The 1,153,433-nt window shown below is 43.1% G+C and overlaps 38 protein-coding genes and 1 pseudogene across 46 annotated transcripts in view; 18 read left to right on the forward strand and 21 right to left on the reverse strand.

Moving 5' to 3' along the window:
- Nucleotides 1–1,730, forward strand: part of LOC126567526 (pickpocket protein 28-like) — a 1,992-nt gene extending 262 nt beyond the window's left edge. The window contains exons 2-5 of the mRNA XM_050223746.1: nt 1–246; nt 318–756; nt 836–1,365; nt 1,433–1,730. Coding sequence (XP_050079703.1) covers nt 1–246; nt 318–756; nt 836–1,365; nt 1,433–1,730 — 1,513 coding nt within the window. The remainder of the gene's footprint in view (nt 247–317; nt 757–835; nt 1,366–1,432) is intronic.
- A 71,880-nt stretch (nt 1,731–73,610) lies between these two features.
- Nucleotides 73,611–581,444, reverse strand: LOC126567958 (MOXD1 homolog 2-like). Its single transcript, XM_050224338.1, has 7 exons — nt 581,434–581,444; nt 89,043–89,331; nt 77,669–77,824; nt 76,226–76,504; nt 75,945–76,130; nt 74,670–75,497; nt 73,611–74,208 (listed from the first exon to the last, which is right to left on the reverse strand). The coding sequence occupies exons 2-7, from the start codon at nt 89,295–89,297 to the stop codon at nt 73,861–73,863; spliced, it is 2,052 nt and encodes a 683-aa protein (XP_050080295.1). The 5' UTR covers nt 89,298–89,331; nt 581,434–581,444; the 3' UTR covers nt 73,611–73,860.
- LOC126568402 (uncharacterized) lies at nt 179,485–180,351 on the reverse strand. The gene has a single exon (XM_050224872.1). It carries the CDS (start codon nt 180,349–180,351, stop codon nt 179,485–179,487), a length of 867 nt encoding a protein of 288 aa, XP_050080829.1.
- Nucleotides 181,591–182,294, forward strand: LOC126568462 (probable endochitinase). The gene has a single exon (XM_050224944.1). It carries the CDS (start codon nt 181,591–181,593, stop codon nt 182,284–182,286), a length of 696 nt encoding a protein of 231 aa, XP_050080901.1. The 3' UTR covers nt 182,287–182,294.
- Nucleotides 183,448–183,884, reverse strand: LOC126568732 (uncharacterized). Its single transcript, XM_050225248.1, has 2 exons — nt 183,693–183,884; nt 183,448–183,620 (listed from the first exon to the last, which is right to left on the reverse strand). Exons 1-2 carry the CDS (start codon nt 183,860–183,862, stop codon nt 183,476–183,478), a joined length of 315 nt encoding a protein of 104 aa, XP_050081205.1. The 5' UTR covers nt 183,863–183,884; the 3' UTR covers nt 183,448–183,475.
- LOC126567527 (multiple epidermal growth factor-like domains protein 10) lies at nt 186,733–189,381 on the reverse strand. Its single transcript, XM_050223747.1, has one exon. It carries the CDS (start codon nt 189,379–189,381, stop codon nt 186,733–186,735), a length of 2,649 nt encoding a protein of 882 aa, XP_050079704.1.
- On the reverse strand, nt 190,066–193,086 carry LOC126567840 (multiple epidermal growth factor-like domains protein 6). Its single transcript, XM_050224153.1, has one exon. The coding sequence runs from the start codon at nt 193,084–193,086 to the stop codon at nt 190,066–190,068; it is 3,021 nt and encodes a 1,006-aa protein (XP_050080110.1).
- On the forward strand, nt 219,027–271,286 carry LOC126567933 (MOXD1 homolog 2-like). Its single transcript, XM_050224303.1, has 9 exons — nt 219,027–219,320; nt 233,654–233,809; nt 240,830–241,102; nt 247,773–247,952; nt 251,789–252,301; nt 252,399–252,561; nt 252,760–252,895; nt 263,800–263,968; nt 270,978–271,286. Exons 1-9 carry the CDS (start codon nt 219,027–219,029, stop codon nt 271,284–271,286), a joined length of 2,193 nt encoding a protein of 730 aa, XP_050080260.1.
- On the forward strand, nt 273,380–653,816 carry LOC126568598 (probable salivary secreted peptide). Its single transcript, XM_050225097.1, has 2 exons — nt 273,380–273,386; nt 653,430–653,816. Exon 2 carries the CDS (start codon nt 653,439–653,441, stop codon nt 653,799–653,801), a length of 363 nt encoding a protein of 120 aa, XP_050081054.1. The 5' UTR covers nt 273,380–273,386; nt 653,430–653,438; the 3' UTR covers nt 653,802–653,816.
- On the forward strand, nt 293,838–296,885 carry LOC126567858 (neurofilament heavy polypeptide-like). Its single transcript, XM_050224181.1, has 2 exons — nt 293,838–294,408; nt 294,553–296,885. Exons 1-2 carry the CDS (start codon nt 293,838–293,840, stop codon nt 296,883–296,885), a joined length of 2,904 nt encoding a protein of 967 aa, XP_050080138.1.
- On the reverse strand, nt 323,759–324,808 carry LOC126568323 (uncharacterized). Its single transcript, XM_050224783.1, has one exon. It carries the CDS (start codon nt 324,806–324,808, stop codon nt 323,759–323,761), a length of 1,050 nt encoding a protein of 349 aa, XP_050080740.1.
- LOC126567758 (collagen alpha-1(I) chain-like) lies at nt 328,906–334,136 on the forward strand. The gene is made up of 6 exons (XM_050224039.1): nt 328,906–329,278; nt 329,467–330,365; nt 330,449–330,547; nt 330,610–331,734; nt 331,799–332,338; nt 332,409–334,136. Exons 1-6 carry the CDS (start codon nt 328,987–328,989, stop codon nt 334,134–334,136), a joined length of 4,683 nt encoding a protein of 1,560 aa, XP_050079996.1. The 5' UTR covers nt 328,906–328,986.
- On the forward strand, nt 346,833–350,562 carry LOC126567528 (protein cortex-like). Its single transcript, XM_050223748.1, has 5 exons — nt 346,833–346,963; nt 347,024–347,173; nt 348,275–348,394; nt 348,475–348,718; nt 350,433–350,562. Exons 1-5 carry the CDS (start codon nt 346,912–346,914, stop codon nt 350,560–350,562), a joined length of 696 nt encoding a protein of 231 aa, XP_050079705.1. The 5' UTR covers nt 346,833–346,911.
- Nucleotides 401,575–436,434, reverse strand: LOC126568146 (protein cortex-like). The gene is made up of 6 exons (XM_050224572.1): nt 436,378–436,434; nt 404,259–404,390; nt 403,348–404,167; nt 403,138–403,287; nt 401,900–402,019; nt 401,575–401,819 (listed from the first exon to the last, which is right to left on the reverse strand). The coding sequence occupies exons 1-6, from the start codon at nt 436,429–436,431 to the stop codon at nt 401,575–401,577; spliced, it is 1,521 nt and encodes a 506-aa protein (XP_050080529.1). The 5' UTR covers nt 436,432–436,434.
- LOC126567833 (structural maintenance of chromosomes protein 5) lies at nt 443,912–447,348 on the reverse strand. Its single transcript, XM_050224147.1, has 5 exons — nt 447,296–447,348; nt 447,086–447,227; nt 446,446–447,002; nt 444,384–446,358; nt 443,912–444,301 (listed from the first exon to the last, which is right to left on the reverse strand). Exons 1-5 carry the CDS (start codon nt 447,346–447,348, stop codon nt 443,912–443,914), a joined length of 3,117 nt encoding a protein of 1,038 aa, XP_050080104.1.
- Nucleotides 543,544–610,688, forward strand: LOC126567991 (transcription factor AP-2-epsilon). 6 transcript variants are annotated; one of them, XM_050224384.1, is made up of 9 exons: nt 543,566–543,627; nt 593,802–593,831; nt 601,411–601,644; nt 601,750–601,914; nt 604,986–605,193; nt 609,425–609,623; nt 609,826–610,090; nt 610,256–610,423; nt 610,529–610,688. In XM_050224384.1, exons 1-9 carry the CDS (start codon nt 543,619–543,621, stop codon nt 610,637–610,639), a joined length of 1,389 nt encoding a protein of 462 aa, XP_050080341.1. In that variant the 5' UTR covers nt 543,566–543,618; the 3' UTR covers nt 610,640–610,688. The 6 variants fall into 6 exon arrangements, with proteins under 6 accessions (XP_050080342.1, XP_050080341.1, XP_050080338.1 ...); XM_050224381.1 differs by lacking the exon at nt 543,566–543,627 and adding an exon at nt 560,746–560,875; XM_050224380.1 differs by lacking the exon at nt 543,566–543,627 and adding an exon at nt 572,782–573,327.
- On the reverse strand, nt 602,127–744,131 carry LOC126567529 (39S ribosomal protein L35, mitochondrial). The gene is made up of 3 exons (XM_050223749.1): nt 744,107–744,131; nt 743,479–744,034; nt 602,127–602,142 (listed from the first exon to the last, which is right to left on the reverse strand). Exons 1-2 carry the CDS (start codon nt 744,129–744,131, stop codon nt 743,484–743,486), a joined length of 576 nt encoding a protein of 191 aa, XP_050079706.1. The 3' UTR covers nt 602,127–602,142; nt 743,479–743,483.
- Nucleotides 614,603–616,860, forward strand: LOC126568428 (mediator of RNA polymerase II transcription subunit 19). The gene is made up of 4 exons (XM_050224899.1): nt 614,603–614,853; nt 614,938–615,086; nt 616,348–616,455; nt 616,540–616,860. The coding sequence occupies exons 1-4, from the start codon at nt 614,637–614,639 to the stop codon at nt 616,858–616,860; spliced, it is 795 nt and encodes a 264-aa protein (XP_050080856.1). The 5' UTR covers nt 614,603–614,636.
- On the reverse strand, nt 622,259–629,452 carry LOC126568093 (polyadenylate-binding protein-interacting protein 1-like). Its single transcript, XM_050224511.1, has 8 exons — nt 629,406–629,452; nt 626,373–626,637; nt 624,937–625,353; nt 623,389–623,562; nt 623,063–623,281; nt 622,881–622,985; nt 622,468–622,805; nt 622,259–622,385 (listed from the first exon to the last, which is right to left on the reverse strand). The coding sequence occupies exons 1-8, from the start codon at nt 629,450–629,452 to the stop codon at nt 622,259–622,261; spliced, it is 1,692 nt and encodes a 563-aa protein (XP_050080468.1).
- LOC126568145 (dihydrolipoyl dehydrogenase, mitochondrial) lies at nt 632,610–636,195 on the reverse strand. Its single transcript, XM_050224571.1, has 4 exons — nt 636,042–636,195; nt 635,537–635,686; nt 632,888–634,060; nt 632,610–632,817 (listed from the first exon to the last, which is right to left on the reverse strand). The coding sequence occupies exons 1-4, from the start codon at nt 636,081–636,083 to the stop codon at nt 632,662–632,664; spliced, it is 1,521 nt and encodes a 506-aa protein (XP_050080528.1). The 5' UTR covers nt 636,084–636,195; the 3' UTR covers nt 632,610–632,661.
- On the reverse strand, nt 638,395–686,624 carry LOC126567876 (putative mediator of RNA polymerase II transcription subunit 26). Its single transcript, XM_050224218.1, has 6 exons — nt 686,577–686,624; nt 641,346–641,400; nt 641,220–641,278; nt 640,852–641,137; nt 639,566–640,785; nt 638,395–639,480 (listed from the first exon to the last, which is right to left on the reverse strand). Exons 1-6 carry the CDS (start codon nt 686,595–686,597, stop codon nt 638,395–638,397), a joined length of 2,727 nt encoding a protein of 908 aa, XP_050080175.1. The 5' UTR covers nt 686,598–686,624.
- LOC126568273 (odorant receptor 56a-like) lies at nt 735,308–736,808 on the reverse strand. Its single transcript, XM_050224720.1, has 5 exons — nt 736,508–736,808; nt 736,232–736,431; nt 735,653–736,171; nt 735,438–735,590; nt 735,308–735,361 (listed from the first exon to the last, which is right to left on the reverse strand). The coding sequence occupies exons 1-5, from the start codon at nt 736,806–736,808 to the stop codon at nt 735,308–735,310; spliced, it is 1,227 nt and encodes a 408-aa protein (XP_050080677.1).
- Nucleotides 737,979–739,374, reverse strand: LOC126568242 (quinone oxidoreductase-like protein 2 homolog). The gene is made up of 3 exons (XM_050224688.1): nt 739,195–739,374; nt 738,488–739,110; nt 737,979–738,423 (listed from the first exon to the last, which is right to left on the reverse strand). The coding sequence occupies exons 1-3, from the start codon at nt 739,372–739,374 to the stop codon at nt 737,979–737,981; spliced, it is 1,248 nt and encodes a 415-aa protein (XP_050080645.1).
- Nucleotides 741,619–742,658, forward strand: LOC126568403 (fumarylacetoacetate hydrolase domain-containing protein 2). Its single transcript, XM_050224873.1, has 3 exons — nt 741,619–742,018; nt 742,080–742,411; nt 742,488–742,658. Exons 1-3 carry the CDS (start codon nt 741,647–741,649, stop codon nt 742,645–742,647), a joined length of 864 nt encoding a protein of 287 aa, XP_050080830.1. The 5' UTR covers nt 741,619–741,646; the 3' UTR covers nt 742,648–742,658.
- A 277-nt stretch (nt 744,132–744,408) lies between the features above and the next one.
- Nucleotides 744,409–744,783, forward strand: LOC126568621 (uncharacterized). The gene is made up of 2 exons (XM_050225129.1): nt 744,409–744,509; nt 744,572–744,783. Exons 1-2 carry the CDS (start codon nt 744,410–744,412, stop codon nt 744,781–744,783), a joined length of 312 nt encoding a protein of 103 aa, XP_050081086.1. The 5' UTR covers nt 744,409.
- A 2,890-nt stretch (nt 744,784–747,673) lies between these two features.
- On the reverse strand, nt 747,674–748,365 carry LOC126568479 (U1 small nuclear ribonucleoprotein A). Its single transcript, XM_050224964.1, has one exon. The coding sequence runs from the start codon at nt 748,323–748,325 to the stop codon at nt 747,675–747,677; it is 651 nt and encodes a 216-aa protein (XP_050080921.1). The 5' UTR covers nt 748,326–748,365; the 3' UTR covers nt 747,674.
- Nucleotides 748,366–751,162: 2,797 nt separating this feature from the next.
- Nucleotides 751,163–798,304, reverse strand: LOC126567759 (uncharacterized). Its single transcript, XM_050224041.1, has 7 exons — nt 798,104–798,304; nt 797,255–798,036; nt 754,701–756,972; nt 754,257–754,610; nt 752,247–753,071; nt 751,589–751,804; nt 751,163–751,245 (listed from the first exon to the last, which is right to left on the reverse strand). The coding sequence occupies exons 1-7, from the start codon at nt 798,302–798,304 to the stop codon at nt 751,204–751,206; spliced, it is 4,692 nt and encodes a 1,563-aa protein (XP_050079998.1). The 3' UTR covers nt 751,163–751,203.
- A 23,934-nt stretch (nt 798,305–822,238) lies between these two features.
- Nucleotides 822,239–822,922, reverse strand: LOC126567530 (probable basic-leucine zipper transcription factor Q; the record flags this gene model as incomplete). Its single annotated transcript, XM_050223750.1, has 1 exon — nt 822,239–822,922. A coding segment is annotated over one exon (684 nt), but the record flags the coding sequence as incomplete, so codon positions are not given.
- LOC126567720 (serine-rich adhesin for platelets) lies at nt 822,776–858,787 on the reverse strand. The gene is made up of 2 exons (XM_050223986.1): nt 850,694–858,787; nt 822,776–823,187 (listed from the first exon to the last, which is right to left on the reverse strand). The coding sequence occupies exons 1-2, from the start codon at nt 858,715–858,717 to the stop codon at nt 822,926–822,928; spliced, it is 8,286 nt and encodes a 2,761-aa protein (XP_050079943.1). The 5' UTR covers nt 858,718–858,787; the 3' UTR covers nt 822,776–822,925.
- A 40,586-nt stretch (nt 858,788–899,373) lies between these two features.
- LOC126568122 (uncharacterized) lies at nt 899,374–904,545 on the forward strand. The gene is made up of 5 exons (XM_050224538.1): nt 899,374–899,702; nt 902,623–902,852; nt 902,946–903,301; nt 903,812–904,172; nt 904,245–904,545. The coding sequence occupies exons 1-5, from the start codon at nt 899,379–899,381 to the stop codon at nt 904,543–904,545; spliced, it is 1,572 nt and encodes a 523-aa protein (XP_050080495.1). The 5' UTR covers nt 899,374–899,378.
- Nucleotides 904,546–908,541: 3,996 nt separating this feature from the next.
- LOC126568062 (uncharacterized) lies at nt 908,542–912,377 on the forward strand. Its single transcript, XM_050224471.1, has 5 exons — nt 908,542–908,991; nt 910,808–911,423; nt 911,515–911,715; nt 911,826–911,982; nt 912,080–912,377. Exons 1-5 carry the CDS (start codon nt 908,542–908,544, stop codon nt 912,375–912,377), a joined length of 1,722 nt encoding a protein of 573 aa, XP_050080428.1.
- A 10,746-nt stretch (nt 912,378–923,123) lies between these two features.
- Nucleotides 923,124–926,059, forward strand: LOC126568691 (probable G-protein coupled receptor Mth-like 14). Its single transcript, XM_050225207.1, has 5 exons — nt 923,124–923,624; nt 924,399–925,120; nt 925,195–925,319; nt 925,384–925,603; nt 925,672–926,059. Exons 1-5 carry the CDS (start codon nt 923,124–923,126, stop codon nt 926,057–926,059), a joined length of 1,956 nt encoding a protein of 651 aa, XP_050081164.1.
- A 1,853-nt stretch (nt 926,060–927,912) lies between these two features.
- Nucleotides 927,913–940,467, reverse strand: LOC126568078 (phosphatidylinositol 4,5-bisphosphate 5-phosphatase A-like). Of its 4 annotated transcripts, none has more exons than XM_050224493.1 (9): nt 940,294–940,467; nt 931,271–931,393; nt 930,968–931,193; nt 930,727–930,902; nt 930,433–930,663; nt 930,218–930,371; nt 929,598–929,744; nt 928,287–928,565; nt 927,913–928,213 (listed from the first exon to the last, which is right to left on the reverse strand). In XM_050224493.1, the coding sequence occupies exons 1-9, from the start codon at nt 940,323–940,325 to the stop codon at nt 927,932–927,934; spliced, it is 1,650 nt and encodes a 549-aa protein (XP_050080450.1). In that variant the 5' UTR covers nt 940,326–940,467; the 3' UTR covers nt 927,913–927,931. The 4 variants fall into 4 exon arrangements, with proteins under 4 accessions (XP_050080450.1, XP_050080449.1, XP_050080452.1 ...); XM_050224492.1 differs by having other exon boundaries at nt 931,271–931,423; XM_050224495.1 differs by lacking the exon at nt 929,598–929,744 and having other exon boundaries at nt 928,287–928,424; nt 931,271–931,423.
- A 7,170-nt stretch (nt 940,468–947,637) lies between these two features.
- LOC126567925 (uncharacterized) lies at nt 947,638–992,233 on the reverse strand. Its single transcript, XM_050224292.1, has 3 exons — nt 990,231–992,233; nt 953,396–953,521; nt 947,638–947,756 (listed from the first exon to the last, which is right to left on the reverse strand). Exons 1-3 carry the CDS (start codon nt 992,221–992,223, stop codon nt 947,638–947,640), a joined length of 2,238 nt encoding a protein of 745 aa, XP_050080249.1. The 5' UTR covers nt 992,224–992,233.
- A 72,740-nt stretch (nt 992,234–1,064,973) lies between these two features.
- On the forward strand, nt 1,064,974–1,068,176 carry LOC126567938 (tyrosine kinase receptor Cad96Ca). Its single transcript, XM_050224312.1, has 4 exons — nt 1,064,974–1,065,086; nt 1,065,995–1,067,444; nt 1,067,502–1,067,607; nt 1,067,670–1,068,176. Exons 1-4 carry the CDS (start codon nt 1,064,975–1,064,977, stop codon nt 1,068,174–1,068,176), a joined length of 2,175 nt encoding a protein of 724 aa, XP_050080269.1. The 5' UTR covers nt 1,064,974.
- A 1,272-nt stretch (nt 1,068,177–1,069,448) lies between these two features.
- On the reverse strand, nt 1,069,449–1,074,144 carry LOC126567778 (phosphatidylinositol phosphatase PTPRQ). Its single transcript, XM_050224065.1, has 6 exons — nt 1,072,456–1,074,144; nt 1,072,229–1,072,388; nt 1,071,445–1,072,152; nt 1,070,196–1,071,370; nt 1,069,777–1,070,122; nt 1,069,449–1,069,645 (listed from the first exon to the last, which is right to left on the reverse strand). Exons 1-6 carry the CDS (start codon nt 1,074,142–1,074,144, stop codon nt 1,069,449–1,069,451), a joined length of 4,275 nt encoding a protein of 1,424 aa, XP_050080022.1.
- Nucleotides 1,074,145–1,076,046: 1,902 nt separating this feature from the next.
- On the forward strand, nt 1,076,047–1,082,205 carry LOC126568224 (dipeptidase 1-like). Its single transcript, XM_050224668.1, has 4 exons — nt 1,076,047–1,076,102; nt 1,080,825–1,080,996; nt 1,081,060–1,081,832; nt 1,081,900–1,082,205. The coding sequence occupies exons 1-4, from the start codon at nt 1,076,060–1,076,062 to the stop codon at nt 1,082,202–1,082,204; spliced, it is 1,293 nt and encodes a 430-aa protein (XP_050080625.1). The 5' UTR covers nt 1,076,047–1,076,059; the 3' UTR covers nt 1,082,205.
- Nucleotides 1,082,206–1,082,396: 191 nt separating this feature from the next.
- Nucleotides 1,082,397–1,086,272, forward strand: LOC126567532 (uncharacterized). Its single transcript, XM_050223751.1, has 9 exons — nt 1,082,397–1,082,461; nt 1,082,526–1,082,691; nt 1,082,757–1,083,526; nt 1,083,600–1,083,953; nt 1,084,371–1,084,414; nt 1,084,460–1,084,481; nt 1,084,837–1,085,008; nt 1,085,080–1,085,840; nt 1,085,914–1,086,272. The coding sequence occupies exons 1-9, from the start codon at nt 1,082,446–1,082,448 to the stop codon at nt 1,086,270–1,086,272; spliced, it is 2,664 nt and encodes an 887-aa protein (XP_050079708.1). The 5' UTR covers nt 1,082,397–1,082,445.
- A 17,812-nt stretch (nt 1,086,273–1,104,084) lies between these two features.
- Nucleotides 1,104,085–1,110,753, forward strand: LOC126567533 (uncharacterized; annotated as a pseudogene).
- Nucleotides 1,110,754–1,153,433: the final 42,680 nt, after the last annotated feature.

The raw sequence follows: 1,153,433 nt of genomic DNA on the forward strand, positions 1-1,153,433 counted from the left end.
AATCTGGTGGGCGACAATGTGCATCCTCTCGATTTACGGTTGCGGCAGCCTCATACAGACCGTGTACGATAAGTGGCGACGTGATCCGGTAGTGGTTACTTTCGCAGAGAAACCAACCCCTATCTACGATATCCCATTCCCAGCCGTTACCATCTGTCCGATCACGAAGGTGAAGTCAAGTGTGCTCAACTTTACTGAAGTGTATCAGCGCGTTGTACACCGTAGTGGGAACGTCTCTGAAAAGGAGTAATATCGAGTTTCATCTTGTAAAACGATTGTTAAATACAGTACTAATCTCACCGAACAATGCATTCCAGATATGATCGATTTTTGGCAATGTTACAGGTGTGTGACTTTTCGTTCAATGAATTTCTTCCCAACCAAAGCTTCGACAACAATCTTGTGCGTGTGCTGAAAAATATGGCTCTCTCGTTTGAGGATACGTTCTTGACTTGTATCTGGAGGAATAAGTACACCAGCTGCAAGGGTCTGTTCGAATCGACGCTGACGGAGCGTGGTATATGCTACACCTTCAATGGGCTTTCTGCGGACGTTATTCTACGCAAGGAAGAGTTTCACCAAGATTTTGAACATTTGGGCGAAAAAAGATCATCAGAGAATTGGTCGATGGAACAAGGATACAAACCCAATCTGGGACTTGATGTTTACCCTAGAAGAGTGGTAAGTTCTGGATCTCCTGCTGGACTAATAGTGCTTCTTAAGGCAGACCTGGAAGATATGGACTATCTTTGTGGGGTAAGCACATCGTCTAGCGTTGAGTCCTGATTTTCAGAGTGTAAAGATCTTACTGCTGGGTTACCTGTTTTCGTTCCAGAATTCATTCCAGGGCTTTCAAGTGCAGATCCACACTCCGGATCAATGTCCGCAGATCTCGAGCCAAAGTATTCGGGTGCCGATGAATCATGCGCTTACCGTCCGGTTAGATCCCTTCCTGATAACCACTTCCGAAAATGTCAAATCTTACAGCGCTCAAAAGCGCCGTTGTTACTATCCACACGAACGATATTTACGCTTCTTTCGTATCTACACCAAACGTAACTGCGAGCTGGAGTGTTTGGCCAACTTTACGCTACACATGTGTGGTTGCGTTCAGTATTCGATGCCACGACCACCAGGCGTATATATCTGTGGTATTGGACGGTTAGAGTGTTGCGATCAGGCGGAATTGATTCTACAGGAGCAAGGGTTGCGTTTGGTGGACAACTCGTCCAAAATGTTGCTGCAATCGTGTCACTGTTTGCCGGCCTGTATCTTTCTCGAGTACAAGACGGAAATTTCGCAGGCACACTTTGACTGGCAACGGCTCACCAGCACGGTCCATCTGTACGAGAAGGAAATGAACCAGTAAGAAAATGGCGGTGTTTTTGATAAACTGAATAATCAATTTCAATATTTATTGTTGTATTGCAAGCTCGGAAATGTCATCTATATCGATCTACTACAAGGAGCCGCAGTTCATCTCTATCAAACGCAATCAACTGTTCGGGCTGAACGATTTCATAGCTAATTGTGGTGGTATTCTTGGTTTGTTCATGGGTGTGAGCCTTCTTAGCATTGTTGAGATACTGTATTACTTTACAATGAAGCCGCTGATCAACCATTTTATGCAGAAACATCGGAAGAACCACAAAATAGCTACAGTGGAACCTTATGTCCCAGGAGGTACCTATAGTTCTGTGTTCAACAAGTTCTTACGAGATATTGTTTGAGATTTTGGGTATAAATGCAGATCATTAGCTTGATTTGATACGTGTACAGCTCCAAGAATTCATTTAGATGTGATAAATTTGATGTTCAAATTGGAATTAATAATAAAACACAAGTTCTGAAGTCACAAAAATAGGTTAGAACTCTTGAGGGCGTAACAACTAATCATTACAGGTTCTAAAGTCCTAAAACCCGAACTCTTTCATAATTCTTTTCATGGTCCTAGCAGCTGCCTTTGCAACCATCTTCATCTGTACAACAAAGGTACATGAAGGGTGCAGGATACGTATCGCTACTACAAATCAGTCTGCCTAATGCTTCTCCTCCTACCTAACACTTGCCTATGGATGCGTCTTCCCTTTTTCGGATTCAGTGGTTTTAATCTTTTATTTGCTAAGAGCAGGAGTACGTTCCGAACCACACGATCGACACGAGATTAAAAATTGGGATTAGAGTTTTTCCGGCTGGCGGTGACTTTAACCAATTTGACCACACACTCAGAAGCTTGCTGTAAGAGAAAGAGCAAATAAAAAGGGATCACCATCATCGGCTGCAGTGATCTTATCGTGGTTTTTTTTTTAAAGCGCACCATCGAAACCATCGTTTTGCGCCCATCGCATCGAACCGATCTGAGGTACATGACGGGGAGAAAATAATGAAAAATCGAGAAGGATGGTTAAGGTGCTCCTATGACATTTAATTTTTTAATTAAAATTACTGTTTTATCCTGTTTTTCTTTCACGGGGGCTTCAGTGAACCATGAAACATTGTGTCGGCGTCGGTGAAAGGAGAAAGGATCGGTTTGGTGGATTTAAAATGTAGATTAAAAGTGATATTTTTCCACTCGTATATTGAGGGATGAGAAGAGTTTTTGGCTCAAGGTTAAGGAATTGTAACAGTCATATTGATCTTCTTTTTCTTGTAGAAACATTCATTCAGACAGTAGACAGGTGCTTTTTTATTGTTCTTCGATTGAGTCTCACCACTCTCGACATTCTTGCTGCTTGAATCTGCTGCAGCTTCATACAGTTTGAGTCTTCAATAAGACACCCAACATGACGTTTGAAAACCCGTTAATGGAAACACCAATAAAAAAATGCTGAAAAATGTTTTGTTTAAAAATTGCTTCCAAGAAAAGGAGAGCCAACTGTTGCTTCTTGGGAAACACTCACAAAAAAGCTAAAAAGCTCAACCGAAATGCTGAACATGTGCAGCGAGACGCACGCGCCATAAAGATATGTTCAGCGAGATAAGACGGCGTGTAATAATGGAAAATAAAGTAAATAGTTTATTTGTTCTTCACCCCACCTTAAACCGAACTCAATGTTGACTCAAAACTGACCTTCTTGAACCACACTAGAAATTTCTTGTGTCTGGTGAACATTTTCTTCTAATTCCCTAGAAAAAGAAGTCCCGATAAGCATCAAGCCCTGTAAGTTAAGTTTTTAGGCAGAATTAAGTTTTAGGGAAAAAAGTTTTCCCGAGGGTGGTTTCTGTTCTATGCGAGCACACATCAAAAAGTGACCTTCCAAGGTGGCTTTCCAACGTAAAAGCAAGGAAGCTTTTAATTCAATAATAATGAAAAACAAACCAAATTAGACAGCGGAAGAATCGGCAACGCTTTTCGCGTCATCTTAGCTAGCGAATAGGATTGAAAGGAATGGAATTAATTTTAAAGGATTATAGACTCATCACCGCCAACCCCGCCACGAGTCCCGACGACGAACCCTCCACGAATAGGGTGGGCGCCATTAGAAAGATCCACCTGGCACGACACCTTCCCTCCGACCACATCTGTCACATTTTTAACGTCATTTTAATGTTCCATCTCCCCCTGCTCGCAGCAACAACTAATATCCGAGTCGAGATAAGGCGACAACCTCCCGTGCATCCCTGACATAACCCCTTTTTCCCTGCCAACGTCAACTGAGAGCCGAGTGAAGAAAAGTTTTGCGCACCCAACATTCCAAAACCCTCGGCAGGGGCAGGTTCCCGGTGCGTTCCCGCGACATTCCTTATCGGAAGCGAAGTAGTTAAATTTACGATCCTCCCCACCTTTCGCCACGGGCCCACAAAAACTTGGGCCCCAAGAGTTTTGGGTTAATGCTGCTCTATTAACGCCTAAATAACCGGAACCGTCTTAAATTTCCGACAAAACCCTGTTGTGCGCTCGTCGCGTACCGACCCCTTACCACGGTTTTCGAACGATCGTTAACCATTAACGACCACGCGGCGATGCAATCGGACACGGGCAATCTTTGGGCGTTACGGATGTGGGTGGGTGTTCTGTTTCGACGGTAACCGATCGGTATCGGTTGAGAATCATAATCGTAATCGTAAATACGCATGAAGTTATTGTTTATTGTGGTTTAAACAAATAGACTCGAGGCATCCCTACGGTTGCCGGGTGTGCGAATGCATGTGTGGGCTAAGACAAAGGGTGTTCCCATTACCTTTGGTGGATGGTTACATTGTGAGCTTAATACATGTTTTCCATTTATTTTCAGTCGGATGATCGATACGATTAATATGATTCGTCGAATATGAAGGGATGCTGACGTGTTTGTAACAGCAATCAATCACAGCAAAGTTTTATTTTGAATGAAAATATCCAAATGTTTTATGGCCTAGCTTATCCAGTACATCCATTTCTCTTAAGTTGTAATCGAGAACTCTTTGACTATATCTAAGTCTTGGACATAATTAACTGAATTTAATTGGCGGTTTCCTTTTCTTTGTTTACATTTTTATAGGTTATAGGTCATCCGGACCGTACCCGTAGTGACCTGTAGTGAGAGACCTGGGTATCTAACTACGTGGTATCGGCCAGCGTGACCTTAGAGCGTCTTGAAGAAAAGACCTTCTTATTCTTTTTGGCCTAATCCAGGACTCATACCCTTAAATGATCATCAAACATTAAATTAAATTAGAGAGATTAGATGAAAATCGTGCCGTGGATGTCGAAGCTTTGACACCAACATCAGATTGCTGGAAATTTTGTACTGCTGCATGGAGTTCTATAGTTCAATCCATGGTATCGTAGGCCGCCTTTCTCATTTCTGGAGGACCTGCCAAATCTCGACGAAATAAATAGCAAGGGATCCAAGTCTTCAGAAGATTAGAAGGATAAAAAATCTAAAATTCTGTGTTTAGAACTGTAACCATGGCCAGGACCAAGCCTGTTACCCTTTTTATACACTGGGTACAGCGAATTCGACAGTTTTTCTTGATCTACAATCCTTAAAATCGGCTCCAAAGCCATTTTGAACCCAGAAGCTCAGAAGCCAGTATTTAAATACTTTTCTATCGTTTTTTCTGAGTTCTGGGTCACTTGACCTACCTATGACATGCTAAATTTTTGTGGTTTAATTGCTAGAGCATAGAAGAATGATTGCTCAGCGAGGCTTCCTCCATAAAACCGTTTAAGTAATTATATACAAATCTTTTATTCTTCACAAAAAAGCTCCTCAGTTCCGCTTTATCATCGTGAATTTACAACAGCATTAAGCTGATGTAAATTCATCATTCAAACTTTTCGTAAGAATTTCTACACTTCACGTGAACATGTTCTGGTAGTGTTTTGCATTATCATCTCATGTTCATAATTCTTGTTCGCCGATAGTGTACTTCCCTCGGTTGGTGGCATTGGTGAGCGGATGAATCCTCTCCTAAACAAATCACTCATCCATACCAACATACCACGCATCTTGTAGTACAGCTCAAACGATCAAACCTATCGGCTTATCGCGTTCTAGCGTTAAAGTTAGCGGATGTTTTATGACCACTCCTTGCTTCATGCCTTCCGGCGTCATCACTTTCAGTTCACTCCCACGTTTATCACAATCTTTTCTACTTGTTCCGCTAGTTCCGCTCAGCGATGCGCCCAGATAGGTGTGCGCAAATAATGTTAACCTGGATTTTGGTTCGAGCGGAAAAGAGTTTGTCCAAAATTCGAAAGGAAGTATGGTAGGCAGATTAGAAGCGACGAGGAAGGAGCACATTACTTCTCAGCTGAAAATTTATCGCTTTTTACGGTACGATGGTCAATGCTGATGGGACACAAAAGCTAGTTGGATGACCACCCAAAGCAAAATAGAAGCATTAAACATTCTAATAGCACTTTGTGTTTCTTTTTTTTTTTTGCTAGAAAGCAACCAAGCGCTGCAGGAATCGATGAAGGGTTCTAAGCTCATCCGTTTGGCCTCACGTGAGCCCATTAAAGGGTGCTCAACAAAGAGACAACAAGGGCGGGAAATATTTCCCCGCACACAACCGGACGAAACGAGTTATAGTGAGTCATTTTGACACCTGTTGATTAAATCTTTTTTTTTGGGTGGGGTTTGCGATCATCGGTTTGCTATCTGGTGTGTATGAGTGTGTGTTTGCATTTGGAAACCACAACATTCACGACAGCGATCTTCTCACCCCGAAGCATAATGTGACGTTAATGTAGCAATAAAATTAAACAAAGAAGCCTGGCGTTGGATGACCAGTTGAATGCTTTTCATTAGGAGCTTAACTAGATTAAGGCAGAACTATTTTGATTGAGATAGTGAATATTCCTTCCAGTTATTTAACGTCAAATGGAACCATTCTTTCGATGCAACTTGTTTCAATGGTTTCGTGGAAGAAGTGGCTAGTTCAGTCGTTCATAAGTTAAGAATTTGTCGCAAGTGTAACACAAAGGAATTTTAATTTCCGGATGACAAAGCATCATGTTCTTGAATCAGGTGTAATTATTTGCGTGCAGATTTGTTAAATGATTTCTACAAATGATTAATACATAATTGTTTTTTTCTAAATTTATAGGTAATAGTAGCGATAATATAACAATTTAAATTAAATAAATTTTAGTAAGATAAATCCGAGTAAAAATGTTTCTCTGTGCTTTTTAGTAATTGCTAGATAAGAAAATTCAAACTATTATTGAATATTTTCTTTAACAACAGCATTTAATTGGTGACAATACGGCACTGGACCGTAATAATCAAATGTAAATAAATAAAGAATTTAATTGGCAGTACACATTTGCTTTAAGCTTTATGATTTATAACTAAAGTATTCCAAATTCGGGTTATATGGGCTATAATACTATTTACCCGTGAACTTATTGAATGATCCATATTTTGAAACTTTACTTTATTTACTTTTACAATTTCACAGTATTTACGCACAGTCAACACATCAAAAATCGAATCTCATACATTTTCCTCCTCATTTCACTCACGCAATAGACAGCTACAAGTTTCCTTCAAAACCAATGAAACTTTTCTCCAAAAAAAAAAAAAAAAAACAAAAAAGATACCAATATTGTATTTTGTACAGCATAAGGAAATAGGAAAATAAGTTTTCCACTGAAACCAACAAAAAAAACTCGTCCAAATCGAACTTCAAGCCTCAGATACTTTCAACCAAATGCGAGGAACCGACTGAATGACGAGATTCGAATACTAAGTTGCACGGGGTTCGATCGGGCACCCATTTCCCATCTCGACCGTCAACGAACGAGCGAGAAAAAATGTGTTTTATCTTTCCCCGCCACTATCTAGGTGGTTTCAGCAGCAAAGTTTTACATGTTGAATAACAGCCAGTCAGTGAGCCCCACCATGTTTCACCGTAGACATTTTTCGACTGCCCTACCAGGAAATGCGTGCCACATTCGTGAGTGCATTCCTAAAACAGACGGAGAAAATAGACCACGCTGCCAGCAGGCGATAAGACGACACCATTTTTACCTTCGAAGCGCACAAAAAAAAATTCAGTAAACAGGAAAGCAGGAAAACAAGAAAGGATATTCAACGAAGCACAAAATTAGAGGAGCGCAAATCCAGGAGAAAAACTAATCATACTGCGCGAGGTGTGTTCCGGGGAGGGTTTTTTATTTTTTTCCTTTCTTTTAAGTTCGCGCACACCTTGCCATTAAGATCGTTCCAATGCTGCGCTCGATTGAATGTAGATCCCTTTTTTTCCTTTTTTTTTTGCTGGTAGAACGTGTTATCTTCTAACAGACGTCATGGCATCGATCCCGGGAGCAGTGCGTACGTGAGCCTATCCCGGGTGCATTTAGGGAATTTTTTCCTGTCTTTACTTTTCTTTTTTGATATTTTGTTCCATTTGGTCCTTCTGCTACGTCGTTTTTCCTAAGACGAAAATCTCCTAAAACACACAATAAAACAATTTCGGGATTAGAAACAGTTCCTTATATTAGAACGTTTGGAAGAAAGCAAAAGAAAAAAGGAGGAAAAAATCAGTAAGAAAAAGGCCATATGCGCTTGCGAGCAATACAAGCAAGCTTGTAATCCCATTTTCGGAGGCCTTTGGTCGGAGAAGCTTAGGATTATCCGCATTTTATTCCCTTTTTCTGTCTTTCGTTTCGGTATTCGGATTTTCCACTCTTTGCTAGCGCTTTCATCCCGTCCAAACACACCTTTTGGCCGGTGGTGGTTATGGCCAGCGGTTGAATTCCCATTACATCTCCACTGGCACCAGCTTAGGTGCTGTAAGAACCTATTCCAAAAACCCTCCAATTTCTTTCTTTCCACACACACACACACGATCGTGTGAATCATTATGCAGTTCAGATTTGCTGTACAAGGTGACAGTGGCCTAGGTGTCACATATTTATTTGTATACTTAACCGATTTGTCACTTTCTCAAAACCCTGGCCCGGTCACACGTACGTCTCGGTTAAAATTGTGTTTGTAGAGTGCAACAAACAAACAGCCCAAAAATCGGATCGACCTCACCTCACGATCCTAGACGAAAAAAAGGACCATCCGTGTGACAATCCCTGCCGAAGTCCTCCGCCTTGTTATTCCATTCCTACCATCTGTTTGACATACAGCCAGGACATTTCCTGCCCATGTATTGCTTTGATTCACACTTTTCTCGCACACACGAGGACGGATTATGGCACACACCAAAAGCACCCCGACACCAAAATGAACAGTTGAAGCTGACGGATTCGTCCGGTTTGATGGATTGTTTGACGAGCGTGTAGTGAATGGGCAGCAAAAACTACCCAAGGCCAGGGTATAAATAGAGTTTTAATGGACTAATTTAATGAAGCCAGATGTTGTGTGCAAACGGGTCGGGTAGCCTAAATTAAATGCGCAATCGCGACTATGTTTAATGAAGCTGGTAGGATTAAAATTCGGCACAAAATCGCATTACGGCGCGCATGTGTGTCAGGTGAGCAGGACACAATGTTGTTCGTAAAGAAACGAGGGTTTGCCCGAAACAAACGAAACCGAAAACGAAATTTCATTTGATTGGTACATGAAAATGGTTTATGGTGGATAAATTGTGTTTAATCTATTGTTCAAACTAAGCAGCTACAAATGGCGTTGGATTTATTTTTATAAAAGCTTAACGTGGAATAGATCCAGGGATTAATATGGGTGTAGAGTGCAATTATAAGTGGCCATAATGCATTAGGGGGACTGTATTCAAAAAACCTACAAGAATAATTTGTAATCAGGTTTTTCAAAACAACTATATGACAAGTTTAATAAAAGGACTCATTAAAAATAATTGATATACATGGTTATTACACGCTTCACACGCATTATAAATTTTTCAAAGTTTTTGTGCAAGTTTTCATTAACTTAAATGTAAATGCAATTATTAAAATGCTTATCTGCTCTTTAAATTTGATGGAAAATGATGATTGATTTTGTTTAAAAAAAATTGTAAAGAAAGAATTTAAGATGCCTAAAGTCCTCCCTTTTTAGTACCTTACGACCTATTTGGCCACCTTGGAGAACGCTTATTAGGCTTATTGATACCATGTAATTGGCTGGTAAGACTTCACTACAGAGGAACAGTCCCGATGAGATTTGTAAGAGACGGGCCTGTCATGTAAAAACTGGTGCCTCAGTCACCTAACCCCTGGACTGATCCCACAAAAGTCCTAAAAGTCACATGTTGTGCGTCCAAAGTCCAAAGAAAGTATAAATAAAAAGAAGCTTCTAAAGTTGATGCAATGCGGCAGTTATTTTAAGTATGGCGGCTTGCACCGTATTGTCAAAACCGCGTGTACATATTCTATATTTAGTTTATTAGTAGAATCTAGTTAGTTATTGGACACATCTTCAGTCTCCTTTTTTCTACAAACGGCAGGACTGAGTCTCGAATTCCATTCGGACCGTCCCTCTGTACTCAGTACTAAATACTAAGCTAGGAAGCAGAATTAAACCAAGAAAAGCCCAGAAATGGCAGCTTAAGACGCAAGACGTTAAGCGTAAGACGCACAGACGCGTCAAGCTCCCAAGGACCAGGTTTCGACACACATCTACCCGTCTACTTTCAACACTCTTATGTCACGGTATGACTGACATGTCCTTGATCCAATGGTCAGAATCCAAAGCACATACTTGTCTCACAACGGTCTATCAAATTTAGTTCATATCAGGTGATTAGTTTTTAAACAGCTTAACATATTAAAATTGCTTAAAATTCAAGAAAATTCGTCACAAGGAATCCGAGATGTTAAGTTGAATTTATATGTTAAATCTACCAAATTTATTATTTCCATGAAAACACCATCAAAGTATTCGGTATCACTTTGGTGCAAATCACGCTCCCCCAAACAACCCAACAGCCCAACGGGAGGTACAGTGTCGTTTTGCTGCACCGAGATGCATATAAAACATTCCAGTTCAACAAACCGGTGCATCCTCCGGATCCGACGGTTTGGGGATCAATCCCAATCGGATAACATGTGTTTGACCGTTGCCGTTTCGTTCGCCTCATGTCCATTCCTTTCCGTGAATACACACACACACACACACAAACGCACAGCTGGCAATAAAAATTGGCACTAAATTATTTCAATTTGTAGCCCGAATGTTAACGATCTCCCGCAGCCGTGATCGTGAAACAACGCAGGAAAGTTAAAGTAAATAAAACACAACAAAACGCAGTTGCCCCTGCCGAAATGATGGTTCCGGTAATGAGTCCTTTGATTTTATAACGAGTCTAAATTGGATTAATTGGTGCTCGCGTCTGGTGTTGGCGACATTCCTGTTTGTTTTTATGCCTGCACCAAACTGCACAATGCACCATGGTGGAAGATTAAAGGCGCAACCACGAACTTGGGATAAAGAAAATGGACACTTACTGGAGGAAAATTTAACCGACGCAGCATGGATCCCTGTGTCCGGTGAATGTTCCACGCAGAAACTTGACGCGAATTCTCCAGGAGGCTTTCGGATAGCTTTCTCCGGCACTGTCAGCTTGACGTCTGCTCGCCCAAGGTACGGTACCCGGGACGACTGTCAATCAGTCGGATGGCGAAAACGGTACAAATGTGTAAATAAAACTTCACTTGTCGGGTTTTGTTTTGGGCGCAGGAAAAGAATATCTTCGCTCGTTCCCTAGGGAGGTTCCTTGGCGTGGCGTGGTTCGGGAAAAACAAGGTGAAGCGTAACAGGCGTAAAGACGACACTCATCCGCTTAGCGCAACAGGAGCCGGTGGGGCGATGGTGTTACATTTCAATTTTATAATTTATTCAAATCCATATCGCGCCATTATATTGTTGTACACCCTCCAAAAAGTACTGCCGATGTTTGCATCCTGCCAGAGCAAAAAGGCTCCGAGTGCCCTGCATGGGATACTGCTAATGTGTTTCTGACAGATGTCTTTCTCCGTTTCCCTTTGCCGGTTCGTGGCCATAATTTATGTACACCCAGCCAGCCTACTAGCCTTCTTTAACTTCAAGGATTGTCTCTGCAGAAGGCGGAGTGCAAAAGTAAACAGCATTTAGGCTCGTGACTTCCAGCGTTACTTCCATGGATGTTCAGCACGACCGAGACCTAGTTATTATGGCGAAGTGTCAAAACTCGCACCTCATCCAAACAACGATCCACGGGGACCCTGTCAATCGGATGCTTTCCCGGATCGGATCTTCTCTAAAGCGCCCATCAATCATCATCTTCGCCCGCGACCAGACATTCAAAGTTCGAGGAGAGATTGTTTTTATGGCGTTATCCATTGACCGGTGCTCGAGAACTTCCATCTGGTGCTTGAGTCTGGGCCAGTAATGATTCTGGGTGTTCTCGTTGCCCAGTACCGACCGGAAACGCGTGAAACATAAACACGCCGCACACACACAACGGTTTCCATTATGTAAATAACATTGTAAATCTTACACGTTCATTCCTCCGAGCTTGGGGGAGCTAGAAGTTGGTGTGTTAAGGTACTGTTAGATGGCCGAGCATTCTTTGCAGATTTTCTCGCCGCTCTTCATTGTGTTTTCTCAATCCCTTGAGATGCATTCGACACGAAACCCGGCACCCAGCGTGACACTGAAATCCCGAAACGCGCTTACTCAGCTTTCAGATCGTTCACGAGAAGCTACTCCCGGATAGCTGGGTGGTTGGTTAGCCTTACCGTTTTATCTCATATTACGAAGCCGAACCATATGGGAGTTGGAAAGTGATGCGTTTTGGTGACATTTCAATATGAAGCATTTCGTGTCAGCTTGCACCGGTGCTTTGCAATTGAAGTGCGTGTTTACAAAATATTTCACCCCGAACCGTCGGAACTAACTTCTACGGTGTTCTCCTTTGCTGAAGTTTGATAAATTGCATCTTGTAATGTGTGGTGCATGGTGATTACTGTGTCAGGTTACTTTAAAAATAATTTTAAAGCGAGTATTCAGGAAAGTCATTATAGTTGTGAACAAAGTGGGGTTAGGCACGTGCTTTAAATGTGACAAACGAGGGTGATTATGGAAGTTTTGGAAAATTGTCGAACTGACAAAACGATAATGTGGTTCTTGTTGCAGTACACTGGTTTGATATTTATAAATTTGAAAATAATTATGTTTAATAAAATGTTTGGTTTTATTTCAATAACATTAAGCTCATTAACCAACGCGTAACTAACGTCCGTAGTGAGGTCTTACTATTTTACTGCGTGGCATCACTATATCTAATAAAACGTTGCCAAAACTACAGGACATATTTAGTCGTTAGGTCAAAGAGGAAAAACAGTTCCAGAGCAGCCTCGACTGGAGTCGGTCGAGTACTCAATTTGAGATCAAATTTGATTTTTATGACTCTGAAGCCTGTAATTATGTTTCAAGATCAGTAAGTTATTTGTTAATTATCCTTAGTTATCCGTTATCTGTGAGTGTTATCCTTGTGCCTAACATGTAAGAGTCAATTTCATTGATAGTGTAGTATAAGAAGGGTAGAATTTAGTGCCAGGAATCTAACTGTGGGTGGACAAAACAATACTTAAAGTCGATTTTCTTTGATTTACCTCCCTGCCTCTGTGAGATTTAAATAAAAGAGAAATTTTAGATTCAGCACAGATATTCATCAGATCTTCAGATATTCTTTAGATATTCATTAGATTCTTCAGATATTCTTCAGCACTAATAGTAGTTACTTCAGCTAAGAGTTCTTTAATATCCATGTCAAAATTACTTACTTACTTACTTACTTATCAGACGCTACAACCGCTTTGCGGTCCTGGAGAGCCGCAGCAGAGTCCGGAACCGCTCACGGTCCCGCGGAGTCGTCCGACAATCCATTATCCCGGCCTTGATGGCGGATCATTCCACGCCATCTTCCCACCTCAATCTGAGCCTGCCACGCCTTTTCTATCCGTGTGGACGACCTGAAAGGACTTTCTGAGCTGGGTTCGTCCGGAGCCTCGTCGTCGTCGTTGTAGCGGCTCCTCCATTGTCCCTCCACACATACGGGGCCAACAATTCTTCTGAGCATCTTCCTCTCGAACGCGGCTAAGAGGGCGCTTCATCTGTTTTGGACAGGGTCCATGTCTCAGAGGCGTATGTGAGTACTGGGACCATGTCAAAATTTTCGAAGATTAATAACTTTCTTTTAACACTAACACTAACACACAAAAAAAAAACTTCGTTGCTGCCACATCTTAAAAAGACATTTTCTCGCATTGATTCAACTCCTCTTTGCTTTGACTTTCTTTCAGTAAAAAAAAACCAACTCATAAAAGTCATCCCACATTGCACGGAATTCCTCCAGTAATAATTTTGTAAATTTATTAGTTCGCCATTTGTGCGCCGACTCTCAAATTCCTTCACCGCTAATGCACCTGATCCAGACCGGCGAACGGTTGTTTCTTAATTATTACATGCCAGCAGAGTCCTTTCCCATCACTCGCAACTACCAGGTAATGGAATTCGGTGATTACAATGCGAACGGCACATCGTTTTGAGGGCGACGCGTCATTATCCAACCGAAACATGACGCATATACGAACCCTTGCCTCGCTTGATCCATTGCTTACTGGGCCAAGTGGAGGCTGAAGATGGAGTAAAAAAAGCTTCCCTTAAAAGGAAACACATGGTACGCCCAGTGCGCGTGTGTTCACCGCCGTGTGGTCGTAAAGCAGGAGCGCGTCATTTGCGTCAGTCTGGTTTTGGAGGAGGTTTGATGCAATAAAATTTTTCATAAAATACTAAACCCCCGTGCTCAGCGGTGCACCTTGTGCCGTTCTCTTCAAACGTTATCCCCGGACAGGACGGGTCGTTATCAGCGCCCGTACGCTTCAGTTCCAGCGGGACGCGTCCTTGAAGACGCTGCACACGGTTCCACAGCCATCGTTTCGCATGCTGCCGGTGCAGGTTTATGATTAAACGTATTATTACTCGAAAAGGTAATTACTGACATTACGCTTTATGAATGTTTCTTCTGAATAATATTAAATTCTTAACTCTTGCCAGCCATACTACACACAGCCGTACACGCGCTTTCACGTTGACAAGGCGTGAGTTTTCCGCGGTTGCACAGGTTAGAAGCTTTCGTCCGGGCTGTTGCGCGGTGCATGTGCTTTTGTGAAAGCATACGAGAATGCCACGACAGGCGGGCGTTATTAGGCAGAACTGCACCTCGGAATTGGTTTTCGTGGTGAGGGCTAGCGTGGAGAGCGCATTAAAAACGACAAACCTGCCATTTTGTGCACACACACACACACGCACACATGGTGTAATATCGGCGTAATCAGGGCGCCGAAGACGACGACAACGACGACGACATTACTAATTATTATTACAATGTGCATGCGGCGAAGCACATCCTCTCGATAAAACCAGTGGCTAAACGACACGGCCAGCAACAGGACCGGAGGAAGAAAAAAGCAAACAACTAATAAGCACTTAAAGGGAACCGCTCCTTGGTAAACCGCTCCACCAACGAACGGACGGTGGGCTTGAACCGTTGCAAACGTGTGGTGTGGTGCTATTTGCTTAAGATGTTGGTTTTGGTTGGCTGTGTTGCACCTTTTGTGTCGCAAATGTCGCAGAGGACAGTAAAGGGGGATCCTCCATGGATGGAGGGAAAGGATTCTAAGTAAAGAGAAAGGTTAAGAAAATACACTTTTTGGGGGTAGTTGGGTACTTAAGCAAATTACAGCCGTGCAGTCTTTCGACAAAAAAAGGACAGGAAAGGGTGTTTTGAAACTGCATGAAAATTATATGTCACCGTTATATGATCAGGAGATACTGTTTTAAATGTAAAGGTATCAATAATGCAATAAAAAAAAATACATCCAGTTTGAATGAATATAGTTTAATTTTTAACCCGTTCACCAATTCACAAAAAGATAAAATTTGATAAAGAAAAATTCGTGGTTGATTTTCTTATATTTATTCTGAATGAAGTTTTCATAAAAAAGTACAGATCAAATAAAATATATTTCGGCCGCGACTCATGCACATGCAACTTACGGCCTTTCATGCCAAGTTTATAACTTAACTGTTTTACTTTTTCTAAACCTTGAAAATTAGTTGGCTGAATTTCATAAACACAAAATAGATACAATCTCTTGGTTGCTGGCCTTTTGCATCAAATTTATTAAGCGACGAAAACCCAAAACAATATAATTTTGGTTTCCTCATGAATTTCTTTGTGGCTGCGGGCCATAGAAAATTTCAAAAATATAATCTCACATTTTTTTGACTGTTGGTTGAATTTTTTCGCTTTGAAATCACATTTTGAGAACCTGGCGCAATCACAATCGTTGCGTTCAGACATTTGTGATGTTGTGGTTCTTCTATTGTGTCCGAAAAGTAAGGTGACATTGGATGTCAAACAGAAAAACCAAAAGAATCTTTGTCGATCTAAAATGGGTTCCCCGAACGAGCTGAGGCCCAAGAAGTGACCTAGAAGCCGGTCGAAAATCAAGGCGGTGCTGATTCCCGTTGGGTGGTTCAAAAGGAATTTCTTACCAAGGGCCGAATGGTGAACAAAGAGTACTATCTGAGCGTAATGCGGCTGTTGCGGACCTCCATCCGGCGAAAGCGGCCGGATTTGCGGAAAAACAACAGCTTTTGCAACACGATAATGCGCCCTCTCATACCGCCATCATTTTGAGTGTGATTTTAATAACAACTGGCTCCCATATTGTGCGGAACCACGCCGTATTCGCCAGATTTGGCACCAGCCGACTTCTGGCTATTCAACAAGCTAAAACGGCTGCTTCAGGGACATTATTTGGACACTATCGAGGAGATAGAAGCCGCAGCGATGGCGAAACTAAAGGACTTCTCAGCATCTGCGTTTTCCACCTGATTCGAGGAGTAAGGAAAAGAGGTGGAAGAGGTGCATTGCATCGGAAAGGAATTACTTCGAAGGTATTTAGATGACCTTCATTTGGCCTAATAAAAATACCTTTTAAAGAAAAAACGCAAAGACTTTATTTTTCAGGCACAGTAGAAAGCCCTTGTTCTTGTGATTTTGTATTTAATACACGAATTGTGACTCAAAAATTTTATTGGTTGAATAAGGTATATCCGTATAATCCGGGAAAAGTGTGTACTGTAACGCTGTACAGATTCTATGAAGTTTATTTATTTATTTTATTTATTTTCAGTGAAATCAACGGGCCGCGTGAAGGCCTCTTGTGAAGTGAATTTAAGCGAAAATTTGTTTAATATTTCCAGATGTGTAAAATGTTTTTGATAGTAAGTTCTTCTTACATTTTTTCCTTCATTTTTTCTACAGTTGATTGATTTTTTGTGTGTGTTCAAGCCCTTGCCTTTGCCTTACACGTTCAGATCCTGAGTGTTTTTTCCCTTCAATCACTATCGTTATCAGCTCACGAACCATTATTTGTCGCCTATGTTTCATGCTCCTGCGTAATGAAATGACGCAACTCCGTACTTCAGCACCAGCAACAACCATTAAATTCACACTTGCTACCGATTGGGTGGGACCGGAAACAGGGAGATAAAAAAGAAAGAACGAGGACGAGGCATGCATCCTGCAAAAAGGGAATAAAAACGAAACACCTCCACCGAATCCAGTTTGCTGTTCCGGATCCTGAGCCAAAAGACAAAGAAACTCTATTCAGCAGCCCCCTTAATGCCGGAAGGACAGTATCATATAAAGCGAAACGACTAAGAAAAGGCAAAATTTTCCCCCGGAAGCTGTTCGCGTAAAGATATTATACTTCGGCACTCCTAGACGCCCGAAGGATGATGGCAAACGTTCGATGTGAATTGGTTTATGGGCCAATAAAAACGGTGGACGCCCCACGTTTTCCCGGTGCCGGACGATTTTACGGACTACAAAATTTTCTGATGAGCACAGCGAATGTGATTAGATTAGTAGATGTAATGAGTGGATGTTGTTGGGGTGCCTTCTTCCTCTCAACATTCTCCCTCTGCCAGTACAATGTTTCGCCGAGCTGGTGATTAGCTACTTTCGTCCCCATGGGTAGAAAATGAAACAGAGTCATAAAATTTACTACTCCTCGCTGCAACTGTCCTGTTGTGTTTTCCCCACCGAATGTGTCGTCGAACGCCGGACGAATGCTTTGGGGAGTATGTTGCTCTTTTTCGAGGAAAACACATCGCAAAACCTTGTCGCCAACATTTGCCATCGTTCCACAAAAGCCGTGTGATGTTTTGCAACACTCGTGGCCCTTCCAGTAAAAGCTCACTTGACGTCAACGCGACAGCACACATAGAGATGAGAGCTCGAATACGTTTACAGCTCCCCGGAGGCATTTCGCACAAAATGCTGCACAAAACGTCATTTACATAACAATGCTCTAAACTGCACTCGAAGCTACAACACTCCCGTTGTGATGTGGAATCTGTTGGTTTTTCTGCAAATTGGTCACACCGAGCGCAAACCCGGTGAGTCAACCGATCAGCACCGTACACCGGGCGTAAAGCTCCCGGGGTTGTTGCTGTGGCTATTTTGTTTCAATAATAATAATTAGGCGTTAGGCAATGGCAACACTCCTGAGAAACCGGAGGAATTTGGCCGATCGGCACCGTGCTAGAGTACGGCTAAATTATGAATAATTTAATTATTGTAGCAACAACAAGCTCCGAACAACATGCAGGCAGGCTTGGTTTCTACGTCGGACGTTTGGGTTCGTGGTAGCGTGTGGATGGAGCCGCCAAAGGGAGTTAATTAAAGTTACATGACACTTTGAAGTTCGCGTTTCGAAGGACACTTACACAATGGCTAGTGTTCGCAGTGACCTCGAATTTTGTTGTCGAGATGTTTTAGTTAGCAGTACATGCTCTTTACATATGCAATTTTTATGCTGCCGAAGTGCACAAAAGAGTAATTTTAATGATCATCTTTTTAATTTCAGTGTGTTAAAGTTATCTACATAATCTTGCAGCGTAAAAAATAAAGGCAGGTCAATGATAGTAAGTGGAAAATGGCACAAAATTAATAGGTTTTTGTACATTGTGTATAGACCGTGTATGGGAGAAGCAAACAGGGGGAGTCGTCGGGAGCCGTTTGAAGCCGTCTGGAGCCGCTATTCGGCAGTTCCGAAACCGTCTAATTTATTAAGGCTGAAATGAATTGAAATTCCGCAGTGCTTCAAATTGTCAGTGATACAGGTATTCCAACATTGGTGCTCTCTTCTACGGCTTCAAACGGCTCCAAACGACTATCGACGGCTCCGGACGGCTTTGGATGGCTCCAAACGGCTCCGACGGCTCCTACGGCTCGGGCTGCCGACTAGCGGCTCCAGACGGCTCCAAACGGCTCTGGACGGTTCCAACGGTTCCAGTATTTATATTTATATATGCATTCATGGTAAAGGTTTACAATTTCATTTTTTAAAGTTACAGTTTGGTCATACGCAGCATTTTGCTTTTCTAACCAAAATTCGTAGTATTAACATTTTTAAAATATTTTGTTTTGAATCTTTAAGTTAAGCACTGAATGTTTTAGGTGTGCTCTGAACTTTCAACGGTTCCGTACTACGGACGGTTCCAGACCGTGGTTTTTATTTAGCCGGAATCGTAGCCGAAGTTACGATGCTCGGAAGCGGTTCGGAGCCGTCGGTGCGGTTTCGAGTAACCACCACTAGTGGCGAGGCGACAATGGCACCGGTCCTAACATGCAGAACAGGGGCTCAAATCCCATCCGGACCGTGCCTCTGTAGTAAGGAAGTAGCGTAACGACTTACTTGTTCATGCCCACCATCGAATGGCTAAGTAAACTCATTGCTGCCTCGTATTTGGATTGTCAGGAGGAACCCTAAGGGAGAGATGCTATAACTCATCCCATTTTCGAATATTTATTCTAATAGGGTAGAAAATTCATGATAAAAAGCTTGACGCGATCCGTATTTTACATTTTACCTTAAAGTAAATATCCCCTTTCATAAATCAAGCTCAATTAAACCAAATACGTAACATAGACTCAAACTTTCTATTCCCACCGTTCAAAACTGAAAATTCCCAAAAATTTATCACTTTTCAATTGCTTTCCAACCTATCAAAATCGTTAAGGATGTAAAAAAAAAACCATAAGAAGATTTGTACCCTCCCGCGTACACCTTCCGAGCCCAGATTACAGCGTCCAGTCCAGTTCAACTTCACATCTTAATAGCGAAACAGCACCGAAGGCTTACCAAACCACCACATCAAGTTCATGGCCGTCGGTAATCAGTAGAGTCTTTACGAAATTGCTCTAATCCTCTGCTTCATCCCGCAGTATGCAGCAAACGCTATCTGGAATGGGTGGTATTGACGGTTACGTTCTAAAAGAACTGGGAAGAAATAAATTGATTCTCCAAGATGTTGTTGCATCTTTAAAAGGCCCTACTTCGGAGGCAGTAGTTTTGCAGAGGGATATGGGAGCAGAAGAAAAAAAAACTCCTAACATTGCTACTGCTGCGTCCGATGCACGCAGTGGCCAGCAAAGTAATCCGATAAACGGGTCAACGTTTTATAATCCTCCTCCCGGGAGCGCATTTCAGTTCAGGGCAAAATCTGTGAGTGGGAAAAGGTTGTACAGACGGTGGGTTAATAAAGTTCTCATAAATTGTGTTTTATTGGACAACGAGCTCGGTACGCCGACAGCGTGTCCGAATGTGACACACAACATTCAACACAATCAGCGAATGCTTCCGTGACGAAGGATTTTTAAGGGTGTTCCGTGAGAAGCTTATTGATTTAATTCGCAAATTAATTTCATAACTGCGAACCGTGCGAGAAACGAGACGCATAGAGTTTTCAGTGTAGTTTGGGTTGGGTGTAGTTTGAAGAATTTCAATCGAAAAACATTGGAGCTGATCCAACTGTGTACCATCAGCGTATCGTCATTAACGTTCCTAGAAGGATCAGAGCGTTTCCATATGAACCTTACATTTATTTATGAGTTTACCCGATCCTAAACACCCCGTCGAACCCTAGTGCGATCCGGGTTGTTCAATAAAGTTTCAAATTTATTCCACCCCGGTCTGTACCACTTGAGCGATAATCCGACGGTTTGGATCGGTTTTGGGGCGATTTTTTGTATGTCGCTTCCCAGCTCCATCGCATATAGCGTTGTGATAACTTGCCAATAGGCAGTCGGCCTAGTGAGAGCTTTCATTCTTCACCGTTTGAACCATTTCCATTAAGATAACTCGACCTGATGTTGTGCGCTGAGAACCTTCTGATACGATCCTCGTCGATCGTCGATATTGGCTGGTCGTTGTTCGAGCACTTGTATTATCGCAGCAGCACATTTTGCTGGTGCCGAGTCCGTGCTGGCTTAGGCGATCAGTTCCTCCCAAAAAAAAGCGTTCTATGTTTTCAAAGCTCCCACGGCAAATTAAAAGCTGCCCTCACCTTAAGATGACACTCGAATGAGTTATGCATCGGTGATTTGAAATACGAAATCAATAATCTTACTATAAATTAGGGATTTTTTGTTTTGGATGGCTCGCATCTTCCGTAACTTCTGTCTCAGCCCACAGAGGGTTTCTTTTGCTGAGCGTTGAAAGTTACTGGCACTTGGTATGCTCGGGAGCACCTCACAAGATTGTTGATTGTGTTTTATCGTTCCGCTATTTTTTCCGGCCGGGGCGAACAACTCCAAACGGTAGGATCTCCCTACCGGTGGGCGATAAATTCCGACGGCGCGCTCCAGATCGTTCGCTCTCGTGCAAATGCACTTCACCACCGAAGCCTTCTTCGCGGTGCATCGGGACACACGCGCGCGCGCCACAGCACCAACAATTTATTGCTCCTTCAAAACCTATCAACGCCAAATCGATGGGTGGTCTAACGGCATCCTCTATCGCTGTCGGCCGAACGGTGGCAAAAGTTCTTCCTAGTGACGGTGCGCTCGGTACAGGCAGTGCGCTAGGAAGCCTCCGAAAGCAAAATCCACGCGCAGGAAGACATTGATAAAATATAGCATCAATAACCTTTTTTTTTCGTTGTTGCTTCCTCCCCAAGCTGCCGTGGACTGTTTTCATATGCTAATCTCCACGCTCGCCACACGGCGACTGGAACACGCTCGGTGGGTGGATTTGTAGTTGCGAGGTGATGTTTTCAAACACCGGCTCGGAAGCAGGTTACGTTGTGAAAGCTCTCCCGGAAGACATGTGGAAAAGCCGGGTCCGTTTTGTGAGTTGATGGATGAGGTTGTTGGGGAGGTATCGCGATGCGAACAATGGTGTTAAACTTTGGAAGTGGTTCTGAAGATCGTTTTCGTTATGCGTTAAGATCGGAACAAAACAAAGTTTTGTTTAGTCTGCGAAGAAGGGGAAATGCAAAGCATTTTGAAAGGATATACGATAGATTTCGAAGTCAGCTTGTGTTATCATTTAATGCTACTTTGAAGTGAAGTCTTTTTTGAGTCTATAAATTGGTAACGGATTCAACATCAGTATCCACAATCATCAGAACAAAGTATCGCATTGGTAACATAAATACGGCACTGAGCAACCATTTTTTAAATTAAGATGTCTACAAATGCAAGCAATAGAAAGCAACACATATTTAAACCTTACACCGAAGTAACCCCATGCTGTTCCCTTGGAAGAAATGTGTTCTATTTTACGTTACTTTCTTCCTTGCCATAGAAAAAGTAGGAGTCAAACGAAAATAAATCAAACGCAATGTTTTCACAACTCGAAAAGTTAACATATTCCGGCAGGAGACCTCATGGAGTGGAGAGTATTGGTCTGTTATTGAGTTTTAAATTTACCATCCCCGAAATGTCCTCCAGGACCCCGTCTTCGACCGTCGTGTTTTCCCACTAGCGTTTGGTTAAGTAAACACCAGCCGCACAAGATGGTGTCTTGTTACGGCTGTACTGAAGCGTGGGTTTCTATCGCTTCGTATCGACGCAAAGCTAAAGTGTTAACAGATTTATCACACGGACGCATAGCTAGCTGCTGTGCATAGCAATTCTTCACCTTCTAATGAAGATACTTCTCTCGCAAGGGTTATAATTAATGGTAGCTGATAGGGGAACGGGCGAGAAAATTTCGACGATCACGTGGTTGAAAGATTGTGTGGCCCTTTCTTGTGCAATCTTTTTCTTGATCCAGAAGAACCCCTTCCCTTTTTTGCTACTAGTTGATCGAGTGTGCTTATCGGATAACTTTAAGATAAAAACCACTCTTTTCATCAGCAATGGTGAGCGTGTCATTCATATTCATCCCCAGCAAACAACCCTCGTAAAGACCTCCAACGGGGAGGATCTTCGAAAGTGCACAACCGCACACAGCTGGAGCACAGATCGGCACCTCACACGGCTTCTCGGTGGGGATGTTCCATTATTAATGTTTCTTCGCACTGCGTTCTGTTCTGAGTTTGGCCCTCGGTGTTGGAATCTTTTCTTCCTCTGTTTCATTTGCTACGGAGAGCTCTCGCAAAGAAATGTGCCCCGTCGTGCGAGGTCTACAAGGAGAGGCAAGAAATAAAGCACAACGATGCCGCACGTGGTGTTTGGACCCGGTGGAAAGATTCAATTTCACTGCTGAATTATTATTATTATTTAATTGAATGTGAGTTTATTTCCCTGCACTCCGAGCGATGGTGCGTTTTCTGGAGCTTGAGAACCAAGGGATGGTCGATCTTAAAGTGTGCGTTGACGTAAGGCATTCCAACCGTTAGGCTACGGGTTTCGTTTTTCGGTTTTGCAACTCGCCTGCCACTCATTACACTTCATTGGGTCAATGGTTTTCCCTCCTAACGCTTAATTGCGAACAGTGCTTTCCAGTGGTGGGCCCATCCATCCATTAAAGCATCGGGAAGTGTCTTCCCGCTTGCCAAAACCATTAGAAGACGTGTGCGTAAAGTGATGCGAACGTTGGATGAGTGTTGGATTACCGGAACCGATGCTCAAAATAGCTCACCAATCGATTTTAATGGATGGCGTACTTTAAGACACCGTTTTGCCCGGGATCATTATCGAATTGTTTGGAAAGCGCTTTAAAGAAATACAAAATAAAGTAAAAACCCTCTCGCAAAAGCTTGCCATAACGCGCTTTTCCGGCGCCGCACTGGTTGTTTTGACAGGAAGCAATGATTGATGGCGGTCATCTAGGACGGAGCACATTCCTCCGTAGCGGCTAGTCTGCACACCACTAATCCTCCAATAATCTCGATGTTTACCACGGACGTTGCGTCTAAACATGTCTAAGTTTGTTCGATTAGTTTTTGTGCTGTGTATTTTATTTCTGAGTGGGTAGAATGTTATCGATTTTGAGATTTAATGGTTGATTAAACGTTAATAAAGCTTACTTGGTCCTCCTACAGCAAAATAATCCCATTGATGGTGACACATGAAAGACGGATGTCAAAAAATACTACCCTTTTCTGGTCTTGCTATTTTGGGCTGACCTGAGGCTTTTATTTTTATACTCCGAATGCATTTCGTACAAGAAAATTTAAGTTTTTGACACACATTCCGTAGTCCAGTAGACGTCAAGTTTTTTGAGTAAATAAAACGAGACCGTCATAATTATCCACGTTGAATAACTTTCGAGATACCAAGATGTCAATTCTTTAATATTTAAAGTATTGAGAGACACTTTAAGAGAACATTGATTGCCCTCCATATGTCTTTTGAGGTCCTTTATACGTCGCAAATGGAGTCTAAAAATGCAAAGATTCAGTAAAATGGAGAACTACTTTGAGTGACAGGCTAGTCACAGTTCGGCTTAGTCAAAAGAACTTCAACTTGCTGACCACTGCTCTAGGCGAAATGGGACGATAACAGCTGGAAAAATAGCTTTATGTGTTCTTGGTGTGTTTAATACTTCCGAATATTGTATCATGTGTACGTTTTACGTATGCCATTTCGTTTTTTTTCCTTTTTGAAAAGCTTTGCCTTTTTTGGGTAGAATTTGTGTGCATTTTTTCCTTTCGCTTCCTTAGAGCCTCGGTACAGCTCTTCCGAATGAATAAATTATCATTTCGGTTGAATAAATTTACCGAAATGCATAAATCAGACAAGATACATACATATGCAACGTCAGACAGAACGGAAGTGGCAAAAATATGGCATCGGAGGATTTGCATCTTGTCCGTGTCCACTGATTGCTTTAGAAGGTGAGGGTTCTGCTCGTGTGGATAGCACGCCAGGTAAGGATGTAAGCCACCAGCTTAGGTTTGTGTTGTTGAATTTATTACATCTTATGAAATCCATACGAAACCTTACTTCCGAAGCTTAGTAATCTTGATTACGAAACAAGTGAACTAATTGTTGTAAATCTCACATATTTGAAGTCGTGCTCCACGAAGTTACGTCCCTGTTAACTTCGTAGTAGAGGCTATTCAATGGCTGAAGTAAAGCTTAAAAAAGTTATTCTTACCATGTTAACGATAATTGTGAGTATATTGTTTCAAAACACGCTTCCGACTTCCTCTCCAAAAAGTTCTCATAACTACACACTGCTTTGAAATGTAACAACACATCTTCAACGCTAACGCTTTTCTGTAACCGACAACCACAGGCTTAGACAGCAGCACCAAAAACCTCACCAAAGCTTCACCAATATCTCGTTCCACAAACCAAAATGGATAAAGGATTTCTGGTCGCTTTATGTGCGATGTGGACCAACTTGCAGAATTGGACTACGAACTGGACATTGGGCCAGTGTGAGGAACTCAAGCAGGCAACAAGATTGAAGTTGATGCGGTGCGTTTTGTGCTTCAATCCCGGCTCCTACTTTGTTTCTCAAAAGCTTGTGAAAATATTCTGTTCATTCTTAACACAAAGAAGCGAAGAAGTTCTCTTGATTCCCTCCCCTTAGTTCTAAACTGCTCTAAAAGAAAACGGTACACAACGAGCGCGGCAGTAACTTGTGGGAGGATCTTTTCTAAAATAACTAATTCAAAGTTTTAAATTAAAATACCATCAAATGCTCCTTTTATACCGACTATCCTTACCTAACCCATCCTGTCAGTCAGTTCTTTCTCAAATGGCAGGAGAAACGTTTGCAGAAAATGTCTCGTCCAACAAGCCCCAAATTTAGCCCCCATGTCCGGTCGAAAAGTGGGAACTCTCAGGAAGTGAGTCAGCTGCCAGTTTCCTCCACCTTTTTTTTCTATCAGGTGAAATTACAAAGCAACCCCAATTCAGGCGTACTTTGGGTTGGGATTTGGGAAAGTTTCCGTGCAAAAAGATCACGCTTCGCATATTTTGAATTTCTTTACCGAGGTCCAGGCGGCGCTGAGAACAGTTCTCCCGAAAGTCAAAGTCTCACCAACGATGGATGACTAATTCGATGTGCCTTAAGTTTTCTTTTCTTAGCGGAAGAGGGAAATATCCGACCTGACGCTCAACTTATCAATGAAATGCTTCTTGCCTTGGGTCAGCATTCGGGTGTCCGGGATGTCTTCGAGTTGGATGATACCTTCAGAACGGTGTAGAATTAATGGCGACGACATTGGGATACACATCGGGGCACTTTAGAAGTGGATTCTTCGAAACAGGAAACCTGTAAACGGGGTGCCATAAACTGTCGAGAACCTGCCGCCGCCAAGGTGGCTTCTCAACTCGGCGAGGGTTGCTTTTATATCAACCATTTAGGTTGATGTTTAATGAGGAATCGACCTCAAACTCACTTTCAACTTCACTTACTCTCAAAGCTGAGCTTAATTCTTCCTTTCTTTATCTGTCCCGCAAGGGTTAAGCAGTGGTACAAGCGACCGATTCTTTCACATTCTTTTTAGGGACAGGCTTTTAAACGGTCCATTAAACCGAATGTCCGGAAGACGGGTCACATTCCGGACATGGTAACCCTTCGCCGTGGAGATAACGACTTGACTGGGTGCCCTTCCGAAACTGGTTGCTCAGTTCGTCAATGGGCGGCACGAGGCTTGTCGGGAAATTTGTATCAATTAGAATTTGTTCTACTCTCTGTTGGTTTGCTTTATCTTGCTAAGAGGTTTTCTTTTCTGTAACTATCTCGCCTAGGTGGGTGATGAGTAATCCAACCTCGAAGTCAGTTGCTTTGAAAGACATCCTCCAATGTAATAAAAGGCTAGGTGCATAAAACCAGATCCTTCTTTTTGCTTTTGTTTTTAATTATGCCAATGAAAAGTCTCTCCTTTTAACCTTTGCCCAGGGGTATTGTACTGACTAAGTCACAATTACCCCAAAACTACCGCCAGAGTCGTAAAGCAGGTAAATCCTATTTTTCCGAAAACATGACTAAACTTTCTTATTCTCTGTTTCGGAAGCTAGGTGACGGTGGAACTTTTATTTTCACCTTCTTGGAAAGCTTTATCCAAAGGACGTTTCCAAGAAAAACTACGACTTTACCACCAAAAAAAAAAACTTTGCAGAAGTACGAGACGCGACAAACTTTGCCCGTTTGTTGGCACCCTCGGGGGAAAGACATTCCCAAACCAACACCATCAACGCCAACACTCCGTAACTGATAGTTTTGGCTGGGTCACTGTGCATTATTGGGAGCAGAAAAACTTTGGCGCCAGACACTAGGCGATGTCAACGGTTTAATAAGAGCCCGCTGCCTTCCAATTTCCCAACGCCCCATCGAGATGATGGATTGGGCCGATTCATCATAACCGCCGGGTGACTTAGCTTAGCCGGGTTGTTTCGGAACTGGCCCACTAAACAGCGCAGCACACGCTTCGTGATGATTTAATTTCGGTCGGTTTACTTATGGATTACTGTGTTTTTCCTTCTTCTTTTTCGGTGTTTGTGTCTTCTGTTTGATCTAGCTGATAGAGACGAACCTGAATGTTTGGTATGTATGTTGATTTAAGCGTGACATGTGTGTCTTCCACCCGTTTGTTGTATCAATTAAGGCCAGTTGGTTAGCAGCTTAACACCGGCCTGACGCATCGATACGTCGATCGATCATCGGGTCGGCTGTCTGCGAATCCACCGTGCAGTGCAGCAGTTAACTGCTAAATGAACCGAAAGCACTGAACGCTTCATTAAAGTCGATCAAAACAGCAAACGGCACACACAAATTTCGGAAAGGTTACCTGCCAGAGCTTAGAAGCTTCCTGGCACGGTCGCGTTTCGTTCCCACCGAACCAGACCCCACAAGCCCGCTGGAACCGAAAATAGTTTATGACCCCGTACAAGTTCTATTTCCCACATTCCCAAAATCGAAAAGCCGCGTTGATTGGGTCGCAGGAAGTTGTTAACCGATGCGAGGGAGACGTTGGGTTTTGTTTTGTATGAAGCGGGCATGATGGAGAAGAGGTTTTGTCGCGGGAGGTCGTAAAGTTTGGGACACAGGCTCGCGCTTTTGGGAGCAGCGAGGTCTTAGCGTATGGTTCGTCTAAGACCGTTTGTTTAGCTGTATCGAGGAGGAAGCGTGCAGCGAGCGCATGGTGGGACAGTGAGGAACAAAACTAATGAAGGAGAATTGTTTTTATTTTATTTGTTTCTTCTGGAATCTTCTAAATTTAAAGAGTGCGTTATATAACAAGCTTTACAGATGGACTATGCCGGACTTTACTATTCCAAATTTAAACTCTCTGCAGGCTGAGTCGTCGATATGTGATTTATATGAATATTTTTTTAATGTCCATCAATGTTTGTTTTTTTTTTTAAGTCAGTTTTTATTGTGAACCCAAAACAAAGACCGATAAACATTTATCTCTCTCTCCCGTTCTCCTTTAAAGAAACTATTCTTTATAATTTTTTAATAAAAACATCTTTATAATTTTTTAGATAACAAACTTTCTGGTTTTAGCAATACGACATAGTCTTTCTTTATAAATTAACAAAAATAGAAAAACAAAAGTAACATTTTTTTCCTATCATGTACACACATTGTCCCAACGTGTTCGCGATGACTGTGAGAATAGTGTCCATGCTTACGACCTCAAATGTGGCTGCCCAACAACAGCATCTTCGATCACAGCCAATTAGTCTGGAATCGGATTTGTTGCTGTTGAGGAAATGGGAGGACTTGAGTGCTTTACATACGGCATGCTGAAGAAGGCTCCCAGAAGGCTGTAGACAGTATGTTTTATGCTCATCAAAACACAAGACGTACAAAGAGGATTCGTTTTGTTTGAAATTTTCGGTACTGCTAGACTCGGAACCACTAACCCTAGGCAACCCAGAGGAGACCCCATCATAAAGCTGTTCTGCAGAGCTGAAGAGAGCGAGAAAGAGGTTTCTGGCTGGCGCTAAGCTTTACGCATCCTCCCGAATGGATCCAATGTTTAGAGTGAAAAAAAAAATGGAGAATAGCCTAAATGAGCAACAGTAATCAAAAGCACTAAAACGGTTACGATGGAGTTGGGGTCGATGGAAGGAAACAGAAAACGACAACCGGTGACTGTTAGCTACACTCAGCGAACCAAACAAAACAACGATCAAATAGAAAGAGGACAGAAAAATCTCGTTGTTCGAGCCATTAAGTGCGACCGATCGTAAATTATCGCACAAATGATGTGTTAGTTGTTGGCGGCGAACGTCGCCTCGGACGACGGACACTATCGGCCGATAAGATAAGCTGGCCAAGGGTGTAAGCGTGCAAGCGGAGAGAACTCATTTATTAATCATAACACAGCATAGCACGCTTGGCCATCGGAATCGGTCAGCGTTTCTCAAGGTGTGTAGAGATGAATCCATCACACTGGTCGGGTGATTGCGTGGCCAAGTCATTCCGTTCCGTCATCATGCTTGTTAACATTTAATATCTATTTTGTTGTGTATTTTTCTTTCTCTCTTACATTTCCATTCCTTTATCGGACATCGGTTCATACACGCGAGGGTCGCATAGTGATAGTGAAGCTCATTAAATGGACCTCCTCGATGCTTCAAAACAAAGGTTTATGAGCAATTTAATTTTGAATTCTAGTTTTAACCCGCAGCCACCCAACCGGACAACCGGGACTGATGGTTTTTTATGATGACTTTTTCAGTCATCCATTTCCCCGTTTTCTTGCCTTCAACGCTGTGGCAAGTTTTCTCGTTCACATGCCGTTTAAGTTGTTCGGGCGCGTTCCGAACAAGGGTGCGTGCGATTTGTGTGACTACAGCCGGAGAGATATCACCAACCAAGGGTGATGATGAATTATTTATGCAATGGTTAAATCGAGCCATTTTCGTTTATTTTACCATCCCGGCTTTTCACTCCGTTCCATTACCATTTACACGGTCGTCATGTTTGGTTAGCACGGTCAGCTTGGTAGTGTTACGCAAACTGTGGCGCTGCATTCGAAAAACTGGGGAATTAAATTAAATTACGTAAAATTTGGAATACATTCACGAAAAGGGCTTTTCTTGGAAGGGCTGTTAGCTGATCGTATCGGGGCCCTTACTGTGGCCGTTTGTTGCTCTGTGCGGGCGATGGAAAAACAAATGGAATTGTCAGTACATTTTCTTCATCTATCCCGTATACCCTGGGAGTGTGACATTTCTTTTCTTCACTTCCCTACAGGTTGCCGCATTGTTCGGCGTGAGACGCCCTGTAGCGCACGGAGCAACCGGCAGAACACAATGTGAAGCTCACAAAACGCTTTTCCTGAAGCGTGATGAGATTAGAAATCTTTCACTACCGCTCGCCACTCGCTTGACCATGACCACGACAATTTCGACAGTTCGATCGTGCCAATTCGATTGTCATCCGCGAGATAGACGGTCGCCGTTCCCACCGGGATTCCCATTGGATTCCGTCGCCATTGTTGTTGGGCCCAATTGCACGAGAATCGAAACACGCACGATGTCCGTCGTATCGCGGTCGCGAAATGCTACAATCGTGTCGGCAGTTGGCGCACTTTCTCTTCCCGGGCGTTCATCTTCTCTGCCCGGGACGGGTAAGGATCGATCAACCGATCGGCCGATCGGACAAAGAAAGCCAGACGCCGAGTCGACGATTCACCCTGCGGCGATGAAGATGCGGCTGCAATTTTCTTCCCAATTGCGAGATTTTCACAGCGCGCAAGGGTGCTAATCGAAAGTGAAAGCGCTTTTTTTCTGCGGGAGCGGGTTTGGTCTAATCGCAACAATCGGATGGGATGACCTCGGGATTTGATCTCATCCCATATTAGTTTTACAGTGGTGGCTTAATATATATGTTTTTTAAAAGTAATAAACTATTCATAAATCTGCCCACTACTAGTGTACCAATTATCAAAAAGTCTTTGGAAAATGCTTGGAAAAAAATTACTTTTTGTTACTTTTGAAATTATTTATATTTTATTAAAAATATGTTATACAAAATGAATGAAAAACAATATTTTTTTCTATCACAGCCAGCATGAAATACTTAAAACAAACATGCTTCCTAAATTCCGCAGAAGCCGTTCATGCAAACCTATTAACCGATTTCTGATGAAAATTGGATTTAATTTTCACCCATTAAATTTTTTAATGCATATCTTCGCTTAATCTATTTTAGCGTTACGTTTTATGGATGATGTTCTAACGTACTTAGAGCATTTAAAATGCTAAAAAAATTGAAGAGACGCATATGCTGGTACAATAAATCTGTTTAAACGTAAAAAAGCAAAACATGTGAGATACTTTAAACTGATGTTAGGAAAATGAAATGGTAAGCATAAAATATTTAAAACAGAGGAAAATATTGAGTTTAAACATAATTGAACATTAAAAAGTCATTTCAATATTTGTCAACAAAAGACGAATTTATAGTGCAAAAAAAAGAAAAAAAACCTTTTCATTATTCTTAAAAACAAATTAAAATATTTAAAATTAGGTAGTAAACTGCTATGCCAAATTTATAAAAGCCAAAGGAAATTTGATTTACCTTGATACCAAAACCAAAGGAAATTTGATTTAGGTTTGATATACCTCTCCTCTAGCTGACTTAAACACATTCCTTGCACTGTACGGTCAAAATATTTGCAACAGTCAAAATCCAATGGGAACAAAACGGTGTGGAATCTTCCCTCCTGTGCAATGCAATACCAGTCAAGAAGCATCTAATAGCTGCACCGTGGCCAACCGGACGTCAGCTAATGGGTGACCCTTCCCGCGCGGAAATAAGCATGTGGCGCAGCAGCTTACATTGGGAGAAAGCGTCGTACCCGTCGTACTGGTCGTACTCCGGCATAAGTCAATAAGTCACGGAACGCTGTGCACGCTGAGCCCGGCGGGCAAGCTTTCGCCGCGACGGAACACAATCGTTTGATGCACACCGTGAAATTACATCAATTATTTGTTATTCACAGAAATTGATTTGAGAAAAGAAAAAAAAACCAACGGGTGATATAGTGGGCAAAGTAAAGAACAATTTTCTGAGCTCCTACGAAAACCGTTTTGTTTTCGTTTAATGAAGGAAAAAAGCGAGTGAGACAAAAATTAATGCAATAAAACATCGAAAGCGAGGAACTAATCGAGCGAAGAATGTTGCTGGGGCTGATTGATTTGAAAGACATCTTCAAACATCATAAAACTTTATCTCGACCGAACACACCTTTTGCACCACCACCGTTTGCTGCTATGTGTCTCCGCCGTAAGCGAAAGAGCTTGTTGAGCGTGGAGCGCAATATTTTACGCTCGCTATTAAATGTTTGATTAGTACAAGAAACTGCTTTTTAACCCAAAACCTACCACCCCATGCTAAGGGTTCCGGACTCACCCTCACCGCCGAAAATGCGTGTTATTCATAATTAATGCTCGCATATCGTAGGTAGGAAGACGCATCGGATTGCGAGAAAGATTGAGCTATCAAACACATCAAAACACGGGCACGGGACGATTCGATGGACCATAAGTGGAAAACGTTTCGGTTGTTCGGAGTCGGCTCGTAAAAATTAAACCCACCAACCCTCGCTCCCGCACTGAGATTTTGTTTTGCATACGACGGATACGGTGGATGGGGTCGCCTGTTAAAAGCTGGTCTTCCCAGTCTCCCCGTCGTAAAAGTGTCAACCGGAGATCGGGCAAATCATGAAACCGTGTGATGAAACTATTTCCCCGTGTTTTCGGCTCGGAGATCCCATTCGCTCTCTTTCACATCACTTTCAAAAGCATCTGTTGTGCGTCCGCGTAAACGAGGTGTGTAGCGACTCGCACTAGAACTGTATCGTATTACCGGGCTTCTAGACTAACCATCCTCGACCTCGACATTATTATAATCTGATAAAGTCGATAGTAAAAAGTATCACCAGTCAGTTGGTATCGGGCGGCATGTGGCTTCGAGGGTCGCCGAATGAATCTTCAATCTACATCTTGGGTCGTAAAACGCTGACGTGACGACACCTTCGTATATCAAACGGGCGGTACGTTCATCTCGTTGGATGTAGTGCGACACATCACGTTCCGTTTTTTTGCGGAGCGCAGATGAGATATTAGATACAAGGTTAAGTAGTAGGAATATAGCATAAAATAATGTTTATATACTGTTACAACCCTCAACACTCTGTATCTAGAGTTACCCTGGACGCCTTTTGGACGTCATCTGCCATGATTGAATTTTCAGTTTTAACTACTTCCCCACCAAACATAGAGCTCCACATTTTAAAGTTCATGCCAGTTAGAAAAGGGCTCTTTGCATGATAGAATTTGGGGCCCTTTTCTTTGGCCTTCAACCGTCAAGTTTCATTTCGTTTGCATACAAAGTGCAGGGACAGCAACAGCAGGCTCCGAGAAAGTCATAAAACAACCCATGGACACACGAAGACTTCCACAACGGTAGATCACCGATGGGGTCTCGCTGCCATTAAAGTTGAGGCGAACGTGTTGAAGTGATTTGCGACCAGCTTCGAGTCGAGGCCCCAACGATACGGAGAGCGACTCGATGAAGTGGCGATGATGATGATGGACGAACTACAGAAGACTGGTCCACTGGTCCACAATTTACGATAGCAGCGTTTAGCGGTTTTTTTGTTTCTGTCGCAAACGATTCCGCACTTTAAAAAGGCGGCTTTTGTAGGGTAAAGCTGGGCTTCGTTAAACGAAAAAAGTGCATCATTCTGTGGTCTTGTGCGATCAGCACGGGAAGGCTGTTGACTTAATTTAATTGGTGTGTTCTTTTAATTCAAGCCAGAGAAAAAACTTATTTTAACACTCTTTACCAAAAACAACGCACCTTAGGGATCTCTCTCTCTCTCTCTGGTTGTCTTTAAAGTGTCCAAAGATCTGTGCGATCCTGCTACTGCTCACTTGGTTCCTGCCTCTGTCCCGGACGGTCATGTCATTTCGAGCGTGCTCGTAAAAGTGACGATTTACGCGCGTTTTCTTGAGCAAAATTCTTTCGAGGCTTACGTTTGCTTTTAACGGCTTTTGAGCCTCTTGGTTGCGATCGACACCTCTAATCCGGCCGTTTTTATTGCAGCCCGGTTGGTTCATGAGCAGACCTATAGTTGAGAGATCAAAAGCACGATCCGGTACCGATCGGACGATGATTAATGAACGGTACGGGAAAGAAATCCCCCGGCAACCCGTGAGATGATGTGATTTATTGCCCTGCCGAACAGGACCTCAGGAAATTAAAACTGAACATTGGGAGAACATACATGCAAATAGGGTGAATGAGGCAATCTGTGTTGTGTTGGTCCGTTGTCTGTTAGTTACTTGCACGTAAAAGGACACGACATTGATTAACACTTATTCTCGTGATCAATAAAATACAACGTGTGAGAGAATGAATCATTTGTACCGAAAATAACTTTCTTGAGGAAGAAAAGACTTTCGGGACAATAGAAACAAAAAGCTTATCACTGTAGATGTCCAAATTCAGTGAAGGGAAACACATCAGACGGTGACAGGCATCAAAGAGCACAGCGATTGACTGACGCAATCTTGCATTCTACGCGCTCGGATGCACTTCGGTTTCGTGGAGTGATTTTCCTCTACAAAAATTGGAAAAAAGTACACGGCCATTTTGTCGCATCTATGACACATCCGAACGTGATTTCGAGCAAAATATTTGCATACGTTAGCAAAAAAGCACTCTTCAACGGTGGAGATCATAAACCGAGTTGAATCGTTTGCGTTAGAAATCCTGGAGGACCACGTGCACCCGCTACTCTGACATCAGAGATCGATCGAAAGTAGGATGTGAGCTCCGTTGCCAATTAGAAAGATTCCGCCAGGTAGATGAAATAAAACCGTCTATTGATTTTACGTGTGCGAATAAATAATCCCGCATTGGGGCGCTCTTTCCTTATTTTCATGGAAAAAACCGCACTGCGCGAGTGTGACTAACTCACCTCCATTTTTTTGTATTTTGGTCTCGTTGAACCACAACATACTTCCGAACTAGAACTCACCGCGGGGTGTCAAAGCTAAATTTATGCATGACGAGACTCGCACGCGTTTGCAATCGTCGACGTTCTCGCCGTGCGAATGCGTGCCAGAGAAGTTTTCGCCCGGTGTTCCAGTCACACCATTTTTACTCCTATCAGGGGTTTTTTTTGTTGTTCTATTTGCAGATCTTTTATCTGTACCTGAACCTGTGCTGTGAACTGCGACTTCATCGGTTCAATCGTTTGTCCCTTGCCGCCGGTAGTCACTAGACAATCCAGTACATTGATTTATGGTGATTTTCATGCGAACATACAGCGCCACAGGTCGCGCTATGGTCCCTATCCCAGTCGGATAGGGATGAGTTTTCAATTAACTTATCACAACCGGTTGTGCCGACGCTGTGTCTAGGTGGACATCGCACACTGTCTGAAGTGTATGGAGGAGTCCATTTCTCTTTTCCCATTCCCGATATGATTTTGCGGTGTGGGTACAGGCGGAAATGGCTCACGACGATTGCTGAACAACACTGAACTAATTATGCCGCACGGAAGACTCGCACGAGAAAGATTTGCGATTTCATGGTGGTATGGTACAGCTGTCACTGGCGATGGTATAATTGATGTACCGCAGGAGAGAAATGTGGCGTTCCGATAGGTGCTGGCGAACTGTTTCTCGTTGTTTATCGCGATATAGACAAAAGACCTAAGACACCATCGTGGTATGCCCGCATATTGTAGGACATGATGATGGGCAAATTGAATTTAAAAGCTAATTGAGATTCACAAAAGTTTATGTGTGAAATTTCCACAAAAGTAAATCCATTTCAATTTAATTTTTAAAAAATACAAGGATTCTCAGGTGACTAGACAATTTCTTAGGGTTGATGGATATAACCTAGAAAGGGGAAGATTAGGGGGGGTCTAGAAAGTCTAGAAAGGGGAACCTAGGAAGGGGAAGGTTGACTTGGCGGCCATATGTCATTAGAATTGTGATTGAAGTTTTTGAAGTGATCTGTAGAGAGAAACGCTACCAGTTTGGACTTTAAGATGACAGGCTGAGGTGTTGAATCCCCAAGGATATATATACTATAGAGCTTCGAGGTACTAACAATTCTAGTAAGTCATTAGATGATATGACTGTAGGACTTTGTACGCAACTTACCTACCAAGTTGGTTTCACATGATTACAAATCACAGCGAAAGACAGTGATCCACCGATTCGGAGAGTGTTCCTTAGGCCACAGTCAAAGGTTTGCGATGCCTCCGCATATGATATCATTTGCAAAACCCCTGTATAAATCGATCTGCTTTCCTTTAGTGTCTAATTTGTAATAAAAATTAAACACAACCCCATCTACATTCAATAGCTAGATTTAATACATTCTTTTCCACTCATAATTTGATTTGTTGTGAATGATTGTACCATTCTTTCGGACACCATTCTCTCTGCCTACTCTCTGTGCGCCTGTCGTCAACCAGTCGTCTTGCTCGTCCGGTTTACATCAATCAACCATCCCGAATAACTCTGTTGGGGCATGATATAAAAAAAAAACGCAGCGCATTTTAATAATCGAAGAAAGGATCATGGTGTGCAGGAATGAAAAATATCACCGCCTGGACAGTTGAACCATACCCACACACACACACACGCACCAGGTACGTGCAATCAATAATAATAAAGCATCGATCGATCGATCGATCGATCGGGGCGAAGAAATGCGATCCCCCGAAAGCCGCCCTGGCACTCGCGGACGAAGGCAAAAGAGCGATGACTTCGAAAATGAATTGTAACAAGTTTGAAGTTCACAGTCAAAATCGTACCAACCATCCCCGGAAAAGTGAGTCGGCGTCGGGGGAATCGGGACGATCGCACCGGCCAGGAATCGATTAATCAATGTTTGTGTACATATGAACATGTTGTTTTGTTTGCTGCCATTCCCTGCTGCTTCTCACCTCGCTCGCTCGCCCGGTCTGGTGTGCGCTTTCCCGCTGTTCATTTGTGCCGGGGTTGAAAATGGGGTGTGAACGCACTCAGTCGCGCGGGACTATGGAGGAAGAAAAGGGGATATTAAACATGCCGAAAAAGAATGCATGAGCGAACGCGAACATAAGAGAGCACGCAACCTTCGGGGGGGTTTGTTTGGTGGGGTGGGGAAGGATGTAGAGGGAGGGGAAAAAAGTTATGAGCGGAATCAACATAAAAGGCGAACGTTATTAAACGATGAGAAGGCATTATTCACCCGAAAATGTAAAAAAAAAAACGCGATCGCCGCGATCGCTTGATCAACCCTTATTTCTCGTCAATATATCTGGAGTTCCGAATTCTGCTCCATCGTTGCCCGCTTTTAATGGTCAGCAGCAGTGAAGTGGATCTATGTCTAAGCTTGTGGTAATTAACCATAAGGAAACGGGCCGCACTATCGCCTGTTCGTACGTGAGTATGAGCCGCTCTAAAATTGGACGTCACGAATCATACACGATCTGACCTAGAAATGTGGTTCGATCGCGCCCAACTTCAAGGTTTTGGCCGTGGCAGGCAGACACGCTTAAGGAGCGACACCCCATCTATGGCGTTGTTGGCGTTTATGTTAAGATAAAATCCCTCCCAGGGTCCATTTTTCTGCATCGATGACCGATCTCGATGAATAGGTAACAATCGACCACGCGAGCACACCAACATGAAACGTTGGTGGATGCAGATGGAGGACCAATTTTCAAGTCTTAAGAGATCCTAGTTCGGAGATATATCTTTCGGCTTCGGACTCCGGTGCCAGCTCAGCTCCCATCGCATCCAAGCAAGCAAGTCGAACGTCCACAAACGGTTTCTAAGCGATGGATTCTTTACTTCGAAACGTTATCACGATCACGTGGACATGGGGAGGGCGCAAAAAAGCGAAAACTCTGCAGCCTGTGTGTGCCAAAGTTCAGCCTCGTGCCACGACACGATCCCAATATCCATACGCTGACTTTGCTGGTTCTTCCGCGAGAGCCCCCAGAGGTGAAAGAAAGGAAAGTCATAAATAAGCAAATAATGACCTCGAGCGCGTCCGCAGTTTGTGTGTTTGTGTGCGGTAGCATGAAGTTACCGTGGTCACGATTTCTGTTTGTGCCCAGTTTTGGGCGATGCGGGTGAAAGACTTTCTTCGTCAAGATTACTCTTAGGCAGAGGATGAATGGCGGTGACTTACCGCGGTTTGGAAGATCCCATGTTCTAGCATCAAGAAGCGCCATTTATTCAGTGCAATGTCATCCACCAAAATGGCTGACATTTGTTAGCGTTCGCAAATGCCCAAGATCGCGAAGGTGAGATCTGTTTTGCAGCAAACAGAAACATCTAGCGCAGCTTCCAAAGGCTACTGGAATGGGAAGGCAAGCCTCAAACAGGCAAATAAAGCCATAGTCCGATTTTCACTCGGAGCCTGTTTTTCCATTCCGTTGGTAGATTCAATGGAAGAACTTATCGTCTACGATCAGGAAAATCCGTGATGGAACAATATTGTACCAGGAAAGAGGAGAGAGAGAGAGAGAGAGAGAGAGAGAGAGAAAGAGAGCTAGAGGAGACGAAACCGCTCGTCAAACGGACCACGATGGCACAAGAAAACTGGCACAGTCATGCACACCCGAACCAACTTTCCCCGGTCCAGTTGGCAGGGCCAACATTCTTAGCCCGTTTGGGTTCTGTGGTTTTTGTTTCCTTGGGTCGTAACCTATTGAATGCAGTGTTTGCACACACCGTATTATTGTACCCGATCAGACACTGGAGGTGGAGGGATCTCACGAAAGGTCTCTAATACACTCGTCTAACCCCGGAGCTACTAGACTTACCGGTGTTCCAAGAAGTGGAAATTTATCGGCTTTCTTCCTCGCTTCACACGGTCTCACGTCCAAAGGGTGGCAATTGAATGCTTCCCAAAGTCCATTATTTACATAGCGAGTTACTCTTGTGAGCGGACAAAGGCAAGAAAACGGGAAAAATCTTGTTCGAGATAGAACAAAGAAGTTACTGAGGAAGCTCGGTGGCTTAGGGATTGGGGGTTTACACATGGAGGGCTATGGGATGAGAAGATGAGAGTAGGTGTTAAAAGTCTTCCACTTCCTTCAGCAATATGGATGACAGATCTTCGCCTGCTCCGGGCAACGAGCCCTCAGGAGCCCACCCAATAAATTTTACCCAATAAACTCCAGCTCAGCCCGTTGCAAGCGTTTGCTGCATACCATATGGTGTGTGGAGTCTTTACCGATCACTTACCCACGTGTTGGATGCCTATAATCCATAATACGACACACGGATGGATGATGGAAGGCAAATCTTTTGCATAAAAGTTGAAAAGATGCAAGAGACTTCGGTTTAATGGCTGCGAAGTCGGTGAGGCCTGCTCTATCCACAGCGAATGTCGCGCATTAGGTCGCCAATGTCTGACGACTTGGTTAATCGACCCGTACCGAAGAGAGGTGATGGCAATGCATTAAATTTATGATCAATGCTGAGGAGGGTTAGCAATACATTTCTTTATGGACGAATAGCTGGTGGTCCCAGTGTACAACTGAGCACATTTGACGGATCATTAAAATACGATATTTATATTTAACGCTGGACACATTTTTATACTTGAATTTACCAAATTTATTTGAAGAATTCAACAATTTTAACGCCTTTGAAAGTTTTATACCTTAGGAAAACTATCAAAAAAGATTGTTATATACAGAAAAATTTGGAGAACGATTTTTGACAAGATATTTCAATATTGATTTAATTTTAGTTAATTTTAACATTGACAATTACAAAATTTATTGCAAAAGCTTAAGTTCTTCCAAGAATTTGCTTTAAGGCTGCCCACTGTGCAGTGGATTGACCCTTTGGAGAGGAAGCAGAACCAAAGTTCGCGGTGTGCTTCGAAAGGGGAACTAACGTAGGAACGGAATGGCGATTTTAACATTAGCTTTGCCATATCATATGAAAGTGGCAATTTTAGATTTGTGCAGCTCTCTTCTCTGAGACCTATGCACATTCAGAACTTAAGCAACAACTTTTCCAAGAACGCCTCTTATCCTTTCGCCAGCGCTTGATTGCTCAATCGAATCGCTTACACTTGCGAGTGGAAATTCACTTTATGCACACCGATAAAGGATCTCTAGCCATCCCTGTGTCTCCAACGTCTGAACATTTGCTCCGGGGACATTCCGATTTTCTCGAAGGGTACACACCTTTCAAACAGCGTCTCCGGGATCAATTAATTATGATGTACCAGTCACCGATAAGAGTCTAGTTCGTTCGGTGTTCCTTTGAGCTGTCGTCGTACCATAAAAGTGCTAATGTAATTTATCAAAACCCACCCAACCTGCGTCAACGAGTTTCGATCTAGGATTCGGTTCCAACGCTTCGTTCACCTATTTCGAATCCGGTTTTTTGGGCCATGACGTGTGTGTGGAGTGTCGATGAAGAGTGGGAAGGTTGAAATGCATATTTTTCCGTCTGCATATCGGATGCATTGCCATTCTTCAATTACCAATAAGAGAAGGGAAAAAAGCTCTTAAAGTGTCTCCACCGTTAAGATGACCCCGATGGCGAGGTGGCTGAACCTTTAAGAAGATTAAGTCCTCCGGAGTCCTCTTCAATTCAATGTGATGGAGAAGAAAAAAATCAGTCACAATTTCAGTTTATAATCGTAATACCATTTAATGTTTTTTTCCTTCTCTCTTCTTTTATTCCTGCATCCTGGGATACGTTTGTCTGCAAAATGAAGATGGCGATCGAACTTTTATTGCGGTGTTATGCTGATGCCGCTGCTGCAGACGATCAACCTGTTTCCTAAGTAGGTTATTTATGGCCCAACAGGATCGCGCCGGATCGTTCGATTGCACCAGAGGTATTATTGGGATAGAACCACAACCACTTAGATGACTCGTAAGAATCTAAACACGAAGAGACACCCAAGGTTATATCTCCAACGAACAGAAAACAGCGACATCAACAAGGTTGATTACGTATGGCTTATTTCTGGAGAGGAATTTTAAGTCACATTCGTCGAACATAAAATGCATCTTCTGCAACATCCTCTCACGGACTTGCAAAAATGGCTTCTACGCGATGTCCTACTGCAATTGATCGATTATTTTTAAGTCCTTGCTCACGAAACCCAATGCGAAGGCCAGTAAAACCTCTCCTTTAATACATCAATTATCCTTGCAAATCAACAAACCGAAAATGCACTCCTAAACTGAAACCTTTGTGATTGTGTGTGTGTGTGTGTGTGTGTGTGTGTGTGTGTGTGTGTGTGTGTGTGTGTGTGTGTGTGTGTGTGTGTGTGTGTGTGTGTGTGTGTGTGTGTTTTTCCCCTGTATCCAGCGGGTTAAGTAATACATCAGTTGCTAATGAGGATGGACTGGCACATGCAACGTTTGCCGTAGAGTTGTACAGAAATTAAAAAATTCAAACACAACAGAACATGATGACTAACACACAATACAATCCAAACAATTGATGCAGCCAACGGTGTCCGTCAGTGCCGGTTGGGAATAGTGCAAAAAGGCACCGGGACCGTCAGGAAACGTCGGATCGGAGTCGAACAAAAGTTTCAAGTGCAAACACCGGTACCCCTGAACCGGCGCAGTTTTCAGTGCATATGCATATTAAATCATTTGGTGGATAGCTAATCGATTCGGCGACTGGGCCAAAGGTACCGTTGGGCTTACCTGTTTTGCCGACAGATGTACAGGGGTTTGCAAAGGACATCACAAAACCTATGCTAATTAGCGAATTTTCTATCAATTTTTGGGCCATCTTCAGGCGTAAGCTGTACTGTACCTTCAGTACTTTATATCATTTTTCAAAGTACCAAAGCTTGTGATACCATTCATGTTGCAGTCGGGAACAAACCGGATGCAAGCACCTGTCGTTGGGGGACCACTATCGCGAAGGAATTATCGATTCCAAGCTCTCGCACAGTTCTTTTTTGCCTCTCCGACTTGACGACGGGCGTCACCATCTTTTTCCTGGACTAACCAGGAGAAGTATTTAACCGCAGAGTAAAGCTCGGTCAGTGACGAATTATCCTAATACCTCCGTCGGAATGAGGAGACTCTAATGGACTGCGGGATCGTAAGGTAGGCGAAAGGTAAAACTTTCCCAAACACGAAAATAGATCCTCCCAAAGCCTAACCATGCAATACAATTGAGATAATTGAAGACACCTTTGCGGCATCGTTCGACTAACCCTGTATGGGAGGACCCAATTCTCCAACACCGTAGCTCCTGTTTAGCTGTCAATAACGCGTCTGCTACTCACTCGTGGAAATGGAAGGGCACGCTGGAAAACATTCAAAACAATGTACCTCGAGTTCATTATTCAACGCATCCAGAGTCACAGTTAATGCCTACCGATAGAGTAGGAAAGGGTGGCAAATGCGAACAAGCAGTATTGGTTTGTGGTCGACAAAATGCACCCTAACGCACTGCTTACACTCGAAGCACAGAAATGACACAACTGTTCGCAAGTTTGTTGCTACTTCCGCTTGCCCATAAAGACGCCTATACTGTGCAGTGATTGATGAGTAAATAATCATTTCGTGTACGAGCCTCCCGTTCACGGGCAGGGACTATTATTTTTGGATCAGGTTCCATTCCAGTGAGCGCAAAACGATTCAACTATTTTGTCGGAAACATCTTGATAGTTTTCGTTTTACAACGTTGAACAAAGCTAAACTTTTTGGGACGCATTGCCTCGTTCCAAAGTACTGAAAGTTTGCAGTTGACGCGTCCTATCCAACTTCCTTGCTTGCATTAAAATGCTTCTGTTCAATGTTTCACAATCGAATCGAATGGTATTTCAACATTTTTTCCCTACAATCTCTCACTACACCATCGCCTAAGTTCGTTCGTTTTGGTCGGAAAATGATCCACCGAACGTATTGTAATTTGAATAGCATTAAGGTGTATTAAAAACATATTTATAAAGCAATCCCAACAAGAAGCTTCATCGGTAGCATTGTCGTTACACGCTCGTAAATTGGAATATCATTTAGTATTCATCCCCGAGTTTGATACGTCACAAAACAGGGAAACCCGTGTGGAAATGGTACCATCGGGCGTAACCAGTTTGCATACGAGGCGAACCAGGAAAACGGGATTAGTAATTTAATTAACTCACGCCCCAGAGTTTGTGCTACAACCCATCCGGGAAGGTGTTCGAAAACAATCGTTGTAAGTAAGAATTTTCCACTTCTTCGGGACTATCGCAACCTTGTTCAGTTTCGGTGCAGTTGGTTCTATTTTAAATAAATTTCAATCACAGTACCTTTTAACCGACGCTAACGGCAATTGGGAAGGTGTAATCAGCCATTTAATATTGTAATTCCAGAAATTGGAGCGAACGTTACCAAATTTCAAATCCTTTCACATTTATTTTACATTCAAGGATTTTATTAATAAATCCTACTTTTGTATGTAAAACAGTGAAGTCGTCTAGTTGAAGGAACAGTTCGTTTTGGTTAGTTGTCCACTCCCGAATAGTCTTCAGAAGTTTTGTTTGCTGCCTATTTTAAGCTCAAACGATTAAAGTTCCTCAGAGTATATCATCATCCATACAAAACCCACGTCTATTTCTGGTTTCAAAATTTCGTCTAGTCCCTTGGGATCGATTTCACATCCAGCTGTACCTCAGTCTCAAACGCAAAGGTAAATTTATTAATCATTTCCGTCTTTTGCCTGGAAGCGTGACAGTGTTGCGTCAGAAAACGAGTTGTTTGCAGCTACCTGATCTGATAACGCTCCGGTTAGTTTTGATTGTTCGTCAACCATTCCTACGCAGAATTCTTCACCCGGTGTCCTCGTTTGCATGCGTGCCATTAATCATTGTCCCGCAAGGTGGCGGCCACCGAGTGAGCTCTTATCACAGGTACATCTGTTTCTGTTCGGGATTTGGGAAGGTTTTAAATTGTTAAAAAAAAACAACAGAAAAATAAAAGCACAACAGCAAAAGAACTGATGAAGCTGATGAAATCGTTGCATGACAACCGGTGTGGACATTACATTCATCATGAAGCTTGTGAAAACTGACTGCTTACAGACACCTCCCGGTGGACCACTATCTCGTGGCGAGGGATCGCTGGTGAAGTTTGCTGTGAAGTTTTTAATTTGTTAACATATTTTAGTGGTTTGCCTAAACCCGGGTTAGGTTGCTCCCGTCGAACAACACGGAAGCCCGATTATTAATGATGTCAAACGGGAGAATGCTGGTCGACAAACACCAGAAGTTTCTGGCGTTGGAGGCAAAAAGGATTTTGTTTAACATTTTCGGTGAAAGTGTGTGTGTTTCTTCATTTTCACCTCGAACCAGCAGGCAAAACTTTATCCTTTTTCGGAACTTCTGTTCCGGTAAGAGAGTAGCTTTTAACGAATGCATTCTACCAGGTCCATGTCGTTCCCGAGCAGAGTCTGACAGTGACGTTATTATTTGCTTCTTTCTGTCGGTTGGTGTACGTTCATAGAATTTCTCGCCCTTCGCAGTTTCCTTCCAACAAAAAGCATCCCTCTCGCACTGGAATTGCATTTAAGCAGTATTTGGGTCGAGTAACAGCCACACTTTAGCCTCTTTGTATATTGCTCAGTTCAAACGACGATCCAGACGCATGTTTCTGGCCATTCTTGGGCGATGCGATGCTTTGGGAAAAATGGGTCTTTTCTCCCCGCAAAAGCATTCAACTACCAGCTAGCGAACAATGTAAGTGACATTTTGAGTTTTCTATTTTGCAGCTTCAAAAAAACACCTAAACCCTAAGCACTTGCACAAAACGCTCTCGAGGAAAACTTGCTTCCTGTAGCTGCTCGTTGGCTGACTTGAAAACAAAACATGTGTGTTTTAAAAAGCAAAAAAACAAAATGTGTGCCAACACATTCTACATTCACCGGGGTACCCTGTATCGCCCGCAGAACTCACATCAACTGGTCAAGGAATGGGGAATTTGATTTCTTTTTCCTTCGTGTTCATTCTGCTTCACGCAGTGGCATGGGGCTGTGGTCAGCAGGAAGCATTCAGAAGGATGCTTTTACATATTCACATGAACAAAATAGAAAACAAAAAAAAAACCCCAGAGACGACTTTTCCTGAATGCGAAATTACTGTATACGTTACCAGGTTGGGGAAAATTTGCCACCACGCTACTATTACGTACGGTTTGCTCAGTGCATCACGCACATCATCCACAACTACCTTCACTCCTTCCAGTGCGTTAGTGCTAATCGAGATGGCATCGTTATACTGTTTGCTGAGACCAATCGATCGGGCTGATGCTGGGGTGAGCTTGGGTTGGGTATGATTTTTCATACCCCTGCGTAAGGTGCTCTGGACGAACGTCATCACGTTGTTGGGGTTCGAGAAACCTCATTCGTACGGGAAAGCATTCTCAGGTAAGCCTCATTTACCATGAGACTGCCTGCCGGCCGGTCAGCCTTTCTAACTTCGTGCCTGCCATCGGAGTTTTGGAAAACTGGATACGTTCCCATCGTGAACGTTGGGGAGACTAAAAATATCATTCCAACACCTTCCCACAACCAGCAAACAGCAAAGCACACCTGGTCTGCGGTCTGTGTCTAGGATCGTAATTTGTGTGAAATTTATTCAGGTGAGCAACAAAAACACGGTGAGAGCAGGCCACAAAACAAATGGTTCTTGTTGGATGGATGCTTAAGATTTCTTTAAAATTTGTTTTAAAATTTTCAGGGATTTCCACAAGGGTTTTTCTTTTAATTTAAATGTTTACCTTAGTACGCAACCATATATTGAAGCAATTTTTCAATTTTATTCTGTGGATCAAACAGGCGATAGAGATGATAACAGTGCTTATGGGATTCCGGCTTTAGCCTTTTTTGAACTGCCGTTCAGTTTTGGCTTTAACTCTGGAGAAATTTTCAAATTAGCATTACAGTCACATTCATTCCCTTCCTGGTAGAAATCAAGTTTCCTTATTTCAATCTTTAAAACAGACTCGCGGTCACTGTATTTCTAATTATCACGGCATTTCTCAGCTGTGTTTTTGCTGTTTCTGCTAAGGTTTTTGAGTCATCCATGCTGTCCTGATTTTTTTTTCCAATGCAAGTCCTGGATAAATCCTTCCCAGCATGGTTTTATGCCTAGCCAGTCAACTTCGTCAAATCTTATGTCCTTTGGGTTATTTGTTCTTAAATGTTACGATTCGGGTGCTTAAGTGGGTTCAATATACACTGATTTTCAGGCCGTCTTCGTTAGTATATGTTACGCTCTTCTTGTAGCTAAATTAATTAATCTTGGGTTCTCTCCTGACATCAGTTTCTGCTTTACTTCTTATCTTTCTGGTTGCACTTGCAGTGTGAAAATTGATTCGGTAATCTCTACGCACTTTCAAGTGTCTATCTGGGCAGTGTCCTTAGTCCTCTCCTTTTCCTATTATTTGTTAATGACGTCTCTTCCATCCTCCCCTTTGAGGGTCATCTGCTCTTTGCTGATGACCTGAAAAATTTCTTCCCTATTCGTAGTGTCACCGACTGTTCTTCTATTCAATCTTTTGTTAACTATTTTCTCTCCTCCTAGATTTTCTTCCTATTTAACTTCTTAATGCTCCTCTATTCTAAGTCTTTGCTCTTTTCTTCAATCTTTGCTCAGCTTTAACTCTGGCTCCTTGAGTTTACCATAGTATTTAATTTTAAAATTAGATTACGTTTACGATTGTGTAGCCCAAAAGCAAACAGTTTTAATAAACAATTACAAATCACAAATAAATAACAAATTATTGTTCCGAAATAAGACCGGAGTTCAAATATCACATGAGTTTTCCTCCCGTAGTTCATGTACAATCCAACTACGTGGAATCAACAAGTAAAGTAAGCCATTCGATCAGAGAATCTTAACAGTTTTAAGAATTCTATCAACTCATTGCAGAAAAATAGAACAAAATCTTCCTGGGTTTTCGTTCCTCCTAGACTAAAAGAACAATTTGTGTTTTCCATGTGCGTGCTTGCGTCAGTTCTGGCTGTTTACTTCTAATATTATTGCCTTAAATATGTCATCAAATGTTAATTTTTCGATAGGATTTTACAAGCATCCAAAAAGTATTTAATTATTGTCAAAAAGTACCTCAAAAATATTAAAACATAGACCACACTCTACCATCAATCCTTTACACAATCAATGTTCTCATTAATTACCCTCGCAAGAAATCTTTTCCACTCCAAAGCTCCATCCCAGCCCGAAGCCAAGCCATGATTGGCTTCCAATCATAACGTCCACGATCAAACGCAAAGAGCCCAATCGCGCTGACAAAACGCATACTCATCCTTAACTTTGTATTAGCTTCAGGGAACGACGGCCACTCAAGATTCACGCCGCCCAGAATCAATCGAAAGATTGGCACACTGGTGTGCTGCCCCTGCCCCGGGTTTACTTATCGTTTTTGCGAAGGGTTCTTGGTCGGCGGCCGGGGAAAATAAGCTATAATACACTGTCAAAACGAGACATGCTGATATTATCTTATCAAAAATCCATCATTCTTACCATCGTTAGCCGCCGGGGTCCCTAACTAGCAAGTTAGGCTGCCGCTTTGATTGCAACGCTCATTGATTTGGTGTGTGAGTGTTCTGCTGGGCAAAACCCTTCAGAAATTCCCTAGTCATCAACTATTCAAATCGAGTGATGTGAGCATATCGTTGCGACGCCGAACGATTTATGCAATCAGGATGAAAAATGCACCCGAAATGAGTAGGCAAAAACAGAGGTGGAACTCAACCGCCACGATGCAACTTTTCACTCGGGAAACAACTCTCATCGGGGAATTTGGTCTGAGAATTGTTTGCAGGACATTGGCAAGGATGACTGTTGAAAGTTGATTGGATGCAAGCGTTCGATGTGCCATACGTTCGACTATGGCTGACTGTTTGACCATAATCCCGTTTAGAATTGGGTTGGGAGGTTCGCCCGGGGGAAAAAAAAGTCAACCTTCCTTAATTTACCTCGAGTGGCATCGAGTGGCACCATGTGCCCGTAAGCAACAATTTCTCATCGCCCTATAATCTCACCCAAAACCCAAAGCTATAGACGGCTCAGCGCACATTTACTGCCTAACAAGATTTGGCTACTTACGTCACTCAAACCCGGGGAGCACTGGTGGGATGGGCAAGGTTTTGTGGATAAGTAGACACTGAGCTCAGGCTCCTCTTATGGCTGATCGACTTTTTGGCCCCCACCCTAGAAACACCGGTGCCCATAATTCGATAATTCGAATTTTCTCAATTTGTGTCAACAGATTTCCTTGCACAGGAATTCGGCCCCAATACTCGAAAACACGGGAAGCCCAATCGGAAGTGGAATATATCCATGGGATGCAAGATCTTTGCAGGCTTTGCTCCATAATCTGACACACATTCGGCCGGTAGGTGTTCGATTACGCCTCACGGATATTGAGACCTTGTAGGAAAATGGGTTTCTTCCGGATTTTAGCGTTCACGGGCGCGTGGCTTAAACTCTGCCACACGCAACCATTTTCATGAACGCTTTGACCTAATCAAATGACGAAAAGCGTTTTCCTAACCACTGCGCCACTTACCAGCTGCAGAAGAAATTGGATATCTATCCCCCGTGGTCTAGGATTAAGGTCCACTTGTTTGTATGTCCTCACGCGTCAAGCTCGTACGCCCGGGTGGGCCATTCGTTCGTCTTCAACTTCCAAACTGACACCTTTGCTTCGCCGTCACACCGTGGACCAAAACACACTTGTGGTTCTTCTCTAATGCTATTTAACTACTTTTTTTTTCGAAGAAAATTGACCGATGGTTCCTCGAACACCGGAACCATCGATATTCGACGGAACCGATCGAAAGCGCTTATCGGACGGGAGAACAAAAAAAAAAACTGTCCAAGTTCCTTGGGTGGTGGTCCCATGTACTGACGTTGCGTCTGACATGGGTAACCAGTGAGCATACCGCGTGGTACCTATGTTACTCCGAGGCACATGTCGTGTACGTATTGGGTTTAAGCCGCTCCGGAGGGAACATCAGGAAGGCGAGGGAAACCCCGGAAAGACAGTTTGAAGCTGTCAGAATAGTCGAACCAGTATCGCATTACACACGGCGTAAGGCAAATGCAATACTTTCACACGTTTTTTCCCTCTTTCTTAACTTTCTTGCAGCTGAAGTCTTCCTGATTGCAGTGGGGACTCGTGCTTTCAAGGAACTATTGAAATGATTGAGAGTTCTGGGAAATAATTTCTAACAAACTGACCAACATCACGAGCACAAATATGTCTTATCCACAACATTGCGTTTCAGAAGACCTGAGGAGAAATTTCAGGAAAAAAGGATCAATTTCTTTAAGGATCAATAAAATTCCGAACTCTTAAAAATCCAACTGAATAAAAGCAACAAAAACTATTTTATCTTGGTGCGAAACATTCTTCAACAACACGCGGTGCATCTTAAAACCAACCACGAAATGTCCCCGGGAAAATACGCGACTTCGAAGAATTCTTCCAGAAGTCCTAACCTACGACCAACTGCACACGCAAACCAATTGCTCATGAGGCGATGAAGTAAAACTTTTTCCACTTCATCACCTCATTGCCATGCCGTCAGCGCCGTGAGCACCTTGCACATACAATGGCACGTCCTGACTGGCCATCGTAGTGGTTTTTTGGTCAAAAGTTACAACTTCCGCTCGTATAGTGGCTTGGCACGTTCCCCTGTTCAAGCAGGTACATAGCCCTGAAGGTATGTTGATAAAGTAATTAGTATCTCGTTCCTTCGTGGATTCTCGATCGGGTCCAACAGTGGTCGAGAGATCCTTCAAGGGAGAAAGTAGTCCGTTTCTCCGTGAGTGCAACGCAAACCAATTACTGCACGAAAACGGATACTTCCCAACACACAGAACACAACATGTGTTTTGTTCGCTGTAGTCTTTGGGGAGACGAGCAGTACGCCACGCAATCGGTCTGCCAATCAATCGAACCCAGTCTCTCAGGAAAACGGAATCATTGGAAGAAGGAAAAGCGGGAGCAAAAGTTCATTATCTTATCGTTTGTACTTGTACTGTCGACAAAGAGTACTTGGTGAGTTAGGACATGCCTCCGAGGGTTTGCTCTAGTTGAAGTTGCACTGTTTGAGTGGTAATGTGTGCGTGTATTTTCCACTCAACAGAGTAACCAGACAAATTCAATTCCCATTACGTTCAATGTTTCCATTTTCCCAATGTTGCATTTTTCCAATACATTCCAGGCGCATGTTTGATACTGGGGCACGGGCATGAAACACGCGTGTACCCCATGGTAAATGAGCTGTGGTTTTGCGTCAATCAAATAGCAGTAGTGTTAATTAAGTGGTTGAAATTTTATTAAAATAATTAAATTCTTCATGCCAGTACGCCCAGCAGTACTGTTGCTTCCACTGGCATGCAGAGGGAAAAGGTTTTGGTGCGGTAATGTAGATTCCACGGACCAACAAAACATTGGTATTGTGGAAAAAAGGACTGGTTTGTAAACAGGCTGTTGTTTGCATTTTGAAACTAGTCTTTGTAGGTAACACGCGGAAACAATGCTATGGGTAAATGTTGTTGTTATAATAAACAACCAATGGATTGTGGTACTTTTTTTTGCAAAAGCTCATGGATACAAGGTTTTTAGGACCTAGTTATTGATTGCCTACAGAGAAACTGGACTCTCTTTTCCAAGAAAATGTTTAATATTTATCGAAAGTGGTGTAAACTCTCCTCTAAGTAGAACTTTAAAACGATATTTACGTTATAAATATTTTTACTGTGAATGCAAATCTCTCCTCTATAAGAAGAAGTGAATAAGAATTGTTGTTTGTTGTGAAGTTATAAGAATTCCTCTATAAGAGTGTTCTACTGTCCAGTTCGCCTTTGACACAATTAATCACTCGAATACTCCAACTTAGGCAGCCACATAAGCAGGACCAATCTGCATACGGAAGGGCTCAAGACCAAGGTTCAAATTGCATCAGAACCGTTTCAAAATGTCGAGGACTTGCTATCCAAATACGGGGTTTCATCAGTAAAACTAGTAAGACATTTGATGGCTGGCATGACCAAGTTGGTCTTCAAGCCAAAAAGAAGTACAAATAGAGCAGTTCTAAAGTGAGGATGACCAACGAAAACTAACAGATGATACGAAATAATCTTAAAGACAATAAAATGTTCAAAAATTCTAACAAATTTCTTTCCCCTGGATGTTCTGGCAGAAGGAAGACACATGATTACCGTGTGGCAATTATTCATCGGACCTTTTAACCAGTAATCTTAATGACAACCATGAAAATGAGTAGATTATTTGAAAATAAACGAGTTTGAAATCCATCAGAAACCTCACAAAACCAAAGGGTTTAGCTATGCACTCTAATCTCAACGCGACATTTGCTTGTTCCTCCCATTGCATCCACAAAGGGAAGACCACTTGGGGCCCTAATAATCCGGAAAATGTGCATTCCCTGTGGTCCCACGCCGGTCGAAAACAATAACAATCAATCAAAACATTATTTCTACCACCAAACCGTTGTGCCATTGACGCTGCGCCCGAACGGCAACGACGATCGATCTTCGTTCCGCACTCACACTGTCGTCAATTACGGGTCTGACACTTTTAACACTTTCCCTAACCCTCGAAACATTTCCACCCGTGTGGCTTTCTTTTAACGCGAGCTAGCTCTCCCGTTCCAGACCGCGCCAGATTCTTCTTTTACCGAGGGAGGTGCATTATGTTGGCGTTCCCGTACTGTCCATCCCTTTCCTGCAACCGAATTCCAAGTCGGTTGAGATTTATGAGAACTGATGGGAGTATTAGACAGGCCCGGGAAAACGACGGTCACAATTGATTTGGCTGGATGGATGGGATGCGTAGGTGACGTGCATCAGTTAAGCAGAAGGGTTTAATCGATAAACGAAACTGCGTGTGCATGCGTAGGCTAGCGTTGTAAAAAGGTCGCACGTGCGGCTGATGGGACACGTTTTCCACACTTTTCACCAATGAAAGTAAACGATCCCGGTCGCTCCTACGCTCGTATGAAGTAAAACATACCGGTATGTGTATTCAATCGGCAGTGTGTGTACTTGGGATTTTCCTTTGACAGAATCAACCAACATCCGTTTTCTTCCCTTTTATTGAATCGCCATGCCACGTTGCAGTACCCTAATCAACTCTTGAAGAATCGCAAGTATTCTCAATCGATTTTTTCCAACTAAAAGGAGAGCAAAACATTATTGGCCTGGAATGACCGGCGAGAAAACTGCGCGCAAGAGTGAGTGTAATGATAAATGAAGCTACTGTCTCGGATCGAATCCGGATCGTCTGTACTTTCAGCATCCGGATGAGGTACTTCAGTTTGGCAGAGCTCAAGCGCACTATGACTGTGCAAAAAAAATAAATTGGAGCAGATATTCGCACCACATTCATATTCTAATCAATTTTGCATGACATCGACGGTGCAGTAACTCGACAGCACAGACAAGGTTTGCGGAGGGCACGAGTTAATGTTACATTTTATCACTCAATAAATGAAGTGAGTTGTAAAGTATCGATTCGGTTATGACTTTGAAGCATGATAAATTGAGATGATATGAAGAAGAGTTTTTAGTAGGGTATATTTAAGATACTTTGTAGTTATTTTTGCAGTACCAAATAAGGATGGATAATCATTTTGACATGCCAGTAAAGTGAAAATGATAAAGCCAAAAAGTAGTACCAGCAATGACACGAATCTTGTCAACAAATTGTACAATTTTTGTAACAGTTTGGTAAATTTTGAAGCTTAAAAAAGCCCTCACTGCCTTCAGTTACCAAACATTGTCTTAAAATTTTTCGAGTCCCAGGACAACCAGGATACAGTAGATTCCTAGCTACAATCTGTAGTGCTGATAAAAAATCATCCCAAATATCCATCACAGTTCATCTCTCTGTCTTCTTGGCTTAACGACGTGGTAAAAGTCACGCTGGGCACTAAATGGTTTACTAAACTGCCGAGGGGGATTGTCCAGATGGGATTTGAATCCTGATTTTGCCTTTTGCAGACCGGCGCCGCTGTCACCTAAATTACCGGGCATTTCCATCAGTATCTTGGGGGCAGCTCGGTGGAAAGGCTACTGATCGCTCGATCCCTAACTGATCTCAAGGCCTTTTTATCCTGCCCTTTAATGATTTTCCACCCTTATCTTTTCATCTCCTGGTTTCCTATACGCCTTTTTTACGAAAAAGCTTTGGGAGCCTTACAAAATGTCCAACACATACCTTTGAGTAGAGCAATACGGTGAGGTTCTTCTCAAGCTAAACAAATCTTTGATTATTTTATTCTGTTTAAAGCTACTAAATGTCAAAATCTTTTATCTTTAAGTGTACTGATAAAATATTCTAGAGTTAATATGACGCTTTCATGGTGTGTCACCCTGTGTCGTGTTTCTACAACATACTCAGAATTTTGTCACTCTCATACAAAATCAAAACTAGATTGATAAACGACCTGCAGTCTAATTGCAACGATAAATATATGGTATGATTCCACGTTCGCCAACATTCAACAAGCGCTATAATTTTTATCCCAGATTTCCGTGACCGAAATATCGCGCGCAACACGATCTATGACAGCACAAGTGCGTGCGAACTTCACAGCTGGTGAGGTGTATTTTAATCATAAGCTTTGGTTTGTTTCTTTACGCTTGCACACAAACAACACAGTAAGGCCTTGCAAATAAAATAACAAAAAAACTGGGAACCCTAATACCGCGGAACCAGATGCACCTGAACCGGGGTGTTGCAGTTGTTGCATGATGCACCGCACATGGTGTGCTTAGGGGTCATTAGTTAGGGATAACAAATTAATCGCCTTTTCTCGGGGTCAGTTAGGCTGCGGCAACTGGCGATCGGTGTTCGTGTGTCGCCAAAACCAAAACCGTTATTAAGTGCTGTTTCTGTTGCTCTTCAGCAAAACGAGGGACGATTTATTCGTTTCAGCTTTACTTTTTTGTGACTTAATTCACTGTTAAAATATGCTCAATATCTGCACCAACCAATAAACAGCGCCATAAAATGCTTGCAACGATTCAAACTATTCGCACAATGTTTTTTGTGTCTTTGGATATTTCTCTTTCGAAACAATTTACTCAAAAATAGCTGGCCTTGAAATCCAGATGTATAAAATGTGCTATTAGGATGAATGCGATCGCATGCATGCATCTGATGTGACGGTTTCAGCCAAACAAGTGCCCCAAAACCTTTCAACAACACCCATCTCCAACAGCGAATACCAACCATTGGCACCGGAATGCGCATCCTAATGATGATGTACAGTGCGCCGGATGCGTTTGATCCGAATAGCGGAAAGCAATAGCACAAAAATTGGGAACGAAAAAAAAAACACAAAATTCCCAACCCGTGGAATGGCCGAACGTTATTTAAAGTGATTTAAGTGACAACATTAATTAATTAGCATGCAGCATGCTTCTTGCCGAGGTTTGGCCGGTTGGAGGATGGCTGCCAACTGCTTTCTGGCCGATGACAGACTATCGGAATGGCGTACAGGGTAGGGTCAGGACTGTAGTTCAAAAGTGCGGCAACAAGCAGACATAAATAACACACAAAAAATAGATATAAAATGATGCGCGCACACACGCAGAACCGAGGAAGGAAGTGCAACCAAAACGAACACTAAAAGTGTAGCACAATCTATGCGCTTATGTTTCTAGTGAACATTATGGGAATGATGGTTTAATTTGATGTTATTATTTAAGTAAAATTAGTTTCTACTCATTTAGATTAATTTAGTGTGACATTAAGGCGCAAGCCGTCATACTGAAAGCAAATAAAATAAATATATCAATTTAATTTCTTTATATTTTTGCTTCATATTTGTTGTTTTTTGATTCGTTTTATAAACTTTTTTACACGTCTTTCGATTTTTATCGTTAATCTTATAAATTTTTTGCTATTTTACTGTATTTATTTATTTGTAATAAATCATGATAGTACAATGCCATATTGTCGACACTGCTTGATGACTTCCCTACTGACAAAACCCTCTAAAGTGTCTTCTAAGCCACTTTTCAAAAAAAGGTTTTTGACAGCTCCCATATAAAATCTGTCAAAAACTTTATTTCGAGCAGTGGTTTAGAAGACTCTTAAGAGAATGTTTTCTTTGTTTACTTGAAGGGTTAATATGTAAACATAAAGAAAAGGCATTTCTCTATTGTTCTATGCATTTTTCCAAGTCATACTCGGTTTCTTTCGTATATTTTAAATACTGTTTTAATTGAAAGTCATTAATCTCCCGCTTCTATATATTTATTTGATTCTAAATTGTATCATTTATCGCTATAAAAATAGCAAAAAGTTAATATGAATTCTGAAAATACGGTGCAAACAGACATACTTAAATTGAAAAACAAAAAATAAATTAATGTGAATGGTAATTGAACAACAAAATAAGAAAATACTGGGAAAAATAACTATTCAATAAAAGTAGGAATCAAATTATTTAAGCATATCAAAAGAAATATTTCGTAAAATTCAATAATTTTACAAATATAACTCTTAAAACTTTATTACCAGCAAAAAAAATTTAAAAAAACTTAAATTCAGTTGAATTTTCCAATCTGTTTTAATTTATAAATTTTTTTTCACTTCCTTTACTTAATATTTTAATAAGAAGACAATTTTATGGATTTAAAAAAATCGACTTTTTTAAGATATTTTATATTTCATAAGGAATATTGAATAAAATGTTTTTTTTTTTTGCATATAAGGTGAATTTTACTATCCTAAAAATAATAAATACAGAGCAAATGAACATTTACAAACAAAAATCAACTCTAGGGAAAGATTGTAATATTTTTTTTTTGTGCACTTGCTACAAGTATTTACCATCCTTACTAGAACCACTACTTTATCTTCAACCAGTATCACGCGTATCACTCTCGTTCGTGCCATACTTTGATGTAGCGAGAAGGACCTACGAGCAGGAACTACTGCGAGTCTGCTACGAGCATACATAGGAATGCAACGAAAGGGAAAAAGAAAAGACTTTACCACTTCAAACGAAGACTCAAAATGGAGAGCAGCGAGTAACACGCTTGTAAGAATAAAAATTCCTTTAAAAACGAGGTTTTAAAAAACTGTGTTATTGGTGCTTCGAAAGAAAGACCAGGCCGTTTTGACTACTGCTCGAACTATTTGCGTGCAAATTTTTTTGTTACCGTTCTTACCTGTTTCGGTAAATGGTTTCAAACGAACCGCCAAGGAAGGGTTTCATCTTCAATCACCCACTGCTGTATGTAAAAGGGGAATCGAAGAAAGACCTGATTTAAAATCCTTTGAAGAAGTATACGCGAGTTTGATGAAGTGAGCTCAGAGCCAGGAACAAAAATGGCTCATTTCATCAGCTTCTTTGATTGCATTTTATTCACTAGAATCGGAAAAAACTTTATCTTTTATCACTCTTTATGCTAATGTGATATGCAACACACGGAACTGGCTGCTTGCCTATGTTCTAGCAAATTTTCTGATTGCTTCACATCGCAACATCGCGTCATGCTTTTGATCTTAAAGTCTGAAAAAAACGTTTCTAAAAATAAATTCAATAAAACCTCCAACGGAAACCCCATTTAACATTTTGGATCATTTAATGTGCCTATTCCAAAACTCGTGAGACCTCATGATCTTCTTCCTCTAACCGAAGGGAAATGTGTGTCTTTTTTTGTTTGGCTCGTTCCACGTTTTCTGCCATCCCAACTGGCCAAACAGCATCCACTGACCGAGGGGATAAAAAAATTAAAAAAAAAACGAAAGAGTGCGGCACGACCTAAAGTGTGAAACATCGGTGACGATGTTGATGTTGAAAGTGTCACCCGAGTCATAATTTAATGTGACACGGCTTTTTGATTAACATCTAGAGCGAACGATTAGCCTCCGGCAGCTGCGGCCTGCCGAGTGTGTGGGTGTATGCTACGATCCGGCTTTCCGTGGATGCTTACGTGCGGTCGGTGGGCAAAGTGGGTGTTGTTGATTTAGTGAAATAACCTCACGATGGTGACTGTGAACGGGACAGGAAAATATCGCACACGCACGTCGTGTGAAGTGAATTAGAATCGGTGGTTGCATCGGAGGTACTACGGGTGTAGCAGTTGTCGGTGCTGTTTTTGTCGCAATCTAATAATTTTGCAGCATCAGACATCGGCTCCGTTGTACGTTAGATGGGGCAGGATATTTATTAATATCCTCGCTATTGAGCGGGAGAAAGAGTGAGGGAGAGAAAACGGTACCATTAAAAGGGTTTGGCAGATGAAAGGCAGGTGATGGGAAAATTAACGTGATGGAGTGCGTGTGTGTTTGAGTTTGAGGTTAGAACAGGTTGAGGAAACATATTAAGATGCTCGCCCGTGGTAGGAAATATGATCTCACGAAAGATGAGAGTCACACTAAACAGGAAAAGATATGGTGAAGGAGGAGAGTTGGGTACCAAAATTACGAAAATGTTCGTTTAAAGATTGTAGATTTATTTGGAGGAACGCCTGGAGGAATTGAGTTTCCATGTTTTCTGAAATGTTGCACAAACGTTGTATCTCAATCATGCTCCTAATTTGACGTGCTGTTAAGAGATTCAGGTCACAACTAATCATATTGCTATGTATAATTCAAACATAAGAGAGTAAATCTCTTAGATATATACAAAGAACGTCAAGACATGCCAGGAACTCTCCATATAGCAGAATTATACAAAAAATGGGACTCTTATACGACTTTCGTGCTACTGCTTCAGTCTATATTCAAAAAACCATGAAGGATTGCGTTTTAAAGGCGTTACCTGACGCATGCCGAAGGAGTTCCTGTATTTCAATTTTATAATAATTAAAAAATCATCCATCCATCAGTTGTTGGTCCATCAGCTTCCTCTCTCTTGGTACTTCCATTCCGAAAGATCAAGACTTACTGGTTGATCGCTGGTCAAATTGACTTATTTTTCCAGCAAGCTGAACATTTCGTTTATTTTCCCGAAAGACACAGCTGATCTAAAAAAAGAGATACATAGCTGATGAGCAAAGATGCAAAGATTTCTGCAAAAAGACAACTGATCCAGATAAGGAGGAATTCCCTGGCGGAAGTTGAGATAAGTCTCTCTAGTCACCAAAAACTGTATCTTAGTATCCTGGTAACGTGGACAATACGGTGCAAGCAATCATACTTGAAGTTAATAAATACCCTGGTTACCAGGTCTTGTAATTTTCAAACAAAGGTCCTAAACAAAGTGTCATTTGGGCGATAAGTTGGTGTCAAGCTGGTAGGTACCTAAGTGTGTAGTACTTTCATGGCAATTGGTGAGGATGTGGCGGATAGTTATGTCAACACCACAGAAGCCGTAGGTTGTAAGACTGGATTTGTTGAGGATGTAGGCTTGTATGACGATCAGATGAGTGTGGCATACGCGAAGGTGGGAAAGGATTCGTGCCTGGAATGCGACAGAGGTTTTTCGAAAGGTCTACGTTGGTCCTCAGTTTAATGAAATATGCTGAAATATGAAGAAATCCAACTATTTCTTGAGAACCAGTTTTCAGTTTGGAACTGGGAGCCATTGTTTCACAATTTGGGCAGCGCTTGGGCCCAGTCTGCTTCCTTCTGGAAGAGTTGATAACAATTTGATAAATAAGTATATTCATTATTCTTCTAATTTTTTAGGAACTGTCAGCTTCAGGGTTCAAACACCTTAAGATTGCAGATATTCCCTTTTGTACCGATTATGTACGCTGCCGTTAAGTTTGTCTAACAGGATCTTTTTAAGCATTTTCGTTAGCAAATTAAAATTACATGTTCAAAGCTCTTGAACAACAAAAAAAAAAAAAACGGCAGTAAATGGCAACCTTCTTCCCGTGAAATTATTTTTATACCTTAAAAACGCTAATCTACCATGACATAACCAGCCCATCTCCGAGAAATTGGAGTTCAAATTGGATTTAAACTTTTTTTTTCACCCTCTAAAATGAAAGTAAACTTGATTAATCTATCTAACGTTCCTTGGCTCATGTATGCTTCACTTTTTTCTCAAATTACTTTCGATTTTTAATCCACCGATGTTCCCCAGCACGCAATCGATCGATTTGCGTATCGAAGTAAACCCTCTCTGTTTGCTTTATCTAGATCGCTTCTGCTATTAACGCCCATCAAAGGCCTCCCCGTGATATGCACCGTTGATCGCGAACGGGGAGCCAAAAAGATTAACACCTTTCTCCCGATGAGCTTTTGCTTGGTCTCTTCTTACAACCGTGCGGTATATACTCAACCGAACCAGTCGTGCATGGAGAAAAATTTCCACACTCGAAAACCTAGCACGGGAAAGCGTTAAATTAGCAGGCCGAACAAATTAATAACCAAACGAGATTAATTGGTTTAATTTTCTAACGCAAAATGCAACACCAAGATGTGATACAGTAGAATCATCTTCACCGTGGTGGGTAATATCTTCACCCACCATGGGTGAGACGTGGTAGCAATTTGTTACGGATTGGTTTGAATCGAGGCCAAGCGATATTTCGACTCAGCCGGAATCGGTCGGAAGTGGTAACCTCTATTTTGTGCCGCATCGGAACCGAAATAAGCAACACCCGGAAGCAAACAATTTCGTGCATTGTAACGGCGAGAATGACTAGAAATTGATAATTTGGCAATTTTCGCCGTGCGTAACTGGAACTACGCTTCCGTTTTTTTCGCCTCTCTCTGGACTTTGGGGCTTTTTTTTTCAGACTGACCTGCTTATGAGCCGAGTTTTTCCACTCGGTAAACCTCACCCTTCAAAATAAGGACAAATAACATTTCCAATTTATTTCCTGCACCCATTTACTGTCTTTACTGCCAATTGATTCTGCGCTGCGGTGCTGTACTTAGTCATGCCTGGTCCTCCATCTTCCCTTCAAGTCATCGCTTGTTTTATTGGCAACGATCGAGTGAAGTCAGGTGCAGGTCGCAGCATCATGATTCAGCGCCAAAAGAAAATCGGTAGGTTGACGATGGAAGAGCCCAGCTTCGTGCTCGGTTACCGGTTCGCTAGGATTTTCACCTCGACGCAACCCACCTTCGGAAACGTGACCGAACCGCATAATTTTGAAAGCAAATATTTGGGCACGTTCTGGTACGGGCAGGTTTCGATGGTTTGCCATCGCCTTAGGTGCAAGCATTAGGTGGCGAGTTTTGGAGAACGATTCTGTCTATTGCTTTTGCTTCAACTTCTTTTATATTTAGGGCTAGAATGTATCCACGTATGTTCGGTTCAAAGTGTTTCAATTTTTCACATCCAGAGACTTACCTCATTATGATGACCTGTTACTATTAAAATTAATTTCTAACGGAGGTTATTCATTGTTATTTACAATTCTGCTTATCTTTTTATGGTTTTTTCTTATCATATATTTTTATTCAATTTTTCTTTCACTTGTTTATGTTTTTATGTTTTCTATTCCTTCTTAAAGAAAGCTTTGGTTTCACTTTTTTCTTTTATAGTTTTGTTTCGTCTTTATTTATTATGAAATTGTTATTTTATATAGTTATTCTCACGATTAATCGATCAAATTAATTTCGATAGGATTAAAAAGTGGTAATAATTTTGCATGTAATCGTTTTACTCTTAGTTTCTTCTTTCTCCAATGTGTTTTAATAGAAGAAAACGAAAAATCCCCTCCTAAGAAATTGATCAATAGTGGGTTATTTAAATTGTACTCTAACTCAATTAGCTATTGCCGTGAAGTATAATCTGACGTTTATGTGTACCCATGTACCCGTACCCGTCCAGCAACACAGCTTGACCCCATCCGTCCAACCGCGTTGAAACCATACTGTACACTGACGCGCAGAAGAGTCACCCCCATCTTGTGTTGGGCTAGCCCCCGCTAAGTGTAGCACAATGGCGATTGAGTGGAATCGATGGAGCGCATGGTGGATGAGTTGCATCGTGACTTGCGGCTGAAATCATGCGCCCGGGCATCACACATGAATGTACCTGCGAATGAAGCGATTCGTTCAATTTTATTCCCCACTTTTCTCAAACACACATGCACCGTACAGTAACGGTGCGTTGTCAGCGGACGGTTGATTCATGGTGAAAAAGTAACGCTTTTCCGAAACGGTGTGTGCGTTGGGGCCCGCTTGCGGTATGAAATTATCCGAAAAAATGCCGAAGCGCTGACGCGGAGGGCTTTCCCTGTAACGGCATCTTTGGCACCCGTCCCGATCGCAATCGGTTGAAAATGGCAGTTAAATAAAGTGCAAGGCAGAGGGGCATTTCGGGCATGATGCATCGACAAACGAGGTTGCAGTAAGCAACGGCAGCAGCAGTATGGGGCTAGGGTACGGTGCAGGGTGTCTTCTATTCAAGGTGATAAACCGTTACGCAGCATGCTTCCTTTGTGTTTTGGAAGGTGTGTGCGCGGGGAGGAGTGTAGTAGAGCTGGAGGACTTTCTTTATTATTTTTTATTGCACTGACGACTGATTTACGGGGTGAGCTGGTGTGACGCCTAGCGGCATGCGATGGAACATGTTTAAAATTTCACTACTGTGAGCAATATAGTGAAACGGTATGCAGTTCGGACAGTTTCCCTTTGAGTTGAGTAAAGAATAATATAAACTTTAGTAAATAAATCGGAGCAGCCCAGTGGTAATACAATTCCGGCGAAGGTCTTCACATCAATGGACCTGAGGATTGACTATCAAACTACGGTGTCAGCATGTCTAGTAAGCCAACCGATGGCTGGCGTGACCTAGTAGGTCGCTAAACTAAGATGAATGCCATGAAAACCATTTACCATTTAGAGAATAGAGATATACCTTTAGAGACACAATTTTTCTGTGCCAAGATTCAAGCCACTTCCACTAAATAATGTCTCTTATCATGAAAACTTGAAGATTTTGTCAAAAAGATATTGTTTGTTTTCCGTAATAAATTTACTTGTTTAATGACTCGTAAACGAAAATAGTATGGTTGATACTTTGATTTTTAATGTTTATTTAACATATTTATTGTTTATTTACTTATTTTTTATGGAGCAAGAATAACTAAAGAGGTCAAGGAAATGTTGAAAAAAGTTTTATGAAACATTTTATAGCATGAAAACTTTTCTGATATCTAAGAGTTAACAACTAGTTTAAGTGTCTTGCACTAAAAATGCCTTATGATTAGGTTTTAATCAAATCTATTTATTTATTTACAATGGATAATGACGGTCCAGTGCGGTGTTGTCATAATCAAATCTATTATGGACTAAAATTTTCAAATTTTAACCACAATAGAGTAATAAAACACAGCAAATACGGAGATGTCTGTTCATGGCCAATAAGTGTATATAATAAGAATAACAGGCTCTAATCGTTAGGTCTCTGAAAGAATCAAAAATTGTTTTGAAGGCACCCGCAGTCAAGCGTCAGATAACTGTAATAAGACTTTAAGGACAATTTCTGAAGAAATTTACTTAAATTTTGCATAGTAAAAATCGTAAATTTTTTAATTATCGCCATCAGCTTAATCTCTGTATGAAAACAACCACCAAAAATTAAGAATATTTTAAAGAGGTTTTTCTTGATAAACACGAAAAAATAGAGCAGTTACCAGGCTGTCAACAAAGGATCGCTCAGGCAATACTATCTCCAACAGGCAAACATTCTCGAAACCCAGACATTCTCCTCCCTACCTCGAGCATAAAGAATCTTATTTCTTCTTACACACCTTGCAAGAAGCAAAAAAAAAGCCTTCCCAACACCTTCTGAGACATTGCTGCTCGACAACGTGTAAAGGCGAAAGAATCTAGAACCAATTTCTCCCGCCAAGCGTACCAATGTTGTACATAATTCATGCGCCAGAGAGGAGAAGAGGAAGAAAAAAAAGGCAACCACTGTCACATGATTGACTGCACCAGAGTTGCGCCCAACTTGTGCTGTCATTGCAAGCCCCGTGCACGCCGTATGCACATTCCACAATGCACACGTGTAGTCTGTGCGCATCGCACACAAAGGAAGCGTCGTGGCTTCTAACACCTTCTGCAGCGAGCGGACAGCATCGACACATAAATTATGCATGCAATGATGATGATATTGTGCACGTTTTTGGTGGGGTGGAAGAGAAAGAGAGAGAGAGAGAAGGAGGACGAACAAGAGGTGGAAGTGAAGTGTTCGCCTTGGTACTTCCTGTTTCCAGCATCGGTGTAACTCTGTTAGCGGTACTTCGATGTTCCGTTCGTGTATTCTACCAACTTCAAAAATCGATGCTGCACGCGGAACCTCTTTAAGAGCAAGCACTTTATTTGTAACGCAAAGTTTGTTCACAATTTTATTCCAGCGTTAGGAATGCAATCTTTACCGACACAAAATCTTCCCAAAAACCTTACCAGTGTTGCCGGTAATCTTATTTGAGAGAAAGGAAAATTCATTAGGAAGTTCAAATTACCAACCAGACCAGAAGTTCCCGTTTTATTTTTCTTCTTGAAGATCGCCGACCCCAACGGGTCCCTTAATGCATGTGTCTAATGTGCGCTAAAATTATGACCCGCGCCAATCCGCACACGGGAGATGAATTCTCCCGCAAACAGAGATCCATCCGGCCGTTTCGGTTCCTCCGGAATAAGTGGGACACGTTGATGGTCCCGTGTGCAGTTTGGGAAAGGCTGCTGCGTGAGGCAGGTCGTCAGCGCCTTTGCCCTTTTTGTTCCCAGCGCACCAATAAGCACCGAAATGACTTCGGTCGCCACCCTTTTGCAAGCCATTTCTAGCCAAGCAAGTACTTGACGGGATGAGATGGGTAGGATGGAAAGGAAAATTCATTCGCACATTGTGTTCGCACACAAGGCAATACCGGTAATGGGCACACGGAACGGAAAAGTAAGGCTATCGATGGCTAAGCATCTCTAGCTTTTTCCTAACGTCCACTCCGTCCACGACCCTCAGCGACTTGGGGGTGAAATGGGTGGCATTCGAACCACGAACGAACACACACACGAGCATCTTAACGAAAATATGGTCATAGACGAAGATACGGCCAAGGGTACATATGTTCAATCATAAACCTTCACCGAAAAGGGACAGCCAAGTCCGTTTGGTGACCCGCACCGAAGCGAAAGAAGATGGTCCCGCCACAATTTTCCGCCCCATCTGCTGACGACTCTCCGCCGAACTGTGTAAGTGGGTAAGAAATAATTGAAAATGAAATAAAATACAATTACGAAAGTTATCACCACGTCCGTCTCACTTCGGTCCAATAAGTCGCACGAGTACGCGCACCAAACTGGGCAGCGTCGAGGCAGAGATTCAGATATGCCCGGTATGGGTGACCAAGCAATGGGACGGGCGTAAGCATTATGCTGTTTGACCATTTTTCCTAGTTCTTCTTGGCCAGGTTTTCCTTCAACCCGGAACATCAACTCGCAGCGGATCAGCGGACGGTGGTGTGTATGGTTTATGGTTGATTCTTTCCGCAATGGTGACCTACTTTTCGCTGCTGCGGATGCGAGTGACGCGAGTAGAAAAAGCCTTTCACATGATGGTGCCTTCACTTGGCCGTAATGATGCGTCGGTCCAGGATGGAAAATGTGTGGGTCCCTGTCGGTGATAATGTTTGGGGTGCCGGCCCGTTCGGTTGGCCTAGCAGGACGACAGTGGGAGGTCACAATGCCACCACGTATGGGCTAGCGTTACTGTATCTCTCTGCCTGGTGACCTCCATTAGCTGTGATGGGGGAAACCATACAAAGCAATATGGTTGTGACCTCCGTAACTCACTAAGGTACGATTTGGTGGACAAACGTTGGCGAAAATCAGGAAAATAATCTGACCATTTTTTTGAGGATGTTCTTTTCGAATAAATTGAAAAAAATCCCTGACATTAAGGAAAACTATTAGGAATTTTTTTTAGAAACTGACAAAAAAGCCTGTGTTAAATTATTGATAAATAAAATTGATAAAATGTATGATTCTTTTGCTACCAAATTTGTTTGAAAATAATTCGTTTTCTACAACAAATAATTACTGTATCTATTTTGCTGTCGATATTTTTAACTAGAAATTTTTTTTCATTTATGTTCAGAGACTTAAAGTCTTTGAAAAACCAGATTCTTCCCTATTTGAACTAGCACAGCAGTAAATGATCAAGCCTTCCTTGGTTTTTGTGTTTAATCAAGCATTTCTTTAAATTTTTATTCGATATTTAATAAGTTATTTTTCAATTTTTAGCATCATCCAGGTTCCAATCGTGCTACAAATTTTTCATCTGCTAAGGTATGTTGCCTTTTACATTTTGAGATATGCAAATAAAATGCATTAGCTTCCTTTTATATTTTTTTTTCTTAATCCTTTTGAGTTTGTAATACTCATTTAAATCTTATTTTATATTTCAAACTGTTGTTTTACATCAATGCTTTTATTTTATTCATCATAAGTAACTAAAGTTTCTTCATCTTATGTAGTTACAAAAAAAATGCTTGTCACTCTGGTAAATTTAACCTTTAAACATTTTTTTTTGTCATATCATGACACTGTTTCACAAAATATTTTGCATGGTTTTTGATTTTTTGAAATTTTATTTCTTTGCATTACATTTTAAACTATTTACCATTTTTTCAAATGCATAATGATACCGGTGTTTATGTTACTAACCTTCACATAGTAATTATTTTTCTGCTTTTCATAAATTTTTTTTGAAAAATCATTGAAACAACAAAATTAAGCAATTAACCGAAGGAAAAAATTTGACAAAAATCTCAGAATTTTTTAACTAACTGTGGTTTTTGATAATTTTTGTTTGACATTTTTCATCACAGAGCGATTTAAAAAATAAAAAAAAGCAAACTTTAACTTACAACGACGACCAAACGGAAAAAACTAACACATCTTATCCTTATAACCATGAAGTAGCCAATCTCTAGCACGACCACCCAAATCCCATTGTTCAGCAAGTAGTACATGGGCATACCATTGCCATTCTTCCTTGTTTAACCCTATCCTGTTGCCAATCCACCCGTGTACCAGTAGCTGACTCAACCAGGTGGCTGAAAACAAACGTGAAGTTTCAGGTAAATTGGACGATTTCACACCAACCAGCCCTGTTGACTCCGGAAACTTCCTTCCCATTTTTTGTCCTCAACGAAGGCTGCTAACGAACATTGTCGAGCCTCCCGGTAGAATCCAACTTAAGACGGTTCCATGCGATGAAGCCATTAGGCTTAATTAGTGGTTCCCCAGGGGTACCTCCTGTTCGTCTTCGGAACAGCACCATCCTACGTCTTCTAGGCCTGACCTGCATTTACCCATATCGACCAGCAAGGAATCAGGAACGTCAGATTTTTATCGGTGACTAATTTTTGAACAATATTGATGATATGTGCACTGGCATGTTGAGTAATGGCCGTTGCATGTTCGGTTGCATACTGGCTCGATGGTTCCGCAACCACGCCAGAAGCGAGAGGTGATTTGTTTGAAAATGGCGTTGAAATTGAACCCGAATGTTACACTGACACGAAGAAATACCATTTCATTGGATGGCGAGAACGGATTGAATGAGTCTTTGCATGAGTAGAAACTTTGTGCATGGAAATACGTTTGATGGCGTGCACGTATCCTTGCCTAGAATTATGTGTCTTTTCCGAGGAACCTTAGGGAGTTCTTGAAGTTACAGTTTCAAAAATAATTCCCAACTTTAGATGTTCCCCAATAGTATACGTAAGAATTCACGACACACATTCACACAATGTAAGATCATTAGAATGTGTATTTGAAAAGGATGTTAAATTGCATCCTTTCCAGCGTCGTTCACAGTCACAAGTTCAAGTTCAAAATCTCCGTACATTGTGGCGTAATGAATGTTCAGTAATTTTTGGGAAGCGTGTCTATTCTGTTGCTACTGGTTCGCTCACTCAACCGCATACCATTTTTGTCGTGTAAAGTTTTACATTAAAATCTCTAGTGTTCTTGACATTCGTACGAGTGGCAGTATGCTGCCGACCCCTAAAGAATCATCTTCACACTCACCGACCAAGAACGGTCGACGGTGGTCGTAAATCTGTCACTGGACGTATATTTCCATCATCGACAACTGGTGGGAAAATTGGAACCAAATTTTACGACCATATTAGTAAGGGCTAATGTATTTTGTGTGCGCCCGGACAAACAAATTGGTTGCCACCATCTCTCACACAATCTTTAGCGTGTGCGTGTGGAAAACTCACTTCTAATTTACGGTTTGTATTGAGAAAATCCAAAAAAAGATGTCGTCCACCGGGAGCGACAAAAATATGTCCCAATGTCGAATTTATTTTTACTTTTTTTAATCCTCCACCCAGCTCGATCATCAACCATCTTTCCCGTGGCTGGAAACCCACTGCTTAGTGGTCGTCCACACAAACACACACACACACACACACATCTTCACCACACACGATGATCCATGCCCTAAGGAGGCATGATCGCTTTTTGCCCGCTTTGAACCGTCAACGCGCGAAGGCAGGGGCGCACCATTACCACACAACTCTGCGCCATCCGCTTGGTAGACAAGCCGGCTCGGACAAATGAGCTCGCGAGATAAAATTAATGAACATAATCCGTTTAACATAACTGTTTTTCCATTGGCGTCCTCGGTCCCGGGTCGAGGTTGTGCGGTTTTGTTGGGTTGCCCGAGTGCGATTACCGAATCACCGTCCGATGGACTCGTTTGCTGTTAAAACGAGGTGAGGTCTACGCGGGGTTTGGTGGATGTGTATTGGATTTATTTTTCTGCATCCTTTTCTAGCAGCGGCTGCTAAAGTGCGTGATAGTAGTCTCAACCGGCGCTCCAAAATAGTGAACTAGCTTGTTGGGTGCGCGTAAAAGTTGTTTGTTCAATAGGAGAATAGAGTATTTGGGATGGTTATCTGTTAAATGTTGTTAAATAGTAGTAAGTTTCCACTAAGACGCCAATACTGACATAAAATATTTTAACAATTTTTATCGATTAGAAATCATAAAACATTTGCTAAATGTTTGATGAGCTTGTGTTACAAAAATCCAACGAGATAAATACAAAAAAACTCTTAAAGAGAAGACAAATTCTCCTAGATGATCGATAGTTAGTTTCTCAAGGACTCAAGTCAGCTAAGTTGTACTTAATCATCAGCGAAACAACTACAAATTTTTCCACTCACCCCAAGTAATCACACTTCGATCCTCCCGGAGCTTTGTCCAGGGAGGGCACCAGCGCGCAACGTGCAACGCGGTAATATACGTTCATAAATAATAATAATAGCGATAAAGTAACCTCCCCACACCACATCATAATCATAATCATCATCAGGCGGATCGAGTGCGGCTGCGCTTGTACATTAGGAGCGTTCGGGTTCGATGTTGATGTGGTTTGGCTTGTTGCTAACCTTTTCGTCAAAAAGCCGGAATTCTCCCTTGTCTACGACCTGGTAACGATCGTGCCGAGGAAGCTCTTGCAAGCTAAATAGTGTTTTGGATGGAACGTACGAGCTAGGAGGCGTCAAATTAGGGTCTGTAAGCTTCGGACGGAAAACTATTATTTAGCTGCTAAATAAGCAGAGCTTTCACTTATGCGAAGGTGTGGCACATTTTTCTCTGCTCTTCAATTAATATTTCTATTTCTACAAGCATTCTTTATAAAGCTTTTTTGCCAGCTCATCGTTTTGAGGTTATTTTCGGTAGGACAATTTCCAAAATGGATCCATTTTCCCGGAGGCTTCCACTTCCGCCGACGGACAATTCTGATCAGATCACCACCAGAGTGCTCGCCTGTGTCAGTTCAATTCTCCTGACACGCTCTGTTTTGAAGCTTGCTGTAATCATTTCGCTTTCGGGCTTTCCTTAGACAGTACGACAACTTTCCCAAGCAAAATTTGGCACGAAGACTGTACTTCTGGTACCGAAATGTTTATCAGATCAACTGTCCTGGTCCTGCGTTTGCACCGAATGCCAAAACACGAACACGGTCCCTCACGAAATGGATCACTTCCGGGAGCTTGCCAGTGGACAAAGAAGCAGTTGATAAGAGCGCGGTTGATGACCGGAAGTGCAACTGTCCTTGTGTCCGGCCTTTCCTTCCTTTAATCCTCCTCAGTGAACTCAATCGGGAAACACGTTGAAATAAATAATCACACCGAAGCAAGTCTATAGGCCAGAGGCCGCACGACGGAAAATTGTACAGTGATAAACGGCACGAAAATGTCGTCCCTCCCCCTTCTGAATGGGAGCAAGTGTCTTGAACACTTGGCTAGCGAAATTAGTGGAAGGGCCGAATGGTTTGATGGACATAAATTCGGTTGATAATTTTTCTGCGACTTTTGCTTCGAAAAACTGTCGCGTTTCATATCCGGCAGTCGGTGCAGATAAAGAATTCCGGCTGGGCACCCTCAGCACACGGCGAGGCGGAAAAAACCGGCGAGCGAGCAAGGCACGAAAGTAAGACATTTTAATTTATTTATTCATTACACTCCGACGGCACAGAAGACTTGATTCCTGGGGTGGGATGGAATCGGTCGGCTGATAAGCTGTGGGTACGACTTGCAAGCAGAACGTTTCTTGAGTGGACATTTAAAATTGGACTTAAAAAATCAAGCGATGAATTACAATCGTCACTCAGCCGACCGAGGGCTTTGTTGGGTAGTTTGGAATTTGGAAAACTCGGGGTGAGATTTTTGTTTTGTTCCTTCTGTTTCTCCAATGTACTGCAAACATGAAAAATCACTTTACGTCAGAGAGACTAGCGCTGATCTTGCTAATTGAGGCAAAGTAAATCTCATCCAATATGCAACATATCGAAACAAGCGGACGAGAAATTGAACTTTAAACTTCAACTTTAAGCATTTGTTGGAGGCTGAGCGTTAGGTGAGTGTGTTTATTGGATAAATCTTATGTGCCTACGAGATTGTATCTTCCTTGTGGGTCCTAAACAAACACTTTCGCCCAGAACTCGTCTATGATCGATCGATAACCGTGAAGGATTAGGAGACATTTGTGTACGGTTGTTTACATGGGATCCTTCTCTTGAAGGGTTTCCTTTTCTGCCGATGTGTTAATGGAATTGATTTGTTGTGCGACACAAACGCACAATGTCCTTTCTTCATGAATGTTTTCCGATCTTTCTTTGAAGAACGTAGCAAAAAATGAAGCCTTAGGTCTGCCGGCCGACCGTAGTGTTAGTTTTTTCTATCCATTAGCGATTACATTCTGTCTGGCGTTGTTCTGTGTTGTGAACTTGTTGAGTGGATGCTGATAAAATAGGAAGGACTTTGGGTATGCGTTGAAAAGTTTGTACTGGCTCGCGCAGTTTCCCGTCGCCTTTTCTTGCTAGAATAGCGAAGCATCGGGAAGAAAGGTTTTACAAAAACGCTCGCGAGATAGACGGGAATAAAAACTGGTGGATGAAATTGAATAAATTTCAATTATAGTGGATTAATTTGCCGTGATTCTCGCACAACTACTCTTGCTACTAGCGTTGTTGAAGCAGGTGGCCTGAAAGTTGCTCCTCTTGCAGTGGAGAAATTAAACGCTCCAACATCATCATCACCATTACCACCAGCCGGATAAAATCGACTCACGGTGGGAGAGCCAAGGAATCGAGGGAGGACATTTTTGTGTGTTGTATGTTATACAACAAAAATTCTACTTATTTTAACCATACTTCAGACATGACAGACACTAATGCTTGTAAGAGTATAAGTCCTACTAATTCAGTTGATACTGTTTGAGCTTGTAAGAGGATCTGCACAACATTCGAAGGCAAACAATAAACTTATTGTTATATTTATCAATGAACAATTAATTAGGTTTCATTGCTGAAAAACAAACATCATTTTTCTCTAAACTAACGATTTTTGTTTTCAAAAATGTCCTCTCAATGTCACAATGTGCGTTGTTCCGAGTCGCCAGGTCCGTCACAAAAGTGCCAGCGATAATGTTAAAGTTTATGTGACTATATATTAAACAACATACTCTATCTCTCGCCCTATCTCCTTCCTACCGGGCTTATCGGTGTTCGGATCGTTTTGCAAACGAATGCACTTGCCACAACCTCGATCAAAGCGCTAAAACTCTTATCCTCCAATATCCGGGATGCAACCGATTTCTCGCACACCCATCCTCAACCACCCCGGGCAGTGCAGGGTAAAGTTTGCTGAAAGGATATAAAAATAAATTAAAAAGAGATTTTCCTTTTACCGGGTGAAGTGAAAAAGTGAGTCGGACAAAAAAAAAACAGAAAAACCTTTTACGCTTCTTGTACTACGAAGGCTAGATTTACCAGTGTCACAATGTATGTGTGTGTGTGCTAGGAGAAACTTTCGGACTCTGTTCAATTTAATTTTATCGCTTAACTACATCCAACTACACCACCCAAATCTGCAGGCATCCATCCCGGGCTGCCATCGCACGGTCGTGTCCTTTGTTGCCGGATTTTAATGGTTTCCGGATTGGTGTATTGAGTAGCCTGTGTGTCGTCCATGTCTTTCCCGAACCCAAAAAAAACCTGAATGAAAGCATCCTCTGTCTATTTTAAATTGTTTTATATACACATCAGAGACAAACCATTCTTCCCGAAAAAAAATCCAAATGATGTGTCCACCATTAAGTGAAGATGGACTTTAGATATCGGTAGCGGAAGGTAGCTTAAATAGCAAGTCTCACCGAAACCCACCCATTTTCTACGAGTGAAAGTGTCATTTTCGCGAGCTAATGAAAATGGACCCGCGCCCGTACCCTCTCCAAAAAAAAAAAACGCATTCCAATCCGATAAGCGACAGTAATGGAACGAGCAGAAAATTAATCCATTTGTCGGGAAAAAAAGGAAAAAGTTTCGTCACCATTGTCACCATTTCGCTTTCGATTTCGCGCTTTAGACGAAATTTTTCTCCTGTTTTCTTAATGGTATGCATACAACAGGGGACTGATTGATGGTTAAGGATGAAAAGAAGACATAGAAATGGGGAAAAATTGGATAGATTCCTCCATAAATCTTCCTCTGCAAAGGGAACGATGAGCGCTGCGAATGGAGCAGGTTAATCAGTGCTCTCGTTGCGCAGAGCGCGGCACGATTGATCTGTAATTTACTGCCGAAAGCGAGTAAGTTCTGTCCTATTCCGAGATGAATTATTGAGCCAGTGCTTCAAGCAGTTTATCGATGATTTCTGGTCGATTAACAACTCCAAACTGGAGTCATACTTGCTGCCCGAAATGACCATCAAAGCGTGAAGGGTCTAATCTTTACAATCCAACTTGGGAATCATCTCCATCAGCTACCAGCAACGTGCAGATGAGTTTATCTTTTGAGCAAGAAGGGAAAATTTATCACCCGGCAGTGATGTTGGTGAACAGAAGAAGCAAAAGATTTGACTTATAGCACCAGCAAACTCCCGGAGTAAGTTTCTGTGTTTACCGCTGGCTAACATTTGTTCGGTGCAAAGGGTCTCCAAAATCTCGTCCAAGAAGAATGCACAACCGAATAGCCGTCCCAGAATCGTTCCTGCCGGATGTGCACAGAACCTATCTCACCCATGGGCTGGATGCATTTATCCTTCCGGAACGCATCCGGATGTCGGTGAGTGTGTGTTCGTGTTGGGGTATGTACTAGTAGCTGTTCCTATACACAAAGCATTCAGTGTAGAATGTGGTTCTGTTTTATGCCTATATCGAAGCCCACCCAATCTAGATAGTGTGTCGGTGTATGTGTGCACACAAGGCTGCCAATCCCGTTTTTCCGGAGTAGATGTTAACCGAGACCAATGTCTTCTACTAGCATCCGTGTGCCGAAGTTTGTTGCGGAAATAATTTGAATGTTTGATGTAAGTTTACTACCATGCAGGCGACTCAAGAACTTAAATGGTCAGTGAACTATAGTACAGTTTCGAGGAAAAGTGGACAAAAAAGATGGATTCTGAGTTGATCATGGGGTTGTAGGGCATAAATGGTAAATACTATGCGTCAAAAATCATCATCTGTAGCTCCGAATTAATCAGGATCTTTTTTAAAAAAGGGGAACTATATTTTTTGTCTGGTTTTTATGCTTATTAATGGTTTGAAATCATGCCTATAAGAAGTTTTTATTAATAAAAAATTAATTTGTTTAATAATAAATAATAAAAATTAGTGAAAAAGGACAGCATTAGAAATTTATTTTTAACGAATAAAGGGATTTTTGATCTACATTGTCTTTCAAAGAGTCACAAAAAAAAATTGGATGAATGAGCTTCTTACCCTTTATAACCTTTCACGGCCCATTGTGCTCCTTTCGTCACAAACTATTAAAAGCGTAAGGAATGCATTCGCCAGCCAGCCAAAACGCCTCTCATCCGGTGAGGTTTGGGAGAATGCATTTTATCGATGCGGAAAACTTTTCCCTTTATTTGTGAATTCACGGGTACGGAATAACAACAAAACAATGGCCAGAAGTTGGGTAACATTACAGTACAGGATGCTATCGAAGCCGAACGTTAGTTTCTTTCATACGCAAAGTAACACAACGAAAAGGACGGTTAATTTTTAAATGAATTTCAATTTTGAATAGTTTATTTTCAATTTATTACAATATGTTTCCTATGCATTATTATGTACAGTGTATCGAATGAACTTAAAACAATTTCCCATCTACACGTTTTCTCTCTTGGTACAAGGTGCACTAGCTGCAAATCAATTCGCATCCGAATCATCTACCATCTCTCACAGTGCTTAGCAAAAACTGGCTCTTCTTTGTTTACCTTCATTCCCTAGATTGACAATTTACATATCCCTGAATTAAATACGCACTATTCAACATCCCTCCTCCCCGTTATCCGAACCTTTCTCCGGACTCCTCTGCTTGTGTCGCACCCCAAAAAATGACTAGTGAACTTATGTTGTCTGTGTGTGTGTGTGTATGTTATTTTTTCTATTCGAGGATTTTCAACCGGAGTTACACAGAGCTCCGGAACCCTCGATAAAGGCGGAGAGAGCGGGGACACTCTTTGCTGTTGGGAGGAGGAAAACGGAACACCTACCTAGCTACGATTCTATTACTATGCCCTAAAATTTGACACTATATACACATGTAAATCATTCGCAAATTTCTATTTAGACCCAGTCTTAGTATCACGTGCCGCACACGACTCCATGCTTGTCTCTCCTACCTTTTCCACGGTGGCAGCTTCTGTATTCACCTTATCACGTTGTTCACACTCACCCTCCTACCTCACTCCGGTAACGCTACTCCTCCATCTGCTACCCCTCCTCACAGTAACCTGACGGTGTTGAGAAAGATCACAAACAGCACTAACCGCGAAACGGCCACCGCTAGCGTTACGCCGCTAGCCAGGTTTGCCGATGGTGCCGAACTACGGATGGATTTACTGCGTGCAGCACCCTCTATCACGTTCCACCGGTCATCGTCCGCATCGTCCAGCGGACGGTCCAAGCTGATGTCACGCTCGGTAACGAACCGATTGACGCTGTAACTACCGCCACCGGCTCCACCAAGGCCGGAATGGGCCGACGTACCACCACCGTTGAAGCTGCACGTTGCCATCGGGCGCCAGATTTTCGTCAGGTTCGGTGCGTACGCATCCACATTATCGGTGCCCTGAGGGTGCGAGAGAAGGAAGGGGAAGCAACGAAAGCACGTTAGTAAAGGTGACCAATCAACAGCTCATCCGGAAGAAGGGTTTTATAGCGATGGAAAGGTTGAAGTTAATGCCCCAAGGTGGGGGAGGTTCGGTGACTAAAAAGGGCTTGATAGAAAGATAGAGAGGAAACCTCTATATTTGCATAAAATTGATTTATAAAGTACTATGACAACCGAATCTCCCTACGAAACCCTCAAATAGAGCCAGAAATTGGATCGCGTTCGAGAGGGATGGGTGAAAATTGAAAGTTGGGAAAGTTTTACAACCAAACTGATCTGATCTGCATCTCCGGGATTTTTTGTGGAAAAAACAAGGCGTTTGAAAATTCATTACTGCTAAAAATGAGGTGATCTTGGTTGAACTACCCTGACCCTACACAGAAAGTATTCTAATTTATTCATCCATTAAGCAAACTTACCGGAATGGGCGTATTCCTAGCGCTCCAACACAGCGGCTTAAACGCACCCTTCCGCACCACGTACTGGAAGTCGTTGAAGTTGACGCGCCAATCGTAGGTAAGCAACCGTTCCTCGAGCGTCATACCAGCAATTTCCGGCGGCGATGCAATCCGGATCGGATTCGTTCCGGCCGCCAGCTCATTAATGCCGACCGCCCGCAACACCGTCGGCAGGCTCGGTATCGAATGGCACGAGGTCAGTTCCTTCTGGCGCGGATAGTACAAGCTCAACACTAGGCAAGTTTCGTCGCGCGACGAATAGCCACCGAGCGCGATCTGTTTCCGTCCGGTGCTATCGTACGTACATTCCGCGATCAATCGATCACCCGGGAGCGCTTTCACAGGGGTATGCAACCGACGGTACTCTTGGTAGTTTGCATCCACGTTTGCGTCGTGTGCGATCGGTGTTAGCTCCTCGCGGTGCCGAACCTGCCGGAAGCGTATCTGACGTCCCATGCCGTTCGTTTGCATCATTACCGCGAAGATGTTGATACCGGGCCTTGGGAAAGCGCGCTGCGTACACTCCTCAATGCAGTGACCCTCGGACAGGACACGATCCTGCCCGGGCGGGATAATGTGACGCCAGTTCGGTTGCATGCCGACGGACAGCACGCCGGCATCATGCTTGCGCAGCGTGGTGGTGTAGTACAGCCGGAGGCCAGAGTTGTCGACGCGTGGCGTCAGGTCGACCGAATTACTCTGGAAGCCAGTGTAGTGTGTTTCCATCATGTAGAACCGGGCCTGGTACGAATCGAGTGGATACCCAGCCTCGAGCGGATACGTGAAACCCTGCGAGAGAGAAGAAGACAACAAAAAAGTACGAAAGAAAAACACATCAGTTACAATGTTGGACACAATAACTGGGCACACCTCACACGTCACAAAAAAAACGACGCCTCCAGCGTTTATGCTAGACAAGCCTGTCCTTCAATCATTGCGAGAGGCAAGTGAAGTGTCTTGCACAACCACAAAACCCGCTGGCGGGCTTTGCTCAGCCACATCCATTGCCACATCTGCTTGCAGTTAGTTTGGGGCGCTTGGAGCGTCAGAAGCGAAGCAACTATTAAATGCTTAAACGTGTTGATTGATTTTTGTGAGTGTTTGGCACGAGGTTGAAGACATTTGGAGCGTTTAAATTGTTCATTTTCAATTCGTTTTTTTGTATTGCTGACTGAGTGTCTTCTGTTCAACTTTTACTAGTAGACCTCATATGGTTTAGAATTATCAGAATCTTACCTCCGAGCCTCGGGACCATGCTGCAACGATCGAGTTGCACGTCAGCAGTTCCTTTTCCGCCTCCATACACGATCGACCAAACTCTCTGGACATGATCTCCAGCTCCGGTGTTGAGCCCTGACACTCGTATAGGATGATGTGTCTCAGGTGTGGGATGTTCGATCGCGACTCAATCACTGGTTCGTACTGCAGAATTAGAATGGAAAAAAAGAAACGACATTAGATCTTTTATACCAAAACGAGCACCAAAATCACCAAGGTTTTGCTAAAAAAAAACTTACCCGAATCACGTGATGTTTCCGCACGAACTGGTCCAACTTGTACATCGTGCACCAGCGCAGATTATCGTCCGTCTGCGGTATCGGAACATCCTTGTTTCTCAGCTCAAGCGTTCGCGTACGGGAGTCGAGCTCAATCGGCACCTGATTGACACGTTGCGTTAGAAAGATCGGTACCGAATCTTTAAACGCTTCGGTCGGATCGGGCAGTGTGCCTATCGCTTGGGATCCATTCCTTGGTTCGTTGTTGTGGTACATGTAGATGATACGGATGGTGTCATTCTGGTGAAAGAGAGCAAGGGTAACATAACCCCAAAACGATTAATATTTCATTTCGAAATCCGAAAGTGCAGCAGGGTTACAGATTTTTCATGAACTGGCACTACAACGGCTGGCGCCATCTGCTACCAGTTCATCACCTCGATGTAATCTCCTGCATGCTCTATCTTTCTCGTTCTCTTTTTAATGCTGCCGCACCACCACACATGCTGCTTCAATTATCGGCTTTATTCAAATGTAAATTTATTTAAATCCTCTTACTTTGCTAGGAGCCGGCTAGCCGAACCCAAATGTAGCTCCAATGAACCAGAACCAATGGAGCAGAGTGTAGAGAAGAGTTCTCAGACATTTTGAGGATGAGAGATTTTTTTTTTCGTTCTACCAGAATTCGCAGTTGAGGATTTTTATGATTCTACCAATGATTCAGAAATGTCACTGAATTTTTTGCTTTGTGAGTATGTCTGTAAAACGATCAGTTTAAACTGTCCACAAAGAATGGATAGCCAGAAGTTTGATGTTTAATGCATCCATCACACGAACGAGCGAACGAGCGTATTCGCTTCTGCCCGGCCGGGAGTGGCCCTTAAGCGTTTTATAATTTGAATTTGCATTCATAACAGTGCGCAATTTTTGCCATTTGCATAAATTCATCATCACGCCAAGTGGAGGAGTCACGCCCGGCTCGACGGACGCAACCGGCTCGGATGCGAGAATCATTTGAAAACAATGGCGGAAAGAAAATAAAAATGATAAAGTTACACTCAGCAAATCTTCGCTCTGCTCTCGACCGCAAACGTAAAGAGTGAAACTTTGTTTTCTTGGATGGCATTTATTCTTTCGTACTTGGCGTACGAAACCAACCAAACAATAATTCAACGTCATATAGCTCAGGTAATAACCAGCATAACAATTAGCCATCTGCTGGTGGAATGTCCAGTGCTATGTCTTTCAACTATTTCTCGCTTTTTGCTTTCCTCTCCTTATTCCAAAATTCCTCACCAAACATTATCTAATGCTCGGTGGAAATAAGCATAATGTCCGAAGCGACAAATTAATGCAAATTCCCCACACCGAATTCCACACGACATTCATAGCGTAGCATTGAGAAATTCCTTACAAAATTTTCTATTCGGCTTGTTCGCACTGCTTCGCCTGAGCATTACTTACCGTAATCGGGACATCTTGGGCTGTATCGCATGTATCGAGCTTCCGGCGGAACCGCAACACGGTGTGGGTTGCATTCTCGTACCCTAGCAGCAGCACGTAATCCAGCGATAGGTCCACATGTGGCTCACCGTTACTGTTTTGCTTAAAGTGTCGATCCTGAGAGGGGAAGAAAGAAGAAACACAAAAAAAGGATTAGTGTTGGGTTGGTGAAATAAGAACGAGAAAAGTGCCTTAAGGAATCGCTCAAAAAAGCATGGTGAATAACTAGAACTCCCAAACCCGGCATGTACTCTTCACATGGTTTTTGGTGTATAAATTATGAAAATTAAGCTAACGGGAGTGAGCTCCCAAGTGTCCGTTTGGGTTGGGACACCTTTATTGTCACCTTTAAAGCCTCGCAAGCACTTCAAACAGGTGGTCATTTACTGGAGTAATAGTCCGCTGACGACGACAAAAAAACTTACAAAAAAGCGTTAATTATTTCACACCTTAATGAACAACCTTATTCGGACGAGTAGGAACCCTTTTCGGAGTGCTAATTTTTTGTTGTTGATGGCAAGAGAGCAGAGTCCAGACTTCCCGAAAGGGTTAACTTCACACCTTAGCGGATGGTAAGTAGCGTGGGAGATAATATTTGCAATCGGGAGATTTTAGCAAGCACCAACGCAAGAAGGTGCGAATGTATAAGCGTCTCATTAGCGATTGAACTTCACAGCAAGCTCAGCGCATATTGTGGTGCATGATTAAACGGACGAATAGAAACCTACTAGCACGCTCACGCTAATGCGTCAGTTGAAAAGCCATTGATCCCTTCTCGTCGAGCACCCTTAGCGAGAATCTCAGAATAGAAACCACCGTGGGGCACTTATCGTGCTCTGCTACCGCTGCTAGGTGACACGTCACAGACACATCACAAGGATTAAAAAGTAATTAACTTGCCGGTCGAGAGTTTCAACCTGATCCTAGGGTAACATTCTTTAGACATCGCCACAGACTCACACAAAACAACATGAGACGAAATACCTGAGCAGAAAAACCTGAAACGTAGACATCGTACGACATCTCGGACCGGGTCAAGTCGTCAAGATGTCGGGCGGGGAGATAATAAAATATTTTTCTTTCCCTTCTGCGTCTCTTCGTCCGGAAGTTGTGGCTAAGAAGCCAAACAGGTTCAAAAAAGACATAGTCCCCATAGTCACACACATAGTTCCCTCTCATCAAACCGCCACTTGGAGAGGGATAAGATTAATTGGTCGTTTTTTTTTCGGGGGATGGCAAAAAGTTGGGAAACAGAAATGTGGGCTAATTTCACTTCCTTACCGAACGCTACACGAAGCCGGAGCGTTAGCGCCAAAAACAGTTTGCGTTGATTTCTTTGATTAATTAAAAACACAGACACGAACAAGGTGAAAAGATGCTGTTTCACCCAACTTAACCATTTCCACCGATAATTACAGCCCTACGGGAACGGTTGGGGAACGAAACGAAAAAAATCGTACGAGGGCGTCCACACCAAACCACACATTGCAACATGATACACCTAGGTTGGAGGTGATTTCGATACCAGCCAGCTTTCGTAAGCCTATCATCAGCAGCATGGGTGTGAGTGAAAGTTCGCCAAAAAACAAACCTTGAGACGAGAAAATAATTCAACTTTTGATTACAGACTGACGCCGCGGATGCCTCGGAATAAAAAAAAAAAATGACACACAAAGTCGGGTCTTGCAGGGTCACTTTGGCCCAAGCTTTTATAGGTGTGTTGAGTGTGACCCAGAAAAGTAAAATTAATTCCCCCAGACGAAGATTACTGTCCTCCGTTGCTGGAGAATCAATTTCACCTCCTGCGAGCGTTCCCAAGGCAAGAAACAAAAAAGCAAAGCTTTTCAACTGCCTAGTTTTACTTCCGTTCGGGGAGTTCTCCGCATCGCTCTAGCGTTTAAACCCGGAGCGAACATCTTCAGACTTCCGGGTTTTATTCTCCCCTGCTGATTGAGGAGGATGGCAAGATTGCAGGGTTTGGGAGCACCCGAAGATGAAGAAAACAATCACCCATTGATTGAAATCAATTTCCGCTCCATTTCATTGCGAGTTCTCGGCTGACCGCTGGGCGGTAGTAATGATGGATGCCAATATGCGGGTTGGAATATTTGATGCTTGAGACACCGATCGGTGTCAAAGTTCGACCTTTTTTTTGTCGTTTGAAAAGTGTCAAGTCACTTGGCGGCCTAGACATTCAAGTCTCCCATCGTGTGCTTCCGGCGGTGGTACGTCAGCAGAAATTCGTACTTTCATGTCAAAAATAGAGAGCAGAGCCTTGGACGAAGTTTGGCGCGAGACAGTGACGGGACAGTTTTGCAAGTCTATTTCTTGTATATGTTTATGCACCCATGATGATGGTGTATGTTCCAATCAATCATGGCTTAAAATTAGAAGACATACAGATTTCGTATCCCGTCTTGTTTGGATCTTATAGAGACTCCAGGCTCCAGTGTCTTCAAGGAACCACACCGAATCATCGGCAGTGGAATTTTCATAAAAGGACACCGACAGAAGAATTTCAAATAACTGTAGCAAGAACAACAGCAACATCGTACCCTTCCTATCGTAAACGGCTACCAGCAGAGGTTAATTGAGCGTAAATCTTGAAGGAATCCTAAAACCGTCACCCCGATAAACTCGGTCCGCCGACAGACAAAAGCTGTATCCTAACCGCGGCTCGTGAGTCATCGCACGCCCGAGAACACAAACACCCAACCCAAAGATAACGCTCGTTCTCACGCTCTATTCTTTTCTTTACCAAAATGCACTTTAAGAAGTTCGATCTTTGGCAGTGTCTTCCATTCCGGCTACTCCTTGACTCGCGCAGAACCTTGGTAATCATCGGAAGAAGTACAAATATTTCAATTTAATGTTACGTTGCTTTACTGAAATTCAGATTATTTGTGTCCGCACGGTTTCTCGCGTCCCCCACTACTGCATCAGGCATTTCGTTACGATCGCCAATAAACGGACCTCAAAGCGAAGACACACTAGGTCTACTCGTGTCGGTGGACCGCACGTAGAAAGCAACCACAAGAAGCAATGTTAATTAAAAACAATTATTCTCCTACTCGTCAAGCCTTAACTGGCCTGTTACTCTCTGGGCTGGGGTTGCAGTAGCTGCATCTTACGCATGTCGGACTGCTCAAGATCTTCATGCGGGACACTATAATGGGCACATACACACAGACCCTATTTGGATCCCGTTCCACTCGTGAAGTTCTCACAGGCACAAATCAGACTACAAGTAGCAAATAACTACACCCTGCATTGTCTGCACGCAGCAACCCGTCTCATACTATGGTCGCGCAAGATGCAAAGTGAATTAAATGTAATGTGCGCAATTTGCTTTGGAAAATGGGATGAAGAGAGAAAAAATGTTCAACACCAAAGTTGGCGAAAGTGGCGTGATGTGTAAGACGCTGCCGATGACGAGGCACAAAACTTTCTTGGCGCCACCTTACATTCTTCACCGGTGCTAGTCTAGTCGAGACATTTCTTCTTCTTCGCGGGCATGTTAACTAATTAATAAAAACTCTACAAAACTGCCAAACTTGGTGGGGTAAATCGAACTGGGGTTGGGCAAAGCACACCGAAAATCCGAACACGGCGAACCTTACTTTCTTTATTATTGCCAAATTCTTACAAATGAGGGCTAATACTCGACGTGCTGACTTTGCAATTGCAAGCCAAGACGGTTGGAGATAAAACTAAAGCCCTATCATTGCCACAAACACACACATCTAGAGAGAGGCGTCATCATCATTATGGGAACGGGTCGGGATGATATTATACCCGTCGACATATGGTGCCCGGCACACACAAGATGTCGAACTCGATTGCCAGACGAAGACGACGATGACGAAGGTTATGATTATTATGACCGTGCACACAAATGCTCCAGAACCGGCTCCACCAGCGCGAGTGATCAGTGAAACTGTGGACAGCAAGAAAAAAGCATGGTTCTTATAATGCATAAGAATAGCAGAGCTTCTGGTAGGTTATTTTTCTTGCTTAACCACACACACACACACACACATACTCATTCTCCCCTTTCTGCAGCAAACCAGTAGCACCAGGCAACGGGAAAACTTTACCCATTTATACACCCCATCACTCCAGGTCCTTTGCCAGATCTTTTTACGACACAAGAGAAATCAGCAGTGTACGATGCGTTTGCGTTGTTCGGGGTCCCTTCGTCTGCTTTGATCGCTTCGCTATCATTCCCCATTTCATTGTGGACCAAATTATTATGACTCTCCAGCGCGGGCTTTGTTTGTCGCCATCGGGGTAAGTTGATCGGGATGTTGTGATTACACATTCATTGCAAACAAAGCTTGGAGACAAAATATGTTTTTTTGGCACCAAGTAAGATGAGTTTTCGCCGAGCATTGTGGTCCGGCTGGTTCGAATGTTTGTGACCCGGTGGGGATGTGAAGTGCAATATGTTGTAACTTCATTGAGAATCGCCGATATTGGAAATGGAGCTAGAAGATATATTCTTCGCCCGTTCCGTAATTTGTCACTTGTTTGTGAGGGAAAAAAAAAACAAACTGCACTTTGAACAAAACAGTTTCGCCAACGAATAACAACGAGTCAGCGTAATTTTGTGCAACTCGTCTAAGACCCTTCCCCAAAGAAACCAGGTTAACGAGCAAGAGAGAACCAAACACAGTCACTCATCTGTACGTTGGAGGGAACATAATACTGCAAGAAATAAACCATACCTCGGATTCTCGGATGTCTGGACAAAGTAAAACTTCTACCTAGATCAAAAGTTCCAACTTTGACGGATCATTGCGCTTTGGATTAACCTTTCCACGAGGGCAGACGTCATCAGAATAACTTCCTTCATAATATCACCCGGCAGCAGTGGCGCTAGGCTCCTTCTACGCCAAAGATAAAACTTGTTGTTCAAGTAATTTCGATTCAAAATGACTTTAGCAATTGAATTCCAGGAGTATACACTCTTTTCTCTCTACTCGGAAACGGTGTGGTTCTTCCCTTTTAGGAGACAGGTCTCATCACGCCAAAAAACCTTCAACTCAATCTAAATGCTAATGCCATCCCAGTAACACACTTCACTCGCCGGGGTTCGATCTGCAATTCGGTACGATGCTGTGTCCAGGTGCGATATGTTCGCAGCTTTTCCGGGTCATTTGAGATGTGTTATGGACCACGCTGAACTAAACAAAAACGCACCTATTCTTTGAGCTCTTGATTGAGTTGTCATCTAAGAACTTTTTTTTTTGGATGTGTGTGTGTGTGTGTCTGTTCCACCGAAGGTCATAATACCTTTCCAAGTGAATGAGTTTCCGAACGGAAAAAGTTGGCCTCACATTAAAAAACAGAATTTTAGGGTCCAAACCGAGGATTCCGGTAGCAAACGCTACTCAATTCCACACGAGTGCGTGCAAGGGATTGGTCGGATTAATGGAGATGACCCAAAAAAAATAAAACCCCAGAAATGCTCTCCTACCAGCAAAATTCGCTTTTCGGGTTCGTATCGTACCGACGGAACCGGAGTGATAAATCATTCAAATTAGTGACCGAAGCCATAATTTGCATTATAGGGATGCCTTCTAGTCTCACTCGGTGCGTTTGTGTGTATGTGTGTGTGTGTGCCTGTTTGTTTGAGGGGGCCCCATTTTGTGAACTGCTGCAATAAAAGTCGGCAAGGAAATTGGAATTTCCGAAGAACTTCAACAAAAACCTTAAAAGTCAAAATCCGAAAGTTGAGTTCCTCCTACCAATTAATGTTTAGAGAGAGAGCCGTTCGTCCTACGTTTATGCGTTGCTTCTGCTGCATAAACCAAAACAAAAAAAAAACGAAGGTGCGTGTCTTCGGGCTTTGCGACCAAACTTATCTTCCATTTTGGCTTTATCCGCCCTCTTTTCCAAGGAAGGAGAGAATGAAACAAAAAAAAATACACTGAATCAGTTTTTCTACAAAGTTTCACGGACGCTTTGCAAAACTTTAACGCAGCCGAAACGATCCTTTTGCAATTTAGCCCAAAACGACATGGTCCCGGAAATGGTGGCCGAAAGGGCAGGTAAGCAAATCATAAATCTTTATCATTCGGGAAATGAATATTCTTTTCAGGCGAAGGAAATAAAAACCTTTTCAGTATCACAGCCATCTCCCATCCCACAGCCCAAAACATAGTGACGTTTATGCGTTTATGCGCGTTTTTGTTTTGTGCGAAGAATGATGTGGAATTTCTAACCATTTGAAGTGGGCGTTTTAGCCGTGTTCCACCCATTTTTTGTCGTTGTTGTTGCTGCTGCTGATGTTAGTCTTGTTTCGAGAACTGCAACAGGCAAGCAGCACAACTGTCTGGAGAACTCCTGATAATGGCTATGCATATCCGCAACCCGGCCGATGTCTGGGAGCTAACGATGTCAGTTACCAGACGAAATGGCCATTAGAAAGGAACTGCACGTTACCGTACCACAATATACGCTGGGAAGCGATGGAAATTGGACATTCAGCTGATTTAGCCTCTGGGAACTCTTTCTCCCATGCTGTGTTGGACACGGTCAAGCCAAAGGCACGTCTCGCACGGAATTGTCCAATATCTGGCGTCAATCACCCTGTTTTTTTGCACTCATCAATTTCCCCATTCTCGGAGCATCGGTCACCGTTGCAAGTTGACATCCATATTCCATGGTAATGGCATCATGAAGATGTGGACATTTTAACGCATCCTAAGAGCCTTCAACTCCCATTGGAAAGAGTTGGGAAGAAGACCAACAAAAAGTACACTCGGCGTAACTTCACTAGCCCGGTTTTAGTAAAAGGAGTCTTTTGCATTTGCATATTACATTTATCAGTTGGGAAGCGAATAGCCGTAAGGCTACTTCTTCCCTCCTAGCTACACGCTCGTTCACATCGTTGTCTGTACGACTAGGATGTAGACTTGCTCTCCGTGCTCCAGTATTCATTTTTTTTTCCTGAAGCTCGTCTACTGCGTCCCAAAAAGGACGCAGCTGCTTAAAGCAACACACCGACCACCGTCTGAAGCGGCAAATGCTCGAAAATGCTCCAGATGATAAAGCGAAATGCCGGAAAGCATCCAGACCTGGTGGTTTGCGGTTTTTGCTGTGTACCAGAGTACCAGTACCAGACATACCGATACCGAAACAATGGAAGCACGCACTGCACCAGCTTCGGGACCAGCAAAGAAAGATTTGTTTATCCCGACGTCCAACACCAACGTCCGCCGGTGCCTCTGCTGCCTAGCAGTACGGATATGCGGATATTAAATTGTTTTTAAAACGTGTAAAGCAGGTGTCGCCCTGAAGGTTGTGGAAGGAATGTTCCTATCGGGCATGGTACCCAACTAGCAGGTTCAGCAGGACATGTAATGTGATTGTTATGACCGGTAGTGGGTTTTGTTGGCTATCCTACCGCTCCAGAACGCTGGTTTATCGCCATGATGCGTTCAATTGCATCAAACGGAGCCTGCTTTTAATCTAGCAAAGCTTCCGATAGGGGGCTGCCCGGAACATGAAGCGAAAATCTGCTCATATTAATTTCACCCCACACTATACGTTCGTTTTTCTAGAGTCTGGGATTTTGCAACGGAGAAGACATGCTGGTGTCCACTGCAACGAAAGAAGTCTCCCAATTTCCCATCGTCCGCTCATGAAGAAGATGCAACGGACGTGAGCAGAAAGCTAGCGGAGCAAAATACAAATGGTTCCTCATCGGTCTTCTCTAGTCGGGAGGATGGTTTAGAGCTGCTGGTGCCCAAACAGGACCTGCCATGCTTTTTGAAGGATTACCTCGCAAACATTGCACTACACGCCAGATGGGGAACACTTCATTCGTACAAAGCGTACCGTTGAATTCGGTTACACCAGCACCATTGCAGTTTGGTCTGGTTCTAGATTGGAGCGCATTAATCAAGCGTTTCAGGGGTTTTGAATGTAAATTGAAGGAATTCGTTCCCCGTTTTCGGAATGTGAAGAACCACTCCTAACTTACCCGAAAACGCACACGACACACTCATACACTGCGCCACACGACCCTCAAATCAAAACAAATTGATTTTAATCAACTCAACTGATACTCCCTTCAGCTTCAATTACATCGTCATAACTTACGCATGTGGACCATCCCGAAAACCTGTTTTTTTTTCTTCTCCATTTGGGCAACATAACTGGAGCAACTCATCTGCTAAGTAAAACGATGCCGATGAAGCATCGCTCTAACGCGTTTCTACGGCCAGCCATTTTGAAGCAGCACAATCTGACGCTTGCAGTCAACGGGATCGAGCTACACAAAATAAAACCCGAAAACCCGCTGGAACCTACCAGCTCTTTCTCTATCTCTTTCTCTCTCTCTCGCTCATTGCCCTACTAATATGATATCATTTTTATGTCTCTCGGCCGAGTCTAGCGTCTTCAAGTTGACGGCAAAAAGGGGTTTTCAACGAACGAGTTCTCGCCGATGTCCGATACTCCCTGGAGTTGGGCAAGAATTTCGAAAACGGTTTCAACCGCAACTGCACGCTCGATGGGGGGTAGCAGCCCGATGCCGTGCTCCCCAAAAAATGATTGCCACCAATCAAGACACTTTATCTATATCTACAGCTTCAGTTCCGCTATTGGGGACGTCAGGGCGGACGTCAGGACGCAAACCGTAACGGGGAGAGTAAAAAAATAAGCTCGCTGGTGGTGGGTCGGTGAAGATGGTTACAAAAATTGATTCAAATCGCCACACAACCTTCATCATTCAGCGCACCAGAAAACAATCAGTTGTTGCCCATCTCCTGACGTCAGAGCCTTGCCTCGCCCTTTCTGGGCCCTCTCGCGCCGCAACTTCACCTACCAGGTGCTTCAGGGTGTTTCGCTTCATATGGCGGCGTTAAACACGGGACGTTACGATCGGACGAGTCAGATACGGCCAAGGAACGACGCACGATTCCCCGCCATTTAAATCATCAACACTAACGAGCCACACACAGCAAACTTATACACAGGGAGAGTGATGTGAGGAAGGTAAGTTTTCCAGCACGGTCCTCCAGGTGTGATGGACGGTAATTTATGCAGCAACAGAGGGAAGTGTATGTGTGTTTTTTTTTGTTGTGTTCCACCCAAAAGGAACCAAAAAAATACGCGTTTATGTGTTCTTCCCTCCGAAAGCTACAAAACCCTGGTTTTCCACGCCCATTGAAAATACAACTTTTCCTGCTTGTTTTTGTTAACGTTACCCACAAATTTAGAATACCAGGAAGCCATTTTTGGACGCACAGCTCAGCGCAGACACTTGCTGCTGTGATAAGTAACCGAATTTGCATAACCAACATGCCGAATTATGCGGCCAAGTGCGTTCTCTTTCTTTCCCAATAACTGGGGGTTTGTATTATGCTTAAGCAGGTTTTTTTTTTACATTCCAACACAGCCAACTCCAACCACCATTGGAATGTATTTTCACAAGGGGGAGGATTTAATTACTCACCGACGCGCGGAAAAGCAATGGCGTCCAACAGTTTGGCACTTCATTCTGGGATGTGCGTGCGGTGTGAGGGTTTTTGTTTTGACCAAGGTAACTAGCAGAGGTAAAAGACTACACACATTTCAATAAATATTAAAAGGAGATTTTCAGAAACTTAAATAAATACGAAAATATCGAGGGTTGAATTAAAGAATTATACTTGAAACTCTACGTGTAAGAATAAGAGATCCTACTTGACTTTGATTTCGAATAGCTATTATGATTCAGATAAGTTTAACAGATAACTCTGGAATAAGCAACTATCTAGATAGTAAAAAAGAATTAGACCTCGGTCAAAACTTGGCGCAACATTTCTAGTTGGTACTGCTAATCAAGGCTTCAATTTGGAGCTCTCTTCTTGTTAAAACCACGAATAGTAAATGACTAGTATGATGTTGAAAACATTAAATTCTCAGTCCAGAATCATTTCAACAGTTTTATTTTTGCCAGTGTCATCAAGACTGCTATCTTATGAAGTTCTACGAAGCTGAGACACGCTGGAGAAAAATTGCACACAGGACAAATGCTTCCAATCGCCAGCCCTCCTTATCTGATGTACTTCTTTCCCGATCTTCAAACAGAACGATGCCCGATCCGTCAGACAGACCCATACATTTCCGCTGAGTTTATGTGCGTGTTTTTTTTTTTTTTTGTATGTTTTGATGTTGTTCATCAACCTTTCCACATCTCCAGCTCCAAAAAGATTCTTTAAAACACAATCCACCCACTAATTATGATTCCCGCTCGTGCAACGCGGAGCAACATGGCGATGATGCTTATCGCTTTAAAGATGCTGAGATGAGGCTCAAGCGCTCACAAGAAAAAAAAAACTTGTACCACGACTGTTCTGCTTTTTCCCTGACTTCCTTCCTGCTGCTACATATTATAATTCTTTTTTCGAATATTTTTTTTCCTGGATCAGCAGCTCTCATTCCAGTGGGGAGTATTTGCTTATCAGCGAACCAAGATCGCGCGCACTGAATTTCTTTCCGCCGGAGGAAAAATACCCAACCAACTATAGGAGCACAAAAAAAAGTATCACCAAAACGAGTTCAAACGAAAGATCACAGGGTAGAAATATCTTCTCGAGGTAGGAAGGGAAAAAAACGCATCTCATTCACAACGGAACGGCTTCACCGCGTGGTAAGAAAAGTGGGAAAATTTATCATCACTCATTAATAACATTAATTAAATTATAAACAAACGAGGAAACGGGACAGATGAATGTGTTCTACGGTATGAGGACGCGGAGGCAAAACAGCATAATAGAATCATAAGATTTTATGAATGCATTCATTCTGCTTTCAACGAGCTGGGAAAATGGCCGATCGAGCGATGGTTAACTTTGCAAAAGCTCGAAATCCTTAGCGTTTATCAACTTTGCCCACTGTCCGTCTCGGTTTGATTGTGCAGGCGCGATAGAATGTGACTACAAAAACACATCCACCCATTGCTGTTGGTTTTGTATCACAAAAGAGTCTTGTTTGTCTTGAAAATCCACTCCCACTTTAATCCACCTCACGGCTCATCGGTATGATTTATGCGTTTCGCTTTGTCTCACATCATCAGCGTCTCTGATCTCTGAATCTGATGATCCACTATTTAGGATTGCGAGATGATCGTCAACAGACACGCACAGACACATCCGTCAGCACGATGTGCGATCGATTGGGAACAAAAGACTTTAACGCATGATCGAACCTCACGTCAGTCACGCACGCCCGCTTGGATTAAAGTGTAGAAAACGAAAACCGCGCCTCCAAACCAACGCTCGCGCCGAAAAGAATCTTGACAGCACAAAAAAGCGCAAAACAAATGTGTGTAGGCGCTTACCTGGAAGTGAACCTGCCCATTCTCGACCCACCCGATGACAACATCCGCACCGTAGATGGTACCGTCGGTGGAGAACCCGAGCCCGACGTACCCGTGCGTCCGGGCCTGCACCTCGAACGTGATGTCCTGCTGGCTGATGCTCCACAGCAGCCGATAGTTCTCGTCCAGGTCGACCGCGTGGTCCCAGTGGGCGGCGGCGGCCACCGCCGACAGGAAGCCAACGATCCCGATCAACACTTTGGTTAGGCAGCACATGGTTGAACTTTTTTTATTTATTTTTTATTTTTGGCTATCACACACTTACGCACACGCGTGGAACGTATTAATAAACGATAAAACACCGTTTTCTTGTCTAAACGCTTGCTCTTTGGGATTTTGGGCGATTTACGGTAAGCCCCGCACGATTAGGCATAAAAGGAGAAACCTTGAAACGAAGGTTGAAGTACGTCACTAGAAGTTGTGGAAGTTTTCCGTACATTGAAGGCACTTTTGGGAAATCTGAAAGTGAAAAGCAGATAGGGAAATTACATTAGAATCACAGCTAATAAATAAATTGAATAAATTGACTTGTGATGTGTTGTGGAAAATAAAATTCTGGTGAATCTTCTGGCCCTCTCTGTCTCTCTCTCTCTCTCTCTCTCTCTCTCTCTCTTTCTCTCTCTCTCTCGGTAAGGGAATTAAAACAATAAATAAAACGATAATATTCAACGCACCCATTACGCACACACGTCAGCAGATCGATTATCATGATCGTGCAAACCACAGCATCAATAATCGAGCGAACAGAAAGGTAAACCAGGAAGCTCAAATATTTTCCTCTTTAAAAATATTCACACACACACACACAAAAACACCTTCCAATATTTTTTTATTACAACGCATCCATTTTCCCGAATTTCCCTAACCAAATGGTAACGGATTTTCCCCACCCCTTGGGGAATCTGTGGTGCATTTGAATTGCTAATATAACGGCGCCAGTGTTTGCGAAGATTCACTCGCTTCACCCGAAATTCAATATTCACCGCGCCCGATGCTGCTTTGCGGTTTGCGGAATATAGGGCCGTTTAGGAAAATGTAATGCACAACAACACCTCCGACGGTGGTGAAAACCGTCAAGGAATGTGTGAATATTTCCCTTCCAGAATGTGTTATTACCTTGAGGCACTCTCTATTCTCTATAGTAAGCGCCCTTAACTAATGTGCACCACGTGCGATAACGACTGTGCACAATAGGATGCGCGGTTTTTGCTAATGCTTGTCATTTTTCAAAAGAATTTTGGAAATTAAATCTTGAAATCGATCCACTTTCAGGAATTCGCCTCGGCTTGCTGATTTTCTTTTAGGCTGATGATGGAAGATAGCACTTTTCACGCATACTGATTTTATTTTATGCTCGTGCTTTTCCGAATCTATTCTTTCAATCGAAAAACGCCAATACCGATGAGTTGGATATATGTTGGTCTTGTATTTTGTCTTCCTACCTATTCATATTCCAGAGCGTCCCATAACAAAGAAAGGAAAGCTTTCATTCCTGGAAGAATTTCTACGCACCAACATATCTTATCCACAACAAACATCATCATCATCTTCGCCCTGAATTGGGAAGGAGATCGTGTTTCGTGATTATGAGCCCCGAAAAAAAAAAATCCTATCCTCGCCGATTGACCACCAATCGAGAAACGAAAGGGACTTCCAAAAAGAGCCCGAGCGCCCGTTATGTACCCATAGCAACCGGGGATTTGACCTGCGAAAGGTAATCCGAAACATCCCGCCTGTTTCTGAGGCCGCTTTACGAGAGAAAGAACAACATTTTCTACCTGAAAATCAACTGCATCCCAGCAAAACTGCATCGATCATTTACTTTGAAATGTTTTGAAGAATTTCTAAAACGGCAGAAGTTTCTGAATACTATCATTTCATCTATTCCAGACAAATGGGAAGGAAAACAAACGTCTAATGGTAGATTGTTTTGCTTTTTCGCTTGCATGTTTTTCACCAAACCTATCCGCCTCCTTCTTTTTAGGAACAAGTTCAAGGGAGTCGTAGTGGGCAGAGAAAAGTGGCAGACATTAATAAAATAGCTTTGCCTGGGTGTTGTTATTCCTTCAATGATTGTGTAAATTCCCATAAATTCCGGTCTATGTTCTTGGGTTGGTTTTTCCTGTCCCGTGTGCGAATTGCAACCCTTATTCGTTGAATGAAAATCGTGATATTTTCCCGTTTACTTCATAATCTTTTGAACATGGAAAGGAGGACTGCCAAAAGTTATTCTTGTAGTTAAACATTTGTTTGAGTTTCTTGCGTTATAGAAAAATAAAACAAACTATCACCAACATTCTCCTCAATGAGGAAGGTTCGGAGTCGATGGAATGTTGTCACACCTTTTCATCAGTGTGCAGTCATCTGGGCAGTAAAATTGCAACTGCAGGAAAAAAAGGTCCAGACAAAAAGGTATGACATCGGATTTGTCTGCCCGTTGGCAAAACATGCCAAACACTATCCCGGTGAGAGCAGCATAGCAAAGAGGTTTTGTGTCAAAATATGTTTTTGTGGAAACTTATTACCAAGCAAAACAAGCAGGGAACAGATTTTGGGTAGGGAGAAAGAGTGACATTGCTAAGGTAATCGATTGAGAGGAGTCCTGATGACTGACTGAGATTATATTGGTGTTTGCCCATAATGAAACAATGGTACACAACTATCCTGTTGGTATAACCAACTGATTCTTTTATTAATACACTGAGCTGAGCACATTTGTGTCTAGACGGGTTTGTCAGTTTTTGAGCTTTTGGGAAATAGAGGATTGTAGCAAGAAGATAAATAGAATTTCATTGCTCAGGAAATTTTTGAACTCAAAACTAGTTTCCGAAATTTCCTGTATGAACTTATTTAAAAAAAATCAAAACTTACTCATAATTGTAAGAGTTATGAAGGTTTCACAAGTTCTTCAGGGTCTGAGAAATTCTAGGTTTCGACCAGAATGATCCAAAAACGAATAAAATAGATTTATTCCAGAGAAACCTCTAAACCAAAATTAGACCAAGCTATAAAGTGGGTTGTATATGTTTGTGTGGCTTGTATTAATGAATCCAATCGCCTTCTCGCACCATCCCGATCGTAAACAATCAGCTTCCAGGCGAGTGAAGAAGAGTGGCTCAAATTTCAGAAAATGTTTTCATTTCCAAAGTCTAGCCAGGGTAAGAATTATACGTAAAGGGGATCAGATGATTTATAAACGGAATGAAAGCGATCGAAACAGCAGCAGCAGCTTGAGAATGAATCGTTTAATTACGATCGAAACCTATCCCAACTTCAAAGGAGGAGTGGTTCTATCAGAGCAGAAGGTAAAAAGGACTCATACAAAATGCACGCACCCCTTTTTGAGGGAAAAAAAACTCCTTCCCTCGGGCCAGTCAATTCCCGTCCGGAGAACAATTTATCTTCGCAGTTTAATAACTGCATTTGTTGTCCCTCGAAGCTTCGAAAGCGTGAAACCAATTTCTCTTTGCATCCTTTAGGAAGAGCTGTTTCGTTGAAGAAATGATCCAAACGATTATGAAATTATCCTATTAAATGAAAGAACACGGGCTCTTTAGAAAACTTGCTCTTAACCAAAGATGACACTAGACGGGCCGATTAACCGACGGAGAATGTGTCATTCTGCGCGAAGATGGACCCGTGGGTTTGGGTTTTATGACCACATTCTATCAATAATTATCACTCTCCCTAGCCCGACAGATCCGGACAGCTAATAAAGACGCATTCGTTCGATTGTTTGAGGTTCGATAGATTTCTCCCCCCACACCGGGTGAGTCACACGTGGGCCGCAGTAATGGCGGTGAGTTATCGGGCTTACTCCAACCTTTTGGTACACGCCGGGAAAAAGGAATAGAAGATAAGCGTAGCGTCCGAAGAACGAACGTCTTAAAATTACTTGGCTTTTCGGTTAGGTTAGGTTAGATCCGTACCTATACAAGTTTTCTATACACTGGAGGAAGAAGCGCAAGTACTAAGAAAACCCGCTTGCGTGGGAAGTCGTCGGAAGGCTAGTGCGGTACGGACCTTCTTTGCCTTTTCTTCCATCCATCGCACTTCGCACGAGAAGATTTAGGCAGAGAAACCCAAAATTATTCCTCCACTTCTTTGGAATTCTACCGATGTCTACACAGCTTCTGATGTGGAAGATGGAAGCTGGCAGGAAAAGCGAAGATGAAACCGACAACAAGCAGGCAGGAAGAGAAAAATCTTGGTTGAAATCCAATCCACTGCGTGTGTTTGCTTGCTTGCAGCCACAACGCTGGAGAGGCCCCAGACACGGCAAAAGCCTGGAAGTTGGCACCGGCTTAGCCGACTCGTCCGAACGCCGCGACGCATAAAATGTGGTATTAAATGACGCCAGCTTCTTACTCTTGCCTCTCTGTCTCGCTCAGCATTCGTCTACAAATTAAATCCGTGCGTATACGGCATATCTACAGCATCAAGCAGCCCTGGAGCAAGAATTCAACAAAAAAGGCAATCCACGGCAGGATAATGTTTCATATGCAGCATAATAAAAGCAGCAAAAATAATCATCCTCTAAAGGGAAGAAGGGAAAATGTGAGTTGAAATGTTGTGGGTAAATATTTGGAGCCGGTGCGCCGGGCCGCTCATTAAATGGACGAGAACTCGCGCCATCATCTTCCGCGTACCGAACACACGCTTTACGAGGTCGCACCGGCTTCCGTACCCGTGTTTGATGAGGTTTTAGGGTCTTATTTCATCAAAATCATTTTGCACGCAGATCTCCGACAGCTGGTGCTTGCTGTACGATCGGGATTTGGTGTGAAATTGAACACCACGAAGGAGCGCCATACATCTTACTTCGATCAAAAACTCATCCAAGTGAGGCAATACTCAGCTACCGGTGGTGGATTTTCTTCGACCATCTGACGTTGCTTTTGACGCGATAAACCTATCTCCGATGGGAGCATAAAGATCCGTCCAGCTGGACGCTTTTTGGACAACGTTTTTGCTTTACCGTATACTCCGGATCTGATCGATCCCTCGCCATCGAAAGCGAACGATCAGGCCCATAGCGCAAAACAAACATTGGGTGGGCAAAAAAAGAAAAAAATAAACTGGACCGATCGATTTTAGGGTCCCGTACCATTAGTTTTTATTGGGGGCTATTTGCGATTGGTAGAATGCGGTAGATCTAATTCCTGGAAGGATCTCATCTAGGTACTGTAAGGTAAGGTACCGTAAAGGTGGCAGATTTGCTTTTCTTTTGGTTTGTAAGTTTCTTTATTATCGCAAGATCATACCAAAGATCACACATTCGATTGGATTCGGTTTTTGGCCAAAGATGCTCAAACAGGAAGTGAGGCCATGTTGGGCAACATGCATAATAGTTCCTAGAAGTAAGGCACTAGATCATCTTTGAAACTCACCCATATCACCGTAAAAAAGAAAGAAAAACACAGCTTTACAAGACAGCAATTTGTGTAATGGTTTCGGGAATCATTTTCCCGTACAAAACACCCTTAATAGGACTATCCACTTGACATCCTCCATACCGTGCGTGTCATCCGACACCCGTCCTCTCAAGGAGCGGAAGCGAATGATTTAGATCACTTTCGAAGAGGAATGAAAAATGCCATCTTTCTGGCTACTTACAGGCTACAACACAACCAGAAGCCAAATACCACCTCATACCATATGGTGCATCGTGTGCCATCCATGCATACAACGCAGATGCATTGCAGCGCACCAGAGTTCGAAGATCGTGTAAATATTTACCGCAACGATGCGAAGAACGAACGGTGATTGGAGAGCGATCTCTCCATCGCCGATCACATACGGCGAGGCACCATCGTAAAAACGCACTTCTAATGGAGGGCTGTCAAAGAAAACCGTGATCACGGGTATGATGGGTTTTGTTCTTTGCCGCCCTTTTCTGGCGTATGAGTGATGGGGCGATCTGATCGTAACCGGATGAATCTAAAATCAAGATCCCATGCGGTGTCGGCGTTGGTGCCTTGGCAGAGAATTAATTAACCACCAACCCCGGCGGGGATGTTGTTTTGAAGGATTCGACGGATGTTTCACTGTTCAGTATCTGTCAAAGCTTCACAAAAAAGCAGCCAACAACTGTGCCAACAACGGCGTGTCGTCGCCGAAATGGACAAACACTCACAAACACGCCGAAACAGGTCTATTTTTAATAATCCAAAAACACGCAATGTCGCGGTGACATCGCACACATTTTGGGGTACGGAAAGAATTTATGTGCCGACAGCTGACCACCACGGTCAGATGGAGAGAGAGAGAGTGTGGGGGGAGGGGGGGGGGGGAGAGGGGGGAAGAAACTGATCACAAATTAGCGTTAGTGCGTGTGCGGATTCCCCTATCATCCGAACGATCCTGCAAACCAACAAAAACTAGAAGAGACCTCCAGATATTGACCATGAAGCTCATACGCGCTCGGATCGGTTATTTGGTAATAAATATTATTAACCCCGTCGAGAGTGTCTGCGCTTGTGTCACATGGAGTCTGGCTACGGGTAATGATCGGTTGGAGAATTTATGGCTGACATTAAACCCCTTTCGCTCTAGCATCAGTACAATTTCAATCACGATTTCCATAAATTTCACATCACAACGAATTTCTTCGCTCGGGAAAGCACACCCCGCAGCAGAAGAAGTTCCCAAAGTCCATAAGGGCAACGTTTGGAATGGGCCAACTGTTGTCTCGCTGGAATATTTTTTTTTTGTTTTGCATGTGGAGAACAAACGGAAAGAATAAGCCACCTCCACAACAAGAGTGCGCGAGTGCGTGATGAGTCTAATTTTCCTATGAATCATATACGCCACAACATTTTGCTCCCAGGCGCGTATATGCCGGAAAGCCCTGGGTATGGGCCCCAACCACTCAGCGCTTTTCTCTGGCCACTTCACAACATACACACACAGACACACACTCATACGCACAAAACTCGGCATGAAAATAATAAAAAAGGGGTGCCATGGTACGGGAGATGTGGTTTGGTTTGTGGTTCTTTGAAAGTTCCCAAAAACTGAGCACTTATATCCGAATGCTTTCCCGTCCAGCACCGAAAACCATCAATTGAGACTTCCTCTTAGGCTCTGGAATTCCACAAATGGCGCTTTATGGACGCACACAAACAGATGCACACAAACGCGCGCGCGTGAAAACGTAGAAAAACAGAGTACACAAAACTCTAGGAGATTGTAGTGTTCTGCATTGACTCTCGTACGCACTCGAATTTCCCGTGGGGATCATCATAAACTGCGGGACTTTTGTCTCGGGGCTAGAGTTTGAGAAATAAGCGAACCAAATAAAAGCTTATTTAAAACCCCAAAAAAACACACACACACAACGGGTTGCAGCAGTAACAAGCAATGTGAAGTCTCTGGGTCAACTCGTTATCGTCAGCGGGGGTTGAATATCAACATTGTGTCATTTTATAGCATCGCCGGCTGGATTGTTTTCCAGACCAACGTCAGCGTGCGTAAATTCTAGTGCCGCCTTCGCCCGGATGTTCTTATTTTTTGGGAAATCGGGTTTTTTTAAGTAACCTGGCTCACATTTGCTGTATCACTCTACAAACAGGTGATTCACTCGGGCGGCAACAGTGATTAATCGTTTGACAAACGTTGGCAAAGCGAAACCACAAAATTGTTCAACTACACACGGATGTCGCTTATGCGCCGCATGAATCAACACGTCGCGCTTATCAGTTGCTTCTTGTACTGCGGATGATCGACGACGCGACACAGCAGACGACACTCGGTGGAGCCGATCGATCATCGCAGATGGTGCGCTGACCGAGCAAGATGGGAGTTTTGTTGTTTGAGGTGGTGTAGACACTTACTTCGCAATTATCATCATCGGAGCAGACCGACCGCACTGATGCGAACCGTGGACGACGCCGTCATCCGCCCGGACGTCATATTGCAAACCGCGCGCAATGCACTGATTCTTTCTTTTCCACTTGGATTTATTTAAACTGCTGCTCCCATCAATCACTGACAAATATTGACATTTGAACGTTGAACTGCCCTCTTGCACACACACTCTTGCTCTTTCTCTCGTTATTCACTACACTACACTGGTGGAAAATTAACAAACGCACCAGCACTTTGCAAGACGGTCGTTCCAACACCACACCACTGCCACCACTCCTGGTCACGGGCACCACGGTTTGAAAATGCTTTTTTCTCTTCCCGTTTTCTTTTGCTACTTTTTCACCTCTTTAGGTCGCGCGGTGTTTTGCGGTTTTACGTTTTCCGGACGTAATAAATACGTCCCCTTTTTGTCGAAGTGCCACAAACTGAACTCGGCTTCACTCTTTAATTTTCTTTTGCTTTACCGCTCCATGCACACTACCATCGTCGGCCGCCTCTTCGGGGCGAAATAATGCACTTACGTAAAAAAAAAATACATACGACTCACACACAACGAACACCCCACACACAAAAACACTTACACACACTCGTTATGCACATGCACAGTGACCGTTTTTTTTTTTTTTTTGGGTACGTGTGCTTCGTGGGGTTGGTTTTTTTCTTCTGTGTATTCACTTGCGAGAGGGTTAAAAGCCGTTAAACGGGTAGAATGCGCTTCGATTTTTGCTTTTATTTTCTCGCATTTGCAAACTTCTACAAACAACTTCACGATTTTTCACCGAAAAAATTTCACTTTTTCCTTTGGAATTCTTAACACTTTCTTGCAGAAGGAAACTCTCCGATGAAACACGAACCACAAACACAAACACACTCCTCTAGCGATGGTTGTGTGTGCGTTGTTTGGTAGCTAAGAGATCGACGCGACGGCCCACGGACAGCGACGACGTACGGGACACCCTACCAGCTTGGCGGTTCGATACGAAATGAACACTCGATGCAGCGCTTGTACGGCACAGACGGTCGATGGGCGTACGCGTGTACGGTTCGCATCGAATGAATGGGAGAAGGCATCGAATGAACGAAAAGAGAAAAAGAGAATTGAGAAAATGGTTGATCATGGAAAACGATGGAAGGGATGAATGGGACAATAGGAGGGTGGTTTTGCTAGAACAAGTTTCTAGCTTTTTGCGCATGGTTTTTGGACCATATTTTTCCGTTTGGACCATATTTTGTACAAATTCGTGTAAAAAATAAAAATATTTTATCAAACTTATATTTGGGTTCGTCTCTTGAAACTGGCTTAAATCTTTTGATTATACGAAAATAAATAAATAAATAAATGTTTTGAAATTAAAACTGCAAACAAACGAATTACAGAACCTACAGAACATGCATTTTTTTCATAGCAATTGCACATTCTACTTGTTTTGTAGAGAAATTCCTTTCAACTGCCTTTGCATGTATCATCAAACAACCTCTCTTCATTATTCTCTCCCACATAAGATGAACCGCATTGAATGAATTTCGTTGGAAAAACATAAAACAAAATGGAAAGGGAACTTCACAAAGACCTTTCATTCCATTTTGTGTTGCATCGCTCATAAAAGTGGTGGGGGAATGGTTCGATTCATCGTGGCCAGCTTAGGTTAAGCGTGAACCTTATCCCTTCCATCTTTATTTCACTGTACTGAAACACGCAGGTTCATCTCAGCTGGCTTAAGCTGTGCGTGACGTGTACCCCCACTACCGAACATAACTTTGAACGTGCAACATGAATGCGTGCGGGTTCAGAATTTTCTCTCCGGTGTATTTTCAGGAATTCATTTCAAATGAGAGAATTTACGAAACATAACGAAGAGCGGTAGAAGAGAGAAGCATTGACTTCACGCACGGTTGAGCGTGCTTCGGTGCGTAAAGGGAATATGAAATACGGCTTTTCAGTTCATACGCGACCAGCAGCTCTCCTGTCTTTCGATCTCGACCACCTTCTAATGGGAGGAAAAACAAGTAAAGAAACAATCGTCCATCCTATCTGAGTACAATTTTGACAGTTCCTCTAGCTGTGTTTTAAGCTCAATCACAAGTGAGTTTAACGATTCACCCAGCCAGCCACACGTTATGCCCAAGGGTTAACGTTTCCGTTTTCTGGCAGATTCCTCCCAAACATCCAGCGGCTATTGTCAAACCGTTTGTCTAAATTCGCACAGTTTTTTACTTCGGCTTTGTTTTGGGTAGTTAAAAAAGCACTTAAAAATAAGGAAATAACTATCAAACGATCCCCAGCACTGTTGGTGGTAGTTTCTGCTAAGTTGTGCTAAAGCTGTTACACGCGCTCGTTAGCTCGTACGAAGCGCGATCGAGATCAGCTGAACTTTGAGTTTTGTCCGGGGCTCAAAAAAAAGGAAGACCTCCCTTACCCACCACTACCCAGACGGGCGGGAAAGCTCCAATTAGAGACAAAGCTGCTGTCATTTTGTTGGGTGGGAAGGTGTTTTGTTAACGGCGCTTGTTTTGTGGGCAATTTGTTAAACCAATCCGGACGCTTCTGTTTTCTGGTTGTGAGAGATTGAAGAAGCACTTGAGACGTTCGGCCAGAAATGACGGTGTGAAAATGTGTCAGTGTCGAGTGGTTTGAGGTTGTCTACCCCCTCACAAAAAAAGCATCTCATGGCGGTAAGCCATTTTCGCATATAAATGTCAACTATGACAACCTGGGGCGGACAATGAGCGAACATGTTATGGCAAGATATGAATATGATTTACATTTAAAGGCAAATTTAGAATTTATAAACGATTTCTTAGGTGTTAAACAGTTTCCCGGAAGACGAGAGAAAAAACAAAAATCATTCCATAATTTGCTAATATTCAAAGAAAATAAGCTAATTGAAGCAAAATATGGAAAGACCCAGCTCACAGCACACATCCACGAGAGAAAAATGCTGACCTCATGGCCAATCGCAAGTGAATTAGAATGTGAAGTTGGAGGCCTCATGTGTGGAGATGAGGGATGAGATGAATTACTCACCCAACTCTCATCTCTCCCACACAAGAGGGAAGGGGGTAAAAATTTGAAGCAATAAATTTCATTAGAAACCAATCAAAATTAACGAACGGACGAACACTTCGAAGCATCGGCTCCGGAACGGGAATCGCTTCAGACTTTGTTCCCTTCAAAAGCGAGATTTTGATGGTCTTCTACAGTGCAAGGTGTCCAGCGTTTGAGAAAGGGAGTGCGAATCGATTGCACACTTGACCCCGTGAAGTTAGAAACAACGGGAGAAAGGTTCCATTCGCCGATGACATAAATCGACACGTCACCCGGGCGATTCTTGTCCGGCCAAACACCATGACCATCGAGCATAAATCATCGTTACACCGTTAGGAAAATGAAATTACCACCTCCACGGTTCAGCGTTCCAGGCAAATCTATCCTCACGCGTGTATTTGCGCTTGTCTCGTGTCTAATCCCGCAAACGCCAGAAACGCCGGGCAAGTTTTTGTTGGTTTGTTGGTGCTCGAAAAAAAAATCCGTGTGTCTGAATTGCCCCTGGTGTCTGTGCTCGGTAAGTCAGTTTATTTAAATTATACGACCACCGTTGACACTTTGACCGGTACGCGGCGAAACGGCAGTTGGCTGTGAACCTGGCCAGTGTGCCTGCATTTCGGAAAACGGATAAACCCTCATGCGTGCGTGCAATTGGTATAAGCGCAACGATCGGTTGTGGGTAAGTGGCTGGACACGAAAAACCGGAACCCGTTGTTTTGTGTCCCCTCGAGCGGGCTAGAGACGTTTTATGCCCTAGCGTTATGCTGCTCCCAATGTGTGAATGTGTGTCTGGTGACGGGATACAACACACACCCCAACACCTCGTAAGAAGTTGGAAAGAAGCTGGGGGAAAAAAATGAACGAGAACCGGAATCTTGCACTCGAATAAACGTCCGATGCGAATGAATTATGGACTTAAGGTAGAACTTGCAACTACCGCAACGAAGGTGACGATGGATTCCCTTTTGCCCACCCGGTGGGGAGTCGTTCCCGGCTGCATACGGCACTTTGGAGCACTTTGGAGCGAATTAAGATATGCGCACCACGAATCTGCGTGCTGCAGATACGATTAGACGAGACCTGGGACTTGGGTTTGTAGCTACCCTTTTTTTTTTTAGCTTCTCAGTTATAATGGATATCGTCGGTTTTACCTTTCCTGGAAATTCTGGATCACTCTAATCTCTACCATGACCTCGTTGCACTCGTTTCTCCAAGAACGGTGTGGACCAGCCGAGAACTTCCAGTAAATCCGACAAACCACGTGTAATTGCATCAGGAGAGGCCCTGCAGATTTATCTTTACCTCACTATCTAATTCACACAGCCTCTCTAGGCCTCACGTGCAAGAGGAGTGGATTTTTTTTCTCTTTTGTCTCTACTGCTACTGAGTGAGGAGCCCGAGAGCGCCATAAAAATCTTCCAGCACCCGGAACCTTGGCTTCTTTAATGTACGAAAAGTTTTCAAAAGGCACAGACAAGCCCGATTTTTCTAACCAAAACAACATAATTCCAAGGTTAGAAGGTGAGACCAGAGTCGTTAGCAGCAGTAGGAATAATCATGCTCACCGGGATGATGGACCCGGGGATGGACTTGTCAACCCACAGCATCCGAAAGGGTCTTAAAGCTCAATTTACTGCCCTTGTGGAAAGAGTGGCACCAGCAGAAGCAGCAGTAACACTCAGTGTCCGGGACCCGGGGTCACCTTTCGCCTACGGGGGCTTTTTACGATCTGCACTTAACGATGAAGGCGTGCACCCGGGCGAACTACTGGACTCTTCTTGCCCGTATATCATCGTCAACCCGAAAAGCCAAAAAAAAAAAAACGTACCGGGAGTTTGGAAGTTCGGAAGAATGATGATCGGGCCAAAAAGCCAAAAATAGTGTCCAGCCGGGCCAGTACGGAGGTAGTTGGTAGAGTACAGTTTCACGGAAGCGTGCGAATTTCTGGATATAGTCGACTCACCCTCTCGTTCATTTACTTACTCCGGGATGCTTCAAAATGTGTGCGTGTTGCCTTTTGCAACTAGACGCAACGTTAGTTAACAAAGTATCGCAATAAAACGTGGAAAGCGCTGGAATGAGTGTTAGACGAGTATAACCTCGCCGAACTCCGAAATCGCAGGAGAAAAAAAAAAAACGCAAACGCGAAGTTAATTTAATCAAGTAAAACCCTTCGTTAATCAACTGCGTCCGTTTTCGGCCAGCGTCCATACCATCTCGTCATCGTGACGTTCGGCGTTGAAGGTAAAAGGTGTCGGTTGACTTTCACGACGTCATGTGCCAGCGCACCGTGCCGTGGCCATTATCGATGAGCTTTCCGTTTTCTGAGCGCAGCCGAGAAGACCATCCACCCCGGACGTGGAACATGTGAATGGGGTCAATCCAATGGCAAGGGCGCGAGCGAGTGTGCCGCAAACAGAACGAACTGACCAACATCATGGTACGCATTTCGCATTCGCACACCACACAACGCCGGCAGCAGCACCAGGATTACTTGCACATCGACGATGGCCGGATTGCGATGGTTGGCTTTGGTTGGGCTTTGCAAATCGTTGACACGTTGTGGCTGTTGTGCTGCGGCCGTTGTCGGTAATAAAATTCCCACCCTACAACCAGCCAACAACACAGGTGCTCGCACGGGTGGCTCACTCACTCACCTCATGTGTGTGTGTGTTTTTTTGCTTCCTTTGTATAAAATGCTTTTTGCAAAACTTCAATATGAACTCGCCGTTGCCGAGGGTAATATGTACGCCAATAAATCCGTAGCTCCGTACCTTTCGCCCAATCCACCGGGGGTTCGGGCAGGTCTACACATTGACAGCGCGTTGCATTGTAAAGCCGGTCATTTCCGGTTACAAACTGTTTACCGTTATCGTGTTGTTGTAATGGGGTTCGTGGAACGGCCGAGATTAGGTTAGGTTAGTTAAGCGAAAGGTTAGGTTCAGGTTCCAAAGCTTATTAAACCTAGCTGTGTTGAGGATGTACTGCAACTGGGATGGTTAATATGGAACAGCATGTGAGAATTTTATTAGTTTGAAAAAGGTGAAAACAAATATTGGATGAACTTGTGGAGTACTCTGAAATACATTTTATTGATCTGTGGTTTTATTGTTGGCTCCTTAAAATAACTATACGAACACTTGTTTTATGTGGATAAAAATTAAAGTAGAAGTGGTAACTCCAGTTGATGTAGACGAGATATGAATAGTTTTGTTTAATTTGAAACATATTTTAGTAATACTGCTGTTTCCGAAAAATAAAGTGACTGCGTTTTTTCATAAATGTTTGTTTTTATTAGGCCAAATGAAGGTAATCACGTTCGAAGCAATTCCCTTCCGATGCAATGCACCTTTTCCAATAGGAGAAGAGCTCCTACTCCTCGAAGCAGGTGGAAAACGCGGATGCTGGGAAGTCCTTTAGTTCCGCCTTCGCTGCAGCTTCTATCTCCTCGATAGTGTCAAAATGATGTCCATGAAGCAGCCGTTTTAGCTTGTTGAATAGCCAGAAGTCAGCTGGTGCCAAATCTGGTGAATATGGCGGTTGCAGAACAATATGAGTGCCAGTTGTTGCGTAAAACTCCCTCAAAATGATGGCCGTATGGGAGGGCGCTCCCATACAAATCCGGTCGCTTTCGCCGGATGGAGGTTCCGAAAGGTCTCGTATCGTCAACCGACGATTGTTGACCACCAAATCCTTGATTTGGACGACGTGTGCGTCTTCAGCCGAGGTGGATGATCTCCTCGGACGGCCATTAAATTTGACATTTAATGTATTTTTGGCATATGTACATTTTTCTCCATACAGCAATGCCAGACCAAGAATTAGAGCTAGAACTACTAAGGCAGATGATGGTACACCCTTCGAAAAATAAATTTTTAAGATAGGGGAAATGTTATATTCGTCTTCTTCTTGGCCTAACGACCTACTATATTACGCCAGCCATCGAATGGCTTATTAAACTCTCTGATACCACGTAGTTGAATAGTGAGTCCTCTCTAAGGGGGAACAGGCCGGATGAGATTGTAACCCTGGTCCTGCCGTATGAATACCGACGCTAATATCGCCTCCTACACCGGCTTATCGCTTGTCAGAGAAAAGAACACACTTTTGCAACATAAACGACTTGCAATATAACAGCTCAATAACTCCTGGTTAGGGGCGGTGGTTTGGCGACAGCGGCGCCGGTCTTCGCCGGTCGGTCGGCCGGCGCAGGACCGGGGTTCAAATCCCATCCGGACCCGTGATCCCCCGTAGTGAGGACTGACTTATCCAACTGCGTAGCGTCAGCAAGTCTTGTAAGCCATTTCGATGGCCGGCATGACATAAAAAGAACAAAAGAACACACAATTTAACTTCATTCCATTTCGCAACTTATCAGTGCATCTTTGGCAAAGTTACTAAACAAACTACCATTGTACATTGCACAACATCTGCCATACGGCTGACTTTTCCTGTTTTTGGAGACAAATGATCAAACGTTGGCTTAACTCATCAGCTATCAATAAATAGCAACAGACTACCTTCCTTTTCTCGCTCTTTTTTATCTCTTAGTGCTTCAGCAAGACAAGAAAGATGCTTCCGTTTCTAAAGCCATGCGAAAACTAATGTCATTTTAGCACAAAACTTACTTTCTATTCTTCAACAGTCTCTGGAATGTATCAACCGGAAAGGGGAGGAATAACACACACACACACACTCACAAAAAACACCTCTCACATGAAGAAATTAAAAGTTGCTCCATCAACTAGACGACGCGCAAAGGTAAAGCAAAAAAGAAAAGCACCAGACCAGCCGAAAGTTTTCCGCTGCTAGCATCCAGCACAGAAACTGCTGTTGCTGGAGTTTAAGCTCCGGTAGACAACGCAGCTCAGCTATCGCAAAAGGTTCGTACTTAACGCGATACCCGAGCTATCGATCTTTACGGCTTCCTGGTACTCTGCACAAGGTGAAGATCTTCGCGTGCACCAGCACGAAAGGTGCGGGAAACTTTGTTTCTGTCTTTGCTGCTGTGCTTGTTTTGCTGCCTTTATTCCGGTTGCAACCGAAGCAGCTTTTTACTGCTACTGGAAGTTAACATTACAATGTTTTACCTTGGAGCAAGTTCGTTTTCCACAATTTTTGCTTTCGCCGAGGGAGTGAGATATTTACGTTCTTATCATTTTGACTGAACCTCTCTATTCGTCTCGCAACAGCCCGGGATTTGCTACGAGTCGGATCGTGCTTTTGGTCGTATCTTGGCGGAGGAGAAGATTTATCCCAACGTGTCTGTTACTATAAATCCTAGATCCTTTTGGTCCACATGGAAGGGAAAACTTTTGCCCATGCGAGAACTTTCTCAAAAAAAGGAATAAGAATAGCAAACGATCGAAAAAACCTCCTCAACTGCGAAGCTATGCGTTTTGGGTATTTTTCTGTTTTTTTCCTATTTTTATCGTCAAGCTTTTCGTTTTCTCTTTGTTATCTTCACTTCCCTACCGGGAGTTCGGTTCTTCCACACGGCAGTACCTCACAAATGTTTGCAAGATTTATAGCCTGAAATCAATTTTCGTTTTCCCTTATTTTTGCTGTTTCGTTTTATAGTCTTTTCTCTTCCTTTTTACTGTTGTTTGTTTATTGTCCGAAACCCGTGGTCTGTGCGGAAGTCCGGTTAACCTCCCACGGTGGGCGATAGTTGCAACCGTATGCAGTCTAGCACTGTAAAATGGCTATCTTATCGGGCGCAGCGGTACAAAAACCTGGTGGAAAACAAGGCGCCACCCGCCTCGTGACCCATCGATATGAACCATCTTGAAGTTGGCCCAATTCGACACGCAACAAAAGTTTTCGCAATTTTTTTGTGTCTTCGTCCAGCAAGCGAAAGCACTTAAGGGACGAAGTTGATGTGTTTGTTTGTGAGGCGAAACATGTTTCTTGTTTATCGGGGTGAAGCATAACCAAAATAGCGTAAACATTGTACGAAGATTCCTGTTGAGTGGAAACGACAAGAAATTAAGTAAACAGTTCGGATGCTGAATGCATAAATTAAGGGGTAAGCAGGATAGGATAAAGAGTGCTATTGCTGCTGAATCGAACAGTGATGTATAATTGAAATAAACTGACGAATAAATATAGCCATTCAACCCCGTGTCCTTATGCGTATTGATACCGCAGCAAACATCAAACAGTTTAGCTCTGGAAAGGTCCCCGCTCTAAAACATTAAGGGGACAGTAGTCCTTACTAGAGTTTTTTTTTTTGTTTTTTAAGGGGTGTCTTTAAGGAATTGGATCGTGTTTTTCCCATCATCTGTAGTGGCCTGTTGTTGTTATGCTGTCAATTCCTGCTAGGATTCGTAATCCTCTCGCCGAAATCATAAATAAACTTCCTTATGAGCAACCCCGCGTTCATAGTAAGTACGAACCCCTTTCACTGTTCCTCGGAAAAGAAATGGGAATAAATGGGCGATTCTTCCCTTTGAAGATCAAACGCTGTCTAAGCATGTAGAGCGATGCACCTCGTAGCAAAATAAGCTTAAGGGTTCCCGTTAAGGATATACTGCGGCTCGAAAGAACCTCCGTTTAACCTCTTCCAACCCTAGGAAGAAGTAGCGTGGAGGACGAGTAAAACATAAAACCTAAACCATCACATAAAGCTCTCGGGCACCCGGCTTGCCGCCGATTTTAGAAAACGGCCGCTATCTGTCGAGTTTTATCTCTTAATTTCTTCGCCCTTTTTCGGGACTGTTCGGACGCGATGAGGATGAGGAAGACCCAACACTTCCAAATCTTTCCAAACAACGCACGGGAATGAAGCACACCCAGCTGGCAAAGAAATTGCCCAATTGGATACGATCACTCGGTGTGAGAACTATCGAATTCGTTGCGGGAGAAGCGAGTTGTTTTCTTTTCGGTTTGGCGCGTTTCCTTCGGGGTTTTGTGGATGATTGCTTGCATTATGTTCGGGTGCCTTTTGGGTTTGGCTTTTTCGGCCGCAAGGGGCTCATCGATACACGTGATCGGAAGATGATGCTTTGCGACGAAGAAGGTAGAGGCCGTCGTCGACATTAACCTTTTCCCGATCTTGCCATAAATAACTATTTGGCCACGGATACTTGACGCGCTCAAAGAGAGGGAGTAGTTTTTGTTTCTTTTTACCGTCTCTGGTCATTTATTCTGTAAGCCTGCTTAGGAGGAAGATCCGGACCTGGTTAAAAAAGGCATTATCTGAGCCATGTGTAAAATGTACGCATCCGTTGAAATATTCAAAGCAAAAGCAAGAAGTAAGAACACTGAAGCGAACACCGAAGGAACGTATTCAAACGACCCACCCAGAAGGTAGTAGGTCCAATCGAAGTTTCGATTTTATTTTGACTCCGTCTTTCGGGATCGTCGGGGAAGTGCAGTACCCTTAGGACCGGATCGAATTGTGGATGTGGAGCACCTGAAGCGTTGCCGGAGTATTGGATGGGCAGAAATCGCGCTACATATCGTTACCGATTAGTTTTAACGATATGTTTCGACTGCTTCGCTTTCACGCTCGATTCGAACCGGAGGAATAAATATTTATGTTTCACGTCGATTACGCGCCCGGTCTACGGCACGGTTTTCGGGGGACGCTAAGTTCCTGTGCGCCCTGCGAGTACGATGGCAGACGACTCAACAAACTGTGAGCGGAAGGAATTTGTTTAATTTGGAAAATTAATCGCTAATCAAGCGAAGAGGAAGCGAAGGGCGTTTTTTTTTTTTTTGGGCCTGTTGAGATTTTATTGTAAGCTCCTTGGTCCCAGTGCTCGGTGTTGAGTTTTAAGTGGAACCGAGGAAAGCAGCTTGGAATTTGCAGTCGCAAAGTGTTCATCAAAATAAGAGAAAAAAATATATGATAGGTTTGCTAAAGAAATATGTCTGTTGCTAGAAAATGTTGAAAACTCAAAAGATTTAAAAACTACTACATTTTTTAGATTTTAAAAGTCTTGTAGTACTCTTACCGGGGAAAAGCCCCGGCTGAGATTAGAACCCCGGTCTGACCGTGTGAAGAACGATGCTTCTTTACCACCGGCCCAAAATTTCCTTAGAGCTAGAGAGACGAAAATTTATGAGTTTATATTGCTGTTCTTTGTTGGGAGATAAAATGGTGGTAACGTCTGTATCTAGTTGGCAGATTTGCAGTGTATTATAGAAAACGCTAAAGATCTGGCGGACAGTAATGTCGATGCCACAGAAGCTGCAGAGAGGAGGACTCTATGAGTGAGCAATTGTCTAGGATGTAGGAGTTTGTTTGACTGGTACGACCAACGCGAAGGCGGGAAAGGACTCGTTGGTGGGGCTGGAATTTCGGGTGACTTTCCGCCAACACGATAAAAGGTGTGGCGTCTTGGCGTTTGACGACGCAATTTTCGAGGCTTGAATGGGACCCAAAGCCGGCTAACGGTAATGTTTTACGTACTGAGGTGCCACAAAATTAAAGAGACCATACTGTCTTCACAGCTTAGGTCTGGTCAAAGCCAAACAAGTAGAAGTCAGAAGTTTCTAAAATAAGATTACCGTTTGTTTGGGAAAAATAAGAGAATAACTTTGGAGGCAAAGTGGAAGGCTCCTACCTCTTACAATCAGCTTGAAGATGATTGCAGGGACAAAGCGCCAAAGAGAGACCCCATCTTGCTCTATAGATCTATGGATATATCCTCGAGTACAGTTTTGGGGAAACCCCCCTTACGCCTTGTTTGTGGTCCTCAAAATGTTCGAGGCGCTCCTCAGCGAATAGCTACTCATTGTGAGAACTATCTTAGTCCCCTCAAGTCCCATTAAAGTTAGGAGATCCCAAGCATCTACTTAGTTTGCTTATACTATGATCCACCTCTGGTTGCAAATTATTTTGCCCAAAAGCCAAAAATGTCTTTTTACAGGTTTGTCATTCATTTTAGAAATTACTCTTTATGTTCTGTAATAAGTCAGATGATTTTTAAATACAGTTTTCTTTGTGAAATACCTACACTGGCCTGTAAATTAAACTTGAAGGAAGAAATTCCTCTTAAAGTGCCTGTACCGGATAAAAATGCTTCAGCATCAACAAGTCATCCGGCCAGTACCCTATCACTTGCTTTGTGTCGCACGGTCGTTACGAAATTGTTCCACCAAAAGCTACAACCCAGCAACAGCACCAACCAGGCGGGACCATTGAACCTGCCACCGAGATCCAACGGTCCGGACACAAAGCCGGACCGCAGCTATCGTCCACTTCCACATAAAGCATAACCGCGAATCGCTTCTCATCTCGGTGGACGATTTTCCGCGATGCAGCGATAGGATGCGCAGGCAAGGTGTACCCCGAGAGCGGTCCTTTTCGAGCTATTACTTCGCTGCAACTGGCCAAAGAAACTCGCCAAAGAACGCAACAATCTCGAGATCCCATGCAGATAAGAGTGCGGAGCAGCGTTGACCGCGTACGTTGACAAACGAAATGTGCAATGAGAAGATAATTGGTCGGATGACCCTGTCGCGTAGAGTCGCAGCGTACAGTACGCAGCAGGAGCGAACGGTGGTGACAGATTGGACCGTTGGCTGAAATCAAGCGGGTACGATCGAGCACAGGCACGTACGTAATTTGAAAGGGGCTTGAATCATACGACCCGAGGACTGGAGCTCCCAGGCAACAGCTCGTTACGGAGCCTCGGGGATAATTACACCCAACCGACAGTTTGTTTGGCTGCCGCGTGTAATCCTGGACGGAATGCAAAGAAGCAAAAGATGACATAAATCCTTTACGCTGTGTGCTGAGGTATGTATGCCGCTGGTGCGTGGCTATCGCAATAAAATGCCACGCGTGGCTGTTTCTTGAAGCATAATCATAAAGTTGTTTACTGGTTAAACTTTTCCCTTCGAAACAATGTTTTCGTACGCCGAACTTTTGGCGAGTGCTCTGTTACTGCTTCCGAAATTGCTTGTTTTATCCTGATGGCGAATGGTCGTCGTCGTGGGTGCTGGAAACAATATAATTTTTAACAGCTCTCGTTCTCGTGTGTGCGAAGGGTGGTGTTTTATCCACAGCAAGGGCCGCTTTAAACCCATTTCTTGCTTTCCTTTCGGGTTGTTAAACAGCAACCGCGATCATCAATCAACCATCGCAAAATCGACGCTTATGAGGAGATTGTGAGTGCAGTTTTACTGCGCAGTATGATGCTGTCTTAATTTATATCACCCTTGTCACCAAGCCATCCAAAAGCCTTGTTAAATCCCGAACAACATGCAACACTGGCTTACGCCTTTTTGGTATTGAGTATGATGTAAATGGAGCATTGAATGAGCTGGTCTTATTTCAAGCATAATAAATAATGTCTAAACAAGGCTATTCCATGTACTGTGGTTCCAGTTCAGTCCAATAACATGTGTTAAAGTTTTTCAACAGATTAAAACATGTTTTGCTTAATTAGCGTGTTGCTATTCTTTCATCTTTCAAGCTAAGAAGGATTGCTTTTAGCTTTTTCCATTCAATTTCGTTCGAAAATTTTAAATTTATTTCAAATTTACTTTTTATGTCTTTGAACCTCTATCCTTGTCTTCTGGTTTAAATCATCTGAATTTCTCTTTTTTTTGTTGTATTTATTTTTAAGCGATTTTTTCAAGACTTTGTACGGTGTAATTTAAGTGATTCGTATGATTTTGATCTTGAAAGCTCATTTCATTAGCTTTTTATATCATAATTTTTACTTTCATTTTATTTTACACGTTTTGCTCGTTTTTTGCTTTCTTTTTTTTATGTGTTTTTCCATTTATAAATTGTACCGTTTTCCCTGTTTTATATTTAAGGCTAGAATTATACTCTTGAAGCTTGTCATTGTTCTCGTTTTTGTTATAGTCTGATTTTATTTTCGCCATTCTATTTTGTTTTTCCGAAAATTCTAATTTACATTTCTGACAATACAACTGATGAAAAAAAGTTTTGATATTCTATTCATTTCTTGAAATTTTGTTTAAAGTGCTATAGAACATCTTTGTGTTTTGTTTTCGTCTTATATTAAATTGAAGATTACTTACCATATTTGTTATTACATTGTTTTGCCCTATGTTATACTTATCCTTTGGACACAGTCATTATGTTTTCGTTTTTTTTAAAAATAAAAATGGACACCCAAAAACTACTTTTTTAAAAATTATATTACAAATTCTATCAAATAAAATACCCACCAAAACATCCACCTCTTGCTCACATTGCCACACGAGAAAAACAACCACTTTTAAACGAAAACACTGAATTACGTACCAACTCCCATGGGATCACTACCCAGGCTTTCAACAAGACCCACCACCACGCTTGATATAATAATTGCCCAATAATCCGTCCATTTATGTTCGCATTTATCGCTAACTATTCGACAAGTATCACCCCCGGGAGTCGGGTGCAATCAGTACAAGAAGCATTTATCCACCCAGGAGTAGATAGCAGGCAGGCAGAGGCACAAACAGATAATATAATCTGTTTGTGTCTCTCTCGTATAATATATAGAGAATATAATCGACAGCATGGGCTTTTTCGGGACTTCTGCAACCTGTCCAAAGCTCACCTCGCGCTGTGTCAAGGTGGTCTCGCCGACAGTGCAGTCGGGAAATTCAATTACTCCGTTAAATTTATTGCTTTATTTTGCAATTTCCGCCCCAAAAACTCGGTGCTGGCGATGCTGCGATGGTGTGGCGTGAAGGTGTGTTTATTCAAATGCCTTTTAAAATTCAATATAAATTTAAATTTCTTACTTACTTTCAGTCCCGCCGAATGCAGCCGGAGCTGCATTCGGCTTCGACATTCCACAGACTCTTTGGGTGTGTTTTTACCCTCAAGCCTGGGCTGGTGGTTTGGTGGTTTTTCTTCGCGGACCTTCACTTACACACACATACACCTGTGAAGATGTGCATCTGATCTTACCGCTGCTGGTAACAGGAAGCAAGTTGACGACAAAGTGCAGTGCAGTTTGCTGCGTGTTTCGGTACTCTCCATTTCGTATGCAGATGCTTTTTGTCCGGAGCCACTCTCTTTTGCCACTTCAGAACAGCACCGGGCGTGTAAGCGCCAGGTTTGCTGCTTCTATTCGTACTGCTTCTGATGCAAGCGGCACCGGCACGAGCTGTAAAAAAGGGAGTGGGCTGCTTGCAGTTCGCTTGGATAGAAATATGCAGATGCAGCTACGCGATATGCTGAAGTTCCGCGTTGGAACATGAAGCAAATCGTTGATAAAGCTTGCAAACCAGTTCCGATGGCTTGGATGCCGCTTCATTCTATGTGAGAGGGCGCACACCAGTCGTATTGGTATTTTTTTCCGTGATTTCTTCTGCTCACCTCACCTTTCGGATCGATTTGCATTCTAAGGTTATTTTTTCTCAACTATTTATAAAGAAGACTCTTTTTCAAAGCAAGCAGAGGAAGTATTTTTGTTTGTTTCCTTCGGAGCTATTAGGTGTACATCATTGAGCGGAATGATTGCATTCATTATCGTCGGCCTTCGAGTGCGTTAGCAAATTCGATTTTCCCGAACCTCATGCTGGTGCATCCGGGCGGGACAATTGAAAAATAAATTATAATACCTGGTTGTGGTGTGGTGAGATGCCGTGAGTGGCAACGTTTGATCTTGATAATGGAGAAAGTTTGTGATGTGAGTATAAGTTATTGTTTTTTAAAGAAGTAACAGTTTGTTACAATGAAGGAAGCTTAGGACGATACTCTTAAAGAAAATATATGCGTCAAGTCAAGTATTTACGAAATAATTATGGACATGGTGTGTAAGTCTTTGGGAGGATCTTTGCCAGATTCGGGAAAGATTCTCCTTTACTTTTCCCATGGATAGTGGTCCCACTTTCCAGCAACGCTTTTCTTCTCCGCCGGAAGAATTAGGGGAAATCTTGGCGGACTGAACTTTGATCTGTATTTCAGAACCTCTCTTGGCCAGTTCAGAAGAAAGGTCCTCGACCGACCTTACTAAAGTTGGTGACGTTGGTTGTCTCATCTCATTGTCAGCAGATGCGCTGATTCACTGGTAGGAACTAGTCCTGGTCGATCCTGGAAAAAGCCTTTCCATTAGCTCCAAGTAGAGCTTACGACATTACAAGGAACTTCGTGAGAGTTCGGAATCGATCATTCCTTCGCGTGGTGATGATCGGAGATATTATCGAAGTAGTTATTTATTTCTTACTGTAAAATAATTATCAAATAATTTAAACTTTATGTTGCGATTTAGACTTGTTCTTCGATAATTGCCTACGCTACTTCGCAATCACTTCTGAGAAAAAATATCTAGACCAACTAATTTGACACTTTTGTAGTAAAAATAAACTATCAATTAAACGTGTCGATATGATTCGTATTCTAGGTGTATATTTCAACTTAAATTGGGTAGCAAATAGAGCTCTTGGCTTTTTGTATTTTTGATTGGATGACCGACCTTTCTGGACAGCCACTGTAATGGCTAAAAGAACTTAATGATCCTTCGTAGAACGTTCCGAATGTGATTTTAACCTCGATCATGTTGGTTTTTCCTACCATAAGACCACTCCCCCAGGCTTTAGCACGTTAAAAGACGAGTGAAAGCTATAATCTTATGTGCATTATTTTTGTTTGCCTGTCCAGTTTCATCTACCATTAAATATACCTTCTAAAATAAAAAGTCCTAAAATATGTGACCAAACACGCTATAAGCCTCTTCGATCGCCTCTAACAAATCGTCAAACACTTTTAGTGAAGTGCTTCGTTTTTTGTTTCTAAATCTTTGGTTACCATAATTGTCATAAGAAGTAGTTTGATTAGATAAGTATAATTATGTAGATAATTATGCGAACTTTTCTGTATTGCGAAAGAGGACTGTTTTATGAGTGAGAAACTTCGGCATTTTTATTTCGCAAGGTATTATCAACTGACTTGATTGCTAGTATGACTGGATGAGTATCAAGTCTCAGTCGAGTACTTCTTGAGATCAAAATCTATATAGATTTCGGAAAGATAAATAGTTAAAATTTGAAATAAATCCGAACAAAGTTTTGGAACCATTACATATAAATTATCAGCTTTATTCTCATCAAAAGTCATGTTATCAACTTATCAAACAAAGTTACGCTATGCAAAAGCATCATTTGTAATTTAAAAACATCATAAATGAAACATCCTCTCACCAAAAAATGCACTCCGAACAACTCCATCTTTGATATTGCTCCATTACCATTTCGTTGAACAGCCAACTTGCTTCTCCACCACGAAATCTCGTTATCGTAAATTAAACGTTAACAAGACGACCATCCCAACAAAACATAACCCAAAAACAAATGATTATTGAAGCACACCCCAGAAACCTGTCGCGCTCGTCTGTCTCAACAGGCACATCTGAAGCACCGGGAGGAGTCATCGTTGTGGAGCAAAACACAAAAAAAAAAACTAAACATTTGGTTGGAATACAAATTAATTGCTTGCGTTATCATTGATTATGCAACTCTCACAACGATCCGGTCACCTTGTCGGTAAGCTTACGCAGGGTTGAATACTTTTACTGCGAATTATAAACAAAAGTCCCTCCGAGCAAGAAAACATTACACTCCACTGTGGGTTGGGGGGGGGGGGGGGGGGAGATGGTGTGCACTGCGAAGAATGCTTTGGGAAATGCTTCGAGGACAGAAAAGCCAGCGGATAAAACTGTACGCAAGTATGAATAAATTCAAACCGAAACCGCTCGAATCGTCGCTGGACGCTAAATTAATGAAGCACAAAATGTGTTCTTTCTGAGCGGCGGTTTTTGGTGGTGAGCGTAAGCTCCAAAGAAAAGGGGAAGGAAAATCGGGACAGAGAAGGAGTTAAAAATCAACGTGAACCAGTGTAAATCGTTGTGTTCTAATTTATCTTGCACCTCATGCCGGGCAGACGGGTGCGCAGAAAAGCATTGCCCGAATTTGTTGCCCCGTTTTGGATCTCCAGCTGGCTCAAGTGTGGCTTCGGCATGGAGTGATCATTGTTGAAGTGAATGAGATGCAGTTGGTGAGGTCTGGAGGGGCGTTCTATGCAGAAAAAGTGAGAGGGATCTGAGATATTATAGAATTCTTACAATTCAAGCCAGTAAATAAGTCGCTGCCTAATGATCTTGGCTAAACCGAGAGAAGCAGTCCCAACCTGTATAAATCTTATTGATCTTATTATCAACATATTGAAGTTTAAAAACTAAAGTTTTTTGTTGTGGATATTTGATCATCTTAGGATGCATTTTGTAAGGTAGGTGAATGCTTCAACAATTCTTAAGAACACTCATCATAGGACCTCGGCCTATATCTATGTCTGGACATTTATTCTTATCTCTCGGTAATAGAACAACCAGTACTCTTCCATAATTCCAAACCCGGAACTATCTTGAAATCCTCACATTAAGTTCACCACACATCCAAGCTAATTGCCTACCCCTTTGAGGATTAACTTAATTGGACCAAAACTTTGTGTGGTGCGTCTTGCACTTTATAGGACCTTGATGCAAAAGAATCCTCCCAGCCATTAGAACCCGAAGATGCACAGGTAGTGATGATTTCTTTCTCTCGCTCCTTTTCTCTACTGCTTTTCGAGCATAAGATTCTGTGTCTTTATTTTTAGGATTAATTTATTACACACAGGAATCCTGTCCTTTCCATCCCCAGTGAAAACGGATGCATCACCGAAAGCACCGTCCGCAAGTTCTTTATTGCCCATTCGTAAGATACGCTGCTTAAAGGTGACAACAGCGTTAGGAAGTAGGGTAGCTCTCTTTCGGTTTCGTTCGGTAGTGCGTACAATCATAAATTTTCACCCAGCATCGAATGCAACGACGCAACGGTTCTTGTGAAAAGAAGAACACGCATCGCTTTTCCTTCAGGGCACACGCACCCAATGAGCGAGTTATTCCTCTACGGCCGTCTAATACATTTAAGTCGCAGGAACCCGCATGGAAACGAACCCGAAACATGTGTCCTCTCCCATTCCTGCGAGCCCGCCGTACGATCAGCGAACCAGCAAACCGTTTTGAAACTAATTATTTCCATGTTTTGGTTGTGTTTTTTGTGTGATAATTTAAATGAAGACATTTCTATGGCCATGTTGTTTCGGTTTGATTTCTTACGGCGATCGTTATCCCCCTGCTTGGGACCATTTTCCGGCCTCTCTCTCCCTCTATGTGTGTATGTGTTTTTTCTTCCATCCTCCGACCCTGATCTGGACTCCCGTTTACCTTGCAACCTTGCTGGGACCATTCTGAAGTTCGTTCGAGGTTCCTCGGTGCTTTGCGCTAATAAACCAACCAACAGTATGATAATGGTGCCTCCGTGTGTCTCGATCGTATCGCATCTAGAACCAAGGGTCGATTGTTCTAGGTTGCGTTGTTTATTTTTTTATGATGCATCGATGTGCTTTGTAAAAGCAACGAACAGGAACAGAAGGATCCTGCATCGGTTTCTTGCTTTTCCTCTTCCAGCGTTTCTTTTTTCCTGCATCCGATGCATGCCGTTCGCCTTGTGCAGCACACACAATGCACCGCGAGATCCTGCTCTCCGACCGACACAAACTCGCCCCCCAAAACGCCGGAGCGCGCGCGTTTCAGCGCAATCATAAATTGTGCTTCAGCAACGAAGGACTGGTTGCTCGTTCGGTGGTTCGGTTGATTTACGACATCGCCGATTAATTGGATGGGAAAGCATTCTCGCGGCTTTCCGGGCATCGGACATCGGCACTGGAAGTGCAATCGCTATTCAAATAATTGGATGTGACATAATCGGACGGCTGAATTGGAGTTGTGAAGTTCGGGAAGCACCGGATTGGGCATATCTATCAAAATTATCTGGTGCGGGTAAAATATTACCCTGCTGGAGGTTTAGGTGAATTAATAGCCTGCCGGCGGAACTGTTCCTAATGAAAACGGTCGTTTTCTTTCAAATGTGCACCCTGACAGGGCGATAGTGTACATGAGTGATATTCACCGGGCGCGATTGAGGACTCTGTTTGTTTTATTTTTATCGTAGTTAAGAAATTAAGTCATTAGAAGCTATTATGGATTAGATTAATTAGGGCTCGCGTGTGCGTGTTTATTTGTGAGCACCAAAAGAAGCTGTGGTAGTTGACAAATCAATCGCGTTCTTAAAGTCCCCGGACTGATAAGTACATTCTGGACACATTTGCTTAACTAAGACGCAGTTTTTTCCTATTGGCCCTATCTTACCCACCAAGAACGCTGGCGCCTCCGAAACCGTAACGCAAGATTACCCTTTTATCGACCTGATTCATAAACATAACCAGCCGTCACCCAAATGTCTGGCCCTGTGCTCCATTCTCAGAAAACCCGAACGTTCGCATCTCGAAATCTGCCTGTGTATCATTATGAGCGTGCTCTCTGTTTTAAGTATCGAATCACTTGGAAAGCAGTGTCTGAAAACGGAAAAAACGCATTACGGGCGGTCGGCCTCGTTGCTACCGCAATATTTATGACGGTTACACCATCGCCATCTGAAGCTCCGGATTGTCACCGTTGTTCTCGAGAATGAATCCCACCGCGTTCCTTCATTTAATGGGCCGACTATGAAACGCGAACCTGGAGTGGCTTGCAGTAACTTGTTGTTTATGCTCGGATCGAAAGTGATTGCCGTTCGGTCGGGAAGTAACCTTTCCCCGTACTGCAGACGCTGCTTTAAATTTTGCTGTTACCGAGACTTACCGGCGTTGGTTTCTTTTCAGCGACGTGCAAGCGGAGGAATAGGTTCGCAATAAAACTGCTTCCTTCTATAAATCATGCTACAAATCTTCGGCCAGAGTATGGGAGACAGTTGGTACTGGCGTTCGCGAATGAAACTACCAAAATGGTAACGAACGGGTAGCGCTGGTTCCGACTTAAAGCTGGCAAGAGAATGCAGGGGTTTAGAGGTGCTGTTTTGGAAAACTTGCTGCATATGCTCGCTGTTGTGGATGTCTAAAGGATAGAACATTTATTCGATAATCACGACAAAGGATTTGTTCGAAAAGAGATTTGATTTATTCATTTGTTTTACAAAACCAAGAACGAATTGACTGTATCGCTTTCAAAACTTGCAGTTCTCATCAAGCTAATAGCAAGATTTCTGGAGTCGATGGTTTAAATGTGTATCCAACAAACTTTAATTGAGTTTAAAAAGTAAAACCGCTTTTAAGGAAAAACACGGAAAATTAAGAAAACAGTTTTAAATAAATCATCAAAGATTTCACTCAAAAGAATCAATTTTATAATGAGTAGTTTCAAAAGGAACTTAAATTGTACTCTTCCACGCTTTTAGCTAATGAGATATTTTAAGTAATAAAGTACCCAAAGATATATTCTTCACAAGCATTAATTAAATTCTGAAAAATCAATTCCATGAGGCAATGAGGCATTCTTCGCAATGTGATACAACAATAGCTACTCGAGAACCCTGTAAGAATGCGGGAAACAAACAGAACCTGCTGAACTTCTGCCAAATCTCTGCATCTTCCATCCACTAATTGGACGGTCCCACGTGCATATGTGTGCCGGAGCTGGTACATGTACGATAATTTGCGATCACACGCAATCCTACGTAATGTTCTATGTTTTGGATTAATCAAGCAGTACAAATGTAAAGCCATCCCCATCTAGTCCTGGGCTTGTCATCGCCTTAGCGTCTTTGCATTTTATTTTATTAGCGTTAGAACATTCACTCAAACACGATGACATCTCGTTATGGAAATAAATTTATTTGATTCATCGCCCGCGGGAGTTGTCTGCGAGCGAGCCTAACATCAACACGTACACCGTGAACTCGCCGGGCCAATTAACACGATCAATGGATCGCATCTGAAATTAGATGGACGAAGATGGCGGCTGGCGATGGTTGTACAGTAGTCACGCACAGCATTCGCACCCATCGCGCTGATGTATTCATCTCGAACATCGAATTAATAATAATAACGTAATTATTCAATTACGTTTTTTTTCAAAAAAAGAAAAGAAAAACGGTCTGCCGGATGGAATGGAATGCTTCCATCGAAACAGCTCCCCTCAGAAGAGGCTTCCATCTTCGGAGCGTTAGTTAGGCTGCGTGACGAGGCATATTTCCGAAGGCACTTCTGCTACAGAACGGTCAAGCCTGTCCGGATCGCCACCGGCTACTCCGGGGATGGTGTTATGTTGATTGTATTTATTTATTTACTTACTTGCCATTTTTGCCATCGCAAGTACTGATTAATTCTCACCTTCACCAGGAGATCGACCCACGGGACGAACGATGTCTTCTCAATCCGGCTCCAATTTTTTGGGACACTTAGGCACGCACCAAGCTAACAGTACAAAACTGGGTTCGATTGCTGGACAGAGATGTTAAAAACTGTTACTTCCAGCCGTGATTTTGGATGAGAAGTGTCTCCCATAAACATTCTCACCAATTAGAACGCACAAACAAGCTAATCCTCTTTGGCAGCTTAAACGAAAAGTAGAGTTTCAATTAAACACCGATAAATATGCGTCTTTACAGTGGAAGGTACCCGTGACTATTCTTTGGTTTGAAGAAAGCCCCTTGCAGAGGGAATATGGTAGCAATTGGTAGCAAAACGATAATCCGGGTTAACGTTGCGTTTCAACCGTTTTTTTTTTTTTATTTGGTGTTCATATTTCTCATCCAATGCCACCTCTTAGTTCCTCTTCCTAGGCTTCCTAGCCGGTTCTCGTATATCCGTAAACATTGGAACGGTTAAAAGAAAATGTCGGCAATTTCGGTGAACAGGGTGATCCGTGCAGTTGTCGGCAAAGTTCACGGATGAGTAAGACCGAGTTTGGGCTTAATTTTTCATTTTTCAGCACAATTGAACCCTCCAGCGAAGCTGCGTGCGCATCTCCGCGAGGGTAGCGAGTTCTGCCGGTAGCTCTGGCGGAGGAACACCGAAGAATAGTTCAACGTACCTTTCACGGGGCTCGGCACGGGTGTTTTTGTTCCTCCCGGTACAGCTAGTTGTGCAACATCCAGAATCATTCCAGTGGTCTGGCAGCTCACCTGCTGCCAGGTCGGCCCGAGACGGCCAGAGGGAGGCCTACCAATGTTTATGATCGCTTGAGCTGCAATAAATTAAGCGGCTTACCTCGTTTGATTACAATGTGTGTGAGTACGGTTGGCAAAGAGTCGGCCCGGCACAAGGCAGTGCCTGAGCCCATTTACCATTAAATTTGTACTTCCAGCGGTGTGTGGTTTAAGGGTGAATTCTTCATTCTGTCGGGGGATTTTTTCTTCTTCTTCTTTGTCCAGGCTTTGTAATTCTTCCACCAATTTTTGGCTCCTTCTTCTTCGTTCACAATAGTTCTGAAGACTCCCCAAATACTTTGTTCACACTTGAAATTTACGTCACACAGGCACCTTCAGTGGCTTCTTTGGTGGAGCTTGCGGTTTGTCTAATCCTACTCCCTACTGTCAAAAAAAAAAGAAGCGCAATCACTTTCAATTAGACGCTGTGTGTGCGTTTCGCTCTCTAAACTCCAAAACCTAGTGTGCTCTCGCTGCTGAAATGTTAATCCTTCTTTTCGAAGCCATAAAGCAGTTTTATTATCGCACCAGACACCAGACACCCAAGTCCTGGTCCATTTTTTAGGCTCACCGGTGTCTTCCAAATTCATAATTCTTTTCTTTCGGTGGGTGTTACGTTTTACGATTGCAAAAAAAATGTTTTGCTCTTTCAAACCATCCCATTTTTTTTTATTAATTATATTCGCCCCAAGCTCTTATTCAATAATCCTCACCTGTGGCAATGAAAATTAAATCCTGCTCGCTCTGTTTAGTTGTGCGTTTGCGGTCGTCCTCCACAAGCAGCACATAACAAATCGTAAAGAAGCGCATATCAGACAACCGTACCCAATCGCGGTTAGTGCTCGCCGATAATATGCAATCGATCGCTAAATGCCTTTTGAATTAATTTACTCCCCAAGTACATTCCGGCGGGGTTTCTGTGGCTCGGGTTTTGCTTTCGATTTGTTTTCCGATCGATAGGAGAGTGTTGTTGCGTGTTTTTTTTTTGTGTTGCTGCTGTCGTTTTTGCCTGCTTCGGTTTGCTTCTGCTATCTGTTTCTCTTGCGGCACAAATCAGCACATGCAACCGTTTTTCTATCACTTCACTTTTCTCGTGCAGACGGTGCATTGGAATATGCAATTGGTGGGTCGGTGGTGGGCTTTGCTGTTGGTCCTGCTGGTTGGTTGGCCACAGCATTTCGAGTGGCTGAGGGGATGCGTGGTTCAGAGAGGAAGAAGGAAAGGTGGGGTAAACGAGCACATGTTTCGGCTGATTGCCTACCACAATCGTGCACGACGGGCTGATGTGATTTTGTGATGTGGTTAAATAAAAAAACTTAAACTGTTTTATATAAGCTCAATCATCAGTCATCAGTAATGATCATAAGCTTTTTATACCAAGCGCACTAATTATTCTTCAATCCCAGTCAGCTTTTGATCCTGGTATCTGAAAAGGACTAACAAAATAAACCTTGAAATGAACGTGTAAACGTTTTAAGAATTTTCACTGCTACTGAAAAAAAAGTCAAGAGTGTATTACTAAATATTGTCCACATAATTGATAAATTTGTTTAGATCTTTACATTTTCTTCCCATACGAAGTCAGTTTTTTATTTGAATCGCTTGGAATTGTCCATCATTTTTTGTCATTTCATTTCATCAACAGATCTTAGCTCGTCATTTCATATCGTTGTTGGCATAAATTTCTCGTCGCTTGATAGTTATACTTCCTGATAAGATTGGAAATTAGTTTGAGCTTTGCATAACAATCTGGGGTCGCTTCCACCTTCTTCTGAAGTTCAACAAACCAGAACGTTTTTATCACACATTGCATACCATCAGGCGTTAAATTAACGAACTACATGCTTTTCATTGATTGTTCCGACTTATTTTTTTCCCTTTTAGTGTTGACGTATCATCGAATTTCTTTTGCTTTTGTTAGGCTAGTCTGTTGGTTCAATTTTCGCTTTCTTTCTTACCAAACATTTTCTCATAAAATCCCGCTGTGCCCACGCTTTTCCCGGAGCAAATCGCAAATCGCAACACACTTTACTGTACACTTTCGTGCCGAAGTTTGAAGGCGCTCCAACCCATCCCCCATCTTCTCTGCTCGTACCCCCCCCCCCCCCTCATCCACCAAACCCTTTCCCTCCCCCTACATCTATGTTGGAAGCGTTTTTCGAACTTGAGCTTGTTATCGGCTATCAGGTATACGGGGGATTCGATGATGATAGCAAATTGATTTAAATTTCATGTCCATACATACGTTTATTATCTTGGAGTGGATTAAACGAATGCGTTTAATCAATTAATACCCCTCGAATGGGCGCACGAGCGTGCGTGTGTGTGTGTGTTTTCGTGCGGTGATGGGCACGCTGATGATAGCCAATCGGTGGCCAACGACTCCCGCGTTTTGCTCGGTGCTGCGGGCAATCGTACACCTAAAAATCTCTCTCCGTGCGGTTATCGTTTGATGCGTGCAGTTAGTGTGTGGTCTACATGGGTTGGAATGGAGTTTTTGATACAATTTCCATTCCCTTTTTTCCATGCTCTAACCTCTCCTCTTCTTTTCCTGCTCGCTCCCCGTGGGGTTGCATTTTTGTTGCTGCTGTTTTTGAGTGCAATTTAACGATTTGTATGCTTTATCTTGAAATGTGCGTATTTTATCCCGAAACCTTGCTGTCGGATGCACAAATTAATTCACGTGTTTTCCCGCATTCCTCGCGCCACATCTCCCTAAGTACTGTCGGTGAAGGGAAGCATCTCTCCTCCTAGTCTCAATCGATGTGTACCTCAGAAGCTAGCCTTTCAACACGTATATCGAGGTCAGCCTCGAAAGGGCATGCCTGTTTTTCTTACTCGAAAGGATTTTACAACCAGCCTGAGCGACATGCGATAAGCCCGCCAATGTATGGAAGGGCCTCGGAGAAACATTGTTCTGTTCCCGTACATACGTTCGAGCACGTTTGCATTCTTCGGATGATGAAAATTGAGCCGCATGAAACAAAGAGGCCTCTCACGTCACGGTTTATTGCACCCTTCTTCAGCAAGTCCTTCAAGGTGAGAAGCTAGAAGCTTGCTACGCGCGGAAGCTACCTTTTGGGCTGAGATAACCGGACCGTTCAGATCATCGAGGGAACTTAACTTTCCTATCCTATCGCGCATGGGAACCAGGTGCGTCCAGGCGTCCCAAGTCCGTGTCATTTTTATCCTTAAAACTCTTCTGCTCTTCTATTTCAATCATCTTACCGAAGCACAACTTCTGCCAAGTTCGTTCCGTTATAATTGGTCCCGAATGTTTGCTGCTTCAATTTTGCAACTTGCCCAGTTCACAAAACGAAAAGAAACTACCAACAACCTACTCACCCATGCCCTGGGAAAGACTGGGGAAGTATTTACGCGCGTCGGTTACCGGGAGCTTTTATTTCTTCGTTTGCCGTTTTTCGCTAAATGCCAACGCTTGAACGATTTCGAGCATTTCCGAGTGTGTGTGTGTGGAGTGTATGTTTTGTTTGGCGGCAGGCAACACCACAGTTATTGCACCATTCCCGCCTGGAGTTAACCACACATAATTGACCTCACTTTCCGGGTCCCGAACTGGTCCGGACCGGTGCGAAACTCCACAAAACTTACTGAACGGCGTTTGGCAAGCTTTCCGGTGAGGGTTTGTGTAATTTATCAGCTCCGAACAGGGTTGTGCGTTGCCGCATGAACAGGTAACCGGTAACGAAAGGCATGGTCGCGATTACGGATGGTGAAAATTGCGACAAAATTGCGACACACACCAAAGTGAAGATAGAGCGGATGAGTGGGTTGGTGTTATTTTTGTGTCATTTTTGCCTGATGCACTTTTAGAGTTAAGAGTGCGTTTTTCTGGTTGTCTTTTGCTGGCGGCAAGTGAATAAGAAATGCAGTAGTTTTTAACATCATGATACACAAAGTTATGAGGTTCGAGAACGTTTTAAGAAACTTATTACAGGTGAGAAGCTAATTTATAGTTTGTTTATGATAATGATTTATGATTTCTGTTGTTTTTAATTGATGATGAACTCAAGTGAAGGCTGTTTTAAGAGTCATTGTATTTTACAACATTCGTTGTACACTTCGTTTACCCAAAACATTGTTTCAAAATGTTGTTTCAATAGAAAAATTTGATTTTTTTTAAAAGAAGAAGTATTTTTTAAATTTATTTATGTATTTATTTATTTATTTATTTATTTATATTTTTAGATTTGTGAATGACGTCTCTCCGCCGTTTTGTCGATAACGTCTGCGTAAACTATGTTAAATAAAAAAATTTTACCAAAAATGTCGCAATGCATTTCCAGCATGTTATTGGCCTTATAACCTGCCCCTGTTTTCATCCCAAGTGTTGCCCCACGAATGTCCCTGGTTAATGAAACTAACGATCGTGTTTCGTCAAGTTATCATCTCGTCAGCGTTGTGCACAAACAAAGTTTTCATTACTAAAGAAGTTCTCCAGGTATTGAATGAACTAACTTTAACGGTTACTGAATGATAACACACAGAAAAAGAAAAAATTTAATCAGGATAACATGTATCAACAAACAAAATTTCAAAACAAAGGTCACTTAATTTTTTGTCAGTAAAAATTATAATTTGCAATCAAGAAAAATATGGAATATCAATCGCCATGAATTACAATATTATCGACACATTTAAATTAATCTTATTCAACCTCTACCTCTCTGGGTGTGATAAGTGATTGGGTGACGAAACAAACGAACCAACCCAGCATCCACCGATTTGCTCTTTGGTGAACAACTTGTCCAGTGGGTCGTCTTGCGTCTTGACGACTTTTTCTGCAAAAACCCTACCCCCGATTCTTCTGCACTGTCACATTTCTAGCATTTTCTTTCCATCGGTCCTTTCACATCCCAGCGCCCATTCCACTCATCAGTTGCGGGTGAGTTATTTCTGGGCGATTAAAATTGATTGCACATTCGAGGCACACACACACACACGAGCATAAGGGAATGAAACTTTCCAACCCTATCCAATGCCAGGTGGAGATGCCAATGCGTTTAAAATTCGAAAACTTTTCCACCTATCGCACCGTGCTAATCGCCAGCCAGCCAACAGGCAGCAAAGCGCAAGCGGATGTGCAGCAGCAAATGGCATCCACCATGGTTGGTTTGTTGGTGCAACACACATCCGTACACCGGCAGGGGGACAGAAAATAGCGACACAATCGGTCAACATCAAACGGTTGTATTTTTTTTATTATTACTATGGCACACATCTTCGCTCCGGGTAGGTGGGTTTTTGCTTTGCTTGCGAACGTTCTTCCCGGCTGCAATCTGCTGCTGGATGACAGCAGTGTCTCCCTTGTGGCTGCGGTGCAATTGCAATTGGAATGGCATGCGGTCGGTGATGGTGATACGCGAAATGATCGGCACGGGATGATTTCATACCTTAATCGATCCGCCACGATCGATAGGTATGCTTCATCGCTGGATTTTTTTTTAAATTGTGCCATTCCAAACCCCTTTTGCCGTGAGCCGCCGAGCCGCCGAGCCGTTGTGGTGAACTAATTTTACAGTCATTTTAGGGAGGATGGTCTTCGGATAGATTTTTCAACCGAATCGGACGATTATGATCGTGTGGATGCGTCCACATGCGTCCGAGGGAGGCAATGAGAAACCACCCACCTGCACAACACGTTACGGATGATACAATTTTACAGCACACGCGATTTGCGCAAGTTTACGACTCATTTGGGTGGCGCGTTTTCCTTTCCAAGTATCGGGGTGCAAGATGCTTGGCAGCTGGCACTGCTGGCCCGACGGGTGGGATTTGCCATTTCCGTCCTGCACCGGCGTCTTTTTGCAAATGGGGTTTCGTTCGTTTCGCTTGTGCATAAGCATAACCCGAAAGACATAAATTTCTCGCGATTAACTATAATTTATGAGAGGTACGCTAGGCCGTTTGTGCGACAACTCGACCGTACAACCGTCGAGAGTCACTGACACCTTTTATCCGGTAGCTAGCTCATCTCATCATCGTTTTGAGTTGAGCGCTCTTCGAAGGGGACAGTGGGAATGTGGTGGAAGAAATGCTTTGAAAAATGTCAATGATCAAACTTTAATCAAAGAGTTTAACAGATTATATTTGCAATAATTTGCTTAAATACATTATTGTTGTATAAAATTATACAGCAAAAGCAATGCTTACTGCGGCTTGGTGGCCCAGTGGTATAGGCGACAGCGCCCCGGTCTTTAGACGACAGAAACAGGGTTCATATCCCATCCGGATCGTCCTCCCGTTGTGTGAGGGCTGACTATCCAACTACGTGGTATTGGCAAGTCTAGTGATCTTATAGTCGTTAAGCCGAGAAAAATAAGTTTGTTTTAAATTCAATTTAAATTTAAAACAATCAAAACTATGTATGAATAACCTGCTGAAACCATTTAACGTAAATGATTTTAAATCTTTTTGGCTAGATAGTTAAAGGGAGTAGTATTTTTTAATATAAAAAAAAAATCTGTTCAAATATTAACTCTTGTAGTGTGTTACTGTGAGATTTAACAATGAAACATCGATAAGGGAAAAACGAACTATCATCTCAAACGAACTAATGTCAATAAAAACTCTTTTTTTGTCCTAAAGTTGGTTTTGAAATAACCCATTGTGCAAGCGCTGCAAATGCAGGCCTTAAACGCAAACCAATTTCCGAAAACCAGTTCATAAATGTTAATCAGTTGCATTCTTATGCATTCTTTCTATTTTAAAAGCGAAACCCTTCCGGAAGCGTGTGGTTAAGTGAATTTATTACCCACTAACCGGCACCGCTCAAGGTGTCACAGTGCATCCGGCACATGCATCCATCTTTACAGCCAAATAATAGATACCTTGCATCATCGAAACGGCAACCACGACGGATGGATGTCAAATTTTGCGGACAGTGGACCAACGGTCCGAAAGCTCCCAAGCACAGGTGTGTGTGTGTGTGTGCCATTTCGTGTGTTCCGGCCGGTGTTTTGCAGCGAGCCACGAGCGTTGGTGCTGCGAAAGCTGTTAAGCTCGTTCGTAATTGTTTAAAAGGTAATTTCAGCACCCAGTAACAGCAAGCGTGTAACACAACACGCCATTTCGTGTCGTAGCACAAGCAACCGAAACGGGGCATCAAATTAGATTTAATTAATTGCAGTAGGAGCAGCAGAGGCAAAATTGGATCCCACTGCTAGTTCTGTCACGTGCGGGCGCAAGAACTGCAACTGCAGGGACGGTAACAAACGAATGCAGTTGTGTGCGCCCGGTGGGAGGTTAACGAGATTCCAATTCAATTTAAAACGATGATGTTTGGAAGCAATTTCTTCTTGCGCCCGAGCACCGGATGTAGATTGTGGGCGAATGACTTTGAAATTATTTCGGTTGAAATTGTTTTATATTCTTCCTGATTCTTCTGATAGGCATTGTAGGGTATGAGTCATAAGTGTTGCACTATTGCGAATAAAATAGCTTAATTCATTTTTAATTGCAATTTAGGTTCTGTGAGCAGCGGGTATGGCACCCAACAGGATTTAATTAAATTGACACATTTTCGATGGAGGTGTTTTTTGAAATTTTAAGCAATTTTTGATGAATGATTTTTTGTTTTAAATCACTTGCAATCAGAAACACACACACACTCTAGGATCCTGATAAATACACCAGAATTCTGATATGAACTCCAGGATCTAGATACATACTTCAGGATACCCTGAGAATATGTGTTTGGTATAACGATTCTACATCAAAAAGGATTCTCTAGTCGGTGAAGTTCCTCTCTCCAAATTGAGGTGAAGCTCCATTGCGTTGCCATTTACTAACCTACATCTTAAAACCCTAGTGATGATAATTTCCAATCAAAAGCTCACTGTTTCCATCATCAACCAAAAAATCCGTCCTACGACAGCACATCCAAAACCATGAGTTGTAAAATATCATAACGCACCACAAACCAACGCATGTCTCGCATTCGCGACTGCCTATACTCCCACCGACACTGGCAAAGGTCTCTACCTCCAAGCCGACGGTAGCACGGACAGAAAACACTTCATCCTGTTCATGGTGGTAACCGCACCGCACCGAACAAAATATACCGACCGGGTCTGCTACTAATCGCTCTCCTGCCTCATATCAGACGGCTGCGGGAAAAACAATATTACGCACGTGGTTTTCAACGTCAGAACACCGGCCCGGTAGCTCAGGTGGGAAGGACCGGGGATTTCCTGCGTGAAATGAAATTTTTCCGTCCCTTTATCAGGAGTGCTTTTTCGGCAGAGCGAAGATCATAACTTTGTCGCACAACGCCGGCAAACACACGGTGGCGTATTTTCCAACGCCGGAATGTACTGAGGACACACTAATCCCTTCTAACGATCCATGATGTTTCATCCTGTTTCAGTCCGCTGGTTTATCCCTCCCACCCAGTTGAACTCCCTGCTCCGATCTCCATCCAATGCTCCATTTCCGATTGTTTCCACTTGAACTCGAATCCCTTTGGTTTGTTTTTCAAAGTAGGCGGCAGAGTTGGGTTAAAATCCACCCAAGATCAAGGCACGTGCAGCGTGGTTCGGTCGGGTGTTACTGTACCGGGCGTGATATTGACGTGCGCCATTCCTTCGCAGCGCACGACCGAAAAATGGAAACATGGCGCGTAAAGCGATATACATTATTAAAAAACCCCTTCCCGATGGGTAGGCCTACAGAGGGCTTAGTTCTTAACCCTTTTGGTTAACAAAACCATGCGTCCTAGCCAAGATGAACGCAGCTTTTTTCACTGCTGTTTGCAGGGGAACCTTCTGTGTCGGTTTGATTGTGTCAGACAGCAAAACAAAATAAAGAAAGCGAAGGCAAAAAAAAAAAAAAAATGCGGCAAGCTTTAGCATACATCCGGACGTTCGAGGACAAAAGTGAAATAAAAATGCGCTACCTGAATCAATAAAGATCATACACAAAACAACAACGGGCGGGTTTCATCCTGCTGCTGCCTATTGCTGAGCCGTGGAATTGCGGCAGAATCTTCGCGGTTTTTGCGGCCTCTCACAAACTCACCTGCTTGGCCTGGGCATCCTTCATCCTTCCCTTATCACCCTTTCCCACCAGCCCGGCTCTTTTATGTGTGTTGCTGAGTTTTCCTTTTCTTTTCTGCCCACCAATCTAAGCCCTTTTTTTGATCCAAATTGGGAAAAAGGACCACTGGGGAAGGTGAGCAACAATCTTTCACTCACCGCCGCTTTGACGCGCTGGTTCAAAGTTGTTTGTTCGGTTGTGCTGTTTGGACATGTTTATGATTGATTTCTGACATCTGTGCCTTCCCTCCTTTCGGGGATGTACCCACTGGAATGTTACGAAACTGCCAGGGTTTTATTGATATTTTTTGCCCGTGTGAGTGCGAGCTTTCTAAATTGCGTTTGAGCGTTTTTTGTTTGTTTTGTCTGACGCGATTTGAGTGTATCATAAAACGCCACACCTTTTATTGTTTAAAAAAAGTAAAATAATTGGAAAAATTTTGTCCAATAATTTTTTTGAGTTCAGAAAATTGAACTAGAAAGTGTTGAATTTAAAGGGAATGTAACTACAGACCAGGAGCAGGAGCTTTGCTGGAATCCTTTTCTCATCGCAATACAATCGTATCTATTGCTCATCTGTTGCTGTTATAATTTTCATTCCATTCAAAATTTGTCTACTTTTTAACAAAAGTGTCATTAATATTTTGAGATATAACAGCTGCACAAAATACAAGTTTGCTAAACCAAATGGAGTCGATACTTTCGGATGGTCGGATGTCAGCATTATTGAAGGCCCAGTCCAAGGAACCCTCATCACAACCCTGCTCGTATCCCGAGTGTTGCTCCGCGAAAATTCGTATGGTATCGTATATTCTACCTATCGTAGAGAGGTTTCTTTATAAACTCCTGGATAAAAAATTGATAACATTTTTAAAAACACACTTAGTCGTAGAAGACTAAGGCGTTGTCCGGTTGTAGAGGTGCCAGCGGCAGGACCGAGGATCAAATTATCTTTTTTTGAAAACTAAAACTCTATCTTCTGGCTTCTTTGATTAACGTTGGATAGTTTGTCTATACTACACGGTTCGGATGGGATTTGTACCCAGGTTCTGCTGTTTGAAGACCGGCGCCGCTGTCACCGGTCCGCCCCAACGATCAGTCTACGTGGTGTAAACAATGCTAGTAAGCCTCTAGATGGCGACCATAACCTGGTAGATCGTAAAGTCAAGAAAAATAATCTTAGAAAATAATTTCAATAGGAGCATGTCTACATGGACCATAATGAAAAGAAACACACATTGATTTTAATTATGAAAACGACACGTGTTCTTTGTAACCATATTTTTGTTATTTTGATAGACGGTGAAGATAAAATCGAACTTCCTGTTACCTTCTTCCGGGAACGGATCATTGACAATCAATTCCTATAAGAATAAACAGCCCTTTTTCTCGTTCTGTATCCTAACAATAATTTCCCAATTGGTGAGCTTACGTTTCCAACTAACTTCCAAGAAAGTTGTTGCAACACAGCACGAGTTAAGCGCTCGACCGTGTGTGAGAAATGATTAATCCAACGCCATCAAGGCGTCCCAGACTAGACGGGACTCGGAGCCTGGATCCCTTCACCGGCATCACTAGACGACTTACCAAAGCATGAAAGCATATTTTCTCCTCGTTCGCTTATTTACGACACATTAGAAATGGGTACCGTCGCACCCGTTGTTGAATCCCACAGGACTCAACCATCATCCCACCAAAGAAACAGAAGGAAAAAAACAAACCTCAAAATGGGAAGCATATTTCCGTAATAAATGATTCATAAATAGTGCTTCCTGTTGCGCTTGCGATTACAAACAACGATTTTCAATCACGCTTTTTCTTTCTTACCAACACACTTGCACAACAAAGCGTTGGGTGTTGGGTGTAGGTGTGGAAAAAAAAAGGTTCCAAGTAAGCGAAAATACTTATCCCAAATAAATCATAACCTTACACTTCGCTTCCACTCGTACTTCCCAACAAAGCGGATAGCCAGGAGTGGCCAGTCACCCAAAACATTACCGAACTGTCATAAATAATGATCTCGATGGCGCGGGTCTTTTCCACACACACGCACCCTGGATCCAATGAGCATATCTGGCAATAGCGCTGACTGAGACGGTTTTAATGTCAGCAGGTTCCAGATGTATCTTTCCGGCATGTCCAGGACGAAAATCACAAACAATAATGAAGAAGATGTCTGCGTTGGTAGCAAGGGCAGGGGAACAAAAAACCCCTCACGAGAAAACGGCTCTCATTGGAGCAGAGAGAAGCAATAATATGAATCGTGTGCGTCGTGTTTATGCATACCTAATCTTGCGCTTACGTCGTAAAGGGCCAGGGACAACTCCAGAGGAAAAGGGTGTACGCTGATGTAGCTACTTCCGATCAAGCAAAAGGATGAGTTTAACACGAGAAATCGAACAGAATCGATGTGTGTGTGTGATCCCTCCCCGTCTTGGTTCCGGTCTTTTGCTCGGGCACACTCCGGAAGGGAAAAATGCTGTTGTCTAGATCAAATATTTATGATACGCTGCTTACCAACGTCGTTTCTCATACCTCCGCCCTTCGTCTCGTTACCGGCCAACATGACCAAAGATGGTTTCTTTGTCTGCTAGGAAGGAAACATATTTGCCTTAGAAGACGCTTGACGAGACTCCGGTATCTCCGGGTGACGTGTTGGGAAGGGGGCAAGGAAATGTCCTACATCCGGAATAGCTTCACTAAAGCCGTTCCGGGGCAGCTTCTTAGGCCGAAGCTTTGCAGAGGTTCGTTCACGGTTGCCCAGGTCGAGCGAAATCGAGTTCACAGTTTAAACGGATGGAGTACGGCTTCGGGAGATTGATTTATGGATTGGTGTTGTATGGTCCGGCAAGCGAGAGATTGAAAGCACTTCATAAACCGTTCAATAGAACTAACATTAAGGCGATAGAATTAAGTGCAGCAATTCATGCTCTAAATAGTCCTGTGAATTCACAAGTTATGTGTGGAGCTTCCGACGTTATGATTCCGTTTGGGTAGAAAATAGATTTCTTTTAGCAATTGAAGTTTTACAGGTAAACAATATTAATCCTTGTACAGCATCAGATGTATCAGGTTAAATATTTGAGAGTTAGTCAGCTTTGAGCAACACATGCAGCAAGCAAAAGCTCCTAGTTTTATTTTGCTATTTTGAATTGTTTCAGTTAGCTTTCATTAGTTTTGAGCATTAATATTGTTTGCCTTGGACGCATTGGTCATCAACCTAACTTTAAGTATTTAACGACTTTGTCAAGTGTTTCTGAAGCTTTATTCCCGCATCTCAAAGTTCTCTATCTTTGCCAAAAAAAAAATCCCAGGCTAAAATTGTTTTTAAAATTATTGGAGTTCAATTTATGCCAAGAATCTACTTCCGGCATGACATCGATATGGGTGTGAAAAGATTCATAAGATATTTGTTAGAATACCCAAAATTAAGATCCAGGAATTGAACAATAAAATTTCAGCCAAAATAATCCACGTACAATTCATAAATTTGATTCATTGTTGCATTTTTGTTTTTTCATTCAAAGTATTTTTGTTTAAATACGATCAAGTATCAAAACATTCTGTTAGACTTATAATTTCAGCTATCAACTAATTTTAAATCTTTCCCTTCTTGGCCTGCTCAAGATTGAGCACATCGTGTCGACATGGCCAGGTCTCCAATCCGTTTCCAGGAACATCGATCTCTGGCTGCAGCTTCCCATCCATGTAGGCACCCGATCTCCGACAGGTTAGACTCCTCTTGATCCAGTCAACGAACTCGCTGTGCTTCTCTATGCCTCGTGGCGGACAGGTCACTGACGAGCATCTTCTTGGTGGGGCGGCTTTGACTACCGTCAGGATACAGCCAAAAAGCTCAGCTAGCTCGTGGTTCATTCTTCTTCGCCACATACTCTGCTCGCACACACCGCCAAAGATAGTCCTTAGCACTCGCCGTTCGAAAATGGCGAGTGCATTGGCGTCCTCCGTCAGCATAATCCCAGACTCATCCCCGAAGAAGACCACGGGGCGTATCAAGGTGTGGTAAAACGTACATTTCGTGTGTTTTTGGAGTCTTCTGAATCGCAGGAGTTTGTGGAGTCCGTAGTAGGCACGATTCCCGTTAACAATATGCCTTCAGATTTCGCTGCTTACGTTGTTGTCCGAAATTACGATCGTACCAAGGAAGCAGAGCTCCTCTACCATGTCGAGATCGTCGCCGTCAACTGACAATCTGTATCCGAGTCGGGCTCTATGACGGGCTGAGCCTCCGACAAGCTGGTATTTTGTCTTCGTCGCATTTATGATCAATCCAAATCCATCGGCCTCGCTTTTCAGTCGGGTGTACGCTCCACACACCGCCGCAGTTGTCTGTCCGATAATGTCGATGTCATCCGCGAAGCCAAGGAATTGGAGAGATCGGGTGAAAATCGTGCCCCGGATATCGAAGCCCGCGCTTCGCATGACACCCTCCAGAGCGATGTTTAACAACAAACCGGAGTGCCTGTCTCCTTGCCTCAGAATCCGGAATGATTTTTGAAATGATTAATTAAATATAGGATACAGATTAAGTCCTCTGTAATGGAAGGTACGCCTTAGTCCAGTTACTAAAGCAAATGCAAGCGTTTGTTGAGTTGTTTTGCTTATTTAGTCATAAGACTGAATGCCAATTGATACTCGTTTTTTCAGTTTTAATATTCAGAATTAAAAATTCTCAATACTTTTTTCATAAAGAAATGCTACATATTTGCTTCCGGCTTATTATGATAGCATAGATCATTTCTATCATTTCTTCTCTCTATAACAACAATCGTACTTAGCATCTTTTTATTAACATCTATGCCCTGGAGCAATAAAAACATCATCTTCTCCTTCTCTATTCCGGAGAGTATCACAATCAACCCTGTTGCTCTATCGCGTATGCGAAAATATTGCTGCCTGTACCGAGCGCAATCAACATTCCCGATATGCCACACCGTGCAGTGTCGCCACAGATGGTCGCACTGTATGTTTGCCACCAGGCACCATCCCCGAAGGAAGTACCGGTCCCGGTTCGAAGATCTAAGAATGATGACGTCCCATTCGGAGTTGAGCAACGCTGCGGAAGGTGCCAACCCGAAAGAAGAAATCTTTAATTAATTGCATCAACATGGTGCGCTGGCTGGGTGGTCTCGCTAGCGGTGAGACGGTGGTGGCAGCGTCAATAATTACGGGGTTTTTGGTGCCTGGCGTACACTTACACTTCATTAAGAACGGAACCCGAACCTGGGTGGTGTTGTGATCATCACGATGGACCGCACACACATATGGAAGGTGAAAATCTTTGCCCCTCGCACACTCCATTTCGCTCGGCTACCAAATCGGGGAAACCGATCGGTGCGATGCCTTCTTGATAGGGCGCTCGTCTTTAGGGCTTTGACTGCTTGGCAACACCTTTGGCAAAGGCAAGATGAGTTCGGAGGGTCAATGTGTTTTTTTTTTTTTTTTGTTCGCTTCTCGCTCACATCTGTCAGCCGGTGTCTATCTAAGTCCATTTTTTGCCTTCGTTGAACCAACATGTTCTACTTGTGGTGCCGGTGTGTTGCCATGTATTATTATTCGCTCGTTTAGTTCATTCATTCTCTCGTTTGTTCGTTTCTTATCTTTCCAGAGGCTTGTGTTGTGTGCCTTTCTTTTCGCTCTGTTTCGACTGATGTAATTTTAGTTTGATACATTTCAGAGTTGGTCAGTCTTAGATTTTCCTTTTGCCCTGTCCATTGTCTTTTGACACAATCCATTGCACACTAATTCCTGATTGAGCCTTCGTTTTCTAATCTCTTTATTCCTTTTTCTGATATGTGTCGCAGTCCTTTTAGCCACCAATAAGGTTTTGGTCAAGAACTTTTGAGTTTTTCTTTATTTATATTTTATTCACATTTCTGCCGACAAGACTTCCCGCAGTTTCACACATTCCCATTTGCGATACCGTTTTGCGACGACTTCCGCGATAATTTATGATGATGATCGCCACATTCCCCACGCCATGAAGGTGCTGGATTCCCGAGGGAGATTCCATTGTTCACAGTGCTTGTGTGTGTGATTAAGATATATTAATTCCACACATCCACAGCGGAACTTCCACGTTTCGCTCATTTACACCGTCATCCGCCCCTAGACGAGCTACCGGGCCGTGTTTGGAATCGTGATGAAGTCATTAAAGGAATCCGGATCGAACGCTTGCCACTATCGGAAAATGTCATAGCTCCAGTTCGGTCTAGGATGGAAGTGACAGCAGGAAAACGGCAAACAGTGCTGCGGTGAGCTTTAACTCTCATAGGCATCAAAAAGACGTGAAGCCATCGCCCAACGGTGACAATATTCCTTCTCTGTTTTCTCCTTTTTTTTTCTGTCGCAACACTGAATGATCGGTGCGTACGTGAGTGTGACGGTGCGACGTTAATAAGGTGCTTAAATGGTGCTGATTGATCCAGTAGCTTCCCTCCAGCTGACCGGTTGTTGTTTTACCGTCCATGAGCATGACTGACAGTGACACTGAGCCCTGGTGCTTGGAGCGATTGCCGCTGAAGCTAGGCATCTGGTTCTGGCTTTAAAACTGGAGCTACTGCGCTGCCTTTGTAGTATGAAACGCTCACGCGTGTTTGGTTTTTGGTTCCAATTCGCGGCACCATCGTAACTACACCAACCACACAAACGCACTGCCACGGGGAATATTAGCTTGTTCTCGGTTTTGTTTTAATTTTTTATCAAAATCAGTTCGGCGGTTTTTCTTTCTTTTGTGGATTAACTGGTCCGTAGAGAGAAAGAAAGAAAGGCACCTTCTTTTAAGGGCGGCTTAGTTACTTAGCGGCAAGCTGTCAAAAGTCATGTTTAAGGAAGGGTTAAAGGCACCGAATTAGATACACACCTCGAAAGCACTTGGTAAGGAACCAAAAATAATGGTAACACTCAATTCACACGTAGATTATGAAGTGGGATTAAATTTAATTATTGGAATGTTTTACAGGTTCTACTTTCTAAAAATAGTTTTGCTATTCCTTCTCGGGTTAATATTATGAATATCGTCATAGATTTGTATCTGCTAAGCACTTTATTTTTTTATTCAAAACCCTCTTTATTTTTTATTCAATTTAATTTTATTCGTTATTTTTGCTTCAGTTTGAGATTTAAAATTGTTTTTTTTTTAATTTTTAATGTCATTTATTAACTCTTACGCTTTTTTCCACGTTTAAAGAAGGTTGGTTAAACATTTGCGTTTTTATTTTAATTTAATGGATTTTTCTTAATACTTCCACAAACATCTCATGTGATAAAAAAGAAATAAATTTGAAAATAAACTATTTTAAAGCAGCAAATTGGATGCCAAACACATTCGTGTCATGTTGACAGGAAGAAATATCACCCTATGGACATGAGTTATTAAAGTGATGATGATGAAGCCCCAGTCGAACGTTTTTCCATTTTTTCTTCCTTCTCCCTTGACCAACTCTTTGGATGTAATGACCCAACCGCCCCCACTCATATGTGCTCACACGAGCCTGAGAGAAGTAATCATGATTTATTTCCATTAAGCAAAAGACAGCAACAAAAAAATGTGAGAAAAAGCAAGCAAGTACTCAAATACGGCCTATCCATTCAAATACAAAACTATTCCATTTTTCGTAACGTCAATCGATGAATGAAAGATTTCCTTCACCGGCACAACGAGCCTTCTTCGCGTCGAAGCACACGCGCGTTAGGTCGCGGTTTGTATATTTTCTGTTTACGTTCGGTACAAATTTATCATGTGAATCAATACAATTTATCTTTCCTTCCCAACACTCTAGCCCTGCTTGCCTGCTGGCCGTGGTTGCCGCCCAGTTCGATGGATTTTTTTTTTTCGCCTCTTATTGCGGCTTATTTGTGTTTTGGTACATTAATCAATAAACATGTGCATGATGTAATGAGCCGTGCTGGGTTAAAAATCTGGGTGGGTGGGAAGTCTCTTCCCAATGATTGGTGTGCCCTCGTATGAGCCTAAAAATACAAAAAAAAAAACCAAGAAAAAACCCCACTCAAATACAACATGAACGAGGTGGGCTAGTTCTTGCCCCGGTAAGAAGGTGCTCGCGTGTGCTGGTCTCATTTGGGATAAAGCTGAACGGGATGGTCCTAGGACTGTGCCGTTACTTTTCAACTCCCCACTTCCTTACTGCGATTGTGACCGAATTCGTAATGTTGATTGAGCAATAAATCTACCTCAAATGCACTTTTCCATTATAGGGAAAAAGCTTTGTTTTTGTCTGCTTGTTTGGTTGATTATGTGTTGTGGTCATATTTACATGGCCCTGAACTATGCTGCCTGCGTCTTCACATGGATGTTTTGTGCTTTAAAATGCATTTTTGATGCATGCATAATGTCAAACAATTTGCGTCATTGCTAAGCCAGCATTTAGAATATTTTATATTGGTTTTCTTGTTACATGAACAATTAAAGCTAGTTCAATTTGTCCAGTATTTTCATAATCCATCAAATTAGTGTCTTGCGAAATATCCTCAGCAAAAATAACCTGCAATACCGCTAATAAAATTATTTTTACTAATTTTAAGTTACTAGCATCAAAAGTGTAGAAGAAAAAAAAATTAGAATATTAAATAAATAGTTGACAGTTGTTTAAAAAGTTGACCAGCGAATTATATGAAACGTCAAATAAAATTAGTTTAAAAGCAACTTTAAAGTATTCAACGAGATTTCAAACACTGTATAGGGGCGGTGAATAAATTACTGAAATTTAAAATCGGGATTGCTTGAACCCGTCCCACCCTATCGTAATAAAATGTAGTGCTGGGAGTGACCCCCACCAATATTACGTAACGCTAATGCAACACCTTGTCCTTAAACAAATTCAGTAAGTCTGATTTTGTGTATAAAATGTCAAGTTTATTTAACTTTTTATCATAAATTCTAAGAAAATGATTGGTCCAGTGATGGAAGCGACAGCGGAGCCGTTCTTTACACGGCAGGAGTTTTTTGAATTTTGACTGCAACGAAGACATTTTTTGGACATAATTTGGGTTATTATTCAGTTTATTTATTCTAATTATGACGGTTTCCACCGTATTGTCATGCTCACCTCAAAAAACCTGTCGCGACGGTTGAAGCTGGGTCTGTATCTTTCCTTTACAGTCCCAGTACTCACATACGCCTCTGAGACATGGTGTCCCTGTCCAAAGCAGACGAAGCCCGCTTAGCCGCGTTCGAGAGGAAGATGCTCAGAAGGATTGTTCGCTCCGTATGTGTGGAAGGACAATGGAGGAGCCGCTGCAACGACGAGCTGTACGAACTGTATGACGACCTCACCGTCGTGCATAGAATTAGGCTCACTAGGCTCCGATGGGCTGACCATGTTATACGCAAGGCACCGGATGACCCAGCTCAGAAAGCCCTTTTAGGCCGCCCACACGGGCAGAGGAGGCATGGGCATCAAGGGTGTGATAACGGATTAGCGGACGACGGCGTGGGACCGTGAGTGGTTCTGGCTTCTGTTGCGGCAGGTCTGTTGCGGTATAATTTAGGAGCAATGGACTCAAATAAAACAAGCGTGTCTCGAATTTAAATTTCTCATTACTTCAACAAATTAAAAAAATCAATGTAGAAAAGTTTGTAGCGTAAAAACCAATTAACAAAAAATATTTCAACTAAAACAAAAGCAAAGAAACAGAATAGTGTGTCAAATAAATTACCATTAAATAAACATAAAGAATCTTTTTGCTATTTTGGTACTACTTTTGTCTACTTTTTTACTTTCATTCGCTCTTTCTTTCTTCAGTTCTTATTTACGCCCTTTCTTTTATTTTTAAATTTAATTAAAGTAAGTTTCCTTGAAGAAATTACTCATCATGGAAAGCAAATTTTATCTCTGCAAGTTATAATAATGTACGCCTTCGACAGCAGAATCACCTAACGATGCTCAAAATTTGACTCAATGCTTCAACCATCTGCTAAAGGTACCGTAATTACCGTGGTACATCAAATTGGAAAACCTCTACAACGAAATAAATTTTGTTGTTTTTTTTTTTGACAATACATACACACACACAAAAAAACAAACAACTCTTTTTCCAAGAATATCCCAGCAAAACCTAACCTACCGACAGTTTTCAAACATTTTATTGCGCATCCGCACACTTTATGTCCGTCTCATCAGGCTCCGGAGACATTAATATTATACCTCATGATGCGTGTGTACCGAGAAGTACCATCTGCAGAATGATCCCTTTTTCTTGCCTCGAAAAAAAAAAAGATCGTTTTGAGTAAAGTAAGGGATTTCACAGACGAGCGCATAAGGAAAAGAAATCACACCCCAAAAATTTTTACTTTCCAGAAAACACACAGACACACACACACACAAGGGGCACTTTGCACTTTGTGCTCTTAATTGCTGCAAAATGGTTCAAATTCCGAAACAGTGCAAAAGGAAGTAAGGGAGCAGAGCAAAGGTACAAGATGCAGAGCGAAACGAGGAGTAGAAGCGAAGAGATGGGAAAAAAAAACACGCCAAACTAAAGCTTCGAAACACTTGGCTGCAATTTAAATTTATGATTCATGCCAAACGCGCCTCTGCGTAAAAGGTTGCAGTTTTTGTGAGTGTTTGTTTTATTTTTTGCATTCATTTGGCGTTTGTTGTGCATGAAAAACACTAACCGCTTGACTGGTTGGATCATGTTGCAGCTTCCAAATGGTTGGCTCTTTTCCTTTAACAGTGTTTTTTTTTTTTTGTGTGTGTGTGTTGCCCGCGAAGAAGAAACCCGTGCAAGATCGGACAGAAATTAAAAGTTGTAAAAATTAAGATAAATGATTGTCGCTCTGATAATTAATTTCAACCATTGTGTGCAACGCCTGCAACGCTGCAAAACAACTACAATAAGCAACTAAAAGCCTAAACAAGAACGAGAAGGAAAAAGCGAAAGCAAGATAGAACGATCGAGGTGGGAACACACGCGGCGTCGGTGCGTGCATTGCTGGTTGAGTTTCGCGCTCGATTTGTTGGCATATTAGTGAGAAGGGTTTTTGTTGTTGGCTGGCTGGTTGCAAGCTGCACGTCGGCAAATGTATATTTCATTCTGTCTTGCTGCGCGGGACGCCATGTCGCGCAGGTTCATGTAGTGTTTCTGTTTTTTCCCCTTTAAAACATCATCAGAGAACCTCACACAAGGGTCTACAGCGAAGGAAAAGAAGCTTAAATAAATACAAAAAGCAAAACCAACGGGAGTTTTATGAGATGCCTTTCAAATGTGCATCCATTCGTCACCCATTCGGCCAAACATGCGCACGTACATTCGCAAATTTCCTTCTGACTTAAATGTGAAGCCGAAACGCACAGGGTCCGGGATTGCAATTATTCCGCTGAATGATTGCTCAATTGATCTGTGTGAGGGGTCCGATGGTTGAACACTAGATACGGAAAACTAGGCACAATTCTCACCATTTTGCGAATGCGCTGTGGGACAATTTTTCTTGCGCAAATTGGTCAACGGTAGGAATTGGATCGAAAAAAAAAAACATTCACGAAGGCTGTCCTTCGAACCGGATCCAGAGCATTTTTGTTTTGCTCTAGGCTGCAGCCGAGCATTCCATCCAGGTTGGTGCGGATAGATATTTGCTCGTAATTGACTTCTCCTTTGCGGCTGTCCACGCTTCTGCATGAACGCGCTCGGTCTCGCAAGATCGATCGAGTTGAGAAGAAAGTTAAAAAACAGGCGAGGGATTGTAATGCCACCCGGAAAGTAGCTTCCTACAGCAGAACAGTGACACAGTACAGATCAATTGTAAGGTAGATTTATAAGACATTGAATAGTTTAATAGATTCTGATGGTCCTCTAGTATTTTAGTAACATCTGTAATATTAAAATATTTTTTTATGAATTGTTTGAAGAAAATGTCGCTTTTTATTTATTTATTTATTTTTTATTTTTAGATTTAATTATAAAGAAAATTGTTCGAAAGACAGTTTACATCCTTGCGATTATCTTAGTCCTTGCCGTTATTATCTTAGTCACCTGAAGTCTTAAAATAATTGTAAATAGTTCAACATGTGGTTCAAGTCCTGATTTATGCAATTTTTATTCCTACGTCCGCTCTCAGACCACCGTGCATAGACCCCTTTTACCCTGTTAGCCCTTTGTCCAGAAGGCTGTGCAGTAAATGATTTATTTATTGCAAAATATTTCGCCATTCTTTAACACGCCGAGACTGCCGACTGTCCCGTCCAGCCACTGGAAGTGGTGGAACTGGTTCTGTTTGCGTTTTTTTCTACGCTGGTTTTGGTCCAGCTGATAGTGGAACCCGGCTACTGAGCAAATAAAGCAGATCGGTCTCGGTAGACGATCGCTCATGATCGATCAATAAACCGTCAACCGCCCCACTGACCGGAGCAGATTGACGGCTCTTGACGGTTTTAGCTTCTGGTTCTGGTTTCCAACCCGAATGCTGTACACGTCCAGCGGTGGATTTTCATTAAACCTGCCCGCCTTCGATCGGTGGACGGTTAAGAAAATGGTGTATGTGGAATTTAAATTAAGTGATTACTGGAAAGAAGCGTTCCTTTTCGCTGCGGTGTAGTGTTCCCGGAGGGAACATGTCTGACATTCAGAACCGTCTATTTCTCCTCCTGGTACTTTGATCTATTTTCGTTCGCCCAGCAAGAATTGCCATCCCCTATCCTGCTTGTGCTCGATTTGTTATCATAATTTTATACTTCCATTTATGAGATTATGATCGGTCGTCAAGATAAAGCATAGCACCGATGTCGGGGGATGTTCCAGTGGACCGGTTTCCCCTCCCCCCCCCCCCCCCCCCCCCATCTGAAATAGTACGTCCTTCTTTTTCCCGCGAATATCGAGCGTTCCGATCCGATCCCTGGAACGGGATGTGTATTCTCATACTTCGAAACCAAGCTGATAGGCATCGAACGCAACTACCTGCGATGGTGGCCCGCCTTTCGGGAGTTCTGGAACACACGTGTCCATCAAACGGTGGTGGCTTAGCTGGGAAACAGGTAGTCGCCGTATATATCATTAAAAACCGATCAGCAAGCGATCGTTCCGGACGTTGCCCGGAATGCAGAAGCCAACCGACCAGCTAGACCTTTGCCGTGGTTTGACATCTTGTTCTTGATGCAGCAGAGGAGGGATTCAGATTTTCCGTATTTCGGTGTGGTCTGAGGAGTTCTTGGGTGAATGGGAAAATCGATGCGGCTCATTTGCCGGCGTATGTTCTGAAGATAAATGATGCGTAACTGTCAACGAAGGTTTGGGATTGGGTCTGATTTGGGCGTTGGGAAAAGGAAGCATAATAGCATAAGCCATAAAGTAATAGTCATATTGTGTTCTTGGCGAGGCTCTAGAATGCACTGGTTCTGGCTAATTCGTATTTAATTTTATTGACGTGTTTTCTTTCTTTACGCTGAATATGTTCTTTCAACCAAATCGACTCCTGACAAAGCGCAGTGTGTAAACATCCTTGGCAACAACAGGATTATAGATTGGAATATAACAAATAATTCCTGCAGGGCTCCGGCTTGTGATTATGGCATTACAAATTTATGTAATGCCATGCAATGCAAGGTGCACAAAGTAATATCCCATGCTGTACAAATCTAGTCCTTTGAGTCCGTGTTTTGTGTGTTGGTCTCGATGGTATTTCGAAGGCTACATATCGAGGGTTTATTTTCCGGATCTCAAATACCCTAGGATAAACCCTAGAAATTTGGAATCCTAGATTAAATCATGCTGAGGCGTTTAGTGATCAGGTGTCCTTTGAAAAAGAGTCACAAGGAACAACAAGTGAAGATCAGTGGTATCGATAAACTGAGCAACTGATCCACCTAAATTAAAGTTATTTCGATTCAGACCGAAAGGACCTTCATCAAATTAGCATTAAACTCCATGATGATTGATATTCTAGTTTCTGAGCGAATATCGCGCAGTTGGATAGTTAGTGCACACTACGGATAAATGAGGTGGAAAACTTACCAATTAGACGCTGAATAATGAAAGACTTGAAAATTGATTCAAGTTCAAGTTATAATTGTAAAGATAATCCCTACAATTAATCAAGGATTTCCAGACAAAACTGGAGCAGTTTTCAAGGATCTTTTGCATAAGCAGTACTCCAGTGATCAGGCATGTTATATTCATACTCAGTTACTAAATAGGACCAAGATCAGGTCAGAATTTTTCCAAGAATTCGACCCAAAGCACCCGCAGCTAATCAGGATTACAAGATAAACTATCTTCCTCTGGACATATCTTTTCATCTGTTGCAACTAGATAATATTTTAACGACTTAATGTTTGACGCTTTTTTCCGCCCTCCCATACAACTCCATCTTCCACATCCTAGAACATCCAATCAACCCAATCAATTAACGAATGACTGCAATCTTCTCGGTTGTCAGCGATAGCTGCAGCAGGAACGCCATCATCAAAACTGGACGAAAATTGAGCTTTCAGCGAGCGCGGACGTGCGAGTGAATGAAAAATGGACGCGAAAGCATTTCCCCCTAGATGCAGCTTAAGGAACACTATTGGCAGCGTTGCGTTATTAATCATCAGGGTGGCAGGCTCCAATAGTGTACCGCATCACCAGCGTCCGTCCGGTCGGAAGGATGAAGTCCAGCATTGATAAATGACAAACCGTTTTCCGCGTGTCCAAACGAATCAATGTACCGACGGCGACGGAACTATGCGAACACACCGCTGTGTTATGCTGGTCGTGTGGTTTAGCGATTTTTTTTTTCTCTCTGTTGTTTTGTTTTGCCCTTGGTTCTTGGTGTCTTTGCTTGGTGTTCGGTTGAATATATGGTCACGAAGTGGTTTCCGAAAGAGAAGAGACAAAACAAAACCCATTCCTCCCGTTATGACTTTATGCAGGATTTTTCCTTTTCCTTGTAGGTTTTTGTTAGCAATGCGCTTTCCGTTTTGCGATCATAATTGTGTAGCATCGTTCTGTACGCGCAAGGTTAGAGCACTGGTGACAGCATACATTTTTATGATTCATTCTCCGATAAAGTATCGTCACATAGCATTCCACGGTCCGCAAACCATCAGACCGGGAGGTCAGATCCGAAGGTTTCCCATGGGATGTGGGACCAAAGCAGGAAGAACGCAAGGAACGCAAACCGCGCATCCAAGTGAGATAAATATTGACTTTCGGGAGTGCATGTGCCGTACGCTGCAGTTCTCTGAGGTCGAAAATGCGACCGTAACGGCCTGGCCACGGTGGTTAGTGCACTCCCCTGTTTGGAAGCAGTCGCACCGCAACTTGGCACCGCCCGAGCGTAAGCCACGGTTCGATAAGAATCGCTAAAATAACTTTACCCAGCACCCCTAAACCCCCCCCCCCCCCCCCCATGTCAAAACAGTCCGAAATGTCTCGCGTTCTGGTGCCGATCGATGGTGGTTCGTGGAGTTTTGCTGGAGCATCCGAGGAACGAGAGCAAAAGAAGGTATAATTTTTAATTTATTACATTTTAAATTCAATATTGTGGCACACAACCGTCGTTGCACAAATCGTTGTGGTTTTTTCGGTATGGATTGGGGATGCTGGAGCATTTGATCGGTCTATATGGGCTAATGTGTACAATTACATACATCCTTTTGGGGTTGCGGGCTGTCATGGGGGAATGGAGCGTGTGGAGATGATTGGCGGTGGTGGCTTTTGTTTCGATTGCAGCCAATTTTCTGATGCAGTTCCGGAACAAAACCTAGTGTGGACGGCACTATATTTCACTGAATTATGAGCCGGCTTGTTAACAGCGCCACAATTGGAAAGGGTGGCCGAATCGATTTAGGTCGGGCTTTAGTCAGGTAGATTGTGGCAGTTTCCAAATGAAAGGGAAGAGCTTAAAGTAATATACTAAGGATGTGAAGAAGGATGTTTTTTGCTATGCTTTTCTAAGCGTATAAAGCGATAACTCTAGCGACAATTAATTTTAAATAATGTTTTACTGTAAGTAATGTGATAGTAGACTACAGAATTGAGCAAATATTGAAACCTTGCACAAATCTTCCAATCAACAGACTTTGTCGAGGAGAAGTCCTGAACTGCACACAATCTTACAGTACTCAGTACAGCGTGTGAGCTCCAAACTTTGCTCACGCCGAGCCTCAAGCGTTCTGAAAAGGAGCCAAACTGCTTCGTACTTCAAGCATGGAATTTAGAACTTGATAACTAATACCTTTCCGTATTTTGGCACATGGACATAATCTTGACTCACTTTCATTTTCTAGTGCTCATACAATCATTTGTACACGTTATTGCTTTAACATTTTCGGACAGAGAAAAAATATCCCAAACTGCAACACTGTGTGATACCAAAATGCAACTTCAATATCCATTTCTACACCAAATCCGCCGTTAAACTCGTTGCATAAGCCGATTTAACTTTTTTTGTTGTTGTTGATAATTTTGTTGCAAAACAAAGCTATCCAAAAACGAACCACAACAAAGGGAAAAAAGAATGGTGCTGGCGATAAGATTCGTCCCTCACTACAGCGGTATGTGTTGCAGGACAATTCTTCTAAAGCTGGCACTCCCCAAACTCACATTTTCCAAATCCGAAAAAAGGGAAACGCGTTTTTAACCAGGAAAAGCTACAAAGATACAAACGACTTTTTTTCTGCCTCCCGGCAGAGCTTTCCTGTTCAAAGCGCAAGACAGCCGAACCAAAAATGTTCGGTAAAGTTCATTTACTGATAAAAAAAAATAGCTCCCAACGTTCGTTTCGCTGTTTTTGCCGCGTTTGATGAGCCACAGGAAATGGGAAAACATAACCCATAACCACCAGTGCCGGATTCTGGCACACATCCTGCGGTGTAAGCAATAGACAACCGAATGAGATTCCATTTACCTGCACTACCAAGATGGGCCCGCCATGCATCATTGCTGTTGCCGTTTTTTCCCGGAGGACATTCAGGGGGAAATAGATAGATGAAACAGTGCTGTGGGCCGATACTAGTACGGTCCACATCCAAGAGCGAAAATAAACCTTTTGCGGGAGATCGTTTTAAAAAATACAAATTCACACAGAGCAATGGCAGGAATATAACGACGGTTAAACAAAGCAGCAGTAGAAAGCTAGACCCTTTCCACCAAATGCAAGGATTTGCCACGCGTGTGTGTTTGCGGACGATCTCGAAAGGATTAAGGTGAGCCGAGCTTACTGCGAATGGAACGTTGAGCCATTAAAGTAAGAATCGTGCAAAAGAAAGCATTTATTGTTCACGGGCGCTTTTGCTTTGCCTTCCAAAATGGTTCCACGTGGTAAAGGCTTTTTTCTTATCACTTCCGGTTGCAGCCTTTGACTGGCGGGGAATGGACCCGGGATTACGAAAAGCCGCCTGAACTTATGCAATTTTTATGTGAGGTGTATCGGGCAACAACACGCAAACTGGACGAGGCACGAGTTTGTGGGCGTAGTTGACAAGAGGACCATTTACTTTCGAAGCTTTGTGTTGAGAATTCTTGGATGAAATGTGTTTTATCGTTTTTATTTGGAGTGCTTTCTTTAACAGTTGTTGCATTTGCTGAAGGTCTATCTAGGATTGGTAGTTATTGAATGAAAAGTTTACAAAAAAAAATAATCATTTTTGGTTTGATAATTGAAAAAAGTAGGATAGCTATCCTTATTATTTTTTATTTCGTATTTCGTATTTTTAGGCCGTATTCCTTAAAATCTAATCATAAATCTAGCTTAACAATTCATTTAACTTATATCACATTTTGAGGGTAGACATTTCCTTCTCCCTCAATTCAAGTGCACCTTATCTCGGGTGAGCTCGGCTGTGGATGTTGTTGCTGCCAGCTATGGTTCTGACGTTGTCCTCTCTGCTTCTGCTAAGGGGTTGGCGCGTCTTTGGAGCATCATACCGTTGAAACTAACCATCGACTCTCAAGAAAACTCCCTTTGTTGTGGATACAGCTTGGTGTTTACCACACCATATAGTTGCCAGCATTTGAATGTTGTGCCTGGCGGCCCCACCATCTTCAGAACGCACGAGACCGAAAGCCACTACAACTTTGTGAAGCTGCAGTAGCATCTAACTCATGCATTCCGCCAACAGTAAATCCGCCAGTCACAACTACACGTCGTCCAAACTTAATTCAATTGGTTCAATGATCTAATGTTGTCGCTGGCGACCCTGACGCCAGCAAAACGCAAACCAAACTAACACTTTAAGGTTATCGCAGAATCGAATCCAGACATTCCGCCAACGACAAGGTTACCCTTCGATCTCTTAAACCAATTTTTATTGACTCTGGGGCCAAAATAGCGACTGGCGCTTGTCGATGCCAACGTTTTGAACGTGTTACAAACAAAAAACAAAACAAACATAACAAACTTCAATCCGCTAATAGCACGATAGTTCGTACAATCTACGGGAAGGGAGAGGGGAAAGGATCAATTGACGATTCTCATCTCTTTGGCGAAGTCAAACAGAATCCGCGCATGTTCGTATCCTTCTGTCCCAGGATATCGCGCATCGGCACCGCCTTCCTGATGCCCGAACGGCTGCTTAGAGTCCTTGTCTAGCGGCATCAAACTCCAAATATGACCGGAGGACGTGCTCAATGTTTTGGTAACCGTTGCTACAGCTACAATTCTTGGAGGGCGCTGCCTATACGTTGAAGATGTGCATTCATCACAAACACACGATCTACCGGGAGCCCCTGAAATCAGGGACGCTGGGAATCCTGTGGCGAGATGGAATGCAGGAACCTCCCGAGTTTGTCATTATGCTCTGCCAGCGGGACATGCACAGCTATTTTGGGGTACGATAAAACTCGTCAGGGGGAATCAACCTCTCAAAAATGCTGCCATCGGAGGCACCTCGTTTGGCCAAGGAGTCTGCTTTTTCATTGCCGGGGATCCCACAATGAGCAGGCAACCATATAAGCGATATTCGGAATGCTCTGTTGAACAGAGAGCTTAGAATATTCAGTATTTTTTGCATAGTAAAGTAATCAGAGCTCTTTAATGTCTCGACAGATTTCAGAGCTTCGACAGCGCTGAGGCTATCAGTAAACACTAGTCCGGAGGATTCGCGCAGGATAATGAGCAGTGCGTAAAAAATAGCAGCCAGCTCAGCTACATATACAGAACATGGCTGTCTGAGCCTGTGAAAAGCGTCGGTGCATGTGTTAAATACACCGAAGCACGTGCCCGCCTCCGAAGAGGATCCGTCTGCGTAGTACTGTTCCATCTGTAGTACTTATCCACAAAACTGCTGGAAACTGCCCTCCAGCGAAGATCATTTGGAATGTTCTTCGTGTCCTCTCGCATGGAGGTGTCGACTACTAAAAGGGAATTGTAGGACTCTGGTAAACTGGCACGGTTTATTGCTCTAGTGGTATTAGGGTTTGCCTCGAGAGATACAGAATAATGATATAACTTCATGATTTTGCACTTGGAGCCTGTCTTATAACTATCCTTATATTTGAAAAACATTATCAATGTGATAATAGCTAAGAAAGTGAAAGGGGCTAGCACAAAACATTTAAGGCTTTTCTAAACCTTAAAACAACTTTAAAAAGCTTGTAATGAAAATGAATTGATTAATTTTTAATCATTCAATAAAATAAAAACGAAAGCATTTACGAATATAGAATCAACATGAAAAATAAAATAATTATAAAACTATAATAATTATAAATAATAAATAAAACAAAAAACGATACTCAAACTTGAGTAACTAATAAAACGAAAAACTTGCTGGAACAATTCGTAGAGAGGTGATATTTTAAAATAAACTCCTTGAAAGTTTTATGTTGAAAGTCTATATTGATTACAAACTTTCAAGCAAATAGCAAACAAAAAGTAATAAAAACTACCACAAATTACTCAATTTGTGTCAAGTAAGCCTAGAATGAGGCAAAACGCAAAGAGGAATTACCCTTGCGAATTTCATTTGCTGTTAATGGAAACTTTGATGATAATACACCTCTTATAGGTCGACTGGCATTCTAGACCTTTCGATAACACCATTTTGATGTATAATTCTAACGATAATTATTAGTTAAAATCAATAAAATATCAAGAAAAGTTTAAATTTCACAAAAATCATGGAAGATCGATTTGTTCACTTGTTTTATAAGTTAATTACAGGCTAAATGGTTGTAAAATGTAAACGATTTTTATTTATTTAGCGAAGGACGGCCTGAACTTATTGCTAGAGAAATTTCATTCTTGTGAAAAATGTACGTAATAAATGAAAAACAAAAACGTGGGTCATAAAACCATATCCATTGCTAGCTTCATTTATCAATCATAATTAACAAAACGGACAAGAAAATGTTCAAAACTCCTAAAATTAGCTTTTTACTGATATTACGCTTGATGGGAAATGTTAAACTCTCACCTTCATAACAAAAAAGGAACCAGTTTTATGCTGTCCACCTTTCTTTGCTTCCTAAGCTTAATCAATGACTCTCGTTGTGATAAGAATCAACCCTTTTGTTTGGGAGAGCTTTCTTTAAAATCTGAAGCATCTTCAGCTAATACCACCAAGGGACAGATAATGCAGACAACTGCGTTCAGCTGGAGCACATTAAATTATTTCAGGTTAATTAGATATAAAAATTAATTATGTCAGTATATCAAGCGTGTTGCGGATAGTACCCCGAGTCGAGTGTACCGCTTGAACCATCCGAACAGTAGAAAAATAAAAGACATTTGTTTCCTTTTTTCTTTCTTCTATTTCTGCTTTTAGTCTCGCGGTTGTTTCTTCATTGTTGGTAGCCGCTTCCACGGAAGCTCACGGTAGGAAGCTGACCGGCTGCGACTCCCGGGGAGGCGTCCATTGCCCATCCCGGAGGTCGCGACCAGATCGTCCCCTGCGATAGCCCTTTCCCGCAAGGGTTTCCCAAACTGCTGCTCGAGGACGGGGACTGCCGCATTTGTTCGCATCTTCGCTGGCCGCGGTTTGGTGCGCGAGAATTAATTGCCTTCCCGGAATCCTGCTCGCACGGGCGTTCTCTCTCTCTCTCTTATTCGGCTCTGGAAACAAGTTGATAATTTATTCAAGCTACACATGTCCGAACAACGAGTTCGTCGCGTTAGATTAGTATCTCCGGCGCGGAAGATTAACGCACTCACACTCACCTGGAGGCGTGTGGCCAGTTTCGGTGTTGGGTCACGGCTTTACGCTATTCGTTCGTCGATCTTGTTCTTGCTCACTTTTCAACCCCCCCCCCCCCCCCCCCCCCTTGCTCTTCGGCAGCATCGATTGGAAGCCTAATAGGGTTGCTCATTAGGTAATGCGCGGTTTTCTCGCGGGTGCGTCTTCGGCGTGTACCAACATTTCAACACGCTTGTACGCGACCGGCGGTGGACAGGTGTTGGTGTTTCGGGCTGTCGCCGAACAAAGAAAACAACAACACCCAGCAGTGGCAAAAGGACGCCACAAAATAAATACCCCACAAGCAACGTCTCGCGCAGGCTGAAACGGGTCATAAAATTGATGAATATTATATGCCGCAAAACCGGTACACCCGAAGGGTAGGGATTGAAATTTGTCGAGGATTAGTGAGGTGGAACAGAATTCCTGACGCGAGGCCCCGTTTCAGCTTGAGTTACGTACCGAACGGCTCATTTGCGTGCGTGCAGCGTAAAGTATTTTCCCATCGAATTCTTTGTGCAATTTATTGCGATCGGGTTTGTGTGTTTGCGTTTGTGTAACCGTTTTCCCGGAATGGTGTGTTTATGGTGTGAGTTTGTTTTGTCCGGTAGTGTTAAGTTATTGCCTATGGTGTCTTTAATTAAGAGTTCGTGGAAGGAAAGCCGAAAAAATTGGAGCACGTATTAATATGCATAATGGGAGGGTTGTGAGTTGCATAAAAAAAGACTTGTTTGTATAAAATTGATGAAGAAATGTAAATAAAGCCAACATTTTATCTAAAGATGCAGCATGGTTATCGGAGGATATTTTTTTAACATATTGTGGATAATTATAGTCGAGAATATTTTATGGAAAATGATACAGAGACGCAGCATTTGATTGCTAATAAGCATAATTTTTTCTTCTTCTTGGCTTAACGACCTCTAAGGTCACGGCGTCCATCTAATGGCTTACTAGACTGTCCGAAACCGCATAGTTGGATAGTCATTCCTCGCTACGAGGGGACGTTCTGGATAGGATTTGAACCCCCGGTTCTACCGTTTGAATACTGGTGAAGCATAACTAGCCTTCAAAAATTGATCGAATGCAGTTAAAGATCTTTATAACTAACATCTTATTGTTTATCCTTCTTCTGCTTGGCTTAACGACCTCCTAAGTCATGCCATAGATCAAATGGCTTGCTAGACATATTCGTACTAGGTCGTTGGTTTTTCTGCAAAGTGCCTGGAAACTTTCAACATGTCAAGGGAAGGATTAAACCTAAATTCTATTGCATCAGTCAAGATCCCGGTCTTAACACGAATATATGGATATAAATCTCAATTTGATCTATCCTTCGCAGTGAGGACTGACTAGCCTACCAGTAGAATCAAGTAAAGGAAGCCAGAAATACTACTGTGTCCGAAAAGTAAGGTGACATTGGATGTCAAATTTCGTGCACCAAAAGAAGCCCTTTGTTTTTATTTTTCGTTTGTTAATATGTATGTTTTTGACAGTTCTGTCACGTTTGAAGTCACAACATCAACCCGGCTAGGAGTGACTATTTGTTTTCGGAGCTGTGCCAAGTGTTTTTGTTTATATTGACCATGTCCAAGTTTGTGGAGCAGCGCGCATGTATCAGATTGTGTTTGCTCAATAAAATAAACGCTGCGGAATCATTCCACAAATGAGCCGAGGCGCAAGAAGTTTTTGGCGCCGGCCGAAAACCAAGGTGATGCTGACGGTTTTCTTTGATTACCGTGGAACGAATTTCTTCCGAAGGGCCGAACGATGAACAAAGAGTACTATCTAAGCGTAATGCGGCGGTTGCGGACCTCCATCCAGCGAAAGCGACCGGATTTGTGGAAAAACAACAGATGGTTTTGCACCACGATAATGCGCCCTCCCAAACGGCCATCGGGTTCCCAAACGGGTTCCGCAACCGCCGTATTCGACAGATATGGTACCAGCCGACTTCTGGCTGTGGCAACAAGCTACGACGACCGCTTCAGGGACACCGCTTTGACACTATCGAGGAGATAGAAGCCGCAGCGAAGGCAGAGCTAAAGGACATCCCAGCATCCGCGTTTTCCATCTGCTTCGAGAAGTAGGAGAAGAGGTGGAAGAGGTGCATTGCATTGAAAGGAGGTTACTTCGAAGGTGATTGCTATTGTTATTACAAAATTTTATCAGATTTTTCCTTCTAGGGTTCAGATTTTCGGTTGTAATTTCTATATTTTTTGGGTTCATTTTTATCTTGTAAAGATTTTACGTTTATTTAAATGAAATTCCTGTTTCCTTGATTCAAATGGTAGATACAGAATGACATCTCGTTCTGTACTCCTTTATTTGGTTTACTTGTATTAATTTATAATTAATTATGGGTTACGAGACGGTACAAATGTAGTTTTCTTGTAGATGGATAGTTAATCGATTGTATCAGGACTGAGATCCATCATATTAAAACATAAATACAGGCAACATATTATTAGAAGTAAATAGGGGAGAAAGAAATGATCAACATTCCACCATGATACAATAATCTCATAAACAATCGCTCTAATTTGAATAACGAGCAAGTTCAATAACATTAAAAATTCAATTTGCATGCGTCAATCCATAAATTATCACTGCCTGATGTAATTAATACTCTACCATCCCTCCAGAGCTATTCAGAGGCCACCATCTTTTTGGAAATTATTTCATTAACTGTTTTAGACGATCTATTTCATCGTGTTGCCAAGTCAGCAAAGGAAAGAAAAGGAAATGGAAAAAACATACATCAATTCAGTTCAACATAGTGAAGAAAGTGGAAAACAAAAACAGCTATTTGTACCCCCTAGAGAACATCATTAGCATTCCTTCGCATCAAAAACCAAAAACACAAAACCCGAACATGTGTAAATTTTAACTCCCCAAAAGCATACGTCCGGGTCACAAACGCAACAATGGCGCCGGCCAGCACTCTAGCGCCACAGACAGGTCACGATTTTGTTCCTTTCCATTTTCTGCCGTCCATGTTTAGCGGACATGGTAAATGATAAAAATCATTTCTTTCTCCGAAACGCGTGACGCACGTTAGGGCGAACCGCGGGTTGAAATCTAAACCCATTCCATTGATACTGATAATGATAATTACCGATCGCATCAATCATCGACGCCACCACCAACAAACACCAAGCGTGGCGGTTGCGATGCATCGGGAAACTGTGCCCGGAGAACCGAAGGTTGGATCAGCAGGATCAAAATGCAACTGCAGTTTTTTTCACGCTTGTCGAGCATTGATCGCTTGCGCCCACGATTATCGCCCCCGGGTGCGAACGCTAAGCCGGAGAAAGTAACAACGAGTTCTACGAATGGGTGAAACTAAAAACCCAAGCTCCCTAAAACAGCAGATCGCACCCGTACCCGAATTGCTTACAAATGGAGTTGCGGAGTTCATTATCATCCTTCATCGGGAACACCTTCGCACTCTGAAGTGAGTCGCCCTCGGTGTGGAATTTAGAATGTTCATTAATCATCGCGCAGACGTGTTGTGTTTTTATGTTTTCGGACAGTTTCGGAGACTTCAACGGTGTGCTGTCAGAATTTCTTAGAATTCCCTGTGTCTTAAGCTAGAGCATGACTCCTCCGCACGTTCGTTTCATCATATTTTTGTTCTGTTTTTTTTTTTTCGTGGAGAATCGCCATGTTCGCTTGTTCCGTTAATGAGTTAAACATCGTTAATAGATTGTGCCGACCCCGTCGCTGTGGGCAATTAGGAAGCGAGATGAAGATCCACCATGCTTGAGGTTGCAAAGCGTAACCGCGCTGATGGCATCCCGTCGCGCATTAACAAAAAGGCCTGAACCTGTACTACCGAAGTGCGAATCGGAATAAAACGTGCGCGAGAGGAAGATCTTGTGGTGATGGTGGTGGTGTCACCATGATAAAATAGACACCCTACCGTGACGCGGGTTCGGTTCGCGATCGGATCGCAAGATAGCGTGCGAATATTCCCGTCCGAAGGTTAAGGTTTTGAATGGTCCAATGAGCTTCCGATGAGACTTCTAGAATAAACACATTAACCAAAACCATCTCTGGGTCTCTCTTGATAGTCTTCAAGTTGTTTTTTTTTTGCTCTGCCAAATGGCTAGATCATCCCATTATCGCGTGGAAACTCGCTTGAAACTAAAACCCCTAAATGTAGGCAATTTCCCTCAATAAAATAGACTCTTAGCTCTAAAAACGCAGCCTTTTCTGTTTAGCGATAAAGCTAAGCGATTTCCCACTTCCGGCTTCAAGCACCGCACTCTGAGCAAGCTCAATTTCCCCTCCCTCAGTGAGAAAAGTTTTCTTTCGAGTGCGGTGGGTGGAAAAAACAATGCCACCAAGTGGTGCTATTAGAATTGGTGGCTTGAAACTACGACCGCTCATCGCGCTATTCTGTGCCAAAATTCTCACCCAACCACCGCGCCGAATGCTGTGCAGTGTTGTTAAATTTAATTGAAAATTAAAAATAATTAAACTACTAGCGCCGGTTAATTATCTCGTTCAACCCGCAAAAGTGGTGCGCAAGGCCAATAGGAACCTGCCAATTAAAAGTTTCACTCATTGCATTATTATCTCAAAATGATCACCTTTCGATTAATGAAAAATTTCTGGTGGATATTCAAAGCTTCTTACAGGTTAGAATAAACCAGTAAAGAAAGATGATAAACTTAATGTATTCCAAACGGTTATTACAGCTAGCTCGATTTGTGTTTGTACGTGAACTGAATAAAGGTGACAATATTTTGATAAATAAAAGAATTGTCACTTACAGTAAGATGAGCCTTTAAACATGCAAAAATATAATGACAAGTCTTCATATTTTTTTTAAATTAACCAATACATACAAAGTTAAGTAAAGGAAAACAACATTCAATGTCACATTTTTTCCTGCTTATTACTTATATTTTTAAAAATCTTTTAAACATGGATTTCTTTGTGAAATGGCCCTTGGAGTGTGACTTGATGATGTGGCTAAATGATTGAATGGAAATACGTGTGGACGCTTGGACAAACCGATCGGGAAAGCAGCGCTTTCTCGATGGGTTGGATCGCGCTTTAATTTAGCCTGCAAAACGTTAGCCTACATTCAGGCGCAGTTCGAATCCTGCAATCCTTCAACAGCCGTTCAACTGCACTGGAAACAAAAAAATAGTTTTTTTTTATTAAACTTGATCACCTAGAGTGAAAAAAAGGAAACCATTTTTATCTCAAAACATTTATTTAAATAAAAACTATAGTTTTTCCAGCTGTTCCTACATTTCAAAGATCAGTTACTGGCCATGGCGATATAATGATGGAAAACGATCCTTCTGTGAAGGTATATCGAAGTGTTCTGAGACATTCGGAATGATTTTCTGCTGTTTAAACCACGAATCACGTATACGATGATTTTCTTTCCCAGGATTATCTCTACAGTATGCTGAAATGATGCATTATTTTCTCTTAAGATTTTAGATCATTTTACGTTTTTAGAAGATTATCAGGGGAGCGAGACTTGGACTCTCGTCAATCGTAGTTGCTATTCTCTCTACGAGTTTAAGTAAATAATGGTACAATGAACTCTAGCAGTTAATATCATTGTTATTAAACGTGATGAGAATTTCGATCAGAACCGATTAGGTTCGTTCCGTTCCTTCAGTGGAGCTATCGAACTTAGGTTCAAATAAACTCATAAAGTAGGGTTTTTGCACTTACATTTAGCTGTCCAGGCGAATGTTCTTGATACCATGTAGTTAGATAGTCAATCCTCACAACGGGGAAACGATTCGGATGGGATTTGAACCCCGGTATTGCCATGCAAAGACAGGCACCGATGTCGCCCCTACCTTGAGCTGGATAAGATCCAGTTTATAGTGGCTATAGTTCTAAAATTTTGCTATTTGTTCCTATGGAATGATTTACATCCAGCTTTGTTTACAATTTTATTTGTTTAATGTTTTTAATCTGAGGTTTTAATAGTTGTCACCGTGTCTTACCAACTTTGTCTGGCCAATCTTTATTCTTAACTTTATGGTTGTTATCTCTGCTCATTGGTGAGGATTTTATTGAATATGCAACAAATGTTTTGCTATTTAGCCAATATGATTTGCTATAAGCAGCAAAATTATTTAAAAGCACATTTTAAATCAATGCACTAGTGGAAATGCTTGAACTACACCTTGCTGACTGTGGAGTAACATTCTAAGTTTACTTACTAGCAGCTTTTTTGTGTTTTAGGCCCTTTTACCATTTTCTTATCATGCGGTAGCAATTTCCTTTTACCCGTACAATGAAAAGCAATCTAAATTGTGAATCTTTGCCGTCAAATACGGGATTTCATCGGGTGCGGAAATGCATTTCGACACCATCTCAGCAATCAGGAAGCAATAATGAATCATTAGAAATGCAATTAAAACTGTCATTAAAACTGCACACACTCGAACAGGGCCTGGTGGATGGCATTAAGAAGGCGCGACACATGTGTTTGAAAGAACGTCTCAATAGAAATGTACACACAGACACACACGCGTGCTCTTTATGATACGCCTTGACTGCACAAATGATTTTTAATTGTTCCTCCTGCATCCCAGAACGACGTCGATTCCTATCTAGTTGTGTCAAACAACGAACCTGCGCATCCTGTGATGCGCTTCCCATTAAACACTAAAATGTAATTAAAATTGGTTTGAAGGAGCGCGGTGATAAGGGCTTACAGAACAATATCCCAGCTGTGGAAGATGTGGTAGCGAAGGAGCCAGGCCATGGTTAACTCATAATATTATTGTAGACATTGCAGTATTGACGATCTGTTCGTGTGCCCGTGTGGCGCTTCTGTGAAGAGTGATTACAAATTCATTAAACACTTCCCCAACCATTCCGATGCACCATTTCCGGGTAAGCGGAGCTACCGGAAATGATGCATGTTGTCAGCCAAGATGCTACTTCTTACTGGTTGCCAGCTTTCCCGATTTGTAGGCACCGTGGTGAATGCTGATGATGATAGTGGCCGGGCGGTTTCAAATGAATTGCATCCATTCATTACACCTTCATGCGAATGCGCTGCGTTCGAGCTGCAGCTGCAGTAGATCTAATTAAAAGAAAAAATATTTATGCCCAGTGGTGATGATGATGAGTGATAAGAATATTGCCATGGTTCGCGTGCTGAAGCGAAGCTACAGATGGCGAACGTTCACAATCCGCGTTCATCAAAGCGAGCTGTAGAAATAGGGCAAGCATTCTCGGGCTTTTTTAATTTCTTTCTTGACAAGTGGAGGCTGGAATTTTTAATAAGAGAAAGATGAATTTATTAAAGAAAAGAAAATTTCTGGAATAAAAGTTTATTTTACAAAGGTTTGCGAAAAGCTGCAAAAATTAATGTTTTCAGTTCCTTTACGTTAATGAAAGTTATCGGAAAAGCATGATAGATTTTATTTTTAAATTAATCTACGTAGCTACGAAGATGACGGTGCTATATTACAGTACATGGTCTAGAACCTGAGCGAGGACAATTCACGTCTCGAACATAAAAAATATTGATATGCTTGGGCTAAAGAGTAATATAGGCCCACAAGTTGCTCGCAACGCACTCACATGCAAGCTTCACAGTCGTTTGTGAACATGGCTGAGTAGGATATATTGAAAATTTTAAAACCATTGGTTTATAAAATAAAAAATATTATTTTAACGAGTTTTAATATAGTTTTAGTTACAACATAAACTTTCTCCTTAAATCATGTATGGTGAATTTTTTTTTCGTAAAATTAGTCATTTAAAATAAAAATTTGGCTCAGTGTAGAATTATTTAAATTACAGTTTGAATGATGAAATAAATTAGTGAAATTTTTGTATAAATTAATCTTATACTTCAGCTTGCTTTTGTGACACTAAGCAATAATTCCAAATAACTTCCTTCATTTTAATAAAGACTTATATAAGCAATATTTTTATGTCCTACGAATAATGGTCACAATCTACCGTGATTTTTCACACAAACTTGCATAATATAAACCCCGTACAACTTGTAGGCCTTTATTACTCATTAGCCAAACATCCTAGAATCCGAAGGATTCGGTTCCAAGGATCTAACAATCTCGAATCACCCTTTAATAAGAGATCCCTTTATTAATTAAGGCCTTTAATAAGAGATCCAATTTAAAAGGACCTTTATATGAGGAAGCTTATGCGAGCAGCCTCAGCAGTTGCTAATTACTCCTTACGTTTGATGCGCTACTGGCCGATCCTTAACATGATAGGAAAAATAGGATGCTTTTTTCTCGGGATCATTCAGTTTGGTGACAGAATATAAACATAATATCCAAAATTATTATTATTTAAACAAACGAGAATAAAACAGTTTTAAACATGTCTATATACCTTTTCTATTTATCAAAATCTGTATTATTTGTAACCAAAATTATTCAATGAAAACCATGAAGTCTACTTGCATTATGATATAATTTAAACCAGAACTAGTTCCAAAAACTACAAACAGGGTGATGCATAAAAAACGAACCAATTTTCTTCCCATTTTGTGGAACCATCCTATTGAAAAGTACAATTTCAAGGAAAAAAACCCAATAAAGCAAAACTTCATCCGTGTATTGCTGCAGCGGCCAGCAGTGTGAGAAATAAGCGTGCACTTGCAATTGCTCTAAAAGCTGATTAAAATTTCATTCGTACTCAACCATTGCGAATCGTTTACAGCAACAGTGTGAGTTGGCACTGCCGTCGCAAAAAGGAAGAACAAAACACAAAACCAAATAAATGCATGAATGCAGGACGAACGAAGGATGAATGTGCCTCCGAACTCTTCCCATTGTCGGGGCGCAGGGCAGTATCACACTCAAATTCAATATTGCACACGGGAATACAAAGCAGAATACAACAAAAAAAAAAAAACACGATTCTATTGGATAGACCCCCCCCCTCCCCCCACTCCCAGAAAATGCTAACCAAATAGTACGCGGCAGCCGCACTGGAATTGGGAAATCAATCTAATCTAATTTGGGGGCTGAAAATTTAACAAATTTGCAAACAATTCCAATCGGAACTCGGACCACTTTTTCGGTCTCGGATGCTTTGTATTTGACCACCGTTTACTGAGTGAGAGGCAGAAGGTCGTTTTTTTTTTCTTCGTTTCCGTTGTTGTAATACGCCACGTGTCCGTTTTCACGCCATAGCTAGGGAAAGGGAGGTCAGGGTTACGGGCTGATGGTCGGGGTGTGTAATCTCTTTTCGACGCGTCCCGAGGAAAACCTTTCTACATGAGGGAATTTGCAATTTAACAGTCTGTCTGGGGACCCACCCAACGAAACGGTGGGTGGATGGTATTTATTTTTATGCTTTTTTTTATGTACGTGTATGTGTGTATGTTGCGGCTCACCCTCATGGGAGAAGCAGGTGTATCTGTTTGTGGTTGTTTTGGGGCCAGTTCGAAACGAATCGTAGCTCCGTAAGGCCGCCCAAAATGGAAGACAAGGTGGTACATTATGGAAATTTCAGCTACAAGTTGGTGCGTTCGATCGCCCGGGAATAATCGACCGACAATTGGGTAGGAGAACTCGCCTTGTTTTTATCCCATTGTTGTTTCGGTGTGTGTAGTTTTTTCTTCGCCTTACTTATTCCGTACATCGTGGCACTTTTGGTTTTTGGACGAGGAAAACCCCAGAAAAAGCTTCAACCCAATAATTTACCGTATGTTTGAAGACACATTTTCATCGCAAGCCTCTAATTCCAGCGCTTACAATTGCATCACAACAGTCGGCCATCTTTTTTGTGTTTGTTTGTTCCAACACACTCCCAAGAGTGCAATAAAAATGGCCGAACTAGAAGAGATGGGCTCGTGGGGTACCTGGGACGGGTACTAAAGACCTCCCCTAAGACCGTCACCATTAACACTCATCCTGAAATGGTGCGTTGAGTGGGGAGGAAGAGAGCAGGGTGCATGGCAACCGTTGGGGGTGGTGAATTATTCATCACTAACAAGCGAAGCGCGGAATATATTTTCAATTACAAATTTAATCGTATTAAATTATCTGCACCGTTGCACAGCATGCGGGGCGTTTGTTTCACGATTTTCTCTAGCTTTGTTTTGTGTTGCTTCTGGTGGAATAATTGTTCCGAGTGCGTTTCGTTCGCGCAGGTGTGCATCGGTAGCATCGGAGACAGCGAATGGCGCTATCACACGTTGTGGTGGTGGTGAAATGGTCTTTCCTATTGCGTGGACGGTTTCTTGTACTTTTTTTTCCTGTAAGCGGAAAGAAATTACTATTCTAATTTTGCGTTGTTTTGTGGGTTTGTTGAGTAATTCAATTTACGTCTATTTTGTTTGCTGATTTTTTTGTGATTTCATCACTGATCGTGTTGCTTGTTTTGCTTTGAATGAAGTGTGTTTTCCCTAGTTGGTTATTCAGTTAATACGGTGGTTTCGAGTCTTGGGTGAAAACTTTTTATATCGTGGATTTTAGTGATGAACTGTTTGACTTATGTTTCCATAATCTTACAATCGTAAGAATCTTAGTTCGAAGATTTATTGTTTTCAGAAAAAAATAACGCTTGTTGGACAAAATTGTACAGCCTGCAGGAGCAATATTCCAAAAGACTAGTTACAATTATTTGTTTTTTGGTCAATTCGTTGGATCGTCTGATGTTCCTCAGTTGTTGTGTACTGAGTTCTCTGATAGTCGGATTATTTTTCAACGATTGTGTTAATGTGCTTCCCTGTGATGGTGTCCTTATGTACAGCTTATCCCCCTCCTTTTAATCCTTCAAGGGCCCCCAGTCAGGAGACCCATTAATTAATTCGGAGGTTATTCCGTCACTGGTGACCTGGACAGGAAGATATTATATCCAATTATTCTTCTTCTTGGCTTAACGACCTACGGTCTAAGGTCACGCCGGCCATCGAAAGGCTTACGACGATAGACGTGTCGATATCACGTAGTTGGATAGTCAGTCCTCCTCTACGGGGGTAACATCCGGATGGGATTTGAATTTCGGTTCTGCCGTTTGAAGACCGGCGCGGATGTCGCCTACAACGCAAGGCCGCATCATTAACAATTTTCATTATTATTGAAAATTAGAAAATAAATAAAGCCTTAAAAAATATGAACAAATAGAAAACAGGAGAAATAGAAACAACAGGATGGCATCGTAGAAGTGTTTGACTTTTCTTGTGCCCCTGCAATGGATTCAAGCCGCGACGAAATAAATCTTAACCTCATCTCAATTTAAACCGATTAATCGTTTGCCAGACCATCAAACGCTTCGAGGAGACAGGTGCGGTTGTTCTAAAGAAGAAACCGGACAAAAAACGCAGTGTTTGAACTCCAGCGGTGAATAAAGCGGTAAAGGAACGTATCCGGCGGAATCCAGCTCGAAGAAAGGTGGCGATTGTGAAGAAAATGAGTCACTTTGACATGCAAAGCGTTCTGAAAAAGGACCCTAGTTACAATGTGTTTAAAAAGCATAAAATTCACACCTTAACCAGCAAAAACATTGCCGACAGGGTGACCAGATCTTGCTTGCTGCTGAAGACGCACGCAGGTCACAACATCATCTTTTTTTATGATCAAAACCTGTTCACTTTCGAGGTCGCCTTGTAACAAGGAGATCGTGTTTATGGAGCATCTTTTCGGGATATACCAGCCGATAAAAGAGCAGTCGAGCGGTATCATAATGCGTCATCGGAGTTGGTATGGGGATCTTAACCGTCCAAAGGGAAGTTGCCGCTATTATTTATCTACGAAGGCGTGAAAATCAACAAGAAGTACTATTTAGGGCACGTTCTCCAAGGCTACTTAAAACCATACGCTATAAAGCTTTTTGGAAACGATTGCTTTTCCTGCCAACAACTTTTCCTTCAGCTCCCATAAGGCTCATAATCTCCAGATTTGAATCCGTTGCGCTTCAACATATGGGGATACATGCTTGGAAACCTGTTCGACTTCAAAAGTTTGAATTCGGACGGATTCAAGAGACGTTTTTTAAGATATGAAACTAAATGCCAGATGAAGTTGTGCTTGCTGCTTGCAACAACCTCTAAAAGCGTTAACGGGCCTTTATTAAATGCAAAGGGGAAAGATTAGAACTAAAATAAGTGAAATTCACGTTCAATACTAATAGTCGTTATTGAATTCTACGATGCCACCCTGGAAATAGAGTAAATGCAATAGCGGAACCCCGTTTTCACACGGCAGGACCGGGGTTTCAGTCTCATTCCGATCGTTTTCGCAAAGTGAGAAGATGACTATCGAATTACGTGGTATCAGCAAGTCCTAGAAGCGATGGTAAGATTTCTTCTCAAGGGTCTTAAGCAGTATTAAAGCAAAATTGAATGAAACTCAATACTAAATATGTTTCACCTCTAGAATACTGCTTACGTATGCCAATGATTCGTGGAATATGAAAAAATGGGATATTTATTCTAACATCTTATCTCGTAGGACAGTCACTAACTGATGCCAGGCCCGAAACTACCAAAATCCATTTTTTACCGCATATTTTCCATTTCGTTTATTTGGGTTTCCAATACATGGGTATAATTTTCCAAGGATCACCGTTGATTGTGACGGGGTCGGTCGACGACAAAACGACTGCCCAAAACTGCTGTGGTTCGCTACTTTTCCTATATTTGGAAGAGCTCATAGGACTCGATGGAAAACAATATACAGATAAACGGATTAGCACCACCAGCGAACTGTTTGATTACTTGATGCCGGACCGAATGGGTCTGGTGTTCAACGAAAAAAGACTCCGAAAGCGAAATGTAACCTGCAATACCCGATTTCGATACTTCCCGGTTCTTTGGTGGCTATTTTGTCAATCGTTTCACGGTAGAAATCTCTGACCACTGCTCGCATAAGGTTATTTTTAGGGCCGGCAGGCCACCGGTGGAGTCTTGCTTGATTCCTGTTCGGTGTTTTGCTAACGTCATCGGCCAGCACGCCTGTCTTGGCTAGGAAGGGAGAGAACGAGTGCGGCGTCAAAGAACCTTCAATCTTTGATCCGAAGAAGTTAAAATCCCAAAAATTGAATCGACATCATGTTTTGCTGACTATGCAGAATTCCAACACGTGAACCAAAGAAGGTTTGAAGATAGAAAACTCTCCCGAACGACCGTGTCTGAATTGGGTCGAAAACCTTTTCCTCAAACCTCACAATTTTCACTCTTCAGTCTTCCGGTTTCACGTGCGGAAGGAACCAGCGGATTGGGAGGGTATAGGAAATATGGTCGGAAAAGCCTTCTTCCCACATTTATCGTGTGTTGGAAATGATGAGCAAAATCATTTTCCACTCCTACCGGAAATGCCACTGCGGTGGTCGATGTTTCAGAGATTTCTTTTGTTTCGCTTCACGACACCATGGACAAGGGTTTGGGTGAGGCGCTGTTACCGGGAACTGCCGAAAATAGCTACCCGATTTCCGTCATAAGAAAAGCGAATAATATGATGGCCACCAGTCACCAAACGTTGGCTGGTTTATCAATTTGTGGCGAAGCAAATGATTGGAGGAAAATAGGATGGCTTCGAAGGAGGAATAGTTTAAATTGGAAAAAGCAATGTATGAAAATGAAAAAGACAGCAATGAAACAATTTTAAAATATTTTTGATTTAAATGTCATCTAATGATTTAAACTATGGAACAAAATCATCACAAAAAATGAGCTAGAAAACATAAAAAAATAAAAAAAAAACCTTGTGAGAAAACAGTATTAAATAACAATTTAAAGTAAACAAGTAAACGAAAAGATTTAAAATTTCATGAAAACTAATTCTCAGTAACAATAAATCTAATAAAAATATTGTTTGGTACATACACAATAAAAAGTATAAATATGCACAAAATGGACATAATAATAATGATAAAATCTTAAGTCAATCTAAAGTTTCGTTTTTGACTTTATTTAACGTATAAAAAAAGTGATAAATGAGCATCAATAAATCTAATCAAATGTTTAAAACGTCACTCAGCACTAAAAAAACGGAATTGAGTAACACGCATGTTAAAGTTCTAAGAAACAAAACACTTAAACAGACAAACAGCAAACATTGTTTAACAGAATGGCAGAAACAGCATGAAAGTCCTTTTTCTAATCGTCTACACGTGTGATACTGGGAAAAGGGTTCCTGTAGTATGACCGTTTTCCACAAATTTTGAACATCAGACTTTTCTTCCGCCTCAGATCAAAAGTTGTTTTGATTTAAAAGGATTACAACGGTTCGACGTCGATTCACCGAAGGATCCCATTCACCGCCCACTCCAACCACGTTGCCAAAAATAAAAGGGTTGAAGTATTCTTTTGATCAAAACGGCTTAGTTAGCCGCTGATGATAACAAAAGCCCACCCTGGGAAAGACTCGGTGCCCATACATGCGTACAAGCGTGTGAGCAACGTCACAGGAACCATCGCCACACATCAGGAAACGGTTGAACTGATTATAATAAAATTGACCTCCGGAAGCTAGCCCACGGACCAGCAGCTTCTTCCGCATGGCGCAACCCATTCGGCACCATTAAACTTACATGAATTTAACCTGTTAAGCTACAAATAAACCGAAACGAACTTAGTACGAAGATGCCGGTGAGACGGCGAGCATCATGTGATTAGCACCTTTTGACTTCTTTTCCACCATGTTTGTTTTTCTTATCCCTGTCCGCCGGTCCTGACCGACCGTTGTTGAATAATTCAGCTCTACACTTCGCACCGGAACGCATCGGGACAGGAAAGAAAGAATGGATGGAAGCGACCTTCTCCTGAGGTGGTTTGGGTGCTTGCGGCCACATCATTTTTCGCTGTAAAAGCCGTCCGCTTGGTGCCTGGGTGGGTGAAGAGTTTTTAAGAAGCGTTTCCCAAAGCCACGGACGAAACCATTTTGCACAACTATGCGAGAGCTGAACGGAACGGAATTGGCCACGGAAGATTTCGACCCACGGAAACTCATCTTTAATTCATGGCGCCTATGGGCCCCGCCCGCTCTCGATCCTTCATTGTGTGCTCCCCTTCTGCGGTGAAGTCCATCGGCAAGACACACTATCGCGTGGTGGCGAATGAGGAACGAAAATGATCCGATCGGGTAAAGGGTACTGCTTGGGACGATGGCTGGCACTGGTAGGTTGAGTTGACTATCGATGATCAATAAATATTCCTAGGCTGCGGGTCGCTTCCGGGCTTATGCTGGTTGAGGGGGTGGGAGGCTTTTTTTTTAGCTGGCTTGCCTAGGCGGGTGGCGTAGCATTCGTGATAGAAACCGCCCGATACCGACCGGGCGGTTGGTACGAAGTCGAATAAATATTCATCTGACAATTGTTCCGGCGGGCGAACGGACTTGACTCTTTGACGGGGCTGCAGTTCGTACGTAATCGACACATTCACTGCACGGCTGCCCGCATGCTGTGCCCTGGAATCAGGAAAGAGAAAAGACGGGAGTGCCAAGGTCAAGATGTGGACGAGATTTTCCCGTTAGAACCATTGTTTGCTGAAGGAAAAGATTGTTGCAATCGATTCAAATTAATACGACTTCAACGGTGGGCTTTTGCAGATAAAGCTTTATACATTGTGATTAAGGAACAGAGAAGCGAATGTAATCGCTACGACTCAAAGCCTCTATGAATAACCGAAAAAAAATTGTGAATAAGGTGTACAGGAGATTATTTTTGAAAGCGTTACTGGCAGCTATATGCTTTCTAAATCGACTTAAAAAGTCATTTGCAATATATTGTAATGAAGTTATATTTCTTCGTAGCATAGTTATTAGAGAACATTGAAACGATTTATTACAAGCGATTAATTAGATCCCTTTTTAGGGCTTAAACGAGATTTAGATTGATCAATCTAAATCTCGGAGTATTGGAGTAACCTAAGAACAATCTTGGTTTACTGGCTACCTTGCTGCAGCACACTTGAGTGAAATTGGGCAGCTCAGTATCCTTTTGTGAACTTTTTTCACCTTCTTTTTCGCCACCAACAATATACTTACTACTGTGAGATATTTTAAAAGAATTTTTATTAGTATTGCTCCGACGATTGCTCGACTCTGACGAACATACTTTAAGCTTGTCCAACCGATAGCCCAAAATAGACTTAGGGCTAAGCTCGAAGTATGTTCACTCAGTGCCAGATTTAGTTCCTCGTACGCACCTAACCAGATTGAATGTTGAGGCCTCCTAGACTAGGCTCTTTGCTCACTGAAGATGTAGGTTATTACAATTCAATTCCTGGGTTTAAATTGTCTTCCGGTGCCCGAAATATCATCTGAGAGTTCCCCTTGATTCACATCAACAAACAGATCAAGTGTCAGATATCAGATCTTACAGATCTGTCAGAGGTATTGTCAGATTAGAGATATTTTTTGTTTTATTTCCTATTGACGGCCAGACCGTATTTCTCAAAATCTAATCTTATATCTAGCTTTACAACTTATTCAACAACCGGGTGAGCTCGGTTGTGGATGTTGTTGCTACCAGCTATGGTTCTGACGTTGTTGTCCTCTCTGGTTCCACGGGATTAGCGCCTCTTTGGAGGATCGTGCCGTGGAGACTGGCAACTGGCTCCCAAGAAGAGGGTCCTTGGTTGCGGATACTCTGTGGTGTTCCCAACTTCATTTCGTTGCCAGCATTTGGATGCTGTGGCTAACGGCACCACCATCGGCAGAACGCACGAGTCTTAAACCCATTACAACTTCGCGAAGCTACAGTTACATCTAGCTCACGCATTCCGCCAACAGTAAAGCCGCCAGTCACAACTTCACGTCGTCCAAGCCTAATTCAATTGGTTCAGTGATCTAATGTCGTCGCTGGCAACCCTGACGCCAGCAAAACGCATGGAGCCGACAGCCACAATAACCTTGTAAGGTTACTGTAGAATCTAACCCAGACATTCTGCCAACGGCAAGGTCGCCAGTTACCATTTTAGATCTCCTTAACCATATTTTATCGCTGCTTAGGTCTTATTCGCCGAAATAGCGACTGGAATGAGTCCGAAATAGGAATGGATCAAAGCACGATTCCCATCTCTTTGGCCAAGTCAACTAGAATCCTAATCGAAGTCATTCTGTCCCAGGGTCTCAAGCATCGGCACCGCCGGGTATGTAAGTTCATCTAAGTTTAATCCTTAGTTTCAAGTCTTCCTCTCACTAAAAACCAATATCTTTAATGGGAAGTGAAATCTTCACATCCCCATTGTAAAACTCGGATTACATTAGAAAGGTCTGCCCTCCTTAAGTAGGTCTGGTGTCAATAAGTATTTCTGCAGAATATTAGATGAAACTTTGATAAGTTTTATGAGCTTTAAAAATATTTTGGAATAATTAGTTTTACATTAGAGAAAATTTCGGATAAAACTGCGCAAACCGTCATACTTAAAAAAAACAAAAATCAGAGAAAATTTTTGAACTTTTAAACTTATGACTGGTGGCAGCACGAACTATGAGCAATTTCGGTTTTATTTGTTTTAAGTATGAAGGCTTGCGCCAATCTTGTCAACGATGAGAAATATTAAATAAATGTTTAAAAACTTATGGATAATTCTCACGTTAAAACCCCAAAATACATAGTCTTCTCAACTCTTTCATACTTCTCAACTCACCTACTTACTATCAGTCCACCTTACCTTCAACATCCACCAAAACTTTGTAGAGCCATTGCAACTACAACATTTCTCATCTAGCGCGAAGTGTACCTTCATAAGCACGAAGATGCTGAATAGAAGCATCTCGCGCTGGAAGGAAAGCACGGGAAACCCCGATTGGGTTTGGACTTTGTTTGCCCGATTTTTAATATGGCATAAAGATAAAGATGGTACGCTAACAGCAGCCAGCAGCCGGAACACAATGGAACGTCCCGAAATCGTTCCGCCTGCAAGTGGACCACGTGATCGGGGTTGGGTAAAAGATCGGCTTCATCGTTTTTGTGTGTCTTTCGATCTCCGCGCCGTACCCCAAAACAATAATCCACCGGCGCGGAAAACAATGGAGCGAATATTATTATCATTATTGAAATTTTCTACCATTCGCCAATAAGTGCACAATGATTGCGCCACCGTGTACTTGCGCTACAGTAGCACGGCAAAAAAAGAAACAGCCCTCAAATCCTTCCGAGGCTGTATTTGCGAAAGTGCACCGCTGCGAAGTGCAGGTTGGAAGTTGAGCTTCTCACAACCTCGGAGTGGTTCGATTAGCCTGCGACAAAACCAAGCTCCCCGGATGCTTCACCGGATTATGATGGTATTGAAAGGCAAAAACAAACCCCCAACAGCAGCAGCAACAGTCATTCATTTTGCTCGGGTGGATCTTATCGCAAACTTTTACTTGCACGCGCATCGACCACTATATAGAGCGAGCGAGAGAGAAAGAGAGACCGACAGATCCCGCGAAAAGTGTAGCAACTTCACTTCGGGGAGCGATGTTCCGATAATAAACGACGTTCAACGGGTGGTGATTCCAACCGAAACGGCCTAGCATCTTGTTGGGGGCTGGTCAAGCAGCTCCAGTTTTCTGTGCGTTTGGCCATTTTTCATTATCGTCCGCTCCGCTTATCAGTTGCATTCAGAATCGTCCATTGTTTTTTTTTTTTTTTGCTGTAGTTATTTTTCTATCTGTTTGTGTTCGTTTGTTTGCTTTTGCAGCTTCTTTCCTTCCATTTGGCGTTCCACGATCGTATCCCACTCACCGGTTGGAAGTAGTTAAGGTTACTTCCTACGTTTTCCACGGTTTTCTTCATCGCGTGAAACAATGAATGTGAATGAGTGAATGGTTGGACCGCTGCTTCCTCTTGTCTTTAGGGAGCTTTTTGCATTTTAACAACGAGCAAACGATACGCTTTTACCTTTCTGCTGTGCTTTTCGGTGTTTTGTTCTACTCGTTTTAATCGTCTTTCCTTCACAGCATGCTTATCAATGAAGACATCAGAAGGGATATTTATAAACAATACCGAACGCCTTCTGTATTGTAAAGGGATGATACGTTTTTCTTCTGTTTCAGATGCTCACTTTAAGTTTTGATTTTTAGCGTGTAAGGTCCAGAATATGAAGCTACTTGAAATATGCGGAAAAATGCAGCCCAGCAAAACTTCTTGCTAATTTAGTTGAGTCCTCACCATAGTACGCGAGCTCACAACCTAACATTATAGATTTCGTGTAGAAGAATGCCTTGATTTTGACAAATTCATCTAGGTTGATTGGTCTTATTTCTTTTCCATTATTCATAATGATACAGCACTGATCAATCCCTGCTTTCTTCAATTTGTTTCTCTTATTGCCCTAAATCTTAGTCCTATATGGGTTTAGCTTTTCATGATATGTCCTTGAATTACACTTTTATGTTTTCGCTTTTTCAAGGAATAGTTTAATAATCAGACGAACAGCACCTTGTTTTCCAAGATAAAACCCAACTTTTACAGAATTTTTTCGTACCTAGTACTTCCTCACTCAAGATAAACTAAAGAATCTAAAAAACAAACTCATATCAGACATGTTCTACATTCCTCTCTCACGCACAGATAGATTTAATTTCTGCTTGATCGAAAAACAATTTGAAGAAAATTTTCAACCATGAAATAAAGAAGTTCTGCAACAGATGCTGTTACACGTAACAGACCCTTCGCCTACTCTCCCACTCTGCGTTGCGATTCCTGAGGCCACACGCGCGTACGCTTGCTCCCTTATGACAAGAATAATGGACTGAATAGGAATTTCCCCATCCAGAAACCTATTGCGAGGGTTTCCATTCCTCTAAGGATCTCTTTTTTTTTTCGTCCAGAATTAGAATGTTGATAAAGAAGTGTACATTCGTGGATGGGGTGGGAAACGCGAAGGTTTGGTTGGTTATTAATTTTCTCATTCGCATTCGGTAGAACACGCCGACAAGCAAAAGACGTCTATCAAGACGTCTCGTCTCGTTACAGCACAAAATAGAAAAAGCTGGCAGGGGCGAAAGGAACCGACGGCGCCCAATGTTTGTGTAGCATTGGGTGGAAGGATAAGAAAAATGACTGAGTTGCCATTTTTATCCGATTTTTCCCATCTCGACAAGGGCTGGCGGAAGAAAATTCCGACATCTTTTCGACGCGGAATAAGTACAACAAAGCGCGAAAGAAGGAGGGCATCTCCATTCAATCCTACAACGAATCTTACTGTTTCGCTTTTTGATGCAGAAGAATGAAATGTGAACAAAACGTTACAATTCTTCGGATTCGTCTTTTCTTTCGGATACACAACAAAAAAAAGGGAATGCATTTGTAGGGTTGGCAGATGGGAAAGGTATTGGTGAGGTGGATCCACATTGTTTGGGACCACGTGCACCAGAACGCACGTAACGCGCCTTTCCCTGGCTTCCCGTTCGTCGATTGGAGTAAAGGCTTTGCAGTTAGCGGTGGAATCATAACAACAAAAGTGCCCAAAGCTTTGCGATACGATCGCTATCGCTATCCAAAAGATCACTGGGATGCGCTCTTTTTATTTTCTTTTTCCACGAAAGGATGATGAGACTTTGCAGCGATAAAGTTGAGAGAGTAAGTAAGAGTGCGTGGTAAATGTCAAGAAGCTGCAAGCAACTGGTAGCTAACCGAAGGTCCGAGTAAGAATGGTCACGGGGAAATAAATTCAACCCTGTGAAAGTGCACGCCTTATCCCAAGGCTTCAGCGTGGTCGAGTGTAACGAGGTAAGTTTTGCTGATAAGATGGACCGCGATTAACCGCGAGCTGCGGTTGCGGACCTCCGAGTTCGCATTCCAGAAGCACGGCTCGCTTGTTTCGGCAGCAGTGGAAGCAGAACCTGGAGTGGAAGATCTTGTGATCCTCTCAGCTTGCTTGAGGTTGCCTGTAGGGAACGCTAAGATTTGTAAGCGTGCAAGAGCTCGAAGAATTTATTGAGCGATTTAGCATCGTATTTGGTGGAAGAATATGTAATTTTCTTCCATCCAGCAAGACATATTCAAGCTCCAAGAAACTGAATCGGCCAAGTGTAGACTTGACACTCGCTTCCCGATGAGACAACTTCGGCAAAACTTAAACTGGAGTACTTCATTACTTCAGTTTCTTAAACGGCATCGTCCAGGAGATTCTTTCCAAACTTCAAACAAGCTAATTGGAAAATTCCTCCCCTAAACTCCTGTCGATACATGATTGACGGGCTGCGAAACAGTTTGCGTCAGGAAAAGTTTTAGTGGGCAAGAATTTGACTATTTCTCGTTTCACGAAACCACTCGCCACAAGAAGGTTAGTTCATCAGCATCATCATCGTGCACCTGCCAATATAGGAACTGAGTTTTTTTTCTTTTCGATAGAAGACTTGAGAAGATTTCCATCTCTACCTGAAGCACGGCTACGGGTAAATGAACTGTAAATGAGCGGCACTTTTAATTAAACTCAACGTCAAAAAGTTAGCTTCCCTTGCACGGGACGGTTGGTTCGTTGGTGAGGCATGCATCCGTTTGAATGTCCGTCAATGTCACTTTGTGTTGCAAGACATCAAGCCCGTCCAAGTGCAGAGTTAATCATCCAGAAACTGATCCTATGAACTTCTAAAGGATGATAGTGGTAGAAACTTTGAATGTAGCTGAAAGAGGAAGGGTTCTCATTGGTTTTTCTTCATCATTTCGGCTTGAATTCCAAGCCAGGTGAAAATAGGTCACTTTCTTGCTGCTTTTTCGAGGATGCAAGTATGTTATTTTCCCAGTGAATATAACTTCCAAAACTTCCACCACCGCAGCATTATAGTTGAATAACTCTTGTGCAGATATCACAACACACAGAAAAAACACAGGTTTTCCAGAAAGGAAAAACCGTTCCAATCTTCTGTCCTGAAACAAAAAAAAACTCAATCAAGAACCGTTGTAGACAAACCGGAAGCAAAGCACCCTGTTTCGAAACTTTGAAATGCTGACAGTTTGAAAGTGATTGAACTTTTTCCTCGCCAAATCCGGACCATTCCGATTGAGACCGGTAAGGTTTGCTGTTTGCTTTGGATAATAACCAAATAGGAAATGGGGAGAAAACGGAACCAGTCTCCACCCCTGTTGGATGGAAAATAAACAAATCTCAGTGTACGTAAGGGGGTTTTTGAAAAGCAAACGGAAAATTTCCTCCTCTATCATGATGATTTTCATCCTTCCAAAAGGCGCTTTTTTCTCTCTATCGATCCCAGGTATTCGTTCCAACTGATTTGTGTATCCCTATCGATACTTGGTTGGAATTGGGGAAGGACATCAAACTAAAGCCACCCTTTTTTGCTTACAATCTCATACATCCCCCCCACAAATACACACACACTTTCATGTTTGGCATTGTAAAAGCGTTACAAAATAATAGGCCAACAACATAAAAAAGGAAAGCGAAAGAAAGCTCTTGTGTGAAGTTTTCTCTTTCCTACATGTATTGGGTTTGCCTCTTCTAAAGCAAATCCGATGTCCTTCCAGTGGGAAGTGTGTTTTTCTGGGATAAAAAATTACTTTCCCATTTGTTTCGTACCTGATTTGTGCCGAAACAGTTGAAGTGACATTTTCAGGTTGATAAATATCTTTTACACATTGTTTGATGTATGGCACTATGGTTTGGTTAAGGACAAACTACGGATCGCGCAAACTTTTTCGATGTTTCATAGAAAAATGTTCTGATTCAGTTTTGCTTTATCTCATATATTTCAATTTATGTATATAATTATGCAAGTTCTTCTTTGAGATTGCATATGAGAATAATGGAATTACACAGTAACGGAAAATTTATTGAATCCATAATGACGTTAGCCTGAAAGTTTGAATCTTTTTAGTCAGTAGAGGGTCAGTCCGCAGCCAAACAATCCGGCACTATGCAAATCGTTTCACCCCGGTTCTGCTCCGTTTGCTTGCGAGTTTGATCGAATCAAGCAGATCACCGAAAAAACATTCCTTGATTTTTATGGTTTACAATTTTAATCGATCATTCCCGGGATAAGACAAAAAACAGTGTGGAAATGTCTTGAGAAATAGGTACAATTTGGGCGGAAGGTGATTTGAAAATATGACTTCAACTAAATAATAAACAAATCTAAATGATACTCCATACTAATGAATGATAGGACCTACTTAGGTCACGTCGCCTATAGAATGGCTTACTAAACTTATCGATCCCACGTTCATGTACAGTCTGTTATTGGGGAACGGAGAACAATCCGTACGGAATTTAAACCTCGGTCCTGCTAGGTTCAAAATGTTATAAACATTTTGAACCTACTTCGGTGATTCGGAATCGTCTGCGAAGCCGTCAGCCTTGTTGAGATTTTTGTCAAACGCTGTGTTTTACGTTTGAAATTATTTAATCTTGTTTATGTTTTACTGGCTTTTGCTCACATTTAATCGGAACGATAAGCTATGAAACTTAGTCCGATTCTGAATTGATGATATTCCCTTTTAACTTAAATATTTAACTAAGACATACTGAAAAAATCAATTCAATGTAAGCTTTCAATCCTTGTTCTCGCGCATTTTTTAAAATTAAGTGAGTTTTTTACCAGCAAATTACAAAAGAGCATTTTTTAAATTATTAATAAGGTAAATATGTTTTGGTTCAATAATTTTTTGAATGAAATACCGATTACAATACATCTACAATAAACTATTTTAGCCTACATTCTTATACGTTTGACCATATCTACCCCATGGTGCGTAATTTTAGCAAGGCTTATCGTAAGAAGGTGCTTTTCTTTTGTTCCTACCAAATCACAATTGAAAATGAGATATTTTTTCCTCGTGTGGAAAGCTCCCCACTCTGTCCAACATAGTCATTCCGTAACAGTAATATGTATCTAAAAATAGAAACCACATTACAGCAGACCAGGGAGAGCAGAGAACCACTCTAGATTCGAAAACTTGAACCAACAGATAATATTCACACCCACTTGAATGGTGTTCAAAGAATAAGGGTGTTAGGACACCGATCCGGGAATTCCGAGCATCAAAAATTGAGAAGTTTGCAGAAAATCAATAGCTGATTACTTCATTCGAGCACACGAGTAGCTGGATGCTGGACAAATTCCTACGCTTTTATGAAGTGATGTGTTCTGTGTTAAAAAAGCTTATATTATTATTCGTTTCGTTAGTCTTACTGCTGAAGCGAAGAGTGGGAATGTGGCTCATGATAACATTGAAAGTCACTCATGTCTTTGCTCCTTTTAATAGAAGGGACAAGCTCCGTGCAAAGCAATGAGCTTCTTGTTTGGGTTAGGCAAGCAAGTAAACAGACAAAGTACGGCATTGTTAAATGCATACAGTTTGAAGGGGAAGGTATAGAAACTGCTCCGAAAAACTAATCCCATGCCGATCGTTTCTATTACCAAGAGGACACAACTAGACTAAGGAACATCCCTCGGAACCTAGAGCTGATCCGGTGACCAAAGGGGAAGCTAGTGGTTGTCAGGTTTTTAGATAAATTTCCTTCCGATTGAAAGGATTTCAACAAAAAGCTTGTCATATTTCGGAATTGGAAAATAGTGTCCGTATGTGTGTTCTCCGTCATAGTTTTCGATACCTTTTCTTTGACTTTTTATTTCCATTTTTTAGTTACTATTGTACTTTTCTTCAGGTTTTTCGTCGCTTAGAAAAAGCATTTTCAGACCCTGCTGCTGCTGCTGCTGCTGCTGCTATTCAAAAGCCACGTACAACAATGACCGGAAAACAAATTTTCTCAACCAAGCAGAAGCGTCTAGATAAGGGACACTTTTGCATGTGTTGCGCGCTGCCTTTTGTGAGCATCATTTCCGAGGTTTTTCGTCGCGGGACAGGAGTGCATTGTTTCGCTTTGTTTGGGTTTTGGGGAAGAAGTGGGAACCGAATTTCATTTGGGTAGTGTACATAAGTTCAAATGTTCGTCATTCGTCATTTGGGGTTGATTGTGGCGTAGTTTAGAGTGAAGAAACCGATGTGCCATTGTTGCAAGGGATATTGGTAGGTTAGGATCTAACAACCATCCACATTCCAATTAATTCCATAAATTTTCCACACTCGCAATGGATCAGTTAGTGATGATAACGTTGAAAAGAGGGTAGTGCAATGGGGAAACGAAATCGAATTTCCCTTGCTTACATTTTTTTTTTATTTTCCTTTTAACAAATAAAGGCTTTTTGATGCCTTTTTTCCTTTTGTTTTCTCACAGCAATTTCAAAATACTCTTTCCCACTTTACTCTTGTTCAAGTCTTCTCTGATTTGTAATTTAAAAGTTTCATATTTTTCTTTCATTTGTATCGCTTTTCCAGCATCTCTCATTTTTTACTGTTAACTTTCTCCAACCAGCTTTCTGTGACGATGTGAAGATGCTTTAATCCAATTTAGCAGGATTTTTGATGTCAGCAAAAGGATCCTTTGATACCGAGAGTGTGCGCAAATGGGTGAAAAAGAAATTCGGAAAGCCTCACACTAATCCCCTCATTTTTGTACGATGTAATCCGACATGTCAATACAACTTTACCATACGCGAGAACGGTACATATAGGTGGGATTTGTGTAGAAACCTGGATGGATGTTTGCAACCTTCCAGAAGAATACAATCAATTTGACAAGATAATACTCACCAGACAGTTGACTCGCTCCAACTGGTGGTGAAAAAGTATGGAAAAGGGCTTTTCACATCGCCCAACTTTGTACCGCAGAAGTCAGTCTTACTTACATAGGTTTTATTGTTGTTGGGTGATGTTCGAATGATAGATTTTTAGATACGGTTGCTAGGATGAATGAACGGTTAAGCTGGGCCCCGTGATGCAATCGGGCTCATCAGGTGAATTGAAGCAATGGGAGGGAAGAAAAAGTATATCCATCTATTAACTGGACATTGCTGGGTGGCTCTTTGATGAGATTAAGACGTTATCGAAAAATATCGTGCAGCAAAGATAGAGTTTAGTAACAGCAGGATCAATGAATTTGTCATCACTTTATCGGTTGAATGTTGATAAAAATGGTTTATTTTGGAGCGAGAGAGAGAAAGAGAGAGAGAGAGAGAAAGAGAGAGAGAAATGACAGGCTCATTCAATAGATATCTAAGTCACGCAGCACAATCACACCCTTCCCCTCTCCCCCTTCTAATAAAAAGCGTTTGGTGATTTGCAATTAATTTAGTGCCTAGCCTTGAGTATCTCAGATAAGTATGAGCACGTGAGGCTACTGTTGTTGTTATCGAACTCACTACAAATAACTTTAAATCTATTTTGGGCAGCCAAGCTCTCGAAAGTTCCTGTGTTATCTTTGCTGTTAAGTTTCGCCAGTAATCACTGAGGATATTTATGGTTAAGCTTTGTTTGTTTACCATTTTTTTGCCTATGGAAAAACCAAACAAATCATCGAGTTCATTTTTAGATTGTATTCATTAATCCTCTTTTTCTTCTTTAAAGGTTCAACCATGATAATGACAACCATGATAATGATAACCATGATAACCATGTTCTTTGCTATTTATTTCTCATTTTAAAGCTCCTTCTTCTTCTTCTTCTTGGCCTGCTCTGGATTGAGCACGTCGTGTCGACATGGCCAGGTCTCCAATCCGTCTCGGACAGGTTAGACTCCACTTGATCCAGCCAACGAGCTCGCTGTGCTTCTCTATGCCTCGTGGCGAACGGGTCACTGACGAGCATCTTCTTGATGGGGCATGAGTCCGACACGCATTCTCATCACTTGCCCCAGCCAACGTATCCTTCCAGCTTTGACTACCGTCTGAATATCAGCACCACTAAACAGCTCAGCTACACCAAAATTCTCGCACACAAACTGTTGGCACACACCTCCAAAGATAGTCCTTAGCACTCGCCGTTTGAAAATGGCGATTGCATTGGCGTCCTCCGTCATCATAGTCCAAGATTTGTACCCGTTGAGGATTCCCGTACGCATCAAGGTGCGTTAAATCGTACATTTCGTGTATTGTTAGAGTGTCCTTTATTGTGGATTCGCAGGAGCTTGTGGAGTCCGTATTCCCCTGAACAATGCGGCTTCGAATTTCGCTGCTTACGTTGTTGTCCGAAGTTACGATCGTACCAAGGTAGTAGAACTCCTCTACCACGTCGAGATCGTCGCTATCAACTGATACTCTGCTTCCGAGTCGGACTCTATCACGGTCAGAACCTCCGGCAAGCAGATATTTTGTCTTCATCGCATTGATGCTCAATCCAATCCTATGATTTTTTATTTGAATGATTTTTATTCCTTAGAAAACAGAAAAAATATTTTTTCTGTTCGAGTCGCAAAAATTGGGTCTTAAAAAGCAGCAGACGGAGTTGTTCAAGCCATGATTGCCATAAACTTAAATGATGTATTAGTTTTAAGTAGGAGCCCGGTACTAAAGCGCCTTGGACGCTGCATTTGACACCGCGGGACCAGAGTACATATACCATCCGTATCATTCCCAAGAAGTAAGGATTGACTAATCATCTACGTGGTACAAGCTTTGCTATTAGGTGGTTTTACCAATAGAAGAGTAGCCAAGAAATATTACCTTAGAAAAGTATATGTATAAATTTGCACTGTGCCGTCATGCTTCTATGTTCAATAATTTCTGAGGACACGGAAACCTGGTAGATGATGTAATAAAATACGCGTATCGATGCGTTTAATCAATTCTATCCTATTTATCAACAGGTGTAATGGAGTCTGCAAGATGTAGGCAAATTAAGAATAGGTCAGCGTTACAATAAATCTTTCACTTAATCAAAAATCCTCAGAAGCTCGTAACTTAAAGCCTAGTATACGGAATGCTGTTGATATTATTAGCTAGTAATAACCTGTGAGTGTAAATCTGATGGTCAAAGGACGCCTAAGCCACGAGGAGGACTAGTTAGGGCTACAGAACTATTCTCTATTTTATTATAAACGTCAAAAAATTATTTTTTTCGTAAAAGCTTTTATACTGTGCTAGCTAATTGTTAATCTAGTTCGAGATGTAAATTGAATATTCGAGATTAATTTATATTGTACAAACTACGTGCATCAATGATAAAAATTAAACAAATCCTTAGGGAATGATCAATACGTTGAAGTTATTGTTTCCGGATTGATGTTACTCTTTCTCAACAGCTGATCTCAGTTTGTTCGCTAACGAACCTCATTTCTTCTACAGTTTTATACTGATTTGTAATTAAATAATCAAATTATCTCCATTCATTGAAGAGTGGCACCATTACGACCTTCAAGGACACACGTGACACAGTGACAGGAAAAAAAGACCACGCTAACCACCATCACAAGGGGCACATTATGTCGAACGGCTACGGCTGTATCTGACCTTCCGAAAGGACAGCTTCCCGTGCACGTGTAACATCTGTCTCTGGCGGGTTTGGGTTGCAGTTCTACCGTGGCTCACCGAGGCCCATAAGGCAGCCTGCCGAAAAACTCATCCACGCGAGTAACACGAGCTGCAACAGTGCTGCGAACTGTGGTTTTGAACGAGTACTGCCGCTAAAGAGCAATTAATTATCTCGCTTACGCTCTTACCCATTCGTTGGGAAGAATTTTCCATGGATTCCTCTCTCTCTCTCTCTAAGCATTCTCGAGCCGCATAGCAGCGTAATAGCGGGCAGAGTTGTATAAATTATGAACCTTTCACCCGCGATGCACTGGATGTGTCTCTCAGAAAGAGTTGACAAAATGGTGTCCTGAGGAACAAAAAAAAAGTTGGTATTTCATGTTCCGTTTGCTCTCTTCAAATTTTCATTTTTGGAAAGTGGAAATAGGAAAAAAAAGGAGCGAACTGCATACCACAACGGGACAACAACAACAGTTGCTGCGACATGGGCCATAAACAACCGAAACCGGGATCATGAACCGTCATGAGGAACACCGGGAGAAGGATATGGTCGACCCGGGGGTAACAGCATGACATTTAGGATGTTATTATTTCAACGCCCACAATTAATTATGCGTAACGACGAGACGACGACTGCTGACATGACATGGAACTAATGTTTTTTTTTTACTTCCTTTTTTATGTGGGTGATTGTGTTTGTGTGGCTAACTTTTCTAGGTCCTTTTAGAATAAAAGGATCGTCTTTTTCAGAAGTTCGAAAGGTTAAGATCCTTCTATTTCGTCGTCTCATTCATCCACTAAGTTCTTTTCGAGGATAATGATTCAATACCTCTTCCAATAGCTGCATGCAATGGCATGTTTTCGCTTTTCTGGAAGATTAATTGTTGGGTAATGACTTTAGTGAGATGCAAAAAAACCTCGCGGAAATCTCAAGAACTGCAGAGAATTCTGTACGCTTGAAACCCAAAAAAACGATCGATTAATGATTGGTAAACAGACATTATTTATTTAAATACAACTTAAGCTAGGTTTGAGCTTAATTCCTTCCATCTATACCATCTCTAGCTCGGCTTCTCGTCCAAGAATTGGGCGGCAGCGGTTCACATCACCGATCATGCACATGGAAAACCGCTCACTGAACACCTTGAACCGGTCACACTCACGCTCCACCGGGATCCACAGCGTACAGGCAACGTACCGCGTGCAAAACTGCGGATGCGGCAGCACACCAAACGCAACATTGTTCCGGCGGCAGATGTCACTCGGCACTGGGAGAATATTTTCCGGCGCGATGGTGGTCGTCGTTGGTAGCAGCGTCACGGTGCAAGAGTTCAGATCTCCCGGGAGACAGACAAACAGCCGCTCGGAAAACACGAATCCAGGTCGGCAGGAACGCTCGCGAGCACGTCCCAGCAGGCAACTGACGTACTTGTTACAGTCCTCCGGATGTACCCGTGTTCCTAGCACGATGCCACGGCACATGTCTCCTGGCAACGGGTATGCATCGCCCTCCTTACGACAGGTACGTTGATTGCCAGGCACGCAGGTAATTTCGTCCACATCGAAGATATTGTCCGGTGGGCAGGTTTCTTCGGTGGCTACTTCCTTGTAGCAGCTGATGAACTTGAAGCAACTGCTCGGGTGCTCCAGAATTCCGATCAGTAAGCCTTTGCAGGGATTTTTGTATGCATCCTCGTTGCTATCATCGTTGTCTGGGATTGGAGGTGATGGTGTAGGTCTGGTGCTACCACTACCCCCACCACCACCACTGCTTCCACCGCCACTACCTCCTCCACCGCCGCCGCCGCCACCACCACCCGGACGACTAAGTGGTTCCTCAATGCTCACATGTTCACTATCTGCTAGGACAACACCCACCAGCACTCCAACGGTGACAAATATCAAAAAAGTCTTCATGACTTAAGGCTCCCGAAAACCAACTCGCTTCAGATGTCTAAGATTCGTGTATGATCCTCAGTTGCAGATCCATACTGTTTATATACAAGCTGTCACAATCCGAAGGCTTAATCGTAAATCATTCCTTCAAAAAAACAATAAGCCACACGAGATTACATGGTACCCCCCTTAAGCTGCCTGATAAGATTTTAACCGAGACTCCATATCACACCTTGCCCAAACGTACGATCTACCACATCCGGATTGATGGACTTTGTGATTTATATGACCCAGTCTAAAATCTGTTCCTTCCTGTGGCGGTGGGTCTGCTGGTGATTGGTCCCGTTCGAAGGTTAAAAATATCCCACTCACTAATCACTCGCAGCACGGGTGAAATGAAGCGATGAAAATTTCGTTTCATTAATACAATTGTCTTATCGATGACGGACAGTTTTGACGATGTGATTATCGCTTTGATTACTGCCAGGTGAAACACAAAGTTGATGAGAGAGAGGGAATATTTTTAGAGGTGAGGTGAGCATTAAAAGTGGTTTAATAAAATGTGTCAAGTAATGGGGAACAATCAAAGTAAATAGTCACGATCGAATCGGCTGATATACGATTGTTGGGTGGTCTTTCCTAAGGGGAGGAATTTTAACTTGAAAAAATGCATGCTTAAGCCTGCGCCAACGGTTGAAATATTTCACTGACGGTTCGGATCAGCGCCCAACAGTATGCAATTGCATTACACGGCTGCAGCTGTGCACAGTGGATCATTTTCCTTTCGGGAAGCGGACTACTGGTTGTCGAGGTTTTGATTCTTGTTGCCATATTCATCCCAGTTTTGTACGAAAAAAATGATAAACATGATAGAATAATGTTTCAATGAGTTATTAAAAATCAAACTAACGTGTTTTTATTATTGGCAAGGTAACTATGCAACAGCAATTATTTATACAATCATTCTTTGTAATCTCTTACTTCCCGCTGTCTTCCAATAGACAACTCCCGAACAACAGCTCACAGTATCTCGTTTCTAGCCACTTTTACAGCCCAAAAAGCCCCTGTGTGAGCTTTACCCCATTATAGCATGGATTTCGTTGAACTAAGTGTGAATTCTGTTCCCGGAAAACTGCACCGCTGCGTTCTGTATCCAGCCCGTTATCTAGCCTGTTAGTGTTTAAAAGAAGCGTCACTATTCACTTATCGCAGTAGTTTACGTTGAGATTCGTACGATCGTTCACAAACAGTACATCCGGAATGGCACTGTCCGCGGTGTACGTTGCGCTAACTGTTGCTGCCCTGTGGGCTGCGTCTGGCGCGTATGGAGAAGATTTAAACTCCTTGTGCGACAACGTACGCTTTGGCCCATTACCGCATCCGTCCGATTGCCGACTTTACGTGATGTGTGTCCTTTATACGCCTGTCGTGTTGTCCTGCCCGGGTGGATACGTTTTTCATCCGGATGTGCAGTTTTGTGTGCAGGAGTCACAGTATCGGTGTGATACGGAGGCATCAATTTCAACTACCACACCTGAACCAACCAGTGTCACAACGGAACCGGAATGTGAGCGACGTCCTTCGTGGGAATCTTTCTTCTGCGACGATGTGCAAAGAACACTCGTGACGAATCCGATGAACTGTACGCAATACATCCACTGTCAATCGAACCCACCGAGGAATCATCGGTGTCCGGTTGGAACGCTCTTCAACGATCTGTATCAGGACTGTTTGCCTGGAGACACCGTGTCTTGTGCGTTGGAAAGCGTCAGCCAGGACTTTTGTGGGAATCGAGTAGACGGAAGCTACGCACATCCCTACCAGTGCAACCGATTTGTCTCCTGTGTACGGCAACAGACGAGACTGGAATCGTGTCCACCATTTTTTGTGTTTGATGCAGCTAAAGCACATTGTGTGAAGGGGAGCGTTCTTGCCTGCTCGAGTCTGTTGAATTAGCGATAAGAAGCAGTGGCTGCAGCGGTTGGTACTTTAAATAAACTTGCACGAGCCCAGATCACATGCGCCTATACATCTCATTTTATTTATCGGGTGTTGGAAACCCACTTCAATACGTTCGTTTGCGAGATGTCAAGTTGAAAGTTTAAAAAGGAGCAACACTTTATGGTGCTGATCAGTATACTACTTACTTTCAAAAATGAAGATTGTGTGCAGTATTTTGCTTTTGGTGGCATTTTGCACCGCTTCGATCAATAGTCAGACTGTATCCTGTGAGGAAGAAAACGAACTTACTGCAAATCCTTCTAATTGCAATCAGTACTATCGTTGCCTTAGTCGCGAACGGATTCTGTTCAGCTGTACTTCGGGAAAAGTGTTCAACCCCAGTACTAAACGTTGCGTTACGTCCGACACTTACTCTTGCAATGAGATACAGCCTGAGACATCAACAGTGGCCGCTTCAGACCTTTGTCAACAAAACCCAAATGGAATAGTGGCACATTCATCAGATTGCGACAAATACGTGGTGTGTGAGGAAGGCACCGGGAAGACATATAGCTGTCCACAGGGTGAACAGTTTTCCTGGAAAAAACTAGCCTGCGGCGTCAACTATTCTTGTGAAGCATATTTTAATCGCTCGGCAAGTTCGCTAGAAACGGTTGCCTGCTCCAGACAGTCATTACAGCGAGCAGAACATCCTTACGAGGTTGGTATGTACGTCGATTGTCAACGAGAAGAGATCGAGAACTGTGACGATGGTTCGATCTTTCGCTGGAACTATCAACGCTGTCTGCCGGGTGTGGTGTCGACGAACGAACTGAAGACAGCCGACCCTGATTGTGGCGCCTTCGGCAAGAGCTCTCATCCTTATCTGTGTGAAAAGTTTTTCAAGTGTTTCCTCTGGATTTCGTCACTACAAACGTGCCCGTTGGGGACTATTTACAGTGCGTCGAAGGAGGATTGCATTGAAGGCGACTTTCAGACATGTACTTTTGCACACAATTAATCTAAAAAATTTGAAGAAAGTAAATAAAATGCAGTGGAAGCTCGTTTCGTTTATTTAAATAAAACGTTCTAATAACACTCCCTGATGATCTGCACGTGTTTTGATGCAACGGTAGATATCATCACACTTATCTAATCTCTAGCTCCGTATCGATACAGCACCAATACAGACGATGAACTCTTATCACAACGTGTAGCAGAGTATGACCATCAGCAGCACTTTCAATGCCAGTGTCATATAGGGCGTCCTAGCCATCGTGTCTACGAATGACGTTTGTTCCGTTGTTCTTGCGTCACATTTACTTGTGTTTTTGGTGCCTATTTCACTGCTGCAATCATACATTGAATCACATCGTTAACAACCCGACAAAACGTAAACCATAAAATCAACACCGACTAACTTATCGCAAGGTACTGCCTCGAAGTTGCTGTTCCTTTGAGTGCTTCGGAAGAGAGATCCTCGTCGTCCTTCTTTCAAATTCAATCGTTTAATATAACTTTCTCCACTTATTTGTACGATATTTAGTAAAAGAACGATCACGATGAAAAGCCCCCACAGTGACGGCTTCATCGCGTTCGGTCTACTGAGCTATTTATTCAACGTTACAATCCGCATGAGCCGCCAACGAACGGATAAGTGTGTTATCAGTTTGACGCAGTTATGATAAGAAGTGAGTAGATACAGCATTACGATAAGCATGCGTTTATTGATGTGTGTATTTTCTCCTAACCGAATATGCAACTCGCCGAATGAACTTCATCACAACGTTGAATAACAGGATTGAAAATCAGATTCGAAGGGCAGTGCACCAACACTGAGTTACCTTTGTTACACAGAAAGAAGGAATGACAATTTTGTGGATGAGGGTAGTACCCATCGGGACGATTCTTGCAGATCTCTTCGATTGGAGAGTTAGTAGTGACCGTAGAAAGGGTACACGTTTCGGAGTTACCCGGGACACATTCAAGAAGCTGCGGGTGCAAGATCTCCCCATCCGGACAGCGAAGAGCCAACGTAGTGCCTAAGATACATTTGAGGAACAGATTGCAACCTTGTGGATGAGGTAGAACACCGCCAGGACGTCCGATGCATGTATCGTTGAGAAGAGAGCAGGTATTCCCATTGCCAGCTATACAGGTTGCAGTCAATGCATGGAAAACTTTCCCAGGAGGACATTCCTCTACTACCGGTTGTGAAGTCTGACATCGAACGAAAGATCGGCAGTCAGTTGGATGTGGGTATACTCGACCATCCGGACGACCAGAGCACATCCTTTCAATAGGATCAAACGTACAGGCGAACGGCATACCAGGAACGCAGACTTGTGCATCTGGACGCAGGATCTCGCCAACAGGACAGGTTACAATGGACACGGCTTGATTTTGACAGCGGATGTAAACGTGACAAAAGTTGGGATGCTCAATCACTGCCCCAGTCGGTTTGTTGATACAATCATCGACCAGGAACTCACAGGTTTCACGATTCCCTGGTTGGCAGGTGCCACTAGCACCGTGCAGTATCTTACCCTCGGCACAGTTCCTCGAAATCGGTTTACCTTCATGACATGCCACGTATTGATCGCATCTGTCTGGGAAGGGAATTTGCGTACCGTTTTTCTTATCTTTGCACACTGTCTCCATTGGGTAGTACTGACACGTATGATCATCTCCAGGTGCACAGGCTTTAACGTACGAGTTGAAGATCTCATTCACTGGACACTCGGTTAATACGGGAACTCCTTTTATACAGTTTATGAACAAATCACATTCGTTCGGATGTTGGACTCTATCTCCATCTAGTTTACCATGGCAAACGTTCTCCAGTGGAGTGCAAGTCTCTGTATTACCAATGACGCATTTTCCGAGCAAGCTATTAAAAATTTCTCCTTGCAGGCAGTCGACGATCGCGGTTACACCGTGCCAACACTCCAGATATCGTGTACATTCGTTCGGATGAGCCAGCAAACCGTCGGGATAATGTTGGCAGGAATTCATAATGTCCAGTAGCTCACAAGTGTCCCAGCTTCCTGGCACACAGGCGCCGTCTTGATGTGACCATATCTCACCGATTGAACATGTGAATCGGTTAACTATGCCGTGCGAACAGAACACAAACTCCCAGCATACATTCGGATCGCTGTAAACAGCGTACGATACATTCGCACATTTCTGCTTCCAGTTTGGTGCAGTTGAGCTTGAACACAGTTCACGATGACCCGGAACGCAGGAAAGTAAATTCGAATCATAAACATAACCTTCCATACACTCATAGGCAATCGGCTGCTCGAACATGCACACAACAAACACATGGCACAGGGTTGGATCTGGATGGGGTAGGATCACGATCTGAATTCCAGCACATATACCATCTAAACCAAGCTGATATTCGGAAACTTTGTACGGGATAAATTCATCGGATCGTACACTATTGAGAAGAAACAGAAAAATAGCACTGGTGAAGAATGTTTCGGTCTTCATTGTAACAACTATGAGCCACGGGTGTCTTTGAGTTACTGGTAGTGTTGGACGTGCTTATATTGGACCTTCATTGGACGATGCGTTTCCGGCTGGTGCATACCCGAAGAAAAAAGGGGACTTTCTTTTATTTATCTAGGAAAGATAAAACGTAACTGCGATACACAATGATAATTGTTTGGGTTTATTCAAAATTATCACTTCACATTGATCTTGTAACATAGACTATCACTTATGGGAATATCAGATCATGTAGCTTCAATTTTTGAAAGGAGAGTTCATTAAAAAAAAACTCGCAATACTATTTTTAGTATCTGAATGGCACACTTTCATTTAGTCTGATCGTAAAGGAGAGAAGTGTATAAACGTGCTATTTTACTCATATATTTATATTGATACGTAACAAATGATCTGATATTTGAATTGAAATTTCACTTCTGATTCAGAAAACATTGGGAACAAAATTAAGAACTAAAATGGTCAACCAGCACCAAACAAAATTGTGATATTGTCTTTCTGAAAAACGAGTCAAAAGGCACTGGATTGAATATAATATTTTTCTCAAATTGGCTTCACAAAGATACATCGCATCTTCCACAAGTCTACGACAAGATTCTTCATAGTAATCCTATAATGACTTTCTCCAGAATGTATTGCTTTTTGGACTGATATTTTAGTACTTATATATTTCTATTAGAGAATGAGGGTTCTGCGCCGTATTGTCTGATATTTTTGTACTTGATATGCAAAATACAAATACCTTCTCTACTATTATCTAGACTCTTGTCCCAACACCCCTTCTGGCTTTTAAAAGGCTTACAACCTGTTATAATACAATAACTTCACCACTTTTCCATTCATAAACTCTACTCTGCGAAATTAAATTTTAAGCACGCAAAATGCAAAGCCTAAGAGGAAGATATTATTTGAGAACATAAATAAATAAATAAACATTAACTATGTTTTTTACACCGGTATACATGTCTCCTGATTACCCGACGCACAGTCCCGAATAGCGCCCACAAAGATCTGGTTCGGTGGACAGGACAAAATCTCCGTGTCACCGTTGGTGCATCGAATGAACAGATAACACAGCAGCGGATGGGTGTAATTTCCATCAGGACGTCCTTCACACACCGAGATAATGGGTGGCTCGGTGGTTACAGGTGCCAAGGTACAGTCGTCTGCGTTACCCGTAGCACAAACGAGGAACTCTGGATGCAAGATCTCGCCCTCTGGACAGCGAAGAGCCGATGTGGTGCCCGAGGTGCACAAGAGGAATAGCTCACAGCCTTGTGGATGTGGAAGAACGCCATCTGGTCGTCCAGCGCAAGTGCCATCGAGGAACGAGCAGGTATTTCCATTGCCAGCTACACAAGTTTGGCTCGTCGCACGGAAGATGGTTCCTGGACGGCAAGTCTCTACAATTGCTTGCGAATTTTCGCACCGTACAAATAGTCGGCAATCGGTTGGATGTGGATAAACATTTCCGTCTGATATACCCATACACATTCGCTCAACAGGTTCAAAGGTACAGGTAGATGGATTTCCTGGCACACAGAACTGAGCGTCGGGGCGCAGGATCTCTCCTGGTGGGCACGCATGAACTTGCACACTTTCTCCCTGACACCAGATGAAATGTCCACAAAGACTTGGATGCTCGATCACCTGACCATCAGGATGTCCTTGGCAAACTCTGTCAATAAACTCACATGTTTTTGTATTACCAGGTCGGCAGGATTTAGAAGAAGCGTGGAAAATCTCTCCAATAGGACAATCCATTACAATGGCCTTCCCATTGTCACACTGTACGAACCGGATGCAATCATTTGGATAGGGGTAGATGGCATTATCTATCATATTTTTACACATGGTTTCAACTGGGTGGAATTGACAGGTGTCCCTGCTACCTGGAGTACACAATTGTGCTTCTACATTGAAGATTTCACCAGCTGGACATCGTTGGGGAGCTGGTTGATGATCCTCACAAATGAGGTAAAGATCACATTCGTTTGGATGTGCTACAATTCTTCCATCAGTTTGTCCTTCACATAAGCCATCAATAGGAGCGCAGGTCTTGGTATTTCCGACGACACATCTTCCTTGTGCCCGATTGAAAACGGTTCCTGCAGCACAATTCATGAACACAGGCACGGTTGAGAAGCAGTGGATGTAAGCCGTGCAAATCAATGGATGGGGTATAACCTTATCAACGTGCCCCAAGCAGATATTATCAAACCGCTCACAAGTCTCATCGTTTCCAGGAATACAGGATTGTGTTCCAGCATGATAAACACTTCCATTAGGGCAGCTCTGTACCAGGGCGTTCTGTCCCTGACACTCGACGAATAGAGAACAATTAGTTGGATGTGGGTAGCGTGTAAAATCAGCCTTGTTTTCGCACATACGATCAATGGAATCATATAGGCAAGTGTTTACATCTCCAGGTACACAGGACTGGGCGTCCGGGCGAAGAATTTCCCGATCGGGACATGAACGTATCATCACTGAACCACCTTGACATAAGATGAAGATCTCACAAAGAGTCGGATGCGCGATGATCAATCCATCAGGCTGGTTATAGCACACGCTTCCAAGAAGTTCACACGTGTTGGTATTGCCAGGACGACAGGTTCCACTAGGAGCGTGTAGAATCTGCCCTACAGGACAATTCATTGCAATAGATTCACCGGAGTTACAAATGATAAACTGCGTACAGTCTCCCGGTAGCGGGTATATCGCACCGTTCGTTGCATTTCGACACATTATTTCCTGTGAATAAAACTGACAGGTATCTACATTTCCCGGTGCACAGAACTGTGCTTGTATGTTTAGTATTTCACCCATAGGACACTGATGAACAGTGCCGTATCCTCCTTGACATATAACGTACAAATCACACTCATTTGGATGTACAACAATTGTTCCATCGAGTTTTCCCTGGCATTTGTTATCAATACGCACACACGACTCTGTATTTCCGATGACACACTTTCCTTCCTTTTGTTCGAACACTGCACCTCGTGGACAAACGATGATTGTTTTGTCTCCTTTTACACACACTATATATCTGGAACAGTCCGTTGGATAAGGCAGTACACCATCCGGTTGACCTTCACAGGACGTTTCATCGATCAGCAACTCACAAGTGTCCCAACTTCCCGGTAGGCAAGCACCATCTCTCTGCGACCAGATCTCTCCCAATGGACAGGAGTATCGGTTTGCCGTACCCAGCGAACAGAACACAAACTCCTTGCATGAATTTGGATGTTCATAAAACGCGTACGTCACATTCACACAAAATTCTCTCCAGTCGGGTTCGGGAGTACGATCCGTGCACTGTTCTTGATCACCCTGTACACAGCGATATATGATTGGATCAAAGATAAACCCATCGGAACATTGATGGGCAGTCGGCTGTTCAAAGGTGCACGAAACAAATGCATTGCAAAATGTTGGATCTGGATGCGGGAAAATACCTGCAATTACACCAACACAAACTGCTTCGAGCGAATGACCATTTTCGCGAACTGAATACGTCAACTTTTCTTCGGAACTTGCCACAAGCACTGCAAGCACTAGGAACAGATGTGGTTCTACTTGAAAGCTTAACATTTTCCCCATCACTTGTAGTGGTTGTCTGGTCGATACTGATGTTTATATAGGGCGAGAAGTTGTTATTTAAAATAGATTGAGTCGTTTGCTGCGTTATCTATTTGTCTGCTTCTGGAATCAAGCGCAGCGTATCAGTACACGCATCAGTGATCAGTAAGATTCGATAGCAATCAAACAGTAGGGAGCCTGTAAAACAGTCTAAATAAATGTAGATGTGATGCGCCACCATTTACTAAATTATTGGAAAAAGTAAGGACCTTCACTTACAATGTCAAGGGAACTGATTGACCTTCGCTACGGAACAGTTGAAAAGTTCAAAGAACGGAAAAAAAGAAATGAATCTGGTACAAAGATGCACGACTTTGAATTGAGCGACTTTTTTTGCAGTGACAACGCTCAGCTCTAGACATAAACAATTATGAAATCAAGCATCAATGTTTTACACTCTTCCAACAAAGTTCCAATGATGGTGAAAGTTCACTGTATCTTTATGGTGCCTGTTTATAAATATCAAATGTTTTTCTTTCTCATAACATCAAAAGGTACACACCGTGTGCCCACACAAAATCAATCTATCCGAATGTCGCAGTTATGATAACTAGGCAATATAAACTGATCTATGATAAGAATGCCTTTTATTGATTTATATTTACGCGCTTGACCAAAGCGTCAATCCCCAACCATTTACAGCGGTATACATGTCTCCTGATTACCCGGCGCACAGTCCCGAATAGCGCCCACAAAGATCTGGTTCGGTGGACAGGACAAAATCTCCGTGTCACCGTTAGTGCATCGAATGAACAGATAACACAGCAGCGGATGGGTGTAATTTCCATCAGGACGTCCTTCACACACCGAGATAATGGGTGGCTCGGTGGTTACAGGTGCCAAGGTACAGTCGTCTGCGTTACCCGTTGCACAAACGAGGAACTCTGGATGCAAGATCTCGCCTTCTGGACAGCGAAGAGCCGATGTGGTGCCCGATGTGCACAAGAGGAATAGCTCACAGCCTTGTGGATGTGGAAGAACGCCATCTGGTCGTCCAGCGCAGGTGCCATCGAGGAACGAGCAGGTATTTCCATTGCCAGCTACACAAGTTCGGCTCGTCGCACGGAAGATGGTTCCTGGACGGCAAGTCTCTACAATTGCTTGCGAATTTTCGCACCGTACAAATAGTCGGCAATCGGTTGGATGTGGATAAACATTTCCGTCTGGTATACCCATACACATTCGCTCAACGGGTTCAAAGGCACAGGTAGATGGATTTCCTGGCACACAGAACTGAGCGTCGGGGCGCAGGATCTCTCCTGGTGGGCACGCATGAACTTGCACACTTTCTCCCTGACACCAGATGAAATGTCCACAAAGACTTGGATGCTCGATCACCCAACCATCTGGTAAACCCTGGCACACGTTGCCTAGGAACTCGCAGGTATTGGTGTTGCCCGGACGACAGGATGCGGATGGAGCATGATAAATTTGGCCTACTGCGCACTCTGATACCACTGCTATCCCATTACTACACACCACAAACTGAGCACAATCGTTCGGATGGGGATACATGTTTCCATCTGGAACTCCCTGACACATGGTTTCAACTGGGTGGAATTGGCAGGTGTCCCTATTGCCTGGGACGCAAATCTGCGCTGCTACATTGAAGATTTCGCCCGCTGGACATCTTATTGGAGCGGTCTGTCCGGTCACGCATACGATGAATACATCACAATCGCTTGGGTGAGCCAGTCTCGTTCCATCCGGCTGTCCGACACACATTCCATCCGTGCGTTCGCATGTTCTCGTATTGCCAACAACACAGCCTCCGAGCGATTCATCGAATATAGTTCCGGCGGCACACTGTTCGAAGAAAGCTACACCTGAAGAACAGTAGATGTAACCCGTACAAATGGTTGGATGGGGAATCGTTCCATCCGGACGTCCAACACAGATGTTATTAAACCGTTCACAGGTGGCCTGATTGCCAGGAACACAGTTGCGAGTTGGGGCGTTGTAAATGCTACCGACCGGACAGGTGTGCAAGATCGCGTTTTGGCCCTGACACTGCAAGAACTGTGCACAGTCAGATGGATGTGGGAAACGTATGCCATCCGCCTGTCCCATACACATCAGATCGGTCGGTGTAAATTGGCAAGTGTCTGCATTGCCAGGCACACAGAACTGAACGTCCGGGCGCAGGATCTCCCCAATGGGACATGGATTTACCGTCGGTCGCCCTTCTGTGCACCAGATGAAGAAATCACAGCGGTCCGGGTGGGGCAGCACAGTACCATCGGGTTGATTGGCACACACACCAGTTAGCGGTGTGCATGTGTTGACATTGCCCGGTATACACGATTGAGCTGGAGCACTGAAAATGTTGCCAGTTTCGCAACCCATCTCCATAGCCGTTCCTTGCTGACACCAGATGAATCTCGCACAATCTGTTGGATGCGGCAAAAATAGTCCTCCGTCCCGGCCATCGCACATGGTCTCGATTGGGAATCGTTCACATGTATCGGGGTTTCCTGGGACACAAAACTGTGCATCTACTCGCAGGATCTCTCCCGGTGGACAAGGAAGCACGTCGGCATTACCTCCACGGCAGATAATGAACATGCCACAACGGGTCGGATGCTCAAGAACAGTTCCTTCTGGTTGCAGTGTACAGAGACCCTCGGTAACGACACATGTCTCACGATCGCCAGTTGCACAGGATCCAGTTTGCGGATTGAAGATGGTTCCGGCAGGACAAGTCATAACAGTCGACACACCGTTGTTGCAGGAGAGGTAAAGTTCGCATGAAGTTGGATGAGGTACTACACCCGGTGGTCGTCCGATACACGCGGTCTCGACACTGCTGTACTCGCACGTATCACGATCGCCCGGAACGCAGAATCTGATGTCAGGACGGAAGATTTCATTCGGTGGACACACCAGTACCGATGCTTCACCCAGCGAACAGAAAACGAACAGATGACACTCGTTCGGGTGTGGGCGAAGATCGTTCGCTACTCCACGGCACAAGTCTCCAGCCGATTGACACGTGTCTGTGTTGCCCACTGTGCATCTTCCCAGGCTCTGATCGAACACTTCTCCGCGGAAACACTCAAGCACTGTCGTAACGCCATTCGTACACTGCAAGTACCTCGTACAATCGATTGGATGTGGCAACACACCGTCTGGACGACCCTGGCACACGTTCCCAATGTCCAACACCTCACAGGTGTCTCGATTACCGGGCAGACAGGAACCATCCTTCTGGGACCATATCTCACCGACTGGACACGAGAATCGGTTCGCCAAACCGAACACGCAGAATACAAAGTCCCAGCATACGTTCGGGTGGGCGTAGAACGCATAAGATACAGCGCGGCAAACTTCATCCCAATCCGGTTCATTCCGTTCCGCGCACTCGTCCCGATCGCCTGGAATGCAACGGAGCGAGCTCGGATCAAAGACGAGTCCTGCAGCACACTGGTACACGATCGGTTGCTCAAATGTGCACGAGATGTACAGATGGCAGAGGGCCGCATCTGGATGCGGGAAGATCCCGGCGTTCACACCTATACAAATCGACTCGACTGCGTGGTCGTTCACATCGATCGGATACTTTATAAGTTCACCGGCACTTTCACCAGGCAATAATGCCACAACAAACAGCAAACAGAAGACCCCAAGGTCCCCCAGGAACGGTAATGATTGCTTCATCGCACTTTCGATACTGAAGCTTTGCCCGGGTGAGATGTGATCATTTATTTCGGAATCGTCAGGTGTGGGAAGTCTGCCGCCGTTGATTATCTGCCGCCGTATTGGTCATAATTCGGTGCTCACTTTAATGTGTTGTGATAATGTTGTTTTACGGCTTTATCAATTACGGACACCGGAACAGCGATAGGGAGCGCAGGGGACACAAACACACTGTGCGAATAACAAACGGAACCGTAGAGATACGGTATGGGAGCGTGGGGTTCGATGGAGTACCTTCGATTGAAAAGCGATCGTGAGCTGGGAATTGCAAATATTGAAATTCTATTTTACAGAATATTCACAAGACCTGAGTAGCGTTAGTGCGTTGAGAAAATAATTCCACTCTAAACTACCAAAAGCTTAAGTTTTTTTTCCCAGGAATAGTTTGATTTTCTCGACAGTAGTTGAAACTCTCATTTGTTACTTTTTAGGAAATTCTCACAATTAAGAATCAATAGCACTATTGATTCTTGGTTGTTCTCTTTAAGTTTACTTAACCCTTTATTGTTGGTCCTGTTACTCAATGATGTTATTTTTGTTTTGTCTTCAGACAGGTTTCTGTGGTACGCCAATGTTTTGAAAATATTCTTTCCAATTTCGTCGTTTGTAGTCGTTGTGCGTTTCTTCATGGTGATCTTGACAGCTTCACCTCTTAATGCGTCCCATCAATTCCCTCTCCTTTTGCTCCAATTAATGCCAAGTTATTTCATTTATTCCATCCCACATTCCTCTGTTCTATCCCTGCGCGCCTTGGTTAAGGACTTAAAAGTTGTTCCAACCTAACGATTCACTGTGATCCTTCATTGGGCTTTCAGGGCTTTGAAAACTCTTGGTATTATAAAACATGTTGTTCATGATTTATCCAACCCATTGTTGATAAGGTCTTTGGTGAAATATTTTTCAGTTATCTGGTTTCTCACGGCTCGGGTCCAAATGGAACTCATCGAGCGGGTGCAAAGATCTTTTGCTAGATTCATTGCAGTAATCACTTCCATTATGCCTGCTGCAAGAACTTGAAACACTTTAAACTCGCCACCTCCTTTCCCAAGTCCTATTGTTTGCTTCCCTTGTATTTGATCGTATTGATGTTTTATCGTTACTGTGTTCAATTCCATTTGATGTCCCCAACTCCACCCAACTTATTCCTAGACACCGTACCTCAATTGGTTGCAATGATCATTTTATTCGTTCATTATTTTTATTTATTTATTTATAATTAATTACGACGGTCCAGTGCCGTATTGTCGACACCGCTTGTGTTGAATAAATTTAATAATCATATTAATAAGGCATTTAATGCTTATTCAATTCGTTCATTATGTAAGTTCAATTTCATGTTTTTTTTTTTTATTTCCACCTTTCATCTCCAGTGTTCCGTTCCACATTTCGATCATCTTTTTAATCCAAAATCCTTTCCTAAAACACCTTCAACTTTGTTTTGTCTCTATTTTAAGTTCGAAATAAATTGGCTCGTTGAGTCATTAGGGAGAAAATAGAAAAAGTTCAAACTACTTGTCATTTTTGTTTTCAGTAGTTCATTATATCGAAGGGATTGAATTGAAGAGATCCAATCAGATCTTGCAACTGCAGTAATAACATGTTTTTATTCAGAGACTGCAATTTTGGGCAAGTTGCATCAATCAAAAGTACTTCTGTTAGAATAAACAACAAATGATAGTGAAAATATTGGTAACCCTAATAACCAGTGTTATTTCTACTCAAAATCTTAACACGAGAAACTATTTAATTAAAACGGCTATGAAGTAATCTATAGTCAAAAGAGTCAGTTGTTCGAAAAGGTGCAGATATATGTCTAATTCCTGTAGAACGTTTCCTGGTATAGCATCGTTTTATTTGTCTCTTTTAATTAACGATTCAAATCAGTTTACTAAAATGCAATATTGCACGAAAATTTTCCACAGTTAACATCGATGATCAGAATGTTATCCGTCAGGAAATGTGACAAAGAGAAGATATTCGAGAACCCTGCCAACAGTACAATGATGCAAAAAACTAAAAATTGTACAGAAAACAATAATTGTATTTTTAAAATAATCTTTAAAAAGAGGTAAATTTGATAAGCAAGAAAAATTTATTTAAGGACATTGCAGGTTTGTCTGAACAAACCTCTACGGTGTTGCTGTGGTTTGTTAAAGGAAGGAGGGTTGCAACATTGCAACGTTGCAATGTAATAACGCAACAACGTACTAAACTGTATCGCAACCATCAATACACTGGAAGGGATGAAACCCTTGCCATAAAGCTCCTTATTCATCAGGACACGCGACTCAAATCGTCCTAGCATCCATTTTATAGCATTCGCGTTCATTCTCCGGACTGGTTTAGTTTTCCCGGATGAACTTGTGGGTGGCCGTGGACGGTTAATTTTCCTCACGCGGTCACTCATGCACCAGCGAACTCACCGCCATCAGCGTTTCGGGAGAGAATCGAATGCTCTGTATATCTGTGGATATTACAACGCAGTTCCGAAAACCTCCGAAACCAACGCAGTTTCCGAACCGGTACCGAAGCGTGCCGAAACGTTCCCTTTCGCAGAGAGCTCCGACCGGGTAGCGCCTAACGCGTAACGGGCCCCCGGTAGCGTTCGTTGGTTTGAAAGGAAAAAAAGCATATAGCATCCGCACTCGCACCGCTGCCGGAGAGAATTTAGTACGGTCGTGACGTTCGCTCGTGACGTTTCGCTGTGTGGTGCAAAGGGCGAGTGCGTGAAAAAGCGAGGAAAATCCGCGCGTGATCGCTTCGGCGGGCGAGGAAGTACTGAGTGAGTGAGTGTTCCGGGTTGGGCAAGGGTAACGCGTGCGAGTGTATGCGTGCGTGCAGGGAAGGAAATAGTTCGGTGTGGAGGGATGGTGCATGGAACAGGAATGGTGATTAGGATGTTTTTGAAGGTATATGATTAGTGTGTGATTTTTGGAAGGAAAAACTACACGTTGAGGAAGTTTATGACGCATGTGACACGGTTCGTTTTTTGATTCAAATAAAATGTGACAGCCAACATTTTCCAGCGTGTGCATTTTCATTTGTGGAAAAGTCAGACATCCTTCGGGGACATCCTCCTGCCAGCCGTCATTTTCGAGAGCAGCAAGGATCAGTTAGCACGGTATAGTGTGAGCGAACTAGGCGCACGTGTGAGTGAAAGAGAGGAAGCGATAGAGAGAACAACATAGCACGTGAGAGGAATAGGCAACATAGCACCAACAAAAAAAAATCGGAATCGCAGCAGGAACTGTGCGCGGGAAGAAAATCAATAAATTTCACTCAAGGTTATTCACACTGGGTTGTTGGGTTGGGTGACTCGACGGCAGTAATGCCAGCCGGAGACAACAGCACGCTCCGAGGAAAGGCAGACTGCAAAACGGTGCACCAAAACGCCATCCTGTAACGTTGGCAGGACCTGAGCAGTTCCTGTCAACAATAGAACGGTTCCCGAGGCTTGCTGGCTCAGGGAAAAACATGCAGAAAAGGGACAATCTGGAATAAATTGAGCGTTGCTGTCGCTTTTGGACTGTCCTCTGCAAAGGAAAGCGCCTGTAGACGTGTGTATGTGTGCGAGTGGAATTGTGTATGTGTGTCTGCAGGATCCAGTGCAGCATTTACAAAGTAAACAAAAAAAAAGTGGAAAAGTCTTAAGGACGAAAAGCTAATAGAAACGTCGTCGAGTACCCAAAAAGATCGCAGAAAAATCGTGACATCCGGAGGGACACCGCAGAACCAGATTTTCAGCCCCTAACGAGACAAATGGTCAAACCGTACAATACGGCCTTGGCTTTCACGACGAAAAAAACGGCCGACAGCACGAGACAAAACCAAGTCATGAAAAATGTAAATTTCTTTCCGACCCATCCATGAAACGGACCGCTTTCCGGTTTTGTTCTAGCGACTGACATAGAAGCAACCGAATATTTTGAAACACAATTGTGTGTCCTTTTTGGAAGTGTTTAAGTGTGTGTGTGTGTGTGTGTGTGTGTTTGTTTGTGCGAAAAATTGTGTCCTGGAAAAATAGCGCAAAGAGCACAGACCATGAATCGGCGCGGCTCATTTGTTCAGCGGCATTGGTTGCCACCGATGGTGCAAGTAAGTTCTTTTGGCCCAATTTTTTCCGTCCAACCGATCGTTCTTCCGACTTTCACAAGACGTGTATATGCGAGTGTTGATGTGAAAATAAAAACAATCACCGACGGCGAGACCTGTCAGTTTTGATTCCTGAGCGGAATGGAATTCCGATGAGCGGAATGGAAGCAGAGCGAAAAGAAAAAAAAAAACATTTAATTCAACGGACAGTCGTTACTTAGACGGTGTTGTTGTCGGAGGGTTGAAGCAACATTTTAATTTTAAGGCTGTGCTCCGGACACTCCAGTGGGAGCCAAAAAAGGAGTTATTAGCGCGGGAGCTGTCACTTTAAATAGGCCAGAATGTCGGGGTACGTGATTTGTACCGCAAATGAGGTATGAATTTTGCCCCATTTTCAAGAACTGCCAGAGAGAACTGTCAGTAGAGTGTTTGAATTGGTGAATTCTTAAGCATTGAGCGAAGTTTTTCGCTTACTGTGGAAGATGCGTAAGCACGTTGATAACGTGGACTTTTGAAACATTGGCCTATTCTAGACTGAATTCGGCACTACTCATGCTCTTTATAGGTCATTTGATACGGTCCTGATGAAGGTGTGCAGCTAAGAGTAAAGAGGTATTCAAACTAAAGATGTAGTGTGATTGGCCAAAACCGCAATTGATATTAATGCAATTCAGTTGCCTTCTACATCACAATTTGCATCAAATTTCCCCACGAAAATTTTATTTTTGCTGATGTGTCATCCAGTGCATCCATACAGAACGACCAGTCCATACAGCTGAGTAATGCTTGTGACGAAAAATAACAATAGATTTCCAAACACGATACGTCTCAAAGCACAACACAACACATGCAGACAAATTGAGATGTTTGCTGGCCTTGTTTTTGTAAATTCTTTTTGTAAACATTAAGTCAGCTCCGAAATAGAAATGCCAAAATTGTACGTCATAATACATCTGTTCTTACTTCATCGCCACAAAAATAATACGCGTAGACGTGGACTAGCTAGCAATGATGAAATAAAAATAAAAATTACCAGCTGCTACTCTCTAGCCAGACATCTTTGACGATTATTGGTATTTTCCGCAAATGCAGTTTATGATTATGTATTTATTAAAGGTATATTGAGTTACGACATTCAAATCCTGTTTGATTCGTGGAATGCTACTCACGCCTGGTCTTTTGAAATATGTAACTCAAAAAATCTGGGGTGTATGTGCATTTGTTATAGGAAGCATCCAAAATGCTGTCAGAATACGTTGCCTAGCAGAGCATCGGAGCAGCCGCCTTCGGTATCGTTTCTTTCTTAGAAAAAGAGAGCTCCTTCTTTGAGGCTTTCGTTGTGAATTATTTAAGAAGCTTTTTTACATTTAAAGACAATTTTTAGTTAGAGTTCCTGGGGAGATGTTTTTTAGCTTGGATGACGTCAGTTTTGTTAAGAATTGATTTAGGTCTTCAGAATTGCAGTCACTGGCAGAACAATTACTACTAAAATTGCTATCATAAACATGAAAAGAAATATTCTTGCTCACAGCCTTACAAAGAGCCTCACTGACAAGAATTGATCTTTCCAGGTATTATTTGGATCAGTTGAGCCCGAGTGGTTCCATCTCCTTTACTAAAAATTAATTAAAATTATCCCTTAAAACCAGTTATTTTCATTAGAAGTTTAGGCTACCGGGAAGTTTTCGCATTGATTGGACAAGAGTAATTCCTGTAAAAAGAAATGTGCAATTAAACTGTATACTTACACGCACACATTTACAAAAAAATCGGACCCTAAATAAGAACTTGGAAAACACCATGACAACAGCAACGTTGGGGTCATTTTTGCGTAAAATATTCAAACATCATTAAACATGGTAGTGTATGTATTGGGAGGAATCTGTGTTCACCCACCTGGAACCAAGGTGTGACCTTTCTACATGGTACAATATTGTCATCATCATGAAGCCTTCTCCTGGCCTCATCATCTTCGCCATCTTTTCTTCCAGCTTCGAGGAAAATCCAGGTCGACGGTCTGATGACGCCTACCGGAAAATGGTAAAATACCTGGTAGGTCCCGGTCGGAGTGCCACTCTCCGAACCAAGCCCCTTTCGGATTGGATCCTCGTTATCTTCGTTATCTTTGCACCCGAGTATTTTGTGCGTGTATGTGTGTGTGTTGTCTGACTGTAACAACAATGATGCAAAAAAAAAAAAAAAGGAGCAAGCTAGAATCCTTCCTGCCATCCGCTAGCCGAGAAGCTGGAAAGGCCGCTCCGGTTTTACGGTTCGTTATGTAACTCGAACCGAAAATCCTCGGATTCCGCACACAATCAGGACTTGCCTGTCTTGCCTGTCCCGCAAAGGGTCTGGAAAATCGATAATCGATGAGCGGTGGTGGCAGTCACCTTTTACAGGCCCGAAAAGCTTGCTCTGATCGATGTCATCAGCGCAACCGTATCGCCGTGTGGCGATGGAAGTGAAATTTTCCGGCCGACAAAACTTGGTCCTGTGCTTGGCTTGGTTCTTGGAACACCTCATCCCCATCCTTCCTCCCAGTGGAGGATTCCCACGTAACGAGAGAATCATTATTGAGGTCAGTACCAGCACTGTATTAACCTTTGGCAAAGTGTTGTCAGTGTGTCTGTGTGGAGGCTTTTTATTTCGCGACAGAAACAGTAGCAACCCTTTCACCAGTTCGTCGATTCGTCCGGTTGAGTGTTGGCGGGTCCTATTGGTTTCAATTATTCAACAGTCCATCAAAAACCTTGATTAAACTTTGCGGCTGCTGCCAATGCCTTTCGGTGGAACTTCATGACCCACGAAGAAAAGCATTAAAAACGAGGAGTTGTTGTGCCGTTTGTTTTTTCGTCGCTTTCCACCCACAACTTCACAATGTGTGAGCCCTGTCTTCGGCGAATGTAGTGCATGTCCACGGTGTCCCGCCCGCAAAACGCTTAGGCGAGTGTTTGTGGTGCCGTATGTTGCGGCGTTCTAAATTTCCGTCGATTTAAAATTCATGAAAACAATGAACTATTCATTTCAGGGCTGGACTGCTCGCACAAGAATTGCACCCCTCCTGTCGGTGGGGTTCCCCCCGAACCACATTCGGCGAACACCCCCATCCGGACGTTTTATTGCGCCGTAGGGTGAACGAAGAGCAGAAAGAGATAGAGAGCAAGTGGAAATTGATTTTTCCGGGTGAGGAACGGAACGGAGCAAGAAAAGGTCAGCTTGTGGGATGTAACGAAAAGCTCGGATCCAATCTGGCACGAAAAACACGAATCGGGAGGTTCCGCTACTGTCATGGGGTAATAATTTTGAAACCTTTTGGAAAATCTACCCAAGGTCTGAGGTCCTTGGGAGTTGATGATTGCGTCATCCGGGTGGTGAACGCTAATGAATTGTGTTGCCGCGTGTGTACGCGCACTCCGTCTGACATTTTGGGGGCCCCACCAGCAAAACCGAAACCCAGTTTCGGTTCTTGGTGATCCATTACGGTGAACTTCAACTGAAAACAACTCTAACCTCGGCGAAGTGCCGGATGGGTTTCCTCCAGTTTAAAAGCAACCACCATGCGTCGCCTCGATAAACGTTCCAGCGTTTTGTCATTGTTTGTCTTTCGGATCCTTCCGGACGGCTGGCCCATCCATTCGGAGCGGGTCGCATTTGTTTGCTTTATTTTTGCTTATGTTTCACTGCCAATAGTCTCATGCCCCCCCACCAACAAGAAAAGAGCAAAAGAACTATAAAAGGAGCACATCCAACGGCGGGCGCACCATTTCGTGGATGGCAAATCGATGTAAAATCAGTAGCCGAAACGATGCTTTTCCTGCTTTGCGAAATGGTTCGCGTGGCAGGAGGCAATAAAAAGGCAAGCAAAATGCGAAAGATCCCCCGAAAAAAAAAAAAAAAAAACACACACACAACTTCGATCCCGTCATCTGTGTTTGCGAACGATTTACAAGCAGTGCGTCTTGTAAGCGATCAATCGAATTGAATTTGATGGCAAACATGTTCCGCCGAAGACACGGATAAGAGGATGGTTGATATTTGTGCTTTTCTTTCTTTCATATATGTGTGCGTGTATGTGTGATCGGTCTCCGGTTTGGTCGGAAGAGGCTTAAAGCTCACTTTAATAAAGCGATTACAGAGTATTTTACATTTTTAAGGCTGAACTTCAAGGCATGAGGGTTGCTTGGTATTTACAGCCATACGGAAATAGCTTATGAGATCAAGAATATTAGGTTTTCATTGTTTCTGAAGAATATGGTTTTCTTAAAGTATACTAATAAATTTCGTATGTATTGGCAGAATTGATCTTTTTTTTTTCGAGCATAGCATGAATTCACTTCGTTTGAGTTTTGGAGAATTTTTCGAACATTTAATGGTTTTTGAAAATTAGCTCAAACAAACGAAAGATGACATTTTGAGCAGAGAGATGTCCGACGTTGTCCTATTCATTCACTCTTAAATGTTCCTAATTTTGAAGCTACACAGCAATTGTTGAGTTGAATATTGTTCGCCTTATTCAATTCGAAAAGAACAAACGCTCGAATAAAAGAAGTATTTTTGCTTGATAGAAGGCTGAAGAAATTCTGCAATTTAAAAGGGGAATGGTTAGATACACGAATACATGGCTTTTAAAGGGGCTCAGGATTGAGCACGTCGTGTCGACATGGCCAGGTCGCCAATAAATTTCCAGGAAACTCGGTCTAGGACTGCAGTCCTCCATCCATGGCTGAATCCGATCTCCGACAGGCTTCACTTGATCGAGTCAAAGAGCTCGCAGTGCTTCTCTACGCATTGTGCCGAGCATCTTCTTGGTGGGGCATGAGTCCGGCATCCTCATAATGTGTTCCAGCCAACGTCCTTAGCACTCGTCGTTCGAAAATGGCGAGTGCATTGGCGTCCTCCTTCAGCATAGTCCAAGACTCGTACCCGTAGAGGACTACAGGACGTATGCAGTTACCGACTTCATCGTACATTTCGTGTTTTGTTGGAGTCTTCTAGATCGCAGGAGTTTGTTCAGTCCGTAGTACGCACGATCCCCATGAACAATGCGCCTTCGGATTTCGCTACTTACGTTGTTGTCCGAAGTAACGATCGTAACAATGTAGCAGAGTTCCTCTACCACCTCGAGATCGTCCCCGTCAACTGATACTCTGCTTCCGAGTCAGGCTCTATCATGGTCAGAGCCTCCGGTAAGCAGGTATTTTGTTTTTGTCGTATTGATCCACAATCCAATTCTATTGGCCCTGCGTTTCAGTCGGATGAACGCCTCGTACATCAGCTTAGTACAATGTAATAATGACTGGGTTTGGCTGGACTATACATAACTGAAACTGGACCTTGAATCTATAATCTGTAATTGATGAGTATATTAGAAATAATGTTTGAAAATCTATTTTAACCTGTATCCTTGAACCAATCAATCTTTCCTGCCCCTATTACTGGATACAAAAGCCATTTCGAGTCAACTGTGCATGATGAACGATGTGATAAAAATATTAATAATATAAAAATATGTAATATTAATTTTGGAAAGTGAAGACCAACTGACGTTATAATGTGTTAGTTTGCAATCCATGAATTTAATTCTCTGTCATGATGATCAAAACATTTTTTGTATCATAAAACTCTGTTTTTCTGCTAAAATTGTATGCCGTCTGTACTAAAATATGTCGTCATTGAATTGCAGTACTTGACAGGCATGCCAATAGCTTTTCCCGGTAAAACACTAATTCATACGCATCTCTGCAAAACCCCATTAAAGCGCATCAAACCGCAATCGGCATCCTGCAGTATGCACCACGGGGAAAATTATTGCACAATTTCTGTAACGCTGTCCCGATCGCTGTCGGTTCCGCGGGAAATGTTTGATTTTAATTTCCACGTGAGGCAGCACCGTAATGCGCATTAAAATGATAATCACACTGTATAAGCAAAACATTCGCCTGCCCGGTGAATCCATATCGCGAACCGGGTGACCCGGTGACACCGTGGGATGGGCAAAACACGACGATACCCCTCGTTCCCGAAACTGCGTCCTGTGCTGTCCTGCGAAAAGTTCAATCCATTACGTGACTTCATCTGCAATTCAGGTCATGCGATTTATTGAGTGATTGGGGAATCGGTCGATGGAAGCGATGGACGGTTGAAACTCGTGTCCTGGTCCAATCTTGTACGACCGATCAATAATGTACGCCCATGCAAGGTTCTCCCGATGACTGTTGACTTGTGCCATCTTGACGTGACGTACCGGTACCTGTGACAAGGGGGTATCCCCGTATCCCGTCGACACAAATCCTTTAATTGATGTTAATCGTTAACGCGTAGAGTGGAATAGATGGCGTGCGGAGGGTCGAAGAATGGCAGCGTGTCCTAGCAATATCCTTCTTCCTCCAACTCCTGCGAAAGCCTGAAAAGCGATCGAAACATTAGCAAATCAATCAACACTCACATCATTATGGAGTGATTATGAGGTTGCGAGAATTGAATACTCTTCGCCACCCGCTCGATTCCCGCTTTCGCCCGTGATAAAATTGGGGGGCACAGTGGGCTGTGCGTGAAGCAACATAATTAGGCCCGCTGGAAGACCTGACAGTTTCGGATCCTTTTCATCGTTCAAAACCCGGAAAGGAATCAGGACATTGGCCAAGCTTCCCAGGCTTCACGGGTACAACAAGTCATCGTATTATCATAAATAAATTAATTAAATCGTCTTTCCCACGTACGCATCCGGGACTGTCCAACTGTCGCCCGCGACTGTACGCGAGTAACCTCACATAATATCCGTCAGCTGCGAATAATGGTTTGGCACACTGCAGCACACACGTACACGACGGTATCGAAATCGGAAGCGGATTGTGTTCGAATGTACGGTGAAGCGCCCCGGGAGTAGCTGTTTCCGTCCAGTCCTGTACGCGGCGAAACGGGCGGCCCTGTTCCTGGAGTGAATTTTAAATTAATTATTTTGACAGAACACGCGTCAGATTGTCGTTTATTGTGATTCTGCTTCTTTTTGTTTTAAATATTATTTTGCCGATAATATTTTATGTCCCCTTTTACGGTTGCAGCCTACCAAACGAGGCACATCATACACAACCGAGCACTCCCATACTATCCGCTGCATGTTGTTAAATCCGGAGGACAAGTGGTCTTGTCGTGTCGTTCGGGATGAACGCAAAAAGCACTGGGAAGCGGTTCGGTTGCGGTAGAAAGGACGGAACCGGGTTCGGTAGGTGCAACGTGCAACATCGATGACCTATATCCAGACCGGTTCAGGCGTATGCAAGCGACCGAGGTTTGGAGTGTACTAGCGGGCGGTTGGCAACACTGGTCGGGTTGCTTGCAAATTGAAAATAAGAACATTAAAGCAATGTTTACCTGACAACATGCAAGCACCAATGTACTGCGGCGGCAGCTGACGATGAGGATGATGCATTCGCCTGTGATGTCGTCAAGCACTTTTGCTTTGATGGTACCGTCTGTATGTGGTGCCGGTACGAGTGCCCAGGCACGCTCATGGCCCGTGGATCGGAGATAAGATGCGGCCCGAGTTCGGTAGCTTTTTGCTGTGGAAATTGCATGGAAATGAGCGACCACTCAGGGTAACTTTTTGTGCGCTTGTTCCTGCGGGATCGGTTCGCCAGGATGCAGAACGCTTCCGAGCGTGTTGATGTAAATGTTGTGCACATTTTAAGGGACTGGTCGTGTCTGAGGTTTGCCTTCTTATCGAGCGAAAGTAATCTGTAACATGTTGAGAGTTTATTTAAATTTTGATGTTTCAGTTTTCTTTTTACCTAGCAGGGAACTAGATGGGAAGTGGTACGGCAGTGCCATTAGTTTGTTGTGTTGGGATGGCAGAAGCATAATTTGTAATGTGATAGTTACTGAGAGACTACTAAATCACTTCCTGTTTGTGGAGTCTCTAGTGTAAAACTGAGCAGAGTAGTGAACACTAGTCTTTATTGCTATGGAAAATCATATGTCATTTTCTTTAGATTTGGGGTTGCTGCTAGGGGTATCTATTACTTCTTGAGCTACGTCAACACGAGACCTGGTACTTATGAAGGATTATAATCTATTTTTATAAGAAACAACCCGAAGGCTTTTGTAGATGCTACTGATAGGACATTCATTTCTGTTGCTTCACTTAACAGCAGCTACAATCCTAGAGTCATTTAAAGGAGTAGCAGAGAATAGAGGCGACAGCAGTGTCGATTTTCATACGAAAAAGGACCGGGTTTCAAATCCATTCCCCTTAATGAATACTGACTAGTATCAAAAATTTCGCTGCAAGCTATTCATTTACTCCATTGCATTGCGATAACTTAAAACGTATCGTTAAGATGTTTATTCTAATGCGTTGAAACCGTTTCCTTCCATCCACTGCTAATCCAGTTCGGTGCAATACACGATGCATAATTTAGTCTCAGCAGCATCAAAACGCAAGCTCAAAAGCACCTAGCAACCAAACACTTTGCCATTTGCAAGATTCCGTTCCAAGAAGCGCATTTCAAGTTGTTTTAATTTATGTTTTCGGGATAGTGTGTGAGAGATTTAAATTAGAATATTATCGTCCGAGCACGCGCCTTTGCCGTTTGTCTGGCGTGCCTGCCCGCGCTGTGCTGTCTATTCGCAACTTTGCACCATCAGCACATCATCACGAACCGTTTTGTCTGTGATATGGTGGTGTCGATGTGTGTGGGCGCGTGGTAGTGTGTTTTCGTTTGATAATTTATGCTAAATCTGCGCTGAAATATTCTACCAGCTTCCATCTAGCAGCAAGAGCAGTAGTCGAGGCCACACTCAAGATGAATGATGCCGTATTACGCGTGTGCTAGCGGCCCGCACTGCTTCTTCTAAACAGACGATCGATACGGCTTTCGTTTATTGGGTGAACCACGTGCAGCTTGTCTCGACAAACACAGTCCCTTATCAAGCTGATTGGTTTCTTGGTTCGCTGATCGAAACCAGGAGCAAATCCATAATTTTGTCGGCTTAGTGTGGGGTATTAAGGAATTTTATTTAATTACAAGCCTCGCCACGTGGCCACCAGAATCAGCGGATCAATGCAAGGGTGTAGAATTACCCGGCAGTCTGTTGCGAATCGGGGAGTTTCAGGTTGGAGGGTTATTCTGCTGCCAATTCGAGTACCGGGAACGCTAGTACGAAAGGAAACTTACCCTCTCCTACATATATTTGTTACGCAGTGCACGTCTCGTGGCTGTTAGATGAACTCGTTCCATACATACCGTGCACTGGACAGACGTCTAATTAGACGTCTTGAGCGTTTGGCAAACATGACGATGATGTTCTTTTGGAACTGGAACTGAAGGAATTGAAGGGCTTTGCTTCTACATATAAGGATATGATTAAACATTCCTTAAAGGTGTATGGTTTACGTGGTCGGAAAGGCAATCGGGATTGATGCTCGATTTGTGCCTAACGCTGATCGATTACATGTATTGAACAGTGGGGTTTTGATTTCAATATAGACAAAGACAACTCCTGAGGACTTCCCAAGAACACACAAAGAGCAACGTTCCCTGCTAAGTGGTCGACAAAGTTTTTAAATTACTTCCTGTGTTGTGTCTAGTAGGAAGTTAGTGTGTGCAGAGCATCGTTCTCCCCATTTAGTAACAAATAAAAGAAGACAAAACTGTCAAAACTTTTGCTCCCGAAACGCGTATTTCGAAAAAAACAAATGTACGCAAATCCCACAAGATTTTAAACGTCGCCAAAGTTAACACACAGAAATTGAACCATTTAAAGTGAAATGGATTCTGGATTGTGGTACCCTGGAAAAAGGTTAATCACCTGGGATTACATTTTATTTCTGTAGACACTCGGAGTGCCTGCTAACGGACTGTCCGTTTCCCGGTCAGTGGAGAATATACTTCACTGGGCCTCGATTTGAAGTAATGCCCTAGAGTCAACCATACACACATACGTCGGAGCATTGCTCTTCCTCAAACCACCATTTCCGACCGGAAAACCCTCTCGAAGGGCTAGCAAATAATAATCCGAAGAATCCGGAGGAAAGGAATGAGTGAAAAATGTATTTATATAAAGTATCGGTGACTGGGAGAATTTTTTTTAATGGAGGTACTGTGTCCTCACAATTTTTTCATTGTAGAAAGAAGAAGAAGGTGAATTCAGCAGTGATTGGATGGATCACGAGCCGAACCGGAATATCCGCAGTCAATCATGCCGGTTCCGGTTTGCTGTGGGTTGGTAAAGCTGTTCGATCGATTTACTTCGATCCATCGTACAGGTTCGTTGACCCAATTTTTTTTTTCGCATACTTCAACTTCAAGCACGACCCCCGCTCTTCATGTGGGTGTTTGTGTGTTGGGTATTTGTTCTTGGTCCAAATCCGGTTGGAAAATCGTTGGAAAATTAATCAAAGAATGGAACTCATCACCGGTAATGACGTGTGCGCCCGTTTTTACGAACTTGATCACACAATTGATTTTTTACTTCCTCGGTTTTCCGGTACGCCAAGCTGCGCCTTTAAGGTTGAACCATTTAGGGTTGGTTGGTGATACAATAAAAAAGAAACCCGCAAGAAGTTGCTTGTAGTGACGAGCCACGAACTTGCCAACACATTTCAAACACGAGGGTAAGCCGGCAAGTGGATAACATTTGATTTTATCACTAACCTGAGGGTAATTTTGAAGAGCAATAATTCGAACGATTATTGCTGTTAGGATTATTGTTGAACCTAAACGTCTTTCGGGAGGGACTTTCCGATGCCATTGACCGTTGCTTTTGCACTGGCTAGGAGTGTTGTGAGTATGTGAGCGAGAGAAGCGATGGTTGAATCGATAAAAAAAGGCATACTCAGAAAACCGATACCGATGCCTTCGGGACATTCGATGCTGGCTTGTGTTAGGACACAAACCGATACACCAAACCGGGGGCGAGGCATGTCTTGACTAGTGGCGGTGAGGACGGATACACGAACACGAGACAAATGGCTCTCAATCTAATAAAGCGGCTCCGGAATGACCAGAATGTACGATGGTCGGCGAGGGTTCCTCCCAAGCGGAAGGAGGACATATTTCGACGACCGGGCGGAAAAATCAATTCCGAAACGAGGTGATGTGCCTGCGGGTGCGTTTGAAGGAACAAATTCGAAGGAATGTTCAATGTGAAGTGATGGAATTGGAAACGCTTTAAAGAAATGGGTGTGGAAGTTTCCTTGGCTATTCAATATTGAAGGAAGAAAGTGATGGCGTTGAAAAATTGATGTAAATGTTTTGAGAAGTGTTTCAAGACTTGAGAAATTTCTTGATGAATTCTTACAAATTGAGATATACTTTAGCTGAAGTAAAAGACCTAATGAAGGTAAAACCTGATATTTGTAGAATAGTTTGGTATTAATAAAGTAGTGATTTAATATTTAAACGAATGATGCTGGACGACTGTTCATAATTGTCCTGAAATAATCACGATGAATAAAAAAGCACTACTGCGAGCTTTTAAATATCAGAAGGATAACACTATAATCCTCAAAGACTACAGATAATACCGTTTATCCCCTATCATCTATAAAAATCACCCAATTGTATCCAGAACAACTACATCATGAGTTTTGATTTCTGCATGCCCTTCTGAGAAGTTCGGAACGGCCTTCCAAAGTTCCACTAACTACCCAATCCCAAAAAACACCCCATACAATCCATGATAATCCAGACTGATTATCAAATCTCACCATAAACAATGCTCCCATTCGAATGAAGCTGTTTCAACACAAAGACTCTCCTCCACCACCCAAGACATCTTCCCATGACAGACAGTCAAAGCGGAGAGAGAAGACATCCCGGAAAGCAACTAAAATCGACCTAATTTCGTTGTCGTGAATCTCTCGGACATCTTGTCGGCTCGGTCGGCAAGGTTTGTGTGTGTGTGTGCGCTTCGAAACCATAACATTCCAAAGTTTTCCTTTAGCAGGCAGCGTAAAGGTGATACCTGGCCGGGTGCTACAAACGCCAGCATTTCTCCGACACCGAACGAAGCCGCCGCGGCTGGGAAATGGTCTCATTTATCCGCTTTAGTATGAAATTAAGAGCACACCACAAAGCATTCCGGAGCCTTCCCAGGATAGTGAATTGCAAGAAAGGCCTTGAACCTTTTTGGGTGAACGTAGCTTGATCGCTTCGAAAAAAAAAGAAAACACCCAAGCGGAGGCCTCGGATAAACTCATTTGAACAAATAGAAATTAATTAAAAGCTATTTTTCTCACTTTGCCCGACTGTGCCCGGTACCTTGAAGTCTTCGCTCGATACGCCACGGTATCTGACTGTTAGCTTTCTGGCGGAGTTCCTCTTTTCTTTGCTCGGTGGTGCATCTTGTACAGCCTTTTGCCGTCCAGGCTTTGAAGAGCTTTCCTGACCGCGGCCAGGAGACTTCTCTGCTCTTGCACAATGGAGGCGCAGCGCAAGATAGTGTGTGTGTGTGTGAGAGAGCAAGAGAAACAGCAAGAAAGGGAGAGGAAAAGCAGATTAGAGTAAAGTTGTGTTTCATGTGCAGATAAGCACGGGTTCTAGCAGGACATTTAATTCAACTGCAGACATTGCGGACATTTTGCTGGCGATGTTTGCTTGCGCCAGAAAATCCGGTATCGGTACACTAGGTCAAGTATTTCGAGTTCGAGAAGATGTATGCCGCTTTGTCGCAGTGCTAGTGAAAAACGGTTTCGGTCGTTGAGTAGGGATTCAGGAGTGGCCGTACCTGAGGCACGCTAACCTGAGGTACCTTTTGAGTCAATTTATCGATAAAATAGAACATCCTTACCATTTGCTGCCCCCTTTTTTTGCCAGTGTCCTTGCTTTTGCATGCGAAATGAGCTTTTTCCGATTCCAAAATTTTTCCGATTACTTCTCACAGCCAGGGATTTCTTCACGTTCAATACAACAGCAGTACCCACAGCGAAAGAGCGACCAAAGAGTTCGGATTCGGGCTATTGATTTCCAGCTAGCCATAAACTTAACTAGCTTCCTGTGTTGCCTTACCGTGCCACCAGTTTTCAAGTTTAGTAATATTTTATAAATCGATTTATTGTCGATGGGATGTTTGTGTGGAACTCCACTTCTGTTTTACCTACCCTCTCTCCTTATTTTTCCCACCTCAGTCCCTGAGAGGATTCCGTTTTCGTCCGTGGAAAAAAAGAAAAGGCAAAAGTAGGTGGACGGTAGGATCTCCCTAACCAAATCGACAGCGTTGGCGTTGGCGTACCAAAAAGGGGTATAATTTTGGGTTCCCTCTCGTTTTCCGATTTTCCTTTTCCTCCCCGCATGGTGGGCACGCTTAAGCAAAGGGCTAGTTTTATGGGTTTTCTTATTCTGCTTCTCGGTTTAACCTCCCGTTACCCGGAAAACCTCCTTCAAAAAGGGGTACCCACCATAGCTCGGCTATTCAAATTCGAGCAGGAAAAGCAGTTGGAAACTCATTTAAATTCCGATACGATAAATTTTTGGTGCAAAAGCGTTGCCTGTGTTCTAGAGCAGGGAATCACATTTTACAACAGAACGGAACAACATTGAGGTCTGTGTTTTTATCGGGATACGGGTCTTTTTGCTTTCCTTTTCCTTCGTAACCTCATTCCCATTGCAATTGCAGATTTCTTTCCCTTTTGTAAGCGCACATATAATCGGAAAGTACCGAATAAGCGTACCGTGTACTGGGCGCCTCCATCGAGGTGTCTTTCGCTTCCAGTTTTTCTGTGTTGGTGCAATTTACGGTACGATGAACCGTAAAAGGGTTACTTTTGGAGCAAATTTTCAATCGCTCGTGTGAGTATGTATAAATGTGTGTGGTGTGTATTGCTCAAGTTCGTTTGTAGTTCCGACTGATTTTGAAACGTAAACCAACTTTTTTTCCCCCTCCCGCAAGCGCAAGACAGACGAGAGTGAGAGTACTTGAGGGGATGAAACTCACACATCCACTTCGTCCCTCGAATTCCCCAAACCCTGGACATACCTGCGTGAAGTATTTACTCTAAACTCTTCCCTCAAACGTTCCCACCAGGAATAAGAGGTTCAAAACACATTCTAACCCACAGCGAGCAAACGAAACGGACTGTGAACACAACGATGCACATGGTGCCGGTTTGGAAAAGCAAGGTAATGCGAACACACCGACCGAGTGGTACGATGTATGAATTTTTTCGCTTGTTCAGCATACTTATACTCACACAGGAGGTTAAGGTGTACAGGGAGCAAAGCACGTTTCTGATTCGCTGATGGTTGGTTTTCACCTTTTCGCCTTATTTTCCCCTGGCTGCTGCTGCTGCTGCTGCTGCTTTGACACCGTAATTTTTCGTGGCTATTTCTAGGTGAACACATTTTAGAAGGTGCGCGTGTTTACTTTTTTCGGTATTTTTGGAAACGTGTGTGTGTGTGTGAGGTACACATTTAGGTACCAATATTTTTTCACATTTAGATCAATAAATTGTACTCCCGTTGATGTGTGTGTGTATGTACGGTATGGTTGAGTGAGGTACTGCTGGTGAATAGAAATTTTTCATTCTGAAGGAGGGTGAGAACCAAAAAAAAAAACTCCAGTTAAACATTTTAATGATGCACCAGAGAAACTCAACTCCACTCCATAGGGCCCATGTGAAGGCGAGGTGCGGGTTACGGGTGGCAAATTTATTTCCAACAGCACTCAGGGAGCTTCCCACGGGATGAATAAAAAGGGGTTTGCAGGTGGAAGGAGGTTATTTTATTTGGCCTATTTAGAGTGTTTTCTAGTGACCTATTGAGAAAAATTGTCGAGTTATGGCTTAAATGTTTCATTGAAGTGTGTTTGGATCAAAATAATATTAGACAAACCGTACACAGGACAATAAAAACAATTTTATTCCAATGTTGAAATATCTGTTTGTTCGCCTTTTTTGAATAAAGTATTGTCCAGTTTTCTTTCAAATGTTTTTGATGAGGAGAAATGAAATGACAACAGCCATATTCAAGCTTAATTACCTAGCAAAACTAAAAATTCAACAAAATTTTGGAATTCTTTTGATGAGTGTTGCTGTTGAAGAATTCTGTTTGTGAAACGGTTTTTCCCGTTGCGAAATGTCAAAGGTTGTGCTACCTGCGAAAAAATCATTTTAGATCTATAGTTTTTATTTTCACCCAATTAATATGTTTGAAATGAATTGACCATTTTAAGAAAAAATATTATTAATATTTATTTTTGGCTGACCAACGCACATGCATGAGTAAAATTCTGGAAATAATTTTCCTTTCGGAAATTCAATTATATCGATTAGTTCGCTACAGGCTTAAAATAGGCTGCTGTAGAGTTTCCGAACCAATTTTCGTACCATCCTGGGAATACAAAAATTTAAAATTTACATTTTCACTCCCACCCACACAGTGTGATGTCACCCCAATCAATATCAAACCACGCACGCACACACACACACCATTCATCCAACCGAAAAGTGTCTCAATTATTCTAATGCACATTCAACCAGTTCCGCCACAGAGTAAAGTGAACCTCTCGTTGATTTAATTAAAAACTCTCAACTCCCACGACGACAGCCGCCCAGCGGAAGCTTTCATCGCGCGCCAAACTTTTGCCCCGAGTTGGAAAATTCTCGTCACCATCTCGACACCGACCGGGTCTGGTTTTAGCAAATGAAATCGATTCGGTGCGTTGGTGTACATTGCTGGGTAGCGAGTTAATTTGAAGCGTAGGTGTCGTCAGCCAAGCTTTAAGGCTTCGAGCGGTTGCGCGACTTAACTGCTCGCCCTTTGCCAACCAACCGAATCGAGTGCCTTAAATCGTGCTCATTGCCAGCGATTTCGCAACCCATTCAAACGATCAGTTTTACCCCGGAAAAAGAATCTGTAAGCAATCATGTTTCAATTTAATTAACATATTCGCCAAAAGTCATAATCCCGCCTTTGTCGTGTTTTGTCGGCAGCTATATGGGGCAAGGTTTCGTGCCACCTCAACTCGGTGCGTTGATGTTTGTTAGCCGCCGAAAACTGAAGCCCTCGGTAAGCTTCATTTTCTCCAAGAATCTTCAGCTCAATGCCGTGCCGCGTGTGTAAATAAACTTTACGCACTCGAGCTTGCCTCTGGTAAACGCGCAACAGTAGAGACGTGCGTTTGTTGTTGGCATATTAGCTGTTTCTAAGAAGCTTTTCAAGTGGCAAAGCAAAAAATAGCAGGAGCAACAAAAAAAAAAACAGCTGCCTTCTTCGCTTGCGCTTGCTCAAGAATTCAACAGACTAGACGCGCACAACAAAAACACATCTTTTCACTTCGGTGTCGGTGGAGGAACTTGAACGAATTTTCAACGAGCTGCTAAAAATATGTCTAAAAGTGAGTGAAATTGATTTACAACGAGCAGCATGGGCAGGACGGTTTTTGCGGTGCCTCGCACGGATCAAGTGTACTTTGAAGGTTTCCATCCGTAGAAGAAGAAAAAAGTTCTCCACAGGCAAAACGGTGCGATCGCGATGAGGTGATGGTTGATGGTTGTTTGGGCGGGTCCGAAGATCCTTAAAATATGCAAACAAAACCAATACAGACAGGCGCAAGATTTTGGAATTTTTCATTATAAAAAGAGGAGCTTTTTTTCATTTTTCGTTGCCGAGGCAGTGGTGGGAGTTAAACTGACCGATAAGGAGCGCGGCGATAAGGACGCGTCGGTACGCGCACGGAGGGAAATGGTGAAACACCAGCTAGTGTTTTGTGTTTGATAAATGGGCATGCTTTGCGGTAGCTGGAATCAAAATCGAGCTCTTCGCTGCTTGTGTGGGAGCTTTGTGGTTCAAGGACGATGGGGATTCTTCCCATGCTGGGTGAGGTGGTACGCATTATGATGATGATGATGATGATGGTGCTCGTTGTGTCGCAATAAGGATGCCCTCCGGGGAGTGAGTAGACGTTCCGTACCGTCTACAAGTGTCAGCAATTTCGATAAGGTGAAAGCAGGGTTCTTCACCATACTACAGAATAGATCAATTAGTTCGGGGAAATCCTTCAGAATGCTTCGTTTGCATACGAGCTTTGATTTCCGGCAGAAACAGATTCTTCATTAAAAACGCCTTTCCCAGGAGTTGATCTTTCACGTTGTATTATGGTTTGTGCTTTTAGTTTTAGAGCAAAGCTATTCGATCGAATTAACAAAAAAGGTGATGAACATTGTTTTGCCTAGTTAAAGTTTATTTCTTTTATTTAAACATTTAATATTTAATTTAATGCTTATATTTTTTCTCTGAAAATTCCTTAAGTTCCAGTGATTTGACTTCTAGTAGCTTAAATTTATTGACTATTCAAACTGCATAGCGTTAAAGCTCAGGAAAAATTAATATCTTTATACAATCATCGCATTGAACTGCATACAATAAGGCGTAACTAAAACATAATTTCGAATAGCTAAAGAATATTTTGTAATCAAAACGCAAATAAAAAAAGGCTCCTAAAATTGTCTGCATCAACATAATGTTCCAATAAGGATAAAAAATTAAATTAAAGCTAATTATTTTGGATAAAATTGTGGAGAAAACCGTCAATAGAACAGCAGAAAAGAACGGTATTGTTAGTATTTCTGTAGTTTTCTATAACATTTAATTTTCTTTGACAATTCAAACAGAATGAAACAAAAAGCCATTGAGTAGCAAACAGTCGCAAAATTTTATCAAACGATTAATTTTCCGTTAAAATTCGTTGCACAATCTTCCACTGTGGTTACGAACTCTGTAAATTTTGCCTTACCTAATGGCAGGAATTCATGCGAACGACAGATGGCAGCAGATATGCGCTAGCCGTGGCTTGGAAATAATGCGTTTTGCAGACGATTTTCATCAAACGACATTATGAATAACAATGGACGTAGGACAATTCTTTTGCCGACATTGCTTTTCGGAGGACTTGAGGGAACGTGAAGTTGACTGTGCGCTGCTCATTGAATCCGTAAGTAACATACTTTCGGTTTTCCCGTAGGCGATTTTCCTTCATTTTTGTGTGAGTGTGTGTGTGTGTAGTAAAAGAAGATGACACATGTTTACGCATGACTAGAATTCACACACTTCATGCTGCTTCGGGATGGGGACGGTGAAAAACACATGCTAGAAACATGTGTACTAGAGGTTTCTATTTTTCGTTAGCTACATTGTGTTGCTGGTGGTTGGTGGTCTGGTGCCCTTACTGAAGGACTCAATCACATTCAAATACCCAGCACACTCGCTGGTTTCCGAGTGGGATGTTATCATTTTATTGTGTGGTTACAATGAAATGTTTTAGCTTTTTTATTTCCCCGAAAAATAGAAAAAAGAATTTGCCCACAATCTCTAACAAGTCACACGAGAGCGAAAGTCCAATGCCTCATTTTGTGTTTTGTTTAACATCAAGTTGCTTTTTCCTATCGTCAAGTGTTCCTCCGGGGCACGAACCGAGACGAAGCGTAAGCGTAAGCAGGTAACCTCTTCACCATGGCTCTTCACTGAGCCCATAACCTGCGCACTTCAGGCCGGTTTTGTCAGCTTTCATGCAGATTGTCGAGCTTTTTCCAGAGGGTCCTCCTTGCGGTCGGTTATCCATCTCATCGACTTTCAATGAAGAGTGTGCCGCATTGGTACCGGCTGCTGTGCCGGTATTTCTTCCCCAGCGCCGAAGCACCTACCAAGCACCCACTTGTAAATCTGTGTGTGTGTGTGTGTTGACAAGCTGGATTCTGCTTTCTTTTTTCTCTTACGAGACCCATCCCATCCAAAGGAAGTTTCCCAAACCCTGTGGACCACTCGAGCGGACATTATTTGAATTTGTAAAGCGCTCGGCGCGTTGTAGGAAGATTTTCTTTATCACCAGGAAGCGTGGACCAGCGGCAAAAGTGGGCGCTAGAAGCTGTGCCGCATTGTTTTCATGTGCGTGAGAAGAGAAAAATGAAGGGAAGGAAAACTAAAGGAAATTTCGCTCCGGGAGGAGTAAGCGGTGTGGAAGCGAAAAACGGAAACACTTTTTGACTCGTAATTGTCGAAAAATTGTTCACCACAACCTTTTCTACACACTTCTGAGTAAGTGTGGGTGTATGTGTGTGTGTGGGATGTGGCCTTTTGACGCGGAACTGATGAAAAGGTTTCTTAGAAAATGGGGGAAAAAAATACCATTGCTGCTTTGTTCGCACAGTAAAGCTTTTCCTTTATGTTTTGTTTTGTTTGTGGGTTTTTTTTTGCTTCTTTGTAGCACTGATGTTTAGCAGCAGTATCGTATTTTATGTGTGTTTCTGTGTGGAAAAAAGGTGCGGTTTTCTTTTGAATGTGATGTAAATTTTCTTTGCACAATGCAAATCAAACAATGCAAATAATCTGCTGTGCAGCGCAAAACAAATAAAGCTTAATAGTAGGTAAGTTTCCATTTTGATGAGTAAGAAAGAAGTGAAGTCCGAACGAGATAAAATGAAATTAAAACATACACCTAAAATTATCAAGATTCTTGCAGAAGCTTTTATTTTTTTCTGATTCTATCAGAAGAAACTTTGATCCAAGTATTAACAAAACTATAAACCATGGTTTCTTACCTATCAGGATCATTTAAAAGCAGATGCTTTTGATCGATTTAACTTACTATGTGTTACATTTTACAACTCTTCATGAGGCTTGGAACGGCAAAACATTGGTCTAAAAAACCATGACCAAAATTTAAAATCTTTTAAACAATTTCAATACGATTTTTGTTAGGTATACAACAAAAAGACTAAGACTAACCCGGGAGCTAAGCAAACACAATATGAATCCCATGATTTCTAGCTGTCAAAGTTTGTTTTGTCCGTTATTATTCTTATAACATGACTTGCTTCAATAGAAAGCGTAAGCCTCTTGCAAAATATTGGAACTAATCCATTGGAGACATTCCTAAAAGGAGTCACATTCTTCAGTAGCTTGTACACAGTAAAGAATCCTTTCTGAGCATCATCTTCAAGAACGACGCTCTTTATAGCGATCATGTCCCTAAGGTGTGATAAATAATTTATAGACAAAACATCTAGTAATGTTTTCTCGACGTCGTCCGAGTATTTCTTAAGAGCTAATGTTACGAAACAAGCCTTCCATTTTGAAGATAATATTTTGAAAATAGGTGTTGTGTTTCAACGGATTATTCTCAGGATAAGGCAAAGAAAAATGAGGAAATGTCCTATCATTATTGATCCTTAGTAAATCATCACAAGCGGTGTTGACAAGACAGAACAAGTATGAAATCTTTCAAAAGTCATTCTCTCGAAATTTAATCTAAACTTTTCTAATTTGATTCGCTGGACTAAAGAGGATTTTTTTACTAAAGACCTATGAAGAGTGCCTAGAAAATTAAAGTAAGAAGTAAATGATATTCGAATCCTGAGTTTAATTTAGTTAAAAAAGGTAATTTTATTTCTTAAAAAAGCCTTCTGAGGTACCTTCCCTCAAACACATTAAATTTTAAAGTTTCCTTTTAATTATCCTAGTCAAAAACACTTAAACACCTTCACTATAATCACAGTATTATCAATAAAAAGATAGTAAAATACTTTAAATCGAAAGTTAGCACTAGAAAAAGAAAGTACTAAATACTAATGCACCTACATCACAGATGGACGCAAGGCAACCAACTTTCGTTCCTTAACCTACGAAGAAAAACGTCTTGACCTATTCCTCATTTGTCATCCCGCGGTATCGCTTCGCGTGGCACAGTTCTCTATGCACCGCAACCGTACGCGTAGCGTTTTATTGTTGGAAAATAAATTAATTTCTTAATTTCCCACCCCCATCCCAACCAGCCGTGAGCGTTCATCACCGAGCAGCAAAGAACAAGTGCAGTGCATACTTCACACTACTGCTGCCGTTCTTATCACGGGGCGACAGTTAATTTTATGTGTCAGCGTGTCCGTCTTATCGGACTCGCCCCGTGAAGCTTCCCGTGTTAAAGAAAGTGTTCTAGCCAGATGCACTGTTGCGAGCAGCAACTGCTGCTGCTGGAAAGAAAGTATGGACAAGACAAGGTCGCCAAAGGTTTTACCGGAGAGGGGAATAGAGAGGGTCGAACCACATTCCTTCCTTCTTTTCCAGCGCGGTATGTGCAAATGCAAGTGTTGCACTCCCGCGGTTACGATTGTAACTCGCACACAAATATCGTACCATCGTCATCATCCGCCTGTTTGCAGACATACGCACGCTGGCTCCGATGTCTGTCTGTGTCTTTATGTGAGTCGTACACGCGCCCGCGATGTTGTCTATGTAGCCACATTAAATTAAGACTAATTTATAACAAGTGACACTTTCCAACGATGCTCCACATTGGTTTCACGCCCTTCCTCACTGTCTCTCTCTGTCTCTCTCTCGCTCTCGCTCTATCTCCATTGACGAACCCCCCAAAACATAGTAGCGTAATAGACGAAGAAACCATTCCGACCCGAACCACTCTGTATCATAATTAATGATGTAGATAAAATGAAACTAGCCGCGAGCGATGCACTGCAGTATGTCGCCATGGAGCATCCTGGTGTGCTGGAGCTGCAACGACTGCACGGTACTGCTCTGTTGTGTGTATAAAAACTGATCACTCGTCTTGCATTCCGTTTCAGATGGTGATGTCTTGCGGTTGACTTCAGGTAGTAGCAGTGACAGTGCGTGGACTCAACGCAAAAACTCAGCCTGGAGCTTAAATTGTGGTGCAGAAATTTTGCAACCTACAATCGCTGGTGACAGTGTGTGGAAAGTGATAGTGGCCCCAAGGTGTTAGCTAAAGGGTTTTTGTGAGCGTGCGTGTGTGTGTGTTTTAAACAGGTGAAAAGTCCCCAATCGGGAATATTCGGGCCATTCAGTATGCGTGTGCAGGGAAACAGTGGCCTCAGGATGTGGGCAACTAGTGTAGTGTTGCTGCTGGTGACAGTGTGCGGTTTTTGTGCAAGTTCCAGTGGACCTGCACCCCAATGGGAACACATGGTGGACTTTGATCCCAACTATCGGCTGCTTTGGAGCGTTGGAAGTCAGGAGGTGACGTTTGAGATACAGGCGAGAACCCTAGGATACGTGGGGCTTGGGTTTTCGCGCGATGGAACGTTGGTTGGTGCGGACGTTGCTGTCGGTTGGATCGAACAAGGACATGTCTATCTGCAGGTGAGTGAATATCTAGACATCCAGCCAATCCTTATCAACTTGACTCAGATTTCCCAACCAAAATATCAAAAATCCCTATTAAATCTTCAGAACTAAGCATTTTCAATTGAAATGCATCAAAACGAGAGAGATAGAGAAAAAAAAAATCCAACACCAATAAACCGTACACACTTCAACTTCAGTCGACTGGCAAATCTGGCACCCTGACACCACCGCCGGATGATGGCCAAACTTATCCAACACGCTCGCACGCGGAAAGGTAGATTTTACACATCATAACCTCGAGCGGAAAAGTTTTGCATTTACAATTGAAATTGAGCATGAACTGTGCGGTGAGCGTTGCAAACAAAGCAAGGAAGAAAAAAAAGCCATCCCCTCCCTCATCAGCCGAGTTCCTCCTTAGTGGGAGACGATTGCGTCACTGCTGCGAGCAGCAAAACGCGTACATACCAGTCCGTCTCTTCAGCGCGGTTGACTTCCCGCAGTGTAGAATGTGATGCGAAACCGTTTAGAAATTGGGAACGGATCCAAATCCGGCCCTCTTCTACCATGACCTCCAATTAATTCTTGCCTCAACAGTAGAACAGTGGAGCGGTTGTGAAGGGCACAAGGACGTTCAAAAAATCGAAAAAAGAAAAGGGAACGCGAATAATAAATGCGTGCTTGTGCCTTGGGCCAGTAGGCATCGTTCTCGCTTGTTTGTTTGGGCTAAAGTAAAGAGAAATTGATTTTTTCCATTCGTTTACGTCGTACTCACACACACGGAGATTTTTGTTCCATGCTGGCTACTGGAAGTCGTGCATTTGTTGTTTCGATTTCCTGGGGATTTTGTGATGTGATCGTTTAAGTTCGCTTTAAGAGTTGATGAATTTCGAACCTTGTGGCATTGATCTAGGTTAATTCTTCCATTTTAGTGTTTGCGACGTATAGGAGCATTTATTGATATCAACTCAGAATCATGCAATTCTATGAGTTGTTCAAATAGTTTTTTAAAAGCCAAATTGTCTACAAGAGTTGCTTTTTATTTCTGCGAGTTACATCGTTTGAAACGATAAAGTATGTGAGAATAATACTCGATTCGTTTTCTTTATTGAAAATACACAAAAATGAGGGTAATAATATCAGAAGAAGGTTTAGAAGAAACGAGCTCCAGAAAAAATCACTTGCATCATTATTGAGAGCCAACAGCTAGCATCTCTGATCATGTTCCGGTCAGATTTCGAACGCTCTTTCCCAACATTTAGCTAACTGCATACCGAGTAACTGATCAGTGTTCTCTGTTATTGCGATCAATCGATGAATCAGATGGGGAACATAACACCAATAAGGCAGTATGAGTGAGCCTGACAGGCGGACAGTATAGCCCTTTTAAACATGAAGGGCCGCTGATGCCGGTTGTCATTGGTTCAATTATTATGATGGCTGTTCAATGGTGACGATGGTGGCTAAGAATTTACGGAAGGGTAGTGTATGGCCGAATGTTACTCTAAGATCAAGCATTAAAATTACTCTACTTTTTTATACCAGATTCCAAATAGACATATATCAACAATATCAAATAATATCTATATCCATGCCTTTAATTACTTCTCAATTTTTATTCTTACTTGCCACCTCATCTAAACTAGCTAAAGCTAGCGAAGAAAACCCCGATTAAAACGAAAAAATTAACAATATGAAATCTACAATTCGTACTGCACGTGAGGTGACTATATTTTAAAATAAATCTTTATAAATATGGTACAAAATTAGGCATAATTTAGAATTGTTCGTTTAATAATAAATAAAAATATTTTATACAAACATAAATCTATAATGAGGTATGTACGAAGTTTTCTATATTCATTTCTAATGCTTCGTCCGTCATTATTTCGCCATTTTGTTCTTCTCTTCCGATATTTTGATTGGAAACAGCTAAGTACAACATATTTATTTAAAATCTTTCCCCACCTCATCGAGACCAACACCATCTTGCCGAGTCTTTGCTCAAAGAATCTTGGCAAACAATTTTCTCCCACCCAAAACACCCTGTTGCGTATGTTTTACAGTCTGGCCCTGGCTGCAAAACATTTTACCAATCACCGAATCTCGCTCGTACGGCCAAGTGCACAGCGGAGGCTGCACACATATTTTCACCCAGCTTTGGTAAAACAAAAACCTTCGGCCTTAATTTCAACCTTTGGCACGGCTGTCTGAGCGATGTGCTCTGGTAGTGGCAAGTGAAATTTTCCGTTCAATGGGAGGGAGTTTTCCGGAATTCGGAAGAAAACTTCCCTCCAACTAGAGCCGGAACCCCGAAATAATCCGTTGATCGGATCATTTAAGGGTTGGCACGGTGCAGCCGTCCGGTTCGCAGCACACACGTACACATATGTACCGCGCGTAATCTGATTATGATTTGAACTACCGTCACCACCACCACCACCGGTTCTCTTACATGGAAAGTTTTGGGGAAGCGATGTACCGGTGAGGCGATCCATCCGCGCCGTTAGAACCCTCTGTCAGAATTGGTTGAGCCTTTCTTCTGCAGTTCCGGTGTTCCAACGTTGTACCCAAAAAACCCTACCCCTTCCCCGAAGCTGGGATGAGGTTCCCCGGGTGCGCTTGGCTGGGTAATCCAGCGTCTGGGTATCTTCATCATCTCTGGGCGTCTCCGTTCTCGACAGCCAGCCGGCCAGCGAAACCCTTTTTGACGATGGAAAAGTTTCACGTCAGCGAACAACAATTTTCGCTAGACGAGGTACTGCCGGCTGTCGGCCGGGGTTGGGCCTTAGAAATCCGGCGTACGCTCACGTTCATTGTGTAGTTTGGCAAATGCGAAGGATTTGCCATGCACAGACACACGCACGAAGCGGTATGCATATCTACGTGCAAATGATTGTTGTTATGATTGTATCATAAATATTACACAAATAAACAAATTAATTCTTCCCCTCCATCAGAATGCGGCTAGTGACTAGCCGAGATAGAGAGCTAGCGAAGCCCTGGAGGCAAACGTCATTGCTCCAGTTGTGAGTTGGGCTCGGGGTTTTTCGGGCAGGAGGATAAAGTTTGACGCTGACTTTTTCCTCGAAAATCTGGAGATGAAACTGTCAGACGTAAGCGTACATGCTGGATGATATGTGCACGCCTGAGCTGTAGAGAGACCGTTCCAAGGGTGAAGTTTTTTTGGTTAAAGTTTCTTCTCCGGCACGAGCAATTCGGACGTTCTAGTGGGCGCTGTGTGGGCATGATGAATGAATTTTTGATTTCCACGAACTCCAAGCTCCTCCCATGTGGCCTTGGGATGTGAGTTCTGAGTCAGGATGTGAAACAATTTAACCATTTAGTGCGAATCAGTTAGCATCATTTCCTATTCCGCGTACTATATCATCCTAACTTATGGGGTGCAATGTTTATAAAGCGAGCGATGCTAACGAATTCCAAATGTTTAGCTCATATCCACCAATGCTGCTCGTAACCGCTGGTGTAGGTAAACAAGACCAAGCGTTCTACTACAAACCCTCCGTTTTGGATTAGTCACCTGATCGCAGTGTATTAATTAGTTTTCCCGTCCTTAACAAAAGAGGGTGAATTAATTGCAACCACTCGAATTTCCATTTCCTGCGTCCGGAACAGTCGGGCTCGAGATTTGCTTAGACGCGATTTGTCAGGTACTGTTGCGTATCAAAACAACATTATCACCGGACAAAAACTCCAACCGAACGCTGCGATTCGATCATCGGTATCGTGAAACGGCCGCAGACCGTTTATTTTTCTTTCGGTTCCCTCAGGAAAATTGCTCCTGTATCAATGAAGCGGAGTGATGGTAGCGGTGTGATGGTGGTCATAAATCACTTTGTGGCGGGGAAAGTTTACTGCTTCCTCCTCACAGCCCTACCTTCTACTTGCTGCAGTTTTGCAGCCGGCGCCGATGGTCCAAAAAAAAACACCTTCAAATAGCAAGATCCTAAATGTAAGGTGCGTCATGCGGCATGGTATTTCGGACGGAATAAACAAAACGCTTCATCGGATCCATACACATACACATACTGTCGGTGAGCTAGGTTAGAAGGTTAGAAACAAATGACCACCGATTTCACCTGGGTTGTATTTATTTTGGGGCGCGGATATCGTGAGGGTAGGATTTTTTTGCCAGAAAGCGTCGAATAAACGATTGGAGGCTTTGCGATAGTTTGCCATCAACTTTGTGCGCGCGAGCGCGAGTAAGCGTCAGGAAACGGGCAGGTCATTAATAATGTTAAGACTCCGTAGCCTCTTGCTGTTGGTGAGACAGATTTTTTTTTTCGGACTTACAGTGCAGTGTACGAGAACCGCACCTTAGTGAGGGTTTTGATGGAAGTAATACTTGGCTATTGGAGGAAAAATCCTTCATTAATTGTTACTTATTTTACTTAGATTTTTCAACGACAAAAGATGGAAGATATAAGCAATCACGAAGCATATTTACTGTTCTTGTGGCAGTCAAGAAAATAAATAACTAAGAATAATTTTATTTTTATTTACATTAAGTATGATGGCTTGCGTGGTGCCATATTGGCGCCTGGCGGTCTTCATACGACAAGACCGGGTTGAAATCCTATCAGGATCAATTGCCTGTGCTGAGGACTGACTACCCAACTACGTGGTATCAGCAAATTTAGTAGGCCATTAGATAATTGTCGACGTAGCTAGCAGGCGGTAATAATCCGTCTAGAAATAGCGTCTTTGTCTAACACCATTTATTCGACCCATTACTCAACCCAGCAAATTACAATTACCATATCGATGGCAAAGTTAAAACAACGCAATCAGGTACACCCTCCAGGTGTGGGAAAAAAGTAAAGAGAACAGCCACGACCGACAATCATCTCGGAAAACCTCATCCACGCCGGGGGCAAACAGAACACAGCAACAATTATTGCCCAACCGAGTGTGGAGGCCAGCATGTGCGTGTCTCGCTAGCCGATTCTTTACGCACCGATAAGAGAAATTCGTGGAAAAAGTTTGTCGAAAAGTTCCCCAGCAGTTCCACCCAGGTCCCGTTCCCCACTCCAATAGATAGATGAATTGGCGAATCGGTTTAAGTCTGGCGGGCTTCCCTCTTCTCCAATTATCTTCTCTAACTCCTGCATTGGGGGCAAACAAAATACGACCCGTCGTCTACCGGTGGTGTGGAATTGCGTGGAATTTGTTATCGCAGGTCTCAAACACCACCGAAACCACGATCGGCACCACCTCCAGGCACTCGCACCGTAACGCACACGACGTTTGTTTCGCGTTTTCGTGAAGCAGTGGAAGAAAAAAACAAAGTTTCTTATCATTTAAAAGGCAAAACTTTCCTTCCCCCCCCACACAAAGCTCGCACTTGAAAACGCAACAGGGAGATTGAGTTGGAGCAGGCCATCGTTCGAGGACGTGCTTTTGCGGGGTGGCAACAAAACCCTCCAAAAACTCACTGACTGCGTGAGTGGCAGCACTGTGAGCGCTTGCCGTGGTGGAGTTTCAGTTTTATGGGGCAAAGTTTTCTTTTTGTGTTTCTGACTTCCAAAAATTGCTTTTCCACCACCAAACAAATGGCTGATAAAAATATGCTCCAACGAGGGGACATGCTAATCCCTGTGGTTAATGGGTTTAGGATCTGGGGGGGTTTTCTTCCGCAAAATGGTCATTTTTCGCACCCCTAATGTTGTTTTTTTTTTTCTACCGCAACCATCGTGACATTTCGTTTTTCGTTTTGTTTCACATTGAAGAACCGATTCCGACGCTGCTCGAAGATCAGTTGGTGAAGGTGCGCTAAACGTCACACGGTTATTAGAAAATTTCCCCAGTGAGAAAAAAGGAGAATCGGTTTCAGGCTCATCGTCACGATGGAACGGAAAAGTAGCAGAAAAGGTCCACAATAGGAGCTTTTTTGTGAGTGTGTGTGGTTTCTCCGCTTTTCAAGGTATACGGTAGTTAAAGTGGAGCTTCCAGGAGTTTACATACCCCTTGAAAGTCTCCAGCGACTAGTGGTTGGCTGCTCTTGAAAAGGGAAAAAGAGAAGCAAAAAAAAAAATACAAGCGCCCAGAACTCAACGCAGCCTTATTCGATGCGCAATTAAAAAGTTGAAACGTTTGCGGAAAACGGAAGCTTGCCCTTTTCCGCAGTTTTCCATACAGTGAACCTTTATGCCGATGGCACAAATGAAGCTTCTGGTTTAGGTGAAATAAAAATCAGCTTGTTTTTTGTTCTTTTTGGATGGTTTTTTTTTACTGCAGTTTCTTTGCACTGGGAGTTTGTCCTAGGTAGGTTGATATCGTGCTTATTATGAAGCAGTTTCGTGGAGGATCGCTGAATGACAGCAAACTAACTTCTGATTTTTCGTAGGAAAGGAGATCAATTTTCGGAAAGTCAATCAATCATTCTTGGGACATGCAAACATCATGCTCAACCTTGGAAGAATTATTGGTCAAGGTCAAGAAATGGCCATGACGAATAGAATTGAGTTAAGAGCTTAATTCACAGTTCTAAGGGCCAGAGGATTAAATTCTGTACATTAAATTTGGCATGACGTTTATGCATTTTCTTGAATCAGTTTTCCAATGTCAGATTGCCTAGATTTTTTGGATATTGGATGTGCAATGCTTTTTCTAAAAACATAAGATTTAACATATATTAAACGCTTTACCTTGTTGCTTATTTACTGATCGTTAATTCGAGGCTTTACATACGGTCTTAAGGTCTTACGTTGCAATAGTAGTATTATTTAATTTAGCAATAAGGTCAGGCAATACGGAGCTGTGAACACGTATTAACGATTTGAAAAGAAACAGATCACAATGTTGGCATGGGCAGCACACTAAAAACACAAAGCATCAGTACAATCACACCGAAAAGAAACACTTCGTGCATAATTATTATAACAAAACTTTGGTGGAACCCTGGACAAAGTGGTGGCAAATTTAGCTGAAGCTTTTCCAAATTTACATTATTAAAAATGCTAGCGTCAGGACATGGTGCAAAGGTAAAAAGAAACAAACGAGGACGAACTAGAAATAAGGACGGGCTGAAAATATTCCGACAGCGAGATCACACTCCAGACCGATTATGGGCAAAAAGGTTTTACTACTAGCGCACCAGGACTCTCGTACAGGTAAGGAAGAAAAATGATAAAAAACGCAACGTGGCAGCAAAAAAACAAACTCTCCACCGTAGTAATCAGCGCGAAAAATTCGCTAACCTTTGCACGAATCCGCGAAGCAATGTGACGCGAACACGGTGGGCCGTTACTAATAAACGCAGGCCCGTTAAGTGAAATTTGGGCCACGGATACTTGGCGAGGCAAGATTGTACATGCACACACACACAGTGAGAGACCAGTTTGTTGACGGAAAGCAGATTGAGGGGTTCATTGTGTGTGTTTGTGTGGTGAGTGTGCTGTTGGTTCGCTCGAATAACTTTAAACATGATAATTAGTTAATTTTAACCCCTTACCGTGGTGGCAGGTTCAACGGTGCAGGTGAAGTGGTAGGTTTGCAGGAAACCGTTACAACGGTCTGTATGTTTTCTTTTCATCCCGTAATTTTCTTTCGCAAAGTTGTATTTTTACCTTTATGGAATGGAAGATTTTTTGAACCCAAAGGGTTCTTGTGCAGATCCTCCATGTCTCCGTTAAGCGATAAAAAGGAGTTTTTTTTTGACAGCAGGGAAATCGTGTTTAATCTAGCAGAACGGATGAGCTTTTAATTGTGAAGCGCAATTGAATTACACAGTCGTCGTTGGTTTTAATTAGTTGGCCCCGTTTACATAGATACGGGTGAGCATCACAATTAGCGCAGTATAAACATAATTCTGCTGTGTAAAGTCGTCTAACCTTTACAGGAACGGAGAGGTGACCCAAATTACATCAAATCCACGTCCAATAAAAACTGGACTCATAACTCATCCTGTTATGGTGAAGCAGATTGTCCTCTACAAAAAACCCGAGCTATAACTTCCTTACATCCTCAGCAAGCAAGGTTTACAGTTTTGGGTCGTTTAGGAATTTTCCCACAATTTCCATATCCTACAGATAACCGGAATCGAATGGTTCGATCCATCGATCAGAATCACCCCACAGGCCAATCACATCAAGTCATAAGGGAAATCTCCCCCAGACTCCAACACATCTCGTTATGGAGCTCGTTTTGTTGGCCCCAACTTCAAAACAACGCTTCCCCTTCGCACACGAACAAGGCGAAGAAAGCAATAACAATCTATTGGAATAAATGAAAAATTGTTACCGTATTACTGTGTGTGCGTGTGATTACGTTTATGGGCGACGACCGTTCCCGGGTTGGGTTTTATTGCGGGCATATTTTAAACGCAGCACACCGGAACGCGCTTTTTTTTGCGTCGAGAGTCTATCTTTCCGGTCATAAAACCCCCCGCAATGCCGATTACGAGCGGGAGGACGGCCACATACGAGTGGACGGGATCCAACCGATACCAGGTTCTGTGGCTGGCTGTTTTTGCTGACATAGATTCCTTCCCCTTGGATCCCCCATATAACGGGCGCCCGATAAGAATGAATGAATGGCCACTTCATCATTTATATAGCGTGAGGTGTGCGTTTTTTTTTGTATGTATACGTTCATTTATAGGTATCTAATGAATTGTGTACTGTATTTCAGCAAATACCGGATTTTTATTTCCACCATTCCTGATTTGGATACTTTGGAAAGAATTCTTGAAGCTTTGGTGCTGACGCATGGTGTCATAACTAGGAAAACGAAAATGTCAATTAATGTCTGACGTAAGAACGGCTACAACAGACGTCCCCAATTCGCTGAGTAAACTGCAAACCTCGAAGCCTTTAATTACCGGCAGAAGCTTCTTCCACCATTTTCTTCCTAAGTACACATGCAAAAACTGGCCCAAGGGTTTCGTTGCATTAGCATTAGAGAAGAAAACCACCTCACCGAACCCTTCCATTGCAGGACGTTGCAGAAGTAGCTGGTGCATTAAAATGTAAAACATATACAGGAGGCTTGCCACTCGGGTAAATGGGTGGGTTCGCGTGCGTTCTTGTACTTGTACAAGCGCACTTCTTCACAGCGAAAGAAGCGGTAGGTCAGAAGGCTTTCGTGCTGTGGAAGAAAAACACACCTTCACGAGCGGTGCAGTGCCAGTACCAAGGAGTCGTGTTCGTGTACAAAGCGAATGAAGTTGTGAACAGGAAACAGAAGCCTAATGAAACTAAACAGCTATTTGTGCTAACCGTACCCGCACCGTGTTCAAGTGATACACAGGCGCTTGAGCTTCACCTGGTTGTCTGGAGGTTCCTGTTTTTTGTTTTCGCTTTTGCCCTCCTCCAAACTCAACACGCCTAGGCACAAACATTCCTGGTAGGTGTCAGAATGCGCACCTGCCGCAGACAACAACATGCACACCGCAAGGTAGGCCTGCTTGTTGGAAAACTTGCAGCATAGAAACCTCGACGAATCTGCTCGAGGAACCAACTGCCTCGAGCGTTAGGTTCGGGGGGTATTTCCGCATTTTCGCCACGATGTTGTGCCAAATCGCATTATCGCCACTACATGGCATATTGGGCGAGAAGGTGCATGTAATGTGTATGTGTCATTGCTGTTTCCTTTTGCTGGGCGCTGTTGGTTTTTACTCCGTTTCGAATATTAAAAGCGACCAGCGTTTGAAGGCGATGGGTGAGTGCACGATAAATGTTTTGCTTGCCCGTTGTGCTCCGGTGCACATGAATTAATCCGCAAACAAAAATGGACGCTCGCTGGAAAGCGAGAACAAACTTGCCGTGCGAAGCTTAACTTTCCCTTTTTTGGACAAAGTACAGTGGGCAGGTTTGATGGCTTGTTCTCCCGTCTTTTTGGGAGTATGAGGGAAAAGCTTACGAATCCTTAAATTCGTAAGTTGGAGGGTATCTACACATCAGGCGCATGCTTTTAACATAAAGTCCTGGTGCAAAAATCTCAGGAACATCTGTAGTCCTTTTTCCGATTTTCAAACGTTAGAAGAATGCTTTTTCAGGGGACAGTCTGCAGGATACGCGAGATGCTCACCGTTTAATAGAAAATAGAGCTATTGGAACGATTTTACGACACATGTTTACGGTGTGTCCTCACGGGGACAGCGCACGATGAACAATCAACGGGTAGTTGGAGTTTTTTTAACCTCCAGGAAAACATGGACATCCGCATTCACCGTTCGTGTTGCATGTAAGTCTCCGTGCTACGGATGGCGATGGCTATCAGAATCGTTCCGGTTCGGTGCGGATTGTGTGCAAATTCGTGTTCTCCGCTGGGAAGTTAGTTGGAACGAGCGGCTGCTCTGTGTGTGTTTAAGTAAATGTATTTACCAGAAGCAGACAAGCTTTTCCACGCTAAGAGTTCTCGGCTGGTGCTAGCACTACTACCACTACTAGGTCGAATCATGATGTTGTTGTAATATAGTTGCTAAGTACACTCGTAATAGCTTTTATGTCGGAAAGTCGAGATCCTCTTTAGAAAGACAACCCAAGTACTCGGCAAGCTCGATGAGGACAAGTTTTACTACATACTCATACGTGCCGTTCCTGTACCCGTGCTCGCCCACGCCGTGCCATTTCCTGATCTGGCCCCGGGAAAAGTCAGCATTGGAGCGACTACACGACATATACACACACACACACATATACCTAAACGTGTCCTACAGCAGAGCTTGACGCTGGGTGAGTTGTGATGATGATTTTTAGCCCGCCCGACGAAAGTTAAATTAATGCAAACATGTTGTTTGATATGAAATTTTAACTTCTTCTAAACCGTTTGCGTTCAACGTGGCAGCGTGTTTTATCGAGTTATCAGACCAGAAACATGCAACCAACAACTACACACCAGAGGATGCGAGAGTCCATTAAGAAAGGACCCGTGCAAGGCTGGCGATGATGATGGAGGTGTAATCAAACCGAATCAAAACCCGGAGTGACATCCCTACCAAGCGGCCGACATCGGAAGTCACCCGTCCCGTATCCCGACCAAATTGATGTGAAAATAAATGTCATGATTTATGTAAACGGCAACTCGCGCGCTACAACCCCGGCCTTAAGTGAATCCGTTACTTCCGTGCCGGTTCGGCTCGAGAACTGGAGCAGATTAAACATAAAAGCTACGGGATGCAGTAACATAACGAGGCACAGTTTGCTGGTGCTAGTGACTGTGGGGCAGATTATTGCTAATTGTTTGCAGTTGCGTACGGGAAATGCGAGAAATTATTGCCTGTATTTGCATTACTAATTGAAGTTTGTGATGTGCAAACCGCGGCTGAGTGGTAGAAATGGTAGCCCGGGCTGAGTTGACACGCTTGAGAACGATTAAGTGCTTGTAATAAGTTTACAATGCACGTATGGCGGGAGATCACTTCAAAGTAAGGATCATGGCACAATGTTTGTCGATGGTGATGAGTGTCGATGGAAGCGGTCCTTGACTGGTTTGATTTTGAGATTCAGTTTCTGGTTCTGAATGGATTCTTGTAGTCCTCACTGGAAACGGTATGGATGTAACTCCATCCTCGTTCCTGACGTGTAAAGACCAGTGTCACAATCGCATCAGTGCAAAGATGCTTCTTCTATCAGCAACCTTTTAAGTCCTCACTGCGGAAGAACGATCCGAATGGGATTTGAACCGCTTTCCTGGCATGTTATGATTAGCGTCGCTGTCGCCAACAGAGGCTGAATCCCTCAATAACTTACGGCAAGTAAACCTAGTGAAGGACCTCTGAACTCACTCAATATCTTGTATGTTTACCCACGAGAGAAAGAGCTCAGACCACTTAGCAACACTCCAGCAATGATCTGACAAACGATCAAGCAGGGCCTTCAGAACAGAGCCTTCAGAATAGAGCCTTCAGTCATAGAGAGTCGGTGAAATCATGAGCAAAGCAATTTTTATTTGATACCGTCTGAAAGTATGCGGTGCATGTTTGAATTTTATTGCAAAAAAGGATTTTTGGTAAAACATTCTCAATGATCTCAAGACAATATCGTTCTAGTAACTTAACTTAAACTTCCCAACATTTTGAAAGCTTTCTTGAGGTAAACCGACAAGAGCTTTTAAGATAATTTACATCCAAGGACAACCCTGAGCCATGCGGGCGATCCAATCCATGAAATTAAAGAGTGACGTTGGAACCGCACTCAACGTAAAAAATTGCTTTATTGAACGCCTTCTCTTGTAATTCTTCTCACCGATCAGTTCCGAAAATTGGTTCCTATCAAGCTTACTTCTCCATCTCATCCTACTCTTGTTGGTCCTTTTAGCGGAACCACTCGGTCAGGACATAAACGCACACTAAAGCCAGTCGATTAAGGAACGATATCCGTACCCGGCTGGATCTTAAACGCTATCACACCCATCAAATCTAATCGCCCACGGGGAAGACTTCCGTAGCGACCGACTGCACCTTCACCGTTTGGTATCCCCGTAAATCTCGTCCACACGGCCTGCACATAAATTACTGTCCATCATTTTCGCTGCTCACCATCGGTTCTGCCTCGAAGCCACCGCGTCGGCCAATAATGACCGGCCGCGTAGAAGAAGTGCCAACGCTTTTGGAAACTCCGTCCCTACCCGGAGATGATTGGTGTCAGGCAGGGTAGGGATTTGGTTTTCCTCACTTCCCTGTATGATGTGTTTCGATGTTTTTGTGTGTGTGCGCCACCATAAAATAAAATGGCGATGACAAATTGTAGCAATTATTTCCGCCATAAATCATGCGTGAATAAACTAGCGCAAACGGACCTTCACTTTTCCTTTCCGTGTCACGGAGTGTGTGTGTGTGTGCGGAAAATTCTGCACTTATGTGACCACCGTGTTTTACAGAGCCTTGCCAGCAATAGATGTGTAAGAGTATCCCTCCATTTTACCGAGGTAGCCACACTACTTGTGGCCGGAAACTTACAGCGGGCTTTCCGTGCCAATCGGGCACAACGGAAGTGGGTTTTCCACTAATGTTACAATGGTCAGCGAGGCCGGAAAATTAGTTGCCAATCGAATGCCTTCACCAGCCCTCGGGCGCCAAAGAAAGCAAGCGTGATTTCGTGCAATATTTGTACGGACATGCGTCAACGAGGCATTTTCGACAATTTGTGTGAACAATTACCCACCACCTAGTCGACTTGGGTAATGAGGATGCTTGGCTGTCATTTGCCCACGCTGTTGGGAAACACACAAACACACAAACACACACTGTCCCATCGTCCACTGTGTCAGCTGTCAGCGGAAGCATGATGTTTATGACGAGCAATTTCCGGCGTTTGGCCCACTCCGTAAAACAAAGCGTCAAAAATTGCAAGTAGCCTACGGTTGCCGAAATTTAGGCGCCACGCTTACCTGCCCACTCGCTGACCGGCTGTTGCGCGACCGAACGACTAGGAGTTCGTAATTAGGAATTGGGGTGAATCCTCGTACAGCGCGAGCTGCCTTTCTGTAACGGAAATTATTGTTCCATGAGGTTTGCGCTAATTGTCGTGCGACCGGCAGTCGATGGTGATGGATTCGACAAGGGACAAATGAAAATACTCGCAACACAAAGATAATTGAACGAACAGCAGAGAGGGAGAGGGGGGAGCGAGTGAAAGCTGACGGGCGCGGAAGAATAGTGTACGGTGGTACGTCCATTTCCGGCATGTGACGGATTATCGAATGAATGATGCAAGGGGTTAGGTTGGGAGCTGCTGATGAGTTGAGGACCCAACTCTCGCGCCCGTTTCGGACACAATGTTGGACGCCGGCCAAGTCGGTAAGCGAGGCGAACTAGGTTTTTGCACTGGACGTTGGAAATGAATTACCATATAATTGACTGACGAGGCATTGCTTAGCTTGTGGCCAGATCGATCCGATTTCGTGTCCATCGGTTCGATGGGTGACGTTATCTGATGCAATAATGTTGTCACAGATTTTGCAGTTTATTTGACGGGCGAGTTGTGCGACTGCTTGGGATTGAGATCATTATTGATATACTTGCGTTTGTTGTCTTGTAGCTAGGAGGCAGTTTATTTCAACAGATTGAAGAGGTCCTAATGATTTGTCATAATTAATCAATTAGCATTGAGGAGTGGATAGATGGAGCAGTAGATGATTCCTTTTTAAGTTCATTCCCCAACATCCTTCAACCGATACAACGATTTTATCATATCAATAATTATCTTCTTGAATATTAAAACGTGGAATTTGATAACTTTAGTTGGGATATCACCGTAAAAATAAAAATTAAACACGCATGTAATAGAAACAAATTAACCAGAAAAGGTCACATACTTGCAATTGAAGTTCAACGCTCTTTCCACTCTCACTAATGTCCTCCATTTTTCTTTCGTCTATATCCCCAGGATCGACACATCCGACCGGACAGCGACGGTGAACCAATTGTCGACTCCTCGCAAGACTACACGCTGCTACTCGGGTACGAGAACACAACCCACACCGTAATTAGATTTAAGCGCAATCTGGATACCTGTGATATGAAGGATGACTTCCCGATAACGGTAAGTGTGCATAGTATCTGTGTGTGTGTGTTCGAACGCATTTCAGTCACGTACGGGCAAAGTTACCCTCTCGAGTATGTGCTCCACAGCATGTATCCACTTTAGCGCCAATAGCGGCTGTGTGACGTTCCAGCGTGACACAAAGTTACAAGTAGCCAATTTGGGTGTACATTTTGACTTTGACATCTTTCAAGAGCGCGGGCGCAATACCTCGAAACTTGATTGTAACGCCGAAACCTCACCGCTATCCGCGTCGGTTGGTGGTTCAGTCGTTGGCGGAAACGTTCGAAGTTCGGTACGCTGATTCGGAGATCTCTGACCAAGACAACCGACCGAAAACCTGACCGAGAGACCATTGCTAGATTCAAATTTAATCGTTTACAAACTGTTGCCATAAATCAGAGTCCGAAGGGGATGCGCCGTATTCCGTTTCCATGGGTTTCCCACTGTCGGGTTAAGACAACGGGTCGCTCCTCCCAACGGTACCGCCTATCTTCTCCCAGAAAGTCTCCCAGGATTTGGGTGGTTGTGGTTGGTTGGGTGGGTGAATGCGATTGTGTGTGTGAGATTGCTGATCGGGGAGGGTGGCAGGAGTAGAGCCAAACCCGAGATAACGATCAAACGATAAAAAACCCCCCGTTGAAGTTCAGCAACCAACCAGCATCGCCCTCCAGAACTCGTGGTGTTGGAGCAAAATGGAGCTACTCAATGTCCGGGAGACATTGGTGGCCTGGACTGCCATCAGCAACCATCGACTAACACCGAACGCAACCGACCGATTTCACCGATCAGGTTTCGTTCGTTACGATTGCCATCTTCTTGCGAATCGTATGGACGTAACCGGGCTTGATTGTGTCTGCCATTCCTGTGGGACTCATCCTCCTTCTGGAGCGAATCGATTTGCATATCGTCGGTGTGTATCACCTTGCGCTTGGCATCGGTCCGTCCAGGAAAGTCCAGGCAACTCGAAGGTCGATAGATTCATCGTCCATCGGTTGCATCGACAGAGCATCAAACCCGTGCAGTCGCCGGTTTGACTTTTGCAAGCAAAAGGCAAATCCGGAAATGTGATAGGAAAGCGTGGATAACCAACGTACTAAACCCCACCACCACGGGCCCGGTGGACAATCGCTTCCCGGAAGCGATTTATAAGCGCCAACGAGTGGGGTCGAAACGACGCTAGGTGTTTTGGAACTTTTGCAAAATCGGAAAACCCTAGGACATTCCCCGGCAGATGGGTGAGAAAAGTTTTTGCCACACCATGCTTCTGCGCCCCGGTTTGCCTCATTGTAATCTTCCTTCATGGGGGAAGAATTGCATTCGAAAAACCGGGGGAAGTTGTTTCATGCTCCAATCAGTACGGAGTTTACGCTTCTAGCCCTTGTTTCAGACTAGTTGGTATTTGCTCATTGTTATACCCACCGTCACACACAAAACCCAGGTGAAGTGAAAGATGAATCCAATTTTCTTTGCAGCTTCAACTATCGAATCGCACACCAAAACCAACAAACCTCAGCTTCCCATTTTGTGTGTCTGTGTATGTGTGTGTGTGTGGCTATGTGTTTCGATTATCCAACCAGCGAGATGGTTTGAAGAATTTGTTCTTCGCAACTCAAGCGCGGGACGTTAATAAACACCAAAAGGGGGACTGGGCGAATTACAAGGAACTTTTCCAATTAGTTTGGAATTACGATGACAGTTGAAAAGTTCATGCAGGGTGCGCTAGGGTGGGTAAGGCATTGCGTCTTTAGAATGTCGCCGATCAGGCCTACACTGTCGGCATTAAACTCAGATGATGCTTTATTTATTGTGTAATTAATTTGTACCACTTTTCGGTTGGTTCTCCCGCATCCTTACAGAATGAGCATTGTTGACAGCTTGCATTGTGGAATCAGATTACTTAAGCCGGATGGCATTTGGCAGTCGAAGCGAGAATCATAAATCAGGTGTGAAGAGTCTAGTATGAAGCACTGGTGTGTTTTATTGATGTACGATCATTTTTTGTTCTTTTAACCTTAGGAACTTTGAGGATTAAGTATTTTTTGCACCTCGAACTTTAAGGACAAAACGTCATTGCCGATTTTCTGACCGGCAAAAGTGATTTGGATAAGAGATAATCTATCAAGACATCTTATGCCTATTAGCCTTTAATGAAGAAATCCGATACAAAATAGAACCTCCCAATATCTGGCCGAATCTTAATCTTGTTAAAATGGATCTTCTTTCGCCCCAAAAAAAAACAAGAGATGAACCTTCTTGTGGGAAGGACCGCTTTCAGCAATCCTACCAGGATCGACCATTAGCCAACTCAAACCACAAACTCAATTACGGCCCAAACTCAATCATAATCCGTGGTACTGTAGGATGTTGGAATTATGTGTTGAACCGATACCGTGAAGTTCCTCCATCCCCTCCCTGACGTCCTCGTTTCGGGCCGTGAAATCCTTAAGCTCGCCCAAAACCCTTACCTCGACGCACTAATAACTTCTCCAAAATCTCACACTCACCACCGTAAGATAAAGTGAGGGTTTTTCTAGGGTTTCAATTCCGGGGTTTCGGTACTCTAACCCTCACGTCGGCAAAAGCTGCACCGCTTTCTCGAGTGGCAAATTCCATTAACTTGCAGTCCTCTTTTCGGGTGGCAAAGTTTGCATCGGTGGCATCGGTGGCCACCAGACACAGAGGGCCCGATTGGTGGTGGATCGACAAAATTTAGCTCTCCGAATTTAATTGAGATAAAAACCACCCCGTTCCAGCAGGGTAGATTAAGGTGTCGGAATAGTCAAAATCCTGTTTTCTAATTGGAAATTGAATTATGAAAATAAGGAATCTCACCCATGCTTCCCTATGGGTGCCTGATGGTGGTGTTTGGTTTGCTGTTTAGCTTGCTGTCCCGAATCGGAACGAGCGTCCTTTATCAGGAAGTAGGGTGAAATGAATGGTGCGGGGAGTATTCTTTCCCTTAAACCAGGAGATCCTAACCGAACCAGGGAAAAACGAATAAGAAATAGTATTTGAATATAAATTGAAATTAACATGTGCACTGATACAACACACGAAGCGAGGGTCGAAAATAACAATAAATGAAAGCGAATACACCTCTTTACGCACACCTCTTCTATCGAAGTGCTTAATAGGAATAGGACAAAAATAGGAAATCCTTCCCGGAGTTAACTGATCGAAAAAACAAACCAAAATCTTGCTGGGCAGCAAACCGACCAGGAAAGGATGGAGAAAGGCACGACGGTGCGACATTCCACTCTTCAATGCGTGGAATTCATTCATCCAAAAAGAAAACCTCCCACCTCGGCCATTGCCAATCCTACCCCATTTCACCGTTCCAAGGAAAAAAAATTTTTTTAATCAAATATGTTTGCATTTATTTCATAAAATGTGCACCGTCTCGTCGTCGGCATTCTCACCGTTCGCGCAGATCGGAGTTTTTAGGTGGGAGACTTGACTGAAGTCCAAGTAAAAGCTCGCTTCACTTAAAATGTTTCCCATTCCTTCATACTCTCAATTACTTCCACCCTCTTATCCAAACCAAATAAAGATGGAATTTCGATGACGGGTATGATAATAAATTCCCTTTTCACGAGCACCGAATGCACTTCCCCATTTCCTAGCGTCCCATGATCAGCGTCGGGTTAGTTGCGATTTTCATTGGCTCATTTCATTGGCAGAGAGGTCGTAACCAGCTCAAAATTCCATCTGGACTGTTCCCTCGTAGCGAGGACTCCAGAGCCAATGTAGAAGAGCCAATGTTATAGAGAAATATATTGGCAACGTGCGAGGATCACTATGGCGGTCCTTCATACCGACCGATAATACCATTCGGACGATGAAGCCCAGCAACTTGTTGGCCTGCTGAAGGTCTAAATCTAAATCTTTACACCATTAGCATACGGCAGGCATCCGTTAGGTGGGAAACATTTGATACAGTTCGAGATAATAAGTGAGAACAGCAGAGAGCTTAAGACGTTACTCTGAGGAACACCTGACTTGACGCTGAACGGGTTGGTGAGCACCTCCTCTAGAATTGCCCTGTATAAATGGTTCTTTAGGTAGCCACAAAATCAGAGAAGCAAGGGTCCTCCGTACCCCATTCACTCCAGCATGCCAAAGATCAGCTGGTGGGACATATAGTCGAACGTTGCCTTGAAGTCGGCGTAAATGACATCTACCAGATTACAAGCATTTAACTGCGGGGGGATCGATTCGACAGGGGGTAGCGTCTAGGCATCTAGAAGCAATCTGAAGGGAGGACATAAACAGGGAGACAACAGGCAGGATAGAGTTAAGGATAACAGATTATAGGACTTTAGACGTAGCAGAAATTCTATAAATAACTCAATAGTTAGCTGGAGATGCATGGTCACCTCTCTTGAAGATCTTGAATTGAACAAGTCGGATCTCCAGGGCGAAGGAAATGCTCAGAAATTGACTGACCTAGTCAATAATGACATTAAAACTCTCACATTAAGGCACTCGAGAATCGATCAGTACTGATTAGAGAATAACGTCACGATCGAGACAGAAGAATCGTTTCAACTGATCCAATGCAATGAGTAGCTAAAGTAAAGTAGCTCTTAAGCTGTGAAATATCTTTCTAGTCTTTTTAGGCTTGTTTAATAGAAATTGGCCGCTTCGGCTACCAGTTTTCTAGGGTTTTTATTTCTAATTTGTATTTTATTTCTATAGTTAGAAGTCATATGTGCTTAGAAGCTTTGATCCGTAGGGGTATGAATATTTTTTTCAACCTTGTATGTGATTTTGTATGTCTGTTTTAATGAACGTGGTTTCTCTCATGCCCACCCTGCCCAAACCGTGCCCGAACAATTCACGTTTTAGTAAAGATTATGCTCTTAAAGCGCTTCCAAATCAGAAGTCTACAACATTCGTAATCATTCTCTCGTGCGTGCCGTGAGAGAAAGAAGCAAAAAAAATCGCAAAAGTGCAGCTGTTATCCACAAGCAATCCACACCATCGAAAACAGAAGAGTTCGCCTGTCCGAAGGCCGCCAATTGATAAAGCGTGTACCATGGAACGAAACAGATAAAATTTCATGCTTCGTAATTCCATTATTGCGCAACGCACATACACGAGCGCAGTACAAATCCCATTCGTACGGTGAAATCGGTTCTAGAGTGCTGTGGTTGAGGCAGGGGGTGAGTATTATTACGCCTGAATGCTTACCAATTTCAAATCAATGCTACCAACATTCTACCATTGAGTTTTTGAAAGTGTAGATCCACCACCATTTTGTTGGTGGTCGAGTGGGTGGTTGGGGGAAAAAAAACAACCCTTCCAATACAACTTCCGACCAACACGGAGGGAGGAAAAAGGCGCACAGAGTGGAAAATATGGCACTTCATTCTTTGTCCGGGGGTATCCCCCCGGTGCTGTACCCCGTCTCGGGTTTGTTTCAAACATTCCCGCTCGGTGGGGTTGCTTCTTTCCTTCCATTTGGGCTTTGGTTGGTTGAGCTCATCATGACCGACATGAAAATGTTTCATTTTCGCTACGAAATTGGGCTTTTGGCGATTTCCGATGAATTTTCCACCCCAGAAAATGCCAATCCTTTTTTTTACGAGGGGCAGTACACAAATGCACGAGCGGGCTGGTGGATCAGTATTACTAGCTCAATTGCACCGAAACTGTTTGGCCAATATTTTTTGGATGCGTTTTTCGCTTTAGTGTGTGTGTGTGTGTGTGTGAGGGGCGGTAAGAGCATTTTTCTGGACAGTTTTGTTAACCACTCCGTCACCCCGATTGCCGAGCGGGAACAGGATGAGCAATTTAAATCGATTATCCGATGCTGTTCAACTAACACGGTTAAATGGCAATTAAATGGTGGTCATGATAGAGTAAGAGGAGGAGGAGCAGCGGAGGGTAAGGTTGATGCTGTGTGGAAAGTGTGTTTCCAACAATGAGGCCGATTGATAACGCAATCGATAGGATTTAGTGCTTTAGGCTGTGTTGAGCGCTTGCTGTATATTGACTGGAAAAAAGGCGAGGGAATAGCAAAATTGAGAATGATATTGTTTTGTGGCTCATATATGGCAACAACATTGATTTTTATTAACGAATCAGGCATACTTAATTCATCGAATAACAAAATAAAATTATCGCCAAAAACTAAAATAATATATTTCAGACAAGATATGATCGGTAGTTATGGAAATTTATGAAAAACCGTATTAAAAACAAGATAAATTAGCAAAAATGGAGAATAGATAAATAAAACATGAAAAATCCATAATTAAGCGAACGAACAATGAATAAATTCATGTATGCAAAGAAGTATAAAGTGTAGAAATACAACCCAAAAAATAAAAACAAACACCTTTTGTTCTGTCTGATTAAATAGAGAATACTGGAGGGAACGCCAGCACTAGATTCATACAGCAAATATCGTATTTAATCCTTATTTATTTAGCATCAGGCTAACGAAAGATATTTTTTAAATTAAACGTATAAAAACAACAATACGATAAAAGTGTAGAAAATGATAACTCATTATTCTTCTTGGCTTAACGACCATTTTAGTTGAATAATCTAGTCCTCACTACGAGGGTGGATGGGATTTGAACCGGTGTCTTGACGTTTGAAGGCCGGCGCCAATGTCGCCTTTACCACTGCCCCTGATAAATAACTATTATTATTTCTTTTTAATCCGTTTTGTGCATTTCAGCTCATTGCATTTTTTCTACAACATTAAATTATATTAAGCAAATAAAAAACATGCATTAAGAATAACTTTCAAACTGTTAATGTGAAATTCGACTGCCTGTTGCTGCCTTACTACGTTCGTTTCTTGAAGCAGCAATATTGATCTATAATTGTTTTGACTGGTATTTTAATATCTTTAATTTAGGCTTTCAATAACTACCACTGCCATCAAAAATCGTTTCGTTTTTATATTGCAGATTGCATACATTCTATTTCTTCTTCCGTTCACTTCCATCACTCTCATTTAATGAATGTTTTTCTTCCTTTTTGTTCTACCCCACTCTCCAGAACGACACCATGCGTGTCCTTTTCCTCTACTCAAAGGAAAAACCAATGAAAGGTTCGAACGCCACCCTACCCCAACCGCTCGTCGCCTTCAAGGGTTCGCGTTCGATCTTCCTAACGCAACGTTCCAGCCAGGACGAACTGTTGAATGCACCGAGCGTTAGCATACTGGAGCTGCGCAACGAAGACGTCGAGCTGCCGGACAGCGACGAAAGCCTGTACTGGTGCAAAATCTTCAAGCTGGACGATTTCGCACAGAAGCATCATCTCGTGCGGGTAAGTGAGAGCATTAAAAGGGTAAATCTGTAACGCTGACATCAGGGCATAGAATTTAGAAAGCAATTTTCCACGTTCAAAGTTTTGGTGGTGGTTTCATCCACAATGGAATAGCGAGAAATAAAAAAAAAAGAGCTTCAAATGCATTAACACACTATCCCACAAAGTTAAGCAGCTAAAAAGCAACAAAACAAAACCCGCTTTGTCAACTGGTGCGAAAAATGGTCAACTATTTCCGGCCACCGGTTCGGAGATTTTTGGGGGTGCGCGGGCCCGAAGCGAACGGGCATTCAATTTCCGGACCGAATTTCATTCAATTTAGCGCATCGGTCAACCGCGTACGGAGGTTTTCCCACGGACGGTAGTTGGGTTGGGAACGTACAGAATGCTACAAAAAAAAAAGGAAAGTGTTGCATTGGTGGGGGGTTTTTGATACTCTTTTTGCCTTTGAATACCGCTTTGGCACCCACCAGTGGTTAGCAATGAAGCACCAATAAGCTGTTTTCGCTTTTCGGGAAGAAAAATTCCCCACCAGTAAAAGGAAGGCTATTGGTTGGGCAGGCCACAGGCAATAGTAAATGGCACGAGATGATATTAATGTTGGAAGATTTTTAAGACTCCAAAGCTACCATTGGACCGAGTAATGGGACAGGAATGTTTTGGTGAGCTCAATCGGCACGTTCGGAATGGTTCCCGGTATTCGGGTCCTTTTATTTTGAAGCTTTCTTTCTCCCTCACACACGAGCTGTACCTTCTGAGCCTTAAAGCGTTGTAGTAATCGTCAGCTCATCGTGGTTTACCACCAGCCAGGAATGGATGCTAATACATCTTCATCGATCTCACAAGCCACCGATAAAACAGCATTCGATGGAGGAAAATTGTTCCCAGCTCGTGTTCCGTAGCCGTGATAAATTTTTTTTTTTCTGGCTGGCACACGCTGGAACACTTCCCGGAGGTACTTTATATCCTGCGGAATTGCTCGAATTCTTCTCGTCCCGCTCTGAAACGTTCCCGCTGAAGTTTCTTTCAAAGTGGAAATTCGCAACCAACACACTCAGCCACGATGATTACTGCTATAAAGTGATTTCATGTGGAGTAATATTTTTTTATTCCTACAACCCTCCAAAAACCGTTCCACGTGAGTTCTACGTGTACGTGAAGCCCTGTCTCCAGTGCGATAAAATGCTAGCAGACTGCGGGAACGAAAGAATTCTTTAGTCGATTTTCCAATTGGGGAACGGGAATGGAAAATTTATTTCTAATGTGTATAAATTGGAAATGTGTGAGCGGATACGGCAAATGGATCTTGTGTACACTTCCAATTTCCGTTATCATTATGGTGATATATTGAGAAACAGACAGGCAGAGCGGATGGCGCATTGAGGTGCTTTTCCGAAACGATCGAAAGTGTTGGACATGTTTTTCGCGTCTCCTGCAGCCTGTCATCCTTTTGTATATTTCTCGGAAGCAAGATTGCAGTGTTTTTTTCCCTACCCATCTCACATGAAAAATGGTTTCGTCAGCAGAAAATGGCTCAGAGTTGAAATGAGCGCACCAGCGATAAGAAAGTTGTAAAGGAAAAAATCATTTCCACACATTTTACGTACGTTTCGGGTCGCAGCAGATACCGAGCCATACAGAGAGACGGAGAAGCGTGATATGTACGCCCAGTTTTCGTTTACAAATCCATCCTTTCCAACCAAGATGATGATGGGGGTGCAAAGAACATATGCATCCGGGTACAGGTTTTTTTTTTCTGGTACCAACGAAACAGAATGTGACGACTCGACAAAAAAAAAAACGGATTGGAACAACGGTGGGAAATTGATTGGAAAATATTTCCTCCCCTTGTAACAAAGCGGAGTGAAGCAATGCATGATTTCGATGTGATAGACTGTCGACGATTTTCCTCGTCCCCGGCCGCATATTGTCTGTAAACCGTCGCTCTCGGTTGTGATTTTGTCTTTCCAGATTTTGAGTACTTCTCGTTTCAGTCCATCTGACTGCTTTTGGAACAACTGCAAAACTAACTGTAGTGAAGGAGCATTTACGAGCTGCTTTACCAAGAAATCATTTCTACTATCGATTCACCAAAATGGAGAAGCCTTTTGTGCATCCATCCTCAGGCCGTTTGTTAATATCCTGTTCCTTCGCTCTTTCGTTTGCTACTGCAACACTATGGATGAAGTAGTTGTCAAAATTGTAAACATTAATGAATGTATATTTTAATAAATTGCTGCTTTTCGAAATGCATTGAACGAATTTTGAAAATTTGGATACAACAGGTTTTTAGCTAAACTAATTCAATTACGTATTAAACACAAAAACGAACCAAAAATTGAGAAATAAAAAAAAATGTTTCAACATCAAATTGATTGTTTGATTTTTTAATGAATAAGTTATAATCCAAGCCTTGTAGGCTTGTGTAAAAGAAATTGTAGAATAAGCCGTGCATTAGGATACCTATTCTAGCCTCCTTACTATGTTTTCTCTGATCATTACCATGCATCATAAATCAACGAGAATTTGAGGCGAGCGTGTTAAAGATTTAAGTAAGGCCCCAAAAGTTCTCTGCATTGATCAGCACGTTGTTTTGGGACAAGTCTTTTGTGACCATCCATCTCCAGAAAGAGTTGAAAAAATGTAGTCAACTATTATTTTATGACAGTATTATTAAATTCAGATAATTGTTGAAAATCTACTGGAAAATTCATGCAATATTTTTGAAGAGTCCTTGATCGCATCCATAATCTAATGATCCTTAAGCAATCACTTAAGGAATGTGCCCACCAAAACCTTGAATTATGAACACAAAATTTTCTTCAACTTCTTCCTTAAATAACGACCTCGGAGGTCGCATGGTGTACTAAACATGCGAATACCAGGTATTGGAAGCATTAGGTCGCACTGGGGGTGACCAATTCGGATGGATTTGAACGGCAGTCCGGCCATGGGAAGATCGGCACCATTATCACTTCAACCATTGGGCCGCCCCAGATCAAATGAAAATTATTGATAGTCACAGTTTAAACTATCCTATCCCATAGTGCAGTGTTCAACAACTAAAGCCAACAACGGCGCCCTATGCATGTGGAAACTTCCCCGCTGGCACTATGTTTATGCAGCGTCAAAGTGCAAACTTTCATTAAATTCCAACCGGAACAAATGTGTCTACGTCCTATTTGACGTAGCGCAAGGCATAGCGGATTCTTTTTTACGCATAACAAATCGGAAACATCCCACACCTAATGATACTCCGCGTACCCCTTTAGGAATGTTTTTTTGTTTCCTTTTCAAACACAACTTTTAATCGTATCACCGCAAGACGCAATTTTACATCCTCTAAGGAAGGGGGTTCAACATTTCGTAAAATCACTTCACAAAAGACATGGTGAAAGTAAATATTATTCTACAACCCACCCTAAGGGGGAGCATGCCCGTTTCCGAGATTGACTGGTATGTGTGTCCACAAAAGAAGGTCACCCTATTGGAAAGGAATCGTTCCCCCGGGTACAACCGACAAAGAATCGAAATTCAAACAGGAATAGGAAGAAAGAATGGCTGTTACTCAAATGTAGGCATTATTGTTTTTCGAGGCAAATATTTGGTTGTCCCGCGTACACTTCGCTCTAATAATCTTCCCGAAAAATCAACGATGAATTAAGCGGCACAAGAGCTGAATAGTGAAAAGCAAAATGACGTCTTCGAATGCTGGATAATGGTTCAAGTAGAAAGGCATCCTATTCTAAAGAAAGCTCTTGATGATTGTCAAAATTTTAGGGGATGATCCAGGACGCACGTTGAAAAACGATCCTTAACGGAATCTGCATCCCAGAATTCATATCGAACGCAATTGTTCCCGTGCACGGACACGGTTAGATAGCGCAGCAGGAAACGATTCACAACCCGCGAGGGTTTTTGTCATGAAAAAAGGGGAGAAATTAATGCCACGAAGACGCGGTGAATAAATGAATTATATGAAACCGCCACTCCAGCATCGGCGAAGAATAGGGGAAGAGGAAAGCACTCAAACACCGCGTGCTGTAAATGTTCCGAAATACGTGTAAAGTAAAGGAACTAAATATAATAAGGATAGGTCCAAGTGCTCGATGCTAACCGTCGGGAGGGTTGAGTTTTGTAATTTGATCTGTGGATTCAGAGGCAACACAACTGACGCCACATTAATTAGAAATTAAGCGAGAAACGTGCGGACATTTAAAAAAAATCTAAGAGTTCGTTTGCGTTTGCTTAATCCTGGTAATAGAATTTTTGGTTGGAAAAGATTTGCATTACACGTATTTAGAGAACTGTTGGCTTCCTGGGTAGGGTGCTCTATGTATCCTTTCAGTGTAATTTATTGTGTTCGTCCTTTTCCTTCTGACGAGGGAATATGTGTGGCAATTTGCTTGCTGCTTCTCATTTTCATCGCCATGATTTCTTTCTGTTTTAAGCATCTTTACTTCATGATATCTTTTTAATATTATCTTTCTTTACCTCCGGCTTTATCAATGTTCAACTTTCAAATAAAACAGTCACATATTAAAACCTAGTTAAAAAAAAAGTCAACTTCAGCTTGGCAGTCCAAGTATACGCACAAATCACTCTGCTATCCACATGCGTCCTTCGAAAAGGAAAATATTCTAACGAGCACACATTGAAAAGAGTAAACGAGTTTATTTTCATCCCTTTTCTTTCAAAACATCCTCCTCATCAGCACGTTCAACTCTTGGCACTACTAAACGACTCAAACGAATCGATAGTTGATCGATCAAATCACTCTTGAAAATGCGGCCAAACGCAGCCCAGGCCGTGGCAGGCTGGGTAGCACACGTTTTACGCAAAAATGTCAACCCGTCTGGCACATTTGTGCCTTTTGACGAGCGCTTTGCCCCGTTTCTCGGTTGGTGTGATATGCGGCCGGAATACTCATCAATCTCAATCTCCTTTGGCCGGAGAAAAAGATCGGAAGCTGGCGTTGGGCTGGCGGGTTTGATGTCTCACATTCCGGACGTATTCACAGACAAGTTCCCTCAGAGAATCGCGCTTGTTCGAGATTTTCTTCGACAGTGGTTTCGCCTGCCTTTCTTTTGCTTTAGCAGGAAGTGGAGGAAGTGGTTTGTTCGGCCGGGTTTTCTACCCCGAGTTTGCACTGAATGATCTGTTAAGCCATTTGCCGTCAATTTTTACCTCCTTCCACTAACGCCGTTCAAAGGAAGGATGAACACGCATGAACGTCTTTCTCTACTTTATGCAAATGAGGTGACACCATTATTCGTACTCGCAGGCCGGGGGTGGGTGGGTGATAGGATGCGCACGAATAACTTCATTCCCGGTGGTTTCGGAAAGGCGGAATGGCGTAATCTAGCGTACATGTGGCAGGCGGCTTCTCTCCATTTATCAAGTGCTGTGCAGAAGTTGATCACTGCCAGTGCCGGTGCCGATTGACGCACTCGATGATAGTTGACGACGATTGAAAGTGTAGCCTATTGGATTGGAAAACAGTAGTAATGGCAATGATAGTTTGAATTGAGAGAAGAAGCATGATTTTAATCAAATTTATATTTTTTATTTCTCACACATGGTGGATTCAATTGAGCTTACAGTGAGGATTAAGTTATTAAATTACAATGAAATTTATAGTACATTAAAGAAGTTGGTTCTGCCAATAAATATTCGATCTTTTTTCTGAAAACGAAAACGTTTTTAAAATTGTCATTTTATCTGCTTAGTGAGGCAGAGCATTTGACACTGGATTTGCTTTTTGAACAAAATATTGGCAGGTCTAGAAAAGGTGTTAAATATTCGAAAATTATAAGTTTCATCTGACACACTGACACAACGGTTCAGGTCTTAAACCGTTGTAAAACTCTTAGGCTTGCCCAGAAAAAATAGGCTTCAAATTTTCAAATGTTGCTTGAGTGACAGAACGATAATTTCGCTACAGTCAAAGAAAGTGAGCTGTTTGTAACAATCGCCAATCGATTTCAGTTCCGAATATCTCACCATTTGGAAGGATCCTCTAACCCTTTGATCCATGTTTTAATCATTGATGGACCGTTTCGTAAAATTCTAGAACACCCTAAAGAATCTACACAATTTTTAATAATAGTTTTGTTTTCATTGAGAAATAAACAGATATCAGAACTAGCAGCAAATAAAGTAGACCACCAAGAAAAAATCCAACTTTTTCTAATCTTATCGAATCGATAGGATCTTTAGATAATTTGATTCATATCATTCACATAAAAATACTTAAGTAAGTCTATTTTTAAGAATGTTGCTTGATCTTTAAAAATAAATTCTAAAATTGGTTTAGAAATAAATTTAGTTACAGACTTTCCACGTTGAATAATTTTCCCAGCTTATCGAGTTTTTAATGTGATAGTTCTAGACTTTATTTGGAAGTACGTGTCGTAAATGAGTAACAGAGTTTTCTAATTACACCTTCAGGATTTCTTTACATAAATGTTCTCTCGCTACCACCATCTACATTCAATTAATTTTCTACTTCTACAGGTTAATTTACCTCCACCCTTTTGTGACCCGCTTTGCAACGCCCGATTGCAATCAAACCACCTTACATAAGCCAATTAACACGCTGCCTTATTGCTTTGTTTTGGGTGCTCAATCAATCTCTTACACTTTGCTTTCAATTTCTTTCTTTCCACAGTACGAACCAGTGTTCGATTCGAGCACGAGCGTCCTCTACCTAAACCATCTGATCCTGTACGAATGTCAAGGGTTGTCGCAGGAGCTGGAGCAACTGTCCCGCCAGCGTGGCTCACCCTGCTTCCGGCTGCAACCGATGCACTGCAACACCGTCGTAGCTAATTGGGCCCGTGGATCTGACGTAAGTAGTGTGCCGGTGGAGCTAAACACGATAAGAGGAGGCAGGGGTTTGCAGTGTGTTACAGTAGAATTGGCTCGCAAGAAACAGCAAGCCAGAAGTATGTGTTGGATTTTTTTCGTCTTTTTTTCTCTTCCTCCAGCAGCATACTTGTAGCCTTCTGTTCGGAACTTTCATTAGAAAACCCACGTTTTTTGTAAGTTTTTTTTTTTTGTTCGTATCAGGACGGAAACCAGTGAACCAGATTTACACGTTCAAAGCGGAAACCGGAATGAGAAAAACCTGAGAGAGCCCAGCGTTGGGTTCGGGTGGTTTTGTGTAGGTGACAAAAGTCACTCTCATTTTCCGCCCGCTAATTAACTAACGGTTACGGTTTGCTTCCGTCGACACCGGCTATGGCTTTTTCGCCTGTGCACGAGCCAGCCCACACACACACACACACACACATACATACACAAGTTTTTCATTTGTACCTATTTCGGTTTCGAAGCTATTTTGTTCATTCATCCTCCACTTTACAGTCGCACATTTGCCGTTCTTCCGAACCGTTCCTTTGCGAACCTTTCGCCTGTCTGTTGGTGTTAACATTCGACAAAAAAAAAACGACGCTCCGAAAAGATGGTGTGCCAAGAAATATTCTTTCACCTTTCCGGTATGGAAATGAAACGCACAAAGACCCATCTTGTGCTACACTTGGTGCGGGAGGGATCACTGCTTTTTGCACTACCGAAAGGTAAAATGGCTCGAGAAGAAGGTAAAACAGGCGCGACAAAACCTGCGAAGAAAAAAAAAACACATCGACCAACCGATGCAGCAAAACATGAAAGAACATTTACGCACTGCTGGATCACTGATTTTTCGCTTCCGTTCCGCACCGAAGCTTCGAAGATTTTCACTTTGAAGCTATGCCTGTGTGTGTGTATGTGTGATTCCGTGCGTTAAAGAGCAAGGCGTTAAGGGTGCGCGTACTTTCACGGCTATTTAGAACGCTGAAACGTGACGTCGGTGCTAATATTGCGTTTTGCGTTCCCGTGTGAAAATTAGGTCACCAAAGCACAAGTGAACCTGGCTTTAGACGCAAAGGGCGAGCTTTTTTGTTGCCTCTACCGCAGCATAGCAGCGTGTTTTTGCGTGTGTTGTAAAACAAAACAGAGAAAATAGAAAATAAACAAATCTACCGATGTACGGACCCCCGCACGGGCCGGTATAAGCTACCGGGAACAATGGAACCATGTAACAAGGATTGTTAATGAAACTGCCAACAAAAATCACCCATCCTTCTGTTTAGCGATATTAAAACAACAGCTACAACAAAAAAAAAAACAGAAGCAAAAAGCTGCTTTATGCTGTGCTGTTCTAGTTTTGCTGTGAGAAAAATGGAGCAAATCGACTTGTAAAAAAAAAAATCCTAAAACGGTTGAACATGGCCAAAAATAGTTTTCATCCCTCTTCCTCCTTCCCGGCACCAACCGAATTTACACCGAATTTGTCCACGGTGCTTCGGTTGCAGAATGTTTATGTTATTCCCCCAAAAAAAACCGCGCTGCTTCGCCATTTTGCGAAAACATATTACATTTTGGGGAGCGTGTCGGTATGTTTCGTCTTTATTTTGTTTATTTACTTTGTGTGTGTGAGAGAGAGCTTGTTTTTTGGGGGTTTTTTTTCATGCCATTTTACCTTGATGTACAACATTCATTTGTTTCCGAGAAGAAAAAAAAAAGAAAAGGTTTTCGAACTGTGGGAACAATGATCTAGAATAATATGTTTGCTATTCACCTGTAATTGGCGTTGGGGAAGCGTGGCTCACAGTTGCTGGGGTGTAGTTGTCTTCTCGTGGATGTGAAGTGCAAACGCTTTGCATACTGTCAGGCGCAATACAGGAATATTTTGTGCTACGTAGAAAACCAAATGATTTTCTTTTTGTCTGCTCTCTTTATGCATTGGGGCAGGCATATTTGCTTCCTTTTCGTTTCTTTTCGGCATTAAAAACAACTTTTTCATATTTTTTTATTCAATTGAAACGGCCCAGCCTTATTGCGACAACGTCATTTAACTTGCTATTACATCAAATAAAATTCAATCGATAGTTGTTTGAAGATAATGAATAAACTAAGCACAAATATAGAGTACACATTTGAATTAAAAACAAAAAATAGATAGATAAATTATAGAACAAAGTGTGAACAAAACTTGACAGGTAAGTAAGTAAGTGGTAAGTGGAGCAAAGTTTTTAAAAAGGTAAAAATTACAGTTTAAATTGTATAAATATAAATTCCAGTCAATGGTATTGAAGTATGTTTTCATTATTGTTTTGACTTGAAGATGTAGAGTTTGAAATAATTAAAATAGATTAATATATTTTTATGTCAATTGAACTAACCAGACAATTAAGTAGGAATAAATTGATAAAAACATTTCTAAATATTTTAAGTTCTTTTTTTGTTGATTGCTATATCGCCAAGTAGCAAATTAATAAAACCACCTCACATGAAAAATTGCATGTCTTCTCCGTTTAAAGCATTTATTGCGACCTAAGAAACAAAAACCTTTATCCAGCTCCAAGCACTCCTACAGCTCCAAAGCTTTAATAAACACCACCTAACGCCCTGTAAACTGATTGTAAGCAAACAGTACCGCCGAGTGTACAAATCAAAATGAGCCAAACTGTTCTGCTTTTCTCGCACAAAATAAAAGAAAAGGCCAAGTTGCTTCCCAGTACGCGGCACAACAGCCTCGCCGGCCGGTGGGAACAAAAGATGAGAAAACAAATCGACAAATGGCTGATTGAATTTGTGCCGCTTATTGCCAACAAGAAAAGCAACATGGAAGGATAGCGTAAGAAAGGACCGAACAAAATCCCTTCCATTCAGCGCGGGTACAACACTGCTAGGAGGGAAAGCTTTTCTTTAGCTTTTCTTTCCTTTCGCTAGAATCATCTATTTTCCCTCGCGAGCAGTGTTGAACCGAAAGGCGTCGATTGCGAAAATGGCGTCCACCGTGCGAATGGCGGTTGTAGTGAGTGGGGTCGAACAAGACGAATAAATTAAATTACACGATAGAATAAATTTGCCAATTGCCAATTCAATTTGAATGCGATGGAATGTAATGAATTTCGCGTTCGCGTTCAGTCGCACACGGTGTGTCGCTGTGTCATCATCGGTCGGTCGGTCGGGTTGGGAACTGATTTTCCTTCACGACGCTGGGTGTAAAGACCAAATGGTGGTAGGAACAGGTGAGAGGACTCGTTTCGTCACGTCTACCACTCGAAGGCGAGGTTTTGAAAAGCGGTGTAATTTATCGCATTATTCACGTGCACACCACAGCGAATAGTGTTACTTGGGACGCGTCCGTTTATGATGTGTAGTACACTGGTCGGTGTACGAGAGAATGTTTGTGTGTGTTTCTCGTTTTGATATCGACGAAAACAGTAGCAAATGGGTATATGGGGCGTGACTTTTATGATGCCATGACGCCATGCGATTTCAACCGCCTGCTCCTGGAGCCCGTTATTACCGAACCATTGTTCCGTGCCGAGTTTATGAGTCTGGAATTGGCACTTGGAATAGTGCAAGCGGGTGCTCCCACTGTCGTAAAACTCTATCCGCTTCAAGGCTATAAAGTCGAGCGTCTAAGTCGTCTTGATTCAAACAACCTTAATGGGAAGATTTACGACGCTGCTTGTACGTCTGAGCAAAACCTTGTAAAAGGGCAGATCCTAGTGTCATTACTGGCCCTATTCAACAGACGGGGACATTTTAAATTCGCACCTATCGTTCTCTATCCAGAGTAGCTTCTCATCCAAAGCCACTTTAATCTTTCATTCCGTTTCACTTCCACAGGGCTTCACCTTCCCACCGGAGGCTGGCTATCCGCTAGAATCGCACCAGGCCACGTACTACATGCTCGAGACCCACTACAACTATCCCGACTACACGTACGATTTCTCGCCGTTCTATCGCAAGAATCTCAGCAAGCAGCAGCGCAACATGCACATTAAATCGCGCGACGAAACGGCCGAACCCCAGGCAGAAGACAGCGATCCACGGTCCAACGGCGATGAAGACCTCGCCGACGACGGAGACGATAGTATCGCGATGGAGCAACAGATGGTGGACAACTCGGGCCTGAAGCTGTTCTACACGCACAAGCTACGCCAGCACGATGCCGGCGTCCTGTCCGTCGGTCTCGATCCTAACTGGCGTCACATTATACCGCCCCGGCAGGAGAACGTTATCTCCCAGGGCCACTGTATTGGGGCGTGCACGCAGCGAGCCTTTCCGCGCGATGGCATCAACATCTTTGCCGTGATGAGCCGTACGCATCTGATCGGACGGCAGGTGCAACTACGCCAGGTAGGCACCAGCTCCGTCGGTTGGTTGGAGATAAAGTTCTTCCATTTACTTTTCGTCCACCGCACTAATCCACACCCAACCACCTCCTTTTTCCCAGATCCGTGGCAGCATGGAGCTGCAGCCAATAATGCGTGACACAAACATCGATCCAAGCTATCAGGACTACCGGCGGTTGACCGTACCGACCAAGGTACTGCCGGGCGATAGTCTCGTTGCGGAATGTATCTATGACAGCTCGTCCCGCAAATCCATCACTCTCGGTAAGTCCACCGGTACCGGTTTTGTCACACTTCACCGCCAAACACATTAAAGTGGCTTGTGTGCGTTGGACAGCAGACCGGCTGCTCCCAAGTCTTGACAGGGAACGAGCCGGTCCCACGGGGTTGACATTGTCTTGGGGTTTAAAGTTAACATTTGGTGTGTTTTTCGTTTTTTTGGGCTTTCCCGCTTACACACAGGTGGCATGACGACCCGGGAGGAAATCTGTATCATCCTGACACTGTACTACCCTCGTCAGCGGGAGCTGACATCGTGCCATTCGCTGCCAAGTTTACCGACCGTACTACATTCGCTCGGCATCGAGGAGCTCGCCTCGTAAGTATTGTCAAATGTGTGTAATGGCATGGTTGATGTGGCAGGCTAAAAGGCCTGAGAAAAAGCTTGCTGAGGAAAAATTCTACTATACGGTGGGATGTTGAGCTTCAGGACAAAATGGATGAACTTTCATTTATGAGTGGGTACATCTATTTGTGTGTCTGAATGAAGAGCAAATTGGGTTCTTTAAACGATGTTTACTTCTTTGTGGAGTTACTTTTGGTGGAGGAGTTCTCTTTGGTTATGGATATTGATGTTCAATGTAACGTTTAGACTGCATTTAACTTTGTATGGCACTGATGTGGTTTACTAGGATATGTTTTAGCTATTGAATGTCGTTTTTCATTCAAAGAAACAACCTCGCGATGTGCTGCATCAATCAACGAGTTCAACGAAGCCCCAAACATGAAATTCAGGACTAAAATTTAGTTTATCTTTAATGTACTCTACGTTTAACAGTACAGCTTAACGATTGTAAAAATACATAAATAAGCATGAAGAGACCTATTCAATTGACATATTTGTCAGCCAAAACCGCACCACCAATGAATCAATCGAATCATTTGTTCAAATGCTTTAATAAACCTTCCTGCGTCCTTTTTCGCTTTTAATGAAGTCACCATCTAGTTGAACGCCTTCCAGGAACCAACCATCACTCATCTAATTTTGAAGATCACTTCCCTGTCTATTTCCGAATTGGGACCGGACTGGCATACTTCCTGTTCGATAAAACTTCTTTAACCTTTCTTTTTTTGCGCGTAACCAAGACGCAACCCGAATAATAATAGTAAACCCTTTCCTATCCCTCTGACCCACCATTTTGAAGATGAAGCGTGCTGTTGCAAAATGGGACGTTTAATTTGTACCTCAAACAGCCCCAGCTTAATGATTATGAAAGAAAACCTTCTTTCTGTCTTTTGTTCTATGCTGGAGTTTGCCCCGACGAAAAAATGACAAAAGACACTGTCAGCTTAAAGGTTTCCTTTGCTGTCTACTGCTCCCATCCACAAGCAGTAGAACGAATTTTGAATGATAATTTCTTTCCTTCCTTTTCGTTGGTACCATATCTTTGAGTTGTGCAAACAAAACCCTCTCCCAAAACTGCTTCTGCTTCTGTTACGTGTGTAGAATGAATTCCTAGAAATACGTTCGAAAAGATATCCCAACCTCGATCGATCGCTCGAAAAAAAGGGCAACCCCCCACATTGTATCGATTATCGAATCCGCTTCTCGCTCAACTGTGTAACGAAGTAGCTTAATGAGTATTACCAGGGAGCAAAGGAGTAGTCAAAAAGCAGCTGCTAGTAAACGCACCCGAAACGGAAAAAGGACACCAACCGGTCCTCGGTTTTGTTTTTTTTCTTCCTTGGTTCACATTCCCGGCACCGCAAAACAATCGACCACAACCACATTCAACTTATAAAGGAAAAAAAATCCCCACACTGTCGCTTTGTCCCCATCACAGGAAGGTTGAGTGTTGGAAAAGGCATGAAAAGTGTGTGACGATAAGGAAAGGAATGCTTTTATCGCACCCGATGGTGGGTCTTTTTTAGCAGTTTGCTGTTTCAGCTGCCTGGAATGTGTGTTTTGTTGTGGAGGTTGGAATTTTTGCAGTAATTTTCCGTTTCTTCCTGGCTTTGTGGGGCTGAAATTTTTCTATCGCTTTTTAAAATTCTTCCAAGGAAAACTCAGGAGACCGATAGGCTGAGAGATAGTTTGTGGCGGAGTGGTATCAATGAATTGTTTTGGATATTGTGCATTTACAATGTGTGTAAAAATGGTCAGTTTGTTTGAAGCAGTTTCCTTATTTACTCTCTCTTGTATTTGAAAAGTTGCTTTTTAATCCTAAGCTGGAGACAGTTTTTGATTTGTTTTCAATATCTTATTTTTAAACCAGCGTTAAATTCCAGCAAATCTTAGCCGGCTTTAGTGAATTTTCTGACTGATCAGAGGGGGTGAAAGAGTGGTTTTAATAACGGTTGAATTTATTTAAACGTGTTACTAGAAAAGCGGTTCTAAAATACATGACAAGAATTAAGGGAATCATTGTCAAAATGACTTGTTTGTACTCGGATTCAAGGTGTTATAATCTATAATTTAAAAACCGCAGAACAAATTTGCTCATGAGAACGCCAAGAGCTGAATGCACTTGGAGAAGTTTAACATAAAGTACTAGGCGTCCCCATTAAATTTTTACCAACGAGCTTAAGTACCAGGCGTCTCCATTGGCAGTAACTTGTACCGTAGAGCTACGAAAACAAGTACCATAATTCATTTTGTTATTTTAAATAATTTTTTGATCTGAAAAGTCAAGACTTTTATCATTTTTATAATTTTAAAATTATAAAAATGATAAAATGTGTAAGTAAATGATCATAAAATTTTTAAATTTTCTTTTAGTACTGTTTGCATTGGACATGAGTTCATGGCACAAATAAGCAAATGTTTTAAATTCATTTACGATACAAAGGTTGCAGCTCAATTACATTTAATTTTTTTATCTCAAATTCAATCTTGCCAACGTCTTTTTTTTTAAATTTCACAACAATTGTCACCCAGTTTGCCTTTCATAATTTTGTTCGGATTCATCGCTTTTTGCGATGGTTGTAAAGTTTTTCCCTCCAAAAATGAATGTTAAACACTGCCACCACATAACCGCTTCTAACGATAATAATTTCTATTGAAAAAGAAGGAAAACCATTGATCTACGAGCAAAAAAAAAAAAAACCCACTGAAAAGCTTGTCCGAACCAAGAATTCTTTGTCTCAATCCGCATTTTGTTTTTCGCTTCTTATTACATCCCGTTTGTCTTGTTTGCGAAACGGAACCCATCGAGAGAGGTGATGGATTGTTCATTGAATGTGAAAGGGATAGCAAAAAATGGCTAGCACTCCCAAAAAAAAAAACGGGAAATGGAAAAATCTCATTAAATTTTAATGATAGCTTCTTTTATTTTGTGTATGCGCACTGCTGCATCCTTCCTAAAAAGGTGACGATGCCTTTTTTTTTGTCTTGTCCGTACGTCTTTTCGCAACAACAAAATACAAACCAAAACAACAACAACAAAAAGGGAACATTCAAAATGATTTCACCCATTTTGCAGCATTTGCTGGTGGTTTTTGCCGATGCAACCAACGAACCCGCAGATCCTTGATGAGATATTATATTTTACAGCGTGGCCACCGGGACATCACTTCGGGGTTTTTCTTTCATCCGCGGTGTGATGTATTTTTCTTTGTCGGTTTGCTGTTTTTCGTCGAACTGCAGGTGATGCAGATGATAAAAAGGCACCGCAACGCACTGACGACGATCGGCAGAAAATGAAACATTTTTCCAGCTGACCGTGCGCACACCAATGCGAACTGAACCGAAGCACCCGGAGAAGTGCGGGGAAAATAAAACATTTAAACGTGTTTCGCTCTGCAGCAATGGCTAGCAGCTAAAGGAACAAAGGTTGGTTTTGGTCCAGAAAGAATAAAAAAATCAGCCCCAGTGCTTTCCACCCAACTATTGTGCGAGGCTGTTTCCGTGGCCAGAGACGTATTGACATGGGATCAACACAAATAAACGAAAAAACAACAAATGCGCCGAGGAAACTTATCTTGTTTATAGTTTTGTGGCCACTGTCAACCACACTGGCAGGGACTGCTGGGTGTTGGTGATGACGGGCCAAGCGAGCGCTAATGCAATGTTGGACGAGTTTTCCCTTTACTTTTTTGTGCACGAAATGAACCATAGACATCATTAAATTTTTCGATGCAAAAATACGGTCACAACACGGGAGATACATCACACCATTTTGATGGGGTAGTTTGTTTCCTCAGATTCCCTTGGGCATGGAAAAATTGTTTGTTCTTTTCTTTATCACGCTCCGATGGTGCCTTTGGTGGAGCGTAAGTCATCGTTTCATGATCATTGTAAATGAGTTCCTCTATGGAAAATTAAATTAAATGATGAGAAGCATTTGCAGGAATCACTGGATTCGTAGTGAAACATCGTACAACAAGAAACAAGAAAATAAATTAAAAAATCATGTCTACTTTCAAATTTTATGAAAGTATTTCATGGTTTGTAAATTATCGAATGGTTTCTATCTGTCTGTTGGGTTCATGCTGTATTTTAAGCTCCTTTTGAATAATACTTTTGACGTCTCTGCTCCGCATTCTTCTTTTTTTAGATCCAAGAGAACGGACAGCCAGTCCGTATTGCTACACATTTCTTCTATTGAAAGCATATTTAATAAATAGAAAAAAATCATTGTCTTCATCACCCTTTTCCACATTGACGAAAAAAAGTGAAACATGAATGAACATTGAACAGCAAAACAGTGACCAAATTTGCTCACTTGTGAGTTTACACGGCTTCGTTCTATACGTGATATCGCCCTCACGACATATCACTCCCACTCTTCAAACTCTTCACCATCACGAGGCAGCTCTTCACCATCTTAAAGCTTTTCTCCCTACGACATAATTCTTCAACCTCACTTAATTCTTTAAACTCACGGAGTAGCTTAGTGGCCTCACAAGGTAGCACAAGGTAGTTCTCGCCCACCCGACATAATTCTTCGCTTTTTTAGGTCTTCATCCCCAAGGAGTACCTTTTTGCCTTCATGAGATAGCTTTTCGCCCTTTCCAGATAGATCTTCGCACTATTCGAACTCTTCTCTTTCACAATGTGGGTTGTGTAAGAATTCTCAAAATAACTGAACTGTTCGGCTTCTCATTTGCGACTGACTTTTTTTTACCTAATGTTACATGTCTGTTAGCCTGCTCTGCTGAGGATCAATCCGATTATCGGGCACGATGTGTGCAGGGCGCGGGAACGATCGTGCTTCCCTGATTGTGTAGCTTAAAGTGACTTGTTCAATACTTTACATAGGTCTTCGCCATCGTCGAGCTCTTTGTCTTCAGTGAGCGTAAAGTTATTAGGAGGCCTCTGCTCTTACACGTCAGTGAGCAGCTGTCCTCTTCTCTTTAAATGCAGCCGCTTTACACAACAATAATTAATACGCTAGAGACTTAAGCTCTACTAACTGAATCTTGAAATTTATATTTGAGGTAACATAAGACTCCCTGATCTTAAAAATGCCCATATTTGCAATGGCTGCATGAAAGTTTATTATAGCTTTTAAGGACAAATCAACTGTGGCTATTCTAGAATCAAGTGTCAGTAATAACGATGGGTTTTGTTATTTTAATGGGTTATTACTTAGCACTCACAATGTGTCTAATATAATTGTAAGGTAACACATTATACGTCAATTTAAAAGTACTTTTTTGCAGCAGATATATTAACATATTAAGACTTAGCATTATCACTTACAAAATCAAAAAATTACATGGTTTTTGGAAATGCGCTGTTGAAAAAAAAACCAAATCGTATGTTCTGTTTTATCATATAATATATTCTTTTTAGCACATGTAGTACTTATCTTCTTGCCAATTCAACCCATAAATTGTCTTATTTATTCAAAATGATTTAAAGTTGTAATTTTTTTCCCAAACTAAGAAAGGTCACTCGAATTTCGCCTGTCAATGCTTAACATAATAAACTGTTCTATGAAAATTCGTTTCTAATAGACGTGTTTCCATTAGCTTCATGCTTTTTTGTAGAAGAAATACAAGTGGAAACATTTATCTTTTTCCCTCTCAAGATTCTACTTACTGTCTGAAACCATTCCTAAAGAAATTCTCACAGAACCTTTTTCTGAATAATGACATTTTCTTTGTCTTTCCCCAGCGCCAAACAATTTTCCCAGAAATGTTTGCTCATATCCCTGCCGTAGTTAGCAAAGCAAACAATGCAACACTAATAAAAACATTAAACATATCCTCTATCTGCACAAGGAACATAGTTTTTATGTGCGTGTGTAACTGGGAAAAATCTCGTTAGGAAAAACTATCGGAAAGCGCTGAACAACCCAGAGTGGGTGCACCGTGGGAAGGAGCAAAATAATTTGCACCTGAGAACTTTCGCCTGTATGTTTTCACATTATTTATCATTTCGCACCATTTTGCTTAGCAGGAGCCCCCGTTCACAGTGGACGTCATGCAATATCGTTTACAAGGCTTTTCACTGTGAGGGAACAAAGCAAGAAGGGACGAGCAAGAACTAGGGGAAAAAGGATCATAAAATTTTCCTTTCGTAGGGAGAATCATCCCTAAAACTGCACCTGATGCTCAATACAGACGGGGAACATTCTTCAAACAAAAAAAAGGGAACAAAAAGGATTTGCAACTAGAAATCCTACGGAAATCCCCACTGGGAGTCTTATGCCTTCCTGATGGGATTCGCTGAGTTCTTTTTTTTTACTTTCTCCTTCTTCCACTGAACTTCAGATTAGCACTGGTTTTGTCTCACCATCAATAACGGCAATGGTTCCCCTTACTGTTTCGTCACCCACACAAGACTCGTTGGAGAATAAGGGCAACAATAATCAGTAGCCGTAACCATGCCCTTGTTCCCCCTTTCTTAGGAATCCTGCTTTCTAATGCATCTTTCGTGTAACGAGATGCGGTTGCTCGTAGGCGAAATTGAATAAGACAAGACTAACCACTAGCTGACAGCGAGAAAGACCTTAACTTTGCCTTCGTTTTGTTAATGTGTCCCCGGTGCGCGTTAATGGCATTCCGAAATGGAAACGAGTGACGGTAGCATCGACATCGTAAAAAAACTCTCCCAGTAGGGTGATTTTAATTAAAACATCGAAATCTCAAAGGTTAAAGTAACGGAGTTTGATCACCTGCCCTACCTAGGCTGCACGGGGCGACGTTGAAAAGTTTAATCCCGTTTACGCTGACGCGCTCTTGCATTAAGAGGATTGACTCGAGTTGTGCCAACGTTTCATTCACACCGGGCAAAAGTTTGTGCGGGAAGCTTTCGCATATAAACGTTAATGAGCGTTGGAATCACCTGGATATGTCAAGCGGGTTGTTGGTCGGTGGCTATTACTTTGCACTCGCTGCGAAGTGACGGTGATTGAAATGCAAGTAGTCAGCAACTAACTTTTAAAGCCGTTTCTAACAAAGCTCTCTGGTTGAGAATTTACTGAACGCTTTCTTTCTATAATGGAATATATTGGAAAACAAATAGTAGAAAGAAGAAAAGAGATGAAACAATAAGTTAGAAGCATTTGTTATTCTGTTTTAACTCAACATGCGCCATTTAACCAAATAAAACGCTCATAGATTCAATACGCCTGAAAGTATGCAATTGGATTTTTCATAACTGATTAGCTTATTCAGTTCTTCATTCTTAATGACTACTTGCAACTTTTAAACAATACTTCAAACATCATATCGCGTTTTGAACGGCACAGACCTTCCCGTTCGTTCGTTTTTCTTCACAGACCTTCCCTGACCTTTACCAAACCTTACAGCTAAAATAAATGATTAATAATATTTAATTTCTGTCATTTATTAAAAGGGCTTATTTTAAATTGTCTAATGACTGTAGGTGGAAGTCTCTTCCTTCCAGTCTAGAATATTTTTTATTGTTGCTCTAGATCCGCAGTAAAAATGGGGTTCCACAACACCTAAATAGATGAGTGTGAACTTTAAAATAGAAGAATTCGATGGAATCAATCAGCTATTTTCGGGTGGCAACTACTTCATTAGCAAATTTGATTTGCTAACCATTCTAATCATCTAAAAGCCCCGAGACACATGAATAGTATAACTATAACACTTTGGTCAGATAAATTTAAAGGAAGCATTTGACTAAGCTAAACATATGAAAAATATTTATACAGTTAAAACGGCCAAAGGGACACTAAAACATCATTGCATACTGCCTGGCGCTGCAGATCATATTTAGAGCTTAGTCTATTTATCAAATTGGTTGTGATTGGTCCTCTTTTGCAAAGATTTTGTGTAAAGTTGAATTAAGAAACAACAACACGAATGTATTACTTTGAATTACTTCTCAGTGCTCTGGCGTAACAGACTGTATCGAACGGAACCCCACCCAAACAACAGGAATTGGTGAAAACATTCCCAGCGCGGTAAACGTAAATCTCATTTCGAAAAGTGCACGAAAGTGGATAATGAATTACTTTCACTGCCGCGCATCTCTCTCTCTCTGTCTCCCTTCTGATCATTTTGCTACTAGAACGCTAATCCACAGCAAACAGTGATGGAAAAAACGTGGTGAAATTTTGTAGCGCAAATAGAAAAACGCACCCCACCACTTACAAGGCTGCCTGTCGCGGACAGGCTGGAAGAAATGGGTTTTTGCCCATTTTCCTCAGCAGAAGTGCGGGAAAAAACGCCATTCCTTGTTCACACCGCGTCGCTAGCCCTTTCCCTGGGAGCCTTTCTCCTTGTTGTTTTGTGTGTTGTTTTGCGAACGAGCTGTATGTTTGATCTTGCACAACGAATGTAATAAATTACTTTCGAAATAATATATATAAATAAATTCTGCCATCACCATGCGAGGGTGCGAGCGAAGGTGCGAGCATTCAGTCGTCCTCGCTGCTAGCCAACAAAAACAGCCAACGATTGCAATATGGCGCAGTACGGAGGCACGAATCGGAATCCTGCGGGAGCCGACGCCAACTGGCAGTGACTCGCGCTCCAAAAATCTAAAGCCTTCTGTGGGGAGTGTGAGTCCTGCCAGCAGTTGATTCACTTCTTATGCCACCTCGAGCCTCTCTCTCTCTCACTCTCTTCTCCACAAGAATGTTGTTGCATCGGCCGAAACCTCTGGATGGCTCCATCATTTGACCAAACATTCTACCCCTCTCGCTATGTCTGTGGGTTGAAACTAGGAAAGTGAATAAAAAAGAATATCCCCTCGTAAGCCCGCAACGAAAAACGGTTCAAAACCATTAACCACTTAAATTTATTGCTGAAAAACATAATTCTTCGGAACGATTACGGTTGGGAAATAAATTAAGTAACGATGCCCAGACTCGTCGCGTTCGCCACCGTTGCCATCAACTACATATAGAGCTGCCTTCAGTGTATCCTTAAAGCGAAGAAGACGAAGATGGCTACAACAACGAAAAAGCCATTCGTAAAATAATTTCTCTTCCCATTCCTACAGCCAACGCAGCAGCATCGTTTCTTCAAAAACCGTTTGCCAAAAGCGCGCCGAAACGAAATTAACACCGATTTGGGAAAAAGTAAATTTAGGGCTTATTGTTGCTGCTGCTGCTGTTAGTGTTGCTGTCTTTCGCAGCAAGATCAACTTCGACTTGAACGTTGTTTAGAACGAAATTTACCAAACCAACCAACGAAATCCTTCCCATACGGGCGTTCCACTGACGGCTCGGCTATTAATCTCGGGTGAATAGAAAAATGGATTTTCCACAGGACTCGAAAACACCGCCAACCAGTTACGGTTCTGTTAATTGAGGGCACTGTTGTGTACTGGCAAAGGTGAACACTGAAGCCTGAAGAAAACCACACACACACACACACACACATGCACGCCTTGAGCCATGAGTGCTCAGAGCGATCAATCTTGGTGATTTGGTGAGGGTTGATATGGTTTTTGAAAAATTGACGAATCTAATTGGACGTGTGTTCGGCCAGAGTTACACAGCTCAGCACAGTGAAGCAAAGTTTGTTCTGTACAGAATAGTGCGGACTTCCTGTTGGCACAAAAAAGGTAAAACTTAGACTCCTTGAACGTGTGAAGCAAGAGGTTTTACTAGAGCAAGAGTCTTTTACCTTGCATTTAAACAAAAGATTAATGTGGTTCGGTGGCAACAACGATAGAGGCGCCGGCCTTCAACTGGATATCTCATCGTGTCCGGATCACATTTCTCAGAAAAAATGAATATCAACCTCGTCACATGAATACATTCCGACGGTTGAAAATCTTCATTTGAAGTTTACTCGCCAGCATAAACGTAGAGGCGTTCGTTAACAACTTCCGCTTTAATTTCACTGACACATTTATTTCAAATTATGCAATATTTAGATAATTATTAACTTAAGCAGCATTTGTCTCCAACAACCTTCATTTAAAACCGCAAGGCTTTACAGCTTCCAATAATTGTCCCACTAAAACAACGACAAAGCACTTTACAGTCAATTGATTCTTTATGGTGACCAAACCCTTCACCTTTCGCGTAAGCTAAAATCCAATTGTGACGTCATGAATGGACAGTTGATTCCCGGCGTAAAACCACATCCGGGTCGGGTTCGTAGGTTAGTAGTTTGGTGGAAAACCATTTCCAAATTCCAACCGGCCACGTAACCGCTGTAAACTAACCGTTGTACTATGCAACAATTTGTTACAAAATCCACCGAACCCAACCGAAAGTTGTCCTTTCGATTGCACAAAAAAAAAGCAGAACCCATGCATCCACGTACTACACGCAAAGCGTTATCTTCAAACCACGCTCGACGGGTGTGCAGCCGATCCATTAGCACACCTTTTACCTTTCCCTAACAGAAAAAACTGTGATACGGTTGGTGTTTTTTGGCGGAAAGGAAATTTCGGAGTTTTATCCTATTTTGGGGGGGGGGGGGGGGGGGGGGTTGAACTCCAGTATTGCTCCAAAAAACCCATCGCCAACCGCAAACTGTCCGGTTCACTAATATTCCAGGCCCATGTTGAAGACCGGTAATGGGTTGGTTTGGGTTTCCTGTCACTTATTTTCCCCCTTTCTTTCTTTTTTCTCTCTCACACACACACACTCTCTCTCTCTCTCTCTCTATAGGAGAAGCATTTTTGGACACAATTTAGCAACCGATAGGTTAGGTTATTTGCTATTATTTGTTGCTGTTGCTATACTTCGATCCTCGAATCGATTAACGCACGTTACACGATATTTCTGTGTGTGTGTGTGTGTGGCCTGCCACTGTGAATTTAGCTTTAAACCGGAACCAAAACCACACCGTAAAGTGCTATGAGTACAGTTGTCGCTTCTCCGTTGCTTTCTTCCACAGCGGTACCAATCCGGTCGTGATAGCTTCCCCGGCCGAGCTGGCCGGTATGACGCTCGAGCGGCGGCTCACATCCTACGACTGGGAGAATCAGTTCGAGAGCTTCCAGGACGCGACCAGGCAGGGTTCCTTCAAGCCACTCTGCTGGACACCGACCAACACGATGCTACCGGTAAGTTGCCAGTGTTTTAAACTCGGGAAGGGAATGCAGGAAAATCTACAAAACGGGTTTTCCCGAAGTCCCGTTCGAGATGTCTAATACGTAAAGACATGGGTTGTTTGCTGGAGCCGCTTTCAATTGACTACCACATTACGACACACGAAAGACGGCTAGGGTAAAGAGTTTGCCAATACCTGTCCCTTTAATCCTTCCTGCCAGCGCTGCACATGACAGTTTATGACAGGGTTTCGTTTGTGTACCGATGAAGCACGTGTGGGATTTTCTTCGACAGTTCCGCCCATGAGCGCCTGACTGGCTTCGGTATTCCACGTACTCAGGGAAGAAGAAGGAAGGGATCGAAATGGATGAAATAAAACTTTTAAATAAGCCTTCCAAAAATGGTAATGATAACATATAATTCCCCACTGGAGCAATTTTGGCCCTTTACAGTCGAGTTGGCTTTCCGTCGTATTTAGGTTTTATTATTTTTTTTCCTTTCGACATGTGTGTGTGTGTGTGTATTGAAGCAGTACGTGACAACTTCAAGGGGATGTAAAACTATACAGGAATTCTATCCCGTACACACACATACTTTAATTCCACCCTAGCCCTAACTAGCAACACGTGTGTGGAGGAAGATTTGGATGGATTTCTCGCATGTTTGGGCTTATCTGCCCTTTAGTCCATGCATTGCCCACACGCACGAGATGTGGTGTGCGTGCTCCCTTTCCCTGCACTTTAATCCCTTTTTAGTACCTTCGGGGAAAGTCACGAACCAAAAAAACCAGTTTGGTACGATATGTGTATATTACTAGTTTCGTTTTACAAATGAAGCAAAATCCTTACGAGACTCGTGGGGGTGAGTCCCGGAGTTTAGTGAGGCTTACAGGAACGATTTTGTGTATGTGTGTTTTCTTTTCTACTGCAACAAAGATAGTTTTTGCTTGAAATAAATGGTTCTATTTCGAAAATTAACAAAGAGGAGACATTTAAGTAAAATTAACAAAGATTTGGGATTTTTTTTTCTTGCTTTTATAAGCAAATTCTGAGTTATGTCTCATGTTAGAATCAATTACCTCTTCGGCCATATTTTACAAATTTTAGTTCAAATTTTCAGTTCTTCAATTCGAGTAAACGAATTTGAGTTCGTCGATCCTGTGATGTAGACGACTGTGACGTCGATCCTCACACGACAGGACCAGGGCTCTTTTCTGATCTGGGCCATTCCCCACTGGTAGGAAACTACGCAAGTCAATTAAGCCAATCGAAGGCAGGTGTTTAGAAAAATTAATAAAGTTGTAAGTAATTTGGCTACTTTAAAAACAACTCACCTTGTTCCTCTTTGCAATAAGTGTAAAAAGACGAGATGAGCGATAAGCGTAAAATGAGTGTCTATTTTGAGTGAACATATTTTTAAGAGGAGATTAGTCATTCAGAAAAATAATTTAATTTTGTACAGAATAATACTAATAATGTACAGAAAGAGCTCAAAACTTTTTTTTTTTCTCCACTTCATTCATTCGGATTTTGAAGACTTAACTTGTGATGAAAATTTGTTTTCCAAAATGACATTTTAAATAAAACCAAGGTAGCTAAGGTAGGTTACTAAAATCTTGAAATCCAGCATCCAAAACCATGGCCCCCATGCAAGAGCAACTGAAAAGCTCATATGATATTTGAGAATCAAGGACACAATAAACTCTTGTTACAAATATACGCTTTATCCTTCCTTTTCGTTACTTACATTATTGGACTAGTGTGCAAGAATGTGAAAAGAAAGTCCCACTAGACACTAGACAAACGTTCTTCAGACTAACATCAAAGTAAAAGCACACATCCTTCGGAAACACGCAATTTTACACTAAAGAGTTTTGTGCGAGAAAAAAAAGATCTAGATAAAGATGAACCAAACTGTGTCTCACACAGGCACACACAGACACTCATAGAGACGATAGAGTTATCTTACAAGGGCTAGTGATAGCTGCAGGTTTCAATAAAACACATTTTACCAGCATGCGAAAGACACAAGAACGTGCATTACCACTTTCCACTGGATGCAGCCGATGGTACCAAGCGTTAAGCGCTAATGAGAGGCAAACCGTGCACCGTTTGCCGCATTGTCCCATCCACTAAGGCACACGCTTGGAGTATGCTTGCCCGAACCCGAAAGCAAACGACACAACGACTTCTTATGCACACACAGTGACATCAAAGGACATTACTTCGGTATGTTAAAGGTTCGTTGTATCTATGTTTTTGTATTCTTCTCGACCGAATCATCCTGTTTCACATGGCAGACAGTTTGGTTGCACCAGGAATGCAACATTCCCGCACGGTGCACCTGTATGTGTGTAAGCGTAGGTATCTTGTACTTAAGCCACTGCACTCTTCCCATTTTCACAGAGTTTGACATTGTTCTCGTTGGGTGATATTACGTTACCCTTGCGTGTTTTTTCTCTCCGAAAACAAAAAAAGCACGGATACTGATATGATGTGTTTTTATTTTTTCGGCTTATCCTTCGCTAATGTCAAGCATGATGTGCCCAAAACATCAAAGGGTTCCTTGCACTTTTTTGTTTGTTTGATGAGCTGGTGGATTGAAAAATTGCCTTGTTACACGATGTGTGTACGGTCTGAAGAATTTGTTTAGGATCGTTGTTATTAAATCGTGAGATGGTGAAGCTGATGTTTTGTGAATTATTATTCAAAAGTACTTTAGCACGTCCTGGATGATGTTAAGCAATGTAGAAGAGAAAAATAATGGTTCATAAATTAATGGCCTGCCAAATCTACATTTTATATCGTGTTGGTAAATTTTCCATGTTATTATTGGCCTTTTCGCAATAGTCGACAATTTAACAAATATATTCAAACCCTAATTATAGGGTTTATTATAGAAATATTAAAATATATAAGTTGCTGAATCGCTCAACATCTAGGATAGCTCTCTTAACAATTACACAGAAAATGAAAGGCTTGCTGTTAGTAGCTTTAATTAGTTAGTGCTCCTTCAGTTTCTTTTCTCTCATGCAACAGTAGCTCCATCTACCATCAATAACGAGAAACACTAATCCATTGCAACGGATAGCGCAAATGAAGACGTTTCTCAGTCTCTCTCGCTTTCTCTCTATCTTTCTCTCTTTCTCTCTTTCTCTTCCTATCTCTCTTGCTCGTTTCTAAAAGTAGTTCAAAGTCCAGCATCCACCAATGCACAAATGTAAATGTCTACCATTCCCTGTCATGTCCCAAACGTGTACAAGATCTTCAGTCTTTGTCATTCCTCTCAAAAGAAACACTCCCATTGCTACTCTTCGCCTTTCGGAAAGGCTCAAGCTTCATCGGTTCCGACTCCTGGTCACGGCTACACAGGGCTGCAGAGTAGAACAGAAGAAAGCAGCAGAAAAAACACACACAGCACTCCAAACCGTACTGTGCTGGCGCTATTATTCTCGATATGTTGTAATGTCGGCATCCCTTTGATGTTTGTTTCAAAAGCACTCGCGCGGACACACACACACGCGCTGCTGCTACTCTACTCCTTTTGTTATTTGCCCTTCAGGAGGAACTGTGTGTGTGTGTGTGTTCAGGGGTTTTCTTTTCAAACTCAAAACTTGGCGTGGGAAAGGGGGCAGAACTGGATGGGATGGGATGGATGATGATGTTGGTCGAGACATTTTTTAAGTACCCAACCTCCACTCTTTGCCACCTCGGTTCTCGTGCGTTGTGTAGCTGTGTGTGAAGATTTTTTTTTGTCTCCTCCTACTCCATGTCCAGACATCAGAGGCCTCGTTTGAATGGATCAATGGTTTTTGGGGGAAATGCGTGGCCGGAGGTTGGGATGAGGATGGGAAAAACAGGCACGTAAGAAAAACACTTGCGAAAAGGAACTACTACATCATAAACTCTCAGCTCAGCTCTCTCAGGGCTTTCGGAGGGAATATGAGTACAAGAAGTAGAACACCAAGCACTTGAAGTTTTGTCCGCAAAATCCCCTCCGGTATGGAGCAATGGACTACCGTGTCCCGTGGCAAAGCGAAAACCAACGGGATGGAACGTCATAATAAAACCATTGATGGTAATGATTAGAAGAAACTGTGCGTGATTGCTTTATGAAGAAGCATAAAGACTTCCACTCACTCTCGGCGTACAAATGCACGCTTGTATGTGGGCGGGTGAGGAAACATTAGATCGTCATCTAGGTCCTGCACCATACTCATCGTACCAAAGCGATAGGCGCTTGTATTTATAGTTTCAAAACCCAACCCACAGCGATACACACCGAGAATGTATGCCTTCACGCTTCTAGCTAAGCATGAAAAACGCAATTCAGTAAATAATCTCCAGCCTCACACCATCTTTCAGTTTATAAATATTACATTTTTAATATTTTTTTCCTTGCTCGGTTTTGTTTTCCTTCCTTCCATATTTGCCTATCTTCAAACAGCCACGCTAATCTCGACCCAAAAAAAAGCATAGCTGCAACCTTTAACTAGCATTGCATCTGCAGAGGTAGGGACATTTTCGCATGATGCTGAGGGTTCAACCATCAAACGGAATAATTGAGGCACAAAAGTTTGTTTACCATCCCTCCTTTCTTTTGCTTTTCCTACCAACAACTATGGGGTGGTGGGATGTGTTTTTTGTTTGTTTTGTAGCCACCATTTTTCCATATTCCTTAAGCGCAGCTCGTTTCTATTTGGTTTCCTTCTGTGCTCATGTAATTTATCCCATTGGCCGGTTTGAGGTTTGGTCAGCATCTTGTAAGGAAAATACAACGTTGCAGGAACATTTGCTAGACGTTTGCTTCGCTTTCGTAAAATGTGAAACAAAACTTGAGAGGGAAAGGAAAATACCCCGAGAGCTCGTTAGGAAAGTTTCTTCGCTACAGCCGAACTGAAGTGCGGCACGGATTGTAATGATTCCGTTTTTGCGGCATAGCGCCACGAGAACTAGTCTCGTACCGTGTGCTGAGAGTGCATCCTTTCGGTGGGTTGAAAATTTTTTGGAAGGGTTAGAGGGAAGTGCTTACTGGTGAAGGCTTTGCGGGAGATTCTTAAATCGTCAACATCGTTTTATAGTTAATTATTTTTAAATGCCAATGATTCTTAGCATATAACAAGACACATTTAAATAAAATGCGCAGTGAAGAAAATATTTTTATACACTGCAAATTTCCTACATTCGACTGCTTTTTATTGCAATTTTAACTTTGCTAATGGACTTGCCAATGCAATATTAGTGTAATGAGAAACAGTTTATAAAAATCAGTAAATTTCAATATAAATCATGAGTTGTAATCGTTCGAGATGAAGTTTCAAGAAGAAGCTTAGTATGGACAATAAAAATGGACAGACTATGATAAATATCTATCAACCATCATTTCAGGAGGTCTTTCAGTATTCGGAACCATGTTTTTAAAACATTTGTGTGGTTTTTTATGTTCAAAATTATAGACAAACTATCTAAAGAAATCCTTGAAATTTTAAACTTTAAAAATACAAAAATATGTTGCCGATTGTCTGAATTTTTAAAATTTTCACTTATTATATTCAATTTCATTGGCTGACTACTTCTTTGCATCTTACTTCCCCTTTGATTAGATAGCATAATGAATTTTATTTCCAAAAATTGCACAATTGTTTTAAAAATTCCATTTAGAACCAACATTTGAAAAGTATTTTAATTGCATGCCCACATTCAGGCGTTTGTTGTATGTTTATGATTTCGTTTTTTGTACAAAATTTAGATACTTCATTGACGTACTCCAATACAAAGTGCTGTTTAAAATTCATTTTTTTCATTTCGGAATGCATAAATGCAGGAGCTTTGTTTACACAACTCTTTGGTTTTTTTTTTTACAGTCACTCCTTTGTTCATTTGGATAACCAAGTTTTTAGAGGAAATAAGAAAGAGACACTTTTAAATACACCAAAACCATTAGGTAGCATGTTACAGACAGTTTCGCAAATTTTATGTATGCATCCTAAAAGCCTACATCAAGGCTCCCTTGTGCTATTATCGCTTCACTTTCGAATTTAATCAATTCACTACCCATTGCACTACTCATCTTGCAGTACACAAAACAACTGAACGAAAACAAACCATAACCAGATGAAAGAAACATGAAACTTTCTTTCCTTTCTTGTATTACTCAGCTCAAGAAAACACAACTCCGACCGCTGAAGAGAGTCCGTTCTCGTTAAGAAATACTTTTGTATTGTTTTTTTTTTTTTTTTGTATTTGCTCGAAGGCAACCGACTGCTGCTGCTGATCTACCGAGGCTGCACATACTGTTACTACTTTTCCTTGTGCAGTCGTGCAAATGGTGCTAGTAATTGGTATGCGGTTACAAGCAACCATACCGATAGCCCGTTTTTCCCACTCACTGATCCCGAGCTGATGTGCCATCGTCCATCGTCCATTATTTGATGGATATATCCTGAACCATCCAACGGAATGTGGCCGCAAGCCATGAAACACACTGCCACAAATGAAAAGTGCACGATGCAACTTTGCCCGCCCCCATCGTACGAACCGTCTTGCGAGGAAACGAATTGGAACAAATGACCAGAACGTTTCTATGTTTTATCTCGTGCAATTTCATCCGCGTCCCTGTTCCAGTTCTCCTGTGCTCCCTTGCCTGGTGTGCTGGTTGTGGATTTTCGATCGAAAAACATTCCGGGTTGAGGGCCGTATTTTTGTGGCTAGATATGAGTGGTATCATTTACCACGCCACAAGACCGAAAGATTCTCCCTTCACAAGCACACACACTCCGAACTGCAAAAAAATAAATGGACACTCTAGAGAAGATACAGTCCCGGTGGGAAAACACGAAACTCGACCGAAACATTTAAACAGCAAAGTGGGTTTACCGACGTGAGAAACGTGATGAAATTTTCAATTCGATAAAAATTCGTTCCCTTTATATTGCTAGAGTTTTCTCTTGTCTACCTCGGATAACTTTTTCACGCTCCTTCTTTGTTTTTTTTTCTTTTGCTCTCTCTCCCTCCCTCCCCACAGGGCATCGAGTCGGAATCGTTCAGCAGTAACATAACGCGCCACTGGAAACCGGTGGACCGGTGTCGAAACATTCACACCAACCTAGTTACCGAGACGGGCACACCGAACATGATCGATATGCCGGCGATGGACGATCACGAATCGACCAACATGATCGATGCCGATCTGAAGGCGAAAATGTCCCGCAGCGGTCAACAGACGCCGCCGACCACCAACCATCGGCAGGTCGGTCGTAGCTCCGGTTCAACGCTGCTCGAATCGTTCCTCGCCCTAACGGTGGCCGCCATTCTAGGGTTCGCTTTACAGTAGAAAGAGCCGGCCACCCCCCCCACCCGGGCAGGGGAGTCGCAGTGAGACAAAACAAGCATACGGAAAGCAATAAATACACTACACTCTTATCGACGACACACGCACGCCGCTTGCCATCCCATCCCGGAAGCTCATTAGCCCGCGCGCGAAACGGAAACAATATGTACGCCCAACTGTACCGAGCCCGTTTTAGGCGAGCGGAAGGTTTTGCTGTACGGATGGAGTACTTCCCTAGCTCTCTCTCTCTCTCTTTTACTTTGCTTATCTGTAAATATGTCATGTATGAAACGGTGCGGAATATTGGCACACCATCCAGCTCTGGGAGAAGAGCGAACGCTGCGTGTCGAGGATGATTTGTATAGGGAGACGAAAGGGAAGCTAAAACTACATTTAACACGGCACAAACTCACACACACACACACATGATGCATGTATATAATCTCATTGAATGTGTAAACCCTACTAATATAGCAGCAGTCAGCAGGAAGCAGTCACTGTGAACGTTTCCAAAGCATAACCCGTGGCAATATAAGCGTTGAGTAATGTTTAATAATTGTGTTTAAAATTGATTTGTTTCTATTTAATACTCCAGTTTTTCTTTCAATCAATAATTAACTTGTTTTCTTCTTTTATGCAATCATAACAAACTAAAATAATTGCAAAAATAAAACCGATAGGTGTCAAAGACGTATCATTACCAACATCATCATCATTAAAAGAAATCTGTAGTTCCTTTGTTTCCGAAGGAAATGGGAATACTACTGCGAGCTAATGCAACAGTGAATAGTATAAACGCAGGCGCAGTTTAGAATTGTACAATGTCAAAGCAAAAAATGGAAGCAAACCATGCGAAGAGTGCACTCTAAAACTGATAAACGGAAATAAATAAGCGCCCGAAAAACCAAAGTGATTATGGAATAATAAAAAAATGTCAAACAGATCGATGCCTTGTTTTGGTTTTGCTTAGCAATAAGGCATGAGAAAGCTGCACAGTCTGAAGCAGTTGAAGAAATTGTAAAAGGTAAGTTGATTTAAAAGAATTATGAGCGGCAGATCTACAGTTGAGAAGACCTTTTGAGCTTCGTGTGCAACAACTCTTTTCGGTAACGGCTGGACCAAATGAAGGATCTGGCTCTGTGTCTGGAATGATTTATGTTTTAGATAGAGACGACGATTTGATGATTCTTCAACAATGACATCTCTTGATGGATAAGGTCTCTTCGACTCCGAAGACTCGTGAAAGAAGAGGCTTCATAAACGACGTTGTCCTGTAGTGGAAGAGGCTCCCTTAACGACTAGGCCTTTTTTCCTTTGTTATCTCTTAGTGGATGAGAATTAAGACTTTAAGGTCTCTTCGATTCAATTTAATTTTTTTTATTACGAGGTATTTACGGACTTGAAAGATGTATTCATCGCTTTATAGAACTGTCGGAAAATATCAAAGGTTTATTTTTTCAAAAAATTGTATGCATGTGCACATTCATTAACAAATTGGTATTAATTTTTCAGTAATTTCTTCTTCCAACACGAATACTTTATACAAATAACTGCAAAGAGTGATTGAATGCTCGTTAACATCTTTTTCTTGGTGTAATGACCTGTCGTGTTCTGCTGGCAATTTGATGGCTTGCGAGAATTATCGATACAATGTAGTTTAATGTACAATCCTTGCTGCTGGAAAGCTATCCTTATGGCATTTGAAGCCTAGTTCTGTTGAGTGAAGACCGGCGTCGTTATCGTTTTAATCATCGGAACACGCCATACAATATTGACTCCCCCATACATCGAGAATCAGTACGATGTTCAACATAAAAATCGAGTTAAAACTCGATTACTCCTTAAGGTATGCAATCCTTCATAAAATTTCCATTTAAGTATAGTTCACTCAGCAAAAGGTATAAATTGGGTATCATTAGAGTATAGTTTACTTAGCAACAAGTGTAAGTTATGTAATTTTAAACGCTTTTTTATTTATAAAGGCATTCAAACATTTCCCAGAATGTCTTAAAAGTAACTTAAATTTGTAATTTATCATTCTTAAAGCATCCTATACAACACATAGTCGGATGGTGTATTACTGTTAACAAAAGAAAGCTTCGGGTTTGGTTTAATACCGAACTAAGAAACCAGTGACAAGCGAACCTAAAACTCTATTCATCATTGACACATTCCAATAAAACGCCCGAAATCATGCAATCCACTTAGCAACATCACATTATTTGTCTAATTTAACAACTCCAACAGCTCTCGCAAGCCAACACAATCGAGTTATGAAATTAATTTTGTTCTTCAATAAGCTCTACGCTGCACGTTTACAGTACATCCACATCCTTCCATCCGATGGCTATCGGATGGTACGAACAGGACCAGCCTTAATCCCCCGATCGGTGGAAAACCACCAGCGGTTCCATCGTCGATTTCTTCCTTTCCATCTAACGGAGAATAATTGCAATGGATTCGATCGGTTTTTCCCGAAAGGAAAGTGGGCAGTACACCGACTACACAACCACGCCAAAAACAACACAATACCCAGAGCACCGACCGATGACTGAACCGGAGGCTTGGTGCAAAAACAACGCAAAGTATTAAGCCGCCGTACACCGTGCGTGGCAAATATTTCATCATCACAAAGTACCCGATCGAATCGAATCGACTCACAAACGCGTCGGTAACTAGCATCCCGAGTAACAGTGCGCTTCTGCCTGAGGTATTATCAGAATCCGTTGTTTGATGCAACCACTCACAGTTTCCCAGGTCTGCCAGGTCTTCAACGCGAAGCCACAAACTGATAATTAATCTTCACTACGAGCCGTACGAGTGGCGCCCTCGTACTCGTGTACGGTGTTTGGTGCGCTGCCCACAAAATCCCACCGGGAATGCACACACGCTCACGTCCTGGTGGCGTTTGGTTTGGATAGCGTGAAACGTAAATTATGCACCTTCCGGGGTCTGCCGTGGGGCTTTCCAGAAATGAGTTCGTCACGATAGTAGCAGCAGTAGGCGTGAGCGTCCTAGCCAGGAGTGTATGTGCGGATTCCTGGCACCGAATTGCCGGATGGATCGAAGCCAAAAACGCAATTCATCAGAGAATAGTTAATTCAGTGCCTTGACCGTTTTCCTACCCTAGGATGAGATGTGAGTGCGTGCGTACCTTGCGTGTTTGCGTATGGTCAACGTGCTGGACGACTTGAACTTGCCGAACCGGTCTCGAATATGGCCTCGGTATATATATTTAATTGATCGCATCGTTACAGTCGATGGCGAAGAGATGCAGTCGTTTCGCTCTTCTCGGCCCACATACGGGATGCATTCACGTGCACTCTCGTTTGTGCGTGTGTGGTTGATAGAAACACGTACAAATCGAAATACACACACACGCACTCACACACACGTACACACATACTGGAAACGAATCTGTAACAATGGAACCTTAGTCTACGAAGTTCCGCACGACAGGACTCGGGAAGGGCTAGACAGTGCAACCTGGCCTAATGATACCTGGCAGCCCAACGGGACGTCTAGACGTCTGACGACCACTAAATTGCTTATTCGATGAGTGTATTTGTGTGTGTGTGTGCCTTAACATGCGCGACACGAAAAAGGTCAATTTAAAGGACGCCATCCATCCATATGTGCCACCCCCTTCTAGTGCGCCTTTACAACGTGACGCCCTTGCATTCTACGCTATTGGGGTGTTTGGGGAAATTCTTTCCAGTTGAAATGAGTTTTCTATTTTTACTTTGGTGCCTAATTTGGCGCAATTTGGCGCACACGAAAGGGTAATTTTGCTGCTCGCTGCCCCAAGGCCCTGCCTTAGACGAGCAGTTCCTACAGGAAGGTTGTGACATTTCCAACCATGACTGGTTCCTTCCTGTGGACGGGAAGTCAATGTATACAGGGCAAATTTCTTGTAGTCATTCGATTTCTAATTGAATATCGCACTTCATCGCAACGCCATCACAAAGAAACAGCCGCAAGACTCAACATCGACGCACAACGTCCGAAGTCATCCTGCCGTAAGGTGTCGATTTTTGACTTTTGCTCACGGCTTGCCGGAAGCATACTGGGTACGTGCACGTGCCCAGCTCCTTGTTAGCATTGTCAGTTGGTTGCGTGTGAGCGTGTGTGTGTGTGTGTGTGTGTGCGGTGGATTGATATGCGTCCTCACGCCGCCACTACTCACGAAGGCACGTGTCGTGCTTAATCGTTTTATGGGCGCTCGGAGGTGGAGGGCTACAGCTGACGGAACGCTCGTGCTTACTGTGTCGTCATGATTCATTTTATTTTTATTGAACAAAAACGGCATGCAACAGCATACATCGTGGGCACGTTCCGGACACGAGGGAGAAAAACAAAACGCAGAAGCAAAGTGTCCAATAATAAAAGCCATCACCGGGAAAGCCACAGTCAGCAGATGGGCCCAACCAGTTATTCCCTTGTAATGGGTGTCGTTGTTAAAAATTGCATGCCATTTTGAGGATTTTTTTGTTCCACCCAGAAACGACACATTAAGCTACCGAAGTACGCGAAGAACAGCGATTGATAAATCGCTCCCGAAATGCCGCTTTCTTCCACAGCAATGAAATCATTCCATTGTCCATAAAAAGCAAATCTTCAAACCATAATGACAGGTTTGATGCGTGAGTGATCCTGTTGGAATTGTGCTGCTCACCCAATGCGTTCTTCTGCTTGCGTGCGTACTGTTGGTGCGTTTGGTACGAGTGTGATTGTGCGCTGTTAGGATATCAATCAATCATGCAAGTGATTGGCGAGGTTTGGAGTCAGTGCTTTAAGACAGGAACTTCATTCGAGCACTAGCTGGGTAGGTTCATTATTGACCTAAATCAAAGGACATCAGTGGTCTGAAGCTTGTGCAAAATGTTACAGATACCTTCAGTAGGTCATTACGCATCCGCTCGGTGTGCGTTTCGTGTGAAGGGATTTTTTCCCGGCAGTATGAAATAAATCATAATTATTACAGTCCACGCTTTCATGAGATTTTGGAGGAAAGAGAATAAAAAGAACAATGGCAAAGCGGTTTTGATTGATATGTAGCTTAATAATAATGATACGCAGGCATTTCCTGTTTCGTTGCGAGCACATTAATCAATCGATTGAATACAGTGATTTAAGGGGACAATTTAGATACGTTTAAAATTGTTCCATAATGTACAATTTGAAAGACTTCTAATCAGTGTGTGGTATTTTCTATTGGCATTTGAATTTTACTGAACGTCAAATTGAAAATTGCAAAGGATTTTTATTTTCTGCTTTCAGCTCATACATTTTAACGTGACTTTCTAGGGTTTCGGAGGCAACTGTAATGCTAGATTCGGTTGTTGAAGGCCATTATGAACGGAGAGATGCAGTGCAGGATGAGAGAATCGTACGAATCTCGCAGAGATTTAAGGCAATGGGACGGACGCTCCTGTCTACTCTTCAAATATTGTTGTCTGGGCAGTTGTCATACTAAACCATCCGTGGTACAATTCACGGACAATTTTGGCATCATCGGCAAGATCAAACCGAATCAAACGTGAAACAGCATGAATTGGATTGATGATCAATGCGACGAAGATGAAATACCTTCTTGCCGGAGGATAGGGCCGTGTAGAGAAGCAGCGTATTAGTTGATGGCGACAACCTCAAGGTCGTAAATGAGTCCGTATAACAATGTATAACAATGCAGAAAATTTCGATTCCGCACGAAATGTAAGATATATATCACACACTGATATCGCACGGTATCGCAACACATCCTTCGGAGCATCTTTCGCGGTGTGTTCGAGTATAGAATATGGAGGATAAGGATGAACCATGAAAGCTGTACGGCGAACCGGACATCCTGACGGTGGCAAAGGCTGGCAGGATACGATGGCGATGTTATGAGGAAGTCGGACTCATGCTCCGCCAATAGGGTATTCGTCAGCGACCCGGCACGAGGCTTAGGGTAGCACAACGAGTTCGTTGACTGGATCAGGTGAACCTGTACCTCAGCAACAAGAAAGAGGTATTGGGCAAGTGACCCAACGGTTACGTGTCTAATTCCATCACGACTGAGTCCTCGAACGCAAGATTAAATATTTAGATATGGTTGAAATCAATTAAAGGATGCCAAAAACTAGCTGCCAGAGGCATCAAAAGTTCTATCTGGATTCTGTCCTAGGTTACAGTAGCTTATAGACGTGATGTAGTAGTAGTAGTATCCAATGAGCATCACTGTACAGCTTTCTGAGAATTTGAAGACATCCATACAGATTCGATATTAAGAAAAAGTCGATTAAAAGAAGGTGTCTTCTATCATAACTAGCTTCCTTTTTAAAACGTAACCATTTGAAGGAGATCTATATCAGGAAGGTAATGCTGACATAAGAAAACCAGATTATTGTGTTATTCATGCAATCGAAGAAGACAGTTAGGGAAGGCCACTAATTCACCTAATTTACCAACAAAAATTCAAACCTGATATAAATGTGATATAACCTGACAAAACACATATAGAGCAAAAGGAACTACGAGGGCTGACAATAAAGTAAGGTCTCCAACGCTGCAACTTCGCCGGATCACGCGCTAGGCGAAATCTGGCAACACCGCCGTGTTCCTTGGTTCCCCCACTACCACTTTGCTGCTGGGTGAGGCTTCCCCGACCGATCAGTCTTGGCTGAGCAGCCGTCAACGATGGAGGTGCCCCTCGCGTCAGCGTCCAAGTGCGAATTGCGTTCTGTAATACGTTTTTTGAGTCCGAAAAAGGTGACACCTATTGAAATCCATCGTCAACTAGTTGAAGTTTACGGGGAAAAGTGTATGGACATAAAAAACGTGTGTAAGTGGAGCCGCGAGTTCAATTCCGGGCTTACTAATGTTCACGACGAGGAGAGAAGTGGCCGACCGTCGGTCTCGGATGCGATTGTTCAAGCAGTGGAGGCAGAAATGCTCAAAAACCGCCGTGCGACAATTAGGGACTTGGGAGAGAAGCTTGGAGGAGTGTGTAGCAGCGAAACAATCCGTCATATCCTTGTGAACAACTTGCAGTATCACAAAGTTTCTGCCCGATGGGTGCCGAAATAGCTCAGAAAGAGGTCAACACCTGGCTGCGCGAGGCGGACGGAGAGTGGTATTCTGCCGGCATAGACAAGTTCATCGTGCGGATGCGCAAGGTGTTGGAAAAAAATGGCGATTATGTAGAAAAGTAGCCAAGACCTTGGCCTTTCCAACGGTGTATCGCTTTTTGTAAATAAATGTCATTTTCTATGAAAAAAAAATTGGAGACCTTACTTTATTGTCAGCTACTGGTATGGACATGGTATGCTTTGATTATCGTAACATTTTATTTAACACTTAAAAAGCGTTTAAAATCAACAAATTAAAATTACACTTGCACAATTGTTTTTTCTCTACAATCAAATCCTCTGAAACTCGCCATTTTAATGCACGCTGCTTAACCATACTGGGTAGTGGAATTATAATAGGTAATTAATCATGTGTATGATAAAATTTGCATGCGCCAGTACACTACATTTTTATCACTATTAGCCATACCCATTCACTCACTAGCGAAACGTTTTCAATTGATTAGATAAACATAATTTTATCATCACCGTGGGTCATTTCGTTAGTGGCCATTTTGAGCATTGAGTGTTGATTTTTTTTTCACCCCATTGTGCAGTAATATCGCGTTAACTTGTAATGATGTACCGGATGTAGGCATAGCGGCGAGGCCTAACCACCTGATCACCACCTGGTATGCAATTAAATTAGTAGTGCCGAGTTTGTGTGTGTGTGTGTGATTAAAAATCAATCAAATGTGTTTTAATGCGTTTTTTATTGCACATTATGTGGCCAATTTCCGCGATTCTTTGCTATCTATTGGTGAAATGAAATTAGCTATTGTTGATGTCCTTTTTTGTTGCAGTTTAACTGTTGTGTAATACACATATTCCCACATCCCACTGTTGATCAAACATTGCGTTGAACCGCACCACAGTAGCACCACAATCAGTTATAATGGCAAACAAAATAGTAGCTTAGAGTCGCGGTCTGTTTTTGTGCGAGGAACTATACACACTTCCGATCGGTATGTCATTAAACCCGTCAGCACAAATCTTTTATAGAAATTTCAAGCTACAAATCAAGGCTCGCCACTATTCAGCGACAACGTTCCAACTCGCTCTTTTGTTTGTGAGTGTTCAGCGCGAGAGAGTGCCCTAAAACCTCAAAACAACATCCCGGAAGCACGTGAGCTGATCAGTGGGCAAGTGGGTAAACCAACGGCCGATAAACGGTGGCCACACGGCATCCGGATATCCGGACGAAGCTGTAGACGGCGCAATAAATTAAAATGCGCTCAATACGCTTGCCAACAAAAACAAATAATTAGTACCCTCACCAAATGTAAACCGGGCGGTAATCCTGGTCCGGTGTGTTTATTCCTCCCTCGTTAAATAAATGAATAACGCCAGTGTGCCACAATGAAAATGAAAAAATAGCAACAAAAAAATCATGACGAAGAGGATTCAATAATGCGAAGCAGCAAAAAAAAAAAGATAACTGGAGCAAAATCAACCAATCAAATTATTTTAATGACCACCATTGGGGTTGGAAGGGATGTATCGCTAGTTTTTTATTTTTGCTTTTATTTCGCGTCCCCAGCATTGGATACATTTGTCGCTGTGTTGATGGCGATTCAAACAAATGAGGTTTTATGAATAAATCATCTAATGCGGCACAAATGTAGCATTTTTAAAGCATAACCTCCAGGCGCAATTTTCATAGCGGGTTGGAATTAATCGCTTAATTACATTCATCACTACTCTCTGCTAGCTTTTTTTTTTCTTCTTTCAAATGTTCATCGTGTGGTTGTACTTTAGTTTTAATGTGCACATATTATGCTGAAAATGTGACCCTTAATGTTACTTATCTAGTTATATCAAAAGCAGGAGCGAGAGATAGGGATATAGAAAGAGAGAGAGCGCGCGCAATAAACAGTCCGAAAAGCTAATCTGCACAATAATCACTACACTCTAATGAATGGGCTAGTGAGTGAGGTTGATGGTTGATCGTCTCATCGGCAACATCGTAAAATCTTATGTTTATTGTTGTACGGACACCATCACTTCTACGACCACGACCATCATCAACCCGGGCAATAAAGTTGCACGATCGATTTTCTAAGCCAATTTTCTAAATTAAAAACCACCAACCACCTAGCATGCAATAAAAGCAGTGCGAAAGGAATGGAGGCGTATCTGAGGTCAACGGTAATTAGAAGTGGCTATGGGTAAAAAGGGATCACAATAGATTGGAGATGAAAAATGGCACTTCTTGTGAGTAGAATTCAAATCGAATGAAATTTTACACATCCACCAGGAGCGTACCATCTGTGGCGGTTATGTTGCTTTTGCACAAATGTAATAAAATTATTCCAACTGTCCACCCACAAACACGGGAGGATTACAATCTACCAAACACGCACATACTCACCCACCTCCGTGACCACAGAGAAACATGTTGATTCTCCCCCATCGGTTTTATTTTCGGGTGTACAAATAATGCCATTAGAGCATGTGTTTCCTGTCCGGGGCCAGGCGAAGGATTAGACGCGCATTAATGGTGTGCGTGTGTGTGTGAGGTCGAACAAGAGGGAACAAGATGAAAGAGCTTCCCCAGCATCTCTAGCAAAGCGATACCGCACAATCGCCGAATCAAATCTTTCTTGACACGTCCTCTGTTGTTTCCCCCGTATTGCTAAAGTAAGGAGTGAGATCGATTACCCCCAATGAAAAGTGGGAAAGACAGAACGCATTACAGGAGCGATTCTTGATAATGTGGTCTGCAAAAGTTCTTTGCATTATGGTTTTACGTTTTGCTGATGTAAGGAATATTTTCCTTTTTTTTTCTTCCTTTCAACGTACAGCGAGAATTGTTTGTACGGTTGCCTTCCAATACGAAATTGAAGTTAAATCGTTTGATTTTCATTCTACCGTGCATTACAACTTCAAAGCGATTAGTATTTATGCTGATGTACACACAATGTTGATTGCAAATCCTCATTCAGATCATGTTTTGTTCGTTTTCGATGTGTTTTTTTTTTTGCAGTGTTGTGGACATCAAAATGTCATTGAAGGCTGATTTTTGTTCAACTGTTGTGTAGAGCAATTTTTTTTATTTTATATCTGAGCGTTTGTGTACTATTAAAATGTAATGGATTGGTAATTTTAATTGTTTAGTCTAAAACTGCTTCCTCTTCTGCTTCATTTTGGCTTAACGAACTAATAGATCACGCCCGCCATTTAATCGCTTTTTTCCCGTAGTCAATCTCTGTAGTGAGGACTACAGAGATCCGACTTGGATTTGAAGCCCGGTCTTGCCGTGAGAAATTCGGCGTTGCAGTTACCTTACCTTCTGACCACCTCGTCGTCTAGTACAGTCAAACTTTACATGCTTGCAGGGTGTTGATATGAACAATAATAGATTGTGAACGGTGACAGTATCATTCACTAAAACAGAATAGGAAATTATAGGACTAGAAGCAACATAAAGGAAAAGAAATTAGTAATATAATCTACGAGGTGCGTTTGATGGCTCACGGCAGCTTTTAAATGCAATTAGTTTTTAAGGATACAAGCTATATTTATGCCATGGAATTTTTGTCAAGCAAATTAACAGGTTGGCTGATAAGTCCCCGGTCTGACACATAGAATGCGCCGCTAGTATTAAATGCATATTATTTTTATATAGCACCAACCTTCAAATGATTCGTGTCAAAATTTGACGTCTGTATGTCAATTAGTTTGTGAGACAGAGCGTCTTTTGTCAAGCAACTTTTGGTTGCTTGGCGAACGAAAAAAGAACGAAGAAGAAAAAAAGTGTTTTTCCACCAAGACAACGCACCGTGCCACAAGTCATTGAGAACGATGGCAAAAATTCATGAATTGGGCTTCGAATTGCTTCCCTACCCACCGTATTCTCCAGATCTGGCCCCCAGCGACTTTTTCTTGTTCTCAGACCTCAAAAGGATGCTCGCAGGGAAAAAATTTGGCTGCAATGAAGAGGTGGTCGCCGAAACTGAGGCCTATTTTGAGGCAAAACCAAAGGAGTACTACCAAAATGGTATCAAAAAATTGGAAGGTCGTTATAATCGTTGAATCGCTCTTGAAGGGAACTATGTTGAATAATAAAAACGAATTTTGACAAAAAATGTGTTTTTCTTTGTTAGACTTATCAGCCAACCTGTTAACATTTTCTCTTGATTCAGCTCATCATACAATTATTAACAGTGCATCTACCTGTGAAGGTATGACTTCAAATTGATGTCAAATGTTGAATATTACCTGTAGATCAACGACACTACTACTATTGATGGTTAAGAGACACGATTAAAGATGACAACCTCTGAGACGGGAAACCTCCGATCGAATTTTAACGCCTGTGCACTAGTGATGGGTTCTCAAAACTACACAGACAGCTCCAAATCACTTCGGATTGTTGTAACTACGGCTCCGATTCCGGCAAAATCCAAACCGCGGCTCCACCCGGAGCCGTCGGAACCGTCCGGAGCCGCAAGTCGGCAGTTTCAAAACCGTCGGAATCGTTCGATCGTACATTCATTGAAATTCCGCAGCGCTTTAAATCGTCCATGATATGGTGATATAATCTACACTGGTTATCTATCATCAAATTCAATCAATTGAAAACGTTTCGGACGGTTCCATACGGTTCCAAACGTATTGCACCTAACCTTCCGGAGCCGCTACCAAAATTGGTGCAAAATTACCCATCACTACTGTACACCAAAATTTATTTACTCTACGATAGAAAAATACCTCCAAACATTAAAAATTAAAACATACTTTCTAATCAACAAAGCCTAAGCAAATACAAACCAAGCGAAGCGAAGTTAAGGCACCAATGTGTGAGGTTCAATAATAAATGAAGGAATCGTTTTTATCTAACTTCGCTACCGTAAAAACAATTATTTCCCAAACCAGATGTTGAAGACGTTGATGTATCTGCTGAAGTTTTGTTGAAGAGTTCTTAGGCTGCGGACTGCTTCACACGACCTAGAAAAACTTGCATGTATTCCATCGAAAATAATCAATCAGTTCAATACAAAAAATAGTTTTTTTGTTCGCCTATTCACTCACCTTATCTGATATTCTTGCCTCGACCATCGTCCCGTGTTTTAATTTGCTGATACATTTATGAGAACACCAGCACGTTTCAATGATTAATAACGGACGAATTAATTTAATTGCAATCCATTTAATGCCGGGCCGTTCGTTTTCTTTGAGATAAAGGCGAAAAATGCGTTTCGATTATTTTCCAACCCGTACAGCACATCCACCCCCAAGGACTCATTTTATCACGCCGACAAGATCCGATCGACAGTACAAAATTCTCGACACTTTTCGGTTCGCAAAACCTTGAAAAACCCGGTGCCAATGAAAAAGTCGAACGTGGGATAATACCAGGTTACCCGTTTCTTGGGTACCGTCGTTTCGTTCTGTGTCGATTGTCAGACACGCCGGCACGCACATAAATTTGATATTAATGATAAAACTTTTCCACTTTAATTAAACGATTCAAAATTCACGAACCACTCTCTCGATATGGTTCGAAAAGTCGCATGCTGGTACATTTACGCGTTCCGCCAGGTTCGATTGTTGTGCGGGTAATTTCAACTCTATCGCCTTGCGCGCTCGCGCCTTGAAGTTATGCTTACCGCGGCACATTCTCACAGAGAAAAAAAAACAAACGATGGAGGAATGTAAATTAAGGTTAAACATAATGCGATCAAACGCTCCCGACACACGGAATGAGCGAGAATGTTTGTATGAGGAGGTAATGCTGGTGTCAACAGTAAATTAAAGGTGTTTATTGGACGTCTTCCTCGCCGGGAGTGCTGGGCCGGGCCAACTGCTGGAATGTTGGGAACGTAAAACGAACAACATGTCGTCACATTCCACAACTACCGAGTCCCATTCCGAAGCAGTTACGCATCATCGAACGCAGCTCGGGGAAAAGCTGCCTTGTTCTTCCTCTCACACACTCAGCCACATTCCACAAACGCACCAAACACAGTTATTAGTACAGAACCAGAGTGTCTCCGCTCAAACGAACCGTACTTCACGTTGGATTCATTCGCGCCCGCCCATTGTTCTGCTTCAATTAAATGTGGCGCGACATTCTTTCGCTAATCAGGCCGTCTCCGATCACTGGCACACGTACACGCTACCGGTGTGTGCAGGTGCGTTCCCTTTTCGTGCTTTCGATGGAAACAGGGTTCGGTACGGTACGGAAACTATGCTGGGTGTCCTCACTCTGATTGTTGTACAGAAGAACAGGTAGGGGCTGGTTCTTGTTGAATATGAAAGCTAAACAGCAATTCAGCTTCTTGCAGCTACTAGGTATGTAAAAATAGAAGGTTAAGAACAGTTCAACAAAGTTGCACGGTTTGAATAATGTAGGTGCATGTGTTTTTTTCATTAATCACTTTCACTAATTACCATTTCTCACTTCGTAACAACAATGAAAACGACTGTGAGTGAGCTAAAAAGCAAGGAACAGATTCTGGTTTTTATTTCGTTTCTTAAGGAAAGATCTACAGTGCGTAAGCTAGTTATAGTGGCGTTATTGGTTTTAAGTATAAAGGATACATGAATAAAAATATGGTTCAATAAGATTAAAAAGGAAGGAAAGTAGAATTTAAAATGTATGAAAAATGCATATTTCAAATAGGATTTTTTATTTTTACACCCAAGTTTGTCTGGTTATGTAACATGTCTTCCCACAATTATTATAACTGCAAGCTTCTAAGAAATCAATTCAGAGATCAGAGCTCAGTTTGTAAATATGCGATCATTTATATATTGATTAGTGACTTCTGTTGCACGAGTGACAATATTGGAAATGTTGTGATGAGTATTTTAATTTCGCTTTGTCATTTGAAAATTTATGCATGCGCTATAGTTAGCAATGGACTCTGTAACTGAAAGTGCTATATTGTTAAAAAGAATAAATTTCATGAAAAAGCATGCGGTTGTTTATTATTTAAAAATCTAACATTGAAATCAATTCTAGCGCCCAAAAGGTATGCAATATGAAGTTCAAATTATTGCACCCTTGTATGGAGGCGCATTATACTTTACTAATTTTAAACCTATTTATGCAATGCGAAAGCTTTCTTAATGCTTGCAATACCCTTTCTTCACAATAATCCTTCAGCAGTGAAAATAAAATCCCACATAAAGGAAAACCCCACGCTGCAGTAATGCCATTAAAAAATTAAGTTGTAAATCAGTTCCTTCACGACCCTGCGCAGGCAAGCGCAGGGAAACAAACAACTACACCACTAAAGGCACCTATAAAACATGATGGATGTGGTGCTTGTAGAAACGCGGGAAGCATAAAACCCAAGCAAATAAGCAAAAAGCACACAGCAAAACCCGTCCGCCGCTGAAGCTAATCTACACACACCGGGTAAAGGCTACACAATGCGATTGTGTACGGATTTTTATTAGCTCTCACCCGACTGGCGACTGCATGTTTTGATGGATTGATTTAAAAATACATCGAACGATTAAGCGGGCAAATGAGCCCCACCTCATCATGCTGGGCTTCGCCCTTCGTCGTCGGTGCATCGTTAAAACGACATTTATTGACGTAAAGCCTTTCCCAACCCGGTTACGGTGGTTCGTGTGCTTTAGTTTCTTTCGGGAAATATGGTACTTGCTATGCGGTAACGGTTATGGTATGCACTCGCTGCTTCTACTGCTATTTGCTGCTTGTTTCAATATGCTCGATGGATGCAAACTATTTCCACACATACTCTTACGGCGTAGTTTTGAGCGTTCGTTTACATTCACCCGAATCGATCGATAGAAACCACTTACTTGCGAAAAGGGGAGATTGGATGGTCCATGCCAAAGACTCCGGTACCCAGTGACGGTATCGTCTTGCGCTCGGTTTATCGGTGCACTGATGTACACCCAAACCTCTGCTACTGGGCGTATCGACGCGGCACTGGAGACAGTACAAAATTCCGACAAGTTCCCGTGAGGTTTTCTAAAGAATGATAAATTACTCCCACATTTCTCGCTCACCTTGCCCCTTGCATAGTTCAACCACAACAGCAGCAGCAGCAGTGTAGCGTCAGCAGCCGAAACGCACGCGGTAGTTCGTTTCGATACAGCTTAGCAAAATGATGAAATTTGTATGCGTCACGCAGCGTTGCATCGGCGATGGTGGTGGCTGGATGGAAAATTGAGCCGTTACATTAATGCAGTTCAATTTAAGGTGTTTATGGAGCATCATAATTTAGGCTGCAGGCGCTGTTACCTAACAGACAAAGACAATGCACACGAAACTGCTTTCGCCTTCGAGGAATCAATGAGGCAGGTATGTACGGTGCTTTCTTCATTGAACGCGACGAATGCATAAAGTTGCATTTTGGGGTGTAAAAGCAGCCAGCAGCGAAATGAAACGTCGATCGATTAATGACAAATCTTGTGAGTTGCTGAAAGCAATATTTAACCTTTATGTATTCCTTATGAAATTTTCATTCGAAACAGATTTAACTAGTAAGTTTTCAGAGAATAACGATCGGTTAAAGCGACCAGAGCTCTTAAGAATAGACTAACATTATAGATGTTTTTAACAAACGGTTTTTGACCGTATCAAAAATACACTGTGGATCACAATTGACAGTTCATAATGCTGCTCACAAAATATTCTAGGGGGGAACAACAATTTGAAACAAATAATTCTAGAAATGATATAACAATGGAAAGGCTAACACCTACATAAACAATAAAAAAGAACCAAAACAAAATCAAAGCTGAGAAAGAGTTTAAAAAGAAAGAAATGATGTTGACAATAATGTAATAAAAGTTAAAAGGCTTCAATACAAATATGTACCCTACATATTGCCTAAGAATAATTGTTAAAACCAATAGCAAAAATATTTAAAAACTGTCTTACGCTGCATTTTACCGCGCCAGTCAAAAGAAGTTAAGCTAATTTTACTTTCACAAATCTTCATTCACAACACAACACATTGCATTAGTAAAACGAAACATCAACAAACGTTTGACTAATGATCGTTCAAGTAACGTTACGTGCTTAATTCGTACCAGTTTCCTGCATTGCCTTTAAAAGGGCCACCATAGAGGTACAACAGTTTGACAGATCATTTCGAGCGTCCCCCCACATTTTCCAATCACCTCTGGTAAATGGTAAAATTTCAAATAATGCGTTGCCATCCATCTTTTTATTTATGTGCCTAATGAAACGAGAATGACTTTACACAATTTGGCGACGGAAGGAGCCGAAAAAAGTTGGGTTTCATTTCGGGTAATGAGCAAAACTAGTTACACGTGAAAGAAGGGGAGAAGCCCTCACACTCCAAACACAACCCACGTGGCTCAGATGGAAAGGTTGGCGCGGAAACGAAATGCTCAGTCAAACACAAAACTCATTAGTACTCGGAATTGTCCTCCTGTGACCAGCTCCATACCATCGAATGGGGGATAGGTCACCTGAGGATTGGCGCCCGAAAGAAACGAGCCCCGGAGTCCTTTTCTGATGAGGTAAACAAGCTCCGGTAGTAAGTGCCTGAATCATCTAGATAAGAATAACCATGCTAGAGGTCATTTCCGTACCTTGGCGTTGCTTTAAAGTAACTGGCAAACCATCATACCAGCTGTACCATATCATAACAAAGTCAAACACACGCGAACGCGAGAACCGATTGCGAAAAAGGGAACCCTGAATAAACCCCTTTTTCCATTAGGGCGCTTGGAAACACAGAAAATGAAGGGAAATAAAATTCATTAGAAATAGTCATTAATAATGTCAAGTTGCATGCCGGGCGAGGCACCGGGTTTCGTAGCGTGCGAAGGATACGCACGCCGGGAAACGGTGCTCCCAAGCAACAAGGGAAAGATAAATTTCATTCGCTTGCTTACTGCAGCAAGCTATCTCCGGTGGTGGAAAACCTTGCTGGCCGATGATGAAACGACTGGTCAAGTCACAGTGGAAAGTGGAATGGAATCGAAGCGCCATCCGGGTTGAGAAAACGTTTCGTGTCTAGCAGCTGTAAATTTGATGATGATTTCACTCTCATCTGCTGCCGCATCCTGAAGGGTGGGCGGTTAGAGCGAAGCGATATTGAAGAAGCAGTAATAGAAACGTTGCACCAGCAGTCACCACCGAATGGGCGTTCGGTGTCAATCCGGTGTTCCGGAAACGATACGTCAACCCAACCTCTCTACCCGAAAAACTGCATCTAATATTCATAGCCCACAAGAAGGAAAACATCCACCTCGAAACGCATCAATCTTGAAGGAAAGCATGCGAACAGCAACAACAAAAAAATGACCACTTTATTCGGCCACTATTCCGCTCCCGCTACACTATGTTAGTGGCGTGCTACGCATTGCCTACATTCGGGCGTTTATTGAGTCATGACAAATAGCTTCGTCATCAGATTTCCAATCACGTACCCGATTGTGAATACGTTTTGTTTTGCGTTTTTACTTCGACCGGGTAAACCGGTATGCCATGTGTGCATCGGTTTGAGTGAAATTGAGTGCAATTTATATTCGGCAATATAAGGGTATTACCTTCAGGAATGCTGCCGGAAGAACTAAAACGCTTATTGATATCCAACACGGGGGCTTTTAGCAGCACCGGAGGCAGTCCCCACATGGCTAAACGTGTTGATATGTCTGGCAATCGAACGGGATTGAAACATTCTTCAAGTAGTTTTGGTTATTCGGCCCACAAGGATGTTAGATTTTCACGCACGCACACGCGTCGAACCGGATCCAAAAGCGGAGAACCCCTCAAGAGGGAGATTTTTTTATTATTTTGTGAACCAAGTCAAGCCGTTTGCTTGAGGTTTTGATCTGTAAGTGCCAAAATTCAATGGTGCACGGCAAACCGATCCCCTTGTTGGTTGCTGCGGGAGAGTTTCCTCATTTCCTCCGACCATTGTTGGGTTCTTACATGAAGAAATCGAGTTTAGGAACAAGAAATCTAAAAAGGAAAAAAATGCCACTAGGGTGCATAAATTCAGACGCTCGTGTTCATCAATCTTTTATTAGATTTTTCAATTTCCCGTCGCTCGTTATTGTACAGCAAGCGATCTAGAAGCGGGCTCGAGTGCCCTGAAGGGGATCGTAGAAACAAAATCTAACAAACAGCACTCCATACCTTTCCACAGCAACGCACTCCGATGAAAGAAAATGGTGCGAGTCTCGAAAAGAAACCCCGTACGAAAAGCCCCTCCGGAAACGCACCAATCAACGACCGCGAGTGCGTGTAGTGAAGCAATCCTGTTAAGCTCGGTCTCGTTTCTGTCTGCCACGTGAAAAAATTTATCACTTCCCGTCTTCCCAATCGGAGTGCTTCCTGCATTCGAACCCGAGAAACTGCACCAAATTCTTCCAAAATCAACAACCGAAAACAAGCAGCTTGGCTCATCATCATCCAAAGGGGAGATCGACTCTCGGAAATAAATGTGAACGGTTTGGCACACCAAGGTGGTACAATGGAAAGTGATTTTTCTTGTAGGCTTGATGGTGATTTTTTTTTCTTTCTCCTTGTTTGGTGCTGCTATACCTTTGTCGTGTACGGTGAAAACCTTTACACTTAACAAGTGCCATCAATCTATTCACACAAACGAACAATTGCGTATTGTTTCGCAGGAAGGAAATACCATTAGAAATGGGAAAGGTTTGCCGAAAGGTTTGCAGAAAGGTTTGAAAGTAAACGAGTGATCCAAAAGAACGATCATTGAATCGATCGGATTGGCAATTTTATTATTAAATGAAGGATGGCCTGGATTGCTTAGGATAAGTCAATATATTTGCTTATGAAATTGTGTATTAAAAATATAATTATATATAATTTCTTAAACAATTTTTTGTCACTCGTGGTCTAAATTTTTATTTCATTGAAAAATGTAACTCGACCATTAAATGCTCATTCACAGTAAAAGTGACGCTCTACGATTAAATATAACTAAAATGTCTTGCAGATAGTAGAACTTCAGGAGTATTTTTGAAATTTATGCAAAATGGCGAATGTACATTTGAAACGAAGGTAGATTTTAAAGGTCTTTGCTTGATGAATTTATCACAAAGCAGTAATACGGCCAGGCCGTTTTATCAGAGCTAAAAAACGACAATAATTATTTTTTTTGGCGGGATAAAAGGTCACCCTATCTAAAGAACTAAGTAGCGAAATTGGCACAGAATTTCAGTTTCATCGATGAAAGTAATTCATCTGAAGCCAGTTTTGGGCACTCGACAGTTCTAATTGGGGCTTAATAGTTTTATAAAGCTTGGATGAGGATGTCAGATCATCCTCGAAAACTGTCATCACGAACACAGTTCTAATCATGAACTAGGGAATCAGACTCAGAAGTTGCCCAGTGGTAGTGGCGGTGCCGATCTCCATATAGCAGGACCGGAGTTCAAATCCCATCCGACATTACCTAGAACGGCGATGAGTTAAGAAGCAGAAGAATAATATGCGAGAAGAAGAACAAGCTGTGAGGAAGCTAAACATCTATTAGAAGTTAATGAATGAATAGTAGAAGAACAATTATAACCTGTAGAAAGAATGTAACATTTAACGTTGAATATATAGCCAAAACTAAAACAACCAAAAAAGACCTTCCTTAGCCACAGAACAGAGACATATTTAGAGTCAAGTAACACGTAAAAGTTGCTCATTTTATCCAGAATTATTAAGGAGGCTGCAACTAGTCATCACTAAGGCCATTCTAATCCAATGAACTGCTTGCGATGGATTAGTTTCCATTTATAACTTTTCCCAAAATATTAAAAAAATATCTTAATTCAAACACTGGCGTTGTTTGAATTAAGCAAAGAAAAAATATCATTAGATCGAAAAAAACAATTCAATTTCACATCCATTTCACTCACCACAAACAGAATCCTCTTCTCATGTACGATTACCTCAACTACACATACGATTCTATGGCAACCCTTTCCCTCTTTTCAGTAGACCCGGTGACGGAGGGAAAACATAATGAAACACGTACTCATCGCTTCAGACTCAACACACGACATTAAACCCTTTGAACAACATAAATTTCCCACCATAGCATACGCACACACTGGCGCACTCGATCCCTCCGCCCGGCAACTGCAGCTCGGTAGCCATCCGAGGGAAACAAAATTAAAATTATAATCCTCTCAGTGACACTCGCGCACGCACACGCGCACAGTGACCGAAGTGCTGCAACAAATAAAACTGTTTTGCGTGAATGTAAACAGAATTTTAAGAACCATCCACCAAGGGACAACCCACTAGCAACCGGTGTTCACACGGTAGCCGGTGGAGGCCAGTTAAAACATTAATTTCGTATAAAAATAATGATTTAAAATATGCAACAGGGTGCCATTTGCATACACTGGTTCCGATTCTGATCCATTAAACGCACACGTTTTGGTGCCCTCCCATGCTCGGTTGAGGATTTTTCATTTATGATCATTTGCAGTATTTTCGTTAATAAAAGATGAATCGTGCTCGTAGGTGGGAGAAGCAGCTGGGGCAATGCTTTTAGTACACGTTGTGCGTGTTGTGTACGGGTGTGCGTTTGATTCGGTTACGGAAGTTCAACTTGCCAAACTTTACTTCTTCCTGCCGCTGCACGTTCTTCAACCTGCGCACAAACAAACCTGTCCATTCCGATCGGTTAACGATAGCGTCGTAAAATGGTTCCAAGCAAAACTAATCCCTTACTATGCTAGGGCTTTAAGGGCACCAGGTACTCGCAGGCCCGAGAACATTCACCCACCGACCAGTAACACAACTTTTAATTACTAAAGTACACATTATTTTCCACGATGCAGTTGTCGCCTTCGAAAGTGCTCGGTGCGGGTGAGGTTGGGGAAACTTTTTTAAGCTGGTACGGATGGCATTCTTTGGCATTAGCTTCGCATTTTCTGTTGCACAAAACGACCGCTAGTCCTAAGGACTATCGGTGGTGAGCAAAACGTCTGCAAAGTTTCGTGCCCGGGCAAAGGATTAGTCGTACTTGGCACATGCATCCTGGGCACGTGATGGTGGCTCAGGTGAAACTAATTAGTTTGAACTATAAAGGGATCGAGAGTTTTATGGGCGATTATGGCTCGAGAAGAAGAAAACGGGCATTGTTCGAAAGAATTGGAATGTGAAACGTTTTACTGACTGCACTCTTAAAGACAACATTGCTTTTCAGATCTGCGTTGATCGATTTACAATAAAATATTTAATGTTGCTATACATACTAAGCCTTACGGTTTGTATTTTTGGGTTTATGAACAGTTGAAGCTATTCTTTAGTGCGTTTTGAGTTCAGATTGGCACAATCAAAGAAGCGTTTAAATAATATTTCTAAAAAAGTTTGGCTAGGCTGGGGGGTAGAGGCAACAGTGGCGCTAGTCTTGACACGGTATGACCGGGGCTCAAATCTAATCCGGGCCGTTTCCCCGCAGTTAGGACTGAGTATTATACTACGTGTTATCAGCATGTCCAGTGAGCCACCCGGCGTGACCTATTAGGTCGTTAATTCAACAAGAAAATGTCAAGGGTTTGGCAGTTTTACAACACTGCCATGGGTTTAATAGCTAATTACTTCCAATTATCGTGATCACTTGTATGATTTTAGATTGAGTTGGATAAAGCAACTCTATGTTCATACCGCCCAAAATTCCTCCGAACACCTGTCCTATCTCATGCAACGAGCGAAGCCCCTGTTTCGTCCATATAAGCATCCGACATAACCTGCTCAACCATTTATTTTTGAGCAACATTCGATTCCCGATCCATCTACAATCTAGAGATAACCAGAAGAAAAGAGCTATTTTTAAACATCCATAAAACTTACGGTTAAAAGTCTTGATAACCTCATTCATAACTTCTCACATTGATCCACTAGCTGCCAACTCATTGTTATGTTCAAGCTGGGCTGAGGAAAACACAGTGATATCCAGCATAAACATTCTAGCAAACGCGACCAATACTGAATACTCATTTCCTCAATTCACTCTTATCTTCTAGTTAGCTACTGCGGCTCATCAACGAAAGTCCAGTAATGCTACCAAAATTAACTCAATTCAACGCACTCCTCTGCAAGAAAGTGCTTACCTGGAATGACTTTCCATCTCGGCTCAATTGGACCAATTTAATACGACCACCATTTCGCTACCCGTCTTGATTTATGGACCCCCGGAACGAATCAGCCGAGAGCAATAGACATTATTGAATGGCCGCATGTGATATGTCGCCACCGTGCAAGGTGCTAAACGTTTATGTGACCTGCCATTACGGACAACTGAAAAAAAGACAACAGTAAGACCGCCTGCATGATAAGGTGAATGTGTTTGACCATGGTCTTGGTCAGCTGCATAGCATTCCGTTCCTTTTGCAAGTGGCTGGACTCATAAACTATACGTCGTTTTGATAAGGATACGGGTGCGCTTGCTATAAAAGCGCTTGAGCTTGCTATCGAACGACAGTACAAGACACACGAACAAAGATGAGACTTACACTGGCATTAGGTGTGGCCTTGTTAGCCATTCTTGGTACAGTCACAGCAAAACCATCGTCGGCGGGAAGCTGTTCTAAGCAAGAGGAAGGAGCAACCTACGGCATTGCGGGTGATTGTCAGAAGTATTTGGTGTGCAAGAAAGGTTCGTTGGAGATCAAGGAATGCAAGAGTAAGACCAGCTATGACACGCTAAGCGGCAATTGTGTGGAGACTGCATCTGCTACTTGCGCTGTTGAAACTAGCCCAGAACCGGAACCTCAACCTGAACCAGTGCCTGAGCCAGAACCCGAACCGGAAGAAAGCCCGGAGCAGTATGACTACCTTTGCCAGAAGGTGTTGTATGGTGTACGAGTGCATCCAAACGCATGCGACCGATTCCTAGTTTGTTCTAAAGAAAAGGCATCCATTGAACTGTGTGCAGAAGGATTCATTTTCGTGGCTGATTTTATCAGCTGTGTGGCGGGAAATGTGGAGACATGTACGATTCAGTCGGTAGAACCGTCGACCACTGAAAGTTTTCCAAGCGGCTCAGATGAATCGGAAGAAAGTAAAGAATCTGGTTCAGATGAAGATTCTAATGAAGCTGCCATTCCCGAACCGGAACCTGAGCCGGAACCAGAGCCGGAACCCGAACCTGAACCAGAGCCAGAACCAGAGCCAGAACCTGAACCTGAACCAGAGCCATCGAACCCCCCATCTGAAGAGAACGGATCTGATGAGGAATCGTCGGAAGCTTCTGGTCCATATGACTATCTGTGTGCCAAGACTCTGCTAGGAAATGTGGCTCATCCTGAGTCCTGCAAGAAGTACATCTCGTGCTACAAGTACAAGGGTAAGGAGGAGACCTGCAAGAAGGGCTATGCCTACTCGTCTACTCTGCATCTGTGTGTCAAGCAGAAGAACGGAGGATGTGCTGATGCTCCGGAAGAAGAACCTACTACTGAAGCCGCCATTCCCGAGCCAGAACCTGAACCTGAACCAGAGCCATCGAACCCCCCATCTGAAGAGAACGGATCTGATGAGGAATCGTCGGAAGCTTCTGGTCCATATGACTATCTGTGTGCCAAGACTCTGCTAGGAAATGTGGCGCATCCTGAGTCCTGCAAGAAGTACATCTCGTGCTACAAGTACAAGGGTAAGGAGGAGACCTGCAAGAAGGGCTATGCCTACTCGTCTACTCTGCATCTGTGTGTCAAGCAGAAGAACGGAGGATGTGCTGATGCTCCGGAAGAAGAACCTACTACTGAAGCCGCCATTCCCCAGCCAGAACCTGAACCTGAACCAGAGCCATCGAACCCCCCATCTGAAGAGAACGGATCTGATGAGGAATCCTCGGAAGCTTCTGGTCCATATGACTATCTGTGTGCCAAGACTCTGATAGGAAATGTGGCTCATCCTGAGTCCTGCAAGAAGTACATCTCGTGCTACAAGTACAAGGGCAAGGAGGAGACCTGCAAGAAGGGCTATGCCTACTCGTCTACTCTGCATCTGTGTGTCAAGCAGAAGAACGGAGGATGTGCTGATGCTCCGGAAGAAGAACCTACTACTGAAGCCGCCATTCCCGAGCCAGAACCTGAACCTGAGCCAGAGCCATCGAACCCCCCATCTGAAGAGAACGGATCTGATGAGGAATCCTCGGAAGCTTCTGGTCCATATGACTATCTGTGTGCCAAGACTCTGCTAGGAAATGTGGCTCATCCTGAGTCCTGCAAGAAGTACATCTCGTGCTACAAGTACAAGGGTAAGGAGGAGACCTGCAAGAAGGGCTATGCCTACTCGTCTACTCTGCATCTGTGTGTCAAGCAGAAGAACGGAGGATGTGCTGATGCTCCGGAAGAAGAACCTACTACTGAAGCCGCCATTCCCGAGCCAGAACCTGAACCTGAACCAGAGCCATCGAACCCCCCATCTGAAGAGAACGGATCTGATGAGGAATCCTCGGAAGCTTCTGGTCCATATGACTATCTGTGTGCCAAGACTCTGCTAGGAAATGTAGCTCATCCTGAGTCCTGCACGAAGTACATCTCGTGCTACAAGTACAAGGGCAAGGAGGAGACCTGCAAGAAGGGCTATGCCTACTCGTCTACTCTGCATCTGTGTGTCAAGCAGAAGAACGGAGGATGTGCTGATGCTCCGGAAGAAGAACCTACTACTGAAGCCGCCATTCCCGAGCCAGAACCTGAACCTGAGCCAGAGCCATCGAACCCCCCATCTGAAGAGAACGGATCTGATGAGGAATCCTCGGAAGCTTCTGGTCCATATGACTATCTGTGTGCCAAGACTCTGCTAGGAAATGTGGCTCATCCTGATTCTTGCAAGAAGTACATCTCGTGCTACAAGTACAAGGGCAAGGAGGAGACCTGCAAGAAGGGCTATGCCTACTCGTCTACTCTGCATCTGTGTGTCAAGCAGAAGAACGGAGGATGTGCTGATGCTCCGGAAGAAGAACCTACTACTGAAGCCGCCATTCCCGAGCCAGAACCTGAACCTGAGCCAGAGCCATCGAACCCCCCATCTGAAGAGAACGGATCTGATGAGGAATCCTCGGAAGCTTCTGGTCCATATGACTATCTGTGTGCCAAGACTCTGCTAGGAAATGTGGCTCATCCTGATTCTTGCACGAAGTACATCTCGTGCTACAAGTACAAGGGAAAGGAGCAGAACTGTAAGAAAGGGTATTATTTCTCAGTATATCTTCGACTGTGCATTAAGGGCAATAGTGAAACATGTGCTGACATCAATGGAGGAGACCATGGTTCAACTGAAGCTGAACCACAACCGGAACCGACTGAGGAATCAACCACTACAACTGAGCTGGTTCCTCCCGAAACTGGAGGTGATCCAGGAGAAACCAACAACGGCTGCATTGAAGGTTTCACCGGCTTCTTGCCTATTCAGAATGATTGTGCGAGCTACGTGTACTGTTTCCAGGGAGAGCCAGGAGTCAGAACTTGCCTGGAGAATTACATCTACTACGATCCATTCAAGACTTGCCTCCCAGGTGATCCAGTGCTGTGTCAACTGTATTCGGTTTAGACTGTGCGTCGAACTGATACGAGTACCGTAACCTTCTGCTATAAAATTATAGTACAAAATAGTTTGAATATGATTTTTTATTTAATATTTGCTAATATTATTGTAGAAGTAGCTTTATCCTTACGACACATGCAACAGCACGAGTGTCTGCACTCGATACGGATGAATAAATAAAACCGAAAATAAATCAAAATACTTAACTACACCTGCAGATGACAGTCGGAATATCAGGCCCCGTTCATCAGTTCGCTCGATTATCGAAAGCTTATTGATTAGCAATGAAGCTAAACCGCACAACCTATCCCACCGAAACAAATACGCCGATAAAACTAACTCCCAGTGTGGGGGGCTTGGTGCATTACGCACAGCGATACGCACGCGAGCAGCAACCATTACACGCTCGTTGTGCGTGTGTTTCGAGCATGTGAGTTTAATTGCTTGTCCTTTTGTGTACCTCGTAGGCTGGTACGAGTTGGTGGTTGAGTATGAGGCAGTTACTTCGCAATTCGAAGTCAGACATCCGTTACAACTGGCGGTGGGTTCATCCCATCACACACACACACACACATCCATGCACGCTGTTGTTACGATTAGCTAGAAGATAAAAACAGCCAGTACCACCCGGAAACTGGTAACATTCGTTTCTCCTAGCGACGTGCTTAACGATGTACCGGGAGTACCTGAAGAACAGCACCGGCCCATCCCTGAAAGGTCTGATTTTTCGGGAAGTAGTTATCGATTTTCCTTCCTTCCGACTGAACCTTTACGTTCGCTTTCCAACTGACAGACGGCATAACCTCACTCTGCTCAGGCTCAGCGTTTCTTTCCAGCGTGGCACGGGTGGCTATCCAACAGCTCGCTTTGTTGATGGGCGGTATGCGTGCGGTTTTGCTTTTAGGTTTCCGGGCTTTGCTTTTCAATTATGGCCCGATCACTGTTCGTGTAGTTCATCAAAGGGCTGGAAGAGGAGAACGAGTTTTTTTTTCGAGCATGAGCGTCGACCGTTTAGCGCACAATACTGTAAATCCTTGCTTGAGCAATTTGAAGAAACTGTCTGCCATCTGTCTGCAAAGCGGGCCGGTTGGTAGGGTGTTGATATTTCTTTTCTACTTGCAGTCGGTGCAAGCTATGGCACGATCGGTTCCGTATTATTGGTGAACAGAAAGAGGAACTCAAATTACGTTCTACGACTCAAAGATGGAGAGCAATAGGGTCAGTCATCAGTGGATGATACAGATCCTTGATGTTGAGCGCTCTGGGTAGGTTGGAGGTTGTAATCGACAGTTGAATAGCTGAAAACTGCTCATACCCACACAAAGTAACGCAAAAAAAAGGAAACCTAAGCAATCGCTCGTAATTACTAAATCCTCGTTACTTATCGTGAGTTGCAAAGCCAAACAGCATGGAAAAAAACATAGAAAATCGCAAACCTTTCCACACGAATGATGTTTTCCCTTGTAATTGCAATCAGTGATGAATAGACTGCTGCTAGAGTGGAAATTCTTCCTGTAGGAACGTCAACACAAATAACATTTACATCGTAAAATAGCTTTGATGCAATTGTACTCTATCGTGCGCTCAAGCTTGTCAAATGAGCAGCCTTTGAGTGAGTCTTTGATCAAACTCGAAATATTTCAATCGAGCACGGCTTTTTGGATGAACACTGTACCATGGCGCAACCGAACTTATTATCCAATCGGTTTAACAATTTAGAATGCAATTAGGAACAATTACTGTTGGATCGTTTTTATAAGGTAAAAAAAAAAGTCTGAACAGGACCGAAGTTTTAATCCTATCCGGATCGTTCCCCCGTAGTGAGGACTGATCATCCAACTACGTGGTAAACCAAGACAAAAAGTAATCAAAATACTAAGAATCTTTATCTCACATGCATTCCTTTTGTTAAATATTGATATTTATCCCTTAATACTTATCTCGCTCGAAACGTCGCTGTAAAAAGTGCTGTTCATTTCTATCGTAAACCGCGTAACTGGAGGTAGTTAGTATATTATGAAAAAATCTACAAAAAGATATTTTATTTCAGGTAAAATGCTGGGGAAGGTCCTAGCTAGAATATTTTGTGTGGACCATTATGGGCGGTCAATTTTGTTGCACAGTTTGCTGAAGTCAAAAATCGGTCGTTGAATACATTATCCCTTATTGCTTCAAGAGGCTTCCAGACACTGAGAATCATATTAAGTATGCATCCAAAAAGCATTTGAGCAAGTGACTTGCACTCTTCAATTATTGGCTTTTTATTAAGAGTTCTCTTCGTCGTCTATGTCCGGGATAAAGCTTTCGAAGAACGTGCACCATGAGCGATGTACAGGCCAGATTAGTCAAACATCAACTGACATATAATGAGCAGTAGCAGGTTGCCATTCAAACTGAGGTTCTTATAAAAGAAAAGAAGGGCATTATTATGAAAATTATACTTATATTTGCTTTAAATTTATTACTCTTGACATGATTACTAATGCTTTGCATACATTTGGGCGTTTTTTACGTACATAGTGTCGACAAAATTTCGCCGGAGTATTCCTTTCAAGTCTTTAACCCCTATTCATTGTTTTTTCTAAAATTTCACAAAAAAAAATAGTTTTAGGACTGTTAAAGTTTCATTCAAAATTGAGCTTTTTTTGTATGCATCTCCAAAAGCATAATAATTTCTTAAAATCGATGTTTTACACAGCGCACAGTCTACGCACATTCCATCTCAATAAACTGCAATTTGAAATACAATCTACTTAAATGACCAAAAGCTTGATGACAAACGACCACCCGTTAAAATGATTGTGCTCTAAAACATACCAAGAAAAAGCAACATACACATTCTCCATCTCCATCTTTCCTGCTCCTTAAACACGGTATCAGCGCCGGGCAGGCTCTGAAAAAGTTTTTCCACAACACCCGCAAAATGGACGCAGGGTGCAACATTATCATATTTAATTACTAACCCGCAAGGGTCCGGAATCAACTATAAAGTTTTCCACCGCCAGACGACAACAGCGATCATTAGCTGTTACGGTGCAGAGCCGACGGGCCAAACGGGCAAACTTTTTCGCCACCGGCGACTATTTGTGATAAGAATAGGCGAAACCTTCCGCGCACAAAAATGAGTAGTCACTCACCCCCACCGATGGGTTGGTTTTCTATTGAGCGGGGAGTGTGATGCTGTGGTTAATTTCGGGAGGATCATTAATTTTCCTCAGGCACAGGCGGTTTTCGCAATGTTTCGTCCGCGTCAAAAGTACGTGTCCGTTTCGGTTTCATTTTACCTGGTCTTTTGGCGAAGGGAGACTGGGGGAAGGGGGACGCGTCGCTAAGAAAAAAGACCAACCAATTGCTTGGAGCTATTTTTCATCTCTCCAAGAAACACTGTAACGATACAGTGGTTCTAGAAACATTGTTTTTCTTCAGAAAAACTCGAGTACACGATCAAATCCACCGAGTGTGTCCTCCAAGCGGGAGCCAAAGGGTGTCTAAAAAGAAGTTGTTCCACTGGTTGGCTCTTAAGACATCAGTAGCAGCAGCAGTTTTGCTTTCAACTTCATGCTTCGTGTGAAAGTGCAGTTGTATTGTAGTTTAATTATTTCCTCCGCTCGGAACCGATTTTTTGTCTTCACCGTGTGCTTCCGGGAAGATCCGTTGAATGTGCGGTAAAAACCCCACTCGAAATGACGATGTACTTCGCCGCGGGAGAAAGTGGTCACTGCACAGAACCAGCGTGAACGAACTAACGAAGCATACAGACACACGAAAAAAAAACCGCATGTACGAAACGAAACTACATTAAGTTTGTAATTGATGATGTGAGCATATGTTTGCTTCTCACCAAAGTTGGACATTCGCTGAGTATTGTACATGATAAGAGGGATTTGTAGCACGCTTTTTGTCTGGCTCGGGCTTGCTTAGTGCTATTGTTTTGCAATTTGTTTCACATTATATTAACACTTTTGTTCTACAAATTCTCAGCAAGTGTTGTAATAGAATCCATACACAAGTGGCTAATTTGTCCTTTGATATTGGGTCAATCTTTGGAAAATTCTTACCTGATACCGCATGGTAAAACCACTCAGATCTGGAGCCTTTCAAATAACACCTTCTGGCAAGCGTCAACAACCCCTGCCAGTATGCAATCTTACGCGATTCATAATTCCCTCCTTCCCCAGGGGAAATGCAATACCGTCGGCAAAAGCCAATGAGTTAAATGAAATGGAAAACCTTCAAGAAAAGTCCACCGAAACCCATCCCCGCCAACTGCTTCAAAGCGGGGTAGAGTTTAAATAAAATACCAATTTGAAATGGAAAACCGTGCCAAACGATCCTCTTGCCAGGTTTTTGCGGTTGGCCGTGCCCGAAGCCGTACGAAGGTGTCGGAAATTGGTTCTTAAATGCGGTACACGGCGTGTGGCTTACGTAAAGCAACCCGAGAAACTCCGCTCTACCATTCGACCTCCCCATTAGGCCACCACGTTGGTCACGTTGTTCCCAGCGGTTCCAAGGGACTCTTCCAAGGAGCTTGGCACCCCGTTTGGGAGTGTTGACAATTTTTCCCGGAACGTTACGAAACAATCCCACTGAGTACCGTTTCGAATGGCGAGTGGAAAACTGTGTTTGACTGTGACTTATGCACTTTTTGAACTGCCAGGGGCCAAACCAAACATCGAAGGCTTTTGGCCCGATTGTGTTCCGCGAGCGGTTGGTCAATCCAATTGCAGTCGTTCGGCTGGGTAAATATTGACACCTTTACTCTGCGGCGTCATCTAATCCTTGGTGTGCTGGTCGAGTTTTATCTGTTCGGTGGAAGATTTGATGTGATTGTTTTGTGCAACGAGCATCATTTATCATGCTCTGCATGAGATTCCTGTTTAAATGTAATAACCACCGTGAGACGACAAATAATAGGTTCATTACTCACGGTGCTGGGAAAAGTGTTTATCGTTAAACATATTCGGATTGGATGGATTCAGTCTTGATTTTTTCGTCAAGCCTCAGCTTCAAACAACCTAGAACGCAAAACTGAGGATTCAAAAACTTCAAAATAAACCGACTATTTTTCTCAACAAATAAAATCAAACCAGAAATATGATTTACATATACGTCCTGAATATTATACCCTCTATTTCTCGTAGAAAACCATGCATTCTCAAGCAAAATCTCATACATATCAACGAAAAATGGAAGGAAGGATCATTATCGATGGATGTTTTATTGATATCAAAGATTAAACTTGCTATAACCAGGAGTAACGTTTTTTGGCCTTTCAATAGAGTGAACCAAAAAATAAGACCATGCTTAATGTTTAATTTTATGTTTTTCGTTCATCACCAAATTTCTGATCATAAATGATCCCAAGACAGACGAATCCTGTGCTTCTGCAATCCTTCTTCTTTTTTTTTACAATGCTGTTTAAATCCAATCTTCACTTGCGATATTATTAATTCTCACTTTAGTGGACAGGCATTTATCTCTAAGATGAGAAGAATTACATCGTTCTAATTCTTCTTCCTTTAACGACTTGCTGCTAAGTCATGCCGGCCATTTAGGTCATCCCTGTCAACTAGATCTTTAAGGCATGATCAAACCAACAGCGCCATGCGGCCGTGAGGCCTTTAATAATCTCTCTACAACAACTACTTTACAGCGCAGGATAATACAAACTTCCATTTCACAACTATCAGAACAGCCAAATCTTACAACCTTGAGTCACAGCGATACCACACCAAAACCCTAGTGTAAGCAGCATTAATCATTCGTTCTAAATAACATTCCACTGGCGCTGCGTATCACACCATCACAGCCGAAAATACACCTATCTTGTCTATCACCAATCGGCAGTATCGAATCGTTTACCAAAAATACCGATTTTTATTTCCCTGCCCCCGTTGCTCGTCAATTCCTACTATCGTGGAACCCAACAAATCACTCGTGCCATAAATTCATAATCAATTACGCGGGACGTGCGCTACGGGAAATATGGATGATTCGTTCCACAACAATGACATTCCATATTGTCGATGCTCATCGACGATTGCTTATTCCCGGGGTGTGTCGCACCCTAAAGCGAAGCGAAGCAAAAAAAAAGTAAACTAAAAACGCAAAGGACTTTGACCGGCTTAACAGGCCGTCAGGGATGGTCGGAATGAATTTTCGGACCCCTCGGTGGCGGTCCGAGCGGGTATTGAGTTATGGTTTCACGTGCGTATCGGATTTATGCTCAGCATCCCTACCCCGCTGGGAGGATGATCAGTGTCCTTTTTACTATCCTTTCTATTACACAGTCGCACACCGTACGCTGGTATGCACACCAGCAATTAGAATCCCTCTTTTCTCATTCACCGACGTGCACACAACCTTACTGATGAGCGACAGTGAAAGCAGTACAACGGCAGACAACGGTTGCAGACTAAACAACCGTAAACTATTGGAAAATATGTTATGCAATAGGATTATGACGCATCGGGATGGTGAGCCCTTTGCCACCACCGTTGCTGGTTGAGCGAGTGAGCTGACTCATCCCGGCAATTGAATCGTCATTACAGAGTAAAGGAGGATGTTTTTTTTTTTTTTTTTTCGTTTTACTCATGCATCCATTATGCTCACTCCTGTATATATGTCGCAATATTTATTAGAGATGAGCTATCTTTACATGTAATTGCATTTCTGTTGGGATTTATGTTTTTTTTTTCGATTTTTATGTGTTCTGGTGAAGCAAATATGGCTTGTTAAAGTACTTCGGCGAAACGCGCCTAAAGATATGCAATTCGCATGTAAGCGTAGGAAAAAGGGAATCATTTTGGTAGTGGTAATTCTTGTAAAATTGTAATTCATCACCTAACTGGACGCCATTAGCAGCATTTAGAGTGGAATTTGTGTTATCGTCTATTTATAGAGGCTTTGAGTCTCTAAGAAAACATTCGATTCTATTTAAATTGGTCTATTAGGGCAGTATTTTTAGACTCAACATTCAAGAGGTTTGATTTAAAATATTATTCGAAACTCTATTTTGCTCTTGACACGGAGAGAGTCTTTTGAAGCTTTAATTTATATTTTGTACAAAATTTCAAGCCCGCAGAGCGTTACTAAAATTGGCATTTAGCCATCGATCTAATGCCATCATTAACAACTCGGTTATTTTTTCATATGAACGCTTGGGTTCTTTTTTTATTTTAAAAATATCACACTCATTCTACCATCGAACTGCCGTTGTCTTAGCTAAAGGACCAACCGTCATCGTCCTCGGGCACCTTGGAAACAGATTGTTTCCTAGGCTCATCCCTCTATCCACGGCCACGCACCATATCATTGGCATCATTTCGCGGAAATCGGTAACGATTGTGCTCATTAAATTTAATAAATCAAAAACCCTCCGGTCGAATGAACGGGCGCCAGAAGATGCCTGGTGCTTTCCCGCTGTGACTGAAGCTTGTGTGTGTGTGTGAGTGTGAGAGAGTTTTCCTCCTGCAGTTGTAGGTATGTGTACAGCTTGTGTTTTTTTCTTGCTTGAAATGAGCAGACATCAGACTTACCGGGACGCGTGAGATAATCGCACACGCGCGTACATCGGGAAGCACATTCGAATGGTTGGGAAAATAAACCCAAGGGAATGTGTCACAGCGGGCAGCCGTGCATCCGCAGCGTGACTTCTCACGGCGTGCTGATTGGCCCAGCCACCGGTAGCATAACCTAGTGGTGTGTTTGCTCATTCAGCGAGGATTTTCTTTTTCTCGGAGCGTTACAGTCGCTGTTCAAATAGGAGCAAATTTTATTACAATTTCTGTCACAAGGCGAATAGTAGTACCGCGGAGGGAAGCACTCCTGTGAGTCTTAAAGGTGTATGTGTGTATAGAGTGTTACAACTATTCTGGACTAACACTTAATCTTATTAGAGTATCATCCAATTCTGGGAGGATTTTGGTGAGATACTGATCGGTCCTCATAAAATGTCGATCTCGAGTGCACTATGAGCGAAATGGATCCACTGCAGGAGACGAATTTTCAAAACTTTACATGAGGATGAACACGGGAGGATTCGTTACGCTGAGTAGCTCTTCAAAGTGTACAATTATCTCATAATTCTACTACGAAGTCCTCTTGTGTTGATAATATATCATGAAAATGTCACTGAACGATTTAGCCCTTAAAGCATTTTTACCCCTCAAATTGTGGTGGAGCGAAAACAAGGCTAGATCATGATGAGTCTAGATTCTGGCGTCTGATAAGCTATTATGATAGCATCTTTCTCGAGTAATTTTGGTAAATGTAATAATTTACATGAAAATCTAAGTGGAAGCTTTATGGCTGGATCGATGAAAATTGATGGGATGAATATAGGTAATGACGGCTCGATATTTTAGTGAATTTTTTGCTGATAAAAAAAATATTTGTAACAAACGTGACATGTCTTAGTATCCCATAGTGCAACAACAAGAACGTTTCCTCAATCTACACCAAACACGAAGAAATAAATTCTAAAGAGTACTACCAACAACAAAAAATGTATATATACACGAAGCAATTCTATCGAATCGAGACTCATGCAATCCAGAAACTCCTTTCGCTTCCGGATACATCCTAGTGCAACAAAAAAAAAAAAAATACACGAAAATCTCGCACTGTAAACCTGATTGAATCGTGAGCTCGACTCCTTCCGGGATTTCGAATTGTAAAGGCTTTGCTCGTGGCAAACGGTACTGGCTGGGATCGGACACCCGAAAGGGGTAGATTTTCAACTGCAACTTCCGAGACCGGCAATGATTTAGCTCTCCCAGGTGTGAAGACGACGTGTAAAAAGCGAACTTTCCTTTCCGTGTGCTCGCCTCAGTTGTTGGCGAACGGTGTAACGAACTAAACCACCGCCATCGGCTTTACTAGTACGTGTGTGTGTGTGTGTGTGTGTGTGTGTGTGTGTGTGTGTGTGTGTGTGTGTGTGTGTGTGTGTGTGTGTGTGTGTGTGTGTGTGCAGAGAAAACTTTGTGTGGCTTTGCGCGTATGTGTGGCTGATGCAAAGGGGTATGGTGTATGGAGAGGGTGCAGCACTCCTTTAAAGTGGCTCGAACGGGAAAGTCTCAGAAAACCACTTTTCCCACCCGGTGCACCTGTGCCGGTGTTGCAATGCTGCTGCTGAGACTTGTACAATGTGCCCACCAAATGAGGTTGTAGAAATTCGTTACTTCCGTCCAATGTGTGCGCACCTCGTACCGTAGCGACGGCCGTGTGGCTCTATGTGTGTGCCACCACCATCCGTTCAAGATAATTGAATCGCGGTGTGTGTCTGGACGCGTCGGGATTGAAGCAAGTATCCGGCCAACCAACCGGGTCTCGTTCGGCGAAAGCCTCGAAGGTGAAATAAATTTGATGAAAATTGAACCACCCACCAAGCCGACGAGAGGGCACGGGAGAAACGCGGAGCGGAAGTATTAGTTTTTGGGAACAGGGAAGCTTTTAGGATACAGCTTCCGGGTCGGGATGGGTTGGGATGTATTGTAAAGGTGCACTTTGACGCGGAAGCAGTACGGGTAATTATTACAGTGTACCCGGGTTTCAATCGATCTTTTTCATTCTGCTGGCAAAAAGGACGGATTCCCGATGGTTTCCTTTTGTGCTGCTTGAGAGGAAGTTAAAACGATCAATGAATGCTGCTGAGAAGTTGTTTTATTGATTAAGGTAGGGATGAATCTGATGCAAGGATGAACAGTAAACGAGCTGATCATTTTAGTTGTAGTCTGAAATTTTGTAAAAAATATACAAAATGTTTAACTTTTATTTGGTTTGAAAAACTACTAATATTTTTTTAAATACAATTAATTAAATTAAGTTAAACAGCAAAAAGTTTTTCTGGGAGACTACAGACGTTGAAAAGAATGAAACTATTTGTAATGTACTGCGCCATTTTTCCCAAGATCTGAAAACACCTTATTCCATCTTTTTATTGGACCACTTTGTGTAACTGAACGTCTTTTTTAATACATGCTCTAATGCTTCTCATACTTTTTTTACGTTTAAAAATGCGTTAAAGATGAACTAAAGTTCATCCTAAAGAAGGATGAAATGAGACAAGTGCTTATTCTTGTAATCATTTAAGGTAAACTATCTAACTACGTGATATCGACCAGTCTACTAAGCCAATGCGACAATCGACCAGTCTAGTAAGCCAATGGCTGATATGACCTTAGGGCCGTTAAGCTAAGACGAAGCATTTTTTTTTTCAGGATTGTTTGTTTATAAATTAGCATTATGTGTAATAGACCATTTATTTATCAATTTCATAATCAATTTTGTCTAATTAAACATTAGTCTTGTCCGTTCTTCTTGCAGATATTTCGAATTGCATAAAATATAAATTACATTCTTTTGGAAGTTATTCCTTGCTTGTAATTGCTCATCAATAGGTTTTTTTTTAATATTTCACCAATTTTAAACGCACTTGACCGGTCACCTTCCGGCATCGTATCCTATCAGCAACGAGCACAAACCCTCAGATGATTTACGACACCTGGATGATAACAAGCATTCCACCCGTATCGAATGGTCCACAATCGGAACACCGACACTGACGTTCGATAATTTATAGCACTGTCTCATTCATCCGGTTTCGCACTCCGACGATGCCCAAAGCAAGCATTTTATTGCATGATAATCAAGCGATAAGCTCACTGACTGAAAGAATGAAAATAATGTTGCACTGTCTCCAGTGTGAACTTCCTTCGAAGAAACGTTGATGACGCTGTAGGACTTCTAGTCGTTTTCAATGCACCACCACCATCATCATTCAGATGACACGAACGATTGGTACGATTCTGAATAGGCTTATCTGAACGGAAGTAATGTCTACACCTGATACAGGGCGCACTGGTTCTGCTCACCCGGAAGACACATCAAGAAGGGAGCGTAGAACACGTACCCACTGGGACAGTTGCGAAGATTTGGGTCCCCTTCTTTGCACTGGATGTACTTGGTGCAGTCGGCAAGATATGGTAGCCTTCCATTTCGCACAGTTCCACACGATACTGGTGGCGCTACCGTCGACGATGGCTCATCGCCTGGGCTGTGATCTCTTAAAGGACACTCGATGCCAGTATACGGGACACACTCTTCCTTCAGACTGTTGTACACAAACTTCGCTGGACAGAGGACCATGTCCCAAACACCGCCAGCCAAACAGTTGTACGCACCATTACAACAAGCAGGAAACGTAAGCCACTGATCGTCGAGACCGGTCTCACACTCGGTGTTGTCCGGAAAATCGTCCGCGTAGAACAGTTCACACCATATTACGTCCGCACGAGCTGTTCGGTTCTGCAGAGCCATCCGGGCACGCGAATCTACTTTAATTTCTGCTAACGAACCACCAACAAGCAGTACACCAATTATAGCTAGGTGTATCATCCTATCGATTGTTTTCGCTAGGCTTAGCTAGCTTCTATCAGTTTCACTTCCAAAATGTCTGCTGGATTTCGTTTCTGTAGCGCTTTTATAAACACCATCCGCACATAATCGTTATCATCGAACAGACACCCGCAATATTACTGACCTGGGTCATAAAACTCAAGCAACCTTCACCCCAATTCGCTTCGTCCATTGGGTAAACATTAAAAGAATCGACTCCCACACAGAACCAGGACTTTGTACCGGGATGCTTTGAATTATTATCATCAACAAAAAAATCCATTCATTACACAATAACATCAAAATAATCACGCTTGTTCTGTCTTGTTTTTGTTCAACATACCATTTTGATAGGACTCGATTGTCTTCGACGTCTTACAGTGCAGCAAACTTCAACCCCAAATTTGTTCCATTCCATTACCGAGCACTCTCGTCAGAATTGCATAAACTCTTGCTTGCATCGTTCGTTCGCACGATGCTTCATCGCATCGTTCACGGGACAGATGATCTCATCACCGATGGGTAATACGATTTGCGTAAAGTGTATCTCTACTCTTCCCCAGCGCTTAAGTACAGACGCTCAGATTCAGCGCGTAAATCAATTATCGAACCGTCAAAGAAAGCGCCCGCTTGCTTCTTACACTTGCTATCAATTAATGCCGGGGACGTGAATATGCATCTGCCGTGTAGATGGAACATGGGTGGCAAATCAGTTGAAATGCTTGTGAAGTGCATCGGTTGCAATGAACGAGGGAGCATAATTTTTGCTTCAGTTTGATTTAATTTGTGCTGTACTTTGGTGGTAGCTACACGCTTACCGTTTGATCTCCGGCTAGGATAAAATGACAAGAAACGAACCATTGCAGATGAAGTTTGTTATAGTTTAGTTTGATGTTTGTTGGATTAAAATAATGTGGAAGTTTGAATAATTATTTAGTTTTAGAAATATATTTAATAAGCTTTTATGTAGAGAACACGATGACGCTCTTGATTCTTTTATGAGAATGTTTAGGCAACTACAAGTTTTTCTGGAAATTATTTGTTTGTCAAACGACGATCATGTCCGTGCATATTCCGGCGTCCCTCAGGGCAGTAATCTTGGATCGCTGCTATTCGGACTATACATCAACGACCTGTCGATGGCGCTTCCTGATAGTAACTCTTATACGAGGCTGATGCAAAATATTTCCGTCAAATTCGTAGGCCGCAGAATCACCGAACGACACCGGGTGCAAGCGCAACACCTTAACTCAATGCATCGAAAAATGTGTCACCAGATCATGTCGTATCTTTTTCGCAATCTTTTGCCATGCTTGTTTACAAACATGACGTTAGAGCTCTATAGTCGCCCATGCACCAAGCCGCTATACTGCCTGGTTCGATCGCTCATGGAGTATGTGAACATAATGTGGTGGCCTTCCTCAAACCGATCATGGACGCGGCTCGAATCTTTTTATAGTAGATCTACGCACTTTGCCCTACGCTGCTGCTACGAATCTGGGCTATAGGACCACAGTGGTTAACTTATTCAACACACTAAACTTCAGTTAAGATGACAGCACAGCACAAGAAAAGCAACGCAGCAAAACGCGCCACCCAGCATCGCAACATAAACAAACCTGCAACATAAACAAACAAACGACCGAGCAGCGCGCGCAACATTATTTGCAACGCAGCATAATTCACCACGGACCAACGCACCAGCATCAATCCAAACCAAACCAAATCTAGTTAGTTGATATTCAGACGCTAATCCGAACGGTATCTAACTCCGCCGGTCGATGGTAATAAAGTTAAGTTTTTTTTAAAAACACTTCTCCCGGACACCGTGCGTTAACTCTTCCATTAATCGTTGTGCTTCTCAACAGTAACATCGATTGTCTAGAGCTCCTCTCGTCGGTGGATCTAAACGTGCCAACCAAGTCACTCTGGTCCTGAGCAATGCGTTCAGTCACTGACCACGTTTGGTTCGCGTAAGTTGATGAGTCGTTCGATCTGGTAATATCAGAGGCAGAACTTATGATGAGAATTTCGAAAGAAAACTTACGCGTTGTCAATGTTAGTTGTTTGTAAAATATTTTAAATTTCTCAATGTAGCCCTCCAATGCTCAATGTGGTTTTATGTCTATAAAAACCTTATCAAATCTTGGAGACGATGGCTACTTGGGCATCACCGTAATTTGAATTTGTGACTAGAATTTGTTCAGTTCCCAGTTCAAACCAATGTCAATAAATTAAGTATTAATTGTGTTTTGAGAATTGAAAATATAATATTCTAACCCTTTTTCCTATTGCTTGTCTAAATACGTGTATAAACTAAACCTTCTGTTTGAAAATGGTGGACTCGCATTAACCTCGCATTTACACAAATAAATAACTTATCCAGTTTCAGACCCAGACTTCCTTTCATCCTCATTAGTCGCTTATTGCAAATCGTTCAGTTATTCCATAAAACGCTGTTTAAACAATTCGGCCAAAAAAACGTCCCCCCTTAGCTCTGCTAATCCGCGTACAACATTGAAGGATGACGAATAGCTAGCTCTCGGTTGGCGCGACGTTTTGTTTTAGCACAGGAACAGCGACACAGGAAGAGAGATGCCGTGTAATAAAACGCACAAACTAGCAGGAAACCCAGCCCTGGCCCGTACTCTTGTGCAGTTTCCATGCAAGTTGTCTGTTCCTGCCGTTTCTACATGTCTATTTCCAACTCAACTCATCTGTGTGCCGGAATTACGTCTGCTACTTCTCTTCGGTCCAGACCGGATCGGCGTGTGGTGGAAATTAATACGCACATTATAGTTGAAACAACATCAAACGCTTTAATAAACGGCTTCATTTTGACGTTGTCGTTGTCCGGTTGTCCCATACCACGGGTATCATTGCGTCGCGCCTGTCACGGAATCGATTCGGTTTTCGGTTTCGGTTTGGGTAGTACAACGGTGAACCTTTCACCAAGCCTACATTATTGCCACAGGGGCAGGTGGGGGTTTCGGTTTTGTGTGCTTCAAAGGGCACACCGGCGGACGGATAGTAACGAAGATACCACATCCAGGAACCATTACACTATCAAAGCGCACTGATACGGAATCCTGGGACCCTGTTCCGGGTGACGCGGGTCGATTCGGATTTACAGTGCGCGCGTTCAATTGCTGCTGGCGACGGGTTCCGGTAAGCTGTGGCATAAATGCCGGTTACGATAACGATACGCGCGCTGGCCATGCAATGGAGTTAAATGATGTCGATTAGTGTGATAAGAGTACGATTGAATGACGGGAGGAATCAGTATGAAAAATTAAAAGGAAATTTTTTACTAGTAGTTATTGATTCAATTTCAAAATACATTATTTTAATTGATGTTATCGGTCGTTTCAATAAAAATTAAGTAAATTTTTTAACAATTGCTTCAAAAAGTGCACAAAAGATCCTGCAGTTCAATATTAAAGAATCCAATTTTAACAATACTTACTCAATTTTTCCATCATCTAACTTTGCAGATTTTTTAATAACAAAAATTCAGTGAGTGGATTTTTTTAAAGTGCAAAATATCTATTTATTTAAGAGTCTAAATAATTCTTATAATTCTTCTTGTAATAATTCTTATCACCAAAGTGATATTTATAAGGAATAAAATAAAACAGTCGCATAAATAAGACTTGTCTTCTTATATTCTCAGTTTCGACAATTTCTCAAGCTCATCATCGACCAAACCTTTATGCGTTCTGATTAATAAATGATAGGCTCTCTCATATGTAACATTTGAGTTTCTTCATTCGTAGTGCGTTGTATTTTCACATCATCGTAAACAGCTATAATATATTTTAATTTATGAATTATAACCATCTCATTTTGTTTAATACATTTTGCAAGTGAACCACCGGTAAATTAAAATTCATATAAACCAAACATTTTCTGATTCACAACCGAATATACGCAGAATAAGGCCAAGAATAAGGAGGAATTGGCTTCTCATCATGTCTAGATAATTTAGTCATCGCAGGCGGTGTTGATATTACGGGACTCTACCATCATAATCTACTAAAAATTTATAAACCAAGCATTTTTAGGACATCCAACAACTTCCAACAGTATATTCTTGATTCCAAATTTCAATAAATCACAAATTTTCTAATTTATGAAGAGCCGAACTTAGCACTACTATTCAAGAATATATTACACGATTCGTAAATTTTTCGCAAAGGAAAATTCTTACAGAAAAACGATTTTTTCTTCTTAGCCTAACGACCTACCAGTTCACGCCGATCACCCAATGGCTTACTAGGCTTATTCACACCACGTAGTTTGACAGCCAGTCCTTGCTGGACCAGAAATGATCTGGACGGCATTTTTTACCCCAGTGCTGATGTGCGAAGACCAGCGCTCCAGCGTCCAGCAACCAGCGTATTTTCGTTCTTATCATGGCTTTAATTATTCTTTGAGATAAAAACAGTTATTAATAGAAATAGTGTTACAAGTACAACGAAAACCAAAGGAATTTTAACATAATTTTTACATTATTTTATACTAATCAATCAATACTACCAACAGATGCTAGAACTGACGAAATTAATTAATGTCCTCTTTACTTTCTATATATGATCATTTGGGAAAATTGTTGGCAAAAAATGTAACCCTAAAAACTTGAAACAACTTACGAATTTGTTTCGTGTAAATAATCAAATAGCAAGATGTCCTCCTATATTTATTTTAACCACTGTACCGGCGCATGTAATTTTCTACAAAGTGCAAAGTGAACGGCTTTCCACACTATGTCACAGCTCCGCACAACCGTTTGCAGTACAATGGCACATACAAACTACACCATGCTTGGCGTGGTGTGGTGTCGAAAATGTTATGCACAAATAGCTAAACATTTTCGCCTCTTTATTGGAAGACTGTCCCGGCCACCATTGTAAAGAGGGTTCGCATATCGCCTGCCCATAAATTATTCATCGACACTATAAATATTTATTCGATAGCTAATTTATCAAATTACGCTAAATTATTTATATCGTAGTTCAATCGCTCGCAGTGAGAGTTCAATCGTGCTGGACCGGGTCCGTTGGTCGAATGGTTTGCTGTTTAGATATTTTAAAGCGACAAAATATGTTTCTTCTCAACTACCTTCCCCCCTTCCGCTCCAAAACGCAGGCCCAAACCTGGTAAGTGGTCGTGGTTAATTGGAAAGCGAAATAAATGCAGATGGTTTGCGATGGCTAGTGGCGTTACGCGCCCGTAAGCCGTTTAAGTATACGCGACTAAATTCGCGGCTCCAATCATCGGCCAACCCGGCCTTTTTTGCAAAATGGGGAATTAGTAGTCCCCGGAACCGGTGCCGGCCCGCTTCGCTTTGGAAGTGGTTAACCGGGGGTGAAGGTGTGTGTGCGCTCTTGTGTACCGAGAATAGTTAATCGAAAATGGACAAAATGGCCCAATGAGCTAAACGTTATTATTCAAATTACATCAAATATTGCAGCTTCATAAATTTTCAGCACCATTCCCGCCTAGCCTTTTACCACGTCCAGATGGGCGGGCGGATGGTCCCTTTGGGGGATAGAATGGGATGATAGCAGATGAATGTGTTTTGCCTTGTGTGGGGGCAAAGCAACGGGATCGGCTCCATCGCTCCCGTGCTCCATCCAATTTCTGTACCATTTTGGGGAAATAAATTTAAATTTATGAAAACCGTTGTGCTGCAATCTACACCGGCTTAACTTAGTTGAGCGCACACAATCCTTTTACGATGAACGGGGCAAGCCTTTTTTTTCTAATGCCTAATTACCACAAATAAGAAGAAAAAGAGGGAAAAAACAACCCAGTTCGCACCAATGGAATCGCCCCAAAACAAGCGGATAAATATTTTAAATGGACGAAATTGCAAACGATTACAAATCATTACCGGGGAACGGTTTTGTGAGCCGATGCGCGAACTCGCGGGCACCAGATGTGCGAAAGTAAAATCGTAAAATTAGCATAATGGCAACCCCGGAAAGAAAGTTGTCTCGGTTTTGGGAGACATGCAAGGGAGCAGCCGCGGCTCGTAAAAGGGTGAACAACGCGCACCCGGGTGGGGTGAGAAATCGTTTTGTGGGATGTTCAGCGCTACTCTCTGGTTGGCGGTTGAAAGGCACAAAATTGCATTCAGTGTTTATGATCGCTTTCGGGGGATGAGAAATGGGATGTGTTTCGGCAGAAGATTTCAACCTTAAGTGTAAGAATGTTACACCATGTGCAAATGTCTTCTCAAATGGTGATTTTGTTATATTTATGGCACGAGGGAAAAAACAAAATCTTTTTCATGGAAATTAACAAAGTATAATTGAAATATTGTACATTCCTGTGTGAGACAATGGTAGCATTTTATGCAAAACACACACATTTTACAAATTATTTTAAAGATAGAGACATTTATTTTTATTCAGTGTAGATCGGCCAGGCCGCACAATTTAAAAATAGAAATATAAGGATTGAAATAATATTAGAAAACTTATTTTTATTATCGTAGATAACCTATTAGCTAGTGAATACTTCTTTTTCTTCTTCTTGGCTTTACGACCTACTAGGTCACGAAGGCCAACAAATGGCTAACTAAACTCATTGTTACCACGTAGTTAGATAGCCAGGACGCGCCTTCCTTATTCACCTCCATTTTTGTCTCTGTTTCTGCCCGAGCCCTTCTTTTATTTCCAACCCGTGGCAAGCGCTGCAGCTATGACGATTCTTTGCTTGATTCTGATGACCGATCCACGATTCGTTCGCTTCTTTATAAGTGGTGTCCTCCGTCCTAACACTCCTTCTTCTCAGTGGCGGATTTCCCTATGAGCGTAGTTTGCGACCGCCAAAGGCAACGCCGACCACGGGAGGAGGGGGGAGGGAGGGGGTTTCAACTATTACCTCTTTAGTATTAGGGGGACCTCTTTAGTATATGAAATATTAACTACAATCCTCGTACATGATACATTTAGAACCTCGTTAGTTGATTCGCATGTGGTCACCGGGGGGATAGTTAAAACGGGACGGGGACCTAAGAGTCTACGAATAAGAGTTTTCCCTAATTCTAGCATAATCGTTTTTTTTTTTTTGGTTTTTTTCATTAAAAATTAAAAATAAAAAATTCTAATTCAAATTTTCGATTTGAAGTCTAAAGACGCATACAATGATATGTTGAACACCTCGATCGGACCATAACTAAGCGTTTTATCGTCGGGTTTTCACAGGAATACCGTGGTTTTCCCACTATAATTGGGCAGAAGGAGAAGGAATCAGGCCGAAGTGTTCCACAAAAAGGTGGACGGCCTAAAGACCCACCCAACGGTATGCCGCATGCCAAGATCGGGTCATGAATGATCGAGATATCGCCAATTTTCCACGGGAATGTTTTGGTTTTTCCTCAATAACTGGGTGAGGGGTGGTTGGATCGGGTTGTAGTGTTCTACAAAAATGTGGAAGGGTCATAGACGCATCCAGCGGTAGGTCATTCATCCCGATCGCACCAGGAATGGCCGAGTTATCACCCATTTTCCACGGGAATGGTTTGGTTTTTCCTCAATAACTGGGTGAGGGGGTGGTTGGATCGGGTTGTGGTGTTGCTCAAAAAGGTGCGCAGCTCAAAGACCCATCCAACGGTATGCCGCATGCCAAGATCGGACCAGGAATGGCTGAGTTATCGTCGATTTTCCACGGGAATGCTTTGGTTTTTCCTCAATAACTGGGTGAGGGGGTGGTTGCATCGGGTTGTGGTGTTCCACAAAAAGGTGTGCGGCTCAAAGACCCATCCAACGGTATGCCGCATGCCAAGATCGGACCAGGAATGGACGAGATATCGTCGATTTTCCACGGGAATGTTTTGGTTTTTCCTCAATAACTGGGTGAGGGGGTGGTTGGATCGGGTTGTGGTGTTGCTCAAAAAGGTGCGCGGCCCAAAGACCCACCCAACGATATGCCGCATGTCAAGATCGGACCAGGAATGGCCGAGTTATCGCCGATTTTCCACGGGAATGTTTTGGTTTTTCCTCAATAACTGGGTGAGGGGGTGGTTGGATCGGGTTGTGGTGTTCCACAAAAAGATGGTCAGGTCATATACCCATCCAACGGTATGCCGCATGCCAAGATCGGACCAGGAATGGCCGAGTTATCGCCGATTTTCCACGGGAATGTTTTGGTTTTTCCTCAATAACTGGGTGAGAGGATGGAGGGATCGGGTTGAGAAGTTCCATAAAAAGGTGTGCGGCTCAAAGACCCATCCAACGGTATGCCGCATGCCAAGATCGGACCAGGAATGGCCGAGTTATCGCCGATTTTCCACGGGAATTTTTTGGTTTTTCCTCAATAACTGGGTGAGAGGATGGTGGGATCGGGTTGAGAAGTTCCACAAAAAGGTGCGCAGCTCAAAGACCCATCCAACGGTATGCCGCATGCCAAGATCGGACCATGAATGATCGAGTTATCGTCGATTTTCCACGGGAATGTTATGGTTTTTCCTCAATAACTGGGTGAGGGGATGGAGGGATCGGGTTGTGGTGTTCCACAAAAAGATGGTCGGGTCATATACCCATCCAACGGTATGCCGCATGCCAAGATCGGACCAGGAATGGCCGAGTTATCGCCGATTTTCCACGGGAATGTTTTGGTTTTTCCTCAATAACTGGGTGAGGGGATGACGAGGTCGGGTTGTGGTGTTCCACAAAAAAGTGGACGGATCATAGACGCATCCAACGGTAGGTCATTTATCCCGATCGAACCAGGAATGGCCGAGTTATCTTCAATTTTCCATTGGATTAACTGAGGGGGGAGTAGAGGGATCGGGGGGGCAGTGGCGCGGTCCAAGGACGATTTCGCCGATTTAGAACCAATTTTCCTACCAGGAGTGACTGGTAGTAACAGGAAAGCATGAATTCAAAAAGGTAGCTCGGGTCGGCCGAAAATTTCCAAATCCAATCTTAAAATCCAAAATCAGTTTTAAAATCCCGAGGCAAAAATTTAGTTAAATTTCAGACTTAAAATTTCCAACCCAAATTTAAAACTGACTTTGGATTTTAAAACTGATTTTCGAAATTTTAGGCCGACCCGAGCTACCTCTTCGAATTCATGCTCTCCTGTTACTCCTGGTCGAATTTTTGTGGCAAAATCCCGAAATTTTTGTAAAAATCCGGAAATTTTTATGCGGCAAAATTCGACCAGGAGTAACAGGAGAGCATGAATCCGAGGAGGTACCAAAAGGAAATTTTAAAAGTGGCCAGAAAATAATTTTCTTTCCGAGATGACAAAATTTTTTCCGGCACATTTTAAGGGCGCCTTTGAGTTTTAAGTTTTTGTCCTCATTTTTATTTCTTTCTTGATATATCTTTTAAAAAGACCTTCAGAACGAGTTTTTTTATATACTAAGGAACCAAGGAGAATTTTCCAAAAATTACAGGAAAATTCCCCCAGCAGCATTCCCGTGGAAAATCGACGATAAGTCCCTTAATCCTCGTCCGATCGAAATGCTAAAAATACCGTTGGATGCGTCTTTGCTTCGCGCAACTTTTTGTACAACACCTCAACCCGATCCAACCACCCCCTCACCCAGTTATTGAGGAAAAACCAAAACATTCCCGTGGAAAATCGACGATAACTCGGTCATTTCTGGTCCGATCTTGGCATGCGGCATACCGTTGGGTGGGTCTTTGGGCCGCGCACCTTTTTGTGCAACACCACAACCCGATCCAACCACCCTCTCACCCAGTTATTGAGGAAAAACCAAAACATTCCCGTGGAAAATCGGCGATAACTCGATCATTCATGACCCGATCTTGGCATGCGGCATACCGTTGGATAGGTATTTGGGCCGCGCACTTTTTTGAGAAACACCACAACCCGATCCAACCACTCCCTCACCCAGTTATTGAGGAAAAACCAAAACATTCCCGTGGAAAATCGACGATAACTCGGTCATTCCTGGTCCGATCTTGGCATGCGGCATACCGTTGGGTGGGTCTTTGGGCCGCGCACCTTTTTGAGGAACACCACAACCCGATCCAACCACCCTCTCACCCAGTTATTGAGGAAAAACCAAAACATTCCCGTGGAAAATCGACGATAACTCGGTCATTCCTGGTCCGATCTTGGCATGCGGCATACCGTTGGATAGGTATTTGGGCCGCGCACTTTTTTGTGGAACACCACAACCCGATCCAACCACCCCCTCACCCAGTTATTGAGGAAAAACCAAAACATTCCCGTGGAAAATCGACGATAACTCGGTCATTCCTGGTCCGATCTTGGCATACGGCATACCGTTGGATGGGTCTTTGAGCCGTCCACCTTTTTGTGGAACACCACAACCCGATCCCTCCACCTCTCGCCCAGTTATTGAGGAAAACCAAAGCATTTACGTAGAAAATCAGTGATAACTCACTCAGTTTTTGTCCGATCGAAGTGTGCAGATTTGATCCCCGGTCTTGCCGAGTAAAGTCAGAGCCGTTGTTTCCTCTACCACCGGAATGTCCCTTTTGCTTGTAACCTTTGTTACAAGCAAAAGCTTTGTTTGTTTATTTCCTTACTGTACGTCAATAAACTATCGCAACACAACGTTTCCAAACAATAAACTAATATTAGCTGAAAAATAGAAACATTGTCTGTTTTATTTGGAAGGACTTTCATTATCATGTATCCTATCGCCGCTGACTTCCACGAGATTTAAAATAAAAATGTGTACTGACTAATCCAAGAGGAGTTTTGTTGTAACTCCTCGCGTCTAGAATCAAATACTTGAACAAACAAACTCTTATTGCTAGTTAAAACACATTTTGGAAAATCATCATGTAATATGCCAAAAGCTACACCCCACGCTTAACGTCATCTAAACGCGAAATGCGTGTGTGGGTATGCCCGATGAATCCGAAACATAAACTCATGACGCTTGCCCGAAACTTAATGAGCATACTTGCACGAGGCTGCCACTGGAAGGGAGAAATCATTTACACGCTAACATAACCCTCTGTACTTCGGCGCCTCTATAAACAAATCTTGCACTCCATTTAAAACAAAAAAGTACCCCGGAAAGACAGTTTTTGCTATGCCTGAAGGATGGAATGTTATACATATTTTTTTTATAAAAATGGCCCGTCAGACAATCGAGTCAAAATCTCATCAGCTCACTCAATGTCAACACCTCGCGGTGATGGTCTTCCTGTGCAGCCCAACCCCCCCCCCCTCCCCCCCCACACTGTCACCGTGCCCAGCGCTTTCTCTAATGTTCCAAGAACGATCTGCTTTTAATTACATTGAAAACTTTCCAATGTAGAATGGTGCCGGTTTGGGTAAACATACACACGTTTTTCATATGTTGTACCGTGCGTGGCCCGCGGGAGAAAGGCGTGCGAACACAATACACATCATCACAGGCAGCACGGAGAGTTGGCACACGGTGTCACCATCACCCATTAGCATGCTTACGCTCGCTCCCATCCACGCTGCTGCCAAAAGTTCTCCCGTTTTTCACTGTGACATTATGCACACGCCTGACACGGTACACGTGGGGTGTGGGGCACCAGATGAAATTTAGACAACGCTTGTCAACGTGGGTTCGTTGGTTGGTTGGTTGCGTTTGTGTCGGCTATTAGTGAAAATCGCTCCGAGGCACAAATTTGGCGCGTTTTGGGTGGCGTTCCTTGTATTTTTTTGTTTGTTTGCTTGTGTTTACATCCTACCCAAAAACCCGAAACCACGGGCACGGGTGTAAAGTGTTCCCACTGTTTGATTCTTTGGCGAATATTTGTTGCGAAGAATTTTGGAACCCACAGTTGTGCTAAAGGACTCGTGGCATGGTAGTCGGAGTTGACACATAGTTGGATGCTGATGCTGCTCCTGCGGTTGAAGAAACTATGCATCGCTTTAGTTGCATTCTGGCATCCGAAAATGGTAGAATACTATCTATCTGGGTTGGGCATGGATTGGTAGTTCGTCGTTCCTTCGCGCTCTGTAAACGTGAGTCGGGTTTTTTTTTCGAGGTCAAAAGCATCTTGCACAGCAAATGATATGCAGCATGTGCTTTGAAAATTGTGACCGAATCTGTTTCTGCATTTTCGTTCAACGGGGTGCCATTCCCCCACAAACGTTGACATGCAGGTGCATCGTTCAACTGGCTGTTAATGTGGGACCATTATTTGACGGTGCTTACTAATGTATGACTTCGTCTTTGGTGGAAAGTTGTCTACAGCTTCACGGCATGGATGTCTGTTACTAGGGTTGTATGGTGCTTAAGACAGCTTGTCTGTGTGCTTTTACGTTTGAAAGCTGAAGATTCAGCAATAGCAGAATTAAATAGAGCCAAGATGTTCCTTTAGTTGGAAGAATATGTACTTCTGATGCAATTTTGCTTATTCTGCCTTCAATTAACAACTATCACTTGTGGTGCGACAGTGAAGAAAATAATGTAAAAGATCAAACCTAGTTTCGGAAAATGTTACGATTCCCTTCTTTCAGATTTCTTTTCCAAGCAGAGATGCATTCACAGCGGAGCAGAGAATAATCTTCCCTTCATGCACCTCAACTTATGAACTGCATTTTTAACATCACTAAAACAGTTGCACTTCTGATGCTGAAGAAGTCACTATCCTTGCTGCAATACTGATAATGAAATTGATCATACAGTGCTGGACAAAATAAACCATACGCGCAAAGTAAAAATGCTATTTGAAGAGTATTTTCTTTATTTTTTCTATAAAACCCGTGATTCATTTGTTAGAATTATAGTTTTTTCATTAAGGTTTTAACTATTGCCATGAAAAATATTAAAAATAGTTTTACATGCATACAAGAAGTTGTTATTGCCAACAGTTGGGTTTTAAGCATGGACAACATAATTATTTTTCTTTTTCTTTTTATTTTTCTTTTTCTTTTTCTTATTATTCTTCTTCTTCTTCTTGGCTTAACGACCTCTTAAAGGTCATGCCGGCCATCGAAATGGCTTTCTAGACTGCCGATACCACGTAGTTGGTTAGTCAGGCCTCAACTACGGGGGGACAGTCCGGATGGGATTTGAACTCCGGTCCTGCCGTTTGAAGACCGGCGCCGCTGTCGCCTATACCACCGGGCCGCCCCTTAATCATACATTCAATAAATAAATAAAATAAATCACACTTAATCACACTATAAAAATCATAATCAATATTCCATCACTCAAAATAAATCATACACTTAATAAAAAAATTTCTTGCCGTAATAATAAACTAACGTTCTGACAGCACTGTAAAACTACCAGCCCTGTGGCTTATTTGAGAGTTCTTTCAGTGGAAAGCTATTGGATCAAAATATTGCGTCATATGAAAAGTGTAAAATGTCAGGAAAACAAATTTCGCTCGATGTGTGAAATCTGGTTACAAGCGATCGCAAAAAAAGGAATTGATTTCCAGAAAATTGCTGAAAAGTATTCCATTTCTATTGGAAAAAAACACGAAAACATTAAAAGTGTGAGCAACTAATCTGGACAAGAACCTCATCGCGTAACCCATCCCGTCGTGATGATGCGAGAATAATTCGGATGGCGAAGCGAAACCCAAAAGTTGTCTACCAGGGAAATTAAGGATACGATGAATCTGGATGTCAACCGCTGTATTATACGCCGGCGCCTCAACGAGAGTGGTTTGAAGAGTTGTTTGGCATCGAAGCGCCCTATACATGCAAAACAAACGGAAGTGAATGGAATTTGCCAAAAAGTACGCCGGAATGTTCATAGACTTTTTGGAAAAGCGTTTTGTGGAGCGATGAGAACAAGTATGGACAGCTGTATGGACCAAAACGCTGATCAAGGGTCTGGCGCAGATCCGGTGACGCACTAAGGAACATTCAGAAGACGGTAAGCATGTAGGGGAGTGGGGGGGGGGGGGGGGGGACATTATGATTTGGGGATCGTTTGCGTGGTCTGGAGTCGGAAGTTTGGTGAATATCAAGGGTATTTTGACCGAAAATGTATATATTAACTTGTTGAATGAACATTTGGAGGTTTCACTATTGAAAACTGGCCTAGAAACAAATTACATTTTTAAAAAAGACAACGACCCCAAAAATACGGTCATAAAACAACTGCGTTCTTCAAATCTAATCAAATTAAAGTGCTCGAATGGCCTCTCCAATCTCCCGACTTGAATGCGATAGAGAATTTGTCGTGTTAGTTGGACGATAAATTGGGCAAAACATCGATCTCCAACAAAGACGACTATTTTGATGTCTAAGACTAAGGCTGAAGATTAAGGGTGGCCATACCAAATATTAAGGGTTCAAAAATAAAAGAAGATATTTGATATAAGCATAACTTGTGAATAAGAAATCTGGTGTATGATTTTTTTTGTCCTTGCCGATTCTCATCGTTTCCTGAAAGATAGCGTATATTTAGATAGTCATGCGTAATTCTAATAACTTCACTTCTACAACATTATTGCCTGATAATAGAGCAACAACTTTTCTAAAGATAGCATTGTTGTAACTATTACATTGAAGGAAATATTGAGCTTGTAGAAAGAATAGTTAAAGCGTATGAATTATTTTCTCCAGTACTGTATATGACAAAAAGGTTGCCTCATGCTAGGGTTCAACAATATTTACTTTAAGCAGCAACTGACGGACGGAACCTAGAATTTTTAAACGCGAAAAACTAATGATAATTTTATCACATGCTTAACACAGAATTTACGTAAAAGACACACCAATCATTACGACCTTACAGTGTGTACTTGCAAATATCAACATCTTGGATCAAAAGGTGAAAATATTTTGTTTGTTTAAATTAAACGCCACTCTTGTGCTTGTTCTTTACAAACCATTTCGTGACACATAATTAGGGAACTTGTGTCATCAGTAGTATTTGATCAATTATTCACATCGTGTTGTTTTGTGATTTCAAGATAAGCATTCGCTTTCATCATGTTGTTATCAGCTATGAAGCTATGTTTGCTGTTGTTATGACATTGTTACATTCCCAGTATTAATGAAAGAATCATTCAAAAATCATACCATAAAACGTATAGTTCTGTCTATTTAGAATACTAAAACAAACCGTTAAAAGAATGGTTCCAAGCTAAAGCATTCGCTATAAAACTTTTATCATCTAGACACTTCCCCAAAATGTCAAGCTATAATACCTGATTGCATATGATCGTACTATCGTAAATAGAGTTAAATTATGTATGCTGATAAATTCGTCATCAACTATCGTCATAAAGTATGATTGGCGTTTAAATGTAATCACAATTTAAGCATGATTAACTGGATTTAAATTTACTAGAAACTCTCAATGCAAATAACAAGCTATTATATATTTTCATAAGTGTTAACCACTTCCTAAGAAACCTCCACCAACGTGGCTATTCTCTATTAGAGTTTTCAAGAAACGTGAGGTTAAATGTATGCAAAAGCTTCCCAATAGAAGTCCAATAAAATATATTTTCCCACCTAGACGACGGCCCACGCACATCTAAGTATTTCGAAACTCACTGTCACGCTACTCTTTATCCGAAAAGTTGACACTCTTTCCCATTGCCAGGCAAACAGAAGCTAAATGCTTCATAGTAGATGTAACCTGGACTGCAGGTACGTTCGCTGTAGACCTCTCCCGTGCATTCCAAGAATTTAAGACAACCGTCCGCGTTGCCTGCCCGCTTACCAGCAGACGTGCAAGGGTCGCCAGCACGTGGACCAGCGGACGGTGCTTGTTGCGTAGTAGTTGTCTCCACATCCGTGTTGGTTGTTGTACGATTCGTGACTTCACCATCGGTTGTATCATACTCCACAGTGGTTTCTCCAGACTCTCCTGAACCGGAAGTAGTTGTATACCACCCGTCCGTAGTACTATCAGACACTGCAGCTTTGGAAGAAGTTGTATACCACGCCCCAGTAGTTGTGTCGTACTCGACGGTGGTTGCTTCAGCCGTGAAAGATTCAGTAGGAGTTTCAGTATATCCCGCGGTAGTTGTTTCTGGTAGCACTAAATCTTTGTAACATTTTTCTTGTGCGTAGTTACAGCTCTTGGATAATGTGTTTGGTGAGTAATAGCAGGACCCCCTGAGTCTACGGTTTTCACACCAAATCATAGCATTTAGGCACAACTTTGACGGCAACACTACCGTTCCAGCGTAATCTTTACAGAAGGCGTCCGTTCGTTCCACATGTTTGGCATGCGAACAAGCGGTCCTGTTACCGCATGCTGCGACAGGAAAAATGGGATTTTCCGGATCGGGATCAATTGCGCTTTGCACTAGATCTGCGTAACAGTTATCTTTTGCGTAATCACAATTATTCCGTAGCTGGTTAACCGAGTACAAGCATCCCGTAGAATGGCTAGGGCCGTCACACAAAATCATACCGTTTACGCACAGCTTCGAAGGAACCTCCACCTTGCCAGTAAACTGTTTACAAAACTCGTCCGGTTTTTCCATGTATGTCATGTTAAAACAAGCCGTTCGGTTGCCGCAGTACTCGAGAGGAAACATTGGATTATCTATGGTTTGACCGGCAACCATCACCGTGAACACTATTAGTAGCAACGCCGATTGTTCCATTCTGCAGATGTTAAACGATTTGGCGACTAACTTTTACGATAACCTTGCTCAAGCGGATGTCGCGCCTTTTTATACCAGTTCCAAACTCACATACAGCAATTGCCCGAGCCATGGATCGAGACACATAATGAGGGTTGGCTAGATTTTGCTTTACGACGCTCATAATTGATTTGATAAAGAATGGTTCGCGGAGGGAAAGAGAGTCAACTACATTCAACGCTTTTGACAATTTTGAGGGCCACACAGGCGGCATCATAATGCTTTGAGGGGAGTTTTGTGAGGGACGCTGTCTTTTTTTTTAAATCAAGTTTGCTCGTTTGGTAAGACATCAAAGAGAGTTGCATATGTTAATATTTGCAATACAATCTCAAGGTTTTTTTTTTCTATGGTAATTTCCCCGTATAAAGTAAATCAATGTTCTATTTGGTTTAGTGACCTTTTGGGTCACAATGACGAACGAAAGGCTTAATCTAGTTTAGACTGTATGATACCACGTAGATGAATAATCAGTCTTTATTACGGGCTAACGGCATGGATTTGAGCCCAGGTCCTGCTGTGTGAAGGTGGACGTCACTGTCACCAATTGATTCCACTAACTTTCAGCCTGTAAGACTTCAGGGGCACACAAATGAACAGATGTGCAGTCAAAACTGGGCATCATTATTGTTTATGGGCTTTATAAACGCTATCATTTTGCGTTTAGCTACACACGCTAGTGAATGAAATAAATGTGTCGTTTTTGTATATGTGTGCATACCATGTGCGAATTATTGTACAACATTGAGATATCATTTCATTCACTGCCTAATTTCGGCCTAGTCTAATGATATCGAGCATGAATCCGGCATGGCAGCACTTAATAAAGTATCTGCCAGCGAGATTGTGCGACTGTTTTAAAAACTAAGTCACTGAACGAAAGAAAGATCTCGTCAAGGGCTGATAATGGCCTCCTCAAAGCCATACAGTTTTATGAGTTTTTTAATCGAAATTGTGAAAAAAGCTACGATTACTGTATGACAATCAAAAGTCTACGAAAGATTGAAATACATTAGGATCAATACAAACTCAAAGAGCCCACACAGACAAATGGCCACTCTGAATTTAATGATAAACTTAGACATTACATTAGATAACTCAACGATAACTTCAACTCTGTCATAATGCATCAGCATAATTTTACTAGAGGCATGTACTTAGAATTATATGGAACCTTCTAAACATGAAGAGAAGCAGTGAATTGATCGATTTTACAGGTTAATAGCAGTGACAATTGTTTATCATAAGGCAGGAGTTCGTAACGAATCTTATCGTGTAAATTGTGAAAAAAGATCAGTTTTGTGCAAAAAAACAATGCCAAAAACCTTTGCTTTTAGCTTGTAATAAGTGAATAAGTTTTGAGAGTCATCTTTTCTCTGCTTCCGTACACCTGCCATAGACTGGCAACTTAAAAGCTCTCTCCGGGGAACCGGAAAAAACAGCCACATCGCCAATAGTACCTTTACTCACTTAATTCAGACTAAATGCAAACATTTTCATCATATCTTTACAGACGGCTTCGTTCATCTGGACTCAGCCGGCTGTGGGATCCACTCCACCACGTACAACTGCGTAATCAAACTTCCTAATCACACCTCCTAATCTTTTCCGCCGAAGCAATAGCAATTCAACTAGCCGCCGACGAAGGACTACAGACCGACCGACCGACCGAACGTCATCTTCAGTGACAATGTCAGTGTCCTGGCTGCCCTTGAACACGGCACCTCCAAAGACCCCCACATCCAGCTCCTAGACTCCATACCTGCATCCCCGACATTCGTTTTCTGTTGGATTCCGGGTCATTCCGGAATCAACGGAAACGAGAAAGCCGACTAACTTGACAAAACTATGGTCGGCTCCGTCCTGACGAACCATACAACACCCTTTCACGCCGTGATCCGCTTCACCAACACCATCATCTCCCAACACTGGAACTCACCATGGCACAACGTAGACCTCAGCAAAAAACTCCGTCCCATCAAACACAACACCGCTTCATGGGAAGATATCGAATCCAGCCACATCCAACGAGTCCTTTCCCGCCTTCGTATAGGTCATACCCGCCTTACGCACTCCTACCACATCACCGTCCGCCACATCCTCACCGATTACCATGGATACACGACACTTATTTCCACAAAGAAATTAAAGCAATAGTTTTAACTTATACGATACCATATGCCATAATAGTTTCCATAGTTTTATAGGCAATAGTTTTCCATAATATTTAAGCCACACATACGATAGTTTTGTATTACATTAAACCATTTTTTTTTTATACAGTAGAGAGGCGAATGTAATCTCTAAGACTCAAAGCCTCTATAAATAAACGAAAAAAAAAAAATCTTTTCTCTGCCACGGAACATCCGCCTCTGCAAATCCATCTTTCTTCTTATTCTTGGCTTAATGACCCCTAAGGTCACGCCGGCTATCGAATGGCCGATACCACGATTGGATAGTCAGCCTCGTCTGTCCGTGTTCCGTGAGCTTTAGCATTTCCATTTGATATTTTTTATCTAAAAAAATGATCCGCAGGATTGGAGCTATTTAAGTATTGCTAGTTCATAACAAATTTGACCATAAAGAAGAAACATATTTGACAAGGTAATGAGTTTTAATAATTTCTGGAGAGTTAAAGCTACTCTTCAAAATGGGGAATTAAGAAATAACAGTATAACATGACCAAACTGAGCATAACCCATTCATAATTCAAGTCAATGGTAGTCCGAAATGCGGTAAGGCACAAGAAGATCATTAACTAATATCGAACATAATTAAAATAGGAAAAATTCATCCCATTCCCTAACATATTAATATGTATATTTGTCAACACAATCTTTACACACTTTAACACATCGCACCGTATTGATGGATCGTATGTAAATAGCAATCAATAGCACCATCTTGTGCGATCTTCATCGTATTTCACCCACTGACCGTCGAACCGTACAATGTCATACATACCGACCGAGCAATTAGAATTAATCGCTTCCTTTACACACTCCTTAACCTACACACCGTACCTACATCCCTCTCTCCCTCGTTGGCCGATCTCCCTATTGGTTGTGCTCAAATTATGATTTCATTCTTGCACCCATGTTCTAACGTGAACTAGAAAACCATCTGCATTGCAAGACCAATGTGCTGCGTCTAAGTGCTGCTGCTGCTGTGTGTGAGTGCGCACTCCGACGGCACTCTCTTGTTAAAGTAATTAAAATGCGTTCTTGGATCGGCCACGTTTCTTCACAAAGGGTTCCAAGTGTCACAAACAACACTACAGGAAGATCTCTTCTCTGCCATATGTTTGGTCAGCGATCATACGGTGGGAAGATCGCCTTCGGGACTGATCGCGTGAGTATAAAAAGATCTCCAAATTCGGCCAAAAGTTCAGTTGTTCGGGTGGTGTTATCATGTGCAGACTGGAAGCTGGTCCCACCCCAAGTGCTTAAGTGTCGTGAAGAAAGTGTGTGAGGAATCTGTGACTATAGCGGTGCGGTTTGTAGTGCGGTGGTTGCCCCGCTGAGTGTTCCTGGTGGGACTTACTCTGAAGTAAGTTTGGTGGTTTAAGTGAAGATATAGTATGTGTTCAAGGACTTCCTGCATGCGATCGTTTGCAAAAATCTCCCCTAAGTGTGCCTAACAAGAAGTTTTGTGAGTGTTGCTGTTTTTTTTAAGTCCCCAAGGTTCTAAGTTCTATTTCGGTGGGTGATTTTATCGTCAGCAGTATCAAGTCACCAAGTGCTCAGAGTAGCTGATAGCACGACAACCGACAATGTGTGGATGATGTGAAATTGAAATTAGACCACGCGACCACGCGGTGCAGTGAACCAAATTGATAGTGATTCAAAAATTGGGTCCTAAACAGCCGTCCAAAATTCTTGGGACGTATTCTTATCAGTGCTGGGGAAGTGTTGAAGCTGCCTGGGAGGCTGAAGTTTCAGCTACTGCACACGCGGTCATTCGATTTAGTACAGTGGCACACTTGTGAACGTGCGGTTCAGTTGAGATTTGTCTGTTAATTTAGTGCTTCGTGTTTTCTACCCATTTCCTACCAGGATATCCGAAAGGAGGTTAGCACAGCCATGTGCTAAGGGACGGTCCTTCAAAACCCGAAAGGAGGATAAGCCCACACACACACCATCATGAAGTTCCGTCTCGGAAGTCCGCTACTTCTGGCGGTGTTCCTTATCATAGTGCTAGTTGCGGATCAGATACGTTGCGATGATGAACCGGCAACGGAGTCGGTCAAACCGGTGAAACGAAAGTCCAAAAAGAGTAAAGCAAAAAAGCTAGCTACGAAAAACCTTAAAAAAGTGCGCCCCGATCGTCCACAGGCTGATCGACCGCAGGCACAAGCACCAGAATACGACTCGGCGTACGACTATGGGGATAACTACGACTACGGTACTGATCCCGATTATGACGGTGAGAGTGGTAAGTGTTCATGCAATATCTCTGCACGTAAATGAACATCATCTGTTGCCTCACTTAATGAGATGTATGCTCGATCAATTAAATTCGAAGATCACTTTGCCAGCTGTGCGTTATGATGACCAGTGGGTGGGTGATCTGCATACACAGATTAGCGGTATGATGTAATGATTTTGCGGTTTAACTTTCAGCGAGTGCTCGCAGTCCAGACGCTAGCTTCCGGCAGCCAGATGACGAAATCCCACGCGTTTCGACGACAACGACCACCACCACTACCCGTGCACCCGAACCAGAATCGATCGTACAACCGTTCACGTGCTATCACGAAGGCAAGTGGTATCGGGAAGGGGAAGTGTTCCAATCTGGCTATCAGGGTTGTGCCACGTGCCGCTGTCGCAATGGGTCGATACAGTGCGACGAAGCCGACTGTCCACGAAACATTCCGACCACAACAACCACAACCACTACGACGACCACCACCACAGAAAAGCCAGAGTTTGATGCATCGGCCGTGGGCAATCGTCTACCGGCAGCTCCATCCGGCGAGCCAGGAATCCCGGGAGAAGCAGGCCAACCAGGTATTCCTGGCACTCCCGGTATACCTGGACCACCGGGTCCTCCCGGTCCAGCACCCGATCTAACGTTCTACACGCAACAGCTGCAAGAAACGATGGGAGGAGCGGATAAAGGTCCCGGTCCAGAGAACTTCCAGTTCATGCAAGCCCAGGTCGGTCCGGTTGGTCCACGTGGTCCGCCCGGTCCAACCGGTGCTACGGGACCGCAAGGATTCCAAGGATCGCGCGGTGAACCGGGGGAAACGGGTCCGCCAGGTGTTGGTGGACCGCCAGGACCACGTGGACTTCCGGGCCCACCCGGCAAGGATGGGACCGCCGGAGATGATGGTGAAGTTGGACCACAGGGCCCTGTGGGTCTACCTGGTCCACGAGGATTACCGGGAATGCCCGGAGTGCCTGGCCTGAAAGGGCACCAGGGTCTGCCAGGGCCGGAAGGTATGAAAGGTGAAACAGGAGCGGTCGGTGAAAAGGGATCCGTGGGAGCTACTGGACCAGCAGGAGTTCCAGGAGCAGTTGTACGTAGAACTCCACTTTTAGATTAGAAACTTTTTGTAGCTCAAATTTGAGTGATAATTTATCGTCATTCTTCTATTTAAAGGGACCTGCGGGACCTCGCGGAGAACGAGGACGTGAAGGTCCGCCTGGACCGCCTGGATTGAGAGGCATTGATGGAATTGCTGGACCTCCTGGACCACCGGTATGGTAATTTTCTAACTTTTGATATAACTGAATTTAAAGTGAGCATTACTTGCACCATAGGGTCCCGTTGGTAAACAAGGCCCACCTGGTTTTCCCGGAAGCAATGGAGCGAAGGGAGACATGGGAGGGGCCGGTCCGAAGGGTAGCCAAGGTCCGCAAGGTCCCCGAGGTGAATCAGGTCGCCCAGGACAGCCGGGAGAACCAGGTCTCAATGGTCCACCCGGTAAGGATGGAGTCTCTGGAGAGAAAGGAAGTCCTGGATCGCCTGGAATTGCGGGTCCACCCGGGTTTCCCGGCCCTCGAGGTGCACCGGGTGCCAACGGAAGCCCTGGAGATGCTGGATCCAAAGGTGAACCGGGCCTACCGGGTGAGCGAGGTTACAAAGGAGAAGCAGGTATTAAGGGTGAAGCTGGCATTCCCGGACCTCGAGGTCTACCGGGAGCAGTCGGACCAGAAGGAAAGCGAGGCAAACGGGGCATGAAGGGACCGACTGGTCTTCCTGGACCACAGGGAGAACGCGGATTACCTGGATCTCCAGGACTGCCTGGTCCTGATGGGGCACAAGGTGTTAAGGGACAATCTGGAGATCGAGGTGCGATGGGACTTCAAGGTCCGAAGGGTTCGAGCGGCGATCCGGGACCACCGGGAGCACCAGGTATTCAAGGTTTGCGAGGACAACCGGGACGACCGGGTGCGCAGGGCAAGGCTGGTACACCTGGAGAGCGTGGATTGCCCGGCGCCGATGGTAAAGTAGGTGAGTCAGGACCGCAAGGATTACAAGGATTACCCGGGCCTATGGGATTGCCTGGTGACAAGGGATTCACGGGCGAGCCAGGAAAGGACGGTGATATTGGACCGCCTGGACCAGTTGGTCCACGAGGTGATGCCGGTAAGGATGGACCTCCAGGAATTTCTGGACCGCCGGGACCACCTGGAAACGACGGCGATAGAGGACCGCCGGGAACGCCCGGTCCTAGAGGATTCCAAGGCTTACCTGGAACACCGGGCAACCCGGGAGCGCAAGGAAAAGATGGGCAAAACGGACCACCCGGACCTACTGGACCTGCTGGGCAGCCAGGAATCCGCGGTGAAAGAGGCTTCCCTGGAGAAAGAGGACCGGTTGGAACGCCGGGAACGCCGGGTCTGCGGGGAGAACCAGGAGCACAAGGAAACGATGGACCACCGGTTGGTTATTTATGTTTTAATATTGTCAACAAAGTGTACAAAAACCATAATTGTCTTTCGTTAGGGATCTCCGGGACCTAACGGTATGAAAGGACATCAAGGAGCACCTGGTATGGTTGGTCTTCCTGGATTGCGTGGACCATCAGGACCGGCAGGCGATAAAGGAGAGCGTGGAAGCTCCGGTCCACCTGGACCAGAGGGACCAGCTGGACGCGTTGGAGAACGGGGTCTTCAGGGACCGTTGGGTCCTCCAGGACCTCCGGGAGAACCGGCTGAAAAGGGTGAACCAGGAACTCCAGGAATTCCTGGTGAACCAGGAGCACCTGGAGCGGTTGGCGAACGAGGTGCTGTTGGACCGCAAGGTCTGCAAGGATTCCCTGGACCACAGGGTTCCGTTGGAACTCCAGGAGCGAAGGGTGATCGCGGAAACATGGGCCTGAAAGGCGAACAAGGTAACTCTGGACTGCCAGGAGTACCAGGTGAGCCGGGGCCACAAGGTTTGATCGGCTTAACTGGATCAAAGGGAGCACGCGGTGAGCCTGGATTGCGTGGAGAAACGGGACCGATGGGAACACCGGGACGCCCTGGAGATCAAGGTCCAATTGTAAGTATAAGTTTCTTTTGTTGATTGAATAATATTAACCGCATAACACACACATAAACTTGCTCCACAGGGCCAAACAGGCAATCCAGGTGCACCGGGAACACCGGGCAGCCCAGGTCTGAAAGGAAATCCGGGAGATACTGGTCGTCCAGGGAACCCTGGACCTCCTGGTATGCCTGGACAGCAGGGTGCGGAAGGAATTAAGGGTGAAGCAGGCAGCGATGGACCTCCGGGAGCACCTGGCAATCAAGGTCCGCAAGGTGTACCAGGCGATCGAGGACTTCCCGGTCTTCCTGGTCCGAGCGGAGCACAGGGATTGCGAGGCATGCGTGGTGCTGCCGGTGAACCAGGTACGCCCGGCAAACCAGGCAACGACGGTCCACCGGGTACACCGGGACCACTCGGACCACCAGGACCTCCCGGACCGACGGGTGATACAGGACCGGAAGGCGCGCCTGGTAAGCAAGGCCCGCCCGGTATCGCAGGACGCACGGGTGACAAGGGACCGATTGGAAATCCTGGCACACAGGGCACACCTGGTGCACCAGGACTACCAGGACCGCCGGGACCACAGGGGCCTCTCGGCCAGACAGGTGAACGAGGTTTGCGAGGTGAAACCGGCCCTCAAGGTGTCGATGGTCCCCCAGGACCACGTGGCAAACCAGGTCCTCCCGGTTTGGAAGGCCCGAAAGGAGAGAACGGAGAACCAGGTCTCAAAGGTACCAAGGGTCATCGTGGACTTATCGGTCTGCAAGGTTTGCCCGGTCCGGCAGGCCCTCCAGGCGACAAGGGTAACGCAGGCAATGAAGGTCCCGCCGGTAAGCCTGGCGAGGCCGGTCCTCGTGGTCCGCCTGGACGAGATGGAAATCCGGGTCCTCAAGGAATGCTCGGTACGGCTGGTCCACGTGGTCCACCTGGAAACGATGGTAAAAATGGACAACCCGGCCAGCCTGGCCCTCCGGGTCCTCCAGGACCGCCGGGCGATGGAGTTGGATACGATGCTGCTGCACTCGCTGCTCTTCTCGGCCATGGTCAAATGAGCAACACGAAGGGTCCCGATCCGAACATGGGCGACGAGCCGATGAATCTGGGCCGAGTGTTCGAGCTGACCGACGAAGAACGCCAGAAGCTTGTTGAGAATGCGTACGAAAAGCTCAAGTCCGCCTTTGCTACCTTCAAAAATCCGGACGGTAAACAGACATCACCAGCAAAGACCTGCCGAGATCTGTTCGCTGCACATCCCGAGTTTACTTCCGGCCATTACTGGATTGATCCGAATGAAGGTGATGCACGAGACTCGATACTTGTGTACTGTGACGCAGACAAGAGGGCTTCTTGCATACTTCCGCAGCCTCTGCGTACCAAGGAGCTTTCGTACGATGGTGACGAACAGGAAGTTTGGCTGGGCGAGCTTAAGGACGGTATGAAGATCAGCTACAAATCGGACAGTAATCAGATCGGATTCCTTCAGCTACTCTCAGCAAGTGCCTCACAGAACATTACGTACCACTGTCGTAATAGTGTGGCCTACTACAATAAGGACAAGAATAGTTATCGACAGAGTCTGAAATTCCTCGCCTGGAACGATGCAGAACTAACGGCCCGAGGCCCACAGCGACTACGGTACGAAGCGCTTCAAGACGACTGCCAACATCGAACGGCGCACTACAGCCAATCGGTGCTGAGCTACAGTACCGACAAACCAATGCGGCTACCGATTATCGACATTGCGATTCGGGACGTGGGTGAGCAACATCAACAGTTCTGGATCGAGGTCGGAGCCGTGTGCTTCCAGTAGACGAAAGTTGAAGGAGTAATTGGTGGAGCGTAAGAGATGGCAGGGTTATGGGGAAAGCGGGTTATAGCAACAAACGAACGAGTGGTGATCCTGGTAATGAAGCGATTGTGATGACTATTTCCTTTAGGGAACAGGGATGTTGATTCCTCTTCGTACTTTACACTCTGCAGATAATGCAAAGATCAACCAAAACCGCGAAAGAACATGGCGGATTGATCTTTGCCTTATGTGCTGGAGTAAGAAATTGAGTGCGCGTGTATGTGTGTGTGTGTACAAAAAAAAACGAGCAATAAAATAATTTAATTGTAACTTGATTTTAACGAAGGATAAAGTGGTTGGTTAACATTTTTCTATTGATGACAGATAACACGAAACGAAATTTGAACAATTTTTGCACTCTTTCCATAACTCCATTCATTATTATTGTTTTGTTTTTTGAAAGTTTAACAAGTAAGTTTGCTTTTTTTAGTGTTCAAAATTACATTAATATTCAAAATAGAAATGAAATTTCATTTCAGCATAAGCCAACTGCTGTAAACAGATAGCACCGCTGTAACAAAGCTAACAAAAGCGACATCTACATTTGAGTTACAGAAGCATGAGCGAAATATTTCACAATAGTGAAACTTTTCACGGACACATACAAATTTGAACAACAGTTTTATGTAAAATTATTCGTTCGGAGAAATCATAAAAAGAAATTAATCACTAATTGTTGTTCATTTTTATTTAGTAAAGCAGGCTTATGAAACTAAATCGAATGGTCTTTGTCTTATCTGTGGGTTGTAGAATACAAAAGAAAGTCAAAACAAAAGAATCACTATGGTACCTCCTACTTTGATATCTAGCCTTCGTCACGCTTGTAGGAAATAGGATATTTAAATTTCTTAGTTTAAACATGTTTTTAACACATAAACCATATTTGTCATCCTTAACAACATTAAGAAGCTTATTATCATCGAAAGGTCTCGGCAGATGCGACAAGATAATTTGCAAATTGTGATGATTCCTCTGTAATTAAAGCAGAAGTGTGCCCATGCTATTAATCAATTGCTGCTTCATTTAGATCGCACGGTCATGGGTAGCTTCAGGGCGACATCTTCGTCCAATATCTAGACCTGGAGTCGTGTGATCGTGTGCCGGTATAAACCGGCGCAACATTGTACCGCTAGGAAACGGAAAATGCACGGAGGCATGAATGTGTAATGGAATTATAATTTATCATTACACACGAAACGGACAGTTATGGTACGGATTCCTGGGAACAGCGTCGTGCGCTACCCTTAAGGCTGATTGAGGACCCGGTCGAGATCCCGGCATGATGTCTCCCAATGTGCGTTGGTACATCATGAGAGAAGACGCTTAAAACCAAAGCTAGAAAAGTGTTACTGTGTAGTCGTCCCGGTGGGGTTCGGTGCTTCTGGATGTGACGGCGATTAATCTCGGATCAAACACGGGAAATGCAGATGCGCGGACGATCTTGCCTCGAACGACCTCACGCAACGTTGCCATCGGGGTGTCTCTGCTGTGTCTGTCTAATTATTATCTCCCACAGGTTTGCCATTGCCTTATTATCATTCCGATGATCGTTGGAGAGCTTGGAGAATCTAGTCTGGCGACTGGATAGGGATGTCAAGGGATTCTTGTTTCATGTTGTTCACCATGGTGTGTAGTTGGGGGTCTTAGTTTACTAAATGGTCATAACGTGGCTACTGAGCACACTAGACGATGAACACGGTCAAGATGCTGCAACAAGGTGCGATCCATGCAAAGTGTTTACAAATTGAGCAGGAAACGTGCGATCACTTCTTTACGCCACAACACATGGAAGGTGACACACTTAAGCAAGGCTTAAAGAGAAGGCGTCTACGATGATCAAAATCAGGAGTCTTATCTTGAATCAAACAATGGAAGAACGTTTCAGAAGAGACTTGGCCTTACATATCAGTTTATCGTGAAGCAACCACGAAGATTTTGTGAATGGATAGGTGGATAACTCAATACAAAGGATACCTAGAGGCTTATTTAAACCGAGATAAAAACTGGTCATGGGCATATTAGATGAGTTATTGATTTGTGTACTATTACTGCAAGGAAATTTTTAACTTTAAGAATAGTCATGCTTTAAAATCTCTTACAACATTTCACAAGATCCCCTCCCATCTCTTTGCAACCCAAATTCATTCCATCATGAAGACAGCTGTGCAAACAGTCGTGAACTGCCATTTAATGGCACCTGTTTCGATGCATGCCAGCATTACTGAAAGACCTCAAAAACTACAAGCAAAACCCCACCACAACCAGTCCAAACATTACCAAGCGTATCGCAATCATGAATCATACACATCCACTACAGTCAGTTCAATAACAAGGAGTTTGGGTCCAATGGTGTGTGACGCAGCCCTCGGCTGCCACGACGGATTCCACGTTCGCACACAGTAAGGTGCAAATGGGCATGTTTTTGTGTGGGCCGAAACATATCATCAAGATAGGCGGTGTGACCAGGCCTCTTAACCAGGGAGAGAACCAGATTACCAAACACATTCCACCAGTGTTTGCATTGGTCAGATTTATGCACACTGTGGCCAACTTCCAATGTGACTTCCTTGTACATGAGAAGTTTTGGGCTTTTGGGATGGTGAAGGTACACTTTCTGGAAAGGAATGTCTTGTCGGAGCTCCATTGCACCTGTTTGGATGAGGTTTTGCTTTGTTTGGCTGACACTTTGTTGTTAATCTGATCACACAAAGAACCAACTGCAGAAGCCTGAAGGAGGACATTGAAGAGCTTCCATCTACAATCCCAGTTCTATTGCCCTCCAAATCCAGCCTTATGGACCTATTTTCCTAATGGATGAACTTTGATACTTCTCAGACATCGGTGGCTTTCCCTTTAAGTAGTTGATATCATACAGAGAGTAATAGCAACGATAGTTATACAATTATGGGCTATTTTCGCTGAGGAAACGATTCAATTAATGCTTCACTCAATAATCCCATGGAAATTCCTATCGAATCCCTACATGGCTTGACTCATGCAGATTAGAAGACTTCCATCCATTTCCATCCAGACTATCATCTTCGTGTGTGTCTAAGCACCGCTCCAGGACGCCGACGATGATAAGCTAATTTTTATTATTACCCGCAATTACTATTTTTCAACTGTTAACGGACATAAAGTGAGGCTCGGAGCCAAGAGTTGTGGCACAGTTGAACATGAAACTGGTTGGAGCATTACTCACCGCAGCAGAAGCTCGATACTCGCTTCCGACCAATCCATTTTAGTGGTTTGTTTCGAGTCCGAACCATTCGATTCAATCAATTCGTACCAATTCCTTCATCTTGGTTCCGCGGCAGACAACTTCGCCACAGACGCTTGACAGTTTGGGAAGGTTTGACTCGGGCGATGCAATAAACGATCAACCAGAAGCACTCAGCACAACGACTGACGCAAAGTTTATGCATCCGAGTGACATAATAATTAGCGCCGCCGACCAAACGCGACCGACGGCGACATTCGGAACGACACGGACGATGATTGCGCTCACGATTTGCGCGAGATATCACACAGAAATGGGGTCGTTAATTATTGTAATTGTGTACTGTGTTTATACTCTCCGTCCCGAGCTTCCTGACTCACAATTAGCAAAAGCTTTACGATGCAACTGTGAAGCGTTGGTGCGCGTTGTGAAATAATTTGTTTTGGGAGCAACTATAATTTAAGGAAGGAATGTCCTCTCTTTATGTGTAACATACTTTATTAACCTAAATACTTACGCTCAAAATATGACTTCTGCACGATGCATGCAACACATACAAACGAGCGATAAAAAAGACATCGCGTGCCTTCGCCAGCAAATCGCCGATTGCGATTTCATTTCAATAATGGACTGTTTGTTTTATGAAACATCGAGCATGCAAGAGGGCCCGGTATCAAGCTGATCGGATCTCGGCTTCGGCTACTTGGAGGTATGGACGACCCGATCCAGCTCACTTCGCTCACTTTGGGGGGTCTTCCTGTGGACAGTGCTACTGGAAGACGTCCCACCGATTCGGGACCAACTTCAGACATTTCATTGGTGCCATTGCACAACATTTGTATTTAAATTAGCTTGTATCTGTTTCAATTCCCGCCAGCACCGAAAGCGATCTAAATATATAGAAAATAAAGAATAAACTGAACGACCCGGGGAATCGCAAAGCTCCCTCTGTATCTTCGTTGTTGGGTGTTTTCTGTAGGATGGGGCGTTTGTGTGGGGCTGTCGACGATTTCTTGCAATCGTTGTGGGCAGAAGCGGTTGTGAGCAATAGCTCCATCATGATTCAGAGCACTAATACGAACAAAAGAGGAGAAAATATGGAAACTGTTTGTTACGAAAGTAGGCAAACTTGGATTTCAATGCTCTGCTCGATCCGTAAGTTCCTTGGCTAACTTCGCTAATGAAGCTCAAGTGAACTGATAAGCCAATGCATTCCTGACGCTGTATGGTACATTGTGTAGGACTTCTTGCCTTGTTAGGAGTGGATAAAATGTTGAAGCAATACTCTAGATTCCGTTGCCATTATAAGCACTCAAAGTGGAAGCAACTAAAGGACCTGAGCACATCGAACGAGCAATAAAGTACTGGGACTTATCAAATGATACATTTTTATACGCGCTAGAATGTAGTAAACTACGATTGCAATTCCAATACAAAATATTTTACACCACAATTAAGCATTATCAGTAGTTAATGTTCACCCGGCTCTATCCACGAGGTAATTCTTACTTCCGGGAGTTAAAGCTCACTCTAAAGCTTCGATTATCACCTCTTTCTTCGTCTCTTCACTCTCTTCAGACGAAAGAATTCACATTGGAGTTCAACATTCGATCGGAAGCAAAGTGTGAAGAGTCAGCAGGGGTTTGAATGGAGGTTCACGGTGTTACATCTCGAGAGCGGCTTCTGGTCCCAGCATGCTTGAGTCCCATGACAGATCCATGGAATTGGCGAGAAGGTTCCAATGATCATCGTGGGGAGATTAAACAGACGCTTGCTCAGGTGTTTTGAAGTGGTTTGTGGATTGCTGAGCAAAAGATTTGTGGCTGATGATAAGATTGCAATTGCCAGAATCAATTTATGTTTAGGTTTTATAAAAAGACATCGACCTAAGAGACCAGATACATCTGAATAATACTGCTTAAGATCTTTTTAATATAAATAAACATACAGCAAACGATGATAAAATCAACATCAGCTTGATTCCATCAATAATTTTGCTGCATGCTTTTCCTGAACTCCACTCGGCATCATACCAGGCGTGTGTTTAATTACAACAATTAATTAAAGCTCAACAACCAGCTCGGAATATTAAACAAAGCACCTGCAATAAAGTAAACCCTGGGCATAATTACAACCATGAAGCGATTAAACCAACAGAAAACAAACTCTCCATCTCGGGTGTGGACAGTGCAGGAGGAAGTTACACACCGGACAGCAAGAACATGTACATAGAACAACGACAACGTTTAACATATGATAATTTGATCAGCGTTTTGCTTTGATCATTTAACGAGCGACATTTATAACATCCCTTTTTTATGATCTACCCTGGTGTCTGTGTATGTGTCTGTGCCCAGTGCGTGGAAGAAAAAATCAATTACATGAAAATAATTTCTTATCACATAAATTAACGTTAGTGAAATAAATGTCGCAAGCTAGAAAAAACGTTCACAGCTGTTTTATGATCTCCGTAACGACATAAACTGATGTAACACTTCCGATGGGTTAATTTTTGTATCATAAATTTAGTTTTTTTTTTTTTTATTCATAAGGGACGGCCAGGCCGTATTGCTTCATCATAAATTTAGTAAAGAGATTTATAAACAGATTGAAGTTAGGAAAAAAGAACTGTTTCAAGTGTTATTTTCTCCAGACATGTAAATCTGCCACGCGCCCAATGAATATTCATCGCAAGAGTACATATTTCCATTTCTTATGCATTTCTCGTGTGATGTACGACAACTTGTAATGAAGCCACATGGCTGGAAGACTGTCGGCAAAGAGTATTCAGTGCTGTTTCAAACCACACGCAACGCAAGGATCAGTGACACGCGAACATCCGAGCGGCACACTCTCGGCACCTTAACAGGATATCCTTCCCGATTTGATGCTGGTCCGTTGTCTTGGAAGATGTCTTTTGCATATCTTTCATCCGTTGGGTAGCGTGATTTATCTCCGGATGACGCGCAACTCGCCACCGTTTCAAGCAGAGACAACTGATTTTGTTTCCTTTCAAGCGACGAACCCGTTTGTACCGATGACGTACACGGTGCTTTGGTTCACAGGTTCGACAGGAAAGAGAAATCAGCTGTGGCAAGGAACTCGATACCGTAAAACCTGTCCCGAAATTGCCGTTCCGAACAGCGTTTGCTCTGTGACAGCCAGATGACCTTACTTCCAGTGTGTTTTGTTTTGTGATGTCTGATCGCAGTTGTTGTTTGCAGATTGGAAATTGATAGTGATGAAGTCATTTGGACATACACACACGCTCTTCAACAAGATTGATCGATTGGTTCCGCTTTTGCTTTGGAAGAGGTTTGTTTAACAAAATGGATTGTTAGTTACACGCCCAGTACACATCAAGATTCAGATTGATCTGCAGATAATTTCAAAATAATGATTGAGAGTGAAATGATCGTTACGTGTCGATATCTTCCTGATAAAGACCACACGCATCACACAAGAACTGTGGCGTGTTTAATGATGATTAAAAGACCACAGTGAGCATTGCATGAGCCACAGAAACTGGAATATCTCACCCATATTTGGTGCCATCGGTGAGCACTTTAGGCATCAATTAAAACATTAATCTATACTCGCGACTGCTGATCGCAAATACCATTTTTGGAACGGAGCATTTGCATCAAATTTCATAACTTCTATTGCTACCACGTTTGCTTGTGTTCTAGAAAATGGTCGAATTCAACAGCTAGATTTACATTTCTTGCTAGCTCAGTTGGGTTTACATTTCGCGCTAGCCAAGTTTGGAACCGCCATAGGAAGGTACTTGTTGCGTTACACATGAGCGCCTGCTCACTCCTCGTCCGCAATCAACCAATGAGCTGGTCGCAAACCAACTGTGCGTGGTTAGTCCGCCTTTCTCACAACGTAATAATTGTGTTTGACAATAGTCATTAGCTCTTGTGTCTGAGGAAATGCCCTGTGTTTTAACAAGTAAATGGGTCTGATGTAACCAACGAGCGAAAAGGCGTGGTTAATGATTTTACAATGCTCTCTTCCCCTGACAGAAAAGCTTTACTTGGCTCTTAAGTAACATTAACATAATGGTAAAAAGATTTTCAATAAGATAATAATAATAGAAATAAATTTTCTTGGAAGGATTTAATACAAAAAAATTTCACACTCGAACAAAGTTAGTTTACTTACACCTTAAAATTACATGATTAGCTAAAATGCCTTAAACATTCTATTTACTAAGCATCATAATCCCATTTCCATAACCAAGACTCATTGTTGATTGCAAAGCACGATCTCATCTCTCTCCTTCATCACTCTAGCGACGAAGGAATGTTTTAATGATGGACAAAATAAGGAGTAAATATCCACACAGCCAGACAGACTGACACACAACCCAGCAACCCAACAAGACATTGGGTCGTGATTGTTGCAGTGTAATAACTTAATTATAGATGAATGAATTCATACCATTTAATGCGTCAGTCATATGAGGAGATGCCATCCCATCATCTTCTGGAACGTCTTCCCATAAATGCTGCTTTTGAGCGCTAATCTGCCTTCCTTCTCACCAACAAAATCATATGCTTTCGATGAGACAATACTGACCACAGACAACTACTTCCCTGCTCGGAAATGGGAACAGGTTTTTGTGGTGGCGTAGCTGTTGGCGAGTGAGTTGGGATGATTGGTGTCGGAAATGGAACGACAACCGCGCGAAGCGCACACCGTAATCGATCCGCATACATTTATATGGCTGGTCGATTGTCCACAGCTTGCTGATGATTGTTTGCGGTAAATCGAGCATTTAACAAAAACATTAACGCCTTCTCACTGAGCGGTCCCTCAGGCTGCTGGAGGGAGTTACAGACCCGTTCGGGACAATATTGGTGCCTTCCTGTTGGTATAGTAAATGATCCAGTTCTGCATTAATTGATGCGACCGGTAATTACTCACCAACAGGAAAAATTCTCCCTTTCGTTAATTGGTGCAGCAGCACATTCAACCAAAGAGATCCTCCTGGGTGACACTCATCTTGCTCCAGTTTAAATTAATGCAACAATGCGCCTCAGGGTGTATGATCACGGAATTCCTGCTTCGATCTTTATGATATCGATATTCTCTTTCTTCGCCGACTCATCATTGCAGGAAAACGGAATTTAGTCCATTATTTCTGCAGCTGATTGGGTCCTTTTTTTTTCTTCCCTCTATCCGACTTTTAATTAAAGGTTGTGAAGTTATGCTCGGGCGAAATAATTAGTCGCTTTTAACTACGTTCCCTTGGTAGCCCTCCCGATTTTCTTCCTCCAACGAGGTCTCGATTTCGAAGCATAAAATTCCACCTTTAGCTCAATCGAAACCGTTTTCCATCATCATCCTTCTCATCAGCAACAGCGGGCAGCGTGATATGTCTTTTTATCAGCTCACGTTTATCATTCGAAAGTGATCGTTGGGTCGGGAGCTGGCAGCCGAGCCGACAAACACTCCTGGAGGCTATCTGTAGGGCTTCGTGCTTTTCTCTAAGCAGCTCGACGGGGACAAAAAAGATCAGTGGGCTGGTTGATAGAAGCGGTTGTTATTAAAATTCAATTTAAAAGCAGTTCCGCAAGGCACTTTAGCGCGGTATGCGGCATTTGCACTCGCTTGGGGTCGTGCGCGTTCGTCGAAGGCGATGGCCAGTGATATTGGCCCCACATTCCTGCCGACTCTGAGGTTAGGGTGACTTAAGAGGGTGCAGAATAGTTTGTGACGTTTGTGTCGACGTGTAGAGTATTATCAATCGTAAAATGTTAATAAATGCCTAAAGAGATGATAAAGAAATATGTTTTCTAGGTTATTTGTGCATAGATAAACGAATAGCTAGGATAATCGTCAAGTGAAAATCGTCTCACTGATCCAATTGTAAAAGAAATACTTTCAATGGCTCAGACATGGTCGAGCATTCATCATATACGATATTTGTTATGTCTGATCACGTATTTGTAATGATTTTGGATATGAGTTCTAATAGACACCTTCAAAGCTATGCAAACATTTATTCATTTTAGCATGTTTTAGACGAGCCATGGTACGAACGTTTGACTCACTTAGTCCAGTTATTGTCCTAAGCCGGCCAAAACTCTATTCCAAATAATTCATGCCACATTCTTTTACTACCGTATAAACAAACTGCGATCATCGGTGTTACTTCTTCACAGGTGTGATTTCCGTTCCCAACCCATTGCCCAACATTGTTGCAATGTTATCAAACTTCATTCAGCTTCAAACTCTCATTAACTATCCCATCCTCACGGCGGACCTCAAACACGATCGAAATCGATTTTTCCCACACGACACGTTCGCACTGCTCGAGCAACTCGATCAACCTTGATCGCCGGTTAAACTTCACGGATGCCACGGGACGGGTGGTTCTGTTTCAATTTTCACAGCTCTCACTTAATAACTTAATTGCCACCGTGCATCCGTTTTGTCCACGCAAAACCGGACGCTTGGGAAAGTGCCCGGTTTCTTACCGCCGTAATCAAAGCAGACTGTAAAGCGGACGTGCCTGATGCTGACCTGTCCCAACCTTAAATCGCGCAACGGCCGTACACCGTGGCGCACGGTGCCCACTTACAGCAAACACTACGCTTCCACTATGGAAGAACGTTACGTTTGCATTCCACACCACAGAAGGAAAACGTTCTTCTTCGCACACGTCAAGCATCGGATCTTTCAGTTCTATATTTTGTTCTCTCAATTTCCCCTTGCCGATGCCGAAGATGTGCTTGAGAAAGGTTTCACCTCACTACAAAAGCAATCCCTCTTAAATCGTTCGATTTAAACGAGAACCTGTTCGTGATACCGAGATCGCCCCTCTCTCTCATTGTAACGGTAATGCGCATAATCGGTAGTTTTCGCAACACCCTAGCGTCAATGAACCGCGAATAACCTCCGAAAGACTAAACCCTTAACCCCGAACCCTTTGCTTCTTGATTTCTACTCATAAAACACAGTTACAAGATGTTTAAAACGCTTGGTGCGTGTTCAGAAATTACGATCGATGCACGATCGTTACGAGTGCCAGTGAGAAAACAACCGATCCCTTCCAACATGCTATGCTCGTTAGTATATGCGCGAGAGCGAAGAGAAAGAAGAGAATTGAAGAGAAGAAAGAGAATGGTTTTCCCCTCAAATGGAGAATGCTTAAAGCATTCAACTCTCTTGCAACGAAATTGGAGGGTTCGTCGCTTACAATTTCGATTAAAAGACTTCAACAGGCCAAGTGGATTTTCTTTAGCGGTGCTTAAATGATGATGCTTTGGTTCTCTTGGCTATTTTGAAGCATTTCATTATTGTTGATTGGACTAACTTTCCGGATTTTTCAATAATTTATATTTTATCGATAAGCTGATGAAACTAGTCACATGTTTTTTTAATTGACGAAATTTACTCAAAGAACGGACATACCTTTTCAAAATTTAATGTGCCCGGCCTTTTGTAAATAAACTTTTGTAGACACTAAAATAATTGGTGGGACTACTCATTAAACTTTTAATGGGTCTTTCGCGAGCTTTGATCCATCAACAAAAGGGATTATAATTTTATGAAATTAATTTACTAAGACATAAATCTCATTGGCTGGTTTATCGCCGGGAAACTTTAAAGAAAGACTTCAACGGGTGATGGGGACAGTTTTGTATAAAATGGAAAATAATTTAAGGAGTTTAATTTTGTTAATATATTTTGTATTATTTTTATTTATTATAAAGCATGAGTGCATGTCGCCGTTTGTTTCGGGTTTTGTATTAGTTTTAACAATTTTTTTATAAAATTTCTTTTTTCCTCCTTTTTTTCTTCACTGTGTTACTACCTCAAGATGTCTTGGGTTACAATTACAGACTTTCTTAAATGTTGTTTACCCCTAGTTGGGCATTCAGTACTGTGTACCGAGGGATGGTTCGGACGGGATTCGATAATGTGTTGTGCAAAGACCGCCACTGCCACCACCTTACGTACTGTGCCAACCGAATATTTCCTTGTTCGGACTCATCTTTACATTCAGATTGTCGTCTCTACCATCAGATCAATAAAAACTAATAACCACCTAGTCACTGCATTAAAAAGCATTGATCAATTAAATTAATGTATAATATCGTAAGGCAACCGTAACGAAAGGAAAATAAGAAATTGACTTTTAAGCACTATGGTAATTCTAAAAAACAGATTCAGGTAAATAACAAGGTTCAAATAATATTTCCATGGACGGAACAGTATGAATTTATAAATAGAAATTTAAACATTTTAATTAATAGAATTCCTCAATTCATCTCACGCTACAGTTCATGAAACAAGTGATTGTTGAAACAAATGAAAACTCTATTCGAGAAGGGTTAAGTCATTATGAAACCATCAAGCGAAATGTAAAATAAAGTTCCCCAAATAAAACCATCTTGTCTTCCGAAATGGATAGGGCCGACCAGTTAGGATAACGTAATTAAATAGTGCACCCGAGTTCTGCAGCACACGAAGCAAGCATACTCAATTGTAGCTACTAGAGTGGCATACCAGCTAGCTCATGCTCACATGTAGGTATGTATACACATAATGAGCGTATTAAATGAAAAGCGCGCCGACGCACCCACCGTCAAGATAAATGGGAATCGAATCTTAAATGGGCACACAAAGGCACGGTTCAACCGATGCGTCCCTTCTTCAAAGGGCGGTCCGGCATATGCAAAAGAAAAAAAACCCAAACGCCAGAAGCTACCGTTCTGTTGTTCAACGGTTGTAATTACTGTCCACAAACAGTGAAGATTAGTCGGACCGGCACCATTCAACCTATATCGCGCTCGCAGCTGAATGTTATCAGGTGGGACTCCTGCTTGAGCCTGACCGGGACCTGTTTGCCGAGCGGCTCGGATCTGCTCTTGAGACATAATGTTATCATTTGAAGGTAGCTTTTAAGGTTATCTTTAGGAAGGAAAACCAATGCAGGAATTGAGACAGATCGCGGTGGGAACGTTAGTATCTTTGTTCCGAAAATAGAGCGCATGGGAGCCATTAGAGGTCTGAGCTAATGATCCATTACCGATGGAATATTGCGTATCGGAGGTTGAAGGGCTACCTGTTGATTCTGTTACCAAAGCGAAGTTGGGTGGTTTCATCCTGTTACGCACTGTGGTGTACTAATCGCATTTTCCGCATTAGTTCCCAAGAGACTTCAATTCAATCGAATCTCTCTTAATGCAAATCCTGTATCGTCTCGAATTTCTTGGAGGTAGAAGGTAAATGAGCATTTAAAACTATTTTATCTTACGCCACTTCTGAAAATGGCAAGCGAAAGGTAGGTGCTTGTGGTAACTGTCCGATCTCCATCCAGATGCAGCAAGAACCTGTGCAACAACAAGTACTGCGCCCAATAGACCGTAACCAGGTTTCCAGGCGACCAAGTTCTAATGTAGGTACAGGTATATGGCCACCGCGAACGATCCTGGTCAGCTTTACATCTGGCACTGGAACGGTGGTCACCTGACGCCGATTACGCGCTGGGCGAGCGCAATGTGTGCCTTCTTCGACTGGCATCCGTGGCGTGAGGATGAGATTGTTATCGGTGAGTGAGTTTCTGCTTGGACACTCCAGCACACTCAAACAGGATGTTTAATTTTATTAGCCGACAGCGAACCGATCATGATCGCACTGTACCACGTTCCGAGCCGCCAGGTGGTGTCGTACTATCGACGCCAGGACAGCGATTGTATCGTGACGACGCTTTCGTTCAATAAGATTTCCGGCGAGCTGGTCGTGTGCTACTCCTTCACGGGTAAGTAGTAATTAAACGTCATTACGCGATTAATCGCCGGCACGGTGTTGTAGATGGCACCAGAAAGATGTGGATTTGGCTGTGGTTCACCGAAAGTGGGATGTGCTTCGATGAGGTGCTAGCGACACGAAGCGTGTGCCAATTGGCAGTATGTTTGATTTATTATCGGCGGTGTTTTCATCGCTCTATGCGCTGGGTGGCACGAGATTTCTATTATCTGAGCGTAGATCTTTACATGCATGGCCAGGTGTCGTTGTTTTGGTTGATATTTTCGCTGATTTAGTAGAAATTTATAATTGCTACTTCCTATTTTTCTGCTAATAAATGCAGTCTTCTACGCTTACCAAAAGCAAACATCGAATTGGTACAAGAAATCTTGAATATACTAGTGACATTAATATCTTCTATCATCTTACATTATTCCAAGAAAATTGATAATTTTTCACCACACACAAGAAGAGCATTATAAGCGAAATGATTCAAAGAAATACTCGGACTTCAGCAACAAAGTAGTAAGAACCAAGTCATCTTAGTCGAGTGATCGAATGACCCTCCATCAGAAATATTGATACACATTTGATTTCGCTATCCACGATTCCGGCTTCCTTTCACCGCAAAGAGTCCATATTCCACTTGTTCCAGGTGTAGATTTGTTTACTAAAGCCACCATACTACCGGTTCCCGTAACAGCTCAAAATCTCATTTTGTGCAATGCGCTGCGCAATGATCAAGTGCTCCGCAAAAGCCCGTGCCCTCTCGCGTAATTATTGATATTGGTACAGAAACTCTTAACAACCGCCCCATAAAACCGTCCCGTCCCGTGTGGCCATTACACATTGGGTCGTCGATAGACACAACCGAAAGGGAACGGCTCTTTACTGCTCATTTCTTCTGCGATCGAAACTATTGAGGGGAACACGGGTAAGCCACTGTGGCAGATCGAAATGGGAAGCAATTTCCTCCAGCCAACATAGCTTTTAATGATACAAATTTAATAAAGCAGCAAAGCGCGAGGAGCAAAGGGCATCGATGGGCTCCTTCCTGTATCCTGCACCTTGAATCAAATCCCTTGTTTTCTCTTCCATCTCACCCGGACGATAGATGCAAACAAACCGCCTGAAATACTGGTGCTGGCCTCGATGGACCGTGTGGTGGATGTGATGCACAATCACGATGACGTCATCGTACATCTGCTGTGGAGTCCGGATGGAAAACAGCTTGGTATGGGGCGCGTTGGAGCTGGACAAGCCCTGCACTCGGAAGTATCCATTAATTCTATCTTTCTTGCCTATTCTCCGCAGCGAGTGTAGGATATGATGAAACGCTCACGATTTGGAACTTCTTCGGCATCTCACCAACGAACAAGTGCGAAAGGAAGAAACTGCAACGTGAATCGTCGGCCAGTAGCAGTAGGCCACGGGATGGTGAGTCCGTCGTCGGTGGGCTATTGGGTGGACGGGATGCATCGCGCATCCAGTGCAACCGTAACAAAGAAGCCACCTATCGCGATCTGGCCTCGAGTTTTCTTCAAGGCAATGCGCTGAGGTACGAGCTAGGAGCGATCCGAAACCCCGTTGTGGATGTGAAGAGACATCGAATGCGAGTAGGTAATTAAATTAGAGACATAAATAATTGCACAAAGCGCAAAGGGAAATGAAGACAAGCCGTTTTCCACCTACACACTTGCAGGCACCGAGATAAGGAAACTGCGGGAGTCTCACGGGATGGAGCTTTGTCGGGGCGTGTGTGCACAACCAAACTCTGGCTCTAAATCGATCGTTTGATATCGAGTGTGTCCTTAATGGTTTGCTGAACTCGATATGGTGCTGTTTTACATTTGCATGGGTCTTGTATGTTTCTGCTTGATGAATGCTGTTGGTTGAACCGTGAAGAATCACTTAATCTATGGATATAAGTAGACAGCGGAACAAGTTTTTCTAGTGCATTATTCTATTTCCAGCCAACGAAATTTATTATTTTTCAAATGAGTATAAAAAAATCAAGCAGAAAGCCCCAAACCTCGTTTGGGTGGATTGATGAAGGCATGTTACTAGATCGTTTGAGAACGATTCATCCCAACCGATTTCCGATGAATCAAACTGATGTAGGGCCGTACGCATGTGCACTTAATGTACGTGTTCTCGGTCACTGTTTATGCTTCTGCTGCTTGATGATTTATTAAATAGCTTCTCTAAATGCAACTGTTCCGCACAGCTAAACGGTACGCTAAACCGAGCAGCGTATAAACCCTTCGGATCAGTTGCAATGGCGTCTTTATGTGCGATCTCTACAGAAACATGATCCCTGAGGTTTCTTACTTTATATTAATCACAACAAAAAAGCAATCCACAGCACAAGCCATAAAAGCCTCACCCCGAACCGATCCGATGTTTCGTCCAAAACGGTTGGCAAAACGAACCGTTGCCCAACAGAACACACCGGCCGGCTGCCTATCATATTATTGCTTAATATTCTTCCGCACATTATGGGTGTGCGTGTTAAGATCGCATAAAGCATACCGGTAAACAGCATTATACCCCCGCTGGTTGCTGTTGTGTGTGCATTCCTCATCGCGATTTTAATGTTCGAGCTATGCTCCCGGGAGCGGTTTTTCGAAATGGAATCAATCGATTCCGAGGAACAGGTTTACCGGCGCAGTCGATGTGGGGTGGTGGCTGTTCGGATGCTCGCTCGTGTGCAGCGCTGTGGTCCTGGTAGTGTTCGATACGTGATCGATCGGTCATGGGATCTTCCCATCCCGTTCGTTTGCTGGGCGCGCGAAACGCTTGATCTTGATTGATTTAGATTGAGCCATCACGAATCGATAGGAAGCACGAAGATAAATATCGGTCCGCCTTTGAAGCGTCTGCTGGTGAACCAGTTTCCGATTCGGACCCAAGAAATGGGAGTTATTATGTAGTGAAATTTCCTTTTAATCATATTGTACGGCGAACGAAGGGACGAATAGCTAATGATGTATTAAATTAAACTCGACTATAATTCAATTCCAATCACAAGGGAGCCTTAAAAACCGCAACAACGCACTGTTGGAGGCTTGGGACGCAAAAGACTGCCATTTAATTACAAACCCTTTATCGAAGGATGTGTATGATGAAAATATCTACTTATCGAACCAACTTACCACCCGAGTTTGTGCTGGTCGGTACGTGCGGCATTGATTCGTTTCCGTTGCCCTGTACCGATGCTTTCTAGCTGTGGTTGTTCGCAATTTTTTGTTCCTCCTGTATCGTGCCAAAAGACGTCCAGCGAGCGCGATTCGTTGGGCGCGGATCGTATCGCTGATGAAGGATCAGCAACAGGTACAACATCGCGCTCACCACAAGACCACGGACATTCAGGCGGCACTTGGCGGAGTACAGCACACTTGACAGAAGCAACTGATGCTCTGGGGTTTGCATTCAATATTGGAAAGTGTATGTGCAGAACGCGTGGAGCCCGTAAAGGCAGCGGCAGTGGCGATGTGATCTGGTAGGCACGAAACATTGCTACTTCCGCCCACGCCCAAAGCCTACTGCAGGTCACGATATTGACCCACCGATCCAATTTTTATCTGGTTTTACGAGCCAAGCCGTGGACTGATGTCCGGCAGCTGGTCGTACAAGTTTATAGGATGGACCGGTTCCGCATGCGCGAGCCAGGTGATAGTGATAAAAATGGCGGAAAAGCTAGGACGTCTTGTGTTTTGAGGTTATGTTCTAGCTGATATGGTGAGCGTGGAGCATTGCTCTGCTTGTAATTGTTCTGTTGTGGAGCCCTTCACGTCTCTTCGGTGATATTTTATCGTATTCGCGCATTAATCATTGAACGTCGTGACATTCGCATCATAATTGCACGCAGTAAAACGCAATTGTTATGTTATGTGACCCGACTTCGATCAAATAAAACATTCTACCAGCCATAACTCATCAGCATCTTTGCCTGGCCAGTGCAAGAGGACATCATTGCGGGATAGGCTAGTGCAAGTGTGCGTCCAGCTTTTCCTCTTGCTCTTCAAGCCAGGAGGACAATTAATGGCATCAAAGTCAGGACGTGCAACAGTTGACACTAAATCATACCGTTTACCCTATCGCAAGCGCCCACCGCACAGGCAAGATATGGCAAACGAACGCCAATCGATGCTGAAAATAGCGGATGTAGAGACAAATGTGACACCATAAATCATGAGCCACGGGCGAGTAGTTATTTTGTTGGGATTTCTTCGAAATGGGTGAACAAATGCAACGGAAATGGCGTGAAAAAAACGAACGCTGTGCTTATCCATTCTTCAAACATTTGTTAGGACACGTCGTAATGATGATGATGATGTCGATATAGATTATGTTCTTATGAAAAAAAAAAAATTATGGCAGGGATATAATTCAATTGCGAAGATGTGATCTGGATGATTGATCCTCTAGATCCAAGAATGGTTGATGATTGATTAAGCTGTTGGACTCTTTCTTTTGCTAGAAGCAGATGATTAACGTGTTTGATGTTTTGTCACCACCTTTAAGTATTTTCTTGCTCCGTGTACTCTACATCGTCACGAATTGTTGCAGTGCGTCCATGCAAACATCACGTCACCTTCACAAGCAACCTCGATCATCCGTCGAAATGGGCCCTGATGTCTCTGTTCGCGAACGCTTAATGTTAAGTGGTTATGCTCCTATTGGTGATCGTCTCTTAATAGAGCTTCATATAAAGTTAATCTTCGCCACCATTTCTTGACGAGTACCTTCGCTTCCTTCTTGTGCTCCACGCACTGCTTAGCAAATATTTTATCAACGGAGCGATTTTTATTGCTTTATCCTCGGTGTAGGGTTTATTTTTTCGTTGACTCAATCGCGTCTTCCCGGTCGGTTGAGGTGGATTTTCGTCTTTTTCCAACGGACGTCCATAAATCTTGCGGTGGACCGTGCTCGCCACATACTCCACCACATGAACAGAACACGATAGGGATCGTACATCGAGGAAAGGGAAGGCATTTCCATTTCCCAACCTGTGCGTTTGGAGTGTAAGGTCCCTAGGAATGTACCATGCATTCCAGCTATCTTTTTCACTCTCCTCAGCATCAACGGCTCCAGTGCAAAGAGGAGAAATATTACAAAAGTAGTCGAATTGGACCATAAATAACACTTAACTTTAATACGGTGCAACTGATGCAAGGGCACACGGCGGGTATTTTTTGCAATAAATCATGCATTATATTAATGTGCATTTTCTTTTTCACTTAATTGTGGATATTATCGGAATATTGCCTCCTTGGAGGTTTCCTCGAATCCGCTGGCTTAAGATGTTTGTTTGGCTTACGTTCCCGGCAGCAAGTCCTTTGAAGTCAAAGGTATCTCCACCCAAGGTGGAACCGGAACCTCGATGTACGTGCTTAGGATAGTCGGTAGATCCACAATAATCACGTAGCAGCGATTTGGGGACATATTATTATAAATGTCCGCGATCGAGCTTGTGCATGGAGAACGACGGGGGCGAGGGATCCTCACAGAATGTAATCGCACTGGAGTTGTCCCGACGAATGGGTGACACAGCACAACAGGTTGCACGCGTGGTACATAACGAGCTTCCTGTTCATGTCCGTCGCAGGGCGCTCGTGGAAGGCGCCAGACCTTGAGGATCATGCGATAATTATCACTTCATGCGAGAATGGATCGTACGCAATGGAGAGCATGGAATGTTTAGGCAATGTGTCATTAAATAATTAACACGTTATTACCTAATATGGACCTCTGATTGTAGCTCATGGATCCCATTCCCAAGGCGACCATGCATCACTGCTCTGGAGCAAAACTGCGTGATAGTATGACCCAAAGCGATTCTTGAGAAAAAGAAGAAGCAGAAGTCAGGCAACAAACTTTCGAACGAACAATAATTCTACGTATTCTCTTGCCGGTTTCAAGAGACAGCGACAAGTTCTTTGGAAAATGAGTGTTCTCCTAAGGCATTCTGCGTCAGCAGTAAACAACCTACACCACATCAACATGGCGGCTATAAGGTTGTTGGCTACGTTGGTAGGTTGCCCTAGCCAGCGATAATTAAGACATTTAACGGTAATTAAGCCCCAGATACCGAAAGCATCCATAATGACTGATAATAGTCGAAGTGATAATAATTAAATTAGTATTTTATGTGCACCACTTGTGCAATGTGGTGTACCTGTGCGTCGTTGTGGTTCGTTGTAATGGTTTGCTTCTCTTAAATTGTGTGGGCACGTCATGTGCATACCATGTCGTTTCTGGATGCTGGCGACAGCTGGAGCTAGAAAGGATTGTGACAGGCAACATTTATGATTTGCTTCGCAATACAGAGCTACACCGTGTGGAATGACGGCTAGGGAGCAAATGATGACACTTGTATGTGGACAGGAATGTTTTACTGGTGTAAAGACAAACAGGAGGCTTATTATAGGCGCCAACAGCTACGCAATCAGTCTAACTTATATCGTTCTCTAAGTTTATTTCAAATTCTGTAAGTTAAACTTTGTCTAATCCGAATGGTTAGCCACACTAAGAAAACAAATCGCTCGTCCCTTGGAATCATCCAATCACACAAGTAAACATCCCCGTGGAACAACCAATTAAACAACCAATGCAGTTTCGTACACATTTTTCCCTTCCTGTTGCTTTTGCCGATTCATTCCTGGAACTAAGAACATTTTAATGTCGGCACATGTTAGCCCGAAGACTTCCACGAGGCAAGAGGCACCAATGATGCGTCCACCAGGGAAGGTCCACAGTCCGACGATCGTTTCGGTCTGTCGTTGTCATTACATGATTTCCGCACGTGCTCGCCTCAGGTTGTCTGATGTAGCGTGCACGGTGGCACCGACAAGAAGAAGGATTCGTCCGACTACCGGCGTTGTGGAGGGTGACAATCGCGTGTAAGAGAGGTCAGCGAAACGTTGTGTCATCGTCGTGCCGAAGCGGTAGTCCAGAGAAGACGTGTTTAGTGTTGAACATGAACGATCGATCGTGACGTTTAAGGCTGGGTTGCAAATGTGTTTGGATAAATGTGGAGTGAAAAAAGATTACTGGTGGGTGTAAATTTATGTCTCGAGTCATACAGTCTAAGAAGAGAGGAAGGGTTGAAAAATTTGTCAATTGAATGTCAATTTTTGTTCAAAATAATTATGTATTTTTTTAAGATTGAAGACAAAGTTTTGTTCAAAACAGCAAATTACTCTCAACTGAATTTTCTTATCTGTTTGATGATTTTTTTTGCATAAAATGTTGCTCAATATATCTTGAAAGCTTTAGTGTTATACGGACTCTTAGCAATTAAATTTATCTTTCATGAATCATGATACAGCATCTGTGATAGGGAATTAAATTTAAATCGAAAGGTACAATCATCTCCTCTAAATATCGTCGTTATGTATTAAACAAACATTAAATATATTGTGCAGCTTGACAAAAGGAATCTAGTTACATGCAAAAAACTGCTACCAAACTTTCAATTTATTTCAAATTGAACTGCACTCTTCATATGATAATCCAAAGTACCTAGAAGCATTAATCTTCAACTAAAAGTAATTATAGAAACTCATAACCAACCTACATGGCGATTGAAGGACAGTTCATAAGCTTCAAAGGCTTCAAAAAATATTAGATCAACACTAATAAACCGTAAGGTCACACAACCAGTAAAATTAGCATATCATAATTTTATGGTCAGAAAAGAAAACTCCAATCCGAAGCCTCGTAAACTCCGTAAACAAAAAACGCACTCGAGCACACAGCGATCTTGCACCAAGCTTCTGTTGCACGCGAAAACCGGAGCATTTTTAAATATGCATCTGAATGCTTGATTAAGGGTTTGGTGCGCCTGCACTAAACTAAACTTATTCCACCCGGTGGTCTTGGTCTTCTCGAGTTGGCCCTTGCTCAGGGTGGCGTTTAGTCCCGCAGTCCGGTCCGCTGGTCACAACTCCCGCTTCTGGTGGCTTCTGGTTGTCGATACTTGCTCAAACAATTTGCTGATAACCCCGTGAATGGACGTGCAGGCACTGGTCAAATGGCTTTCGGGAAGATGCAGAGTGGCGTCGGCTATAGGTCTTGGACCACCGCCCCCAAATCGAGCGCCTGCAATCGCAATCGATTACTCCGTGCAAAATTGTGACTAAAAGCGCAGCATGAATAATTTGAATATTTATAATATGTCCACAGACACACGTGTGACAGGGCGATCCGAGGACGGGAACGAGCCTTCAAGGGATCCCAATATGGTCCTACCTCAAATCTGATGCTGGAAATAGGAGTACGCCCCGATCTGCCGGACCACAGGCAGCGTCCACATGACTAATGAGGGGTGAGGACAAATTTCACGATTTTCCCTCCTGCCGTGCAGATCAGATTGTGGAGCACGGTGTAGTTTGACTCCACAAGTTGACAGTTGATATCCGACGTCCCGAAAAGCTCTAAACCATGGTTCACATTGTGATGGATTACTGAAACAATCGTAAATCGGGGCGTAATTTATAATACCCGGCATGATCTGTATCAATATCCGTAGAGGCTGCTGCTGTGGTGGGCAATCTGTCGCTGGCCGGTGGCTTACATGGCAAGATATTTATTGGTCGGAATGTGTTTGATCTTTTCGATGCATAATGGAGGCAAAACAATAAATAACATCAGCACGATCAATCGTGCGCGATCGGTTGTGTGACAGAACAAACAATGCTTCTGTGTGCATGCCTTGTACAGGAAGGTTGTTTTGTGATCATGATTTAACTGCATTTATTGTGATGGTGATTCGATGATAGAAGTAAATTTGTCAATAATCCACTTTCAACGCACATTTTTGCATACATTGCTTGCTTCCATACGAGGAGATCGCATCCAACCATGATCAAGATCATCCACAAGTTAATGCTCTCGTTGGTGTGATTTTAGAGCAACAAGAAGCGCGATTCCATATGCAATTTAACCGTCCACCATCATCCGTCCGAACGACCAAACCAGATGCAATGCCGATACACCGAGATGCTGCTACGACGGATCCACATCCGCTGCTGGAAGATATCGGACGAGTTCCCTGCTGCTATCGCTTTATGCAAATTCTTTCGTATGCTACTCCAAACCAGCCGGTAAAACGAGTTGTTGAAGTCAATTTAATGGATGTAACTGTCCCAATAAATCAAAACCGTAATGTACACACGTCACGTCGCACCGACAATGATACGAACCCATTACATCTCGACCGTAGGAGCGGTCAGTTCGATTGATTTCGCGGTGAACCCAACGGCCAAATGGGCGAATGGAACGATTATTGGAGTGCCCTCGGGAGGACTCATGACTTTATTCAATTGTTGGAGAGTTCCGACGAGCGTTGGGTGAATTTTTCTCGAATGACTCTCCTTGAGGTCTCTTGCGAAGCCTCGCCCGTGGACACTCCAGACACCCATATGGTGTGGACAGAAAGAATAAATAAATCAATACGCTAATAAATCTATTACATTACTCCCGCCGAACTACGTTGGGGGTTTTTGTATCAAATTGCATCAACATTCCTAGCTGGCAGCGATACTTGGGAGCTGCAGGGAATATGGACTAGGACTACGTTGAAAATCGAGTCTAATTGATCGCATGCTGACGAGAATTGGGAATTGTTTGCACAGTACCGAAAGAACCAATGTTTCTGCGGATTGTATCACCTCTGTTTGTTAAAATTGATCATTTAATTATCAAACAGAGAGTTTGGAGACTTTCAAGGCATTTGCCAAATAAACATTCCTTTTTCTTTTCTGTCCAGTTATGATACTCGCATTTGTTTACGCCATTTGATAATATCCCTCCATCGAATATGATAAACCTCGTCCCATAAAGTCCTTTATTACCCTGCAATTGTATTGTGGCGTCATGTTGAGAAATGAGGAAATCAATGGAACCATTTTTCGAAATGAGGCTTTCGTGCTTAAACCAAATTAATAACTCATTATTCCATATCGCTAGCCATTATAATGCTCGTAACACGAACAGCTTCCAATGAGCTTTTGTGCAGTTATCATTGCTCATCGGAGTGAGGTGAAATCTAAAGGTGTTTGTTCTGCAACCACTGCTGAGGTTGCATTCTGAGACATTTCGGATCTCCCCTTTAGACGAATAATGCAATTAATCCGTAGCAATGTTTTAGAAACACCGATACATAAACGAAGTCTTTCGTACTGATCTCGGTACCAAGTTTGGGTAACGATAAATTACAATCCACTCACGAATTAATCACCCTCCCTATAAATCTATCGCTCACGGCACGCCACACGTCGTCCACACGGGTCGGAACGGATCGCGTTTTTTTTCTGGTTAACCTGGCAGTTTGTGGAGGGCTGCGATTATGCTCACAAGGAAATGTCGCTGCATTTAGTCATCCAGGTGAGGTACATTTCAACGCCCTCGGGCATACACACTGGGTCTGGGCCTGGTGCGCCTGGTGAGGGAGTTGAAAAATCCAATAAATCACATGTCACCTCGGACATGTCCATTGCCATAGTGTCCGGACGCGTTCACGCGCACTAATTGATTACTTATTTAATTATTATTTATGTTGGTCAGCTTCCTTACACGCGACCTCTTGTGTCTTGTGATATGCGCTTGTCACTATTATTTGCCAGGTGATCACTTTGTTCCGATCGTCGGTTCTGCTTGCTCTAGATTTGAAACGAGATCATCAGATCAGACGGACTTCCTCTGTTTGAAGGGCGAGTTGAGATTTTTTTTAGGTTGTTTTCTGCAGTGAGGAAAATTAACTGACACGCTATTTACTTACATCGCACGAGTCGTAAATCATGATTCAGTAAGCTGCTGAACTTATTCCCAAATGATGTAAGTCTTAAAACAGAAACTCTTTAATTGTTAAGATTATTCCTACTTAAACCAGAAAAGACCTATAGAGCTTAAAATAGTAAGCATGAACCTCGCAAGCCTTGACCGACACGATCGTTAACGCCAGCCTCACCTTTTAGCAGGAGAAATGCTGTGAAAGGCCTTTTTAAGCGGCCACATTAACTCGACTCCCCTCGGACCCGATGGCCGAGATTACGGTGCTGCTGTACGATAACAGATCGGCCCGATAGTGTCGGCGGCACTGTAAAACAGTGACAATCACACTTGTCATCCGTTGCTGGTGAAACAGGGAAGAAAAGTATGGCATGGAGGCGTTTAGAGAAGGAGCCCCGATTTCCCGGGGATAAGCGACCAAAGCAAACAAGCTGCCGCGAGAGTTGACGCGAATGAGCTCATATAAGGGATTATCTTAACGCCATCGATTATTCATTAGACGTCCCTAGACGATGGCTATCGAAACGTTGGCATTAATGTGGGTCCCGATCGATAGAAAGAGGGCGCGACATCCCGTGGCCGATCGTAATTTGACAGCATCGACATGTGGATGTGAGATAATGGGGTTAGATGTCCCTAAGCCCAGGTGGATCAGCAATGAATGTTCTTCCTCTTTTTCGTGGTATTTCGTGTCGATTCTTGGGGAGCTCCGTCCAGACATAGCAGACAAATTTTGCAATAAACTCCTAGCACGTCTCTCGCTCGCTGTCGATGCCTCTGCTTTGCCCCGGACAACTTTATTGCATAACCGAACATCAATAGCATAAATCGTCGCTTGATGATGACTGGTGGTACGACTCGCCAGACAAAGGCCCACGCGCTCTTCTGTTAGGTCTATACATATAGATTGAAAATTATGAAAATCAACATCACACAACACACCAACAACTACAGAGTCCATCGTGTCCATGGCGCCTGGATCACATCAGAATAATCGTATTTCTGTCATCGAGCTGTTGCGAGTTGCGATCCGCATCCTGACCAACGGGCGGGTGGTATCCCAGGGTGCAAGGAAAACGTGAATCGCTTCTGAAGAACCAAGATAGACGCGAATGACTGACGCGCGATAACGTACGCACGGCTCAGTAACGCCTTTTCGACTCCAACAGTCACATGATCAAGAATGGAAATGCATCCAACAGACGGCCACGTGCTAGCTGATTTGCGTGGGCCATTCCCGCGTCGCGTACGTCTCCAATAATCGAGCACAAAAAAGGGGATAGATTTATCGTTCGCTGTCATCTGGCGATTGAGTTCCCGTGCCTGTATTGGGAGGTTTTTGGCATCAACTGTGCGCACGGCCGTAATTCCACACGGTGCCGTCTGTCAGTTGGAATGTCAAGCGACACCTAAGTACACGCAGTGCCACAACGCAGGAATTAAGCTTCTAAGTACACGCTTGACACACCTTTCCTTGTGCGCCTCCCAGACTCGCCCGAAGCTGATGTTTTATCAGCAGATTTGTCACTCGGAACCTAAATCCCCTGGCTCAGCTAAGCAGGAGAACCTTGCTTTCCCCGTGTGCGCGAAGGGCTTTGGGACCCGCAAACAAGGCTATCGTCTTACAATTAGCAAACAATATTTTCCCCGATTATGCTCATTTTTCAGTGTCCAACCTTTCCAGTGTTTTCGCCGCATCGCCGAGGGTACGGAAAGGTTTGCCAGAACGCGCAGGCCCACAAGCAGTACGGTAGTTGATTTGATCGTACTCTTTTTTGCGTTTGCCAGGTTCAAACGAGGATCACCGACGGCAATCTAGCAATCATTCTTTTAAACTTCAGGTCAGACCAACGTAGTCCACGTGCTTTCCGATGGGTATGTGCGGTACAAACTCACTCGACCTCGGAATCATTGCGCTACATTGTTGCGAATTGCGCACGGAAAAAAGGGAATGATATCGCCCGAAACGGTCATGATCGGTGTGCGGTTTTACGGACATTTATATTTTTTTTCGTTCACTGTTGTCGTTTGTTACGAGTCGAGATTAATGAAGGCTCACATTGCAAACAAAATCACAACCACCCGTAAAAGCTGGAGGGCGTATCCTGTTGTGGAAGGATTATAAATAGATCGTTTTTCGGTACCGCCCAGATTGCCATCGGAATGGGCAGGGGGTTTTGTGGCGGATTTGGCCACGGTGCTAAAGTGTGAAAAAATATGCAAAGATAAATGACCGGTGGTGCAAAAAGATTGCGAGTGTTTTTCCAAAAATACTCAATCGATTACATCGGTACGGCTGGTACGGGCAATGGTTAGCTACCACTGTTACTGCTCGTGACGCTTGCTACTTCAACGTGTGGATGTGAAGGTACAGCGCTAGGTTGGAATTGGCACACTTGACCCAGATTCAAATGGGATCCTTCGTTAAAGTGTTTATTATATGAAAATCTATCGATCATAGCCCGTGAATAGGAGATGGATTACAAGTGGTAATGAGAATTCTTCAGACATTGCAAAGCACTGAACTTTGATCTGGTTAGGTACTGGTTAGTAGCGTGATTTGTAACAGTTCGTTTCGTGCAAAAATCTTGCAAAGCGAGTGGCGGCAAAGTGGCATTCGTTGTATAGTCGAGGATGATGATCTTACCTTAATCTTAAACGATCCAATCAAGAACATTGATTGGATCAGCTTGTTCCAGCGTGTATGGTTAGTGCAATTAATTTCCAAACACCACACAAAACACACTCTAACCCACCGAAAACGACCAACCAATAATTATCCATAAGAAACAAACATATATCACGCTAGAACGATCGGGCTTTACAGTACTGTGACTGTTTCGCTACACATTGAACCGTCGACTGTTTGCCGGCAAGAGATAAACTTGTCACCAACAATGGACAACGTACTTTCGACCAAATCGACCCCGTCGTTGCTGGTGAAGAAATGTCGCAATTTAATTAAGAAATAAATCGCGCATTCGTCCAACGGCATCGATCGAGCGGTCCATGATCGCGTACAAGATCTCTATCCAACCTTCCCGGTTGACATCAAGGCGCGATACGACACAATCCACCAAATGGAATCTCAATCGCATTTTTTCGTTTGATTCCAATCGCGCCTGGAATGCGGTGACGCCACGGTGCACGAGATGACCAGCAGACTTTTCACTCCACAGACGTTCACCTTGTAGGATCGCTTGGTGAGGGTACCGTGCTGTGGCAACGGCGGTACCGAAACATAAGTCAAAATGTCAATTTAGTCCGATTTGTTTCGTTTTGGTCGACCGATCTACCGATCGTGTGTGTGTGTGTCGTGCAAAATTCCGTCTTCCCAAACAACGTAGGAGTTTCGCATTCGTTTCGTTTACGTTTTCGTTTGCCTTACGGTCATGCAAGTGAACTTTTACCGTTTTGCCTTCGGGGCGGTACGTGCAGGGTAGTATAAAGCAAGGGTGGTGAAATCTTGCACACCCTCAACTACAAACCCTCCGACCTCCACCGTTAACAGTATTGTGGCTTCCGTTGCGTTTAGTCATTCAGGAGGAGGCGCATTTTGAATGTGCGAATACCTTCGCTGCCTTTAGGGGCCTGCACGGAGCGGAGAATAGTCTTCGATAGGAGGCGGCATCGTGAAGATCGGTTTTTTTTGTGGTGCATGCGAATGCCACTTTCGTTTCATGGACGGATCGAAACGTGTCCGAAGAACATTTTGCCATTTTTGAACAGTGGGCTGGTACACTCTTACTTAAATTTCAAATTAGATCATAAAATACACCAACACCAACCACTAAGCAAACATTTAAATAATATTCTTATCGCTGGCTGCTTGGTGACATAATTTTGGTATAGGGCGCAACACCTTTCGATAAGATTAAACCTCAGGAATCACAACTTGCTTGGAGAAGAGTAACAACTATTTTAATGTAAGTGTTCCTTCCGTTACAAAACTTGACAGCAGATATTACAAAATTCTTATCTTCACCACTTACCTAACCAACTTTAACTAAAATTTATCCCACTGTGAGTTCCATTCTCCCATCATCTTCTGCAAAGGAGGCACCAAACCCTTGGATACGGAGTCCTCCGAACGTCCAGTCAATATTCCCTTTTCAACGCCAATAAATATGCTTCCAGACAATTGACAGGTCTCCCGGGTAAGGACCAAGCGGATCAACAAACGCGTTCGGTATGCAGCGTGGTATGGCAGCAGGAAACGATTTAGCTTTAGTTACGGGTAATTTCAGCACGCGATCAAGTGTCTTCCAACGACTCTGTGCGCACATCATCCTCTGTTTCGACCGCCTCGCCTTACCGTGCCGCACTGTGGATGAACGTTAATGCATCGTTGCTTTACTGATATTGTAACCAACTCGACGGACAGAAAGCTGTTGAATGATGCTGCAGAAAACTTTGTAACTAAGCAGGTTGCAACAACTGAGGGCAAGATGAGTAAGAAGGGAAATTTAACTCATGGAAAAAGGCGTCAGAACCGCTTCGACGTGTACTATGCCTCTTTGGAACTCTGATGGTTCAATCTTTTGGATAGAGTTGTTAGGCATTATTGCAAATTTAAAGAGTGTTAATTCAAAATACTAGATTTGTTTTAAAGAAGTCTGATTACTTATGTAGAAAATTTCAGTTTCTAAAAAACTCTACCAACCCCTTCAGGAATTTAACAGACCGTTTGAAACAACCTCAACATTCACACACAAAATGCACTTTTCCTTGTGTGGTGAGCGATCGGCAGCGGGCGATAAATGAATAACGACGACGATACTCCGTCCAGCCTCCAGCAACCGTTTCGAAAAAACCGTCCATCGCCGATCCACAACAGAACATGGCCAGGGAACCGTACTGGTGTTGATCGCCTCCCGGCCATCGCCATCATGCTCGAACACCGATCCGAGTGACGATTAGGTTGATCGGTTTGCATCGATATCACGAACTTTACCCACCGGGCGGCGACCAGAGAGATTCTGACTAAAAACTATCCTGCTGGTAGTTGTCCATCATAGCGAACGCCATCCGTACGGATAATGCATCGCCGGAGAAAGGGACTTATGCATAGAACAGGCTTATGCAATTAGCGTTGAATGGGCGGTTTGTACGCTTTTAAACGATACAAGACGGAGCGGATCACGTCCAGCACGTGCATTGATCTTCACTCGAGCGAAGTAACGCACTTGGTGCTCGCCAGACCCACAGAAAAGATGCGTCCATACATTCGGATCGATGAACTAATGTAGGTCATTGCATTGATTTGGAACGATCTCCATCCCAAAGTCACGCAGACGCATACCCACGACTTGTCAAGCAAAGACAGCAATGGAGCATATTCTTTGGACATATTTTGAGGCATTTTGTCCAATTTTTCTTCTCTGGATCGCTTTTCAACACGCCTCACGCTATCGCCTCTAGGCACTCTGGATTGAATAATTGGTACCATGAGCCTGGGCTACACTCGCGGGACATTGTGATGGACATTAAGACAAAACACCTTACAACTCAATCGCTCGCAATGAAGAATGTGCCCGCCTTCGTATTCGAAAGGTGTTTGCGCTACAAAGCCTTCCTGCATTCGATGATGGTGGAGACAGGACCGTCATGAATGTTTCCTGCATCGAATTAAGACATTGCGCCGGTTGTCTTTGGCCAAAACATGCCACAAAACATGTTGCGGGAAAAGAATGTTTTCTTGCAGGGAATGCAACAACACCTTATGGAAATGTGCACAAGACGATCGAACAATTCGTAAGGCTTCAGACAGCAAGAGAACCCAATCAACTTGTCTCTGGTCGGTGTTGTTTGTCCCACAAATTGAAGTATGTTGCGCCAGAAAATCGTCAAAGGAACGTCAAAGCAATTTTTCGTTGCCTGAAGACAATTTTTCGTGCAAAGGCACCACGTAGCTTGTCAGGTTCTAAATCAGTAGGGACAGGATTCTATCACGCTGCTTCACCTAGCATTGCTCAGCGTTTTGTGGCATGAAATCTGACCTGTTCATGCTTTTTGTCGTAGCTTGAGAGCATTAATTTCACAAAATGTCGATCACAAATAAATGAATTACAATGCAATATTCATGAGCTGGCTTATAAGAAAACAATCTTCACTAATTTTTGCACGGTTAGCTGAGCATGTTATTTGAATTTTTAATGAAATGTTCAATAAGTGATGAAACCTTAAATATTTGAATTAAATTTTCTAGGTGAGTATATTTCAGCGCTAATATTTGATATAAAAACAAATCATTCAAGTTTTTATTCATCTATCAGTAGTATTGAATCTTGATGCGAATCTTTTTAGTACCTCAAGTGACAAAAAAATCTGAAAATCGATTTTCTCTGCTCGAGATCATACCATTCACGTCTCGATGCACACCGGAAGACATCTCTCACAGCAAACCGTACCAGGACAGAGACACAGTGATAGCGTGCGTAAATTTAAATGAACCTTTTGCTCACGCATCTTGCTCTTGACGTATCGCAATGAGTGTAGGCCACGTTCAGCTTGCTGGTTATGGCGACCTAACCGACCGATGATAACGATCAATCCCTTCCGGGAGTGAAAAATCGATCATTACACCCAAGGCAAGTGGAAGGATTAAACACGAAACGCACACGAAGATTTATTCACGCGACAAAACCTAGATCTTCCATTGAACTGTCTTGATCGGGATAGTTCATGATGGATAATGCACCCTGCGGAGACGTTCGATTGCGATCTGCGGCAAGGATTCGATCTGCCTGGCAGTTATTTGACAAAGCGGGTGGATTCCGGCCGAATGAAGTTGACTGACGCGGATCGACATAATTGCAAACAAATTAAGCAATCACTTCTGGTGCGCGCCCTGCAGATATAAACATGTCGAAGCGTACCTGCTCGTGCAGAAATGGTGCAGAAAGATTAATAGGAAGCTTTATCGGCAACACTTTAAAGATGCGATGAGGGTAAGATTAATGCATCGGAATTATTTTGTTTTATAACTGCCCACCATCGTTCCTTTTACAGAAAATGTAGCAGGATAGAAATTAAAGGAAACTTTTCATAATGAAAAATATGTTGGTTCTTAGGCAAATGGCAGTAGCACGCCTGGGATCAATAATAGGCACCTTAACGTCCAGTTAACCGTCCAGTGTTTGACTTACAGTAAGATACGACTTTACCTTTACACTGCAGCGTCCACACACAATAAATTCAGAACAGACGACCCTTTCTGTGCTGGAAAGCGAATGCGCAACAAGCACTCAAGAGTTTCTTTCACCCTAAAATTAGTACCACCTCATGATGGCAGCGTTTCCATCGCCGGTAGGGTATTAATCGGCGCTGCACAATCTAATTTATCAGAATCGAATTAACAAAACTAGCTCATTCGGTTGATGGGAAAATTATAAGCATTTTTCTCAGGTGGCTCTCACCCGGCACTGTTCGTTAATCTACCCGCGTTGCTATCGGCGTGTTACGATCGATGTTGCAAAGTTACACCTTATTGGCGGCACCGACTAGTTATTATGGATGCCCCGTCGTATGGAATGCAATATTTTGCTGTTAGGAACATAATCAGAGAGGGAAAGGTAATCGGATTTGAAAAATGGTGATAAGAAAGGTTTACATTCGAGATTGTACATGCGAAACGGCACTTGTCTGATTAAGGCCAGAAACGAGAACTATGCTTGAAGATTGCGATTTCGATCTCAAGTAACAAGTAACTTCACATAACACCTACAGACGCGTATAAGTAAACCCGACTCTCTATCAGAAACTTAGACCATGAAACGATCCCACCAAATGCATACCCCTAACATTACGACGAATATATTCACCGATGATATTTAATCTTGATTGATTACTACTTGTTCAAAATATACGGCACTCTTCAACACGGCAAGCCGTGCTACATCGGCCTCTCTTTGTGTTGGGCCGATAATTATGCAGCACCTAGAATTCACGGCTAATCTTGCTCCCGTTTGGTTCACTGCAATACCAACCCAACACTGCAGGTGGACATACACTCCACCAACGACACCTGACCAACGAACCTGTTCCAAGGAACCACTCAACCTCAACTCATTTGGGTTAGTTGCCCTCGGGTGTTCAAACACAAATAATTAAAGGCCCACCAACTCGACTTCGCTCCGCGTGCCGGTATGCTTGTGTCTCCCTCGGGGTTGTCTTCGGTCGTGTTAAATTACCCAGTCACCGAGATAGATCACCGTCCACACTAGGATCAGAAGACCCAGCTGATGCGTCGAACACGAAATGACCAGGGTCCGGGTTTTCTACAAAACGGCGACGTTAACTGATGGCGATGTTTGCTGATCACGACAGCCATACAGTCCCGGGCTACCGTAAAGCTGTCCCGCTCGATGATGTTGACCGCATGTTTGACGTTGTCCTCGGGAGCTGGGCTGGGACACGAGCCACGTCCGTTTGGATAAGATCACTTCTCATAAGAACATATCCATCTAGTCCGCCCTTATAGACAGCGATCTTCACGAGCATAACGAGTCGATTTCTCGACAAGAAGATCACGATCACCTTCACTCTCGTACGGGCACAGCTGATCGATGGATCCCGCAGAAAGGTGACACATGCTGTCGTCTTATTAGTGGTGCGAATTATCCACCAGAACTAACAAGGAAGCCTTTATCAATCGTCATGCGTTACAAAACACATCGTGCAACCCTTATCACCCACCTCGAATGACTCTCCAGACTCTGCAATTCACAAATCAATGAAACTCGATACCACCGAACGCTGACTCTGGGTAATTAGTCATCTGGCTCTGTTCTCGGCCATGTAACCTGAAAGCCCGACCATCGAGTCTGATTTATGAATTATGTTTCTACGTTTCTACGAATGCATATAATCCGCCCTTCTGTTCTGCGCACCCGGCAGATAATCTTCTACATCTAGCCCAAGATCTCGGCTAGTTTGCGATCTATAAATGATCATTCTAAGTGTCGGCGGGCGGCAACTTCAAACCGGCTGCAACAACTGCACGAACACAACAACTTGCGGTCACCTTCTCCACCCTTCGCCCTCGCCACGAACATCCACCAAAACGAAGCTGACGATCATGTTCAAGGCTCTTCTCCATTCGATGGTACGGGAACCGCTTGAAATGCATTCCAACGACAAAAGATTCACGTTCATGTATGATCCATTTTTCATGAATTCTATGTTTTCACTCTCCGCTCCTTCGTCCAGCTGTCGATGCCACTGTGTCTTGTGCCGCGACGAATCATGACGCCATCACTGCGGACCACACATGCAGCAGCAACATCGCAGGGTATCATAAAATTGTAAAACATTTCTCCACCGGTCCTACAATGCAAATCCACCTCTCTCGGGCAGCCGACAGTGAGCACGAGAGGCGTTGACTCCATCAACAAATCACGAGTCACCTAGAAGAGATAACCCGTCGAGCCATCTTCGTGAGTCGTTTGATGATCGTGCCGATTATCGTCCGCGATCAAATCGATGAGCTGTAACCGGAGTAGTTTGATTGAGCTGAAGACATGCATGATTCCGGCGCCATTCGTCGATGCGTCGTTCAGCGCCCAATCGAATTTATTGCCATAGCGAATCGAATCCGCGTCGAATGCCGTTCAGGGTGCAGACGACTTACATGCATACAAATTGATACGATACCTCCGAGTACATCGATTGCTATTTTATGGTGCTGTTCGCATGTTGAACTTGTAATTTAGGACCTTCCGTGTGTGAGGATGTATTCTCGTCGACACACATGCTGAAGATTGCCCTAGATTGGAGAAAACAGATCAAATGATACGATCAGCTAGAGAGACATCTCCCACTATGAGAAAAAAAAAACATTTTATTTTCTCTCACACAAAAATGAGTCATCGTGTTCTGAGACAAATTGATTAATGACCCATGAGCACAACTCCATTCCATCGTTCCATTCTACGGACATTAGGAAACGATGTTCAAGCTTTATTTGCGCTTGTTTCAGCAGTTTATAGACGCCTCTGTGTCTGGATCCAGGAGCTCCTACACAAACACCAGTCAACCCATAACCGGCGTCTACCATGAGACCACCAACAAGCGTCTTACAAGTCGGTAGTAATTAAATTTAAAAGCATTATGTAACTGTCTGCGTCTAGGTGCTAAGTGCGTCAGGCTCACCGGTCTACGTACACACGTGTATGATTTATGTGGCTCGCTTTTGAAGATCGAGTGCAATACGCGCTATGGAGCCACGTGTTCGACAGAGAAGCTGACTACGATGGTGGTACCACGATCGACAACGATCAAGAACACAGGCGTCAAAGTTCTCGAACGATTGACATTCGAGCCGTACGCGTAGACCACCTTGATAAACGCTTGTAATGGCAAATTGCTCGCATAATTCATGAACAGCCGCAATGGCTGGCATGCAGAAGTCTTGTATGACTAGAAACAGATGTTTGGTTATCAAATTTAAAGCAAACCCCTGGTTTGAATGTTTCTTGTTTTCCCAACATTTGATATTGTATTTTGATTACCTACATTACATCCACAATTTGTGGATTGAATGAGATTTCTTAGCTATTTATTCTGCTACTTAAATGCACAAAATCAATAGAAGTCACGATTTTAACACAAATTGCAATTGAACTTCACTCGGTACTTATCTTTGCTCATTCGAAGACCTCTTCTTGATCACGAACCATCGTTAATTGCAAAGGTCCATTTCCAGTTTTCTTTAAAAGCGTTAAGTTCAACCATAAACCAACTACCACTAGGTCGAAGGATCACTTAATCAGGAACGATAAATTGTTGCATTGAAAGCCACAAAAGAGCGAAAGCCTCAAATGCTAGAAGACGATCTTCGATCTCGGCCCGCTAGCTACACTCATTCTGTAATTACAACTCTCTCGTTTGTGGGCTGTGGCCCTGAAACTTCGATCCTGCCTACTTTTGTCGGACGATTGAGTCTGATTTATGTTTGGAGATTTCCTTAGAAGCTACGACCGGTGTCTATCGAACGCTCCATTACAGGCGCCGCTTAGTATGTTTCTTTCGTGGAAGGACTCATTCGGATGGAGGAACCGATCGGAATACTCTCTATCAATGAATTTATTGATCATATTTGACACCACATAAAAGGAATCATTTGCACACCAAGAAAAAATGCTTCAAGCACATAAGAATTATTTTTAAAAGCTCAGGCATCATTAAATGCATCGCATGTCTGAAGAGAACATTCTGCGCCCTGCTTAACCTTCCTTGGTTTGTAAATCAAGCATCTATCAACCCGCACGGAGAGCCAGAGTTTATGTTATTTATATCATTAACCCTGTAGCGACTGATATTAAATCATTTGTTTGCATAAATGGTGCCCCGCCCAGACCACACTGCGCACTAATGACAGCACAATTTGACGTTTACCTCAGTTACCAAAGTAGATCAACGGTGTTTATTTTTCTGATCACTCTCCTGCACCGCGAGTGGGCAACGATTCAATTACATTGTTGCAGAAAAATCGGTGTCTGACGGAGTGTTGCATTTTAATATTTTTTAACACAAACTCACTCACTCCCGCCATGCCGGTTGTGCGAGCTCGTGTCGGTGGTCCCTCCTGTTCTTGCGATTAGATTGTGTTGAAATTGAAGCCACACTTAATGTTTCCAGAATCAAGCACATTAACACCACCGACTGCATCGATGTCGAGCCGCCGTAAAGCCTTCTTTGTATGCACCATGTATCACCGAACTTCCTTCGGAATGGCTTTCTTGCAGTAAACGACTCAGCCATTGTCAATGAATTATGCGAGCAATTTGCCATTACAAGCGTTTATCAAGGTGGTCTACGCGTACGGCTCGAATGTCAATCGTTCGAGAACTTTGACGCCTGTGTTCTTGATCGTTGTCGATCGTGGTACCACGATCATAGTCAGCTTCTCTGTCGAACACGTGGCTCCATTGCGCGTATTGCACTCGATCTTCAAAAGCGAGCCACATAAATCATACACGTGTGTACGTAGACCGGTGAGCCTGACGCACTTAGCACCTAGACGCAGACAGTTACATAATGCTTTTAAATTTAATTACTACCGACTTGTAAGACGCTTGTTGGTGGTCTTACTGTAGACGCCGGTTATGGGTTGACTGGTGTTTGTGTAGGAGCTCCTGGATCCAGACACAGAGGCGTCTATAAACTGCTGAAACAAGCGCAAATAAAGCTTGAACATCGTTTCCTAATGTCCGTAGAATGGAGCGATTGAATGGAGTTGTGCTCATGGGTCATTAATCAATTTGTCTCAGAACACGATGACTCATTTTTGTGTGAGAGAAAATAAAATGTTTTTTTTTTCTCATAGTGGGAGATGTCTCTCTAGCTGATCATATCATTTGATCTGTTTTCTCCAATCTAGGGCAATCTTCAGCATGTGTGTCGACGAGAATACATCCTCACACACGGAAGGTCCTAAATTACAAGTTCAACATGCGAACAGCACCATAAAATAGCAATCGATGTACTCGGAGGTATCGTATCAATTTGTATGCATGTAAGTCGTCTGCACCCTGAACGGCATTCGACGCGGATTCGATTCGCTATGGCAATAAATTCGATTGGGCGCTGAACGACGCATCGACGAAGGGCGCCGGAATCATGCATGTCTTCAGCTCAATCAAACTACTCCGGTTACAGCTCATCGATTTGATCGCGGACGATAATCGGCACGATCATCAAACGACTCACGAAGATGGCTCGACGGGTTATCTCTTCTAGGTAACTCGTGATTTGTTGATGGAGTCAACGCCTCTCGTGCTCACTGTCGGCTGCCCGAGAGAGGTGGATTTGCATTGTAGGACCGGTGGAGAAATGTTTTACAATTTCATGATACCCTGCGATGTTGCTGCTGCATGTGTGGTCCGCAGTGATGGCGTCATGATTCGTCGCGGCACAAGACACAGTGGCATCGACAGCTGGACGAAGGAGTGGAGAGTGAAAACATAGAATTCATGAAAAATGGATCATACATGAACGTGAATCTTTTGTCGTTGGAATGCATTTCAAGCGGTTCCCGTACCATCGAATGGAGAAGAGCCTTGAACATGATCGTCAGCTTCGTTTTGGTGGATGTTCGTGACGAGGGCGAAGGGTGGAGAAGGTGGCCGCAAGTTGTTGTGTTCGTGCAGTTGTTGCAGCCGGTTTGAAGTTGCCGCCCGCCGACACTTAGAATGATCATTTATAGATCGCAAACTAGCCGAGATCTTGGGCTAGATGTAGAAGATTATCTGCCGGGTGCGCAGAACAGAAGGGCGGATTATATGCACTCGTAGAAATGTAGAAACATAATTCATAAATCAGACTCGATGGTCGGGCTTTCAGGTTACATGACCGAGAACAGAGCCAGATGACTAATTACCCAGAGTCAGCGTTCGGTGGGATCGAGTTTCATTGATTTGTGAATTGCAGAGTCTGGAGAGTCATTCGAGGTGGGTGATAAGGGTTGCACGATGTGTTTTGTAACGCATGACGATTGATAAAGGCTTCCTGGTTAGTTCTGGTGGATAATTCGCACCGCTAATAAGACGACAGCATGTGTCACCTTTCTGCGGGATCCATCGATCAGCTGTTCCCGTCCGAGAGTGAAGGTGATCGTGATCTTCTTGTCGAGAAATCGACTCGTTATGCTCGTGAAGATCGCTGTCTATAAGGGCGGACTAGATGGATATGTTCTTGGAGAAGTGATCTTATCTAAACGGACGTGGCTCGTGTCCCAGCCCAGCTCCCGAGGACAACGTCAAACATGCGGTCAACATCATCGAGCGGGACGGCTTTACGGTAGCCCGGGACTGTATGGCTGTCGTGATCAGCAAACATCGCCATCAGTTAACGTCGCCGTTTTGTAGAAATCCCGGACCCTGGTCATTTCGTGTTCGACGCATCAGCTGGGGCTTCTGATCCTAGTGTGCACGGTGATCTATCTCGGTGACTGGGTAATTTAACACGACCGAAGACAACCCCGAGGGAGACACAAGCATACCGGCACGCGGAGCGAAGTCGAGTTGGTGGGCCTTTAATTATTTGTGTTTGAGCACCCGAGGGCAACTAACCCAAATGAGTTGAGGTTGAGTGGTTCCTTGGAACAGGTTCGATGGTCAGGTGTCGTTGGTGGAGTGTATGTCCACCTGCAGTGTTGGGTTGGTATTGCAGTGAACCAAACGGGAGCAAGATTAGCCGTGAATTCAAGGTGCAGCATAATTATCGGCCCAACAGAAAGAGGGTCATTATGTAGTAGCGGCTATCGTGGTTACCAAAAGTTTGTAGGGGAGGACAGTACTCGGTTATGGACTGTTTTATATTATTCAAGGCATAGTTAATCTAGAATTGAAATTGAGTATGTCTTTGGGTTGCCCATGCTATTTACGAATAGAGATCTTTTGTCATGTTTTCTGATTTGTGGTATATTTTTTTAAAATGTCATAAAATATTTTTTTAATATTTTAAGTTCTGAACAAATGAAAGCTTACTCGCTGTTGGACCATGAAAACGTCCTACAATCGTCACATACCTACATAGAAGCAGGATTTCTGATTTAAAAAGCTGCCAACACTCAATTAGAACCTGACAGGCAAGCAAAAATAATTTACCTTGAGGCAACGAAAAAGTGTTTTAACGTTCCTTTGATGCTTTTTATGCTCAATGTACTTCAATTTGTGGGACAAACTACATGGACCAGAGACAAGTTGAATGTGTTTTTCTGCTGTTTGAAGCCTTACGAATTGTTCGATCGTCTTGTGCACATTTCCATAAGGTGTTGTTGCATTCCCTGCAACATTCTTTTCCCGCAACATGTTTTGTGGCATGTTTTGGCCAAAGACAACCGGCGCAATGTCTTAATTCGATGCAGGAAACATTCATGACGGTCCTGTCTCCACCATCATCGAATGCAGGAAGGCTTTGTAGCGCAAACACCTTTCGAATACGAAGGCGGGCACATTCTTCATTGCGAGCGATTGAGTTGTAAGGTGTTTTGTCTTAATGTCCATCACAATGTCCCGCGAGTATAGCCCAGGCTCATGGTACCAATTATTCAATCCAGAGTGCCTAGAGGCGCTAGCGTGAGGCGTGTTGAAAAGCGATCAGGAGAAGAAAAATTGGACAAAATGCCTCAAAATATGTCCAAAGAATATGCTACAATGCTGTCTTTGCTTGACAAGTCGTGGGTATGCGTCTGCGTGACTTTGGGATGGAGATCGTTCCAAATCAATGCAATGACCTACATTAGTTCATCGATCCGAATGTATGGACGCATCTTTTCTGTGGGTCTGGCGAGCACCAAGTGCGTTACTTCGCTCGAGTCTCATCCGCTCAATGCACGTGCTGGACGTGATCCGCTCCGTCTTGTATCGTTTAAAAGCGTACAAACCGCCCATTCAACGCTAATTGCATAAGCCTGTTCTATGCATAAGTCCCTTTCTCCGACGATGCATTATCCGTACGGATGGCGTTCGCTATGATGGACAACTACCAGCAGGATCGTTTCAGTCAGAATCTCTCTGGTCGCCGCCCGGTGGGTAAAGTTCGTGATATCGATGCAAACCGATCAACCTAATCGTCACTCGGATCGGTGTTCGAGCATGATGGCGATGGCCGGGAGGCGATCAACACCAGTACGGTTCCCTGGCCATGTTCTGTTGTGGATCGGCGATGGACGGCTTTTTCGCAACGGTTGCTGGAGGCTGGACGGAGTATCGTCGTCGTTATTCATTTATCGCCCGCTGCCGATCGCCCACCACACAAGGAAAAGTGCATTTTGAGGTATCGGTTTGAGCAGCAAGGCGGACGATTTTTGCTGCAGAAATTAGATAATCTATTGAGATTTGAGGGAAAAGTTGAGCTATTGAACAGTGGGACGTGAGTAGAGCGTGACTGAAGCAATGGGATTGAGTGATTATTATTCAGAAATAGTTTTGTGTCTTCAAATCGTGTGTTGTTCTTGTAATGCCCCGAGAAGTGTAAAAAGGTACTCCGGTTTGTCTTGATGCATTCCTACAAGGAAATCTTTAGTATACATCTTTATTGGAATGTAGCATTTCGAAATTGTGCTTGATGTCTGAGAGAGTTTTTTTGTTTTATTTTAAATTCAACGGACCAGAAGGCCCATTGGCATACAACAGGATGTATACAACAGCGTGTAAATTGTGACATCCTGTCGGAAGTACATATGTGATGTAGTTTTAGAAGACCATGAAGAGTAGTGTAGTACAGTGCGATTAATCTCTACAACAACAAATCTGTTAATTATGGTTAAGAAACACATGTTTAGCACTATCTGTTGCTTCAGCATGGACACGAAAAAAAGACAACTTTTCAGTGTCTTTTGTGGGCGCTTAAATTGAGCAGAGCATTGACGGAGCATCAATATGATCGAATAACATGGAAACAATCAAAAGGACCTGGCAATGGAGACGACGATTCTCAAGAGTTTCGAGTCCAAGCAGTTGTCATTTAATAATAAAATTTAAAAAAAATAAAACGCTTGAATCCACAAATGCTTTAACAGTGATCACAACCAAAGCTCTCAGCAAAACAAACTAAAGCTAGCTCTCATGTACGAACGATCGCTATCCAATCGAAAACAGTTGGACTAAATTGACACACTCATGCATGTTTCGATTTTCAATTCATTTTCTTTCTCCATCTCTCGACGTCTATCGCTCACGGTGCTGAATAGTCCAAGATCATGCGATTTAAATCTCCATATCATCTCACAGGCGCGTAACATACAAATGTCGCTTGACATTTCAATTCGCAAATTGTGTTGTAGCACGTCTGTATGCAGGCAAAGATTAAGCCATGCTTTCATTTATTTTGTAAAAAAAGCTCATTTCACGGGCCATATTGTTCATAATACACAGATGTTCATTGAAACTTCGTCCTCCAAATGTTTGAGCTTCTCTAAATCGGATCGGAATGGTTTTCTTCATACGAAACGCACTAGCAAATTTTAATTAGAAAGTAAATACACACCAATGAATGAGCGTTCCTAACCCCTCGGAGCTTCCCTTTTTTGGTCAATTACACTCCCCAAGATACGCAGTGACAACAATTCTCCACTATTTTAATCGAAAATGAAACCCCATTTTCTTAATGTGAACTCCACCCGTTTTCACTGATAACTATGGCCATCTAACTTATTGGCAATCGAAGCAAAAATACCGAACCCGAACAAAGTGCAGCCGGGCATCAGGTTGATCGAATTGACCTTACCCTCTTGGTCGTGTGTGCGAGCTCGCGCGCTTGTAGCGCTCTGTGTCTCCTCCCGGGAGTCGTGCCGCCATTAATCCAAGATAATGAGAATACCTTCAATATCTGCCAACTCCTGCCCGCCAGCGTCGTTACCTTCTTCGGAGGAGGATTACCACTGCCAAACGAGGGTTGGGATGTTCGTATCGGTGCTGGTGCTGCCGGTCGAACGGACACTCCCAAATTCGGTGTTGCGAAAACTGTTACGACCCGGTCCATCGTCGTTATGCGACGATGTCCAGGCAGGGTTGCGCCTTCTGAGCCGGTCTGCTGAGCACGATTCGCACTAATATCTGGCAATAGATCTGCATTCCGCAGGGTAGCACAATACAATAGAAACCGACCGGATCGAGATGCATTCAGAGGCTCGATTGGATTGCTAAATTACACTGCGCTGGCTTGCTGTGAGGCGATACGATAAACAACGCCCGTCTCGCGAGCAAATCCATTTGTACAGGAGTTGAAAACGGCAGGGAGTTGAGCCGATTGGGAAGTTTCTTTGTGCGTTTGTTTTGGGGTCGGTTTTTAAGCTATCTTCTTACGGTGGAGACCAACGCCTTAAAAGAAGCATCAGGTAGTTGGGTACGCCGTTTCACTGACTCATTTAAATACATTGTATTCGATTGTGCTAAGCCCTTCAATAATGGAACAATTTAGATTCCTTGCAAAGAAAAGTACACATTCTTCTGCGGACATTAGAAAAATATAGCAAAACTCCCAACACGGTACAGCTGCTCTATTTTGACGACAATGACCATGGTGCATGTGTGTCAAGCTTGCATTTATCGCTTTGTACCGCCAGTGCTGTGACTTAAGTGCCGTTTGACATTCCGACTGACAGAAAGTACCTCAACTCAATCTCAACTTGGCAGCCGACGATAAATCTATCCCCTTTTGCTCTCGATTACCAACGAAACCAGAATGTGAGAAGGCCCACGCAAATCAGCTAGCACGTGACCATAGTTTCATTCTTAAGCTTGACACTGTTGGGGTCGAAAAGGCGTTACTGGGCTGTCCGTCCGTTATCGCGCGTCAGACATTCGCGTCTATCTTGGTTCTTCAGAAGCGATTCACGTTTTCCTTGCACCCTGGGATACCACCCGCCCGTTGATCAGGATGCGGATCGCAACTCGCAACAGCTCGATGACAGAAATACGATTATTCTGATGTGATCCAGGCGCCATGGACACGATGGCCTCTGTACTTGTTGGTGTGTTGTGTGATGTTGATTTTCATAATTTTCAATCTATATGTACAGACCTAACAGAAGAGCGCGTGGGCTTTTGTCTGGCGAGTCGTACCACCAGTCATCATCAAGCGACGATTTATGCTATTGATGTTCGGTTATGCAATAAAGTTGTCCAGGGCAAAGCAGAGGCATCGACAGCGAGCGAGAGACGTGCTAGGAGTTTATTGCAAAATTTGTCTGCTATGTCTGGACGGAGCTCCCCAAGAATCGACACGAAATACCACGAAAAAGAGGAAGAACATTCATTGCTGATCCACCTGGGCTTAGGGACATCTAAACCCCATTATCTCACATCCACATGTCGATGCTGTCAAATTAAGATCGGCCACGGGATGTCGCGCCCTCTTTCTCTCGATCGGGACCCACATTAATGCCAACGTTTCGATAGCCATCGTCTAGGGACGTCTAATGAATAATCGATGGCGTTAAGATAATCCCTTATATGAGCTCATTCGCGTCAACTCTCGCGGCAGCTTGTTTGCTTTGGTCGCTTATCCCCGGGAAATCGGGGCTCCTTCTCTAAACGCCTCCATGCCATACTTTTCTTCCCTGCTTCACCTGCAACGGATGACAAGTGTGATTGTCACTGTTTTACAGTGCCGCCGACACTATCGGGCCGATCTGTTATCGTACAGCAGCACCGTAATCTCGGCCATCGGGTCCGAGGGGAGTCGAGTTAATGTGGCCGCTTAAAAAGGCCTTTCACAGCATTTCTCCTGCTAAAAGGTGAGGCTGGCGTTAACGATCGTGTCGGTCAAGGCTTGCGAGGTTCATGCTTACTATTTTAGGCTGTTCCTGGTGTGATGCGTGTTTGTGTGTATGTTTAGATGCATTCCACGGGGCAACTCGTGAGCTGCCGGTTTTGGGCTCGACATGGGTTGAAAAATGCTTAAAAGGGTGTTGGTCTACAAGGCACTTGGTACGTAAACGCCGTCATTGCACGTGTGGTTCGATCTTCTTTAAAGTCCAACCGCCTCTACATGGAATGTTAGTAAGGACTGGTACAAAACAGCTTTTTAAGTGTGTAACGGCTAGGCGTGAACAATAAATCTTTTCTGCGTTGATGTAGTCGTATTATGCAGAAGATTTTTTTTACTATGGTTTAACTAAGAAAAATAAATGTTAATAATTCATAGATTATTATAGAATTTTCACACTCTAGCTAAAGATATAGGTTTCATCAAAATCTGTTCATGTCTTAATTAATATTTTTGCAAATATGCTCCTAGTTCTACTGTCGGTTTACTAGACACCAGCTCCTGAACGGCAGCCCGCACAAAGGTGTGAAAACATTTTTCGATATTATTTATGGCTCTGCAAACGATGAATAATGGCACTTGATGCAGGCGAGAGAATCGCGGTTAAGAATGGCTGTTTTCCATAAACATAGAAACATGTTTATGCATAGTGCAATTGTTCGAGTGCGTATCGTTTCGAGCCGACATCGTACACCCATATATCATGGAAAATCTCTTTTCGCTTACTATTTGTTCCAGTTTTGTAGGTTTCAAGTGTGGTTCGCTCGGAAAAGGGATAAAAACCATCGTAATGATATGCATAGGTACACTGGTTAAACGCGTACTTATTGCCTTTTAGAGTAAGAAAGAGTAATAGTAGGTGCTGGATGCACATACATCTTTCGTTCGACGTCAGGTGAAGCAGCTTAACGTGTTATATCGTAACATTTCTGTTGTTCATATTAATGTTTTGTGCTTTTTTCCAAAGTTAAGAACAAAATAAATTGGGTTTTTTTACCTTTTTGACAACATTTATTCAAACCTATAAAACTAGCAAAATATGGTAGCAAAAAGTAGGAGAATCATCATCTTCATAAAATACGAAAAAAAACTCCTCAATTCAAATATTGTTGGTCTAAGTAAACTAAAGAGCTCTTCGCCGTCTCGAAGATATCTCTGCGCACTCTTGGAGCTCTTCTCTCTCAAGAAGTAGCTCTGTGCCCTGAGTGATCGAGGAGCTACTGGGAGACCTCAACTTCTTTGCTAAAAGAGCTATTCTACGCAGTGTTAGTCACATAGAATGGCTTCCTAGACTAATGGTACCACGTGATAGAATCTAAGCGGCACCTGTCTTCAAAGAACCTGAGTTCAAATCCCATTTGGACCGTTGCTCCGCAATGACGGTTGACTATCCAAACACGTGGCATCGTGGCACGTGGTAAGTAATTCGAGGGGCGGCATGGCTAATATGAAGAAGAGAAACATACGACTGAATCTCTAGAGGCGTTGAACTATAGATCTATAACATTCTTTGGAGATTTGAACAATTGAATTGTGTGGTACTTTGTTGATTCCCAGAAACGTACATATCATTCTTTAATAATCAAGTAAATCTGCTGCTTTTTTATAAATATACATAACAAAATATCTTCGGCCTTACCGTGAGAAAAAACTGTACCTCGAAAGGAACGGATATCCGCCTTAATTTCACTTTTCCTTACACCGCCTTCATGCAAACGGCAGGAAACGATTTATTAATGAGCTGCACATAACCTCTCAATTGATATACATGATTTCCAAGCTTCGGCACGTTTTCTCTCCATTGCAATCAAGTCAATTGTAAAAAAAAGTATGAAAATAGCATTTTACATAATCTCAACTTCATTCACTTGAAAAATCACACCACTATGCTTTGATCAGTCTTGATCGTAATCACCATTGAAAATAGCGTGTCAATTAATTTTCCACACCCTAGAAAATAACCTTAAGAAAATCTCAGCTCGCCCTTCAAACAGAGGAAATCCGTCTGATCTGATGATCTCGTTTCAAATCTGGAGCAAGCAGAACCGACGATCGGAACAAAGTGATCAGCTGGCAAATAATAGTGACAAGCGCATATCACAAGACACAAGAGGTCGCGTGTAAGGAAGCCGACCAACATAAATAATAATTAAATAAGTAATCAATTAGTGCGCGTGAACGCGTCCGGACACTGTGGCACTGGACATGTCCGAGGTGACGTGTGATTTATTGGATTTTTCAACTCCCTCACCAGGCGCACCAGGCCCAGACCCAGTGTATATGCCCGAGGGCGTTGAAATGTACCTCACCTGGATGACTAAATGCAGCGACATTTCCTTGTGAGCATAATCGCAGCCCTCCACAAACTGCCAGGCTAACCAGAAGAAAAACGCGATCCGTTCCGACCCGTGTGGACGACGTGTGGCGTGCCGTGAGCGATAGATTTATAGTGAGGGTGATTAATTCGTGAGTGGATTGTAATTTATCGTTAGCCAAACTTGGTACCGAGATCAGTACGAAAGACTTCGTTTGTGTATCGGTGTTTCTAAAACATTGCTACGGATTAATTGCATTATTCGTCTAAAGGGGAGATCCGAAATGTCTCAGAATGCAACCTCAGCAGTGGTTGCAGAACAAACGCCTTTAGATTTCACCTCACTCCGATGAGCAATGATAACTGCACAAAAGCTCATTGGAAGCTGTTCGTGTTACGAGCATTATAATAGCTAGCGATATGGAATAATGAGTTATTAATTTGGTTGAAGCACGAAAGCCTCATTTCGAAAAATGGTTCCATTGATTTCCTCATTTCTCAACATGACGCCACAATACAATTGCAGGGTAATAAAGGACTTTATGGGACGAGGTTTATCATATTCGATGGAGGGATATTATCAAATGGCGTGATCGAATGCGAGTATCACTGGACAGAAAAGAAAAAGGAATGTTTATTTGGCAATTGCCTTGAAAGTCTCCGAACTCTCTGCTTGATAATTAAATGATCAATTTTAACAAACAGAGGTGATACAATCCGCAGAAACATTGGTTCTTTCGGTACTGTGCAAACAGTTCCCAATTCTCGTCAGCAAGTGATGAATTAGACTCGATTTTCAACGTAGTCCTAGTCCATATTCCCTGCAGCTCCCAAGTATCGCTGCCAGCTAGGAATGTTGATGCAATTTGATACAAAAACCCTCAACGTGGTTCGGCGGGAGTAATGTAATAGATTTATTAGCGTATTGATTTATTTATTCTTTCTGTCCACACCATATGGGTGTCTGGAGTGTCCACGGGCGAGGCTTCGCAAGAGACCTCAAGCAGAGTCATTCGAGAAAAATTCACCCAACGCTCGTCGGAACTCTCCAAAAATTGAATAAAGTCATGAGTCCTCCCGAGGGCACTCCAATAATCGCTCCATTCGCCCATTTGGCCGTTGGGTTCACCGCGAAATCAATCGAGCTGACCGCTCCTACGGTCGAGATGTAATGGACTCGTATCATTGCCGTTTTCGGTGCGACGTGACGTGTGTACATTACGGTTTTGATTTATTGGGACAGTTACATCCATTAAATTGACTTCAACAACTCGTTTTACCGTCTGGTTCGGAGTAGCATACGAAAGCATTTGCATAAAGCGATAGCAGCAGGGAACTCGTCCGATATCTTCCAGCAGCGGATGTGGATCCGTCGTAGCAGCATCTCGATGTATCGGCATTGCATCTGGTTTGGTCGTTCGGACGGATGATGGTGGACGTTTAAATTGCATATGGAATCGCACTTCTTGTTGCTCAGAAATCCCACCAACGAGAGCATAAACATGTGGATGATCTTGATCATGGTTGGATGCGATCTCCTCGTATGGAAGCAATCAATGTATGCAAAAATGTGCGTTGAAAGTGGATTATTGACAAATTTACTTCTATCATCGAATCACCATCACAATAAATGCAGTTAAATCATGATCACAAAACAACCTTCCTGTACAAGGCATGCACACAGAAGCATTGTTTGTTCTGTCACACAACCGATCGCGCACGATTGATCGTGCTGATGTTATTTATTGTTTTGCCTCCATTATGCATCGAAAAGATCAAACACATTCCGACCAATAAATATCTTGCCATGTAAGCCACCGGCCAGCGACAGATTGCCCACCACAGCAGCAGCCTCTACGGATATTGATACAGATCATGCCGGGTATTATAAATTACGCCCCGATTTACGATTGTTTCAGTAATCCATCACAATGTGAACCATGGTTTAGAGCTTTTCGGGACGTCGGATATCAACTGTCAACTTGTGGAGTCAAACTCCACCGTGCTCCACAATCTGATCTGCTCGGCAGGAGGGAAAATCGTGAAATTTGTCCTCACCCTTCATTAGTCATGTGGACGCTGCCTGTGGTCCGGCAGATCGGGGCGTACTCCTATTTCCAGCATCAGATTTGAGGTAGGACCATATTGGGATCCCTTGAAGGCTCGTTCCCGTCCTCCGATCGCCCTCTCACACGTGTGTTTGTGGACATATTATAAATATTCAAATTATTCATGCTGCGCTTTTAGTCACAATTTTGCACGGAGTAATCGATTGCGATTGCAGGCGCTCGATTTGGGGGCGGTGGTCCAAGACCTATAGCCGACGCCACTCTGCATCTTCCCGAAAGCCATTTGACCAGTGCCTGCACGTCCATACACGGGGTTATCAGCAAATTGTTTGAGCAAGTATCGACAACCAGAAGCCACCAGAAGCGGGAGTTGTGACCACCGGACCAGACTGCGGGACTAAACGCCACCCTGAGCAAGGGCCAACTCGAGAAAACCAAGACCACCGGGTGGAATAAGTTTAGTTTAGTGCAGGCGCACCAAACCCTTAATCAAGCATTCAGATGCATATTTAAAAATGCTCCGGTTTTCGCGTGCAACAGAAGCTTGGCGCAAGATCGCTGTGTGGCCGTGTGCTGTGGAGGAGCGTTTCCTGTTTACGGAGTTTACGAGGCTTCGGATTGGAGTTTTTTTTTCTGACCATAAAATTATGATATGCAAATTTGAGAAATTCTCTACCCGGTCTAAACGGGCAATCGTGAGCTGATTTCTATCGATAGCTCAGGAACGAAAAGTAAAACAAAGCGATGCTGGTCGAAATGGATTCGAAAATAATTCATTAGTTTATCTTTGCAACACATTCATTGCAAGATCGCAGAACCGGAGGGAAAAGCAAGCTTTCAGGCAAACCATTTGCATTGCCTTTTAGATGCACCAGAAGGACAACAACAACGGCCATTAGAGTCAAACATTTCACCACCCTTGTTAAATGGGTAACGGAGGTATATTATCGATTATGTGTTTGGGTGGTTTTGTTGCGCTTTTCTTGCTATTCATGGTTGAAAGCTGGGATGAATAAATCCACCCAAGAGTACGTTAGATTTATTTCTATGCAAAAAGACTCGGTCGTTGGAATCGTTGTCCATGCTGATGTTTGGGATGATTTATATTTAATTTAATGTTGTAATTTTTTTTTTTTTTTTTGAATTCAATGCTTAATGTCCGATGAGCGGTCGAAATCATCGGATGTGTCGGGAATCTTCTGGAACTGAAGGAACCGTCGAAGCCGTTAAAAACTTTGCCCATTAAACCGGCAAAAATGTTCAAAATCATAGTCGGCCAGTATGAGTATTAGTATGCGCCCGGTTCCAGCATTAGTGTGGGTCGGAAATCAGTATCGCTTTTTTGTCAATTTATCCCATTTCTTAGACGGCTATCCACTTAAGTCTTTAATCACAGAGTATATTGTTTTTACAACTGTCAAGCTCAATCATATGGCACAGACAAGCCATTATAATTTTTTTCTGGCCTTTGATACTTTTCGTACCATTTGTCATAAATAAATGAATCTCAGTTGTGTCTCGGCCGATGAAGATGTTCAAACATTCATCGCCTATCACGTCAAAATCGTCCGTTCTGCAAAGAACAAATTATGCTGACAAATCGTACAAAAGGTTAGTAGCCATAGAATTATGGCAACTTCCTTAATTGTACCATGCAAAACTCAACCAAACACCGATTACACAATATGCTGCCCCTATCGCTACCGGATCATGTCACGATCGGCACATTTAATTGCATTCTATGATTCGTCGTTCCCGATTGTTAGATGCCTCCTTCCTTTACCGGTAGTCTTTGTCTTAATCCGATCCAGAAACTGGAAATACTCGTTGCCATTATCAATGCTTCACCATCGTTCTTAACCCAGCGCGCCACCAACGGCTAATGCAACACCTGGCAGCAGCATGGGCATGGGATGGATTGCACAAAAATTGGCACAAATGGTAGCCCACAAGGGTGGGGGAACCGAGTGTTGTAGCGCTCAAGCGTTCGCCATCCCTTATCCTCGCGCGCACGCGCGTCACTTAATAAAACAAACGCTAACGAGTTAAGTTATGATTTATAAATGCGAATAAATTAAAGATCGTCAGCGGGGATGACAGATAAATTTAGTTCCAGCCAGGCAGCCAGCCAGCCAGCCAGCCAGTCGGTTTGACGTTTCGCTTGTTGCGGCTGCCGTTGCGGTCGGAGTCATCGCTTCGAACGCTTTCGGCGACGGCAGTAACCTCTTCGTCACATCGAAGGTGCAAGCAAGCGGCCCCAAAAGTTCACCGTTTGCTTGCGGGTTCGTTTTTGGTTTTGTGAAGCGGCAGTAGATCAATCTCTGTGTTCAGCCCTGGCTGGCTCCCGGCTAAGACATTGCACGATCCGGGGCTTTTTTTGCCGTTGTTGTGGCGGAGGGTGTCAAACAGATCGTGCCGTACGGGTGTCGGCTGGAGCTCGCTGCAGAATGAATCAATGAATATCTAATTATTCACGCGTTCTCACCCGTGGCATTCTTTGGTGACTTTGGTGTGCCTTGCTATGGCTCGGAAGTAGCCGTGCTCATAACAACCCCGATTCCTTTGCTACCGAGTGCCAAATGCTGGCAGAACGCGCTCGTCATTCGCAATTTAATTTAAACCGATCATGATTTAGATGCTCTGGTTGTCGTGTCGGTTGGTACAGACTGCCATTGTAGGCCATTGAGAGCGCTGGAAGAGCTCTAAGCACGAGCCACGAACGGTTGTTCATGCTGCAAGTTGTGCAGCTTCGCAGAAAGGGAACAAAGTTTCAATTAATTTAATTTCGAGCTGCACAAATCATGTAATGCCACCGTATCGGAGGGTTCGAATCATCGGAAAATTGAATTATGTACAGCGTGTGCTGCCGGTTGTTGCCGGTTCGTGTCTTTGAGTCACCGTAATCCGAGCCTGCTTCTTCCTGTGAGCCGATCGGCAGCAAGACTGCCTCTTTGGTAATGAGACATTAGCGTTTTTAATGAATATTTTTTCCAATTACTTTTAGCAAACATTAGAACTGTACGAGCTGTTGCTACACTACGCACTAATAATGGAAGTCCGCGCTGACTTTCCAACCTGACACGCAAACCGCTTCAGCGTGAGCGCAATCCTCCCCGATAATCTTCACGTGACATGAAAGGGGCTTAATTAAAACTAAGCGTTTGCCCTGCTGTTGCTGCTGCTCTAAACCTCAAACCCCAGACCTCCCATTGGAATGCAATTTGTTCAGTCTGGTTGTCTTTTTGCGCTCCCCGTGGCAGACAGAGCCATCCTATAAGCAACGACTGTCACTCACGGCATCTCACGGGAGGATGAATCTTTGTTTTCTGTAAACATCACCGTCGCAGTGTCGCATGGCAAACTGCACGATGTGGCGCGCGTTGGCAAATATTTATGGATGCTGTCCACGCACTTGATCTAAGTGAGGCTCTTGGGGTGTTGGTTTTTTTTGCCGGGCTGTTGGAGCCTATATTGTGAGCTGACACCCGCTCTCTATCTCGTGCTGCGTGTGGAGAAAATCATGCGGTGAAGATTCAGTGTGTGAAGGACAGTTTATGGGTTTGCTTCACTATCACTGTTAGTTAAAGCTGGATATTGGCTAATTTTGTTATTTCGTATTTAAAATTATTTTCAACTATTTCTTGTATCAGTTTTTGAAATCCTTTCGTTTCAGTTAACTGATCTGTCGTGTGAAAACTGGCACCTCTGTCAGCTCCACCACAGAACTACCAGCATTTAATATAATTTTAACCAAGTTCAGGAATTGTTCTTCGTCGACCCATAGTCCCATAGACCCACACCAACTTCAAGACTTGCGAAAAGACTCCCCCCCCCCCCTGGGAGCAGAGTTCACGTGTCTCTGTGCTTAATTCTTCGTCACAACCATTCCCGTAAAGGCAGAGGAGTAAGAATCAAATTACCGAACCAAAGAGTCGCCTGGACGACTCATCATCACTCCCATCGCGTTCGTTGTGCGTTAAGCTTCGCGGCACAATATTATTCCTAGTGTCGCAGACCATGATCACCATAGCCATAGCCCCGGTTACCACCTGCTGGTGCTGGAACCGTTCACAGCGATATCTAGGACATAGCATGACTGATATCAGTTTATCCCTTTTCGCATTCCAGCGCAAACGGTCGAAACCAGTCTACCGCCCGGTCATGACTCACACGAGGATCACGCGTCGAATAAAGAAGTGTACACACAAGTGTGACAACAACTGGCCGCAACACCACCGCAGCCTGCGATCCCAAAACAGGTGAAAGCTAATGAATTATTTCGGTACAGCCCTGGGTTAAGTAGTGCGCGAGCGAAAACAAATTGTAATTTAACACTCTCGCTGCTGCCACAGTCTCATGCGTGGTGAATAATTACCCTTATCTGCATGTCGGAGGAGTTGCTTCGGCTTGGCAATGTTATCTCGTGCGCGAGGGCATGAAGGAAGGGCTCGGATAGGGTTACACGCGTGTGCGATCACGAAAACTGCGAATACTCCGTGTGCCAAGATGCACCGCAGGCGAGGCTTATCGCTGGTGCGCTGTGTAATGCCCTATCGCACGAGATGTTGAAGGATGTATTATCGGGCCGCTTATCGGATGATAAATTTACAAACAGGAATGTAGCTACTGTGCCGTTGCTTTAGGCTTGCTGGCGATGGCCAGTGTTTGACCTTTCGATTGAGCGCAAGATAGCCCTGCAAGCGATAGCATTTGACTTTGACAAGTTGAGGATAATTAAATTGGGTAGGTGTAAATGCGCGAGCGCAAGAGGTTTAACATTCTTCCTGATCCATCATCGTGATACGTGTCGATCGATGCTTATCGAAAATATTAACGAGATCACAAAGAGTTCCATTTACAAGAATTAGGTTGATATTGTTAAAAGGCTAAATTATAGCAAAATTATGGCTAAATTATAGCAATCGTTTCTTTTTTTGAAAATGCACATCACTGAAAGAATGTTACTTGAGAAAATGATATAAAGATGATCAATGCGGGCAGCCCGGTGGTGTAGGCGACAGCAGTGCCGGTCTTCGAACGGCAGGACCGGGGTTCAAATCCCATCCGGACCGTCCCCCCGTAGTGAGGCCTGACAAACCAACTACGTGTTATCGGCAGTCCAGAAACCCATTTCGATGGCCGGCATGACCTTACAGGTCGTTAAGCCAAGAAGAAGAAGAAAAAGAAGATGATCAATAGAAAATTTCGATGAGCAAATTAATTCAAACGAGTATTTCGTTTTCTTAAGCCCTGCAACCTCTATGACTCTTGGCTCTTCCTGGTTTCCTGAGTCATGCTTACTCATCTCTTTAAAATCTATTCTTTACACTTTATTGACGTAACAAGAATTTTGAATGAGTCGTTGTGGTGCTTTTTTACAAGTCCCTTTTATGGAATTTCTTCTAATTACTTTTCATTGAATTTGAAGGGGTATCCTACGTCTAAAAGGACTGTTTTTCACGATTATGCTAAAGAATTCAAATACATCTAAAATTAAATGGAAAAAAAATTAAAAAAAGCATCTTTTTTCAATCATTAAGAATGACTAGGCCACATTGCTATGAACTAACTGTTATAAGAACCTTGACTGTTCCCAAGTAGAGCGAAATGCTGCAGAGGTAATCTGTCTAGGGACGACCCAGTGGTTTGGCAACATCGGCGCCGGTCTTCAAACGGCAGTACCGGGATTCAAATCCCATCCGGATGGTCCCTCGAAAGTGAGGACTGACTATCCAACTACGTGGTACCTCGGGGCTAGTCTAGTAAGCCATTCGATGGCCGAAAAAAGGCTATACTATGGTGACATCTCTATATTTCAATGCAATATTATGTAAAAAGTAACAATTTTAATTAAATATTTCAATTCTTAACTATAAACTGTAAAACAATACTCCGTGAAAAGTAGCACATTGTTTCGATAAAAAACACCTTGTTCATCCATGTAATGAGCCATTCCGCTATAAAGCTCACTAAATCAACACCAGTCCGCTAACATCCCATCGTTACTGTTCAACATTCCAATCATTTCCTCTGCTCGACACGTTTTTGTGGTGCAGTAGTCGATCGGCACGATGACACGACATTTGTTGACCTCTGCTTACACGCGATTGTCACCCAATTCGGTACGGTCGAGCGATCCACCAGCCAACCGTGCACGGTAGCCTTTGCGGCAAGTTTCTTATGGTCCCGCGTTCTGCAGCCCGAACGTGAGACAGGCACGTGTAGGAACCATGTCCAAAGAATACCGAACCGATGGAACCGAAAAAAAAAACATCTCTCCACGACAGACTCCTATACAACACGTACCTTTGCGCAACAAGTTTTCTGTGATCTATTGTGTACGATAACGGCTACTAAAGCTCACCGACATGGGCGCTACTAAGGCAGAGATTGAGCCTCAAAGCGTTGGGCGAGGTAACCACCGGTCGTTACAGTTTAGTGTTACAGTTTTAATCCCATTTGATGGTGTTTGGTGCACACATTTTTTTTATGCAGGAAGAAAAATAAACTCCAATTCAAGAAACATGCACTAATGCACTGGCTACACTCGGTACACCTTCGGGAACACCAAATTATGAGACTTTTGACATTAATCCTAAAACGGTTCGGTGAACACATAAATTATACGGTCAGCATAATTTAACGCTTTGTTTCGAAGCGCTGCCTATTTTCCTCTCTCCGCTTAGTGCAGCATCGTTGCATCGACTTACTGCGGTGCCCGACACACCCTTGATCGAACAATCGCTCCGCTGCTACAGGCCATATTGCGCTATGGGGTGGCACAGGACAAAAAAAGTTCGTAAATACGCTTTCGGAATTTAACGCTTTTGAGAAACAATTGAATTTTGTTAACAGAAATCTAAATTTATCTCAATTTCGCCTTTAATTTTGGTTAGCCTTTTTGCTTTGAGTTTTCTTTTTGACTTGAGCACCTGACTGTATCAAGAACTGAGAAGTTTATCGTAACACATTCAAGATTTTTCTTGGGCTATCCATTATATTTAAAAAAAGAAGTATCTGAGAATACCTTCAAAATACTTATTTGAAGCTTTTCGATAAACATTCGCCCCATAGTGCATCGTGCACTTTATGGATCATGCGGCAAACCAACCAGTCCACAAGTTCTGGGACCCGCTGGCCTGCCGGTACCTGTTGAAGAGACGCGAACGCAAAAGGACAAGGGTTGTGCACGAGACACTCACCGCACCGCTCAGGAGGTCGAAGCGAAAAAGATCACCCCGATGGGAGACCCAAAGACAAAACCAAAAACCCTTTCGCCTGGGTGGCTCGTGAAGTACTGCTGAATCACTGTGTGTGTCTTTATACATGGATGGCGTGCAATAAATTATGCAAAGCGATTTTTATGTCCCGAATTCAATTAAACGACAGCAATGAATATTTATGATAGTGTAATTGTTCTCGCTCGAACTCACCGTTGTAGGGTGTTGTCACGTCATCTATCAACAAATCGCCACACCAGTTCGTCGCTTTTTTTTTTTTGCTGGCCACGCTCGATCGTGCAAGATGCATCCACTTTTTGAAACGCGAAAAATGCATTCCTTTGCACCCCTTGCGGCCATCTTATAAATCACACTCGGTCAATATGCCTAACGCTCTCGCAAACCGAAGCAGCAGTAAAACTGTTTTTCTATTTCTACTTCTTTTTTTTAACGACCATTCAGTTTGCGCCCTATCCAAATGAGATGGAAATTTATAGAGTGGTAGTTTTACGGTGGCGCGACGCTTCTTCCGATTCCACTTCGACTGCTTCACACCTTAGTACACCATAAATTGCATCGTAAAAAAGCAACCCTCAGCTCACAGCCCACGACGAGCTGTTGAGTTTTGTTTGGTGTCAATGGGTTGATGAGCCATTAAACGTAACGGACCGCAAGCCACGAGACCCGAGCGCTGCATACATCTCCCCAGATAGTTGGAAATGCTGGACGAATCTCTTATCCTTATGGACAAGATTAAACTCGAAGTAGAGTGGCCACTCACTTCCCTGCCACGTGTGGAAGGCGCGGATCGTCCGCGAGATAAAAAGGCAATAAATATCCAATTCGAAGGCAACCGTTTCCTACGCCAAGGCGGCCAAGGCACAAATTCGATCGTACAGTCCCGGCACATCGAGGGCCGATCTAAGCATTCGCAACATTGTAGCGCGTACCTTTGGTACGAAATTAAGTTCTCACCTCACATTGCGCACGGACGCACGAGATGAAAAATGTGAAGGCGGAAGGAGAAATATTATTGATAGGTTTCGATAAAACAGCTGTTTGGTGGTTCATAAAACTTGTTCACCATAATGCCGCCCATCCCCAGCTGCGGGCTCGGACGGGTGTTTATTTTTCCTGTAAGTAGCACCGGTAGATCATGTCGAAAATGAGCCGTGTCATGCCATTTAGTGGTCGGTGAGTGTATGTAGAAAAAGTGAAGAAAATAGTTAGCAAAACAGATTCATTCATAACGCTGATCGCACTCTCTCTTGTCTGCATACATCGGAGGATCAGCGTTTCCGGGCCGAGCAGCAGAACAGTAGATGCACCCTGGGCTATGTTTATTGAGATTTTTAATGGACGGAGTTATATTTTAATCCACAATGTTAGAAAGAACAGCTAGAGCTATAAGTTATAGCTCCTAATAACGATGAAAGCTTGTTTATATTTTAAATTGTCACAATTCACCTCAGAAGTCATGCAGAAGTCAAGAATCATTACTTCCTAATGTCTTGAAACTAAGCACAGCTCTGATTTCTTCCACCAAGGTTAAAGCATGTTTTGGGATACTCCGTCTGTTGTAAGTCTTTGTGAGGATCTCTTTTCAGAATCGGAATAGTTTCTCCTTTCAGCGCCTCTCTCTAATCCGTCGCAAGAATTGTGAACTTTGGTTCGAGGTTGACAATTTTCTTGACAAGTTCTAGTTCAGGAAAAAGGTTTACTCTCCCGACTTAAGCAAACCTGGTGACGCCGGCGTCCCTAAATGTCGTCAACAGGTAGACGATTTCACTGGTAGGAACTAGTCCTGTTCCCGGATGAAGCCTATCGGTCTGATTCAAGTAGATCTGACAACTCACACGAGAAACAGCTCGTTCTAGTTGGTTCAATAACGGCAGATGCTTGCATCCTGTTTGTTCGCATCAGCAACACCTAGTAAACTAGTTAGAAAATTAAAAAAAGTTTATAAATTGTTAAAGACAAGGCTAATCGAGAACTTTTGTCTCACCACGCGCATCCTTAACATTAGAATATGTCTCCAAAATTTGTGGCGGTTAAAGTACAGTCTGTGAAGTTATCGGTTCTGTCATAATTTCAGCTTTTCATAATATATCAGGAGCTCATTATTTCCCGTAGATAGAAGTAGTGTATTCAAAATGAAAAGAACTTCAGGCAAATATCTCATAATGCAAAAAAATGAGACTTGTTAATCCCAGCGTTTCTACCGATTAGTTCGTTGAATCCTTGCACAAACTCAACCACCAAACGCAATCAAAGCTTCCCGTCCCTGATAGCAATTGATTGTAATTTGTCAAACCGTCAGTCCATTTCGCACTTGATTAGCGATCTATATGTACCGTGTCTTGGAGATTATACACCCAACCGTACACGCACTCTCAGCCCCGCATTCCTACCCCCGAGGGAAGGACTTCTGCTTCGACGCAAAAGTTTCCCCATCGCAGCAGACGCATCGCGCTTGGAAATATGCTTTCCGCCTAAAGGGGTGCGGACACCGATTTTCACGTGCCAGAATCGGTGCCACTTGCTTGCTGTTGAAAATGGGAAAATAATAATTGTACTTTACACGCCACAACACAACACTATCGAGTTGCCGGGATCGTATCCGCCGTGGAACTCGATTCCTTCGAGGTATATTTCGTACGGTTAGCTTGTTAATACGCGGGTGCGTTTGAAAGTGTGTCGGAGCTTTTCGGGAACCCGGGCTGTAAAAACTGGATCCCACTGGCTGGCGGGCGGTGGCTGGAATCAAACCCCGGCCAGCACGAGATTGATTGAATCGCGTTTCTTTTGCTTTCTTTCGTGGATGGCGTGCTTACTGGCGAGACAGTTAGCGCTAGTGGACCCGCGGGCAGAACCAGCCCGGTATAATGAGCTTGAACCGTGTAACGTTAGTTACGGTGTCGTGTGGCGCGATGTATTCTTGCTGCATTTATCAACGTTTACTTTCACGGGATTAATTTTGTTTTAAATGCCGCTCCAATCAAATCACGTCTGTCGACGCTTCTAAACTGTTGATTGAGTACCACACGCGCCTGGTGATAATATGGCTGAAGAAAATCCATCACGATCAGTTAAAGTGTGTTTTTCATGCTCTTTCGCCGGCCATTAACATTGAATCAGTGGGGCGAGAATTAAAATCCAATTATGTTATTGAAGTCTGCTAATATTTGTCTTATCGATCGTACAGGGTAGGTCGAGTGTTAAGACAAGGAATGAAAAATGTTCATTTTTTCAGTACAGAATTGATGATATAAGACAGCGATGACGTGTGGTTTGATCTTATTGATCTTATTTGACTCATTCGTCATCACAAAATCTGCTACAATAGTGAACGACGCCCAAAATGACTGTTGTAGTGGTCTGTTCGAAAATGAACGAAAATGAACACCAATGAATATCGCTCACTATAGCTAAGAACCTAAGAAAATTCGTAGTGAGAAGGGCCTCGTCGTCCAGGAGGACCTCGTCGCCCAGGAGGAGGGGGGGGGGGGGGGGGTTAAAGACCGAAGTGACGAGCTTAACGGGATAGGAAACCCCTTGTGGAAGGGAATCATACCCTTCCTCGATTGACACTTTTTATTAAGCGGATGAAGAGGCCTCGGATGATGAGGATGAAGGTGTGTCAACTGACCTCTCCCCCCCCCCCCCCCACTCCCCTGCTCCTTGCACTCCTGATTTTAACTACTACCGCTATTGCATGTTGTAGCTGCTGCCCCAATATCCCTTCCGCCAGGGGCCTTCTAACAAATTGATCTGCCATTGCCCCGCTTTTACGCCAATTTTTACTATCTATAATTCTGCATATTCAAACCATGAAGGAAGAATACAACAATTCACAACAAAGCCTGTAAAAAGCTCACTCAAAACAAGATATAATCAACAAATAATAAAAAATGATAACAAAACACATATCATTGCAATTTTGCAAAATCAATTACAAATCACCAAGAAGTTGACAACAATCTTGTACAACACGCTTTAATGTCTTCCCAAAAACCACTCCAATTTACCGTCCTACCAACTGCTACCCGATGTCGTGACAGAACCATCGACAACACACCAGCCCATACAATTGTCACGCGCTGCATTTAATTGCATGTTGCACAAATTAAGGCTCTCAACATTGCCACTTCAATTAGCGGGCGCTTGATTTTCATTGTTATTGGCGGGTTGCTTTGTACCCTGGGTGTGCGCTTCTGGCGTATTGATTTCCGCTTTTCTTGGCACATACATTCGCTCGCAGCCGAATGATGATACGGTTCCGGGAGGAGACTGGAGACGCCTCAACCGCCAGACCCACCGTGACACGATCGCAGGTTGTTTAGAGACAAGCCTTCCGGCACCGATAAAATCAATGCGCGATCGAACATCCCTCCAAGACGGGCTGCGCTCAACCACACGAGAGCGGTTGCTTAGGACCAGCTTAAGACGCTTCTTCGGCCGGCTCGATATCTACGATCGGTCTCAAACGGTTTGGCGATTGTGTGTTGTGCTGTTTTATTGTTAGCTACAGATTGCTTTTTTTAATAAACCATTAGCCTGTCGAACCCTTCCACAGTTGCCTCAGCAGTGCACCCGCTTTAATCCTTACTAATTGCAACGACAGCTTCTACAGCAGCCGCAGTTTGTCCACGCGAAGCGGTGTCGAATCGCACCCAACTTTGGACTCACCCCGAAGGTGTATTGCGCCCTAAAGAAAGGTGCGCAAACTGTCGATACAGCTGAAAAATGGCAAACCGAAGGGCATGGCAAGCAAACAGTAAAACGTTTAAGTCATCTGGCATCGCGCATTCTCCCAATCCCTCCGGGCATCGAAGTGATTCGAAGATCGTTTGTAATGGTAATAGCGGTTTTGCTACAGGAAGCGATCGAGACGAGCTCGAACCCTAAGGGTTTACTGTTTAATTGTCATTATTAATCAATAGCGCTGATTATTCGATGCCGATCGCCGAACAGCTCACTGTACTCCAGGGTGTACTCTCCCAATATTCGACCACGAAAGCGAAATATTTCTTTTTCGTTTCGCTTTTCAGATTTTCTCAAGGTTCTGTTGGTTGGAGATCCGAACAGCGAAGCGATCATCGGCGGTATTCCTTTTTCTCCCTGCGGGCAAAGGCAGGTTTCGTTGGATGAAAGCTGCTGTCGAAGAAACTTTCATGCTCGATCTGATTCGACCGATGATGATTAACGCAATCAAGCAGCTACATAAACTCATACAAACACACGCACGAGCGCACGTACGCAATGGCAAGCATATGTGCAACAGTGTAGCGAACAAGTTTTAATTAAACGGGTGACAAGAAACGCTGGTGACGGCCTTTGATCAGCAATAGAGTCCCGGGCGAAGGCCCGATTCGGTTTAATTTGCACACACGCATACGTGCAGTCTGAGGATAGTTTCGCATGTGAGCATATAAGCATGAGGTGCGACGGACTGGAACACTATAACTCCGATACGGAGCGAGCATCATGCTTCTGGCAGTTATTGATGAATTTAATCCGGAACAGGATTTCTTCAACGGTGCCAGGGGGAGGTTTTGAGGGTTGAAACAAATTGGTACAATGTAACGCTGGCAGTGAGTTTTCTCACAGTTTGTCATATTTGATTTGCCATTTTGCAGACTAGGAATGTGACAATGAGCAGCCAATCGTTTCGTTGAGTAGCCTTTACCTCAAAGCTATCAGCATGCTATCTGAATGCGTTTGATTCTGGCCGTTGGATACTGTTTTACTACGTGCTTTCAATATCTTATGAAGCTTCCAGAGCATAGATTGTAGCATTAGGAGCCTCTCATGATGTCTGCTGTGCATTCCATCACGAATTCTTCTCCCTCCCGACGTAAATGATCGTCGTGGGAAATCGAGCTTGTGATCTACAATCATCGGTCTGCTCCATATTAGGTAATAACGTGTTAATTATTTAATGACACATTGCCCAAACATTCCACCATTCCAGGATCTCCATTGCGTACGGTCCTTTCTCCGCATGTGAAGTGATAATTACAACAAGATTCTCTTGCTCTGGCGCCTTCCAAGAGTGTCTTGCGTCCGACATGAACAGGAAGCCCGTTATATATCTCATACGACTTGAGCAACCTGTTGTACTGTTTCACCTATTCGTCGAGACAACTTCAGTCACAATGTGTACCACTTGCGGTCATTCTGTGAGGATTTCTCGTCACCATGCTTCACCTCCACCGGGGACATTTATAATAATATGTCCCCAAATCGCTGCTACGTGATTATTGTGGATCTACCGACTATCCTAAGCACGTACATCGAGGTTCCGGTTCCACCTTGGGTGGAGATACCTTTAACTTCAAAGGACTTGCTGCCGGGAACGTAAGCCAAACAAACATCTTAAGCCAGCGGATTCGAGGAAACCTCCAAGGAGGCAATATTCCGATAATATCCACAATTAAGTGAAAAAGAAAATGCACATTAATATAATGCATGATTTATTGCGAAAAATACCCGCCGTGCGCCCTTGCATCAGTTGCACCGTATTAAAGTTAAGTGTTATTTATGGTCCAATTCGACTACTTTTGTAATATTTCTCCTCTTTGCGCTGGAGCCGTTGATGCTGAGGAGAGTGAAAAAGATAGCTGGAATGCATGGTACATTCCTAGGGACCTTACACTCCAAACGCACAGGTTGGGAAATGGAAATGCCTTCCCTTTCCTCGATGTACGATCCCTATCGTGTTCTGTACATGTGGTGGAGTATGTGGCGCGCACGGTCCACCGCAAGATTTATGGACGTCCGTTGAAAAAAGAAAATCCACCTCAACCGACAGGGAAGACGCGATTGAGTCAACGAAAAAATAAACCCTACACCGAGGATAAAGCAATAAAAATCGCTCCGTTGATAAAATATTTGCTAAGTAGTGCGTGGAGCACAGGAAGGAAGCGAAGGAATTCTTCAGGAAATGGTGGTGAAGATCAACTTTATATGAAGCTCTATTAAGAGACGATCACCAATAGGAGCCTAACCACTTAACATTAAGCGTTCGCGAACAGAGACATCAGGGCCCATTTCGACGGATGATCGAGGTTGCTTGTGAAGGTGACTAAGCGCATGACTTGAAACTTTGACGTGATGTTTGCATGGACGCACTGCAACAATTCGTGATGATGTAGAGTACATGGAGCAAGAACTACATAAAGGTGGTGACAAAACATCAAACACGTTAATCATCCGCTACAAGATGAAATCAAATGCTTTTGCATGAGAAAATCAGAAGCTCACATCCAACAGCTTAATCAATCATCAGTCATCAGCGCATCGAGTGGATCAATCATTCCGATCGGATCTACGTAATTGAATACCTTTTCATCATACCACGCGTCTTACGTGGGTAGAATTCTGGATTCTCCTCACCATTACGGCTACAGTTAAAAACTAAGTAACAGTTTTATATCCCCTGCTCATCCATACGCCCTCATCGTGTCATGTCTGGAGAAGATGTTACAATAAATCTTCCTCCTGTTAACTGATTTCGTTTGATCGTTCCATAAGGGTGACACATACTTCCAAGCTCGTGTAGCGTACGTTCCATTGGACGCACATTCTTAGCGTGTACAAAGTGTAAGAAATGGACATGAACGCCAGCTAGCCTTTAGGCACTCTTGCTAACCACAGCTCATGTGGACGCGAGAAGCTTTTGTGACAACCTAACCGCTAACTCAAGTGTATTTTCATAACCGCAATAGCCCGCAATTATCGCGCTACTTATGACTATGATATGACAGCATGATAATCTCTTGTTATGATGTGAGACACCCGTAGACACGAGGCGAGAAATAAAACATGTGTGCATGTACTTGCGAGTGCCGGCCCGTAACCGGAACGAGGCAACATTGTTGCTCTCTGTCCACTTTTGATACAGACACCAATTCAACCGCAACCATTAACGCCCACAAAGGTGGCTTACAGCGAGGGTTTTGCAACATTTTCTGCAACCTCTCTTCTGCGATCTAAGCGTCCCAGAGGTTGATCCCTATCCCGAAGGTACACTGGACACAGTACCTTGATGAATGAACAGCACTTGAAGGTTTGGAACAATGTGCGCATGTGTCCCTCTTGGTGAAACACATTGGAAAGCAATTTGAATGCAGAGCATTACGATTCCCTACGGAAACACCCGATACACGGAAGCTAAATAAAGATTTCCAGTGGGTTGTTTTAGATCGAATACTATCGATTAATTATAATCTCATCGGCATCTTCCAATCGTAAAGATCGGCTAGCATGCGATTCATGTGCGTGCAACGACTTGTACTCCAGGGGCGAACTATCTTGCCCAAGGATCTCTCCTTGCCATTCCACATCGCATTCCAATACGTAACCCACTCATGCGATCTCATTCGCAACAGCCCATATGCCATACGGCATCAGCTATTCTGCGGTTTCCCTCTATATCTCTCCTCCCCCCCCTCCCCATTTTTTTCCCCAAACATTATTTGATATCTTAATTGTCTTGCCATGCCGCCATTTTTGCTTCAATTTCTCCCAATTCCCAGCCGGGAAAGGTTCGCATCAAATCTCAAGTACAAATGCCCACACGCCACACGATCCGATCCGGTGCCCGGAATGTTTGGAGCATGCCGACGACAGTGGAATTCAACTGTTGAAAGGTAAAGATTTATATCAGCTGATGTGTCGTTGTGTGACTAACCAAGAGGAACTAATCGATGGCGCAGAGCGTGTTTTTGTAACTACACCAATTGAGACGCATGCTAGCTGCTGCGGACGTTTCGGGTTGGATTGCGGATGTTGGAGGAAAACACGCAAAGATTCTGCAGAAGAAAACGCTTTTATACCCTACAGACGTATTGGGTTTTGCGCTTAAAGCACGACCTCTTTATAGTTCCTTTTGATGTCTTTAGGAAATGTAGGACTTTCACTGGGGTATGTTTTATGTTTTTATTCATATTTGATATGAATCTTACGTGCCAAATATATCTGAAACGGATTCCGTTATACTACCGTTTAGCGATTCCTTTCATCTAAGGTCCATGTTCTTGGCTAGCAATTAACCAACAAGTGATCCATAATGTAGCGCTTAATTGCAGCATCATACGATAACCTTCTTCAGGGCAACAAATTATAACTACCCTCTGTACACGCCTCTAGTTCACTTCTGCTCGAGCGAAAGCAAAACATGCAATGAACGATTCCATCCCATCAAAGGTATTCCAACTGACAGGTCGTCCAGTCGGTCATGACATGACAAGTGATTTGCGCTAAATTAATTACGCCACTCCAAAGAAGGCCGCAACATGCCAATAAACCATAATGAACCGCCAATCTGGCATTGGCGAGACGCCCCAAACAACTCTCCCCATCAATCAGTGTTGTGCGATTTGATCGTTACCAATGAGTCAACGAGGAAGCCCTCATTTGACAACTGTTAAGTGCTGCAAAGTTCTCTAAATTTATCCCCATTGATATGTCTAAAAATGGACACTTTTGCCTCGTCACTTGCCGTTGCACGGATTCAACTCAATTTCTGCTCTAGAGCTTGCCTACTACCATTCTCCCAAAGCGGATGTCAATGCAGCGATCACAAGTGTGAAGGATCCGTTTTTCCACTATCTTAATAGGGGGACCCCATTTTCTTGTCCACCTACTTCTAGCGATGGAACGCTTCAGTTATGTCCAGTCATCCATACTGACGATACGGCCTTTCATCGGTGGCATGATCCAAGCAGTAACTTTTAATGCTACCGGTGTTAACACAATATTTACGGAGCGGGCACCGATATGCATAGCATCTCCACGTCCAGGAAGTCCAGTCACGACGGAAGGCCTCACACTGGAAAGGTGTTGATAATTTGAAAACTACATCGTGATCTGCCGTCAAGTGTGCGCGCCCGATTGAAACCACTGGCTGTCTGGACTCTGGGTCGTCGAGCGTTCCCGATCCAGTACAACCCACACGTTCAGCATAGCTTCATGGGACTTAAGGCCTGGTCACTGGTCTGGTCTGGAAGAGTCTGATTTCAATTTGTGCTGATGCATTAGTAGTTTGCACAGGCAGAATCGAGGATCGATGGGCATCATTTCATTAATACCGAATACCGGTGAATGGTTAATGTTGTCTTACCGATCGATCGATTTGCCTATAAAATGGTTTAGGTCAGAGGAGGTAATGAAAGTTATTCACCTTATTTCTTGGCCGTTCCTGCGGGTTACCGGTGGTTACAGTTTTGCAAGCGATTATAAAAATTGGTCCGATTTAAACCACCATGCACGATTTAGGGCACGATTTTCATTGCTCGCGGTTGTAATGTACGGAACAAGTGTGTTAACTATATTTCTCCCTCCCTATTGTACACGCGGTGCATTAAGTGTAATAACATTAAAAAGAACTGTAGTACACTTGTCCGTAATTGAATTGCCTGCCAAAAGCTGCATCGTGTGCAGCAAGGTTAAGTGTGCTCTGTTGCACTCAGATTAGTAGGGTTCGTGTTTGGTGGCTGTGGAAAAAAAGATGTAAGTGAATATATTATTTTACGTCGCTTAAAACATAGTTTCATCGAGATGATGAAAGTTGGTTGTGCACAGCGCAATACATCTCAGGAGGGTCAATATCGTGACCTGCTGCAATCCACTGCTCAGACACAGGTGGTACAAAACTGGACCGTAGCTACTGATTTCAGCATTTTCATTGAGATATCTTCCCTTTACAACAACTACAACAACAACAACAACAACAAAAAACCACAAAACCTCAGTTCACGTACAGAACGTTTGAAATTAATTGGTGCACTGCATTGACGTGACATCGCGCGGCGAAACTCACTCATCATCAACGCGAGGTCCGGTTTGTCCGGTGCGGATTGTCAAGATTTACGGCCTCACTTTCATCAGCTCGTGATGGCTCAATCTAAATCAATCAAGATGAAATTTCAGTCACGAGAGAAACTCGCTCACCAGTTTCTGCTCATCAGCTGCAGAGAAACTCCGATCTCCAAAGGGGCAACCAGCCGTCTGACGGCGTCATATAGAAGGATGGTGGCCACAAAAAGGGACAGAGCAATTACAGAATCGAACGTAACCGAAATGATGGTCGGTATCTACTGCTCCGAAGCCAGCAAAGATCACAGAACAAAGATAAAGCAAAGGACGCAATCTGGATTCCCGAGGGAGTGGATGTTTTGATGGCGTACAAAAAAGAGATGATTCTGGCACGGCAGAGGAACCTGTTTGGCGATCGATGAATTGACAATTCCAGCACACTAATAAATGGATACCGTGACGAGGTGGATCAGTTCCAATCCAAGATCATTACCGTTGAGTCGAGGAACATTTCCCAGCAACGTTATGGTTTGGTAGCACGCATAGGATGAATTAGATTTCTATATTCAGCACACTAAAAGTAGATAAAAAGAAACGATTAGGAAAACGATTCTGTACTATCACGTCATAGTCATTAAGAAGATCAGTATGGTGGCTAATTAAAGCTTCCCAAATTACCTTCTTTTAACACTAGTGACATCTATATTGGAACTTAAAAGGAAAGATGATTCTTATCGTTAGGAAAAAAACGTCCTCCTGGAGCGGGAACAAATCAGAGCAGAACTCCTAACGGCAACTAACATTCCCCTACCACATAAAACTACAATCACGATGCCATTTTGTATGGTGTACCACACAACGATAATGAGACAGCCATCCAGTACTCGGGTACATGTGGCCGATGCCCATCCCACTGCTATCGCAGAAAATCAAACTAAGCCCCCAAGCTCGTCCCGGCTAACCATCACACGAAGCTACAGTTTTGCTCCTTCCATAAACCAAGCTTTCACTCGGTGCCTAATCGCATCGGTTCCACCCAACGGGTACGGTCACTGCGCCGTACAAACTAACCACCACCGCCGCCGGACACCCGAAGTACCTGGCCTGGGATTGGTTAGTTTCCCCCAGCGCGATATGAGCGGAGTTTGGATTAAAGTTGACAGGAGCCCGAGAGTAGAGAAGTTTTACTAATTGATTATACGGAGCACGGTGCACGGTGGCAGATCCGCTTGGCATGGTGCTGTCAGGTGTACAAAATATAGCAAAGTTTAACATGCGGCTGCACCTTCACGTACGTACGTTTGCAAGTGTGACTGCGCTGGCTGGCTGAACTGCTGCTGTCGCAAGGCAGGCAGGCAAATTACGCGCGGAACGACGTGTATATGGATGTAAGAGGAATTATTAGACGACTAGTCATTTTTCTTTTCCACAGAAAGGTCACTGGTTTGTTAACAATGTTTTTAATGCTAATGCTATGTTGGTAGGTAAAAATCGCTATTGTAAGTCCTTCTTAAGAGTCGAGTGTTTTTAAGGGATTGTTTCGTCGAGGAACAGCGTAGAATGTGTGTTGAACAAATTACAATGTCATTTTTGATCAGATTTAACAATCGAATCATATAAATAATACTTTTAAACATAATAAAGTGAGCTTGAACAACGAAAGGAAATCCTTTCGCTCTATAAACTATCAGTCAGTTGGCCGCTCTGCGGCTTGCACATATGCCCGGCAAGTTCGCCATCCCGTGAGACTCCCGCAGTTTCCTTATCTGGGTACCTGCAAGTGTGTAGGTGGAAAACGGCTTGTCTTCATTTCCCTCTGCGCTTTGTGCAATTATTTATGTCTCTAATTTAATTACCTACTCGCATTCGATGTCTCTTCACATCCACAACGGGGTTCGGATCGCTCCTAGCTCGAACCTCAGCGCATTGCCTTGAACAGAAAACTCGAGGCCAGATCGCGATAGGTGGCTTCTTTGTTACGGTTGCACTGGATGCGCGATGCATCCCGTCCACCCACTAGCCCACCGACGACGGACTCACCACCCCGTGGCCTACTGCTACTGGCCGTCGATTCACATTGCAGTTTCTTCCTTTTGCACTTGTTCGTTGGTGAGATGCCGAAGAAGTTCCAAATCGTGAGCGTTTCATCATATCCTACACTCGCTGCGGAGAATAGGCAAGAAAGATAGAATTAATGGATACTTCCGAGTGCAGGGCTCGTCCAGCTCCAACGCGCCCCATACCAAGCTGTTTTCCATCCGGACTCCACAGCAGATGTACGATGACGTCATCGTGATTGCGCATCACATCCACCACACGGTCCATCGAGGCCAGCACCAGTATTTCAGGCGGTTTGTTTGCATCTATCGTCCGGGTGAGATGGAAGAGAAAACAAGGGATTTGATTCAAGGTGCAGGATAAAGGAAGGAGCCCATCGATGCCCTTTGCTCTTCGCGCTTTGCTGCTTTATTAAATTTGTATCATTAAAAGCTATGTTGGCTGGAGGAAATTGCTTCCCATTTCGATCTGCCACAGTGGCTTACCCGTGTTCCCCTCATCAGTTTCAATCGCAGAAGAAATGAGCAGTAAAGAGCCGTTCCCTTTCGGTTGTGTCTATCGACGACCCAATGTGTAATGGCCACACGGGACGGGACGGTTTTATGGGGCGGTTGTTAAGAGTTTCTGTACCAATATCAATAATTACGTGAGAGGGCACGGGCTTTTGCGGAGCACTTGATCATGATTATTAGTTTTATTACATTGCGCATTGCACAAAATGAGATTTTGAGCTGTTACGGGAACCGGTAGTATGGTGGCTTTAGTAAACAAATCTACACCTGGAACAAGTGGAATATGGACTCTTTGCGGTGAAAGGAAGCCGGAATCGTGGATAGCAAAATCAAATGTGTATCAATATTTCTGATGGAGGGTCATTCGATCACTCGACTAAGATGACTTGGTTCTTACTACTTTGTTGCTGAAGTCCGAGTATTTCTTTGAATCATTTCGCTTATAATGCTCTTCTTGTGTGTGGTGAAAAATTATCAATTTTTTTTTGGAATAATGTAAGATGATAGAAGCAATTAATTTCACTAGTATGCTCAAGATTTCTTGTACCAATTCGATGTTTGCTTTTGGTAAGCGTAGAAGCCTGCCTTTATGTTCAGCAAAACGGGAAGTAGCAATTATCAATTTCTACTAAATCAGCGAAAATATCAACCAAAACAACGACACCTGGCCGTGCATGTAAGGATCTACGCTCAGATAATAGAAATCTCTTACCACCCAGTGCATAGAGCGATGAAAACACCGCCGATAATAAATCAAACATACTGCCAATTGGCACACGCTTCGTGTCGCTAGCACCTCATCGAAGCACATCCCACTTTCGGTGAACCACAGCCAAATCCACATCTTTCTGGTGCCATCTACAACACCGTGCCGGCGATTAATCGCGTAATGACGTTTAATTACTACTTACCCGTGAAGGAGTAGCACACGACCAGCTCGCCGGAAATCTTATTGAACGAAAGCGTCGTCACGATACAATCGCTGTCCTGGCGTCGATAGTACGACACCACCTGGCGGCTCGGAACGTGGTACAGTGCGATCATGATCGGTTCGCTGTCGGCTAATAAAATTAAACATCCTGTTTGAGTGTGCTGGAGTGTCCAAGCAGAAACTCACTCACCGATAACAATCTCATCCTCACGCCACGGATGCCAGTCGAAGAAGGCACACATTGCGCTCGCCCAGCGCGTAATCGGCGTCAGGTGACCACCGTTCCAGTACCAGATGTACACCTGACCCAGCTCGTCCGCGGTGGCCATATACTTGGACCCGCAGGAGAACTTGATCGAGATGATCGAAGCCTTGTGAGCGCAGTACTTGTTGTCGCACACGCTCTTGCTACATCTGGGGTGCACGCATACGATCGAAATCTGCCCGTTACCGAACCCGCATACCACATACTGACCGCTACCGTCCCAGGTAAGGCAGCTGACCGGGTGTTCCAATGGGTCGAGCATTTTCAGTGCACCGTGATGCTCGATAGGATTGCTGCCAACGTCCAGAATGTCCAGCCAGGGCCGGTTCATCATAAAAATTGCCATTGCCAGCTGATCGCCGGCTGGATTGAACGCTATAGAGGTCGTGTACTGGGCGCGCAGCCCAATAATCACATCCGTGTTCGGTGTCCAGATTACGAGCTTCTTGCTGAAAATTGCTGCTATCTGGCCGGCAACCGACCAGTCAATGATTTTATGATAGTACGTCTTGATGTTGGGCAGATCGTGTACGGCCTCGATGAATCCGATCGGTTTGGTACGCGGACGGCAGCTCCAGTCCAACTTCTGGAGATTGCTGTAGATCGGACGAACGACCCATTCCAGGGTACATTTGGTAGTTGTATCCTTGAACGACAAAATCTTATCGCTTGTCGAGACCAGCCCGAAAGCTTTCTTCAGCACGGACGAATAGTGATGGGTACGCCAGTAGCCGGGCATCTCCTTCTGAAGCAAAGGAAAAATACAGTTATCGTTGTGTTGATTTTATGAAGAGGTAACAAAAAAGGAGGAAACCAAAAACAGAGAATGGACGTACCATCACCATTGGATCCGTTTTCCGTTCAGGTTTACTTTCCGCCTTGAAACGGCTCGGTCGGGATAGAGCGTAGCGGCGCGGTATGAATCGATCGCCATAGCAATTTGGGACATATTCTACCGGCTGTTGGATCTATTGGAGGTAAGTGAAATAAACACATTGCTTAGCATTTGTTATACTTTTTATTGAAATAATGTAGTCCAGCCGTTTGCGTGTTTCAAACAAAAATCAAAACAAGATTAAATCCCTCGACTTGTCCATATCGTTCACCATACGAAACGAAGCCACAAAGCAATGCTTCACTCTGCGTGCGTGCCATGTCCAATCGCATCCAGCGCACTGTTAACCGTCCAGCCGCATTACCACACCCGCCAACATTGCAAGCATGCGTGATAGAATTGGGGACCGATGGGTTCGTGTCCAAAGTACAAGCATGCCCTCATAAATTATGCTTCCAACAGGGCGCGACACAAGTGTAGCGCGTTGCAGATTTTTCTCTTCCTGGATCCTTAACCCATCGGCAGTTTCCTTTGAAGCGTGGCAGTGCAAACGGACGGCGAGCGCGTGCCACGGCTTATGTTTTGTCGTGCATTTGTGGTAATTTATGGCACTCGTTGAAACCTTTCCAAGGAGGTAGGTACATTGATAACACACAGGTACACCGATTCTCGATTAGCAGGTTGCGAAATCAGGAATCAGTTTGAGACTGTCTAACAGAAGAGCTAATTTAAAAAAAGCGAGGGCTATATGAGCTTTAGAACGTAGGAATAGTATCAGTCTGAATGATTATTATAAAACTATTTACTTCTTACGAAATATTTATTCTATATCATTTCAATTCAAGCATAATTTAAGCAGTTAATTATGATGATTACAAATTTTTTAAACAAAAGCAAAAAAACAGCAAAATTCAATGGAAAATTACTTTATTAAAAGAATAAATTAAATGTTACGTTGAAAATTAAAAAAAAATAAGTAAACTTCAAATAAAGCATAAAAAAGAGTAAAAACGAAGAAAAAAATAACAGAAGAAAATACATGCTTATTAAACTTCTGTAAAGCATTAAATTAAATTACAGAAATTAAGAACAAAAAATCATAGAGCCACACAGAAAGCTCGTTACAGCAAGCAAAATTTAAGGATAAATACTTAATTCTCTTACTAGTGATTCTATCATCGCTTCACGTAGTACATACCAAACCAACCAATAGAATTAGGTGCGATAAAACACCATCAACCACCGCGTGTCTTGTGCCAAACAAATCGTTTCAGCGATTGAAGTCTTTCGTTGCAAAAGCAAGCGACGAACCCCCCACTGCAACGTGCCTTCGCTACCCGGCCACGATGCAAGTGGGAGCACTTGCCACGCTCTTTTTTCTACTCTCAGTCAACGTGTCGTTCACTTCCCCATGCATCCGTCCAAAGCAAACAAAAAAATGGCGCGTGCACCGAATAGGACGAACGGTCGAACGGAGTTCGTGTCGTGTGCGCACACGCGCCAAGCGTGCCTTCGCTGTGCTAGCGCCGTGAACAGCAGTCAGCTGATGAGCAATCCTGGAGGTCGTTCGCGACCGTTCGCGTTCATTGACGCTGTGTACGAAGCGCGGATAAACGCGAACAGGGCAACAACTAACGGTTCCGATCCGTGGTGCGGACACGTGCGAAAGACACATGCTAGGAGATGCTGAAGCTGGAGAGACTTGCAAGGGTTGTTGCGATATCTGGGCGAGAGTAGTTTAGGGGAGCTAGAATTCAGCCGCCCGGAGAGAAAGAGCGAGTGATCGACGTTCTCCTATTAATTTATCTAATAGAGCAAATGGAGAGCATATTGAGCAAACTGGCTCATAAGCTCCACGCTGAGTTAAGCCGACAAGGAGGGATCGTTTGATACCATTTGATCTCCTACCAGTCTAATGTGTAAGCGCTCTTGTTCGGGCTCCAAACGAAGGCTCTGAAGATCGTAGCTAGAGAGATCCCCTTACAGAAGCGCAACAAGCTGGAAGGATGGTGGCGAGAAAAAAGCCTATTCAAAGTCTGCACAACACGAGAGAACTAGAGCAAAGCGGGCGAAGAGAAAACCGACCCATCGCCAAGTAAGCTAGACAAACGAGATCGAACCCGAAGTCTGGTGCGAGTCCTAGTTTAAACTGCAAGTGAACAATTGTACCATTCGTGCAAGTGGAAGTGAATGCTGCAGTTTGTCGCATCCGCGAGCCCGTTCAAGCTACTCTACTTGGAAGGTGAAACCGTAATGAAAAAATAAACGAGAGCATACGGTGCATCAGACGGTCGTGGTGCAGTTTAGTGGATATGCAGTGTTTGATGAAAGCGGTCGAGTGCTCTGGCTAGCCTACCGTGTGCTACCTTTCACTGGTGACTTTAGTTTCTGCCGTACTTGCAGCGATTAAGTGGTTTAGGGCGGTTTCAAGTGATCGAGTGAGTGATGAGCGATATAACTTCCGACCGCTAAAGGAAGTTGTCAATAGGCGTTGGCAGGAAACAAGTGACTGCTACACGTTGCAAGTGAGAAGTACGGCGATTATGGCTATGAGGAGAGTTGATTGGAACATCAAACGGAAGTTTATTGTAGCTTTGAAGCGGAAGAGGCTTCATACTTGTTTATGATGTTGCAAGCGGTGTGACAGTGAGAAAAAATATCGGGAAAATGTGAACATACAGAGTGTGATAGTGAGTTTAATTCGAAAAGAGCTAATATTTCAGTGATTTAGTGAACAATACTCGTCCTTCTCAAGCTGCTATGGAACACAATGCAAGTCGTCACTATCCATCAAGTGTCAACTCCAAAATAAAATAAAAATATGACTTAAAGAAATCAATAACTCGTTTTGTGAAGCATAGAAACTGGTCTTTCTTTCCACATTGCCGTCCATTTGGACACTCCTTACTAGCAGATTGTTCAACCAGTAGAAGTGGACCACTCTCACAGAAAACCGTCAACCAGAGAATGATTTTCTTTTTTTGGTGAGTAAATGTAATTTTCATATAAAATGTATAGACAAAAACAACGATCAAGCAAAGCGTCCGTTCAATCCTGAACGATAACTACTACGACAGCTTGCACCAGCAGATGCTTTGGAGGGGCTTGAAATTGACGGCCCTGTCAGTTCCGCTTGTCGTTCAGAAGCCAACGGACGAAAAAAAGGAACAACACTGTCCGATAGGTTTTCACATACACACACACTCACTCCAAGAGCACAGCAGACTGCCACCGTTCGGCCACAATGGGATCCACAATGAGTCCGGGCCTTTGTCCGGGCTGGATGAAATGAGCCGAATATTAACTCCAACCGACAGGGTCCATCAATCTACCGAATTCCTACTCAACCATTTTTTTTTTTTTTTTTTTTGTTGCCTTTCCCGTGCTCCAATCGAGTGTTTATGATGAACTGCCTATTCAAACACGAGGGAGGGAGAACTAAACGAGATGATAGATTTCCCCCCCGTGTATTTTGCTTGGGCGGCTTAGTCGCCCTGTCGAAAACGAGATCAGACGAGAGAAATGATGTCTGCATAGACGCAGACAACCAAATCGTAAAAAAATAGTAAAACTCGTTTAAGATGAGGATCATGTTGAATGAAATATTGAAAGGCAGGTTTGACCATCGGATTTCGAACAGACAAAACCCGAACCGAAAGGTGTTGCTTTGCACGGGCATAAAATTGGTTTTGTGGTGGACTTGTCCATGCTTATTGGCTACACTTTTTCACTTACAATTGGATCACTGAGACGGCATGATTCCCAGTGCAAATTCTTGTGCTTTGAACAGATAAACTAGAAAACACATTTCCTTATCATTCCTTGAGGCATTGATTAACATTTTGCAAATGATAATACCCTACACGTCGACACAAGCGTCACAAACTATTCTGCACCCTCTTAAGCCACCCTAACCTCAGAGTTGGCAGGAATGTGGGGCCAATATCACTGGCCATCGCCTTCGACGAACGCGCACGACCCCAAGCGAGTGCAAATGCCGCATACCGCGCTAAAGTGCCTTGCGGAACTGCTTTTAAATTGAATTTTAATAACAACCGCTTCTATCAACCAGCCCACTGATCTTTTTTGTCCCCGTCGAGCTGCTTAGAGAAAAGCACGAAGCCCTACAGATAGCCTCCAGGAGTGTTTGTCGGCTCGGCTGCCAACTCCCGACCCAACGATCACTTTCGAATGATAAACGTGAGCTGATAAAAAGGCATCTCACGCTGCCCGCTGTTGCTGATGAGAAGGATGATGATGGAAAACGGTTTCGATTGAGCTAAAGGTGGAATTTTATGCTTCAAAATCGAGACCTCGTTGGAGGAAGAAAATCGGGAGGGCTACCAAGGGAACGTAGTTAAAAGCGACTAATTATTTCGCCCGAGCATAACTTCACAACCTTTAATTAAAAGTCGAATAGAGGATAGAAAAAAGAAGTCCCAATCAGCTGCAGAAATAATGGACTAAATTCCGTTTTCCTGCAATGATAAGTCGGCGAAGAAAGAGAATATCGATATCATAAAGATCGAAGCAGGAATTCCGTGATCATACACCCTGAGGCGCATTGTTGCATTAATTTAAACTGGAGCAAGATGAGTGTCACCCAGGAGGATCTCTTTGGTTGAATGTGCTGCTGCACCAATTAACGAAAGGGAGAATTTTTCCTGTTGGTGAGTAATTACCGGTCGTATCAATTAATGCAGAACTGGTACATTTACTATACCAACAGGAAGGCACCAATATTGTCCCGAACGGGTCTGTAACTCCCTCCAGCAGCCTGAGGGACCGCTCAGTGAGAAGGCGTTAATGCTTTTGTTAAATGCTCGATTTACCGCAAACAATCATCAGCAAGCTGTGGATGATCGACCAGCCATATAAATGTATGCGGATCGATTACGGTGTGCGCTTCGCGCGGTTGAGGTTCCATTTCCGACACCAATCATCCCAACTCACTCGCCACAGCTACGCCACCACAAAAACCTGTTCCCATTTCCGAGCAGGGAAGTAGTTGTCTGTGGTCAGTATTGTCTCATCGAAAGCATATGATTTTGTTGGTGAGAAGGAAGGCAGATAAGCGCTCAAGAGCAGCATTAATGGGAAGACGTTCCAGCAGATGATGGGATGGGATGGCATCTCCTCAGATGACTGACGCATTAAATGGTATGAATTCATTCATCTGTAATTAAGTTATTACACTGCAACAATCACGACCCAATGTCTTGTTGGGTCGCTGGGTTGTGTGTCTGTCTGTCTGTCTGTGTGGATATTTACTCCTCATTTTGTCCATCATTAAAACATTCCTTCGTCACTAGAGCGATGTGCTTTGCATCAACGATGAGCCTTGTCTATGACGATTGGTGTGCGATGTTTAATTAAAACCAGAAAACAGCTAGCTAGGGTATGATTACTGGGTCATAAGCCTGCCAGATGAAGGTTGCATTCAAGAGGGTAATCTAAGCAATTGAAGTATGATTAGTAGAATAAACCATAATCAGTCACTGATAGAGAGACGCCTCTGCTAATATGATGGATAATCTTTGGCTAAAGATTTATAAAGTGCTCTCCTTACTGATGTATGAACGCTGAAATGAATATCTCAAGTCAAAAACCTATGAAATCAGAACGAAACCCTTACCTTTGCTTGCTAGCCAAACATTGAATACCTCGGGCGGTTTGCAAATTTCAATCAAACACACCAAGAGAAAGGGACTTCCTTCGCCGGCATCCAAAAAACAAGCCGATGGTCGATGTGTTAATTTCGCTGCATTCGTTTAATTATTATTATTGACCCACCGGTAACATGATTTTTCGTAATCAGCATTCCACAATCAACTGTGCCGCTCCGCACCAGCAATATAAATCAGATTCCCGAAAATCGATCCTCAAATGCTAGTGGTGGTCATGGTGGTGGTGGGTGCACATTAAGTTGTTTCCTTTAACTGGAGGCACACCCGTGATTGAACGTCATTCGATCTGCAGCCTTTTTATGGGTACGATAATGAACGTTCGAAACGGCAGAACCGGATGCAGTTTTTTTTTCTTCATTATTTTCAATTTTGCAGCTCAGAAATTTAGCCCACAATGATAAGGATCGGGCGTATAATTTCACCTCGGTTAGCCATTCGCCTGTGAAGAGAAGGAAATCACTCCTACCTACTCAATCAATCAAACGACCAGAAATGCGCAATTTTTTATAGCACTTCTTCAGTGCGTTAAGCAGTTACCCAAAATTCTTTGCAATCTTTCACACGAAAGTGATACGAATAGAAAACAGAACAGTAGAACGCATAAAAATGACTCTGTTTTGCTTACAGAGTTAGCCAAAAAGTTGTTTTATTGATTGGCGGTTTTTCTTCGCTTGGTTTCGTTTGACGATCGTGTTGGGGATGAAGCTCATCAATCAAACGGTTGGCCGCGCTGGAGGTAACAATCGCCACTGTGAAGAGTTTTCGATTCGCTTCCACTGCTGTTGGCTTTTTCAAATGACGTTCATCAATCAAGTGATAAACATCGGACTGGCTACCAAAAATGAAAGGTACGCATGAAGGCAAAAGGTAGGCAGATACGTGGGGGGGGGGAGGAGGAGCTGGCTCAGGGGTTGACAGTAAAAAGGATAATTTGTTTTATCGACTGCTAGCATAATTGGTAAACGATATGATTCAATTATATGTGTTACTGGCTTCTAAAATAATTGTTTTGATGTGCTTGCACTTGGTAAATTGACATGTGACATTGTTATTATTTAATAAGAATAGTTTTTGAAGAAACCAACAAGATGTTGTATTTCAAAGTCTTATTGTGTAGCCCCTTTTAAAAAAAACGTCTCTGAAGGAATTTGAATTGCTTATTAATAGTTAAATGTCCTTTTTTACAAAGCAATGAAATTTATACAGTGATGGACATTTCAGTAGGATCATAATATGCACTGCTTTGCAGACTGTCAAAGCCTGTTATCTTGTTTGAATTTCTGAGATATGTTGTAAAATTGTACAAAAAACAATGAGTGAAAATTTTCTTTCAAATCCCGCACATGTTTAAACCTTGATTCGAATTTCAATTTGAGTCACTGTAGAAAATCATGCAAAATTTCAGGTGGTTAAAATATTTTAAAGAATTTTATAAGTAAGCGAACTGTTTTTCGAACCAAATTCCTGTTGTGGGAAGAAAGCCTTTGTAAACAAAACTATCGGAGAAAGAATTCTTGCTCTGGTATTTGCAAACATTGTATTGAAATAGACATCTCCGGCAACGAGCTGGAAATTGGCAAAATACAAGATCCTTATCCCGGGTTCCATACAAACTTCGAATCCGCATTCCAAACAGAACTGAATCTGCCCTACATCGAAACCAATGTTAACGATGTTAAACAATCCTCCCCCGAACTCTCCCTATCGGTGATTTCGTACCGCCGATAACAGTCAATCACGCTCGCCAGTAAGACAATGTTTCTATTAATTCCTATGACATGGCAATATTTTACAAGCCGCCCGAGCCGTAAGTTATAAGCCCAGGGTAGAGGACCCATCATCCCTGCCGTGTGGTCATTTCCATCGCTTCGCTTGACGAAAGCATGGAGATCTTTCAAGTAAAACTGCTGCATGATCTGCAACACTCAATCATCAGCGAGATATATTAGACGCTCTTTATGCTGCGCCCAGCGTGAACTCACGTCGTCGTCGTCGTTGAGCGTGGTTGTTGCAGCTGATTTGAAAATATCTGCAGTCTCATATCGGCCCAGCATGAAGTTGATTAATTGAAGCTTAATAAATCTGGTTAAACACTTCTACCGTTTCTATGCCATCGATGTTGATGATGATTATGGTATGGACACACGTTTACGTTTAATGTCTTGATCAGTATCAGCTATTTCATCCATGGAAAAAAAAACATTCCCAAACACACAGGGCCACAGTTTTGTTTGGAAAAGGGATGATCTATAAACCACGCCTTTTGAACGGTTTGTCTGTGGGGTACCTGTGTGAGCTGCTCATATGCGTGGAAAATATTTCAACTGTGACGATCGCACCTAATTGTTCAGCTGGAGGGGGCTCCGAACTCGTATGGTCAAAGGTGCATACACTTGCTTGTAGCACGAAAAATACAAACCCCTCATCGCACAACAGTAGTCGCGCTTGTTCATCCCTTCCACTTGCTCCAGTTGCACCACTTGCAGCATGAAGCGAGAAAAAGAGGGAGGTCGTTTGAAATAATTCACCACCTGCATTTGTGATCCCAATGGCCAACCCCGGAATGAAGTCAAACATTCAGCTATCTCTGTTCCCGGGAAACGTACCGGAGTAATCGCAACGATCTCACCATTAAAATTTAATTGAAATCACAACAGAGTGCCAGTGTGCCTTTTGCTGAAGAAGACCGATGCTAAGCACTTTTGCTCGTGCTAGCAAACCTGAAGACGAGCTATGTTAATTAAATACCATTCCTTATTTGGAGACGCAAGATATTGGAAAGATTGCAATGATGGCGAAAGGCACGAGCCCACAAGCATTCAGGTCTCGTGCCAGCGGGAATTTGAAGCGAATCGTTTTAATTGAGAATTTTCTTCAAGCTTTTCCTCCACTGAATCCCCCTTTCGGCAGGAAGAATGAAAAACACACGTGGCAGAAGTTGGAGGTTAAGGTAGTTGATACCATTGCTACGTTCCTTAAACGGCATTTGCGATCGACAGCCGATCATTCGCATGCGTCGAATCATGTTTTAATTATCGCTCACCGATGGCACCAAATATGGGTGAGATATTCCAGTTTCTGTGACTCACGCAATGCTCACTGTGGTCTTTTAATCATCATTAAACACGCCACAATTCTTCTGAGATGCGTGTGGTCTTTATCAGGAAGATATCGACACGTAACGATCATTTCACTCTCAATCATTATTTTGAAATTATCTGCAGATCAATCTGAATCTTGATGTGTACTGGGCGTGTAACTAACAATCCATTTTGTTAAACAAACCTCTTCCAAAGCAAAAGCGGAACCAATCGATCAATCTTGTTGAAGAGCGTGTGTGTATGTCCAAATGACTTCATCACTATCAATTTCCAATCTGCAAACAACAACTGTGATCAGACATCACAAAACAAAACACACTGGAAGTAAGGTCATCTGGCTGTCACAGAGCAATCGCTGTTCGGAACGGCAATTTCGGGACAGGTTTTACGGTATCGAGTTCCTTGCCACAGCTGATTTCTCTTTCCGGTCGAACCTGTGAACCAAAGCACCGTGTACGTCATCGGTACAAACGGGTTCGTCGCTTGAAAGGAAACAAAATCAGTTGTCTCTGCTTGAAACGATGGCGAGTTGCGCGTCATCCGGAGATAAATCACGCTACCCAACGGATGAAAGATATGCAAAAGACATCTTCCAAGACAACAGACCAGCATCAAATCGGGAAGGATATCCTGTTAAGGTGCCGCTCGGATGTTCGCGTGTCACTGATCCTTTCGTTGCGTGTGGTTTGAAACAGCACTGAATACTCTTTGCCGACAGTCTTCCAGCCATGTGACTTCATTACAAGTTGTCGTACATCACACGAGAAATGCATAAGTAATGGAAATATGTACTCTTGCGATGAATATTCATTGGACGCGTGGCAGATTTACATGTCTGGAGAAAACAACACTTGAAACAGTTCTTTTTTACCAACTTCAATCTGTTTATAAATCTCTTAACTAAATTTATGATACAAAAATTAACCCATCGGAAGTGTTACATCAGTTTATTTCGTTACGGAGATCATACAACAGCTGTGAACGTTTTTTCTAGCTTGCGACATTTATTTCGCTAACGTTAATTTATGTGATAAGAAATCATTTTCATGTAATTGATTTTTTCTTCCACGCACTGGGCACAGACAAATACACAGACAACAGGGTAGATCATAAAAAAGGGATGTTATAAATGTCGCTCGTTAAATGATCAAAGCAAAACGCTGATCAAATTATCATATGTTAAACGTTGTCGTTGTTCTTTGTACATGTTCTTGCTGTCCGGTGTGTAACTTCCTCCTGCACTGTCCACACCCGAGATGGAGAGTTTGTATTCTGTTGGTTTAATCGCTTCATGGTTGTAATTATGCCCAGGGTTTACTTTATTGCAGGTGCTTTGTTTAATATTCCGAGCTGGTTGTTGAGCTTTAATTACTTGTTGTTATTAAACACACGCCTGGTATGATGCCGAGTGGAGTTCAGGAAAACCATGCAGGAAAATTATTGATGGAAACAAGCTGATGTTGGTTTTATCATCGTGTGCTGTATGTTTATTTATATGAAAAATATCTTAAGCAGTATTATTCAGATGTATCTGGTCTCTTAGGTTGATGTCTATTTATAAAACCTAAAAATAAATTGACTCCGGCAATGACAATCTTATCATTAGCCACAAATATTTTGCTCAGCAACCCACAAACCACTTCAAAACACCTGAGCAAGCGTCTGTTTAATCTCCCCACGATGATCATTGGAACCTTCTCACCAATCCCATGGATCTGTCATGGGACTCAAGCATGCTGGGACCAGAAGCCGCTCTCGAGATGTAGCACCGTGAAACACCATTCAAACCCCTGCTGACTCTTCACACTTTGCTTTCGATCGAATGTTGAACTCCAATGTGAATTCTTTCGTCTGAAGAGAGTGAAGAGACGAAGAAAGAAGTGATAATCGAAGCTTTAGAGTGAGCTTTAACTCCCGGAAGTAAGAATTCCCTCGGGGATAGAGCCGGGTGAACATTAACTACTGATAATGCTTAATTGTGGTGTAAAATATGTTGTATTGGAATTGCAATCGTAGTTTACTACATTCTAGCGCGTATAAAAATGTATCATTTGATAAGTCCCAGTACTTTATTGCTCGTTTGATGTGCTCAGGTCCTTTAGTTGCTTCCACTTTGAGTGCTTCTAATGGCAACGGAATCTAGAGTATTGCTTCAACATTTTATCCACTTCTAACAAGGCAAGAAGTCCTACACAAAGTACCATACAGCGTCAGGAATGCATTGGCTTATCAGTTCACTTGAGCTTCATTAGCGAAGTTAGCCAAGGAACTTACGGATCGAGCAGAGCATTGAAATCCAAGTTTGCCTACTTTCGTAACAAACAGTTTCCATATTTTCTCCTCTTTTATTCGTATTAGTGCTCTGAATCATGATGGAGCTATTGCTCACAACCGCTTCTGCCCACAACGATTGCAAGAAATCGTCGACAGCCCCACACAAACGCTCCATCCTACAGAAAACATCCAGCAACGAAGATACAGAGGGAGCTTTGCGATTCCCCGGGTCGTTCAGTTTATTCTTTATTTTCTATATATTTTGATCGCTTTCGGTGCTGGCGGGAATTGAAACAGATACAAGCTAATTTAAATACAAATGTTGTGCAATGGCACCAATGAAATGTCTGAAGTTGGTCCCGAATCGGTGGGACGTCTTCCAGTAGCACTGTCCACAGGAAGACCCCCCAAAGTGAGCGGAGTGAGCTGGATCGGGTCGTCCATACCTCCAAGTAGCCGAAGCCGAGATCCGATCAGCTTGATACCGGGCCCTCTTGCATGCTCGATGTTTCATAAAACAAACAGTCCATTATTGAAATGAAATCGCGATCGGCGATTTGCTGGCGAAGGCACGCGATGTCTTTTTTATCGCTCGTTTGTGTGTGTTGCATGCATCGTGCAGAAGTCATATTTTTGAGCGTAAGTATTTAGGTTAATAAAGTATGTTACACATAAAGAGAGGACATTCCTTCCTTAAATTATAGTTGCTCCCAAAACAAATTATTTCACAACGCGCACCAACGCTTCACAGTTGCATCGTAAAGCTTTTGCTAATTGTGAGTCAGGAAGCTCGGAACGGAGAGTATAAACACAGTACACAATTACAATAATTAACGACCCCATTTCTGTGTGATATCTCGCGCAAATCGTGAGCGCAATCATCGTTCGTGTCGTTCCGAATGTCGCCGTCGGTCGCGTTTGGTCGGCGGCGCTAATTATTATGTCACTCGGATGCATAAACTTTGCGTCAGTCGTTGCGCTGAGTGCTTCTGGTTGATCGTTTATTGCATCGCCCGAGTCAAACCTTCCCAAACTGTCAAGCGTCTGTGGCGAAGTTGTCTGCCGCGGAACCAAGATGAAGGAATTGGTACGAATTGATTGAATCGAATGGTTCGGACTCGAAACAAACCACTAAAATGGATTGGTCGGAAGCGAGTATCGAGCTTCTGCTGCGGTGAGTAATGCTCCAACCAGTTTCATGTTAAACAGTGCCACAACTCTTAGCTCCGAGCCTCACTTTATGTCCGTTAACAGTTGAAAAATAGTAATTGCGGGTAATAATAAAAATTAGCTTATCATCGTCGGCGTCCTGGAGCGGTGCTTAGACACACACGAAGATGATAGTCTGGATGGAAATGGATGGAAGTCTTCTAATCTGCATGAGTCAAGCCATGTAGGGATTCGATAGGAATTTCCATGGGATTATTGAGTGAAGCATTAATTGAATCGTTTCCTCAGCGAAAATAGCCCATAATTGTATAACTATCGTTGCTATTACTCTCTGTATGATATCAACTACTTAAAGGGAAAGCCACTGATGTCTGAGAAGTATCAAAGTTCATCCATTAGGAAAATAGGTCCATAAGGCTGGATTTGGAGGGCAATAGAACTGGGATTGTAAATGGAAGCTCTTCAATGTCCTCATTCAGGTTTCTGCAGTTGGTTCTTTGTGTGATCAGATTAACAACAAAGTGTCAGCCAAACAAAGCAAAACCTCATCCAAACAGGTGCAATGGAGCTCCGACAAGACATTCCTTTCCAGAAAGTGTACCTTCACCATCCCAAAAGCCCAAAACTTCTCATGTACAAGGAAGTCACATTGGAAGTTGGCCACAGTGTGCATAAATCTGACCAATGCAAACACTGGTGGAATGTGTTTGGTAATCTGGTTCTCTCCCTGGTTAAGAGGCCTAGTCACACCGCCTATCTTGATGATATGTTTCGGCCCACATAAAAACATGCCCATTTGCACCTTACTGTGTGCGAACGTGGAATCCGTCGTGGACGCCGAGGGCTGCGTCACACACCATTGGACCCAAACTCCTTGTTATTGAACTGACTGTAGTGGATGTGTATGATTCATGATTGCGATACGTTTGGTAATGGTTGGACTGGTTGTGGCGGGGTTTTGCTTGTAGTTTTTGAGGTCTTTCAGTAATGCTGGCATGCATCGAAACAGGTGCCATTAAATGGAAGTTCACGACTGTTTGCACAGCTGTCTTTATGATGGAATGAATTTGGGTTGCGAAGAGATGGGAGGGGATCTTGTGAAATGTTGTTAGAGATTTTAAAGCATGACTATTCTTAAAGTTAAAAATTTCCTTGCAGTAATAGTACACAAATCAATAACTCATCTAATATGCCCATGGCCAGTTTTTATCTCGGTTTAAATAAGCCTCTAGGTATCCTTTGTATTGAGTTATCCACCTATCCATTCACAAAATCTTCGTGGTTACTTCACGATGATCTGATATGTAAAGCCAAGTCTCTTCTGAAACATTCTTCCATTGTTTGATTCAAGATAAGATCCCTGATTTTGATCATCGTAGGTGCCTTCTTTTTAAGCCTTGCTTAAGTGTGTCACCTTCCATGTGTTGTGGCGCAAAGAAGTGATCGCACGTTTCCTGCTCAATTTGTAAACACTTTGCATGGATCGCACCTTGTTGCAGCATCTTGACCGTGTTCATCGTCTAGTGTGCTCAGTAGCCACGTTATGACCATTTAGTAAACTAAGACCCCCAACTACACACCACGGTGAACAACATGAAACAAGAATCCCTTGACATCCCTATCCAGTCGCCAGACTAGATTCTCCAAGCTCTCCAACGATCATCGGAATGATAATAAGGCAATGCCAAACCTGTGGGAGATAATAATTAGACAGACACAGCAGAGACACCCCGATGGCAACGTTGCGTGAGGTCGTTCGAGGCAAGATCGTCCGCGCATCTGCATCTCCCGTGTTTGATCCGAGATTAATCGCCGTCACATCTAGAAGCACCGAACCCCACCGAGACAACTACACAGTAACCCTTTTCTAGCTTTGGTTTTAAGCGTCTTCTCTCATGATGTACCAACGCACATTGGGAGACATCATGCCGGGATCTCGACCGGGTCCTCAATCAGCCTTGAGGGTAGCGCACGACGCTGTTCCCAGAAATCCGTACCATAACTGTCCGTTTCGTGTGTAATGATAAATTATAATTCCATTACACATTCATGCCTCCGTGCATTTTCCGTTTCCTAGCGGTACAATGTTGCGCCGGTTTATACCGGCACACGATCACACGACTCCAGGTCTAGATATTGGACGAAGATGTCGCCCTGAAGCTTCCCATGACCGTGCGATCTAAATGAAGCAGCAATTGATTAATAGCATGGGCACACTTCTGCTTTAATTACAGCGCAATCATCACAATTTGCAAGTCATCTTAAGTCATCTTGCTGAAGGGATTGCTTGGCGGAAGCTGATGCTACTGATGTGGAGTGAGATTTTCCGTGGTCTCATTGACCAGACTTAAAGCTTAATGGTTGATTGATCGAAGATAACGCTGCAAAACGCAATAGGCGCAACTGGAAGCAACATTTAAAAGGCTGCACGACAACCTCAGGTGCGCTCAAGGTAACAAACGATAAATCATGACTTTGTAGATATTTTTGTCGCGTGTCTGTGAGGAAGCCGTTGATGATGGTACGAATCCTATTAACGCATTTAAGGACTCTTGGCACACCTTGTGCGGTTTTCATCACGAAATGTGTAGATATCCGTCCATTTTTTAAGCATCCAACTATAGTAACCACTCATTTAATCCAATGATCAGCAAGAACTGATTGGCTTTTGTGGAGTCCTTAACGTCATCATCGTCAAAATATCTAGTCTTGCGGATGTCCAAATTTTCCTACCAGTTCTAGCGGTTACAAAACCGATCGAAAGCACCATAAAAATGCTTGACCCTCCAACAAGCACGATTGCGTTTTTGCGATTGAAATGAGATTCCAACTACTTAGTCGTGGTATCTTCGCTACCAAATCGCGCCCAAATGATAGCTTCCCTTGTGACCACACCTCGTACAACCGTCCATTGGATCTCTGTTGAATCCCAAAACAAAAATCTGTTAACCAACTAGCTGCAGACCAGAAATACCTGCCGGGGTCTGCAGCTGCTGCCGTGGGTTGTAATTTAGCGGAATGTTGATAGCGGCTTATTATGCCTGGAAGCGCACGAAAATCACGCTGCATCGCTTTACGACTCGCCTCCGCCTCGACACTGTGAAGCAACACGATCGAGTTTGGGAAAAAGAGAAGGAAAAAAAGGGTTTACCTTCTCGTGAAGCACAGAAATTGGGTGGAGAAGGTGGAAAAAATATAAAATTTCCACCCCAGCGTCCACCCTCAGTTGTTCCACAAAGGAGTCATTTTAATCACCATCATTTGGACGATACGAAAGACTGTACTGACGACGACCGCTGACATTTTGCACCGACCGGTCTCCTGCACCGACCTGTTTGACCCAATTTGTACGGCCGTCCCAAGGTACCACCGATGATGACGGCACAATTAGCCGATCGCCAAGCGTTAGTAGGTGCGATTTTTTTTTTTTAGATCTGCTTCACCGCCATATGCTATACTTCTTTTGCAGACAAGTCACAACCAAGAGCGTGAAAACAACGTGATTGAAATCGTTCATTTAGTGGTACAACAAACGTGTGGCAATTTTTCCTCAATTTTTTTTATTGTGTTCCACCCCTCAGGGGCCATCAGGAATGAAGTTTCATCGTTCACGAGGGCAAAACATATGAAAGGTATCGTCTGCAACTAGCTGCTGTTAAAACTGGTCAGCATCTGCCAAACTCGTGCCCCAGGGGCGACCATCTCCTCACGAGCTGCGGCAATGTCTGGCGAGAATGAAGTTTACACAGCAAATGCGCGAGTTCACTTGACACGCTGGGTGAAGGGCGAATAAATTCCATCGAGCAGCAAAACTGCACCACAACATTCCGGAGATCTCACCTCGATTCTCCACCAAAAGGCTCACCGGATCGATTCCAACAGTGCGCAATTGCTCCCACAGGAACACCCCGGCGCTCATCGTATATGGTGGCACATGCAGGCTGGGGAGCGTAAGAAAAGCGATAGCAACATTCTATTTACCCTCCAGGGAAGTGTGCGCAGGCGTCCGCACATGTAAAATATATCAGAATCGCAATGAGATTATGTTAATGAACCCAATAAAAGGGTAATAATATCGATACTTACAGAATCGGTCCTTAGTGGTATGGCATTCGCTCCACGCCTCACCATTAGCGGTGCGGATGGCGGCCGAACACACGGGTACCGGTGCGAGGTCGTGTGCTCGTTTGGCCTAAAGACACGATACACGCGTGGCACGCTTGGTGAATTGGATGGCTGATGGATCGTTCGATTAAACGACATGGGGTCCTCATTAATGCTTAGCCTTGCGGGTGCGTACGGAAGTACCACTATCGGTTAGGCTGTTTTGCCAGTACGCACTACGCAGCGCTTACTGATTTGAGCGCCAGGGACATTACGAAGATCGTTTATGTTCTGGTGATAGGTTTTATTCTCTCCTTTTCCGACTCGGTAATTACGCAAGAAGCTATTAAGAAGCACAAAGATTATGATCCATTAGGGAAGCATACGTTTGAATCATATTTAGCAGGTGGATACAGTTCTACATGAATGCATATAAATCCATAGTAAGTGTCACAAGTGTTCCATCCATTTTTGCAAAATCTTTACACCAAAAGAACATTCATTAAACCATCTCATCCACGGTGCTTAAGTACGATGTTTTGAAAACCTACCACTACTAGAGTTATTTTACTCTCCGATTATTGAAGGATCATGTATAGTGGAAACATGGCTAAACACTCGTTGTCAGAGGCGGATTCTGTCCTTCTGAAGGCCTAAGTGGAAATGATTGTGGAGCCCTAAAGGGAGCTGAGCCATGGCGGATCATGGTGTTAGGAAGCCCATGGCGGAAGGGATATTGTGGCGCCTAACACCATGCAGTAGCGGGGCGTTATTAAAATCAGGAGTGCGAGAGATTGGGGGTGCTTAGTTGACACACCTTCATCCTCGTCATCCGAGGCCTCTTCGTCTACCTAATCAAAAGTGCTGAACGAGGGAGGGTATGATTCCCTGCAACAGGAGGTTCCCTAGCCCGTGATGCTCCAAACTATGAAGTCTCCCGGGCCGACGAGGCCTTCCTGATCGACGAAGTCCCCCTGATCGGCGAGGTCCCTCTGAGGGATCTCCTGGTCGGTAAAGCATCCTTCAGTTCGGGGCCTCTTTCGAGGTAGGATCCCCATGCGGCCGCTCAGTCCGCTTATGGGAAGATCCCTCTCTGCTCATCGTCGCTCAATTTAAGTAGCTCTACTTTGTGCCACGCAAAAATTCTGATTTCAAAAGTTATACGACAAGAACAGCCTGACGTATTGGTTATACGCCGAGCTTATCATAAATATATAAGACCCAAATTTATGCCCATCTGCTGGCTTAGTAGATCTTCTGTTACCACATATTAAAATAGCCACGAAGGAAACGGTCCGGATGGTAATGAAAACAGACTCCGTATGGGATTTGAAGCCCGGTCCTGCCGTTTGAAGCCCAGAGCCGCCTTTGCATACACCACTGGGCCGCCCCGAAATGGACCAATCTCAATAGATGAAGTATTTCCACACCTAAACACACAGTGTCGGTTGTCATGTTTTGGGCTGAAAACAATCGTTTGAAAATAAATTAATCCACCATAAAATTAACAATGCTTCTACCCAGCCTCCTTTATACGATTCATTTGCGAGATCGAATTGTTTTATGTGCAAAAAAAAAAACCCCTACATGCGACACCGCAAGGCACACATGCTAACGGTAAAGCCGCGAACACCCGAACGACCTCTCGCGCCCAACTCGCAAAGGCAACGGGAGCGATGGCATTGTTAACACGATCGTCACCACAAACCCGCTGCTGCTGCTGCCGCTACTGTTGCACATAAATCAGTTTAATTAATTTGTGCTACATGCGCACGGAATGAACACATTCGGTCGCTTCCATTGAGTCGATTCTAATTTCGCTGCATTTTATCATGGTGTGGTGTGCTTGCTTTGCCGAGCTGCTGAAATCCGTCGCCGGCCGACGGTGTACTGCGGTGTGTAGCGTGAACACGAGACGACGCTCCGATTCATTCGCCGCCCGTGACGCCTAGACAAAAAAAAAACCCACCCCAGGCCAAAAGAAAAGACACCTCACTAGATTTAGTGCCCTCGATCGAGATGTATCGATGTATGTAAATTGGTCCATATCGGAGGACCATTTTCTTATGTCAACGGTTGTACCCTTTTTTTTTGTCGCTCTGCTCTCTTGCTTCCGTGCTCTGTTTGTAGCTGCTCAATCTCGGCACGGTTGAACCTCCACGGTAAAGGCAATCGATCGCTACCGCCCACCGCTTGGCCCACCATTGATCGATTTCTTTCTCCATCCGGAGACACTTCAAACATAACGTCACAGGAGAACCTCCGACTCACATTCGTAAACACATCTCGCGATGGTAATGCCAACGGGGTCAAGAATTTCTCTCTGCAGATTGGCACGGCTGGCAGCTTCCAGCAAGAAGCGGGCGGCCGCATCGAGCAAGGAAACATTTCGTACATCGAAGAAGCAGAGAAAAAAACTTAACACACAACATACACACGCCGACGATGCTGGCCATGTAAATATTTTAATTTTTGTGATTCCACCACCACGATTACGCGCGCGCGCGCTCGCGCTTTCAAACACACACGGGGAGTATTGGGACCTACTCGTTGTAATGGCACGCCTTAACGGCTTCTTGCGGTGTTGGGGCGGCCTTTTGATTTCGTTCCGCCAACCAGGTCTGGCCGAGTCTGGCGTTGCCCGAATCTCCTGGCGAGCCGTATTAGACCGCCGCGTTGTACTTACAACTCGTCCGTGACATGTTCGCGAAAAGCAAAAAGTTAAACTCACTCCACTCAATTGGGGAATACGAGCATCACGTTTTCATGATGCTGATTCGGGAGAAGATTTCTTAACGAACAGCCGTAATGTACTGTTTTGTGTTGATGTTGCAGTTTGCAGTATGAATGGTTGTGTTTTTTCGATCTACACACTCTCGTTCGTTAGTAGAAACAACCACGATTATGTTTGAATTAGGACCTATTGTGTGGAATTGGCGAAACTAAACCAAACGCTAGTATCTACCCTGCCGTAGATTCGGGGTTTTCTGTATGTACACGCAACAAAGGTTTTAGTAAATACCTGGATGCAGACTTAAACATTGCACATTACCCTTCAAAAGTGTTCTTATCCTTCAGTATGTTAGTTAGATAACAAAATTAGATCATTACTGAATGCAAAAGATGAGGAATTCTTTTACTTAGAAAAACCTCACAGATAGATGTCGCTGATTATAATTCCCATCACATTACATTTGTGTTCACTTAGAGATACTACGGAATTCGCTTTTGAGACATGATCAGCTGATCTTGTTACATAGAATAATTTGAGAGAGTTTCTTTCTCTTTTCTTAACGACCACTAACAGGTAACGCCGACCATCGAATCGCTTACTAAGACTTGCTGCTGACAGATATAACACCTGGTTGGATATTCATTTCTCACTGCCTGGAAACGATCCGGATTGAACCCCAGTCCTGCCGTGCAAAGACCGACACCATTATTGGCTCACCACTGGGACGCCTAGTTTCTAGCTAATTTCTGGAATATTAGCTAACCTAATTTTTTGTTAAAAATTATTAGAAAACAATACACAATTTTATGTAACTAAGCTAACCTATTACTAAGCTATTAGGAAGCGGACCTGTTGAAGTTTTTATCATCTAGAAATTAAATGAAAAATCCGAACATTTTTCAATACAAATATAAAAACTGTTGTGATATCCAATTTTCCAAAGGCCCGCGAGAACAACATTAGAATTGGTATAATTTGGCTGAATATTGTTCCTAATAAATCTTACTAGCTAGTAAACCAGACTTGCAGCGTAGCGTATGCAAAGGATTCGGCAAGACCAAACCAGATTCAGGCAAGACCAACCGTCTTACTGAATCATATGTCGGGAAGAAAAGTCAACCCAAAGCTTGTTGCTAAGCGTCTCCCGATAGCATTTCCCTACGCAAAAGCATTTCTGCTTTGATTTTTACGATCAGCCACTGCTCGTTTGCCAGTGACATTGGATATGCAATAATTTATCGCTGCATTCAAATGTGCCTTCTACCACACGGTACGTGCGACACGAAGCACACATCCCATCCACCCATTCATCCCTCTATCCGGCACAGGAGGCGTGAAAACGTGTGCGCACATTACGCGAAAATTTAACGCAACCCATTTATGCGCACCTTTTAAGCAATGCGTCTTTTTGGCCTGAAAGAGAGAGAGAGAGAGAGAGAGAGAGAGAGAGAGAGAGAGCGGGAGACCGGAGAGTAGACAAATGAAAAATATACCTTCCCTAGCGTCTAGGTTTCTAGCACGATGCGGCTCACGGGCTCAACAAAACGGTAGTAAATTTAAAATTGATTTTTCAATTCGACCATAAATTTTCCCCGTATGTGCGCGCACACACACACAGCCGTGATCAGTGCCATTCATTCTTGGTGAAAACCGGCAGGGAAAATGTGTAGAAATTATCACGCAGCCACCGTACTACTGTGTCGAAGGGTACACTGGTGGTCAGCATCATCATAAGGCAGGCGGGTCAAATCGACTCGTTGCAAATCGGGCAAAAGCGTTGCTAGGGCTAAAAAACTGGTTCGTAAAGAGAGTAAGATCGGATCTGGTGCAATCCTGGTGGAGAAGCTGTTCGTGATCTAGCTGTAATCACACGGAAACAGAATTCCGGTGTTGCACATCAATGTTTCGTGTTTTCTTTCTTCCGGACAGGTTTTTCACGTGCGGATCGCACACTTCCACCGTTGTAATCGACATCGCATGCCAATGGGTGTCGTTTCGTAGGGCATGAAGATGGAGGATAGGGCGAGACACTGCGTACACGACCCGCGCATATTTCTTCGTCGAACTTTGAAACGGTTGTGCTTATAATTAATGGCCCAAGCACGACCCGTTGCAGAAGCGGCATTTCTTCATACTTCCTATCGGTGTCGGTGCGTTTGCAGAGCAGTCTAAAATAATCTTGAGAAGGGGCATGTGATCTTTCTTTACAAAAAAAAAAAAATTACCTTTTATGAATCTGTTAATAGCTTCTTAAAGCAATTCTTCCAGAATTACCCCCAACTTTGGAAAATATCTCACTGGAATTTTCCTTACCTTACATCCCACACACAAATTAATCCTCCTCAAGTGCCACCTAACGAGCGTGTTTTTCTTTCGCAAAACACCTCTATAAAGCTGCTGCCCAGTTCTTCGCAAAACATATCCCATGTCTAAACGATCGCCTCCATGTCTTCGTCCTCGCGTCGACCATTAACTGCATAAACACATTTTCCCACTTTACCGGTCCGTGATTTATAGATCACTCCGCACCGTCAGCTTCCCCCGAAGTGCCCCGGAGGCTCTTGCAGTACAAGTGTGCCGACTTAAATTGGCACACGCATCATACAAGCGAAAAAACATACACACAATTCGCCATATCGCCGCCAGGATAATCAACCACCGCCACTGCCGGAGATCGGGGCGACGAGAAGACATATGGGGTGAGATTTTTCTCTCCACTTCGCCGCGAGTCTGGTTGTGTGTGTGTGTGTGTGTGTTTTATTTTTTCTAGTCCCACTCGAGGGCACAAAAAAAAACTCCCCATAAACGATGGTAGAAACATGCGGCACAAACGCCACACACACATTACTCGAGTTTTCATGGCTTTTGGGGCACATTCTTTTGCACTGCACTGACACTGTCTGGACGGCGCTGCTGCTCGACTTCACCATCCGCGGGATTCTCTCTCCGTACAATGTCGAACGATAATTGATGGTCTATTGTTTGACTGTGGTTCGAAATCGATCGCAAAACACCTACGCCCCCATTTTGCGCGTGCCTCGCGAGTTTCCCGCATACCCGGCCACAATCGAAGTACGGAAACACACAGTCGGCACAGGAACATAGATGTCATATTAATTTGATCGTATATTCCAATAAATTGAAATGTTCCATAATTTATTGATTATTATATCGCAGCGTATTTGTTTCCCCCTTATTTTATTTTTATTTTTTGCTCTCTAACGCCCCTATTTTCAGCTCCGGTGACTTGGTGTGTCGACGACGGTGTCGTGAAATGTCATTATCGTCTTCACGCGGTGCGCAAACAACCGTCGTCATCGGTGTCGTCGAGAGCCGCCCATCTTGAACGGGGTCGATCGCAAACGATCGGCGAAACCGATCAAGAACCTCATTCTGCACCGTTTCGGAGCATGGAGCGCAATACCCGGGTTGCGAAGGCGGACAATGAGACATAATATGGCGGCGATGGCCGTCCGGCCGGAGAAAGGGATCCCGGCGGGGGAAATTCCTGTTGTGTCTAGCTCTGCTCGGGATCATACTTCCCCGTTGCGATTTGTGGCAGAGAAGCGGGGATGAGACGACAAAATCTGTGAGGTGAGGTGAGTGTATATACACTATTGAAACGTCTTAATATCATAAACAAGTCATAAAATGTGCGCGCGCGGATAAGCTCCAGCTGCAAGCGACTAAAAGGTGGAAGCGGCGGTATAAATGGGATATTTCACCGCGTGTGACCATTATTGTGTGCGGGGAAGAATAATAGAGTTCATTAAAATTGATTCAACTCATGGTGAGGCTTTCCTGCGAAACCGTTACTTCCCTGGTCCAGGTGTTGGACGGTGTGGAAGACTGGACAGTTTTGCTGTAGATGTCCGTAGACGGTCAAGAAATGGACACTACTCTTTCGCTCCGCGTTTGCGTGAAGCATGGTGCAAAGGAATGAAGCGTCCTGCAACAGAGAGTATACTCACCCTATCGCCCTAACTGCAGAAGCTGTCAATAAATCTGACAGTTTTGAGACATTCCGCTAGAGGACGCTCGGACCGCAATTGGAAAAAAAGTCGGACGCGCCCTACAATGATCGTCACACGAAATGTCAACGGGTTTTTGCTCTTGCGTCCAGTTTTGCATGATAAATCAGTCTGCCTATCATTAGAGTCACATTGAAATCGAGCCTTAGATCAACTGACCCGTGCACAGTGACGTTTAACTATTTGCTAGGAAAAACAAACCTCCCCCAGGGAGAATGCCTTTGATGGACGACGGATCGCTAGGCCACGGATGATACTCTGATACGGGTTTTCTACAAACTTGTCATCAGACTGTGCTGATGCTGTCACTTTACAGTATCTCACGGTGTCGGAAACTTCCTTATTCATGTTCTGCCTTTTTTCGCGCCTTAGATCGCTCTCTTGCGTTTGTTCTCAACAAACGGTGAGAACGCGTACCTAACAAGGAATGGGCCTGCACAACCGCAATCCCAATCGATCACCCCGATAGAAGACATCAAGACGCGCGAGACCCCATTACCATGCTATGCTCCGTTCGCACCATTTATGAGTGAGTTTTTGCTCTATCGAGCTAGCCCCTTCTTGAGCGAATGAAGGAAAAATAATCATAATCAAACCAGTGAGCAGCCTTAGTCTTCATCGGTCCATTTTCAGCACAGCGCACAGCGATCGCGATCGACGCATCTGCCCTATGCGCGTGATGATCATCGATGATGCATTTATGCATCGATTCTGATGGCCGAGTTCGGTTACGTTTGCTGAAATTGAATTCATCTCACCCATTCGACCACAACGAACGCAATGATAGCAAACAATAAAAAAGCCACCCTTCCCGGATAACTCCAAACTCGCACATCATTATGCGCCCGTGGGGAATCGGCATTCAATTTATGTGCTCCGGCACCAGTCCTCCAAAGGTGGCAACAAACGCGATGGCTCAGACTTTTATCGTCGTTTGATGGTTTATGATTTATATGTGAGAGAGCGCGCGCTTCCTGTCCATGTAAGGCGAAACGCTTTGGAAACTGGTTGGTAGCCTTTCCTACGGGAGATGTCACCATCGAGCAGGACCAAACACCCAAAAAAGGGTGGCCCGGTAATGGAATGAGTGTGATATTTCATACATTGTCGTGATTAATGGGCTTTATGGTTGGAATGTTGTGCACCAGACGTGAGATGGCACCCTGTGATCGGGAAGAATTTGGAGAGACATTAATTAGACGCTTCGCTTACCATTGGATAAGGTGTCGTTCGGGACACCTCTTCTTCCCCGCAGGGTGCAGCACTTTTTCCCGTATTTTCCCATGGGTTGGGTGTTGATTGAAAAATTTCATAACCTCACTTACGGATCCCAATCGGCGGGTTCCGATCAGCCCAGCGTTTCTGAAGGCTTCATAAATATTGAGCGCGCAATGTCCACACAAACGCGTACTGCCGTCGTCAAGCGAATGCACCGATGCAACTTGACTGATAGTGTCGATCAATCGGCGCGACGCAGTGCGATGTTGTGGGTTTTTTTCTCTTTGAAATTGAATGCCGTTTGTGTCCATCGCCTCGTTGGGCTCGAGACTCATGGGAAATGGTGCACACGGACATAAAGGTGATGGATTAGCATAGTTTTTCGCACCCAGCTTGCATTGACTGCACGATGGATGTACCGAGATTTCCCGGTACTGCAGAGCAGTAAGGTCTAGGTCAAAACTGTCATGTGCACGGTTCATAAATGGGGGAGTTGACGTCTCAACTCAACAGGCGATTGAGAACGTTGATATTAATGGGATATTTTTCACTCTAAGTTTACGTCCTGTAGCTTGAACTTCCCCTTATTCATCGTTATTCTCGAAGCATTTTCTTTGCAAAAATCCACTATTTTTTGTATAACAGATGATCTTCGTACTATAACCATATTTAAGCGATCTGGCCTGCAATGGGATGAGGGCACCTGGTGTAGATCTATTATGTTAAGTACGGATGCCACCATCCATACACATCTGCCTCTAGAGGTCTAGAGATTTTTGGAGCTCAGAGATTCTAGAGATCTTGGAATTGCTACAAATATCTTATGTTTCTCTGAGTTATTTCAGCAATTCGAACAATTTCCCAACCCATTCCAATGTGCTAATTACCGCGACGCATTTTTGCACAAGACAAATCCCACCCGCTTCCAAAACCCTTCAGAATAACTCTACCTTCTTAAAGGCGCCCGAAAACAAAATCACTACATTGCGTGTGCTTCCGAAAGCGCCAAGATGTCGCCTCTTAAGAGGACAGGAATTTTAATTGGTATCTAGTCGTATTCGTAACGCAGACGCCGCGTTTTTTTTATAAAACTTGTGACCACTTTCGGTGACCTGAACAAACTGGTGCTCGCGCTGCTAGGAATAACCCCATAACGCCCATGTACAGGGTGCAATCTTGATATTGTATTTAAATTTCCTTACCTTCCACTACTCGAACGGAGAAAAGAGGGCCAAGATATGTTTTTAGTTACTTCAGCTCCCCAAACCCAAACAAAAACGAACCGGACCACCATTCGATTCCGGTGCGATATTGCAGATGTATGCGTGTCTGTGTACAGCATACTGGCACCCTACATGCAACGGTGTTTCTCCGGGTGGCCATCGCGAGATACCGAACAGTTCGTCCGGACGCCTACGCAACACCCTAACGCAAATTGCACACGCAAACGCAACCACCTTTGGATGGACGAGCTATGCAGTTTCAGTGAGATCGCCCCATGGCTATCTGGTGCGAGTGGGGGTAGTGTCTGATATCCTCTTAACACCGGACCACATTAATTTGCCTCCATTTGAAGCATTAAAAACAGGAGGTTTGAATCTCTACACGACGCTCTAGACACGGTTTGCCCATATTATGGTGCGTCGGATATTCTCTAATCTAATCGACATCGGCAAGTTGTGGGACTTGCTGAAGGAAATTGAATTATTTCTTCTACTCGTCGTTGTATCTATCCTGGCCTGTAATTAGAAGCTCTTGGTGATGTCTTACAATTTTCTCCCATTTGTTCAAACAACAAGAGCTTGATTCGAAAGAATAATGTTTTTGGAGTTGAATATCTCTCAGAGTTCACTTCTCGCTGCGACGCTGGAATCATTAAACGGAAGGCCTACAATTGCCAAGATGCGGTCACTAACAATTTAGAAATATAACCGTTTGCAATCAGCACATTCTACAACAATCTGCCATCCCGGTGTCACCTTCCTGATAAAACTTCGGTAGCCCGGCACTACTGGTAGCACCTCCACCAAAGCTTCCAGTGAGGACCAGAGGCAGCTGACGTTTTGTGCCTCAGTGCGAAACAAACGCATGCATAATCGTACAATTTATGGGACCCTTTTTCTCACCAGCCTGTACGTACACGGGGAAAAGCGTAGCGCAACGAATTGCCATAAATTCTGCAAAGCGTAGAGCAGAATTTATTGATTACATTGTAATATTTTCCCGTCCCTACTGCCATCATCTCCACTGGGCAGTAGTTCCAAGGTGGCGTCTAGGGTTCAACAACACTCGCGCTTGTGTGTCGCGCGTAGGCTCACTAACCACAGCCACAGCAAACTGGAGCAAAAACCTAGTGAATCTGATAGAAATAATGGAGCGCGACTACGGCCTAGCGCTAGGCAAAAGGTAAGAGCAGCGTGCAAACGCAGCAAAACGCGTGATAATAATCACCTATTGAAATGTCATTTCCTAATGATACACCGGCATCTGGTTGCATCTAGCTAGCGCGACAAACGCGCAGGACGCCCACATACAAGTGACGTCCCGCGCGCTGGTAAGGGATGGTCCCTTCAAGTGGAAAAACCGGCCAGAGCCAGCATGGTACACGCAGCATAGCCACAAAACCTTCCCGTTAAAGGAGACGAAGACGAGGTGTGAAATTAATGGCCATCGTACTAAAAAGCAAAATCTTGCACTTATTAGCGAACACACAATTTATTTAGTGCGTACACACACACACACACACACACACGCGCGCGCGAGCTTCCATCTGGTTTTTGCTTATAGAACTCGTGACTCGTCGTGCAAAAAAAGGCGTCGAAAGCGCAAAGAGGGCCGTCATAAATAATTTGCAAAACCCTACCGAACGCATCCAGTTCGGTTCCAAGGGTCGCACACGGTCCCGCAATGCTGCTGCTGCTGGTACTACTACTCTCCGTGCCTGGTGGACCACCGTCCGACCTACCCTCCCGCAACGGGATGATGATCGCAAGCGGCAAGGTGTGCGCATCGTCGATCGCAATTTGAATGGCCCGCCCGGGCACGATGTGTTTTGCGCGACTCATTACACGAATATATAATTAGACGGCCGACCCGGCCTGGCAAAAAGGATGTGTCAACAACAACAGGTAAGTGGCCGCCGAAAGTGGAACCACCAAAGGGTGCGCGGACGAGATGTCAAAGCTTTCAACTCCCTTGTGACCGGCGAGGCGAGGGAACGCACCGGGAAGGTCCAACATAATGTTGCATTTTTTTTGTGTGTTAACGAATAACCTGTAAATGGTTTGAAAGGTGCAATAAATTCTACACACTGCTCTTGCTCTTGTGCTCTGGTGACTTCAAATCTGTGGCCGTACGGGAGGGTGGTAAGGTTTCGATTGCGTGAACCGGAGCGTAACACCGCGTGTAACGACACTCATAGTTTTAAAGCCAACGCCATTCCTTCCTAAATGGATTATTTATGGGTTGTAGCCGCTTGTAAGATCGCCGACCGTTAATCGCGACCGGTACGCGATACAATGTCTTGGGTTAATCATCCGGGTTCAACGGAGGCTTTGCAAATGTGTTTGTGCGCATGTGTGATCACTTCTCGTGAACTTCATCCCTTTGTAAGTGTTTTTGAGACCCTTTTGCCCTGAGACCTGAAGCAGTATTACTTCAAAGAAGAAATTTCGATTTTTATCGTGTGATCAAAGATATAAATTAGTTGTATAAACGAGCTTCCTGTGCTGACCAATATTTGGCGCTAACAGAATGTACTTTCGTTTCTGTTGCTACTATTAATGTATAAAATTCACTTTTTTACATCTGCTCAGTAGGGCCAGGAAAAGCTCAACTTCATTTTCTTGGGACCATCATATGTGGACCATGCTGTTTAGAGACTCTAGCCGGAATGGATATCGATGTCCATCTAATTAAAAAATATTGAAAAAAAGCACGAAACCTTACTACGAAACCATTGGAGATAATGACCGGACTGGCCTAGCCCCTAGCGACCGCCAACTCTGTCCCTAGGTAAATCCGTCACCCTTATTGATGCCACATTGTTGAATAGTTTATCCTCACTAAGGTAGAACGGCCCTGATGGGATGTGAGCTCCGGTTATTCCGTCCGTGTGGACATCGGCGCCGCTGTCCCCTCAACCAACCGCCCAAATAGAAAGCAAGAAATAGTCGTATTTTGTATAGTGAAATTTACAGTTTGAAGAATTGGTCCGAAATGCCTGCATCCTCAGGGTTTCAAGTCACTGTTACTTACACTATCCTGGATACTCAATGAGATTTATGCCTTAGTATTGTACTCTGTATCCTTGTTTTTACTCTTTCTAAGTCAATAGGTTATAAGAATAAGCATATATCGCGATGTCATCATTCCGGAAGTCTTGAAGACGCTGATGACTCTAGAATGGACATCAACACAGGTAAAACAATGCTTACAAGATCCATACGAAATTCTAGTACATGAAATTGAAAATTAATGCATCAAATGTAGATCACTAGCGTTAAAAAGCTATTTCACATTATAATCACTTATTTATAGTATGGAATCCACTCGGTTTCACCAGTGATACTGCTAACTGTACCCATCGGTTATAGTTACACAATTACTGATCATCGATATCTGATCAATGCACTCCTAAAACAGTACTCTCGCTCAAGAAAATGATCTACAACATTAGTCTTCCACCGGGTGCACAGAACGATTACCATTTCACATCGTCTTCTTCAAGGTATCATTTCACAACAACAATGTTCGAACGGGTTCCGTTCGTTCCACGGTCGAAGCAACCCGAATGAACATGCAAACGACAAACCATTCATTACGTATCTCACTCCTCTTGTACCACCAGCAAAAGGGCATATCCCGTTGGAAGCATTGAAAGCGAAATTCCATCCTCGGTCAGTCTTGGAATCGGCTTCTTAAAGCATCATCATCAACTCCACCACATTATGCTTTCTGGATCTGGTCACTTGATTCATTTGCGTACGTAGAAGAAGCCGCGATAGGGAATCGCTTGAGACATGCAATGGAGGAAATGGAAATGGAGGAATCCAATAGCAAAAATTGCATAATTTATGATTGCGGAATTACACCGCAAGCGAGCGTTGTTGTTAAACGCTGCGGTGGAAATTACATGTAGGTGGATGTCTGGTACTGTAAGGAAAAGTTTCTGTATAATCTTTCTCTTGAGGAACGCGCTAAGGTTCATCAATCGGGAAGGATTTGCAGCTCGAACTAATGATTTATAAACCAGTCTTTGCCGAAGTCAAAGAAGCTGGGATATTCGGAAAGACACAATGTATCCTAAGGATCCTCCTAATCTTCCTATCTTTTCCTCTTTCTTTGTAGCTAATTTGACCTACCGCGCGCGCGCGATTCGTGACACTATTCGCTTTATATGATCCGTGAAACATGGTAATTCCTTCCACGATATCCATTAAAATAAATGTATCATTACAATACAAAAGGTTATCCGACAAAAAAAAGCAGGCACAGCAAAGGAAGCGTTGATCACGAAGCAGAAGTCATCGCATGATCAAACGCGGCACATCAAACCGAAAGACACAATGTACGGGAGCAAGGGCGCGCGCCAGCACTCACACACGCCTAATGGAGCGGAATGAATTGAATTGATGCGAGTGAATGATACTACTAGCATTCATTTGCTGATGATTTAATTTTGTGTCCCACAAATGTCTCGCGTGTCCGCAAGTGAAGAATGAATGAGGTAGCAACTCGTAAAACTGGAGAAAAGCGCTCCAGATCAAGCCATCACTGACAGAGGTGAGTCCCTTCGGGGCGCGACGAGTCTCATCCAGTAGTGCTGGTAGAGTACTAAAGGAGAGTGCTATAATCCTTCCGTCATCCGAAAGACACGATCATCCGCTTTTAAGTGTCAAACGTGTGTCGCGTTAAAGGGATGTTTCGTGGGCAAAACAAACATTGCAGACAGCAAAGTGGTGATCGTGAGCTTTCGGTTGCCTTCGAGCAGTCGAAAGAGAGGAAAAATGATACAAGTTCATTTGGTTCAACTACTTTCTGGCAATCGAAAAACCTCATAAACTTAGGCATGCAGAGTGGCCCGGCCAATCGATTCATGTAGCTCCGCACGGTCCACGGTGTATGAGAAATTGTTCAAATTTGTACATAATTAACGTTAACATGGCACTGAACCGAGCGAAGGATCACCCCGAAGGGTGTAGGATTGATTTCTGATTAAGGTACTGTACTGTACGCTTTGGAAGTTGAACAAACTGCGGTGGAAAACACCAGGGTCACCTCCTATTCGCGGACGATGATGATGATGATGATGATTTATTCAATCGCCCACGGGTCTCCGTTTCGGTAGATGTATGCCCATACGACCGATTTCTTCTAACTGCTTCCGCACGAAATGGTTGTGTTAGGAGGCCGCCAGCCAACAACATTCCAGAAGTCATATGGTACACAACATTTTAAGGTCTGACCCAACGTTACGTTTGCACGACGTTCGGTAGGGCAAACGTCCTGCGGCGTAACTAAACCGATGCTAACCGAAACAACAACCACACATGCCGGTGATTGTTTTGTGGTCTAAAAGCACAATACAATCCGAGAAGCCAGCCCTGGACCAGTACCGTGGACAATAAATTGTGTCCAGATTTATAGCAATCATTTTGTACCGTTTTCCTAACCACTGCTTTTTTTCAGTCCCTATCCTTGTCTTCCCTTTGTTTTGTTTCCAGACTCCATCGAAAGAGATCGAACCGATACCGAGTTATCCCAGCAGCGTACCAACCACGGGCAGCTCACATTTTGGTTTTGAAGGACCCAGGATTCAAAGATGTTAAGATTCGGCGCAGAAAGGGTAAAAAGAGATTTTCTATTATTTATCGGATGGCCTCCGTGAGCAGCAAAAAGCAAAAGCACCGGGGCCAGAGATTCGGGAGATCTCAAGACTCGCTGAGTAATTGCGCCTGTACACTACCGGTACCGAGAGTACCCTTCGAAAACAGCTCCATACACACACACACACATACATACACACAAAACACCAATTTGTCCGATCGGATCGCATCCAAACTGGCGGCGGTTTTACCTTCTCTCTATTTTAGCTACACCGCTTCAACTTCAACCGAAACGATCACCATTTTTCTGCAGGTTGATTGGGATTGAGCAACAGAAAACTGGCCGGGCTGCGCATGTGGTTAGCATAAGCGGTATGCCCTAAACGAACAACGGATCCAACAACCAAGAATCACCCTCTGCCGAATGTTACCCTTGGGGCACTGCAATCGATCGACGACCGCACTCACGAAACCCCCGGTTTGCGTTCACCAACCAACCAACACGCCCATCCGCGAGACCATCCTTATTGGGGGAACATAGGGAACCCTCGTTACCTACAACGCCCGGTCCACATCACGGGCACAAGAATTTTCAATCGAACTGGGATTTTGTGGACCAGAAGATTTCCTTGCGTACGATAAAAGCTACTGGCCTACTAAGTCCCAACTTGTTTGGAAGTTGGTCCCTATTCTTCGGTTACTTCTTCTTGATCGCTTTGATTCTTCTTCCCGGTTCCTGTCTAAATACTGTCTGCACTGCGTTGGGATTTTCGAGAGACATTAACGTTAACGTGGTGCCTATATTTGCAAACCGATTTTGTGCGTTCCTTACAGCCCATTAATCGCCACACGGTTTCACTCGTAATGCCCTTGGAAATCCCAAAACGTTGCATGTCACAGCAAGCAAGAAAACATACAAGAACCAATGAACCAAGAGTGATGATGATGTGTATGATTGTGTTAGGATCACTCACCTTCTCAATCTCATTTAACCGTGTGTTGGTGCGTTTCTTTATCGAAAATGCCATCACTTACTGTTTTGCACGCTTATAGAGCAGGACACGCATTCACACACAAAGGACGAGTCACAACACTGGCGGAAAAGGACAACGAGGTTTTTACACTGCTGCGACTAATCTTGGAACAAGTCCAATTAACCTGCAAACAAATGGTAAGTTTTATGATAGTAGACAAATAGACTAGATGCGTGTACTGCAGCATCCCCGTGAGGAATAGTGATGTTAGTGTGTTAGTGATAGGGAGAGGATCGTACGCAACGAAAGATTGACAGATCGTGTGTGGAGCCGAGGGTTTAGTGAGATGTGCTTAGATACTGCTCGACACTTACAGTGGTGTGCTGAAAAAACACTAGTCTTACAATTATAGCTACTCGTAATTACAGCAGTGCATATGAATCAATAATCGACCTGTCCTTTAATACTGTATTTGTGTTTAGAATCCTTTTTGCTTCATTTTCACAGGTCGAGCAGCACAACTGAGAATGGCCATGTAGCAGAAATCCTCGAAACCACTTGAGATCATCGTCTGTAAATCCCCCGATTCCACAAAGAACGTACCATCCCGGTCTTCAGTTTCAATGTGATAGAGGCCTCTAACTTCCATTGCGCTTAAGGCCTCCGAGAGAATAAATTCGCAGCTGAACGACATCACATCGATTGATGTCCTGGACATGTCCATGGCTTCTAGTGTAATTTAGAATCAATGTATGTGAAAACTCTTTACATTTAATACTATCTGCATCTATTGTATAGAACGGACGGGTGGTAGAGGCGACAGTGGCACCGATCTTCACACAGCAGAACCGAGGCTACAAATCGCATCCGGACCATTGTATCGTAGTGCTAACTGACTATCTTATACTACAAAGAGTCATCAAGTATAGTAAACCATTCGATGGCCGTCGTTACCAAGTAAGTCGTTAAGTCTGGAAAGAACTTTCTACGATATCAGCGAACCAACTAACATCTAGCCCAGGAGTAGTAGAAAACTTCCCAGAAAATTAAGATAGTTTTCTAGGTAAGCACACATCTCCATATTCTTGTTTATATATTTTTAGTCACCCTTTTGTTTAACACTCTTTTTGTTTATATAAAGTTTAAAAATACAATTAGGAATGTCATTCCTTCAACTCCTCTAACCGTGTTGGTTTTGTTGCGCTCCATCGGAATGAGTAATAATCAACTCACTCTCCTAACTATAATGTCAATCGCAAAGATATTCTTAAAAGGATTCATAAAATCTTCTCAGAAGATAATCCTAATTTGACAAGCTTTCCAAGAATCGAGCTTTCATTCCCGTTTAATTTGCGTTCTGTTCTGTCAGTTTATTTTCTTGAGACAAATAAGGTTCCAAATAAAACATCAGTTTTTTTGAGTCTTTGCTACCATATTCGAAGAACCATTTCAAAAACGGGTCTAGCAATTGTCACTCTGCAATTTACCTACATAATAGCAAGAAAGCTCAAATTGCAATTAGAAGTTCAGTTAGCGCGTGACGAGTATCAGTCTCCTAATGGAGCAACATCCAATTAGTCCTAACCCCATCAAAACAAACCATCTAATAGGCCTAACGATAGCCGCTCAATCTGACAGTCATTTGCACTTGTTTAATCACATTGCTATCAACAGCCGTCCATGCACATCCATGCCTCAACACCACTATGAAATCGCCCCCAAAATATCCATCCTCCACTTCACAGGTGCCATTTCTTTGCAAATGATGCCCGATTGGCGTTTAATTTGTAACACACCCCAGCACGACTTGCCCAACTCTGCCAAGTCATAATATACAATACGAAAGCAACGGTTCCGTGCACAAGGCAGAGCAACAGAGTTTGATCACCGGCGATCGCTTGATAAAGTCTCGGGACGGGATTCAAACGCAAACTCAACGACACACCATTACCGCCGTGCCGGCATTTGCTGCCTGTTCGGAATGGTCAAACCGCAGGACGCCCCGGTTTAGATCGCGTTGACAGTGATTGGTAGCGGTCATTTGCGTTTGTGCAGCGAAATAACCCCGTGCCCTGCGTAAGGCGTCCGATCAGCAGGGACATCGAGGTGGGCCCAAGCAGCAGCAGTAGTAGTAGTAGTACAACTAAACCCGTCGCCCATCTTGTATGCCCGTCGGTTTGCCGCCGAAGATAATTTGTGAATAATTATTTTCAATCGAAGGGAAACTCTGCGGGACCCGGACCCAGTGGCCGCCGGTTATGATGTGCCGTGGCGGTGGTTGGATGTTTGCAATCGCCACACTTGCTACGACGACTGCGCGGGACCACCCTTAAGGAAGATTGAGTCAACCACCAGACGCTGTCATACCATTGGGAGAAGCCGAAATGATGAAGCGTATAATTATCGACATAATAAATGAAGTCATTTACGTTTAGACTCAGCAGTGTTCTACGGACGACAAACGACGACAAACCCATCAGAGACAACCAGCGATGGGCTGGTTCTGGCAAAGATATGAAAGTCCCTCGCTCTCCAATGCACGGTACGTGTGTTCTCAGGAAAGGAAGCTAAGAATCAATTAAAATTTTAATAATTTTATTGACACCCAAAAGGAGACCACAACGCTTCAGCAGCGCGATCTCTTACATATCTTATCATCTTGATCGTAGTTATGATGGTGTTCTTGGTTGCACATCGATCAAAAACTTTATCAGGATGTACCGAGAGAACAGTAAAACCAACCGCTGGGCTGATTCAATGCCTTTGATCGCACTTATTAGCATATATATTGCTATCTATACTTGTCAATTTAGTTTCCATTTTTTAATTGCAGGTTTCATCCCATTTTTGTTTTCTATTTTAGCGATGATGATAAGTCATTTTTAATCTTATGAAACAACCAACAGAGTTATTAGCCAGGATAGATGGACAATTAAATTGCTGGCCTTTTATTGAGTTATTGAGCTCGTAGCGGAGAGTTTCTGGCCACTAGAACATCACACGCTTGTTGGACTTTAAGGCCACAGAAAATGTTTACCACGATTACTACTCTATCACAGAGCCATGTACTGAGCTATTTTAAAATATTTTTAATAATGACATTCTTCAAACGACTCTTCGCCAACTGTTTCACGGGGAGATAATGTATTGGACATAGCTAAAGTTGGACATTGGTTTAAAAGTTGCATTAGAAAAACTCTTGACTCATATTATGGGATATAATGTCGATGGAACATGTGTCTCCGGTACTCTTTCTCTTTATTATCTTATCTTTTTTTCTGAAGAATAGCCAGGCCGAATTGCTATGTTCTCTTATTTTCACTAAGTCTCAATGTACCTAAACTAAGTTAGGATAAAAGTCCGCGTGAAACTTATCGGCACTTACAGCCGCTTCTTGTGAAGCAATGTCAATGATCTTCTGTGACCGTGTGACAGTCCCAGAAAGATTTGTATCCAACGAACAAATCAAATATACAACTTCCTGGCAAAGATGTCATCTGACAGTACCAAAAATGTTTCGAAAGCAGTTTCATGGCGGAGCTTTTTGCAATCCTTATCATTAGTGCATCATCATCATAGGTAACGGTAATTGTAAGTAAAGAATTCATTACTTCCGATATTCAAAACGTCAATGCCTCCTGTTTCTAGGCCACATCCAGAAATCTTGTACCCATAGAGACCCTTCCGAAATCAGATATCTTCTCGCCTCCTACTAAATCACCCTTTACATTATAAAACGGATATGATCAAGTAAGTGCTCAGACGCTTATTTTTCCATTAATTCTAGAAAAGAATAATTAAACCCATAAAGAGAAATTGAATACTAAACTGACTACTGTAATACTGTCGTAATAATACTCATCTTTCTCACTCCCAACCAGTAAAACGCTATACGATCATTCTTCCCATGTTGATCAAATGGAAGCTGGTCGTCGTCGATCCATCCATCCGCCCATCATCGCACGTATCGATTTCATCTCTCTCAACGATACCTGGCCACCGTCGTCAATGTCTGCCAGACGACATGCTGATGCTGATGTGACACGGGTGTCTCGTGCGCTCGGATGCGTGTGTAACACCGGAAGCAAAACGGGCCACGGCCACTTAATTGCACCTAAGTGACGATTCCGGGCGTCCGGACGATTAGCAGCGAATGGAGGGTAGGCAGCTAGCGTGGCGTCCAACTGCATAATCATCCCCCTTCCCTCCCTCCTGTGCTGTGGTTGATCCAGGGGGGTAGATATATGCACGAAAGGTGCACCAACCACGAGATCGATTCCCGATCAACCCCGGAGGGCGAAATTTCTTTTCCGACCCAGATTTTATAACCCAACTACGTTCGCGGACACTGGTGCCGAGCCGTGCGCTAAGTGCGCTCCACCGGCGCATAGCAGAAGGTTTGATAATGGTAGCGTTGACGAGTAATTTGTCCACCCAGCGCGAGTGCGCTAGACACAGCACTAGTAGAGGAAGGGATAATTAGGACGCGAATGCAATTACCTTCCTCACCGGACAGCAAAGGGTCAGGACGCGCTCGCCACAAAACATTAAACCCCGGGTATGCAACATCATCATCATTTGGCAATTAAATCAATCTGCTCATAATTGGCACATTCGCGGCAAGCCTGCTCTAATAAGATTAATTTTATGGCTACCGTCCCCCGTACGGTCCAAGGAAGAAGACTCAGTATAAGTCATCATTATCAGCAACATCATCGCTGATAGGACGCGAGTGACATCGACATCTACCGTCCCTAGTGGCGCAATCTCGTTTCCGCGATAAAAAGACAAGCCTTGATTCCTTGGGCATACACGCACACACACACGTGTGCACACACCACTTTTCGACACTCGTTCGATTTTTAATTGACTTTTCGTGTCGTGTTCTTATAAATCGTGCCAGCTTCTGTCCGTCGGTTGACATAAATAGTTTTTACTGCCTTACCCCGTCCCAAGCTTAAAACAGACCCCCGAGAGATGTTGATCATTTAGCACTTTTGCAAGTACCGAACTAAGGTAACCGATCCGATCGATTGCCGGGAGATGATGTTCCGCATCTTCGATATCCAAAGTGGCAAGTGTATTGACCCTCCAGACTGGGCCACCGTTGCGTTTGCGTGTGGTACGCAAATGGTGGCGGTTGCGTTACTTAAATAGAAAGAAAAAAAAAACCTGATACAGCCAGAACCTGTTGGCGGCACCCTTGTAACGCTTTTGCGCTATCCGCTGATGAACGACAAATTCCTACACGCACTGATAGTGGCCGATCAGCGATGACGGCGTGCACTTGCCTATGCCTTTACGGTTGAGGATCAATGCACAGTGTTGCGGTTACCGATGAGAAAGTTCAGTTCCGGTGCGCGCTGGGAAAAGGAAGAAGGTGTGAAACGGTAGCAGGGGCAGGTGCATTAAACACGCTACACTAGAAGACATAAATTAAAAGCACAACATGAAGTACTGATAGTTGAGTGCGCGATACGTAACATGAGATGAATTCAAATTAAGCTGGAAATAAACTTTGAACTTCCATTGCTTCATACTGACTTGCATGCCGGAGCTGGGTTCTTTCTGTAATAGATATCACTTGAAACATTTGCTCCATAAAAAGCAAACTAGGTAAGATTAGCATTCCTTTTCTCGTTGGCATAAAATATTTTTGGGAAGCTAGATCTATATAAGAACATCAAAACTAAAGGCGTATTTGATTACCCGTAGCTGATCCATCCAGGAATTCTTTATTTAATTCTTCAATTTGCCCTTTGATTCGTCTGGTGTCATGATCATGTGACCAGAACCTGGCAAGTACATTTTGCTGCACAATAGGGAAAATATTGTACAACTTGCTCACAGAGTTCCTAATTTTTGTTCTAGTTCTTCCTTTACGCGATCAGCTGAGAGTTTTTCGATACAGATGCAGCTGAGCTTTTTTCGTCAGCTTTCGATTGGTACTAGATGTCAACGGAACAATAGAACCGACTTGCAAAATACGATATGACATATGAGAAACTCAGTATTTATTAGAAGAACAGCTTTAATTTTTGTTCTTGGCACGTTAATCTCCAAACCGAGGTTTTGGGCCGTTCGTTCCAGCTTCTCCTACATAACAATACTGTATAGCAATTATGTTCTTAACTAAGATACGTCTACTTTGTCTCGAGTCTCTAAGAACGCACACTTCTCACATCCTGTCAAACTTTATCGCCTGCCTCCTTTCAAATGATCTGGATGTTCGCTCCGCTCTCCTTTCCTTGATTCTTATCCATGCTCCCTCACGTCTTTTGCGTGACAGACGCCGTCACCTCATTCCTTTCCCGCCATTCAATTCACGGCCAGAATGACCAATTCTTTCGAGCCGCTGATGCTGGAAGATATTTCTAAAACTCCTAAGGCGAACAAATTAACTATAAACAAGCGAGGATCTGGAATGACTTCTTCGAAGTTACAAACTCTGAGAAATAAATAATATCCGAAGAGACATATATTTCTGAGTATTAAGGATATATATACAAATGTAAAAGGAGCAACCCAGTGGTGTAGGCGACAGCGGCGCCGGTCTTCTAACGGTAGGACCGGGGTTCAAATCCCATCCGGACCGTCCCCCCGTAGTTGAGGCTTGACTAACCGGCGATGGCCGGCATGACCTTTTAGAGGTCGTTACGCCTATAAGAAGAAGAAGATACAATTGTACAAATTAAAAATTCCTTCCTACAGTTTAAATTCTCAACTCTGAAATAAGGCTATCACTCCCGACATGTTTTTTCCCCTAGTGAACGCATTCCCTCCTCTAACACCTAATATGTTAAGGTAGCTTTAGAGTAGAACGATCGAATAGCATTAAGATTATCCCCCTTACAGATTTGCGCGAGGCTGTTTCGGACAACCGGAGCGTTTTTGTACTGCTTTGCCTCAGAATGTCCCGGGTAATTTTGTCTTGTTTTTGTTATATATTTTTGAAATATTGAAATCTTCTGCTTTTGGCCATAAACTACAGAGAAATATAAAAAAAGTGACTATTTATGAAAAAAAGAAAAACGACAAGACTGTGATTAAAGAAATTTAAGAGTTAAAATATCTAGATGGATAACAAGATAAATTTGATTGTAATAAGTCTTTTTTAGCATGGACATTGATTATTCAGTTCCTGACATTACCTATAAGTAAAAAAAAAAAAAATACTTTGAACAATAAATGTTATTTCTCACTTTATCTTATAGTGATTTTTATGCTATTCCTTCTTAATTACTATATTACTTTATTGTCTCATTACGACCAAGTCAATGGCACCTACTATCAGTCCCCTATTGACATATAGCTCGTGCAACAGCAGGTTAATACATCCATAAAGAAAAATCTCGCCTTCTTCAAACGATTCTTACATATGTAAATAAATTAATATGATAAATCAAAACGCGCCTATGGAAACATCTCCTCCTTCCGATTCACTTCCCTCTCTAGCCTCCAATCTACGTTATAATGGGATAAAAATAATGATTCTATTTTTACTTACACACTTTCTAGACTCTCAAACCATCTATCATGCCCGTCCATCCGCTCCGTTCGCTAAGAATACGTCCGGATTCTCGATGTACTTCCCGTTGTGCACAATCAGCACGGTCATCTTGTCGTTATACTTGAGCCGTGGCAACAACTTCGGAGTCACAAAGAAGTACTGCGATTGTCCTTCGCGGCACGTTTCATCCACCAGCATGTTGAAAACCTTCCGTTCGTTCGTCGGATCCATACCCTGGTTGATTTCGTCCACACATCGGAACGGTACCTGTGTCATGTGTTGCAGCGAAAGTGTGTAGATCGCAATGGCGACTGCTCGTTCACCGCCCGACTGAAGCTTCCGATCGAGAGCGCTCAGCTTTTCCTCGTTGCGATACTTCACGTGGATCCGGATGCCATACTCATCGTAATCACGCTTTTCGGGGTAGGGGAGAAAAAGGGAAACGGGATAACAACAAAATACCAAATGCCAACAAAGGTGTGCTGCCTAGGCTTACCTCAACCTGTCGTATCAGCTCAATCTCACCGGCAAATCCCATCGAGCCCATAAAGTGTGAAAACTTCTTATTAATATTTAGCACCACGCGCTGTATCTCCGGGTACCAGCGTTCGTGTAGTTCGGCCATATCCTGCTCCAGCGAGGCCTTTTCCTGCTCCGTATTGGCAACACCGGACCGTAGCTGCACTAATAGTTGCTGCATCTGTTCGTGCTCGGCAACCGCCTGCTGATTGCCTTGCGGCAAACACTCGAACCGTACGCGCAATTCTTCCAGATGCTTATCGAGTGACTCAATCGTGGATGGAAGTTGGGCAAATTCTTGCTTGTACGGGAAATCCGGCTTATCTGGTGTTTTGTTTTGTGTCAGTGCACGCGCAGAGTTGTTTTTCTTCGAGGTTTTCTCCTTAACATCGGCTAGCTTTTTTTTAACGTTTGCCAACGTTTTCTGAGCTGACTGGTACGCATCCTCAAGCACGCGGAAGTTTGCCTCCCGATCGTTGTTACACTGCTCAAAGATCCGAATGCGATGTTCCAGCAGCTCATGCTCCCGGACCGCTGCAGCGTACCGTTCTAACGCTTCGATCCTGCGCCCAAGTTCTTCCAGCAGCTGTTTGATGATGGCACTACAAGATCTTTCATACTTGGAACGCTCTTCATCGACGTTTATCTGTCGAGCGGTCAGTACGGTACATCTTTGCTCTTGTCGCATCACTTTCACTTTCGCTTGCTTAGATTTTTGAAGATGTTCCTGAAGTTCTCGCTTCTCCTGCTGAATCTTCGTACAGCGTTCCTGCAACTTCTTGCTGTTACTTTCGATTTGTCCACGAGCGTTGCGGATCTTGTCACACTCCCGTACCAAGCACAGCAACTGTTGACGCTTCTGAGCGAGCAGTGCATGGTCCGTCGATCGGTTTAGCAATTGTTTCGCCGTCAACGCATCGCTACGGGTTGATTTTTCACCAGTGTAGCGTGATTTCGAGACCTGGAAGCGATGAGACGGTGTAAAAAACACCGCAATCTCATCCGGCAGCGAAGAAACGTGCTTTGCCGAGTCAGCCCCTCCGACGGGTATATTTTGCAACCCGTAAAGCTTACACAGCCCATTCAAAACCGGAAACGGTGCCTCCAGCATGTCGATCAAATAGGTATGAAAGCCAAACTGCTTCAAACTATCGATCGGATACCGGGGCTTATAATGCAGCCGATCAGCCGGATCACTCTGGATCGCATTGACACCCTCGATTCTCATTTCTTCCCGCGTTTTCCTTAGGAACAGATTCATATCTTCCGTGTTTTCGCACGTAAAAGCAATCAAATCGCGCACACCGATCGTATTCTCTAGAAACGGAACATTCGTCAAGTTCGGTACGTTCAGCTCCAGCACCATCGGTTCATAAATTTTCCCTTGGAAAAGATGCTCATTTTCGCGCAACCACAGCACAGCCCGGTACGTACCTTCGAAGCGTGTTTGGAGGATCTTCAACTTTGTATTGGCCACGTCTTCGATAGTCGCGATGTTACGCTCAAGGTTTATCATTTCTGGCTTTAGATCGGTTTCAATTTTCTGGTTCAACTTCTGATGGCGTTTCCTCAGCAAATCGTCCTCCTCGCGGATTTTGCTCTCCTGCCCAAAGAGATCGGAAATCTTTTGCCGCACTTCTTCTTCCGAACCAACTGCCGCCAATGCATCGGCACAATCTTGCACAAAGGCAGCTAGCACGACCTTCGCTTCCTCCAGCTCGGACTTTTGCTCCTGTGCCTTTGCCAGTGCGTCCGTCAGGTCGCGCTTTTGCTTAGCGGTGCTGTCTTCTAGCCGTTCCATTTTTTCTTCCAGACGTCTTATATCGGATGTGCAGCGCTGGGCGATCGACACTTGAGCTGCTTTTGAATTTTCGAGCTGCTGCTTGCGAGCCATTATTGTTTCCATGTCCGCTTTGCACTTGTTGTACTCGAGTTCCTTGTCGTCGTGCATTCTGAAATGTAGATTTCAGAATGCCAGTCAGTCCTGGTGCTTGATGGGCGTCAGTCCATCAATAAAGAAAACGAACTTCATTACTTACTTTTTAGCTATCGTTAAATCCTTCAGTATGGCCGTGTACTGCAAGTACAGTTCCTCGTACTCCAACCATATCTTCCTAGCCAGGCAGATGTCTATTTGCTGCTGGAACTCTTCCCGTGCATGCAACGTTTCCAGCTGTTGCTCTAGATCCGCCAAACGAGCTTCCATCTCCCGGACGCGGTCAGTTCCCAACAAAACCTGGGCATCACATTTCTGCTGCAGCGCACGCTTTTCCTTCAGCTCCTTAAACCATTCCTGCACCTCCGTCGCACAGACGGAGGATTGGGTGTTTATCAGTAGCTCGCGTGGATTCATCTTGGTAAAGTCCTGCACACGGTCCTGCGGTAAGAATTGGCACAGATTGTCCACCTGGATGTTGAAGGCACGGATCTTCTGCAGGTACGCCTGATGGGAAACCACGTTATCGTCGATTTTAAACGTATTCACACGGTCGTGATTGAACGAACGGCTGAACCACTGGACTCCACGCTCTCCGTTGCAATAAATCGAGATCCGTATTGTGGCACTTTCCTTCCCATTTTTTATGTAGCTGTCGATCTGGAAGAACATTTTAAAAGCAGATTCAGCTTCTGCGTGATGTTTATGTACATTCCCTCCTTCTCTCTTCTCTATTGCATTACATTGTCGCATCGGGAAAGCAGCTTGCAGTTACCACCCATTCCGAGCACGATACCGGCAACGATAGCTGATTTGCCTGTTCCATTTGGTCCGAGAATTATATTCAGATAGTCGTCCGGATACAGAACAACCGAGTCGTACGTGCTGCAATGTAAATACGAGGACGGAAATACAGTACACCACAAGCAAGCAATATAAATTGATCAACTTACACAAAATCTTTCAGCGAAATAGACGCTATTTTGCCAACCACTGAGTCGGTCATCCTTACTGTACTTGTAGATTATCCTCCGGTACCTAACGTTTCGACTTCTACGCTGTTTTCCGCGGGATTTTCAGACCGGTATGAACTTGAATGCTCAACAGCGATACGAAATACTTGACAGCTATCGCTGCCCAATGAACAAAATACGATATCTGATGGTGTCAACACTTGCCAACCGTGAAAGTGAGAGCTGTCAGTGAGAAAAAAGTGTATTTCTCACCACAATATTCAAAGTGAACAATAATGCTACAGGCCGAGAGAAAATTTAAAAATATAGTGACACACGCAAAATTCACGAAACACGAAACACAAAAAAATAAATTCTAGATTCAAGCGATATTATTAGTTCGCTTAAATCTAGAATTCATTGTTCCAATCTCATTTATCTTCCACGTTTGGTACGCCAACACAATAAAATCTCACTTGTCACTAAAGTGAACATTTGCTGCTCACTATAGAGAGAAGACAGATTTTGTTTCAAGATATTTTTAAAAATATTTACATCACATTTGAAAAAATCCCATTCCAAAGAGCTGAGACCTATTTTCTTATCTAATCTTATCTTTTATTTTCTTTCTATTTTGTTGTAGAAATAATTCTCAAAACAACGAAATTTTCAGTAATAGCGTATTATTTACAGAAACAAATTTTGTTTTTTGGGTCTTAGTCTAAGTTGATGTGATCATCCGTATGCACGAATAATCGAGTTAACGCTCGTTTCATCGAATATTTTTAAATGAACCGTTACTTTCGATGAATGACAATCTGAATGTGATTTTGATTTCTCAATCGTTTTAAAAATTTTGCGATTTTTTATAGTTCTTGGTGACTGTTCTGCCCTCTACTTCTTTGTCAATAATTTAAAATTCAATTTTTAAGTTTTACTCACAGAATTGGAGTTTGAAAATTATTTATTCCATTTTGTCACAACTCCGATACGTATTAACTTTGAATCTTCGTTGTTTGCGTCTTGTGATTTTCAAATAATATCCAAGATTATTTTTGTACGGAACAATAAGAAAAACCTATTTTAAAACTTGATTTCTAAATACAAAGAAGTTTTTCTAGTAGCATTCGTCATTTTATAAAATGCTTCGTTTTTGTAGTAAACTACAAAACCCTCCTCTATATTTCTCCCCAAGACGACCTAAACTCCATTCAACCGAGCGATTGGAATCGTCATTCTCATCGTTTGTTGAAGACGTTATTAGATTAGGTATGGCTTATGTAGCCGACATCGTTCGGTTAGTATGTCTCCAACAAAAAAAAGTAGGGACGAGTCTGAGCCACCATCAGTAAAGGAGATTGCTTGCATGGGAGATGCACGGAAAAAAGGATATGTTTGTGTACGATCGAAATTGGATTATCCTTCACTTTCACTACTCTCACACCCACCGTTGGGTGCCTGGTGCTTGCGTCTTGCAAGCAGTCCGTACCGTAAGGAAACCAGCTTCCAACCAATCCATTTGAAGGATAAAGTCTGAACGCTGAAAACGTGGAACGTTCAAGCTGTTTGTGGAAAGGATTAGAACGGATCGCATACCGGCTTAATCCCGCACCCTTAATGCTCGAGAGACTGCTGCTCCATAAGGAGCGTGAAATTTCCTTTCTTCGTTGTCTGCTTACGTTATTCTTCATTAAGTAGTTGCTCACTTTCTTCCAGCGCAATTGTTGGTGACCAGTGAGGCGAAATAATTTTCGGAAACAACCGTAGTTCGATAGTGTTCCATTTCTGCCGGGGCACCCAGTGTAGAAGCCGATGATCCAATTAGTTATCATCCGGTAGTTAGCGCTAATGATGCGCTCGGCGTATCTGCAGAACCTGACGACCTGCGGAGTATATTCTCATCGTCGGAGTTGCCACCAAAGGTTCGCGTTTCTTCGCATGCGGGTTAAGGCGATGGTTTGGACATACTTCCGGAGGCCACCACAAGCTGGAGATATGATCCGTGTGTATGAGGGCAATAATTTGCATTCATAAGCCCATTTTATGGGTTGCCTTCCGGTAGCAGCTAAGAACACACCCGAATAAAGCAATGCGAAACCGAGCGCAACTAATGATAATCCCCATAATTTGATTATGATATCGTTACATCTTCAGCGGTGGGACACATGCAAATAGACGAGCAGCACACAGTAGGTCGAGATAAGCGCCCGCGAAACCCACACTCTCGCTCTCTGATGGGATTATGTATGCATTTTAACAACGGTCTCGAATGCGGCCAAACGTCACCACTGCACAGTCCCATGGGAAAATTGCTAAGAAAATACGCGATTTTCCCCATCCCGTGCCTTTTACATCTCCGATCCGGCCACCTGTCTGCAATTGATCTGCATCCCGCAAATATGTGTTGTGGTGGTCGTTTGGGTATCACATCGCAACGCTTGAATAAATTACTACTAATGACGAGGTCGCACGCGCTCCTTCGCTTCGGTGGCCATTTAACTTCACATAAATATTATCATTTTTTCCCCTTGCATTTGTGTGTACGGAAGCTAATGAAGCAGATGGTGTTGGATGGTTACCTATTTGCATTCGATCATTTAAAGGTGACACTTAATCGTTCGGTAGGTGATAAGATGAAGAAGGGCATAAGGACGGGAACCAGTAACAACAGAGTTGAGGAAGACAAGCTAATTTTGTTGCATAAGTAGCTTTGTTTCTTTTAATATTGTTGTTTCGGTGTGGAAGTAAAGAAGATGTTGTCAGCAAGGAGGTACCTTAGTCATTGTTGTCACGAAAAAAAAAATCAATACTCCTTTTCTAAGCTTGTCAATCCTGGACCATCAGTTGCTACTCCTTCCTGGCTACTGAACTATTGGGTAAGGCATCAACAAAAATCGTTGCTCGAAATATTACTTCTTGTCGCTGCTGATTTCAAAAGGATATTTTAGATTTTTGTGTCATTGACCAGTAGCTGATTCTTTATCATTACGTCTTGGAGATGATATGATATATAACAGTTTCCATCTTGTCCAGGATATTCTGCGCAATCTATTGCTCTACCTCTCGACTTTAAAAATTTTCATTAATCTTTGAGCAAATCAATAGAGCTTTGGTGTCCTCCCCGTCAGTCTCCGACATTTGAACGCTAGTTAAACAATTTGGATAATTAAAATCAGCTAACTAATACCTAGATTGGTAGAATAAGAAGATGTTAGGTTTTTTTTCCGGTCATCAGTATGCGCTTCATCAATTTCAAGTTGTAGGCCGAACAAATCTGCAGTAGCATTTCCTAGATTGTTTATTTAGAAACAATTTTTTATTTTCCGAAACAAGTATGGACGATCCGTTGGTAGAGGCGATAGTGGCGACGATGACAGGAGTGAGGATCAACTCCCATCCGGAACGTTCCCTTATCTAGAGGACTGACTCTGTCTCAGTATTAATATGTTTCTCAGTATCAGTAAAGTCTCAGTATTAATAAAGAAATAGTAAATAAAATAAATAGATAGTAAATAAGTAAATAATTAATAAGGCCCTTAGATGAACGACTGACTCGAGTAATTACAGCGATAGTCATCTGCACATTAGCACTGTCATCGATAAACAGCATGAATAACAGAGGACTCAAACCAATGACCTAAGGAACACCTCAAAAATGAACGAATGGATAAAAAAATAGAATCCTGAATTCTAACATGATAAGGAGACAAGCCGGAAAAGAACTTTCCAGGCCGGGTCTATACAGTTAGGCTGGTAAGATGTCAATTTAGAGGCTGCTTACCATAAAGTCAGTAAAGACAGTATCCACTTGACGGCCAAACACAGGTGAAACAAGAGACAAGATGTTGGACGAAGAGGAACGTTTCGGCATAAAGCCATGCTGCGTAAAAACGATTTAACAAGATACACAAGGAAGGAGTGAAGAAAAGGACTACGTATTTAAAAATGTTGGCTAGAGCAACAGGAAGAGATATAGATCTTCTCCGCTAGCCTTTTAATAACGCACTAGATTTGTTGTAGAGAACGGTCCAGATTGGAATTGAACCTCGGTCTTGCCGTTTGAATACCGGTGCCGCTGTCAAACAAACCTAAGTTACGAGAATTATGAGCAATTCAAATGAATTCTAACTACTCAAAGTCTCTGTAATCTAACCAATTAACTCACAATTCCAAATCACATTTACAAATCAAAGAACACTCTCCCAAATGAAGTGAAAAATAAAAACCGAAAAATTCAAGCTTAATTTCTGCTGTGTTACTGAATTTTCTCAAATTTATTCACATTTTTGTTCGCGTGTCAAGTTTTATAATTTTTGTTTTATTTTATATCTCTTCAGAGTTAAAGAAAAAAAAAACAACCCCTATGCTCTACCGCAGCTCATTTCCGTGTCAAATTTAAATATGTTGTAAAAGCTTAACCATGACCCTAGCGATGTAAAAGGACCTGCCATGGATTTAACCGCACACAGACGCACACACAGAAACCGATTCACAATAATTTCCACATTCCCTTATTACCATTCCTAATTGAGTCTCTATTACCAACGTCGACGCCCCGAGGGCCCGACCAATGCTAAGTGGCCCTCTGTTCGTAAGCGTGCGAGTCTGTGTATGTATCCTTTATGTTGCCCAACACTTACCAGAAGCACTGATCATATGCGGTGTAATACAAACCACCAGCCAAAAGCGATGAAAGAGAAAGGGAGAATAATATATTCATACATATGTGTGTGTGTGTGGCCTGGAAAATAGTTTTTCCGCAGAAGAAAACTGAATGAAACAAAAGAAAAACTCTCCCAAAAGGAAATGTGCAGTGAGAGTTGGGGTTTTTTTTATGTTTCAGGCAAACTCTCAGCTCAAATGTGTAAAACAAACTTCTTTTTGCCTCCGGGGGTTAACTTTGTCGTTGGTGTTGCAGGAAAAGGGCCAGCCAGGCAAAAAACACACCCAAGAACTGGTGTTTTTTCGTGCGACATGTGTTGCGTGCATTTGCGTGTAAAATGCCGTCCAATAAATGCGTCGAAGTGTGTTAATATTGTAATGATCGGACGAAGGTGCCCTTTTTTGTACGGAACCAACTGTTTGCCACCGGCGTCTCGTAACGCAACGCGTAACGAGCAGTGGGAAAACCTCACAAAATAGAAGTAAAAAACTGCAACCTCCCACGATTGTAACTTACACCGAAAAAAAAAGAAAACAAGTCCACAAATTACACGTTACACGCCACCGCCGATGTGTCGTAGGTGTATGCTGATTTCAAGCGCTTGCTGGCCACCACATGGTTTGGTGGTGAGCACTATGATTTGCTCCCATCGATAATCACTACCTATCACACATGGCCTAATAAATATTGCCTTTCTTTACCGTCAAACAAGATTGAACTGAAGCGCGCTTTGAAAGTGACACCCAATCACGACGCCGAACCTTGCTGATGATGATGAACTGAGCTGTCAAATAAGGGCGTCCTCTGTGTGGGCGCCCCTCAAGGAAGCGGCTGAGTCTTCAGTGGAGAGCGCCTCGGTGCCTTGGGCAACCAAAAAAGTGGCCAGTTGGTGGTGGGTTTGGAACTGGGTTTAGTTTTTTTGCTCTCCTACCGTTCTACTGGTTACCACAGAGCCGGATACAGTCACGTACGCCTTCCCGGGTGGCGCGCCCGGTATCGTATCCTGCTGGGTGACGGTGCGTTGCTTTGTCACCGTTCTACATTATTCTACTCACGCTCGTTCACGCGGACACTCTCTAATTTGGTGGCGATGATGAACCCTCTGTGGGTCCGAGGTTAGAGGGGAAAGGCGATCCTACTGCACAAACACAAATTTGCTTTCGATTCGTCTAGTGAGGAACCTGCTGCGATTGTTAATTTGAAGCGAGAGCTCGAGTGGCGATTATAATTTGCTGGTAAAAAGTGTAATTAAAGGTTTAAAAAAGAAGATAATGATGCAGTGGCAGGGTTGTAAGAAGGGGTTATTGTGCTGTTCAAAATTATGTTATTAAAGGTTCTGATATGATGTATAGAAGTGTAGAAAATGGTTGATGCAATAGAAAGGATTGAGAAGACAACAGAGATCGAGAACTCAGTATGAAAGTACTTAGGTTACTAAAAAAGTCGAATATTTGAATTATAATTACCATTGATGATAAAGTCTTCCGGTAAGCTAAATCAACGAAATCTGTAAGTAATTGCAGACCCTTGGAGATTGTAGAGCCATAGACGATGTGTTCCTGTTTGGTTCATATTGGTAAATTTATAAAATACTTCGCCTTCTTGACCTGCTTTATGTTGAACTCGTCTAGATGTCATGACTAGATATAAAATCGAACAGAGGAAACTCGGTCTAGGACTGCAGTCCTCCAAGTACGGATGCATCCAATCTCCGACAGGTTCGACTCCACCTGATCCATCCAACGAGCTCGCTGTGGTATTCTACGCCTCTTAACGAACGGGTCGCTGGCGAGTACCTTCCTGGGCATGAGTCCCAACTTGCCCCAAACCATCGCACAGGTTCAAGGACACACAACGCACACAACGTCAAGGACAGTCCTAAGCCCCTGTCGTTCGCTAATGGTGAGTGTATTGGCGTCCTCTGTCAGCATCCGTAAACCCAAGTAGCACACAACCTATAGAGCAAGCTTGAATCACATGACGTCTTTGATTTAACGAGTCGAAACTAAACAGAAGTCGCTATGAATTCTACTGCAGCAAAGTTAATGATCGATTTAAACGAAACTCGAGTGAAATATCCAAAAAAAAATTCAATTCTAGTGGTCTTCCTCAACAGTAGATTCCAAACGAGACAGTTAACCATACTCTATTCCACGTGGAATGCAAAAGGCTGCTCTAGAAAGTCCCAAAAAAGGAATTCGGAAATCACCAGCTACTGGAAAGATAAGTCCAAGAGTCTTGTTGGTTTTCAGTATGACTTCAGTAAAATGTTCTTTGAAGTTTAACTTGCCATCGAGTACAACACCAACGTCACAAATAGAGGTAACATGGACGAAAGTCTGTTTGTACAACTAGGAAGTATCAACAAGTCTAGTAAGTAATTACTATGATGAGAATGAGAGGGTGATAGGAAAAAATGAAATAACATTAAGGCGAGTATGAAGAAATTAAAATTGAAGAAAACCAAATAGAAAATCAATCCAGATAATTCTTAAGGAAAAAACAATTATTTTTCTTCTGTATAAAGCTCATAACAATCAAAACACTTCCTTGACGCATAAAGAGCTACTTTTGAAGCGCGTCTTTTGAATCACTGTTTTCAATTGTATTGTAAATTGTAAATCATTTCAACAAGGTGAAGCATTGGGTCTTAAAATCGTAACATGCTGTAGAGTAAAATATCAAGCTACAACAAAACTACTCGAATTTGTAGTTCAAACCAATTTGAAAAATCCCACCAGAAAACAATCAATTATCCTTACACATTATGTCGACATTAAAGCGTTCGCTCGTTTGTCATTCACGCAGGCCGATCGAAGCAGATAAATGTTTTATTTCCTCGCATACTTAACATCCTCGAACGTTCGACCAAATAATCCTCCGAAAATGTACACTTTTGCTCTACGGCTCTCGTGTCTCAATTATGTCGTTCTCACAACAACAACAAAATCGACCACAAACCAGCTATATCAGCATCCATATAATTAAATGTAGTTTTTCGAACTGATGTAACATTCTTCCTTTATGGTGCCCCAAGACCAGGACCCCAACAGCTACGCCTCCTCCTGTTCTGCCCGTACCAAGATTATCTCCCACAGAAAGAAAAGAAAAAGAGGAAGTCCGCCGAAGACACAAAATCCTTTCAGCTACTTTAACCGATCCATCCCGGACCTACCTACCCGGAGGATGCGATTAAAATTAGCAAACGAACAGCGCAAACGTTGGATTAAGAAGCAGTTTCCATGGGGAAGTTTCCATTTCATCAAATGAAACCCGCTAAAGGTAAACCAACAACCGGTGCGCATGAGGTTCACAACCCGGAGCGAGTTGCGAATGATTGTTTTCTTTTTTCGGTGATAATTTGGATTTAATACCATTGCCATTAGGAGACGAAATGCGTCAGCACTGGTGCCACTGATGGTATGTGCCTTCCTTAACCTGTTAAAGGAACGGCCTAATGGTGAGGATCATTGGTGATCTAATTTGAGAAGTTTCGTCCCGAAAAAACTACTATTTTGCTGTCATTTCTTGATCGCAGAGCGATTTAGTTGTTCCTGCACTAAGTTGCGGGACGAGCGAGCAAGCGAATCAACGAAAAAAAGATAAATTGTTAGCTCATGAGGAACGATTGCCTCATTATTGTTATTATAACTCAATTGCTGTAATTGAAATTAGGACGTTGATATCTTTGTTCGTTGAAGGATACACGCTGGATTGAACGATGACATTTTAAAAGTCATCCTGGATGGCAAGCAGGATGCTGTTTTTCCCTCTTTTTGAGAGCGATTTCAATTCCTTACTTTAAATTAGTGAAAAATTACTTTCTTCACATCTCCGAAGCATCCAACCAGTGTACCAGACGGTCCGTGTCGCATAGGTGGTTTTGTTATTTTCCCATCTTCTAGGTAAGTACTTAAGGCGTACTAGAAAATGCGTCACACCGTGAAACGAACGTGCCTCGTTGGTGAAAATAAGCGAGAACCACAACACAAAATAAACACTGGGCAAAAAATAACTCACCCCTCTGAATATACCGGCAAAAACCTTCAATGTTTCTATTGCGTAGGATATATTTTCCCGATCTCTCACCCCTCCGTCTTTTTCTCGCTTTCTCATGCTTCCAAACCGAAGATGAAAGGCAAAAAGGGAGTTTTTTTAAAGGGTGCACACATCACGCAGTACCGAGGGTGACATACTTAAAACTGTAAAACCAAACTATTTAATACGCTATTACACCCTCAATTTGGGATTCAATTAATTTTCACGATGCATTCAGTTGTAATGATGCTGTCCTGGTGATTTTTTTTTCTGTTAGGAAAAAGAGAAAGAGAGAGAGAGGGATGGGCAAGGATGTAGACGCTTATCCACTCAAAGCACCAACAATCAGCACAAGTGCTTGCTGAGCGATAAATTACTTTTACACGGAGAACAGGCTGGAATAAAATTGATTCAAAAATTATAAACAAACTTTAAAACTCATATAAAACCAATCAAACAAAACAAAAATTCAAAAAAAAATTAATAATATAAACCAAAATAAATAAAGTTGCAAAACGAAATGAAAACGAGAAGAACATTTAAAAAAACTATATCGGAAAAAGTAAGCTCATCAAAAAGTAACCAAAAATAAAATTGAAACTGAAAAGAAGGGACGAAAACGGATCGCGAACAAGCATTAAAATCTTAGCAAACAGAAGAAAATTTATGCAAAAAATTCTAAAAAACAATATTGAAAAGCTATCAAACGAACTAAAAGAAATATAAAAATGCATAAAACAGCGAAAACGAATCATACAACAACAAAAAAAAAAAAACACACATACAAAAGAGAAAGCAGGTAAAAAAACTTGAACAAAAAACCATATACAAATCAAAAGAAAGACCGTTGGTAAATGAAAATAAAATTTTAAAAAGAGATTAAATAACATGTTGATGCTAACGTTGAACTAAATAAATGATCAAACGATAGAGCAAAGATGACAAAAAAATTATACAATTAATATACCGATTAATGATCGAAATTAATTGAGATTTATACATTAAAAAATAAACAAAAGAAGAAGGACAAGCCATTAACAAACAATGACAAAAATTAATAAACGAATAACAAACAAATAAGAAAAACAGAAGTAAAACCATAAGGACATGATACATTCGCTTGAAAATAAATCAAACCACTCGACAAAACTTTAAAAACAAAGCATCTTTTTCTACAACCAAGCCTTACTTTTCATCCTTTTGCGCACAAAACAAATTTTGCTTATTTTCACTATCCATGCAACCACAGCTCATAGATTTTACATAATTTTTCCATGATTTCATTCCAACTACACGAACGAAACTGTCACACCGGAACACAAATTGTTGACAGCAAGCGTAACAGCATTCGCACAGATCAAGAGCAGACATCCAGCCGGTGATCCGGACACGCCGCACAGGTCGCTTTGGTTGGGTTTGGTTGCCGCACTTTACTCCCTCGCTTCATGTTCCCTCTTCTGATCAACCGGTTGCCTGTCTGTGTGCTTGTATGTGCCCTTTGATGAAGGATTAAATGTCCCGTTCCGGTGCGCTGTGACCTGTAGGGGTGAATTTGACAACTTGTTTGAAAATCTGTGCGCACCCACGCCAAGCCTTGTGGCGTGTGCTAATCGATCCTCAAAGGCTCGTGCTATTTGCAGATGTCACATACCGCCAACAACCCTCACCCTACCCTGACTGACCCTTGTTAACATTCGCCGTGGTGGGAGTGTCTTTTTTCCTCCTTTAGGTGCTCATTTGTTTGTCATCTCACTTACCTTATGCCGGTGACAATTGTTGATGCCTAGAGGATGCTTTCGGCCCGGTTTTTTTATGCCGAATCGGTCTCTGCTAAGGGCTTCCAGGTTAAATGGTGATGCTGTTCAGGCTGAGGGTCCTTCCGGGGATGCTGTCAGCCTTGGTTAGCCTGTTGACCGACGAGAAGCCACCCGCACGGCGAAGAACTTTGAACGACATTCTAATGTGCTTTAATCATCATTAAAATCACATTACCACAAACACACACACCAAAGCGTCCAAGAACTGTACGGATTCTTCAGCGCGTGAGACAAAGTTCTCGAGGGAACAGGAAAAGACAAACTTGCAGCTCTAAATCCAGCACTAATTCCTGCATGAAGAAAGGTAAATCAAGTGAAACTTTAAGATTGTAACAAAAAAAAAGTAGGGAGAAAACTAAGGTAGATCCAAAGCGAGTGCAAAAAAATACACGGTGGAAAATGGATGGAAAATAGTACTAAAAACAAAGAGAGAAAGAGTAAAGTTTGAATTGAATAAAAATAAACTAAGACAGCTAAGATGACCAAGTTGTAACTATAAGAAGAACATAAAGAAAAATCAGAAGAAAAAAAGGAGGATATAATGAAAATGAAGGATGAAAGAAAGAGAAGGAAAAACACAACATAAAAATAAAATATAAAATAAACTTATGTCTACGATACACACTGTATTTGGGGGCGGATTTGGTGCAGCACTTTATGACTTTTTAATATGAGAATTTGCAGCTTGTCTTTAAGAACGTAGCTGAAGAGCATGAAGAACCCGGTCGGGCCGTAACATTTCCGCAGGGTGTTATCATTATCATAAATCACGATCGTACAGGAAATTTCACAAACCAGTAGAGCAGTAAAAGAAAACAGCGAAAACAAACTCCAAAAATCACGTAAATGTTAAACCACTTTCGAGGGTTGTTTTAAGAAGAACAGAAGAAAATCACATCAAGTCAACGAAAGGTGATGAGATGATGTGCCTAACAAACGTCCAGCTCACCAAGTGCGGGTGAGAAAATGAAAGAAAAATTCACATTTGAAATGTAAATTGAATCTTTTTTTTTGTGTGGATCGGTTGATTCCTTTTTCTACCCTTAGCGTTGTTGTGTCTTCAAAGGTCGTCTCGCGTATGAGGGTGGAATAGAGATTGAAATCTTTTACCACCCTCTTTGGCAAAAATCAATACATTTATCTGTTTTTAAGTTGATCACAAATCAACATAAGCAATCCAGTCTTTGTTCCTGTTACAATTGCTTGTTTATTTACTTTGCTTTCGATTCTCTTCCTTCTCGCTCTGATTGTAAAATTCTTAAAAGCGCCAATTCAAAAGCGACGAACCGCAGCAGAAGGGAGTTCAGCCCAGCTCAGCTCTCGTCGAGGACAGATCACAGATGGTTAGACAAGATGGAAAAAAAACAAATCCTTGTTCAAAACAAATGTGCTAACACTCTTCAACCGTGTTGTGGGACGTTGTGGGTTGTGTGCCATGTTGGGCAACATATTCTAATTAATAGCCAGCGATTAATGTCGCACCACCACCGCTAGGGCACACGGTTAGCGTCGCATAGCCATTCGCAAAGTGGCACTAATCCTTTGAACACCACTTCACCATTAATATTAGCCCATATGGGTTGGTTTCCATTTTTCCAACCAACACTGCCACTCCAGCTGCCAGCACAGCAGCATAAACAGTACGCCGAAAAACGACAAAAAAAGGGGTCAACGAGCGGTCCCGAAGAGATTAGAACCCTTTGTTTGCCTTCCATCGTTTGCGCCCGGTACTGCTCTGCCAACTCAGGAATTAATACTGAATCAAATCCGCATCAGTGCATCCTGGTTGAGGGCTTGATTTTGGTACCATTCCCTTACCTTTTTTTCTTTGGTAGCCATGCCAAACTATCATTTTCGCTTGGGTTTTAGAAGCACGAGCATTTTGAGCCTCTGCACAAACAGTGCAGCTCATCCGTGGCAGTGGGTAATGTCCTCGAGCAGTAGATTTTGTTTTTCATGCCTTGCCTTGTGGATGTATACAGCAGCAGTGTGGCTGCTGTGTGTTTCCTGTATGAAGCATTGGGCGCGGGTCCGTAACTGTGAAGCTGGAGATATTCAATCACATTAAAATGTCGTGTCTCTTTCGCGTTGCCAAGCCAGCGGCTTTTTCGGAACCACGATGAGTCGTGGATGCGTGTGTTGTTGCAATCGCCCAAATGGGTATGATTTGCTAATTGAATGAAATAATGTAATGAGACGTTTATTATACGTTTTGAAACGTTCTAAAGCCCCACAACAAACGTAGTAAAATGTGTTTCTGAGCTCCTGTAGACAAGGTTTGATGGAAATATGAGACAGTTTTTAGAACCATTAAAAACACTTTAATCTTTGAATTTTAAGTTCGTATAGCAAATAAAAGACAAAAGATGTATTAGTAGTTAATTAGAAACGAAAAAACAAGCTCGATACTACGAAGTTAAACGTTTTGCTACAATTTGTTAAGTCTGCTACTATCTGCTAACATATTGAAGATAGCTACTTTCGATTTGATAAGTTCTATCTTCTCCAACTCTAACGCATTATCCTATCTTGCAATAACCTGTGTAAAACGCTTGAATACTATATTGTCCCATCCTTTGAGGTACTTGAAATTCAGATCCCAATCCTTGAGGTACGTTCCATTCCGTGTATTGTAAGTAAATCATAAAAAGTGTCTTTGGCATCTAAATTTTACAGAAAATAAATTTTACCTTCATTAGCTTCATGTCTTAACTCTCGAATGAATCATTAGAGCAATGAGTCACGAGAAAAAATATAATTCAAGCTAATGTGAAAGCCATAGCTAGCTCAATACTAAACTTGTATACTCCCTACAATACTCACCACAATCGAATTGGGCTCGGAGAGTGCTGCTACTTTCGTACGATCGTAACGAAACTTCAGATAACAGCCGAAACAGCGAAATCGAGAAACTTTTCCAGAGAAATTGTTCCTTCTACGGGCTCCACAATTACCTGAGATCCAGAAGACTCCAACAACGCATAATGTAATCTCTACGGGGCAAGTCCTGAACTATGATGACCCACGGTGCAGATATCTTGGAGGGTGTCAAAGCCAAAAAGATGCGATTTTTTGGATACGTCATGAAGATGCCATACTCATACACCACTACCAAGGTGCTCGTCAGCGATCGTAAGCACGGAGAAATTGATTTTTATCTATCTCAACTCTTTACAGGGCATGGGTTTCTCCGGAGCTACTTCGTCGAGAAAGGCATCCTCGACGGCTCGCCAAACTGCCCGGTGTGCGAACATGACGTGGAAGACGTCGACCACGTAATGTTCCACTGTCCACGGTTTCCAACAAGAGATTCAGCAGCAGAGCCACACCCGCCTGACGATGGACAATCTGGCGGCGGAAATGTGTGCCAGTCGCGACACTTGGGAAGCAGTCCGGACTGCCGCTCGGACCATCTTCATAAACCTCCAAGTGAGGTGGAATGAGGAAAGTCCACCAACGGCAAGACGGAGGCGACAACAACGACGGCGGGACACGGAACAATCAAGGTAGCAATAGCTGCCGCCGTAACCGCACACGAAGAACTACAACTACAACGGAAGCAGCAGCAGCAGCGACGAGTAACCAGAGCAGCAGCAGGAGCTTAGACCCAACCGGGAGTAACGGCTACGGACGGACGTGTCTGAGCAGCAGCAGCAGAAAGGAAGGCACGAAGCAGCAGCAGCAGCTGAGACAACAAGGACGAATGACGCAGCAACCGCGCGTCAACGGGATGAGTGCATTGCACAAACGAACCTGCATGGAGTACTACGCACATCAGCGCATCGGCAGGTTTCGGATCAGGTCGAGGAGTAGTTTAGTTGGGTCGCATCGGCTGCCGGGTCCGCTTCACGGGCCCAGCGTGACGATGAATCCCACATACCCCATCTTGCGGGTTGGTCTGTAGCCGCAGACCACCTTCCTAGATGGGGACCTTTTGAAGGTTCCCTCCCAGATAACAAAAAAAAAAAATGATGCTCGTCAGCGAGCCTTTCGGCACGATTAAAATCAGCCATGGATAGAGAGATGTAGTTTAGGATAGGAATTTTCTGTCTTTGGGAAATTAGTTATCCGGAAATTATTTAGTCTGATAGATGTGTTTGATGGACCGGGCCAAGAGGAAAACGATGTCATTCCCAAAATCTAACCAGTTGATGAAACAATGTATTTTCTAATCATTTATGAAGTTTAAATGCTGAGGGACTTCACCCGACAGTGAGACCACTGAGACACAGTTGGTGAGATTAGTTCCCAAAGTAACTCTTTGTCAAATTCTGGATCTTGTGCTGGACACCAAGTTACGTAGAAACTTAAACAAATAGGGATATTAAACCTCTGTCTTCCAACCATTTTGAGAGTTTTTTGAGAGTTCATGCAATCATCTTTTGCATACATTAGGTTGATTCATAAGGTTAAACAGAAAGTTTTCTTGAATTTTTTGTACCTATTATATCTCATATTTATATTGTTTCATAACCTTTCCATCAGCCGAGTCATCTTAAGAAACAACAAAACAGTTTTTCTTATCGCACTGAGCTATCTAGATGCATAGCTGTTTAAAGAAAACAAAATGTTTTGGAGTTATAAAACTAACTGCAAGTTTTTGATAAGAAGCATGTAACTCATAAAACAGATTTTACTAGAATATAAAACCAGGCTCATACATAAAAGGCTACCTACATGATAGTACATTTTAGTGTCTTGTAAAAAAATTGTCGAGGTTGTAGACTCGAGTAAAATGATATTGCTCATTCAACATCTACCCCTGAACCAGAACGCATTGCTGCCCAATGTTACCAATAATTTTGGACCTAGATTAGCTCGGTTCGGGGATGATTTTCGCTAGGAAGAGAAAAAGAAGTTGTTGTAAATAAACAAACAAAAAGTATACCATCTCACACACATTCATCCTCAAACACTCGTGGTAACGGGGCGGCCAGGCAAAAAAAAAACGCATCCCATTGTCGGTAAAACCCCTCTCTCATACATCAAACTGTGTCCTCGAGGCAACACGAGCCTCTAGCCCACGAGCTCACAATGTATCCCGATGCTTGTTTTGCCTAAAAAGAACTATTCCACCGTGAGCCGCTGTGATTTGTGAGCGCTGGTGTGTTTCGCTCGTACACTCAGGGCACAATAAGGTTTTGTAATATTCATGTAGCTCCGGTTGCGTGGCAGGTAGTATCGGCGAGCGGGAAAATGACCCAACCAACCAAAAATCCGGAACAGCGCACGAAAGCGTAAGCATAAATCGTTGTTTTCCACCCAACAGCATATCAGCAGCAGCAGCAGCAATGTACAGTGTAATAGAGTATCTGCAGTGTGGTCATCAGTTTTATGTTTTGGTGCTCGTTTTGTGCTACGATTTTGGACCGGGTAATGGTGATGTGAACCCACCCTTATCTAAGCGAGAAAGCGAATGGAATGGTTGTGTGAGGTGAGGTTCTCCATTGATTTGGATTTGGTCACTTTGACGGATTCACTGTAGTACAAGGAATGGAACAATTAAAAAATAAAAATAAAATTCTACGAATTTTTGAATTACTAAGTAACCAGAATTCTTTGCGGTTGTAATAATTTTATACACATTTTTATACATTTTTACATTTATTACATTTTTACAGATACACAGCATAGGTTCTCACATGTAATGTTTTGAAGTCACCATGGACAGAACAGCTGAGAAACTGCTATTTTAGACGTTTTCGTTCTAAGAATTTAATTCCTATGCAAGTTAGTTTTAAATTGGTGAAGCATATATTTGACTGCTGCTTACTGCTGAAAAAGAAGGAAAACTACTAACAGACACCAGGATCCAGTCGCCCAATAGGGTTTTGAGACTTTTTCCTCCTGTTGACTTAACGATCTACTAGGTGTCGCCTTCATATTTGACTTATGGATACCACGTAAATGAATAGTCAGTCCTCACCATGGGGGAACGGTCCGGATGGGATGGAATGTTACAAGAAAAAATATTGAACACGGCGGCCAAATAAAGTTGATGTCACAAATTCTGAGGTAAGAATATCTGCATAAGCCATTGTTTAATGCTACTCGTCGTTCAAATTTTAGATTAGTCCGTCCAAGCTACATTTATTCAGAATAAGCGGCTGTAAGGAATGGAATGGAAGTACTTGACTTTGTTTATCAAACAACATTTTAGTCTCCTAATTTCACTACTTGTTATGTCCTTCAGCCAGCCCTAATCAAACCCATTATGCCATCTCTTCATGATTAAACTATAAGCAAACGCATCGTTTGGTTTGCTCCAACACCAACACGATAAAAGGCCCAAAAAATCATTCACTCGGGTAGCTGCATTGTCCGCAACGAGGATTACACCTTACTTTGTTTCATGATCCTACTTTTTTACCAAAATATTTTCCAACAATTTCACACAACACACATCCATACTGTCGATCAAGCCCTAGAGGGAGTGAAGGAAAAGCTTTGACGCAGAGTTGCAGTACCATCCCCAACCGCATTAGCATTGTTATTGGCGAAGCATTAAAATGTACAACCGAATGCTCCATTTACACAGTATCGCAACACACTGTTCGAGACTTTGGGCAGAATATTTACACCCTGCGAAAATGGTCATAGCCAGCACAATGGGTGGCTGCCGATGGGCCTCCGGCTCTCCCGGTTTTTACACGGTACACCATAGCGCAACCGTGTTGGAACGATGGCCCAAACCAAAATCGATGACCGAATCGAACGCTGGCAACACCTCCCCCGGGACCGATTGGTGAACAGTGGAGTGAACAAAAAAAAAACCAAAAGGGCCACAAATTAGAGAGCCCGTAAATCACGGGCATGGAAACGTTGCGCATTTTAGGTTATACGCATCACATTGTGCGTGTGCGTGTGAGATTGTACAGGGAGCACACATACGGAAGCATAGAAAACTGCTTGGGGACAGCAGAAAAGCGTACCATTGTCATAAAACATTATTCATTATTTTTTAGGGTTCGATCCCATCCGCCCACTGCCCGGATGGAAAAAGCGTGAGGAAGAACTTCGTTTTTTCCTGCAAAACATAGGATTTAGGTGAAAAAAAGTCACGGACGAATTGTGTTCAGCAAAAAAAGTGACAGCTGTCTAAAAAATACTAACAAAAAGTCATCTCCTAGTCACCATATGCATGCTAGAATTTTTTTTCATGAATTTTATAAAAAAAATCCTTTCTTCGAATCGAATTCATTTGTAATGGATCATTACTCAACGATTTTTAGGTAAGTAAAGAGAGAGAAAACGTTCCATAACATATTAATAATCTCAATTTTAAGGAATTTTCGCAGTTTTTAATTTAAAACACTCTATTTTATCCCACAAATTTTTGCAATACCTATGTATTTAAAATTTTAATTTTTTTTATAATTTCTTCACGCATTAAAAATCTAAAAAATTTATCAATTTTTTGCTTAAAATTAACTCACATTTTGTTTATGTAGAAGTCCTGCAATTACAAAGCTCAATTGTTTCTTTAAAAAATTACACAAATTAGTGTCTTTACAAAAATCAATCAATGATAAGGTTCAACAATAAATAATTGCCAAGTTATAATAAAAGAGGGGACTATTCTTGCTAAAATTTGCAACACAAATAGACCTCGTACCTTCAAACAGAATCAATATTATTTAACGATTTTCTGTCAAAGTTATCCTCCTAAGAATGTCCTCATTCACCACAAGCAAGGCAACCAGCCTGTAGGAATTTCTGTGTACTTTAGATAGTAGCAGCAGTTACATCGAGAAAGGATATCTATTTATGAAAATGTTCGTTAGAACCGACATGAAAGCGTATGCTTGTTTCCCATTTTTTTTTTAGCTCACCTCATCCGCCCGATCGTGTCCTTCCTCTCCCACAAGAAGGAAAACGAAATGGCAGCAGAAGAAACGGTGCTACGCTTGACGACAAAATTCGATATTGCTAGGTGTCATGGTCGTTATGTGGCACAAAAAATGTTGCGTTCATCAGCAAAACGAAAATCGGAAACAAAGGCCATTGAAGGAGCGAGCGAGCAGAGGAAAAAAGGAGCAGCACAGGAACCCACACAAGATGCGGCCCAAATAACGAACGATGTGTACGTGCGCTGATGTTCGATATGTGTGGCACCGGCTTCTACGTGAAACTGTTTGCCAGTTTGTAGCTGTAAGAAAGCACAAAACAGCAACATAGCACAAAGAAAAAGAGAGACACACATACACCAGCCTTTTCCTCGCTTAAGATGGAGTCCACCAGATGAGGATGCGATTTTCGCCGCATGTGATCCTGATACCTTTGCCTAACGAAGGATCCCTGATAAATAAATAAAACAAGCAAGCAGGATGAACATGCAGGGACGACGTACTCGTCGAGGAGTCGAGGGCAGAAGCTCGAAGGATCCTTAGGATTACCCGGCATTCGCTTGGAAAGCGTTGAGTTGGAAAAACGGGTTCCGGAGAGGCGGTCGCAAAATTGTGCGCAACGGTTTACCGTGAGGTAGTCGAACAAAAGAGAAGGAAAACCATATGCGAACATTGGCGATGGGATGAAGCTGCTGCTACATGTGTGCAAGAGAATCCCGGAGCACCCGGAGCCCGGAGTGAAGGGCAACATAAAATACAAAGTACCCGCCTCCGGGCTGTTTTCTAACATATATCTCTACTTTACCTTTCTGTCCGCGTTACGCTTGGCGCATCCCACCATACCGAACGGCAGCAGAGGCCTTGGGAAATGTCCGGAAAACCGATGAATCCGATCGGTTCATCGTCAACGGTTTTTGTGTGACGGGCGAAGAACTAGGTTACCGTGATGCTAACTTTGTGTGCGAATTCTAAGAACGTTCTCGGACGTTGACTGTTAGTAAGCGTGTTGAGGGATGGTAAAGTGGACGCGGAAATGGTTAAAAATTGCCATCGAGCTTATTTTCACACCATGCGGAAACACTCAACTATCACAACGCAGTTTGTTTGTTAAGTGGGATTGAGATGGGTGAAACTTTTTCAATGAAGAAGTACAAAAACTGGTGTGAAGAATTTTCTATAAAGTATACATTTTTTCTATAAACTAATTACTTTGAAGAACAAAAATGTTGTTTTACTGTCTTCATTTTCCCTGCTTCATTTGTAAAAAAAGCTGTCACAACTTACTGAAAAACTACCATCGATTCTGACGATCGATTTCCGTCAGCAAACACACCAGAAGCGCCTGAAACTGATTGAACCAAAATATTCCTCCGAACAGCCAAACGCCCTCAGAACATGCAAGCAGGCTCCACAAAAAACCCCCCAAATCGGTCTCTTCTATCATGGTCGTAAATCGCGATCGTTTCATGCGCAGAAATTACACACAGAAATCACGGTTGGATGCAGCTTTCGGAAGCACACACGGAATAAAATCGTCAACATGATGCTAGTACGATGGCAACACTGGCAGCTAGGTGAATTTTCGATGCCATTGATGCCCCAAAGCAGGCCCACGGTACAACGAAACGGTGAATAGGACCAATCACATTCCAGACAAATATGGTGGGAAAAAATGGTTCGTAGAAAAATTTGGATGCGAAATACATTCGATAGCGATGTTTGACGGCTGAAGCAAAAGTCTTGCGAATTGCAATAAATTTTTTTTTCTCGTCAAAAAATACGAAGCAAATATATCTACAAATGTAAAAAGCTGAAAAGTAGTAATTAATACAAGAAATAGCACAAAATCAAAATATTTTACCAACTAATGTAACCAAGCAAATAAACAAGCATTAACTCTTTTTTGAGCTTACCACAAAATCACTGCTCAAAAAAAGGTTTTTTTAACAGATTTTATATGGAAGCTGCCAAAATTTATTCTTTGAGCAGAGTTGCAAAATTAGCAAAGAAGTTTTCTAATATGAAATTGTTTAAAAAAAAAAACTACCAATCTTCACATGGCAGGGCTTGAGCTCAAACACCATTATATAACAAAAAATATAACACATAAAAGAGTAACAAAGATTTTAAACGGGATAAAACCTCAATAAAGCCCTTACTTTTAAGAAACTCAAAAAGGAATTTTAAGAAATTATTGTATTTACCGTTGATTATTACGGTCCAGTGCCGTATTGTCAAGAAATTATCGCAATTAAATTAAAAATTCTATTGAAATCAAAGCAAAAGATGTAAAACGGAATATTAAATTTCAAAGATAATAATAACAATAGAACCCTAAGTATACAAATCTCAGAAAGTTAGTATAGCATTAATGAAAATGAGAAAAACATAAAGGTAAAAAATAAAATAAAAAATTGTTTACGAAAGACAAAGTATTATTGTTGAGTAAAATTTGCATCCTTTATTGGTATGAATACAAAAAAGATTTGAAAATACAATATGAAAATAAAAACATCCATAATCAACAAAAATAAATATTTTGTGAATATCGTAAAACGACAATACGACGCAAGCAGGCTTACTTAAAATAAAAAAATAAATAAATATTGTAAACCAAAGTAATAATAATTAAAATATGAAAAGAAACAAAATAATAGCGTAATGCAACGTACTAGATAATGAAACAAGCACATAATAAGATATATTTTATTATTACTACAATAAGAGCTAAAATTTGTGCTCCAAAGTTTTACACAATTGTTCACTGTGTATTCGGCGGACCTTACTGTGCGTGAAACAGTACCATTTTTGTTTTTTAAACCATCCTATCAACTACACCTAAAAACATCCTTCCCAATTTCCATATCAACCCATCACCGTACGACGGCAAACATCGTTCTGTTAGTGGCGTTTTTATTTCATTTTCATTTTACGTCCTTCCGCCTATATTTGCGATCGACGATAATACAAACACTAAAATGCGTCGTTTTTTTTAAATTTTTTTGAGCCTTACAAAAGGTCTCAGATTTTACGTTCCTTCTCGTTCGGTTCACTACGATTGGGATGGAGTTATGTTTTTGTCACACCCTCCCTCTCCCCTCGCATGCTTTTACTTGAATTTATCGATACCGGGATTTTGAAATCCGGAACGCATCCTCGGTTTTTCCGTTTCGGTGTGACACGCACGTATGCGTGTAACTTTGCCCGTAGGCATGCATACGGCGCGTTGGTGTATGTGTGCCCACTACTGTTTCCATTTTCCCGGTTCGCTAGTACACACTAGTAAGCGTAGCTACTCGCCCTCCAAAAAAAAAAAGAAAAGATGAAGAACCTGGAGCAGATATACATAGGAACGTAGGGACGAAAACAAACAACGTACGAGCAAAAAAAAGGTATTCCGAATCCTGGGCCGTAAACAGTTCCAGGACCAATCTCTTCAAGGCTGTGTATGGCACCGCACCACCATCGCCTCCCAGGTAACGGATGGATGATGTTGTGGACAATGCGATATGGTTGATGGTGGGCGAAATATGCTGCCGATGTTGCTCCCGCTGCCGATGCTCGCAAGCAAGCCCGTAAGGCAAAAATGGCCGCTTATGTACGGGGCCGCCAATAAAGACGGTGCGCGTGCGGGTGAGCAGAAGATACTGCAGCAGTAACGCTTGGGGGGGGGGGAGGGGGGGGGGGGTGGAATGGAATGGATAAGTGGGCGGGAGGACATGTGCAAGGAAATATGCGCAAGGGAAATGTTTTCATCGTCTGTACACAGAAATCAAATTAAATATTCAGTGCAGAAATCCTATAGGGTGCGTTGCTCCGGGCAACGGTGGTCCAAGCTCTTTTTTTTTCTCGTACCTTCTCTTCCCTGGGAAGATGTAAGTATGAATATTGAAGCATCAGAGAAAGAGTGAGAGAGACCGACTTACAAAACGCAGTTCAAGTAAGTTCTGAACAAAGGAAGGGAACATATTCTTCTCCACTAAAAGACGAGAAAAAAAAAATGGAACAGCACACTTACAGTTAATAATGCCTGCCGTGGTCGGAATGCCAATTCTGCACGTTCCATTCTTCGCACAAACAGCTTCACTCGCCAGAAATTGAAGTCCAAGAAAACCGATCGATAGCTTAGAACAAGCATCAGCAAAACGATCCAAGAACGCTCCAAAGCTAGCCTCACCGATAGTACCGGTACGAAATTAGTGGTAATTTAAACGTCCTCCACGGCGCTGTCCTCTGCGGTAGGAATGACATCCACGGTACCACCGGCATCACTTCATCTGGCACGAGCCAATCGTTCGGACCGGATCAGGCAGGACAACGGGACAACGGAACACGAACGAACGGCTGCGTTCTTCGTAGAATGTGTTGACTCACTCACGGGCCAAGGTGAAAACGGTTTAAATCGGTCTCCTTCTTGGGTCTACCTATTTGAGTGACAGCTTATTGGGGGCGCCTAGCATTCTGTTGGCGGGAAAAAGGCGCGAGGGGGAGGTTCTGTTGCATCTCCGTTGCTCCGAGCGCTGGCAGCCTTTTACCCTGACCTCTTCAACGGCAGGAAGCTGGCAGACGCCCGCCGGAAGGCTTAACACCTTGGAAATAATTGTCGTTTAAAAACAAAAACCCCGATCCGTATAAAGATCTTGATGACTTGGTAGCTGTGTTGTGCTTTTTTGTTTAAGGAAATGCTGAAAGCATAATCTTAAGCCTTCGTTTAAACAATTAATAATGGTTGCCATAATTATAACGATTACAATTTTGAACATCAATGTTCGTAAAGTGCTTGGAAACTCATTAAGTAACAGTACACTTTGGTACTAGAAAGCTTATAAGTTTTTGTACCATAAACGCTTTCAAAATATTAAATAGAATGTAGTTAGTTTGTCAGCAAAAAGCGTCGAGACGACAATTGATTTACTAAATCGAGTGGTTTAGTACAAGTTCTGTGTACAAGTACTGATTCTGTGCCACTTTCTAAGAATATATTTTCCACAACACACACAAGATTGCATACTTTTAGGAGTATATAGGTCGACATAGTAGATTGGTGCAGAGAAGTTTATTAGTTTAAAGGATAAATTATTGACCAAAACGTTGTTGATTGATCTACGTAAAGTTTTAGCATATCTTCTCGTATAAGGACGTGAAATTATCATTTTCGACTGTCAAATTTATTTTTAATCAATTCACTTGGAAACAAAGATTACATTTTATTTTCAATTTATTGCTCACATTTATTTTAAAATTAAACATTAATCCCTTTCAACCTGCGCAAATTTGAGCTTTCAATTTGTTAAATTTTTGTTTAATAATTATTAATACTTTTTAGCTTAAGTAAACTTTTCCCCAATAAAAACTAAACATTTGCTTTCGATTATGTGTTTTTAACTACGCAACAAAGAGTAAGAACACTTAGGTATCGAATCCATCATCATCACTATCACCATGCACCTCATCATCATCATCAACATCGTCCTCCGCGCCATCTTCAATCGTCCAATCGTAGTGGAGAATTCCAAATCCTACCCGTAAGAGAATTTTCGTAGCACCCTCGGGCGTTTAAGATACCGCCAAGGTGTCCGTCTCATACCGTCCAACAAATTGGCCTAAAAATCAGAAAAAAAAGGCTCAAACAAAACAACACACCGTCGAGTGTGACGGTCCTGATCGACATGGATTCAATCCTTGCGCAAGTAAAGCGCCCCTATGGGTGGGCAGGTCGCAAATACTTGACCCTGTAACCTCACGATTTGAGCACGCGCAAAATTGTGCAAATGTGCAGTCGGCATCCCCCGTAGCCACCGACCTCCCCTCGCTTGCAACCTCTGGAGCCGCTAGCATGAAGAGAGCATGGAAGAGAACAGGATTGTAATAAATAATGTTACCGTACTCAGGCTCTCGATGCCCGCTGCTTGATGCATCGGAATAAGCTCCACCACAAAAAAGAAGAGGAAAGAGAGTGAAAAAGATCTCCAAGGAATGCCTAACGTTTTGTGAGCTGCGGCACATGCCAGAACCGCGTTTCGACCACGGCGGCGGCTTCCAGCCCTTGTCTGGGTGGATGCCTGGGCGGTTTTGTTCGTTTCCCTTTTTTGCTTTTCCGGGGAGGTTTTTTTTTTTTATTTCGCCGCATCCTGACGCGGCGCGAGTCCAAGGTGACGCCACAAGAAGACGAATCGTCGTGCCAACGATTCGTTGCATACTCGCGAGCCGGTAATTTTGTGTAATGATCCAACCCCGTGCACCGTGCGTGTTACTTGTCCCCGGCGCGAACAGAGGCGGTGCGCACGAGTGCGCGATCTTGTCCAGGCTTCTCTAAATCATGCGCACATGCGCACTAGGCAACCACCCGTAGGCTGGCCGGCACGACTCGCAAGTGGGAGGCTATGCAAGTGGACAGCGAGCGTTTAAGCAATTATTTGCTGGCAGTTGTTTGTTGAAATATCAATTTGGCGACAAGTGATCAACAACGCGCTCGGCTGGTACGTGTGTCGTTTTGTGGCCGATCAGTAGATGATTATTATGCTAGTTCCTCCCTTATGGGTGATATTGTTGGGGAATGAGAGACAGTGAGGCGATGACATGTTCATAAAATTGCGGGAAGCATATTTCTAGACCCTTTATGAAGTAAATATGGTTAGCTACAACAATTTTTTTCATAGCTTGACGACCCTTAGGTCATGTGCGCCTTCTATTAGCTTACGAGACTTATTCATACCATGTAGTTGGATAGTCGAACCCTTACAATATTACAATATGTTAAGCTTAAAGGCTAATTAAATTTCATTAAAACTCTACGTCGTAGAAACATTCATCACTCCTGTGCCTTGTTGCAGACTGGAAGTTAAAGACTGAGGTTACCTTCTAAGATTTGTTCATACTATACGTTCCAACCTCATGGGATGAGATTGATTATCTCGAGGCGTATCCTTACCACCGGTTACAGTTTATTTAAACTTTACAGCATTAGACACCAAACAGTTTTATACGATCTGTACATTTTGCCTTGGGTCTATGGGTCAGAGGAAATGTCCAAGCTGCCTAGGAAAAAGGTCTAGGGCATCCGAGACTTGCTGCATCCGAGTACGTGCTCAGTACGTATTACTTCCCGGAAGTTTTTGTCTTTGAAAGAAAAATAGCATGAGGTGGTCAATTCTGAGAAGCATCAGAAGCAAGGCGTACTAAATCTGAAGTTCACATAGCTCACATCTAGATGGCGTTACTCGATACAGTTCTCGTTTAGTACTCCTTACGGATAAAAAAAACTTTTTTTTTATCAGATTGTTACTTCAAACTATAAAACTCGTACGTCTCACTCGTACGTCAAGCGTCCTGATCTTCTCGTCCTTAAACTCTTAATCATCTTCCTCCCGAGGTGGAGTACCAAATCAATTCCATTCGGCTAATGACTTTTACACAAAACAAAACACTTACCGGTGTGGAGTTGTACAGGAAGCAGCATCCGTACAGATCCCGGTCGGGAGCAAAGCGAGCTACCGAGACTGAACGAGAGGCTACAAACAGAATTTTCTAGCACCCAACTAATGCTAAATCCACAAGCGTTCTTCTAATCCTTAGCGTATCTTGGGTGCTTACGAGAGAAAGCACAAAAGCCCCTGAGCGGTGCGGGCGGTGCTCATGTTTGTTTTTCGCTTGCTTGCTTTAGTTGGTTGAGTATTTTCAGGCTGATGTGCAATGTTTCCCATGGATGAGGTGGATCCGTACGGTTTTTGCTTTGTAAGCTGCCATTTTATTTATGGTTCTCTGGTCCAGTTGGTTTGCGTTGTATTTCTAAAACGAAGAGGAAAAAAGATGCACAATCTTGATAAGCCAGTTCTACATAAAATGAGGATAAAAATAGGAACTCTGTGTAGATAAACCGTTCAGCAGTATTTCTCTATGCTTTGGTCTAAACTATTCCAATAGTGGAGCACTCAAGCCGGCCTACAACGAATGTAAAGCGAAGCCTCCAATTGAGCCGTTTACAGCTTCGTATGGTTTAATAAACACTTAATTATGGCAATCATCGTTATTACACGATAATTTGACGTCCCAGCCTCCTCAATCCAGATCCACTGCCCCCCCCCCCCCCTCCTACCACCCCTCCGATAATGAGCCCACTCGGAAGGGGAAAGAGCAGAGAGAAGAAAAAACGCACAACAAACAGCGGAAAACAAACGTACACCAATTGAATTAAAACATTATAATACAGTTTCACTCGCGCGATCGTGTAATTGTAGCGAAGGGCCAAGCGGTTGATTGTCACCTCGGTCGTTAGCCGTGCCAGTGTCACTTAACTGGTGGCGCACTTACACACAACGGGGAGCCTTCGAGCAATGTTGTCGCCCACCAAGTCGCTCCTCAGGTTGCGTGTTAGTTAGTCGCTTGCCTCTGCGTACCCTGACATGGTGACACATGCACGTATGACGTATGATGGAAAGGCAAGCCGAAGCAGAATTGTTAGTAACGGTGTCTTCTTAAGACGCTTCAGACGGCCTGTACAGCTCGACAGACGAAAAGCAATGGAGGAAAAGTGATAAACGAATTCACAAAAAAGCGGGTGTCGAGGGTTGCGGGAGCCGAGCAGGGCCGCTTTACGGTGTCAAATGGAATAAAGTAACAGCAACAACAAAAAATTGCGAACGTCGACAACCGCCGCAAAGCATTAGAGAGCGAGAAAATCACATAACGTCAGACATCCTGACGACGTTATGGCCTGAAGGATTCCAATGTTTTTGCCGCCATCTTCGCCCATCACTGTGTGACTTCTCTTGTGATGGAGGAACCAACTTCTACAACAAAAAAAATCGGGAAGAACGAATTGAAGCCTTTTTATACCTACAAACGCACAAACACACAAACACGAGTCACTTACTCTTCAAACGGGACACATCGAATGTCTTCTGTCGTCTTTTTTTTCCCGAGGCCCCAAGAATTCACCAAGCGTTGGAATGTGTTTGGTACTTTTAAGCGTCACACGAAAAAAAAAGCTTGACAGATCTCCCCGAGGCCATTACACGCAGCTTCCGTTTGGTGGCAGATTCTTTCCGCGTTTGTTTTTTGTATTCTTCAAAATTTTTTTCAACCAAGAAAAACTTGTCACAGCGCGATCGAGCTGAGATCTTGATCACATGAAGGTTCTCCAACCGTTAAGGGTGGTCTAGTACGCTATATTGTAGACCCATCAGACGGGTAGAACACCACCATGCAGCTTGAGTTTCTCACGGCTAGCGTCGCAAAAGGAAAAAGAGTTTCTGAAGCTATTAGCTTCACCGAAGCATCATCTTGCCCGCGCTTCCCGTTGGATTGGAAAATTAATTCATTAGAGCTCCACCATTAAGCATGGCGTCCCCGCGCGGAAAGCAAACACTGTCGCAGCACGGTAATGAACTGTTTGGATAAATATATTTTAATAATTATCATCGCATAAACGGTTGCATCCAACCGTTTCCAGCACCATTCGTTGATTCCCGCAACGTACACGGGAGGATGCAAAGCTTAACCAAAGTCACGAAATAGTCGCCCGAAGTGTAGCGGTGTGAAGAGCGATATTTGCATAAAAGTCGCAAAACAGCCACGGAAGCATTGCCGTGTGATGATGGCTGGGAAAAGCCTAAGTTTCTTGGAAGGCTACACTCTGCATCGAGGATATTCTTGCTGTACATAGACTTTTTTTCTGTCGTTGTTTTCCTTATTTCACCATCACACATCAACAATCCGCGACGGTTTAGCCAAAAATGGCTGCAGGCCTCGGGCAGGTTTGCGAAGAGCGGAGTGAATAACAGAAATTATCCACACACTCTTAATGCGATGGGAAAAGCTCAGCTGTGTGCGGTGCACGTCAGCTGGAAAGCTTTCTTTCTTTGGGATAAAGTTCTGCGGCAGGTGAGTAGGCTTCTTTTCTGTTAGTATTTACAACTTACTAGACAATGACATTTATATACGTTGACTTAGGAAGCGATTCTTACCAACTGATGACTATGTCTTAATGTATAATGTATAATATACAAATGCAGGAATTTCCAGAACTTGTCTAATATAAGATAAGATCTCCGTTCAAAACTAACGAAGTCAGACAATTTTAGATTCATTGTAATGAAGACGTGTGTGTGGTGTTTAACACTCTGGAAGTTGTATCGATAATTAAACTCGCCTAATTTCGGAATAGCCATGGCACATGAGTGTAGCCCATCGTCTGACACCATCGTTTAACCTTGCTTATGGTCAAAAGCGATGTGGAAGCTGAAGTGACGGAAGACTGCCTCAGAGGATGAGTTTAAGTAACTTCTGTAGAAAGCAATAATTACTAAGTGAGTAAATTTCTTCTAAACTAGCTGGGCATAGTCAGTAATAATTCGCTACTTGGACTGTGCTATTTCTCTAAAAAAGTGTCTAATATGCACCAACAAAAAAGAGATATTTTTGAAATTTCAAACCAAAGTGTTGTTAAATTATTTACAATACTTAAGGGCTTTTGCATCCACACCGGAACACCAAGTTAAATGTAACAACATTACCACGCCAAGCCGAAAACCAGTCCTGGCACGGTTAGCAAAAATCCACGCCTCTCGACAGGTAGCAGGCAAACCAGTAACCCAACCATCCAGTGGCGCCCCGTGCCGTCCGTGTTAAGCGTCGGCAACAAGAAAGCCGACAGGAAATGCGTCCCATTTTCCACGTCCTTCCCGAAAGGCACACACGTGGAGATATTCATTTCAAAAGCGTTCACCACTATACGACTACTATGTGTCACCACACTGTTGCAAGCTTCCAACACAAAACGGGCCCCACGAAATGTCACCCCCGCTCAAAAAACCATTTCCATTTTCCTCTCGATTCTGCCCACTCTCATCCTCTTGCTTTTCCACGGCTATGAGAAAGAGAAAGCTGCTGGATTTTTGGAAGATAACAACAGAGAGTGAAATATAAGGTTGGTGAGAGATAGAGATAGAGGAGGGAGAAAGTAGCGCATGTCTCCGAGGGAAATGTGTGTGTGTGTGTGTGTGTGTGTGTGTATGTGGGCACAGGACATTTTCTCTCCCTGGTGGAGATGATGCTGAGCAGTGTCAGGGTGGACCAGATTTCCCTCGGAGGCTAAAGCGAGACAACTGGTTTCTGTGTACCACGGGGTGTGCAGCGCCGAGTTTCAGCTGTGGGCCCCCGGGAACAAAAAGGGAAAGGACTCACTCACCAACGCGCCTGCGGCATCCTGCATCGGTTTCGGTTCGCATCCGCTCACTGCCCTCTTCTCCCTTTGCCGTACATCCGTTATGTAAAGCTATCGTTTGCCTATCCATCCATCTCGTCCGAGTATGCAGAGCATCGGCAGCAGATTTCGGAAGCAACAGCAGCCAACTCGTGCACAGACACACACACACACGCATGTACACGCCTGGCGTACGTATGTCGCCTGCAGGAAGATAGTAGTACGCGGGAGCCATCGTCATCGAAAGCCTACGGGGCTCTAAAATCGCTGCAGTCATAGTGAAGCGTTTTCCCCCAGCGCAGGACCCGTTCGCGTACCGTGTAGTACACGTTTATAGTTAACGCTTCAGTGCTTTGTCGCGCTCACATTCCTCCACGGCTTTGATTGCAAAGCACTGGTTTTTGCAATCAATTCTAGTTTCGATTTTGTGTCATTTTCCAATCACACATACACACTCGCAAATGGACACGGAATGCCCTACAAAAACGTGAGCAGTCAATGTTTGCCTTTCCCTAGTGCATGCATGTGTGTGTATTGTTAATTTGATGGATTTGTTAGGCTCCAAGATTGACAGCGAGCGCACTAACAGCTTAGTAGTGTCCATTTTTCAAAATCTACTATTATTGTTCCATTTTGTGCTTGTGTTTCGATCAAGCAGCGGGAAAGCCGTCGGGAAAAATTTTGTTCCATCGGTTGTTGAAAGTCCTTTTCCAGCGAGCGCGAACCCAATTGCCGTCGGGTTAAAGGTAACTTGCTCTCAGCGTTTTAAGTTGAAGCGTTTTTTTTGGCAATAAAATGCTTTTGTAGGGTTAATAAATCATTTACTGATAAGCGCACTCAGCAGAAAATAAGAGAAACAAAAAATCATGAAACCACTTATTAATAACGGCAATAATGGCGCTGAACTGAAAACTTAAAAAGAGGATTGCTTATAAAAATAAAACAATAAAGGAAGAAAACAAACGAAGAGGAAACAGGCACACTCATCTGGACACCGTACAAAAGTGGAAAATAAAAATGCATTTAGCGCTGAAAAGTGAAAATTATCAACTTCAAACAGCGCTGTTTAATGAATGATTTTTTTTTCTCCCATGGCTGCAGAAACACAAAATTATTACGCAAAAAAACAAGCACTGACACAAAAGAGTAGTAATGTTAATAAAGAGCAGAAACCATACCGTGAGCTGAAAGGAGGTACTATGCTCTTTACCTTCCTGTATTCCGATTGCATGCCACTGACGCGTTGAAGCTGATTTATAGTTTTTAATTGAATTCCAATCGTACACGCACACACACCTCGGCTGATGACGTGCCACAACATGGGTTTGGGAATGTGTTTTTCTCGCAACAATGCCATCATCAGCATCGCCATGATCATCATCTCGAGCCGGCGGCTCCATTTGACGGCGATGAGTTTTGATTCCGTGTCGAAAAATTAAATTATCGATCACACTTAAACACGGTGGTTTTTTTTTTTGTTATTTGATTTTTTTCCCGTTTCGTTAATCATTTCAGTGCAGTGCCTGGTCGGTGGAAAGTGGTGGACACGATTACAACTAACCGGAAATGTGCTGTCCGTGTTCTCATGAAGGTAATTAATTGAAATCCGTGCAAACGTTTGTGATTGTGGTGAGTGTAAATGAAGTGCATCAAACGATTCCACGACAGCGCAAGGATAATAAATCTGTTGGGAAAGTGTGAAAAGCAAACAGTAGCTGAAATCTGTTTAAAGGTAGGAGAACATATTTAATACTTGGTATAAATTACTAAATTCTACATAAATTTAAACAGAACCGTGTAAGTTGTATGAAAACGATTTAAAATAAATACGACGAGTTAATATGAAGCTCGTCAAACAGGAGATATGCTTGGATGCTAACTGTTAGCAAAAAGTCGGCATAATTGATTTTTTTTTTCATAAGAACGGCCTGGCCGTATTGCTTGACTAATTAATACCACGTAGTGAGGTTATTCAATCCTTACTACGGGGGGACGGTTCGGATGGGATTTGAATCCCGGTCAGCCGTTTGAAGACCGGCGCCGATGTCGCCTGCACCACCGAGCCGCCCCGGCACAATCGATTTAGTCGACATTGAACTACTTACATTACTTAAAGTCCAATTTATATAATTTAAACTATTTTGCATAGAGTGCTCTTTCCAAAAAATCTTTAAATAACACTTGTTAGTGATTCTATTAAAATTTTTGTTTTAGGTTAAAATATTTACTTATATACACATTTATTTAACTCTAAAAATATTCACCAGACATGGCCTTATCACTGTCTTAAAATAAATTTAAATAAAAGTTTAAAAAAGCGACGCAACAAACTGGAAGGTTAACACAATTCACAAGGACCTAGTTAAAAGTAAAAGGTTTACCAAAGCTGCATTTCAAGTCTGGCAAGCATAGCCAGCAACAGAAGGTAATTCTCGTGATCAAAAGCAGTTTTTAAGTATGTACGGCGTGTATCTGAGGTCCACAAAAGAATGCTGCATGGAATTTAGTAACGAATTAAACCAGATTTGTTGTAACATTTCGTCGAGGGTAGAATCCTTGTGGGTGTATCTGAAAATCTTTGGCCCAATAGGGCAAGATAGTAATATAGGGAAAGTTCGATTGATTTTTCATTATAATATAAATCAATATTATTCAGTTTAAAATGGCAAAAATATGAATTTGACATGACCTATGTACATCATATCACTATCCATACAAAGCTTGAAGTTATCTTTCAAACAACGCAAGGGAATAAATTTTGACATAAACACATTTAGAAATAAGATTGTCATACAAAATTTTTCCCTCAAAATTGTCGCTTAAACCTAAACTTACGGTGAAGGATCAACTCGTCATCGATTAGCAACTGGTTTTTATTTTGAAAAATATAAATAAAAAAATATATAAAAAAGAATAACCCAAAGACTTTTTTAAATAAAACAAAACAAAAATAAAAAGCATGATATTAAACTTCAGCTGCTATATATGCTATAAATAGTATTTAATCTTTATATAAACGAACAAGGAAATTTAAGTTGACCCATCCCTTGCATCATTCAGAAACAAACGAAGCACATAACTAACTGCATCTTTAAAACATTTCCGATTTCATTTACTAAAAACAGAAAAATGTCTAGTGGACGTTATCTTCCGGTAATAAACTGTCGGAAGTAAACGTTCACAGTTCATTTCCTTGTTTTCTCATGCGAGTCCTAACTCAATCGCTACACCCCGAACGCACCTTGTTCCGTCTGAACTAGCTTGCCGATACGTATTACAACCGGAAAGAAGTGCTGACCGGAAACTGGACTCCATCTTCATCAATTTCACCTTACACTGGATTGTGGTACGCACACGCATCGCAAGGATGGATACCACAATTTCATTATCCTTTAAATTCAATGATACAAATTTTCAAACGCTCCCTTACCGTTTTTTGACGAACTGAATTTCCAAACAAGAAAAGGGACTGCCGAAACAAAATGAAGTAGGTCCGAAAAGCTCCACCGCAAAAAGGGGAGATGTGCAAGATGGGGGATGTGAAGGGTATTATTTTTTTTTGCTTCTTCTTGCTGTATCCATGAACTGTTGTTGCTTGGCATTATTTTTTGGTCTGGCTCTGCTCTACGTAGCCGAATGTGTCACAGGGTGTCCCTTTTTCTTCTTCCACGCCCTTCCCCCTCTGGGTAATCCCGTTAAACAGGTCGACCGTTAACGATGCCAAATAACTGCGGGAGTTTATCAACACTTGGTCACGTACTCGGGACAGGGTTCCATTTTCTTCGGACACGTATCTTTCCCACTGAATCCTTGCTTCATTGGGGTGTTTTCTTTTGCTCCAAGACTAGCTCGCTTCTCCGTTCTCTGTCTCTCCCGATTCCAACCCTATTTTGATGGAGTCGCTCGGAAGATGTGTTTTTTTTTACCTTCTTTCTTCATTCAATGTGAAAATGAGGAAAAACCTGACTTCACGTGCCAGCTGAAACATGAAAGCGAGGCGGACAAATTCTCATCAGCAGGACGTCTTAGGGGGCTGCTCGATCGGGCGATTTCGACGGTACACAAAGAAAATTCAACCCACCACACAAAAGGGCAGAATAATAATAATAATAATGATAGTGATAACAACAGAGGAAGGGAACACACACAAGTAAAAACCCAGAGCTCTAAAAAGGATAGAAAACTTAAACCAGGATCGCTGCTGCAAACGAAACCGGAGGAGTTCATTATCACGTTTGCCAGTTATTGCATTGTTTCGCAATTCGAGTGAGGCAGTCTTTTGCTCCCTTATTTTTTTTTTTCGTAGTCCACCCACTCTCGCCCGAGAGGGTGAACCGTTACAAATAGGATCAACGCGGTGCGGTTTCACGGGATTAAAGAGGGACCGACCAAAGCGACCATGACGATGACGGTTCTGATACACTAGTACGCTGTGCTGTTTGGTGTTTGATGAATTATTCGGTTCATTTGCTTAGACAGGTTGGTTTGGTACGGTTCCAGTTTGGCTTTCTTTACTGGTCAGACACACACACACGCACACTACCGAGTTTGTGCAAACATAGCCCTAACAACTGTGACCGCTTGCAGTAAATGTTGGCTAGCGAAATGCACAACCGAAATGATAAATTTGAACGTGTGCACGGGTGACGTCCGTTTTGTGAGGGGAGGTTAGATTTTTACAGATTGATTACAACGGTCGCTTTGTTCTAAGTTTGCAATGGTTTTGTGGATATAAATATACAGCTTATTGAGATGAACGAAGGCGGTGCGTGTTTAAATGTTTTAATTTTTACTCTTTAGAGGAAGAGTTGCAGTGTGGCAGATGTGGTTTCGATTAATGCAAAGGAAAGCATTGTAGAATGATGTTTTGCTGTTTGGATGAAAATATTTTTAAAGAACAGCTAATCAACATGCAAAAAGAAAATTATTATTTTCACATTGTGTATAGAATTATGCATTGATTGAATTGTTTGTTTTAGCTTCATTAAGATTTCTGGCGACAACTCAACAGCTGTGGCAATACTGTAATCCGAATAAGAAATAGAACGCACACAAATGTTTTCAACGCCAAACAAGGTGTCGACGACAGCGCGCTAGTCTTCAGTTGACTGGACCGGAGTTCAAATCCTATCCAAAACGCTCCCCCATTGTGAGGACTTTGACTATCCAACTATGTATCAACAAGTCTAGTAAGGCCATTTGATGACCAGTGTGCCCTTAGTAGTTCGTTAAGTGTAGAAGAATGAGAAGAGGAAGTTGCTAAGTCACCCATCAAGCAATATTTGTGTGTCTACGGTTGTCTAATAATCTAATCTAAATAATCTAAAATTAAATATATAGTACGCAACTGAGTAAAAGTGAGGAGATGAGGGACTATAATCCTTTGTAATCGAGGGTTTCAATGAACTACTTGCAAAGAGCTTTTATTTGTGTAGAGTGATTCCAATCGTAGAGAGATTTTATAACTCTTTTGTGAGTCGTTATTATTATACTCACTCCGAAGAAGTTGATAGTCGCCAGAAGGATTCAAAGCAAATAAGCTCAGAAACTCAGTAAGAATTGGGGGCGACCCAATGGTGTAGGCGACAGCGGGGCCGGTCTTCAAATGGCTGGACAGGGATTCAAAACCCATCCGGACCGTCCTCCCGTAGTTGAAGATTGACTGTCCTACTACGTGGTATCAGTGAAGTCCAGCAAGCCATTTGATGTCTGGACGTAGCTAGCTTAGACGCCACGTACATATCCCCACAAGATCCTTTAACAAGTCAACGATTCTCATAAGGTTTTTAAATATAACAAATCCCAATCGGTATTGTGCAATGAAGAAAGAAAAAGAAAAACGTGATTGATGAACTTTTAATTATTTGTAAATCTCCTTACATGTTTCGTAGATATTACTGCAGCTGTTTCGAGATTTTTATAATTTTATGGTTCTTGCTGATGCTCACACAATTTAATCACAAATCTGTATTTTTTTTTTTGAGTCAAGAATTTGCTATTTTCTCAAACAATGTCCTGCCAGTATTGCTTCAGGTCTCTTCAGGTCTTAATAATTTTTGTAAATTAGTTAAAAAATATTTGACAGGATTTCTCACTTATGAAAATTGAAGAAATCAACATTGAATAATATTTTTATATTTTTTAATTATTAACAATAACTTTCTAATTAAGGAATTTGAATGATGATTCATGTAAGCTGTTATTGAATCTTTTAAGCTATTCAGCGATGTGATATTAATATGTCCTTCAAGCCACTATATGGTCAATATGACCTACCAGGTTGCGTAAAGCCAAGAAGAACATTTGGCTTTTTTATACAAATGCTTTATGGTCTTTATACATGAACATAAAGTTTTACTAAGCTTGCAACAAGTAGTACTCATTCTATCTGAAAACTACCTAGCAAGAATTAGATAATAAAATATAATGAAGGTAGTGATTCTTCTAACCTTCGGATTCGATTACTATTGTACCTTCAATTTCAATAAAATTCAACAAGACATCTGGAATCAATCACCACGACAAACCCTTTACTTTCCAATCTTCTACAAATCGAATTCCCTTTTCCTAATAAACCTTACCACAAGAACCTTACAACATCACTGATCAATATCCTCGTCGACGAACAGGACTTTCTCTCTAATTGGCGTACAACCACAATCGGCATTGCTCCTCTAACAGGATTTCTAACAAGACTTCTTTTTTATAATTTCATCAAACGCCCCAATATCCAAAAACCAGCGCTCACACCAACCACACCGGATGGCTAAACTTATTGCAAGCGACTGGACAAACAACACACGTCCAGCATCAGATCCGATGATCAGAGAATAGTATGTACGACACTGTGACGAGGGGTTTTTTTCCAGCTTAGTTTGTTCTCTGTTTGCATAATGCCACGCACGCGACACACACACACCCAGTTCGTTGTTGTGGACAGGTTGAGCAGGCTGATTGGTGTGTCCCTTTTTCGAAGGGTTTGCTATTAGAGTGAGGTATCAAACTGGGGTGGGATGTTTAATTTGTCTAGCAGATTTTTTTCTTCTTTCGGAGGTTTAACGCTCAACTGAAGAGCTCTAGTGTCAACACACAATTGTGCAGAACACAGTGTACAAGTGATCCGGGATGTCAATAGTGGAGTGTAGTGGCAATCCCTTCTGCGCTAGCTTGCTGACAAACAATGCAACACCACAAATGACCATCCGGATACCGTCGAATGGCTTCGTTTGCTCTCTTTCGCTCACCTTCCAAGGCTTCCTCAAGCCGGACAGGAAATTGCAACCGAGATGGCTTAATTTACAAACCATTATGCTTTTATAATTTAGTTTTTATGCCCTCGTTGCTTTCTTTTTATTACTCCTCTCAGCCCCTCAATCCTGAGGGCATACGGCAGATACAAAAACAAAGCGAAAGAAGGCAGCCAGCACCCCAAAAAAAAAACGATTCTCAGCAAAAGAAAAGATTATTTTTGCCTAACAATAAAAAGACGTTACAAGAAATAATTGCGAAGAGTCCGAAATGAAACTCCTCTATCCAATTGCGGGAGTTTGCGACCGGGCGCGAGTGTATTGGAAAATTAAACGGAAAACACACCTTCCACGTTCCACTTGCCGTATCGCCGTGGAACCGGAAACGCCACATTTTTTTCCCCTCCGGGCAGCATTGCCGTAGCATTACCGTGCCATTGCACTCGGAAGAATTCGCATAAAAAATGAAAATAAAACTAAAGAAAGCTGACGTAAAGCAACCATCTTAAAACAAAGCTGTACGACGTGGACGGCCTGGGCATTACGCGGTCCTGCAAAAGTTTGCTCGGGATCAAACAGAATGCTGTAAAATGCAGGTCGCTGTACGTAATCTGTGTGCGTGCCTGTGTGCCCGGTTGGCACGGTGCACGAAAATAATAGGAAGAAAACACATCAACTGTACGGAGCAGATCGGTACGAACTTTGTGGAAAATAAAAACCGACTTCCACGCAATGTGCATTTCATAAATTATTTTAAAAACTGCCAACGGGGGATGGTAGGGTACAACGAGCATTATGTGTGTATGTGTGTGTGTGAGAGAGATGGTGAGTTCTTGGAGGGGACAGCCGATGCAGGGGTAAGGGCACAAGATGGAAGTTTAAATTTATTTTTCCACCGCTCCGAGCGAAAATCTCTTAAGTCTCCCTGGCCCTGGATGCTGGATGGAGCGCTTAAATCCTCGCCCAAGCACCCATCCTACCAACAGAATGCCCTGCGCGTCCAGTTGTCCAGAGAAGAGTAGCCGCATCAGTCGTGTACTTGGCTACGGTGGCTTACACAGGTTCGGGCGAAGCGGAGTCCCGAATCGTGCTTCGTTTTGGATCAGGCAGCTTCCTGATGGGTACCTGGGCGAATAAGGCGACCGGAGGACGGCGATAAGCCGTCACCCTCCCCCGAAGCTATTCGGAAGGAGCCATTTGCCGGCTATTTGCCCGTTACTTGTGCACCGGGCGTCTTACCGGGTGCATTGGCGTACCAGCGTTCCGTACTGGTTTGTCGGGACCGTTCCGAGACCTGGAACGGGGGTGCCTTGGATACAGCTTGCCGCCATCGTTTGCGTTACGAGCTGATGCGGAGTGTTTTGCTTGTTACTGCTTTTAATGCTCCCGTGCTTTGGTTCGCTTGTATTTATTTCTTCGAGCTTCGTTTTTTTTCTGTTTTACATTTATGTGTCATCTCTTGTCCCCATCACCACGGGCACGGGTTCATAAAAACGGCCATTTGAATAGCAACGAAATAGCAAGGTAGCTGTACCAGTGGACAGCTGTACGATCTAGGAATAACCTTAGCAGCAGTAGTTGGAACCATTCTAGAAAAAAATTGACATTTTTATGGCATTGTTCACGACGCTACATTTGCAAAGTGCATCTACGCCGCCTGGGTAGTAAAGCATGCTGAAAGCAAATGAGAATCTAGCTCTTTTTGCAGCACATTATTGCGAGTCGAGGGCACAACTTGGTATGTAAATTAAAGAGCAAGATTAAGAATTCAGACCGACATCAAGCAATTCTTCATTATTTCAAAGGTAACCAGTGCTAATGTGTTTCGAACACTCTAGGTGTGTAATGGTATCTTCAGACATCAGTTACTGGAGTTCAAATCCCATTCGGACCGTTTACAGGTGGTGAGGACTCACTTTCAAACTAGGTGGTACTAGCAAGTCTAGTAATTCATTTAATGAGCGACATAACCTAGCAGAGCTCGTTAAGGTAAGCAGAAGATGATGAGTAAGATAAGGAGAGGTGATAGGGATGTTGTTCGGACCAAAATCAATTAGCCAAAACATAAAGTTGGTTTAGTTTTTGTGGACTGTATTTTCTTTCTTTTGCTCTGTCGGTACACACGTGTTCACTGCGACGCTTCGGAAATCACACTCCCTCTTTTCTCTCTACTCGTCTACTCACACCACTTCACTATGTGGCAACGGGAGCGGAATGATTCCGTTCCGGTGGGGATGACATGTTCTTTTGATGGATTTGAAATATCCGTTGCGGACGGAACAGATGTATTGAAGCTTTAAATTTGCAATGTAACTCCAAAATAGTTAATTTTGGCAGGTGTTTTGAGTGGTACACGATTCTTCCACGTGATAAATAATCAGAATTTCATTCACCTCTTTCCGATGTATGTTTACATGTGGGATTACAAATTATTGCAGATATGGCTTTATGTTAAACTATGACTATTCCTGATATGGCTCTTTTATTGTCAAAGCTATTGAGATAAAAACCTTAATCACTTTGTACAGACTCCTGATGCGCAGAAATCGGATGAATTTGCTCTGCTGTTGCTAGTCGGGTGATGAAATGGTAGTGAAGTCTGTGTCCAATATTTAATTGTAGTCGGTAGAGTAGCTCAATCCAAGGTTCTCATCATCTTTCCTTGCAAAGATCACTGTCTCGGCCCAGTGGTAGTGGCGTTAGCGGAGCGTCTTAAATTCGGAAGAACCGCAGTTCAATTCCAATCCGAAGCATTCCTTTGTAGTGAAAACTGACGGACTATCCAAGTGCATTGTACTAGAGCCAGTCTTAGTTAGTCATTCAATGGCTAGTGTGACTCAGTAGGATGACAAGCCAAGAGGAAGTCCAAGTGTTATAAAAATCATTGGTGAAAACTTTCACAGTCTTATTATGTCATTCTCCTTGAGAATAATGGTCGTTGCCATTTGGTTTTTGACGGTCACCACAGTGTCTCCACTAATTGGCATTGTTTGTAACAGAAGAATTACTTAACATTTTATGGTTCCACTTCACTGTTTTCTTATTAATTTTAAAAATTAATTTAAAACTTACATAATTGGTGAACATTTACAACAGAAAGCGTTTAAAATGGTCACAATAGTTAACCATACAGTGACCTCGGCTTGCAGATTTTATTGACAATTTCCTGTTTCTTTTCGCAACGTTTCGCTTGTTTCTCCTACCAAGACCTTTAGAATTTGCACAAATCTCTCTCCACAAATCTGAGGAAACAGCTGTTGAAGTGTAATTATGAAATATTCACCAGCAAAACATAACCTCTTGCCGCGCGTATGAAGCGGCCGGTTTATCGTTCGTTTGTCCTCGCTCGCAAAAAGAAAAAGGTCCTCTCGTTTCTCGTTTCCCTGAAGTGCTTGCGGTGCAATTGTCTACGGCTGCAAGTTTACATATGATTACTTTTCGTATGGCTTTCTGGAACTTTACGACGCCCGGGTTTGGGGCGCACACCCAACTCAGGGTAGCAATGTAAAGTGGCAATGTTATTTGAAGAGAGAGAGAGAGAACGAAAGAGATGAACACAATGCACTCTGTAGGCCCAACATTTGCTGGGCAATTAAATTCTTTGCATAAACCGATCACAGTGTGCGTTGGAAGGAAAAGAATAAATTAATCCCTTACAGGAAATAAAACATCCACCCAAATCCATTCCAGACCGAGAAAGAGAGAGAGAGATTCGGATTGGATTACGAATCATGTCGCACCCGGTCGAATTGATTGTCTATTTCTTAATTTACCGAAAGCCACTTTTCATTCATATTGTGATTAGCTGCCCTTGTGGTTGCGCTTGAAATGAGTCTCGAACCGTTTTCTTCCCTTCCCGTATCCCGTACAGAACCGGGCGAGCAAGCGAAAAAAATAAACGATAAAGATGATAAATTGCTGCACATGCAAAAGCGTTCGAGCTTACTGTGCTGAAGCACGAGCGCGAAAGGCTGTTGAGTGTTGTGCCAGAGAATCAGAAACAACGGAGAGATGGTCTTACGAATCTTAAAGTAAATGACAGTCAAGTCGACCAGAGTCTCGTGCCTCGTATTTTGTTCCTACTCTGCATATCTCCGCATCCGTTCATGAGTTCGTTCGTTTTATTCGTTCGGAGCGTACCGGACTTCGAATCCGTTTTCATTGAGGAAAGCAAAGTTCCTCCACGGTTCCATACACAACGCATCTCATCCTTGTGGCATTTCCAATCGATTCGTACGTTTGCTGCTGCTTTGTGTGCGTGTGTGCACGTGGCGAATAATAAAAATTAAGAAGATGAAATATATTAATTCATAAAAATTATTCATTTCAGTAAATTAAAAACAAACGCAACACGTCAGTCGTTTCGTTTTCGTTCTTGCACCGTGGTGATTGTGTGGATGGAACAAGGCGCTTTCCTTAATGTGTAGGGAAGATTGGTGCTGTGTGGTAGATGATTTGGATTCGATTTGTATGTTGGCTTGCTGATTGGAAGAACTTTATCATCTACTCTTCAAATTAAATGTTAAACACGTTTTCAATTGAGTTTATATCATTATGGTGTAAAAATATATTTATTTATTTAACTAATATGATTCGGGTTTACCTCCGTATTGTCAATTTAAAAATATATAAAGTATATGAAACATTTTATTTCATATTTCATACTCGACAAATAAGCTAATGGTACTTTCGACAGCGACGCCGGTCTTCACACGGCAGGGCCGGAATTCCCATCCAGCCCGTTCCCCCGTAGTGAGGAGTGTTTTCTTCTTCTTTTTCTTCTTGGCTTAACGACCTCGAAGATTACGCCGGACATCGAATGGCTTACTAGACTTGCTGATCCCACGTAGTTGGATGGTAGGTCTTCACTACGGAGTAACGCTTCGGATAGGATTTGAATGGGATTTTGTCGCCTCACCACTGGGTTGACCCAACCCAACTACGTGGAATCATTAAGTTTCACAAAGCCAAGAAGAAGGTAACAAAAAATCATAATAAAACATACTAGCTTGTACTTGTACGTATCTGTATCCTGGTCACGGCACCTACACTCAAACAACTGTCTTTTTGCTTTAACGTTGCAGATTGTTTTTCCGATCATTCGGAATGGAAAAAAAAACATAAAAAATATTTGACTTGCTGCAAAAAGCTTCAAGCACCAATCAAGGATCATTTGATCAGCTTGCCGTCGATCATGTGAAAAAAGAAAGGATTGATTTCTGCCTCACACATTCTTTCAGCTGCTGTGCTACGCATAACGTAGCATTCTTCATTCTCTTTTAGAGAACTTCTTCCAATGTGTTAAGATAATAATGCTATCTACCTCACCAGGCATAAAAAATGCATCAGTGAAAATTTCATACCACGGAAAAAACACATTCCTAACCCCAGGATGAGCCTTTTAAAATATTTCGAAAAAAGATTTTGCCCTCCGGTAGCTAGGCAAAATTATGCGAACCCAAACTAAAAGCCCAGTAGCTTCAGCCAGAAAGGCACAAAACTGCATTAAGTAGTTCAACCTCTAAGCACACAATAAAAAAAAATAAACCGAGATGAAAAAAACCCTTGCTGATGGGTTGCGCCATATGGTTTACTTTGAGCAAAATTTTCACTTTTTTCTTCTTTCTACTCGCCAGCGGGGTTTTTGCGAATGCGGATGCGTTTTTCAGACCTGGATTTGGTTTAGGAAGGTTTGGTGGTTGGTGTGTGTCGTTATAGAAAAGAGTTTTTTTTTTTTTTCAATGCGTCCCATCGCCTTCCGGCTACCGAACCGAGTGGCAACCGAACCGAACCGGCACTGCAATTTCGATCAACACCTTCGTGCCTTCCGGGGGTGACTTGCATGGGATCAATTTCGTCTTATTAGTAGCGAGCCCTTAATGAATTGGACAGCCGGTACCTCTCTACCTCTACCTATCCCTGCACCAACCCAACAAGTCTCGCGCAACAACGAACCTCTCATCCTTCGGGCCTGGTGATACCTGACTGGTGACGATTATGACGCTGGCACGGAGACAACATTCGATGGAAATCCGTAAACCAAAATCCGCACCACACGCAGTAGTGGAGTGGAGCCCGGGCCCGAGAGACTCACCACTCACCACAGAGTCCTTCCCCGAGGGGTCCCAAAATGATAAAATGGCTATAATAACCAATAATCACTCTCTTAACCATCCCGTCAGACCACAACTGCCGGCGGGCGGCTACTGGCGAGAACTGCCGCATCCAAACGATGGACGCAACCAGATTGCGTCCGTCAGCAGCATCGGCATTATCGTAAGGTTCCCCCTGTGACGGAATGCCACAAATAATTTTCTAATTATATCACCACACGGACACAGCGACGCACAGAGCTGCTCTCTCTTGTGCGCGGGTGCGCGCGCGCGCGCGCCATCACACCACACTGAAACTCTGTTGCCAAAGTGGACGCAACCGAGGCCCTTGCTGTAAACCCTCAGGGTGTGGGAGGCATCGCTCGTATGAAGGTCCACTCCACACGTACCATCAGCGATGCCAGCTGTCAAACGGCTGTCAAATGGCGACGTCCGGCAAATGCGGGAGATCCAATTTTCCCACGTCAACCTCCGCAAACAATTAGCATGCCATGGCACAGGGAATGGAACACGGGACACTACCTTCGAAATGCATATTTTTGGAACGCATCCCTGCACCGCTCTTTTGCAAAAAGGACTCTGGGCGATAAATTAATAAGTCGAAATCGAGTGGCCGTCATGTGGTAAGTGTTTTTCGGGTACACGGATCTCATTGACTTCCTGATTGCTTCTAAGAAATTTTTGCTCCCGGTGCAGGGACGCATACGGTCAAACGCTTCCGGGGAAAGTGCGCTCGAGGCGCGTACTGCGTGCGCCGGCAGTTTCCAGGGACGAATTTAATAAACTCGACGTGGTTTAACGAATTCCTGTCACGTGTCACGGTTCCCTTATCACGTGCTGATGTTTTTGTTGTGAACAGTGAGCAGCCATGTTTTGGGCCAACTGCGTAAAGCAAATAGCTATAATGGCGGAAATGGATGGTCCTTGAACGGGTTCGCACAATAGGATGTCGTCGGTAGCAATGTTTAAAGAGTTGCAATAAGGGGTCGTGTATTTTTTAAACCTGAATCCTGGAGACCAATATCCATAGTGACTTATAGTAGCAAGGACAAATCACCTTTAATCTTGGTCATGAAACCATAATCTCTAGTCACTCAACTAGTATTTTAATTCTTGTCACAGTACCAGCATTGTAATTTGAGTAAAATCCAGTCCGAAGTCTGAAAGCTACAACAAGTAGAAACGTCTAAAATTTATTCTTCAACCCTCATCTGAGCGCTTCTACCGATAACGATAAATGAAGGAGGATCGATATAACCAAAGAAGAATCAGAAATTCTCAGAACACTCAATTCTTCTTAGAAATCAAAGAAGGAACAAATATCAATTTTTCTTTCAAAATCTCGTTTTGACACCAGCGTCAAAGAGCAATTTCAAGTCAAACTTTGCTTCAATTGACCTGTCATTTAGGACAGTGTTCAACAACCAAAAACCGACCAAAACACATTCCCAAGAACACCTTACTTAAACTAAAGTACGCAACAGCCATAGGCTTCAATAATTCAGAAGCACGGCCACGGACACGAAATTAGACATCAGGATCTTCTTCTGTCTATGCTGGTACACGCTGTCCATTCCAATTCTACGCATAGCACTGCCTGCTCGTACGAACCAACTGACTCTGGCTGGAGGGAACAGAATTCTGAACATCCTATACTCACCCCTCTCAAAAACTGCAACTATACCGGATCACCGATCGACAGTGGGGAAATTGCGTTTCTGATTGTTTTCGGTTCATCGTTCATCGTAGTCCTGTTTTTTTTTTTTTTTTTTTTTGTTAGTTTACTGCAGGTTGAAGATATATCCAGTTTTTGTCGAGGTTCGGACCGTAGGTCGCACAGAGCTCGAGTATAAGGGCACCGTTTGGTCAATTTGCAATCAGGTTCGCTTTTTCGGTCCGTTTCGCTGCAGACATCGTGGAGCTTTACCGCGAAGGTGTGCAATGTTCCCGGGTTTTCGGGTGACGGAAGTTGGGCGCTCATCGCGCACTCCCAACAGAAAGCGAATTCTGATTCAACTGCAGTTAGTTCGCCGCGTTCCGGAGAAACGATGCGTGATGCTGTCTAGCTGGAAGGAATTTCATTTCGGCGAAGGCACACACTGCTCAAACCGTGGACTTTGCTACAGCTGCTGATGTTTCCTACCGCTGATGCTGCTGCTGCTGCTTCCAGCGTATGATGAAAATGACTGAAAATGACCGACATGACCTCGGTCAAACTTCACCGGAAGCGGTGAATGCTGTCTTTCCGCCTCTTGCCACTCGAAACTCGGTTCGGTTCTCCGCAATCACGTACCCGACGGACGGGTGGTACTCGAAATTGGTCCAGACACAGAACCGGAACGGATGCCGCGCCATGCCGTTAATGAATAGACGCGAATGCTTACAGCGTTTCGCGGGAATCTACCGCACCGGAGAGCGAATACTGCTGCTTTGCGTTCGTGACATCTTCGTCCGGATGCTTCAAGGGTTTCGCCATGAAGGGCCCCATACCGAGCGGGCAGAGGTCGCATAATTCGAGGCTGCCATCATGTCACGCCATCCGCAGACGTGAAGTTTCGCCGGCAAATAGTTCCCGCCGTATGCCGCGTCCGGAAGGAAACAGTTGTCTGCCAATTATTTGCTCAAACCTCGACTGACACCTCATTTGCCGCATCCGCCCGGACGTAGGTAAATTAATGCGAGCCTAGGATGCACTGTCGGTTCTCGGAAAATGCCACAAGAAATGCAGTTGCCAATGTAGGGTTCGTCAAGGGAGAAGGATGAGGTTGGGCTTTCGATTTATGATATTCAATCAAAACTCAATCACCCAAAATCGGGCATCGTGCGTCATAAATCATCCGATCTAGAAGCATGCTACAAATTGTAGGGCTATTTCGTATGGTTGATGTTCCCCGATTGATGATGACTGGTCTTCTCCGATGCTTTTTGGAACAGGTGGTGTAGCACGGCCAGAGATGGTAAGCTAAACGAGAGCTAAGCAATAGAGAGTTGATAAAAATAGTATCAAATATCATGGTTTTATTCGTTTAATAATGGTATTTGTATCAGAGAGCCTTAGAATCTACAAATGTAGCTTGGAATTACTTGTGTTACATAAAAAATAATTAAATTTTAATGGTATTTTAATTTTAAGTTAATGCAAAGGTCTTGGCCATAGTGCTTATTAAAATTGCTAAATTACCTTTACTGAATGGCAAATAAATTATTTTGAATCGGATAATAAAACTGCTGTCACATTAAACGTTGTGCAAAATTGAACCGGCACAAAAGAACAACCAAAAAATAAGCTTGATTTGATCCAATTGAACGTTAAATTTCAAATAAATCCCATTCCATCATTAGTTTGATCCACCTGGAAACCCTCTTACCGAGAAACGTAATGCCCGATTAAATCCACAAATCTTCCTTGCAAACGCTCACACACGCACACGTTATGCCAAACGAAATCGAAACAATTTAGTTGTCCATCACAAAATAATTGATTTATGTTTCTCGCCCCGAAAAAACTCTCTAAAAAAATTTAACCAACGCAAAACCCATCAAGATCGACAGTCTCGTGGAACAGAAAAAGGGTTCGCCCGGGCATGCGATGTAGACGACACCCGCCCAGTTCCTTCGGCCCGTCCGGGGAAACGTGGACAGGTACAGGGCATCCCTTCCTTAAGATCGATGGCCGGCCATGTACGCAGTTCCTGATTGGTTCGTACGCGTCTTGCGATGTGATGGCGAGCCCGTGCCGTGCCTCATGCTGATGATGATAATCATTATCGAATGGTGACAGCGATGAATGCAAGCGCGATATATGCAACGTACCCCCAAAACGCGGTCGAACGCCGAATCCACTTGCTGGCGATCAAGCCGGGTTATAATTTTGGTTGGCGAAGATTTAGTTTTAATAATAACGATAATCATTATAATAACGAAACCGAGCCCGACAACGAGCGGCAACGCCAGCGACCAGGGGCGACGATAATTTATCGATATCCAAATTGTTTCGGGAAAGCACATCCACAGAGCCAAGACTGTCCAAGCAGTTTTCCGATCGACACTGACGGATGCCTCGCTGATCTGTGCGATGCCGCGTGGAACGGCTAAGGCACTGGCAAGCACGTATGATTTATGTGTCTTGTACTGGGGGGGTTTGGGGGATGTTAGTTTGGCTGATCGCGACGAACCGGTGCGGTGTGGATGATTGCTTTCGTACGGTCGCTGCACGCAACCATCGAGTTGGCTGCAGACTTTATGACACATCAAGCAGCGATGATCGAAATTGGATTAGACATATACGAGGGAACATGCTAAACCCGTACCCGGCTTAACAAGGATACTTTGAATTTGTTGTTGGGTTGAGATATTTTGGCAGAATCGCATACAATGTAACATCACTATGTTATATGTAATTTATGAAAAGGTAGTAGACCTCGCTATTTAAATGGAATAAATTAAATAATTAATTTATGTAAATACGTTTGTCGGCCGCGTTGTTTAGGCCACAAAAATGATTCTTATTAATTAACAAAAAATGGGGAAAAAGTCGGTAGGAAGCTACTAAGCACCGCAAACGCTAAAGTGAATGAAAGACTCATCCTCGCGTAGATTTCTAAATTGGGACATCGAAATTGGGACAAAGTGACAGGGATGGGATTTATAAGGAAGGTCCATCACATAGGCAGCGAGTTGAAGCGTAAAGAAGGGTAGCTGATAGAACGGAAGGAACATTCAGATCGTGGGAAAGGAGACTTGCTATGAAGCAAGATCGGAAGTGGGAATGTCGAGCTTCTTTGAATTATAATTCAAGAAACCGACAGCGAACAGAGTATGATGAGCGAGTCAGTTGATAGCCTGCAAGCAAACGACGAGCAGCTAATCGGGTGAATCTTCTGCAATTGAAATATTCATCAATTTATCACACAACATTTATCTGGACATGTTAACAGGCCATTATTACTACACCAAATGGAGAAACTATTGAGGAAAATTTGTAGGAAACAACAAGCATTTGACGTATTCACAGGAAGGTAAATTTTGAGGACGTCGTCCTAGAGCATGTGACCATTTTGAGGGTGATCTTCTTGGCCTGCTCAGGATAGAGCACGTCGCGTCGACATGACCAGGTCACCAATCATTTTCCAGGAAACTCTGTCTAGGGCTGAAGTCCTCCATCCATGGCTGCATCCGATCTCCGACAGGTTTGACTCTACTTGATTCAGCTCTCGTTGGCTGTGCTCCTCTACGCCTGGTGTCGCACGGGTCGCTGACGCGCAACTTCTTGTTGGGGCATTAGTTCGTCATCCTCATCACGTGCCCTAACCAACGTATCCTACCGGCTTTGACACACACCACCAAAGATAGTCCTTAGCTGAGGGAGGAAATATACACAGTTATTTCAAACAAACAACAAAAATGGACCTAAGTGGACTGAGGACAGGCCCTTGAGGATCCCCGGAGGAGCCTACAAAAAACTGGATAACACTTCAACTCTACACGAGCTGCCATGGAGCTATGATTTGAACCAACTTAGAATCTCACTCATTCTTAGATTGAGAATACAACTCAGATTGATATCAAATGTGCAAAACTATGAAGCTGTATGTATGAATGACTCTCCTTAGAAATCAAGAAGAATTATATAGAATAAATTTAAATAAGAAAATGCAATGTGTAGGGTCCAATGCACCAGTATGCTATAATTCTTATCCTTCTCTTTCTTCTTGACTTGAGACCTCGCATAACTAACTAGAGCTGCTTATTTACTTATTTACTTACCAGGCGCTACAACCGCTTTGCGGTCTTGGCCTGCCACAGCAGAATCCGGAACCGCTCACGGTCCCGTGCCGTCGACCACCTATCCGTTATCCCAGCCTTGATGGCGGATGATTTCACGCCATCCTCCCACCTCAATCTGGGCCCACCACGCCTCATCTGTCCGTGTGGACGCCCTAAAGGACTTTCTGAGCTTGGGTCGTCCGGTGCCATGCGTATAACATGGCCAACCTATCGGAGCCTGGCGAGCTGCTTATACATGAATCAGTCCCATGAATCAATGTTATATTGTGATTGAAAAAAAAGGGGCAGATAATATCCTTAGGTGCATCAGTTACCAAACAATCAGTTGAAGTCTCTATTTCAACATTTGGTTTTGTAGAGCCCTTTGGACTCACATTCCTCATTTCTCAGTTTTACCATTTTCACAATGATATTATAATTTACATGTTGACTTATATGTGCCAACCGATTTGTTTCGCGAGTGACCAAAAATCATACCCTCGCTGGCAACAAACTCACACGCACACAGAATGAAACACTGTGTGTTAAATTGTTTGCCGACACACATTTTACAGCCGACAATATATGGCTGTTTTGCGTTGAGCTAGCGGCCTCCTGCCGATTCCATTCATTCACGATTGCAATAAAATTAATCAACAAAAAAACGGAACCGGCGTGCGAAATGCGAACCCGACTAACAGAACGCAGACAAAAGGTCGCGTAACCTCCATAACTTCATGATTAATTTGTTGCCCCGAAAGTATGACAATCGAGTCCCGCAGAACCATCCTTTGGGGCAACTGCTTGGGGGCGAACTTTAGCACATTTTGCGGAAGGAACCACTTCGTTGGAAGCAAGTTGCCGCCTTTACGAGGTCATAAAATCGCCTGTGGTGTGTTAAGAAAAACACACACTTATCTTACCGGGAAAAGAGGGATAGGACAGACAGAAAGTCACGCTCGCGCGTGCCGACCCCTGCCGGTTAGGCTTTACTTTAAAGAGTTGTGGAATGGGGCTCGGGATGGGCTCGTAAGGATTGCCGAAGTTTCGATGCAACTCACAGCCGATCACACGCCACGTGGTCGTTCGTTACGCTGTGAAGGTTTTGCATGCAGAAACCCATTCAAACGGCTTGTCTACTTTCCCAAACATCGATGTGATGTGTTCATTAGCAAGTAAACGCATCCATCTTCTTTTGCTAGAGCTGTACGCTTCGGATCGTACAGTTAATTAATTAACTCTTTTCTTCGCTACAAAACAATCGTGCATCGCATTCTAAATCATGCACTTCTTGTGCTCCAATTCCAACCAATATAATAACAATCCCCATCCAATCCCCATACATTCAAATTAGGCGTACGAATTCCGGTAGCAAAAAAAAGCCAACACCAACAACCAACACCACTTCCACCGAAAGCCACCAAACCAATCAAATGCAGCCGCAAAAAGGAAACAAATGTACCGCCGCGGTTCCCAACTGTGCGTGCAAATTATAGCTTTTTGGCATTTTCATTTTTATTTCATATTTTAATTGATTTGAAGTAAGCCAACTGGCTGGCTGGATAGTGTTTTATTCATTAGTTCACCTAAATGATGAGCGTAATGAAGGGGTTCCTGTCAGCAGCCACCGCCGGTCTTGGGTCTACGGGGCCACCGCCGAAAACCTGCGGGAACCCGGTGGCATTGTTACATCAATTGACGGCGTGCTGATTGCTGTTGCATAAATTATGCCCGAAAGCATGCATTTATTGATTGTAGCGTTTTGTGTTGTTGTTAGCTATTTGTTGTTTTATTTTTCGGCTTTACCGTACCGTTTTCCCACCAGATAGGCTTCTTAATCAAATTTAATGAAAACTATAGGCTTTGAAACATGGGATGCACATGATTCTTTTTGGCTTCTGTTTTTTCGTGTAATGAGGTAGCCATTGTTGCATTAGACTGAAGAGCATGTCATTATTTATTTGGGGTAGTGTTTGTCGAAAGTTTTTGAACAAGTAACTGATTCAAATCTTCGATAATACTGAATAAATAATTATAACCTCAAACTCAAAGTTCCTGATATTAAAGTTGATTAACTGATTTTGTCTAAGGACCTAACTTGATCCTTTTTGACAACTCTACATGATCTCGATAACGAACAAAACCGATCGACAAACGATTGAATGCTTCTAGTATTGAAAATAGTAAATAGATCTTATTCATGGAGCAATACTTTGGAGCGACCTGGTCGTATAGGCGACAGGCAAACGGTCAAACGGCAGGATCGGGCTTCAAAACCCATCTGAAACGTCCCCGCGTAGTGAGGACTGACTATTCAACTACGAGGTATCGGCAAGTCTGGTAGTAAGCTGATCGATGGCCGGCGGGACCTTAGAGGTCGGTAAGCCGAGAAAAGAAAGATTAGAGAGTAAACGACGATTGATCTTTACCAGCAGATAACTCAAATGTTCCTTTATTCTGTCCTGTAGCAATTTTTCTAAGACATGTACGATAACCAGAGTTTTAGACGAGTAAGTCCAGTCCATGACCATATATAACAAATAATCATATCAACATTCGATACCTCAGAAGTAAGAGACGGTCAAAACATAAACAACGTTGACTACTTGGACCTGACAAAACCTTCTTGGACTGTTTCTTAAAGCTAAGATTAGACTATAAGTGAGATCCTACTAGATCTAATAGGCTATTAAATACCACGTAGTTGGATAGTCAGCCCTCACTACGGCGGGAATTATTCGGATGAGATTTGAACCTCAGTTCTGCTGTGAAGATCAGCACCGTAGTTGCCTACCACCGGGTCGACCCGCTAGTTGGACGCTATATGGCCGCAATAACCTAGCAGGTCCTAAACCCTAAATAAGAGTTCAAGAGTTGAGAGAGCTACTTATATCTAATCTTCAAAACTACATCAAATGTTCAAATAGTTTTAGCAACAAAAACGTTTCAATCTTCCCTGCTAGGTCTTTCACCAATTTCAATACATGTTAAATCTATCTAATTATAACTATCCGTAAACTATCCTCATCTGCTCACGTCTTCGCCCACGCTTGCAGCATTTTAAGTAGCCAAGTAACCGCCAAATAATTACGCGAAAAATGATACGATAAAACGTATGATTAGAGCGCTGCTGAGTGAATTTTAGCACTTGTTTACAGAAATGGCTTCCAGGCTCGAAATTTTCTACCATCGTTCACGTCAACCCGAACATTTTGCCCCTTAAAAACTTCCGTCACCGGAACCACCGAAAAGCTTCTTGTTTTTATCTTCCAACAAATCCGCTACATCCTCACGCACCGGTACCGATCGTCCAGTTTCGTGCGAAGCAGTTTTAAAACTTCTCCGAATCGCACCTCGTCCGCACCCACAGCCAGTGGTGTCCCGGCCACCCAGCGCAGGGGCTCCCCGCCGGAGTGTTTCCAAGCACAAGGTGGAAAAACGCTCGCAGGAAACAACATCAGCTGGCAGGATAAATTATAGGATAAGCGGAGATTTTAAATTGATTTATCATGTTTCCTCGAATGACCGCCGCCGACGGCAGCGGTACACTCCTTAACCATCACTCAATCTTTCTTTGGCGGAAGTGTCACTTTGGCAGCGGGTACGAAGCAACTTTCATGCACCCGAAAATCGACCACGTTTCTCGAGAAAGTTATTTTCTCGCCCTCGCTTTTCACACACTTGGGCAGAAGACTTCCCAGGGCTCTTAATTAGGAAATGCGAGTGCGGCACAAGCACCTGGCAAGCGGACCCATCGGAGCCGTCAAGTGAAACGTGTCACCCAAAGGTACAAACCGAGCCGCTACTCAAGCAGCGGACAAACGTTGTTTTGTAGCAACACAACTACCAGCGATGTCGCTTGTTTTGCGTCAACAACGAGCGCCGTCCGATGCTTATAGCTCTCACCCTTCCTGGACGGTGGGCGCCTCTTCGGCAAGCGTAGCCAAACAGCCCACGACTACGGTGCTTGACAGTTGATCCAATATCAACAAAACCACTTAATTACGGCATAATACGGTCGGTAAAGTTGATGGATTTCAACGAGCAACACGTGACGCACTGAAATCAATATCCGCCCGAAAGGGATAGTGTTACTGAAACTGAGGATAAAAACACGGTAAAACTTCACTGCTTATTACGAAAAGGCGCGTGTTTTGCTTTGCCTTGGTAAAAAAGAGGGAACTCTTGAAGGGTGATAAAAAAGGTATCTAATACTGTTACATTCTTTATGGGGTGAATGTGTGAACGTAGTTGATTAGTAACAACTCTTGAGATGATACTTTTACTTTAGATAAAAAAGAATCACAGTATTTTGCTACAAAAGAAATTGGAAAAAACAAACCAATACAACACACTTAGACAACTGTCAATTTAACTATTGATTACTTAACCAAACTGTCGGTAGTTGTAACTGACGATGAGTTAAAACTACTGACAGCTTGGCTAAGTAATTGATATTTAAATTGACAGTTGTTCAGTACTCAATATTTACAAACAGTGGTAAATATTTCCTCCAAAACTATTACTCTACTATTTAAGCTTTTTATCGATTTCTCTAATGCAGGACATGTAATACTAGACTACTCCCTTCTGCTTCCCAGAACAACTTCCATTTTTCACACTAAGTCTATTTCTATCTCGCAAAACGAAACACAACACTCAGTTGAGCCACGAGTCAGGAAATCAGCACTTCAACAACCCAGCCCGTAATAGGCGGGCGTAGTGTAAAGTATCATTTCGTAGCATCAGTTTTTTGAGCGCATTTTATGCCATTTTCCATCAACCGTTGGCCACGTGCCAAACTGCCAAAACATATCAGCACAATGTTTTATGAGAAATAGACTCCGTTTGGTTTTTTTTTCGTTTTGGTTCTTTTGCCACGCCGTTGTGCTTGTTGCTGACTGATCTATTTCCCATCGCTACCGGATGATGCATCTCAAGAGCAGGATTTTCGCACTTTTTTTTGGGAATCTAATATTTATGTGCTCCGTTCTGTTTATTGCCTCGTGTTGCTTACAACAGTGGATCAGCTTTTTCAAGAGCAGCACATCCTGTACTCTCCATTTGCAACACAAAAGCCATCCATACACGTTCATTGCGTTAATCATAATAATAACCACCTCTCGAGTACTCGCTAGCCTTGTGCCTCTGATGAGCGATGAAGGTAGTCGCGCACACGCCACTCGTACGTACGTACGGCACTCGAAAATAAATGGAGAAAAGCTGTACTGCTACTGCAAAAAAGGAAACAGTAAGAAAAAACGCACGCGAATCCTAACCATCGATTAGGTTCAGTTAGCACCAACACTGATGTGTATGTGAGGGAAAATCTGCCATTAAAAGGGAAGCCAACCGTGGAAGGCTACACTCGGCGCTAAACAGGTACAGTGAACAGAGGTACCGCCGACATCGATTAGCCAATTAGTTTATGAAATTTAATTGGATACTTGCTCTCTTTACAATTCACCAACCTATCCGTTTTCAGTCGGGCTTCGTTTGCGTCCTGTCCGACGCGTGTGCCTTCGATTAGACACTTGAAGTCGTTAGGTCAGCGGTGCAGTTCTTGCGTTTCGTCTGCATTCGCACGTACGTGCCCCTTTTCATCATCATCATCAACTCTCGGTTACGTGCACAAGAGCGTCACAGAGTCTTGTACTTCGACCTTTCAATATTCGTGATGTGATAATTCTTCGCTGTACATCCTTGAACAGTCCTGCTGAGAAAAACACACCCTACAACGGGTGAAACGGGGCAAGTAAAATCATTCCGGTCCCGACAGACCGAAACGTCCGAAATCGCATTCGGCCTCTCATTTGCATGCGCCGATAACACCATACACGAATCCCACCCTTAATACGTGGACGTTTGTACAAATTGTCCCTAAACCCTGTCCCCTTTGCAACGATAAACAAGCCAGCAGGAAACAAAAAACAAGGGGCCTTCTTATTACTATCCCATCAGTGCCGGAAACAACCGGAACCAAATACCCGCGTCGATTATGAGCACCCTACATTGCGTCCTCTATGCGCGACTTTTGATGGGCTTGCAATGAGATGATGCCCGATGATGGCTTCGTTGGTCGAACCCGATAAGATACGATAAACCTAATTAAGCACTTAAAAGACCATAAACCCTTTTCCGGGTTTGGGTTTCGTTTCGTACGTGGTACGCGGTCCCGATCGAGAAGGGTAGATAGTGTGAATTTAACGTTCGACGTGCGTTCTTGACTTCAGTCCCAATCTCGGGGCCACCATCTTGAATCGAGTGACTTTCCGTCTCCTCCATTTTTTTTGCTGATGATGTAGTGGGTTTGATTGCTATGTCGTCTTTAAAATTCTTATCCTAGATCAAGCGATTTGTGCCGTGAAATGAATTGGATGCGATTAGGCATAGAAAAACATATTGCCGGAGATTCATATTTTGTAGACATATTTTATTCTTTTTATACAAAACTTCAAATCATAGCTTCAGAAAAATTTCCTTGCGTGTTAAGTGTCCCCGAATGATGCGGTTCTAGCTCGTCTACCATTAATGAGCATTACATCTCAAGTGCTTCTAAGTCTACACGCTGCGTTTGGTGCAGCAAAAACACCCTCAGTTTGAAGTTTACATCCTCCCCGTTGTGCGTTGGTAAATATCGTGCTGTGAAATACCATTTAACGCCTGCGAACCTGCCAAGTACCACATACTGGGTGCTAGTGTAAGGGTCTTTCTATCTCTATTCTACTCCTCACCTTCTTTATAGCAGTCATTGCAATCCTTTCCCATGCAAGGTCTTCCAGCTTTGCATTCCGATTTTTTGTTCCCTTTTCTCCAAGCGCTGGAAAATGGTTTGAGAAAACAATTTGTTTTATTATTCATGCGTAAAAATAACTTTATTTACATTTCACGCTCGCACAACAATGACACAACATTGGTGAAGGTGGATGTGTTGAATGGGCCTCGGGTGTCATGGTGTACCGATTCTACAACCGGTTGTGAGAAGTACACCTTATTCTTGCTTTTCGTGATGAACCCGGTACGATGATGGGTGACGGTTCATTCAAAGTTACTGTGAAAAATGAGTGAGGTGGAAAATGATGATATGAAAATATGGAATTGGAATTTTAAACGCACCACTTTTAGCACTAATGTCAACAAGTTCATGTCATTTTGATGTTTTGATGTCAACTGATCCTGCCACGTCTGGAGATTCTTTCTCCCAACAAGATGTATTTAAATAAAATTTAGTGTAGTTTGATAGCCGTTTGAGATATCCTAACAGGTATTTTAAATAATATCTATATTATAATAATATCGATATTATTGATGCCGTATATCGACTCCAGCTACGAAGATAAATAATTTAAGGAAACCCAGATGTGACAGGTCAAGACATCTAGACGAAATGACATTTCCATCTAATGGACATTTGTCAGAATAATTTCGAAAATAATTTCGTTATGAAACAATTTTATGCGTAGCCGAATGATGAGATACAGTGCCTTTACCTCAAGAGAAGGACCCAAACAACTCTAACAAACGGTGCGTTTTTTAAACACTTAAAATCAAGTTTAATTTTCCTCAAACCATACTCACGCACTATTAAAAATCCTGCCGTAATGCCAACAGAAAAGTTCCTGAGGTGTCTTATTTTCACTCCGTTCCCTGCTTCACGTCATTTTCTCATCGAAAAACCGATATTAGACATTACCACGCATCCCCGCAGGGTTGAGCGCTGTGTGCAAATTTCTACGTGAAATTTATCCGCAATTAATGTAGTTCATGACCATTACCGCGTCCCAGTGTAATACCGTTCATTATCCTTGCGCCAGCGAAGCCAGCTCGATGTCTGGTTTGTAAAATAAAAACTGGCTCAAATTATTCACCGCCCGGCACGACGGCGCTTGCAAATCTTCCGCAATCAACCCAACGCTGGTCATGTCGTCAGATCATACCCTACCGATGGCAAAAAAAACACCCCTTTCTCCCATCTAGGAACTAACGCTCGAACAAATCGGGCAGCACCACGCCTCCACGCCGGCCACCGTTAACTGGCATTCGGTAAGTGTGCAGAACTGACTGACTGATGGGGTTAGACGTTTGGAGGCCATTTTTTGTTTTCTCGCGGTGGCTAGCTTCTGCAACAGCCGGAGCGCTGCAGCAACTGCGGCGGCACAAGGTTGGAGGCCATTTTTCTGGCATTTTTCTCGCACTCCCCCAAGCGCAACACGCAAACTCGTGCTGGTTTGGGGCGAATCGCGCCATCCAAATTGTAGTGCACAGTGCTGTAAACTGCTGGGGACGATGACGACGACTATTGGCGTCGTGGTGCTGCACAGCTCCGACGCGATCATCATACGCACCCGATGTGGCCCGATGGCAGGCGCTGTGCACTTCACACCGCACATCATTACGCACCGAGCGGCAGAGCTTGCGATCGCGGCTGGGCTGGAATGTGTTCCAGGAATTCTGGTTTTTACGCTCCGATGTGCGTTCTGATCCGATGGGAAGTAATTCTCTCGAGTAGAAAGGATCCAAATATAACGAGCGAGTATAGTGCGCCATTTTAGTGACTACCCGGGGCTATCGCTTAATCGATATGCGTGGGGTTCCCGTGAGCGTTTGACGAAGATCGTCAGATCGTACTGATCCATCGTGCCCGCAGCGGACACAGAGGGAAATCGATTGTAGCCGTACACAACGGAACAACAATGTTCAAGAAGCTAATCATGGCTGCCAATAAAAATGCTGCTGCGTGAGCTGTTGGGAAATTGCAAAACATGTAGCATGGGTCTCGGCAAGTATATAGCACCAAGATGATCATTATCGTATCGAAGTGTATGAGGGTCAGTCATTCGGTTCGATTGCGGCAATTAGTCTTCAAGACAAAGTTTCACTGTGTGTGGTGTAAATTACTGTTCTATCGTTTTGGTCCCTTTCTTAGTGTAAGGATGGCTTCTCAGAGGAGGTTTCATGATTCAGATCCGACCTCACGAAATGATGGCTTCTCCGATCATAAACCGAAAATATTTTCTTGGATAGAATGAAATGATTTCATACTCATTTCGATATAGGTTTTTCTTTAATTCCCACTGCTTGTAGGATTTCCCTGCTGCATGGCTCGATTGCAATTCGACGAAGTTCAATGCATTGTAAAATCACCCTATGTTCCTGTTAGAGCCCTGTTATGGGCGAGGATTGGGATCATTGACGAAGAATATTGGAAGATCCAGAACGCATCATCGTCATCATGTTGGCCTACTATTTAAAAGAGCACGTCGTCGAGACATGGCCCGGACAACAATAGATCTCCAGAAAACTCGATCCCTGGCTGCAGATTCCCATCCATGTAGAGACCCGATCTCCGACAGACTCTCTTCACCTGATCTAGACAACGATCTCGCTGTGCTCCCCGACACCTCGTGCCGAACTGGGGTTCGCTGACGAATACCTTCTTGGTAGGGCATGAGTCCGGCATCGTCATAACATACCCCAGCCATCGTATCCTGCCTTCTTTGCACAAAACAGAAATTAATTATTGGATGACAGAAAAACTATCAGAGAAGAGTCTAAGCCCATCCGAGATAAAATGCCCTTCCACGGTTTGAAGAAAGAAATGTCTCCAAACCAATATGATATGTAACTAGTTGGGGTGGCCCGGTGGTGTAGGCGACATCGTTGCCGGTCTTCACACGGCACGACCGAGGTTTAAATCCCTTCCGGACCGTCCCCACGCAGTGAGGACTCACTATCCAACTGCGTTTTATCGGTAAGTTTTGGTAAGTCATTAAAAGGCCGGCGTGACCTTAGAGGTCGTCAAGCCAAGAAGAAGAAGTGCTAGTTCATACGTCAATTTAAAGTAACACGGGCCAGTCCGTCAATTCAGACAGAAAAAAATCAAGCCCAGATCAATAAAAGTTTATGACCTTTTGATTTTAAAGCACATATAAAGTAAAAGAAGAAAAATCATTAAATAACTCGGTATCACTAACCTTTAAATGAAATAAATAGTACAAAAAAAACAAGGGCATAGTAGACAACAACGCACAGAAAGAGCATTACGGTGACTATTGGTCGTACGACCAATAGTCACCTTAAAAACATTGTTTCCAAATGCAATATCATGCAACCATGAAAAAAAAAATGGTGGAATAATTTTAAAATCAGCATATGCAACTACATCTCCTCTAGGCAATCGATTCAACATTTGCGGGCACGCTGTGAGAACTGTTTTTGTGTTAATCCCTTTTTATAGCATTTGTATGAAACAATAAATTATGCTTGGAAGCACCAAACTTGTGATTAATCCCATAACCTCCCGAAGCCCCAAGCCAGACAGAATTAAAAATATGTATTCACTGTTCCGAAAACCTAAACCCTCCTCGCCCGTGCACTCAGTGCAGAGGTTTGCCGGACACATCTGTCATCCCACTCTGACCGCTGCAAGGTGCCTTTCGAACTCCGAATCAGTTGCCCTTCCAAATGGCCAACGGCTGTTTTTGGAGCATAACAAATCCATCTTCCCGCAGGTCCTGATCTGTGACGGAGTCGTTGGTTCCGTGTTGCACCAGCATCGACACTGATAGATCCAAAGCACACCTACTCGGCACATCATGTTCACCGCTGGGAGAACCGATTATCCGTACCGTTTGGGAGGACTTTTTTGTCTCTCCGTTCCCGGTACATAAATTTTCCCTCAGGGATTGGTCGAACGCAAAACGCACCACGTTCCCACGCAGTAATCTCCTATGAAACTAAAACAACAGCAAAAAAACACACCGTTTTGCTATCACACAAATTTTTCGGGGATCCGAATTCCGCACCACACCGAGACGGATTTGCCAACAGCGACACGAACTTGAACCGAATCGGCATGCCATGGCCCGTGTAAAAAGCGGGGTAAACTCCGGTAGCCTTATTACCGATTATTATACCTATCCTCGTCCTGGCCGTTTGCACCACGGAAGATCCAGTTCCTAGCAATTCCGTTTGCGTTGGTGCTGGATTCGTGCTGGACGATTATTATCCGATGATGAAGACGGCCGCACCGTCAGACGACGGGAATGTTTATGCGAAAATCACAGCAAATTTATTCCTTCGTTCCGCTCCGGCTGCAGACGTCCTCGGCATCAGGCAGGTTGCAGAACTATCCTAAAGTGTAGGAAGAGATTAGAAAATGCACGTTAAGAACGAAAAGCATGAGAGAGGCTGGTTGGAATAGTTAGCCCAAAAGCTGAGGCCCGATTCCTGTACGTCACGTTCTTTGCTCAGAGGTGTCCCAGAAGAGAGTGCCGCAGAAAAACAGTTTGAAGCACCAGGAAGCCAAGGCCCTTGCACAACACTAACCCATAATTTCACTCGAGGACATTCGTTCACCTTCTCAAAACGACTCCTCCAACTTAAATTCGCTTTTGATGACAAACAGACTGACTGACAGGTACACACCACAGCGAACTGTCTTCCAGTTTTGAAAACCAGCGCCACATTCGTACAGCACACTAGCCGTGCTCGTGGGAGAAAAAACTGATAATGCGTGTCTGCATGCGATACCGGGAACCGTACACCTACAATTTGCCCGTTATACATCCAGTCGAAACCGAAACATCAGCGTTACGCCCCATTTCCCTTGAGAGAACGTCTGGTAAAGGGTCGCTGTATGTTTCGACGACTCGCACCGGTCCCGGCTAGGTTCTAAGCGACTAATGTCTGTCGTGTTACCGCAGCACTTGCTGCGGACATCCTTCCCACCGTCTGCAAACCGCATCGTTTTGCTTCCAAATTGTGGGATCGCTGCGATCGTCGGAGGATCGGTTTCGTGACTTGGAAGCATTTTTGCGACGGCGAATAGTCAAAAAAAAAAAGGCTATACTGAAAGCTTACAAAAGGTCGGTTCTCGTTCTGGTTCTGCTACTTCTTCGATGTGGCAATCAGTGCAGAGAAAACCCCCAACAAAGCCATACAGCAACGCTGGCCGCGTCGTGGCGAAGGGTATGCGAGGGATTTAAAGTTTTTCTTATTCGTAACAGCGATCCCACATCATGCACTGCTCCACTGGACGTTAGAAATGGATGGAGACAGAAACAGAGAGTTGGTGCTTTGGTTTGGTCAGTTGCTTTTGATATCAAATTATACGTCTTCGAATGTAAAACAGTCCACACTGACACTCCCTCACTTGAAGGATTGTTCCCGGGTTCCCGAGTACATCAGAGGGCAGAATCCTTGCTTCTGCTTACCAAAAATGAATAGTTGCCATTATTTATTGGTTTCGGTTTTGGGAAGAAGTTCGCGGACTAGGTAGAATCCTACTCCCCAGGTACTTAACTGCAGCACTCCAACACTTCATAATTCGAATGGTTCGTTATTCTGCAAACGATGATTGCCTCCAAAATACTAACAAAAACGCACCAAAAAATCCCATCTCCGGCGAGATTCTTGCCGATCCTTCTACCGACCACTTTGATTGGTATCAATAAAATCATTAATTTAATTTAGTTTTCTCAAGAAGTCTATCATTTTATTGACGTCTCTCGATTGCTTCCGAACGCATAGGAACGAACTTGAAGATGGTCATGACGATGATGATGGTAGAAGGAAGATTTGGAAAAACGTATCGGGACAAAACTTCTCCAAAAAGTGATACTTCATCCCTTCCTCAAAGCTTGCTAGTCATTTTAGTTGTAGATTCTCTTCTTCGACATCAATTCCCGTATCTTTTTTTTTCGCGTTCGAAAGAATACTTTGAAATGAAGAATGGCAATTTGTGAGTTATTTGATTTAATTCGCCAACTCTTCGAACCGAGATTCTTAATCGGATATCTTTATGGTGATGATGGAGTCGCTCAACGCAAAGAATTACATACTTGTGATTTCGTTGGAATTTCCCGATAATGTCTGCTCGGCGGAAGGTGAAATGCTTTCTTTGTGCATTCCGAAGAGCCAGTAGCGTTCGCTAAGCTATCTTTCCTTTACTATCATCCTCAAGGTTGTTCAGAGTAGCAAAAGTTATGCAAATTATACCACAATGAATGGCATGCATCTAATTTTCTCTTTCAACACACAGTTTAGCGAAAAATTTAAAAAAAAAATTTAAATATAACAATTCAAAGGGGATCAAAAAGAAACTCTAGCTTTTCAGAAAGCGTCACAAATAGCAGAGTGAGAATTTATTCTAATATTTCTTTTAAAGCCTAAATCGATCCCGTACGTAAGCATGGTCCATAACTAGTATGGTTTTAGTAATGAGATTTTGAGCTTTGTTTTATTCGTTGAAACGTGTTGAATTGTCTCGAAATTGTTGTCAAAAAAAACTGCCAGGAAATATTGATCATGAGCTCTTGAAAGTCCCCTTATAGTAGAATGAACGATTAGGGGTTATTCAAACAATGTGATATCCCTCGATTTAAACTCCTCATAATTATATCAAAATTCCTCCTCGCAACAAAGCAAACACTTTTCACCGCACAACAATGTTGTCCATCATATTCCACCGGATTTGCAACGTTGAACCTCGCCAAGAAAGCGGCACCAAACAAGCCTCATTATCTCATCCGCTCGCGTTCGTTAAACACAGCCCACCAAATGTTACCTTTTTTCTCAATCTTGTCCCGGGCAATCAAACTATAAAACGCAATCGAATCCTTCCTTTTAGAACTTTGCTGACCGCACCATACTCTTTGATGTTTGTTCCTTGCAAGCCCGATCTAATCATCCCGGCAGGAGGCAAATGTTGAAAAAAAAGGGTTTTGGGCGAACGGAAAACATAAAAAGGGGTCATTCTTCGTTTTGGTTTTTCTTTGGGGGAAGTCATTTGAATTTAAAGTTTTATGTGAGCGGTGAACAGATGTGGCCACGCGAACAGAAAGACACACCGTGCTCTCCACGGTGACGATAGCAATCAATCACCGAACGATCACAAACGGCGCCTACGAAGGTCCCGCGAGTGGTATGTTTTAAACGCTTTCGATGCAGATGGGAAGAGAAATGTTTCAATCCTGAAATGGGCTCCCGCAGAAGTCATCAACAATCCTTTCACCCTCGGGGTGGGAGAGATTTGCTCCGATACAACGGCAAGCACGGCAGTAAACGCCGAGAAAGAATCAACACCCCCAGAGCACGGGACCAACGAAGTCATAAAATCGAACATGGCCACAAAATGCCACAACACAATAAAAAAGAACAAATCATTATTCATAATTCGAAACGATCACGTGCTAACATGTATAAATCACTACCAATTCTGTGCGAGGGGGAGGTTCGGGGACTGAGAGTCCCCGGGCTCCTAGAAGTCATCATTCCGGCACGGCAAGCAAACATCCCAAACGCCTCCAGCGAACATGATCACTGCACGGTTAACAGCTCGAAGGATCAACCGTGTGCGCAGCGTAGGGTGGCAAGACGATGTCTAGGCCCCCGCCGTGGCTTAATGTGATGACCAAGAAGCGCCATCGCGAGCGAGGTCCTTCAGGGCAGGACCGAAACCGAACCGAACCGTTAGCTTTTTGGGCCGGGAATGATCCGTTCGTAGTGAATTAGGATCTTAAAGATAGGTTCGCTATAAACTATTTCGTTTAACAGTCCCAACACCGGAGCCTCGACCGACAAAAGGAAGATCTTCCTTAACAAAAAAAAAAAAAACAACAACAACAATAGCAGGCCACCTTTGACGCATCGGAATGAAACAGTTCCGAATCACCCTAGAGCTAGCGGACAAATTATCGGTCCCGGGACTCCTGTGCTTCTTTTGTTACGGTTGTCCCTTTGGCTATGTGACTCGTGCTCGTGCGAATGACTCTGAAACAACGCACCGCTTGAGCTTGCTGGATGGCTAGAAAAAGAAACCGACAACCAAGAAGCTCTCGGCAGCTCCATAGCGCCTTCCACGCGAACACAGCCCCGACAGCGATTTATCATTTTATTTAGTAAATAAAGCCATGCCGCCATCGCATGGAAGTCGATGACCGAAAAATAAAATTAATTAAATCATGCAGTTCGGCAAAATGGAACGGCACTGTGGCACGAGTCGGGACCATGGTTTTGCCACGGACGCGGAACGAGGAGTTCTCGAACCCCACTCGGAGTGCCGCCGGCGACGGGACGTGTGCACTTTTTTCCACGTGTTGTTGCTGTTTGACTTTTTTTTTGTTCTGTGGGCGAATGATCTGCGTCTGTGATGGCACTGGTTGGTGCACAGATCTGACTTGATGGCTTGGCTTGTCACAGTTTAGCAGATGGATGCAGGTGAGAATGGATCATCTCCCGTGGGGCGTGGTGGTGTGTTAATTCTACAGTTCTTCATCGGTTTTGGGAAGAGAAGAGCAACATGAGAAGTTGTTACATATGAAACAACAGGCTATGAAAAAACTGGGTGCTATAAAAAGGAAACAATAGGTGTAGAAGTATATCAAGAATAGTATGTCAAGAAATATGCTATGAATACCGTCTCCCATGCAGTAAAGGGAGCCAGAAATGGCAGACCAGGATCACTTATAATTTTTGTGCAAAAGAAGAAGGTACAATAGTTTTTATTTTTTCAAAGCCTCGATTATGACATAATTCTATTTCTTTTACACTAATTCCATCCAGAGCACCTTGTCTCCTGGGCTGTGGTAGAGGGCGCAGCGGAGAAGGCCTTCAAATGGCAGGACCGGAGTTATGGTACTTCTTGTAGTGAGGACTAATTATCCAACTAATTGGATTCCTTAAGATATGCGATAAGGAAGTCATTCGTTGGGCGACTTGAGGTCAGTGAATAGGTCCTAAAGTCAAGAAGAAAAAGAAGAAGAAAATCCGTAAATATCAGAACCAAAATCTCAATATTAGTTTTTCCATGATTTATTTGAGTGTCTGAATTTCCAAGAACTCCTAGAATCTCACCGTAGCAAGGACTGACTAACGAATTACGTAGTATCAAAAAAGTCCCTGGTATGACACTGAAGGACCTTTAGTCAAGAAAAAGAAGAGGAAATTTCCAGTCCTTACTAGCTATCAATGGATACATCGAAGCCAAGGAAATGTGAAAATTGAAGTGTGAGGCACGAGCACTAAGGCCTGAGTACTGAGCCAAGAAAAATAAATGTATATAATCTGTTTGTTATTTTGTTACATCTTCAAGTCATCAAAATGTTGATTAACTGATATCCAAAATGTTTGCTTTACAGCAACTATAGTATCCAAGATGCTGACGCCTTAATCAAATTTTCCGTTCCTTGCATTCAGCTATTTGGTTTTATCGCCGAAGGATTCCCTTCAAACTCTTACAAATAAATGCAAATGATAGACTACTCACTGGAACTTCAGCTTCACGCTCCTTTTCTGGTTTCAGTCGTTTCGACCACTGCTTACAAATCCTGTCCTTCAACAACTCGCATTAGCATCATTATCAAGCATTCGTTTACCAAACTCCAAAAAAAATCATACCACTGCTAATTTCCCTACGCTCTTAATCGTGCCATGCATCATGCAATGCGCATGGTTATGTTCAGAGAAGGAGGAAAAATCCCTCACTCAAATTTACGGCCGCTCATACTCCTCCCACGACGCAAGTCATTAGGCTTGCGGTTCCTTATCTTCTACTCGTCGTCCAGCTTCAAAACACAGGCAAACGCCACCCAGCCCTCGATTGCATCCAAGATAAAGGGCTAAATGATGGGGAGCGCAAGAACGTGGCTAATGTTGCACCCATCACCCCGATCGTAGCACGCACCAGACACATAACGTAAAGGTAACGCGAGGCGAATGTCCAGGACGTTCCGAACCTCCCTCCAAAAAAAAAAAATTATGTGTAAATGCAATAAACGCGCCGCCAACAAAACCCCAAACACGGACCAGTTGACGCACCGTAGACGTTCGGCAGACGAGCCTTTACCACAACGCCTACACCCCTATAAAGCGCTCGGCCTTGCACGGTCCGGGTACGCTCGCTCGCCCTCGTTATGGCCCTTCTACCGGCGCCAAACCCGAACGCGGTAGAAACATGCACACCCTCTCTCGCGGGAAGATAATTATAATGCAATGGACCGACCAGCATCATCGCTCTCGCGCTGATCTTCGCATACGATCGGTGCACTTTTACGATCCCCATCCCGCTCGACTGCATCGGATCGTATAGTCAACAGGTTAAGGTACCCAAATAACAAAAACTATGCTCGAAAAGCACATGCCAACGAATTCCTTCCAACTTTGAAACGTCCTCGGTCGGCCCGCTAATTGTGGGGGTGGATTGCATTTCAGCTTTTTGGGTCGTTTTATCGGAAAAAAGGAATTCCTGCGCGATGCACCAAGATCATGATTTAAGGTGGTGGTGCGAATTTATCATACCGTTCCTGGTGCTTGATCGCTCTCCACTTGTTAGACTTACTTCTTCGTAACTGTAACTTGTGATGTGATTCTAAGCCAAACAGGCTGGTACGTCTCGGATGTGCGGTTTGAAAGCAATAATTAGGGCCTTGCTAATTTCTATGTTCAAATTGGTTGTTTAGTGCTTTGGAGCTTAATTTTTATTGATATATGCTTGTTTTTTGGAAGGCGTTTTTAGGTATGAAGTCACAGCAAACTTTACCTTGAATTTGGATATATTTCTCTAGGCATTGAGGTGCAAAATCTATAAATGTCTTATTTTACAGCTTTTTAACCTATATGAGCATATCACTCGTCTGCTAATAACGCTAAAACCAGACGACGACGTTTTATCGCTTCGTCAAATCGCCACTCCGATCATTATGGCTAATCCCTCAAGGATTAGCCAAAAGATCGGTGAAAAACGGCTTGCATTCACGGTATTTAGCGTTTGTTGTTCCCGAAACCCTGCCCCAAAGTGAGAAAATATCGGGCGGTAACCGAGGCATAACGTACGCGATCCATCCGTGAAGATGCTGTTTGATTAATAGATTCAACATCCGAACTCGAACTGTTTCGTGGAAATCTGCCATAAAATTAGCACGAAGACGCATCACGGATCATGGGCACCGTAATGATCAGGACGCGCCAGACTCGCGCCGACGACCTCCAGCACAACCACAACACCCGAGCTGTTTGTGGCGCTTTCGGGATTTCGTGGATCCGCGCAACCCGTCGATTGTCGGGTGGTCTAACCTCTGGTGCCTGATTATCCCGACTTGCGGGATCTCCTGCGAGCTCAGACACATTCTCACCAAGCAAAAGAAAGAGCAACAAAAATAACAGAAAACTGACTTAAACTAAATCATCGGATTCTAATTGTCCATCATTATTAAAGCATCATGCTCTGTGGCACGATTATTATTTTATGTCATTATAATGATGACGTTTTTTTTTCGGTTTCGAGAACATTTTGGAGCCACAGCCCTGCACACGCACTGCTTTTTGTTCCCCCGTTTGGCGGAAGGTGAGGCGATGATATCATTCTCCGCGGATCATATTGAAGCGAAGGAGGATCAAAGCCAACCCTCACCATTGACCTATAATCATGCTGTCTTGTGTATGGTCTAGGCGGTGAATGGTTTTCTTTTGACGACGGTTTGCGGTGCGATTGCGTGAGGCGCCCTATAGCGCACACACGGTGCACGGTTCCTTATACCTGCGCATCAGCGCAATGCTCGAATGAGTCAAGTGGTTTAGATTTGAATATACAATTTAATGAATGGGAAGATATGACTTCTTTTCTGAATGAAATAACATGCCTAGATGAATGTGACCGAAGGATTAAACAAGCAGTGCGTGCTGAGGGCTGTTTTGTGGCGTGATGTACTAGAAATAGCTCGCAGATGGAACATGGAAGACTAATTAAAGGTTAGCAAAAACAGGGCTAGTCGTAGACAATAATATTTTTGCTTATACGGGCGCGGAGATCGGCCAGGTTTTATAAACTTGTTTCAATGTATTCAATTCTGCTTTGCACCTTTGCACTTCTAGTTTTAGCTTTTTAAATTTGAATATAAAACATGTGTAAAATCTGTTTCATGCTAAATCAAGAAATATGCGACAGCAACTTGTTAGGGAATTAAGGAGAATTTTTTGAGTAATTTTAAAATTTTCACTGTATTGAGCTATTCAACTTCAATCCAAGATTGCCTGCTTAGCAATGCCCGCCATCAAATGTCTCACTAGACTTATTGCTGACACGCAGTTGGATAGTCATTCATCGCCAAAATTGGAGTTTGAACCCCGTTCTGCCGTGTGAAGACAAACGCTGCTGTCACCCCACCAGAATTTTCTGTACATTTTTTATTCACGAAGAACGACCTGGGCGCACAGCTTTCTGGAAATTTTTTTATTCCTTTTCGTTGGAGTTGCTTGACGAAGTATCGTCTGCCGAAGGTTTTAAGTAGTTTTCCTGGCTCATAAATCGCTTTGACTCCTGTTCTACTTACTTAACAATAAAACAAATTCTTCAATGCGAGTAGAAACACTCATTAGAACTGTCTTATATTTTATTTAATTATTGAAATATAAATTTAAAAATCCTTAACAAAACTATACAAATTGCAAAAATCAATCAATGTAGAAAAGATCACAAAAAATATGATACATACAACCAATAATGCAAACAAACGTCGGAAGTACTGGCCATTAAAAAGTAAAATAAAGATGAAAAAAGCCTCACTCGGTCTGTCGTCCAATAATCATAAACGCGCCCCAATATTGTTCCCTCGCCAGTACACCGGCGACAGAAAGCTTCATTACGCTCATTAACCGCATCTCGACCGTGGGTAGCCCCAGAATGGGTAATAAAAATTGAAGATGAACAACAGCAACCAACAACCGGCCCAACAACGCATAAACCGATCGACTCGCATCGGGGCACCAACAGCAAAACTTACAATCGAATCCAACCGAACCGTGGCCGCCTTGGGCTGGAATCTCGTGTTTTTTTTTCTGTTTTTGCTCAGTTTGTTGGTAGCAATCGCATTGCGACCGTAGGCGTACGTGTGTGAAAGAAAGCAGGGTTGCAGGGTTTAAAAATGAAAACTCCATTTCCTCCTCCGACAAGCAATAACTCCTCATCATGCACTCATCTCACCGAAAATCAAATGAGAATCCCCCCGCTCACGCACACACACACTCAAACGGACCCCATCGGGTGCATAAATTTTTATTTCCTCCCCAAAAAAAAAATCAATTCTCGATTCGTTGGGTTTTATGCGAATGCAAAATTTGAAATTGGAAAGCATAATAAAAGAAGAGCGAGAGAGAGCAAAAAAAAATCGGAAAAATGCCTCCAAAAACGAAGGGGGGAATTTGTTAGTCACCCACCATACGCCGAAGGGATGCTGCTCCTACTGCTGCTGCTGCTGCTACGTTTATTTACTGTGGTGCAACCGAACTCGTGCACGCTTCAGACAAAAGGCAACGCTGGGCTGCATTTTATTACTGCACACTCCCTTTTTATCCCTCTCGGTTACAGCTTACAGCTTCTGCTGGTGCTGGTTTCCTTTTGTTTTATCGATCCTTCTTCGTTTACTTCTTTCTTCTGTTGGTCCTTCCATTCCGTGTCCCTTCCGGAACGCCAATCAGGGCGCAAAGCTGCAGCACATTACTTGCACATGCACCCGAGCTGCACAAATATCGAATGCGTCCCATCAGGAACGCGGGAAGAGTGCGGTGGAAAACGATGTGCAGAGGGCCACCAACAACATGTTCAATATCTTCCCGGCCGGTGCCGTTTTGGGGAGGGTGTAGGGCACTCGAAGGCCCCCAATGCATCCGATATGCAACACGGGGCGCATATTGCCGCGAAATGCAATCGCTCGCGGTCCTGCGCTTCGGTTCGCGGCTATTTGTGTGTATGTGTCCGCGTGCATTGTGGGCAATGTTTTCCAACCCACTCCCCATCCGGCTTTGGAGCCAGGGGGGGGGGGGGGGGTAGCCAGGGTCTCTTTCTATCATCACACACACACACACTCTCGACATTCCAGGCTTATGCGTTCGTCTCGCTCACCGTGCATTACTTCCTTTTGCTGCTTTTCATTACTTCGCGCGCGCGTGTGTGTGTATGTGTATGTGTACATGGAGCAGTTTTATGCTTATTACACCTTCTTATGTACACTGGCTGGCCGGAAGATGCGTTGCTACTGCTCGCTTTTTTATGCTGTTGTTGTTTGATATCGGTTCAATGTAGTTGTTTTTGAAGGTTCTTCGCTGGCTTTGCGACAAGCATGATGACGACGATGATGATGATGACGATTGCACACTGCATTTGAGGGTGCAGAATTGATTGGAAAATGGAGACGCACACACGCGGTCGGTTTTGGGCGGTCATGTCTTTTACACCATCGCGAAGTAATCGTGTCGCTTTCTCCTTGTAATGTTGGAATGTTGACAAGAAGCGATTAAATAACAGCTTTATTTGTTTTTATTTATAAATTAACTAGCGAAAAATACACCTTAAAATTATACTTTTTATGCAAAATGTTTAATTATAATAGTCTAACATTATTAAGTTATATTTTTGCAAACTTAGCATTTGTTACGTTACGCTGATTATCTTTTAAATGCTTGGATACAAAGTTTAGGAAGATTAGAGATTACAAAAGCCGTTTAATTATTTCAATTACGTAAAAAGATAGGACAAATAATTATTTTGTAAATAATGAAAAAGTCCGAATGACAGTTCAAGAAATTACACTTAGAGCTAAAATTATTTTTTAACAATTTGTTCAGGACAATTCATTCGTAACGTTGGAGGATAAAGCAAGTTTAGTGCGGATTTATTTCTAAGAGAACAAAATAAAAAGCAGTAAGTATTGGTTGGGAAATCTGGTAAAATTGTTAACTTCACTTTCTCAATTTCAATATATGAATTATCAGCAATACGGTCAGTTTTATTGGAGTAAAAAAAACATTTGAACTATCGTTGTTCCTCCTTTTTAAGTCTCGAAGCCCTAGTTAAGTGTAGTTAAGTCCTAGTTAAGATCTGTACGTAACAGCTACGCTTAGCAATATATTAAACATTTGCTATAAATTTGGAATTTAAAAAATACGGCTTGATAGTATTGCTTTTTATAAAGTTTTTCTTTTAATTGAAAAAGTCTTAAGAGTAGTTTAAAATGTTTTTCACCAAAAGAATTTTTGCGATGTATTCTTTGATTCGACGGCAAGACCACTTCTTGCTATGTCAATTACATATCTGTCGGAAAATTTTGCTAAAAAATAAAACCCGTTTAAGCAAATACTCCTTTAGACCAAAGATAAATGATCTGATCTTAATATAATATTGAATTGGACATATTAATTAGTAAATTAGAATCAAGGCAGCTTAATTCATTACACAATGTCTAAGTGAGAGTTGCACAGAACAAAAACCTTATTAGTGCATGAATAGTAGGTAATTTTTTTCTGCAAAACCCGACAACGAACTCATCAAATTTATTCCCAGCACAGTGTATTTGCTGCAAATTCACAATGATAGTGCCCTGAGTATGTATTGCTAACAGGGCAATGCCCTAGAAAAAGGCTTAAGAATAACCTAATCTTTATCTTCGTTAAATAAAAACTTACTAAGTGCAAAATTTGGGAAGAAATTGTTTATAACAGATTTAACCCAAATAAACATTTCAAATGCTTTCATATGCTTCAACTGCATCGAAGTGGCAATAGAATTTTTCCAATAGTTCTCTCACATTTCGGCAATCCGTATCCTTATTCGCCATTTTGTTGTCGCCGCAAGGTTTGTCCACAGCAAGACACCTTACCCGTGGCTCTGCAAACACTCACCCGCCGTAAGTAGGGACAAACATCAAACACCACCCCACAACGTGCGACGCTACACTGCAGTGTAACGCTGGTCAATCTTCCTGTTGCTACATCTTTGCACCCATTAGCCCCGAAGCCATTTTGCTGCAAGGCGCACGCGCTATCAATCCCTTCATTTGCACCAATCCTTCGCGCAAAAGTGATAGAAAAAACCAAGAAGGACCAACGCAACACTAAGAATGTATGGTTGGATTGATTGTTCCCTTAAGCGTACCGTACGACGGAATTCTTGAAGTGATTTCGGGCAACAAAAAATTGAAGAATTATTGCACGGAGTGTGGATAAATGCTGGACTGCAATGTTGAAGAAATAGCTGAAATAGGAATTACCAATCAATAATAGACGGTTTGGTTGGTTCGTGGACTATTTTATGGCCAGTTTCGTATTAATTCCTTTAATGGTTTATAATTTAAAATTTCATTGCAAAAATAGATTATTTTAATGTAACGCTGTAAGACAAAAGCAACAAAATTGTGGCCCGGTTCCCACCGATTTGAACACTCGTGGTGTGAAATGCATTGCCAGAAATAATTATTACACAAAATTAAAGATTACCACTATTCATGCACATCGGCACTCTACTCACGACTAACAATTTGCCATTCCCCATTGCTACGAGCCCAACCGTGTAGAACAATCCAACGAGTAGTTCAAGGTGGGATGTAATATTAGACGTTGTAAAATTGAATCACCCTCAATTATTCACCAGTAAACGATGGTGATGATGCATCGTGCTTAAAACTGGCTTCTTTTACTGCAAACTAGAAATCCCAGACGGTGAGATCGCTTCATACTGCCAGCATGAAGCATAGACAACTGACAGCATCGCCCATACAAGCGTTCCCGGTCTCTACCGTTTACTCACTGGCGTTCCACAGCTTCGAAACTTCAACTGGTTGTTGGTAATGGGGTATCAATCGCTTCCACTACCGCCTGTTTCGTGGCTTTCCCCTCTTCCGTCCACACCACCAACATCTTCCCCTTCTCCACTTTAAAGGAAAATTGCTAGCAATCGATTCGTCACTTCAAATAGCTCAGATGTCCGGATGCACTGTAATCACTCTCACAGTTTCCAGCGGTGTAGAGGACCCGTGAGCGAGAAAACTACATTCTTGGAAAAAGCCTTATCTACCTCTCTAATACCTCTTTTTTCTCCATCCCTCGAGGGTGATGGGCTTATCACGACTTTCCACACTCAAACACTACTTTGCCTCTATCGGAGGCATACTGTCGATTGTAATTGACTGCAGTAGAGCGGTTTGCTTGCCGTTCTATTTATTTTAATTTCTACTGAATTATCTGTAATGTTTTTAATTACTATAATTGAAGCGGATTTTGTTAAATAATTTATCCTAGTACAACCAGGACATTTTTTTTATAAGACAACAACATTTAGTGCCAAAAAATTTTATGTAAAAATATGCTGCCACAAGAGAAGATGTCCTAATATACGAGCAGGGCACACTTCTCCCCGTCTAATCTTCCCCCCCCCCAACCCCTCCCTATCCTTCCCTCTACAAACACACACTTTGAAACAGGATGACCGATCGGGCTATCGGGAAGGATCATTAAAATTGATCCGTAATGTGTAATTTAGCAGCGATTGAGCTGTGCGCACGGTTGAACTGCGGTTCCTTGGCCCGCCAGTAATTGCCAGTGTACGATTTTTCCCTCCAACAATTTGCAAGTCACGACTCCCGCACCAAAATGCCTCACTCGCCCCACTTCCTGCAGCCTATTCTCCTCCCTTGCGGGACGAGCTGCCGTTGCTTTTCAGGAAAAATCCAACCCGATTCCATTTGTTCTTGCATGCCGTGGTGGAAGAAACCGCGTGTGGCAAATTATTAGTCAACCTGGCCTCGTCTGGCCGGCTCTCACTCGTACCGTACCACCCCCACCCTAACACCCGTAACGCTAATCGCGCCGGTAATTATGGCTCGGCCACGGTATCGTGCCACCGCCGCGCCGGATGGATGGACGAAAGCGGGTTTTTTAGTGTTCTTTTCTTTCTAAATTATTGTTGCACTGTTTCAGGATAACAGCGCATCCATTTTGCACGATACTCTTCGAACCGTTTCGGGGTGGGTTACCTGCTGCACTGCAAACTGGTGCTCACTCTGATCTTGGCCGCCGTCCTGATTGGAGCGGCTTCAGGGGGTACGGAGGGGAGAGAAAAACGGAAAGAAAAGGGCAGCGAGGAGGATGACTGATGGGGCAGGACGCTTATCTCTCGGGGCGGTACTCGGACAGCAAAAGGATCGGGCAAATAAATCGGGCTCCAACGGGTGCTACAGGCCTGTGCCAGCTGGCATTCTCGTGACCGTGCTGCGATCTTATTGGTTTGTTCTTTAAGTATCGATGTAAATCGGGCGCGACAAGTTGAAGGGTAGGATGTGGTAGAGAGGCGAGGGGAAAAAATGGCGTCGAATTGCTGGTGCAATGAAGCAGGTTCTCTGTTACATGGGTGGAAAATTATTAAACTGCCTTCTGCACTGAAACAAATACTATAAAAATGATCATTGACAATGGATGAAAAATATCAAACGTGTGAAAAATTGTTTATTTATAAAAAATTATCATTAAAATACATAAATCTAACAAAGAAAAATAAGAAAAACCTAACTACCTTTGATATCAATGGAAATGTTTAACTTTTAAATGTTGAAATGGAAAAAGTAAAACATTTTTCAACATATACTGATATACAAGGTGAAGATGATGATAAAGGATACGAAAAAAAACACGAAGGAAGCGAGGAAAGATAAACAAAGCAATAGTAGTAGTAAAAAGAGAAAAATGAACATACACAAAAAGATCTAGTCTTATAGTCGAAAATAAATTTAAAAAAACTCTTTTCAATGGTGCCACGATAACATAAAATGCTTCAGCATAAAAGAATGTAAGGATAAAACCCGTAATCTAAATAAAATTAAATTTAATAAAATATAAATTATCTGTACAAAAAAAATATGATAAACATATAAAAGAAACAGTAAATAAAGAAAAGAGTTTTAAAAATACATGCAAAATAGAAAAGATAACTAAAACTAAAATAAAACAACAGGTTGTTTGACGTTTGGTATGATTAAAATTTTATTAATTACAACGCAACTTTTAAATTCATTATTGCCTCATTCTTCGATCGCGATGGCGTCTTCTAAGAAGAACTTTATTAAGGATCGTACACTGTTCCCGATTATCGATCAACTACAAGATATCTACTCGTCGACCAGAAGGGCCAACAACGAGCGACTTATGAAAAAAAACTCCAAATAATGCCCAGCCAGACTGATATACAGGAAGCGCATCGATCGTAGCGGTTGAACGAGACAACAGTACTGCTGCACTTTTTTTGTACGTCGTGCTTTATTCTTCCCGCTCAAAACTGCTGTTTTAATTTGTGCAATTTTACTTCGCTGCACCGGATTATCTGATCATTTCTGCGTTCAGCGTTTCGCATTTTCTGCCAGAAAACTCCATCCAAGCTAACGCCATTTTTGTCCGGCCTTTTTGTTTGGGGATCTGTACACTTACCGAGACGGAGATGCTGAAATGTGTAATGCCCACCCTGTTTCTACAGCGCCAACCGATCAGCCGAAGATCGGGCAAGATCTCCTCCTACAGAAGCATACCGTCCCGGGGGCTGCGTTGCTTCTGCCTAACGCTTTACTTGTGCTGCACGCCAGCACTGTCTCACCGACGCAATTGATGACCCGGGCCGGGGCTGGCTATTGCTGCTTTTCCCTAAAAGAGTCGACGGTCGGACGCTGTGCCGCCTGAACGCACACGATTCCGCTTTTCTTTTCTGCAAAGGGGCGGAATAAATCGGTAAAGACAAGTTCGCCATTTGTCGGTGGACGGAAGAATTGTGCCTGCCGTCGACTAACGATGGAAACGGGGTGTGCAAACCAGCAACCCCTTCCTCCCTTTTGGGGCGAGTTACGTACCACTAACAACAACATCCACCCAAAGGGCAGATCAGGTAACAGAGAGCCTTCAGTATTTTTTATTTTTTTATTTTTTTATAACAAATCAAGCAGGCTTGTGTGGGTTTTTTTTACCTTTCCAAGAAAATCTAAGTGCGTTGTTAATTTTTAAGTTATTTACAAATGTTTTGTTTTTTGTCTTTATGTCTTCTTTCTTGTTTAGTATGACAGCTTTTCATACGACCAGTTTTCATTTAGTTTTGGGTCGGTTTTTTTTTACTTCATAAGAGAAAATATGGTATATTTAAATATTTGTATTTTATAATTAGATATAACAGGCTTTTTACAGCATTTTAAACTTTTTAGCATTTGTACATACTTGAACAAAAAAAAAAAAAAGATAACGGGATAGAAATAATGCTCACTGTTTTCCAAAGCCGAAAACACCACGAATTAGAGCATGTGCAGCATTTTCAAGGAACCATTAAAGGGTCCTCTAACATAAAGTTAACCTCACTAAAAAACAAGCCAGGATAAAAAGGCAGACAGCTGTAAGGGACATGATGCAATGCAACATAAAATCGCCCCAAAACCCAATCCCCAGCACCACCAAGAGCACTCCCTACTGATCCACCTCTCCCTCCCTGACCCAGTTGCCAGAGAGACCTAACAACAAGGAAAACTAAAGCGAAAACGGAAAAATCATATTCACGAACAGCCCCTGGGGTAGTTTCTTATCCGAGGCGAAATGTTTCCCTCCCTTCAAAAGCCACACATTTTCGGTGCACCATTTCGCCGTGTGGCCCGTCATCATCAGTGCGGTCGCGAGCCTTGGTACTGCGTGGTGATGCATACGGTGCAGATGCACATTTGTGTGTTTGCCATCAAAGAACAGCTTAAAAAGGACATCCAATCTGCACCACCGTCCGCAGGTATCGTCGAGCTACCATAGTGGCAAGGGCTACCGCGAAACTGGCTATAGAAATAACTGCAAGAACAAGGGCCAATATACTTCCTGCCTCTTCGTGTCTGTCGCATGCGACGGTCGCCTTTCGAACGCATCATCCTCTTATTCGATATCACTGCTGCATACACACTCACATGAAGGCCACAGGTAAGGTTAGTATGTGTCGTTATCGGCACGTTTGCTTTATCACCGCGTTGCAATGAAATGGACAATTATTTTCAGCAAAGCGCAAGATTATGTATCCTCTGCGCACAAAGAGGAATCCGTTATGAGAGAGCACATCAGGAAACTAGTTGTAAAATGCGTGCGAATTGGTTTAGGATTTATTTTGCATCGTCCATAAACTTTTGCTTAAAATTGTTGTAAAAAAACCACAACGCCTTTACAAACAATTCAGCAGAGCGTAGTTTCGATCTACGGACCTCTAGGGTTAACGGCCCAAGCGCGCTTCCACTGCGCCACCCTGCTTGGCGTCGAAGAATAAGAACAAATTGCAAATAAACAAATGAGGGATTACCAAGGACGAATCGTTGTTTTATTTATTTCGAATGAGGATTATCTTTGAAACCCGATTTTGTTTCTAATTCCAAAACAAAGCGCCGCCTAATTCGAGCAAACCAACGAAATAGAGACCTCTACTCTTAGCGCTTGCAGCCTTTTGCAGGGTAAAACAATGATAAACTTTCTTCATATGCTAACTCAAGATAGTCAACTCAACTGTTGGAAAGCAAAATTCATAACATATGGTTAAATTGAGACTAAGTGAGGACGGACTATCCAACTACGAGGTATCGGCACGTCTAGCAAGCCATTGGATGACCGGCGTGACCTAAGAAGGTCTTTAAGCTAAGGACAAGAAGGATAAATTGAGAGAAAACAGATCATCAGAGAGATCTGAGGACCTCGGTGTGAATTTTCCGACGACAAAGAAGTTTCGGGTAGATTCGTTTACATGTTTTTATGTCTCATTAAGGGAATCTTTCGTCTCTTTAGGATCCTTCACAACTATCAACTTTAATACCATGCAACAACTCTAACTCCTACGATTCTCCAGACGATCTACCGGTAGTCCTACAAAGCGGACACGAGTCTTGGCGCAAGATTTTAACTGATTACCAGCATTTTCGAACATGTCTATTTTTGACGCGCTACCATTGCGAAAAAGTAGATACCAGCCAGGAGCATACGTATCCCTGCTAAATCATCTTTTTAACCTGTTTAAGAAGTGATTTCCAGCACAAGCGATTAAGGCATTATTTTGTATGACCAACAACGAGATAGCAATTGGGACACAACAATGTTTAAAACGATTTATCCTAAGAAAACATCTCAGAATGTCACTGAAGACCAGCATCAGAGCTTCTTCTGTTTGCATGGGAATTTCACGACGCCGATTTAAAATGGCCACCACACGATCGTGTGATTTTATAGATAATTCTGTTAAGAATTTTATATGTCAATAAAGCCGTGTTTCTCCTTCAATTATTACAGCGTCCTGATTACATATAAAAAAAAACGGGACGCTGATTCCAACGACCGTAAACTCAAGCCAAAAAAACTGCAAGAGCAACAACAACACGAAGAGAACCCTCTCGCGCACTCTCATCAGCAGAGCGTAGTTTCGATCTACGGACCTCAGGGTCTATGAAGCCCATGCGCGCTACCACTGCGCCACTCTGCTTGGTGCTGAGGGACATGTTATTTGCATACAAGACAACGCGGTTGTCAAGGACGAATATCCTTACACGATGTTGGAATTATTTTTAACTTCCAAGGAAATTCAACGAAGGAAATTCCAAAGAAAACATTCGTTTAATATGAACGAGTATTCATTAGACGATCTTCTGCTTCTCCTTCTTCTTCTTCTTCTTCTTCTTCTTCTTCTTCTTGGCCTAACCACCTTCTGGTCACACCCCGATCATTTGATGGCTTACTAGACTGCCCCCGATGATATCCACGTATTGGATTAAAGTCAGTTTTCACTAAGAGGTGACGGGTCCGGATGGGATTTTGAACCTCGATCCTGCCGTTTGAAGGCCAGTGTCGCTGACAGATATACCACCGGGCCTCTCAATTTATTATTAGATGTTCATTAGACGTTCTATATCCTTAAACTTCAATATACCAAACTGTTTATCCCTTGTAAATGACGTGGTTTACTCCTGAATAAGCATAAGCAACAATAAATGAACGAAGAAAAATGTTTCTCTTTCGTGTGCATGTTGGGGAGAATATTGGGATGAAAATAGCCCAACATGCACACGAAAGACAAACATTTTTCTTCGTTCATTTATTGCTGCTTATGCTTATTCAGGAGTAAACCACGTCATTTACAAGGGATAAACAGTTTGTTTTATTGAAGTTTAACGATATAGAACGTTTAATGAACGTCTAAAGAAGAAAAAGAAGAAGACCTCCTAATGAATTCTCGTTCATATTAAACAAAAGTTTTCTTTGTAATTTCCTTCGTTGAATTTCCTTGGAAGTTAAAAATAATTTGTTTTTCAATAATAAACTCAACATTGTCTCCAATATATAACCTGCTCTATTGGAGCAGGGAGCTCTGCTGAACGGTATCAAATCCCCTTTCCCAGGGGTTTTCGAAGACAAATTGAAAAATAAATAATAATTCTAGCCTTTGATATCTTCAGCATCAAAGGATTCAAACACATGATTTTTTTTCAATTTGGTACTACAAAACACTTCAAAATCAACACTAAGAACAAAAATAAAGAAAAACAGGATAAAAGTGTTGTTCAACAACTCAAAAAACTAACCTAAGCAAAGCAAGGCAACAAAGCAAAAATAGCAGAGTCTAGTTTCAATATCTACGGACCTTAGACTTGCCGCACCATGCGCGCTTCCACTGCGCTTCTCTGCTTACGCATCTTCCGGATTTGAATTTTCAAATAGAAGGGCGATCAAGGACAATGTTACCATAATTATTTTAAAGGAAGATAAGTTATTAAACCCCTTATTTCATTTCAAGTCACTTTAATAGACATCAATTTAAAAGAATTTCAAAGGATTTTTACCTTTTTAAATTTAAGCAGTTTTTGCATTCCAAAAATAAATCCTTTCCTCACTAATTGTACTGCAAAAATTATGCGTCTTTTTCCGTAAACCGAGCAACCATTATCGTACAATCGTCAACTACTCATTTACAAAAAAAAAAACTTTTTCCCCTTTGATGCCGCTGTTGGTGCTTTACCAGAAGTTTTCACTCCCGGCACCATAAAGCCACCCGGCCACACAGTACAGTCTAACTACCTTCCGGGCAAAATGACCCAAAACGACAAGAGCAGCAGAAGCGATTTTTATTCCACAAGAGCACAAACAAAAAAGATTGTATGCATAAAAGTACGTTTCACTCGGTGCAGTTTGGCGTTTTTTCTCGCTGCGCTTTATCTTCGGCTCGGAGGATGTTGCAGGTCGAACGAGTGATGCAGAAGGGCAGGATTTGAAAAATTGCCCACCTCATACGTGAAGCGTATGCAAAATTATGCCTCACCGTTGGGGTAGGGAAGTAGCGGAGATGAGAGCGAAAGGGGGGAAGAGGCGTTGATTAAGAATGTCCGAGAATCCTTGCGCAGCAAGGTATACACGCCCTTCTGCAATGATGAAGCATCATCGAGTAGCGAGTGGCGAATAAAGAAGAGTATGTTACAATAATTTGGATGTTTATTATTAATCTGCAAAATCGGTGGCAGACGCTTACATGTATGCGTAGAAAATATGTAATATAAAGATAAAAAATTGTGAGTTATTCTATTAAATTTTTACTGCATTCGAATAATATTTTCCTTTCAGAGGATAAATATCACTCTTTATTCTACACTTGCTTAAGCTCTGCACATAAATCAAAGCTTCCATCATCCAACACCACCTAGCGCAAGCAACATGAAAGTAAAATCCCTCACGTGATGCAAAACACAACGTTTGAAATATGTCCAAAAGCCTTCTTCCTCCTGTCTACCGAGCTGTAAGCGACGCAATCGTTCACGATTGCCGCACGAGATTATGGCAAAATCTCCCCAGTCAAGAAATTTCCATCGAATGCGCGCACACTCACACAAAAATACGCTTTGATGCATATAATTTTGATTGATCATGCGTGTGCGAAGATGGACAGGCTTATGGGGAGCCATGGAAATGGAACCCAAAACAACAACAAAAAAAACGTAAAAAAGGGTCGCAGTAATTATCGTGATTTAGTATCGCTGAAGTAAAAGAGGGAGGGTGTGTGTGTACGCCATGATTACAAGGCAAGCGTAAGACAAGCGTGTAAGATAAATCGAACAGGAGAGCGTTTGATGCACCATCAAACCATCCAAAGTACAGCATCCATCCATCCAGGATTAGAGGAGATTGATCGCAAGCGCAGGACAGGTTTCAATTTTGTGTCGTGCCCGGAAGCGTCGTGTCCGGCACAATATGCATCCGATATGCACTCACGGTAATAATGACGCCGAGAATGAGGCTGAGACGAGCGGACGAAAAAAAAAACCACATGCCGAAAAGTGTCCACTTAATACGAATCCGAAAAAGCCTCTGGACTCTAGCGTTTCACTTCACCCAGCCGGTGATCTGGACCGAACAAAACCAACCTACAACAACACCCTTGTCGTTAGGAAAAAGGGAAATTGGGCATGAAATTGGAAATTTTCCACCTGATTTTCGAAACACCGAACACACTGATTGGTTTCGCGGCTCCGTCGTTCATGGCCGGGTCGGGAACCCGGCTTTGCACCTTTCACTGTGCTCCCAGGCTCAGAAAAGGTCCAACATTGCATGGTCCTTTTTCCTTTTATCCTTTCGCTTTCCTTTGAGCGCCATTCATCCGTTGCGATCCGGCAGTATGAATGAATGAAGCTAAAAGGACAGCAGAGAGGAGGCTTTTTTCATTAGGAAGCCATTTAACGGCTAGGCCATATTGTTTGTGTGCTTTTGCCCATTGACACGACACAATAGCTAATGCATCTGGTAGAGCGGATGAATAAAAGGGTGAGGTTGCATGTGGCAATCATCGGGGCCAAGATTGTGTTGAAGATTGCAACAAAAAGATGCATGCAATAGATAATAATTAAGTTGTTCTAGAAGCCTTCTGCGCCGATTTGATCCTGCTCTGTTCCGTAGATTTTACAAACTAGGTTGTCCGGTACCATTCACATGACTTGACTATGGTCGCTGTGTATGTCAAATATCGGGCACACAATTGTTGCAAAATAGGTGAAGCTTTTTAGGGTCCGCCTCTTTAATCTTTACCCTGAGGTCGTATGCTGCTTGATGCCCGCTGAGTCGTGTCTCCCAAGTACACGATCTGAGAGTGACACTTGCCACTAAACTTCTTTTCGACGACCACATCGCGAACTGGGACAACTCGGCTTATCGGACACTTTGACTTATCCGAAAACTATCTTCGAAGTTCTCGGTCCCTCAGTGCTTTCGAACGCTGTATTGTGGTCTTGTTCGATCGATACTTCAATATGCGAGTGTTGTATGGAATCCTTCAGGCACCGCCTCGGCCGCCCTAGTTGAGAAGGAGCAAAATCTTTTTACTCGCATTGCGATTAGGCGCATTCTTGGACGCTTCCTCGTTGAAGAACCACCCTACTCAACACGATGCCATATTTTGGAGCTCGCTTCATTGGAATCGATATGTTCCCAGGTTCAAGCCATATTTATTGCTGAACTGATTTTTGGCATATCCAACGCACCATCCCCTTTCTATTAATCCTTTCTACGTTCCATCCCGATCGCTTCGTCCTCGTCCACTTTTAATGAGTCCAGCGCACAGCATTTAACTCAAACGATCCACTGCTAGTTTGTTTTCATCATTTCAATGCTTTTTCTGATCATTTTGTCTTTGGCATCTCTCTATCTTCATTCCGTTCTACACTTTCTTCCTTTCGTACTTGTTAATGTTCTTCTATTCTTGTTCTTTGTTCTTTTATTCGATCCTAGCTCAGTTTTAACTCTGGCTCCTTCAGTGTACTACAGTTTTTAGTCTTAAAATTAGACTAATTTTACGATTGTACAGCGCATGAGGCAAACAGTTTTAATAAACAATAACAATTAACAATTGACAATTGATGCTTTATTAACTGCTCCTGCTTTATAGAAGGGTCTCTACTCAAACCCCAGATTTTTATGTTATTAGTGCATGCCTCCATCTGGATTGACTTATTGAACAGGCTCCTAGAAAATTAAACCTCCAAGAGTCGAATGATTCCCATGCTCCAGGACAAAGAGGCACAAGTCCTTGGTCGTACAGTGTTCTACACATCTTCCCCATACATGGAATGTGATGAATGACTGGGAAGAGCTCGGACGTACTCTGTGAACATAAAAAGCAGGACAAACATGGAAAAACTTGCTCACAAAAACAATCTTTTCTATAAACTCATAAATATAGACCCTCAATCAAAATCCAATTCCCATATACGCCAACGAACCGCATCGCGCGAGGAAACTCCGAAAATCGATTTTATTTATCTTCACTCTTCATCGCTCGTCCTTTTCACACATTCCATTCAACTCAATTCTAACCCATCGGTAAGAAATCGCATTCGCAGCACAGGAAAGGGATTAACCAAATAAAAACCATCGCTCCACGAAACGGATCAACGAGCCGTGAAGAGTGAAGTGATTTTCTGCAAAACTATCTTCGGTCGCCGTTTTCACGCACGCAAACACCGGTTATGAATATTTATAACGCATGTTTACACAATCGCCCCTTTCTTCCTGCTTTTGCCAAAAACAGAATGGAATGTGCACACGGCCAGAGCGAGCAGAATGCCAAAAAAGGAATCGATTCGGTTGGTTGGAAAATGGAATTACAATCCCACGACGATTAGAAGGAAAAGAAGAAAAAAAAAAGGATGATGAGCTTGTTTTTCCCGCTCGTCACAGTCCAATTTCTTTAGTTTCGTTTGCAAATGGACTTATCCCTCCCTGCTGCCAGTTTCGCATCCCTTGGCCAAACACTTGACTTATTACAGCGGACCCAATCTCAATGACGCAAACGAAAAGCGAAAACGCTCCCAGGTACACCGCAGTTTCCATTAAAAAAAACGTGTGCACACGGGACTAGAAGACACCGCTGCCGGTGGTGGTGGTGGTGGATTTGGCGTAAGGAAATTGGATCATCCTCCCGCAATTATAATTAAAACCATTGTTCCAAAAGTAATTTTCCTTACAAACTTAATCAAAACAACAGACGAATAGAAGAAAAACTCTGCTCACCCGAAACGACTCCCGGGCGGCCCCCGGTTGCTGATCCAGCGTCTCGCACCGAAGACAGAAGCTTTCCTTTCATAGTCGCACCAAGGGGATGCGAACGGCTTTCCACCCCAATCTCCAGGACACTGCGGACAAAACAACAAAAACAGAGCGTAAAGAAAGAACAGAAAGCAGTTACTAGGAGCGGACAGCAAAACCGCTTCCTTCCTTACCAGGGACCCGCTACCGCAGCCGAAAGAAAAGATGATCCCGGACGATTTTCTCGTTTTTTCCCCCCGCCACAGTGTGGCCCAGAAAACGTAAGGGAACCGGGTGGGGGGATCAAAAACCACAAAAAGCCCCAACGATACTACGCAACAAAGCCTTCCCGTGAAAGGGGGAGGAGGCGAGGATAAGGTTCGGCAAAGGACAGGTGGAAAATCTTGCGCACAAACAAACGGCTTTCCCAAGATAGAGGGAACTAATTAAATTTTCTCAAATGAAATGAATCGTTTTTTCTCTTTCTGCCCTTGTGTCTAAGTGTGGCTGTGTGCAGGCACTGCTCGAAGAAAAACTCTCGACATTTCCCTTCATTCACAGCGTGTCTTAAGTAATTTTCTTTTCCTACCCACCGGTTGCTGATGGAAATGTTTGGACAAAAACAAAGGAAACACAAAAAAAACAAGAAGGGCATTAGGAAAAGTCCATCGGCCCCGTTCGGTGTAGCAGAACGAAGGAAAAAGAAATACAAAAAGATGATGGAAAAGGTTTTCCCGACCAAAGAACCATTTGCTACACTCGAGAACGGTGCGAGGACTGGACCGACCAGGCGTGATAGGTTTGCTTCTTGAATCGTCCCGGAGGCACTGATGATCTGATCCCCCCATGCCGCTCCCCCTCCCAAGATTCGTTTCGTGTCCGATTCTCCTTCTCCTCCCGGTGCACCTCGGTGTTAAAAGCAAAGAGCGATGAGGAGAACGCGCGTCGGAATAAAACTTCTTGCCTGCCGTGCAAAAACGCGCGCGCGTAACTTCATTTCGTTTTCGTCGTATTTGCGATTTTCCATTTCCACTTTTCCACACGGCAGCCGATGTCCGGTCGACTGTTTGTTGCACCTTCCATCCTCTCCCGGCAGGCGCGGTGATGCCGGTACGAGCAAAACAGCAGCGCTTTGTTGTAATTTTGTTTTTCTGTGGCGTGGAAAACTTTCCGCGGTGAAGCTTTTCGTTTTTTTTTTGTTTAATCTTGTTTTGCTACTGCGTTGTTTTTCATCAGCAAAACTTTTTACGCCTCCTCCACAGTTTCTTGGGGCAGCAAGATGCTGCTTCCCCATTCAGCCACCGGACAGGAGCGGGGAATTCTTCAGAAGCTTCAGAAGATCCTTCGCACCACGCGCCCATCTTCCTGATCCGAGCAGCTCGCTACAGATAGCAGGAAAACAACCACCGTACCACCACCAGCTTAACTTTTGTGTTTTTCCTTACCGAACGCGACGCAACGCGCTTTTCAATCATCACCGATCTTTATCTGGCGACGCACGGAACGAATTACGGTTTCTAGCGGCGGGAAAGCGGCCCGGTGAAAAGTGTGCAATTTAATTACACTTGCAAACTACGCCTGTGGGCAATACTTTGAAGATATTTTTGCGTGCGCGGGTGAACTTTTCCGCGGCACCGGGTGCGCCGGGGCGGGAAAACAACAATCGCTGTAAGCCGCACGATGGGAAAAGCCTAAAAAAGCACACGCACCACACAAAAAAAGGACAATAAATCAGAACAAACGAATTCGCGGTTAATGTGTGGTGTAATGAGTGAATCAATCGTCAGGTGAATATTACTCACGTAAATTAAAAACGTGAGGATACATTTTGGTTGAAAACAATTTAATAATTACAGCGCTACCGCGATAGTTGTGCAGATAAATGTTACACCGACTAATGGAAATGTCCTACTTTGGTGCCCGTGATCAAGCGGTTTGTTTTCTTCAACGGGAATGTTTCCTTATGAATTTACTTTATATTGTTCGGTGCTCATGCGGCAACTGTTTATGGGATGAATTGGTTTATTATCACTAGTTTTTGATTATTTTATTTATTTGAAGTATGACGGCTTTCCTCCCTGTTTTTTGCCTTATCGCAAGCATGCTCGGTTGAGTTTTTGATTTAAAAAATGGATAATCTTTAGTACTATGTTATGTAAAGTTATGGGAAAATCTCATTCAGATTAAAGGGAAGTCTCACCCCTTGCCTTCTTTAAGGATGTTGGTTCCAGTAGCACTTCTCCGCTCCACAGGAAGAATTAGGTGAAATCGTCGCTGGTTGAACTTTGGTCCGCGATAAAATACTTCCCCTGGCTACGACCTCAGAAAAACTGGTACATGTTGTCAGCAAATACGCGGATCTACTGTTAGTCCTGGTCGACCCAGGATAAAAATCCTATTCGTCTGATCCATAGCTCTGACGACATGTCCATAGTAAAGAATTGCACGAGAGTTCGGGATAGGACATTCCTGCTCGTGATTGGCCCAATTTGTTCCCATAAGAAACAAATATAAATCTACGCCTTTTAATCTGTAAAGAGCAGCTAAATGTGCAATTTTGAACAAATTATTTGAGACGGAAACATTGCATTTATTAGTAGATAGCCTCGTAGTAGAGAGAATGTCAACGTAAAACCATGGAATCTTTTCCCTCGTTTGTTGGTTCTCTGGTTAATATCACGACCAAGACTATTGGACGTAAAAATTCTTTGGGCTACAAGATCCCTCGGACAGCGGCCGCGGGAGGGTCCGAGTTGACAAGGAAAAAAATCACCTCAAAATCACAAAGAATCACTCCCCAGTTAGTAACTTCAATGTGATGGGGATTTTAACATCCACTCTGCTTAGGACATTGGAGGAATTAAAGCCACCACTGCTCTTGGATGAATATTTCTTTTACGAAGCATTTCCAAGGACCTCGAGAACTCATGAATGACAAGGTGTCTTGTACGATGAGGTCCTTTGGACGAGGAAGATCCTTAGACTACAATTTTTCTTGGACGACGGAACCTCTTAGGCTTCGTATACGACAATGTTTTTAGTTGACGACTTATCGTGGTACATAATGGCTCATAGACATCCTAAGACAGATTACAAGACGAGGTCTTTTCGTAGTCTCAGTTCCTGACCGATGCCTACACGGTATTGAGAACATTTTCAATAACATATTTTTCAAAAGCTGCAAAGTTTCTCTATTCTCTCATCAATACTTGAAAGCTGGCCAAAGGTGCAAATACTTCTTCCAATGATGAACAATGCACTGATCGCTAGGGCAAAAAAAGGCGCCAAAAAAGCATCGTTTCAATTTCAATCGTTCAACTTAAAACTTGCCACAACAAAACATATTCTTCCACCCGGCACACTCGCACCCATCAACCACACAAACACCCGAAAGGCCCAAAATCAAGAAGTTATGTTTTAGCGAAAAAGCGAATGTGGCCGGATCGCCCCAAGCCAAACGGAATGCTCACCTGTTGCAAAAACAAGAACACAAAACGCACTCCACTCAGCAAAAGTGAAACGATCACCGAGAAGCCGAGCACCATCCATGCGCCTTTGAAAAAGGCTCTGAAAGGGGGGGTGGGGGGGGGGGGGGCGAGAGTGATGATACTGGAAAGGGGCGGGAAAGGTTTTGGAATAACTTACAACGTGCATCAGGGCACAAAAAAAAAAACAAGGCACCCTCCGCCGTACTCTCCATACGCACTGGTTTTTGTTGTGCGGCGAGCCTCGCAAAAAGAAAATGTGTGTACGCGTCTAGGAACGGTGCTGGGGTTGGGTTCCTTTTGCTCCGCTGCTTAAGTTCCTCGTTTATCGCTTGCGGGCGGGCAAAGACGTGTTAAGGAACCGGGCATCCCAATCCCGTCGACAGGCCAGGATATGATGGGGTCGTACTTCCTCCGTCCTAGCCGTCGTTTTGTTTTCATTTGTCCACCCCATCCCAAGGGTAAGCCAAATCGACAAGGCGAAAGGGAGACACATGGGGAGGGGTTTTAAAAAATGCGGAATATTATTATTATGCACCTTGATTTTTATGCTGTTGGACTATGTTTTTGTTTCCACCCTTGGACGTCGTGGAGCTCTGCTGGTCCTGTGGTGGGCCAGCAACTTTTCACCCTGTCTCGCAACTCGCTCAACGGTTGGATGAAGCGCCCTCACAAAACGCCTACTTGGTCGCTGCCGGCCACTAGCCAAACAGCAGAGTGTGGCTTCTTCTTCGCATGCTTCGCCTTGCCCATGCTTGAACAGCTCTTCCGCCAACGACGAAGGACGCATTCATTAAAATGCGCGCGATTATCTATCAAAACAATGTGCAATGTGTGCGCTTCCAGAGATTCCGGCAAAGGATAAGCCGGCTGGCTGACGGTTCGAAGTGGTGGGGATTTTCTTGTCTTGTGTGTGTGTGCCGTGATCAGGTGGGCCAGGAACACGGGCACGGGAATACTCTGGGTCGAACGATCACACCCACCCCGAGGGCTTCAGCTTGGTCAGATCTTACCAAGCCAGAGGTTCATTTTTCTTACCTCCGATTCGGTTCCCCCTAAAGAAAAAAAAACATGTCCACAGAGAAGCCAGTGTGTCCAGTTGGAATCTCCACCTAACTCGTCCTGGCTTGGTAAAAAGCCAGAAGAAAAAAAATCCCCTTAACCCCCACCAAACAAGGGGAGGATACGCAAAACGCAACGAAACCTGCCTCGCGACCCGACTCTTATTACTGTTATCGTTCCTATTACTGTTATTATTATTATTAAAAATGTACAATTTTTTGTGCAATTTCCGCCCATTTCGTCGTCGTCGTCATCGTTGCAGCTGTATTGCCGGTATGCTCGATTCCCCTTGTGCCCAAGCCTCAGTAGGGAGGATTTATAAGACTCAGATTGGTAAAGCGCAACTGAAGGCAGTTTTGTTTCATTCTCCTGGCCTGGCGTCGTCATCGTCGTTTACATATTCACTTCATGGAGTCTGTGGCGTATGCTTATGGCGTTCCAGCTTCAAAGGCAAGGGAGCAGCGCAGTTATAAGCTAATCTTTTTTTGAGACCGAATTTTAGTGTGTTAGTGTGCTTTCTACTTCATTTTCCAATTGGTTTGAAGGATATTGCTGTATCGTCGAAAAAGAATCCTTATCGGGTAAATTATGTTCTGCAGGTGTAGCCCGGCATGATGCGAGGAAAATCTTGCCGTGGCGTTATTAGATCGACCATCGAAAGGAGGAGTATGCAAAACAGGTTGATTTTGAGGCTCACCAAGTAAAAAAATAGAACGATGATGATAGAGGAGAGAATGGAATTCGGTAATGTGTACGATATGGAAAGTTGCAAAACCAATAATTAGATTTGGGAAAGCAATTTACAAAGCTTACAAAAGATAATGTTTAAATAGATGTACAGGGAGCAAAGCAGATAAAAGATCAAAACATTATAAAGAAGCTAAATTTAAGTAAGAAAAGAAAAAAATTGATACTTGAAATATAAAATAATAAATGAATTTTGGATTTAAAAAAAGGCACTTTTAAAAATTTTGATCCACTAATCAAACGTGAATAATAATAGAAATAATGGTGGTTTTTTGTCTAAAAAGAAAGCTACCATCATAAAAGCACATCCGAAAATTGAAAAATAGTGAAAAACATAATAACAATAAAAAAATAAACACGTTTGAAAAGGATAATTAAAATAATCAAACACAAAAAACCTTTAAAAAGAAATAACAAGCAACGAAAAATTAACGGAATTTAATCATTCAATCCTCAAAAATCAAACAAACAAAACATTCAAATAACAAACCAATTCAGTTAACAAAAATCAACTCAGTTAAATGAGTTAAGTACGTAACTACATTTATTTGTATTTTAGTATTACGGCATACCGTCATGCTGTCAAGTAACTAAACAATTCTTACTAAAACGAAGTATCTAGACCAAGTTCTGGTCAACCGTTTTCAGTGGTTAAGGATTTAGCTGTATGGCTAGATAGTGGTCTCACCTTTTTGCCTCACATTGACTCCATTGCGTCCGGGGCTTTTGAAACCCTTGCCACAATAAGACATATTTCAAGTTATTTCTCCTACCCATCGAGTTTTAATGCGCTATTCTGTTCGCTGGTTAGGCCTTTGCTGGAGTATTGCTCTGTTATTTGATGTCCCATGGACATATTGACCGCAACTTTCCCCAGGTGTTCTTGGTGGAGTACTTGGTGGACCTTCTTTCACTCTGTCAGACTATTAGTCTAGGTGTCAACTGCACGGATTGGAAGCCAAATCCTATTTATTCCCAAATCCTATTTATTGCTTCCCACCTGTTCGATCGTATTGATGCTTCGACGTTGCTGTGCTCGATCCTTTTTTATGTTCCCAACCATGTCCTTCGTATTTGTCCTCCCTTAATCATTCCTAAACGCCGTACCTCCGTTGGTCGCAATGGTCCGCTGCTGCGTACGTTGTCCTCTTTTAACTCGTTATCTCACTTGTTTGATTTCTACCTTCCATCCCATATTACGATCGCCTCTTTAGTATTTAGCTTTGTTCATAATATTAATCTAGATTGAGATTATATGTTGAGTCACAAGGCAAACACTCAATAATTAATTAAATGAAAAGAAAACCCATTCTAAACGACGAACAAACTTATGCAGACAATTAGACTTCCTATTTGGCTGTGTTTGAATTGAATTGACATTTGACGAAAGTACTTGTTAGTAGTTGCTAGGAAAAATCACGTTAATGTCCTGATTATCTAGTAATAAAATTATTACAAACCTTTCATGTCCAATGCTTTGCTTCGTTTAAATTCCTGGAACAATAGAATAGTTCGAGGAATTCGCTCGAAAGCATAATTTATCACACGTTTTCTCCTCTTGGAAGAACACATTAGCCTTTAAACCTTTCGTTCGATCATCCAATGTCCAATAGATAGAAGATCGCCATACAACCATGTGCAACCCCTTTTGCGACGAGTCTTTGGAAATTAATTTTCCACCCTTACACACCGGCTGGAATGTAATTATCTTCCAACAAAATGTATTACAAACATCATTGTTTACCATTTCGTTCGGTCATAATGTATTCCACCTTACATTCTTTCGCATCCACTCGCTAAGCAACAAACTGAACACACACAATCCCTGAAGGTATTATGGTGAGGAAGAAAAACGTGCCTTCTTAAGGAAAAACCTGCGCCATCGCGTTGGAAGGGCAGCATTGTTTGGAGTGTGTGTGTGTTAGCATTTGTTGCCCGATCACCGTGTGAGACATTGTTGCTGCCGCTCATCAGAAGATGGCTCAGCGTGTGTGGGTGTGAGTCGTAATAAGTCGTTATCATTTCATAACGGTCGCGGAAGGAAAGGGGGAAGCGACAGTGGAAATAGGGGTAGGTGCCATCAAAAGATGCTGCTGGCTAGCTAATTCCGTAATATTGTATTTATTATTTGACGGTGTGCATAATTTAGCATTCGCCGGTAGACGGTGTGGTCTAGGAAAACATCGGTCGGTTGTTTCCCGTGGACGCGAGTGTATTTCTGTGGCTGTGCGAGTGGAATAATCCTTCCTCCTAGTCGAGTTGTCAGCAAAACCATGACGACAGCATCATAAATTAGAAACCTCCCATCCGTTCCATTGCTTACCGCTCCTTCGAGGGTGTGTTGTCGCCCACCGGCATCATTTGTCCACCGCCACGCTATAATCCATAATGCATGCCGGCATGTATGCTTAATGCTCCAATGACTTCACTTTGCCCCGTTTCCCGTCACCTCCTGCAGTCCCGTACATGCCAAGAATTACTATTCCTAGAAGATCCTTGCTTGGGATCCTTTCTCGTGTGCACAAGCCGCGCGTGCTCACACTAGTTGTCACTGGCAGGGTCGGTTTCGCGATAGTACCCGCGAGGCATTTCGGTGGCGTTTTGCGTTGGAATATGTTTATTAATTAAACCGATTATTATTACTATTCCTGCACGGTTTCTGCTGCTAGTAATTCTGTTGAGCTACTGCCACAAGCGATGGAATATTATGCTGCGGCATGTTAACTAGCGCAGCAGGAGGCATAGTTAGGAAGGATATTAAGAGGAACTAGAAGGAAAATCGATCTAATTTCCTATTATAAATAGTTTTTTTTAGTGTATTGTGGAATTTCTATTGCAATGCTTACTTCTGCAACTCACTTACTTCTGTATTAGTAAAGAGTTTTAGGTATTTTGTTGAAAAGAAATTATTCTCGTCTGTTGTAAGATTATTTTAGTGTTTTCAACGGCTTTTTATGGTCCTAGATTTTAGCTGGCTTATAGAAAACTACCTGTTTGTCCTTTTAATACAAATATATATGTGTAGTAAATAGAATTCTGTTCAACTTTTTATCTGTTGTCCTCGTGCTGGATTTAAATTTGTTTTATTTTCGCGTGATTGAAATACTTTTCACACTCACTTCCCTCACTTTCTCCATTCCGCTTTTTTAATAAACTATTTTATGTTACTTTATGTTAAGATCGTTCATTGGTTGTTCCTCTATGTATTTTAATTTTGAAAGATCGTTATTTAGACAAGTTGTGCCATAAAAAAAACACATTTTCTATTTTCTGATTCAGTGCTAATTTTACTTGGGAATATTTTCATCATCTTTTTACATGCTTTCCCTTTCATTTTACTAAATCTTATAATTCCTCTAATCAATAGATAGAAAGGTATCACTTGATGGTTATTACTATTTCTCCTTCTCTTTATCATAAATCATTTACTATGAGATACTATCCTTAGGTTTATTGACAAAATTTTATGTTTCCAATGATTAATAGATGCTTACTTAGAAATCGCTTCCTATAAACATTTTATAGCACTCCTCCAAGAAGCTACGCACGGCATCAGCACAACTCAATTTGCACTAAAAATGCGACAAAATGGTTCCTGGAAGAATCGGTAAAACACATAAAACCAACCCCCTTGCTTGGCTTCCCTACCATTAACGAACATTCATTAAAGTGCAAAACCACCCTTACATTTCGGTTGGAACGCCAGCATCTGCGAGCGAAAAATTGTGCCAAACGTTAAGCAAAGGCAGAGCGGGAGCATCCAAGAAAAAGGGCTGCTGTTTGTCTTTAATCAGCAGTAAAACCCGATCTCAACACGGAAACAACCTCAGCCTCTGTGCGGGGCCAAAGCCACCCGTTTGGGGGTGTCGTAAAGCGTCCCCAGCGTACCGACTTGCCGGGCACCACACTTGCACGGTTAGAAAACTTTTGCCGTCTCGTTGCTGTGCGCACGTCGGACGTGGAAGGGAAAGAAATTTTTATTGCTTCGCATTCACCGCTCCGTACAAAATGGAACCCATAACAATATTTCATCCTACGAAATGATCTCTTCCTACGGCTTCGCTCTACAGAGTGGCCCGAATTTTCCATCCGTGTAATGACACTCCTGTGAAGGGGGTGCGAAGCGGATAAGTGCGTGGTTAGGTGGTAAGAAACAAAAAGGGAAAAGTGCAGCAGTAAATTCTGGCATTTTATAGCCTTGCAGGTACCGCCCCTCCTAAGGCTCCCTTCATCGATTCGATGTGGCAAGGATCCAGGGCAATCTAGGAGCTACTACTGCTTCTCCACCAATTCTCCACCGGCAAGATGCCCGCTAGCCAACCCGAAATAGCAGAAAGGATGGCGGAAAAGTTTTATGTAACTTTAATAAATCCCTCGCCCTCCCAAGGCCTTTCCAAGGTGTCCTTCCGATTCCTAGCAGCTTCCACACACAAACGTCGATAGGCGAGTACCCGTACCGGAAAATGCTTTCCCCGGTAGCACCACACACACACACATGCTTATCCTTACTCAACTTTGAAATCTCGGCCACACAGATACAAGGATACAAGTTCGCGAAGCATGCCCGAAAGGCCGGGGCCATTGCCTCGGGAATCGCTTTTCGCGCACCTCGGGCATAAGGAAAGGGATAGCATATGATATCCAGGGAAAGGGACCACACTAGAAGTGAGGACTCGCGTCGACTCCTTTCCACATGGTAACGCAAGTAAAGATATCCTTGGTCCCTGGAGGCTGGAGAAGAGTGTTGTGTTATCGCTCGAAGCGGTTGTACATAAGGCTCGAGGATTCTTGCCATGTACTGCTCTTCCGTGCTGCAACGTTGTCGGGAGGATGAGTGGCAAAAAGAGAAGTTTGGGGGGATGATAGTAGGACGGAAAGTCAGAGGGGTTGCGCTTTTGCAGGCGTTGTGTAAAACTCGATGTTGTGATTTTCCTCCACGTATGAGATGATCATAAGTAGTAACCACGAGCACAAAGATAAGATTAGAGATATTTCCTCTCTCCAAGAAGAAAGTCAACAAACGCTATCATAGAATGCACTCAGAATTCGACGAATTTGGATTTTGACTGCAAATGTAGTCACCCACAAGACTGCAAATGTAGTAAAAACCATCTCCGCGTCTCCACACCTCATTCGATACGTACGCGGGGTCAAGAATTGAACCCAAGTTGACGGAGGCTGGCTTGGTTGTGCAGCTGCGCTCTTACCAAGTACGCCGCGGGTCCGCTCCTCAGCACCTAACGTTACACTGTACCAAAATGGTGCACAGAGAGCCTTGTGAGAGTGAGAGCCAAACAAACAGCGCTTATGGGCTTTTTGCTGCCGTTTGCTGCCACCGTGTGCAGTAGGGACTCAAACGTTGTTGTTGCCGTGTTTTTTTTCCTTTTGTTTTATCCAGCTTGCTGTTTTTTTGTTTGTTTGTTGTTGTTGCTCCCCTTCTTTCCGGGGACGCCACGGCACAGACAGATACACGATGATGCCTTTCCGCCGCACGCAGCATCCGCCGCGATTTCCAAAAAGGGCGTCTGAGTGAGATGGTGAGCGCGCGTGCTCCGAAGGGACAAATAGCCAATAGCCGCGTTTTGCTCGAAGCAATACGGGAAAGAGAGGGCTGTGTGTTTCATCGTCGAGTAGGCGTTTCCAGCCCATGCATAGCCGAGCTTGCCTCTCGCATGCACGGTGGCATGCTTACACTATCGCGCTCGCTCTCCCGCACACTCTTCTGTGCCCGAGGATTTACGGCCCTTTCGGCGGACGCGAAGCAACCCTGCAGCAAGTCAGCTCCCGCGTGCAAGGACACACGGCAAGGGAAGTGGATGAACAGCAGCAGTAGGAGAGCACGAAAAAAACAGAAACACACACAGAAGGCGCCCGAGCATACACCCTGCAGCTTCACCTGAGCACACACTTTCAATCGATCGATTGCGCAGAGCATTCGTGCTGCGCTTGCCGTTTCCGCGGGTTTGTTCCCTGAAGGAGTAGTGTTGGTACGCTGAACGCTGAGGCCTCTCGCTGCATCATCATCACAACACACAACGGTGCCGCCTGGTGTCTGTCGTGCGTGTGCCGTTTCGTTTTCGTATCCGCGGACCCGCGTGCTGTGCGTTTGTCAGTTGACACGGGCCGGACACGGCGGACAGTTCGAATTGCGCCCTCGGTTCGGACAACACGCCACGCGAACCAAAACCCGAAACAGTGGACGAGTGTGTTTTTAGTACAGTGGTAGTACACGGATGCAGTACTACTACCCTCGAGTGTTGATGAAATTGAAAAATTACGGTGAATATAGTATAAAGTGTGCGCGTGTGTGTGCCAAATAAGGATGCTCAGAAATTCTTAGAATCAAGTGTCAGTATCACTTCACCCTTGTGGGTCATTCTGTTTTGCTGTTGTTGGGGAATCCAAGTAGACTTCACCATTTACGTTCAACGACGTACTAGATTGAATAAGTTGAGCATTGTCTACCAAATCCACACTGGAAAAGAAGGATACAGCGAACGCTTCGAATTTATATCACACAAGAACCAAAGGTGTGTTTTCTCGTAGTGATAATCTCCTCCGCATATCTCCTCCAGCAATACTAACCAAACACAAGGTGAACAACACGTGCATGTGGTGGACACAATAGAGAAATAAAAAAAACTAATGGCGTGCCAAAGCTATCTTACCGTAGTTTCCATCAAAACGTCAACTGACGTTTAGTGAACGGGACACGCGAAAATCTAGCAAATAAACCTCGCTTCACCGTGCTACTCTTAACCACTCTGTAGCCTGTCCCTCATTCTGATAGACAGCTAGCCTATCTTACACAACACCTTTATCTCCCACATTTCAAGCTGCATTACTTAAGCGTGATACTTTAATGTGCCTTTTCCAGCTCCGAAAGCCAAGAGCGCGAAAACTACAACAAAACACACAACCATCACCACATCCCGACATCGTGTACACTGGAAAGATCAAATCGACGATTACTTGGATGCATAAATTTGCCGTGATAAAGTGTGTGTGAGTCACTGGACCGTCATTATTAATTATAAATAAAAAAGTGTGTGTGAGTAAGAGTTGTGTGTTTGTTGTTGCAAATAAAAAAACCAAAATTTTCTCACTAACCATCAAGTGCAAGAACTACTGCTGGAGTTTTGGCCATTTTATAAACAGTGTCAGATTCTCAGTGAACGTGATTAGCGAAGCTCCGTAGCTCAGTCCCTCGCAACTCTATAGTTGAGCAGCTAAAGCTTTTCCCACGTGATTAGTGTCTGTTTGTGTGTGTGTGTGTTGTTGCCTGAGGGAAAAGTGTTGTGTCAGTTGTGTAAGCTTGTATGTTAAAGGACTATTTAAAAGTGTGTGTACTTCTGTGTGCTTGTGTTTTTGTAATTGTGTGAAAGAAACTGCTACATTCGGCGATAGATTAACCAGCAAGAACGGACAACCTTCGGACAACCAGAACCAGAAGCTAGAAAATTCTCTGCGACATGATTATGGTATGAATAGTTTAGTGCTTTCACTATAGCCGCCTAAAGTTATGCACCACCTCATCACAATACGCACTGAAATATCGCCAGAAACATCTTTAAACCTATCTTAAGCCCCAAAAACATACTCCAAATGGAATTCCGTTCCCACGATACGCATAGTTCCCTACCGCAATCTATCACGAAAACATAGCTTCCCACGGATCATTATAATTCCAAAGCCGGTAAGCTCACAAAAAAATGGAGCCTTCAAAAAGAATCAATCAGAAAACTTAATATCGCTCCGCATGCAATCTTCCACCGTCCAATAACCGATAGATTGGATGAGCTTTTGATCCTGGGATCGGTTGATGCCCCATGCAAACCTTATTCTTTTTTTTTGGTCTACCTTCATTTTTCTTTGCTAAAATGCACCACCGCATCAGAATCAGAAACTACTACTAATGCCGTCCTCAGACAGTGAAACAGACACGTAGAAAACGGGTTAAACGTTTAGAAATTATTCAAATTGCTATCGCCCTCGGTTATTCGGGAGGTTTTTAGCAAAGGTGAGTCTCGAGTTCTCGTGTTCGTGCACTCGGGGTGTTTGCCGGGGTGTTGAAAAGATGAGACGAAAAGGTTAGCGGAATTAGACGAAACATGTTCATCAAAGGATATTCGATGCTATGCTATAAAAAAAGCTTCAAAAATATCTTACTAAGTACATCATCTATACTACTCTTTAATATGATTTGTAATGAATTTTGCTTTCTTTTTATACTTATTGAATTTGTTAAAATTTTCTTAAACACATTTTAACGACATACTAAATAGGTTTTCATTTCATGCTGGTGTGCTATGCGAGAAGTCTTATTGTCAAAATATTTAGTATTCTAAAGCATAACTTAGGCCTCGATCTTTTTAATGACAGCTAAGCAATTTTCTATCATATTTAAGAAGCATCGAATGGCTTACTAGTCTCGTCGATACGACGTAATTGGATAACCAGTCCTCACTACGGGGGGACGGGCCGGATGGGATTTGAACCCCGGTCCTGCCGTATGAAGACCGGCGCCGTTGTTGCCTGCACCACCGGGCCGCCTCCCGTTGTTTTTGTATACCAATTAAATTTCTTCTTCAAAGTTTGCAAAACAAAATTGTCGACGAAAATGTCTCGTAAATTAAACTCTCGGCTCTTACATGATATTTTTTTCCATTCTTCTTCTTGTCTCAACGACCTACTCTACTAATTCACGCTGCTACCATCGAGTGGTTTAAAAAATATTCCTGATACCACGTACTTGGATAGTCAGGTCCTCATTGTTTCGGGCCGGATCGGATTTGAATCCATGTCCTGCCGTGTGAAGATCGGTATCGTTCTTGCAATACCTCCGGACCGCTCGTAGCAGAAAGCCTATGGTAGTGAATCTCAGTCTTTAATGATAAATTAACTATAAAAGACATTGAAAGAGGACATAAAGTCTTTACTTAAAATGTTGATTCCTAGGTGCTTTCTGCCAGCTCTACGATGGTTCTCGGTGCAGACAGTTCCTTTTTAAATGTCTTTCAATTCACATCAGCAAACATAGCAGCGAAATAAAAGCGATCATTAAAAAAAAAACCTCGTCTGCAATGATTACTGAAGCCAATGCACGCCATTCCATTTTTGCGTTCGCTCTTGTCGCAGACTCATAACTCCAGCATGAGTCACCCTGAACGGCGACATTTCTTGCGCTGCCACGTTCCGAAACATTGTAAGTCACCACCCTGAAAGCGTCCATGTTGTCTGTTCATTTGTCTTCCTTTCATTCGTCGTTTCGATTGCATCCATGCATGATACGTGTGTTTGTGTGTACTTGTTTGCTCCCCCAGAAACTACCCCTCGAAACTGTTCAATTTATCACGCTCATCACCATCATCATCCGCATCGTCAGGCGGGAGTCTCCAACCTATCGAAGCGAAGCGTCTCCATGAGTCGATCGATCGATCGAAACGAATTCCGGTTGGTTGCGCTCTGCGTGTGTGTGTATGTACAGACAGAAGAGTCAACAATGTACCGAGGGCCTAGCTTCATTTTCGGGAGCTGGTTATCGATTTGTTGCCTATCACGATTTTTCGAAGATCGGCTCATAACCTCTGCCCCACCGGCAACCAATCTGGCAGCTTCCTATACCACCTCAGTATATAGTACCCATCCGAGGAGGTTTCGCTTATATAATCACTTTACAGACAGGGTTTAGGTTGCTGGAGTGCCGGGTGAAATTTCGAAGGTGACCATTTTCAACAGCCCCGGCAAAGCAAACACCGTCAACAGGGCCAAAAATGCGTTTCAACACTAGAACTGGTATCTAGAACCGGTGCGTGTCCAAAGTTTGTGGTTTCACTGCTGCCCCGACTACGAAAGCTCTTGGCCCCTTCCGGCTTCCTTTCCGTTCTAGCGGAATGTATGCATTAGGGCACCGAAAAGGGGAATGGGAATGGAGTGGTGTTTCCCTTCCGGTGTGCTAACCTTGCCAGTGGCGGGAAAAACTTCACCAACCATCGACCCGAAAAACCGGACGAACGCGGGAAGAACGGAGAGAGTGCCGGGTTGCCATCAATTAGTAGCTGCTGCCGGCGCTGGCGGTAAACTTTAACGAGAAAAACCAGTATCCGGATTTGCTCTGGCCGAGCAAAAGCTTTTGCCAGTTGTTTACGTACGCACCCCACGAACGACGGTTGGACGGGTATGAGCAAGTCGTGTGGAATACGGGGGTGCTTTCGCAACTCGAGATGTGTAGCGGAGGAAGTTTTGTGGTTTTGTAAGCCTTGTACCTTGTGCTAGGGGTTTTTGAAGATGAAACATAAACGAAAGCGTACACATCGTCAAGTAGACGATTCTTTAATGAGCTCTGTAGAGCGGCGCGGTTAGGTTTGCGAGACCTGGTGGAGTGAACGACGCGGAGTGCTATTTAAATTCCTTTTAAAGGGGTTATTTTTGCTGTAGACATTTCAAAGAAATGTTTATTTAAATATCATTTGTCTTATTTCCATGAGCGCTTGAAAAGCACCTACTTATCTAACCTAGAATCTTACCGCAACAAAATAACCATGCATAGTTTATCTGACAGCTGTGATAGTATCACTCAGATTTTTTTGGTACTCATTCCTACATTATAAACGCAAGCAGTGCGAGTGGTTTGTTCGCTGTCTGGCTCGATCGATATACATTTTCCGGTGCCGCCGGGGTTGTAGGGAATACCATTTTTTCCAGGAATCTTGTCGCACTGCTTTCCATCTACAACAGTGCCGTTTGCGCTGGCGTCGTGATGACATTTGCATTGACACTGGTATAATGTGTGTATGCGAGAGTCTGGTAGTGCACTACTAACAGCTGCACATTGGGCATTTGGGAGGTCATAATTATAAAATATTAAAATGAAACACTAAAATGGTTCACAACTAGAGATGAATATAACAAAATATTTTTAAACGATTTTTCTTGCTTCCAGAATTATGATTTTTATAAGCTGTTCTGGGAGTAACTTTAATTCATTATCTGAAGTAGTGAAATCGATAATGCGCAAAATTTGTACTATCAGCATCAGGAATGTCTAATGTTATATAAAAATAACTTACAACTTTCAAAATTGTTATGTCGAAAATTGAATTCGACTTTTCTTGTCTCTTAACATTTAAAATACTTTTTGAAATCACATGGTCATGTATTGACCATGTGATACGATACGAATTGGAGACAGGTTGAAGAAAATGTGTAATATATCAAGCTTCAAATTTGGTACAAAATCAACTCAAGATAAAATGAGTAATTCATGTTTTATGTTTTAAAGGAACCTAGCTACTTGAAAAGCTATTTATTCAACCAATTGTCAATAAGATATCACTTTATATTTATAACAACCTGTTTTTATATGGGTCGTATTCATAGGCCGTACTTTGAAACAAGTTCAGTGTATGAAGGATTTTAAAAAATAGAGCAAACCTGAAATCACTTACTCGTCAAAAACTATTATCGCACAAAAAAGGACAATATTCCTGACCATAACTTACAAAAAACTCCTCTATGTAACTAACAACTGGTCAGAAAAATTTACATTAGAATCATTAGAACTAATTACTACGGGGGCGTCCCTGTTTTCAAATGGCAGTGTCGGGCTCTAATCCTATCCCTACCGTTCCTCCGTAGTGAGTACTAGCTATCCAACTACAACAAGTCTAGTAAGTCGTCCGGTGACCAGTGAACAAGAAGAATAATTTGTTAAAAAATTAATGACACTCAACAATATCGAAAACACAATTAATGTCATGAAATTACTCTCCATTCCACGGTGACTTTAAAAACTGAAGTAGGATATCAACATACTCATATTATGATCGATAGTTTAAATTCTGAAATTTGACTTCAGAATCCCCATTGTCCATTGTCATTAATAGAACAGTTAACTAAATGCTTAGGAGTAAGTATTTTTGTTGCATAGCCCTCTCTCTCTCTCCCTCTCCTGCGCTCACTAGACATCATTTGCATATGTATCACCAACAGCTCCCCGAGGCAATGATAAACGTGCGTGCACTATGCAGCACGCCTGATAGTGATCTCGGTACGATGCTAGTGGACGGCAGCCGACGGCAACGGCAACTATTAGCTAGCAATTGTCGCACCCGATTAGTGGTGGTACAGTGAAACTAATCATGGCAACACAGGTGGACATGACAAATGAGTTTTACTGTGGCGCTTGGATATGCAAAAGGTCACAACAGCAGAAGCTGGGATACGGGGATGATTGTTTAGATAAATCGCCTGACATTCGCATCTAATGCATCAAGCATATGTACGAGTTGCGATTGCAGAATCGATGTAATGTAATGGGTGTAAAAATAATCACCCACCAAACGATCGGTCTACACCCATCCGGGGACAATGTAGCGTCACACCGTTACACCCGTCCATCACGGAGCTTCATTTTACCACTTCATTATTTAATGGTTTGTTTCGATTCTGTTGGCCGCGCTTGTGCGTACAAATTTAATCTAATCCAAACATGTATTCACACATACACATGAAACACACTAACAGCGAGCTGCGGGCGGTTTTTTTTTTTTTTTTTTTTTGGTAGGAGGGGGTTGGGTGGGTAATATGTTACACGCACGCAGGGTAATGAACACATCATCCATAAACCACACAAGGTAAAACGGTACATGATTAATGTCGTCCGATTTGTTTCGCCCCCGTTGCAAATAGCTGGCGCAACATTGGTTCCACCAGAAGAGAAATTGGTTTCAATGTGCAGATGTGGAATTTGTATACAGTCCTTTTGGGTTCGTTTCTAAATAAAAAAAGGCTCATGAAAATCGATACTATTTTAGCAAAAGCAGCGGGCGTTACACGCGGGAACATGTATCGATTGATGAGGAAGATGTAGCCGTATTTTTGACGCTCGTTAGCAGGACGATCTCAGCTCGATCTTTTCACCGTGATTCATTGCACGGGCGCTTTTAGGGTGAAGGTAGGTTAATAACTCTTTTACCTCTTTTTTTTTCCTCGGTGATGAGCCCACAACACCCGCTCGAACCCGACCACAGTAATCTTCCGTAAATGTCCATTAGCTTCGTACGGTTGTGTTTTGGAGCAGCATATGAAAACTCACCTTCCAACCTTTTGATTGAGAAATAGGTGACCCATCCTATCGTAGAATTTTACGCGCTGCACTCGATTCTAATGATGGTACACAGCGCGCGGCCAAGATAAAGCTCATTTCCTGTTGTCAATCATGCGCCTTGTGCGCAACTAATAATCAATCTAAAAATCGTTTCACCCTTTTACGGCGGACGAGCACAAAGCTTGGGCTTTTGCTGCATTTGGATCGCAAGCGTTACTAGAAAGAAGTGATTAGTGGCAGATCTCTATCATTGGGGTGAGATGTTTCTCTTTTTTGCTCTCTCTCTCGTTCTTCGATTGAAGTAAACGATTAAAACAACATGAAAGAAGACCCAGTGACACCCAAACGCTGGCTGCGGCTGGGCATAGTTCAAACGACATTAGGCAGAGATCGGAAATGATCGCTCAGTCAAGGGAAGAGCTTCATTCACTATTAAGTACCGTTTAGCTGTGAGTCAGTTGAACTGGGAGAAGGTGTGTTTAATCCTTGGAAGGAAGGTTTTGATTTTGTGATGCCAGTTATTGGGGTAGCAATTATTGAGTGCATTTAAACGCAATTAAACCGAAGGAGAGGTTAATATTAAGGATAAAGGGATAGATCAGAAATTGTGTGAGGGTATTTGGGAATTCAGTGTATGCATCAGTTTTATTTTCACGACACACGAGGTGGGACAGTAATCATAAGTGTTTTATAAAACCGAAGTGCACGCATGAAATTTTAATGAGTTTTTATTTTTATTTCTTGATGTACTTATAAACATTTTGCAGACCCTCTGAAGCCTTTTTTTTATTCATATAGTACGGCTGGACTAGCCGTACTATATCCTCAACTACTACGGCTGAGCCGAAGTAGTACGGCTCAGCTGCGAACTCGGCCTTTCTGGGAGCACTCATTCAGGCGATTGATGTTGGAAAAGAAATTTGCTTATATTGTCTAATTTACAAATATTGTAATTGTTTAAAAAATTTTTCATTTATTCTGGCATAAGCTATGTATCGGTGTATTTGTTACTTTTTATTCATTGTGGAAATCCAACTTTCTCTTGGAATGGGTACAAATGAAGCACAAAATATCAGTTTTAATTTGCTTTTACAATGAAGCACGTCCTGTTCACAGTTAAAATGTATGTCTCAACTTCCACTTGTTACAGCACAGCCTTCCAAAAGCACCAAATTAAACCGATCATTAAAATAACCCAAAACTTACTGCCCAACCTCTGGGTTTATGTTATCAATTATCACTCTTCTCCCCTTGCAGATTTTTTTTTATTGCACCAAGCAAAACATTTGGATGCCAAAATCAAAGCTCACCCAACAATGAGCGATAATTTGGCTCGGAGTGGGCGATCGTACACTCGTTTTTGCCGGTACACCGGTTTTATGGTCCTTTTTTTTGTTGGTATCGGTCCATTGGTCCATCCTTTCCGAAGCCCGTCGCCTTCGATCATCCTTCAAATCTTGAAAGCTCAATCTTTTGGAGTGGCACGAAAATCACGATGTACAGTCGAACGTGGAGTGTGCCGAGGATGATGCGTTGGGTTTGTGTTCCTTTTTTTTCCTCGATTCCTTTTTCAGTTAGGAATCGTAGAGCCACACCACCAGCAACGGTGGAAAAGGATTCAAAAACTCACACAAAAAAAAAACCCCCACAAAAGAAAGAAAAAGATTGTTGCGTTTGTTGCGGCCTTTTCTCGCCACTTATGCCATCATCTTGCGCTGTCCATACCTTTTAGTCACGAAAGGCTGTCGAAGCACGAGTCTCGGCCCTGCCCGTTCAAGCTGTTCGTGAAACGCGACGCACAACTCGGCCGCAAATTCCTAAACGCAGTCCCTTGAAGCTCAAAGTCGGAAATGTTGCAAAAAAAAAGCGAACGAAGGTACTGATGGAAAAAGCAACGGAACACACGAAGCATACAGAAACTGAAAGGTAGGCTTCCAGAAAAAAAAATCGACTACGCATAGAGGAGGCCCTTGGCTGAAGAAATAGCAGCACCAAGAAGACGTGCAACAAGCAATTGACCCAAATTGCGTAATTATAAAATTCTTCAAATTTGTTGATGCACTTCGACAGAATCTTCGTCGCCGTGGTATGCGGAGATTGTACACCCTGTTTGTAATCGGAGTCCGTCGAACCGATCAACGATAACTCGAGGGCGAGAAGTTGCGTTCCATGTCGCCACGATGATGTGCGCTTGTCATCAGTTAGCTCCGAGTGTGAGGCTGAAAGTGAATCATAATGTTGCTATATATTCATCAAACGATTAGTTTACTTAGCACATTACGTAGTACCCTCGTCTCAGTCTCCTACATCCAACACTTTGTAGGACAAGAAGCAAAAAAGTAGAGAGAAAAAACACTTGCACTTGATCACATCCGAGAGGAAGAGTTCTAATGTCATCCGGATAATAGTGGATAACAGTTTTGACGCTGTGTGTCCTATTCCCGCTGCCCGACGTATGATCGATTGCTAATTAGTGTATGTGACTTAATGGCGGTCATTAGGATAATTAATGAGAGAAGCCGTTGCTGAGTCTGCAAATGTCGAGGGTAGGGTCAGCATTTATCATATGCACAAGCCTGGTACATGAGAGTTGTAGTAAAACTGATCTACTGAAGAAGTGAACGGAGAATTGAAAAGCGCCAGGTGGTAGAGCATGTTGCTGATTACTTTGCTGATATGTGAGTAACAAATACCACCGCTCGAAGATTATTTCTAATGGACGCCCTTGCCTGCAAGCAGTCTTCGACAATGTGGTATTTAGTTTAAATCTAATTTGCATTTTTTTTGCATTTTCTTCTTCTGCTACCTACTCAATTGTTTGCTGTTGTATTTATGGCCAACAGTTGTAAGACATTGTTAATTGTTACACATTTATTTATTTATTTATAATTAATTATGACGGTCCAGTGCCGTATTGTTCATTAATTGTTACACATTTTGACTTATAAAATGATGGCTTCGTGAAAACTCTGAATAAACATTTTTAAATTGATTGACGTAAGGCTTTGTGCTATCCATAAAAAACAGTGCTGTTATTCGCTAGCTACATTCGCTAAACTTTTACACTACGCTTTTTGTTGGTTTTGTTTGGTCAATTTAATTTCTATACACTTATCTCTGCTAGTTTCTGAAGTCGACATAGGTCGACATAAGGTTAACAGACATAAGGTTGACAGATCATCATACACTATCAGCGCTTGGTTTACAGTGTCGTATTCGATTCTTATGTCCTGTGTGCTATCTTGTTCTTAGCTTCTTTTAGGCCATACCGGTTACCACCTAGTTGGATAGTCAGTTTTCACTACCGGAAAAGGCGAGTACGACGAGGACACGGTTGAAAAAGGATTTGAACCACCGATGGTGGAACGACAGATCGGGTCACCCCGGTTAAAATTGCTCCATCCTGGTTTTTCCTAGTCAATGAAGTATTTCATTTTAAAAACAAAATGTTTTCCCTCCAAACAAAGCCTCCCACATCTGTTTCCTCTATTTCGTCTGCAAACTGCCTTCAAATATTCACCACCAAGATCACCTGCAAACGATTCGAAACGCCTGTTAGTAACCCAATGCCACTACCGTTGATTATCATCAATGAATAACTGATACCGGCATAGCATCACCACATTTCGCCAGCACACCGCTTCACAACGGATGGTTCCACACGAATCAATCATTCGTGGCTTGGAGCCTACAAAACCGATACACTGACAGCCTGCCAACGATCTTGATCCTTGGAGGGTTGACCCTTTCAGTTCGGGTCGTCGAATTCTCTGTGTGCGCCACACCACTGCTGGCCTGTCGTTCGGCAATGTTATTTGTTAAACCATAATTATATCGTTAAAGGAAGTGTGGAACGGTGGAGCGTCACGGTGGTTTAGAAAGACAATCATTTCTAAGCACAAGAAACTTCAAAACTAAAACTCCAACCAAAGACGGTTTGCAGCACGGTGCTGCGATAAAAAAAAACCGGCATAGAATTGGTATCATTAAAATGTTATTAGTTTTTTCCCTAGCTTTCGATACGACGTACAGCGATGATCGAAGAGATCTTCGATCTAGTGTTAAGCAGAACGTGCAACCGTCTTGGAACTTTGGTTTGGGCGTCGGTGGAACAAACGTGCCACGTGATTGTTTGATGGCACCACCCCGTAAAACCACAAACTAATAGCACCCGTGTGGCTGACCAGCATTGGAAGGAAGAAAAAAAAAGTCATAATTCGTCTAGAACGAACTTGTAACAACTTCAAGCGATTGGGAAGAGGACAGACTAAGCAGCAAAAAGATACATCTTACCGGCGTCCATCGAACTCCAGCGCGAGCGCAAACGTAAAACACCCAGCATGAACTTCACCGCACCGGTTTGTGGTCATATTCTACAAGGGAATGTTCTTCCCGTTTGTGCCTCCGATTTCATGCCCCAAAACTTAACAGAAAAAAAGCGCTACAACTGTCTCAACGCAGCACGGTATGGGCGAAAGATAAATAAATTAAGTTACATCACGCTCTTTGGCGTGATGTCCGACCGAAACCGCAAAAACCTGGCTTTCCATTCAAATCTGACCCGTGTCTGGGTTTGCCCTGTTACAATTAACCAGCAAGCGGAGCAGTTTTCATTCAGCGGGCTTAATTCGATTCTTTCATTGCATCCATTAGCGCACTCACTCTTTCGCACTCCGATCGTTGTGGGTTCATATCCCGTGGTTGGTTTGAATATCCAGCGTGTAATAATCATCTCTTCTAGGATCGCTTGCTAAGTTCTTTTTTTTTCAAACAGACCTTATGGCGAAGGCAGTCCCATCACCTTCAATTCTTTCTTACATAGAAATGCACAAGACTTGTGGTGCAGCAAATGCAGCTCATTATGGTGCACGTGCATTCACCGACAGTCTTTCAGACGACCACAAGCCAGCACAGAAAAAAAACCCAGGGCGTCAACCACATCGTCGTCCACAGTTGGTTGCATTGTCGCGAGGGCGCGCGCCACAAGAGATGCCCCGAGCGTGACAAATTGAATATTGCTAGGCAGACAGCATTGAAGGTCCGTTCCTGTCAGGTGAGATAGATCACTAGGCAAACACTATTTAAAGAACTTTGATAAGAATAGACCACCGTTCCAGTTTTTGTTGCGGCGATCTCATCGCCTCCAGGTGTGTTAAGAATCAAACGCCAAGCCATCCGTAATGCTAAACGATTTGACCTCAAGTCGCCTCAACTTGAAGGGGAACTGCTGGTGAGTGCACACTCATCCGCTTGGTAGAAGAACGTGTTCGTGAATGATTTATGTGCACCCGAGCAATAAACTTTGGCAATCAATCCCCAACCACAGGATAAGTAACATATTTGTTTTACCGTTTCGAGGATGTGTGTTTTGTTTTTTTCCAGCTCTGTTCTTTTCTTGTCCACCTCAAGAATCGTGTACCAATCATGCTCTGCTATGATGGGACGGGTGTCCGAGCATAAATCATTGCATTTCTTGTGCTCATATCTGTGTGTATGGTGCTGCTCATCTTCGCTCAACAAATCCATTACTTTACACCAACCGATGCCGTGTGTGTATGTCATCGACGGAAGGATGGATTTGCTTGGAAGAAAAATAATTCCTCAGGGATAAGCGCTACTAGGAACATCCCGTCTTGATGTTTTAAACTTGTGGATCCAAGCGGAACAAGAGTGAGGGAAACTGGTAGGATGTTATGGATCATACGCTTGTTTTTTTAATCATCCCTTACACGGAGTGAGTCGAAAAAGTGGAAGCATTTATTTGCACCATTAACATCCTCCTGCTGGTGCCACCGAGCGCAGTAACGGATGGATCAGTATGCACCAACTCGCACAGGAGAGATGATATTCCTGCCCCCAGTTGGCTTCTGGTTGTTTCTGCAACAAGAAGGATACATAATGGAGAAAAAGCGTGAGTTGAAGATTGATTTTTACACTGGTGTGACTATGTGCCTTTGCAGTTTAAAAGCTGTTCAAGCCCAGATCAAATGGCAAATGGCACTAAATCGATGCCTAGGGATCTTATTGCTATATGTTTTGAATATCTTTTTGACTTCACCACACCATACCGGCCCTCTTACGAGATGTCGTACGAGACTTATTGATACCACGTAATTCCATAGTCAAACCGGACTCCCTCAGTTGGATTAGATTTTTAATAACATAAATTATTCTTGTACATGGATACTGGTTTTTCATAATATTCAGTATTTGTACCAAAAAAAAAAAAAAAACATATCATTCCATTCATTGAATATCAGATCAAATAATTAATAATTCTATCAGAATTACTATCAGGACCGAGGCTCAAATCCCTTCAAGACGGTTCTCCCGCAGTGAAGACTTTCTAACTAAGTAGTATCAACAAGTTTAGTAAGCCATTTGATGGCCGGCGTGACCTAGTAGGTCATTAAGCTAAAAATAAGTACTTTAAACCGTGACCTGTAAGATAGCGACCAATTACATTAATCGTTGAATAGTTGAGCACTAATTTTTCTTCAAAAACACAAAGAAAGTTTCTGAAAAGTCTTGTCAAAAACATATAAAAACGAAGCATTATTAATAAGCTTGTTTTATGGTGGCGTGACCTTTCGTTCCTTACCAAACACCAACAATATATTCAATTTCGACCAGATATTATCTGACGCAGAAGGCAAAGAATACTTCTCAGCAAGGTGAAAACGAACAAAACAGGATCAAGCAAATCAGCGTTTGCTACCACCTTCGTCTGTAGAAAGGTTTCCAATGTTTTAAGAGCCCTTTTAAAGCACAGACATAAAAAGATGCAGCCAAGAAGAGTGACACTGTTAAAACTATTCCACGTAAAATACAATTTCCTGTCTTTTTTACGTACCTTGACCACCTAGACCCACCTTCCACGGTGCCACGCTGGTTCCGGGCCCGGCAGCCCTGGAGTGTCGCCCGTTCGCTTGCCGATACAACCATCTGGTTTTACTTGGCCTACCAGCCGTGCACCAGAGGGCACGGGCCAAACACAACACCCCACGCCCCACGGGGGAAAGGAAGTCTTCTGGCCGGTACGGCCGCCAGAGCGGTGCAAAAAGTTATTAAATTGTGAAGTACGAAATTAATGACTTTTTTATTTTATCTCTCTGTCTCTACATTCGAACTGCGATGCAGCGAGCGCGTTTGCATCCTGCCCCAAAACAGCTGAGCCCTGACGCTCCCGCGAAGGGCGAAGGTACAAAGCAGTAACGCCAGAAATGCTGAATGAAATGGACAACGCCGAATGGAACGAATTGTTGTGCGAGCAGGTCTTTCTGTCTTTTGCTTGAAAAGACAATTCGTTTAATGGAGAAACGAAACGGACACTGGAAACTCATTAAAATATAGATTAGAGAAATACCACTGCCTAAATTGGTGCGAGTTTCGCGTTTTTTAATGCTTCTCTTCTGCGGTTTATGAACTTCACGTTTGAGTACCGAATGGTATCCAAACGTTTTCAATTTTTTGATATTAGAATGTCGAAAAAATCTGATCGTTTCGGTGAGCCAAGGAACCAGTCTTGGCTGGCCAAAAAACACAGATCAATGAGTTTAGGATGCATGAGGATGTTCTCCAGCGTAAGGATCATTTTTACGGATGTATGATTTATGTGCTCCGACCAGTTTGTGTGTTTGCATCTCGACTCTTTCCACCTACCAGCAGCATCCTCCACCCCCAGTGTCTGTTTACATGTGCTGGACGGAAATACAAAACAATCAAATTTAAATTTACGAGCTCATTTGAGCACGAAAAATCATTATTTGACCCACAAACCAAAAATTCCGCAGTAAAATGCAAGTTATTCGTCGCGCAGCAAGTTTTATTGCTACTTGCAGCGTGTTGTGTTTCGTTGGAATGTTTGTTGCCCATAAAAATCTCGGCACCAGGTTCGTCCGCGACATTTAGTGAAGATAGTCAGGCCCAGCGAAGAAAGCACATGCGCAAGCACCTAGCAAAACTAGAAGTTCCACTTAAACCGGGCTGCAATTGTGTGCCGGTGCCAATGCTTTTGTCTTTAGTCCGGGTTACCGGATTTTCGCATTTTATCTTTAATTTTTGCCCTCGTGCTTTTTTACCCGATTTTAACTGCTGCCGTTGGTGCATTTTTAATCTCCATAAATTATACCTCGCACACGTCATTGCGGGACGGGTTGGTCTTCTCTGCCGGGGCAGCGCGCATTTGTAAAACTCCTGCTGCTTTTGAGCTCGGCGGGTTTTACAATGCGCAGCCAATCATAATTCCCTGTCCCGAGCTGTGGCAGTTTTGCAAAAAAGACGTTGAAACAAAAGGGAAAACGCGCAAACAAAACCACTCCGCATCCTTGCAGATTCCTCCAACCTGGCGCTGCGTTGGAATGCAGCAAAAACATGAAACCGTGAATGAAACGACGGGGTGCAATTATGATTTCCGCACACACTGGCACACACCTGAACGCGAGGAACCTTCAGGAGGTCTTGGACAGTCGAGTGCAGCCCCTTCAAGACTTTTAGCCTCGGCTCAGTTTGACTCCCGACGCTCGGGATCTGGCGATCCTCGGTTAGCACGATCAGTGCAGTGTGGTTTTACCTCAACACCGACCAGCGTTTTCCGAAAGGGTGGTAGTGTAACCTCGGTAGCATGCTACCCCACTAATATGTTAGTTGAAAATTACACCCTGCCCAGCTGGTTTCGGGTGCACTGTGCACCGGGGTTAAGCAATCGTTCAAATTCCGGTGGCCACGGTAGCAAGCCGAATCGAGACGGGCGAATTACGGTCCTGGTTGCGTACGGCACGTACCAAACGCAACAACTCGGAAGCTGCCCCAGCGGGGGAACTAACGGCGCGCAGGAAAACAATTTATATCGCAAGCAAAAGCGGGCTCATGGTTTGCAATTTAACGGAAGCAGCTGTGTGTACGGTTTAAGGATGGTCTTGCCACCCTCCCTAATTCGATCGAACGATCAGTTGGGTTGATTCGGGTGTGTAGCAACGGGGACGGCTCGTTAATTGAGCTGTACGATCGATTTACCGATCTCATCAACATTCCTTCTTGCGAGAGCTTACGCGGGCGCGGGCAAGGGTGCATAATTACGATAATCGTGTCGATCGTTGCATTCGGGAGCATTAGTCATACTTAAGAGGGTCTTGAAATGAAGGCGAAGGCTAATAAAACATTCAATGTGCGTAAAGTAAGTGTGTGATTTGTTGACATTTAATTCCATTTAATTTAATTCAATTAAACCAGTCAATAAGAATTAGTCCTGTGTAATGGGAGATTTGGGAAAACTTATACAATTTCTTGGAGCATCGTGTTTAACGCGTTGCTGCCTTTGTTCTTGGGAATTGATAGTTAATTTTCAAGATTAAAATTTAAATAATTTCAATCGGATAAAAGCTTTGAACAGTTCACCCGGGTCGTTCTAAAAGAATAAAGTTAAGTCCTTTTGGCTTTGTTACAAATGTAAAAAACAGAGCCGGGCTTTCCAAAGCCTGAGACTGCGTCTAACAAGGAGGATCGAGCAGCCTCGTACTCCACACAAGACCATAGAAGATGATCTGTACCAAGGCTGTACCAAGGCTGTACCAAGGCTTCAAGGACACTCGATCGACAGTGATCAAATACAGAATCCTCCCGAGCTAATCGGTGTCCCACAAATTCGGTCCCCGATCCATGCAGATAGATTTTTGGCACGCTCGTGTGGTAGGATAAACTTATAAAAGCTTGCCTTTTTTCTGGCAGCAATATCGAAAAGGCCATGTAACCAAACCAGAGATGTACGGTAAGATTTCTCGAACAACGAGCTTAAACCTTCAATATTTCTTTTGGGAAGTAGTCTTAACTCTGAACAGCCTTCAAAAATTTCGATGCTTCGACAACGTTTAAACTACCGGAGGATATAAAATATTCGTCTGAAAAATAAGCACTTAAAACCGTTCCGTATGAACCGTGACACTCAACGCAACTCTGACTTTGCGAAAAATGCTGAGATTTTTTCATGGAAATATGTCAAAAATCCACAGCATTTTAACATAAAATTAGAGCTGAGCTGCGAGTTGTGCTTCGTGTAATCCACGTTTTATAATTAATAATGCGTAAAAGAGTGCCCCGCACTTCGCTTAATATGTATAGTGAATGGTTGAATGGTTGACGTACTTGAAAATGACGATCTGTCAGTAAAAATGACTACACTTTTTCAAAAAAATACTAGGTATTATTGTCATGTAAAGACTATTTTCCCATCGTGGTATCTACTGTAATCCGAGAACTGTAGGACTCTGCCTACCTAGCGCGATTAACATTTTATCTGTAAAATTTCTGAATAAGCAATTAAACAACTAAAGAATAATGTTCATATTTTGGAATATTCAACTAAAGCTCTAAAATAAAACAGTAAAAAATAAAACTCTTTTTCGAAGAAATTGGCAATGAAATGTGTTTGAGGATAAGATGAAAGATTGTATTTTTTGTGTTTAATCAAGCTCCATAATATTTAACAAGAGGCGATCCAAAGACTTTCGCACGAATGGACTGATTATGACGATGAGAGCATCTTGCCAGGACCATAATCATCCGAAATAAGGACAGACTTTTTGACAACGTGCATATTATGACTTTAAAGATTGGGACGACAACAAAAACCTTTTCTCAAAGCTCTTTCGGGCGATATGAACAAATTTCATTCCTCATACTTCAGTTATTTGCTCCAAATGTATTCTACAAACAGTAATTTTCCTTCTATTTTCTATTTCCTAAAACTCATTTACCTGTAAATATTTTATATTTTTCACGTTAACCATCCATAAGTGTAAGCTCAGAACTTGTTACATGCTAACTAAGTGTTTTGTTTGTTCTAGGTAAGCCGGCAATGAAAGCATAATTCACGAACCTGACCAATAAAACCCTCCTTGCGACGGGATACATAAAAAAAAACATCGAGCCCCAGCGCATGATTGGGCGCTCGTGCCCAATGAAAAGAAACACCCAAAAAGAAGGTTATCCCACCATACCAAATCTTAACATGCGTACCTCGTGAGCGTGATTTCGCCCGATAGAAATAAAACATAAAATAATCGGTAAACAATCGGTGCGTGCGCCAGGCAGAGGGGAACGGCAGAAAGGCGTGGATGGGAGGAAAAATCGTGAGCTGAAGAGGCAGAGCATAAGGAACACATAATTCAAACGAACCCGCGTAAAGCAAAACCTGTGCAAAAAGCTGTGCGGGTAATCACTGTAATCGATGCGTGGATTAATGTGTCCAAAAAGGAGGTGCACAGAAACACGTGCTTTTGCAAGATTTCACACAAGCACCGATTACTTTAACGAACGTTAAGCGGACGGTAATGGAAGTGTGTAATGAGAGAAGAACGCCCTTAACTCATGCCACAATCGGTTGAAGGAAGCAGGAAAACTCTCTGCCCGGTTACCAAACGCCACAAACAAACCACCCCAAAATAAAAGAAAACAAACAATCCCGTAAGCTAGCTCCTAGTTCACGCCACAACGTACAGCATTGGCAGCATAACTGCCGCCCTCAGCATAAACCGTAGCGGCCGTCACAGCCGCCGTCGGTTTGGCCGCCCCACAGGAGCATGACATTTCGCTGCGTTCCTCCGTACGACGCTAGCGCACAATGGGTAAGTGTTGAGCTTGCGAACGACAGCGACGACGGTGAGGACTGGGACGACAAAATAGGTCGTCTCGTTTTCGCCTACAAGGGGCTAGTTTAATCTTTTTAGCTTTATCCCCTTTGGTTTTATCCCCGATGCTTGCGCTACTGGAAGATAGATGTCTCTGCGGGCAGCATCGGGATGTAATCTCGCTCGGAGGCTGTATTTGCTTTGGGAAATGGTTACATTTTATTTATTTCTATTCTAAATCTCTATCCTTACCATAAGCTTGAATATTATACGATAAATCAAGATGTTATTTTTATAACAATCAAAGCGTACTTTAAATGTTCGCTCTTTGAAGCATCTGCAGTATGATTTACATTTGTTTGAGTTGATTTTTAAACCAAATTTTAATTCTTGTTAACTGAATGTTCAGACGTTGATTTTCCTATGAGCGGACCAGGGAAGAACTCGGAAGAGATCCCAGATCAAATAGTATTGGTATTGTAAATTGAGGTACATCTATCGGCGGCTGCATAGGACCCCGAAAACTGTTTAAGGACAGTCGTTTCAGGAGCCACGAATAAAGAGTTTCGTAACAAAGAACTTGTATTGGGACCCTTGAGTTTGATGAGAAGAAGGAAAATATGAGATTCAAGATGCAGTTCGTAGCTGCTCCGCCCATATTAAAACGCCGTTAAGAGGCGACATCTTCTCGGCTTAACGACCGAAAGGTCACGTCAGCCATCGAATGGCTTACTAGACTTGCCGCAATATACCACGTAGTTGGATAGTCAGTCCTCACTACGGGGGAACAGTCCGGATGGGATTAGAACCCCGGTCCTACCGTGTTAAGACCGGCGCCGCTGTCGCCTTAACCACCTGCCGCCCGATCCTCTGACTGTTTCCTCTCACTCTAAGATCCTCTCAGGATCTTTATATAAAAAAGGAACGTCTGCTATCTTCTTCCAGATGCTCAAGCAAGGTTAAGTCATTCATTCTGAGTACTTTTTAATGCAAAACTATACAAAGGTTAATATGCCTTCACCCTCAACCAGCATTTGTGGAATGATCGCATTTTAACATCACTGTCCCTCACGATCGTCGCTATGTTGAGATTTTGTTATTTTTTATGATCTGGTAATTCAGGTTTCATTTAAACCGGACTCGTTAGTTGTTCACATCTGTGTATCTTGTATGTTTGATTTAAATTGCTTGATATGGAATTTGGCGCTGCAGTTCTAATGGTAACACCTTATGTAGTGAAAAAAGCAGTCATTACAGCTTGGAAAGTCTTCCATAGGTGCTCAAAGTATCCACAAAATACAAAAAAGTAAACAGCTTTGAATACTATTTCATATTTCATATAAGAATCGATAGATACCCTGTTTGACTACGAAAAAAAAGTTAAGGCTCTAATTGAGATATTCACTAGTCACGTGTTTCTAAACATGAAGCCATCGATATAAAATTTAGAAAAACAGCCTGTGCTCTATCACCAAAACTGTCACCCCCAAAGATTGCCATCGATGTAGCCCACTTTCAAAGTTTGCGAATTAAAGGAACGGGAAAAGAAACTCCAGGTTCCCACCGTGACAGAGAATTCTCTTCCGGTTACCGTGTATTTTTTTATTCCTGCACTAAAGCCACGGGAGGAAGCAATTCAGCTCTAAAAATAAAGAAAAGATGCTACCCGTCGATCGGTCAGAACTTCGGCCGAGACAAGTGTGTACGCGCCTGTGTATGTTTTGGGGACGATTCGTGTCATTGCCGATTGTTGGTGAAATTTTTACGAGAATGACCACCTCGTTAAGATTTGCTGGAGGTGGGAGGGGGAAGGAAAAGGGAGAAGGATGTGTGGAACCCAGACGTGAATTGAAACATTCGTTTTAAAACGCACCAGGGTTCCGGTGTGTATATTCCGGGCTGCTCAACTCGGCGAACGTACCAAAGATCTTCATCAGAACGTCACATGAAAAGAAAGTTCCCCCGGAGAATGGGGCACCTACACGTTACCGAGCGACCTGCTGCTGTTAGCGCATTACTACGCCGGGATAACATGAATTTTCGCATCACCACCCTTAATTCCGCGACCGAACGGCCCAATAAAAGCTAATTTACTGGCACATTCGAAATTATTTACAGTCTTCCACTGCCAGAGTGTCGGTGGCAGTTTCCCTCCAATGTTTCTTTGTCTCTCACTCTCTCGGCCTATCTCCCAAAATGCGCCGAATTCATGTCCAGCAGGTTTTGGATGTCGCGCGAAAACTGTCCAAACTGAGCCACAGATCTTGCGAACCTTGCGAACCCAACGGATTGTTTTGACATTTCTGATTGTTTCGATCGCTCGGTTTTGGAGCGAAGGAAATAAAGTGAGATAAATGGTCAACGGTGACTTCTTCCACGCACCACCTCAGTAAACCAGTACGCCAGCTCAATTATCAATCCCATTCACCGAAATCTCCCTTTTTTTCGAAATAAAAAACAACCTGAACTAACTGTTGTTAGCCAATAATAGGCTATACAGGCTTGTATATTGCCAACAAAACAAAAAAAATCGCCCAAAAACTCCGCGTCGGAAGGAGACACACTGCCAAGATTATATCGCACACACTTGATCTCGCGGAGTAATCAAAAGTCCGCCCCGAAAATACTCCGAACATCGGAACACTCCACCAACAAGAAAAACTCACCCAAATCAAACACCCATCGAGCGCCCGAGCCCGACGTTGGGCTTCCCTGCTGGGTTTGATGGACTCGCTGGTTTCGGTTTATGTGTCGTTGGTTCTGTTTCAGATTGATTGCCATTTCAAAGCTGTGGGTTCCAGATCTTTTGGCAGTCAATAAATCACGCTTCGATCCGGTCGCTGGCGCACGCATGGCCCGGTGCACGGAAGTAGGTGGATGCGGTTCTTTCATTTGACAGCTGGGACCAAAACAACAAGGCTGGCTTTCGTACATTTTCGCGTCGCGCGACGCTTGTAATTACCTACATGTTTACTATTTTTCTGTCTCTCCCTCTGTGTGCTTGTTCACCGAACGATCCTAGTTCGTAGTGACATTTAGCGAGTGTAAGGTGTTACCACCTGTATCTGAGGGATTGTTTCGCAGCTCGTTTGTATTTTGTGCTCGTTGGGGGAAGAAAACTGTTTCACAGTGACAGTGTTTTTGTGTATACCCAAGCACACGTGAGAAGAGTCAAACCACTGGCCTGACTTGTTAAAAGAGTGCACGATTGAGTTTGGGGTTAGGTGTGCTTCGGATTAACGCAAGTACCAAAACGCCCATTGTATGTAGAATATGACATAAACAGGTACTTATGCGGCATCTAGGTTGATTCTGTCTGGATGGGAAGGTGTGAAAACGATGTTCAGAAAACCGCTTTTTTGGCCAGTGTGAGGTTAAACAGTTACTTGCAGTTTAGCTTTTGCTGTAGGTCATGACTATCAAGAAATAATGTAAGTCTTTTTCGACTTGTTTTCGCCACACAACCGGATGCGATTTGATCACCAACTCTTGATGTATTTATATAGATCTTAAGATTATTCAAAGCATTTATACTTTCAAACGCAAAATTATTTTTTCTTTAAAAATTTATTAAAAAAAGTCTTAAAAAAAAGGAAATCTTAAAAATATTTCCTTTTGCTAATGCTCGTCTTAATTGAGGTATGTTTTAGGCCATTGAAAATTGTGAATAATGTGCAATTTCGAGAAGCACAACAACCTCGCAATTTTTATCTTACTGTCTTCATATATTTCATATCGTGCATTGTTTTAAATATGTGGACATTGGTTTTACAATTTATAAGACAGTGTAATGTCTTTTTCTTCTGTTTATTGCTTTCTCTCTTTCTCCTTCCATCACTCTTCTTGGCTTAACGACCTCTAAGGTCATGCCGGCCATCGATTAGCTTACTCGACTTGCAGAGTTCTTGATAGAAAATCGTTTTACAGATATCAATTTACAAACAATAATATTAATAGCACACAAACATAATGTATCATACACAAACCGAAAGAAAACCATCCGAAATCCGCGAGTTTGTTCATGGTGCCGTGACCAGGATCATGAACAAACTCGCGGATTTCGGATGGTTTTCTTCCGTTTTGTAGACGATCGAAATTGTTACCTTTTGGTGTAGCGTTTTGTAGCAGAGAGAGAGTTTAATCAATGTTTTTTACATGTATTTATAGCCTTTTCGCTGGAGTGCCCCTGGCACTCACATTTGACATGTGGGGACAACTTAACGAAACAATCGTTCTCCTGACCCTGTCAAACTAGTGTTGTGCAAACACCTTTGTAATTTGAACTACGAAATAAATCAGAGTGCTTTCGATTCCGTTGGAAAGGTTCAGCAATTAGAAATGTAGGAAAGTTTTATTAACATTTCAAAATATGTTGCACAAATAGTTACATGCTTACCAACCAGCAGAAGAGTGCTTCAAATGTGTCAATTCGATTTGACATGAACTCAAATGCATTATAAATGATAATACGCACTATAGTTAGAAAATATTTTACCTTAAAACTTTAAATCCAAATCTTTGAACTCATAGGAACAAACAGTAAAAAGTTTCTAAAAACATTAAAGAGAATCTAAGATCATTAAACAATCGCCACGCTATTCAACTTCTCAGTGCACATGATCAGCAAATTTATTATTCACTTTGCAAATTAATAGCAAATCAAATTTACTAACAGAAACGCTCAAGATTCGTTCCATCCGCGCAAACACCGTTTGCAAATCGATCGGGTCAGGTGGCGATGGAAGCATCAAACATGCCTTGAAATAGCAAAAGGTATGAAAAATGAATGACCACAAAATAAACGAATTGTTAACGGTATAAACGGTCCATTCCGTGCGACTCGTAGGGGCAGAGCAATGATCCATGGAAGCATAAGTGTACCCCACTCAAACACACAAACACACATTGATTGGGCCACACTTGCTCCGCACATACACCCTTTCTGTTCTGTTCGCCTGGGAGCTGGTGTAGTGTCGCGCACAAAGCTCCCATCCCGCAAGCAACTAATAATTTAACATGACTTGTGCTAGGAGAGCGATTGAAAAACTGCCGCTCGAGCAAAAAAAAGGGGTGGGAGGGGGTAGTTTTCCAACCAATTAAGCATTTATGAGGGTGGCAAGCTTTTGGTGATTCTATTTGTGTGGAAAATCGAAAAAGAGGAAGTAAACGCTCTCAGCTGACGATAGCTGAAAATTAAACACCCATTCTTAATGAATTACGAAGTTTGTCAAACAATCAGCACCGTGGAAGTTCATGAACCATGAACCGCACACGCACGAGAGCTGTAGACGTATGCTTAATAAGTGTATCTATGTCTCGTTGCGCTGCTGTAATGGGCTTTTAATTCGAGTGTTGACTCCTTTTAAGGGCTCATAAATTATTGCTAGCAAAGCAAGTTTGTAGCAGAACAAACAGGGCGGGAGAGAGAGAACGACGACGACGAAAAAAATAACACATGAAGTGCCAAAGATAGTGCGAAGGCCTCAAGGTCTAGCGTTTTATCGAAGGGAACACGGCTACGGTATCGATGGTGAAGTTAGCTTTTTCGCACACCTCCACCACAGTTGTACGTCAACGACTCCGTTTTTTTTGCGTTCCAACTACAACACCATACCTTCCAAGATCCAGTTTTAATGTAATTTAGTACTTTTTTTTTTGTCATACCGCCCATTTGCTAGTCCAACCGGCGGGTGTCGTTGGCTTGGGGACAGTTGGCAACCGTTGAGGAGAGTTCATTAAGCATAAAAGCAAATCTTGGCAGATGGCACCGTAACGCAGACGTACCACGATCGGAATGGTCATCGTTTTCTAGAAGTTCGCAGAAGAAGAATATGGAAGGAAGGCGTAATGGGGTTGTGGATGAGGATTGGTGTCCACTTCTAATAAACTTCAAAAGCAATCTGGTCAACAGTTGAAAGCGAGGAGGGTGTAGAGTTCTGGAGCTTTCTGGAGGTGGGAATTGGTGAGAGTTTCGATCTAGAAGCAATCATGCTTGGTCTCATCGTGTGGCTGCAATTACACACGTTTTCACAAATTAAATTCATTCGAAAAGATTCACAGAGACGCGATAGGAGGACAGCATAGCACGGTGTAGAGCACATAAAAGGAGGTCCTGCTGTTGATTACAGTTAGAATAGGAATTACGACTAGATTCCGTTTTTTTTTTCAATTTATCTCAACACCGTTCTTTTTTCCCCAAAAGACTTCAAAGCGTTTATTGAGATTTTGCTTGAGATTTTTACCGTCTCCTTAAGAAATAATTAACTAATAAAGTTTCTTACCCGTGCAAGGGTTATGATGTTCCTAGCTCTATTCCCGGGCGTTGTCCATCTCCCATGCACAAGCAAGCTTACAAATGCTAGACAAATAATGATCTCAAAAGTAAACGATCGTGCGCGCTAACGATCCACATACTTCCCAGGGTGCGAAACGATACAACCAAACAACATAAACACAGCGCATACACGGCTACTTAAACACGGCGCACTTTACGGTGAAATTTAGCCTCACGCACAAAGTGCAAACATACAAAAACCCTTTTTTTCGATGCTTGAAAGAACATAAAGCAAGAATGCAATTAAAACGAGCGAAATGATGAGCGAAATGAATAGCGCAACAAAAGCTACAAACCTCGATGAAAATCCATTCGCCAGGAAACGGTTCGAATCACTTCTTCTGACGCGCGTTTTGATTCTACCCAACACATTCGTTGCCGTCGTTTTTTTCTCTCTCTCTCTCTTTCCGGTTTCACAACACACCCGAAACAACGATGACCATATTTCGTTGTGTCATATTTATGTTTCATCGAGGTGCGTTTATTTTCCAAGCTTTTTCATCTCTTTATTTCTATCTTTTTTTTTTATTCGTCCCTTTTTGAGAAGCTTTTTGCTTCTTCTGTTTGGCACTGGTTCTGTTACCGTTTTTTTTTTTTTAGCTCTTTTTACTTGCTGCTTAAACTTCGATTCAAACTGAGTGAACGAGCCGGGTGTTTGGAAGAGGAGGGTGCCATTTACCTGTTGTTATTAATTTGAATGTTCGAACGACTGGGATTGGGACGAGTGCGATCGCGAATAAAAAAAACAAGCAGCGAGCGGAAAGACCACCGAGTTGATGATTACAAAATGAATTTTCAGCGGCATCAGGCATGAGGGAAACCGAGGCAAAGGGCAGTACCTTTCGCTTCGATCGAGCTTCAACTCGTTCGATGAATGAAATCGGGTGGATAACAATAATTGGCACCAGGCGGAAAGCGAATGGTGGTGCGATGTGTGCTGGAATTATGCCGATTCCGATACCGACATTATCCTCACCTTTAAGGCTAAATATTGCGAACCACACACACACACACACACACTCACACACCATATCGTGAGCGAATTTTATGAATGAAAAATCACAACCTTCTTGGTTGCGAGGCTTGGTAAACAGATGACATCGCACAGGTCACATGCAATCGGGGTTCGTCGCTTGCATTTAAATCTTTTGTTTTAACAACGATTTTACCGGACACGCTCGAGCTAGTTTTTCGTACGGGGATGCGTTTTGTGATCGTGTTTTACTTCTTTCTCTCCTCCCTTGTGCATGAACTTGCACATAAAAAGGCCACATGGCTACCCAGTACGACCCTGCGTGATCCCGTAAGCCGCTGTGTTTGGTTGGCGTCACCTTAAATGGGTGCCCGGGTATCGAACGGTTTCTATTTACGCCGGTCACCCATTCTGTTTAGTGCTGTTATTGCCGCTGGCATTACGCTCTTCTACACCGTACGGGGCACACTTTGTTTCTGCATTAGACGGTACTGCTGGCGTTCTGCGACACTAAAGTGCAGAAATGAAACAAACCGGATCGGCTAAAATGACCAACTAACTCGCGTGTGCGCGTGCTCGTGCGCTTTAGATTTTTTTCGGTTTTTTTTTTCATGCACTGCTGAAGCTCGCATTCAAGACATTCTTTTGTTGCACATCTTGTACGGGCTGCGATCGATCGGGCTTGGGTCCTGGGTGGTAGCCAACCTATAAGGTCGGCCTTTATTTATTTTACTGACTTTTTGCACCTTCTTTCTACGCGCTTTATGTGGAGCATGCATGCGACAATAAAACGGTGAACTCTTTTGCTCATATCGGAAATAAGTACCGGAGTCTTTCTTCGTGCTGGATAGTAAAGAGCACCTTCACCATAATGTTCCGTTTGTCTCCTGCAAATGGGTGCTCTAATCTAATCCCGCGTGAGCGAACTGGTGCACTATGAGCTGTTAATTAAATTGAAATGTCATCTTCGCAGGGCGCGTGTGTCCACACTTATTTTGACCGTGTAAGGGGAAAAATATTTCACTTTACCAGGTTATCGTACTTTTTGTCCTAACGTCATGAGTTGCTTTCAATCTATACAAAAAAACACACACACACACACACACACACTTCATATTCTTCAACCCTCACTCACGTAATAGGGCTACGATCTTTGCTCACTCCAAACCAAGCACCAAAGCCAAGCAACGATCGTTCGCTTATCGTAGCAGCGATTTCGCACAACGTTAAAGCCCCATTTTTAACCGTCCGCAAACGGAGACCTACCGTCTTTTGGGCACTTAAATTTGACACTTTCCTCCATGCACGGTTTGGTGATGCGCGTGCCTTCCCTAAAACCTAACGGGGACTCGCTTTATAGCGATGCCGGATAGTACGCGGTACGATAATTAAGTTAAAGGAACCGCGATACAAATAAACTGCTTATCGCACTCGCTTTTTTCGCCTCGTTTGCCCTAGAGACTGGTTTGTTGTGTTTGCGAGAGAGAGCGAGAAAAAAAGCTCAACCTCTTCGAACGAGTCCAAATATTCCTTTAATTGCAGGCCAGTCTTATTACTTCGTTTTTTCTTAATTAAATATAGTTTTATTTCGCCACCGTTTTCTACCGAGGGAAACCAGGGGTGTTTGTATTTGCGTACGAGCATTCACAACTCGGTGCATTTGATAGCGTTAACGTGCACTGGCAGACTTTACACATCTTGGGAGATGATCATTGGTAGCTGGTTCGGTGCGCATGTGCAGCAGCGATGTTTTAAGGGAAATAGTACCGCCAACGACACCATATGAAGACTGCATACATTAGCATTAATCGTTTCGAGACTAAAACATTGCGCTTTCTTGCTTAATTTGGGTAGGTCCCGGTTGACCCACAGAATGGAAGAGAGAGTGCACACAGAGTGATCTGGAGTAAGTAGCACCTAAATGTAGCTCTTGACACTGTATTTGGGATTTTGCGGCAAGTGCATTCGCTGTTGGGAGGATAAACACGTGTTATTGAATGGAAAACTTGCAGTACAAATTATTAAAAAAATAAAAATGGTTTTGTAACCATTTATTTATGATTTATGATTTATGTTTTTGGTGTAAAGTATTTGATTTAAAAAAATGTTTAAGCCAACATGTTAGCGTAATAAATTGGCTAAAACACATCGTAAACGATGTGAGAAAACAAACCTTTTTTAACTCTTAAAGTCTAGAAAATGATCGGGAAATAACAAATACACCTTATACACGTTGAAAGTGGCAGATAATTGAAATTTTACTGCACAAAGCTTAACATTTATTGGCGTTCCGGCTTAAAATTATCTGAACCACATATACCTTTTTTTTTTTTTTTATTCATAAGGGACGGCCAGGCCGTATTGCTACATATACCTTTTGAAATGAACAGTTTTTTGTTTAATTATTACGAGGTTATAACCTTCATCATTTATCATTTCAACCCCAAATATTTTACACTCGATAAAGATTAGTGTGGGTTGCCAAAAGTTACGATACTCAAACGTATCACAACACCACGCTAATGCCGCCTCAAAAAAAAACTCCACTTCAGCTTCGTTTGTAGCGTTTGTAGGTTGAGCTGGTGTTGAGCTCAACCTCACCTAAACACGCTCGCGCTTGTTATTTTAACACACATTTTTCTGTCACCGGTTCGGGATCGTATCCCTGTGCCCAACAGCACTGCGCACGCCCGAAGAAGAGTGGTACAGAAATCCGCCTCAAGTACGGCAACGTACCACTCGAAAGCATCACTCTCGAGCTAAAGGAAAAAAAGGTCTTCGCTAGCACGTCCTAGCGTCTTAGCAATTGTATCGCTTTTACGCCCCACGCGCTATCAAAAGTTGCTCGAATTGGACCTGTAATGTTTTTTGGAGGGTGGGGCGAGAGGTTTGTCTTCCTCCCAACCGTTGCGCGTTCCTTCTCACCTTGCACCGGGCACCCGGCGGCAGCCTGGATGTACACTTTCGTAATGTCGAACCTGGGCAAAAGCAATTACAACAAAAAAAAAAACCGTATCTCTCCTGACTAGCCACAATCGCACACCCCGCGCAAGCGATAAGTCTTCGATTGGAAGTGTATATGTGGGTCACACCAACGAGCACACACACACACACACTGGGTATGACCTCTCGCGCGCGCGCCCAGGAAGACTGATCGTACCGTCATACCGCGAGGCAGTAAAAAAAAAAAGCATCCACAAGCGACGCCCGCCAAAGCCGCATGGCTTTAACGCGTATGAAGATTCCCACGGTTGCCGCTCCCCCGGCCCTCCACCCCGCTTGGTCAGGTTGAACACAATTGAGTCAATTTGTCACAGGTGAACGATCGATCAAGTGTGTTTTATCGTACCGCAGCATAAGCCCGCTCGTGCGCCACATGCGCGACGAGTGAATCGAATCTCGCATGCTCGTCCGATCGTGTTAAGCCTTCCAAACACACAAAAACAACCCCACAACCGCACGAGAGAATCACCCTTGCGGATGGAGAGCAAAAGTGTCAGAGAGCGAGCAGATGCTGTGATGCTTATGCGAGAGCCAGATTCCTTCGGAGCGCTCAGCATAATGTAGCCCGCAGAAGCCTATTTGATGAAGCCAGCATAAGAGCACGCATGGAAGAGAATCTTACTCTTCCTGGGCTGGACGAGCGCAAGCGACGAACCCGACCCGACCCACGGCTGCCCTGAACGCTGGGGAAAAAAAACGCTCCGGGGCTTTGCGGTTGACCCGACGGCCACTAGTTTACATGCGGTCTTTCGATCGTACGCACACGCCACGCTCGGTGTTCGCGTTTCGCGTGTTTTTGCGCACCTCCTGTACCTTTGTTTTTTTTTTTCTTTCTTCACCTTCACCCTTCGCTATTTGTACCTGCACAGCAAGACATCGCTTTCCTTCCGTGTGCGTTAGAGTGTTTCGTGGTGCAGATTGTTTTTTTTTTTTTCGTTTCAAAATTAGATTTATCATTCTGACGATGTTTTGTTTCTGTTTTTTCGTGAGTGAATGTGTTTGTGTGTTTTGAATCGAATTCACACCGGTTGCTCCTTTCTCTGGGCGCTAATAAGTGTTATCTTAACGGCTTCCTCCTAGCCGATCCGGGAGACGATAGGGAGCTGCGATGATTTGAACGGGTTCGTCGCTTGATTTTCGATATCGCGTTGATATCTTTCGTTGTTGCTATCGCATGAAATCAAAGTGCCATTTCCGTGTCCGTTTGGGAGTGTGGTTTTTTGTTGTGGTTAGTTTATTATCGGTGCCTAGTTTTTGACCTACACCTACCTACACGCGCACACATACAAAGCTCGGCCATTTTTTTTAATTATAGAAAGAACGCGTTGCAGCTATCCCGTTGCAATGTGTGTCATGTTTTGTGGATCGAAGTGAATTAATTGTGCCTTATTTTATCAACGGAAGCCATGCGCCACTGGTTCGTTAAAATAGTTATAGCATGTACCGCATCCTACTGCATAAATTTGCCATTCAAACTATTTAAATAGTCATACCGCTCCCCGATGGAGTCGCATGGTGATCTGTTAAGCGCTTGGTAAAATTATAGTGAAAAGTCCTATTATCTGTGAACTTTGCATACGGAACAGCCACACGATGAAGAACAATAATGTACCGCAGCATTCCGAGATCACCGAGCTTGGTCAGCAACCGCACCAGCACCAGCAACATGACCCGGGTCAGATACAAATCACCGACCTGCGGCATCAGTCTTTGAACGAGATCCTGAAGAATAACATGGAGATCATGAAACCGTCCGGCCATCACCATCACGATCATGATCACCAGCACGCACTCCACACCCTTCACCACGTGTACGATGATCACCATCCCGGGATGGATTGCACCGATCTGGTCGGTACGGCCGGTGACAACAACAATAACCGAAGAAGTGACAGCAACAACAACCATGCTACGGCAACTACCATCACCTCCAGCCAGCACCAGCAGCAGCAGCAGATCTCCATCAGCCAACGGGGCATCTCTCACGGTGGCAGTCACGCAACGCCGGGCACTACGACCTCCACCGGGACGGCTGGTGCCACTGCTGCCAACTCCGTTGGCGACTGCGACGATGACCTGAGCAAAAGCCAATTGATTTTGATTGATGATGAGCGCAGTTCCCTGCACGACGATGACGACGTAAGTTCGATCCTGATCGTGGGCACGCACGCACACACACATACTTCCTTTCGTTTGTGGTAGGAGCGTTTGGCACTTTCGGATTTATACGCCGCTCGCGCACATGCGCAGCAGCCAATGGCGACCTTTCAACCTTTTCTTCTGTCCCTAGGCTGGAGGGTTTCCGTTTCGAGCGCATTTCGACGTCTTCATCTAGGGATGAGGTGTGATTTGCATTTGTGATGCAAAGCTATTCACGAGTGACACGATCGGCGAAAAGAAAAGCAATCGCTTGATCACGTGCAGGAGCAACTTAATCTAATGTGAATGGTTAATCTTGCCAGGGGTGGCAAAATTACTGCAGCAACATATCGAGTTGAGATTAATTGAGATTTTTAATGTTATTTCTAGAATTCTTACAAATTGCTTTATGTTTTCTGAAAGGAATATTTTCAACGATCGTCACAGACATGGAAGTTAGTTATATTCCAGTTCTTAATTTATCTGTTTCTTCGTTTGTGGTTCTCTGGTTTTATCTGAAATGTTGATTGTGAATTGACCACTGTCTGTCGATAATCGGTTATATGCATCAGTGTCAAGGGTATGTCAATTATTGAACGATCATGGTAATCTTAACCGACCGATTAAGACTTATTACTTAAAGAATTACTTTTTACCATTTCAATCTAATGTAGTCATTCATGGTTTAACCATTTTGAATTGTATTTCACTCACAGCCTATTTCACTTAAAAAAACAAATTGACAGGTTTAGAGCGATTTGGCCACAATTTGACGATTTTTATTATAAAAATCAAAATATTGCTAACCGGCCATATTGCTATCAACGTTTATTTAAAATCCTATAAAATATTTATGTCTCATACAATGAACTTAAAAATTAAATTTTTTTTAAATGCCGGTTAGTTTGAGATCGAATTTTTCAAAAAACATTTATTTAACGTTGACAATACGGCACTGGACCGTAATAATCAAATGTAAATAAATTTATTTAATGTTGTTTTTCTCCATAACAAATGCAATACATAAATCTTGATTCCATTCATTTTCCTTTTTCCTTTTTCAATTCCTTTGACATCTCTGACGCTTTGATCTACTAAATCATGTTCACTGTTCACGTTGTTTTTTTTTTGTTTTTCCTAAATATCATTTTTGCTATCCTGTTGCCTCTCACTTCGCCGAATCAGTTCACCATCGTCGCCCGATTCCCTTTCCCATTCGTCTCAACTCCTTTACAGCGTTTGCGATCGTATGTTTCCAAATTTTCTAATCACTTTTCATCCAAACGTAACTCCTTCCCTACCATGCGACATGCGATCGTCCTTTGTGCTTTAATGCTTATTTTCTGTCTTTCTTTCGTGTGTTTTTTTTTTCTGCGCATACATCTCTCGTTTTTGGCTTGCTCCCGTTTCTGCTTCCAACCGTCCGTCGACACCCCGTTTATCAGATTCTCGACATTTGTGTAGATCGATCGATTGTCGATGATTTTTAATTTCCTCCCCCGGCTACTCTGCTACACCGCTTGCTACCACTACCAGCAGCTTTGTTTCGCTTTTCTATCAGTTTCTCTGTCCCTTTCGTGCAACTGGATCATACATGGTAGCATGGAAATCAAGTAAGGAGTAGCGAAAAAAAAACTGCTCCTCTAAAATAAAAGAATCTTGCAAGTAATCCGAGCTACGTCAATCATTCAAGATTACTGAATTAATTATTGTTCCTTCTCTTTCGCGCACTTTCCCGCTCGTATGCTCTCTATTGCGTGTTCGTATGAGCCCTTCAACCACTACGTCGATTTCACGCAGCATTGAAGCATCGGACGCTTCTTTTTTTTGGGGGAAAGGGAGGCTAGGAATTGAAACTATCCCTTTCTGGAAGGAAATCGATCGCTACTCGACGATCGACTACGCATTGACCCAATTTCTCGATGGAGCATTACAGATTACATTTCGACCCTGGCCCTGACGCTGTCTTTTCGGTGCTCAAGTGCTGCTTCGAAAGGGTAACGAAATGGGGATCGTCACGCCCGATTCGGTGGTGGCGTTTGTTTTAATTTTGCTCGACAACCGAACCGAACAAGAACCAGCGATTTAATCAAAACATAACAGTGGTGTTATTCGAGTACGTTGTTTGAAGGCTGTTCAAATGCTGGCTGTAAAACAGTGCCAGTACATGCTATAACTAATGTTTAAACAAATGATTTCTTTCGAAGACTACAAAGTCTATTAGGCAGATCGGCATCGGTTAATGCCTGCATACTTCTTGAGACTGTAAGCAGCAAGAATAAACATGATGCCTTTACACGATTTGTACCGAACCGTTAAATAATTTGCTATAAAATCCACCCTAAAACCCATGGCACGATGCATACGAATCATGATCGAAGCGTGGCGTGTTTCGACGCCTCACGAGACAATCATGAAAATTGTCTCCGCTCGCCGTTCTGTAAGCGCTACTCCAAACGATCTTCAAATTCTTCCGCAACCACCATGCATAAATTAATATCAACAGTCGCGTGATTTCACATAGGAATGGGAAACTGTAAAGAACAACTGTAAAGGGAATTGAAAGGAAAAAGGGAATGGGGGGGAACTTACCAACATGCCAAAACACTTGTTCTCATGTAGTGTTTTTTTTTTTTTTTGGTTTGCATGGTTTGCTTTCATCATTCCATTCGAACGTTTCGTTTTGGCAACACTTTTCTTTCCTCATGAGGTTTAAAATGTGATTCGCGTGTGTGTATGTGTGTTGTACCTTTGGGCAGTATACTTAGACTCGATCGACTCGATTCGTGAGGACAGGAAACGTTTTGTTTTCCTTCTTTTTTTTTTTGCTTTTCCTCGAGCAACCTCTCCTCGAGTAGGTAAAACTCTTCCGTTTTGGGATGGTCGGAATCAAATAGCAAAGGGAGAAAAAAACCCCCCCGAAGAAAGGTTAGCAAAATTATGGATCCCACAAAGCGACACACCATACACACAAAAAAAAACTACAAAGAACGAACTCAACGGTCGCGATGATGAGGTGCTTTGAAAATGGAGCCGGAATCCTCCAATTTATGTGGCACCCGACATCATGTTAACTCGCCACCACAGTTTACCGGCGACCTATGATGCTTGGGATAATGCTGTACCCCAAAGAAGGAAGGCATACACGCACACATACACATGCATTTTTTCGGGGAGATGAGGGGGGGGATCTCTTTTGCGCACCTTCTTTCAACCATTCCAATGTGCAAACCCCACCCGTGGCGCATTAATCGCATCCTACGTAGCGGGAGGCGACATAACATAAACAGTTTTCGGTAATCTCATTACAACCGATTTGGGGTGATTGTTGTACTGTGTTCTTTTTGCTCTTCTTACCCTTCATCTACTCTATTCAGGAGGAACGGAAACGCTTAGAAAGTGTGTGGCCTACACATTCGCCAGTATATAAATTAAACTTTTGGCAAACGCCCAAAGAAATAAACCGCAAGTTGGGGCATACGCCAAACATAACCACACAAAAACAGTGTCAAATGTTGAATGTGGGACATAATTTTAGTATTTAAATCACTGCAATCTTAACCTGTTACTTTGGGCGATTTTTTAAAAATAAATATAATGTGGTAAGCAAATCACGGAAGGAGAAAGAGAAGATAATTCTGTAATGTATTTAAATGATCAACAATTTCGCTGTCGTTTTTGCTTTATTTAATCGTTGCAGAATTGTTAATCCGGAGAAAGGGTATCGTAAGTTGCCTGTACCTTTACACACATTGATAGTGATATTTGAGGCTTTGTTTGAGCTCGACTTTGTCGGGCAGCTGTTCGTTACTGTAAGTTCACTGAGTTCTTATCATTTAACATCAATTTAGATGATAAAAAATGAGCTACCATACGATAATCCTTCAAGGCTTTGATCGCTGATAGAATTAATGCATTGGTAATATATTATGAAATTTAATGTTTATTGACAGTGCAATGCAAATGTATATTTTATTTATAAACATTTGATCCACAAGCACAACTGGACTTCTCAAAGCACAATAGCCTTTTTGTATGACGAGGCTCTCTGAGCAAAGAAGGTCTCTTGGTAAATGAAGTGAAGAGGATGACGAGGTGATAGATGAGGTTTCTTAGACGACAGTTATTTTATGATTCTCCCTCTCTCGTTCTCTCTCATTGATCTGTTCAACAATGATTCTCCAGGATCCTTGATCCCTTCCTGCAACTTCTGATCCATGTAGGTGCCTGATCTCTGACCGATCCTGCTTCACTCGATCCAGCCAATGAACACGCTGTGCTCCCTGACGCCTCGTGCCGAACTTGGGGTCGCTGATGAATGCCTTTTTGATGGAGCATGAGTCCGGCATCCTCATATCATCGACACTATATTCTTCCGATCTTCGTCAGGATGTCCGGATCACCGTACAGCTCAGCAAGCTCGTGGATCATCTATCTCCTCCATAAAGAGGAGAAGATTCTGTTGTCGGTGTATGTAGCAATATCGCACTGCTATCGGTATGGAATCCGTATTATGGATCTAACTCCTCTTAAAGGACGTTATAGGTCCTAACAGAACTGTAACATAAATCTGTAAATATCTGAGCATGAACATACGGGAAATCATAGCCCCTTTGGAAGATTGATCATATGTCTAAATGATACGGAGGGGAATAACTGGCGTCTTCTCTCCATGATAGAGGCGGCTGATTGTCCCTTTTGTCCAGGCTTCCCAAGGGACTCTAATTCCGTCTCGTCTAAGAATCGAATCATTTTCCTGTACCCAAAACTATTCAGCTAGCAACGAGTAAAGCCGCATAAAATGTACCTTAATTTGTTGAACAAAATGTACCTTCCAAAACTCGACTTTGTAGAACACAATCAAAGCCAAATCTCTTCTGCGGTCTGTAATCATCGCATCGTTTGCTTACATCGTTAAGTCCAAGACAAGTGTGCCTCGCAAACCTTCGTCACATAAAGAAAGGCTGCTACCCCGTACATACAATGTACGCACGATCAATCTAGCGTAAAATTAGGACAGGTTAAGCGACGAACCTGCGTCCGCTGCATACACACGGGACCGCTCATAGCTTAAGCCGTCATCGGCGCGATCCTCACGTTAAGCCCTTTATCGCAAGGCGCCGAAAAACATCAAACAACATACACACTCTTGGGGCACAGAGGCAATACCAGCTTGTGCTGAAAATTGGACGTAATTTTTATTTCCTTCTTTCATGCCGAACGCTGAAAAGGGAAATGTGAAAATCACTGAACCATTTCTTCCTCTTAAATCCCACTACCTGCCACCATCGTTCGCATACCAACCCCAACCCGGAAAGTTCTGGTGACCCAAATTTCAAGTGTCGATTCCGGCGGCTCAATTCTTGCCGATCCACCGGGCCGGATTGCCACCGGGAAGGGTTTTGTTTCGCGATCGCGATACCCTTTTTTTTGCTGCTCTTTCCTGATCGCGGTATCGCTCCCACCATCCTTTATGCGGGATTTTAATGATGAGAGTAGTTTTTTGTCCCTTCTCGCATTCGCATCGCTGCCACACTCGCTTCCCCCGCCTTCTTAACCCGCACACGCAGGGACAAAAGATTCCGCAACATTAACGCTCCTTCTTGCTTTCGGAACGAGCTTCGGACCGCGCAACAGGTTGCACAGATTCTTGCAGGCAGCCAAAAATCAGCTGTAAGTGCTAATAAAAATAAAAATGAACACTTGAACCCATTCAAAACACCGATGGAGGAAAGAAAAAAAAAGCGACAGCAATCCTCTCGATCGGTTGTTCTCATCGAAAAACGGAGGTTTTGTATACGTGTTCGTACGATCGGTTCGAACTGGTGGCCGATGAAATACAGAAACGGCAGGCAGGCCAACGAGTGAAAAAAGCGCTGCGAGTGAAAAATAAAACTGTCAAATCATTTCTGCTTTTGCGACTGCTTTCGCGGCCGGTGGAAAAAGCGTATGCTGAACAAAAGTTATGACAAGCAAAGAGGAGCGGAATTCCTGCTTGGTTTTTTTTTGTCGACCCTCCGGCCGAAGCTTTATGCTGATCCGCCTGCATTGCTGTGCGAAAAATGCACAAACATTCCTTGCCTTTCCGTTGGTGGTTTCAAGGGGCAGGCAGCTCGTGCCACCGAAGGTTGATTGTGCGGGCGCGATACCGCCACCGTGGACCATTAATTTGTGGCCCCAAATGCTGTGCTGTGCAAATAAAGCGAAATAAACAATAAAAATAATTACAAGTTAATAATAATTTATTAACCGTCGGTGCGGTTGTGTCCCCCTTGTGTTCTTTTGCCGAACGGCACACGGAAAGTGTCCTGTGCCAGTAACGGATTCGCTCCACTGTGCCGCAGCTGGCCGGAAAGAAGAAAGCGAAAAGAAAAGCGACAAGTGCTGGTGGGTCATCTTAGGCAGGTTACAGAAAATCGTATTCATCTCTTATACATCTTTTAATTGCACAACTGTGACGAAAAATGAGAAACAAAACAGAGAAAAAATTCATCTCGTTTCTTTCGCTTTTTTTGTTGCATTTTCCAAACAGATCTGTCACATGGTTTCGCGCAGCCTGAATGCATCCTCCCCGTGGCAAGATTTATGACAGTCTGTTGCATTTTATAAACGATGCGGAAAAAAAGAATTGATTCAAAGAAAAACATTCATCCGATAAATGCTAATTTGTCTTCCGATATGGCACCGCCAACACGGGCTAAAGCTCGTGTGACAAAACACCATCACCACCATCTGGTCGGGATGGTTGAATAAATGAAGATCACTTGCACAAGGCACAGTGATTGATTTTCCCATGAGCTTTTTCCTTCTTACTTTGTGCTTTGCATTTCGAAGCTATTTATTTAAAAGCATTCAATAAAAGGGAACCATTCCTTTTTATCGCAAGAAGGAAAATAAAACTTTCTTTTAAGAGATTTTTGAACAAATGAGCACCTACTTGCTCGTCTAAGCTTGCTTGAAAAAATCGAAATGTACTTCATCCATACTACGTTTTGGTGACTTTGGTGAAATAAATCCAAGTAATTGGATGATCATTTATTTTTCTCTTCTACTTGGAATCATGAAAACCCTTTTTGGCACTACTCCCGTGATTGGTTTCATTTTGATTGTTGGATGGTAAAAATTAGACCTTTACTGCTTATTTATTTTTTTTTGTTCATTCCGTTCCATTAATTATACTACTACGTCTACTTCTAGCCCCAAGTAACAAATATACCCCGTGACGATAATGGCTAGCATTTTCAATGGATTCATTTAGGCATCACCCAATTTGTGTGTGTGTTGAAAAATAGCTCACACGCAGAGCTCTACCAGTGACACGAACAATCGCGACGACGATCACTTACCGAAGCATAAATCGTCTGAATCGTTCTGCCAACCGAAAGGGTATGAAATGCATTTGCCCCTTCTTTGATTGATCTCTCTTCAATAACGACAGTCGAATATAGGGCAGGGTAAGACGAAAAAAGAGTGCATTCTTGAAATGTCCAAAAAAGTACGGGGAAAAAATCGATCCCCAACTTCACTCAACAAAAGAGCATCGAAGTCTTTTGTTGCTGTACGGAAAAGGAAGACAGAAAAAGGGATGCAGGAAAGGAAGTATTGAGGGGAGTAGTCTTGGGGGAGGGGGGGGTGACGATAGTCAGCGGGAGCTATTGGTAGTTGTTGATTGATTAACGTGTAAGTTTCGGCTTTATCACACGCGCGTATTAACCTCGCTGCAAGCAAGCGGCACTTTTAATCGATAGACTTCGAACGGCAACAAGTGACGAACCTTCCGAACGACACGGTTTTATCGCGTAAGCTTTTCTCGCTCTCTTTCTTTCTCTCTCACGCACATACTCGCTCCTTCAAAAAGCTTTATAAACACAAACGGATTCTTTCACCGGTACCGGCGCGCTAGACTAGCCTTTCAAATAAAGTGACCATTTTTCATCTGCTGCTTGCTGGATGCGGCTGCCGTTCGTTGTACGATCGCGATCTCCTTCTAGACGACAATCCGCACATGCCGCAAGATCAGTTTTTTTTTTTTTTGGGCCAATGTTCATCCTCTCAACTTAATTGCTCACACGATTGGACGCATACACAAAGCCGACGGTTTGGAACATTGCGTTTTGTTGTAGTTGGCTGCGAGCTTTTTTTCCCTCTTGCTTTACTTTCGCTGCCTTAAAAATGTTTTGTTTTCCTTTAATTGGTGTACAACATACTCTTCGGGAGCACACGAGCGACAACGCCCGAAAAACGGTAAGCAGGGGAGAAGAAAGACAGCAACAGCAACAGTCGATGATTTAAATCGATCTAAAACTGTTTCCTTTACACGGCGTACGATCGATCCCAAGTGTTCGGTTGAATGGTTCATCATCACCCAATTCCTTCCCTGTGCAAGTCAAAATTTTAACCCCCTCCTCATGGAAAGGAAGGCAGTAAAGGTGCGGCGAATGTTGCCGGAGCACGAACGGGGCAAACGAAACGAAATGTAGCGTTAGGTAAGGCGCGTTTTTAATTGCTGACCACCTTGCCGACATGATGGTCGAGAGAGTCGAGATTTGAGCCGCGTTAGACTCGTGCGCACCACGGCAACGCACACGGCCACCTTCCAGGTTTTTGGAGCAAAGGTTTTCCGATTCGCTTTAATCATCGCCAATCATGAAACGTTAAACTATCATTCCTAACATTTTGCAGCGCACAACCGGCGGCGTCAGCGCATAATTATAGCCATTAACCCGAAACCAAAACCGTTTGTTGCTTTGCTCGCTTACACGCTTTTATTAAGCTTTTTTTCGTTTCGTTGTTGGCTATCTACAACTATGTATTTGTTGAGCGGGTGTGTGCGTTCTGTTTTTCTTTTTTTTTTGACGGTTGAAACTATTAATTTCATCACAATGAGGGTCGACCGGCGAAAACGAGGCACGAAAACAACAGTCAGTGCCCGTTAGTAGAGTGTATTAGTTTTAATCGATTGGAATTGTTTAATGTCGAGTCGCGTTGTAGCGATTTGATTAGGGTTTGTTGTTGTTTTGCTTTTTCTTTAGGAGCTTTTGCTCTTTTTCGCCTTTTCTACGTACTCGCGTGCGTGTGATAAACCACTCTCAAAACGACATGTGATTTGGTTCGACTTTTAAGCGGTTTTTATGTTTTTGGGGACGATTTCTTGCGTTTTGTCTAACATGATTATTTCCTCCAATTTAGCTGTCATGTTAGGAAAGTTTGTGGCGTTTTGCTTTCATCTAGGCGAACACTATTTAAAGTGACTTCTTTTTGGCAAGCAATTTTGTGAAATTATTTTTGCAAAATCTACTTAATTACCTACTTTCGTTTTTCATTCCTCTATCGGTCTTTTTAAATATTTTAGTTTTCCCTCATCTTTGCAATTATGTAATTAAACTCTCGTGTACTGTTTTCTAACACTATTTATTAGTTCTACGAGTCCATACATTTTTTTTGAAATTTTTCTATCAATCCAAAAAATATGTACTTCTACCCCTTCTTAATGTAATCGAGAGACCGGATATTGTTGCCAAATTTCCTAGCTAAATGAGAAAACTGCCAAACATACGAATGGATGCAATTTCCTAATTCAATTCAAACCTTGCCATCCTCGGTTACATTGCTAGAGCACGCCCTTTCTCAACGCAAAATAGGATGGCATTGATGCTTCCCTCGTTAGAAGCACTCTGATTCGCTCGCGTCCTTTGAAGCTGTGTGTAAACCACGTATGGTTTTAAAACCTCCCGTCTACATCTAACAGAACAGAAGGGATTCAATACTGCTCACTTCCTATTTCCAATCGGATGGCGTCAGGCCGTCTGCTTGTTTGAAACGCCCGTGTTTGTGCGAGAACGATCCAATGGTTCTGTTTGTATCCCATTCTTCATGATACTGAAGGCATCAAATACGCACTATATTTAATTTTGTGTCGCTTTTTGCTGGCCCAAATTAGCCCCTGCCTCGCAAACCTTTAAGCTTAAAATCTTTTACAGTGGGAAAAAACGATTCCTGCCACATAAACTGAAAACCGGCTCCGGCATCGGTAGGGTTCTTTAACGGGTAGAACCCCTTCAGCTGTCGGTCGGCTGATGCCTTGGGGGCATATAGCTTCGTCGTTTTTTTTGGGTTCATTCTAAAGAACCCCCATTCAAAACAACGTTCAACACTCGGTGGGATGCCTCGAAAAAAAAAACAGGGATGCTTCTCTGTTTGCTTAGTGCGGCCAACCCAGATTACTGAAGCATAACTGAAACATATTGCTAATTGTCTTCAAATCGGGGTAAGCAGGCAAGCCCCGTTTTTGCCCAGAAAGGGATTTTTGCATTTGATTCGGCTTCTTTAAATGGAATCTCTTTCGAGCTTGCCTTTTCTTTTTTCTTTAATAAGTCCCTTTTCATCAAATCATCAAATAAAGCGAAAAGCTGTGCGTGTGCGTCATAAAAATAGCACACCGACTCACTTTAACAGGATGATTCGCATGCTCCGCTTCGATTGACGGACACTGGACACTGGCTTTATGGTCAATCGCAAACTTCATGACGCATACACACATACATACGAGATCAAACAAATTGCATCTAATGAAGCGCACCTAACCTCCCAAGCCTTTGTCCGAGCGCTTATCCGATCGGGAGGATCCTAACCGGGTGAGATTAGCAATTATTTCGCGCAGCGCCAAATCCCGCAACCGCATTCCACATTATGCGCGCACAGGTCTCGCGAGAGATTACCGTTTAGAAGAACATTAATCATCCCGGACGACCCGGGCATGCATACGCGCGTACGAAAAAGAAAAACGAAACTCCCGTCCCCCGGCAAACACATCGTTAGTGGCCACGGAAGATGGAATTCCTGTCCTCGTCCCGCTAGTTTGCTCTGGCTGACGCTAGAGGTATTCACGATCGTACGAAATGACACAAAACTTTTATCAGACCCCGCGTCGCTAAGATTGGTTCAACCGCAGATGAAGCAGGTCACACACATGTACACACATACCGCGCACGATCGGTCACGATCGATTCGGTCGCGTAAATCGCGTTTCGGTTGGGTGGATTTTTCGTTGCCCCCTTTGAACCGAATAAATGAGTTCGCATTCCAGAGCTTTATTTTTAATACCGCTGATGGCATTCCCGCTTGATTCAATGATGATGTCCAGCGAGCAGTTTTTCAAGTACCGAAACGTTCCAATCGTTAGTTACAGCTTGGCTTTTTTTTTGCAGATCATCCTGAACACTGTGCGGGATAAGAGTCACCGTTGGGGCCGCTATGAGTGGTGGTCAGTTGTTTTAGTACATATTGCTTCTGTTTTCATTCCTAGAACAAAAGTTAAACGATAATTGCTAACGTCGTTCGATGGACAATACCAGAACAACATCAAATTAACATATAAACTTGAGGGTACGGTTACCCCTAGGAGAATGTGAACAAATTGAATGAATTATCTTGTCAAAGATATTGAAAACGCTACACGACACAGGGACTTCTAGGAAAAAATGATAATTTTTTGCTCATAGACTATGTTGAAGGAGCATTCTACACAAATAATGCCATTTGATAGTCTTATTCAAAACAGTTTTTAAGCTCAATTATTTAGTAACTTTGGTCAAGGATGTCTTAAAGATAGAAACTTTCTTATCCTTAAACATTAATCGCTCTTCTGTCTTGGAAAAAGAATTAGTAGTAGTTGGCTAAAAAAATCCATTGTTTGTTATTGAAGTTTGAAGAGTCTTTTCGATCGTCGACGCATCCATCACAAGGTGTCGAGAAATAATAAGATGCGGTACAGCACGGTGTAGTAGTAATCGGCTATGAGCTTTATTATGAGCCTATGGCTATAAGCCACTATTGGGGGGGGGGGGGGGGGGGGGGGGGTGGGGGGGACGTTTTGGATAGGATTTGAACCCTGTTCCTGCTATGTAAAAGTCAGTGCCGATACCACCTCTACCACCCCATCGACCATGAAAATTCGTCTATTTGTATTTATTTTAATTCAAAAACATCAAAATTCAAATTTGGGGTTCGTCGCTTCTCAAACCCAACGAAAGACTCGCACCCAAAAAGAAATTATAGCACATTGCTGCTTATCGTATCTATTTCACATGCCGGTTCTGTCCCGTGAGTAGCTAATAAGCACACATCAAACTGACCCAAGAGTCAGAAAGGTCGAACAGAACGTGAAACGGAATAAAAATATAGATATGTACCAGTAGCAGCGTGCACTTTTACAAACCTTCACATGTAGCCCCAACGCCCCTGAACGCGAAACTTCAAATAAACTTCACATGATTACGGTTTGACCATTTCTTAACGTGCCTGCCCGCGATAGTGGGTTCGCCGGGTGGATATATCGAGCTCACTATCGGCTTAACCTCGTTCCATGCGGCTTCGACTTTAACATTCGCATCTTTCCCTCCCCGGGAAACGGTTCGTCTGCGATCGGGTGCTATAAAAGTGCAGTCCACATCGCGAAGAATCTGGACCGGAAACCGCGACAACCTGCGAGCTTTCGGGAGGGGAGTTTGTGTGGTTGACCGGGAGGAGTCGACGCGGTTTCGAGAAATAAAACTAACCGGCCCGCCGTGTTTGACCGTAGAGGTGGCGCGTGTGCGCTCACAAACATTTATGGTACCTTCGACCACGGTCAATCGATCGCATCACACCGCACCGGGCTGCTCGGGAGGACACGTACGCGAAGGTGCGGCAACATCGGTGCGAACTCGGTTTTCTCGCAATCGGCATCATTCCGACTCCGCCGGTTGGATGGTGGAAATTAATAAATTATTTCGCTTTTTTAACGACTAGGGCGCCCGCTTCCTTTCTGTGCAGATTACTCGTAAGCTCATTCACAACCAGGTGCTACTATGCACTCACACATCCGCACACACTGATGCGGATCGGTGTATGAATGGGAATCTTTTCGACGCTCAAATTGCCCGAGCAAAGCACAGAAACCGATCGGAAACAGCTTCCCAGAATGAATTGTGGAGACAACGAACCCGGGAGGCGGCTGGGGCGTTTGCTTACTTCCATTCACCAATACCGTCGACTGGTCCTTCATAGCCGCCGTCCCAAACTCTTCGCATGCAAATGAACCCCGACGTTGGGGAGGAACCCGCTGCTAGCCACCGGATATCCGATAGCTATTTTTCATGACATTTTTCAACCGGCCGTTCCCGTTTCTCGTTGCCCCTTTCTTCTTTCGCGCTGGAACTTATCAAACACTCGATACACACCATCACCGGCACACCACGGTTCCATCTAAATTGCCCCTTCCAAACGAAAAAAAAAAAAACGCTAATCGATCGTTGGAAAGAAGGTTAGTTTTGACAGAAAAGAGTGTTTCAAAAACGGGATTTTTGTATTTATTTTTGTCTTATTTCTTTCAACTCCGCTTCCCGATCCCGTTCGGGATCGGAATCGAACGTTATCGATACGAACGCTAGACACTATCTTCCGCTCTAGACCACTTCTTGCTTCACCTCTTTCTCCCTCTCTCTATCTCTCTCGCTATCTTCCACCGAGCTGGAATGATGGAAGGGCCGAATGGAGCTGGAAACATGGAGAAACAAAAATCGCTGTCAATTAATAAATTAATTGGTCACACATTAACATTCGCTGGGAACGCACCGACCTGTGTCGTGGATCATTTCGAGATATCGAGAGTGCGCGCCCGATCCGGAAGCCGGCCGATCGTCATCGGTGCGTAAGAATGCGGTGGGAAACGTGCGACCCCCGGAGGATATTTTGTCATCTATCGCATCGTCACGTTCGTGGACGGTTCAGACTTAAGCGTAACCTGAGCCTACCTGCAAAGGTGTTGTTGCATTGCTGGAAACGGGAGTCCTTGCGCAACAGGGATTGAGTTGGAAGATTGGGTGTCAAATGGGAGATGACCGGACGAGTGTTGCTTCTGGATTTCGAAACTATTTTTATTCATGGCTGCGATTAAATTTCGGTCACTTTTGAGGTGTTTTTCATTGGAAGACTAGTTTAGCTAGGGACACATTTTCAAATCTCTATATGGAGCTTAGTGGAATAAATTTATAACAATTAAACAGCTGAAACAACTGACTTGTGCTACAGATTCTAGGTCAATTACTACTCCTATCATTCCGTGACATTCTTACCGTCGATAAGTTAGAAAATCTTTATTTTTTCGGTGAGTAACTCGAATGAACTTATCCTATACTAGAGGAGATTGATGATCTGTGTTTTGATTACCATAAAACGAATTTCCTGGGTACAGAATACAGGTTAAAAGAAATAATTATCCAAAATTGTGAACAACGTGTTCCCGAACTGCAAATTGTGATGATGTGGCGCTCCGATGGTCTAGGCAGTTACGGTCTGGTTACGGTGGTCTTAACACTTTCGGACCGGATCTCGATAACTGCCTCGAGACATTTTCCCATGCGCAGTACTGTCTATGCACCAGCGGATTATCTAAATTTATGAAGTCAGCAATGGGAGGGCATTTGTCCGGTTATGGAGCCAAGGATGAAGATTGCGATCAACATTATTCTATGAAGATGTCTGGACAAACTGACAAAGTTCGGTATTTTATGGCAACCTTTGAATTGAACTTGTTGATCCGTGATTTGATGTTGAGCCTTCTTCTTTTTCTTCTTGACTTAACGACCTCTAAGATCATGCCGGCCATCTAATGGCTTACTAGACTCGCAGATACTACGTAGTTGGATAGTCAGTCCTCACTACAGGGGGACGGTCCGGATGGGATTTGAACCCCGGTCCTGCCGTTTGAAGACCGGCGCCGTTGTCGCCTAAACCACCGGGCTGCCCCTTGACTCTATAGATGTATATTTAATGTTGAGTCTATGTCTATGTCTGTGTTGAAAAAATTCTATAATCATATTGATAAGGCATTTCCTCCTTATTCCTTGCCTTATCCCGGGCATACTCGGAGAGTAAGAGAATACGGAGAATAAGAGATGACATTTTAGCATTATATCAGCCATTTTGTTCAGTTTTTGTTTCTGCACCGTTGTAGTTTTATTTTATTCGCAAGCTCGCAACAAGATTTAGACATGTCTCATTTCTCCACAATGTCTCTTCTCCCAAATGTTCAACTTTATGTTCCATATTTCAAATACTTTAATTAAACCATCTTCGTTAACGACAGATAACCTCCCCATTGGCGTTTCGAAAAACAAGTCAACCTAACCCATGCCAGGAGTTCCTTTCAATACCTTCTCCCTGGGCACCACGGCCACAAAACCCACCACCTAGAAGCGTTGAAATTAATTACACCTCCTAATGCTTCTCTACTGGCCGATTTTTCAATCAGCACCGGGTGCTACAAAAATCCGTCAAATCCGGCGCTCGAATGCGCCAACGGGTCCCACAATCGACACGACACGACCACCGGTTCCGAAGAGCTTTCTGGACGGCTCATCTGGATCTTGGGAGGCGAAAAAGTCGAGAGAGAAAAAAACATGCACGCACGGTGTCCGCCAGCGGGTTCGGCGTTCGGTCACCCGAATAGTTTGACCTGGGCATTTCATCTCCCGTTGGCTCCTAGTGCAGACAAACCGCCGAGACAAGCGTAGAAATGATTAATGATAGAATTGTATTAAACATGATTTATATTCAAATCCGAAAATGAAGTTCGGTTGTGATTTGCTTTCGAGCCCGACGGCCTGTGCTGCTGCTGCTCGATCGCATTATCTTTGCTCATGTCACCAACCCCCGGGGTCCACAACGATGACGACGGTGATCTTGGTGCCGATGATGATGATGATGCGAGCATATTTTTCCCCTTTCGGAGGCGCGACTGCACGCGTGTCTAGCCACCGCAGCGAACTATGTTTCAATTTATTTCACTTTGTACTTGGCTGGGCTTCGGTGCGTTCTCCCTCCCCCCCCCCCCCCTCTCCTCCCGAGCCCGAGCAGATCGTACAAATAAATTGGACGATCAAACGCCACCAAAACGGCGAAAGAAGTCATCATCGGTGGCGTCGAATGGGTCTTGTTTTTATTTGGAGCGCCGATTGGAAGCAGTCCGCAGTAGAACTTCAGTCCGGGTACGGGTTTGGGATAAATTTTTCATTTTATGTTTCACCTTTTCACTGTCTTAGTTGCTGTCGATTCGATTCGATCAATCTGCTGCTGATGCGGCATGGGGGCAAGGCACCACTCAAGACGTAAGGAAACGAACGAGCGTTCGGACGCTTCACCGCGAATGATCAAATTAAGTTATTATCCTCTACAAACGAGATTGTTAATGCGTTTTCGGATCGCATGTTGGGCTGGGAGCAACGGGTCGAACAACTGTTTTTAGTTTTTCGATCGGTGGATTGATGATTTGAACGACCACTTTTCACATTCAAACACATTTTATTGACACGCCCCAGCCGCAGCAACGCGAAGCTCCGTGGAAGGACATTACGGCGTGTGCCAGGATAACGGGTATCTACAGGTGCCGCAGACTCTACGTTCATTTATCAAGCTCAGTAATAAACCTAATTCAGCTTCAGGGCACTCACAATATACTACGGTGATCTGTGAACTTTTTCCTAACGGAGATTTCGCTCGAAGGAAGTTTTGGTGGCTGCTGCTGCTGCTGCTGTGACATTTCAGCTTCTACGGAGGCCAGAGTTTTATTGTGTTATCTTTATAAGCCAACCTTAAGTAACCTAATTAGCCAACCTTGCGAGTAACATAGAGAACTATGTTACTCGCAGGAAATTAATTGTTTCACACGGTTTTGCCGCGGTGTTTTGCTTTGGCCCACAGCACTTGCTGTGCTCCAGCGAGAAGAGAGTGCCTTTAACGCTATTAACATAAACATGTTCAGCTATGTTACGCGGATGCGTCCTTTTGCGTTTCGTACCTTCCCGGCTGCGTCCGTTTGGTAGCGATTGACCGAATTGACTGAAGAAGCCACCCCAGCGCTTAATTATCAACCTGCGTTTCGTAGTCGCTGTCGCTGTGTTTCCAATCACGCGAAGGAAGCATAAACAATCGGCCGACCCAGACCTCGGCCACTGGGTGGCCACAATGTTACTATTTTCGCTTCCCTTTTCTCCTCTCTCTCTCTCTCTCTCTCTCTCTCTCTCTCTCTCTCTCTCTCTCTCTATTCCCCTCATACTAACCTCGTCTCTCAGCGGAGTGAAATTTACGAGTGGGAAAAATCGATTGCACCACCAAACAGTCTAACCGGGGTAAAATTTATGTACGAGGTCGCTCATCTAAAAATGAAGATTTATTTGGCACCAACTCATTTAGCCTTGCTTGTATAAAGATACACCACAGATATCGATGCGAAGAAAGTAGATTTTGCGGTTTGAAACACACAAAAACAAATATCATCTGCTTTTCGCCATTGACCCACGGTATTTCGGAATACGAAAGAAGAAGCCCTTTAACCAGGTTTGGCGGGAAAAAGGCTTCCCCGTAGCAAAACCGTATTCAATTTCATCGAGTCGCAACCGCAGCTTATAAACGGTCTCCAAATTATGACTAATGCGTGTGTGGGGATGATTCTTCACCCAAATCGCTGCGTTGCGAAGAGAAGATTTCTGTAGCTTTTTGGCGTGTTCGCGCCTCCTTAAAAGCCATCCGGATGAATTGATTTTACAATTAATTTTAATCATAACATGCCATTTCCCGTTCCTGATATGCAAAAGGCTTTCTTGGTTTTGGGTTGGGAATTAATCGCACCAAGCAAAATGAGGCTCTTCTCCATGGGCAAATCGACTGTTATTTGTTGGGACTGTTAAAATTTTCTCACGATTAAAAGAGGATCTAAATTAATAGCTTTCCCTATTTTTGACAAGTATTTATTTTGTTTTTTTTTTGTTTAATTTTATTTTCATTTAGTTTCTTTACCTGCTCACAGTTAGCTGTTTTATTTAACCCCCTTTAAAGATGTTCTAAAATAAATTTTGAGATTGGTTGGGATTTCTGCTTAAGGAGACCTGTGCAGGATTGGATTTTTTTTGTGTCTCGAGATTGTGTCTCAACTAGAATAGACATAGGACAAAAGCAAACCCTCGAAGTTGTGGAACATTTAGCCCAAACAAGAGATTGAAGTAAAACTGGAAGCTTTATGGTAAATAAACCATGGTTCTATATGGTTCTAAAAATTCTACTAACCAATATTAAACGAACCATGGTTAGCTTTCCATCCAGCTCAACCCTGTTCAGAGTCTAGGATCGTTTCAATCTGCAAGGTGTCGTTGAATCGAGATTGTTCTCGGCAGTCTTCTATCAAATTAAAAAAAGAACTATTTGACTGTTCTTTTTAATAAAAACTTTCGTGGAATAATATCAACAGTCGTCAAACTTTTAACGTTAAGCTCTTTTCTAGCAGATTTCAAATACAAAACGACGCCTTGACACACATTCTGTACAACTTGACGTTAGGTTAGAGATAATAGTTTGCATATCGTCCAGCAGATCGCACAAGTAGCATTCAAACTTATCTCACATCATAGGGATGAATTAAAATACGATCGCTAAGCTATCGCACCGTTTCGTCAAAATTGCAAATAAATGCTAACAGGCCTTTCCAAAGCAAAGGCAAAACCAGAAATAACACCTGCAGCGTTTTGCTACAAATTCGTTTATCGTTTTACATCCCTTAAAACGGTTGCTTCACGCGAACATCTGATCGCACTTCAAACAAACCATCAATTCCACTAAGGCATTCTTGGGCGAACCCACACCAATTACACCAACCTTCTGCTCCACCATCCGTCTCTCCAGTCCAAACTTCAATGGCTTTATCTATGACAATTTATCGATCGTTTTGTCTGCATTATGCTGCTTGGTGTTTTTATGCTCTGCTAAAGTACCTCCATGCCAAACCACCACAAAACAATGATGAAAATTAATGTTTACGTTCGCTTTCGTCAAGTGTGTGTGTGTGTGTGTTTGACCTCACCACGGTGGGAGTCATCGCTTCAAATCTCTTTCGTGAAAGCTTTTTTTTAGGACTTAAAATTCCATATTATCTCAGCATTGTGACCGCCTTGAAAGATCCATATGATGGACGGGTTTTCACATGTATCCAGTGCAAACCCAAACAGATCACATCAGACTGTTTCTTCTTGTTTTGTGAAGCAACTCGAGGGAACCTAATCCTACAGACACATTCCCCAAAAACTAGCAGATCCTCTTCTAGCGATAGTGTTCGAACGCCGAGTGTGGCGAAGCTTCTATTTCAACCTACCCAATTTCAATCGATACGATCGCCCACCGTACGATCGGGTCACATTTTTCATCCAGCCATCCAACAGACATCGGCCGAGGCAGGGAAAATTTATTGACCATCATCCCACCCGCCCAAAAAACCGTTTTGGAAGCTGGCTGGAAGTCGTGTGTCTTTGAAACTGCTTCCGAAATACATGCCACCCCAGCATCACAAACGCACAGCCATCGCACGCATACCGAGTGATGGCGAAAACATCTCATCGCTCTTATCTTCGCCAGCACCGCTTTCCGGGAGTGAGTGTATAAAATTGTCTTTAAATTACGGTCCAATCTCCCGTCCGTGGTTCGCGCGAACCCGGGAGAGGGTTGTAAAAATTACTACAAAAGCCTTTTATTGAACAGTAATCCATCATTTTAATGGCTTCCTTCGGTGGGCCATCGATCGTTCCGGGTCCGCGTCGATAGATCCTGCCGATGAGTTGGCGAACAGTGCCCGGTGCCGTGCGAACGAGCCGGGCGATGAAACTTACACCATCGCACCTTATCATCTCTCGCAGATTTTCTAACCCTTGGCCGGGGGGGTTACGAAGATTCGGCCAAGGAGAAGAAAAAAAAACAAGCAAATCGATCGGCTTATCGCCGATCTAAATAGTCCTGCGAGAGGTATTACTCCCGTGCTTGATGCTAGTTTTACGTCACATTACACCCACTGGTTTTTTGTCATTTTTTACCTCACCTCAAAGGCATAAAGCATGTTGAAAGTTGTGGACATCACCTTTCCGACAATATTTCTAAAAAGAAACGGTAACAAATAGCAACACCCGGCATCCTTGTCGGCGCTTGGTAGCGCTCTTATCGTCACCTGTATGTCGTTCGGCTAGGAAGAGACCGAAAAAAAAAACCGAAGGACATTATTCATCGTCGCCTAAAAGGATTCATGCGCTTGCACACTTCCTTTGCCAAATTTTTGTCCGTATGTGCTCGACTGTCCGGAAATCGCTTCGTTCGTTGCTACGGTGTCAAGGCGAGCTAACCACATCCAACAAACAGGATGCGATACCGTTCTACAATGTCACACAGGGCACAATGATTTTCCTCTTCTTTAAGACTCTTATTTTTACTTCCGCTACCGAAGCGAGTCCTTTAAACGGGAAGCTTCTGTTCATTCTACATGCATCACTTTTCTAACCTTCTTACAATAAATTGTAGCTAAATGCATCTATTTAAACCAACAGAACCAAATAAATGCATCGATTTTAAACCATCATATGCTGAATATGCTTCTCTTCTCTTTTTTCTCTTTCTAATTCCAGACACTCACACCGTCCCTACAATCACAGCTGGTAATTGAATTAATTAGTTCCATTTAATCATTCTTCTTCTACGCTCTTTTCATGCTTGTTTACTTCCTTTCTTTTTCTACTAGTAAAAGCAACCGTTTTCCATCTTTTCTTTTATTTGTTTGCTTGCTTCACTTTTTTTACATGTTACTTCTCTTTTTTCCGTTTTTCCAACTGTCATTTTTTTATCTTTTCTACGTACCACGTACACTCACACACATTCGCTTATTCAAAATTTAATGTGTAGCTCTTCTTCCTTTTCTCTTTACGATCTTTCTGTTATTTTTTCCACTCCTTTTCACCCTTTTTTATTCGCGCCCATACCGCATACATGCGCAAAAAAGGAACAAAATGAAAACTAAAAGCTGTGTAATCTCCCTACCCCCCCATGAACGGTACATGGCACGGGTGCAACCCTCGGTTGCAGTTGCAAAGCTGCATCTTTTCGCCAACCATCAGGACCACCCTTCCGGAGACTTTTTTGTTGGCTCCTCCTCCTAACTCCTGACCAAAACGCCGGCGACCGGTCCTCGTCAGGGACCTCTCGTGTATGTGTGTGTGTGTGTGTGTGCGTGTGAACTATTCGATCCTCTGCAGGGAGGCGCACACAAACTGTGCCCGTAATGGCCTCGGGGCAAAAAGCCAACGATTTGGGTGAAGTTTTTCCTGCGAGGATTTCCCCATTGTGTAACCTGCGCCGGCGACCGTTTTGTTCTGCAGCTTCGGAAACAGATGTTCTGCATTGATTGTGCTTAAGTGGTGATATAACAACGATTATTCAATCAAGCACAGAAAGAGGGAAGCCATTTTCCACGGCACTGGATGGGTTTGAATTTAGGCTCACCTCAGCTTTACGCGGGACATTGAGGACGGCTTCTAACTGCTTCTAGTGTTGTTCATTGGTACTCTACGTGGTTTGAAGTCTAACACTGAAGTCGTTACGAAACGAAACTTCCAATAACGATTTCAGTTCTGCATCACTTGCAGTTATCTAACGCCTTCCGATCCACTCTTCCACCACCCTGGCTTACGGTCAAGATGGAGCCTCATAACAGACTCACCTCATTATCAGCCCAGGGACCCTGGAAAGACGAAAATAAAGGGAGGAAACCACAACCAAACACACACACAAATGTAAAACAACCGAAAACCTCTAAGCGTCTGGGTGAAAAATGAGCTACAACCCGTGGCGGGTCAGCTGGCCGCTGATCCATCCCAAGGGATGGATCCTCCATTAACCCACAATTATATTCGCATTCATCAGTCGCAGCACTGGGCCCAGGTTTTTGTGCCAAAGCGCAATTAAACACGTAGTGGCAGTGCCTTCTTCGGACCGGATTTTTCGGGCTGGGCTGGGATATCGTGTCCGGTGCCGTTTGTGCCAATTCTTGTGTGTATGTTCGAGTTTGCCAGACACGTTTTGGGACGATCGTACCGAACTCACCTGTTGCCGGACGGTTGCGATCCCTTCTGCGAGCTTTCTCCTGCGTGTGCATAGTGTATTGAACGATTGTTGTTTTCCTTGCAAAATCACTGTCACGTTTTAAGGTTCGTTCGAATGAAATTTTACGAATTCCGAAATTTGAAATTTTGTTGCTAAATGCATCCGCTTTTTTTTGTTTTCTATTAGATCCATCCATCCAGTAAGAAATTGTTGAACTTCTTGATCTGTTTGCATAATTAATTTTCAAAACAATTTCAATTGAACTTCTATTCATTATTACATTACATATTACATCAACTATTGTGAGAAGTTTCAATAGATATGTCAAATTTGCTATTATTTCTATTCCGAAGCGGAATAGAAGTTATGAGCCTCCCTCGTGTCACATTGAATCTGCTGATCTGGAGGAAAGGTTTTTTGTAGATTCGAGGCACCTTACCAGCTCGGGCCATTCGCGATCGATCACTATGCTTAACGCTAAACCCCTCACTGCACCGCATACTTACAGCTAAGCATTAAAAGACCATTAAAAGCTATGTATATTGCATTTTAACCTAACTTTAGGCATTGACCATATTTTAGGCTGTAGAATATATGCTGTTTTGCTACTTTTTTCATTGAATTTTTTAAATGCTACTAGAACGCTAGCTGTCATATTTGCTTGAACAATACTTTAGATGAAATAGTTACGATTATTAAGTTGAAAAAATCATCTTCATATTTCGCATAAGCAAATCGACCCCATAAACTACATCCATACCGATCGCTGTTGATCGTAAATCTGCTAGAAAGTGATCATTATTAATTGGTAAATTATGTCCAACATTCCTGGCATACCTTCTTCAAAACCGAAAAACGCCTAATGGACTCGTTGCACAAAACGCCAAACCTCGCGGAAAGCCAAGCACCCAAAGCAAAAGGAAAAGAAACGCCAGAAACACAGCAAAAACATAAGCAGCAGATATTCCTCCAGGAATGTCGAAGAGGCGCACATATTATGTTTTTATGCTGTTGTTTTTTTTTTCCTTTTATTCTCTACTCCTTGATTTTACTGGTGGTGCGTTCGCCTCATCAGCATAATTTCGGTAGCCCAGGTCTCCCAGCTCTGGGATGCATCCAGCACACATCCAGCCAGAGAAAAGTGCATACTATAGACCGCCGAGGCATGAATTAAAATGCCTTCCTTCTTTTGCGTTTTCTTACATCCTTCATGCTTTATCCTTCAAAAAAAACACACACGCGCGAGAGACGGACACATCATTCGTGTCCTTTTCGTCGCGCAACACTCGTGGTAGCTGCTGGAAAAGGGAAAATTGCCCAAAATCGCCGAAGAAGAGCTTTCCCTTCGGCCAAAAAGGCTGCCACACGACAACGAAACGGGGAAGGGCGGGTGTAGTGAATTTGAAAATGTACCATCACCGTGGGTTTGTTGGTGCAAAAGAGACGCCGATCCTTGTGTTCGAAAGAGAATATCATCAAGCAAGGGAGAAGCTTCCGTCTGGTAGAGAAAAAGAAATGTCAACGGCCACTTTCCGTCACGCGCCGCGAGAGAAAGCGAGAGAAGGCGAGAGTAAGATGAAGCATATTTTTGAGCATAATTTTGTGAGAGCATGGCAAGAGCATAGAGCATGGGGTGCGGCAGGTTTGGTAGTTGGAAACGGGAATCCGACCCGAAGCCAAACAAATCCGTCGCTACCGATTTTATGCTCAGTTTGCGTTAGATCCCCCGGCCGTTATGATTGATTGGGGAGATGTGTGCTGGTGAGATGTCCTAGCCAAAAAAAAGGGAGCCACCACGGAAAACGCGGTACTGGGCGCGATCGTACTGGTGTGTTTGAATAGTTGTATACTGTGTGTGTGTGATTATTGAAGTGATAATGTGTACGGGAGTTTGCAACAAAATTTAAGAAAAAGTTAGAAAACTTGTTATTCTGTTCGTATTTTTAAAAACAAATTGAATCGACGAAAACACATCTTGTTGAAAATAGATCGAACGATCATCGTAGTGTGCTTTGGGTGGTTGGTGATTGGCGTGTTGCAGTGCAGTGTACTTCCGTTTCAGCGCACATCGCATTTTTTGTTCGCTTTTCGTGATCAACGTAACCTACAACCCCGAATCCTGATCACGTACACGGTCAGCAGCACGTGTTTTTAAGTTTTTTTTTGCTGTGTTGATGGTTTGAAGTGATGGTGTGCCGATTTGCGTTTGTTTTCCTGCAGGCCCGTCCGTTTTGACGTCGCCGTCGGTGAAGTGATGGTGCAATTCGTACATTATCCACTTAGTGAAAATACAACCGGCAGCAAGCAGAGCAATACACGAGTGTGCCAGCCAATGATTGAGCATAATTGAAAAATAATTAGACCTTCATGTACGGGTTTCGAGCAGTGGAACTTGTAGTTGGAGAAATGGGGGAAAAGAAGTGGACAATTATCGAATTTAGCATACGGGGGAAAGAATTTCGGCAACCAGTTCCGTGTCAGAAGCGAGTGATAAAAGAATGGAATGTCGATCGCGTTAGGAACTGCCCAAAGCAGCTAGCCGACTTGAGCTTATTTCTCGCGAACGATTCAATCGTTCATCGATCGACCTTTCGATAAAACACATCCGTACCGAGCAGGAACTTGCTTTAATTGCTTCATTGCGGCACACGTGCTTGACACGTTAAACGCCTTTTTTTCTGCAAGTTGATGTTTCCTACCAATAGAGATCCATACTTATCCGAGCCGCCGGAATGCCGGCGGGTGCTGGACGTTCGGTTACCTGAGCGTAATTATTGCATTTATATGCACTTTTAGCCTACGGGGGAAAGTTGTGCCAAGTTGGTTGGTTGGGTTGTGTCCTTACCGGCCGAACACGGTTGACTAAACACTTAATAGACGGTGCAGATTAATTCTATTAAATTCCAATTTGTCCAATTTCACATACACATCGGTTATGTGACAACAAAGGTTACGCAAACGGGATCGATCTTTCCTAATATTGCTGATGTAATGGTGAACGAGAAGTTTTTTTTTCTCACACTAAAAATTTAATAAAAATTATTTAAATATTTCCTACAAAAACTTTATCTCTTTAAAATAAAAGACAAGGCCTGGGTGTATTTCTGAAATTAAATACATTGCATTACTTTTACTATTTTTCATACATTCAGTAAGAACATCCTGGTCACGGCACCAAATTAAAATATTACATTAAACAGATTTTAAGCAATTACTAATGCAGTATTTAGCCCTATAGCGATCGATAGACTAAATTTCTACCGAATCTTTTTTGGTGTCTTTTTTGTATTACCAATAGCAACATCCTGGTCACGACACCATTATTTTTTATTAAGAAACAACTTGTGTTCTACCCCTTTAAATATATATATTTTTTAATTTGCGCTCGGCAAAAATCGAACACTGATTTTTTTAATGAATTGAAGTGCGAAAACATTCATCTTTACATTCAAGAATAATATGCGGGTCATGGCACCAAATCACAATTAAAAAAAAACTAATTCGTGTAAATTAATTGGTTGTTCCTTTAGCACTCGATTGCAATACATTTTCATACTGAATTTATAAGTGAAGTGATAAAAAAAAAGTTCTGAGTAGCGTACGCGATGGCACCGCTTGTGTGCAATAAAAGAATCCATCATCTTTACAATCGTTCTCCGTTTATAAACTCCCATAAATGCTACTAAACAGATCCAGTAGATCCAATCAAAACAGTGCCCGTAAAGGTTCGCACACAACCGTTCTGAAAGTGATCGTGCATCTTGAACGAAATTCGCTCGGTTTCGTTCCCACTGACAAAAGTCAAACCTAATCGAACGAAAAACCAAAACCGCCCTGTGCAAGCGCAAGCGACGAACCTGATCCAAGATGGCACTGGCGTACGTGGACATGTCATCCGTTATAGAAGTACAGGTAATGGGCTCGACAAACTCAAAGTGGTTCCGTTCCATCTGAATGCATCCTTATCAACGATAATTGTTTTAATTAAACACAAACACACGCACACCCTCGTGCATAATTATGGGGCGAGAAAGTAAAAGAGAGTGTGATTTTTCCAATCAGGAAATGATGCTGTCAGTTGGTTTGAATTTATTGTACTTTGTCGTTCAAACAGGCGATATTTTAAATTCTCCTTTCCCTTCGCCTAACAGTAAGAAAAGTTTTGTGCAAAACTGAGTTCCAAAACAACCTGCGGAAATGGATGTCAAACCATACATCAAGCCTACTTTTTGTTTTCGATCCCTCTGTCCCTCTCAAAGACGCTCACAATACACAATACGTAAAAAAAACCAACAACAAAATAGCATACCCCCTCCCGGTTTGGCCAATTTAGGGAGTTTGATTGCAATTTTTATGACCTCACCTCATGGAGCCCGGTTTCACTGGTAAAAAGATAAGCGGCGGGTGGGTTCCACGGGAACACGGTTTTAAAACGAAATACAACGTGCACCAGCCAGCCAGCCAAAAAAAAAACCAACCGGGCGATCGCTTCAGCCTCAGCTACGCGATGGAAGCACGTCAATAAAACTACTGCCACGACCAGTGGGAGAGACCGGTGGAGGCTTTCACGATAGATTTAGATCAAACGGGTGTAAAAATGCCAAACGCGCCCGCAAAACGAATTGAACGAAGACAGATTTTCGTCGGAAATGTGATAAAAGTGAGGTTATCCGGCCCGTTCACGCCAACCAGTGCTCGTGGCCAACGAGCGGGCGGTTAATCAAACGGAGCGAATCGATTCGATCGGTGGTGGTGAGCATCCCTCGCCTGCTCGCGACGCTACACCCTCGACGCTCCTAGGCAAGGGCCACAATGTTAAAATAAACAAAATAGCGATTTGGGTTAACAGTGGCTATAAGCTGTGTGTAGCGCTGTTGCCTTGCGCGATCTGTTAAATTGTTTGATGGTGGGTCCTGTTGTAATCAAGCGAAGGAATTCGGTTTTATGCATCCTTGTTTTTTTTTTTTTAATGCAAGAGTTTGTGCCGTCCATTGTGATTTGCAGAGATGAATTTGAATAATTTTTACAATTTCTTGTTTCTCGTAGATACGCTTGTTTTAGTTAATTCAATGTTGAATTTGAATAATTGCGTCGATCAAAAAATATTTTTTTCTAAATATTTTTGTTAGATTTTAGTCCTCAGAAAGGATGTTTTAAGTCTTTATGTGTTTTAAAAACTTTTTGCAATGCTTACTATGTTTTATAAAAAGTTTTATCTTGTGCTTTTACCACTTGTTTCTTCTTTCTTTTAGCTATACTTGGTTCATGCCTGACAAAAGATATTTTTAATTTAGTTTTCTTAAATAAAAGTATTCTATACTAAATCATAATAATTTCAAATAATAGTAATGTAACCGTCCCAACCACCCAAAAGAGTATTGACTTTCCAACTGACTTCATGACCTCGGATATAAATAAAAAGAAGTGCATAATTAACTTAACATTATTCACTCTAACGCATAGATCGACAATATTGCAATGAAAGCTGTGTGAAATGAAATATTTTTTATAGAATATTATTTGACCCAAAAAATTCTTCTTCTTTTCCTTCTTCTTCTTATTTCATTTTTTTTTATCCTAAATGAATTATTTGATTACAAATGCTTTTAATTATAATCCAGAAACTTCTTTATAATGTGGTTGAAGGCTTCCTGATTTATCAGAAAGGTTTAGAAATTCGTAACTTGATGTATTTGTGAATTGAGATTGTTTAATTAAAACGATGTCTAAAGAATTAGCTAAATACATACACAGATATTCAGAAAAATATGTTCAAACGTCTAAATGTATGCTAAGTAGCATACTTGATTTTTTTTTGCATAGATAAATATATTTTATATAAAGTATTTGTTATGTTCTTATAAGACTATGTTCATTTTATCCTAATTGAGCTTTTCAAGAGCTCATGATGCTATATCACTGTTTGAAATACGTTTATTGTGTCAACTTTTTAGATCACATCTTCCTTTCTTTCTTTATCTCACTATGATCGCATTTGATTCATTTCATACTACGTTTAGTGAAGAATTTCCATCATTGTCATTTTGATAAACAACAGTTCTATGCCTTTCATTTGTTATTTGTATCATTTACATTATTATTAACACTTTTTTCTTTCTTTATTTTCCTCTCGCACAGGAGCGGCTCACTAGTCATGGAGGCATAGGACTGTCGAGCGGAAGTCCTGCATACTCAGCGCACACCGGCGGCCACACGGGGAGAAACGGACCAGCGAGCGGACACAGCGGTAGCCACGGTGGTTCCCACGGTCCCGGTCCCACCATGCATCACCAAACGCTCCAGTCCGACTTCCAGCCGCCCTACTTCCCGCCACCCTTCCACCATACCACCCAAAGCCCACCGCAGCAGCAGGTAAGTTGAGACATTTGCAATCAAAAACGGAACTCCCTTTACAAAAAGCGCACGAAAAAGCAAAGTTGTAATGTGTCATGTGTTGTGCTTTCTTACATCAAACAGAACCACGGTCTCGACTATCTCAGTACGGATCCGTACGGACAGCCACTGTCCTCGCTACACCATGCACCCCTGCATCACTACAATCAGCTGGCCGGGCTAAGACCGTCGCAGGAACAGCTCGGACTACATCGATCTCACCGCGAGTCCGAACTGCAACAGCACGTGGTAAGTGTTCAACCAAAGCTTCCCTTTCTTCCTTCTGCTCAACCGTTCAGCACTCACTCAATCAAATCACCGCTCCCAAAAACCATCCCGAAAGCCGTCGCAATCCTATCACAACGACGCCCGGCAGCCGGTGGCCATCACGAGCAATAAAACAAATCAACGGTGATTTCCTTCTCTCGGCGGAGTGCTCCCTTCAGGTCAGCGCTCGAACACCCTGCACACTCTCCCCTCCTCCCCCCCTGGTGCGCCTACATCCACGCAAACAAACCGGATAAATGAGAAATAGAAACGAAATCGACAAAATGAGATCACACATTTTTGTTAATTAATTTTTATAAACTGCTGCTGCTTCTGATTCCCGAACTTTAACATCCTCTGATCGGTTCGATTCTCGGTGTCCCAATTCCGGCCCTCTACTAACTCTTGCTCCTGCTCCACTATCTTCGCTCCTCCTACAGCGGGCGAGATGATTAACTTAGCCGCGCGCGTACAATTTCGATCGACTTCGCTCGAATTGAGCCATTTCGGTTGATCGCTCCGCTCGCATGGGTGTGTGCACGCGCGTGTCCACCGCGCAGTGCGGTGGAGGCAAATGTGTTGTCTTTCTTTTTATTACTAACATCATTATTTTTAACGCTGCGCTACTACTTTGCGCTGCCAGCTTCCGAATATTCGGCGAAACGGCGAGTTCTCGATTAAACTGTCGCTTTCTCCCAAATCAAAACTTCTTCTTCGTGCTGTCGAGGAGGGTCGAACGGGCAAGGAATTATGAAAGTCATGTTGGGCTTGTTAGGTCGAATTAATTTCTTTTCTTTCTACAAAATAACACAATCACGGGACTCGCTGGACGCTGAACGTGGTGGGTCAGTGGCCGAATGTCCGTGTGTCCATAAATTTACGAACCTTGTCGGGCCAGGGGAAAAAGGCCTCGCCGTCAAGACGAATGAAGTTTTTTTTTTTTTGGTTTTCTTTCTTGTGTGCCAAAAAGGGCAAGCGATGAAAACAAAACCCACCCACCGGTTTTTCCTCCCAGCGGCACGGCACACAAAACATTCCGAAACCGCACAAGGGCAACCCGGGGGAAGAGCGTACGAGCCGAAGAAGCAAATAAACTTCCAGCTAAACTATTTCCAGCTTCCGAAGAAAACTCTTCCACCCCGGGTTCAACATTTTCTTATTCTCACCGGTTAAGCAGATAAACGTACCGTTTTCTGCCAACTCCTTAGTATGCCCTAAACATTTGCCGCTCGAAAAAGGAAAACCTTGGCAAGCAGTTTTCCCGCTTAACATAGCGCGGAACCCAACGCAAGCGGATCCGTTTCGCGGGCTCCGAGATTTTAAGGATAAATAGCTCCATGTCCGTGCTTTTCCTTTTTTCTCCTTCCACCATAACCACCACACACACAAAGCAAGAGAGCGGAGAGAGGATGGGAAATACCTTCTAGTAAACTTTCCCCCGTCGGAAAAATCCTTCCCATACTTCCGCTGCACGGCGTACTTCCAGCGTACGGCACCGTGCGTGCCGGGCGGTTTTTGATAGGAAGAATGTCAACAATTTCGTATCATAAACGAGCGAAATATTTATCAACTACATGCTCATCGCATCCGAAATGGTGTGCCGGAACGAAGGCGAAGGCTCGGCTGCAGTAACAACCGATCGATTACGCAAAAGCCACCGGTTCTCTCCGGTACATACAGGCCCTTTCTTAGCTTGGTATTGAACGATTTAATAAAGTCGATTAGCGTTGTGGCAGTTTTGACTTCATACTGTTGCACATGGGATGTTTTTTTTTTCTTCTCTGTGAGCATAATTTCTCCTCGTTGCGTGTATCCTCCATCACCGGAAGGAATTTTCATAAATTTCCGATTGACGTTAGGATCGATATTGGGTTGCATTTTTTTTTTTTGTGCTATGTTTTGTGCTCCTTGTGAGTGGCAAAAAAGTAGAAGAGATAAGATAAGAGGATGCTAGAATCTAGAAAATACCCCTTTTAAGTAGTCAATAAATCAGTAATCAACTGTTTATTCATAGCAGTAGCAGCTACAGTAGTCACGCTGTAAAAATTTGTGATTTTTAAAGACTCATTCCTATCTTCCTGTGTTGTTCTGTGATGCTGTTAAGATTTAAACAATTTTTAAATTATTTTTATGAATTTTTAATGTAAATCCAATGCCTTTCTTTGCATTCAAATCGTTTCTTCTTCAATAAACCCAATGAAACCCTTTTGGTCACAGCAGCAAAGTAAATTTGCAGTACTAATTGCATACTTTTGAAGCCTTTGAAGCTAAATACTGTAAAAAAATTATACTTATTTAATGACATAAATTATAAACAATGATTTTAAACGCTGATGGATGCTTCGTCGATAATCCAGCAATTAATGTAGTCGCAAATAATTGAAATAATGGACAAAAATTGAAATAATCTCGTACGGTTTAATGTTCGTACTTTTACTAATTGCATACCTTCAGGCGCGGAGCTATAAACATGTACTAACTAACGGTTTTAAAATATTAAAACGGATTTCATTATCCACGCAGCCATTTTTAAATAAGGATTGACTTAATCCAGTACGGTATTAGTTGAATATTCAAGTAACTAGATTCATCAAATGAAAGGAAAAAATGTACAAAAATCGTTCTTTATTTTTCCGCATTTAAATCATCTGTTAGGAGACTAACAGATGATTTACTACAGAGGGAGTTTACTACATTTATTCGTGCCTCATTGTTGAAAAGTCAGTCTTCATTACGGAGGAACGGTCAGAATGGGATTTGGGTCCCGATCCTGCCGTGTGAAAGCAGACTCCTCTATCACCTCGACTATCGAACCACCGCCAGCGATAATCACACATAGCGATCACTTGTGTTGATTTAAACACAATTTTTGGCCTGTTTTTTCCTATGATCCTGTGCTTCCTGTTATTGCCAATCACCAACAGGATCATCTTTATTAATATTAACCTTTCTGATCTCACTTCACGACATCGTTCTCTCATTTAAACCATCTCACTTCGGCCCAAACATTTCATTGCTTATCTAAATATCTTTGATTCTCTTCCAATTTGCAGACGCAACTGTCGCACGGCTTCCCGTACTCGGACCGGCGTAGCGATTACAGCGGCTCAATCGGATCCGGTGCCGGTGCAACCCGGCTCGGTGCCCACGAACATGACCCGCTCGCACTGCACCAAGCCCTCCAGAGTGCCGTCGACGATGGGCAAAACCCGGTGATAGACGAGAACGCGGGCTTTATGAGTGATCTGCCACTGCTCAAAAGTAAGTACCAGCTAATAATTAGCCGACATCCAACCGTCACAGCGAATAATGCCATAGAACACGATCCCTACCCAACCGTCGGGAAACGAGAACAGGAGATGCATTGTACACCGGTATGCACATTGTATTGCAGATGGGCTGTCCTGGATGCAAACAACGCAACAACATGCCACTCTGAATCTGACACCTTATCGGGGAAGGTAGCAAACCTCTAAGCGCCCTTCTTCTCTCTCACACCCGCCGTTCGTTCCTTTCGACTTCCAGGTCGAAGCTGTAGGAAGGCTCAGTGGGACGCGTCGGAAAACTCGAACCACTCAATTCCACTGCTCAGTGTGGAGCCTCATATTACACAGCAGAAGTACAGAGAGTGTGAAAGAACGAGAGGAAAGCCAGAAAAACACCTCGGATAATGGTACTTTCTTGTAGACCTTTTTTTTCTCTTCCCATTCATGCGATTTGACCCGAGTGTGAGTTTGTACGCGTTTGAGAGGTTAGCTTTTATTAGGGTCCCTCGGATGGATGGCTTTCGAGCTTACCCAGCCCTGCTGGTAAGCGGAGTTGTCGTTTTCAAGGCGGCATTGTACAAGCATCGTGTAATAACACCATTTTGCAATAATAGTCCCATATCGATAAAGACCTCTCCATGTGGCGTTTCGACCCTGCGCAAGTTCCTTTTTTTTTTGCATCTTCTGATGATGCTACCTTTCGCTTGTGCCAATTTTCCGAATCTTCTCCTCTCGATGATGTCTAAATTAAGGTCCACTTTTCCTAGGTACTTCCATTAAAAAAAAATCCTAGCGCACCACCAGACTAGGTTAGACCCGTGTTGGGAGGGGGTAATTAATGTTCGATTTGATTCATTCGGTACGAGTTCAAAGCTGGTGCTGGGGTGTGTTAATGGTCCTGAGCTACAAGCTGTTAGTTTCTGAACCCGAATGGGAAACTGAAATGGGGCGCGTGTTTTGCCTCCAATGCCGTTGGGGAACCGATGCATCATTCACTGGCTTCTTATCGATCAGTGGATCTGTATGTGTGTTGTATCTCTTCCGAATGCTCTTCCTGTTAACCAACGGTCCCTCCGGGGGTTAATCTTGAGTTTGTGTGTATCTGTGTGTGTCGAGGAAGTGTTTCCATCGATCGAGATATCGCGTCCAGATTGGACGCGAGCAGAGCTCGATGACACTCAGTTGACAATATTAGTATGCTAATGAGAATGCTCCGTTCGATCATTCCGGTCAAGATACTGGAGTCCGGAGTGTCGTTTTTCCGAAACCGGAGCCATATATAAGTCACTCGCAGCCGAACCTCTGTCTGTCCAGCTACCCTAACTCATCCACGTTTGGTCTGTGCGGTAGGATGCATTCTTCATCTCTCCACCTGTGTGTAGTACGAGTTCGATTCATTCATAGAACAAGCAACCAGAAAGGATGAAATATCCGGTCATACATAGCAATACATTCCTAGACTTATTTATTGGTCACTGCGACGCACTCATTAGCATTTTTCTGCCTTCCCTTTCGGAACAGGGAATGAGTTACTGCATGCTTGCATTGATCATTTCACCACCACCAGAAATGGGCCACTGGAATTCGGTTACGTTGCGTTTTCGGTAGCCGGGAATGTGGCTACCGGTTACTTTTGCCATCCCAAGGAATGTTCGCAGCGCAGTTTTGTGAAGCTTTTAAAGGGTCGCGAGGCAAATCCACTTTTGGGTCGGCAAAAGCTCATCTGCAGAGGTCTTATCGGAACCTGATTGCTAGATAGCTAGGCTTGGATGTACCCGTTAGCGGTAAGACTTTCCGTAATGACACTTTTACGACCAAATTCCAAGGAGGAACAATCCTGTTCTGTTGCTTGACGCAAAGCGTAATAGTAAGATCTCATTCACGAGACTGTCGATAGGGGTGCTGGAATGGAGAGCGAATTTCCTGGAATGCATCAAACAGGAGGTCTGCTTGAAGTGGTTCCTATCATCCCTATGGATGTACCTATCAACACCCATCAGCCCATCTTTCCTTTGCAAATGGCTGAAAGGCCGGCGAAATGATACGATCAAGCTTTAGCCAAGCAACTCTTCCAAGGTACGAGACGCGAGACGTAATGAATAAGAATTTGCATGTATCATTGTACAGAAGCTACAGTCCCAGTACGTCGCGGAATCGAATAACCCGACACTTAAACAGACTCCTCCTAATATTCTATCTCTCCAACACACCCGCTTCTAGCTAAAACAAAGTAAGATACGAAGATATAAACTATCCAACCTCATCTAGGTGATATCCACACCCCAAAACGACGCACACAGTTTGCACAACTGACCATTTCCGACCCTTGCCCAGGCATCAGGTCTCTCCCTCGGGTGGAATAATCTCACCGGAGCGTTTAAATTAAAAGTGCACGATAAGATCTCGCTTGCGTGTGTGGACCGGCACACCCGCCCGTTGGCCGTTTGTTTCCTTCCCTTCCCTAGTTAGTCTTCCTGCCTAGAATTGGCTAATCGCTCTGCCGGGTCGGATAGATTTAATGTCCGTGCAGACTCTTTCGCTTCCTTCTCGGTATGCGGTAGCGAGATGTGTAGAGATCCAACTCCAAATTGGCAAACGATTGTATGAAAACAAAACCACCCGGACACACACAGAGCGATAGAGGGAAGCAAGGGGAAAAAATAGACCGGCGAACCTGAAACCTCTAGTCCAACGACAGCGTTCAACTGCCCAAATGATGCGTGTGGTAGAAAGATAATACTCCATTGCGAATGTTAGCCAAACAGCTAAACGGTTTTCCAGGTCAAGTCCAGCTGCGAATTCGTCATTACCTGTGACGATTGTCGTCGGCTCATCGCACACCGGTCTGGATTTAGATGTCTGTCGTTTATTTAACCTCTTCTTTACTTGCTGGCTTGCGATGCGCGGCGAAGTTACTGTTGGATGCTTAGCTTCGTAAAGCTAAGGTTCGCTTGGTGCCTTATTTGGGAAGAAAACAGCTGACCCTTGTATGTAGGTCATATTGTATCGGTTCGTTTTTCTTTTATTTGCACATGTTTGTGAGATTTTTATTTTGGCTACAATTCAGCTCCAGCTAAATTCATAGTTATCACACATTTTGCTTAAGAAATTCGAGAGGTTCTAGTATGCTATTTTTACTGTCCATGACTTGATTTGGCCGTACCCGGAGAGTCAGTCCTGCGTACGAGATAACGGTAATGATGGGGATTGATGATGACATCTTAGAATTAGAAGCTGTACTATCACTATCACTTGTTATATCTTAAATTTGAGCAATTCTTATTCTTAATTGCTATCTGTTCCTTCAAAACTGCAGATCAGATCAGGCCGTCAATAGGAATTATTTCTTTCGCGTTTTATTTCTTTGTGGAAGTGATTCCATGGCTCTGAAGCAAGTAATACTCAGATAAATAAGTACATTTTATATATCCCTTTAGAATCCCTTGGAAATTTGGAAATCTCTTTAGAAATTTGTACAAAATCAACTCTATAAGAACTGAGAAGGCCATCAGTAGCGAATCTAATGGTAGGCGGGGTAGGCAGTCGCCTAGGGCTCCGGCAGCTGTTTGGTACAAGGGGTGTAGTAAAAGGGGCCCCGCGTTTGCTGCTTTGCAGTAGTAGCTTCGTAGTAAGGGCCTCGTATTGGGAGCCTCGAATACCGGGGTAACGACTACGTATTAGCGACCTCCAAAGGAAAAGAGAAATTTTACTTAAAGACTCTTTACTTAGAGATCATGCCGTCTATAAAATGTGTTATTATTAGACTTATTTACAACACTTTAAAAATAGTTAGTTGTTGATTCATGAAGTTTTTTTTCATTTGTTTCTTCTTCATCTACTTCTCGAGGTAATTCTACTTTTGAGGTCATGCTGGCCATCGAATGGCTTACTAGACTAGCTGATACTCGGAATACCACCGCTTTAAACGCATATTTCAGTAACTGTAAATTCTAACAAATACAGTTTAGCTAAATTAGGCCAAGTTGATCTCATGGGATAACAATTTGCTAAGGTCATAACGCCCAGGAATGTCTCATCCGGAATAGATTCCCTCAAATGTTGCGTCCTTTAAAATATTTCACCAAAACAACACTTACCCAACACTGGTTGACTGAAAATGGCAAATTCCACCCATTTGCAACCCAAGCTACCTGTTCGCAAGGTTCAATGCCACATTCCTCCACTAACGAAACGCTCATCTTCTCTTCATCCCCCTCTTCAAACAGACTTCCCCATCACCGACATCAAAAAGGATAGCAGCCAAATCAATCTCGGTTCACCGAGCGACGTGTTCTGTTCCGTGCCCGGGCGGTTAAGTCTACTATCGAGCACCTCAAAATACAAAGTAACCGTAGCGGAAGTGCAACGTCGACTATCGCCACCAGAGTGTCTGAATGCGTCCTTGCTAGGGGGTGTCCTGAGACGGTAAGGCATTTGGTTTTCATGCTTTTTTCTCGCAGCTGTGTGTGAATAAACGCGAATAATTAAAACGAACGCGAGCGATTGTTCGTAATTAATTCATCGCTAATGATATCACACTCTCGCACAACTTTAAATCAGCAGTGTGTCTGGTTCTTTACCTCATTTCTCACGTATTTTTCACGCATCTCTTTCCCTTCTTCTCTAGAGCGAAGAGTAAAAACGGGGGACGATTATTGAGGGAAAAGTTGGAAAAAATCGGTCTTAACCTACCGGCCGGACGGCGTAAGGCGGCGAACGTTACACTCCTAACGTCCTTGGTAGAGGGTGAAGCAATACATCTGGCGCGTGACTTTGGGTACGTGTGTGAAACGGAGTTCCCGGCCCGCCAGGTGGCAGAGTATCTTTCCCGCCAGTACTCGGAACCGCAGGAGTCGTACCGGCGAAAGGAGCTTCTCCTCAACACGAAACAGGTTAGTATTTTTCAATTTAAGAATAAATAGTTCTTTGTGATATCGTAACGCCTAAATATATGCAATGAAAACTCAATTATTTCAATTGCATACCTTTGGCGCATTATTAATACATTTTCACGTTTTATGTAAAATAACCCGGTTTTCTTCCCGTGCCATATACAGGTCACAAAGGAGCTAATGGACCTGTTGAACCAAGATCGATCGCCCCTCTGCAATACCAGACCGCAACACATCCTGGACCCCTCGATACAGCGACATCTGACGCATTTCTCGCTGATATCACACGGTTTCGGTTCGCCGGCCATCGTGGCCGCACTTACAGCAATACAGGTGTGTAAGACATCTCAGTGGACAAGAAAGAAGGCTTCTTTAATATCTTCTTCTTCGTGGCTTTTTTAATAATCTTCATCAATTTTTCTTTCTCTCTCTTTCCAGAACTATCTAAACGAATCGATCAAACATCTGGACAAGATGTACCCGGGCAATGGTGGCAGTATGGTCACCTCCTCGCTAGACAAGAACAAAATGGAAAGCGACAAGAAATGACAGTTATAAAATTATCTGTTCACTAAAATTGATCGATTTTAGTGCGTGGGAACAACAAAACGAGCCCAGGACCTGGTGGTTCTCCTTTGCTCCTTGCCGAATTATGGAGCGCAAACAGGGGCCGGTGATTAAAGGAAATCGGAAATGTCGGAAATAAACGGTGTGCCAAGTGTGTGAAGTGAAGATAATCCCCTCATCCAATAACTCACGCAATAACTGAGTTCTTCAAAGTTGTAAAGTGTTCATAGATTCGGGTACGGAAGCGTTAGTACATTAGGCAAGAGTAACAAGATTGTGATTGCAAAGTGTAAATCAAGAACAAGATGGATGCTCACCCACACCACGATCAGTCACCGTTGAAATCACTCCGATCAGCAGCAAATGAGAGAGAGCAAACCACATAGAAAACACAGAAAAAAATGTATAAAAAGAATAAATCATTAAGTTAGCTAACTTTAAAGCATGTACCGGGGCAGGGCAAGCTACTGCGCACAGTGTCGTTCGTCGGTATCATTTTTTAGTTGTTTTGTTTTTATTTTACATTCCACCTGGACCCGGTTTGTTTTGGTTCTTGGTTCCATCCTCTTTTTTAAAACATATACGAGTACAGAATAAGCAATGGCATAAGTAATAGCAAGTATTATACTTAGGAATGTTTTTTTTCTCGTTTTTCCATTATGTGTTTCCCCGTCTTTCCTCACCTAACTGTCGTTGATAGTGCTTGATCTTTCTTGTGATAAAGGTATTATTTAAATGTGTATCGAACATTAGTATTCGGTTAGTCGAAAACATACGCACAGCAGAGAAGCTTGAAGCAGAGCAGCGCAAGATGGAAGGGACAGTTGAATGAGAATGAATAGTACTTAACTCATCCACCGAAATTGGCACTCACTCACGAATGTCTTTCTTTTATTCCCATACAAAACCACTCACATGTACGCACGCACGTATGCCCCCTTCTTGTTGACCACTAACAGTAAACAAATGTGCCAAAATTGACGCTTTCGGTTACTATGCCTGTCAAATTTACTACCTTCAGCGCCATACTAATCCCATCAAAATTCTTGTGCCAAAATGGACTCTCCTGACAGCGCGAATAGAGGGGAGTAATAAGGGAAAACAAAGCAAGAAGGAGAGGGGAATCTTTGAATATACCTTTATCTTGTGTTGTGCAACAGTTTCGCTAGAGTGATCGAGTGAGTTACTACTAAAAACATCGCCAATATCATCGAAAAGTGCCATCGCTACCGAAACGTCCCTATATTCTTTCGCACGTGTTTGTGTGTGTGTGTGTGTGCGTGAGTGGTTTTGTAATTGAGAGGGTTTTGTTTTTCTTTTTGTCCGTTGGATAACACTCTAGCGAAGATCGCCACTCTTTGCCATAAGAACACAAATGGGTACCGTTTTGCCCGCTGCATGCCAAAATCAGATGCTGCGCATATCTCTTCCAATACCCTTCCTCCTTCCTTGATTGGAAAGGGTCTTAGATAATTAATCTACCATGAAAGTAAGCAACATTTGCACTCCAGGTCGCACCAAAAAACGAACCCACGTGCTGAAGTTGTACATTCTGAATGGAGGAACCATCGCACTTTACACTTCCGGTGGACCATTATTGGCCAACTCGGCCGGTAAAAGGCTAACGCACATACACGTATGTGTGATCTGTACAAAGGCAAATAGAATCAAATAATTTACTAACTACTAGCTCTCTAGCTAAAATTCGCGACCGCTGTACAGCCACGAATTAGGGAAAGAAGCTTCGCAAAATATTATACAAACAGAACAACACAAAAAATGTGCACGTTTGAGTGACCGAAATCAGGACAGTTCAAACGGGCTAAATTTGAATCAACAATCGTTTCAAATTTCACATCATTCCATTTTACGGCGTATCCTTAGTAAGATATTTAACGCGATCAGAAATGCACCCACTGCAAATATCAGTAAATATAGACACACATTCACGGACGTGGCAAAATGTTTGCAATCTGGAAAAAAAATCCTCCATAAAGGTGCGTGTATGTATGAGCGCGTACGCACAAGCCAATCGTTTTGCAGTGGTTTATAAATTTATGTAACCATTCAGCAGTAACATCACAACATCCCATACACACAGCTCAAGAAAAACTCGAACAAATTTCACCTGTCCATGTATGCACGAAAAGAGCGTAAATAGAAAATAATTAAAAAGTAAAAACGATTCAGGATAAAACACAAAATAAGTTTAAACACTACTCAATGTCACTGCACCGCACCACGTGGCCAAGCACTCCGAAGAGGACTAATTTTGTGTCAATGAACAGAACAGAACAAACAGTCGATAACGATCTAAGAAAATAAAGAAAGTGTAAAAAAAAATATCATCAGATACAATTAAAATTGCAATGGATAAAATAAAAAACGCAAATACACAGACACACACGCAATTTATCTATACGGAGCCACAAGAGGAGAAGCAAACAAACAAACAAACAAACAAACAGAAAGCAAAATGTTTATGAAATACATTTCTGAACTATTGAAAATTTAAATTAAATAAAATATATATTTTAAATTCATCACATCAGCGCGATTTCATTGTTTTATTGTGTGTTTTTGGATCATTTACTTCTGTTTTCGTTATATTGCCTTCTATATCTTTCTATATTTCACTCTTACTGGCTCGCTCACACTTTTTCTCTTTGTTTCTTAACTTTTCTTCTCGTGCACACATTGGTGTTCAATTCTAAGAGGAGATGACTGATTTCATCCATTTTTACTGCTTGTATCTTTTCTCGTTACTTCTGAAAGCAATCAATTTATCCGCACGCAACCTTCAATGGTTTAGTTGAGCCTATATTTTTACACAAAAATAAATATTTACCGATTTGAAATTTGGGTTTGCAACCTTTCAACCCCAATTTCAACAATAGTTATACCCCTCCGTCATGTACAGTATTTCTTTAAAGCAAAAATCAGCTGGTCGATGATTAGTTGCACATTCATTTTACGTAAAATGCATAACTTTTGGAAAAACTATTCATCAATAGCATGCTTTACCTCTTGCTTTTTGTGCTTTATTCAGGTTTGCCTATTGGGTAGAAAATGTGAAAGCAATTTGAATTTCTAATTTTGACAGCTGAACGATAAAAACGAAAAAACCATCGCAAATCGATGTATCGTTTGAAACGCTGTTGTGATTTTAAATTCTCATAAAATAAATCAACTTCTTCGTTCAACTGATGGAAAACTACGTAAGTACTTACTTTTAGTACCATAACAAAGGAAACCCATTTTATAAACCGATAAAACCACAACAACACAACATTGCCAAAAACGAACGAATCGATGAAGTGCCGAACCGCACGCTATAAACCTCTTTGACAATCGAAGAAAAACATAAGCCAAAAGCTGAGGAAAAAAAAGAAACACACACATTCAGCAACGAAGAAGAAAACGTAGAAGAAGGAGTACGTTCTACAGGCCGTGGTGTTCGTATCCGTGTATCTCCGTGCCCTGATAAATCGGTCGTTTTGGTTAGCGAAATTACGTACGATAACCAGTCCGCAGATCCGGTCCCCGTACGTTCCGCCACCCACCGTCCGGGGACACTGGCGGTGTTGTGTGGGTCCGTCGTACACGGATTTGCCACGCTTCTCGTACCCGTTTTGTTGTGAGGCCACTGCTCTAGGTTGCCCGTGTACTCTAGGGGGCCTTGGAACAGGCGACGACAACGATACAAGGCGAAGTGGGCCTGGCCTGCCTTGTGCACGTCGCCGAACCGAGCGTGCTACCCGTGTTCCGAACCCTTCGCAAAAGTGCCTCCAAACCGTACCGTGCCACTTGCGCATCAACCGTGTGAATGTCGTCTGGCATTGGTGTTGGCAGTTTGTTCGGTTGCTGTAGACTGGTGTGCCGTTGTCTACGGGCTACTGTGTGATTAGCAGGTTTACGGTGAAGGAAAAGCACGTACACACGGAGTCGATAGGAGAAGAGGACCCCGAACAAACGCAACATGTTTAACAATTACGGCAACACGATGGCGACGGATCCGTTCCGGAAGGTGGAACAGTACTCACCGAAATCGTCGCCCCGTGCTGGAGGGGCCGGGGGCCGATCGCCCGTCGTCGCCCGTCAGGATTCCTCCGGCACGTTAAAGACTACGATCCAGCTAGGGAAAAACCCGTCGATACTCCACAGTGGACCGTTTTACTTAATGAAGGAACCACCGGGTAAGTAGGAATCGAGCGGATTTAACCCATTTTTCTTGGGCACACCGATTTCACATTCCATTGCATTTTTGATTCTTCTTGCAGGAGAAGGCGAACTAACAGGAGCCACGAATCTGATGGCACACTATGGTTTAGAGCATTCGTATAGTAAATTTAGTGGTAAAAAGGTTAAGGAACAGCTATCATCATTTCTCCCGAATTTACCTGGTGTCATCGATGGACCAGGACACCTCGTAAGTAACATAGATGAGGAAGTGGAAGCGCTTCAACAAGCACTTGTTGAAAAGCTGTGCCAGCTTGAGAATTATGAGTGTAATTAATCGTTCTGGATGTGTTATGTGACGTGCTAAAGTAATTTGAGGCCAACTTAATTTTTCTTTGTTTTGGGTGACAAACGACAAACAGACGAGCGATAACTGAATCCTTTTAGTGAGTCAAAAAACTGCACGATTTCAACACTACCCGCCTGGTTGTCTATTGTTATCTGATATTAAAACCACAAAAAAGTGTTGGTTAACAAAGGCAAAATACATTCTTTTAGTGAAAATGTGTCAAAAGGACCATAATCGTGTTGGCGTGTTTTACACGGATCGCCTCGAGCTACTACAGTGTTTTCATACAAAGCTAGTTTAAGTCTGAATAGACTACCGCCATAGTGAAACTAACGATCAAATTTGATAGATGAAGACACACATTGTTAAAACTTCCCTTGAACATTATTACGTTGATAACATGAATAGGATTTGATGGCTAAATAGTAATACTAGACTCGTCATGGAAAGGATACGACGGTCAAATCAGTTAAAATTTATTCATACGATAAAGCAATTTGAAGTCTGAAAGCTTCATACGACTTTCAAACGAACAAAGGAAGTGTGAAATAGCTCGAATTTCATGGAGGAATGTAGCAAACGAAAATGTGTGTTTTTTTTTAACGTAACGAAACCTGTTTTTCTAATCATTGCCTATCGTAATGAGTCATGTAAAAACTTCGTTTTCAGGGACATGATTTGTACCTTAGCTCTATTTCAGCGTCCATCGTGATCCCCTTAGAATTGGGTTTAGAATTGAGATACGGCGAAGTTGAATTAGTTGCTAGACGGAGACTCTGTCCTTGATAAAATAATATGGGAAAGCAGAGCCTAAACCTTTAACCTAAATTTGCTCTACTAGTCTTAGTAATTAGCAAGCTTAGCAAGAGGCGAACCTAAGAACTATCTTGGATGTCCTGTCAGGGAACAAAGGCCAACCTGCAGGCGCTGAAGATAGAAACATTGATCATGTTTGTTGAGTCAAGTAGAGTCGAATTGATGAAATATTATACCAATCTGATCTAACTTTAGAAGAATGGAATCTATGATGGCTTTAAAGGATGAATATATCTACAAAATACACGCTATACAAGGCACATACACATAAGTTTTTTAACGAAAAATAGATTGTAAATTAGTTTGAATTGATTCTACATACTGAAATTCCATTCTCTCTTTATAGGATAATAGTTCTCTACGAAGTGTGATCGAAAAACCACCGATCGTGGGCAAAGAACTGCTTCCACTCACCAGCGTACAGCTCGCCGGATTCCGTCTCCATCCCGGACCGGTAAGTCCTTTCGCGAAGCTGTGTGCTCTTACTATTTTTTTTTCTTCCTTTTCTAACACCAACATCATCTCCCCCAATTCACAGCTTCCGGAGCAGTACAAACACTTAAAAACGGCACCAACTAGAAAGCATAAAAATAAGCATAAGAAACACAAACACAAGGATGGCGTAGCGCCACCGGAACAGTCTGCCCTGGAAGCGGCCGGGCTCGATACGCACGAGAAAAAGCACAAAAAACAAAAAAGACACGAAGACGACAAGGAGCGCAAAAAGCGGAAAAAGGAGAAAAAGCGCAAAAAACAGCGCCACAGTCCGGAGCATATGGGTGCGAGTGGTGGCGGTAGTGGTGGGGGCGGTGGTGGTGGTGGTACAGCATCGTTACCACCGCAAACGCAGGTCTATTAGCCGTCCTAGCGTAACAAAAAAACGTACACACTTATCCATAAAACACACACACTCGGACGGACGGAAAACACACACACGCGCATCTACATACAAAGATACCAATACCTTTGTAGGACAGGGGACGATAATGGGATAGAAAAAAAACTTATCAAAAAAGGGCCCAAGCTCAGCCGACTGTGTGTGTCTGTGTGTGTGTGTGTGTGTGTGTGATTGGGTAGTTAGATATTAAATCGGAATCGTGTCCGATAATCAACCGAAGGATCGAGCTACAGGAATCGATCGTCTCACGACAGCTAGAACCGGATCTCGGAATACGACAACCGAATGAGAGGGTTTTGCAACTGTTTATTTGTATACAAATTTGCCTTCTCCTTCCCCTAACCACCTTGACATAAAATTAGTGCCAGAAAAAGTGAAATTCAGTTTGTAAATTTCGAGGGATCTGATGTCGTTCGCCTTCCACCTTTAGGGGCCAGCCTAGCACAAGGAAAGCTCACAAAAGAAGAAATTACACAAATTCTTCTTTCCTTTGTTTTAAAGAATCGCGTAACACGCCTCTCTGCGCACCCGTTTGGATAATTATGTTTTTGTTTTGTTAAATATGTAAAATAATTGTCCCTTTACGCTCTAACGGTTTCCCCTTTACCGAATGTTTGTTTTTTCTTTCTACCCATTTTGATACGTAAGCTGCACACCTACTGTTTTCGCCCTGCGTGTATATTAATTGTATTTTGTAAGACAGCTAACCACAAAACAAAAACATCCAATATCCGTTAAGGAAAATCGAGATGTGTGGGGAGTGTGTAATATTAAGCAGTTTATTTTTGTTTTGTTTTGAAAAAAAATGGGATCTGAATAACAAACACACACGAGCGCGCGCCCGCGCCCACACACACACAGCGGATAAGAAAAGAGACATTAGAGAAAAGGGATTTGTGTGTGAAATGTTATGATTTAAAAGTGGTAATTTACAATTGCGGTTTGCAATATCAGGTGCCTGGACGACGGGTTAAACTGTGTATAAAGAAAACTGAAGAGAAAAAGGATAAACTGTATGTGTGTGTGTGTTTGTCAATCAAGAAAAACAAAAATTAGAAAAGGGAAATTAGTAGGAATAGATGGGAGCACAGAAACCCGCCCACAGAAAAACGAAACTAATCAAACAAGCAAGTAGCGTGGCCTTGTTTGAAAAAAGGAAATACAGACAGACAAACACAAATACACAAAATGGTAAGGGAAAGTTATACAAAACTGATACCACAAAAGGAGACAAAAAAAGAACAAAATTACAAAATATAATACAAAAAAAAAAACACACACACACACACAAAGTAGGGAAAAAATGTTTTCTAATTAAGGTGGTACTACTTTGTGGGAGAATTTTTGCTCGCGTTGCTTTTTTCTCGCAGTGTTTGACATGTGTTGATGCCGGTGTGCTATTGGGATCTTTCTGATAAAGAAGTCGCTGAGAGTTTATAAAATTTGCTCTTATTACTTTAATCATTGCGAAAATACTGCAATCTCCGATCGAGTTGGCTTATGGTATTAGATTGAAGGATGCAGGCGATTTAACACAATTGGGACAATTTGATGTCCTTAAAATTATTTTCCCCAAATTATGATTTGTGCTAGTTTTAGCTATTAATCCCTGGTGATCCATCCAATGTTACGGTTGCTCGAATGTTGTATAAATATTCCTGTGATCTCTTGGCATACAGGGTTGTAGCCAAGCCTAAGCGCAGCAACAGAAAAAAACTTTCTTCGGAAACTCTGTTTGGAAAAACGATTTGACATGAACATGTTTCTACAGTGATGGAAGTAAAGTGCCTTGATACCTCTGCCAGTCTTGACTGTATGCTGTTGGATTAATCCTTGCAGCTATTGAGACTTTGATGACGTGCTGGGTTGGGATCCAGAACCCAATGTTTGGAAAAATGGCCAAAGACTAACAATGAATAAGGATAGGAGCCAACAATGATACTACTACATTGGCGATGGAGCTGGACTGTACGAAATCTGGCTCTGTGACTCTCAATGACCTAATATCCTGTAACCAGGATCGCAAATCCTCAAGTATTGTGAGATGTTCAGAATATCGACCTATCCTCCGGGATAGTTAACAATCTCAAAATTTTCTGCACGTTTGTTGATACGCTTATTTGCGAATATTTGTGTGATTGATATCACTCAAAATATGTCTCCTCAGCTTAAAAACCATTTTGGGATGTGCTTGCTTTGATATCACTCAAAATATGTCTCCTCAGCTTAAAAACCATTTTGGGTTGTGCTTGCTTAAGTCCTGCGTCCTTTTAAGAAAAGAAAGAAATAGAAATCCATTCTGTTTCACGTACTCCATATTAGAGACGCAATCCAATATATTTAGTGGCTTTGACGGTCCAAATTTCACCAGCGTCAAACACACGCTTGGCAAAATAGAGAAGGATCTTACACCATAATGCAGATATGTCCTATAATGGTAATCTCTTTACCTTAATACACCTAAGTCAAATTAATCAGGGTTCGTTCGGCTTTGTCTTATTTTAACCAGCATCTTTACAGAATCGAAATATTGTTTCAACACCAAACGAATCAGTCTCTCTAGATGCGAGTGACAGCTCAAAGATCAAACAATTTTTGTTTGGCGATAGTCTAAATTTATCATTTACTCCCAAAGCATGTGCCCTAACTAATACATGTTAAACATCGTGGAAAATGCACGAGCAAAAGCAACAAGTCGATCGTCTGCGAGAGAGGAGTAGAGAGACGAGGAGATAGGAGAGTTCCTTAGAAGAAATAACTCTCCTTTTGATTCCTCCTATCTCACACTCCGTTTTGTATTTATAATCGTACTGTGGATTTATTTAACATTTATTTCCTATATTTTAGCAATAAACACTGAAACGGAAAACAAACCGTAGAAGGAAAACATTCGAAAACGACGGAAGAAAATGAAAGAGAAAAAAAGAAATGTGAAATGCCGAAACACGCAACATTGTTCAGTCTGAAAGTGTGCATCCGAATTTAATGATGTTGGTAGTTCTGAAGTAACTCCCCACTCTATACATTGAAGAACAGGATTTTTCTTAGATAAAAGAGAGAACAGTAAATTGGAGAAGGTCCTGGTAAGTAGGATTCGTTTTAATTCTTCATTGGACTGTAATTCAAGCTATTATCTAGGTGAGATACTAATCCATCACCCAGGATAATTGTTGGAAACTTATATTTTTTCCAGTCTCCCGCATACGATGATCGATGATTAAATAATTAATCTATTGAGCAGATAAGACGAGCAGGTGTATAATAATCCCAACCTTCATTTAATGAACATGAGACCCAACGTTCTTGTTTTATCCAAATTTCCAATCCACCAAAATTTCTTATCAATCCTAAGAACAACTTAACAACAATATAACATAAGCTACTGACGCCATCACAGCGCAAGAAACCTCAGCTCTGAATTTTTCGTCTTATATCGACGGGTAGTAAAAGGACTACCAGTTCCTCAATCTTCAAAATTCCTACATCGCACACTGATTCGCCCGGTGGTCCTCTATGGCCACAAGTCTTGAACCATCCGAATGGAGGATGCAAACGCTCTTGACGTGTTTGAGCGACGCATCCTCCGGGTTGACGATTTGTTCGAGTATGACGGGTGGAGGAAAACCGACAGTACTGCGAATCGGACATCCTGACGGTGGCGAAAGCCGGCAGGATATGATGGCTGGAGCATATTATGAGTATGCCAAACTCGGGCCCCATCAAGATGGTATTCGTTTTTAGTGAGCAGGTCAACGAGACAGAGACCTTGCTCCACAATCTCGAGAGGTTTTACTCAGTCAATTCCGATCCAGACGGGATTCGACCCCTAGCCCTCTCGTGTGAATCCCGACGTCTCGGCCACTCTAAACCATAAATGGTACCCAATTTAGATCACCTCGTGGATCTTCTAAATCCTCATCCTTCGCATCTTCGGTTGAGCAGAACCGACGAACCTGTGGCCAATGTGAACAAGAATCTAGAATTCATTTCAGTTTCGGATATATTCTGCAAAGTGCTAAATTTAGACTTACAAAATGCTTCATTTTCGGTTCATTTATTTGATTTTTTTGCATCTATTTTATATTCCAGAGAACAATTGGTTTTTGTTTTGTGCAATTGGCTTGCTTTCCAAAAAATCAAAAGCAAAGCCCAGAACGAAAAAAAAAATCATGTAAAAGTTATGCGAACGGGCGTATATGTTTAAAATAATATTCTTCCTATTGCAATATGTGTAAACGGGTACCAGTGGAGTAGGAAACAACAATGTAACGTAATTAAAGCCGAGAAAGGTGTTCGTAGACGACGAACAAAACCCGAGATGAATTAAAATCGGTTTGTCGAGAACTGTCAGTAGTAGGTACAGTTGTAAGCTTCTTTTTACTGAGATCATGAAACGGAATTTCCGAGAGAGAAAGTGAGAGAGGACACGTACATATGTCTGTGTTTTTGAGGTTTGGAAGATACAAATCATCCTAAGTAATATTTCCTGAGTATTGCGCCGGAAGCTTACACTCTCATACGCTAGCGTATAGGAAAAAAAATTAGCTGCACTAAGGAAATGTGACTTAATGGCTTACAGAAGAAGTACGCCATCATGTTTACATATATTGCTTTGTATTGGTAGTATGTGGCAGAACATGCAACTTGTTTCATAATTTATTCATTCACAATTATCAATTTACCATTTTTATGCCTCCACTATTTCTTGTTGCTTGCAATACAACACATGTCTTCAGCATCTTTACACAAAAAAAGTTAACAAATACAAGCATCAAACACAATATACGTTAAATTACCATTTACCGTGTGCTGTTAGAAAAAAATACGTTAAAATGCATCTCATTTGACTAATTAAGTTTCCTTCTTCTTTTTGCTCTGTTTTGCACAATTTTCTCCTTCTGTCTGTGCCTGTCTTTCCACTGGGGTTTTTTTTTTAGTTTGCTTTGAATGCTACTACTATTTGGATACTGTTCTCTTCTATTGCTGAGATGTCCTCTGGAGCTTTTTTTCTTCATCTTTGTTTCTTATTTTACTTTTCGTTTCTTTTTTTTTTACTAATGTAGTTTCATCTTTTTCTTTTGTTACTTTTGTTTTAAGTTTTTTTTTTGTTGTTGTTTCACTTCTATTCTATCGACAAGTTTGAATGTATAAGTGTAGAGGTTTGTGTAGCTGGATAACACCTTACTTTACTTCACGCGGCTGTTTCTCATCGCGTTTCTTTTTTCATCTTGTCCTTCGATTTCTTTTTGCTTGTTTGTTTGTTGATGAACGTGACCGAAATTAAGCATAAGACCGAGAAAAGCTGCATATCTGACGACTACTGTATATGGGAGAGAAAACGAGCGTTTCTGGCACCCTCTTACACATTTGGCCGGTACTGCTGTTGGCGCAGCTGGTTTTGACCACTGCTCTGGATGAAGTCCTCATACGCTTCCTGTATCTCCAGATCTTCGTTCGGATCGACCACCCCGTACTCATCATCATCACTACACAAAGATACAAAAAGCGGGAAAATTGTTGATCAGAAAACCCTTTTCACACACAATATTGTGCTCTACTGTCACTTACTCGTAATCATAGTTTGCGTTCCGGTTTGCATCAGTTGCCACGTGGATCGACAGGAACGAGTGTTCTTCTTCCGTCAACACCTCACCATCGGGCCCATAAAAGACGGGAAGGTTTTGGGCTACGCCCGCACCACCCATCAGCATGGCGTCGGTCGGGACTGGCATCGGTGGAACGGCCGCGGCCGGTTCCTCGCTTCGGCCCCAAGCATTTTTTCGTAGCGTAAACACCGATCGGATCATTGCTTCCGTGGACGACTGGACATTCGTCTGGTTTTCGAGCTTGCTCAGAATAGATTCCACCTTTTCCGGACAGTCTTGTTCCAGTTCGTACCCGCAGAGCTGTAACGGTTGGTAGATAAGTAGATTGTTACAGGGGAAACATATCGGCATCTTACGAGCGTAACATTATCATACCTTCAAGCATTGGCAAACACATTTCGTGTTTTCCGGTCCTTCCTTGCCGAGCAGAATTTCGATCGCGTTTATGATGTGCTCCGAAATCGTTTTGCCGAATGGTTGCTACAAACAAACAGATAAATACAATTCACGTATTCACAAGCTCCTGTGTTGAGTGTCAATATTAAGAGCAATCGTACCTGCGGATCACGCAGCTGCATGTACAGTTCGGCCAGGAAAAGCGTAGCACCGCGTACCTTCACCTGTTCGTTCTTCATGAACTGAGGCAGCTCACCGCTCTGGTCCTCCATCTTGAGCCGCAACAGTTCCCGCAGTGCTAGGTTGGGCCCATTGTTCAAACTGTCCAGCAGTTTACACAGACGCGCACCCATGTAGCGGAAGTTGGGTTCCCTGATTGACTGCATAATTTTGGAGTGCGATTGTTTTTGAAATGATAAATGAAGGGGTGTTTAGTAGGCTCTCTCTCTCTCCGCACATTCGCTTCTCCTGCTTCTATTCATCTAACCTGCTCGAAAATCATCTCAATTGTGCTGCTCAACACATAATGATCCTGGCGCAGATCGCCCAACTTTTCCGGCAGCTTTTTCTTGACCGAATCATCAAACAGCCCCGGATTGTCGAACAGTTCCGCAATCACGCCGGTCAGATAGTCGATTGCTTGCGTTTGTCTGTAAGATATCTGAGAGTCAGAGCAAGAGAAACGCGAATTGAATGAGGAAACACATTCTTATTAATATAAATTTCAAATTTCATAATCAGACAGCTTTTGCCATCTTCAGGAAAGAAGCGCTTGATGTAAGGTGTAAAAAAGCAGGAAAACAGAATATAAAAAGCTAGATACGTAGATGAGGAAGAAATAACCCTTAAACAATAATGACAAAAAAGGAAAAAAACTAAGTAAAAGTGAAATAAACACCAAATAGTAACTCAAACATGCAAACATAAAATGGAAAAAAAAATAGGAACGTCACCAAACACAAAACACAAATCGAGCAAATGAAGTTAGTAATAGTAGTTTTGTAAGTGAAACAACGAAACACACATTTGTGTAGCACAAGAATATATTATGTGTAAAAGAAAGAAGAACCATACAACAAAACAAATCACACAAAAAATAACACAAACACAAAACATTTTCAATCAATCAATACGAAATCGAAAGCTTTCGATGATTTAACAAAAAAAAAATAATTTAATTAAACAACCGATAAACAAAAGGATTTAACATTCAACTACGTATATGGTACAGAGTACATCTAAACTGCGTCCTATTTCTATAGAGCCACTCTTTATTTCTGGATAGGGAACTGTACCAGCTCTGGGGAGGTTAGAAAAACAAGGCGTGTAGGCGACAGCGGCGCCGGTCTTCAAACGGCAGCACCGGGGTTCAAATCCATCCGGACAGTGCCTCCGTAGTGAGGACTAACTATCTAACTACGTGGTATCGGAGAGTCTAGTAAGCTATTCGATGGCCGGCGTGACCCAAGAGGTCGTTAAGCCAAGAAGAAAAAGTTTGATGCCTATTCTAGCTTTGAAATAAGTTTTGGAAATTTTACCAATTCAAAATTCAATTCAATTTTGCAAAAAATATCTCAGAAAGTGTCAGGATGCCTTGCAAGCTTTATATCATGGATATATTGAGATGATGATAGTAAGTGATTACTATTTTAAAACATAAATATCCTTTTAAATAAAGTGGCGCTATAGAAAATGAATGCGTTGCACATTTTTAGTATGCCTAGTATTATGACAGAACAGAAGTAAGCATTTAGTTTGTCGTAACGACAAGCGTGAGCTTAAAACAAATGATGAACAGAAACGAATGCAGGAAAGAGAAAACCAGAAACAAGCAAAAATCCGTGTCCAACACGATGGATCCTTCTTCCTTAAGACATGTTCTACGATGCAGGATGCTTAGGTGTTAGGCTTGAACGACGCAACAACAGCAAACATTCATGAAGATGTGGTGGTGGTGGTTTGTGGTGGTAGTTTGCGAAGGGATTGTGGCTGGGTGGTATGCGCTTTTTCTTTTGTCCTGGTGGCGTCACCCTACCTGTTCGATGTCTTCCTGAAAGTTGGTATCCCAGTTCGGAGCCATCATATTGTTGTAGCCACCGGCCGCCCCAGGCCCTCCACCGTCCATAAAATCCTGTTGATGATTTCCACCGTACTGCTGCTGCGGCTGATGTTGTTGGTGATGATGCGACTGATGATGATGCTGTCGGGAGCGATGGTGATGGTGCTGATGCTGCTGCTGGCCACCATTGTTGTACTTTCGGTGATCACCTCCCATACCACCCTGTTGCACATGATGGTTGTTCTGGTAGCCATACGAACCGTACGCTTGATGTGGCTGCTGCTGATGGTGATGATGGTAGCCATGATGTTGCTGACCACGGTGCTGCTGATGATGCTGCTGATGATGCTGCTGATGATGCATTGGCTGTTGGTGGTGATGATGGTGATTGAACTGTGGTTGTGTGTATGTGCACATTCCCGTGTTAAGCATTATCAACGTTTTATGTATACAAAAATAAGGACAGCAGGGGCGTGCATGTTGTTGATTTTTGGGGACGGTTTTTTGTATAATAAATAGGAGTAACGGATCCAGAGCATCGGGGTGCGTAATTGTACAATAATTGAGAAGAATTCATATTAGTACATTGTTTTGTATAATTTACGTATGTAATATTCGCATTCACATGAGTAGAATAGAAATCATGTGAATAAGGTAGATAGGAGAGTAGACACAACAGATAGAGAATCGCTCATCAGACAGGAATGAATCCCGTAAATACATATGTTAGTAAAAGAAGAACAGCACATGATGGAAAAAAGAGTAACATATAAAATAGATAGGAAAAACAGAAAGATAGAAGATATATCAATAAGCACAACAGGAATAGATCAAAAGATATAAAATATTTAAAAAAAAACAACTCAAGAAGAAAAGGACAATACCAATATAACCAAAAAGAAACAGCAAATATATAAAGGAATAAGGTACAAAAATACACATTGCAGTCAATAGAAAAAAGAAAAAATACATAAATAAAACACATTACTGATTTCTTACACAACAAACAAAACCACAATAATACGTTCCAGAGAAAGTTGTTGAGCCTTTCAAATTAGGCATCAATCCCTTAGATTTCCCCGAATGTGCTGGTTTTTGACGTTATGATTGCTTTTTTTTCATTTGCAATTTTGAGGATAGTTTTTATAGGATAGGATAGGATAGATTTGATCAAGAAATTTAAATAAAATCAAAACGGCCTTGTTTTTATGTTCTATATACTTGCAATAAAGAGCGCAATTTTTAGATAGTAAGAAAACAGGGGTTGTTATCTAAAGCTGCGGTTTTTTTATACAGGTAGACACTTGTGTTTCTTTTAGGCTGAAAATTTGCTAGTTCCCAATACTAAACCAAGATCCAGAAAAATACCGAATAAAATAGTAGAGAAGTGTACGAAAGAGAGTAAAACTCACCTCCTTCCCATTATCACCACCGTCCACAATCTGCATATTACTTAACCGGTTCTGCAATGTCATCGGTGAGGCGTATTCGTATCCACTGCTGCCGCCGCCTCCACCACTTCCATCACCACCGCCCTGTGCAATCGCAAACCGTTGATGCACTTGTGACGTAGGCGGTTGATGCATTCCCATCTGCGATTGATTTTGTTCCATATTTTGGATGTACTCAGATAATTGGGACTTCGGTACGAACACCTCCGCGTTGGGAGACAGTTTGCTGTGCGTTTTGACTTTTATATAAAAAAAAAAAACAGAAGAACGAAGGATATATTAATCGTGTTTAGGCTGTTTGAAGGTAACAAATGTGGGGATCGTTCGAAACGTGGTTTAATTTGATATTTAAGTATGAATCGTGTACATCCTTACAGCGATCGCGGCTCGTATTTTGTCAGTGTGTGGGTGTGTGTGTGTGCGCGATACAAGAGAAGGATCTCGGAAGTGCAGTGGCTCCTCCAATGCCAATGATCATCAGTATCCAATTTTCCCCTAATCAATGCGGTGCGGTGAGTATGTGCAATTTACGGTTGCGATAACGGTGAACTGTTGAGGTTTTGGGGAACCGCACATATTGATATCCATCCACAACCGAAACGTGGCTGATCGCCAATAAGCATGACTTTCTCTCCTCCACGACTTAATATTAACTGTATTGCCATGCTACTTCCGTGTTTTTCTCCCCCAGTCCTGCTCCTTCTTCTTCTTCTGCTCTCTCTCTCTCTCTCTATCTTTCTTCGCTTCTTTTCTATTTCCAGACATTTTTGGCACACAGTTAGGGGTAATGGTTCAGGCCTGCTGTTTATTGGGAACGATGACGGAACATCGAGGAAGTACGCTTCATTCATGAGCGATGAATCACGCCGGTTGAATGAGCGATTAAACAGATGCAAAAAAAAAAACAAAACAAAACGAACGAATAGCACATTCCGAGCACGCTGAACCACAACACAAGCGCCACATTGCCAGGTAATTTGAAACATAAATTTTAAGCCTACGAAAAAATGAGTTTTTTTGTTTTTAGCGGTTTTGTTATCGCAGGTGGGAAAGATTGCTCCTGAACGCTGGTCCTGCTTCCTACACTACCCTATTTTATCTACTGAAATATTTAATTAATATTTTGGTTTTATATGCATGGATGGGTTTTGTTTATGTCCTGCATACCTTCCATCTTAGAAGTTGAATAAATTACAAATTAAAAATACATCAACTTTGCAGGGCATAGCTACTGGAGAGGACTTATTTAACTTAATGTTGATAGAATCCTATAGTTAAGAGATGTAATGCATCCTTTTGCAGGCTATTAGCTAGATTGAAGATTTCGAACAAAATACTTCCGATCTTATCCAGGATCCATACCATAACATATGGATTAATATTCCGACCCACCTTCTATGGGTAGAAGAGTGCATCGCAAGTATTTTAAGTCATTGAAGCTTTGACATGCTGTTTAACGGTCTATTCACAACTCTCGTCTATAACTTTCAATACCGATAACGTCTTAAGCACAAGACAGCAACTTTCTGGCTAGGCATTGATCTTTGATGTGACTTCGTGCGGTATTGGTCGTCTGCCAAATCTTACCCCTCGTGGCACATATTCCCCTCCCCTCCTCCATATTATGAGGAGTCCAGAAATTGTAATTCGCACTGCACGAGACTAGCAGTTATAATTCACTGTACAATAGTGAGATCATCATACAGCTCGTAGAGCTGGCATTTTATAGCAGCTCTTCTAAACGTTTTCTTCTTCTTTTTCTTGGTTTAGAAGAGAACCGGATGTGATAAGAATACTGGTTCTGTTTTTTTATTCATAAAGGACGACCAGGCCGTATTACTTACAATAACTTAAATGTAAGATACTCCTTTCATCTTTTCTGGGAGACATTTCCTTCTCCGAGCCGGGAAAGGTCACCATATCCCGGGTGATACGGGTCCTGTTCTCGTCTATACATTTTCAATATAGTATACTGCTTGGCCCGTCGTGTTTGACGGTTTGAGTGGAGATGTATCTCTCAGGCTGTAGTAAAACCTGTAGCCATCAGTCTTTGATTTCTGGAGCGAAACGGAGGTATTTTCAAATTATTTTTCTTTTTCTTTGCTTAACGATCTTCTAGGTTCTTTTGGCTTACTAGACTAGCTGATATTATGTAGTTGGAGTTCTCACTAAGGGATTTAAACCCAGTTTTTTGTAGGGATTCAGCTTGTAAAACTAGGAAACCGCCATGGGGGTACATTTAGCTAAACAAAACGCTTGTTTTGATCTACGACCGGGAGGTCGAAAGACGGTTCCGCTTTCAATACGAAATCAGCTATTTCCCCTTTTTCTGCTTCCTGTAAACATCTGATAGGATTGTTGTTGATGTTGTTTCCAATATGCACCTAATCAGCTTAATCTTCTTGTAGCTACAAAGAGATAAAAAATCAATTGCATTGAACCGTTCATTTGGGTGATTACCACCCATTCCGTTCAAGTCTCTTCACACTAGAATAGCAAGTGCAATCCCGGAAAGAACACACAACTATACAAGTAGCTCTTGGAAAAGGATTTTACTCCTTCTGCGTTTCTTCTATAAAGGTCACACAGTTGCCTTGATTCCAGGTTCCAGGCAGCAAACGCACCTTTTTTTTCATTTTCAACCAGAAATTCTTCTTTAAGTGTGGTGTGAATTGTCAACATGGGATCCAGCTCACACACACACACACACACACACACACACACACACACACACACACACACACACACACACACGCATCATACCACCGAACCACCAATCTCATCACATCCCATTGCACGTATGCAATCCTCCATTTTTCTCATGAGCGACCATCTTTCTTTTTCATTTTCAATAGCTGATTTTTTCCGTGCTTTTTCCTCTTGGAAGGATATTTTCACAACACATTAAAACAAAAGAAAAAAACAGGAACACCATAAAACGAACGGATATTTGCCTTTTTCTGTGAGAAAAAAGGCAAAATGGGACAATTTAACTCACTATTCGGGGCACGCATCTCAGGATACTCCTTCTGTTGAGCCATATTTGAGGCAGGATATTGGGGAAGACCTGCAGCTCGGAATGGCATACAATATTAAGCACTTTTGCTCCCTGGTGGTGCTGTTTTCCACCAGCTTTTAGCACCAATCTCCTTACAATGTGTCTTTTCAATGCAGCTTTTACGTCGTTTCTCCGCAGGTCATGCAGCTTCTTCACAACCGGGGGACAGGACGGTCAATGCCGTTTGGTGAGTGCAACGCAAAAACAACACGGAAATCGGGCAGCAACACTGGGAAGATGAGGAAGAAGCTTCTTCTCACCAACCAAACTTGCAGAACAACTATCACAGCACAGAATGGAATTATTCCGCACTATACGCACACGCATACAAGCAATGTCCTTCTTCTTCGCCCGTAGTAGAGAAAGGACGTCGAAAGGATATTATTTCACAAGATTAATTCACACTTTTACGTATTTCACTCCAACGGGGAGCTATGAGCTGTGTATGCGCGCGAGTGTGTGCGTTTGTGTATTGGAACGGTTCTAGTTTTATTTATTCAACTGAGCGAATATATTCTCACTTCCGCGTGGACAAATTTGCGTTTTTTTTTTATTCGATTTTCGTGATTCGTTTGTACACCTTTATCACCACTGCTTCTTCCCTCTCTTCGACCTGAACAACAAACACCCTTTTTACACCTTTCTAACTACCGCGTGGCGAAGAACGCGTGTCGCCCGCTGGAAGATAATGAAATTTCGCAAAGCAATCACTTTTTCTACGCTTGTGTACTGCATACACTTGCATTCGTTCTGCACTGCGCACTGGGAGGTATTTTCGTGCCGACTTTCTTTCACACCCCACACAATTGCACAATTTTCGGTTTTGCCTCACGGACTGCAGCCGCCTGACGTGCGTGATTGGTATTTTTTCTTCGATGCTCTTCTTCCTCGATAATTTTCATTTCATTGAACTGTTTCCTTCGCACACGCGTACGCAGAGACACTCGCACGCACACGGTGCTAATGTCAGATGATGCGATTTGACAGCTGTTGGAGCTGTCGTATAGCGAAGGAGACGTGAGTGGGTTTATAAGGTCGGGATGAAAGCTTGCTACAAACGATTTTTTGCCTTTTTGTAGATATGAAAAGAAAACAAAATATTTTTAAAACTGATCAACCGAGAAACTGAGTAAATTTCAACTTTTTTTTACTGGAATTGATCCTTTTATTGAGATTATACAGATAAGTTTGCCTCTTTATTCCAATTCTATTTCATGCTCCATAACAAAAGACATTCTTCTCGCACAAAACTTTATTGTGTTGTATTTGAACCCAACGTTCTTGCTTTAATTTCTTTAATTGACTTACATTAAAATGCGCCAGAAACTGTGCGTGGCCAGTAGTACTTGGGGACGCGCTGCTGGTTAAATGTAGCACGAGGCGGTTTTACCCCCATGATTGCCATGTGTCGCAACGAGGAGGGAGATATCCTGTCGGACGAGCGAGAGCTGACCGACTGGTGCAAGTGCTACTTCGACAGATTAAACTGAAGTAATTTCCAGACCATCACAGTTCTGAATGCTGCCTATCAGATCCTGCTCCGAATACTTTTCTGTAGATTTGCGCCTCTTGCTACAGATTTCGTTGGAATCTAACAAGCTAGATTTACTGGAGGCAAATCGACTACCGACCGAATCTTTACTCTACGGCAGATTCTCCAGAAATGCAGAGAGCATCAGATCGCTACGAATCACCTGTTCATTAAATTCAAGGCGGCATACGATACCATAGAACAAATTCGATGGAAAGCTGGTACTGCTGTTAATGGCCATTATAAACGAGGTACAGTGCAAGGTGAAGGTGTCGAGCATGCTGTCGGAATAGTTTTAATCTTACTGAGGTCTAAAGCGTGAAACGCGAGGCTAATAGAATTTAATTAAGGATCAATGCGAAGAAGACAAAATACCTCCTCGTCGCAGGCTCTGACCGTGATAGAGCCCGACTCGGAAGCATAGTATCAGTTGACGACGACGATCTCGAGGATGCAGAGGAGTTATGCTACCTTGGTACGATCGTAACTTCGGACAACAATGTAAGCAGCGAAATCGGATTGCGAGAGCAAACTCCAGAAGACTCAATGAACACACGAAATGCACGATATATCGCAAAATGATACGTCCGGTAGTCCTCTAACGGGTACGAATCCTGGGCTGTGCTGACGGAGGACGCCAATGCATACAACATTTTCGAACGGCGGTTGCTAAGAACTATCTTTGGCGATATGTGCGAGCGAAAGAGTTTGGTGGTGCTGATATCCTGAGGGTAGTCAAAGTCAGATGATACGATGGTTGAGGCACGTGATGAGGATATCGCACTCATGCCAGAGGAGTACAGCAAGCCCGTTGGCTGGATCAAGTAATGTCAAACCTGTTGCAGCCGAGGATGAAGGACTTCAACCCTACACTGAGTTTCAGAGAATCGGATTGGCGACCTGGCGCCAATTCGGTTCCATTTCTGACCATTTCTGCGCGTCATTCTCAACCATGAGCAGACCAAGAAGAAGAATAAGAAGTTCGGAAGCATCAAAAGAAACGGTACCCATGCTACAATTATTAGCTAATAAATAATCTTGCTTTTCGGTTCCATTTTATTCGCCTTAGTTTTGTTTTGTTTGATACTGTACTGTTTGAAACAGTGAAAAAAAAACTAATCCAATGTGATTTCCAGATTCAAAAAAACTCTATCTGAGCCCATTTTCACACTCCCGTTTGCAACCGGTTGTTTTCCCCAACTGCAAGGAAACTGCACGTGACACGCAAAACAGGGAACATATGAACGGCCTATTCATCATGTTTATGATTTATCTATATATCTCTCTGGCGCGCGTATTTTCACAACTTACAAGGGATTGTAAGGATTTCCCCGATGGAGACTAATAAATTGCTTCGTATCGCTGCTTTTTTTAATCCTGATCTATCTCTCGTTTCTATTGCCGGCTTATAGTCGGCATCAGCATGTGTTTGTATGTTCTTTGTCAGTTGTTTGCCATTTTACCCCTCTGTCCAAATCCCTATTGCTAAGGAGGATGTTGCTTATCAAAAAAATAACGGGCAGAGACAAAGACATCCTGGGGATGTGTATTTCGCGGTACATACAGACAAGTTATGCTGATTTACTTCATCAAAATGATCTTGATGGTGGTGGTGCTGGTTGTTGGTAGTGGTTGTGTTATGCTTTCTTTTTTTTTACAAATTAAAAGTTAATCGGCTTGCCAAAGCTGGCGGCCGTATGGGCTTCTCGAAGAGCTTCCGCACAGGTCGGATGGGCATGGCAAACGCGAGCAACATCCTCCGCCGACGCACCGTATTCCATGGCTAGGACAGACTCGTTGATCAGCTCACCAGCGGCCTGCGGAATAATATTTTCATTATTAGATCAGTAATTTAAAATAACTTTAGAGTAAAATGTAAAATCTCACCGGTCCAATGATATGCACACCAAGCACACGATCCGTCTGCTTATCGGCCAGCACCTTCACGAATCCATCCGTATCGTTGTTCGTCTTGGCACGGGAGTTTGCCGCGAACGGGAACTTGCCGACATTGTACGCCACACCTTCCGCCTTCAGTTCCTCCTCGTTCTTGCCCACCCAGGCCACCTCCGGATGCGTGTACACTACGCTTGGCACACAGTTGTAGTCAATGTGCACGTGGCCACCGAGCATACCCTCAACCGCAACAATACCCTCATCCTCAGCCTTGTGCGCCAACATAGGTCCATGGATACAATCGCCGATCGCGTACACGCTCGGCACAATCGTCTGGAACTGGCTGTTAACCGGCACACGGCCTCGATCATCCTTCACAATACCGACGTTCTCCAGTCCCAGTCCCTCCGTATACGGACGACGGCCAACACACACCAGCAGCACGTCAAACTCCAGATTTTGCTGCGAACCATCCTTCACGTTCTCGACCGTTACGGTCACACCGCTACCACCCTTCGACGCACTGATCACCTTCGTGCCCAGCATAAACTTCATGCCCTGCTTGGTGAGAATTTTTTGGAAGTTCTTCGACACCTCCTGATCGATACCGACACCACCGATCGTGTTGAGAAATTCGATAGCGGTCACTTCCGCCCCGAGTCGGCCCCAAACCGAACCCAACTCCAGCCCAATCACACCGGCACCGATGAGACCAAGTCGTCGCGGTACTTCCTTTAGCTTAAGTGCACCCGTCGATGAGACGATTGTTTCCTCGTCCACTTCAATGCCCGGGAATGGGGTCACTTCCGAGCCGGTTGCGATCAGGATGTTCTTCGTGTTGACCGTTTCCTCACCGCCGTCCACTTTCTTAGCGACCACCGTGTTAGGGCCGGTAATCGTGCCGAAACCGTTGATGTGTGTCACTTTGTTCTTCTTAAAGAGCTGCGCAATACCACCGGTAAGCGATTTGACCGCTTTCGACTTTTGGTCCATCAGTTTGCTCAGATCGAGGCGCACATTCTCGACGACAATACCGCGCGCGGCAAGATCGCCCGAGTGAGCCATGTGGTAGTAGTGCGAATTGTTTAGCAGAGCTTTCGAAGGGATGCAGCCCACATTCAGACAGGTTCCGCCGAGTGTGTCATTCTTTTCGATGCACACGGTCTAAAGGGGTAAAAATAGGAGAAACGAGAAAAATGTTAAAAACTAATCATAATAAGTAAAGCTGTTCGTTTCTAGTGGATATTGCATACGAAGGCATGACATGCTAGGTATTTATCACACACGTTGCGTAAATCAGAAACACATTTTTTCCAAAATACGGACCGCGCCGGATCACAGCTGACCGTTCAACGGTCATTTAATTATAGACGCACTATGGGACAATCGAGAGACATCATTCTATCATATGATGTACCGCGAAATCATCACAACTAGTGATGGGTGGGTCGACCCGAACCTACCTTGGCCGGAGCCATTAATTAGCGACCCGGATCGGTTCGTGTTGCATTCCCAACTCCAACGAGTTCGGATCGCCCCGTGAGTACAGTAACGCATATGTGAGAATCATTATAAAAGCTCACTCGCGAGGAGTTAACAGTCGCCAGAGGGATTCAAATTGCAAATAGTGTTTAAACTGGATGGGGATTGGAACTGCAAAGAGTTTTTCAGACTCTCTTAGGTTTCCTATAAACTTCTCAAAGCGACGTGACGTCGTTTCACAGGTTGCCTACAACCCCTCTTCTCCAGCTCAGTACTTAAAATTTTGATTTAGGATTGTCTTCTGACTTGTTATAACGACTCTCGAAAGAGTTGTAAAAAGAGGCAAATCCCAGTAGGGAGTGAATCATATTTTTTAAATAGTTATTATTCTCATTTCTAGTGCATAGAGTGCAAGGAGAGTTTTTCACCTCATGGTGTTACTTAGCCCGCAGAGTGAGTGAGTGAGTGAGTCATAAGTCGACACAGAACGTGAGTGAGTATAATCCGAAAAAAGTTATTGTAGTACATTACTTTTTTTTGAATCCTACAAAGAATGAGTGAATGATTTAATTATCTTTACCCAAATCCTCTTTCTTGGTTCAAATCAATAACAAGGAGTGAGATTTTTCATCTCTAGACCCGTGGATTCGGGTCGTCTTCAACGTGCAATGGGTTCGAAATGACCATATACTATGCAGCACCTATTATAGGTCATTCGCACCCAAGGATCGAAATCGATTCCTACAGGAACGAACCTAACTGTGGGTCGATTCGTAAAAAAGAGTCGTAAGATCCATCACTAATTTCTACGCGTGTCAATCGGTAAGCGACCCTTTAAAGGGACCTATTTATAACCGAACCGGTCATGTGGGCCACACCACCGACTATGGCCACTCCACTTTCACTTGTTTTTCCACCGTGCGTGCGTGCGTGCTTGTCTGTGACCTTGAAATCCGCAAGCAACGTATTACGCGCGTCACATCTGACAACACATCTGACGTTCAGCTCGGCAAAACGTCCGCAAACAAGCTCCCGCAGGTCATGCCTCCACTGTCTCACAAACGAATAATCACGCGTATCATGTCTTATCAGCTGTCCCTTACGATGCTTCCCAAAACGTTCCAATCACCATCCCGCGCTCCTTCCACGCTCACTTACCTTCATACCGAGCTGTGCGGCTTTGATGGAGGCAACATATCCACCCGGTCCAGAGCCGATAACCACTAGGTCGGCATCGTGTGTCGTCGAGTAGTATCGGCCGTAAAGCGCTCCTAGCACTGCACCATGATTTCGAAGGCTTGCGTTGCCCTACAAATAAAAAAAAGGAGAAAGGACAGTCACACCGTTAGCCCGGATGACGTACAGCACGATTAGAAAAACCGGCGATGCAGGAAGGTGTAAGATCATGGCGTGTTTCGATGGATTTTCACAACATTGCGAACACTTTCCTGCCTCCGTTCAACCCTCGCCCTGTCGTACAAGCCCGATTTTCATCATCCCGCAACATAACGCCATCAATAATCGCGGTCGCAATGATGAGGTGGGGATTGCATAATCGATCCCTTTTCTTCTACCATTTAGCGAGCGGTACACGACGGTGAGGGCCGAAGAGAGATGAAAAAAAAAATCCATCACACCATCCGCACCCGCACACGTTACTAACCTTGACGGCAACGTTCACCAAATAGCGAATGTTGGACTGCATGTTGTTGGTAGAATGCTGATACGGGCAGGTTGGCGGGTTAGATCTTTCCGGTTATCCCCCCGCTAGAGTGGCGCACAGGTTGGCGGAATGCTTCACTTCAGGTGGTCAGTGGCTCGCGCGTAAGTCCTCCGGTCGTCGTTCCGTTCGGGAGAGGTTTCGTGTGCCGCAAAACTGTCCACTTCTCGCTCGCGCAATCGAAAACGGCAAGCAGTTTTTTTTTGTCAATTCGCGAAACCTGCTGACAAACGTCAAACGGGTGACGTTTCACACTTTTGACGGCACCATGCTTCGTTGAGTTTCGTCAATTTTTGGGATTGAACAGTGGGTATGCAATCCGACGGAAAAATGTCGAGTCGCGTTTTTTTGGTGTTGTTGTGCTAAGTTTCCCGCAAATTTTCCGCAGATTTTGTGCCAAAAGTTCTTTTATTTTGCATATCGATCAACACTATAAGTGTTTAAAACAGGTAGTAAATGAGGTTATTGAGTATTAAGCGAAAAATCATCTAAATTCTGAACGCCCTTGCTCTGTTTACTATTCCCATACTAATCGTGTTCTATTTTCTTTCAGGACTGTGTTTTTTGTGTTTTATTTGTGTAAATGGATGGCAGATATATAAAATCAAGCCTGATTGCTGGCACTCTCAGGTAAGTTCAGCATTCATTTTTTATCATATCGTACCAAATATTGGGGCTGGAGAACAACACATACTAGACGGAACATGTCGTTTCGGATAGATTTTGACCTTACTTGTCATGCACTACCGCTTCAATTTGGGTCTCCTTTAATCGAGTGGGCAGCTTTAAAAGATGTTAAGAACTGGGTCTTTCGGTATTGTTCTCATGACATCATCAGCGTACCAGAGCCTAGTCGGTGGCGTATCAACTTGTTTTCCCTGGACCCTGGGCAAATTGGGGAGGGGATTGGGGTTGGGTGTTTTTGTTCGAGGTCCTGCGAATGCATGTTGGCAACAATAATTTTCACACAATTGAAAGGCCAACGTGGGAATGGGGGAGACGGGCTTCCTTTGAGTCCATCGTAAAATGTACTGAGCGGGAAGACATGAGGGAGGGGGATAATTGGATAAGACATGCTGCATCGAGGTAAAGGACAATTGTGTGTCCTGCTCTCCTTCAATGGGCCCCCTTGTACGATTTCTTGCTACGAAGCTCCCAACACCGGGACCCTGTTACGATGCACCTTGTTGTGTCGGGGCCCTAGGCGGCAGCGTACGCCGTCCACCGATAGATCGGCTTCTGAGCCTAGTGAGTCTACTTCGCTACTCAATAGGCCCATTCAATCCTTTTGTAAGATCCAGATATCCTTTAGTAAGTTCCTGCTACGTATGAAAATCTCAAAACGGTCATGTACATGTCATGAGCATTTTCCAACATCTAGATTAAGTTATTAAATGCTTTCAATAAGCAAGACCCTTTGCATTCGGAGAGTTTGACCCGTGAAAACTCTATAACCTCAACAACCTATACGAACAGTGTGCTTTATTCTTTATTTTTACATGTTTTTCATCGTTTCAATTCTAGTTTTCTAGCCATTGCTTCCATCAGTTTGGCATCAGTTTGACGTGGGGAAGCTTGCTTTAGGGAAAGAGAAAGACAGTAAAAAAATAAAAAAATGGGGGTATTGAGGGATATTTAAGCTACTCGCTACGGATGAGTATAGAAGTATAACAATGTATGTATTTGTTTATTTTTTTACTCCCCATGCGGCTGTAATATTGTTGTAATAATCGTAACTGGTTCATACAACGTGTTTTTTTGTCTGCTTCCTATTAGCTAAGAGGAAATTTATAAAACAAAATTACAACTTATAAAAAAAATTGATGAAAGTATATTCATTGGAGAAAGGAAGTAGTAGACTATCTCTCCAAGCGTGGAGAAAAAAGGAAAAGACAAGAAAAAACTCCTACAATCTGTACAACTACACAGCTTCATATATGCAAAACCCTTTCTGGGTCAAGATGTGATGCGATTTCACCATTATCAGCATTGGAATTAAATTAAAATAGCGTTGAAAGGCAACCATTAAACATTAAATTAGCTAATCGAATAGACAGAGTGTAGATTATACCACGAGAGAGTGCTTTATTTGACCCAAAAGCGCTTACAGGTCCAGTTCCCATGGAACACAGGACGTGATGTCGCAAGAAGAGCTTCGTGGCGTATCACGTGGCTTACAAAAGTAGACGGGAAGGGAGGCATGAGTATTTTTCTTTGCATCGAGCTACATATCGAGCTGGGACACAATATTTACAAGCGTGCTCCACCACGGGACCTTGAAAGAATCCTGCGTGGACTACATGAATCGAGGAACGAGCAGTATGTAGCGTTTTCTTCGACGCAATCGTACACCGCCGCCCAATGATCGTCTGGTTCTGGCACGTTGACGCGGTACGTCCAGATAAAACGGATCGCTCAGTACGTCACTCTCTTTGTACTCGTCGTACCCTCTGACTGTGGCGGTAGTCGCTTTGGGACGTGCCGTCGTGCTGATGACCGCTGGCTGCGGTGTGGCAGTACTCGAGTAGGATCCACCGCCATTGCTCGTGATGGAGTAGTTGATCGTACGACCATGATTATCTCGGATGGAGGTACTGGTGGTGACGATCACTTTCGGATGGCCGAGCGGTGCCGGCGAAACACCGACACGAGCGGAGGGTTGGACGCGCGGTGGCGAACTACTGCTGTGGCTCTTGTGATGCTCGTTGTTAATGATAAACCTACTAGTGTTGCTGGTGGTGGTGGTGATGGCGGAGCCACCTCCTCCATTGGGGAGTTTCTTAGAGCTACGATCGTTACTACTGCTAACACTACCACTATTACTGCTGCTGTTGCTACCATTATTACTACTAATTCTATTATTGCTAGAACTATTTGCGCTAGGATTAGTATTAGTTCTATCGCCATCGCTTCTCGTCCCGCTGCTTCTGGTGGGCTCTTTCGCGAAGCGATCTTCACCAGTCTTGCCGGGTGATGCATTCTTGGCGATAACAAATTCACTATTGGTGTTAGACTTAACGCTATCTAGGCTAGAATTTCCCGGATCCGAATCGTCCGCCTCGGAACTGTAATCCTCATCGTACTCGTACTCCACCACCGGGTCCTGCTGCTGGTCCTGATCACCAACCACACCACCACCGTCGGTGTGTGTCTGCTGTCCATTGTTTACCTTACGATCGCCGACCACTACTTGTTCCTTGGAACTGGCCTGTCCTGTCTTACCCTGATGGTGAAACGGAGGATCAGATCGCTTCAACTCCTTGTGCTGTGGAATCTGTGTCAAGTCCTCTACGTCTGGATCGAACTGGAGCGAAATGTCCTTCTGGTTGCGAAGCTGCTGCTCGAAGGGAAGATGCAACGGTACCTGAAAACGAACCGGATACTGTCCGGGGTCAGGAACGGGACGTAAAGGTCGGGCGCATGGTGCAAGAGTAAAGGGTGCAATCTAGCGTGTCTTTAAAACTCACCTGAGGCGGTGGTTGTCTTCGGTAGCCTTCGAAGCGTTCCTCCTGTTGGTGATGATGATGGTGATGCTGTTGTTGCTGTTGCTGCTGCTGCTGTTGGCGCAATATATCCTGCCGCTGTTGGGGTGACATTTGAGGAGCGACCGATTGCGGTAGCTTGAAACCCTGAGCCCTCAAGCGGAACGGTGTCAGTGGAGAGGCAGGCGAAGGCAATGCTAGGGGCGACGAGGAGGCAAGCAGCGGTATTCTCTTTGGTGCTTGTGTTTGCTGTTGTTGCTGCTGCTGCTGACTGGAACCGAATCCGCTCGCTCCTGTTCCGGTTGTGAACGGCGAGCGCTGGGTAGGCGGCGGGGCCACTGATTGAGGTCCATTCTGTTGCTTCTGCTGCTGACGATTGATCTTCTGCGTGTGGAGTAGTAGCAGTGCTTGATGGTTTTTGATTTCGGCTTCATGTTGCTGGACCTGTTTCTGCTGCTGCTGGAGCGCCTTTTGTTGTTGCTTGACGGCCGCTTCCTGTTGGCGTTTTTGTAGCTCCTCGTGCTGCTTGGTGATGGCTTGCTGTTGAAGCAGTTGTTCCTGCTGCTGACGACGCTGGTGCTCTAGCTGTTGCTTCTGTTTGTGCGTCAACGGTGGTTGTGATGGTTGAGACTTAGGTTTAGTGCCACCGGCGGGTGGTGTCGCACCACCTCCAGTTGGTCCACCACTCGCATTGCCCGTAGTATGGGTGGTCACAGTAACGTGCGAGTTCGTTACAGCTAGCGTACCACCATTCTGGAAATGTTGCTGCTGGAAGGATACGGCTGGCTTGACGCCGCCACCGGCTTTCGTCGGCGGTTCCGTTTTTGGTTGATTGCCCTGCTGCTGCTGTTGGAGTGTAAACTGTTGCGGCGAAAAGCTGCCACCCTCTTCCAGCGCCGGGACGACGACCGAATCCTGGTCGCCCGTCTTCTCGTCCGTGTACTCCTCATCCTCGTACTCGTAGTCTTCCTCCTCGGATGGTGGCTTGCGAGAAGTGCTCGAGAACGCGTGCATTGGTGTTGCGATCGTTGAGGATGAGATGGGCTGTGTGAAGCCCTTGTTACCATTGTTAAATACGAACCGTCTCGAGGGGGTCGTAGTTGCGGGAGGTTTCGGAGTTGTCGTGGTGGTAGTGGTAGTAGTGGTAGTCGTCGTACTGGTAGTTGATGAACCTCCTTCGCTACCTTCCTCTTCGGAGCTACCATCTGCAAAGAATATGGGAAGCATTAATGATCTTATCTGGTGTTCTGGCGGCGGGAGGAAATGTTTACCATCTGGTGAAGGAATGATCGTGTTGCCATAAAGCTCCAAGTTTAGGTAGTAGAACTTTTCCGACTTGGAACAGTCGACCTCGTCGACACGCTCGCATACGCGCGTTTCCTGATCAAATACGGTCCCGTTTAGACAGAGGAACTTGATGTCCATTGGTTCGTCACCTTGTCCGATCGTGCACACGTGGAACATCTGGCAGGATGCCTCGAGATCCGCATAGTAGCCACCGATCACTTTGCCGGCGCAAGTGAAATTCGTCTCCGGAAGATTATCAAAGTCAAGGTACTGGAGTACGGAAGCACGGAAAAGCACGATGTAAATTAGTAAAATCAAATGGAAGAAATAATCTTCATAGCAGCACACATACCCCGGGTTCACCCATACAATCCACGCCGAAGAATAGCAGCAAAAACGCAATGAACGTCCCTGTGAAAGAGAGAATCGTGTTAGCTCTGTTTTTTACCAACAACTATTTCGCCCCATGTACACTTACCTTGCGAAAAGGACTGCAGTATCTTTAGAACCTTCATTCTGGATCGTCGCCGCATCTGAAAGACGCCAAAAAGAGGGAAGAAAAGCAAAGGGAAAGATTAGAATGGGGCATGAATTTGGAGCAAGAATTAGAATTCCTTCCATAATTAACATGAAGTGTGTCTTATGAGGAATTCGTATATGTCTGCCTGTGGTTAAGAAATCATTCCATCAATCGTAATGTGCCATGCAGGTGGCCAAGATTAGAAGGTATTAGGGGTTTAGAGCGTGTGGTCTGTAGAAAGAGAAAACCTCCATTCAATCGTACCCGTACCACAGAACAGATCCAAATCGAATCTCGTTAGGCCCGTTCCTCCCCATTAAAAGTATTGCACCTGCTTTACTCGATAGCAAACGGGAAGGTTAAAAACCCTCATAGTAGCGAGTTGATGGAGAGTTTGCAAGTGACCGAGTCGCTATTTAATTGAAACTCTCAAAGCTCGTCTCGGGAACGGGACGGAGAGTACGACTCCACATCGATACAATTGGCTGCGGTTGGTGGTGTTTTGGTTTCGCCCACTTTTTTTTTCCTCTGTAAGGTTCCCGCACACTGCTTAACCATCAGACACAACCCCACAGGTGGAGTTGACCCCCCAGATATGCCAGTATCTGGGAAAACAAGGGCAAATTTGCGTTTCCCACTGGGTTTCGGTTCCGTTTGGCTTCCTGTTCTGCGGTGGTTGGTTGCGATTGTTCAAAGCTGAGGTGTACGGGGTTGGGGTTTTTTTTTCAGCGCCAGCTCCCCATTGATGATGCCGGACATTGCGGAGCGGTCGGCTAAAATAAGTTGTCACTCAGCCAAGGAAGCACTCCGTGAAGGTGTGTTGTTAGGAGCGTTAATGCGACGGAAACAGCAGCAGGTCTTTCGATCTGCATTCATAATCGATTGGATTCTGCGGTTTTGTCAGCGGGTATGACTATGATCCGCTTAAGATGCCAGTGCAGATGCTCGTTTTTGTGGCCGCTTCTGTTACTGTTTCGGTTCGGAATGTTTTATGCGTCTCTTTCGTTCGGCACTTCTTACGTACAAGGCGTACTGCATGGCAATTCACTTTTTTGTTTTGGTCCCTTCAAGTTCTCTTCTTTGAACACGCTTCGTGCAGAAGATACAGGTGACGCTAACCTACCGTAACATCCTGCTGCACCTGACTGGCAAGTCGGGGAAGCGCCATGCCAGGTGTGGAAAGGGTCCCGCGAGCAGCGGGATCACTCGCTGAAGTTCACAAATTCTATGTGACTGGGAAAAAAGTGCGACTACGTCGGCTAAAAGGAAAACCGCGAAAAATACTGTCCCAGGAGTAATCGATACCTTTGCGTTCTTCCTGGGAAACAAGAATGGAAGGCAGAGAGGCAGACCGTTTGATACTCCTTTTTTGTGTATCGTTTTTATTCAATTCCTTTTTGGAGAGTTCCTTCAGTATCGTGTTTCTTCACACACCTCTACGGGTGTGTAGCGAAGCAGAGATTACACTCGCACGACTCGGACGAGAAGTTATGAATGAATCTCCTCACCCTTGTTTCTTCTCTCCATCCAGACTGAGCCAAAGTGCAACAGATGCGGAAGATTGTGGTGCTATAAGCCGAGGCACACGATCGCGCTTTAAACCCTTGTGTAAAGGGTGGAACGCTTGACGGCTTTCTTTCGAATGCGCACAGGGTTCTATTGTTTCACCCGTACGATCTTTATTTGTGCTGCTTTAGTTTTTCGCTCCAGAAATATGCAAAGCTCGTGCGCCTATTGTGTACATCTTCCTTTTGGTACTGCATCGATGATAAACGATTCTTGGGAGCTTGCAGAATCCGGTGGGGGTTTTTGGTAGCACGTGCCTGAGCAGGCGCCTTTTGCAAACGCCTCGCTGTGCCGATCTTCTCGTAGCGCTTTTCGGTACAATTTATTAACCTCGCGTTGTGGGATAATGGGAAGACACTTTGTGCTTGGGTCGCGTGGTCCCATAGCGATTAGCGGCAGTACATAGAATATGCTCTCAATAATGGTTCTATTTCGACGCGTTTTTTTCTTCTCTTTCTCTGCAGTGGTAAGTGTGCACCTGTTGACCCATTGGAGGACGCTATAATTTGTAAACAATTGAATAGGACCACAGACTGCACCTAGAATAAAGCCCTAGCTAGAGGAAGTCATGGTGCATGGCTACTTCAGTAGGTGGGAAATGTATTATACTTGTTGGAAACATGTGCATCGGAACGACGGTTGTTGTTTTTTTTTTGATAATTTTTTGTATCTTTAACATATCTTCTACAGTTGGTACCATGGAACAGCGTCATATGCATAAGATATGGTGGTAGATGTATGGTGTTGAAGGCCAATCGGAAACTATGAAACTAGAAGTTGCTTTAACGGTCATAGTGATGTTTGAATATATTGTTTATACTTCAGATGGACACTTGGATAAGAAGTACTTGTTTCCGATTCCGTTTTCGGAATCGGTTCTGATGCCGATTCCGTTTGTTGAATAGATTCTGGTTGCGGAACCAGTTTCGGAACTGATTCCGGATCCTATTTCTGAACCAATTCCAATACCAATTCCAACTCCGATTCAGTACTGATTCCGACTGTAATTCCTGATCAGGCTCTGACTCAGATTGCGGAACCGTTTCGCTTTCCGAACGATTTTTTCCACTGTAATAACCAATTTGGATGTACAGCCTAGCATTACAGACTATTACAGAACATTTTTCCTCAATATTTCGGCACACCAAATCCGATAGCACAGCATACATAGAACTACTCTTGAACTCCTTTCAAATTGCACATGCCGTGAACGATTTAATTTGGGTTAGAAGTTACGAAGTACAATTATTTATTTTTTGTACATTGAGTCGATAGACAGCGTCTGAAAGAAAAGGTTATTTCGTGACCCCAAACCAATCCGATTCCGGAACTGATAAGATTTCTTAGCCAAATACGATTCCAGATCAGATTCCGGAATCCAATACCGAAGTAGCTTCGGAATCATTCCTCCGGAATCGATTTCTATACTTTCAGGGGACTCCTGAAAAATGCATTTTACCAATCACTTCGAAATTTTTGGAACAGGAGTTGCATGCAGGATTGGCTCTCCAGCTACGTGTAAATACCAGTTCGTCTGGCAGATCAAGTGTAGATGTTATAGTGCTTATTTAGACATATTATAAAACAAAATCGTTAATTTTTATTCACGTAGAGGTTAGGCCGTATTGCGAATGCGTGTAGGTAGGTTCTTTTCATACCTTATCGTCTTTGGAGCGGTATGGTAGTATCAAATCACTTCCGTTAGCTTTCGAGTCTTGCCTCAACTTAAGTATACAACCCTAGAGAGAGTTTAAACAGACTGGCTTTTATTTGTTGTATAAATTCTCTCCTTACCAATAGTTCCAAAGGCTTGGCGTGCATCAAAAATTGCGTCGCGACAAAAGGTTTTTAAGTAGAAATTGTTTGCAATAATTAAATTTTTTTGATTGTTTGGGGGCGGCCCGGTGGTGTAGGCGACAGCGGCGCCAGTCTTCAAACGGCAGGACCGGGTTTCAAATCCCATCCGGACCGTTCCCCCGTAGTGTCGACTGACTAACCAACTACGTGGTGTCGGCAGTCTAGAAAGCCATTTCGATGGCCGGCATGACCTTAGCGATCGTTAAGGCAATAAGAAGAAGAAGATTGTTTAAATATGTTAAAATGTTATTTTATTCTTCATCAGCTGTAATTCATCAAAGTTCTCTCATCGATCGTTTTAATATTCCCTTCCTATTTATTCTTCCGCTGTCGACTACCTTCAGAGCCGGACTGATCAACAAGGTTGATAACACAAACAAGGCACCATACGGGAAAAACGGACCCTGCAGGATATTCTCCTGAAAGGACACTAACCCAACGTATATTTTTACCTTATGTTCCTTCCACGTCATGCGGGAATAAAGGGTAAAAACCCGACGCTCCGTACGATCGCCCCAATTTAGAGGGTGAACATTAAACGACCCTTGCTTTCTCCAGGCACTTGGCCGGGCACTTTGTAACAACAGGTTACATGCCTATAGTTTTTACGTGCTATCAACCTGTCCCCTCAGAATGCGCCGAAACAAAACCGGGAGGGTTAAGATCAAGCACATAGCCCAGCCCGGCAGACACGGTGTCGCACATTCGGAACTACAATGAAAATGGAAACGCGATCATCAGCTTTTCCAACTGTTGGCTGTTTCCTCTCGTACCCTTCCTACAAAAATACAACTTCTCGCTCCGTTGCATCTCGTGGTCCGCACAGTGTGGCGTGTAAACCGTTGCACCAAAACCGGCAAGTGGTAGTGGGGGGAGGATGAAAACCCGCTAAGCTAACGCTAGCGGAACACGTCGCTCGGTTGTACAAGAACTACCGACGTTGGGCTGAGACCGGTTGCAATAGACAAAATGTAAGATCATTCCTTTCGATTTCGATCGGCTGCTCGTGCGGCCGATCGAATAGAATAATGGAACAAAAATTACGAAACAATTTTTTATAAACCTTTCCCAACAGTGAATTCAATTTCCTCGGTGAAAGGGTACAATTAAACAAACAAAAACGAAACAATTTAAAATACTATCCGAAAATTTCTACCACCACAGCTACCACACAGTTACTAAAGTTTAGAGAGTTTGATGAAGTGATAAAAGAAGTGTTGTTTTGTTACATGAAAATTCATCAAAAAACGCTGTTAAATTCAAGAAGTGTCATTGTGGGTGTAATGTTCTTGACAAGGAATTATTGAAGTGAGTTAATTAAACAGTGAATAGAGTTTGTGGTTTTTGAAATCAAAACTGAATGTTGAAAACTCGACTTACTACCGTTAGTAAGCTGTAGTAATTCCTTTTTTCATATAGTCTTTTCCAATTTTTTATTTAATAAGATCGTTATAGCCCATATGCTGACATGTTCTTTATAGAGTGTAGTACATTTTTTCCTGAAAATTTAACTTCAATTTTGACCTTTTTTCCTTACTCTTTTTAAACTACTTTATAATGCAGTTTCACCTTTTGTTCATTCAATACTCAATGCAGAAAAAATCACTAGAAAGTTGCCAGCTATAACATTTTAAAATGCTTAAAAAGTGATCCTAAGAACGAAGTTAGGTTATCACTTTATATAAAAACATATTTGAAAAAGCAAAATAGCTCAAATAATCGAGCAGAATTCAAAATTAAATGTTGGTTTGAAATAGCAGAAATTCCTACTTAGATTGTATATAAAATAATTTAAATTTAAATCAAAATGCATACGATCTTTACAAAATGGCAATATTATAAAAACTAATGGCCGGAAATGTAAATAAAATCCACTAGCAGAATTTAAACATGACGCTTTTTTGTTGGAAACAATAGGGAATGTACCTTTTTTTAACATTGAACGTTTCAACGCCAAAAACCCTAATGACACTGGCCTTCATGGATCGCTGCGTCCGGGGCTGATAAGTATTTGGCTGGTGGGAAAAATGCTTTTCAATTGTTTGCAAACCGCCGAATTGCCACGCCGCAGTCGATACTTTTTGGCCCGTCGCGTCAGCTTCGCTCTTTATTCTGATGCGATGCGACAAGAAGACGATATATGGTCGGTTAGTCCGTTTCATGAATCGAAGCGCAACGAGATTCACTGCCATGGTTCACCATCAAGGGGGGTTTGAGTGGCATAGCACACCTAAGTGTGTGCTTCTTTTCGGTGGGTGGGTTGACTGGACCGTGGCCTCCACTTTGTTGAAAAAAAAAAAAGATTTGGTTCCGGTTCTCTGCCTGTCGGTTTTTACATAGCGTGCGTTCACGCGTGGCGGGAACCAGAATTCAAATCCAGCGCAAAACACTACATTCGGACACATTTGTAAGGTTCTGTAAGTGGAATGAGAAGACAAACCGAAGACAAACGAGAAGAAAGATCCGAAAAGCAACAGGAGGAGAGTTTTCCAACCGCACTGGGGCGGAAGATATACACACGCAACATCGGCACTTGTCTCGATTGAGAATTTCGAAGGATAAGTGTGAAATAGAGGCAAACAATCGATCCTCCTAGAGAGTTTTTAAATTAATTTTGTCTTTTAAATTATTTTCGATCTTATTTCTAGTAATGATTCAAAGGATTCAGTCAGTCGAAGAGAGCCTCAATTTGACGCACGAAAATATTTTTTGTAATAACAAATTACAATACTTTTCCTAGCGCGCATATCCTCAACGAAAATGGTCTCCTTCATCTAGTCAGGCGTATAAACTATTTCCCGGAGGTCATTAGTTTGACCTCGCAGCAGCAGATCATCGTCGGTGGCGCAGGCGGTAGCAGCAGGTGAAAGGCCTGACAATGCCTGCCGTCCTGCTTGAGAAGCTTCACCAGAAGCGAATCCTTTAATTGACGGTCCTGCTCTAGGCGGTCAACTTGCTAGGGCGAAGGACTCACACAAATAAAAGGACATTACACAAGACAGATACACGCACTCACATGCGATACGACAATCATAATTATCATCGCGCTGTCGTTGTCCTTTGCTCTCGCGATAGCGGCATTGCCACCAGTGTCCTTATGTAGCTTCCAGTCCCCTATCTTGTCCTACATAGTACATTAGGGTTGAGGAGACAAAACAGCTGCTAGGTTTGGTAGGTTTTGTTGGTTGGTAAAGTTGTGAGACGCTCGCTTTACTGTTACATACTATCCGGAAGGACGGTTTTATTGTGCCCGAGCGTTGGAGGGTTGTGTGTGGTTGTGCGCTGAGACTCCCATCACCGGAACTAACTTTATCCGGAATGATGTGGAAAAAAATGAGGGTCGAAAGTGCAACGTACGCACACTCATTAATGGGGGGCGAGTCCTGCCGACGATCGAGGACATTCGCTTCACGCGCGAGTCATATGTTGTGCCTGGTCATAGTAAAGACGCAAGAGTTCCCGCCGTTATTATCCTTGCGCGTTGTTGCTTGTTCTTTTTCCTCCTTCTCAAGAAACTTTGCCGACTGCATAAATTACCAACGTTTATGATCAACGGTATTTAACGTCAGTTTCGTTCGTCCCTTTGGGTGAACATTCCATTTAGACGGCGGCTTCAAGTGCTGTCTTTCGCTTTTACGGTCTCTCTCGCTCCTTTCTGCTCGTTCTCGTTTTTCCGACGGTGTTAAGGGTTGTTCTCTGTTGCTTCGTTTAGTGAGGCTTAGCGCGTGCCGGTGCATTTCACCTGTTGCACACACTTGCACAACAGCCGTGTTCCGTCCGGTGTCCCGCTGGGACGATTTAACTCCCTTCTTCGGGAGGGTATTATTTATTTGTTTATTATTTATACAGTAAATGCAGGATTAAGTAGCGTTCGAGGGATGAAAGCTCCAAAGAAGACAGTAAAATTTATTTATTTATGAGCGCTCAGTTTCGTAGGTTTTATTGCACCAACTGGATAGACACAAGTGTTTTGTTGTGTAGAATAAAGGATAATGAGAAAAAAATATTAGCAGATCTACAGTGTCGAGCTTTTTAAAACAACCCACCCTTAAGATGGATCTGAGCGACCTTTGTAAGGTTCATTTTATCCACTCCGGAAGCTTTGGGGGTGAAAAATGTATGCGAGCTTTGCATAGAGCTTTTGAGCGTAAAGTTGCTACTGAGCAAAGCGGAGAGAAGCATTTTCACAATTGTTACTCTATTTTCTTCTGTTAATTTTTCGTTTTTTTAAAAGATTTGTTTAATCTGTTAGTGTTTGTCTAGTGAGTAAAATAATTTAACTTAGTTTTTCTTAAAGAATTTTTTGGCAGTGGTTCTTTGTACTGTAACTAGAGTTTCATTTGATCTAAAAACATTTTACAGATGATGTAATCAAAATGATACCCTATTATATTAATTAAATTTATATAAATTACTAAACTAACTAGCTCTATCATCATCATCCTTACCGGATTAAATAGATAAATTGAGAGAAAAAAAGAGAAAGAAAATCGACCGCCCAAAAGCTCATCAACTTAATGAGTTAATTCATTGCCGCCCCGATCGTTAGTCTACAATCAACGGGTTTAGGCGGTCGGCTACCGCTTCTGGAAATGCCCTGGCAGAAGATTAGCGGCCCATTACACGCTCGTGCAGACACACGTGCGCACACACAGAAAGATGCGGTAGCTTTCGCGTGCGGTTACAACATCTCCGTTCGGTGAAAAGTAGTGTTAATGGATATCGAAGTTGGAGAAGGTGAAAGATAAGTAAATATCTCGAATGAAGCAGTTGATGCAGTTGATGATAAACGAAAGATAGAGATTAGGCAAATAGGGTATTTTGTAAAAGTTTTCTTAAAGGATTTTATTTACTGAATTTGATAGATGTCTTTCAAGCATTCGTTGTACTTATGAGCGATCTTACGTAAAGCTCATGATCCAGTACCAGGGTTACTTAGTGTAATGGACGAAATTTACGAGCAAATCTCTCTGCTATAACTTGTTCCAGTGTGGGCTAGGCATGAACTCTCCGGCGGCGCAAACACGTCTGCAGCTCCTTGGAGCACTACGCGATCCATATTGGTTTATCGTTCGGCACGGGACAACTTTCGATCGACTTGGATCCTTTTTAGGTAACGAGATCAACCATCCGGCCCAAGAAATTATTAATCCATTGATCCTTGGACATTGTTTTTACTACCAGCAAGGCAAGGACATACGCACAGGTTTATTTCTTGTGCTACTTGCAAAACAGGATTTGGCGAAGAATTCTTAAATGCGCCAATGTCCACTACAGCAATCACCTCCGGGAGGGATGTCATACGCGTCCACAATCCTTCCAACAATCTCGTCGCAAACGTGCCAGAATAAATGTTTCGCACATGGCAACCGCCACATTCAACGGATGCCGGCGGGCACATAAATAACTCTGCAGAATCTTTAAACTGTTCGCGCACCAGTCCCCGTGGACAAGTCCGCTTGGATTGCTATCAAAATAATTGCCATTGGTACGAAGGAGTCCCCATTAGAAGAAGCTGAACAAGAATTTCCCAATTGCCCGTGGTCGGATACCGCTTCTCGTAGACTCGGAGGTGTAATCGGAACCCTTGCTCCATGTCGGACATCTTCGTACGTACAAGCAACCGCACGTTGTTTGGGAGGAGAAGCGGGGAGAATTTTTCGCAAAACGACGATGGTATGCCTTGCGGCGGCACCTTAACCTAGTGCGCGGTGAGGTTCCCCCGGTTTGGCATGCTCCTCTTAACTCCTAACGGTATGTGCACACGGGGTCTATACCGAAAACGAGCCTCGGTATTTCTGTAATGAATGCTTAATGATACTTCTCGTTTTTCGTTCGGTGTGTATTCCTGCTGCCTGACGCGCTTCCCTCTGCACCATGTCAGCTTCTCGAGGTGTGCATTTTTGTGTTTAATTTCATGTTTTTTTTCGCTGTCGTTGAGCGATTCCATTGAGATGCTTTCCTCGTGTTGCCAGGGGTGCACCAATCGAACGCGATTCGCTTCGATCGGTGCTGGTGTTGGGGCCACCGGCGACGACAAAACGCCAAGCAGTTCGCTTCTGCCTGTTTGTGGGGTGCTTGGGCTGGAAAAGATTTATGTGGGAAGCTTGGTGTCGGACTCCGAGCCTGCCGCGGGACGCGAGTTATCTAAGCCACGTTCTAAGAGCCGGGGGGGGGGGGGGGGTGTTTGGTATTTAGCGTTCTTAGTCGCAGAAAAGCGCCGTATCGTTGGACCGGAGGGAAAGATATTAGTCTTATGGTCACCTTTAACCTTCCACGCGAGATTTTTGTTACCTTCATCAGTCATAATCAAGCACCCGGGCCAGATTGGTGTATTCGTCACCGTGCGCGATCGTGCTAAATGTCAGATGACCCCGATGAGCCGTTGGCTGGGAGCTTCAAGACTACATCCAACACCCTGACCGATACCAATCAGGATCCAATCAGGATTTTGGAAACGTTTCCCTTCGGTGCTCATTAGACCCCGTTACGGACGAGTTTATATGAGTGGTTGCATGCATCATTAGCATTTTCTCGACGGATTGATCCCACATCCTTCGGCGGATCAAATGCGCAGTGAGGTGTTATCAGCGAAGAAAAAGGTCAGAAGATATTTGTGTTCTTCTTCCGAAACGCTTGCGCAAACGCTCGTTGATCCAGCTGATGCTCATCAGACCCGAGCACAGTCAGAAATCTAGACATCCGTATCGAATCTTACCCCCTGCTCTTCGTTTCGTTTAAGGGCAGCATAGATTTATGTTACCCATTTGGGTTGGGAAGAGCATTCAATTAAATTTATTATAACATCTGTGTTGGTTTCACAAACATGCCGGAGTGCAACAATGATGTGCCGGTGGTGACCTTTCTCGGCTTCTTTCCCGAACAGCGATGTAACTTGTCCCGGGACTTAGGTTTAGCGATTGCGACGGATAAAAGTCAATTGCCCACACGTACAAAATAGAGCGGGATAGGAATCTTCGGTTAGAATAGGCTCGTCTATGGTGGTGTAGGCGTCAACGACTCCGATTTTCACATGAAAGGAACGCGGTTCAAGTCCCATCCAGACCGTGCCCCCATAGTTAGGACTTGACTATCCAGCTACGTGGTATCGGCAAGTCTTAGCAAACCATACGATGGCCGACGTGACCTTATTAGAAGATCGGTAAGCCAAGAAGAAGAGTGTCTGAGAGATTCTTGGAATGTATTCCTGTTCCTGAGGCGGAACTAACTATCGAAATACGAGTAAATCAAGTCAAGAAAGTCGAAAATGATAGACCAAGACCTCCTGAGGTTTTCGCGCCATGAAAGATTATGTCCATTCTATTTCATAGCTTCTGTTGTATGAAGATAGTTCCAAACAGCAACAGTTTTCCGAACTATATACATTTTTTTTTTCAAGACCATAAACAGATTAGATAATTTGGAATCTCTACCGTTCTTAAAAAAGCTGCTAAAAACAACTGTACAAAAAATTTAAAAAGAAGAATTTAAATTATTTTGTCATTTGTTACATTACGGATTATGTCCGGGGCTCAAATCCCATTCGGATCGTCCCCCCGTAGTGAGGACTGACTAACCAACTACGTGGTATCGGCAGTCTAGTAAGCCATTTCGATGGCCGGCATGACCTTAGAGGTCGTTAAGCCAAGAAGAAGAAGAAGAAGATTCTGTCCAAAATTGTTAAACATTCTTCAGTCCTTTTTAGTATTCTTCAAACACTAACGTGCAGGTCGAAGTTGAAGTCTAAGACTGAAGGTTGTGATTGATCGTGTTATTAATCAAATTGACAAATTCTCTAACATACGTCTAATAAGAGCTTGAGAAAGATTCGTCGTAAGTCTATCAGACATAGTGGAAATTGCTAGTCAGCAATGTGTACCCACATGGCACCCTTGAAAATTCTGGTACATTGTTTATATTTGTTGCCGCGTACATAACTGCTTCATGATTCATTGTAGATGGCTTTTTTTTTAATAGTCTCATCTCAAACATCTGGTACACCTTGAAACGTGTGTGTGCGCGCGCCACCTTCATTCGACCGATGATCCATATTATCAGTAAACTGATCATCTCTCACGATAGCGTCCGCTATCTTCGTCATTGCTTCCACGCATAAAGATCCGGCCAGAAGCTGAATGATTCACCTGTCCCGATCATTATCGCTGCCGAGAAGGTGTAATGACATGATCGCCTCCACCTTATGTAGCTCAAGATGCCAATGGATGTTTTATCGATGTAAAAGCAAAAAAGGACACAGCACGGTGATTTACCGGTGGTGTGGTAACATGTGGCCTGCGCTACACATTCGCCCGAGAAATGATAACGACAAGCAAATACTTGTCACAGAAAGTGCAATTTTTTGTCCGCTTGCTCAACTCATCAAAACGGTGCGCGAAAGGGAAAGATGAATCGGTACTGTTCAAACATTGTGGTTGGGAAATGTTTCCGAACGAGCACAAAGAAAACACAAAACCTTCTTTTCCACAACGAACCTAGTGGCGAAGATAAGATAAGCGCACGTTGGATATAAACAGTACGGTTCTTACAATTTGGTCATTCAGTACTGTGCTTTGCAAACTGTTCGATTCGTTTCCGTTCTCTCGCTCAAGAAAGCTCAAGTTTGGCGAGATGAAATTCACCACTGCATTTGTTGTGTTGGTAGCTGTGCTCGGAAGCTGCTATCTCGTTAGCGCCCAGACGCACAACTACTTCTTTGGAGCACGCGTTCTGTACGACAGCCTCGTCAATCAGACCACCGTGATCCAGTCGGGTTCGTTCCTGCGAGTCAAGTCACTTAATGTGGATTATCCGCTGAAGGGACAGCGTGGTCGCAACATTACCGCCATCTACGTGTACGATCGGCTCGGTGGAGGCCGTGGTGGATACGCTAGCATCACGAAAGGTGGAATCGGACAGAACTTCACCAGAATCAATTTGAAAACGCAGCGCGGTAATGGCATGAACTTCCAGGTGGAAATCTACGGCCGATAAAATGGAAGAAGGGTCTGGAAGGATCCGTTGGACGATATTGTGTAAAAGGTCAAAGAAAAAGAAATAGAAGATATGTGCTAAAACGCTTTTAACATCAACAAAAACCACGTGTGTTGTGTGCTTAGGAACGAACAACAGTGACAAGATGGCGTGAGAAAGATGGACCTCGTTTGTAAACAGCCCGCCTCTCCGAAACATTGTGCCTGGTTTCTGTCGTTTCTTATCAGCAGTGCCGCTCTCTTTGATGGGTGGATGTTTTTTTCTGCCACACTTCATAGTTTACCAGTTAATTAAAACAAAACGCAGATGGCAGAAGCTCCAAGCGGTGATGATTTATTTCACCCAGATACAGACGGCGCAGCCATGATCGACTTTGACCGTGACCGCCGGCAGGAAGTTTGATAAACTTTACACATTCACTACCTAAGTAGCTAAAACAAATGGCATGGGAGGGGTGATTTTTTTTTAAAAGTCGCTGAATAAACATCCCGGCATGATGAATGTACGTAGCGTAAAGCTTGTCGGCTGGACTTTAAAATGGTGGAAAAGTTGTGATTTTAAAAGGCGCCTTTCGTATCAGTGAGAGCTACTGGAGAGGTCATCCGTGATGGAGTTGGATTGTGACTTCTTCCGTACACTATCCCATGTGCAAAATGGCCACCAGGTGATGATGTGCTGTGCACACTGGCAAAAAGGTCGCGATAGCTTGCGAGCCTCCTCTTCTAGCTTTAATTGCTTTTTATGGAAATCACAAACGGCTGCGAAACCTTTGCGCGCTTGTTACTACCCGAAAGGATGTAATCAAATGTCAGATCTGCTCTGCTTTACACATTCTGGTGCTGCGCTTCAGCTCGTAGAGCAGGACAGATTGAGGTCAGTTGTGGTTTGATTTTGTAGTGCAGTTTGTCAGGTTGCTCTTGATGGGGAGTTTTCCCATCTTGTGTGTAGGTGAGATTAGGATCTTTCGATTACAAGTTTACTGAAAGTAATTATAGGATCTCTATGTGACTTAGCCAATGGTTGTGGGGCAATATAAAAGTAAGAAGAATATTTACGGATCGTTACGAAAACGATCTCTTTACTGCTTACTGTACTGTTTATTGAACAGTACTGAGTTCTGTGTTGATTCACCTCCTTATGGACTTCGGTTCCTACTATCTGCTTCACGTGTAGTTAATTACCCTTATTAACTTAAAAAAACCACTTAAAATGTGTTGAATTTCTGTTGGGTAGAGTTGTCTAAAGTAGATCTATTTTTAAGTCTTAGACACACGGAACGGTACACAAACAACTTTAGCCAACCTGAACGACAGTGTGGTATGCACGATTGCATCACTTTCCACACGCAACATTGTCCACTGATTGGACGTTTTGGGTAATGTCTGAAACTGTCCGAACAAATAGGCACACCGTAGACCGGAGGATTAGAGCGACCACAGATCGGATTAATTATCCACCTGTCGTACATACGTAGGTTTCTTGACGGCTGTGCAGCATGATGACCACAATCCACGTTCGTGCGTGTGTGTGTTTGTTTTGTCTACTTTAACCATAAAACGCCAAACCAATCCTGCACGGAAGCACCGTCCAAGTTCCGCGCCACAGCTAGCTGTAGCAGCGTGGTGACGGTGAGACTATAATTGAGACGTTGCACAGCGACGTCACCGCATGTGTATACATCCCCTTGCTTTAATACCGTTTGCAGTTTTGCGGTCAATTTGTTCAAGACCCTCCACCAGTAAAGCACCAAACAAGCCTGGTAGACATTGTAGCGCCAAAAAACGGCTTGGAAAACATTATTTGATGTGAAGTTTTGATTGCCCGTCCCGAATGCCGCATCGTAAAGGTACAAACGTCAACCGGACATTAAAGGTCGCTCGTAACAGTGTGCCTCTAGCCGCTTACACACATGGTAACGGTGGTAGGGTGCATCGTGGGGTCGTGTGGTAGGAAATTTATTAGGATCTTTATGTCCCGCAGAGCGCTGACCGATGCATGTAGCGAACCAGGTGTATGGGAGGCTCATTTCCAATTCGCTACGGCTCTGTTGTGAGGGTTTTATTGGTGGTGTAAGAAAAGAAAGAGCTCCAAATATCAATTTAGCATGTTAAGGTTGTGTGTTTTTTTTTTTTTTTTTTGTTGTTGTCGGGTCTACGCCGTGATCTTCAAATGTCAAATGCCATCGCCTATCACCATAAGTAAAGCTAAAATATGGATGCACTTGCACACAGGGTCAGTTGCATGTGAAATCGCGGCTGAGTATTTCGCCTCATTTTCGCCCATGGTTCGAGTAACGTTAACACACACACGCTCACTCATAGCGACGCTCGTTTTCGTAGGCCTTGCTGTATGGTTTGCAGAAAGCAGTTTTGGTTTCGTTTTAACGTGCAAAACTTTTCGATTGCTCCAAACCCACCGCTGACGCGCGCACCTTCTTACGCGAGAGGGATACATTCGGGTGGGTAATTATCATTCGTAACGCTCATTAGACACCTTCGGTCGGTCGGTGGGATTGAAATTGAAAACTAGCCCAGCAGTTGGCGGGCAATTTTCAATTATGCGCTTAGCACCTCGCTGAAGGGCTCAGCCGGTACAAAATAGGCAAATAACATAAATCATCACCTCATGACGGAAACGAGCGGCTGAGACATGCGAAGAAGGGGGTCGAATTTTCCATGCCCATCATCCCATCATCCGGAGCAGGAGTGGGTTGGAGTCGTGTTGCACCAGAGAACCCGAGGAATGGTGCCGCATTTCAATCAATCATCGTTAGGATCGCTGCTAGCACCTGATTTAGCAAAGAGGAATGCATGCAACCACACATAGTTGCGGATTATTGTCATTAAGTTTAGGGTCCTTGCATCATCGCCTCTTGGGATCGTTTGGAACACACGCATATGCACACAAAGCACCTTTAACAACCAGCAATTTGTGTTGTGTGCAATCGTCTTGATTGATTTATTTGCCGAATCGGAGTAGAAGAGCTCTCCATTAGCAGCGGGCAAGCCGACCTCAAAATGCCACAAACAGGGACATCTTCCGAATACGATCCTCGCCCCAAACTAACCAACCCAGCCGTCTGAAAAGGGGATCGGTCTGAACCTGACCCACTATTAGGCGTCTGGGTTATTTTTTCTTTAAAAAAAGGAGTTCCATCATCACCATTCCTTCCCCAAAGTCGGCACCTCGAACGAAAGAAGCCTTTTTATAGTTTGATCGTTCCGCACTCCACTCGCGGTAGGTCCAAGGTCACATCAGCCAATAGATTACCGAAGGCGCAACAAGAAAAGCAAAACAACATCCACAACAGCCCGTCGAGTGGTCAAAATCCCGATGATGCAAACTCCTCCACTCTGATCGTACGTCGATCGACACTTTCACGACCAGAAGCAGAAGAAAGGGGGGAAAGGGATTGGATGTTTGCTTGCCTGGGGTCGTAAAATATCTCACCAGCTCCTCCCGTCTTTCTCCGGAGAGCTTGGGTCCATGACGCATACACTGGGTATCCAGCTCAGCCTCATTATGTAAAAGTTGATCGAGAAACAGAAAGCTACTTGTCGGGTTAATCACGCGCGCGCTCACACACAGTCGCCTGCGCTGTTAGTAGATGAGGAGTGAGATGTGGAGTTGATGGAGGGAGAGTAGTTGAAGGCGTGCAACCACAAACCGCAAAATCCGTTTGTCAACCATTTTTTCATTAAACTATCGCTCTCTCTTTCACTCTCTCGTTGCTTCTTACTCTCGCAGTATAGAGTCCTCGCTATAGAGGACGCTTAGCTCGGCAGAGGAGGAAGTAGTAGTAATAGCTACTTAGTAACTCTGTGGTCTCTGTACCGTTTTGTGTGTTTCACAATTGAAATTACCAATCATTGAACTGGTGGCGTCGGTGTCGGTATTTGTGACAACTTTGTTCCTTCCTTTTAATTGCTTTGTTTTACTTAACCGAACATGAACTGGTTCAAGTTTCGAATCTGTCCATATAAACACCAGCGCAAAACGGGAATCCTGTTTTCAAACGGAAACGGTCAATCCCTGGTACGCCTTTCGGTGTGTAGGACACATTAGCATCATTGTTATTTCGTATCAACAACACACTAAACTATCTAATCAAGCTTTATGCGTGTATATCGAGCCGCATTGCATAAAAAGGTGGGATAATTAAATAGAGCCTAATAATTGCCAACTCCAAAAGCTTGATGCGTGTGGGTGGAACAAACAGATTGTTTGGTAATTTGGCTTCTCGCTTAATTTCCCCCTCCATTTTTTTTCCATTTTGTCAAACCTGTCTTGAAACAGATCTAGATCACTCACCTATTTGATCGATTGTGTACGAATTTTTATCAACGACTTTAAAACGCGTGGGGAACCACTATTAAATAAGTGTTACTAATGTCTGCTTACCCAGGCTCACCAGCAGTGGCAGGTCCATTAGCTCGCCCTAATAGAAAGGCGGGAAACGGCGCAACACTGGCATCGAGCATCGGGCACGTAAACAGTCCGGTACAAATTGTACACACTACGTCAAAAGGCGGCCTTTTTGTTGCGCAACAGATCGCAGCACAACAGGAATGCGCGTTCCCTATGATGAGGTGTTTCAATTTGTAAATAAAATTATAACACATTTTTAAACAGCACTTTTTTTTTAAAAAGCCAACAGCAAAAATTCCATTCCACTTCCCAATGCATCCACACCTAACGAGGCTGCTCCATTAAGCCGCATGTGACAGGCATGTGGTTCTGCCTCGCTTCAGCAGGGCAAACCCTGCGCGACCTCAATTGCATTCGGCGTTTGGCACGCTGTCGTGCTGCATCCCAGCATTGTGGCACAATTAATTTACCGCACCGGCGGGCACTTAAAGGTGCGTCACGTTGACCTCTGCCGAGGAAGACGCGATGCTTTGATCTCTGGTGCGATGATCGAGTGTAAGTTCCGCACCGATTCGATGCATCTAGACGATCCTGATGGGCGCGTGTGTGTCGATCGAATGGAGAACAGCTTGCGATGGCCTTTTCCATTTGTGTCAGTGTTTTGCAAAGCACTTAAGCGTACACACAAATCACCCCAGGCACGTTGCGATGGTTTAGCGAAGGACGATCGGAGATAGTGTCATAGATATAAAGGAAGACATTGGCGATCCAGATGTTCCTATTCGCTTGTTTATGGATCATTAGCTTGCAAGCAATGACTGTCTCGCATCTTAGAATGGCATCTGTCTCAGCTGACAAGAAGGAGTAAACGAATTGTGCAGATCAATTCTTGAGGTGCTAATCGATCGTTTGTACCACTAGACACAAACTATTAGCATTTATAATAAGTCTTGATGCAGTTCGGCGGTTGTACATTTAATAGATTTTTTTGCATTATTCAGGAGGACGAATATTAAAACACGGTAGGATGTGTTGTGGAATCGCTTCAATCGCTTTGGGGTCTTGGTCGGCAACAGCCCTAGATACCGTTCAAGTCACACTAAGTGCCCTCGTCTGTCAAAATTCTGGCCTATCTGGCAGACGGTCCCTTCTCTGTTCATGGTCGATGGTCGTAAAAAACTTGGAAAAACTTGGGTGGTCTGGTACTGTTCTTATGACATGACCAGGCATCGCCAGACACGAGGCGATCATCAAATGGCCAACTAAACTTGCTGATACCACGTAGTTGTGTACTTAGACCTCACTACGGGGGAAGGTTCTGGATGGGATTTTAATCCCGGTCCTACCGTGTGAAGACCAGCACTGTTGGCATCTCCACCTCAGGGCTGCCCTTTCCGTCCACACATACGGGGCCAAAAATATTTCTGAGCACTCTTCGTTCGTATGCTACTGAGAGGAGAAATAATTCAATTTAAAAACCTGTAATGAAATGCAGAATTTTTTTCGCAATTTTTATTCCGTAGTGGCAATTGGAAAATAAATTTGAAAAATTTCCAAAAAAATATACCACAGCTTTTCACATCGAATCAGCCTTAATATTCCATAATATTTCTTGTCAATCGTTAGCCTTCATTCGAATACAACTATTCCATTTCCTGCGACCGAACAGCGGACATGATCGATGACGCACATGCAAATACGCCGTGCATTTGATCAAAGCTTTCCGGAATGCCTCCTAATGTATGTTGTATGCCCTCTAATGCTAATGTGTCTCATCTATCTTCATCTTCCCGGCACGTGGTTGTACGTGATTGTGTCATATTTCATGCCTTTGATCGGATTAAATCCGCACCACCGTGAAGGCAAGGTGCAGCAGCAACCAATAGGGGAACCTACATTGAACAGGCGGGCGTTACACAGCAGGGTGACAATTTCACAATTTACACGGGAGTGCACAGGCGGTCTCCCGCTAGTAATCAACATCACACCGAACGAAACGAAAGTCGTGTGTGTGTGTGCTGAAACGGTGTGAAGCATATGCATCATTTCCGTTGCATGGACAACCCGGCGAACTGCATCCTTCAGGGATGGCGTGTACCGATCGCTTCTTCACTCTGCGTACTGGCACGAAACGGAAGTATATCCACAGGTCCGGTACAGCTTGTACTGCACAGTGGGAGGCCACTTGGAAAAACGGGTCGAGGACACGCGGCATTCGGTGTGAAGAATGTATAGCTACTTTCCACTGGAGCGGTTGGAAAAACACCTCCAGCGTGTGTACGTCTGTGGGGACGACTAATTGAGCATACAAAATACTACCAGTGGGATGTTGGGAGGTTTATGAATATGCGTCATTTGTCCCCAGCCACATCGTCACGAATATGCGGAAGAGAAATGTGGTCGGGCTAGGTTTGCATTTGAACGACACAAACACACGGAGACAATTTATAGCGATCGATTCATTTGCTACTATTTTCATGGGTCCATTTACGCATTCATTTACTATTATTCTTCACGTTGAAATGGAAAATTGGTTGATTATTCAGCTTTCTAAAAAACAAGCCGAACGAAACTGTCTCTCTCGGGAAGAATTATAACTGTCAAACTTACATGTTAGATCTCTCTTTTTATGCTCCCTGTATCCGCAAACCTCGTAAAGTGAATCATCCGGCTATCGTATCAGGTTTTCGGTTAATTGAAGCATAATTTATATCAGTGCTAAGCGTCACCAGTCCCCATCGATTAGTTACCTGGAAAAGAGAAAGAAAACAAGACAAAATTAGCCTTATTAATCGATGTACCAATTAAGTGAAGTATTTTATTGTCATTTTATTGGTAGGAAAAGCTGCTCATCCGTCATAAAAAAATGGGAAAAGATCATTGTCGTAACGGTGCGCCGCCTATTTAATTGCAGGTTGCGCACATTTTCATAAAATGCAAATGAGAGCTTTTCAATCTTAAGTGGACAGTGTGTGTCATCAAGGTCTTTATAGTAAAATAAAAGCAATACGTTAGTGCCATTTATCTGTACTTAAACGAATGCTAATTTATGGACTGGAAAAAGAATAAATATCCGAAAGGATCATTCTGGCCGCCTTTCTGGTAGAGGACACAATATTGCACGACCGAAAAAAAACTCGGTTGGCATTCCAGGTGGCGACTAAACGATGTACTCCCTTCTTCGCTATTGCATAATGTGGTATTTCACACACACACACACTTAGTTACGGTGGACTTTGCGAGATCGTGTGCGCAAAAGTGCTGGCGCCATCGACAGGACTTAAAGCGAATGGCATAAATTTGCCACCGCTTGCAAACTGGAGTAAAAAATCTGATTCCAAAAGGTGACAGAAAACTACCGGGAACTGCGTGTGTCCCTCGTTTCGTTGGACTATTTCTAGCAAGTAAAACGCGGAATATGGAGCGCTACGTTGGAAACACCACTACCGGAGAGTTCAGAGTTCATTCTGCGTCCACCCGGTGGTGATGAAAGTTTACAGCAGGTAACCTAAACTGTTTGTCTGTGTGTACGATCATTGTAACGCTTGAACGCTGGAAAGGTCGAGGTTATGTTGTGCCCGCGCCTGCTGACCTTTTTGGCGGCCCGCTGTGAGGGAATTAATTTTTCCATTTTTAATTCGAGAGCTCATAGCGCCACCGCTGTTTTATAGCACAACTGATCGTTTTTGGTTTCATTTTTAAGCTCAGCCAAACTATGTCTTTTTGAACTATAGAATGAGGTTTGAAAAAAAAAACAACGCTCCTCATCGTAGATAAGTTTAAAATTGTGCTCGTTAAATTATAATTATAGCGTGCTATAATAATCTTATAACAACGTTTTTTACTATATTTTACAACCATGTAATGTAAACGAACAGCAAGTTGACAGTTCGTATAGATTATGGGACGATTAAGTAGAAGATGAAATTCTCTTTGACAATCAATTTACTATACGCAATATAATTCTTCTTGATTTTTTATGGTTTTCCTAGATATTGTCAAATTCGTTCACGGCCATTTTTCGGTGGTGAGGATTGATTTTCCGACTACGTTTTATCAACAAGTCTAGTATCGTTGGCCGTCTGTAAGTCGTTAAATCAGGCAGAGTTGAGCAGCTACAAATTGGAGCAGCTGCGAAATAGTTCTCGAAATAATTGCGTATTTGTGTTAAAATTTATTCGCAATTTAAAATTTATATTACATTCCTTACATGCTATAGCCCAAACCGATTGCATAGAGCAAATAGCAGCAAAAGTCAAATAGCAGCAAAGTATAGTCTCGCAATACAAATCCGCTGTAGAATATCTCTAGAATTTATGTTCAGCTATTCAATTTTTGTAAACTGATTTCTCATTGACACGAAAATGTATTTAAATTAACACAAATCACAGTTGGACTCGATAGTGGACACAGTCGAGTTCAACCTTAATAATTCTAGCTAGAAATGTGTTCTTTTAGCAAAAAAAACTAATAGCACTACGATTCACAAGGCTATACACTCCATCCCTATCAACCGGGATGTCACTTGTTCGTGTGTTAAATGCTGCAGAATCTTCTCGATCGGCTTGACCTTAGGCCTCAACCAAAAGCAACTACAGCACACTAAGCGGTTAGCATAGCACGAGAACAAAGCCATGCCATGCGGACTCCTTCAAGGCCATAAGGGAGGTTTGGCACGAACGTGAAAACTCCTTTCGCATCCGTCCGGCACCGGGTTTGGGTTCTGGGTGGCGTCGGAGCAGTGCCGTGGCAGCCCAAGGTGAAATTCCTACGCGCAACACCGTCCACAATTCCGTTCGATTTCCAGCTGGCCAAGATCGATCGATCGATCGTGGCGCATCGGCGTTTTGTGATTCAACCGCAGTGGGTCGCTTTGTGGGTTTGGGTGGCACAGCACCGGCCCCTCGAATACAATGGCTTGCTGCGTGTAGTACGTCGCGTACACGCCACCAAGTACAACGCAGGCACGTACCACCCAAATCCCCTTTATATCCTACCTGCAACGCCATATTGGCGGCGAGAGAATGCTTCAACCACAAAGTAAACATTCACCTGCAGCGTGCAAACGCGTGCCACCTTTAAGGGTCGTTATTTATTTTATTTGTGGGGCGAGAGGCGAAAAAAAAGAAGAGCGGGATGCAAGGGCGGAGTGCGGTAATGCGGAATTGGAATGGTAACAAACGCACCAGCAAGCACCGCACCAGTACGAGTTTTGCCGTGATTTGAGTGTGCCTCACCTTCGCACAGACCGATCTCGCACCATCATTAACAGTACGCCATCGATTCGATGTCCATTGATGGCAAAACAAACCGTTTCATAATTAAAGTACCGGGCCCGCCAGGTCTAATTGAATCATAACAGGAGATTATTGGCCCAAGAGGGGTCGAACTGACGGCCATGGTGGTGGAGCGAAGAGGAAGGGGTGGGGGGGGGCATCTTGTTTGAGCATTGCGGTGTACTGGCAGGTAGCCCTTCGTGTCGGGCTTGTGCCGCATTACACCGAAGAATGGGTTGTAACACAGGTTCAGCGCACTCTCACGCGACCATAGCTAATGAATTTAGTTCTACTCGATCACTTGGGTAGCGATGAGAAACAAGTGATGCTGTGTTTGCTTAACACGGGCCACCGCGGGCTTGGGGTGGTGTACAGAATAATGGATCGGCCACAATTTCGTACCACCGTAAGTGCATGTTTGAAATTAAATTAAATTTCAATTTAGCAACTGCAGCTCGGCGGGGTACGCATTTGTTTATGGGGTTTCATACAATTTGTTACCTTGTCTTGTAGTTCCCTCGGAGATGCATGCTATAAATTGAATACGTTCTTCTATACATTGTAGATGCATGGTGATAATAATATTCTGAAATTTCAGCTTGAGTTTGCAATAATTATTCAGCAATTTTTAATTTGGCTGTTTAACAAAGTTTAGCGTTAAGTATTAATGGCCAATAGATGAAACATTTTAGACATTTTGAGTAATTAGTTGCGTAGTCATCATCCTAACTACTGGGGAACGATTCGGATGAGATTCGGTTCCCAAGTCTACAGTGTGAAGATTAGCTCCATTATCGCCTCATTTTGAAATTCAAAATGGCAAGTTCTGTCACTGTTCTGATTACTAAGTATAGATTATAGAAGACAAGTTAAAGTAGTTTTATTGATATTTTAAGTACTCAATATCAGCAGGATACAAAGCATTCCCAAACGAAAGCTTGTTGACAGTAAGCTGTGACAACACAATTATCGCTAATGATGTGCTAATGCGCTCCACCATCTTCAGTTAGCATTTGAGGCAGGATCGTCGCTTATTTAATAGTGGACGAAACCTATAAATCTCTATTAGTTGTCTAGCAGTTGTCTAGCAGCCAACGTACACGTATCGAACGACATCCTTCATAGGTGTACTTCTAGTGTACAAACGCGCATCCGTCGCGCAGGATATCAACAGTCTATCATTTGTTACCCCAAAAGATCATCTCTGTAATGTGGATGACGTGATTTTTTTTTCGCTTTTTCGAGGACCTGAAAATCAGCTCCAACTACAATTGTCATTTTACGACTTCCAGTCCCGGTGTCATCGCAATAACTTTTGGCTTAACGGCTTCACGACATCAGTCAACTTATGAATATGTGACAGATGGACTAATTCTGTAGAGGAATCACTGCATCAAGGATCTAAGTGACTTACTTGAAACGAGGCTTTCTTTTAAGGATCAGCTCGATCCCGTTGAGGCGAGCAGTGGTAGGGTGTTGGGACTGGCCATCAATATCATCTGAATCAAGGCTCTCCATTGCTGACTGGTTTGTTCGCTGCCGGAATATGCCAACATCGTGGCCAAATGTTGCTTAGAAGAACAAATATCCCATACCAGAGTGTCCTTCGACGGCTGCATCAACTTCCCGAAGCTCTTGTCGGATATCGAAATTTGTTTGTCCCAGCCAGGATACTTCCGTGCTCCGGTTTATGTGACTAATTCCGTCACATAAACGGGACCTGTCACATAGCATTTACAATACGGTATCAAGAAGCCTGACTTGTTGGCTTGGTTTTTTGGTTAGACATTACTTTAACTTAATTATTCTCGGTCACTTGACTACCAAGACTGGCACCGCTGTCGTCACCTCTTCAACCGGACCACCTCTTACTCTGGATATTCTGCCACTGAATATTTTTGAAATGTCAGAATTTAGGGTACAAAAGTTCATTTATCGTCTGCACTCTACCCTTGAAATGCTCTTGCTCCAATTACTCCAAAACCAACAGAACCACCCAGCTTACGAAACGTTACGCACTTACGTTAAGAAAAACAAAAAAAAAAAGATCTTGTGCCCTAGAGTTCAAGCGATGGTTTTTATTTCTACTACTGAGTCACCGCACCTTACGACCAACGGTACCGTATCGTTTTAATGATCGGCTTACTTTCAGTTGCCCATATCGTATCACAACCAGCAACCCGAACCATAATGTACACCTCCACAGCAGTTCAGCGCGCCCAGCGGAAAAGGTATCCTCGAGGACAAAGCCAACACTAGCTCTGCCCCCTTACTCTATTTGACCACTCCGGGAGGTGTGTATGTTGCTCCACAAATATATAAAGCAGTCACGCGTAAATTATTGTCTCACAAATGATTATGATTTAAGGTTCATATGTGGGTATGTATGCGTTCGTATGGCTATCGGTGTGCAGGAAACCCTCGCCTCGTCCAGATCATGCGGTCAGTGGGTCATTGGCGCGCTCGATACGGAATGTTTGGGCCCAGCCAAAGCAGAAAAAAGGAACAATTTAACGATTTCTGCAGTCACATTTCTGATGCTGACCTTCAGATGGGTGGGTGGGTGTACCATTTGAATCTAATGGTCAAGATTGCGATCGGACACACGGTTTGCAGATTTTATCTCCACTCCCCACCCCCCCCCCCCCTCCTTCCCCACCCCCCTTCCCGGCCCGGGTTCTCAAGGTAGGTGAGTCAGAGAGATTGCTCTGATGTGATCGTGCCGTTTCGCTTAGTCACAATGGTGCTCCAGTAAACGACAAAGCCGTTACCGATAAGAGCTTCCACGCAGTGAGCTAATGCGCTTAAAAACTCCTCCGCACGCCAAAGACAAATAACGACCATCCATTAAATCGTTTTTTTTTTCTGCGCCCAACCGTGCTCACGTCCCCGGTCGAATGTCAAGATCTTCCGATTGCGAAAAACGCGCCACCCGGTGCGGTTTGTTTTTTTTCTTCTTTGCGGTGTGCTCTCGCAAACTGGATCCGCGTGACCGTGCTAATGGTGCGCACCCGGTCCAACGGCCACAGCCGAAGACGATCACAAAATGCGCGTGCCCAACAATAAGGAAGCTCACTGCGGAGGGTGCGTCGTTCGGTGTCGCAAAATTGGAGGCGCACGCGGTCGGCCGCTCGTTGAACCGAATCCGCCGAACCTGTCGGTCGAGTCCATCAACTTTTACCTTGACACTACGCCGCCACACGAGGAAGCGGCTACTAGTTTTCGCTTTTCTCGCGCTGGAGCGCTTTTTAATTGCAGCGATGTTGTTGTGCGGTGCAGAGATGCACCCTGGAAAAGTAGTATGCGACCAGTACGAGCTGTTTATTTGCAGAGCCCTCGCCTGTTGCTTCTGGTATTGGGCCGGCTCTGATGCCCTCAACATGGCAACGATGAACTGTAATTTTTTCAATCGAATCCGTACATGCGCCGCCCTGCCGCACCGGTAAATTGTACGGTTCATTACGCTTTCCTGTCTGCGACGCGAGCCGACGATTATGTATGTGTGTGTGTGTGTGTGTGTGTGAGTAGTGTCGATGCGGAATTCCGTAATTGAGTCGAGTGCGGTCACTACTGAGCACAGACAAAATGATCGTTCGTTTAGGTTCATTTAAGATGCAATTTTTGGGCATACAAACCGACGGGGCATAGAGTGTTGGCGTTTAATAGTTTTCTTTTGATTGATTTTTAAGTGCTCTTTTAAGGTGGATTAAAAGGTGTATTTTTGAACATGAAATTGAAGAGCTATTAAAAGCCTTTGAGTATTCAAATTTTAATTACTTTAGTTTTAAATAAATTTGAATTGAGATTCTAAATTTTATTTTTATGGCCACTGATTACCGGCCGATTAAAAGACCGACGTCAATTTCGATTCCTGCATAATACTCCAAGAGACCAGATGCCAATTAGATTGCATTTAAGCTTATTGAGTATATTGATGTACCACAAAAAAGGGACTTACAAGCATTCCAAAAGATAGAATCTTATTTTAGGAACGAAACGTAAGAAACTGTTTCTAGTTCTCTCCTACAGCAATGAGTAGAATAATGCTTTCATCATCACACCTCCGCCGGAGGAGAAAATGATTCATCAAGACCGGCCGCGCACACTCAACCCTTCTACCAAGGTTAAGCAAACACACTTGCGGGCGTGCATACTTTCGGGGACAACTTATTAGCTTCCATTAACTGGCTTCCACCCAGCACAACGGGCGTCCCCGTTCGATGGCTAATTAATATTCCTAATACGTGTAGCCATCGCGCTACCTCACACTGTAACAGCAATGGTTCCCGCGCGAGAGGCTTTTACGCGTCCAATTTCCGCCCTCGAATATTCAGCACCGGGCTCGCCCAGCCCGACACGACATCCGCCACATTGCACAATGGACACGCTGGTACGGAAAAAGGGCTTGCAGAAGCATACTCAGCTTCGGCGCGTAACAACTTCATTACGATACGAAAGGTTTACCAATGCTGACAAATGGGCGACGAGTTCTTCCGATTTCCGATGCACAAGTGCAGACGTCGTCGCAACACACGCCCTTTAGTTTGGATAGAAAATGTTCGGCATACTGTTTTGCGCTCGTTCAGCGAACTTTGGCAACATCAACAAGAATCAAGCGCTCGGATAAAGTGTGGCTACGTGATGGTATTTGGTCGATAGAGGACGCTTTACACAAGATTTACGATACGGATGTAGTGCGTGTAAGTTTACAAATTGGTTTATTATGTCGATTTAAGGGTAGAAGTAGTTGGTAACGCGATATTATAAAATTTATGGATGAAATTTTCGACTTATAAGTAGTAAGCTTAAAGCTGTAAATCAGCCCAAAGATCATACTTAAGAAAACCCGCACCTACTGTTGCAGTGATTCATTCACAGCCCGGCAAGTCATCACTGTAGTCTCCGGTCGGATCTTTACCTCCTTCACATTCACCCTTCACGTCACGTCATAAATTACACACGCATGCAGTAAAACCCGACTAGAATGCTAATTGATACCACGCAATCTGCGCCAACACACGCTTTACAAAACCCGCTACAAGTGCATCGCGTCTCCTTCGGTCGTACCTCCACTCGTCGCCCTCAGTTTACTGTCTTTTACTGTTATTACGCGCGAATCCTCCCGTGGGCCTGTGTCTCGATTAGAATTCCACTCAGCTTAAAAATGACACACAACAAGCACACACACACAGCACACTGGATCGATCACATCTCTTAGATATAGTCCGGTTCGTGTACCGGCCACAGCACAACTCACGCAACCGAAACCACCGTCGGGATTCGGGACCTCATGGTGACTGAAAACAGCTGATTTACAAGTGCGCACGTTAACCGCGCCCACCGAATCCTGTTCCGTTCCGTCGCGAGTCGCCAAGATCGCCACCGTAGAAGTGAATGGCGAACACTAAGCTTGAACTTAGAGTGGAAGGGATGTCTGAATCGAAAGGATCACCAGCGTCGGGTGGACAGTAAGCTGTAACTAGGGGGAGGTAGATTTACAAATTTCCCTACAAAAAAGTCTGGGGAGTCTAATTGAATCATGTTGCCTTTAGATATTCAGGCTCCCCTAGGCCTAGGTAGAAGGGACCCAGAGATCTTAGAGTTCCTTAAACGGGCAGCCGCTTATGAGCGTCATGTGGAAACCTTCACCCTTAAAGGTGCGAATTAGGTGCAAAAACGAGAGTTCCGGAGTGTAACATGACCGTGGCATACCGATCGTTCCCCGAGATCGGTTCAATTTTTGGCCCCTTTGGCTCGTACATTCTAAATGCATGCGGCTCGATTCGTTGTCCGTACGGTGGTGCAGTACGATCATGATGGTGATGATGGTGATTACCTTCATAATCGTATTAACACAATCGTTAGTCTCAGCTGGACTTCGAAATGGACTGTGAAGGAATAAAAGGGGTTCGTCGCCTAGTGGTCTTGTTGGTATGCACTTCTCAAAGTGACCACTCCCAAGTCCAACACCGGACATGAAGGTGAAAATTAGCTCTATTTATTTGTGGCCCGGTTGGCCTGCACTCCATTCCATTCTCTCCCTCTCTTGCGCCGTGACATGGCGTTGTGTTACGAAAATGGAATCAATTCATCTTAACTCTAGGACACTAGACATAGGATCTAGAATATCCTTGAAGAATGCATGTGGCCCCCATCATTTCGGGGGTGTCCACTCACTCAGCAACCACAGTACCCCATATATTGGATGCCAATTTCAGGGTTTTTCGAGTGTACTTCAGTTTCAACCTCAAAACGATTGCCTGTGTATCGTTGGCTCTTAAACAAATATGCATACCGCCACCATTCGAGTGCCTTCCCTTTTAAGCGACCCTAGACATAAAATCATTACCACGCTTGAAAATGACATCGATCCCGAAGAAAAAGAACACAACATTCAGTTTCTGTCCTCGCCCCCGAAGCGGTTCGACAGCGGCCAGAATAGTCGGGACAGCTAAACAAGACAAATATTAAACTGACATTTTACATCTTAATTTTTCAAAGACCTTCTCGTCGGAAAGGGAATGCGCGTGCGTGCGTGAGCTATGCGCGTGCGTTGATCGAACGTAGTGATTGAACGGTGGCAACTCGACCTGTGGCAGTGTGAAATATTGGAAATCTTTAAAGCAAACTGTATCGCTCGGCTAACTCGTAGCCAATGGAGAATGTCCCTCCTTGCGGGTAAACTGATCGTATCGGGAAAAAAGGGACAGCGATCATAAATCCTTGACCCGCTCTCCAGCTGTGCCCGTTGACAGAACAAACTATTTTTTGGGAGAAACGGACCGGTGTCACTCCTATACAAGAATGTCTCTATTTCAAGCGAGATCCTAATCTTGTCGGTGCGTTGTAATCGGCTCGTTAAAGAAAATCCATCCAATTTTAACACGAGTCTCTGCTGGTTTTGTTTTTTTTTTTTTTTGGAGGGAGTCTGGATTCGATTGATCCGACCAAGAGATAAGTGCTCATTTCAACAGTAGAAGTGATTGAAGTAATGCGGCTCTCGAATTGCATCAATTTGTTCGTTGACGATAGACCTCCATCGACGTTTCGTAAAAACTGCGGCAGCAGGAACTCTACCAGCTCAAGGACGCACTCTGATGACGATTATGAGAAACGTAAACGACAGTAATTCTGCATCCCTTGCACATGCACCTAATTGTGCAGGCACAGGGCATTATCTGCCCACGCGTACAACAAAAGGCCACCGAACCCTTTTCGTCATAGCCCGGGCTTAGGATTGAACCCGTGGCCCTGGTGGTAGCCTCATTTAAAACATTGGCTAATGGATCAGCGCTGAGCTCACCAGGTTCGCCTAGCTGGGTGTAATGGTGCAGCCCTCTTTTTTCCATAATGATGTCTAAACCGACAATTTCCTCTTTTTGTGAGGTGGCGACCCGTTTTCTATGCACTGACATTTGGCAAAAAAAAGCCTGAGCTTACAGATGTTTCGCAAGAAACAATGCACAAACTTCCTCTTTTGTGTGTATCGCGCCACATCTTGACGGTAGCACCTTAGCTGTTCGCTCTTCTAAGGCGATTCCCAGCTACAGATACACGTGGCAGCGACCCATAACCCTCGTGCTAAATCATCGACATTATCGATTCGATTTGCATGCTTACAGAACTAACTTCCAGCAGCAGCGGGTTGTGCGGGGAGGGGTCGAACTCGTTCAGGGCACGGGGTTAATTCGAGGTGTCGTATTTAGGTAACGAGGGTTGAAGGGTTGCCCAGAACCAACCGCGGCTAAATGATAGCCCGAGAGAATTGTTGCCACACATCCAGCGTTTGAGGCACCGATCGGAACAAGGAACGATGTGTCGCAATACCCGATGAGGCTGCTTTTGCTTTTGTTCGTTTTGCGAACCCCACATTGAAAATGGTTGGTTTGTGGTTAATTCGATATGATTAAAGCGGACCAACTGGGTAGGAAGTATGTGCGCAAGGGCCAGGTGAGAAGGTTGCTAAATTGCTATCTTGACGAGGACACAGCAAGTGCTTTGCAGGATAGCGATTTGAATGTGAATTGAAGCTTAATATGATAACATTTGTAATAAATAGCTCATGAAATCCGTAAAGAAGCAAGGAAAGTCCATGGTTCCTTTTACTGAATGAACTGCAGAAAAACATCATAAATATTCTTAGAAGAACAATTAATTTCTAAGTCACAGTTGGTACGCGTCAACCTAAAATTCATGTGGTATTTTAAGTAGTGTATTTATTGCTAATTGTGGTGCTTCTTTCGATCGACAAGCCTGTGTTTTTATCGTGTAAAAGTGATCGTATTGGAGGTGTGAACTGACCTCTTGTTGATACAGAGCTCAGCACGAATAAATCAGCAGAATCTACACAGCACCATGATTATTTAAATTTCCATTGTTTGTTTTAAAATTCTAAATCTTAAGTGAAGTTATTAAGTTAAGTTTTTGAGTAATCATTGTACTAGTTCTTAAAAACTTTGCTAAGCTAACAAATTACGTATTATTTCTCATTAGGACCCGATTAGCAGTACTCATTATCCAGCAACATGCAAAATATGTCTAGGAAGCCCAAGTCTTCTTGACGTGGCAGCTCTAAGAAGGCTTGTAAAAAGTTTCCAAAACTAAATTCTATCCAATCCTTTTTTCTAGACACTGAGCACGTTTGGTTGTCATTCGATTAATTAATCAACGTTTAAAAAAACTTCATTTCCTTTCGTGTCGAATATAATTTTCACTATCCATAAAACAAAATGTCACTAGTGCCTAGAGCAACAATGTAAAACGGGCCCATTTCCTTTATCAGCCCACTCGACTTTGTCAACTGGTTGGCTGTCATAACTGTGGCACCACCGTACGCTTCTAACGCAACCGTCTAATGCTAAACGAGCTTGCTCCCGGGCACTCACACGCCAGACCACCCGGTACCGATCAGTGATCAGTGAATCTGACCACACAGTTGCCCACACCACCCTTCAACCGCTGGCTGTGCGAATCTCATTGCACTTTTCCCATCGTTTCGGCAACACATGGGCAATAATAATAATAAAACACATGTATCGTAATAGCGTATTTATGTAATGAGTCCTCTCGCGTGTGTTCGCCCTTCCGGGGAGTGTCTGCTGCCCGTTTGCGCAAGGTGGGAGGCAAGTAAAGTTACATTTAAACGGCTTTTTTGTCTTTCCGTTGTCACCAAGAAAACCGCTGGACCTTGTTGCAAATATAAATAATATAAAACGTGATTATACATGTCGATCGATTGGGGGTGAGAGGCCGCACAGTTTGGAAGCCCGTGGCCGTTGGGGCTGCCTATTGATCACAGCTCCCTAAAGAGTATCCTGGTCTACGTCAGTCTTCTTGTTTAGTATTCCTCAAATGGGATCAACCAGACCAATCCGATCATGTGTCTTTCTTTCCATCAGGCACTACTGTTTGTTACACATTTCAATGCGATGTGTTTTCTTTCTATTTGCTCTATTTGCGGGTTTTCCCATTTGAGATTGTACCGCAAACGGTCGTTACACATACACACTCACACACACAAAAGTTTGCCATTTTCTCTATCCATTACCATGCGCACTTGGTGAGCACTACTTTTTTTTCCTTCTCTATTTTTATAGCAAGTTGGCGATGTTGACTAAGAGTTAGTGGCGCCACCTGGTGGGCGGGTGCGGGTGGGTATGTTGATTTTTTCGGTTTCCTTCACTGGTGGTGGAATCGGACAGTGAAGTGTGCACACATGATTTTCCATCCTCCACACAACAGGACCCCCGTTTCGTCTCCGTTCGCGTCATCTATTAACAGAGTGAACGTGACAAACGGGGCCATACACGACACTGCACTATATCGCATTCGTAGAGGGGACGACTGGCAGGGGGTTTGTTCGGTGGCCAGCCCCATACGATCGGGCACGATATTTGCAATCGGACCAGTTTTGTCGGTGCGGTCGGTGTCCTGCTTTCAATACTTTTCCGACGCACCGATCGACCATGGCCAACCTCAATACGGGTGGAGTGAATGAAGCCCTCTACAGTGGCTACCACCTTCAAGTGCAATCCATAGTGTGCAAAGAGGGGCACAGTGGGTGAGAGAGAGAGAGGGAAATTTGTTAGATAATAGCGGTGGCAAGGTTGAAAAAGTAAACAAATCTGATCTCATTGTTCCTCAGTATTTTACTTCCTTGTTTGTTTTTTTTGTTTAAACAGTGTAGAATCAAATTTTATAGAAGCAAATTAATTTTATGTAAGGCAGACTAATTATAAAATTTAAAATATTTCTTTTATTTCTTATATTATGGCTCAATGCCGTATTCCAATATACAATTATTTACAATCAATAAAATTTACAATAAAATAAATTATTCTTAGGATGAGTATGGATTTCTTGGATAGGAATTATATTAAATTATAGCAAGTTCATAGTTCATAGTTTACCTTTGTGCTCTTGGAATGATAAAAGATTGAACGAATGAACTATAAATGAACTATATTTTTTAGCCTCATTAATTCAAATGAATAATACTGTCAGTTCAATTGGAAAATAATTGCAAACATCAGTTTACATCCTTCTACACAATTACTTCTTAGATTTATAACCACATAAACGTTTTTCGCCATGAAGAATTGATCTATAAAAAGTGCTAACGATCAGGGACAAACGCATAATAAACAAATTCGCACATTTCCGAATCCATAAATCACTCCCAATAATTGTCTCCGAACTCTGTAAGCTCGAAGGACGGTAGTTAACCTTTTTTGATTACTATCCGTGCTTCACTGTCCACAGAGCAGGTTGTGCTGATAGAACGATCAGCACCGTCGAAATCGAACGAGGAAAGCGATAAAGTGAAAATGAGCCATTCAATAAATGGTTGAAATAAAATGCCATATTTAATAGCACTGGGCAGGTTGATGATGTTCATGGTGCTCAGCTTAATGTTACTTGGCATTAATTTATACTACCAGACCAGAACCAGACAACTGGTTTAAATAAATCGCTTCAATATCCGGCTTAAGATTACACAAACAGCTAGCATAAGCTAGGTCGCGTTCTAAATGATGCTATCAAAGTGCTATGAAATAAGGCAAAGTGCAAAAGGACATCTCGTTTGTGAAATGTCATCACGAATGACAATCGAGGCACCCTTTTTCTTTCAATTAAACTCCGGAAAAGGCACAGCCAGAACTTCCCCAGTCGTCCGTGGTCGACTGCGATTTTTGCACACTTTCACAATCGATTGCATCTTCATGGTATGGTATCATAAAGTGAAATGAAAAAGTTCAATCACAATCGGTTGCGTTTGCGATGATCGTCTACGAGCATATACTAACTGTAACCATCCAGACGGACCATGATGAATTGATTGTTACTTTTGTTTATCTTTTCCTGAATTTCCCTTTACACAAAAAAACCACTGATCGTGCTGCTTCAGTGCGTTGAGTTCCTGCTGTTGCACTAATCAAGCAACGGCGCAGCCCATCGGTTGGTTGGTTTGGAAATTTTTTGGCAAAACTCTCACGTTTTACCAGTCCAGGACAAAAAAAAATGGCGGTAAAATGTAGCACTCCTTTTGGTTTTTTTTTGCACCATCACACAAAGCTCGTCCGACTTGCCGATTGTTTGATCTTCGATGAATGATTGTTATTATTGGTGTGATGATTTGCTTGCTCATTCATTGCACCCGTTCGGCAAAGCCCCGTCGTGTGCGGTGAAAGTGAAAGTGATGCCACCTGAAGCAGCAAACGTGCAAGTGGCAGTGCAGACAGGCAGACAGAAAGGAAGGAACAAAAAGTGGCTGAAAGACAGGGGGAGAGAGAGCATAACCCCCGAAAGTAATACATTGATAGGAAACCATCGTTTTATTTCGCGTAAAATGGCACCCATAAACAGATAATGAGCGTATCAACTCATGGTAATGGACGCAATTTATCAACCGTCACGAGAATGATTTATTGTATTTTAGGATTTGAAAAACGTATTTGAGGTATTGAAAGGGCTGATTGGTGAGAATTTTACGAATGATTGAAGCTCCATAATAATAAATATTTGAATTTCCTCAATCTGGCAGATGTTTCATCTATACTGTGTATTTATCTGCCGTGTTGTGATTTGTTTTCTGAAAAATTGTGCTAGAGGAATCCATTTGGATTTGCAAATACGCTTGTCCTGTTTAGTAATAGTTAGTTTTTTTTAATATTAATTGACAAAAACACCAGAAATGTATATCTCTAATCTGCTACCTTGGATCTAACCAATGGAATACCAACAGTATAATAGTTGTTCAATAGCTATTAACAACCATTTACCCAAGAGGTCACAATTAATTTTAAACTGTCGCCTCGAGCACATTACCCTAAGCAAATAGTGTTGAAACCCGTGTGTGTGCGTGTTGCTAAAAAAATTGACAAAACACCGACTTCTTCTCCAGAACCTAATTCACGTTCAATTAGTCCCCTTGGCAAGAAGCTGATGTTCACATTTTCGCACTAACCCCATCAACACCTCGAACTAATTATATACCGTCCGTTAACAGCACCAGTCCAGTCCCAAACTCCCCAAAACCTTCTACCGGTAAATGGTTTAATTTGCTTTCGATCTGCTTTTACCCTGACACGCTGACTCGACTGGGTGGAGATTGACCCTTCATCTCAATCAGGTCGCCCAACAAAATCACTGCATCAATCACGAAGACCGGCCATCCCCTTTGGTGGCGCGATTCAATCGCTCAATTGCTCGAGGGCGCTAAAATTGACTTCCAATTCGTGCAGTTCCACCTTTGACCTAGTGCGCGATCGGGTACTACTACCACACCGGACCGACCGGATGAATACTGTTTACTTTGCTTGCCAGCACAGTGCAACCGCTCTGTTAGCTGTCTGTCAACCGTCCGACTGACCCAATGCCTTCGAAACGTCAGTGGATGGTTACGCCTGCGCCATAAAATCAAGACATCAGCAACATGTGCTGTACGGAGTTTAATTACCCACCGTAGAGTGGACGTTCGGCGGTAGGGCGTATAATGCGACTACCGGATTTGCGCGAGGTCACTTATGCCAATCGGATCGGTGAGTTCCTTTCGATACTTAGTGCCTTTTTGTGTGGTACAAGATTAATCCAATTTAAGACACGATCGAAAAAGGGCCGTACTGTACCGTGTGCTAGTGCTTAAGAATTTAATCCTTCGGTTTAAACACCTCTTAAGAAAACGGGCGGGCATTTAAGTAGTGCAACCGGTAGTGAAAACCGTGTGTGAGTCTATCGATCGTGGATCGGCTTTAGAATCGACCATACAGTTCCTTTCCTTTTCTGTGGATCGATTGCATAAGCTCATTTGAATGATACAAGGCGTGAACTACGAATCAACGCAGGTAGGTGGGTATTTCTTAAGCCAAAGAAGTTTCCGACTGCTCAGCATGACTTATGTTCTGCCCCCTTTTTTTTCTATGCGGCTAGTTCAAATAGAAGTAATTGGATCGGAGTTTCGAGCCCTCGAAATTACAATGAAATGTAGTTGCTCGTGTGTGGACACCGCATTAATTGACACGATACGATACCTTTCCTCACTGAGAGACCCGAGGACCTACAGACACCTTCACACTTGCTAAGCATATTTGCCTTCTTTTTTGAATGTGAACTATTTCCGCACTAGGCTGGCGTAAATGGCGTTAACCACTCTATACAGAACCGATCTGGAGCAACATGCAGCGCTGGCCATGGGCTAATTCGTAACCTCCCGCTTTACTATGTACACACCGTAAACACCGTCTAGGTGGAACTGGGCGTTGGACATAAGGCACGAATTTCTAGTCGACCCGCCCGGACTATACCGAGCCAAGCTGGTTAGCTTGCTGCTGGAAGACTTTCACTAATCTTGTACACCACTTGACGCGTGGTGTGTTCGTGTTTGCCAAGCCAAGGGAGACTGCCGGTCGTTTAGTTGACGCTCGTTTTAGTGGTCAGTGGCCAATTAGAAGGTTTCTTGATCGGCCGAAAACGTTCAGCGCTATGATACGATAATTACAACGATGAATTTGAGCAACTGCAAACGATCGTACGAGGCCATTTTATCGCCCTCGAGCACAAGCCCGTGTAAAGGCTTTGGTGACTATCAACGAGAATGCAGTTTGGAAAACCGCGTTTTGTGGTGTAGACAGACGGCAGAAGAGAAAAGAAAAAGAAACATAAAATAAACACGTCTATCTAAACGACAAACCAAAATGCCAAACGCTGGTCCAGCAGACAACGCGTCACGACACTGGCAGCGCGAGGGATATATCGACCGTCGACCGAAAAACGTTATTATATCATCAAAAAAAAAAGTGCGAGCTGAAAAATTGCCGCAAAACATTGTACAATTCAATTAGCAATATATTTCAATCTACATATCTCACGGAAATTGCTAGGGATTGCCGAAGGGTGGTGGCTTACCTATGCGCCAAAGGGATGAAGATTTATTGGCCACGATTAGAGTCATTGTGTGTGTTTATTGGGTAAAGGGTAAGGGGTAAGCGAGAGGGTAAGTTGCCCGAGGAGAAACATGAATGATCGATAGGTTCGTGTACTAGAGCAGCCGCTGGAGCTATACCTAAAGTCGAGTGAAGTGATCTATAGACGTTTGTGTCGCATTTTCTTTTCCTAATCCCCGTGGCACCAACTCCCTTCTACTTTAGCTGGGAAAAATTTGATTCTTGCCAGGTGAAATATGCGGGTCACCCTTGTCGGTGGGGTGTAATAATATACGTACTGCCGGCTAGAGGATAATTGGAACACCGGAGATAAATGGTTTGTGATCGGATTCTACCGACCCTGGCAATCATTGTTGCTGATATGGTATTTGTTTGCTGTGGTGTGTTTAGGGTTTGTTTCCTTCGAACCTTCGCCTACCCAGTCAGACAACCTTTCACATGCTCTTTCACGTGCTGCAAGGCAGTTAGATAATAGCAGATTCTTATCATTTAGAGGAGAATGTGAACTCGGGGGCCTGGGCTTAAAGGTTTCTCTGTGATGTTTGTGGTACAGTTTTGTTTTCCTTATTTATTGTTAGAAAGTTGCCTATTTGCCAATTTATTCTTTCAGGAAGTCATTACATCTGATATATACATACTTTACATAATGATTGATTGTTTTGTTCTCATTTTACTTATTTTTTATAGCACTCATTTGACAGGAATTGACTTAGTCGACATAGTCGACTAAGACTTTGATGAAGTGAACAGAAACGATTACGGAAAGGAGTAGAATGTTTTGTTTGTATTTACAGTCATACATATTTTATCAGTAAGTCTTAATATTAATATTTCATTTTTACATTGTTCGTTCTAGCAGCAATTGCCGGTCATTTTGACAATGACAACGTGGAATAAACTAGAACTTATTTCAGTAGTTCATCACCAAAATGAACACGAATTAAAGCAAAATGGATAATCTAGCCTCAAGCAAACCAAGCATCAATTTATTATTTTCAATGAGCTTTGAGCGGTGTTCGTATTGCACCAAAACCGAAGTGAGATTTACATGTCTGTTTGCGTCACTGTAAACGCCTTCGCTCACGAAGTGTACCGCCCTTAGTGTCACGGCAGTACCCAACAAAAGCCCAACATTGGTCCCGATGCGTCCGATCGAATTGGCGTCACATTTCCTCATAAAGTCGTGTGACCCAGCAATGCCCAGCAGCAGCCTACAAAGGTCCAGCTGTCGGGAGGGTCTCCAGTAGCAGTACCACTAGCAAAAGGGACGGCCTTGATTGTTTTGCCTACATCGCACCAAGCGCAAAACATTTCCAACACAAAAAAAAAAAAAACCAAGCAACAACAGACAGCAGGAAAAAAGGATCGCCTTGAACCACAACCAAACAAGCGTGTTGCTAAGCGTTCGCACGTTCGATCCGCGGGCGCGAACCACATTAATTCCTGTTCTTAATCTCAAACGGGAGGAACCAGCCCGTCTCTTGGTCGAGGTTAACTACGGGTTGAAGCGCGGCGCAGAAAAAAAAGGAAAAGTAATTCACCACCCGCCCATGTAAACACACAAATACATAGCGTGTACCCCCCCCCCCCCCCCCCCCCCCCAATCGTTAGCACTCGTTCGTGATGCCGAAAGGCGGTGTCTCCGGGGGTTGATTTGGATTCTTGGGCGCAAAGTCAAAAGGTGTGCGCAAAATGCGCCCAGTAGTAAGCCGCGTGAGATCGCAAAAATCAACCCGATTCATTGTAGACGGAGGTGTGGATGAAACTAATGAGAACCGTTTTTGCTCGAAAATCAAAATTCGGTGAAGGGAAACGGACTTGCTGGACAGAACAATCGAGAGCAGAAGAGACTGCGGTACTGAAGGACAACAGTAACTGCGTTCTGCTGACATTGGGCAGGGTCGCAACCAGGAAGTGTGGAATATTTGAGCTTTGATGCAGAGAATTGCGTTACTAAGCAGATTGAAGGAATGGCTGGGAACAGAATGAAGTATGTCTAATTTTTCGAATTTTAATCCAATTTGAATTATCTTGACGTGAATGCTACTAATGAGACGTATGATACCTTTGGCTGGGAATTTCGACCGACTGCTGTTAACAATTGAAGGAATAGATAAAGTTTTAGGTCAAAAAATCTGATCTTATCATTGTAGAAGAATAAATATATAAAGTCGTTTTTTGACATCTTGGATGGTATTTTCGTATAGTTTTCTTATACGTGAAATGTATACATATATTTTGGATAGTACATAATGTCCCCTGCACAAGGTTCCTTATGAAGTTGGAGGCATTTTGAATTTTGAAGACTTTCAGGGCTACTACGCTCGGGACTCCAAGCATCTGCGTATTTTGTTTTTACTATGATGCGTCATTGCACGGCTTGTGTTTCTTGAAGAAATATAGCCGACCTGACATTGTCTACGACACGTGCTTCGTAGAACGAATCAAGAAGATAATGGATCACGTGGCGAGGATCATCTTTGACACAATGATCTGTGACGATTGAATACATTTGTTTCATCGAATATATTACTTACAACATTAAGAAAACGATTTTAGTTAATTATTTGTATGTGACAGTGTGTCCCTTGTACCATGCTCTAATTAATTTCTCATACAGAAAAACGGAAGTTTGCAGATCACCAACGAACAATATCCAAACATCATGGAATGTATAACAGTGCAATAAAATGTAGCTCAGCAGCAAAAACTCAAAACCTTGCTAAGTACGGAGACAAGCGGCACACAATAATAGCAATACAATAACAAAAAAATTAATCCAGCCCAGCTGTGGTCATTATTCGACGGAATGAATTCCAAACGGGAGCCAATTTTAATGATGCAAAACTAGCAGCTTACCCAGCCTTTGTGTGATGAGAGGGGCCCCTTCTCTGACCCCGCTTACCCCGGCTGTATGCAAACAATGTGAACAGACGAAAATGGAAAGTAATTTCACTTCTTGCACTTGAACATTACAAACGCACCCCCGGCCTAAGGCGCGATCATTCGCAGCGGCGTCTGGGCTGATCGCGTTTGAAAAAGATCATACACAAAAAAAAGACGCCCCTATCATAAAACAAGACATGTGTGAGGTGTATATGTTAGCAGTAGCCACGGGGGGAAATATGGGTATAATCCTCTGTAACATAACCCACACAAATGCACACACTTAAGCGTATTCAATACAGCTTGTTTTCGGACACGGTTTGTGGTGTGTCGTTTCACGGTTCAATGGTGAAATTCGCAATGCAAAATAGCAATAATAATAACGAGTGTGTGTCGAGTTCACCACTGTGCGCCTGCTTACGCCTTAGATGTCGGTTTTCTTCTTCTTTTACTCGCCACTGATCCACACGCCAGTTTCATATTAAAAGTGAATATTTTTGAACACACAGCGGGTTCGTCGCTTGCCGGCCGATAGTCGCTCGTTGAAGTCTTTCGTACCTTTCGGCGCTAGTGCGCGCTATAAATGCGCTTCCCAAACCGTGCGGAAACTTTACAAGTGGTGCGCGGCACGTCCGCACGATACATACCGAAATCAATTCATTTGCCATTTTGATGCGCCCATTCATTATCCGGCCCACGACAGCTACAGTACGCGTAAGCGAAGGAAACACAAATGCACATTCGTTACGATTGACTTTTGTGCGCTAGCAAACATATAATGCATGTTGACTTTGAAACAAGTAAAAACTGCTAAACTTCAGGCCCGAAATCCCCGCGCTTTGGTACGTTGTCACAGCCCAAGCCCGTCTGGGCCGCAGGCAGTTGGGTTTTTGCGACCGATGATGAACAAGAAGCAATATTCGTTCCACGGTGCGCTTTTGTCACGGTGGGGTAGGAAATTGTTAACGCCTAGTTGCTGTTGCTGCTTTCCGTTGGTCGTAAAACGAGCAGGACAAGCGGTCAGTTGTTTACGGATCTAGCCCACGAGCAGGTGGATAAAAAAGAAACATAATGCCTACCCTTATCCTTAACAAGAACACTTTATCTAGTCGATCGGTTAGCAATCGAACCAATCGATCGATCGGTTTGTGGGCATGTTTGTTCCTTATTGTCGTTCAAATGGTACACCGACACAGGTAGGAAAATGCAAGAACACACTTCACACTCACTTTACACAACACCCAAAACGTGGTAAAGGTGAGGCGTTGCATGTTATCGTTACGGAAAGGTACAAGCTAATGCAAGCCCGCTAACAGCAAACATATTTATAAACAGTCTATTTATGTATCCGTCTTTTGCAGTCTGATAGCAAAAGCACATAAACCAAGGTGGGCAGGCTTTTTTCTGTTCAAAGTCTCGACCTGGGTGCACGATCGATTTTAATTGATGTTTTTAATCGTACCATGCTCAACTGAGCTGGCGATGATGTACGGAATATGATATGAAGAGGCGTTACGACTTCGCACTGCATTGTGCAACAGGAAATCTAGGAGTCTGGTCGCTTTGCAGCGTTAGCACGAATAGAGAATCGGGCGTTTTTTCGCTAGCAGGTCACTCTTGTGTTCCTAAGAGAGCACGTAATAGTACACCGTCACCGGCTGATGATTGGAAGGAAATGAGATTCAATTAGCTGATTCGATAGCGATACAGGGTAATGTGTGTGAGTGTGTCCAGCTGGCATGAAAATCGGTGACAACCAGATGGACAGGAAATGGTGCACATTTGTTACTTGTTATGAGAGTGTCAAAACAATTGAGGAGAAAATCGATAAATAAATTGTTATATTCAATTTTAAACACGCCCTTTTCGAATCATACGGCAATCAGCTGTAATATTAGAATTAAATAATTTTAAATCGTGTTCCTGCACTTTTTTAAATTAAAAATTCTGTTTTTATCATTAAAGTATTATTAAACAAATAGCACCCTCTGACAAGATATGCCGGCAGTCATGAACCGGTAGTGGAAATAAACAACTGTTATTTTTACTAATGTATTGAATATTTGATCTAAACTATTCCCTACCCGTACACGCCTATATAAAATACGCGACCATTGATAGCGAAACAATCAATACGTTTGTATAAATCAGCGTTAGAAGCAGGACAAATAGAAGAATCGCGTGCCATTGATGTGGAATATTTGTTAACGTATTTAAACTTTCCAAACAATTAAGATATACTAAGATATAGCATTAGCATATAGCATAGGTAGACAACATCGTGATAGAGTGCATTATGGTGTTTGAGGATTAAAATGAGGATGAATTGCAAGATAACATATATTAACTTAATTTTCCTTTATTGATATTGGCGCTCTCTACGATGTACGCTGCACTAGGAAACAAGAGATGATTATAAAATTTTGAAAGTAAAATATAAGTAAACTTTTTGAAATGAGCATGACCTTCGTAATATATAATTTTTAATATTTCATTAAAAATAAATCAACACGAGAAATGTATAAGCCATTAAACTGTTATATCAAACCAAGTAATAAATTAATTAAACGTTGATCAACAAGATTACATTACTGAAACTAGCAGATAGTCATAAGATAGCAATCAATCAACAATACTCTCAACCAATCAATCTTCTTTTACATCTTTTCCATGATATTTTCTTTTCTTGAATCTTTCAATCGAGAATATTTCCCTTCTCCATTTACGACTAATTGAATGTAGCGAGAATCCATCATCGATTATTTTCTATAATAACGAAAATTTCTTGCAATCAATGGTGGCAGTGTTAAGAAGAGTTTGTCTAAACACTTCACTTACCTTGCAAGAATAAACCAAACAACTCCAACCACGCACACACGCACGCACACCAACTCCGTTTTTCCGTCCGCCACAAGAACACGTTCGACACACGCCACACCAGAACAAAGAATATTCTTGTGCACGAAAGCAAAAGTCCACAGAACCACCCACAGGACCACCGGCAACAGGCAAGACGAGCGAGAGAAAGAATCGGAGCGTTAAGAACCGATACCTTTGCATCTCTACCGAGGCTACGACCGATCAGCAAAGTCGGCGACCTTCCCCCGAGTGTTCTGTACTTCCTTTCCGCTCCAAGGTTCTATCCTCTCAAATGTCAACCACATTTTTGCACATCCCGCATCCAGGATCCCTCGGGACGGGTTCTGTATTGCTGGACGTTCCCCCATGCTACAAAGGGGGATATGGTTGTATCCAAGCAAGGAAGAGAAGCAAAGTGAAAGGTTTCGCTGTTTAGTCGCACAGACGAAGCAGAATGACGCAGCAAGAAAAGTCGCTTAAACTTACGCAAGCTTAAAAGACAGACCGGGGCGCACATTTGTATATTGGTCGGGGAGACTTTTCGGGAGACGGAGATGCGCATCTATCGGACGGTTTGCCTCGGACCGGAGCCATCTCGTCCGCCAAGCCTTCCAGCGTCTTCCTCCCGCAAAGTTTCAACGTGTGGCGCTGATTTGGGCTTCATAAAACGATGATAAAAGATGGGCACGATTGGGATTGGACATTGGCGGTGCGCTTCTCGCGTAGGAGATGAGAAGCCGGCGAAAAGAAAAGAAACAAAAAAAAAACATGACAAGAAAAGCGGATCGTGAGCTGGTAATAACGTTACGTAACACGTGGCATCACGAGGTATCATCGGAGAGGCATTAGTTTGCCCCGGTATGGATGGAGGTCGCATTCAGTAGGGCTTTACACCGAGCTCGTATTTCATCCTGCCCGTAGTACGCCGCAACTCGGTCAGTGTGGTATTGGTTGGAGTCCGGTCCTAAGTCCGTCCTAAATCGTGTGTCCAGACCTCCATCCTGGGTTCGCTTCATTGGCCATGGTCACGCATCGATCGGATGGACCCGATGGGAACTGGAAACTGGAGTTGGTGCACTCGATTGCATAAAACTCTTCCCAAAACTCCCCCCATCGCACGTCCGAAGATCGTCCGATCACCGTTCGGACATCTTGTGGACACTACATCCACACTGGAGCAAGACGTCGGGAGCGAAATTGAATTTGGAATTCAGACAAAACGGAAAAGGTCAGCAAACGGATCGATGACTACATAGCGCCACACTAAAACCGGCACTCATCCGGCTAACCCTAAATCGGGGTAAGTACGGGTGCGAATTGCGCTCTTGCGCAAGCGATCCCCAGCCGTCATCGGTGGTGAACTTCAATTAGTCGTTAGCCGTGTTACCGTTGCGTCTATTTTCGGACGACCAGCGATCATCCTGTACGCAGTTACCGATCTGCGGAATCGATTATCAATCTACCTACCATCATAATCGTGCAAAAAAAAGAAACAGTTCCAAAGACCGCCCTCGGACACGATCACACCAGCATGGTGGTTTTGCATTTGCCCCGTTTTCTCCAGTACTCTTTGGGAGGAATACAGGAAATAATCATCCTTCTTGCAGCGGAGTTACAATCATTGACATTTATATTAACGCCCCACTTAATCTTTAGCGCACTAGATCCGCCCCCAGCTAAGAGGGCGATGGTGGGTAGAATCGATACTCTCGCAAAAAAAAGCACGCAGCAAAAGGTCAGCGAACCGCGGCGCCAAATGCGATCAATGGCAGGAAGGAAGGAAAGAGGACGATCTGCTAGAAGGGAGACTACGCCATCGGCGGCAGCTCTTGAGGTGAACTTTTTCCTTCACATTAAACTGCTACAGTCCTCTGCGTATAATCTAGTTGAAGAGTGGTTTGCCAATGACTCTTCCAGCCTTGCCTTCACCGACTTCAAGGCGTTTGCATAGTGGTTTTGCGCTCGAGAGCCTGAAACCGGTTCAGTGCTACGCGTTGCGCGCAACCGGTCATTGGCGATACCTAGAACGCACGGGAGATCCCGGATGTGGGCAGAATTCTGGTTCGGTTCACTTACTTTCGGGGGTCCAGGATTTACTTGCTTTTCGCTTTTGTGAACCGAATGATTTTGTCAACTTTGCAAATGTCAATTCAATGGATGTTTGGCATTAATTTAGATGAACAAATACCGTTGCTCGTTCGAAAGGTCAACTAACGCATCTGTTTAGCGATTGTTCCGAGGAAGAATATTGAGGAGATATTCGTTAAAAGATTAATGTTTGCAGTAGAACAATAAGTAAGGAACAATAATAAGGATCTTTGATTCCCGACATGTATTTGTTAGGATTGTTGGTAACATCGCATTTGTTAGGATTGTTGGTAAACTCCTTTGATGGTCAAGTCTACTGGGTATTATATTTATATTACAGTGTTGATGAGATTTGATCATCTCCTAGTCAATAAGCAAATAAACCAAATTAAATTTTTCAGCATGATCTGCCATGTCAACAATTTTAGGAGATTAACTTTTTTGAAAGTTAACTTCCCTGCTAAATGCAAATTAGAACAACCAAGAGGAGCCTAGAATCGCCCAGTCATGCTGGTTCTAGAGATCCTCAAGGTTCTTCTCCCATCGGTCATCGGCAAAGGTTACGACTCTTATGCAGACGATGGTGGCACGCGATGGCATTATCTGTGATCTGGTTTAAAGCACCCAACACGTCGTCGAGACGCATAAAACTGGACCAAAACGTTAATGAATTCCAGCCGATTTCCTTTCCATTTCTATCTCGGTGGTAGGCAGCTGATCTTTACCAAAAAAAAAAAAAAAACTCCCTCAGCAAAAGGTTAAGTTTGTGACTTTTCCTACTGCTGATTGCAAAACGATTCCCCATAAAACGAAGAAACCACCAATCGCCTGCTCGAAGATACTAAGAATCTCCTTACCTTTTTGCATAAGTTGGCCATGAAGGCACGCTACGCCGGTCTGGTCCGAGACTCAGAACACTCTCGTCGCTTTCCACCACGACGAACCGGATGGATGTGCGAACCGCTGCAGTTAGGGCTCTCGGTTCCCTCCGGGACGTCCCGGGGGGTTTTCGTGCTGGACACGCTCGATCCGGTTCACTTCCGGCTGTATGCGGTGGTTTTATTCCGATCGAACACTCGACCATTTGCCTGTTTCATGGTCGTACTCGTTGCTTACCAGTCGTTGGTCACTGTCACTGGTCTGGTCGGGACTTTATTTTACAAATTCGCAACACACACACACACCGACAACAGACTACCAACCCGGTGCCTGAAATGATCCGATATGCACGACGACCACGGTTCGAACTTCCACGATTACGCAAAATTAACGCAAAAAATTATGGACGATTTTTTATCTCTTTCACGCTCACTCGCTCGCTTACACTCACACACTGCTTGGTGCGTATATCGGATGCCGTACTTGATTCGGGAAAGGTATTGATCACGGTTGATGACGATCATGTAACGTCGCCGTCGGCTGTGTTGCTCGCACTTGGTTGCACTTATTTTGCAAATTCGGTTTCGTTTTTTTTTTTTTGTTGATTTATATTTTCTTTTCTTCTATTAATAAACTTTGCCGACTGTAGCTGAAATGCAGGAAGAACACTAAAAATGACAACCGTTATTTTCACTTTCCATCATTACTGCGAGAGTGCGATTTTTCACTCTCAAAGTAATGCTTCACCAAAGCGAAAAATAACGACATGTTCTTATGGACGATTAAGTTCACTATCGTTTACTTATGTTTCACTTTCATTCTCTTCTTTCGCTGTTTGGCTTCACCGTCTCGTTGCTTTGTTTTATTTTATGTTCATTTTTTACTTCTTCCCAGATAAGATATAAACTTTTTATACGTTTTTTTTTTGTATTTTGTTTCTTCTCTTTGAACTCTTTCTTTTTCACCAAACACTATCGCACAATTCTTTTCACTTTCGTTTGCGATAAAAACAGGTTCAAGTTGCTGTTTCCTGTTCTTTTTCTTTGTTTTTTTCTACTTCTTTTCACTGCTCTCGTGTTTCTTCTGCCCGTATCAGTAAGCAAATGGTTTGCAGAGCGAGTTTTCTTCACTTTTGTTGTTATTATTTTCTTTCACCTTCGATTTTACTGGGTTAGTGGATCGGTCGGGTTTTGGCAGCCTGCAGCTAACAGGTCACACACCGTACCGAACCAACAGACGCGACACATTACCACCGACAAATCGACGTTGGCTGTAAGTGTTTCTCAACGTTCAATATGGTGCCGATGGAGAGTGGAACCATAATGCGGTAGACACATTTTTGATAACATGTACGTACAGCAGCCGCGTAACATGTGCCACTCCGGTAGAAATAATGTGCCTCGGCCACAACGATTACGGGCTGCGGACATGTCGAGATTTGAATTGATAGAGCGAGAAGGAGCGAGCCAATTGGTGGTTGCAAGGCCTTTGCATGGGGTTAAAAATAGGTCGAGGTCGATAATGGCTCCGCTGCGAGTCAGATTGATAGTGGCGGAAAATTGAAAACACATCGTGCGGCGAGTGCAACGTTTACGAAGAAATTTATGCACGATTCAATTTACATAATTGTGGCCATGCTGTGCGGTTGATTTAATAGGCTGGAGCTGCCTGTTGACGTGTCCTTGCAGGGAAAGTTATGTCGCGTTCTAAAACGCCCCCTGATTGGCGTAATTGTACCGTTCCAGAAGTTATAATCAGGAAAGTCCGGTTTATGCTGCGTGAAGTTTAGTGCCGTTTAAACAAAAATGCTTCGTTTATCCGGACACAAAACTAGTCCCTTGCTGGACAATTTAAATTGAAGTTGTGCCAATTTTAATTCGCAGTTTATTTCTCGCTTTTTCTCTAAACTAAATTTGAAAAACAAATCCTTTTAGTAAATAAAATTATACGTTCAAATCAATTGCGATGCGCAAGCAATTCTACAATTTCCACAGCTGGTAGATAATTTCATAAATTCAAGCGGAATTTATGAAATTTAATCATCGATCAATTAAATCAATACCGGCACACTATAACGAGATCAATTAAATGCAACAACGGGCTTCCCCACTAATTTGAACGATCGCAAATATTTCGCCAATAAATAACATAACGTCAACCAGTGGCCACGAATGCTCGCTCACATTCGACACCACGAAAGCGATGCATGCAAATGATTGTGTGCTAAGGTCTTCACCAGCACTTGACCGAGCTGTGCTCATCATCCATTCCTCCAACGATCGGTTTCGCGGCTGGCTAGGAAGAGCATATACCGAATGGCAAAGGCGCAAGCGGGACGCGATCCTAACGTGTACACCCATAAGGCACGCTCGAAGGCAACCTGCTGGCGAACGTCGGTACGATAATTGCACCTTACCGAGCCCGTACCGAAAACCGTGCGCCAATGACACAAACAGGCGACCAACCGCATTGGTGATTCAATTGAACCGTTAATTGCTTTGACATTAATACCATGTTCCAGTCGCGCTGGGGTTCGCAAAGAATGCGTTCTACTGCCGGTGTCCCTGTGCGCAGCCGGGGCCCCAGCTTTAAGGTCAGTCTAGAGTGTGCCGATGTATGTGCCCGGGCAATCGATCGGCCGAACGCGAACGATCGATCGCCCCTGGTGACAGCTCGATGACATAAGAGCGAATGCAAATGCGAACTTGTGGGAGGCGATCGGTCGGAATTATAACGGTTCCTGTCACCGATTGCGTAAGTGTGCAGGTTTTGTGGTGGATTTGTTTTTTTGTGTTGCTGCTGCGCTACAAACTATCTTTCTTGTTGTGCGTTACGTTCACGGATGATGCGGCGCATGGAAATGGGTGCAGTGTTTGTATTTGCTCGGTTTTTTTTTGTTGTTGTTGTAGTTGTTGTTTGCACGAGAACTTGCCAAATTCGTGTTAGGCTGTGCTTCCTGTTTGGTGCAACACAATTTGGAGGACAAAACATCGCTGGCGTTCGGTATGCGGAAATTACGAAAAACTCGACCCGATAATCAATCAATGCACAAATGTGTGTCTCGGGGGGCATGACAAACCAAAGACGCTAGGCGACGCTGATGATGATGAGAGTGTTGACCGGTTATACCCATGGGTATGGTAATTTATGCTCGCCCGGTCTACTCAAAGTCATGGATCGTTGGTGGATGCTCCATTCCCCGGATCTGCTGCTGGACAATGTTATTAGGCAAGTTGAGTGGGGAATGCAGGTAGATGTGATTGTTATTGGCAAGGCTTTGGCGAACATCAAGTGCTGTTTTTCACAAACATGCTCAGTTACGGATCAAGTGCATTCCGATGTACCATCAAGGGTACGTCTTTGAAGTGACGCATCGAGATCAACAAATGCGATGATCTTTCTTACAGTGTCTTGAAACAAGGTTATCATTTTTGTTTTCTTGAAGATTTGAAGTAGCCAAGAGTGGATCTGAAGAAGATTCCAGTGTCCTATCTGTTTTTTTGTTTGTTTGTTTGTGGAACTTATTGAACTATTCATATGTATTAAGCAGTCTCCTTGTTCCTGGCCTAGCGACCGCCTATTTTGTAATGTCGATCATCTCGTGGTTTACAAGATTTACTGATATCACGTACTTTGACAGTCAGTCCTCACTACTGAGAAACCAGATTCCTGTTCCAGACTCAGATTGGTTTAGTCATAGTTATAATGTTTGTCCTCAGTCCTCACTACTGAGAAACCAGATTCCTGTTCCAGACTCAGATTGGTTTAGTCATAGTTATAATGTTTGTCAACTGTAGATAAAACTCGTCGATTGATTTTTTTAGCTGTCCAATTCTAATTCTAAATTTATCATTGCTGTTTCACAAGTATATCAGTGTAGCATCGCAGCAGATAATTAAAAATGAAGCTAACCCGAGAGTCTTTGATAGTACATTGGGCGACATTGGCACCGGTCGTAACATGGTAGGAACGGGTTTAAGTTCCATCCGGAACGTTCTCCCGTAGTGAGGACTGATTATCCAACTACGTAGTTTACGAAAGTCTAGTAGCCATTCGAAGGCCGGTGTCAGTAGGAGGTCGCTAAGCCAGGAAGAAGAAACAGAAGAATCCGACAACCGTCAAGTTTAGAAAATCATTTTAAAATATCACAGTGATCAAGGTCATGATCTGTTTTTAGAAAAATCAGCTCAGTGAGATGAGATACTGAAACCCTCGTGAAGCCCCACAGTTGATCAATAACCAACGAATGGGGTCGTATTTGTTAAAAGGTTCTCTTAAAATATTTGATTTTATGTATTATAATCAATAACTTTAAAAATGCCATTTATATCGAACAAAACAAAATATCCTCCTTGAGATTATATTCACAAAAAAAAAAAACGAGTTCATGATGATGATGCTCCATCCCCTAATCAAAAGGGCGATCGAATTCTGCGAAGGATCCTATCGGTGCACACACCTTGGGTGGCATTGGAGCGCTTCTCCTACGGCATATGGTCCACACCCGGGGGCGATAGAAAACCGCGCTTGAAGGTTCTGACATTTAAGCATCACAAAGCCAATGTGCCATCACCATCATCTGTGGCACAACGTTTAGACGACGCGTGCCACAGGAAAAAAAAAGGCTCCAACATTAAGAGGATCTGCTCGACACTAATGGAGCTAATGACAGCTCAATTCCCCGCTGAGCGAGGATAGGACCTCCGTGGTGTGGTCTCGCCGAAAACCATCGCTGTGGAATGCCATCAGGGAGGCTCTGAAAATGGAAGAGAAAAAAAAGGAGAACCAAGATAAGTAATAGTGCTTTGTCGGGGTTGAATAAAAAGAACACATAACTCTACTCTCCACAAAAAAAAAACAACCCGTGATTGCGGCGCAAAGGTCAAACGTTGGCAAATTGCATCAATATCAATATTTGGCATATTTGGACGTCCGAAGGCGGATGCTTGCGAGGTACGAATAGTAGTATATTAGTAAGGTGCACACAAAAGGTTCTCCTTCTATGGTTGACTGTTGCGATTGGGGATGTTTGGCCTGCCTTGGAGTTGTGTCGATATGATGATGCTGTTTGTCGTGTTAAATAGTGGCAAAATAATGCGCCAATCTTCCTTTGAAGGCCTCCGTAATCTTGTGTGTACTTGCTGCCGCTATTCTAAGGCGGAACGAAGCAAATGAACGCCACAGGGCATGTCTCATACCGATCGGTTTGATGTCATTTCTTGATGACCACACGATGATGCTATGGAAACCGATCGGTTTGCAACATCTCCGCAATAAAGATCCCGCTGGTGCAGGTTTTGTTTTGCATACTGCGCAGTTCGATGCAACCACGTTCGCGCCTTTCTTCCCGTAAAGCAGAATCCATGACATTTCCTTGTTCGATGAGCGCCCGACACTGTATGTTGTCCAGCAAAGGGGCAGTCAAACATGTTACAGAGCTTTGTGCTGCACCTTCCAGAGGCATTCCGGACGAACAAAGTCACACCGAATCAAACACCTTGATCGGCATGTGAGCTGAGGCTGGATCCGTGAGCGAGAGACGGAGACTAGTTGTAGTGCTATTATCAACTTGAAAGGTTCGTCCCAAGAAGCGTAACCTGCTGACAGAGATGAATGGACCCGCTGTGTCCATAGCGCGAAAATAGGTTTCTAATGACTCTGAACGCTAGTTTGCGTGTATCCTCACGAAACCTATCGCAACGCTTTGTTCTATTTATGGTAATGTGTTTTTTTTTGTTTTTTGTTAGACAAACAGAGCTTTACCAGGCCGTAAAACTACAGTGTAAAGATGGTTGTTTGTGCTCCCGCTAACAAAAGAAATCACGCACTCCCAAGCACTCAAGAACTAATGTGTAAAGCCATAGAGCTGGGCTCAAATTTTGACACTTACGTTGTCGTTTTGTGTCACAACAACACTGCACAAATCATGTACCGCCGCATATGAATTGGGCAGATAATTATCATAATTAAACTAAAAGGTCTCCGCAAGTGCTGCGCGATCAGTGATCATAGCCGGGTTCAGAAGATCTCTCAACAAAAACCGATCATCAACAGCAATTTCTTATCTTTAACGTTTTTTTTGTAAAGTGCGATAAATGTCATGCTACGATCCAACCTGTCAAATAAGACACACTCACACGCCCCACGATTTACTTTGCCAAATCGAGTTAGAGGCGCAATCAAACATGGCGCCCAATTCCAATCTCGTTTCATCAAACGGGAGTCATTTTTGGTTTGTTGTTTTTTTTTTTAATTTCGAGCGATTGCTTCAACCGTCCTCCGGTATATCGGGTGAGGTGTGCAAAAGTGTAGTTAAAGCTAAATACCAAATCCCGCCACATGTACCCTCATTTCCATGGGTGTGCAGCGAATGGTTATAGACACATTCAAACTGTTATCATACAGCCTCCTCCCCAAAAGAGCCAGTGATTGCTCAACGATGCTGCAAAGTAGCACCATACATGCTCTTGCATGTAGCGCGGGAAGGGGGGGGGGGGGGTAGATGAAAAACGTAAATTGAAATGAAACTCCACACGAGATGCCCGGGTATTTCGCGCAATATGCACAATACTCTGGGGAGGCCCATTATCATCATCACGGAACCTCCTCCACGCCACAACCACCGCCGTGTAAGCGCAATGTGTCATAATTTCGCTCCACATACACGAAAGGCACCAACAGCGCTTTCCTCATCGTCTTTATCGGCTACAATGCTCGCCGAGTGTGAAGCTGTTTTCAGCGCGAAAAGAAATGGCGGACTTCGTGACCTGAACTCTTTTGCCCCTTATGGGAGAGTAGGTCAATCCTCTTGCCCCTTTTTCCCTGATCTGCACGTGTGGGTGGGTGTGTTTGTGAGACATATAATCGATTTAAAACCATTCCAACAAGCCTCATACACGATAATGGAGGGAAACCGTTTGTTGTGAGGTTTCGTTTTTTTTTTTTTGCTATCCAAATTCTTCCCAATTACACTCGACTGATGCAATATTTGAAGCCAGCAAGCGCTGATAGAGTGATTACCCTTTAGACGAGCGCAAGCGCCATGATAAATAATCGTCCAATAAACATCAGACGGTTCTACGGTCGGTGCAATCTCCCGAACGATGCTGCTGCCACCACGTTGGGAGATTCCCAGCAGGTTCCGAACACTGCAGACGGGCGGTGACGACGGGTGCAAAGGGCACCCATTTAGGAGGGTTGGTTCCCACGGGGCACCAAACTACCGAACCCGCCGGTCGACGGTTGCAGTTGCAGCTCGGCCACTTGGGCAAGACTCCCGTACAATGATCATAATTAATTCAATGCGGAGTCGGCGCTCGCACGTGATTGTGGTGAGGTGCCGAGGTGGGTGTTAGAATTGCCACCCGTGCAGTTTGGGATCTGGCCGTGTCTTGAGACCTGGTCTAGAATAGCCACAACAGCGTGCTTTGCAGTTGATGTTGTAGTTTGCTATGTTTTTTTATTGCACTGGAACGCCTTTGTGTGGCGCTTGCCTGACTTGGGGTTGTGTTGCACACGAATCGGCATATGCGCTGGCCAGGAGGGAATTGCGACCTACCGTTTTGTTGGGTGGTTGGGACAAGATCAAAGCCTTTCTACAGCACGGTGTGTGACCCTCAGACAAAACAGGGGAGACTTTTGCAATGAAAACTGAAACAGAGAGTTGTGAGTTCTTGCAATCTGTTCAATAAATGGAGCTCTGTGATGTAGGGGATTACGATAAGGGTAGGTAATTGCAGGAGCTTCTAACATTCGAAAGCTTCTTGATAACAGAGTGCTTTAAATACATGCATAACTTTGCCGTAGGTAAAGCTTTTTTCAAAAAACATGGAGACAACAGCTGAGTTAACTGTCTGATTATCCAACTACATGGTACCAACAAGTCTACTAAGCCATTCAATGACCGGTGTGACATAGGAGGTCGTTAATAAGAAGAAGAATCTGTTATATCTTACAGTGTCTTCAGTTTAACTAGTAATGGAGTAGATTATATTTCATTCCCTCAACAAGCGATGCTCTGGACCAAACTCATCCCTGTCTCACCTATTTCCGATTAAAATATGATGATATATGCGATAAAAATTCATCTGGATACTTATGACTTCCAGATTCAAATACATAGGTCATAAATATTAAAATTCACAATTAAACTAGATATCACCTTAAAACAAATATTTTCTAATAGTCCCATACCTACCTTATTGAGATCACACTCAAACAACGATCGTAAACAACGAGCTACCTTTGATTTAGCTAATTTGTGTCACTCGCTTACAGTGAATGTCAGTACAGCCTTGGACTTCTACATCTGCTGCACCGTTCACGGGGTTCAGGCCCTCGTGTTGACACGTTCGCCCCCTTTCTTATCTCAGCGCAAAAATAAAACCCTCTCTCGGATGGGGTCACCTCGTGTCGAAGGTGTTAAGTACGAGTCATGATCAGATTTCGTTCTTGGCGTACGCGTCCTAACCTTACATAAGCACGTGGTGGAACGGTCATTAAACACGTATTACTTTCTGGAACAGGCCAAATCCAATCCGACCGAACGTGTGTGCGAAAATAGAGAACCTTCACCGTGGTCCCCGCTGACCTTTTGGCACACTGCCACGGGCAATCGCCAAACGAAACGGTCAGAATAGCCTCCGGGCTGTTCGAACATATTGAACAGCGCTCATCCTCATCAGACCAGTTGTGGATGGCGACGGCTGCTACTATTAATAGTGCCCAGCTTCGCACGAATTTCTCACGCTACCCAAAAGGGTTACACATGCACACATTTTCGGCGCTCCACACGGTTGTGCTGCAGGTCGGCGGCGACATCAACGAGCTCGCAAGCGACGAACCGCAGCGAACGGAACGAAATCGAAAGTATTCACTCCCGCAACCGATGAGCGAACGCTCTGCGCGCCCCAAGAGAGCGCCATGTGCCGGAGGTTTTGCTCTCCCTTTTTTCTCGTGATCTTTGACTAAATGTTAACCGGTTTTTCCCTTCCTCCCAAAGGAGGTTGATCATCTTCAGCATCTTCAGACTCGTACTTCACCGCATCTACGCACCAAGACGCATCTCGTCGGCTAATCGACCAAAGGAACGCACACTAACGATCGCACACGATCGATGGCAGGTGGCATGAGGTGTGCGTGGTATAGGGAATGGATCAGAGCAGCAGCAGCAGCCGCACAGCAAGATGTGTAAATGACACATGCACGACAATCAGGAAGTCGACGCAGCTCGGTCGAAGCGGCCCATGTCGCAAAGGCTACCGACGAACGTAAACAGCAGCATCCGCTCCATCCTCCCAATACACGCGGAACCTGTTTTCTGTCGATCGAAATCGAAACCAATTTTCATGCAGTTATTTTGCCCGATTGAGCTGAACAAAGGCGGGCGACAAAGACGGAAAGCAACAAACCAGTAACGTACGCGTTTAATCAGCTGTTTGGTATGCTGCGGAATGTGAACTCTGACAAACAAATAGAAATTGTGAAGCGTTACTGTTAAACATTAATTTTCCAAGAAATATTTTCTCTCAAAAGAAGATATCGTCTTAAGACAAAACCAGCTTCGATACAGCTTTAACATTAAGGGGTTAAAGGGTCGACCTGGTTATTTTTGGTTGATTGTGGCCTTTCGGGTGGCCTTTCTATTTTCATTCCATGTTCCCTGTCTTTCCACACTTGCCAACGGCTGTCCGCGATGTGCCGGAGGATGCCAATTTGAAGATGCCATCGGTGGCTGCCTGCTCGGCTGATGATGATGATGGTGGGTGAGCATAAGGTGCAAGATGGAATGTTGCCGTCGCTTCAACGTCAACGTTCGCCTTGGTATACCGATATACGCGTGATGTAAGACGATACTGTCTAGCCAAACAAAAATGCGTACAAGCATGGCAAGAATGCACTACACGCAAACACACACAAACAATGGTGATGGGAGCAATACTGCGAACATCATGTTTTGTTTGTAAAAAGGTTAATAATTTTCATAAATATTTACAGCTACATAATGTGATGGGATAATATTTTTCGTACAGATATTATGATATTATGGGATTTGAACTTCGGTGCCGTATGTCTGTGCTGTTTTCAGTTTACCACCGTCCGGCTCGGATATCGACTCTTCAATATGATGCAAAAGCAAAATTGAAGGAATTTTCAGTTGTTTTTGCACGCTTCATATATATTTAGAGCTTTATCGACTAAATCGACTAAGTATTAAGTAGTCGATCATTGATGATCGACTACTCGATTCATCGTTTCGATTCAAAATGATCGACTAAGTAGTCGATCATTTTTAGATGATTCTCATGTAAGTATGCAGTAGCGTTTGCTATCTACAGTCTACATTCCATATCAAATGAGATCCTTTGTAATGTAACTCAGGCTGATAAGGGGTGAAAAATGCATAAAATTTTAATATTTCTTTTCCTAGGACACTTTTCCTATAATCCAGTTACGCACAATTTAAAGTAGAACAAAGCAAGAAACAACTAATCACTCCAAATAAAATATTGTCCCTGTTGAGATCGGAGTTACCGAATGTAATATTTGAAAAGAGCGGTAAAGAAACTAAAGAACGTTTAAATTATAATGAATAATTCATACATGTGTTAACATGGCATAACATAGTCACAGCCATTAAAATTCTTTTCAAGTATATTTGAAGTAGTTATGGTTGCATTTCAATTGTCTTGAAAGACGTACCGTCAAAGTGATGCTGTGCTTCAAAAAAAAATCTGTTCTCTTTGATTTATGAGGTGCTGAGCCACTACAAAACCCACGCGTTTCACAGCATTAGCATCGTTAACGTGCAAAAAAAAAAAAAAAAAAAAAAAACCAAACCAAGCCACAATACAAGATAACCGTTCTCTTTTAATCTACCAAACGTGGGACGAACACGAACGAACCATTCGCAGCCCAAATCCATGGCGCACACAGTTCGCCAACCCGCAACGCTACCACGAAGGTTAGCAGTAATGTTTGTTTTGGGGGTTCGCATGTCAACCGCCCCGAAATGTCACCGAGAATCATCTGCAAAACGGCACACGCAAAACGGCCCGCTGTGTCGCTTTGAAGTACGTTGGTTTTTGAGAACCGTTTGCAAATTGATTGCTGATGCCATGTCCGTGGTTAACCGAAATGTTTTCAAAGCCGTCATAAAACAGGCGGCCCCCAGTTTCATGCGGTTGTTGTTTTTCTTTTCTTAAGTTGAGCTACCTACCCCACACGGGGCCCATTTTTCCGGCGGGTCATAAAGTACGCGTGCCATTTGAACCAATAATCGCGGGACGAAGTGAAAGGAATGCCGACTAACGAGCAACCGGGGGCATGCACACACTGTGCGCCCTGAGAATTGGCGCTCGGGTGACATGTGTTTCGGGAGGGTCGAAATTTACAACAAAACACGCAACGAATTGAAACGGAAATCGACAACAAGATATTGTTTGCACAAACATCGCCTTTAGAGAGATCAATCTGGCGGTTTCCCAGCGGCTTTCGATTATGAAAACCAATTTGGTTGCGAGTGGACAGATGGAGCAGCGATCGAAGATGGCGCGGAGTCATACATCGTCATTTTGCGACCGTTATTCCCACCGGCTTAACAATGTGCGTCTCCTCTCACGGTGCGAGAAGCTCATCATCTGCTTGACATCACTGCCTGAAACTGTCGGCAGCCTTAAGCTGGGGGCGATTTAATATTTATTACCAAACACACTCACTAGCTTACTAGCAGCAGAAACTTTGCAGCTAATCAGCTTTCCGCTGATGATATTTCATAGCGCATTTGAATGGTATATGTGTTGCACCATTGGATATCCCTTCTTCTAGTTTGAAGGATGCAACGATGCATCCCCATTCGTACGAGCAATTATCGTTAATTCCTGACGTACCATCTATCAGGTATAGGTAAACAGTATCCAGTTTCTCGCTGGAGCCAGAAGCAAACAAAAAAAAAACACAGAGCCCTTTAATGCACCCGATTAGCTACGGATGGAGGGATGCATTGCGAATTAAAAGGGACTCATCGTTTGGTGGAAATGCGCACATAATCGCCCATCACCAAGAAGAATGATGAAGTGGAATAACTTCCACAACGAGTCAGTCCTCGATAGGCCCACATTTACTACGTCAGCTGATTGAGCGGTGGTTTGCAGTCTATCAAATAAACGACTGTGCTCTACCGGGAATCCTTTAAAGTCGCGATCTCGAATGGAAGATAACGTTATGCAACACGAAGGTCATCCAGCCCTGATAACCTGACACGTTTGCGTTGTTTTCGCGGTAACTCCTTTCACTATAATATTTCACGGTAATACTACTTTCACACGAAATTGCATGAAAGAAGTCCAGGAGGACTATTGCTCCAGAGCGATACTTGATTCCAACTGCAAAATACCCCTAACCCGTAACAAGGTCAGGCAGTTTGAGACATTTGTAAGCTTCGAAGACACTTGCAGGGGATGCAGAAAGTCACTTTTTACCTCAATTACTGAAGGTAAGCAAGCTGTAGGATGCGTTCGTCCCTGAGAACTGGTTCTTATCCGGTCCCAATTTTAGACACTAAATTGTTGTTGATTGGTAGATTTATTGCAATTTTTGATTGTCACTTGTGACCACTTGGTTTTCAACGAGCAGGAAGAGAGAATTAACGTCAGACGGCAAATTTGATGAATCTGGCGCCCAATAGCTTAAGTTGACGATGACGTCTGGACAGACCGTTTCCCGGCGCAGGTCACCACACTGTCTAACGTATGCAATCTTATGCAATCTGCTGCTTTTTCTCTTTTGGATTCGTGTTTTCATCCTGCGAGGTTCGAGGTTCATGCTTTACTGCGATACCGTCGTGTACGGACAGTACCCCTGAAAGGGTTTCCCTTAAGTCGACGACCAATCGTCAGTCGCGTGACGTTTTTTTTTTTTTAGTTATGAAGCCTTTGCGTTTTTTGTGTAAACGCAGCTAAGCAGATAGACCGGCATGTGCTACTAATACTAATACTACTACTACTGCTACTGCCATCTGCTTAACTTGGCTGACTCCCGGTGCTGCTACTAACACTAATATCGCCATGCCGTGGCGAACACTCCTAGGAAGGTTTTGGTTGGCGAAACAAACCACTTTGCCCATTAACAACAGTCCCAGTCGCTGCAGCATGTGCTGCAGCTTTCACTCTTTTTCACACTCTTTTTCGCTCGTCATCGCCCTGACACTAGCAATCGAGTTTGAGCTTTCGGTCTCGCTTTCGTCTACTTAACAGAGTGCGCCATGTGCACCTGCCACTGCTCTCATTTTCATTTGATCCGATTCGGGTAAAACTGCAATGCACCTACACAAACAAACCACCCGTTGCTCCATCAGCATTAACAGAAAACTAACAAAAAAAAAAGGACAGATATCGAACGTTTCTACATCGCGCCTAGATCCAGTATCGCCCGAACCTACCCTACGCGTTAATGTGACAGAACGAAACCAGCTCCGGTGTAGCTCTGATGCCGAAAAAAAACAACATATTTTTATATGATTTTCATTATGATCGTTGCCGAGTGTGTTTGTATGCGAAGTTATGTATGAAACTGTCTTGTGATAAGCGATAAGTGGCTGTGTGTGGTTTGTGAAAGAAGTGCACTCGATATCTGGTCCCGATGGTAACCTGTTTGTTGGTAACCGATTTCGGAACCAACCAGTCCGGTGACGGTCTGGTCACCTTTTTTTTTTTTTGCTGCAGTAGGACTGTAGGGCACTGTACGCACGCGGGCAGAGACACTTTCATTGCAAACGTGTAGCAAACGAAGCCCACCTAATTATTACCTTTTACACGATCAAACGAAGTGAATGATATTAATGCAATTTTACCGATTAAAACTGGTACTTAACGGCCGGCCAGTAAGGCGTTTGCTTGAAGTTCGTTTGATTGGGTCCTCACAGTATCTCCAGTATTTCCAATTTCTAAAATAATATCAAATGAAAAAAGGCATGCATCAATCGTACCTTCCCCGTATGCTGTAGTTGACTACTGTCCTCCCCTTTTGGTGCTACGAGAGACAACATTAATGTAGGCGCAACATTGACCCCAAAAACGAGTCGTTTTGAAGTCGTACGGTATCTACACAATGTGGTAGATTGTGAGCCATCTCTTCGTCTGCGAGGAGGACGCTCCATCATCAACATTTTTCTTTGGGTAATATTTCCCCCACAAACAGTACAACATCGTGCCTGTGTCAGGTTAGCGTGGAATATGCGTTTGAACTTCGAATGTGTTTAGGTGCAGTAGCATTCATTCGCTTCCCTTTGGTACAACAGTACGTGTGTACACAAGACAGGCAATTACGGTCAGTTGAGATGAGCTACCAACGTCGTAAAAGTGACAGGTTGTACAGGGAATGGTGTTTTTCTTTTTGGCGTATTTTTGGTGCGGTTTCCAGAGAGCCAAAAACAGGTATCAAACGATGATCAAACAATTTACAAGCATCTTGAAAAGAATTTGGAAAAAAATCATATCCCCAACAACTAGCTATACTTCACTAGGCATACTTTATCACGTGGAAAAATCAAGACTTTTTGCGCAACTTCAACAATAAAAGATAAATAAAACACCTCAGACACATATAGCCCACCCGGTGTGTTTCTGAAGCGTGGCCAATTCGACACGGCTCACCGGATAGAACATGCTAAGTGGCACCACCAGATAGACCAGTTCGGGTACCTCCCATGTGTGTAAAGGCGCCATTTTGACAAACTGTCTGGGCGAATTAAGCTGTCGCACACATTAAAAAGGTGACACGCTCGCGTTGCGGATTCACTTTCTGCCCTTGACATGGGAACGGTGTGGAGCGTTGGGAAGAAAACCGAATAGCATCGCGATCCGGCAGCTGAACTACTGGCGTGAAGTGAAGAGCACACCACGCCAATTAGCGATTCATAATGGAGCGAGTGGCTTTATATCACGCGTGAAACAAGCCCTGCCGTTGTTTTTGTACTTTTGTTTCGAATGAATGCTTTTCACATTTTTAAAGAATTGTTTTTTAGTTTTTTTAAGTGTTTATATTCTACAAAGTAAAGATATTTAAATTGTGGACGGAATGCGGAAATAGAATTTTTATTCCAAGGATTGATGCGTTGAGTCACTAAAGAACTGCTTTATTTACTGCTTAATTATACATATATAAAGGAAGTAGTTGTGTTTTTAAATGAATGTCGAAAATGAATAATCCAATTCCATTGATGATGTTTACAAATGCTCATGCATTGAAAACATTTTAGGTGAACAAGAAAATAAATACTCTAAGTATTAAGTTACCTAGTAAATAACCTTGAATTGTTAAGTATATTTTTGAATGGACCTTTGTTGATAATGGCATTCATTGGTAATTTTTCCGATAACTCCGTGCTTTTAATTAAGTAAAATTTGGTTAATTTGGAGGAATTAAATAATTTATAATGTCATAGGTCAAACTCTGTTTGGTGGCATGGGTTATCAACGTACGCCAGTCATCGATTGGCTGACTAGACTTGCTATTTGGATAGTCAGATTTCACTACAGGCGAACGTTCTGCTGTACTGCTGCCTAGCCTTCCTTTTTTTCTATTTATTTTTGTCATATATGCTTCAGTCATTTTTTTTTTGTGATCCTCAAGTTACCGCAAAATATATTTCAATAACTTTGTTTAGGCGTTCCAATTTTTCTTACTGAGATCAGAATCAATAGTCTAGTAAACGTTCAGAACCTTGCAGTACTTACTGTTTTTCGAGTCCACCAAACGCTCGACAGCATCTTTTTGGTAATAAAATCAAACTTGCAATAATTTGTTAAGCTTTTTTTATTGTGTTTCAGTTCTGTCCGACTTCAAGCTTAAAGAGAGCTGACTCTTCAAGCTTAAAGAAAGAAGCCTAGCAACTTTCACAAATTTGTGAACAAATTTTTGACACGTGTTAGGCATAGAAGACTTTAAATAATTTTACACATCTTATTGTCATACATACACATTAACTCAAAATATGGCCGGTAGAAAAAGCAGTAACAAAATGACAGAGATCGAACTATCCAAATCTAAATGATATTAAAATGCGCACATACTTTCATGATAACCTAATATTGGGCACATATTTTACACGAATAACGATTCCTCGCCTTATAAGTTCTCTTATAAAAAAAGCATCTTCTAATTGTCACATGTGCTAGCACGTTTCCCCTAGCAATGGCAAGCAAACCATTTCAAGTGCGTCACGCTTGCTGGCACGCTACTTCAAACCAGCATCATGCCGCTTACGCAAAAAAAAAAGATTTTCCCATCCATGCCCCATCCCGCTATGTCAACACAACGGAACTACGGTACGGTACCGAAACTCGTACACGAAACACGCGGTAGACTAATTGCAAGCGAACTGTGTTGTAGCTCTCCACATGTTTACCAACAAAATGCGTTGAGAAGTAAAAGGTGCAAACGATGCTGCTCTACCACTGCTAAGTGTGAGAATGCGGGAGGCACACATACCCGCACGCGTACGCATTCAGACAGCGTTGGTGTGTTATCAAGAGATAAGGAGGTAAACACGAAGGCAATGTGCGTACACCAGATTGCAGTAGGCATATTTTACAGTCAGACTGTCAGTCGGTCGGTTGACGTTTGATACGATGAACGTAATAAGTGTGAGCTAGAATTAGGTGATTCACTTTCGCTTTTTATTTTGTCGGTTACGTGCTCCTCGTTCGTGGAATGATTTTTGGTACAAAAAAGGAACCTTTCGTACTCCGTTCCGATGGGAGAGTGCATTAAGTCTTGTTGTTATTGCTGTGCGACGTTCTACAATGCACCGATCTGCTGTATTGGAAGGTGAGACGCACAGCTCCAGGCGTAATAGATTAATCTAACGCTAATCATCTGTTTTCTCGCGACTTGCAGCTTGTGCTGTCTACTAATACCACTACTCGGCTTGCTTATCATTCTATGTGGGTTAGTGTTCGGGATGATCGTAGGTCTGGCCTGGTTAGCACAAAACCACACCGAACCGGAAACCGTCAGTCGTATGCTTGCACTTTTGGCAAATAGTTCCGCCAGTGAGGAATATGCAATTGTGGAGTAGAGGCGAAAACAGAACCGAGGTACGATGGACGTAGGTGTGCATGGTTCTTATCGTTCCATTATCGCGTACCGATGCGGAGCAGCTCCGAGTTCAACAAACAAACACATATGCTCACGGTGGTAGTAGATGTGTTCGTACGAATGTTTTTTTCGAGATCAAAAGTGGACGCATTATGAGATGATGGACTGATATCGAGTGCCAAAAAACAAAAGATGCATTATATTAAGTGCACAGCGTTGAATTCGTCTATCGCCTGACAGGTGCAATCAGCTTTAGAGAGGAATTTCAAATGTCACGCACGTGTAAGTAGTAGCCACATTAATGCGACCGGGAAACCTTCGTTCCATGTGGCAAAAATAAAACATGCGTAACGGTGTAAAGGTCAGCACCTTGTTTCTCACCACTCTTACCACTACCCCTATTTTGCAGATGATGGTCTCGGATGGTCAAGGAAAAGTGCTGCCGTACACCGCAACACAACGCAATGCGTCGTTACGGCAGATTCCACCTTCAAGATTAGATTTCCCGAGATATCCCCCAAGTAGACGGCATCCACCGAGAACCGTGTATTGGATATAGGTCAGCAGGTTGAAGAACGCAAGCAGTAGGGGTTAGCATAATTAGCATGCAGATTGCAAATACGATCGACGGATTGCGTCTCCGAAACAGAGCGAGTGGAGAGATTGATGATGGGGCCTTAACCAACTGTTCCGTGACGGATGGGGCAGCGTGTGAAACTAGTCACACTTATCAAGCTTTATCGAAGATAGTGTAAAGATAGTGCTAGCGCAAGCAAAGCAGGTTCCAATCTTACGAAACATCCACCAAACGGGGTACAACCAAATCTATCGAGCACTTCCCCTGTTCGACCGATGATCGCGGTCGGTTTGATTCGATCGTACGGCAAAAATCCTACGCTCCAATTAGCCCGATGCACTTGCGAGCATAAACCGGCAGCATAATCGAAGCCGTGCTTAACTCTATGAGTGTGTGTGTGCGCAATAATTTCGCCACCGTAGTCCACGTACCGTCGACACACCGCCACTGTCACTTTCACATGACGGGTGAGTAGTGAGTGCCGCCACGGATTTGTTTGCATCTTTACCCCGAGCTCGGGCGCATTACATAAAACCGGCACCGTCGCGTTGCAACGCCAAATGCACCACATAAAATGGTACGATGGTAAACACAGCAACACACAATTCAACCCCGGTGGCTCCAATTTCCCACTTTGCGGGAGAGCACGGAAGAGCATAGAATAAGTATGAGAAGCGCTGATCAACACGACAGGGGGACGGGTTAGGGAATACTCGGCAGGAAGAAATGACCCGCTACAACTTCAAATCCCACCTCCGAATGGTGCTCGACCGTTTTTGGTGTCTTTTTTATGATTTTTTAATTTAAATTTCCATTTCAAGCTTTTTGGCTGCGAATCGGAATGCGTTATGCACGCTATGGACTGGCTACTGGCTGCCCTCCAAAAAAAAAAAAGAAGTAAGCTTTCCACATAACGCAACACTGGAGCAACCCCTATTGGATGCTGTGGATGGCGATTAATTTGTACGCATAATATTTACGCAAATTGGCACTTTCTTCCGAGCGGTAGGTTTGCTGGGCTTGGTTGGGTCACGACAATTGACATGATTGATTGGTAAAGTGGATGATGGATATCAAGCTGGTGCTTGGATTTGGGTGTGGTTAGGGGGAAAAAATTAAAATCTTAAAAATTCCACTCTTAAAAAAAATAGAGAAATTCCCACTGGTCTGGTCTGTTGCTGTAAACGAATTTACTAATTATAGGTTATTATGACGGGATAAAAGTATACGGTTTAGAACCATCGAACCAAGAACAATCTATAATCATACAGTTAGTACGTAGTGAACTAGCATTCAATTCGAGGTGATATAGTTTAGCAGCATGTTGTCCTTCTTTTTCAGGACTAACCAAGCATACATCATAGGATAACGAGGAACGTTTTGCTTGGAAAGCATTAACGATAAATATAAATAATGCGCCCTTAGCAAGTGCTTTTGGTCCATAAAGAGTTTATTCCGTTTTAGCATCATATCACTGGCACGAAAAATAAAATGTTATAGCCTTCCTGCCAATTGCCATCATGCATGCAGACGCGGGAAACATATTCATTACAACGTGCCACCTGGAGTGTGTATGCATTTTGTAAGTGCGTATCGACTTACACGTCAATTACCTCATTCAGCAGATTGGGGTCTCGTGAGTCACCTTGCGAGAGGATCCCAACCCAACCACCCGGTCGGGGCAGAAATTGACCTCACACAGTGCCGCTGAATATCCATGTGGCACGTAAAAGATCAACGACGTCTTAAATCACGGGGAGATCTTCGACGCATTAAGTATGGAGGAGTGCATTTTTTTAAACGCCTGTTGGACATCGCACAGTGAGCTTCGATGCGAAAAAGTGGTATAAAATTATTTGATTGCTTATCATAAAGCTGTTTTACAGATTTCATGTAATTTTGTTTGTTATTTTTCGAGAGCGTCCCAGTCGGTTTGTTAGATTTTTATATCGTCTTCTATAAAAGTTTTATGGTATATCTCTTAAGAAGGAGTAGGTGTGCACTGAGAAATCTGTTAAAAATTCAATCCCTCACCTCATCTGGATCATTAAAATCATTATCAAAATGCTTTTTGTTTTAACAACAAATGTATCCGATGATCTGATTATTTAGATTATTAAAACAGCTCCTCGTCACACTCAACTAGAACAATATGTTTCGCGATGGAGACGCCTAGTATATTATTGTCGCTTGTAGCTGCACAAAAAGTTCAATAACTGTAATCTATTATCTATAATAAAACAGACTTAAGGCTGCAATTTGTCATGCATGAAATGTTGTTTTTGCACTGATGAAAAATTCTTCCGGATGTCAATTTTTTAATATTTTAGACACAAGTATTTGTATATTTATTAATCTCCTTGGTTTTACGATCTGCAAGTTTGTGCCGGCTCTATAAAGTCTTACTAGACTAAGTACATGTAGTCAGTCTATGCCATAGAAGAATAGTCAACAGGCATTTAATACTCGATCCTGCTCAGTAAAAATTCTCTAATATTTTGTCATATTTATGTTATTTATGAAACATTTGATAAATTTTCACATCCGTTGAAGTTTTTAGGTAGCAATAATGTCAGGACGTGTTTTATGAAACAAAAAACAGTTGATTTCTAAGTGGATGGACTAAGTTGATACCAAAATTAAACGAAATTTACATAAATGATATTTTACATGAAAATATCACAGCGATCTTTTTCTTTTAGAATATGGAAATCTCCTTGCAATGATAGTCGTAACTTAATAAATTAACGCAAAATCAAAATTGATTAACAATTTTGTCCCAGAAATTGCCCACCGTGTACATTGCGCTATATGCGTCATAAAGAATGCAGTTGCAATATACGGACAAGTCTGCAAGGAAGAAACGCACTTAAAGACGGTTCATGTAGACCAGAAGTAACCGATGTGCTGTACTTTTATTTTCCCCGGTACACTGTAATTTGTCGACAATTTTTATTATACTTCACCAGTGCACCACGCTCGTAAACGTTTAATATTAAATCAAACGTTTTTCTTGATTCTCTTGCACGGTTTCGCACCTAAATAAGTTTGCATTCGACCCTATCTATAAAACCGGACCGTGTTAAACTCCTGCGCGTTCGTCGTTGTGCTGTAAATGCAACCTAAAAGATTGCGTAAAGCTCTGTGTGCTCCTATTCCCGTTCGTCCCAGAAATGTGGCCCCCGTTGCTCCCATCAGCATCCCGAAAAGCGTGAGCCACTTCCTAGAACCGCGGTGTCAACTGCCGGTGGGAATTATTGCTCCCTGTTCGAAATTGCATCAAACTACCCCCGGTTGCGTGTTATGTGATCTTCTCCAGCTTGGTGCCTCTTTATGGACTGGAAAGTGTTTTCTGTTCGAGCCCAACGCCACCACCATCACCAAATTGCCCTAAAACAAAACGGTTTCAAAATGGTGCTCCCGGCTAAAGCCCACCAGGAAAGGCAGAAGCTTCCCAGCTTCCCCCAGCTCGGCATCGTTGCCGATCCCATCGTTAACACCGGCGACATGACACTAAACAACGCTCGCAACGGATGCATTGCCGGGGAAGCGAGACGCGCTGCCTGAAATGAATACATGCTCCAAACAAAATTGGCCCGCATTATTGCTTTCGACCTGGTTGTTCCCGGAGTGCTCCGGGGAAATGTTCGAAAAGACGACAAAAATGACCCACACACACACAAACTCACCCACCGCGCACCAACCGTGGACGAGTTGAGTTTGATGGGAAAAGTAAAAACTCATCCAAAAAAAAGCGACACCAACAAAAAAAAAAATACGAAAACACTCACATACACACCACCTAGGAGAAACACATTGGGTGGCTGGGGAAGTTTTCTGCGGAGGCTTTACTACCCCGCGATGAACGCGATGCAATCGCATGCAGGAAAAGTGCAATGAAATGTGCACTGTAAAGTGAAAGACACCAACCGCGCTCGATGACTCGTCGTCGTCTTGGTCGTGGTTCAAAAGCTGGCTGCAACAAAAAGTAAAATCTCAGCGCGTTGTATAACATCCTGGAACGGCGTCAAACGGTAGCGTGACACCCACCACCGTACCCGCTTACCGTCTGACCGTACTTCTCCCGTCCCCAAAAAATGGGCCACTCCGGTGCGGCCGAGGGTTCAACACTGTCACGCAATAATGGCCGCTTGAAGGTCGTTGCGACTCCTGGCCGGGGGTGCAGGCCGGGTGCAGGCTTGCAAATCATCTTGGTCCAATGGTGGTACCGGTGCAGTCCGGGTTTGTTTGTTACGGACTGATTTGTCGATGGTTGTGTGTGGTCGCGCAATTCACGCTCAGGGTTAAGCCAGCGCTATCAATTTTACGCTATTAATGTGACCTCGCGTTAAAGAAACAATTTAAAGAGCTAGATTTATGATCAGAAATTCACTTGTGATTGGTTTGTCGAAAAAAGATTTGACAGCTCTCCTGTTGCAGCTGTCAAACTCGACAAGCGCATACTGACAGCTCCTGTGCTGGGAGAATAGAATTTTATCTCTAGTATTTTATATTCGTTATTTTGTAAAACGCATCTCTTTTTCAACTAAAAAGACCATCTTTACCGATACACTGAAAAAAGTAACTTATCAATCCCAAATCAACAGCAACCAATCGAACAATACCAGCGAGATTTATGTAAATGTGAGTAATCACAAACCTGCAGGTATGCGCCCGCCTTGGCCCGTTTGGTCGTGTTAGTGTGCGATTGGAGAATCAACATCCAACTCTGGTTTTGGAAGGTGCCCGTTTGTCGATAGGTGCCAATGTCTTCGTCGCGTTCGTTCGATCGGTTGCTCGATCGCGGCGAAGAGAACCTGCAAACCTAATGCCGATCGACGGGAGGGAAAACCTCGCCGAACCGACCCCAATAAGCAGATGACGGTGGTGTGCGCGCGTCGTGATCTTCTTAACCGTACCCCCTACAAGACAGATCGGTGGACGATGCTTCGCTGGGTGCGATTTCTACTCTACGTCCTCCCAATCTCTATTGCGCGCCTGCGCCAAATGCCAAATGTTGCGCATCTTCACCGAACGCATACTCTGGGCCGTGTGGCGCGACTGGCACATGATGTACGCGCACGAAACTTGCCGGGCAGGTTTTTCCCTCCCCTGAGTTTTGGTTTCGGTAGTGTGCCTGTGAAGAAACTGGCTTTTTTTTCTCTGACTGGCTAAGCTGGCTTAACAACTACTCAGAATTGAGTTAAATCCATCTCCTTAGAGAGAGCATATCACCACTACCTGTGGCTTTTAAGTTGAGTAGTGAAAACATGGAACAAGATTATTTCCTTCTATTTATATGATTTGTTGGGTGTGTGTCTTCGTCTTATACTGACAGCATCAGAGTCTATTTTTAGGCTCGAATTTAAATTCCGATTATCAAAAATTATAATCACTCTATTCCATTAGCGCTCAAGATCACCTTTCTTCATTTTCTTGCCTCTCTATCATCACAAGGTCATACGAAACGGATTGATATGTTGCTCGTGCAAACACCGCCTATGACTCACATGATTTCGATTAACACCGGCGTGACTTACCGATCTGGTAGGGTAAACCGGTCTGGCAAGAAAATATAAATTCCTCGTGAAGATGTTCTTCATGTTCCAATGTAGGTTTTCCAAGAATTCTCAAGAACTTCATGGTGGTGCGAGATCTTGCGTGCGTGCAGAAATGTGGACAGTTGTTTACCTCACCAACCACCTCGCACACACGTGAAGAAGTGTAACCGTTTTCCTCATCGTTTTACTAACCTAATTCACACATTAGGCAATTACGCAATCGGAATAAGCTCCGGCACAGACGCTCTTTCCAATTTTTTGTTGCAGTTTCCCTATTTCAGACTCATGTTCAATGAACGCTTGCGATATTCGCTCTCGTTACGCAGAGCTTCTACCAAAGCTGTTGCGACTTATACCAGCGGGACCGATTCCTCCTCGATCGCCCAGCATCGTCTGTTGGCGTGATCTTCACTGATCACGACATCAGCTCCTACTTATGCTGTGCGCAAAAGGGAGTGAGAAGGGTAAACACGCTGCGCACGCAAGGTCCCCGCCAAAGCAAAAGCCGGCACGGAACGGATTAATGCTCGTGTTCGCGATGAAGATGGTGAAGATCATCGGACCAATGATCGAACCATGTACGAGAGACAGTGTGTGTGTGTGTGAGAGTGTTTTGATGTCGAAAATCACGCTGTACTAACATTCGTTTACTAGCAGAGCACGCCACTTCGTACTAATCGCTCGTGCTCAGTGGAACTGGATTTTAAATGTTGTCTTCAAGACATTGGCTTAACACGCACACATATAGCTAGTAGCATCACAACGAGCATCTTCAATTCCATCAACAAGTTTGGTAGTGAAACGAAACCATTTCCAAACGATCGAACATGGGCTAACCGAAAGATCAAGTACACCGTTGACCCTCAGGGGTGTTCCAAAAAAAAAAAAGAGCTCAAGCTCAGCTCGTCTACTAAAAATATCTCCCGATCGAAGAATGGAAGATTGCAATCAACCATCAGCATCATCATCATTATTGGGGATACTTGATTTAATATTACTACTATTGTCATACTTGGGATGATGCAAAGTGTATGTCCCCACACGCAAAACAAAAACAAATCTACTAAATTAGCTCCAGGCGGTCTGTCAGGTACATCATCCAGCAGATCTTTCGCAACAGCATCCATTGAAAAAATCAGTAGCGAAAGGCGTTTTTTTGATGCAATCTTTTACCATCTCAGACGCAGACACTGCCAAACACACACTGGAGCACGTTGGTGAGTTCCTTCAACAGCAAAACTTCAAAAACAGATCCTCAAGAAGTCTTCAAATTGCAAAACGAGAGTTGCTGTGGTTTAGGGGATCTCTTCATAGAGAGGACCCTTTGTTTAGAGCCTTAGTATTTGAAACAGAAAAGGCTCTGCTTTAACAGGTACCTGGGAAATCTTCTTTGTGTTCTCTGAACGTTTTCAACATTTGGGACAAAACAGATTCGCCTCGTTCGTCGACAGTCTTAAACAGGCAGCAGGTTAGGCAAATATTATCGTCGCCCTTTTTGCTGTGACACTTTATGATTTCTGCTTTTTTAACCTTGGCGAATGGTAGCATTCAAATGTATCCCGACCCTCATGCACACCTCACATGCACACTTCTTGCGCTCCATCTGCAATTGTAGATTATATCATCGCTCGGGCTCTCTTCTTTCCAGCGGGCCCCTTTCTAAAGCGAAGTTCGCATACATTTATGCGGACCCACCGTGCCCAACACACAAGCATCATCATCAACGCCAACATCTTCCCCGAAAAAAGAAAAAAACGCACACCCCATTCGCACACTTCAAAGCATAACCGAGCTTACCGAAAGTAACTATCAGCTTTGTGCACGGCACGGCACTTCTATGGCCACCTTCTCCTGGTGAAGAAGGTGGAAAAGAGTGCAAAGAGTGTAAAGATAGATTCCCACGATACAAATATGGCTGAATGTGCTCCTGTCAGCGAGGCAAAAATTTGCAATCGTTCCCCAGGGCTCAAAAAAGCCCAGACCTTCCAGTTCTTGCTCCCATCACACACTCCTCGGTAGGTGGACATTAGACCATTGTCCAAAACGTCGGGTGCCCGACATTATTTGCTCGCGCGCGTATGTGTGCATGTGTCTGTGAGGGACGCATTTTTCTCCCCTTTCACATGGGAACCTCACCCTCATTCGAGCTATATTTATGCTCACAATGCGGTCATCCCATCCCACAACCGAACAAACAAACGACTTGTACGACCGAGCAAACGGCGAACCCGCTTGCTCCACAGCAAGGTTGAAGTTCTTCAATCGCAAAGCTCGACTTTAACCTGTTTCGAACGCGGTATTTTTGCACAGCCTTAATTATGCATGACAGCACTGGACACATTGCCAGGTGGAAGAGCCTGTTGCTTAATTATATCATTAGCTCTCCGCATCGCTTTCCGGAATCGGGGCCGGATATGCTGTTTTGTTTCTTTTTCTTCTTCTTTTTAGTCCGCACGTCCATCCGGAAAAGCCGACGAATCTTGACACCACACCGCATTTAGTACATCCTGCGGTAAGTTTTTGGGTGGGTGAAAATGGTTGACTTTTTCCACCGTGGTTTCTAAAAAAGTTTTGGATTCAAAGCGACATTGCATCATCCGAAACGTAACTGCTTCCAGGCAAACCCGGGAGGCTGTCTAGCTTTGAAGTGCTCATTTGCTTCGTCACCTGCAAGTGATGATATTGAAAGCGTTTTCTGCTTGGTATGATCGTGAAACGGGGGACACGCGATGCGATGATCTTTCATACTCTCCGACCGCTAGCTGGTCGGTACAATGTGTGTTTTCCGACCGATTGGAACGTTTCCGACACCATACCATTTCACTTCGATCTTGCGATCGAGCAATTGCAATTGCAAGCGGAACGGAAGAAAGAAAAAAAACAAATCTCAGCCGAATAGCATTCCTGTGTGGCTACAAAATTGCCATGGGTCGCTTTCGTTTTGCGCATTTGTACGAGGGACTTAACTGATGATGAATTCCTTTGCTAGAGAAACAAAGAGTCTCTTAAGGGAGATACCATGTTAATGTAAAAAGTGTGATAAGAGAATACATTTTATTTTAATTTAAAATAATACTATTAGCCTTTAATAAGATTAGTTCGTCATGTCTGTTTTCCGTTAGCTTCAAATGCAAACGAGAAAAGCCCTCATTCCTGCAAACGGCTTGTAAACTGCATTTAAATAGTGCATTCCGCAATGATAAAGATGTTAGCTGTCTTCACCTTTTTTAACGCACATTTCCATCTGTCGAAGTCGGTGGTGAAATTTAATTAACAGAAATACTGCTATCGTTAGCAACAAACCAAACACTTCAAACCCAAAACGCCAATCATAACAAACACTTTAAGCAGATAATAGCGATTCATCCTCGTTTACACTTACCCATCGGCGAACCTTTGCAACCAGTGCCGCGGTTGCGCATTAACGCCCTTTCCTAGTACACTGCCTGCTACACCCAGCTCCGTGCGTTATGCTCTCCTAAGCAAACTCCTCGCGAAACATCCTCAAACGAGCAGCTTTGCATTCCACGATCAGGGCATATTTCTTTGCTTTTGTTTCTCCTTCCCAACACTCTGGGGGGTGCACACAATCGCATTCACAAATACACGCCGAAACACAGCTCCCCGCCTTACCACGGTACAATGGGAAAAACGCCTCGGAAAAACGCTAATTGGTGCAGGTGAAAAGCACTTTTCCTTCGCGCGTTATGCACTGGGTGTAACAATAACAGTAACACTGACCACCACCGTCGCCTCCACTCACCCTTTTCCCCTAAAGGTCTGCACTGGCCACCGGTCAATAGCAGCGGGGAGGAGGGAACTCTCTCAACCATTCACACACACACACGCCCACACGCACATATGGACACATATGAACACGTTTTTCCGCCAAACGTCTCGACCGCACGTCACCACAGGCCGGATTCGGAGAAAGGAAACCGGAAGATGTCTGAAACGGATACAAGATTGGAGGAAAAAGATACCCCCGAAGACAAACTCACACACCCATACACGGTGGAGTTAGCTAAAACAACAACCACTTCGAATCTTAGCATTAGTTGCAGCGCACGGTGGTGAAGCTTTTTGCGATTTTGCAAATCGGGAAATCGGTGTAGAAGTTATGTAAAGTAGTGCTGTTAGTATTTTGGTGAAGATCCGCATGGCTGTGGCGATCTTTACACTCGATTTAGCAATTATAAGTTGGAAGTCATGTAGAGAAGATTTTCTTGCTCCTGCTGGGTAATAATATTGGCCATGCGGGGTATTATTCTCCTTTCCCTAGAGCTCAACAATTATGGAGCTATTAGTATAGAATGTTTGTAGAGGTTAAGTTCACTACATTGGTCAGTAGTCTTATGCTCAATCAACTCACTGTAAAACAAGCGTAAAATAAGCTTTTGATTAATGGAATTTCGATCGGAAAGCGAAAGCCTTTCCGGCCTGACGATAAGAACATCAATGTAAAAAAAGTTCATCAAGTTTTGCCACCCTTCATAATAAGCGATCTCTGTTACATATTTCGTTAAAAACATTTTACCTTTCTTATGTATACTTAAGATATTGTTTTTATCTGTTTGTATATTAGGTTGAAGCTTGAAAATGATTATCCCAAAAAAATAAATACATTTTTAAAGGTATAGTCATTTTTTAAACAAAATAATGCTTACTAAATTTCCTAAAAATTAGGAAATGCCTTATCAAGATGATTATAAAATTTACTCAACACAAGCGGTGTTGACAATACGGCACTGGACCGTCATTATTAATTATAAATAAATAAATAAATAAATTTCCTAAAAATTCTTGTTATCTTATACAATCTTTCGATCATTTCCTTATTTTTTTTTATTATGCATGGGTTATGCATGCAAATATTTAAAAAATGTCTTACGATGCTTAAAGTTCTTACAAACTTGCAGTGATATCATATGGGAGTTGTTTCAGTTGAATAACAAAAAACTCTAATTATTACATTCATAATCCGTTCCGTTCCTCCGTAGTAACGACTGATTATACAACTACGTGGTATCAGCTAGTCTAGTAAGCCGTTCGATGGCCGGCTTGACCTAGTAGATCGTTAAGCCAATAAGCGGAAGAAAACAGTTATTTATCTACTAGAACCAGCGTATAGAGCTTCAAATGTGATTCTAGTATACGGATTCTTTCTGAAGATTCTCGGGTTGCCGCACTTCCTAGATAGTTTAAAAGAATTCCTTAAAATTATACAATTTTTCCAACATTTACTTTTTTGTTTACAACGTACTCAAGTTAGAAGTAAAACCTAGTCTACTATATTGTGCATATTGTCAAATATTGGTTAGATTTTCTGTCAAATATTCGAAGATTTCTGCAGCAGATCAAGACCTCGAAACGGTTATAGCTTGAACTTTGAAATAAGTGTCGATCTACATAAATGCAATTTTACTTATTTTATACTAAACAATTGATAGTACATGCAAACAGGAAATGGTAATCAATTATGAGAAGAAAACACAAAAAGTACCAGTTGACAGCTGACAACAAACATAAGCCGTACGAACCGTACCGCAAGCCCCACTTGGGAGGCAAAATTTGTTATTGCCTGTTTGTGTTGTGTCTTTCCTTCTTCAGTACCGATTTAAGCGGTAAACACATTTTCGTGGCGGTACTGCAGCAAGAGTGCTTCTACTACTTGCCATCGAATGTGCCAGGGTAAACACATTCACGAACACACGTGCGGTTAAAACAGGTCGGCACACGGCACGGAACAATTAACGTAACGATTTGTCCACCGAAGAGGAAGAAGAAGAGGAAAACAAATACGGCTTCGGGTGGGTTTGTCACCCCGCGTCGGAGGACGGCGGCGTAGGACGGTCACCAAACGGGCAAGGTTTATGAAAAGAAGAGCGCTAACACTAAATTATGTTATTGAACCACTTGCTTGGCTGGTGGGTTGCAGATATCAATTTTCTTTGCCAAACCACCGCTAACCGAGACACACTTTAAAGCACTGTTTGATGGTTTCTTGCACGCCTGTTTTTTTTTTTTCGCATACACCAGCTCCTTATAACTTTCTTCGATTTTCACATGCTCCGCACACCACAACCGATTTCAACTTCTCCGCGAAGAGAGGTCCACTCTTATGTTTTTGATTTTTTGTTTGTTTGTTTTTGCAGTGCGTATTGGTACAGTGAAGGGAATTGAAATGTTTTGCCTTTTTTCCACCTTCGTCTGTATTTATTTCTGTCACCGGATTTTGCCTTTTATTTCGGGCTCGACACTTCTTTTTCCCGTTTCTGCTGGTCGATGGGGTGTTTTATTTTTCTCTCACCGGAAGTGAGAGCTTCCGTTTGGAAATGCCACCACTGTCAAGAATACGGTCGCTCAACCAGCAATCGTTTACACTCAAGACGTTTTTTTTTTTCGTTTGTTTGTAGCGTTGGCACAAGTCGGTAGATAAGAAGTGAAAAAATCGCTCTCCCTTTTGTTTTACGGGAATGATACGTACGGGAAAGACTTGCACGATCGCGACCGCGACGAACCCGCGAGAAAAAAAAAGAAAAGAAAACTCACCGAACGCGCGGACAGACGGACGACCACCTCTGCGCGCACGGACTGTGTTGCGTACACTGATCACGGGGGCAAGATCGCGCACGAACCGTACCGTGTTCGCGTGTTTGAAGCTTGGTTGGTTGGTGGTGGGGATGCTGGTGGACCTTCTCACAACCCCCGCCGTCCTGGCGGGAGGGGTTTTTGCAGGGGATCCGTTCCGATCAGCCGTTCCGAAGGGCGTCGCAAAGAGAGAAGAAACACGAGAAAGACTCAAAGACACGAACCCGAAGCTCGGCGAACAACTCGGCCGCGGTAGGTGGATGAAACGTGGTTGCCGGGGTGGTAGTGTGGGAGGTGTGGGTTCTCGATCATAGGTAGGTGGTTGGCATCGGGCTGTCTGCGTTTGTACGCAAAAGCCCCGTTTCAGGGAGGGTGGCATGATGGTCGTCGGCGTGTGATAGGCGATAGACGTATGGTTCAAGTGGTTGCATACAGGCGATTCGGTACGTTCCCACATGCGGTCAGGATGATCGAGAGGTGCATCGTAAAGCGCATGGGACAACAAGTGAGGATGGACGATCGTTGGTGTATTATAATGAGATAATTATATTTAAATAAATATACAAATGAATATTATGTGATATTAATACATATAAAGTATTGAAAAAATAAAATGTAAGTTGCTTTAATTTATCTTACTACAATGTATTTAATTTATTCTCGCGTAATGAGGACTGATTATCCAACTATGTGGTATCAACAAGTGTAGTAAACTATTTGATAACTAGCAGATTGATAAGCCAAGAAGAAACAAAAAACTTCCAGTATCTAAAAAGAAATCCAGTAATGGCCAAGACCTCTTGATTAAATTTGGAATCAAAAGGAAAAGTATTGCTTGCTTAATAACCCAAATGGTTTGCTAAAGGACTACTAAACGAAGGAAACTTTTCACTTCACCCTTCAATATCATCAGCTGAGCATGTGATATCGTGCCATTCGCTGTGTCCTACACAGTACGCATACATCTATTCAGGCTCTCAAGCGCCCAGTTGGTGGGAGTCAACGACGAGCTATGGTACAGGCAAACCCCGATCATAACCCATGCACCACGGACAACTAGGAGACGGCGCAGAGAGATGCACACTCCATCAAGCGAGCTTTCTTCCTGAGAATCCTTCTCTCTGAATGCCGCGTTGGGGAGACAGCAATCCTCTCTTCGATCGTCGATCAAACGCAAACGATCGTACCGCAATACAAGATTCGCGTGGTGGATAGCAGGCTGGCACATGCTGATCGGGGGTTGTTGCTGCAGGCACCCTCACTCACAGATAGCACTTGCATCGCACTTTGATTGCCTGCTGTGCGAAAGAGCCATCAAGATGAGTAGTGCCCTCTGCGCAAAGTGTAGGCAAATAAAGTGCAGGAGAAATATTTATCTAGCCATGTGTACTTCCCTTTCCATAAAGGCAACAATGTTGTGTGTTGCTGAGATTGTACAATGGCATAGAATATCCCCCGGCTGGTGACTTTGAAAACGCGAAACAAGAAGATTTGATGTGCGATTCGTGCAGTGTAATGTGTGTGTTAGTAATAACCAGCATACTTCTTGCTACATAACCTTTAAAGCAATTGTTGTAAAGGTGTCATTTCTGTGGGTGCATACATAAACATCACTAACGATCAATTCATCTCCACCGCGTGTTTCGATCGGTGAGCAAATAGGTACATCTTTGGCTGTAGTCTTTCTTGCAGATATCTAACACGCACACAGGCGCTCGCCAGTTAAACTGCCCACGAATAGTTGGAAAATTTGCAACAAAGTTGCACCGCGCTGCACTGCTACTGGCCTGGTAGGGATACGATGAGTCGATAAGTCTTTGCTGGCAGTAGAAAGGACGTTGGTGGACGGGAAGTGATAAATATACTCTACCGTGAGAAGAATGCCGACAGTGGGCATTAGGAAAGCGTCTTTGTGGGGTTTACAGTTTGTGTAGGTTATAAGGGATGCTTAACAATCGTACAGAACTAGAAGAGGATGGGTAGGCCTGTCTTTGACACTGTTAGTAAATCATTCTCGGGTTAAATTATCTGTAAATCTTGTATAGCTTTTTTTGTATGGGTTAAATTAAGGTTCCTGGATGCAGAAAGAGTATTTTTAACGAATTTTAGATTATTTCATTTACTTATGTTTGAGTATTACGGCGTACTGCCATAAGGTCATTTATATTACTTTGAAATTTATGATTTAATGAGAATAGAGTCAGTAAATTAAACAGGGAAAACGCTGAAGGAACCGTTTACGTTAGGTTTAATTTGACTTGTTAACCTTCAGGTTTGATATTTTCTCTCCTTCATGCCATTTGCAGAAAAAAGCACGTTTCATTTTGTGGTTTTTATTTATATTTAAGTGCTTTGAAATGTATACAAAAAAATTACAAATTATTATAAAATGTAAGGAAACTTTCTTGACAAATGCTTTCAGAAAATGTGTTTCTTTTGCACTTAACTATTGCTTTAACACGTTTTTAATACACTTCAAAAGACAGGTCCAGTAAAATTATCTACTTTATTTTACCAGATAGTAGTATAGTAATATGAATAGTAGTATAGTAATATATTAAACATATTTAAAATAAAGTATTTCAGCACTTTTTTAATGTTTTAGATTTTTTTATTTAGCAGAGAAAAAACAGTACTTATTTATTATTTGGTATGTGATAGTGTTGTAGTATCTTTTCAGTCTAATTTCCGACATTCAAAGAATTCTGAGGTAAATTACTATTTTTTTTTATTCATAAAGAACGGCCAGGCCGTTTTGCTAAATTACTATTTTAAATTTTAAAAAATACGATGTGAAGACTGTGATTTCTAGATCAGACTAGACGTGACTGTTTCCCCGTATTTTTCATGGTTATATCCCAACGGGTGAATGAAGGCATAGAAGTTAAAAGTCAAAAGTTTAGAAATACTTATTTATAATTCTATTTGCTATAATAATTACTACGCATGAAACAAATCAAAAGTATAGATCAGTACTATGTCAATAGGTTAGGACGAGTGTTTATTATAGCTAAACCGCCTCCTCGAACTAACCTAATGCCCTTAATTCATATTTAACAACAACAAATATCTGTTTACCCATTAAATTCCTATCTAGAACAAACTAATGAAATCAAATTATGAACCATAAAATTTTTATCACCCTGCGGTTACGTTCTTCAGTGCGCACAATCCGCATTCTCAATTGGCACACTATTTTCATTCTGCGCACAACCATTCTAAGGGAGCCTTCCCCTTCCCGATTTTTTTTTCATCCATAAAGAATGGCCCAGCCATATCGCTTACACCTTCCCGGTTGAGTCAGTAAAAAATTTTACGATCGTCCCCCATGAGACGGGATATTTGAGCACATTTGCCGACGCTGATCATTGTCACGTTACGTTTGTTTTCGAGAATCGCTGTGCAATAGAAACTAGCTTTCCTGTACACCGTTACACTCTCTCGTCTGGTCTAATCCGGCTCGATGGATAATGGATATGTCGGTTCCACCGTGTATAGAACACCCGTTCGCATATAACAACGATGCTCATTAACCGTTAACAATGAACGCATCCGTCCGAAAATGTCGCCAGCCCTAACTGGGTTTCCCGGCGATCGCGGTAAGAGTGGCTTACCTGACATCGGCCAAACCTCTCCTGGCATCATCACCGACTGAAGATGTCAAGGTCGACGGTTTTGCTGGAGCAAGAGAGAGAGAGAGAGAGAGAGAGAAAGAGAAGGAAGCCGTTTTCCTTGACGCTATGGAAATTGATGCCTGGTACTGCTGCTGCTGCTGCTACTACTAGCGAAAGTCCAGCTCCATCCGTCTAATGTCTGATGATCTAACCTCCACTCCCTGTTGTCGCACGTGAACCTGACACCCGGCCGCCAGATCTAATCCGGCCAACTGTGTAGAATGTGTAGAATGTGAGCGAAAGATGGAGTCGCACACGCGCACTCCACTCTAAATGGCCGTATCCGTCGCACAAAGCGCACCGACGGACCATTACCCGTGTCCGGACCATTCGGTACCATTTCCTTGATATTTCAATCACCTCCCCCCCCCCCCCTCCCCCTTCACGAACGATCGTTAGAGGCGCAAACGAAGCGCGTGTCGTGTGCCCACCGACTGGAAGAGCACACTGGAGACGATACTTATATTTCAGAAGGCTGACCTTTACGACCGGGTAACTTCAATTCGCACCAATGCGATGAACCTTCTCCTTTTCGGTGATGTGTGGTGCATCAAGCAACGAACATTACCGTGCTGAGTTGTGAAATGAAAGGGATGGCTTAAATCATGCCAAAAACAAGGATAAATAACGTATTGGCAGCTTTGAAGCTACCCTTGGGGACACCAGTGTTGCGTAAAGCTCAACTACCCCGAAACAGTTGCTTATTAATCATTCTCAGACAAATAATCGTAAATCACTAACCGAGCTCCTGCTCCCGTTATGATCGAGTTAAAATCAATCTGTGGCCCAATTTGCTCCCATAAAATAATTCACTCAGCATGATTATGTCCTTTTGCATCGAACCAAAACTTATACTTTTCGAACAATAAACGGACATAAATAAGCCGCCCGTAACATAAGTCAGCGCACACATTACGAGATCATTCTGTGGAAGTTTGTGCCCAAGAATGTGAGCTAAATCCCGAGCGTATGGCCCATGTTCGTTCGCTTACAATTAAATGCTGTTTCACAAATCAACATCAAAACTGTGTCTGCTACTTTTAAATTAAAACACCCGCTGTAAACAAGCGCCGCTCGGTAGGCTGGTAAGGCTTCCGGGATGTATAATGTAGTCTTTTCTAAGGTGTGACTTTTGTATCTAAAGCCCGTAACGACGAAGAAGAAAAAAACAATCATACGTTCCACCGCGATAAATCGCGCAAAACATCGCACGCATCGACCGCGGATCGATCACGCTTGAACGGTGGATCGTATAACACTACAATTAAAACTAATGCGCAAGTGCACAGTTCCTGTCATTCTCTGTTCAGATGCTCTGACTGTGTGTGTGTGCGCCTTTGGGCGGCATTCGCAATTAGTATTACATCTGTCAACTTTGTACACAAAAAGACTTCAACGCGGACAAACGGCAGGTTGAAGGTTATCTTAATCGAGGTCTTTTAATTTAATTTCTAACAACGGTAGACGATCTAAAATGATCCGAGAAGGTTATCTAGATGGGGAAGAGAATGCTAACGAGCTACACAAAAAAACGTAGCTCAAAATAATTAACTCACATGACAATTAAATCTGTATGATAAATGTATTAATCTAGCGTTTGTATCTATTTAAAAAAACATTTTGAAGAGCCTTTTAGTCCCAAAACCATCTCCAGGAAGCTAGTATTAAAGCTGTGGCGGATTAGGTTTCAAACGCATCGAGACCGTTGCCTGAACTAGAGTCAGGTGGTTCGCTAGCTGGTGGAGAACATTTGGAAGAGGTTCATGATGTCCCTCATTCGAGAGACTCCTTTTTGTGGAGTTCGGCGCCTCTTAAATCTTCAAAAACTGGAAGCTACCAAGCACACACTGGGGTTGAATATACTATGGTTTATTCTGTGATTGGTTGTGGGAATCTTTCTGACTAAGATACCTGATTAAAAATCTGATCAGATTAGAGTTCTGAACGAAGCCATGTTACGTACTTTTATCACTTATTTATTATTAAGTATGATGGCGCGTAAACACTCACTACGTTGTAATGTTCTTTAAAAAATTGAAGCAATTTTTTCTGCAAATGCTTTGGCAAATAGATGATATGAAAAGCGATTTCCAGCTGTTGTTCACATAAAACACAGGTTTTATTCATAAAACCGGCTGTAAATGTATCAATCCTAAACAAAAGTGTCAGGCGGAGTTGCGCTTTGCCTGCCGTTAAGGCTTATTTATGTTCAGTTTGGTCAAGCTATCACTCTAGTCAGGTAGCATCAGAGAATGGTCGATGTCGATGTATATATTGTGGTACAATAGAATGATAATAAATAAAACATTTAAAAAATTACGGCTAATGTCTTTTAATGGATTGTACAGAATTCAAAGAAAGGTCCGAGAAATCATCCATACAACAACCAAATTTTCGTTTCATTGTTTATTTGAATTATAACTTTAAAAGCGATAATTAGCTGCTCAAACTATTTTCCGAGATATAGCGAATGATGTGTGTCCCGGATTCTAGACGAACAGACTAAATATCTGTTTATTAGTTCATAACGAATAATTCAAGTCTATTGCCAATGGTCGATTACTTGTGTAAGTTTTGCCGTTTTATTCCTTCATATCTTTTAATAGGGATGTCGTAATATTATTTTAAATAGTTTTTGCGATTTATTTTCGACTGATGCACCTTACATCTACGACCGCCTACCTAGATAGAGCATATAATTTTTGAGGGAAATAGCATTTTTTCGGATTGTAAAGCTTATATCTTTTGGCCTGCTTCTGATCGCCTCCTGATCGGATTCTGATGCTTACAATATGATCGGATTGTTAATTTTATATCTTTTGATCCGTCAAAATAATTTGAAATTTTCAAGAAGGCCATTTGTTGTCCAACTATTAACATTTAGCAGAATATTTGAAACAAAATCTTCCTCTGTTTATTTTATACTTTCAAAGCTTACATCTACGATAACAAACTGTTCACATGTTTTTTTAATGCGCTGAAAAAATGTTTGTGCTGTTATACTTATTTATTTTGCTTTAAACATTCGTGAAAGTTTCTCAATAACAAGGTTTTTGTTACATAGTATAGTGAAATTGGAATTCTAATCCTATCCGGACCGTTCCCACGTAGTAAAGACTGACTATCCAACTACGTGATATCAGCAAGTCTAGTAAGTAATTCGATGGTCGACGTGACCGTAGAAGTTTGGTCAGCCACGAAGAAGTAGCTAAGGAACGAGAAAATAATATAAAAAGTTATTCTTCCTTTTCTCAACTAAATTTATTAGTTAACCAACAAAGTTAGCCTCACCTTGCTTGAAAATTGCAACCAAATACGGCGATTTAATAGCTTTACAATTCTGAAAACTGAAAACTTGTATCCAAGACACGAAGCGTAGCTCAAAATGATCTCCATTCTAAGTATACCAGGAAAAATTTACCAACATCATACAAACCCCAAAACTCCTTTCCCTAAACCTTCTACCCCCTTCCCTCCTCCCCACACCCTCACTTAGTAGGAAGGAGTAGTTTAAACTCATTTATCGCGCTGTTTGTTTGTTTATTGTTTTTTCTTCTTCTCTTAGTATCTTGCGGTTTCCTCCATACAAGCGTTTTGCACCATTACCATCATTCACTTTTTCAGTTCTGTTCCTATTCCTCCCCATCACTGTGATTTGTTTTGTATATTTTTGTTCTCATGTTTTTGTTTGTTGTTCTCCGCTTCAATGCTCACTTTTATGACTTTTGCCGCCGCGTTGGTACTTGTTACTAGTTGGTTTTATTATTTAAAAAAAAGTCTCCATGTTTTGTCTTTTCAAGAAGTTTCGTCTAGCCGCTAGTCGAATGTGTGTTACCGGCGCGATTCGGGTGTGTTGAAAGGGAAAATAAAGCACACCAAAACGTGTCTCTCTGTCCGTTGGGCAAGGTTGAATTTTTCATTTCATTTAGCTCCTCCTTTCTGCACACACCTTGAGCACTCAGTTGGGGTGCTGGAGATATTGCGTGTGTTTGCCTTTCCACAAACCGGGAAACAAACCGGAGTGTTTAAAATTAGTCAAAAACACATGCAAACATACCAGCAACTCGTCAAGGTTAAAATGGTGCAATTTTGTGTTTTCTGTCCGTATTTAGGTTTGTGCTGTGGTACACAAGCAACCCAAAATTGAGCACCGTCCTTACCCGTGTAACCATTAAATGCGATCAATTAGTAATTGTCGTTGGGGTGGGTGTGCGTAGAATGTACTACCAACCTTGCTTTGTTGCTGAGGCGTCGAAAGAATAAGGAAGCGAAAAAAAAGTATTTAAAAAAAAACATGAACTCCGGCAATCAATCGTAATAATGATGCTGATTGATGGTTGGACCTTCGTAGGGCTTAGTAATTAGTAAATAAAAAAGAAATTTAAATTAATAAAACCGCTTCATTCATGATTGGATTGGATCACAAATAATGATTTGATAAGGTGTGAAATTTTTACAAACAGTGCATACGAACAGACACTAATTACGATGAGAAAGTGATGTGACGTAAAGTGCGACAAAAACCCAAAACCGTCGCCCCAAAGAATGTATTTAACGAAACAATCAAATATACTAATCAGCTCCTAACAAGCCTCTTTTCTCTCGCAATGTGATCCCCACCGAAACGGTTAAACAAAAACAAAACCTAAACCTTAAGGTACGTAACAAATACCCGAAATACGTGAAAGTGCGTCTGAAAGTGAAGACTGTATCTGAAAGGGTCTCTTGTTTCGTTTCGTTTCTTTCTCATATCGCCGTACATCGAGTGCCGCGTTAATTGCCAAGTTCGGCCGACCGATTTCCATCGATCGGGCGATCGAGCTGAGCTAGCTGACTGGCTAACTGACATGGTTCGTACGGAAATGGTTCGTTTTCAATCAGCTCACCACTTCCGAAGCGGTGTGTGTGCGTGTGAGAGATATTCGAATATGATAAATTTGTTCCACCACGAACGATTCAGTGGAATGGCACGGTGACAGAAAATGGAACTGAAATACAAACAAGCAAAAGGAAATTCCAAACTCGTGTGACAGGTGAGCAATTATAACGTAACGTAACAAATGAAATTGTGCAATAAGCAAATAAAGCGTAAACAGTTATGCAGTGTACTAGTGTTGGTAGAATTCAATGCTAATAAAGCGATGAAATTCTTGAAAAGTTGTTCAAAAATTGCTATCCGTTTGACTGCTAATGCCGTTGTTGCATACAATTGAGTCAGTCTGAGGGTAGTGCTCAGTATTTTACAGATTTAAAATACTCAATTAAGGATTAAATGCTAAACTTACTTTAATTTTTGTTTTTAGACTGATAGAAATCATATTACGAATGCACGACTGCATGGGTCTTAAGTACTAATTTTTGAATTGAGATATTCCCTCTTCCTTGTTTCAAATCAATGGAGTTTCGAACTTTAAGGACTGGGGCGTTTCACACAGGTCTTACCTTGTCTCGCGATATTTCCTCGATATTCAGCAGAATTAGCTGGATGCTTGGTACATTGAAACGTAGATCCTGTGACTACTCGGACTCCTGCTGTTTGTTAAAGTACTCGTCAAAGAGTTGATCCCCATCGCTTAAAATCTAGTAAGATCGTATCGATCGCTTGTAGAAGACCTTCAACTGGACAATGGTACCCGTTTACAAGGATTTCCGTTTACAAAATGCATTTGATTTCTTTATTCGTTCGTCGGACGTACCGGCCCCCTGGAATATAATACTAAGCTAAGTGCGTAATTATAATTACGAAGAACTTAAGTCCTGATGGTAAGTTTTCAAGAGAAGGATTGTGAACTGGATGGTGAAAGGTTAGTCATAGGATTGGTTGCGGAGATTACGGAAACCGTTGTTAAACTCTGTGGAGGATATGCCAGGCTAAAATAGTTTACCCAATTAATCCAATCTGGATTCATCGTACCGGGTTGATGTGATGGCTTACTAGTCTTATTGATACTGCGTAGTTGGATAGTCAGTCCTCACTATGGAGGAGTGACTATCCACAGTCAGTCCTTAAAGGGTTTAAATCCCGGTTCTGCCGTGTGCCGTGTGAAGCCGGCGCACACGGCTTGGCTTACCGCCGTGTTGTGGATTAAATATTTTTCTTTCTATAATTTAACTACCATTTCTTGTTATAAGATTTTTAGAAAAATAAGACTGAAAAATTGTAATGCCAATCACTTAACACAAAATTGAACTCGAAAATCGATCATTTTTTTGTGAATCAAAATATAAACTTTAGAAGTAAAAAAGATTCATTGAAATAGAAAAACTTGTACTGTGAAATCCTACAATAGGAGTACATCGTTTTGACAGCTTAGTAAATATATATGTGTTTTATGTCAAATAGACAATCTACAGCATTGGTTTAGTACTTTTATACAGATTTTCATGCTGAGCTTGTAATATAGATTGATAAACATTAACTATTAAAAAAAATACAGATTTCATATTTATGTTTCTGATACATTTTAATCTTTCTCATCCATTTCCCACTACCAATCTGACGCTCGGTACATTTTGCTCACTTCATTTTCAAACACCACACAGCCGGAATGCAGTCAAAGCACCCCTCAAACCGTACCAAAACCGTGGAGAAAACGATTATCATTGAATGTATTAATTTATGATAACGATGATGCGTGGAATCTTCACGGTTTCATTAATTGCCCACCTTTTCCGACGAAGGAATGTGTGATTGAGAAAAAAAAGGTGCACCGAACGATGAAAACGGTTTGACCGGGTGGACGAACTGTTTTCCGTTTCATCTGTCCGATCCGGTCGATCAAGATTCCCATGCCGGCGGATTCGTTCCGATAGCTTATAACGCTCACAGATCTAACACTCGGTGGGCTAATGAGAGCCAACAAGGAAAGAGAGTGGGAGAAAAAAAGACCCGAAAAATAGTATCCATTGTGGAGTAGAGTAAGGACCAGAAAAAAAAATGCTTAAGAAACAAATGGTTAGAAATAGTGTCTAAGTTGGCGTTTTTCCCCTGGCTTTACTTTTGGGGTTTTGGTCCGCTGCATGTCCACCGCGCGGAAACAAAGAAAAGAAGGGCACTTGCTGATCAAGCTCACTGCGCACACACAGATCGTGATCGTTGCGTTTGTTATCTAATGCTTCGTTGTTTTTTTTTTTTTTCGTGTGTCTTTGACGTTGTTGTCAGTGGTGGTCCCGTATGGTGGAAATTCATTTTCTTACTGTCCATCAACGACGTTTTTTTTCGGAACGATTGTGTTTTTTTTTGCGCTCTCTTAAGTTTCTGCCTTATTGCCAACCACCAATAAGGGCCCCTAGTTTGTTGTGTGGTATAACTTACGCGCACCAGAGAAAGACAACGGTCATAAAGCTCGCCAGGGGAATGTTTGAATGGAAGACAGTTTTCGGCTAAGAAGCTAATGGCAAACCATGATCATAAGATCTGCTGGTCAGACATTCCATTTGTGCGAGATGCCCAAACTGATCATCTAACGCACATTATCTAACTACGTTTGTCAACAAGAAGGTGTCCAAACGCTGTTCGATTGGATCGATTCTGGCTGTGGTGAAGTAATTGCAAACATCAAAACTCCACAAGCTGCCCCTAGTGCGTGCCACAGTTTAATCACAACTGCATCACAAACTGCACCAAATTGAATCAACAAGGAGAAAATACACAATTGGGCGACGTTCAATTAGGTGCCCTCGAGTGAACGAAGCAGATGATGCTGTGTGCAGCATTATTTAACTGTAGTCCGAAGTTTTGTTTCGTCAGCCTGTGGCGTTGGGCCTACCAAGCGACACACAAGTGTGAAAAATCAATTAGACAATTTTGGCACCTGTCGTTCGGCCGAACATCAGTGATGACAAGTTTTTCGCGTGCTTCAGGTGATCATTACGCACCTCCCCATATCCATCGAGAGCTGTCGTTTATTTGGCTGACGCAGGCAATTGATTAGTAGCGTCAAATCGAAAGAAAAGAGACAGACAGGGAGCAAGCTTTCTCACTAAAATTAAATACAACCATCTTGCCCAATTTTAGAAGGTTGATTAATTCAGTAGCTAGCATCCGCAGGAGGGAGGACCGTTTTTGTGAAGTGGGTTTGACAGATTTTTACTGCGACAAGATCGTGCGGCAGAGATAGTTTTATGTTCGCAGATCGTTTGCAAGAAATTGATAGCCGCAGGGTCGAGAGACAAGCGTACGCATTAGGTGGGCCAAAAAGTTGTGTGCTATCGTTTAAGCAAAATTAAAACACACACAAAAATTATGGTCATCAAAAATCAAAGTAATATGTAAATAAAAGTGTGAGAGATACATATAATACTACGTCATTTGCATGGAGATAATAATAGTTAAATATTTAATAAAATGACTTATATGTAAATTATGTTTTTTAATTGAGTTTAACGAAACCATAAAGTAAGATAAGGTAGCGATGCCGGTCTTCACACGGTAGCAAATTAGGCATTGAATCCCGTTCGGGCCGTCTCCTCGTATGCAGAACTGACTGTCCTGCTGGGGGCTTGAGCAAGTCAAGGAAGTCAAGGAAGTGGCAGTCCTCGCGAAGTTTAAGAGTCAAAAAAGAGGAAAAAATATTATTATCATCAGGTAAGCAAACTGTGTATTATAACTATTCTTGTTTAATTTTTATACAGACCAGTAAGTACAATTTAGTGCCATCCATGGTCTGAATGACTCCTGCTGGGTCATGTCCCAAAAAATCTTCTGCAGGCTGATGGCTCTAAGGTTCTAAAGAGGATGCATCATCACTCTGCAGTGGATCAGAAGCATTAGGTAGCGTAATTGTTTCCATTTTTAAGCTTTGCGAATAACGAGAGATCCGCGTGTATAAGTTTGAGTTGGTCTGTGAAGCGTATTCACGACTGAAAAGTTCCTAAGCAATGTATTTTAGTCTGAAAGTAGTGGAGGATTCAGAGCTGATGTCAGCTTCCAGGGATCGAACTATGGCGATGGATAAAAATGACATGGTGGCTGTGTATTCAGTTTACTTACCATAATACTGAGTACTAAGAACTCTGAGGGGTACTAAGCTCTCTGGGTACTAAGAACTACTAAGAACTCTGAGGATGTTTTTGGGTTTACGCAAGACTCTGGCTCTTCTTTTTGAACCTTTTTGTGGTCGTTAGAAGCTCAATTCAACCCAAACATCACAGGTCTTTAACTTATCCAAACACTCAACTTAATGATCCACTTTTAATGATGTGTTTACTAAACGGATTCAAAGCCCCAGGTGTACGCATCATCGCAAGCCTTCTTAGGGCGCCTCAGGGAAGGTTAGGCGTTCAAGCTACAAAACATAAAACTCTAACCCTAAATGAATGGTTTTGGGGTAGCTTGGGAAGCATTTCGTTGAAGAAAGAAAGCAAAAAAAACCTCCGACAACAAAAAAACACCTCAACCTCAACTTTGGTCCATGTTAACTGCTTGTAAAACAGTTCATGTTATGTTTCGTGCGACCACTCTCCCGTTCTCTACTTCTACTCACTTCTTCGACACGTTACAAAAACCCCAAATCCTTTAAGAAGCCATTCTTCTGACGATTAAAAAGCGATCACTTTCAATGTCGGCAACGCCATGTAAGGAAGAAGGGCAACAACGAAATTTCCCCTCTGTATCATATAATACGCACTGTTTATCGCTACCCATGCATACCGAATCACAAAATGGACACATGTACAACCACGGGGCAGTTGAAATTGAAAAGATTGAAATATTAAATCGCGCATTAAATCATGCGTCCGGGTCTGTTGTGTAGTGTCTCAGCCTTTAGACGTCTTAAAAACCGGGCAACAGTGGGAAAGATATTTCTCGGAAATCTCTATCGAGTCCGCACTGATCCCACAGGGACATTATTGTTCGGAAGACAGTTACGGTAGCCCAACCCAAAACAACAAAAAGCTACCATACGCCTTTATGTTCCAACGTCCAACGCGTCCACACAAAGAGCAAGAGAGAGCGAAAAAAAAAACGTGCATATTCCCGCATGCTGGATTTGTGTCCTTGCTCCAGTTAACCGGAGCGAGGGCACATAACATGTGCAGGTCGCGCCAGACACAGCTTACAGTATCGGGGTTAATTTATCGGTGCAAAATTGTTTTCAATACAAAAACGAAGGGAAACCAAAAAAAACATAAGTCCTACACAAAATCACTTGGACACTTTCACACACGCGTTTCCGCACCGTACAGTAACCACACCTTACAGAAAGGGCCAGCGTTCTGACCGTGCCAGTTTACACATTCCAGCATCAACACGCTTGCGACGGGAATTGGCGGACCGGGAATCAATTGCATAATTTCAGTGCCACACCAACCAACGAACGACGCCCGCTACACTGGACGTGCCGAGGTCGGTCTTAATTCCACACCGTCCATTGGCTTTCGTAAAACGTGCCAGGTTTCACTTAATTTCGCATTATGGATCATGTAAAATGGGTAAAATTACACTAAACACTGTTGCTAACTGCAGCACTGGTACCAGACGAGAAGCGAAAGATAATCGAAATCGAGATCCTTGAGGAAAATCAATCTAGATTGGTGTTGTTCGGGAGCGCAACACGTGTTGTGAGGAAAAAAGGCATCGAAAAGGGGTCGGGTTGGGAAGGGAACGATGGTAACCTTCCACGGGTAGCGCCAATAAATCGTATCCCGCAGGGTTTTGATTAGTGGAATGACATTTTTCATCTGAAGAACAAGATTATTAACGTTCGGTTGTTTGCGGCTGTTTTATCGCTTTCGTTTTAAATTTCTTTGTGGAATGGATGTTTAGCAAATGAATGTAATTTATTTTGTTATTACTATTTAAACATGTATTAATTATCAACAAATTGCGCATGCTTACTAACACTTATCACCTATAATTACTTATACTACGAGATTAATGTCTCGGTTTAAGTAATTTATTGCATTATAGCATTTTTATAGTAGATTTGTAACGGATTTATACTGCCTCTGCCTCTATCTATTGGCCTCAGTAAAATACACTAGCAAAGTAATGCTTATTTTACCTCCATTCGTTTAATTTGTATATAGACTAGCCATCCATGGTCTGAATGCCTCCTGTTAGAGCATATCGCAAACTCTTTTTTGCAGATTTATAGTTCTTGAAACATGTTTTGCCGTACGTTTTCTGGCCGATAATGGGGGAAGTTGCTGACGGGAACCGGACACAACCATCCGCCGTTCGTGGATCGTTCACGCGAATAAATGAACGATGCCGAGATCTCACACAGTTTGTCAGATGTACTAGGATCAGGTGGATAGGCTTCTTCCCTTCTATAGAAGTTATAGGAAAGCATTGATGGAGCAACCGTAGGACCAATACCCGTAGTGAAAAACGAAAGGCGAAACATTCCTCGTATTTTTGTTGAGTGCAAAGTTAGCCTTTACTTTATTTATCTGACATCATAAGGAATTGATTGATTGTCCGGTGTAAAAATTAGGACCTTTTCTAATATTTTCAACCAACTTTATAACAAAAAACCAAAGCAACACAAATGAAAATAAAGTTTGTCTGAGGTTCACTTAATTCCTCTCAATTTTTCTAAATTTATGCGCCAAACCGAGTAAGCGCACCATAATTTTTGCAAAACATAATTCAAAATGTAGTGAAATCATGCCACTCACCTGATTTCATTTGATGCATGCCTTTCATTTTTCAATTGAGAGCACATTTATTCATCAATTTTTGTTAAGTTGTTGAAAACATTTGCAATTTAGAAGCCTTACTATCACTGTAACGCTGTTATGAATCATGTTTTTGTTCTGAACGGTTCGAGTCTACGTTTAAGTTAGTTATAGCATTGTTTTCATTCTTCAGCTTGCTATAAAAGAGGCTACTTTTACACGCATAAATCATATAAAAGAATAAAGTTTTAATAACTTCAACTCAATCTGTCAAGGTAGATTAAGATTGCCAGCAATTCTTAGCCTGTTCCACTTCACACAGCAAACTCATATCACACGCAAAAATCGACCTAGCCCTTCAACATATTTGCTACACATTATTTAGCTTTTGCGGCAATAAACCCGCCACACTCGATCGATCGTCCAATAGATAAGACAAGCAGAAGACATAAATCATTCTTCACTACACCATAAATACCATCATCTCGCACCTTGTTTGTTTTTGTTCGCCTGTTTGTCTTAAACAACACTCACCGCTCCATGGCGCATTACACCATCCAACCATCCATCCATCATCCACCCGCACTTGTAAAGGGTTAATTGTGTGGTGTAGTGTAGTGCATGTGCTGCAATTTGCAACAAAAACAAGCAGACAAAAATACGAGCTCAAAGAAAGAAAGAATAAACCCATATCTCGTGTACGCGAGCGTCGTCCGATCGATTGCAAGCGTCCGAGATACGAGTTCCGACCTGCCGCCGCCTGACAGTGACCTCATAAATCACGATCGCTCCCTCGCCCGGATCCGTTTACACCGTGGCACGCAAAATATGGGCCACCTTCTGGGAAGGCGATTGAGTAATGAAGAAAATGGGGTTCATCTAAACATTATGCCACCAACCCGCATGACACGGCGGTTGCGGTTGCTGTGCCACACTGGACCGGACGTCATTCGTGAGCGTACGCGCACAGGAGGGAGAGAGTGAGAGGGAATTGTCTTATTGCCTATTTTCTCTGACCAAACCCAATTTCACCCACTGGAAAAGCTATGGGCCCATTTTAATTCGATTACATATTAAGTTATCAAATAGTAATATACACTGGCCACCATCCGCACTGCCCATTTCGGCGACGTAATCGTCCAATTTAATGCCTCTTTTCGCATATACTCAGCTCCATACCCTTCAGTTCTCTCCAGTTCGCAGTTAACGATCCCCGATCACAATCTGCAAAGTAGATCTCGTTCAGCAGATCAATCGATCGATCTGCTAATGAATGAAGATGATTTAACCACCATAATCGCTACTAATCCGAGGTAAAGTGATCCAACCATCCACACTGGAAGGGCTCTTCAGGAGAGTGCGTGTCTTTTAAGTAACTTCGCCAGTTGCGAGTGACAGCAGGAAAGTAATTAATCAGCAGGTATAACCACTTCTGACATTACGCTATCATACGCACGCATCTTAGTAGACACTGTTTTTGTTTTTTTTTGCAAACGCTGCTCTAGAACACTTATTAGTCTACATCAGAAGATCACCAATTATGGTACAAATCTTGGATACCGTTTGGGTTCTCTATTTTGGTTGAACCGTTTTTTCGCACGACCTCAACATACGCACACGCACTCGCCGTGTAGTGCCACGCCAGGCCACGCCTCGGACATTACGCAGCTTTGCCCTTCACTCTGGGGCGACTGCAACTTTAAGAAAAGAAGAAAAAAAACCTAAACGAACGGAACACACCTCACCTTACACACTGACTTTCGATGGGATTTGAAATTGCTATCTCGTTTGTTTAGCCAAAACCGGCACCTGCGCAGCACGGTACGATTGCAATACATTCGATTTGCCCAGGGACACTAAGACCTCCGCCACTAATAGGACACTGGCAGCCTAACCTAAGACCAAGTCCGTCACCCGGGCGCACTCCGGGATTCGAAAATTGCAATCGATTTGATCTAATGAAAACATAAATCAAAACCACCGCGACCAAACGCGGGTGCTCGTACCGTCTGTCACATGAGGCTAATGAGAGGCGTGTGTGCGTGTGTGTGGAGCCAGGTCGACTACCAGATAGATCTTTCCGAATGGCAATTGATCCGATTTTTGAACTTTCCTGCCCTGACTGCGCAGGGTTCACTTTCACACCGTAAACACGTGGTGAAGCGTGGAATCAGCTGATGTTGTAATTTACACAGTTTATCCATCCTGGTGGATTATTTTTATCTCGTCTTGCACGATTGCATTTATGGTTTAGTTTTGGGTCTGTTTGACCGAGTTTTTTTTTACGATTCTTCTTGAAGAAGATAATTTGCCTTTGTTCCGAATATATCCAAGTTCTTTAGAAGTAAGAAGAAACATTTTGATATTATTATTAGACAAGAAAGAGGTCCATAGTAAACGATATAACGCTTCTTGGTCTAACATCCTTCTAGGCTATGCCGGTCATCGAATAGATTACTAACACTTGTTGATGCCACCAGTGGCAGATTTAGCCCAACGAAGGCCGTAAGTGGATTGGATGTTTCGAGCCCCTTCAGCGGCGAATCAAGCTGTTCAAATGACCTTTGCGGAATTACTATCCAGTCCATGACAATCAAAATAAAAAATGTTGAAGGAAGGTTGTACTTTTGATACTCCTGTGAAGGAGGGTGGACACCCACCACAACATGGTTAGTTTTCATAGTTTTTGTTCACACACAATCATTGTTGATTTTTGGTACAAAATCAAAGTTGCTGTAAGATAGTCCATTTGTTGATGATCATTCCACAAAAATGTGATAAAGTTATATCTAGCAGACGTATCGAAATGAGCTTTTTGAAAAGCGAACATAAAAGTGTTTTTTTTATTGGCGGTCACTGTACATTGAAGAAAAATGGAGAATCTTGTCAAATGACGAATGTTATCACCTTTACGAAAATCTCAAATTACTTCTGCGATGTAGCCTATTTCGAGTCCTTTGAGAGCTAGAAATGTCATTCGAAAAACACCAGACAAGTTCGTCAATATTTGTGTTATGTTCTTAGCTAGGGTAAAAATTACGTTTACAAGATTTGCTGACGTAGATAGAACACATTGTATGTGCAGAACAATTTTAAATTCTTGTTAAAGCTCAAACATGAAGGCTGATTTTTATACTTAACACCTAAACCCAACTGTTTAAACACCAACGGGGGCAGCCCGGTGGTGAAGGCGGCAATAGCTCTGACCTTCACGCAGCAGGGACCGGTTCAAATCCTATCCGAACCTTAGAAAGGACTGACGTGGTATCAGCAAGTCTAGTAATAGTCAATGGCCGGCGTGACCTTAGAGGTCGTTAAGCCAAGAAGAAGAAAACCTAAACCTCCCCTAATTTGATAATTGCGGAACATTTCCATCCACTGAGGGAATCTGGTTAGAAGAAAAGTAGCTGTGAGTAGTTGTTTTTTTTTTTTTTTTACAGGATGTCCCGCAAATAATGCATGCAATTAATAGAGAAACTAGAAGATCTTCTTTAACTAATCTGGTCAAATTTGTACGCGAAATTAAAAAATATCTTCTTCTTTTTCTTTCGAAATCAATTACAAACATCTCCACCATTCCCATATTAATCGGTTAACTGTTTCAAAATGGTAAAGTAGCTGTACGAAGCACGTAGAATCTAAACAAGATTATTAAATACAAACTGAGTTAATATAGTTATCCAAATCAAAAATCTCACCTAGTCCCCTACTTACCGCCAAGAACGTGTCCAACGACATGGAAATAAAGAAGGCTTGCATTTTCAGTGGCCGGTTACTGTACAGGATAAATATCTGCAGCATTCGGTTCGTACCGCGGTCGTACCGATACCAGTCACTTTTGTACGCAGACATCGAAAGTTGATCGGCCTGCAAAATATTGAAGGAATTGTTTCGGGACAACATAGTTGGACCGGACTATGAATACTCACGCAAGCATGTATCTCGTTTGCGTGCCAGTAGTACAGAAATAAAATGGCCGTCATCGTGGTAATGTAGCAAACGTCAATAAACACCTGCACCCCGGAAGTGGTCATCGATGCTTCGAACAGGAGTGCACACAGTAGGATGGAAAATACGACAAAGTCTAGGAAAACGGCCGCCCGCGTTAGTTGCTCTAGTTCTCGCGTGAACGCAACCAGATTTGCTTGCCGTTTAATGCAATCGATCATAAGCGTGCGACGCTCTTCGTTGTCGACACGATCGGGGACACTCGTTTTTGGTGTGTTCTGTCCCGGTTTATGGTAACGATCGAGAAAGCAAAGCCGATGATTTAGGACACTGCATTCGGTACGGCCGTAAATCATTAGCGTCACCATAAACATGTGCCAGGAGGGAACGATCAGCTGTCCCACGTACATTATGTACAGCTGGATGAAGTAGATCTCGAGGAAATGGTTATCCTTCCCATCGGTGGCAGGATACCAGGAGCGTAGTATCGGTGTCGGATACTGTTGGAGGATGGTCACGTTTAGCTCACCCAAATTTAGTTGTCCCTCGATTGTGCTAACGGGTCCTTCGTACATCAGATAAAGCACCAACGAGTAAACGCACATCATGTTGGCCGTTACCAATGCGCAGCTCCAGAACACAACCGCCAGTCGGCTGAGGTAACGTACGTTACCTGTCACTATATCCTTCTCATCGTCCCACCCATCACCAAGAATCCGTTCAATTCCGATATGAGCGACCTTAATGATGCTGTTAAATCCTACAAGGAGGATCCAATTGTGCAGTAAAATGAAGTTCAAGTTGCTTATTTTACTAATGCTCTACTAGAAACTTACTTGCACGATGGAAGTAGAAGAAGATGATGCGAAAGATGGTCGTGGTAAAGAGCAGCGTGGTTGCCGCGTTTGCCGTCATATCTGAAACCGATCCCCAAACCTGCCACAGATCGACGTACTGCGTACAGTTGAACAGTATCATCGACACGGTAAACACCATACCACGGAAACAGTGGGCTTGCTTCAAAGGTTGCGAACGGCCCAACAGTAGTCCGTAGTATCTTAGACCTAGAAGCGTTTGCTTGAGCAACGGATTGTCGTACACCGCATCCGGAAGGATCCATTCTTCCTTTAGCTCCATCTTTCCTTTACTGGCAGCAGACCAGACAAGGGTCTAATGCTTTTATAAGACAGACATATGCGTCGTGTGTGTTTGTTTATACACACAGTAATTAGCTCGATAATCGCGGCATAATTAACTACGAAGCTTAGGCAATTATAACGTTCGGTTGGGTTGTGCTGTTCGGTGTATGAATAATGTATGTAAGAAGGGAGACAGATGTTTGAGAAGGTAGCTTTCAGGCTAAAGATATTTCTTCTAACTTCATACTACTTTCGTCGTTTCTTTGACGATTTCATTGATAAAATTGGTACGGAAATTTCATCTTCTATAAAACAATTGCTCAGTGGCAGAGATTGAGGGACAGCGATAAGATCGGGAGGTTCTTATATTCGATTGCTTCCCAAGAATCCTTAAATCCTTGGCTGAACGGCGTCTCAGGATATCGTGCATTTATTAGTTGTCTAGGCTTTAGTGACGGATTTAGTCTTTCGGAGAACTTCTAAGCGGAGTGGAAATTGAGGGAACGATTAATACGAGACAACTAACGAGGCCCCAGGTTGACCATAGACGAGACTCGTACTCGTTTCATCATTGCTCTGGCGGGAAGAGGAGAGTTTTCTCAGACTTTCTTGCTCGGCGAAACTCCCCTGGCCAGCGAGGTCCCTAGCGGCAAATTACTTCGCCTATATGCTAGTCCGCCTTTGCCAGGCTTAGGATTAACCACTTCGCATTGGGCGCACATATCCTGCAGGACAGGTCGACTCCAAAATATGTGGCTGCAGTTTCGGATACTACGACATAGATCATATGAAGCTGCCCGACGCAGTTCGAGGCATTGAAATATCGCTCGAAGATAGGAAATATTGTCCTATTAGAGTTCTGCTGGGAGCGGAGATACGTTATACTGCAAATGACGAAACGTTAGGATAGAATGTCATCATTTGAAAATTCGTTGGAATTTGTCTAGTTTTTTTGTTCGAGTATATCTTACCACAATTTTAAATGGACGTATTTAAATAATTATTGAATCACTTGTAACAAACACGTAACAAAATTTTCCTTAATTTTCTTTTGTGAACCTGCCGAACGAAACAGAAAGTATGCGTGAAACAAAATGATGGAAAAATACAATGAAAATGAACCGTTACTATAATCAAGATAAAGCTGCAATAATCATATCTCATTTACCTAATCCTTCGATTTCTTTTTCTCTCCTTCGTCTTTGCTATCCTTAGCCTTCTTTTCTTTAGCATCGGGACAATCATCGTCATCCGGATCCGTACACTGGACATCAATTAACACCTTGCCGGTGCACTGCTTTTGCTGCACGAATTCAATCGCTTGTTGAATTTTTGCGAGTGGGAAAATCTTACTTATATGTCCCGCAATCATACCCTCCGATCGCATCTCGATCGTGTCGGAAATCATCTGCCGGTAGGTGTCCACATCTGGATACTCGTACAGATCGAAGTGCCGCACGTTTTGGATCAGTTGTGCCTTTCCCTCTGCTTCAGCTGGTTTTTCATCCTTCTCCTTTCGCTTTGGTCGTTCAAATTCGGGCAATTCCGTTGGAAATTTGGATGCGTTAAAAAATGGATCCACCGAGATGAGTTGTCCGTTGGCGGGATCGACACTATGATGGTGGAAACAAGAGTTTTAAAACTATTCGCCCGCTAGCGGAGTCATGTAAAACTTACAAATCAGCCAGTAAATGGAGTAATCCCTTTCCTACCGCATCGTACGCTAGCTTTGCCTTCTTGTCGCCCATCGCGTCCTGCACGTTTTTGTACAACTTCGTAAAGTTATTCTTGCTCATGCTCACCACCTTATGGGCTCCCTTTTCGCGCACCAGATCAGAGCTGCTTTCGGTGTCGCACACAGCGATAACTTTCGCTTTGTACACACTCACCGCTAAATCAATCGCGGCCAGTCCCATACCGCCCGGTCCCGCCGTTATTAGTATCAAATCGTTTTCCTTCAGATTGCAGTACAAAGCGAACGTTAGCAGTGCGGTACCGTGCCCGTACGGTAGGACAGCCATTTCACGGAGCGGTACCGATTGGGGCACGGTCCATACGTCGCGATTTTTTACCACCGCTTCCGTTATGAGGCCACCGTTCGGATCTTGCAGATCGTTCATTACCACCACCCGGTCGCCCCGGTTGAAATGGTGCGGATTCTCTTTCCCGATGTCAACGATTTCACCGGAAAATTCATGCCCGGGAATAAATGGTAGCGGGACGTTCAGTTCGGCATGCTTGCCGGTTATGATTTTCACGTCGGTTGAATTCAGACTGCAATAGTGCACCTTGACGCGTACCTGTGGCAGCAAGCAACGAACAAATGTTTGGTTAGTGTGAATTACGAAGCCATGGCAGAGAAAACTGTGAACGCCCTTGATTACCTCATCGTTTTTCAGCTTTTCTGTCTTTTTTACCGTTTCCAGCACGACCGGTTTGCCGGCTTCCCGTAGTACGGCAGCCCGGTGGGCATTTCTTGCTACATAATGATTGCTGTATTTACTGCTTTGCAACGAAAATTCGAATATTTCACGCACAATTTTCGGTGTTACCGTGCGAAACATTATGCAGGCTGTAGCAATATTTATCCGCCGTCAGCCGATCACCGCTTGTTGACAATAACAATAGCAATGACAGGTATGATGACAGACATCTCAAGCCGGCTTCAAATTGGCGTAAATATTGAGTCCAAGTGGAATCGGAATTTTTTAGCACCTCATGCTGGATTTTAAATTTGGAAATAGTGAAGCAGGAATACCATTTGTTAAGAACGTTTTAAACCTGTTATATTTCCAATATCGGTTTACCGGAATACACTAATCCTTGTCTGATTCTTCACTATCGGAGACGCTTAATTCGAACATTTCTTCCATAGCAAACCGAGTGACATCCGCTCTGATCACGGAAAAGACACCCTCGTAGCGATGCCAGTAGTCGTTGGATCCTTTCCCAAAACCGAATCCAGCTCCAATACGTAGTACTGAAGCAGGGAGAGTTAGCTTACTCCAAGCGAGCTGTTCGTGACAAAACGGGGAATCGAGTCGCGTACCGACCAACTGTGCGGCTGTGCCTTTACTGGAAGTTAAGTCGACATCAATCAGCAATTGCGGGATCTTTCTCCTGACACGATGCAGTAACATTTTGTAGCTTTTGATCACCTGAGTTAGAGATAGAGAGGTGGTAGCACCTTCAGACCAGTGAAGTCGCTCAACTGGTATTCCTGTCAAGAGCTCAGGATGCCGAGCCAGGTCCTCCAATGGTTGTCCTTCGACTGGTCGAATGTACAAGCGACGCGCACCAACAGTAACTGGTGCCGCTACATAGCCAGCAGGAACGTTCGACGTCACGTTCGGGTGTGCAACCTTGGGATAAAAGGTTTTACCTCCATGTTCAAATCGGCCTACGTGTTTGACGAGTGCGGCCGTTGGTTTTAGGCTCTGCCGAAAGTGTGTGCAAATGCGCTCGACGAGCGAGTCTTCACTACACCCGTCATCAAAAGGACTACTCCAACGGGCACGTGTCACCTTTGCATAGACCTGCCAGTTGGTGACATCTTTGATTGTCTCAATGTCGAGATCAATGATCTCTACCTTCTGCGCTCGAAGGTAGGCAACCGTTTGGGTTGCTATTTCCTCGACTTGATCAAGACGGATTTCGACCTCTTCGGGTGGTGGCAAAAGCAATGAAGACCTCACTGTAACAAAATAAAGCGAGAGTAAGCTAGTGCAGAACTGTGCATTGTACAAATAGTAAATAACTGTGTTTAAGCTCACCTGATGGCACCATCATCTGCGTACTTATTACCCAATTGGAATTTTATATCCCTGGTCGCTCGCCGTGTCAGCAAAGTAATGTGTTAACACAACAGAAGCTGGAATACACAATCAAACACACAACAAGAAACAAAGGTTGTAAACTGCCAGTACCCCCTGATTTTTTAGCTTGGCGATGCTGTCGACCGTTTCCTATGGGCGAATGGTAAATTTACCAAAAGAATGGATGCTTTTATATTATCAACAGAAAACTGCATCTACTTCACTCACCAATGGTAGCAGTGTTTAACCCAAGAGCTATAAACGAGTGTCTCTCCCTTCGGAAACGTCCATACAGATACAGCTCCGGCAATCTTGCTGTCGGTGCTTCAACCCCTCCTATTCAAAACAAATCACTCAACAACCAGGCGCCCGCTTTCACCAATCCAAGCGACACCGCCACCGCATTATAAACTTCCCCTTCCGACTCGCACAAATCTTTCGATGTGTGCGTTCGATGTGATCAAACGGGGTGGTTTGTTTTGATGTGGTAATCATCGACATCAGCATCAGCGAGCCAAAATTACCAACCACATAATATTACTGTAAGCTTCTGTCTGTTTGTCTGTTTTAAATTCGAATTACCACATGACCCCAACATTCAAATGACACAAACCACCCTTCCCCCATCTAGAGCTAGAATCTTCTCCTTCACACATCGCCACAATAGATAAGCGTACAAGATTGGCTAATATTAGCTTTTTTTCCTTTTTGAATACTTACCCAACTGCTTTTGTTGTGCGTGTGTAAAGTTGCCGGGGCAGTTTGGAAAGTCACTAGCGACAATGATGGCCAACATTGCTGTACGCACTGCTGGTACCAGTACAACACGACTGTCAACCACCATCACCACTGCGCTCGGTAGTAAGTGTTCAACCTCCGGCTGGAATTACGCACTAAACGCTGCTTCCAAAAGGTAACAATATATAATTTCATCTACGGCGCTTTTTAGACTAGTGTGAAGCCAATATTAATTTCGTTGGCAAACGGTTCCAGATTTATCTCCCAATCCACTGCTAAAGCAATGCGTTTCGTACAGTACCGTTCGGTAGCTACCGGAGACAAGCAGCGGCTCGGTGTGTTATCGGAAGATGGTACGCAGGTGTCGGACATTTCCGACCGATATGAAGGTGACCTGATAACGCTCATCCGTTCGGGTGTTTCGCTTGATGAGGTGAAAACGGTCGTCTCGAAGGCAAGCCCGGTGAAGGTGGACAGCGTCGAGCTGCTAGCGCCGGTCACAAATCCACAGAAGATTTTGTGCGTCGGTCTCAACTATAGCGGCCACTGCGAGGAGCAGAACAAACCGATACCGAAGGAGCCGATGTTCTTTAGCAAATATGCGACAACCATCGTTGGTCCGTATGACAACGTTATCGCTCACCGCATATCGGACGTAAGGGACGTAAATGGTAAAAAAAATAAAATAACTACAAATCACTCTCTCTGTATTGCAGCAAATCGATTGGGAGGTAGAGTTGGCGGTCATCATCGGCAAGCAGGCCAAAAGTGTTACCAAAGCGAACGCGATGGATTATGTGTTCGGGTATACCGTTGCGCAGGACATCTCGGCACGTGATTGGCAGAAGCTGCGCAATGGTGGACAGTTTCTGATCGGCAAGTCGATGGATACCTTCTGTCCGCTTGGACCGGCCGCTGTGCACAAGTCGCTGGTGCCGGATCCGCACCAGCTGTCGATCAAGTGCAGTGTGAATGGGGTGGAAAAGCAGAACGGTAGCACGAGCGAGCTGATTTTCCGCATTGACGATATCATCGAGCGAGTGACACAGTGAGTTTTATCGATCGATCGACTAGTTATGGGCCGAAGAGAGAGTGTTTAAACCCGTTTCCTTCCGTATTACAAGGTCCATTACACTTCTGCCGGGCGACGTTATACTGACGGGAACTCCGGCCGGTGTCGGTATGCATCGTAAGCCGGCCGAATTTCTGCAACCGGGCGATGTGATCGACAGCGAGATTGAGGGACTGGGAAAAATCAAGAACAAGGTCATTGCTGACTCCTAAACCGACGTCAGAAGCTGGTAAAACTTCGCTACGGGTTTTTTAGTGGGATTGTGACGAAATAATAAAATATTTACCATTCATGTTTTTTTTTATACTTTATTTACTTACCATTCTGCCTTAAAGGCTTAAAATTGTACCAGTTTTTTTTTAATGTATTTTGTAGAGGCTATGGGTTTTGAGGGCGGTGGTGAGGCGACAATAACGGAGGTCTTCATTCGGCAGGACCCGTGGTTCAAATCCAATCCGGCCCTTCCCCCCGTAGTGAGGACTGACTATCGAACTACGAGGTATCAGCAAGTCTAATTAATAAGCCATTAGATGGTATTATTACAATATACAGTATACCGCGTTTCCAAAGCCAGAGGATCTCTAGGACGAAGGGACCGTTAAGGAGTCCGTAAATTCAAACGACTAAGCCACCTATAAAACAACCTTGAGCCGCACTACACCTTTCACTGGGTGAGTATAAACCAAACAGAAGTCGTCTTGAGTCATGCAGCGACATAGATGTTGGGCCAAAGATGCGTTTATTAGCGGCTCGAGTGAAATATTTTTGAATATTCTAGTTTTGTAAAATCAACAGTGGACCAACACTAAACAATACTTGCGTACTCCAGGATGGAGCGTACGAGAGAAAGCAAGTAGGATCCCGAAAATCAACAGTTGATCACGAATGATGATGAATGAACAGTTATGTTCTAAATCTCGTTTACAAATGGCTTCGGATGTAAAGCTTTCACATGTTCCGGTTCCTGTTATTCGCTATATTGAGTTCGTAACTTTTTTCTTCGGCCCTTCAACAACTACAATTACACCCAGAGAACAATCTACTTCACTCACTTCAATGCCTTTCTTCTGGTATACACAAACTCCTCCCTGCTATGGTACGGTGCGTACGGATCGTTAATGTAGTACCGGGGACGCTTCCAGTACTTCGTTACCATCTTATCCAGCAGCGTAGCCTGCGTTCCGTTAACGAGTACGTGCTGCCGTAGACGACGCTTGCGATTACCCTTCTTGCGCCACATTTTCTTATGCCGTCCGGAGATGGTCCGTATCCAGCCACCCCAGTCCAGACGCTTAAATCGCTTCACAACCGCCTTTACCGTCTTCCTTTTACCTTTGCGCATGGAAAACTTTATCACCGTTCGGTGCGGTTGCGTTTGTAGCATCGGCGATACGGCCAACGCGTCTAGCAACCGATGGGATGATTCCATTAGGCATGTTTTGTTCGGCTGCAGTGTGATTGGGGTACGAACAGAGTGCGAAGCAACTGCATTCGATCGTAGAAAGGTGGAAAAGTTACGTCTTGTGGGAGATGCAAACACGGGAACTACCGGCGGAATCCGACCGACAAACGCTCTTGTTTGTACCGCTTGGCGTATGGCTAAATGGAGGGAAGAATTGTTGCATATTATACCTTCTCACACAATTAATGGCTTCATTACAAAACACTTACCCAATGTAGCTAAACTTCTAATCATTTTCCTGCTTTCTTTTTGTTAGAATTTCCCGTCAGTTCTCTTCAAAACATTACGAGCAGCGCACGTAAGAATCGGACTGGCTCCCAGGAACAAAATGTCACTTCTCACTATAGTGAGTAGGTGCTTCTCACTAGAAGAGAGAAGTGAGATTTTGTTCCAAATGAGCCATATTTCACCTCCTTGTCAAAATCCACAGCTGTCAGTTGACAGCTCACTACCGCATGCTTGCTGTTTGTTTTGATTTGCGGAAAAATACACGCGCCACTTTTGCACCCAAAATGGCTCAAGGAAAACTTAAAGTAAAATCGAAAGCACCGCCAAACCTGAAGAAAGCACAAGCGAACAAGAAAAAGGGAACTGCATTCAGCAAGCGGAAAAGTAAGTGCTTGCGCCAGCTGTGGATAAAAACGATCGTTTGATCACACATTGTTTCGTTGCAGATGCACCCATTCAGTCGAAGAAACACAAATTCGAAGAGGCACACAAACTGAAGCAGGTCATCACGAAAACGGTTAATAAGAAGAACGAGGACGACATTCGGAAGGTTGCGTACGAAGGCCAGACAAACCTTAGCCAAGCGCAACTGGCCGTGCTAGAGCATCATCGAAAGCAGGCCCAGAATGATGAGTCTGAGGCGGGTTCTTCGAAGTAACCGATTACAGGGATGGTTGAAAGCAAAATTTATAGCGTGGCAGATGACCTAAGATGTATAAACTGGCTGAAAAATGCAACATTGAAGGGAAACCAGCATTAAGTATGGGAATAAATGATGTTTATTCAAGTGTAATCATTGGCAGATTTAGCTCATCTCCGGATTGAATCTAAGTTCGGTAAGTGTCCGATTTTTGCTACCCATATGAAGCCATGTAATTGGATTTTTAGCTAATTTTCTCTACATTTAGTTTATTTGATGCTCGTCCCAAAAACGCATCCAGCGGTATGGTGCGCGTTCCGATCGAAAGGAAAAAAGGACTTTCTGCAGTAATTGGGCAGTGTTGGATGGATCGGGTTGAACATCGGTCAACAAAAAGATCCGATCAGGGCAGCACGCCCTGATCGGACCACAAATATGCGAGTTTCCACGGGAATGCTGTATGTTTTCCGTAATAACAGAGCGGAGGATGGAGAAATTGGGTCGAGGTGTTTAACAAAAAGATGCACGACTCAAAGATGCATCCAACGATAAGTTGAACGCCTCGATCGGAACAAAATTGAGCAAGTTATCGCCGGTTTTTCACAAGAATACTGTTGTTTTTCCACAATAACTGTTCCGAGATGGAATGAATCAGGTTGAGGTGTTGCACTAAAAGGTGGGCGGCTCAAAGACCCATCCAACGGTATGCCCCATGCCGAGATCGGACAAGAAATGGCCGAGCTATCGCCGATTTTCCATGGGAATGTTTTGGGTTTTCCGCAATAACTGGGCGGAGGGTGGAGGGATCGGGTTGTGGTGTTCCAAGAAAAGGTAAACGGCCCAAAGACCCATCCAACGGTATGCCCCATGCCAAGATCGAACCAGGAATGGCTGAGTTATCGCCGATTTTCCACGGGAATGCGTTAGTTTTTTCGCAATAACTGGGCGGGGGTTGGAGGGATCGGGTTGTGGTGTTCGACAAAAAGGTGTGCGGCTCGAAGACCCATCCAACGGTATGCCCCATGCCAAGATCGAACCAGGAATGGCTGAGTTATCGCCGATTTTCTACGGGAATGTTTTGGTTTTTTCGCAATAACTAGGCGGGGGGTGGAGGGATCGGGTTGTGGTGTTCGACAAAAAAATGCGCGGCCCAAAGACCCATCCAACGGCATGCCGCATGCCAAGATCGGACCAGGAATGGCCGAGTTATCACCGATTTTCCACGGGAATGTTTTGGTTTTTCCTCAATAACTGGGCGAGGGGGTGGTTGGATCGGGTTGTGGTGTTGCACAAAAAGGTAAACGGCCCAAAGACCCATCCAACGGTATGCCCCATGCCAAGATCGGACCTGGAATAACCGAGTTATCGTCGATTTTCCACGGGAATGTTTTGGTTTTTCCTCAATAACTGGATGAGGGGGTGGTTGGATCGGGTTGAGGTGTTCGACAAAAAGGTGCGCGGCCCAAAGACGAAGCCAACGGCATGCTTTTCATAGCGATCGGACCAGGATTGACTGAGTTATCGCCGATTTTCCACGGGAATGCCGGTGGCGTAATTTCCCGGGAATGTTCGGATAATTCCACGTTAGTTCCCTTCGATATAAAAAAAATCACGTTTTTGAGGTCTTTTTAAACGATATTTAAAGAAAGAAACAAAAATTAGAATAAATAACTTCTAATTGGAGAAAAACACTTAAAATGGAGTGGAAAATTATTTGTCCTGGTAGAAAGAAAAATATTTTGGACCACTTTCAAAACTTCCATTTGCTACTTCCTCGGATTCATGCTCTCCTGTTACTCCTGATCGAATTTTGCCGCATAAAAATTTCCGGATTTTTGCCTTAAAATTTCCGACCAGGAGCGACTTGTAGTAACAGGAGAACATGATTTCGAGGAGGTAGCTGGTATTGTGCTATAATGATACATTTGCGCCCAACAGTATGCAATCTGCTTTACAGATATTTAGCATGCTATAATTTTCTGCGCCGCAATGTATGCAATGCGCAGAACAGATAGGCGATGTTTTTCGGGCCCAGCTGAGCGAAAATCGATGTTTTTCGGCAAAATTTGCTTTTTCTCATCGGAGGGAGAAAATATTATTGCTGCTAAACGATGTGCCAAATTTGGAATGAAAAATTTCTTTCCTTCTGTTATGATAATAAATACAATTCGGAATGATAAATTTCTTTCTTTCTTTATTGATAATAATAAAAGATAAGACGATGATACTATAATTTGGTTATTCACTTTGTCACGTTAATTGATACATCCTCCTCCACACCCTTACCAATTATACCGCGGAAAAGGGGTTTTCCTCAATAACAGGGCAGGGGGTGGAGGGATTGGATTGGGATGTTCGACAAAAAGATGCAAGGCGCAAAGACGCATCAAACTGTATGCTGCATCTTCCGAAGCGTTGGTGGAGGAAATGCTACTGGCGAAATTTTCCGGGAGTTATTGGGAATCCCGACAATAACACGCTTAATTTTGGTCCGATTGGAGCGTTCAGCATACCGTTCGATGCGCATCTTTTTGTGGAACACGTCAATCCGAACCTACCAATCCCCCCGTGCGGTGATGGATTCTCCGTGCACCATTATTCTTCCTGAAAGTAGATAAAATTAGGACCCACAATGCCCCCACGAATACATTCAATCCCCAGGAAACACATGTAATTGAACAAGAAAAACACCTTCAACATGTAGGGTTTTACATACTAATCAATCACCAAACCGACAATACCATGATATAGCGGAAGTGCAATGCTTAATGCATGGTTTATTGCAATCAGTTCAGCAAATGTGCAATTGTACAATTAAAAACATTTACCTGTGGGTTCCATCAGATCCACGGGTGAGGGCGTAAGACGATAGTTTTCACTCCACAATCAGGGATGTGCCTTCGGGACGCTTACTTCTTCGCGAACGATATCTTCATCGCGTGCGTCGGTGTAATCTTGAATCCTTGCAGTGCTTCCCGTGCCGCACCACTCTGCAGCTCGGTCGCAAACTCCACGAACGCAATGTCGTGCCGGTTCGGCACCAACCGCACCTCCTTGAAGCCCGGGAACTGGTTGAACAGCATCGACAGCATCATCTCGTTCGTTTCCTCCGGCAGGTTCGTCAGGAACAGGATTTGATTAGGTGGCTGTTCCGCCGTGGCAGAGTTGTTCGTTGCACCAACCTCACCGGCATTCTTCAATTTCTTTGCCTTCTTGTCCTCCGTCTGTATCGGTTTCGGTTGCTTGACGCGCTTTGGTCGCTCCTGGAACGTTCCCTTCAGCTTGGCTATCATATCACTATCCGTTTTGGAGTAGTTGATGCGCATCGGTTTGTCGTAAAACGGGAATCCTTGCATCGTGCGCATCGCGTTCGTTGCGCTTGAGATTTCCTTAAAGATGATAAATGCTTGGCCCCGCATTTTTAGCGTTTTGTATGCAACAATGTCCAGGATTTGGCCGAACTGGGAAAAGATAGCGTACAGGGACTTTTTCAGCTCCTCCTTGTTGATTTTCTCGTTCAGATTGTTGATGTAAATGGTGTGATTGGGTCGAATATCCATCTTGAATGCTTTGCCGCACTATTCCCGCCGTTAAAATACAGTAATTTGCTGTAAATTTGCTTCGCTGGGGTAAAAATGTGCGGCTTTCCAAAAGGGACGCCAGATTTTATTTCCCCCCTGTCTGTGAGCTGTCACACATGTTACAATCAGCAAGCCAAACACAGGGTTGACGTTTACAATGGTAGGTTGAGAGTTTAAAAGCACGAAATGAGCAGGCAGCTCCAATTTTTGAAAATTTTAACCAAATTTAATGTTAGCATAAAATAACAACACCAAAAGGTGGTTATTGACTAGTGGCGTAGCAAAAAATTGTTATGCAGACACTGTTAGCAAAGTGTCTATGACCAAAATAATACACATTATTCTACATCCGCCACCCCGGGCAGACCATACATTTTGTATGGGAGTTTTCATTGTTTCGGATTGTAAAGCAAATATCTTTCAATATGCTCGTCGTATTTGCATGAAATTTTCAAGAAAGATAAGACTATTTGTTGTCTGGCTGTTAACATTTAGTGGAAGAGTTTTCAAAATTATTTTTCTATTTGCTTTTTGCTTCCAAAGCGATAAACACCTTGCTTCTACGATAAGCAATTGAACACTCACCAGAGTTTTACTTTTTTTAAATTTAATTAAATTTTAAAAATTATCATCTAAATTTAGTTCAATAGAAAACAAATAGCCGCACCTTTCTTGAAAATTTCAAACAAATACGACGAGTAGATCAAAAGATACAAGCATTTCAATCCGGAAAATTTCTGATTCCCATACAAAATGTAGATGTAATGCGTATCAATCGAAAAACATATTTAAAATCAATTTAAAAATTTCAATTTTTTAACATTAATTGGTCTAGCCATTCTATATCTATATAATATCAAAAGATATTAAGGATTGCACTGAATTTTCGCTAGAATTATCCTTAGTTCAAAGCTTGCACCACGATTAATAGGATCTCGCAATTTCCTGCTTGTAGCTACCATCATAACTATTCTCTTACACTTTCTTCCCGCTATACTATCCCCAGGGATAGACAATCAAATATAAAAATGTATATATGAAATATATACATAAGGAATAAAGGTCTAAAACTTATTCAGTTAGGCGGTCATTGACAATGTAGTGTTAAATGATAGCATAACATGTCTTTTTAAATGTAATTTGTAGTGATTTATTTGGCTCGTTCTCCTTTTCACATTTTTTTGCCACTTTTTGTGGACGTTATCATTCCGTCCTAATTGTCCCATTTTTTACACATCTACATAGAGATACACACCAGCCGCTTTGCATCGCGCTATAGACGCTTTTTTCTGTTCTTATTCTGGCCATTAAAGATTATGGTGAGACTACGATTGATACGACTTTTAATACATGTGCAACTTCTTCATACAGGCTTGACGACGCTCCCAACATATATAAGTTCAACGGATATACTTAATAGCTTTATTACGGCGCAGTACTGCTACGTCACAAATTAGTGTCCGTTTTTTTCTTCTCTCCTTCCCATTTATATCGTGAAAATTATACAAAGCATTCCAGCAAACGGGTCTGCTTTTTCCTTACACTATAGCCTGATGATAATAGTTCTCACACACGCACTAGCTTGGGTTAGAATAATTTTGAGACGCAGCTAAACACGGGCAAAGAAAAGGTGATCCAACTACCACTTGTTTTACGGCGTTACGAGTTTAGCTTATTTTTTCCAATAAATTAGCGTTCCGCGCACAATAGGCGAACGTTAAATTAACACGACGTTTGCAAACACATTTCTCTAGTACATCTAGCTTACATAAAAGACAATCCGTTAGTTAGTCTTCATCGTGTTTTTTTTTTTTTTGCATTGAAAAACATATCCATCTTCTACACAAATTTCGCAAGTAATGGTGAAAAGTTCATATTAATGTGTCAGCTCTATTAAATTCCAATCGAATTTAAATGTTTAAAATAGTATTTAACATAAATTCGGCTACTATTAGCGTACGCCTGTGTGTGTGTGTGCCTGTGTTTGATTTCCATGTAAATGATGAAGCGAAATGCGATTCTTGTTCAATATTGTACGTATCACAACATTAGTAAATGAAGTTCTTCCCACCACTTTTGTAGAGTAAACGAGTGCAGATACAGTGTTGTTCCTCTACCAGTTTCACGTGGCACACGCTATTTAGCCTTATACTTGTATCAGATTCCCTCTATACGACGCAATCATCGTGCCATCTTGTATGTATTATGTATTGCGGTGTAGTAAAGAATAAAAATGGTAATAGTTTGTTTGGATAATAATGCAAATCTATGCTGAACTGCTTACAGCGGTTTTTGCAGTCCATTTCAAATAGAAAATGGATGGGTTCACAACTTACGATTTTGAATTGGCTGTCCAAGCTTTCCAAAATCATCCATTTTATATTTGAATTGGACCGAAAACCTCCTGTTTATGTTGACACAGTAACAAAGAAGTCAACAGTATGTGTACGCTCTTCTATCGCGTAATTCCTATTGTTTTTTTTACGCTTTAGCAGTAGTTGTGCGTATACAAGTAAGTAAGTAGCAATTATCTTGCCTACAAACGCACGATAGTACAGAAATTGTAAAAAATATTCTTTTAAATGTTTGTAATACACACGCCTGTTCAAAATACGTCCTGTACAGTGACAATACTACTGTAATCTAATGTATGTATGTGTGTGGCTGTGTGGTGGATTTAAGTTGAACATCAACTCTGTTTTTTTAAGCTTAGTAAGAAAAATTGGTAAACGATTAAAAGTGCTACTGCTGCTTCTTCATCCGCTAGTAGGTAAGGTAAGATAAGGTCCATCCATATCAAGGTAATGTACGCTAGGTGTGGTGCGGCTCCATGGGACCGCCCATTACAGAACAAAACTTAACCACTGCACACTTCCGAATGATCATCCCAAGCATTAACCTAAAAACGAGAGAGAAAGAGACAGAGGGAGAGAGATAGAAAGAGAGCGAGAGAGAGAGAGAGAAGCAAAAAAATTATATGAAAATTATTGATACATTCTAAAACTGCGATTTTTTACGCGTTCTCATAAATTTTTGTACTTGTCCCGAGATTTTTTGACGGATTCCCAGATAATTTTGTTCCTGTTCCACAATTTTTTTTACAAAATCCCATACATTTATTATTAGTCCTACTGATTTTTTTGTTTTTGAAGAAACATATTAGGACAAGTGGAAAAAAAACCATAGGAAATTGTCAAAAGTGGCTGGGAAACCATGTAAATTTAGGCAGATTATTGCATTACCTGACACCCTCGGCTACAGTACCACTGGTTGCCGCAGCCCGCACACACAAACTTAGCCTCCTGCTTCTTGCAGCCCTGACACTGTGGCACTTCGTTCTCGTTTATCTCCGCACCACGCCGCTTGCTACCGTGCAGAACATTCCCAGAGTCTCTTTGACCCATATCGTCTCCTTCGTCGATTACCAACCGATCGGCACTGTCATCTGCCTCATCGTCCTGTAACAAAATTTAAAATAAATCTCTCATTAGTAACTATTTCAGTAATATTTACAGTGACTGCCAATAAAATAAGAACCACCAAGAATGAAATTCTGAACCTAATTTTCTACGAATCATTTTATAAACTTAAGTTGCACAAAATTATTTATAGTTTTGGGCATCCCTTCTTCACATTTTTAAACTCTTTTTTGGGGAGACATTTTTTCTAACATATTTAAGATTTTACTTAAACCTAAAAAAAAAAATTCAGGTTGTGTATTATTACACCGGGAAAATCCATGGATGCTATAGATAGTTTAATTGCTGATAAACATTTTACCAATATTTGGTATAGTTATACCTACTAGAAGTATCGAAATCAGCAAGCCAAACAGCGGACATAAAAGTGGTCTTATATTACTAGCAGTCACTATTCATTGATGGTACTAACTCCACATACCAGACTGTACAGATGCTGCTCGCGAAGCCTCTGCAGTGTTTGTTGCTGCTGTTGCTGGGCAAGAAACGTCTGCTGATAGTTCGACCCAACGACGGGCGTGATCGATATTTCGTTGGTGTTCTTCGACAGATTCAATCCGCCAGCGATACTGTTTGTCTGAAGGTTTGCGAGCGCCCCGGACGTTACGGTCGAGGATGACTGTGTATTCATTCGCTCCGGTACGGAAAGCAATCGCGCTAACGTTGGCGAGAAGTTGTTAATGTTACCGGCTGCGGCTGCTGCTGCTGCTGCTGCGGCTGCCGCTGCCTGACCCGGACGCGCAGCAGACTTCGTAAGAATTCCATGTAGCAGCGAGTTGGTACTACTGTTAACCGCACTCAGATTTGCTGCGCCAAGTGAACCATTACCATGGGACATTCCACCGCCACCCAGTACATCCGAATGGGCGGTAGAATTCATCACCGGATGAAGTGTTACCTCCGGAAGGGATGCTTTCGATAGTAGTGATGATTGCTGCTGATGCAGACTACGGACCGTGTGGTGTTGATTCTGGTGTTGTTGGTGATGGTGCTGCTGCTGGGGTGACTGCTGGGGAGATGAGACGGTGTTGTTGTTGTTAGTGGCACTCGAGATGCTCGTATTATTACTGGGCAGGAGCTGCAAGTTCGACAGCAAGTTCTGCTCGTTCTGGCTCATCTTGGCAAACTGGGCAAGCACATCCTTAAAGAACTGCTGACTGCTATGGGCCGCACCGGAGGCGGACATCAGGGACGTGAGCAGGTTCGAGCTGCTCTGGCTCGAATCATTGCTGGACGGACGCGACGTCTGTAGAGGCGAAAATCGCGATAAAGGAAAGAGGGAGGCCATGGTATAAGCGCTATCAATTGCCGACGGGACGAGACGGGTATGGCATACGGCAATGCAATGATGCGTGACAACAGCAATGGTGACGGTGCAACGAACGAGGAATGAGATGATGTGCATTCTTATATGGTCATGTTATAATTTGTGTTATAGTTATTTTGTGTTAACATTTGACCCTACTATCCTAGCAAAAGCCGTCATTCAAAGAACTGCAAAAACTTGGTGTTTTGGTTCTAATATAGAGGATTTAATTTTTTAAATATCTTTTGCCATCTTTCCTACTAATCGAATAGAGAAAAAGTTTATGGTACCTGATGGATTCATTATTATGTAAAATTCAAGAAATTGGTTGGGAAGTTCGAGAATCGAGTAACTTCATAGTGACTTCCGAATCTAGAGCTCAGAGAATAGTCGTAAACATGAGCAAGAATAATAATAGAATCCGGATAATAGAAGAATGAGAATAATAGCCCTAAACATGAGCATGAAAGGTATATACGTTGCGAAGCCATCATGCAAGAAGATACATACTAACGGGAGACTTGATAACCTTGATGATAAGACTTGATAAGAAAATGAGCCTTGAAGCTCAATCGTTGTCCTACAGCGGACCTATAAAGTTCCTGCCAGAAGTTGTTGTCTCAATTAAGAAGTATTACGCAGAAAAGGATGACTAGAGCTTCTTATGGATAGATCTGGGCTTGTTGGGGAATATTTGAGGAATTTCTTCAATTTTTCGACAACGTCTTTTTCAAAAATCATTTTTATCTATTAAGTCTTTGAAAAGGTTAAAGTTCTTGACATCAACATTAAAACATGTCAATTTGTTTATGACTCTATTCCACTTCTACCTCATTTCCGGCACAATGTGATGGTCGTTGTGAGTGATCGTGCGTTTAGGATTAGTAGTTATTGCCCAGTCCAAATGCATTAGATGTGCTTGTATTATATACCAGTTTGCCAAAAGATGAGTCAGAATGGTACACACGTTGTGTGCGTTGTTGTATAGCTCCTGAATCAATTTACTTTCATTTTAACACAAACCACGTGTTAACCCTTTTAAATCCTTCCACCAACCATGATGCAGATACACCCCCCGATGAGGTTAATGCAACACACACACACACAAAACCACAAGATACATACCTCGGTAGCTGCCAGCAATTCCGACATACGGTTCGCTACACTATCCGTCGAGTTGGACCGTGCGTTTGCCGGCGATTTTCCACCTGTCAGTGCGGTCAGGCTAATAGCACCGCCTTCCCCGAACGAGCCGAGACTATTGCCACCGGATGTGCCGTTGTTGTTGACACTGTTGCTATTGCTGCCAGCAACATTCTTTAACCTTCGGCCACGCCGTGGCACATTCTCCGGATGCTTCTGTCGATAGTCCGCGATAATACTGCTCACATCTTTGCGCATACCCTGCCGGCCGATTTGAAGCTGCTGCTGTTGGTTCGCTGTTAGCGTGCCCGAACCGTGGTGACCGTTCAGTAGTGCCTGCGATGTAATACCGGCAAGTAAGTTAGTATTAGCAAACAGTGCAGCCTGCAGCTGCGCTTCAAGCGTTGCATTCAAACTGCCACCTACCGAATTGTTGGAATTGTTGTTGTTGCTCGATCCATTGTTGGTACCGGACGACCCTGTCAAACTGACCGACATCGCTAGATTGTTCAGTATCTGCTGATGATTGCTGAGGATCGGTTTGGAAAGTATCTGGCGCTGGATCTGTATCGCGGCCGATTTTTCCTTCGCCACTTCGGCCGTGTTCATGCTAGCCCGAGCATTCAGTATCATCGAGGTCGTGTTTGGCAGTGGTACCATCGTGACGGCATTATTGCTGCTGTTAAACTGCGACACGAAGCTGTTCGTGTCTTTCGCGTTACGCGAAGCTTTACTGGAGCTGTTTGCATTCGTCGGTTGGGCGCTATTACTGCTGCTGCGACGGTTAGAGATCAGAGAGGTTCTAAAATGGCTGCCGCTCGCTTTATCGCCACCATTGGAAGTAGTTCCAGCACTGTTCGACGCATTAAACCTGTAATGCATCGAGTTGGTAACGGATGCTGGGCGTATTTCGACCTCAGGCGGTGGCGTTGGTGGACGTGGACCGACCGAGGATGATCGTCCACTCTGCTGGTGAGGATGGTGCTGGTTGCTCAGGTTCGACGAATCAAGATGGCTGTACACCGAAACCTCACCCAGCTGAGTGTCCATAATACCGATCACGTGCTTGCGGCGGTTGAGCCGTAACAAGATCTCCTCCTTTACCTTCTTTAGATGTAGCAGATTGTTCCATTTAATTTCTGTATCACGGATCATATCGTTCAGTTCCTGTATTTCCTTCACCAGTACATCCGTGTGACTTTGTATCTCGTTAACCGAGGTGTTTTGCGTCGTTTCAATGTACTCATTCACGGCTCGTTCGTGTGTTTGATAGTTGGCTTCTACTTCAAGCTTTAGCTTTTTCGCTGGTTCGATCGATTCTTCCGATTCTTGCTCCGCCCTACTGGCGCTCGACTGTCGATCTTCCTCGATCGTAACGGAACGTCTTCGCTTACGACTGACGGCTGGTTGTTGTTGTGGTACCGTTTCCGATTGTACTGCTTTCTGTGCCCCATCATTACGACGAAGGGAGGATTTCTGTTTGGATAGATTTTGTGCTTCATTTACATCCGCTTCATCCTCGTGCTCTTGCTTAACTTCCAACGAAGAAGAAGACGTAGCTATTTCTTGCTCACGTTCTCGTTCGGAGCGTTTTTGCTGTTCCTTTTTCTGATTGGTAACGGGTGCGGATGTGACAATGCTTTTATCGTGCACATCCAGATTGTCTTCCTTCGACGAACTCACAATAACCTCCGTGAAGGTCACTCCTGATTCCTTTGCTATCAATTCTTTGTTACTATCCGTGAGAAGCGTCTCAGCGAGCGACGATTCTTCTGGTTTCTGGGACTTGGATTCGCTGACGGATGTTAAGTCAATGGCACTTTCTTCTTTTTTCGCACTATCTTCGACCGGTGCATCAACGTCCATCTGGAATGTTAGATCATCGTTGAACTCTTGCTGCTTGTCCTCCTCATCTACTTCACTGCCATTGTGGCCATCCATAAAATCATCGATCCCTGCCATCACATCGTCTGCCGTCGGTTCGGCAAGGCCCGTAGGCGATGGGCTGGTTTGCTTCTTTCCGCTGGAGACTTTTACGTCTCCTTTTTGGCTATTAGTGGAGTTGTTGTCCTCGAGCTTGCTCAAGTCATCCTGCAAGATAGTAGTGGTAGAACTTTCCTTAGGAGATGATGCTTCTCTAAGAGCATCATTGGCCTTAGACGGCGGTTCAGTCGTCCCCGTATCCTCTGTGGCTTTTGTCTTCTGTTCAACAGTTTCCGTACTTGCGGAACTGTTAACTGTGGGCGTACTCGCCGTAACCGTCTTCTTGGCCGATGTCGAAGAAGAGAGTACCGAAACGGCATCATCGCTCGAATCGGCAATCCTCTCGGAAACCTCGACCGCTGTCGCTGTTGGCATTTTGTCGTCCGGATTGGATGATGCTGTCGTACTGGTGATAGTGTTGGAAGATTTTTCTAAAGCCCCGGTCAATTTTGTAGATGCCTCCCCCGGATGCTCTTTCTCACCGCTAGCAGTAACAATTTCCGTATCTTTGGTTTCGTTTTGGGTGTCGGTCGAAGTGATTGACGAGGAACCGTAAATTTCTTGGTGAAGTGTAGCTGCGTGCCCTGGACTCTTGGCAGATACGTAAACGGATTTTAGATCGGTCGTTCTTGGAGTTTTGATTACTTTACAATCCGAAGACACCGCTCGCGCATCGTCATGTTGGTCCATAACGTGCATGCTTCCTCGGTTTAATCTAAAAGGAGAGAAATGGAAAGAGGAGAGAGAACTTTGGATTAGTTTCAGGCGTTTGATAGGTTTGGAGAAATTCGGACACATATTTGTCATCGATTTAAAGCAATAGAAATGATCCGAAAAGGTACTAACTAATAAGTATATGGGATGTCCTGTGCAAACCCTACCCTCTCTATACTTCAGCCATTAATCCTTTTCATTATTCCCATATCTTGATCGATCAATCCTTTGAGGAATGAATGCAAATCCGGATATTTCACAGTTGAAGCATTTGAAGTAAGAAAAACCCGGAAGGAAAAAGACTTCTCTCCCACCTGTTCACGTAACATCCAACATTATTTTATACTTGGGTTTTATATGTACTCTGGCAGTTTAAGAAATGGTGGACATACATGTAGCAACCCTGCAACTTACCGCATTTTTATACGGCACATTAACCCTGTGACATTAATAAATTGCGGCACACTGCACCAGCTGGCAAGACTTGTGTCGTTGCAAATATGCATAAACCAACCTCAGCTGCGGCATCTCCCCGAAGGCTCTTTCGATTAGCCATTCCTTGCAATGAAAAGCAATCATCACCAACAGGCGGTTCCGGCGTTTCTTTGATCTTCGCTCGCTCACACAGCACACTTCTTCCCGATCAGGCAGATCCTCCCCGAAGGCTAAAACATCACCACAGTATCGTAACTGACATGGATTGAGTTGATTAGATTGCGGTGTGACGGTGTGCAGCCAACTGCACCACAGCAATGCTACGCAAGGACATTTTGATTAACATAAAAACGCACCGCACCGTCGATCGGCGTAAACAGGAGGTAGAAATGTATGCATGCAGCCACCATCAACGGATGTTGGAATGTGACCGTTCTCGGGCGAAACCAGAAGCATGATGCAGTGATTTGAATATTTGAGCGTAAAACGATCGGCGATCGACCAGTGCATCCGCGTGGGAAACTAGAAATCTCGAAGGTCTTAGGCTTCGCGAAGAACATGCACGACGGGAGCTTACATCACCGGAGGTGTTCTGACCTTCGAGTGTAGCATGCTTGCTTGCAACACCTCAACGAAGAGTAAGTGTACTATGTTTTGTAGAACAAACCCCCGAAAGCCTCAAGACCCAGAGAGATAGGGTTTGGTACGAGCTGACATACTTTCTGGAATACACGATCGTGTTCAGTTCAACTTTACGATCAAACAGACCGAGTGCTCCAACCGTTTGCCGGTTGTCGGCCAATAAACCATTCCTATTTCCCTGACCTCGTTGTTGCTCTCGGTGGCGCGGTACGGGAGAATTCTTGAAGAAGTCTAGGAGAGTTCATAGTTTTCGAGATACATTCTAAAACTTGTGAGATAAAACATGCGGCCTGCTGGAACAGACAGCTCGATCCCGTGTGTGGTAGTTTCAGACGAGGTCACATGGTCGTAGTGTTGCGTTTACCTTCCAATGCTCCAACAGTTTCTCCTTACTACTGCAGCATCGATTCAACCTTGAGCAGTACTTCGTTTTGTCTCTCCTCTAAATACATTCGCCGTAAGTTTAGAGGGTTCAAAAAATGTACAACACTGCTCAAACTTCTTGGGAAACACTCTTAAGCACAGCATAAACTTCGGAGTGCGGATAAACATTGTCGACACATATTCTCTCTGTCCATCATAGCATGATTTGTTGAATGTGGCTAATTCTAGCTTACTTGCATGTTGCTGCTGCTGCTGCTTCAGGCATTGCCCCTGCATTAGCCCATTCATCCACCCCACCCCGTGTCCCATCCGAAGGTCCCACACGCTTCAAGGGCTACCGCGCCAATTGAAGCGAGACTCCCAAGAACGGGCATTCGATTAGACAGGTTGTTGGCGCGGCGTTGAAGGCGATCGTATTACCAACCGTGGCCGCGCCGTCGTCCCTGGAAACTGAGCGCACACGATGGTCCACCCTGGTAGCGCGGGCCGCATGCCCATAATCTCCAAGCTCCAGCACTCCTTCCACTCCACTCTACAAAGGGAAGATGCAGGCCACCACTGCACTGCAAGACAACTTCCGATGCGATGAAGTCATGCGTCGACAGATTTTCACCGCCCGATGACAGTTACGGAGCGAAACGCTGGTGGCGCCGCAAGTCCGTGGCATTTGACGATCGTGGCCCGTGCTGCACACCGATGGAGAGCGCGCACGAGAGAGAGGGAGAGACTGTTACTCGGTACACACAGAAATGCCCCGGTAGCCTCGACATAGAGCGCAATCTAAGCACCACGGCGAAGGTTATCGAGTAGCGCGCACAGAAGGTTTGCCTGAAGGGAAATGGGCATGATGGCGGGTGGCGGTGATCGGTTAGTGCGGTTTGTTTGACTCAGCATCGGTAATTGTTATTACCAGCCCCCGATCATGTCTCGAGATGAAGAGTGTAATTGGTGTGGCCTTTAACTTAGTGCCGTAGTGCCACAGTGGGCCAGCCGAGCCCAACAAAACAAGTTCAAGTGGAAGTTCTACTATACAGGGGGGAGGGGGGGGGGAGAATGTTTCATCAAGAAGTTTTACTCCTTTTCGGACTGCCAACAGACATCCGGTTTTCCCTTTCGGCACGAACCGAAACGTGAGCACAGAGAGAAGCATAGAATCTTCGACGATGGTCGCGCCTGAAGCACACGCTGATAAGAATGGTTTGTGCAAACATTTGCGAGCTTCTATAAAGAAGAAGGGGTGGTGTGGTTTTATGTTTTCATGAGTGGAAAGGAAAAACAAAGCCATTTCTTCATTCACATCGAATGTTCGGCTGCGCGTGCTCTCTGGGGAATGGTTCTAATGTCTGGAAAGAGTCTTCGTGGCGGTTGGAATTGTTGGAGCACGTATCCAACACAAATGGTGAAGAACGGCAACGATACGGCACGAATTTTACCTCCAATAACTCCAAATTAGCTGCTGTAGGACGTATACCAACTGATAGGAAGTGACGTTCCGGAACTCTTTTACAGTAGGCTCAATATGAAGAGTCTGGACAAAATGTGAATATGCGACAGCGACACAACAATAGCAAGCACGTACTTCGTGCCTGAACGTATCATCATCATCGCCATCATTATCCACCACTGACCTCAATGAGTCATGAATGCAAAACCGCGAAAGTTACGCATTGATGCCACAGTTTGGCGCAGCACCAGCGGACCCTGGGTCCGTCTTCCCGCGCGATGAACAGACCCAATGCGGCAGAGTACGTTTGCGTGCATGTCAGCAGAAAGCCTACCGATCCCCGGTTGGGGGCTGTGTCAAGGTTAGGTACATAAAATGCTAACCTCCAACGGGTACCGGGTACAGTTGACGATTCTCAATGCGTATTGTCGCACCATTGTACCACTGCTCGGTACTTGATCTTGTACAAATATCTATCGCGTGATCGTGGTAAATGATCGGGTAACTGTTACACTGATCGATTGCGGTAAGAAGAAAAGCGGCGGTAGAAAAATATCAGGGACACTATGGAAACGGTACGAGTAAGAGCGAAAATGTTTTACGTTCAAAATTCATAACAATATATCTTAACTTGGACAGCTGTCAGGGCTCTCCGGGAAGACGAATGAAACTAAAAATTGTAACGCTTGCTTTGTAACGTTTGAGTACAGTTGTATAATTGGGGCCTCGACATTGATATTCAGATCATTAGTTATGATTTATTTATTTTATCTATATTTGAGAATGACGGCTCTCTGCCGTATTGTCAGATCACATTATTATCTTTTTTACGAAGTACGGTTTGAATGAAGTAGTAAAACAAGGTATAAAATAAAAAAAAGATGGTCATCATCACGTTGAAAAAGCAAGAGAATAACGCCCAACAAACAACAGTACCATAATGCACCCAGCTCAGTCACTGATCCGATGTTTGCGTGGGACAACCACTGTCATAGTGCAGACACATCTTTTCTGCTTCTTCGGTAAACAAACACCGAAGAAGGCCATCAAATTTCTTACCTCTCTTTTTGCAAAGCAAACCCGGTAGAAAGTGCCACAGCAATAACGATATCCATAACGATCCGCGGGGAAGGAAGATCACGCCGTTTCCGTCAAGGAGACACCCTTGAGAATTGGTGTGCGCGCACACACACATACCGCGTCGGAGGTAGCCCGGTCTCAAGGATAAGCCGGAGAGCCTATGCAGTCGGTGGCCTACTTTAAGCGATTGGTGCGCACTTGAAGGACTAGAGTAAGACCTTAGAAGTGGCGCCGCTGTTTCGACCACTGCAGACAGCGGCTTGGGGTCAGATGGGCAAACTGTTTAACCCTCTCGAAAGCTTACCAGGGTGCCCTTCTGGTGGCGATCTGCGATGGCCTGCACCCTCTATTAGAACAATCACTCAATACCTGTGTGTCTGCGTGTGTGTGTGAGTGTGTGGGTGTATGGACGTGTTGACCTCATCGATCATCAATAACTTGCGCTACGTTTTGCTCGTTGCTGTCCACCGTAGAGGCAGAAGCACGGCAAAGCACAAGCACACCCACACACTAGGCATGGGTAAAAGCCCTTCTGGTAGCAACCAGGCCTCAAGTAGTTCATTGAACGTCACGGCGTTTAGCAGCTGTCCGTCCGTTCAGGCGAGTTCGCATGCAGACACACTCGTTTGCAACCGTGCAACTGCATACGCAGTGAGCGAGAGAAAGAGGGAGGTTTGCTGCGGTTGGCCTTAATTTGGCTTTGATTGGTAGAAGGTCGTCACTTTCCGGCAAACCGGTTGGGCGGCCTCCTGCACGACGACTGCTGCTGTTGCTGGGTCAGTCGGCAAACCGGACGGGGTCATGGGTCCGGTGTCGGCTTTCAGGGGTCGGAGTACACAAACACTGCACTTGCAACTACACCCGGCATAACGGCGTACGTGTGGAACTCTCCCCGGTTAGTATCTTGCCGGACCGGGGAGCGTGAACAAACAAAAAAAAAAAAGGGAAAGAATTGGCAAAACCCGACAATTGTGTCACACCAATCAGGGGAGGGGGAGAGAGAACGGTCTATTTCCAACGCGAGGTCTAACGTCAGTTTCCTTCAATTTTTAGCCAGAAACAAGCCTGTTTCTATTTCCGGTAGCGAGCCCTTTTGCTGCACACGAATTACTTGCCGCAAAACTGGGACAAAAGTTTAACGGGGAGCATATTCGATTCGATCGATTTCGGTGCTAAAGTTATTCAATCTTCTTCCCGAAAAGAGAAAATCAAAACCAACACCGCGAACGGATTGTTTGTCTGTCTATGCGACGTGCGATGGTAGTGGTGGCTGAATCTCATTGGAAATTAAGATCAGCTGTTGGCATCGTTCGAGAACAGCGACATATTCTAATACGCATTCCAAAACATATGCTTCTCGCCAGCGGTAACTGGCACAATGTACTCTAGTTGAACTTTCCAGTTGCAGTGGTGGGCGAAATGGGTGACAAATGGGTGTAAAGATCTATTATGTGGCCAATACGAGCAAAAGATGGTTGATGAAATTTGAGAAGAAAAATCTTACGGATGCACGTCTTGATTGCATCAATGTGTTCTGTTGCGGGGAAATTCATTAAAGCTATACAAGGTGTATTACTGCATAAGAAATGAAAATGAAGCTAACCCGCTGAAAGTGACGATGTTCTCTCTTACTGACAGTTAATGAGGTTATTACTCTACGCTTTGTTATTAGTTTACTTCATACAATGCATGATATAATTTTTAGAACATTTACTTTATTTTTTTAAAGTGAATAAAATAAATAATTTCATGAGATGGACGACAGGGAGGTTTCAGTAAGATAGAAGACGTAAAAATAGTATTAATAAACTTGCATATTTTTATTCTGTATTGATTAAAGCTCTCTAAATTAAAATTAGCCGGGAGCGGTCCGGTGTTGAGGCGATAGCAGTGCCGGCCTTAAACACGGCAGGACCGGAGTTCCAAATCCCATCCGGATCTTTCCCTCATGACGCTTGAATATCCTTCTACGTGGTATCATCAAGTTTAGTAAGCCATTCAAGAACTCGTGGCCTAATATATCGGTCGTTAGACCAAGATCAAGAAGAATAAATCGAAATATATGTTCTATAAAATTAAAAAAAGGCATTTAAAAGCGCTTCTTAATATATTCTACATATTGGTACCAACTTTTTGACTGTTAAAAATCATTCAACCGTTTAAAATATTACTAAACTTTGTTAGCTAAAGGTCGCAAAAATGTAATCTTATCTAATGTTATGCATATAATAAATTAAAAAAAAAATGAATTCATGTCCGATGTAAAAGGTTTGAAATCTTTTGCTAGTATGACAACCCCATTAAATAAGGGAACAACAAACGAAAAACAACGTAAATGAGTGTGAAAAAGTATTGCGATTGTTTCGCAAAATGGACCAAACATTTAACTATAATAGAAATGCAGTAAACCGTATTTTTATTTTTTTATTCATGGACGGCCTAGCCTTATAAGAATACAAGAAGAATATAAGAATTTCCACCTCTTAGTTTGCATTTATTCTACAAAATTCTATCGACCGTAATCTTGTTAAGAATTGTGTAGCATTGAAATATTCGGTTTATTTAATTTCTTCTCACTTTGTATGAATTAACTATAAAGGGCACAAATAAACGGTGTAAACTTCACGAATTTCAATGTAGTTTCTCCTTGGATTAACATGTTAAATAGCTTTTTTAAAAAGATGAATACGCTAAAATGAGTTTTTCATATTTTTTAAAATTATTTGTATCTCATAGATAAAATGCTAAAATAGACAAGTTGGTGTCATAAAAAAAAAATGCAGACAACACAGCACAAATTGGAGTCTTTCTTAACCATTTCATCATAACAAAAAAAAGGGGATAAACAGATACAATCTTTGCATCGCACCGCCTATCTCAGCATTGATGGAGTAGTTGGGGGATTTTTTCGCCAGCTTCAACAACTGGAACGAATGCGTACACCACCGTTTAATCAATTATTTATGATTTTACCATGCCGCCGCGCTTTGCCATTCTTCTCTCCAACTCGACCTCATTCGAAACCGAGGTAATTCCATTCCGCACTTTTGATGCACATGCACTTGCAGAGTCTTACAGGGAGACACGCGGACCACATACGGAAGCACACGAATACGACCACAAGCGTCGTGTGAAGGTAATTAAAATTTATACCTTTTCGACAACTGGTTCCAGATGGAATGTCCCTCTCCCCCCCACGATTGACCAGGGGGTGGCACATTCAAACCATCGTCTTTGAACCATCCAGGCGACAGTTGAAATCTGTTTTTTCAATCGCTCACACTTATTACACCTACACCGTCCGCTGGTACCCAACACATACACTAAGGCACCATGCGTCTCCACCGTAACCGGATATGGCTCGAGGTTTTGCACGTGCATGCGCGACAGGGCCACTCTTGCCCGTGGTAGCACAAGCTGATCGTGTCCCCGGGAGGGCTTTTGTCAATTGCACTACCGACAGCGATGCAACTCGACTACTCGGCGACTTGCTTCCCCGGCCTTGAAAGCAATACACATCTTCCTTAACCTATGTGCGCACCTGTGACACCTGTCGGCTTGGAATGGTGTCTGAGCTTTGTACATTCTGTGCTTGTGAAGGAAAAGTGCATTCGTGTCCATTACATACTACTGTTCTCAGAAATAAAGTTTCAGGCTGCAGTAACGCTATTGTCTGGCGAAGTTTTAATTATTTTAGTCTACAAATTGAAATAATTTTTATAAAAATCGTGACAATAACTAAATAACTGTTTCTGCACAGTTCTGTGATCTATAATTACCAAAAAACAAGCTAACAAAACAGCGTTACGAAGCGTTACCTAACTGTCAACAGCTTCGTTTCGCCGATTCGATCCATATTTCATCTGTCAGATAAAATAATGTCTAAGACATTAGCTTTTAGTAGCAACGTGTTACTACATGTCTTCAACTGAATTCTGGTTCGAGCGCTCTCGGCGAGCTAAAATGACATTTACTATGTTGCATGTTTTCTGCAACTTGTAACGCCGTTAGCATTTCCGGGGGATTTCTTCTCATCTTCTCGTTTTTTTTTTCTGCGTACTTAACCTTGCATGGTAGAACGAATAAAAAACCAATCTCGCTCAACTTGGCTCACACCGATGGTCAGCACCTTAGAGACACGGGTACAGGGTAGCTATACTTAACCGCCCTGTTACTACCATCACCGATACCACCACTACTATCAGCCAACACTCCTCAGCAGGGGAGGATGCCTCACATAGTTCGACCGGACACCACGTGAGATGAGCGAGCGAACGGGCGGCAAAAGGGGGGCGTTAGAGAACTTGTTCTAACCATTTGTAATGACGATAATGCATTCTTCAAGAGGAAAGAACACGTTCCCTCAACCCTGCGGGCTCATCTTGTGAGAATAGTGCACGCTCCTCTAGCCCCCCACCCACTCTCCCCTCCTCTCTTGCCTCTTCCGCACACACACACACACCCGGCGTGGTACCAACAGTGTGTGTGTGGCCTCGAGCTGCGGTCGGGTTGAGAAATGTACAGGAAAAACCTCCCTTTCGCTTGGTGCGCTTGCTCTATTGTGTTTGTACGGACCCGGGTCGTCCATGTAGCATTTTTTTTTCCGCGAGATGATATCGAGTTAAGATAACCGCATGCAAACACACATCTCCCTCCCATTTAAGTTCAGTTTCATGGGAAAGTGCAAACGAAGAAAACAAAAAAACGAATCTAATCCCGGCGTGGCGTTGTGCCGGATGATGATCAAACTTCGATGGAGAGAAGGCTTAAGATTTACCTGCTACCGAAATGGAGACGCTGGCTGATCGCGTCTCGATCGTATAGAATATTGCCGGTTTAACCACCGAAGGTCAGCACTCATTTCGTGCAATCTAACATGGTTTATGGACATTGCGGAAGGGCTTTCCAAATGTTCGCTCTCGCTCTCTTGCTATGGTCAGATGCTATGGTGCCCAACGGGTGTTACATAAAACCTGCGAGGCCACGACACGGAACTCGACCCCTTCGAGATGAACCTCTCTCTATCACCGAAGGCTACGCTCAAAGCTAGTGTTTGTGTGATGCATTCACGGTAGAATCAATAGTTTGAAGTCAATATAAAAAACTGGACAACTTGAAAGGCAATCGCGCAAAAGAGAGCAACGTTAGCCGAGTTTAGAGAGCTACCGTCGTTTTGCTGCATATAAGCAACGCGCAAACCAAGGGTACGCATTAGAATAAGGTTATGGCACGTTCGCTAGAAGGTGTAAGAGATCGGCAAATCGAAAATTGCCCATCGATCGCTCCAGTCCACCTTCCTCTTCCAAGGCACGTGCCCTTTAAAGGTGTTGAATAATGCATGTATGGTAGCCGCCGAGACGTGGTAGGTAAATGGCATCTTCTAATTCTGGACATGGACAAACGAAACCCCACACGGGCACAGAACAGTGCAAAAATACAACCGATAAGAAGCGGATTCTCCCGTGGCGCATTCTCATCCATCCATCCATCTCATCATCCGCCTTTAGTAGGTGCCGCATTTTCGAAGAATTTGCTGCCCTATAATTCCCTTCGGTTTCTCCCCCGCTTGGGACACGGAACCCCCCTCCCCCCCTCTCGTAACCGTAAGCCTGTGTTCCCACAAAAGATGATCCCGTTCGCTTTAAGTTTGCCCAGTTCGGAATATTAGCAAGCGGGCGCGCGCGTGCGGCTCTTAGTGGCCATTGTTTACGCGTGCAACTGCCTTATCAATATCAGCAGATCAGGCACAATCTCGTTCGAACCTGACGTGAATTGGGTACACGCGTGTGTGTGTGTTTTGCGGTGTGCATTGTAGAACATTTGGTTGAATGATGGTTAATCGTCTTGTTCGGGCGTCGTTGTAATTGACGCCATCTTGCCATTGAACTTGCAAAGCTGCACACAGCATGTAATCGGTGGGAGAAAATGTAACCTCCGCGATGTGGTGAGAAAATTCCGGGTGAGAGCTGCTTGCCAACAAGAAGCTAGCTTGTAAAAACTCGACATCTCCAAGGTACCGAGAGACAACATGATAGGGAAATGATTTGGTAATTATTCCGATAAGGTTGGCTGTGGTCAATACATCATCTAGAAATCAAGATTGCGCAAGATCTTAGATAAAGGAAGTGAAAGGAAGATCACAGCGAGTATATTTGCACCTCCACCCAGTTGATCTCTCCAAAGATGAAAGCTCAAAGATCGATCGTTTGTGGACCAATCAGCGCAACAATTACCGACGCAGGGGGTGCAGTAGTTCAGCTTGCAGATAGCTTATCTAAGCATGCACAAACCACTCACTCAAATTAAGATATACGACCATAGAGCGCTGTGTGAAACACCATTATCGTGTACCATCTTTATGCCTTCTTGCTACACCGGCTGTAACACGCTGACCGCGTAAAGCTTCAACCATTATCCATCAGGAATATTACTCTCGTTGCAGCGTCGTTGCCATGCGATCCGTACCCATGCAAAGTAAGACGCAAAACACCTATTCCCGTCCATATTTTACGATCCCTGCGACCCTACGCCCCGTCAGCTCGACTATTTTATCGGAGAGTTGGAAGCAGAAGTAGTTACGCGAAACCGATAAAATGGCACCTTCCGACCACACGGTGCATCGCCATCGGGATTTGAGGCATTTGCTTTGCAGGGATGTGCCTTCTTTCGGGACTCATGGCCCTCGCGCGCGCACATCATTGAGGCAATGAGGCGAACGCGAATTTGCAACGCCCGTTCTTTTGCACTGTTTTAGCGATGACTCAAGCGAAATGAACTAAGCATCCGAAGCGATAAATAGCTCCATGTACCCGTGTGCACCAGCGACGTAACACAGTTCGGAGTTCGATGCTCTCTAAACCGCTCTCGAACGCAAATGCCATTCTACAGCAGTACCACCACAGGGACTGGCACATCACAGATTTAGATAAGCGCTTTGGAACCGAACACTAACTTGGGGTGGGTGTGGGATGGATTTGAAGAGATGTTGCACACACACACACGAAATTGATCGCGTACACACATGGCAACAACTTGCCCCCGGATTCGCATAAACAAAACCACCAGAAAAAGGGCTTGCGTTGATGAACACACAGCTGGTGGTAGAAGCAGCAGCAGCAGGCAGTTCATTTGCCCCACTTAAAACTCATTGAAAGCCGTGGTGTGCTGCCGCTTCTGGTGGTACACGAAAGACCCAAAGACCTACAGAGAACAACGGTGGCACGTACCTACGGCTCCCGGTCGGTATGAATTGGTCTTATTCATAGCCACAGCTTCGTCGCCGTTCGATCATAACCTGCGGCACCGGCGCGTATGACTCCATATTGCAAAAACCGAATCGAGGTTAGTCGAGTACGGTTGAGTGCAACGAGGAAGAGGATGAAGATTTTGTACGCAAAAAAAATCGAATCGTACATGGGAGGATCTGACCAAACGAACCAAGTGAGAAATTGTGTGTTATGTAGGGGGTCAATGTGAAAATGAATAAAGAAGTGTAAAGAAGTGTGACATAAAGTGGTAAATGTATGAAGCTCTTTATTTGAGCTATGCACAAGAGCATGATGACATCGTTGGGACACAAAGAAAATACTTCAATACTGCAGATATTCCTTCTCGATTCTTGTGAAATGAATTCTAGTATATTTCCTAAAGGATAAATTTGATTATAATCCTTGCGTTTTTACTAACAATATTTATTAAGTTAGAATAGTTGTGGTTGAGTTAATTCTTGATCTCTCCACCAGAAGACGGACACGCCGACCACAACGTATTTGAACACCGATTCTGCCGATGCGAAGATCGGCACTGTTGTCGCCTCAACCACTGGGTCGCCCCTAGATAAGAGGGCAGTGCGACCCTTGGATAAATAATTTGTAAATTATAGAATTTTGCTTCAAGGTATGTGCTGTACTTTGTTCTAAAAATGTCTTCCAATTGACAGGTGTCACGAGGATTTTTAATCTCTAACGTAGAGAATGTTAGTGTGAATGACTAAGTGAACTCCGAACTTTTGCAAATCTAGTTATGCTTTCTGAGCCAACCAATAATTGATCAATCTCAAGAACTACTTTTTAAAAATCAACACTATTTGACTGATATTATTTATTGACTGTTGTAGAAATATTTTCCAAACGATGTACAAGATCAAGTTGTTGATTTAGCAGCCAATATCTTACAATATTTGTTTACTCCTCAAAAACTGGAGGTGTTATCAAAACAGGTTAACAGTCCCATCACCAGAGGGTATTAATAACAATAAATTACTGAGATCGGATACTTCTACCCAATCATGTGATCCATCCTATAATTAGTGAACCCGGCCATCACAATAAACAAAATAACCTCCGCATGAGCTCGCAGAATGTGGCCAGTACCAGAATGAAATTGCAAAAAACAAGTACCAATGACTACTGTGCGTGCCCCTCTGCTAACCCACTCAAGCGCACAAGCACACTGCATGCAAAATAAAAGCAGAGAAGACCCGATCTTCCGATCGTCGCGATATGGCGACTCATGCGAGCGTGCGCACAAAACAGGCAGGCTGGCAAGCGGGACCGGCAAGATTTCGTAATGCAACTCTTGTAACAAACACGCCTCGAGATCACATTCTAGCAACCTAACCTATCCTGCTTTTCCAGCGATTATTGCTTTGTTTTGTCTATTCTTGTGTCTTACTTCCTCTACTAAACCTTCAGCACAATCTGCAAACATATGGAAACGTTAGGGACGCGAATAAAACCGTGCGATGGTGCTTCCCTGTCCTGCTCAACACACTCAACCCGCCCACTCGCTCGCAGAGTCGGAAATAGGTCAGTCTTGTAAGGTTTAACACCCTTCCATTCCTCCATCGCACGACGCTACATTCCTATACTCCCGATCAAACCCCCGGGGTTCAACAAGAATCAGTACACCCCTGTGACGGCGGTTCCGACTAATGACAGGTCGACAACAAACGACGACAGACTTGGACACTGGACTTGAACGGCGCCCCTCCCTCCGCGTTTCCTCCCGCAAACTTCAAGGTTTTATTTTTCCCCGTTTTACCCCTCCAACGCCCCAGGCTCCCTTCTTTGCCGCTCGCTTGGCAAACGTTCCGCTCAAGGTCGCTGCACAAGTACTTACGTAATGCAATGTGTGGCGGCGGCGGCGGCATCATGAACTCAACCATCGGGCATCAGGCAGGCACCACCGCGGGGACCTTCGCCGCGATGGTCACGAGGCCTCCGGTAGTGGTGATGGTGTTTGAGCGTGTCACCCTCGGAGCCCCTGGAGCCACACAAATCTCAATCTTCCTCACCCATCTGCAACCATAAAAATACATTCATTTCTGTCGGTCAAGCGGTCGCCCCAAAACACCCCCAACTCGTGCTCGTATTATATGGGCCGAAAGCAAGTTCTAACACAGGGGGTGGGTGGCAAAACGGGTGTGCTAGAAGGTGTTTCAAAAGGGGGGCGGGAGCGACTGTGAAACAGAAAAAAAAACAATTGCTCACACACAAAACAAGAAACGCAATAAAATCGTAGCGATTCATTCGAATGCAGTTGCTGATGACTACTGCTGCCACGGGAAGACTCCGAATTTCCGTTCCCCTTTGTTCCTCGCAAACTCCAGCAAATTGCATGCCTATCGGGAGGTTTTGAAGGGAATTCGAATGAGATTCATAATCCACGGCACGTCCTGTTTTTTCGCGCCTGGACAATTTCTGCTTCCAGTCGACTATTCGCAGAGCTGTCACCAAATAGTTCGCTGTGGACAGTAATAGTGCTGTCGTCGATGGACCTGTGTGTGTATGTGTTTGGACATGGGGTTGCATTTTTGCAACACTTCTGCTCACGTTGCACTGGTGTGGGTAGACGAGGCAGCTGCACGATCAAGTGCCATTCGCACTTCAGCTCACCTTCAGAGTCATTCTTTCGAGCGATTCTAGCTCTAGCTGGGACAGTCTCCCTAACCCTCGTTCGCTCGCTCTCATCTCGCCCCTAACGGCTGCTCTAATCGAAGGTGAAGTTAAATCGTGCCCTCGAGAAAATCGTCGTGTTCCGGTACGCGAAGAGCGAAGAAAGGCAATGTATTTGTTGACCACTACTAAAACACCATCGCCGCAACAAGCGTAGCGCGCGATAAGCGAAAAACTAAGCACCACATTACAGCGAATGGTCATTCTCCCGCTCGAGTACGTGCGACGGTACACACCGAGCAGGAGGAAGAACCTCCGCCTACCCTCGTGTGTGTGTGTGTTTTTTCCCCCTGGACTGGGTTGAACTTTTAGTATTGCTCTTTGTCAAGGTAGCGTAATTGCAGCCCTTTTTCACCCGAAGCCGCATGGGAGAAGGTGATCGTGATAATGCAAAACACACATACACACAAAAAAACCATCTTCCTCAGTTTTCCTACTAAAATAGACCTATCCTCACCGCACCGCAGTCGAGCGAAGGTCGTCCGCCGGTGTGTGATTCGCGGAAAGTAAAAGATCGGGAAAAACTATGCCACTTCCGCATATCAGTGGCGTCCCACGCCACCATTTGCAATTTTGCAGCGTTTCAGCACGATGCAGATTCATCTAAACACAAGATGGCGAACGCGTGCGCCCGGCGAATGGTCGAGTCGTGCAAAGAACAACCCAGCAAACTCCCGCCCGGAGGGCCATCATTTCGTGCAATGCTTTTAATTAGAAGATAATCAAGATCGATGCTGTTGCCGTGCATCGTGCCGAACGGCAATTGCTCATTATGCATCAATCAAGAGCACCGGAGGAACTCGAACTTCTCCGCTCCCGGAAACAGAACACTGAGGTTTGTGTTAATGAATTAAGAAGCGAGAAAAAGCTTCAAGCTACTGGTTTGCAGCATAGGGAACATCTGTACAAGAATAAAAGAACTAAATTCTTTGCTGATGAGCAATCTTCTGACGTTCGTTCTGGAACGTTTGTGTCGCCAACACAATGCAGCGTATCACGAACCCGGCCGTTGGTGGTGATTAATCATTCTTCAATAATTATTTTGTCCCAGCTTTCCCACACCCCAAAAAAGGGTTGTGCTGGGGTTTAGTCATCGACCGGGTGCTGCAGCTTTGCTGCGCTGCTTAAGGCGCGAAAAACCCATAAAAACTGCAATCTTTTACGGTGGTTCTAAAAATAGTTGCAGCTTCAAAGAAATGTCCACAGTGATTATGGTTGAAGTTTTGCGGTTAGCCGATACACTGGTGGATTTGAAGAACATTAGAAGTTTCATAGTTTGAGTTGAGAAGTTGTTTGTGTCGAGTGCACTTTACACTATTATTAGCACTCCTTTTCAGTCAAACTACGATGATTGTCTCTTCGTAATAGTTGTAAAGTTATTCAACGAATTAGGTTTTGTGGATACGGCGCAAGCCGTCATACTTAAAATAAATAAAAATATAAATAAAAAATAAATAAATGAATGCATAGTTTGCTGTAGAATTTTTAAACTAATAAATCTTATTCGACCTCACAACACAATGGAGACGCTTGGTGTTTCAAGAATATATCAATCTGTGCTGTTGGTAATAAAATCTTTCATCAATATATCAGTAATCAAACTGATGATTTAACCGTAATTATTAACATTTCTTGCAAGTCAGTTTAATAATAATTTTAAAAAACCATTTTATAAATTAAAGTAAAGGTTTATGACTTTAAATTTAAACAATATACTAGGTTGCTTCCGTAAAGAGTGTATTTTGACACAAACAATGACTTTATTGACTTTTTATCGGTTTAAATTTGTATAAATTTGTGACGCTTATATAAAAAAAAAAAATTTTGAAAAATTTGAAAAAAAATGAAAAAATGCGGCCAAATTGCTGTAAGAAATAATTTTTTAAGCACCGAGTCGAGTACAAACTCGAATTTAAGCGTTAATATTTTACAGCTACCAATTTACAAGACCAGTTTGACCCGGCATCGATGTGCATGCGAGGACAACAAATTGCTAGCGGCTACATTTCAAAATACCGACTGTTAAATAACAACAAGTGTTATTTTCATTCGGGTTTCTACTGTGTATCTGCTAACTCTCTATAAGCTGCGGATATAAAATTGTGCTTATTAACATATTTTCCTGAACACGTTTAAATACAACCATCAAAGTCAATTATTTTTATTTAATGAAGAACTATATGAAGCATCCTATACCTCTCCAGAGCTGCACTATTATACCAAAAGTTTGAACCAGGTTGCAATTTTTATTGTATCAGTTTATGATAACAAGCTCGAGTATCATGTAAATACGGAAGCAGATAATGATGGTAATCACAGAAGTTGAAGGATCTCGCAAAAAAATATTCCAACAGTTTATTCATGGCTGCACACTGTTGCATTAGTACCACCCATGGTAACACTCTTTACAGAACGGAACTGTCTAAATGCATCAGAAAAATGTGTGCATGTGTGCGTGAGTAGGTGTGTATGTATACCACAAAACGAAATTAAAACAACTAAAAAGATTTTTTCACCATATCAAACTTCCAGACATAAATAGTTTGTGAAAGCAGCTGGGATTAATTTCATGTTGTTCCTTTCCTATACCTGATGGAGCAGCCTGGTACTTTGAACAGGCGCGCATGTTCCATGCTGTTTCCTGGGCGAAAAATGCTACCCAGGTGGAGTTTTGCTAATTTCTAGCTATTTAATCCACTATACCTTTAGCTACCGAAAGAAAAGTGTAAAGGAGACAGAGGATGATTTTAAAATGACTACCTAGAAGATAAAGAGAAAAATCCCCGTTTTTTGTAGACCCTAACGGGCAAGCGTTTTATTATCTACACGCCGAAGATGAGGGCTAAAAGCATTAAATTGCTTGTCGTAAAATAAATAAACAAATCATCCCACGAGAAAAAAATGCACGAAATCGTACTGGCTACCTGCTCTTGCTGGTCGGGGTTTGTTTCTCTCGCTCGCTGATATGGGGAAGCTCTGCCGCTGCTGTATCTCCGATGTACTGCACTACTACACGGTACGTGTTGGCACGCCACTACTGTTGGCCATCGGTGAAGTAAAGGTTTCTTCGAAACCACTTCGAAACGCGCAGCTTGCAGCAGCTGAATTGCATTTTCTGCTGGTCAGGCTGCGCGGCGCAAGAAGATTATTCCGTCCGGCGCTTCTTATTGCGTGTGTGGCGAGAGAGAGAGAGTTAATTTCTATGACCTTCTTTTATTCCGTTTCCCTGGTGGACGGTACCGGACACACAGAAGCACAAACACACTCGTTTCTCGGTGGTGAATATCTTCCAATATTTCGAAGGAACTTGTGTTCTGTTTTGCGCTTTAGAACGCGACACAAATTGCGCTAATTATTTGGCCACCGGCCAGCAGAATGTGTAGCTCGCTGCTGGTTGGTGCAAAACTTGCTGCAACTTTCCTTTGCATTGGTCAATTTGAGCGTTGGTTGCGTTGACTCAATATTCAACTTTTTTGTTGCACTTTTACACACAATATCAAATAATAATTTTAAACATAAATTTTAATTCTGAAGAATGTTTACTCTAAGCACTGGACAAACCTTGCAGTAGAATCACATTAGCAACGAACAGGTTCAAACACCGATAATCTTAACATAGAAATTCATTTGCCAAAACAGAGTGCACTTCACAAGCACTTACACTGCATCGCTGCAAACTGCAAATTTCTGCACGGATTCGCTTGGACGGAACAGGACAAGGGCCGCACGGCTAGCTTTCTTCTTCCTGCCCAAAATATTTATTGCCCACTGCTTGTCACATTCGTACACGGTGACGCACTTGCGCGAACAAAACCACACCTCAAACACATCGCCCCCAGCACACGTCAATAATCATGCAAAAAAGAATTGTGCACCAAATGGCTGGCACTCGTTCTTATCTATGCTTTGCTCTATTTTATTTACACGTCACTGTTAAGCACTGTCGCAATAGCTGCACCACCATCAACCACTGGAATGTGTTTGCGTGTATTACATATTAGTCTCGCCGTACGGTATTTGGTTAGCTAATTTATCGAACTGCAACACCACAGCACAGCTAGGCCTCAATTCGCTAGCATTAAATGCGACTGCAAATTATTACACCGCCAAAACTTCACTGCACTTCTACATCCGCCGCACCACACACGGCGTTATTTTTGGTTCTGTTTTGTTTTGCTCCCACTGTTCGCTTCCACCCCTTGCTGAGCAACCCTTTGGGGATTGGGAGGATGAGCTCACTGGGTGGGTTGGGGAGGGGTGGCGTTAAAAAGAAAACGATCTCAACAACAACGGTCTTATCGTATCAGCGAGGTGGGCGCGAGACTTTCGACTCGCTGCAAGCAGTTTTGTCCGCAGACGCTGACGGTTGCACAGTGACTGAGGCACCGGGCACTATGGTACTGCTGAGAGCAGGCCACCGCCGACGGTGGTGGTGGCCCCGACCTGCGAAAACTCGCGAGTTCGACGAGCCGGTTGGCAAAGGTTAGATTCACCCGGTGAGCGAGAGATCACCACCGCGCTGCCCCAAACAATGTGCACGCGAGAACGGGAACGCAATAGCGAGCGCGAGGGACAAACCCAATGCTAGAAGGTTTGGGATTCTCTCGTGTATGAAAACTGTCTGCGCTTTGGGCGGGAGAGCAATCTAACAGCATTTGCTCTCGCACGACGGCGGCTGACGTTGAGGGGGTATGTGCACAACAGTAAGCAGAGAAAAAAAAATGCAACAAACCAGAGGAAACGAGTGCGCGCGCCTTAGTGCACTGCACCCTTAGTATTCGCCCGGCCGGAGACGAGACGCCGTGTTCTTGACACTGCACTGAACACCGGCTATCGTGTGTGGTGGTGGGTACGCTTCGGTGGAGCCGAACTTTTGCATCGGGTTTGCTCTGTCCCAGAAGAGTTGCTTGTTAGTGGGATAGTAGTTGCATCCCATATGGTCACGCGTACGGATAGAAGCACGCATACAGTAGCGAATGGATGCAACAGTTGATATGTGACATCGTGTACAGTAATTTCTAATAATGAAGAATGGCGAGACAATAGCTCCAGGTAAATCTGGCTATAAGAGCTGGTCTAATAAAACTAAAAAAACACCGATTTTTTTTTATTTACTTATAATTAATTATGCCGGTTCAGTGCCGTATTGTCAACACCGCTTGACCAAACATTGAAATGTCCTCTAAAAATATCTACAAACGCTTAATTTTACCTCCACTGTTTTCCGATAGATGTCTCTACTGGTGGGAACTAAACGAAATACATCGAACAGAAGCGTTTCACTACCAGCGTTGACAGTTGTCAAATAAAGGAGACTATCCATTTGCTCCATAAATTAATTCTCTATATAAAAAACGCTGGACATAATTCTATGGTATAATCAGATCAGCTTGGATATCAGATCTATGTATAATCGGATCAGCTCAAAAAATGACCGAATAAAGTCCGATATGGCACTAACGATGCAGTTTGTGCCCCTGAATCCTAGGCAAACCGACACTGGGAGGAGAGTATTGATCAATAAAACGGACAAGGGCTTTTTTTGTGAAACCGTACTAATATCAATATCATTCTCTCAATGTTCTTTTATCGAACAGGTATTTTATTGCATGATAAACTTCAAGAGCTGGACAATTTTTGAGTCACAGCAGCCACATGTGTGAGAAGGTTGCAAATATTTGTAGAATAATAGCTATCAGTGTTATGTTATGTTAGCAATCTTATCAGTGTTAAACATCGAAATGATTATAAATAAATGCTATTATAGGCTATAAATAAATTGCGTTTTTCAAAAATGACTTATTGCAAGCATTTATTGCAGCATTTGAGTTCTTTAACGCAAGTATTTAAAAATCGTGTTACGTAAAAATTTAAGGCGATTTTATACCATGATAAATTATAACAATTTACATTGAATTTATAATTCAAATATTTTATATATCATCTAGTTTTATTTGAAGATAATTTAACAACTAACGATTGACTCATTTGAGTAATAACGAATAATAATCGTAAAGTTTGAGGTGTAGAAAATTTCATATTAACATATTTGTAAAGCCAGTTCTTTTCTCGTTAGAACCGATAATGGATACCAACAAAAAACCTCAATACTTGCTGAATAATGAAGTGTGAAAACATAAAAGTTAAACCTTCTTTAAAGCACCCTCTTCATCATTACACTGTCCACATACATCAAGCAGCGAAGAAGTGGTAGAGAAGTGACTTTTTTATGTTGCTAACCGAGCGCACAATAATAAAGCTCCCGAAAGGGCACAAAGTCACTGTGACACAAGCACCATCCGCCGTGTCTCAGGTTTGAACGTATGCGCGTACAACAGATTTTTACCCATAACCTCATTCGCAATCGATTGAAGATATCCTAAAACCGGGCAAACGGCAGCCCGGTTACCATAACTGCCGAAGTGAGGCAACCGCCGAGCATCTGCTTCTGCCAAACCAAAATCCGTCACACGCCGTCACACCGCGGAGTAGGAGGTCACCTTGGAAATATGCGAAAGGGAAGGTAAGTGTCTTGAGCCCATGATGTGTGACTCGCAAGCTCCTCTAAAATATGACACCCGGGAGAGCTGATGATGAGGATGTTGATGGAAGGGTTGACCTCTTTTACTGGTACGCCCACCAGTCAAGACAGCGTCCCACAACCGATCACCTTTTTTTTTGCGGAGGTGTTTCACAAAACCGAGCCCAACAGAACACAGAGGGCTCGCACGGCAAGGGCACCACCGGGCGCTTGTACGGTAAAGTGCACATAACAGGCAAAGCTGATTAGAGGATTGGGCGCAGTTTGCGTTGTTTGTGTTCCTTCGGTTGTCATATCCCATCGTGCATGTGGCGATTCCATCGTGTCCAATGTCCAATGTCGTCCCCAAGAACGAACCAAACAACTTGAGCTGCAACTTGGAGTAGTGTAGTGTGCGGTGGGATCTACTTAGTGTTAATGCGTCCGCCTGCTCTGGCACTGAGGTTGCACCGTGGTGTTTGACTTAGCACACTAAGCGGCCTACTGTCAAGGTCTAGAATTTGTTGACTTACTCTTGTACACAACACTCTAGCCTCACACAAACGGCCACAAAGTAGGGTTAGGGGTGGTGGACCAACTGCAACTATCAATTCTCCCCCAAGCCAAACGCTCTATGCTACCAGCGAAGGCAAGACCACGGTCGAGGACGTCGAGCTTTTGAAGAACGGCAGGGGTATGTGAGATTAAAAAAGGAAGGAGACAGAGATAGAATGGAAAAAGAAAACTTTGGAGCCACCACCCGGCGGGGGGTTCCCCCTCACGGTCAGGCCAAATCCAAAAAAAGAGAACGGAAAACAGACGACGGTATACGTACGGATGAGGAACCCGGCGGCACGGGGTTGTTGCCGGGCGGCATTGAATGCAAATGCAAATGCTAAACCTATAATGGTTACATCCGTTTGGCAAACGATCGATCTCCCGAAGAGCCTATACACCCCATCACTTCTACGATCGTTTGATCAGCGCATTAGAGGAGCCCGATCCGCGTAAAACAACTTCTCAAGGTTTGCGAAGCTACTGATCGATTGCAACGCTATCAAAACTGCGAGTACCCACCGCGTGCGATCATCACAAGGATCGCAAGGGTGAATGGTGAACGTTTAGAGAGCCGCCACAAAAGAACCAACCCATGATTATGATCCGCATCGAGTCATGAATGGCACCAGCGGCAGCAAAAAAAAAATCATAAGCTCATGTCATCTGAAAGTCATCGCACACAATTTTGCCATCAAACAATGTCATCGCCTTCCGAAAAACCGTATCCAATCTAGCGGACGTCCAAAGGCTCACACACAAGAACGTGCCAGTACAGCTCTGTCTGTGGTCTAAACACGACACCTTTTCCTTCGAGAAAGAAGGCTCGTTAGAAGACGAAGGTGCCAGTTTTTTTTTACCACGTAAAGTGTCCATTTTTAATCGACAACAACTTCACCTCCACAAAAAAGGCGACACATCCAAAGGGGTGTCCCGGAGCTAGGCAGCTTAGAAAAGTCACCAATGACAAGCGCGTCAGCATGAAGGCCAAATTTGACCGAGGTTCACTGAACTTAAAACGCACATCGGCGACGTTCGCCGATTCCCCGAAAAAATAAAGCAAAAAAAAACTCCCCCTCCACCACCAAACCAGCAAAGGTCTGCGAAATCCTCGGTGAACGTTTAAGCTCAAAAAAACGGAGGCACGGCGCCGGTGAAGGTAGCGATCGTGTTGCGGGATTTGAAGCAAAAAAAAAAGGAGGTCAACTCTGCATTCACTCTCGCAGGTTCTCGTTGGTGTGACAATGGGTGGTGAGATTTTTCCTTACACGTTGATAGGCGAGTAGTGTGCGAAAAACAAAGAAGCGCATCTCTCGGGTGGACACACTGATTCCACCGAACCGATGATGATGATCATTATGATGTGTGTATGCGTTTGGCAGCCCCATCACGACGGGAGGAGGGATTATTGTTTATCTTTCGGTTTATCGTGGTCGTCAAGGAATCCGGAGGGATATGGGAGGTGGGAATGGTGTGGATGGGACAGAGTGTGGAGGATGTTTGTGTCTCCGTGGAGGGCGCTTCATGAGGTCGGTTTGAAGATGTGCAGTTTGCACCATGGATGATGATAGCAGATGCCATAGAGTAAGATTTAAAAGAATTAAAAGAACCAATACTTTCAAATCAACAACGAATGATGATACTGATTATTTAAAGGTTTGCACAGCTTTAAATCAGCAAAATATTTAGCAAAAGTTCTCTACAGCTGAGACACCCTATCAATGCGTTCTCCAAAAACTAATTATCTCGTCTTTGTCAGAAAAGTTTCTACAGCATCTTCTGTACAGTGTGTACCATAAAAGTAGTATTAATATGTTTCAATTTATTTATTTTTGGAAAAAGTGAGCAGATTTTTATTAGCAGAGCAGACACACAGCTCTTCCAGCATACAAGGTTTCGATAAATATAATGGAGCTTTTGAATCACTCAGTGGAATTTTCAACATGGATGGTTGAATATTGAAAGCTTGTTGTGGAACTTTGCAATCAAATAGTGGAATTTCTGCTGAGCATTTATGGAACTCTACTGGTAAAATGGAAATTATCAACTATCCATTTCACCTCAGTGTAATTTTTCAAATGGACAATTGAATATAGAAAGCTTGTTGTGGAACTTTGCAATCAAATAGTGGAATTTCTGCTGAGCATTTGTGGAGCACAAGACAATATGGCGGACAGCTGTCATTTATATTTCATAAATAAAGTTTGTGGAGCAGTCCTGTGAAAATGTTGCACAGAACGCTATATCGTTCACATTTGAATGGGTTAAATGCAAAAATTAGTAGTAACAGTTGTTTCGATTACTAGTTCTTTGAATCAATACCGATTGCAACATATTGCAAAGTACCACAACTGGCCAGCATTATTCCATTATCTGTTTGAAACATTCCGCAGAATGATTCTATTATTGCGTTATTGTTTATCGAACCCCTAGCAAAGCAAATCTTCAGTTGAATTAGATATAACGATTGATCTTTTTCTGATCTAGCTATTTGCATAAAATACACCTATGAAACCAAAATATATTTACATACGTGTTGAATTCTATCTCCATTTTTGTGTACCTTGCTTTGGAACATTTAAATTAAAATATGAAGTCATTCAACCACAGACAACTACATAAATGGATAGCTTCATAAGGACTCTCATTTTTGTCCTTTTTCTTTCCATCTCTGAGACTTTTGTTCTTTTTTTCATAACAAAAAGTTTTAATTTTTCCAGCTCATATTTTACTACTTTAGCACACACTGTACTATGTGCACCGTTCCCAATTATAATTATCGAACGATTCTCGCTCCCGCGGAAAGGAAACTGTTTCGCGACAAACTTTGCCAACAGTCAAGAGCACCCATGTTCGCTTACATAAGAAGTCGGGGCGCAACGGACCTGCCGTGCTAAAACCATCCAAACTGTGTGACCCTTTCGCTGATGCTTAGGCCCGGTTCAAGTCAAGTGTCCACAAAGCATACAGTATACTCTCCCTTTCTGCATTACCCGACACGCAATGTCACCTTGACAATCGATGACAGTGAGCGCGTATCGCTCTACATAAGTGCGGTTCTACCGCGTACACCGATGTCTAGTAGACACAACAGAACCTATGGCTTTCGTAAAGAAACTTTTACTTTTCCCAGACGACGTGTTATGCTGTGCTGTACAAACATCCTCCATATTGGGACATAAACATATCAACACTTTGATGCATGCCTAGTAGCATACGTTTGCTTGAAAAATGCTCTAGGAAAATTGATATCAGGAGGATTGTCCGGTAGAATGCAGTTGGACATAAACTATGCTTTTTTCCGGTTGCAAAATAGCAAACATTTGAGGATTAATAATGAAGCAACGAGTTACATGACTTCAAATAAACAGCTAATCAACTCGCAAAGTGTTCCCTACCGATAACGCTCATCCACCGAGAGAACTCCAGCTCTGTGCAACAATTTAGACAATTTCTTGCTCAAGAGCACTAAAGACTTCTCATTACTTGCCGTACTAAAGACACATGCGCCACCAGGGTTTCTCTGAAGATAGTACAGCCGACACGATGCCGTCGCCAAATGCCGTACCGAAAGAGTCGGTTCTCCTTGAACTGACAGTTTTGCTATATTAGTTGGTACGCGAGTAGTACGGCCGTATTGGAGCTGCACTTGAAGCGACAACCTGCGTTTTGTAAATATAATCACGTGTTCGCTGTGCTAGAGCGCTAGTTGAAAGATGATGACGCTGGCATCTCTGGCAGCGAAACCTTCGGTGGACGGTGTGTCGTCTTCTGCAAATCGTATACACACACACACACACACACTACGCAGTCTCCACAACTGCATGACGGACGAATGCAGTCCAAGGGCACCGAAAGGAACTGATACGCACCGGGCCGGGTGATGCCGGCAGACAGGGCTGCGGTGAGACGCCATGTGAGGATGATAAGTGTAAACAAATGTGCGATCAACACCACAGAATGCACTCGTTAGATGCACTCTTCCCCGTGTGGACCATCCAATCCAAAAGCTCGGCGGGATGTGTGTGTTATGTAAAAGATCGATTCTTGATAGTATTTTCAACTGTACAGCTGTAGCATCTTCTTCCAAGGCTACCACTTGTCCACTGTGTAAACTTCGAATGTGAAGACAGAGTAGATCGATGACACAGTTTCATCTAGTTTTTTTTTTAAAGATCGGGGAGGTCTTATTTGAATGGTAACACTATCTGTGACACTGTTCCCTCGGACGAACCACAGGCAACCTTCACACGTTTACCGTCAGAATCACGTCTGATTCCTACGATAAGATGCGGCCCTGTACCAAGCTACCATGTTTATCTGCCCGAACTGCAACTGCAGCCCTGAGCGTGCCCGGCTCAAGGTAAGATAAACCGTCCATTTTCATGGGAACAAAATAGGTTGATAATGATCGCGAAGTGCGTATTTCCTCACAAAACCGTGTCCAAACGACGAGCGGTTTGTATTGTGATTGTACTTTCCAGCAGCAACATGATGATCGTGAATCAATCAAATTCCAGCACCTCTGAGACGTACCAAACAAATCCACGTTCAAAAGCACGTCGGCCAGTGCATGCGGTGTCAAATCAACTGGAGCTCATGATCAGTCATCCTTCAGAGTTTTTTTTTTTGTTGGTTGATTTTAATATTTTTGCACGCCCGCAGCAAACTGTGCCAATTCTTCTCCACTCTTGTACGGATTCCTCCCTACGCTGAAGGCAAAACCGTTTGCCGCCCCATGGTCAGAGCGATATCCTTCAGTGTTTGTTGTGTTAGGCACGGCACTGCACGGTGTGGAAGGCACGCCTGTGCCCTTTACATTGTGCACACACTGGCAGTGGTAACAGATATTGGAACCAATGACGTCGTGACCATCGCATCGCCCACGGGTGAAGCATTAGAGAGGGCAGAGAGGAGAAAGCTCGTTCGATCCCCGTGAGATATTTATGTTGTTTTCTGGTTTGAAAGCAGAGTTTGCCAAAATGGAAAGTGAATTTGAAAAACCTTGACGACTTGAACTAAAGGATGACTTCCCGATACTCTTTGAAGTGTTTCCAAAAATTCACCAACGACTTTCAATAGTATTTAGAGCCCTTCGCAGCATTAAAGATGATTCACAACTGTGGCTCAAAGAAACAAGAATGGACCTAAGGGATCAATGTGCTTGTTATGGAACATTTTTCCATATGCATCATCGATTGTATTCCCCTCCCATTGCAGATAATCATGCTAGTGGAAAATTGTACTCCGACTTTCACGCTATGATGAGGTGGACATTTATGTAAGAATTGTAATCGCGCTTTGTTCCTTTCGAGGTGAATGGTTTGATGCAACGGTATATTTTCTCCCAATTCTTCGAACTCGTTTCGATGACCTTGCTAACACACACCTGTTGATATCACGGCCACAGCCCGTGTCAGTGACCGCACATTGCCGTCTTCACGTTGAAGGTTAAATTAGTCTGAAGGACGATGATGGTTTTTCTTTTGCATGTAGAGAGGAAAAAAAACCGAGGAAAATTCGTAACGGAAAACCGACCCGAAAAAAGATTCAAGGTACGGAACCCGAACCAATCACCATGCTTGTGTGTGGAAAAGCAATAATAATGTGTCATCCCTGCATTTTTCCTTCCTAAATACAATGTCCTAATCTTATACAAAAAAAAAAATATGCCCAAATCGTTCACCATGACGATATTCACCTCACTACTGACACCTCGGAGCTTATGGCCTTGTTATGCACACGAATCACCGGACCAACGTCACTAAAATATCAGCTTAATCATGCTAGGAAAGGTAAGCTGTTGCGAAATAACGACAACCGCGAGCAGGTCAAAGGTCTTACGGGACGATTGATACTTAATGTCGGGAGCCCAACAGCCCGGGTTTCGCTAACGTTCACCGACACGTCGCTACAAGGATTCGCCGGTATGATTCGGTGGCGTTATTTTTCTGTGCTGTTTGGCGATCTTTACGCCACCCGGTGAGGTTGAAGCATTAGGAAAGATTTTTAAATGTAATAGCAGATGCAAAAACGTAATAGGGGATGTTAGATTGCCCTCGGGATAAGATAAATTCAGGTTAAATATCCCGAGAGGTTTTTGCTTCATCTTCTATCATCAAAGTGCACGCTAGAATGATTGCACGGTCGGGAAGGGATTAATTAGTTTGGAGATGACTTTGAAATCTAGTGAAGCCTTATTCCACAGGAAAACGGGTTAGGAAACCCGGAAAAACAAGTAAATTAGTAAATGCAGTACAAAATAATTAGAATTTCTTCCAATTCACTTTCACGAGTCTGTAAGGGGGTGTTGAGCTAACAAGAACACCCCTTTTTTAAACATACAACTAAAAATTGTCCTCTTTTCCTCTTCTTTGGCTCTGCAATTTCATAAAGCCCTGACTTAATTTTGTCCGCCAACAGGATAGTCAATCCTGCCGTGTGAAGATCGAACGCTCTACCACTTCGGTGGCTCATAGAAATTAGCTACAAAATTGTAATTTACTGCATTGTTATAACTAGAATCGAATTAGATATTGGAAGGATTCCAAGGACTCTTGATTCGGAGTTCGGTAGAATAAAACCTTGCTGATTAGATAAGCAGTACGTGGTGAGGTTATTTAACGCGGACAGCTATGTGAAGCTGCTGGACGTCAAGCCCTGGATAATCAAAGTGGTCAATACAGCCTACCGTATGTGTGGCAACAAGATTGGGCACCTTGTCATACGGCCACCTAATCGCAAAAATGGCTCAAAGACAATGTTTGGCCTCCCAGCTCCCCGGACCTCAACCCGATGGACTATTTCGTGTGGTGCATGGTTGAAAGGGACACCAGCCAAACGTCCTGCAACACTAAAGCAGAATTAGTGCAAAAAATTAAGATCGTTTTTGCGGCCCTACCCAGGGCTATGGTAGTCCGGGCTTGGTCAAGATTATGGAGGCGGATACAGGCGGTCATCGATGCCGAGGGTTGTTACTTTGAGTAATTTGTGCAGCCAACATGGTAAGCTTAACTTCGTGGGAAAAGATTTTTTTCTTATTTGCTTCATTCAAACAAAACAAAAATTAAAACACCCACGGGAACTGTCAAATTTATCGTGCACACCGTGTTAAGGCACGACGCCTTATTGTCACGTGATGAGGTTATGTAAAAATAATAATTAGTCGTAAAAACACTGTGTTAGCAGGAAGAATCGGCAAAATGTAGAGAAAATCGAGATTATTTTTCCTTTAATTCTGATAGAAAGGCCTGGCCGTATTGCCAAAATCGAGCTTACAGTATGTATGAATACCTCCCAAGATTGTAGTGACAAACGACAAAAAAAAATGTATAATGATGTGCATAGTTAGCAACAATAAGTGAGTGAGTTGTTGTTTTTAATCATTAAGAACAGATTTTTTAAACTATTCTAATTCTAAACCTAGGCGGCCCGGTGGTGTATGGGGCGCCAGTCTTCAAACGGCAGAACTGGAGTTCAAATCCCATCCGGACCGTCCCCCCGTAGTGAGGGCTGACTATCCAACTACGTGGTATCAGCAGTCTATTAAGCCATTTTCGATGGCCGGCGTGACCTTAGAGGTCATTAAGCCAAGAAGAAGAAGATTCTAAACCTAGCCATATGGCCAGGCCGTTCTATTGGAAAAATAGCTTCTACACCACACAAAAATAGATTATAATTGCCTGAGAGATGTCATAGAACCACTAATATTCTATTCGATATCTGCTTCAAATCCTTAAGAAGGATTATTTATTCCATTCTTTGTCAACGATGTGATCCAATGAGAAGTAGTGATGGGTCATACGTTCCTTTTTACGGATCGACCCGAGGTTTGTTTCGGTGGAACCGAATCCAGCCACCACCAACGAGTCCTATCTTGCCTTCGAATAGGACGTACACACCGGACCTATTCCTAAATCCTCAACAAATCCAGTCCTTTGCTCTGCAGCTTCTGTCGTGTTGACACCACCTTTCGTCACATCCTCACCAATTACGATGGATACACCACACACCGAGCCACCTTCAAATTAGAAACCGATTACGCGACAATCCTGTCACCCGACAAACTGCATCAGAACCGCCTAAACACAATTGCAATAGCTTTAAGAAGAGATAAGGCACATCTGCAATAGTTTTGTAGTAATATAAACCATTTTTTTAAAGAGACACTATAGAGAGCCGAAAGTAGTCTCAGAGACTCACAGCTTCTAAAAATAAACAACAACAAAAATCGAGTCCTACGCGTGACTACGGCCATAACGAACCCTTTGTAGCTACAAGTCGATTCGATCGAAGAAGTCGAACTCACATATATTTTGCTGTAGTCACGGTTCGACTCGAACTTGTTGAAATTGGCTTCGATTCAGTAGGTTCTTTAGGATCCGCCCATCACTACTATGAAGTAGTCCTTGTAGAGAAAATGCATTCAAGGTTGTTGCTTCTGAGCCAGCAGCAATTAATTGTGAGATAGATTCCCAACAACTTATAAAGACTAAAGTAAAAAGAATACAAAGTTTTTACACACATTACTCTTGACTTGCAATCGGAAACCAATTTAAGGATCCCAAAGGAATAGTTAAAATATTCTTACAAAGCAAAAATACAAGAACACAATTTGGATACAGTTTTCCTACCACACATATCACCAACAAATCAGCTACCAGAATCGCTCAGATCGTACTGACGATAAAGACGAACAAAATTGCACTCCAATAAAACGATCCATCTCGCCTCGTACCACGTTCTTCGTCCTTCGCCACCGGATCGATGTTCTTCATAATGCAAATTATAAACCATAGAGAGCGTTACCCGTTCACTGTCCACCCCTTTTTAGTCGGTACGATTTGCCAGTACTGGAGCGGACGTGGCGCCTTTTTCCTTTGCCTCTACACTAACCTTCCCATCGTCCAGCAAGCAATCAAACGGTGCGAATGTGTGAGGTGGTATTTTATATTGCATTTTGTTGTACAAAAAAGGTAGCTGTTTGCTGCTACTGCTGGCGCTAAAACCAACCGCCAGAACTGCGTTTTATCGTTTTATTATGACGTGCGCGAGCGCACAGTTTGGTGCAATGAGCTCTGGCTGCGCGCACAGCAAATGCAACACACAGATACCGCGAGTAAATCCATGTGACAGTTGCATTTTTACAGCGCCGTCAATGCCATCCATAGCGATTTTAATGTCTGCAAATCAGCAAACAAAAAGGATCTTCCAAATCTGGTACTTCCCCCCAACGAAATGTTCATTCATTCTAAAACCATGTCTATAGGACCAACGAAAAACAGATGCTCACACCATTTGAAGTTTCACTGGTCCAAATTTTATTCCCGCCAATTGTTTGTCTATTATGCCTCGCCGTTTGACTGCACAAACCATTTTCAATGTACATGTTGTTTTCTTCGTCATATCGGGTTATTGTTCTTGTGCGTGAATCAGATCAGAGCCGAGGGGGTAATGTACTTTACCGAGCGAATGATATTAAACTGATAGCACTAGGTTCATTGAATGGACCTCATCTTCCTCCCACACGCACCGGGGACATCATTTATCGTGGATTAAGCAGCAGAAGGAAGCGGTACACACACACACAAGCATACCCGTAGGTAATATTTATACCCCCTTTTCTTCACTGTTTCATCCCTGTTCGTCTTATCTCGCACAGCAGCGTTAAGAAGTGCATGTGCAGTGCGCACTGCAGTGCCGCTGTTCCGAGAATGTGTTTCTTTTCGTCCGTGCCAAAACGATGATGCGCAAAGCAAAGCTAAATTCAATGACCGATCCAAGCTGCGGTGGGTGGTTTCATTCGGGTGCGTTAACGATCAGTTGCCATCTCGTCTAAAGTTCATTGACCTGTCCTTCCTCCCTATAGATTGTGTATGTACGCAGATCGCTTTTTTTTTCGTTCTTATTGGAGGTTTCTTCTTGCATCTTCTTCACCACAACTTCCCTCACAGTTGCCAAACAGTTTTCCGACCCGGTTGCACGAAACCGATCCGCGAACGGACGCAACTTTGGTCTTGTTGAATTCTCATTTACCTACAGTGATACACTTAATGATGGTAGCAGCAGCAGCTAGTTCCTTATGGCAAGCCCGTAAGATATTATCAGGACTTTAAATTGAAATAAATAAATATTTATTCAATGTAAATAAAGGACTTGTTGAGTGTTTCATTACGAAGAATTGATAAATCTTTCAATTTTCAAATTATTTTCTATCGTTGATTATTACTTCTTCCCATCATTTTGGCAAATTACGGATTTTTTAGAGAAAAAAAGAGAGTTATTTGGACACTATGCACTCCAATTGATCCATTTACGCACTGCTCCAAAATTGATGAAGTGCTGCTCTGCTGGACTATGTTACATCGATCGGAAAAGATGATAATCAGTAGGCGCCTTGCCTGAACTGTACGTCGGGTAGGGTAGGACATTCGATTTAAGCATTTTTTGATATTTTTAACAGATGCTGCCACATGTGCTCGAGTTTTTCTTGAATATTTGGCTTGGGTGTCGATGATTTTTTGGCTTCAGTTCGTACGGCACTCAGTGTCCTATCTTGCGGATAATTCCCATAGTTTTTAAACGTTGCCAAATGGCTGGCTGAGTTGCCTCAAACGCCCCCTGCAAGTTCGTGTTTTGTTTGCGAAGAATTTTAAAACGAAAAGCGTTGCCTTGAAGTTCTCTATCTTCATATTTCAAGGAATATCCGGAGCTGTTACCAAAATATACCAAATATTTTTGTAGTCTTGATGTTTGCAATGATTATTATTTACATAATGTTACAAGTATAAAGATAAATATTAATGAAAGTAGTTAAAAAAATATTTTTTTGTTTTCTACATGATCCTCCTGTTGCGTCAAGCACTGTGCCTGATTTCGGCACGATCATCTGGTTCGATGCTGTCAGCTACTGTTAATCAATTCGACCCCTGATGGGTTTGTAAGCGTAAAAAAACTGGCATCAAACGATTGAAATACATGGATTACTCATAATCGGATCGGATAGTTTCCCAAAGACAACAATTAGAAGTAAATTCATTTCACGCCATCCGCCTACCGATCGATACTGGCCGGTTGCAGACATGGAGAGCTCAACTATAATAGTACGCGATTCGACCGAGTTTGATTGCTTAAAAGTAAAGCAGCTCCTCAATTAAATAATTAACTCTAGCTAATGAGACCTAAAGGACATCGCCCGGATGTAGTTTATTGTCCTCGTAGATTTCTTGCCATTACCCACCCACTTTTACTTACGTCAACATTTCACTCCCACCATTTCTACCACCAACAACGATTACATGTACACAAGGAAAAGCAAACTTCCTTTTTAGCTTCTTTTTTCTTCGCGCGCGGTGTTAGATTCCGTTAACGTAACAGGGATTCGTACGCCCTCGCGAATAAGTTCGATGAACTTCTTGTGTTCACACTAAAACACACACACACACAAAGGGAAGGATGTAAGATTGTGCTCCTGCTGATCAAGCCGTCCAATGTCAGTTAATAAAGTGCATTGCTGCATGCCAAGAGAAAGAGAGCGAATTTATGTGTGTGTGTGTGTTGTGCATTGGCAAAATCGGTGCAACCAACGATAAGCGGGGAGAGAACACGAAAGAGTTGTCCTACGCGTGACCTTTCGCTGTGTAGTTCTGTGACTTTTATTTGTGAGATTAGATAGGACAAGGAAACCTAGAGGAGAACTTTCAATTAATTTTTATTTTAAATTTTAATACATTTGATCCCAATTTACAACCACACAAATTCTCTGTCGCATACGGTTGTCCCAGCAGTTCATGCTGATGTTCCCGGTAAACATTTAGTTCTCCCATAACAAACTGCCGCTTATTTGAACGACTGTCGTGTCGCGGAACTCTTGTGCCTCGCGTTCGTGGCGTTTAATTTGAGGTTAAACCACTCAAAGTCGAAGGACAGAAGGTCATTCTCGTGCCTTCTGCAAAAAAAAACGGGGCACCAACAACAATAACAACACGAAACGCGCCCACCCACTGGCCACCCATCCTCATACAGCCACACATTCTGAATGCCGATGCACCCGATGAACAACAGAAAATGGAAATGAACTTACCCATCGGTACCGGACCCATCATACACGGGAGAACCAATTCTCCGTGGCGGGGAGGGTTGGTACATTTTAATGTAGAAAGGTAGCAGAAACAAAACATTAAACACTTTTTTTTTATTGGAACGAAGTCACCGTACTCTTGACTAGCTCGCCACAAAATGCATCCAACCGATTTTGATGCTTCGATAACCTTCCGTTAAAACGAACCAACGGAGGTAAATCGTTACCATACGACGTGTCCTTGCAGTAACCTCCTTCGTCTCGCCTCCCGAAGGACATCCTTCCGATGTTGTGTGCTTAACGTCAGACGACATGCAAAAATATGAGCATCCGCAGACATTACCCCAACGGCTCAAGGACGGAGACGGCGGCCTCATCTGTTTCGGCAAACCTTCAATGTGATTGACTTCAATGGACGATGACGACGGGAGGGTGGCCGTGGACATGAGAACAAACGTGCGGTGTGTGTGTGTGCAATGCAAATAGCAGAACAAAACTCCACCCCAAACGATATATGACACATCCTTGTGGGGAAGTAATTGAACAGTAAATGATTGAATTAAATTTTCTTTATCAAAAATATAAAGCAAAAATGGATTTTTCTTGATAAATTAATACCTTATTGTTCATTATAAGGAGAAAACAATGCGTGATGATTTTAGATGAATTATTTTGCATTAAATGTCTTTTCCGAAGGGGCCTTTTTCCGGTCTCGTTTTGTTAATAACTCTCTGAATAGTCTTTTTATGTTCTAAGTTGTGCAAATCTTCTTCAGGATTGGGTATCGAATTTGGTACCCTGGGTAGAAAGAAGCCACAAATAGTAAACTGTTGAGGTTGTAGTGCTGCCAAACGAGAAGCAGCTCTTCGTGCAAATTGCATACACTTAGGCGCTAGCATCGCAAAAGGTTCAAATAAATATCTATCATTTAAAAGGTATTTAGACTATTTTCACTGCAACAGGGTTTACATTATCCCTTCGACTTGAAAGCAAACATCCAAACATGACATTCGGTTTATCATATTTATTCCGCTGCTAAAAATGTCAATCCAATGTTACGATTTTATTGTTGCTCAACAGTCTGAAAGATTGTTTGGACAGCTTCACCCACCGGCGACGGGTCTGCTAGTGGGGACTCTGTATGTATTTTTGGGATGTAAGGCAACCGTTCTCGAAGATAACACACTTAGTAACAATATCCATCGGCAATGGTCAATGACCGTCAAAATGGTGCAGCGCTATAGCTAATATGTTTCCAAGGTTTCCCGCATGCACATATTGCATGCAACTTCCCCAGGGATGGAAAACAAAAGTAAAACACAGAACTTCGGGACATACCGATCATTGACCGTACCCACCCGCCCGTGTACCACCACTCGGCTAGTTCGCGAATGTAATGCAATTTGCTGCGGCTCAGCCAGTATGGGTACGTGTCAATTTTTATTGATTAGTAAGTGATCGTTAAAATGCACGGCTCTAGTAGGTTTAGTTGTGTGATGATTGGAGCTACTGTTAAGGTTAGTCCATTTACCGGGGAGTCCAACCGAGCGAATGAAGGGGTGTAGAAGAAGTGCATTCAATCATTCAACGGTGCCAAAGAACGTCGATGCACCTTGCCACAACAAGCGATCGACTGAATGCGTGTGTGTCTGTGTGCTGCGCTGCTAATGAGCAATGCAAACGGTTCTGATTCTGGTGAGAACACCTTCACGCTCTGTTTCCGAGGTCGGTGTTTGTTTCGTTGAGGATAATTCATAAATAAATTTCCATTAGGGAGATTATAATAGTAATGAAATGAAAATACAAACAAGATTTTTAGAATTATGATCCCGAAGAGTTGTGTTATAAAAAGCTTCACAAATAGTCGATTGCATGTATAAAAAAATTACTAACACAACAATACACTAAAACAAACAAACTATTTACTCAAATTCAAAGGTTTGTAAGAACAAACGAAAGTATTTTGCCATAATTGTAATAAAAAAAAGAAAGAAATGGCATTAAGTGTTATGAAATAATAAAAAAATGTAGAATAGAGAGAAACAAATAAGAGATTGATTGCAATTGAGAACCTAAGCGAAACCACCGATAAAAGGAGCAAATTTTCATTTTCAAAGAAAGACAAAAGGATACAATAAAGTAATAAAAAGCTGAACAAACGAAAAAGCTATTCACAATGTAATCAGACGAGTTATAATAGATAAAAGGAGTTTAAAATATTTGAAAATTTCTATAATATTTGCAAAAACCTAAAAAAGAACAAAAGAAAAACTCTTCTAAGATATAAATTTTAAAGAATAATACCAGAAGAAACATGATTCCGATTCTTAGTTACTTAACAGAAAACACAAAAACTAAAATATAAAAAAAGTAATGAAAACTTCAAGTGGCACAACACAAAAAAATGGATGTTTAAGAATGGTTTAAATTAATTTTTTTATTACTTGAGAAACGAGGTCGATGAGCGGATATCATTCCCCCGAACCGGACATTTCCAAAAGCGGTGCATGTTAAGCAATAATCATGCCGTAAAGGAAGCAGCTCCCGATCAACGGAAGCCATTCCACTCATTTGTATAATTGCCATCCAATAGCTGCTTGAAATTATAATTACGCTCCAGCACGCCCTTAAGGGCTTCACACCTGGGGCATCCAACCATCATATCGTTTCAAGTCATCGTACTTCACGACTGTTAGAAATCTTACAAACGATTCCAGTGTCCTGCAGAACGGGGCAGTGTATCCGTGTGGGACCTGCTCCGATTTCGACAAAAAGGACTCCCTGTGTCTTGTGCTTGCATTTTGTTTATTACTTTCCACCAACCATTCTGATGCACCTCAGGGGCGAAGAAATAGCACCAAAAAAAATCTAGAAGGACTTCACAACAAAAGGCACCATAAAGGTCATCACAAGGAGAAAAGAAGCGGGAGGCCAATGAGCCACCAGGTCCGGCGAAAATGCATCATCCCTCCTTGCTCAAGGATAGCGCAAGGATATACGACGCGCCAGGTTGCTAACCAGTCCACACGCCAACCAGCTCCCGGTCAACAGTCTTTTAACAGCGTCTTAAAACAGTATCGTACTCGCACCGCCTGTACAGCGCCAACCGTTGATCCGCATTATCGCCTTCGTAAGATTGCAAAGTTATGAGCGTTTCCACTTTCCTTGGCCCCGGATCGGATGCAATCACGTTGCCGAGCAGCAGTCAAACTTTTGGATTGCGTTCGACCGTACAGACAAGCGCACGAGTTTTGAAGCGGTTTGGGCCAACGGTGGCAGAAGTTTATCAAGTGCGAATGGTGCATTTGCTCAATTGAAATGGGTGCATCCACTTTTTATTACAAATGGAAAGGTTCCAGATCGGAGTGGAGATATTCGAATATTTCATTTAATTATTCGTTTTCAATTCGAAAAACAAAATTTTACTATTACACTCAGTTACAATTCATACAGAAAAAATCCTAATTTTTAACAATAAATTTACACCAAAAAACTGCATCTGAATCAGTTAATATGTTCTAGGAAAATCGTAATAAAACACCACTCAAAACAACCACACAACCCACAGGAAAAACAGAATCATCCAATGGGAACTGTTGTCAAATTTAATTTCCAATTTCCAACAAAATGCTATTATCAGTATTACCCAACGTGCAGTGGCGTGGTTTTTTTTTTCTCTCTCTTGTTAATCCACTCGCTATTTGACGCAAACACACCACAATCAAATTTCCGTATCCAATATCAATCTCGCAAAGGATCAACAAAGTGCACAGTCAATATGTGCTCTGTGCCAGGAGAAGAGGAGAGTAAATCAATATTCATAATTAATGGTACGGATGTGCGTTATCCAGGCGTGGATTTCACAGATTGATGTGCTTCTGCAGAATTGGGAGTTGGGAGAAGCCACATCGGATGGGAGTAATGGCTGAGGTGTGTGACACATATCCAATAACCCAAATTTAAATGCATCGACAGATCAATTGGAACGTCAATTAAAGCGCCCACGAGCAGTGTGCAATGTTGATAGGAATGGAAATGGCATCCAAGGCTTGGTAGACATTCTTGGTGAAAGGTATAGCTATTACATGTTCAAGCTGTGTTCTTAATGAGGAACAAATCTAATTAGCAATTGTTGACTTCGTGATAATGGTTGGGTACCATCGAAGTTTGCGTTATTTCTGAGCTATTTACAATTGAGGTAGCAGCTATTCAATATTAGAGAAATTTGCTACTAAAAATTTCTGTAACCTTTTAGCACATTTTAGCACAAGGTGTTCGATCACACAATCTATCTGGCTTTTTCCGTCAGCAGCTGTCACGTATCATGTGTATTATACAATAAATCGTATATTTATTGGTATTGGGGTGTCCCAGTGATGAAGACGCCTGTCTTCACATGGCAGGACCGGGGTCCATATCTAATCCAGACCTATATCCCAATCTAAACTACGTATCAGAAATTCTATTAACCCATTCGATAGCCCCAGTAAATCATTAGGCCGGGAAGAGGAAGTTAATGGATATAAGGTACTAGATTTTCCATTTAAATAATGTGACTAGAGCATTTTCTTGTACATCTATTGAGTACCAAAGGCAGAGATAATCATCCTCCCCTCGAAGGAGTATTCTTAGCATTTTAATTAAGATTCCTTTTCTGGGCCCGATGGTTACAACTGTTATGGTCTTAGCTTCTCATCATTTTAAACAAAGCCTGATCGAACAGGGTTTCATGAAGAAATCATAAGCATCTCTTTTACCGCCAAAAGCATATGCTCAGGGCATCTCTTGTCTTCAAAAGCTTCAAGGAACTTTCACTCAGGGCTCCTCCGAGTAAGCTTACTAAATAGTCAATCTGAATATGGAGCATTGAGATTAATGGAGTAGTGTGTTAATTAGGACTAAGTTTATTTTTTGTGAATTCAACTTCAACTTGATCATTGAATTCCCACATAATCCTTCTTGGAGCCTAAAGATCCTTCACGTCAACGTCATCTATTGCCTATTGGTTACCTTTATGCCATAGTTGCCTCACCCTCTAAAGGTGCAGTAAACATTATAATTGAACTTGGAGCATGTTTCTACACAAAAAAAAAAATACAACATTTCGATATTATGCATTAAAACAATATCAGTTTATCGTTCTAATTTCCCTCCCACAGAAACCACCCTGACAGAACCCCCTAAGAACGGACCGGGCGCGTCTAGCGAGCGGATTAGATTGAGCAGAGTTGTCCTATAAACAAATGAACCGTGGGCAAGAGCACAGCTAGGGCCAAAGCATTAAAAGGTCAATTGAATCAAATTGAATCATCCACCCCGTGTTCAGTAGCAGCAGCTGTTGCCAGCAGAAGAGTCATCAAACGGGCCACGGCTTCAGCAACTATCATTGCCTTCTGCAGAGCGCGCTCGCTCCTAAATACCTTTGGAGAAGCTGCTTTGGCCGGGTTACCTTGGCATGATTTTTGACTTTTCTGCCCTTTTGCTTGCGCTTCCACCGGTTGGTAACATGATGCATGCCAGGGTTCTCTCTGTTCCCCCTTCGTATTTAATCTATTATCTTAGTGCCAACAGAAATCATTTTGAAGGAAGAAGCAAGAGGCATCGGGAGTCACTGTCTCAGGGACGGCGTCTGGTGGTGGAATTGGCAATCGTGGTGCACGACCCCCACACATTGCATCCCAAACGTCAAAGCACTGCAAACCATTTCCTCCGTCAAGGACACAGTGCACGTACGCCATAGAGAGTTATAGAGCGAGAGAGAGAGAGAGAGAGAGAGAGAGAGAGAGAGAAAGAGAGAGCGGAGGTCGTCTCCGTTCCCTTGGTGCGTGTTTTCAAATTTTACGGTCTTGCAGAGTGAATGCACGCTAGCCGCGGACCTTCTCTTAATAGTAAACAAACATAAAATACCTCGCAAATATTCAAAACTATATTAATTCTTTTTGTGCATCTTTAGTACATCATCAAAAGAACCTAATGAGCAACAACAACAAAATTAAAAAAAGTACTTAATTTCATCCTTTCACAAAAAGAGCACAAAACAAACGATAGAAAGGGATGGAATGTACAGACGGAACGGTGGCCGCTTTGCCTGACCACCGTGAAATGCCATCATGTAAAGGCGCGCCTCTTCCCAGCCTCCACGTTTGCAAAGACAATTTGGCGCATGTGCAGCAGCGGCCGTGTGTGATGGTGTCGCTGAAATGGGAAGCATCATGTGCCATCAATAGTGTGGATGATGACGATGATGATGATGCTGGTGCGCGTCATCTCATCCCACCAACAAGCGCCACCCAAACGACAACGGGGGTGTAAATGAGTAGTACCCGAAAGTAGTGTAAAAACAAAATAACGAACTTTACCACTGGTTTTGCCATTTGCTGCACCGGGGAGTAGTAACTATGGAGATAAAAATGGGGATAAAATCGTAGTAGTTGCCTGCTGCTGGCAATTACATCGAATTTCATGAACTTGCTGCACGCTTGTTTGTGCTGGAGACAGTGCACAGATTGCTTGGATGCAGTTTAGAGCAGCGAAAACGATATAAACACGTGAAAGCGGAACCAATATCCAGAGTCAGTAAATTTTTGCTCAATAAAAAAAATGTGGTACTAACATTAAGTTTTAATAAATTTTGAGATTATATACTGTTAAGAAAAAAAAAACAAACAGCCATAAGTTAAAAACTAATCACCATCGATACACACAACTAGTTGGATTGTTGTTATTTCCCCTCTTAACAAAATTGGCTTAATAACTCTATTAACGGATTTCGTCAATAAAAATCAGGCTTATTAAGCAGATTTTGTCAATAAGGTCGTATTGTTTAAAAAATGTGAACGCTTGTTTCGTCGTTTGCCAGTAACGTGCCTGAGGCTGGATCAATTTAAACCCGAATCTCAACCGGATTCGCTTTGGAAAATGGTTCATTTTCGTATCTAAATATTAGTTCCTAAAACGAAAAGACTGTTAGCTTCTTTGTTTGTCACGACATGATGAACTTCAAATATCATAATAGAACCCATTCAAATGTTATCAGAAATTTCAGGCGGATAATTCCAAAATCAAGTACTAGAACCTTTAAAATACCTAAAATCGTGTACTGATGAGCTATTATTTAACAAAAAATAGTACACCATTGGCCAAATATTACAAAAAAAGTATATAAAAGTAAAAAGAAACTCTACTTACATTCGAATAGTTCGCTTCCGTATGCTGGCGACTTGTTTCTGCTTGAAGCTTAGATACTTAATACGCGTTTTCGGGAACCCGCCAAAACCACTGCGGCCACCCGAGTCCGATTTCACCCTCAAACTGGAATACAGCTTCCGTTTCCCGTGCTCCGCCTCCTCATCATCCTCCTCCTCGTCACGCACACTATCATCCTCATCATCTTCCTCCTCCTCAAATTCTTCGTCTCCGTCTTCGATGATCTGCAGATCATCATCATCATCGTCCTCTTCCGCATCATGCACATCATCATCGTGCTCTTCCTGTTCATGCTCCTCCTCCTCCTCCTCCTCCTCTTCCTCCTCTTCGTCGTGCTCCTGGTCTTGATCCGAGGAGTGTGATTTCCGTCGTGGCGTGGAAGCAGATTTCGTTTCAATCTTTTCGGGCGATTGTTCCGTTTCCGCCTCCTCGTCCGTGTATTCGTCTGTGCTAATGTCTAGCTTGGACCCATCATCATCATCATCCATAGAATTGTGCGGATTGGCCGATTCTTTCTCCTCCACATACACCTCATAATCTTCATCCATGTCTTCGTAGTCTTCCTCTTCCTCGTCCATTTCTTCCCCGCGCTCTTCGTCCTCATCCTGCTCCTCCTCATCGTCAATGGAGAACACTTCCAGTTCAGGACTTTTAACTGAATCTTCTTTGGTTTTGCACTGCGTCGCCATCTTTTCCGGTGAGCTGTCCAGCTCTATAACACGCTCGTCTTGGCGGTCTTCCTCTTCGTTGGTGGGCTGACTCGGCTGGTAATGTTAATGCGGAAACCAAGTTAGAAATGCGATCGATTTTGTACACCTTCGTACTACATACCTTCACTCCAATGGTCCCACTTCCCTGAGGGACAGCATTCTCCTTCTCCTCGTCCTTCTCTTCGAATTCGGCCGCTTCCTTCCGGCTGTCAGTACCTTCCGTTGACGCAACAGTTTCGACTGCAACTTCAGCAGCAGTAGCACCGCTTTCCGGCTTCTCTTCCGGCTGCTGCTTCTCTTTACCTACCGGAACCGCATCCATTCTCGCTGCTGTCTTGATACTGTCGAAGCTGTGTACTTTACCGCACTTTTTTGCGTGGCAAAAAAAAGTGCAACACGGCCTCTCACGTACTATCCCCAGTTCCCTCCCCCGTCTGAAATGCCTTATCAATCAAAATCGCCCTTCGCGGTTGCTGGCGGGGTTGAGTAGCGCGTAACCTCACTTGCGCATGTATGTGGCTCGAAAACGACGATGCAGCAGCTGTAACTATTCGCTCGTTGCACGGACGTAAAACTGCAAGCTTGGCACAAATATTTTGTCACCTAAACGCTGCAAATTGGCCGCTTTTTTTCCTCACTAATTCCACGCGAACCGAACCGATAAACCTCTTACACACTAACACACATGTAAACAACACACACCATTTTCATCCGGAAAAACTCGCCACAGAAACACAATTTTTTTCCGGGGTTTTAGCAGTAAAACACTAACTGATGATTTTCTACCCAAGAGAAAGCACGTACGCAGTGTGGGAAGTATAAAACCTAACTTTTAATGAAGTAAAAACCGCGATAGGTTATCGCAAATTGCTCATCTCTCATCAGTAAAGGAAACCTACACAACCCGGTCCGAATAATTCCGGTGGAAATATATTACTGCATGCCGTATGGTTATGCCCTCGAAAAGCAGAGAACCGGGAAAACCGTGCACTAAAACACACCGTAAACATAAACTCGTAAAACCCTTAAAACACCCGGTAAAATGGATTCCACGAAACTGTTCCACTATTCATGCTCGCGCACGGAGACGTTTTCTTCCTGCTTGTGCTTTTGTTTTGTGCAGCTTTTTTTTTTTGTTCTGGCCTTTTGTCAATACCGAGCACAGCTCGACTGTGTGCGAAACTCAAGCTGGCTTGAAATGGTTCGAACGAGCGGAAGAAAGCGTGGAAGTTATGCAATGAAAAAATGGTTCTTTTTATAACAAAAACACTTTAAACAAAAGTATTTTAACTAATAAATCGAGCCCAAAACTGCGCTTAAAACGAAAGGAAATACAAATTCAAAGTTGAACCATGAGCACACCGCTGCGTAAACGTACCGTGCTTTATTTTGACAGCAGAAATGCCAACATTTCCGCGCTTGTTTTGCTTATGGCTGTTCGCATTCGAAAGGTTCACAGCGACTGCTCTGCGAAAACGTATGTGCGTGCGATGGAAAGCTAGTTGCACAGTTCACAAATAGATGGCGCTACTAAGTGCATGATGTAGCCTAACACGTTTTGAAAAGATCGATACAATATCAAGTATGAGTAGTTTTTCGTCTTTTTAACTATTTTTTTACAAAATTTTGTCTTTTTAACTATTTCTATTATTTTATTTTAGTTTCAGCATCGTGGTTCCGTGCCGCATTATCAGCTCTTCTTCAGCTGATTCTGTACAAATTTCTCAATGTATTTTCACCTTGTTTTTTTGCCTTCTTCCTGGCATACTCGTTTGTCTTTAAACTAAACATTGATACAAAAACTTAACACAGAAAACAGCAATTTGTTTCATAACTTTAACTTTAACTTAACGCAGCAAAAAAAGAAAATATCTATTAAATGTAATACGTTAAAATTTGAGTGTACAAATAAAACAAATGCTTTCAGCTTCATTACTAATGCAATACACACGTTCTAAATGGCTGTTCAGGGTTGCATCCATTCGCAGACTGAATGAACCAAAAACCCTTTCGCCTGCGTCATCCATCGGGTGATCGACCTTTCGTGCATTTCGGTAACGATGGCCTTCAGCACGCGGCAAACGACGGGCCCACTTCAAATGACACAGTTTCCATGTACGCTACAGAGGTTCCGTCAATTGGTGGATTAATTGATCCGATTAAGATATAACGGGCTAATTGTAAAAAATGAACCAATAAATGTTCCGAAATATTTACCCTTTAAGTTAAAGACGAGCAAAAGAAGGGAATAAAAATTATTTCTTCGATAAATTAATTCAAACAAACACATTAGGCTGAATGTATTTTTGTTCCATTTTTTATTCGAAAGAACTATATTTTACTCTCTTTTGTTTAATATTGTTTTTTATTCTCCCCTTCACTAGCTATTCTCGTCGTAGGCATCAAGAGCCATCATGATTTTTTCTTTTATTTCTAGAATATGCCACTGATTCCTCCTAATCCTTCTATGTGTGGCATAAAGTGTGGCTAAATGGTAATAAGTTACCTTCCTTTACTTCCTCTAATATGGTACCTGTTTCGTGTTGTTTAAGTTTTTTGTTGTTGTTGTTCTGTTTTCTTGTTTACTCTCCTCGTTTGAATTATTTTATTACATTCTTAAATGTTTTTCCCACTGTTTATGTGGCTCTCGTTTGTTACCTTTCTTTCATACTCTAGGTTCGTTTTCTAATGATGTTTTTTGATAATGGCTTTATTTTTTATTCTAGCATTTAATTCAGCTTTATCAGACTCTTCTAGAATGCTGCTGCGCCAGGTGTTTTTCATTCGTTTCTAATAGTTAGTGATGAGTTTCTTAGCTTCGTTTAATTGGTTTATTTGGATATTTCTCTTCTTACAAGTATCCATCCTTCCACTATCCTTCTGTGTAGTTATTTTTCTTAACCTTTATATTTCATTATAGACATTTTCTTTCTTTCTTTTTTAACTAAACATATTTGGTATTATTTTTCTTCTTGTTTCTGTTGTGTGGGTGTTTGGTTTTACACGATTCCGAATAAAAGGAAATTTAAAATAAAAGCTCTTAGAACATAGTTAACTTTGTTCAACAAAGAATCCACGCATCCAGGGCTAGAGAACAGATTAAGAAATCAGTAAGTTCCTCTTTTACGATGCTGATTATTTCAACGATTTGAGGTTCAACAGACAAGTAGCCCATAAAAGAAGGATCCGAACTGTTCGCTATTGTCTTATTTAGATGCAACAATTTTTCCTTCAATTCCTGGCTTGTTATGGGAGTAGGACAAGAACTTACACCGATAAAGCTAGTTCTTCAACTCATGGAGCTAGGATTCTTTCATTCAACTTCCACACGCTGCAACGAAGGACGGGCAGACTGATTTGCTGTCGGTTAGCAAATGGAGGATTTTCTTCTCAACTTCAAAACCAATACAGCTGTGATTCAGGTGTTTCTTGTGTTGTTTATTCATTCTAAACTGCCATATTATACGATACTTGCTTTATTTCGTTTCGTTTTCGTCGCCGAAACGCAAGGAATGCTGCGGCCCGCGTTTTACATCGCAGCAACATTTTGGGGGAGGAAGTATTACACAGTATTACAACTATACACATTGGGTTATTTATTTATATCTTCAGGAAGGTGTATGTGTGCTTTGTTTCTTCTTTTAGTGTGTGATTTTTCTTTTGGCCTGCACAGGAGGAGGAGTTTCTTCAGATGCCATGTATCCTATTCCACTAAATTAGCTTTCCGTTTACGTTAGCTTACATTACACGTGTAACATTGGGACACACACACACTCCTCGCTTGCGCTTGCTGCTTGCTGTGGTTCGATCAGCAGTTTAATCTTATACACTTCAGGTTCACGGATTTTCTTCCAGCATATCCTTTTATAAAGAGACAATTCCTGTTTGGCGCGTTCCACACACCTTGGAGGACCGGAGAGTCTCTCCTACGGACAGTATTACACACATCTATATTCTTTCGTCTTTGTTTGTGGCTCTAGTATGCTTTTCAGATGGTTCCAAAAACGTAGCAAAAGGGCCTGCAAGTTCTTTCTATATCACGCACACACACACCGCACAAACGCAAGTGTATTGGGGCGGTCTGTTAATGCGTAAGTGCGCCGTATATAGTTTTGTTTTAAATATAAATAAATATGTTTTTTACATCACAGTTCGTTAAAATTAAAAACAAATTGTTATACTTATTCGACTCGTAACGTGTCCACACACGCACACACACATAAACACCATTGTCCTCTTACATCTGATTTCTGTTAGTCCGTGAATCTTGTGTGGTGACTCTAATTTTCACGATCGTTCTCGTGTCGTTTCTCCATTTTTTTCTTTTTTGGTAGTCCTTACTACACACACACACATACATACATTCATACATACGCTACACATACATACATACATACCTACCCATATCTACCCATAGCAGGCACACACGCAAAAACACACCGCACACCATACCGGTTGATCGAAGTTCCCGAGTGAAAAGGACATAACGCCTCTTTCTCCTAGAAAGATTGGTATGTGTGTGTGTGTGCCTTGTCTGTGTATAGCCCCTTTTTCCGACAAAATTTTCCCCACTTTCTTAAGATTTCCTGTCTGTCTGTTTTGCCTTCCTTTGCAGTTGCGTGGTTTGATTGATGATGGTATAGGCTTTTCGTTTTGTTTAAAATTTCTCTTTAACTACGACTAATTTCACTAGAAACAGATTTAGATTTAATCTTTTGCCCATCCCCCGTTTCTTACGATCCGCAAAAGATCGAATTCGACCTTTTTTTGGTTGCAGAAAAATTATCGTACACCTCGCGCGCGCGCTCCCTCTCTCTCCAATGGCCCAACACGTTTTCAGTCTAAGGAAAAATGGTATAACAAGCTTCGAATAAGCGTACATAAGGGAAATTAGTAATTGGAAATCTAGATTGCCGACTCGACAAACAGATGACGATTCGACCTAATTTCTCCCAAAGTGCAGCTTGTGTGCCAACGGAAGTTTTTCAGGGAGTCTTCTACTATACTGCTAAACTATACACACTTGTATTATTGTATCGAGTGAAACGATTCAAGAATTTTAACAGAGCGGGAAACACATTTCAAGGAAAATAAAGTCATAATAACTATAAGATAACATAGAGGAAGAATAGGGTAAAATAGATAACTCGCGTTCACACGCTCACGCTCACTTTACCAGTGAAAGGCCTGGATGATTTTACACGCCACCGTTCGTATTTACATTTACTATTTGGTCTATCTTTTTTCTTCTCCACTTTCTTTTGCGTACTCTGCTGTTAGTAGTAAGTAACACACCAATTGGTTTGTTTGTCTGTCTGTTTCTGTTTGGCCGGTGCCTGCATTTTTTTTTTGGTATGCAATTATTGAATGTGATCATCGGTTTGCTGTGTGCTTCTGATGCGCTACACAAGAATTTATCGAGGTTAATTTTGTGTGTTTTTGCTTTTGCTTTGATTTTGGTAAACTACTATCTTCTCTACTTCAATTTTGTCTTTGACAAAATCGTAGTTACAGTTTAGCGTGGTTTCTCTATTTTCTTTGCCTTCTTCTGTCTTTTCTAACTCTTTATCATGCTATTTCGCAATCCGTTTCCGAATGTGTGTTTCTTCTTTTGTTTTTATGAGTGTGTGCTTCTTTTCCACATGTAAATTTGACCTAAAACTTTCATCTAACATAGTTTGGTTGTATTTGTTTATGTTTTGTATTATTTTTTTCTTTGCGAAGAGTACTGGTTCAAAAAACTCACCCCGAAAACGTAGCCTCCCGACCGATAGTTTTCACGTTACTTTTCTTTTTTTTTTTTGTTTCAATATTTTTTTTACATTACTGGTAATGGTGCTAATGAATGCGCGAAGTATACTAATAGCTCTAGCCCGCACTTAGTTTTGTTTAATTTAGGGTTTTCTTTCTCCTTTTTCTTCATTTTCTGCCTGTATAGATCGACCGTTTCAATAGCGCTTTACTATGTACACCACACACGACACCGTATGTACACACACGCATTTACACGCAAATAGGACCCTTTTTTTGCTCGCAAGTTCTGACTGTCGATGTTTGTTCAAGTGTGTCCTGGTGTAAAGCGTTCAATATTTTTTTCACTTTCTTCTTTTTCCTAATTTTGATTTGTTTTCCTTTCATTCTTTCCTTTTCCTGCTCTTCTACGTATGACTTCTTCTGATTGTGTTGATTTTGTTGGTATACTAGTTGTTTTTGTTCTCGTTTTGGTACTTTTACGCATTTAATACGAACAGGTACAGCAACATCAGCAACGGTCTTTGCAGTCCAAAAATAACCCTTCAATTGAATAGCAATTAATGCACCATCAATGAGGGGTTCTCATTTTGTTTACAAGATGTCCTCTCGTATGGCGTTGTTCCTGCTCGGGGATTTTTGCTGGTAAGTCTGCGATAAAACTCAACTCCAATTCCAGGGTGACTTTTTTATTAGAGGTTGAAACTGATGGGAGCTCTTGGTATGGGACATACATCTGAAACGAAATACGCAAACCGAAATCGTTAATGGACCGTGCAAAAGATAAGTAAGTGGTCAGTAAATGGAAAGAAAGAATTGTAGAATACATAGACGCCATTTAATTGTTGTGGAAATTTCTTCAGCATTGAAACTGGCATGTTTTATCGATTCAATTGCACAATATTTACATACTAAACGGGAACAGCTTCCAGGAATTGGTCAAAACAATGCGATACTCTGCTTTATGAAACATTCCCTGAACAATAGCAACTGCAAGCAACGTAGGGTAGCCATTAGCGGAACGATGCGACCGGATCAGGAGGATGATGAGCGTCGTCCCACATTCATATAGCGTTCAATTTTGTCATTGGAAGCATTGGACATCGAACTCTTCCTTTATATATCTTGATTACTTTGCGTTCCTGGAAGTGGATATAATTAATAACTGAACCCTTTTCGCAAAATGGTATTAAATAGTACAGCACGAGACTGTTGTTAGCAGATTGACAGATGCGAGAATCGAGAACTTGGTAAGGTATAATTATTGACCAGCATGGTTTTTGAAAGCAACCTAGAAACCTCCAACTAAGGTAAAATTAAATTAGCTCATCTCTTCGTCTGAATGGAACACGAACAATGGCACGTTTCTATTCCAGAGAATTAAATTTGTAGAATTTATGTAAGACTGTGTGTCCTGCTCTTCTCTTACTGTCAATCAACAGTAACACTTCGCAAAGGGTAAACAAAAGGACACTTGTCGCTTCATGTGGACCCTCACTCTCATTCTCCCTCTCTCAGTCACCCGGTCCAACTTCAAACTCCGCTGCTAAGTATCCCTATCCCTCAACATGGGCAAAAAGGTTCCGAAAGCTCGGCGCGAGAACTTCGCTGATTGGATGGGTCGTCGTTGTCGTTGTCGGATATTCCGACCCCGATTCTCAGGTGCTTTTTACTGACGATGATGGTTGTGTCATGATGTTGGTGCGATGAGGGTTTGGAAGTACTCCTTCCTTACACACAGACCCTCACTTCCCCTGTGCATCTTGTGTGCTCGTGTTGGGAGTTGCTGTTCCTGCTGCTGCTTCTTCTCCGAGGATCTTCCACTACTTCCGGCAATAACACCGGGCGAGAGAGTGCGCGCATGCGCATATCCACACCAAACCACCGAAAGCTTCAAACAGCACGGTGGATCTTCTTTTACGCGTTCTTGCGAAAGTTCTGTCCAACCGAGGTAAGGTGCACACGCACAGGAAAAAAAAATACACCCTCCCGGAATGGGCATGATCTCACGCACCGACGATGGGGCATTTCTTTTCGCGGAGTTTTCCGCGAGGACCTTGCGGATACACACACACACACACACGACGACGATTGGGAGCAGAAGAGATGTGGAGTTTGGAGCTTTTTTTAATGCTCGCTAAAGGTGACGTCAACACAAAAGAGAGATGACTATTGGGACATTTATTTGGTACAGAAATAATCCCTCCAAAAAATGGGACCTTTTGCTGTGTCCTCTACCTAGAATTTATATCTCTTCGCCCAAAAAGGTTTTTAAAAGGCTTTGCTGAGCAGTGTTTGGATCCAAAAATTGATGACAGGCGGCGGAACAATGTGCGACAAGTCCTGAGATGCGTGTGTGTGCGGAACTAGTCCACTAGTGTAGCTTCACCATCATCTGCCTTGTTTGTTTTGCTGCTTGATGGTTTGATGGAATTGTGCATTACCCCCCGTTGGCTTCTTCACTTCCACTGCAACACGCACCTATCAGGTCGTCGGGTTATTTGAAACCAGCGACTCCCCGGCTAACAAGCGACAACCAAAGCATGGGAAGGAGCACTGCTCCAAAATCTAAAACTCCCGCGCTACCTACCACCGATCGTTTCTGATGCAAAAGATGACTATTGCACGGTTTGCTTCCTGGAGCTTCCCGCCTCGAATCACTCGTCTCTGATGCTTCCCAGCATCCTAGACATTCACCCTGTATAATATATTGGTTATCAAAAACATATATCAGACCGTTGGCCGTAGGATGATGCATGACTGAGGTGGTGGACGTGGTGCACATTTTGATTGCATATCGTGGCGCGCGAAGGGAAAAGAGCCTGGATGATGCATGTGCACCAACATAAAGGGAAAATGGATATATTTCCGCACTTGCACACACACAGACGCACACACCCGGACACAATGATGCTTTCCTTTTCACGCAACCTTTCAGTCTGACTGCATCACTTCCAGGATCGCTTGTACATTAAGACGACCTGACCGCGGAATAGCAAACCCCCTAGTACCAGCATTCTCCCATTCTACAGCCTAGTTGTTCGCATAGGTCGAGAAGCGTGGATGGATATGTTTTGCTCCACACGATGGGTGTGTGTGATGTGCATCAAGTGCACACCACCGATGCAATTTCGATTTGCAGAAGCAAACACACACATACACACACGCATGTTAGTTGATACAAAATCGAAGATCGAAGCTCAACCGACAACGGGAGCAGGACGTTTGGAGCAGTAGCAAGGGTTTCAATTTCGACACTAACGACAACGAGGACGACAACAACCAACCGAGGGCTTGATTCTCGAAAGGCTTCTATTCTCCTAGATATGTACAAGTTTGTGAATGTCTCTATATGTGTGTGTGTGTGTGCAGGATATGCATCGCCACATATGCAGGATGCATCGACGGACGCGGATGATTTTCGTACGCGAGGAGACTGGTTAGGCCGTTTCACAGGGTTTTTTGGGAGATGCATGCATGCAATTTCTAGGAATTGTTTGTCTCGCAGAACAGTGTATTTGCGCTGCATCTCGCTGTTGTGTTGTTTTCCCCTGCTCTCGAAAATACGACCTTATCGGTAGGTTTCGTACAGTGCAGAGACTTGCTGTAAAAATAAATGCCACCTAGCAGAATATTCGAGGTCGAGGCGACAGCTTCCCGATCCAATCAAATTTAATGTCATTGAAAGGGAATTGGGGCGGGCGATGCATTAGAAGCTTTTCAATAACAACTACTTGTTCGAACCGAGCGTTTGTTCTGTTGTGAATTTCCTAAAATTTGGAATTCTATTCTAGCAGGTCTGAATTTTGGATTAGAATCATTTTAAATTGTATTTTCTTTTCGTGGGATTCAGGATTTGGAAAGATATGAGAGGAAAACGAGCAATAGAACAGAACAGAACTTCTCAAGCTGTGGCTTATCTTAGGATTTATTTACAATCCGGTACCTCAAGCTTGCACTTGTTTTATGAGTGCTGTGCTATATAGATTGCCAGATAAATGGAGTTTTCCCCCACCCAGTTACTGAAGAAGTCAGCTGTAAGACATAGACATCCACCTTAAGTACAGGGAGCTCCTCAAATTAAAAACAAAGCCCCTCTGCCATGTACTATTTTGGCGGAATCATTCATCTTTCACAAATATGATCCACAATATATAATGCTTCAAAGATAATTTTCTCACAGAACGGGTCGTTGATTCCAGGAGTCATTAATGAGTGCGACATCCTCTCACGTACCCCAGCCATCGTATCCTTCGGGCTTTGAACACCGTCAGGATAACAGCACCACCAAACAGCTCAGCTAGCACGTGGTTCAGTCTCCTTATTCACTAACCCTGCTCGCACACACCGTAAAAGATAGTCCTTAGCCCCCGACGCTCGAAAATTGCGAGTGCTTTGGCGTCCTCTGACAGAAAAATCCAGGACTCGTATCCGTAGAAAACTGCCGGACGAACCAGTTTGAGGTATATCGTGCGTAAACAATGCGGAGATCGCTGCTTACGCTGTTGTCCGATGTTACGATCGTACCAAGATAGCTGAAATCCTCTACCACCTCCAGATCATCGACATTTACTGATAATCTATTTTCGAGTCGGACTTTATCACGGTAAGAGTATTCTTCTAGGCATTGATCTTCAGTCCAATCCTCTCGCAAACACATTTCCAAAGCTCAGAAGATAGTATCTAAAAAAAGCCAACAATAATAATTTATTCGCTCCGAAATGACCATTAAGCAAGGCAAAAACTTGTACATGTTTCTAAGAATTCTTATTTACTTCAGCTAAGTTTATTTATAAATGTTTTCCCAAAGCCCCATTTCCAACGATACGTGGCCGGCCAGCTGCAATGCCAAACTTTCCAAAAAGGTCACAGAGATCCCGTGGTGCGGTCTTACAATAATCATTACTTCCGACCATAACTGTGCGGACGGACGGTGTCGGAAACGGATTTGTATCCTTCCGATACCACCATCCAAGGATTGGAACAGGAAGCAACACGTACACACGCACATTAACCCCCCATAGTGACCAGCAATTCTTGTCGAGCCTAAAATTGGACGCTCTCATACCATTCTAGACCCATTCCGCAAATGTAACTACTGCCGGTTACTCGCCTGCTAGTGGGAAGGAGGTGGTGGAGGCAAAAAGGCTAATTGTGGTACACATTCCGTGCGCGACGAAACTCCTCGTCATCGTACAGTATCCCTTTCGAGGGAAGTATTTGTGTACCTCTGTGTGTGTGTGTGTCGTGAGAAGGAGCGCGCGCGAGTACCACAAATTGTTGGAAGTTTTGCGTCCTTGAGAAGGCTTGCCGATCTCTACACACTATGCAAGAGCCACAAAACTCCGAAAACTTCCGACCGATTCGTGTCGTCAGGATAAGCGGCCCGGGGAACCCAATTAAAGGCGGGTGAAAAAACAAGGGTTTGTGGTTGTTGGCAAGGTGTGGTAGAATTTTGGGAGCTGTGTAGGGTTTGGGAATTGTGAGAATATTCATCCCAATCGCAAAGCAGTGGATGTGGCGCACCTGCTTGTTGATAGCCTTCCAGGGGATTCCTCGTTTCGCAATCATGCGCGTCCATTTTCTTGTAGTGCTCCACCATAGAACTCAGGCGGAGGAAGAAGAAAAAAACTTCAATCGACATAATGGTGATGGTGGGGCGGTTGCTGTCGTGAAGGGAAGTGCTTTTATCGATTCACGCGCTCGCCAACTTTGGGTACTCACATATATTTATTTACAATTTCCAATCGATCACGTGTCACGCGCACAGCCAGCTCCTAGACATTCATTTTTATCGGTTTTGGATTTCCGCTTTCTAAAGCTTTTACCCAACGGGTTTCACACCACGACGTGCCGTGGTGCCGTGGAAAGGCAGAATAAGAAGGTCCTTCTGCCACAGTTACACACACACACACACTCTCCGTGGTATTATTGTGCAGTGTGGCAAGTATGTTGGAGTTTTCTTTTCCAATCGATCGAACCCGAAAGAGAGAAACGCTTTTAATAATTTAAAACCAATTCTCAAACAAATCGTACATGAAGGCATCATGTTTTTAGTAATTTTTTCAGTGCTTAAAGTATTGAAATGGATTAAAAAATATCAACAAAAAAATATTAGATTAATTATTAACGATTAATTATCTTCAACACAAAGATCCTTCCATCCGCGGTAAGAACTCTTCCCTTAAGGCTCAATAGCAAAGCGGATTTACCGGTTTCTTCGAAAAAGCTAACCGATACTAACGTCCGGAAGATGATGCATTATTGGAAGATGCATACACAGCACGGTACTTCTGCCTAGTCTTTGTATCAGCGTCTACCAGCCAGTAGTATGATGGTGGCGCTATCCATTGTGGTGGGAAGAATGGTTGAAACAATTTATGATTGAACATGGAATGATTAATTACGCTGCTATTTATTTTCATTAGAGTAATCAATTACACTCGGGGCTCGGGGCTGTGTTGTACCGCTTTTTCTTCGGTAGAAGCGAGGAGTGGAAAAAAGAGTGAGTCGCACCATTTGGAAGAATAAACCCGGCAGAGCGAAGTAAAAGCTCATGCTAATTTATTGCCTTTGCTTTGTTATCTGTTTTTGGATGTTTGCTAGTGTGAAATAATTAAGATTCTTTAAGATAAAATAAAGTATTTTAATGAGAATGCAAAACAAATTATTCAAATATTAAAAACGATTCGATTGTGTGATATAGGGCTTCGATTCAAATAATGGAATTGTTTATTCAATCAGTAAATATTTTCAAATGGATAAAGGAATATTGCGAGCAGCTCCTTTAGCAACTTTGCAATTCTAGAGTGGATTATTGGAGTATTACGGAGTTAAGGGAGCTCCGTGCTATCCACCATTTGCCATCCAGCACTTGAAATATACCAGTCAATAATTCTAGATTTCTATTGTACGGATCGAAACTCTGTATAAAGTTCTATGAAAATAAAGATATTATTATGGCGCGAATGAAATCCGAGATATTCGATCAAATTTGAAACCAAAACTGTGCATTTCAACGCCAAAATAAAGAACACTATTTTAATGCTCCACTTGCCTCAATAGCGCAATAGTCTACAGACAAATAATACAGCAAAAAAAAAAGCCATACAATTCAACCTAAATAACACAACCATCAATGATGATGGATCACTTTCAAACAATTTTTTGCTTTACCAGTTTCCTTTTCCCATATTTTTTGTGTACGTAATCCATCTCTAACTATTTCACAAAAATGTTATCTACACATTACACTACACACCACTCTTCCCCATTTTACCCGCTTTTGAATTTCTCTTCCCTTTTGCCCATTTTTATAGATAGCACAGCTATAGTAACGAAATCGATCGCCAGAAAATGCCATTCCCCAGCGCCATCGGTGCCATTTTAACGTCAAACTGGGAAGTTCTTCTTTCCCGCACCGCCAAACACCCACATCTCAATCCTTCCGGATTTTGCGTTCCAAAAATCGATCCCCGCTCGCGGCAGGATATGCAGGCACACACATTTATCATTATTGAAAAGTGCAGATGAGAAAGATTAATCGCTTGCACAGGACGTAGTGAAGAAATTGAACATGTTGGAGAACATGAGCACAATAAAAAAAAATACTACCACCGTAGTTACACCATTAGTACCTACAACTCTTCACACTCCTGGCTCCAAAGTCTTGCTGCTTCAGCTTACCTTCACACGTAAACCACGACGGCAGAGGCGAGAATATCCCTTCAACCGATGTTGGGTGGTGTCGTCCAAATGGTGTGACCTGCCCTTCTTTCGTTGAGGGTCGTTGAAGGATTGCAAGAAATTATTATTCTACCGTCGCCGAACTGTATGGGATCCATTTGTTGCGGTTGGGGATGTCGAAGTGCACTGATCTCTCTGATCAGGAGGTGGGATTGGGGAGGTGGTTATACCACATGCAGCCCCCCCCCCCCCCCCCCCCCCCACCGTCTTCGGCATAACGACACAAACATGATTTACCCATTTTCCAGCGGCACACATCCATCCGTGCCCGTCAACCGCGTGGATCACGATGAGTTGTTGCGAGGCAGGCAAAACAAAACTTTTCTGCCAAGTCATTTTTCAAAGCTCCGGGTACCCGGGTAATTACTTTAGGCTAACAGAGTCTCTCGTTACGCTTCAGCAACAACATCCCCCCCGCCCCCCCCCCCCCCACCCCTGCCCAACCTGGGTGTATCGGGAGTGCGAGAGATGGAGGAGCGTTTTAAGGGAACAGATCAGCTAATGCTTTTGTTTATCACTGGTAGCACCTCTGGTTCTGACTAACTGCAACGCTTTTTTCCTGCAGAAAAATAAAATTAAGCGAGTTATCACAAAGAAAGTAGTTTTCACATTTTCCAAACTATTTGAAAAGGTGTCGGAAAATGTACTTTTTTGTTTGGCTTCATTCCTAGGCCCCGCCGACGCGATCGGATGTGGATTCAATCTCTACATTCCCGCCATAATTTCAAAAGTGTTGCTTGATCCTCTGATTCGCAAATGAATCTGGATCTGAAAAAACACCTCCAGCTATACTGTACTGATGCTGTACTTGATGGTGCACAACAAGGTTACGCTCGAGCTGCTGCAGACTCTGGAGCACAGGTTTGCCCTGTGTTCTAGGGTATCTAGTGCTTGGCGCATGCTGATGCAAGCTATCGAAACTATCGTCCCAAACTTACCACTGTAAAGGGGTTAAGTCACTCTTGGTGACGCTCCAATATATTGAACACGATGACGTGCGAATCTGAAACTTAACGCTGAAGTTGACTCTTAAAAATCAAATAAATATTACAGCAAAAAACAAACAAATCAATCAAGCGATCGAACGATCAAAACAAAAACATTCGATCGAAAAACTAGGTCGCTGACTGCAGATCGGTCAGCATTTTTATCGGATAAATTAGTGAGCAAGAACATGAATAAAGCAGCATTCTCACCAACACTTTAGACTCTGTTTATTGAAGCCGTAGGTATCCTCTGGTCTTCAAATTAGCCGAAATTATTCCATTCAAGTCGGAGGCATCCTCATGATTTGAATGGTTCAATCGGAGGTATGTTACGGTCCCAATCTGTTGAAAGGGACAAGGGATCCAGTTCAGCAAAATCCCCATTGGTATAAGTGAGAGCACCCACGCCGTTGGAAACAACAAAATCTGTACTAAGAGCCTTGTGAGACCCACAAAATGATATAGGATATTTCCAGTAAGTCTGCACTGAACTCTGTACGGAACTCATGACATCATCACTCGATCATGCTTAAGAATAGTTGCTATATAATCTAAAATTAGCCTGATATCATTAATTTTATATTGTCAGTGCAATAAAACAGGAAAAATAGGTATGGTGATTGAAATACCTTCTGCGAATCCAGAACTAACTATAAAAGATCTGTAAGATAAAATTCTCAACTAGAATACATCTATCAAAATAACCATCATTCCACTTCTTAGCAAGCTAGAAGCGCTTTTGTACTGAACAAATCAGCAATTCAAATAAAAAAGGCGATTGCCAATTTTGCGTCTTTTTGGCAAGAAAATCATCTACCTCCTCCTCGCCCAGAGCACACTCAAGGTTAGTTGAGCCGTGCGATCAGACAAGCAGCACACACACACACACTCAAGACACATTGCGAGCACTGTTAACGAGCTGTTTATGGGTGTTTTTTTAATTTTTTATTTTTTCAAATAGGGGATGTAAAGACGAATACAAAGAAACTCCACAACAGAAAGGGGCTATGACCTCTTCCTTGAGTCAAATGCGACTATTGCACATATACCCGATCAGCTTAAGTAACACAGACGATGACGACGGTTGAGAACGTTGTACGTGAAGCTTGGTAAGAAACGCAAATGGCGCGACGCGTCTAAGAGCTCTGATGGTGATGATGATGGCGTATACAACTGCCAGATCAAACACGATTACAGCTCCACGAGCTGGTTCTACTGGTTAATCATTAAAAAAAACGTGCCACAGTCGTACAAATAAACACAAGTGAAATGTTGCACACGGTTTGTCAAAAAAGGCGATGATGCTTAAAAGGCACTTCATTTAAGTTTACGAGCGAGAACAATCGCCGTAATGAAGTTGTGTTTTTTTGTTGTGAAGGTTATGGAGCATGATCAAAGTGACATAAAACATCTTGCTATAATATTGTCGAGAGTGCTATAATATTGAGCAGCGATCATTGTACTCTATTTTTACTTGCTTTTGGTAGATTCTAACTGCTCATTAACATAACTTAGCAGAAGAGCTATCAATCAGAAAAGGGATAATCAGTAAAGGGAGTTGAGCAAGACCAAACAGCTTGTATGGCCTGGACCTTACCTCCCTTATTAACTGTTGGTGATGCAAGTCAGCGACACCAGTCTTTACATGGCTGGACCGGGGTTAAAATCTCATCCGGATGATTCCTTCGCAGTGGGGACTTAACTGATTGTATAACTAGGTTTGTAGGATTGTTATCAACTAATCTAGTAAACTATTCGATGGCCGGCGTTTTCTAGAGGGGTCGTTAAGCCAAGAAGAAGAAAAATTCAAATCAAACGAATGGAAGGGATGGTCTCAAGATAACTTAGGACTTAAACTCCCACCAGTCGATTGAAAGCATACTACAAATAAAGACTAAACTCTTACCTTCTTCTAGATCATTCTCTAGATGTTTCATGCCATTTATGATGCAAACAAAATCAACTCTATTTTCTAACTTCAATTTCCATGATCATACTAAAAAATGATTTCTCTTTGAGCCATTGGCTCATTTCTTCGCACCATCATATATAGTTCTGACATCGCAGATCGTTCACCATACGGTTAAAACAAATGTGTCCCAAATACTTCTTGCAACCTAGGCGAGACTGGCAGCGGCAGTAGGTTGACCGATCGCAAACACAACCAAAAACAAAAAAAAAAAAAACATTCCACTTTCGACCGCATTCAAAAAACCACTCCCTTTTGTAAGTACCTCCGCGGTATTGCAGTAATGAACCACACCGCCACGCGCGCACTTGCATACTTCGAACTAACACACACGGGCGACTTATTTATAGAACCGAAAATAGCACAATTTGCAGACGCATCATACTTGCTTAAGCGCGGTATGATCATACCAGCTAATGTCGAACGGAGCGACGACAACGACGACGACTAAGTGTGGCTGGTGAAGAAACATTTGGCCAGAAAAATGGTGTAAGAACACAGAACACTGTGTTTTGCGCTCTAGTTACGTTAATCCAAACACTAACGTCACGCATGTACGATTACTACCAACCTTTAGAGCTATTGAAACAGAACAATCACAATCACTACGTTTGGAAAGCGCATCTTTGAATCTGACAAAAAAAAACGGAATAGTTAGAAGGGGACATTAAGATAGCTCTGTTTTAGTTGAAATGTTAAATGTCAAGACCAACTGATCGTGGTGGAAATGGATTTTTAATGCACTTTGCAAAAGGTTAATGAGTTCAGCTTTAACGACTAATTCTCGCAAGTTTGTATAAAATGTTTGTAAAATGATGATTATTTGATTACTATTTTGTAACAGCTCAAACACAAGATGATAGAGTTGTTGTCGTTGAAATGATTTTTGATGGGATTAGATTTAATGGTTTCCTAAGGCTATCATTCATCATCAGCTCAATCAGCGGTGTCTTATTTGGCTCTATAGCAGACATTTCGATGGAACAAAGTAATCGCCAATGATAGTCTGTCTGGGACAGTCTAGGACAAACTTTACATTCGAATTCAGTTTCAGAAATTAAGAACTATAACCCAATTGCTGCTGACCTGGGCCCAGTGGAGAATGCGACATCAGAGTCGGTCTTCACACGGTAACACCGGGGTTCAAATCTCATCCGAACCCTTTTCTCCCTAGTGAGGACTGACTAATTCAACTACGTGGTATATCAGTAATTCTAGTAAACCATCCAATCGAGATTCGCCTTCGTCCTGTTGGGTGAACGAGGACGAGGCTTTCTGCAAATGAAGAAATACCCAAACTAAATACACAGGGTTCCTAAAGAGCTATTTAAAACTCAAGGGCTGTTCTCTACACCAAAAATAACACTAATCACTGCGATCGTTACCACAAATTGGCAACTTAAGATCATTTTATATTGGTAAATTGTATTTAAAAAAAACAAATAAAACAGTAAGATCTATAATTTGAAGTTATTCTTTCTATTCGCCTATTTTAATAATCCTTCTTCGTGACTTTATGACCCTCCGACCATTTAATGATCTACGTGTCAGGTTTTTACAGTCACGTGACTGACCCTCCGTGAGCCTTTACCAAACATTTCCAGGTTACTACCTAGGGTATTACTTCAGAAATGTAAAGTAAAGACGTTCTACCTCCCGAAGAAAACGTCTTGGCGCTGCCCTACGACTATTTGGTTAGGGTAGTCTGATGTCTTATCACCGCTGGCAACTCAACGAGTTTATGACACCCTACCAGTACTCAACGGTGATCTACTGCCTGTCATTGGATGGCTTACTAGACTTGTTAATAGCTCGTGAAGTCAATCCTCACAGCAGGGATATGGACTGGATGGGATTTGAAACGAAAAAAGCTGAAAAATCACGTGAGCGATCATACATGATCATACTGTAAACAAACTGATAACAGCATAAATAATTATTAGCAAAGAGTGGAATAATGATTGTATAATTAACAAATCAAATGTACGTAATATAAAGGAGATAAACAAAGCTAAAAACATCTGTTCTATAAAAAAAGCTCACCAAACAACTAAATGATTGATAGTTTCTGACATTAACATGGAAATTTCTCATTTCAACCAGTGAAGCAATCAAACAAAGGTTGCCCAAAACAGACATAATGCACCAAGTTTAAGGGGGCGCTGTTGTGTAACGATCTTTTACTCAATCTATCAAAAACCTACCCATGCACACGTACCGGGGGCAGTTTTGGTTTGCCATTAATTCGCTTTTAATGACAACAAAGTAAACCCGGTGCGGATGAGAAATACACTTCAACCCCAACGACCATCTCTCATCGCGGTGGCCATTGGCAAACAGTTGGCAAACACACACGCACACGCGTTGTTGGGTCATTCGAAAAAGGTCGTCGTGAGTTAGTTTTCTCACGCTTTTTCTGCTTTTCTTCGCTCGCTCAGGGCAAATATCAACATGGCGTCGGTGATATGAGGCTTCTCCCAAAAATGAGTACGTTTGTGTATGGAACATAATTCAAAAAACCTTATACTTTGGGATACAGTTAGTTCGCGCTGAGTGTACAGAGCACCGCACAAGGGTCCTAACACAACAGAATCGCCTGCCCCGCACTGCATATCTGCGCATGTAATCAACGTGCCAAACGTGCGGACGCTGGACAAAATATATGTAATTTAGAAAAGGCTCGGCGTTTTTCGGTCAGCAAAGACCCCGGGCAGGCCGTTAGCATATATTTGTTTGAGTCCAACAGAGCACCACACATACGCATCACGTGCCAGTCCGCAAGCAAAAAAATTGCAATACACCGGCATTGAATTCCCAACAGGCGTGCTGCTTCCAATCAAGGCGCACACAGAATTTCATTAGAAACATTCCCAAAATCTCCCTCTAGAGGGAATTACACGCACCGAAACATACGCATTTCGATACGAGCATGTGTGTGTGTGTGTGTGTGTCTGCCTCCCGTAGTCAACACAAAACCCCTTTCGTCCAATTGGGTGGTCAATCTTCTTCTGCCGAGATTAAGCGATGGGAGGATTATCTGTAGCGAAAAGTAGGGGACCAAACCGGTAGTAAAGTACACGGAAGAGTGAGTGAGGAGCTGCTACAACAAGACACTTGAAGCGTGTTAGAAGTAAGGAAAGATGTGTCCCTTCTTTTCGATCTCTAAAGTCCTTCACAGTGTAGAGAGAGATAGGGAGAGCGTGGGAAAATACACGCGAGCAAAGCAGAGGAATTGGTGGAGTATGCAAATAGGGCGAGAGTTCCCAATCCATCCCTGCTACAAACGGGAAGATCCTTCTGTTATCCTTTCGAATTTTTTTGTATATCTCCTCCGTTCAAAATACCAATTTTGTACCCACCTGTCAACGATGTCCACACACACACATACACTCACACAGGCGCGCATACGCATATGAGATGATGGGCCACGGGGAAATATTTCCCATAATACATAAAGGATTCAGGGAGGAATTCGTTCAAGTCGTCGTCGTCGTCGTCACTGTCACACCGTCGTCGTCGGTGTTCGCTCTTCCGGAATTATTGATTTTCTGTCATATGACTTTAATGGTCCGCACGAAGTACGCTGGTGCTGCTCCTGCATGCCCATTTTGGTAGGGTCCTCCAATAAAATTTCGCTTATCCATCCATCTCGCTTCCACCACCGTGCCAGCTTCATAAGGGCAATCTAGGGAAGCAGCAAGGCACAACATTCCAACGGATCTTTTTCACTTGCCAAAAAATAAAAATACGCTCTTCTACTGATAGTTCCGACACTCAGATTAAGAAATAGGGAAAGAGATAAAGGGCGGCGGCAAGTTTATCATCAAAAGCTGCCTTTGTGTGAGTGTGAGGGTATATTGTGTTTGCATTATTGGAATGCTTTGCCTGCACAAAAAGAAAACTAAACAATCGAAAAGCCCTACGGAAAAAAGGAAGATTTTTTTTATGGTACAACAAAGCGGAAGTACAAGTAATGGCAGGAACAATAAGTAAAAACATTCGTTTTTTTTCCAATACACAAATACATACACAAAGACATCCGCGCGAACAACCAAAAATAAGAGCCACGGCCTGGTTTCGAAAGTTCAACTCCACACCATTACCTCGAAAGCTTCCTTCATCTTTTTTTCTGCAGGATGTTAGTAGATGGCAGGGCGCTCCAAAGTTTTGGTGTTGGTCGCGAGTTTTCGGTCTGTTTGAGAACTCGCTTTCCGGGTTGAAAGGAGGAAGTAGGTATGTGTGTGTGTGTTTGCACCACACAAAGACCACGAATCTCAGATACACAGACACCAAACCAAGCGGACGTGGAAGCCGCGTGCCGTGAAGTTCATCGTCGTCCTTGTTCGGTATCCCTTTTTTCGGAGTGTGCGAGCGTGCGCGCGCGCGCATAAGGATCCCGAGGCTTTTCCTTTCCTTCTTCCGGTTGTGGCCGAGGTGCGTACACGAACATTAACGGTGCAACAACACATCTACCCGCCGGCACGAGATGCGTGCAGAAGCGAGATAGAGAAGGCGTAGACTTCGTAGACCGTGAACCTGACGAGGGAAATCTCGGGAAGAGGTCGGATTGGAAGTGGCAGGATGCGTGCATGGTACACGGATGTCTGTATGTATGGCGACCAACAACCAGCACACTTGAGTGTGGAGAATGGAGAGGATCCACCACCAACCATCATCAAACACATCCCAGGCTCTCTGCTGCTAACGGAACCCCAATATCCTTCCCCCTGGTACTGTTTATGTTCCATATCTGAAGGCGCGAAACAGGAAAACCAATCGTAGATGGAAATGCACACGACCATCCTAAGGGGATCCAAACCACAAAACTCCAGCGGAAGTGCAGCTGTTATGGGAGGGGATGGGGTGGATTTAGTCCGAAAATTTTCCTCACAGGGCAGTATTAGTATTTCGATTCGTTGCGTCCTTTTTTTTTGTTGTTGTGGTTCCTCACTCTCTTTTCGCACCGAAAAACAAATTCAATATGGGTGCGTGTGTGTGCGGTTTGAGAAGCTTTTTCGCAAGAAGCACTAACAAGCACCACGGCCGTAAACGAGACAGGCTAGGTTCGAATGGTGCGCGCTCCCCAAATGTAAATTCCCTTTTTTTTTCGAGCGGGTTTCCATTCCAATCGCTTCATCTCCAACCTTTTCGGAGCGAACATCCGCACGATCGAACGTTTGGATCCTTCGAAACCGGATCATTCCCTGGTATATTGCTGATATTGCTGAAGTGTACGGGAGGCCCAGGTGTGTACGTACGCACGCAATAAAAGGGTGAGCCAAAGGAGAGAGCGAAACGGTGGTGCAAGTATCGTTAGAAATTGAACTACGCACAAGGACTCTACGCAATATCCTAACCCCTGTCCCCCTTTGATTGCGCCACTTTCATTCCAGAGTTCCACACTTTCCTGAGAAGCACGACGGTGTGTGCGTTGTTGTGCAATGGCGTATCGTTCGTTTGGTGCACACGTTTGAGCCTAGCCAGACCTAGGCATTAATTGTGCTGCCTCGGCTATATCGGCTGTGGTATTGACCACAATGCAATGGGTGGGCGAGCAAAGGGAGCATGTGCTTGCGAGGTCAACCAGCTCTCTTTCGTTCCACTTCCCACGGCAAAAGGCTCACGTACCTCCGCGCACTGAACTTCAAAATAATGGCAACGAATCCTGACAGATGGAGAGTACCTGGGTGGACCCCTCCTCCCCCCCCCCCTCCCTGAGTTGCCAAGGAACACCAGCCGAGCTAGCTAGAGCTTGGCTAGGCCGTACGGACGAACCTCCTCCCCATGCCCGGTCGGTTGCCGTGTGTGACGGTTTTAATGGTAAACATAATATATTGCAAGTAAATATGGCTCTTCGTGCTAGAGAGTTTCGAGGCACCCGTAATGGGAAAGGATGCAACAAACAGCATCCAGAGGCACCAAGTACACACACACCGTCCACGTACACCAAACCATTCTAGATTTTCGTCAGGGAAAAGGTGCAATGCGCGTGCAAACACACAAACACACACACGCAGGTTGGGTGAGATGGTGGTGTATCCGTTTTGCGACCAGCTCAGGGCACATATAGGAGAGATAGGGTTTGGGTTCCCATTCCATGTACACCCCACCACACACACACACATACACACACGATCCCCAGAACGCATATATCGGATCGATTGAAGGTTGTGCAGTGCGCGCTTGCATTTTGGTTTTCTCCCCGGGTATACGTTAGGCTCGCATAAACCTCAAACCACAGAACCTCCCTTGACATCACTGCACTGCCCGGACGGATCTGCTGACGGTGGCAACGATTCGCCCGTCGCCGTCGTTTGAGGAAGGTGAGAGGATCTTGCAAAATCAACCACCAAGTATTAACTGCCATAGAATGGTTCCCGAGGAACCATCGGGGGAAGAGGCTGCTGATGATGCTGATGATGATGATGCAAAATGCAAATACGAAATTTCCATTCGGTCAGGTATTGGCCACACCGGGCATCGCACCTTTGCATCCCTTCATGCCATCCCGCGCAAAACATATTTCGGGGCAAATTCTTCTACTATTCATCCCGGAAAGTCTTCTTTAAAACATTACCTTTATACGCAGCATTTTGTATTCTTGTTGATCGTACGCGGGAAATTAATACAAACGCTTTGGCATGTAATTAAGATTGGGAAATACTGACCGAAACCATCATCATCCCAAGGTTCGTCGTTCGTCCAAACGCCAACAACATCAACCAAGCGCACACAGTGCACACAAATCAGGCACGGCGGATAATTAATTCAAATTTGCTGTTACTGAAAACGCGTCCCCGGGTCCAAACCCCGCAGGGTTTATGTTGTTTTGTGTGTGAAGACAGAAGACACCGAAAACGGAAGGTGGGGAAGCGGACGCAGTGACAGAGAAGTGGGAGCGCGCGCGCGCGCGGTTTCTAATCAGCAACCCGCATATTATTTGACTGGAATGTGGTCGTGTCTCTAATTGAAGCTAGATCAGGGTGAAAGCAGGAGAAGAAGACGAACCAGAAGAGACGAATGATATATGTAGGAAGCAGAGCAGCGAGAACGCGAGAACGGGGAGTCGAGAAAAAGAGTCTATAATTGCATGCACCGTATACTCTCGTATGTCCACAAATCATGCCGTTGTTGTGCGTCCGCCTCAACAGAGATGCAGATCTTTCTCATATAGAAGCCGAGAACCTCGATTGTACGCACTGGGACCGTACGGTTTGGGCAGGTAAGCGGTTTATAAATGAAAAACTGAGAAAAAAAAACAGCACATGAACTAACGGCGTGCACACAAAAACGTGCCGCATCGTCATCATCATGGCCGACCGAAATTACGCGGGTCATTCCCAAAATGGCTGACGGTGTGTCTCGTGGCCGCGTGGCAACGACAGCAAAACAAAACAAAAAAAGCCATATGACAGAATCTAAATGAATTTTCCACCGGATGTACTGGCGTGTTCGTCGTACTGCGCGAGATCAAACCTTAAGCTCGGGCCCGTGTCATTTAATGTACCTTCTTCTCTGCTTAAACGATCCAAAACCCATACAGATCCGGCGAGAGAGATGTTGATAAATTCTGACCAAAAACCCTATTTGCGCTGGCTATCTGTATTCTACATCACCTTCCATATATTTTGTTCTAGGGCGTACATACCTGGAACACGAGATGTGAAGGACGCGGTACGGGAGACATGCATTGCAGTCGTGAGTCGCCCTCCCTTCTCTCGAAAGCTCTCGATATGCTGCTTCCCTTTTTGCTACCCGCCAATAGACGGTACGTTGTGCTGAGGAAGGGCTGCTGTCTCCATTTTTAGTAGTTGCTTTGGAAGTGATTGAAATCAAATCCGAACGGGTTGCGCTGCGACATCATGGCGGCACTTTGGGCCGCCGTTAGGCTATGGTGATGTCCACCACCACCGGTACTGAGGGATTGCTGCTGGTGCTGGTGTTGCTGCTGCTGAAGCTGTTGTTGCTGAAGTTGGTGGTGCTGCTGCTGCTGATGATGATGTAGATGCTGTTGCTGCTGTTGTTGCTGCTGCTGTTGCTGCTGATGTTGCATTAGCGCCGCGTTGTTCATCATGGCGGATTGCTGGTGGTGGTTTTGCTGCTGCTGTTGCAGGTGGTGTTGTTGCTGGTTGTGAAGCTGCTGCTGCTGTTGTTGCTGCTGCAGTAGGTGCTGTTGTTGTTGCTGCTGCTGTTGCTGGCTTTGCTGTTGTTGGAGAAGATTCCCAAGGTTGTTGCCGAACGGTGATGCCTGAAACGAACTCATCGCGTCCAATCCGAGACTGGACGCGGTGGTCGCGTTCGAGGCACCACCACCATTATTACTACTGTTATTACTGCCAACGTTGCTACTGTTGTTGTTGTTGTTGGTGTTGTTGCTATTATTGTTGTTGTTGTTGGTACTGGAAGTGTTGTTGCTATGGTGCTGTTGATTCAGTGGAACCGTTTGTGATTGTGGTCCAGCAACAGCGGGCTCTTTACGAGCCCCATAATGTCATTCGCCCGTCGCAGTAATCGTAGTCCATTGCCATGGACTGTGATAGCTGCTTGCACCACCACCACCTGCTCCTCCTCCACCGCCTCCGGTGCCTGCACCACCACTGCTGCCACTGCCACCTGCACCAACGCCACCACTGCTGCCGCTCGAGGAAGCGGTACCGCTACCGGAAGAACCACTTCCAGTTAGGGCCGACAGGTTGCTAACGCTGGCACCGGTTGGCGTGACACCAACACCCGCCGCAAGACCTTTTTGAGCACTATAGGAGAAGGAAAATAAAATAAGAGGAAGAAACGTTAGCATGCAATTGAGTGTGTTGGTAAAATTCTGTGTTGGTAAAATAGCTAATTTTGTCCATAAACTTTTAATTTAAATCCTTCATATGCTTTATAAAACCGCAAAGTAAATGTTGTGGAAAAGTTCTTACAAGAAACATCATTTGTGGACTATTTTATCGAGCAAACAAGGTTGATTAAAATTACAAGATCGAGTGAAACTCTTCGACGATCAGTTTGGTGGTCGATCAGATGACGGGATAGCGATTTTGGCAGTCGAAATGGTTTGATACCTCACTCATAATCTCACCAAGCTGCGAATCTTCTAGCTATATCAAAATGCTCCATATTGCACTATCCAATTTACTATAGAAGCCTTGAGCGAAACTAAAAGGCATTCCAAGTGTACCACCACCACGTAAACACAACCCATTCTATAATGCTCTGTCTGATAGCTTCCGCTGCAATGAATACCTCTGAATTGCATTCAATTCGGAAAAAAAGAATCGAATAAAAATCACATCAAATTACAATCAGACTACAGCAACTACGGCGAGTTAGGTCCCGCTTCAGATTCTTCCGTGAAACGAAATTCATTTATTAGACCAATTTCCAGCTCTGCACTTGATAAAAGACATTTGAAGGAGATTTGAAGGACAATTGATACCTCTCGTCCATTTACACACTCTCCCGCTTTGGGACAGCTATGCGGTAACCTCTTTTACAGGGCTCTACTTGTTCGTAAGCCCATTTCGATCTCAAACCACGCGCGCGCTTGAGTGACAGAGACCACCCATTCCGAGATAATGTCAGAATCCGAGCGGTGGTGCGCACTGCTACACTTAGCGCTTTGGTGTCGTCGCATCGATACCAACCAGGCCAGCCAGTCAGCCGAACATGGAAAATTCATGTTAAAGTAATTAACGAATTCACTTTACAACATCAACATTCGAGCGCGGTGGTACAGTCGTGGTGGCGCTGCTTTCGCACGGCAACGGCAACGGGTTTTTGAAAGGGTTCAATACACAGAACGCTCCATCCAATGCATTATGTAGCGAGAACACATCAAGGAGAAATCGTTTGCAAATCATTTGCCGATCCCGGGGAGATTGCACGATATTAGGGGTTCGCTGTTTTAATTGTTAATTCAAATTGTATCAGAGCCCGGGCGAGCCTAGTTTGCAATACTTTCTCGCAATAGCTGCAGCTATTGTGAAGGCATGCTGAAGGGTCTTAACAGCACCGACATGCAAAAGACAGACCTCCTGGTACATTGGATGTGAATCGATCACTCTATGGGACCCATCATCCTCCATACGAATGAAAGCGCAATAAGGGTTGTACAATGTTTTGAAAATAAAACGAAAAAAAAAAACATATTCCAGGATTGAACACATCAACAACTTCACCCGTATTCCAGCGTGGTGATGTGCAAGCTGTACACTTGATGGGTTACCATGTGCACCGATATCGTCGAACCCGAAACGAAACGCGGATATTGGCGCGGACTGTTCTCGCGTGTGCGCGCCTAGAGAGAGCATCACAACACATCATCACATCAGCGAAGCCGCGGCGATGCTAATTGAATTAAAAACCCACTCGAGTAAGAAGAAGCAACAACAACAAAAAAAACCACAACGTACAACCGGCTAGGGAAAACAAATGCAATATATATTCTTGCAGCACTCGTGGAGAGCATACGCACATGCACACGCGAACATTCCGATGATAAGATGCCCGCGGTCGTTAGAGATACGCAGCAGCAGGCTAGGCTCTATCATCGCATCACCGTGGGCCTGTATCTGATGAGGCGCAGGCAGCGAACAACAACAACACACACAGAGAGAGCAGTGAGTGATGAATTAGATTGATTTTCTTCGATGAAAGCTAATGAAATTAAACCCATCCTGTTGGTCCATCAACCCGCTGCTCTCTGCAATATGGTAGCTTGTCGAGACCATCAATAAAGTTGCCTGATAGTGTCGGAGGAGAAAAGAACAGGAAATATAGGAAGCCCTTTCTAAAATCCTATTTGGGACTCAAAATTGAAATAGACATAGATTCGATTTGATAGTTCAATATTGAAGTAGAGTTCATTTTGGGAGATTAGGTAAACTTTCCAACATTTGTCAACATTCTACCAATAGCTCACAGCTAGCTTTTAGGATAAATCCGTTAGAAAAAAGGGTTGAGTATCCATTTTTCTACCTTTAAATGCGAGACGTTTGATAGATGAGTTGAATTAAAGCTGTATCGATTGGAATTTTATAACTCCCAGCTCAGCTAACTTATTTGCAGGGTTTACCAGCTTCGCCTTGAAAACAAATCACATCATAACAACAATAATGGGAACTATGGGGTCAGTTTTTATACGTACATTGGCTTTTCGAGGCTTAAATGCTGCTCTATTTTGTCGAGCAAAACGCCAGAAATTAGATTGGGATATATGTCAGACGATCGATAGTGGCTAAAGGCCACTATGGACGGGGTGCAGTGCAAGGTGAGAGTTTCGAGCATGCTGTCGGAATCGTTCGAATCTCACCGGGGTCTGAGGCAAGGAGACCGACTCTCCTGTTTGTCGTTCAACATCGCTCTGGAGGGTGTCGACATCTGGGGCACGATTTTGACCCGATCTCTCCAATTGCTTGGCTTCGCGGATGACATCGACATCATCGGACGGACAACTGTGGCGGTGTGTGAGGCGTACACCTGACTGTAACGCGAGGCCAATAGAATTGGATTGAGCATCGATGCGACGAAGACAAAATACCTGCTTGCCGGAGGCTCTGACCGTGATAGAGCCCGTCTCGGAAGCAGAGTATCAGTTGACGGCGACGATCTCGAGGTGGTAGAGGAGTTCTGCTACCTTGGTAAGATCGTAACTTCGGATAACAACGTAAGCAGCGAAATCCGAAGGCGCATTGTTCAGGGGAATCGTGCCTACTACGAACTCCACAAACTCCTGCGATCCAGAAGACTCCAACAACACACGAAATGCACGATTTACCGCACCTTGATACGTCCGGTAGTCCTCTACGGGTACGAGTCTTGGACTATGCTGACGGAGGACGCCAATGCACTCGCCATTTTCGAACGGCGTGTGTTAAGGACTATCTTTGGTGTGGCAAAGGAGAATGAACCACGAACCAGCTGAGCTATTTGGCTCTGCTGATGTCATGACGGTAGTCAAAGCCGGAAGGATACGTTGGCTTGGGGGCACGTGATGAGGATGCCGGACTCATGCCCCACCAAGAAGGTGCTCGTCAGCGACCCGTTCGGTACGAGGCGTAGAGAAGTACAGCGAGCTCGTTGGCAGGATCAAGTGGAGACTAATCTGTCGGAGATTGGATGCAGCCGTGGATGGAGGACACGACACGACGTGCTCAATCTTGAGCAAGCCAAAGAAGAAGAAGATTTTTTTCCATTCCTCGTTTATGAAGCGTTAAAAGGCCGTGGGAGGTAAGAGGGCATAGGGCTAAAATCGAAATTTCAAGTTCTCATGAAATTTGAAAATCATGAAATCAAGTGTTTGGGAAATTTTTCACGCTTTAAAATAGCTTTTTAAGAACCTGGTGAACGCGGGGCAACGGAAAAGAAGCTGAAATTGCAATTTGAGATTTTTTTACAATTTCGCATCGATTTTGCATTGAATTTTCCCGTGGCGCGGGGCCTAAAATACTACGCTGTCAAACGCTCTTCGGGTAATTATAGTACCTGTTTATGTGTTGCATAGTTGCTTATGATTGCTTCGAATTAACAGCTTTGATTAAAAAACTAACAAATTAAAGACTAAACAGAAAGTCTAACGAACGTAACATTCGCCCAAATCAAAGCAATAATTGTTTTACTAATGTGAACAGTGTTGCGCAGACTTTTTTTTTACCTAAAAACCCTGTAATACTTGGTTCTTCAAAAGATAAAGTGAGCATCTTCTTAGACACTCTCCCCGGGTTGCCCCATGCCTTGGCCATTGATTGAAATACATTACACCACGCTTTATTTCAATTTAATAGAGATAGATGGTCAAAGCTGTTCTGTTTATGGGTGGCTGGGAAAACTTTCGCCTCTCTCGCCCGAACAGCAGCTGCATTTTAAAGCAGCACAAGAGAATCCCGAAGGATCCATCTCAGACGCAGATCCAACAAACAACACTGCTGCGTGCAACAAAACCCACGACGTGGAGAGTGTGTGTTTTAGTGTCGTCTTGCATTTATATGCTCCGTCCGCTAACCGTTCAAGGGCGCGCGCATAAAACAGTTTGTGTTTGTGTGTGGAGTTTCTATATATGGCGTTGCTAGCGTCGCACACCACATCCGGGGATCGTTACACACTTTTCGAGCTTTCCTTCAACGTCTCTCCGGAGGCAACACAACACATCAAGCAATTTCGGTCTCTTGGCACACTCCCTATCCCACAGCATCATCGTCGGCTTGCCAACAAAACGGGCGTGATGATGGAAAAACAATAAACCAGCATTAAATGCACCCAACAGCAACGATCGGTTGTGCGGGAAGCGGACCGGGGGTGTAAACAACCCCACAAACATACATAAACTTTAGCAGGCTTTAGTCTTTAGACGCGGCCATCAAACGTCAACCGTCTGCCAGGTCTGGTTCATCTTCATCCCCAAAGCGCCCACAAACACCGAACCCTGGTGGAATAGTATATAATGCGTGTACATGGGAACGATGGGTTTGCCGGGGCTAAAAGTTAAGGGAATTGCAAAGATCCGCCCGAGAGTTCAACCCCACCGTTTCGGCGACGGGTGGACTGTGAGGGGGCCGATGGTATGAAATTGGAAACACAAAGGAAAACTGTCAAAGAGATTGATCTGCAACCGCACCCAACTATATTATATCTCGTACACACTGCTAACTGCAACAACTACTATCGCGCACAGTTTACAAAACCAAACCATGCCCCCAAAGCTTACAGCTATACAGTGCTGTACAAATGTTTGGCAGCTGGGGACATTTAAATTATAAATTTTGGTTTTACAGTTCGAGTAAAAGATCATTTAAATTAAACTATTTTCCAGCACAGCAACGCTGTCTAACATAAGTGCATTTGTCGAAAGTACTCTTTTTATAATTTCTACGCCATCACAATTTAAAAACCTTTTCCTTTTTTGTGATATGGTTAACGTGTTCTAACACGTTCATATTTTGATTGAGCGAGTTCCAATTCAACTACAATTTAATACTGGCCTTAGGCCCGTTTTTCCTTCTTTATAAAAATTCCGGCGGGGAACGCGAGGCACTAAAGAGGCAGGGCTGGTCAGTTTTAATCTGACAATGGCATAACCGAGGTTCAAATCCTTACTCAGACTATGGTACTACCAATGTACACGGCTCTACAATCATAAACCGATAACTAAAAACTCGAAACGACAGATGAGAATAATACTGCGTCCGAGCCCCTTTCGTGGATTATTTCAAACGATTCTCATGCGACTCCCAATTTTTTGAAAAACTCTCTAGGCGATTCGAATTCAAAATCCAGAGTTGTAAACATTCTTTACGATGAGTTTATTGAAATCATTCATTATAGGCGTTCCACACGAAGCGCAACTCTGATTTTGTGAGAAAATGCTGCGAGTTTTGTATGGAAATCGATTGCTTCTTTTGTAACGCCTTTTAGAATGATTTAAATCACTCCCTCGTTACTTAGTACGCAGAGCACTCTTCCAAACTGAACTGACGGACATTAATACAAGCAATTGTCAAAATGCTTCTCGAATTCCTCCTCTACTAACTGATACTGATACTGAGTTACAGAATTTTCAAACAAATAAAGATGAAACTCACACACACACCATCTTACACCGAAAGTATTGTAGTATAAGTAATATATTGTGCAATTTTCGGTTCCCAAACAACCGCACATAGTTGCACACTGTACAATGGGAGCCCTATCACCTTCAGGGCACTGGCATTTTTTGAAGCATTCCGCTCACGCAGGCGAGATAACCTTATACTACCCGCAATATACTTCGAAAGGTGCCTCGTATACACCCGGGTTTGCGGGTTTTGCGAGAAACAAAGCGCAAAAGAACAAGATAAGTTTATGTCCGGGAAAGTTCCGCAAAACTTTCCGACCCTGTGTGCTGGTGGCGCCTTGGAGGGTGAGCTCGCTAGCTCCCGTTTTCCCGTTGGACGTTAGAGTCCCGAGAGGGTGGTAGGGGGGGGGGGGGGGGGGGGGTGCTGAGTTTTGTTTTCGTATTTTGTGAAAGAAAACCCATCAGATGGTAGCTTCATGGTGCTGGTCTTCCTGCACTTAATGCATATGTAAATGGACGTTACATGCGTCTCCCGCACTTTCTTGTCGTGTTAAAAATGGGGCAAAATTTGCCCAAAACGAGAGACGATGAGATGGTGCACCGAACAAAGCGAACTGCCGACGAATGTACACATCATGCGAGACTGCATTTTATGATTCGGTCGGTTGTGCTCTTTCACTCAAACTCCGTGAGCTTATCGGAACTTTCTACTCCGTTTCGACCACTTTTATGTCATATTCGTTTGTGCCTGCATGTTGCCTTCCGTAAGTCACATTATGCGCCAGCAAACAAGCGCAAACAGACAGATACGGGGGGAAAAAATAAGTAATTTTCTCTCGCTCAAATCAGTCTGTCAAATGGGCGCACATACACACATACAATTCAAATACCACCAGTGTATTCTTCCCAGCGAACCCCCTCGAGGGTGGTGACAGAAACGAATCACAAACAAAAATACAACAATCTCTGGAATGTGGGTGGCAGCAGGGCACATTCCACCACCACTGCGGAGAAGCTGCCTGGGTAGTGTGGCATGTAGCTACCTAATTTAAAACAACACCGCATTCACCTACCCCCTCCCGCGCGATTGAGGATCACGTTGAACGCACACCGACGCAGTGAGACAATCATGCCAACTCCAACTCCAAGGTCCAAGACGTGCGACAAAGGAATTCGCTTCGCTGCATATTACACAGCCTAAAGGAATCGATGCGAGCGCGCATACACAGTGCTGCTGTGCTGACTGGCTCTGGCCATGAATCAGTAATCAGCTTTGGCGGAGAGGTTTCTTTTTTCTCTTTGCTGCCATACTTCCGGCTTTGTGTCTACTTCCGTCTCGCTGATTTATTTTTCTTTTAATGTTTTTATTTCCAAAACCGGTTCTGGAGGTTTATTGGGAAGAAGAGCTTCCGAATGCATTGGGAAAATAGGGAACGCCGGGACCCATCGCACGAACAACAGGTCTTTCTATTTCCTACTAAAAGGAAACCCTTTTTTGCAGTGTTTTTTTAATGGTTTTGTTGTGTTAGTGAGCTTCCCAAGTGAGCTAGGAAATTAATATTAATGCTCTGTATAGTTTTCTTTTTTCTCTCCCTGTACAGCGAAATGCTACATGGAAACGAGCTACCAACATTGGTTGAAATCACCATGATGATACTCCCCCCTGGTAGGTGTAGTCGATGATGTCAACAAATAAGTCAAAAAGTTCATAAGTCAATCAGCTAGAAAACTGTGGACCGTCGACCGTAGAGGTTTGAATGTTATTTAGTTCCGTCGATTCCGCAACGAAGAAGTACAAAGTTACAAAGTCATGACTACGCATGCATAACATGTACGCCAGCACACAGGTACGCTGGTGTGTAAAGATAATGGATCCGTAATAAATCACGTTTTATGACCAAAAGTTGATCTCTTGAAGAGTGACCGAACAGCATGTTTGGGACTTTCGGAGAAATCCCAAAGCATTACGTTACTGTCGGGATTGATCTTTATACAAGACAAGCTCGTCTAAGACTGGGCGATCCTAGGCGATCTGATAGTAAAGCGTTACGTAAAATGTCCAACAAAACGTCTGAAAAACTGATTGAAAAATGAAACAAACATTACAATCAATTGGAACTGAGCGATGACGTGTGGTTGGAGCATTGACATCATACATCTGAAAGACTAGAAAGAAAATATAAAGGAATGTTGGTGAATAATGCGAAACAAGTTCGGTCTTGCATACTCTTGAGAGATATCTCCTATCGTATCATCACTATGCAAATCTGTACGCAGAAATAGATCTCTGTACGACACAAAGAATTGATTTAAAATTCCGACCAAGCTTTGGAAGTCACATCACTTGAAATCTCTTAAAGCCTTTCGATGTCTTCAAAAGATCTCTTTCAAGGTAGATCCCTCATGGTAGATAGAGCATCCACAAGTTGTAGAGTGAAATTAAGTACTTTCTACTGTCACAAAATCCACGTACTTGTTTCTGTAGAATCTTCAGTATCAGAAGAAGAACCGTCTTATGGTTTGCTACACTTGCTGAGCGTAGAATCCACGTAGAATCCGGATAGGATTTGAGCTCCGGTCCTGCCGAGTCGATTCTGTTGAATGTTCAAGCTTAATTGAACAATTAACTTCTTTAGCAGATATTGGATATACCCGAGTTGTAAATCCGATGACTAAATGAGCAGATACTTTGTAAGACGCGAACGAGAAAAAAGGTTCTTGCAAGAATTCTAGCAACAATGACGAACATTTATAGCAGATTAAAGTTGACCATATGAGCATATGTGTAATGAACCGAATCTGCCATCATGTCGTTAGAATAGCATCAACTCACACTCACAAAGTATATGTATGACAGAAAAGGCTCAAGCTGACTAGCGTGATGGCGCTGATTTGTCATCCGGGTCGAGATGGAAGAACGATACAGCTGCTGATTGATCTATTCCGTATTTCATTGTGTTCTTTCTATTGTTCAATGCCCTATTCTCTTGGTCATTATACGTTCTCTTTTTCATATTGAACCGAATTTTAAAACTTGATGACATACTATTTAAAGACTTCAAAACTCTGCCATTTAAGAATTATTCTGTTGAGTCAGTGTTTTTTTTTTTTCAAAACCTCCACCACGCACAAAAGCGCGTAAATGTTCTGGCTTAGCAACGGTTAATAATATATGTTGCAGACGGGCAATGACCTGAAACATCGAGACTACGTCTATGTCGGTCGGTGGATGGAGCACAAGGGTACACACTAAAGCGATTGATACGCTTCAAAACACGTTTCAAGCATGTCTCACCAATTGGCAGCAGCAAAAAACACTTGAATAAGAAGGGGAGGCAGGTGAGTTGTAAATTAGTATCTTTGGGTCTTTTTTTTAAATTAAAAAAAATGTTATCCAGTCATGTCATTAGAAGTGAATTTATATCAAATTATTGACTTGTAAAATTTTAAAATAAAAGAAAAACAACCAGAATTAATAATAATACGCATAGTAGCATCTCCAGACTGCATTCGCCATAAATGCGATCCTTCATCCCCTAAACAACCAGCGGCCATTTTGTTTTGCGCCTAACGCGTGCCAATAAAGCGTACTAAATTTTTGCACACTCACATGATCATTTTCGCGTTGCGTATCGCGGTATTGACCTCACTTCTATCCGGGCGCGCTCGCGCGCACACACACACACACACAACTTCCATCCCGACGTGGCTCGGACCGGATTTAAATTGGCAAGTATGGCAAATAATTAGTTCACCCCGCGCGCAGCACAGTGCTCATTATGGCGCAGCAAAAGTAGTGTTGTGTTGGCAGAGTGACGCAATCGTCGAATGCCGCCGCGGCAACTGGCGGCAACTGGCGGCAACACTTACTCTCTCCCTTTCTCTCGTTGGGCGAGATTAATGTGCGCCGTGTTTATGCGTTATTTGCTCGAAAATACGTCAACCGAGTCGATGATGCTGGCTTGCTGGTTGATGCGGGTTTTGGAGTGAATTTAGTGAACTCCAAAAATAAAAGAGGGAAAATAAAAACGGCAACGCACATGCTCGACAAAAAACAGTGAAGTCTTTGTTTGATGGGTGATGAGGAACTATGCTGAAGCTCAAGTATGCTATTTACGCTTTCATGTTTTATTATTCCGTTAGTTTTCTCTTGAAGAACTCTTGAAGAGGTAATGTCAATTGCATCTTAAATTTTTTTTCCAATAGTTTGAGTTGCTGTATTAAAACTTGTTATTTCTGATCCCTCACAATAATCTTTGTTGACGAAGTCTATCATGATTAGACAAAACTACAGCTCCATTCTCTATAGGAGCCTTTCTGCTCTGGAGACATATGCTCCTTCCCTTGAACACACAAACCCACAATCTTCTTAATGAGTCACATTAATTAATTGTATTTTCTCCCAATTAATTCTGTTTTATTTCCTTCTCTACTAAATAAGCCTTCTTATGCAGAAAGTCGGTAACTAATATCTCCTCATTAGCCCGACCACGAAGAACAAACTTATTTGTAGTAGAGTTTGTTGGAGAAGTCCTCACCATTATCTCACGGCCTGTTTCTCGCAACACAAATCGATACACCCCACAAACAACTGCTAGAGCACGATCGGTGACCGCAAAGAAAGGCTGCAACTGTCGCGGGAGACGGACTACGAACAGCAGCAGCAGTATCAGCAGCGGCGGAGGACAAAATGAGGTCGCGCACCGCATTTGCTTCGCCGTCGTCGAGAGCGAAACACCACCAAGAGACTTTGACCCATCGATCAGGGCAAGCTGAACCAACAAAACGCATGATCCAGCAGCAATTGGTGAACAACAACTACCACCCCAAGGACCAGACGATGCAAAGTGCTCCTCCAAAGAAGTTGGTTCTTTCGCATGCTGTTTCGAGTCAATTTCATGCCCAACCGCCGATCTAGCTAGAACGGGCCGGTATAGCAAAGCGATGGAGAAAAGGAAGCAAGAACCGCAACACACAGTGTCATTGACATTTTGCCGTTCCTCTAGTTTACCTATTACCTTCGAATCGCAAGTTCTGGTGGCTATCCGTGTGCCGCAGCAAACCCTCGCCGCACCACTACTGTTTGACCTCTTCTTGGTGGAGCATATCTTTTTATTTTTATTTTGTTCCCTCTCTATGCGTTTGTGTAAAACATTACTTGTGTTTTTTTTTTTCAAACATAAACTTCCAAGTGTCTTGTTGATCACGTTTTTCGCATTGTAAAACCATTTCCGATCGCAGCATTGCGTTAATATGTGTGTGAGTGGGTTCAGTTTAGGAAATTAACATTTCCGCTTAGCTTTTCAAACGCAACGACAACGGTTACATTCGCGCCCGAACGAGGGGTTAGACAGAAAGGTTGTCCACCCCTTTTCCGCTCCGATTGCTCCGACTGGATGTGTGAGTGTTTATTTTTTCTATTCTCAATCCGATTAAATTTCTCATAGACTGCATATACTTTGCGTTGAATGATCGGGGCACTGTGGGCCGCAAAGGGACGAAAATGTGCCGTTTTATGTTGCTTTAATTTGTCCTTTCCTGTGTTTTGCGGTTGTTTGTTATTTGAAAAACGAACGAACAATCAATTTCACAACACATTGAGCTGGATGGTCAATAGTTGGAGAATAACAAAGAAGCAAGCATTGAATGTATTGTGAAAATTTGTAAAGAGAACATTTCTTGAAAGTTCCCTCCTCCCCTTTTCTTGACATCACTTGACCACTCTTCTTTTCACGTTTAGTGGCAAGGCAGCTTTTTAGAAAAATTGCTGAGCCTTAGACTTTAAAATTAAAATTAATTTAAAAAAAAAAAAACAAATAAGTCAATAAACAAAGAATCCAACATGAGAAACAGGGGCGGACCAAAGGTGATGCAACAGTGGTTCCGGAATTCATACGGCGGGACTGGGGATCAAATCCCGTCTGGGATTGATCCCATCCAATGACATACTATCAGCAAGTCTTGTAAGCCATTCGATAATAAGCGTGGCATTAGAAGGGTCATTAACCCAATAAGAAGAAGAAGAAGAAGAAGAAGAACAAAAGAAATAAAATATAATTAAAAAAAGACAGAAACATTCAAAAGAACTTAAAACTTTACAAAAAATCACTACAAATAGTCTGTTAAACATAAACAAATTCATCGAAATAAACTTAGAAAATTTATAAGAAAAAAACATAGATAAAAATATTGAAAAAACCAAAAAATCAAATTGAAACGAACCTAAAAAATCTTCAATAATTAACCAAGAAAGAAAAAAAGTGTAGAAAATCGAGATATTTAAATAGGATCAGAAAAAAGTCGAGCAAACGAATGCTCTTGAGAGCATTCAATATCATGAAGAGTAAATAAAAATTCTAATAATGTTGATCAACTATCATTAAAAGTAGGCTGCATACAACTAGAATGCAGAAAAATGTATCACAAAAAAGTAAAACAAAAAACAAAAAAATTAAATTACGATTTTTTATCAAAAAAAAAACACGAAAAAAAACCAATGAACAGAACTCATAATACAACAACAGAAAAAAAATGCTCTTCGATTTCATATTCGATGAAGACAATTAAAACAAATGAATATTTTAACCCTTTTTTCGTTGAAACTAGCAATAAACTATTGATAATCAAGTACTACAAAAAGAACGAAAAGATAACCACAAAAGATCAACTTTCAATCCTTTAACCAACAGCACCAAAACAACGCACGGCGACATTGAAAGCTGCATTTTCTACCTTTTTTTTAAATGATGCTTGATCTGCTTCTGTCGTCTAATCTGTACTCGTCAATCTGATTTTTCCACTCCATAGAAAGATGGATGCGGTGAGTACCGTACGAATGTACCACTCGGTCGCCCCTACCCTCCCCTCTCCCTTCCCTTCTTTACACATTTCCCATCTAAAACTCGCCCCCCCCCCCCCCCCCTTCTTTGCGCATCGTGCCCAAGTAGAGAAGAAAGAAATGGATCGCTCAACAGGAACGGGTTTTTTGGTTTGGCGCGCTCACTATTCACCAACTACCTCCATTTTGTCCTAGCCTTATGCACCCTGTAACATCCCCCTTTTCCCCCAATCCTGTCCTTCACAACCTCCTATTTCCAACGGTGCCTACTTATTGGATTCCTTTTTCCCCTCCCGATCGTTCCGTTGTGTGTTTGCGGTGTGTTTCCGTTGCTTTTCACTCGCGATTGAACGCAAAAAAGTTCCAATTGCAACTAATGATCGTCGTACGTTTCACCTTTCCAGCGAGAAGCATTTGCCTTCGCGGGCACGTTGAAAAAGACAAGAACCAGAACCGAATGCACACACCAAAACCATCACTGGCTGGTGCTGGCAAGCCATCGTAGCCCGGACAGGGCCCGGATTAACGGAACACACAGTTGCGATCGTCGTGTTACGATTTATTACATTATTTCCACTTAATTACGATCGGCTTTTGTTCCATTTCGATGTGGCGGCGATGCACTCAGATCGGTTCGTTACGTTCGAACCAGAAGGGAATGGTTGCAATTTACGGTGCTTTTCTGCTGCATGACGCGGTGTGATTTGAATGAGATGCATGTGCCTGTGGTTATTAGCGCATTAAGGTGAATTGTGGAAGATTTATTTACGAAATTATTAATAATGCCTTCCGCTGGGCTATAAATAAAACATTCCGAAAGAAGGTGGTTCAATTTAAACAAAGAGAAAGCTTAGCAACGTAAAATTTAAGAGCTTTTAAATGGCAGAAATACCTGGATTTGAGCTTACAAGGAATAAGTAAACTATTGTTGTTTTATAAATAAAAATCAATCCAATTTGAAACTGCAAATAAATCACTCCGAGACTGCAAGGTTTATGCAGGATTTCGATCCATACAATGATGAATCTTTTGAATAATCCAGAGACCTTTTTCTAAACTTTCTGTATAACTTTCAAAAGGCGTTTGCAGCTCTTCTGTTAAACCGACAGATTGCAAAAAAAATAATCTTCTGATCGTTTGTTAACACCAGCACGCCGTTTCATTCACATTTGAATAAGCATTACGCAAAAAATAGATGGAAAAGTTTTTATGATCACAACTTCTTGAAACCATTGTTGGTTGTAAAGTTCTATTACGTTATTGCAAAGCTCTACAACGGACTTACAATATTTAAAAATCACATAAAGTCAAAAAGTCTATTAACTCGTTTAATGTGAAGTTTAGAAAAGCTGTTTGAATTTTTTTATAATTTTAAAATTCTTAAATTTTAATGAAAATTTAAAAAAAAATTTTAATTTATTAAGATGGGTCAGGTGACAGCACCACCTGTCTTTACACGACAGGGCGGTGGTTCAAATCCCTTCCAGACTGTTCCCCCGTAGTAAGGAGCGACTATCTAAATACGTAGTATCGGCATGTCTAGTAAGCCACTTAGATGGTCTAAGTGACCTTAAAAGGGCCGTTGATCCAAGAAGAAGAAGAAGAATAAAAAGTTTCATCACAACAACAATTTCAGAGCAATAATCGTTAAATAATAACAACTACAGATCTCAATTATAGACAATATGGCGACGTGCAGTCGTACTTAATAATAAAAAATATCTCAATTTTAAAGTATTATTCTACTTCTTCTTCTTCTCTTTCTTGGTTTAACGAGCTTCTCACGGTCAAGTTGGTCATTTAAAGGCTTAACAGACATACTCATATCACGTAATTGGATACTCAGTCTCCACAACGGAGCACGGTTCAGATGAGATTAGAACCCAGGATCCTCTCGTATGAATTAAGATGATATACCTTTATGCGCAAACATAAAGTACACAAGTCAACTATAAATTACCCAAAAACTCCACCACGCCAAAAAAAAAAACGCTCCATTAAAAGATAAAATTCGGTTCATATTTTTCTTTAAATGTGTAATAAATAGCGCCCAAGATAATGGGCGCGTTGTGGGTAATGACACGTGAAACCAATTCCGCCCACAACCGACACCCTTTCCCGCCCACTTGTTAGCTGCACATCTACACATACATTCCACCCTTACGGAGCGTACTCGGAATTAAACTTTCATAATTTGTAGGATCACTCGTTTCGTGTGCTTTCCCGTTTTGACAACGAATCTCTCCTTCTCTTTCATTGCAGTGCACCCCTTTCCGGTCAAAACTATTCGCAATGATTATTGCTTTCACCAGCTTAAACTACAAACACACACACACACCCGCAAAAGAGGGTAGTTGCGCGTTCGGGTTGCTTAATTATTTTTAATTTCGTTTGCTTAATTTCGAGACGGCGCAATCTCAAAGTGCAATCGGTTCCATTTTTCCAACCCATCGGTGTTTGGGGGGGTGCATTAACGGTCACGGGCTGTGACGTGACGCTAAAATGCACCTTTATTTTACACTTTGCACAATTGTTTGTCTGTTGTTGTGCCACTAGTTCCGGCTACTAGTGCCGCTTGATAACTTTAGACCGACCCTAAGGAGGTGTGTTAAGTATAAAGCACGGCCCGCTTGTTGCCGCCCCAGGATGGACATTCAAATCCAAACGTAAAGGTGATAGTCCGGCCGGTAATCGTGACGAGGACGGTGGTACTTTCACAAGCGTCATGCACAGGAGTTGGTGTAAATGACCGATTTCTGGCACATGAACTGGTTTCGCGCTTGTTATCAAACGCTGGGTTAATGGTGTGCCTCTCCCCGCTGCCTGCCAGCGCTTTCCGTGGGCCAAATACATGGAAATAAATTATCGCCCGCAGGGTACAAACATGACGACAGGGGATGGAAATAGAGGGATCGACAAATAGAGCAAACGTTAAGTTATGCTTTCCGTGCTAGCTATTATAATTTTTAAGCTACACAAAAGAATGGAAGGATTGCACGATTTTGGAGGGTTTGTCTCAAATAATCGACGAATAATTCAAATTTATTGACTCCAAAATGGCATATAAAATGCAAAACGGTTGCTTATTTCATTTGCGTAACCATCGACGAAATCTCTTAAGTCAAGTTGGAGTTGACAAGAGCTGTCTGGGCTGCAGCAAATCTTTATGGAACCTTGCTTCATGCTCAATAGCCTTGAGCAAAATTATGAAACGCTCTCTTGTGCAACAGTTATAATTATAGTGAAATAAATCTTTAACAGGATATCCTCAGGCTACAAGAAAAGAAACCTGAGACATGAAGTAATTAATATTTATAAATGAAAAATGTAATATTAAGAGGTATGTAAAACTATAGAAATACGTAAGAGTGAAGGAAATATAAATTAAATCCTTCACTTTGAAATGCATGAGTAACTTTTACATTAGAAAATGAAGGTCCAAAATTGACGTCCAGATACGACATATACGGCCAAAAGAAGAACCGTATTGATGAGAAGAAAAAATAAACATAAAGTCAGTAATATTGAACTTCATCTTAAGAACTACATCTTCTTCGTGTTGGACACAAACGACAGAAGCACAAGACAAGGACAAAACCAATCTGTGTATGCGTGGGGCAGCTTCAAGAGAAAAGTGTGTTTCCGAACGGTTTTTGCCAAATTGCACCAACCATTAAAGAATCATGAGATGTACAAGAAGCTGAAGTTTTGCCGGTCCGCCATCATACACTACCTGGTACCAGTTTTATTGGTGCAATTTTTCGACGGCATTCAGCTCATTTATTCCTTTTACATTACGAAAGCGAACGAGAGCCGTAATGTGCTCTCAAGCAAGTGAAATGTGTGAGCAGTTTTATTAAATATACTCGTTAAATTGCTAAACTTGCTCCCCTTTTTTGGCTCCGGAAGTGCGACCATTGATATAACAGAACGTTTAATAAGTTTTAAACTACATATTGTTCTTCATTTTCCTACATGAAATAAAAAAGATAGATTTTGAAAATCTTGCGCGCTAGGATGCTGGCGGCCAGCCGGCCATTTTACAACCTGAGAAAGCATCTCACCTCAAAAAACCCGTCGCGACGGTCGAAGCTGGGACTATATCGTAGTTTTATAGTCCCAGTTCTCACATACGCCTTTGAGACATGGTGGCCCTGTCCAAAACAGACGAAGCGCCCTCTTAGCCGCGTTCGAAAGATTTCGAAACTCAATTTTTAAACACGAAATTCCCAATATCGAAATTAAACTTTGGAAGTCGGAGATAGGGTCTCTCTATCTTTCCTTCTTTGGCATAACGTTCTGCTAGGTCATGCCGGTTATCGAATGGCTGACAAGACTTATTTATACCCTGTAGTTGGATACTCAATCTTCACTACGGGGAAGCGGTTTGGATAGGATTTGAATCCTGGTCCTGCCGTATGAAGATCTGTGACACTTTTGTCTATACCACCGGACCGCTCCGAAGACGGTTAACAATAATAAAACGAAGTTGAATAAACGGTCTTACATATTGCATTTGTCTAAAATAGTTTGGATTTAATTCAAACAAACGAAACAGTTAATAAGAATTGCTTTCCTGATTGATCAAGCGACAACCCCGTCTTGCCAAAGTTAGCAATTATTCTTGGCGAAATAAAATCAAACTCTTTGGTGTATAAAGGTGCCAGTGAGGCCATTTACACTACGTGATTTTATTCTAATGTCTGTCACTGCATATTCACAAGCAAACCAAAATGAATGGTTTTATTGGAATGTTTAAAATAATACACGAAATTAATACATTAAAGATTTAAGAAAATATTTTATTCGTAACACTAAACCAAAAAAAAAGCAAAATTAAACTTTTCCACTTGCACTACAACATTCCAAACCCGAAAAGAAAAGCTGCAAACTGAACCCGAAAATGGTCACCGTGATCGATTCTGCACATCGATGCACAATAATGCATACCACGCTTACTACCCCCTCCCAAACCTTGGCACACCAAAATACAACTTAAACCTCTCAAACTGTCCCCAAAATTTGTACATGCATACAAAACAAACAACAAAAAACCTAAAGGGATGAAAGGTCAGCTCAGCGAATTGATGCAGAAAGAAATTTGGGGCACAGAGCAAGAGGGGGGGGGGGGGGGGGGGAAAGGTGGTTGATTGATGGAAAATTGTTTCATTGTGTTGCGTTTAATTGCGCTGCATTTGTTTGCTGTTGTGACCGTGAGGCTCATACATACACGCGCACAAAAAATACACATTACAGTCAAAAAACAAATAAAAAAGTGGGCCCTTTTTTCGGCACTGATTTAAAGGGACAAGAATTTCTCCCACCAAAAGAAACAAAAAGGATTTAAAGAAGTGAGAACGATCTTACACCCAGTTACGGTGGGACTTGATTTGGATGTAGTCGCAGTGTTTCTTCGCCAGCCGATATTTGGCTCACACACACACACACGGAAGATTGACTAACAGGACACAGCACAATCACACAACACTCCTTTTCCTTCTCTTTGGTGCAGTAACCCTCAAAAAAAAAAAGTGAAGCAAAAAACCGCGAACAAGCTGACATTGTGTTTGGGGGCCTCCCCCCCCCCCCCAGACACCCACCTCTCCTCCCACCTTTTATCATACCCCCCTTCCCCCCTCACCCATTAATGCTTTATGGTGTGGTGATGTTTGAACGGATTTCGGCGGAACACCGTTTTTGTTGGCCACGATGCAACAAAATAATGTGGTTAAAGAACCAACACACATGGGCGAGAGTGTGGGAGATAATTTTCCGGTGGGAAGAAAAAAAAACCCAACCAACCGCAAAACGGGAACGAACGGCGCGGTTGATGATAAAAGGCACAGGAGGTGGCCAACCGGACACCGAATCACATTGTATGAAGCCTGCCACACATACATAGAGAGAGAGAGAGAGAGAGCGTGAGGCAGGATCAACGGATGGATGGAGGATCAGATTTTTTTTTCAACTGTAGAGAAAAAAGAAAACCGAGAAGTTCGTTGTGCTTTTGCCATCCCATTCATCTACACTAGCCTGAACGGATTTAATCGATGGGTGGCTGGGCTGCTGTTTATTCTTTTTTCCATGGGATTTTTTGGGTAGTTTTTTCCCCGAAGGGCTTGAACATGGGGGGATGGTGTGAATTTTGCCAAATGGATGTTATTTTCCGTATTGTTTCATTTGGGAGTAGGGAGTAGCGACAGTCATTTCCTGCTCCAGATAGAAATCGTTTTAAAGCGCGTAAATGAAAACCGGTCTTTTCTGTGAAACGAAACTACAAATGCTTGTTTTCTTTGCCCATTAAACTCTATTTATATTGCCAAACGTGAGCATTTTTAGTCAGGGCGAGTTGAAAATTTCTTCTCATAGGTAAACAAGTTGATCCAAATGATCGATTGAACAAAATCTTTCCTTTGAAAAAAATTATTTAATGATTCATTACTTATCCTTGTATTTATAATGACATTAATCGTTCCGATACCTACACACCCCACTGCATCATTAAGCGAAGAGTTCAACAACGATTCCTTCACACACACTCGCTGCCTTCATCAAGAAACAATTTTAATCCTAAATGTGAAGTAATAACAAAAACATAAAGCAACTAGCAACTCTCTCCTGTGCAGGGTTTTCAACAACCCACGCAGAAATTATTGGCCACCTACGGCGGCCAAGGCAAAAATATATTCTCAAGGTTAGAACCGGAGCAAGTACGTCTGGCCCCGGCCCGGCCTGTGCATATCGATCTCTCTTGTCGATCGAGCGAGGGAAGATTTATTGCCCCCGATGGGTCTGAGAATGAGGCAATGGGCGATAGCGATGCTACACTGGACCTTGAAGTTGTCTAGTGATCTAGTGATGTGAGTTGAACGACAAGAAGCAGTAAAGATATTCGAACTAGGAAAAGTTTTTGAAGTAGTCTATGTCTATAACTTCTTTTATATCTCTGCGGTAAAGGCTTTCTTCACACGGCTGGGACCGAGGTTCCAATCTCATCCAGACCGTTCCTTCCGTAGTGAGGACCGACTATCCAACTACGTCAGTGGTATCAGCAAGTCTAGTACGAGAATCGATGACAGACGTGGCCTAGTAGGTTGTCAAACCAAGAAGATGAACGTACGACATCGATTAAAGGGCCAACTATGGGCTCAACTCTTATGGAGTGTCTCTAATTTAATTGTAATTAAATAGCTAAATTTAGGTATCGTCATACAGCGGACCTGGGGTTCAAATCGTTCTCTCGAAGCGAGGACTGACTGCCCAATTACGTGATATCAAAAAGTCGAGTGAGCCATTGGAAGACCTAACTAGTCGTTAAGTGAAGAAGATGAAACACGCCGAAAACGTTTGTTGGTGGACAAAACCATGATAAGAAAAATGGGAGATCTGACGTTCTAAATTATAACGCAAAGGTATTTATTTGCGCTTTTCAGTTGACGAAAACTTAAATCAAGCATGATTTCCCAAAACCTCAACTAGCTGTAGTACCAAATCAAAGGAATAAATGTTTATTTTCAGAAAGGTTGGGTTATGAAGAGTCTTCAACTATAGGCCTGATTATATCTTACAAACGGAAAAGTCTCAAAACATGCTTGTCAATACAAACGGAAACAAAAATTGCATTATGAAACCGTTCTTGTGACAGACAAGTTTCGTTAAGCAATTTTTTTCGTTAAATCTTTAAAATCCATCTGTCAAAGCGATGAAACCAACAGAAACAGAACCAAAAGTGTGAACAACTGTTCTTCTTGATAAGATATTTGGTGTATTACCTGATATTTAGGATATTAAAATGATTTTTTCAAATCATGAGAACAATGATAGCAGTAGCGATGATGTATAAACGGAAGATCTTCGGCTGCTTCGTAGTATGTTCGATCCTTTGGAACTAACCAATCAAGCGTGAGTTTAACTTTTGTGTAAAACCTTTTTGATTTTTGAATATTTTTGGAAAAATCGAACGAAATTCTTAATGAGATTGAGCCAAAGCTGCAAAAAGCTGGCAAAAGGACTCACGCCAAAATAAATGTTACCTGCTACGCTGCTGTTTCTTGCGGAGATGAGTTACCAAAATGGAACCGGGAAAGATTTAAATATAGCATTGCTGCACCAACTTTCTCCGTGGCATTTACCAAGTGTTTAAATATTTTGAAAGAAACGTTGCCGCCCAAAAACATTTCATTACAAATGGAACCAAATGGCAGCAAGATGCCTTACGATATTTTTTCCTCCCGTAGTAGCATCTTTGGCTTTCTGAATTAAAATACTAACATTTTGATTGGAACTGCTTAAGAAAACTGAGAACTGGAAACACGCAGGACCGAGTGAGTTTGGCGCCTTTCCGTTTCGAATAGGTGTCAACGGATGTCATAATTCGAATCTTGCGTTTTTGACAACTTGTCTTGACAATTTGTATGTGGTAATCAGGCCTCAGGTTAATTCTTTGCTCAACCAGACTTTGCTCAAGAGTTTTCCAGATTACATAGTTCCTCTTTAATTGGTAAAAAGTATCAAATATTAGCCGCAATAGATTTAAGTCTATTGATTTCAATCAGTAGACAAGATTCAAGATTCAATGTTCTACGAATCACAAATCGGTGGCCGTAGCCCCAAGAACTGTATTTTATTACAATAACCCACGAATAAATCTATCGCGATTGTTTCGATTGGTGTAATAGCGACTCATTTGCTACATGCAACAGGCTACATTCATCCCATGGTGGGTGTCTAAAAACAGCCCTACTTACATACTCCCTTTCATCAGCGAGGCATACTTCTCAGCGTTCGTGTTTGGCTGCCGTTTATCAGATCTAATGCCAGCCCCTAAACTAAACTCGGTCTCTTTTTGCTGGCCTGCGCTTCTTGGCTACTGCTGATGAATCATTCCCGAAAAAATCATCATTGCAAAAACTATCATCATGAACCGTCCATCCATAGGGAGGCGTAGAGGAGGTCATCTCCCAGCCAATATTGCTCTTATTGCTTCTACCTTCCCCCGTCTTGAAGCACTAGAAACCTTCGACCATGACACCAATTTTGGATTTCCTTTACCTTTTCTCCGTACACAGACACACGCCCGGAGAGTATTTTTGGCTCGCAGGCACACACCTCGAGATCTGTGGGCAACAAGTCTTGCGCAGCGCCCCCAATAAGAGGGTAGGCAAAACGCAAGAGAAAGGCAAACGTCCGGTCTATTCCCCCATTCGCTGTGTTTTCGCTCTACTCTAGCTAGCCAACGAAAGCGTTCACTCTTCCACCTCCATGTGACCTAGAAGCTTTCTACGATGTCCTTGCCTTTTTGTCCGCCCTCGGTTCCCTGCTGCAGAGAGTTCAGGAACAAAAAGCACTGCATGCAAACCAAAAACGGTAGCTCCACACCAGCATTCGTACTGGCGGCCACCGGCCAGACCAGTGTGACACATCTCCTCGGCATGTTTGTGCTGGTGGAAGGGCTCCTAGTTTTTTTTGTTTTTTTTTTTTGCTGCTACTGCTGCTGCACCTTTCTGTCCCCCCAAATGTTCTCCATTCATTCGAGACAGAGTTATCGTCTTCGTTCGTCCTTCCTGGCACACTAGGGCAGCTTACTTTCGTTCGCTCGTTTCAACATTTTGTGGCCCATTTTATCGTACTTTTTTACGTCTCGCTTTCGTTCCAAGCAGTCGGAAAAACGACAACTTCCCTCGAAGCGAACGAACTAACCCCGGGAACGAGCAATTTCTACCTCCAGAAGTGGCAAGTCCAATGCCACTGTCACAAGTCGCCTAGCCAGGGCAAATAGGGGAAAACCACTGGACCTTGGCACTTGGCGGCACGACGATTTCGATGGCTTTAACCTTGGTGAAAGCATTAAACCGTCTACAACCTAAGCACACTAGAGTAGGGGACGCTGGGGGTTCGATGGAAACGGAGACCTGAAGTTCCATTCATTTTTAGCCGATATAGTACCGGTCACACTGTTTCTAGGATAAAACGCTTTCGCTCGACTCGTGTGCGAAACTAAAAGTCGGCAAATTTGCCCTCCGAATCGGACACGTCCATGAGACTTTGTGGAGTAGGAACAGTTTTATTGGAGTTGCTGGAAATTCTCCAAACTTCCTGTCCGTCTCATTCCAACTTCTAAAGTCTATCGTGAATTCTTCAACTTCTACCGTCCCATAGCCGGGAAGGGTATCAAAACATTACGCGTAAAGCTTGCTGGAGGGTTCCAAGCTTAGGGATTCACAGATCTCACTAGAATTTGTTGGGTTACTACTAAGCACACATCGGTACGTGCCACTATCCAGCTCGACAGAGGGAAGAATTTCGAGGCACAACAAGTAGTAGTTGCAACAAGTCGCCACATCATCTCCGTCCCTGAACTGGGGCTATACTATTGTACCCACACCTGTGTGGGAGCTCAATCCTCCTCTCCTCTCCACGTTGCATTCCACCACTTTTGGACCTTAATTATGCATAGCTGCAAAGCGCGCTACCGCACCGGATACACCGCGGCAGATCCGGTCCCCGGGATGCATTCGGTCCGGGGAAGAAGCGAATCCGGATTCCAAGCGCTGACAGAGTGTGCCGCACACAGTGCTGACCTGCTTCAACAAAAACCCCTCGACGGGTGAACCTAGGCGTTCTAGCTGAACTTTGAGCGCTGGCAACCGGTTTTGTAGATACGGGCCACACAACAGAAAAAAGGGAAGGGAGAGTTCCTTTCTTACTGTTGCATTCGCATCTCTTCTGTGCTCCGGTTTGGTAGATTATTTTATCGTCGTTTGCGTTTTGCAGGCCACAAGCAGACTTGTTTAACAACAGTATGTGCACACGGAACAATCGCATCTTCCAAGATACTTGCGCAGATAAATCCGCGCTCTCCGGCGTGATGTCTGTTGCTGGTTTTCTAGAATTTTTACACCGACAAAATGGCGGGAGTTGTTTCAAAGAAAACACATTAAATAATTGTATGGCATAGCTTTGTACGTTTTCATTCTCACATTTCATTAGCAAACCAACTCAATTAAATGCTTTCTTGGAAAAAAAAAATCAAAGCACAGCTGAGCAGTGCATTTTCTCCGGCAGGAATATCCGGACTGGGGCAGCATCCATTTTCCGGCCATTATTAATTTCGCTAATGAATATTTCGCCAGAAACACAGCCCGGGTACAAATAAATCCCTTCGATTTCATTATGAAGTTTTTTTTTTTTTGCGTGGCGTTTTACGTTTCTTTAGCATCATATCAATTAAAACGGAAACAAGACCTTATGACCAATGTGTCGATGCGTTCATTCAATTCTCGAGTGCGCCTCTCATCCTTATGGTAATTTGGTACCCACTTTGAGAAGGACACCTCGCATGTATTTTTTTTTTTGAATTTACCAAGCATTAAACACTTGCTTAATCCCCAATATATTCTCACTCTGCGATATTCTCACACAGGAGGAAGCACATGTGGATGAATATTGTGCAACGCTTTTTAATTAATGAAACGTGATGCTTTGCGCAAAAGTTTGTATGCCGTAGCAGGCAAAACCTGGTATTATTATACATGCATTATATTATACCCGGCTGTTCCATGAAGTTTATTCGACAAAAGTTCACCCTTTCACTCACATATGCATTTGTTAATGATTTTATGATTTGATTCGTAGCTAGTTGAAGGGTAGGGGTAATTTATTTTTTGTACTTTAAAGGAGAGTTGTATTACTTCGCGAAACTGAACGGAACACTCCAAAACTCCAAGGTTTTTCTTTGTGCAGGTTTGTAGATTCCAGCACAAGACTTCGAGAGGAGTGCAGTGAAGCATCCCTACCAAACAAAGATAGTTGTACTTTCTATCGCTTTATGCACATTTTATTATAGCTGTGTGTGTGTGCCTGTATGTAACACAACCTGGAACAGAATAGAATGCAAGACGCAGAACATTTGCTGCCCATTTGATGCTCTGCAACAACCATGTCTCATCATTAGCGAGCATGAAGTTGTTACTTCTTCTCGTGCAGAGAGTTGCTTCTCATACGCTGGGTTAAAGTTTCCAAGGGCGCCCATCCCCGTTCAGACACACACGCGCATCAGCTCTCCTCCACAGTCTTCCAGTATCACCGAACGAGGAAAACCAGTCTGTTTCGCTTTCAACACACACACATAAACTTATGAGCGCGAACGACGGACGAACAAGCGACACAGTAACAGTAACACGTTTTTCCGAATTTTCCCACGGGAGTAATTTTCGCTACGGGGTGACGTGCCTCTGGAGTGCGTCAGATCATTTCCAATCAGTTCGCGCCTTAAATGGCATCCGTACGAACGGGCGGCCAAGAAAGAAGAGTGGATCGAAAGGTTCTGAGCAAAGGAAAAAGAAAACAAACAGGGAAAACCACCAAATGCGCCTTTTGGAAGAAAACATCTGCGGCAATGAACCTGGTCCTCCTTCCACCCCGTCCACCAAGGGTGGCCCGCCCCTGTGAAGGAAACATGAGTAGCCGAAGCCGATCGAACCACGATGCTTTCCCATGCTTTGTCATGGCGTTGGATATAACGCGAGAGCCTTTGGTGGTCCGGCAGTAAAAAAGGGGTTTAGCGAGCGAGTCGTTCGTTGTTCCTCCATCATTGATTTTCTGCCCGTTTGTTCGGTTTCCATTTCAACTGTGAAGATATGATTTTTCCTCGATACGCGGATCTATCGTGTGTCTATCAGCAGAGAAGAGTTGGGTGATCTCACGATTGATGGAAGGCTCGTTTACTATTACGATCGAAATGTGTTTTTAAAGTATGAAAACCGTATCGAGAGGCAGGCGTTCTTGTATGCAGATGAGGAATTAAATTACACAATTATGGACACTTCATTAAAAACAATACGGATGCTCTGTTCTACATGCATGACTCGGGCTTTTCGATTCATAAAATAACTATTCTTTAGAACAAAAGAAACTTCAGCTAACCGCCAATGTTAAGCGAATTTTCACCACAATTATATCAAACGACCGTTTAGAACAAGTTTAGTGGAAAATTTGTAACGCTTTAAGGCTTTTATCCCAATCTTTTCCAGATCGAAAGAGTATGCTAATAAGCGAATCATCGTTGTGAATGATTGATCGAGTGTTGCAAATGGCTAACACCACCACAAAAGCTACAAGTACCGATAAGAAGATTAGAAAGTTTTTTTTTAAATATCGACCCATCAATTCCTTTCTCTTGCGAAATTCATAACTAAAGGGGAAAAGTGGAAGATGTTAATTCGTTGATAAGTAAATACGTTTGTTAACAGACGCGTGAGACCGTCTCAAACGAACAGCACGAGTAACGTGTTAAGGGAATATTTAGGCTAACGATTAGGAATACTAATTTGTGATGATAATGATTGGGATTTCTCTTCTTATTCATTCTGTTTTGTTCATGTAAATTTTAATGGTATAATTAGAGAAAAATGGCTAGCGTCGCGAAACATTATAAACAACATCAGAAAATCAGCAACCTAGTTTACCCGGAACAAGGCAAAGAATAAGGAGGAAATGCCATACCATTACGTTTATATAAAACAGTCATAAGCTGCGTTGACAATACGGCAATAATAAATTTTAAAAAAAATGGAAATGTACTACACAATCCTCATTTGATCGTTGCTTTTCATATTGTGCTGAACTTCTCAGAATAATTTCCTCAATATGAGACAGCATTCGGTGAAACGGTTGCAGGCATCATATCCCACCTGTAGTCAGTCAATTATACTTAATTTGTTGCTTTGCAATATACGCTTCTGGCTAGTGGATTGCTTATCCGCAAGCAATTTTCGCCAATTAAATCATTATTTAACATCATAAATAAATAAACTACATTATCGGCGACTTCTAATATCATGCCCAGTCAGTCGTCAGACGTCAGACGTCAGAAAATGCACGACAGCATGGCTGTTGCGTTTGACTTCAACGGTTAAATACGCTGTTTAGCTGTGAAGTACGCAGATCTTGACCTGAACAACAGTGAATCTGTATTACCCGTATCATCTGTATTACCGAATTCTAAGCTCGATCCACGTGTAAATTGTGTCATTTATCGTGTTATTTAAACGACAAAATTTAGGAAAAATTATGTACTTTCATTTGGTGCACTTCTCACGAGTAAACTCATGTGCAAAAATAGATTTCATTGACGTTAAAAATCAAACTAATTTAATAATTTAAGGAACAGTATCCGTGTTTGCCCTTTCATTGCAATCTTTCATTGAATTATTTTTAAAATGTTTATGAAAATATTGACATGAAACATGAGAACAAATTTAGTCCATAAACTAAAATCAAATCGAACCATTGGCTTTCTATTTTTCGATTTAAATTTCTACTTTTCTATTCTAGGTTTGATTTATACAGAAAATACTGTGCATGGGCTTATTGGTTGGTTTGTTACCCATTTTTTTTTTAAATGACATTGAATGATAATTTGTTTTTATGTTAGTTAAAGTATTTGGTTTACAAAAAGTGCAATCGTTATTTAAACAGATTTTTGAAATTTTTGAATTCACTGAAGCACAAGACACAAGAGATTCAGTGGTAGAATTATCAATTAATGTTTAATGAATATAATTTGAATATTTGCAAGGGTAGATTTTTTAATGGAATTTCGGTTGCGAAAATTGTACTTCGTAAAAAAAATAGCATTGAATGCATCCAAAGCGCGATTTTCACGGTCAAGAAATGAAATTCACTGTAATTTACTCCTGATTAGCCGAGGAATCTCACCGTACCGTGGCAAAAATATCATCTGGACCGTCACCCCGTACCGAGAATTCACCAAAAACCCATTAAAGTTTACCAAAGACCCATTAAGAAATTCAAAGCAATTCAACAAATCTCTCCCACAACATATAATTAATTGGTATAAAACTTCAGCTCACCTGCCAAACAGCGGATGCCACAACGGTGACGACAGATCCGTCGTATCGTCCAGCCCGTTCGTTGTACTGCCCACCTCCGCCAGATCGTCCGTGTTCAGCAACCGTCTCTGTACGGCGGCCGGATCGAGCAGGTGCAGCCCAGGTTTCACCTTCAGCTTGGCCTGCTGATGCATACCACCACTACCGCCACTTCCACCAGCATTCCCCGATTGCATTAGATGATGTTGCTGCTGCTGCTGTTGCTGGAGGAAGTTGTGCTGTTGCTGTTGTTGCTGCTGCTGCTGCTGCTGCTGTAGGAACATTTGTTGCTGTAGTTGCTCGTGCTGTTGCGCTGTGTAAAGGTCCATCCCCGGGATGGCCATCAGGTTGGCGAGCTTGCTGGAAGCACTGGCGGCACCACCAACGGAACTGTTTGTACCACCACCACCCGACCCGGAATGCTTGTGCAGTTGCTGTTGCTTTTCCGGTTGCAACAGATTCATCAGCGATTTGCACGTGACGCGCGGTTTTTGCTCTTCCTGATGATGATGGTGCTGTTGCATCTGTTGCTGCAGGAGTTGTTGGTGCTGTTGTTGCTGAAGCTGAAGTTGCTGCTGCTGCTGCTGCTGATGGTGATGGTGGTGTTGTTGCTGATGTTGCTGCTGCTGGTGTAGCTGCTCTTTTTGAAGCTTCCGGGCGAGCTGCTGTTGCTGTTCGTGGAACTCTTGGAAGTTGGTGGGAAGGTTGAAGAATGAGTTGGCCGCCGCCGAACCGAACATGCCCGCTGCACCCATGTTTGCTTGATGCTGTAGCTGTTGCTGCTGCTGCTGCTGTTGCTGATGGTGCTGCTGCTGTTGTTGCAGCTTCGCTTTCTGCATAGCAGTGAGCTGCTGACGATGGGAACTTGCACCGGCTGAATGCTGCTGCCGTCCGCCGGAAGCTGCCGCAGCTGCTGCCGCCTGGTTCATTAGGTTGGCCATATTCTTGAAACCGCTCGGACTGAACGATTGTTGCTGCTGTTGTTGAAGTTGTTGCTGGTGCTGCTGGTGCTGTTGCTGCTGTGCCAGCATGGATTGGGCGGATGTGCGGGAGGACCCTCCACCGGTACCAGCGGTTCCACCGCCATACCGATTACTGCTACCGTGCGTCATAGTGGGCGGTGTCATGAACTGAGGTATCGAGAGAGGATTGATCATACCAGCGGCGGCAGCTGCTGCCGCGGCCGCGGCCGCCTTCTTCTGCTGATTTTGGAACATGTTGGCTGCTGCAGTAACGGCGGCCACGGAACGCTGCTGCTCGAGTGTCTTCGGACCGATGACAGGTTTACGGTCGACGTGGGCCGCTGCCGCTGCGGCGACTGCTGCTGCCGCGGCTGCTTTCTTTTGTGCCGCTTCTTGCTGTTTGCGCTGTTGTAAATTGGCGCTAGTCATCGCTTCTTGCAGTACGGCTAGCTCCAGTTGACGCTTATAGTCGAGCGGACTGGCAGCGCTAGCCGGTGGCAACCCACAGAAGTCCTGAAACCGTGGACCCATAAATGGTAACATATCGGCAAGACTGGTCCCACCGGCTCCAGCTGCGGCTCCACCAACGGCTGCTGCCGCCGCAGCAACCGTAGCCGCTGATGCGGTGTTTGGAAGATTCATCATTGCTTTCAGTAGATCTGGCGCGAACTGTCCCATCTGTCCAAGGTACGGTAACCAGAGCATCTGATTGAAAGCGGCCGTTGTAGCGGCATCAATATCTCCCGCGAGACCTGATGCAAGCAGCGAACTCATCATTGGGTTCTGTTTAGCCGCCTGCGCTGATAACGTTTGCTTTAGCGTCTCCAAGGGACTGGGCGGTGTTGGTGTGGCGGCTGGTGGATGCGATTTTTTGCTTACTGCAGCCGCTGCCGCTGCTGCAGCTGCCATTGCCACCGGTGTAGTGGGCGGTGTGGCCACCGCTGACGTTGCATCGAGTGTGCTCTTCGATTTAAACTTCACCAGCTCTTCCTGCGTTTGCAGAATGGTTTCCAGCTGCTGGAGCGAGATTACCAGTATGTCCGGATCTTGGAGAATGCTCGGAAATGCGAACGCTTCCGGTAGCCGTAGCTCGGGACGGGTCGTCAGAAGTAAGGGTATTTCACGGGCCGGCGATGCCAGCACCGCATTTAACCGATCCTTTGGCACTAGTAACGGATCCGGGACCTTCCAGGCCGGGTTGCCGACAAGCAGACGAAGCTGGGTAAGTGGATCCGGATCGTTGCCCGAGGTTAGCATCTCGACCAGGCGAGCTGAGTCGTTGAGATTGCTGTATGCGGCGGCAGCAGCTGCTGCAGCAGCCGCCGCACTCTGCGTGGAGGGCGTTACCGATGGCCCACTGCCGCCGGCAGCCATTGCGTTTATAAGAGAGGCAACACTGGGACCGCTTGTGCTGGATGTCGTTACAGAAGCTACCGTGGAGGCCATACTTCGAGCATCAGACGAAAGTGCTTTACCTGGACCGCTAATTGGACGCTGCTGTTGTTGCTGCTCGGGATCTGTTTTGATGCGTTTCGCTTTCGGTTCATTTGTTTCATCGTGCGCGTTACCGCCACTACTGCACAAAGAGGACGCAGTTGAAGAGGATGACGAGAGCCGTTGTTTCGCTTCCTCGGAACAGCTCACAGTAGGGCTGGCTGATTTCCGACACTTTCCAAGATCGAGTGGTTCCTTCTGCTGTAGTGTGTTGCCCGTTTTAGTGGTGGTAGTCGTGGCCACCGCACTACTACTAGTGCTAGTTGCCGTACTCGTAGTCGTATTCGAACCTCCCCCAATACCTCCACCCGCTGAAGAAGGTCGACCACTTTTCGCTGCACCTACCACAGCTGCAGCTGCCTGGGACATTAGTGCCTCTATTACACTGGAAGCCGTGGAACTGCTGCTCGCACTGGACGCTGAGATGGACTTTGGTTGTAGGAACAGATCCGGCGATGGTGGCACTGCCGGCAGTCCACTCGGTTGAGGTGACTGTATCGCGTCGGAACTATGAGACACGGGCCGTGGGGAAGGGGAAAGACTTCGCTTACGACAACTGAGATCCTTTGGTAGTTCCTCCTGGCACGAGTCGGGCGATATCACAATCGGTGCCTCCGCCGGCAACTCCTTCGCGGAGGTACTTACGGACGAGGACGATTCACTATTGCCACTTGTCGTTCTATCACCATCGCCCGCGTCCTTTGTAACGCTCGCCGTTTCCACCACCCGGTTGGCAGCGGATGCGAAATAGGAACTCGCATGCTCACTCGCTTCCGTCAGATCCTTTATCGTGATGGACAGCTCGTCCTCCAGCGTGGTTGTGGAGGAGGACGCGGCCGATGAAGTGGTCGTTGTTGTGGTTGTGGTTGCGCCATCGTTCCCGCCACTCGTCGCACTACTGCTGCTGCTGCTCGTCATCGACACAAGATCCACCGAGCCGGATTGTTGCTGCTTCTGTTGCTGTGATGTAGCGGAAGATGCCGTTGGTTGCGGTGCGAACGGATTGGGCAACAGACAATCATCATCACCAACATCACCGCCATCGATACCTTCGCCACTGCCACCCCCACTACCACCACCACTCCCGAACAGATCACCCGTAAGACCTTCGATTTCACCAGCCTCATTGAACGACAAACACTTCGGCGAGGTACTCAGCGATTCACCTAACCGGGAGATTATATCCGCGACCGGTTCCGGTTCCAGCAGCACATCATCATCGTCGTCGTCGTTGTAATCGTCCGCGATCGTGTAGATCGGATTGGAGCTTTTGCCAACGGATAAAGCAGCGGTGGTCGTCACTCCCATGCCACCACCGTCAGCACGGCGCTGTTGCTCCACCAGCGAGTCGAGCAGTTCGGCGGCTCCGGTCATCGTGGTGTCGCCACAGCTTGCTGCCGCTGCTGCTGCAGCCGCATTCAGCAGGTCGTCCTCCTCCTCCGACCCGGCGTGTGCCGTGCCTCCTCCTCCCCCTGCTGCTGTTGCTGCTGCTGCTGCTCCTCCACCTCCACCTGCTCCACCTGCCGCCTGCAGTTCGCCGATGCCTTCGATCAGATCACCAAACTCCGCGCTCAGATGATGATGGTGATGATGCAGGTGATGATGATGATGGTGCAAATGGTGGTGTTCTTGCTGGTGCTGCTGCTGCTGTTGCTCCTGAAGATCCGAGTTCTGCTGTTGCAGCGCGTGCTTCGGATCGTCATCGTCGAGCTCACTATCACTACTGATGGTGATGTGCGGTGGATGATGCACTTCCGCGTTGTTCTCGATGCAAGTCGATTTCGTCTTGCCCGCGTCACATCCCACCCCTGCCATCGCGCCTGAGGAGGATGCGGAGGAGGTGGTCGTGCCGGACGACGGCACGGATGTTGTCGTAGTGGTTGTTCTTGCGAACGTCGTCCCTACACAATCCGGGCCGATTGTGGCATTCATCGTCGTCGTCGTAGCCGTGGAAGTCGTGGTACCATCGTCGTTAGTCAGTCGTGCTCTTTTCGCATGGTCCTGATGCTGCTCAAGCCGTCCTTGCGATGCTGGTGTTGGTGTTGGCCGTTTCTCCTGCTCGAGAACGCACACTTCGTCGTCGTCTATCTCCACGACGGTGGTGGTGGAGCTGCCAGTTCTCGTCACTGCTAATGGTGCATCGGCTGCAGCTGCAGCGGCCGCCGCTGCTGCCACCGCTGCCGCTATCGCCGCCGCCAGTGCACTACCACCATCGGCATCGTCCGGATGGTGGTGGTGGTGGTGGTGGAGGTTGTTGTTGTTGATGCTACTACTGCTACCATCGTCGTCGTGCTCGTGCGGTCGTCGTCGTCGTCGTTCCCCAGCTTCCTTTCCGGCACCAATACTACCAGCGTGATCGTCGGCAGACACCAGCTCGATGTCGTCTCCCTGCGAAGGTCTTACCGCCGAGTCGAAGTGTAGTGCATGGTGCAGGTGCATACCGTGGTGATGGTGATGGTGGTCTACGCCGAAGTTCGACCGACCGCCTTCCACGCCGAGCAGTTGCACATCGTCGTCGTCGTCGTCGTCGTCGGCACCGTCGTCTACAATGTTGTGGTGTTGGTGCTGCTGCTGATGATGATGATTAAGCCCAAGTTCATCCAGTGCAAGCAGACCGCTTGCCGCCGTCCCATCGTCGTCCTCCTCATCGTCCACGCTCAGGACCAAACTGCCGAGCGGATCCCCATTCGACGCATGCGCCCCAATGTCACTGCACCGATGCTGCTGTTGCACCGGGATGACGTTTGTTGGTATCTGTGACTCGAGGCTCGCTCGGCGAGCTTTCATCTCTGACGATTTCTTCGCCAGCGCAATCGGCCACTCCCGATCGGCTGTCCGTGCTAGTGCTGCCAGCGTGGAACCATGCACATCATCGTCGTGCACTTCGTAGTCATCGAGCATGGTTACCTTGCCGGTCCCCACAATACCGCCACCACCACCATCATCATCATCGTCATCGTCGTCCAGCTCCAGTAACTCCAACTTATGGGATAACTCGGGCTGCCGTTTATGGCTATTGCTTGTGTTCTCGAGCGTTCGTCCTTCTCCGCCATTGCTGTTACTACTACCAATAGTGTTGTTGATATTACCACTACTATTACCGCTATTACTATTACTGTTACTGCTATTTGTATTATTGCTACTATTGCTGCCCAGCAACAGCCTCGGGTAGAAGCCGGTTCCACCGTCCTCTTCCGCCTTCACCTCCATATCGCCCCCGCCGGAGCTGCCATTAACGCTAGAGTGATTACCGTTGCTAATAATGTTGTTGACGTTGTTCGACGTACTGGATTCGCTAAAACTAGTGATATTATGGTGACCACCACTTGCACTACTGCCACCAGTAGTTGCTGCCAGCTCACTTCTTCTGCTGGCCTGCAGCTTCTCCTGCAGCTCCTGCAGCTGTCTACGCTGCTGCTCGTGATAGTTCCGGATCAGTTCCGCTATCGTTTCTTCACGATCGCGTTCCTCCGCCGCCGCTGCTTCCTGCTCAGCCGCACGTATCCTTTCGTGATCATGGTACACCTCCGCCGGTCCATCTTCGATGGCTCCCGTCGCGGTAGCAACATCAGCAGCAGCTGATTCGCTCTTCTCCTGCTTAACACCAACACTAAACGTAACCTTTCGCTGTCCGGTCGCCACCAGCCTGCTGATGGTGCTGCAACTAGTACTGCTTCGACTGTCTCCACCCAGCTCCTCCTCCGTCTCCCCTTCTCTCGCGCCCTCCGAAGTTCCTTCCGAGGCGTGCCGCTTCTTTTTCTTCTTGCTCTTTTTATGCTTATGATGGTGCTGTCTGTGTGCGGATTTTGTGGAAAGTTTGTACTTTGGTGACAAGGGTGCCGATGACGCCGATACGGCGGACGTGCGCCCACCACAGCAACTATCACTGGCCGTTTCCTCCTCGCAGCCACTCTCGGAGCGGGGCGGTAGCAGGGAAAACATTACGGACGAGCTGGTGTCGGTGCGTGGAATCGCCCGCCAACTTCCCGGCCCGGTACGGGTCAATCGTATACGGTTGCGCTTGTCGTAGTCTTCGCACCGGACCTCCACGATGCGCGTGTCTTCCTGCTTTACGAAGAGGAAGATTGGATTTACCCTAGGAACTGTGGTGGTATTGGAGGTGGTGATGGTCGTACATGGAACGCTCGGAGATCGTTCCAACGTTACACCACCACCCACAATCTGTGATGCCGCCGACGAGGACCTGCCCGAGGAGGACATTTCCAGCCCTCCATTTGACATGGCGGACGAGGAACGCAGCTGGCCTGGTGCTGCTGCTACTAGCTGCGACGATGACTTTGGTGGTCGTTTGACCGTTAGGGCAGGAATGGCACGTTTCTTCACACCAGTGCCGGGACCACCCGTCGTGCCCGGCTGTTTACTCGCCTTACTCGTCAACTTCGGTTTTGGTTTCGGGCGTACACGTGCGTTGAAGAAGATTTCCGGCAAGCAGAGCGTGTCAATTATCCGATCCGTAAACTGTCTTCGCCGGTTCGACTTGCGGTGCTCTTTCGGTTCCAGCGGCAGCGGTAGCGGATCATCTTTGTATCCTGATCGTTTTGGTGGATGACCCACGGTTCGATGTGGTGGGATTGCTCCCGATTCTACCAACTCTTGCTTTACCACGACCATTGTCGATGGTTTGACCACCGGTTCCGTACACTGTTGTAGTTCGCCGGCCTCCTTCTTAACGATGCCAATTGCCGGCAGGTTTGACGTCATCGTTTTGCTGGAACTTTTCGCATCCTTTGGTGGCTGCTGCTCACTTCCGCTGCTACCACCGGGTGAGGCCGACGTGACGTTCCGCCGTCTCAGTATCAGCTTCGTATCCTTCGATTCGCTGCACTCCCCTGCAACAACGTGTGCAACATAATGCTGTCCTTGTCCCACGCACTCGGCTTCGGTGCGATGTTTCTCGGATGTCACGCAACCATCCACTTCCGGTTTCTCCCAACCAATCGTGGTCGTATCTAGCGACGGTGTTTCAAACCCAGAATCACGATCGGTGTTCGATTCGTTGACCGTTCCAATTCCAATTTCCCCTCCATCACCTCCTCCCGACTCACCCGACTCTCCGTCGCCCCGCTCATCCTGTCCAATCTCAGCTAGCGTTGTGCCCAACGCTAGCTCGCAGTTGAACTCCTCCGCACATCCCTCATCCTTTGCGGATGACCCCACCACCGGTACTACCGACGACCCTGCGCCGGTTGTCAGTCGGGGCCCGCCGCTGCTGGCCACGTTGATTATGTTGTTGTTGTGATTGATGTGCTTCTCGCCGGCACCGCTCGTGTGTTCCGGCTTGACGGAAGCTGGGGATACCACTGTAACGCCGCCGGCGCCACCACCACCACCACCATCTCCACCGATCGGTCTGAGATCAGGAAGCGTTGTCGCTGCAACAACGGTGGCCGTACCACCGCCATTGCTCAGGGCAGGCGACGTCGATACGGTGGCCGCAGCGTGTGATTGTGGTGGCGGTCCGCAACCGTCGGATGTTGAACCGTTGTATCCGAGCGATCGCCATTGGGGTGCACTAACCTCGGCACTCATATCCGCGACCGGTGACCATTTCCCGTGTTTCCCACGAACCAACAATTCACCTTCCGCATAGGGAATTCAAAATAAAAACCAAAGAAACCAATAGAAGGAAGCCGCACACACACACACTCAAACACGTACCACACACTGTTTTCTGCCACACTATGCCTACACCGATACGGGACACACTTTGGCGCGCCTACACACACTGCGATGCGGTTTTGCTCGCTCTTGCTCACGCACACCACTACAAAGCTGCCGACTAAACACGGCCAAGCGCACGCACACACGGGCCGTAATACTTGTTTGCAGAATCAGAGAGAGCATCGCAATTCAATTTTCACGCTTAATTTTGCCATCATTCACAACTTCCACTGGCACGCACGCACTCGAGAAATTGCATTTGCGTTATGCTGCCGAATATCGCGTTTCAAATTTTCGCCAGGGAACAACACCACACATTTAATCAGCAGACGAATGGCTACTACGATTTTTTCGACCGTGACATATTATTCTCGACAATTCTAGGCATTTCTTGTGCACCACCACCAAACAACACTGAATTTAGCTCACGCACGCTTATCAATTGCACAACGCATGTTGATTGTTTTTTTCACTTCTGATCTCACGAAAAAGAAATTTGAAATATTTTCTTATTTTCACAAAACACTTTCTTTTGTAAGGGCACGCTAGCACACTATTTTATCTATGCTGAGAAATTGGGGAAAAAAAATACACTTTTTATTCACTTTCTCACATCACCAACAACAACACTGATCTGTCAAACGAGTAGAAGAACAAGAAAAAAAACAACACAACCCCCGTTCAGGATTTTTAATCACTTCTTCTTCTTCTTCTGTTTACTCTCTCCCGCATATGCTCCGTCTCAGGAGGTCCAGCTTTTCACGAAATCGATCGTCCCCCGAGGTACACTTTACTCAGCGATGCTTTCCAAAATATTACCACAAGCACCGAGATACGAGACCACACGGCACTGCTTTGTAAACTTTTGCCCTAAAATCATCACATCGCTACGAATCCATACAGCCACCTTATTTGCGTGAATGATGTTTTGATTTTTCACTGGGCTCGTCGTCGTCGTCGTCTTCGAATTCCGTGTCACTTGAACCACAAATCATGAAAAGCCTCCCCGAGAGAGCTGTCAAAATCGTATTTCGATTTTTTTGCTCACCAACACTAACCAACCACTGTACCTTGCACCAACACTATCGCGTCGGTCACATTTCTCTCATTTTTAATCCTCTCTTCGCTCTTTCGTACACGCGCGCGCGCCTGTTTGCACGCACACCAGCGCAACACGGGTTTTAAATCTCCCGCGTGGCGGCGGGAGAATTTTAGCTATCCTCAGCAATTCCACCACGTTCGTATGACAGCTCGCGCGGTGCAGAAGACTTGATTGGATTGATTTGGGATTGTCGGTACTGTGGCACGAAAAAATAACGCACTAGCTACGCACATTACGCACCCATTAATCCACACACACGCACACCGACCAGTTATGATGGCCGACGGTAATAAATCACTTTTACGCGCGGACCCGTATACAGAAAACACCCACTGGCTTGGTGCCGCAACCACCACTGGTGTGCACACCGCGTTTTCACCTTACGTGACACTTTTGGGTCATCACTTTTCTTGGATGATTCTTGGCTTTTTTCAAAGCCTATGAATTGGAGGAGGTGTTAAGAAGAACAACGTTAGGCACGAGCACGTAGACACCGCACGCATTCCTGCACCGCTGCTCTGCACAAACTCCGGCCCGAATGGCTGCTGGTCGGGGTCATTAGAAAGAACCACAGCGTATGAATTATTGCCTCATTAGAACCGTACCATACTATGGACACGCGGCGTCCATAATGGAAGAAGCATAGCACGATACACCAGAAGACGCAATTTATAATGCCGTATTCGTACGGGTTTATGGGCCGCCATTTTGACAATTTTTAATTGCCACTCGGCACTGTACTAAATAAGACCAGACCAGAGCACTAATAATCACATATTTGTTTGTCTTCCAACAATGCATTAATTAATTTACCGGGTAGGAAAGCGGTGCAATCGTCATTAGTGGGATATTATATTTTTGACAAGCAGTAAATGTCATAACATGCGTTTACTACCACCCACCAGATTGCACGAATGTAGTAAACAATATATCATAGGCAGTAATTCCAAATGGCCGCACCGATGTGTACTGAATATTCCGGTTTAATCCTCAGAGACTTTGAGTTTGATCGTGTCCCCGGTACAATTTGTAGTAGAAGCATTCCAAAAAATACTATCCAAAATCGATACTCTAAAGAAGAGCAATAGGACGTTGGGACGTCCAAGATGAAGAATACTATCATGGCACCGTTTCCTGTCTTGGCAGGTGGTTGAAGTCGATCGTACTACGAATTTCCACGAAACCCTTATGCACTATCCACTTGATTACTACTACCCTTTTGACATACACACACTCCCCCTTTCACGCTCCATGTACCGTGTTTTTCTTCTTCTTCTCGTATCGATAAATAGTACACTCACACACACACACGTGTGTGTGTCATTCTTTTTTTTCTTGTTGTTTTGCTGCGTTTTTTTCCCGTCGCCGATATCGCGTATTCTCACTTTCTCGCTCCGTTTCTTACTTCTGTGCGCATACTCTCTCTTTCTTAATGCTTTTTGGTACGCTCGCACTCACTCTTTCACTCTCATCGTGCTCATCGAATGCACCGTATCGTAGAAATCGTTCTACATCGCCAAACAAATCATTAGCCCGACCTGACCACTGTAACACCGTTTCTTTAATTTTTGTGTTGTTAAAATTACACAGCACAAATACTCCCACCACTGGGCACTCCTAATATTTAAACAAATAATTAAACAAAAATACCAATTTCTCAAAACTAAACTTTTATCGTAAATACTTCATCATCCACCACAAAAAAATGCACCCATAATCCACGATTGCATTTATCAGTGGGTAGCAAGAATATTAATTCACGCAATCCAACCTATTCGACCTTATCACTCCCATCACTTCTATTGCACCCACCGTATTTGTTGTTTTGCTGCTCTACGCAATTCGACACGCACACAAGCACACCCTTTCCTATATGTGGCTGGTGGGGGGAGGTGCGTATACACACGGTACTTCCGTCCGGAGGTTGCTGCGATGCGACCACGCGGGATTTCAAGTTTCAAATGTTTGTGGTTGGTTTTTCTGTGAACAGCGCAGGGGGTTCATGTTTTCCGCCGTGTGTCGCGATTGCAGGGGTGTCCCGTAAGCATTTATCGGCTTGTTTATGATTACCAGATTTGGGTAAAAAAATAAAGATAGATCAGAAAAAAGGAATAAGCTTACTACATGGAGCATTAACGTGATTTTTAATACAGAAACAAAAACATAATTAAGACAGGAATGTTTAGCGAGCAACATAAGAAAGGCCACATAAGATTCAGCCAAAATGTAAGGAGAAACAAGGATTGTTATACTTTACATAATGTTAATATGTTAATTATGTCCACTAATCTAAATAGCCTCAGCGCCATGAAAGCTTAGAAACGATTTATCAAGTGTCGAAAACAGCCTATCAACTGCTTATTACATGGCTTTCACAAAAAAGTGGCAAAATGCCGCACAAAAATAATCCGATATCGAGCAAACGTCAAAATTTTATTAAAGTTGTTCTCAACTTTTCCTCATGGATTTTCTACGAGATTTTTTCCGGCTCAAAAGATCTGTCTTGTAAAGGTCATTACGGTTTGCTCAGCGTGGCTCGTGGCCCTTAAGTAATATTGGGCTTCACATGTCTTATATCATCTATGTAATTATTGAAATCAACCTAGAAACACAAGGCAAGTCCTCTCGAGGTTGTAAAGCCGAGTAAGAAAAGTCTTCAAAATAAAACATTGCCAAATAAATCTAAAATTAGCTTTAATTATTAAAAATTTAATACAAGTGCAAAGGAAATATAAAACCGACAAAAACTAATACTAGACGAGCCCTGCCCCTTTGAGAGCAGACTGCATTCTCTCACCACAATGAAAGAGATGCAGTTCGGTTCAACGTCCAGTGTAGGAAAGAGACCCACAATGCATCCTCTCTTTCGTGGCGCGTGCGTTTCGTTGGTTGTGTATGGGTGTGCGTGAGTAAAACAATAGAATGAACAAATCTGCATCGCACGCACATTTTTGCAATTGACGTTTCCAAAGAGAGACACCGTCAACGAACGAGAGAGAGAGAGAGAGAGCGAGAGAGCGAGAAAATTTAGTTTCCTTTTTTTTGGAATGTTGCTTGTTTTTGTTATTTTTCGTGGAATATATTCTCGCAATTGCATCAATTTCCAGTTTGTGAACTCTAAACTAAAATTGCGTGTCCAACTTCAAAGCGGCACGGCGGCAGAATGGGGTTTTCATATTTTAATGTTTACTGTTTAATAACTGTTCCGATGAAATGATTGTTGATTGTATGTTTGCTTCGGCTTGCAATGTAATATATGAATAAAATTTCCATCCCGATATTGACTGTACGTGTTCTATCTTTAAAACGTTTTTATGGCAGATATTGTCATTTATTTTGCCGTTTTTGTTCTTTAGATTTAGATATTTTAATTAAATTTTCATTACTTCAAACAACTAAGAAGACCTAACTTTAAAAAAATCAAATTTTCCAGCATGATCCCGAAAATGTTGTCCATGTTGTGCTCCAATTAATTCCAAATTCATGAAATATTTGGCAAAAAATTCCATCACACCTCACCATTTTGCCTTTATTTTTGTTGGTTTCCAGTTTTATTCCTTTTTTTTCTTTTCTTTTTTTCAGAATAATTTTATCTTTTTTCTTCTGTTTCTGCAAGCGCTGTTTTGATTTTTGTCAGAATTTTACTAATTCAATTTTGTTTATCATTTGCATCACTCTCACCGGTGTTTTTTTTGCCCCATTTTTGTTTTGTTTTTATTTTTTATTTCTACATGTTTTATGTATCCAATGTGCTGCTCACACTTTCATGCGAAAGGCTCGCCTTACATTTCTCGCTTCTTTCCCACAAATCGTTCGTTCTCTTCCAAACGCTTTCGCTGCGTATTATGGTACGGTGCGTGAGAGCATTTAGTGCGTACACCTTTCTCCATCCACCCTCCCTCAAAAGCCCTTACTTCATCCGGTTCCAAACACACGTGTCAGTTCGGATTTTACTCTCGCACCTCTGGAGCCCTCGCCCAAAAGTGGGCTGGTGTGACCTTGACTCGGTCATTCTTCGGTTGTTCACCGATTTAAATGATCAATTTTCTTCATTTCGCTCATTTTTTTTTGTGGGAAGCAGATCACTTACAGCATCAATTTTCCTATCGAAGTCACGAGGTTTCATCCTTTTTCTTTAAAAAGGTTTCATCCTTTTTACAGAAAATACGCTTATGAAAAACTTAATATTTTTTTTGTAAGAATCACACACAGAATTTGGTTTGTAAATTTATAAGAAAAAAAAATTCTTTTAATTCCTTTTTTTGTTGATATGTCCTGAAAGCGTACTTTCGAATGAAAAAAAAAAAATCCCTTGTATTGTTTTGCAACAGGCCTGTGAGCTGTTTTCCGCCATATTTCCATGGCCATTGCCTGCTGGAACATAAAAGGAAACTGTTTCGAATATATGAAAATACGATAGCCACATGCTGAACTACACGGCGAAATCAAACGGTGCACTGGTGCACAAAAACTGCAATTGCTGCTGCACCAGATGTAGGTCACACGAGAAAGCGCCACACACACACACATAAACAACGCTACCCTGCATCGGAAGTTTTGCTTCCCTCCCAGGTTTTAGGGATACAGTGCATTAGACAGTGCAGCCTCCAACGTTTTTTTCCCGTTCCTTTTCTTCCTCTTTGGCTGCCTCTATTCGAAGGCCATCGCCTACCGAGCGTACGATCGAGCGTTGCCCAAGCTGCCCCAGCTTTAAAATGACCAACGGCCAGGTGCAACGGATGCAACAGAGAAATAAAAAAGGGGAGCAAATGAAATGAAAGAAGCAGCAAAAGACGAAGAAAAAAACTACACGAAAATAAATTACATTTTAATCTCGCCCATCTCATCCGTCATGGGAAAACCGAACGGGGACGGTCGGCTACTGGGTTGGGTGGGCTGGGCGAAGGTAATATAAAAATAGCAATAAAAAACTAGCAGAAGCTTACAGTGCTGAGTGTATCGAAGGGGGCTCTATTTATACGAGCAAACGTGTACGGTTCAGTAGATAACGACGATCAATACGAAAGGGCGGTTTTTGTTGTGTACATAACATTATTGGCTGGTGTGGTGTAATGTTTCAGCTAAAACCATCTTGTCGTAGTAAGAGACCGAACAGGTGGAAAACCAAAACATGCAAATGAATGTCGATTGTTAATATGAAGAATAAACAAAACAAGAGACTGCCTTAAACCATCTCTAGAGTGTTCAGGGAAAGGTGACCGAAAGGTGGAATGATTTAATTTTGACCAATTGAAGTAGGAGTCCCTCTGCAATAAAATAAATTTTCATGTATCAATATCTCATTGCATTTGAGATCGAAATTTGTGGATTATAGATTCCATTTAATGAACCAAAATTCCAAGACCCATCTTCGCAGTTGGCCCCGAGGTGATACGGGGCCTCGAATCCACAATCACCTTTCCTAAACCCCCGGTTTGAAGATTCAATGTGATTGGGGCTCCTAGAACTTCCATTCCGCTTCCGATGGGCTGAATCTGCCACAGAGAGTTGTCTAGTATATCATTTATTACGAACATAGAACGATTTTTGTAGATTATAATGGCGTAATATATTCTGTAGTAAGTAAGTAAGAAAGACCATTAAGTAATAATTGAAAGAAAAAAACATTCAGTCTTACATAGAACAGTGTTGAAAAAAACAATAAAAACTGGAGGAATACAATTTTGGTCAAATCTTACGTTCAATGAATATTTATAAAATAATATTTCCGGGTGCTCGTGTCGGAATCTGAGACCTCTCCGATCAGCAGCTATTCCACTACGAACACAAGCAAGTAGGAAGTAGAACGTCTTTCAATTCCATTAACCGTAGTTGAGAAACCTTTGCGGTATTACTTCAGCTGATCTCTTGGCACAAAATCTTCATAATATCCTGCCGGTCTTTGCTACCGTCAGGATGTCCGGTTCTCCGTATAGTTCAGCAAGCTCGTGGTTCCTTCTTCTCCACACTCCATGCTCGAAGACACCGCCAAAGATGGTCCGGAGGATGTGGCGCTCAAACACGCTAAGAGCGTTTGCATCCTCCGCTCGGTAGGTCCAAGACTCGTGGCCATATAGAACCACCGGGCGAATCAGTGTGCGATATATCTCACATTTCGTACGGACTCGAAGTCTTCTGGATCTCAGCAGACGGTGAAGGTCGTAGTAGGCACGATTCTCCTGAAACAATGCGTCTCCGGATTTCGCTGATGACATCGTTATCCGAAGTTACGACAGTCCCAAGATAGCAGAACTCCTCTACTACCTCGAGGTTGTCGCCGTCGACTAACACGCTACTTCCCACTCGGGCTCTATCGCGATCAGAGCCTCCGGCAAGCAGGTATTTTGTTTTCGATCGTTTCGGCGAAGCCAACAAATTGAAGAGACCGGTAGAGAATCGTGCCACGGATATCGTTGTCTAGCCCCGCGCTTCGTATGACACCTTCCAAGGCTATATTGAACAGTACAATGATGAGTTACGCTTCTCTATCGAAGATCTTCAATGTCAGTACATCATTAACTCTTTTTTAAACATCCGATATGGATTTGTGCTACGGATAGGACTTCTCTCATGAACCACGTAACGATCGACAACGAAGCGTCTGAAACCACCCAGGGTAGGGTTTCTTCCCACGAAGAAGACCCTCATTATTTACAGGACTCTGTCTTCTAACGTAACAACGTCTCTGTGAATAACGTAACAACACGCAACTAAAAAAGAGACCTCCGATCGTCCGGTAAAATAACCTTTTACGGTGCCGAGTTAAAATAAATAAATAAATTAGATCAAAACAAGACGAGGTCTCTTTGTTTTACCCTTAAAACGAGGCTTTTTGGATAAGGCTCTCCATTTAGTAGGTAGAACTGGACACATTGTTCTATAATGATTGCGCTGGTGTATTCACAGTAAAAAAATGTATTTCACCACTAAAGTCTCAGATAATTTAAACCTCTCTCTTATCAAGGATTTTGTCGTCTGTTTGATTAGTTTTGCTGTGTCCCCGAAGCCAACCATGGATAGCGATAAAGTCGCTAGACTTTCTGTTTCTCTTATCATCCGTTGGTACTTTTCACGGTTAATTACACTAGCTTGTAACCGGAATTTGGCCACTACCTTGAACATTCACACCTGTCTCCAAAAATAAAGGTATAATAAAAGACTTTGATCGTTTGTCAATAATTTTCATAAAACAACCAATTCAATAAAAAATCTAAATATCTTAAGATTATGCTCCAAACTAAATGAAACATCATCGAATAAATTAAATCAATACTAGAGCATCCAAACTGACCAGCGCGAGTCCATTTTTCATCCAAATGTGTACAACACGAATCCTTCAATGTTCCCAGCAAGAGCAAAAATGAAGAAAAATCCTTACCCTGAATCATTTATCACTGCACAAAACCACTTTCCAACGCGAAGCTCCCAATCATCTGGCGGACCGATTTTCTTTGATTTTCCATTTCAAAACTCATCTACACGTTCTACACGCCCCACCAAAGCAACACCAACAACTGAGGTAGCGAATGCGCGAATGAATAAAGAAAATATTTGCATAAATTCAAACCAAACTCAAACCACACATTCATCGATCCCGGAACACCGCTCGCTTATGACGAGCCATGACGCTTGTACCATGTTCGGTAGTCCTATGCTCGAGGTACGATCAGTTGCTTCCACTCCCACCATGTTTCAACATCAGGACATGTTTTTTTTTAAACAAAAAGGAGCAACAAAAACAAAAGGACCACCCGTTCCAACGTTTCCCAGCAAATCGTACACCCGCAATCGGACAAATTTCACTTTATAGTCGGCAAGAATCGTCACTCCCCTCCCTCTGGGGAAAACTGGTCCACGTGGATGAACAAAAAGAAACCCGGGGGACAGAGCGTAGCGTACGGTTCGCTCGCTCTCATCATGCTGTCTGTAGTTGCGTTTAAAATGGATGGGAAAATGCGGCAAAATGAGCATATTTCATCTTTCGGAGGAACCTGGAGATACCGTCACACTTGGATGTCTGTTTCGCTGACGATTCTCGAAGTTATTACGGACTGTGTGTCACTCTAGCGTGTTGGGTGGGGGAAGGTATAAGGACAAGGCAACAGAGAAGGGTTTTGCTTTTCCACCGATCTACAATCCGTTGTTTTTGCGTGCCGTGTTGCCATTTTGTCGGTCGACTAACTTGCGACCACGCTCCACACAACGCATCACGTGCGTGTGTGAAGATTGATTACAATCTGCTTGATTGAGGATGCTGTTGATAGCGTTAGAAGCGTTTTTTTTTAAATATTTTGCATAAAAGAATATTTATTTAGAGGCTTCGCGCAAGTGACGCCATTGAAGGTGTAAACGTGTGCAGAATATGATTAAGAAATTTGCAGCATTATCTGCAAAATCCACTTAGCAACAATAATCAGGCAAGTCGGAAACAATTGAGCGGATGTTTCGATCGATTCTCGCACTCTCCACTCCACTCTGCAATATCCACTCATCTGGTCTGTCCATCAAACGCTTGACATCCGCTTGTTGGACACAATTCCATCAAGTGAACATAATTCACCGGTATCGATCGTTTGCTCGGTTCCCGTTTCAATCGGTTCCCATTTCTTCTTTTCGTCTACGCTTCCCAGTGGCTCACCGGAAATTCCGCCATTTCCGATCTTCGGAATGGAACGCTGAGAATCACAGCGGGAACAAACATCAACGTCTTCCCCACTCATCAATCGCACTGTTGGACGATTCCTCCTCCAAAAAGTGTCTCTGATTGAGTAAAACAGAAGACTTTTGATGAAGTATCCCATTAGCCCGCCGTACCGAGAATTTCGTTTCCGAAGAGCGGACATGTTGTTCTCTACTTGGTGAACTCTTGGACCTTCTAGAAGCCCGATATGACTGGAGCAGTATATATGTATATGAGTGTGTGTGTGTGTACGAGTTGCATATGTTTCATGCTTTAGTGAAGGGCAAAAAAAAGGTACGAAATCCAAACTGATGTGACGATGATTAATGCTTCTGGGAGTAGAAAAGAACTAGCCGAAAATTCACGGTGAAAGTAGAAGAACATGCGTCTGAGGCAGGTATTACCGGATACGGATGAGGTGCTTAAAATTCGTTCCGCTTTTGTATAACAAACCGTTTGCTAAGTCTGATTTATTTTTGTTCTGTTATTTTGCAAACCAAACTACTGCCGTAAAGACGTTGACGTTGCAAGCTGATAAGGTTGAATGTCAAAAAAAAAAAAAAAAAGCTAGGGAGCTACGAGTTGCCCATTTGCGATGGCCTATCGTACATCGGCGTCACCGTTAACATCGTCAGCAGTTTTGAACTTTGGCCCCAAGCGCGTGAAGTTTTACAGTTTCGTCAAACTTCCCGCCTGAAACGGTAATAACAGTTGTGCTCCCGAAGCTGGATAGTGTGTAGTTGTGTTTTCGCTGATGGTACAGTGCTGTGGCTGCAAAATTAATTAAGATCCAGCCAAGAGCGTGTTTTTTTAAACCGTGTACTTCTAAACAGAAGAAGTATTTGTGTTTAGAAAAGAGAGAAAGACAGAGAGAAAGAGGAAGAAATATGTCTTGAAAATTTAAAAATAAAATTGCGTGAAATAGAGAACTACTGAAGCAACTTGAAGCAAGTAGTGTTTGAAGGAATTCTGCTCTGCTTAGTACTTAAAGCAGAACGAGAATTGATAGATTGAATATTAAATTTTCATAAGAAACTGAATCTTATCACTCTTAACGTCTAGTTTTCTCCCAGTTTTATCGCAGATCAGAACCCAGGCGCTTTAAATTTCCTGTCTTCTTCCAAGACCATTACACGAGTTGCAGAAGAACCTATAATAAGCATAAGAACGCTACACAGGACAGAGATCCGTCTGGTTAAGCTCAACAGGAAGGTAGATTTTAACAGGTCTAATCAAATGAAACTTAATTTTAAACAGAGTCTTATACTGCCAAGCTTCTAGTCTTCTGACAAGATTTTTATGCAAGTTGAAGTAAAATAAGCTGAAGATCTCTAAATTGTAAGCTAGATGCGGGAAAGATCTGTCGGGTTATGTCTTCCATTCCTCCTTGGTTTTAACGACCTGCATGGTCACGCCGGCCTTCTAATGGTTTACTACACTTGCTGATACCTCGTACCTAGTACCAACTAGTTGGACAGTCATTTCTTACCACGTTGGAACGGTCCGGATGAGATTTGAACCCCACCGTTTGAAGAATGGCGCCAGTATCGCCTTACCTTATACATGTTGATACAAAAATCAACCGAAACTTAGAGGAAAACATTCGATCTATTCAAGAAAACACATGCCTAACAATAATAGTGATAAGAGTTAACTAAAAACATAATCTCTTGTGTCAAGACGTACTTACAACTTGAAGCAAAACAAGCAAAATAACTCAAAAAAGGTATCTAAATGAACTATCAAGCCATGGCAAAACTCCCGGGTGGATTTGTTCTCCCAATTGTGACTGACCTTTTGTAGAACCTTCTAATGTCTGTCTTCTATGCTTCGCTCCCTGTCTCTCGAAACGAGATGAATACGTAATTATGAGGTTAATTTATGCAAAGAATAAATGCACTTATTCTTAGTTGGTTCGTTCCACGGTTCATTCTTCCCCCGAAAACCCTCAACAGACAAGGCGTACCATTTTGTTCTTTTGCTCCCATTTCTCGGTCGGCCTGTGTGTGTGTGTGTGTGTGTGTGTGTGTGTGTGTGTTTGTGTGACATATTTGAATTTTTTATGAATAACATAGCCAGCATGCATACAGCCATGCACACAATTACGTATAATGCAAACGATCTCTATTGCTCACCGTGCCCGAGCAGGAACGATATAAAGGGTAAAGAAATTTTCCATTAAAAAAACATAAAATAAAAACGTGGCCGCATTGTATGTTCGTGAGTGGCTCGTTCTTGGAAACGACAATTGACAAACGTCTTGAAGATGTCCAAATTTTGTGCTTGCAAGAGCGTGCTCAACGGGTTCATTGGCCCACGTTGTCGGGAGGGCTGTATGAAAGAACGTCTTGTGCTTAGAACGTCACCAACCATAGAAAAGTGGTTGTTCTGAAGCGTCTGAGGCCTACTTTCCCGAAATCGATCGTTACGAGCTGTCACTTTTACCGACCAATAATTGCACAATCCCACCGATCTTGCTCGGTTAGGTGGTGTGATCGGTGGTGATTGTAATTGTCGACCAAACTCTGGTGTGAGATCTTGCGCGCCTGCGTGAAGGAATGTGCATGCCACGCGGGAATGGGACGATGGAGGAAGCGGAGACCTGAGGAATTGGTTGCAATATCGCGTTGCAGTTGCATCATGCCATTTGATGGCGTTGTGCAGGGGGTTGTTATTTCGTTTTGCTTTCCCAAAGCTCGGTATTTTGTTATTTTGGTGATGACGGCCGTCGTCAGTGTTGGGGATGTTGTTCCGTTTTGATTTTGCGTTTACTTTAAGCCGCATTTTCTCAAGCAGTTCGGCGCTTGCAATGCCTCTCTTTGGCGGCTGGGGTGAGATTTATTGCGTTAAATAAATAAGTACGGAATTGTACTGTGTGTTCTTGGCAGGGTCGAGGGCTTGCCGTACGATCGGATTCCATTTTTATCGCGATTAATTTTGGAATTGGAACTGTTTTTGACCAGGTGAGGTCATAGGTTATTCCCGAGAGATGCGGTTGGATTATGATTACGGCTGGAAGGGAATCTTACAAGAAGATTGTTTAATGAGCTTTGGAGGATTTGAGACAAAGAATTATTTGCAAGATGAATCATGAAAAATGGAATGAACACTCATTATTTACAAACGAGAAAAGAAGATAAAAAAGAGATGTTTTTTTATAGAGGGCTGTATTGGGTATTTCAATAAGTTGATAGAAATTTTTTCTAACGAAGTTTTAGGCTTAATTGGAACGTATCGTATCGAACGAGTCGTTTTTCCGAAGTTTATGATTGCTCTAAAGCACTCAGGACTGTGCTTGTTTATGCCAGATCTACTACGTCTAGCTTCATCTGTATTCTGAGTACTACTTCATTACCCTCCCGATTTGGTATGGAACTGATCATTCGATTATTTCTCATTTATTTATAGAGACCTTGAGTCTCACAGACTACCTACGCCCGTTGTACTGATCATACGATGATCAGTTATTGGGGACCTATTTATCCGGTTCCGGTGGCCGAAGCGCTGGCAGGAGCCGACCTTCAAGGATGACTTCCATTACGCTAGAATTACTATTCGACTAAAGATGAAACGAAGTCAAGGAAAGCCAGAAATTGCAGGAGACTTCATGACCTCTCGAGGTTGTAGTGTCCAAGAGGGAAAAAAAGATTATCCGCTTGTAAAAGAAACTTTTTCGTGTATTTACCATCTGGACCTTAAAAAATCTAATATCTGTCAAGTAAAAGTTAGAAAACGCTCATTAAAATGTATTTCCGTGATGTTCCAGTCTTCAAATTACTCCTGAGTTATGGTTTTTGCTGGTACACCTATTTCTTAGTAAAACACTTTAAACTTACTTGTAGACCGAATAACAGCACCACCAACTGCAAGTTCTAAACTCCATCAACGCATATCGATTGCCCGACAGTGACATTTCGCCTTCTCACTGTCCGTCGATATTATTATATGCATGGAGCAACGGTTCTGCTTCTTCTCTGCCTGGGACAGAGTCAGCAGTCCCATCCGTCCAACCAACTTCAACGCCCTGCCAGTCGACGGCTTTCGGCATTGGCCATTAGTAGTGTTCTTTGTCGTCTAGGCGACGGAATTCTTTCTTGAAGTGGTCGTTTCCTGCATGCGTCATAAAGACTACCGTCCGTCTTTTGTATTCTAAAGTGAAAGAAACTATTGTCGCTGCTAGGAGGAGAGGAATAATAAAATGAGGTCTTCATTGATAAAAAAAAAAAACGAAATGAGATCAGAAATCGAGAAAAAGAGCGAGAGACTTGAAAGAGTTTCCCAAAGTTGGTAACTTGCTGTGGAAGATACATGGTGGAGTACAGAGCCGAGTGTCATTAATTAAGCAAAGAAGATGGAATTACCCCGCTACACGTTCGATCGGTTCACAGCTCTAGGGTTTAGAATAGGTGTCCTTCGTAATCGATCGAATGATGTCACGCACTCTCAACTTTCTTGCTTGAATTTCTGAGGCTTCTTCCAAAATAAATACGGCAAAGGAACTAGCGCCCCAAAACTAATTCCACGCACAGCAGTAGCTTGCAGCGTTCGGGCTGAATTAGACCTTCCTTACCGTGGGTATTGCTATTGATTGCACCATCAAACTCATTAACACCAAGCGCGTTAGGGTGTCCAGTAGTGACCCTTCCGGGAGGGGTTTTCGTTCGAATTCAAAGCAACAAAATAATGAACGTGTGATAGTGACGCTTCCCGTCATCGGCCAAAGGTTCATTGAACCAAGGCCACTCGCAAACGGCCCTTTAAAACGCATTAAAATGTAGCACCCCAACTAGGTCACGGCTTGGGGTGGAGCCGGCGACCTACCCGCCCTTCCACCTTCGACTACATCATCGGCACGGTCGAAACAAACTCTTCGAAACTCGTCGCTAAAGCGAACACCACTCGCTCGTGCCCCGTGCGGTGTCCTATTTTATTTTTATTTTGTATTTTCTTGAACAAGAAGGATCTTTGTCGGCACAGAAGTTTGCTCTGGTTTATGCGAACAAAATGGCGGCCAGGTTAGCAATGAGCAGCGCAGAAACCTTACCAGAATCACGAAGATCCAGATGGACCGTAGGTACAAGAACGTTATCATTAGTTACACTTCTATTTCCTTCAACCTTCAGGAAGGTACGTGACACCAGTGAGCATCCTACAATATTGCGAGTCCATCTTACTGCTTCAAACGAAAAAGTAAAGACACTTCAAGCGTTGCTACATTCTCGTTACGAACGAACCCAAAACATCGCCTTCCCCGAGACGTTAGCGTTATACGTTTTATCGTGGTCACTTCGCCAATTCTACCCAGAAAACCATAAAAAAGTGACTTTGAGAAGCTCCCTGCTCACCGTACACTGCTTTAATTCACCCGAAAGGGCAGCCCGGTCAAGCTAATGAGATGCAATGCGTCGTTCATTCGGTGGGTTTGTTCGGTATGTGTATGGTAGAGAAGACCGCTTGTGTAGGAACATGTGTCGGCCTCATTCGCTCTCCGTATGTGCACGCATGTAGCATGTTTGTTCTAATGGATTTATTTATTTATCTGCAAACACTTGTCGTTCGCAGTACGAGAACGAGAAGGGGCACGTAGGGAGTGGTGGTACGGTGGGGGAAGGGTTTTTTTCTATTTGCAAAGAAAACGTGTTAGTTTTCCGCTTCTCCAGTTGCGGGTTCTGTTTATTGATGCAAAACAAAACTTCTCACTTCCCGCAATAAACTGTTTTTTTTTTTTGTTTTCGTTGTGTGGTTTCGAGGGACAGAGATATGAGCATATTGAGGAAGATTACTTAGGTGAGTGGAATGTTTTGTGCGAATAATAAAATATGCGCTTAATAAAATGAAAAATTAAATGTAAATTAACTGCAGGGTACATTTAGTAGGCACAATTTTATAGCACCATAATATTAAACTAAGTATCTAAGTACTTTGACATTATTTATAGAGCTTTAGCTTATGAAACAGAGTTCTAAAATTAGAATCTGAGCTATGATCATTTTTAGAACTGTTAAAATAAAAGTTACTTTTTGCTATAAAGTACGGCAAGGGATGAAAATGATGCTTTCAATAACAGACAAGCGATATGTTCGCGAGAAGCTGTTGTAGATTTTTATAGCGGTTTTAGGGGAACAGATTTTAATATAAAGAGCAATGAAAAATATGTATAAAAGGTAAAAAAAGGTCTTCTCCTTCTTCGTTTGACGACTTTTTTAGATCACTGTGGCCATCGAATGGTTTACTAGACTCGCAGACACAACGTAGTAGGATAGTCAACCCTCACAACGGAGGAACGATCCTTTCCCCTGTCGTATAAAGACTAGCGCCGTTGTTGCCTTACCAGAGGACCACCCCGGTTCAAAACGAATATAAACACTATTCTATTTGGCATTTGGCTTGCCTTTTAATTTTGCTAACTGTATCTTCAATAATATTTCTTCAAATGAATAGTCGACCTGGATAGTCAGGATTTATAGCGACTTTTTGCTGAGTATTTCAGTGCTATAAAACTTCATTTATCGCATTGCTACAATAAATTATGCACATAAATTACATTATATTTGTGAATAATAAAATTATAGTAAAAATAAATGTCCTCTAAAGTAGATAATACATAATAAAAAGAAATATTTTCTTGGTAGGTGTGGCTTTATAAGTATCTGAAAAGAAGTTTATCGTAGTGTTTTAATAAGTAAACTTTATAATAAGTAAGTAACACGCTTTAAAGTTGTGTATAGGCGAATGGAACCCTGATTTCAATTTCAAATTCACACACTATTCAATTTGCCTAAAAAGCTCATTAACGGGCGCATGAGCTCTTGGTAACAGGCTCTGTAGAAATAGCATTTATAATTGCTCCATCGTCGTCTTCTTCGCGGCAGATAAGAGTAAACTACACACGCTTTCGTACATGCACGTGTGTGTTTCTGTAAACTGTGTAAACTCCAACACCACCGTTTCCTTCTTCTTCGCCCACCCGACTTATGTAGGCGATAAGCGCTTATCAACCCTCGATCGGGTAATTTAATTATTCATCAAACGATTCTGAGCTCCGATTACGGATCGCTGTCGGCTGGTACCTTGGTAGAAGGATCGTTATCTAATGAACTGGCTCGCGAGGGAGCGAACTTTTCACTTTAATTGCTTTGCTGGTTATAAAATTAAACTTTTAAAGACTGTTGATAAATGGAGCTATACATAAACGAGTCACTATTTCAACTTTAAAGAAGGAGATATTTGAACTGTGTTATTGTATGTAACCAGACAAGCATGGAAGAACATCAAACAACGTTTTACACATCTGATTTTCATTTTTTTTCCCCTTTTTATCTTCACCCATTTCTCCACCGACCGGAATTGTATTTCTCACCTGTCGTGACGGCCACCATACGATTTATCAAAGCCATTTTAGGAGATACGGAGCACTGAGAGGTAAAACAACACCGTCCGAAAGCACCGCAAAACCCCTTTTTGTGGTTGACACGAGCGTTTTCGGAGGATCCGCTGGAAAGGTGAATATAGGGCACCGGATTGGTCGTACATTTTTATGTCAATTACAAAACCCGAACCAGGGACTTTATCATCACTCAGCATTCGCAGCATTCGCAGCCACGATGCTCACCGGTACGCGAAATAATCCTTCATCAAACACAAAACTCCGATTATTCTGCTGCTGTCTGTTGGAGTTTGGGGTTATTTTTTAGGGTGATTGAGGTTTTGTTTTATTTGAAAAAAGGTTTCTTTTTTTCACTTTTTAGCCAGTCAACTTCATGTGTGGACATGTGTTTGTTGTCTGCGCTTTGTATGTGTATTCTCTTTTCACGTTTTCTTATTTTGCATGAGTATTAATTTTGTGGCGATTGTTTTAGACAAAAGGATGTCAATTTGTTTGTATTATTTTTGAGAAAATGAGTTTCCTAAGCTCCAGTGACTATGACAAGTAACATGCCACAATTTTTGAATGTCTTATCTTGCCCATTTCACTCAATCAATTTTACCTCCCACCTGAGTGATAACGTTGGTAGCTTATAAATGTTTCATTTTTGACATTAGTCAGCAAAGGTCCACCACACGTCCAAACTTTAGGGTCGATTTTGGTGCACAGATAGGAAAGGTCCGTGATACGTTCATTAACAAAAAACCGTGCCTGAACCAATCCAATCCTCTGCACCGTGTCGCAGTTTGGTTGGTGCAGCTCAGACAATCAGATAAAACGTTGCACCACAATCGACCGGCACACAGAAAAAATGGCAAAAGAGCATCGGAGATGCATCACGCGTACCATGATTGCAGGCGTGTGCGGTTGTAACGAAAAGGTGACGTGTAATAAAATGCAAAATTATTATTTTTCATTTCGCTTTTCTTCATTTGTTTTTTTGGTGCGTTTAGGGGTTGCATTTCTGGAGTGTAATGATGGTAAGGGGTTTTTTTTCTCGATCGCTCTTTCTCTCTCACTCGGTACGTGTTAATAGTTCCGAAGGGTACGGTTTTATTAAATTTAATGATTTTTTTTTTACGATCGCAAACTTTTTCTTGTTGTGTTTGCGTTGCACTGTTTTATTGCTTTTTGAAGGTTTTCTGCTGGTTTTCAACAATGGTGTAAAATGGCAGACTATTTTATGATTGATAAATTGCAGCGTCTATAATTTTGCACTTCTCGGGGGGAGATGATTATTTTTTTTTATAAATTTTAGCTTTTATAACGATATAATGTGAAGGCTTTAATTAAAATTTTGTACTGTCAAGAGCAATATTTTGCGGTAAGATTTCGCAATAATAAAACAGGTTTTGCTTGGATCACGTGTTTATCCCATTTGCAAACTTAATGTGCAACCGTCGCAAACCATTGTGGCTTAGATATCACACTGCTGCATTGGCACACTATTGACTAGGGTGGAAAGAAAGAGAAGGCATAGTAGAGAAAAAAAACCCCGATACCAGAGTGCCCAACACCCTTTCTGCGAGGGATGCGGGAACATGTGGATTAGAAATTAAAATCAAAACCGTCCGATTGGTTTGCCTGGATGGGGCAGTGAGGTGCCGGGAACGGTCACCGCGCAAGCAGATTGATGGACAGAAATCATGTGTCAGGGCCACGTGTCTTTTTTCCGCTGCTTGCATTTCATCGCTAATAAGTGAGTGAGTTTTTGGTGAGTGAGAGTGGTGGCCGTGCTTGTGGAAGATTTATTATCTATCTCATTACGTGGTCCGGTACTATTGCGTCTCAAAATTACAACAGTAATACACCGGGGAGAGCAAAATGAAATGGAAAGCATGGATTATTATTGTTGAAAGTAGTTATCGAACTCTTCTTTAATTAAAATTTTGGTAATTTTATTTATTACATGGACAATGGCATTGTGTACTTTTCTGTAATAAGAGCACAGTATAAGCTACAATCGACAAATGGTTTAAAGTCAAATGACTTATGACCTGGATTTTTAATAACCTTTAAATTGCGTGACTTCTAATTGAATTCTGTTTCATTATATTATACAATTGATATTCCAAATTATTAATTGCTAAAGTGAATTAACTAGACATCAAACGGCTTTGCACTTTACTGACTTATTTTTCTTCGTCTGCTCAGGATTGAGTACGTCGTAATGACATGGCGAGACCGCCGATCTGTTTCTAGGAATCGTGGCCGAGGACTGTATCCGGTCTCTGACAGGTTCGACTCCATCTGATCCAGTAAACGAGCTCCTTGTACTTCTTGTCGCATGAGTACGGTATACGCATCAGGAATCCTTACGGCTATGACTACTGGCAGAATATTTTCACCGTCAAACAGCTCAGGTAGCTCGATGTTCATTCTTCTTCACCGCCAAAGATAGTTCGGAGGAAAATGGCGACTTTATTGACGTTCTCCGCCAGAATAGTATACGACTCGTTCCCCGGCAGTCCACTAAGACCAATTTTATGAGCAATCTTTCTTAGTATAGAATGCTCCAGTTCACTAATTGAAATTAAGATTTTATGGCTTATTATTATGGTGATCGACTTCGTTCAACCTCATTTTATATTTGAACTATTCGTGATCTTCCGGAGATTCCTGATCTTTACCTCGAAGAATTTTGTAGTAATTGAGTTTTACCAAACCTTAAACTATCTTGATAAGGATATCTTTGTTTCCTTGTCACGGCTTTGCAGTTTTAGATGTCACGGAGAGTCCTGAGTATGTATTCTTTGAGAACTCGAGGTAAAGTATTGAATTCCGAACTGTTGTAGAAGTCACCGAGGTAAGTACCGAAATCATAGTTAGAAAAGCGGATACAAGTGTCCAAGCCGATGTTAAAACTGAGTTGGAGTACTGCTCGGTACTACCGTTGGCTAGGATCCACACAGACCGTATCGAGAGAGCGCAGATATTATTCACAAAAGTTTGCTGTCCGCAAAGATCCTTGAAGCCAGTTGTATGCCGTCCTTTGAATCACGCCGATCCTTTGCCCAATCCTCCTTCATTGTAATGTGTAATATATCATACTAAACTCTTTCTTAAATAAATCAATCTAATTGAAATACTACCCCATATTGGGCACAGTAAAACACTTGGTCAAAATATTGACTCCAAAAATAAAATCGAGCCATCCATCACCAAGTCGTGATACGGACGACCGATGGAATCTTTCGTTCTCAAAATATGATACAAAAATAGATGCCTACCAATCCGTTCCAGGCTCAAGATTCGGTCCACTAACTGTACAACTCGTCACGATTTCTAATGCAATTAGGGAACTGTTTGACGGGTTGGAAACAAATGTCAATTTTAATACGAACAATATCGAATATCGCCGATGACGAAAACGACAGCTGTCAATCAGTACGCTTAGATTTTGACTTTCCATTGGATGGGTTTGGAGTTTGTTTGTTTTTTTTTTTGCTTGTTTGTTTAGTCCGCTCACTCGTACGGGCCTTCTCGTTGAGCTCATTCATACCTTTTACTATCGGATATACTCCTGCGCTACTTGAAAGGTCTTTGTTTTTTTTTTTTTGCAGAAAACTTTAGCGTAACATCGTTTCCGGTTTTTTTTTTGGGGAAAAGTTTTAGAACTTCCCTCTTTTTTTGAGCTTTACGTTGAATCATCCTGATCAAGCAAAGCGGTGTGGTTGCTTTTGAGGAAATTTATCACCCCTTTTCAGCAGGACTCGCTAGTGATTGCGAGACGCCAGCTTTATGTGTGTAGATGTCGCATTGGGACATAAATCTGGAACGCTTTGAAATGTCTGGCAGCGCGTTAAGGAGCGATTGAGTTGTTGGAAAACAATTTTTGCACGAGATTTGTTGTGGGACTGATGGTAGAGCGATGTGATGCAAATGGTTGAATTTTACTACCACTACTGCTACTACTGACTTTATTACTACGACTTTACTGTCGGTTTTGTTGACTAATCCTAACGACTCTTGGATGCATAATAAGTAGACGATGCAATTCTTTCCATCCTATATAATAAAAGTTGTTTTGAAAAACATGTCGCAAATCTTCAAGGATCATCTATAGTTAAGCGTTATGTGGCTTAGACAATAAAAAAAACAACAGACACGGGCGTACTCGAACCAACGAAGAAGAAAAAAAGGCGTCCATCGCAACTACACAACCTAATGGTAATAGCATTAGCACAAGCCCGGCCCGGCAGATGGTTCCTGGCCATATTTCTTGGCTGTCATCGATCGATTTTCTCGCTGGCAAACATCCGATTTAGGCGTTCGATTGCGCTGTGCCGTGTGTGCAGGGTGGTGTTATATTTTGTTGTCTGTTTTCCTTTTCTTTTTGATGATGAAGCGAGCAGTATGTTTGTGTGTGTGAGAGAGAGAGAGAGAGAGAGAGAGAGAGAGAGAGAGAGAGAAAGAGAGTTAAAAAGAGAAAGGTTGTATGATGCCCCTGGAGTTAGCCACTGGCCACCACAAAGCCGCTACCACCTCCTACATCCTTTTGGGCTGGTGATATAGCGAGTTGCAAACGGTTCAACTCCTTCAATAAATCCAATTAACGTCGATTCCGGTGACTTCATCTGTGAGTAATTGACGCGATGTAAGTTGTTGGAAGCCACCGGAAAGGAACAAGGGAAAGGGAAAGGGATCGTCAAACCATTCAAAGAAGCATACAAAATAGAAAACATCGGTTATTTGTTTCAGTAGTAGTCGGCACACCTTCTATGTATTATTAAAGAGAAGAGAACAAAACAACTTGACAACAGCACTGCAAAACCAGAAGTCGTACACAATCTGATGCTATAGAGTGGAAAACAAAAGGAAAACGTATAAAACTGTATCATAATGATGTAGAAAGAAAGCATTCGCAAAGTAATAAGGCGGATGGGTGGAAAACATAATATTCCCGCATATACTGCGGCATAAAATAATTCCTTCAGCATAGGTTTTATGACACAGGAAATGACAGTTACCGAGCGATGGTGAAATGCTTTAGTGAGCTCTATTTTATTGTGTAGTTTTGTGGTATTTTTGTTGTGTTAGAATTAATAACACTTTGGGTCAGTAATTTTATTCACGTGCACGAGCACTAAGATTTATTAGAAAATGAAAGTAACTACGTTTCTTCATGCGGCGTTGTGTTTCTGTTTTATGTTGAGAAGATGTTACGACTTTACAATTTATTAGTTGAATAAAGTACACTTTGTATTACCGTTCACTTGCTACTCTTTATCAGTTGACATCAGTTAAAGCACTATGGCACATCCATTCGATTTCTGTCATTACAAATTCCCGTCAGCTGAAGAGTATAGTTGAAGGATAGTGTAATGGTGCCTGTAACTGCAATTTTATCGATGTCTTGCAGTGTAAAAAAGGACTGTTATAGGCTCTTAAACAAATAAACTACCTCGTCCTTCCGTTAGTTCAGATGTAGCATAAAATTCAAAAAAAGATATTTAAAAACTATATGTTCTATTGTAAAGCATTCTAATGGAAGCACGCTGTGTGCTTTGATGAAGTCCTTTTTTTCGCTAAAGTAGCTGCATTGGAAGTCTACCAGTAAGTTCACGATGAGAGTGTATAGAGCAGTGATGTCAAACTCATTTTGGCTTGCGGGCCGGTTTGCTAACAAAAATGATCTTACAGGCCAACTCTAAAAATATCACTTCTGTGATATTTTGCAAAACCTGCCTAACTACTTACTTTACATGTATCCAACCTGGACATTTTTTGTGATTTAAAGTAATAGTTACACACGACATAGTTCATTATATTTGGATATACTTGATATTTATGTACAAAACACTCATGCAAAGACATACAAATTCCAAAAATATACACGTAAGATACATTTACATGATCTAAGTTACTATGTTTCTTAGATACACTTATTTCATTGTAAGTAATTATAGGAAGATATTAGTAAGAAAATTTAATTCAGTCGTATTATAGTATTGTGGTGGGAAGAAGAATAATTGTATTCACAGTCGCCATGTGGTTGGGAAGAAGAGATTCACGGTCGCCATGTGGTGGAGAAGAAGAAACTCGGACTTATAATCGCGACGAGAACAGAACAACGTGATTGCTAACTGTGCGGACCAATATCTTTCTTTTATCTGACTGTCCAGGCAGTCTGAAGATTCTAGATGAGAATCTTCCTTACAGGAAAGTTAGAGACATCGAGGCCTTACCTCTGGTAGGGGGACTCTCGATGCTCATCGGCGGAGCAAGTCGGCCAGGCGACTTTGGATGTTCAGAAGGAATATCCCTTACAGGCATGTTGAAGGTATGAGGCCTTACCTTGGGTAGGGGGACACTCAAACCTCTAGAAAGAATTGAACGCAAGGTTTAGCTTGTTGTACCTTCTCTCTCCATTCGTCTGTCTGGGGGCCGAAGGCTTCCTAGACCGCTTTATTTATACCCAATAGTTTATACCCCATTTATACCCAATAGTTTTTGCTCGTTTTTGTAACCAAGATTGTTTCTTAATGGTTGTTCTTTTTGCTATTGCCGTGTCGCGGTGCGATCGATTGCTGCACTTGCAAGAAATGTGTCGGATATCATTCGTCGTTGGATCTATATGCTTGCTATGCATGAAGTTACTTGTTTGTCTTTTGTTGTTTTGTGCTGCTGACCACTGTCTGGACTCGCTGGTTGTTTTCAACTGATATCATATTGCATTGCGTCACTCGCTAGCCGGGTGAGCTGGTAAGTGTTTAAATGTTCATGTTAAGGCGTGCGCGTGGTCAAAATAGCTGAATGTACATTTCTTACGTTCTTGGCTAATGCGAGTTATTTGTTAAATTGGTGAATTTCTGCTCACCGTATAATGCTACTTAACGCTTGTTGTATGCGAAATAATGTATACTCTAGTGAGATGTTTAGCAGATATGCTACAGCATCAGTAACAGTAAAGAACTTTAAAAATTATATGTTTCCGTATGTAAATGTTTAACATTATAAATTTCCTCATTTTCCTGACACCTGTTTTCTCTTTACTTTTGAATATTAGGTTTCATTGTGTGGGTGCAAGATACTTTGGATACACTATTGAGATGATTTTGTGATAATCTGGAACGCATTTTGTTTTTATTATTATTCATTTCCGAAAAAAGTTGTTCGCAAACATATGTTGTACCAAACATTGAAAATATTTTACCAGCTAGTTCAGATAAATGAGGATATTTTGGTGCCAAATACAGGAAAAATTCATGCACGTCAAGCAAAGTAAATGTCTCTTTAAGGTTCGTATCAATTTGCAAATTTATGAGTTCTAGTTGATATTTTTTAGGAACAATTGAGGGATCTATTTGGAACGATGAACAACTAATACTTAACTATACTTTAAGTTTTTGAAGTATTTCGAACCTCTTTTCAAACTCTAATGTCCGCTGATTAATTTTCTCTATGTATAAATTTTTATTCACATTAATGATATTCAGTGGTAATGTCTGAAGGTTCTTAAAATCCTACAGATACAAATTATTGTTCAATATTTTCGGCTCGACCCCAATCCAATTTATCCTCAATCGATGTTCTCGTTATTCTTTTGCGGGCCAGATCCGGCACGTGGGCCGTATGTTTGACATCTCTGGTATAGAGCATTTTTAGATGCTGAATAATATTAGAAAAACGTTAAATCACTTGAATCCTTATGTAACGATCACCTGCTACTTGGAAAAGTACTCTGATGGATGCCCGTTTCAGTGAATGTGTATGGAAGTCAAAAAGATTTTTTTAATAATTCAATAAAAACCATTGACATGGCGAATAGAGGGTTTCAAATTCCATAGGGTATGCGAATCCGAGAAATTACTGGCATTAATTTGTAGTTTATTTTAGCGATCCTTTTGAGCGTAGGTATCGAGATTTCTTACAACGTAGCGTAGGTACTGACGATTCTTACAACGATAGAACGAGTCACAGTAGTTGATTGCCACGAGCAATCACTTCCTCTACTTGCAAATTAAAAGCCAACTTTGTATCATGGAACACTTCAAGATCCTTGATGTAGCTGGTGCGTTCCAAAGGAGTTTCATTGTGGTGTAATTGAGTTGAAAGGATTCTTGAAGTCATATGAGCTTGAGATTCATTACTGTAACCCCTGAGTCTTAACCAAGGATGCTTGAAACTCCTAGGAACCTAGCGGACACTCTTAGCTTTCTATTTGAAAAAGTCTTACGGGACAAGATCCCAGGTTAGATAACCTGGGATCTTGTCTAAATTCGACATTACTGTTGTTTCTCTAGATAAGAGAAGGGATTTTCATATCATGCTTTTCATTATTGCATACTTTTTTGCTGCAATGTTCTGCTGTAGCGTGAGCTTGAAACGCTCCAATCGTCACTTCCACGTGCTCAACATGAAGAACGTATGTAGGATTCAACAATTCTTCATCCATACACTTGAAACTAATTCAGCATTTTGTGTGCTCCATAAAACAAGTCACAGCTTGAGACACAAGATCAATATAGCAATAGTTGCAAAATGAGTTGTTTACTCAACGACTATTAACCGAGCAGCATATACAATCATCTCCAATTTCCCAACCGCCATATGGTTAACGGATGCCAAAAACTGTTTGTGTCATTTGTGCGGTTGTTTATTTTACCCATTGACTGGCCTCCGCGAATCGACGAATTGTTTATGTTTGTTGCCCGATTGTCCGTTGCGCATAAAACCAACTCGAAAGGGGCTGGTACCAGGCTGGTAAAACTTTAGCAAACCGGACCGAGTCTCGTGTGGTTGGAGTGAAATTATTGGTCCGCTTTCGATTGTAGTTTTGCAGCAATAAAAATCAAAATGTTCTAATGACCAGTGACCAGAACACGAACCGGAATGGATGGCGCCAGATGAAGATAAACGAAGAAGAACTGTACGTCTCAAGGTATCCGTACGGTACCGGCTGCTCTAGGCGTTAATAGAGTGTGGAATGGTGTCGTTTGCAAAATGTGTCTACCCCGGTCCAGACAGCGACATTTGCGCACATATGACACTCGGTTGGGTCGAGTACACCATGTACTAGAGTGATGGCGCACTCTATCTTTACATTAATGGATTCACACACCTTCGCCTGTCCGCTTCAATGAGGTGCAGTGATGCAGGAATCGCATCCCGAGGAATATGATTACCAGATGTTTCATGGCGTCGCGGCGCAATGAAGAGGCGTCTCTAATGAAAGCATTAACCATATATTTGGGTCCCAACCCCGTTCCGTGTCCGTTTCATTACGCTCGGGCGACGAATAAACTTAACCATCCGCCTCCGATTAGAACCGCGAAACATTTGGCAACGGTTTCAAACGAAATGGCACAACAAAGCACATTCGTGCACATTTTGTGCGAACCAAAAACTGAGCTGAATGCAAAATTTAGAGAGCTGAATCAATAACCAACCAGCAAAACGCTCACGGCTGCGTCCGTATTATGATTCCACAAACAGTTTTTGGAAGCTATAAATTCTGCTAAAAACTCGTAAAAACGAGCGTCCACGTCTGTGCGCGCAACGACGGTGCACGGTCGTTGTGGGCCAATTTTTCGTACCGAAAGAGATATCGATTAAGTTTGCCTACGTCGTTGAATGGGCCTATTAAAAGATGACCGTTTGACTAAGCCGTAGATAAGGGTGAAGCGGTGAAAGTTTGCTGGGGATGTGAAGTGAAGGAATCATCCGTTTCCTTTCCATTTTCCACTCACTTCAACTCCCTTGTGTTTGCGTTCATTTATACACACACACACACGAAGAGAATCGTGACCACCACCTACTCACACTTATTTGTTGGTCATCCTCGACGATTACGTAATCTAATCACTCGAGTGAAAACGCATTAACGAGTCGATTTTTCCTCCTTTCGTTTGCCCCCCCTTTTTTTCTCCCAATCCGGCCATCCTTTCGTGGTTGTCGCGAAGTGTTATGAACCTGTTATCTAGACCGGAAGGGAAGGAAAAAGTTGCCCACGTGGATGTGCCGGATGTATGCTATTATGTGTGTATATGTGTTTGAGGACGTTTAGTGTTTGTATGAGTTGAATGCTTTCGAAAGAAATTCATAGCTTCGTTGGAAAATGGTTTTGTGGCGAAGTCAACTTCGCCACAAAACCGTTTGAAGGTGGAAGGCTGAAGGAGTGGTGGCTGTTTGTACGCATTTTGAACGCTATATTGAACCGTAGTAGTGGAAAAAAGACTGTGAAGTTTTGAAGTAAATATCATAAAGTTGTGTGAATTTTCCATTTATGATTAAAATAACTTCGTTCAATAAAAATAGCAAAAATTCCCTCGAAAATACCTGGAAATTACCTTAAACCCTTGAATTTAAATTCTTCTCTTGGTGCCGTGACCAGGATAGGCCCGCACTAATATTCCCTTTCGCACTAGCATGATTCATTTTTTGGTCAGAACCACTAGAAATCAATCGTGAGCCGGAATAAACCTGTGCCATAAATTGAAAATCTTCTCATCAACCTTTCAGCAGCCGAGAGTTACCCCTGCACACCCGCAGGAAAACTCCCGGGATGTCGGCAGGTTCGCGCGCTTTCCCCGGGTTCCGCAAGATGAAAGCGACCACTGAAGCGCACGAAAACGAATCTTTCTTCTTATCTGGCTTTCGGTCTTGCTGGTTTTCGCTTCCGTTCTCTAGCGAGCGCATGAGATGAAATCGATAATTTTAATGTATTTCTCGTATCAGATTGCAAAACTTTCAATGGCGGACCACGGCAAACGCGATCGGTCATTCGGGGGTGGCTGATGCTGCTGAGGAGTTGTGTGTATGTGTGTTTGTGTGTGTGTGTGGAACGTGTTGGTACTTTACACTGAAATAGGGAGCATTGAGTTCTTATCAATCTCTGATGTCTCAGCCTCCCGGAAAGGAATGTCATGCATTGGGAACTACATAAGAGATGGTAATTCTGGCGCATGGTGAAGCTCGTTCAAGTGTGTACACAATGACAACCAGTGGGAAGGCAAAATTGATGAAGAAGCATCAAAATCTAATTAGATTTGCCCGGTTAAGTGATGTACTAATGCGAAAATCTCATGGTGAAGTAGGTTTTCGCTAATTTTGCAATATCACGAATGGCGTGCGTGTTTGTGTGCGAAAATTTGTGGATCGCATAAAATGGTGGAGAGGTTGTGCAATAAATAAGCGAAGGAGAAGGAAAAAAAGAGCTAGTGATGGCTACGAATCTACTCGATCTTGCGGCCATCGAAATGACATTTAACAAAGAGAAGTGTAGAATGAAGCAAAAAGACAACAAAGAGATAGGAAGAAGAAGAAGTAGAAAAACAGCGGGAAGAGAAAGAAAACCGTTTCAGATAGGAAGGTCAATAACTCAAACCGCAAACACACATACACACACACACGCGGTACACAAGCCACAGTGCCGGGGCCAATGTCATCGCAATGACGAACGAAAATAAATGAACGGTCACAAAACGGCTGCTATCACACACAAGTGTTAGCAACTCTTGAGGCCGAGACACCTTGTGTGTCACCTCTTTCCTGCCACATTCCGACCATCTCACAAAAACCGCTGCCTAATGCTATCCACCCACCCAAACGTCCCATGCCTTTCCGACATCAACGCGTTTACGCATACTGAAGTGGTTCCTCCATCGAGGTTTTTTTTTACTGTTGCTTTTTCGTAGCGCCAAATTACAGTTGACGTGTACGGATGCCGTCCTGCGAGCAGGTTTATAGAGTGGGGGAGTAGACGCAATGCCATCCTTGAAAATCGATATCCAATTAGATCAATTATCAATTCATGAGTTGGTTGTGAGAGATTAAACAATATCGTGACAGAGAAGAAGGCTTATTGCCAAATAAGTACGACTGGGGTGGGATTGTCGAGTACAGTTTTTTGTGCGAAAAAGCTCAGTCAAAAAAGTTTGTGTACTAATTTTCACAAAACGGTGTGGCGATTATTGTGTCCTAATTCTTATAGTATCATTAATAAGCTACAATAGTATGACAGGTGTTTGCGTGTTTCGAAGTCGTTTTTGTAGGAGCAATTCTAATTAAGGTTAGTATGGCGCAACAGTCTTTGAAACTAAGGTTGCTATCGTTTGCCATCACGTTAGCATTGACAGCTAGTAGAAGCGACCTGTCAGTATACAGCTGTCATAACAATACTTGACATGAGTATTGATATTGACAGTCGCCTTCGTAAAACGCAATGAAGTGGAAAGTGACTACGAAAGATCAAGGATTTTGTTTCTCGGAGTCTGAACTAATAACCACCTAATAATCTGCTGACTAGCGGATCCGAACGGTTCCAAACGGCTCCAAACGTTTCCGGATGGCTCTGACGACTCCAATGGCTCCAGACGGCTCCGGGGGAACCGTGGTTTTGATTTATCCGGAATCAGAGTCGGAGTTGCAATGCTCGGAAGCGGTTCGGAGCCGTGGGTGCGGTTCGGAGAACCCTTCACTTTTATGAAGACTGCAATTGCCTTCGTCACCAGACAGCGCGTCTTTGGCTTCTTATTCTTCTTCTTCTTCTTCTTCTTCTTGGCTTAATTACCTCTACCATCACCGGTCCTTGGCTATGTGTAGCCAAGATAGTACTAGAGGTTTTGAAAAGTCCTACTTTACCCTAGCAAATCGAATTGAATTCTGAATAGGCTCACAACAATGATATAACTTCAATCAAACAAAATGGATCTTAATAACTAAATAAGGATTGACTATCCAACTAAGTTGTATCAGCAAGTCAGGTTAGCCATTAGAGGGCCGGCGTGACCTAGAAGGTCTGAAAGCCAAGGAAGAAGACGATTAATGTTTTAGTTTTGTAAAATTTAGAGTTTTACTGATGAATCTTCCGATGGAAAAGGCTATTCATTGCCATCCAATAAATCACAAGGTCGTAGCCCATTTAGCCTTACAACAGCGTAATATGTCACTCACTTAATTAAATTAAAACGATGAATATTTTACTGACACATTACAAATCCCTGCCAAACGTGACAAAAAAAAATCAATAATTGAATCAACTCATGCATCGATTGAAACGAAATATGATTAACGCAGTGGCGATCAACTATTAAAAATTGCGTTGCTCTGCAACGCTTCGATTCCTCCAAATTAAGTTTTATTTTGCGCTATCACAGCTATTGCGGCGGTTCATATAAGTAAAAAAATCACATACACAAAAAACACACACTCACAGAGAAATCTATCAACTCATTGGCAGAGGAATGTGAAAACCATGCCAAGGGCTAGGGTGGCCTCGTGTGTTTCGCGCTCTAGCTTGATGTAATTATACCCCATATGCCTAGCGTTAGTGGGTGATGAGGTTTTTTTTGTGTCGTTCGTCTCTCAGTGCAATAGCTAACTGTGGCTGTGACTATAAATCAGTCGATAATCGATTAAAATCAAATGGCCCATATCGGGGCAAAACGTTTACCTTTCCGTTTAGTTGCAAATTGGAAGTAAGTGAGGAAGAAGCGAACGCCAGAACCGTGGTGGCAAATGCCAAATGTGTCAATAAATAGTCGCACGTGTCAAATCTAAAACTGGTTCAGGTTTGCACAACCTGTTTTTTTGTTTCTTCGTTTAATTTGCCATCCGTCTCTATTTTGAAAAGATTGTCCAAAACACGATTAACATGTATGGTACCGTTTGGAGGGCAAATCTCCTCAGAGGCTTTTTCTTTAAAGTCGTTTTGTAACTGCAATGTCTGTTCTGATCTCTAGACATGTTCTCTCCAGAGGATATCGACACCAATCAGCACCAATTCCGTATGCCGTATGGGTCGCTGTGGATGGCTGTGCACCAGAACCCATCGAGCCGAGATGTACGAGATGTGTGTCTATGCGCTTATTTGGCATTGATCCACATTTTACGCCACCGACCGCAATAGAAAAGACATCCCAAGTGCAGTATCTCAGTGCAGTGGTAACAGCTGCATGCGCATACGGTACGGTCCACGTAGTAAAGATCCCCACCGTATACCGGTGTTGCGTGGCGACAGGCGATGACAGGCGCGAGGTATAGCACGTCACGGCCACTTCCTGTTTGCGTGTGATTAGCTTCCACCGGAGAACCTTCGATGTAAGACGCCGTCTACGTCATAGGTCATCCCCGGCGCACTGATAGGTGAGGCTCGTGTACTCGTGCGTTTTGTTTGGAGCGTGTGAAACTAATCTCCCTTCCAGACACGCTGATGCTGGTGGAGCGTCTTGTGGTGTGCGTGTGTTCGTCATCGTCTGGCGTTAGTTAATTAAATTTGCAGAATCTTGCAAAGAAAGCGGATAAGAGAGCAGGGGCGCCTGCTGGAGACGCGAAAGACGGCATCGAATCGATGGCGTGTCTCTGTTCAGTGTCATCGGAGCGCCATCTTGCCCATTTTGGCGCGTGAGTTATGGACTGCTTCACGCACCATTTATTAGACGCGAAGTTTTCGAAACCGAAGCGCACTCACGATGACAAATGCAGTGATGTCTTTTCAAGTTCATGTTTTGGGGGATGCTGCTGTGGAGTTTTATGACATCACAGGGTCGAATTGGGAAGACGCGTCGTTTGATTGATCGATCGTTGCGCGAGAATGTCGTTTGGTCACCGTTGGTCCCCGCACAAGCGAAACAACTGCTTGAAGATAGCGTTTGCGGCGTAGGACACAGAACGATAAATTTGCAAACGAATGCTAATTTAGTTGCCCTCCTGTGTGTGTACCTTTTGCATCCTCTTGGGGGTAGTCGTGTGTAAAGGTCAAGCGATTGGCTGGAAAGCAATACCCGGTGGATGAATTTGATAAATCATACCAACTAAGTAATTGCTTGGAGTATGGTTGTGGATGAGCGACTTAGTGAAGGTTACATAATATAAGTTTATGTTGTAATAAAACATTTAAAATTGCACGAAATTGAACCGTAATTTAGAAGACACCTGTATCGCATTCTAAAATACCAAATGCTCATTGGATGCTAAACCCTTAATATGTATATAAAAAGGAAGGTAAAGAGTACTATGCAAAGTTGCAATCTGATCTGATCTTACTGATCTAAGGATGTCTGTGGCTTTTGGCTCAATATAACTTTGTTCAGATGTTCTCAGTTCACGGCAAGAGCTGTACCACACAGCAGATAGCTGTGTGTTAGTGGCGCAATCGATAGGTTGGATAAGGAAAGGGTAAACGATTAAACTTAATTAGTCCTAGTTGACTCTTCAATCAAGACACACCTTTCTTTGTGGTCACAGTCTAAAAAGGAAGTGAACCGTGAACTGTTTGAACTGTTTGAACTGGACAAAGGAAATGTGGAGTGAAACTCCACTAAGAAAAACTTAAGAATGTAAAAAGAATATTTTCTTACCATGACGAAAGTTTAATTTAATCGAGATATTTTTACTCAAGTAGCAAATCACCGTGGTTCGATCAAACCCTTCGTTATCTGAAAAGACGTAGCGCATCGGTATTTCGATGCTTTGCGCTACCAGCAAACTGTACGATCTATTGATCAGTTAACATCTACGGAACACCTGATCAGCGTGGATTTATCCCGTACCATTTAATAGAGACAAATCTAGCTAGCTTCTTGTACGATTGTTATTTACACAATATTTCTGAAAAAAGTCAAAAAATACGCAGAGAACTCCTTGTATTATAGTTCACAGGTTTTATTTTTTGTTAAACAGGGCTGTTAAATTAAATATAGAATGATCGTTTTCCTTAGCTGTCTCGAACACATCAGGAGTACCCCAGGGTTGCTTCTTTGGTCCGTTTCTTTTTTATGATTTTTATTAATCATATGGTAAACTAAATACCTGCTGCTCATAATAAATTATCCGTAGGCAATTTTAAGATTTACTCGTCAATAACTGCTTAAGCGGACTGCGTCTTTAAATAGCAATACGGTCTGGCAGTCCTTTATGAATAAAAAAACGTCTTTAAATGTAATGTCAAATTTTCACAAAAAAAAGCCCCTATAGTGTTTGATTATAGCAGATTTAAGGGTTCTCCGGTGCCATGAGGTTCGTTATTCAGCGTTCAGAAGGATTTTGAATTGACAATTTCCGATCCTCTCTGTTGGAGCAGTCCAATAGTGACGCTACAGCAGGACCGGTGTTCATATCTCAATCGGCCCTTTCCTTAGTAATGAGTACTAACGATCTAACTATGTGGCATTAGCAAGTCCAGCAGGCCATTAGATGGCTAGGCGTGACCAAGAAAGTCGTTAAACTGAGAAGTTAGTTAACCTTTTGCCTGAAATCTTTGTAGTGTTCGTTAATTTGTAACGTCGATGAGTTTGCTAGGAATGGCTGGCCAACGTTGCAACAAGCTAGGATAGTTAGACAAGAAAATATTGAGGGAAAATAAAAAATAAAAACTATTCTATCATTTACCTGGGTCCAGTAATGTCACTTGCCCTAGCTATCGGACTAGATGTTTTCTTGTTGGACTTGAATCATTAGAAAAATGATGGCTCAGTGCGTCTTCCTGCATAAGATTTTTTGAGGGATAATTGACGCCCCGTTTATTCTTAATGGTGACGTCTATGGTGTTCGAAGTTATCTTTAATATATTTGATTTTAACACCATTCAAAAATCAGTTTGAGATGACACAATGCAAACATGACACAATGCATGTTTGAGGACTTTATTTACTAAAATAAACTTTTCAGCTCCTGTTAGACAGTCAAGGATTTTAGACGTTAGATCTAGATTCAGCCCTTAAAAGTTGTCTTTGTAATAGCGTTAGTGAACCAATCACACAAATGACGTAAAGGACAACTCAATCATCAATTTAGTTGATTTGAATAAGACGCTTTATCTTATTTTTTATGAGTTGTACTTTACACCGTTATAGTGGCAAATCATGACAGATAACGTTAATTTACGAATAAACGAATAAAAGTTTTTTTTCTCAAGGAATAGATGAATGTATTACACTAATTAGGAACAGATTTTCGTTCTCATTTTAACAACCTTAACGCGGCATAATTCATTTTCATCATAATAAATACTATACCACATCACCGGTCCCCTAACGACAGGCCGACAACCAGAGCAACTGGGAGGTGAGCTGAGGGCTGGAGGGTGAAATAGCTTTCGGATAAATTTATCCCATCAACCGTAACCGTGTAATTAGAATCATTTCGCACCAGAAAAAGTGAAAAAAGAACTTCTTGGGTAAGAAAGAAAAATGGATACCAATCTGAGGGTGCAAACATGGGGAAAACTCCTTGCATCGGGGAAGGAGGCGGTGTGTACAGCTGTGCAAGAGGAGCAGAATGGCGGTGGCAGGAGCACTGGGTGGGAAATTATATTGAATTAATGGCCGCTCATTAGCGTCACGCCAGTGTGCAGCAAACAGATTGGATAGCGGGGTGTTGGGGGCGGTGTTGGAGAAGAATCGATGAGGCCTGTGCTTTTTCTTGCAAGGGCTGGGTAGAAAAAAAAATTCCACAAAGGTGGAAAGACAGTGTCCATGGTAATGTACTCTAGTGGATGATTGTAAGCTTTTATTCCGGCCGATAAAGGAATGAGGGATAATATTTAGAGCATTTTGTAAGGCATCCGTGGTATTAGAATATGAGAAAAATGAATAAGGATTCCTTTGAATTTGACACCATTATTTCCACAAATTTTGTCAAAAACTATGACCTGAAAGCTAAGCTAACTCCTATTTAAAGGCAAAATATTTTGTTCTTATTTCAAACAAAAAGGGAAAGCAAGGAAAAAGGGTTTTTTCATCCCTCCAACGCCTATCGTCCTACACACGTGCGAAACTCCTAGTGGCGATAACAGTTCCCCACTCGAAACACCTGAAGAGAAAATGCAGAAAAAAATGTTTTAATCCGTTTCTTGCCTTATCATCGTAGCCTTCTTCCAATTTTCACCTTCATATTTTGCAGCTTGTGCGTGCGTGTTTGTGTGGGTGTGATTCTTTTCTTCCCTTTTTTTTGGGTTTGAAAATGAGTATCGAAGTAAAAACTAAAAGAAGATCGATAAGAACTTTCCTATACTTTGGGCAGCTTTTTTCCCATTTCTTCCCGTGGGTCTGAAGGTGTATTGACCCTCTCATTGAAATGTTGATTTGTTTCTTACAGAGAGGAAACAACTGTGATAGTAAAAGAAAAGGGAACAGCAAACTCTCAAGGGTCTTTTTTTTCGTTTTGCTTAATAAACCTTCTAATGCCCTCTTTTCTCCCGAGTCATCTTCGTTTCCCTAAGAAACCAATGCACCTAACCCGTACACATACACATTCAAACGCCTTTCGGGTGAAACCTTTCTCGGAAATGAAGGTAATTGAACGGTGGAGAAGACTTTCCCAAACTGTGGTACATTCTTACGGGGTTGCGGAAGGAAGCAGGAAGGAGGAGGGAAATGGGGAAGTTCACAAATTATAATTCTTCGTTTTTCTCCGGAAATGAAAGGAGTGGCGCAGGAAAGGGTGGAACGGTGCTATTTGCAACTTTTCGATACGTTGATGAATTTTCCGGAACTACCAGTACCAGTAAGAGATTCAGGTTTGCTTCCTTGATACACTGTGGCCTGCTTCTATTGAGCGATTTTATGTTTCAGACGTTTTATGAAAAGTATTTAAAAATGTCTCTCAATTTTATCTATCTATAAATGCTATGGTTATGTAAGTTTGATGTAAGTTTGAAACAAATCCTACTAGTATTTATAACATCTGTTGGGATCGCCCATATCCAACCTCATATCTACTCTGTTGGAAATTCGTACCTGCTAGATGAAGGTTCGGACTCTGAAAGTGATAGTTGTTATGAGAATAATCCAAGTTCTATGTGGAATAGGCCTGGAATATACTTTCGGAGGATGCCTCTCTGTGTTGTTAATCGAAGCAGAGATCGAAGAGTAACGAGGAGTAGCTCATTGGCTGGAACAACTAGATATAGGGCCTTGGATGCCCTTTCATACATAGCCCCTAGGAGAAATGGAAGATGAGAGAGCATTTGGAGTGACGGGTGTTAAGAAGATTGCTTATCACATAAAGCCATTCGAGCACCCCTTATACGAGGCTCCTTTTGCGAGACATCTAATATGAGGCCCGTAGGCGACCAATTAATCCTTAAATTCTGTCGAGATCGAGTAGTCTGCTTTGAAGAAATCCAGCCTTCGACTGCTTCTCCTAGAAACGGATAGCAGAAATGGCCGTATCGAGAGATTAGATTAAAATTCTACTAGATCAAACAGAAAAGAGATCAATTACCAAGAGGAAACAGACAGTAATTACGGTATCAAATGCAGACAAGCTGCAGCTGTGACAGGGACTTTAGAATGCTTCAAGATCGAGAAAATGAGATTCCTCGACCAGCTAGGTCACATTTTCACCGAGGGGACCAACTGATCGGCTTGCTAAAGCAAGTAGTAAGCGACTTTAGTGAGCAGAGTTGGTTCAGAATGCTTATTGCTCTTTTGGAATATCCATTTGTATGGTGACATTCTGCCGCATGTTTGCTGTCCCGGTTGGCATCTCTTCAGTGCAAACTCACCCGATTCACTCTGCGCTTCTTGAAGGCTTCTTGAAGGTAGACTACCTTGGAGCCAGTGAAACGTGCCATGCTTCCAATCTGAAGTCGTGTTGTTCGAACTACTAAGGTAAATTCATCCGCTGTTAAGAGCCTGTATTATGTACGTATTTTGATATCTCGCTTCAAGCTGGGACCTAACGTATGCTTTAAATTGAAATAAATATTAAAATGCACAGATGAAAATGGATTAAACAAAATGTGCAACGTAACACCAGAGTTTTTATCACTTGCCCAACAAAGCTTCCTAATTTCAATCTCCCTCGCCACCAAGCGTTACTATTCACGCGCATTTTTTAGCACTTCCATCCCCGGCTGACAGTGCCATCCTGCAGAAGCCACCACAATCATCATCTACTAAAAGCACTAATCCTTCGTACGTACGTCGTTCCGCACGCGAGTTGATTGCTTCATACACACCATTATGAAAGCATCCTCGGCATCCGTGTACAGATGAATGTGTTCGTTAGCGCGTACAGCACAGTGGTCCGGCAATGGTTGGAGTCCGGGAGATGGTTTTGTTCTTCGATCCGAATCCGTTCCTTCCGTTTCCTTTCGTGCGAACGGTGGGGCGGTGGTACCAGCCGTGGGAAGGGTGGAGTAAAAATAAACGCCAAAGAAAAAACAACAAAAAAACACCCCGAACGGAGAGATGGGGCCTCCGGGCGTTAGGGAAGGAAAGCTTCCGAAACAGACGAAAACGCTACATAGAGTTTAGTGTAGCTGAACACTCTCATTAAAACGATATCAAATAAGTCTCGAAAAGCGTGTGTGTGTGTGTGTGCTCGCGTTTGGGGGATAAGAGCAGTAGAAAGGACATTAGATTTCCGTAGAGTTTCGCATTTCACAGCCCGCAGTGCTACACATGTGCCGTAGACGACCCTCGGGGCGATACAGCAAAAGGACGATACGTTCGCATGTACAACCCATGTTGAACATAAATGCCGTGTGAAACTGTTTTCATACAATTACCCTGCCCTGTAGAGTTCGTGTAGGTTCGAAGGTGGTCGCTTTGAAATGTTGGGATAGTGACACCGGTGGGTTTTTTAGGTGCTTTATTTCAAATGGTGTTTTTTTTTGTAGATTGAAAATTAAAATATACACTTAAAAACCTTGCTTTGAATGGCTTTAAACACAAGTTTTTGCTTGATGCTTCAATGGAATTTTCATTACTTAATTCTTAGGATTAAGAAGTAAGTTACATTTGCCTAATAAATAATTTACTATCTGGTTGTGACGAGTTCAAGCCGTTAACCGAACACCACTTATGTTCATATTTTGAAAGCTTTTTTAACATATTTTAACAAATGAATCTTCAGTGACTTCAGTAGCATGGGCTTAAAAAATGATTGCAGATGATCCTCCAATTGAGTTTTGTAATGAACTTGTAATAGCATCTGTTAAGGGACGTCCTAAAAAATATTCTCTTTTGGTTCATCTTTTCAAGTGATCTCTGAGGCCAGCAACATCCTTTGCCTTTTCTTAGATAGTTTCCGGCTGTCAAAGCGATGTAATATACAAAGATTTTAAAGCGGCTTTCGAAGTCTTCCGTTTGACCTTCGGGAGGCCAAACTTTAAAATCTTAGTATCGAGGGTTTACTCTACTACCTTGGTTAGAATCATATATCAATGGTAAATCGTATGGGACAGTCCATTTTTATTTCGGTTTTTTTGTTGATTTGTTTTTTGACGCGGACGACCTCAAAATTTGACTTCCTGTGAGCTTGTCAACTGGTTGCTGTTCCTTACAGATTTCCTCAGTAGTTTATTCGTTTAGTGTCGTGGTAATGGCACAAAAACTTATGTCCCTATTAATGTAGTATCCTTTCGTTTGGGAGATCTCGTAAGGTTCTGTACAGATACACCAATTATTACACTGTCATAAGTCGAGTAACTTCCATAAAAGACTATCTTTTAGTGTATATGTTGACCATGTTATTGCCATGCTCAAGCAATCCGTTGGTATGATTCTTAGGCTTTCGTCCATTCTCAGCGATCCCCTGTGCCTGAAGGCTTTGTGCTATTGCTGAGTCCGATCCATTCTAGACGGCGTTATCAGGTTTACTCCAGGGTCGACTGGAGAATGTGCTGCGATGATTTATCCGAGTAGCTGTTCGTTGTTTGCTCACACTAGCTGTGCATATCAACATCTATTCAAGAGTCACGACAAGACGGAAGCACTAATGTTTCCGGTAGTCTTGGAAGGTCAACAGACTATCTGAATGTATAGTATATAAACTTATATGCACTTGTTAAAAAAAAAACATATCGATGTAAAGGAATAGTTTGCACTGCATTTAACGATTTTTGATATGGGAATCGGATGTTGTAAAAGTTGGATGGGCAATTATCAGCGGTTCCGAAGTGTTTCCCGAAAATACCCGCCCGAAGTACGCTGATAGCGTGCACAAATCGTCAAGTGCAGTTCCTTAGCTGTGTTATCACCATATCTGCTAGAGGTCATCTGATATAGCAGTAAAGTTGCGTCTACACTTAACCGGCATGCCATAAAAGACGAGATATAGTTAAGTGGATTACCAGCGGAAAGGAGCATGGCATTAAAAATCGTTAATGCCACTCAATTTTTGCAATGCCCTCGCTAGTTGCGACAGTAGTGACCGTTTGTTCACACAAGCGACAAATGGTTTATCGTTTGGAGATCGGAAAGAAAATTCAGCAATACTTTTACTGAGCTGAGGTTTATTTGGAAGCGAGTTTCGTTTCGATAGAATTATTTTAACGATTAAAGTTTCTAAAATATTAAATAAAATACTATTTAAGCTTAAACGCTAACGCACTTTAGAGACGGTCGATCAATGATGACGGCAAAAGACGCAGAAATACAACGCCTAAAAGTATGCAATCACGAAGCACGTTTGAATCGCTTGTGGATTGAAAAGTGGTTGGAAGCATCACACTAACATTTCTGGAGAATTAGATTTTTTTAAATATTTTGGGGGGAACAAAGCAGGAGGAAAAAAAAGGCGGTGAAATATGAGAAGCTGAATTTTAATCAATAATTCTTATTACAAGAACCATTTATTAACTGCCCCCTTCTCGTTGATGAGAAACACAAGCTTTACTTGCTACCCTCTGGCCTGTTATGCACCCTCAACCGTCCATCCATCCACCCACCCTACATAACCTTGCTACTGCAATACAACTTCTAACCGTGTAGCATCATCAACACCGGCAAAGCGCGCGTTTGAGCCACCCCACTCGTAGAACTCGTTTTTCCGATCGCATGGGCTCGTGTTGGTGTTGGTGGGTTTACCAAACATGGAGGATGGGTTTTTCGGTGTTGCATCAGTTCAGTCATCCGAAAAACGTAAACCTGATTTCACCTGACACCTGTCGCGACGGTTGCGGCGTCTGTGCCGGAACAGGGGAAGTACGGAACGGTACGAGACAAAACAACAAAAGGCAACAGCTTCGAAAAAGCTTCGACGCTGCGAACCCGGTGAGGTGGTGGGGGAGGCTATACACGATACGCACACCGCGATCGCGCTCAGCACAACAACCATGATCTGCATGTTCGAGCTCGCTCGCGCTATCAACAGCCTCGCGAGACCTCGAGACGCATCGCATCGGTTCGCAGTTCAGGTGAGGCCGTCGTATACGCACGGTCAGTGTAGGGACTTTACCGTACGCGTTCGGTGCTTGTGCTTTTTTGCTGCAAAGGATTCGCAACAGTTCCGCGCGCGAACCTCAACCGGGAATGGCGTGAGTTTCTAGTGGCTCGTGTGTTCCTGTTAAATCCTGGTGATGCATATGATTTTTATCTGTCATTATTGTTTGTGAACGTGAAGTGAACCGCATAGAAAACGACAACAAAATGGCACCAAACAGCACGCTGTGCCTGGTCACATTGTGGAGTGTTAGTGTGCTGATCCTGCTGATCAGTCAGTGCGAAAGGACCGATGCTAACTTCATCACCTATGTGGATGACTCGGGTGAGAATGTGCCCGAGGATTATGTTCTGGATACGCGCCATCGGCGCAAAAAAGTTCGACCCCAGGACTACAACGATGCGCTGGATCGTCTGATAGCGGATGCACTGAATCAAACATCTCCGAGACCGGGCAGCAACGATACCTCCTCGGAAGAGCTAGGTTCCAGCTCGGCGGAACAAAGTGTGGCTTGTATGGGCGAACGAAAGGTGAGAAACGGACACCGAGAAGTGCGTGCCGAATGTTTGCCAAGGCACCGTTCAGAAAACAATTTTGAGCCTAGGCGCGACCTTGAACTGGAACGAAAGGTTGAGACGGTCGTTAAAAACGGCTTCTTGTGCGGCGGTGAAAGGCAGCATACAATGAAATGTTGGAACTGGACAATGGAATGGAGCGGTGTTTGGTTGTTATGCAATTTGCAGACATATGGTTTTATTGCTGTCCAATATTGGGACTAATAGCAATGCGGGTGTCATCCATGTTTCGTTCAGTTGATCCAAATTTTCATGTTTGTATAATCGGACAACGTATAACAGTTAGTCATCATTGTAGTTCACCTTGGACAGTTACCTTTTTGGACAGGGGGAACCAGTTGTGTAAATGGACACACTTTTTCATAATGGTGTGAGATGCAGTTAGCACTCATCAGGATGACAGTGGATTGCTAATTGCATTGACCGGTTCTCCCCAGAGAGATCTGGGCTTTTCCTTGAGGTTTTTTTTTTCTACTTTACACTGCATCACAAGCTGCAACTTTAATGAGTAGGATATAAAACTAAGCGAACTATTAGTGCAGTCGTTGATGGAAGAGTGTGGTTGTATAATTGTTTTAATTGCACACAAATCGACACTAGCGCCCGAAAGCTTGTTTTCCATTTCTAAGAACTATTCAAACGGTAACATGTGTATTGATTGAGTGCGCCTGCTGTCAAACGGCTGTCAGATGAAGGAGGCGCATAAGAGCTACTTAGAAAATCAAAACTTGCCTTGTCGCTTCGGGTTACTATTTCCTGATAAATGTTGCTGTTTTATTAATGCGCGGCGGCGTTGCTATAAAAGGTACATTTGGAAGAAACAACTTTATAGCAAAGTTGGCAAATGTGAGTTCGAGCAAATGGTGAATGCTAATCCTGATTGGTAATGACAACTCTAAACTCGTTGGAAAGAATTCTCCTTAGGCGCCGAACATGGGCATATGGGAAGAAAATCGTTTAAGATGCAGCGATAAGTTTTACATTATAAATTCCTCTATCCTCTACCCAGTTGCCTTGATAGAGGAGATCAAAGACCTTGCGCTTGAGTCGATGAGGAATGAGGAAAAACAATATTGCTAATTTTTTCTCACCATGCGCTTTATCGCGATAGGTAAATCAACTATTGAAGCTCGATCATCAAGATGTTGCATGTTTAGAACAACAAACACGCCAGCCAGATATTGTTGTGTTGGCGTAGACGATCAATACACAAGGTTAATAAAAAAAATCCCCCAAACCGTGCAAGAACAATGTTTTATTGCACACAACCACATACAACATTTGCAGTCTGCAGCGTCAAGTTGTGCAGGGATTTCTTAACAGTTTGGTGTGGTTTTTTTTCCCTCCCAGTGGTAGGTACCGAACGGCGAAGGACTTTACTTTCTACTGCTGCTTTTGGATGACCTTTTCGGCGTAGGTAATAAACTGCAGCTCACACACATGCACATGCAGTTTGCGTGTAGTGCGAATGTATCGGCAAATGTGCACCGGAAACTTACCTCGATGCAACGGTGGCTCGTTCGCTCGCTTAATCATGTGTGCTAATGCGGAATCATTTTTCTTTCGCGATCGACGTGCACAAAATTGCATCTCATTCAGCAAGAATCCGCGGGTGTTATAGTGGCTAGTTGGTAAGGGTTCTAGATACTTCCCGTACCGGCTGTGAAGTTGGAGATGCATTACGGGTTGAGCGAATAAACCGGCAAGATCGAGAACAGAAAGTAAAAAAAAAAAGTTTGACTGAGAAAGCAATATGGAGCCTCAGAAAATTCAAGCTTTATCCGTGGAGAAACTGGTCTCCCTTGGAGATTATCATTGGTTCTTCAACCTAGCTGCCTGATACAGAGAGCATTGCTTGAAAGTGGCACAACATTGTGTGGCTGAGGAGGATAATTCTTGTAATCTTGTGAAATTTCTTCCCGCCCAGTAGGTCATTCTGCTCGAATGGATACATTTTCTTTTTCGTTAATCTGGTTGATCTTTACACAATCTCCAAATTAACTCTAATGTAGGTTATAAAGAACGGTTATGTTAATCTACATTTGCATAGTTTATGGTACCATCAGGCACGAGAACTCGGACAGGAATAATTTTACTGAAAACAGACACCTTACCACATCAGTCGTTCTGTTTTAGTTTTGCGAGGTCAAAAAGTAAACACAAAATTTTGGGAAGAAGTTAAGATGACTAAAACCTGTTTGCACATACCTGCGAAAAAGAAATGGCGGAGAACTCCAGAAGGGAGGAAGATTAATCTTTGATTTATTGATCAATAGCGAGTGAAGTGACAGTTCCTTTTCTCTTTATTTCTTGTATTGCTCGAAGCTTCGAATATAATATTATAATTCTTCTTTATTTTTCATTGCACAACGAAGGCTATCAAAATTCCAGATTCCACGCCTCAAATTTTAATGAGATGAAAGCTTAAAAAACTGAAGGAGATACTAATAGGACGCTGATTGAAGTTTCAATGTTATGTCAGGACTCAAAAGTTATTTTGGAAACTTTATTCTTACCTTTTTAGGCCGTTATATGACTTTTATGATAAAAGAGGGATTGTTATTAGGATTTTCATAGCTACGCTATAGCTATTACGAGCCTATTTCTACAGTATGAAGTCTCAACACTTGACGACTGTCAATCAAAACTGGTTGTTATTGTCTTAACAGCTTCTCAGTGCATCCATCATTCGGAGGATTAATAGTTCTCAAGCATTTAAATCGCATCGAAATAACCTAAACTCTAAACGATGATTTTACACCTTACCAAACATCGGCCATTACATAAACAGTACGAATTAAGTACCAATATTGATGACGTTTAATTTGTCTTGTCAACGTTTTCCCGGTTTCTCGTTCCCGACGTTTCCTTCCAGCCATTGCACATCAAGTCCCTGGACAGGTTGACGGTACGAAAGTGCTGCCCGAAGGGCCAATCGTTCCACCGTCTAAGCATAACCACCTGCCACCCAATGGATGTGCACGATCACATAAGCCGCTTTACGCTGTTGGCCCGCCAGCTAGACTACTATGGGCCCGGGTGTCACGAGTACGGCAAATACCTGCGCTACAACACGACAATCGACAAGACGTGCGTGGGACAGAGGTAAGTGGGGGTGAAAAGAGAGGCTAGGTTTAACATTTTTACACAAGACAAGTGTCTAATTTCGTACGATCATCCCCCACACACCGGCCACAGGTTGATATTTAATGATCGTGGCACGCAGATGCTGTTGATCCAGAACGGTTCACTGCTGGTGACGCGCGGCGACCGGATCGAGTTCTACGACGATTTCTGCGTGGAGGAAACGGGCAACATGGTGCTGGCGGCGCACATCTGTGACGTGGAAGGTGCCGGCCATTCGGATGATCTGTTTTCCGGGTGGTTGGGCACAGTGATGATAGGGCTGGCGCTGGTAGGTTCGGCCATTACCGTGCTGGCGTACGCGTTCGATCGGACATTGCCACACCGGTACGGGCCACTGATTGCGAGTCATGCCGGTTTGTTGGCTGGGGCAATACTGCTCGAACTACTACTTACAGCACTTGATCAAGGTAAGAACAGAGGTGCATCCTTGAAGATGTCTAGGCGCTAGGGTGGCAGAATGTGGCGCTTAGCTCTTGAAGCATGCATGTTGTTATCACTTGTTTGTATGTTTTATGCAACAATTGAGGTTAGTCCATGTTAAAAACTGACGAAAAATTGAGTTAGAACTGCATGTTAGTATCGCAAATGAAGATCTCTACCAAATAGTATTTCCTTGGCAATTTGTACATATTATAACGGACTTGCTATCGTATTTTCTGCCTTTAATAAGAATCAGATAGGACCTTGTTTTCTATTAGAAAATCTAGTGAAAAACTTTATCTCCCTGTATTTTGTATGGAATTCTAGGTTCTCCTCCTCCAAAGAATCTGCTTTAAATCTTCTTTGTTACTTAGCTTCTAAAATTATTGGATAGTTTTTAGATGTCGACTTACTACTATATGTTCCCAACAGGACAGGCCTATGGAATCCTTCAAAAAACTTTTCTCAGCTAAGTATTCTTTTCTTGTTCCCCACAGAATACTACCGTCCCGTGGTAGACGTACTGGTCGAGTTCTCCTACGCCATTTTTGTGATCTTCAGTGCAATGCTGTTCTTCTCCTCAGCCACCGGTACTACCAACATCAACTACCGGCTACTACTGGTGACCGTGTTTTTCATCTCCACCTGCTCTCTCATTGCCATGGGCCTAACGTTCTACTCCGAGCGTGTCCTACTGATGGCGGTACTAGCAAGCTTACTAGTAGCACTGGTCATCAGTGCAGCTAACGTCTACACCTCCTTTGGGCGTAACCATCTCGGATTCAATAGTAATGAGAATCCTTTCGAAATCATTAACGAAGGTAGCACCGCTAAGCGTATGGATCAGCGGAAGGAGCTGTAAGTTGACGGATTAAGCCGCTATTAAGCTAAGAGCGTTGAAACTATAACTCTCCACCTTACTCATTGCAGCACAATCGTATCCACATTCGCCTGTGCCACCCAGATCATCGTGTGGATACCATACTCGATGGGCAAGTACTCGCTGCTGTCCGTGCTGGCCTGGAACGCGATCATCATATTCGTCGTGTTTGTGGGCCTGAGGCGCCGTTCGATCGGGCTCTGCAACGTTGGCCAGCGGGTAAAGCTGCACCATCCGGGACAGGTGGCTATTAGCTCACCGTACGCCGATCATCAGATGCCACGCGACACTCAAACCGTTCTACCTCCGGACGACGAGATAGAGGCAGAAAATGAGTTGCGTGTGGTGTAGGATTAATCTATCGAAGAGATTTTTGCTAGTAGACTGTACATAAAGCGAAACGTTTCGTTTCGGTAGCGGAATTTGTCGTTGTTCAAGGTAATAATTTAAGACTCAAGCGCAAACACGTTAGCACCAACGTCATACCATCCCAAGACGCCCCAGAAAAAAAAACTCCCATTTTTAGTCACCGGTGGCGATCGTGCCGCCGATCGCACCAACCACGCATTGTATCGTATCGCGGATCGGGGTGTATTTTTGGGGATTTCTCGTACGTAAGGAAACGGCAAAACAAAATAAAACAAACAATACTCGAACAGGCTCGCTTCACGCAGCACTTTTCTTATCCGAATGGCCGGTATTTGCGAGCATAACCGGTTTGAATTCTTCACCGTACATCATCCGACTCCGGCTTCAGAAAATGGTTACGCCCGTCTGCGGACGCCGACGACAACAGCGCGCCGAAATGGTGGCCTTGATAATGGCTTTTCGGATGTTTTGAAACTGCAGCTGTACCAGAAAGCGTTTTCTGTTCCACGACTATACGGTGCGGAATCAAAATGCTAAAGTCGAGGTAGGAAAATAAAATTGCAATTCCGTTTTCGGTTGAGCTGTTGTTCGCATTTGTGATTCTGTGGATTTTTATTGGTTTTTTTTTGCGGAGAGCGAATGTCATTGGAGACATTTATTCAGTTTTTCTGTGCAGGCAGTTTTAAAGCACTAAAAGAAATGATATTACTTTAGTAAAACCAACAAAATAAAACCAACTTCATTCTCTTTAGAAATGATGAAGGTTCCTTTTAATTGCCATTCGTGTACTGACAAGTGAATGGTACGAATAAAGTGATTTATGTGATGAAGTGGCTAAAAATAATTTTGTTTTTGTGTTTCTGCACAATAAAGGCCAGAAAAAGTAGTTTCATTTATACTGCAAAAAATCCCTCAACCTTGATTACGGTAAGAATGGAGAAGAGGCGACACGGTGAGATACCCTACAGGGAGTCGAAAACCGGCTTACGGGATGTCCAATGCTGGTGGATTTTCCACAAAGATAGCAAGCAAACGTTATCCATTCGACCGGTGCACGCTTGTTTCGGGGCAGATGGAGCTGATCGTAGAAAAAGGTTTCTTATGGTGGTTTTCTTATGATTCATCGCTTCACATACAGTGGGACAGAGGTGTTTCTTGGGTGGGGATTTTATCGACTATAGAAGTTTTTCCAAGGAGAATGCCACGATTTATTATTGCTTCATAATTAAATCGAGTGAATCCCACTGAAACAATGGCTAGCAAAGCTGAGATGATGCTTGCTTTATAATGTAAAGTAAATTTAATAAAAATCAATTAACAGTATGTGCCCCTGAATATATACTATTTTTTACAACATTTCTACAAATTGGGTATTGTTTTTTACACAAAAATTGCAAAAACATATCCCTGGATGAAGACGATATGAAAACATATTTTATCATAAATGCCCTTTACTTGGATTACCGAGAAATATTGATGGAATTCCAGATTTCTTTGTTTTTGCCCCGCATTTTGTTTACGTTTCTCCAGAACTTTTTGGTTTTCAAACATTGTTTGGAAAAAGAAAAAATCGAAAAAACTGTGTCGATCGATGCAAATAGTTGTGAAAAATCGATAACAATTTCGCACAACTCTTTGCACCGAAACACATGTAAATTATTATTTAATATTAGATCTACGTTAAGTTATAAATACAAATATTTTTATACAAATATATAGAAACGGTCAAAAACGTATGAGACATAGTTAAAAGTATATGAGAAAGCGATAAAAATCTCGAGACGAAAACAAAAATGAATGGGACTACGCGAAAAATCACCGCGATAACTTGTAAACTTTTCTTTGTCTTTTGAAGAAATCTGCCTTGCTGTTTATATGTTATGTATTAAATTGAGATATTTATTCTACTTATATCCAATATGACGCCTCAATGCCGTATGCTTAATATTTTAAATTAAAATACATAAATAGAGCTAACGCTGAGTAACAATACATTTTGGGTAAATCGATATCAAAAATGTGGTGAAAAAACTAGTCAGTTTTTTTAAACAAAATAGTGATGCAGTAAGTGAAAATGATAGTAAATACAATGAAACAGAGTAATTGACGTAATTGATAAACGCCTAAATATAGGCAATATGGCATCAACTGGAGCTAAATATGTTTTTAAAATTATTAACTGTCTGTCTTTACTACTACGCGTGCATTATTTTCATCAGAATCGTGATTAATTTTGTTTTCCTTTAAAATCCTAGCCCCTGAATGTAGGTAACGTGGTATCTAAACACATTTTTCAAAATTTACATTCATTAGAGTGTTTTAACCGCTCCTGTAAGCGATTAAATAGTCGATCGAAATTTAACCCGAAAAACGACATTCATATTGTATTCTCATTTCCTTTTGTGGGTTTAATAGTATGCGCAAACGACTTACCCCATCAGCCGCTTCTTAAAGATCAAAAGAACAAACGAATTTTATTTATGCGTAGCGTGCTTCCCAACATAAAGCGCGTCAAGCTTCCGTTCCGCTGAACGTCCAGCCGGCGGCAACCACTGTGTACACCACCTTCACTGCTGAAAACCGTTTAAACACCCATGAGGAGGGGAAAAACCCCCCAACCGGAAATGGACTTACGCATCAAGCCGCTCCCGTAGATGAAGTACGATTGTTTAGCATTTGCTGTGGCACTCAAAACAAAGGGAACAAAAATGCTCCGAAGAAAAGCAAAACAACATTGTCTTTCCCTTGGAAGAATCAATAACGACAGTACGAAATTGGAAGCGTTAAGAGGCGGACATCATTAGTTTAGCTGTGGTTGTGGCGTAGTACAGAGAACTCAGATTAGATAAATCCTTATCCTTATCGGTATCGCCAAGGTTTGGTAAACCCTGGCAGATTCGGCGTAAGCCACACAGGTTTTTTTTTGATCCATCGTTGCGCACAAACAACACGGTTCCGTGAACCAGTTTCGAGCAAACCGCAACCCCGACTGGTCGGTTCTCCGTGTCACCACCCCTTAACGAATCGATGAGCGAATGGAATATCGAATTCCCGCGGTTACACTGGTGATCTGAGGGTGGCATTTAGGTGGTTGTAAACAGACCCCTTTGCCAGCACTGAGCTGGCAAGAGAACACGAGAGAGCGAAATGAGCGCGACCGGTGACCAAGATTAGAGTGCCATTTGTACGATGCAGCGGGCATACCGGCGAACGAAAATGTTGAGAGCGTTTCGTTTCTGTGAAGGGGACTGGCAGAGAGCAGTTTCTTCTTAGTAGCTAAGTGAGCCGTTTGCGCAGCGTTCCAGTGTGCGTGCGCCGAGAGTGCGATGAAGACACCCACTTTACGTGTGTCGGGAGCAAAAGCAACAAGACCGTCCAGTGGACAGTGTTGACGAAAAGGGGAACCTGCACACAACGAACAGAACGAGGTAGCAATTGACCCGCACCGGTAGGGTCAGAATGTGTCATCGCCGAGTGAGGCAAGGTTTTCGGAAAGGTGTGGTCACGTGCGAAATTTAAAATCTGTGCTTGTGTTTGTGTAAAGGGGTGGAGAAAGAAAGTGTGCTAGGTTATGTAAGGCTAGGGGGTGCGATAGGGTGCCACCGAAACTTGCACGTCATTACACTACACGTTCGTCACCTGGTTGTATCGGCTGTTTGAGTCACTCGCGCCGGTGGTTGCTGCAAGACGAACTTCTGGACGTCCTTGAACGTGTGGTGGACGTCCTCCACCCTAAACGGTGAAGCTGTTTAACAGGGTCGGGTTGAATTCTTGTGTGATTAGTGTTGGTAGCGATTGTCGTGGACCCGGCACGGAACAGCTGTTCGGGGAACACGTGTGAAGGTGCGCTACCCTGCTACATTCGGTTACGGAGCGTTTTGTATGTAGTGATTTCATCCCACGGTCATCATCGCTGTATCGTGAACGAGGCGGTGTTGCCCGTTAGTTCTAAAAGTGCGAAAGAGTGTGTCGTAGGTAATGATGGTACACTGCACCATGCGGACGTTGTACGGGTACGGTGTGATGTTGTCGGTGGTAATACTGGTGGTGCTAGATGGAAGTGCAGCTACGATAGATAACGCCACGGGTGCGGTTCGCGAGAACTCGCTATCGAGTGTGCCTGCGATAGTGATTGAGCCATCGAGCGTTGCACCTGAAGCTACCGAGCTAGATACCGGCCGCATGTCGTCTACTTCAACGATTGCAACAGACACGATCACCACCACCATCACCAGCACAATTGTCAGCTCAACGGAAGTAGCACCAACAACGACGTCATCAATATCTACCAATAATGAGGCCACGCGGACCGTGACGACAACAACGACGGCCTCGATACCAACAACGGAGGTTAGCTCGGTTGAGCCGAATCATCAACCACGCTCCACCTCAGCCGATGACTTTCCACCGAATTGTTCGGAATTCAGCGTAAGTACTTACCAACCGCACCATCATGGCGGCACATTCCTCTACGATAACTGGCCGTGAAATGCAACGCTATACTTCCAATACGCGTTGGAAGATAATGTAAGGTTTTTACAAGAACCAGAGATAAAAATTATTACCTCATCCGACCGATTAACAACCAATACACAGATGTAGCAGCATTTTTTCGGCATTCGTAGTCACGATTTGCATACCATCTCTAATTGACATTTAACGAACCACGCACGACTACTTTCCGGTGCCGAAACCACACACAACCCGAGCTGAAAGAAGGTGTCCCGAGAGTACTGGCACGATAATTCGCTATGCAAAGCGTGTGCTGGGTGCTGCAATTATTGTAAAATTTTAGAGGACTTTTATTCCAACTCGCATTCCCTGGCGTGTGATTGGCGAAAATAAAAAAAAAATAAAAGCGCAGACGAGGAAAGAAGCTTCACCAACACAATCTCCCACAATGTCCATTAGCCGGAACCGGATGGCAGCACGTCTAGACGCATTTTGTTTGCTGCATTTCGTGAGGGGTTGTGTGGAATTGTGGATGTCATTTGAGATTCCTTATCGGTATGCCGATAATGACGTCGTAGTTTCCCGCCACACGGTACGAATCGAGTTAGCTTTTGTGACACTTGTTGATCGAGGTCATTAATAGACCCTGGGTGTACGATCACAGCACAGCAAACGGTGATTCAATAGACGATCGCTGCTCAATATGGATGGCGATGGTGGGAATCGTACGGCACTGTTCTAGAAGCTACTGTATATCGCGCATATTGTTTACCGGAACGAAATTTGTGCTTGCTGATTTATTTTCAAATATGTTATGCTGATTGCAGCAAACAATGAACTTGATTGTGTAGTTGTATGCAGTACGCTGCTCTTTAGCAACAGTTGATTCGTATTAGTTGTTGATACGAATCGTTTGGAGTTAAAACGTGTTCTGAAGTGCATTTATAAGATCGTGAGATTAAATTTTATTAGCAACAGTGAAGGGTATCAGACACATGACAGGATGTAATAAAAAATTTCATGCAAAAATGCTTGCTAAAATGTGAATTAAATTCAAACCTTCACAATTGATCACCACAGAAGGTTTTCAAGGTACACCTATTAATATAAAATTGGATTTGATTTATACTTCATCAGGACGCTAAAGGTCCCCAAATTACTTTTTCACTTTATTCTACACATAACAAACACAATTTCCACACATCTGGGAAAGATTTTGGTCTGTTACATTATTGTTGATTACATCCAATCTACCACAGGTTTTCTAGTATAAATTCTAATTTAAATATTAAGAATTAGTTGAGGTTGAGGTGAGACCGGCGGTAACAAATTCCGGGATCGGGGTACAACGACAAGTCTTGTAAGCCTTTCGATGGCCGGCATGAACCGGGGAAGGTCTTTAAGCCCAGAAGAAGTATAATTAAACTAGTTTTATACCAATTACATAAATGTATATTTTATATTGCATTTTTTATCAAATGAATTGATCAATAATCTTCACTTCCTCTGCATTGATTTTCACTGATGAAGACTTTATATGCCAGTCAGTCTAGATTAGTTTAGTAAGTTAACTTTCACAAGTGAGAACAGACGACCCTACTAGATGTTACCCTTAAATCTACTAAGAAAGGGTAATGGCCTTTACTAATCTTGAACAAATTTTTCTATAGAGATTTAACTTACGTGAGGATCATTTTCATTTTCATAAAATATCCATAAATCCATAAAAGAATACGAAATCTCCACTGATGAACTAACGAATACTCCAACCTCTTCACACCTCTACCAACAGGCCGCTCCCATCCATCTGATGTACAGCGAGAAGGCACGCATCCGCAAGTGTTGCCCACCGGGCCAGATGATACAACCGCGCGACAACTTCCAGTACGAGTGTGTCCCCGGCAGCCGCGAGCTACAGATCGAAACGATCGAGGCACAATTCTACGGCAACAATGAATGCGTGGAGGTGTCCGGCGAGCAGGTTGTGCTGCCGATCGAATCACAAGATCTGTGCGAAAGTGATCCGAATGCGCTGATGTACAGTGCGGATCAGGGCGACGAGCTGTTTGTGCTGCAGAATGGATCACTGTTGGTGCTGGAGCTCGGATCGCTCGTATCGGTGTTCGATAGTTACTGTGTGGAGATGACAAGCGATGCCCAGCTATTGGCGAAGGTGTGCGAACACATGCGAATCGATCGTGTTGGGGTGCTGGAGTTTTTCATGCTGTTCGGTTCGCTGCTCTCGGTGCTGGCCCTGCTATTTACCGCACTGTGCTACTCGTTTGTGCCAAAGTTGAAAGATACCTTTGGATATCTTATCGCGGTGCATGCTGGCACGTTTGCCATTGGGACGATATTTTTTGGACTAGCCCGGTGTGGTGGTCGGTGTATCGATCAGGGACATGTCGGTAGGTATCGGTGCAACTTGTGAACTTCGACGAGCGACTGTGCGTTAGTCAAAATGACTAAAACCAACTGTTATGTGTATCATTTCTGCAGATTTCACCGATATGGTATCGAACGCACTGCTTGGTAGCTCGATTTTTGCCTTCTTCCTGATGAACGTATACAACGCAATGTACGTGGCGTACTACATACCGAATGGGCTGGAATATGAGAACAAGAACAAGCTCGACATGTATGCGTTCCTGGCGGTGCTGTACTGCATTACCTTAATACCACTATTTCTATTCCCCAAGGGTATGTATCGGAGCCTAGTGTCCCGGTTTTCTAGGCTTTTACATACGACAAATTCTGACATAATTTATCTCTCTCTCTCTCTCTCTCTCTCTCTCTCTCTCTCTCTCCAGGTGGTCTGATATGCATCGTGTTTTTGTACTTTGGCGCCATTGTAGTCGCACATATCTTATCGTCATACTACACGCGAAGGCTCACCTCGGGCATATACCTACAAATAAGTGGTCAAACGAAGATTAATCAAACCCGGCTGAACGACATCAATGGACAGTAAGTTGGCAAATCGTTAATTGCACCGCAAGATAAACTGCAACAAGGGTGTGTTTTGTTTACACTAACACGCGGCTCTGATAACGCTTCTTTGCAGGAGATGCCTCTGCCTGATGGAGACGGTGGCCGCCCTTGCTTTTTGGATCGTTTTGGCCGGTTTAATACTCTCCAACAGTATGACCGGCTGGGCACGGATCGTCGCCGTGTACTGTATCGTGGTGCAAGGTTTAGTTATCGGAGTGCTGTTTGTGGCCGGCCAACAGCGGTGGATCATTCTGCGGGAGTGCTGGAGCAACTCGGGCTCGGTCGATTTGCGTGCCGTGGAGAATGGGGTGGAGATGAAAACGTTCGCAAAACCACGTGCACTAGTAGAGGAAACGGAGGACGGCGCGTAGAGGGGCAAGATCGTAAATCGGGCGTGGGCATACCAACGCCACAAATGCCATAACAAGTACTAGACTATCTGTGATCGTTTTGTCCCGTGGCGTGACACAAAACTCGTGCAAGGTTGATGTTCGGATTCGAATAGAATGTTACCAAACGACGACTGGTTGAAATGAGCTGGCGTATACTCCTCTACCAATGCGCATGTCGAAAACGATGAGTAATGTGCCAAAAACCGGCAAAGCAAAACATTGGCATTCATAAACCATAGAGTACGGAAGCTTTTTACACAATGTTCAAACAATGTGAAAATGTGGGAGATAGTAAGAGATTAGAATAAGTATGAAACAAAACCATTACTTGTAAACTAGCGAAACTGAATGAATTCTTTATTTATAAACAATAAAAGCTTATCACACATGTTTTGGCTTGCACAAATACCTCTATCTTATCTGATAGAGTGACAGTGAATAACACTGTAAAAAATGTAAACCAAAAGCCTGTAAGATAAGCGCTATAATAGCCAAAACCGGCTTCTCTGTAGGTTTGTATGTTTTAATGTGTGTGTGTGTGTATATTTGCTGTGATATAATTCTTGCTGATAATAAACTGCAAAGATGGACTATATTTAGATGAATGCTCTCAGCGCGTATGTGTCACACGTAAGGATAAATAGATTGGGGTTCCGATGATTAAAATGAGGTCATACGACAAGAAGCAAACACTAATCTCACCAATGTTTTGATAGGTATCTGTTTGATCATGCCGGGCTCTCTCTGCTTGATCTTATTAGTACTTATTGGTTTACTAGAAGTATTAGTATCACGTAGTTGGATAAACCAACAGGTTTTATCTTTTCCACTTGAAACACCTGTCGTGGTGGCACGAGGCTAAGACTGTTCCTGTACTCATACGTGACTCTGGGACGTAAAGTTTGTCTAAAACTGACGAAACCCTGTTTACCGGGTGTCAGACACGATTGGTCTCCCTGGTCTCGTCTGGAAAATAGAGCTAAACGACCCAACATGTAAGGTTCATCTGGGCCGTCCAGAGGTGGCGTAGTAAGCCCATATTGTAAAGGAATGATGGCATTGATGCGTCCGCTAGAATGGCCGGGATAATATAATGGCAGGATTGTGATATTTTCTGTATCGGTTCGGTTTGCTTACTGTAGCTGTATTCACCACAGGATATTGCTGCCAATTGACTGCAGTACCTGGTAAGTAAGTAAATGGGATATATAAATCACGACACGGGATTTGTTCACGAAGACGTGCTTTTCGAGTAAAATAAAACGCGGACGCGACTGCTCTCGTTCGGTTTAAGATTGTAAGTCGCTGTATTTCTACAAATGTATGTTCTTATATATTAACAAATTTTAACGGTATAGGTGCTTTTCCTACACGCCGTGAGTGTGTGTTAGTGCCAAGAGTTTGGGAGGTAAAATCCTAGTTTTATCTGAAAATGTTGTTTTATAATTTTTTGTTATCGCTGTCCGATTCGGCCGTTTTATTTAATTGCACCAAATGCATAGACGTGTTTTCCTGTCGACCCATGTTCTCTTTTTGACGATACCTATTTTTTCAAGACGCAAATGCGTTGCCTGCTCTTAGAATGTTTATTACCATTTTCCTGATTATCGAGCCTGGTTGTTTGTATAGGATGGGTCTCTAAAGTAGAATGCAGTTTTATTGCACTTAACCATATGGCACGGCGTGCGGGCGTAGGCTGCTTACGCTTATCGCTATTTTCGCACTTCGGTCGTTCGTACGAAGGATGTTGTTTTATTGTACCGATTTATGCGTGCCGGGACCTTTCTACCTGTATTGCATATCGAGATGCTTCGTATTTTTAACGTTTCCGGTAATCGTTTATTTAGGATGACGAAGCTGGTGGTCCCTAGTTATGAATTACATTTTGGCTATGTTTGTCTCAGCTGATTGTTGAGTTTGTGAGATGTGAGCTTATGATGCTCTTAGATGAACATAGTTTTTTTAACACATGGATTAGAATGATTGATCGTTGCGTTCGCAACATTCCGGCCCTCGTAAAACTGCAAGTTTTACCAAGATACGCAACGTTTCAGCTATGAAGAAAAATAAGAATGAAAGGTATAATCTAACTATTTGTTATTAACCTAATTAAATGCGTGCAATCATTGACGTTCGCAATCGTTGTTACGCGAAGAGCGCTGCGGTTGAGAGGGTGCATCTGAAGGTGTTGTCCTCTCGTTGTTTGCTGGAGGCGCGACGGTTTTAAGTGTTGGATACAGAAACCTTGGTTTACCGCGACACGGGATTGCCTCAATCGTATGCAATTCTTCATTTTGTTGTTCTTCTAGCGGGATGCTGATGTAATTTTGCGGGCTTGCTTCGTTAGCTGCTTGCTGTCTATGGCCGCGATGAGATAGCAGATTTGTCAAGGAGTCCCAAAAGGATGCTAGCAATTGCCATCCTACTCCGTAGATTTCGAATAGAATTCTGCCATGTATTATTGTATCTATTATGAATTTAATAGTTCTGCCACATACATAGATACCGATAGCTGTTGATGTAATGTTTCCGAGCCAAGTAGACCAAGATACTAGTTTAGACCAGTACTTTTCGAACGCGCCGTGAATTACCTTTTCTGATATAAGTGTATCGAAGGTAAATCCTTGTAGATTCGGGTGTTCACCGGTGATCATTTTATGTAGTACTGATGATGCAATTCTTTTATCTCCTTGCTCATACACCATATTTTTCATCTTTTGTAGGCTTTCGGCGTCGTAAACACCGCTCTCCATTAAACTCGGCAATGGTGTATATGTCCAGCTTGTTACAATATCGGTTGTTAGTTGTTGTGGTGCCGTTGTTTCGCGCAAGCGTTGGTCGATTGTATACCATCTTCCACCAATGGTAAATTTTGCTGGCAACAGCGGAGTGCAATCTATTTGCGTGCCTCTTAGTTGTAACATTCGGGTTACTGGAGCTATAAACATTGAACGATTATTGTAGTTTACCGGGATTTCATGATAGCAGTCTTCTTTGCTTTCGTAAGTAACGTAAACTGGTTTACATTCAAGAATGTATAATACTTCGGCTGCTACAACTGCTGTATATCCAGGACGTTTCACAAGGTTTGTGACGAACTCACTAGGGTTTAATCGAGCCAGAGTTAGCTTAGTTTCCAAAAGTGCCTTATCGATTTTGCACAATTCGGTCATTACTGTGACGTATATATCGTTTAGTTTCTGGCCGAGATAGTTTTCTACCAGAGTGATTTTTGAGTTGAAATAAGTGAATAGGTCGAGGTTTCTTCCATCGACCGCTTTTCTTTTAAATGGCGATTGGTAACCACTTAGCTCAAGGATGAATATTTTTGGATGATCGGTGATGTAGCTATTGAAGCCGCATATTTGTGTAGCGTCTCGAGCTCTTATCGAGAACATATGCTCCTTTGAGATTAAGGTATATACTGTGCTCGCTGCAGTTCTTGCATTATCAATGGTTTTGTTCACAGTACCTTCATAGATGATTTCGAAATCGTTTCGCTCGCATTGCCGTCGCAGATCCACTTCCCAGGTAAGGTAGCCGTAGTCTGAATCCAAACACCAACCCGTCGTATGCGCGCAAACAAGACCGCTACGCAGCGTGATTTGATCGTTCTCGAGGTCTGCTGTAGCCACGTAGTCGTATAACCCGATTTCGTAATCGTAGTATACCAACGCGTCTTCCCAAGTGTAGCTCGATGTCCGATACGTTCCTCCGCTACAAGCTGTTCCTTGAATGCTGCCAACGATCAGTGCTTCCCCCCTTGTGGTGTGATTGCGACGCAATTCCCTAACCTTCGTATTGATTGATAAGGTAACTTCTCCTAAAGTTTGAGCTAATTTACATTCCTGTGGTGTAAATTCTTTAACGATATATTCATAGCTTCGTTCATAATCCGATGTGTGCGAAAAGGCGCCACAATGTTTAATTGATCTGGTGATAATTACTTTGCATTGATGAACGTGAACGATGGTTTTTGGGCTTCTTTGTAATACTTGAATTCGTATTTCTTCAGTCGAAACGTTTTTGGATGGCGGAACGCAGGATGCTACGTCCATAAGGGAGTAGCTAGTGATATTAATATCGTTGTTAGCGCAGTCATACGCTATTAAACCTCTTGTTGATGCCCCAATCGCTTGGGCTGAAAGAAACAAAAATATTAGTATAGCCATGGTAATGGTATTTAATGTAGTGACTTTCGCTTGTGTCGGCTTTTCTTTTATTTTTGCCGCCTCCGGCCCTTGTTTGAAAGCCGACACGTGTGTAGTGTTTGCCATAAAAGTGTTGTTATACCAATTGCAGGGTTTGATTTTTTTCTTTTTTTCTTTTATACCTGCTCGGCTACGATCCTGATTGCGGGACGTTTTTGGTTTTTCGAATATCGCGCCTACAAATTCAGGGTTTTTGTTTTCTAACACCTTAATGTTATCTGCGTCAATCCTATCACTTGATATGGTATTGAGCAATTCTTTGTTATTTGAGCAAAATTTGGTAATAAAGAAGCCCCCTTCGTCGTGAGCCTTTATAACCTGATCCACGGTTTCTATTGCTTTGTTTATTGAATTAAAGCTGTCATTGTAATCGTCGACATAATGTTGATGTACGATTGGTGTTAATGCTAATGGGTACTTATCCTTCAGCCGTTCAGCGTTGGAATTTTTTGCGGCCTGTGCGCAGGATGGAGAGCAGGTTGAGCCAAAGGTCATTACCTGCATGACGTAAGTGTCCGGACTACGATCTTCGCAGTCTCTCCAAATAAATCTTTGGGTGTTTTGATCCTCCTTGCGGATCTTTATTTGGTGGAACATTTCTTTTATGTCACCACATATAGCATATTTTCCTTCTCGGAATCTTATTAGTATCCCGAATAATGAGGTTGTGCTATCTGGCCCTGATAATAAGGCCGAGTTAAGCGAATGTCCTCTAACCTTTGCGGCTGCATCAAACACTAACCGTGGTTTGGGCGGCATTTTATTTTTATTTATCACTATGAAATGTGGTAGATAAAACGTGTTTGGCGGATTTATTTCGATTTCCCAAGGTTCTAGTTTCCTAGCATAACCTTTTTCTACATAGCTTTTGAAAGTTGTTAATGCCCATTCTTTTAGTTCTGGATCCTTTTGCAATTTTTTCTCTAAACTTATGAGTCTTGACATTGCATTGTCAAGGCTAGTGGGAAATTTATGATTTTCCTGTTTCCATAGCAAGCCGACTTCGTAGCGTCCTTCTTTGAATTTTAGGGTGTTTGCTAGGATTTGTTTCGCCCTTTTTTCTTCTTCCGATTCCGGAAGTTGTTTTATTGGTTTTACACCAAAATCTTCGACAGAGAAATAGTTAGATATCAGTTTTTGGATATCTTCCTGTTCTTGGATAACCATTGAAAAATTTGTACTTTCATTATCCGAGTTCCTTCCGTAAACGAGCCAGCCCAATTTAGTTTTCATTGCAATGGGCTCTCCTTGTTTACCGTATCGATGCTTTAGCCCCATTAATAATTGATTATGTTTTATACCGATTACGATTGTCGGTTGTACATTGTCAAATTCATTAATTGGTAAGTTTTTCAAATAAGGGTACTTAACGCACAATTCGTTATAGTTTAATGTTTGTATTGGCAACATTAAATTTTTGATTGTTCTAACATCTTTTAGGTTGAAAGTCTTTTTTGATGCGCCCCTAATTTTCAAGTTTACGCTTTGACTTCCTTCTTGGTTTGCTTTCGTACCTTGAGTCCAAACCAGTTGAAGTGGAATTTCTTCTCCCGTTAAGGAGAGTTTCCTGGCGATTTTTGCATCTAATAGCGTTAGAGATGAACCCGGATCTAAAAAGGCGTATGTATTAACGGATTTATCCTTATTCATCAATGTTACAGGTAACACTTGATAGTGTGTCGAAGATGGAATCTGTATTTCGTGATGGTTATTAACGGCTTCTTGTTCAACTGCTGGAGTTGTTCCCATAGGATGAAGCATTTTGTGATGTTTTTTTGTACATCCATTAATACCACACTTTTGTGCGCTTCTACAAGCTTCTATTGCATGATTGTTTGATTTTAAACATCCTGCACAAATACGTTTGTCTTTAACTATCTGTTGACGCTCTGTAACATTTTTATTAACTAAGGCGTAACATTTAATAGTTTCGTGTAGCTTGTTGCATATTAAGCAGTTTGCTTTTGGTTTACTGGGTCCCGGTTGGTTAGTCCCTGGTTTTTTCGTCTTTGATTTAATTTCACTTTTTGACTCATGAATGTTAACATGTCCCTTTTGAGTAAGTGATTGCAACGTACTCATAACAGTTGCGGTTTCCGCATAAGGTTTAAGCCATTCGCATAATTCATCTAACGTTTGATTTCTTATGCTGATTTTTTCCTTAGTTACATACTTGACTCTATCAAGTTGTATGTTATAGGGAAGTTTTGATGTTAACTCGAGCACCAATCTATGATCATTAAGATAAGATGGTTCATCCATGAGGTTTACAGTATGCACCAAATTTTCTAGTGCATTTATTAAATCAACGACTATATTCTTGGAATCCTTTTTAATTCGTTGCAAGCCATTTAAGAGTTCTAAGTAAACTAGATCTGTTCCTCCGAACTTTGCTTCTAATCTCTTGATTATTTCGCCAACGTTTTTGGATTCCATCATTAGCTGTTGAACGTGCCTTAATGCGTCTCCGTTCAAAGCTTGTCTTAAACGGTTTAGATTTTCTAAATCCGTAAATTTGCCTTCTTCGTTTGTTTTTTCAAACGTTTGTTTGAAGTTCGTCCATTCTTTTGGATCGCCTCCAAACTTTGGCAATTGCATCAAGGATTGTCTTCGTAGAAGAGTTTCCATGTGCGATGGACCCTGTCTTTCATCCATCATGGATTTGAAAGCATTAAAAAAGTACTCCATTTGTTGTTGCTGGTTATCTACCATTTTTCCTTGGTTGATAACCATTTCCTTCATCGTTGTGTCCATAATGGACTCGTCCATTTTCCTTTCGTTTGCCTTTCCCTCATCCCTTTTTGCAGATGCCTCTATTTCAGATGTCAAACGCTTCAATTCGTATTTGATCTTTTGACATTTAGGGCATAGCCAGCATTCCGCTGGTGTTGGACTGCGTGTCAGTCGAACGCACTGCAAATGGAACCAACGGTCGCATTCGAAGCATTCTGTCATTTCGCTTTCCTCGGTATCAATACCTTGGCATAAGCGGCAGGAACCGTTTGGGTTTTTAACAAAATTAAAAGGCATTTTGAATCCTTGCCTTGCACTGATTTCCTTGCCTTATAATGAGAAGACTGACTTACCTGGATAAGTTGACGCGTTTCCTCTTGTAAATTGGGCAGGAGCTAGAACCGTCTGGAACTGGGATGTCTTCGCTGTGATGATGTCTGCACGGTACTCCTCTGGGTTTCTCGCGTGTGGCGGAACAATGTCTTTCACAATAGTTTTTTTTTTAAACCTTTCACAACACAGCGTAAACACGAATGTTCCGTATTGTGAATACAATAGTTTTAAGCGATAGTGGTGGACACAACACTAAGAACAACGACGATTTTGAAACAAAACGGAGATCGACGATACAACCTTATTGAACTGCACTTTGCTCCTGTTTTATTTCACACTAACTTTTATCTTTCAAGTGATTAGAACACTCTACGGATTGAAATTTTTGACGAATAAGTTCGACACTGGAGTTATAAACACTTTTGAGATTAATTATAACTCCTCTCTGGAGCCACCATATAAATCACGACACGGGATTTGTTCACGAAGACGTGCTTTTCGAGTAAAATAAAACGCGGACGCGACTGCTCTCGTTCGGTTTAAGATTGTAAGTCGCTGTATTTCTACAAATGTATGTTCTTATATATTAACAAATTTTAACGGTATAGGTGCTTTTCCTACACGCCGTGAGTGTGTGTTAGTGCCAAGAGTTTGGGAGGTAAAATCCTAGTTTTATCTGAAAATGTTGTTTTATAATTTTTTGTTATCGCTGTCCGATTCGGCCGTTTTATTTAATTGCACCAAATGCATAGACGTGTTTTCCTGTCGACCCATGTTCTCTTTTTGACGATACCTATTTTTTCAAGACGCAAATGCGTTGCCTGCTCTTAGAATGTTTATTACCATTTTCCTGATTATCGAGCCTGGTTGTTTGTATAGGATGGGTCTCTAAAGTAGAATGCAGTTTTATTGCACTTAACCATATGGCACGGCGTGCGGGCGTAGGCTGCTTACGCTTATCGCTATTTTCGCACTTCGGTCGTTCGTACGAAGGATGTTGTTTTATTGTACCGATTTATGCGTGCCGGGACCTTTCTACCTGTATTGCATATCGAGATGCTTCGTATTTTTAACGTTTCCGGTAATCGTTTATTTAGGATGACGAAGCTGGTGGTCCCTAGTTATGAATTACATTTTGGCTATGTTTGTCTCAGCTGATTGTTGAGTTTGTGAGATGTGAGCTTATGATGCTCTTAGATGAACATAGTTTTTTTAACACATGGATTAGAATGATTGATCGTTGCGTTCGCAACAGGATAGTCAGTCCTCACTACGAGGAAATGGTAATTCGATCCCCAGATCTGTCGTGTGAAGACCGGCGCTCGAATAGCGTCCATCTTTAAATATTGATATAATTCTTAAGCGAGCACATTGTTCAAAAAGTAATATTAGGCTTTTTTTATTAGTGCTAGAATATCAAAGTAACTGTTCTGTCTGGATTCATTGTCATTTCCGAAAGAGCACCGAAAGATCCACTGCTGCATTCTTCCACCCACGGCTGCATCTGATCATCGCTTATTTCTACTCATCCTGATCCAGCAAACGAACAGGCTGTGCTTCTGTAACTCCTTGTTTCTTGCAAGCAGCTTCCTGGCGGAACATGAGGCACGAGGCAATCGTCTTCTTCCTACTTATTCCATGGTCAAGATATCTACACCGTCGGGCAACTCAGCAAGCTCGAAAGTTTTCACATCGCCTAAGATGGTCACTCGTAAATGGCGTACTCCCGAAGGGGATTAGCCGACGTTATAGTGTGCGATATCTCGTGAATTTAGTTTAAGTACGGTTACTTACCTTGTGTTTATTATAGCAAGACAGCTAAGCTTTTAATTGATCCAGATTAAGGTTTCCATTGGTCTACGGGTCTATGGGATTTGCCAGTTCGAACGCTGCTGTCTTTGCCAACGGGCACTCTTATTGTGAAGGCTTACATCGAATTATCCATTCCATCAAGGCAAGTTTTTGTTCAAGAATTCGTTCATGAAGAAAAACGAAAGTGTCATTGATTACCTAATGTTGTATTTGCTTGTATTTTTGCCAAAACCTTGAAAATTTGGAGCAACTTCAACGAAGAATCGAAGAATGGATTGAATGGGTCGGCGAATGGAGAATCTCGGCGTCTTCAAAACCACCTACAGGAACCCTACACCCTACACCAACAGGAACAATGTTCTAGCTAATGTAGGGATAGACAAGACATCCGTACATAATTTAATTGAACAGCAGAACAGACATAGTGTCGTGTAACTGTCATCTCACACATTGTCGTCAGGCAATAGAAGCTTCTTACGTACACCGATAGCTCAAAGAAAAGTCAGCACGTTTGGTCCGATATGTTGCAATCAGCAATCGGTGTTAGCGAGATGCGCCCCACACCAACCTTGCTGACATCTCATGGCTAATTGCTTATCTGAGATCATGCGCGACCGTTCGAACGTTTTGTATGCACTTGAGAAATACCGATCGGTCTGTAGAGCGTATGTGTGTGTCTGTGTGGACGCGAATAGGATAGTCGTGCGGAGCAGTATGAGCTAGAAATACCTCTTCAGTCATACACAGCATCGCGCAGAAGAACGAATAACATGGGTGCGTAAGCCGTCGTCACCGCAACGCGATTGGAATTTGGCCGACGCCAAACCAAACCAAACAAAGCTCACTTCCGGGCAAAATTTTGAAACGAGCTGCAAACGTGTGCGTGTATTTCTTCGACCACACTGGAGTACCACCACCGCCGAAGTCTAAGTGGCCGATATAGCCGTTATCTGTCGGAACACTGTGACTGTACCCTTCTGATAACGCAGCAAATGGACGTATTTGATGACAGTGAGTTCGAACCCGCGCAGGTAGGAAGGCGCATTCCGATGTTGCATATTGCACAAGTGCCTTTCGACGACGTTCGCCGGACGCTCAGTCTACACGTGGTGGTGATAGGTTTTGGACGCGTGCGTAAGCTCGTACATTGATCAGTAGTGGATCAGTAGTAGACATCTTGAGACGAGGAATTCTGCGGTTTGCAAAAGTTCCGATAGTGTGACTGTGCGCACGTGTTGGACCACTCGTCCTCACCGGATGTGTGACGTGAGTGAAACTTGATTCATCGGCAAATTCCGTGAAATATTCAACTCAAGCTACACTTTAACCCAGCTGACTGCCAAAATCATACCCAGTTTCATAACTTTATCGTTTGAATATCTGTTCCCTGTCCACGGTACACGGTGCGTACTGGTTGATACAGGTAGGGACGCCTTATCAGTTTGTGTGCGACGATAACGATAGGCAATGTTTATCCGTCGACCGACAAGCCATCGCTTCGGTTCCTTTTGATAGCAACCGGTAATAGTGCATTCGATTCCCGGGCATCCTTCATTCGCTTGCCGTTCGTCCAACGGATGGTGCGTAGTGTGTGTTGGTGGTCCGTGCGCAGTGGACTTGCAGCTTAACTTGCGAGATGGGCAGTGTAGCAAGGACGGTGTGGTTGGTGGTCGTGTGTGGTGTGCTAACCGTGGCAAGTGCCCGCGAGGCCAGTGGGCAAGGTGAGTCCACGTACGAAGAATACGATGACGAGAGCCCGTACCAGGGCGGCTACCGGGAGGAGGCGTACTCGGACAGCCTGGAGGACTTTGCCGTCCACGAGGATGTGCTCGATCCGATCACTGACGATGACATTTCTTACTCAGGATACGATTACGAGGAAGCGCTGGAAGACGATGGTGCATCGTCGGTGCGTTCCATAGTGGCCGCACCCGTTACGATCGCTTTGGCCGTGCCACAAGTGAGCCAACGAATCGGGAACGATTCGGATAGTGAAATGGATGGAAAGCTGTCCACCTTGCTGGACGATGGTGGGTCGAGTACGGCACTCCCCATTGAACGGGTGGGGACGGGTGTGCTTGATACAACAACCACCACCCTAGCACCTTTGGAGGAACGTACCTGCCGGGGCCGTGAGGTAAGTGACAAATGTCGCGCGTATTACGTCATGTAACGTCCATTGCTTTTGTATGGAAATTAGCAAGCGCAGATAGCGCTATGTAAACACACGCAGAAGGGTGAGGTTTTGATTGGTTGCCTATGCATGTTCCCAAAAATCATCATCCCCCTCATTTATTGTAAAGGCTTGCGTACATGAGTGGGTATGAGCAGTGTTTATTCAAAGCTGATTTCCATTAAATAACCCATAAAAATCATTTACTTTTTTAGCTTTATGACTGTTGAACACACAGGTACGTGGGAAATGTGCATTTTTGATAGCTAAATCCTGTGCGATTCTTTTTTCTTCATGTTGCGATTTGAGATCTATTTGCAAGAGACTTAACATGGGCCAGTTTGAGACAAAAATGTGCAACATAAAATTTATTATTCGACCATTTTTTTTTTATCAAAAATTAGAACTAGGCAAAAAATCAGCTCGGGGCCCCTTTCGAGATGGGGGCCCCACGCAGTCGCTCAGTCCGCTTATAGGATGATCCGCCTCTGGGCTGAGTGAGTGAGTGAAAGTGACCAGGGGAAACATACGAGACTTGCTGTACGGCATTCGTATGCGCAGTCCTGCTTCATTGCCTGTATCCTTTCCTCTGTACTCGACGCTCCTTTTGTTCTTCTTTTATAAGTAAATAAATTAGATAATTGTTGTAGGATAAATCTGATATGTTTTTCCTACTCTCCAAATTAAAGACACCCATACTAACGCAATAGAAAACCCTGCTTCGCTTTTTCCTTACAGAAACTATCAACCCAACCGACGTTTGTTAGCCGCGATCTGAGCGTGATCAGAAAGTGTTGCCCGAAAGGTGAAAGCCTGACAAACGAATATTCCCACTACGTGTCCTGTAGGCCGAACGCACCGAGCACCAGACTACCACCGGCGATAGTGGCCCAGTTCTATCAGGACTGCATCGAAGACCTGGAGGAGGACATTGAGCTGGATGTGCGGTTCGGCAATCCTTGCCCGAGCGAGGGCGCAATGGTGACGTTTGGGGAGCGCACGAATGATACGCTGTACATTATACAGAATGGGTCGCTGTTGGTGATCTACAGCATCAACGATTATGATGTGTACGATACGTACTGTTTGGATTATGATCGTGAGGATGGCACGTTGCTCGGGTACGTGTGTCCGTCGGAGGTGCGCATAATGGTGGATCTGGTCAAGGGTCAGCTGTTTTTGCTCACCATCTGTCTGATCGTGGCCATCCCCGGGTTGCTCGTCACGGCGCTACTGTACATCATCATACCCCAGCTGCACGATCTGCACGGGCGTGCGCTAGCGCTGAACTGTGTCAACTTTGCGATTGCACTGCTGCTGGAATGCTTCTTCCAGTACCGTAACCGGGGCAAACGGATGCTGATGGATGATATGGTGTTGGAAAATTACGCCGAGTACTTCATACTGGCCACATTCTTCTGGCTGTTGGTGAACTGTGCGAACAATTGTTTCCATGCCTGGTAAGGTTTCCTTTTTATCGATCCGTGGGGATTCAAGGTTGTTTTAATTGAAATTGCTTATCTTTCTGGGGCAGGTATTATGTGCCAAAGGGCAAGAAATTTAACATTCGGGAAGAAAATCAACGTTTCGCAGTGTACGCAGTTTTTGCCCAGCTCATCCCGCTGCTGATTGTATTGGGCTACTCGACGACACCCTCAGGTAAGGGTTGGGAGTTTAGGAGACATCAGGAAACTGTCAAGCCTACCCGGTGTACTATTTCCAGGAATGCCCGCGATTAAGCATTATCTCTTCATCCCGATCGGTGTGACGTTGGGTTTGGGTTTCATATGTTTGCTGGTAACTTTAGTTGGGTTACAGCGGTTGAAGGAGAGTTATTACCACTGTCACGAGGTACGGTACCGCCTATGGGTGGAAGGGCGTACAGATGAGGTGTGCAAATTTGTACCAGTTTCTGGGCGCAAAGTGAACAAAGTTATCTACATGTAAGCAGTAGCGGAACCGAACGCTTAGTGTGAACGTGATTTAATGGCAAAAATATTTGCATCCACAGGTCCAAGTACACGGTACCGCTGTTTTTTGTAATGGGCATCATCTGGACCGTAATGGCGGTGACGTACTACTCCACGTACGAGCTGCCCATCTTCTACGACATTTTGTTTGGCTTCCAGGGTATCCTGATTTTCATCATCTTCGTCTGCATGCCGCGTCCGTGGGATACGATCAAGAGGTGGTTTGTCAGCGAAAACTACTGCGTGTGGATGTGCGCTAGCGATCAGGTCGATCAGCAAACGGTTGAGCAACAGGCACCAATGAGGCGACAGTTCGTACCGGTACAGGAGGCCATTGCATGCCGTGGCGTAAACGGTGCTGCCTACATCCCTGCACCGAAGCAGCTTAATCGTAACAAAAATCCTTTCACCTATCTGCAGGAACTTTAGGGGGGTTGTGGTGATGGCGTAGCAGATTTGTAAATATTATCAGTTCACGCACTGTACGTGCGTGAACACTTGTTAGTAGGATAACGTATTATGGCAGGATCATTACGGATAGATACTGGGCATTACATATTTTTGGTCGCATTTAGAAATGGGACACCTGCCAACTCTTGTCGAGGTTCAATGTTTTTCAGATTTAAACACTGGTGCCAAACATATCAAATAGATACGATCTACTGATAGGGCTGGACCGGAGTTCAAATCCCATCCAGAACCGTACCCCCGTAGTGTGAGAACTTAATTTCCAACTACGCGTGGTGTCAGCGCAAGTCTAGTAAGCCATTCGATGGCCGGCCATGGTCAAAATAGGTTAAGCCGTTAAGCCAAGAAAAAGAAGATTTTGTTGGTCGAAGAGTTAAAAAATAACTTTTAAATAATTCCTTGCAACAATAAGCTCAACTACAGTTGTCTTACAAAGGTTTGTACAGTAATGAACGTAAATGTTTAAAGTGTCCCATCATTTAAGTGTCCCATCATTTAAATGATTACCTATTGTAATGTCGAAAACACATGACGTTTAGATTTTAGAGAGACCTTAAAATATCTACAACCTTGAGCTTTTATCGTACCGTATTGAATAATACGGTACCGGGAATTGAAAGCGGGAATTAAACATAGGCTTAAGTTTACCAACCTCGCTACAACTAATTCGGCTTTAAGGGTAGTTAAAAAATCTGTTGCTGTTCGAATGTGAAATGAAATAATTCATTTAACTTTTATTTGTAATTCGTCAAATACGAAGGAAAACGCGTGTACAACGTTCTGTCTACCCGGTTTGTGTGGGTGTTTGAATTAACAAGATTACCAACAGAATTTCTATACGTGTTTAGTAGTAGATTTTTAAAATTCTAATCGTCCAGTATTCGCTTCTAAATTGGCATTCATGGCTCTAGTGGTTTCGCTTGACTGACAACGCTGAATATTGCCCGCAACGACTACAAATGATGTCGTTGTTAATTATTCTTCTTTAAGTATTTTACAACTAGTTTCTGCCAGCAACACAGAGATTAAGGAAGTAGTCCTTCTCTCTATGTGTGCAGTTGTGTGTGTGTGTGTTTGTCTGTGCACAGAGGCAAAATAAACATTCTTAAAAGCATAATAAAAACAAACCCTAAAAAGATACAAAACAACGAAATAACCCGACTAATCTGTGTACACTATATAGAGTTTCACATATAAAAAACACAGATACAGACAAACACTCAACAACAGCAAAACTATATCCGGAGAGCATCGATTGGAAAGAGCATTCGCGTAATCAAAATGGCTGCAAAGTTTCCAGATATATCTTCTTGAGTGCTTTAGACAGCTAGCATTTAAAGCGTTATCAAACCACTCGAATATTCAAGATTGGAGCTGTAAAATCAAGTTGTACGAATGGACAAAAAAGAGACCAACCTCAACAAATCGAATTAAATCCTGTGAATAGTGATGCAATGGGGTATATAGCTGCTAAAGCTGCTGTTGCGCTGCTATGTTGATAATTTTGGTTATCATTATCCTAGCTAAGCTTAATGCGATAAGGCCTCTCACCTAATGCAACGTCATCCCACACAGTCTAGCTAACTCTGTATGCTAATTGGAACGAGGCACAGCTAAAAACGAAACCAAAACCTCTTCCTCTATTGACCTCTAACAGTGGGCGATTTTGAGTGTTTCATTACGTATCTCTAGCAGGTATCTCTACGTAACATTATCACGCACTAGAGTTGATTGGAAGGATAGGAAAAGTTGTAGGAATCGGTCTGCCTGACTGTTTTAGCATCGTTCTTCGTTAAGTCGTACTGTTGCGACCTAGTACCGTTTGCGCCGCGATCAATCAATTTCGTCGAATGAGGGCGATGGGCATCGCTTCTCGACTGCAAACGAGTCGCTAATGCCGACCAACCCGGTAACTCCACGGGTACCGGTGCTTTGGAAATAGAGCAGCTGGTATCGCGAGTCTAGCGGAAGGCTGACGTTTTCCGAAAATGTCAGCTGCACCGTGCGGGTGTTTTGTAGATGTTGAAGCTGCTGCTCGTTCAGCTGGTGCTGCTTGTCCTTGTACGTTTCCGTGTACTCGTACGCTAGGTACTCGCTCAGACTAGTGAAGTTTTCCTGCAAACGAAAGATAAACGAACCGAATGTGTTAGAATTCGAAATTCCACTCCTGCAGCCAACAGCAACTCACCCGATAGATACCGATCCAGTCGGCATTACCCTCCTCGAAACCGTTCGGGATGACGTACTCGATGGTGTTCGGTTCGCCGACCAGCCACAGCTCGATCGGCTTGAACGTAATCGTCCGCTCGGTCGTATCCTCGTACACCTGTCCGTAATCGATCAGATCCGTGACGAGATCGTCGAAAGAATGCACATCGGTATTATTACGCATGGCGAGCTTGTAGCTAAGCCGATTGTTATGCTGATTCCGGAAGTGTTCCACATTGTACTGAGATTTTCGATTCACCTGCGCCGCGTGTGTGTGTTTGTTATATACGGTGGGCAGGCAGGCAGACAGGAACAAAGCAGCAGCAAAATAAATCCCACAATATCCCAAGCCAAGGCACGAAGGGCAGGCAGACGACCATAGGCACATGCAGTTAGTTTCACGCAAGTGTCAGTGTGCAGTGCAGTGAAATACCAGAAATACCAAATTATGCGCATTAAATAGAACAAAAAAAAATTACGGTGCGGTATTTTGGTTATAAAGGGTTGCGATGAGAAGCGAAAAAGAGAAAGAAATAAAAATGGAAAACATTTACCAAATAATCAAGTCAGAAAGAAAGAAAAACACGGATAAGCTTCGAGCAATTAATATAGCAGATTGGTAAGAAAATTAGTATGGATAATATTGGTTAAAGGAGTAAAGTAAGGGTAGTAAAAGTTAGCAAATTAATTGTGTTACACTAAAGCTAAAGTGTTATTTTGTTTTCAATCAATAACAACACAAGAAATGCATGAAAATCACTTCTATTAGTAGCTACAATGGTGTTCAACATAATAACAGTGGTACGTGGCTATATTTCACGAATATGTTTAATTCCTGTATATTACGATCCTGTTTTGACTGTCTCGCAACACTTTTTTCGTTAAAATTATAGAAAAAACTATCCTTAAAACATCTGCTGGACTAAATGCCAACACAAATTTTCCTACAAATATTTGAAAGATTTTTGCTAAACATTTCACTTATCGAACTGAAGTCATTTGAACTTGTAGTAATGTTTTAGGGAAGGTAATAGAGGATGCCGCTGTTTTTACGAGAACACAAATTTTAGTTTTTGAAAAAATTAATCCCTTTGCTCTGTTTATCTTCCTTCTAAATTACTTTTAGAACAATAAGACCGGGAATTATTGATCAAAAAGTCCTTTTGATGAAGTAAAAATTACTATTTACATAAAACACAAAATTGCCATGCAAATGAAAACGATCCAAAGCTTTATACAGCACGTTTGGTTATTGGTATGCGACACACGCGAACACGCATCACGAACTCACCCTAGCCTCCCTGGGTGCGTCCGCCTGTTTGGTGCTGTGCAGCGCCGCAGGACGCCGTTTCTTACGGCGTATCGTCTTAAGCTTCCGGCTAGCCGTGGTGGTAGCGTACAGATTGCCATTCTCGTCCCGGCTAGCCTCCAGCGTACACTGCACAGCCGCCCGTGTTGCCGATGTAGGATTTAATTGCATGAACCACGTGGATGGTCATTGCCCGATGGAGACAAGCCAGATGTTAGGTGGATGAAAAACACAGAGATCGAAACGGGAAGCAAACACCGAACCATGGTGAGGGGACACACAAACACAAATACACACACACATAGTTTGATTAGATTTTCGTGGCATTTTTCTTCTTTGCTTAACTTGTTAGTTTATCTCATTGGGGAGAAGTGAAATTGAATTTCCATGCTTTGGCTTCAATAATGAGCGATATGCGAATGATACAAAGAAAGGGGAACACACACACACACACACACACACACACACACACGCGTATATAAAAACATTCGATGAGATACGAGCAGTCCCGAAATAGGACGTCTTTGTACAGTGAAAAACACTTCCGGAACGATGATGTGAAGAAATTTGGAGGTATGGAAAACGCGTATCCGAAGACGTACCTTTAGGGTGAACTCACTCGTAACTGGCTTGTGATCGCTAATACTGTAACTTGGATGGCTTTTGTACGACGTTTGCTCTACCGTCAGACGCACATTTCGGTAGTTGTTCTCGTTCACCGCGTACAGTATCCGATCGGTCCAGGCGGGTCTTCGTCTACAATGCGAAAGAAGAGTTAGTCGTTATCCCTTGTTGTAGGCCCATTGCTAGAACTCACTTCATATCGTAGTCATTGCTACCGTGCTCGAACTTAAACGTTGGTGGAAACTGTGGTAATCGCTCCTGTAGCTGACTAAACGCACGACCCTCGCGTCTCACTAGCAGCAGCTGGTCCTTCTCGATCAGCTGCTTCAGCTCGTCCCGGGCAACCATCGCACGGATTTCGTCGGCGGATGTGGTCGCTTCGCCCGTTAGGCGAAAGTTCAGATCTCCGAACCAAAACACGTAGCTGAGGATGGGATTCAATATCAGAGGATTTTTTTTTATGAGGCAAAATTCAAATCAATCTTACTCATGATCAAAGATGGTTTCCTTTGCTTTAACGTGAAACTTTTGCTCCTGTACAATCCGTTCGTAGTCATTGATTCTCTCCTCCAGCATGTGATCGTGTGCGGCCAGATGTGCATTTACCAGGCAGATCGAGCTGCCGTACACGTTCAGACGTATGCTCACAGCACCCTTATTACCCTGTAAAGATGAGACAAGAATGTTTGAAATCCCTAGTAGTATCCCTAGTGGTGATCGCTTCTTACCCATATTCCACCCAATCCAGTCCGGGTGTACTCCGTCTCAACCTGCCGCAGATGAAGCAAATGTTTCCGCCGGGCAAACACCGATAGCAGCAAACCCTGCATCTGTTCCGTCTTGATCACAACGAAGTCACGCTCCTTCAGTACCTCCTTAAACTTTTGTGTCCAAAGATCATCCTTGAACAGATTGTACAGAGTGTTCTGGGGTTGGGCATTCACCTCCTGCAGTCTACAATCGAACGAGAGAAATGAGAAAGAAAATTGTAGGATTTCTGCTTCAGCTAACTCGACCATGACATTACTCACCCAATGACAAAAAAGTCCGGTAGGGCCGTGTCCTGATCTGGGCGATTCTCCAACCCGAGCAATTTGTTGAGGGAGATGTTTTCCGGGAACTTGGTGCTGACGTTCCATGTCACGATGTAGATTCTGAGTGCGAGAGGTAAGAAACGGACGAGACTTTAAGGTTAACAATGACTGTGTGCACAGATTTACATGTAGAGGAAATATTGAACTAAAATATTGTTAGTAAGGATTTCTTTTTCTTTGTTTCCCAACGGGTTTGAACATAAATAAAGTTCGCGTGCTACTTAAAACATAATTGCTGTTGGGAGTGAACAATAACAGGCTCTTGCATAAAGCGCATTAGCTGTCCGAACGGCGTATAGCGTGTCTTTATGCTTGCCACACAAAAGAAACATCATAACTGGCCACTTCCTACATCATTCCACAATGCCATTCCACCTGAGGTGTTCCTGGCCACGGTAAACATTATGTGATCGTAACGACACACTTCTCGCGGAACAACTCTTCGAACTTCGTAGGATTGATGCATCCGACGAGATCTTTGCTCGATCGTACCACTAATCGCTAGCTTTACCTGCACGCATTATACGTCCGGTGGTCCTGCTTTACTGGGTACGACTTCCGACGCCTCTTCGAAGACTTTCGTCCAAACATTGCGTCTGCCAAGTATATTTGCGAACAACACAAGGCGATCGTTCGATTCCGGTACCGTCGGACCCAAATCGAGGGCAAGGTCTTTTTTCTTCTCTCCTGTTTAAAATGCAGTACCAACACACAGATTACTACGTGGGGCCGTTTCTTTCTCACAACAGCTTCTCCTTCACAACGGGCCTGATAGGCGTCTGCACGTGCCCAGTACCGATCTTCGACTGATCGTACCCGTTCCAAGTGCGTGGATTTCCGTCGGTTGGTCGGCCGCGTGTAGCCATCGATCCGGACGGTTCAAGTAAGTCAACTATCGATGGCACCGTGCCGCCCGAGGAAATGCTACGCACACCAAGAGCCATCATTCCGAAAAGAGAAACAAACTGCCACCCCCCTTCTCTCCCTATTCCCACCTATGCTCACCGTTTTTACCGGACACCGTACGAAACACGAAATTGACCGATAAAACACGGGTACTGGGGCGCACACGCACTGTGGTGTGGAGTTGCGCTGGCTTTTTTCCGCATGCAACGGTTCGCGCGTAGGAAAATCGGGGCGAAGAAGCGCTCACGGCATGGTTGGCGCTTTTCATGGTTTTTTTTGTGACGGAACAGAGAGAGATAGAGAGAGAGAGAGAGAGAGAAGTAGACATAGACCGGAGGGAGAGAGAGAGAGAGTGTCATTATTGCGATTGGATAGGCATTTTTAGGCGCCAGATGCAACTGTGTTTGATATAATCGTAACAATTGCATCGATCGAGGGTGAATCGAAAAGTTACTATAACAATGTATAAAAATATGACAAAAAAGGATAATATTTTACTATCGTTGAGCCGTAATTGAAAGACCTTATTGAAGACCTAATTATAATGCTTTAAAGTTTCACAGAACCTCTCAAGAAATCTAGAATTTGACGTTATTGTTGTCAAAATGGCTGGCTATCCGTTGGACAATTTTGTTTGACTCGATTTAAATTTTTTTTTTGTCAACTCAGAACTAAGGAAAAGGTTTTGAATAGATTATTTTGTGCTTCTTTGCATTATTTTTTGCTTTTAATTATAGCTTCTCTGGCCATCACAATCTAGTTTTAAACGTTTATTCGTAAAGTTTTAAACAAAAAGCGTTTATTTAACTGAGTTCCATCATGTTCGATGTATTGCATCGTTTTGGTTCAGTTTTCAGTCATAATCAATGGTATTTTATTGGAATAAATGGTTCTAAAGTGGTTACTTCAGAAATTTGACATTTTTCATCTGAATAAAATGCTTATTTTAACGGGTTTTTATGTAAATTAAGTTTTAAGTAATGTCAATTTTTTAAATCCACGTATCTCGTGCACCACGAAAGACGGATACTGTCTGTACAGCCAAATATCCCTCGTCTGAACAAGGAGTAAGAGACCTCAACAGGATTTAGAGCAGAAGTTTATTGGAATTCTTCTGTTTAATTATTCTTTTAGCTTTACAGTTCCAAATCAGGCAAGAAAAAGATCGATTCAGATGGGATTTGATTACCGTTCCTGCCGCGTGAATGAAAAATTGTCGCCAATACTATTTATGCTACTAGGACATCCAGTACTACCGGGATTAAAACGTCAGTCAAGACGTGAAGACGTCGAGCTAAAAATAAACAGTGAATATCGCTTTTCTTTGGTAGATAATTAACTCATATGCATATAATATGTTCAGTAATTCCCATCGATTGTATTATAAATTCGTCTTCTTGACATAACGTCCTACTAGGTCACGCCGATCCAGATCAACTGCCATGTCCGCCCGATTATTTACAATTCTTTGATTGTATGACCATATTTAACAATATTCTCTTACTAAGTGGGCTGTCAACTGTTGTCAATCTAGAGATTTATTGGCTAAACTATTGCTAATTAAGCTTTTCGTGGGTATACTAATAACTCATTGCTAGCATTTAATCATTTATAGTAAAACTTAAATAATTAAATGCCAACACAAAAACCAACTAACTAAAGCAATGCAGATCGTAAAACGTTGGACACGTTGCATTGAACCGCCGATGACCCTGTGATCGATGGCTACGAGGAAGTGTTGCCATCGGCTTTTCCTTCGCGTGCATTAACGCAAAATGGAAATTTTACCCACCAAGCTACATTAATTTGAACCTCTCCACACCCGTATGATGGATGCAACCATCTACCGGATGGTTGAAGGCACACGAGCACATCAAAACCAGCAGTACTCTCCCACCTACAAGCACGCGGGCAGCTGTTTACGGCAGCATTATTTTTTCTTCCACTCTTCCGGCCGTGCGCATAGAAAGATGGGAAACGAAAGAAATTTTGGGCAGTTGGGCGTTTGTTTTTATTCCATAAAAATAATGTGCAAAATGCGGACCCTTGTCTTGGAGGCGCGTGCATCCTATGTAACGATAGGTAGGCGATTTAAATTGCAATGACTGTCCGACATCGAACGCACCACTTACACAAGAAACAATTAGCGGCGCATTAATGGTTCGAAAGGGAAAAAAGTGAGAGGTGGAGGGGGGGAGAGGGAGGTTTAAGTACGTCCTGCGATTATTTAACACCGGCATTAAACGTGCAATAACACTTCAGTTTAATGAGCGAACGGAAATGGTTGGATGCAATTGCATCCTAGATCTTATCGCTTCTTGAGCGATTTGCAGACAGAGCAAATCCGTTGGCATTGGAATTATTGCGTTTCAATTCTGGCTACTAAAATACTGAAGTGTTAATCTACTTACAAGTTGAATAAGTTTTTTTTTAATATAATTTTCTCTTACGAGCATAACAATAAAACGGACTAATAAACGGTCCTGTCACCACCACTATCTGTAGTAGCGCCAATAAGTACAGTATCTAGAACCGGTAACGACTCCAAAACATGGTCTTGGTACAAATTTTATGAGAACCTAGTAGCCAACATTGGAGTGCGCATTTATCAGTAAGAAGAAAAAAAGTCAGTAAAGAAGCATGCACGAGGACGGCGATGAACTATGGGCTGTACACTGATACTCTGGACATGAGGCAATTGGTTATTTATACATTCAATTACTCTAATTGAGATTGGAGTAATGATGTTGATGCGCCAACCAGAAAGGTTGACATCGAAACGTTGATTGACAGACAAGTACGAGAGTGAAGAAATCGTGCGGAATGAATCGTATGTAAAACTTGTTTAGAATAAAATTGGAAAATTATGCTTCAAAAGCTGCTTTACAGCGCCCAGAAACGGAACTAGCAATAACACCAGAAAGAACAGAACAAAAAATAAACGATATGAAACAAACAAGAAGTGAAGTGAAATAATAATTTTAACATGAAAAATGCAAACAAAATAAGAAAACGTTCATAGAAAAATTAAAGACGGTAAGACGTGAATATAATGGTTAAAGTTTGAATATTCCCGATGGTGACACCAAAAAATGAAAAACGGTGGTCTTTTATGTTTCATAATTTAGACAGTTCCAAATATTGGCAGTTTATTTTTTAATTTTATTTTAAAGTCTTTGTCTGAGCTTAGAAAAAAAAAAAATTACAGTCAAATTTTATTTCATCAATCAAAATAGCAATCTTCGATAGCGATTGCATTTTTTTTTATTCCGGTAAAACAACCTTGCCGAATCGTCAGCGATAATCGCAAAATAGGCCTCTGTTCTGGCGATTTTTAATGACCTTTTTTGGAGATTTACGAACGGAAAAGTCCAGGTTCGAGTCTGAGTAACATATATTAAACTATTTTTAATTATGCACTGTATTTTTCCAATCAAACGGTTGTATTGAATCAGAAACACAAGAAATTCTTTTTTTCAGAAAAATATCTTAGCTTTAAATACTGTACTTCATAAGGAGATTGTATTACAGGATGCAAAGGAATATTGTTAAATGTCAACCGCATTTTTAATTTCTGTAAAGGGCGGTTTCATCATTCCATGAATATTTTGTTTCCATAAATATTAAATTCTATTCGAAACAATGTTTTAAGTCCAGTGTTCTTCAAACTACAAAAAGTAATATGGCAAATGAATTTTCAATGAAAAAGTCCTCTACTGAATGTATTAATGCAGTTAGACTTTTGAAAATAGCCTCTAAAACACTTTAAATTTATGCACACGTTTTTCATAGACCAAAACTAATAGAAAAAGGACATTGATAAACAAAATTGTGGTGCATAAGAACAAAGACTTATCAACCCGACTGTGACTAGAGACATTTAGCAGAGATAGGAACGACCCAGTATGTCTTGTCGCACTATGCAATAACGTTAAATAATTAAGCAAATTCTTCCGACATCTCATCCACTCTCACCAACAGTTGCATTCCAAGGGACAATACCCTTTGACCGTATCATACCGCCAGTGAGAGGATGGAATCATGATTGCTAGCGAACACACCATCAATTACTTGGATCCGATAACGAGGCAATGATGTCACACACGAATGAAAATGATGATAATTGGCAGCAGGGAGGAGGTTGGGGAGGTGTGCCGTACCGGCACGTAAAACCCATCAGCACAAAAATAGCTCGGCCCAATACTGCTGCTTTAAGCAGTAACAGAACCAGTTGGATGAGCATATAAATAAAATCTCATAAACCCTTGCACAAGACAACGAAAACGTTGCTCTCCAGGTGTTCCGCTAATGGGGAACACGACGTGGAAGGGTGAAAGAATCGGCGACCAGCGGCTCGATGAATTATAAATAGTACACACGCAAAATCCAGGCACACCAGTGAGAGCAGTTTAGTTGAGAGCATTATTGACGGAACCGGTATTGACCTGTTGCTAAGAAAGGTGAGGTCAGACCACCCTCTAAACACTGCGCTTGAACAGGCCACTTCATTAGCGAAGGTAATGGCCCACAAATGGCCCACAGGCGGGTCTGATGCCATGCGCTTAGTCATCTGCAATCGTATCGCCGCGCAACGATGAAAGCAGTACAAAATCAATACCCGTTTTTGGCATCGTCGTGAGGAGACCACGGGCCTATTTCCTTCAGACGAGCACCAGCAACTGAAACACGAAACTCCGCAGGGATGCCTTTGGAATGCACTACACTACTTTCTGCATCGGGGCGGTTTTTTGTTCCTTCACCGAGCTGTAGAAGCCGACCGACGCCTCTCATTCATGCAGTAAATAGCAGTGTTTGTGTGTAAGCTTTTGCGCTTTTCTTTTACGCGTGAGGTGTTGGCAAAAGGGCTATTCCCTGGATTCGGAAAACACCACCAACCGGTGCCTTGATGTATTCAGGTTCAGGTCAAGATCGATATCCGCACCGAAAAAAACAGGGGGGGAGGGTTACATATCGACATTACCCCTTCGTTGACAGTCGACACCGAGCTGACAAAGAAAAGCAAGTGGGGCCAACTCGTATGCTTCGTGTGCTAATAATAAACACCTCTTGTGGAGTGGGATTAAGTAGACATTTAATTGCAATCGATCGAGTTTAGAAACGTGCCCACGATTCTTATAATGCTTGGAGCGCTCTTAATATTCTAATTAACTGCTTTTCCCTTCGCAAACAAATAACAGCTCGTGATAGCATTAAGTACGTGTTGGCTTTTCGCTTCCAAAACAGCACACGGCATCAAGTATTGTGTAGTTGCTTGAAATTGTGAGCAGCAAACCCAGCAACACGGTTCACACGCTTTTCAACGGCGCGCGCGTTGATGCAGCAAGTCCAGCATTGCATCTTAATGCAGCATTTTCCCGGTTTGCCGGACAGCCACGTGAAGCGAGCCTTCGCAGAGAGGAATCTCATCAAGCGTGAGCCGGATTGACGTCAGAGGATGGGCACTAGCGGATGGTAAAGGGTGTCATCCGAATGCTGGAAGTACTGCTTGTTACTTATGTAACCGAACCAAGACAGGCGGCGATAACATTATGTGTGCATATCTACACGAAAGCTCATTTTGGGTGCGATAGCGCACTGTCCAGGGGTTGGAACGAAGGTTTGGGAATAGGAAGAATGATTTTTGGAATTTCGATTGGATATTATGTTCTTTGCGCTGCCATAAGGTATGTAATGGATGCATCTTAAGGTATGCTATCTGCATTACTTCTATGTGACTTTACACGGTAGCGCGGTGTTTGTTTTATTTTTTAAATTATTTTCCATGTATTTTTGGCTTCGTATCGTAGTTTTTCGAACAGAAATTTGGTTGGTTTTTCCCCATGATTTCCCAGGTAGTTTTGTTTTCGTTTTCGTTCTTTCAAACGCAGTTTTTACGGGCTAGCAGGTATTTTTGATTTGATTTATTCGTTTCAAAACACCTATTTTTCTTTTTTTAACAATAAAACAAACACTGTAAGATATGGATACAAACTTTGTTCAAGTAACTAGAAAAGGATAAAATTGCACGTATCTCCTGGACGTATTTTAGCACACTATTAAAATACACTTTGTTACTTAGAAAATCTCTCCTAGTAAAATATCTTTTAACTAACTTTTTGGAAGAATTGGATAGCGTTTCGGTACTTCTTTTTGGCTAAATAAGCTTCTGGGGTCACACCGGCCATCTAATGGCTTACTAGACCTTTGACTTTGAAGACCAGCGCCGCTGGCACCTACACAACCGGGCCTTTTCGGTACTATGAATTGTGTAAGAATGTTTGCCTAAAAGAACACGGTTGTTTCATAAATATCTGAGAAATCGTCAAAAAAAAATAATAACATAATAATAAAAAAATACAATAATTCTCGGATATTAATAATTCTGGTTCTGGATTGTATGCAATACACCGACTTTCAAAATAGCGATGTGATAGTACTCGTGTTACTTTATGTAATATGAGTAAGTATAAGAGAAATTTGCTTAATGCTTTTAGGAGAAAACATTTGCTAGAAGATAAGAATTGTTCGTACAGTTGAAAACAATTGGAGCTTTTACGAGACAGTACGCTAATCCTTGATAAAAGTCGATGTCATCGACATAAATTCCTCAAATAAAAAGTATTTTGGTTACTGTAATGCAGCTATTTATTAAAAATGGTCATAATAAATGCAAGAATACTGATAAAAGCACATAGTTTGATGTTGCTTGACGTATGTGATTCGTCCCATTTATTTGAATATTTTACGATAAACTGTGCTTCGAGAATATAAAAAATTATTTTAATGCATTACATTGGTACATGGTCATGGATTAGTAGTAATAAATTTAATGAAGTTCAGACTCATAAATTATACATTAAGATTTGTTATGCGAACGCCTGGTAATATATTTGACGCCTGGTAGTATGCAAAATGCATCTATTTTAAGAGATTTTCAAACAGCTAATTTTTCAACGTTTCAATATTCATATCAAGGTTGAATCTGGTAAGTAGAATGACTGATTGCAGCGATGTAGTATCTTTTGTTTTTCTGTTTCAAATAAAACAATCAATAAGCTTAAAGATAAACGATTGTAAAACCCATGAGAGCACCTTAAGTGCTGGTTACTGATGACCAGTACACTGAATAGATATTTTTTCCTTTCCTTTTTGGTTATTGCGCCTAGAAGTATGCAATTTTCAGTATTTTTATTAGTTTATTAATTTATTTAAACAGTTTTCTTTTTAAACGCCCCAACGTAGGCTTTAGTACTGCGATCTGTAAAATGGAATTTTCCATTTTAAAACCTATTTCTCAAAGCGTCAGAAAACCTTCAAAGCGTGTTCCATGACAACCCCTGAGCATGAGTGCTCTTCGGCCGAGGATCAAAGCGCTGACCAAACATATCAGGATGATTTGCAAGAAAAGCGCGAGACGTACCGTTTGGAATTTATGCGCCTGGTCGCGAAAAAAGTGATGAAGCGATAAGTCAGAGCCGGTGGGCACGATAACGGAGGTGGGCTCTTTTTTTTTTTGCTCACTCTTCAATACCACCTCATCACGATACTCATAAACTTAAGAAGGCGACGAGGAACTGCAAAAAAAAAATCAATTCATCCTCCTTCCTTGTGTGATAAGACCGTTCCGAAGCCGGTGGGTGCTTATCGCCGAGCTATCGTCGAGTTGCTATCGTGTTTTCCTGGTTTTCCAACTCTGTTCTCTCACTGTGCATGACGTGTGCAGTGCAGTGAAACCGGATCGATAGGGCACGACCGATGTCAAGGAGAGCCTTCTTTAAAAATGGTTTGCTTTTTTTTGCAGAAATCAAAGAATTCAATGCAGAACCCAGGTTGGGCTGTATAGTTTATGGTTATCGACCTCGAACGGCTAACGTTTTGTGGTGGAATTTGAACGATCCAAAAATAAAGCGTCAATCCATTTTATGGACGGATTGGATTATTGATCAAAGAAACGACTCGGAACTTTTTGGGAGGGGTTTGAGCACGCAAAACTGTTTTTTTTTTATGTTAATGCCGCTACTCAAGAATTACGTATAAAACAAGGATCTACTCACTTCACATTCCAGTTGTTATCACAGTGGCTCATTGTGTATCCGGTCGATGAGTCCTTCCGCTCTGTCCTTGGATTGGTAACGCTGGAAGAACCACTTGCCAGTGGCGTCGATGTTGTTCCCTGTGGATAATCCAACGCTTTTACGATTTCTGGTTGTTGTGCTGCAGCTGCTTCACCATCGACACGCAGGACACAAGATTATTAATCACAACATTCACTGATGGGGTGGATTTTTTAAATGTTTTCCACAAGAACTCACAACTGCGAAATCATCTCATACAAACACACCTACAATCAAATTAAAACCACTAAAACCATATAAAAGCAGATGTTCACATAAACGATTAACAAAACTTGGGGACCACGCTTGACTGTTCGATCGATCACTAGCGATGGGAATCGTTCGAAAAAACCGACTGCAATGGACACCGTTTACCGCAAGGGTGTTTCAAACCTCACGTTGGGATAAAGCCTATATCTTATCGCACCGACCACCGACGAGGTCCGAACCGCGATTTGAGTTCGTTATCAAATAATTATCGCTTACGGTGGTTTGGTCACTGAGAGACGTAGACCGCAAAAAAAATGTACTCCCATTTTTTACGATTAAATAGTACACATGAAGATCGTTCCAAAAACTTTGATAAAAAAAAACGAGTAGAAATTGTTGCACACAACCGCTGCCACCATACGAAATGGACGGCATCGTATCTATGAACGACCATAATAAACACGTCAACATTTGGCCTTTCGTTCAAGGTGCAGCACGAGCCGCCGCTCTTGGACGTTGACATGGCGATGGCGATCACGATCGTGTGCCGGTTAGCTTTCAAAAAAAATCTCACAGTCAAGGTGAGTTAGTCAGCCGGTTGCATGACAGCGTGATAGTGACCATCCGGTTCTCTTTCGTCCTGGACACTGCGCCAAGGCAAACTGGGTGGCTTGCTCGACCGTTTAGCTGCAAGCCGAGAGTTATCACGATTCGACATTTTATTCGGAACGAACAAGAAGAATGTTTTGTTTTGACAGATGTGAGGGATATTTATTTTTCAAAAATAGTTTACTCTTGAGGGATGATCGTAATTTACTTCAAAGATATAATATTGGATTAAAAGGCATTAATAATCGGAGTATTGGTCCCAATTCTATCCGAACCGTTCCGCTGTAGTTAGGACCAACTACGTGGACTAAGAAGACTAATGAGCCATCCGATGGTCGACGTGACAAGAAGAATTAGTAGAGCCTTTTTTTGACGCTTGAAGTTCTGACTGTCGAACTCTAGCATCAGTTTGAACTAGTTTCAGTTTAATGTTTGTACTGTTGACTTGCTTCAGAAGAAAGTCCTGGATACCATTCACGATCGAGTACCTCTATTTGCCTATCGAGGCTTTTCTAAAGGTTAAATTAACGTCTTCATTTAATTTTTTTTGCCTACCATATCTGCTCTGTCTATCTGGAAGACCTGAAAGAACTGTACGAACTGGGTGGACCGGTGTTATTTTCATGACATAACCAACGCTCCAGAACCAAGCTAATAAGAATAGCTGCATGAAAGTGAGCAGCAGAATTTGGCAGAGTCCTGCCAAATTCCTAATTTTTTTCATTACTTTTTATTCATGATTGTTGGTTGATAACATTATCATTGGCTAAGCTACTCTTCCGGCGGTACAAAACAAAACTATTAGTTCTGTTGCTTTAGACTTTGACTTTGTTTTACCCTCAGTTGAATAGTCGGTCCAGCATACTAAGAATCGCTTATCGGGACGGGACCACAATTCTGCTATGTTAATATCGTGGATGGTCATCGGATACCTCGAAGTTAGAGCCTTCCTTAATACTAAAATCGAATGTCTAACTAGTATAAGGGTTCAAAGATCAACACTCGAATGCCAAACATCAGAATGTTTGGCATTCGGCATTCCGTTCTGATGTTTGGCATTTGAGTATTGATCTTTGAACCCTAGTAATAGATAGACATTCGATTATAGTGTTAAGGAGGGCTCTAACTTCGAGGTATCCGATGACCATCCACGATATTCACATAGCAGAATTTTGTCCCGTCCCGACCAGCGATTCTTAGTATGCTAGACCGACTATTCAGCTGAGGGTAAAACAAAGTCAAGGAAAGCTAGAAATGTCATACCATGACCTCTCGAAGTGCCAAAAAAGGAGAGGAAATGCTCTAATTACTCTAAATTGCTGAGTTACTATTTTTAAAGGTTAAGGAATCGTGCAGAAACAGAAAGAGCGTCATTTCCTTCTTCAAAATGTGTTTTGAATGTAAACGTATTCATAAAATAGCTTAATTGCACTTGTTTTGCGCCTAAAGTTAGACAAATAGTAGAACAAAAAATCCATCTAAACTTTTCTTGCTCTCTGTTTTGCGTTTCTTCACATGTCGCACGCGTTCAAACGAACCGAATGCGCAGTAACATTTAGCAAAGCATTAAGAAAGACAAAAAAAAAAACTGCGTCAATTCATCTGCCTCTGTTAACAGCTCCTATCATCAGCTTAGTTGGTACAGAATGCCGGTCGGATCCAGCGGTACGGTGCTGCATACCTTCTAACCTTGAATTAGTGTTTTTTTTCTTCGAAGAAACACCTTGAAAATGGAACATATTTAACTAGCTGGTAGTTATTTTGCTATCGGTTGCTATTCGAGTGTTTGAATTCGGGTCGCATCTCACAACTAGCTTTCGGTAGCGTAGCAACTAACGCATCACCGCCTGCTTACTAAAATGTTTGCGACCGTTTATCGTCCTAAAGTGTGTGTCTGGGTGTGCGTTTTTTTTTTTTGTATTGCTATGGATACGATTGGTGGAGAAGGCAAAGGGGCAGTTACTACAACCTGCTTCTATGGGGGTTTTTATTAGCTTGTTTGTGAGGTTTTTTTTCTTTGTTGGTATGGCTCTCCGTTTGCAGGAGGACAGGTTATCGTGCAATGATGTTGCCATTTTTCGGTTCATGTTGCTTCAACGGTAAACCATCATAATTTAATATTGTGTGTACGGAGAGTGTGGCGTGACTCTACACAAACGTATACACCCGGATAAAGGTGGACGATTTGTGTTTATTGGTGGTTGATGTCTATTTGGTCACAAAGTAGCACACTTCGATTGGCAAGCTGACGGTGTCTTCCCTTGTAATATGTAACCCTTTATTGAACCCCGTGGAAAGGTGTTTTCGTTCACAGAGATAAGCACAACACATTCACTACAGCAACATCGACCGACACATACACTCGTTGCGCCCCAATAAAACGAGCACTGGTTGCGAATGAAGCCACCCTGGTATTACAGCCAATTAATTCTCGTATGACTCGCGGTGACGGCGGGCGACGACCACGGTCAATGGTGTAGTAAAACCGCGTGTTGGAATCTATTTTTATATTCTCCCACTATTTACACAGACCAGACGCATAGGCCAAGAACACGGGAATATCACATTTTGGGGTGGTTTAGAACGGCTTTCTTCTTCTTTGCTGACTGATGGATTTACATTTTCCCACGATTGAAGGATTACAATTTCTTACACTTGTTTTACAACTTGTACGGGTTTTGTAAATTAGGTCACGCAGCTCACAACATTTCAGTAAGCTTCAGTAGCAACACAACACAAATATTAGGGCTACTTTGTAAGAAAACAATAAACGAAACCCCACCTTCCTTCACACTCACTGGCATTACTTCTTTCCCCTTTACACACACCGATCGGTTTGATGAAAATCAAAACAAGCTGATAATGCTTGTTGCCTTCATTTAGAACACTGTCTTTGTGCTTTTCCTGCACGGCGGTAAATACCTCAACTTATGAACGGTTCAACTGAACACTACCACTCTGCCATACTAATGCACTCGGAAGCGATTTTTGGGGGTTGGTTTCGGAGCAATACCCGCAGTGCCGCAGGTCACCCGAGTGTGTGGAAATGGGCAAACGAATTTACACTTGCAACTTTTTAAGACCGCGCAGAGTTTCCACCTCCGTTCTCGACGAGCAAGAACATGAAAATGATGTTTCGGTACAAAATATAAACAAACCATGCACTCTGGGAATGTTGTGCGGTCATTCGATACTGACTGCAGAGAAAATAAAATGGATAAATAAGAAGAAATTGCACCTAACATATTGTTAAATTGCACTTAAAATTAGTTTTTCTTGTTTTAAGGCTGATAAGCAATTTTAAAATGTATTAAAATATTTTAAAACAATGTAAAAATGATCATTCAATAAAGACATCCATTGCGCAATGAAAAGACCTTTGAAAGGAGTTTTGAGACAAGTTCTCAATCTCACAGCTAGATGGCGCTAAACTAGATGATGATTTTGAACAGATTTTGAAAAGTTATTAAACGTGATTCCGTTACCATTGTGTAACTCATACATTTTTTTGGCGTGCATCAAATTAATAGGATAAGATTTAAGTTTTTTTTAACCTTTTCAATACATGTGCTAAGAACTATCTTTGGTGGTATGAGCGAGCAGAGCGAGTGAAGGAAAATGAGCCGCCGGACATCTGTCTCACTAAAGTTTATCGTAAGCGACTGGTTTGTCCCTACGGGTACCGCGAACTCATTGGCTGTTCCAAAAGGAATAGAACCTGTATTAGATTGGACGCAGCCGCGGTCACCCTGTGCAGGTCAAGAAGAAGGAAATTGGCTTTAAAATAAGACTAGAAGAACAAAAATTACGCGACAGGTGAAGGTGGATGAAAATAACTCTTTACGAACACCAAGTCAAGGGAAATGGAGCTTACTGTCCCGAGCCAGAGAGCAGAACATTTTCTGTATTCTTTTGAATTTGGTGCCATCCGAGAAATGGATGAGACTGAGCTATGGACTCTGTCCAAAACTACCAACGTTCGAGAGGATATTCATTATTAGAATTTGTTGACATAAGCGGGTCTTTGCGACCTGCCGAAGTGCGACAAATAGGGCGGTCATTAAAGGTGTTGTTCGCCCATAGGATTAACCTATGGGCAGAGTGGGCTGCCCCACCGGTTACGAGGAGTAAGGAGTCTCCAAATAAAGCTGTATGAGGCGACCTCCCTTCGGTCATCCTGTTTTGCATTTAGATGGTCTTCGATATCCCATCCTCCTAAGGACTCATGGCAGCTTGATCAACTGTTGGTATGACCGAGAAGGAGAACGGCAGTAAAAGAAACCGGCAGTACTCCAGTGACTGCAGATCAAACAATTGACATTTGGTTTCGTAGCTCGGGAGTGTTTCAGATAACTCACTAGGAGTGAATTAGGAAACAGCGTACCTGGTGAAAGACCGCTGCACAGAGTTGATCTGACCAGTAGGCAATACCGTGTCTTCAAGCATTAGGACTTAGCCTTAGGTTTAGCAACACACGTAGCCGTAGCGTAGCCTTCCTTTTTGAGACGTACACAAGGCCGTACGGAAACATTCAACAAACAACGGCACAAACAGCATAGTGGCGCGAGTACTGATCTGAGATAGACGACAAGGAAGGCTTCAGCATGATTAGATCAAATCAGACTTCCACTTGCTTGAATTAGCAGTAACATACACCTTATTTAGTAAATGTCTCTGAAACTTTACTATAAAAACTAAAATACAAACCTGATTCATATATGTTTCCATCCCCAAACACCCAAAAATAACCCACCTGAACACCTAAAATCGTTTCTGATTTTCGCTATTTATTCTCATAGAATTTCTTACACGCTATATTACTTCCGCTCTAGTCTTCTAGCACGTTCGTTGCCTTTACGAGTTCACTTAAAATCTAATCTCTCTATCTCTCTCTCTCTATCTCTCTCTCTCTCTCTCTCTCTCTCTCTCATTCTAGTCATCAAACCTCTCGGTATCCTCGGGATAAAAAGTAGTAAAGTGAAGGCCAAAAAATACGTAGCGACGGTTACCGCAAAACCCTTTTCGTTTTCGATTTTCCTTCATCTTCCATAAACTCTAATATATACACAGATGCCCGCCGAATGCGCATTCAGTCAGGCTTCGTACTTCGAGTGTGGCAGCTGGTTTCGTTTGCTTTTTCGTTTCGTTTATTTAGTGAAGGAAACTAACAGTAAGAGGAAGACTGCTGGGTAGTTCCAACATTTCGCTAGGAGCTTTTTAGCTGATGCTTTAAAAAACAGAGTACTGTAGGGAGTATTTTTTTCTACATTTTTGTTGTTGCTTAAAACCTTCTAGTTAAATCGTAAAAAAAGAGTACCATCCATGCCACCTGGGAGTGCGGTTAAAACAAAACAAACAAAAAAAGAGGGAAGAATATCTGTCATGGCTTAGCATAAACGCCTGTGAAATGGACACTCCAAGTGGGGAGGGGCTTTTGTTACTCTTAAATGGTAAGAGAAAATACTACTACTACTGCTAGAAGCGTTCCTTTTCGCTGATGAAACTAGTGAAAACGTGTGTTGTATTCTACTATGTATCTAATCGTGAAATGAACAACGAGTTCCCTATCAACTATATATAAGTATCCTTCCCTATCTTGTTTGCTTACATCTGGTGAATCTCATATTTCTTTCTGCACCGTTAATGCGACGGCTCACGAATCGAAACATTGGCCAATGTGTGTCTTCTCATTCTCCAAAAAAAGCCGAGCCGAAAACGAATTTTGTTACTGTTGTTGCCGTTGTCGTCTGTCCGAGCAAACATTTTGTACCGCTCGGTGTACCAGGGTTTCACAGGGTTTTCGAGCCTTCCTCTACTGTCCCTGTGCGTGTCACCGTGGTTTCTCTTCTCTGTGGTGCTTCACCGTTTTGCCCTCTAATTTCTGTTAGCAGTTACCGTAGAGAGATCACATTTTCTCGTTTACTCTGCGAAAAAAAAGGGGAAGCAAACTTTGAAGTTAGTTTTTAATTCCACATCAAAAGGTAAGGCTAAGCATATACTTACTAAATTAACTAAATGAAAACTATCGGTCCCAATTGGCAGTTGGAGAGCGCATGTCGGTCCTCGGGATGTGGTTCGCGTGTTTGCCCTCGTGTCGAATGGTTAGCGGTGGAGCGTTCGTTGACATTTTGCTGGATTGGGGGTAAGGAGAGGGGTGGAAGGAGGATTGGAAGTACGGAGGGAGGTGGGGGTTTGTCTTATGCATCTAAAATCACCACTTCCGCCAAAACACTGGGTCAGCGCAGGGAACGGAAGCATCCTTAGTACGAGTCTCACCAGCCCGGACGCACATACATACAAGCGCACGCACACGAACATACACACACACACACATATATACGCACACATACACATCTTAGCTCCTTAGTCCTAACTATCTAGCCCTCGGTGGTGGGGTTTTCAGTTGCGGTTCCTTCCATCCATCCGGCACGGCACGATGTTTGGTGTTCTGACATTTGCCACCAATTAGTACATCATACCCGGATGGACACCGCCACCACGTTGGAAGTACACGTTCGGGTTGCTGCTCATTGTCTGCTCGAGCGTGGTGTACAGATTCGTCTCATCCGGTCGCATAAAAAGGCCTGCGGGTGAATTGGGAGAAGAACGAGAAGAATAAATTAGAATTTACGTCGCTTTAGAGAACAAATTAGACAATGTTTAATCATACGAATTAAAAGAAATTTGATTACAATTTCAACCTAATAAATGTTGGTTCAAACGAGAGCTATTTCTAATACTAAAAATGTCAGGATTGGTTACTACTACTAAGGCTAGTTACTGTGCTGCAATGAGACTAGGGAGGACTGAATCTATTAGCATGGTAACGGATTAGCGATTGTTGAAGATCTAAAGTGTGAACCTAATTTCTTTGAACCGATGATCTACTGAAACTCTTCTAAATAGAGCTAGATTATAACTAGTGCTAGTTTAAACCAACTAGAACTGTACTTGTACGCGAGTAAATTAATCGAGGAGCTCTTCAGTCCCACCAAATTCATCCCCGAGAGATAAAGTTGAAGATCTCAAGGCACTACCATTCACGATGGAGGTAAGTATATTGAATCTAGAACAGTTTCTGGTCACCCTACATTTTTGTTAGACGGCTAAGTGTATCAGAAGTTAATGATACTGTCGTCAAGCACTTAGAGACTTATTAGAGACTTATGTCTTTTCTTTTTTATTCATATAGAACTGGCACGCCGTATCGCTACTTATTTATCATTGGAGAATAATTAATCAAAAAATGAATACGTCTAACCATTACTGAGGTTACGAATAATATCACGATTAAATGGAATTCACAACTCGGTTTTTGATTAAAATTGGAAATAGAAAAATAGAGAAATGATAATTTAAGAAGTTCGGTACGGTACAGTGGTAGAAGAGACAGTGGCGCCGGCCTGAACACGACAGGACATCAGGCTTAAAATCGCATCTGGATCGTTTGGCTATTCAACTATGTGGTATCAGCGAAGATGATAGGGCAGGACCGCATATCGAATCCCATTCGGACCGACCATAATCAAATCAAATCTAGGAAGGTGGTAACGGTAGATTAAGACCTTTCGAGGAAATAGAGTAAAGCATACAGAAACCAGACTAGACCAAGCTTAGGAATCACTTGAAAGAAGTGGGTTAGAGTTAACAGTTTCTCACTTAATAAGTTGGAGGTTTAGTTATGGGATTAAATGAGGAATAAATACCAAAACGGTTTCGTATAAAATAACGATATAGACTTAGCGAACCTTTTATTATTACTAATTATTAGTAATGTAATGTAATTACATTACCCGTTGGTGTAGGCGACATCGGCACTGGTCTGCAAGCGGCAAGAAAAATCGGGGTTCAAATCCCATTCGACAGACTGTGAGGACTGGCTATCGATCGTTATGGTATCGACAAGTCTAGTAAGCCATTCGATGGCCGGCTTGACCTTACAGTCGTTAAGCCAAAGAAGAATAATTGTTAGTAATATGCCAAATGGATGTAGTTCTGAGAGTCTAAGAAGGTTCCAGAACTAAATAAGTTAAAATTAGTGAGATCATTGGATACGTAATTTTTCATTGAAACACCTTAGTCCTGGCAGTGTTGATAGGCAGTAATCAAGAACTCTGGAGATCTCTTTAAAATTATGTGCAGACATATTTAAAATAAAACACATAATGCCCGATCATTTTGAAATGAAAACTTGTAATCCACGTAATAGTTCTGTGTTCCTATGTAACACTGTTAGAGCATAGGAAGCTCATTGCTCAGCTACTCATCAAGTTACATGTAAATCTGTGCGTGGTATAGGGCAACAAGATGCTTTTGCTCACATGCCGAACGAACCTACTTTGTATCGAAGATTCACGCTGGGCGAAAAGAAGCTTTTCCTTCCAAACACGCGAATTATGGAACTCAGTTAAAAGCTGCTTGTTATTTCTTCTTCTTCTTCTCATTTAGTGCTTTAAGCGCTTTGCTTTTCGGTAGCTCTGTACGTTTGTAGCTATTAGTTTGACAAGTGAAATTTTACTTTTTCCAAACGAACTCTCGCGCAGGGTCTTGTTAATTAAGGCGGTAACGAAATTTTTGCCAAACACCAACCAATAAACATTGCTACTAGCCGATGGGGAGAGGCGCGGTGAGTAGAGAAGGGAAGGCCTTCGAGGGGAAAACATGCAGTAACTGGCCTAGGTTTGGCGAGATTCCGGCCATCCAAAATACAACCGCCCTTTTGGCGTTAGTTTAGGCCCTCTTCGGAAAGGCAAAACAAAAACAAAACAAAAAATGTGCTGCAGGTTTCACTTTCGGATAATTGGTCAGTTTGGTGGTTATGTTTGGCCAGCCTTTTGTTGTTGTTTTTGTGTTGTATTTTCTGCCAGTGGGAAGGATTAGTTTGGGCCGAGCAAAACCGGATCGAACTTTAGTTTTGTGCCGCCGCAAGGTACGAAATCGGTAGCGGTTTTAATGCTTCAAGCATAATTAAATTTTTAGAGCTAGAGAGCGCTTTTTTTGTTTCGGTTACGGAACGGTTTGGAAAAATTCAACCGATTGCCTGCGGGAGGAATGGAACGGATGGAACACAAGCGAAAGAGAAGCAAATTAATGAGTTAAAGCGAAAATCGACCAAAATTCCGCGGGTCCTCGGGTTTACGGTAAATGGTATCGGAAAAGCTTTCCAGTGCGGATGTGCGAGATTTTCAAGGATTTTGATTGAATGAATCCTAGTTGTGGAATGCATTTATGTTAAATGATGTGGAATGGATTTATGATAAGTGAACGTGAAGGAAAAAATACAAACGGAGTTTTAATAATTTTTTTTAGGATGAATAAAAATGGTTCAATGTAAAGTAGAATTACTCATAGACGAAATAAAAACTCAATGATGAAAAAATTGAAAAGAAGTTGAAATAACTGTTATTATAAGTGAATGAAAACTATTTTTTTTAAATTCACAATATACAAAGGAAAAGATGTGGACAAAAAATCAATTACGGAATATGAATAAAAACAAATATTTTACTAAAAAGGAAAAAGTTTCAGCTCATAAACAAAAAAGCGGAACCAAGATAACAAAGAACCAAAAAAAAAAAAAAACAACCAGATTTTAATTAGAGGAAATTGCATAACGAGCAAAAGGAAACATGTAAACGAAGGTCAAATGACTTTAATTTTATTTTATGTTAGCAAAAACTATAGCTCTTATCAAACAAGGAAGGGTAAAAATTTAAAGAAGAGAATTGATAAAAAAAATCACTGATTGAGTATGGTGAAATAAAATATTTTTATTAATAAAATTCAAGCATCATTAGCAAAAAAAGTCAGAGAATATAAAAAAAGGAAAACACAACGAAAAATAAAATTTAATCTAAAATAAATGTTTAAAGCACAATCATAATAAGCTAAAACTCATATCCTAATGTAAGATATTAAAAAGAGAAATGAAGAGAAAACATAGAGAAGGAAAGAAAAAACCTACATCGATATAATCTCAAGTCGAATCGTGAATGAAATGATTAAAATAGAAAGTACTCCGTTTGACGTCTTCAAACCTGTCTCTCCTATTCATATTGAAATTGATGTACATGTCGCCAAAAGCCAAAAGTTTCAAACAGAAGCCATTATACGGATGAGCACGCAATCGTGCGTTTGTTATGATTATTAACAATTCAAACGGGATTTTTTTTCTGTAAATTTATTTATTGTAACCTACATTATAATGCGCGTCGTTAGCTAAATGGTGAAAGGCATTATTTTATCACTTATTGGCTAACCTGTTCCACAATTAGCCTATTGTGATGAGATGTGAGACTATGCACGATAACGAAAGCAGGAAGCATCCGAAGCAGCATGGCTCAATGAGCAGTGAAAAGTGACTGTTGTCAACTCTCACTCCCTGTGCTTTACGTGTTTTGCGAGCCGAACACACGCAAAACTGTCATCTACCAATGATCAGATAAAAGTAACTGTCTGATAGGATCGCGAACGTAGGCAAAGGATTGAGATTTTTGAAAGGCGACAAAAAAGCGACATCAGTTCCAAGCTTTAATTTAATTTGGGAACACAAAATTAAGATGGACAAAACCGAACGAAAGAAGGGCACGTAATGGGCGCCAGTGGCGGGCAAAGTGAAATGCGTCGTAAATTAACCGCTCCCGTGCAGTCGGTAAAATGGGGAGTGCACAGCATTAAGAAATAGGTGGCTCACCGAACTGATTGAGTTAGCGTTGAGGCTTGCTAAATAGGGGGGCTCTAAAAACATTCCCTGGCAGCCAGACAACACGGTAATCGGTGTAGCGAAATCTGCAAACCTTTTGTTGCGAGGGGGTTTTGGGATGTTGAAATTAATAACAAGGCGCTTTACAGACGCAACAATAAAAGGGAACGCTTGTTGTTGGGTGATGGTGACGCTGTCAGTAGCCCCACGCGTCTGCAGCAGTAACGATGGTACAAAACGTGCGATTACACGCCACATCACAACCCGTCAAGTCAATCAAGGCTTAGTAATGCGAAGCTGTCGCTTAATCCGACTTGCCACTAGAGGGCGCGCCGAGATGAAGCCTTAGTAGGTGGTTGCAGTATTGCACAAAAGCGAGTGAAAGAGAGTGAAGAAACATTACAATGGTGACACCTTATTGTATTCTTTCTCTCTCATTTCAGCAGCGCAGCAACCTATTAAAAAAAAAGACGCAAAAGAATGAAGCCATTGGATGCTGTTTGGGGCTTCAGAGGCCGTTTTCGCCGTTCGTATTGTAAGCGTAATAAAAGAAAGTGAAACCGGAGACCAGTGACGGCGACGATGACGATTGTATAATGGGAAGCGTTACGCGTACCATCGAAACCATTCTTTTTCTGCTGTTTCCTCCTCCTCATTCATGCCTGGTAAATGCTGAAGGAACTTCCAAAGCGTAGTTCCGAGGGAGGATGGTTGAGAGAAGGCCAGAGAGTCGTGAAAGAATTTCTTTTCAGGCATGTTTGAAGATGAAAGCAAAACAGCTTTATGTAAGAGCGCTTGGCACGGGTAGTGAAGTGATCTGAACCGGTGGGTTTGTTTACGTTTCGTTTTGGGAAGAGCGAGAGTATTTTGTTTTTTGACATGTTGCCATCTGTCAGCCGGGTGACAGCTGAGTGAGAGTGTATTCTCCCAGACACGGCTTGGTTTGTTTACTTAGGCGCATTTTGTTTACGTAGCGTGACAGGAGTTTAATTTTTCGTCTAAACAATGGTAAAACGAAGAGGAATTCCTGTCCGGAAAAAATTGAAGTCCTGGATGCATAACCAAAATCACGAATTACTTGGAACATAACTGAATCGTGTCTGCTTTTGCTCTGCTTTAAAATGGGATGAGTGGATTGTAGCCAGTTGGAAGAGGTGTTAGGGCTATCTTTCTTGCTTTTCCATGCATAACATTATGGATGAAAATGAATTAAAAATACGCATAATTGGGGAAGCGTTAGAACTTGCTGCATTAGTAAACATATTGTATGACTTAGGGTAAGAATGTGGAAGTTAGTGCACATGGATGTTCCCCGGACAGCCAACAAAAAAAAAGTTAATCACACATCACACAAAAGTAGTACTTCGCGTAATCACAGCGAGCCTTCTTGAGTGTGTCTGCATGTTTAAGTGTTGATCGTGATATTAGAGTATGACAAGGAAGGATTAAACCCTGCCCGAGGGTTGTGGGCGGCCAGTTTTCGGTCTCGCACTGGTTAGCTAATGTATGCTGCATACGTACCTGGGTATCGGGCCTGCTGCGGTGCCAGTGAGGGGTAGTAACAGAAGGGGTGTGTCATGTGTGCTGGAAAGTAATGATACATGCGTGGCGTATAGCTCGGTGGTGCCGTAACCAGTGCAACGCGATCTATAAAAAATTAAGGAGCAGAAAGACAAACGACGGTATTGGTTGGTGTTTCGTTTTTCTCTGGATTGGCGCAGTCACGGCGGCGGGTTCCAGGGAGCCAAGGATGGAAAGGATGGGATGGGTCAGAAACAGGACGATCGAAGGATGTAATAGTGCAGTTTTCCTTGCTTCCTTGTGTAAGTGAGTGCAGCGGTTTGTGCTGAAACCATGATTTGAGTGCCATTATTTGCGTGCAGAAATGGAGTAGGGACGTATTGCAGTATTTTTGTCCCGATTCGATGTTGAGTGAATGAAGTGAATTGATTATAAACAGTTTTTTTAGCATAATGAAAAACAAATAAATTTTAAGCGTTACCAATTGGTCCCAAAACCGAGCTGAAAGAAATAAATTCACCGAATATTTATTTTCATTTACATTTTAAATCGCTTGTACGAAGGAGTTGTTGACGTCCTGAAATTGTAGAAAGAAACACATTGTTCTGTACAGTGAATATTTACATGCAAAAGTTAGAATGAAAACAATACCCCCAAAAACGCAAGCACCTATGAGCGGATGTAAAGTATACACAAGATTTATAAAAAAATATAGCCAGCAATTTTAAATTAAAGCTTTTATGCTGCGAGCTGTCAATGATCCTGGTAACGTCAGCAATGGTCAAACATGTTAAAAGAAAACATACATTGGAGTTTGATGACTTGGACAATTCTTTTTCTTCTTCTTCTTCTCGGTTGAACGACCTGCTAGATCACGCCAGCCAGCTAATGGTTTACTAGACTTGCTGATAACACGTAGTTGGATAGTAAGTCCTCAATACGGAGGATCGATACAAATAGAAATACAAATAAACATTGCGAAAAATTACCCGAACATATGCTGAATAAATTAACAATACGGCATTGTACCGTTATAATGAATTATAAATATTATAAAGTGGTTTTGTATCCAAATAACGATTTAAGAAGGAAAAGATCCTGTTATCTTGATCGTCCCTATTTTACCGATAATTATCCCGTTTGATGAGACATATATCCAATATTGTTGTTCTTGGTCTTCAGTATGAAGAGATATGTCAACTGAAGATGAAACAATGAGTTTATTAACTCTTTTGCTCGATAATTTCCACGAATGCTTTAGCATCCGTCAACTAATCAAATCAAAATCAGTCAACAGAATATTCCTCCGAGCTTCAAACGATTGCATTATATCCATTACCATGCATAATCTGCTGTAAAACACCAATAAACCAAAGCAATTGAGCTAACCGAGCTGTCAAAAATCCTGGTCACGTCATCATGCATTCAAAGCTAATCGAAGAAAACAGACAAACCCTGTGCGTTGTTAACACGCGTAACACGATTGCATTATAGTGGCCATTTGCTCATTGCTAAAAAACCCTACACAGAACACATTTAATCTTTACCAATCGGTGGCATTAAAGCATTAACGCGCTTTATGATGCAATATGGGATGTGGTCCGTAACTGTGAGATGGTGGAACCACCGCCACTCTACGGAAGCTAAATGCGCTGTTACGTGGCGTTGTATTACCGCGACCCTATTGCTGTTTTATGACAAGCGAGCGTATGCGTTTGGAGCGGTTCAACTGATGCGAACGCAAAATGCATCGGATCAGCATGGATCGTTTCCCATGCAACGTGCGCACATGGAAACGCATTTTTTTTTTCGTAGAAAGAAGCTTTTTACTTTCTGCAAAACATGTCACCGCGGGCAACAGAGGTTTGTTTAGGAGGAAATGAAAGGGCAGCGGGCACTGAACATGGATACATGTCGAACACCGTTTGTGTTTGTGAGTGTCTCTGAGTGTGTGTTCTCTGGAGGCTTCTCTGGTTGTTGCAAGCCCTTTGGATGCCCCTGCTTTGCGACCTTCGTCTGTTAGTCCGATGCGTTCCATCCGAAGACACGGCAACCGGTCGAGCCCCGGTATTGTTTACCGATCAGGCTCCAACCAGTTGCAGGGCATTAATATTCTAGCCTTCTTCAGGAAGGATCGGAAAACAGGCGTCGGGGCAAACAAACTACAACAGCAGTACTAACAAACAAAACAGAAACTGAACAGTAGACAAGCTACACCGAATATGCAAATACGCGCACGTACGCCGGGTTTGGAAGTGCAAAAGTGCGCCTTTCTCCACAAACATACACACAAACATACATGACACGGCCAAAGGATCTTCGTACCGGCGACCGACGAGTTGCCGGACGTGTGCGCGTGCATTAGATCGCGGGATCGCGGTGCCCGTGAGAAGATAATGAGCGTGACTGTTGCACTTTGGAAGCGATCGCGATCTGCGTCTGCTGCGTTTTGCTTTCGTCCGTACGTGGCGGGCGGGTGACCATGGCGACAGCTAGCGCAATACGGCACCCGGCACGACATTAGCATAATGCGCCGATAATCAATAAACGCGCGCTCGTTCGTTCGCTAGAAGTGGCAGCCGAACCGAGCACATTCGATCGAAAGACTTCAACGGGTGATCGGACGACGAACCGTTTGGTTTTGTTTTTATTCTTACGAGTTGCGAGTACGATTCGCACCGGGAAGGGAAGATGTTGGATGGAATGCTTAGAACATGGTACGTTTCTTCCGCTGCATTAAGCAGACATACGCCCCGTTGCACCGTGGACAGTTGGGAGAGGGCGTCCCAGCTAGAAGAGAGCTTTTCCAGGATGTTTTTTTTTCCCAAGATTTGCACCACCTTCATCATCATCCGGCAGAAGCACTCAGAAGATGGTGGTAGAGCCACGAAAACTATTTGAAAAATTTAGCCCCCCTCACCCTCGCCCTGGACCCTCACTTCAAACCCTTTTCGTCTGGGCTGGACATTGCTTATTGAAGCGACTGGTTGTTCTTATACGCATACCAGTTTTGGGTGCTGTCGAAACGGATGCAGATTGGATGTTTTTGTTGTTCTTTTCTTAGCTTTTTTCCCAATGCAGACACCTCGCACGGCCACGGTGTCTCGGAACGCGCGGGTGATGATGGCAAGAACATTATTCATCGCGCGTGTTCTTCGCTTGTGTCGGTGAGAGAGAGAGAGAAAGAGATAAACTGAAAGAAGTTGCAGAGGTCATCTTCAGCTACTACTCAAGAGGACATCCAGAAGAACGAAGGAAGTGACTAGGGAAAGATCGTCAGCATACAACCCAGCCAGCATCCAGGTGGGTGGAAAAATTGCGATAATTTTAACTTGTCCCGCTCACACACACACATTCCGTTTATGCCACCCCCTGTTGGAATAAGCTAGAAGGGATAATTTATTGTTTCGAACCTCGGCACAGCACAAGCAACACAAGCCACAACACACCTCGATAAGGGTTGGTGAGCTACGCGAGGTCGAAGCGTACTGTGCGCGTTACTTGACATGCCGCCATGGTTTTTGGGGTCGGTGAACGGGGATGCGCGACAGATAGCGTAACAGCGCCTTTGGCTGCTTCTCACTGGAAGCTGCTCCGGCAGTTTACGCGCTTCACCAAGCTATCCTTGGTCACGATCCTCGATGTGTTTTAGAGGTGTTTATGTGTGTGCTTGGTGCTCGTAAAGTACGGGTAGGACTCAGTATCAGGGTGAAGAATTCATCCGCAGGCATCTATCTAACGCATCGTGCCGATACGATGCATCGTGACCCTGCACTGATTACGCAGGAATCTTTGCAAATGTATGAAGAAAATTTTATGTTGTAGAATTCAAGCTAATACCATCTCACATTTCACCTTCAAAATAAGTATTTTAAATACATTACATGACAATACAAGCTAAGTTTCTATACGAATACAAACGAGGTACATGGCAATAGAAGTGTTTGACCCAGTAACTTGATCCATTACAATTGATTTATTGAATCGCACGTGTTGAATTTTAATTCCCGTGCTTAAAAATCGAATGACACGCTTAAACTGACAATCGATGACTAGTGAAGCGTTTAATCTATTATTTCCGTAAAACTTTATCCTCCTAAAGAGCGAAATTTTCATGAAGGACTTTGCACAATTTATCAAGCTGATCTACAAATAACTAATTTTATTTTTCCATGTTATTGTATTTTAATTTTCTTTTCTTTAAAATCCCCTTAGTTAGGATTGACCATCCAACTATGTGGTATAAACAAGCCTAGTAGTCCATTTGATTCCTCTTCATTAAAATGAAAAAATTGAACAAAATTGTCATAACTTAACACACGATTTCGTAAGCATGAAACGCACAAATTTGACATTTTTTTGATCAGTGTACCGTTTCGATCGAGTTTAATTTAAAAATCCTGCATGCAAAAGCAAAATGTAGAAAAAAATGGAGGAATTTTCCAAATTAAAACACAGGCACCACATAATGACATTTGAACTAAATTTGATTAAAGGGATCGCTTTCCTCTATCAATCGTTACCGCCTCTAGCCCATCTCCACAACAAAACGAACCGCTGCACACTTAACAAGCATCAGCACTCCGAAACCCGAAACGCGCAATAATAAAAAAACTAATAACACATCATTTAGTATGCGTGAGCAACCCAAGCCAAGCCAAATGGCACAATGAATCGTGTGCGTTGATTTCTTGGACCGGTGTTTAAATTAATCACAAGAATCGACCGGAGCACAAAATTTCAAACGACCTGCCCAGCAAGAATGTGATCCAGTCTGCATTCTGTATCGTTGTTTTTTTCTGCCAACGTTCTGGTTTCGCACACGTTCTTTCCGATTAGTTCCGGCAGTAAATTTTCAAACCGGTGAGCACCGGTGGAGCCCTTAATTGACAGTAATTAACAGTCGAAAGTTGAGAAAACGTCCACCCAATTATGTTCGTCACCATACCGGTTGGCAAATTGGCGTTGGTGCTCATTTGCGTGCGAAGCAAATGGGCCGACACCGGGATGCGGGAACACTGAAATGAAGATGTTCCACCCGCCCGTTGAAGCTTGTTTTCTGTTTGTGCGAATGGAAGGATAATGAAGATCGCGAAATGTCCGCGTATGGCTGTCGTCGCTTTGCCACGGCAAGGAATGCACCCTCCATCAGGACAGCAACATCCTCGTGCATCGGTTTGTGACGGCCGGAGTTCATTAGACGTTCCGCTTTCGAGGAGGAAAGTTTCACCGAAGGGAACTCGAACCCGTTGACACAAAATCGAGCGATTTGTTTCCTGGCTGAGTTTTGTTACCTTCTTGTGTTTTTGTTGTTCAGCATTTTTTTCTTTTTTTGCACGAAGCTATTAAACCTCGTCAACGATGACAACGCTCGAGATGATGATGATTATGATGATGGGGATGGTGATCACCGTGCTATAATGATGCTCCGAAACGGTGCGCACGCTCTTGCACGGTGAAATGCTCGTAGGATGATCTTGCCCACAGCCTTTAACCACACCCAGCCACCCACACAACCCACCAAACCCCAAGCAAACATCGCCACCTCGCGCGGAATGACGAATGAAAGATAATTGTTTTCCACTCTAGTTGCGTTGCGTCTCTGTTCGGGTCTCTTCTGTCCCTCTTGGCCTCCTCAATCGCTCCACCACAATGCCACCAATGGTTATGATTAGCCTGTTTGTCGGATTTGTACGGAGCCTATTCGGTTACCGTGGGCGAAATGCAACACCCGGATCGTGCAGTCCCAAGTGAAACCGATCGTGCAGTCGCGAGCCGATAAATCCTCATGCAAAATGGATGATTTATAAACGATCATCGAAGCGATCGATCGTACGGCGCATCGGCGCACTTGTGTTTGAATCATGCGCATTGTAAGATGCGCCAGGGAAAACCGAAATCGATCTCGTGCAGCACGGTAGCAAGAGAGAAAAGCTGTACCACAGGAGCGTTGGAAGCGGTTGGCGTTTAATAATTTTCACTCAAAATCAGTTCCGCCCGAACGCACACGTGGCGTTGGGGGGAACAAAAAAAACTTTCGATAAGGCTTATCATCCGCAAAGCTATTGAAAACAATCGGTGTGTCTAGTGGCGCAATCGACTGCGAATGCCGCACAGCCAAGCACAACCAGTAGCGGATTATTTTATTCTGCTCATTGCTGTGATGCTGATGCTTGCTTGCTGCTTGTTTTATCGACTAATGTTCGCTCGGACAAAGCTGCAAGGAGGGGATATTAAAGTATGCATGAATGAATCGCGATCGCGGAATCACACGCTGAAAAAAAGCATAACCAGTGCGGCAATTCGACAGCCAGGAAATGAAAGAGAAACCAACCCATTTGCCAATCGAAATCATACTCAACCAAAAAGAAAGAAAAAAGAACTTCACGAGGAAGGAAGAAGATAACTTTAAAAACCGAAAAAAAACTGACGAAATTCGTCTCGCTTGTCGCTCGTTGTTTGGTGTTGATTGATTCGCAATGTACGGAGGAAAAAACAGATACTGGATTGCACAACCAACCAGGACTGCCACACGTGTTTGGTTTGATAAACAAAAAACGTGTGGATAAGAAAACAAAATCCAAAAAAACTGTGGCGCGAATAATTTGAAGATTAAATTTGACATTTTGGCAAACAGCAAGTGCGATCGCGTTTTACGATTGAAAGGGATAATGAGAGGGGATGCTGATGTAATCGGGAAGGAAACAAGAAACCAACGTAGTAGAATTCGCAACAACTTAATTGCACAAAGCATACTGACGCATGAAGCGTAATGTGATTTTGTTGAACGGGATGTTCAGCGTGTGGTTAGGTTGTTTTTGTTTTGCATGACAGATTGACATGCAGGTTGGGTTTTTGGTTTGTTTTTGGCGAGTTACGATGGGGTGGTATTATATGATTGCTTCCCTGCAGCAAGGCTTGTTGGGGAAGATAAGGAACTTATTTAACGCATGGTAAACATCTTCATTGGGGGCAGATACGTTTGTTTTCATTCACTCGAGATAGTGAACAGAAGCTAATTCCTATGGTTTATAGATGATACACTTTCTAGGTCTCCAATACGAGTAGAGAATCGTATAGGAAAACAAGCAATACGTCATTCGACAGCTAAAAGTGTACGAAATAAGCAGCGAAAACATCCCGTGATAAAAAAAATGCCAAAAAGAGTACATTGTGGAAGCGGATCACATGCATCATGATGATCTGCGCCGGACGCGACAACCACCGACACGGTTAACACCCAGAACAACCGGTGGCTGGCTTACTGCCCGGCGGACGTGCCACGGGTGCCGCAAACCAAGTTCCCCCAGACGGTGATGGTGTTTTCCTGCGTGTCATCGGAAGGGGACGTGATTCCGCCCCACTTTTTCGAGCAGGGGCTGAGGCTGAACGCGGACGGGTACATTTCCATGCTGGACACCGTCGTAAAGCCTTGGATCACGAGAGTGGCCAACGGCAGACCTTACGTGTTCCAGCAGGATTCCGCTCCGTGCCATACAGCCTCCAAAACGATAAAGTGGTTGGCGACCAATTTCAACGACTTCACTGCGCCGAATGTGTGTCCTCCCAGCTCCCCGCGTGGGGCGCGGTGGAACGGGACACCAACAGAACCTTCAGCAACACCAAGGCGGAGCTCAGGTCCGTTTTCGCGGCCCTACCCCGCGAAACTGTCACCAGGGCTTGTTCCCGTTTCCGGAGACGGGTGGAGGCCGTAATAGAAGCCGAGGGCGGATATTTTGAATAAAATGAATAAAATACATGGTAAGCTACTACTTCTAAAGCAAAGAAAAAATTCCACGATGATTAATTTTGCCATAAAAATTTGTTTTCTTTCTCCGTAGGTGACTGTCAAAATTATCCCGAACGCCCTATCCAGAATTTCTCTTTAACTCGTCAGCTCTAAAGACTCTGACGAAACTACTCTAACAAACTATAGTTAGTACTTGTAAAAAAGGATAAAACAAGACCTTCTATATTCAAGAGACACCACGGCAAAGGACAGGTGTAGCAAGTTTGACAGGTAACAGATTGAGAAGAATTGTCGATGATTTTCTGTTCACCAGAATTGCCAAGACGAATTATTGCTGGATGACGACGCTCAACGATTGTCTTGGAGCCCATAATTACAGAAATTGAATTGTGTTGAAATTAGCAGCATTGGTTAGCGATGCATTACTCAACAATGCACCACGGTTGATTTGAAATATCCTGTCCTTGGATAAAAGATCAGACTATTCAGCTTTTAATATTTGTTGTATCTGTTGAAGATTCTCCATTTTTTTTGAGGTACAAAAGATCAAATAATTGAGTTCAATTTTGGGATCTTCTAAGATGAAAACTAAAATATTTTGTCAATGTGTGACGTGAAGGATTAATACTACAATAATAATAATATTGGGAGGAGACGACAGGACTGGAGTTTAAATCCCGTTTGGAACGTTCCCACGTACTGAGGATAGGCTATCCAACTATGTGGTATCACTAACTCAGTGTAAAAAAGGGAAATACTGGACTCCTTGCGATGTCACCAGTATATCGTCGGTATTAGCTACTAGTGTCACTTGCTCCATATGCTTTGATACTAGTGAAATTTACACGCAGCAAGAAATGATATCGGAACTACCAGGATTACTGATGATTAACCATAACGATTTTTAAGGTGATTTTTAAAGTTAGAATCTTTTCAACAACACTGATAAATACCACTGTAAAATATTCAAAAACCAAATAGAATTTCAGTATTCCTCAACATCATCCACTGAAGACACTAGGAACAATTAGAGTACATTTGTGAATCCACACCCCTAGTGTTCGAAGTAAATTTGGATAGAAATAAACACACTACAGTTATAGTTTTTCTCGCTCTCCGAAACACAAATCAGCATTCAAAGCAGACAAAATCACCGTAAAACACATTCGCCAACACTCAAATTCACATTATCTAATCTCTCGTTGCGTTCATGCCACTTCTAGCCACCCATCCGTGGCAGCAACGTTTACCGGTTGGCCTATTTCCACCCTTACGACTGTTTGTGTTGTTGTGTTTTTTTTTTTCGGCTGCAGTTGGTTGCACTTGACGCGGAAGAACGAATGCAGCCAGCTGAACGAGACGACGGCAGCTTACGGTAGACGGCAAGACCCACAATAGGCAGTTCCGTCTCGCCGTCGACGTGATTTATGGTAAAGGTATATTATAGTGCCCACTATTCACTTCCTTCGGGTAAGAACTTTCCTTCACCCGGTTCCTGATGCAGCGGTGCATAGATTTCGCACATTCAATTGTTCTTTCCGCTGGTGGCGTGCTGCACATTCTATGCACATTTCTCTAGCACTGTTTCTCTGTAGGTTGTACAGAATTCGCTTGCAAGCAACACGTGCAGCAGCATCTTTCACTTCAATGTTGCAAGACAGCAAACTAGCACACGATCCGTGGCAACATTGTTGCCCAGCAGGTTGGCAGATGATCTGGCTGTAGAAAGTACGGTACAAAAACGGGGGTTTTCAAAATCCTAACCTCCACAAACCCGCCAATTTGGTGTAACACGAAAATGATCCGTATCAACGCTGAAAGCTTATCCGTACGCGAGGTGGTCCACTCGTCTCGCTATTCTAACGCTGCTTGGAAAGTGGCGCGGAAAAGCGCATGACGAAATTACTACTATGATAATTTTCCGCTCGGTCGCCAGAGCGGTGCAAGAGCGCACGGGGAGTTCCGCGGGTGGGGCCACACCGCATTTTAGTGACTGTCGTTATGGTTAAAAGAATCATCTTTTTAGGTTAGGAGGTTGTGGTATCAACGTCCGGAGCGAGAGGGCGTCAATATTTGAATAGGTTGTACTTATCGGTCTCCGGCAGGTCACAAGATCCTGCACCGCGGATCATTGATTATCGAACCCGCAGTGAAGGTAAAGGTCAACGGGAAATCGAAAATCCACTTGATAGAAGACAAGAATGGGGGTTCGAGCTAATGCTCAACCATAAACAGCAGATGAGTTGGTGAATGTAGTTAAAAAATTTAAAACTTTTTTTCCCAAAAGAATCCCTATCGCTTTTTCGTTTGAATCCATTAAAACGGCTACTTGAAGCAGATCGAACGACATCAGTCCAGACATAAACGCGCAGCTTAAAGTTGTCAAATGATCACCGGCATGGAACGGGGGAAGTTATCGGAATCCGATTGAAGAAGCTCCGTTAGCTTAATTTAACGATCGTCAGGTTCTCGGTGGATCGATCGGTGTGGTCCCACAACAGTTACTGCATCGTAATTTGCCTTATACGGTGTACTTGAGCGATCCGACCGTTTGTACGTTCATTTAGCGTTCAACCAAACGGTAGTCACTTCCGTTGACGGGTTGATCGGTTGGGACCACCGTGGCTGATTCGCAGACAGGTAGCTTCGGCTGCCAGGGTCGGCATGGATGTCGAGTGTCAAAGTCACGTGCATGGGGTTTGGTACGGGGTTTGTTTTGGAAAATACCTCACGCCATATCACGGAACCTGTTGAAGAAGTTGAAGGTGAGGAGAACATCAACAGGAACCGTCAGAAAGTGTGGACGCCTTGCTGTCTATCTTAAGTATGCATATATTAAATGGTAAATGCCTTTAAGAGTGGCCACCAGTCTTACGGAGAGGTTGTTGACGATTATCACGAAATGTCCGTTGTGACGCAATTTGGGTGTCGAACACCTGTAACGAAGCTCACCCGCTGACCATTGAGATCCACGAAGGTCATTCTGGATGGTGTTGCGTTGGGCGTGTGGAAGGAACTGCTCACGATTTTTCCTTCCAAACGCGCAAGGAATATTTAACAGCTTAAGGCCTTCGTCTGATGGTGTTGAACAGTGATCCACGATCAGATTCGACGAGTTCTCAGCCAAAAAAGAAAAAAAAAGCTCACCAATGGCTCATTCTCAACCCGTTGAAGGTATAATACCCTTAACGGGTCGATATTATGTTGATGGTGTTCGCAAGTTCCAAGATCCGACACGTTGATCGCGTGATGGAGTACGATCATGATCGTCGCCCGTCCGGAGTGTATATCTCTGTGTCTGTGTGTGCAGGTTTGGAAAGAACCTCCTTTCCTTCGTTCCCACTTCCCAAAATCACACCATCGGGCGTGAATGTTGACGACGTGAATTATTATGCTTCAACGCCCAACGCCTTAACGTTCGTGCTGTCTGTCGTCTCCAGCATAAAAACCCTGCCTTTCCATCGTCACCGTTGTGTCGTTCGGCGGGTTGATGACCGACACTTTCAAGTCGCGTTCGATCGGGCCCGGTGAAGGGTCCGCCTCTTACTTGCACCAGCGCATTTCTAGGTTAGATCCAAACGACCGTACCAATTCGAAACGGGAAGTGGCACTCTCGTCTTCGAACGGGAGAAAGACGCCAATTTCGTGAAAGCACATCTGCACGAATGGCTCACCGGGTGTCTATAGTTTGTTGTAGGTGGTTGTAGGATAGGATGTACCGGCTAGTGGAAAAGTGGCCGCCACGCTCTGTCATTAGGCGATCAAAGTCTTGGAAGATGGAGACCGCGCGACAGCGAGACCCCGAAGGCGGTTACGCGAACGATTTGCATGCGTTCGCTCCAGTTCCTTCCCGAGGTGAGCTTACGTAAAGGCCGAAGCGCGGAAATGAAAAATGGGGAAATAGACTAAGAAGACGAAGGAAGCCACCACGGGGTGGAGTTTTGATTGGGATTAAGTATCCGAATAGTTTTTTGGCAAACAGACGCTTTTATTGGTGTTATAGAACTCCACTGATTGAGCCCTCAGGGAGCATATGGTTTGTAGCGTTATGTTGTCCAGAAGTGTTTCCATAAAGAGATTTATCAGATAGAATTTTAATGATAAACTGTTTTTTAATGCATGCAGAATTCTGTGCGAACTTTCAGCAAATAGTCTTGCCACTGTTTTATGACTTTGCTCCCTAAGGTCTTTTGGTTTGCCAATCAATGTCCAGTTTTTCGACAGTGTGCAGAAAAAATGGAAATCATAAAAACCTTATCCCATAGCAGCTGATTGCTGCTTATAATTGGCTGACACTGATATAGGAATTCTGCAGCAACTAGTGGACGTGTTTTATGACGTGCGAAAACGACACTCGTTTGACCAGTTTCATAAGAGTTTTTTGCTGGAACGGCCTGGAAAACACACCCAAGAAATCCCAATCGAAGCCAAATTGGATGCCAGCAGTTGGGATTTCGGACAAGTTCGATAACAGTACTTTAACGACTCCCCCGAAAAAAACAAGCATTCCACGCAACAAGATTTGTTGGGCCTTGTTTACGCTCGTTCGTTCTCGGTGGCTTGAATGACAAAGCGGTGAAGCCATGGGGAAGAAAAATCGGCCCCCGAAAGTTTTAAAGAAAAGGCGCAGCCTTCAAAACATCAACCAGAACTCAAGGGTTTTGTGAGTGATTGTGACAAATTGGAGTCGATTTCGAGGGTTCGGATGTGAACTTGAAACTGGGTCACTACGGCGCGAGCAATCTGGGTCTCCAAATATACAGGTCCGTGGAGCCTGTTCGAAGTTCTGGAGCTCGTAAACCTGATTTAAATAAATTATGATCTGCGCCACCAAACGGTTCACCAAACAGACCAACGCCCAATCCAAGGGTGGTTTGAGGATATTCGATACCAGCGCACGGTTAGCTGCTCTGGAATCGTTTTTCGGACATCAAAGATATGGTTGAAATGTAGCAGGTTTTTTCCAATATTTGTTTTAAGGGACAGGTGAGAAGTCCACCCATCAAAATCCCGTTAGACGTGGCGGGCCCTCAGTTCAAGTTTGATAAACGCTTTCTCCTGCACTTTTGGATTAGGTCATGTGGCATGTCATCCGAAGAATGCGTCTTGAGCGAGACCTGCACCCTTTTAAAAAGCTATCCGAATTTTGCTCCCACCCCAAAATAAAAAAAAAAAAATCTTCCGGACGGGAACTCACGCGAACCTAATCGATTCTGTGCGGTCCAGTTCGGTTTTGGGGGAGCCACGTTGATTTGGCGCGAAAATTGGCTCACTTTTCCCAGTGCTTTGTGTTTCGTCACACGCTAATGAAGTTAGTGTGGCTGAAGGCGACGCACAGTGCGTGGAAGAATTGGGCCACCCCGGAAAGTGGTGCGTTTTAGGAAAAGAGGTTCCAGTTTTCCATTTGGTTTCCCCTATGGACCAGCCAGTAGTCGTGGGTAAGCGAGGGGGAAAAACTAATGGCAACCGGCGCGATGGGAAAGATTAATGGCGTCGGTCCGACGCTCGATAGACATTATCATAAATTTTGGGAGCACTCCGGTTTAAACCCGACCGAAGGGATAAAGACTATTTGCGAGCAGGGCGCTCAGCTTATGTGTGCGGGGTCCCTAGCACATTAAGCTGGTACCGGGTAATGAAAAATGTGTTCCCATCTAGCACGCGGATGGGAAAAATGGTGGTTGCGCTTTCTCCAAACAACACACTGCCAGGTATCGCTCAACGCAACGAAGTAATCGATAGACCTACATGGCGACGGTAACTCTTAATCGCATCTCCTAACATTATCGGTGCTCACCGTGTGCCGTTGTGGTGACGGTGTCCGAAAATGAAGGTCATTGTATGTTTTCCAACCAACCGGGTGTAAGGTGCGTTAACATAATGCGCACATTTACATGCGCCAGCGGGTAAGCGAGGTTCCCGCGTACCCTGCCGTCCATGAGTGTTGCGCCGTCCGGCAAAGATTTCCCCGCTATTTCGAACGTTGGCTTCGCTCGATCTTCGGGAAGCTGATGGGTGCCAGGCACCTAAAGGCACGCAAAGGAAACTGTGTAAATTCAATTCAAAAGACCAGCAATTAACTGTTTCGCATCGGCGTCTAGTGTGCCCCGAGTGTGTGGGCCCACCGGAGCGTAACCGGCGGGTGGTCGAAAACAGTCAGCCATTGATTACGCTTTCGCCAACTTTGCAGCCCGTTTCCCTCAGTTCCTCTCCTTCGGATGTTTCGATTCTTCGACACGCGCGAACCGAACTGTTAGGTGTAGAATGGATACACGCCACAAAGGTGTTCCATACCACAACGGACCGTAACAGAAAGAAATGGAAGAATCCTGAATCTCCGCCCAGACAATTCACCGCTGATTGGGACATTTTTTGAAGATGAAAAATTAGTTAGAGGCGTCTGTCTGAAAAAAGTTCTCACTTTCTCGAAAATTTCTCACACAGTCATAATGCAGGGCGTCGTACAGAGTTGACAACACACAGGAGAAATTAATCGTTCGGAACGGTTCTCCGAAAATCTACCGTGTGTTTGGCGTGTGTATGATTTCCACTTGAGTGCGTTTCGCCTGCAGATGAAAAAATGGCGTCTGCAGCATTACGTTCTCAGTTGTTCCGGTGCTCTAGTTCTATTTCCCGACGGTTTCGAACGGGTGCTTTGGGTGCTTTCTACCGGATTCAATCAAAAGCAACTGGCATGTAGGTCAGTGGTAGGAACGGTTCTGGGTTCTGACGCTACAGATCCATCCTCACCAAACGGTAACACTCTTTTGCCGGAGTGGAATTTCATCCTCTTGAAAGCTTAACGGTGCTGTGTGTTTACTGTGAACTGTTGGGGTTGTTCCATCATCATCACCGTAGGAGGCTCAATTTTTGAGGCTTTACTAACCAATTTTCCCCGTAGAAAAAAAAACAGTTACCGTGCAATGGTGGCCGATTTGTTCCACACAGTTGACAACGCGGTTTTCGATACGCTGTCAATTCAACCGTCTGTGCAGGGTGTGTTTTGTTGGACAGCAATTTAACACTTTTCGATTATACTTTGCGTAGGAATAGTTACACATTGTCACCTGAAGTGCACACCTTATGTTGAGGTGCTGGGAGGGCGTACATAAGACTCCTCCTTGTAAGTTGCGCGATTATCCGTGAGGAATCATGTGCGAAAAAATAGGTCACGAGAGACGGTTGTCTGCGAGTATAAATTATTAATGTCACAAGCCACTAGAGCTCTGGAGTGTCCCAAAACAGGCCCAAACACACACACACCCTTTTGGTGTGAGCATGCTTTTAAGACGCCCAATTTTGACACATTGAATGAGCTTTCGGCGAGTGTGGAGGCACCAAAACATGACCAACACGACAAACACCCTGTGAGTAGATGGACGTGTGTTCGGAGTCTGTTTGCAGGGTAATAAATTTATTGCTCCCCTGAGTCATTGTTGGCTAGGCCCTTTTGTTTGGACCGTTGTTTTTTTTTTCACGCCATGGCCAGGCGCAAACCTACCGAAAGCAAAATGCGCCACAAACGTCACCAGTGTAAGTGACCCACCGTGTTGTGTTTCTGTGCTTAAAGCGAGGGTGAAGTGGTCGGAATTTAGGATAAGCAACTGTAATTTTTGCAGCCTGTCCAGCATCCAGGTGTAGCCGGTTTTTGGCACAAAACCAGCAGGCAAGTTTGTAAGTTCGCCCAAGCGCGACCATACTCGCGGCCGCAACACACTCGACTGCATGCGCGCGCGCGTGTGTAGTTGCATGCGGGACAAACTTGTTTGCCCTTTTTTTTTTTGAGGCCTCAGAGGCCTCCGGTTTTGTATCCGGGGTACAGGCTCGCGGTTACATCACGGGTGTGCGCGGATTATGTGACCGACATTCCCGGCTTGACTTGAATTCTGTACTGGTGGCGGATTGAGGTTAGCGAAATCGCTGTCGCTTGGTACGGCGCTAATTTAGGACACCTGGACAGCGATCGTGTGCCCGAGGACGTCCTCATTCTTGCAAGCAGACGTATGCTAATTATTGCGTTTAATACAGCACCACGATCATCAAGGGGAAGATCGACCAGATCTTCACGGTGCTCGCTTTTTTTGTCGCTATTAATCGTTTACGACGGCCCGCAAATGGGCAATTAAAAGTAATGAAATTGTCTTTCGAAGGTCTGAAGGTCGAAGGCGTGTGGCGGGAACGCACAATAGTGCGAGCGAATTAATTTCATCATCCTTGAACTCCTCTCTTGACACCTTTGGTACAGATGCAGGTGTTGGTGCATTCCTGGCCGTCGGTCGTACCAAATGAGGCGAACGTGAGTGATCGTCTGCTGCGTAGCGATGAGCACAAAAGCAAAAGCGATCATTATGCGGTGTTGATCGAACAGCTCAGTTGTACCGGTAAGAGGAGGTTGCATCGGATGGGAGGGGATTAAATCCCTTGGAGGTGGTTTTGCACGTTGTGTCGGTGGATAGCTGCCAGCACGTACCACTCATAACGCATCCGGGTGGGGTCGATCGAAAGAACGAAGACGTTATTGATTCCCGCGAGCTGGTCCAGTATTGGTTGCTCGGAGGTGCATCTTCCTCATGGTCATTGTCGACAAGTGGCTGAATTTCTGAGCCGGACGGCAGAAGAGCACAACACAAAAAAAAAAAAAAAAAACCCTGATGCACCGACACAGAGCGACGAGATCTTACATTCCTTTTGTAGCACCAGGCTCTACGTCATCCAGCACTCGCCGCCTGAAGTTGAAGTTCATATCAGTCAAATCAATCTTCATTGGACGCGTCTTTAGTGAGCATCGTTCGCATTGTCGCCGTGGATGACTCCTGGGACGTTGAACAGTGTGTGTTTTTTTTTGTCCGTGTGTTGCTATTCTCCAAAGTCCGGTGCAGTTCGAGTCTCGATTTCACGATCGCACACGATCATCCATTTGGGGCAAAAACGGTTCCTCCCCTTGACAAGTGCGACTGCAAGACAACGAGCCAGCATTGTGAGCGTGAAGTTCGTCAGGATTGGAGATCCCAAAGCACTTGCTAAGCGCTCGTCGAAAGAATGCAATTCCAATCTTGTCTGAAGAACTTTGTGTGCGTGATTGTGTGTGTGTGTGTGTGTTTGGTTTGCAGCCGTCACATAGAACGAGGGCGAAGATTAGACCTGGCGATCCAGCCCGTTTAGCCGGTGCAGAAACTCGCACACGGGGAAGAAGTTTACCAAGGTTCGTTCGCACTTGGTTTCGCTTTTGCTCGAATTTTTGATTGACGTGCGATCGTGCGCGGCCCTACTTGAGAATGCAGCGCACCATGCGATGCAGGATCGCTGCATTTATTCATGGGACGTAGATCGCAGATCGGGACCGCCTTGCGGGCATCGCTGCATGATTGATGAGTGTGGCGATCGGCGATAAGCCGGCCCGTGATAAGGGAGAGTGTTTTATTTTTAGCGCAAACAGTTGTCATTATTTTGCGATCAATCACCGGAAACCGTTGGGGGTCTTTCCGATGTTGGGCAAAGTGGGGTGGAAAAAGGTCCTGAAAACTGTTTCATTGTAAGAGTAGGGTGGCGTTGTAATTGGCAATGATTGGATTTTAATTGATAAGAATCGTGTGAAAATCGAAAATAAAGGATTTACTGAATGTAGAAACTTCATGGGTAATAGATAATTAGTTTATCATGTAACTTAAAATTAATTTCTTCAAGGACGAGTAGTAGTTGACGTGGTTGAACGCAGCATGTCTCAACCCCTAAACGCATTACTAAGCGGTCGTCCAATAATTCTTACACACATAATAGGTCCAGGAATTCATTCAGAACTTGCAAGTAAGTCATCATTAAGCAAACGATGTAACACTGTTTCACGAAGTTCATTGGACGGTTTAGATGTGTCTACGATCTTGTTTACTATCCCAGAGAGAACAACCTGCTTAGAATTCCTCGCAAGAAGCCGTTAGAATTCCAACCAGAAATTGCGGGCAAAACATAAACAACAACCAAGCCGTCTCCGCGCACCAAGCCGCTCGATACTGGGCGGCATCAAACGAATCCACAAATCCCCCGTGGTGGGACCGATTATGGGCGCATCAGTTTGTCGTCTGATTTAAATAATTACCACACTGTGCCGCGACCACCATTAACATTAATTGTTAATGAATAACTCTCGGTTTTGCACCCCACCTGTCTGGTGGTGTTGGCCCCACATCGTGTGATCGCAGGTGAAATGGAGATCTCCGCGAGTGATTTTCCCCCGACTCCTAGGCCCTAATAGGCGGGAGACACTAATTAAAAGAGTAATTATTAACAGCGGAATTGACTGGTGATTATTGCTCGGTGCACTCGGGAAACCATTGCGGTGCGTTAGTGGTGGTGCCACACACTAAAAAAAAATTCACCCAGTTGACCAGCCTCCAATGTCCAGCGTTCCTTTGGTGGTTTAATGAACGAGTTACCAGCTACCGACGATCCGCTGCTGGAAGCATGATCATGTTTTATTTCCCACTGGAAGTCGTTAGTCCTTGCGCGCCCGTGTGTGTGTGTGTATGCTGGCTCGATAAATCTTGCGATTGTTCTGCAAATATTGCCGCCAGAATCACCACCGCCTCTTAGAATTCTGGCTGAGCTGAGCCAAGTAGCTACCGAGGCCGAGAAGGAGAGCAGGTTCGGTGGGAACCGTACCTCCGGTGCAATAAATTGATCCTATTAAATATTTATTGCTTCCCGTCGTTCGGACGAATATCGGCTGAGCTAACTGATCGATCGATTGGTTTGGTCTAGTCTGGTGCTGGTTTAGCTAGTTCTGCTACTCTTAGTATCGCTTCCACCCAACGGGGACAAGGGATGGGCATGGAAGAAAAAAAAAAAACACACACACACACACTTTATGATTCATTTGACTGTTGAATCCGACCCTTTCGGACCGAGGGTGCGGATCGTGACTTGCTCAAGGGATGGTCCCAAAGTGACAAACTGCTGTCAAACAGCTAGATCAATCTGACAGTCAATTGCTGCGAGTGCTGCTGGGGAACGTGGTGCAAATCGTTGGACCGCTGGACCCTGACGCTCACGACCGGTTTTCCCTTGCAAGGATGCTCCACCGGGTGGGAAGATGGATCTCCTAAAAATAGCTCCAACTCGCTAGTCTCGTGCAATCCGCAAGCGATCTACAATTCAATGCAAACGATTTTGCTGTCCCGCCTGTTTGGGTGGCTGTGTTAGTGTTGCGTTGCTATCGGATGGTAAATTATGCCAATCGTAGAACAATTGTTTATTTATGCGCCCGATGTGCCCGGGGGAAGTGGTCCTTCTTCAAGCGAGCAAGCGCACGGAGAATGAAAAATAAGTTCCGACGCGCCAGCAGACTAACTTCCAGACTTGTTCCAGGGTTGCGGAACGGGTAAGAACTTCTCTTGTGGGCATGGTTGTGGCTCGTGCTCGTTTGAATAGTTTATTGAAATAAATTTCAATACTAAACTGGTGTCCCGATCGCTTTCCAGTACCTAGCGGACCCATTTGGCCAGGGTTGGCGATTTGCGTTTTGATTTATTATTAACAAATTGTTGTCGAAAAGGGAATTCATCTTCGTTTCGGGCCATACCTGCAAAGTTGAGTTGCATTCCTTCAGGAGCCAGAGCCCCGGAGGACCCGGTTTGAATTTGGGGACGGTAAGGAGAGATTTGTTAGTCGACAAGCACACGTGCAAAGCTATCGAACCGGTTTCACACTCACCCACCGGTTCACCGGTACCACGGTTTTGTGGTTGATTGATCGAAAACGATAAATTTCAATTAATCTCCCTCAATCCACGAACGCGAACCCTAGAACCGAAACCAAGGGGTGGCCAAGAATCTGAAGCAAATCTGCTATCGAAAAAGCGGGAGGTTCAGCAGATTGCTAGATCGGGGGGGGGGGGGGGGGGGGAGCTTTTCGGAAACCGGCTTGCACCACATTCCTGATCGGTGCCGGTTTCACTTCGACACAATTTCGGGCGCACACCATGAACCAATTTTCGCTATCGCAGCCTGTTTGATGTAGTGAGAACATTCGGACATATGGTCCGTTCGATTTAAGACCGATTTCTCGAAGGTTTGAAGAAGGAGCTAAAGAATTTTGGTCGTGGTTTTCTTCTTTTCTGACCTAAGGTCTGAGAACTGACTCCCATGATTCACTCTCAGTGACCACCAACGATTGGCAGAAAGCGTTGAAGGTCATCCGGCAAGAAATTCGGTAGCCGACGTATTTCACTTACAGACCCTTAATTAACCGCATCGAATGATACACATCACTGCTCTCGGTGTGGGCTTTGAACTGGAGCCTTGCCAGTGTCCATTTCCACAGCCGTTTGTTGAAATAAAGTTCTACCAAGGCATACAATAAAAACCTCGGGATGAAGCACCGAGCACGGTAGCAGAAAACGGTTGGCAGTGATCGTTTCACAAAGAAGCGATTGCCTGAGTGAGCGACCAAATTCTTGAATGGCACATTGGACGACCCATCCGGAAGACACCCCGGGGGGGGGAGGAGTTTCCCAATTTTAAGTTCAGACTTTTGGGCAAGACAACTCCACCACCAAGATCTCGTTAGGACCAAAAGATTGGTTCACAATCCACCACTTCCCGCGGTGCTATTCTTCCCGTGGCATTAAAGCTGATGGCCGAAGACGCTGAGCTCAGCACCGGTGAACCTGGAGTGTCTACGGCTGCCACACGTTTACCCATTCACTTTCCGACACCTTCGCGCTTGATTAAGAATTTTGCCGCGTCTCGCGCGTCTCGGGCAAAGTGAAATCGAAGCGAAACTGATTTTTGCTTCGAATTCTTCGATCGGCAACTCCGGCACCACTTCAAAGCCGATCGGCTTGTGGGAGTTTCAGAGAGTTCCTAGAGGGCGCTCCTCTCTTCTTGTGCCACGCTGAATCTCCCTCCAAACCCACGGCTACGGCAAGGATCGTTCGCTGATCCACACCTGTCTTGTCGGCTTGTCGGCTTGCCGGTGGTGAAACAGGTGTGAAATGTTTGCGTTCTTTCGTTACGGTACGGTGGAAAAAAGAGCGATGGAAAAAGTGAGTTTCAGAAGGAAGTGATTGTTCAGAACCGATTGGATCTAGTTGTTGGGCATTCTCTATTCGTAACCATTCGGGTCGTTTACCTGCATCACCGGCCAACCAGTGTTGGGGTCGGGTCGAACGAACGAGTCTGGTGTACAACAATAAGTGGAAAATTGTACGATTGATTGTGGGGATTGTTGGTGGATCTTCTTGCGAAAGTGAAACAAGAAAAGTTCTTTTCCTGGGCTGAGAGTCATCAAGAAGTTCATTAAGCAGGGAGTTATAACAAGATGCACCGCTGACCATGTTCTTCTCTTTACCATCGTACCTAACCGGTCTTTTATGAGCAAGTGCATTTTGCGGTATAAAATACGGTCGGAAACTGGGGCATAAATATCGAAGTCATCCTGTCGCTTAACCCACGAAGCCAAGACGCCTCGGTGCACGGAGGAGGAACTAATAACTTTAATATTTATTAATTAATTTACATGAAGCGGCCAGGCAGGCTCCGCATATGCAAGCAGCGTCCATGAACAGTTACGTGAAGCTCCGGAGCTTCGGTGGAAAATAGTAAACAATGTCATTCATTGGACATTGGAGGAGATAGGCTTTTTGCGTCGCAAAACCTGTTACAGCCGTGACCATCTCTTCTGCATCCATGGGACCATTGTAGGAACGCATCGAATAAATTAATTGACCAGCAGTATGCCTTCCTAGCCATGTTTTCCATGGGCACTAGCGCGCGCCAACCGTGGTTCTTCAATAAGTCGTTAAGTATCTGGGAGCTTCCGCTGTTCCAACGTAGCTGGACATCAGACATCGACAAGGCATCGTACGGATGCCGCTGCCGTTTGCTACTGCTAGCTTTTGCAAAACCAATAATTTCTTCATCACATCGCATCGTTCCTAACTGTTCCGTTTGTAACTGTTTTTATGGCCGTTTGCCTAGGGATCGCTATCGGAAGCGGCTCAACGGAGCAAATAGCGTTCCCAAGGGTGTTTTGCTGCATGCACTGTCTCGATTCCACTCCACTTCATCTCGGCAAACCAGCTGATCAGCACCCGGATCAGAACACGCGCGGGAAATGGGAAAGGCACACGGAAGGTCCGATATAGACGTCTAATGTCCGTAATCATTGTTTTGCGGTTTTCGGACGAACCTTGTTACTGGAGCTTCAACCCGTTGACTTCCCATTTTGCATGAAGGAGAGTGCCGTGCCGTTGATCATCCGCTCCCGTAGGGTGGTGGTTTTGCGTAACCTCATCAATCATGGATGTGGTGGCGCAATCTGCAATCGTTTGCGCGTTCGGCCACGATGCGCCGTGGCCTACAAAACCGATACAAAACCGAACCCCCGAACCGGTACATCCGGGGCGGGCGAGCGAGAGAGCTATTTAAATTATTACGAAGCTCATACGGGAAGTTGTTTGCCAGACGATCAATCTTGATCGGCCTCGATCGATGGGCATTCGGCACTAGGCGCCCATGTGCCGCTGATTGTGTGCTGGTTTTGGCTTAGAATGATTGCGCCATTTGCGGGTTGCGGTCCATTGGGCCATGTGTTTGTGTGTGTGTGCTTTCTGGGTCAATCTTGCTGGCCGCAATACCCCTCAGGATACAGTCAGGAGTGTTTGATTTCGAGAACGTTTACTTTCAGCACAGAATCGAGGCCGTTCTTGGGCTGGGAATACAATAATCGAAATCGATCGCTAATTAAAATCTCCTCCACTCTGAAGGAGCACTGTTGCAGATGAAGCTGTGCATTCAAAGGAGCCATGTTGTTAGGGCATTGTTTGCTGTGTACCTTACTCTGCAGCAGCCACCAAGAACACGTTTAATTGTGTCGATTTATTAAAAAAAAAAAAAGCGAGCACGAAACAGAGCATACGGTAGACACACATCGGATCGATTTCCAAAGCTCGTACAACATTCTGTAAAGCAATTCCAATCGGTTACCGCGTTCTTACTATAACCCCTGCCAGCTCTATCCACGAACGGAGCAGTGGAGAAAATATGATCGCAATTGGTGATCGCGAACATTTTCATTTGCAGCAGTACACGGCATGTACATGCCACATGTCGTGCTGTAGCAGCATAAATGAGCCGACTGTGCACAAACACATATGTGTGGTGGTCTGTCTGTCCGGTTGGATATTTTCATTCTCGCCAAGAAGCACTTTTCACCGAAGGTGCGAATGAGTGTATGAGAAGGGCACACACACACACCAAGTACGTAGGAAGACGACGGGAGCTATGGGCAAAAAATATTGATCTTAAATATGGTGCCACGTTTTATGGGGGATCGGTTGGACCGGGCGGTGATTGGATTGTAAGCATCGTTAGCTACGGTTCGGACATGCAACCCGTTCCGGTGCGGTGCATTCACGTTAATGAATACACCTGTACGCCGCGGTGCGTTGGCAGAACAGCGGGATGTAGGAATTGAGGGAGATTTCGTTCTATTCATAGTGAAGATTGCAGTAAATGCAAGGGCAATCAAGCTGATGCGGTTGCTACTGAAGTATAGCAAAGAGCCTCTTATGCAGATAGGGCAAAAGGATACATGTTCTTGTAGTTTAAAGTGGATGACAGTCTATGTCTATGTTCGCTATTATGCTGAGTGTCTTGTTTTAAAATATGTGACACCTAAAAAAGGTTCGACTTTGTGCAAGCTTTTGATTATTTATGTAAGTGCAAATTTTTAATCGGATTAAATGCATGGTAGCGCGGTAGCTCAGGCATGAATTTCACCCTTTATAAGATTAGCCACGAAAACTGCCTGTGCCAGTAAAAACCCAGTAAAATTCGTGTGCCATCGTATATTGGAGATCCTGTTACAACTATGAATTATAGTGTAGACCGGACTAGCCTGATGAACAATTGCTTTCAACAGATATGGTCAATAGTATCAGAGGTAGTTGGATAAATAAAACCATGACGCAGATATGCTTTGCTCAATAACATCAGCCTAGTAAAGATCATGGAACGAGAGTGAGGAATCACGAATAGTCAATCCTAGATTCTTAATTCCTTAATCCTTAATTGCTAAGTTGGTATAGCTTACCAAGCTTACCAAGCCAAAGTACGCAGGAGTCAAGAGTGTAGTCATGTAAGATAGGGTCCTTAGGGTCCTATAGGGGGCGGCCAGGTGGTATAGGCGATAGTAGCTTCAAATGGCAAAATCAAGGTTCAAATCAAGGTTCAAATTCCATCCGGACAGTCCTTCCTTAGTGAGGCCTGACTTAGTGGGTATCGACAAGTCTAATAAGCTACAAGTATTAATTCGATGGCCAGGATGATCTTAGAAGTCGCTAAGCCAAGAAGAAGGAGAAAAAGGATTGTTTTAAATAGGCAAATTAACCACATGAGCGGAGGAGAGCGAGTTATCAGAGTATCTCTTGCAAAATATGTCCAAGCCAAGCTAAAGCTTCGAACAGTCTGTCTTATGTCTGAACGTTAAAGAGATTTGAGCAACTTCAGCAGGTCAGAGTTTAGTTAGAAATCTTCAAGGCAACGCTCGTTGAAAATTCTTCTCAAACACAACACGAATTTGCAAAGGCGTTTGTAGTCACTCACCCAAACATTTGCCAACGTTTAAAAACTATAGGGATGATCCTCAAGACAGGACAGTAGGTGCCGTACGAACTGAAGCCAAGGGGCCATTTACATCTAGACCGAATATACAAGATAAACTCGACCGCATGTGGCAGCACCGGTTAAAAAATATTTAAAAACGCTGAAATGGAATGTCCATCTTTTAGCCCTGATATGAGCTGTAGGATCCTATGATACGATGTTTCCGTAGTTACGAAACTTGTCAAGAAAGCCAATTACTAATAAGATTTTCAATTTTTTTTGTAAGAACGGCATGGTCGTATTGCTTGACTAATGAATACTGGAAATGGATTGTTTAGTTGAGGTCCGAAAACTACGCCTTATAATATTGGTGTTAATTGAGCAGACAGATTAATTACGCTTTATCAGCTATCATCACTTGTCCCTGTAAAAGTAAAACCATTCGTTGTTTTCAATTTTCATTCACTCGATTAATCCCTCGCAACGTATCACCCGTAGAATGATCGTTTATTTCACTGTGATAAGTGCAAGAACAAAAAGAAAAAGGAAGCGTCTTCTGTTTTAATTCCCTTTTTCCTTTTTTTTTTTCGTCAGCAATCACTTTCCCGTGAAACTTAAGACTTTTGCCTTCCGTTTTCCTCACGCTTCCGACCGCCAGCCGACACACACCATTCGGAATCTCATCCTCCCGGAATCGAAATTGATTATGTTTCGTGCCCGCGAGGAAAATCCCACCTTACACGGGCACGAATGAAGATTACATGCAGCACTACCTCCCGCTTACGGATGACAACCTACACGGATGATGTGTCGTGGGTTCGTTTGTAAGCGATCGAGCGAGAGACACATCCCGTGTGGTGGAGGCGCGATCGCAATAAAACGCGACTGTCTGCACACAGACACATAAAATGGATTCAAAGAAGTCTTCCCCTTTCCGGAGGGAGGAATAAGGTGAGACAAAGAGAGGGAAAGAAGGGAGTAGGAAAGGGATTGTTTCTTGCCATTTTCCCTGCGCTGGTCTGGCCGCTTCATTTGCCGAGAATGCGCAAAAGTTCGCGCAAATCAATTGTGTGTATACACAATTATTTATTCGTTTTCTCACAATCAGCGCTAAATCAGTTGTATTTACCACGGCGGTTTCTACCCGGTGTGCCGTGTTCGACGGATCTGGATAGTTTTTCCATTTTCATTCCACCGTTTCGTTCGTTTCTATGCTTTGGTTTGCGATTTCATATGCATGTCTCGTTTTGGTGGAGCAAATTAAATAAATTAAATATTGTGTCGCACACGGTGTCACTCGGATCGGTGGTGGTTCCTCTTGGAAGCAATGGGCTTTCCAGTGTGCTCAGTCTGTGCGGGATAATGAGGCGTAAAATAGGAGACAAGGGGAACGCACGAGGGCGAAGAAATTGTCCCTGTAGGGACATTGCGCATCGTTGCAGCACCGTAGGGCCGATCGTCATCATCAGCATCATCATCATGATCGGTCGGTGGTAGTAGTGGTAGAAGTAGTAGTTCGTTTTTATTGCACATGCACGACTGTGTTTTATTTTCGCATGTGCTTCTTTTATTCCGATACGGGGGAAAGGCAGGCAGAAAGGGTTGTTTGCTTCGACTTGTCGAGCGATAATGCTGGCCAGAATGGAAAGGGAAAATGGACAAAAGGAAGAATCTTCTACATTGGCCGGAATAGAAACCAAATCAGAAGCGAGAGAGAGAGAGAGAGACAGCGACCAGCGACATTGGAAAAAAGTGGAGTTTCCAATCGGTCGATGTTGTACGGATGGTACCAGAGTGATCATCCCGTCATGCCAGACCAAACTCATCGTATTGGAGTGTATGAAGCTACACACTATCTGTTCGTAACATGCAGGTTAACGGTGGGGTGAAGCGAAAAAAAATATTGCAGGGGTTTTCTTATACAATTGGTATGCAATTTTTAGAACATTTATTTACAAAGTTGGATTCGTAATTAACCAGAACTTTTTTTTTTTGTAATAAATCAAAACGGCATTGTGCCACCATAATTAATCGTGCATAAATAAAACAATTTATTTGTTCTACAAAACGATTGCTAATTAAAACAAAAAATCTATTTTTATACATGTAGCACAAATATTTATATACTTTTATTTCTGTAATCCCCATTGCAAAGTTCGGTGTATTTGAAGTCTTCTAGATTTTCAAAACTTCGAGGTTCGCACAAAAATAGCACATTAAAAAGGTTCGGTTTAAAACCCTACAAAATAATTATTTAGATTCACATGTTTTTTTTTTTATGAAAGCCTTCATAAACGGCCCAACCAACCAAAATTTTGTTATCAAAACTTGTAATGTGCGGCAATTCATATTGGCGGAAATCTTTCAATGTTTAAAGCATGTAGAATTCATTCAAATTTACATATTTATCAAAGTTAAACTCACGATAAGGTCGTGAGCTTTTACCTTAGAAAAAGATTTACCTATCCACATCTCTCAGAATTAACTCAAGCGAACCCTGCCTTATCGTACGTACCATACCAAAAACCCAAGGGCACGCTCTCATTCAACCCGTGCAGTGTGCGATGTCTGCTCCCTGCTTCCACTCCGTAGCCTGAACATCGATATTTATGTGTCGCCCGATGCGCGTACCAAACCAAATCCGATCCGGAATGCTTGTCTCGCACGGGCATCGTTATCGGAAGTTGGCGAACAGGGCGAGCAAAAACATTCTCGACAACATTCCCACTGGGTGCGCGCACGTACAACAGCGCACCGTTGTTGCTATCCGACAAGAATGTTCTTTGGCCTGTGAGGCGCGCGCACGCGCACACACATCAGGGACATTTGCTTGCGTGGTGTGCTGTACCTTCAGATTTCGGTACCTTTTAAGGGCAAGCTGATGCTGGAGTTGGCGGACAAGAATCAACCTGGAGCTATGGTATCAGCTCGCTTATCTGGTGGACGTGTGGATGTGTATTGGTTTGCTGGGTGCTGGACGATAATCGTCTACTTAGACAGCCTATCGGAATTAATTGACCTGGAATCTGTCAGAACCAGGTGAGGATGGGTTAGGATTTTGGGGATTGTGCTGCTGGATGACCTGGATGACTGAGGTACGCGTGTCGATTTAAAAAAAAAAGACTACAATTATTTGTAATGCATTTAATTTTGAGATGAAAATATGAAAACAGGCCCTGCCATTCTTTTTTTTTTTTTGCTGCATCGCATAAACAGTTTCAGTTTTGTTTTTGAACTTTGAAAAATAAACAAACTAAACTTTGACCCTCACAGTGCTGTATCGTGCAGTATACAAAAATAAAATTAAAACCGCACACACGCTTGTTTTACATCCATCCATGATGTAACTGTAATCAGTGCAATAAATAACTCAACCCGGGGTGTGCAACATTGTAACCCGTGCATCAAAGGCACTGTCTACCGCCTTCGGTGATCGATTATAGGAGCGCGACCTAACGCATGTGAGTGTGTTGTTTGTTTCTTCACTGGATTTTGCTGCTATTTGATGCTATTTGTACCAATTTCGCCCACACGTGATCGGCAGCATTCGAGAGTCTCCGTTATCAGAGTATCTGGCGCCCACAAACACACACTCACACACACATTAACAGTTGTAACTCTCTTCCCAGAGGGGAAGGGGACGAGAGCGTGGGGGGGGGGAGGTTGGTTTGCTATTATCTCGCCGTTTGAAAACAAATAGTTTAGCTAGCTTTCTTCACCCAAGAGAGCGGTTAGCTAGTACGGAGGCGAACGTTGGTGGGTTCGTCGCTTGTTCGGCAGTTGAAGTCTTTCTCGTATGGTTTCAGTGATGGTACAGACGTAGCGCGCCGGGTGGAACAATTAACAACACTTGGTCGTGTTCTGGTAGCTTGATTTTCTCCTTGCTCCCTTTTCACATACCCTCTCACCCCCTTCTCCACCTTCCCTTCTTTCCTTCTGCTCCCCTTTGTTGCACATTTCCCTTTCATCTCTTGGCCCGGCCCGGCATCGGTGCTAGGTGTGGTGTGGATATAGAATGTGGCCGGCTGGTTTTATTATCAGCGTTTGCTGCACCGGTGTGTACACGGGATGCCTTCGCGTGTATTTCTATTTGCTGTTATTTGTTACCTTACGGTAGCCGTTCCCTTTATCGACCGCGCGCGCGTGCCCGCCTCTGCTGCTCGTTTTTTACCTCCCCCAAAACCCACGGTAAACACATTTTTCAAGAGCGATTTCCCTCCCGTTTTATTTTTCTTTCACCAGCCAGCAGTACCCACGCCTCGTACGGCTTGTGGTTTTTCTTACGAGAGCTTTTAGTTTTATAGCGCTCGCACTGGTCTCGCCGAAGCGACACGGGCTTGCAAGAGCAAGTGGCTGTTGGGACGATGTGGTTGACTATACGGTTTGAAATTGAAACCGAACCAGCAGACGTGCTGGGACCATGATAGACTCACGGAAGCGTTGTTCGAAGAAAGAGAAGAAGACGGTGGGTGGATGGGATTGTAGTTTTGCGGTGAAGATATAGAATAGGTGGCCAGGTGCATCATCCACATTTAGCAGCCGCTGGTAGCGCTGAGCTAGAATGAAAAAGCTTTCCTAATTAAACGTTCTGCTTGCTGCGCTTCTTAATAACAATGCGTTCTGGAGAGCTTGCAGTACGTTGATGGTTCATAAAACAGAGGAAAGAAATACGTTTTTCCTACCTTGTTTTTACAACGATGTTTCGAAGATATGATTGTTTTTTTTTTTTTAATAGCAGCTACTGCTTGAGTGTAACTAATGCTAATGGTTGTTGGGTGTTGAGCTGCTTGTTGAGATTTGTTTAAGTTTTGATAGCGAAAGACTAGTCAATGTTTTCTAGTTTAGAATTTCCAGGCTTTGAGTTCTTCGACTGCATGAAAAGTACTTAATACCGTTCGCAGGCAAGCGTCGTCATTTATCCATTCAATATGTAGACTTTCATAGACTTTATATTGAGGTCATAGTTTAGTTCAATTTGAGCCTAGTGGACGGTATTGAAAAACTTTGCGGGCTAGGACGCCTGAAACGATTCATATGACGTGGCCAGTTCACTGAAGCCTGATTCATCCTAAAGCTAATCGAGCTCGTCATTGAAGCAACTCAATCATTGTCCTTCAACCCATACGATGCCAAAGATTTTCTGAGAACCTTCACATCGAACGTCGCTTAGAGGTTGCCTTAGAGCCCAGTTTTGGACAGAGGCTGTATCTCAGAGCCGTATTTAAGTACAGTTTAGAGGAGCGGGGTAGAGCAGTTTTTTTTGTAATTTTTTTATAACCCTTTGTTATGAAAATAGCATCAACTCGTCCCTTAATTTGATTGAGACTATCTTTTTGCCATCTTGAGTGATGAAAGCGCCTCTCGAATCGTAGCTAATCCGGATTAGCTATCACGCCGCTATCTAGCTTGGTTTTGGGTTTTGAAAGTTGTTCATTCCGTGTATGTGTATGAGCTTGTGTGTTACAAATTTCATCTCATTGTTTTGGCGTGCAATGGTGCAAAAAAAAAACCAAACCTCCAGCTACCGTTCCCCCTTTGTAGCCAGCTAGGCAAAAGTTACGTGCAGCGTCACCACGTTTTTGCGTTGAGGTTGCCTACTACGAGCGCGCGCGCGCTCGCTTTTCTTCTGCAATTTTCTCCGCTTCCAGCCATTTTCCAGTTATGTTACGATTAATTGCTCGCCGCTTGCGGGGTTATTTGTTGCGCTACCGAACCCCGTCCCCCGTTCCCAGCTTGCCCGTGTCTTCATATCGTTTGCGTTGTGATATTACGATCATCGAACCAAGCCTCAGATAGAGCAGTGCTGCTGTACTTCTTCGAAAGCCCTCGTCAAGCTTTTATTGGGAGTTGAAAATGTTTCCGAATCGTGTTGCTGTGTGCTAGTGGTCGCAATAAGGCTTTTTATTTTGTTTTATGCTTTTTTTTTTCTTCACCCCCAAACTGCTTTCGCTGATGCGGTTTGGGGTGAGTTCGGTTTCGCTATCACTGCTCGGTGACCTGAAAAATGGCACCAAGAAGATTATTTCTCTTTATTCTTTTACCACGCGGCACGAATTCGGTGGGTCCGTTCGGTTAGGTGGAGATTTATTCTTGAATGAAATTCTACAGAACGGCGCAGGCCCACCCAGGGTGACACTGTGATAATACCGTTAGTTGCGTAGCAGCCGAGCCCAGCTTGGGAGCTCGCGAAAGAAAACTGTATAGAAGGATTAGGCACAAGCCGCTAAAGGCATTAGCCAGCATTCTCAGTCCGTCGCTCAGGCGTTGCAAAAACCCAGTAGTGAGCTATTTGCTTGGTAACAAAGCACACAAGCTAAGATCTAAGAATAATTGCTTCTTTATTTCCTTCTCTTTTTTTGTTCTTTGCTGCTGCTACAAACTGCTACCTTAGATAGCTTAGATGAAACGTTGATAAAAGCGTCAAAAGACATGCTATTGGGCCAATCAATCAGCCGCCTTGTTGCTCGGTAAGCACTTAGTTAATGTGGGAATGTTGGGGAGCAAGGGCGTAATCAATCGTGTGTCAAACTGTGGCGAGAGATTAAGAATTCCCTCCCCATTCAGGAAACGGGTACTAGGTTAGTCCGGCCACGAAACAACTTTTCGCCGAGCGTCAATTTATCAGCACAACCTCTACCGCAACCATCAACGGGTCGCTTAACACCTTCCAAACGCACACACAAGCACCCCTTTCAGCTGGGTGTGATTTGGCGGGCAATGACCGAAAAAGTTCGCGTCGCGGAGGAATTATTTTGAGCCGCTTTAAAATAAAGATCACTTCAAGAAAAGCTAAGCGACGATAACATCGCGTCGTTTGATAATAAAATCAGTGCACAAATGACGCACACAGTATCAATTATCGTAATGAGTGCACATTAGCCACCATTAATTACGAAGGGTACGATTTTGCCGTTCTTCTGCGCTGTTTTATTTCCAGTTGCTTCTGGGTGCTTCAACATATGAAAATCTTGCAATGTGGATGCAAAACCGATTCGAATTTCAACACACAAATGAAGCTTAAAATTCGATCGCCTTGTTCTTCCATCCACGGTTAAGTCGACAATTTTTTGCTCCCTCAGCCTTACTTGGAGCATAGCCTTTTGACGAGGTACAATCATTCTGCTTCTCGAGGGTGCGATCATGAGCGCGATCGTACAGTTTGCCTTCAGTTGTGCAATAATTTCCCAAATTTAATTATACACATAACGCATTTGCGATGCGTATCGGAAAGGAATGTACGATTTGGGGTGAGTTCTTTTTAACTTTTTTTTTGGCGACTACCTGAAACCCTTGGATTGTTAAGAATGGTGCTTGTTTTTACCCTGTTGAGAAGCAAACGGCATCTAGAAGCGCTTCAATTTCACACGGCTGTCCCAATCAATGGAAAAGGGGTTTTGTTAATGGGTGGTTTTGGGTGTTTTTAATTTTTTCTTCTTTTTCGCGCTGGTAACGGATACGAGAAGTTGTTGCCGATGGTTGTGGACCCATTTTTGTTGGGAGATTTTTTCATACTTTTATTCTAGCCCCTTGTAAATGTTCTTTGGTAGAGAACGGCATGAATGAATGGGGAAGAAAATCACTTTCCAGTACCCTATTATTAGGTTGATAGCTTAACCTAGGGTAGCTCTATTCACGGTGTTTGTCTAGCTAATTGTTTAGAAGAAGCTAAGACTGGGAGGCGAGCTTGGTGGGTTTCAAAAGGTTTTCATCACAAAAAAACTCTTAGACTGTTCTAAGTATTTTATATTTTTTCTTAGTAATTTTTTAATAATTTTAATTTTAATACGACGCGGGTAATAACCTTCAATTTTTTTCTAGTTGAATCATATTTACTATGTCATTATTTATAAAACTATTTATATTCCATTACAAAATCAGGTGATGTGATCGGAGCTATCGATTGGTTTTTCACAAAACTGAAGCGATGTAATTGATTAAAGAGAGAAAAAAAAGCGCAACCTCAATGCATTTAAATATATTTTTAAACCATTTTGTTCCTCACTGGGCGAGAAAAAAAGCTACATTTATGAATTATGAATTTCCTTCAAAAGTGTGTTGCGACACACACACCATTTTCGCACACCTGATGGTAATTCGATTAACGGCGTTTTTGTTTTCCTCCCCGAAAAAAAAGAAGGCCTCGGTCCGGTTTTCGAGGTTACGCAGCAATACCGCTGGCATGATCGCGTAACCTGCTTGTCACTTGATTGTGGTTGGTTCAGATTTTCCTTCCCTTAATGTGTGCGCCCCTATCAGCGCGCATCTGCATCTCGCGAAAAACGTTCCACACCTTCGGTGGGATGAAACAAGAAGCAGCAACTCAAAATTTGGGAAGCACAAGAGAAATTTTCACTTAATTTAATTTTGATTACCACTTATTTTATTTCTGATTTTTTTGTGTTTTGTTTCGATATTTCGAGCTGGCACATGTAAGAAGAAGGGGGTTGGAATTTGCTTCTTTCCTTCATTGAGCGTGCCTTACAGGTGCGCCCGATGGCAACCAGAGACCGGGACCGATCGTTTGTTGCGGCTTTCGAAGCGTTCCGGTGATCAGCTGATTTAACTGTGATCTAATTTCCCTCTTTTCTAGTTGTAGAGCGAGCGACCGAATCGCTGTGGCTTTCTTACCGAAAGGGCTCCGGTTTTTGTGTTACTACGTATTACTTTCCCGCGAATGTTGACGATGTTCGCGTAACATTGGCTTTGGTCGGAATGCGAAGAAAGCGTTTCGCATCCGATCGGGTAATGGAAAATCGGACGACAGCGGTGGAAATATACGAATGAAATAACTAAGGCTAGTATTGATTACAATAGGAGAGACGTTAATATTGATTTGAGAAGGTTCGAAAAGTTTAGTTCAGAAAGAGGTTATTTTGAGAAACAATATCAGTAAGTCACATTTACTAGATGCTTCATAATAATGATTTATAGATACAATCAATGCTCCATATAGCTTACAAAATAGGAATAATTTTCAGATATTAGTGTACTACGTACCAGAACACGAGAACTTGAAAAATCTGCTAAAATCCAATATTGCTGCTGCTATGCTAAATGCTGCAATGCTAAAATCCAGTATTTTTGTGACGAATCCCTGGAGTTACTATAGTTCTCGTTTCCGCAATAAAATTTATAAGACTGTGGCCGATAGTTGATATTAAGTAACAATTTTATAGGTCGAACTGTCGACATACCTAAAATCTAGTATATGGTGGCTAAGAGTGAAAGACCTTTTCGCATATCATTTTTGAAATTCTTCCGGGGTAACTCTGTTGGGGAATCATGCTCTTATTTTTCCTATGATTAGATAAATTACCAGACAATGTGGTGACGTGCCGTCATATTTAATAATAAATAAACTCACTGTTCGTCAAAAATAGGACATACGGCCATGAGTAGCCGATCCTGATAGCTTTAAGGGGATTATGTTTCACAATCACGGACTAGTACCGGATGGCCCAGAAAGCTGGACTCTTGTACCGAACCGGGATATATTCTCGCAAAGAAGAAGAAGAAGAACTGTTCGTCAAAAAGAACCAACGAAATCATCGTAAACATAACTTCTAAAAATAAATTCTTTTATTGGAGCGGTCCGGCGGTAGAGACGACAAGGGCGCTCATCTTCACACGGTAGGACTGGGGTTGGAATACTTCCTGGGCGGTTCCCCCGTAGTGAGGACTGACTATTCAACTAAGTATCCGTGGCATCAGCAAATCGAGCATGCCCTTCGATGATTGCAGTGACCAAGAAGGTAATTTCTGTTAAGATTCCTTAATACATCTACTATGTCGATTTCAAATGACTATCACTTGTCATTTCTATCACTTGTCTTAAGAAAATCATGAGCTCTGGACTAGAATTGGAGTGTAATCTTATAAACATGTGATATTTAATAATAAAGAAGGACTGAAATTTATTATATTGCTAAATCGAATACTTGTTTTATGTCTTAATTACGCACTCCGATGAACTTTTCATAATTTTAAGACAAAAAAAAAAATGTCTTCTCAAATGAAGATATTTTTTCTTTGAACAATTTGTATTCATTTTACCTTTAATTAAGCAATTACTAAGTTATAAATAAAAAAAAAAACAGCAATGAAACTAAAAAAAACTTTAAATTTTCGCTTCAGTTACATCTTTAACGAATAAATGATTTAAAAAAAATCAATTTATCTCAAATTTTTTCCCAATAACCCAAACAACATTCTAACGTCATAATTCAACCCATACCACCGGCACGTCCCGCTCAAAAAACCTTCATAAGCGTCCAGCCATAAAATTACAAACCCTCCCGTTGGATGCCCATTCGCACTCTGCTTTCAAAAGCTGTACCACATTAAAGCAATGATCAAGCCGGCCGGATCCTCCCATCGTTGCCACTTTACGCGCACATCGCACATGATCCTCATCGACTGAACCGTGGAGAATATCCTGAGCATGAGCTCCTTAATGGCTACCCCACCTATCTGGCAAAACTCCCCAATCCCCGAACCGTGTCGTGTACGGGCGTCCCCATCCTTATCGGGCTCGTCGAGCTTCTCGACGGTGGACGGGGTTTTTATGTTATTTGAAAAATTTGTTAACTCATTCAACGTTCCCGAAACGTATATGCGAATGGGAAAGTGTGCCCTCCCATCGAGCCGGCAACTACTACTTGCCCCATTAGTTGGTGTTGGGGATGTTGCTGTGTTCTTGATATTTCATCCTTCCTTCCAAATGCTACCTGGGAAGGTTTGGTAAGAAGGATTGAAAAAAAAAAGTGGAGAGTGAAGGACGAGTCACGATCGCGAGATCGCGGTTGTATCTCATTTCTGGACTGTTTTTTTTTTGTTGCGCGGTTCAGATGCTACTCCCTACTGACCTCGGCTGTGTTTCAGCGCGATTTTGAAGGTTCACTTTTATCATTCGTAAATGTGTTTTTAGCCATCCTCTCGTTCCGTTCAGAATGTGGCAGAAGCCGTAGTCCCTGTTCTTCATTTGAAACAGAACAGTTAAAACATTTTGGGAAGAAGTAAGGAAGGCTTTTTTATAACATATCATCTCCTTAGAACTCGTTTTGAGCTTCGATTTCGGTTCGGGGTTTTTTTGTTTGTACCTCCTAAAGAACCTTACACAAGCTGCCAATAAAAGCCTGTGTGTGGGGTGTACACATTTCTAAAGCTAAAATCGCGAGGATCTTCTTGCGCTTTTCTTTTCGATGAGGAAGGAAACAATTCCGACCAAGTCGTAGGGATCGAATGTTGCAGACGGATTTTGTTGCTGCTTCTAAACACGGACCGCCCAAAAACCTTTTAATTGCAATTTTCTGCTCTTATCCTTCACATGGAACCTTCGTTGCTGGACCTGTTCCGGAGGCTTAGAACGCGCGACCGTCGTAAAGACGGTGGGAAGATTGTGCTGGAAGCTTTCAAGGATTTCCCTTTCAAGCATCCATTAGTGCGGCTGCAATATGAATATGAAGAAGCGGCTGCAATATGAAATTAATTTGATTTATAACGTAAAAGACAAGCGCAATCATTGGGAGCACATCTCAATTCTCTCACAAGCTCACCAAAAAGCGGGATAAGATTTTGGGTGGTGAATAATGAGTTTTGAAAGCCAGCGGGTCGTACTCAACTCTTATTATTTGGCGTGATGAATACTTCCAGGCTTCCGTAGAGCTTTGGGGCTCTTCATTTAGACTTCATTTAGTGTGTCCCAAAATGGTACTTAACCCTGGTGTATCTTTCTAGTGGCACTGTCTGGTCCATTACGACATGACCTTTGTTTTTTTTTTTTATTCAAGCCGATATAACCGTCTTAATGAAGTCACACGGTGAGAGAAATTAGCTTACATCTCATTACTACGGATGCACTTTCTAGTCACAACGATTACAAGTGCGGATAGTCGTACTCTTACTTTCCTCCCAACCTGTGGCCACTTTTAATTTCCCAACCTTTTGAATGGCTGGGCGTGAGCTACCTGATTACCGTCCCACGCTAATGATGCAGATTTGCTCATGTAAGGTTGATTGTAATTTGCCGTGCCCGTGGTGGTTGCGATCCGGCGCTAGGAAATGGGCTGTTTGATCGTATCGTAAATGTTGTGAAGCCATAGTCACACGCTTATAAGTGATGGCAACATATGCGCGGAGTTGAGAAACAAAAGCGATCAAGTGTGAACTAACGACCATCAGTACGGGGATGGAAAAAAGGGAGAGTGAAATGTCAACGGTGACATGTCAATGCGATAGATGTTACGCAAATAAAGTACAAAATTACTTATCACACTTCAAGCACTTCAAGCATAAACTATACACGATAAAAAATGGCAACTTAGTAGACACACTCACACAAAGTTACACGCACAATCACTAGAAAACACTCTACTATGTCCAAGAAATTCATTCTCATTTCTGGGACCTTTCTCAAGCCTTGGATTTCTGCAGGATCGTTAAGTAAAGGACTATGGGATATTCCATTGGAAGCTCTTGAACTTACCTCCGCCTAATGTTGCAACAGCCTGATGATGCTTGGTAGTGGCCGAGGCAGCCGTTGTACCGACCAGGTTCGCACTCGCCGTCTGCAGTGTCGGCGACGGTCCCATGACACCATACTTGATCGGTTTGAAGTGGAAGAACGAGGGCGAATAGCCGGACCCTGCTCTGCTAAGCGAACTGAAGCGTTCCTCACGGTCCTCCACATACAGGCCCTCCTTACCCATCGCAGCGAGCTGACGCCCCTTGGGCATAAACATTACCAAAAACACTGTGGACGAGGTGGCCACAAGCCCGAACGCAAGACACGCGTCCCGATGCCGATCGGCCACCGCCAGCCCGCACAGCGTCCATCCGAGCCAAATCGGAATGATGCCACCGATCGCGAGACCAATGTACGTTGCCTCGCGGTAGTTGTCCCGAATGCCGCGCGATTTGATTGCCAGTATGGCGACGAACACGATCAGAAACACGATATAGATCAACGAGAGCAGTAACTCCGCGAATGGGGTGTGGCAGAGCGGGATGGTGGGGCTGGCGGTCGCCGCTAGGTCACCTGCAGTTAGGAGCAGATGATAGCGGCTAGACACTGCCGTACCACCACCGGTACCGACGCCTGCGCCCACGGGTACATTGTCAACACTGGGAGGTGAGGTTAGCAGCCACTGGCCACCGACGGCCACCTGAATGAGCACGGCGAACAGCAGCAGCAGACCTTGGTAAGGTGCCGGCAAGTACACGCCTCCATTTAAGCTGATCAGAAACACGCACTTGACCAGCAGCGAGGCAAAGACGAGCGCGAACGCAACACCGGCACCGAAGCGCATCGTAGCACACGAGAGAATCGTCGGGTTGACGGTAAGAACTGCGGCCAGCCCCGAACAGGCAAACAACCCGAGCAGTAGCATCTGGCCGAGGAAAAGATGCCTCCGGCTAGGAGACGTCCTCCAGGCCTTGCACAGTACGAACACCTCGAACGCGGCCATCATCAGCATCGACAGCGAGGCAAGCACCAACACCGGCACAACCCAAGGTTCTTTACGGAGACCGCCCGCGTACCCGGTCGTCGACACTACCGTCGGTGGGGTCACGTTCTGGCGTGTTGTACTGCTGCTGCTCGATGCAGCCGAAGGATGACGCGCAGCCAGTATGACCCCACCGGGCCGCACGGTAGTCGAACGAGACGCCGCAGACGACGCTGTCGATGGCACTACGAAGAACTCGGTCGACATTTCGAGCCGATGCGCCTGCGCAGATGACGCATTACTGATGCTGGCAATGTTGAGCCCGATGCCGGCACTTCGACCTGCACTTTCCACCACACCAGCACTGCCTGCACTGACGCGCGTCATCGGCACCGTATCGAGCCGATTCTGTGCGAGCTGTTCCGTGTCGGAGTTCTTCTCCCTGTGCGATGACGAATCGACCGCGAAATAGTCACCACCGGATTGATCACCTTCATCCTTCCCCACCTCCTGCTCTTCTTCTTCCGCATCGACCTCACCCTCGCCCTCCGGCTCCACCTCATCAACTTCCTCGTCGTCCTCTTCGGTGAGGTCCTGCGAGCCAGCACGTACACCCGCACCGTTCACACTACGACCGCTCACCATCATCACATCACTACGCTTGATGTCATTGTCGCTGGACGGAGCTAACGGGTGAACCGCTGGTGCTAACCCAACTCCCGCCCTCCCGTACACTGTGGGCCCTCGGGCCTGTCTTGCACTACCACCGGACACTGGCACACCCGGACCGATGTCCTCCACATTGGGACGGTTGCGTGGTGCAAGCCGATCGCCAAACTTGGGCAGATTAAGCAACGCCCGATGGTTGCTTTCCGCCGCATCCAGATCGGCGGCATCTGCTTCACCACTACTGCTGGCAGCCAATGCTGAGTGGACGACGCCACTAGCCAAACACCGATAGTGCACCACTTGGCAGAACGCCACTAACGCGACCGCTAGCACGAGCGCCGACCGTTTCGGTCGACGAGCCATACCGAACTGACTGTTGCTTCCAACGGTGCATGCTGCTGTGCTCACCCGGGCCGTACACTGAGCGTTGTTTTGGGGGATGGATCGCACCTTTGCCGGTGCGTGAGTTGCCGCGAGGTGGTCACTCGTGAGATGGAGCACGAACTTTATGTTTGAGAGAAGCATATTTTGCTTGGGGAAATATGTACGCACTGGAGATGCACTGAGGCAGTTCTGGGAGCTCACTCTCTTGGGAAACTCATTCTCAGCATGATCGTTGGAGCTTAAGATGATCGCACAGTGGTTTACATTGGGCTCAGAAATGAAATACTGAGCTAAATAATAATTTACAAGACATTTTGGCTATTTCCTACGCATAGTAATCCTGCTAGAATTCCTACAAGTGCTTAGGTTTGTTCCTTTTTTTAAAATATGATTTCTTATTATATTTGACATAACTTAACCATCTCTTAGTATCACTTATTTTCTAGCTCAGACGTCTTACCTTTTTAAAATTATTTTTTTGACTTTGTACAACAATAAGCGAAGCATTAAAACAGAGTTAATCCTCGTAGCTTCAAATACAATCGCTCTCCATGGTTGAATTTTTCACAAGTTCAAGTGCAATTGGAGCTAACATATTGGAAATTCTCTTGCATCAACATAAAAAGGGAGAAATAAAAATACAGAGAGACTGTGTAGGTGAGTTCCTTCTTGCCACTCGAGCGACTCCATCCAACGATTGCGTGTATTTACGATGCAGAACTGCAAACTGTTCGCGGTTTTGAATGCCATCATCATCACCACATCACATCCCCACCACGATACGACCGGACCGATGGGCAGTTCTTGCTGGGTAACCCTTTAAAAACGTAATAATGTTACGTCTGCGGTCATTAAAACTAACAGCAACAAAAAAAAAACGGCTTATGGACTTAATTTCCCTTCGAGAGGTTTACATGAAGGCGTGCGTTAGATGCAGCTCGCATTGAGTAATCCACCACCGATACGCTGCAGTTGTTGATACGATTGTGCGTGCAAGGTCCTGAGTTATGTTGGCATAACGATTCACTCCCAGGATCGTCTATCTGAAAGCGAGAAGTCCTCGTCATTTCATTCACCTTCCGTGCTAACAGGTTAGGTGCTGGAACGGTGTGCCGTGAACTTGTTTTTCAACAATCGGGTTTCTTCTAAAAATTCCATCAACGCCTCAACTTTGCCAGTTCGCCGACACCTGTTCCCCGGAGTCCAGGTCTGGGAGTATCTAACCTAACGGTATCACCAAGCGCAAGGGCGTCCCTATCGACGAACCAGAGTTTCGCCCGGTAATTTTTTTGTTTGGTCTTCCTCGGGAGCCCGGGAAGAGATCGGGGAAACTGGACTGTTCGGTTGCGTGCAAGCGAAACGCACTTGCTGGTGCTGGTTGACCACTTTCCGTTTCCTTTCCGGTAGGTTCCCGCCAACGAGCTGCAGCGAAAGGTGGGAAGTGAACTCCCGGCCGATAGTGACGCATTTGCGCTATCGTACGCCATTAGTTCTAACACTTTCCGGTGGCAGAATCTGGTCTAGCGGTCGTGCCGTAGATATGGAGGGTTGTTTTACTCGTTTTTTTTAGTGGTAGCTTTTCGTTTAGCAAAGACGTCCACGCAAGTTGTAAGGTGTTGGGGTGTGTGTGGTGCCGTAGAAGGTGCTTCCCGAACGAAAGTAGCATTCCCGTTTTCACTTCTTCGTTTGCTGCGTTCGAGCGTTGCTGGAAGTCAAGCGACGAACCCCAGCTTGGTCGAGTTCCCGTTCGTTTTGGATTCGATCTGCATCATCATCATCGTCATCGCCGTCGATCGGGGCGTTTCGATTGCTCGGGGCGTCTGTTGGCGTGTCTTGTTAGCATGCATGACGGACATGATTTCCATCAAGCCAGGAGGACTCCCCATCAACCCAGGAGCCCGGAGCGCGCAGGAACGCGCAGATGCAGATCGCCCTTGGATCTGGACGGAAATGAAGCGGCACGAAAGCTCATAATGTGCCGCATGTCTATTTGTGTTTCGTTGGGGTTGCTTAGCTGGTTTGGTCAGCCCGAACGCAAAAGTTCTCGCGAGAAAACCCTATACCGGTTCCGAGGTTTTGGAGTCTGCTGAGGGCAGCAGATTCATTATCAAGAACAGAACGATCACGACCGCGAGCAATGATTGAATAATCTACGATCGTTGACATATAAACATTTCTTCCACTTCATTCGTACACGACGTCCTCCGACAACTGTCAGGCGAGACTTCAACCCCTAATGCACACACATACAGTTACTTCCCTCCAAGTCAACTCCGTGCTTCAGGATGAACAGGCGAACCAAATAGCAGAAATTCACAACACAACGGACGGATTCGCAAGAGATGCCCATGCACACAAATCTCGCAGCCCGGATGTCATTGATTACGGCAACGACAGCCGCGGGTCAACAGTGCAACAATGTTTAGCGAACATTGCAAAACCGTCGCCGTGACTTCCAAACTGTTCGAGGTTTCCCGGTTCGTTTCGATACTGTAACGTGTGTGCCGATGGTTTTTCAATTTGCCACCCGCACACACCACACATATCCGCTCCTCCATCACCATATCGGTAGAGTGCGCAAGTTTTGCTCACGATTTGTGTGCGACGGTCACGGAGTTTGGTTCGTTTTGTTTTGCTTCACTTTTCGGAAGTTACAAGTGCTCGCAGTGGTGGTGCACCGTTTGGGTCAACCGTTCAGTTGGGTTCCGTACTGCATAATCACACATGAAGGTTGGTTGCAGCGACCCAGCGGCAGGAAAGGTCAATGGCATCGGCAACCGAAAGACTTCGCCCAGGGGGAACGGCATCATTCGAATTCGCCGAACCTTGCCAGGAGGGTTGGTTCCAAAAATAGTGTCCAAATTTTTGGCAGCCCTTTGCTCCTCGGGCATCGTAAAGCGTAATGCCGTGTGTTGGGTTTATCTTTTGCAGTAAGGATGCTTGGTGCGGGGTTGCATTTTTGTATGTGTGTATTTCTGACTGTTTGTGTTTGCAACTGTTTAGTGTGCTGGTAAAGGGCTTGCACGAACAAAAGTGAGAATAAATTTTGAAATAAATTATGAAATGGTCGATAAATTCGAAAAATCAAATGAAAAATTAAAAATTCCAAATATATTAATCTTTTTATTTAATTAATCTATTAACATTTTGCCTAACATTAAACCCCTATTACAAGTGGAAAATAATCAATCAATAAAAAATCATGAAAAAATCAACCTCAATTAATTTTTTCTATTCAATAATTGCCTTCAAACAGTAAAAAACAAATCAAAGATTTTAAAATAGAAAAAAGAGTTCAAATCTAAGAGTAAGAAATATGGCAAAAAAGTAAATCAAACACCACTATTAATTGTTAGGAAAAACTGTAAAACTTCAGAAAACTAACATAGTAAAGAAACAAATTTAAAATGTTGATGAGAAGTGAAATAAATTAGTATTGGAGTGCCAACGATTAGTATTCAGTGGTAACGATCTTCATACGGCAGGATCGTAGCTCCAATCAAATCCGGTCAATTTCCCCTTAGTGTGGACCGATTATTCTACTACAAGCCATTTGATGGCCGGCGTGAAGTTCGTTAAGTGAAGAAGAAAAAGAAGATAACATTTTGAGTAATAGATCGTTTTATGACATGTACTACGTAATATAAATCCTATTGATTTCGTTTAACAAAAAAAAAATTAGAAACAACTGCAACAAAATGCGATTCATTCGAGAGGTAAACCCTGCGTTTGCCATTTTGGTACCAGAACGTTCAATACCGCAATCCTTCTGCTCATCCATCCGATTGCGCATTTGTGCAGCGTAGAGATTTAAATGCAGCTACACTTTTACTGCTCCGGGGTCGTAATACAATAAAGTTTCATTGCACAGCCAATCCGTATCCAGACGGTGAAATGAGACAAGCCACAAAATAAAAACGCGAAGGTAAAGATTGTACATCAAACACTGTACGCCAAACACACAGGCCCAAAGCAAAACGTTCCACCACAAAATGTGCCGAAAATCCGAACAGACTCGAAAACCAAACGCAACAAACAAACCAAATCCGTCCCCATGTGCATAACACGAAACAAACGCACCATTTCGCTGCAACCAAGAATGTGCACTTTCGTCTGCGGTTTTTGACGTTACGCCTCCATTTGTCCGCCTTCTCCGGGCGCGTTTTTTTTTTCTTCAAAGTTCCTATATGGTGTGTATGTGCTTCTTGCTTTTTTGCCAACTATCTTCCCTTTTGTTTTGTTTTGTTTTTTTTTCGAGCAGTAAAACCCGATGCCGTGTGATTGCATCTTGAAGTCGTTGGTTCTGCGGTTCGGAAATTAAGATATGTATGCGGGAGAAAGAACCAAAGAACCCCGAAACCGGAGCCGCCACCAGAGTCCACCACTGGCCACTTCTCTCCACATGAGCATACATATTTATGAATCGAGCAACACTCTCCACCTCAGCTCTCCATCGTGCTAACTCTTCTTACCCTTGAACAATGAAGGCTCACTCGGAGCGTTTTACAAAACCCACACCAGGGAGCGGGGACACAACCGACCGCACTGTCCGGCGTGGCCTGTCACGTTGCGTACGCGTTATCAATTGTTCTGAAATCTTGCGTACTTCCCGCGGTACGCCCCTGTGCTGGCTGGGGATTGGAGACGCGGCCTCGACCGGCAGCACAACAATGGGCGGAATCTTGAGGAAGCTTTAATCAGAAGGTGTTGATCTTTCGCTCGTGGAAAGTTTGTTTTCGGGTGGATTTTGTTTTTGGGTTTGTTTTTGTTTTGGCCTTTCGTTGGTGACCTTTTGAAAACCGAAACCACTCCGTGGGACGTTAGAAAGGTTGAAAGAAAACGATGTACAAACAGTTATTGTGAGAACAATTCAGAATATAAGAAGAAACGAGGTACATTGACCAATTTTTAATTGGAATTTAAAAAAAAAGCTTGATATGGAATGAAGTAAAGAAAAACAAGGACACGTATCAAGATAAAATTATTATACAAAAGTATAAATCTGAAGTGTAAAATTGAAAATCCATTAAAGCAAATTCTAAAAAAAGAAGAAAGTGAAATGAAAAAAATTATCAAGAAAGTTTGAAAACGTTTGAAAAAGAAACTTTGCAAGAAAAAGAAAGCAATTGGTTGAGAAAACGTAAATAAATAAATGTAAAAAGATGAGAATAATAAAAATACGAAAAATTTTATATTTTGTAGGTTGTTTCTTACATCATAATATAAAATAACTAACCAACTTTATGATTAAACAAAAAAAAAGAACTAAAACACATGACAACCAATTCACAAAGTAAAGTAACAAATATTTCTTCTAAATTTCTCAAAGAAAACCTTTAATGGCGAAGAAAGCTCTTTAATGCCGAAGAATTACAGTGTTAAGAGAATTACAATAAACTTTCTTTTAACGAAAACTATCAAACAGTTTTTTTAGATTACGCTTCAAAAAATCGAATAGCTAAAAGTATGAAAAAATAACATTTTACTCTACACGTCTGTCCGAGGAACGAAGATGCAACTAAACATTTTTATATAAAAAATCTAATGATGAAATAAATTAAATTTAATACAGTTAATGATAAGTGGTTATTATTATACTGATTAAAACAAAATAAAATAAATAGGATGAAAACAAGCCTAGATGAAAAATTAAATAGAGAAAATAAAACTGCCAACACAAAAACAGCAACAAAACGCAGAAACAGCTAAAAAGGCTAATAAATATCTGTCACTAAAATTTATTATGATTTTTGACAGAAAGAGCGAGATAGGAATAGAGTAATCAACCAAAAAATGCTACACAATGAACTAAACAAACCATACAAAGTTTAACCGAACCATTCATTCGAATAGCTGTTTAACCTCAGCATCAGAACACCAAACCCGAACGGAGCATCGTTTGAAGAAACAAAAGCTCATTAAAAGAAATGATTTTCTAGACCTCCGTTCCAGCATTTGTCCACACGATTACACTGCCTCAAACCAATGCTGCTGCGCGAAAGCACCGGCGACACACGTAGTTTTGCATCCGTAAGGATGCTGCAACCGACCTCCCGGGGGTCATAAAGGCATCGCGTTCCCGGGGTGGGGGTGGAAAAAAGCGCGGGGAGGATTGCATATGCAACGCGGCACAGAAAACATCATTACCGTCCGCGAAGCCACATGATTCATTCAACGCGAGTAAATATGTCTGAACTCGGTGATGAACATAATTCAAAGCGTAAAGCGAAAGAAGAGGCAAAATCCACCAACGTTGACCCCGACACCGGCACATCCCAAAACACAACCACATTGCATTTACGGAGTCTTCATGGGAAAGGGGATGTGTTGTGAGGGTTGGGAGGGTTGGGTGGAGGTTTTTTTGCAAGCAATACATACAGAGATGCATGCTTTTTCCCGGAATGGGTTGGAATGCATCGTTTCGACGAAGCGAACGTCCGTCGAGCAGGTTTGGGGAAAACTGCGGTGAGAATGTGTTTTTGGGGTCGTGTAAATTTTATGTCTAAATTTTATGATTTCTCGCAACCATTAGCGAATGCTATTAAAAATTGGAATTCAATCTTTGGCCGTACCGGTGTGGTGTGTTGTCTGCTGCATCCGCTTTATTCCTTTATGCCGGAGTGTCCATCTCTCGCTCGCTGGTGCTTCTTTTGTTTTTGGCAAACATCGTGATCTAAAGCGGGATAAGAAATCGGGTGGGAGAGTTAAAGCTTGAAGGTGGGACTACAAAGGGATGCTGCCTTTTTTTTTTTTTGTCCGAGGAGTTCAGGGACTCGTTTACGATCAAGTTTCAGCAGAATTTCACGGCAACCATGGCAACGAAAACTGACCGATCGGTAGCAACGCAAACACGCAGCCAAAGTAGTTAGAAGTTGATAAATTATCAACGGTTCCTGATCGCGCTGCTGACGGGTGGGGTCGGTGCAGAAATTGCTCCGGTGGTTCCACGGAAGTTTCGTTTACAGCTCATTATGGCTGGCTTTCAGGATACGCCGTCGGGTCTCGTCGACGTAGCGGAGGGCAGAGCGATGGTAATTAAAAGCCATTGCGCACATTCCTCGCCCTTTTTTTCTGTTGGATCTGTTGTGTGAGTAAAAAAAAAAGGACGACAAACAAGGGATGACTCCTCAAGGTGGAAGGGTTGTGTCACGTCGTCAAGCTCCAGTTTCGTTTTCGTCGGATGCTTGTTGCGGTAGCGTCTTCCCTTTTTGTGTTGAGTGCAACGAGTCTTGCAACGAGACGCCTTGCGCAAGAGGAATCACAACGAGCTCATTTATTATCGTTATCTAAGGAAGATTCGTGCGGTGTTTCACGTTTTGTGTCAGAGGGCGGCAATCAGTGGAGCTTTTTTTTTTTTAATGGAGGACGTAGCGAGGGTAAATCTGGACTTTTGCTTTTGAATTTTTTTGCTTGGTGACGGATTGAGTTTGTTCTTCTTAATTTTAAGTAGAGTAAATGGTAATTGAATAGCTATTTAAGTTGTCCTAGAAAACCTAAATAATAAATAAGAATTCTTCAAGCCTATCACGACTATCAAGACATCATCATAGAATGAATAAGAAAGACTAGAAAGTAGCATTTATTTGCAACAAAAGTTATAAGGGCTGTAAAAAAAGCAAATAAACTAATAATTATGCTACTTATAGAAGAAAGCTTGAAATGTTGGGATTTGCTCTACAAGCATTATGCTTGTAAAATTCACAATTTTGCAATTTTTGATCAAAATTTAGATAAAAATGGCTTTTTTTTACTGTCAATCCTCAGCTATTTTCGTCATCTTCATTAGTTAAGATAGAGACATGTTGTGCAAAGAAGGAAGGGAGTTTAAATGGAATTGAACAGAAATTCAACAATAAATGAGGATTGCATGTGAAAACGACGATATTCAAGGCCGAATAGGCGACAGCGATAGGGATAAGAGGGAGCAGATCCATTATGGTATACGAATGAAACTGAGTGGCAAGTTGCGTAAACTTGCGCTGAACAAAACCTATTATAGCAATCGCTCCAGACCCAACATATGACCTTTTTTTATTTCGAGAATTAAGGCCTGGCCGTGTTGTTTACGGTTTTAACAATTTCATACTTTGGTTAAATTCGTATCCATCTAAACACCAAGATCCTTGATGGAAGACATCCGATTAATTTGAACGCCACATATGCAGAGGACGAGATCACAGGGATTTCCAGGTCGTCTGCATATATTAGGACAGCATCGGAGGGAAGTATATTATCACAGTCCTTGATAATCAATAGGAGTATTCCTGTTCCATAGAACTCCAGACGAACAAACGAATAGATCAGAAAAGTATTCCTGAATTTTAACGTTGTAACTTCTACCATGAAGATATGAATTTTTACTAGTTAAAACAGAATTACCCAGACCGAGTCTGATAAGTTTGGCATGCAAACGATCAATCAGAATACTGTCAAGTGTTCTTTTAAAGGCAATATAGACAGTATCCACCTGACGCCCAACTGATATTATCATGAACGCAGACGAGACAAGAGACATGAGAATAAGCGAAAGGGAACGTTTTAGCATAAAATCATGCTGATTAGGAGAGCTATTACTAGATACACAAGGAAGGAGAAGCATCTGCCGAGCCTGTACTTAGCTCCTTTGATACTTGAATTACTTGTAGATATACCCGCAATACCTTCCCAACATAGAAGAGTTGTTTGAGTTTCACGAATAAATACAACAGTTGACCACCCCTGGACTGATGCGACGGTTTCGTTTTCCACCTTAACCGAGCATGCATGCTTATCTGCACACGCGTCTCTTGCGCGACAACAGAGTTCATTTTTTCGGAAAAATAATACTTTCTTCCCCCACTTCCTTGCCCGATTTTTCTCCTCCCTCCACTTTTCCATTGTTTGTTGGTCGAGACGCTGATGTGAAAGAGCGATGAGCGCGAAAGTCTTACGTTAAGATAGCGCGTTGAAATGGAGACCGGTCACGGAGATTAAGGACCTCCGGAGGTTTATTTATTTTTGTTTCCTTCTTCCTATCGCCCCGCTGGCCGAGGTTGCAAGCTGACAAGGGCAAAAACGCAACGCAAACGAACGAAAGTGCGACGGCTTCGGAGTTTTCCTTTTCGTTCCGTGCCGGAGTGAAGCTTGCCGGAGTTCTTGGGCGGTAGACGCAGCAAAACATTTGCACTGGCACACAGTGCCCGGGTGGACCATCACGCGCCACCGAAAGCGTTTTCTTGTGCGCATGCTGATTTTACAGGGAACGGTTTAGACCCGCACCAGACACCTTTTAAACGATGCCGTTGGTACCACCGCAAATTGCTTCCAACCTTCTGAAGACGCCCTTTAAGATTAAATGACATTAAATGGCACCGAACCGAACGTCCGAAAGTGAGTTGGTGTCCCGAAAAATAAAAAAAAAATGCAGCCCAACACGCAGACCCGAACGCCACCCGGTTGATTTGCTGGTTTGCCAATTTTACTTCCCGTTTTGCTGATCTTCCACTTCCACCGTGTGCACCGATTGCACTTGAACTTGATTGAACCCGACCTCGCGGGAGCTTGTGCATCGCGTGAGCCACATCACGTTGCATTCCGCCACGAACTGGCAGTGCGGCGGTGCCCGTTACGTGCCACCGTCGTGTTTGTGCGATCGATCGTTCGCTGGCCCAGAGGCAGAGTGAAAAGTGTGATTTAATGTTTTGCCCTTACCTTTTTGGCACAGAAAACAAAAAAAAAAGAGTTCGGCCAAAAACCTGCTAACGACCGGTCCGGTTGGTATTCGGTGAAGGATTATTTCACCGAATAGCTTTGTCGGTTATCGGGAGTGCTGTTTCATGCTGAATGCTAATTGGGCGGTTGTGCGTTTTACTGCACTTACTTTTATAGTTTTCGATACGTTAGTTTGGCTTTTATTTCTTTTTTTTTTCTTAAATGCTGTTGTAGTCTGCCAAAGTTTACTGCCATTGCATGTTTGGTTTAACGTTTGAATTTTGTGTTGTGATAACTGAACGTTTTTTAGCTAAAGCCTTTATTAACAAAAACTTCAAAATTAAAAAAAAAACTATTAATATGGTGCGAGATTACAGTAAAACATTTTCAAATAGTATTATAATAATCAAAATTATACCAAAATAAGAAAAATCTGTGAAAACTTAATAATAAAAAAGCAAGAAAAATAAAACCAATGAGGCTAGTGAGAAAAGTAGCAACTCTTTTGAGGGTAATTCTAACGAGAAAATACCTTAGAAAAGAAAAGTGCTGACCTGAATGAGGACGAGTGGAACGGAGTGATCTTATGAAGATATGTCATATATTTATTCAAAAAACTTGAAAAATAAATTGTTTAGAAATAGAGAAAAAAATACTTCCAAAAAATTAGGCCAAAATATTTTTAATAAAAATGTAATCAGACGAACCCTAGCAGCATAAGAAAGGGCAAGTTAAAAGCACCAAACAAAAATTATTTTAATACCGCTAACGTTTTAGGGAAATCGAGGAAAAATTCCCAAAACCGGCAGATGAAAAATGAAAATCAAATAATGTAAAGGGTGGCACAAAATGGTAAAGAAAGTAAAGAAGTAAAGAAATGAAAAGTTTAATATGATACATAGAAGAGGAAAAACACAGTCTAGAAAACATTTAGGAAGGGCAATAAGAAAAAAAATGAAACAGCTTCTAAAATAGGAGAATTGCATCTGCATTATCCCATGTAGTACTCGTTCCAATGCACGATTCCTTACTAAGCAGAGTAATCACAAAATTAAGCTATAATAACAGCACCAATAATGACCGGCACAATGAGCATAATCGGTGTAATAACACTGCCAGATCCTGGTAAAGCCCGAACGCGCCAATAATCCGCACAATGTTTCGCTCTCATCGACGGTCCGGTACGGATCCCCGCACCAGCACAGCACGTGGCAGCACGTATGGACGTTGAATTGAACACCACTCATTCGTCAAGGGGGTTGCAATCACTTCCATCGATGGACCAAGGTATGAAGTCCCCGTACACACCTGTAGTACACGGAACGCCCGTATACGCCCTCCAGCATCTCGCTAGACGCTAGAACGTTCTTGAAAACACGAGAAGCGCATGCTTGACGATGGGGTTACTACGCTTCGGAAAAGGAGCGCTATGTTTTCGCGCATAATTATCGAAAAGAGAAAAATCCTCCAAGAGCCCTTCGCTACTTGTGTGTTGGACAGGATGGTACAAGGAGTACTCTTCCAATTTTAAACCTAACAGCGAATCGGCACCGGTGTGCTCGGGTGGTAATAACAGAGGGTTTTGTCTTAGGTCGCCAAGCGAAAGCTCGTGCCAGCTCATCAAATTGGCCACTTCAGCCCCACCATCACAAATTCCTGGACGGCCCCGACCCATGGCATGAACAGTTTCGGGCCATGACTCAGGAGAAATGCAACGCAAAAACCCGCCGGCGAATTGCCGCGTCGGACGCGGGTTAAGTAATGGTTTTTTTTTTGCCGGCCGTCGTCCATAGTCTGGCCAGTCGCCTAAATTGGCACGCGGCTTTACACTGGGGACAGCCCGAAAGGGTGGGGTGAAGGAGGGAGGTGAGAGAACGCATCGAGGTGTAAGGGTGCCGGAATGCTTTCGTAGGCTCATCCTCGGTTCGGTTTGGAACGCGAATGACCGATTTGAACGTTTTGGCAGAAAGGGAACGAGGCGGGCGTAGCTTTCGTGACCGGTGCGCATCGCCAATACGCTGAGGTCATTGTGTGGCGTTTGGTTTGCCCGGTCGGTTGGTCGTAGACATTCGCCTATTCTTTCCCGGGTCTTTGGCTAATGTCAAAAACAAAACCTGCTAACAGTTGTAACACACTCACGCTCCCGATAGAATGTAGAAGAAGAAGTACCGTAAAGTTATGCCATCAAAATGATCCGTTAGCTGTGGAGGGATGGAAATGGCCCACGGTTGATGGGCGTGTGCGAGTTTTGTATGCCCAACATGTTGACGAAGGTGACATCTAACGCTTCGATTCGGGTGGAATGTGGAGCGATTACGGGAGCGCATTGAAGTCGGATTTGAACGGCAGGAGATATGGTTTGGTTTGAGGAGATGTTCGTTGTTAAAGTCATCTTTGAAAATATTAAAATAAAAAATGTATTATTATTTCTACGTATTTAACTCACAGGAAATTCTAATAGAAATCGTATTTCAAGTACACGTATTGAACAGAAACTATGCACATTATTCAGAAAAAGACAATTTGCTTGCCAAAAGTTTGATTGTCGAATTCAACCACCGTTTTATTGACAGTACCTTTAAAATAAATGATCCGATTCTTTTGTTTTATGTTTAAAATTATTTTTAAATAAATTTTAAACCTTTTCGAGATATTAAACTCAACTGTTACGTTAAATTTTTATCGGGAAAAAATATGTAAAAAATGATGCAAAATAAATACAAACTACTGGTGCTAAAAATGTTACAAACAAATGCGAAATAAAATAAATAAAGTCGTGGTTTTGTGGCCTTTTTCTATTTTTTCCCGAATGTCTCGAAGTCCTCAGCTGCCAATGTTGAACTATTTTTTTTTTTGTTTTATAAATTTCAACAAAAACAATTGGCTAAATGTGTCCGGGCTGCGGAACATGCTGGACAGTCATATCGTTCGAGTCTTAAGTAACATTCATTATCCTGTTCTTGAACCCTAGGATTTAAAATCCTGAACATAAACATACCAAATCTCAAATCCTTGATACTGGATTCTGGAACAAAATATAAAATAAAATCTTACCATACCAGAACTGTGAAAATCAGAGATGCAGATCTTGGATCCTTGGTCTAACATCCGGTAGTGAGTTAAAGTATATTATTGTATTATTATTATTGCTTTACACGTTGCAATGCTCTTATATTCGCACTGGGAGAAAGCTAGAAGACCTCTGAACAGACTTCTGAAATTTCGCCAATGCCCCAAAGCCTTGTTGACGTTAAAAGAAACTCGTTATTTAATCGAGTGAAGAAGACGAATCTTCGTCTCATTAGAAGAAAAACCAATAAAAACTGAGGGGTTAAATTGGGAAACTGGGGAAAAGAAGCAAAAAAACACAAATGAGCCACCCCATCATAAATCGATCCAATTTCTTACGTGCTCTTGTTTCAACCGTGTTCCGATAACTAACACGTTTGGGCGCGGGGTGCTTCCTAGCTCGAAAGCGTTGCGCTTTACCCACCAACGACTCCCGGTGTTGAATCAAATGAGGCGTACGAATCAAAGAGAAATTGGGACTAGAAATTGGGTGCGGGAGCTAGCGAGAAAGAGCACGATGAAGAGAGAGAGAGAGAGAGAGAGAGAGAGAGAGAGAGAGAGAGAGAGAGAGAGTGGATCTGTTTTATGCTGCAACATCTTCCCGAACTCTTGACTCTTTTCTACAAATATGGAGTTCGCTCGATCAAAACCCGACCCCAACTTCGACCCCGGTCGAGTCGGTAATTACATACCTCCCGATGGATTTGGCAGTTGGCTGCTCTCCAACGGGACGGTTTGCATTCTGGATCTTGCTACTTCGATCTACCGTTTGCCAGAGTGGAGCAAACCTTCGGAGATCCCACCGCCAATGTCTGACATTCATTGCCTTCTAATGAGGAAGCTACCCGGGCCAGCCACCACGGATTAAATGCCCTCCGTGTGGACTGCTCGGTACGCCACAACTTCGGCAGCGTGCTGTTTCCCAGGCGAAGGTCACTTAGGGAAAAAAAGGTGGCATACCGGGTAGGGTAGCTTTCCGATACGTCCTCAATACGTCCGGCTGCCTGTAGGCGACGGTTTAAGTGGATTGTAGTGTCTTCCAGCCTAGGTTCTTCTCGTCGATGGATTGCAATTACGATCCTTCCGAGCAAGCGCACCCTCGCGTTGGAAAACATTGCACCGAACGCTGCTGATTATGAGTTCCCGGGCATCATTAAACGGGAGTGGTAAAGTAGCGAATGATCATCCAAGTCTCCAAGGCGGGAGGAACGTCCGCCACTACTCGGCTGCTCCTGAAGAGTCCTTAAATGGGAGGAATGAATTAAAATTTACAGTTACCCCGATCGACCGTCCGAGTGGGGGTATGTGTCAGGTTCTCCCAACGGTCAAATGCCGATACTTGAATATTAATGAGGATCGATTGGGTATATGTATGTGTGTATGTGTTTGTTTCAACCTTTTACTTAAGATAGGGGCAATACTATCTACAAAAAGAAAACGAAAAATGCAAAAACTGCCGACCCGAAAGCGGTTGGGCAGTTCAGTCGGCGTGGAAAAACCATGGAAAACCCACTCAGTAAAGCGAGGAACGTTGGCCTCGATTTTCAAACGATGCACCATTTGGCACCGTCGCAAGGAAGCTAATCCAAATTTAGTGACTTAATGAAATGCACGTGTACCGTGGAACGCGCAGTTCGCAGCCGGAGAATATGGAAATGTGGTTTATCGGGACGATACGCTGCAAACGGATATCGGCCAGCCGGTTCGCACACAGAATGTCGATTGATACAAACGTCGAATTAGCATACGGACAAGTGTGACCTACAAGATCTGCGCTGTTGAGAGCAGTAGTGGAAGCAATGCAATATGGCTGGTTGTGGCATCTTCCCCTGTGTCATATAGGTAAAGCAACAAAACAAAGTTGTTTTTAATTTACGTTAAATTTTCCTTGTTCTTTATTTATTTTCATTAGTAAGATGTGATGCAATTGCGAAGAGCCGATACATCAAAAATATAATGAGAGACGTTGACGTCAATTGAGTTTTTGGCAGGATAGTCTACGTTTTAAATATTATTTTTATAGCCAAATATAGGCTCTTCATCTAACTGAGATACAAAACAGAAATAAGTCATAAAAAATGTTATAAGGTTTGGTTCTGTGAATTATTCTCTGTTTAACACTTTTCTAATTACAACAAGGCGTATTTCAATATTGCATTAAATTATAGACTGCAAAATGCCAACCAATGTTCATCTTAGACTGGATACTGGAGTCTGGAAAATGTGATCTTTAGGAATATTTGGGGGATGTTTCGCTCTATTATTTCGGACGATGGAATTAAGATCGTCCCTATGCTAATAAAGGAGCAGCATGTATATGGGAATCGAGATGCTCACTACAAATTTAAAGACTAGATCGAAATGCATTTGTTCCTCGATTATGATCTTTTTCGCCTGAACTTAAAATAATATATTTTGGGCCATGATAGGGACTTGGGTGATCTATAAATCTTCCAACAAATGTTCATTGATTCTATCATTAGACACTGACGAGACACTCTTTTTCAACACTCACGTTGATTATGTTATCAGCAAAGCTAACAAATCATTGGGTCTGATAGTTAGGCTGTCGTCCGAAATCCGTGACCCCCTCTGTCTGAAGTCCCTTCACTGTTGTTGGGTTCGATCTTCCTTGGAGTAGGCAGCTGTGGTCTGGTCTCCTCCAGGCTCAACGGCGATGGCCAAACTGGAGAGTGTTCAACGCAAATTTACGCGTGTAGCTGTTCGGCGTTTCCTCGCCGTTTATTGTCTAGCTTTTCCTCCCTTACCTGTACGCTGTCGCCTTCTTGGGCTCTTATCAGGGCTCTATCGGCCTTCAACAACACTTACCTCCTGTCTCTTACTACAATGTTTCTCTGTCTCGCTTTCGTGTTCGTCTTCGTGAATCTTCCTTCCATTCTTCACAATTCTTCAGAAAATTCCGCAGAAAATCCTTGCATGAAGAAACTGTGAAAACGTAGACAGAAAATATTTACCGATTTTTAAATTTGATTGATTTAGCAGTAGTAATATTTGAATCTAAAACTAATTTGTTAGAGCTCTACAGGCCTAGATAATCGGCCTCGTTTGAATCCATGTCGCCACGCCCCAATCCGTACCTCCGTACCTAACAGACCCCAAACATTCCACCCAGAATAGCAACAAAATTGTCAATCTTCACACATAACCTCTTGGTTGGATAATTCTGTCTGCTTTAGCCCCTTCCCAGGTGATCCCACGCAACGAATGAAAACGTCTATCATTTCGCCAACACTCAGCGGTTGGCTTCTTTCTCCACCGACCAATTTTTTAACGGTTGTTTAATTAACGCAACCGCTCGGTAACAATTTTCGGTTGTTTCCAAACTTTTTTTTTTCTTCCATTCGAAAAACACCGTACACAAGATCGCAATCGACTCATTACGAGCAGCAAACGGCACATTAAGGGCGGCAAAGGTGTGAACAAAACTACCCCCGCCTAGAGCAGACGGAAGAAACGGAAGAAAGCAAACAAAAAGGGAGTGAAAATGCTGTCGTTACACGTTGTGCGAATGGTTTCTTCGCTTCCTTTTTTGCGCGTTGAGGGGGGGAAAAGCGAACTTAAACCTCGCGAATAGATTAATTTGATATAGCAAAACGGATGCGGTTTGCTTCCATTGCATTCGTTGAGCCGGTGAGCTGGAGCAGGGCAGCGATGAGATCTTTCTTATGGCTTAATGTACACATTACTTACAATCTGTTGCACGATTGATTAATTGGAAGGTGGTTTGGTGGTTATTGGCCGGGATTGGTTGGTGTGTTGTTGCGGTTCTGGATGAAGTTTACTGTGCATGCGATTCCTGATGCATCTGATCGGGTACGGTGCAGCTCGATTGTGGTTGCATACACCCCACACTGATCGTCCCAACCCCCGTTTTGGTACATTCTTCCAATTGGTTACAGTGGTTTAATGCTGTAATTGTGCAGACAGCATCCGACTATACACTGCTGTGCCGCAAAACGCATTATTCTAGGCGCATTCGAGATCGTCGATTGTATGCATCTGGTTGGGAACCAGATCTTCCGGTCCTGGGACGGTTGAAGTTGGGTTGGGCTGTAGGGTTGCGTAAAAAGGGAAAAAGCAAATACAAATCATTCTTACCGGTGCAATGGCTTGTACACTAACACAGGGCAGTCTGTTCCTCGGGAGTCGAAACCAAGAAGACTCACCACTATTTTGCATCTTCGGTGGCAATTGTAGTGTTGACCGTTTGTTCTGTTGTCGTTGCTGCAAAAGGGGCACGGGTTCTGTGCTGTACATTCTATCTTAGGCACGGTGTTTTATTGCTATAAACACACACACGCACACATACAAAGGCAACGTCTCATAGCTTGTCGCTTTCCCCACCGTAGCGAACAATGCGTGTTCGTTAGGGCAGGTCTGTGAGGATCAGTAATTTATCCACGTGAAAGGAACTGTGGCCACCGTCAATACCGGTGAGCTGCAACAAGCTTTTCGGGACGCTATTTCGTGGGAGTTTTTCGCGTGAGTGGTCGGCTCGAGCGTCTCAAATTGACCAACGGCGTGTGGTTCGTTTATTTAATTTGACCTAATGGTCGGAAGGACCATTTATCAGGCAGGCGTTGAACGGGTGTGTGATGGAAATGGCTTCCTTCTCCTGTTCTATGTGTAAGATGATATAATATTTACGTGACAATTCGGAGGAGTGTAATGTGAGAAGATTGCTACTTAACTGAAACTTATTCTATGCGAAACATTTAAAAGGGTTTGTTTAACGTTTTTATCAAACAGTTATTTAAAGAGGATTATTTTTAATTAACTATAAATTATTTTCTGGTGTGAGGAAGCCTTACAGTTTATTATGTTTATTATGATTATAGGTTAGAGATAGTCGGAATTATTTTAAAATTTCTTCAAAAACTCCATTGTTTTAATTCATATTTAAACATATCAATTCTTCTAGATGTATTCCAACCGATTCATGATAACTTCTTAGACAGCCCAAGGTTATGCGGCTCAAAGCTATCCCGCGAAGTCATTATATCAGTTCCTCTTTTTAAGACTATTTCCACCATTCCATCCGTACCATTTTCGTGGATGGCTTAACAATTAATCGGTTATTTAAAATTAAAAATGTTTTTGAAAGGGGCCACAAATGGAGTGTAGGGATGGACCTCGGTGGGACTGTATTCCTCATTATCCGCCCTCTGCTTGGCTTGACGACCTTCAATGTCACGCATCGAAAGGCTCACTAGACCTGCCGATACCACGTAGTTGGATAGTCATTGACATTGAGACATTGCACACTATTCTGTCTTCAAATTTGAAGTAAACTTTAAACCCAGTCCTAATACCCCATGAACATGATCAATTAATCTGCTAATTTATATGGGGAGAGTAGTGGTTGTGAGTCAAGTGCCTTCGTACGACATAACCGTGGTCCAGTTCCTATCTGGACAGGCGAACGAAGCAACTACGTGGTACATTTAAGTCGCATATACCACTAGACGTCCAGCTTGTCCTAGATAGTTATACAAGTAGAAGAAGAACAAGTTAAAAAAAGTTTCAATATTGTTTTCAAAATTTGCCACAAAGTTTTACAGTTTTTGTTTGTCTGCAATAAACAAGCTCAAAAAATATGTTTACACTATATGAACTATTCTAGTACATGGCATTCAAACATATTCCGCTTACATACTGCTCCGAATGACACACATTCGATATGGCATTCCACCTCAACCTACCACACAGTTCACCCATCCCTGCAACACCTCAGAATTGGTTGTTTTGCATAGAATCTAATCCAATAAACGTCATCGCCTGGTCTCCGGCAAGAAGGTCATCCATGTCGTCCACTTCAGTCACGACGCACTGCTGCTCACGATCTCACCGAGACCGTGTGTCGAATTTGCGTTCAAGTTCCAACTTCTTTTCGTTGGGCCACGCTAAACAAAAAAAAAAAACACCAAACCCGAAAGAAGACACTATTCGCAAAACCCATACTCCTAAGCACTTTAGAAAGAAGCGAAAGAATGAAAAAAAAAACAGACACACACAAATCAGGCCACGCTTGTGAAGGGTGCTGACGGGCAGAAAGGAAGGAACCGATATGGCGTGAGTCTGCTGGCCTGCGGGTTCGCCCTACAACACCAAGCACGGCTGTCCCGTTTCTACGGTCGGTCACGGTCAGCGTGGCGTTAGGGTGACCGAAATTCAACCGACGCCGAGGTCAACGCGAGGGTCTGGACATTGAAAGGGCATCGAAGGGAGTTCTGTGTGGGATGGTGCATGAAAAACGATGACGATTTTTGCATAAAAACGCGTAAACCTTTCACCTACTGGACAGGAAAAGGAGAGAGGGATAGAGCGAGAGGATGTCCCAAGGGATACGGTGGACGTTAGATACCCGCAAAGGGTGCATTGTCGTCGATCGAAAGGGGACTTTTGCTACGGTGGTCATAAATTATGCACTGCAATTTGCGCCATCCTCCAAACGTCCAGCTGAAGTTCGCTAAAAAGTTCCCGGAGCCCCATTCTCTGGTCACGGGCGATAGATCACTGACCAAATATGGCAAGTCGAGGTAGCGATCAGCAAACGGTACAGATCATGGTTGCCCGATGGAATGCGAGGATCGTTTGACGTAATTGGAAGGTGTGTGTGTGTGTCTGTACAAGTGACGAGGGCACAGTTATGCAAAGCAGAATAAAAATGAGAGAAAACCTCTTTGCGACGACCCATATCGCGCTTCCGGAGTTTTGCACAAAACCCGACCCACAACAGCCCTGAGGGTCGCTAAAGATATTGGCGTTATGAATTGCTAACTCACTTACCCCATTTGGGAAACCCCGATCTTCGAACTCAGGATCGTCGGCATAGAGTATTTGTCCGCCCCAAATAAGCCCGGCTAGCTTCTCGTGGGATCGGGTGGAAAATCGAGTCGATCACAAGATAAGTCTTCCGGAGCACCAATGCAGTAAATGCAGTGCGGCACTGGACCAAAGTTATCTGAGCTTTTTGCGGTGCAACCCTGTGTCCTAGGTGACAGCGAAATGTGATAATCGATTGGACCCTGTGGGAGGGTTCGCTTTGTAGGTTGGTTCGCCATTGTGGGAACTCCTTCCTTATCCGGGCGCCTTTTCTAAACGTGATCGTGAACTTGCGGGCAATTTTCGTGATGGAAATGCACGATCGAGCTCACAAAAAGGGGGACAGTTTTATAGCAACGCATAAAATCTATTAAACCGTTTCACAAAGGATGCCATAAACGATCGTTCAAAGTGTTATTGCGATGGTTTAGTGGTGGCTAAAGGGGAAAGGTACTTGCTTAGAGGATGGGAAGGTGTGCTTTAAATCATTTTCATTGGATGCACTATTTTACGAGCTCTTGCTGGAGGTGATCAGACGAAAGACGAAAAATCAATAAACCAAACATTGCAACTATGTCGGTTCTAGAGCAAACCAGAATTCATCAAACATTCGTCAAATCGCCCTGCGGAGGTGACGCAGCATAAATCCTTCGATCGAGCAATTTTCGGCGTTCCGAACACGATCTCGTTCCTTGGAACAACAAATCTATAACGCGGGTTGCTGGGCTGGGTTGCACAGCTTCCAAGCATCCAGGCACCTCCGAGCATCCGAGGTAAACAAACAACAAACGACGCACACAACAGACTCGGCTTCCTTTTCCAGTGCGAGGTGATGGTGGCCGATGTCCAAATAGAAAGCTTAGATAAACATAACAGTGTACCGAAAACCGGCGGTCCGCGAACGATCATCGGTGCCTCGACCCCAAACCTCGACCCCGAGGCCGATTGATTATGTGTTATGCTTTAAACTGTTGCTTCGCCTCTCCAGAAGGAGGCCTTTCTTCTGATGCCTTGAGCCGAAGTTTTTCCGCCCATCTTGTGGGGTGGGTGCTTTAAACTGATCTTGTTTTCGTTCTTGATGTGGAGTAGATGGTGGACCGGGCGGCCGCCGATGATGATGGCGAACCTAACGGAAACTGATGTGTATTCGGTGAGGAGGGTTTTTGATAAGGGATGCTGTTGCTGCTGCTTCTGAATTGCTGTTTCAATCAAACGTCCGCACTCACAACAGTCGAAATGGCGTGCGCGCGCTCGCGTCTGCTTTTTTGTTTGTGTATTGTGCAGCAATAAATGTTGGAGCCTTTTTGGATTTGGAGATTTAGGATTGTTGGTTTTTTGGATCACTTCCATTGTGTAGCGGATTGCTTGGATGTCTTTAAGCTTGATCTTTAGCTAGAACAGCAGGGTTTGCCACGAGCTATTTGATTTAGATGATTGAATTGGATTTTCTCCAATATGGTAGAGCATAGGGGGTTTGTGAATCTTCATAACTTCACGCTGGAAAATGGCTATAAATTATTGAAATTGTGCTTCTCCCCATAACTAATAAACCTATAAAACTTCAACAGAAAACTAGTACTTTTGCGAGTGAAAAGTGTAATGAAGATGATGACATCTTATTTTCTTGATAACGATAACGACAGACAGATAAATATAAGATCCTTAAAGGAACAACTCTAAAATTGTGTATATTCTGAAAATTTGTATTGGGAAATCGGAAACGATCGAAGGCTCACTCATCTAAGATTTGGAGCCTAGCCAAGACTCCTGAAAAACTGCCAAGACCTACAGTTTTTCCTACTTTGATCACACCCTTTAGTGATCAGTTCAGTTAAGAATAGAGATTTTCCTTCATTTTTTTGCTATAAAAAGTAATAAGACTTTTATAGTAGTGATCTCGATAAGTATACTAACATCACCGTACGTTTTAGCCTAAAGAAGTACATTAAGTCATTAATCACACCAACCAATACTTTCTCCAATAATTTTCTCTTAGCAAAACATTTTCCACCAGCTAACGTGTACACTAGAACGGAACACTGAAAATATGCTGACCAATGGTCATCACCACCTCTACCCAAAATGGCTCTATGAACTTTCGAACTTGAATTCAATCTTCAAACGATCGATCGTTCTGTTTGGTTTTGGGCCGCCCGACCAAACTGACCTTATCTAGCCTTCTGCCCGAAAAGCCGCCCTCCATCAATCGATTGATGAGCAGCGCCGAGGGATGGGAGCAGCCAGGAAGGGATAAGAAACACATTTATACCCATAATAGTGTGCCCGGGTTTGAAGAATATAAAGCCCGCGTTGATCCGCGCGATCCGTTACTTCTTGTTCAAAAGGGGGGGGTGGGCATTCCAGTGAAGAATGGGCGACCGGGAGCTCCTAAAACCAATCAATTGAAAATTTTCATTAAAACCGTTAAAGCTTATGAGCTAGAAGGTGGTCAGAATGGGAAGTGCGGGTAATGGTACATCCGACGGTACAGTGGAGCAAAGGGAAGAAGAGAAAAAAAGACATACCGACCACAATTATACGGGAGGGTGTAGGGCTTCGCGAGCATCACGAACAAATCACGAGCAGCCCGCGCGTCCGGTGGTCGATCGTGTCCAGTTTTAGTATTTGTTCTAGAGAAGGTCGGAATGGGCATGCCGATGATTGAGACAGCCCGGAAGGGCCAATGGCTTAGGGGGAGAAATGTGAGGCATGTGGGGGAGGGAGATTCAATAATAATAAAAAAAAACGACTTACGCTGGGCAAATAATGGCGAGCGGTAGAATCGTGCGGATGGAACCAAACAAAACAAAAAAAGAACCATTTCTTCCTCGTGATGCTCCCGAGGGAAGCTTCAGGGAAGAAAATAGAATGTGTCTTCCAGCTTCTGTTCCTGTGTGATCAAGGGCGAGAAGGAAGCAGCAGAAAATGCGGGGATTTTCGATACCGATTGGTCGATGATTTTCCTTCCATTTCTATCGCATCGTGTCATTCGGATCGATCGCTAAGGGCCACCCGAAGAACGTGGCCAGACCATGGCAGAGGAAGAATGCCGCACGGTCAAACGGCATAACGCACCGAACCGGTTAAACATCGATCGAACCACTCCAATCAATCGATCGTTCGGATCGATGGAGCGGTACTTGTTTTCACCCTCTACACCGGCAGACCGCCTCGGGATGCCCGGGAACTATAAAGAAAAAAATCTTCTCCCCGTAGGTTGATTATAAAATCGGAAATAATGTATCGCTTCTTCACTCTTCAACCTTCAACCAGCTAAAGGGCGCTCGTGTGGAGTCTTCCGTTTTTCTTTTGGGAATCAGTGTGTGTGTGTGAGCGCGTTTTTCGTTGTTTCTTCTTCATTTTATTTTGGTGGTGGTCATTATCTAATTTTACGTGCCCATGCCCGGGCGTTCAATTTAAACGGTGAAGCATTTATGCTCGTTATAAAAGGCATATGGGAGGGGTGGGGTTCGTTTTATCGACCTAATGAGACCTGCTTTGCAATGATCGTAACGTAAATAATGCTGAACCGATCGGATGATTTGACGGAAGTTACGCACAAGTCGGGCATATAAAATGGTCCCTTTTATGTAACATGGCGCGGGCCCAAAAGGGTGACCCAAAAATTAATTCAATCATTTAGATGAAAAAAATAAATTCGCTGCGGGACGAGCTTTTGGGCGATGGTGAGAAAAGGGTTCTGCTACAGCGTTGATGAGTTCTGGATGTGGTGCTAATAAGGCACATAAAATGCATCCGTTGGAGTGGAGCATTTTTGGTGCATTTCATTTGCATAGTTGGATAAAAATTGGAATGAAAGTTTGAAGAAATCCTAGGAATCACTAGTGGAAAGATCTAGTTAAAGATCTCTTAAAGAGTTCCTTAAGTAGATCTTTTTCCGATAACGATGAGTAGACTATACAAGATTTTAGAAATTCCTTTTAACTTTTGATCTTTCTCTTTTTCCGAAGCCTTCAAAGTGCCTGATTGCCTGATGATTTATCCAAAAGAGTAGCTTCGAGCATCGCCTGGTCCGAGATTAGTTCATCGATGTCTCCAAAATCAATACAAACTAAAGAAATTTTATTTAATTTATTTACTTACAATTGATTACGACGGTCCAGTGCCGTATTGTCAACAACGCTTGTGTTGAATAGATTTGATTAAGATATTGGTAAAGCATTTCCTTCTTATTTTTTGCCTTATCCCGGGCATACTCGGTTAACAAACTAATGAAATGTTAGTTTATAAAGATCTAGGCCGATCAATCTATGACAAAATAGAAGAAGATTGCAAAATTTTAGGAAATATAAATAATACAAGGTTTGAGAGCTCAACAGCTCAACAGCAAAGACCGGCGACAACTGCGCCGGTCTTTGCACGGCAGGACCTTGATTCAAATCCCATCCGATTCGTCTCCCCGTAGAGAGGTCCGATTACCCAACTACGTGGTGTCGGCAAGTCTAGCCAGCCACTAGATGGCCGGAGTAACCTTAAAGGTCGTTAAGCCAAGAAGAATAAGAAGATGAATCGTTTGAAGACCGGCGCCGCTGTCGCCTATACCACCGCCGGCCGCCCCATCAATGTTATCTACCGTGATCGAAAAAATCCTGTTTGTGTTCTGTTAACTTTATGCGTCCATGTTTTATTCTGGCCACCGAGACCGGACGTAAAATGTGTCTAAACCTTCCTTTGAGCTGTGGTTTAGAGGGCTCAATAGAGTGTTTTTGCTAATATGAGTGTTATCGCTCTGTTGAGTCGCAAGCCCATAATCAAACAGCTTGATTTTAGGTCCTACTGAATTTTGGCATTGAAACCAAAATATTCATCCTACTTCATCTGTCAAATCCAATACAAAAAAAAAAAATCATAGTCGTTAGATATTGATGACAGTATAATTCAATGTTCAATGTATTCAATGTTCTATTTAATTTTCAACTCTAAGGTTTTCATTGAGAATCTCATTTTACTTTTAAAAAAATTAAAAATAAGGTTGAGATGTTTAAACGACTGGTCTCTAATATGAATCTGTCTTTCCTGAGTGACTCCATGCTAACTTATAGCCGTCTTATCTCAACTAAACGTTGTCAAATCATTACAATCTTATCTTGCATATCCCGTATATAATGATAACTTCAGTTTTGTAATGGATGTTTAGCATCTTCTCTCATCAAGCTGTCAACAAACAGCGAGCACTGAAATGTAGCAGTTATCGGAGCACCGTTAAGAAACCCGATCCTCAAAGAAACCCCGCTTGTCAATGACCCACGTCCGGGGTCACTCACCCCCTTTTTTCCAGGATGACACAATCGATCCTTCTTCTACACAACCCTCCCTTACCCGACCAACCCCCTTAGCCCAACCACATTGAAGCAAATAAATGAGTGCTCTTTGCAGCTCACTATGTCTCACCACGGTCATCGATTATGCGTCACGACATTGATATTTGCACATTTAATTAGGTGCGTAGCCACCCATACGGCCGACACCGTATCCTTCGACGGCGACGATCGCGCGCAAAGCATAATGTGCGCGAGAAAAAAGAACTCGGAAAATGCGGACGATTAGATTTGAATAATTTTTCGCCCAACCACAACGATCGCCGGCCGACACGATGGCGATGGGAAATTGCTTCACCGTTCAAGGGCGTTCCCTGGTCGCTGAAAAGTCAGTCTCCGGGGGTAATAAAAATAGTCGTTCAACCTGTCAGTAAATGAGCACCAATCAACGCCATAAATAACAGCACTTTTACCAACTATGGCCATCGGTCTAGGACGCGTTGGGTTCTGGAAAGCGAATGCGAACTCGTCCGCCCAGAACGGAAACGTCAGTTTTGCGTTTCCCAGCCTGCCATCTCGACATGGGGCTCCGACACGAACATCTGGAGTCGGTTATCATGCGGGTTTATTTCACCTCCAACATCGTCGTCGTCGTCGTCGTCGTCTATTCAAATCGTCCAGCATTCAGGGCCTGAGTGGTGGAACGTGACATGAGCAAAAGCGTTCGATTGTTATTGGTCTTTTCACACTTTGCCAATCGTTGGGAATCGAGCGAATCGGTCTGAAGCTAACCATAAATTACTTAATACCTCAACGAAAACCGCATCGCCCAGCAGGTTCGGTTCGGTCTTGGTGAAAATTGTTCGTTCTTTTGCCTGTTTGCCTGCCCGTGAAGACATCGAATTCTGGACACCTGGAAGGACTGAGTTCATCACGGAGCTAAATCCTCACTACAATGTTGCAGATTCTACAGATCTTCTCCCAACAGCAACTCCCTCGGGATGCTTTTGAAGCCGAGGTCCAACATCGGCACGGTAGCACCCAGCGTAGACGATAGCAGCCCATAAAAGTCAACAAACTTCATTAACATAATGACGGTGGAATTGACGGAAAAACTGGTACCGGACGGTGTGGTGCGATGTTCGTCGATACTTCGATACTGCAGCCGTGTGATTCGATTGAAATGGAATCGATTTCGCTACCGTTTCGTTTGGACCACGGGTGTGTTGTTTCGCGTTGTCCGTTTCGCGGCGTCATTTGTCTTTCGATTTCGTTTCGACCGTTGCTACAAAACGAAGCTCATCGACCCTATTACGCACGGACAGTGTCGTTAGTTCTAGTGTGCAACCATCAATCTTTGCGAGTGGTGGGTACAGGGTTTTGCAGTTAACGTGGTACAAATAGACGATAAAACGATCGCAATTGGAAGAGCTTGGTCGATCGTTGGAGCGGTGGTAGAGCAATAGTAAAACTACCATTAGTTTGCATTAATGAATGCGAAATTTGGTGGATTTGTTCTTTGGCAGAGGTTCATTTTACCGTTCGCTTTCTCACCGCGACCACACCAGCGTGCGTGTATGAATTGTAGTTGACCTTCCTGAGCTTCATGAGCGGCTCCCCGGATTGCATTGTACGATTCGTTCCGTGTGTTTTCTGCTGCATCAGCTGATTTATTTCACCCATTTTCTTTCGCACGTCCCATCCCCCCCCCACGGGCAAATGGCACGATAAACACCCAAATGGATGGATTTATTCTGTAAGTGTTTTCTGGAGGGGTCAGTACTCGGAATCTGCCGGAAGGTTTTCACGTGTTGCCCTTGCAGCACTTAATTATGTCGTCGTCTGGGGGGCCTTTCTGCCTTCTCAGCTTCTCCTCTGCAGCACTCTGACAAGTACGTATCACGTAACCTTCAGCGTGTGGCTACATGTGAGATCCCTGCTTTACCATTCGCCAACAATTCATCCATTTCGTTTGTTCGTTTGCAGCATAATTCTTGACCTTTCCCACCTTTCGCGGTGGTGTTCCAGACGGGCAGAGTTGAATGTACGGACGGTTCTCTAATTATGCGGAAAATTTGTAGTAAATACAGTACGCCAACCGCTAAAGCTGCTCGCAGGGCAAAACAATCGAAACGGAAGAAGTGACACACCGTGTGGTTGTGTGGTGTGTGCCCTAGACCTACGGAAGAATCGGAGATGTGCATTACGAATTGCGACCATTGCAGTTTGTGGAGCTCTTGGTGGACTCTGTTATTTACTCGATGCTGCACTCGGCCGTGACCGTGACCAAGTGCTATTGTCTTAGGCTTGTATACTCTCGGTGACGAGGCCTGTTGGACGAGATCCGCCAAACCTTCGTTGGTGCTGTAGACACATACAAACGATCATGTTGGAGGAGGAAAAACATTCTCTTGTAGATTTCATAACATTTTTCTTATCTCAGCTTGTTGGCTTTGATCTTTGCAAATTCTTTCCCATCGCAGCATGCTCCAGTTCCAGCTCACCGTCCAAGAACACACACTCTTCAAGCGGTGTATTAATCGATTGCGGAACGAAACCATAACGAACGCTAGCACTTATCTCGGACCGGAATAAAGTTTAAAGCGAATTCTATCTCCCAGCGCGTTTCCTTTTGCCATCTGCTGGCCAACATCTAGCGCATCGGCATCTGCTCCACAAAAGAATCGTCCGGGACATGCCAACGATCCCAATCATAAATCAAACTTACCGCACCGGAAGATTTACTATCGCGCCCGCACAAACTGACCATCCCGGGGCACTCTAGACTGGGGACGTGTCCACGCGATAGGGACGCGTGTTGGTCGCCTTTTACAGGCTTTCTAGTGTCGCCGGCGAGCGTCGTGATGGTGTGCGAAATTGTTGCTAGTTGCTGTGATAAATTGTGAAAGCAGTCAGTCGTTTGCCAAATCCAGCGCGGGATCGCCGGGAAACGTGATTCGCCCGAGCGTTTTGCGAAGGTGGAAAACAAGGACCCGCTATTTAGAATCGGAACACTGGGCAACCACCACATTGATACACACACACACACACCCTCACTCACTCACATCAACCGTCCGACTGTGGTAAGATTAATGTACGGAAGGCTAATTGACGGTGACCGAGTCTTGCAGTTGTGCCTCGTTTTTTTTTTTGCAAATGGACGTAGAATTCCACGTTCTCTGGAAGTGCTCAGCCGACTCGTTGGCAAATGTTTTCAATTAACCAGGAAAACATTTCCTTTCTTTAATTAGAACCATCTGTACCGAGGTTTGCACTCGGCGCCAAAGGGCCACCGGGAGGGACTTGAATCGGGCACATCTATTTCGCTGCAGGATCACTCCGCGGAGTTTGCGGTCGGTCTGCTAGGGACGAGAAAAATTATGCTTCTTTATGCGTTGAACTTAAGCCTCTTTGGGGTTGATGTTCTAGCGCTTAAAGCTAGGAAGAACTATACATTCAATACATCTCGCTGCATTATCTGTTATTCAAAAGTAAGTAGGGCGGGCTTTACAACTCACCAGCGATAGCAAGGTACAGCTTAGCAATTAATATTGGTGTAGAGAAACTCCAAAGTTATTAATGTCTGGTGTAAAATGGCGAACTGATCCTAATCCTAACAGATTTTGCAGTAATGGTTTATGGTTATGGTTGAAGATAGTTAACAATGCAACTGACATTTATATTTAATTTAAGCCTAATTGCTTTTCCTTCTTGTTGGGTGTTACACCCAACCTCGATATGTGTTGGGCTGCTATTACTGACCTTCCTTTACATCCTTCCTTGTACGGGGATGCGATCCAAACGAGAATTGTTGGATTGCCAGCAAACCAAATCCTCCAAACATATTATGGCGACCACACATTCCATCATGAAAGCGTCATTTAAAATCAGCAGTATAACGCAAAACACTTAGACCTGGAAAATCTACTAATTATAATAGTCTTATTCGCCTCACAATGAATTTTGACAGCTTTGTTTACATTGTTGCTTAGTATGCAACCAAGTGCAGATCATCTTCCATGCAGCCATGGCGTGTTAAGTCTCTAATCCATCGAATCTTCTCGATGGCTCCATGACAACAAAAACAACTCTCCAACACATTCACTCTCGTGGTAGAGTGTCTATTAAGTCGAAAAGCTTTACTGCTTCTTAGAAAACGAAAGTAGCTAAATACGATCTTTATCATCACCCACCCCTTAGTTCTTCATCGAAGCGAACCATTAAATGAGCGTTACAAACATCATATTTACATCTGATACCGACCGCAATTTAGTCCATTACAATTCCGCTCCTTCTATCCTTCGCAATGGCATGGCTACATACAGGTTGGGGACATGCTGTCAACAGTGCACTGCTACATGATTTGCGTGTGGCGGCATCCTCCTCGCTCCTAAAGCACGCGCACGTGATCTGCAGCGTACGTACGATCGATCCGCTTCTCGGAGGAATCAGGGCGCGGAAACATTTTCACCACGACAACACCCCACCCCAGAGGTGTATGGCGGTGTGGTCTGATCATTTTCTGGCTGGTTGACTTCATCGCACTGACCGGTGCCGATTGATGGTTGGCGCTTTTCCGAAATTAGTCCGATGCTGCTGCTGCTGCTGCTACCTGCTAGAGCGCGTGATAAGCGTGAAATTAATTTGTTTTCTAAAATATCTGCTCATTATCTGGGTGCATGCTGTCGACGGTTTCACCACTCTAGGTGTGCGAAGGTCTTCGGAATCGGAAACGCTTTCCATCGATAGGAAAAATCAAAATCATGGAGGAATCGCGCCAATAGCGTGCCAAATGACAACATCGATGACGCGCAACCTACATTGATGGCTCGACGTTCAGCCGCTCCGTACGGTGCTGAGGAATTAATTTCCAAACATTGCCAATCAATTTTCAGTCCCCTAGGTTCTTGAAGAGGCGCGTTAGCTTTTCCCATCCCGGTGGCACATGAATGGGTGGGCTGCAAGTAATCTTCATTCTTCTCATTGCCGAGCAGGTCACAAATAAGTGCTAGCGGCCCCCTAACGATCTACCGCGATCGTACCGACCAGGGACATGCCGTACGGTGGCGGCAAACGTTGTATAAAGCGAAGAAACGTCTCACAAAATGGTCTTATTGGATCGGTCTGGATGTTGACGGCGGCTTCGCCTTGTTCTTGTGAGGCCTCAAGTAATCGATCATTAGGCTTAACATGAGATCAGTCGGTTGTGTTGCAGTTCACTTTGCAGTGTCAGCCACCACCATATTTGCTGTGTTTTCATGCGTCTTCCTCTTCCAAGCGACACACACTTGAAAAAGCAACGAGTGTCAGATTTCGTATCCCCTAATGCTCGTTATGGATGGTTGAAGCCTGTCCTGAAGATTCTTGGCGGGATGCGGGATACAAACTTGAAATCTACAGAACGGTGGAGCAGATTGGCAGGAAATAAGAAGGAGACGAAGAAAGAGACCCCGTTGAATGATTTTATGGTATCGTCTTCAAGCTTGAAGATGCACGGCCCGAGCTCAGAAATTGATACATTAGCCGAAGCTGATGAGCTAATGAGTGTGAGATTTTGATATTGCCGCACAAAAGAATTACCTCATGGATGTCTCGAAGTCTTCCTCAGCAGTTAAAGATGGTATCTCACTTACTTAATTCCAGGGACAAGCATTTTCTCAGAATTTCATTAACAAAAAGCAGGAAAACATTGGCGAACATAAACACTGCTAAGGAGGACCTCCCTTAGGATCATTTTCACATCATTTTTGCATGTCGCATTCCACGGACGGGAAAAAAAAGGAGTTCCTTCCATATGAAGAGCTTATTATTGATAATTGTTTTCGTGATGCAAATTACAAATTTCACAGCAAAATCGATTAAACCTCCGAGAACGGCACAGGTAAAGCGTGGTTCATTCTTATCGCCCACCGCCATCTTTCAGGGAGGGAGGAGTTTTGCGTCCAGCTAATGTATCCCGTATGGGCAAAAGACACCTCTTTTCGGACGTCACAAAGAGTGTTTGATTAATGATGGTCATTTGTGGCGCAGTGCAAAATACATTCCTTCCCTCCAGAGCTTTGAGTCTCGCAGTCCGCAGCAGAGGATGGCCTGGAATGTGTTTTCCTCTTTTGGCGGGGACAACCGAAGCACAATGTCCAGCAAGGATGAAGAAATTTAATTTGCAAATTTTTTTTGGCAATCGTTTTCCTTTGATCCTCGCATTAGTTTTGCTGTTTTCAAAACAACAAGCCCAGCATGGATGGGTTTCGGGACGACTTTTTTCTGACAGCGACAACCTGTCGTTTGAAATTCTTGTACCGGATTCCAGAATTTGCCCCAAGGGAGGTCCACAAAGAAGATAAATTCCAGTAGCTAAAGTCCTGGAGTTGTAGGTTCGGTTGCTCCCAATTTCTAAACTTCCAGTTTCCGGTTAATTATGCGGCCCATCATCATTGATCGTCAATCAATGGGAGTTTAATACTTCATTGGACGGGTACGAAGTTGAACCGCCGAGGCCAGTTACGTAGTAAAATAATTCATCAAATAACTAGAAGATCTTGGAGTTTATCTTACGCTTCGTATCGCCGCTTCGTTTGACAGGTCGTAACGGTTCGGTGGTTTGGTGCTGTCCTTCCTCTGTCTTGCTTGAAGTTCGTTGCATAAACAGTTCCTCAGGGACGGTGGGAAACGGTTCTCTCAAGAATGTCATATTTTGTGGTCGTGTTTGTTTGATTGATCTGTTTGATCTTAAACTACCAGTTTTGATTAGTTGAGTTTTTTTCGGACGTTTACAGTTAGATTTGATGCATCCGGCATGAGAGCGATCTTCTGAGCAGAGATGCCTGAAAACAAGTAGCGCTGACCCGTTTAATTGATTGTTTTGATACCTGACGAAAGTGCACCATCTCAGACTTAATAGAGTTTAATGCGCGAAGCTGAAGATTAATCAGACCGGATGGGTAATAAATCTCGAACAAACATGCTCCACTGCACCGAGCAAATCCTGCCTAGCTCTTTGGATTATACTCTCAATTAGCCATCCGTGTCTAGGGAGGTATCTGCCTCAAGAATGAACTCTTGGCAGAATCTTCACGGAAACCGATTAGCGCTGAAGAGTAAAAAGGTAAGGCAAAAAATACTACAAAACCAGTGATTTAATTAAAAGATGAGATGGTGGCAAACCCCTTTGGTGCCACGGATAAGTGCAATTAATGATGATAATAATTATCTGCAGGTGATGATGGCTACTCCAACTCTAGTTTCCCGCCACGCCGATGTCCTTCCTGCGTTGCCGTTAAGGTGTCCGTTGCACGAACACGGCACACTTGCACCATTTGCACCATTGCATCATTCGAAGAAACGACGAAAGGGCCCACAAAACCGGTTGTCATGGAGCACGCTTACGGTTGGCTTACGGTTAGTTCTTCGGTCAGCTGTTTACAGCGCCCAGTGCCTACCCGCCGTGGTTACTGCACCGTGCGGTTTTGCTATTGTTGGTGTACCGGAGCATTGTTACTCGTGGACAACAGCTGAAACAACTGTGAACCGATGTGGTGCACCGAACGTTGCATATCCGGGATGGTTTCGGACTGAAGACAATGTTGTTGCTTTGGCGTGATGATTTAATCTCCATTTTTTTTTTCCTGTGGTTTGCTGTTGTACTGCGGTGCATGATTATGTGTGCGCACAAGTGATTTTGGATTGTGCAATTTTTTGGGGGGCTAGGGAACGATCGGGTATTTTCGGTTCTGCAATACATGGTGCAACAATTACTGTGATGGGAAATTGAAAGTGACGGTCGTAAACACTTTCTAGAAGCGCAGGAACATTTGGATGCATAAATTTTATTGCAATGAGATTGCTCAAAAAAGATTCATGGCAAATAATGAATGTTAATGTAGTATTGAACAGCTTGTTTTTTAACTCTACATCTACCGTTGACAAGAAATTCAGGACTCAATCCTTTAGTGTTTCCATCCAGTAGAGATTCGATCACTTTCGTCTCTCCCGTTAATTGCTGACTCTATAATTTGACTACTTAATTTGTAAATCATTACAAATCGAATCATTTGTCTAACTTGTATAAAAGACTAGCTAAACTTCTGTTGCTCCTAATGTAAGATTTAATATCATCACCTCCAAAAACAACTACTTAATTTACTAATTTGCCTTAGTTTTTATTGATGCAATTCGCATCAGTTTAAGCTTTATTAATTCTCATTTCGGTTAAGATTCCTTGCAAATCTATCAAACTGAGCTTTTTTATGTTTGGTTGACAATACAATTCTCGAACCAACTTTGTTTGTTAGTTCCTCAAACATCTTGGCGATATGTCTTCCTGGTCTTATACCTCACGCTAAAGAAAATAATCGAATATTCAAGCGGGAAAATTCGGAATCTACCAATTGATTATTGGAAAAAGGCAATCTACATCTTGTTCTAAGTTTTGTGGTGTAGATATATTATGTTTATGGGTTTTCAATGTCTTCCAAGTTTATCAAGTAAACAAACAGTTGGCGAAAACCTTAATTTGATAGGACTTTATCCTTATAGGTCCTTCCAGCACCGGGAGTCATGTAAAAAATTGCATAAAGTTATAGTTATAGAGTTATACAGCGTTTTATACAGAGTTCTTCTTATCCGATGCTACCCAGGAAATTCATCTTATTTTAAGCAGAATATTTGACTTGTTGATGTGCCTTCAAAATCATCGCTGAGTAGTCATTTTTTGTCTTGTACCCCAAGAAGTATATAACACTAAGCGTCTCGCAAATTGGTGTTGCAATCATTTACTTATCAGTCATCATCAAGGGTTATAAATTTCTTCTCACAGAAGGTTTTAGTCTGTGAAAAGCAAAATGACACCCTCGCACTCATTGCCAGACCAACAGAATTCAGGTCAAGACCACATAGTAGAACCACACTCCTTACAAAGAGTCCCAATGCCCTTAAGCCATGCATCCGTTGCAACCCAGTAGCCGAGTATCACCTACCCTTGAGGGTGACCCGATTGTGGTGTGAATCATGTATGCCGATTTGCCACAGGGACATGTTATTCAAATGCAAACCGCCTCCACAAACGTACCGGACGCCACCCATCCTAACCGTATGCACTCTACCGTAACCGTAAATTATTCTTATAAATACGATCCCAATCGATCGGCAATGATCGCCACCGGCTGCCTGGTGTCTTTGGATGGATCCCTAAGAGCAAAACAGTGCCCCAGACATAATGAAAACTCATGTCCCTTGTGTGCAGAAAAAAAAAAAAACACACCCGCCAGGGTACGGTCGGCAGCACTCCCGAAGGGCAACCACGGCAAAAGATCCGTTAGATCCAATAACTAGCTGTTGTTTTAATTATCTTCTCCCTCGGCCTCACAGCGAAAAGCAAGAATGGGAATAGAACTAGAACAGGCTCGCGGGCCTTTACCTTGCGGGCGCGTGTTCTAGCTACCGTCAGGCGATCGCCTCTTTGTATGTGTCTCTACCCTTTCGATCATATTGCTCCAATGCTTGATGGTTGTGGCTGGTGCGGTCGGTGGAGCGGTTTGCAATTGTTCCATAATCAAGCGACTATCAGCCCACTTTCCTTCCTTCTCTGTAGGGCAGCATGGTGCAGCTACCGGGCCGCACACACTTTGCGATTCGCGCACGAGCACGCCCTTGGCTTGATGGGCGTAAAAATTGATCTCATTTGCTTCCGAAACGGGGCAGCTAAAGGGGGTTTCTGCTCGATGTAACGGAGCTGCCGGTTTTCGCAGGATGCGGTTTGCGAAGAGTGTTTTACGCAATTACATCCAACCCACCTCCCGTGCCCACACTCAGCTGGGCGGTGGGGGAAGGCAGGTGGCAACAAGAACGCTTAAGAACGCACTATGTGGAGGAAAATGGAGTGAGCAATGGGTTCAATAACAGTTATTTGTGACTACTGGTATAATGCTGGTTAGTAGCGTGAAGTAAATGCCTTTTTTGTTGATTTAGGGCAAACGTTTAATCTGTAAAAAAACATTCACATTGATGACAATCGATTTATGATTCATTCTGAGTGCATAGAATGGAGACAGTTGAGAGTTTAGTAAATAATACTTGTGTATATCCTATGTAGAATTGCCTAAATTGTTGGTCCTAGAATAGAATATTTTGTACAAAGAATTATAAAGCATTGAGTGTAGAATAGAAATTACCCAACATAATCCTCTTAGAATCAGATTCCATCAGGTTAATTATCAGCAAACTACAGCAGATCCATCAGGGATAGCAATTATGAGCTAAAAATGGGACAAAACTACTTCAAAATCTAAAAAAAAATAGAATAAGAGCAGAAACTCCTCTTCCTTTTTGGTGGGTGTGATTCTACTTTAGTCGGCTTGTAAAATCCTGCTGCGTGGGCCACAAGTAATCTTCAAGGCTTAATCACGACAATATGGACAGCGGCACGGTAGAGATCAGCAACTTAAGCCATATTTTGCAGAGCTATCTTAGTACGCATCATATTGATGTATTCTCTTAGCATGTTTGTTATAATGTTACAGTCTTTTGGTATTTTTATTTTATTTTATTACTTATTACAAATTTCACAAGGCAATTCCTCCTTGGCTCCAGGCTCCGGCGACTGCTCAATCATCCAAGACACATGTGGTACTGCAGAAAACACAAATGACAAAGACACATATAACATAAAAACAGAGGAGAAGGATTAAGGCTGCATAGGATGATAAGGAACCGATACCATAGAAACAGACAGTTTTCTTTGGCAAATCGGTAGATGAACCTCATGTAAGGGAGGTCTCTTGCAGCTAGTAAATCTCCTATTTCGGAACCCATTTCTATGCTGATGTGCTCGATTGCTCTCCAAAGCGAGGATGTGGATTTTTCGAACTCAAAGCAGGACCAAATCGATGGTCGAGATCTTGAAATCTTTCGCCACAACCAGGCGTCTGAGTCAGAGGCAAAAGACATTTAAAATTTGTTTTTTTTTTATATATAAATATATTACTTTTACTTTGCTAGTTTACTTTGCTGCTTAAGTAAACAATAGTTCACTTTTATTATAGATTTTTTTCTCTTAGGTCAAAATTTATTTCTAAAGCCATTTTTTATATTTATATTTCTTTGGTTGTTTAGATTATGCATTTTTGTGCAGTTAATTAATGAGTTGTTCATTATTTATTATTATGCTTTTATTTATATTCACCACTTCTTAACAAACTTCACTGATTCTGTTTTTCGTTTTAATGTAACGGCACGATATTATTTTTGCTGATGTCTCACCGATCGTTCATCGTTTCTTCCTTTAAATCCTTATCTCCTTTAGTATAAATTACGTTTTTGATTCACAAAACAAATAAATAAAAGTGTACAAGTAATACAAAAAATTTTGAAATTTTATGACGCAAATCCTTCTGCGCTAATAAACACTCTAGGATTATAATTTTGCAACGTAAGAATATTGGATGTCACATTCAACTACTTCAACCAGTGTTCCACTACATTTTACCAATACATCTAGCACATCTTACATGTAGCAAGAATCAACGAAAAAAATGCTGTGTTCTTGCTACAATTCCTCGACATTGTACCATCAAAGGTAATGTTAATGGAAAGATCTTTCATCTACCCTGCGCAGATAATATCCGTCCCTAATGGATCAACTACTTGGGTGGCTTCCAGCCGAGATTGTGCAAACCAACCATCCATTCGCCAGCCGTGGCTGGTCAGGCATCACACCAGTTTATCGGCACACGTTCATTTAAGTTTTTCACCCACCCCCAGTTTCGCAGCGTAGCATCAATTGAACCGAACGGTCAGTACCGAACCAAATTAGCATACGCTTGACGCAATCTGGCAGCGGCGGCACAGTTATGCCACCACACGCCACACTAATCAACACATCCCTCCTCCTCATCGTGCTCCTTTCCCGCCCAAAATGTCGTCCCAGATGAACCGTTTTCCTCCCAGCCGATCGATTACGGACAGGAATTGCATTCGAAGCACCAGCGTGTCGTCGTAACCTCTAGTCGCCGGTGGCCGGTGACCGACCGGGTAGGGCTTGTAGGGATGGTTTTCCTTCGTTTTTTTTTACTTATGGCCCGCCAACACACATACATATAACGAGCCGACGCATCGACCGGCGGTATGCCTTTTCGCGTCAAACATATTTCATAATCAAACATCATCAACTCGATCGAGCGGTTGCTGCTAACGCCAGTACGTCAGCTCTTTCCCTCGCTTTAGCTCTCGGTGGCCGTCTAAACGACCAGAAAGGAGTAAATTGAGTCAAGGAAAGAAGGCCCACAAAAATATATATATATTGCGGATTAATTCTTCGCTGTTATGTGCGTGTTTATGTTGGTTTTTTTCTTTCTTTTTTGCGTTTGCTTTAACCGACTCAAGAATTGCATCACCGTGCACGTAGAACCGTGATGAAACGAGCGCTGGATGATGGCACGATCGCACGTCGGGATCTGGCAAACCTCCGCCAATGTGCCAGTGTTTTTTTAGGATGAAAATTACAGCTTCAAACGATATTAAAACGGCTCGGTCATATATCTTTTGACACGTTATTAGGCGAGGGTGAGGATAAGGGCCGCACAAGGAGGACCCAGTGTATGGTAGTTGTAAAATACATAATTAACTAATTCTGTATGCTGATGAAGAAATTCGCGAAAAGGCGAATAAATTATTCAACTGGGTGTGGTCTTTGAAGTTGTTTTGAGTGATTTGACATTGTCGCATGGAACATTTAAAATTTGAAACTTATTTCTCAACCTTTTGTCGTGAATAACAGGCAAGAGACCAATAACAACAATATTTTTATTTCACCTTTCTTTATACAATTATAAGGCAATTATAGCATTTTCACCTTTCTTAAGAAGAGATCATACTGAACTATTAGCCGGTTTTTGCTCAAGGAGTTGTTAAAAAATAGAAAATTTTTATATTCACAATAGTTTTCATGATACAAAATGTTCTAAAGACTGAAATATTTTTCGATAAATTAATTAATACGTAAAATTATTCGGAAGAATGATCTAGGAAATAACAGCTAATTTGGAGTAATCGAACTATTTATTTCTTAACGTAACAAACAAAGAACTAAAACAAAACCAAAATGTATCATCTTACTCCTCGTGAACCTGATTTTTCATGAAGAAAACTTAACCTTATTTTAATAAAGAGAAATTATTCTACTGCAGAAGTACACGATGATGTTTTTATGTCTAACTTCGAACATAACTCATCTGAAGATTTGCAATTCCCTATTCGTGTGATCGTTTACGCAAACTGTGTTAAAAATTCTTCTGAGCACCATGTTCTTGATTGCAGTTAGGAGATTTTATTGTCACCTTTGGGCAAAATCCAAGTCCCCCAAAGAAGCCTCTAGTGATGCCACACTCACAATGATTTTCGTCTTGTTAACCTCAAACCAGAGGTTGTGCCATTTCACACCAACGTTGTCTATGTCATCAGCGTATGCCAGGATTTGGATTGAATTATTGAAAATTGTCCCCAAAGCTTCCCTTTCCGAATATTGGATGGCCCACTCGAATAGCAGTAGATCTTAGATAAGCCAGGTGTCACGCTTGTTCGGTAAACCGCGCACATGCATCTCCTATTAAATTCTCGTGGAGTGTAATAAGATCCATCGCGACTGATCTACCACCAAGGATCTAAATCCTTGGTGGTAGTACTGGCAATTTTCTAATCCGTTGTGATTATGTGTCGTATCAAGACACTTCTATTACGATTTTTACTTAAAAGTAGCTTCCCTTCAATATCATGAATTTGTTTATCATTTTTAAATCAAATCTTCCAGAGTAAAACTTAATTATTGAAATTGAGTTTTTTTTTCTTTTATCAAACATTTATTGTCAGTTTTAGTACACTGTATGATCTGGTCTAACACTCCATCGCGCAATAAGTTTGCCTTTATTTTTAAATCTCCCATAAAGTGATGTTTCATTATTCCCGTTACGATTGACGATTGGCCGACTGTCTGCGTGGCTGCCTTCGCTGTACCATCGTCGATCGAATTGCATTCCGATTGCCGACCTGACCAAGCCCGATTTCGATATCCAAATAAACCATCGTTCGACGGTCCGTGGACCCGTGCCGATCACAAAGCCCGGGCACGGTAATACCACAGCCGGGGCCGCGGTGCCAACGATGCGGTCAGGATAATTGCGGTGATTACATAGTTTATGGCTCATTCTTTGCCTCCTCGCTGGTTGCTGCACAAACCCAGTGAATCGTCTCAGCCCACCGATTGGATGCTGCAGTGCAACCGAGCCCGTTGCATGCGCCCATCCCGCCCGCTTCGGGTGAAATATGTGTGTTTATTATTGTTCTTTAATTTGTTAGTTTCGTGCGAGGATGGAGTGTTTGATTTGGCACCGACCTTTGCAACCCATGCGCCGGTTCGATCAAGTTCAAGACCGGCTGGCGCATGCGTTTAGATCGCTGCGCGCAGGGGCAAGGAACGAAACGGTCAATAAATTCAAAATGGGGTGTTTGGGAGGGCTGCAATTGTGCGCCCGGTCGGGTGTAATTGACGGTATTTATGGGATTTATGGCTCGAACGGTGCACTTTTCCAAGACGCTTCCATTCTTTAAGCGATCGGTGCCACGATCGGTTCGTGTCCAGTGTTAGGTTTGGATGGATTGGCCGCTTAGAATTGGAACCACCGTTAACTGGGGAGAACAAATCGGTACAATTGGTGGTTCTCGGTGGATCTTCTCAGTGGTCAGATTGTGGTCCAATTTGCATTTGAATGCTTCCTGTTAGTAAATGTACCAGTTTGAAGAAATTCATATTTTATTTATATTCGGGATCAGAAACATTTATTTTACACCCTTGAGTGGCTTTAATAAAAACGTTTTCTACGAGAGGGAAATATTTTTAAAGCACTTTACTACTCTTTTGTACTATTCGTTTATCTAATATGAGAAAATTTGAAAAAATATCACAATTTCAGCTTTCGAAATGGTTTGTTAATTCGCATTAGTCCGTTTTATTTCAGTTATAGCTTAAGATATGATTTTATTTAACTTTTTTTCATTACCATAATTTCATTATGCTGATGTGAACACGATCTCCGTTCCTATATTACACAATTTTGAACTTACTTTGCTTAACTAATTTGTTAGTTAATATTCTTATTTTATTTCATGCGATTTAAAAAAAAGATTTCTTTCGTTTCCTTTTTGAAGAGGACATAATCGATTGAATCTTAATTTTAGTTTAATTTTTAAACGATCTTATACAATCTTAGCCTTGTCAATAATTTTTAAGTTTTTTTAATGAGAATTATATATAAATTTTGCGCCACTGATACAATTTTGGTTGAATATTTCCATTATATCGTTAAGCTTTGCTTCCGCTTAAGCAAACAGCAGATCGAATCATTAATTAAATATTTTCTTAATTTTATTTTTGTGTGTCTTTGAAAAAAAATCGTACATACAAACTGAAGTCTCTAGAAGTCTGTTTACACTGGCGTTTCCACCTTCTTTTCGCATCAAACCCTGCTTCTTGTATCCATCATTTCACCAGGTATTTTTCATTTTTCCTCCTCGTCAAAACACACTCAAGAGAGCAGAAAATTTCCCTTTTCATTCAGAGAGCGATGCCTACCTTCAACGTTCCATGACGAAAAAACCGACCGGTCGCATTCGCACTGCATTCGTTTAGCTAATTAAATTATGGTTTTCCACTGCACTGTAAAAATACATTTTCCATCAAATGTGACCCTTTTCTAGGGCACATTATTTTAATCGCTAAATCATAAAAACAATAGCGATGGAATTGATCCGAAACTGCGTTACCTTCAGTGGGGGAATGGAACAGCGCTACGCAACTGGAAAATCGAAAGAAAACTCTCGCACTATCGCACTGAAGATAAAGAGAAAATCGACGGGGATGCAGCTCGTCTTCTAATGGCGCAAAACACTCTTCGAACGTGGTTAGCTAGATCACCAAGCCGATCGGTTCGGTTGGGTGCATTTTAATATAAAAGCTAATTTCTCTCGCTTTCAGTTTTCATGGCCAGTCGGGTGCATTCTTTTGTTCACTTTTCATCAGCCGATCGATGCATCGGATCGGTGCGTGTATGGGTAGCAAAACCCCTTTCAAGTATTGGGTGTGTTTGACCAATTTGACACACTTTCTATCAAACATTCATCGCGATTACATGGAGGTGGGTAAACAAACTGAGGAAGGTATGAGAGAAAAATGTTTCAGCCGGAAAGTATGCAATTTGCAACACAAGAGAATAATTTGCAAAAGAATTAGCTCGATTCTTACAAATGGAATATTATATAACGGGCAAGATTATAGTTCAAAACCCATCCTAATGACAAAATCTTGATAAATCAACATTTGTGTTGAAAAAACCCTTAGTAGTAGTTATTGAGGCAATTTTGTCTATATGAAAGCGATTATCTTTATCTAAGCTAGTAGATTTTAACATCAAGTCTATTAAATGCAATATTTGTTCCTTCTGATAAAAATGATTTGATTGGCATAGAGAAAAGAAAATCTTACATCATAAAATTTAAACAAAAAGTTTATTATTGTATAGAAAGCAAATTCCACTCCATCTTCTACATCGTTATCCTTTTATTTCTCCCATGCAAATTGCAATGCAGACTACACAAAAAAAAACCCCCAAGAACACGCCTTACGTAACGACTAGATACAGCAAAACAAATGATCTGCACGCATGCATGCCACGGCTCGTTTCAATATTCCCATATTGACGTAACAATCGTCAATACTTCTGACAGGTTCCAATCCAATCCGCTCCGTTTGCGTTTTGCTGTTGCTTGCAAATCTTCACCCGCCACTGCCCGGTAAGTGGAAGAAAGTACGTGGCTGCATCATTCCCATTAGTCACCCAGCGGGTGACCGCGTCTATTTGCTTCGTGTGAGAAGTTGAACAATTTATCGTACCATTGGCGCACCAAGCATCCAGGCTGACCAGTCCAATTTGATGATTCCTTCGATTTCTTGCAGCAGTTCTGCTGTTCTGTGATGCAGTTGGTTCGCCGAGTGCACGCTCAATAAATCATTTCGTCACTCATAAATGCTGGCAGTAAGCAGGGATGGCCGTGTTTGAACAACTCTCATCGAACATTGTGCCTGTTGAAGAGGAATGCAAATTGTGGTACGCGTAAAATCCGTCCCCCATTCCATCCGTGCGAGCCTACGGTGCAAGGTCAAACGCCTTCCTTGCTGTGTGCTGTGGTTGCAGAAAGCTGAACTGAAGAAGGAAACCCCGTAACGTCTCCACCATGCAATCACCATTAACATTTTCAAGCTCATCCAATTTGTACATTCTTGTGAAGTCTCCCCCAAAAACAAAACAAAAAAACATGATAAGCAGGGTCTCCGTTTTCTGGGGACTAGAGGCACTGCTTTTTCTAAGGAGCTGGAATTTGGAAGTTAGCAGATAATTTAAGCAGTCAAACAGGGAACATCTAATCGTGGGCTACGCTAATTTGATTAAACGATTTCGGCACGAAAACTGGTGCAACTCCGGCTCTGTGGTGGTTTGTTTTGGCAAATTAGTAGTTACCCGGCGGTGGTTAAGCGGCTGGTGGTTGTGTTCTTTCTTGTGTGGTGCATTTGTTCAGCTCCCGCGCTCACAACACGCAACATCGATCGTTGAGAGTAGCTACCTGTAGCGGAAAGCTGGTTTGCTAGTTGAGCATTATACTTTAATTTGTGTTGTACGCTGATGGGTTGGGCAAAGCTTATTGATTTATAACAATTATCGATCGTTTTTCGAGTTCGATCTTTTTTGTATTTTTGGTACTCCATCAGAGTTACGAGAAGCCTGAAACAAGTGAACAGTGACCGATATTTGAATATGCGTACATTTGGCTGCTTGTATTTTAAATTTCTATTTCTGGATATACTTGTTCGGGGAAGATCCAAAGTTGTTGAGCAGAAACATATGAGAAATCATGCCGAAAAACGTATCAGAAATGATTGTACGAGGATCCAGCACAAACAATTAGAACACACGTAGTACAAATGATCAAAGAGCACCCAAAGTATACTCAGCATCTGTAACAAAACTATCAAAGGCATTTAAAAATACAAAATGTTGCCCATTTGTATTGTCAAAGCAAGTAATACATAAACATAAGTTCTGGAGATTATGTGCAGCTATTCAGCTATAGATTATGGTCGAATTTAAATGACAATTTTATGAAGGGTGTACTAAAACATTATTTAAACATTATAACAAAACTTTGATCTGATATAAAGCTTTCATTTGAAGCTCACTACGATAAGCACACCCAGCACTTACAGACATTTGTCGCACTGTAGTAATCCTATTCTGCTTAAGAAAAAACTCTACTGCAGCAGTTACAGCTGCACTGACGTTTCTCGTGTGGCCTTGCCGAGGACGCGTAACCGATCATTAGGAGCCGCGTCGATCGTGATCACTTTTCGACAACATTTTTGAGCCCTTTCAATGAAACGAAAACCTGTTTACTGTTTTGCTGGACACTACGCAACAAAATCGATCCTTCCAGCACCGTTTTATGGTGTCTACTGCTTGTGTGTGTGTGCTTTTTCATTTGTTTCGCCCTCAGAGCAGTAATTTTATGACCTCCACTGTCTGGCCACATTCATCCCAAGGCCATATGGAGCGATGGTGACGTTGAGTGATGGGCCCGGTAATTTACATGTATAAATATTACCGAACGAAATTGAAAGTTCCACACCACACGCGGGGTTTTTTTTGGGAAGATTCCGAGCGAAGATGCGAAATCTTCCCAGAGTGCGCCCCAACTCATGCTGACGTATTCGCACCTTTCCCGTGAGGGATAAGATCTTCAATAGCAACCGCAAACTGCACAATGCACAAGCGGCTTGATAATTTATGAACAATCGTACCATCTTGCCCATCAACTTCCTCGAGGGTGGCGATGACTTAAGACCCGGGCACCGCGTGCGCAAAGCCAATGAAGCCCGCCACAGCAGCAAAAACAACCTGCAAGACCAGCGGGATCTCAACAAATAGACCACATTGTATGCGTGATATAGTGATAATAATAATAATAATAATAATACTCACAACACTTCTGCACCATTGTTGTGGCTGCGGTGCAGCGAGTGCAACGCACCCGTGTCTGACCGAAGCACCCGTTGCTGCACAATTAGCTGTGTCATCGTCGTAAAATTGATGAATATTCACAACCAGCTTCGAAGCAGATCCGTCCGATCTGCCTGCAGAACTTTGTTGGTACATTTCATCACCCGGAGCGACATGATGCGAAAAAGGGAAGCAAAGAATAATAGTCATTCTGCATACGCAGCGCTAGTTGCGCCAGTACGGCTAGAATAAATGTCCAATAAGTCAGTGTACCTAATGTCCCCGCCCGGGAGAGTAATATTGGCAAACAGACACCCGTACACCATTTCATAGCGCTCCGGTCAAATGTGCATTAGCGGTGCAGAATTTACGGTGATTTAATGACAATTTGCTACAGCTGACCGGGACGGGTGGATTTAGTATTGTCACGGTTCGGTCCGCGGTTTGGCTGCATACAAAAAGATTCTTTCTATTTTATGCGAAACGTTCTACTATCGTGGAAGCCGCTTTGGGTAGCATTTTATGGCTGAATGCTTCCTGTAGATTAAGTTTACAATCGGTTCGCTAGGAGCGTTGCAGTTGTAAATGTGTTTTTAATTAAAATTTTATTACTTTCGTCTCATCCGACACGATTGCGAGCATTGGAAAGGAATAAATTTGCATTTTAAGTGTGAGGATGGGATGTTGCTTTTAGAGATGGAATCAATCATGAAAAAAGCATCCTTTGTTCAGCTGGTGAAGGTAGTTTTAATAAGATAGAAAGCTATAAGGATTAACCTTTACAAATGTGAATAAAAATCGGAACAAACCATTGCAGTTTAGTGAATGCCATCACACTGTTAAGTAGAGGTTTTCTGTCATGATTATTATGAATAATTTTTTTTTAAACATGGTGTTTAAGTAAATGCACCTATTCGACCAGAATTTTCTTGAGAGATTGAATGTTCCCTACAGTTACAAAATCCCTATTACAAAATAATGCATCAAAGCAGAAGGAAGCATTTAGTATTCAATTTTTAGTTTAAGCATTCGTTCGGGAATTAATTTTATTTATTAATCTTGTTCTCTCATGAGTTAAGGTAAGAATAACATTCTTCAAGAATTATGCCAATCGAAATGTGTATTAAATGTCATAAAATGTTACAGCACTTTATTTTTTATATATTTTTTATTTCATCATAACGGCCAGACCGTATTTCTTAAAATGTAATCTTATGTCCATGCTTCTCTCGAACATAACTTGTATGATATATGGACATTCCCTACACACTCAGTTTAAGTGCACCTAATCACGGGTAAGCTCGGTAGAGGATATTGTTGCTGTCAGGTATCGTTCTGTGGTTGTTGTCCTTCCAGAGGATTAGTGCCTCTTTGCAGCATCGTACCTTGGAGACTGGGAACTGGCTCTCAAGATAACCTCCTTTGTTGAGAATACTCTGTGGTGTTCGCAACTCCATTTCATTGCCAGCATTTCTATGTTGTGGTTGGCGGCCCCACCATCGGCAGAACGCACGAGTCCGAAAGCCACTACAACTTTGTAAAGGTACAGTAGCATCCAAGTCCGAACCCAAACCTAATTCATTAGATGAATGATCTAATGTTGTCGCTGGCGACCCTGACGTCTGAAAAAACGCATGAAACCGATAGCCAAAGTAACCTTGTAAAATTATAGCAATGTAACTTCTCTACATTTTCTACAGCCTCAAGAGGACTTGACCTGATATTATAGATCATTTCTGGACCTTGTTTACGCATAGCTGGATAGCTCAGTTTGCAGGGAGACTGCTCGAAAGCAAATTAATCTATTTCACCAGAATAAACACCCCGAAATCACGGAGCGTTTGTATTTTTAAATCAGAAATCCTGATTATACCTGAATGTTCGATTATTCGGAACATGCTCAAAAAACATTACGAATCAAAAGAAGAAGAAATTGAACAGAAAACCTTCTTTGTTCTGCTATAAATTGGGTCTGGCATAGTTACTACCCAGCAATTGTGAGTAAAAATCAAATATTACGAGTAGAATTTTTTCTCCTGTATGCATTGCTTAGACCGGGTCGAACAGGATCGGGGTTCAAATCCTATCCGGACCGTTTCCCCGTAGCCCCCGGAGGAGTAGTACCTGGTATTTGTAAGTCTAGTAAGGAAGTATAGTAGGTTTTTAGACTCAAAAGCAGAAGAACAATAGATTTTGTATTTAAAGAATCATTTTTAATAGAGCTGTGTCTCCCTGCAAGAAGGTTAATTATTTCGCTATGCAAAAATAAAATGTCGAGAATGCTTCACATGACAATTGACAGTCATAAAGTCAATAACACCTCCATGGTCTGTAGTGTTTAAAAAAAGCCCATTTGCTGGATTTAAATCCTTTTGGTGAAAAACCTTCCAATGCTTTGTTCATTTCTTTATGAAGAACTACGCATTACAGATCACTTCAAATGTTTAACACTCGCCCGCGCTGGCATAATCATTAATAGAGTTTGAACTCAGTGTCTTCACACACCATTAATTCCCTTGCTCTCTCTGCACACCTTGACGCAATCATTTTCCTTGTTTTTCTAGTCAACTAGGATACCACCTTAAAATGGCTATGAACACAAAATCCTTGCACCATTTTCCGAATCCAAAAACTACAATCAAAATTTCTGGTTGAGAGTTGAATAATTTTATTTAGCTCATCAATTAACTGAGATAACTTTACTGTTCAATTTGATATTTTAGTGTTCTAAAAGAAATCATTTAAGTTAATGATTCAAATAAAATGAAATTAAAATTATTTGAACCCGTTATGTGTTGTATTTGTCTTTAAACATTTTTGAACTACTCCGAGCTTTGTATCAATGCATAGAAGAAAACACTATATATATTTTTAAATTGACCCAATTCTCATGCTCCTAAAAATATAAACACACACACACGTACATAGCAATCATAAACATGTCGCCTTGAAATGTCCACACTCCATCCATACGTTCTTCTTCACCATCAGCAACCACCGTTTGCAAATTGGATCCCGCGACGGTAGGGCATCCAGGCAATCGATCGACCGATCGATCGTGTTTAAGACGTCGGAGAAAAGGGAGATCGATCATGACTGCCTGTAGTAGACTAACTAGCACGCAGCAACACAGCAGATACGCCTTAGAAACATCGGCCCAGCGTATGTCACGCACCACAGAAAAGGCCAAGGGTTGATGATGTTGCACCGTGCTGACATTTGATGCCTGGCGGGTTGCGTCCACGAGCTGCGTCCACCGAGTGCGAACACGTAACAGGGAAATTGAAGTCGTTGGATGAGTAGAGGACCAAGAGAGAGTGAGAGAGAAAGAGCAAGGGAGAAACATACAGAACCCTGTAGGACATGGGAATTTATGGTCGATGTTGGTAGACCTAGACCTTGTCTGTCAGATGCATTTTAACGAGTTACCCTACGGATCGGAAAATGGGACCTAGCAGTTGGGATTGCTGCATGATCATTCATGTGTGGAAAGCGTTGGTATGTTTTGTTTGTTTTATGCGGCAAACACATTGGGCACCCTTGTTTTCGATTATTTGTATTGTTCAATGATACGTGTCCGGGGGAATATGGGATCGTCTCATCCGGGAAAAAGGGTTTGGTCGAAACTTAGAACGCGATGCAGTGGACCAGAAAACTGACGAAACGATCCATCTTAGCTGAGCTGGTGATTGGCTTGGGTCTGAAGTTTTACAACCGCAGGCGACATAAAGCCTTCTCAAGCCCATCTCAAGCCGTAGAACGTTTCGAACCCGAGCGAACGGACGCACCAGGAAAAGATATTTATGGACGCATAGTGTACGATTGCAGCTGCCTAACAAGAATTACCCTCCGGTCTAGGTGCTTGGCTGGGACCTTCACCTTCCCGGAGCCCTCGTTTTGCCATACGTCGGGGAATACATTTTAAGTGTAGAAAAACGATAAAAATGGGCCCCATTTTCCCACCTGCGGAAGAAGTGGTTGAATAAATACGCCTGTTTGTATGAGTGTGTTCATTCTACTCACCGCTGTGTGTTGCAATAAATCTTTTATGCATATATGCATCAATACGGTGTATGGACGTGCTAATAAAGCTCGTTTAATTGGACACTCGACGGGCTAGTCTCCGGCTGGACCGCATGTGTCCGGCCCTCTTCCCTTGTTGTCTTGACCGGTGGAAATGAATCAATTACTCGTCCATCGCCATCGTCTGGTGCCAAAGTCTGGGAAGGATTCGAACAATTTAAAATGCAATTCGAACGCTTACGACCGGGAGAACAATAAAACACCGACCCCGGGATTTAACTGTGAAGCACTTCGTTCGGAGCAGATCCGTTAGAAGTAGTTGAAACCCCCTTTTTTTACCTTGTCACAAAGCGCTCTTCCCGCTGTCAGCAATTCCAGTCTCTTAGGCTCGCAGAGCACCAGAAAAGACAGCAGAAAAACGCCATTCCAAACCAAGTGATCTTCTACGGAACACAATTTTTTTTTATTGCAAAACAGATTTGTTCTATTCTTGCAGCGAAAGGCAAAGAAAGATGGATGCACAGTGCATGCGCCACAGCCCGCTCACAAATGATCCATCGTTTTGTGCGGAGAAGCGACCTCTCTCCGACCAGCCATCAATTTGCATTCGACAGCGAAACAGTAAAATTCAAAAGGCGAACAAATCGGCTTCGTCAATCGTGATTGCGGTGCGTTGAAGACGTTGAGCGATCCCACCGTATAAGGGGCAGTACGAACATGAGCCTTTTTTCTTTGAGGTTCGGTTTTTATTCCTCCAAACTAGGCACACAAGAAGCTGTGTCAGCTTTGTTGTATTGAAGTGATCTTTCACCAACTTTGGTACTGTCATTTTTCGTTCTGCTTTCTTATTGTTCTGCAGGATTTGAGCAGGATTGCAATTTTAAGTCTAGCACAAGATGTGTGCTATAAATTAGATTGGGCAATGAAAATATAGCACAATGCAAATGCACAATAGCCACAGGAAATTTCCCTTCACAGAACGTCATTAGCAGATCTGGTCTTTTCGGTCATTATGATGCCCTTGATGGTCTCAGCCATTTGCAGCCATCAAGGCACAATTTTCTCGAAGGACCTGATTTTGCAATACTTACTTTTTATTCTTCAAACAATACCTTACATGAAATGACCTCAAAAAAACTCGTTTAGGGAGCATTAGAAAGTTAATGTCAATTAGCATGTTCCTACCTTGGACGAACCACACCTGAGACGACGCTACTTCTATACAACAAGTTCTGTAAAGTACCTTGTTTTTGATTCGTTATAAAATAATATCCTCATCATTAATGGGCAACAGTAGAAGTGTCTCGCACAAGCAAAAAAAAAAGTTCTTCACTATACGCACCCATTTTACCAGCGATGCAAATTAACCCGTAGGCTAATAGATACTGACGCTCGCTCTTGCGCAATACGTGTTGTCCGATGTCTGACACATCCACCTAAGACAACATTCTTGGCTGTGCATTAGTTTTATTTGCTCAAGTCCCTGCTGTATCTGCGTCGCATGCTCTTCAGCACTCATCCAGCTTCTACTACCGCTTCATGTCCTTCGACCGCGTGCAGACACAGTGTGCATGAATATTCATAATTTCCACGCGCGAACGCTCGCCCAGACACGCAGTGAATGATTTATAAAGTGGAACTACGCGTCTGGACGTCGAAGGAGTCGCAGTCGAGGAGGCGCAGAAACAAAAACAACAAAAAAAAAAGCACACACATGACATGCACTACAAACGTCAAACGAAGGGAATAGGATCGAAGTTGGCGTTGGGCAGATACACTCTCGAAGGGTTTGCACATAAGTCTTAATCGAAGTAGGCGTACGGTGCAAGCAAGCTATAATCGAAATAGAAAAAAGGAGCGCTTTAATTATTTCATTGCCCATTCTGTTATGCATTCAACAAAGGAGCAAAAAAAAAAAAACACGTGAAAAACGATCGCTAATCGTAGGAAGGTCGAGATGGCGAACATATCCATTGCGTTTAAAAATCGAATAAAAATAAAAAGAGTGCCCATAGTATAGAGTTCCTTGAAATTGAGACTTTGTAAGGTTCCTTTGACAGGTCGTATACTACTGCCCCGAGAATGACAGAGCGTATTCTCTTCATCAATTAATTAGCGGACTGTTCGGTACGATCAAGGATCATTCGCTGGGCCGGCTAGTGTCAGATTAAATTAGCTAATTGCATCGTAAATCAGCAGCATTGGCGATTTATACGGATATGCACGCCGATTCGCCACCTATTCTAGTGGATGAGAAGAATTCTCGTTCGGCCAGTGCCACGAACGGATAGCTGCAGTAAAGAAAATCCTCCATACACTCACACGCTTCCAAGATATAATTAGAGCAAATCATGTACAAAGTCTTCATTGTGCGCTGGGCAGCAAGTGGCTGCATGCCATGAATTATTGGCACGTTCGGTCCCCGTGCAGCCCTGCAACCCGGCAGCCACCAGTATTAGAAACCGATAAATCATCATTAATGAATGAGTGTGCCGGTGTGCCTGTTTACGCCGCGCCCCAGGTGCATCTTTTTTCCCCATTAGTTCTCATGTTCGCGGATTAGGTGGATCGGTTAATTTGTCGGCTTGCTCAAATAAGACATCTCCAACGGTCGGACGGCATGGCTATTCAACGATCGATTAGCGATCCTGTAGACTTCGAGCGGACCGTTCTGCGCTGAGACACGAGGCCCTTCATCATCTTTGGAGTATCAGGTCCGGCTGCACGTGTAAGCACGACCGCCGCCACCACACCCTTACGGTCAATTGTCGCAGCGTGTGTACTTCATGGACTCCCATCAGCACGGTGGACGCTCGGCGTGTATTCACCCTCGGCTTTTTCTAGTGAAAACGATTCGGATATCGAGCAAGAGGTGAGCCTTGGACAAGAGACCACAGAATGTAGAATTTATTCTCTATCACATTTGATTTGTGTCCTCCGTTTTGTGAAGGTGAAGAATGGCAAGAAGAAGAGAAAAAATGGAAATAGGAAAATGGGATGGAGTGGACACTTTATTTATGTAAACCCTTTTTGCATCGTGCAGCGCTTATGGGCGGGATACTTTAGGACAATGCGAGTGTGAGATTGGCGAGAACAGTCTGCTGGACGGTAGAGCAGGGTTGAGAATTACTCGTCGATGACAAATATGCTGCGCTTGGTTGACGGCGGGATGGTAAGCTCTACGCGGAGCACAATGCTCCAATGTTGCGAGAGCATTGTGAGGTATAAATCATACCGATTCTTCTCTCTGCTGGTTATCAACCATTAGCGAGAAAGATTTATTCCTGTAAGGACTGTGGGACATGTAGCCGAATGGTTTTGAACGATATAGAGCAGGAGGTGGTATTGTTGTATCATAGCAAATAAATGACAAGTTGGAATGTTGTTAAGATATTTATATAAATGAAGTGTTTCCTTCCAGTGAGTGTATGTGGCTAGAATAATTCTAATTTTGTTCTCTTGTATTCTATTTGAATACAAATAATGGTTATGCATCTTGAAAAGTCTGAAAAGTTCAATTTCTACGTATCAGTTGACATTGGGATATTTTAGCAGTTAGTTCTATGATACTCGTCCTTGAAATGCTGCAAGGTAATGCAATTCTGAGGGCTGCTGAGAAATGATTGTCGTATGCATGGGGGGGCATGATCTTCTTACGAGTCCTCATCCCAAGTCTATTGCCATCGCTTGATATTGCCGCCATCCTATTGCACGACAATGTAGATGGGGAAGTTCCTTATATCTTGGTCTTAGCATTAGTCCCTTTTGGATTTTTCCTTGAACAAACTGCGAATTGATGATACTACTTCGAACCTAATTCACATGACACTTCAATGGACTATTTTACAAGGAATTCTACGGATCTCTTAGAATCAGCTAGTACAACATCGTCCTACATGTCCGATATATCTAGGATGCAATCATAACTCCTTTTGACATGAGCTCCAGATATTTCAAATGCATGTTTTAGGTTTAACGAAAAGCAGTACTCTTCATATTATTGACGAAGTGGACCTCGTCGGCTAGAGAACCCTGGTCGTCTAAGATGGGTAAATCCCAAAAAACTTCTATCCCTGCAAGAGCAGTTCGAACCTCGCCTATGAAGATCTCAGTTCAGTTAGTTAATGGCACCCCCCCGCCCTCGCCAACAAGCAATTAAAAAAAAAAACATTTACGAAATGTCTAGAGAAATATGTACAACATCAGCACAGGAAGGGATGAAAAAAAAAAGATTTCGAGTAACAGGAAAACATACTAGTGCAGGAAGTAATATTTTTCCGAAAAAAACGTTGAATTTTGCTCAGTTGGCACAAATCAAAAAAAAACACCGCAAAGTGCTTTGCGCTTTTCATAGGTAGTAGCGGGAATCCTGTTGTTTTTCCACAATAACTGCACGAAAGGTGGAGTAAATATCGGACCAGGAATGAAGATCGGGCTGAAGTATTCCACAAAAGAATGCACAGTTCAAAGACGCATCCAACGATATGCCGCATGCCAAGATCGGAGCAGGAATGACCGAGTTATCGTCGATTTTCCACGGGAATGTTTTGGTTTTTCCTCAATAACTGGATGAGGGGGTGGTTGGATCGGGTTGTGGTGTTCCACAAAAAGGTGGACGGCTCAAAGACCCATCCAACGGTATGCCGCATGCCAAGATCGAACCTGGAATGACCGAGTTATCGTCGATTTTCCACGGGAATGTTTTGGTTTTTCCTCAATAACTGGGTGAGGGGGTGGTTGGATCGGGTTGAGCTGTTCCACAAAAAGGTGGACGGCCCAAAGACCCATCCAACGGTATGCTGCATGCCAAGATCGAACCTGGAATGACCGAGTTATCGTCGATTTTCCACGGGAATGTTTTGGTTTTTCCTCAATAACTGGATGAGGGGGTGGTTGGATCGGGTTGTGGTGTTCCACAAAAAGGTGGACGGCTCAAAGACCCATCCAACGGTATGCCGCATGCCAAGATCGAACCTGGAATGACCGAGTTATCGTCGATTTTCCACGGGAATGTTTTGGTTTTTCCTCAATAACTGGGTGAGGGGGTGGTTGGATCGGGTTGAGGTGTTCCACAAAAAGGTGGACGGCCCAAAGACCCATCCAACGGTATGCTGCATGCCAAGATCGAACCTGGAATGACCGAGTTATCGTCGATTTTCCACGGGAATGTTTTGGTTTTTCCTCAATAACTGGATGAGGGGGTGGTTGGATCGGGTTGTGGTGTTCCACAAAAAGGTGGACGGCTCAAAGACCCATCCAACGGTATGCCGCATGCCAAGATCGAACCTGGAATGACCGAGTTATCGTCGATTTTCCACGGGAATGTTTTGGTTTTTCCTCAATAACTGGGTGAGGGGGTGGTTGGATCGGGTTGAGCTGTTCCACAAAAAGGTGGACGGCCCAAAGACCCATCCAACGGTATGCTGCATGCCAAGATCGAACCTGGAATGACCGAGTTATCGTCGATTTTCCACGGGAATGTTTTGGTTTTTCCTCAATAACTGGATGAGGGGGTGGTTGGATCGGGTTGTGGTGTTCCACAAAAAGGTGGACGGCTCAAAGACCCATCCAACGATATGCCGCATGCCAAGATCGAACCAGGAATGACCGAGTTATCGTCGATTTTCCACGGGAATGTTTTGGTTTTTCCCCAATAACTGGTTAAGGGGGTGGTTGAATCGAGTTATGGTGTTCCACAAAAAGATGGACGGCCCAAAGACCCATTCAACGATATGCCGCATGCCAAGATCGGACCTGGAATGACCGAGTTAACGTTGATTTTCCACGGAAATGTTTTGGTTTTTCCCCAATAACTGGTTAAGGGGGTGGTTGAATCGGGTTGTGGTGTTCCACAAAAAGGTGGACGGTCCAAAGACCCATCCAACGGTATGCCGCATGCCAAGATCGAACCTGGAATGACCGAGTTATCGTCGATTTTCCACGGGAATGTTTTGGTTTTTCCTGAATAACTGGGTGAGGGGGTGGTTGGATCGGGTTGAGCTGTTCCACAAAAAGGTGGACGGCACAAAGACCCATCCAACGGTATGCCGCATGCCAAGATCGAACCTGGAATGACCGAGTTATCGTCGATTTTCCACGGGAATGTTTTGGTTTTTCCTCAATAACTGGATGAGGGGGTGGTTGGATCGGGTTGTGGTGTTCCACAAAAAGGTGGACGGCTCAAAGATCCATCCAACGATATGCCGCATGCCAAGATCGAACCTGGAATGACCGAGTTATCGTCGATTTTCCACGGGAATGTTTTGGTTTTTCCTCAATAACTGGGTGAGGGGGTGGTTGGATCGGGTTGAGCTGTTCCACAAAAAGGTGGACGGCCCAAAGACCCATCCAACGGTATGCTGCATGCCAAGATCGGACCTGGAATGACCGAGTTATCGTCGATTTTCCACGGGAATGTTTTGGTTTTTCCTCAATAACTGGATGAGGGGGTGGTTGGATCGGGTTGTGGTGTTCCACAAAAAGGTGGTCGGCTCAAAGACCCATTCAACGATATGCCGCATGCCAAGATCGGACCTGGAATGACCGAGTTAACGTTGATTTTCCACGAAAATGTTTTGGTTTTTCCTCAATAACTGGGTGAGGGGGTGGTTGGATCGGGTTGTGGTGTTGTACAAAAAGTTGCGCAGTGCAAATACGCATCCAACGGTATGTTTAGCATTTCGATCGGATGAGGATTAAGGGACTTATCGTCGATTTTCCACGGGAATGCTGCTGGGGGATTTTTTCTGTAATTTTTGGAAAATTCTCCTTGGTTCCTTAGTATATAAAAAAACTCGTTCTGAAGGTCTTTTTAAAAGATATATCAAGAAAGAAATAAAAATGAGGACAAAAACTTAAAACTCAAAGGCGCCCTTAAAATGTGCCGGAAAAAATATTTGTCATTTCGGAAAGAAAATTATTTTCTGGCCACTTTTAAATTTTCCATTTGCTACCTCCTCGGATTCATGCTTTCCTGTTACTCCTGGTCGAATTTTGCCGCATAAAAATTTCCGGATTTTTGCCACAAATTTCCAGATTTTGCCACAAAAATCCGACCAGGAGTAACAGGAGAGCATGAATTCGAAGAGGTAGCTCGGGTCGGCCAAAAATTTCGAAAATAAGTTTTAAAATCCAGTCAGTTTTAAATTTGGGTTGGAAATTTTAAGTCTGAAATTTAACTAAATTTTTGCCTCGGGATTTTAAAACTGATTTTGGATTTTAAGATTGGATTTGGAAATTTTCGGCCGACCCGAGCTACCTCTTTGAATTCATGCTTTCCTGTTACTACCAGTCGCTCCTGGTAGGAAAATTGGTTCTAAATCGGCGAAATCGTCCTTGGACCGCGCCACTGCCCCCCCGATCCCTCTACACCACCTTCAGTTAATCCAATGGAAAATTGAAGATAACTCGGCCATTCCTGGTTCGACCGGGATGAATGACCTACCGTTGGATGCGTGTTTCAGCCGTCCACTTTTTCCTAGAACACCACAACCCGATCCAACCACCTCCTCACCCAGTTATTGAGGAAAAACCAAAACATTCCCGTGGAAAATCAACGATAACTCGGCCATTCCAGGTCCGATCTTGGCATGCGGCATATCGTTGGATGGGTCTTTGTGCCGTCCACCTTTTTGTGGAACACCACAACCCGATCCAACCACCCCCTCACCCAGTTATTGAGGAAAAACCAAAACATTCCCGTGGAAAATCGACGATAATTCGGTCATTCCAGGTCCGATCTTGGCATGCGGCATACCGTTGGATGGATCTTTGGGCCGTCCACCTTTTTGTGGAACACCACAACCCAATCCAACCACCCCCTCACCCAGTTATTGAGGAAAAACCAAAACATTCCCATGGAAAATCGACGATAACTCGGTCATTCCTGGTTCGATCTTGGCATGCGGCATATCGTTGGATGGGTCTTTGTGCCGTTCACCTTTTTGTGGAACACCACAACCCAATCCAACCACCCCCTCACCCAGTTATTGAGGAAAAACCAAAACATTCCCGTGGAAAATCGACGATAACTCGGTCATTCCAGGTTCGATCTTGGCATGCGGCATATCGTTGGATGGGTCTTTGAGCCGACCACCTTTTTGTGGAACACCACAACCCAATCCAACCACCCCCTCACCCAGTTATTGAGGAAAAACCAAAACATTACCGTGGAAAATCGACGATAACTCGGCCATTCCAGGTCCGATCTTGGCATGCGGCATATCGTTGGATGGGTCTTTGTGCCGTCCACCTTTTTGTGGAACACCACAACCCGATCCAACCACCCCCTCACCCAGTTATTGAGGAAAAACCAAAACATTCCCGTGGAAAATCGACGATAATTCGGTCATTCCAGGTCCGATCTTGGCATGCGGCATACCGTTGGATGGATCTTTGGGCCGTCCACCTTTTTGTGGAACACCACAACCCAATCCAACCACCCCCTCACCCAGTTATTGAGGAAAAACCAAAACATTCCCATGGAAAATCGACGATAACTCGGTCATTCCTGGTTCGATCTTGGCATGCGGCATATCGTTGGATGGGTCTTTGTGCCGTTCACCTTTTTGTGGAACACCACAACCCAATCCAACCACCCCCTCACCCAGTTATTGAGGAAAAACCAAAACATTCCCGTGGAAAATCGACGATAACTCGGTCATTCCAGGTTCGATCTTGGCATGCGGCATATCGTTGGATGGGTCTTTGAGCCGACCACCTTTTTGTGGAACACCACAACCCGATCCAACCACCCCCTCACCCAGTTATTGAGGAAAAACCAAAACATTTCCGTGGAAAATCGACGATAACTCGGTCATTCCAGGTTCGATATTGGCATTCGGCATACCGTTGGATGGGTCTTTGGGCCGTCCACCTTTTTGTGGAACACCTCAACCCGATCCAACCACCCCCTCACCCAGTTATTGAGGAAAAACCAAAACATTCCCGTGGAAAATCGACGATAACTCGGTCATTCCAGGTTCGATCTTGGCATGCGGCATACCGTTGGATGGGTCTTTGGGCGGTCCACCTTTTTGTGGAACACCACAACGTAACCCCTCCTCCCCTGTTCAGTTAATGCGGTAAAACAACAGCAACAGAAAATCAACGATAACTTGCTCAGTTTATGTCCGATCGAGGCATGCAGCAAACCGATGGATGCGTCTTTGGGCTGCGCATCCTTTTGTGGAGAACTTAAGCTGATCCTGTCGCCTCAATTTTTCTGCAGTTTTTGTCTTATGTAGATCAATGTTCAACGAACATTAAACTAGTAAGTATAGGGAAAGTCAGTTATAAATCCGGCTACATGGCTTTACATGGGTAGCACTTACTACTTACTTCACATGACGAACACTTAGCGACCTTCGATTCATAGATAGAGGGTCGCCCAATTCCCACTCCGCTTCCATCCTCCCAGAAAGTCTAAATCCGTCAATGGATTTGCCAAAGGGTTAAAGTCTTTTCGATCCAGTTATCATTGATCTTGAAAATCATGGCTTATTTTTTCTTCCTTTTTTCATCCATGATTGACGCCTATCCTACCGTCTCTGGTGTTTGCTAAATAATCTTTCGAACAAAAAAATTTCTTTTAAACCTCTCATCAAACTTCTAAACAATAAATCTTAATGCATCTAGCTGATTGATTCCCACAGAAGATCATCTGGTTTTTTTTATCGTGTATTGCCATCCTGCCTCTATCTCCTACAATTATCTTGTTCTTCTCCCGTTTGCCGCATACTTACAACCAATAACCGTCAAAAGGAACGTGCTCGCGCAAAATTAACATAAAACAAACGGACCGGTAGAACAAATTTAAAATCACTTAAGCGGCCAACTTGAAAAATAATTTGATCAACCAACCTGATAGGGAGGTTCCCCCCCCCCCCCCCCAGTTGCCGATAGGAAGGAAGGTGTTGCCTCGCGCAGATAGATGTGTCCATTCCGCTGCTTGGCAACGTCCTTCGTGCCAGAATGGGTTGGCGATCCTATCGTATTCTACTAGTTGGTGACTAGCAAACGTTTTTATCGACACGATCGGTAGCCTGCGACTAGGCAGGGGCGTCAATACCGAACGCCAAAGCATCACCAGAAGCTGAAGCTAAATCCCAACCCCGGAGGAATTCATTAAGATTCTATCACAAATCTTTGCGCTCGTATCGCGAAATGGAGATTTTATGTAGCGTTTTTATTCTCTCTCTCTCTCTCTCTCTCTCTCTCTCTATCTCTATCTCTATCTCTTGCGCTGTCTTGTCGATTTATCTCCTTGTCGCTGCCGACTGACGAGCGCAAATGTTCAGATCGTGCTTCTAATTTATGTTCTAAGCACCGACAAAACAGACCAGAACAGAAACACGTGTACGTCCGGTTTGGTTTTGTTACTCTTTTCCACAGAAGCGATCCCGATGCCGATCGAGTCGGATAAGGATTCGCAGGATCTTTGAGTTGGGAGCTTGCAAGCGTGGATTCCAAGCGACGAGATGATTTATCGCTTGAAGATTACATTTTCAAGCACCGAGCAAGGGCGAGGAAGGCGAAGAAAGGGTGTGGCAGTGTGTTGTTGTTGTTGGCGAGAAAAATCAATTTATGATCGTAAGCGGTGAGGTTCGTGGATCGGAAAGGAGGGAAATAAAAATTGAAATCTAATTACAGGCCGGCTTCGACTGGTCCGGTGGTCTTCTGCTTGGGTCGTGTAATATCACGAGTTTGACCGTGATTTTCTAAGGTAAAAGAAGACTTAAAATGTATGTAAAGCAAAAGAAACACCAGAAGAAGGAACGAGAAGATTTAGAATGAATATTTATGACATTATTCAATCCAAGCACAATGGTTGATTATTTATGCACGCTCGAAGCGACAAAAGCAGAGAAAAGGAGAAAAACATGAAAAATTGCCTTCAAACAATCTTTCTGCTAGAGCTCAAAGACTTACACGGACATAAAAGTTTAAAAGTAAAAGTAGTGCGCTCACGTCTTACAAAAATTTAAATAATTTTGGATGTTTAATAAGCTTTGATTAGTTTTTTTTTTCCTTGTTCCATTTTTGTAAATATTTTCATGTATTCTTCCAACATAAAACGAGATCAAATATTTTATTTCGATCAAACGCTCTTGGGACGACAGTTTGCTGCTTCCAACATTCTTCCATGTTGATTTCCATCCAAAGGTAACCAACAGATTGGAGCGGATGGGAACTGAGAGGCTGGATGACCGACCACAAACAGGGATTGTGCTCAAAGAGTCCGCATTCGGCGGATTACCACCACAAACGATGAAAGGGAGAACTGACGTCCCGCAGACAGATCCCTGTTCTGCGAGGGTTGTTGGGATGAGGAGATGATGTCCCCCGAGTTTGCGTTCCCATTCCAAAGACTATGTCATCGGGTGCCACAAACCAACGCAACAAACCATAGCACAAGGTTCAAGTCACGTACCCTATGTAGCCTCTATACATGCTGGAGCTTTCTGAGTCGTAACGTCCCGGTTGTGCCCCATTGCTTCACGAATTCTATTTGAAAATAATATACCTGAAAAGCGATGGTACCTGGATCCTGTTTGCTGGTGTGATGCGGCTTGTATTTGGGGAAGTTTAGACGCGATTCCGATTTGGGAAGTTTGGGAAGAGTTGCTCACCACAAAGATGGCGTCGGCATATGCAACGACCAGGCCATCCTGAACATATGCTTTCTAACCTCGTGATGAGCTGATGGATGTCGAGATATAGGATAAAGAGGTGCATATATTTGGGAACGCCCTGTGGAACAAGGTGTTCGATCGGGAAAAGATTCAATAGGGAATCGATTATAAGGATTCAGGAAGAAGACCACTCACCAATCAGCCCCAGAAGGTTAACCAATCTCGAATGGAACCCTAAGGGTCAAAACCGCTTATATCATTTCATTTTATTTATCACTTTACTACATTGTGTTACGTTTTTTATGTTGCGAACAAATAATAAGCAATGTTTTGACAAAGATCTAATTTTTATTGAAATTTATTTTGTAACTAATGTTATAATTAAAAATTAAAATTTTAAACAAACAATTTGGTATCATCCCATACCAACAAGAGCCAAAACCAAAGCAGAAAGTAAGAGTTACCATAAGGAAGAAAGCAAAACAGTTCGGTACGGAGCACGCTTACCAGCACCGAAGGAGCCAGACCGGATGAGTAATAATGTTCAATTTATTTGTTTTTATCCACCCATTAACGAGCGCATAAAACATCTTCCTCAGTGTCACCTTTTTGTCGTGCAAAAAATGGAAAAAGGGACAAAAAAAAAGAATCCTGCACCATTCTCTTCTTGTGGCTGCTCGCTTCTCTTCAGCAAAAGGCAGCTTCATTTATCATTCGTTTAATAAGAAGAGCGATGTGAGCGTTTTATCGTACCGATTTCCACCTTCACCACCCAAACCCGACAACATCTTCCTCTTTCGAGGGAATGTTTTTTTATAAATTCTCTCCAACAAAAAAAGGACCTAACCGAAACGGTGTTCAAAGCTGAAAAAAAACCCAGCAAACCCATGATGCTTTGGGTCTGTGCAATCGATGCACTTTTGTATCGTCTTGGCGATACAAATTTTTTTTCCATTCGTCAGTCTGCATTCGCGAAAGGAAAAGCGCTCGCAAGACGCTTGCATACACGCATCACTACTACACTACTTCCAGACTACAATTAGAGATAAATTTATAATTATGTACCCGAGTCCCACGCAATCGGCAACCGCGTCTCGATGTCGTCTTGGTCGTCGTCGTTTTGTGATGTTTCTGGCTCTCGATCGACCCAACCCTTCTTTGGCTCGTTGAAGCTTCATCTGGGCGCAGGGCTGGAGATGCGTTCTGTCTACCTCGTGCAGAACGTTAAGCACTCCCCTTTCGCTCTCACCGTAACCGTTGGTTCCCTGATTTGTTATTCCAACGAGGCTGAACTTCACCTTCGTCTGGAATGTTGTATTTTTGTCGTCTTCGGAAATACGAATGCCGTCTGTTTGCAGTTTGCGGGATAGGCAAATTGGTTGGGCGGTTCTTGAATAGAGAAATTGACTTGGATAAAGCGATTTTCTTGCTTTTATCGTGCAAAAAAAAAAAGGTTTGACTAATTACGTGCTGATCGGTGACTAATTGCTTGGTGGGAAATGATGTCCTAGGGTGCGGGAAATCTTTTAACCGATACAAAAAAAAAAGGCAAAAGCGATGGCAAACTCAAGCTTGGAATGAATATTGGATGTGCGTAGACGAGGATTCAAGTATTATCTCATTTCCGTTTAATACAAGTTTTGACAATCTTGTCGTGAGAAACTGTTTTCTAGGGACACTTCTTCATTTTCCAGGGAAACAATGTTAGAACATCCAACTAAGTCTGTTGCCCGGGACAGGATCGATCGTTTATGTCTGACAATCACACAGAATACGAGGCTGATGGCAATAAGAATTCGAATTTTAATTTCAAACCTCCATCGGGGGACCTTATGCAATCATCTTCTAACCATTCATGACCATGACCCTACTGGTCGACAATCAACGACATATCTCGACATAGCTATATGTTGTATTTTTATCGACATTCGAACTGACACTACGCTTCGTTCTATATATTTCTATTATTTCGTATTATTTAAAAAAATAGTTTAGCGAATAAAGAACAAATGACTTCACTGTTCGTATAAACGACGAACTCTTACTTAAGACTTTTATGCGTTTGAGCAATGCTTTTGTTCAAAGTAATTTAATAAATCATGCGACCTTCTTACTTGTATATGGCATAATGCCTGTGACATTAACGTTTGAATCATAAAATTACTTAAATCTTTAAATAAATAATAAAAATAAAGTTCACGTTTTGAACATCTTTTTATATTTTTGCACACATTTTAAGAATGTTTGTGGCACATGTTAAATTCCTCCATGTAACATAACAGTTATTTCAAAGAAATTAATTGTTTACATAAATGTAATAGTTGTAAAGAAATCTCAAACTAGTATTATCTAAAGTTATTGAAACTCAGCATTTCTTCACGATTATACAGTGTTTAAACGGACGGATCTATGTTGAACAGTTTAATTAAGAAAGGGTAAATGCATCCTTCCAGTACAAATTTCTTATATCAACAGATTAAACGACCCATCACAATTGAATGCAATTACAAGCACGCACTCTCCCCAACAATTACGCTTGATTTCAAAATAATCAGCACCGATGGGCCAGTTTTCACCCCTGCTGGATGGCACGCACTATTGAACTAAAACAAAACCTCCCGAGACGCTGAAATGATTTATGGTGGCCCCCATGGGTGTACTCGTGCACTCCCAAAGTCAAATGACCCCTTGGACAATAACTACTACAACCCCAACACTCCGAGCGCATCATTTTCACGCTGCGATCGGTACAAGCGTTTAAAAAGCGATTCCAGAACGTTGCACCAGCAGGACAGCACTGGTCCAGTCAGACACCAGAAGCTCCCCAGTTTTGTTTCGCTCCGTTTTCGCCAGGATTTCTGTCCCGCATTCCCGCACGCACAACCGTTTACCGTCCGGCAGTATTTATGTAATTTTCCTTTGGCAAATCCAAAAATAAAGACATCATGATGGGGGCTGGTGGTGGGGCGGTGGCCTCTGATCGGTGGGTGTGGGCCGTGTTTGAATTGTTTGCTCAACAAAAAAAAAGCAACAACAACAAAAACGAACTCCTTTTTAAAGGAAAAGAATTTTGGGAAGTCAGGTCAGAGACCTTGTCGCAAAAAAAAGGGGAAAAATAAAATCTTTGTCACCAGCAAACAAAAAAAAAACAAAATTCAAAAACAAGAAGGAACGTGCGCCATCGAAACCGGTCTGTACGGATGCGTTCGGTGAAAATGCGATAAACAGCATGTTAACAGTTTCGATAATAACAATAATAAATTGCTTTCGAAAGTGATTACTCACGATCGACGGGATGGGAGGATACAAACGGTGGTGATCGAGTTTTACTTTAGCTTTTTTCGTTTTTTTTTTAAACCGTGTCGACCTCCCGGGTGTTCGTGATGGATTTTTTACTTCTGGCACCGAAACTGAGACACGCATGCAAGAAAGAATGCATTTGCATTTTGTTCCTCCATTTTTTCTGTCTCTCGGTGTGTGTGTGTGTCTGATGTTAGTTTGTGCAATTCGGTGGCATCGATCATTGCTCGTGTGGAGCGTGTGCTGGTGGAGCAAACACACAGGGAGATTCAATTATATTTAATTAAATTTCCATCATACACAACCCGATACTCGCGAAGGAGCTGCTGTATGGGATCATTCTACAAACGCACAGCTAAAAAAAAGGCTGATCGGTCAAGCTTGGTCGTGTTATCGGTAATCTTGTATCGTTGAAAGGAAGCAATGTTCTCAAAGCCGTTGATTGTATCGACAGGATAACATTTCTTGAGGGTATTTTATTTAGTTAGGAGCGAAGAAAACATTACTTTCGCGGTACGGCTCGGTTGTCGATACGATACGATCGCACAAAGGCTTCCAAAATTCATAAGGCAATTGCTTTTAGTTTGTTTCTTTTGTCTGCTGCCCTTGCATCGCTATTACATTAAATTAATTGTTCAATTAAAAACAAATGACCACAGTTCGCCGATAAGCGACGAACCCTTTTTAAGGATTTTTTTTTGTCTCTTACATTCATGTTCTCTGGCCGTGAGGCTCTGACCGTGATGGAGCCCGTCTCGGAAGCAGAGTATCAGTTGATAGCGACGATCTTGAGGTGGTAGAGAAGTTCTGCTTCCTTGGTAAGATCGTAACTTTGGACAACAATGTCGAAGCAGCGAAATCGCATTGTCGCAGCAAACTCCAGAAGACTCCAACAACACACGAAATGTACGATTTATCGCACCTTGATACATCCGGTAGTCCTCCACGGTTACGAGTCTTGGACTATGCTGACGGAGGACGCCAATGCACTCGCCATTTTCGAGATTTCGATGAGTGATGATGTTAATAAGATTAGTAATACGGTCAAGCAACTCAAAAAAAAAAAACAATTATTCAGCTAGGGGAGAAAAATATGTCTAAAGAAACTGAGAATACTATGTGAAGATCTCCCTTAATTTTAGTGTTTAAAATTTATAACTTACTCCGTTTGGAATAACTTCGTTTTGGTATAAGTACACTTCTTCAATATTACTTCTCAATACACAAATGTTAAGTCACTTCGCATTCGCACCAGCTTTTCATGGAAATTTATCAAAGCCCCAGAACAAACCATGCGTCACACGTTTGCGTAATTACACAGGCAAAATCGGTCAAATGAACGAAAAAACCTTCACTGCAATGATGTATTGTGCAATGGTTGATCGTATAACTTGAGCTTTAAATAAGCGAGCTGCAAAAAAAATAAACTCCCAACACACAACCCAAAACCACGTGCAAACCCGCCCCGAAACGAATCCAAATCAACGCGCTCGATTTCATGGCCCGACCATGTGTGCAAGCCATCGCTCACACACACGCGCACTCGTAATCCTGCTTACCCGTATCGAACCGATTAGGGATGAATCGTAACGTTGCACACGCGGAAGCATCTCTTTGGTCCGATCGACGCCCAGCCTTGTCTGATCGACGGCCCGGATCGGCGGGAGAAGCAAAACGCATGCAAATGTGTGTTTCGGTTTCGAAATACGGTTATACGTTGCTGCAGTCCAAAACACCGCTGCCCTACTGTTGATGGTGAAAATGAACAGGAAAGATTTAAAGGAAAACGCCAACAGAGAGAAGCGCAACGAAAACACGCTGTAGTGAAAATGCGAACAGCAAATCGGGTGGTGGTTAGGCGTGAAGGAATTTTCACGCCCTTTTTGAAAATGAGGTGGAAATAATGGGGCGGATGAAGCAGCAACACCTCGGGTGAATGCTACGGTGTGGTGAATAAAAAAAGGGTGGTGAAATAATTTGAATGACGTTTCGATGAACGGATATTGCATACATTTAGGCGTATTTGTATTCACGATTACAGGGTGAGTGGTGGAATGATATTTCTACCAAAAGATGGGTTTTTTAAACCAATGTTGTTCAAAATATCGCTAAAAATTATCACATTTCAAATCAATCACATTTTATTTAAATTAATGTAGTTCCTAAACTATAAAAAGCAATATTTATTAAAAAATACAAAATGAAAAAAAAATCATTTAAAATGTTTTACCAAGTTGCTTAAAAAATATCGCAATGATTGTTAAAAAATAATTATCAGTTAATTTTATTTAATTTTTGTTTTTTTTTTTAAATTTTCCTTCTTCTTCTTGGCTTAACGCTCCATGGTCATGCTGGCCATCGAAAGTGGCTTAGTAGACTCTCCGATACCACGTAGTTGGTTAGTCAGCCCTCACTGCGGGGGAACGGTCCGGATGGGATTTGAACCCCGGTCTTGCCGTTTGAAGACCGGCGCCGCTGTCACCTACACCGCTGGTCCGCCCCCATATGATCTTATATATAATATAAGTTTTATATAATCAAATCCCTTACAATAAAATCTAACCCCTTAAATCAAATGGAAAATCAATTTTTGAAAATCTCACACCTCATAACATCATTTACATCTTCACTTATTAGATCCGTAACAATCCTCTCTCGACGTTTTGAGACCTTCACAACGAATCAGTCAAACTTTGCTTGCGTGTCGCAAATGCAAACCAACGAGTTCCGTTATGCTTCGAGCGCATTATGAAATCGTTCGCTGCTTGCACTGCGCTTGTGCACGCTAAACGAGAGCGTCGTCTTAAAATAAAACCCACCGCAGTGCACCAGCGCAAAACCCGATCCACCCGGATCTACCCGGTGCCACCTTGGCCGCAACTAAAGTTCACGCCATTAAAAACATCCTCCTCGCACATTGGCTGGCAAGCAATTGGTGTAGGGCTCTCTTGCAGCTTTATGTAATCGTGTGGCGTTGCTGTTGGGTTAAAAATCTGAGCCAAACCAACACATACACTCACACACATGCGCACGGTCCGCAGCGTAATCCGTCGTGCTGACGTCAGTGTGAACCAACGCGACGGAGAGAAATTGGGACTTTTTTTGCATAAAAATTTGCCACATTAGTACCCAATACCGCCTCCTTCCTTCTTCACCAATCGCCGATGTGAGTTGCATAATGTTGAAATTCCTTTTCATTTATCTTTTCGCTGTGGGCAGACAGAATTGATGAGCGAAGGAGTTTTATTCAACGCAAAGAAAGTGAAAGCTTCGATTAATTACCACTCAGTAAAAGACATCGAGCCAATCGAGCTGTAGAAGTAGATAAGTGTCAATCGAACCATTTTCGATGGTTAAAGAGACAGTTTAAGTTGAATATCGCACGCACCGCATTGTGTCGAAGCACTTGTCCCGGCTACCGTCTGTATTTAAACTGACGATAGGCTGGAACCTACTTTCTTAATAACAAAAAGCAACACACACACAACACCGGAAAAGGGAAGCCACAGACGCGTACGTGAAACAATTGAGCTACTTCCTTTGCAGACGTTTGTACGAAGGTAACGGTTTGAGACACCGTGGAGTAATACACAAAGGCGTAATAAAAGTACGTGGTTTACTAAAACTAAATTCTACCATTAAGCCAGCAAAGGTACAACAATTTCCCAAATGAATATTTCATTTTTAAAATATGTGAAACGTAATCTCAAAATTCAATTTCATAAATTAATTTATAAGAGATAGCATTGTCTAGGAGACAGGGAATCTGAGTGAGGAATACGAGTTAAGTAACTTTGCATATTGCATACTTTCACGAGTTATGAACTATAAAACATCTTAACATTACGCTCTTGTACTTCTCGCAGAAGAACCTGTAATAAAGTATTAAATACTAAAAGAACACTACAACAAGTGTAAGTAAGTAAGTGCATAATTAAGAATCAAAAAGTTCCACTTCACCATTAACCAAGTCAGACATAGTTTTAGACATCTCTTTTTGCGAATAGTGAGATACTCAGTCCTCACTGCTGTTTGTTTATTAATTGCTTTCAGAAGTGAATGATCATTCCTTCAAAGGCTTAAAGTTCTTATCGACTATTGACTTCAATTTCTTTTGCATTTCTGGCGCTACATCGCACCCTTAATTTTTATCACTATTGACCCATCACCATTATCATGTGCTGTGCCAACAAAATAAGAACATATTTACATCAAACCAGACTTTCGCCATTCTCCATTGCGCTGCTTCCGAGTGTTGTACCCCCTAAACGAGACATTGATCTTTAGCGAGTTGAAATAAAGAACCGTTACGAACCCGCTAAAAGAACGGTAACACCCTTACGTGTGTTAATTTTTGGTTTTTCGTCTTCTAGCAAAAAAGAAGAGCAAAACCCGAAAGATTATCAAGCAATAATAAATTTATCGTCTGCTCTAAGTGCTGGACGCTTGAACTTCAGTACAATGTAACGGTAGAAGCTTTTATTGAATTTAAACAAACCCACCCACCCTAAACGGATGGGTTGGTGGTGTATGTATGTGCTTGATTTTATTATTACTCCCTCCATCCCTCCCTGCTGCCACCCTTCCCGGTGTAGCTTAAACCCCAAGACAGGGGTCACGGTAAGCGGTAAAACCCGTGGAAACTAAACCAAAAGCCAAAACGTTTGCTTGGGTGCGTGCGTGCGTGTATGCTTCACTCTTCATGTCACACATTCAAGCGTGTAGCGAAACATGCTAGCACAACAATGAGCCAACCAGCTTGAATGGAGTTTTGGAAATCCCACGTAGCCCTTTTAGTTAACCAAGCTGGTATTATGCTTTTATTATTGGAACTTACACACACGTACACACTTACAGGCACAACATTGCCGGATGTGCTTGAATGCTCATACTAACACATAACTAGTGCACAGCATCAGCTTGTCAGCTCCAACCGTGCTTCAACACGATCAGATTCATAAAACCGTTTCCCTGGAAAGACCTCATCCCCGGAACGACCTTGAGCAATGATTGGTAACACGTTGAGGTTTCGTTACCAGCGTGATCATGAGAAGATCAGCTTGGGGCTCACACAAACAGCATCAGCAGCAGCAGCAGCAGCAAATAACCACTAAAACCGGGCCTATGAAACAAGGAACTTCAACGAGCGTATAGACGACGAACCCGAGTTGGATATTTTTAGCATGAGGCATCAATGTGCTGTGCCGTGGTTCGCTTTGTGTTTTGGAGAATCCGGTCTGCAGAACCAATTAATATTCCAATCTGGTCGGCTTACCAAAAATGGGTAGGGTTAAAATTGGATTTTTGGATTGATGTTTTTAAGTGGAATAAAACATAAAATTGTTGTTTTATTTAACATTTATAAAATCGAAAACTATTCTTATTTTAGATTTTAAAAAAAAACAAATTGTAAGATGAAGTAAATTAAATAATAAATATAAAAAATAGAAGCTATAGCACTCCTCTAAACCCCAAGCACTTCTAAATGAACTCAAGCAACCGCATTATGACGAAAAAAAACCAGAATCAACCAATTTCATCATCCCATGCATATAAAAATACAGTAAAATTATGAATCATTCCATCGAGAGAAAAAAACACGATGTTGATATTATGAAAGTGTTCTCATTTGAATGTCCTCCCAACTCCCATCAGGTGTTGCCCAATCGAAAAACCGGGAGTGTTCGGTCCCATACATATCATCAGCAATTTTACGGTCGTCGCGATCGTTTTCTTAGGGGAAAACAAAACGAAAGCAAAAGCAGCTGATCCTCACTACTCACCGGCAGGCCCATGTGACCAGCTGTGACCGGGAGGAAGCGTACCAGGATGAAGGGCAGCAAGCATATGCAAGTGGCCAGCGAAGCCTGCGTTCTGCGTGCCTTGCGAGCCTATCAACTTTCGATTTGTCTGACCGGGAAGAGCATAAGACCTGAATCGGTGATATTGGTGAGCTGCGTGAGCTGATGGGGATGCTGGTTTGATGTGAGTGTGTGTTGAACCTTCCCATACTTAAGCTGAAATGTGTCGTGTGCGTAAGCGATGTGTTTACGTTCGATTTTCTGCGCGCTGCGAGAAAGCAAAATAAGGCGAGAGAATAGCTTTTTTAATCCCTCCTTCGGTTAGTTTTAGTATCAATTCAAAGGATTTTTTAACATGAAAAAGCATTAAAGAACAGGGTATTCTATAGTAACATTTTTTAAGTGAAATCCCAACCCCAACCCTCCAACACTACTCAATTTTTCACCCCTAAATGCACCGAGAGTCTTGTGAGAGAGCGTGAGCAGAAAAAAAAGCTGTAAGGGGTTGCTTTCACACACACCACCGTAACAGTGGCGCACTTCGCGACTACTTCTCGTGTTCGCGTTCGTACGCAACTACGGGTCGGTTTCATTTCCCAGTTGGCCGCTTCCCGTGACGGGCCGCCGTTTTGCCGTTTTAACCGAGGGTTCGTGACTGTTTTGTGCTTACCAATATTTCTCCGCACGGTTCCCGTGAATGGTTTTGCGTCTCTCGTCTAATAACACAATCGATCGTTGGGATGTAACAAAAAAAAAAAAGCTTCTCTTCCCATCCATCTCGTTTTTGGGCACGTGTAAAAGTGGGGGGATGTTTAAGAACGTGACTAGGGAAGGAATTGAGTGTGCGTGTGTTGATCGTATCGTGTGCTACACGATGGCCTGTTAGCTGCGCAAAACAATAGTGAGAGAGCAATGATCAATGGCAAGCTGTATTGCTGTGTCGAGTGATTTGTGCTAATTGGGGTGTGATGGTGGGAGATGGACGCGAAACTCCATCGAAAGAATTCCCTCACCTAGAAGGGAATAATAATAAGCAATTAAAAGCAAGCCAGTGATAGTGATGTGAAAATAGTAGCAAAAAAAGAAAATTTAATTGTGGAAAACCGATCCGATCGCCGATACATCGATCGATCGACGACATGGCAAGAGAGTGATTTAATAAAATTGAAAAAATTAAATAAAACAACACGCACAATCACCCAAACCGACGGAACAGTGACGAACGCAATGCAAAAAAAAACATCTATGTTTGGCGGAAATAGGAAAGTCGCGCGCGAGTGATTGTGAGTGAAAAGCGAAAAAAAAAAACGATCGTAAAAGTTGGAGAAAACAAAAAGAAATAGTAGAGAGCGTGTGTGTGTGTGAGTGTGCGCGCAACACCCAACAACACCCCATTGGGAGAGATAGAAAGAGCAAAAAACAGAGCAGGAAAGAGAGAAAGAGGAAAGCCAAAGAAGATAAAAACAACTGCAGTAAAAGAAAGAGCAGTTGGTCGCGCAGTAGGAAGGAAAAAAAAAGAGAAATCGTTAACGGTGAAATGTTGGTGACGGAGCGCCGCTGTGGGACACAAGACCTGTAAGAAAAGAAGGAAAATAAAACGCACCTCGAAAGGAAAGGAGAGGAATGTGCAACATTGCGTCTTCATCCCCCTCCACGCCCATCATACCCATCCCCCCCCCCCCTTTACTGCCACCACCCACCGGTTGGATGCACCTTTCTTTCTGCAAACCGCGTGGCGAAGGCAAATTTTGCCCGGAAACTCGACACAACCAGTCGAAGTCTTTCACCACCGAGGACCGAAGTTTTCCTGCACCCCAGTCGACCGGTTAAGAAGCGGGAGATGAAGAAGCGGATGCGAATGAAAGGTCGTGGAGAAAATCATTGTGCAAAAAGAACACATTGCAAAAGGGGCTGCCGATGGCAAAGGGGTGTGAGATATGTGCAAGGATCACCTCAGGATTGCCTCAGGGTCAGTGAAAGAGAAAACTCCATTTGGATGGCCGTTTCTTTTGATTTCGTTTAATTTTTCGGAGGGAAAGCATTGCACTTCTATCAACAGATAATTTGCTTGTCTTTCCGTGTTTTCTATTCTGTTTGGCCCATTTTGATTTTCATTTTTCCATTTGCTGTTTTCGTGCTTTTGTCTGCAATTGAGAAAAATATAGATTTTCAATTTAAAAAAATGAAACGCAAAATCCCGCCCGGCTGTACAATAAGTGAAAAGCGGAATCAGTGCACAACGAAGTGAGTGTGTTCGTGAAAGCATAAAAGGCTATCCCGCTCAACTTCTTCATTGTACGCCAAGGGTCCGGGGAGTCAGAAATAAAGAAAAAACAATGAATCATTGGGGTTTGGGTTGGTGGTGATTGGTAAAAAAATGATCGAAACATAATCGTCTTACTCGATGAAGTTTATCATTTGATTTACTTTCGAAACAGTTGCAGGCTATTGTGGCACTAAACTGGGGAAAGAAAATGTTTGAAATCACTGGCTCTCAGGGAAAGCTGAACAAGGAAAACAGTCATCAGGGCTAATCAGAGAAACCAAATATTTTTTTAAATATTCGAGAGGTTCGATTGATAAGTTTTTCGCATCAGATTTAGCGCAGCATAGCAATTCTCTTTTTAACTAATTGGTGGTGACTTCTTTTTCTTCTTCGACAACTTGTTTTTGGCTACACGACCTTCTAAAATCATGCCGGCCATCGAATGGCTTACTAGACTCGCAGATACCACGTAGTTTCGTCATGTTTCATCAGATTAGTCTATGTCAGAGAGATAGACGAGACGTCCTACTACGAAAAGCTAACTTTCTAGACGACTACAGATGGTGGTGAATCGACTACTAGCATCAAAAACATACTGAAGCACGAACAGTTGAATGCACTGTATAATTAAGAACTTCTTCGATACTCCTCGATTAACGCAGATAAAAAAAAGAAGAATCAAGTCAGTCTTTCGACACGGTTCGTGTCACTTTGTACTGTGATACTGCCGATTCTCTTTGAAAGTTACAACTGTATCATTTTTGGGGATGTTTACTTCGTGCTTTTTATTTGAACACATGCTCTGCGACTTCAGGACTGTTCATCCAACATAGGGTAAATCAGGGACTAAGACTTGAGTAAATCCTTAGCTTGACAAAATGTTGATCAGTTCGGTGAGCCATTAGCTAACGTTTTGTTTAAGACATCTACAGAATTATTTAAAACTAAGATACAGCTTCACCCGGTTGATTCGCTCTAAGTATTTACGTCAGTTGAATAAACGAATAAACTGATCAAGGATATTCTCATCATTTTTTGTTTTGTTCTCCCTTTAGTATGCTCCACCAGCAAACAGTGAACTGCCATTAAGCTGACTCCAAAACTAACGTGATAAAATGTGACGCTATCAACTTCAAATCTAAGTGCTGTTAGTGGTGCAAGTGCTTGAAAACGATCTTTGTGCTGTGTGCATGCAAAACGTATCAATTGATACATGCAATAAGTGCAATACGTGTGTTATACCATAGGGGAGTGCTTTCTGGGATCGACCCTATCTCTCGCAAAAAGGCCACGGAAACTGCGTTTGATCGAAAATGTCGCCGAGCCCGGCCAACGACTATGTAACCGAAAGTGAAACCGAACGGCACCAGATAATCGTCGCTGTGACAAGTTTTGTGATAGTTACGTAAAGCGTGAAGGCACACAGATCGCCCCAAAACGGATAGACAAGGAACTTCGAAACCACACACATACACCCGCTGTATATCTTCGGTTCCTTCCTCCTGCCACTTCCGCACAGTGGCGGAAGCAGGGGTGAGAAAGTAAGTGCCAGTGGTTGGAGAACGAAAGAAGAAAGTCACCAGTAAATTAGCCGACAAATTTGAATCTTGTAACTCAAAACTGTTCGCGGATAGTACTAACGACTAGCCGCAACACTAAATGACGGCGTGACTGACAACGCATCCCAGGGAACTATCCAGGTACAAGGTGTTCCTGCTGGAGCTTCAGAATGATGGCGTCAAAGCGGCTCGGACGCATGACGTCAGCCGGTTTGATCTACGTGCGCCATTGTCTGTTGGTGTTTGCATGGATGACGATCGTGCTGCAGTATCCCGGTGCAGGTAAGATCATCTTCATCCAAAACAATCGAACGATGGCGTTTATATGCTGCTTCGCGAAGTTGATCGCAATCGCAGGAGATGAGATTGTACATCATCCAATCGAGATAGAAAGCGAGTGTATACGCGCGTTCAGCTAAAATGAAAGTGGTCACCCCAGGTGCGCATTCAAACCAACATTTGCGCGTGCACGCTCTGAAAGCGGTCCAACCGGTTTTGCGCACCCTGTTTGAATGCGACCAGACTTCAGACCCGTCAATCGCCCGACGGTCAAGACAACAAAATGTTTTGTTTATATCCGAGTCCTTCAATTCGCGGTTCGCAACTTGGTCCTGTCAGTCAACTTCAAGCTAGTGCTGCTAGTGCTCCACAGTGCTCGTGGAGGCCTTCATGTTCATTATTCACCACCGTCCAGTTCCGTTCATCCTCGTGGTAGTAGTACTGGAAAGAGCGGCTTTGATACGGCGGTGAATATACTTTGCTCGTAAGCTATAATTTTAGCTCACTCAGCGACCCTGACACTTGCCGATTATTATTGAGACTCGTGTGCCTTCTGCGTTCTACTGTGGGAACCCACCCGGTAGATATTGTTGTTAAGCGGGAGAGGCTGTATTCCAATCGAACAGGTCCTTCGGAAGTATATTGAGTGATAGGAAGTAAATTTGAAAATTATTCAGCATCTCTCGCTTGGTATGCCTGCTTATTCGTATATGAGAAGGGGAAGTCATTCGTTAATTACTCTCTAGAGAGACCTTCCCTTCAAGGCCTTGATGGAGATTTATTCTCCTATCGGGTAATGAAGCTAGTATTATGATAAGTGTACGTAGCTTCATTATCAGATGATTTTTAACGCTCAAGATGTTGCAGTTTGTAGCAGTACTCATTTCGAACATCTATCCCTACTCTTGCAGATTGTCAAGATCTCAACACACCGCCGGTAATAGTGGTGGATCGTCACTGGCGGATACCGGAAAACACCACCGTTGGCACGCTTATAACACGCGTCAAGGCGGAAGACAACGAGGACGATAAGCTGGAGTTTGGGCTGGACGCACTGGTCGCCGGTCAGGAGCAACCGTTCGAGATCGATCCACACACTGGGTTCGTGTATCTGAACAGAAGCGTCGAAGGTCGTGCCGGGCAGAACTTTTTCGTCTATGTCACGGTCAGTGATGGAAGTGTAACTTCCAAGAACGAGATTTACGTAAACATCCTGAGCAAGAACGCAACCGGTGTGTACAGAAACCGTGGGTCTCAGTTTACGCCCAGTATCGACAATATACGGCAGATATTGCCACCCGGCATTAATTTACCGGGGATTAGTTCTAGGCCTCAGCTGCCATTACCACCACTGCCGCCACAGTTCACCAGGAAACCTCCGACTATTAGTGAGGATGTGTCTGGTACAACTACCCCTTCGTCGACATCTACCAAACAGACCAAAACCTATCCAGATCGACCGGCCGATACTGGAAATGGAACAACGGCGTCTGAGTTCAGTCCGCCAACTGACACAGATGACACTAGTGCCGGAGTTCCCAACGGAACAAAGTTGTCTCCAATTCCAAGAGTCAACACAACTGCAACCCATCCAACGAATACCGTACCTGCAGGCAGTACCACCACCAAACCGACAGTCATCACTACGACGGTTCCGGTACACGCACATCCACACGAAGAAACGAACACCGTGAAAATATTGCTTCCCGTCATCATTTCCGTCACGATCATCTTCGTCACTGCGGGTCTCATCGCGATCTGCTTCTTCCGCAAGTATCTCTGCGCGCTGAGCAAAACGCTGAAAAAGAAGAACAAAATCGATAAAGCCAAAAAGTCAAACCAAAGCAACGCCAGTAGCAACATCACCTCGACTGCTGAGGATAGCCGTAACTCGATCGGCCTAAGCCACTGGACTGGACCGATGGCGTTTAGCAATCGCTATACATCGCCCTGGGAGCGGGACTCGTCTGCCGGTGGCCATCTGCAGGCTACCTCCCAGCTGTCCGAAGAATCAAACGGCTCGATCGTGAAAGATCGGTGGGAATTCCCGCGCCACCGGTTGAAGGTGTTCAACATACTCGGGGAGGGAGCGTTCGGGCAGGTTTGGCGCTGTGAAGCGACCGACATAGATGGTCACGAGGGTGTTTCGGTGACGGCAGTGAAGACACTGAAGGAAAACGCTAGCGAGGCGGAACGGAACGATTTACTGTCGGAGCTGCAAGTGTTGAAATCACTCGAACCTCACATCAATGTGGTACGGTTGCTGGGTTGCTGTACGGAGAAGGATCCAATCTTCGTCATACTGGAGTACGTCAACATGGGCAAGCTGCAGACATTCTTGAGAAACTCACGCGTAGAGAAGTATGAGTCCTGAGGGTAGAATGGCTTTGTAGCACAATTAACGACATCTCTTTACAGACACTATGGAAATACTCACGGAAAATCGAAGATCCTTACATCGGGTGATCTCACGTCGTTCATGTTCCAGGTTGCACGTGGCATGGATTTTCTCACCTCACGTGGAGTAAGTAGCAACTACTCGAAACAGCTTTCGACCTCTCTAACAACTCGTTTCTTTCTCGACAGATTATTCACCGCGATCTCGCTGCCCGTAACATTCTCATAACGGAAGATCACACGTGCAAGGTGGCCGACTTTGGCTTTGCGCGAGACATCGTCACGTCGAAGGTGTACGAAAGGAAGAGCGAAGGTCGGTTACCGATCCGCTGGATGGCTACCGAATCGCTCTACGACAATATCTTCACCGTCAAGTCCGACATCTGGAGCTTCGGCATACTGATGTGGGAGATCGTCACGTTAGGCTCCACGCCCTATCCGGGCATTGCGGCAGCGGACGTGATGCGCAAGGTGCGTGATGGATATCGGCTCGAGAAGCCGGAACACTGCCGGCGGGAGCTGTACAACATTATGTTCTACTGCTGGGCGCACGATCCAAACGAGCGGCCCGGTTTCCCGGAGGTGGTCGACATGCTCGACCGGTTGCTACAAACCGAAACGGATTACATCGAGTTGGAGCGGTTTCCCGATCACAACTACTATAATATGCTCAATATGAGTGGCGAAAAGCTGTGAGAGTGAGTGAGTGGATGAGTTTCGCTCAACGACAAAAGTGCGATCTCATCGCGGTTCATACTCAAATTCTTCAACTGTGTCCCAGTGTATGGGTTCAGGCTTAGGTTCAGGATTGTGATAAGAATTGCGACATCGGGTCCTGAACTGCGCAAGCAAGGTCGTGTAATGTAATGTGCGGTTTGTTTCGTACAGTTTCTTATAAGAAGCAGCAAGAGACAAGTCAATCGAACGAACAAAACAGTCCCGCTGCTTTTAGGTAGCAACATAGTAAGTAAGCAACTCATCGTAACCTGATTTTAAGAATTCATTTCTATCTGTATATATATTACGTAGTCGATTCGCCAATCTATCCCGCATCCTGCAGTTTTTCCTGTTTCATGCAGAGTAAAATACGCGCGTGCACGCGTGATACGAGTTTTTGTTGTAAGCATTTATGCAGTTGAATAAAAAAAAAGCAATCATCGTACCGTATTAGTGTAAACTTTTGCAATATATAGTCTGGTGTTTTGTACGAGCAAGAATAACTTTCTTGTCAGTAGTTACTCTTGAGAACAAAATGGGATTTAAGCATCCGACGTTGGTGGGCCGATCACGCAAAAGGATGACCGATCCCAGACTCTCGCGCAGTTCCTTGCAACGTTGTCAGATCTACTTGAATCAGGCGACACGTTGAGGCGACAAACGTCCCCAGCTTCGTTAAGGTCGTAGAGTTATCATTTTTTTAAGTTCAACCATCGACGATTCTTCCGACGGAGCGGGGAAGCAGTAACGGAGTGTGGGACCGACATCCGTACGAAAGACAAAGATGAATCTTCTCAATTATCTAAAAGAGATCCTCCCAATGACTTACACCAGTAGTGCACGCATGACCGCATCACAAATTTTTTTTGCAAGAACAAATTTTCGGTGGAACAACTTCAGGCAATTCATATTTCCATTACAACAGGTAAGGAATATGCAAGCACATAAATAACATAACTTTCGATAGCAAAATTAATCACACAACAATATTATTTAAATTTATTTCGAACAGAATACTAAGGCCACGGTGAACGATCTTGTAGTATTTTTTCCACTAAAAATGCTATTAATAAATAAATTAATAATTTAAAGGTTAATTTATTAATAATAAATCACCCTTTAAATTATACAAACACACAGTTCATGCACAGATCGATATTTTTGTTGTAAAGAAAATAAAATCAATATCAAAATCAAAACAGTTTCTGTCTGCTCAAGTACCTCTAGGTTGGTCCCGCATCGTCGTCTAACTCATTTATCACTTTCAATTTCGGTCGGAACAAAACTGTTTACGTTGACACTGACCGACTTTGGAAACTTTATGTTAAACAATGGCTTCCCTCCATTGCCAACGGCGACCTGCTGCTGTTCCACGTCCAGGATCACATCCGGATACTGTTTGTCTCTATCATCACGCCGGATCACCTCTACGTTGCTTGTCTTTGGTTCTGTGTAGCGATAGAAAAAAAGGAATAAAAAAATTACAGATAGCTCGAATTAACGAATTGTCTGAACTCAATAAAGCGATTCTATACAGGCCCAAAATGTATGCACTGACATTAATTCAAAATTGACTTACTTTTTCGATTGCTCTTGGACACACATTCCAGACAGCACTGGTAAAGGAACGTGTACTGATCGAGCGTTTGCACCATCTTGACCCGCTGGCGCCGCAATCGCTTCACCGTATCGTACACGTTGATCTTCTTCTCCTGGTGCATCCGCTGCAGCAGTATGTCCAGTGCGATAAAGGTACCGGTACGGCCGACACCGGCACTGCAGTGCACCACGAGCGGTATGGCGTAGCTTTTCCGCTCGGCACGAACAATTTTGGAGAACTTGATCAGATCTGCCGTACTGGCTGGACAGCTGTGATCGGGCCAGTCCAGAAAGTGGTAATGAAATACTGCTTTCGTTAGGTTTCCCTAAGGAGCGTTCAAATATGTCAAATATAAATCAATCTTAACAAAGCCTAAAAATTGCTCTAGCTGAACTTACTTTCGAAACTAGAAACAGACGCTTGTAGTACAGCGATAGGTTCAGTTCCTGCGTGCACTTTACGCGTATATCGCCAAAGTCAATGTATTGATCGAAACGGGGAAAATACTGACAGCACTTGTTCTTATCGTGATCGATCGGTTGCGTTAGCATCACGATCGATTCGATCTCGTACTGCAACACCATCCGCCAAAAGTCGTAACATGTGTCCTGCTTCGGACCCTGTGTTGCAATGTACTCCCGCTGATACTTGTATCCCTCGACGAACGACGCATTGATGTAATCGTTACAGCCACATACACCGTCCCCATCATCATCATCATCATCATCATTACTATCCAGCAGCACCCGGTTCGAATCGAACGGTAAAATGTTGATGTACCGATTTTTACGCTCGTTTTCGCGCGCACTCTGAAAACTAACCGTCTCCTGGAGCAAAAAATCGGAGAAGTAGTTGATGGCCTGGAACTCTTTCGACACCTTTTCCCGGTTCGATTGAAACAGCTCGTCATACTGGGCAGGGAAGTTTTTCACCGGAATGTCCGACGGTTCCTCGGTCGGTGAGCGGCCCGTTTGTTGTGCTGGAAGTAGCAACCGTTGCTTGCGCCACACTATCACCAACCCACCGATGAACGCGAGCAGCAGACAGCCAATGACGGCGCTCACGATCAGTCCGACCTTTATCAGCGAATCGGTACGAAAGACTTGCATTTCGGAATCGGTAAACCCACTACGGGAGAAGATGCGCACTATAAGTGCATACTCCGTACCAGGCTTGAGAGGTCCGTTACAATATTCCTGCCCTTTGTCACAGATATCCTTCCCCACGACGTACTCGATCGGTTCCGGTTTGCCTTCCTGGCGGCTCATGCGTGTCATCGGATTCCAAAACTTTGGCGTCGTCTGGTACTGTTGCACACAGGGCATAGTGCTTACATGATACCAATCCAGAGTGTCGGGCCATTGCGACTCTTTGGTACTGTTGATGAAATCGGTAACGGGGTCTGGATCGTTTTGGCAGAGTCGCTCCGATATCAGCAGTGCCATGTAGCGTATGCTCCCAAAGTCTGACGTTAGTGTCATATTCCCAAGCACTATGCGGGCCGTGTTGGTAGGATTGGGTGCTTCGAACACGTCCACATTGAAGAATTCCTCCGTACGATCGATTGTCGGTACTGGAAGAAAACGAAAATAACGGAATCGTATCAAATTTTTACACCATCAAATTTGGTCGCCCTTTCACACATACTTCCTGCCGGAGACTGGAACTTCAGCTGAACATCTGGACTAAGCTCTGAAACGTTTGCGACTTCCACGCTCAACGAAACAGTATAGTTGTATTCGGGCTTTAGACGATCCTCGATGTAGCTGTACGTATCATTTATCATCTCGCTATCATCAACATTAACATCCCACTGTATAATATGCGGTATCGCCGGATCATGGTCACGTACACCATGCATATAACCGTAGAACCGCGTCAACTTTCCATGCAAACCACAAGGAAGACTCCAAGAAAACCAAACCGAAGACTTGTATGTTTTATTAAGCTCAGGACCTAGGATCCGATCGATCCGGAAGCTCTCCGTTTTGTTCGATACATCCGGCAGAGTAATAACTTCAACTGGATCCGAGTACGGCCCCAATCCGGCACCCGTTGCAGCCGCTATCTGCACAATATACAGTGTGTATGGATTTAGCTTCTCCACCGTGTGCTTAAAGTCGAAACCATCCCAGCTCCGGGACTCGTCAGGATTCACTTCATCCCGCAGATCGACCGTTTCGTTGAACTCTTCCAACGGAGCGCAAAAGTTAGGTATCGGATACTCTGGTGCAACCATCCGGATGTGTATACGGTAACGCACAACGACGCCATTCTTTACCGTCGGTGCTTTCCAGGTTATATTCATCGCACGATTATCGCCTACCAGTTCCACCACACTCGGGCTTTCGGGCACTGGAATGAAAGAAACAGAGCAATGTCAGCACGAGCTCGATCCTCATCAAGTTACAGACGAGAAATTCGTTTGTACCATCTTCTAATGTTTGGATGGAGGTCGGTGCCGTAGGATCGCTCCAGCCTGCAATGTTCTGAATCTGAACGTTGCATGCGTACATCGTGTACGGAACCAATGGTTCCACTATGCCTTCGAAGCTGGCGTTGGAGTTCGGAATGACGTACTCCTTTACAATCTGTAACGAACACGAAGCGTATCATCTTCAGAGAGTTCCTAACACACAAAAAAGCAACACCCTTTACCTCTGTTTCTGGATCCGGTTCATTCTCCTTCATTATCGCACAGTTAAACCGCACACTGACCAACAGACAATTGTTATTATTTTCGCTGTGCAGGGACGTCGAAAGGTCCAGACTTCGCGCATTTATTGCAATCGGCGTGACGGGCTTTACGTGATAGGAGAAGATGATACGTTCCTTCGTCTTCAGCGTACCGATCTCGTTTAGGCCGTCGTGCTTGCTGATTGAGATCGGTATTACCTGCACATTGTACACCATGCAGGCAATCACCTCGCCGAAAGTAACGTGCTGATCCGTTGTGGTGTTGGAGAAGACTTCCTCCATTTCGCCAGTTTCCGGTACGGTGTACCATGCAGACACACGGTACGATTCCACACAGTACGTGCCATTCACCGGCGGTTTCCACTTGACGGACAGTGATCGTGGCTCTACCTCGTTCAACTCCAACTCTGTCACCTCAGACAACTGTTGAATTTCGCGCACCGTTGCAGTAATACTAGTCGGTACTCCCTTATCATTGCTATGATCGATAGCGTGCACCGTAAACTCGTACGACAGGCAAGGCTCCAGGTTCGTTACATTGAACGTCGTTTTCGGCGCATCAATTGTTCGGCTTTCGGATGACCACGTGATGAGATACTCCTTGACACAAGATGCCCCATCGATCGGAGGTTGCCACGTTAGCAGCACACATCGGTCTATATCCGTAATTGCGCGCAGATTACGCACCGGTCCGACTAGTCCTGGTTTAATGGTAAGATCGCCCCCATTAGACACTGATCGAAGGGGACAGTTGGGTGGAATAGCGTCGGGGACTTTGGAGACAATGGAGCTAGCTGCCGGGATGGGTATTGCTGACTTCTTAAGCTGGGTACAAACAGTTCCTTTCGGAACGGCACCCACAACGGGAGCAATCTTGAAGGTAGTTGGATTATAAAATTTTGCTTTTCGCTCGCTTTTTACCACCTCTCGCATCTGTATCGAGAATTGAAAGACGCATGGCGTAGTCAAGTTTGTTGGAAGAGTGGTAAATATCTCGATAAATCGTTGCACAATATTTCCATTCCGGTAGATCACATTGAGTTGAAGGCGATGATTGTACAACTTGAAATCTTGCAAGAGAACGGAAGCGATCTTCGTATGTACGGGAAGTGTGCCATCCAGCAGTACTTCATACTCTGAGACACATTGTTGCCGTTCCACTTCCCAGGTTATGTAGTACGATGGGCTGCGTTTGCTACCAATTTCCAGCAACTGTAGTTGGGTTATTTCCATTTTCGGAGGTGTCCACACTCCAAACACACAATCGGACGTGCGTGCATCGGTCCGGTAAACGTTCAGCCATGAAACGGCACAGTGATCATGCTCCGGAAGGGCAACGTCGTTAAAATTGCTCAGTTCTAATCGTGTATTCATCATACTTCTGTCCTGATCTACCCAATGCACTACCATCGCGTAGGACACGTTGAAGTTGTTCTCCGAGCGCCATTCTGCAACGTTCACTAGAGATCTTGACACAGTAATATTCAATGCTTCTGATCGACATTTGTAGAAGCTATCCGTTTGATCTTTCCCTAATACACTTTCCACATTGTTAATGCTATTAATGTCCTGGACGAGGACTTTCTGTTTTTGCGCCGAGATCGAACCACTACCGAGCAATAATGCAGCATACACAATCAACTTCAGCATTACTATGGCTCATCACTGCACAGTTTCACGGGGCACAAAGCTTATTCGCGTTTAGAGTTTATGTCTAAGATGGACAAAACTCTTAGTCTTAGTCATTCGTCGTTATTTTTCGTACAATATTACGTACAGTTCGTATCATAGGTATTACAGAATGCTGACATATCTAAGGGAGAAACAAAATTTATAAAACGTTATTCACGATAACGCAACTAGTGTTCAGCTGGTTAAATTGTATAACCAAACACGTTATGTTAACAACTTAACAGAGTGTGCTCAGAGTGCTCATAAACGTTTATACGAGAAATACACTCTAAGTTCTAGCATAACAAAATGAAATAAAAAATTAGTCATGGAAACTAAAAATATATTGGGATATGCCAAAAAATATATGAGAACTCGTTAAAAACATCAGAACGAGAATAAAGATATGTAATGCGGCAAAAAAACTATAGGAAAGTATCAAAAATTGCTGGGATACCCTGTAACTACTTCAGTGGTCTGTTGTCCTGAAGAAAAACAACTCGATACTAAATACGCTTATTGCTTCACCATTACGTTACGTTATCACACACAGCCACCTAGACCTTCCGAACAAGCTGTGCTGTGTACTAGTCCTACTATCATCACCCAGACGGACTCAACACCTTCGCTCACTGACATCACAATTTAAAGGTATCGCACGGATCTATTGGAAATAATAGCTGAAGTTTGTCTCGTCCCGTTTTTTTTTTCGTCGTCACAATCTAAGGCGCCGAAGTGGCAAGTCGGACTCTAGTGCGCCTGACAGGTTGAGCGAGTTGCTTATAACTAGCAAAACGAGCCAATAGCAATAAAATTCCCGTCCATATTAATCCATCATTCATCGGCGACGTTATCGGACAGTTGGAACAATTCAATAGAGCCTCCTCCTCCGTGCGCTTGCTTTTCAATGCCGCTTATCGTTTAGGATTTATGGGAACTCATGGACGAAAGAGCGCAATAAGAAAATCACATAACTGAATCACTCCTATTTGGTGTTCTCCTGGTTTAAAAAAAAAGTTGAAAAATCGCCTAAGAAAAACTCATTCACAATTTGGGTTTACACAATTCACACTCTACAGCTGCTAGTTTTGTCTACGTCGACACTCGGCCGTGGTACAAAGATGTGCGTCTTATCAAGCTCGCGAACCTCTAATGACTGTCACCCGAAGTGGTTGCACCGATTGCCCTATGGGCCACCTCATCATCGTGAGCAAATTTTTATCGAACCCAGCGCTAACGGAAAGTCCCTATTTAGCGCGCGCAACACTAACGACGAATGGCCGGTATATTACCTGCGATAAGGCGCGACCATAACGGGCGCATATGCTCCGCGAAAGATTAGATAAGATATCTCGACTCGCCGTTAGTTTCCGAATGTTTCCGAAACGGAAGTGAAGGCTTCGGTGATGTCGTGTCAAAAAGATTTGAGAAGAAATTGAGTACCTTCCCAAGGTATCTCACATTTTACGCGTCCCATCGGAAATTACACGCTTAAAGTACGCGTCCTAAGCGCGTCTTTCCACTACATTCTTATCATCCTTCACGATGAACAGCAAAGACCACGATAATCGATCGGAGGTTCTTATCGAATCCCGGTCCCCATGCTAGTTACCAGTGCGCGCGATAATACCATGTACCGCACACGAACACACAGCCCAAAACACAAACCATCTGGCCAGGTGATGTGTGTCCAGTGGTTGGTGTGTGATCCCACAAGTACGATAAAACAGCATTTCCCGTGTTCTATCGCACAAGACAGAACCAAGTTGGGTAGTTATTTTACCGACAGCCTGGGCAGAAGCCAACGTATCGGCGCTAAAAAAAAACGAGTTCCACGTGAAGTCCTGCATTATAATTGCTTTGTTTTACTGTACCCTCTCAGTGCCAGTAGCAGATGGCGATCCGGCAAGCTGTCGAACAACGAACGGAAGAAAATGGTAACTATGAAAGCTTGGAAAGGGCCGCCTGATAGCGAATCTTATCGCGGTTTCTTTCTGTTTCTGTATTGATTTGCATCGATTTGCATCGACAACGGTTATTGGGCGTGTTCGGGACGTTTGTTTGATGTGTGATTCGTGGTCCCGACCGTGTATGTCTAAGCGAAACCGGCGAAATGGATTTGGAATGTAAAGCGTGACTCAATAAGCTGGAAGGAATAATTGTTGAACCCTATTCCAGGCAACCGGACTACTCATCTTGGGAGGTGTATAACATTTTTTTATTCGTAATCCAATTGCGGTTTGATGTTCTAATGAAAATTAAATCAAGTTTTTTTCCTTCTATTAATATATATACGATACCTCTCCTCTCAGTCGTTTCAATATTATGAATTTTTAAAAGATTAAATGTTTGTTAAAATTAAAAATCGTTAAAAATAATTGTGTAAGTGCCTTCAACGAAACGGGGATTAGATATTCTTTCGGCACCCGACACGAACGTAGCACGCGCGTGTGCCCTGGATACTCGTTGTGAACGTTGTCCATTTAAAAGTGTTAAGTTTTAATGTGTTACAAATAAATTAAGTTTAACCTACAAAACACAAAACCGTCCCATCGCAACTCAATGACTACGGAAAGCCAAATCAGAATTTTTCGAAACGAACTTTACGGAAACGACAAACTGCTATGCCCCCGGACTAGCATGGTTAGAAAAACGAGTTCACCGCACCAAAAGACACGCCTGGGAAGAGCAGGGAATACGGGAACTCGAACAGATCAGAGAGGAGAGGCAGTCCCAGCCGAAAGTTTTACCAAGCGATAACAGGCCGCCGAAACAATTTCATACCTAAGGCGACCTGCTGTTGCTACTGGTTGGTCAGTAACCAACCAGTGGTCCTCTCGCGATGGGCTCCGTACTTTGATGAACTACTTAACAACCAGTTCAACGAACAACTAGAGGCTCCACTAGCAGACGGTCCCGATGTACCGTCGACACCTGACATCGAGGACACGCGCAAAGCAATCCGTTGATTAAAGAACAATAAAGCACCCGGAACCGACGGAATCGTAGTCGAACTGGTCAAAAACGGGGGTGCTACTCTAGAAAATGAGGTTCATCAACTTGTTATTGATGGTAGAATAGCGAATCGATGGCATCATCTATCCCATATACAAGAAGGGAGATATGTTGGACTGCAACAACAACAGGGGTATTCCGGTGTTGAATACCGCCTGGAGGTGGATACTTTGGGAACCATCTGCTATAAGTCAACCCAGATCCTGGGAAACGCTGATGATGCAGATATCATTGGTCTGCGGCTCTCCCAGGTAGTAGAGGCCTACCAAAGGATTGAGTAGGCGGCAGAAAACCTCGGCTTACAGATTAACGAGGCTAAGACCAAATTGATGGTGGCACCATCAGCTGCGCTACTAAGAAATCCAGAACTACGTGGGGGTGATGTACGGATAGGTGACCGCAAATTCGAAGTAGTCCAAAACTTCACCTATCTCGGGTCTAAAGTCAGCACCGAAAACAGCATAGAGGCGGAGTTGTGCGCTAGGATGCTGGCGGCCAGCCGGTCATTCTACAGCCTGACGAAACATCTCACCTCAAAAAACCTGTCGCGACGGTCGAAACTGGGACTGTATCGTACCTTTCTAGTCCTAGTACTCACATACGTCCCTGAGACATAGACCCTGTCCAAAACAGACGAACTTTAAATATCTAAAACATTGAAATTACTTGGAATGGAGGCAGCCAAATTAATTTACTAGAAAGAATATAAGTAACATTCAACACAACATTGCATTAATATAGGATACCGCATAAAAAAGTTATAGGCCTCCAACGTTGCTGGCTACCCGGGTGCCTAGCCCGATTGCCTGGAATATTATCTTTTTCTGGTTGCCCGGGAAAGGGTTAAAGTTTGATATAAAGGTGTAAAGCATTTGAAATTAACCTTTCAACGGACAAAATTTTGAAGTTACCCTTGTCGGTTCCCTTCATACAAGTGATACCATGCGATCTGTTCCTTCGTCAACGATGGTTCCACTTCCAAACGCGCAAGCTCCATATCGTTCATAGTAATAACCGTTGCGTTTAAGTCATTTGATACTGCAATGAGGGCCGCCTAAAAATTTGCAAATGGGTTTTAAATTTTAAATTTTGTTTAAATCAATCATAATAACATTGTTACCGTTGTACAAAGGTTCTCTAGATCAGCACCCGAGAATCGATATGTATGTCTTGCGATCGTTTCCCTATTAACGTTTTCCGCAAACGGGATCCGGTTGGCCAGTTTTCTCAATATAGCTAACCGTCCGGCTTCATTCGGTGCCGGTATGTGGATCAGTTTCGTCAGTCGTCCAGGACGCAACAACGCATCATCGACCAAATCTGGCCGGTTGGTGGCCGCTATCACAACGACCCGTTTGGAATCCTCGCTCAAAGCACTGGCCATTTGTTCCGCCTGCCCAATACCATCCATTTCCATGAGCAGTGTCGATAGGACGCCCATATTAGCTGCTCCCGAGCCATGTTTCTTACCGGTCGTGCCACGATTACCCACGAGGGAATCGATTTCGTCTAAAAATACCACCGCCGGTGCATTGGTGCGTGCCTCATTAAATACGCGTGTGATAAGCTTTTCCGCACCGCCCACGTACGGTGAGTAAACTTGCGCCGCCGACAGCGACAGAAAAGTCATACCGGTTTCGGCGGCCAAACATTTGACGAGTGTTGTTTTCGCACAACCTGGTGGCCCGTATAGCAGGATGCCACGAAGTGGATGAATACCGAGTCTTCGGAAGCGGTCAGGATTTGCTAGCTGCTCCACTATGCAGAGACGCAGATAGGCTTTAAGGGTATCCAATCCTCCGCATGAATCAAGCGACAGGGAAGGGTCCATTCCTCCGACGACCCCTGTTGCGGTACGAAGACTGCTAGGACGATTTTTTTTCTGCACCTCAGCGAGAATCTCTTCAAAGGGTAGATGTTTGCTCTTGATCTCTCGTACGAGATTGTAGTAGAGCAGCTCTAGTTCCGCCCCAACGTACCCGGCCGTTTGGTTTGCAATGGTTTCCAATTGTTCCTCGGTCAGCGAAAGTCGTGTGACCTTGTTGAAGCAGCGTAGTATATCAATCCGCTGCTCTTTCGATGGAACGCCCAGTGCAATTTCCTTATCTAGCCGGCCAGGCCGACGGAGGCGCGTGTCCATACTTTCTATGCTCGAAGTCGTACCGATGATGATAATATTCTCCGACGATTGCTTATACTGATCTACCAGCGATATAAACTGGGACGCCACACGTGTTACATTGACCAGTTCTTGGCCCTTCTTCATATCGATCTTTGGACAAATCGTATCGATGTCTTTTACCAGCAGCAAGACGCGTTTCTCTTTTTCGATTAACTCCTCGAACAACTTCAACCGAAGGAAGGTCTTACGCATTTCCGCTTCCGTTTCGCCTGGCAGCGATCGTAGACAGTGAGATCCACGAATCTCAAACAGTGGGATGTTTTTCTCTACCGCCAACGCTTTCACTAGACCGTACTTCCCCGTCCCTCTCGGACCATGAATAAGAAGTGAATGACCTTCCGTTAGTGCAGTTTCCAATTGCACTCGTGCACTATCGATTCCTCCCAGCTGTTTAGGCAACCGGGTGTTCGAATGGAAGAATAATTGGTTAATTCTTATCAGTGTGGTCGCCCCGATTTCACCGTAAAACGAGTCTCCTTGCGTATCTTTTACGTATGCGGCACAGATTCCCATACTTTCCTCGCGCAAGCACCGAAAATCGAGTCGCGTACCTTTGCAGAAGAATGTAAAAGGATTAAAAAACCCACGCACTGTATCAATCAGGCAATCTTTCGTTGGCAGTAGATTCACTTTTAAGCTGGAACAATCCAACCAAACGTCGATCAGCACTTCTTGGAAATTTTCTATCACCGTTGTTATAGGAATTATTTCCACTAAAGTTTTGTTTTCGGTTGAAATGCTTCCGCGATCAGTTTCTTCCACTAGTTCAACATCGTGATAGGCAAAGTACGATACCCGGAACGATGATTTATGATCCAAATGGGCATATATTCGCCAAAGAAAGCGACGTCCGTTCTGCAAGCGGCAAATGTACGGCTTCCCGGGAAACATTGGCCCTGTGCCTCGTTCGAGACCCTTCGGCCACAAATAACACGCCTGAAGGAGAGTGTTCATTGGTTCTAGTTTGGGATTAAATTTAAGAGGCAAATTAAAGAATTTGCTCATTTTTCTTTTCTTGCGGAAACGAATGCGGCGTGCTGCGGATTTTAGAAGTTTATTTTGGTTAGCTTGCAAGGTTCTTCTTCTTCTTTCTTGGTGTACAGGCTATGGAATAATGTAAACAAACTGACTCGTTGTGTTGCTTTTGACATTCGCACATGGTGTTTGAAATCGAACGAAGCTGTCAACATTATTTTCGAAAGTTTTAAATTTAATTTTCTTTTTTTGTGTTATTTTATTGATTCCTGCATATTTAACGGAGTGCACAAATGGCAAAATTTAAAATGTTCGGGTTTTTCAAGTAACAAAGCTACATACTCATCAATCATAAATTATGTGCGATTTGACTATGCGGAAAGACACGTGAAGTGTGTGATTGAAATATTTCAACATTGAAATTTCATGAATTATTTCACGGACTGATTTTGAAATAACTGTTCTCTATTGCGTACATTCCTTTTAGTCTCTTCCACATCAGTTGCACTATGGATAGGACTTATCATTGCATTTGTTTCATTCCTGGTGTTGATTGGTAAGGGTTATCATATTGGAAAAATCGACGACGAGCTCATAAGTGCGGGCAGCACAAGCTGGGAGACCAAACTTCATGAAGAGGAGCAAATACTGATTGTTGGGTAAGAGTAGCCTGTAGCTTTTAAATGCAAACGAGTTCCATGTTATTCCTTTTATTGATAAAGGCACAACCAACTAGCGATGAATATAGCAAAGATAGGAAATAATAGTCTACGAGAGTTCGATCTGCATTGGGATCTCCAGCGTCACACGGTTTGGAGCAACATCAATACCTCCCGTACGGATCTGATCCGTCTCAGGGCAGGGCAAGTCAACGGACAGCTGTGGTACGTTGGATTGAACTGCACCAACTCCCCGCTAGAAGACGTGCAAAGTGTATTCGAACAGATAGACAGCATGCGGCGATTGATCGAAACACATCGACAGGACCTTGCACTAGCGACATCACTATCCGAGCTTCATACAGCGATCCTGCAAGGAAAGATTGCTTCACTGCTCGCTGTGAGGGGTGGACATTCGATTAACTCGAAGCTGGGACTGTTACGATCACTTTATGCACTAGGCATCAGATGCATGTCGCTAGCATCGGAACGTAATTGCTGCAGTTGGGTTGATTCTTCGATAGTGGATTTGCAAGATATTGGAACCGCCGAAATGCGACGGGATCTTTCCCTTTGGGGTCGAATGGTTGTGTGGGAAATGAACCGGTTAGGTATGATAGTGGATCTGTCCTATGCTAGCTATGGAGCGGCACTGGATGTGTTGCGATACAGTAAAGCTCCGGTAATATTTAGCAATGCAGGTGCTTATACAATCAATCGACATCATCTTAATGTGAGAGAGGACGTCCTGATTCCATTAGCTACCCAAGGAGGGCTAATTATGGTGAGCTTCGATCCTACCCTGCTGGGAGGATACACGATCGATAACGTACTAGGTGAGTGTTACTATTTTAGAGAGTGAATAATACATAGAGTGTTACTTATCCACAAAATGTCCAACAGAACACCTTAACTACTTGCGAGAAGTTATTGGACCGGAGCACATCGGCATCGGTAGCGGGTTTGACGGGTTTGATAATGTAATCGAAGGCCTGGAGGATGTTTCGACGTTTCCCAATTTGTTCACCGCACTTGCAAAAGGGAAGTACACCGATGGCGAGAAATTCGCTCCATGGACGAACGACGAGCTTAGGAAGTTGGCTGGACTTAACTTTCTACGCCTGTTTCACGATGTCGAACAGGTGAAGCAGGAACTCTCTAGAGAGCAACCGCTCGAGGATGACGGATTGGAAGATATGTTGGATTAAAATAAAGGATAGATGTTCTTCGTTTTCGGAAAAAAATTGCGATATGTTTACATTTAGACAAATGGCTTATCATTTAGGTTGGCAATAAAACGTTTGCCAGTATCGTCGCTCAGCTGGCGCGCTATCTAATCCATGTCAGTCACTGATGACCGTGATAGTGAAGTAAGTCGTAGACACGATACTCGATTGTACATGCTTCAGTATATCGCTCGCGGTGGTAAGGTTAGGATCCGTCGTAAGGATGTTTTTCCAAACAAGTGAGTATCGAGCAGTTGTTCAACCTTTGTCTACCGCAAACTAACAACTCGATGGCTTAAACAGTTTTAAGCAACAAAAAACTGCTCACCGCTTGTGTGATAGCGGTGGTGATAACGATCTGTGCCATTGTGGTACCGATCGCTGTCGTCAACTCATACGATGAAGCTTCACCCACGTCCAAGAAGTTCTCCGGTCGAGAGGTACTCGACGAAGTACCACTTATAGATGGGTAATTGTTGTTATTACGGGTTGTAGTGTGTAGAAAGCTAATTAAAGCAACGCTTTCATTCACAGACATAACGATCTTCCGTTCAGCATATATCTGGTAGAGCGGAACATGATCAATAACTTTAACCTTGACTATAATCTTAAGGTGCATCCCGTGTGGGCTACTGTAAACAGCAGTCATACGGATATTCCCCGATTACGTCAGGGTAAGCTTGGTGCGCAGTTCTGGGTCGCGTACATTCGATGTGCAGACACGCAGTACAAGGATGCAGTTGCACGCACGTTGGAGCAGATTGACGTCACGAAGCGCATCATCAAGAAGTACCCGAACGATTTCAAGTATGCCGATTCAGCGGATGGAATTATGGCAGCTTTTAGCGAGAAGAAGTTGGCCTCATTGATTGCCGTTGAAGGTGGTCATTCGATTGATTCCAGGTTGGCGGTACTGAGATTGTTCTACGAGCTTGGTGTACGGTACATGACGCTGACACACTCTTGCAACACACCCTGGGCCGATGCGTCTCCGATAGACGATGTTAGTCCCGCGCCATCCCAACTCACTAACCTGTCCGCCTGGGGACGCCACGTGATATGGGAGATGAATCGTCTCGGTATGATGATCGACATATCGCATGTTAGCTACGGTGTGATGAGTGACGTGCTTCAGCATAGTCGTGCACCGGTCATCTTTAGCCACTCGTCGGCACATGCCGTGTTTGAGCACCACCGTAACGTACAGGATGACATTTTGTGGGAGCTCGGCAAGAAGAAGGGAATTGTGATGGTTAACTTCTATCCACTGTTCGTCGGAGGAAACACTATTGACGATGTTATCAGTGAGTGAAATGAGAATTCGGGCAAAGTTCTGAGGCGCGTTTATAACAAAGATTTTTTTTCTCGTCTGTCTAGAGCACCTAAACCACATCAGGACGATTACTGGAGTTGATCACATCGGACTTGGAGGTGACTACAATGGCGTAGCAGTTACACCGGAAGGCCTGGAGGATGTCTCCAAGTATCCGGATCTTTTCGACCTGCTCGCAGATGGCGCCTTGCGTACTGGTGAAACCTTCGAGCCCTGGACGAGAGAAGATCTTCAGAAGCTGGCCGGATTGAACCTTTTACGAGTGTTCCGCGAAGTAGAACGCGTACGGGACAGTTTAATCGATGAAGAACCATTTGAAGATTTAATTCCATACGAAGAGTTCGTACAAGCAAATGTGGCGGAACAGCCGTGCATGTCTGACATTGATATGCACAAGAGTTAAATTCTGGTTACAACTGGGACACTCCTTCTGGGTCACTTTTACCTTCGTTTGAGAACATAAACGAACGTTGAAGAGCCTTCTGTGCATCTGAGCATGTAAATAAATGCCAACTTTATCACCTGCGTCACCATGATAAGCGAGTTCTTTGAGCCCTATTCCCAATTCTTACCGACAACAATCGTCGTGCCAATTGTCACCACAATCGCTTTACAATTCGATCGTCTTAATCGACAAGATAGCGTAGAGGCCGGGCGCCTCTTCTTGCACGAGATGAATGATGATAGAGCGATACTTAGCAAGGTAATTATTTTACGACTATTATCATATCACAGCCGGTTGATACGCTGTGGAATGGGAACAGCGTGTACAAGCCTAAGCTCGGGGTAAAATAATGCGAAGCACTACTATGCAGGTTTAGTAGTGACTGGACCGTCGAGTAAATCGGTGCCAACTGCCGTACGGTGAGTGAGTGTTTGTGTGTTTGTGAATGTCCATTAGAAGACGATGTCTTGTCTAGCTAAAGGTAATTAACGTGTAGGCGACAAATTACCGGCTGTGTTTGATTGCATCATGGAGTGTCTTGTGTAGAGTTGGATTTATTGGATCATAACCGATAGGAACACTGTTTGTCTGATGTAGGAGATTGGAATGAATCTGTTTGACTGTGGAAAATTCGTATTTGACAGAAGCGTGGTTGGTGATGATGATGATGCCTTAGAGTTGCTTTGTCATGGTGTAAAATGAATGCAAAATGATATGACGTTCTAAGGTGGACGATTAATTCTACTAATCAACCTAATCGAGTGTACTATTTAGTATACTACACGTGTAGTACCTAGAGTGAGTAATTTCTGAACATCTGATTCACATCTTTCTAGTGATGGCGCACAAAAAAATCCTAACAATGGGTGTACTGATACTGTTAGGTGTCGTAGCCGTGGCTATAGCGGTTCCAATCGCTACCAACAGTAACTCCGATAACAACGTTGTACCGCAAGTCAATCAATTTTTCGGAAGAACAGTACTGGATGAGGTTCCATTGATTGATGGGTTAGTAGTGCATTTTTCAGGCAAGAACTCAATTCCCACCGTATAACCTCCTTTCTCGTGTGTGCTAATAGACATAACGATTTGCCGTGGAATCTTTACAATTACGAGCGCAATCAGATCAACAAGTTTGAGCTAAACACCAACCTGAAGGCGCATCCCGTCTGGGGACCAGCCACCAACAGCCACACGGACATACCTCGCCTGAAGGCAGGAAAAGTGGGTGCTCAGTTTTGGGTAGCATACGTAGGTTGTGACAACCAGTACAAAGATGCGGTAGAGCGTACACTCGAGCAGATTGACGTGATCAAGCGAATGGTGCGAAAGTACTCCGATCACATGAAGTACGTCACATCGACCGAAGGCATTATGGAAGCGTTCCAGGAGCGTAAGATCGGTTCGCTGATCGCTGTCGAGGGTGGACATTCGATGGATTCTCGTCTAGCGGTGTTGCGAATGTTTTACGAGCTCGGTGTGCGGTACATGACGCTGACACACTCCTGCAACACACCGTGGGCCGATGCTTCACCGATCGATGATGAACCGGGAGCGACCCTGCGGAATGTTACCGGCTGGGGAAGGAATGTGCTGTGGGAGATGAATCGGCTCGGTATGCTGATCGATGTGTCGCATGTTAGTCACGGTGTTATGGTGGAGGTTTTGGAGCACACGAAAGCACCGGTCATCTTTAGTCACTCCTCTTCGTACGCCGTCTTTAACCATCATCGCAACGTGCAGGACGACGTGCTGAAGCAGTTGGTCGAAAACAATGGCATTATCATGGTGAACTTCTACACAGGATTTATTGGTGGCAGATCGATCGATAATGTTATCGGTAAGGATTTTGTTGCAAGACCACTTTAGCAAGTATTCGAATGTATTTCAACCCTCTTGCTTGCTATTTGTAGAACATCTGAACTACATCAAGAGTATCACCGGACCTGACCACATAGGGCTCGGTGGAGACTTTGACGGAGTGTCCGATGTGCCCGAGCATCTAGACGATGTGTCCAAGTATCCCGATCTGTTCGATTTGCTTGCGGATGGAATGTACAAGAATGGAACCACCTTTACACCTTGGACGCGTGAAGAACTTCGAAAACTCGCGGGTGAAAATTTGCTCCGAGTTTTCCGTGAAGTGGAACAGGTCCGGGACAGTATGGTGGATGTGGCACCGTACGAAGAGTTGATTCCTTATCAGGATTTCGTCGATGCCGGTGTAGCTGAGCAACCGTGCATGAGCGATATGGATATTCATAAGCAATAAAGCTAAAGCCATCCCAAAACATTACTTGAAAATAGCCATTTAAAAAAATAAAAACTACCAGAAAAAAGGTTCACCCAATTCAAACCATTTTGTCACATAAATCAGGACCAACATTCGAAAGGGTCTTGCTTCCCTTTTATTGGGAACACATTCAGCAAAGCAAACAAATCCCTTCAATCTGACCAGAAAATGTGCAACTCTTGCGCATTGTTGCTAACCCCGACAAGCTTCATTGTCCGACGCCCATCCTTTGCCTAATGACCGTCCCGTGTCCTTGGACATCCACAGTGGGGTGTCCAGATCCCTAAAAAAAGGCTTCGGTTGAGCTGTAGCAGCAAAAAAAAAATAGAGTACAATTCCTAGGTCCATTCTACACTGACCAGTTGCACACACACACACACACACGTCCTGACCAAACAAAATCGAAAAATGGGACTCTTTATATCGCTTACATTCCTATTCACCCATCGGATTGAATCGGTGAGGACAGTTTTTGCTGGAATCACTGCCGCTCTGTCAGCCCTCCGCTTCGGTTAAGGGTTGCCGGTTCACCCCGAATGAGTTACGCAAGCCGAGCTGAAGAAGGTTCAAATTGACCCTTCGGTAAACCCTTCCGAAAAAGTTTCGTTACTTTTTTTTTTGTTTTTGGAGGGACACGGATGGACACAAAACGTCCATCCGGGATGCGTAACAGCGGGACACTGCAGCCGGCCACTGGTACTGGTCGGCCATATTGCACAACGGCGACAGCGAGAATAATGCGAACCTGGGTAAAGAATAGGACATTATTACCGATTATCGATCCCGAATCGGCACAGTCGACACGAGAGCTGTTGTACATTGCCCTGCTCGAGGCAACATTCTTGCAGCATGCTGATTTTCCTAGACCCGGAACTCCTTCGCAAGAAACTTAAGCGAAAGGATAAAGGATTCCCGCTGATTGTGGTACGGAGCGGGGAAGGGTTTCCGTCCGAAACGTCTGGTAACCATGCGCAACCAGTTTTATGGACCAATTCGGTATGCAGCAGGACCATACGGCTGTAGCTTTCACAGTTGAACTTAAAACTCGTTAGCATTTGCGTGGTTGGAACGTTGCTGGAGCGAAACGGTAAAGCGCGTCCCACAAGAACAAGTTAATTTAAAAAAAAAAAATCACAGACGGATTCTGGATCCTTTCTATCCTTTTTTGCGTCATAAATTATCATTTCCTTACGGTAAACCGTCAGCTGAATCCTGTCTCGAAACGAAACGACGAACGTCGAATAACAGTTCTACACAAGCTTTGAACAACAACCAAAAATGAAAGGACACATCGGTGCGTTTTGGTGTAGTGAAGAAAATCTCGAAGCCTAACACTTCTTTAAAACGTCAACGGAAAAAGCGATAAAAAATTAGCCACGCAATGATGAGTTTCATCTGGTTTGTCGACGCGATCTTTGAGATTTTCTTCCTTTACGCCCTTCAAAAGCATCCTTCGCCTTGAAGGAGGTCCCAAGCAAGTGAGATAATTAATTATGAGTCGATTGATCGATCCGATCACACCATGGCAAGAAAATGGACAAATCGCACTTTTCCGTAACCCCCCGGGCAAGAAAATGAAACGAAACGAAGCAAACGGAAAGGATCGCGATCGGGTTTTTCTTGGAAGAGTTAATGATTTATGGCGTGTGGGTGCGGAGTAGAACGGGCCAAGAAACCGAGCAACGGACACTCCTTGTACACACTTGCGAAGGTAGCGGAAAGGATGCAGCGGTAACTCTGGCATAAAGGAAGAGTCATGCGATCTAGCGCCTCGAACGCTGGCAGATGTTTTCGAGCTTTTTCGTTACGTTGGCAAAAGGCAAAAACTAAAATGTGTGAAAGGATAACACTCATCCTTTTTTTTTCTTCTTTTTGTCCGATCGAAACGCAATATTGATGATCACTTTTATTGATTTTGGCTTTGTGCGAGGGCTTTGAAGGTTGCGATAAAAGTGGTTGACTGTTCGTTTTTTTTCCTTACGCCCCACTCCGTTTGCTTGTCATAGTTTTCCCTTTCGTTTGGAAGGGTGGCAGCGTAGGATGCGGTACCCGGTGTTGGATGTCATCGGGCTGGATGATGCTTGCGACGGAATGGAACTCGATGCGTGACGAATGAAGTTTTTGAAGAAGTTTTCTTTGAGGCAATGGCATACTCAAATTTGGTATCGTCGGTGCGATGGTATAACAAGTAACAGGATTACACTTCATCTTGAGTGCTTGAGGGTTGTAAAATAATTGAGAAAGTAATTTATTATTTCTCGAAAACAATCAATCGAAAATTTATTGATGATTTTAGCAACGAATAAAAATATTCTTGGTCTTAGTTTTAGCATATGATATCACCATCGTGACAGTGCTGCTGGAAAAAAATGGAGCCAATTGATATTATGGCAATATGGTTCATTGGACGTGGGATATTAAATGTTTATTTTGTAGTATCTACTGAAAACTATTGTGCAATAAATAGGCAGCCAATACGAAGGCCATTTTTCTGTATACGATATCACAATGCGGCTTAGTGGTAGAGAAGGAAACGGCCTTCTCGCGGATGGCCCGATTTTCAATTCCCAATCTGTGTCGGCGCTGTTCATACTAACATCAAAATGGCTTTGGCTCAGTATCCCATCCGGTCGATCAGACCGCGTTAGGGTTGAAGGCAAGTTATCTCGCGTTTTCCACATTAACTCTGGGGGTACAAGGGATAGCAATAGTGGACCACCTACGAATGTTATTTGTTGTCATACTCGAAGCCCAAAAATCTAATGCTTTTCGTCTGTAACATCGACAATAATTTACTACAGCACGCTGGTGAAAAAAACTTACGGATACTTCTTGACAAATCGCTTGACTTTAGACCACACATGGAGGAGAGTTTATTCATTGGTGAGACTGATAATATGTACATTGAATTGGCGAAATGATAACAATAACAATTTCCTAAACCTAACACGATTCTTTCGTCACATTGGCTAAATGCTGATTGAATCCTTCATGTAAAGCGGACAATTGTTTAAAAAAAATTATTTATTTAAAACACCGTAAAAACTAGTTTACAATAGAAAGGTGGGGTAAATGTAGGGGCGACGTACAAAGAACATTTGAGGATATTTTCATCAATCACAGCATTGTTGTTTCCAACAATGTGGATGACATAGTTTGCAAACAAACATAGCATGGGAATCCTCTTACTTTTCCTAATGTGTCCTAAAATAGGTAAAAGGAGGGAACGGGAGTTGGTAGGCTGTGGTTTGGGACGATGGTTTCCAGAGTCTCCATCTGGGAGGAGACTAAGCAAGTTACGCCGGCCAACGAATGGCTTACAAGACTTGTCGATACCACGTAGTTGGTTAGTCAGTCCTCACTACGTGGGGACGGTCCGGATGGAATTTAAACCTCGGTCCTGCCGTTTGAAGATCGCCGTTTTCGCCTATATCACTGGGCCGGCACCTTGTTTGTGCACCAGCTATTACAGCATCGAGCGTTAGTCGGATGAAAGTCTGTAGCTGGTGACGTTTTTCCAGATCCATCATCAATCCGTAGAAGGCTCCATAGCCACTTTGAAGTCTGGAAGTATTTCGACCATCATTTACCGCACTCTTTTGGTGGAGACCGGATGGTATGCAAGCTCCTGGATTACCGTCCAAAGGCATGGATACGTTGTGGCAATGTAGCCTGTATTCGGGGAGTTGCCAACACAATCGATGTGCTGAGCCAGGCCGATTTTAAGGCATCCCTGCTCAGCAACGTACTGATTCACTAGCAACGCTGTATTCTTTCGTCACATTAATCACTGATTCAATCCTTCATGTGAAGCAGACGATCTACTAGCTCTGTTGGGATTTTTCTAGTTCTTAATGCAAAATAAATAACAACCGGAAATAGAGGAATAGTCCTCTGTTATAAAATGTTATCAAAAAACTACTATAACACAGTAAGTCAGTAAGCCTTTTACATGGCGATAGTAGATTATAATTTTCGTATTTTTTCATCCTGCTGGAAAAGCCTCGTCCTACTGCTATTTTTGTGGATTATATTGCTGACTATTTTCCATGAAAATCACAAGCCGAAACTGTTGGATAAAACCTGCCAAAATTATAGCACAGTATTTTTAAAGGTGTAACACTTACTTTGGGGCTCCAAATAATCTTAAACATGGTAAAAATATGGAGTAATTTATCTTCTGGAATTCACATTTAACGTCGGCTTTTCTAAAACATTGTCAAAAATAAGACACCCGAATAATTTTTGAAATAAAAGCAGCCATTAGCCATTAAAGCGATTCGAAATTATACTTTATTTGCCACCTTAAATTGTGAAGCATTTGCATTTCAAAAGCTATTTTTATGAGTATAATTTAAACAATCACATCAAAGACAAATTATTTTCCAGTTGCTTTCCGGAAGTTGTCTTTCAACGTTTTATTCAACCTATTTACACATGTCCGTTCTTGTTCCCGGGAAGCCGGGAAAACACATGTGGCACAACCCAACTTGACCTAGACCGCTGAAGAAATCACCTTCACCTTCCATACGGAAGCGGATGTGGGAAAATGTGCCTCCCGTCAGCCCACCCCAATCAACCAGTACCAGCCGCGCACGCAGCAGATACCCGCTGAAAGGTCGTCAATTAGATCCATTTATCGGAGACATTACTCACCATCAGCTCGAATCCTGCTCAACGGTGCAGATAATTGAATTTGAAATTGTCGTTGTCTTTGGAGGGAGGGCATGGATACATGGGGTGGGGAGTTTAGGGAAGGTGGTAAGATCGAAACGCGTGATGAATGACGAATAGCGTCGAAGATCTTGTAAGATCAGCAAGACCCTCATTTCGAACTCCCCGTGCAACGGGCACGATACATCGGCACGCATAGGGAAAAATCTGCCATCGTATCCTTTTCGCTTTTTTTCTCTTTCTCTATTTACAGTTGGAACTCATTTTCGTCCAAAATATGTATGCTCGAGTGTGCAGAAGAGATGTCACTTGACGCCTGCCGGCAGTTTCAGCTAGTAACCAAGCAGTCATGGTAACGGGGTTTGGCGTGGGAATCTTGCAACAGGCCTTGAGTCCTTGAGGCACACTCACTCACACACACATTCCCGTGCTATGTTGGACTGTGTTCGAAAATAACCCAACCGTTGCCGGCTACGTCGCCGTCCGTCATCTAACCCCCGGGGCCATTCAACACGTTGCCCGACCAGGGACGTGTTTGTCAGCCGACTATCAGAGCGTGTAATGTACTTTTCGTTCGGTTTGGCGTTTGCATTTACCCGAAAACTGTTATGATACGGCAGTGTCCATGACAAACCATGCAGCCAGAAAATATTAGATCGATACCATTTCGACAAGCGGGCGAGAAGAAAATCTTAGCTGCTTCCTAGGGCTTCCGACGAGGAAGTTGAATGTATGGTATGGGGGCTTCTAAAAAGCCGCCAAACGGTCACAAAGCACAAAAGGAAAAAAAGGGAAAGTACAAAGAAACTCCCGAAAAAGACTTATTTCGTTTTAATTAACTATTTAATCACTTTTTGAATGAAGCAGTCGATGCAGATGAAGTTCGTCTACACAGAAAAAAAGAGAACATCTGGATAACAAGTGATCACTTGCGAGCATGTGGTAAATTTTGAACCTTTAGGTGTGCCTTCAAAAAGATACCGAAAAGTCTAGTAAAGGACTCCCTGACATACTTGCCCCGGGGAAAGCAGTTCTTTTACCAGATTTAATTAGATATCAGTAAAACACGATTTGAGCTTCATCTAATGGATTGTTTTCCACGGAAACGGAAACAATTTCCATCGATGCAGATCGGTGCAACGGAGTATTAGAATGATCAGCCGGCGCTTAGGAATTTCCGGCTCGGGAAGAATGACGAACTGTGTGTTCTGGCTCTCAGCCACCACCATATGTGGTGTAACAACACGGCAATTGCTGGACTGAACCAAGCGGAAGTGCAGTAATCAATCATACATGCTACATGAAGGGTCCAAGCCAATGTTACAGAACTTATCTCATTTATAGGCAGGTTTTTAATGGAACTTATTGAATGCTTCATGCTAAAAAAAGAACGAAAGAATAAATAGTACAAAACATCATTTTGTTGTACTTCCTTGTACAACGCTTTACAAGGCTTACATTTTTTTTTCTTTGAAAAGCGTGAACAAACAATTGCGGAAGGCGACAAAACAACCGTTTTCCAAGCGAAGGAATAAAAAGAACTCCAAAGAAAGAATAACGCACATCCTCTTAACTCACTGCAACCTGCCGGAAGTGGCATCATAATCAGCTCGAAATTGGTCCCCGAAGGCCAAACCAACGGCGGAAACCGGCCAGAAGTGTCAAGGAATCGGTCTTGAGTTTTGGTGTCTTGGCCCAAAAAAAAAAAAAAGGATATCGAACACACTAACCCGACACTAAAACAATCTTCCGTTCCGACAGGGGGGAAGGGGACTCCTTTTTTTTCTAGGCGCGATATATGGCTAGAATGGCCCGCCAACGCCACCACGGGCAAACATCCGCCCTCAAGTGGCGGAAGATTAGTCACATTCGCTGTTGTGTCGCGGCTTTTTCTCGAGTTCTGTCGCCATTATCGGAACGGAAGACTTCTCCAGTTACGTCGCGACCGTTCTATTTTTTTTGTGTGTGTATGTACGCTTTATCCTTCTCTCTAGCTGAATGCTGACCTCTGAACGGAGGATTTTTGAAACATCCTTTCCGCGAGGCATAGCGCGCCTCGGTGTATGACTGAGTCCTTAGCTTAAGGAGGACAATTATTCGGTATGGGGTGAAAGAAGGTTCTTTTTCCCCTCTTCCAGATCCTTCCTTCAGATTGGTTTGTCCTTTAAACAACAACGGAAAAGAAAACTCGCCGAGAAAAAAAATCGTCCGAATCTCGGCGACACTGGAAACCGTTGCGCATGGCTGACACGGATGACTGAATATTCATGTTCGTGGAAGCTGAACCGGCTCGAGCTTATGCAAAACTCAAAACACGCTCCTTGCGGTCGGTTGCACATGAAAGACAAATCTGGCGGCCCAAAACCAAAAGCCCTGCCGTGCCGTGTCCGGAACACGAAATCGCACCGAAAACGGCAGAGATCAATATCTTAAGTCCACCACCGTGGGCGGAGAGTATTTTAAGATGTCGAAGAATTTTCACCCGGACCAGTTTCGGTCAGGTGTCGGCGAAACTGTTTTGTTTGGTGTGATATCTCACACCTATACACGCTACACATCCTTCTGCCACGAGAAGCTGTTGGTGCGAAAAGCGGCACCTCTGTAGGGATCGTGAAGGTGAGACGGTGAGAGATAAGCTGCGCTTAGCTGCCCCCGGGAGCACCCGGAGATCCGTGAAAAGTGAACTGTTTTCCTTGCAATTTCCAAAACAAATAGATCTGCTTACCATCAGAAGATTCGCCGATTTTTTGCTTCACTTGGTTTCTTATGGTGCTTAGAAGGTGGTTCGATTGCTTCGGGAACGAATCCAAAACCTCTAAACCTTCCAAGGTGTACGGCGCGGCCCGTTCGAACAAAGCAATAAGGCACGCGGGTGTGTATAATCCTTTTTTCCTATCGACAAACGTGCTACCGACGTTCTATAATATGGGTAACGGCCTCATGTCTGTGGGTCTAGAGGGAATCGGATTTTCAACCGAACCACGGTTGAAGGGTTTCGACGACTAAAGGCGGTTAGTTGGCGGTTCGAGTTTTGCTTTGTTTCACTGGACAACACGGCCAAAGCCGATTAGGTGTCGGTGTCGGTGTGCCGGTGTGTCTGTTGGCCGAAAGGTTTAGAAGCCACAGAAACACACCAACTTCTCCGTTCCCGGTGGTGGACGGATAGCAAAAAAAAAAAAAAAAAACATAGAAAAAAGGATTAAGGCACGGTGAAACCTTGGTCACCGAAAATGGACACGATGCACTACGTGCTCGGTGCTTCCAACTGCCTCGTGGCGTTGACACTTTCACTCGATTAGCGCTTTGACTCAGTGGGTGGAGTGAATGTCCGACCGAACGATTGCGGGGTTTCCAGCAAGAAAAGTGTGAAAGTTATCGTTTAGAACAAAGTTCCCCCGGACACAGGTCACATGTACTTACCGTCCTGGGTTTTAACATTTTTTTTCTTCCAAGTTAACTAAAAAGGATTTCCTTCCAAGGGTTTCCTGCGTAACTGACGAGTGTTTCGTTTCAAAAAGCAAAAAAAAAAAATTCGAACGACTGAATGCGCCCTTCACGATTTCTTTTTCGAACACTCAAGCATAGTTAGACCAGGGTAAAAAAGAGTATCTAACCACTCTAGTATATGGCCAGTGCGTTAGTTAATGCTGCACAAAATTTAGTCCTCAATCCTCAACACTAACGACATCGATTAAGCGCACATCCGTGCGCGCACTGCGGTAGACATCATGGGTCAATCGGCAGAGTAAATCGGACACTTACCATTTGCTAGGTTAGGATTGAGGTTTTTCTATACTGCTGTTGTTGTTACACACAAAAGAAAAAAAAATAATCAGAGTTTTTTTGTTTGTTGCATCTAACAAACCAACCCCGATAGTCACCCTCTAACAAAACACACATGCGAATCCACTTTTTTCATGCCTCATATTTTAGCAGCAACATTCCATCAAGAGTCCAGCCATTTATCAAACGCTCCGGAGCAGCAGACTGGCATTAGAGTAACTACTAAGGAAAACAGTGTGAAAGTGTGAAGAATGTCGTTGTTTTTAATGCTGTCCACTGTCTACTTTTTTGCACCAGAGATTCCGATCAAATCGAATCGCCCAACCAGAGGGTTGTACTAAAGTGTTGTCACTTTCACTGATTCTAGGTAGAAAATCGATAGTGATCTATGGTGAAATTGAGCAAAGGTTTCAGGGACGCCCTAACGGGGACCGGATGATGATGAAGTCGTTTAGATTGGATGCGTCGCTTAGGGCGATTTTTTAACGCTAATGTGTAGGATGTCTGGACCCTCGTGGTGGGTTTCTTTTTTTTACCAAGAACTGCAGAGGAATGGTTGGGGCTAGGGGTACAGTCGAAAGATAATATGGTTTTGGGCTTTTTTATCGTTTTATATCATACAATTTATATGTTGAAGTAAACTATATTTTTCAAGAATAAAAGAGAATTAAAGAGAAGACTATAAAAACTTCTGTCCAATGTGGAAGTTTGCTTATTTAAGATGAGAGTTTTAAACTTTAATAAATTTCTTTAATCTTTTTCTTAATTTAATTTAATAGGCGTTCCGGCGATGGAACGATTGTGGCGCCCCAAACGGCGGTTCGAGTCCCATCCGGACCGTTTCCCCGTAGTGAAGACTGACTATCCAACGACGTGGTATCAACTAGTCTAATAACCCTTTTGGTGGTTGGCTAGGCCTAGTAGGTCTTTCAGCCAAGAAGTAGATTAAAAATGCAACAAAAAATCGTACCTGATGGTAAGCTTCCGCTTCAACTCTTCTGTTCTTATAAAAGAATAAATCTGAACAAAAAAATGCAATCAAAACAAGTAACAGAAAAATCAACCTCTAATGTTGTTTATGGTAGACGATAGTTGGAGTGACAAATGAAAAAAGGGAAAGTAAGTGTAAAAATGAAAACCATGTGTTCTACCATTTCCCTGTTCAATTGCTTAAATACGTGTTAAAACAGTAAAAAAGTGACTTCCACAATTGATAAAACTGTCACAAGAAACACAACCCAACAAACAAAAAAAAAAAAAAAAAACAAAAAGGAAGTGCGTTAATTTAACTACTTCGATGGTAAACTATTCGGTAAAAATCGCTTTATACAAAAGGCCAAACCACACACACCAGAAAGGATAACGCGTTCCTTCCCAAAGATCCCGCTCTCAAGAGGGCGGAAGATAAATGTTTCCATTTTCTCATCTCATCTGCAAGATCACACCGACTACAGTACGAGCGTCCTCGTCGTCGTCATCGTGTCCTGTACCGCCTGCGATCATTCTGTCATGGATGGATGATAGAAGCACAAAAAAAACCTCGAAAAGACTTGGTCACATGATTTATAACCTCGGAAAACTAATCTCGAATGAAGCTGGGTATGCGGTTTGCGTTGTAAAAGATGGCAACCAAAGAGCAAAAAAAAAACCGAATAGGAAGGAGTTTGGTGCAAAGATGTACAACTAAATGTAGGCTTAGGCGAACGGGAAAAGTAGCAACGATTTGTTTCTTGTGTCTTTTTTTTTAAGTAGTGAAAGAAACATTTCCTCTTTTAACCACTAAACAACACACGGCTGAATAGTGAAGATAATTGACAAACCGAGCGGTGTTGTGTGAAGGGCAAAAGGGACAATCATAATCGAATGTCCTGCAGTACTGCTGCCTCTTTGATTGCTTCCAGTCTTAACCGTGGTCAAACGTCCACGAAGTACAAATATTTATCATCCACCATCTACCACCAACCAACTAGCGTTCTTTCAGTGGCAAGATGTGTAGCAGTAAAGAGGCCTCGAACTAGGTTGACATTATTATCATCAAATTACTACCCAATCCGACGTCAACCGCGAGACATCCGTTGGAGCTCGTTAGATGCAAGAGCGACATGTAAGATTATGCGCCAAAACTGTCAAAAAAAAAAGGCCAGAGCACACACAACACATGTGCCTTATGCAAATACGATTAAGCTACACTCATCTGCCCATCATCCATCTGCAGCCGAGGCTTTCTGACATCGTCTAATGAGCCCCGAACCGAAATCCGTACCCGAATCGATGCGGTCCACCAAAACTTCCGGAAGCTTTCAACCACCGAAACACTGACACAGAATGATTAATCGATTCGGTACACGGCTTTTTGGGTTTTGTTTGGTACGAAGACGAACGGAATCGATTTCATACCCGGGCGCCACTAATTGGCAGGCTGTTTGCTTTCGCTGATGTGCGTTTGATTTTCCTAGCCTAGAGCGCTAGAAGGCAAGCATAGAAGAAAGCGGGATGCGAAACACGAAGATACCAGCCTGGTCGCTCTCACCCCGTTCGGAACCTTTCGGCGTGAAAGACGAGTGCCAGATGACCCATCGGAGAAGGACCCCTTTCGGTTTGACGTGCTGTTTGACAGTTGATGGATTCGGTCGCTTGCATTCCGGACGGCGTTAAGTACTTTTCCAACTCTTCCGCTATGCGCAGCTACGGTCGAGCAGAAAACCCTTCTCTTCCAGCTGGTAAGAGAACCGGTGTCCGCGTACAGGTTTAAGGTTTGTTGTTTGTCAGTTGTTTTTCAACCCTACTTCTAGCGCCGACTTCACAATCCTTCAACGCCACAAAACCACAAGCACCAGCGCACCCACAACCCGCGGCTCACGAGGGGTTATGAGTGATTGTCAAGCACGAGCTATTTTCAGGTTTTCGATTCAGAACAAATTACTCGTTAGATTTGAAGTGGCGTGCGAACGGGGAACCCTTTCGACCGCAACACATCGGGTTCCATGCGAGTTCTGCTGAGTGGATGTTAAGTGGCAGGGTTAAATGGTCAGTTAACTGAGGCATAAAAATGGGGCGAAAAGGATTGCAATAAATGGTTCGCTAAACGGAGAAAAGTGAAGTGTTTAGCGAGCACACAATGGTAGGGAATAATTGTTGTAACGACATGACATGTTTGACATGTTTGTGTTCGTTGGAAAAACAATTGGAGTTTGGGAAATGTTTTTACACGATCGAAGAGATGGGCGAGAATAATAGCGAGAATAATTTCAGTCAGCTTAGCTATTTCTATCTTTATTGTCACTTCTTCAGATAGTGAAAATAGTGCTTCATTTTACACATTTTTATTTATTCACAAAGACTGCCAGGCGTAATTGCTTGACACGTATTATTTTAAAGATATTCAACACATGACCATCTTTTCCAAAAATGTTATATTTCAATAAGAACCTTTAAATAACCCCCTATTTCAATCAAACTTTTCACTGTGGTCTAGTCCTATTTTGTCCTATAAAATGTGGCATAAACCTGTTTTATACTTCGAAGATATTTATTTATTTATTTATTATTAATTATGACGGTACAATGCCGTATTGTCAACACCGCTTGTGATGACTAACATTTCGTAGATATGTTAGACTATTTTCCCTTAATTCAACAAGTAAAATATGTAAATATTATAAAAAAGTTACATAAAGGGGGACCATTATGAAATATTACGTTAAGAATAGTATTGGGAAAAATTGCAGTTTCCCTCCTAAATCCGAGTCCTTCTAGGTGCGTTAGGTCACAGATCCGCCACTTCTTTTTTTACATGAGCAGCGGAAAGAATCCCAATCGTATTCGAATCCTAATCGAATCCGAATCACAAGCGAATGCGAATCCAAATTGAACCGGTGGTGGATCAAATATTCGAATTTTTTGGGACTCAAATCTGTCAACATTAGCAAGGAATTATTTATCAAAAATGCTTGGCATAGTCTAGCTGTAGCCGTTCAAATAATGTATTTTAATAATACTTTAGCTGTAGATTAGTAGTCAAGAGCAGTGACTGATTAAGTCCTTCGAAGGCGCTAAGCGACGTAGAAGTTCGGAGCCCCTAGCACATTGAATCTGCCGACCGGGAGGGACAAGTCCTTTGTGGATACGGGGCCCCTTACCATCTAGAGGCCCACAGCGGCGGTTCACTTCGCCTACCGCTAAACCCACCACTTATCAAGCAAAGAACTATTAATAAACTGTTTGGTTCATTGTTCACCGAGTCGAGGCGTTATTTAATAATACGAAAAGCGTGATATCGAATCTAGATGAACTTCTGCTTCGATCTTAAAGGACAGCAGTTGAAGTTGATCCGATTCATTCTTATATTTTTAACTAGTGGCTCTAGGCGACAATTGAACGATCATGGACAGTAGGAAGAATTCCAGCAGACTTGAAGACTTCTAAAATTTTTGCTAGTAAAATAGCCATACATTACACTGAAACATAAATATTTGAAGTTTTGTGCTCTTGATTGAGAAATAATGTTGTTATCAAGCTGAAGCTTCTTTTCGCTCGATACAATTCGCTGCACTGCTTAACATTTTTATCTTATTTCCAGCAGCTTCAACAAAACCCAGACACATCCAAAACTCTCAGGTTGACACATCATAAAAAACCAATTTGCTGCAGGCTGTCGACGCACGCTGTCGTCTGGAAAGATCTGTTCCATAAAACTGCATGGCAGATTTTTTTTTACTACACTCCAGAGCTCCAGCTCAGGACTGAGCCGAATTCGAAAATGCTACATAAATTAAGCTTCATAGCGATCGTCCAACAGTACGTAGCCATCGCTGTCATAAAACAATCAGATCACAGATTCCCACCAACACGTCCAAGGTGATCCGGATGGATCATGCATGCCGTAATGATGGTTCCCGTTGTCTCAGCCGTGTTTTGGCTGACTTTTGCTCACTTTACGTAAGGCGTGCTGGTGTGTACAGGGAATCTTTTCTTTTTTTTTTACGATACCGGTTCACCCGGTTTGCAAATTTTCGCACAAAACTTTCACCACCGACAGCCAGCCTTCCAAGGTCGGGGGTTACGTACGCCCGGCATGGTCGTAAAAAACGGTAACATCATGCTAATTGTTCCATGTTGTGTTTTTTTTTGTCTTCCCCGTCATTTACCGTCGGTGTACCGTTAGGAGTGCCGCCCGTGGCCTTGTCTTGCCTTTGCCGGAGGTCATCACTTTCACTGGGCCGAATGGTTTGCCGAATGTTGGGCAAATTGTTTTATTTGAGTCCCTTTTCTCAGGACGTGCATGTGTTTTGTGTCGCTCCAGATTGGTAGTGAAGAACGGGACCATTGCATTGCATACCGTTTGCTACCTCGTTCCGGGATCGAAGGTTCATAGTCGGTGCTTAATCTACCTGTCTTTAACCGAGAAACTTTAAATGGTACGGTCATTGAGGGCCATAGAGGTAGCGCTGCAAAGATTCTGGTACAAAATTTCATAACAGACAGTCATAACTCATCGAGATGTGGACCGAACGGTAGAATAAATTAAGAAAAAATCGAGTTCCAAAAAAATACTACAGTTGACACGATTTCGTAACACTGAAAGTGATCTTGAATATGATCAAAAAATTGACACCATAAAGAACTGTTTGTTCTTTTTTTTTTCTTCGTTTTATGACCCCGAGCGTATTATGCTCACGTTTTATTGAACTGCTCCGAAGTAGTTAAATGTGCTACCCAATTCGGCCGGCCCACACCGGTGTCGCATGGCATGGCGGAGTGGTTACATCCTGGTCACGTCACCAGGAGGGCGGCGCCTTCAACTGCTTGCTGCCCGTTTTTTATCGAGCAGATCATAAAAAAGTTGACGTTATGGAAAAAAGTCGATGTCTTAACAAAAATGGCTTCCTCACTTTTTTATTTAGTGCTACGGTGCAGTTTTTTATGCCACTGTTTCGGTCACCCCTTTCGGGTTGGTCGTAAAAAAAAAAAAAATAAACAATCTTGAAAGGTACACTCTCGAAAGGCCGGAAAAACGAGAACGTCGGGTAACGGAACCGGCACACGTTATTGGTGTTGGGATGAGCTACTACCGTGTTGAAACAAACAAGGGGGAATAAGCTCTGTGTGTGTGTGTGTGTGTAGGTAGCGAAGCAAAGGGGTTAAAGAATGGTAGCGTCGAGTAATTTATGGGACATTAGCCATTTTGTGCGGGATGAGCTGAACAAAAGGGGTAAATAAAAAAAGGGGTTTGCCATGGGAGAACACGATGGCCGCAATGGCAAGGTAGTAAATTTACTTTAATGATTGAAATAAAGCAAATTAATGTTATGGACAGTACGGTAATTAGGAAAAGTATATAAAACATGTGTGAACTACTATCAACATGCTAGTGGTAGATATAAATATTTATAATTATTCTTCCTCTTGACTTAACGATCTTCTAGATGACGCCGACCATCAAAAGGCTTACTAAACTTACTGATATCACGTAGTTGAATAGATAGTTTCCACTATAAGTAAACGGTAAAATGTTAAAAAATAATCTTCATGCCGAAATGTATACCTCGTACAAAGAATGTACACGTTACAGTATAATTTGATCTATAATTAACTTGTGCTAATAGCATTAAATAGACTGTTAAAAATAAAGGAATAAAGAAACCCAATTGAAATTAATTCTACAGGTTGGGGAAAAAAGTTGAGTAAAATACGTCATTTGTGATTGGAAATGGGTTTCTTTAATGAATTTGATCATTGCAATTTTTATTAAAGCTTTAACGGATTTTATTTTAACTTTTCCAGTGGATGTACGATTTAGCAAGTAATGTGACGTCCTTCACACGGCAGGCGCGTGGTTAAAATTCCATCCTGAGTGACTGTAAGGAATGACCATTCAACTACGTGGTATCGACAAGTCTAGCAAATGATTTTGGGGCCGGCGTGATCATAAAATGTCGCTACGCCAGGAAAAAGAAGTTATTGTGAGCACTATTGTGAAGAAAAGAAATGACACTTGTGATGAAATACTAAAGACTATAACAGAAACAATTTTATAAATGTTGTACAAACAATAATGCTACTTTAACATACATTTTTGAATCAACCACAACAAAAATTTTACACTTCGACCCCAAGTACTTCCAAAATACATGTGATTTTGGGCTAATTACATTATCTAGATAATGATACAAGATAATAAACATGCTAGCACCATGTCACTCGCTTAATTTAGACCGCCGTATAAGCCCCAAGTGAACCCACCCAAAAACCTCCACCGTAGCGAAAGATTTACAAATTGAATTATAACCCGGCACAAGAAACCACGTTCAGCCGCGTTGCTAATGTCTGCACGATACTTATCATGATTGCTCGATTATTGTGAGTTTATCGAGTATGCCAGACGATCATAACAGCTACAAATTATCGGCTACTACACGCATTCCTCGGTACATTCTGCATTCCACCGCGGAGGCCAGAAAGAAGAACCTTCCACTTCAAGACGGATGGCGGAAACAGAAACCAAATCATCTTTATCCGATTTCAGTGCCGGAATGCTGTGATCCACCGCGAAAATGCTCCATCCCGGGAACAGGAAAGGAATGCTTGTATTTATTTCAATATCCATCACCCTTGTTGGTGTTTGCTGGTGCGCAGTTGTATGCCTCTGTAAATAATATATGTGGCCGACCGTATTTACATAATATCGGAATAAAAGGCCATTTTTTATACGCACACATACCGGCTTCTCGGGCTTCTGCGGTCTCCTCGATCGAGTGTCCTCGTGCGTGTCACGCACAGACACCGGTGCGAGAACGCGTAAGGGCGCAGGGAATCACTCTTCCCCAAAGAACAAAAATTATTTCCCCCGTTCGAAGAAATCAACCAAACACTGAAAGAAAATCGAAAGAAAAAACTACGAGGGAATAAAATGGTGTGTCGTTCAACTCTCGTTGAAGCCAAGCGGTTTGAGAAATGCATCCCACATTTCATCGACGGCGATGGCGGTAGTAGCTGTTGTGGTGCAACCGACTGGCCTGCCACCGTTGGTGCAGGTTTTTTGTTTCAGCTTCACACAACTTAAAATAAAACCTTCGGGTAAGATAAAAACACATGAACACGCACACTGCACCCGCGGATAGGAGTTAATGCACTCCTCGGGGACACTGGTGTGTGGCCATATTTCCTTTTCCATTAACCCCAAACATGGGGCGAACATGGCCATCGGGAGGAGAGTTCTGTAGGGAGCTATTTTTAATGCTAACCTTTAGGAGGGTGAAGAACTGGTTCCAGTTCTTCGAAAAAAGAAGTCGAAAAACCTCCAAGATTCTCCAAGATAATAATACCAATGTGTTTGACTAATATCCCAAGAAAAAGTAAAGCACTTCTATATGTAGGCATAAAATTGCAACATTGTCCATTAAACTAGCTGTGGATATCAAATTAGTGCGTCCTAGCAAACGGGATTGTCTCAGTCTTGTAGTACCCCCTTTTGGCCAACAGCTTTACTCGATTTCACCGACCTTTTTGGTTCCGAGTCCAACAAAGACGCACGCCGTCTAAAAAAAGATCATTCCCCAGCGCGAAGCGCAAAGACACGCGACAGGCCGCGTGTGTGGTAGCGCACGGCAGGCAGACGTTCGACAAACCCTCCCCGTACGGGCACCGTATTTCTTCAAATATGTAAACATAAATGTCGTCGACACGTTGTCGTCTAACACGGGCGGGCAAACAAAAAAAAAAACAGAAAGCAACGCAACTACCCACCTTTAACTGGTTCGCGGGTGCGCGTTTTTATCTTCCCAAAAGTCCCGCCGAGGATTGGTTGCCAGCATCCCGAAAGAGGTGGAGCTACTCCTTTTTTACACGCTTTCGAAGGGGTTTTATTTTGTTCCGCATCTCATTTGCATTTAGAAGAGTGTGTGAATCAAAAAACGAGGAAAACAAAAGGAAACAAATTCCAATCCCTTACCATGTTTGCCGTGGGCGGCACAACGAAGCTGTCACGGGCACCATATTTTCGTGGTTGGTTTTCTTTTTAGTAATTTAAAATAACCACTCAGCGTGGAGTAATGCAGAAGGCGGGGGAGGACAGGAAAAAAAGAGTTTTTGGACGGGTTATTTATTTTTACTCAAAGATGCATACAGACACACGAACACGTAAACATTAACAACCTAAACGATCTACTAAAAGGCAAACTTTCGCGATGACAGACACACTAAAGTGGACCGTTTAAACGCACTCAGCACACCACGTTTGTGACAGCGGACGAAGTGGTTGTTTACTTCTTTGCACATTTGTTATTCCTTTTTTTGAGTTTCTTGTCGTAAAGCCGCGCGGGTGACGAGTGTTGTTATGACAGGCGAAATAGTTACATTTGCGATCGGAATGATCATTTGCGTGCCGTTTTTCGGGGACGAGTTAAGCCGTTTTTTTCGGAGGGGGGGGGGGGGGGGAGGGGGTAAGAAAACAGCAGCCCAAAAAGTATGACACAAAATTAAATATAAATGGTTTGACAGTGAAAACGGTTAGCGGGATGACGCTTGGTGCATGACAGACCATTTCGCTCTGCACCGTTTTTCACTGACGAAATTGCCTCATCGAATGGTTTGGGATCATCCATCCTCAAGATTCTCTTATATTTGACAAGCAGTCATTAAATTTTATCCACGACTTACTTATTGCTGCTACATAGTAATTTAATTTCGATTTTTGCATAGATTCTGTACTTCTTCTTCTTCTTCATGGTCTGCTCAGGATAGAGCAGGTCTCGTTGACATGGCCAGGTCGCCTATCAGTTGTCAGGAAACTCGGTCTTGGGCAGCAGTCCTCCTTCCACTTCTTTAACTTCACTTGAACCAGCCAACGGCTGCTGACAAGGGCCTCAATAAATATTATTCTCAAAATGACGTCGAAAGCTCATACACTGCTTTGAAAATTTGTATTTGCCGGCTAATCAATGGCTTACATGGTCACGTAGATTGAGAGTTTCTCCTCAGCATGGATGTGATTTGAGTGAAGCCTTGTGAAGCCACTACCACTGGACCAGACCTGAACTTCTTTGAACATAGTCATCAAAATGTCTACTGTCTCGTATGTGTTACAACAGACATTTGGGTCCTCACTCTAAATGCTGTCCGCAGTATTTCCGGACCATTTTTAAAACCAGGTTTTAAGATGAATTTTTTTAGTTTTTCGTGAGTAATTGTGATGCTGAAACGCTTAAATCATTATTCGCAGATTTATTGACAGTTCCGCATCCGGTTTCGATAGTTTCTCGTGGCTTGCGGCATTAAGCTTGGATATTTTACAAGGTTGTGGTTGCATTTTTGTGTTTCGAATTTCGTTTTGAATCTCTCTCTCACTGCTTGGCTTAACGACTGACTAGGTCACGCCGGCAAACGAATGTCTTACAAGGCATATTATTACCGCTAGAGCAAATGTTGATGCACTCTCAATTGTTTATCGCAAAATACGCTCAAAAAGTTTTTTTTGTAGAATTATAGTATTTTAGGGAAACGTTTGTCGTTGTTCCAGGATATTGTTTGTAGACTAGAAGACAACGCTAGCAACTACTGCCGGATTTAAACAGTGACACTTTCATTTGCCATTGCAGTACGTTAAAATAATCTATGAGGCTTGTTTTGTTCCTTTTTCAAAAGATACTCCGCTCATAGAATTGAAATTAATTAGGTGCTGGTGCCAAAGGAAACTCTAAGTTGTTTAAGGAAATCTCATCCCTTTGTTGAGTTTACCATGTATGGGTAAAACTGCCACCAATTTACAGCTAAGCCACTGCTATTTGACTGAAGACCGATTTTTCGTACACGATTTAAAAGCGTTTAACTATTTACGGAAGACTCTTTTGCACCTACAAAAAATCGTTATAAAACAACCGATGTCACACAGTCTCTCCATTGGACATGAGTGCACAAGTTGAGGTTTCCACCGAAACCGCAACTATTTACGGTGCTGGCATGTCAAGGTGTCACAAAGTTGTGAGTCGTTTTTGTTCACTTTCTATATTCCTCTCTATGTGTTACCACTTCGAAAAAACATTCCCTGCGAGGACACAACTGACAGGAACATTTAATTAACGCCATTACACGGTAATTACACCCATCTTATCTCAAGCGGGAGCGAAACTTGGTTCCAAAACATTAACCAGAAAACGCCCCAAATGGGATCCTTTTGGGAAGGTAACAAATATGGTAGAACCTCACGGCCCACACTTTCAGTGGCAACGTGTAAGCGTCGTCGGTGAGGTCGCCTTTACCTTGCCGACCAATTTCGGTGGTTGACTGACAAGAGACCGTCAGCGAGCCGCGACATAACCGTAAATTGTGTCCCCCGTAAATTCGTTTTGCGTTTCGAGCGTAAATAACCGTTTCGCGATCTTCCCTGCCACATCGTCCTGAAGACCTAACCCTTGCGCCCATGCAATCGTCTTGCACCATCTCTCGCTCGCTCGTTCGGTCGACGGTTTACGGCTTTGTCGCGTGATAAACGGAACGATATTCATAAATTCCAACCCAAAAGCGCGGGCGTTACGGACACCACTCGCACCGAGCTCCGATGCGAGATCGACACTTTTACCGAATTTCCGTCCCGGTGTAGGTCGGGTTAAATTTTATCAATATCATAAACTTTATACCTTATCTGAGCACTTGCATGCGGCTGGTGGTTAAGGAAAAGGAAGCACTGGCACTACCACTTATGGCGCTTTGTGGTTGGGTTGGGGCGGTACTTTTATGAGACGTTTGTTAGTTTCATTGTGGCATCAAGTGCCGCAAGAAATTGAGTGGCACCGTGCAGGAAAATGGCAGGTGCGTCGTCGTAAAACTAAAGAGTTTTTCTGCTAGCTTCTGGATGGTGTTTATGGGGGGGCCGCTTGACGATGGATCGAAAGTTTCGGAGCAACGGGTTTAGTAGGGTTGCATGGTTGCCGCAGTGTGAGGGTCAGGTGTTTTTTGTTAGGGATGTCCTGTGCGACGAAAATCAATGCAAAAAGGGATAAATATGTTCCGTTCACTGTTTTTGTGTAACATAATGCTCGAGTTTTGGAGCAAATGCAGTAAGACCACCTTACAGAATTAGTTAGAAAATGATAATTTAAAATAATAGGAGGGTTTTTGAGCAATTTTGACTCCTCGTAAGACCTGCTACTTATTCAAGCATTAAGTAATGAACATGTGTTATTAGTAGACAATTTCTTTGAAGTTTAGTAATGTGATGAAGACGATATACTGAAATAAATATAATTATTTCGTTCTTTATTTGTATTCCGCAGTAGTTTTTAGAGCCTTAAACAGTGTGTGGTGGAGAATTTTCAGGGTAAAACATTATTTTGTTGTTTCTGTGGTTGGTCTGAGGCTGTTTTGTCCCAAGAACTAGTGTCAGAAGTCTTCGGTGGATATCAAACGCTCACAATAACCGAAACTGAAAGGGTACTTCACTAAGAACTCAGTAGCATGGTTTGGAACTCAGATGGTTTTTATAATTATAGGAGCATCCTTGAGGTATGAATCGTTGCTATCAGTCACGATGTGTTATTTTCTAGTGTCATCTGAAATCCTTGCAAATGATGCTCTCTTGCTTGTAGTTGCAATAGTGTTTTGTTCAATTCAAACAAAGCAATTTGTAATGAATATTATTTTGTTCTCAATTGGAAAATTGGCCATTGGAAGACTGAACAGCGTTGCTAAATGTATTTTCCACCCCGTTATGGGTCGTATTTCAATATTACCCTGGAGGTGGTGTTGTTTATACAGACACAGTACAAGAAAGGTTAAGGCGAAGCTAGGGCAGTAACACAAACAAGAAACTAAGTACCAACCTTCGCATATTGCCATGACGAGAGACAGTCTCTCTTCATTGATACCATCAACGGAAGGTCAATGTCTTACAGTGTTGTGAAGCTCTTCTTTAAACGTTTAAAGTGAGATTTTTCAAATTGGTTTCAGCAGGGCGGGAAATCAAACAATTGATTTTAATTTAATTTTAAATTTAAAGATTATATTTTAAAGAAGATTTTGTGGAAGAAAGATAAACTCTGGTTGATGCAACTTTTATTAAATACAATACAGCATTGGCAATCCATTTCTGATCCTCAGATAACAGAAACATCTTGTATAATTCAATTACGTTGGATATTGGTTCTACAGTGGTGAGTAACAAGTAGCTACTAATTTAATAATAACGAACTAACAGAACACCCTGGTAGTTCTCTACAGCTCTTCACTCAAATTTGAAACCACCAATTAGCCCTTTTTCTTACCGATTCTTAAGTACCAAACGAAAAAAAAAATCGAAAGTGATTGATCACAACAGATTCTTGGTGTTCTTTCGGTGCCGTTTTAATCCTTAAATGCGCCCATTCCGTATAATTATCTCGGCCTCTCCGGAGCGGCGGGGTTTCGATACGTCGCCGCATCCATAACGGGGACGATCCTCGAACGGGTGGGCCGTTTTTTTTTGTTGTAATTACACACATGCACGATGGGAGACGGTGCGTTTTCGGTGCGTCTCGTCGATCGATTAAAGGAAGCTACGAAACCGGCAGGCCCAGCGGGACATCAGGAAGTCGTTACTTACCGAAAGGACTCCGATCGATACGACTCGAACTGTTCCATCCAAAATCCTGCATCGTTTTTTTTTTTTTTTGACATTACACTAGTTCCGATGGTTGAAGTGGAAAAGAAAAACTGAAAGTGGAAAAGTATTAATTTCAGCGTCGTGGGCATCGTCAGGATGTCAGGAGTGCATTTGTCTGCCTTTTTTGGCTTTTATTCCCTCGACTGATTCATAAAAAAGACGCAAAATTGAGGTTCCGTGATTAATTTCCAATTAGCTCGCAATCCACGCAGCTTAGTTCCGTTGTGTACGCGAGTGTGTGTGTGTGTGTGTTTTTTTTTCTAATATTTTCATTCATAGTTTCACTGTTTTTACTTTTTCCCATTTGCCTGTTTTTGGAAGATGAAAGCGAAAACAGCACGAGTGCTGGTAGGAAACAGCTGCGGCGACGACGATCATCAAGCGTCGCGCCAAGGTAAATACACCGGTTGGAGGCCATCAGCAGCAGCAGCAGCAGCAGCAGCAGCAGCAGCACAACAGCAGCCTCCGCCTATGTCTTCCACGTGCTATGTGATGAAATTTGGAGTCGCGTTCACTTTTTATTTTAAACTGAGCATTTTTTTTTCGCGTGTGCTTGAATGTGCGCGCGCGCGCCCATGCTCTTCCAGGAAAATGCACCAAACCTTGGGGGACAACTGACAAGCGTCAAACTGCACCAAACGGAACAGAGTGCAAATGCACCACGGGGAGTGTGTTGTGTGTGTCTGTGTGTTTAAGCGTTGAGTTTACTTTTTATAATTGCCACCAGACGAACGGAACGGTTTTAAATTACGCGATGCGGTTTTTTCGTTGCACGACGCCATGTGCCCTCGATCAAACAAACAAACATGCTGAGGCCTTTTTTTCCACGCGGTGTAGGAGATCCAATAAAAAAATATGAAATCAAATAATGAACATTTGAAGAATGGTCTGCTAGAGAGCGTCTTTGCAGCTTGCAGCATTGCTTGGAGAAAGGAACGTTCGCCTTTTTCTTTATTGGTACTTCTTGATGAAACACAACCTCAACAACGTTTTGTCGTTGGCTACTTCATCCGACCGTAAGTAATGCTTCATAAGTGAAGAATTTCCACTGGAGGCATTGGTACGTCTATAAAACGGGCCACAATTCTGCTAAACACATCAATATCTCATCGATTGCGGCTTAGCAAATGAATCAAGAGCATTGCTTTACGGGGAGCACTTTTTTCATGCGCCGTCAATTGGAAGCTTCAGATGTGATTTTTCCACTGGAGAATATGTACTTTTATCCTGGCGGAGACAATGAATGTAAGAACATCCTCTCTTGCCGCCTCTTGGAGGAGAAGTGGATGCTCCAAAAAAAAGACAAAAGTCCAATGGTGATTGTCGTCGGGGAAAAATGGCTTCTCTTTTTACTGCTCAATTTGTTGCGGGACCGGTGGCATTTTTTTCTTGCATCGTGGAGTTTTGTGCTTAGGTTGTGATGGATTTGAGGGCATATTTTGTGACCGTTGGGGTAAATGTTGATGAGTCTTCAATAATATTAAGGTATACGTGAAAGATTTGTCAGTTGGAGGGCGTTTAGCTATAGCTATATAACTCCGGTAGTCTTTCAGTTCTTCTTGACTGAACGACCATAAGGGTCACGACGGCCATTGAATGGCTTACTAGACTTCCGAATACCACGTAGTTGGATAGTCAGTTTTCACTACGGAGGGACGGTCCGGATAGGATTTGAAACCCGGTCTTGGCTGTTTGAAGACCAACATCGTTGTCGCCTATACCACCGGAAAGACCCGGTGTCTTTCAGTTACAAGTTAAATTGATTGTACAACACTGATGCACTGGACGTATCAATGAAGTAAATTTCGTTTGCAACGATCAGGATGACCTGATCAATGCATATGCCGACGATATCTCATTAGTGACCAAGATAGAGCGCGTAAGAGAAGCGATCGAATCATTCGGTATCAGCTCGGGGGCTCTGCTCAACCTCGGCAAAACAATAGCACTGAACGTAGGACACACAACGCCAGCCAACCAGATGCAAATTCCTTGGCTTCGCACCGAAGAACGTCTTCGACTGCTGGGAATTTTGTTTTCTAACGATGTACGCAAAGCTATGAACAGCAACTGGGATATAGTTATGCAAGTGTTTCGGCAGCTGATACGCTACCACAGGGTTAGAAACCTAAATCTGTGTCAAAAAATAACACTTCTAAACACATTCCTGTTACCCAAAGTATGGTACATTGCGTCGATCTGTGGTGCTCGCTCGATGGATATCGCTACGATCACCTCACTTATCGGCAGCTTCCTTTGGGATGGAAGTGGAGGAATAAGAGTACTCCTACACCAGCTAACTCTTCCGCGAGACTATGGTGGGTTGAATCTTCAAATTCAATCTCTTAATTTCCTATTCTAGACGTATAGAACGTAGACGTAGACGCATAGAACAATAGTTTTAAGAATTTTTGCAAATTATATCATCCATATGGCTGGAAGCAACGATGTTGTGATTAATGCAAATATACTTAATTGTTACTTGTTATTATGTTATTACTGTATATTTATAACACACACACACACACACACACGAAATAAACGTTAAAAAAAGATTTCTCAAACAGAAACGAAGTCCAATTATTGCTTTTTCCATCAGATCTAGTTAGTACCTCGAGAATAAGACATTGGAATTAAACAGAGGTACCGCTTAAAAATGGAGTCCCTAATTTCTTGAATAAAACATAAATGCAATTAGAAATTCCTTTCACCCTTTCTCTGGATGTCCTTATAAAAATTCCCATTCCAGTTGTCTTCCATTTGTCGCCATTAACATACCACTAGAAGACACGTGGTTCTCAGATGACTCCACATTTTTATATCCTTATTAATCCTTTTCCCTTCGCACCATAGCGAACGATCCCACTGTAGCCTTTCACTTTTACCTTCAACATTTCTTCAGGAAAATAAAACTCACGTAACAGGAGTCGTACAAGTTAATCGATTTGTGTTGCTATCTCTGATCTACGCCAGCTCACATTGTACGAAAACGCTCGACACAGGATTACCGGTAAACGAAGCAAAAGCAAGCCTTAGAAAAGGGTCTCGTACAGTAAAAGGGTGACATTTTATTTCGTTTCAAGCACTGAATAAATTTCCACCACTTCACTAATACTTCGTCTCCACCTAGCCCGTGGAGATTCTTATCTACGTTAACTTGTCACCCCTTTCGAAGGGTTCGCTGAAGTTTGCCGGGGTACGTCCTTAGTCGCAACCGGTCTTCAAGGGTCATCAACGGAACGGGTTTATCCTTATCGTGGTTAACCGAAAACGTGCCTTCTAACGAACGCCAGTTAAAACCCCAAACGACCGCAAAAGGAAAGTCAACGCACAGGGTGGCGTTGGTCCTGCAGGATTGGAAGACCCTTCCAGGCGTAAACCCAGCGTTGAATTTATTCAAACCTGCTTATCTGAAATTAAAAGACTGGAAAGAAGATAAGGGTTCCCGGCCAGGCTTTGAACTTGCACCGAAACCATTTCGCTGACCTTCTTGAATTCCCAAAAAAAAAAAGCAAAAACGGACTCCAACGCGATCAAGGATAACGTGAAAAAAGGTGTGCTCGTGGAGGGAAAAGAAAAGGGTAGCTACACTACATTTATTCCGTACCCGAAGGTTTATGGTTGCGGTTCGATGGCAAATTATAATTTAAGATCCTCTCCCACCAAACAGGCACAAGCTTCCTATTTACCCTTCCATGATTTTTGGGTCACTAAACAACCACCGTCCCGAAAGGGCTTTACGACAGGTGAATTTATGACTTCAAACCTTTGGTTGATTTGTAACTCTTGCTGCTGGGCAGCCAGAGTTTAAGGAGCCTTTTCCTGGGCAACTAATACCGAACCGGAAGTGGAATGTGAAATATCGCTCACCTTTCGGGGGTTTTTTGGTTGCCTTCAAAACCTTCCTGTGGCCAATAAAAGAAATGCGTGAGACTAGTTGAGTGTTTGAACAAATTTTAGTACCTTTGTATCCTTTCCGAATTCCAAATTCGGAAAATTCCAAAAATTAGATCGAAGATTAAACATGATTTCTTAACCTGTCCAGCAAGGTGGTGCTTTCTTTAATTATTTGTCTCAACACATACGTCCGATCGGGTTCTCACTTTCAAGAAACTGGCAAGAACTCAACAAGGATACCTCGTTTTCTTGCCCACAATATCCTTAGGCGGCAGTGCTAGAATTAGTTCACGAACAGTGATCGGAATCGGTTTCATCCTTTGTTTGATCCGACGTTGTTTTGCCGACCGGCCGGGTTTGCCGCCAGGATCATCACGACATCAAGGCGTCGTGCTAGTGAACCCTATAATTTTCTTCCTGCTAATTACCGATCACCAAAAGGATCGATTCTTAACTCTGAAACAGCCACTCCCGGTGCGTGTGTGTTTGAAATGGCCCGATTGAATGTCGCCAGGATCGGTCTAATCCCGTTCAATCATCTTGCTCTCCGCCTTTCGGGTCGTGCTTCAAAAGCCTTTTTCCGCACACAAGATCGATGTCCTTGCCGATTCGTTTTGGCAAGAAATTGCGTCTAGCAAGTATAAGAAGCGGGAAAAAAAATCTCCAAACATAGATCGCTAAAGGAAAAGGTTAAAAAAATCCTTTAGCGAACCTTTCAATGCTTTGCTAATATTGGGATTGGGAGTGAAATAGTGAAAGAAAGGGCGAAATTGGTTCCTGATGCAAGGGATACAGGATGCAATTGCAGATTTGTTTGACAACAATTTGGGAGGTTTTTTTTACCTCTAATGTTTGAACTGTTCCGAACAGCTTAAACCCTCGGACGGGGAGGGAGGCAAAAGGGCTTAAGGAATCGGTTTCCCTTTCTTTCGTTTCGACCCCAAACCCCTTGTCTGGGATTGTTTAGCGGGTGCGGCGCTCTGTTGATGATGAAAACGATGATGGGCGCATTTTTTTTTGCTTCCTTCATCAAACAAGAAACGTTTGCGAACAAATCCTTTTCCTTTGGTGCGACTCGAGAAAGGGATTGATTGAAGAATTGCGTCACAGCTTTTTTTTTCTTGCGTTTCTTTTTAATTCCTATAAAGTACGCCTACCAAACAGAAGAGCGAGAGAGAAAAAATTTAATCCCATAAGTGTGTGCTCGGGTTGACGTTAGTGTTTGTTTTGTGTGTTGGGTTGATTTTTGTAGTAATTTGGTACAATTTTCTTTTCTTCTTGTAGGACGACACAATCGTTAAGCAGAAAATTGTACATGTTTTGGGTTTGTGTGTACAGTTTCATTGTTGAAGTACCCTTTTTTTCTGGGTCCTGGTGTTGTGTGCAAGATCAAAAGGGACTCGAACCGTTGAAATTCAAGCAAGAAGCACAAGGTCTTAAGGGTTGATTGATGTGACCAATAGTTATGCCCGAAAGGAAAGGCGTACACCTCTGTTTGTTTGTAGTTTAAATGAATTATAAAAAGTTAATAAAGTGGGATTTATTTTTTCTCTATATTTTTTCGTGAAGTTTAAGAATACTTTTGATTTTTTGTAACTAAGTGTTTGCCTTTCTACCGAATAATTTGTGAGATACATCAGTGATCATCATCAAATTAGATGCTTCTCAAGTGAAATGTGAGTATATTTCAGTACCATGTGCCTCAACGCAACATCTTCACCACGTCGACAAATCCCTGTGCAGTAAATATGATTTTTTCTTTTTTTTAAATTTTTTCATCTGTCATATTTATTTGAATGTCTGTTATACTCATTTGTGATACACTTCTGTTTTTGCTGTAATAATTTAAATTATATTTATCAGGAAGGTGTCTAATCCAGCCACCATCATCGTGTCCTATCCCGTCTTCGAATAGGACACACACGCTTGAGCCATTCTTAAATCCTCAACAAATCCAGTCCTCCACTCTGCAGCTTCTGGGGCTTTGACATCACTGTCCGCCACATCCTGTTCGATCGCCATGGATACACGACACACCGAGTCACCTGCAATCTAGACAACGATTACGGGACAATCCTGTCACCTGTCAAACTGCATGAGAGCCGCCATATTAGATATTTATAATCTCAGCCTCTCAAAGCCTCTATAAAATAAACGATAAAAAAGATAAATTTATAAAAATCTTTTGAAAATTACTGTTATCTTCACTTACCAAGCATGCCCAGGATAAGACACAGTCCATAGAGGAAATGTCCGGTAAAGTTTGTTTTCTTAATCAACACTTGTGGTGTTTACTAAATATTATAAAATAAAATAAATACATGCCATGCTTTGGCTGTATTTCAGTTACAATGATTGCTTTTTGAAGCCGATCTTAAAAAGGGTTTCATGCTTGAATTTCAAATTTGTACTTGAGATGTATTTGACATTATATTCAATTTTTTTTTCAAAAATCGTACAAATATTTCAATGAAGAATTTGATGTTTAGATGGTACACAGATGGTAAAAGCAGTGTTTCGAGTTCTATCTGTATCGTCATCATCCAGTTACCAATCCGTTCGTTGAAAAGATCTAATAATAGTTTTACATATTAATTTGGTGTTCTTGATAACACATATGAAGTAGAATTTATGCCCGAATCCCAAGTGAGTTAAGCTGCTTCTATATATTTCTGGTAATGATACCAGAAGTGATCAATGTTTGGTGTGATTGATTCATTATGAAGAATCAATTTATGTCCTGCAAATATTGAATGAATATGCTCTAAGCATAATGATTTAAATTTGTTTGCTATCCAGAATTTTTGTCTAGCTTTTTATTGCATGCTCTTGGTAGTCTTTGTTGTCTGTTTTGTTGATTACTCAATTAAATATTGTTTATTGTTTTTCTTTACTATTTTGTTATCCTTAGGATTGAAGATTTTCTTGCTTTGTGTTTTAATTAAAATATTGTATTGTTTACTTGCTGACTTTTTACTTATTTCTTACATTTTTGTACATTAAATGTTACTCCATAACACTGTTATACCCAGGTGTATATGATACACAAAACCATAAGAAATGATCTCCCTATCACTTGTTAATGTTTTACACAAACACACACAACGCTATCCTAGCGTTCCAGCCACTTGAGCCGGCGGCAATTATTTGTCACGGTTCTGCGCTATCAACGGTCATCACACAACATGATCGTGGTTCGGCAGGCCACCGTATCAGCACGTTTCGATCGCAAAACACATCAAAAGTGAATCGATCTTACCACAAACGACAGTGGCAACTTTGGCTGTGTGCACCGCGATGCACCACGTACGTGTCCCCCTGCGTTTCCTATTCACGCACATTCACAGTCACAGAACTGTCAATGTTGATCCATCCAAAAACTGATGGGGGAATCTACGAGGGACAGAATGAAAAATGTTGGAAAAAAGGAGTTTTCTTTCACTTTTTGAAAAAATAATTTTCAACCACGTGTCTACGACTGTGTGAGTGTGTCGATGCGTTGTAACACCGGCCTGCATCGAAGGGGCCTGCTTTTGGGCTTCCGGGAATGGGCAACATCTGTCGCCGTAACCTTTGCCCTACCTTCGTTCCCCGTGTTTTCGTTTTTCGATCGTTCTGCTGCTGTCTTCATTTTCGGCTTCACGCAATTCCTCGCAATTTTCGGCACCCGGTTACCCGGGTGAAGTGGTTGCAACAGTGATGCAGCAGCAGCACGCGGAAACAGAACTGCTGCACGCCAAACGAGGCCAGAGGCAGCAAAAAGCCGGAGAATCCTTCACTCAGCCCAACGGCAGCAGCAAACTATCCCGGGAACAGGAAAAAAAATATCGCTTCTACTCGTATCGGTGTGTGCGTGCATGCTGCTGAACCTAACCGTGACGGGATGACCGTTCGAATTATGCACAAAACCACCCTTGCATCCGTTGGCATGATGGCTGCATAAAAGGGATAAAGCCGCGCATCCTTTGCATTTCCCATGCGCTCCCTAGTCGTTGGACAGTTTTCAACAAAACTCCCAACCGAAAAAGGGAGAAAATCAAGCCATTTTTTGGCGGGAAATGAATACGGCGGAGGTTTTTGCGTAAGCCACCGTATTGATTCGATTCGGCATTATGGCCGGTTACGATAAAAATGGAGGGATCGAACCAACTGAAACAACGAAAGCAAACAAAAAAAGGGGGAAAGACGAACGTTAAATTTGCATCCGCGCTTTGTGTTGGGAATCCGAAATCCGATCCCATACGCCATAGGTTAGGCAAGCGCAGGCAAGCGAGCGAACGAACGATGTTTGCTGTAGGATTGAGCGCCATTTGCGTTCGGTGCTGTGCCATGGCTGGAAACAGTTATGGAAGCGAATGGCTATAGTAAAGCAAAGCATAAAGGAAGGACGCGTTCTGATCCGAGCCATAATCGAGCAAATCGATAAAACTGGAGCGAATCGCGGGAATATAAAGTAGTTTATTTTATGCAATGGCCGTGCATGGCTGTTCTCTGCTGTGGTCATTTGGATAATGTTTCTATTCACTGTTGCTTGCGAGCGATGATTATTATCGTGTGCTGATGGTAGTTTTGTAGGATTCCTTCCGTTTTAAATCAAAACGATTACCTTCCATTTTTGTTTGTTGAAATATTCTACAGTGGTGGACAATGAAATATGACTGAATTCGAAAGCTTGAACTATGAACATGGCTTTGAGTTGTTTAACTCTACAAATTACCAAATATTATACTTATTTTTACTTCTATAATAAATCTATATTATTCACATACAATTCGTTTAACGAAAGGAAAGATCATATCCTTTTTATTTTAAATTGTTATGTTTGCATTCAAATTAGACTTACTTATGTTGACTAAACCGATAAGCATTCAGCACAATTTCAGTTACAATACTGTGCACGAAAATCAATCAAAGCTTAACTTTATACAGTATGAGCCATATTAATCATGAGCCTTGAATTTCCTTGAATAAAAGTAGATATCAAACCATATCATATAAGTTTCACACAGTTTAAACGTCGTTTTGCTCACTTTTAAAATAAAATACACCTATTTATTTGATTGTCTTGATATTTATTGTTGAAAACTATTATTGCGTAAACTCTAATAGTTGAAAAATACCTATCTCTCTATCTTTTTTTGGCCTAAAGATCTACCAAATCATGCTGCCAATCGAAAGACACTTCTGAGTATCAACAACACTTACTTGGAGATTTGAACTGAGCCTTGGCTTGCAACCGGCTGGCGACCGAAATTTGTAAAAATTTTAAACTTTCATTATTTTAATGTCGACTGCTGTACATTAATCAAGCATTGAGTATTTGAAATACTGATTAAAATTAAAAATTTGTTTGCTTTTACATGCGTATTACTAAGACTTGAATGAGCTTGTCTTCGAAAATTCCACGCCAATATGCAATGGTACGAGAATTCTTTCACATAGCTTTCTCTTAGAAAGCTTACAAATTTTTTTTACTGCGTACTTTTTTTTCTTTCCAAACTGTCTAAACATACTATCAAATAAAAGCTGCCCATCCTCATCAAATCCTGCCTTCCCGAGGGACCAGCCCGTCAAATAAACTGTTGTTAAAAAAATGTAAAATCTGTCAGCATGAAAATGATGCGTCTGTAAACTGCGTCGAAAAAGGTCATTTCAAATAATGGCCATGCGTCTGTTTTTGGTTTTTTTTCTTTTTTGGCTCGTGCTCACAGTGGCCAAACCAGGGTGGCTGCAAATTCAGCCACCTGAAAGCTATCTGACTCCCTCGAATGGAAAAAAACACACACAACATTACAGTGAAAACAATCACCTTCATTCAGTGAATGAAGATTGAGTTTGATTTAGGAAGAATCCTAACAAATACAAGTAAAAAAAAAAACACATATGCTGGGCTTTAATAGTCTGTTTATGTCGAAAAAAATACAGCACGCAAAGTTTTTATTTGATGCCGTGCGCAGAACGCACAGACATCTTGCAGCTTGCAGGCACAGCAAACTTTTGTCCATTGAAAAGTGAAAATTTTTAGAAAGAAAGCTCACACAAAAAAAAACTGGCCACCGTTAAAACCAAGATTGTGTTCCCTCTTTTAGTAGGGAAATTTATATTTCACCCATGGGCTTTTAAAATTGCATTCTTTTATTCTTCCTCGCACACTTTTTTTCCCGCTGTAACTATTCTCTTAGGACCCTGCTTTGCTTTCTTCACTCGCTTTTGCGTAAGCTGCAGCTCATTCTGCCGGATGACCAAAAAAGGTTTCGGACACCCGTACGAAACCTATTCTATGCCCTTTCGTACGAAGCCGTTGATGGTCATTAAAAGGGCTCAGTGCATGGCATTTGATAAGGGTAAGGGCCCGATCGGATAGGGGGGCCCCATCGTTCTCTGCCATCGTCCACTTTTCGGCACTAACGGTTTCTCGAAGGCTGACGATCAATATGCTCGATTGTGTCCGGCCTGAAGGCAAGGGTCCGATATGTGTGTGTTATGGATTGTTGAAATGTGCGATTTCGGAAAGCCTTGCAAAGGGGCTTTACATTGTCGGCATACGTATTTTGCATTTCCCGAACTTGTATAACTGCAACGGGGGTTGGATGTTTTTAGCTTGCTACACAGCGATCGATTTTTTCCTCCGGATCGAGGTGTAATTAATCGATTCTCTCAAGGGGACAATTTTTAGCCCTATGAATTTGTCGGTTGGAAAAGATTGGAAAACGATTGACGCGGTGGAAGATTAAATTAAATGCTGATTTTTATGGAGAAAAATGACAAACACAATCAAGAGTATTCTAGAACAGCTTTTTGTACAAGTAATGCAATTTTAGTAATAAGTAATATTGTGCTTACTACAGTTTAAATGAAGCCAAAAAAGCTACCAATACACGAATTTTATTTAAGGCTAGACATCCTTAACGGTTCATAGAATTTGTCTTTTATTCGGTTGTTTAACGTTAATACGATCTGCCATCAGACCTATAAGAAGCCTTTGATTTACTATAATACTTAAGTCATGCGGAGAATTACTATCGCTTTGAAAACTTTATTATTGAGATCTATTCCTCTTAGTCATATTAAAATTTGCCCCGTTGATAGTGTTGTGAAGATTATGAAGAAGCTAAGGACAGATCAGCTATCGCGATTCCATTGTCTCAGTTAATTTCAATTTATGTGGTCCACGAGACATACTTAACTCTCACTAAGGGACTGCTATAATGTTAAAGGTGCTGCTATAAAAAGCATTTCCATAAATTCAAATACTTTTGTAGCATCTTAAAATTATTACTACCTCTCTCTTTATCAAACCTTACTAAGTCCCAGTGGAAGGCATCTTAAAACAATCAAAAAACCAAATTTTCACCACCAAATTAACCATTACCCTCCGGGTAACGTACCCAAAAAAAAACCAAGTTAATCAGTGCAAAACGATTGCTTCTTCATTTGCCGGTGCTATTTTATTCTTTATCACCTTCTTGACCTCTTCCATTTTCACCCCCTGAGCCCAGTAAACAAAAAAAAACAAAAGTTAATGAAAACAGAGTCCCTACAGTCCTCAACAGAGCACACCCATAAGCATAAGACGTATGTACATCACTCTTTAAATAAGTAATGCTAAAAAGTGTGCCCACCACCCTATCGAAATAAATTTCCAATATGTCTTCCTTCCCTCAGCGCAGAGTGGTAGAGCTAGGAAGCGACGTGGCGCACGTGTGCACCGTTATCCTCACGGAAGACACGTTCAACAAACGACTTACCGTATGCTCTTGTTTTATTGGTAGAACTTCGGGCTTCCGCTTTTCTTTGCCATTCAGCCTTCTGTCTGGAGGTTAAAAAAAGCCAAACGACACGAACTGGGAAGGAACCTTCGGTGCGTTTTCCCAGCTACTCGGAAGAACTCTTCGGGACAGTCTTCCGTTGCTGGCGCGTGTTTTTAATGATTAGCCCTCGTTTGCGGACGGGGTTACCAACTTTTTGGACGTGCACACGGTAAATAAAAATCAACCACCTCATCCCCCTTGAACTGAAGTTTACCATCGGAATCAGCCTGCACCAGGAGGTGATATTTTTAATTTCCATTCTTGGGATGGGTTTCACCAACCGAAGACACTTTCCTCCCCTTGTGCAGTCCTGTTAAATCGAGAAACAATTCTACGGTTAATTTTTTATGCTTCCGTGTAAGGTTTGTTTTTTTTTCTTTAAAGGAAGGTTAACTGTGTGTCCCTTTCGCTGGAAGTGGCTCGTGGCAACGCACCCGTTGCCCGAACTTCAAAGATGGAAGATGTTTGTCTTCTCGAGAGGGAACTACCGGTAGCCAGATCTCAACCGACGAACGAACTTTTTTCGGGGCAATATTTTGCGCTTTTGTTTTTCTTTCCTCCCGAAAGACATTGGTGTGTTTAGCCAAGTTCTCCCTTGGTGTGTTGTGTCCTCGATGGGGTTTTTTTTTTGGCACGTGGATATTTTAAGACTCCCATAGTTACGATACTGTAGAGGTTTTTTTTTATGCCTGATTCCGTACCGTCTTTGGAAGCAGTAGCACGAATAAAAAACTGCCATCTAGGGAGAGACTCTCCAGGAGTTCTGGGGACGTCACCGTTCCTGTACGAGATGCGAGTTAATTTGTGCACCATTAACCGATGCTGCTGTCTGTGCTTCCTGTGAAGTATGTGGCGAAGATGATACACCGTTCGACCTTTCCGAGAACCGCCGGGAAGGACCCTTCTGGGGGTAATGAAGTCTTCCTTTTATCATACGTATGCTCGTGCGCTTTACTTTTTTAATCGGATTAACACGTTAATATTTAATAATAACTGCTCCGAATAGGTGTTGAGCCTGTATTGCGCGATTGTTATTAGAGAGGAGTTTTGCCTCAAAAATTCTACGTATGATCCCAATGGGATTTTCTGTTTTTTTTGTAGTTGGATATTCTTTTGTTTTATGTTTGCTGTCATCATACCAGTTTATTTAAAGGACTTTCATTTTGTGATGATGTGTTTTTTTATATCTTCTTTTCCTTCTTTCTTTTACTCGCCCTGTCTTTTTTCTATAATTTATGCCTATAGGACACGCCAAAACAAAATCGATTACGTTTGCAAACGGAACGGACACTGCTTTTAATGGCGTCCGAAAATTCACCCAAAAATCCCTGCTCCTGTAGGGCAGAGAGTAGGCAGAAAAACATTTATCGAACACATTCGGGATTCGTTTATAATGCATTCTGGATGCCTTTTTTTGTTTGGCTACTCTACCATCGATGCTACTGCTGCTGACGGCCAACATGACCATGGCAAATGAAAATTTATGCGCTCCGTAGAGAAAGGGATGTGTCCAGCAGTAGTAGCAGCAGCAGTCATACACCAAAAAAGAAGGTGAGGGGTTGACCGAGTGCAGACGGAATCAAAATTAAGGGGTTGGACTATCGAATGTGTCCAGGGGGTTCTTTTTTGCTGATATCTTCGTATAAAAACCCGTTCCTGTCCTGCCCATCGGCAAGGGCTGCAGGGTGCTGGTAACGTCCGAAAAGGGGTTCAAAATCACCCCTTGGCAGATATGGTTTGATGCACGGTTGGGTGTTTTGGGTGATCGTGTGTTAAAGGAATGGCAGAGAATACGGCCCCGGTGGCAGCTAGGGTAACGCACAGTACCACCACCACCAACGCGTTCAGGAAGTACAGTTACGTCAGCTGGCCATGGCCATGTGAGTCACCCCCGGGGATTTGGAAATCGTACATCAGCAAACGTTATATTATCCTTTTCCCTGCAGTAGCTAAATCCAACATCAACCATCTATGCGAATACAACCGAGAAGATTGAACAGTTTTGTGGCCGCTGATGTGCATGCTGTTTTTAATCAGTTTTCTTAACGTCCAAACGGTCGATTCGTGGAGCATTAAGCGACGTTTGGAAGTCATTAAGCGATGATTGACACACGGTTGGTGGTCTCAAAGCCTGGGTTTTTGGTTAATTATCTTTTTTCTGGAAGATCATTAGTATCCAAATGAGTGAAAGGCAGATTTTATTCTCCAAATAAGGAAGAAATAGCAAGACATCCCCATTGTATATTTTTGCTACAAATATGGATTATTTTACATTCATCAATTCAATACAAATGAAGTTTAAGTTCAAGACAGTAAAGGGACCTAATTTTCTCAGATATAATAATAAAAATCTCATTTTTTCAGTTCATATCATTGGCTGAAGCCATGCAAAACATTAACAGCTGGTTTGATTAATATTACACTAAGATAATGATCTACGACTTTAAAAATTAAAAAGTAATAAAAACCTTACTTGAATGATTGCGCTCGCAACGTATATCTCCAATTTTAACTGCAAACTTGTAAGGGTATATACATATTATCCTGAGTATGTGAATAACGCATGTGATGAACGGAAACTTAATTGAGCTGTTTGGCGTTGCAGATATCCTGACAGTAGAAAATGCCAGGCCGGACTCATGCACGAGGCGCATAGAAACACAGGTGGTGGAGTCGAACCTATCGGAGATTGAATGCAGCCCTGGGATACGTATCCTAGCAACTGATTGGCACCGAAACAACATGCTCAACCCTGGAAGGACACCGAGAAGAATATGTAATGTTAATTTTAAAGAGCTCACTCTTTATACCAATTAATTTTTCAATCATTCGAATCTTTATACCGAATCATTCATCAATTTTGCGTGCCTAGCTTAAATGCATAATTTTCTTTTCTTCTTATCGTGAATCTATATCATTCGCATCTAAATTGAGATAGTTTTGTTCTAGTAGATAATGAATAAATCGACGTGGTTTCTTCTGCATTTGATCCACTAATAAGTTTCCAGTTGTAGAATTACATTTGAGAATATTAAAATCGAGTTTTAGCGTTTGTTTCGTCGAAACATTTCTTTGATGTATTCCCTTTCAAACGCGGAGACGAGTAAGAAAGGCCGAGCGAAAGTCAGACAATAAAAGAAACACATTTTTCTTCACCGTAAGCTTTCCCGCTTAACAGCATGACGCACATCGACTCATTAATCATTTAATTACGAGCTTCAGCTTTATCTTTATACTTTTTGTACGTGTGTGTGTCTCTTTCTCTCTCTCTCACTCTCTCACAAAACTTCTTTGTTTTAGAAGCACTTTACAGAAGAAGGCAACGACAAAAAACCTTTCTTACTGAGCGCGATTTTCCAGCCCTCTAATTTTATCTCGTTCCTTCCATCCAGTGGACACAATTTTACCTGTACTTCACCACCTGAAGGTTCGCGGTCTGGTTCGTTTCCTTATGATTTGCGTCCAGCTCCACTGTGCCCTCACTCTCCATCTAGCGAAAGTTTTCACTCGAACCATCCTACCCAACGAAAAGAAAAGGGAAAAAAGCTGGAAAATCTAATTTTTGATGTTTTAATTAGCGTAACTTTTTGCCATTCTGCTCTCCTTTCTTCTTCTTGCCCCGGTGAGGTGCGATTACCGCGAAATGGTACAATCGCCAGTGGGTCGCTGTCCGAGCGTGCCTGTTTACGACAAACAGTTTGTCTCGGTGCGATTGCAATCTCGGCCCTTGTGGCGCTTTTCCACAACGAGCTTGTGCGTTTTATTTTTTTGCAATGTTTTTGCTTTCGCTATGAACAAGTCATGAATAAGTCTAGCAAATGTATTGATATTTTTTAATCTGAAAGCGCTAAATTTATCTACATCGAAATAAAAGCATCTAGATCAGGTTTAAAAGCACCAACAACGATGAATTCGAAGCGCAAGCAATCATCAAACACTGATATTAAGCTAGCACCACTACCTTCCTTTCCTTTTCGATTTCATGTTTCTGGTGTGACACACCGCTGAATAGCAAGTAAGAAGAAAGTACAAAAAACTTTAAACGCTGATGATGACAGGGAAAATATTTTCAATTAATGAGCCAATGATTAATGACAGCGCGGTCCTTGGGAGGTGCGCGTGATAATGGAGAAATGAATTTTCATTAATTTAGTCATTCGCCAACGTCACCGATGGCAAGTGAAAGTGAAATGTGCGGTAGTGTTGGTTGGTGCTAATGTAATGAGCAGACTTGTAGGAAGTTAAAATGATTTAAATGTATTGAAATATTAAGCGTGTGAGTGGGAAGAATGATTAGAAACGTGAAACACTACCCGTACAGCGAAGGATAGAAATCGAAGATAATATTATATTATTTTTATCTCTAAAATAATGCAATATTCTATGGAATCTAAAAACGTCGTGTTTGTTAAGAGAAATTATTAATAATGTTCACCAAGCACCAAAGCAAGTACTTAACGTCTAAACAATCAAAGGTACTACTACATTATTCGACTGACATAGTGAGCTCACTTAAACCCTGAGTGAGCTTATTGCGCATCCTAATATTGAAGACTAATATAGTAAGTATTTTTATAGCACGCAGAAATTGAATTAAATATGGGCACAACAAACTCCTGCGACCCGGAAAACTTCAGAGAACAACTCATGAAACAGCTCACTGATACGTCCAGTAGTCCTCTACGGGTATGAGTCCTGGACTATTCTGACAGAGGGACGCCAATGCACTCGCCATTTTCGAGCGGCGGGTGCTAAGGACTATCTTTAGCGTGATTTGATAGCAGGGCGTATGGCAAAGAAGAAAGAACCACGAGCTAACTGAGCTGTTTGGCGGTACTGATATCCTGATGGTCGCCAAATCCGGAAGGATACGATGGTTGGGACAACTGATAAGGATACTGGATCTCATGCCCCACCAGGAAGGTGCTCGACAATGTGGAGTAGAGGTGCACAGCGAACTCGTTGGCTGTGCATTGTTAGTTGCTGTGTAGTAGCTGTTGTCAGTGTATGATGAGTTATGAGAGTCAAGAGTCAATAGAGCCATCCAGCATTTTAGCTCTACAAACGATTTTAATTCAAAATGTCATGTATCGCCCAAGTATACACCTTTTACTCCAACAAATCCTTTTACTCACAGTTCATAGAATCCTCATCTTTCCAATCAGAAGCGTTACACCCTTAAAAATTCTTTTCTAATTAAACCATTTTCCTATCCTCACCTTGAACGTATCCTGCCATCGCCACAAGCACGTGTCAATCTACCCAGAATGATCTATCGATTCACCATCCTCTACTGCGTGGATGCGTGGAATTGCGTTTCCATTATCGGGTTTGCCGCCTACACGCTCGTTTGCTTTCTCCTTTCGATCCAGCAAGGCAGGTAGGTAGGTCAATCGATTGCAAAAGTCGCTGCTCGTCAGCATCTTCTTCCGAACTTCTGCCAACCTCAAAAGACAAGACAGCCACACCAATCCTCAGGGCGCACTCCAAGCCACCCGAAACTGTGCCGACTTTGATTGATTGGCGGAAGATAAAAGGCATCATTCTTTTCAATTTTTCTCCTGCCGGCTCGCTGGTTCACTCCCTGCATCCTTGTACCGTGTATGTGTAAGACAAGCCTAACCCTTAGTGTCTTTCTCCTTACTCACAGCCAAGAGCAACAAAATGGCGCAACTCTTTTCCCACCTCTTCCATCAGGTTTGCAAAAGTTCTGCAACCTCGGGTGCCTAAAGGCATTCCCGGGATACCGAATTTTCCCTGTTTTCGGTGAGTGTGTACCATTTTTCCGCTTGATCGATTCGAAGCGCAAGGTGGAAGCGGTGTTGATGGATCCCGGTGTCCGGTGTCGATAAGAGTTTCGCCCAGCTTCCCAACCCGGCGTTCGAAAGGATTCGGCTCGAGTCTTTGTGGGATTTATTTCCTGCTCGCTGCGTTAGGGGTGGAAATGGACGAGTAATCTTGCCCATCCATAGTCACAAAATGGAAGCCTTTCTGTTTCTTTTGGGTTAATTCATCTGCCAGCATGGTACGCAACACATCCCACTGTCGGAGTCGATGCTGCCCGCTCGAATGATGAATCATTTCGACCGATTCTAGTCTAGCTCGGAATGGTTTGACATGTGAGCAGAGGGAGCAAAGTTGCTGGCGGCATGTACGGTGGAAGTAGAATTGCGTCCCTATACCTCATCACCCACAACAAAGAAGGATTTGGATTGAACGTTGCAGAACGAGCCGGGTTACGTTATCGAACACACACGCACGTATTATTGCGTTTACTCTTCCATCAGTCAAAACTTTGCCATCCCTTCTGCGAGGCTGCGTTTGATCCTGTTCACACAAGAGCGTAGGGTTTATCTTAGATGTATGATGTTTTAGTGTTGGAGAGGAACAGTTTGTTGTTTTCTTACGTTAGTTTTAGTTATTATACATTTTTCTACAACTTGCTGAATGTCAACGATTTGAATCCTATACCCAAGCTACGGTATCTTTGTTTGCGTAACTAGCAGATATCCTCCCGAAAGTGTTCCCGAAAATTGGAAAATGAAGCTCGTCCATCATCTCCGGAAGAGTTCCAAGCTCGTTAGACAATCGGACGGATTATCAAAACTGGTAACCGGAGTACCCATCTGGACCAACCCAACACATGAATGCTGGTAAAAAAAAAACGAATGCACGCTTTAACACGGAAGACCGATTATGTCACTGATGGCGACCCATATGCCGTCCCGAGCACAATGTTCGTCCAGGTCACGTGGGAATGGGTAACAATTTTTGGACTCTTTTTCTTTTGCCGTTTCAGCTCTCGAAGACACTAGAATTAGCCCAAAATTTGACCGATTTGACCGACACATTCGATTCGGCTGCTGGTCTACTTGCCGACGATCGATCGATCATTCACGGTGGCACCCGTGGGTTTGGGGTGGCATTTTTGCAAATGGATGCTACATTTGTACGGCCGGCACGGGAAATTGTGTGCGGGTGTTCAAAATGCAATACGATCCTCGTATTCGTCACTTTCAATGTGGGACATTGTTTGCCGGTGAACGTCCTTCGGCTGAGGTTGCGTGCGTAAGGGAAGAGTATTCATCCATTATCAACGATTGTAGGATTACTGTGCAAGAGAAGGTTCTGTTTCGGTCAGTAAAAAGAGTCTTACATCGATAAAACTTGAAAGGAGTTTCAAGGAACAATAAACGTCCCTTGATGTTTCAGTTTGAAGTAGACATGTGGATAAAAGCCGTTACAGTAAGCTTTAGAAACATTTCTACGTTGTGAAGCTGTGGAAGATGATTATTCATCAGTTCGTCTACTTGCTAAACTTGTCTGCAAAGATGAGTTCCAAGAAGGTGTTATGCTCTTAATTATCTAGTTTAATGATTAAATCTTAGGCTTAATTTAGAGCCCCTAGGTCACGGCGATTGTCGCGGGCTACATTACCCGCCTGTGGTATAAGGGGCGTCGCCGGTTTTCAAACGGCAGGACCGGGGTTCAAATCCCATTCGGATCCTCCTTCGGTAGTGAGGACTTAATATCTATCTACTTGGTATCGGCAAGACTAGTAATCCATTCGATGGCCGGCGCGACCCAGAAGGTCGCTAAGCCGAGAAGAAGAAGGTCAAGGCTTGCTAGACTTGCTGATAACCACGTAGTTGGAAAGGTAGTCCTGATTCGGAACTAATCATCCTTCTGAATGTGATCTTCTTTGCATTACTTACTGTTTAAAAAGTTTTCTAGCTTGCATGTCTTTTATCAAAAACCAACATTTAATTCCTTTGGATACTGAGTTCTATTGAAAGTCATCGTAAATCTTTAAGTGTGCCAGAGACTATTTAGTATTTATTTCATTTATGTTTGAATGTGACGTCACGTCGCCATATTGTCTAACTAATTAGTGTGTTATTGCTAAAATAGTTTTGGAAAGATTTGCTTCGGAGTGGCATGTGTCCCCCTTTCTAGTAGTACTGACCGTAGCCCAGTTTTCCAAATTTTTAGCAAATGCTAAGATATCTCTTTTGTTAAACGTTTCGTTTTGAGTTCAGTATGCTTATTCGCCCTATTCGCAGTGATCACCAGAAATTTTCTAAGGCCAATCAATTCGTCCATGGATGAAAAGAATCCATCGTTTAGTGCTCAACCAGTATATTCCAAAACTACATGAATTTTAGACTGCAAACGTTAGTGTGGAATTAGTCTTGGATTTTTTGGTGAAGTGAAGGTCTCTTCAGAAAAGAGTTAAATTAGTCCTTGGATTGAACAAATTACTACATCAACAAAATATCCCAGATGTTTCATAGACAATCCAGAAGAGTAAATTCAGAGGATTTCTTTTCTATTCAGAGGAGTTTAACTCGCCCTAGCTGGCGAATAGATATCTTCTATTTTACAGCTCAATTAAACCAGCACAATTCCCTCTGAATTTCTGCATCAAATTAAGCAAAACAGCTTTTTTATATTTTTTACATATCCGTAGTAAGCAAAACTGTTCTAAACTGATGTCATGATTATATCTTCCGCTACTTTATGCCTCCAGAACCAGATGATTAAACGCACCAAAAGAACAAGTAAAGCAATGTTCACCAACCATAAAGACCACAGCACCCGTACTAATGTGCGAGCCTTTTTATTGTATTGTTCTGTTCTGGTTCTAGTGGACACAAGATTGAGCAAAAGAAAAAAGAAAAACACCAAAAACCACCCAAAAAATTGGGCATTCAAAAATTCAAAAGAAATAACGTCCAAAGGAAAAATCTTTTTCGCCCGCACCGCAGCGAAAAGAAGCCCGCGAAAAGGTGCCTGGGCATGGTTAACCGTTGGGGTAAGAGAAGCCGGAGCACCACAGTGCGCAGAAAACACAACAGAAAGAATAGAAATTAAATCAATCTTTTATGAAGCCCCGTGATGTGGCGCATGACGATGATTAAGCGGCGCTGGCAGTTGGCCTGCATGGTGCTTTTTGACTATTTTTCTGGCCTTCCCGGTTCTTTTTTTTTTCTTTACCATCGAATGAGTAATGATTGAAGATTCCGGGGCGATTTTTTTTCTTCTCTCTACTTGTTCGCGGAAGCCCATTGACGCCGTGGCTTCATATGGTCCCAGTCGCTAATGGTGGAAAGATGGGAGGTAGAGAACGACGGTGTTACAATTAATTTGCTAAAAAACCTATTCTCTTCCTTCCGCATGAAAGATGAAAGGCGTCCATTCTTTTCCATTTCCCGGAGGTTTTTTTTTCCTCTCTCTCTCTTTGGTGGGCTTTTGTGGGCGGTTTTGGATTTGGGAGCGGGAGGACGAAAAGGGATGCCCATTTTCCCAGTTTTATTTCTTATCACTCAAAGTGAAATGTCCTTTCTTTACTTTTTGTCATTTTATCTTTGCTGAAGAAGACCCAAAAAAAAACGGCAAAATAAGACACCGAAGCTGCCGATGAGTTTTTCCGCCACATTCCAACGGTGAGGCCTAAGCGCGTGTCTTTGAATTTTAGGCTTTCCTCTTCAAGCTTCAAAGTGATGGGGCTCTGGAGCGGGTGCTAATAAATTAGCCACTGCTTCAGGCGACGCAACTCGTAAAGTCCATCTAGAAAGTGCGCAGACAGGCATCCCTGTGGTGAAAAGCTAATAAAAAATGCAATCTTTCTTCCCTTTTACAAACAAGCTAAACCTTTCGAGAAATTGGTGAGAGCTCTACGGACATCCGAAAACTCAGAAAACACCTGCTTCGGTACCGCCTTCTCATGATGCAATTCTATGTCTCTTTCAGAAAACTGCATTCCGGTTCGACAAGGCAAACCAAGGAACAACCGACCTCGATCGAATCGTAAATAAGTTTTGCGGCTTCGAGTCGGCAATAAAACGCCTCACCCGCACCAAAGGGGACGCTAACAAACAACGGAATCGGCATCAGCACACTTAAAGAGAAATAGAAAGATGTACAAATTAGAATCAAAACCCATGCACAGCACTTTTGCAGCAGCTTGTGCCGGTGTTTCGGTGCAAATGGACGAATCCCGGACGCGGCCAGTCGAGTGGAAAGCCGAATTGCGCTAATGAGCGGCACGCGGCATGCCGACAGTTTTGATGCCGCCTTTCATCGCTTGCCATACGTTTTGCTTTTGTCTTTTGTCCGTTCTGTGTGTGTTTTTTTTTTATGCTTCCCATTTCCCTTCCACACCAGGCCATATTTTCACCTTTCTTCTATCTCGCCCGGGAAATCGGTTAGCATCGGCATGTGCGTCGAACTTGGGATCGGAAACATTTTTACAATGTTTTGGTAAACAACATCATGCCAATGTGATGTTTTTTCTCTTGCTTTTTTACTCGGTGATAGGACCGAACCATTGCGGACAGATCTTTAAGAAGGCACGTGGGTCTCAGCAACAGCAACGAATGGCCATGTCCCATTTTTATTGCAAGCAATAGTGTTTGAAGGTACGTTTTGTTTTGTACCAAGAGTGTGTGTTTGTGTTTTTTTTTTATTATTGTTGCATCTCTTTGTCCTACGATGAGCAGGAAAACTACGAAGCGGATATTTATTGTACTGCCTTCCACACGGGTGAATAAATCGTCCGCGAAACATTCAACTGTTTTGAGATCTTAAATCAGATGATTAAATTAAGCCATGAAGGATCACGGGACGATCACAACAAACTCGGGCAATAAATTCACCGTCAGGTAAGGAGAGACGCGTAGTTTACGGCAACAATTAAAAACGAATGAATTTGTATTTGTGGGTGTGTAGTGTTTTTTGTATTTTTAACTACATTCAAAGGTATAGATTTGATTGATACGGATTACAATGGATTTGCAGTGACGACCATATTTAAAAGACAATTCAAATTTGGAGGACTGCAGAATAATGCCATGCTGTGAAATGGAAAAAGATAAAACCACCTTACTACCTGTCTTAGAAGCTTCTTCTTTAGATACTTTCATTTGATGCAACTCAACTAAAATATGGTAAAAACGGTCTTTCTAAATTTAAATTTGATTTTTTATCAACTCGTTAAGTTCGACTTTGAAACCAGGAAAAATTATTGTGGATATGTTTGCTTGATTTGACGAAGAATCATAATTTAAACATAATCTCACTAACTCGTGTTACTGTTTAAGGTACACTGAAAATAGATTTCCCGCAATAAGACTAACAAATATTAGATTTTAAAATTGACAACTGAAAAAAAAAATCTTAAAATTGGTGATTTGTAATTGGTTTTGCTACATGTATTTTACGTCTACGTTTAAGCATAGCAAGAGGACAATATTCTGTTCAATTTAAAAGATCGGAGTACACCAGTTGAATATTAACTATTTAAGCTAATTTTTGCACGACTTCTGGACTTTGCTTCTGGCTCAATTTTATAAAAAGCTCGTGCAAAACTGTTCAACTTTATGATACGGTTTAACAACGGTTTCCGTTTAAAATGATAAGGGGTTTTAGATTCAACAATAATAGGTCTTCTTCTTCTACTTGGCCTGCTCACTAGATTAAGCATGTTGCGTCGACAAGGCCAGGTCACCAATCAGTTTCCAGAATACTCGGTCTAGGTCTGCAGTTCTCCATCCACGACTCCACTTGATCCAGCCAACTAGCTCGCTGTACTTCTCTACGCCTCGTGACGGACGAGTCGCTGACGAGCACATTCTTGGTGGGGCATGAATACGGCACCCTCATCACGTGCCCCAGCCAACCTATCCTTCCGGTTTTGACTACCGTCAGGATATCAGTATCGCCAAACAGCTCAGCTGGCTCAAGATTCTTTCTCACTCGCCACACGACTTGCTAGCACACCACATCAAACATAGTCCTTAGTACCCGATGTCCGCAAATGGCGAGTACATTAGGGTCCTCTGTCAGCATAGTCCAAGACTCGTACCCGTAAAGGACTATCGGAGGTATCAAGGTTCGTTATATCGCAAATTTCGTGTGTTTGTTGGAGTCTTCTGCATCGCAGGAGTTTGTGGAGTCCGTAGTAGGCACATTTCCCCTGAACAATGCGCCATCGCTGCTTACCTTGAAGGTACCAGAACTCCTCTACCACCTCGAGATCCTCGCCATGAACTGATAATCTGCTACCGAGACGGGCACTATCAAGGTCAGAGGCTCCGGCAAGCAGGTATTTTGTCTTCGTCGCATTGATCCTCAATCCAATTCTATTGACTCCGCGTTTCAGTTGGGTGTACGCCTCGCACACAATGAAAAAGTCTTAGATTGCTTAAATATATCGCGCTATCAAAACCTCTGATTGTTTTAAGCATTGCGACAATTGCTTTTACTTTGCTTATGTACGTTTTTCCTTGGTAGTCCATGTTCTGATCAAAATCTTCTCTTTAGTCTTTTTCTGTCTCGAGCTAGCATTAGGTTAGGTTTAAATCTACTTTTATACTACGATTATTTGCAGATACTATTTGGTTTGCATTTTCAGTGTTTTATTTGCTTTTCTGATTTACTTTTTAATATCACAAGGCTGCTGTATTTGTGGGGAAAAAATAGGGTTTCTTATAAAAAAAAACATTTTCAAATTAAAATAAATCGTTGAATCTTTATTTGCCTGTAGAAAAGAAATTATAAACATACATAAATGTTCTTTCATTTAATATAAAAACTCACAAATTCTTTAAAACAGCAAACATCAGTAAATCATACCGAAAAGAGCATCCAAAGCACGCCCAATCATTCCATATGTTACAGAAACACCTTCACATTAGCGGCAGAAAATGAAACCTGATAATGATACTCGCCGTACCAGCACAATCATTATCAAATACCGTACTGTTGCTATCCTTACCCTTTCTACGAGAAAACGAAACCCCCGTCGCATGGATCAAATATGCTGTTAAGTATTTTATTTCCCGCACTCGCGCAACCGCGAAGATCCACGATTCTCGATGTTCTCCTCACCCAAAGCTGAAGAACCCTCCGAAGAAACCTTACAAGGAATGGGAACAGGAAAAAAGGGTATCTAACGCCTGCCATTTACCTGGCACGTGTACAAACGGGGTTGTTATTAATTTTTTTCTTTCAATTCTATCCTTTCTCAGAGGTGAAAAGAACCCGCCGGTAAAGAAATAGAAAAAAAAGACTCACAATGAAAGGATAACGCGTGTCAGTCAATTGAAGGGTAAGGTTATTTTATTCTTCCTCTATTCCCCACTAACTCAACCTCTAAATGACTACATTACACCAGAAGCCATAGGTTAAGAAAGGATGGGAAGGACCCCCAGCCCTTCGGTAACGATGCGATAGAGTAACTGTTCCATTTCCTGTCTCGACGGTTTTTTGATCGAGTGTCGAGATGTTCGCTAGCAAACGGGTTCACGGATCGATTCCTTCACCACAATCCCTTCCAGCCGTTCCGATGCACTCGCCGTCGGTAATCCTACCCAGGTGATGCAACGGCGGATAGGTTTCCGTTAGGATCAAGGGCCCTTACACACCGTTACACCGATGGCAAAGGGCTTCCCGGTAAAAGGAGCTTAGCCCTTTCGCCGTCCCGCGTTTCTTCGCGGGGTGCCTTAAGGGGTCCGTACACATGGTAAACAGCGGGACCCGTACAGCGAGAAACCCGTTCGATTCCCTGCAGGTTTTATTAGTTTTCGTAAGAGCATTTTACCGCGTGGTTTGGTGAGTGGCGTGCTGGGTTTTAGTGGTTGGTAGGCAACATATGTTTTTCTTTATTGCACCATCAGTGGTTTGTTATTAAGAGGCCTGGGTAGCGAGTGATTAGGTGCAGTTTTTTTTTTTTTTTTTGGTAGAGTTCTGGTGTTCTTTTTTGTTTGACGTGAGAATTGATTTATCACATAGTAAATGCAAATAAAAACAGGAGCAACGTAAAAAGGTCATCCAGGCTTTGTTTATTCTGAAAAAAAATCGGACTGTTCATGCAGAGCTTCCACGTGACAATGATGAAAAAAATTATATCCTGGTCACGGCACCAACAGAATGAGCAGGGATCTACACATTTTGTCATCAAACAAATTGCCAAAGGACAGACACTGTGTAACTATTTAATTGAAGTAGAATGTTGATAGCAATCTACACAAAATATGCTCTAAAAAATTAGGAAAATTAAGCGTTTACAATAGTGGAGAGATTGCATTTGAGAGCCCCCAATTAAGATAGTTCCTTGAAAAGTATATTCCAAAAATTAGTTTTCATTCGCCTAATAAAGGCGATCCAGAGCATCATTTGTCATGGATACACGAATCGGTTTTATTCGATATTTATTCCTAATTTGGAATCATTTTCTAAACATGGTTATTTTAAATTAATTTTATGTGTTCAGTTTTATTCGTATTTTGCTGAACTCTTTGATGATATCTTCGTTTCTTTTGATAAAAACGTTCATTGAATTGATTTACGCATAGCTAGATAGTCGGTCATGCTTGACAGGTTTGTGGGCATTCGTAAGATATAGGTTCAGATCTCCAAAAATCGAGAACATACTTCAATAACAAGAAAATATGTTACTTCTTTTTCTCAGTGAAGACTTCAAAGATATTACCATTCAACTTGAACAGCGCCTCGTTGCTTTGGACAAGATTTTGTATAGTTTTTATTCAAAAATCATCATCAAACATTGACATTTACGGTGCATTCTTCTGCCCACATGCCAATCCAGTTTGCTCGGTCGAGTAGAAGTTACCGACTGAAAGAAACTGTTTAATAATTGTTCCTTTTTTTTTCATTTCCCAATTTACAAGTGCTACCTTCATCGAGAAGAAAAAGAATTCAACCGAGTGTTTCCCTTCCCCATTCAAATCACCATCACAGTCTACCAAAAGCCTCAACACATCAATCGAGCGTAGGATCGTGGTGAAAGTAGCAAGAAGCTCCGCATCCCATGTTTCACCTCATCACCAAGTGTTCGTTGTTCACTTCATTAATTGAGTAAAACGCACGCCATGGTCACCAACCAGCATCCCTGTGCTGCTTGAAGCGACAACCGCGAGGCCGAAGGAAACGAAAGAATCGCTTCCGGTCCGCGAACAAAACGAATAATATTGCTTCGTGATGAAGTGGTCGCACTTGAAAGGCGCACTACTTATCGGTTTGGGTATTAACCTCGCGGAGGGAAAGCAAAAAAAAACCTGACAAGAGGGAGCAAACAAAAGCAAAGCAGCATCAACAACCAACCGAGAGAGAGAAAAAAATGACGATCGTGATCAAAAACCGTTACATCAAGGACTCGGTCCAGCCACGATGGTGCTCCCTTTTGAGAGGATTACGCGCCTTCGGTGCGTTTAGTGAAGCTTGTGTAAATTTACGTCGATTTTTTTTTTCTTTGCTGCTTGAGTCCACAACCTAGCGAGCAGTTAATTTTATTGGCACCGGAACCGTTAAGCAGAACGTGGAATGAGTTCCATCAAGAAAAGTGAAACCTCATATTAAAATCCACCACCTTCACCAGGCAGGGCGGTATCGCTCACTTCAAGGTGTAAGCGTGTGTCCTTGCAGGTCCGCCTCGCTGCCTCGGCTAATTTGTTCTCATTTTAATGCGTCCGCTTCAAAAACTGGGAAGAAAATGAACGGTTTTTCGGTTTGTTTGTCGGGTGAGCCTCTCCTTTTCCTCCCATGCCTGTGCCGCTATTTTACAAGCAACTCTATCAAATCACCGTGAAAAGAAAACGAAGCATGTCCGTCTTTCTTTTCACGCTACCGGCTGTTTCTTGGCTGTGTGCCGTTCGCGAACAATTAATGCTTATCTGCTTGATGCCTTGCCCAGTGTTGCTCGTAAGATCTTTTCCATGGTTTTGATGCTTGCTTGCTTCTTTTCAAAAACCCGGAGGCGCTCCTTTTGTGTGTCCTCCGGACGGTTCATTTTCTTCCCTTTTTGTGTGGTGTGTGCACACACGCACACAGAATGCAGGCAGGATGCTGGGCTCTTCGGGAAGCGCAGCGGGATAAGATGCGGGTGCTATCGAAAGCTGGCGAGCTGGGCGCCAGCAGCTCTTTCCTGCAGGGTGGTGGAGAACCTCGATCTTCAAACGGTAACGAACGGTTTGTCGGGAAATGGAAATTAAAAATTAAATCATAATAATGAAATGATCGGACAAGGACGGACTGGTTAGGCGTGCTGGAAGTGGTTGGAAGCATGGGTAAAGAGGAAAAGATTACTTTTTCTTTTAGTAGAACAATTGTTCCGGGGAAGATTGTATTGTCGATGGTAAGTAGATGGAAAACAGAAAAAAGATGTTGAAAGGTATACGGAATTTCCCAGTTTTTTTAGAGTACTGAAGACTTTTTTATTTTTAATTACTATAATTTTTAGCGCACTGTAATTCCTTTTTTTAAAAGAAGAGATTTTGTATCACCAAAAATATTGAGCAAAATATTTAATTAACTTATAATTAACTTCTGTGAGACAAATTCGAAGGTAAGATAGGCTCTAGGGCAAGGGTAAGAAGACGATTGTACTTGCAGAAGTTTTGTTAACTGTCAATAGCCTCTGTGTGGAGCAAAAGTCTTCCGTCAGATATAAACCAAATCTATCATCTTGTCTTCTGCATTCCATTCCATACATCCTTCTAAAACCAAATGCCACAATGATCAGCTTTACGAAGCTACACTTACTAGCTTATGGATTAGAGGGCCTCAATAGTTGGATGATGAGGATTTTAATGAAGATTTTAAATTTTTGGGAATCATCTTGGGCTCATCAACATCAGCAACATCTACGGATATTGGTCCCGTGTGCTTCCCGGATGTTGGTCCCGTGTGTTTTAAGAATTAAAGGAAATTGTCGCCATCTAACTCTATCCTTAGTCGACTTCAGGAAAGTTAGTTCAGGAAAAAAAGGTTAACTCGTTAACTCGACCTGTGCAAAGGCGGTGAGCAAACGCCCGTCATCCCATCTCTTCATCTGGTAGGAGCTAGTCCAGGCCGATCCAGTAATAAGCCTATCTGTCTTAAAGGCTTTTTCTCGGAAGTAGATCTGACGACGTAACAAAGAACTGCGAGGGAGGAATTGGTGATTTCTTCGCGTGACTATCGATGAATATTTGTGATTTTTTAACTATTGTAGGACACGACAAAACCTTGAAAAAATGTTTTCTAATGCAGAGTTTTTGTCATACGCTTCTATGACATTTTTTGTAGTCTGTGATGTCTTCATAAGTTAGAAGGACAAAAGACATTAGAGTCCTGAGGACTTATGTTCAATGTGATCATATTTGTGTACAGATGACCGGCCCAAAGGGGACCGGTAATAGAGGTGACATTGGTGTAGGTCTTCACATGATGGGATTCGGGCCCCATCCGAACGGTTCCCTCGTAGTAAGGACTGATTATCAGACACATATCAGATCAGAGATCAGACGAGATATCTGCCAGATCTGCCAGCCAGCTAGCGTGGTGCGTAGTGCAGGACGGCTTCAATTTGGTTTTCGAACCTTAAGATCGACCATACATGCAGCTATATTCTCGCTGCACAAGTCATCATTTTCTCTAAAATAGATACTTCAAACCATTCTCTATTCCACGCTACATTTAAAACCAATCCATCGCTGCACTTTACTCAGTTATCTTCTGTACAAACAACAAATAGATCCTTTCACTCGTTTTATCCATCATTTCATCAACCTTTTCACCATTGTCACCAACCCGTGTTTTTTTTCTAATTTTCCAAATACTTCCTGAACCCAACAAGCTTCAAATGAATCCTACCAAAGGTGAAAGGGTCACAAGACAGCAAGCACGCAGACTAAATACGATCACAATCAAGCGATCCTGTTCCACCCGCATGCTTGCTTGCAACCAGACAGAAAAATAGAAAAGGGTTCCAAAACTCCAGGCCAATGCCCGAATCGCAACTCAACTACCTGCTTAAATGACACCAAAAAAACAATATCCCTTTTCCTGGTGCGGGCATGGAACCAGATCGTACTATTAAGGTTTGATAAATACTCGGAGCAAAAAAAAAGGGGGCAGAGAAAAGGGTATAACTGAGTCGTTTAAAAGCAACCTGTTTTCTTCCTGGACTGTTGTCTCGAACAACAAAAAGAATAGATCAGTCATCGAGTATCTGTGTGTGTGTGTATTTGCACTGCAGCAATGCAAAATCAATTATTGCTAATCGTGTTTAAGGACCCCTGTTTTTTTCCCTATGAATCTCCAGAACGTTTGCCAAAAACCCTTTCGAAATAAGACCCGTATTCCATTAGCTTGCAACAAGGCAGGACTTATTCCAGGTAGCCGGGAGTCGTTTATTTCCCTTTTCATACACCTAATCACCAGCAAATGCTTGTGGCAAATGTATCTCCGGCAAGCTTATGCACTTGTTTGAACATCGTCAGCACGAAACCCGGTTGCCCTATCGTGATCGTGATGCGAAAGGGTGAAAGAAGAAATCGGAAAAAGGGTTTTTCTAACAAGCCTTGGAAAATCAATCAAAACAATCGTTGATCGATTTCTACACCCAGAAGGGAAGCACACAAAAATAAAGGGAGTGCGGCCATTAATAAAACCGTCAACCATTAATGGGTTGACGGGACGCAGCACAAAGAAACGCAGGAAAAGGGTTCCCGATGGAGGGAACAGGTAGAAGGAAAGCATGTAGCAGACAAAAAAGGGGTTCGAGGTAATCCGTTTTTCCGTCATCGAACAAGTGTGTGTCTGTGTGAAGAAACCCTTTAAGGGGAGAAAAAAAAAATGGGATACAAAACAAAAGGGAAAAGGCATCAACCCGTTCGTGACGATTACGAAGCCGGATTGGTGGCCATAAAACCTCTGCGGTAGGTTGTTATGCTTTTGTTATGTTTTTATGCGTTTATGTACGCACCATCATCGACGAACCGGAAGGGGTTAAACACACAATCTTGTGGGAAAGCAAGGGTGAGAGTGAGATGGAAGCGACCGTGAAAGGGGTATTCTATGTAACGACGGGGAGAAAAAAGGGGTTGTGATATGCTGCGTGTGTGTCTGTGTCACCCTTTCGGGAAACATACCAAACCCTTTTGCCGGGTTTATGTGTTTGTATGTGTTCGTGTACATGTGTTGAGCGCTTGCGCAATGACACACGCACGTGGCGTTGATGGCGCAATAAGGCTTTGCTTTGTTTGTTTATGTTTGGTTTCGTTATTTATATAGCTTCAGACGTGCGCTCGCTCTCTGCTCTGCTCTCGTGTGTACCTTGTAAAGGGAAAAGGGTTAAATGATGCTCTCGTTCGTGCGTGCAAGGGTGCTCTTAGTGGTGTGGAAAATGGCGTCAGTGTGGCATAATGAAAACAAATCTGTCTGAATGTACCATAGCTTAGGCTGATTGGTGACACGCACACGGGAAGCCATGTTTTATTGGATGGAATTAGCAGGGAAGCAGGGAAAGAGTTAATGCAGCAGTATTAAAGGGTTAAATGAAGGGTTGAATAAATACGTCTTTGAGTAAGAAATTGTTGTAGAGGGAAAGATTGAAAAAGAGCAATACATAACATAAATTCAAGGAGGAAATGACTTATCATTACGTTCATATACTTTAGCTATCAAAAGCGGTGTTGAAAATACGACATTGTACCGAAAAAATCAATTGTAAATTAGTAACTAAATACCATAAATTCAATGGTTTTATTTATTTCTTGCTAAGTATGACAGCTCGTTGTTGTACTGTCAAATTCAATCGTTTTATTTAGAATAAAAAAGATATTTCAACTTGGATAAGACAAAGGGCATAGCATAGCTGTAGGAGCATTTCTTTTTGAATTTTCTAAAGAATTGCAATGGATGAATAAAATTGACGACGCAAAACACATTTACTTTAAAAAAAAATTAATAAAATTCTTTTTCAATTCATTATAAATTTCTTATTTGATCAATTATTTTTAAATTCGGTTCAGGAGATAAAAATGTTTAGTACCAGACCAGAGTTTTATTGAATATAGTTTAAGACACTTTTATTTACGCTCACTAGACCTTGCAATTATTTTTTTTTATGAGCTTCGCACAACAAATCTTTATGTGTTTCAATTCTTGTTCGTGAATTATAAAACTTTTTTTAATTTTACTTTTTTATTTATATTTGAGTATGACGGCTCTCCACCGTATTGTCACAAGTTTACTTCTGGCAGTCTAGTAAGCCATTCCATGGCCTGCTTGACCTAGAAAGCCGTTAAGCCAAGAAGAAGAAGGAAACAAGAAATGTCTTTTTCTTTATTTATTTATTTATTTATTTATTTATTTATTTACAATTGATTATGACGGTCCAGTGCCGTATTTTCAACACCGCTTGCGTTGAATAATTTTATGAAAATGTCTATTTCATGATCACTGTAATATAAAATATATGTAATTAATTGTAAATGTAATGTACAAAACAAATATAACATAGTTAGTAAAGAAATGCAAGTTAAAAATAAAAATAAAAGTTCCAATTTCAAATAACAATGCGGCACTGTGCCGTAATAATGAATAATTGTAAATAAAAAATCAAATTTCAAATTTATTTCTTTGTATAAGTAAGTAAAGATAATTTCACCTAATATTTTTTGAGACCTTCCACCACTAGGCTCTCATCCAGTTTAACTGGCAAAGAAACACACCTAACTGCTTACGCTAAAGTGTCACATTTTCTTCTGTATTTTTAAAATGGTTTCAGACCATCGTAGAATTATGTCACATGTTGTATTTGCTTTTAATTTTTATCAAAGGATGCGGAAGAATCGGTAGAACTATCATATTTAATTACTATTTTGTGTACTTCAGCAGCTTGACGGAAATAACATAAAAATTTAATAACTCGCGCCATAACACTTCACTTCTTTGATACTAATTATACCCTTATCTTCTCATGAAACGAATAAAGAAATTTTAGTACAGCCTCAATGAAACCATTCGTTTTTATGCCTTATAATATGAAGAAATAAACCATCAATAACCATACCAAAAAAAAAAAAGCCGACATTAGAGGAAACCCTCCTGGTATCAAAATTTTTCTAACGCGTTCAAATCGGCTACACACAAAAGGGAAAACAACCACACACAAGCACGCAATGCTACATAAAAACAAAACGAAAAAAAATCACCAAACCCCTCGGTAAATCACCAAACGGTGCGTTTCTCTCCGCACGTGGTTCCCTTTTTAGAGTTCGCGTAAGGAAAATTCACCTCCTTCTCGCTAAATAAAAGCACACACACAGAGAGAGAGAGAGAGAGAGGAATCGGTAATCGGAGACCGCATTTTCGCATATGTGCAATAAAAACCGTAACGACTTAAATTTCTGCCATTTCGGGCCCATTCCGCACGAGGTAACGGTCCACTCGTTAGGTTCTATTTTTCCATCCCCGTGCACCGATCCCAGCGTGGAGAAGTGGCCGGCCTGGCCAGCGTGGAAAACGTGGAAATCGAATCGGCGAATCCTTTAAGTAACCCGTTGCGGCGTAATGCGAAATTGTAACGGTCTGTACAGGGGTGAAGAAGAAGAAAAGGAAAAAAAAACCCATCCGAAAACCATCGAGGGTTTTCGATGCCATTCGACCGTTACCACCGCCTCGGTACCTCAAGCCATAAAAACACCCACCGGAAGATGGTCCCGCGCAACAGTACCGTGCACACACACACGCACACACTGGGATAGGAAAAGGAAAAGCGGAATGGTATAAACGAAAAAGCTAAAGAACTGGGAAAATGTGTGCGTCTATGTGTTCCGTTGCTTGGGAAAAAGGGGTTTTTCTCGTGAAAGATTTACTGACCCAGACGTACCGAGCTGCACGTGGGTGTTCCAAGGAAGGGGTTTTCCTTCCCTGTTTTCCTTTCCTTTTTTGCGTCGTTAACAAAACGGGAATGGCTCGCGCACGCACACAAACACACACACTGTTAAGGAAGGGATTGTGAGCCACGCACTGTTTACCGGCCAGAAGGAAAAGTATTTTTGTTTTTGCTTTATTTTCAGTTTGCTATTCTAAATTTTTGTTTTGTTTTGGGTGTATACGACAGGAGAAGCGTGTTTTATACATGTGTGTGTGTGTGTGTGTGCCTATGTGTATGCGTATCGAATTCTCAACTCACTCGCATGACCGTCTTTAGAGGGCCATAAATTTTTGATAGAAGGATTTGTGCCGCATTTTCCCCATTTTTACCCTTGCCCACTTATTGCCGTCCTTTTATATGTCGCTTATCATACTTAACGCACACTTTTTATAGAATACTCGAAATTCAAAGAAAAAAAAACATCGTTTTCTATTTCTTCTTAGAGCCAAAATAAGAAAAGAAAGCTCTTCAATGCGGGATTTTTGTTTCCTTCAACCCAAGCCAAAAGGTGACAGCACTGCGAAACTTTCCCTTTTTTTGCTTCCCGCTACCAATGCCTCGTAAGGGGTTACCCACGGGGCTTTGTGGACGTCCTACGTCAAAAGAAAGTTTTCTTCCCGTTTTATTAGGAGCGAGGTTTTCCTTTAAGCCTTACCGTTCACCACATTCGCAGCAACCCTGCGTAACTCATCCATTTCTATAGAAATTTTCCATCCACCAACGGCATTGCCAAGATCACTAAAAAGGGGGAAAACAAGCAAACTGTAGCAAACTACAAAAAAAAATGGATGGGAGGGAAAAATCGCACTGGAAAAGGAAAAGTGAGAAAAGAGGTTGATTTGAGGAAGAAACAAAAATGGGGGATTTTTCCTTCTAAACGTTCTAGTCCTGTCAGTTCAGGAAGTTCTTACAACGAGAACAGCAGCAACCAAAACAGCAGTAGAATGGAGAGGAAAGCAGCGAGAAAACAGTGAAACAAAACAGCTGACCAAAGAGGAAGCTTCCTGCAGGAACAACCACTACTTCCTTTCTTTTCTTTTTTAGTAAATTCTAACTCGTACAGCCTTGAGCGAATGAAAGACAGTACCGTCCAAGGCGACGAACTTGGTGAAAGCATAAATTTATCATCCAGAATAACTCCTTTTTTTGTTTCGTTCTGTTTGCCTAGCACGTCGCAAGCGCGTTTCGAATTTCGTCCGCCGAAGAAAACCCACCATCAAACTTTCAACTTGATCACCCTAGAGGTGGGTAACGTTTCGTTGGAAAAGTTTTCAGGTCTTAGTAATAATGTAAGGCCGTTCTTCCGCGAAATAAAAAATAAATCAAAAAATTATTAAATAAATAAAAAAAATTATAAATAAATACCAAATGGCAAAAAGTCGACAATAGCCAAAACATCAGAAACCGGAGACAATCAACCAGTCTTCACATTAGCCACAACAATAGTGCCGGACCAGCCACAATTACACCCATCTGAACAGCCAACATGCAACTGCAAAAATAGAACTAGACATCAACCATGAACTACCCACCAATCCACAACCGAGTGTGCCCGGGATAAGGCAAAGAATAAGGGGGAAATGCCTTATCAATATGTTAATCAAATTTATTCAACACAAGCGGTGTTGACAATACGGCACTGTTCGTCATAATTAATTATAAATAAATAAATGAAGGGTTTCAGATTGTAATAAAGAATTTTGGTGCCACGAAACTCTCAAATGCTACCCTCAACAGGATGTTATTAAGTAAAATGACAGCATAAAAACTCGTAGTTTACCGTTTACACCAGCTCTTCTTGGCTTAACGACCTACTAGGCCACGATGACCATCGAATGGAAACTTCATTGATACCACGTAGTTGGACAGTCCGACCTTACGGCACGACCGGGGTTCAAATCACATCCAGATCGTCTCCCTGACCTGGAAGGTTGTTAAGCCAAGAAGACGAAGAAACAATGATCCCAATAAATATACAAATAACAATACTTTTCTCTCCACCAAGAACAGTAACAGGCCAAATCCATTCTTCGCCTGGAATGAAATACGAGAAAATTATAGGTAGACTTCCCTGAAACATCTACCAAAAGGGTGACCCATCAAAGTAACCAAAGAAAACCAACACACACGCGCACACACACATACGCCATTTCCATGGCTGCTTTTTTCCCCTTTTTCTATGGGAAGAAAATGCTCCATACATCTCCCAGTTGGGGTTGGAAACTTTTCCCCTACCCGTTCCCCCCTTCCTCCCTTCGGGAGAAGGACATCCCGGAAATGGGATAAAAAAAAAATCGTTTGATAACACAAGCACCGGCTAAGGGATAAAGAGAAAACTTATCACCCCTAAAGGGAAAACCACCGAAAGCCGCCGCCTTGTACAAACGTTGCGTTGGCAAAAGGTTTGTGGGATTGTGTTTCACTTTCGCTTTTTTTTTCCACACCGTCGACCACCATTCCAATCCATCTCGCTTTTCTCGCCCGGCAACGACCGGAGGCCGCTTCCCGACCGATGGGTCAAATGAAAACGAGCACTAGAAAACCCTTGCTTCTCTCGCTTCCACTTTTTTTTCGGATTCTTCCGAACCGGGGTTGGGTGGGCGGATGGTTTGGTTGGTTGATGGGAGGGTGAATTTTGGATTGGCAGAAGGCCAAAAGTATATAAAACTCGAACCCAGCTTGCCCGGGGACGGGGAAACGCACCAGTCCAAAACAGTGCAAAGGGAGAATCGAAAATCGCAAAATCCAACCAACCGTTCCATTTAGTTTCGTTTCCCAATAACAACGAGCCATGTGGAGGTGGAAAACCGTCGCCCGAAAATGCGAAAGGATCAAAGTTCCGTTCCGTTTTCACCCTCGCTAGTGGAAAAGGCCCTTGCGGCGGCCGTATGGCAACATGATGATGGAACTTCGAAACCGAATATAATAAGGGTTAAATACGAGAAATCATATATACGGCAGTTTATGTTTTTCCTTTTGTTGCGTTCGTGTCATGCACAAGACAAGGGCAAGAAAAAAGGGGGACACATTTTGCCACTGTGTGTGTGTGTATCAGGAAAATGACCGGCATTGAAAATCCTTTCCGAACGAGGAGCAACAGCCATGGAAAGAGGTGCATGAATGTGGTGGATTTTCAGCCACATTTTTCTTGGAAGAAAATGCTGCGCACCGAACGAGGTCGTTTTACGAAGGGAAAGATTTACGACGATAGCAGCATCCGAGGTATTGAACTGCTTTCAGTGCTTCTTCTCTTCGGGGGAGATTGTTTGTGGCTGTTGCTTGAATTTCGTTGTTTTGTTTTCGCGAAAAAAGCAAACTTATTGTGATGTGGTGCTTGCTGCCTGAATGTGTCTTGTGGAATTAACATTTGATGGTTCTTAATGACGCAGGCGACACCATATTACAGCTGATTTATGCATAAAGTTTTTGTGATAAATCATTAACAATCAGTAGTAATTGTAGAAGAAGTGAAGGATTATAGAAAATTAATTGTATTTTATACGGTTCTTAAGCAATCCGATATGCCTTCGAAGTGGGTCGTGTTACTTTTCATAGCATTTATTAAATGAGTTATATCATTTTAAATCCCACTATGACTTCGAAGTTGTAGAGGAGAAAAGCTATCAAGATACGATCATAACAAACGTGTTCCTCCAACTTCTTCCATCCGGAAGTCTCCAACAATACACGAAATGCATGATATATCCTACTCTGATACGACCGGAAACTAAGAAATTCGGAACTACGTGGGGGCAATGTACGGATAGGTGACCGCAATTTTGAAGTCGTCCAAAACTTCAACTATCTCGGATCAAAAGTCAGCACCGAAAACAGCATAAAGACGGAGTTGCGTGCTAGGATGCTGGCGGCCAGCCGGTCATTCTATAGCCTGAGGAAACATCTCACCTCAAAAAACTTGTCGCGACGGTTGAAGCTGGGACTGTATCGTACCTTTCTAGTCCCAGTACTCACATACGACTCTGAGACATAGACCCTGTCCAAAACAGAAGCGCCCTCTTAGCCACGTTAGAGTGGAAGATGCCCCGTATGTGTGGAAGGACAATGGAGGAGCCGCTACAACGACGAGCTGTACGAACTGTATGACGACCTCAGCGCAGCCTGCAGCGAATTAGGCTCGCCAGGCTCCGATGGGCGCCAGCCCATCGTTATACGCATGGCACCGGAAGACCCAGCTCAGAAAGTCCTTTTAGACCGTCCACACGAACAGAGGAGGCCCACTCTCGTGGCGTGGAATCATTCGCCATCAAGGTCGGGATAACGGATTGGCGGACGACGGTGCGGGACCGTGAGCGGTTCCGGATTCTGCTGTGGCAGGCCAAGACCGCAAAGCGGCTGTAGCGCCTGATAAGTAAGTAAGTAAGTAAGATACGAACGGAAGAATATGCGGTCGATGTAGGGGATATAACCGATAACAGTAACGTTATATCATACGCAAGGACCGGCGTTCGAATCTCATTCGGATTGTACCTTCGTTGTGAAGACTGGCCATCCGACTGTGTAGCATCGGTTCGTCTCGTAAGCTATTAGATAGTTGGCATGAACTAAAAGGTAGTTCAATCAATATGATGCCGTATATTGCTGGTACTAATCTAGGGGCACGAATCCTGGCCTATGCTGACAGAGTACGTCAACGTACTCGCCATTTTCGAACGTCAAAAGCAAAGGACTTTCTGTGGTGCTAAGGATAATGACCCGCGAGCTAGCTGAGCTGTTTGACGGTGCAGATATCCTGACATTAGTGATGAGGATATTTCACCAGTAATGTGCCCCGTCAGCAATCCGTTCGGTACGAGACGTTGAGGAGCACAACGAGCCACTGAATGGATCACCAAAGAATGCAGCCCTGAACTGGACGAACGAATAGGCGTCCTGCCCATGCCGTCAGGACGTGCTCAACCCTGCACAACTCTTTCCTCTGGTCCTCTTTCTTTTTTTCGACTCAGAAGAAGATAGCAAATTATTTTTCCTTTAAGATTCCTCATTTTCTACTTGAAACACTCTAACTTTAAATATGTTTGGCAGAAAAGGGTAATTTTCTTCAATCCCGGGAAGCAACTGATGACCATTCAGTCGTATTCAGTCGATTCAGTCGTACTTAGATGCCTATAAAAGCATATAAATATATTAACTAATTAAGTTTTTTCTTTAGTATTTTAATCTCTTTATATTCTCACCATATAACCCCAATGTGAAATCGCCATTCAAAATAACACATTGTTCACTTAAAATACACAAAAATATGAACAAATACGCAGAAGAAAGCAGAAAATGGTTGTCTTGATTTAACACTCCCCATTCGTACAGCCGTACATCATAATCAAATGATGTAATAAATTCATATTTAATCAGATTACTTCCCAGCTGCCCAGCGCTTCTTTATCAGCGCTGAGCACCAATCCAGCAGCACGCAGCACGCTTTAGCAGATCGTTAGACGCGCGTGCCGGCAAAAGGTTAATTTCCCTAAAATGATACCCATACACCGATCGTCGTCCAACGATACGTGTGTTCGATTTCAACATGACTTTCTTTTACGGACACGGCCGTGTAAGCGAGGGAGTGAATGCAGGAGTTTTCATTAACCCTCAAACGCGCGCGGGGTTCGATTTGTCAACCCTCTGCCACGGTATCAAAGGGCCTGTACGCTAATGAACTTCGATAACAAAAAAAGAAAGTCTTTCTCCCTTATTCCCCGGTCGATTCGGTAGCAGCTAGTCGCTAGGGTCGCTTATATCGTGGTCTCACCATCGCATGTAAATTAATACGTTCATACGTCCGAGGACCGGCAGGACCTTGGGTGTTTGCCTTATTTCTTCCTTCCTCCCTTTTTTTTGAGGAAGCTTCTCATTAAGCAAAACAAGCTAACAAGAAGCATTGGATTTCCAAAATAAAAAACTCTCCCTCTCCCCATCGCATACACACCCTTTTTGTGTAGGGTCTAGAAAATGCTCGTGTTGGAACTTAAAAACAGAGTCGTAAAAATATCATTTACTTTATTACGGTGTTGCGGAAGAACTCGCCGGGAAGCGCAGGAAGCAATCAAACGTTACAAAATGGCAGCGGTCACGCATCACAACCCGTCGCACGCACGCCAAACACACACGCCTGGTTACGCCTCACGAACTCGTTCGCCGGCCGGCAAGAGTTAAGCAGTAGAGTATCCAGCGAACCCGTAACTCCCCGAGGAACCCTTAAAGAGGTTACCGCTGTTACATCGGCTTGATTGAATATCGCGTGCGGCTCTGCTTAAGGGTTATTCGCCAATCATTTTTGGAAATTGGTACGAAGTTATGCAACTCCGACGGTTCCCGTTGGCGATCGCTGGGAAGGTTTTGATGTCAACAACCTTAGTCGCCGTGTCACTTGTCGAGAATGAGGAAGTCTGTGCCACGGGCGATGCATTTCATTTTCTTCCCCTTCGTATTGGCGTGACGTGGATGTGGAGTATGTGTCCAAAAATAGACCATCGGAGTAATGTCGAGAGATTCGGTCGGGCGGTAACTTGATATGTTAGTGGGTGACAAGTATGGGGTACGGGAGGTCAAAGAATAACACCACACAAGCGTAAAACTACACACCAACACCAATAGAAGGGCACTGTTTGGATCGCGTGGAGAAAAAAATGGTGACAAGTACGTATTTAATAGCTGCTCTTACGAAGATGTCGAGGGGATGCCTCTTTGGAGTAAACCCCAACAAGAAAAAAACTCATCTCCAAGGGTAACCAAAGGAATCAGATGCACCAAGAACCACCAAGAGGGAGAGCGAAAAAAAAAACACCACCCAAACACGTACAACCGATTCCTTACCAGCTACGGACAATGGTCCATCATTTATCTCCCTCAAGCAAACCCCTCTAGAGATTTACTCTTCAAAGATAGGTTTTTGAGATTCCGTTTCGGTTTTGTTTCTTTTTTTTTCTCGCTCCCCGTTGCTCAAATAGACCTCATACCTCATTATGACCATCATCAGGCAAAGGTACGGCGCGTATGTGTTGTCCCATTAAAAAAGCGCATCCTCGAGCATAAACAACCACGCTGTTGGTGGGGGTTGGGAATGGCGTGACCATGACAGCAGCACGCGACCAAAACGCGGTAGCCGTGCCGAGCCTGCTGGTTCACCAAGAGAAGAAAAGTGTCAAAGTCATCGGTTTGTCTTAATCTGGCTTGAGACGAGTGGGTGACGAAATAAATAGACACGAGGTTGGGCTTAACGGGGACTGTCATTTGGAAGATTTATTTAGAAAACACACATTGGTCCATCGTGCTCGTCAAAAAAAAAAAAAAAAAGAGAGAATGCCGCCGGGTGAGTAAGGCACACGGGAACGATACACGATACAGGCGGCAAGGTAAAGGATGCCGCCAAAAAAAGGTTTACCTTTAACCCGTCCAAATGCTCTTGTTTGGTTGTTGAGAACCTGCGTTCGATCTGGGAACGAAGTCCTTCTCCTAGATGCCTTATCACTAAGTAAATAGACCAAACTGTAAACTGAGCACACACACACACACACACACACACAGGTCCTGACCAGAATTCTCACACGGCGCAAGGCGATTAGGAACTCTAAGAGAATCAGTTTCTGAGTGTAGATAGCAAGCCAGAATAGCTGCTCAACCATCGAAAATGTGTTTACTTTCCGAAAAATAGGTAAATATCGCTTTTCTCTGTCAGAAACTTATTTTTGCTACAAAGCCAAATTTTAAAACATTTTCTTTCCTCATTCATATGGGCAACGTTTGAAAAATTGTCCGTTCGAGGCAAAATAATTGACCAACAGTTATTGACACAGCAGTTTTCACACACTCGGTTCCCATTGGGAATTGGGCATTTGTTTCCCCCTTCCTCAACGACATGTGCCAGAACAATAACACCCAATTCCATGAGGTGGTCCATTGGTGCAAACATTTAAGGCGTTGATTTTGACACAAAACCGTTTCCGTTCACTTCACTCAACAATGCAAATTTTTAGCAACACATACATACACACAGTCCTGCTTTGCATCGGGGAATTGCATTCGGAAATTAAACAATGCACCACGAGCAGCCTTTCAATTTGATGGTGTCGAAATGTCACCATTCTGAAGTGTCATGCTGCGAACAATCGCTGCGAAGCTTCCCGGATCGGTTGGGTTTGGGTTTTGTGAAAATAAAAATATGTTAATCATCATCATGACATCGAGTGGACATGAAGTTTTTTTTTTTTTGCGACCACACCGGGTAGAAAACAGGATGGACACACGCGGGAGACGTAATGTCAAGAGTCATTAGAATTTTTTAATTGCACAAAAATTCCGGCATCGATTTGCTATTTGTTCGCGTGGCAGTTTACGTTAGGAACGTTAGGAAGAGATTTTTTTTTTTTATTTTCCCTTCGCCCAGCGATGAATGATGAAAGAAATTTTCCCAACCAATTGGAACGCTTCAGCACTCTCGAAGATCAAATAACATTTTAATGAAAACATTCGCCCCGACATAAATTGGAAATTCAATCAATGTGTTTTTCGCACGATAGATGCTGTGGAAGTTTGCTTCCTTTTTTTTTTTTTTCTTTCGCAAAATAAGGGAGATGTGGGATGTGTACTTTGGTGGGCAACGAGGGGAAGATGGTCGTGATGGTGGACCATCGTAATACGCGATGCTCATTAACATTTTCGGGTGGGAAAATGGCGGGGCTGACAGTCGAGTGGTTCTGGGAAGAATGATTTTGAATCGGATAGATGTTGAAGAAACAGCACTTTCGGCACTAATCGAAGAAGAGTGGTACAGTGATGGGTGTTGCAATAGTTTTATGAGGCTTTAAATATGATTTTAATTCATTTAAAGATGAAAATGAGATCAATTTAATATATTTAACAAAGTAAACTTCCGTGTAGGTATTATATTTTCGTTTAAATCTTCAATAGGACAAACAAATCCGTTATTGGTTGATTAATCCCATTTTAAGCTAGAAAAATTTATTTGATTCCCATTTTTATGTCTTATCGGGGAGTAAAATATGTTTAATTTCAACTGCCAGCCACTGAGTATCAGCATCAACCACAAATGTTTATGTTTATTCGGTTGAAACCCAGAAAGGAGTATTTTAAAAATTATGAATATTATTCATAAATTAAATTATGCGCAGCTTTGTATGCTTATTTGGAGGAGACCAGAAAAAAGTTGTTTTTAAATACTCAATTGAAAAATGACCTCCAAGAGCAAATAAGAAAATTAGGTGGTAGTAACAGTAACGAGAGTCGGTGAATTGTGGGTTTTTATGCCATTTTTCCACCAATGTTTACATAATCAAGCTATATTTAAAAATCAACCGGTTACGAGGACGAGGAGCAGGATGAGAAAAAAGAGAAAAATTTACTAAATCGCGTGCAAAAATTTCTTGTATTATTGTTCATTAAAATGCGTTCGAGCCTCGAAGAAGAACAGATGATCAATTAAATGCATCCTATTTAAAATTAACAAAGATGTTTATTAAAAGTTATTCTCCGTTACTTATTTAGCCACCAGTGTTGCCCACCCACATTGAACACCAGGTCAAACGCGCGACAAACTCGACAAACACCAGCCAGCCATTCGTCAATTCAACACATTGGTCATACATATTTTAATAGCCTTTATGTTTGCTGAATTATTGAACAAGACGAATTTTTAATTCACACGATATCTGTGTAGGAAGCTGTCCCGCTTGTCCGCCAGTGCCAGTGCGAGTGTTTTCCGGCCAAGGGTCTGGCTAACGAATTTCCTATCCCGTTCCAACAAGTACGTGATGCACGATGATGATGAGATTGATGGTGGGTTGCCGATGACACTGATGATGATGGTGTTGCTGATGAAGAGCAGAGTTGTACGAGTGTTGTTTTCTCGAAATTTTGGGGAAAATGCTTTCATCTGGGTAGCAATCGATGCGCAAATAATTTGAGGAAAAATCGTTTACTGTGTAGGTCATCATGAGGGTTGTAATGGAGATGCTTTAGTTTAGGTGGTTTATGGACAAATGTCTTTGTAAATAATGTTTTTGAACTTGATAATAAAACACAGAGAAACATATTCTATCCATTTATTGTGTCTTAACTACAATTTTATCTAAAAATCTAATATTTTTAACAGCTACTTTAATGGTTTTCCGCATTTTTTCCCTTAACGATTCTCGTTATATTGTTAAACCGATCTCCTTTAACCTTCGCCATAATCAATATTCTTCCTGTTATCGAAAACCGACAGCTGGTTCAATCTTCGATAACTGTGACACTTTTCCGTCCGTCCTAAACAAAGCCCCCACTCCGATACACACTTATTGAAGGGTCATCTTAAACACACCAACCTTTTCCACATAAGGAAAAGCCATTCTTTTCATCAAACGGGCCAAAAATCGATATCAAAAATGCTTTATAAACAGAAAACAAAAAAACACACACACAAAAACACATCCCCAAAGAATCCCAACCCTATCTGTCGAATAAAACAAAGTCCATCCCTCCTGGGACACTGTCTCCCCGTTCTCCTCCCCAATAACTACCCTTTCACTGGTTCTGTTTTGGGCTGAAAACTTTATCTTCCGCCTATATACCTACGCTGGAACCACAAGGAAACATGGGACACCGGAATCTTTATGTTCTTTCCCGGGAATCACACACACGCACACACAACACACCGGAAAATGGAACTGACTTTTTCCTATGTTCCCTGTTGTTTTGGAGCACAAAAAAAGGGCTGAAATAATAAATCTTACCCTTTTTTGTTATACGGCTCCACGGCTCGCAGCATTTAGCAAAACTAGCGGTGGTACAAGTATGCGTGTGCGTGTTCGAAATCGGTCACATGTGTGTCCTTTTATCGGTGGTTGCTTTTGTGTGGGTGTGCGTCGGTGGGTACGGTAAAGGGAGCGAAAGTAGAGAAAAAGCGCAGAACAGAAGAAGGGGAAGGTCCTCGGACCTGTGCTGAAGATACGCCACTAACGCAAAACGAAAATCGCATTAATCACATCCTGGAAAATATTATTGATTGCGAAACGGTTTACGACGGATGAGCACCGGCGTTGGTTTGCAGTTGGGTGAGGATGGGTTTGATGATTGACAGGAGAATCGTGTCGATGGGGATGCTGTGTGTGTGTGTGAGGGTGCATGGAGGAACATGGAAACAGAAACACAACAGGGTTGATAGGAAGAAATCCTTTCTGTAACATTGTAAGGGGTGATATGGAGGGGCATCTACCCACACATACATTTTCTGTAAATAGACAAACAAACTAGCAAAATTGGATATATACAGTAAAGTGACTCGATATCTATTTCTAAATATCTTCTTTATGTACATGTTTTCCCCATTATATATGAGCATAACTTAAGTACTTGAATTTTCTCTCCTATTTTCGGAAATTTTTCAATTCTTTTCCCTTGTTTAATGATATTTATTTGTTTAACATTTTTATTTGTTTGGTTTGATTTGTATTTAGTGAATTTCTTCTATTCTGTTAAGATTTATTTTGAACTATTTTTATTTATTCTTCTTTATTTTTTTTAAAGATTTTTATATTCTTTTGTTTTAGGTTGTATTACTTAATTTTTTTTATTTTTTCCATTATAAATTAAAGTAAGTTTTT

Source organism: Anopheles maculipalpis, chromosome 2RL (assembly GCF_943734695.1).
Source record: "Anopheles maculipalpis chromosome 2RL, idAnoMacuDA_375_x, whole genome shotgun sequence".
Classification (NCBI taxonomy): Eukaryota; Metazoa; Arthropoda; class Insecta; order Diptera; family Culicidae; genus Anopheles; species Anopheles maculipalpis.

Excerpts from the sequence above, each read along its gene's own strand:
- LOC126567958 (XM_050224338.1), bottom strand. The coding sequence starts at position 89,297 with ATGTGCTGCCTAACCAAAGTGTTGATCGGGATCGTTGGCTTCCTGTCG. Across the intron at positions 77,825-89,042 it reads ATGGGCAGGTTCACTTCCAG|GATCGACACTTTAAGCAAAA; the intron begins GTAAGCGCCTAC and ends TTCCCCTCTCAG. Across the intron at positions 75,498-75,944 it reads CATGGTCCCGAGGCTCGGAG|GGTTTCACGTATCCGCTCGA; the intron begins GTAAGATTCTGA and ends TCTCTCTCGCAG.
- LOC126568402 (XM_050224872.1), bottom strand. The coding sequence starts at position 180,351 with ATGAAGACTTTTTTGATATTTGTCACCGTTGGAGTGCTGGTGGGTGTT.
- LOC126568462 (XM_050224944.1), top strand. The coding sequence starts at position 181,591 with ATGGCACTGTCCGCGGTGTACGTTGCGCTAACTGTTGCTGCCCTGTGG.
- LOC126568732 (XM_050225248.1), bottom strand. The coding sequence starts at position 183,862 with ATGAAGCCGTCACTGTGGGGGCTTTTCATCGTGATCGTTCTTTTACTA. Across the intron at positions 183,621-183,692 it reads GAGGCAGTACCTTGCGATAA|CAGTGAAATAGGCACCAAAA; the intron begins GTTAGTCGGTGT and ends GTATGATTGCAG.
- LOC126567527 (XM_050223747.1), bottom strand. The coding sequence starts at position 189,381 with ATGTTAAGCTTTCAAGTAGAACCACATCTGTTCCTAGTGCTTGCAGTG.
- LOC126567840 (XM_050224153.1), bottom strand. The coding sequence starts at position 193,086 with ATGAAGCAATCATTACCGTTCCTGGGGGACCTTGGGGTCTTCTGTTTG.
- LOC126567933 (XM_050224303.1), top strand. The coding sequence starts at position 219,027 with ATGCGTGTGCAGGGAAACAGTGGCCTCAGGATGTGGGCAACTAGTGTA. Across the intron at positions 252,562-252,759 it reads CCGCAAATCCATCACTCTCG|GTGGCATGACGACCCGGGAG; the intron begins GTAAGTCCACCG and ends GCTTACACACAG. Across the intron at positions 263,969-270,977 it reads CGACCAACACGATGCTACCG|GGCATCGAGTCGGAATCGTT; the intron begins GTAAGTTGCCAG and ends CCCTCCCCACAG.
- LOC126567858 (XM_050224181.1), top strand. The coding sequence starts at position 293,838 with ATGAGACTTACACTGGCATTAGGTGTGGCCTTGTTAGCCATTCTTGGT. Across the intron at positions 294,409-294,552 it reads GGAAGAAAGTAAAGAATCTG|AGAACGGATCTGATGAGGAA; the intron begins GTTCAGATGAAG and ends CCCCATCTGAAG.
- LOC126568323 (XM_050224783.1), bottom strand. The coding sequence starts at position 324,808 with ATGGAACAATCGGCGTTGCTACTAATAGTGTTCACGGTGATGGTTGCC.
- LOC126567758 (XM_050224039.1), top strand. The coding sequence starts at position 328,987 with ATGAAGTTCCGTCTCGGAAGTCCGCTACTTCTGGCGGTGTTCCTTATC. Across the intron at positions 329,279-329,466 it reads CGATTATGACGGTGAGAGTG|CGAGTGCTCGCAGTCCAGAC; the intron begins GTAAGTGTTCAT and ends TTTAACTTTCAG. Across the intron at positions 330,548-330,609 it reads CTGGACCTCCTGGACCACCG|GGTCCCGTTGGTAAACAAGG; the intron begins GTATGGTAATTT and ends CTTGCACCATAG.
- LOC126567528 (XM_050223748.1), top strand. The coding sequence starts at position 346,912 with ATGTGTGCCTTCTTCGACTGGCATCCGTGGCGTGAGGATGAGATTGTT. Across the intron at positions 347,174-348,274 it reads CGTGTGCTACTCCTTCACGG|ATGCAAACAAACCGCCTGAA; the intron begins GTAAGTAGTAAT and ends CCCGGACGATAG. Across the intron at positions 348,719-350,432 it reads CTTCAAGGCAATGCGCTGAG|ACGTCCAGCGAGCGCGATTC; the intron begins GTACGAGCTAGG and ends TCGTGCCAAAAG.
- LOC126568146 (XM_050224572.1), bottom strand. The coding sequence starts at position 436,431 with ATGGCATTTTCGATAAAGAAACGCACCAACACACGGTTAAATGAGATT. Across the intron at positions 403,288-403,347 it reads TGAGGATGAGATTGTTATCG|CCGACAGCGAACCGATCATG; the intron begins GTGAGTGAGTTT and ends TAATTTTATTAG. Across the intron at positions 401,820-401,899 it reads TCCGGATGGAAAACAGCTTG|CGAGTGTAGGATATGATGAA; the intron begins GTATGGGGCGCG and ends TATTCTCCGCAG.
- LOC126567833 (XM_050224147.1), bottom strand. The coding sequence starts at position 447,348 with ATGACCGACTCAGTGGTTGGCAAAATAGCGTCTATTTCGCTGAAAGAT. Across the intron at positions 447,228-447,295 it reads ATTTCGCTGAAAGATTTTGT|CACGTACGACTCGGTTGTTC; the intron begins GTAAGTTGATCA and ends TTTACATTGCAG. Across the intron at positions 444,302-444,383 it reads AGCTGATACGACAGGTTGAG|CGTGATTACGATGAGTATGG; the intron begins GTAAGCCTAGGC and ends TACCCCGAAAAG.
- LOC126567991 (XM_050224380.1), top strand. The coding sequence starts at position 572,782 with ATGAAGAACAATAATGTACCGCAGCATTCCGAGATCACCGAGCTTGGT. Across the intron at positions 593,832-601,410 it reads CGTCCCTACAATCACAGCTG|GAGCGGCTCACTAGTCATGG; the intron begins GTAATTGAATTA and ends CCTCTCGCACAG. Across the intron at positions 601,645-601,749 it reads AAAGCCCACCGCAGCAGCAG|AACCACGGTCTCGACTATCT; the intron begins GTAAGTTGAGAC and ends TACATCAAACAG.
- LOC126568428 (XM_050224899.1), top strand. The coding sequence starts at position 614,637 with ATGTTTAACAATTACGGCAACACGATGGCGACGGATCCGTTCCGGAAG. Across the intron at positions 614,854-614,937 it reads CTTAATGAAGGAACCACCGG|GAGAAGGCGAACTAACAGGA; the intron begins GTAAGTAGGAAT and ends TTCTTCTTGCAG. Across the intron at positions 616,456-616,539 it reads TCCGTCTCCATCCCGGACCG|CTTCCGGAGCAGTACAAACA; the intron begins GTAAGTCCTTTC and ends CCCAATTCACAG.
- LOC126568093 (XM_050224511.1), bottom strand. The coding sequence starts at position 629,452 with ATGGCTCAACAGAAGGAGTATCCTGAGATGCGTGCCCCGAATAGTGA. Across the intron at positions 626,638-629,405 it reads ATGCGTGCCCCGAATAGTGA|CAAACTGTCTCCCAACGCGG; the intron begins GTTAAATTGTCC and ends CAAAACGCACAG. Across the intron at positions 622,386-622,467 it reads AACGCAAACTATGATTACGA|TGATGATGATGAGTACGGGG; the intron begins GTAAGTGACAGT and ends ATCTTTGTGTAG.
- LOC126568145 (XM_050224571.1), bottom strand. The coding sequence starts at position 636,083 with ATGCAGTCCAACATTCGCTATTTGGTGAACGTTGCCGTCAAG. Across the intron at positions 634,061-635,536 it reads CCGCACAGCTCGGTATGAAG|ACCGTGTGCATCGAAAAGAA; the intron begins GTAAGTGAGCGT and ends TTACCCCTTTAG. Across the intron at positions 632,818-632,887 it reads GTGTGCATATCATTGGACCG|GCCGCTGGTGAGCTGATCAA; the intron begins GTGAGATTTTAC and ends ATTATTCCGCAG.
- LOC126568598 (XM_050225097.1), top strand. The coding sequence starts at position 653,439 with ATGAAATTCACCACTGCATTTGTTGTGTTGGTAGCTGTGCTCGGAAGC.
- LOC126567876 (XM_050224218.1), bottom strand. The coding sequence starts at position 686,597 with ATGGCCAACTTATGCAAAAAG. Across the intron at positions 641,138-641,219 it reads ATTGTATGGGTGAACCCGGG|TACCTTGACTTTGATAATCT; the intron begins GTATGTGTGCTG and ends TCCGTACTCCAG. Across the intron at positions 640,786-640,851 it reads GATCATTCCTTCACCAGATG|ATGGTAGCTCCGAAGAGGAA; the intron begins GTAAACATTTCC and ends TATTCTTTGCAG.
- LOC126568273 (XM_050224720.1), bottom strand. The coding sequence starts at position 736,808 with ATGGAGCTAAAGGAAGAATGGATCCTTCCGGATGCGGTGTACGACAAT. Across the intron at positions 736,172-736,231 it reads ATCTGATGTACGAAGGACCC|TATCCGACACCGATACTACG; the intron begins GTTAGCACAATC and ends ATCCTCCAACAG. Across the intron at positions 735,591-735,652 it reads CAAACGAGATACATGCTTGC|GCCGATCAACTTTCGATGTC; the intron begins GTGAGTATTCAT and ends AATATTTTGCAG.
- LOC126568242 (XM_050224688.1), bottom strand. The coding sequence starts at position 739,374 with ATGTTTCGCACGGTAACACCGAAAATTGTGCGTGAAATATTCGAATTT. Across the intron at positions 739,111-739,194 it reads AAAAGCTGAAAAACGATGAG|GTACGCGTCAAGGTGCACTA; the intron begins GTAATCAAGGGC and ends TTGCTGCCACAG. Across the intron at positions 738,424-738,487 it reads CTCCATTTACTGGCTGATTT|TGTCGATCCCGCCAACGGAC; the intron begins GTAAGTTTTACA and ends CCACCATCATAG.
- LOC126568403 (XM_050224873.1), top strand. The coding sequence starts at position 741,647 with ATGCGTTTCGTACAGTACCGTTCGGTAGCTACCGGAGACAAGCAGCGG. Across the intron at positions 742,019-742,079 it reads TCGCTCACCGCATATCGGAC|CAAATCGATTGGGAGGTAGA; the intron begins GTAAGGGACGTA and ends TCTGTATTGCAG. Across the intron at positions 742,412-742,487 it reads ATCATCGAGCGAGTGACACA|GTCCATTACACTTCTGCCGG; the intron begins GTGAGTTTTATC and ends CCGTATTACAAG.
- LOC126567529 (XM_050223749.1), bottom strand. The coding sequence starts at position 744,131 with ATGATTAGAAGTTTAGCTACATTGG. Across the intron at positions 744,035-744,106 it reads TAGAAGTTTAGCTACATTGG|CCATACGCCAAGCGGTACAA; the intron begins GTAAGTGTTTTG and ends CCCTCCATTTAG.
- LOC126568621 (XM_050225129.1), top strand. The coding sequence starts at position 744,410 with ATGGCTCAAGGAAAACTTAAAGTAAAATCGAAAGCACCGCCAAACCTG. Across the intron at positions 744,510-744,571 it reads TGCATTCAGCAAGCGGAAAA|ATGCACCCATTCAGTCGAAG; the intron begins GTAAGTGCTTGC and ends GTTTCGTTGCAG.
- LOC126568479 (XM_050224964.1), bottom strand. The coding sequence starts at position 748,325 with ATGGATATTCGACCCAATCACACCATTTACATCAACAATCTGAACGAG.
- LOC126567759 (XM_050224041.1), bottom strand. The coding sequence starts at position 798,304 with ATGGATGCGGTTCCGGTAGGTAAAGAGAAGCAGCAGCCGGAAGAGAAG. Across the intron at positions 756,973-797,254 it reads CGGAAGCGAACTATTCGAAT|ATTAAACCGAGGAAGCATGC; the intron begins GTAAGTAGAGTT and ends CTCTCCTTTTAG. Across the intron at positions 754,611-754,700 it reads ACAACAATTCCAACAATTCG|GCACTACTGAACGGTCACCA; the intron begins GTAGGTGGCAGT and ends ATTACATCGCAG.
- LOC126567720 (XM_050223986.1), bottom strand. The coding sequence starts at position 858,717 with ATGAGTGCCGAGGTTAGTGCACCCCAATGGCGATCGCTCGGATACAAC. Across the intron at positions 823,188-850,693 it reads TGGCATCCGCTGTTTGGCAG|TGCTCAAAAAGGTCTTGCGG; the intron begins GTGAGCTGAAGT and ends CTTCTCCTATAG.
- LOC126568122 (XM_050224538.1), top strand. The coding sequence starts at position 899,379 with ATGGCACCAAACAGCACGCTGTGCCTGGTCACATTGTGGAGTGTTAGT. Across the intron at positions 903,302-903,811 it reads ACTTACAGCACTTGATCAAG|AATACTACCGTCCCGTGGTA; the intron begins GTAAGAACAGAG and ends TGTTCCCCACAG. Across the intron at positions 904,173-904,244 it reads ATGGATCAGCGGAAGGAGCT|CACAATCGTATCCACATTCG; the intron begins GTAAGTTGACGG and ends TACTCATTGCAG.
- LOC126568062 (XM_050224471.1), top strand. The coding sequence starts at position 908,542 with ATGATGGTACACTGCACCATGCGGACGTTGTACGGGTACGGTGTGATG. Across the intron at positions 911,424-911,514 it reads TATCGATCAGGGACATGTCG|ATTTCACCGATATGGTATCG; the intron begins GTAGGTATCGGT and ends TCATTTCTGCAG. Across the intron at positions 911,716-911,825 it reads ACTATTTCTATTCCCCAAGG|GTGGTCTGATATGCATCGTG; the intron begins GTATGTATCGGA and ends CTCTCTCTCCAG.
- LOC126568691 (XM_050225207.1), top strand. The coding sequence starts at position 923,124 with ATGGGCAGTGTAGCAAGGACGGTGTGGTTGGTGGTCGTGTGTGGTGTG. Across the intron at positions 923,625-924,398 it reads GTACCTGCCGGGGCCGTGAG|AAACTATCAACCCAACCGAC; the intron begins GTAAGTGACAAA and ends TTTTCCTTACAG. Across the intron at positions 925,320-925,383 it reads CTACTCGACGACACCCTCAG|GAATGCCCGCGATTAAGCAT; the intron begins GTAAGGGTTGGG and ends TACTATTTCCAG.
- LOC126568078 (XM_050224492.1), bottom strand. The coding sequence starts at position 940,325 with ATGAGCCACTGTGATAACAACTGGAATGTGAA. Across the intron at positions 928,566-929,597 it reads ACGCACCCAGGGAGGCTAGG|GTGAATCGAAAATCTCAGTA; the intron begins GTGAGTTCGTGA and ends CACGCGGCGCAG. Across the intron at positions 928,214-928,286 it reads ACTGGATCGGTATCTATCGG|GAAAACTTCACTAGTCTGAG; the intron begins GTGAGTTGCTGT and ends TTTCGTTTGCAG.
- LOC126567925 (XM_050224292.1), bottom strand. The coding sequence starts at position 992,223 with ATGGCTCGTCGACCGAAACGGTCGGCGCTCGTGCTAGCGGTCGCGTTA. Across the intron at positions 953,522-990,230 it reads TGTTGCAACATTAGGCGGAG|ATCGCGTTGCACTGGTTACG; the intron begins GTAAGTTCAAGA and ends AATTTTTTATAG. Across the intron at positions 947,757-953,395 it reads GCAGCAGGCCCGATACCCAG|GCCTTTTTATGCGACCGGAT; the intron begins GTACGTATGCAG and ends ATTCACCCGCAG.
- LOC126567938 (XM_050224312.1), top strand. The coding sequence starts at position 1,064,975 with ATGATGGCGTCAAAGCGGCTCGGACGCATGACGTCAGCCGGTTTGATC. Across the intron at positions 1,067,445-1,067,501 it reads AGAAACTCACGCGTAGAGAA|ACACTATGGAAATACTCACG; the intron begins GTATGAGTCCTG and ends ATCTCTTTACAG. Across the intron at positions 1,067,608-1,067,669 it reads ATTTTCTCACCTCACGTGGA|ATTATTCACCGCGATCTCGC; the intron begins GTAAGTAGCAAC and ends CTTTCTCGACAG.
- LOC126567778 (XM_050224065.1), bottom strand. The coding sequence starts at position 1,074,144 with ATGCTGAAGTTGATTGTGTATGCTGCATTATTGCTCGGTAGTGGTTCG. Across the intron at positions 1,072,389-1,072,455 it reads AACCGGATCCAGAAACAGAG|ATTGTAAAGGAGTACGTCAT; the intron begins GTAAAGGGTGTT and ends TGTTCGTTACAG. Across the intron at positions 1,070,123-1,070,195 it reads GTCTGTTTCTAGTTTCGAAA|GGAAACCTAACGAAAGCAGT; the intron begins GTAAGTTCAGCT and ends AACGCTCCTTAG.
- LOC126568224 (XM_050224668.1), top strand. The coding sequence starts at position 1,076,060 with ATGGCGATCCGGCAAGCTGTCGAACAACGAACGGAAGAAAATG. Across the intron at positions 1,076,103-1,080,824 it reads ACAACGAACGGAAGAAAATG|TCTCTTCCACATCAGTTGCA; the intron begins GTAACTATGAAA and ends CATTCCTTTTAG. Across the intron at positions 1,080,997-1,081,059 it reads GAGCAAATACTGATTGTTGG|GCACAACCAACTAGCGATGA; the intron begins GTAAGAGTAGCC and ends TTATTGATAAAG.
- LOC126567532 (XM_050223751.1), top strand. Across the intron at positions 1,084,415-1,084,459 it reads GTAAATCGGTGCCAACTGCC|ACGATGTCTTGTCTAGCTAA; the intron begins GTACGGTGAGTG and ends GTCCATTAGAAG. Across the intron at positions 1,085,841-1,085,913 it reads ATCGATCGATAATGTTATCG|AACATCTGAACTACATCAAG; the intron begins GTAAGGATTTTG and ends TGCTATTTGTAG.